The sequence below is a fragment of the Jaculus jaculus genome, chromosome 14, assembly GCF_020740685.1.
Source record: "Jaculus jaculus isolate mJacJac1 chromosome 14, mJacJac1.mat.Y.cur, whole genome shotgun sequence".
Classification (NCBI taxonomy): domain Eukaryota; kingdom Metazoa; phylum Chordata; class Mammalia; order Rodentia; family Dipodidae; genus Jaculus; species Jaculus jaculus.
Genome location: NC_059115.1, coordinates 69,682,561 through 70,829,257, shown reverse-complemented (window position 1 = coordinate 70,829,257; position 1,146,697 = coordinate 69,682,561). Strand labels below are relative to the sequence as shown.

Sequence of the window (1,146,697 nt, the reverse complement as noted above, 5' to 3'; positions counted from 1 at the left end):
TACTAAAATCCGAGACTGTTCTCAATGACTTTAACTTCTTATGGGTAGTGTGCAACTAAACTTTTTCAAAAATCTGTGTTTCGGGATAACTCATAGATGAACACACAACACCACAAACTTGTACAGGTCCATGTGCTACTACCACACTGCCAGTTTGTGAAGAATGTACTCATTAGCTAAATTATTTTTACAGACTACTTTAAAATACATCTGTTGTAAAAAGTTGAAGTCTATCCTTCAAACACATATCTCATGTCATCATGCATATGTCTATTTAAATGTCATTAATCTTTATGAATACAATTACAAACATAATTTACTAATTTATCTCTATAATTACATTTATAATTAGAAGACAATAGACACGAGTGCATTTACATAAAGAACTAAGTTAGGAATTGTCTAAAGCATACATGGCTTTCTAGGCATCATGTTTAATTCTTACTAACCCTAACGCCTGTGTCATTTCTTTGTGGCTTTTCTTTTTTACATTAAAAACAGAGAAGTGCCCAAACATTTCTGAGCTTCCAGTAATGTATTAAAATGTCTCTCAGCCTCTCTGTACACAGGGAAATGCCTGCTGAATGCAAAGTGAAGGAGGATGAATTTTTCCAGGTTCTGTACGTCTGATCTCTCAAAACCTTCAAAATCTATGCTTGATCTCAGCAAACACAGCAGAGCACAATGTTATTTATGCATTCATTTATCTTTTCATCAAGGGTGGCTTATGTGGTCTTTACTGACTCTGGTTTCTCATCATCATCGCAGATCAGCATCTGCATTGTGTGCACTTGTAACAGGGATAATGGATCTCACTTACAATACCTACCAACTCAGCTGAGAGCCGCGCAAAGCAAATGGCCATAAATGCACCCATCCTGGCCCAAGTCCTGATGAATAAAAATGAAGATCTTGTCAAATAATAAAGTGACAGGTTAATTTACAGCATGGAATAGTGTGAACAGGAAAAGCACTGCTTTTCCAATCTGTATGAACGGTGCCACCTATCTGCAGATTAGCAGAAAGCTTCAGAAACACTAATTCAGAAATCAGGATAAATACATGTGATGTTGCTTAGTTTTGTAAATATCACAGGAATGGAATTGATGATAAAGGCAAATGCGAGATTAAACACATACAGTTGCTTTCGAACCAAAAAAAAAAAAAAAAAAAAAAAAAACACAACAAGATTCTCAACAAAGGGCTGCTGTATCAAACAGCAATAAAGAGCCTCAAGCAGTTGTCTGCGCTCATGCCAGCGCTCCTGCTTTAATTCGGCTGCCCTGTGGTTCTTAGCTTTGACATTGAGATCTGCACGGCCACCAGAGATAATTATTTCAACCTTCAGGCCATCAGGCATTCATTTTTGATCATGGATATGTAAGAGATGTTTTCTGCTTTCCAAGTCTTCCAAGTGGATATCAAGAGAAGGGTAAAAAGAAGAGAAGCAGTAGCATTTAAAAAGAACATGAACACACTACATTAAAGAAATGAAAATTGTGCTGTCAGATGTTTTACTTGTTTACCTGATAGCTAACTAGAACTTTTCATTTGTCCAAATTTTAAATTAGAATTATTTACAGATACTAACACACTGACTCCAAAAGCATAACATTTGTGTAAATATTTGTACTAGGATATAAAATCTGTATATCTCAATGTAAATACAAAATATTTTAGCACAAAACCCTTAAACTAAAAACAATAACTTATATGCTCTTTTTATATATCATCATGTGCTTTTTTGGTTTTTCAAGTTTTTATGTAAAACTCGCTAAAACTTCTGTAGTCACAAAAATCAATGAACAAATAATATACTAAATCTCCCTATTAAATACTGAAAAGCATGAGCTCCCATACAATTTGGTGCAAAGATTCAATCAGTCTATTAACACTCAATGTTAACAAAATTTCAAGTATGTCAGTCACCCTCACTGTTAATACAATATAGGGTTTTTTATATTCAGTACTTTAGTAAATAAAATAATGAGCAAATAATAAGAGTTTAAATAGGATTAATCCTAATTTTTCTCAGTCTCTTTTGGTAAAGAGAAAATGTCCTAAGTACTTAACATATAGTATCGATAGAAGACTAAAGTAGACATGATCATGGCTATTCACTCTAAAAGAGTTGGTCTTGACTTCAAATAAAAACTCACTTGTCGGGGGCTGGAGAGATGGCTTACCGGATACAGCGTTTTGCCTGCAAAACCAAAGGATCCTGGTTCAATTCTCTAAGACCCAGGTAAGCCAGATACACAAAGGGATGCATGAATCTGGAGTTCGTTTACAGTGACTGGAGGCCTTGATGCACCCATTCTCTCTCTCCCCCTCTCTTTCTCTCTTTCAAATAAATAAAATATTTAAAAAAAATTTAAAAACCTCACTTACCACCATTATCAAGATAGAAGCAGGAGGAGTACTACCATGTTAGCTACATGTCATGGGCCTAATAATTCCACTACTTTCAGAGAAAAGATAACATGTTTTATGAAAAACAGAAATGGAATTGTACCCAATGAGTACAATGGGTTTAAATTTTAACATTTTCTGTGAATGTTAAATCGCAACCCTTCTTGGTTGCTAATGCAAAATGAGAAGCAGGGTCAAGAGGTAGACTCAAGAAACTACTTTGACACCCTTACCCTGCTTACCATATGCAGAACCCTGACAGTGAGTGAGTGAAAGAATGACGTTAACATCCTTCTTAGGAAGGGTAGATTTTCAAACTCTACAAAATGTTAGTAAAATCAAATTCCAAGGTGTTTTTAGAACATCAGACCATCAATCTTCCAGAACTTATATATTCTAAGGACATTTCTCTATTATGTCAAGTTTGTGACACATAAAATAGTCTCAGTTTATGAATACACATAAATAGAAATCAGTTAGGATAAAACAATCAAATTATATAGCAAGTACCATAGCTTAATATCAATGGGCAGTAGTGGTTGGTCTGGGTCAAAACAAACTAAAAATTATTGTCTTGATTACAAGCAGAGCACTGTAGCGAGGTATTGTGACACACACCTGTAATCACAGCATCCACACTTGAGAGGCCGAGGAAGGAAGATTGGGCTTTTAGGGACAGCCTGTATGACATAAGGAGACCCTGACACAAAAACAGCCCAAAAGGCAAAGCAGTCACTACACTGTTATTCAAGCCCCAGCAACAGTAAAACCTACAACAACACAGACTTATTTAATACTCTAAGTTAGTTTGCATTTACTTAAGATGCTTAGAGATAAATGGAATAAAACTTATATGACAGAAGTCACAGGAATCTGTAGACAAACCATCTCCCTATTTCTTTTTAAAGCGATGCTCCTGATAAGTTAGCCCCTCCCCTCTAAAATGCCAAAGAGACTACAGTCATTTGTGAAAGTTCAGTTAAGGCTTGCAGTTTTGCTGTTTCGTCGTTTTGGAGTTTTGTTTTTCATTTTTTCGTTTGTTTTCGACTAAGAAGCTCCCTAAGCAATCCTGGCTGCCCTGGAACTCACTACCTTGACTTCCCTGGGCTCAGACTCATAGCGATCTTCACACCTCTGCCTCAGGAGTGCTGGGATACAGGCCTGGGACAACACTGCTGCCTTCGAGATTCTAAATGTTAAAAGATGTAATTCAAAATCATGAAAACCCAGTCACAGGATGGCAAATTCAAACAGAAGAAAGTAAGATTCTAAATTTTAAAAGATGTAATTCAAAATCATTAAAACCCAGTCACAGGATGGCAAATTCAAACAGAAGAAAATAAGATTGGCTACATAATATTCTAGGATGGTAGTTTCTCTTTTATCCCACGTAAAAGCAATTCTGCACTAATTGTGCAGGGTTCCTTTATTGAGGTGTTGCCAGATCCTTATACTAAAAGTACTTAACACAGAGACACTTGCTTTCCTATAGATACAATCACATGCCAGGCATTGTTCCTAGCACTGAGAAATCAAAATCTTAATTATAGGGTCACAAAAAGACAAGACTGCAAAATGTATATGGTATATAATTGGCCTAAAAACTTCTGAAGGTTATCAAGGATAATCAGATTCTCCATCCTTACAACTTTTACAAGTAAAATTCCTCTTCTCCATCCCTCAATCTTTTGTTGTACTAAGTCCTTAAAGTGAAGTTCAAGGCCTAGTCATCTTAGCAATCAGAGCGCTTGCCCTTGAAGGTTTTTTGTTTTTTGTTTTTTTTTTTAATTTTCATCACCAGATGAGTACTCTTGGTAAGGCGAAACTGACATACATCATGATGTCCAAGTATGTTACTGTAGATACTTTTTGTTTTCATTATCTTGATTTCAGTGGACTGTGTGTGTGTGTGTGTATGCAGTTACTTGTTTAAATGTTCTCAGCTGAGTGCAATGTGGTGAGGCCAACCGTAAGCATGACTGTTTTCATTAGTCAGAACACGACTACCACATACCCACAGTACTGGGCTTTTCCTCATGTGTGCCTTTTTTCTTGTATCTTTTTTGTGTTATGTGCTTCCTATTCCCATTCCATTTTGTTCTTATCTTTCATGTTCTTTGGGGGAATTACCTTTGTCTTGACTAGTGAATGCTCTTAGTAGCGATAAACACTCTCACTGGTATGCAGAATGTAAATGGGCAGTGGTCCATATGGGTATAGAAAGTAAATGTCAAGAATAGACATTTGGTAGCCCTCCTTCTCAGTCAATATGGGTCTTTAAAGTCATTTTAATCACACATGCACAAAAGATGCTGAAAGTGACTATATTTACATGAGGGATTCTAATACATGGTACAAGAATGAAAAATCATCGACCACAACACAAGCTTTGCTGGGGGCACACTACATGATGGGTACACTAAGCACTTTACTTGCATTACTTATGTCTAACCTTTCCTAAAACCCCACAGTGTAAAGATACTGATGATAGCCTTATCGCCTGGAACCATAGCCAGCTCAGCTATATAACTGACCAATATGAGAGGCTATATGACAATTATTATGTCCACTGGATGATAGGTAGTTCCCACTCGTAATTATACTATTGTTTTTCCTGCTTTTAAATTCCTAAATGACAAAATCAGATTCTGCAACACTGAAAGTACTTTGGTTCTGTAATGACTGTAAATCACCCCTAGGGGTCAGATACATTGTAAAAGGTGAAATTAGAAACAGTTGGTATCCATCAGCTTTTTTTTTTTTTAAAGCAGCTCATGAAATAAAATGTAAATCTACCTACAAACTGTTATATTGCAAAAATGTCAGCTTTCAAGAAGTATAGATATGTGTACCAGGCTTCTTTATCATGGCTTCTCAAGAGACACCTAAAATGGGAAAAATTTGTTTGCAAAGTTGCTTTTGGTTCCCCTAATCAAACTTCCCTCTATATACATGGAAGAAAAATATAACAAGGGTAGATTTCTGCAGAAATATTTTGATTATTTAGTCTTTGTCTTACTGAATGGAATATGAAAGTGGCTCACCATTACAGGTAGAACAAGATATTTTGCTTTTGGTTTCTATTTAGAAAGAGGCAAAAGGTAAAGGTAATGAACTGGTGTGCAAGATTGCCCTGATCAACTTCAACAATTTCTATAAAGTTATGAGAGAGGTCAGTGTTAGGTTATGAGTTCAAGAACTATAGTACAGGGACTGGGAATATTGTTCGGTGGACAAACTACTTCCTACCCAAGAGTGGTATCAGAATTTGGGTTCCCAGCACCCAAACAAAGGCCAGATGTGGTAACATATTTATAATCCCAGTGAACCCACAGTAAGGTGGGAGGTGGAGACTGGAGATCAGAAGCTCGGGTGCTGGTTAGCTGATAAATTCCTGCCTCAAACAATGTAAAAGGCAAGGAGTGAAAGACACATGTGGTGACCTTCTGACCTCCACATAGGTGCCATGGAATGAGGATGCCTGTGTCTACACAGACACATACACATGATTAAGAAAAGAAGAACTGATTCTGGACATGATGGTGCATACCTTTAGTATCAGCATTTAGAAGGCAGAGAGAGGTGGACTGCTGTGAATTTGAGGCCAGCCTAGGCTAGTATGAGACCCTACCTTGCAAAAAACTAAAATACACCCTGCAATATATACATGATACAAGAGATTTAGGTTCCTTGTATTATCATTATTAGGTTTGAAATATACTATGTGAGAATCAGTAGTTTTAATTGCAGTGGTATGGGTATAATTCTTCACTTGTCCTCATTGGTGCATCATAGAATACCTAACAATGGCAAGACTATTTGTAAACAAAGAGTAATTATAAACATTTTTCTATATTAAACAAATACTGTTTAGATATACTAACTGGCTCTAGTAAAACTATTCTAGTGACAATACTGACAAAAGAAAAATGTGATTACTTCAGTGAATGCTATATAGTTCATGATATTTATTTAGTGATTAACACAAAACCAAACCAATAAGAGTAAGAAAAATATACAGATTTTACAGTCCATCAATCAATTAATCAAGCACTTTTCTGAAATACTACTATGTGATGAGGATAAAATTCCACTTGAAAGAAACACCATAACAAATACTTCTCCAACAAGTATTATTTTGTAAAACAAAAATGGTTATTTTGTGCCCTTGTTTAATGTGAAGGAAGTATATTGTTCAGATAACATCTATTACAGTTTAGGAGAAAATTCAAAACATCAAAGAAAACTATATATTTTTAATATTTTCATTTATTAGGAAGGAAAGAGAAAGGCAGAGAGAAAGAATGGGTGAGCCAAGGTCTTCAGCCACTGCAAACAAGCTTCACATGCATGTGCCACTTTATGCATCCTTCTACACTTGTGCACCAGGGAATCAAGCTCAAGTTGTTAGGCTTCACAGGTAAGCTCCTGAACCACTGAGGCCCTAAACTGCATTCTTTAGAACTAAGAATGCAGTATACAGTCACACTACAACATTAATGGTGCCTAGAGGCTCTAAGTACTAGATAACAAACCAAGGTGACCTTTACCAAGGCTTCTAATATACCTAAAATAAGTGACGTCTGCCTGTTGAGTTGTTTTGGTTTACTAATCATTAGGAATGAAATAACTGAGCTTTTTCTTTTTTTAAATATGAGAAGTAGAGAGACCAACATTCATCTATATTTACCAGCCATAAAAGTAAAACAATTAGGGCTGGAAAAATGGCTTAGCGGTTAAAGCGCCGGCCTGTGGAGCATAAGAATCCAGGTTCGATTCCCCAGGACCCACACAGGCCAGATGCACAAGGTGGCGCAGGCATGTGTAGTTCATGTGCAGTGGCTAGAGGACCTGGCAGGTCCATTTTCCCTCTCTCTCTCTCTCTCTCTCTCTCTCTCTCTCTATTTGCCTCTTTTTCTTTCTCTCTCTCCAATAAATAAATATGCAAGATATTTTAAAAAGTAAAACAAGTAAAGTAGAGGAGGAAAACTGAGCAAAAAGAAGTAAAATTAAACCACATATTTAGCAGCTGGTTTTACTAATGAAATTCTGAATACATTTTTCTGTTCCCTAATTGTGGATGCAATATGATCAGTTGCTTCCTAATTCTGCTGGCATGCATTTCCTACCACGAAAACCTCAAGCAGGAAGCCAAAATAAACCTCTCCTTTCTTTCAAAAAGTCACATTTTGGGCTGGAGAAGTGGCTTAGTGGTGAAACATAAGGACCCAGGTTCAATTTCCTAGGACCCATGTAAGCCAGATGCACAAGGCAGAGCATGTTTCAGGAATTCACTTGTAGTGCACTGAGGCCCTGGCACACCTGTTCTCTCTCTCATGCACTCCCTCTCTTTCTGTCAAATAAATTTTAATAAACATTTAAACATTTTTTTTGAAAGTCACATTTTTTGGTTTTTCAAGGTAGGCACTGAATCCAGCCAAGACTGACCCTGAATTCATTCTGTAGTTTCAGGTGGCCTTGAACTCATGGCAATCCAGTTACCTGGTCCTCCCAAGTGCTGACATTAAAGATGTGAGCTATCACACCTGGCTAAAAGAAAATTTTTTTCTTGAAATTCTGGACTTTTATGAATGAAAAGAAACTTCATAATGGTAATAAAATTGGTCATATTACCTAAAACTGGCTACTGCCCAATTATTTGAGAACTACACTCTTGGCTTATGCATATTCCAAACTTCTGGTTTTCTCTCCAGTTTATCTCCTCACCCTGGAACTATTTTTTGGTCTGATTTCTTTTCATTCTAACTCTAACGTGATAGAGAACTGGATCCTGCTCACTGCCTTATGACAACTTCATTCACTAAAGCAGCATTGCATTGACAAATTTTTTGGGAGGTGGGAGGTTAAGGTAGAGTCTCATTCCAGCCCAGGATGACCAGGAATTCACTCTGTATTCCCAGGGTGGCCTAGAACTCACAGCGATCCCCCTGCCTCTGTCTCCCAAGTGCTGGGATTAAAGGTGTATGCCACCATGCCTGTAAAGCCAGCATTTTAACATATGCCATTTCACATTTGAAAACATGACTCACTTGTAAGTTCCACCTGTGTTCCTAGTACACAGGAATCATTTCTTTAAAATATTTTATTTATTTATTTGATAGAGAGATAAGCAGGGGTGGAGGGAGACAAGGAAGGGGAGAGAGGGAGGGAGGGAGGGGGAGAGAGAGAGAGAATGAGAATGGGCATGCTAGGGCCTACAGCCAATGAAAAGAATTCCAGACATATGTGCCACCTTGTGCATTTGGCTTATGTGGTACTGGAGAATCAAATCTGGGTCCTTAGCCTTCACAGACAAGCACCTTAACTGTGAAGCCACCTTTCCAGCCTGTGGAATTTTTTTTTTAATGATGTATAGTCAAAAAGAAACAGAAAGATCTTAGAAACCTAAGATAATTATAAGAGGGAACACACAATGCAGAAAAGAAAATAAGGTAAAATATCCAAGTTCTTTAGGGAGACCTAGTTTGCACACACATAGCAGGAGTAGTGTAAGGAAGCAGCACAATCAGCACATGGCAAAGCAGAATGACATCCCATGAAAGCTGGCATTATATACTTAATGTCTTCAAACTCATAAACTTCTCTAAGTCCCTGTCCAGTCACTAGCATGGCATTGACTAAAAGAGCCTATAATACATTCATAAATATACACTGAAAAATCTACATTACCTCAAAAACGTAAGACATTTATAAAGCTTTGAACTGCAACAGTCTTTTAGAAGCTCAAGTGTACCATCTCTGAGTAGGGACTTTCTATTTCTTTTGTTACATGTATATGCATGATAATATTAAAAAACTCACTCATATGTGGATCCTAGCTACAGATGATTGGGCTTCTGCATGAGAAGGAAAATACTTAGTAGCAGAGCCCAGTAAGTTGAAAAGGAGACATAAAGGGAAGAGAAAGGAAGGGAGGAGGGTACTTAATAGGTTGATATTGTATATATGTAATTACAATGATTGTAATGGGGAGGTAATATGATGGAGAATGGAATTTCAAACGGGGAAGTGTGGGGGTGGGGAGGGAGGGAATTACCATGGGATATATTTTATAATCATGGAAAATGTTAATAAAAATTTTTTAAAAAAAGGAAAAAAAAACTCACTCATATGTGGATCCTAGCTACAGATGATTGGGCTTCTGTGTGAGAAGGAAAATACTTAGTAGCAGAGCCCAGTAAGTTGAAAAGGAGACATAAAGGGAAGAGAAAGGAAGGGAGGAGGATACTTAGGTTGATATTGTATATATGTAAGTACAATGATTGGGATGGGGAGGTAATATGATGGAGAATGGAATTTCAAAGGGGAAAGTGTCAGGGGGGTGTGAGGGAATTACCATGGGATTTTTTTTTATAATCATGGAAAATGTTAATAAAAATTTAAAAATTAAAAAAATAAAAAAACATAAAAAAAGTAACTGAAAAAAAAACTGAGCAAGATCTCTTCCACGTTGGCATTTGGAAGATGAGTATTGAAGTTTATCCTTATTCTGAATAAGATTAAAACATCAGGAGAGATGGACCCATGCAAGACAGATGTACAAGGTTGAGCATGCATCTGGAGTTTGTTCGCAGCAGCTGAAGGCCCTGGTGATCCCATATTCATTCTCTCTCTCTCTCACTTTCTCCCATAAATAAAAATAACATATTATTTAGAAAGGATTTTTACAAAAGACTAAAGCTGGTGCGTTTCCTCCACACTCGCTGGACGGCCCTAAGGAAGCAGGAGACATGGTAAGAACAGCACTGGCACAGCCAAGTGGAAGATGAACGCTCTCAAGAGGCAACTGATAGTCGAAGTAACAAAAATTATGTAGAATTAACAAGTTCAGTTAAGAGTACTGTTAAATCTTAACTAGGGTTAGTTTAGAATATGACTGGAAAAAGAAGATTATTAAGAAATATTCCACAGAAAAGGACGTATGCAGTTTCCAGAACGTGGAATGCAGCAGATAAGATAGTAAGTATAGAAGCTATGTGTGTGGTTATCATATTATAACACATATCAGGGATTCAAAAAATGCTAATTTAGCTATGGTAAAAGAAAGGCCACTCTAAATGTTACTCATTTCCTTTAAATCCAAACAAAGTCACACCGGCAACAGTTATCTGGTTTAAAACATTACCTTTGTGGATATTTTAGTTATATATTTGCTATTTAGCACAGAATTAGTAAAAAAAAAAAAAATGAAAAGAAAAGAAAAGTGAATAGTAAGTATGTAGATTATTTGTTCTATTCTATAAAGGGTAAATAAAGCAGCCAGGGCTTGAGATAGGGTACAAAGAACGTTTCCATGGTTACATGCTTTCCCATATCAAATTAGAGCAGAATTTGTGTACAAGAGGTTTGTTGACAGCCTACATAGGCCATAAAAAGAATAGAAGGCTAGGAGTTTAAAATCTAAATATATGCTGCAAAGTCTGTTGAGAGAAAGTTGGGTGAAGAAAGCAGCATCGGGGGAAGAGCAGATTAGTTAAGAGTATCAGATGTCATTTCGTAAAAAGATAATTTTTTAAAGCTGTAGCTCATAAAAGTCTCTCAAAATGTATGATTAGCTACTCTTTTCTTCATTTCCACAAAGACACCTCAATCTGGTGTCCACCCAAGCTATTAAGAAGTGCCATTATTTCGCGTGCAGTTAGAAGCAGCAGCCTGACCACCTGCCCAAGCCTGCAGATGTCACTTCCCCATATTCAGTCTTAGACATGGGCCTTCAAAAGGGCGGTTTAAGGGCTGTGCCCACACAGAGCTGGGCAAGCACAAGCTTTGTTATACACCTGCCCCTATTATTCTAATAGTCACTGAGTAGGAGTCAATTCTCCTTTTAGCACATATTAAGAATCCAAGTTGGACTATACAACATCTTATAAATTATAACAGTCAGATATAAGTTCAAAGCATCTCTCAGCTATTTTGAGAGGTACTCACACATACTTAGGTTTTATTTGTATACCAGGAAAGATATTTACACATTTGAGTAATTTCATATTTTGTATACTAGCACACAAAAGGTTGGGATATTTTACTCGTATCTCCTCTATTTTCACTATAGGCACTTGGGAGTGATATGTTATATGGTTAGTAAAGAAAAATTTTCTAAAGCCACAAATATCATCAAAGAAAATTTTTAGTGTTGTCAGATATCAGTAAAAGTTATATGGTTAAATGTTTTAAATATTTAAATTAATACCTTATAAGAACTAAAAATATATACCCATTAGAGCACACAACTCACATGACAGAAACCCAAATAATTACATATAATCATAAAATAGACAACTAAAACAAGGTAATCTCTCTGTTACGTATTTTTCAATAAATATGGTGGGCACTACTATTTCAGTTGCTGGGATTTTGCTGGAAGTTATACAGAATGAACATAAACGTATGGTATGCTGTATAAGTAACTCAAGGGCTAAGATGAGCAACTGGACCACTAGCCACTTGACGGAAGAGTCTGCATGTACACATTACAGCTCTAGTCACAGAGCAGAGTTTTAAAGCAATTACTCTGTACACAATTTAGTACACATTTGTTATTTCAGTGATTTCAGAATAAAAAAGAAAAAAATACTTTTCCTTTCTCAAGCACAATTTGTGCCTAGTTTTGCCAGCCATGGCTCAGTCCTAAGTGGTTTTCATTTTTGCTAACAAAGTTCTTCATAAATTTTTATCATTAATTTTTTTGCTGTACAAGATGATGGGTTTCATTATGGCATATTCATACATGTGTTACTGCATCTTGATCATATTCAAAACTCCACTACCCGCTCTTATCTCTCTATGCTTGGGAATCTTCCCATTGGTCTCCTTCCTAGTCATAAAAACTTCTGCTTTTATACCAAACACATGATCATATATATATATATATATATATATATATATATATATATATATATATGTATATATATATATATATACACACACACACACACACACACACATACACACATATACATATATACATATAGTAAAATTATAGGTAGATTCTCATATGAAATACAACATGATATTTATCTTTCTTCTGACTTTTATGTGAGTGATTCTAGAACAAGTGATATTTATCTGGGCAGCTACACACAAAAACAAATATAAGACCTTTCTAACATGGCCAAGCATGAACTGTTTGTAAAGCAGGTAGGGAAAAGCACATAGAGGAAGGCCAAACTACTACATGACCAAGTGGTTTAGAGGACAGCAGGTGCTAAACATCACATTCATCTGCATGTCAGGGCTAATGGCTAAAGATAACTTGGAAAGCACAGATGATGTATAGTCGCCAGGCACCATATACATAACTATGCTCAAAAATTACTGTTTAGAGCTAGAGAGACGGCTTAGCAGCTAAGGCACTTGCCTGCAAAGCCTGAAGACCCATATTCAACCATACAGGTCCCACATAAGCCAAACACACAACCTGACACAAGTGTGCAAGGTTGCACACACATCTAGAGGTGAATTATAGTGGCTGGAGGCCCTGGCACAACAATCCTATCCTCCATCTCACTTCCCTGCTCTCTTGTTCTTTTCCTCTCTCACTCCATTTCTTAAAAAAACTATTGTCAGGCTGGAGGGATGGCTTAGCAGTTAAGGCATTTGCTGCAAAGCCAAAGGGTTTGAATCCCCAGGACCTACATTAGCCAGATACACAAGGGGCGCACACACCTGGAGTTTGTTTGCAGTGGCTGGAGGTCCTGGGGGGCCCATTCTTTCTCTCCCCGCTTCCCCCTCTTTCTCGGTCAAATAAATAAATAAATAATTGTCTAATGGAGACAAAGTTCTGTGCTTCACTGAACATTGGCTGGCCACATGTAATACATCTACAGTGACTTGACTTAGTTCCAATGAAACTTCTCCACTATTTCTAGAAAAGGGTTAAGGGAAAGTTTTATATTTCAGGTTATGGTCTTTACTGTGGAATATTTTAGAGTTCTATGAAATGTTTTACTGTTGTTCCTTTCACACCATGTGGGAAACATAGCTCAAGTTATAAGAAATGGGGCCACAGACATACCTATGTAATAAAGTACAAGGCCCTGAGTTTCACCCCAAGAACTACAATAAGGGAGAGGGGTAGGGAATAAAACTGTCTCAAATTTATGAGTGTTTGAGATTCTAAAAAGAGACTGCTTAAATTTAAAACCCTTTTATACTAAAACTTTGTATTTTCCTCATGAGTTATACAAATAACATACATTACAACTGCATATACAGGAAAGGCCTTTGGAAAGACACTGTATTGTGCAGACATACTTACACAGTTTTAATTGGCTAATAATGGAATCACTACGATTTTATCTTTTTCCTCTACCCCATTTAGAAATAGGAAAGCTGAAGTTAGAAAACTTAACAGCTGTGTTACAGGGAGGCTTTGCCTAGTGCATACAACTCTCCGTTAGCTGTTTCCCAAGAGTAGCAGAGAGGTTCTACCCTAATTTAATCAGGATTCCTTTAGGTGTATTAGGTGTGGGCAGGCAACATTAATTACAAACTTTCTGGAGGTCAAGAGGAAAACCACACGTACGTAGGCAATGAGCTAACACCCCAGATAAAATTTTTGGATGGAGTAAGTCTCAAATGAGGGAAGACTGAGTCAGAAGCACAGACATGTAAAAAAAAAAAAAAAAAAGAGAGAGAGATAAAAAATGAGCAAGAGAAAAGAATATTTGACACCTCAATTCTTGCTCATTGTTAATATTATGCCACTTTACACTTTAGTTCTTTGTGTTTTGGGTTTTGTTCAGTTTGATGGTTTTGTGTCAGAATGTCACTACATAGCCCAGGCTGGCAACAAACACTCCATCCTCCTGCCTCAGTCCCCCAATGTGCTTGAGAGAGCTGCACTATGATTCTGAAATCTTTACCCAAGGTTTATTGCAATGATGGCCTCTGTCCCATTGCTATAAAAGAGTCATACTACTCAACTGCTGAAGACTTTATTTTGGAGTAAAAGGACATGGAGGATCCAGTAGAAATCTGTTCACACACACATATATGCTGTGGTAGCTTTGAATCCAAGTCCCCCAGTAGACTCAGGTGTTTCATTAAAGCTTGCCTACAGCTACCTGGCTGGAGGAGGTGTCACTGAGGGTGGATATGATTTCTAGCCCAGAGGTATGTGGAGAGCCTTTGAGCTCTGCATGGGTCACTGCTGTTGTGATGCCTGGCTGTGCTGGCTTGTGTGCTGGCTGTTTGGTGGTGCTTCTCTCCTTGGATTTATGAATGGGAACCAGCTTCTTCCACCATTTGAAGCTTCAAGTAAATCCCTTCCTCCCACGAACTGTCTGTTTGCAAGTTCATCCAGTAACGTGGAGCTAACAACAGTCCACACTTAGGTTCCATAATTTACAAGCAGATGTAGAATATTTAGATGTGAATTAGGGCACAGCCATGAAAGTTGACAAAAAGGACTATTATGCAGTTAAAGAAATGAGTTATTACAATTCTAACTTCCCATTTACTCTACCAGGATAGAGTGGATTACAGAGACAAATTAGCAAATATGTATACAAAGATAGCTCTAATAGACCAAAGAAAAATGGGAGAAGTTAAAATCAGTAAACATAATTTAAAAAACCTATGAGAACAGAATGAAAAATAAGCATACTCTAGTTAGCTGAACTATCAAATTAAGATCAATTAGGCAAAAAATCTTGGGGTTGTAGAGTAGGTGCTTGCCTCTGAATACCAGGGCTTCTAATTGTCTCCAATTCTAGCTATGCTGCATTTCAAAACTCAATTTCTTATCCTAGTACTAGCTCAAAATCAATATGAATACTTCCTTAAGTTATACTGGTTTTATAGATTCAGTTTCTTCCCTCTAGATCTCAAGAGAATGAGTGGATTATCTTCTACAAAATGAAACCTGAAACCCCTAATATATGCAATATATATCAACTTATATAAATACAAAATATATTAAATATATTTATATAAACCAACATGTAATAATTTATTTCCAGATTTACCTTAAAATCAGAGAATAGTACTTTAAAAGTATCAAAAATTTGTCAAATGCCACATTCCTTATTTTAGTCACCTACACTAAATAGGCTTTGTGTAAACTGTGTTTCATCACTGTTATTTAAGATAAAAGCAACTGGGAGGCAGACGCTACTAAAACATTTACTACAATTGGCCAGCAGAGGAACAAACTTTACATTTCACCATTCCCTCTTCATAGGAAGGTCTGCTTGCCGCTCAAACATTGATTATAAAGTCATAACAAAATGAAGTATTCCACTTAAATTTCTACACAAATCTTGCACACACACACACACCCCCCCCCCCCATTTTTCAGTTAGGGTATCGCTGTAGCCCAGGCTGAACTCGAATTCACTATGTAGTCTCAGGGTGGCCTCGAACTCACAGTGATCCTCCTACCTCTGCCTCCCGAGTGCTGGGATTAAAGGCGTGCGCCACCACACCCAACTCCTCTCTAATTTTTGAAGTGATAAATCACTAATATTCTTTTAGATTACCAACATTAAGAGGAAAAGCTGTGAGATGACTGAAAGGAAAGGAAATGAACTTTTATCTTTCCTTTTTACATACTATACACTCCCCTTCAGATACCCAAAGGTGTGCTTTATCAGTGTTATGTGCTCTATACTGAAAGACAACAGAACAATGGAACGTGGCATTTTGTAAGAATGGGTATGCAATAAATATAAATTTCATTTTAATCTGAGATTAAATTATCATAAATTATAAAGTTTTAACTATATTCTCAAATTTAATTAAAATATAAAGCCTTAAAACTATTTGCGTGTTCATTATGTCAAGACTTTGGACTGTAACGCTGAAGGATAAGCAGGTATCTACTTTCTACTAACACCAAGACTTTGCTAAGATCACTGACTTTAGAAATCCATGTATCTGAATAATATGCTCAGGAAATAAAGAATCTTCAGCAGGCAAGAGAAGGAATCCTATGATGTATGCTACCTCTTCCTAGAAATATTTATGCTCAATCATTCTCCCTTCCAGTCCTTGCCAAGTTCAAGCAAATACTGATATTTTTCTTCAAAAGATTTTAGGGACTCTCCTTCTCTTATGTATAGAAAAAGGCTATATATGCAAACATACATGAACATAATGTAAGAGTAGCCCCAAATTCAAAGTATGGTTCAAAGTGCTACTATGCATTGTAAAGGCATCACATGTGCTGTTTAACATCAGCACTCCCAATAACTCTGGGTGTTAGTCAGTGTCAGCATCATAAAGAGGAGGTCTCTGTAGGAGTCCTTCCCGTGGAACACTCCTAATAAGAGACACTTCATTGAATGCATTATGCATAACATATTATGAATTACAGAAAGAAATCCAAGAAATCTGCTCATTTTAAAGCCATTAAGATTTTTTAAAAAATGAAGTCTTACATCATTTCAATCACTTATGCTCAGAGATTGGTATTTTCAGATGTCAAAGTTTATATTTACAGTACCACCCTTCAAATATACTTCTCAAATTCTTTCAAATGTAGTAAAAAACCTCACATACTATATCCCAAACCCTTTCAATTGTAGTATCAAAATACCTCACATACTTTATCTTTTTTTTTTTATTCCTTAAGATATAAAATCCACTGATCAATGACAGAATTTAGAAATTTTGGTTTACAAAGATGGAATTCAGAATTCCATAATTTTAAAGATATGTTAATAGATCACTTAATATCCCATATATAAAGACTGATGTTTTCACCAGAATATTATAGTTTGAACATCTCTTGACACAAAAACCTCAAAATTGTAATAATTTGCTTTTAAGAGGAAACCCCTCTATATACTTTAATAAGTAAGATTAATAATAATAGATAATAAATAATATAACCTGATGATTATGTTGGGGTGGGGAAGCAGTTTACATTTTCTGACAGGAAAAATATTAGAACTTTTGAATACATACTGTAATTTGCTCATTTTAATATCTGATTTATATTCAAAATGCTCATTTTTAAACATTTTTTCTTTAGTAAAATAAAATACTGACCGGAAATATAATTCAGAACACTTTCTAAAAGGCAAAACACTGCTAGTTTATCACATATTAATATTTTTAAAACTATTTTTTGCCATCACCATCTACTGAGTAGATGGGTTAAAATTCACTACCTTATGTACATGATCAAAATCATGAGTTGGAGAAGAATCATATGTACATAGAAAACAATTGATAGAAGCTGGATGAATATAAACTAATGAATACTTTAAAGTACATATGAAAACAAAAGATTTGGTATGGTTTAGGTAGATAATCTTGCAAAGGACTTAAATTTAATACCTACTTTCCAAGTAAGATATGTTAAGCAATTAGTACATGACTTCAAATTATATTTTAAAGTATAAAATATCTCCATAAAATATAGGTAGCATACAAATAGTGAGGTATAAGTATCATTTAACAAAATCAAATTTTGGTAATAATATTGTAGTTATAAAAGCCTTTTGTTTACTGACTGTTACGGAAGTGGAACCATTTTTTCTAATACTGCTTTAAGGTGTTGGAAAACCACTGAATAGCACTATGATATGTTAACTTTATTGAACTCAATTCTATTATAATATAATAATAAGATTTCTTTTAACAACCTGTGATAAACAAGTTACTTTCTATTGGTTGTTATGATAAGAACAAGTTAAGTAATAAACCTTACTTTTAGTTAGTTATTCAAATAAACATAGAATATTTCTAATGAATTTGAAGGGTTATCTCATTTAAAACAATCATCTTCATACTGCAGAGATGCCCTTTTAAATACCAACTTTACTGCACTTCAAAAGATATAAGAGCTAATGTATAAAAAATGAGGTTGAAAAGTTGGGAATTTATCCTGTACAAAAAAGCTGCCTAGAGAGGACAAAACATGTCTTTTTTAGACTTAAGTATTTGAGATTTTTTTCTGAAAAAAGTTTTTGATAGGTTCTTACCAAAAGATAACTGCTCTGATAACAAGAAGCACATCACTGAAATTTCAAACATAACTTCAAATATGTAAGAAATTCAATTACTATTGTGAGACATCATTGTACATCACAGGAAGTAATTTTCTGGAAAAACATTTAATGGACATTCCAACAAGCCTCTTTCCCAATGTGACACTTAAGTGAAGAACATCAATCTGTGATACTAGAAGACAATGTAAAAATGTGTGTAAAAGTTAATTTTTAAATAATAGCTGTACTAAATTAGATTGAGATGTATGATTAACTCCACAATTATTTCTATAATTTGGATGAGAACAAAATTAAAAATAGATAATCTTGAATTTATTAAAAAAATACCAATCCTCTACAAAAATTCACTATGTGACACTATGAAAATCATGGTCCTAGTTCTTGTGCTCACCTCCAAAGCAAGCCATTTTAATTCCCCATGATCACCTCTGTTCCCTGTTGCCCTCAAGTTATTTCTAGGTAAAATTTAAAACACAATGAAAAATAAAAGCTATAAGAGCTATTATGCAATTGTTTTTAACTATCTTCAAAACCATCAAAAATGAACCTTTGCAAGAAATTAAGTTTTCCTACTAAAATTTTTGGAGGTGGCATAGTCACAACTTTTATTAATCACCTTTCTAAATTAAATTAAAATAACCAATATTAAAATACAGAACTCAGAACAAAAAAAAAATGTAATTCTTTTTCTAGTAGCTGGAAAATAATTATATATGAACATTTATAAGTCCTAGAAAAAGGCATTAAAATGTTTTCAAAGGAAGATAATTATCTATGATTAACGAAATGACTAATTCTTAGCTACTAAAATCTAATGTGATTTTAAAAAAAGATTATACAGAAGGCTAACATGTGTTAGCAACATAAATTACAGAATATCTGATTTCTTTATTTCTAAATATACTTAAATATTTGGAACTACAATGACATATCTGTCATGTCACATAGTTGCATATATCCTAAAACTAGCAATATGCAACACTAATTTCACTCAAATATATTTATCAATTCAAATGAAAGAGATAATAGTCCTGTAGCTGACATATAGACCTGAAAATAAATGGACATTGACATAATTTAAAAGTTAGTCTTTATTATTTACTCAGTGATAAAGTAGTTTCCCAAGAGTGCCAAATATGTAACTATATAATCTTTCATAAGCCTTGAAAAACAATGTATCCAATGAAGATACTGAAATACTGAGAAAATATAAATCAAAGTTTCTTTAAAATCTAATAACATATGCTGCTGCCTTATATTCTGTTTCTAAAAATGTTTAGAAAATAATTGGGAACTGCTAAAAGCTTCAGCTTAAGTAAAATTATGCACTGTTCCAGATTGAAGAAAACCAAGTTTAAAAACCCACAAATATTTCAGCAACAAAAGATATTAACAATACATCACAGCCATGAGTTTTCAAAACACACATCTGACCTGATCAGATTGAACTTGATAAACACTGTTCAGATAGACTGTATTTGGTACTGTGGCACACACCTAGTACAAAAAGTTCTTCTTTAATCAAGTAATCATAATTGTCAAGGGACCTGAAAAGAATGAGACCTAAAATACAGTTAATATTTTAAACTATAGGGGAAAGCATATTACTTCACACACTGTATTCTCAGAAAGACATTTCTTTTGCAACTTTCTTACTGCTATTGTGACAGGGGAAAAATTCCAATAGCCTCAGAATCATATCTATTCAGCTTTTTTTGAATACCCATAAAACATAAAACAGGTTAATGTTCTTTTCCTACAAGAATTCATATTCAGAAGAGAGTCATCAAAATTTACTACACAAAACTGACAGAGTTCTTCAGCTTCACATGTCCTGAATCTTCTTAGTCCTGGTTAATACTACTAGATGCTGAAAGAATGGCTTTTTGTTCTGTTCTGTTTTTGTTGCTGATGTTGTTGTGATATGTTGACTTGCAGTATTTAGAACATCATTAAGTTGCCTATACAAACTCATATAACTTCTTAATGCAGTATGAAAAATTCAAAGTTAAATCTACATTATGAAAATTAAGATCCTAGCAGCAACAATACCAGTTTGCAAGTTAACTAGCTTGTTGGAGGGGAAATTTTAGAATACTGTAAATTTAAATTAAACCCTTGTAATCCCTTCCTTTGTACTGATAACTGAACACATTTTTTACCAAGATTTCTTAATTAAAAAAACACAACAAAATAAAAAATATTACTATTTGGCTTAGATCGTGCTTGAGATATCTATCTATCTATCTATCTATCTATCTATCTATCTATCTATCTATCTATATTGTAGTAATGACCTCACAGAAGACAGAAATTAACTTACTAGCAAATAACTTGAAATAAAGCTGCTAGGGAAATTTGTGAAGACCTACACAGAAGTACTGAATTAAATGTGAAAAGAACAGCCCAATGCTCAATGTGTTCTGAAACATTCATTTAGAAAGTAGATGACAAAATGGGAAGATTCACCTTTCAGCATTTGGTTCTGTACTGAGTTAGCTACCACACCCACACACCTCACAGAAATGGCACCCCAACAATGTTCTTTCTAATCCACATCTGAGATCTGAGTTATTGGATGTTACTCTTCTGTGCCTTTGATCTTCCTTAGCACTCAGCTCACTGTTAACTGTCTTGGGTGGTCTCCCATCAGGGCTCAGTGATCAGTCCCTCACTATTGGCTGCCTTCTAGGGACTCCTCTCAGCTGTATTCTCACATGCATCTGACAACTTTATTAGCTCACTCAGACTGCTTTGGAATATCTCCACAGCACATATACCCGTTCTCAAACAATCACACTTTTGTAGTTGACTCAGAACAAATAATTATATGAACAGTTCAGCTGTTATACTCAATAATAAAGTCGAAATGAAGAGAAATTTCACATTATGTATAAGTCAGAGCTTGGTTTTCATGTTGAGACTAAAAAAAAATCAATTCCAGATTGATTTTTGTGTACATATCGTTATTGTCAGAGGATTAATTGATGAATTTTTCATTTGATGAGTCAGGTGGAATAAGCTCTCAGGCACTTAGTGAGCAGAATTCTAATTCACACTTGTTCTTCACACTCTGCAGCAAAACCACCAATTTTGATATTTTTCATAATTTACTTATAACCAGAATGTTCAGAGTCAGGCCCAAACCAGAATAAAAAACATTTAGAGCTGTAGGCAACCTTCTATCTCTAGATTATGAGATTATAGATTTTGATTAAATTTATGTTTTAAAATGGTATCAAATATTTCCCTGGCTAAATCTCTCAAGTTAGAATTTTTATGTCATTATGATATAAGTCCCCACTAGGTTCTATCTCCTTAAAAAAATTCTGTGAAATAATACAAAAGCATTACACATCCACCATATTGATAATGTGAAAATGTTACTTTTCCAATAAGTCCTAATCTGGTGTTAAGCAAAGATACTAAAGTATTCCTAGAAAAATTTTTCAAAGAAAAATGAGTTCATTTTATTGATTAAATATCACATTTTCTAATTAGCTTATTTGAAATTTCAATGCATATTACTGAGCTTCACAAGAATAAAAAGGAGCAAAATATTTTCATGTTATTTTTTAAATATAGCTTTACATCTTAGAAGGTAGCTGTGATTTCCAAAGGTAAATTGCTATACCACAAAGGTCTTTTATTCATTAATATTTCATATAAAATAAGATAGCATTTGAAAAATGAAAGATTATATATGTAGCTTTGAATGTCTATGCAAATTGTCATACTAGCCATATTGAAGTTTTTTCAAAGATTACTTTGTCTCCCTGGCATTGAGTTACTTGTTATTTTCCAATAACACCTTTTTAGTTTTACTATCTTCTAAGTGTTTTCCTTTTCTGCACTTCCGTCTGTTGCTAATTCCTTGCCCTACTCCTAATGCTGGTGAGAGCAGACATGGCAGACTTGCTCTGGTCCCACACGTAGAGGTCCTGTAGTCCAAAGCACTGAGCAGCCTCCTTCTGCACTCAAACAATCCACATGACTCGGCCGGGAGAGAGGCAGTCACAGTGCTCTCGCCAGTGCGAGGAACTGTCTTCACACGACCATCAGCATCAAGGGCGGGGAGCAGAAGGTCATGTTCAACGAAGGCTAAAATAACCTCCTACTTCTCTATTCGTGCAAGCATCTCCTTTTCTACCTCTATGACCTTCTCACTTTCCTTCATTACTTTGTCCTCCTCAGATAGTAGAGCCAATAATGACAGGATCTGCACCAGAGAATAGCTGGGAGCATGATCCAAATGAAAAACTGATTCTCAGTCACTTTTGCTTGCCTTCTGCCTGCCTCTCTAGAAATGAACACAAGACAGCCTGGGTTACGCGGACACTAGCCCTGTCCCAGGTTCCGAACCGCCTCTCGAAAGTCAGACTCCTGGGATGGTATGACACAAGCGCCAGCCGCACAACTCTCCTATTACCGAGTAAAGTTCTTTTGGTTCATCCATAACAGTGTCTTAATCCTTATTTATTTATTTATTTTTGCTTTTGGTTTTTTGAGGTAGGGTCTTACTCTAGCTCGGGCTGACCTGGAATACACTATGTAGTATCATGCTGGCCTTGAACTCACAGCGATCCTCCTATGTTGGCTTCCCAATAATAACTAAATTTATGATTGTTGGTACAATATTAAATTCTATAAATTTATTTAAAGCTAAATTTGAAACAGTAGTATTCTTTATAATTTTACAGTGATTAACCTATAACACTGAAAAAAAATTTAATCCCATCGATTTCATACAAGACTAGTTTAATTAATAAAACACTAAAACGAGCTTGGTTTCAGAGTATGAAACATTCCAAACCACTCTGTGTATTAAAAAAAAAACACCCTTATTTCTGTACTCAATGGTATCCCTCCAAGGAAGATTATCATTACAAGGCTGACAATATCACTAATAGAGACTATACTTTCTACTAAAGGCACTGTGCAAAAAAGTCAAAAGAAATAAGCAAAACTGTGATTAATCTACCAAGTCTAAAAAGTATAATTAATGATCAAGTGGTGTTTGGAAATATGTAGCTTTTATGTGTTGGTACCATCTTAAATTTTGTTACCATGGCTAACAGAGAGTGATGGATATTATTTATGAAAATAATGCTCTAAGAGTGAACAGAACTGGAAAATAAGTTAGTGAATTTGTTCTTAAATCATAGTAGTCTATTGTGCAATGTAAATGCTTATAAAGTTTAACAGTGTTGAAAGCACCAGTAGGAATTCATATTTCTTATCATTAAGCTGGGTGCAATTACTCCTTGAGATACAGCATTCAATAATGTAGCTCTCTCATTCAAAGTAAATTGTTCTTATGAGTGATTGATTTAAAGTAACTTATTTTAAAATACATTTGGATGGACTAAGTAAGTTCTCAAACTATTAAATAATTAGAAAATGATACCATTATATGTATGGAGAAGAGAAGTAATGAATCACAACTCCTTTTCCCTGTGCAATACTAAATTTACACCCTTGATTATGTATTAAAAAATCTAGTTTCTACCTAAATCTGATTTATTCAGAAACTCACTGACACAGTAGACCAAGTGGAATTCAGAATAACTAGGAGATCAGGGTTAATCTCTTAAGTCCAAACTTTCATTTTGGCTTGAGAGTCAGTCTGAAATGTTTTGCCTCCCTCAGTAACCAAGTGAGTTAATGATGCTCCAATACTTGAGTTCCTGATGCTGACCACTGAGTAATATATGGTTTCAATGCTATAAATCATGCTATAAATCCAGTATGGCAGCAAAGAACAGCTTATACCATTTGTTTTCTTCATGCTTATCTCTTAGTCATAAATGCTGCGTAAGTAAAGGAAAAGAGATTTTATGTCACATGACATGGTTACCATTTTTTAGTCATAATGATGTACTGAATAAGGAACTTTCTAACATATTCTATTGCCTTCCATACTTCATCAAGGATCATGAGTTTTTAAGCTACAATCAGAAGCTTCCTTTATTTGTACTGGAAACCAAACCATCATGCATTTCATTGGTTGGTTTACCTTTATGAGGTAATACTGCCCTCTTGTGGACTTAAAAATATTCATGGTAAATAACATCAAAGGCTAGTTGCATTTTTCTAACCATAAGAATAAACATACACTTTGTGTCCTTGCTTTCACTTACATCTGAGTATAATGTGGTGTGGTACCCCTGAAGATGCTATGTGAGTAAGAGTTTATTCTATACCAAACTAAGACTTTCTTATCAGATAATGAATCTATTCATGACCAATACCTTGATTAAACCATGTAATCATAAAGGTGTAGTCTAACTGATCCCAAACACAAGTTCAGAAGATTTAAATTTCCATAGATTTCTGATAATCATGAAGGAAAACAATGATGTAATGATTTTCACATAATGAGCTATGAAAGCCAGACGACTGAGAAGCACTAGCCTAGGCAATGAGCAGGGCCCTGGAGGAGCTATGATGAAGGAGGTTCACTGTGATTATTCACTTTCTACTCTTCTTAAACCCTCAGTTGACATGTGCGTAGCAGTTTTACCAAGTGTGTACTTTAAAAGAGAATGAAGTTAATGTGGAAGAAAGACTTTTTATGCTGTATAGCAAGATCATGACAGGACTATATAAAAAAGCATTACAAGAAGGAGGCAAAGGAAGTCTGCATAATGAATGAGATTTACCCATGGCAATGCAATGTCTCCAAAGACAGGATGCTGTGCTTTCATTATTACCTCCATCAAGTTGAAGTGTAGTAGTCTTCATGATGGGTAATGCTATGTACTATCAAAAATAATTAAATGGCACTCACCATTTGGGAGGCTGAGGCAGGAGGATCTCAAGTTTTAATGCCAGTTTGGACTATACTTAGACAGCATCTCTACAAAGTATAATTTAAATCACATGTGCAAGTAAGAACACTAACTGTTACTACTTGAACATGGCTCTTATAATCGTGAATTGTGAGAAAAAAGTAAGTATATTATATAAGTGTGAAGTACATTGCCAACTAGAAAAATTTTATCAGTATTATAACTGAGAAACAGAAGCTAGCAATTACTATTAGAATCCATTTTGGCATTAATTTATATGTAAAAAAAAAACCAAACTTGCTATCATTAAGCATATATTTAAATCTAAAGAAGGTTTGAAATCTATATATATATTTACAAGGTACTAAAATGGTGATTAATATTATGTGTTTCTCTATGCTCCACCAAGTTTAATAAGGCAATTTAGTTATTATTATTTTGGGGGGGGGGTTGAGGTAGGGTCTCACTCTGGCGCAGGGTAACCTGGAATTCACTATGTAGTCTCAGGGTGGCCCTGAAATCATGGTAGTCCTCCTACCTCTGCCTCCTAAGCACTGGGAACAAAGGTGTGCACCACCATGTCCAGCTTTAGTTATTATTTTTAACTGAAGATATTTGTGCCTTAAAAAATAGCTATTTTAAGAGCATTATGAAGCAAAAGTAGGATTACATATTAGGTTAGCCTCAGTAGTGTCATTTGTTCTACTGGTACTTAATTCTAAGAGTCTCTGTCCTGATTTCTTTGAGTTCTGTGTATCAGATGACTCATGAACTAATTACTAGTCTCCAGAGCCCTCTTATCTGACATTATTTCATGACATTGACAACAGCAAATAGAAAATATATTCTACACAATGGGTATTTTCTACAGATACTTTGAGCAAATCCTAAAGAAATATTAATTTTAAAAAAGCTTTTAATATTTGAAATATTACTGACAAAGTTCTTCTAATATTAATAGAGGTTAAAAAACCTAAGCTGAAGCAACAAATGAAATTTCACAAAGCAAAACGTGACAACCAGGACTGGGAGGTGACTCTGCTTAAAGAGCTGGCTGCACAAGTGCAGGGACCAGAGTTCAAATCCCTGGAACCCAGACAAATGCCCGGGGGCTGTGGCAGGCCACCAGTGACCCCAGTGTTCAAGAGGCAGAGATCAGGGGTCCCCAGGGAAAGCTGGATAGTTGAACTAGCTTTGGGTTCCGGTGAGAAATCCTGCTTCAGTTAACAGACAGCAATCCAGGAAGACGCACGTCAACCTCGGGCCTCCTCACCTGCACACATGTGCCCCCTCCCCACAGAAACAAGCACACTAACATGTGAGCATACCACACATACACAGGTGAGGAAAAGCAAAACTGTAGGAAAATTAGAAAGGAAAGTGAAGCCATGTGCTTTGGAACTATTCCACTATAACACAAATGAAAAGAATTAATACTTACAATCATACATTGTCCCTTCTTAGATGATCAGTTTATTACTGCTAATAATAATAAATTTACAACAAAGGTAATCACACCATCTGCATTTCCTAATATACCTCAGAAGAGTCTTGTAATTTTTTTCTTACAGTCACAGTAACTAAGACCAGCTTTTGAACATGAATTTGCAAAACATCAAATTTTAATCTCTAATGCCCCATAACAACAGTGCATGAAGTTGCTGCAGTATATTATCATGTAGAATTGTCATTAAATCCTCCAAATAACAGTGAAGGGACATTACCCCCAAATTACAAATAAGAACACAGTGTCACAGAGATAAAGCCACTGGGCTGTTAGAAGGCTCAGCTGCTGAAGGTGCGTCCTTACAAAGCCAGCCAGCCCGGGCTTTGGTCCCCCAGTACCCACTCTGCACAGCGGTGCAGGTGCCTTGGCAATGGGGAGAGGTCCCCATAATGTCAATGCGCTCTTGTACACTCTCTGTCTGTCTGTCTCTTCCTCCCCCTCACAGACATTAGTAAAACCAGAAGCCAGACCAACATAGCATTTTTCCAGTACTTGTGGTGACACTGTTCTCCAACAACAACAACAACAACAACAACAAAAGAAGTATCCTTTCTCGTGTTTGTACACTGTATCATCAGTGTAGGGAAAAAACAGTATTGTTTTTCTTTCTTCAACACAAAGCACCACTTTTTAAAGTAACAGTTGCTTTCTTTTTCCCATTCCATTTCCTCTACCAGCCTAAAAATGTGGTTGCCTTTTAAGACTTGGCCCTAAACCCCCTTCTATCTTCTCTGTGTATTAAGATTAAGGCTCAATTGTCCCCTTTTTCATGACTATTACAAATCTGTTACAAATCCATACTTAAGAGAACCACCTCCTCATTTTAAGTGAGTACAGATAATCTACTCCTGGATTTGTGTTTCTCCAAATAAACCAATCAGCAACTAAACTTGTCAGTGTGCACATCAATACAGTGGAAACAAAATTCTACCTCCCCAGTGTTTGCTGCTGGTAAGACCAGTGTTCTGCTCTGGTAGCAAACTGCTAGTATAAGATGGAAGAAATCAGAGTTACAGAAAAGAGGCAGGGGAAATCGCATGCGTACATACATACACTTGTGGGATGAAGGAGAGTGGCCCACTTAACCAAGTACTTCACCACGACAGTATCTATGAAATGAGCAAGTTACACTGGTATTAGGATAGTTCCAAATTTAAAGCTTGTTCTTTCATTCCCCTACTGCTTTGTACATGAAAGCTCTAAATACTTGGGAATTTCTTTGCCAACTTCTTTGGAGTCTTTCCTGATTTTCAGAATCAGGGACTCATAACATTAGCTACATACTGTCATAACCTAGGAGTTTTTAAAAGTATAGTGATGCCTTGGTTGCCTCCCTTCCCACAGAGTTGCTGATATAATTAATCTATTGTGCAACTTCAGCTGTGAGCTATGGTTCTCAAACTCTAATGCACATTAGCATCACTTGAGAAACATTAAACAATCCAAACAAATTTCACACGCTGGAGGTAAGTGTCAGTTATCAGTCTTTTTAGAAGGTTCCCCAAATAATTCTGCTATCAACAAAATTTGTGAGAAAACAAACAAAGCCCAAAGAAGCAACTATGTCTCAGACATTAATTCATTTCAATTGAGGAAAAATTCAATCACATATGTTACTGGAATAGGAACTGAACTTAGGAAAGAAAGTATTTCTATCTACACGAAGATTTTAAAACTTTTAATAATGAGTTGGTAATTATCTGCTTAATACTGTCTTACCCTTAATGGCACTAAAAATAATTTATTTCCCTTGATTTAATGTCAAGTTTGAAGAAGAAAAAAGACAGGCAATTTTTAAATAGTGTATCATTTTAAAATATTTTGCTAACAAGGCTTAGTAGAGATTTTTGAATCTACAAAGTATTAAAGTGAAATTTAGTTCACTGTAGACAAAGGTGAGGTGACCTCAAAGATGAGTGTAACTTTTAAGATAAAAAGCAAAGGAAATATTAATGTACCTCAGGCAACTGTGACTGACAATGATGTATACCCCAACTGGTGGTATAGCTTTGTAAAGCAAATTTAGTTTGAACATTAGTATAATTTCTAGTCTCTGGTAATCTTTTTAATGCTACTAGAATACCAACAATAATGTAAGTAAATATATCTTTATTTTTTACTCCTTTGTATTTGTAAGCAAGTTGGGCTGCCAGTAAGTAAAGACTCCTTTCTCTTTCGGATATGATTTCTTTAATTATAAAGTCAAGTAAAAGCTTAATTGTAAGAATTTTAGTCAATTTTTTTCATTACACAGCAATTCTGAAAAACTTTTTTAAAAAGTAAAGAGAAACACTATGTGTGTATGTATCGTGTGTGTGTGTGTGTGTGTGTGTGTGTGTGTATGTATGTGTGTGTATGTATGTATGTGTGTGTGTGTGTGTGTGTATATATATATATATATATCTTTTAAAAGATAATAAGTAATCGAGTACCACATTCAAAAATATTTAAAGGGGTTCAATACTAAATGAAGAATTCAAAAGCTTACTTGTAAAAATGATCAATGGCTTCAAAGAGGACACAAAACAAGCAGATGAATGAAGGAATCAAATCAATTTAGGAACTGAAGAAGTCATCAGTACAGATGAGAAAGTCAGAAACATGGATGACAAAGTCAACAAAATGAATGAGAAATTCATGATAGAGTTTGAAAATAATGGAAATATATATATATATATATATATATATATATATATATATATATATCCTTCAAATGAAACAGAAATCTTCTCTATAAGGAAAAACAAGGAAGCTTATATACCAATATTAATAAAAAGGGAAGGGAGGGTACAATAATACAGAAATAAATTTTTAAAAAACAGTCAAAGTTTTTAGGCAATGAAGGCTCACTATCCACTTCAAACCTTTCAGGAGGTTTAACCATACAGATACATGTCTGAAAGCACAGAAAATATGGGGAAGACTATTTTTATAAATGAGGTTTGAGGTAAATTCTTTAGAAAACCTAGATTATTTTTTACTTGTACTTACTTATTTGCAAGCAGAGAGAGATAGAAGACAGACACAGAGAGAAAATGGGCCAGCCCCTGCAAACAGACTCCAGATGCATGCACCACTTTGTACATCTGGCTTCATGTGGGCACAGGGGAATCAAAGCTAGGTCCTTAGGCTTTTCAGGAATCTCTCCAGCCCAAACCTAGATTAATCTACTTATAGTTACATAAAAGAAATTTAGCATGCTTTCAAAGATTATCAGAAAGTAACAACAAATCCTTAGGGATGAAAATGAAGAAAAAGGTAAGGTAGAAGAAGGGAAAGAAAAAGCAACAAGAAAAAGATTAAGAAACAAAAACATACTAGTAACGTCAGGATTTAATATCCATATTTTAATTGCCATATGCTACTGTTTCGTGAAATCCCTTGAGAAATGATTCCGAATGGATGAATTCAGAAAATGAATGTGAATCTTCTTAATGAAAACTGAAAAAAAGGTCATTTGGATCACTGCTTACAAGAGAGAGAATGGCAGAGAGTACCAGTTTGTAACCAATGAATAAGCTTTTAATGCTCCCAGGAGGAGAGGAGGAATCTCGTGAAGCAGTAATTGGCTTTATTTGACAATACATGCTACCAGCACATGTCCGCGTGGCCGTGGAAAGCACCGAGAAAGGAAACCAAGAGACTGGAAAATCAGATGGTGAGTAGAAGACAGGCAGGAGAGTAGATCCACAAAAACCAAAGTGCAGAAAGAACTGTTGAATGACTGCCTTCAGAGGCTAGCTTGAGAAGATGGAGGAAAAGGAACTGTGTACAAATCAAAAACAGGAGGGGCATGCAACACTGTGAAAGGACTAAATCACGCAGGCTTCTGCGAAGACCTCGGCTTTTTCTCACTAAAGTACCACTAGATTAAGGTGATCAATCTTACATTAACAATAACTGAAAACAACCTCAACTTTCTCAAAGGTCTACTCATTTACAGAAACACTGCTTTCAGAAGGCATGCACTTCACAGTATATTTCATACTACCAGAAACCTAATGCTTTATTCTGTATGTCTCTATTGTCCATAAGAATGATAATTAAAATATAACTACGTACTTAAGATATTTACTATTTGGAAGAAAGCCATATGATTTAGTAATTTTCTCCTCCTTGTTTCTTAACATGTCATACACAATGCTACAGTAAACTGTGACCATAGATCGATGTTTAGGGGTGCCAAGATGACGGATGATATAGAATGCTGTCCTCTGGGCATGACATGGCTGCTGACTCCATGAGCTCTCAATAACTATTACTACCCATGGAAACTTGCACAACATCGGGTCATTAATATTCATGTGACCTCACCACTCTTCAAGGACCTTTAGAGAGTTAACAGTTGCTGGGAGTGGGAGAAAATTAAGGCCTTGCCCATCCCTGAGGATATATAAGTGTGTTAATAGTTGCTAGGTGAGATAGTGTTGAGAGGGGACGGAGGGAAAGAGAGAGGGGGAGAGTGGGAGACAGAAGGCGGGAAGGAGGGGAAGAGAAAGAGACAAGGCAAAATGACTCTTTTAAAAGATAATAAGTAATCGAGTACCACATTCAAAAATATTTAAAGGGGTTCAATACTAAATGAAGAATTCAAAAGCTTACTTGTAAAAATGATCAATGGCTTCAAAGAGGACACAAAACAAGCAGATGAATGAAGGAATCAAATCAATTTAGGAACTGAAGAAGTCATCAGTACAGATGAGAAAGTCAGAAACATGGATGACAAAGTCAACAAAATGAATGAGAAATTCATGATAGAGTTTGAAAATAATGGAAAAGTTGTGAATGAAAAATTCAATGAATCAAAAAATTCAGAAATCTATCAAATTTAGATAGATTAATGGCATACCTCAAGGTTTTAGAAAAACAAGAACAAGGCAATCATAAAACTATGATTGAAAATGAATAATAAAAATCAGGTGAGAAATTAATGAAATGGAGATGAAAAGAACACAAAAAATCAAGGATACAAAAAGTTGGTTCTTTGAAAAGATAAAACAGATTGACAAGCCCTTAACCAAGTTAAGAAAATTAAAGGTGAGAAAAGGGGGACTAGAGCAGATCTCAATAAAGTACAACGCAAAGAATCTGACCCTATAAGAACGTATTCTAAAAATCCAGAAAGTGCAAAAGAAACAAATTTTGAGACACAGGGCTAAGTACAATTTTCTCAAGAGGCTATAAACAATGTAAGCAGATCTATAATGAGAAATGAAATTGAAGCTGTAGTCTCCCAACAAAACCAAGCCAGGAACTTGACAAACTGATGGTCACATCCCCCCAATCACAAAGAAGGTGCTCAAACTATTCTATAGAAAGGAAGAGAACATGACCATTCTATGAAGGCAGTATTACCCTGACAATAGAGCAAGGGCGGAATGAATGGAATGACAGAGCCCATTTCTCTGATGAACCATATGGGCAAAAACTCTCAACAAAATACTTTCAAACCAAATTCAAGGGAAAACTGCAAAGATCATATGCTATGATTAGGCTGGCATCATTCCAGGGATACAAGGATGATTCAACATATGCAAAAAAGTAGATGTTATTCAGCACAAAATAAAATTAGAGTTAAAAACCAATTATCTCAACAGGTACAGGAAAGGCGTTTAACAAAACTCAATATTCCTCCATAAAAATCTCTAGGAATACAAGAAATATGCCTGAATATAATAAAGGCTATAATCAACTAACCTCCAGCTAAAATTATAATATAATAAGGAAAACAGAAAGCATAACATCTAAAATCAGGAATGAGATGTCCACTCTCTTCACTCTTACTCAATGTAGTATGATGTCTTACCTAGAGCAATAAAGCAAGAGGAAGAAATAAATGGGATAAAAATAGGAGAGGAAAGAAGTAAAACTATTTCTATATGAAGATGCTTTAATGTCTCCACCAAAAAACTTAGGTCTGATAAACACTTTCAGCAAAGAAGCAAGACTGCAAAAAATCAACCTATTTTAAAAAAAATTAGCTTTTCCACACTTGCCAGGAAAGAAATCAGGAAAAATACCTTTCACAATAGCATAAAAATAAATAAATAAATAAATAAATAAATAAATAAATAAATAAATAAATAAATACCTAGCAATGAAGCTACCCAGAGGTAATGAAAAATATAATACACGAAAGAAAGAAATTAAAAGATAATAGTAGAAGACAGAAAAACCTCCAATTCTATTGTCTTGAGGAAACAGTAAAAATGCTTATGTTACTGTGATCTTCACATTCAATGTATACCCGATAAAAATTCCAATAACATTCTTTAAATAACTGACATAAAATGATTGCATAAAACTCTACACAGAAAAAAAAAAAAAAAAGCAACTGAAAACACAGCCTCAAAGAATGGGACAAAATCTTTGCCAAACCATACATCTGACAAGGAATTACTTTCTAGAGTCTATAAAGAACTCAGAAAGCTAATGTTAATAAAAATTTTAAAAAATTTAAAAAAAAGAAAGAATTCAGAAAGCTAAACAACTACAACCCAAAATCAAATCACCCAAACTAATGGAACAAATTAAACAGACACTTTTCCAAAGAAAAAAAATATAATAAATCATCACATAAGAAAAAATATTCAGCAATGCTTAGGCATCAGAGAAATGCAAATTACAACTACTACCAGTCAGAACTGCTCTCATGACAAAAACAGATGAACACAAATGCTGGGGACTCTACAGAGTAAATGAGACCTACATATCCTGCTGGTGGAAATGTAAATTACCATACCACTATAGAAATCAGCACACGGATATGCCCCCCAAAAAATACAAATAGAAAATGTGATCACATTATACCACTCCTGAATATAAACCCAAAGGAACCTGTGTCAACACAACTCAGAGATACTTGCACATACATGTTTACTGCAGCAGTGTTCTCAAAAGCCAACATACAGGAAAAGCTAAATGCCTATAAACAAATGGATAAAGAAAAGTAATATATACACACAATGGAGTTTTATTCAGCTATAAAGGATAAAATTATGTAATGTGCAAAAAAAGGTTGGAACTGGAGATCATGTTAAGCAAAGTAAATTGGACTTATAAAAACAAATATGACCTTTTCCCCTCAGATGCATACATCTAGATTTATTATATATGTATTAGAAAGGAGTAAGGGAACTGACTACACAGGGAGGAAAGGGTAGACTGATGACCAGAGGAGAAAAAAGGACAAATACATTTCCTTTCATATCAGAATCTAGAGTGAAATATATCTGCATAGACAAGTACATGCATGCACATGTACGTACATACATACATTTACATAAGCATATGCTTTAGCTTTCAGTCTTAAAAAATTAAAAGTATTTTCTTGCACTTTAACCCTTGTGTATTACATGGTTCTATATATAGCAAAATGCTCTTCTGCAAATCTTTCATGGAATGAGTATTTATTCCTGTTGCAAAGGCAGATGTGATATATTCAAATGAAAATTGTGAAATGTTAAATGTTCAAGAAAGAAGCCAATTCTATGCAAGACAGGTGGATCAATGAGATTTTGAATATTTTTATTTACTTATTTATTTGCAAGCAAAAAGGGAGAGAGAGAGTGGACAGGCCAGGGCCTCAAGCCACTGCAAAAACAAACAAACAAACAAACAAAAAACTCCAGATGTGTGTGCCAGGGTACATCTGCATTTACATGGGTACTAAGTAATCAAACTCAGGTCTTGAGGCTTTGCAGGCAAACACCTTGGCCATCTGTCCAGCCCTGCAATGAGATTTTAATTCCATGTGATATAAATGAAGTTTTCTGAATATATTAACAAGCATCAGGTGTGAGTGAATTTTATAAGCCCAAGTAGGGCTGTGATAGGCCAGAAAAGACAATGTACCTCAAAACACATGTAAAAGGCAAAGTGTGAATATCAAGATGACATCAAGATGAACCTCCATAGCACTGAGTAGGATGTGGTGGCACATACCTTTACTCCCAGCACTTGGGAGGCTGTGATAGGAGGATTGCTGTGAGTTCGAGGCCAGACTGGGGCTACAGAGTAAGTCAACCTGGGCCACAGTGAGATTCTATGCCATCCAAATAAAAAAAGATAGAGGGGCTGGGAAAATGGCTCAGCAGTTAAGGCGTTTGCCTGTGAAGCACAAGGAACCAGGTTCAAGTCTCTAGGACCACATAAGCCAGATGCAAAAGGGGGTGCATGCGTCTGGAGTTCGTTTGCAGTGGCTAGAGGCCCTGGTGTGCCCATTCTCTCTCTTTCTCTATATCTGCCTTTTTCTCTCCATCTGCCTCTCTCTCTCTCTCAAATATATAAAAATACATATAAAAAAGATAGAAACAGGGACTGGAGAGATGGCTTAGCAGTTAAGGTGGCTGCCTGCAAAGCCAAAGGACCCAGGTTCAACTCCCCAGGATCCATGTAAGGCAGGTGCACAAGGGGGCACATGCATCTGGAGTTCGTTTGCAGTAGTGGCATGCCCATCCTTCCTACCTCCCTCCCACCCTGCCTATTTCAGTATCTCTCTCTCCCTCTCAAATAATTAAAAATAAAATATCTTTTAAAAAGAAACACACGCAGAAACGAATTTGGGTGACTGAAAGCACAATGTTCACCCCAAAACGAAGATAGCAATGTCTTCCAGAAAATTATCTACTTTTCCAAAAAACTCAAAGCAACCAAAAATAAAAAAATTAGTAAGTGTTGGCACCAAGTTATCATATATAAAACAGAAAGATGAGACAAAATGGAGCCTATAGAGAGAGAAGTTATTACAAAATGAACACGTTCCTAGAGGAGAGCCTTTCTGACCCTCTGTCCTAGAGAATTAGAACAGCTGCATGATGATACAGGGTGATGACACAACATTTCGCTGTGGTGTGAGATCTGAACTACAGACCTCAACTCACTAGGCTTGGGGGGAAAATGAGCCCTCTGCCACCAACTAATCTCCACCTAGCTTTACACCTCCTCCTTGTCCACTCTTCCCTTGCTTACAGCTGGCCTCTGTGAATGAGGATCCCTGTCTGTGGCTCACCCCTTTCCATTTCCTGAACACTGGCCAACCAGCTGGCCATCAAAAGCATATGTTCTATTCTCTGCTTCTTAGTACCATAAACTTTGCATGGGGAGGGCTGCACATAAATCTGGTAAACTCTCAAGTGATGTATCAATTGGCCCATTTTACTAACACCTAACAATCCTAGCACCTATTATTGATTAGTTACAACTATAATAAATTTATTTCTGTCCTCTCCTTTTCTAAAATTGGGTGGTGAAAATTCAGTTGCATAAAAGTTGAGGTGCAAAAACGAGAAGAAAATGGGTATGTCAGAACTGGTACAGAAAATTGGTACTGCAGTATTCTGACTTGCTAACCTGTGCGTGAATACATGTAAAGAAGGCAACGAAGAGAAAAGGTGAAAGGACATAGGAGAGGAAGGCAGGTTACTAACACTCAACCATCAGTTATCAAATAAGGGCTTGTAGACTCTGCAGAGCCAACAGCTCTTCCCCTTCAGTCTCAACACTGGTGCTGCCAATCTATCTGTTCTTTTCTTTTTGGAATATAACTTTTAGTCTAGCATGAATTAAAAATTATGAACAGAGCCGGGTGTGGTGGCATGTTTTTGATCCCAGCACTCGGGAGGCAGAGACAGGAGGATCGTCGAGAGTTCAAGGCCACCCTGAGACTACATAGGTCAGCCTGGGATAGAGTGTGACCCTATCTCAAGAAACCAAAAGAAAAAAAAATTATGAACAGAAACAGTATGTGATGTATATACACATGTAGGTATATATGCATGCACATATCCACTTATACTTAGAAAGCAAAATGACTTTTGTAAAACTAACACCCTTGATTAATTTTCAGTGACTCTCTGGAAGAAATGCTGAGAAAGGTCTTTTCATCAATATCATTGTAATGATCTTCATTCAAAATATGAAATAGAATATGTGAAAAAATTGTTTAAGGGGAACAAACAGCGGTAATGTGGGAGTTCGATTTCTCAGTGGGACTTCGTTTGTTTGACTGAGGTGACTGCTGTGAGGACTCATGACGTCCAGGGGACCCTCGTCAACTTCAAACTCAAATTCATCCACAACAAACGTAAATGAGCTTTCCATGATTATTCCTAGTGCTTGCTGCCACTTCCTTAAAATATGGTAGCCTAAGAATTTTCCTCATAATGAGATATTGGATTTTACAAATTTCTAAGTAAAATACTTTTCTGTGAAGCAAAATGACTATGACTGAAACATACTTATCTTAATACAAGTATGTGGATGCTTTAAAATCTAAGAAAGAAAAAATCCAGAACGTATCATACATAATTTTTACTAATATTCTTCCTCTGTTTACAAGATAAAAGAATCTACTTAAATTGTTATCTAAATTAGTGACAGAGAGGACAAAGACCCCTACTGAATTAAAATAGTGTTTAATGCAGGTTCCAAAGTGTATAACAGGAAAGTGTTCAAGTTCCTCAATGTGACACAAAGGTAACAGGTGGTCTGTGCAGTCTACAAAAGAAAGGCTTTTTGTGTGTGTGACAGTCTCTCTGTAATAATTTCCAAACCTAAAAACAAAACAAAACAAAAAAAAACTTGGAGAGTACACAATTACAAACATGGCTATATCAAAAGACATTTTTATACATATAGAATCAAGTTTCTAATCATGCTAGTACTTCTAAACACTATACAATAATTTTCTTTTCATATCAATGCCATTTCTCTTTCACCAGAACTAATTACCTTTAAATAAATGATTCAGGATGTCAAAAGCGACTCTCAGGGAATGTTTCAAGAGGTCCCACTTTCCTGAATTATAGCCTAGAACATCTGCTTAGCAATCTGGCAAGTAGTACGAAGCCAAAACAGGCATCTCATATATGGTAGCTGTATCTGACCTCAAGAATGTGACAGCTGGCTATCTGCCTATACCCTTTATACTGTAAAAATATAAAATTCTTTATGCAAGAGAGACTACTGAAAAAATAAGTGTGTCAACACCAAAATCATGGAGTGTATGAAGAAAAGAAGTTGTTTTAGGAAAGTAAAACTGTTGGCTACTTTGTGCCAAAAGAAGTAGAAAACATTGTTAAGACATTTTATTCTCCTCAAAATGTCAGTCCGCATTTGTACAGCACTTGACATAATCTCTTACACTGGGTATGAAACATATCCCTTGGAGGATGTCCATGAGAGGCCTGGCAAGTGCTGCAAGGAAACATCACCCTGTCACACACACCAGCAGCCTCAACCTGAGCTACACTACTCAGCAGGGCTAGAATGCTCACAAGATGAGACAAGAAATGACAGTTTAGCTTAATTTAGAATCAAATTGATCTTGGGATTTTTATCTTACTAGCCTTCTCAAATTCAGACTTCTCAAAACCTACTAATACCCTATTATCTACAGGATCATGATGGACTAGTAGACACATCCTACAAGAATTCTCACTGGAAATGGAATCTGAAATCTCCCACTGTATATGCTTTAAGAGAATTCAAAACTACTTCAAAAGTGATGGTTAATATCTTTAGTAATATGCAAGGGTAATGACAAAGCCTTTAAGGAGCACTTGTATTGGACAGTTATAAAAAGGGAAATGAAAATAACCGATAAAACATTAAAATCATTAAATTACATTATATGCTACAGTTACTGAATCCTGGAATAACATCCCATTTACCCATCTTCAACTATAATTGGTCTCAACGTGAAGATGTATCTGACCGTGTTCAGTCCTTCCAAACTAGATGAACAAGGAGGCACAGACTACTTGCATTCATTTCTTGTCTTGTCATGGTAACAGGGTACTTGACAGAAACAACGTAAGGGAGGAGAGGAGTATTTTGGCTCCTCGTGTCAGGAAATAAAGTCCATCATGGTGGGGGAGGCGTGGCAGCTGAAGAGGCTCTCTCGACAGTGACAGGAGCCCGTGAGCATGGCTTGCTCATGCTGAGGTGGGAGGCCACCAGGAGCTCGGGCCGGAGCAGTGACAGCCGGAGCCCTCAACGGCCTGCGACCAGCGGCCTCCCACCATCAGCCTTGCCTTCCAACCCAGAGCTTCTCCAGCCTCCTACAACAGCACGAGCGGAGCCCCTGTGTTCAAACACATGAGTCTGCGGGGGATATTATACATTCACACCATAATACTTTCACTAAAATCAAACCTAATACAATCTTCTACAATGATTGATTTACAAAAAGATTATCGAGAATTTCCGATAAATAAAAATTAGAATTCTTAGACATATCAGTTTATTACATGGTCCGTGGGATCAACATCTAAGGTTTGTGGAAAAAAAAAAAAAAACAACAAGTAATTTAAAAAATGAAAAAGAGGGCCTGGAGAGGTGTCTCAGAGGTTAAAGGCACTTGCTTGCAAACCTGCCAGCCTAGGGTTCAATTCCCCAGCACTCATGTTAAGCCAGATACAAATATCTGAGGTTCACTTGCAGGGAATAAACAGCCTAGCATGCTCATACACACACACACACACACACACACACACACACACACACACACACACACACACACGAAATCAGAGACAATGTAAGGACAGCACAGGCTGAGTTTAAGAAACAGCAAATACTTGAATTGAAGCACAAAATGCATACATGAAAAAGAGAACCCAAGTCTTTGTGGTCACAGTGAGGTGGTTAATAGTATCAACAGAATCAAGACGCACCTAGAAGACAACCTTCTGGACATTTCTGCATTGAGCTGGCTGAGGTGAGAAGGCGCACTGCGCATTTGCGGAATGCCACTCCCTGACTGGAGCCATGGCTGAAGAATAAAAAAGAAGAAAGCAAGGGAAGCACCAGAACCTCGTCTTTCTCTGCTTCCCGACTGCCGGGACAAAATGACCAGCTCCACCACCCTCTTTTTGCAATGATTTCCTCACCAGGATGGGTTATACTCTTAAACTACGAGACAAAAGAAATCCTTTCTTCCTTAAATTGCTTTTGTCTGGTATTTTTGCCACAGTAATGAGAAAAGGAACTAATATACTCATTCTGGCCCCAACTCCTGTATCCCGTTCTGGATGAGTAGGCCACAGCTCCTGGTTCCTTCCCCACCAAGTTCCCTGGTCCTGGCAACCCATTAACCCTGCTGCGGGCTTGGGGATGCCTGGACCAGGCAGGCACGATAAGGAACAAGACAGGGTGCGCACTCTCACCACTGCTCTTCAACGTACTACTACAAACCCTAGCCCAGCCCAAGCAGTAAGACAGGAGAAAGAAATAAAAGGGATACAAATTGGAAAGGAAGAAGTCAATTTAGCCCTATTTGCAGATGACATGATCATACACGTAAGTGGCCCAAAAGTCTCAATCTCAAAACTTCTAAAGCCAATTAATTCCTTCAGCAAAGTGGCAGGATACAAAATCAACACACACACACACACACACACAAAATCAGTACCCTTCCTATATGCAAAGGACAGAAAAAGAAATCAGCAAGGCTGTTCCATTTTCAATGGCCACAGAAAAATTAAATACCTTGGACTATTACTAACCAAAGATGTGAAAGACCTATATAATGAAAAAAAATATCAGGGAAAGGCAAATTAAAACAACGATGAGATTCCACCTTACTCCAGTAAGGATGGCAATTATTTAAAAAATCAAATGAAAACAAATGTTAACAAGGATGTGGGGAAAGAAAAATCCTCATTCATTGTTGGTGCAAACTTGTACAACCACTATGGAAATCATTATGGAGATTCAGAAAAGAGATGAATATAGAACTACCAAGAGACCCAGTTATTCCCTTATTGGGCATTTGCCCTAAATGCTCCACACTCCACTACAGAGATATTTGCTCAACCATGTTCATTTTGAAAATTTTATTGATTGATTGATTTAGAGCAAAAGGGGGAGAGAGAGGCAATGGGCATGCCAGGCCCTCAGCCACTGAAATCAAAATCCGTATGTTTATGCCACCTAGTGTGTATGTGCAACCTTGTGCTCTACATCACCTCTGTGCATCTGGTTGACGTAGGATCTAGACAGAGTTCGGACATAGGTCCTGAGGCTTTGCATGGAAACACCTTAACCACTAAGCAATCTCTCCAGCCATCTACTGGACTGACTTAATACAATTACACAGGAAACATTGAAAATGCTTCTTCCATCTTACTGTAGGTTTGATAGCAGCACATCAACTTGCCATTCACATTTTCCCCACTACTGTCTAATGAACTCAGTAGCTATTCAACAAAAAATTGTGCAGAGAAAAGAAAATGTAGAAGTAAAATCACAATATAAGTTAATCGACCTAATATTAGGAGATGCTATTAATATCAAGATTCAACACACAGCTAAATTCGTCCAAGTATCTGCAGGGTCTAGTAATGCTAGCACTGAAGGAAGACTATGATGAACTGCACAGAGATTCAGAACCTTACAGCAAACAGGCAATTTGCAAACAAGACAGTGGTGTTTATACCACAAAAGTACACATCTGAGATAGCATTCTTAACTCCCTCAGCCTTAAAAGTAAACACTCCTTTTCTGCTCTCCCAGGACTGATTAACAATACTCTACTTCCACTAGCACACAAGTTAGCAACCCAGGGGTCTTATTTCAATATTCCCTTTGTCCACTTCTCACATACCATCAATCAAACCCTGATGATCGTGTGTATTCTTACTGTCGCTTTTTCTCTGAAGTTATACATGCCCACCAGCATTTCACTTGACCCATTCTGCTTACATATGTAATTTCTGCAGCATCCTCAGACTTGGGCTTGAATTAACTTTTAAAAGACAGACTAGAGCATGTCCTTTTCCCATTTAGAAAAGCTTTTTATGTAGCTCTTTACACGCTTTAGACAATTTACCAATAACTTAAGAGGACATATCAGATCCTGATGATCTCCGGAACCCAGACTTACACTCCCCTCTAGCACCAAACTCTATGCTCAAGCTTTACACGATTAATTGCTCTGGCTAGATTACTGCTCCCCCTGCCAAGTACCTCTTAGAGATATTATGTAATGTTTCTAAAGTGACAGAAGGAGGAAAATGCCTTTAATTATGCTCACACATGGTATCCCGTACTTGTAGGTTTTGGTACCTGTTACACTAAACCAAATTCATTTGTCTCTCCTCCTCCATCAAACTCCAATATCTTAAGGGCAGACATTTTTTAAATTTATCGCTGTACTTCTAAAAACTTAGAATAATGATTGGTCCTCAAAAGTTACTTATGGGGGCTGGAGAGATGGCTCAGTGGTTAAAGGCCTCTGCTTGCAAAATGTGATCTGGTTCTTTCTCTGAATCAATCCCCCCCCCCCTCTCTAATAAGCAAAAGCATTTAAGAAAACTATTTCACTGATTTTAAGGTGAATGGGAGGATGGACAGTTAGGAAGATAGATGTGACCAACTAGGGAAGCACTTAATAAACTGTTGCCATTAATGACTATGTGTTCGAATAATCATTTCTAAGTCAGTGTGTTTCTACTTTTTAGGTACAGTTAGCCCTGAAGGACAATACAGAAGTCTCCACCAGTTAACCATATTATTACAAGGAATAGGACAAGAAGTGGCAATGCTTATCCAGGAACTGGAGAAAAAAAAAAAAAAATCAGGTAACAATTATTACAATAAAAATTTGTATATATTATGTTCCTGCTTAAGAAAAGAAAACTAAGACTTTTAGTGGATTTAATAAAAAGAACAGTACCTAGCAATAAGCCATCACATCTCTTTCACTAATGAAAATTCTTTTTTCCTCTAACCATAAAGTTTTAAGTTAGCCTTAAAGCAGGTGTAGTGGTACACATCTTAATCCCAGTATTTGGGAAACAGATGTAGGAGGATTGCTATGAGTATGAAGCCAGTGTGAGACTACATAGTGAATTCCAGGTCAGCTCGGCTAGAGTGAGACCCTACTTTGGGAAAAAAAAGAAAAAGGAGTCATTATGCACAGTGGCAAGTGCTTCTCATAAAACAGATTATTGGATCCACAGAAAATACTCTGTATGAGCTGGCTACTATTACTCTGCTCATTTCAGAAGTTAGAAAATGGGAACACTTGACCAACTCAAGCAATATATCACATGGCTAAAACAGGTAACAAGGAGTATTTAATCTGAAAGCATATGCTCTGATTCATGGGAATGTACTGAAAGGCAAAGGCAAAAATGTATGGCTTCTCCCTTCAGGTACTGATCATTTGTGAGAAATGGATAAATAACCATAAAAATTGTCAAAAGTGGACCACTTTTATAGTACAAATTGTTATGGGTACATATATTTTAGTAAGGTAATATGGTTCTTCCTAAAACTGAACTATTTAGGAGACTTGACTATATCATTCTTGTATTTTACAAAAATAAAAAATGGAGGGACTGTAGAGATGGCTCAGTGGTTAAGGTGCTTGACTGCACAGACTAACCACCCAGGTTTAATTCCCCAGTATCCACATAAAGCCAAAGGCACAAAGTAGCACATGCATCTGGAGCCTGTTTGCAGAGGCTCGACTCTGGCACTCCCATTCTTTCTGTATGTCTTTCTTCTATCTCTCTCTCTGTTTAAAAATAAGTAAATAGGGCCGAAGGGATGGCTTAGCAGTTAAGGTGCTTGCCTCTCCTCTTATTCTCAAATAAAATGAAATAAATAAATAAAATAAATAAATAAATAAAAATAAAATTTAAAAATTGGGTTTCAGGGACTTTTTTCAAAAGTACCCATACACCAACTTTCAATATTAAAGTTATATGCTATAAAATAATTTAAATTTATATAATTCTAAGAAAAATATTTTAAGGAGCAGTATTATAGCTAATAAAATGTTTTCAGGTACTTAAAAATTAGAAATATCATCATGAACTATTTCTATCCAATTATACATTAGACTGACAGATGACAGACAGATAGATGTCTCTTTTCATAAGCAATCTTAAATCTCACTGCTGGCTGCATTTACATAGACTCAAGAACCATGAAGCACAGGACATAAAGGGTTAACTCCATTTATGCCAATTTTTCATTCTCCTAGGAAAACGCTTCCACTGACATGACGCAACAAAACATTTAACCAAAATGAATGACTTAAAGATTAAAATCTTGGCCTGGAAAGGTGGCTCTGTGGCTGAGAGTGCTTCCTGAGCATGCATGATTACCTGCGGGAGCCTGGGACTAACCACTTTCAATCCCCTCAGCATCCATGTTACCAGCTGGGTGTGGCCATGCCTGTCTGTAACGCCGATCCTATGGGAGTAGAGACCGGGGACGTGGCAGACGTGGGGGAAAAAATGGCCAGCTCCAGAATCAGTAAATGTTTTCTCAAGAAAAAAAAAAAAAAAAACACAGGTGGGTAAATGATCAATGAGACCAACTGATGTTCTACTCTGGCCTCCAGTGGCCCACCCTGGAGATGCTGTATTAACACACACATGTGAATGCACCACATACATACCACACCACATACACCACGCACACAGTTGAGCACAACATACACAGCACAAATAAAATGTCTGATAGGCAATCTCAACCTCTCTGATTTAATGACCTAATTTAATAATAACAAAAAACAAACCACTACACTTATTTTTTATTTCAAGATTTTCTGGTTTTAAACACCAAAATAACAAATAAACAAACAAACAAAAACAGAAAAAAACGTGAGAATGTACTGAATCTACATTTTTTGGTAAGATTTACTTATTTACTTATTAGAGACAGACAAGGGAGAGAGAGAGAAAAAAAAATGAATATGGGTGTGCCAGGGCCTCTAGACACTGCAAATGAACACCAGACGCATGCACCACCATGTGCATATGGCTTACGTGGGACCTGGAGAATCGATCTTGGGTCTTTAGGCTGTGCAGGCATGCATCTTAACCACTAAGCCATCTCTCCAGTCCTGAATCTACATGCCTAATTGGATATATGGTATTGACTATCTCCAAATGCATCTACTTTGTAACACTGGCATATGTCTTTAAACTTGCTTATCTATTGTTAAGTGTTTCCTATACAGCCAATTTTTTTTCTCAAAACTTAACACTGAAAATTGCCTTGGATAGGCAATAACGAAAAGCAATACCATTTATTTTTTTTATAAATAATCATACACAAGAGAGATTCTTCTGCCCAGGAGAAGAGCAAGTTTGAGTTTTAGCACACCCTAAGTACCACAGGAAGAAGTGAGAGAAATAAACAAATTCACCCAAGCCCCACATGACCTACCACATAACCTCTAATAGGGCTTTGATGCTATCACTTTTTCACTTCCAAGAAAGAAGGCAATTACAATAGTTTAGTTTGTATGACAGAAGCACTCAATTGATCTGAGGTTTTGACCATAATCAACACCCACTGTCCAACAGCACACTAGAAATCATCATGACACCTAGTCAGTGTGTTTGAAACACTCAATGAAAAGACTGTTTGCTGCTAACACAAAATAAAACTCAGTAGCTTAAAGATAAGCTTCCTTACAGAAGTTTAAAAATACTCTTGACATCTGCTTCTTTGGATAAATGCTCTCTGAAATATTTTCAAGGCGTAATTTATGATAAGAAAAGACAGCTTTACTCAAATATGAAGCATGTGGTGCAGAGTAAGAAAGTACTAATTTCTCAATAGTATTGAGAAATTTTCCAAAGAACAGTTTATTGATTTTTAACTCAACAAAACTTGTTTAGGAATCATGTACAGAGATACCTGTATGCATAGAGCATGAGTGTTAATATATACCAAACATGCTATAAAATATACCAGTTCTAACAATAAATAAATTGTTCCTTATTAGTAACTCTATGACCATTTTATGTCCAAGGTGTACTCATAACAGATGTACACTGATGCATAATAAATATGTAACTTCATATGTTAAACTGTATTTTTTAATATTTTATTTCTTTATTTATTTGAGATACAGAGGAAGAGGCAGAGGGAAAGAGACAACAGACATAACAAGGCCTCTAACCAACGCAAATGAACACCAGAAGCATGTGCCTCCTTGTGCATTGAGATTACATGGGTCCTGGGAAATCGAACCAGGGTCCTTAGGCTTTGCAGGCAAATGCCTTAAACACTAAGCCATTTCTCCAGCCCCTGTTTTTATTTTTTAACTATCTTTCCAACTTATATGTGTAATTACAAAGGTATCAATTTAAAAGATTAATTTTAAAGTGGTTAAACTTCAGTAATATCACTATATATGGGAAATCTAAAAATAATCACAAATGCAATGGCTTTTATTGTCCAGAGTTGAACTTCCTATTTAACAATATTTATATGACTCTTTTTGTTTCTTTTGGCAATACTTTGACATAATCCATCATCTTTGTATTTCTAAAGGAATAAAAGAACAAAGGAATACTTCTAGAAAGACTAACTGTCATGGGTATGGTAGGGCCATGGCAGGAGTACTGCAAGTTTGAGGCCAATCTGGGTTCCAGGAGAGTTCCATGCCAGCCTGGGTTACATGAAATCCTGCCTTAGAAACAAGATAAAAGACAAATAGCAAAAAACACAAAATAACAATGAAAAACTAATTTTCTCCAGTGTAAGAGAATATCTTATCTGTAGTACTAATTTATGAATAATAAATTATGAAGTAAATTTCATTCAGAATTTAAATTAAAACATACTCATCATCATTTAACTTACAAACTAAAACACCTTTGCTTTGTTATACCGTTCCTAAGCTATGGCTTAATTTCTATGATCTTATAAACTCCAGCGTGAGTGAGCTTGAAATTGTGTGTGAGGGGTGTTGGTGTGTATGGTGCACGTGTGTGTACCCCATGCGTGGACAGAAGCCAAAGGACAGCATCAGGTGTCTGGCTCTATCACCCATGGCATGTTTCCTTGAAACAGAGTCTCTCATTTAACAGGCGCTGCTGTTTTCTGTTCGATGAGCTCTGTTCCCCAAGTAAATGGGCTGAAGTCATTCACGGCCACACCCAGATGTTTATGCAGGTGTTGGAGAATTGAACTTGGGGTAAATGAGACCCTCTCAGGCCCTTATACAGCCATCTCACTAGCCCAATATCTTTGTATTTTAAAAAGTGGAGAATCATTTCCTTAAAAGTGTGTTTGTGCTCTCCCAAAAGCTTCAAACCTCATAAAGCACATACAACAAATTTCTGTTTCAGAGATGTGGTCTCACTGGCTTTACTTTATTAGTAAGAATTATAAACAAAGAGCAACAATGTGTATCTTGAGATTACTGATGCTTACGTGTATACTTGGTAGTACAGGGTCATGATTATATTAACACTGACAGTTTACGTAAAAGAATTCTAAGCACACCACCTTGACTCCACCTATTTCTGACAATGCCTTATTACAAATGTTAGGTACTAATTTGTTTTCTGTCCAGGAAAACACCCACTTCAGACAATGCTTTATTACAAATGTTAGGTAATAATTTCTTTTCTATCCAGGAAAAAAAAAGCTTGTATTCCCTTGATACAAAGAATTAGAACATTATACTATTACTATCCAGAATTATTACTAAAATTCAGTCTTAATTTAAGGAAGTTAAATTACAAAAAAAGAAACAAGAGGGTTGGACAAATGGCTTAGCAGTTAAGGTACTTGCTGTGAAGCCAAATGACCCAGGTTCTACTCCCCAGTACCCATATAAGCCAGATGTACAAGGTAGTGCATGCATCTGGAGTTCATTTACAGCAGCTGGAGGCCCTGGCACGCCCATTCTTGCTCTTTGTGCTCTTCTCTCTCCCTCTCTCTCTCCCTCCACCCCCTCAAATAAATAAAAAATTTTAAAAAGATATATTTTTCCATATAAAATCCTTAGCTTATATATAATTAGACACTAAAAGTTAGGATTCTACAGCTCTCTAATTGAACTGGAGGCCTGCTCCATGGGAGGGAATACATGCCTGGTACTGAAAACCTAATTTAAAAGCCTATAGAGGGGGAGGTCACTACGCCTGCTCTTGTTTGGCTAAATGCACATATTATGCTCACCAAACTGCCCTATAAGCACCTTACTTAACATTCATACCCATATATTAATGCTACTCTTACTTCTGATTAGAGAAGCTTCTCTTTCCAAGTGACGGTGACCACTGGGATGACCCAAAAGGCACCATAGTGCAGGAAGTGATGGAGGAGTATTTAGCACTGAAATATCTCCATCACATCCTCCAAGGACAAAACATTATTCCTACTTATAAGAACAAAATGACATACTATTCTAATAGTCACAAAATTATACTCTCTGGTTGGGGAAATCAACAGTATATATAAACAAAGAAACTTGGTATGGCCTCCTACCTACTCCTTTATGTGAAAAACCTGATACAGTAATTGTTCTAGAACAGGTAAACTTAAGATGATCTTTAGCAGGGTACATACAATTATATAAAGTATTTCACTAAGGACTTTCTGACTGAAAACACCTGATTTTCTTTAGTAAGTATCTTAAATATTTATTGAGTTATAAACACAGTTTGTATATAATGGTCTTCCTGAAATATATACACAGTATCAATTCTAACCATAAGTTAATGCATTAGAAAGAAATTTTAATTCATAATACAAAATAACAACTGATTTAGAATACAGCACTTCATCTGAGTTATTTCAATCTAAACTTCAATTTACAAACTAAATATTATTAATAACTTTGATTTATAGTAACTTCAACTTTACTTACTAAGAATATAATTGATGTTAGCAACCAAACCAAAAGCTAGGCTTGTTTTCTTTGCACATTTGTGAACAATGGAGGGGAGGCAAACACACAGTTAACCAATGACATTCAACATGCAGCACGTTGAGGGTTCTAAAATCTATCGACAAAAACCTTTAGAAGCTGGGCAGACTTGGTTTTACCCTGCAAGTTCAATAGAATAGAAAACATACTATCCTTGATTATTTTTATTTATTTATTTATTTTTATTGAAGACATTCTCCTAAATTAACAGTTCTCTAATTCTATCTCCATTAATCTAGAAAAGCAAAACTTTACAAAACCAATCATAACATTTTGTGTCAGAAGTATTTTGAGTGTTGATGACTGTATTATAGCTTACCTAACAGTTCATTCAATTAAGCAAAAACTAGAAGAAAAATGAGTCATATCAATGATGTTATCTATACTTTTATATGTTCAATGTCCTTTTTATTGTCCTCATTACTCAAAAATAATAATCATAATCCAAGTAAAATAAAGTATAAGGATTTAATGATACTATGCTTTGGATATACTTTTGGAAGAGACATGATGAAATAATTTATGACACACAATAAAACATAACTATTAAATGCCCTCCCACCAAGACAAAGAAAATTGCACTTACATCCACAGCTCTCTTAATAAAAGGTATCTGTGTGCCACTGTCCAGATCTTCGTTTATAATAAGCCTTCTAGCCCACTGACCTGCCCTGACAACACCACTACCATGAATTAAAACCATCAGTTTCTGTGGATTTGTCAAAGCATCCTCACTCATAAAGATAAAACTCTTTGGTTCACTTTCAGTGGCATCTACCTGTAATTAAAAAAAATTAAATAATAAATAAATATTTTCTTATCAGACATACACACAAATGAGAAAACAATTAATGGTTATTATAAATAATTAACAAGACAATAATAATTTAAATATAAAATGCATGAAAAAGAATAATGAAAACATGCCTCCCAAGATTATTACTATATATTTAGTACTATATTACCATCATAAATAAAAAGAACTAATACTTTGAGTGCTTTCTATAGTCCAGATGATATGTTGTTTAAAACACACTCATTTACAAACCTACTAAGGTGGCTACTATAACAGTCATTAATAGATGAAAAAGTTACACTTAGACAACGTTGTCTAAGGTCACACAGCTATTAAGCCTATACTTCCATAACTGAAGTATACTGCACCTATAAGAGGAAACAGAACTTCCTGGAATGTATTATCTAGAATACTGTAAACTTTAGAACAGGAAAATAAAAAATTATTTAAAACCTCACCTGTGTTGCTCCATGGAAAAGACCTTTCAAACTGCATTCAGATTGTGAGCACAGGATTATATAAAAATTATTTGTGTCTTCTCATCGTCTCACTTTATGTACCATCACTTACAGAATCAATAGTGAATATTTGCATCCATTTCCATTGTGCTTAACATATGTGTTGAGCTAGGTTATATGTGACTTAAATTCTAAAGACACTGTGATGTTAAGAGAGGGTCACTGCCCACGCTAAACCACGTATGCCACAGCACACTCTTTGGCACACATCAGCAGTGGCCAAGAACTGGGCATGAAGGACTCTGTGCAGTCTGGTGAGAACCAAAAAAAAAAAAAAAAAAAAAAAAAAAAAAAAACACCCTGATTCTAAATGTTCCTGCTCATTATGCACAGAACTAAAAATTAATAAAATTTCTCCACTTTTAAAACAATCTACTTGGTTTGAGGATGCTTAGCTATTTGTATAAACAGCATATAAATAGAAATAACTATACTTTCTCAGTGGATCCCTTCTTTGCCTACTCGTTTAAAATTTCAAACAGCTCTCCAAGAATTCTCTAATCCTTTTCACTGTTTTTGTTGTTGTTCTTGTTGTTTTTTTGTTTTTGGTTTTTAGAGGTAGGGGTCTCACTCTATCTCAGGCTGACCTGGGATTGACTATGTAGTCTCAGGGTGGCCTCTAACTCACAGCGATCCTCCTACCTCTGCCTCCCAAGTGCTGGGATGCGACACCACACCCAGCTCCTGTTAGGTTGTCCTTCATAGCACATAACAATCCAACACACTATGTTCTTTTCCGCCTGTTTGTACATTGGTTCATTCACCCTCTGCTCTCTCCACTAGACTGTTTAAGTCCAAGAAGATAAAACATTCTCTTTTATATCTAGCTATATTCCCTATGAGTACAGCAGAGCTTGGTATCTTGTAGTAGACAGTAAGTACAAGAATGGACAAACTTGTAATAAGGACCTTGCCAAGCACTGATAGCAATGTCCTGTAGATATAAAGCATTTAACTAAAATAATGCATCCTCTTTAAATGGTTGTTAAAATACTCGCCTGATTCAGAAACCAAATCTGGAAGATTAAAGGCATGCATAATTATAGAGAATTTTAACAGATTACTCAATGATAAGAATTACAATGACATTATCTTTGTTAGTACTCAGTAACATGCAGGAAGAGAGCTATGAAGTGAAACACAATCCCATAGGCTTGACTGGCATGCTATGCACACAGCAAGCACAATTAATAATACAAGTAAATGGGACTAAGCCACACAGGAAAAGAAGTGAGTGAAAACAAAAGAAAACTGGAACTGAAAGAGAATAGTCCCTTTTACCTTGGAAATTATATTCAAACAAAAACTTGCTCAGTTAAAGCGGCTATAAAAAGGAAAATAGTAATAAGAAAATAATTTAAAAGGCAAAGCAGTCACAGTACAATAACAAAAAGAGGTTATGCTAGTTTTCCAACAGGACGTCTACAAGTTCACAAATAAAATAAAAATAAAAAAATAAAAAAAATAAAAGTAGTTCTTACAGTCAGTCGATGAGGCCTTAATGATCCTGGAATTGCCAATGAAATGGCCATCTATTGATTTTAATGAGAACATCTGTAGCTATTGATCGTCTTTAGCTACTGAAAACTTTCTTTTCTACTATTTGTGTCTTCTATTAACAGGCACAGAACTCTTAGTTGTTTTTTTTTTCCCCTTTGTTAAAGGTTTTTTTTTTTTTTTTTTTTTTTTTAAAGATGCAGTCTCATGTACACAGCTAGTCTCAAACTTACTCTGTAGCTGAGGATGACTTAAAAATCCTGACCTCCTGCCTCCACCTCCCACATGTTAGGACTGGGGGTGTTGCTGTTCTCAGGCACTGTCTACTCTTTTGAGACCAGCTCTGTTGGCTGCCAAAACCAAACAGGCTAGACTGGCTGGTCAACAAGCCTCAGGGGTCTGCTTTCTCTGCTGGTCTCCCCACAGTGCTGGATTACAGACTTGTGCTGTCATGACTGCCTTTGTACATGAATTCTGGGGATCTAACTCAGGTCCTTATGCTTGTAAATAAGCATTTTGGCAACTGACCCACTCCCCAAACTCCAGGAAAAATTTTTATACTATTAATGCAACTACAAAACTTTTAGGGAGCTACAAATTTAGGCAGCCACAAAGAAAGTGAATAACAATTTTAATTGACTATCTGGAAAACATGAGAAAATATGCAAATTTCAGAATGTATACAGAGAAACAACAATTAAGATGACAGCATCAATATGAACGATTAAGTGGGAAGAGCAATATCTGGGCTAGTTATTGGGTAACACTGACCTCAGTAAAACAAAGAACTCAGCCTCTGAACATTGTAAATAAATATAACTTAGTCTACATGAAGTTAGCACAAAGTTTATATGGAAAAGCATATATACGAATAATATTATTTCCCTTCATTAACTCAATAAAAGTTGTTGTCATTGTTTTTTTGAGGTGTCACTCTAGCCCCAGGGTGATCTGGAATTCACTATGTAGTCTCAGGGTGGCCTCAAACTCACAGCGATCCTCCTACCAAGTGCTGGGACCAAAGGCAGGCGTGCACCACCATGCCTGGCGTGTCATTCATCTTTTAACAGTGGCAATTAATGTCAGCTTTCCTTAAAGAAAACACAAACATCATTCCAGTGCAGCACCTCACTTTACAGACAAATGAGCCTCCATTACCATGAAATCAGTGAGATTGTTCCAAACAATATTTAACAATTAACAATTCATTTGAGGATATTCATGAGTCTCACAATTGTGATGTTCCACTTAAACTAAAGTTATTGAGATAATTCATGCATCCAATAAGTTATCACAAGCATGAGGTATTCCAATTGAGAACATTTGGTGCCTGTTAGTGTGAAATACAGAACTAAGTCACGATGTGACCCTTGCTGTCTGTCAAAGGGTTTCCCAATGTGCTGTCATTGAAAATGAGGGAGAGGCCCATCTAGATTAACTATTAAACTAAAACTTGTAAGTTTATATAATCAGGGGAAAAAAAGGATTCCATAGTAACTATTTTGTCAAAAGTATGCCCCTCCCCTTTTACAAAACATTCTCACTTGCTAACACATATTTAAGAAAACTTGGAGGAAATAATAGTTACTGTAAATTAAAAATCTGGGGCTAGAGAGACGGCTCTTCTGTAAAGGGAGAACTTGATTGTGGATCTCTAACACCCACATAAAATCAAGGCACTGTATTCTCAGTACTGGGGTGCTTACTGAATAGTGACCAAATCAGTAAGGTCCAGGTTCAGTGAGAAATAAAGGTGGAGCAGGAACCGGGCGTGGTGGCCTTTAATCCCAGAGCTCAGGAGGCAGAAGTAGGAGGATTGAGATGAGTTCAATGCCACCGGAGACTACAGAGTGAATTCCAGGTCAGCCTGAGCTAGAGTGAAACCCTACCTAGAAAAATAAAAAAGGAGGAGGAGAAGAGGAGGAGGAGGAGGAAGAGGAGGAGGAATAGGGTGTGGTGGTGCTCACCTTTAATCCCAGCATTCAGGAGGCAGAGGCGGAAGGATCAAGGTGAGTTAGAGGCCACCCTGAGGCTTCATAGTGAATTCCAGGTCAGCCTGAACTCGAGTGAAACCATATACATATGGACTCACATGCACACATATATATGAGCATGTATTATACATATGCACATCCATATACACATACACATGCAAAAACCTGAATTTTGGATTACATATTGTATATGATCAATTAGGAGACAGACTATTTTGATGTTCCTTTTTTTAAGTTAAAAAATAAGTCAGGGGCTGGAGATATGGCTTAGTGGTTAAGCGCTTTCCTGTGAAGCCTAAGGACCCCGGTTCGAGGCTTGGTTCCCCAGGTCCCACATTAGCCATTTGCACAAGGGGGCGCACGCGTCTGGAGTTCATCTGCAGAGGCTGGAAGCCCTGGCGCGTCCATTCTCTCTCTCTCCCTCTATCTGTCTTTCTCTCTGTGTCTGTCGCTCTCAAATAAATAAATTAAAAAATTTTTAAAAAAATAAGTCAGGTGTGGTGGTGTACTCCTTTAATCCCAGCACTCGGGAGGCAGAGGTAGGAGGATCAATGTGAGTTCCAAGCCAGCCTGAGCTACAGAGTGAGCTCCAAGTCAGCTAGGGCTAGGGTCAACCCCTACCTCAAAACAATGGAGGAAATTTTATTATTCAAAAATGGGTATAATAGTTATTTTAAGTCCCATGTAATAAAGTCTTCCAAATGTGCTTCAGACTTGTATTCTAGATTTAAAATGAGAATAATCAAATTCATAAACAAAGTCCTCTACCTAATTTCAGATGCTACCTAAAGAAAATTAATAAAATTTCATCATATAACATTATCTATAGAGCCAATAATCTTGTGATGTACATTCTGATTCTAGAGATTGAGGTAAGATGAAGGGTTTCATGATGCTAGAAATACGGAGTGTTAAAAGACCCAATAAGAATTACTTTTTCTTTCTTTCTTTTTACATTTTAGCCAGGCATAGTGATGCATACCTTTAATCCCAGCACTCAGGAGGCAAAGGTAGGAGGATCTTTGTGAGTTCAAGGCCAGCCTGAGACTACATAGTGAATTCCAGGTCAGCCTGGGCTAGACTGAGACCCTACATTTAAAAAAAAAAAATTACATTTTATTGTCTAGGCATGATGACACATTACTTTACTCCCAGTACTGGGAAAGCCAAGGACAGAGGATCACTATGAGCTAGAGGCCAGTCTGGGCTATATTTAAAAAAAAAAAAAAAAAAAAAAAACCCTACCTCAAAAAAAAAAAAAAAAGAGAAAACAAACAATAACAACAACAACAACAAGGAATTATATTGTATCAATGAATTAACCCTACAAATTTGAAATCTTCAGAAACTCTGAATAAAGCGACAAAATTTTCCTTCAAGTTTCAAGACAAAATTCAACTTGTACTCTATTAAAAGAATAAGAAACCAGGGCTGGAGGAATGGCTAAGAAACCAGAGCAGGAGGGATGGCTTAGCAGTTAAGGCATTTGCCTGCAAAGCCAAAGGACCCAGGTTCAATTCCCCAGGACCCACATTAGCCAGGTGCACAAACAGGCACATGCATCTGGAGTTCATTTGCAGTGGTTGGAGGCCCTGATACATCCATTATCTCCCTCTCTTTCTTCTCTGTCAAAAGAAAGAAGAGAAGAGGAGAGAAAGAAAGAGAGAGAAAAACCAAGACTGAAGAGATGGTTTAGCAGTTTTAAGGCCCTCTTACCTGCAAAACCAAAAAACCCAGGTTGGATTTCCCAGGACCCACCTAAGCCATTTGTGTCTGGAGTTTATTTGTAGGGGATAGAGGCCCCGGCACATCCACTATCTCTAGCTGTATCACTCGCGCGCGTACACACACATGCGCTCCCCCCCCTCAAATAATTAAAATAAAATATTAATAATTTTTAAGAATGATAAACCAGAGCTAAAGTCAGAGCTATAACAAAAAAAAAAAAATTTGCTTTGTTTTGTTTTGTTGTCAAACCAGGGTTGTACTCTAGCCCAGGTTGACAGGAACTCAATCTGTAGGTCCAGACGGGCCTAGAATTCCTGGCAATCTGACCACCTCAGCCTCCACTTCTCAGAGTGCTGGGATTAAAGGTGTGTGCCACCACTCCCAGCTAAAACAAGGATTTTGAATCTAGAAGACTGGCACGATCATAGCCAGAAAGAGAACAAAATCTAGACTTCGAAGTATTCCTAAATAAGGTAAGTTTCCAAATAAACCAAGGGTGATCCTAATTATGATATCTGGGGCTTCCTTGACTGTGATCTGCATGCAAAGTTTTATGTATTAAATAAATCACTTTCATCAGGTGTTCTAGACTCTTATGGATTAGAGAGTTCTGAGGGACAGCAAAAATTATTTTACACAGAAGATTACTGTTTCTTCATATGAAAGCTTAGCATTTCATGTTGTCAAAAATTAAAAATAAAAGGTATTTCTTAAGAATAAGTCTGAAAATAAGTCTCAAAACATCTTGAGCCTTTTCACTCCAAAACAGAAATATGAAAATTTCCAGAGTGTTCTGCCAGAAAGAAAAGTGGCAGTATTATAAAGCAGGAAATACTGAGAATTTGTAGAGGAAAACACATATATATTAGGTATCAAAATAAAAGATTTTAAAGAGTGAAAAAAACAGCGAGTATAATAAAACTGACTACAATAAGAAGTATACTGGTTTATTACAAATAAGCAAATAAATACATTATAGTAAAATGAAAAAAAAATGTAAAGGATAATCCTTTTGTCATCATTTAAAAAAAAAAACAATAAAACAGAAGATGGAGGAGCTGGAGAAATGGCTTAGTGGTTAAGGTGCTTGCCTGCAAAGCCAAAGGACCCAGGTTTGATTCCCCAAGACCCACGTAAGCCAGATGCACAAGATGGTACATGCATTGAAGTTTGCAGAGGCTAAAGGTCCTGGTGCGCCCATTCTCTCTTTCTCTCTCATCTGCCTCTTTAACTGTCTCTTTTGAATAAATAAGTTAATAATAATAATATTAATGAGCATGAAAACAGAAACTTTCCTAAAAAAAAATAAAAAACAGAACACTGAAAATTCATAACACTTCCCTTTGTACTAAAGAACATAACTTCTTAACAGCTATTACATAAAAAGGTGACATTTTACTATCAGGCATTAAAATATCAATGTCAACACAATGGAACTTTTATTTTTAACCATATCACAGTTAAGCTAAAACATTTTTTTTCTGGACTGAAAAGCATTTTACATTAGAGCAAAGCATTTTATTTATAGTAAACATTTTTTTTTAAATTGGACTTACTGGAATAGAGACTTTTTTCAAATTACATTCCTTTTCCAGGAGCTCATATACATATTTCGTGATAATCTAAGGAGGAAAGAAATAAAATATGATGATACAATGTCATCCATTATCAAAATTGATATGAGCTTTGATAAATTATTGAAAGTTATTGCTCTAAATGAATACTGCTTCTTTTTAAAATGTTCTAATACCAAATTAACAGACTCTCACTAACTGCCTGTAATGTTTCACCTTCCAATGCTCTGTGAATGAGCCTTAATGCTAAGATTAGGACTAGTTTCTATAAATTCACCAAAAACATATAAAACTTTACCCTTTAGAAAGGAATACTAGGAAACCTTTTCTTTTATTTTTTCTCATTTTTTTCTAGAACTGTTTCTCTTATAATAATTTTCCTATAGACGTTTTACCTACAATAATTCCTCAGGGAATAGAAACCCCAACACTAATTTTGTACTTAATCAAGAAACAAAATGTCAGAAGCATTATGAGCAGAAAAAGAAAACTAATCCACCAAACTCAATCCATATCAGCATTTTTGGGAGGCAGAAACAAAGGAACATCACCACCCATCAAGTTTACATGCACTCTACCATATGCAAGTGAAAAACTACTTGGCTATCACAGCTCACTATTCTCACACTGTAAGATCCAAATTCAAAACTTGCTTACAAGTGCCTTATAGGACAAGAGTCTGTTCTAGACTTTATGTCAAACCAAATAATAAAATCCTAACTCCACTGAGGGCTGGAGAGACTCCACGTGGCTTTGTTTGCCTTGCGCTGCTCTCCAGTCCTGACTGCGGAAGCCCAGCAGCCACAGCGCGAGGGCGTGCGAGGCAGTGCTGCCCGGAGCGCCCCTCCCCCTGCCCACCCGCCCCAGCGCAGAGTCCGCACGGGACGACCACTGCTTCACACATTACGCCCTCGTCCTAGACACTATGATCGGGGCGTCGTGTGGTCCTCTTTCGCACATTAAGGTACTTAAGATGGGACTTATATTTTCCTTCCTGTTGATTTCGTCTACATATCATAAGGAAGATAAGCAGTTCTGAGTTTTAAAAATCTGTTCTAATTGCAGAATCAAGGATTAGGAAGAAAGCATCAAGGACTCATTCACTGCCTTCAAGATTACATAGGACTGCAATGTGCATTTAGAAAAGATAAGAAGTTATTTCAAAGCATACAGTTTTTCTATCAGAATATCTTTTGTGTTCAAATAGTCACTAGAAACTGTTTAAACATGAAAATCAAAGGATGAGGAGACTAAGAATGGGCTAAAATGGTAATTTATAAGAAAAACAAGAAGCTGGGAATGGTGGTGCATGCCTTTAATCCCAGCACTCAGAGGTACAGGTAGGAGGATTGTACTGAGTGTGAGCTTTCCCTGATAATACATACTGAATTCAAGGTCAGCCCAACAAGAGTGAAACCCTACCTTGAAAAGAAAAAAAGAAAAGAAAAAAGAATCACAGGAATGCTCACTTTGCAATCCAATGGAAAAAGAGCCTGGAAGTAGTTACTCTATGCCCAGCCTCACAGGGCACTTACTCCCAGAAAGAGAGGGAGGGAGGAATGAAGAGAGAGAGAGAATGGGTGCACCAGGGCCTCCAGCCACTGCAAAAGATCTCCAGATGTATGTGCACCCTTGTGCACCTAGCTAACGTGGGCTTTGGGGAATAAAACCTGGGTCCTTTGGCTTTGCAGGCAAATTCCTTAACCACTAACCTCTAGCCCTAATGTTATTTTAAAAACAAACAGAGACTAAAGTTTGTTATAGCTAGTGGTTTTTCTCTCTTTCTTTTTTGGTTTTTCATGGTAGGGTTGTACTCTTATTCCAGACTGACCTGGAATTCAGTATGTAGTCTCAGCGTGGCCTCGAACTCATGGTGATCCTCCTACCTCTGCCTCCTTAGTGCTGGGATTAAAGGCGTGCACCACCATGCGTGGCATCATATTATTTTTATTATTATGTGGCAGCCATATATATATAATTAAATGAATCCATAATGGAGGAATAAGGAAATAATTTTGCAACTTGATATTTTGGAATAAATACCTTGTTTACCAAAAAGTAAAGCTCTCTGAAAGAGTCTTAGTTTTTTCTAGTGTGTGGTTACTCCATCTAGAGATTAAAAGCAATTTTGGAAGAAAACGTAGGGCTGATCAAAGAAATACACCATAGAAATGAAGAAGATAAAGTCTGATAAAAATTATTTCTTGGTGGAAGACTTCTAACAAAGAATTGTATATTCACCCTACTATAAATATATTTGACGTTTATTAAGCACTGGTCGTGTGCTTACCATGTACCTCATTCATTTCAGCATTACTTCTGGTTCTTATTAAATAAGAACCCAGGACTAATATCTGTACTTTAGTAAAAGCCAATTATAATTTAAAGGAGTAGAGTAAGGGTAACATGAAGGAACTTCAGATTCTATTGAGACTAGATTTAGAAAATAAAATGGGATATATGAAAAAGATAAGACCACAAAGATGAAATAAGAATGCATGTATTTTAATTAAATAAATATTTTCATTTACTACTTGGTAAAATTACATTACTTCCTTATTCTGAAGAAAATCTCTCATTAGAAACAAAGTAAATTTAGTCTGATTGATTCATACCAATATTAATTTTTATTTCACAACTTTATTAACTATGTAAGATGAAAAATTTTATATTGGGCCCATTAGGAAAGTAAGAACTTTAGTGCAAGGCATAAAACACCCATATCAATATATCACCAGTCACATGCATCCCCAGAGAAGGTAACTGAATGCTATGAGAATCCTGACTTTCAGTCTAAGAGTAAACTAACTGAACCAAAGAGAAAAATCTGAAAGACTCAAATGTACTTAAGAAATTCTACTGTCTACCCCATTCTTTCTCTCTCTCAAATAAATAAATAAAAATACTTTTTTTTTTAAGAAAAAAAGGGAGGAGGCTAGCAAGATGCTTAGCTATTAAGGCCCTTGCCTTCAAAGCCTAACGACCTAGGTTGGAGTCCCCAGTACCCACATAAGCAAGATGCACAAGGTGGGGCATGTGTCTGGAGTTCATTTTCAGTGGCTGGGATATGGGCATGGCCATTCTCTCTCTACATGCCTCTGTGTCTGTTTCTCTGTCTGTCTCTCTCTCTTAAACAAACAAATAAAAAATAATTTTAAAAAGGAAAAAAAATCTAATTTTCCTACAACCAAAGAAAATCTCAGGAATTTGACTCAGTAGTTGATGTGAATTAGTATAATATGAAATGAGGCATTGTGTAGTAGTAATTTTAAAACATTAAAAATAATTTTTAAACATTTTAAAGAACTTCAACATTTGAAGCATTTAAAAAACAGCATTAGGTGAATCAGCTATTATATATCAGAACTCTGGTCCTAACTGGTGAGAAGAAACTGAGTAACTGATAATGAGTATGAATTTACTCTTGGACACTCACTTAAAATAATAATATAGTGTGTTTACACTGTTTACCCACAAGAGTTGAAAATGATTTAGTTTTATATAAGCATCTTTTAGTAAGTATTTGCTTAGGAAGCCTAGATCTCACAAGCCAAAAGAAGACAATATCAAATCTAATGTAATCATATGTGACTGATGACAAATCTATGACAAAAATAAAATTTAATGCTATGAGGTTTTACTCTGGGCCAAGTCTAACAGTATTTTTTTTTTTTTTTTTGCTTTTAACACAAACTTTACTAAGATTACACATCTGTGATAATGAATCTTTATTGGATTTAGAATCACAAAGTAGATAAACCTCTGGGCATGTCCAGTGATGATGTTTCCAGAAAGGGTTAGCTGAGGAGGGAAGACCCACCCTGAGCAGGAGCAGGGGGCACCATTCCATGGGCTTGGGGCCCAGACTGAATAAAAGCAGAAAATCAGATAAGTGGATACATTCATTCTTCTGCTTTGCTTCCTGATGCACAGAGATGTGAACAAGCATCCACGCAGCACCATGGACAGGACATAATCTACCACCACGCCTCTGCCATGGCGGACAATATACCTTGAACAGCAATAAATACTTCCTCCCTTAAATTGCTTTTGGCAGGTATTTAGTCACAATCTTGAGAAAGTAACTAACAAATCTATTTTGTGTTACTCAGTTTCACTTTCTTTATTGATAAAAATAGAATTCAAGGGGCTAGAAAGATGGCTCAGCAGTTAAGGCAATTGCTTGCAAAACCTAACAACCTAAATTCAATTCCCCAGTACCTACGTAAAGCCAAATGCACAAAGTGGTGCATGCATCTCTCTCTCCCTCCCTCCTCCCCCCCCCCCCCGTCTACTTGAAAATAAATAAAAATACTTAAACAAACAACGGCAGGAGATTCTAGCTATGAGTAATGGCTTAGTTTAGAACATATTTATCTCCAAAGCAATGTCTTAAGGATATTTACAGTGTAATTTGTATTGTCAGGACCAAGCAGTTTATAATTCAACAGAGTAAGAATTAGTGTAACAGCATAAGGATAATATAGCATTTATGTAAGTATTAAGAGCTAATGGCAGCCAAGCGTGGTGGCACACATTTTTAATCCCAACACTCGGGAGGCACAGGTAGGAGAACTGCCATGAGTTCAAAGTTACCCTGAGACTACATAGTGAATTCCAGGTCAGCCTGGGCTAGAGTGAGACCCTACCTCAAAAACCAAAAGAAATAAGTTGATGGGTAAGCCGGGAGTGGTGACACATGTCTTTAGTCCCAGCACTGGGGAGGCAGAGGCAGAAGAATTGCCATGAGTTCAGGCTTCCCTGAGATTACACAGTGAATTCCAGGTCAGCCTGGGTTAGAGCAAGACCTTACCTCAAAAAAAAACCAAAAAAACAACAACAAAAAAAAACAGTTAAGTAGGTAAAACTTACATATTGAACTTATATATTTATTATTTATATCAAAACAGGAAAATTTATAATTAATGTAGCCTAACAAACCAAGTAAATACTAAATAACCTCCCTTGGACAATATTACCTTTGAATTAAAAAATGCATAATAAAGTTTTCTTTCTACTTCACTTTTTTTCTTTTAAAAATATTTTATTGATTTATTTATTGAGACAAAGAAGAGAAGGGAGGGAGAGAGAAAACGAGTGATCCACGGCCTCTAGCCACTGGGAACAAACTCCAGACGCATGTGCCCACCCTGTGCATCTGGCTTATGTGGGTACTGAGGAGGGAACCTGGGTCCTTTGGCCGTGCACAAGCACCTTAAGCACTAAGCCATCTCTCCAGCTACTATGGATCTATAATGCCATTACTAATGCAATACTAACCATATTGCCTTTCTTACAGCTTATTAATTATATTTTGTTACTTTATCACTTAAAAATTTCACCTGGTGATGGAACCGCTCAGTTATAGAAGACTTGACTGTATCTAAAGCATTCCATTACATGACTCAACCATAATTTAATCAAACTATAGAAATTGTATTAAATACCTAAAAAATAACTTAAAAAGCATTATTTATTGTGTCTGATTAAAATTAAATGTACAAAAATATTATTTTGGGGATTAGAATCATCAAATAAAAATCAAGTTACAAATTCTATAAATTATACAAATAACTACTTAAAAATGAGTAGCCTTCCCTCTTTATATCCTATTTCCTAAACTCTGCATTCTTACAAGGGTATGAAGGAAGGGAGGATGGAAGAGGGAGATGAGACAAAGGAAGGAAGAGACAAAAAGCAACACAGGGGCTGGAGAGATGGCTTAGCGGTTAAGCGCTTGCCTGTGAAGCCTAAGGACCCCGGTTCGAGGCTCAGTTCCCCAGGTCCCACGTTAGCCAGATGCACAAGGGGGCGCACGCGTCTGGAGTTTGTTTGCAGAGGCTGGAAGCCCTGGCGCGCCCATTCTCTCTCTCTCCCTCTATCTGTCTTTCTCTCTGTGTCTGTCGCTCTCAAATAACTAAATAAAAAGCAACACAGAAGACTAAGAAAAAACATTAAGTCCTCAATAATTAAGGCTTAATACTATTCAATGACGTCCATTTGGTTATACTTGAAGAGGGCTCCTGCAGCATCTTTACATTAAAGAGGCTGTGGTATGAATGGCAATGGATTGTTCTAATTAGAACCACAGCACATTTATCCTGAGTATACATCGTTTTAAGTCAGAGCTACATCTTAAAGTTTCACTAAAATTATCTCCAGCTCATCCTTATTTCCCCCTAAAAACCTTTTATACTTCATCCTCAGTGGGTGTATTTTAAACATGCAAAAAACCTTTTGAAGTAACTACTTTGTCATCATATCTTCAAAATAAAATTCATTCCCCTAACTTTCCATTAGCATTCTCCAAGGTGACATTCTATATCCTGATCATCCTTCACTGTGATCACCTTCAGAGCAGTTGTTTTCATATTTCCCCTCTAGTGCTCTGAAGAATAGCCCTTATTCTTTCCCATTCTTTCCTCTTTATAACAACACTAATAGGTAACTCACCAGAGCCCCAGAAGTTGTAAGTGTATCCCATTAACTTGTGGTATCATCTCCCAATGATTTCACAGGTACCTTAAATATTAAACATGTACTGAGCACCTCCAAATGCTCAAATAGAATCCATCTGCATGTGGCCAAAGGCATTCCTCCCCCATTATGTTCATCAACCTCATAAATGCCATTTCCATCCACCTAACTGATCCAGACTGGAGACCAATGTCTTTAGTCCTCTGTCATTCTTTCTTCATCCTCAATCGCTGTCCCTCCAAGTAATACTGGTGTCACTGAATGTCTGTGCAAGACTGATTCCAGGCTCCCTCATGGGCATCAAAATAGGAACAGGCTATGGAATTTACATACAACATACATATGACCTCAGTAATTTTAAACATCTCTGCTTACTTATAATACCTCATGCAGTGTACATATCATGTATTAGGAGTTATTCTATTTAACAAATATGACAAAAATAAGTTGTCTTCTTCTGAATATTATCAGTGAATATTTAGTTGAATGCATGGGTGGGAAATCTAAAGGACCAAAGAACAACTACCTTGTAACATCTCCATAGCTCCACATCCCTACTATGAACAGCTAAACTTATCAACAAGTCAGTTCCACAGAGTGCTTCAGTATTCTCTTGTAGTATTTGCAGTGTGGAGGTTTAAGGATGGCCCCCATAAACTCGTGACTTTGAATGTGTGGACCCCAGCTGATGGCAATGTGGGAAGTAGAGTCCTGCTGGAAGCAGTATGTTGGCAGGAGTGGGCACAGGGATGGTACAACCAGCTCTCCTTGCCAGAGAGAGGCTCATTCTCCTGATACTGTTTTCCACCTGCTGTGAAAGATTTTATGCCTCTACTCATGCCACAATTTCCCCTGTGACTATGAACCTTCCCCTCAAGACTAAGCCAAACTAAATTATCTTTCCTCCCATCTGCTGCTTTTAGTTAGGTACCTTATCCCCTGAAAATAACAAGAAAATAACTGCAACAGAAAACCAGTACCAGGAAAATATGGTTGTTACTGCTAGAAACCTGTCACTTTTGGCCTTTGGAACTGATTTGTGGGAGGAATATAGAAGGATTTGAAACCTTGAACAAAGAGATGCACTGCAGTGCTGAAGGCGGAATTTGATGAATCATTTTATTGCAAGTTGAAAGATCCAATGTAGAAAGAACCATGGACTATGAAGGCTTGGCTTATGCAGGTAAGAAAGAGCTTGGTACAGACTGAGCTAGGAGCAGTTTGTGTGGAAGACTTGCTATGTTATTCCCATGTCCTAAGAACTTGTGCTGAGTTGAGTTTGGAAGAAATGGACTCGTGTGAACAGACATGACTGACACAGAAAGGAATGGAAGATTCCGTTTGGCATCAGTCCCATCCAACTGCAACTGTTTGACACATTACCAGCAATGAGACTGGGCCAGCTGTTCTGCACCGGGACAGCAGGAAGAATGCTGATTCTTTTAAAAGTAGACTGTTAGTTTTCTTGCTCTTCAAATAGTTAGCTTTTCTCCTGACCCTGGTTTAACAAATTGTGTAACCTACCTGGTACTATGGGAGTAAGGCTAATGCAGGAAAGGGGGGGGGGGGGGTCACTGGATTTACAACATAGTCTTCTTTCTAGAAATGGCCACTGGGTGATGTGAGCCAGGGCTGGAGTCAGTGTGCAGGTCAAATGGAGCCATGAGGATGAAGCATAAGTTGCAGTAGAGACTCCAGAATTATGGTATGACAGGACTATGGGACGGCTGACAAGAAGAGCTGCCAGCTCAGAATGGATTCTTCCCCAGGTTGTGAGATGCCTAACAAGAGAGGCAGTACTGGAACCCCAGTGACTTCACTGGTTAAAGACGTTGGACTTGGAGCTACGGGATTTGATGTTCGCCCAGAATTGGATACTGCATTTGGTTCAAACATCCCTTAATATGCCCAATGACGTCTTTTGCAGTGGGAATGTCAACTCTACATCACTATCTATTCCTGGATTTTCGAAGTTAAGTGACATTGGACTATAGGGATATATGAACAGCATGGGAAATAGATAAAACTTTTAAGTCAAAGTGAATGTATTTAATATTACATCACAGACGGTCCTGACTTATGGGAGCTGTTTCATTGCACAGCCTTTGCAGCCAGTGATGCTTTGCCTGGACTGTATTCTTGGCTCATTCAGCTCTCATCTTCCTGTCCTTTCAGGTACAGCTACATGTAAGGAAACAGACCCCACAAATACATATAATTATTACCTACTAATAAAATACTTACACAATACATAAGGAAGTGGAAATGTTAACTACTTTAATATGATCACTATGTAATTATACATGCATCAAATTAATACACTGTTTCTCATAAATTTGTACAATTGAAGTAAGAATTATTTCTCTTAATCTGAAAAAAAAAGATATCAATGTTCTAAGTACCACCCAATACTTCCCGATCTTTTCGACTGTATTCTTTGTTTTGGAACTAAAGTGTAAAGCAATCCAATCTTTATTTCTTCTGTGATGGACACTAAAATGAATTGCTCTACTTTCATTTCTTAGCTATCTAGATTTAAACGATTTTAATCTTTTTTTTTTTGTTCATTTTTTATTTATTTATTTGAGAGCGACAGACATAGAGAGAAAGCAGATAGAGGGAGAGAGAGAGAATGGGCGTGCCAGGGCTTCCAGCCACTGCAAACGAACTCCAGACGCGTGCGCCCCCCTTGTGCATCTGGCTAATGTGGGACCTGAGCCTCGAACCAGGGTCCTTAGGCTTCACAGGCAAGCGCTTAACCACTAAGCCATCTCTCCAGCCCAATTTTAATCTTAATACTGGACTTATTCAGACAATTTAACATGAAACACCAGGACCCAAGGTTTTTCAGTTTGGGGTTATTTTGTATGTGTGTGTGTGGGGGGGCTAATAGCAATATTCATGTTTCAAATGCACCAATAATAAAGATGCTTTGGTTCCAGAATTTAGGCATATACTACAATACTATTATTACTATCAGGCCTCTAGACAAAGAATTCCACTGATTTCCCCATGATCTTTTTCTCTTTCCTTTTTACTCTATTAAAATAAACAATTATCAAAATTGTAACAAAGATATAGACATGTTGGATGGGTTTGTGTTATACTTTTATTAGTATACTCAAAGAAACACTTATTCACATTTATGTAGTGCAGAATAACAGATGAAAACTAAGTCCAGTAATGGGTATTGTGTTATATCTACCAATGGATAGCATAAGCCATAAGAAGAAATACACTATAAAGTATACGTTGTGCAGGCAAATGATAAATTTCCTCAGGATTATTTATTTATCTTACCTAAGAAAAACTACTCACATAGAGAACAGGACCATACTGTTATTAAAGGAAAAACCTCAGGTATACTGATATAATTTTACCCTCTAAGTAGCCTGTGCTAGACACTTGGAAAGTTTAAAGTAATTTGTGACAGAAACAGCTTCAGCAACTATATTATGTACTAACACAATGCCTCTTTATCTTATTTGACAAATGTAATTATTCCCTACAATGACAGCAGAAATAGGATAATACTATGTTCACCATTCTCCCTTTGCATTTCTACACAAAGAGTTTTAACAATTTAATAATAATAACTTTCTTGAGCTAGAAAGAAGGCCAGTTCTTTTGAGTATAACATGAACTACTTTTCTAAAAAAGGTGAGCTACCTTCAGTTAAAAGATGCTCTTTTCCATAACCAATGAGAAGGAGAGGAAGAGATTAGTTTCTCATAAATTGCCAGTCGCTACTATACTATAAACAAGAAAAAGATCAATAAAGTCAGTCAGGCAGAGCAAACTTATTAGCACTTGGATCTTGTTCTCATTATAAACCATAAAACACATGTATAAAATTATTAAACGTTGCCAGATAAAACAAATAGCATAGATATTTGATCACAGAGAGAAGAATATAAAAGTGAGATCCATAATCATATTGGTTTCTTGTTTTTTTTTTTTGTCTGGAGGAAACTTCTGGGCTGTGTGAGCAGAGTGGATAAGGAGGGGAACACCATCATCTTGCTAAGTTGAGGAGAGGTGAAATTCAATTAAAGAGACAGCTGGAATCACTAGAGCCCATTACCAGAGAAAAATTAAGTATGTACATTAATAGATTCTTTAATGTATCTGACATAATACTAAATTGTACATATATGTAGGGTGAAATTACATGAGGCTTGACAAATCTGCTAGGGAAACATTCTGGAATAGCATCCAGTTTAACAATTCCACAAGTTTATATAGCACTGAGAAACATTCACATTCCAATCTCTGCAGCCACTGAAGAATACTTGAGCATTCAGTAGGAACCAGAGAAAAGTTACTCCAGAAGAGTCAAACTTCCTAGGGTAATACTCTATAACCACCTTAGCATGCCAAGAAACAAATCCCTACACGATCAAGCTGCTTCATAACAGAGTGAATTATTGCCAAAAAAAGAAAAATGTCAACATTTTTAAACACAATTACATCCAGATACTCACCAAAGTAATATTTACAAGTCTACTATCCAATCAATACAAATTACTAGAAACATTCACAGCAACAGAAGAATGACTGCCATGAAAAAACAGGCAATAAAAACAGATCTAGAAATGAAATAAATTATGAAAATGGGGATGAGCACATGAAATGAGGTATCTTCAAAATGCTAATTAACATGAAAGAAATAAAATTCCCCTGAGGAAATGGGAAGATAGCTCAGTAGGTAAAGTGCTTGTTATGCTAGCATGGAGATCTGAGATAAATACTGAGAGCAAATGTAAAAAGCTGAGGTGGCCATGCACACCTGTAACTACGGTGCTAAGGGGGAAAGGGAGAGAGAGGCTTGCTGATCAGACAAACTGCAAAAGGTTCTATGAGAGATTCTGTCTCAGTGAAATAGGGCAGAAGAGTAACAGAGATACCATATCCTCCGTCCATGGGCACACACATGTGCATACACAAAAAAACAAACCACCACACATCAGCAGATCAAAAAACAAAACAAAAAAAAAAAAACTTTGTAACAAGAACAGGGATTGAAAAAGACAAGCAATACCAGTCTCTGGCCTCCACCATGTATAATCACATTCGTGTTACACACATGCCAATACATACACAAAACAACACAACAAAAACACTCTCCTTTAACATTCCAGTTCATCCCAGTCAGAATGCTTAACACCAAGAAATTCAATGATGGGCTGGAGGGACGGCTTAGAGGTTAAGGCGTTTGCCTGCAAAGCTAAAGGACCCAAGTTCAACTCTCATGGGCCCACATAAGCCAGATGCACAATGTGGCACAGACATCTGGAGTTTGTTTGCAGTGGCTGGATGCCCTGATGTGCCCATTCTCTATCTACCTCTTTCTCTCTCCTTCTCTCTCTCTCTCAGATAAATAAATTTTTGAAAATATTTTAAAAAAGAAAATCAATGATAACAAATGGTGGCTACCAGAACCCTTATATGCTTGGTGGGAATGTAAACATTTTTAGCATTTTGGAAATCGCAAGTTCCCTAAAACACTAAAGCTATAATCCAACTATCTCACTCTTGGGTGTAGACAGACTCAGGTCAGCATATTACAGAGAAACCTGCTCATCTATGTTCAGTGCCCCACTAGTTACCATAGTCCAGAAATGAAAGCACCAGCAGATGAATAGATAAAGCCAATCTCAATCACACACACACTCTCTCTCTCTCTCTCTCTCTCTCTCTCTCTCACACACACACACACACACACACACACACACACGATGATATTGAGTTGTAAAGAAAATTGAAACGCTGGCATTTGGAGAAAAACAAATGAATGTATTATGTTAAGTGAAATAAACCAGACACAGAAAGACAAATATTGCATGCTGTCTTTGATAGAAAGAACCTAGATTAAAAATCGTGCATATATGTGTGCATACACACATGCACACATGCATATATTCATGAAACTAGAAAGGAGATAATGAGGCAGAAAGAAGAGATCTTAGGGTCTTAAGCAAAGGGAAGAAATGAAAGAGTAATGGAATACATGTGAAGAAGAGAGGACCAGCTAGTGGAAGGAAGGGATCAGCCAGAAGAGGACAGGGAGCACAGGAGAGGGGGACAACTAAAACCCATTAGGTTACACACTAAAATAGAGAAATAGAGGCCTGCTTGCGAAGCCTAAGGACCTCAATTCGAGGCTCGATTCCCCAGGACCCACGTTAGCCAGATGTACAAAGGGGCGCACACGTCTGGAGTTCGTTTGCAGTGGCTGGAGGCCCTGGTGCACCCACTCTCTGTCTCTGTCTCTCTCTCTGTCTCTCTCTCTCTCTCTGTTGCTCTCAAATAAGTAAATAAAAATAAACAAAAAAATTTAAAAAAAAAAAGAAAATTCAAGAACCTCATGGTGCTACTGTAGGGTGGTGGAACCTCACTGGGAAAAGGCCACATCACGAGGTAACTGCTTTCAAAGAAAAAAAAATTCTTGTTTTCTCTTTGTACATGTATTTTTTTTCCTTTCTCCATTTCTTTCTCTACCTCTTTCTACCTTCGTCCTTGCCTCCCTCCTCGTCCCCTGTCCTACCCAGCCAACATGAGGTAGGTAGCTACTCTACCGTAAAGGCTTTCTCCAAGTCCTGACAACATGAGGTGAGAAGCTACTCTACTGTAAAGGCTTTCTCCAAGTCCTGGCACTTGCCACAGTCCTGGAAACAAAGAAGCCAAACCACCACCATCTTTCTCATCTGCCGATCATGGCAGTGACGCTGCTGCAGTGGCACAGGTGCCACATCTGACAAAAAGAAATAGATTGCTTTCTTAAACTAGACTTTTATCAGTAAGATCCTCTATTATATCTTTAAAAAATGAAGCCCTGGAGCACCCATTCTCTCTCTATCTTGCTCATTATCTCTTTCCTTTCTCTCTCTCAAATAAATACATAAAATATTTAAAAAATAAAATGAGGGCTGGAGAGATGGCTTAGTAGTTAAGGCACTTGGCTTGTCCCATGTTTGACTCTTCAGAGCCCTCATTAGCCAGACACACAAAGATGAGGCAAGCACTAGGTGGCACAAGCATCTGGAGTTTGATTGTAGTGGCTGAGGCCCTGGCATGACAATTTTCTCTCTCTCTCTCTCTCAAAAAATGAGAGGCTAGAAACATGACTCAACTGTGATGCCTAGTAACCAAGGTTTGATTCTCCCATACTCACTTAAAGCTGGATGCACAAAGGTGGCACATGCATCTGGAGTGCATCTGGAGTGGCCAAGGGCCCTGGAGAACCCATTCTCTCTCACCTCTCCTCCCCCCTCCCTCTTGCCAATAAAGAAATATTTTTGAAATGAGAAGAGAAAGATTTAGAGGAGGTATACACTTTTATTCAAGTATGATTTGGAAGCAGAGTATAAACAATTCATATCTAATACAATTCAAAGCACCTTAACAAACACACTTCGTTCTACAAAATATGTGACAGGAAAAACACTGTTGCTATTTCTTCCCCCCCCCCCAAAAAAATGCCTCTCTTGTGATCTTCACATTGTTTTAAAAAACTTATCTCCAAAGCCTAATGTAATCCTTTACTGAAAACAGGCTAAGGAGATTGTCAATAAAGTAAAATACTCATAAAAGTGAAAACATTGTACCTGCCAGTTACAATCTTGCCAGTTAAAATCTTATCGCATTTTAAAAGCACAATAATGGCAAAAAAATTTTTAATGTGAAATACATAATGTAACTTCAATGATAAATTTTTGCTTTGGGGCCACACAAGCTGGTAGTATTTGCCCAGAGAAACAGCTGTTTTTGAAAGTTTTCCTAACTCAGCAAGATTCCAACTGTCATTTCTCAGTGTATGCAACCCGACAGTGACAGAACACTTAAGGAAAAATGGCTCATTAACTTGAATCTACAAAATCAACTCTCTTCAATGAAAATTAAACTACAGATCTGCTAGTTAATAACAGAATTCATTTTTGTTGTTCTTTTGCACAAAGTAAAATACTTGTGCAATCTACTATAAAATCTGTGCACAACCTGATAAATACAATGACATAAAGTGTACCTTCAAAACTTAGAAGTACAGTTATTTTTATAGAACAACTTCCAAATGAAGAGTTTTCTTCGCAATATAGATGGGTCACAGCTTTGCAAAGATGGATTTGGATGCTAATGCTCAAATTTAAATGTTACAATGGATTCTCAGAAATCATCCACTACAACTCTAAGACTCTGACTATGTAACTGTAAAAAGCAAGGAAGGTAATGAATAACAAGTTTCAAAATGGAAAAACAAGGGCTGGAAAGATGGGTCAGTGGTTAAGTCACTTGCCTACAAAGCCTAATGACCCAGGTTCCATTCCTCAGTACCTATGTAAAGCCAGATCCACAAAGTGGTGCATGCAATTGGAGTTTGTTTGCATTGGCTAGCAGCCCTGACATGCCCATTCTCGTTCTCTCTCTCTCTCTACTTGCAAATACATAAATATGTTTTTAAATTTCTTACATAAAATGCTTTAATTACCAAGAAAAGTAAATCCTCTTTATAAGTTATTTGCAGAGGAACAAAACAAAAAATGCAAGCCATTTGAAATAAATTTCATACACACACACACACACATATACACATATGTATCATGTATATATAAAACAAAAATATATCATTGAACTAGAATCATAGTAATGTAAGAAACTGAAATCTTTGTATCCTTGTATCATATTAGTAAGAAGGGAAAACTGGCATAGCCAATACAGCATGACTGTTCCTCAAAAAATCAAAAACCAAATCACCTTATGATTAGCAAGTACACTTTTGGGAAAATATGCAAAACAGCAGAAATCAGGAATTTCAGAGATCCCTGCATGTCCATGTTCACTACACGGTTATTCCGACAGTCATGACACAAGAACCACCTAAATGTTCTCAGCAGCTGAATGGACAAAAGAACTGTGGCACATTTATACAATGCAATTCAAAAAAATCAAATCCTGCTGTTTATGACAGCATGGATAAACATGGAGGACATAATGCTCAGTGAAGTACATCAATCAAAAAAAAAGCATGTGATGCCATTTGCATAGTTACCTGAAAACGTCAAACTCAGAGACAGAAAACAGAATGGTGATTGCCAGCAGCTGAAGGATGACAAGGAAATGAGGAATCTCTATTCAGTATAAGCATAGTTTTAGTTACACAACATGAAGACTTTAGAGGTCTGCTGAACAAACTACACTGTGTACCTAAAACTTAGAGAAGTCTCACAGTAAGTATTTTATCAAAACTGTAAACTTAATAGTATGTGTAAATAACTAAAATTTTATAAGCCTGCTTCAAACAATCACAAACATTACAAACACAGTAGTTGCTTCAGCAAACTAGGTCTCAGCAAACAGATCTCCACCCTGGCCGTGTACCTCAGTAATTTGTAACACGAGCACAGTACAGGCAGCTGTGCTGGAACCCGCACTGGGACACACAGGGAACTTTGAGCACTGAGTATTTTTCTCAAACAAACTGAAGTAGTCTTGGTTAATTATTCCATATGTAGTACACTATAATCAGAACCCTAAGCAAAGCTAGAAAGAACACACAATATTTCAAATGAAATTGCATACATATTTCTTAGCAATAAAAATTTACATTTAATCTTAAGTCTTGGGAATCTAATGTCTACAAACATTTTAGCAAACTGAGCTACCATTTTCCAAGATATACCTGTTGTAATTTCTGGAAAAAATTACTCCTGTAAGATAAAGTCCAAATGTCTCTGAAATATATGAATTCTTAATTCAAGAGTTGATAACATATGTAATAAATGACCCTTTGCCTCAGATGGTTTCATGTGTAAAAATAAGCCAGATATAACTTTTTATAATATAAAATATTTTTAAATAGTTATGCACTAGTTTATGTTATTATGGCCAACTTTAAATATGGTCACACTGACCCTCAAATAGTCATTTTGAATAAAATGCCTTCTAGACTTCTATCTAAATTCAATTTCACATGGCACAGTAATCAAAACCTCACTATTCTGACCAATGATTTCACTAGTGCCCAAGAGAAATTCCCAATAGTGCATAGGCAGAGGGCATATGTGCATCCCAAAGGAAAAAGGATGCTCAAGAAACAACTTGTGCATGATCTCCCATAAAATGCAGAGAAAAAACTGACATAAATTCATGAAGATGAATAAAGTAAAGAGTGTAATGAGTAGGCCCATCTGCCTATGTCATAATAGCCAAATATGATTTTTCAGTATCTTTTGCTTATAATTTAACAAAATGTTTTTAAAACCTAGGGAGTATTGAGTAGAGGTGTTGGTGTAGAGTGTTTCAATTAGCATATAACTTGTAGGTCAAATATTATTTATCTTTTTGCAAAATAATAGAATTTAACCTAATTTTTACTTCCCATATTTTCAAATACCTCATCAGTTTTGTGGAATGAAAGAAGGAAATAAAGATGTATAAACACAGACTACATCCACTCTTCTTCTGGCTCATGCAAGATATATTTGTAAAATATTTGTATGTAAAAACAAATTACATAAACTGAACATGACATTTCATGCTAAATATATTTTGCATTAAAATCTACCTGAATAAAGATTATTTTCATAGCACAGAGAATTATAAAGATTTGGTACAAAAGGACATTGGCTCAGAACAACATACCAGATGAACATAAAAGGTTAATTTTAATAATCAAATTCACAATTCATCTAATCTAGGAAATGCCAAGAATAGTTTAAAGAGATACTCTACTTAACATGAACTAATGCACCAACTGTCAGTAAGCGTAAGGATGACTAAATGATTCTGAAATACAATATGCTTGTGTTTAATGACATCAGTAGACATGTAGGAAATTAACAATAGAGTAGGTGCCCAGTTCCTGAAATGCCTGTAAAACTATTAGTAGTCTACAAAGATCATTCTACTTTTAGATGTGACCATAATCCAAGGAAAGAAAACCAAATAAAATAAAACATATTATTCTTTTCTTAGACAGGTACATTTCAGTGCACACACAAGTATAAGAACACTATGCTTTTGTTTCTGGCACAGAAAAACATCTCTAGGCATTATTCATATTATTTCTCTCCCTTAAAGTTAACATACTTTAATGCCATATGGGTACAAATTTACTTCTGTTCATTTAAACTTGTAATTAAACTTTATAACATAGAAAACTGCTAACGTAAAATAATCTCATTCCACTGAAAGGCACTTTTTTTTTTCAAAAATAACATGGGTGATGTGCCAAATGGCTGGGGTGGTAGCTCATTATACCTTCAGAAAGAATCCAAGTTTAAGGCTTATCTTGAGTTCTCAAATGCAGCAGCAAAACCTTGGAGTGTTATCTAGGGTTAGAAAGGGCAAATCAAATGTATGTGTGTGAATCTATTCTAAGGGACATTATTGTTTGGTAATCTAATGAGCATCACACTATTATCCTACTGATCAATGTATCTTACCATAACTTCCTCAAATAACAGAGACTTTATATCTAAAATATTCAAACCAGAAATACCACTCCTTCCACTTTTACCCTTAAGCAGATTTAGGTTTACTATACATTTTAGAGGAATATACAGATTTTTCACATAGCCCTTGCCCTAAAATATGCAGAGCTTCCCTCATCATCAGCATCCTTAGTTAGAGTGGCACATTGGTTACAACTAAAGAATGTATATAGACACATCATAATCACTCACAGTCCAGTTACCATCAGAGAAATTTGGTGGTACTCAATCTGTATGCTTGGAAAAATACACAGCATGTATCAACCATTACTGCTCCATACAGAATATTTTCACTCTGAAAATTCTCCATTTTTTCCTTATTCCTCTTTATGCATTACCCTTGGAAAATACTGATCTAACTCTCACCATAGTTTAGCCTTTTTCAAAATAGTTGGAACTGTGTCTTTTCAGAATGATTTTCTTCATTTGGAAACATACACTCAAGTTTCTTCCATGGCTTGATAGTCACTTCACTCAGCAACAAATTATACGCCAATGTCTAGACAGACTGCAGTTTATGCACTCATTCACCTTATGCGAATGTGTTGTTATGAGGAATCCCAACTTAAGCGTTATGAACAAACTGTTAGAAGCAACCCTGTGCCGGTCTGTGTAGTCATGTTTTGAACTCCTTTGTTTAAATACCAAAGACCATGATTGTTGGGTTGTGTGCTAAGGGCATGGTTACTTTTGTTAAGAAAGAGCCAAACTACCTTCCAATGTGGCTGAATCTATTTTATTTCTACCACAGTAAACAAGAGGTTCCAATGAGTACTTGGTCTCAGTTATTTTGATGTGCTCCATTTAGATATGGAGAGGTGTACTGTTCTAATTTGCATTTCTCTGACGGGATGACATCAAGTATTTGTTAGTATTTTTATTTTCCACGTATGCATCTTCTCTAGTTAAGTTTCTGTTAATATGTTTGGTTCATGTTTAAATGAGTGGCTACTATTTTTTTCTGTGTGTTTTTCATAACAGTTAATTACCAGGTATCTTTTGTAAATATTATCTTCCAGTCTGTAACTTGTGCTCTCATTCATTTCCTCCCACTTCCTCTTTCCTGCCACCCTCCTTCCATGTGGTCTTGTTTTGAGATAGTCTTGTTATGTTTCTCAGGCTGGTATTGGACTTGCACTCCTCCTATCTTATTGTCCCAAGTGCTGAGACTGCAGGTGACCGCCACACGAGGCAGAGTTTTTTCAGTTTCACACAGCTTAACACAGTTCAGCTTACATCCTCATTTGAGGGCATCGCGCCTTTGGTGTTCTACCTACAAAACCCACCGGGACTTTTCAGCACGTTATATCCTAGTCTGCAGTTGGCATTTACATTTAGGTTTCTGATCCACTCTGATTTAACTTTTGGGAAGATTTAAGATCTTTTCATTCTTTTTGTGCGAGCATGGCTAGCAAATGAAAAGGCTGTCTTTGCTTCACATGTTTGTCATGACTCCTTTATCAAAGAGCACGTAACCATTTTCATGTGGTTTATTTCTGGGTATCTATTCTATCCCATTAATCTATATGCCTATTATTTCACTGATACCATGCTAACTTATTTTTACTTTTTATTAAGTCTGGAAGTTGGGAGTATAAGTACTCCAACTTGGTTCTTCTCCTTTAATATTTTGTTGGCTATTCTGTGTCTTTTAATAGTGAATATAATCTGTTTTCCCATATACAAAAATAAACTTCCAGCATCGTGACTGAGATTGAAATTATTGTACAAAGTTCAGAGGACTTGGTAATTTGACAATTCTATTTTCCTATGCAATAACATGAAACCACTTTGTTCATTGATTTAATCACATTTTATAAGATCCTTCCAATATCTTCTGTACATATTTTGTTAGATTCATACTTCAGTATTTCATTTTGAAAGGTATAACCATAAATTGCATGTGCTATCAAATTTTCACTGCATGTCTATGGGAAATAATTGCTTTTTAACAATACTAACCTTGCTGGCTGCAAACATGCTATAATTTTTTGTTAATTCTAGTGTTATTTTTTGAATTTTCTATATATATAACATCATCTGTGAACAAATACAATTTTATTTCTTTATTCCTGTTCTATATGCCTATTATGTTCCTTCTTATCTGACTGAATTAGCCAGGAATTCTGGCCTTATTTTGAAAAGGAATGAAGAAGCCGGGCATGGTGGCAGATGCCTTTAATCCCAGCACTCAGGAAGCAGAGGGAGGAGGATCACTGTGAGTTCAAGTCCACCCTGAGACTCCATAGTGAATTCCAGGTCAGCCAGGGCTACCGTGAAACCCTACTTTGAAAAAAAAAAAGAAAGAAAGAAAGAAAAGAAAAGGAATGAAGACAGAGAACATACTTGCCTTGTTCTTGATCATACTTAAAATGTTTCTAGTTTCTGACCATTAAGTATGACATCAGCTGCAGATTTCTAGTAGATATTCTTTAAAACTGAGGACATTCCAATGCACTACTAATTTACTAAAAGTTCTTATCATTAATGTATGTTAAGATTCTTTCAGATGATTTTTCTGCATCTCAGTATGATTAATTATAGTTGTTTAAAACTATTGTTGATAGCCAGGTGTGGTGGCACATGCCTTTAATCTCAGCACTCAGGAGGCAGAGGTAGGAGGACCACCATGAATTTGAGGCCAGCCTGAGACTACATAGTGAACTCCAGGTCTGCCTAGACTAGAGTGAGACCCTATCTCCAAAAAAATGCAAAAAAAAATATTGTTTATAATTCCAATATTGCCTGTCCTACCTGGTGCACGCCCTGTTGATTCAAGTTATATTTTGTACCTGTACTATGTCTTGTAGTTTTTGGATAACCACACATGATTTACATGACAAAAAAAATGACACCAAAAGGCTTTATAGAAATGAACTGATCAAGTATGAAGAAATGTTCTCTGACTAGAACTACATCCTGTACTATAAGAATACGTTTCTGTTCAGCCAGGCATGGTAGCACACACCTTTAATCCCAGCACTGGGGCGGCAGAGGTAGGAGGATCACCATGAGTTCAAGGCCACCCTGAGATTACGTAGTGAATTCCAGGTCAGCCTGAGCTAAAGTGAGACCCTACCTGGAAAAACCAGAAATAAAAATAAACTACAATATGCTTCTGATCTGTGAACTTCACAGGTGTTTAGCAATGACTTTATCTTTCCTCCCCTAACTGGAATATGACTCTAACTCCTGTCAGAACAAAGCTTATCCGACACTTTGTAAGGCACATTCTAGGCAGTCTTTTACTCAGGAATATTACTTAACACTTCAGGACTATGTACAGAAATACTACCAACAATGAAATTACCCAACAAGCCCAAAATGTGGGGCTGAAGAGATGGGTCAGCAGTTAAGGGAGCTTGCCTGCAAAGTCTTCCAGCCCAGGTTCAGCTCCCCAGTACCCATGTAAACCAGACACTAAAGTGACCCAAGCATCTGGTATTCATTTGCAATAGTAAGAGGCCCAGGCATACCCATGCACACATATGTGAAAATAAATAAAAAAAATATTCTTTTGTAAAAAGCAAAAAATTTGGAAATTGTGTCACAACACAAGAATATCTTTATTTGTGGGCTGGAGAGATAGCTTAGTGGTTAAGCGCTTGCCTGTGAAGCCTAAGGACCCTGGTTCGAGGCTCAATTCCCCAGGACCTACGTTAGCCAGATGCACAAGGGGGCGCATGCATCTGGAATTCGTCTGCAGTGGCTGGAAGCCCTGGTACTCCCATTCTCCCTCTCTCTCTATCTGCTTCTTTCTCTCTGTCACTCTCAAATATATAAATAAAAATAAACCAAGAATATCTTTATTTGTAATAGGTGTCCCAAAGGACTTGTTCACAGTACAGGAATGGAGCAGGAAGATAAGATCATTATGTTTGACCTGTAACACAAGCAAGTAAGTTTGTAAGCTTCCGTATTTCAGAGAACCAATTAAGATCTACCAGATGTCTCTTATTTCTTACAACTGCATGAGAATTTCCAACTCTAAAATTAAGAAGCTGCATGAAAAGCAAAAATGCAATCACACGAACAACAGGACATTATTGTTTTCATGTAGTACAAGTTTTTAGGCTATAAAATTCCTATTCATTTTACATCAAATAAATATACACTAAAAGAGAAGTATACCTTTGTTGCACTCATGCTCGCATTGCTGGCAGAAATCACCCAACCAAGAGCAGCTTGTGGGAAAAAAAGAGGTTTATTTTGGCTTACAGGCCCAAGGGAAAGCTCCACAATGGCAGGGAAAATGATGGCATGAGCAGATGGCAGATATCACCCCCTGACCCAAATAAGGTGGACAACAGGAACAGGAGAGTGTGCCAAACACTGGCAAGGGGAAACTGCCTATAACACCCATAAGCCCGCTCCCAACAATACACTGCTTCCAGGAGGCTTCAATTTCCATTTGCAATTAGCTGGGGAACCTAGCATCCAGAACACCTAAGTTTATGGGGGACAGTTGAATCAAACCACCACAACCTTTAACTTTTTTTATCTGTTCATTTTATTTGTTACTGGAAATTGAATCCCAGACCTTGTACATCTTCAGCAAGCACTCTACCACTGAGCTATAACCCCAGTCCCGGAAGTGTACATTTTAAAAAACTTTTATTTATCTATTTATTTATTTGAGAGAGAGAGAGAGAGAATGGGAACACCAGGGCCTCCAGCCACTGCAAAGGAACTACAGACATATGCATCACCTTGTGTAACTGGTTTACATGGGTCCTGGAGAATCAAACCTGAGTCTTTTGGCTTTACAGGCAAACACCTTAACTGCTAAGCCTCTTGCACCAGAAGTGTACATTTTAAAAGGTGAAAGGAACCAGGCGTGGCAGCACATGCCTTTAATCCCAGCACTCAAGAGGCAGAGGTAGGAGGATCACCATGAGTTCGAGGACACCCTGAGACTACATAGTGAATCTCAGGTCAGCCTGAGCTAGAGTGAAAACCTGCCTCAAAAAACAAAACAAAAAGAAACAAACAAAAAAGGTGAAACAATAAATTATATTAAGTCATGAAATCAAATGTGAAATTACTTATGAAAGAAAAGTAGCTTCTCCACTTTTAGAGAAACAGTGCCAGCAAAGTATTTCATTAGTATTTTCCCAAATAGAAAATAAGTATCAGTTATTTCAAAATTTCACTTCAAACCAAGAAACTTTTGTTATTTACAAAAATACTATAGCTTTAATTTAGTTCTAAAGCATCATATAGGGCAAATCTGATCAATTACTGAGATAACTAACTATTCTATTTTCTGGCAATTGCCTCTATCTCTAGCAAACCATCTCACCAAAAACAAAACAAAAAAAAAACCCAAAGCCCAAAAAGAGAAAAAAGTTATTCTCCACACTATTCTTCCAGATAAAGAAATCAAGAAGAAACCTATAGATTTTACATTGGTGCCAATATCTCTATTTGTGATATATCACAGAGACACACAAGCTATAAAAATTTTCATCCTTCTCCTACTTCTTGAAGCTGTAGCAACCACATATGTTATCAGCTAACAGAAGACACAGACATGGGTCTGAAACAAAAGACTTATTACTCAAGCAACACATTCACATTTGTGTCAGCACTTCCTGATTGGTTTGTTCCACAGAGGAAGCAAGGTGGGCACGGATGGTACTACATATTCAATTTAATTATACAAAAACTTAACAATATTTCTTTTCTTAATAGGTAAAATGCATGAAACTAAATATTAGCCTACATTCACCCAAACCAAAGAACAAGTATTTGTGCTCAAGTTGGGTTCAGTCTGTGGCTGGAATCTACAAAGAAAGGGCATTACTGCCATCAGCTATTTTGGGGGAATAATTGAGAAACTGGTAAAATAAATAGTAGTAAAAGCACATCAGAAAAAACACTGACAATAAAAGTGATTATAGCATCGTAAGAATGTTTCCAGAAAGAATGCCAGGCAATAACTATACTGACACACACATTATATTAATTTGAAAAGTTTTGGGTATCTATTTACGTAGACTTACATTCTTCTATCTCCATACTATCTCACTATTTTTCAAAAGAAGTATTTGATGACTCTCAAAATTAAATAAGCTAGTAATCATCTGGAGATAGCATTAAATGTAACCTCTGATATACTAGGTCTTGGGGAGGCCTGGTTGTAGACACTGCTAACAATCTGACAAATGTCACTCATACTCATAAGTAGACACACTCAAAAAACATCTCAAAGATTAGATACTCAACTTTTCCATCAAAGAAAAACATTTTGTTATTCATATATACTGCCACAATTCACCACTAACAATATTTACAAATTTTACTTTCAAGTTAGAGTTATAGGTAAATTAATATTATGTTCTATATAACATAGATATGTACATGTCTCTAACAAAAATATTTGGAGCATATTGATTCTTAAAACTGTCTTAATGCAGTTCTTAATTATCTTGCAGTATATGATCTATGTATAAAGGTAGTACTGATTCCAACTTCAATTAACCAATTTAGCTCACAATGTGCTCTTCCTGCTGCTAGTATTAAGAATAAACCTAAATATATAATACATTTCTTGGCACTCTTTAAAAGGTCTTTAGATAACATTTTAGCAATATGTAGGTTTTTGTACAAGTTCAAAGAATAAACTCCTTTGAGGCGGTTGTGAAAACTTGAAGCTTGAGAATAAACTAATTTGATTTCTGAAAAGAAATGTCAGGATCGCGTATTAATTATTATATCTTTCCAAATTAGATGTGTTTTTAGAAAACCTTACTCCCAACGAAGAGGACTTTTTCAGAGAATACTGGCAAGTGTACTTGTTCAGATTTTAAAAGTTTGTCTATTCTCAAATTTAGTGTGTAATAAAGGATACTATTCAGAATCAAGCATTTATATGCAAAAATGTAATCTTTATAAATACAGTACAAAATATTCCTTTTAGATAAACAGCTCCTAGTTGCCTTCTTCAAAATGAGAGTCAGCCAATGCCTATCATTCACCATTACTGCCATCTTATTTTCCATCAATTTATCACTTAAAATTCCTTACAATAAAAACAGAGGTCTACATAAAGATACCAACACCTTACCAAATGAATACAAGGTATTCATTAGAGGATTAATATCTAGGATATACAAAGAACTCAAAAAGTTAAATAATAAGGAATCAAACAAGTCAATCAAAAAATGGGCTATGGAGCTAAATATAGCATTCTCAAAGGAAGAAATACGAATGGCATATAAGCATCTAAAAAAATGTTCTACGTCACTAGTCATCAGGGAAATGCAGATTAAAACTACATTGAGATTCCATCTCACTCCTGTCAAGATTGGCCACCAACATGAAAACAAATGATCATAAATGTTGGCGGGGATGTGGAAAAGAGGAACCCTTCTACACTGCTGGTGGGAATGCAATCTGGTTCAGCCATTGTGGAAAACAGTGTGGAGGTTCCTAAAACAGCTAAAGATTGATGTACCATATGACCCAGCTATAGCACTCCTAAGCATATATCCAAAGGACTCATCTCATTTCCTTAGAAGTACTTGCTCAACTATGTTCATTGCTGCTCAATTTATAATAGCCAGGAAATGGAACCAGCATAGATGTCCCTCAACTGATGAGTGGATAATGAAGATGTGGCACATTTATACAATGGAGTTCTACTCAGCGGTAAAGAAAAATGAAGTTATGAAATTTGCAGAAAAATGGATGGACCTGGAAAGGATTATACTAAGTGAGGTAACCTAGGCCCAGAAAGCCAAGCACCACATGTTCTCTCTCATATGTGGATCCTAGCTACAGATGACTGGGCTTCTGCATGAGAAGGAAAATACTTAGTAGCAGAGGCCAGTAAGTTAAAAGGAGACATAAAGGGAAGAGAAAGGAAGGGAGGAGGTACTTAATAGGTTGATATTGTATATATGTAAGTACAGTGATTGTAATGGGGAGGTAATATGATGGAGAATGGAATTTCAAATGGGAAAGTGTAGGGTTAGGGAGGGAGGGAATTACCATGGGACATATTTTGTAATCATGGAAAATGTTAATAAAAATTAAAAAAATAAAAAATAAAAACAGAGGTCTACATAAACATACCAACACCTTGCCAAATGAATACAAGGTACACTACTGAGGAAGATGAGGGAGAAGGCATGAGACAGGAAATGAGGGACGAATGCAATCAAAGTACATCATATCATAGAAAAATGTAATAATTAGAGCTGGAGGGATGGCTTAGTGGTTAAGGTGCTTGCCTGCAAAGCCAAAGGACCCAGGTTAGATTCCCCAGGACCCCCGTTAGTCAGATGCACACGGGGTCACACGCATCTGGAGTTTGGTTGCAGTGGCTGGAGGTACTGGCATGCCCATTCTCTCTCTCTCTCGTCTCCCTCTCCCTCTCTCTCTCTCTCTGTCTGTCTGTCTGTCTCTCTCTCTCTCTGCTTCTTTTTCTCTGTCACTCTCACATAAATAAATAAATAAACATAAACAAAAATTTTTTAAATGTAGTAATTAAGCCCATTGTTTTGTACAATTAATATATGCTAAAAAAGAAATATCTCACCCTGACCTTATCCTTCTAAAAGCAGTTCATGTAATTATACACTCAGTAACTTTGATGTGTAAAACATTAGTATAAAATTATCCCAAATGTCTAATGATCTAGCTAAAATGATAGAAAAATGTTACAAATGACAGATTTTTAAGACAAACCAGACAAGCAAACATGTAACAGTTTATTTTTGATCTCGGATTTATATACAAATTTTCAAACAACAGTATTTTTCTCATATTAAAATCATCTCTTTTTAAAGGAAGAGCTAAAATTTACAGTAACACCATTATAATTTCTCCCTGGTGATGTTTGCAAATATTTTACAGAATCCATCACTGAAGCCACTTGTGGCTGGAGTTTTTTTAGAGAAAGGATATTAAAGTATTTCTTTAACAGACACAGGGTAATTCAGATTATTTACTTCTTCAGAGTAAGATTTTATGGATTGTAATTTTCAAGTATTTATTTTGCCCAATTTATCTAAACTGTTGAATTTATTGGCATAAAGTTATCTGTAATAATCCTGTGCTATTTCTTTAACACCTATAAGATATACAGTAATATTCCTTTCTCTTATAAGTAAAACTGTCTATCTCTACCTCTTCCTCTACAAATCACTTTGTTTAGAGGTTTATCAACTGTGCTGATAACATTAAAATATCACCTTTTGAATTAACTGATTTCTCCTTATCTTCCTATCTGCAATTTAATTGGCTTGTTATTATTTTTATTATTTCTGTGATTGCCTTACTTTGAATTTAATGTTATTTTTTACTTGATTTCTTGGGGGAAGGCTTAGGCTCAATCTTAAACTTTTCAAGTCTTACAATATAAACATTTCAAATGCTATAAATTTTCCTGTAAGTACTACTGTATCTGTGCCTTACAAGATTTGATACATTTTCATTTTCAGGAAATTAAAAAGATTCTGTTTTTTCTTTGGATTTCTTCTTTGGAAATTAGCATTGATAGCTGGGTAACTTAAGATTGTATTGTTTAGTTTTGAATGAAAAAATAAATTGTGGCTTTTCCAGATATTTCTCTATATCACAAATATCATACTGTGTATGGTCAGAGAACATACTGAGAAAAGAATGATGGCCCAAAATATGATCTAGAGTACACTGGAAAGAATATGGTGTTGGATGAATTATTCTCTAAATTTTGAGCTGTTAGATTTTTAAATGTTTTTTGTTCAAGTATTCTATGTCCTCAACAACATTTTGTGTAGTCAGTCCAAGGGTTATAGAGAGGAGTAATGACAAGTTTTCACTGTGTAGCCGCTCTGTATTTTCAAGATCTGTTACGAAGTGTATGAACATTTAAGGTCATTATGTCTTGGTGCTGATTTAATGAATTTACCACGATGTAATGAATCTTCTGTATTAGCAATATCCCATATTAGTAATTTATCTGGCTTCTTTCTGATTAACTGGCAATATCATCAACATCAGGCAGTATTTCATGAAATGTTCATTATTCAACTTTTAAATGTGAGAACTTATTTTTACTTTGGTTTTAAACAGCATTTTAGAATTTTAGATGGACTTTCTCCTTGTTTCGACATTTTAAGAGTCCTTGTTCACATGATGGGGTAGTCTACACTATTCCGGATCACAGTATCTCCTCTGCCAGGTAAACATGCACACATTGCTTCTGTTTTACAATGTGGAATAGCTTTTCTTGTACAGTCAGTCTACTTTATGTTTATAGCAATTTTGTTGTGTTGCTCCTTCATGAGAATGATTTTCTTCATGTTTTCTATGCTTGGCATTCATAATATGGCTAGGCTTGTCATTTTATCTTTGTAAGATTTGGAAACGTTTCAACCTTAATGAACATGTATTTTTTTTTTCTGTCATCCATTTCCACCCCTCCTGTGATTACAATGAGAAGCATCCAAGGTATTCTCATATTATCCTACATATCTGCCCCCCCCCCCCGATTGTCCTTTACAGCTTCACCTGGGGTAGTTTCCAGTGCTATGATATACATGATCCAGTCTTTATTTCTGCAGTATCAAATATGCTATTAATCACACTCAGCTTTTCACTTATACTTTCATCTCCGCAAGTTCAATTGGATCTTTATTGCATCTTTCATTTTGCCCCTTACCATGTTCACACACTTCTTCATGTTGGAATATGTGTGCGTGTGTGTCTGTGGTGTGTCAGCTGTGGTCACATTATTTAATTCTATCCCATTGTTACTTCTGAGTTTGTTTCTGTTCTTTACATTTACATATCATGTTCCCATTTTATGTATGCCTGATGTTTTTTGATTGGGTCTCAGACATTGTGAATTTATGATCTTTGCTGGATTTTAAAAATATCCTTAAGATATTCTGGGACTTTTATTCCAGGATTCTGGAATGCAATTTAGTTGCTGAAAGAATGCTTTTAAGCTTTATTTATGTGACGCCTGGGTAGTGTTTTAGCCTGGAGTTAATTTAGTTAGTTGCCAATATCCTTCCGAGGAATATCCATGTTCCATGTCCTACAAGATCACTTGTTCTGGCTGGTGGAAACGCAAACTATTCACGACTCCAGGCAAGCATCGGAGATTGTCCTGCAGCTCCTCCTTCCTAGTGGCCTGCTCCCTGGACTTCTTGGTAGGTTACTCACATGAATGTACTGATAGGTACTCTGCCAGAAAGCCAAACGAAACACAGTACAGACTTCCAGAGATTTTACTTTTGCTTCTGTGCAGGTTTCCCTCTCCAGTATAATACTTCACAAATTAGAGCATATTCTAGCCACTTTGGCCTTCCAGAACTCTAAACTGTCTCATCAATTCAATTACACACTATGTGGGACTTCTCCTTCATGTTTATAGCATGGAGCTCCTCAGCAAACAGTGAACTACTACACACTGGCTAAGAAAGAATTTCTCTCATTTTTGCTGATATAAGGCACATGAGAAATTCATTCCCTGTTATTATGTTTGGAGTTAGAAAAGGATATCCTGTACACATTTAGGGATATAAACATTTATTCACTTAGCAATCTTCTACTGGAGACCCAAGACTGTTCCATTGTTTAAAAATCTGAATTCTGGGGTGGAGGGATTGCTTAGTGGTTAAGGCTTTGCCTGCAAAGCCAAAGGACCCAGGTTTGACTCCCCAGGACCCACATTAGCCAGATGCACACGGAGGCACATGCATCTGGAGTTTGTTTGCAGTGGCTAGAGGCCCCAGTGCACCCATTCTCACTCACTCACTCACTCACTCCATCACTCACTCTTTCTCTCTCCTTCCGCCCTTCTACCCTCTTTCTCTCTGTCAAATAAATAAATAAATAAAATATTTTAAAAATCTGAATTGGTTATCTATTATACACTTGTCATTTCCACAACAGGCCATCTACAATTTCCAGTTTCTTTAAAGCAGAATGCTCAGATTTAAAAACATTTAATAAGGGGCTGGAGAGATGGCTTAGCAGTTAAGCGCTTGCCTATGAAGCCTAAGGTCCCTAGTTCAAGGCTCAATTCCTCAGGACCCACGTTAGCCAGATGCACAAGGGGGCGCACGCATCTGGATTTCGTTTGCAATGGCTGGAAGCCCTGGCGCGCCCATTCTCTCTTTCTCTCTCTCTGCCTCTTTCTCTCTCTGTCTGTCACTCTCAAATAAAGAAAAATTTTTTAAAAAACAGTTAATAAACACTTTCAAAGGACTGTGTGAAAATTCCCTTAAATATTGCAATCCTATATACATGTACACATATACACATATACAGTTTCATAATTATTTCAAAACTTGCCTTTATTTAATCTTCTAAATGACTTAATTTTCATAGAAGCAACAATTATTTATATTGTTTCATTGAGTTTCACTGTTTTACAAAATCATAATTAAAGGCATATCTGTAATAAACAACTTTGGGGAAAAACTCAGCTGGAGATAAAGAAAATAAAACAGAATACCCTAAACTAGATGCAACAGTCGGTATAAAGAAGTTATTCATTGACATAACAAGAAACCAGTTAGAGGTTGGGGAGATGGCTTAGCAGTGAAGGCCCTGGCCCTGGCATTGCCTACTTCTCATCTCTCTCTGTCTCCCTCTTAAATAAGTATTTTTTTTTAAAGTCAGAAATTAGATAATATGGCTTCTACTACATAATTGAATTCTAATAAGTAATTTTATACCAAAGGACTATAGACTTTTATTAATTTTGAGAACTAATTCCCAAAAATATGTGTCTCATGTAAAATGGCAACTACTGCAAAGATCATCTTTAATCCAAGCAGGGAATCATGCCAGGGAATCTCTTCACCTTTTTCAAAAGAGGTAATCATTTGGAATTTAATAACAAGAAAATAAAATGGGTTCTCATGGGGTTTGCATAGGGGAAAAAAACAGATGTTGTTTAGGTGATAAGGAAAGGAGCAGGTCAGGTAGAAGACACAGCATAGAAAAGAGCTCAGAAAACAGTATGCAAGGCTCTAAGGATGGCAACAAGCCAGATATACAGAAAGCCTGTTAGAATCAACATCTATGCCCAAAAGTTGATTATTTCTAAATTTTAAAAATGTAGCATAAGCTGGACGTAGTGGCACACACTTTTAATCCCAGCACTCAGGAGGCAGAGGTAAGAGGATCACCATAAGTTCGAGGCCACCCTGAAACTACATAGTGAATTCCAGGTCAGCCTGGGCTAGAGTGAAACCCTTTGTCAAAAAAAACAAACAAACAAACAAAAAAAAAAAAAAACACAAAAAAGTAGCATATTATCAATATAGTTTTAAAATGGCAAGTCAACTAGGTTCCCTTAGAGAACTCAAAATTCAGTGCCTTCAACTGATTTTTAAATGTTACTAGCATGAATTATCCTAAAGGATAGTTATTAAAATAAACAAGATGAATTTCTAAAAATTACTTTTGAGAGAAAAGAAGTGATGATCATCCTAAATGCTTAGCTTATTTGATATAAAGTTTTCCATGTTACAAATACTGATTTAGAGAATTACAATGAATTGTTTATACCAGAAACTTGAAATATAAGTATATGAAAAAATTATATTTTATATAGCCATAATACTAGGTCTAAGATAGTAAAAAGTTACTTTAAGGTAAAGTTTTCTGTGCATATTATGTTTCAGTATAGTGTTCCCCAAATGGCTCATATGCTGCAGGCTTGGTACCCAGCTGATAAATGCAGTCACTTGAGCGGTTGTAAAATCTCTGACTAGTGAGAGCGAAGTGACCTATTGATGGACTCACACGTAGATGGCATTAACAGGGGGAAGGGGAGGTGCTCAGAGGTGGGACTTGTTTAGAGGAGACATGTCATGGGGTTGATGTTCTGCCTGTCCTGCGATGGACTGTCCTGCTAAACCACATGTTCCCTGCCATGAGGCTCCCCTTCACTGTCTTGGGCCAGGAAGCCAGAGAAACAAGTTTCCATGGATTGAAACTTCTAAAACCATGAGTCAAAATAAATCCTTAACTTGTTGCCTCAGGGATTTTATTATAATGACAAAAGTAATTGTGGAGAAAGATAGCTGTGGACCACAGAGGAAAGCACTGTGCTTAGAGACAAAGATAGGTGATCACAGAAAACTCATGGAACATTGTGCAGAACACCCCGCCTTCTTTCTGCTCTGCTTCTTCGTGTATGAGCTGCACAAGAACACTGCACACCATGCGCACATGGGTGACGGGGTGGGTGATGTGCAAAAAGTGGTAGGTGGCGATGAGCAACTGCAAAAATATCGTAAGAGAAAGCTGTCATCTAGGGCTGCAGCTAATGACGTGTGCCTTCTAAACCACTGCTTTGAATGCTTGCAAGCATATGCCACTGTCTTTCAATCCTGCTCATGGCCAATCCTCCCCATGTTCCCAGGACAGTCAGCTTACACTTTTCTTTCCTCAGCTTTAGGCAATTACTACTTTTCCCAAATATTCAAAGTAAAAAAGAATTCCTAGCCTCTTACTGTCTTTATATTTTGTAGATCTTTTTCCCATTAGACTTTTGTATCAGATACAAACCAAACAAGGACAATACATCTGATAAAGTATAGACATATCTGAAATCCTAAGAGAAAAAAATGCTTCAAATCCCATAATTCTGAACACAATTATTTTCTCATACTTTCAACAGTCAACATATATGGCTGAGTCCCAGCTCTGTACTAAGTTGCATGCTAGTCACCAGGAATATTGCTGTTAGCCAAATAAACAGAGCCCCAGACCTCATTTAGATTACTGTGTAGAAAGAACTATTTAAAAGAAACATACAAACAAGAAAAACCAAATGTTTTAAGTTATGGTAATAAATTTTGAACATTCTAAAGATCTCATCTAAACCAGGCATGGTGGTGCATGCCTTCAATCCCAGTCCTCGGGAGGAAGAGGTATGAGGATCACTGTGAGTTCAAAACCAACATAAGTCTACAGAGTGAATGTCAAGTCAGCCTAGGCTAGAGACCTTACCTCAAGCGGGGGAGGGGGAGAAGATCTCATCTAAACCTAGATCTAGGAAAGTCTTGAAAGGGAGTCAGGTAGATTTGTTAGATAGTATAGGGTGAATGATCCCCAAAAGTAAAAAGCAGAAATGTCCTCAAATCTACCCTTATAATCTCTACTTGACTAAAGATCAGAAAACAATCTCTCCTCTCTTTATTGCTTGATTGAAGGAGCTACCTGGACCTGTTTTTCCATAAACATGAGCCCCTGTTGGAATGGAGTTCCCCTTTTCCTAGAGTTTAATCTGATCCTCACATTGTGGTTGGTTAAGCTCAGCCCCAAAACTTGGTGACATTGCTGGCCTCTTCCTGGGCCAGTCCCTAGTCCAGACCAATGAGCCCTCACTCTGGCTCACCTAAGCCTGAGGGTAAGGCCAGCACAGTAAGGTTATGAGCAGACACTTAGCAGGTGGGCAGGTCTTTCTTTCTCTGTTGGCTGTTTATCTCTCCTGAACTTCCAGGTGCCTATACTGGTAAGCCTCCCTTGTCTCAGCCCAGCTGGCTAAGAAGAGGGACACCCCTACTCCCACAAGGCTCTCTACCCCCTTCCTGCCCTGCACATGGCAGAAGCTCTCTGCACTTTCTTCTCTTTCCACTCTAAATCTCTTCTTATATTTCAGGCCCGTGCTCACTTCCCACATGGGTTCTTGGGCCACATGGGTGCATCCATTTTCTCTTCCTCAGTTCAAAACCCTCACTGTCCCAAATGTACTCCTGAGTAAAACTGCAATAATTTAGTAACTTTAGTAATTAACCTTCTCAGTATGGTTTATCTCAATTCTTTGGGTAAAAGCAGACACTAACTCAGGATTTGGAATTCAAGGAGTTCCCTGAATTCCCAAAACCCCATTACAGTCTCACTAACAGGACACCTGTGGGAGAAACCGCAGTGACTCTGGGAAAGACAGAACAAGTGTTTCACACAGAGAAAACAGAAACTTTTAGAAAAATGACCTCATTACTGAAAAAGTACATAAAGTTTGACTATATAATATGGCTGAGGAAAATTAGGGTGAGGCATCTTGGCCATATTAAGAAATACAGACTTTATTCTAAAGTTGTTGAGAAATAGAAGATGAAACACTGTCATTTCAAAATCCCATTTTGGCTTCAGAGCACAGATGGCAGGAATCATAACTTGAGCCAGGGAGATGAGCCAGCAGGACTCCAACAGAGCACCTTCACTCAGCTTCATGTGACAGAATCTAAAGAAACAGTTATTCCTTTTCTTTCATTTTCCTCACATGGCTTCGGGACATCATGGTCTCCTGGTTTTCCTCTTGCTGAGTGGCCTATATTTTTTTCCCCAATCTCCACTGCTGATTTCTTATCAACTTAACTTTTCAATGCTAAAGTATTCTTAGGCTCAATGCTGAAAGTTTCTTTTCTCTTTCCCTTGTTCAAGTTCAAGTCATCTTAAATGATAGCTTTAACTCTTCCAAAATACAGCCATCATAAAACACTGCATTTTATCTTTTTATTTCATTCTATTTTATTTTTGAGGTAGGGTCTCACTCAAGCCCAGGTTGGCCTGGAATTCACTATATAGTCTTAGAGTGGCCTCGAACTCAAAGCAATCCTCCTACCTCTGCTGCCATACCCAGCATTATATTTTTATTTTATTATCTACTACCTTCTTTCTAGAAGAATATAATCTCTGTGAAGACAGGGATGCTACTTCTCCTAACTGTGAAATTATCTAATTAACTAGAAAACATCTTGGCACTGAGTGAGCAGTCAATAAATATTTATCCAAGCTAACAATTGAATGACTGCATGAATGAAAATGTAAACAAAGAGAAAAAAACTAGGTTAAGGAGGACTGCACACATGGACACACAGAATCAGTAGGTTAACTAGCTGCTAAAATTGGAAGACTGACTGGTATACAGATTGAGGGAAAAGGAGGGACTCAAGCTTAAGTCTTTAGTAGCTGGCAGAAGTAACCAGGCATTTCAATAATACCTAAAACACTTTTCCTAAGAAATGAAAATATAATCATTTCAATCTTTAAACATGCAGAGTATGCAGTACCTAAGGAAATACCCAAGTGAAGGTGTCTTGTCCATAGCAGAGGTGAGAATGGAATAAAGACCTATGTGGCACAGATATGTTAGCATTCACTGACTGTCAAGTTGACAAGACCCTAGCAAGCCTTGTGAGAGATCACCTAGAATAGGTTAGCCTGTGGGCATGAATGTAAGGAGAGGCCTGCCATAACTGTGGGTAGTGCTATTCTTCAGACCCAAGAGGACTGGACTATATGAAAAGAAGCACAGCACAGGCTGAGCTGCAACATTCAATGTTTCCTATTCCCCCTTTGCTAATGTGACAATATGACAACTATTTCCTATTCCTGTCATGTTTTCTAGCCACGAAAGACTGACTCTACCCTACAGAACTATAAGAAGAAATAAACGTTTTCTCCCTTAAACTGATTTTTATTAGGTATTTTGTCTCAGCAACAAGAACTTGACTAATACAATTAGCAGATAAGAGAACCAATTCATCAAAGAACAGTGAACTGAGCAGGGTGTAGTGGCATATGGCTTTAATCCCAGCACTCAGGAGCAGAGGTAGGAGGATCGCTGTGAGTTTGAGGCCATCCTGAGACTACACAGTGAATTCCAGGTCAGTTCAGCCTGAGTTAGAATGAGACCCTACCTCAAAAACAATAAAAAATAAAAATAAAGAGAGTGAAGCAACAAAAATAAGAGGATCCAGAACTGAACATGGACAAACCTAACATTAACAGAGTGGAAGAGGTCAAAGGAGCTACCATGTTGGTGGACGCTCAAAGGTAAGAAGATGAAGAGAATACTATGACATTAGACTACAGTTAAAGAAAAAAAAACTACAAAACCAAGTATTTTTAGGTGAGCAAACAAAACCAACAAATATTAAGAAGGGGAAATTTGTGCATATTTACATGCTGACTAGAAAAGCCAGTAGAGACTGTGATAAAAGATGAAGGGTGTAGAAAAATTTTCAGACATGGTTACAGCATAATTGTTCAGGTCAAAATAGAATCAAAAATTTAAAAGAAAACAGGCAAATTTATTTTTATCTCAGAATTATTCACATACAAATATGTATTATCTATGAACCCATGGTATCAGATATTATGACTACTTAGGTACCTCTGTACCAATTAACCAAATAACATTAAACCAATATATTAATAGTCACAAAGTCTTTACAACATAATTGTTCCTTACTCTCACTTGCAATATTTTACATGTATAGCATCAGGTGGAACAGCATACAAAGTATAATCAGAAAAGACAAAAAATGGGCATTGGGTTACAGTTCACATTTAATATAATTACCTACTTACAAGAGCGTTAGGGGCTGGAGAGACTGCTTAATGGTTAGGAGACTTGCCTGAAAAGTCTAAGGTCCTAGGCTCAATTCCCCAGTACCCACGAAAGCCAGGTGCACTAGGTGGCACATGTGTCTAGAGTTTATTTGCAGTGGCTAGAGGCCCTAGCATACCCATTCTCATTCATATTCTGTCTCTCTTTCTCTTTCTCTCCTTTCTCTTTCCCAAATAAAAATAAGTAAAAGAAAAATATACTTCTAAAAACAATGTTAGGTCCTCAAGATGTACGGTATAGACATTTGGCATGCACAACTGCTACAGAGCTCAATTTTAATAATAAGAGGCAAAATACTTTTTAAGAAAGCAAAATATAATACATCTGGACAATATACAATGAATTAATTTTTGACTATATTTTTTTTCACAAAATGTAAGCATACTGAGCCAAGTTATATTCTCAAGAAAATGCTTAACACATTCTCTTAAATGTCTGTGTGAGGAGGAGTGGACACCCACTTTAGCAGGCTGAGGCCTTCTGTCTGCAGTCTGTTGCTCAATGCATTACACATATGAGCTACTCACAAGAGACAATAACTTCATTCTGAACAGTTACTAAGAAGTGATTCCTACCTGTTAGCAGAGCTAAAACCTAACCAAGATCACCACTTACCAGCTACTTAAATCTCTTAGAAATTTCATCTAATTACTAGACAGTTGTTCTTTGTTGTTGAAAACAGTTCCTTAAGGTTAAAAACAGACTGCAAAAAGTCCTACGCAACCTTTCTTTGGATGGTCACAATCAAATATGAAGGTCTAGTCTCAGTATAAACCATTTTTTTGGGGGGGAGGATTCGAGGTAGCGTTTTGCTCTAGCCCAGGCTGACCTGTAATTCACTATGTAATCTCAGGATGGCCTTGAACTCACATCGATCCTCCTACCTCTGCCTCTTGAGTGCTGGGATTAAAGGTGTGAGCCATCACACCTGGCCTGTGTACTTACTTTCAATCAATCACTTTTGTCTTACTCTCACTGGCTATTGAACAAATTAGTATTTTCTATTAGACCTTAGTTACTAAGTTCTCTTGCTTTTTACATTAGCTATCATTTTGGTTATCCAATTTGCTTTGCTAACCAAACTCATTAGGAAAACTCATATATTCTTCTATCAGTCTGTATTTTACTGGTCAAAAGCAAAGTTTTAGCCTTTCTATATGGTGTAACAAAAAATATTAGCTTCTTTTTAACTGCTAAATGTGATTCTTGTCACTCTTAGCAACATTAAGCTATTATCTCTACTCAGAATGTAACAATATTGAAAATTCAGGTATTTGGGGGTTAGTTTGTTTAGCTTTTACAGTTCTCTCATAGTTTCATCATAACTAAAGCTCTCTACTGGCTACTTTGAGAAATAATTGTGAAAATAGAATTATCAAAGCTTAATTAAAAAAATAATGAAAAAGAATTTCAAGAATACTTAGTTCTTTTAATGTAGCAGACAACAGAAACTTTTAATGTTAAATGATCAGGTGATCACCCACCCAACTTAATTTCATAAAGAATGAATGAATATTCTTGTTTCCTCAATGGGTGGTTTGAATTCTTTTGTTCACTCTGAAAAGAAACCCACCCACCCACCCCACCCCCGCAAAGGAAAAATCCAAATACTGTTCTAACAACTGACAACTTTTCTCTTTCTTTCCTATAAAGTAGACACCTGGAGTCATATTCAGTAAAGAAAAAGAGATGGTTACCAAACAAGAAAGGCCTAATCCTAAACCCACAAGGATTTCTTCTGCACTTCACCCTACACGCGTTCCCTACCTGTTGGAGTAGTTCTAAGATTAGGATTTGAACTGTAGGTGCTAGAAGCAGAAGTAACCCCTAAGAAACTACAACCCATTTGTGGGTCGTGTGGCTCACACCTATAAACACAGTGCTCAGAAGTAAAGGCAGGAGGATTACAAGTTTGAGGCCTGCCTCAGATGCACCACAAGACCCTGTCTTGACAAAATTGCAGAAAGACAAAGACAGAGAAACTGTAAGTATACCTTTAGATCTTTATACATAAAGGCTTGATGGGTGAGTCATGCGCTCCTTCCATCTGGCAAACAGAGGCTGACAGTGGCTGCAGCTGTGCTGTCCAGTGGCAAAGACACCTCACTGGTTCTCTGCCAAGTCATAGCATGCTACAGGAGTGGGATGGCACTGAAGTCAACACCTGCTAGACTCCTCCTGCTACTGACAAGCCAGACTGGCACTGCAGGTGAACCCACTGTCCCTTCTCTGGCTGGGAGGGTTTGAGTTTAACCAGTAACATACGGAAAGAAGTCACGGCTAAAGGCCAATGGGAAGAGTCAGGAATGCAGCATCACTGGTGCCCTGAAAGAGGTTCAGACTGCAGGAAAAGCAGCCCGGCTTGGAAAGGGGCAAGGCCGTATCTCGGCCAAGATCACTCTCACTTTAGAATCTGACGGGGTCTAAGAGGACCTTGAAGACCTGAGTGACAGCAAGGTGAGGAGATTCTGCACGAGTCCCACGAGGAGCACCTGTCGAGGGGTGAGTGGAACCCTAGCAGCATCCCAGTGTTTCTCAGTGCTAGTTCTCAGGATCCATTTACCACTAAGGGTGCCATCTGGCAAGGAATTTCTAGAAGCTGCTCCCTGATGGGACATCAAATTATACAACTTCCACCAGATCGGTCAACACATAGCTATAAACTTCATGACTCAAAGTTTAGGAAGGTTTCTGGCTAAAATGGGAAAGACAGTGGCTAACATGCTTGTCATGCTGTGATGTGCTGAACACACAGCAACCTAGTTTCTGCGTGTGAAAAGCTATTTACACAAGAAACAGTAGTCTTCTAGAAGGAGTAAAACAGTAGGCAAGTGTGAGGTGTTATGGCACACATAGACTAAGTTTTTTCCTGGTGTGATCTCTGTTTGTGAGAGTTAATTTCATAGGTCAGTTTGAGGAGAACACGTTGCCCAAATAAAACGTAGCAAAAGCCAAAACCTTACTTTTAGTCTCAAACTACCTCTTTACTGAGATCCCTACTAACCATCTTCCCCAACAGATTATGGACTTGCTAATCTGAATGGTTTCATGAACCAATTCTTTCAAACTGTGTGTATGGGGGGGGGGGGCAGTGCTGACACCCTTACAGGCATCCTAGCACAATAATTTCTCTGAAGAACCTGGACTATCCTTGTAGCCTTCAATCATGAGGATCCCTCCCTCCACGTAGCTAGTAAAGCCCGAAAAACATAGTAACAATTAAGGGATATAAAACAGTATATATGCTACAAGAGAACTGTTTTATGAGCACAATGAGGCACAAAGGAAAGATGGCTTAGCGGCTAAGGTGCTTGCCTGCAAAGCCAAAGGACCCAGGTTCAATTCCCCAGGACCCAAGTAAAGCCAGATGTACAAGGTGGCATATGCATCTGGAGGCCATTCACAGTGGCTGCAGGCCCTGGCACACCCATGCTCTCTATCTGTGCCCCCTCCCCCATCTGTCTGTCTGTCTCTCTTTCTTTAAAATAAATAAAATATTTTAAGAAATATTTTAAAAAATGAAAGTAAGTTTACATAGCTCAAGCATAAAGTACGTCAGGAAAAAAAATAATAAAATTAAAGACATATAAAAAGGCAAATGTACAAAAGTTCACGTATAAGATAAGCAGTTTGAATGCCATTATGTAGAGAAACACATAAAGAGTTTAAAAAAGACAGACCAAACTTGATCACTGCTTCCACAGATACCTCTGACAGCAATGTCAGCAGCAGATACAAGGCGATGGAAGTGGGTGACAAGGAAACACATGCATGGGTCACGTGGTAGGTAAATGTTCTGGTCATCTCAGGTTGCCATGACAAAATATCACAGACTAAATGGCTCAAAAAGGGAACCGTGTCACTCATGGTTCTGGTGGCTTGCACTATCTGGTAGATGCCTACAAACGGCAGCCTTCCCACTGTGTCCTTACATGGCCTTACTGCAGTGTGTTCACAGGTAGAAAGATGGAGAGAGATATCACTCCCACCGGACTAGGACTCTGCCATTAAAACCCCAATGAACTTTAATCAGCTCAGTAAAAGCCTTATCTCTAAATACAATCACATCAAGGGTGAGGGTTTCAAAATATGAACTTGGGAGCACAAAAGCAATTATATCCACAGCATTAAGAAATTACAGCATAATCTAATTAGGAGATTATATTGATCAAAGCTAAATCAATAGAAGTGAAAATGGGGAAGAATGGTATGATAAGTGAAAATGACACGATGTGGTCATTAGTCAAATATAAGGAGTTGAAAGGACCATGAAGCTTCCGACTTAAATAACTGAATGAATGATAGTATCATCCATTTAAATGTGGCAGGCAAGTCAATGTCCTAGAATCCCAATGCCAAAGCCTCTGAAAACCCAGGCCCAGTGACAAGCAGAAGCGGAAGTCAGACTGAAAACAAGTTACTGATGATCCATTTAATCACCACTGAAGGTCATATGATTGTTGCCTCCTTAAAAGCTAGTTAGCTTGTTCCTGTTTTGTGGCTCTGACAGCAGATATGAGACTTCTGGATCAAGGACAAAGGAAGGACTTTATTTGTTCTTGCTTTTGGCAGTAGGGTCTCACTCTCCCTGAGGCTGACCATTCACTATGTAGCCTCAGAGTGGCCTCCTCCTACCTCTGCCTCCCGAGTGCTGGGATTAAAGGTGTGTACCACACTGGGCAAAGGAAGGACTTTATTAATCATGGCACAGAAGCACTGACAACTTGGGCCCTGTGGTGGTTTGAATAGATTTCCCCAATATATTCAGTGTTTTATTGCTTTGTAGTTTGCATCTGCAGCCACCTGGCTGGAGGTGGTGTCACTGGGTGGATCTTAAGGTGTGGTGGTGGGTTTCAGATTTTAATCTAAAGATATGCAGACTGTGCCTAGCTGTAGCTCCTGAAGTGTGCTGTGGCTTTTGGCTTTTTGGCTTGTGCTTCTCTCTCTCTGCTTGGACCTGTGAAGGCAGGTCAGCTTCTTCTGCCATTATGGAACTTCCCCTGGATCTGTAGGCTTCAATAAATATCCCTTCCTCCATTACTGTGTCTGGTCTGGAAGTTCATCTCAGCGAACCTGAAGCTGTCTGCTACAGGCCCCAAATTCCATCAAGTAATGTGACTGGGCCCACATGGATGCTGTAACACAGTGGTTTGGATCAAACCTGAGGAATACAAAGCTTGGAAGTCTACCATTTTATAGTAAATAACCACCATGTCTGTTTTTTGTTTGTTTTTTTTTTTTTCAGAAAAAGATACAATTTTTTTCCTTACCATTGCTCACTATGACCATAACAAACGCCCCAGGTAGGAAGCAGGCCTGACGTGGCGGTGGCGTGGCTCTGCTTTGTTCTACGCTTGTGCATTGAGACCGGCTCAATCAAACCCAGACTGTCCTGAAAACCACCATACAGCCCACAGAAGCCTTAGACTTAGGCAATCCTTCTGTTTTAACCTCCCAAGTACTGAAATTACAGGCATGAGACATCACACCTTCACCATCCCAAATGCAGCCTTCATACCCAGGTAAAATAGTAAAGAAGAGATCTCTACATTTTTAGAGAAGCTAGGGCATGCGTCTCCTAAGAAAAAGAACATTTTCCTATACCACCATGCCCTTACTACACTGAAAAAAGTTACCACTCCTGGGATTGTCCATTCAGAACTTCTCCTGTTTTACAAGAGCCTTGCCTTTTTTTCCTTCTCTTTAGCTCTGCCCTGCCTCCTCTTGGGCACAAGGTTTGTGCTCTTTCCTTCTCCTAAGCTCTAAGAAATCGCAACCTGGGTATCTACATGAGCTTTCCCATTTCTGGAAACCCTGCTCCAGACTCCTCTTGGGCAGCACATCTGGATTACTTCCCCTTTCCTTCTCTTAAGTGCTACACACTCTAGAATCCCTATAATATGATCTTTCTAAACCAAAAAAAAACAAAAAACAAAAAACAAAACAACAATTCTTTCAGTCAAAAGTCCATCAGGGTCCACACAATACATTTGGTGACTGTGATTTACTGGTTATTTTCATATACAACAATCTCCCCAACCTCTGACACAAACATCTTAGTATTCTTAATAACATGACTGCTTCATTGTGGTAGTATGAATGTGTATGTTTCCCATAGCCTGAGGGTGTTTTATTTTTGTTTTGTTTTATTTTGTTTCCAGGCAGGGTCATACTCTAGTTCAGGCTGACCTAGAATTCACTATGCACCACCACGCATGAAGCCTGAGGATGGTACCCACATATGTTGTATATTTTTGATCAAATATGCAACTTGAGTCTCCAGGAGGCAAAATCCTGCTGGGGAAGAGGTATGTCACTGAGGTAGATCTTGTAGTCCAGCCCTAATAGATGAATAGAGAGCAATCTGAGCTCTGGCTGTTCGTGTGTACTGTGTGGTAGTTGTCTCTCTGCTATGATCTATGAAAGTCAACCAGCTGTAGCACCAATGATGCTATTTCCCCTGGATTCTGTAAGTCTGAAATAAACCTTTTGCTCCAACAAGCTGCTTCTGGTCGGGTGTTGTCCAGTAATGAGAAGGCAACTGCATGTTCTGGATTCTTCTGATGGATCCTTGTGGTATCATACATGTCAGTTATGTCCTGTATGTTAGGAAAATTATAAGATCCACTTAAAGGTCTCATTACAGTTAGAATGCAGCTTGGCAGTAATGTGCTTGCCTAACATGTTCAAGGCCTTAGGTTCAATCCACAGCACAACAAATAAGTAAAGAGTGTCTAATTACAACCACATTCAACTTCTATCCACAGTTAATGTATGCTTCAAAGTATGCACATAAAAACCCACAATATCAAGTTCTATTACTAGTGCTATTATTTTGTTTATTTAGGCAGAGTCAACAGATCTCTATTTAAAGTATATATTTGTCCGCCTACAATTGTACAGATTTACAATTGTAGGAAATCTGTGAAGTAATACTTGATTTATTACACTGTACAAATCCTTTATTCCCTCACACCTTTCATCTAGGGGAATTTTAGCATTCATGGAAGAAACTTAGTTTAATCAATTATTTTAATGAGATGGTATCTACAGATTCTATCATTGATATAACAAATTATTACAACTAGGACCTCAACATTTATATGAGAAGCCTGGGTTAATCCTACTGCTTTCTCTGCTCCAGGTTTTAGTTCCATTCTTTTTTGTTTATTTGTTTATTTGTCAGAGAAAGAGGGAGAGAGAGAATGGGTGTGCCAAGGCCTCCCGCCACTGCAAATGAACTCCAGACATGTGTGCCCCCTTGTGCATCTGGCTAATGTGGGTCCTGTGGAGTCAAAAATGGGTCCTTTGGCTTTGCTGGCATACGCCTTAACCACTAAGCCATCCCTCAAGCCCTAAGTTCCATTCTTAATTGGAGATGTGAGAGTTTGCTTCCCAAATCATTTGCGTTATTGGTACAATCCAGTTCACTGCAGTTATAGGACTAAGAAGTATGCTTATTAGCCTTCACCTGGGGAAGCACCCTTAGCTCCTGGAGGCCCCTCTGTTACCTGACAGGACCCTGTATCTTGGGGAAGCACCCTTAGCTCCTCGAGGCCCCTCTGTTACCTGACAAGACCCTGTATCTTGGGGAAGCACCCTTAGCTCCTAGAGGACCCTCTGTTACCTGACAGGACCCTGTATCTTGGGAAAGCACCCTTAGCTCCTCGAGGCCCCTCTGTTACCTGACAGGACCCAGTATCTTGGTGCCAGCAACAGCACACTGACTCCTCGTCCTCCTCTAGCTTCCCACTCTGCATACTTTCCCTTCCATGTGTTGTGATTAAAATAAGCAAACAGGGACAGAGAAAAGGCTCAGTGGTAAAAGGCATTTACTTGCAAAGCCTGATTGCCAGGGTATGATTCCCCAGATGCACAAAGTGGCACAAGTATCTGGAGTTTGTTTATAGTAGCAAAAAACCCTAGTGCACACATACTCATACTCTCTCAAATAAACTAAAAAGATAATAAAGGGCTGGAAAGAATGGCTTAGTGGTTAAGGCATTTGCCTGCAAAGCCAAAGGACCCAGGTTTGATTCCCCAGGACCCGCATAAGGTGGCGCATGGGTCCGGAGATCATTCACAGTGGTTGAAAGCCCTAGAGCGCCCATTCCCTCCCCCATTCCCACCCTCTCTCTCACTCTCTCTGTCTCTATCTCTATCAAATAAATAAAATAAAGTATATATAATAAGCAAAAATATATGAATTCCTTTCCCTCTTATCAAACCAAAGCGAAATGTACTTATAACAATTCCATAAGATATTAAAAACTTCATCTCTAATGGAATTTACTATTTTCTATTCCCACCAGCAACATTTGAGCAATTCTATTTCTGTGTAGCCTCAACAACCGGTAAGATAATATTGTAAGTTAAACATCCTTCATATATTTAAAATGATTTGTATTTCTTTCCCTATAAACTAATTGTTCATGTGTTTTATTCATTGGTGGTTTTAGGTCTGGGGAAATGGGCTTTGTTTTGCTTATTTTATTTTGTTCTTTTCCAGTTTTAAAAAACATGCAGTTCAGGCTGGAGAGATGGCTTAGCAGTTAAGCACTTGCCTGTGAAGCCTACGGACCCCGGTTCAAGGCTCGATTCTCCAGGACCCATGTTAGCCAGATGCATAAGGGGGCCCATGTGTCCAGCGTTCGTTTGCAGTGGCTGGAAGCCCTGGCGCGCCCATATTCTCTCTCTCTCTCTCTCTCTCTCTCTATCTATCTATCTATCTATCTGCCTCTTTCTCTCTGTCACTCTCAAATAAATAAATAAAACTGAACAAAAAAAAAAAACATGTAGTCTTGGCTTTCTCACTATCAGAGAAAATAAAATAATCTATGCTAACAGCATTCGTTCTTTGCTCCAGAGTAAAAGAAGACATTTCTCTAAAAGACACAGGTTGCTTTAAAGGAAATATTTTTTTTTAATATTTATTTATTTATTTATTTATTTGAGAGTGACAGACACAGAGAGAAAGACAGATAGAGGGAGAGAGAGAGAATGGGCGCGCCAGGGCTTCCAGCCTCTGCAAACGAACTCCAGATGTGTGCGCCCCCTTGTGCATCTGGCTAACGTGGGACCTGGGGAACCGAGCCTTAAACTGGCAGGGTCCTTGGGTTTCACAGGCAAGTGCTTAACCGCTAAGCCATCTCTCCAGCCCATAAAGGAAATATTTTTAAACAACAATTTTATTACTAGGCGCTAATATACTACTATAGTCGGTCCTAGGAGGATGTATTACATATGTGACAAGACAAATTACATGTTCCCCATGGGGATGACCTGTATCCTTTGGAAAAGGGACAGGGATGAAGGAAAGGATGGTACCAACATATGTTGTTGACATACTAAGTATGTCCATAACTAATAATAATAAATTAAAAATAAATATGTCAACATCAAAAAATAATGATTATCTACTGATTACTAAAGGTCCCATTTCTTCTAGTGTTTCATAATTACAAATAATGTAAATGGTATTCCCGATATTAGGAATTTTTTTAGTTTTGAACTTTACCATTTGCTCAGTTGGTCCATATGTGTACTCTTAGGCCAATGACAAATTGTTTTCAAGGAACTTAAGGTTTTATAACATAAAATACATAAAATTATTTCAGTGGTGAGTTTTATTTTCATTTCTGAAAGGTCTAATTACTAATTTCATTCTAGATAGTATTCCACTGGTAGAAATGAATGGTAGAATCACATTAAGGTCAAAGAAAACCATTAGTCAACTCTGGACAAATTGTCACTTATACTACAGAAAGATAAACTTGATGTCAAAAATCCTTAAGACATAGGACAGAGAGAAAAACTCATAACACCAATATGAAAATTCAAAATCTTCCTAAACATTGCAGTTCTTTCTTTTTTGTTTGTTTTGTTTTTCCAAGGCAGGGTTTCACTCTAGCCCCAGACTGACTTGAAATTAGTTTAGTCTCAGTGTGGCCTTGAACTCACAGGGATCCCCCTACCTCTGCCTCCTGAGTGCTGTGATTAAAATCGTGTGCCACAACGCCCAGCTTGCATTTTATTTTTTTCATATGCCTATTCTATTTTTATTTCATACACCTAGTATATGTATGATGCACTAAAAGGTTAGAATATCATATATATCCAAATTACTTATTCTTCATGAGTGTACAAATAATTTTATGCCCATTTTATGACTGCCAAGTATTATTTTAATAAAGTCACCTTGATATGACTGAGGTGTCCTGATGGCCAATACAAGACACATGAATTTCACACCATAAAAGTACACACTGATAACTGAACTATACTGAAAGATTTCTATAGTAAAACAATGATAATTTGCATTGTTTCTTGTGTTACACATCTGAATATAGCCATTGGGAAAAAAAATCCTATCAGATCCTACTAGACTACTTCTTGATAAATTTTATTTTTAAAAGTATAATGGTTTTCACCGGGTGTGGTGGCGCACGCCTTTAATCCCAGCACTCGGGAGGCAGAGGTAGGAGGATCGCCGTGAGTTCAAGGCCACCCTGAGAATACAGAGTGAATTCCAGGTCAGCCTGAGCTAGAGTGAGACCCTACCTTAAAAAATTTTTTTTAAAAAGTATAATGTTTTTCAATAATGTTTACACTATTTTCCAAATAAATTATCAACTTTGGTTTAATTGGAAGAGAGTTATGCCCTGGTTGTTTCTGTGTGTGATCCTATCCCTTAATAAAGAAATAAACTTGGCTGGAGACTTGGCTAAGTGGTTAAAGTGCTTGCTTGCAAAGCCTTACAGCCTATGTGTGATTCCCCAAGCCCACATAAAGCCAAATACACAGAGTGGCAAATGTATCTGGAATTTGTGTGCATGCCCATATGCACACAGTCTCTCTCTCTCCCTCTCCCTCTCTCTCTCTCTCTCTCTCTCTCTCTCACACACACACACACACACACACACACACACACACACACACACACTTCCTCCTCTGTCTCCCTCTCTTTCATTTCCTCTCCTTCTTTCTTTCTCTCACAAATAAATAACTTTTAAAAAGAAATAAACTTAGCAGGGCATGGTGGTGCACGCCTTTAATCCCAGCACTTGGGAGACAGAGGTAGGAGAATCACCATGAGTTTGAGGTCACCCTGAGACTCCATAGTGAATTCCAGGTCAGCCTGGGCTACAGCAAGACCCTACCTCAAAAAAAAAAAAAAAAAAAAAAAAAAGAAAGAAAGAAAGAGAGAGAAAGAAAACAACTTGTAAGGCCACTTAATTTGTGCCTTAGGTACATTAAAAATTTATTAATTCTTACAGAGACTATGAACACATATACAAATAAAATGCAAAAACCCAACTATTCAAGAAAATAAAATCTGTCACTATGATTTTTCTGGATTATAAATGCTCCATTTGATAGTAATACAGCATTGATATGAAAAAGATGGTTAAGGGCTGGAGAGATGGCTTGGTGGTTAAGCACTTGCCTGTGAAGCCTAAGGACCCCAGTTCGAGGCTCAATTCCCCAGGACCCACGTTAGCCAGATGCACAAGGGGGCGCACGCATCTGGAGTTCATTTGCAGTGGCTGGAGGCCCTGGCGCACCCATTCTCTCTCTCTCTCTCTCTCTCTCTCTCTCTCTCTCTCTCTCTCTCTCTCTGTCACTCTCAAATAAATAAATAAAAATTAAAAAAAAAAAGATGGTTAAGAAAATTTCAACAGTTGGACACCATTTCTGCCATCCTACTTACTATGTAACATGATAATCTTTCCATTCTTTCTGCCTAAATGTAACAAAAATATTATTTTGTTATTCAACTCCAATATCTATACCATAAAGATTTTTTAAATGACCCTTTCATATTACTCTTCCACAAAAATAGACTGGCAACATCATTCTAAATTTAGAGAAATTATTCAAACTTAATAAAGGCTATCACAAAAATACAAACCTATTAGCAAAAGCATTTGACTATAAAATTATAACTGTGACTATAGAGCTGGGTTTTTTTACATATAATGATACTACATTCTGAAAACAAACTGACATCTCAGTTTATTTTACTTACACAATAAGTTTAGTTTACATAGAAATGATAGAACATTTCAGGAATAATTCTTAAAAAACAATTTCTGCTGAATGACTGCTATAATAATCTCCTTAAGAGAGAAATAAACATAAACCAAAATGGAAGTTGTAAAACATAAAGTAGTTCTCATCTGAAGAGAAAACTCAATATTTAGTAGGAAGACACTAGAAAACAAAAGCAGTTTTCTTTTAGATTTCTGGTTGAAGTTCAAATCAGTTTCCTTAAAAGTTTAGCAGTCCATGTCTTTAATTTCAGCACTCAGGAGGCCAAGGCAGGAGGATTGCTATGAGTTCACGGGCAGTCTTGAGACTACATAGTAAATTCCAGGTTAGCCTAGGCTGGAATAAGACTCTACCTTGAAAAAACAGACAAAAAAGTTTAATTGTAAGCATGTCAGCAGCTATTTATTACAGCAAGCACTCAGGAGAAAACTCTGATTTCCATCCTCTTCGGAATGCTGCCGAGAAAGGAAGATGGGCAATGCTTCCATATCTAATTACGCTGAGATGTGGCCTATGGACTGTCTTCTACTAGGTTTAGAAAACTTATTAGTATATTATTCTGTATAAAATGCTAAGTTGTTTCTACAACTTAAATGCAAAACATTATTTGAGCCATGGACATGAACACAGAATTTGCATTATTAAATTATAATGTAAAACTCCAAAGCCTAAGGTTACCACTTTATGTATGACATCTATTTTTTCCATTAATCTTAAACTAGTAGTTCTGGAGCATCTAGATATTTAATGAGAACTGAAAAAAGTAAGCAATCTATACCAATAATTAATCTAGCTTTACAATTATCCTTTTCTATTCTTCAATAAAAAAATACACATCTTTATGTTTAAATTCTGCTTATAAATCCTCTAAAATGCACTAGTTCCAAAAAAACACTGAAGAGTTTATATATTTATATCATAATAGTTTCTTATTCAACAAATATAAAAACAAACAAAATTGCCCCAAATTAATTAAAAGGCATGCATTAAAAAAAATAATGTAGGGAATGGGGAGACGGCCCAGCAGTTAAATACTTGCCTGCAAAGTCTGCTATAGCCTGATTTGATTCCCCAGTACCCATGGAAACCCAAAAGCAAAAAGTGGCACATCTGTCAGGTGTTCATTTGTAGTGATAACAAGCTGTGATGTGCAACTTAAGTAGGTAGGAGGAATGATAGATTGTAGGTAGGTAGGTAGGTAGGTAGGTAGATAAGACAGACAGACAGACAAAATAAATAAATGATGTGATTCTGTATAAGTACTATGAGAAATATAAAAAAAAAACCCAATGCCTTCATTTTGCTACCATTTTTCTTTATTTTCTTATTTTTAATTTAAGTCTTGCTAAATGGCATCATCTGTAAAATACCTTAAATCACTGTGGCAGTTTGATTCAGGTATTCCCCATAAAGTTAGGTGTTCAGAAAGCTCATCTCTCTCTCTCTTTGCAAATAAAGAAACTTTTTAAAAAAATCAAAACAAGTATTCCAAATAACATAGAAAGCAAGATGATATGGAACAAGCACTGTTCATAACCAGACTTTCCATCTCCCATGCCCAGGTCTACATGCTGAGTTTTGTCTTAGGAACCTATACTTACTTTGAATCAATATGTTAAGAAAGCAAATGGACTGGTACATGAGGTAAAGGAGTCTTTTGGTCTAAGAGACATTGAACTAATTAAACACTGATTGAAGAACATTTTATTAAAAATAAGATGCTATGGTGTTAGTTATCACTTAGGACAACTTAATTATGAACATGAATCTAAAAGCAAGAACAAGAGGCAGCCATGTAGACAGTACATAATATGTTCTTGCTTAAATACCCAGTAAGTGTCCGGTCAAAATGTTTTCTTTAGGGCTGGGGAGATTGTTTAATGGTTAAAAGTGATTGCTTACAAAGCTTTCCAACCCACGTTCAGTTCTTTAGCACCCACATAAAACAAAATACAGTGTAATACAAGCCTCTGCTGTCATTTGCAGTGGCAAGAGAACCTGGCACATACACACATGCTTGCATGCACACACACGCGCGCGCATGCACATACACACACACATATATAAGTAAAAGTATTTTCTGAATGGTTTATAATTGTGCAGTAAGGTTTCTCAAGAAGAAATATGTGATCCTCCCTATATCCAGAGGATGTGATATGCAATGCTGGAGAACGGAGTCTTTACACATGGAATGATCTAACAAGAAACGCAGCTGGATGTTGATGTCGACAATGGGGAAAGAGACGTACAGGTTGAAAAAAAAAAAAAAAAACACATAGAAGCTAAAAGTGTCAAGACAGATGCCAAGCACGGAGGGCAGGAGACTACAAGTTCTAGACCAGACTAGGCTGCATAATTTGAGGCCAACTTGGGCTACATAGCAAGACCTATTTTGTCTCAAAAGAAAAATGCTACAAAGTATATTTAGAGAAAAGTAGCATATTCAACCAAGCTGAACATGGCTTCTAGAAAGGAGTAGTATGCAAATTTAATGTGGTGGTTTCAGTGCAACTGTCCCCCACAACCGCAGGTAGTCGTGATTAAGGTTCCTACTTAGCTCCCAGCAGGCAGAGGCCCGCTGCAGGACGCAGGTCACCGGGGCAGATGCTGAGTCTGTTCTACTGTGTGCTCTGAGCCAGGGGAGCTCCAGCTGGTCTCTCTGCTATGGGTGTGTGCTGTTGTGAACCTGTTCCTTTTCTCATTGTAAGCCTGAAATAAACCTTTTTCTTTATATTAACTGCCTCTGGTCAGGTGTTTTACCCTTGCAAGATTATCTTAAAATAAGCAAAATAAATAAATAGCATTTCCCAAAGGCTTAGTGTGACAACTCTATAAGCAAACTACAACCAGTTCGTATTATATAATTCAAGTTAAAATGGGCAAGCTTTTAAAACACAAATTATTCTCGTTATTGAATACTTAAATTAATGAGAACATTCTCAAGAACTTTTATAACAGGTTAGCCTGCACAGTCTTACAGATACTATCAGGAAAAAACCATACTTCTGGGTCCGGAAAAAGATTTTGTTAAGTAGGGGACAGCAGCGTGAGCTTCGTGCACTCATCTATCCCTCCTGCCTTTCAAATCACCAAGCAGCTGTGTGGACGAACCCAGGGAAGTGAACGCTGAGCACTAGGGTGACTGTGTCAGAGCTAGGGAAGCTCATACTTGTAAGCAAGTGCAATCTTAGAAAGGGCTCCTAGCAAACCTGCCATTCTTGGCTAACAGTGAGAGGGAGGAGCACTGTCTTTATTATCTTGAATTACAAACAAATCTGCCTGGTGCCTTGGAGGGAGACATTACCTCTATTTTCAAAGCCTTTTTCTTATAAAATATTCCTGAAGAGACAGTACAGAACAAACACTCAGAAGCTTTGCTCAAAGACATGTAGAAATGCAAGAGATCCAAGGAAAATTGTCCTTAGCACATTATAAATTCTTTATAGTGAAGTATTTTTTATGTTATCTTTAGCCAAGCAATGAATCTTAAGTAGTTTATTTTAAAAAGCCAAAGTAGAATAAGGAAATTTCAGCTTTTCCTTAGAAAAAAAATAAAGTGGCAATCTAGGTAACACACTACACAGATGTGTCCATGTGTAGCTTGCTCAAAATAACTGATACACTGATTCACAAAGTAACACGTAGCACTTAAAAGGTTCCTAACAGTGAGGCCGTGTTAACATACCCAATGTTCACAAGGTCTAATCCTTTCTTAAGTCTTAAGGCAAATAGGCTAGATTCAACTTAACTGACCAGAAATCCATCTTCATATAATACCTACAAGAGCACACCACATTAATAGTGTCAATAGTGTGGCTCTGACATACCTCTCCAAGAGCTTCGTATCTTTTCTGGTTCCATCTGTGCAAGTCTTCTCGGTAATTAAAAACAAATGGTTCTCCAGTTTTTATGTGTCTTAGCTGCCCCTCTAGAAGATAGCAAATAATGTTTCTATGATTCAGAAGTACATTTAAAATAATATCCAAAGTATAATAAATAACATCTAATAAAAACTTAAATTGTCTCAGATGTTTGCTTTTTGTTCTTTAAGCATTTTTTTTCAAAAGTCAGTATGATACAAACCTATTAACCATATGAAGAATGGGGCCCAGGGCCTCAAAAGTTATTCTTGAGCTTCACCTGACTAGCGTGAGTTGTACCGACACTATGGGAAGGCCCGCAGTGTAAGAACCACCATGTGGTGAAGCCAGGAGCACGCCCTCCATCCTGCGGGAGTGTCTACAGTCAGAAACGTCACCAAGCCAAGGACTTCCCAGAAAGTTAGAAAAGAATACAGTCAGCAATTTAAAAACTGTGACAGAGGTGTACAGTCAATAAGACTGCGAAAGATTCGGGGGAAATGAAGAAGCCCTGACTATCTATGTAGTCACATGGGTTCAGAAGGGTTCAGTGACATCCCTCAACAAGGCCCTGAGACAGTGAATCAAAATCGGACAGAAGCAGTGAGCTAACACAGCTTTCGACTACGAGATCAAACTCACTGACGTCACCCGGCTTGGCTGGCAATACTGAGCATCTACCAGACTATCAAGCTGCACAAGGAAAGCAAGAGGCCTGAAAGTCCTGGTCCTGCCCCACGGCCCAGCCATCTCTTTTCACAGCACTCTCTGGCCCAGAATATGAGGTCAAAGGGAGACACAGGGGGATCTTCACACATTGGTGAGCCTTGTGGTTACCAAACAGTACCATTTCCTATGCCAAAGAGTTAAAGGCTCTTGCTCTTCAGAGAAACAAGCCTCATGGTGCAAAGACTAGGGTTGTGTACGTGAGTCATGCTCTGTCAGTCATCCAGCTCACGACAGCCCATACACAGATTCTCTTCTCTTCATGGCACATATTAGTTTGTATTTACTAAAAGGTTTAATCATCAACATATTTAAAAGGAGGAAAGACAGGCCATCTGTCCTGTTTCTTTCCCCAGAAATAGTCTCTCAGTAATCAGGATAGAATAGACCACAAGCTAGTTGCTTTAATCCTTCCTATCCAACAGACAACAATATACTGCTATATGAGTATAAACATAAATTATTTTGATAAAAACATAACACTTCTGAAAAATGAGTTGTTTCTACAATCTTCTATTAACACTCACTGAAGATTCAGCTACACTAACAACTATAATTGGTGGTGTAAAGTGCATCTACTAATGCACTGATAACAGACTGCTAATTCGGTTGGTAGTAAGCAACAAATAGACAATAACATCATTACCCTCCAAGAATAAAAGTTTATTATAGATATAATGAATCATGATGCTCTGCTCCAAAAACATCCTTGCAAGCTATGGTGCCTTCCTCCACAACCCAATTTTATTCAGAACTTAAAAAGAATTAAGCAAGGATGTTTCCTGAAAAATCATGGAAAATTGAGAATTTTGCTGTGAAATATGGTCACAGATGATACCCTCTTTCTATATAATTTAATTAGGAGTTTCCAGTTGGGTATCAGGGAGCTGAATGCTCAAGGTTGAAATGCATAAACTAAATCAAATTCATGTCCATCAATTTACATAACTTGACAACTATAGAAAATTGTTTCATAGATCTTTCACTTGAGTGAAGGATTTCACCATACAAGGGTAAGTCATTACATCTCAAAAAAATACATGAAACTTCCTAGCTGAACTTTAAGAGTAGTAAATTAGATACATCCTATAGTTCTATAAACACCATTAAATAAATTCTGTATGTAATATATACCACTTACTTTCATTAAAAGCATATTCAAATCCTTCCAGGGAATCAGGAAAATCAAGAGGTGGTTCATCTTTTTTCATGAGTTCATCCAAATCTATCCTGGATAACAAATCTAGAAAAGAAGTAATATAAAACGTACTTATGTTCGTTTTTATAGGTAATAACAAGGGTTATATTTTTAATAATTTTTATGTATTCTTGAGTTCTATTAAATTAACTTCATTTGTTGCCTCTATTGATAATGATATTAAAATTTAAGTTCCAGCCTGGGGAACTAAGTTGTCAGTAAAGACACTGTATCACAAATGTGAGGACCTGAGTTCAACCCTCAAAATATACCTAAAAATGCTGGGTGTGGGGGCATAGGCTTGTAAATTCAGATCTGGAAAGGAAGAAAAGGAAGAATTCCTGGAGCTTGCTGGACAACCAGACTAGCCTAATAGCAATATCCAAAACAATGACAGGCCCTATCTCAGGAGAAAGATAGACGGTGCCTGAGGAATGACACCCAAGGCTGTCCTCTGGCCTTCACACATACAGATACACAGACATATAGGTACACAAAAACATGGCCCAAGCATATAAAAACATGCAAAAATAAAATTAAATTTCAGTTCCAAAAATGCTATACTTTGATCAATATCATTATGTTCTTCAAAATCATAATTCTCAAAATAATCACAAGTCAGATCCTAAAACCCACTATTATAAATGATTAAATATTCCCCTTCAAAGTAGACAGCTATTAATTTAAATTTTATTAACTTCCTTCTCTGGTTCTAAAGTTTCTGACACTAATGACTGATTTTTTTTAATTTATTTATTTGAGAGAGAGACAGAGGCAGATAGAGAGAATGGGCATGGCAGGACCTCGAGCCACTGCAAATGAACTCCAGACACATGCACCACCTTACATCTGGTTACATGGGTCCTAAGGAGTCAAACCAGGATCCTTAGGCTTTGCAGACAAGTATCTTAACACTTAGCCATCTCTACAGTCCACTAATGATTTTTAAAATACCATTAAATCTGAGATATGAGTGAAACTGATTTGAATGAGGGAACTTATTTTAAATCCAAAAAGTGGTAATATAATGTATTGCCCCATCTTAAAAAGATATTAACCAGAGAAAACTAGTTTATACAAAACAATTTCTACTATTCATAGCACTAAATATCATACAACCAAAAAAGAACCTGTCAGTGAATTATTTAAATAAGCAAATACATAGAAGTTTATTTTGTGTAGTGGTTTGATTCAGGTGTCCCCCATAAACTTAAGTGTTCTGAATGCTAGGTTCCCAGCTGATAGAGATTTGGGGAATTGACGCCTCCTGGAGGCAGTGTATTGTTGGGGTCAGGCTTATGGGTATTATAGCCAGTTTCCCCTTGGCGGTGTTTGGCACACTCTCCTGTTGCTAGTGTCCACCTTATGTTGGCCAGGAGGTGAGGTCCACCCCCTGCTCAAGCCATCATTTTTCCTTGCCAATATGGAGCGTCTCCTTGAGTCTGTGAGCCAAAATAAATCCTTTCTTCCCAAAAGCTGCTTTTGGTTGGGTGATTTCTGCCAACAATGCAAACTTGACTGCAACAGCAATGTTGGTACCAAGGAGTGGTGTAATTTGCTGCTAGACACCTGACTTTGTGTCTTTGGCCTTTTGGAGCTGACTTTCAAGAGGAATGTAGAAGGATTTGAAACCTTGGCCTAAGAGACACCTTGCAGTACTGTAAGTCCAGCTTAATGGGCAGAACTGAAAGACCTGAATGCAGTAAGAACTTTGGTCTGTGGGGTTTGGCTTATGAGGGTCAAAAGGAGCTTTGCCTGGACTGGGTTAGAAGCAGTTTGTGTGAAAGGCTTGAAGTTATGCCCATGTCCTAAAATTTGTGCAAAGTTGCACTGCGTATAAATGGATTGGTGTGAGCACAGGGATATGGTACAGAAAGAAACCGTTAGGTTGAAACTGCTGCCTGTTCAGCTGCAAATGAGAGATCACAACCATTGAGATTGGGCCAGCTGACCTGCACTGGGGCAACAGGAAGAATGGACTTTTTGAAGGGGCCTGAGTACTGAAGCAGTGTCCTGTTCTTCAAAGTCTGCTTATTCCCCCCTGGATTAACGAACTGGCACCCTCCCTGGTATTATGGAGTATAAGAAATGCAGGAAAGTGGGTCACTGAATTTGCAACATGGTCTTGTGTTTTGGAAACAGCCATGGACTGTGTGTACCAGGTTTGCTGGATGCCTGCATGGAGACGCAATGGAACCGTAAGGATGAACTGTGGGTTGCAATGGAGACCCAGTGAAGATGCCAGGACCAGACAGCTGCTAAGGAAAGCTGCAGGCCCCAGATGAAGTTTTCCAGGACTGTGAGTAGCTTAGCTTGAGGGACGGAATAGGATCTCCAGAGACTTGTTGCTGGTTAGAATTATCAGACCTGGGGACTTATCATTGACTAGAGTTGTTGGTCTTGGAGCTACAGAGCTTGATGTTTGCCCTCAAAGTTTTAAATACTGTATTGGCTGAATATGTCTTTTTGCTATGCCACATGCCATCTTTTGCAGTGTGATTGTTTATTCTGTGCCATTATGGGGTTTGGAGAAGGATTTTTTGGTATTATGGCTCAGTTAAAAGACCTTGGATTATGGGGGGATGTTTGAACATCATTAAGATTGATAAACACTAAGGGGTCTCTCAAAGTCATAATGAATACACTGTATTTTACATCATGTAGAGATATCAGTTTATGGGGGACAAGGGCAGAATGTTGTGGTTTGATTCAAGTATCCCCATAAACATAAGTGTTCTGACTGCTAGGTTCCCAGCTGATGGAGATTTAGATATTAACGCCTCCTTGTGGCAGTGTATTTTTTTTGGGGGGGGCAGGCTTATGGGACCCATATCTTAAAAGTCCTACAACTTTCACAAAGTGTCTGAGAAAGTCTATACTTTCTCATTACTATGACAAAATACCTGGCCTAAAACAGCTTAGGGAAGGAAACAGTTTATTTAAGTGTGTGTTTCCAGAGGAAGGGGTCCATCATGGCTGAGAAAGCATGGCAGGAGAAGGCAGCCTACTTTACATCATGACATCAGCATAGAGGAGGTAGAAAGCCATCAATGTAGCAGCTTTCTCCTTTATGTACTCCAGGACATCTTAATGGCTATCCCCCATGAAGATGGGTACCACACCTTAATTAACCCAATCAAGATTATCAACCGCACACAGATATGAATAGAGGCTAACCTAATCTACAAAATCCCTCACAGATGATTCTAGGTCCTTGTTGCAGTCAGGTTCGCAATGCTGGTAGAAATCACCCAACCAAGAGGAGCTTCTGGGAAAAAGAGATTTATTTTGGCTTACAGGCTCAAAGGGAAGCTCCACGATGGCAGGGAAAAACAATGGCATGAGCAGAGGGTGGGCATCACCCCCTGGCCAACATAAGGTGAACCTAGCAACAGGAGAGTATGCCAAACACTGGCATGGGGAAACTGGCTATAAAGCCCATAAGCCCGCCCCCAACAATACACTCCCTCCAGGAGGAATTAATTCCCAAATATCCATCAGCTGGGGAGCTAGCATTCACAACACCTAAGTTTATGGGGACACCTGAATCAAACCACCACAGTCCTATTAATCTCACAATAAATAAAAGCCATCACATCACCACTTTACTGCAGACCAAGTGTTCAAATACATGAGCAAAGGAGGACGCTTTACATCAAACCACAACTCTGCCTCTGAAGCCCAGACTCTGGCTATCACAGGATGCCAAAGGAGGCATCACAAGTAAGATGGACCAAAGTAAGACTGAAAGCCAGCAGGGCAAACACCGAATCCTGTAGCCGTATTCTGTTGTCTGGAATTCCTGATGAAAACGTGTGGGATCTAAAACGTTTGAGTAGCTCTGCCACTCCAGATGGCTATCTGACTCCTCCAACACCCTGGAATCTGAGGGAACTTAGGGTTCACCTTCACAGCTGCATGCATAGCCTCAGCAGACCTCCTTGCAGGGATTCTGATCCTGTCATACTGCTTGTCCTCAGCAGCACTCTGAAGCCATTGTACAATACTCCATGACCCCTCAACTTTGCCTTTCGCATGCCTCCAAAGCCCTGACCACATGGATAACACAGCCAAAATCTGCCGCCAGCTGGAGAAGAAGCCTAGTCTCCTTTCTAGGGATCAGGGAATTCCTTCAACACTCTCTTCAGGCTTACTCCTTCTCAAGCAATTTCCACTCTTACAAGCTGAAGCTTTCAGTGGGTTAAGTGGTGGCCTTGAGGAATCTTCTTTTTTTAATATATATTTTTTATTGACAGAGAGAGAGAGAGCACATAGTCATGCTAGAGCCTCCTATCACTGCAAACAAACTCTAGATGTATGGGCCACTTTGTGCTGGCTTTACATGGGAACTGGAGAATTAGACCCAAGCCATCAAGTGTTGTAAGTAAGTGACTTTAACTACTGCATCATCTCTCTAGCCCAGGGACATACCTTCCATCACCCCAGTACAGAGATATCTCCTTTATGGTGATAATCTTAACAATTACAGCTGACATGTGTAATTAATGTCCTTCCTTGGAGCTTTAAACTTGTTCACATTTCTTTCCATACCATATCTTTCTGAGCTGCATTTTGATCTTTCTCTGTAGATCTGAGTAATAGAAGCTAAGAGAAGCCACACTACAGATTCACTGCTGTTCTACCTTATTATTTTCTTCACTAAACATATTAGTCCATTACGTTTACATTAAACCTCATTCAAGTACTCAGGAAACAGACAGAATGAAGCCCCTTCTTTTTTGTCAGATTATTACATGAATTTCCTTGTTTATAAGAGAGTCCTTATTTCCCCTATAAAACCGCATAAGCCAAGCCTCCATAGTCCACATTTCTCTCTGCCTTCTGGTCTTACAAAATCCCAGAAACATGGTCCATTAAGTTCCAATTACAGCACTGTAAGGCTTCACTTGCCCAAAAGTCCAAATTCTCCCACATTCCTACTGCAAATCAATTCCAAAAGTGTAGGTACAATATAGTCGGGTTTATCGCTGCAACACACCACTTTGATATCAATTCTCACTCTAAGTTACTTTCCTTTTGCTGTCAACAAATACCTGGTCAGAAGCAGTCTGGGGAAGATAAAAGATTTAATTCAGCTTACAGTGTCATGAAGCTTATTCAGGACAGGGAAGGTGTGAAAGACAGGAGTAGGGAGCTGTTGTCATTTTGCATTTTCCGGGGATTCCTTGCCATATCCAATTCCTCCTTTTTGAAATGGGAATGTTTACTCTGTGCCATTATGTGTTGGAAGACTGTAACTTTTGTTTTACTTTTATAAGTCTCAAAGTTAAGAAGCTGTCTTGAATCTCAGATGACTCTGGACTTTTGAATTGTGCTGAGACTGGTAAAGACTATGAGAACTATTAAAGTCAGATAGTGAGGGACAGTCATTAGTCTTTGGGGGCCAGGGATGGAATGTGGTGGTTTGAATGAAACATCCTCCATAGGCCCATGTGTTTTGAAGACTTGGTCCTCAACTGGCAGTAATTTGAGAAAGTGGTGGAGCCTTTGGGAGGTGGAGCCTTGCTGGAGGACTCCTGTCGTTAGGGGCAGGCCTTAAGATTTATTAGTCTACTCTGTTTGCCAGTGCTACTTCCTTCCTGCTGCTGTGACAAAATTTGATACACTACTTCCCTACAGTGTGGTGCTTTTCCCATTGTCATTAAACTTCCCTTCAAAATTATAAACTGAAATAAATCCTTTCCTTCCACCAGCTGCTTTGGCCAGGTGTTCTGTCCCAGCAACAAGAAGGCAACTCCTACAAAGATACAGGAAAGTTTACAGTAAAAGAATAGAAAAATAAAACATATATAAACACTAACCAAAATCTGGGGATGGAGAAGTGCCTTAGCAGTTACGGCAGGGCTTGCCTGCAAAGCCTAAGGGCCCATGTTTGACTCTCCAGATCCCACATAAGACAGATGCACAAAGGTGAGGCAAGTGCAAGGCTGCAAGTATCTGGTGTTCAATTGCAGTGACTGAGGCCCTGGCATGCTAACATTCTCTCCCCCTCCCTCCCTCCCTCCCTCCGTCTCTCCCCCTCTCGCTCGCGCTCGCTCTCTCTCTCTCTCTCACAGTCTCTCTCACTCACACTCTCTCTCTGAAAAATAAAAAGTTAAAAAAAATTTAAGTCTGGAGTATGTATAGTAAAGAGTACACTTCAGAAAAATTATATGCAAACAAAATAGAAAAAATATATAATAATAATAATAAATTCATGAAAAGAAGATAATAATCTTAAATTTATAGATACCAAAAAATACAAAAATAAAAACTGATACAACTAGAAAGTAAGTAAATCTACAATTATAACTAGTGGCTTCAATATTCTTCATATTAATTGATAGCAGAAAAACGTAGAAAAACAGATGGTGGCAGAAAAGACTTCTAAAAAGTAGCAACTCAGGGCTGGGAAAGGACTTAGCAGTTAAGATGTTTGCCTGTGAAGCCTAAGGACCCCAGTTTGATACCCCTGGACCCATGTAAACCAGATGCACAAGGGGGCACATATATCTGGAGTTTGTCTGCAGTGGCTGGAGGACCTGGAATGCCCATTCTTTCTCTCTGCCTCTTCCTCTCCCCCCACCTCTCTCTTTCTCATAAATAAATAAATAAAATAAAATAAATAAAAAATATCAACTCATCCTAATTGACATTTACAAAATATCTCACACAAAAGTGCCAACTTAACATATCTTTAAGTAAATTGAAAACATTGACAAACATAGCTGAAATTCTGGGCCACAAAAATAAATCTTAGTAGCTTTTAATACACTGAAATCATGTAAGTCATTTCTATAACCACAAAATGTTAACCTAAAATTCAACAAAAGAAAACTACTTCAAAAATATTTTTTTGGTTCGCTTGTTTGTTTTTTTTTGTTTTTTTTTTTTTTTTTTTTTTTTTTTGCAGTAGGGTCTTATTTTGCACCAGCAGACCTGGAATTCACTATGTAGTCTCAGGGTGGCCTCGAACTCACAGCAATCCTCCTACTTTTGTCTCCCAAGTGCTGGGATTAAAGGAGTGGGCCACCACAACTGGATGCATGCGTGTACTTTTTTTAATATTTTTATTTATTTATTTATTTATTTGACAGAGAAAGAGAGAGACAGAGAAAGAGGCAGAGAGAGAGAATGGGCGCACCAGGGCCTTCAGCCACTGCAAACAAACTCCAGATGTGTAAACCCCCTTGTGCATCTGGCTAACATGGGTCCTGGGGAATCGAACCTGGGTCCTTTGGTTTTGCAGGCAAATACCTTAACTGCTAGGCCATTCCTCAAGCCCAAAAATATTTAATTATTAAACACATAACATAGGAAAACACTTCTAAGCTAAAAAGAAAAATCACACAATAAGGAAAAAATACTAATGGGGTAAACTTAAAAAACACATATCAAAATTTATGGCTTTTGGGCTGGAGGTACAGCTTAGCAGTAAAGGCATTTGCCTACAAAGCCAAAGGACCCAGGCTCGATTCCCCAGGACCCACATTAGCCAGATGCACAAGGGGCGCACGTGTCTGAACTTCCTTTGCAGGAGTTGGGAGGCCCTGACATGCCCATTCTCATTCTCCCTCTCTCTCTCCACCTCTTTCTCTGTCAAATAAACAAATAAATAAAAATAAAATATGTCATGGTAGCACTTGGGAGGCAAAGGTAGGAGGATCACTATGAGTTTGAGGCCACCCTGAGACTCCATAGTGAATTCCAGGTCAGCCTGGGCTAGAGTGAAACCCTACCTCGAAAAACCAAAAAATAAAAAATATAAAATATGTTTGTAAAAAAATATGGGTTTCAAAGGGAAAATTATAACAGTATAAGCTTACACAGATATTCTTAAGCCTATAATGAGACTACAATAAATGTCCTAAGTTGAAAACTTATTTAATATACCTAGCCTGAACATCATGACTCAAAAACAGTTTACTGTAGAATATTCGTTACTTTCTCAAAAGCTCACATGGCTGACTCAGAACTGAGCTCACTGTCACAGCCCTATCACAAGGAACTACCACATATTGCTACCCAGAAAAATTATCAAAACTTAAATTACAATTTCTACTGAATGCATAATGTATTTGTACAATCATAGAGCTGAAAACTGTGATGTGCAATCATCCAAAGTGAGGTACTGTCTGAATTAGAAAGGATTTACAAAGGTCTCAAGTCAATTATCCAAATATTTTAAGAAACATGAAACAAAACTACATTGAAGTAGGCTAAAGTAGTAAAATAATAATAAGAGAAACATGAAACAGAAGCCAGAAAAGAGAAAAGCAGTCAAAACCAAAGAGGTAAAAAATAAATCATACTTTTATAAATAAAGTGATAACCCACTAACCAGAGTGTCAGGAGGAAAATAAAACACCAAAAAGCAAGGAGAGAAAAAGGCCAACTTACTAATATCAGAAACAGATATTAAGAGAGGAATTTTTTTAAGAAATGTTAAGCCAATAAATTCAACAACTATGATAAAATGAAAAGAACTCCTTAGTAAACAATGCTATCAGCCAAAACTAACTCAAGATACCATGAATAGATTTGTATCTATTCAAAAAATTATATTAAAATTTCAAAAGTTCCCACAAATAGAGAAAAACAAAAAGCAAAAAATAAAAAAAGAAGCCTAAGGTAGTTTTAGTGATGATTTCACCCCAAAGTTTAAAAGAGAAATAATATGCCCATAGAAACTCTTTAAGGGAAATAGAAGAAAATACTTTCCAACCCATTTTTAAGAATCCAACATTATCATGATATCAAAATCAGACACCAATTTTATAAGAAAATTAAAGGATGCAATAGCTCACAAACATAAAAATCCTCAATAAAAATTTAGCAAAAGGATCTAGCAATATGTAAGCAAGATAATAAATCAGTATAAATACAACTTACAATAGCTTAAGGTTAGTCAGTTTAAGATTTTAAAATCATTTAATGAACTTCCCTATAGCCCAGACTTTAGGTTTTAATATTCCAACTGAAAAACAGATTAGATTAACTCCAGTATAGTTCATATCCTCTCCGGACTGGTACCCAAGTGGAGAATCTCTATCTACAGAGAATAATAGGAGCTAAACAGCTGGGAGGTGATATCACAAAAACAGTGTAACATCTAAGTCAGCTTTCCATCTAGTGTAGCAAAATACTTTAGCTACCTGAAGAAGACTTTCTGGTCACAGATAAGGCTTCAGTTCGCAGTTCGTTGGCCCCAATGCTTTTGGCAACATGTGCAACGTAGCAAAAGCACCAAGCAAATGAGGCTGTTGACTTCACCATGGCCAGTCTTCCTTTGAAAACATAGCCTTTGAAAAATAAACTAAAACTTCTCAAGACTTGGCTCCTGAAAGTTTCCACCATCCTCTAATAAAGTAAAACTCAAGACCAAGCCTAACACATGGGATTTAGGGGAACCCCCATATCCAAACTACAGCAAGCTCTGCTTGCCCCACATCCACAAACAATTTACTGCCTTACATCAGAAAGTAGCCAACTGGCAAAAGTAAATTACTTAACCCAAACCCTTACCAATGAAGCTAGGAAAGAGAGTGTGGTAAAAAGAGGAAAGGGTAACAGTTACTGAATGACAATCAAGGCTGTCACAACCAATGATGATAACAAGTCAGAAGTAACATCCACTGACATCCAGAAGTTTTAATAAAGGCATTGTGACAATGTGCAAGCATTTTTGCAGTGAGATTCAAAGAGGGGTATATAAGAAATAGTTCATATATATAGAACTTTTTTCCAGAAACCCAGAAAAAAATGAGCTCAACCAATCAGTCAGGAGACAAATTAAAACCCTATGGAACTGGTAAAGGGAAGTTAATTTTCTGCAGTGCTGTCTCACTGCTGAGACAATGAGAAGTGAGTAATGGAAGAGAGGTGCCAGCCTGAAGGAGCAGCTTCATCCCAGCAAAGAAAGTCCAGCAGAACAGACAGCTGGGGTGTCGCATTCCTGTCACAGTAGCTGCGAGGAAGCAGCCTGATTCAACTGAGCACAGAGCACCCAGTGGGCTGGACTAAACCTCGAAGGCTGCCCATAAAGACAGACTACCTCCAGCAAGGCTCCTCCCAAAGGTTTATGGAGCTAGAGACAAAGTAGGAGGCTTAATCACAAATGCTTGAGCCTATAGAGGCCATTTTCCACTCAAACCAACAGACAATGTTTTTAAGAAGTGAAAGAACTCCTTACAAAACTATCTTCATTGTCATCTCCAAGAGATAACAAAATTGCCTGATAAGCACTATGACATGCTTTAATGAGAACAATCATCACTCTCTCCACCATTATAGTAACCCTGATTAAACTTGCTCTTCCACAGTATACTGTCTTACCTCTACTGTCCTCTTGCTGGCATTCTTCTGCACACTCAGATAATTTCATGTCTTTCCACCATTTGTTCCATTATTCAAAGCACCTTTCATTCACGAAAAATTAAATCATCTTCAAAAGTCTGACATCTTGCCATGTAAGGAGCTTAAAACCCTACAATGAACGTCAAGGATCACCAGCCATGGGTTCATTGTTTTACACACCATAGCTCAGAAATGAAGAAACCCAAAAATAAAAATGCTGTCTGTGTGTGTGTTTGCTTAGTTTCCTAACATTGTTCTAAAATATACTTTGATATATTTTCCATTTTTATTTCCTAAGTCAGGTAAGCCCTGAACAGTAATGGAGACAGAGACATTGACCTTTCAACAAAGTTGAAAACTGTAATACAGGTTTGTTTATTTATAAAAATTAAAAAAATTTAAAAAAAAAAACTTTTTTAAAACATCAGACTCCAGGGTGGCTGCCTGGGAGGGAAGAAACCAATGGAAGGTGACAGAGAAATGGAGTAGATCCAAGATCCACCAATCAGAAGACAGCTGACCTGGAGACTTGCCACCTCAAGCACATCTGCCATGGCCTAGGTGAAACTGCAGAGGAAGAGACATCATGAATGCTGCTGGCTGCCAGTTCCAGGGTGAAAGTGACAGACATGGTGACCAACCAAAACCTATGACAGCAAAAATACAGAATCTATAGAGAACTCAACACAAAATCCAACAGGCTTGTCATGGCTCAGAGAACATAGTGGAAGATTATAAGAGCCAGAGAGTAGGTAGTTATACACTGAGGCATGGTTTCCACTCCCCGACCCCAATTACTTCACAGACCTGACTGAGGCCTTCATGGCCCCACAGCAAATACTAAAACCCCACTGAGGAGGGCCTCCAGGGTTAACAGGAGCATGGGTGAGGAGATAAAAGAGTATATAACCTGTTCCAATACACACACACACACACACACACACACACACACACACACACACATATGTATACACACACACACATATATATATAATAAGGGCTGGAGAGATAGCTTAGCAGTTAAGCCACTTGCCTGTGAAGCCTAAGGACCCAAGTTTGACTCCCCAGAACCCACATAAGCCAGACACACAAAGTCACACCTGCACACACGATCACACATGCACACAAGGTGGCACATGTGTCTGGAGTTTCACTGCAGTGGCCAGAAGCCCTGGCATGCTAATTCTCATTCTCTCTCTCTATCTCTCTCTTGCTCTCTCATAAAAAAAAATAATAAAAATAAAAACTTACACAGGCACGGTGGCACATGCCTTTAATCCTAGCACATGGGAGTCAAAGGTAGAAAGATCACCATGAGTGTATGGTCATCCTGAAATTACACAATGAATTCAAGATTCAAGGTCAGCCTGGGCTAGAGGGAGACCCTACCTCAAAAAGACTAAAAAAAAAAAAAAAAAAAAAACCTTACAAATGGGTGATTGCAATTTGTTGACATTTTAGAAAAGAATCAAATTGTTTAAAAGTAAGTTATTAACTAAGTATGGTGAGGTAGCCCTGTAATTCTAGAACTCGGGAGGCTGAGGATGATAACCACTGAGAGCTCCCAGCCTGAGCTACACAGCCTGTTCAAGCGAAGTCTGGAAAACATAAGAGGACCCTGCCTAAAATAAGAAATGCCAAATGTCATGCCTCATGATGAACATGGTGGAGGCAGGAGTTTTTAGTAGTTCAAAGTTATCCTCAATAGCTTCTTAGCCATCTGGCTAAGATCAAATGTAGTAAGTATCAAGGTCATACTCAGCTATATAGTGAGTTCAAGGCCGTCCTGGGTGAGACTGTCTCTAAATAAACGCATACATACAATCTTTAAAATATCATCATGACCAGATATGAAGCAGTTTAAAGATACTGATGAAAAAGTAGGCTAAAAAAATCCACATATAGCCAGCATGGTGGCGCACACCTTTAATCCTAACACTTGGGAGGCAGAGGTAAGAGGACTGCTGTGAGTTCGAGGCCACCCTGAAACTACATAGTGAATTCCAGGTCAGCCTGTGCTAGAGAGAGACCCTGCCTTGGAAAAAAAAAAAAAAAACGAAAAATCCGGGTGTGGTTAATCCCAGCACTCGGGAGGCAGAGTAGGAGGATTGCCTTGAGTTCGAGGCTACCCTGAGACTCCACAGTGAATTCCAAGTCAGCCTGGGCTAGAGTGAGACCCTATCTCGAAAAACCAAAAAAGAAAAAAAAAAAAAAACTTTTTTTGTTACTAAAAGGAGGTATCTTTAGGTCAGAACAATAAAAACTCCGTGCCATACAGATAATGCAGACAGAAAGTGGGCAAAAAGAAAACACTTAAAGTCTCCAGCTCAAATCTTTTGTTCATTTCCTATTGCAGGAAACATACTCACTTCTGTTGAGCTGAATACCATAGAGGAAGATGACCTTTACTCAACCCTGCCCTGCTCAGCCAGAGGACAAATTCTGAGCTGTAGATAGCTGATTTTTGTCTCTGACATCAAACTTTACACTCTTTCCATTGTCTGCACTGAAAAGGTACTCCCTGTGGTTATTCTTCCTTACAACGGTATGATGTACAAGTAAAACTTTCTTGGTATCATTCCTTTTGATTACAGCAAATGTGCTTCTTACACCAAACCACTCACTATTCCCAAGACTTTCCTTGGATGACCTCCTCATCCCGCAACAGACTTGGACGCACAAGGCTGCCGGCCCTGCTCCGTGTGCCGCTGTCCACGGTGCTGGGCTTGGTGCCAGCAGCACTGTTGGCACGCGCTGAGTCATGTGCATTAATTACAAGGGAAGAGATCACTTCTACTACCTGTTGAAATTCACTAGAGACTAACAGCTCAGCAGAGATGAGTACGGCATCACATGGCATTTAAGTGAATACCTGCAACACCTGAGCTCATCGCAAAAGCAACAGAAGGTGGCTACAAAGTATTTGTTTATCTTTTTCTTGAAGGCAACTGGTGCCATGTATAATCTGTATTTGTATATATAGCATTTGAAAATTTCTAACTTTGTGTAACATTTAGATATATTTTACGGTTGCACATGATGGCCTATTATTTACATATATTCTATACAATCATGACACACCTTCTACTCATCTTTTTCTGTATTTCTAGCATATGTAGTATGTCTGTAAATGTTTTCAAATTGTCTTAGACATCAAATCAAAAAGAAAAGCCATACATAAACAGGCCAATGCAGTTCAAACCCATGTTATCCAAAGGCCAACTATTTCCAATCTGGTTCTACCACTGATCCTTACACCTCCATATCTAACAAAGCATTATCATTACTACCATAAAGATGACTAAGAGGTATTAAAACTTGCCTCCTGGTAAACGGGGAAATCTGAATTTGAATCCAGATAGTTCTATCTCTACAGTCTGTCCTCATGCCTTTACATGACTATATACCCTTAAAATTCCCAAAGTCAATCTGACTTCATAACTGCTTGTGGTAATATAATTTAGAACTACAACTTAGGAGATCAAATCTTCACATTGTCACACAAGATTGAATGTGAACTATATCTACCTAGATGAAAATCCAGCAAACCTACTTAAGTAAGATCAGGCATGTTCCTTATTACATGATCACAGACACTGACATCTATTTGGCTAGAAACTTTCTCAAGTCTGCCTTGTCATCACTCCTAAACTACCCATTATTCTGCATGCTGGGTCACTCTCAGCAGCATTTATGAATGTAGCAAAGTCTCCATAGCTGTCTACAGCTATCTCCAATCCTCTCTTCCACCTACTCCTGGCTTTCATATCTATCAGTTCAAAGAAATAAAACTTTATGGAGGTCATCAGTGACCTCCACATTTTAAATCCAAAAATGCATTCTCAATCTTCATCTAATTTGATCCATCATGCATATATGAAATAATTATCTTTCATTTGACATTCAGTATCTTTCTTTTGCTCTTAGTTTTCAGCCTTAGGCTCTATATGAGTTGTTTTTCTCTTTGCTGTGACAACATATCTATTAAAAGCAACTCAAGCAGAAGGGCTTACTTTGGCTCCCAGTGTGGAGAGTAAAGTCCACCACTGCACTGAAGGCATGACAACAGGAGCACAGAGCAGCTGGATCCACTGCAGCCACAGCCAGAGAGCACAGAGAAATGGATGCTGGTGCTCAGCTCGCTTCCTCCTTTTTATTCACTCCAAGACAGCAGAATACAGCATGGCACCACCCACTGGTCAGCATTATCCACAAAGGCCTGTGCCTAGGGACCAACCACCAGAAAGTTTGCCCTAATAAATAATACTACAAGTAAGGACCAAGCATTCAAACCATGAGACTGTGAAGAACACTTCAGATTCATACTATAACAATAGGAGCAGAAAGTATCTCATTGAGAACAGCAGGACAGGGCAGCAGCCATGCACTCTGAGAAGCCACAGCCATGACTGTGCGGCGCATGTCGAGCTGGGGTATCTCCCACAAAGCCTATCTCAGAACTCTGAAGCAAGGGCTGGTGCTATGGTTTCTGTGTCTGTCCCCTCACATTGTTTACAGTTGCCATTTTAACAGTGTTAAGATATGATACCTTTACAAAGCAGCTGGTCCATGGGTGGGGGCTTGCTCCAACCTTATCCGTGGCATGACTGCTGTTAGAAAAGGTGGAGTCTATCTCTCTCTTACCTCATGGACCTTCCATGTATTACCATGGGATGACACAGCAAAGAGGCCTCCACTAAATGCTCCCACTTGACATCTTCATCTCCAGAAGATGAATCAGTAAGTTTCTCTTATTACAAACCGTCCAACCTGCTGTATTGTGTCATGGCAGAACAGTTGACACCTGACCATTCGGAATATCCACCAGACATGTCCACATCACCTAAAGCAACTTGAGGATCTTTCATGGGTTCAATAATCTGATTTGGGGGAAGTTATTAAACAGATCACAATTTATGAAAATAAAGAATCATTACAGCTCAACAATGGATACCTTGTGAGTAAAATTGTATGAAATGGTAGGTTTAAACATACAGAGAAGTCAAAATTCCCCAATAACAACTACAACCAATTCCTTCCGAAGCAATAACATGGAGAGGCTCTCATAAAATATCCTTAGTACCAATGCCACAAAGGTAGAATACAGGAACAGCCAGTATTAAAGAATGTTTGTATGAATCACAATCAACAAAAATATGGTAAAAGCACTAATCTCGATTTAAAAGGCTTACAGTGTAAAGTTTCACCATTAAATAGATGCTCTTAAAGAAGAAACACATTAAGAGTTCTTAGATCTGGAGACCATCTCAGTGGGTAATGTGCTTGCCTTTTAATCAGGAGGACCTGAGTGTGGTCACCAAAGCCCATGTGAAATGCTGAGTGAGCATGGCGGCACGTGCCAGCAGTGAAGGGAGAGGACAAGAGGACACCTGGGACCTGCAGGCCAGCCAGTCTCGCCTAATTAGTGAGCCACAGGCCAACGACAGATCGTGTCTCTTGGGATAACACTGGGCTTGTTCTCTGGCCTCCACCTGCACACACACAAGTAATTCTTACATCTGTGAACCACATGATTCAGAGTTATTTACTGAGTATGTACTACATCTCAGGTGCTCCAATAGCTGCTATGAACAATGTAAATAACTACAAAACTCTTCGGTACTGATATTCTTATTTTAAAAATGAATGGGTTACCAGGTAGTCCTATGCTTTCACTAGGCCCAGGGAAAAATTCCTCGAAAGTAAATTAAGTGTGTACCTTTCAGAGCTGTAGTCTTTTCCTTTTCATCTGGACCTCCCTGCAGGATTTGTGCCATGTTTATCCAAATTGGCAAGAAAATTAAAGAACTCAAGGAAATATACATCAATCTTCAGAAGAAAGTCTAGAAGAATGAATGAAAGCAATAAATTAAGCTCTACTCAAATCCTACCTACTCAATGAGAACTTCCTAGTTCCTACAAAAGGAAGAAGGTAATGTAAGTTAATACGCCACTACTCTGTTGATGCCTACACCACAGTACTTACTATTACCTGCTTTGAAGTATAGTTATTTATATATTTATCTAATTCAATTAATAGCTGATAAACTACACAAATTCAACTATAAAAGTTTTGTCATTACTATACCTCTACTGTCACCAAACACAAAACCTTGAAACTATAGATACCTGTGTGTTTGTTGAATTGAAGTTAAGCAAACCTTATCATTTATTTTTTAATCAGCCAGGGGTTTTTGTTGGTGGGGGACAGAGAAAACAGACAGGATATAGCTACATAGCCCAAATTAGCCTGAAACTTATAACCCTCCTCAGTTATGTCACCTAGTGTTTTTGTGTTTGTTCTTAAGTATCTTTAAGTAATTTGACAACAAAATTTCTCGTTATTTTTTTTGTTGTTGTTTATTTACAACGAGAGAAGGGGGAGAGAATGGACATACCAGGGCCTCTTACACTGAAAACAAACTCCAGATGCATGCGCAACTTTGTGCACATGGCTTTACATAGGTACTGGGAACTAAACCCAGGCTGTCATGCTTTGAAAGCAAGCACCTTTAGTAGCTGACCCAACTCTCCAATCCAAAATTTCTATTAAAGTAAGGGGTAAGTATGTGTCATTTATAGGTCAGAATGTCTTTCTGATGGAACATGCAGACAGTTACCAAGAGGAAATATATAAATAAATAACCTACAAATTACTTTGTATTTAACTAAAACATATAACCTGGGCTGGAGAGATGGCTTAGCAGTTTAGGTGCTTGCCTGCAAAGCCTAAGGACCCAGGTTCAATTCTCCAGTACCCACGTAAAGCCAAACGACCCAGGTTCAATTCCCCAGGACCCATGTAAACCAGATGCATAAGGTAGTGCATGCACCTGGAGTTTGTTTGCAGCAGTAGGAGCTGGCATGCCCATTATCTCCCTCTCTCCTCTCTCTCTCATAAATAGATAGATAGACAGATAGATAATTATTTCAAAAAAAAAAAAAAAACCCAGGCATGGTGATGCATGCCTTTAATCCCAGCACTAGGGAGACAGAGGCTGGAAGACTTCGGAGAGTTTGAGGCCACCCTGAGACTACATAGTGAATTCCAGATCAGTTTGAGCTAATATGAGACCCTACATTGAAAAAGAAATCTCTAATTCTAAAGGGCTAGAGAAATGACTCAGTGGTTAAGTGGGCACTTGCTTGCAAAGCCTGATGATCCAGGTGTGATTTCCCCAATGTAAGTAGGGTGTACAAAATGGCACATGAATCTGGAGTTCATTTCCAAAAATAGGAGGCCCTGGTGAGACCATACACACATACTCACTCATTCATTCTCATTCTCTCTCTCTTTCTCTCTCAGTGCAATTAAATAGATAAAAATATTTTTAAAATCTAATTCTGGGGCTAGACAGGCAGCTTAGCAGTTAGGGTGCTTGCCTGCCAAGTTTAAGGACCCAGTACCACGTGAGCCAAATGCACAAGGTGGCACATTCATCTGCAGTTGGTAGAGACCCTGATGCACCTATTTTCTCCCTTTCCTTCCCTCCTCCCTCTCTCTGTTTTCCTCTTCCCTCCTTCCCTCCCCCTCTCTCTCTCATTCTCTCTCTCTCTAAAACAAAAATAAATTTCAATTTTTTAAAAAATAAATCTGGGTGTGGTGACACATGCCTTTAATCCCAGCACTCAAGAGGCCGAAGTAGTAGGATCACTGTGAGTTCGAGGCCACCCCGAGACTACACAGTGAATTCCAGGTCAGCCTGGGCTACAGTGAGACCCTGCCTTGAAATAAATAAATAAATAAATAAATAAATAAATAAATAAATAAATAAATAAATAAATAAATAAAAAGGTTTAAAAAACTCTAATTCTGCTCTACTTTAGAAAAAGTGTTGGCATTAAAAATGTAAGTACAAAAAAAAAAAAAAGGAGCCGGGTGTGGTGGCACACGCCTTTAATCCCAGCACTGGGGAGGCAGAGGTAGGAGGATCGCCATGAGTTCAAGGCCACCCTGAGAGTACAGAGTTAATTCCAGTCAGCCTGAACCAGAATGAGACCCTACCTCAAAAAACCAAAAAAAAAACCCAAAAAACTGTAAGTACATGGTAGTCCTTCCCAGACTGCCAATGCACAGGAAAGCAAGCCACTATTCATATCATAAAGTCTAAAAGAAAAAAAATCCAATGCATATAATGGAAACTTAGACCATACATAGAACTACATCAAAGACATATATGTTGGTACATTCCAATAATCCCCATTCTCAGAAGGCTAAGGCAGAAAGATTGTAAGTTTATGGACAGCCTGAGCTACACATAGCAAGACCCTGCCTCAAAAGACACACACACACAACTCAACTGATGAAAATAATAAAACAAAATTGAACATTTCTAATTGCAAAACCCCAACTGATTTACTACTCACAAGGCAAATTTCAGTTTCCATTCATAAATATATCTCAAAGTTTTCTTGGTTTTTTTTAAGGCAGTCATGCATTACTATTGTGGATTGGTATTACTTGCAACCAGGAACATAGAAGTTTCTTTATGCTAAGAGCAGAGGTTATTACCAGTAATAAGCGATTCATGTGTACTCCACCCTAAACACCACATCTAACCAACCCCGAGGCCAGGACACCTTACAGAAGAGCAGGAAGAATATAAGAGCAGAAGTATGGGGGCGAGGCTACTGAATGCTATTTTCTGTATGCAAGGCGCTACACTCATGAATTCCTAGCGGGCAACATTACCTGCACAAACTGAGCCTGTCAATTTTCATCAAAGATGAGGGAGGGTTCCATAAAACCTCTATCTTGCAGATAAGCAGTGACAACTGTTGACTACTGGGAGAGGGGTAATGATGTCCTTTAGTGAGATAGCCAGTGGTTGGTTGTGATTCTCCAGTAAATAACCTCCCATCTATGATCATGCAAGTCACCTGAACTTAATTCAGTGGATCAAAAATAAGCATAAGGTTGGATGGTGATCTAATGAAGAATAATAGAGGGAGGAAGAGAGAGGGTCATTGTGGGGAGTGGGATCAAAATGTGTTGTTTCCATATATGAAAGTATTAAAAATAAAATTTCGAAAAAGGCATGGCCATGGAAATGGCTTGGTAGATGAAGGGCTTGCCACCCAAGCATTAGTACCTGAGTTCAATTTCCTAAAACCTATGTGAAGCCAGATGCTGCAGCCTCAACAGTGCTCCTGCAGAGAGAGAAAAGAGGCACCGACAGGAGAATCTCTGGGAAGCTCACACGCCAGCTAGCCTGGCAAACAATAGTGGCGAGCCTCCTATCTCTGCCACCCCAGTGTTGGGATTATGGGCACACACCACAAGCCCTTGCATTTATATAGATGGTAGGGATCCAAACTCAGGTCCTCAGGCTTGTGCATCAACAGCTTTAACCACTGAGCCATGACACTATCTCCAAGAACAATGTTCTTAATCCGATTCCAGAGTGTGCTTTCCTAACAGTTCCACAAGAACATTATCTACAGGGAGTTTCTGATAATTTTCACCTTGTCACTCTAGTAATGTGGTATTTTTTCTAACTATAAACTACTAAGCCATTTTTCTTGGCCTCAAATTATCTGATTCCTAAAGAGAAAAATATACATGATTATTCCATCCTGGCTTTTTAAATGAAGGTAGTTATAAATATATCTCCTAGTGCTAGAATAATAATTATGATTCACATTTTACAGAATCACATTCAAACTTCCCATGTCTGTACATGAATAATCATTATTTGTACTTTATATGAAACAACCTAAAAGTCCATACAGAAGTTTGCTGGGTGATGACATACATGAGTTAAGAGGACTAATGACTACGGGTGATCTCAAATCTCATAGTAGTAGATACAAAGCAGTAAGTGTGAAGCAAAAACAATTTGTAAAGCCAGGCGTGGTGGCACACACACACCTTTAATTACAGCACTCGGAAGGCAGAGGCAGGAGGATCACCGGGAGTTTGAGGCCACCCAGAGACTCTATAGTGAATTCCAGGTCAGCCTGGGCTAGAGGAAGACTCTACCTCGAAACACCAAAAAAAAAAAAAAAAAGGCAATTTTTCCCTGCTCTTATACATTGTGTCAGAATTTTACCCTCCTGAGTTATTTTCCGTGGTTGTGGCACAGCTGGTAAAGCTAAATCAGGAACATTCTAAATTCTCAATTTTGTTTTCCTAATAAAAATTCAGAGTTATAACCTGCATGACCACAGATAAACACTACTGAATACACAGGCAGTAAGCTGCTTGGTACATTTGATCTACAGTAATATGTGCACGCAATATAGTTCATTTGGCATTATCTGATGGCATTTCAGTTATAGGGAATAAAGTGGTGGAAGGGCTTTAGTGATGTGAACAGGGACACACTTGACATGTTGTATACTTCACGATAACCACTGCTCTTTAAATAGGGTTTCCTAGAAAGTTATAGTACAAACCAGATTCAAAACATCTCAGTTTGCGATTTCATTCTGTGAACTACACAAAGCAATTATCATATCTTTTTCCTTTTTGTGATTCCAACAGAGACTCTGCTATGTATAAATAAAGCTATAAATAACTTGTCATGTGTAATCTTTATCCAGTCAGCATTTCAGAACATGAAACAGTAGAATGTTTATTTGCCCTGTTTGCTCAAAATATGGTGTGAGCACTTATAAAATATATCAAAATATACTCAGAGGCCCATTTTCCATGTTTGTTTGGTTTCAGGCAGGTATTAATCACAAATTAAGTAAAGGTAACACTGCAACAAACCCTTCTCCACACTGTATTCTGAATATAGTAATGGAACTATAAAAAATGGCATCAAGGGCTGGAGGGATGGCTTAGCAGTTAAGTGTTTGCCTACAAAGCCAAAGGACCCTGGTTCAATTCTCCAGGACGCACGTTAGCCAGATACACAAGGGGTCACATGTGTCTGGAGTTAATTTGCAGTGGCTGGTGGCCCTGGCACGCCCATTTCCCCCACCCCCCCATCTGTCAAATAAATAAATAAAAACAAAATATTTTTTAAATGGCATCAAACAAGTAAAATGGGTTGATTCTCCCAGGCCCCTGGTACTGGCCTGGGTCTATCTAGTCTGGTCCCACAGAATCTCTGTTCACCAAGTCAGGTTCTGGAGATGAAACCTGCGATAGAAAGTACACAAAATAAAGCTGCAACCAGAGACTCACAAAGAACTAAAAGGCTCAGTCAAATCACACTTCAAGTAATCATGTTGCTCATCACGTTACTCATGAGAGTAGGCAGCATATAATTCTAACACAAGAGTGAGAAAATATGAATATGAGTGTGCACATATGGACAGTCATGTGGGCACTGGGGGAGAGGCTGAGCATTGAAGGCATCAGTCTTCAGCAGACAAACAAGACAAAGCCCATGGTGATACGGGCCCTAACACATAGGAAATTGAGGTTTCCACAAAGAATGTCAGGGTCAAAGTTTAGGTCAGATTAGGAGTAGCCAGATCTAATCAAAGACCATCAAAAAAATTCCCTAATTTGCCAAGTAACCGATTATAATGCTTAAGATGAGAAAGCAAGGTTTTTAAATCTTAGCTCCATCACCAAGTACCCATGAGATAAGGTACATTAAATCATTTTGCAAGTTAGAAATTACTAGTCACCTATATAAAATCAGAAATAGACCTGGGTAGGTTGGCATGGGCTTACAATCCCAGCATTCAAGAAACTAAGGCATGAGGATAATGGGTTCAAGGCGAGCCTGGCATCACACAACAGACTGTTAGGAAGAAAGAAATGAAGGCTGGAGGGATGGCTTAGTGACTAAGGCACTTACTTGCCTGCAAAGCCAAAGGACCCAGGTTAAATTCCTCAGGACCCACTTAGGCCAGATGCACAAAGTGGTACATTCATCTGGAGTTCATTTACAGTGGCTGAAAGCCCTGGCCCGCCCACTCTCTCCCTTTCCCTACTTCTCTCTATATAATAAATAAAATAAATCTTTAAAAGCTTTTTTAAAAAACTAAAAAAGAAATCAGAAGTAATGGGGCCCAAAGAAATTTGTACCCAAATTCTCAGGAAGATACTAAAATTGACACAGTTTCCTAAAATAGGCAACTGTGATATACTTCACTTGAGCCATAATATAAAGAAACATTAAGACCCTCACAATAAGCATCTTTTGTATGTACTCGAGTTTCTAAGATTATACTAAAGAAAATAGAATTTAAACATTTTTAAAATGATTTATTTGTTCACTTATTATTTAAGAGAGAGAGACAGAAATAAGAGTAAATGAGTCCCTGGGCTTCCTGCCACTGCAAATAAACTTGAGATACATGCACTACATTGCACATCTGGCTTTATGTGCATACTGGCAAACAGAACCCAAGCCAACAGGCTTTGCAAGCAAATATCTTTAACCTCTGAGCCATTTCCCCAACCCCAGTTCATTTCATTCACATGCCTCTCAAGCTTTATTGACATGTGCACTGACCAACTGGGGAGTTCCATCTTCATTTAGAGTATAACTCTGTCCAAAGAACACTGTTCACACAATGACCACAAGGTCACCAGTTCCTCTTATGCCCACTATATTCTTTGGTCATCACTACAACTGCAAAGAGAGGCACAGTTGACTGTAAAAATGTTTCTCATATTTGTCCAAAAAATACATTTTCCAGGTAAGGGAAATTCTAAGCTTTAGGAAGCTAAGTAAACTTGAGTAGAGTCCAGGACAGCAAGGAGTGGCTGGGTTCTGACTCTAGGCTTCCAGTCATGATCTAGTTTGCCATTCTGACAAGACTTCACTAGCTAAACAGTAAGGGTATTCTTTACATAAAAGGTTTGACACTCTTGTGTACTAATTTCTGTTATCAGGAAGTATTAAAATTTGGAATTTTGGCAAGTTAAACTTAACTATAAAGTTGTCAAAAATTGTCTCTGGGCTGGAGAGATGGCTTAGCAGTTAAGCACTTGCCTGTGAAGCCCAAGGACCCTGCCAGTTCAAGGCTCGGTTCCCCAGGTCCCACGTTAGCCAGATGCACAAGGGGGCGCACACATCTGGAGTTCGTTTGCAGAGGCTGGAAGCCCTGGCGCGCCCATTCTCTCTCTCTTCCTCTATCTGTCTTTCTCTCTGTGTCTGTCGCTCTCAAATAAATAAATTAATTAATTTAAAAAAAGTTGTCTCTGGCTGGGCACCGAGGATATGCCTTGGGTAGTACACTTGCCTAGTTTGCACAAGGCCCTGAGTTCAATTCCCACACCACACACACACACAAAAGCTATGGTCAAAACTGTCTCTGGTTTATTCAGTATACTATTCAGAATTAAGAATGATAAAAATGACTCTCTACTGTTCCCCATAATCCTTTGAGAAATCAAAAATCTCATCATCACTCTCTATAGTATAATGGGAGAGAGGGCATCCCTGTTCAATGTAGAAAGATCTAAACAAAGACAAAAATATCAAGATTATTGGGAGCATCTTAGGACCTAATTAAAACACAAAGAAAAACACACTGATCTCCAATTATTGTAGGGCTGGGGACCTATTCAGTGGTAGAGCATTTGCCCAGCATACACGATGTCCTGGGTTTGATCCTGGGCACTACAAAAAAAAAAAAGTTTCCAATTACTGTATAACATGTATAACAGATATACTCTAATACATGAACAGTGAAAATGGATCACAGGGGCTGGAGATATCGCTTAACAGTTGAGGCACTTGCCTATGAAGCCAAAGGATGCAGGTTCAATTCCCCAGTACCCACAAAAGCCAGATGCACAAGGGGGCACATGTGTCTGGAGTTTGTTTGCAGTAGCTGCAAGCGCTGCTGTGTCCATTATTCTCTCCTTTTATATATGACCCCCTCAAATGTATAAAGAAATAAAAAATGAATCACAAACACTAGTCAGTAAAACAATGAGTAAATAAGTCTCAGAAGACTAAAAACAGTCTGATATCATTTGAAAGAAACTAAAAAATGAAATTTATATAACTTACTGATTTGTGATAAAACCTGTAAAAAAATCAAGAAGAAAAATGAATACGAAATTTAGAATGATGATTATCACTGGGAGAGAGAAAAGGGCACAAGATAAGAGAGGAGCACACAGGTATAGTAAATTATTAACGGTATTTTAAGCCTTAGATAATGAATGTATGTATGCTAATTACATTTTTACATATAAGCACTGAATGTGGGAAGCTACCTATATATAACATATACAGTATATAATATCCATGTAACAGCATACAGTGATCCTGGTTACATGCATTATATTATAATTGCCAACTACATATATATGTATATATACATATTTGTAGACACACACATATACGTCTGTGTATATTGTGTGTGTGAGTGTCTATATGCGTGGTACTGGATATTGAATCAGGGCATCACAAATGCTAGGAAAACACTATCAATGAGTTATAGCCCCAAAATTTATTTTGAAAATATATTTTTATTTATGAATTTGAGAGAGACAGAAAGAGTGAACACAGGCATGCCAGGTCCTCCTGCCACTGCTAATGAACTCCAGATGCATGCCCCACTTTGTGCATATGGCTGTATGTGGGCACTGGGGAACTGAGCCTGGACCATTATGTTTGGCAAGCAAGTGCCAGAAATGACTGAGCCATCTCTCCAGCCCCCCATAATTTTTTACGAGAAAACCATTAACAGAAAAATGTTAATTTTAGTATCATTGATGTCTTTTATGATTTTTTCTTAGGGGAGGTTTTCTTTAAGGATAATAAGGGCTGAAGAGATGGTTTAGCAGGACCTGAATTTGATTCCCCAATACTCACATAAAGCCAGATTCACAAGGTGGAACATGTGTCTGGAGTTTGTTTGCAATGGCTTCTGAACTAACACTTTTATTTATGGTTCAGTTACTTTATTTTTAGTTATGGTTCCACTGTGACTAGCTATATATAATAAACCAAATCTTCCTCTGAAGATATACAAATGATTGGAAGTTGTAAATGCTGGGATAAGGGATAGTACCAAGCAACTGCTAAATGAAAGATGAAAGCTAAAAATTCAATTCAGAATAATCTGTTCCCTTGGCTGCTAAGGGATGAGTTAATTGATTCACAAAAGAACATTTACCACAGAGGATCATCTGACAGTCTTTTGACATGATGCAAAAATGGGCTTGTATCCTGAGAAAGAAAAAAAGGCCCTTCCTGGTTTTTCCCAGAATGAGGTAAAAGGAAAGAGCTGTAACAGCAGCCACTGGAGGGAGGACTTGGTGCAAGAATGGGAATAAAGCAAGCACCACACACTTTATCTGATGCTTTGTCAGAGCAAATATTTCGTTAAACTCATTTCTAGTTGTTTAGATGACAAATGCTGAAAATACTGCTTTTTCTGCATGAGAGTTAAACTTCCTTTCATTGAAAAACAGATGTTGATTCAACTGTCCTTTTTTGGTACACAAATTACCAGTAACAAAATTATAAAGCTGCCTGGGCTGACAAAGAAATAGCACCACTCTTGATCTAAGTATGTATTCAAAAGCTTATTCTTATATTAATAAGCCTAAATTTCACTCATCTGAAATCTGGTCCACTAATTTTTTAAATATTTATTTATTTGAGAGAGGGAGGTAGAGAGAATGAGCACACCAGGGCCTCCACCACTGCAAACAAACTCCAGATGCATGTGCCGCCTTGTGCATCTGGCTTACATGAGTCCTGAATCAAACCTAGGTCCTTAGGCTTCACACACAAGTGCCTTAAGAGCGAAGCTATCTCTCCAGCCCTCGTCCATTAATTTTGCCAGAGGACCTAGACACTACTTTCCACTCTTCCTCACACAGTGCTTGTGCTCATACATAAGGCAGGACAAAGAAATAACAGGAAAGAAAACAGGAAAGGAAGAAGTTAAATTATCCCCATTTGTCAATATATATAGCTTTTAAAAATAAAAATGCCAAGGAATAAAATTACCTGCCCAAGAAGGTGAAAGAGCTCTACAAAAAAAGCTTTAAAACACTGTCAAAAGAACTGAAGAATTTACTAAAAGACAGAAACACACCCAAGCTCATGGATTGGCAGGGTGAATGTTGTGAAAATGGCTATTTTACAAAATGTCATCTGTAGATTCAACACACACTCAGTTTCATCCTTCATAGAACTGGGAAAAACAACCTGAGATTCACATGAAGGCACAGGGCTTTTCTCTGTCCAACTGCCATGTTGCTCACGTGGGCATGCTTTTTGCCTGCCACTCCTTGCTACTCCCTCATGTGAGCATCTGCCTCTGAGGACGCGACACCCAGCCAGCATGCTGCTTTGTGGAGAGCACAGCAACTGGCTCCTCCCACGGCCCCACCTGCATCCAGCTTTGCAGACTGAGCAGAAATGATTGGGTTCTCTGATTCTCCTTCCTGTGGACAGTTATGGTTGGACTGCCTACTCTGCACTTTGTAAACTAATCCAGTAAATCCCTTTTTTAATACATAAAAGAAAAAAGAGGGGGCTGGAGAGATGAGTCAACACTTAAGGCACTTGCCAGATCCCATGTAAAGTCCAGATGCACAAAGTGGTACATGCTTTTGAAATTCGTCTGCAATACCCAGAAGCCCTAGTCCACCCATCTGCTATGTTCAGGCCATGTCACCTATAAGAAGACAGAAACGGTGTCTCACTCTTCTTGACATCTCTTAGGTAGCACATGCTTGTAATACTGGCTTAAGTGAAGCTCATTTATAAAATAACCAAAACCTCTACAAACAAACGCCTCACAAAATTCAGACAGAGAGAATTCATGAAAACTCATTTCATGCTTTGAAGTATGTTTATGCATCTTAGTAAGCAAATAATACTAAATAACATTCTTTCAAATGAGACCAAAGAGCTAAATTTGGTTAATTACTTAAATAATAAAACTTGGTATTATTTGAATTTATGGTAGAATTTAGATAATATTTATAATCAAAGACTTATTCAAAAGCAAGTAATATATACTAGCATAAAACAGACAGAGAAGCACAGGACTTAGGTAGCACTGAGAGCCAGGGCCTCAATCAGAAGGAAGGAGTGTGCATTTAAACAGCAGCCATGAAGGAGCACAGTATCACCCACTATTACTTGGGCCAGAGACTAGTAAAATAGGAATTTGAAAAAGAAAAAAAACTAAGTTGGAGGCAAATGCCTTGACCACTGAGCGATCTCTCTAGCCCTGAAAAAAACTAAGTTGGAAATGGCTTAGGCTTCAAGCACACACAAAGCATTTTATTTTTCCTAAATTTAAATGTAATTTTATATCCAATATACATTAAAATATGTAGAATTGTATGAAGAATATAAAAGAGGATCCCACATATGAATATATGCTCTTTTAATGTCCGTATAATAAAATGTCCACATGTCCCCAATGAAAGTTTGAGAGTAACCAAGTAAGAAACTTCCCAATGAAAAATGCAATAGGAGAAAAGACATCCCCCTCTGATAACACTAATTTTTCCCTTCAGATCACCATTTTTCTTTAAACTAATATACAGATATGCTTGGGCATATTACAAAAGAAGATAACACTGTCAACTCCAGGTCCTCAGATCTGGAGAAGTGACTCTGATGAGAGAAGACGAAGTATCAAGCTAGGTGGTCCTCTCCCAGGATGAGGCATAAGGAAAGCATGACCACTGTCACCACTATGAATTAAGGGAGTGAGATGTGGGCTGGCTACATGAAATGTAGTATTTCATGCCTTTGTTTGCTAAATTACGAATGCATCTTTCCACTCCTGTGTGAAGTGATATAATGACATGTGGATGAGGTACAGAAACGAGCCACTGGCTGACTTTACTAAAGGAGCTGTAGACACACTGGAGACCAGAGAGCCCTGTGTATGATGATTAAGACCGTGTACATACTGTACATTCAGGTAAGAAAGAAGCAAAGCTATTCCTAATTGTGTTTTATTTGTCTGTTCACATAAAAACATACCAGGGAAATTACAAAACAGCTAATAGTGTTAAAAAATAAATGTAATTAAATAGCAAGGCAAAACATTCTCAAAAATCAACTACTACACATCTATTTTGTCTCAGAAAATACAATAAAAATTGGGCTGGAGAGATGGCTTAATGGTTAAGGTGCTTGCCTACGAAGCCAAAGGGCCCAGGTTCTGTTCCCCAGGACCCACATAAGCCAGATACACAAGAGGGTGCATACATCTGGAGTTCGTTTGCAGTGGCTAGAGGTCCTGATTTCCACATTCTCTCTCTGTCTCCTCCCCTCCCCTCATTCCCTCCTCCTCCTCCTCTTTCTCCTCCTTCTTCTTCCCCCCCCCCCCCGCCGTGCTTGTAAATAAATAAATAAATAAAAATACAATAAAAATCTACTTCAGGGCTGGGGAGATGGCTTAGTGGTTAAGCACTTGCCTGTGAAGCCTAAGGACCCCAGTTCGAGGCTGGATTCCCCAGGACCCACGTTAGCCAGATGCACAAAGGGGTGCACGTGTCTGGAGTTCATTTGCAGTGGCTGGAAGCCCTAGCGTGCCCATTGTCTCTCTCTCTCTCCCCCTCTTTCTCTGTCACTCTCAAATAAATGAATAATAAACAAAATTTTTTAAAAAAAATCTACTTCAGTGGTACCAAACAAGACATGAACTATCTAGAATTAAATTTAACAAAGACATCCAAGACTGCTACACTAAAAATTCACTCACTTAGAAAAATTAAAGGCCTAAATATATGGTGCCAAGAAATCAGATACAGCCACACAGAGCCCTAAAACATGCAAGTTGCCTTGGACGAGGCAGAATGCTCACAATACAGTGTTATGGAAAGCATATGAAAACCTAGAGAATCTGCTAATAGAAGCCACAGGCTCTTTTGTAGACTATTAGTGAAGATGCTGTTGAAAAGTAATGAGAAGGTGATCCCTGATACATACAGAAAATTCAGCAATATTGCCCCATGCAGTAACACGAGAATTCGAAACTCTACCTATGAAAACGGTTGCTCTGGCTAAAGATACTACAACCAGAATGTTATATATGCCACCTGGTTGCTTTTGTTCCAAAGAGTAAAATGTTGAGAAGTGAAAGAGAGAGTAATCCAAAGACTGTTAACCAAAATGGAGTCAAAACTTGCTCTGGGCCGGGCGTGGTGGCGCATGCCTTTAATCCCAGCACTCGGGAGGCAGAGGTAGGAGGATCGCCGTGAGTTCAAGGCCACCCTGAGACTCCATAGTGAATTCCAGGTCAGTCTGGGCCAGAGTGAGACCCTACCTCAAAAAACCAAAAAAAAAAAAAAAAAACCAAAAAAAAACTTGCTCTATAAAACAGAACACACTGTAAAGCGAATGAGAAGTCAAGTCACAGACTGAGAGAAAAGTAATTATAAAAGAAACATCAAAGGACTCATAGAAAATGTACACAGAACTCTTAAAGCAACAAGAAAACAAACAACTCAAAGTAAAAATGAGCATAAGACCTTAATAGAACCACCAAGCGGGAGAAAACCACCTACACACATGGAAAATAAATCATGGCAAGCTGCTGAACATCATACGGCATAGGGGAAACACAGGTTGAAACAACCACAACCTACACATCTGTGAGAGGGCCGAAGGCCACAGCAAGGGCAGCAATAGATGTGGTAAAGGCAGCAACAGTGACTTATTCACTGCTGGTGCAAACACCAAATGGCACAACTACTCTGGAAAACAGTTCAGCGATTTCTTACAAAATTACAAATACCCAAACTATATGATCCATAAACCACTTTATTGGTGTTTATCAGAAAGAGGGGGAAATACATACCCTGAAAAATCTACACATATTACAATACATTTATTCACAATGCCAAAACTTGGACTTAACCAAGATGGCCAGGCGAAAGGACATAGCCCGTCTGCTGCCAATCAGCTGGCTGGGGTCCTTCTGGTCTAGTAGACAGTGGTTCTTCCAGTGCTGCTCTTTGCCAGGCCAGCTTTTTATCCCTCACAGTTGCATGGCAGTTAGGTAAGGGCAGCAGCTGGGCAGCGTGCAGGGTGATAGCCCTAGTAAAGGTCTCCACTGCTTCTCTGTGATGCAGCACAACCTCCTCTACTAAAACTAGCAAAAAGAAACAAAAAAGATCCCCACATGATTCCATGTTATTGCACCTCATGTTCCACCGCCAGGAGTAGCACAGGAGGTTCTCTCTCAGCTGGTTCACCAACTGAGCCAAGCAGCCCGTTTATACAGGCAGAAAGGGGTGTTTGCTTCAAGACTAGAAAAGCCTGCATGCAAGTAAAGACTCGTGTTTACACCAAATCATGGCGCTGTCACTCGTGGACCAACCACAGTCCCTCTCCTCTGCCACTTGGCAAACTGCGCCCACTCTGGCCAGGGTAAAAATGGTGTCAAAGTGTGCATCAGGAGTTCATTTGGAGTGGCTGGAACCTCTGGAGTGCCTATTCTCTCTGTTTCTCTTCTATGTCTCTCTCTCTACTTGCAAATAAAAAATGAGGAAGGAAGGAAGGAAGGAAGGAAGGGAGGGAGGGAGGGAGGAAGGAAGGAAGGGTGTCAAAGAACAGTCATGGGGCACACCCTCACCAACAGGAACTGTGCTCGGCTCCTATGGTTAGGTAGCTTCCTCAAGTCATCTGTGGTGGGGAATGAGGGTCAACAGGCCTCTGCTCAAAGCAGCCAGGACATCATGAACAGCCTAAGGCTATCAATTAGGGCGTCAAATTGCCCCAGCCCCCAACATCTTCTGCTTGTTTGTATCAGAAGTACCTATACTAAGAACTTAGTAACATTATTAGTGATTTTTAAGTGTCTACCAGTGTTTTAATGGTGCTCAACACCCACCCAGAGCCCCCCAGAGAGGTGGGTCTTGCTACTCGCACTCCTATCTAGACAATAAAGTATTATTCAGTGCTAGAATGAAATATGTTGTTGCTATGCTTTAAGTCTTTCTTCAAAACTCAGGATGAAATTGCTACTTCAGCAGTATTAAGAGGAGGGCCTTTGAGGAGTGGTTAGGTCATAAGACCTCAGGAAAAGATTACCAACAAGAGTGATTCGGTTATTAGTAAGAGTGGGTTCACGTGTGTGTTTGTGTGTGTGTGTGTGTGTGTGTGTGTGTCTGTCTGTCTGTCTGATGGGTGCTCTACTGTCCTAACATGTGCTTATGAGCAAGAAGGCCTTTGACAAACGTGGTTCTTCAATCATGGACTTTCCAACCTCCAGAACTATGAGCAAATAAATTTCTATCATTTATTCACCCTACGGTACTCTGTTATAGCAGCAAAAAATGGACTCAGACAACTACTAAGCCATGAAAACATATGGAGGAAACTACACAGATGTCAAGTTAAAGAAGCCCATCTGGAAAAAGCTACATGGAGTAGTGGGTTCAATAAAATGATGGTCCTCACAAGGTAAGATTATGAAACAGTAAAAACTAAATGGTTTCTAGAGATTGGAGAGCTTGAAAGAGGAATTAGCAGAGAAGAGGATTTTTAGGAAAATGAAACCATTCTGAATGACACTATAATGATAGATGGAGATCATTACACAGTGGTCAAAACCCCTACAAAGCACAACATTAACAGTGTATTCTACTATGGACTATGGATCTGAGAGTGATGAAAAAGTAGGAAACACAGGCTGGAGAGATGGCTTAGAGGTTAAGGCACATGACTACAAAGCCTAAGGACCTAGGTTCAATTCCCCAGGTCTGACATAAGCCAGATGGATATGGTGGCACATGCATCTGGAGTTCATTTGCAGTGGCTAAAGGCCCTGGCACGCCTATTCTTACTCTCTCCCTCCCTTCCACCCACCCCCCACTCTAATAATAAATAAAAACAAGTCTTTAAAAAAAAAAAAAAGAAGCAGCAGCCATGCTTGGGATTATGAATTTTGGTCTTTTCCCAAGGTAAAAAAGGGTTCCATACTCTCCTGCAAAGGTAGACAATAGCCAGAAGCTATAACTCAGGTCAGCCACTCTATCACATCACAACAAAACAATGCTTACACTGCACTGTGTCATGCTGCTGACTTAGGAGGCTGGGTAAACCAAGTGTATTAAACATATTTTGTACTTCTGTGAGCAACAAATTTCTGTTGTTTATATACTGTTCACAGTGGGTTTTTAAAGTCATATCTCAACTTAAAGAACATCTGGATTTGCCCATTGCTATGAATCAAAGACATCTTTAATACCTCCCATTTTCCTTCATTAAGAACAAGAATTCTAAGCAGGAGAGATGGCTTAGTGGCTAAGGCCCTTGTCTGCAAAGCCAAAGGACCCAGGTTCAATTACCCAGGACCCATGTAAGCCAGGCGTACAAAGAGCATTTGCATCTGGACTTCGTTTTCAGGGCTAGAGGCCCTGGTGTATCCAATTTCTATCTGCTTCTTTCTCCCTCCCTCTGTTTGTCTGTCGGTCAGCCTCTCTCTCTCACTCTCTAATAAATAAAATCGAAAAAAAAAAAAACAAAAAACAAGAGTTCTAGCCAGACTTGGTGGCACATGCCTTTAATCCCACCACTTGGGAGGCAGAAGTAAGACTACCATGAATGAGTTCAAAGCCATCCTGAGACTACATAGTGAATTCCAAGTCAGCTTGGGCTAGAGTAAGACCCAACCTTGAAAAACCTAAAAAGAACAATAGTTCTGGGCTGGAGAAATGGCTTAGTGGTTAAGGCATTTGCTGTGAAGCCTGAAGACTCAGGTTCAAGTCACCACTACCCACATAAGCCAGATGCACAAGGTGGCATATGCATCTGGAGTTCATTTGTAGAGGCTGGAGGTCCTAGCCCATGTGCTCTCCCTCCCCCCCCAATAAATAAAATATTTAAAAACAGGAATGAGATAAGGGACATTCAGAATATTTTTTTTAAAAAAAAGTGTTCTGGCCAGGTGTGGTATGCATGCCTTTAATCCCAGCACTTGGGAAGAAGAGGTAGGAGAAGGATTGCCATGGGTTCAAGGACACCCTGAGACTACATAGTGAATTCCAGGTCAGCCTGGGCTAGAGTGAGACCCTACCTCGAAAATCAAAAATAAATAAAATAAAGAGTTCTGGGCTTGAGAGATAGCTCAGCAGTCATAGATGCTGGCTTGCAAAGCTTGCTGCCAAGTCTGGATTCCCCATGACTCATGTAAAGCCAGATACACAAAGTGGCACAAACAACTGGATTTTGTTTGCAGAAACTAATAAAGTACTCTCTAAATAAAAAACAGAAAGGCAGGGGGAGAAAGGGAGGGAGGGAGAGAAACCATGGCATTCATGTTGGGTGTGCTCACTTCCAGAGAGCCTGCCTGAGGAGCATGCTGTGACTGGTCCGATGGAGAAGTCCACAGGTAAGTAACTGAAGCTTCCTGTGAACAGATAAACGAGTGAGCTGGGAAGTAGATCCTGCAGGCCCAGTGTAGATAACTGTACCCTTACTGACACCTTAACTTACTCAGCTTTTAAGTCACAACTACCCAGCTTTAAGTGGCTCTTAAGTTTCTGACAATGAAGAGCTATGTGAGGTAATAAATACTTTTGCTTTAAAAGCTACTAAATTTCAAGGTAATTTATGACACAGCAATAGACAACATATATTTAAATTTGTAATGAAATAGTGAGTGTCATAACTTCCAGATTCATTGTTCTCATCATCACTGAACTGCCTAGTAATTTTACAATTCTACAGTAATTCATTTTCTATGTGAAGGAGCTTTCTTCAAATGTGCTAATAAAGCTGGAATGGTACCATAACAACTTTTGGATTTTAAAAATAATAAAACAGTATATTTTTAATATCGTTGAGTAATAAGGGTTAACCTGGCTGAAATGTCTTCATTTTAAGAAAGGAGAGACATAAAATACGAGGAAGAGCTGGGCGTGGTGACGCACACCTTTAATCACAGCATTCGAGAGGCAGAGGTAGGAGGATCGTTATGAATTCAAGCCCACCCTGAGACTACATAGTGAATTCCAGGTCAGCCTGGGCTATAGCTATACCCTCCCTCGAAACACCAAAAAAAAAAAAAAATGGGAGAAGGTCAATATCAGAGGTGTTATCTCACCTCCACATGCACACTTATACTCACATATGAACACCACATACATAAACATATACAGATATGTCATACATAAAAAAACAAAATAAAAATGAAAGGTGAAGCCCAGTGGTGTCATAGGGTCATTGAGAGTCTGCTCCTGAAGGGAATTGTTAGGACTCCAGTGTTTCCTCTTCACAACCTCTCCTTCACAACTCTATCCTGCAGAAGCCTTTTCTCCCATGGGCCACTCACCATGGTATGCCGCCTCATCACAGGAAGCAATGGGGCATCCAAGCAAGGGCTACGAACTCCAAAACTACTCACATTAATCCATTCTTCTTTACGACCTGATTTGTCTCTGGTATGTGTTACAATGAGAGAAAGCTATCTGACAAACTGAGATTCCATACTTCCCCAGAAAGAGAGAGCTCACTAAAAGCTGTTATGATTACTGTTTATTATTACAGGGAAAGGATACAAACAGAAGCAAAGAGAAGCAGCCCACAGGACAACTAATAGATATCAAACGCTGAACTTCCACAGTTCTCTTTCTACAAGGTCATGAACACATTTTCTGAGTTCTTGTGTGACAATACGCAGTCTGCCAACTAGAAAAACTCACAAAAGACATGGTGTTCAGGGGTTTCAATGGAACTCCATTCCTTAGGCATGGCTGACTAATTGGCTGCCTACATAATGAGCTCAGATTCCAGATCAACCGATACCACAAAACCCAAATCCCCAACCCTCAGTCATATGCTGTTCTTTCTGAATGGGCAGTCTCAGGCACGGCCAGCCCCAAACCTCAATCACACTGCTGGACAATAAAAATACCAGAATCTACCACTGATAATGTGAAATCAAAAGCCAGACCTCTCATTGGACAGGGTTAAATTGTTTACAGAAGAAGAGACAGGATAAATTATTTAGCAATTGCTATTGCCCTCAAAGGCAAATCCAAACTCCTTGGTCATCTATGTAGCCCTTCTCTTCCCATATCCTACACACACACACACACACAGATGCACACATACATGTACATGACATGGCTCCTAGTTCCTTCTTCAATTCCATTTCTTACTATAAATTTTCTCCTCTAGTAATAACAAATTTCTTTTGTTTTGTTTTGTTTTGTGGGGGGCGGGGGGTGTTTGTTTGTTTTCAATGTAGGGTTTCACTCTAGTCCATGCTGACCTGGAATTCACTCTCAAGCTTACTGTGATCAATCCTCCTACCTCTGCCTCTCAAGTGCTGGGATTAAGGGGTGCACCACCATGCCCGGCGCAGTTCTTCTTTTTTTTAAATATCAGTCTGCTGAGAGATATGTCTTCTATCTGGACTCTAGAGAGTCTTTCTACTTAGGTTTCTAATTTGGGCATAAATTTCTCTTTTAAAAAGCCTTCTAGCTAGGCCAAGAAAGGCTTTATACCTTCCCCCACTGTATCCTAGACATGGTTCTACAATAATACAAACCATTTTAATGCTCTTGTCTTTACAAAAGACACCCCAACCAGCATGCGTTGGGTCCAGACTGTCTTATGAGTAGGTAAGTATTGACCTTTGCTGATTTGAAAAACTGAGCCCTGCCTAACTGCTTCCATGTTTCCTGTCCCTTGTAACAGTCCATGTGCACTGCAGGCTTAACGAGCACCGTCCTTTTCTCCTTTGAGACCAGAGTCCTATCCCTATTCAGCTATCCCCCACGGACAGGTTTCCTCCTTTTCTCCTTGAAGTTCATGATTCTGTCTGACCTGATTCTTCAAACCCACAAATTCTTCGATATGACCATTTAAGAAAAATTCTCTCAGTTATATCAGAAGTATTAAACCACATTAACACAATTTCCATCCTAGGGTGAATACCAGAATGATTTCCATAGTATACAGAAAAAGGGCATCAAGAAAAATGGAGGTAATTCAACTCAAGCTAGCCTTCCATGTATCAACTAATCAATCCTTGGACATTATTAAATTGCACTATTTGGGTTGTAATTTTGATCACAGTCCCAGCTTGCTCCACGCTAACACCCAGCCAGTAAACGCAAGCTACAAGGTGCAGAAGGAGAGGAGTTGGTGTGCCCTCAGCATCTTGGAAGTGGGCTTGCGCTGCTTCCTCGTACCTGGTCACTCGCAGTGGCAATGTGGCTAGCAGACGCCACACCTGCCACAGCCTACTGCAGTCAGTAGTCACGGCGGCTGTGTGCTGGTCATAGTCGCTGCTGCCAAAAGCACTGACCGGGGCTTTACAAAGGGCCAAATTCACAACCTGGGTCTTATTACGGCCTCTGTAACCTCTGCGGAAATCAAGACTAAGAATGCAATGGCTCTAGAATATGCGCAAAATAAATGTAGAATGTTACAAAGAAATGGAAACACACAATAAATGTTTTTGCTTCAATAACATATCCGCACAGTGACATTCTCTATGAAACAAAAGTAATTTCAATTACATAGATGTACCAAAACAAAATGTTTGCCAAAAAATACACACAACACAGATAGCCACAAAACACTGCTATGCCTAACCAATATGCAACTTTCACCCGGAAGCCTTGAGCAATTCAGTCATCTGCAACCTCATCTGTAGAAAATTAATCAATCTGAGTTTGCCAGAGTGATAAGGAAAATTGTGACACAATTTTTCATTCATTATTTAAACCACAGAAAAGAAACTGGCTAAAATGACTGAACAAGTTAAGAAAAATGTATTATCCCAAGAGTATCTAATGAACAATGACAGAACATAGAACAGTCAATAGCTATAAAAAATAAAATAAAATATGGGCTGACATGGCTCAGCAGTCGAAGGTGCTTACTTAAAAAATAAAAGACACATGGGAAGCAAAGGTAGGAGGATTACCATGAGTTCAAGGCCACCCTAGGACTACATAGTGAATTCCAAAAGGGCCAGTGTGAAAACCCTACCTCAAATAAAACAAAAATTAGGGCTGAAGAGATGGCTTAGTGGTTAAGCGCTTGCCTGTGAAGCCTAAGGACTGCAGTTCAAGGCTCGATTCCCCAGGACCCACGTTAACCAGATGCACAAGGGGGCGCACGTGTCTGGAGTTCGTTTGCAGTGGCTGGAGGCCCTGGCACACCCATTCTCTGTCTGTCTGTCTGTCTGTCTCTGCCTCTTTCTCCCTATGTCTGTCACTCTCAAATAAATAAATAAAAATAAAATTTACAAAATAAATAAATAACACAAAAATAAAAAAATAAAAAGTAAAAGAAAGATATGTTACTATAACTTAATAGTCAGATGGGCATTCTTGATTTACTTTCTGTTCTTATATATAAAGTTATACTAACATATAAGTGATGTTAAGATATTGTTATTTACTCGAGTTACTCAATTAAATCTTCATCCTATGAACAGAACTAACATGGCACATTTCATCTTATTTCTGTAGGACACTACATAATGCATAGCTCACAATGACTACCGAGCCGCATAGCCTGGCATACAGTTCTTCACATAGGACAGGTCTTCCTGCATTACGCACAGCCAGGTGCTTCACTTCAGAGCCACACGCTGGGAAGTAGTCAGTGAAAATACTCTCTCCCAATCTGTGGATCTGTATTTCCTTACTTTCTTCTTTGTTGGGGTTCCTCTGTGTTGTCAGTTGTGGGATTCACTGCCTGTCATTGTCACTGAGCGCGTCTGCCACTGTCCTAGCCACATTCAAGTGCCTGTACTGCTACCAACATATCGCCACTCGTCACCATTCTCCCCCCCCCCCCCCCGTTTCCTGCTCTTCTCAGTCAGCAAACAAAAGAGGGCCACTTCAGGGGTCCACCAGCCATCCAGGCCACATGCCTCTTCCCTTCCAGTAAAAATGAACAGAACAGCAAAGCAGATCGTCAGGATGGTCTTGGTTTTCCTGAGTTCCTTCCATCACAATGTAGTATCAAAATGTGTGTCTGCTGTACAAAAGATGCTTTATAGGATTTTTTTTTTCAATTCCCACTATGAAATTATAACAGATACTTAGCCTACAGTCAGTTGAAGGTTTTTATACTTGCAGAACTTCAGGATTTAAAAAGCAACAAACCACATGGCACTTGCCATCTTTAGAGGCAAACCAGCCCTTAAAAATTATAGCAAGTGGGCGGAAGGTCACTATAAAATAAATCACACTGGAGCTGAGCTGGAAGCCTCCCTGCTGACCAGCTGTCATAATGCTGGAAAGAGCTATGCTTCATGCAGCCTTTTGGGAAAGAGAAGTCATCAGGAGTGTTAAACAGCAATGGACCCTGAAATCCTTAAGGGTAGCCAACCACACCAAATGGTGCAGTAGTGGCATGTCTGTTATGAGGGAAACCAACTGCTTTCTGATTAGACTGGCAGCCTGTTCCACAAGAGGCCTGGTACTGAAAATCTAGTCAAAAGCCTATAACTGGGGAGGTCATAAGTCCTAAGGGAGTAAAGACCACTAATGATTGGCTAAATGCATATATTATGTCCAAATTGCCCTCTATAAACATTTATGTCCATGTCTATCTATTAATGCAACTCTCACTTTTGTTAGAGATGCTTCTCTTTTCGGGTAGTAGTGACTGCTGGAGGGACCCAAAATACACCACAGTGCTGAGAGGAAGTAACAGTGGAGTGTTCAACACTAAGTGAAGCATTTCTATCACACCCTCCAAGGCTCAGGGACCACTGCAGATGAGGTGGCAGAAAGAATGTTAAGACCCAAAGGAAGGGGAGGGATGCTTACAATGCTATCATCCAGACACAAACTAGCCTCGATATTCATGACTTCAGAAGTGGCTGACACTACCAACACAACATATGCTTAATGGGAGGGAGTGGAAATGACGGCATCAAAACAGAAGACAGACTAGTTGGAAAGAAGGGATTCAGTATAGAAAAGGTTAGTAAAGGTAAAAGGAAGGATGGCTAGAGGGTATTTATGATCATATAATATTGTTTATAGTTACAGAAATTATAAATAATTTAAAAAATTACAGACTGGAGAGTCAGCAGTTAAAGGCACTTGCTTGCAAAGACAGACAGCCCAGGTTTAATTTAGTCCCCTAGTAAAGTCAGATACACAAAAGGGTGCATGTGCCTGGAGTTCATCTGCAGTGGCAAGCGGCCCAGGCACGCCCATACGCAATCATTTTCTCTGTTTCTCTCTCTCTCTCTCAAATAAATAAAAATATTTTTAAAATATAGCAAATACATCTCAGAACATTTTATAAAGTCTTAAAGATCTTAAAATAGGTTAACAAGTTAGGGGTATAGCTCAGTTATAGAGCACTTGCCTACGCATGGTTAACATTCTGGGCCCAATATCCACAAGATATAATATCACCACACACACACACACACCCCCCCAAAAAAAAAAAAAACAGATGTACTGGGACACATCTATAATCTCACTGTAATTCCAGATTATTTCAAAAATTACAAAGATCTATCAATGGCTAAAACGTACATGAAAAAGGAGCTTAACACAACCCATCGTTTTAGAACTGAGAATCAGACCATACCCATAAAAATGGCTATTATCAATAAAACCAAGTGTTTGGTGAAGAAACAAAGAAATGGTGGTGGTAAGATTATGGAGAATCCAAAGTCCTAGAGAGACTTCCAATTAAGATGGTGGCATAAGAACCACACCAAAGCAGTCTAGGGGAGAAAATGGAAAAAAAAAAAAAAAACACCAAAAATACACTCTTCCACTAAAAAGTGAAGGGGAATAAAAAATTATCAACCACAGCAGAGACGTAGGAGAGATCCAGAGCGTCTAGAGACCAGAGAAGCAGGCAGAAGCGGCTTCGTCAGCAGTGGTACAAGGTTCATACAGGCTTGGCTGCTAGGCTCGGCCTGAGCCACAGGAAAAGCCAGGTGAGGGGACTTTCCACTCTCACCAGCCTCCTCGCAAAGTCAAGAAACATAAAAGGTAGGACAGCAGGGACCAACGGAAAGGCTCGTGAGGAACAGGACATGAGAACCAGCAGGAGAACTTCAGCCACCATCTACAGCCTGCCCTTCCCCACACCATCAGTGTAAGCAAGCAAGCACCAGAGACCTGGGGAAGGGAACTCACCTAGATTGCACCTGGCACAGGCTATCTGAACAGTGACCCACCAACCCAGCCAGCCTACCTGAGGCCACAGCACAGCAAAGAGGGAACCAAGCGGGCACACAGCATAACTGGGACCAAAGACATCACAAAAGGTAACTGGGATTATACCAGGTCAGTGCCCACCAAACAGCCTGGCATATAGGCTTGCATCAGCAATGCTAGTTGCACCTTCCATGTCAGGGTAAATTATGTTAAGTCGGATGGCTGGTCGGATGAGCTACTCCTACATAAACTGTGTTTTGGGCTTGTCATTTGTTGCTTCCTATTTACAATGCCTTTGTCTCCTCTACTGTCGTTTGTTGGGGAAGGGTCTCACTCAGTCACAAGCTGACCTTGGAACCTTCATCACACCAGAAATCTCAGGCTCCCCATTGACAGGATTAAGGGTATAGGGAGGTATAAAACATCAGATTGATTGATATATCTAATAATACTGCAGATAATTAGAAAATCCAAGCATTAAATTAATCCAAGATGCAAAAGTCTCTACATTATAATACAAGGAACACAGAAAATCAAGACAATATAAATCCACCAAAAAGTATAAATCCATCAGAAATGACATCCACTGAGAATGACCTAGAGGAAAAGAATGACTATAAATATGCTCAAAAAAAAAAAAAATCAAAGAAAAATCAAAGGAATCAAAGAAGATACAGGAAATCAATTTAATGAAATAAAGAGATCAAGACAAGACATGAATAAGGAAATAGAAATAATTAAGAAAAAACACTCAGAAATACTTGCAATGAAAAACACAGTCAAATAAAAAACTCTGCAGAATGCCAGGTGTGGTGGCAAATGCCTTTAATCCCAGCACTCGGGAGGCAGAAAGGTAGGAGGATCACCATGAGTTCGAGGCCACCCTGAGACTACATAGTGAATTCCAGGTCAGCCTGAGCTAAAACGAGACCCTACCTTGAAGGGGAAAAAAACACCTTGTGGAAAGTCTCACCAGTAGAATGGGTAAAAGAGAAAATAGAATATCTAAACTAGAAGACCAGGTGGCAGATCTATTAACAGTACAACAAAGAGAAACACAAACTAATAGGATGGCATGAATGGGAATTTCAAAATATTCAGAACACTATGAAAAGATCAAACATAAGAATTTGGGGTAAAGTAGAAGGAGAATTTTACTCTAAAGGCAAAGTAGAATAAAATCATAGAAGAAAACTTCCCCAAAATTGGGGAAGAGATGACAACGTAGATACAGGGATCCTCTTTAGAACCCCAAACAGACAAAACCTGGAAAGAACCTCTCCTCGCCATATTATAACTAAACTACCAAACCTACAAGCCAAAGAAAATATATTGAAAGCAGTTAGAGAGAAAAATCAAGTCACATACAAAGGCAACCCTATCAGGATCAGAGCAGCTTACTCAACACAAACTTTAAAAGGCAGAAGGGCTTGGAATGATGTATTCCAAATTCTGAAAGATAACAACTGTCAACTAAGATTACTTTATCCTGCAAAGCTATATATTCAAATAGACAGAGAAATAAGGATACTAGGCAACAAAATCAGGCTAAAGGAATATAAGATAAAACCAGCTCTACAGAAAATATTTGAAAGGATCCTCCATGGTAAAGAGAAAGAAAAGCACAAATATAAAGGAACCTGGGCGGGGGGGAAGGGAACCATACTCAAATACTAGTTAATACAACAGAGCAAAGGTAAAACCAGAAAAACTACAAAACAAGAAAAATGGCAAAAATAAATACACACCTTTCAATAACAACTCTTAATATCAACAGCATCAATGCCCCAACCAAAAGACATAAGTTTGCAGACTGATTTAAAAAGCAAGATCCTTCAATTTGTTGCCTCCAAGAAACTCACCTTTCTACAAAGGATGGACACTATCTTTGAGTGAAATCACTAGAAAGAAAAGCTGCAGAGAATACACAAAATCATGGAAACCAAACACTACACTAATAGATGGTGAATGGGTAGATGAAAAATCAAGAAGGAAATCAAAAAATTCATACAATCTAATGATACTGAGAGCACAACATACCAACACCTTTGGGACACAATGAAGGCAGTCCTAAGAGGGAAATTTATAGTTTTAAGTGCCTATATTAAGAAATAAAAGGTCATAAGTAATCAACTTAATATTTCACCTTAAGGACTTAGAAAAAGAAGAAGAAAAAGGCAAACCAAAATTCAGTAGGCAGGAAGGAATAATAAAGATTAAGGCAGAAATTAATGAAATAGAAAGCAAAAAAAAAAAAAAATCCAAAGAATCAAAAAACTAAGAGTTGGTTCTTTGATTTGAAAGCATAAACAAGATTGATATTGAGGAAGAGGTGGCGGAAAGAATGTAAGAACCAAAGGAAGGATAGGACTCCTTACAATGTGTTCCTCCAGACACAAAATGGCCTGGACATCCATGACCTCACAGTGCCTGACACTACCTACACAAGACCATCATAATTGGAGGAAAAGATCATGACATCAAAATAAAAGAGAGACTGATTGAGACAGAGAGGGGATATGATAGAGAATGGAGTTTCACAGGGGAAAGTGGGGGGAAGGAGGGCATTACCATGGGATATTGTTTATAATCATGGAAGTTGTTAATAAAAAATAATAATAAAATTTTAAAAACAAGATTGATAAACCCTTAGCATATCTGAACAAATGAAAGAGAGAAGAGATACAAATTAACAAAATTAGAGATGAAAAAGGCACCAACAGATACCAGAGAAATTCAAAAACCCGTAAGGACATATTATAAGAACATATACTCCTCTAACTTTGAAAATCTGAAAGAAATGGATGATTTCATTGATTTATATCTACCTAAATAAAGATGAGATTAACCTCTTAAATAGACCTATAACAACTATACAGACATCCAAGCAGTTATCAAAAATTTCCCTATTGAAAAAAGGCCAGGCCTGATGGATTCACTGGTGAATTTTACCAGACCTTCATGGAAGAACTAACACAAATGCTTCTCAATCTTTTCCATAAAATAGAAAAGGAAGAAATCCTACCAAACTCCTTCTACGAAGGCAGCAACACCCTGACACCAAAACCAGACAATGATAGAATAAAAAAAGAAAGTTACAGCCCAATCTCCCTCATGAGCCTAGATGCAAAAATTCTCAACAAAATATTGGCAAACAGACTACAAGAATAGCTCAGAAATATTATTCATCCCAACCACGTAGGCTTTATCCCATAGATGCAGGGATGGTTCAACATAAGTAAACTGATAAATTTAATACATTATATAAATGGACTGAAGAACAAAAATCACATGATCATATCATTAGATGCAGAAAAAGCATTTGACAAATTCCAACATCCCTTCATGATAAAAGTCCTACAGAGAATGGGTATAGGAGGAACATATCTCAACATAATAAAGGCTATTTATGACAAACCTACCACCAACATAGTACTAAATGGAGAAAAACTTGAAGCTTTTCCACTAAGATCAGGAATAAGACAAGGGTGTCCACTGTCCCCACTTTTATTTAATATAGTACTGGAAGTCTTGGCCATAGCAATAAGGCAAGAGACATACATAAAAGAGATACAAATTGGAAAAGAAGAGACCAAGTTATCATTATTTGCAGATAATATAACTCTATACATAAAGGACCCTAAAGACTCTACCAGCAAATTGTTAGAGCTGATAAACACCTATAGCCATGTAGCAGGATACAAAATAAAACACACAGAAATCAGTAGCCTTCCTATATGCTAACAATAAACACACAGAAGATAAATTGCATCAAAAAATAAATAAATAAAGTACCTTGGAATAAACCTAACCAAGAAAGTGAAGGATCTCTACAATGAAAATTTTAAAACACTCAAGCAAGAAACTGCAGAAGACACTACGAAATGGAAAGACATCCTTTGTTCTTGGATTGGAAGAATCAATATTGTGAAAATGGCAATGTTACCAAAAGCAATCTACACATTTAATGTAATACTCATCAAAATACCAATGGCATTCTTAACAGAAATAGCAAAAAAAAAAAAAAAAAAAAACCAAAAAGTCATTTGGAAGTACAAAAAACCTTGAATATCTAAAACAATTTTGAGGAACAAACATAAGGCTGGTGGTATCACCATACCTGGTTTTAACCTATATTACAGAGTCATAGTAACAAAAACAGCATGGTACTGGCACAAAAACAGACATATAGGTCAATGGAACAGAATAGAGGACCCAGATGTAAGTCCAGGTAGCTTTAGCCACCTGATATTCAAGAAAAATGCCAAAAATACTCATTGGAGAAAAGACAGTCTTTTCAGCAAATGGTGCTGGGAAAGCTGAATAGGTATATGCAGAAAGATGAAAATAGATCCTAATCTCTCTCCCTGTATAAGAATTAAGTCCAAATGTATCAAAGACCTTAATATCAGACCTAAAACTCTGAAGCTACTAGAGAAAAAAGTAGGGGAAACCCTTCAACATATTGGTCTTGGCAAAGACTTTCTGAAAATAACCCAATTGCTAAGGAAATATCAACCACTGGGACTTCATGAAATTTCAAAGCTTTTATACAGCAAAGGACACTGTGATACAGAGGCAGCCTACAGAATGGGAGAAAATCCTTGCCAGCTACACATCTGATAGAGGATTAATATCTAGGATATGCAAAGAACTCAAAAAAGTAAATAATAAGAAATCAAACAATCCAATTTAAAAATGGGCTAATGAAACTATATAGAAAGTTCTCAAAAGGAGAAATACAGATGGCATATAAACATCTAAAAAAATGTTCTACATCCCTAGTCATCAGGGAAATGCAGATTAAAACTATGTTGAGATTCCATCTCACTCCTGTCAGACTGGCTACCATCATGAAATCAAATGACCATAAGTGCTGTCTAGGAAGTGGAAAAAGAGGAACCCTTCTACAACTGTTGGTGGGGAATACAATCTGGTCCACCCATTGTGGAAATCAGTGTGGAGGTTCCTGAGACAGCTAAATATAGATCTACCATATGACCCAGCTATACCACTCTTAGGCATATATTCTAAGACTTGTCTCACTACCTTAGAGATACTTGCTCAACCATGTTTATTTACTGCCACTCTATTCACAATATCTACAAAATGGAACCAGCCTAGATGTCCCTCAACTGATAAGCGGACAATAAAGATGTGGCACATTTACACAATGGAGTTCTACTCAGAAGTAAAGAAAAATGAAGTTATGAAATTTGCAGGAAAATGGATGGATCTGGAAAGTATTATACTTAGTGAGGTAACCCAGGCCCAGAAAGCCAAACATCACATGTTCTCTCTCATACATGGATCCTAGCTACAAATGACTGGACCTCTATGTAAGCAGGAATAAAACTCAGTAGCAGAGGCCAGTAAGCTAGCAAGGAGATATAAAGGGAATGGAAAGGGAGGGAGATGGGGACTTAATAGGATGGTATTGTATGTACATAAGTGGAAGAACAGATTAATGGGGGAGAAAAGGCCTAAGTGAGGTCGGGGGAAGAGATTGAGTAAAAGAAAGGTGGAAGGAGGGCTAATCAAAATGTAAGAGGATATAAATAAGTCATATGGAAACCTACTGTTTTGGACAATGGAACACTCAGAAGCCATAGATTGTTACTAGAAATTTTCAGTGTCAGGCATGGGATACCTTCCAGTGAGTTGTTGGCCAAGAAGGTCTCTGATGCCCCCAAAGCATTACAGGAGATTTCCGAAGCCCTTGGTTTCCCAATGGATGTTAAGACCCTATTACTGAAGACTCTACATATTTGGGCTACAAGGTCACTGAGAAATACTGATGGAGCTAAGCTGAAAACCTCCTCCATGTAGACCAGCCGACAGAAAGCTGGAAAAAGCTACACTGTATGTAGTTCAATGGGAGAGAGAGAAATCACCTGTGAAGATACTCAATAGTGGACACTTCAAGCCTTATATTTGGCCACCCAGGCCAAATGAGCCAATGGGTGCAATAGTGGTACGTCTGTTGGGGGAAAACAACCGCTCTCTAATTTGACTGGAGTGGAGGCCCACTCCATGGGAGGGAATACATCCTTGATACTGAAAAACCTACTACAGGGATAGTCATGAGCCATAGGGGTTTAAAGTCTGCTGGTGTCTGGCTAAATGTATATACCATGCTCACCAAACTGCCCAGTAAGCACTTCTCTTAATGTTCATTCCCATATATTAATGCAACTCTTACTTTGGGTTACAGAAGCTTCTTTTTTCAGATGGTAGTAACCTTGGGATGACTCAGAAGACACCATGTTGCTGCACTGAAACATCTCTATCACACCTTCCAAGGCTCAGGGTCCATTGCAGAAGACGTGGTCGAAAGAATGTAAGAGCCAAAGGAAGGGTAGTACTCCTTACAATGTGCTCCTCCAGATACAAAATGGCCTGGATATCCATGATCTCACAGTGCCTGACACTACTTACACAAGACCATCATAACAGGAGGAAAAGATCATGACATCAAAATAAAGGAGAGACTGATTGATTGGTGGAGGGGATATGATGGAGAGTGGAGTTTCAAAGGGGAAAAGTGGGGGGAGGGAGAGAATTCATGGGATATTGCTTACAATTATGAAAGTTGTCAATAAAAATCAAAAACAAGAAAATCTTTAGAAAACCATAAATTAACTTAAAAATAATTAAATATTTCCATTTCTGTATCATCTTTCAAAAATTAAGAAGAAAGAAAAGAATATCACTGAATACTTTTTTTTAATTATTTATTTATTTATTTGAGAGCGACAGACACAGAGAGAAAGACAGATAGAGGGAGAGGGAGAGAATGGGCACGCCAGGGCTTCCAGCCTCTGCAAATGAACTCCAGACGGCGTGCGCCCCCTTGTGCATCCGGCTAACGTGAGACCAGGGGAACCGAGCCTCGAACCGGGGTCCTTAGGCTTCATAGGCAAGCGCTTAACCGCTAAGCCACCTCTCCAGCCCACCACTGAATACTTTAAGATACTATTTTGAGTGAAATACGCCAGGTATTTGCAAAAATACAAATATTTTGTAAGTTGACTTATCCATAAAAGTCCAATTCATAGACACAGAAAGCAGATCAATTGTTGCCATCACCTAGGCTGAGGGTAGTTGAAAACGCAGGTTTAACATGTACAAAGCTTTCAGTGCCTGGCTAGCTCAGTCCGTACAACATGAGACTCTTAAAATTACATAGCTTTATTTGGGAAGATGAAAAGACTGAAAATAAACAGCAATGATGGCTTACAACAATGTGACTATAATTTGTGTTACTAGCAGACACTTGAAATGACTGAAATGATAAATTTCATGTTATGTTTATTCTGCTATAATAATAAAGTAAACTGGAAAGTAAAACTGGTATGAGAAGTCCTTCTTATTTAATATTAGCACTACTGATCAAACCCAATCTGACATAAATAAGGACAGCATAAGCTATATTCAACTGAGTAAATAGTGTTTAATTCTGTCAGAGCTCAATGAACAGCATGAAAACACCTTCACACGGCTAACCAATAGTAGATTCTCTCCTCAGAGGAGCGTTGGCTGTCGATAAGATCGTCTGTGGACACAACAAATCATTTAATATTCTTTCTCAAGATATTTCAGCCTTACATCCTTGTTATTCCAAGGCATAACACACTTCTGCCACTGTCTTTGTACTAACGTAAAACAAACGGGATGTGTTCATTCCCTGGCTTCATTCAGATCCCTTCTCAAATTCCCCCTCACAAAAACTCTGAGCCTTACAACCCTACCTAAAAGGGATCCTGTGTAGTTTTCTCTCCCTTTTACTTGCTTTACTTTTTTTTACATTTTTATTTGAGAGAGAGAATAGGGGCAACCCAGGACCCCCTGCCACTGCAAATGAACTTCAGATGCATGGACCACTCTGTGCATCTGGCCATATGTCAGTACTGGTGCATCAAAACTCGTTCATGAAGCTTTGCAAGCAAGTGCCTTTAACTCCTGAGCCATCTCTCCAGCACTACTCGCTTTATTGTTCTTCACAGTTGTTCTCACTACTATGTATGCATTTGCTTGTTAACTGTCATTCACCCACTAGAACGAAAGTTGCCAGGAGCACAGGACCTTAGTTCTGTCATGCTGTCATGCCAGCACCTGGGACACTGCCCGATACAATGAAAGTGGCCATTAAGGACAAATGGATGGATGGTCACAGCTTCGTGGATCCTATTTCCCCCTTGACTTGGGTACTGTCTCATCATGTTATATAAGTGTTACAGCAGCCATGGTTTGAAAGCCATCAGCTAGCCCTTCGGTGTAGACTTTGCCTATTAAACAGAAGGAAACTCTAGCATAAAAACCAGAAAGAAACTTGTACCAGCACTGACATTTACCACGTCAAAAAGTGCCCTTCGGCTGGAGAGATAGTTTAGTGGTTAAGGCGTTTGCCTGAAAAACCAAAGGACCCAGGTCCGATTCCCCAGGACCCACATAAGCCAGATGCACATGGTGGCGCATGCATCTGGAGTTCGTTTGCTGCGGCTGAAGGCCCTGGTGCGCCCATTCTATCCGCCTGCCCCTCCCCCAAATAAATAAAATAATTTTTTTTTTCAAAAAAGTACCCTAACTCAGTTTCTCGATACACCAAACGGATACAGTGTATGTCTGTCCCAAGGAAGGATAAACGATGCGTTCTAGAGCTTTTACATTGCTTTTAAAGTACAAACGATCCACAAACTGTATAATGACCATTGCACCATACCTATTCAGAAAGCGAACTTTGATAACAAATGTTACAAGGCGTGCACACACAGCTAGAAAACCACTGCATTTTCCTTCTACAACTTTTTTAAGACTTTGGGGAAAACTGACAAATGTAAAAAATGTTGCTTGTTCTTAAACGCAGCAAAACGTAAGTAGGCAGTTACTTGCCCCCACCGCCTGACGCCTCAAAAAATACACAAGCTGGAAAACGAGAACAAGTTAAATACCTGGATGTGGAAAAGCGGGGGGTTGGGAGGGTGTTGAAACCACTTCCAAATACAAGTTACTTCAGAGTTAAACAAGTACTAAACTAAGAATTTACACTGGGTCCCAGGGACGTCCAGGCACGGTACACGTTGTGAATGAATTCTCTAAGAACACATCACATCTGTTTGCGGTGGATGTACGATAACGCCTTGTGATGGACACTTTTTTTTTTTTTAAGTTTTTGGTACCAAAAGGAACAAACAAAAAAAAGAAAAAGAAAAGAATAGTAACTTCCAGCAGACAAACTGCAATACCTCCCCTCCCAAGAAGTGGGAGGCCCACCAGGCCCGCAGCCATCGCGGAACACACGTGCTCCTGCCGCCCGCGCAAGTGGACACGGCCGGGGAGCCGGGTCAGCGGCGTCCCCGCGAACGCGGCGCGCTCTCTGACAGCCGAGGAGCCGCGGGGCCGCCCGCGCCCGCCCGCCCGCGGCGACCCACGGCGGCCCGGCCCCGGCCCCGGCCCCGGCCCCGGCCTACCTGAGCTCTGCCCCCAGCTGCAGGGCTGCGGGGGGAGGCGGGAGGAGGCGTGGCCCTCCAGCGCGCTCGGCCGGCTCCCTCGTGCGCTTGTTGTGGCTTTTTTTTTTTTTTTTTTTTATCTCTTTCCCTCCCCTCTCGGGATCGGCGCCCCGACCGAGTTCCAGTCGCACTTCCGGGGTCGGCCGGAGCGCCGCGTCATCACGCACGCGACGGCGACGGCGAGCCGGAAGTGGGCGGGCGCGGGGGCGGGCTCCCGGGTTGCGTCCGCCGAGGCCTGGCTGCTGCGCGACGCTGCGTTCCGGCCGTCTTTTCTCACGGTGACCTTGCAGTGAACTCCCCGTCTTCACCTGCTCAACCTTTTTTTGGCCTAGCTTTGAAAGAATAAATATACTTCTAAATCAGGTGCGGGACAGGAAATGGAGAACGACGTCTTCATGACATTTGAACGTTTTTCTTACCCCGCACCTGACTCAAATGGGAACGTTCTGTTGTGCGAAAAACTGGTTTGTGAGGTATTTGTCCTAAGGCTGGGTCTGAAGTGAGCAATGAAGTTAACCCATTTGAAGTTTTTAGATAGTACTCTTTTTTTTTTTTTTTTTTAAATACACAGTCGTTAATTTCCCAACTAAGACCAGAGGAAGTGGTGTGAGTGTAAGGCTGGCCTAAGACTGCCCCTGTCCCCAGGTAGCTATGGGGAAAGGCTGGAAGCTAACAAATCAACATTTATATTATTTTTCGAAGAGGAGAACCCAGACTTTTAACTCCCACAGTTTGTACTTCTTAATCTCAGATCCTTCATAACAAGGGACATTGTGATTTATTTAACACCCTAAAATGTAACCTCAGTCACAGCAATAGCCTTAGAACTTAACTTGTCTTTTTTTTTCTTCCAGTTTTTTTTTAATTTTTTTGTTTATTTATTTATTTATATGAGAGATATCGAGAGTGAAAGAGGCAGAGAGAGAGAGAGAAAGAGAGAATGGGCGCACCAGGGCTTCCAGCCACTGCAAACGGATTCCAGATGCATGCGCCCCCTTGTGCATCTGGCTAACGTGGGTCCTGGGGAATCGAGCCTCGAACCGGGGTCCTTAGGCTTCACAGGCAAGTGCTTAACCGCTAAGCCATCTCTCCAGCCCTTCTTCCAGTTTTTTGAGGTATGGGCTCACTCTAGCCCAGGCTGACCTGGACTTCACTATGGAGTCTCAAGTTGGCCTCGACCTCACGCCGATCCTCCTACTTCTGCCTCCTGAGTGCTGGGATTAAAGATGTGTGCCACCACGACTGGCTGTCTTTTTTTTAATTAAGAACTTATTTTGTAAGGATACATCATGTGTTTGGTACCATCTTTTCCCTCCTCCCTGCCCCCATTCCCCAGGGGGCCTTCCTCAAAGGGGTTGCTGGTATTCCTCATGGGGTTGTGAGTTGTGCATTGCGGAAGCAGCAGTCAGTTACTGGGGGGAGGCAGTGCTTCTGGGGATGACATCCCAACCTGTGACTTAGAATCTGTCCACCCTTCATTCCACAAAATTCCCTGAGCTGTGTTGTGTTTTAAGTCTACTTTAGTGATGAGCTCTTAGAAGCCTCTGGATTTCTGCTTTGGTAGGTGTTGAGTCCTTCATCCAGGCGCTGCTTGTCAGGCTCACCATGGGAACAGCACTCCTGCTCATCTCCCCACTTTCTCTGGTTTCGCTTGGGCCTTGACTGAAATGTGAGGGGTGGTGAGAAGAATGTAACAGCCAAAGGGAGGGTAGGACTCCTTATAATGCCCTCCTCCAGACACAAAATGGCCTGGATATCCATGACTATGCAATGTATGACACCACCTATACAAGACCTTCATAATAGGAATAAAAAATGATGACATCAAAATAACAGACTGATTGAGAGGAGGAAGGGGTATGATGTGGTGTGAAGTTGCAAAGGAGAAAGTGGGGGGAGGAAGGGACTTATCTTGAGTTGTTATAATTGTGGAAGTTGTCAATAAAAACATAAATTAAAATAGTCAATTTAAATTTAAATTACATAGTCAATTCCAGGCCAGCCTGGGCTACAGAGTGAGACTTTACTTCGTTAAAAAAAACAAAAGATAGCTGGGCGTGGTGGCGCACGCCTTTAATCCCAGCACTCGGGAGGCAGAGGTAGGAGGATTGCCATGAGTTCGAGGCCACCCTGAGACTCCATAGTGGATTCCAGGTCAGCCTGGGCTAGAATGAGACCCTACCTTGAAAAACAAAAAAAAACAAAAAAAAAAGATAAGTAAACAATAAATAAATTAAAAATGATAGACTGATGGAGGGGCAATATGATGGAGAGTGAATTTATGAAGGGGAAAGTGGGCAGGGGTATAAATATGAAAAAAAAAAGTATGATTAAGCCTAGTATGGTGTTGCACGCCTTTAATCCCAGCACTCAAGAGGTAGAGGTAGGAGGACTGCCATGAGTGTGAGGCCACCCTGAGACTACATAGTGAATTCCAGGTCAGCCTGAGCTGTAGTAAAACCCTACCACAAAAAACAGGGCTGAAAGCCAGGCGTGGTGGTGCACGAGTTTAATCCCAGCACTTGGGAGGCAGAGGTAGGAGGATTGCCATGAGTTCAAGGCCACCCTGAGACTACAGAGTTAATTCCAGGTCAGCCTGGACCAGAGTGAGACTCTACCTCGAAAAACCAAAAAAAAAAAAAAAAAAAAACAGGGCTGGAGAGATGGCTTAGCAGTTGCCTATGAAGCCTAAGGACCCCGGTTCGAGAATCCATTCCCCAGGACCCATGTTAGCCAGATGCACAAGGGGGCGCAGGCGTCTGGAGTTCATTTGCAGTGGCTGGAGACTCTGCCGTGCCCATTCTCTCCTCTCTCTCTCTCTCTCTCTCTCTCTCTCTGTCTCTGTCTCTGTCTGTCTCTCTCTGTCTCTCTTTATCTCTATCTCTCTATCTGCCTCTCTCTCTCTCTCTCTCTCTCTGTTTCTGTCACTCTCAAATAAATAAAATTGAACAACAACAAAAAAATTTTTAAGACAAAAAAACAGTAGTCATGTACAGGTGTTGATACAAAACTAAGAGCTAGGTCAAAAATGGGTGACATAGTCAGGCGTGGTGGCGCACACCTTTAATCCCAGGACCAGGGAGGCAGAGGTAGGAGCATCAACATGAGTTCAAGGCCACCCTAAAACTACATAGTGAACAAATCTTCCTGGGCTAGAGTAAGACCCTACACCAAAAAAAAAAAAAAAAAAAAGGAAAAAAAAGTGGGTGAGATGATTTTTCAATGTTATGTGAGGTACAGCCCCAGTAGTGAACCAGATACTGTTCAACACAAGGGTGTTTCAGTCAATAACTCAGCTAAAGCCACATAAGAATAAATGAGACTTTCCTTTATCCAAATCTATGAGTCCGCTGAGGTACCAAATTTTATAAAGCAAAGAAACAAAGCCTTTTGTGTCCTGTTCTGAATGCCTGACCCACAAAACCAGGTAAGAAAAGTGATTATAAGACAGCAAATTTTGAACTGATTTATTTTCAGCAAAAGATTAATAATAACAGCAATGACAAATAGGAAGGTGTCCTTTCTCACTCACTCCTGCCTAAATTCTCAAAATGAAGAATAGGCTGTTCATACGCTGAGAACAGAATGAGCTCTTTTCTTTCCTCACTTTCTTGTAAATAGTGGAGTAAACTCCTGCTTCAATTGGCCACCAAAAAATGTCTCCAAGAAGGAGGCTTGGAGAAAAGAAAAGCAGTAACATTGTTAATCTGGATTAACATGGTATGTTTTTATGTCATGTGTTGTTAGAATTAAAGCAACTTATGTGTGGCTTAGCAGAAACTATTAGAATAGTGACTATGATTGATAATGGAGCACAGATTTTCTTCTTTTGCAAATTAGTGTAAATTTTCTTCACCTCATCAACAAAGCCACATAAATAATACAAATTAGTTTGCTTAGTTGTGGTTTTAATTTATACAACTTTAGGGAAACAAGAAACTTCAATTTCTCTCCCCACCTTTCTTCTTTTGCACTGCAAGTTCTGATAGATATAAAGAAAAGGCAGGGCTGGAGAGATGGCTCAGTGATTAAAGTGCTTGCTTCAAAAATCTAATGACCAGGGTTTGATTCCCCAGTACCCACAAAAAATCATATGCACAAAGAGGCACACGCATCTGAAATTTGATTGCAGAGGCTGGAGGCTCTTCTGTGCCCATTCTCCCTGTGTGTCTCTCTTCTATCACTCTCTGCTTGCAAATAAATAAAATATTTTTAAGCAATTTCCTTTTTTAAATTTTATTTTTTAAATTTTATTTATTGCTTATTTGATAGAGAGAGAGGCACACCAGGGCCTCTACCCACTGCAAAAGAACTCCAGACAATGTGCCACCTTGTACATCTGGCTTATGCGGGTACTGGGGAATTGAACCTGGGTCCTTAGGCTAATGTGCTAAATCTTTTGTCCAGCCCCTAAATAAAATATTTAAAAAAATAATTGTTCCCTCCTGGCTAACATGTGACCCATGTTTGACCAATAAGGTGATTAAAGATATAGCACTACATTATATTTAGCATTTCTTCCTATTAATCCAGACACCTACCATCCCATTCTTAGGCTTCTATATTCTTATTCTACAATTTCACTCCTTATATCAAATGATCTCAGTGGCTTCTATATTCTTATTCTACAATTTCACTCCTTATATCAAATGATCTCAGTGACATACAGCACACAGACACCCACATGTCAAATTATCTGTTGTTCATTTAACTTGAAAATACAAGTAAACCTACTTGCCATTACGGGAACTCAGTTCCAACATTTTGGAAGCTCAGATAAATTATGAACTCTAGACAGGGAACGGATAACAGGTCAAAGAAAGAATTCCAGTCAAATCCATCTAGTTTAGTGAGCCAGTGAATTTGTTGGGATTAGTTACAGGAGTGTGAGCGTGAGGTTAATTACAGCATCATTGGTGGCTCAAAAATCCCACCCCAATATTGGTGATGGCCCACCTAAGCTGCATCCCTAGAGCTCCCTGAATCACTGAAAAGCAACTGGACCAAGTTAGCTTCTCTCCATAGCAATTATTACTGTTCACATAACCTTGTGGAGAGTCCTTGTGAATCATTTTGAGAGATGCCTACTTCCAGAGCCTTGTAAATTTCATTTACCTCCTGAGTTTTAATGAACTTCCCTCCAGGATGGAATCTTTCAACTCAGAGAAAATTGCTACACAACACTTCACTCCTTCCTCCTAACATTCTTCCACCTCTTCCACAGTGTTTCCTGAGCCTTGGAGAGGTCAATATATATCATTGCCTCTACCTGTGCCTCAGTATTAAGTCACTATGCGACAGAAACACCATAAGTGTCAGAAGCTCTCTCTCCTGTTGTAAATTTCTGCAGTATACTTCCCATGGCAAACAAAAAAGTCTCTTTCCATAACTGATTTGTCACAAGCTATTGCGTAGCAATTTCCTTCAACTTATAAGATTGCCGTCAAATGCTCTACCACTGAGCTATACCCCCCTGAATTACAACATAAAATTGAAACACTCACTTCCAGAGGGAGGAGGGCAGTTCACTAAACTCAAGAGGTCAACATGTCTGAGAAAGCTGAAAAAGGTCACAAGACCCCTCCCCAAGGTTATAGAAGCAGTAATATATATGTATGTATGTATAAAATAGGGCTGGAGAGATGGCTTAGTGGTTAAGCTCTTGCCTGAGAAGCCTAAGGACCCCAATTTGAGGCTCGATTCCCAGGTCCCACATGAGCCAGATGTACAAGGGGGCACTCACATTTGGAGTTTGTTTGCAGTGGCTGAAGGCCCTGGTGCCCCCATTCTTTCTCTCTGTCTGTCTCTCTGCCTCTTTCTCTCTCTGTCCTTCTCAAATAAATAAAAATAAAAACAAAAAATTTATATATATATATGTGTGTGTGTGTGTGTGTGTGTGTGTGTGTGTGTGTGTGTGTATAAAATAAAAAGAAAACTAGTCAGGCATGGTGGCACACACCTTTAATCCCAGCATGCATGAGGCAGAGGTAGGAGGATCACTGTGACTTCGAGGCCACCCTGGGAATACAGAGTGAATTTCAGGTCAGCCTGAGCTAGAGTGAGACCCTACCTCTAAAACATAAATAAAAAAAATAAATAAAAACTAAACAGTTTTTAGGGTATACAGGTGAGAAGGACTCTTCCATCAGTCAAGCTGCCTGAAGTTGCGCAGTGAGCTCTAGAAATGTCAGTGCTTTCCACGAGCTGTCACCCGCTGGGGTGGGCGTTTCAGTGCTCCCACTGCCCTGGAGTCATCCCATGCTCCTGAAGGCAAATCCTCCCCATGTTCTAGAAGTAACTACAATAAACTCATTAGTTTACCAAGTTGGAAATTACTGTAATTGTGCTTTGGTCTATCATCTGAGCTCTGTCTAGGATGAACAAATATGTGTTGATGGCCTATTTTATAGCATCAGAAATGAGTTCCCTCCGGTGGAATCGGCATTAAATTGAATCAGAAACCAGGTGGTTGCACCCTAGTAGCTATTCCACTGTTGCGCTGACAGGCACAGCGTGCTTACCGTGAGGACACTACAGTGGCCATGCTTTAGCACTGTTGGTGACAAACCGCAGCAGCCTGCATTGTGCTTCGTGGTACATGCCAGTGCTCTGCCCGGTTCTCGGCAACCCCAGTGACCTCCAAGGAGAACCAAACACGTTTGCAAGGGTAAGGAGCTTTATTTCGGGCTTAACCTCAGTCCCTTGACTTTACCAAGGCCCTGGATCTGTACAAGAGCCCCAAGCAGCAGGGGGGCAGGTGTTTTTAGAGGGATTTGAACAAAGAAGTAGGGAATGGGTATGTGATTGGTTGATTTCTTAGGCCATTGGCCAAGGTTGGTGTTGGGGGTGCTAGGTAACTAAGCAACCTCTGTTGCAATTGGCTAAACAAGCAGCAATAACATTTGTGTGTATTTCGATTGGCCGAGACAGGGAGGTAGGCGGGATAAATCTCTTAATTGGCCAGGGCAGGGAGGTAGGAGGGACAAGTCTTTGGCAAGTCTCAGGTGTCCTGGGCAGGGGGCAGGATTTCTTTGTTTACTTGTTGTAACTTAGGCCTAACCAGGGCAGCGCTCTACTGAAGCCGTCATGGCGTCCTTCAGTTTCTGGGTCCTTCAGCAGCAAGACAGAAGCTTTCAGCTCAGTCCTTGGTGAAAGGCTGGACCCACGTGAAGAACCAGATCAGACCAGATGAACAAAGCTAGTTTAGATTGATTGGCACAGCGCTCCGGCAAGGTTCACCACTCTTGAGACAACAAGGCCAGGAAGGTCCTAAGATGGAGGCCTTTTGAAGGAAAGGTGACATGTTAGCTGGGAGCCAGTCTGTTTCCCTATATGGCCATAACTAGCCCAGGGGAGCAAGCAGAGGGAGGAAAGTGTTTTAAAGAAGGGAGGGAGCAGAGGCCCAGATCATGCTCAGGAATGTGGGGAGTGGGGCTGTCGGAGGGCCTGTTGGGTCTTTTCTTTTCTGAGCATGGCCCCACCTAATACTTGGATGGTAGAAGACAAGATCAGGGAAGATGTCCAGGCAAGTTAAGGACAGCTGGTGTTAGGCTTGATTCCCCGCCCCCCACCAAGGAGACTGCGTCTGAAGCCTTGACATGTACTGAGGTGGCACTGGTCTCTGTAATGGGTCAGGTTGAACGCCTTGGAGCTGTACTGAGGTCAGATTAGAACAGGAATTTAAAATGGGAATGTGTAACTTTTAAGTGAATGGTGAATGAGCATGTGAATGGTTGCAGTGGCTCCATGGTTCCGTGGCTGTGGAATCTGATTGGGCCCTACCCTGTAGTTCTCCTGGAAACTGCCTTACCTCACTGGGTTATCCTGAAAACTGTCTTTCTTACCTCACTGGGTTATCCTGGAAACTGTCTTACCTCACTGGGTTCTCCTGGAAACTGCCTTACCTCACTGGGTTATCCTGGAAACTGTCTTTCTTACCTCACTGGGTTATCCTGGAAACTGTCTTACCTCACTGGGTTCTCCTGGAAACTGCCTTACCTCACTGGGCACTCACCTTTTCATAACAGAAGGGTTGAGTAGGCATGGAGTTTATACGCATGGCCCTATAGTAAGACATCCATGAGCCCCCTGGGGGGGGTCTGGCCAGGTGGGCACCTGCTTGAGAGAAAGACTCCTTCTCTCCACTCCACGCAATGCACCACACAGGACTAGGCACGTACAAAATCCCCATTAGGAAACCCGTGCTTTGTCTCACCATGGGATGGACACACTGCTGGTGTTGACAACCTTGGTCCATCCTGCACACCACACTCGATAAGTTCAAGCAGGGATTTTCTGGTGACTATGGGATCAAGATTAAATCTTCTAAGTTGAGAACTCTATGTGAAATTGGCCAGTGTTCCATGTTGGATGGCCATCAGGTGGAACTTTGGACTTGGACCTCATTAGCAGGGTCTGAGAAATTTGCTTGGGGGCACCAGGTCATGTGGATGATTTCCCGTACATTGCCTCATGGTATACGCCGGCCAGGGACCCCACCACCACCCCTCTCCGCCCAGACTTGGCAGGCTCCATTACCAGACCCCAGGCCCCTTCTCCTCAAGCTATCATGCCAGCAAAAGTGCAGAACCTGAGTCTACAAACCCAGACACTGGCACTCCTCCTGGTCATGATGGAAAAGAACACAGCATGACCTCCCTACCAGATCCCAGAGACCCCTGTGGTACAGCCTCCTCCTGCCAAGCAGCCAGATGAAGCCTCTCATCTCTCCTTGATGATCCAGCACCAGCCCCAAAGTCACCAGCAGCAGCAGCCCTGGCTCTCTCCCTAGCAGTCCCTCCCAAATTGCCTTCGGCATCACCACAACGCCAGTGCCAGTAACTACACGGGGCCACTCCCAAACCTCCAGCCGACTAAAATCCAGGGAAGCATCCTTGCCCCTCTGCCCTCATGGGACATGGTAGGTTCTCCCCTCCTGTGAGACAATGGCATGTATATCATCAGGCCAGCGACTTTTATCTATAAACTCTTCACCACTACTGACCTCCTGAATTGGTGGCAGCACACCATACCCTAGTCTGAGAAGCCCCAAGCCATGATAGACTTGCTGCCTTCCGTTGTGAGAGATATGTGTGGTTTGAATCAGATGTTCCCCACACACTCATGTGTTCTGAATGCTTAGTCACCAGCTGATGGCAGTGTGGGAGGTGGAACCTTGCTGGAGGAGGTTAAAGGTGGCAAACTCCCCCTAAGTTTGCCTCCCTTGTTGCTGTTTTCCATCTGCTACGGCAGAGGTGATGTTCAGCCTCTGCTCATGCCATGCCTTCCCCTACCATCATGGAGCGTCCCCTTTAGACTGTATGCAACAGTTCCTCCCATCAGCTTCTTTTAGTGGGGTGCTTTGTCCCAGCAACGGGAAGGTAACTGTAATAGATGGGTCAGTGGAACTTTGGAGCTTCCCACATCATCATGCTGGAAGATGGTACCAGGGGTGTGGTTTTGAAAATGTTGAATTTCTTTGTATTTCTAGTGTGTATTTGTGATAATAGCTCTGGCATTATTTAAAATTATTATTTATATTTCACCTATTGGTGGTATGTGTTTGAGGCACAGGTGGTGATTTCAAGCCTGGCCTTTGCTGAATATCTTTGCTTAAAATTAGGACCACAGCCAGGTGTGGTGGTGCATGACTTTAATCCCAGCACTGGGGAGGCAGAGGTAGGAGGATATCCGAGTGTTTGAGGCCAACCTGAGACTACATAGTGAATTCCAGGTCAGCCTGAGCTAGAGTGAGACACTACCTCGAAAAAACAAAAATAAAAATAAGGGCTGGAGAGATGGCTTAGTGGTTAAGCACTTGTCTTTGAAGCCTAAGGACCTTGGTTTGAGGCTCAGTTTCCCAGGACCCAAAAAGCCAGATACACGAGGTGGCACATGCGTCTGGAGTTCATTTGCAGTGGCAGGAGGCCCTAGAACACCCATTCTCTATCTATCTGCCTCCTTCTCTCTGTGTCTGTCTGTTGCTCTCAAATAAGTAAACAAACAAATAAATAAATAAGTAAAATTAGGATCCTTTTTTTTTATTTTTTTTATTTTTCAAGGTAGGGTCTCACTCTGGTCCAGGCTAACCTGGAATTAACTATGTAGTCTTAGGGTGGCCTTGAACTCATGGCGATCCTCCTACCTCTGCCTCCCGAGTGCTGGGATTAAAGGCGTGCGCCACCACGCCCGGCGGGATCAGTTTTTTATGACTCACCAACTCATTTTCTTTTTTTTTTTTTTAAGATTAATCTTTGTTTATTTATTTATTAGAGACAGAGAGAGGGAGAGAGGGAGGGAGAGAGAGAGAGAGATACAGTGTATGAGAATGGGTGCCCCAGGGCCTCTAGCCACTGCAAACAAACTCCAGAAGCATGCTCCACCATGTGCTTACATGGCTTACATGAGGCCTGGAGAATCGAACCTGGGTCCTTAGGTTTTGCAGGCATGTGCCTTAACTGCTAAGCCATCTCTCCAGCACTCAACACCTCATTTTCTTATTATGGCAAATGGGAATGACTGTCTCAAGTAGGATTTAGGATTGAATAGGAGACTTAATCTACTTATAAAAAGTCTGGCGTAGAGCTTAATTTACAACAACTGCTTGATAATGGGGAAAAGCACTGGCTCCCAACTCTCCCTGTTTTTAAACCAGCTCTTCTTTTACTGCCTTACTTAGTTCCTCCGTATTTTGGTGCCCACCTTCCAACTCATGCATACTTTAGGGTGACTCCCATTATCCACATCCGTGCTTTTGTGTGACGCGTTTCCTTCCACCATGCATGAGATGAGTGACATTGATTTTTAACCAACGGCATTTTGCAAAAGTGCTGAAATACACGGGATGAAATGCACTTATGTTACATAAGACTGTAACATTGATCTTGCAAAAAAAAAAAAGACCCTTTTTTGCTGACTTTCAGGAAGCAAGAGGCCACTTGGGGAAAATTCACATGGCAAGAAACTAGCAAACAGCTTCTGACCAATAGCTGGCAAGAAACTGAGGCCATCTGTGTGGCAGCCTGCAAAGGAATACATTTTGCCAATAACCATGCGAACTTGGAAGTGGATCCTCTCCTAGTCAAGCTTTGGTGACACCTTTATAATAGCCTTGTGAGATCTGAGACAGAGAACTCAGGTAAACTGTGGCCAGACATTTGACATGTGAAGACTGTGTAATAGATGGGTGTTGGTTTAATCTGCTAACTTCTGCTTAGAGTATCATGCAGCAATAAGTGAATAACACAGATCTTTGTTCCTACAAACAATCACTGATCATTATAATATTTTTTGTCTTGGCTTGGCTTTTGGCTGGGTTGGGTTTTTCCTTCCCTCCTTCCTTCCCTTTCCTTCTTCTCTTCCTTTTGACCTCTCTCCCCCACACACTTTTTTTTTTCCTTTGGTAAGTATCTTTCTGTCTGGCCCAGACTGTCTAGCTTTTCCATCTTCTTGTTTCAGCCTGGGAAGTAGGTGTTGGGATTATAGGTGTTTGCCATTACACACAACTTCATTATAATATTTTGAGGGGAAGAGACTTATAGAATGTTCCAGGCTCTTTAAATTCTGGGGAAATGAATTTACTGTTTTATTAATGGTGCTTTAGAAAGCTTTTTTCAAAGGCAAAGCATGTACCTTTCATCACTGTATAGAACAATCCCTGCAGAATATACTGTTTTCATAGTTTTCTATTAAAAACTAAGAGTCTTCACATATCATGTCAGGATTATGAAAGAATTTACAGATCCTATTTTAATTTTGGTAAAAAAAATAAAGTTAAAAAAATTACTATCTTAACCATTTTTAAGAGGCTACAAATACATCCACATTATTGTGAATCTCCAGAATATTATCTTATGAATCTGAAACACTGAACTCATTAAACAAAACTGTTTTTCTCCTCCCTGTACTGGAAACTGACGTCCTTTCTTAGTCTGTGAATCTGACCCTTGCAGAAAGCAGAAGTAGAATTACACAGTGCTTAGTTGTTAGTGGCTGGCTTAGTTCAGTTAGCATAACGTCCTTCAAGTTTACCCATGTTGTGACATGTGATAGGATCTCCTTCCCCTTGAAGGCTGCTTTTTACTATGAATTATTCTATATATAAAGTTAGAAATGCTATTTGTAAAATATATAATCATTTGTTTGACTTGGGACTATATGAACTGAGAAAACGAAAAAGTATTAGTGGTCACATATTTATAGAAAAAAAAATTACTTTTTCATATTCTTTGATGGTTTTTAAAGAATGCATGTAGAGATAATGAAGTAAAAATTTATTAAAAATTACTCATGCTGTTAACATATAGAAACTACTAAACCAGTAATAAAACACAAAACTATTTATAATTACATAAATGCAGTTATGTAGAATGCAGAAGATAATATTTTTGTAATAGCATATGGAGAATATAAACTGTTAGGCTTCATTCCTGCTGTTAACTTATTCAAATGTAAAACAAACATGAGAAACAGCCACTTTGAAATCCTACTTACATATTTAAAACCCGCTGAGTATACAGACAAAAATATTCTGACAGGGCTGGAGATATGGCTTAGCACTTAAGGACCCAGGTTCGATTCCCCAGTACCTTTAAGCCAGATGCACATGGTGGTGCATGCATCTGCAGTTCATTTGCAATGGCTAGAGGCCCTGGCATACCCATTCACTCTCTTTCTCACTCTTTCTCTCAAATAAATAAATAAAAATATTTTTAAAATTATCTGATCAATCAACTACACTGTTTGAAATTCCCAGTTATAAACCTTTTTATACAATACATGCCACTGTAGTAATTTTGCTGAGCAAGTACAGAAGAGAATTCAATTGTAAGGTCTCTTTCTCTTGCAGTTTTCTCTTCTTCTAAAGTCATACCACTCCTTCCTTATTACATATTCTTTTCTGCCAAATGGGAGCTATAGATTTTTTTCTGAAGAAACTAAATTACTTCTCAGGATTAGTATGAACATGCCTTTTAAAATGACCTTTAGATACAATAGGAGATGACTCAGATATGAACTCCTTTAATTTTATGATTGCTTTGTTTAGTTTATTGGGTCAGTTTATTTTTATTTTTACTTTTCATTTTAGTGTCTAGTCTGAGATATTGTGTAGATTTGGTACACAAGACTACCCATTAGCTAAAAGTATAGTCAACTGTTGCCCTATGTTGACTGTTTCACTGTTTATAAATAGGATCAGGTGGAATGTTCAGTTTTCATAAAATTGTCTCACAATTTTAAGTGACTTCCATAGACTTTTAGAAATGATCTCAGCCAGCCATATCAATCTGTCTATTAATTTATCATCTATCTATATTTAATAACTAATTCTCATCATTTTATTTTTTAATTTTATTTACATGAAAGAGAGAGAGGCAGATAGAGAGAGAATTGGCATAGCAGGGCCTCCAGCCACTGCAAACAAATTCCAGATGCATGTGCCACCTTGTGCATCTGACTTACTAGGGTCCTCAGGAGTTGAACTTTGGTCCTTTACCTTTGCTGGCAAGTGCCTTCACTGCTAAGCCATCTCTCCAGCCCCAGCAATATCTCAAAACACTTGGTTCATGATTAGGTTGGTCAACTAAAGTATATTCATTTGAAGTTAAATGTGTTATTTAGGAGGAAATTGGCTACACAGCCATTTATCTGAGCTTTTATTTAAATTAAAAGTAGAAGGTTTTCTCTCAGGTGACTTCCTCTGCACTCCAAACTTACTTTTTGAAAAAAAAAAATGCATGTTTACTTTCCTTTGGAAGTCATGTACCCTATACATATTTGATGAAAATCACAGACTGTGGGAGCATGGACAGTTTATTATACTTCTGAGAACATCAAAAATCATGATGTTTGATGCCATATGATTGAAACCATGATATGAGGCTTCACCCACATCTCCTGAAGGCTCTTCAACAGTTTGGTATATTCTTATTACAAGCTAATAAGGGTCTTGCTCTAGCCCAGGCTGACATGGAGTTCACTGTGTAGTTTCAGGCTTGTCTCACACTCACAGCGATCCTCCTAACTCTGCCTCCTGAGTGCTGGGATTAAAGGCATGCACCACCACGTTCAGTTAGTAAGTTCTTTTAACAGTATCCATCAAACCAGCTGTACTCATTAACTGCTCACTCAATGTGTAAGACTTTAGTGGCATATGTGGAGTTATGAAGGGAAACTTCATATTATAGTTAAGGCCTTCATGGTCTTTATAATACAGTATCAGACATTTATAGGAATGATGTAATAAATACCTTATAATTGTCCTTGGAAGACAGGGTAGTTAAAACACATTCTCAAGCCGGGCATAGTGGCGCATGCCTTTAATCCCAGCACTTGGGAGGCAGAGGTAGGAGGATTGCCATGAGTTTGAGGCCACCCTGAGACCACATAGTGAACTCCAGGCCAGCCTGGGCTAAAGTAAGACCCTACCTCAAAAAACAAAATGAAACAAAACAACAACAACAAAAACAAAAACACATTTTCTCTCTATCTGTGTGGTGAAAAAATAAAAGTAACAGACATTGTGGGTAATAAACCCTGAGTCAGAGAACTATAGGATAAGCATAATTTTAGAAGTTTTGAAAGATGGTTTCTGGTTGGGAAAAAAAAAATGGTAAACACCATTGGAGCCATGGGCATGGAGGAGTCTAAAAGCATATGAATGGAAGTTTGAATAAAATATTAGAGGGAGAAGGTTATACTATTAGACCAAGGCTAATAGCTTCAGGTAATGCTCTTCTGTGGCTATGATTAAGATAAATTGTCTGGGAAAGAAGTTATATGGGAAGGGATCCCGATACATCCAATCGTGAGTATTGAAGACAATTATGATCTGGACTTTGTTACAGCTACAAAATTAAGCTGTAATTTTCAGATGACTCTCAGGGATCTGTGTGACTCCATTTAACATCCAAACATTGTACTTAAAGAAAAAAAAATTCCTTAGGGAAAAGATTGCCAAACATTTTGCCTGTTGTCACAGATACTTTGAGCCAGAAAGGAGGAAAAAAATAATTCAAAGAGAACACGAGATGGCAGCAGTTTTATCATATGAAGAGAAAGATTGGGGAAAGAAAAAAAAAAAGACATTTGAAATTATTTTTAAAATGAAAGCCGTGGAGCCCCTCATTCTTTGTGCACAGGCTTCCTTTTCAGCGCAGGGACGACTCTGTCATTGGTCTCATGCTTGGCGGCCCGTGTGAGCTGGGCTCCAGTCAAGCAAAGACCCAACTCAATGACAGGGGATTTTTGCCTCTAATAAAGATGCTGTAGGTTTCTGCAGATTATGCTTCTCCTGTGTTCTCCGAAGCAGAAGAGTTCTGGATGGCACAGATTCGTTTTAAATGTTCCAGCATTGCTTTTTCTTCCTCTCCTAGTGCTTCGTCTTCCCTCATTTCCCACCTAAAAGAAAAATCAGACCTTAGTATTTTTATAACTTCCAATCAGTAATCAAGGCTTGGTTTATCACAACATCTGTTTTCCTTCCTTATTCCTTTTTTTATTGTTGCTCATTTTTATTTATTTGTTTGAGAGTGACAGACAGAGAGAAAAAATGGGCGCGCCAGGGCCTCCAGCCACTGCAAATGAACTCCAGACACTGCACCCTCTTGTTCATCTGGTTAACGTGGGTCCTGGGGAATGGAGCCTCGAACCAGGGTCTTTAGGTTTCACAGGCAAGTGCTTAACTGGAAGCCATTTATTTTGAAGTAGGGTCTCACTTAGTCAGTAGCTCAGGCTGATTTCAAACACCTGATATGGCAAACCTCCCACCTAGTCTTCCTGAGTGAGGAGGGAGTGCTGGGATTAGAGGCATGCTCCTCCATGTGGCCTTCTTCCTCAGTCGTCCCCAACACTGCCACCCTTTAGCTCCTAGACAGCACAGTTCACTGGCACTGCTTCTGCAATGTATTAGGAGAATGGGAGGGAAAAATAAGCTCAGACTCTGGAGTCCGCTCTAATTCAAATTTCAGCTATTGTTTCAAGTGAGGTTTCTGCACTTCCAACATTAAAAAACACAGATAGTATTGTCTCTTCACTGAAGAATGTGCATTTGTCTGCAAGTTGCAGGGAAGTGTGCCAGGATGATCCTGCAACTGAAGTATGTATAATCTTGATCTTGCCAAGTCAATACTTTTACTTATTTGCACATGTGTGTGTTTGTGCGTGTACACGGGTGCCCTTGCCCTTTTTCCATCCAGCTTACATGGGCAGTTTGAAAGCTGAACCTGGGCCAACAGGATTTGTAAGCAAGTCTCTTTATCATTGAGCCATCTTCCCGGCCCTTGCAAAGTAAATATTATAACCAAAGCACAATTAAAGATTTCGTCCTTCTCTTCCTCCCTCATATTTCTACCATTCTTTGAACCATCCATCATGATACGCTGCCACAAAAGGATTTGGGAACCAATGCTGATACAAGTTGAAGTGCTTTCTGGCCTATGGGCCTCACTGGGATAGGACGTCTAACTACAGAAAAGCAGCTACTGACTGAGTCCTCCAGAAGCCCTGGTGAGTTAGAATCGGAACCCCTAGATCACAAACAGCCTGCAAGCATGAAAGCAAGCCTCAGGAGCATAGGGAGTGGTTTTCTGGTTTTGTTTGAACATGGGCGCGGCCCAGAAACTTCCGGTTTCCTTGCAGTAGGTTTGGGTTCCATATGTCCTAGCCAGTCCTGATCCGTGACTCCCATGAGAGAAGAAAGGCGTAAGTTTGGATAGAAAGTGGGGCGAAGGGGAAAGAGTTATTAGAGAGATGACACCTGGTTTTCATTGTACTCTGTTTTCACCCTCTGCTGGAGGTTCTCCTCACCTCCCTATGTGGATCTAGAAACTTCTATTTCTGGCGCACTTAATTTTTCCACGTGCTTCATTCCTCAAGGTTGAAATTCTATCATTAGTTAAACAAATTTTAATAATAACTTGAAGGATAAAAAGAATTTTCATTATCTTGATGGGCAAAACCGTATCACATGAGAAAATACTCCTAAAAACAGTATTTAGGGTCTGGAGAGATGGCTTAGCAGTTAAGGCGCTGGCCTGCAAAGCCTAAGGGCCCAGGTTCGAATCTTCAGGTCCCATGTAAGCCAGATGCACACTGTAGTGCATGTGTCTGGAGTTCATTTGTAGTGGCTAGAGGCCATGGCTCCCATTCTCACTCTCTCTCTCTCTCCCTCTAATAAATAAATAAATAAAAATAAATCTTTTTTAAAAAGTAGGATTTTGCAGTTTACAGTTTAGCTCACAAGGCCAAGGCAACTTAACTATTAGGATATGTTATTTTGTTTTTAATTTTATTTGGTTTATTAATTTTTTTGGAGATAGAGTCCTGATATGCATCCCAAGCTGATATGGAATTCACTTTGTAGCCCAGGCTAGCCTTCAACTTCTGATATTTCTGCCTCAGCCTCCCCAGTGCTGGGATTATAAGTGTGTACCACCTGACTTGGAATCATATGAAATGTTTCCATAGCACTAACTATGAGTTAGACATTGTTTATATAACTTTATTCCTTCTGATTACCTTCTCTTGTCCCCCTCCCCATCCCCTTCCATTGAACCCTTTTCTTCTTCCCTCTTCTGCATTGATGCCTGTGTGTGTGGGGGGGATTAATTGGGGTTGCATACATGCCCATAAGTGAGATTATATTCCAGAGCACTTACCAGTTGTTGCAGTAAGGTTCACAACTAGCAGAAAACACCTGGCCAAGAGCAGATTGTAGGAAAAGGGGGTTTATTTTGGCTTATAGACTGGAGAGGAAGCTCCATGATGGCAATAGAAAACAATGGCATGAGCAGAGGGTGGACATCACCTCCTGGCCAACATCAGATGGACAAGCAACAGAAGACTGTGCCAAACACTGGCAAGAGAAGCCAGCTATAACACCCACAAGCCTGCCCGCAACAATACATTGCCTCCAGCAGGGTTTAATTCCCCAATTGCCATCAGCTGGGGACATGACATTCAGAAAACCCAAGTGTATGGGGTCACCAGTGTTATGGCACTGAAGAGCACGTTTATCACTACTTCAGCAACCATTAACTGGCAATAACTCCTGAAGGCCTCACAGCCTCCTCCATTATCCATGATGGAATAATGATGGTTAGGCATTTTAGGAAACATCTAACATACTTTCATTAAGATCTCACCATCACATGTTACTATGCTAATTCTACAGAGGAGTAAATCAAACTCAACCATGACCTGAAGACAATTTTATGAGTATTATTCATTACTATTAAAAATACTTAAGCTGGGTGTGGTGGTACACGCCTTTAATCCCAGCACTTGGGAGGCAGAGGTAGGACGAATCACTGTGAGTTTGAGGCCACCTGAGACTACATAGTGAGTTCCAGATTAGCCTGGGCCAGAGTGAGACTCTACCTTGAAAAAACAACAAACAAACAAACAAAAATACTTGGGGCAGAGATGGAGAGATGACTTATCAGTTAACGCACTTGTCTACAAATGCTAAGGGCCCAGGTTCAGTTCTCCAGTACCCCACATAAGCCAGATACAAAAGTGGTGAGCTCGTTTGCAGTGGCTAGAGGTCTTGGGACACCCATTCTCTCCCTCTCTTTCTCCCCCCCCCCCGTATTTCTCTGCCTCCTTCACTCTCTCTTTTCAAACAAATAAACAAAATATTAAAAAAAGTACAGCGTAATGGTAGAGCACTTGCCTAACACGTGAAAGATCCTGGCTTTAATCCCTAGTATCACAAAAGGAACGGAAAAGCTTAACTATTTCATCTTCTGAAAAAAAAAAAAATCTTCCAGTTTGTGTTAGATATTTAATAAAAGAACTATCTAAGGATCATGTTTTCTTATAAGAAATCCAAACATCATAAACTAGATTTGTTGTTTTTCCCTCACATGTAAAGGTGCTAATATTGTCTCAGTAAATGAATTATTTTAAGAATGTCAACAGAACAAAATATGTAATATGCACATAAATATTTTGATCATTGTCTCTACTTGTGAAAATTGAAAGCAGTCTCTCTGCTTCATTAAAAATCTGTATAATTAATGTAATTTAAATGAATTGTATACATAATAGAATCCATGATAAGGATCTTGAAGCTTCGTGACAATTATAGCACATCACAGTATAATTGAGCTGTTAGTAATTAATGATGTTATACAAAATTATTTACCTACCACAACCTTCTTATATTTGCTTTGTGCTTATTAAGAAGAAATTATTTCATAGGCAGATAAGAAATAATGACAAATTGGGTGGGTAAGAAAAGTAAATATATTACATTTCCTTAATAATTTTAGGCTCATTGAATAAAGCATTATATATTTGGAATGTTATTCACAAGCACTGTTCCATTGTACCCCTAAGTTGTATTTTCTAACTTTTTTGTTGACCATTTTCATGCATGTATATAATGTAGTTTGATTATAATTCCCTCCCATTGTTTTCTCTTGAACTCATCATGTGCCCCCTGCCACTGAGCTTCTCTTTTCCAGCTAGTCCCACTTCCACTTGGCTGTCTTTATCCCCCTGTCCTCCACTATTCATGACAGAATGTTGATGAGCCCAGTATTGTGCAGGTCTTGTGCAAGTGACCACAGTCACTGTGAGGCCACGAGTGCAGTGGTCACTTCTCGTCCGGAAGACAGAATTGCAGTGCACCCCTCCCAATCCTGTGACTTTCACATTCTTTCCAGCCCCTCTTCCACAATGGTCCCTGCGCCCTGGGTGGGGGTGGGGGGCTGATATAGACCTAGCGGTGAGTACTCAACTCTCATTCTTAGCATTTTAATGAGTTTGCTCACAAGTTCTTATGAGAAGTTTATCTCTAGTTGTTAATGCAATGCAAAAACATTAATTTTGTCATAAAACATATGAAAGGAGTAAACAATATACCAATTTGATAAATGCAACTGTGTAATATATATTCAAAATTCTTATCTGGAGTTTCCCCTAATTTGTTTAATATCTATGATAGAAACATGTCCCTACAGAAACCAGCAGATATCAGAGCCAGCACAGGCTGGGGAGATGGCTTAGTGGTTAAGCCCTTGGCTGTGAAGCCTAAGGACCCCGGTTCGAGGCTCGATTCCCCAGGACCCACTTAAGCCAGATGCACAAGGGGGCGCACGCATCTGGAGTTTGTTTGCAGTAGTTGGAGGCCCTGATGTGCCCATTCTCTGTCTCTATCTGCCTCTTTCTCTCTCTGTCACTCTCAAATAAATAAAGAATCAGCACATTCTAGTACTCCCCACAAAGCACCATGAGGAGACTGAGTATGTGGGGACCATATTTTTGTTTTTCTGGAATGTACTAGTCTGCTTCTTGCCTGCTTACTGTGGGGCAAGAAATTCAACACAGCTCCCACCTTGGTGCAGTGACTCTTCTGTGTCTCCCATGCCGATGAGCAGTGAGATCCCATGAAACTCCACTGAGGTGCATGAGAAATAGCACTACCTTCTAGAAGGTGCCATCCACACCGCTACTGGAGGTGGGTGTGATTTAGGGGCTTGGACATCCTTAACTGTCCCTTTTCCTATCTGAGCAGTGGGGACTCTGAAACAATCACTTGGGTCAGCAGCCACAGCATGGTACACTAGCTCCACTCTGGCTGACTCGGGATCTGAGATCAGCCTGCATTACATGCTTACATGCGTAGTCACACCAGGACTGGCAGTATCTGACAGTCCTACTAACATAAGCTACTACTAAGCTCTTGTGTGTGCCAGACCAGAGGTTACGAGCTTTCTGTCCCTTCTCTCTTAAACGGACATCAGTTGATTTGTGGTCCCTGCAATGAGAATGTGAATTCTGCAAAATAAAGAATGTTACCGGGCTTGAGAGATGGCTTAGTGGTTATGCACTTGCCTGTGAAGCCTAAGGACCCCGATTTGAGGCTTGATTCCCCAGGACCCATGTTAGCCATGTGTCTGGAGTTCGTTTGCAGTGGCTGGAGGCCCTGGTGTGCCCATTCTCTCTCTCCCCCCTCTCTACCTGCCTCTTTCTCTCTCTGCCTGTCGCCCTCAAATAAATAAATACATAAAAGGATGTTACCGATCAGTGAATAGCTGTGGCCATTTCATGGACTCCTATGTTGGAGGAGAGCGAAATGGTGGACTGTGTGTCAGAGCCAAGCATGAGGCATGTCCATGGTAGTACCAACCCAGGGCATGGAAGATTCCAGACCTGTGGGACTTTCCAGTAGGAAAGAAGGATCAGCACCAGGCTGCAGTCTGGCTTGTAAGAAGTTCTCTGAGGCCTGTTCTGCCTTCCTTCTCCCAGAAGAAAAACTTCTAACACATGGGAAACTCACAGTGACCTGGAGGACAAGCTCAGACTCAGGAGTTGCTCTAGCTTTGGGTTGAATTGAAATGTATTGCTTACTGGTTGTATCACCTCAGGCAAGTTTCTTAACATCTCTGTCGGGATTTCATCTGTGAAACAAGAGTCAGAAGTGTTTGACTGGAATATAAGCACATGTATTTATTATTCAGTCTCCATGACCGATTCCACTCAATAATGTTAGAGGTTAGTGGTTGTGATCAAGATTACCAAGAATCCACATTTCACAGAACCTGAAATATTTACTATTTGGACTTCCAAAGAATTTTTTTTTTCCCAATCTCTGTTCTAGAAAAGAATTTTAGCTAGAAGAGACTGCTTTCCTATAGGAAAATGTACAGGGCTTTTTTTTTTTTTTTTTTTTTTTTTTTTGGCCGACACTGTGTGTATGCATGCTTTTACTGGGACCCAGGGATCAGGGACAGGAAAAGCTATATGGGAGAGAGATGAGGGGGCGGCAGATGAATATGGGTACACCAGGGCCTCTTGCCACTGCAGACAAACTTGCTTTACGTGAGTACTGAGGATCTGAACCTGGCCCAGCACACTTTGTAAGCAAGTGTCTTTAGCCACTGAGCTGTCTCTCCAGCCCATGGGAAATGCCTTTAATACGCAACAGTCCCACAAAGTGATGGTTTGTCCTCCTAAAGCACAAAGTGTCCATAGTATTTCTGCTAAGAAACTTTTACTTTAGAATCTCCAAATTTCATTAGCTAGTGTATGGACTATTAAAGTAGAAAGAATCTTGATCTAATTCCTGAGTTTAGTTGATATGGTTTTAGTGTTTGACTGCTCAGAATGAAGTTTTCTCGAGGTAGGGTCCCACTCTAGCCCAGGCTGACCTGGAATTCACTATGTAGTCACGGGTTGGCCTCTAACGCGTGGTGACCCTCCAAACCCTGCCACCTGAGTGCGGGGAATAAAGGTGTGTGCCACCATGCCTGGCTCAGGATGCAATTTGCTGAGGAGTTGGAGTTTAGGAGACAGGGTATTATTAGGGTTGAATCCCTTATCAGCTGTGTGGTCTTAGGCAAGCCAGATAAAACTGTCTTATCTTGTCTCTGTAAAATTGGAATTGGGGCTAGAGAAGGGGCTGTTCTTTCTCACCTTAATGGACATCAATTGATTTATGGTTCCTACAGTGAGAATATGAATTTTTCAATGTAAAGAATGTTAAAGGGCTTGCTTGAAAAGCCTGATGGCCTGGGTTTGATCCCACAGTCTTCGCATAAAGCCAGATGCACAAAGTGGTGCATGCGTCTGGAGTCTGCAGCAGGAAGAGGCCCTGATGTGCCCATTCTCTCTGTCTTTCTCTCTCTCTACTTGAAAATAAATAAATGCTATTTTATTTATTATAATGAAAAGGAACCAGGCATGGTGGTGCACTCCTTGGGGGAAAAAAAGAAAAAAATTTCAGCCAGGCAAAATGGTGCACATCTTTAATCCCAGCACTGAGGAGGCTGCGGTAGAATCGCTGAGTTTGAGGCCACTCTGAGACTACATAGTGAATTCCAGGTCAGCCTGGGCAGAAAACAAAAACAACAAAAAATGATGGGAATCCAGAGTTACAATGAGAATAAAATGACTAACCACATAAAATAAAGCAATTCCTGTTTCATAGTAAGCACTCAGTGAGTGATTGTTATTCCTACTGTCTTCAGCCCCCTCTGGCATAGGGGTTATGGTTGCAAGTAGGAGCAAATCTAACTGTGGTGAGTCCTATTTTCCTCATATAACAAGTAATTCCAAAAATGAATGACTGCTGGCATTGGTTAAGTATTCCCACATCAGATCTGATACCTCTGTGGTTCTCTTGTTCTTCTCATCATGGTGCTAAGATGATTGTTGCAATGTCAGAACTCAGGCAGGAAAAAGGAGCAAGTCTGTATCTCATTTCAGTAAGGTAATATAACCCATCCTAGATTCCTCCCTGAAGATTTTGGAGCATACTAGCTAAGAGAGCAAATTCTGACTCTGTCTCTTATTAGATGTTGTAGCTACTTTCTCCTTATTTGGACAAAACACCTGACCAAAACCAGATGATAGAAGGAAAATATTTATTTTGGCTTACAGTCCTGAGGGGAAGCTTCATGACGGCATGGGAAAGAGTGGCATGAGTGAAGCCTGCACATCAGTCTGCCACAGTGGGTGGGAAACAGCAGCAGGAGAGTGAGCCCAAGTCTGGCAAAGGGCGGGGCCGCTGTCTACCACTTCTGAAGCCCACCCCCAATGACACACCTTGTCTGGCAAGGCTCCACCTCCCAAACTGCTATCAGCTGGGGACCAAGTATTCAGAACACAGGAGTTCATGGGGTGGGGTCAGCTAATTAAACCCACCACACTATATGTATGATGGTGGACAAATTTCTTCATGCATGTCTCCATGCATCAGTTTTTAAGGAAGCTAGCATTTTATATTTTAGTATTGTTATACACAGTAGGTGAGCTATGAATGCCAAGGGCTTCATAAAAGTTTACTTTTATTTCACTAGTCTGCTTCAGTCTTCTCTTTCCTGCCCCACATCCTTCACATTGTTGTATCTGACAAATTCTCCTTCATATGCATGGGTAAAATGAAGTTGGTAAGTATTACAATGATGTCCCTCCATGTTCAGTTATATACATCTGTGATCCTGTTGTCTTTTGTGAAAGAGACATTGCATGCTGGCCTACTCTCTTCAGCCTAGACTAGACAAAGTTGCTTTGTTTTTCTATAATTCCTTTGCTTATTTTGGAATAAATCTAAAATTATGGCATCTGATCATGTTTTTGGCATTTCTCCTGAAACACAAATAAAATTCTGGAATATAAAAGTGTAACTTGAAATAAGCCTCCTGACTTAATGTGAGTATTAAACATTTATGTAGCACTTTGTATTTACAAAGTGCTCCACAGTTATTTATTAGTTAATTGTACTGTTAAAAAACATTAACCATCTGGCCAAATTAATGATTTAAAATTGTCCTTCCAGTTGGTAGCTGAGCAGTGAGTAATGAAGTCATATTGGATTTTATTCTTGTACAAAAATAGAAAGGAAGGAAGGAAGGAAGAAGAAACCTTTCTGTCCTTCACCTCACTTCTGCAAAGCAAAGACTGTATAATGGGAAAATTGGGGTTCTCAGGTCCTTTCTGGAACCCCAAGCTCATATCTGCAAACTAACCAAAGAATTGGCAATTCCAGATTCAAGATGATGATTTTTTTGTTTTTTGTTTGTTTTCAAGGTCGGGTTTTACATTTCCCTGATGATTAGGGATGTTGAACATTTTCTTAAGTGTGTATTTTCCATTTGTATAAAATGTGGTATTTTAATTTCAACACTTGGAAGGCAGAGGTAGGAGGATCACCATGAATTCAAGGCCACCCTGAGACTACACAGTGAATTCCAGGTCAGCCTGGGCTAGAGCAAAACCCTACCTCAAAAAACCATAAATAAATTTAAAAAATTTTGTTTTCTTTAGCTTGTTGTTTTGTACATGTGAACTTCTTTCCTACTCAGTCTCAGACCATCCTCTCTTTCTCAGAAAGCTCAATATCTACTCTCACACATTCAGCTGTTATCTCTACATCTGCAATTCATTTGCATCATTAGATATAATGCATTATCTTTAAATTTTTCATTTTTGTTCCAAACTCTATAAATCTAGCCCTAGATAATCATTTTCATTTTACTCCAACTTTATTAGTAGTAAATATATAAACATACATATGTGTTTCTATATATTTAAGTTATTCAAACTGCCGGGTATGGTGGCATACGCCTTTAATCTCAGCACTAGGGAGGCAGAGAGATATAGGAGGATCATTGTTAGTTCAAGGCCAACCTGAGACTATGTAGTGAATTCCAAGTCAGCCAGAGCTACAGTGAGACGCTATTTTGAAAAAAAAAAAAAAAAACTAAACAAAATTATTCAAATTTACCAATATCTTATAGCCTCACAGTAACAACTCAAGGTCTGAACTTGATCAAGTATCGTGCAGTTCCTGTCTCAATCTTGCCCAAACATTTAGCTACCAGTAAATGGCAACATGTTCCCTAATCACTGTCACGTCCACACATGCCCTACTAGCACCAGTCCATAGTTCAGGTACTCATATTTTTGGGACCAAATAGTACAATATTCATTCTTCAAGTAGTCACGTCTGGAGCGTTCTGCTGCGGATACACCACACCAGCAAGCAGTGCCCTGCCTGGAGGGTTGAACATCTGTGGTGTTCTAGCCTGACAAATTCTGTTTTGCTTCCGTTAACTTTTCCTAAGGAGAAAACCACTTTCCTTACTGCCTCCTGCCTTATGTTGCCCTGTGTTTGCATTTTTTTTTTAATTTATTTATTTGAGAGCGACAGACACAGAGAGAAAGACAGGTAGAGGGAGAGAGAGAGAATGGGCGCGCCAGGGCTTCCAGCCTCTGCAAACGAACTCCAGACGCGTGCGCCCCCTTGTGCATCTGGCTAACGTGGGACCTGGGGAACCGAGCCTCGAACCGGGGTCCTTAGGCTTCACAGGCAAGTGCTTAACCGCTAAGCCATCTCTCCAGCCCTGTGTTTGCATTTTTTATTCTGTTACTTTGCCCGCATTTCTTCCTCGGACTAAGCCTACAGGCTACCTCTTTCGTGCACACCTTCCTAACTGCCTGATCCGGAATCAAATTTAGAACTTTTTTTTTTTTTTTTTTTTTTTACTGTGCTTTTTAATGATCATGAAGTAGTGATCTGACTTGGCTGTCCATAATTCAGGGAAATTGCCATGGATTCATTTTTCTAAAATATGAGCCAGTGCATGTTATTTCTTTTCCAGAACAAGTAAACAAACACAAACTGCTCCTGTCCTCTACGCCACTGCCTCCACCCTTAAAAAGCCCCAAATATTTTTTTGAGGCTGGCTCAAATAATAATTTCGAATGACAGTGCTCTGTACAGTAGACTATACACACTTAAACATTCATAACACATCTATTGGTTGGCATGCCAGGATGTTTTTTTCCTGGTGTGGTATGTGTGTGTGTGTATTGTATGTGCTGATGTGTTAATTCAGTGACCAGTGCCCTTGCCTGCCCTATGGGCTTGTCTGCAGCGTTCTGAGACCTTTGGGTATCTCCCTCCATCACTCACCCACAGACTTTTCCTTGTAAGGAGGGAGTCTCCAACTGATTCTGGAGCATGCTCTCGTCTCTTCTCCCCACAGGACTGGGTTTACAGCCACATTCAGCTGTCTACGTAGTTTTTGGAGATTTAAATTCAGGAGGTCTCGGGCCCTCTCAGGCTCTCCTGATTACACATGAAGCACACTTTAACCTATGAACATTGCTCCATCCCTGTATGTCAGAAGTTTAGGTGTTACTATGCTAGGCTTACATGAAAAATAGCTTATACCAGTGTTGAGTGGGAAAATGACTCAGTAGTTAAATGTGCTCGGGGTTATGCATGAGGCCTCTCAGACATGAGATCACTAGTTTGCATCCCCTGAACCTATGTAAAAAAAAATGCATACACAAGGCTGGAGAGATGGCTTTAGTGCTTAAGGCATTTGCCTGAAAAGCCAAAGGACCTCAGTTCAATTCCCCAGCATCCATGTAAGCCAGATGCACAAGGTGGAACATGCGTTTGGAGTTCCTTTGTAGTGGCTGGAGGCCCTAGCACGCTCATTCTCTCCCTTCCCCCCATACTCTCTCTGCCTTTTTCTCGCTCAAATAAATAAGTACATATATGTGCACATCTGTAATCCCAACCCACTGGGGTAGGTGGGTGAGCCTCTTAGGTGGGAGAGCCTCTCTGTAGCTCATTGATGTAAAGTGGCTCTGGGTTGAGGGAGAGAACCATCTTAAGGACATAGCTCATGTGTGGGTAAGAGGATGCCTGATCTTCTCTTTTGGCCTGTATGCACGTGGGATGTATGCCTAGGCATACACCATTTATCAAACACACACTGGGCATACTGTGCACATATTCTACACACACAAGAGGGGGGGAAAGAGAGAGAGAGAGGATGGAGGAAAGAAGGACAGACAACTAGTAGTTGCAAGCTCTTTTCTTTTGTCTGTGCGTCTGGCTTTATGTAGGCACTGGGGGATTGAACTCGGGTTGTTAGGCTTTGCGGGTTAGAGCTTTAACCATTAAGCCATCTCTCCAGCTCAGTAGCCATTTTTAAAATTTTTTTTTATTTATTTCAGAGTGACAGACAGAGAGAGAAAGGGGGAGAGAGAGAGAGAGAGAGAGAGAGAGAGAGAGAGAGAGAGAGAGCGAGCGAGCGCCAGGGCTTCCAGCCACTGCAAACAAACTCCAGACGCGTGCGCCCCCTTGTGCATCTGGCTAACGTGGGTCCTGGGGAATCGAGCCTCAAACCGGGGTTCTTAGGCTTCACAGGCAAGTGTTTAACTGCTAAGCCATCTCTCCAGTCCTCAGTAGCCATTTTTTAAGTTACTATTATATTGGATTTAATATTAGTTTCATTTCTAAGAAATCTGCTTGGTTTATGGCCCATCTGAAGTGCATCAGAAGGAATCATTTTAGACAGAGTGACTAATTTGCCCCACGCATCCACCAAACATTTACTGAGCACTTACTAAGTTCAAGTCCTGTCTTGTCTTCAGGGAGCCTATGGTGTCTGAGAACTCATCAGTAGACTGAATAATTATTTTGAATCCATCTTCACTATCTCATAAAGGTTTTGTGTAATATTTCAGTTTAGGTGTGAAATGTCAGTGCTAATAAAAGGCACTGGTGTTATTTCCCTAGGCTTCGTTTTAGTAACTGTTTGTGAGAAAGGCATCATTCATGCATTTCTTCCTGTACTCATGAGGCAATCGAGTACCTTTGGGGAAGAATCCTGTATTTCTTCCCTTGTTGGAAAGCAGCAGAATTGATGACGTAAAGATGTCCTGATTGTTTGATTAGTGAAGTCATTATTAAACCATAGTGAGATTGTAATCCATAGTATTTGATACAGTTCTTGAAAAACATTTCTATAGGGAAGTGACTCTGAACAGCACTTTGCCCGGAAAGAGAAACTTTAGGGAGGGGTCATATATAAAGCTGTCCTGTTTTTGTGAAAACACCGTGAGTATGGCAATTCATGAATGGTTGTGAGAAAGATATTATAGAATGGGACAACCAGAATGAGTTAAATGACAGCATTTTATTTCATTATTATTATTATTTGGTTTTTGAGGTAGCATCTCATTTTAGTCCAAGCTGACCTGGAACTCACTATGTAGTCTCATGGTGGCCTCGAACTCACAACGATCCACCTACCTCTGCCTCCCAAGTGCTGTAATGGGTGACGGGAATGCACCACACATTTGGTTTCATGCAGGTGGAGAGAAAGCCCGGGGCCTTATCTGTGCTAAACAAGTACTCTACCAACCGGGCTCCATCCCTCGCTCCATGGCAGAACATTCTAGTATCACTGTCTTCCTCACAGAAAACCACAAATTTGTCTTGTTTTAGAGACAGGCCTAACAACTAAACAATACCATACTTAACAGGTAAGACCTATATTAGACATAACAAACTTGAGTTAGAAATAGATTTATAAAAAGAGATGGCGTGGCGGTTAAGGCGCTTGCCTGAGAAGGTTCAATTCTCCTAGAACTCATATAAGCCAGATGCACAAGGTGGCACATGTGTCTGGAGTTTGGCTGCAGTGGCTGGAGGCCCCGGCATGCTCATTCTCCCTTTCTATCTCTAATAAATAAATAAAAACTCTTTTTTTTTTTTTAAATCTCACATTCCAGCAAGGTTAGTATAAGCCTGTTATCTCAGCACTTTGCAGGGAGGGGCTGGGGGATCATCAGGAGTTTGAAGCCCACCTGTGCAATATAAAGACTTCAAATTCGGGCATGGTGGCACACACCTTTAATCCCAGCACTCGGAAGGCAGAGGTAGGAGGATCGCCATGAGTTCAAGGCCACGCTGAGATTACATAGTGAATTTCAGGTCAGCCTGGACTACAGTGAAACTCTACCTTGAGAAACAAAACAAAACAAAACAAAACAAAACAAAACAAAACAAAACAAAACAAAACAAAACAAAACAAAACAAAACAGAATTCAAAAGCTCTCACAGCTCTTATCCCACAACCCCCATGGTGAACACCAGCAATCCCACTGAGGAGCGCCCTCAGTGGAATGGGGACAGGGAGGAGGGAAACGATGGTATGAACACATGATGTTTCCCTACAAAGCTTCTACTTAATTAAAAAAAAAAATTCAAAGCTAGCCTGGGGCTATACAATGAGACCATGTCTCAAAACAAACAATGTTTCTAACATGTTCTCCAAATGATAAAAAAAAAAAAAAAACTAACATCACTTTTGCCAAATGTTAAAAAAAAACAACAACAAGTTTTATGAAGAGTTCATAGTTTCAGTCTCTCCCTTTCAGTGTATATTTAATTGGAAATGGAGAAGTCAATATTCTTTTTATGTAATTTGAAACAGTTGGTTAACTGCTCAGCTTTAACCTCATTAAAAGAGAACATTTCAAGTTGTCTTATAAGCTGTAATTTTAACACTTTAAAAGTTTTGTTTTCCTCTTTACTTCCTATTAAGTCTCTAGCATGGCTAGTTAATGGGGTCCTATGAGTACTTACATGATTTTACAGTAGAGGCTTTTAGGAATGAATAGATGGAAGGAAAAACTATTCTAAATTGATAAGTAGTGGAGGTTGGTTTTCTTATTTGTTTATTTGTATTTTGGGGAGGCAGGGTTTTTGTTCTAAGGTAAGAACTGACTAATATAGTTCCAGGTTAACCTTGAATTCACTATATAGCAGAGGCTGGCCTCAAATTTATGATCCTCCTGCCTTAGCTTTCTAAGTGGTGGGATTATAGGCCTATGCCTCCACACCAGGCTGGAATCTGAGATCATTATAAATTACTTTCTAGGTCAATTTAGTTATTGCCTCAAGCTATGGAAGGTGTGCTAGTTTAGGGGGGATTCCAATAGGGAGAAAAAAAAGAGTTAAGGAAACACATCTACCAAAGAAAGGCAAAAATATAATATAAGGAAATTAAAATTCATTTGCACTGTTCTATTTTCAAGTTTAAAGATAAACCAGGACTTTGTGTTTTAATATGAAAATCTCCACAAAATGCAAAGGACATTAGACTATTTTGTTTTGTTTTTTTCGAGGTAGGGCTTCACTCTAGCCCAGGCTGACCTGGAATTTACTATGTAGTCTCAGGGTGGCCTTAAAATCATGATGATCCTCCTACCTCTGCCTCCCAAGTGCTGGATTAAAGGTGTGTGCCACCACGCCTGGCTGACATTAGACTTTTATAGAACATAAAAATGGTAGTCATATTTATAGAACATATAAATGGTAGTCACATCTTTGTTACAACACAGGCATTTTATTTATTTATTTATTTAGGCAGATGGAGACAGAGAAAAAGTCAGGCAGAAAGAGAGAGAAAGGGAGAGAGTGAGAGGGGATGGACATACCAGGGATCCAGGTGCATGCACCACTTGGTGCATCTGGCCTTATATGGGAACATGAGAAACTGAACCTGGGTCAACAGATTTTGCAAGCGAACACCTTTAACTACTGAGCCATCTCTCCTGCCCAGCATGAGAGAGAGAGGCAGTAAGAGAGAGAGGGGGTTGTGGGCCTCCTGCTACTGTAAATGAACTCCAGAGACATGTGCCACTTGGTGCATTTGGCTTTACATGGGTCCTGGTGGATCCAACCCTGGGCCATCAAGCTTTGCAAGCAAGTGCCTTTAACCACTGAGACATCTCTCCAGTCCAACATAAGCATTCCCTAAAATAGGCAGAGTGAATTATTCCAACTCCTCACATTTTTACCCAATTGAGCACTTAAATATCTAAAAAAAAAAAAAAGGCTCATTTGGTTATATAATGAAAATATATTTGCTTGTTAATTGAATGCTACTTAGAACTTCTGAAACCCAATGTTTATGCACACACACAGAGGGAGAGATACATAGAAGTACATATAATACAAGTATATTTTGAATTATGTACCAGTATAATTATGTCTACGAAAATCTGCCCCAAATACTAAAGAACAGCAATACCTGCCATCATGAATGGACAGTTTGGTTGTTTCAGTCAAGATTTTGCTTCATAAGTATGATAACTCGCTATATATCATTTATCAAGCAAGTTCTCCAAAAGGGCAAGTGAGTTTTCTTTTGCAAGGTGGCTGATTCCTTTAGCTCCTATGGACACACTAAAAGGAATCTTTCCAAGCTCGAGGATAAGCGCCAAATCCTTAATTTCAATTTCCCGCCTTCAGAAACATCTACGGTACAACTCCAGTGTCCAAGGAATACACTGTAATCAATATGCTTTGCTCTATACGTGTAAGTAGGAGAGTCAGTCATACACCAGTGAATGTGACAACTAAGAACGCCAACCGCAAAGTTTTAAATCATGATGGCTTAAGGACAGCATAAATGGGAATGGAACCAGGAGTAGTAATGGAATCCAAACTATTCTGTCGTGAGTAAATCATCCACATCTCCACAGAGATTTCATTTCCAACAGAAGATTCTTTTAAAATATAGGAATTTCGACAGAGGCCAAGGTCGTGTTACCAGCCAGCATTTCATGCTGAGGTAGAAGGTTGTTCTCTACTAAGAGAAGTGTCAGAACTACTGTGTCTTGCCAGAAGCATATGGCTTTTCTCAGAGGAATATATAATTTAATAAATCAAAAGAAGCCTTTTATTAAACTTGATATTTCTGAAAAGTTTAATGGAATTTTTGTGAATGTATTATACACAGGCATATATATGGTGTCTGCTCATTATATTATTACATTGAAAGGTATTTAAACTATCAAAGCAATATTTTTGCTCAAATATTATGAAATAATCTGTTTTTCATTAAGAAGAAAAGGATACATATTAACAGTTTAAAATGAGCCATCAGTTAGAGAATCTGTTGCCAACTGAATCATTCAAATTAATAATAATATTGTGTTTAGAAAAGGAGCTGAAATATAGACCTAGCTCAAATTTTGCTTGAAATTGGTTAAGAATTTATAAACTTAAAACTCATCTAGAGCCGGATGTGGTGGTGCATGCCTTTAATACCAGCACTTGGGAGGCAGAAGTAGGAGGATTGCCTGAGCTAGAGTGAGACCCTATCTTGGAAAGCCAAAAAAAAAAAAAAACAACAACCCAAAAACCAACAACAACAACAAAAATACTCATCTAGAAATCAGGAGAAAATGACAGCTTCATGTAGTTGGTGGTACTGTTACTCTTCATTCAATCAGTGCCTATTTTTATATAGACTGGACATTTTTTTTCATTTAGTAATCTAATTATTTACTGAATACTTACTGTGTTCTGGACATTATGGGGTTTATATCATATAATAATAACAATAATAGCAGCTGTTGTAATACTTAAAAATTTAAATGTGCCCAGTGTTATTCCAAATATTTTGAATATAGTAATCTAGTTCTCACAATTACTTTATAAGATTATTTGTGGGTGGGAGAGAAGGCTCAGCAGTTAAAGGTGCTTGCTTGCAAAGCCTGCTAGTCTGAGCTCAACTCCCCAGTACCCACATAGAGCCAGATGCACAAAGTGGTACGTGAGTCTGGAATTAATTTGTAAAGCAAGAGGCTCTGGCATACCTGTATTCTCTCTCTCTCTCTCATAACTATATAAAAGATTATTCATTCTTACTATTGGTACATATCAGGAAATACTCTGTGTCACACAACTAGTCAGTGATATAGCCAGGATTATGACTCAAGCAACTGGCTCCCGCGTGTTCCTACCTCAACCTACGTCTCTCTAAGCCCCTGTGTTTCCTAGCTCACTTGCTGAAACATGAGCTTCTCTCTTGGAACTCATAGTTCAAGAATCCGTTCTGCATTTGACAGGACTTTGACTGATGAAGAACAGTTTTTTGTTTTTTTTTTTTGCTACTCCATTTCAGGCCAGAATTAGAACTGACCTGAGTATATTTCATACCCACAGGTGTTGAGACGCCAGCACTTACACACAGTTGCAATAATTCCATCATTTCCTTTCCATCCTTGGTCCCTTGATCCACCTTCATGCTGTTATGACGTGGCTGGGATGCAGGCCTGGCTCACCAGCATCAGGCACACGGGCAGGGTGGCCAGAAGGCTGGCCACCTGCTGTTGTCCATAGAGACTCCGGGCTGTTCCCGAGAGGTCCAAAGGGAGAAATGTGAACCATTATTTCATTCACTACTTACAAAACCCCTGTAAGGAGGGGCTGGAGAGATGGCTTAGTGGTTAAGACACTTGCCTACAAAACCAAAGGACCTCTGTTCAATTCCCCAGAACCCACATAAGCCAGATGCACAAGGGGGCACATGCATCCAGAGTTTGCTTACAGGACTGGAGGCCCTGGTGCACCCATTCTCTCTCTCTCTCTCTCTCTCTACCTGCCTATTTCTGTATCTATCTATCTCTCTCTCAAATAAGTAAATAATAAAATACTAAAAAAAAAAAAAAAAAAAAAACTGTAAGGAGGAGGGTGAGTTGTTATGGTGAACTGAGGCAAAGGGCAAGAAACTTTGCAACATCATGAAATAGGACTGAGGATTGCTAAATTACCTAGTTTCTAACCTAACCCCAAGAAGCTGAGAGAGAGCACACGTAGACGGAAGCCCTGGGTGGTTCGTGTGTGTACTCTTTCCCTTTGCTGCCATCAGCGGACGATGATGTGTTCCTTTCACTGTTTTCATGGCTCAGGTGAGTTGGTGAACAGAAGCACCTGTTATATCAGAATGGCTTTAATAAATTAAAACTTCTTTTGAACTGGGCGTGATGGGGCACACCTTAATCCCAGTACTTAGGAGGCAGAAGTAGGAGGACCACTGTGAGTTCGAGCCCAGCCTGGGACAGCAGAATGAATGTCGGTTCAGTTTGGGATACAGTGGGATCCTATTTTGAAAAAAAAAATAAACAAACAAAAACTTCTTTTGAATTATTGAAAGCCAGCATCATTGTCAACAGACTTTGAATCTTAAAAGCAATGCAAATGCCTCTGAATTTTCTTCTCTCTTTTTTTTTTTCTTTCAAGGTAGGGTCTCTTGTTAGCCCAGGCTGACCTGGGATTCACTATGTGGTCTCAGGGTGGCCTCAAACTCACTGTGATTCTCCTACCTCTGCCTCCCGAGTGCTGGGATGAAAGGTGTGCACCACCACTCCTGGCCTTGAATTTTCTTGATGTAACTTTGATAAGCACTTGTATGTAAATTCTGTGAGTGTAAAAGACTCTGTTTATTACCTTCACCATAGTATCTTAGTACATAGTTTTGGCAAGTAGTAGGGACACAATATATATTTGCTGAATTAATCACCCATTTAGAAAATTATCATCGGAGTTAACTTTTCTCCAAAACAGTCAGTATTAATTTGAGCAGCAGGGTGGGTCATACCTATTGTCTAAGCACTTGGGAGACTGAGGCTTGTGTATTGCAGCTCAAGGTTAGCCTGGGTGACATGGCAAGACTCTGTCTCGAATAAATAAAAACAACAAGCATTCATCTAGATGCACAAATTTTCCTAAGCTCTGGTATATATTTTATAAGTTACGGGATGTCTTTGTGTGTGGGGGTGGGGGTAGCTATTCGGGTGGGTTTTCTGAACTGTGTCCCTAGTCCCTTGAAGTTGAATGTAGCTACAAGATGCTTTACTTTAGCCACTGGAAATGAGCGGCAGGAATGCATTTATGTCCCTTTTGCAGAGGGTGTGAAGAGAAAGCAGAAGGATCACGATGACATCACAGTCTACTCAGAAGAAAAGTCACAGGAGCATGCAGCTCAATGCATTTCAGCACTTAGTGTCTTTTCAGGATCAAGATACTGAGATGAGGTAGTCAGACACTGGAGAAATATGTTTTGCTAGAGTTGAAAGAAATACATAATAAAATAATGGAAAGAATTTATAGAAAAATGACCATAATAGAATTGAACTATATTAAGAGTGGAAGCAAACTTAAGACATCTTATTATATGGCGCTGAATTGTATAGAAATGTATGCCTACAAGGTATCAGGTCCTTCTGGAAATGGAACCCAACACCCTGGATCCCTTTTCTGAAATTCACTGTAAGTATGCCAAACTAGCTATTCTGATTCTCCTAAGGCTTGGGGTCAGGAACAACATTTTTAGCAAAATGCCTAGAAAGCAGATAGAATTTCAGTAGAATTTCAGAATGGCAAAACAGTAAGTTGGCTAGAGAGTGAGTGCAGAGAATTTTCATAAGTTCACGTGGTTGCTATCCATCAGTAAATAACACGTCACCCGAATATATAGGAACGTTCAGTATCTCTCATCTTTTGGTTAGCTCCAGCTCACGTTCCCTCACATGGTGTCAACGACTTTCAAACGAGAGAGGAAGCGGTTGAGTGAGAAGATTCATCAAATTATTTAGGTCAATGACATTTCTAAAACTTAGTTTATTCTCTTCTAGGTAGGGTCTCACTCTAGCCCAAACTGACCTGGAACTCATTCTGCAGTCCCAGGCTGGCTTTGAACACACAGTGATCCTCCTATCTCTGCCTCCTGAGTTCTGGGACTAAAGACATGTGCCACCATGCCTAAATCTAAAACTTATTTTGAATTGTTGATTTTTTAAAAGATTTATTTTAATTAATTAATTATTAGAGACAGAGAGAGGGAGTGAAAATGGGAACACCAGGGCCTCCAGCCACTGCAATCGAACTCCAGATGCATGCACCACCATGTGCATCTGGCTTACATGGGACCTGGAGAATCGAGCCTGGGTCCTTAGACTTCACAGGCAAATGCCTTAATGGCTAAGCCATCTCTTCAGCCCTGTTTCTAGCTATCTATATAGACCTGCTATTTAAGTTCTACTTTTCACTGCTTAAATGCAATAGTGTTGGGTAAAAAGTTCATGAAATTTTGGGGCACGTTAGAATCCCTCATGGTTTACTTTGTTGACTTTGAGTTAAGTGATTTACACTTGCCTGTGCCTCAGTCTTTTTAATCTGCAAATGTGGATGGTAATGTCTAGTTATTGGGGTCATTGTGAAAGTTAAGCTAACTTCAGATAGGTCTTGCACATAAGAAATGGTCCACACTGGGAGTTAGTATTATTGTTCCTTGCTTTTTAACATTAAGTTGTTATTTTATCATTATTATTTTGAGGCAAGCCCAACAAACTGGACTTTTCTTAAGGCAAAAGAGAGGAGAGGGAGAGAGAGAGAGAGAGAGAGAGAGAGAACTAGTGCGCCAGGGCCTCCAGCCACTGCAATTGAACTCCAGACGTTTGCGCCCCTTTGTGCACATGAGCAACACTGCATGCTTGTGCCACTGCATCTGGCTTACGTGGGACCTGGAGAGCTGAACATGGGTCCTTAGGCTTTGCAGGAAAGCACCTTAACTGCTAAGTAATCTCTCCAGCCCTATGATTATTTTAAATAATAAAACTATTTGAAAACAACTGTTTTAACTTTGAAAAAAGATTAAATAAATAAAAAAAAATTTCTGAGGGCTGAATGGATGACTTAGTAGTTAAGGTGTTTGCCTGCAAAGCCAAAGGACCCAGGTTCGATTCCCCAGGACCCACGTAAGCCAGATGTACAAGGTGGTGCATGCGTCTGGAGTTTGTTTGCAATGGCTGGAGGCCCTAGCGCACCCATTCTCTGTCTGCCTGCCTCTCTCTGTCTCTCTCAAATTAATAAGTAAATAAATAAATACCTTAAATAACTTTTTTTAAAAAAAGGCATGCACTACCATGCCTGGCTATTAATAAAAACAAACAAACAATTCTGAATTTGGAGAAATGACTCAGGGGTTAAGGCCTGCAAAGCCTAACAACCTAGGTTCAATTCCCCACTATTCACATAAAGCCAGATGTGCAAAGTGGCACATGCATCTGGAATTTGTTTGCAGCAGCTATAACTCGTGGCGTTTGCTCATTCTCTCTCTCCCTCTCTCTCTGTGTGTGTCTGCATGCAAATAAATTATTTTCTTTTTTGGTTTTTTGAGACAGGGTCTCACTCTAGCTCAGGCTGACCTGGAATTCACTATGTAGTCTCAGGGTGGGCTTGAATTCATGGCGATCCTCCTGTCTCTGCCTCCCGAGTGCTGGGATTAAAGGTGTGTGCCACAATGCCCAGCTACAAATAACTTTAAAAAAAATTTTTTTTTAACTTTTCATTGCATAATTTATTCACATATTTTTTAAAGTTCTATATTCCCTCAGTATAGTTGTAGCTCAAAAAATAGTAAATAGTTTCACTGTTTACTTAAATATAAATGGGAAAACATATATATTTGACATAATAATGACTGATTTAATTTCTTCCTAAAGAAATGTTAATTTAAAAAAAGAGAATTTCAAGGAATTTTGTAGTATTCCCGACAATAATTATTTCCAAAATGTATGAAATTTGAGATATAACTATAAAAGGGTTTTTTTTTTTTTTAAAAAAAGATCTTGTTCTTGCTTTTAGTCTTAAAAAAAAGAAAAGAAAATCCAAACAATTTGTCACAAGAGTTTCGAAGGGCAAGAAAGTTTCAGATACTGTGGCTTTAGTCGTCCTCAGAATCGCTGTCCCTCCTCAGGGGTGCAGAGCCCTGTATTGAGGACAGCAATACGTCTTCAATCGGTTTCTTGGGGTTCTCCTCCAGGTCTGTCTTGATTGCTCCAGTCTCAGAAAGATTCCACTCCAACTCATCTCTAGTCAGGTTCATGCCACCAAACACCAGAGGACCAATGAACTGAGCCTTGATATCACCATCCAGGTAAACGAACACTGTAGGCAGATTCCTATCGGGATAATTGGGTATGCAGGTGGTTGAAATAGCTTCAATAAACTTCACATCAGGAAATTTCCTGGCAAGTCCACTGAAGTGTTGGTTTATCAAGGCACAGAGAGGAATCCCTTGTTTGTAAAGATGAAAGACTACCCACAAGTCCTTCCCAGCTTTGGTAACTTCTTGAACATAATCCTTTCCTGAGATCGCCAAAACCTCTCCAAATTTATTCTTCTGTTGAATTGCTTTCAACTCAGCCAGTCTTTGCTGCCTGTACATTTCAATAGCCTGTTCGTCCTCTTCATTGAATTCATCTTCATTATCCTCCAGCTCTTCCAAAGTCATATCTTCATATGATTTATCACTGACTGCTGAAGAATGAGCTGCTCCTCATCTTCCAATTCTTTCTTTTCTAGTTCTTTCAGGTTTTCTTTTGGGGGCAAGATGCCCTTCTGGCGTAAGCTGTCATTCCACTCAGTGTCTGCATTGGGGTCCTGCATCTTGTCGCGGGTCCTTTTTAAAAATTTTTTATTTATTTATTTGAGAGCGACAGACACAGACAGAAAGACAGATAGAGGGAGAGAGAGAGAATGGGTGCACCAGGGCTTCCAGCCTCTGCAAACGAACTCCAGACGCATGCGCCCCCTTGTGCATCTGGCTAACATGGGACCTGGGGAACTGAGCCTCGAACCGGGGTCCTTAGGCTTCACAGGCAAGCGCTTAACCGCTAAGCCATCTCTCCAGCCCTACAAATAACTTTTTTAAAAAAAATTTAAAAAATCACAATTCTGTGTCATACTTTCAGTTACCAGAACAAATACCATAGGAAGTTAGTGAAGGATAAGTGATGGCCTGCTCACTTCTCAGGATCTTTGCTTAATACTTCTCTTAGTATTTCAGGCACTATTATTGCATGAAAAAAAAATATTAGAAAGGCTACAAGGGGCCAATTTATGTCTACACAGGCATTTGTGGAACTTCGTTTTAGAAGATTGAAGTATGAAAATATTCTCATCTGTGGCATGTTGATTCATCTATCTAGTGAGTGAGGTGGACAATCTGAAGATCTGCAGGTAACTTGTTCTTAGGGACATCTACACAGGGTCTTTCCATGTGGCTTGGCCTTGCCTCCAGCATCCAGTTACCAGGAATTCGTTGGCAGCATTTCAAGGTTCCAACAGTTTCACAGTTCAGAAGGTGTACTACTTTTACTTAAAGAGGACCTAGCATTAAAAAATTAAAAAATTGCCTGACCTGGGGCTGAAGAAATGGCTCAGTGGTTAAAGGCACTTGCTTGCAAAGCATGACGGCCCATGTTTGATTCCCTAGTGCCCACGTAAAGCCAGACACACAATGTGGCACATGAATCTGGAGGTCATTATCAATGGCTAGAGGCCCTTGTAATGGATCTCTCTGTCTCTCTCTCTCTCAATCTGCTTGCTAACAAAGAAGGATATATATATAGCAAATGAACTCCAGACACATGCTCCACCTTGTGCATCTGACTTACCTGGGTCCTGGGGAATTAAACCTGGGTCCTTTGGCTTTGCAGCAAGTGTCTTAACCACTAAGCCATCTCTCCAGCTCCAGAAAAAATATATTTAAAAAGTGGCCTGGCCTTACTTCCATGGTGTTCTACTATTTGCATAGGAGTCATAAACAACAGATTCAAAGGGAGTAAAACTAGGCTGCATCTGTTTCTTTTTAAAATATATTTTATTTATTTATTTGAGAGAGGGAAAGAGGGATATATATATATGTATATATATATGGAGAGAGAGGGGGAGAGAGACAGAGACAGAGACAGAGACAGAGAGAAAGAGAGAGAATAGGTGCATCAGGACATCCGGCCACCGCAAACGAACTCCAGACCAGATGCATGCGCCCCTGTGCATCTGGCTTATGTGGGTCCTGGAGACTCAAACCAGAGTCCTTTGGCTTTGCAGGCAGATGCCTTAACCACTTAGCCATCTCTCCAGCCCTAGGCTGCATCTCTTGATGGGAAAGGGACAAGGCTGCCATCCAGCAAGCGGGACAGGTGATATTGTTACCAGGCAGCGCGCTTCAGGGAAGGATGGGGGGGGGGGTCTCAGCAGCGTGAGCTGCACAGAGGCTTCCTGACTGCTTCACACACAGGCATCGGCAACTATCACAGCTTGCAGGTTTTCATTATGAGACTCTGAGGATTTTTTTTTATTTTTACTTAGTTTTAATAATTTATTACTTTCACTTTTGAAAGCATCTCACCATACATTAAAAAACAAAAACAGTAAGCAAAACAGAGTAAGGTCAACACTTCAGCCGATGAAGGTCCAAGCCGTTGCAGAAATCTGTGAAAGTGACACCAGGTCCAAAGGCCATTGAAATTCTAAGAACATCTTGTTCGCATGCCTTCCTCATTCCTAATTTAATGAACGCTTCCAAGAATGGAGTTTGCAAATCAAAGTATGTCTAGAATGCTTACTTATTCCCGTTTGGGGTCTGTGTCAATTGTGTACATTTTATAAATATAAACATAAGACATATTTGCTAAGAAATTACATTTGTTGATGTGGCAGCCGCATGACTTCAAGTATAAAAAATTCATACCTTGTCAATTATGAATTGAATTTCCCCCATTTGTATAGAACACAGAACTTGTTTGAGCACTCGTGAAGAATGTACGTGATGCGGTTTCTGATGTGAGTATGGCCAGGGAAGCCATCATCAAGCTCATCCCGCCTAAAGAGGTCAAACAACATCTGAAAGCTATAATCCTTTTAAATCTAAAGTCTGTCCTTGGCACGTATGTTCAGTTTTCTTTCTCTACTTTCAATATACGCTAAAGGGGCTTCTTAGATTAGCTTACAGGCTGGCAGTCCCACAATGGCTGTCTGCAGGCTGCACAGGCAGAGAAACTGCACTGTCCACAGGGCTGGGCGCCTCAGCCACCCAGCAGGAGAGCTGCTGGTTGACAGTTCACGTAGGAAGGCTCATGAAGATTCTGGGGTTTTGTTGCTGTTGTTTGTTTTTGTTTTTGTTTTTTGTTTTTCGAGGTAGGGTCTCTCTCTAGCCCAGGCTGACCTGGAATTCACTACGTAGTCTCAGTGTGGCCTTGAACTCTCGACGATCCTCCTACCTCTGCCTCCCGAGTGCTGGGATTAAAGGCACGTGCCACCATGCTGGGCTTCATGAAGGTTCTTTCTGCATCTTTTTCCTCAATGGACCCTGAGCAGTTTTCTTTCTTACTACATCCAATTACCTACCCTAGGAGTCCATTTCTTTGCATTTGTTCTTCTAGTTGAATGGGTGTCACAATAGGAAGGCAGTACAAATATCCCTAATTACTTAGGAATTATTTGTTGAACGTCTTCCTTCCTCCCTCTGTTCTGACTGATTCCCATAGCTATTGCCCTGCATGCTCGCCTCCCCTTTCATTACCATATTGTGGATGAACATATCACTGGCATGTTATTTATCTTGGCAGGTGAAGAAAAAATAGACGTGCTCCCCAAAGCTAAACAGTTTTGCTGTGATTCCAGCCCTACATCACGAGGCATCTTCCAGGAGAACTCCCGCAGCAGAGAGGCAAGCCCTAAGTGGCTCAGACAGCTGGTATTTTACTAAATAAAATTAGACACTGGCTATGTACTAAAATGCTCCCATTCAGCTTACCCATTATCTTTTTCATACTCCAAATTTCTACCGTTTTGCAGAGAATAGATTATTTTTCCAACCATTCTTGTCTCATTGTTTCTTTCTTCTTGTTGTTGTTTTGGTTTTTTTTTCTTTTTCTCAAGGTAGGGTCTTACTCTAGGCCAAGCTGACCTGGCACTCACTATGTAACCCCAGGTTGGCCTCAAACCCATGGTGATCCTCCTACCTCTGCCTCCCTAGTGCTGGGGTTAAAGGTGTGCTCTACCACACTTGTCTCATTGTTTCTAGATACTAGGCTTTGACCCTATTTCCTCTTCCAATGCTTAGAGTAATTTCAATATCTGTTGCCACAGTTTAAGGTGGGATTATGTGTTATAGTATTTTAGTTTTGAAGTGTGTGTGTCAGGTGTCACTGTGAACAGAGAATTCTAACTGACCACCCCAAAACTTTTAGGTACCAGAGAAAGTCTAGTTTATTCAAGGCTCAGAGAACGTTGAAGAAAAAGCGGAGGAAAGAATGTAAGGGCCATGGGGACAGAAGGTGTACTGTGAGGTATTGTCCTCCCAACAGAAACTAACTGATGGGGACAACTGTGACCCCACGTGACCATCAATACCCCACTGAAGAGCACTCTCAGTGGATGGGATGGGGTAGGGGCGTGTAAGAGGGTTGCCCAATGGGAATATGACAAATTTGCAATATGTCCACTTATTCAAGTTCCCATAAAAACTTAAAAAGAAAGTCAAGGGGCTGGAGAGATGACTTAGTGGTTAAGGCTCTTGCCTGTGAAGCCTGAAGGCTCAACTCCCCAGAACCCACGTAAACCAGTCACACAAGGTCGCGCACGCGTCTGGAGTTTGATTGGTAGTGGCTAAGGCCCTGGCCAGCCAACTCTCTCTTGCTCTCTCTCCCTCTCATTAAAAAAAGTCAAGGACCATTTTCTTAAACTCCCCCCAAAATATCCTAATACAACTGGTCAGTATCATTTTTGAAGGCCTCACTAGAGAACTTTTTACCTTACTGTCACAGCCCAAAGACAGCTGTGATCTTTCTTGTACTTTTTTCCTAATTAAAACTCAACCTTGAAATATTAATTGACTGATGCACCTCTCTCCATACGCATATATCATAACAGCACCTACCTCTCCTTGGGTGTATGTGGATTTGGGGATGAAGCTCAGGAATCCACCGTGTTCTGCCTCTGACCTACTACCCCAGCCCTTCCTTCTGTACTTAACTGTGAAAAGTTAAGGTAGAGTAGCTGTCACAGCTTTAGGAAAATGTCTAAGAAACACTCGAGAAACAAAACCAAACAATTGAGCAAGGCGTGGTGGTGCATACTTGTACTCCGACACTCAGGAGTCTGAGAATAATGAGTTTGAGGCTAGCCTGGGCCACATAGCAAGTGCAAGGTCAGCTTGGGTTCCGTAGTGAGACCTTGCCTCAAAAGCATACGAAAAAAATTTTAAAATTGAGGCCAGCCACGTGGCACACACCTTCATCCCAGCCCTGGGAAGGCTGGAGCAGAAGGTTTGCTGTGATTTTGAGGCAAGTCTGGGACTTAGACAGTGACTTCCAGGTCAGGTTGGGCTAAAATAAAAATCCTTTCTTGAAAAAAAAAATTTAAATTGATATTGATATAATTAGTAAGCCAAATTCTTTCATCTTTTTTTTCAGTTATATCCCCATATACTATTTGTGATAATGTATAATTTGGACAAGAATATAGGAAATCTAATTTAGTTATGGGCAGCTGACATTCAAAGTTCATTTCCACTAATGTCTAAATTCATGTTATGAGCTCTTGTTACTGTATTACAATCCTTATTTCCATATTAAATTTTCTCTGTTGCTAAAATCTCTATTCGCCTAGGCATGTATAACAAAATGGATCATATCTATTGACATGTGATAGGCCTAACCTCACTGACAATCCAGTCATTAGCAATAGGGTTTTTGCAAGCCTTTTCATTTACAAGCATTAACATATACTCAAGAGGGCCTTCCCTAACGATTTAGAATCATCATTAAAAACGTGAAAATCCTCTCACAGACCAATTCTTTCTTAACACTAGCTAAAAGATGAACTATGAAGGATGCTTGGGGAATATAGCACATTAATGACCCAATGGACTAAATACTTGACCATCAAAAAGTCCTGAGTTTGAAAAATTGCTTTCTCTAAGTCTTATGCTGCTTTGTAAACAAGTCCATTACTGCTGAGACTTGCTGCGGCTCTGATTTCTTTTTCCAAAGCTCCAACCTACCTTCATAGAATCTAGATTAGTTCTCTTTGTAAGTAACCATGACATTATCATGGCTAGTATTGATAAGAACTTCTCATTTAAAAGTGCAACAGAGGGCTAGAGAGATGGCCTAGTGATTAAGGCATTTGCCTGTGTATCCTAAGGACCTAGGTTCGGTTCCTCAGGACCCACATAACTCGTATACACAAGGTAGTGCATGCATTTGGAATTTGTTTGCAGTGGCTGAAGGCCCTGGCACACCCATTCTCTCTGTCTGTCTGTCTATCTGTCTTTCTCTCAATTAGGTGAATATATAAAATATTCTTTTAAAAAATGCAACAGAGAAACTGCTGCACTATATCCAGTAAACACATAAATACGTGTACACACACATAAATAATAAAATGTTGGGAAAAGATAGGACTAGTCAAAAAATGTGCAGGGCATGGTGGCACACACCTTTAATTCCAGCACTCACGAGTCAGAGGTAGGAGAATTGTAGTAAGTTTGAGGCCAGCCTGAGACTCCATAGGTCAGTCTGGGCTAGAGTGAGACCCTACCTCAAAAAAACAAACAAAAATGTTATCTTCAGTTCTGATGTTTAGTCAAGTTTAATCAACATTATGCTAGTATTACAATTTTGAAATTTAAATTTTGTTTTGAGACAGGATCTCATACTTGCTTGGGACTATGTAGCTCAAGCTGGCCTTGAACTTGCCCTGATCCTTCTGCCTCAGCCTCTGTGCAGTGCTGGCATTAGAAGCGTGCGCCACCACATCTGGCTTCACTCCACTGTTTTTATCATGTTTGAAAATATTACCAATCACATTTTATGAGGAAAAGGTTAACCTAGTTATTAAATGAAACTAAGCTGTCAGAGAGTGAGTAATGTGAATCAGTAACCTTAAATTTTGTATCGTGTGGAAGCAGAAAGAACACACCTGACAGACCACATACTGTTGACAAGCTCAGTTTAACTTTTTGTTTCCTTGTCAAGGTTTTTTTTTAAAAATATTGAGAATTTGTAATCTATCCTAATTCTTTGTTATGATCACAATATTACTTCGAAATCTAATACCTGAAATAATGAGTATGAGTCATCCTTGCATAAAGAAGATCTGTTGCTACAACCAAGTTCTTCCAAGCCCTAAAATTCCTGGTGGTGTGTTCTGCAGCCTATTAATTCTCAACTTGAAAACTTGAAGAATATCGTCCTGTAGAAGACAGTGCGTGTGCCTCAGGATCGGAGCCGTGAGTCTGCCTGTATTTAAGCGGGTATAGTAGCTAACGAGGTGAGATTTCTTTAAAAAGTGCCAAGCTATGGAGTGAGTGAAATTTTACAAGCTCACTCCTCAGAGTAGATTACTGAAAAAACATACTATATTATCTAGAGATGAACGTCGTTAAATACCTCTGGTGAGGTGGGCAGTAAAGCAGGTATGTGATGTGATAGTGTTACAACTATGAATATTTTCCCCTTGCTTATGGAACTTATGTTACTGACAAATTTTTGGACAAATAAGTGAATGAATTAACAAATAGAAATGTTATAAAAGTTAATACTCAGCATAATGGAGTAGGAAGACAGACAGATATTACATGTTTTATCTTACATGTGAAATCTAAATAAATGCTAAAATATTCACAATAACCAACCATTATAAACAACCTTGATATTGTTTTTGAGAATTTTAAAAGTCTGTGCGTGTGTGCTGGTGGTGAGCATGCATGCCACAGTTGTGTGTGGAGCTCCGAGGATAGCTTTGGAGTGTCTGTGATCCACCTCCTTTGAGACAAAGTCTCTTGGCACTGCAAAGGAACTGCCAGTCTGTGAAGGAACATCTAAGCAGCTAGATGAAGAGCTCTGGATGCTCCTGGCTCTGCCTCCCATTGTCATTGGTGCTCTGAGATCACTTTGCATCTGGTTTTTCACTGCTGCTGGGGAACTGACCCCCAGGCCAGCTTTGCAACAGCCCCTTTAACCACTGGGCACCTCTCCAGCCCTGCTCCCTGGTAGTCTTAGATCATTCTTTTTTTTTTTTTTTTTTTTCCCCCTGAGGTAGGGTCTCACTCTAGCCCATGCTGACCTGGATTTCACTATGGAGGCTCAGGGTGGCCTCGAACCCATGGCAATCCTCCTACCTCTGCCTCCCGAGTGCTGGGATTAAAGGCGTACACCACCACACCCAGCTTAGATCATTCTTTACTTGGAATATCACTCAGCTATAAATGAGAACAAAGTACTGATCCACACAATATGTGTATATACTTAATAAAGGGCAATACTTGCATTTCCTAAGTAAAAAAAAAAAAAAAACACGCAAAAAACTGAGAACTGGAGTCAAATGTATCTTCCTCAAGTCACTGAGAGTTCAGGGTCAGCCTGAGACTAGAGAGTGAATTGTGAATTCCGGGTCAGCCTGGGCCAGAAGAAAACCGTACCTCAAAACAATTCAAAAGAAAAAGAAAATGCATAGCTGGGTTTGAGAGATGGCTTAATGTTTAAAGCACTGGCCTGAGAAGCCTAAAAAATTGGTTTGATTCCCCAATACCCATGTAAGTCAGATGGGTGGCATATGTGTCTGGAGTTGGCAGGGCTGAAGACCCTGGCACACTTCTCTTATCTGCTTCATTCTCTCTTTCCCTCTCTCTCTAATAAATAAAAGAAAATACACACTTGTAAAAGCACCTGTTTCAAGCTGAAAATCAAATTTTAAATAAATCATGGCCATAGAAAAAAAGTATCTCCCTCCAGAGATTGAGTCATTATAAGGAAAAGAGTAAAACTTCATACTGCAGTGATCTAAGAATCATTAGCTTAACCATATGATCAAGTACAGCATTACCAGTTATAAAACATAGTGACATTGTACAGCGCTTGTTATGATATGCTAAGAAAGACATATGACTTCTCTAACCTCCTTCCCACTAAGGCATAACATGAGGGAGAAACAGACTGGCACATTCTACTAAATATCTGACCAGTACTCTTCCAAAAAGGGGCCACATCATAAAAACCACTCAGGATTTTCAAATTAGAGATGATTAAGGAGACAGGATGACTAAATGGAATGTAGAATCCTAAACAACAAGGGACATTACTGGAAAATCTGGTTAAATCTGAAAATGTTTTAGTATGCAATTAATAGAGTTGTCAATAACCAAGGTTAATTTCTTTTCAAAAAATTGTTATTTCTTTAGTTGCAATGAGGGGGGAATGTGGATCTGTCAGGGGCTTTTGCCAGTGCACATGAACTCCAGACATATGCCACTTTGTGCATCTGGCTTTATGTGGCTAATGGGGAATTGAACATGGGCTGGCAGGCTATGGAAAGTGCTGTAACCATTGAGCCAACTTCCCAACCTCCAACACTCTGATCTAAGGTTAATTTCTTTTTTTTATTAATATATTTGCAAAGACAGAGAGAGAGAGTGAGTGAATGAATGAATGAATGAATGAATGAATTTGGGTGTTTAGTCACTGAAAACAAACTTCAGATATAGGTACCACTTTGTGCATCTGGCTTTATGTGGGTCCTGGGGAATCAAACTGGTCATTAGGCTTTGCAAGCCAGCGCCTTAACTGCTGATCCATCTCTCGAGGCCCTAAGGTTAATTTCTTAGTTGTAATAAATCTTCTTTGGTTTTGCGATATATCAACAGAAGGAAAAGGGAGATATGGGAATCTATGTACTATTTTCATCACTCTTCTGTCAATTAAACATGAAAATATGGTGCTAAACTATGCTGTAGATGTTGTAACATCAGACTATGGCATTCCATCCTTCTATGGAAAGTACTGAATCCTGACTAATTTTAGTTCCTTTTTAGGGACTTTGTTTTTCATTAACATACCTACTTTAAATATATTTTCCCCTTTTCTTGAAATTAACTAGGTCTTACATATTGTTAACATTGTTATTTTTAATGTTTGTATTAGCATATATTAATTATACATGCAATGTGTTCATCATGACATTTTCATTCATGTGTACACAATGTATTTTGATCACATTGACTGCCCCCTTGTTACCTTCTCCTACCCCTGTCCCACTCTCACTGACCTCCTCCTTCCTTCCAACCAAACAGTCCTTCTACTTTCCTGTCTCTTTTTTGGTTTTGTTTCTGGTGAACCATTATATTTAGTTAGCGTCACATACAGGAGCATGGGTGAGGGTGTAGTTACAGTGTCATGGACAACTTGTGAATGGCTACATTACTAAAGAAAATGTCTTCCCCTCCCCAAGCAATCAGCTGCTTGTGGATCCTGAGGGAGGGGTGCTATTGTTAATTTGATTTTATTTAGTCTCATAGTGGGTTCTGGTAGCATTGTCTGGTGTATTTTTTTGCATCTCCATGTTTTGTATATACTGGTGGTATTTTTTTTCCCAGTAATTTCACTTTCCTTTAAGCTGAAGCACATTTTCACAAGCATCATCTGGGCACATTAGTTTATTCATTTTTGAAGTAGCAGAAATAATATCTAGACTACCTCCTCCATCTTGTGGTTTATAGAAAAATTATTGCTAACAGGTTGCTTGATATACTGCCTTCAGAACTGTGATGTTCTAAAATCAATTTTTGTGTTTTTATAGTTATTTTTATTGGGTGGTTGGAACTGTTTTTATTAAAGGCTGCTGGGTAGAGGTCATTTAAAATCAATACTCAAACTGGCTCATTTTTGAATTTTAGCTGGGTTTCTATTGAGGAAGCATATTTGCACTGTAAGCATTATATCTGGGACTCCTGCTCACTAGAATCAAAAAGGAGATTGTGAAGAAATGGTTTATGTTTTCATGGGAAAATTAAAGCAAGAGACTTGGCTTTCTCTACAACAAGAATTATGAAGTTAGATAATGGCTCAGAAACCAGAGAGGCTGATTACAAAATGAATATTTAAAAGCTCCTATGATTTAATGCACTCTTGTTTCCATTCCCTGTATTCTTTACAAAGACAAAGAGTCCTCTGTAAATATTGCTTCAAGGATTATCAGGCTCCAATTTTCAAATTCATCCAAAGGCCATAATTTAAACCATAATATTGGCTTTGCAAATGTAAACAGTGATTGAGCCACTCTCCCTTAGCTAATAGGAATGCCAATGAAATTAGAGTCAATTAAATAATTGCTTTATTAATCTAATGTATTACCAGCACATGGCACAGCATAGCATATCCAGCCAGGAGAAAACAGCACTGCATCAAGGTGAAAGGACTGGAGGCCAGTGTCTGGTAAGAAACCTAATCAACAGAGAAAAGTAAAACCTATATTGACATTTTCATACCTCGGTTTTATACTTTATAGTGTTACAGTGGCTGAAGATGGGAAAAATCTTAAAAGAGTTTATAGGTTTTCATTTGATTCAAAGGAAACCATGCAGACAAACTGTCTCCAGGGCCTGTTTGACTCACTGCTCCCATCACTTTGTCTTCTGGACACCAGCTGTAGGGAGCTGTCTTGGTGTAGTCAAAACCCTAGGTGAATCTCTCTAACGATGCTCTGTGGGTGATTAACCACTGCTGACAGAAGGCTTGAACTCCTCATCAGCGTTACAGAACTCTAGGATTGGCTCCTACTTGCAAGTCCAGCCTCACGTTCCTCAATGCTTCTCCAGAGCTGCCCTTGCCTAAGATGCCTGCTTCTCCCTGCGGCCTGGGTTGGGTCGCGTTTACCCACAAGCTGTTCACGACAGCAAAGAGCCCACGCTTTCCTGTAAACTATTCAGCTTTCAGGATCAGAAAGTCATTTCTTCTGCCAGGCTTTCTCAGCCCCATCTTCCCCTGTGCTTCACCTGAGAAAACTATCCCACTTCCTGCTCCCCACGAGTTGCAATGTCCAGTCTTAGTTAGCCCTGACCTACGCGGAGGACTGATGAGCTAGGATGTGAATCAATCACCTAAGGTCTTTGATTTAATCCAATCATGTCTATGAAATGATACCTCCATAAAAATTCCCAACTGAAATTGTTCTTTCTTACATAAAAGTCATGACTGATAGGAAGTGTCTGGCTGGTGAATGCATCTGTGTGTTGAGAAGGTGCCTCACAACTACTCCACTGGGACACAAAGTCCCCTGCTCAGGCCGCATCTGGGTCTCACTCACACTAAGCACCTCTTGATCTGGCTGCCTACTCACATCCCTTATGTGTCCTTTATAGCAAATGGATAACCCTAAGGAAGGTGTTTGCCCAAGTTTTGTGGAACACTTTGGCAGATCGTGAAGACTGAGGAGGCCATGGGAGCACTGTGTTTGTGGAAGTGTAGTAATCTGAGGAGCCTTTGCTACCTGAGGTGGGCACCTGCAGTCTCGTGTGATGGAGCCTTTCATCTGAGGGCTCTGCCACACTCTGCTGTGGTAAGTGGTAGAGTTCAATTGTAGGGCACTCAGCAGGTGTCTGTAGAGAACTGGAAGACTGCTTAGCAGATAAACACAAATATTTTGTGTCAGAAGTTGAGTTGAGTCGATAAAACAATTTTCATAGGAAGGTCAAGGATAGATGAATGGAAGGAAGGAAGAAAATAAGGAAGTTACACTGAGGCAGGCAGTTTGCAGGGATGATTTAGCAATCTGGGACCCCCGCCTGCATTGAATTATATACACACTCCCCTCTGCAAACAAAACAACAAAACAACACTCCACTCTTTCCTAGCTCCTTCTCCTCTTTTTTTGGATTTTCAAGGTAGGGTCTCATTCTAATTCAGGCTGACACAGAATTCACTATGTAGTCTCAGGGTGGCCTCGAACTCACAGTGATCTCCTACCTCTGCTTCCGGAGTACTGGGATTAAAGGCGTCACCACACCCGGCTGCAACTCCCTTTTCTAGTTAGTCTATGGTCAGACACGTCCTTGAACTAGAACTAGAGCTGACCCAGCCTGGACTGGTTTTGTAAAGCAAACTGTGTCCCCAGAATGAACTCTTAGGGAAATTCTCCTATTTACTATACTATGCCTATGCATAGTTAGACACGCATATGATTAAAATCAGATGCATCCCCAGAAAGGACCTGCGTAGGGAACAAAGGTTTAAATCACCCAAGCCCATCAATCACAACAAAAAACACCAAGGATCTGTAAGTACGCTCCTCAGACACTGATCACTGGTACCGGTCCTGTCCCACTCAGTTTTCCATTACTGTAGCACACTTGGGATAAATCAACTAAAATACGGGAAAGGCTTATTTTGGTTCATAGATTTGGAGGTTTTAGTTTATGACAACCTGGCCCCATTGTATATGTAGGTGGTAGATCAGTGTGTCATGATGAGAGTGCGTGGTGGTGGAACAGGCCTACTTGCCTAATGGCTACATGTGAACAAGAAAGAGGAAACAACCAGTGTCTGGCCATACCATTTGGGGCCACAGCTCCAATACCTAAAATACCCATTAACTTACCCCTCTTAGTATTTCCTCCCACCTCCCAGTAGTGCGCAATGAGGAGCTAGACTTGATCAAAACTATAGCAATTATCATGCAATAGGTGCCTGTTTGGCTTTCTGTACTGATACTCTCGTTTAATGCTAGAACAACCATCCAGAGTACATACTGTAATTCTCATTTTTCACAGCTGCGAAAATGGGAACAGCTCATGTAACTTGTACCTGGCCACACAGCTGGCCAGCAGCATCCAAGCTAGTTCAAGTTCTCTTGGCTCATTCAACACTCTGCTTGGAATGCAGGAAGCTAAGGAAACTTTAATTCTATGAAATTGGCGTGACCCGAGCTGTGACTTTCCTAAACTTAACCGCCTTTATCTTCAACTTTACATGGTAGAATTCATAAATGTTTGACTCAGCCTCGCTTGGTAGTCATTCATCTGGTGGATATTTATTGGATATTTTCTAAGCTAGCTGATCACCTGGAATCCAAAGGTACCTGAGATGTGGTCCCTGCAAGCAAAGTGTTCTATTGTTATTTTCCAAAAAGCATTCTCACCTTCAAAAGCCAATCTATTTGCCATTCCATTCGTGATTTCTCTTCTGCTTTAAAACAGATTAACAACACACAAATGCAACACCACACTCTTGATGCTAAGCTTTATGTGTTTTCTCTTCTTAGTCTGAAAGAAAGTCTTCATTCGGCTATATGTTCTCCGTCTTCAACAACAACAAAAATCTTATTTTTTTTTTGAGGTAGGGTCTCACTCTAGTCCAGGCTGACCTGGAATTCACTATGTAGTCTCAGAGTGGCCTCGAACTCAGAGCGATTCACCTACCTCTGCCTCCTGAGTGCTGGGATTAAAGGTGTGCGCCACCACACCTGGCTCTTATTCTTTATACATGAAAATATTTAAGAAACATATGTGTAGGCTTTGCACTATTATGTAAATTATATCAAAGAATAGAAACATTACCTTTTGTAAAATGTTAATATTTATATACACTGGGGGGGGGCAGTATTAGAGTTTGAATGTGCAGGCCAGCAAGAAGAAATTCAACCCTTAGTATTTATTTAAACTCAGCATTTCAAATTCGTAAGCAAGCACATTTAACTGCTGGGCTATCCCTGCAACTTCAAGTCTGTACCCTCCATGCTTTGCTGACGAAGAAAATGCAACTTAGAATGAGGTCATTTCCTCAGATGAGAAACTGACAGCCAGATCTATCAGTTATCAACCATGTCATAAGTCACCCTAAAACTCAGCAACTTGAAACAGTGTCACTTGTCACTCATGTACCTGCCTGCGACGTTCTCTTTTGTCTTGCTTTCACTCACGCAGCAACAGGTGTTGGGCAGCTTGTCTTCAAGCTGGGCACCTCTGCCCATGTGCCCTTTCATACCGCCTTATTTATAGCAGAGTGGTTTCTGGATTGCAGAAGGACGATCCCAATGTGTAAGGGTTTTTTTTTTTAAAATCAGACTTCTACCCTCATCAGATTTGCTAATGACCATTGGCATGACATGAGATCTAGCGACTTCTGACTTATTGGAAGGTCATTACTATAACAATTCACCACACTGGTTGTCTTCACAGCATACTGAAACTTGTATATCCCATATACTTCTATGGATGAGGACACAGAATAATTACTATACAGAATCATGTGTTTTATGAAGATTATTAATTAGCAATTATAAACATATGTTTTTATTGAGAGATATATTCATAGATTTAAGTAGTTCTTTGATTTGAAGCTGGAAGTCACATGTTAAGTATTTCCTTTTATTTACCCCTTGCCTTTAGACTTTCCTTTAGGATTTGCTTATGTCTGCTTAAATTTTCCTAAAATTATAAGTCTCTGGAAGAATTGCCTCTGAGCTGTTTCCCCTGTTCATGAACAAAGGAAGCCCCATGATTCATCATGTGTGAATGCACGTTCCAGGCAAGCATAAATGGAATGGGCTCTAGAAAAATTCCTAAGACCAGCTTATTATGATTTTTTTAAAGTTAGGGTTCAAAGGTGTTGTAGTCAGGTTTGCATTGCTTGTAGAAATCACCTGACCAAGAGCAGCTTTTGGGAAAAAAAGGTTTTATTTTGGCTTACAGACTCAAGGAGACTCTCCATGATGTCACAGGAAAACAATGGCATGAGCAGAGGGTGGATATCACCCCCTGGCCCACATAGATGGACCATAGCAACAGGAAAGTTTGCCAAACACTGGCAAAGGGACACTGGCTATAATACCCATAAGCCAACCCTCAATAATACACTGCCTCCAGGAGGTATTAATTCCCAAATCTCTATCAGCTGGGAACCTAGCATTCAGAATACCTAAGTTCATGGGGGACACCTGAATCAAACCACCACATTCTGCCCCTGGACCTGATAAACTGATAACCATATATGATATAAAATGCAATGCATTCATCCAACTTTGAAAGTCTCTGTAGATTTTGTCAATACTAATGATGTTCAATCATCCCCATAATCCAAGGTCTTTTAAGTAAGCCATAATACCAAAAAAATCCCCCCCACCAAAACATAATGGCACAGAATAAACATTCACACTGCAAAAGATGGCATTGGGCACAGCAAAGAAATACTCAAGCAATACAAGATTTAAACCGGGCAAACATCAAACTCTGTAGTTCCAAGTCCAGCAACTCAAGTCAATGAAAAGTCTCCAAGTCCAATAATTCTTACCAGCAACAAGTCTCTGGAGTTCCAGTTCTGCCCCTCCAGCTAGGCTACTCAAAGTCCTGGCAGGCAGCTCTCCTCGGCAGCCATCTCATGGTCCCAACATCTTCACTGGGTCTCCATTGCAACCCACGGTTCATCCTCACAGAACCATACAGACTCCATGCAGGCATCCAGCAAACCTAGTACACACTGCCCATGGCCACTTCCAAAACACAAGACCATGTGGCAAACTCAATGACCTTCTCTTTACTACCTTTGTTATATTCCACAGTACCAAGTAGGGTGCCAATTTATTAATCTAGTAGGGAATAAAGCAGACTTTGAAGAATAGGACACTCCTTGAACACTCAGGCCCCTTCCAAAGAGTCTACATTCTTCCCATTGCCCCAATGCAGGCCAGCTGGCCCAATCTCAATGGTTGTTATCTCTCATATAATTGGAGCTGAATGGTCAGCAGTTTGGGCCCAAAGATTTCTTTCTGTGCTATATCCCTCTGCACATACCATTCTGCACAACCCTGTACAAGTTCTCAGGACATGAGAACAGCAAGCCTCTCATACAAACTACTTCTAGCCCAGTCCAGACAAAGCTCCTTTTCACTCTCATAAACTAAACCTCACAGTCCATAGTTCTTACTGCACTCAGGTCTTTCAATTCTGACCAGAATATTCCATCAAACTGTACTCCAGCACTGCAAGGAGTCTCTTAGGCCAAATTCATCCACATTCCTCTTGAAAACCAGCTTCAAAAGTCCAAAGCCACACAGTTAGGCATCTAGCAGCAAATGACTCCACTATTGGTACCAACTTTACTGTTGCAGTCAGGTTCACATTGCTGGCAGAAACCACCCAACCAAGAGCAACTTTTGGGGGGAAAAAAAGTTTATTTTGACTTACAGACTCGAGGGAATGCTCCATGATGGCAGGGAGAAACGAGGGCATGAGTGGAGGGTGGACATCACCCTCTGGTCAACATAAGGTGGAAAATAGCAACAGGATAGCATGCCAGACACTGGCAAGGGGACACTGGCAATAATAATCATAAGCCTGCCCCCAACAATACACTGCCTCCAGGAGGTGTTAATTCCCAAATCTCCATCAGCTGGGAACCTAGCATTCAGAACACCTAAGTTTATGGAGGACACCTGAATCAAATCACCACAGAAGACATTTGTTTAAGTTATTTTCAAAGGAATAAAAGCACAAGATTTAAGATTAGAAAACATTAAATTATTTTGATAAGTGTGTACTATATGTCAATAATTATAAAAGTATTGTTTTGGAAAATTGTACTTGAACAATTGGATACAAATATGGACAAAGGGCTGGAGAGATGGCTTAGCGGTTAAGCGCTTGCCTGTGAAGCCTAAGGACCCCGGTTCTAGGCTCGGTTCCCCTGGTCCCACGTTAGCCAGATGCACAAGGAGGTGCACGTGTCTGCAGTTCGTTTGCAGAGGCTGGAAGCCCTGGCTTGCCCATTCTCTCTCTCTCCCTCTATCTGTCTTTCTCTCTGTGTCTATCGCTCTCAAATAAATAAATAAAAATTTAAAAAAAAAAAAACAAATATGGACAAAAACATGACCTGACCTTTCTACAAACTTATATATGATATCTTATAGCATTACTTGGAGGATGAAATATAATTAAATGAAGGACTGTATAGCACTTTAAACCACTTAACTAAAACCATTGGGGTCATGGTAAGAATTCAGGCTTTTCTGTATTTTAGAAGAGTATTACAATGCATCCTTGATTAAGCAACCTTTACAGGAGGATCTAGGGCATATTCTATACTAAAATATATATAATATAATATATCTGAAGCCAAACATAATTTTTTTTTTTTTTTTTGAGGTAGGGTCTCACTCCAGCTCAGGCTGACCTGGAATTCACTATGCAGTCTCAGTGTGGCCTCAAACTCATGGTGATCCTCCTATCTCCCCCTCCTGAGTACTGGGATTAAAGGTATGTACCACCACACCTGGCCATAAATACTCTTTTTAAGTAGGATAAATTAAAACTATAACTTATAAAGCAACTTCAGCTCAATAGTACTTTTTATGTTTTTAAAAAATATTCTATTAATTATTTTATTTATTTGAGAGAGAGAGAGAATAGGCATCCCAGGGCCTCTAGCCACTGCAAATGAGCACCAGATGCTTGTGCCACCTTGTGCATCTGGCTTTACATAGGTCCTGGGCAATCGAATCTGGGTCCTGTTGGCTTTGCAGGCAAATATCTTAACTACTAAGAACTCTCTCTAGCTCACAATAGTGTTTGACTTGTCATGATGTCAGTGAAGAGATTGTCAGTCTGGAGCTGGCTTGTGAAGCCTAAGAACCCAGGTTTGATTCCCTATTACCTACATAAACCACATGCACAAGGTGGTACATGTGTCTGGAGCTTGTTTGCAGTTGCTGGAGGCCCTGCCACACCCATTCTCTCTCTGTGTCTCTCTTTCTCTAAAATAAATAAATAAATTTAAAAGATTGAGAAAATAGTCTCTGTTTTCTGAAAGACATTTAGTACATGTATTTTTTAAAAAGCACATAACCGTCTGTGGTTAGAAATGGTTATATATATTACGTTATAGAAGAGCAATTCTTTTATTTTTTTTAATGGTTTTCTTTCCTTACTGATTTATAAATGCAAATATTGATTCCTTTCCATAAAGCAGTGAGTATTTCTGTTTGGAAGAATCACTCTCTGGCTTCCTGCCTGGTCATGCGAAGGCGCCCTCTCATATGGGTTTCCGTCACAGTTATACCATCTGCCACAAAGCTCTCAGCAGAGCCAAGCTGATGCTGGTACTGTGCCTGTGAACCTCTGTAACTGCGAGCTGAAGAAATCATTTTCTATAAAGTTTCCCAGCCTCACGTAGTTTGTTGTAGTAATAGGCAAGCTGACAAATACAGTTTGTAGAAAGGTCAAGGTTCATGTTTTTATCAATATCGATATCCAGTGTTCAAGTACCATTTTCAAAAGAATACTTTTATAATTATTGACTTACAATACACCTTCCTCAAAGTGTATTGTAAATATGATAAATTAATCATTTATGTGTGCATCTATTTTTGGATTTTTTGTTGTTGTGTTTTCAAGGTAGGGTCTCACTCTAGCTCAGGCTGACCTGGAAATCACTATGTAGTCTCAGGATGGCCTCAAACTAATTGTGGTCTTCTTACTTCTGCCTCCTGAGTGCTGGTATTAAACATGTGCACCACCACACCCAGCTAGGACTTTTTATTAAAATCATTTTCTTGTGTATCTGTTCCTATGCCAGTTTTATGGTATCTTCATATATCTACATAGCAAATCATCATGTCAGGCAATGTAATTCCTTCAACTTTCCATTCCTTTTTCATTTTTTTTTTTGTTATTGGGAATATTTTTTATAATCTTTGATATGAATTTAAAAATCATCTTGTCAGGCTGGAGAGATGGCTTAGTGGTTAAGGCGTTTGCCTGCAAAGCCAAAGGGCCCACGTAAGCCAGATGCACAAGGGGGCGCACGCGTCTGGAGTTTGTTTGCAGTGGCTGGAGGCCCTGGTGTGCTTCTTTTCTCTCTCCCTCTTTTTCTGTTGCTCTCTCAAATAAGCAAACAAACAAATAAATAAAAATTTGAAAATAATCCTGTCAAGTTTTTCAAATACTGTTGGGAGTATTTTGTGTATGTCTGTGCGACTGAAGACTGAACCCCGTGCCCGGCACGTGTTAGGCAAGCAGCCTACCACTGAGTTCTACTTTTAATCCTGTTGCATTTTAGCTTTGAGACAGGGTGTTATTAAGCTGCTCAGGCTGATCTTGAACTAACACAGTTTGAGCAGGCCTTGAATTTGTAATCCTTCTGCCTCAGCCTCCCGAGTAGCTGGGAATCTAATCATGTATTGCCACATCTGGTGACTGGTACTGCATGAAACCTACAGTTACTGCACTGGAGTATTGCCTTCAAACGCCTGAGTACACAATCATAAGCACGGGGCATCTCCCGTTTACCTTTTTACTTCCCATCGGATAGGTTTAATTTCTGTTTATATTGTTTTAGAGTTTTAAGTGTAGAGGTGAGTCACCTATTTTGTTAAATTTGCTCCTGAACATTTTGTAGGGTATTTTAATGGAAATTAAATTTGTTCTCATTGTAGACTTTTGTTGTTATTGCTAATATGTAGAACTCAGTCTTTGCACTGACATTGTACTCTACAATCTGGCTAAATTTACTACATTTCCTAGGTACCTGTGGATTCCTTAGAGCTTCCTATATACTTTCATGTCGTCCACAAAGGACAGCTTTTTCCTCCCTTTCCCACCTGCATTCATTTTATATCTTATTTAATCATGCTGCTTAGGACGTTTTTATATTACTAAACCAAATGGTAAGAGTGAGTATTCTTGCTTAATTCCAGATCTACATGTTTTTCATAGGCTCTATTAATCAAGTTGGACATGTTCCTTGTTATTCCTAATTGGCTGAGTTTTTATCCTGCCATGCTTTCTACATCTACAACGATGACAAGATAACTTTCCCCCTATACTCATTAGATATGGTGAATCGTATTAACTGATTTCTAGGCACATATAAATAATTTAACCTACACTAGAAAGTGAAGGAGAGAACATAATAGTGTCATTAAAGGAGGAAAATAAGCCAGGTGTGGCGGCACACATCTTTAATTCCAGCACTCTGGAGGCAGAGGTAGAAGGATCACCATAAATTCAAGGCCACCCTGAGACCAGTGAATTCCAGGTCAGCCTGGACTAGAGTGAGACCCTACCTTGACAAATCACAAAAGAAGGAAAATGAAAACATATGTCATAATGTTAATTACCTATACTCTCTTTAAAAAGTTTAAAATTTAATATTAAATTCCATTAAAAAACTTAAAAGACATGAAAGTAGAGGATGGACTAGCTAGAAAGAAGAAGGCGTCCAGTGGAAGCGGGAGGGAGAGAGGACAAAAGAAGGCATTGGGGAGGATTCTTATCAAAATATATTGTGTGTATGTATGAATATTGTCAATACAATTTTAAAGATTTGCTCAATGTCACATTCTTTTTCTTTATAGATAAAGATCCTGTTGTCTGGTACCTGATCTGTACCATTTCTGTAGGGAAGTGGGATTCCTAGCTAAAAGAGTGATTCAGACTTCTTTATGATAAAAACAACAACAACAAAAATACTTCTGTGATTACATTTAACTGCAATGTTGTGCTTCTGCCTTATGCCTTTGATTCCAGGAAGCTTTAATTTCATTCTGGAAGGAAAACATTTGTGTGACGAGGAGCAGGAATGAGCACCCATCCCCACTAAAATGAAACACAAAATGAAACAATTCTTCATGAAAAAAAAAAGTACCCTCCATAAAAATACAATTTCCTGAAAGGTAAATTATGAAAGTATGCATTTGCTCAGTCATTTGAAATACCATAATTATACAGTCTTCTCATCAAAAGACTTTTAAGACTCATTAAAATCAAAAAACAATTCTAATTAAATCCATATTTAAATTAAGTCTCTATAACTAACCTACATGGTACTTTAAATCAAACAAAAAAAAAGTTGTATAAAAGATCCAATTAATTGTAAGTTTTTGTAAGAATTAAGGCCTAATTACTCTATGATTAAGTTTCCCCAAAATGTAATCATCAATGGCTCTATTCAGAAGAATTGGCCCTCTGTACCCCAGATGTCAGGGGAGCGCCTGGGCCTGCCTTTGACACCGGGGGACCTATTCATGGCAAATCAGCCTGAGTGTGGAAACTTTACCTCCGCCCCCACTGTGTCCCGAGTGCAGGGACCTCACAAAGCTCGTATTTTACGCAGATAAATGTCTCCTTATCGGCAGCAGCTCCTATCTGCTTAAATGGATTCACGTTCATCAGCAAAGCAAAAATCCATCGTCAGAGCAGGTTCTGGAAACAATATGGCCCTTTCTAAGATTCCCACGTCGGGTGGGAAAAGCTGAGCAAGAAAAGAAGGAGATGGGCTCACGGCTCAGAGAGCTGGACCTTGGGAGGGGACCGCGTGACGCTGTCCCTTCGGGCCCTAGGCAACTTTTCCTTTCTTACGTAGCTACTTGAAATGTTTTTCATTTTTATTAGCCCAACTTCCCACGGGAAAGGGGGAGGAAAGAAAAAAAGCTCAGTGACATGGAGCCGTTGTGTGTGTTCTCTGAAACTAATTAACCCTATGAAGTTATCAGGGCAGCATCAGTTTTTTTCTATGACATCACACAAGGTGAAGGTCACTTCTATAATATTCTGGGCCTCATTCATGTGGTACATATCCCACAAAATATAATTTATTGTAATTTCCCTAGTGCCCTGATAGCCGAGTGATTAGTTACGATGGCACATAAAAAACCTCAGACAGATCACTCATGATTTATAGCTTCTGCTTATGATAATCTAATTTTCTCTCATGGTAAAGAGAAATTTACTATTTATGTTTTTAGATTGGTATTCTGAGGAAATGATTATTTAAAGTATCTTTTCATATCGATAGTCACAGATGGCTGGGAGAGAAGGACATTTCTTTATTTAGTTCCAAAGAACTTTCCGAGTGCTTGCAAGATGGTGACAGGTTAAATCAGGCCTCCCTACCCCGTGAGCCCCGCAGGTGAGGAAAAGGTTGCTCTGGGCAGGTGGCATGTGGTATCAGATCTCTCTGACTGGGATTGCCTTCCCTCCAGGCAGATCTCCTTGGCTCCAGAACCCACAGTTCTTTGCAGTGACCACCTTTCCCAGGTACTGAAAGGTGGCACCGCCCTTTCTGCTTGGAGTGCAGGGATTGTGAGAGTGATAACCCGAACTTTCTTAGGGCAAAACCTCCTTCTCCCGCTACCACACTTTTCTTTTTAATCTTTGCTGTGGTTAAGTTAGGTGATGAAGTCTCATTGACCGGAGAAAAATGACTGCTATTCTAAAATATTTTTTTGTTCATTTATTATTTATTTATTTGAGAGCGACAGACACAGAGAGAAAGACAGATAGAGGGAGAGAGAGAGAATGGGCGCGCCAGGGCTTCCAGCCACTGCAAACGAACTCCAGACGCGTGCGACCCCTTGTGCATCTGGCTAACGTGGGACCTGGGGAACCGAGCCTAGAACCGAGGTCCTTAGGCTTCACAGGCAAGCGCTTAACCGCTAAGCCATCTCTCTAGCCCATGACTGCTATTCTAAAAGACAGCTCCTCTCTGACAAGCCACAAGCTAGTAATAATGGCTGTAATCATTAAGCACTTACTAAACACTGTATACATGGATCCTTTTAATCCTCAGATTTATGGAGTTTTTATTTATTGATTGATTTAGTTAGTTTTACAAATTGTAGCTGAAGAAATCCAAGCCCAAAGAGGTTAAATAATTTGTTCAAAAAGTGGCACTTCTAGGAAGTGGCAGAACTGGACCCTGAACTCAGGCTCCAGGGTCTTCTCTCTGAGCCATTATGTAAGCGGCTGCTTTAATTCTCTGCAAGATGCTTGATAATAGTAATCACTTACGCGGCATTTTAAAGTGTGTCAGATACTCATTTAAGAGCCTTACATATATTAATTCTACTGGATTCTCATATTGGCCTATGAGCACTTTTCAGTTTCAGCGTGGCCTCAAACTCACAGTGATCCTCTTACCTTGGCCTCCCAACACAGCAATTTTTTAATACTTAAATTTTCATTTTGAAAGATTTAAGAATCACTAATAAAGGCACATGAATACTATACTCGCATGTGATATGAGTTGTAGACATGTCTATTTAAAAGTCCAGCTATTATTTGTAGAACCAAGACCAGTCATAATCCTAATTCATGGTTCTCTTGGTTCACCTTTTCTTCGTTAACAGGATATGCCTGTATCACCCCCTAATTGTCTTGCTTGTGGAAAGATAAAAATGATAACAGTGGCAGATGCTGTCAGAGGTGTTCCCGTGCCCCCTCAGAGCTCCTGGCCATCTCTTCGCCAGCAGCCTACCCAGCAATGGCTAGCGCATGCATCGCTATGGAGAAACATGCTTCCAGGCCACTAGAATCTCTTCTACCATGAGACCTTGTCTCTCTCTGAGGTAGCCTTCACCCAAAATAAAGGCTATGGAGACATAAACACCTCAGTTCCACTCCTCCTTAATTGTGTTTAAACTGTTTTCTTTTTTTTAGTTTGTTTGCTTTTTTTTTTTTTTTAACATATTCTATTTATTTATTCATTTGAAAAAGAGAAAAGAGGCAGAGAGGGAGAGAATGGTCACTCCGGGGACTCCAGTCACTGCAAATGAACTCCAGATGCGTGCACCCCCTCGTGCATCTGGCTAACGTGGGTCCTGGGGAATTGAACCGGGATCCTTTGGCTTTGCAGGCAAACACCTTAGCTGCTAAGCCACCTGTCCAGCCCAATTTTTTTTTTTTTTTAGTTTTACAATACCATACTTTATTCAGATATCAGTGGGAAAGGACTAAAGAATGGAAGGGAAAGTGGGGAGAAGGGAGATTATGCTACCTACAGGTAAACCTACGTGGATCTTAGATTTACAAATAAAGGTGAAAAAGGATTTAAAAAGAGGCATTAGCTTTCAAAAGGTTACAGTGAAGACAGTAACATAAAGAAAAAGTGCTGGGCATTGTGGCGCACGCCTTTAATCCCAGCACTGGAGAGGCAGAGGTAGGTGTGTTGCCATGAGTTCAAGGCCACCCTGTGACTGCATAGTGAATTCCAGGTCAACCTGGGCTAGAGTGAGACTCTAACTCAAAAAAAAAAAAAAAAAAAAGTCAAAAATGTCCCTTTTTACTGGCTGCCAGGGTAGGAGGGGAAATCTTAACCAATGTGAAGACACAAACTTGTTGCTGCCAGTTCTGGAGACAGCTGTTTAAACTGTGTCTAAAATCTTCCTCCAAAGGTGATGCTTCAATTGTCCACTGTGTACCTGACTTTGTTTTCCTTATATCAACTCCTCTGCGAATGTACTTGAAATTCCCATACAGCCACAAGCATTCACTCCTCATGTCAGGGTCATCTTTAGAGGAAATACAACCACCCCAACAAACATACACCAAGTAGCAAAATACTAAAGCTTACACAGTCTTCCTTTGGCCATAGCTTTTTTTTTTTGATGCAAGCCAAACAGACTGGCCTTTTTTTATGGGGGGGGAGAGAAAGAGGGGAGAATTGGCGCGCTAGGGCCTTCAGCCACTGTAACAGAACTCCATACACGTGTGCCACCTTGTGCGCATGTGCAACCTTACACGTGTGCCACCTGTGCGTTTGGCTTACGTGGGACCTGAGAGTTGAACATGGGTCCTTAGGTTTTGCGGGCAAGTGCCTTAACCATTATGCCATCTCTCTATCCCGTAGCTATTTTCTTTTCCTGATGATCCACTTGGCTTATTTTCTGCTTTGTTTTCCTACAGCTGAAACTTCTGAGGTCATTACCATTTCATGCATATGGGACCAGGCAAAAGGAAATAAGGAAATATATTAGGGGGGAAGCTCAAATAAAACAGAACACCTGGCAGACTGTAGACTTGGAGACTGCATGAAGTTCTACCTGGCATTCTGATATATGCCCTTATTTTTGCTAAAAGGAAGCAAACCAAACCAAACTAAACCGACCCGCAGAGGAGAAAATAAATCTTCCACTCCAGTGCGAGTCCTGGCCTTTGTCTTATTTATTATCTGTGCCCTTAGGTAAGTTCCTCTTCTCGACTTGTTCTCCCTACTCCATTCCTCTCTTAGAAAGCACATGCCCATTGATCCTAAAAGCTATTTCTTTACAAATACAGAATTTAAACATATAGATATCTATGTCTGTCTATCTATGTATCATCTATCTATCTATAGTATCTATCACAGCTATAATGGAGTAATTTCTTTGATTCTTTTGTTTGTTTTTGTTTTCAAGGTAAGCTCTCACTGTAGCCCAGGCTGATCTAGAATTCACTCTCAGGCTGGAGAGATGGCTTAGCGGTTAGGCGCTCTCCTGTGAAGCCTAAGGACCCTGGTTGGAGGCTCGATTCCCCAGGACCCACGTTAGCCAGATGCACAAGGGGGCGCACGCGTCTGGAGTTCGTTTGCAGTGGCTAGAAGCCCTAGCGGGCCCATTCTCTCTCTTTCTCTTTCTATCTGCCTCTTTCTTTCTCACTCTCTCTCACTCTCAAATAAATAAATAAATAAATGAACAAAAAAAATTTTAGAGTTCACTCTGTAGTCCTTGGCTGGCCTCAGAGTCACAGCAATCCTCCCACCTCTGCTTCTCAAGTGCTGGGATTAAAGGCGTGTGCCACCAAAGTAAGCATCCAAAAATATTTTGTGAGAAAAACTGAAGTGGTTTTTGTTGAAGGGAGAGCAGGTGCTCGGGGCTCTGAGGATGACTCACAGACTCCTTGGTTGCTCGGAGGAGGACAGGGGGCAGAGGCCTCCCAGGAAGACGACCATCTTTAGCAGCAGGAGGTAGGTCCTCAGCACTCAAAGCTTTTGTCAAGTCTTGTCAAGAGTGTGCCAGCACCTACACAACGGTGTATTTCTTAAAAGGCACTGTTTGTGGTACTGCGCAACTGAAATAGACACGTAAGAATCAGAAATGAGGATGTATAGAGCGGGGTGGAGAACAGAGTCACCAGTGCAGTGCGTGGAGGGTGAGCGCTCCTGTCCCATTGTGCCATCTGGCTGAAGGTTTCATGAACATCGCAAGAACCAGGAACTGGGAAGCAGGGCGGGGGGGGTTGCTGTTTACGTGTCATCTACATAAACCGTTACTGTGTTCATGCGCATATGCCAATAGTGTGGCTTAAGTGGTGAGCTCTGGCAACACTGGCACCAGTTTAGAGGTGACGGGAATAGGCTTTTAAGATGGACTAGTTTTTTTTTTTCCCCTTGTCTCTGGATGCACCAGGCAACAAGAGAAAGCAGAGGCTTACACAGGGGAGAGAAGTGTGAGGTCTCAAACTGACATGGTAGAATTTTGTCTGTCTCTACTGTACCCAGTGGCCTGAGGAGGAATGTCAGCACTGTGGGCAAAGCTAAGAGTTCACCAGGAGCGCGGCTGCTCACGGCACTGGAGTTGTTTTGTAGGTGACCACAGTAAAATTAACCACTGGCACTGCCCCAGCTCGCTTGTCCAGCCACAAGTGGCCCTGGATGGGGCAGCTCCTGACTAGGGGGTTCTAATGCTACTGGTTTTACTACCTAACATACTTATTATTTATTTACCTGTTAGTTTATGAGCACACAGAGAGATAAACAGTACATATGGGGGTATCAGGGCCTCTTGCCACAGCAGATGAACTCCAGATGCCTGCACCACTTTGTGCATCTGGTTACACACGGATACTGGGGAATTGGACCTGGGCTGGCAGGCTTTGCCCTTAACTGCTTAGCTATATTCTTAGGTCCTCAAGAGACTTCTGAGATGGGGATTTTTAATTTAGAGCACCATGGGTGGCATTTTGCTATCATTTGTAAGACACATTTGGTCCCACTTCAGTTTTTTTAACTGTCTCCCTATCTATTGTCAAGTGAACAAAGGCATAGTTTTAATATTGGTGTCCATGTATACACACAGAGACAGGGGTTCACTATTCCTGATGGAACTATCCGAGAGAAATAAAACACGACCTGAGGTTTTCATGATCAACGCTTGTAATACAGTGCATAAATGCTTCAGTTTACAGAAATGCTAGACCTGCCTGAACCCTCACAGTGATTAATTAGAAAGCCTGTCTTACAGATTTTCCTCTCAGGTGGAGTAACCTTGTAGCCCTTACCATTAAGAACTAATAAATAAATGCTTGGTTAAGCATCAACAGGATGATAGGCAGTGAAAGACTGATGATCTTGGCTTTTATGCAGTACGCTCACTCTGTCATTTTCCCTTGGAGGACAAAATAATATACAAAACTAAAAGTTGCAAGATCAATTACAGTGAGTGATTTGTTATTAGACATTTAAAAAATGTTAGGAATCCTCACTGTGAATGATAAGCGATGTGATTGTAACATGATTAGCTTTAAAAAACAAAAACTTATGTTTTCAGAAAAGCATTTCCAGTCCTCAATTAAAGGCATATACTAAATAAGGGACACTTTGCAGGAAAATAACAAGGTGTTTAAGTTTACAAGAAAAAGAAGTAAATTAGATCACAAAGCAAGCACAACCAAAGTCTACCCGACACTTGAGCATATGCTGGCACACATATTTTAAATTATTTATTGTATTAAATATAGCTCATTATCTCCTTCTCAATGTTTTGCAACTGCTGGTTTCTTCCATCATTCTTTTTTTAATATAAACTCTGAGAAATATCATGATCAAGCTTGGAACTTTAACAATTTTTAAAAATTCTTATTTATCTATTTGGAAGCAGAGAGAGATAGAAGAGAGACAGACAACTACCACTAGAAATGAACTCCAGTCAGATGTGCCCTTTGTACATCTGGTTTACATGGGTCCCAGGGAATTGAATCTGGGTCCTTTGGCTTCGCAGGTAACTGCCTTAACCACCAAGCCATCTCTCTAACCCCGCTTTGACAATCTTGGAATGATACTATCATCTTCAAAATTTTAGCTCCTTCATAAAAATAATAATTATTATTATGTACTATGTTCATTATTATTATTGTGAAGTTAAGGCATTATAATTATGCAAGCAGAATCCCACTAACATGATAGTATATTTAGAAAAGAACACTATATGATTGTAAATAATCATTTGGATAAACAACCAAATCTGTGAGCAAGTAATTCATCATAAAAGGTTAACCGCAACAGTAATAGATTATTTTATAAAATCTAGGCCATAGAAAATACATCAAATAATACAGCCTTATTATCAGACTAGTGTGTTTATGTAAATATGATCAAATTGTACTTCATGGATAATTGTCAATTCAGTCAGATTTATTTAAACCAAATAATGGCCAACATCAAATATAGTAATATATCATGGGTTGACATTTTGTCCTTTTAAAATTCAAGTCTATTAAAAGTAGTTTCCATAGACATTGTGTTACACCTTGAATAACCCTCAAATAAAAAAGTACCAGCTACTTGGATAAGGGAGCTATGGAATATCTATGAATGAAGAATGAAAGCTACCTAAAAATATCAGTTTGATTCTTTGCAAATCCTTTTTGTGTTACATAAAGGTGGCTTCACATTCAAGCAAATATGAAAAACAACATCTACCAAGTAAAATTGTAAGCTCTTTATGGAAAAAAAATAACTTTTTTTTAGCTCTCATTGTAATCCCTCCAAATATTAGCACTGTGCCATTGTGTGCTCCCTACATATGCCAACTGAATGGCTTTACCTTTCACTTTTTCTTCAGGAAGAGATGAAAAGGAGCTGGGCATGGTGGCGCATGACTTTAATCCCAGTACTCAGGAGGCAGAGGTAGGCGGATCACTTTGAGTTCAAGGCCACCCTGAGAGTACATAGGGAATTCCAGGTCTGCCTGGGCTAGAGTAAAACCCTACCACAAAAAAATAAAATAAAATAAAATAAAGAAAGAAAAGAAAGAAAGATGAAAAGGAAGAATATAAAAAATACAATTATCACAAAGATGCCCATTTTTTCCTGAGTATTTGAAGTCAAGAACTATTCACATGCTCTTGTTTGTAGAGGAAAGCTAAACACCACTGCCATTCAGACAAAGAGACAGAAGTAATATTTTTTTAAAGTTATTTATTTTCAAGGAGAGAGAGACACACAGAGAGAGGGAGAGAGAGAGAATATGAATGGATGGGTACACCATGTCCTCTAGCTGTTGCAAACAAACTCCAGATATATACACTACTTTATGGGGATACTGGGAAATAGAACCCAGGTCATTAGGCTTTGCAGGCAAGAACCTTACTGAACCATGTCTCCAGCCTACTTTTTACTCGTTTTAAAAGGCATTAGGTTTTGAAATTGTTTTTGGCACATGTCTTTTTTTTAAGTTATATATATAGTGTGTATACAGCTCATGGGGGACCGACAAAGAGAAGGATTTTTAAAATGTGGTAATTTTATAAATGCTGGTTTTAATACAAGTAACAAATCAAAGAAAAATGAATGAGAAAGTTGTTGGACTTTGGAGAAACTGTATAAGTTAGAATTCTTTAAGAATTCAGGACTTCCGGTTAAGATGGCAGCATAGGTACCACGCCAAAGCAGCCTAGGGGGGAAAAAGACCAAAAAAACTCAGCACAATACACACTTTTACTAAAAAGTGAGGTGTATAGGAAATTGAAGCGGCAGCAGAGAAGTAGAAGAGTTATAGAGCATCCAGAGCCTGCACAGGCGGGAAAAGCGGCTCCGGCAGCTCGGCCAACCGCCGCGACCGCGGCACAGCAGAAAGCCGCCAGACTCTGCTCGAGCCGCAGGAAAAGCCAGGTGCGGGATTTTCCCCTCACACCGCGCTCTCCGCAACTCGGGAAACGTGAGGGGAGAGCGGCAGCGAGCAACGGAGGGAGGAGCAGACCGCGAGGTAAAAGCACACGTGGAGAAGCGATACAACCAGAGCAGCCGCGGCTCCCTCCCCTCCCCCGCCGCCTGAACCCAGCTCCGGCGAACAGAGCAGCGGCCCGGGACCGGCCACGCCAACTTGGGCTGACAGCGGGACCCAAGCAGGAGCAGAGTTCTAAAATAATACTGAGCAACAAAAAAGAGGCTAGTGGTATCACCATACCTGATTTTAACCTATACTACAGAGCCATAGTAACAAAAACAGCATGGTACTGGCACAAAAACAGACATGTAGACAGTGGAACAGAATAGAGGACCCAGATGTAAGCCCAAGTAGCTACAGCCACCTGATATTCGATAAAAATGCCAAAAATACTCATTGGAGAAAAGACAGCCTCTTCAGCAAATGGTGTTGGGAAAACTGGATATATATCTGCAGAAGGATGGAAATAGATTCTTCTCTCTCGCCATGCACAAGAATGAAGTCCAAATGGATTAAAGACCTTAACATCAGACCAGAAACTTTGAAACTGCTAGAGGAAAAAGTAGGGGAAACCCTTCAACATATTGGTCTTGGCAAAGACTTTCTGAATACAACCCCAATTGCTCAGGCAATAAAACCACAGATTAACCACTGGGACCTAATGAAATTACAAAGATTTTGCACCGCAAAGGACACAGTGAAAAAAGCAAAGAGGCAACCTACAGAATGGGAAAAAATCTTCGCCAGCTATATATCTGATAGAGGATTAATATCTAGGATATACAAAGAACTCAAAAAGTTAAATAATAAGGAATCAAACAAGCCAATCAAAAAATGGGCTATGGAGCTAAATAGAGAGTTCTCAAAGGAAGAAATACGAATGGCATATAAGCATCTCAAAAAATGTTCTACGTCACTAGTCATCAGGGAAATGCAGATTAAAACTACATTGAGATTCCATCTCACTCCTGTCAGATTGGCCACCATCATGAAAACAAATGATCATAAATGTTGGCGGGATGTGGAAAAAAAGGAACCCTTCTGCACTGCTGGTGGGAATGCAATCTGGTCCAGCCATTGTGGAAATCAGTGTGGAGGTTCCTAAAAGCAGCTAGAGATTGATCTACCATATGACCCAGCTATAGCACTCCTAGGCATATATCCAAAGGACTCATCTCATTTCCTTAGAAGTACATGCTCAACCATGTTTATTGCTGCTCAATTTATAATAGCTGGGAAATGGAACCAGCCTAGATGTCCCTCAACAGATGAGTGGATAATGAAGATGTGGTACATTTATACAATGGAGTTCTACTCAGCGGTAAAGAAAAATGAAGTTATGAAATTTGCAGAAAAATGGATGGACCTGGAAAGTATTATACTAAGTCAGGTAACCCAGGCCCAGAAAGCCAAGCGCCACATGTTCTCTCTCATATGTGGATCCTAGCTACAGATGACTGGGCTTCTGCGTGAGAATGAAAATACTTAGTAGCAGAGGCCAGTAAGTTGAAAAGGAGACATAAAGGGTGGAGAAAGGAAGGGAGGAGGATACTTAATAGGTTGATATTGTATATATGTAATTACAATGATTGTAATGGGGAGGTAATATGATGGAGAATGGAATTTCAAACGGGAAAGTGTGGGGGTGGGGAGGGAAGGAATTACCATGGGATATATTTTATAATCATGGAAAATGTTAATAAAAATTAAAAAAAAAAGAATTCAGTTAATTATTAAAAAAAAAAAAACACCCATGAAACAATTCTAAGTTGCTGCAGTCAGTCCTTAAAATAGCATCTTTTGAGAGCCAACTGTCAAAGACTTGTGGTACATCAATGCTTCCTCTTACCAGGTCCTGGTACCCCCACACTTCAGTAGTTGATACATGTGTTTATTTTATACTTTGAAGATTTATAATATTCAATTATGGTTTCTATGACTTTCTAATCTTACATATTTTTACTGAATTTTATAGTATTATGGATACTATAACCCATAAGCCCTTAGCTGTTTGACAATTTTGCTTTTATAATTTGAATACTTTGGGTTTTTTTAAGAGTTAACATATTTTATTTCCTATGTTTTTTTTTTTTTTGGTTTGTTTTTTTTGAGGAGGGGTTTCACTCTAGCCCAGGCTGACCTGGGATTCACTGTGCAGTCTCAGGGTGGCCTTGAACTCACGGTGATCTTCCTACCTCTGCCTCCCAAGTGCTGGGATTAAAGGTGTGCACCACCACGCCCGGCTTATTTCCTATTTTTGAAAACTGCCACCATCACAGACCTCCTGCCTTCTCTTCTACTTTTCCCCCAATGGTTCCTGGCAGTAGCTCCATATTGGTTTTTTTTTTTTTTTGTCCTTGGTACCTGATAGTTGAGGACTCACTGTTCTCTGGCATTAAGTGTTGCTTTGAAGACATTGAAGATAAGCCTAGTTACCATATGCCTTGTTTCCTCAGCTAGAATGCACATATAACCTTATCCATCAACACTGGCACTGGGACTAGGTTATGTTTCATTGTCAATTATACTGTACTGTTTTTCTCAGATATACACACTGTATTTATTTAGGGATGTTACCTTATATGCTAGGTTTTCATTCCATTTTTCTACTACTTTTTTTTTTCAGAAACAGTAATTTTGTAATTGTTGAGTCCCTTATCTGCCATATCTATCACCTTAAAAAGGAGCTTGATTGCAAAGTCTGCCTGTCTGGGTTTAATTCCTCAGTGTCAACATAAAGCCAGATGTACAAGGTGGTGCATGTGCCTGGAGTTCATGTGCAGTTGTAAGAAGGCTTGGTACATTTATATGGTCTCTTTCTCTGCTCGCAAATAAATAAATAAATGAAAATATTTTTTAAAAAAGATTTCTTAAAACTCACACCATAGTTTTTTGATCTTTCCTTTTTAAAAAAATATTTTTTCTTTTTTTATTTGAGAGAGAGAGAATGAGAGAGAGAGAAAGAGAGAGAGAGAGAGAGAGACAGAGAGAGAATAGGTGCACCAGGGCCTCCAACTGCTGCAAATTCCAGATGTGTGTGCACCCTTGTGTATCTGGCTTACATGGGTCCTGGGGAATTGAACCTGGGTCCTTTGGCTTTGCAGGCAAGTGCCTTAACCAGTAGGGCATTTCTCCAGCCAAAATCTTTCTTTTTTGTTTAACATTTTTTAAAAAGAGGGATATTAACCAGCAGCAAAATAGATTAAAGAGGCATGTCACTCTTAAGACTGATACAGCGGATAGCATTTCTCCATTTCTTTTTCTAAGCTCGCTTGTGTGTCAATATATCGGGGAGGTGAGAGTTAAAACCCTTCTCCACTTATCATAATGGCAACTTTGTTTTTCAGGTTACCAAACTGTGGCTGCCTTGCTTTATGCTATATTATGATATTAGCCTTAAATCAGATACAACAGCCATTGGATGCTAGTTAATCACCATTTAAACAGCTACCAAATATTTTAAAGCATATAGTTCCTATTTCTTCTTTTATCATTAATATCAGAAATATTTATAAAATAAGTGGGTTGCAATCATATAATGTAATCAACTTTATTTTTAGCATAATTAATTTTCTATATACCTGCATTAGACAAGGCATTAAAATATTAATATGCTCTCAGAAAAATATATTACTAAGGCTATCAGAAAATATAAACTATCACTACCTTTCACCCCCCAAAAAACTGAAGATAAGTAAAACAAACAAAGAAACACAAGAAAAGAGGCACACCGATTTTTGCTCACAGGGAGACCCACTCCAAGAGTCTAATGAGAATTCTGAGCACACCGTATGGGAAAACACTTACTTCTATGAATGACTTAAAAGTATGAGGCTTAGATTTTACTGAACTAATATTTGGTATTCAACAGTTCAATTCTACAGACATTTACTGTGCACATGGTGTTAAGGTGGTGAGTCAGGTGGAATGAGGCGATCACAGACATGCAAGGCGTGAGCCTGGAGGACTGAACCACCCGGCAAAGGGGAGGAAAAGCAGGTGTACAGGTATCTGCCAAGAGCAGTAGTGTGGCAGGGCTGTGAGAGGCACAGATCGAAGCACAGAGCCACACGAAGGACAGAACACGTGCAGCGGACAGTGAGGAACACTTCACGCAGGTGGAAGCATCTGCGTCGCCTCTCAGAGGATGGGAAGGATGAGGCCTGGCCGTGGGCCGGGGAAGCATTCCAGCAAGGGACGCAGCCAAATCAAAGGCGTGGCGCCGTGACTGTATGAGAGTGTTTGTGGACTAACAGACCACAGCTGGCCCAGTAGAGAGTTGTGTTAGACAGTGGCAGAGAGAAACAAATGCTTGAAGTTGAAAATGGACTAGGGCTTATTGCTAGAAGAAAAAGTAGTCGTGAAGGGCCCTGCCATAGACTTCAGGTCTTGTAGCTCTCCGCCCAGCCCAGAGATTTGCTTACTGGAGATCTGAAGTGGATCCACCTACATGTGTTTTCAATGTAGTCACAGTCGCTCTGGGATGTGGCCCAGGATCGCACACGCAAGGGAGGCTTGGAAAATAATTTTCAGATTATATTTTTAGATACTAGGGTCCTTGCATGTTTTTTTCTAGTGAAATTCTGATTGTTTTCAGATACCCTGGCTCTTTTTTATTTATTTATAACAAATACTTTTGTAACATTAAAGCAGATAATAAATCCTTAGACAATATCATATTAATAAAATTTAATCACAAAAACAGAGAAAGATATATAAGCACACTCATTTAAACAGATTAAAGCCATCAAATTCAAGAAATCTCTGTTCTACCAAAAACAGTGTCGAGAAAAATAAGTTGTGCCAGTCCGAGAATCCTGCAGTTTGAAGTGTCTGTATTCAGAGGCAGCTGAGACATCAAGTGCTCTAGATGTCAGTAGGACTAGGTAGAAGGAAAATTTAAATAAGAGATGAACTATGCTGTGGGACACTGAAAGGACTTATTTGTAGTTTGACCTGTCAGTGTTGAGTTGAAAAGGGCCAGGGGAGTGCTCATGCTTATTAAATATATATATATATATATATATATATATATATATATATATATATATATATATATATATATATATCTTTATGTTGCTTGCACTAATTAACAGGTGTAAAATCTTAGAAAAACTTCCAGCAAGGGTAATGCCTCTACCCTTTTACATTTCATTCTTCTAAGCTGTTTTAATGGTGGTATGAATTCTGCAGTAGGAATCACATTCTTGATTTTTTTTTTTTTTTGACAGCATTGCCACATTTTCATCCTTTTGGTGTTTCTTAATTTCAGGCTCTGCATTTTGACAGCTCAACCCCTTTGATTAATGCCTTCTAGGAACCCCTAGATGGCCTGCCTGTTAGCGATCTAATTTTGTGCTGGAATGCCTGGGCTGGTATGTTGAACCGATTCACCACCCAGGTGGCTACATTTGGACCAAATGAGCTGTGAAGGGTTTCATCTTTGCCCATCACAGCCTTCCTTCGCAGAGCCCACAGTGTGCAGCCACGGCCTCGACATGATTTGTCACAACCCATCAATAGAAAATAAATTATTGCCATTCTCACTTGTCAATGGGCTTGTCTTCCCTTCAGCTGGCCTAATGATTGGAAGCTCAAAGGGAACATTTCCTATCTTTGTGGAGCACAGTGATGACCGGACACACTGCTCCCCGATGTATCTTGGCCAGTAAAAACACATAGGGAAAGCAAATTAATTGGCTGTTTTGCACCAGTGATTAGAGCATTACACTTGAAGTCTGCAGAAGCTGATATTAGGCAAGCAAGATTAGGTCGGTCCTGACTTTTATTTGCTTAGTGCAACATGATTAGCAACTGCTTCCTCCAAGCTTGGAGCCCTTGCTGCTGCGGAAGCAGACCTTTCCTGTGTAATGATGTCGCACAGGCTGATAAGCCTGTTCCAGGCAAAAATCAAAACTCTCTTTGGGAAGGAAGCAAATGAGGAGAGGTAACAGAGAACTCATCAAATGGCTTTAGAGTCATTCTTAGGTCTGGCACTTTTGAAAATTATATGCCTAGGAAACTCACTCTGCAAGCTCTATTTGCAGAATGTCGAGGTGGTAATGTGTCTGGTCATGAGACAAAGAATAAAAGGACCCAAGAAGCAGCAAGAAGTAGAAGGTGACACCTTTCAATGGACTAAAAATAAGATTGCTTTAAAAGAAACAGGAAACTCCTCTCCGTTGCTAACAAAGCACAGAAAAGAGCAAAAAATGCTGTGGCAGGGCTATATGCAGACCCCATAATTACCTTCAGAGACGTGGCCGATCAAAAGGGAAACTGCATTCAAAAATTAAGCCGAGGATGTAGATTTGACTTTCCCTGTGAACAACTTTGCCTGGGATATAATGACATGAAGCCTTCTCTAACACAGTAAGAAACATGGCTGCAGCACACAAGTAAAAGGAAGCCTGACACTTTAATTATTTTTTTAATTTTTATTTCTTTATTTGAGAGTGACAGAGAGAGAAAGAGGCAGAGAGAGAGAGAGAGAGAGAGAGAGAGAGAGAGAGAGAGAGAGAGAGAGAATGGGCGCGCCAGGGCTTCCAGCCACTGCGAATGAACTCCAGACGCGTGCGCCCCCTTGTTCATCTGGCTAACGTGGGTTCTGGAGAATTGAGCCTCGAACCGGGGTCCTTAGCCTTCACAGGTAAGTGCTTAACTGCTAAGCCATCTTTCCAGCCCGACACTTCAATTATTTTTAAATAGGATAGTGGTTTAGATTTTGGCACTATCTCCAAAACTAACCCATTTAAAAATTTTTTAAAAATTTTTTATTTACTTATTTGTAAGCAGAGAGAGAGAGAAGAGAGACAGATAGAGAATGGGCATGCCAGGGCCTCTAGCCACTGCAAACGACCTCCATATGCTCCTTGTGCATCCGGCTATAATGTGGGTCCTGAGGAATCGAACCTGAGTCCTTTGGCTTCGCAGGCAAATGCCTTAACTGTTAAGCCATCCCTTCATCCCCCAAGCCATTTCTTACTACTACCTTTTCCTGTCTGCTACCAACCTACTGGATAAGGTGTGTGTGTGCGGCGGGGGGGGGGGCGGGCTACTGACAACAATGAATAAGATCTGAGCTCCTTGCTTCCTCTCTCTCTGGCCTTCTCTGTGGGTTATTTCCTGGCACAGCGTCCATTCCTCCACCCAGATGTGCCCCAAGAGCAGCACTAAATGTTGAAACGACATGCACTTAGGAAACATCAGGATCGCGGTTTCATGGTCATTTAACTTAGCTCGGGTTTCACCTCTGCCACAGAAAGTGGCACCTGTGGTTTAGACACTGAGAAACTTCTCCTTGGTAACAATGATTCAAATGCATGGCACCTTCTCTCCATACACAGAGAGTTTGGCTTTCCAAACCTCTGACACTGTGAGGCAGTGGAGCCCTTCTCAGCTCTGTTTGGGCTTAGCTTAGGGGTGAGAGTACTGGACACTCAATGGTCACTCCAACTCCCCAAGCCAGTGGCTCTGGAGCTCTTGTCTTAGGAATCATGAAGAATGGCAAGTGCAGATGCACAGATGGGTAAATTAAGAAATATTTATTTTAAGAAAATAAAGCTTTTGCTCCCAAACCCAGAGGAGTTCTGACCAGGAGACCACAGACTTGCATCATGTTTCCTTATAACCTTGGAGATAGGCCCTTAAGTATGGGGGGAAAACAAACAAACAAACAAAAAATATGTAAAAAACTAAGAAGAACCAGAAGGCTATTACTGTCTAATTTCCATCTCAAGTCAGATGGCAGCTCCCTTCTAGTCTTGCCAAGGTGCATTGGCATCTATATTTTTCATGCCTGTGTCCCTAACTACCTACTTATAAAAGGAGACTACTTTGTTCCTAATCTCTGTCAGTACTTTTCTTTCTCTTCAATCCCTTTATAGTCACATAAATTCTGATGTTTATAAGCATGTGGTTCTTAGCCTCTGCTGCCCCCAACTCACCCCTTTTACTTCTGGATTAAGCTTTCATGTCCCATCATGGTCAACCCCTCTGTCACATGGTTAGTGGCCTTTGCACTAGTAAGCTTTGCCTGCCCGACGCCTTATTTCTCTCCATCATTGACTGTCTTTCCGCTTACTCTATTAACGCACAGTGGACCTTTGACTTTCCTTTCTAGCTTATTCTTTTTTTTTTTTTTTTCTTTTTAGTTTTTCGAGGTAGGGTCTCACTCTAGCCCAGGCTGACCTGGAATTCACTATGGAGTCTCAGGGTGGCCTTGAACTCATGGCGATCCTCCTACCTCTGCCTCCCGAGTGCTGGGATTAAAGGCGTGCGCCACCACACCCGGCTCTAGCTTATTCTTAAAGTAAAATCCATCCATACATTTTATATGCTGAATCCTACCTGCAACTCAGGTTTTTCTTTTCTTATCTTTGCATGTCACTTCCTTTAATTATTTTTAAATATTTTATTTATTTATTAAATTTATTTATCTTGTTTATTTGAGAGACAGAGACAGCATGGGCATGCCAGGGCCCTCAGATGCCACAAATGAACTCCAGATGCATGTGCCAACTTGTGCATCTGGCTTATGTGAGTCCTCGGGAATCAAATCTAGGTCCTTTGGCTTTACAGGCAAGCACCTTAACCGCTAAACGATCCCTCCAGCCCTTATTTATTTATTTTGAGAAAGAGAGACGAGAGAGGGAGAGAGAGAGAGAGAGAGAATGGGCACACTAGGACCTCCAGCCACTGCAAACGAACTCTATATGCAAGTACCACCTTGTGCATCTGGCTTTTCGTGGATACTGGGTAATTGAACCGGGGTGTTTTGTCTTTGCAGGAAAGCACCTAGGCCACCACACCCAGCTTTCCAGCTATATTCTGGAATATGACCAACTATCTTATGCACATATAAACAAGAGATGGTGTCTTTTGAAATTACATGTTTATACCTAAATGAACACTGAGAAATTAGGTGAGAGATTGCCTAACATATAAATAACTTTGCAACATTATTTTGCAGTAACACCTTTGCTAGCCAATTACTGTCTTAACTTATTCTCTATTCAAGGGTAGCTGTTTAGACTAAAAACTTTTGTGTATGATTTGAAGGTACACTTGTGACAATTTAGAATTATTTTACAGTAAGGATTTGTACAATACACATTTGCCCCTTTAGAGTTGTATCTAAAAGAAAAAAAAAAACTTTTAAATGTAATGTGACCTCATGTCTCACAAAAATTTCCCAATTAAACAGATAAATGAATTGTTTAAAGTGAAATCAAAAACCCTTGTGAAATAAACTGCTACGTGTGCATTGTTCATGAATAGAACCGAGAAGCAGTGTCTGTATAAAACATGTATGTTTCTGTCACATGCTCCACAGCTGGGGGACCATTGCAGAAGAGGTGGAAACAAAGTAAGTGCTCAAAGCAGAGGAGGAGTGCTTTGCAATACAATCTTCCAGACGCAAAGCGGTCCTGCGACCTTCATGACATCACAAGAGCCGAAGCTTACACAAGACCTACATAATGGAGGGAAAAATGATGACATCAAAGTGTAAAAGAGACTAGTTGGAAAGAAGGGAGGTGGAAGGGTGATGGGGGAGGGAAGGTGATGGGGAAGATAGGTGAAGGAATTATGTTAGATTGTCTACATGTGTGGAAGTTGTTAATTAAAAGTTGTTTTTTAAAAATATTTTTATTTATTGATTGATTTATTTGACAGAGAAAGAGGGAGAGAGAAAGAGAGAGAGAATGGGCATGCCAGGGCTTCCAGCCACTGGAAACAAACTCCAGATGCGTGCCCCCCTTGTACCCCCTTTTGTGCAGCTGGCTAATGTGGGCCCTGGGGAATCGAACCTGGGTCCTTTAGCTTTGCAGGCAAACGTCTTAACTGCTAAGCCATCCCTCCAGCCCTTTTTGTAATCATATCTACTGGCACACACCTTTAATCCTTGCACTTGGAAAACTGAGTGAGCTAGGAGGATCATTGTGAGTTGAGGCCAGCCTGGGCTATAGAGTGAGTTCCAGGTCAGCCTGGGCTAGACTCTGCCAAAAAAAAAAAAACCCAAATAAACAAAGGCCCTAAATGTATCAGAGCTTATCAAAACAAGTAAAAGGTCAGAAATTTTATTTTGCTGGGAAGCTAGTGGGGGGTGGGGGGTGGGGGGATTGGGGAGCTTGAGTGGGTGCTGGGCTCCTATGAGAAGATCATTGCTCATGGTGCTGAACATACAGTCACACTGCAGAGTGATTTAGGAATATGCCACACACATTGCACGATCCTCTCCCAGCTACAGAACCTTCACTGTGGACCATCCAACCTTAAAAAGCGGTACTTGGTGACGCAGAAGTCCAGACACGCAGAAGCTATTAGCTAGGCACGGGAAGCCGGAGGGAAAGGCACAGAAATGAAGGGGAAGAAAGAAATCACATTCCGTGCTAGGAAACAGCCCCTCACCTGGTTCACTCAAGGTGAGAAAGAACGTTGTTCTCTCCAGAAGACCAGCCCCACCTTTGCCCCGAAGGGAGCCATTATCTCCATTAGCCTACTAGAGAAACAAATTTGCTTTCTACCCTGAGGGAGTCACTGCCTCCTATCTTACAAGGCTGTTTGCTATGCAATTATCCTTGAAAAGATAGCCGGGGACAAAAGCTATCACAAGATATGTAAAAAACAGCTTTGGAAAACTACATTAACAAGGTTTTAAAATAATATTCATAATAATTGGAGTATATAGTCCAGATTATCCTGTAAAGTATTACTATGTATATTACCTCACTTAATTCTATGATTGGATCCCTGAAACTGATCTATTATCCCTATTTCATAGATAAAAATGAGGCACTCTTTTTTTTTTTTTAAGTTAACTCTAAGATAACTTGATCAAAATGGTGAATTTTTTATTTTGTTTTGTATGTGTGTTTTTGTTTGTTTTTAGAGGTAGGGTCTCACTCTAGCCCAGACTGACCTGGAATTCACTATGTAGTCTCAGGGTGGCCTCAAACTCAGGGCAATCCCCAACCCTTTACCTCCCGAGTGCTGGTATTAAAGGCGTGCACCACCACACCCCGCCAAAATGGTGAAAGTTTTAAACCAAATATGTTAAACAGTAGGTGTTCCTGGAAAATGGAATGTGAAAGGAATGGAATGATCCCTGTGTGCCATGTACCACGACCTCCCCATGTCCCTGTGTTTCTAAGTATCTTTGTGATTATATAGCATAGAATGTTTCTTGCCTCAGTTTCACCTATGTGACCTGTGTAACCTTGTGACTTCTTGTAATACCCCCACCCCTTGTTTAACAGTATGTGATTTTGTGGTTTAACTCCCGATCCTGTTTTTACTATAAACATCATGTGGCTATTTCCAGTAAAAGCTGACACCTCAAACAGTTCAGGGTGGCATCTTAAGATCCCGAACTCTGGGACGCAGACCTGATGCACCAGTTTTCTTCTTTTTCTTCCTTTTCACCCAATAAAACTTTGCCTCACATTCCGTGAGTTGATGGTCTTACTGTGTGACACCGAACCCCATGACATTCCCGTGGTACTCCCTACAAAAGGCCTTTGCTCTCATGTTCTCTACCTTATTTATCTGGCAACCAAGTTGGGAATTTGGGCATAATGACTTCTTTCGTGTGTGCTCAAATGCCAAGTACTACTGATTTTGTCCGTTAAATTATTTTATTTTTCAAGGTAGGGTCTTGCTCTACCCCAGGCTGAAATGGAATTCACTATGTATTCTCAGGGTGGCCTGGAACTCACAGCGATTGTCCTTCTGCCTCCCAAGTTCTGGGGGTAAAGGAATATGCTACCACGCCCAGCTCCATTAAGTATTTCTTGAATTAGCTGGGTGTGGTGCCATATTCCTTTAATCCCAGCATTTGGGAGGTGGAGATAGGAGGATTGCTGAGAGTTTGAACCCAGCCTGAGACTAAATAGTGAATTCCAGTTTGCTTGGGCTAGAGTGAGACTGTACCTTGAAACAGCCCCCAAATATATATATATATATATTTTTTTTTTTTTCCTTGAATTAATCCCGTCTGCTGTTAATGTAAGTAAAGGCGCCATTATCACTAGGAGCAATGCAATATTAACTTCCAAACTGGTTTCCAGTCTCTTCTTATCCCTACCCTCATCCCATTCTACTTCTCAGCTAGAATCTATTTTCCAAAACCAAATATATCCAGATTATCTTCCCTCTCCTTTTCCAGTTGAACAAGCATTCTCCTCTGGCTAGAGTCTTAGCTAGTTTCCTCCCTGGAGCTTAATTCACCCTAAAATAAACCTCACAATTCATAATTTCTCCCTAAATAAACTCCATAATTCATACCCTTCTCAGAGTCTGTGTTTTTCGATTCTTTGTTAAAATTGATAAGGGCCCCAAAACTGGGGCTCACAAGTCTGGGGATTGTGAGACCCCCCCAAAATCGTGCATCATAATGATCAAAGAAATACAGCTGCTACCTGACACACAAGAGAAGGACATTCAACCCCAGTCACAAGTGAAAGCAAAGATGTCACAGCAGAAGTGAGGTTTCATATGGAAAGGATAAAAGTTGGCCAAGAAAAGCCAGAGGGAAAAGGCGTAGAAATTAAGGCAAAGAAAGAACTAGAAAATAGTCTCGGCACCCAAGGTGAGGAAGAGCACTGACAATGTTCTGGATGTGAACAGTGCTGACAGAGATGAGGTGGAGATGAGCTTCCTCTATCATGAAACTTTTCTGCATGGTATTCTAGGGATTTACAATCATCCTGAGGACCATGAGGAGGTCACTGCAAAATCTGGGGAAAATAATCTGGCTACATTAGAAAGATTTGTTCTTTGGCTTAGTGTGGGGATTGTGAAGATTGAAATGTTTTCTTTGGTAATTTTTAGTGGTGGGAGGGAGGTAGAATTGGCACGCCAGGGCCTCCAGCCACTGCCACTGAGCTTCAGACGTGTGTGTAACCACCCTGTGCACATGTGCGACATTGTGCGCTTGTGTCACCTTGTGTGTCTGGCTTTCATAGGATCTACAGAGTCAAACTTGGGTCTTTGGGCTTCCCAGGCAAGTGCTTTAAACACTAAGCCATCTCTCCATCCCTGAGACTTTTTTTTTTTTTTTTAATTAATAAACTGAGAGCTAGGCGTGGTGGCACATGTCTTTAATCCCAGCACTCGGGAGGCAGAGGTAGAAGGATCACCATGAGTTCAAGGCCACCTTGAAGCTACATAGTGAATTCCAGGTCAGCCTGAGCTAAAGTGAGACCCTACCTCCAAAAACCAAAAATAAATAAATAAATTGGATAAACTGGGGGCTGGGCTGGCCCAGCCATTAAATGCAGTATCAGTACAAGTGTGAGGCCGTAAGCCTCTGGGCACAGCAATGTGTGTCTGTAATCACTGTGGGGAGCAAAGACTGGAGAAGGACCGGGGTTCATGAAAAAATGGCAAGTTCTAAAATAAGTAAGAAACTCTACCTCAAGGGGGGAGAAAAGCGGGTGAGCGGTGGGGCAGGACAACTGGAGCTTTCCCCAGGAGCCCACGCAGGGCTCCGCACCAGCACGCACGCAACGCACGTTTCCACCGCCACACACACTAAGTACATGGAAGAAGAGATACACTGACAACTTGACAGGCGATGTAGAGAAACGTTTGGAACTAATCATAAAAAAAGATGGGAATACTTAGCGATTAAAATCTTATGCTTATTTTTTTACTAATCTCAAGAGGCCTACTTGCCTTTTGTTTCCCCATTTTTCTCTGATTACTCTAGCCCAGGCTGACCTGGAATTCACTATGGAGTCTCAGGGTGGCCTCGAACTCTTTGCGATCCTCCTACCTCTGCCTCCCGAGTGCTGGGATTAAAGGCGTGCACCACCACGTCCCGCTCTGATTACTCTTTTTAAAAGTCAGTTCTGGGCTGGAGAGATGGCTTAGTGGTTAAAGCACTTATCTGCGAAGCCTAAGGACCCAGGTTCAATTCCCTAGTACCCATGTAAGCCAGATGCACAAGTGTCTGGAATTTGTTTGCAGTGGCTGGATGCCCTTGTGTGCCCATTCTCTCTCTATCTGCCTCTTTTTCTCAAAATGGATTTTATTTGTTTTAAAGCCACTTCCATTGGGTGTCCTTTTTTGTGGGTTTCTGCCTTATCTTCTATTGTTTATTTTCTTAGCTCCTTTTTTTTTTTCCTCCAGCATTTTTTTTTTTTTTGAAAAGAGTGGGCTTTGCTGCTGCTGAACACATTTTCTTCTGTTCACAATAAAGTGTTTGATCCAACTCATTGATACTCCAGTCCAACTTTCCCTTTCTGAGATGTGACAGATGAGTGTTCCTTCTTCACCGAGACGCCCCCCTCCTTCCTTGCACTCCTCTCCATTGGCTGCTCTCTTTGCTGGCTGAAGAATCCCCTGGGCACCCCCTCCATCTGCCCCAACCCTCTTGCCTTGACTCTGCACACCTCTCCCTGGCTAACTTCCTGCGTCTCATCACGCGTCTCTGACGACTCTCACACACCAGCCTCCTTAATGAGCTCTCAACGTGTGCGACCAGAGACCTTTCCACCAAACGAACCTCCTGGCCCCTTGCATTCAATGTCAAAACTACCTCACTGCCTCATTTCCCCTCCTGACCCTGCACACTGGGCTTCTCTACTACGATTTTGTTGTAGACAGGGAAAACAAGTTGGTTCATGATACCTAAAAGAAAACTCTCCCAACAGTAACCTAATATTATTCTATCAGCTTGAAATATAGACTAGCTGGCTCATTTACTCTTAGTCAGGTACTGGGTCTCTCAAACTGTGGAGACCAGAAAGCAGGGGAAGAATACAGCATAAACAATATTTAAGGAAGACCACTATAGAAGTATATTGCAGGGACTCGGGACCAAATCTGGAAATACAGAAAGAGACTCTGTGGAGGTGGCAAGGGGTGGCAGTAGGGGAACAGAGAACACTTGTCGAAGACAAACCCAGAGAATGGTTGAAGGGACATCAGGAGTGGAAGTTATATTTAATTGCTGCTACTCAGACTTTTATTCTTGGATTTTAACATTGTTCAGGAAAAATAAAGTGATTAATTTGTGGTAATAGGAGATACAAGGCAGTAGTCACTGCCTGCCCCTGGGGGACCCTGGGTCAGGTCCCCCGGGCTCCTTTTCACTCCGCAGAGTTTGGTCTATCCTGAGCAGACTGACATCAACACCATGAGGCCTTTATTTGGGTAGTAGATCCATTTTTCTCCATATCTTTAGTTGCCCTGCACCAAAATGATCCATAAAGCTTACCTGTAAGTTCTTCCCTGTGTGTGAGGCCAATATTAGGCTAGACAGGCCACAGAGAAACAGGAAATAGCTTGCTGTTTTTCTTCTTCTTAACATTTCTAATTCTCTACTATTGCCCTTTATTTGGTTATGGTTTAGGAGTACTGAAAAGTACAGAAACAGATTAAATTAAAAATCTATATTTTAATCCACGAGTTGCCAAATTTCCATGAATCTATGTTAATTAAATAACTCAAATCAGCTCTCATTTACACATTTACTCCTTAATTATTGTGATTATCTTCACTTTAAAATTCTGTATCAACTGGAGATGAATCTCATAAAACAAAAAATATTATGACATATCCATGCTGACATAAGAGGAAAATATGAGCATTTCAAAGGTTCAACTCCCCTTACTATATATTCACGTAGGAGTGGAGTATGGGGCAATTATTCAAACATTTCAGCACTCAAATATCTCGCTAACTGGAGGTGGCATCGCAAATTTAAGTTATTCGTGTATTTGAATTCTGTATTTGAATTACTTGGTGATCATGGACACTATTTCAGATGACTTGTATGCTATTTTTATTGTCTTAAAATTGACATAGATAACATAAGGAAAAAACTTGGCAGGAGAACAAAAGGGGTCTTTATTAAATACATACATGGTCAGTGGTGTCTAAATTTCCTTACATCACCGCTGAGCAGAGCTCTGCAGGAAGTGTGAGGAGCCTGGGATTCACTGTTGCCACAAGACAGCAGTGAGCGGAGCCATGATGTAGCGTACACTATTTACATATGCAGTGGGCCCACTGAGCAGTACATTTGCCCAGAGGTGCCCGTATCACACATATAATATAGGCAGTGCATTTAAAAATGACAATATTGAGCTAAATGCTATTTTCTTAAAACTAATTCAAAGATAGAAAATGATTAGACCAGTATAGGGTAGAAAGAACTATGTCTACTAAGAAAACATTGCTTCTCAAATGTTTATATATCAGTTTTTTAAAGGTATAAACAAGTGTATTATGGAGATTTAAGGTGCTGAGAGTGACAACAGAACACATGTAAGGATGGGGAAGCGTGACACTGAAAAGGTTATGTGAATTGTACTCAGGTTCACTTAAAAGACCATGCATCTTCTTTTTTTTTTTTTTAAAGATTTTTTTAATTAATTAATTTATTTGAGAGTAACAGAGAGAAAGAGGCAGATAGAGAGAGAGGGAGAATGGGCAAACCAGGGCCTCCAGCCACTGCAAACGAACTCCAGACACATGTGCCCTCTGTGCATCTGGCTAACGTGGGTCCTGGGGAATTGAGCCTCAAACCGGGGTCCTTAGGCTTCATATGCAAGCGCTTAACCACTAAGCCATCTCTCCAGCCCCCATGCATCTTCTATCAAAACCAGAAGGTAAGGATGGTGCAAACGTCTCATTGCTTAGGATTCTTGTAACTCTCCTGTATATTCTATTCTATAAAGTCATGGGCTCATTCAGTCAAGGAAATGAAACTCAAAGAGCACTGCATAAATTACATGCTTGGTTATAAAAGCACCATGCGATAGAATATAAGAAAACAAACATTGGGTTTTTATTTTGCAATTGAATACTATTAGTAATTTCATAGTTAAAGGTCATAGGGCTTACAAGAAAGCCATACAACTATATACCCATCAATATCACTTGCACAAAAAAAAATAATCAAAAGCATTATAGTAGTGACCGTTCATAGAAATGACTGGAATGAGGGCTGGAGGGATGACTTAGTGGTTGAAGTGCTTGCCTACAAAGCTCAAGGATTCAGGTTCGATTCCCCAGGACCCACATTAGCTAGATGCACAAGGTGGCACATGTATCTGGAGTTCATTTGCAGTGGCTGAAGGCCATGGCATGCCCAATCTCTCTCTCTCTCCATTCTTACCTCCCTCTGTCTCTTTCTCTCTCTCTCTCTGTGTGTCTCAAATAAAGAAATATAAATTAATAAAATTATTTTCAAAGAATACATTTATATTTTCCCAAACTTGGTTTGTTCTATTTTCCCATTCCTTGACCATCTTGGCTTCTATCTTTTACCTGCTTCCTACTTGTCTATCCAGATGGTGTGCTTACAAACCTACTTTGGGAAAGTCAAGGCTGGCTCCCAAGTCCTCTCCTTCCCACAGCCCTGGGAGGGAGTCTGCACAACCGCAATCCTGGAAGGACTTGCTTCACTGTAACTGGTCTGTGGACAAAGAGAAGGAATCTTTCTTCTTCTGCTTCCCTGTTATGACACCGTTCTTGTCACTTAGTGAGTATCCAAGAAGGGATGGTTGAACCAAACCAACCTGTGAAAGCAAGTATTCTAGACGAGGTTTGAGGAACTGGGAGGACGCGCTTGCACCGCACACTTGACCATCTGGGGTGCTTTCAAGTAGCGTCTTCACCCGTGTACTGACTCCCTGAGTCCTGCTGTATGCTCTTTCCACTGTGCATTTCTTCCTAATATCACCTACCAAAATCCTACCCACACTGCACGAGCTCCGTGAAATTACTTGTTCTCACCTGGAGTGGTGGCGCACGTCTTTAATCCCAGCACTTGGGAGGCAGAGGTAGGAGGATCGCGGTGAGTTCGAGGCCACCCTGAGACTCCATAGCGAATTCCAGGTCAGCCTGGACTAGACTTAAGACTTGGTATTATTCCTGTTTTTAATGTTTTTGTTTATTCATTTGCAATGGTGGGGGGTGGGTGGGTATGCCAGGGTCTCTAGCCACTGCAAATAAACTCCAGCCACATGTGCTACCTTGTGTATCTGGCTTACATAGGTACTGGGGAATCCAACCTGGGTCCTTAGGCTTGGCAGGCAAGCATCTTAACCACTAAGCCATCTCTCCAGCCCTATTTCTGCTTTTGTTTAATATTTTTTAATATTTTATTTATTATTACTTGAGAGAGAGATTGAAGCAGATAGAGACAATAGGTACTCCAGCCACTGCAAATGAATGCCAGACATTATGTGCCACCTTGTGCATCTGGCTAATGTGGATACTGGGGAATTGAACCTGGGTCCTTTGGCTTTACAGGCAAATGTCTTAACTTCTAAGCCATGTCCCCAGCACCCCCATTCCTGTTTTTGATGTAGATTTTTAAAAAGAAAATCTTTTGTGCAAATGAATATGTATGTGGATGTATGCGTGCGTGCGTGCGTGCGTGCGTGCGTGCGTGTGTGTGTGTGTGTGTGTGTAGGCCAGAGGTCTATATAGGAGGTGGTAGTCTTCCTCAGTTGTTCTCCATCTTATATTTGAGATAGTCTCTTTCTCTCTCTAAACCAAGAGTTCACTGACTTTGAAGCAAGCACCCTTAAGTGTTGAGTCATCTCCCCAGTCCATCATTAATTTCGTTAGACTAGCTAGTAAGCGAACTCCAAAGATTCCATGTCTCCGCTTTCCATAAGTTCTTCTTGTCGCTGAAAGAATAAACACAGGGGTCCCTTTTCTCAACAGTCCCCACTCCCACAAGGTACCCTTCATTTTCTGATGAAACCCCTTTCTTTGTCTAGTAATAATCAATGTAAGGATTGAGAAGAAATTGAGATAAAAGAGGGCAATGGGAGGGGACGATGAACAAATTACATTGTGTCTATATATGAAAATTCTCAACTGGGCCGGGCATAGTGGCATATATCTTTAATCCCAGCACTTAGGAGGATAAAGTGGGGCAATCGTTGTGAGTTTGAGGCCAGCCTGACACTATGTAATGAATTCCAGGTCAGAGTAGGCTAGAATGAAACCCTACTTCAAAAAACAAGCAAACATCATCAATAATTTAAAAAAATCTGTCAATAGCCTGTGAGAGGTTAAAAGAGATTTTGGGGGGTATTATTCTCCCTGGTAACCCACATAAAATTTTAACTGTGATTTGTTGAACACAATATTTCATTCATTATTTAAAGCAAGGAGGGAAGAATAAAGAGGGGTGAGGATGGTATATAAACGGAAGTATGATGTTAGTTTTTTTATGTGTGTTTATGTGTGTGTGTGTGTGTGTGTGTGTGTGTGTGTGTGTGTGTGTGAGAGAGAGAGAGAGAGAGAGAGAGAGGGTGAGAGGGAAAGGGAGAATCGGCACAGCAGGGCCTCCAGCCCCTGCATTTGAACTCCAGACACATGTGCTCCCTTGTGCGCATGTACAACCTTGCACGCTTGTGTTACTGTGTGTCTGGCTTATGTGGAACTTGGAGAGTCAAACATGAGTCCTTAGGCTTCGCAGACAAGCAAGCACCTTAGCCGCTAAGCCATCTCTCCAACCCTGTCATTAGCTTTTGAAAAAAAAAAATGAGACCATCTTGCTTTTTTTTTTTTTTTTTTTTTTTTTGGTTTTCTCTATGTAGGGTCTCACTCTAGCCCAGGCTGGCCTGGAATTCACTATGGAGTCTCAGGGTGGCCTCAAACTCACGGTGATCCTCCTACATCTGCCTCCCAAGTATTGGGATTAAAGGCATATGCCACCATGCCTGGCCATCTGTTTGTTTTATAATAACCCTTGTTTCCACATATTATTTTGAGTCATCAGGAAAAAATAATGATCTTGATGATGACAGAAAAATGATGTAAGAAGAGCAATGACTTAAGTAGCCAGCACAAAGCTCTCTAAATTGGAACCTGCCTGAAAAGTCACAATAAGATATAACAAGGACCACTTGTGACTCATAACAGGAAGATCACCAGGTACTTCTTTGCATATACACTTGCACAATTAGGTTCCAACAATCACAAAGGAATACTTCTATACAATAAGGCATGATTTTTCTATATAATACTCACATGAAAATAAATTACCTTTATTCACCCACTTACCAGATACTTTTCATTTCTAACATTGTCAATACACTTATTGGTAAAACATCAGACATGTTAAAACTGTTTTATTGTGCGTATCTCAGATATGCAACATGATGCTTATTTCTTTGGTTGACTTGGGATTTTTTGGTTGTTTTGAGACACGGTCTTTCTGTGTGCCTAGGCTGGCCTCAAACATGCTCAGTCTCCCAAGTGCTGAGATTACAGGCTTGCACCATGGTGCCCAACAGGATGTTCTGATAGACACAGTAAAACAGTTAGTGTGGTCAAACATATCCATCAACCCAAAAAAGTTCCCCTTTCTTACATAGCAAGGTCATCAAAAATGTATTTCTAGCAAAAACCTCAAACAATATAATATTATTGAATCAAGGCTTCTTGCTGTACATTCGATTTCTTTTGTAAGCATTCTTTTCATTTAATTTCTTTATTTTCTTGTGTGTGTGTGTGTGTTTCCTGGGTCTCTTGCCATTGCAAATAAATGCAGACATACATGGCAGTGTTTTCATACCTGCCTTTATGTGGGTCATGGGGAATTGAACCCAGGCTCTCAGGCTTTGTAGCAGGTGCTTTTTACTATTGAGCCATCTGCCCAGCCCAGCACATCACATCTGTAGACTTGTCCACCATGCAGCTAGGCAGTCTTGTTTTTTTCTTTCTCTCTTTCTTCCTTTTTCTTTGGTTCTGGTTTTGGTTTTGGTTTTTCGAGGTAGGGTCTCACTCTAGCCCAGGCTGACCTCGAACTCACAGTGATCCTCCTACCTCCTACCTCTGCCTACAGAGTGCTGGGGTTAAAGGTGTGTGTCACCACACCCGCCATCTATGCATTCTTCGAGTGACATCTGCTTATTACCCCACCTCCCCTTTAAAAAAAAACCTATAATTTGACAACCAATATTTTTGCTTTCATTTTAAACTTTGAAAAGGTAACTTTAAATTTCATTTCTATCGTGTTACTGCCCTGTGAGATGAATGATACCAACAACAGAGAACGGATAAGAAGTCACAGTGAGACTTGTTCAAGTCAGAGGGCTAGTCATGGACTACCTAGTTGTCTGTGGCACCCTATCTGAGCACACCTTCCACATCCCACATGTGGACTCGCCTTAGCGCAAATATACACCTTGAGTCCACTGAGCCTCTTTGTTGACTCTCGTTCAGGTCCTGCTTATAATGCGTACAAAGCACACAATGATTGCAAGTGGCAGCTGTCTGTAACCCTGTCTCATCAGTTTGCCTCCTGTTTGTCCCTACAGGATATGGCAGCTGCATATGCAACCCTGCATGTTAATAATGTGACATTTCCCAAGCATATTAAACCACACATACAATTTCCTAACACAGATATACTGATTCTACCTCAGGTTGCCCATCTGAACTGAAAAGTGTTCTGAAAACAATAAGGGAAACTTTTTTTTTTAAATCCCTTTTAGGAAGCACTGAAGGTGTCTTAATTATTACACTGAAGATTTCCGTTACCAACAACATAGGCTTACTAACAATGTTTATCTTGCAGAAGGAAATATGAATGTTTTCTAATGGGAAGCATGTAAAATGCCTTAGTTGAAGATCACTTCAAAGAAAAACCTTCTTTTATATTCATCTCAACATCTACCAGGTGGTATTATTTTTCCAATAGTCTTTTACTCTATCCCTTCACATTCAAAAGAGCTTATGTCCAACCTATAATCATTTCATGCTAATTAGAGTAATTCATGCTTAATTATCCAAAATCATTCCTTTTCAAAATCAAATCCATTTCTTGTCATGACATTAAAAAAGATACAAATAAAATATTATCAGAATGCAAATTTCTTTCTAAGGAGAAGATTTTTGAAATTTTCTTTAAATAGTATTAAAGGTCCCATGATTCCTCTACTTATATTAGTCTGAACTAGAGAAGGGCAACTTTACCTCTGAAGTGGTGGCTACAGATGCCTTTGATAATTACTAAGGATTAATGTTATTGGCTATACTGACATAAAGAATTTGCTGTACTTTTAAAGAGGGGTTACACAGCAATGAGACCTAATGATGGCTGAGGAGAACACATTAGTTTAGAACCTTGGGCGTCCACGGATGTACTTTGAGTGACCTATGCCTCTTACCATCCTGAAGGCTGTCATCTGAGTCCTGCTGATATGATAGCTGCTCCCTTCCCTGGGATCGCCCCAGCCTCACATCTCTAAGAGTTGGCTCCCTTTCCCCTTTTATCTCCTAAGGAAGTCCTGGTCCTTCCCTGCTCTGGAAGCCAGGGGTCACATTGTGGCAGCTTCCATTTTCCACTTCGTTCTAGGCTGATTGTCACGAGACACAGCCACATCTCCTTGGGAGGGTGAGGCTTTCTTCTCCAACCATTTGCATTAGGTTAGGTCTTTAGTATTTGTCTGTGCCGCGTTACCATTTATTCACATGCATTTACGGGGCATCTTCAGAGTTAAAAGCCCTACAGTTGGACCATTTCCATCTTTAACTAAAACTTTGCAATTCTGGCTATTCCTCCTGTTATGAACTGAATATGTCCCCTCCCAAGTTCATGTTGCAATCCTAATTTCCAATGTGAGACTGGGAAGTGTGACCTTTTGTTGGGACCATGATGAGTGGGATTAATGCCTTTACAAGAAGAAACCCAAGAGCTTGCGCTCCCTGCTCTGCCGCCCGCCCTGTGAGGACACGCTGGAGGCTGGCCACCTGCAAAGCAGGGCCTGGCCCTCACAGACATCAGTGCTGACACCTTGGTCTTGGATTCTCCAGCTTCTAGAACTGTGAGAAATAAATATAATAGATAATTTTTGTTTGAGCCACCTGCTTATGGTGACTTGTTATAGTAACTTTAATTAAGAGACTCTCCCAGTGGGAATACAGCTTAAGTTTTATAACGAAAATTAATTAGGCTGAGGAGATGGTTCAGTGGTTAAAGGCACTTGTTAGCAAAGCTTATCAGCACAGGTTTCATTTCCCCGTGCCCAAGCCAAGCCAGATGCACCACCCAGTACACGTATCTGGACTTTGCTTTCAGTGGAAGGAGGTCCTGGTGCCCTCACCCACTCCTCTCCTCTCTCTTTCAAAGAAACAAATAAAAACCTTTAAAAATCATTTTTTAAACATTGAGGTTTTTAAAATAGTCATGATGGAAACCAGTAGAAAAAGAATGAGTCATGTCTTTTGTCTAAGGAATAAACCTTCCTTTATTCAACAGTATGATGCAGAACAGAGCAGCCCTATCCCAAAAACAAATTTGACGTCAGGATCTCTTGCTTGGCTTATACTTTTAGGCACTTTGAATGGATATTAAATTTTATTAAAGCATATATTACATGACTTTAAAAGTCTAAATAAGGCCTGGGGAGCTGGCTTAGGGAGTAAGACTATATGCTTGGAAGCCTGAGAGGACGCGAGGCTCCTGGAATTCGGTTCCCCCCAGGCCTCATCGACAACTTTGTAATGCCAGTCCTGTAGAGAAGATAGACCAGAGAATCACTGGAGCTCATGAAGAGACTCTGTCTCGAGAAAACACGCGCATGAAAGATAGAGGAAGGACACTGCCGTTCTCTGGGTTCCATGTGCCCACGAGCACAAATGCACATACATGGCCATGTCACACACACACACACACACACACACACACACACACACACACACAAACACGTAGAGAGAGACAGAGAGAGAATGCTTTGCCTCTTCCTGTGCTTCAGAAGCAATAATTAAGCAGAAACATCTATGTCTCTAGCCTCAGTCTCCATATTTCTAAATAATCTAATATTGCTTTGTGTTAACCAGACCCCTCAGCCTGTTGCAACACCTTACAGATGTGAAGGCCTTCTCCTCCTGGCTCCATGTAGCTCTTTCCTAAAAGCTCTACCCAGTAGTTCTTTCCTGCGTTGGCTGCTACTAAGTCATAAGGCCACATCTAGAGATTACAGAACTTGGAAAAATGGGCAGTTCACGTTCCCTCTACAGAAAAGAACTCGGAGGAAAAGAGGTTTGTGAAGAGCTATCTGGTATCACAGCGTACTGTACTAACCTTCCACTTGTAGGGTTTTATTTATTTATTTATTTTTGGTTCTCAAAAGATCTGTTGAAAGCCTTTGCCATGCTTTCTGAATGTTTCACCACATCAACACTATGTTAGAATCCTGGTGCGTGGTGTACACTGATACGGGTCTTTGTTCACATGATGCGCTGGGAACTCGGTAAAGCCCAGGTACGGGACTAGTTGTCCAGCTTCAGGCTGCTCTTGGTTTTGTTATACTATGACAATTTTATCTGACAATTTGCAAAAAGCACTATTTACAAGGAGAGAGAGAGACAGAAGGAAAGAGAACAGGCATGCTAGAGCTTCTTGCCACTATAAATGAACTCCAGATACACACAGGACTTTGTGCATTGGCTTTACATGGGCACTGGGGAATTCAACCTGGGCCATCAGGCTTTGCAAGCAAGTGACTTTAATTGCTGAGCCTATCTCCAGCCCCTATCTGACAGGTTTTTTTTTTTTTTTGTTTGTTTGTTTTTTTGAGGTAGGGTCTCATTCTAGCCTAGGCTGACCAGAAACTCACTCTGTAGTTTGTTTTAGGGTGGCCTTGAACTCATAGTGATCCTCCTACCTCTGCCTCCTGAGTGCTGGGATTAAAGGCGTGTGCAACCATGCCTAGCTTATCTAACAATTTTTTTAAATTAAATTATTTATTTATTTGAAAGCGACAGACACAGAGAGAAAGACAGATAGAGGGAGAGAGAGAGAATGGGCATGCCAGGGCCTCCAGCCTCTGCAAACGAACTCCAGATGTGTGCACCCCCTTGTGCATCTGGCTAACGTGGGACCTGGGGAATCGAGCCTTGAACCGGGGTCCTTAAGCTTCACAGGCAAGCGCTTAACCACTAAGCCATCTCTCCAGCCCTAACAATTTTTTTAAAAATATATTTTATTTATTTATTTGAGAGAGAGAGAGAGAGAGAGAGAGAGAGAGAGAGAGAGAATGGGTGTGTCAGGGCCTCCAGCCACTGCAAAGGAACTCCAGAATCATGCAGCCCCTGTGCATCTGGCTTACGTGGGTCCTGGGGAATTGAACTGGGGTCCTTAGGCTTTGCAGGCAAACACTTTAACCGCTAAGCCATCTCTCCGACCCCCATCTTACAATTTTTATGTTCTTTTTTACTGAGGGCAGGGTTTCATATTAATTGGATGTTGGAAATAAACTTGAAAATACTCTTCTAATTTTCTCTTAGCTTATTTATTTATTTATTTATTTATTTTTGTAGTAGTGGGATCTTCTCTATGTTAGGCAAGTATGCTGCTACTAAACCAAGTTCCCAGCCCATATTTTTTTCTTTTTGCCTCATTTTATAGCAAATTTTGAACCACTGCTTTTATAACTTCTATGAAAATTTAAAATTTCTTCTTTTCTTTATTTACTTCATTTATGGATTTATTTTTCAGACAAGACTTTATCTTATACACCAGGCAGCACTAAATCAACAATTCTATTTTAGCCTCCCAAACTCTGGGATTATAGACATGTGCTACCAGATCGTATCTGGCAAATTTTTCTAATAGGTCATTTTGTATAGGGCCTTTTCTTATTATATAAACCTATTATCTATTATTAACTCTCACAAAATTCATTATATATATTTTCTAAAAGTTTTCTTCTGCCATTTAAAGAAAGTTCCTTCTTGGAACCCTTAGATTACTAGATCATTAGAGAAAATATATCTTTAAGTGCTATGGGCTATTTTAATTATTTCTTATTTTTATTCTTGGTTTTTGAAGTAGGGTCTCACTCTAGTCCAGGCTGACCTGGAATTCACTATGTAGTCTCAGGCTGGCCTTGAACTCACAGAGATCCTCCTACCTCTGCCTCCAGAGTGCTGGGATTAAAGGTGTATGCCACCATGCCTGGCTTCTTTTAATTTTTTTTTTAATGTTATTATTATTTTTCCCTTATAATTTCTCTCATTCATGGTAAAGATTAACTTCAAAACTCTAAACTATCTAGGTGATTCTAGGTTGTCAATTTACACTCAAATCCAAGGCATGGAAAAGCTCTGTGGACAGTGTAAGTACATGGGTTGGCTGGAGGAGACTAATCTACCAACTGGGAGAACATGTTTCACTAGAGCTGGATTTTTTGCTGGGGCACTTCTGAATTTAAGTATCTGAGGCTGTCATAGATATATATATATATATATATATATATATATATATATATATATATATATATATATATATATATATATATAAATCCCCAGAAAGACCTTTCACTAGAAAGGTAAAGACCAGAAAATAACAAAAGGACAACTTCTCTTGCTTCCAGTTCCATAGTCATTCCCAATCTGCAGTGTTCCTAATTGACTTATCTTTAGAAAAGAAGCTTCTCTTTCCTGCAAAGGAGGGAATTGTGGCCACAGATACTCGGCAACATAGCTGATGAGTGTACAGTCTCCCTTGAGTTCTGCTGGGTGAACCCCCCCCCCCCCACCCGCTCTACATGAATCTCTTTTGCAGCTGCTTAGGTGATTGCCTCCACTTTTATTTACTGTGCATCTTCCAAATTGTTGACATCTCTCAGTATTGTCTTTTCTCCTATTTCTTTTGTTTTAATGAGTTTCCTTTTTGGAAATACCTCTGCTGTCATGTTTGTGAGGTTTCAGGAGAATCTGCCATGTCTAACAATCCGCCGATTTAACAAAGAGTTCTCAATGAACTTTAATGAATAAATGAATATTTAACTCAATGCAAATGTATGTGTTGCTCCCTAGAGTTTCGTCTAGGGCTGTGTGAACCTCCTGGGGCCACTGAAACACTGAGGAGACATCAATAAGGGCTCACATCCAGCCTAGCAGTTTCCCTGTTACATGCAATGTTAAACAGCAATTTTTACTTTTTAAAAATTAGTGTAGATTGCAGCAGCTTTCCAACTGACACCACTGAGCCACAGATGCTTGGAATAAAGGGATAATGAAATAGAAAAGGTGCCAGTAAAAAACTGTGGCTCTTCCCCTATAGAAACAAAACCAGGAGGCAACATGTTTCTTCCCTTCATCCCGTGACAAGATTTTCCATGCAGGACTCTCAATGTGTTCTATGCAGCGTGTTGTGGTGTCAGTGTGATGAGGGAAGATGGCATAATTTTCATTTCTTTAAAAGGGGGAATCACGTTCTCTTTAACACAAGAGAAAGTGCTAACATTAATCTGTACCACCTATGCCTCAGTCGGGCCTCAAGGTGCATCCCGTTGCTACATGGGACAGTGCTACATAGACTAGCTTCTCAGGTAAATGCCAGAGTAAGTTTACACAGGCAGCGGAGTGGTGTGTCCCCAGACACCATCGTAAATACAGAGCTTCATTTTGTGAGTGTACTCCTGTCTTCTCTACCTGGGAGACTGTATAAAAAAATGCATAGTATTTATCAGGATAGTGTGTTTTTTTTTTTTTTTAAAGCTAATCAAACAATTAAAATGATTGGTACTCTTTGCTTTCTGGGGTTCAGTAAACATGTGAAGAAGCAAGCAGAAAGGATGAAATATACATGTAATCTGAATATGAAATATTTTACGTATAAACAATAAAATACTTTCAAATCTTAGTATCTGGGAAATTGCTTTCTTATGCAACTCCGTAAAATGCTGCTGTTTTTGGTGTTTTATTTTTGGCTTATATTTTAAAATATTACTATTGTGTTCATGCTTCCTATATGAATAGATTTTCAAAAGCTTAAACTTTCTAATCATGACATTACTTAGACAAAATAGTAAGGACTAGGTAAATGTCCAATTACTGATGAGTCATATGATATATTTTGGGACAAGAATTTCATGAAATATTCTGTAGCTTTTTCACTTAATAAGACAGAGCATCAGATTTCAGATAGGGTGTTATATCACTCATTTATCTGGATCTGGAATTGAAGCCAATATTCTGAGAACTGTGTGTATCTAGACCCTATCTTTTTAAATTTTATTTATTTATTTGTTTGTTTGTTTGTTTTCAAGCAGAGGAAGAGAGAGGGAGAGACAAAGAATGAGAATGAGCATGCCAGGAACTTCAGCTGCTGCAAACAAACTCTGGACGCATGCATCACTTTGTACATCTGACTTTATTTGGGTAATAGGGAACAGAACCTGGCTTGGTAGGCTTTGTAGGTACCTTAACAGTTGAGCCATCTTTCCAGCCCCTATATTAGCTACTATATCTTCATGGTCCATATCTGAGTATAACCTTTGAAAATTTTGCAAGTCAATAAAAAAACGTAAAAAGGTAGACAAGGTGGTGGGGGGAGGGGACTATTGTGTGCAGAATACTGAATGAGATGGTAAGTATTATGGGATGACTGAAGGTGGAAAAGAACAAGCTGACCATCCAGTGTGGTGGCCATGGAGCATTAGGCATTGACAGGCTGCTGGAAGTTCTGAACCAATAGTCCAAAACAGCATCTCTGGGACAACTGGCGTGTGAACAGTCTTCTTTGGAAGCTGAAACCTGCCTAACCTAAGGTGAAGTGATTTCACATAATCTTTTGGGGACCATATTTTCTTTCTCTATTGTGATTCTGGCTCTTAACCATGAAATTTGTTTTTCTTTTCTCCCTTTGTTACGTTAAAGGAATTACGGTCAGCTGATATATTTTTCCTCTCTGCATTTGAATTCGAGGCAGAACAATTCCCATGGAAGATTCTTATAGAACCTCATTTTAGTTATGCTTTAATAAAGTCTTATTTGTATTGACTTTTGGGGCAACTTGGCTTTCCTAACTGATAAATTACTTGGGTTTTCCTTTTTTTATGGAGGATTTTAATTTAATATGATAGATTCAACTGCTGTTTTCCAGGTTTTGTATGCATGCCTGGAAGCCTTTTAATAACTTGCAATAACAAACAAAATGAATGTGACTTTTAAGGTAGACACTCTTGTAATTGATATTTTCACCAACTCAGGGTGTTTATTTGTTTTTACCAAAAAAGAAAATGTATTCTTTTCAACTTTGGGGAATAAAGTGTAATGAGATTGCAATTTACTCATATATTGTGAGAACTTCTACAGTCACAGAGAAAATTCACACAGATAAATTTCTTGCTCTCTGGATATATGATTACTGTATAACTTACAAAAACAGTTTTTTGGTTAAATTTATTTGACATTCTGTTAAAGTAGATAGGGATCAAGAGGTGATATTTTAAAAATATATTAATAAGTAGTAGTTAAGTTAGGTGTGTTGGATTCAAATCCTGAATCAGAAATTATATTAACTTTCAAAATTATATGCTTTTAGTAATGCAGAATAAAATCTTTGACATAGGAGTGTCTTTAATAAATGATGAAATTTTGCCTAAAGCCATAGAGTAGACAATAACAAGGAATAGAAGAGAACCTACCACTTAGCATGCTATGATATTCTCTTGCAAAGCCTTTACAAATAGATTTGAGAAGAGCCAATGTCCTGAGTAGTTTAAACTTAACTTCTACTGAACTTAAGTAGCAAGTTGACATGATTCCTTAAGAGAAATGTTTGGACAAGGTCAGAATAGAAATGAGGCATTACTGAATAACATTGTTGGATGGCAAGCAGATATAGAAATTTGGGGTTGAAATGGCCTTTTCAAAGGGGTAGGTCACACCTATGAGAGTACAGACTAGGTATTTGTCTCTCATTCCCTGATTCCAGGCCTCTTTAGGTACTTACGCATTAGTCAATATGACATCTAAAGGATCAGTTTTATGAAGATGTCAGCTTTCAGGCAACATTTTTGCAAGGCCAACTTTTTTTTTTAAAAGTCTATACTTTCTTCTAAGGCTGAAGATAATTTTTCATGGTAGTCATAAGGTTGATGAAATATTGAATGGGTTGTATGAGGAGCCTTTCCAGTGGGGGTGGGGAGATGAAGAGGAGGCAGAGAAACATGAGAATTTTAATAATTTGCCACACTGATTAATGCTTTTCTAAGCCCCCCAGAAACAAGGGCAATAGCTACTATTTATTATGCTGTGCTAAAAGCACAAGAGAAACAAAATCACAGAACACCAAGTAGGCTCGGTGGTTTCGTTTTTCATCTCATCTCTCTCTCTCCATACATATGCTCATCTTAGAGGTTATTAGGTTAAAATTGTGTATGTATGTATGTGTGTGTCTCAGTCATTCTAAGTTAAACCATACCAAAGTATTCAAGACTTAAAGACCATAGGTGTACTTTCAACTTCTATAAACAGACACAATGAACAGTTTTTGAGAGTCAATCTATTGACATGGTCTTGATGTGAAGGACCCACTAAAGAGAAAATGATGCTGCAAAGAAACACTGCCTAAAATAGCTGTGCTCTATATATTCAAAACTGGGTGCTCCAAGCATTGTGAACCAAGCAAAGAGGAGAACAAGTACAAAGGCTGTAGGGAGGGTGCAGCTCAGTGTATTTGAAGGGGGGAGGGAAGGATGACTAAAGAAGAAACAGAGAATAGAGTTGAAGGAGCCTCCCTCAAACACTTCTGGATGTCCTTATAATTTTCCTCTCAACTCCCTTAGCACTTTCTCTCTTATTCACTTGGCTTTTTAGTATACAGTCTTGTAAGTGCTCTTGGAATTTATAAAGATATATTTCTATATATCTATATCTATAGACTGTGTTTTCAATGACAGTAGAATGTTTTATTTATTTATTTTTATTTATTTGAGAGAGAGAGAAAGAGAGAGAGAGAGAATGGGCACGCCAGGGCTTCCAGCCACTGCAAATGAACTCCAGACATGTGCGCTCCCTTGTGCATCTGGCTTACGTGGGTCCTGGGGAACTGAGCCTCGAACCGGGGTCCTTAGGCTTCACAGGCAAGCGCTTAACTGCTAAGCCATCTCTCCAGCCTGACAGTAGAATGTTTTGAATAGAACAGGCATGTTTTATGTAGTATAGTGCTGCCATTCCTAGCAAAGTATGGTAAATTTGAGACCTACAAGGTAAGTGTCCTAAGTAGGAGGCAGCCCTGTGGATGAGCTCATCCAAGCAATGGCAAATAATTTAAAAGGACTTTGGAGTCTACTGTATCCACCAAACCCTATCCTCTGGCAATACTTAATGGTCATTAACAGTGCTGGAGCTGATGGAAAGTTTCTGAGATGCATTGAGTGGCATAGTTCAGAAATATGCATGTGACTGTATACAAATTTATCCTCAAGAGGAAAAGTACCTGTAAATAAACTGGGAAAAACATACTGCAGGATGAAATGAATACAAAATACGATAAACAGGTGGATGGGTGGAATGAGGAATGAAGGATAGGTATATGGGAAAGGAAGTAAAGAAACATGGTACCAGCACAGTGCCAGAAATTTGAGCAGACCATGTAAAACAATGTCAGCTTTTCTGAGTGTTTGGGTTTTTCATAATAAAATATTGAGGAAAGTTGGTTGAAATTAACAATTGAAAATATCATATTAACAAAATGATTTAGTTTTATAGCCATTGTACTTTAAGTTTTATGTATCTGGGCTTTTAGAAAATCTTTGAATCCTTACATAGGCCACAGAATTAGTGTGATAACTTATGATGTGGAAAAGTGCAATCAATTCAACTTCCTATCACCTTCATAAGTTAAGAATTTGGGTTATATTCAGTTATATTTTCCAAATAATGGCCATGTTTCTTATCTATAAAATTCAAAAAAATACAGTTAGCATATTACATAATTAAAATTATAATGCCTGATGACCTTAATAGTAATTGATTTAAAAATATATGTTATTTATTGGGTAGTTCATCTTTACCTTATATGTTGGCATGAATGACACAAAAAAGCAAAACAACACAACATGGCAACTGTCTCTCAGCTCCTACCTTTGTCTCTCATCCCCCTTTTCTTTCCTTCTCTCTTCCTCTTTTTTCCCCTTATATAAAGAAATTTCATAACCTAGATAAGTATGGCATTTAGATTAAAGGACACTTATCAGTTAAAGATTCAAGTTCTAGGGCTGGAGAGATGGCTTAGCAGTTAAGCGCTTGCCTGTGAAGCCTAAGGATCCCGGTTCAAGGCTCGATTCCCCAGGACCCACATTAGCCAGATGCACAAGGGGGCGCACGCATCTGGAATTCATTTGCAGTGGCTGGAAGCCCTGGCGAGCCCATTCATTCTCTCACTCTCTCTTTTTCTCTCTCCCTCTTTCTCTCTGTTGCTCTCAATAAATGAATAAAAATAAACAAAAATATTTTTAAAAGATTCAAGTTCTAGAACTAAATTTGTCTGTCTTTTAAAAAAATTATTTTTATTTATTTATTTGACAACAATAGAGAGAGAAAGAGAGAGAGAGAATGGGTGCACCAGGGCCTCCAGCTACTAGAACAAACTCCAGATACATGCGCCACCTTGTGCATCTGGCTAACATGGGTACTGGTGAATCAAGCCTCGAACTGGGGTCCTTAGGCTTCACAGGCAAGTGCTTAACCACTAAGCCATTTCTCTAGCCCTAAATTTGTCTCTTCTTAAAGAATGAAATATCTGAGCATAACTGTACTATGTATACCATAAATAAAGAGCAATTTTTCTCAATTTGCACAACATTTGATTTCTATCTTTTTATCACTTAAGTTCTAGACAGTTTATTTATAACTCATTCCTTTTGTGAATGATAAATTGTTCTTTTGAAACAACAGAATGTACACTCTTTCATGAATACTTTTTTATTCCAGGAAAAACGAGTGGAATGTCTACCCAAAACGTCCCTTTAACTTTTACTTTGTATTGTTGACAAGTGATATCTTTGAATGTACCTTGGACTGGCAGAACAAAAGTACCCCTACCTCACTTGGGCCAGTCTATGGAAAATTTATTTGGAAAACAATGAAAGTGTAAGTTCTTAAAGGTCTAACCATGTACCAGTAAATATGAGAAATGGGTTCAGAGATACGTGTAAGTGAATGGATAGCACTCATTTTAAGGCAGTGTTACAGAAACTCCTTGAGAGATCATGCATTCTTAAGCTCAGACATATGCCACATCAACATTCCTAACGTAAGCATTTTGTTACTGTTGCTGTGATCCGAGTAGGCCCGTGCCAGGGCTTGTGGGCTTGGCATTGAATTCTACTGAACTACAATGCAGCATCATTCAGTTTCTGTCGTCCTCGCCGATTCCCAGACATTGGAAATTTTTGCTGTAGAAATTATATACTGTAGCAAAGAGAGAAGTACTGGATTCCATTTCTCTTGACATCAATATGAAACAGAGCTATTGTCTGTTTCCCAAGACTGCTGAATCAATAAAACATATGCACCAAGGCCGCAAGAAAGCGGTAACTCTTTAAATTGCCCTTTCTATTTACAATTACTTAATTACTTCATTTTGCCAAAAATAAAGGTCATTAAAATCATCTTGAAGCTGGACTTAAATTTCAGAAGTAGCCTGCAAGTTGTGCAGTCTTTAACTATGTTCCATTTAACACATTTAATAGATGTAAAGGCTCACAAGTGATGATATAAAGGATAATTTACGCTTGCAATGCATTTTTGTCCAATTAATAGATTGCCTGTGTGTTGCATATTTTGCATGACAAAAGAGCAGAATATTAAACTGCCATTCATAATGAAAATGCACTTTGCAAATTAAAAGTGCCGAAACAGAAATTTTTCACCCTGTTTAGGAAATAAACAGTCCTTAACCAATTAAACTGCATTGTAATAATTCTATGATTTATTGCAAGTTGTTTAACTTTCAAAACTCGGCTAACCCATATTAAGGTCACAATCCATCATGTCTTGCTTGGAAAGCCAGCAAATAATGGCTGTTGTATTAGCTGCTTTTGATGATAGTATGAAAGAAGTATTAGCACTTGTCAACAAAACTGCTTACAACATAACATTAGCATGCATGGGCTGCTCCACCTATTTATTATTCTGGCAGCTCCACACATATTGTTACAAGCTTATAAAACATTTTGTCGGGTGGAAACCAAGTGTACACTGTTTGGTTTTCTGATAGACTGGCAGCATGAATGCCTGGGCTGACTTAGTTTAGTTTAAGTGTAAACAGAGACACGAGTTCTTCAACCCGTTCTCTTATTGATACTGAAAAGAGCTGAATTATTCAGCATCCAACTCTTCTGTCTGTGTCCATCACAGTTATCAATTACCCATCAGTCTTCTTGTCAAAACAGAATGGATTAATCTGGCTGAAAATAAGACAAATAAATGGATACTATAACAGGGGTGTGGGGTTGCCAGACTGTCAAAGGGAAATCCAGGCAGTGACATTTGCCGTCAAAAAAAAAAAAACGGGATCTCTAGCTGAGGTGAGCAAATGATTCCCCACTTTTTAAAGCCAAGAATGCACGTAGCTCACTGTAAGCACATTAATCTCCCTTCCTCAACTGCTGGAATGTTAGCATGGAGGTAAGAGTTTGCTGAAATTTTCTGATGTTTAAATAATTTTGGACATCCGTATTGTTTCCCCCAGAAAGAACAGGATCCATTCAGTCACTTTTTCTTGGAAAATAGGGGGTTGCCTGGTAAATAAATGGAGCCATTTAACAATGAAGTTATTGCTAGTAGGTAGAAGTTTTTTTTTTTTTTTTTTTTTTTTTACTTATCATTTCATAGCCCTCAGCTAATGTGATACCAAGTAACTCTTTTCACAGATGGCTGGTGGAACCCATCCAGCATCTGCAAAGTCCATCCTTGTTTTCTTTCCCAAACATTTTATTTGGAAATCTTCTTTGGCAAACTTCCTGAGATGCTGCCTGGCTGTTCAAATTACATATTTCCAATCTATCTCATTTGGCCCTTCTATAAAAAAATAAAAATAAAATAAAATAGAAACCCCAAAACAGGCCTGTAAAGTGGCTTCTCACTTGGCAGAAAAATTGCTGCCAAAGGCTGAAGCAAGTCGTAGCTTCCTTGCCAAAATCTTACAAGAATTTTATCTTAGATGCATTAATACGGGACTGTTTTGCACAGTCATCATTACCGTCTGAAGCCTAAGCATCCTCACAGGGCCAGACCCCCATTCTAGATCAGCTGACAAAACACCTTTGCCCAAACTTCCCTCTTGTTCTTGTTTCACCCCTACACTTAGCCTGTGGGGTGGGGAGCAAGTTAAGGACAGTCAGTTACTTGGTGGAAAATGACTGCCTTCACCTGATGAACAGGTGACTTAAAAATTATTTGTTTTATTATTCATTTGAGAGAGAGAGAAGAGGCAGAGAAAAAGGGAATGGATGTGGGCACTGGGGAATCGAGCTTGGGACCTTGGTTTCACAGGCAAGCGCCTTACCCACTATGCCATCTCTCCAGCCCAACAGATGACTTTTGAATGAGTCATCATTTCTTCCTTTGTCAGTAGACTACATAAAGAATTTGAAGCATTAAAAACACACACACACACAAAAAGCTCTGCCTTCGTTTTAGGAGTTCTAATGCGATCATACTAATAATTAAATTCCAGGTACAACTTCTTCTGTTCTTTTATAGATAGGCTGGAGATTTCCAGCACACATTCCCAGAACATTACCTCAAGTTTCGCCTCAATGTACATCAGCTTCCCAGAACTTCAGCATTAAGAAAGAAATACACTAATTGGCTGGGTCACAACTCATCTTTGCTAAATCTCATTTGCTTGGTGTATAACCTCAGCAGTCCCTTAAGGACAATACTATTTAAAACATGCGAGACTGAACCTCCACTTGAGTAAGAGCATTCTTGTCCTTTATTGTTTTCTTCCTTCTCTCTCTCTCTCTAACTCTCTTTCCTCTCCCCACAAATAATTCCCTTATGTGGAAAGCAGTAGCACTGCACAAAATAATTTGTGGCCTAAAAATGTTTTCAAACCATCCTAATAGGAGAGTTTGAACTCTGATGTGCTCTGGAGAGCTGCTTCTTTGGTCAAGTCTGTTTGGTGGTGGATGCAAAACCTGAGGAGAGAGTCAGCCCATCGCACCTCACCAGGGCCCCAGCTGAAACCAAAGAGTAACTTGGGGAAATGAGCAAGAGTGCTGCTTCCTTGGAGAACCTGGTACCAGCACAAGGGTGAAGGAGATAGACACAGAGAACACTCAACTCCTACCAAACCAGAGATCCAGAGGCACAGAGACTCCCAAGTCCTCATCACTGAAAGTAGACCAAAACGAACCCAACATAGCTCTGGGAAATTCATGAAAGAGCGGGTGGAAAGATTGTTAGAGCCACATGTTGGGACATTATGCACAGAGACATTGCCTCCTCCCCATAACTGATGACTAACCCCACAATGCACAACCCACATTCCCCAACAAGGAGGATCCCTGCAGAGGAGGGGAGGACAGGGAGGAGGCTGTATATACACTGTGTACATAACCAATAATAATAATTTAAAAAGTTAAAAAATTAAAAAAAAATGTTTTCAAAGACATGGAAGAATTTTTTTTTTTTTTTTTTGCAACGCTAGAAACAAAATTAAATGACAGATGTGCAAATGACCTCACTTCCAAATTCCAGATGCCATTTCCCATTTGAGGAATCTCTTAAAAGCTATGGATGCCTTTCAGACCCAACTGTCCCAAATCTGGACATTTTGCTTGCCTGGTTTTCTTTATCTAAAACCCCAGTCAGGTGCTGAGTCCCATACAGTCCTCTTGAACAACCATCTTCTGCCGTCGCTTTCCTTAAGATTCGTGTGGTTACTCACCTTCGCATTAAGTGCTGATGCATGGACTACTTCCTTAATTCGACAATGCTGCAGAGTCCAACATGCAAGGTCTCTCTGCTTCTAGCCTTTCCAACATCCATTCCGCTCCAGGCCCTCAGCTGCCTCTCTGACATGCCCTCCTACCACTATATGCATCCTTTAAATCTCAGTCAAATGGTTTCCCCTCATACCCTTGTTCCGTCGCCCACTTGTGATTTCTCACTTCAAGTCTCTTGAGCAACTTTTGATTTCCTTTCTCACAACATGATAGCAAACCTGTCTCTGCCACTTAGCAGCTGAGCTTGTGGGCAAGTTATATGATCAACTAAAGTTCCATTTCTCCTCTTCAGTTGAGGATACCATGATTCTACAGGGTGTGAACTTTAAATGAACATTATATAAGCATTGAAGAATACTTAGAACAACACCTGCAAGCACATTGAACATTCATCAGGTCCTTGCTCATTAAATTATTATTCCAGGTAAGAACTTAGTGATATCTGTTTTAATATTTGTATGTTGAAAAAGAACAATTATACTGTCTTTGGCATTTCATAGGGGTTTAAGATTACTCGTTCTCTGATCTTGGGGGTGGGTTAGGGCATGGCCTCTTGAACAGAATACCCTGGATGCACTCTGCGTGGCTTCATCTGCCTGGCTGGCTACCATTTGCTACCTTAGTGTTTGTTTATTTTCAAAGGTGGGAAGTCTGGCAGTTAAATGTTTTTTTTTTTTTTTTTTTTAATTCTCATAGGTCGTTATTAAGAGGAGATCAGACTGAAATGCTTAGTGGAGTGCCTGGCCCATAGTAAGACCTCCATAAATGCAGCTTGTCATTAGACTAGAGGGGTTCCAAAATACTCATCAATCTAATTCTAGGTGGTGAGTAAGGGCCATAAACATGAATGCATAATTCCCTGAATTACTGTCAAATCCTTCTAAAAGCCTTTCCTGAATAACACATCTCCCAACCCCAGTTTATTGCGCATCTCCTGGGCTGACTAAAAATTGCCATTATATCACTCCCCAAACTGAGGTACCACACCCCCCTTCCACCAGGACATCATCAGACCTTCCATTGGCTTCCGTGGTACTTCCTAATACCTTCCCCTCCCCAGTAATGTTCTGTTTCATATGCTTCTTGAAAATGTATCATTTGCTGGAATGTTGGCTCAAGCCTGTAATCTTAGCACCTGGGAGACTGAAGTAGGAAGATTGCTATGAGTCTGAGGCAAGCCTGAGCTATAGAGTGAGTTCCAGGTCAACCTGGGATACAGTGAGACCCTACCTCATCCACTGCCCTCCCAATGTATCATTTATCCTCTGTTATATTACTATATCACTTCCCAGACCTCATTCTAGTGAGGGCCCTCTTCAACGGGGGTTATTAATATTCACTGGGCTTTTAAGTAGTTTTAAATTTTTTTAAATTGAAAATTTTTAATTTTATTATTTATCTATTTATCTTAGAGACAGAGAGGCAGATAGAGAACGGGCGTGCCAGGTTGGGCATGGTGGCATGTGCCTTTAATCCCAGCATTCAGGAGGCAAAGGTAGAAGGATCACGATGAGTTCAAGGCCACACTGAGACTACATTCCAGGTCAGCTTGAGTTACCTATAATGAGACCTTACCTCGAAAAAACAAAACAAACAAAACAACAACAAAAAGATAATGGGTGTGCCAGGTCCTTCAGCCACTGCAAATGAACACCAGACACATGTACCATTTTGTGAGTCTGGCTTACGTGGGTCCTGGGAAGTCAAACCTGGGTCCTTTGGCTTAGCACACAAGCACCTTAATGGCCAAGCCATCTCTCCAGTCCTTCAGAGTAGACAAATCACAATAAAATATCTTATTTTAGGCTCAAAGAGGGAACCTTTCTTTATTTCTATTTTTTTGGTTTTTCAAGGTAGGATCTCACTCTAGCTCAGGCTGACCTGGAACTGATTATGGAGTCTCAGGGTAGCCTGAACTCACAGCGACCCTCCTACCTCTGCTTCCTGAGTGCTGGGATTAAAGGCATGCGCCACCACGCCCGGCTGAGAGAACCTTTTAAAACTCTCCTAGTGTACCTCTCCCTCTGTCTCTTTCTCCCTCTCTGTGTGTCTCCCAGGCTGGTCTTAAGCTTCGGATCCTTCTGCCTCAACCTTCTGAGTGCTGGCATTAATGGCATATACCACCATGTCCAGACTCCTCAACGTGTGAAATGACCAAGTCCAAGACTGACTATTGCCGAGTTTGTTATCTTCCCCAAGAACAATCCTACATCCATCTTAAGTTATAGTTAGAATGCAAGGGTAAACTACCTTGTGCATAGCATGCAAAGACAGCTGCAATTCAAGGTCTGATGTGAGGAAACATGACTGCAATGACATCCCCTCACACTTGGTGGAGAAGGCAGTTTCTGCCCTCATTGAGACACCACTGGATGTGAATTATGAAGCCACCATTCTTACCACTGGCTTCTGAGAGGTGGGGAGGTGAGAAGTGTTTTACTGTTTCCTCACTAAGCTTCTAATAGAAGGCTGCTTAGAGGCTCTGACTCAGCAACTTTCCAAGTTACTCAGTCCTTTAAAAGGTTTAAATGTGACCTTCACTCCGCACAACACAGACTCATAACCAGCCTTCTGTTTGGAAAGCCTCATCGTCAGAGAAAGTGAGTGAACAATATGACAATAATGGTATTTCAGTTCAACAATGAGATTTTCTCCCACTGTCAAAAACAGACCCTGGGAGAACCTTCAAGAGCATTTTATTGTTTCGATGAGAGAGTAACAGATGAGGTTATCCTAATAACACTGAGCGACCTTCTCTCTTTCTGGCTGGAAAAGGTAAAGTAAAATAGTTTCCAAAGTGGCAAGGTGGGCAGGCGCATCTTTCTTTGCTGTGTATGGTGTCCAGTTAAAGAAGTGGGGTTTCCAAACCGAGGATTCTCTCTGCACGTTGTGAAGAAGTTAACAACATATCCTTTCCTTCAGAATGTCAGTACTGACAAGCTTATTATGACAAACCAAAGCCCCTTTATTCTTTTATTTTCCACACCTAGGTTGGATAGGTGATACCATCTAGAATCCCCTGTGAATTCTCTCGAAGTCTACAACTGTCCTACACTTGCTATCTTCTTTGGTTTTTATGAAAACAACTCCCTTTGTTCATAGATTATTGTAAAATTTTGCCCTTGTGATGATTACTCCTTAGAAATAAACTATTTGTGCAGCAGGTATCAGTTGTCTCAACTAGTCCTTACGACTATTCTGTGAGTAGGTTTTTTTTGTTGTTGTTGTTTTTTTTAAGATTTGGACCCAGCAGAGGCTCAGGAAGGTTGAGTAACTCACACAAGATCACATGATAAGCAAGCAGCAACACCAAGATGCAAATCGAAGCTCCACAACTACAAAGCCTCTTCCCATGCAATGCTGTGCTGGCTCAGACAGCTAGCATAATGCTGGCTGGAGCATAGAGATGTTATTTTTTTTTTTCTAAGAAGTGACAGAAACTCAGTTTGGAAGGAAAGTAGGAGGAATTTTGTCCTGTTTTCACTGCTTTCTTTATATTTTTGCATTTTCCTTACCTTCACCACTCTCCTTACCTTGATCTTTACCATGTCCATATCAGGATAAATAAGAATTAGTTCTTGACGTAATGTGGTGGTTTGAATGCATATCTCCTATAGCCTGAGGTATTTTTGATTAAGATTGAACTTGCAACTTGAGTGTCCAGCAGGCAAAGCTCTGCTGGGGAAGAGGTATGTCTGTGGGGGCACATCTTGTAGCGTAGACCTAAGGTGTGTTTACAGCCAGTTTGAGCTCTGGCTGTTTGTGCTTGCTGGTCTCTCTCTCTCTCTCTCCCTCTTGTGGATGTTTGAGTGAGATAGCTTCTTCTGCCATGATGAAGCTTAGCCTGGGTTTTATAAGCCTGAAATAAACTTTCTTCCTATAAGCTGTTTCCGGTTGGGTTTTTGTCCCAGAAACCAGAAGTAACTAGAACAGGAAAATTGGTACTGAGAAGAGGGGCCACTGATGCAATGAATCTGACCATGTGGGTTTTGGAGCTTGTTTGCTGGAAGAATGTAGAAAGACTTGGTACTCTGGACTACAGAAGTCTTTCAGTGCTGTAAACCGAGTTTGAGGTGCTATTCTGATGAGATTTGTAAATGCTAAATGCAGAGAGAATTGTAGATTGAAGGCTTGGCTTATGAACTTTTCAAGGGGAAAGAGAGAACTTTGACTGGGCTACTGCCATAAAGGCTGGCTAAGTTCTTCTACCTGTGCTCTGAGAGTTTGATCATGGTTGAATTTAAAAACAATGGACTGGTGTGTTTGTATAGAACAGAAAGATATGAAAAATGGATGGTTTGTCACAGGAAAAATTCAAGCAAGTTTGAAGTTACAGGCATAAAGACTGATTTTATGTCACGGAAGCTACAATTATTAATTGCCACCATTAATGGTGGGCCAACTGTTTTTCATTGAAACAATAGAAATCATGCCCTGAGGGTGAGTCATTGAAAGGAGGTATATTGGAGGAAGACTGGTGAAGGTGTGTGCTGCATCTCAAGGTCAAGTTTTATTCCCCACTGGATTTATAGATTTGGCTTTGCTTCACACCTGGTATTGGTTTTGGAAACCCGGCAAAGGCTGAAAAGAAACGATCATGAAGTGCAGTACAGTTTTGTTTTTGGAAATGGCTCCTGGGGAAAGTGAAGCAGCGTTTAAATCCATGTGTGGAGACCTTGTAAGGCGATTGTATGAAGGTGAGCCAGTTCTAGGAGCTACGTGGATAGAAGTGTGAAACAGAGTTGAAACCCCTGCAAGGAGAACATGTAAGGCCACTGTATGAAGCTATGAAGGAAGATGAACTGCGGTTTGCAGTGTAGACCTGAAGATGTCTTGGGTGTTTCAGGACTGTGGATATTTTGGATCTATCAGAATTCCATGGAGAGCTGCTGGCTTGGGATATAATTTCCCCTGGGCTGCTCAGCCTAGCTGGAGGGGAGGAGCTGGAATCCAGAGACTCCTGCCACTGGTTATGGAAGTTGGACTTGAACTGCAGAAGTTTGATGTTTGCCTACTGGTTACTGCTTTTACATTGGCCCAGTCTCTCCTTGTGATGCCTTTTTGCAATGGAAATGTTTACTCTGTGCCGTTATATGTTTGAAGTGACCTTTCCATCTTTGCAAAGGATGTTAGACGAACAAGAAAGATTCCTTGTGCAAGAGGTTCTTTGGAACCTTGCCAGCTCAATACATGTTGTGAGTCATCATACCACCTTTTTACACTGAGGGGAGAAACCATGTGCTGATCTGATGTAAGCAGATCTCTGAGGGATGGATTCTGTCACATGGCCCCATAATCCATTGTGCAAATCATCATGGTCATCAGCAGATAGAAATAGATTTGACTAAAGGAAAGGCCAGCAGTGAGTAATAGCCTCTGGACAGAAGCATTGTGACTTGTGGCGACTCTGAGCTGTATCATGGGTCTGGAACAAATGCATAGTCATTCCTGGCAGCTCCCCACTTGTTACATGAAACACAGGGTGCAGTGCTTAGTGGCTGTCAGTCTCTAGACTCTTTTCTCAGGGGCTTAAGGAAGAGGAGTTGCTGACTAGAAGATGGTCTTACTGCAGTGTGGATTTACCACGAAGAAGACCATCAGCAAGCCCTCACCAGCCCTCTGGGTTTTGGTACCCTGAGGAACTTCCCAGTACCTTATTATTATTATTTTTTCCCTCTGTTAAGTAAATCCTGCCAGACTCTGCAAGATACTTAAAAGATTTGCATTCTACTCCCTTAAATAAACCTTCAGTTTCAATTGCCATGAGCCTTTGAAATTGACATTTTCCAAGTTTAAAAAAATGGCTGAATATAGGCAATTTATATGATGATTAAACCTAATTGTTATATGGTCATGCACATTAGGTTATACAGTACAAATGCAGAAAGAAAACAACTATTGAACTGTGAATACTGAATACCCATGCCTCACACCAAAACAAAACCAAACAAAAGCCCTGTTGAGTTAGAAGGGAAGGCAAATTCCTTTTCACTACAACTGGGATTTGTGGAATATCTACTGAGATAATCTATGAAGTATACACAGCACACAGAAGAAACAGATATTAACCTTGGGGAATTTATTATCTGTATGTAGAAATATGGCTAAATATCCAAAACTAATAGTGCTACTACATAGCAGACAAGAATACCTGCATTCTGAGCCAGGCGTGGTGGCACATGCCTTTTTTTTTTTTTTAAATTTTTTTTAATTCATTTTTTATTTATTTATTTGAGAGCAACAGACACAGAGAGAAAGACAGATAGAGGGAGAGAGAGAGAGAATGGGCGCGCCAGAGCTTTCCAGCCTCTGCAAACGAACTCCAGATGCGTGCGCCCCCTTGTGCATCTGGCTAACGTGGGACCTGGGGAACCGAGCCTTGAACCGGGGTCCTTAGGCTTCACAGGCAAGCGCTTAACTGCTAAGCCATCTCTCCAGCCCGCACATGCCTTTAATCCAAGCATTTGGGAGGCAGAGGTAGGTGGACTGCCATGAGTTCGAGGCCACCCTGAGACTACATAATGAATTCCAGGTTGGCCTGGGCTAGAGTGAGACCCTACCTTGAAAAACCAAAAGAAAAAAAAAAAGCTGCATCCTGAAGCACAACAAATCTTTCACAGAGTGTCTCAATGTCACTGTCACACACCCAGAAGCAGTAGCATGATTATTTATGATTCCCCACACTTAGGGCTTACTACATAATTCTAAAACCAACATGAAGCCTCATGTTAAAAAATTAGGAGTTTCAAGATGGTTGCAGCAGGGCCTTTAACTGAGGTACTTGTTTAGCATGGGTTTCTGGGTAACCACCTAGGTCGAAGGTATAAGAATCCAACTCTTTCTATTTCTCATATATAACAAGTTAATTCCCATTCCAGGGCTTTGGCACATGCTATTCTCTCTGTTTGGAAAGCTCTTCTCATGGCTAAGGTTTCTGCTTATATGCTCTTTCTTCCAAAAGGCTTTATCAATCCTGTCTAGACAAGGACCTTTTTTTTTAAATGGTACTCTTTGTGACGTTATATAATTTTTACTATTTCCCCAATATTTTTGCTTTATTTGAAGACTTATTGCCCTTTTACTATCCACTGGACTCTAAGCTCCCCAGTAGAAGGCACTTCATCTTGTTCATTTTCTCTCATTCATGTAGCTCCTCCAACAATAGTTGGTATAAGTAGGTATCCAACAAATAGGTCTTAATGTATAGATGAACAAGTTAAATTATGTTTCAATTGTTTCAAATTTATTGAAAATCTTTACTAGTCATCAACTTTGTATGACCTAATAAACTCAGCTCATGTAACACAGTCATATGAAGACACAAATCAACTAGTGAATGAAATTCAAAACTTGAACTAAGGCACCATAGTAAAAAAGAAAGTCCTTGTTCAGTTGTTGGCCACATACCTTATCTTTAGAAAGCATACTACATTCTAAAGATCTACCAAATTTTATGCTTCATCATGACTCTCACAGCTTAACTTTTTAAAAAGTGAGTGCAAAATAAGCATATATTGACATGGTGATGGAAAACATTGCATGAGAGTACTTTTTAAGGTGAATTTGGAAGATGTCTCAGGTAAAGTACTTGCTGTGCATACACTGAGACCAGAGTTTGGCTCCCCAGCACACAGATAAAATGCCATGTGCCCATAATCTGAGTACTGGGGGGGGAGACAGTCAGTCCCGGGGCTCACTGGCTAGACACTGGTCTGTGTCTAGCTTGAGCAGGAGATCCTATCTCAAAGAATAAAGGGGAGAGATACTGAGGAACTCAACTGACTTTGACGTCTAGCCTCTGCATGCACAGACACACGTAAACCCCCACATGAATGCATATACTCACACCTTAAACCTGATATGAACACACAAGCATATACTCACACCATAACACACATATGAACACACATGCATATAATCACACCATAACCCAGATATGAACACGCATGCATATACTCACACCATAACCCAGATATGGACACGCATGCATATACTCACACCATAACCCAGATATGAACATGCATGCATATACTCACACCATAACCCAGATATGAACACGCATTCATATACTCACACCATAACCCAGATATGAACATTCATGCATATACTCACACCATAACCCAGATAAGAACACACATGCATATACTCACACCATAACCCAGATATAGACACACATGCATATACTCACACCATAACCCAGATATGGACACACATGCATATACTCACACCATAACCCAGATATGAACATACATGCATATACTCACACCACAACCCAGATATGAACACACATGCATATACTCACACCATAACCCATATATGAACACACATGCAAATACTCACACCATAACCCAGATATGAACACACATGCATATACTCACACCATAACCCAGATATGAACACACAAGCATATACTCACACCATAACCCAGATATGGACATGCATGCATATACTCACACCATAACCCAGATAAGAACACGCATGCATATACTCACACCATAACCCAGATAAGAACACACATGCATATACTCACACCATAACCCACACATTCAAAAACACTTTTGAAGAAATTACAGCAACAACCAGACACATGCATCACATTGTTCATCTGGCTTAATGTGGGATCTTAGGACTAGAACCTTGGCGATTAGGCTTTGTAAGCAAGCACCTTTTTTTTTTTATTTTTGGTTTTTCAAGGTAGGTCTCACTCTCACTCAGGCTGTCCTGGAATTCACTATGTAGTCTCAGGGTGGCCTTGAACTCCTGGCGATGCTCCTACCTCTGTCTCCTGAGTGCTGGGATTACAAGGCGTGTGCCACCACACCTGGTTACAAGCAAACAATTTTTTTTTTTTTTTGTTTTTTTGAGATAGGGTCTCACTCTGGCTCAGGCTGACCTGGAATTCACTATGTAGTTTCAGGGTGGCCTCGAACTCACGGCGATCCTCCTACCTCTGCCTCCCGAGTGCTGGGATTAAAGGCGTATGCCACCACACCTGGCATAAGCAAGCACTTTTAAGTGAGCCATCTCTTCAGCCCTATGACTATTTCTTTTAATGTTCAAAAATGTTACTTATTATTTATTTATAAGGAGAGAGGGGGACAATAATTTTTGTTAAATTAACCTGAAGCTCATGCTAGATTACAAAACCTCCTACAACATAGTTCTTTTATTATATCTGCCATTTTTTAAAGTTTTTATTTATTTATTTGAGAGTGACAAACAGATAGAGAGAGAAAGATGTAGATAGAGAATGGGTGCCCCAGGGCCTCCAGCCACTGCAAACCAACTCCAGATGCATGTGCCCCATTGTACACCTGGCTAACATGGGTCCTGGGGAATGGAGCCTCGAACCCAGGTCCATAGGCTTCACAGGCAAGCACTTAACCACTAAGCCACCTCTCCAGCCCATATATGCCAAATTTAAGAATCTAAGATAATACCTCCTTTAAGACTTGATTTTGCTTTTCCTAACTTAAGTACTTCTTAGCAAGAGAGTGGATACTATATACACATCATATGTTTTGGTTATTTTATAGTTTTCATCTATAGTTAAGAAATTAACAAAGCAAGTTATAAGCACTGGCTCTTGAAGATAGTTCTACATGCCATGCTAGCTAAATAGAAGACCACTCGCAACTTAAAACATAACTCCCCATAATGAACATGTAAAGTGCTCATTGTGTTTCACTCAGAATCCAGGTTAGGGATCCCTGCGAAGCTATATTCAGGGAGAGTAGATTAATAACTTTGGTGCAGAAATATGCAACAGGGCACCCTAGTCTTTTATTCTGTAACCAGCTGCTGGCCCTAATATGGACGAACCAATTAGACATCTCTATTTAATTTGTTGGGTGACCCATCTAAAAACTCACTAGGAATTTTCATTTTAAACAACACTCAGCAGTCTGAGAGAATCCTGGTTGTCCCCTGGTGGAGGTAGTTGACTTGATAGACATACACAAAGGAGCTCAGTAAATGGGGGGGAAAACTGCAAGATCATTTTAGACTGTGTTCTGTAAAAGAACATCTTAATATAATGAGCCGGTTTTTTTTTTTTCTTCAGTCTCCCTCGGTGGAGCATCAGGCCTCTCAGATAACCTCACACAAAGCAAATACTATTCGTCTGAAGTTACATTTGCTCCTTGTTATCACAACTTATGCCACTTAATTCATTATTCAACGAATTCACTTTCTTGTTTATTAGATGCAAGGTAGCCGCTTATCCCTAAAGGCCATGTATGCAAAAGACTGCTTGTAATCCTGTCACTTCAAACCTCTCTAGATTTTTACATTGCTTCAGGAATTAGGAGGAAAGAAGCAAACAATTTAGATTTATTCTTGATGATATTAAATCTGCACATGATGAAGGAAATAAGAAAGAAATGCCAACCTGCAACTCTTTGGAGAGAGGTTTCAGATGCTCTCTTCCCATGAACAAGTGAGCAATTCACTGGCTGTCTAGAATACCGTCTTCAAATTATCTTTGCACATTAAAGAGAAACAAAGTGTATTTGGCTTTTTGTACAAGCTAATGTCAAAAATATGCGACAATGCCTATCAATAGTGTCTCAAAATACAGGTAAGCTTGATGATCTATGTGTTGAGCCAGGTACTGCGTATGCATTAAAATTGAAAGTCTGATTATGTTCTAGCCTCTAGGTACCATTTGTTACTAAATATCACGTTTCAAAATCCATTGAAAATACTTACACATCTGAAAATATAGGTATTTAAAGATTCGTTTTGGCTGACACTAAAAGGATTGGGTAAATGTATTCTGAACAATAAACACAACATAACTTTGAGCTCTTCATACAGCAAAGTATAGTGGTCAGAGACGCTTCAACTTGATTTGGTGATATTGTGCTATTAAAGCCATTAAGATGTAAATGAATTACTGAATTAAACACTTTCACTGCACTGTTAGCACAATTAATATTGTATAAAATTATCTGCATAATTATACACAGTATGTTTACATAAAACAGCCAGGAAAAAGAGCTCCAAATCAGAGGCTGAGTGTACAATATTTTAGGCTGCGTACTGACGTCTAAATATGGAAAGCTAAGTGGTTGTTTTAGTATCGGCGCTTTACGTGACTGCACACTGTTCTAAAACGTTTCACTTATTTAAATGCTAAATAACTCTGTACTTATGTTTTCAATTCTCACACATACCAAACACATAGAATGCATTTTAAACCTGTGCTCACTGCTCACAAAACTAAGAGGCAATTATTTTCTGCAATTAATTTACCTCATGAGCCAACTATTTGAGATTCAGCATTCCTTCATCAACAAAAGCCATCCTGAGCACTTCAGTGCCGCATAGCAGATACAGATATGCTGAGGACAAAAGACTCAACAACCCCAGAAAATAGGGGCCATTTAGGAGGAACTTCATTTATTGAATAGAGTTGTGACTAATAAAATAATGTGTACAAAATCACTTACAGCTCTTCTCATGATAGAAATATCCTTGACAATCTACATCCCGAGGAACTGTGACTATGATTGTAATTATTGCCATTCTTCAAGCATCACTCATACCAATGGAATGATGAACAAATTGATTCACCTGAATAATTAACCTTCACCACACTATAACTACCTTAGGTACAGACTAACGTTTTCCATTCAGCTTAAGACATAAATCTACCAGCAAAATCATACTCATTAAATATACTGCAAAAATCAATTATTTCTTGCCACTCTGAGGAATTAATATCAGCAACTAATTGTGCAGGGTTTTTTTTTTTTTGCAAGCTTTTATACATCTGTCTGTGCCTATTAAACAAAAACAGCAAAATAGAGCTAGATGAAATTAACAAAGAGGTGCTAATTAGAAACACAACTTTTCTGTTGATATCTTAGATGTATAACTTTATGCATTATTGTACAACTCTTGCTTTTTTTGCATGTGGGAGATTTAAAAAGTCACCCAGTGATTTTTATAGTGTAACCGTATGCTAGATAAAGATATTTAAGCTGTCAGTATAAACTGCTTCTGTTTTCATTTTGCATTTAATTTCAATGCCAGACTCAAGGCATAAATTTTTCATCACCTGCAATGCTATGAATAAAAGATTAAAAAAAGAACTGAGAAGAAATTCTAACACATGCAGTGCATGCAGCACAGTGTGCAGACGCAGTATTCATAACTAGATGTTTAATTTCCATCTTCTTTTTTTTTTTTTACGTCAAGAACGTGATTATTTGGGTTAATGCATCATGGAGTTAATTTTTAGTATCTTAGCTCTGTAGAATTTAAGTTTACCGAGTTTGGGCCAAATAGACCATTCACTCAACTTGAAATCTGAAATACAGGCCCTAAGATTTACATGCTACTTTGTTAGCACTGTGGGGTTCTATTACTCTCATATTTCTAGGAAGGGAGTATTTCAACATTATATATTTCTGTTTTATTCTGTAAAATGGCATGTGCATTAACCTTGCCTGAAAGTTCAAAGAACTAAGAATTACTGAAATGGTCCCACCTAATATCAGTTCCTCATTAAGGCTTGCTTCTTGTGCTCAGCCAAAAGATATAATCAATCCCAAGGGGTGAAGTTATAAGCTCAACGTGAAGGCATTTTTTATTTAGAGCTTGGGACTGTTTTCTGTAGCACAATGCATCTTCATTGGCACTTTATTAGCCTTCATGGCACTCACAGACTAGAACATTTTCCTATTCTTTCCAATAGACTATTTGTGAACCTGAGCTATTTAGGAGCCCTTCCTAGCCTCATCAGGAGGGCCCTGGGCTTGCCGGCCTTGCCATTTTGATATTTTACTGTCTTGGTGCCTTGGAAACCCCACTGAGGGCTACAGGCCTGTTAAGGGCAACAAGTTTTTCACTCAGAAGCTACTAGTATCTAATAATGTGTAGTTTATTGTCCTTGTCTTTAATTATCCAAACAAGTTATTAAAATTAAATCTAAGAAAAAGTTTGGAAAAAAATACAAACTAAACTATGTTCTGAAATATCATCATCTGATACATATGATGCAATATCCAGTTTATTCAGTTGATTAGCCAATAGCGCTAATGAGACTAAGGTCATTGGTTCACTTTTGAGTGGCTTAGTTAGATTTCCTTTATGGTCACAGACAGATATCACATCTTTCTGGGCTGTGTAAGTATTGATGGTCACTAGAATAACCAAATGAGAGGGTATCAGTGGATCACCACGAACCTGTTTCTGCTACTAGACAGCAGAGAGCACCCGGGTCATCTTTCATGAGCACTGTACAAAAATAAGACCTTCTCCTTCGGTGCCCATTGTTTATGACAGTAAGGCAAATAGCGTATAGCTTTCAAACACCTAATGGGCCTTAATTAGCTAGAATTCATAACATTCCTGCAGTGCTGACAAGTTTACTCAAGATGAAAAAGCTCAAAAATAAGAGGTTAAGTCACTTGTCTGGGGTCATATAAGATGTCAGGGGGATGCTCAGATGAGAGTCCCTGTGTTGTGCATTTCATTCACTGCGGTACCCATGAGACCCCTCTGTCTCTATTGAAACTGCCTGAAGTCACAGTAATATGTCACTGTATTATCACATTATTTTTCATTATGCTAGAAGACACAGCTTGGTGAAAAGGCATAGTGAGTCAAGGATTACAGATGTATCTTCCTTTTAGCAACATAAATGTATGCAAATTTGGATTTGCTGAACAGGTAAATTAGAGGGTGTCACGTGTAACGTAGCCTGTACTATCCCGTATTGTCATTAATAACTCTTTTCTTTTGCATGCGCTAACTTCCCAAGATAAATAATAAGCACAGGGAACATGTCTTATATGTATCTGAATACATAGCAGGCATTAATAAATATATATTCATGACGCTAGTATTTGGACAGAGGAGGATCGGGGAACGTAGGACTTCATATGGTATGGAAATAGTAACACAGCAGATGAGAGCAGTTTCATCATGTTAGGCAGAAGCGGGTTCCCCCTACTGACAATTGTACTATGATGATTTATATGCAAAAAATTCACGCTAGCAACTAAAACACACCCTGGTTTAAGGACTTGATGCACTTAAGGAGAGAGAAGCATGCCTAGGTAGCAGGGAGGAAAGCCCATGTGGAGCAGTGAGGGAAGGTGGGCTCTTCAAATTGCAATACTGCCGCTTGCTGCCAGTGGGGAAAGGTACTGTGGGAGAGGTGGCTGCTGAGTGTTGCAAAAGAGAAAACAAGTCATGAGGGTGGTGAAGAAAATATATTTTCACAGTACAACATTAGTGTTAGTGAGATACTTTAAGGTTTTTTCTTCTTTTCTCATGCCTGATGTGATCTTAGTTGACACAAAACTGATTTACCTTGAACTTCTCAGAAATATGACCATTTTTTTAAGAATGTGCACATGGAAGATTTCCCCCCTCTAGTGACGGACTGTGACTTGATTCTTGCAGTGAGGGACTGAATTGAGAACTATGAGGGTTGCTTTGTCAAATGGCGGTCTGTTTTGGAAACAGTCTTTGCATCAACTTGGCTCAAGGAGGAAGAACAGCCTGAGCACAAAATCAAGGTCTAACAAGCAGGGTCTGTGGAGATGTGCCATCACAACGCCTTCATCTCAATATAGTCATCTCTTTCCTATTCATATCTTCCTACAGTTAAGTCTCTGAGTTTTACAGTCCCTCAAATAATAACCCTCTGAAATCTATGGGTTCAGCCTATCACTAACTCCTATGGCAGTTAGGAGTAATGGCCACAATTTTAAATTTTTTAAAATTGTTTCCTTATACATGCATATTGTGAAAAAAAATCATTGAACATGAAATTTAATGTTTAACTTTGTTAGACACCAGAAAAAAAATAGGAATGCTTAATGTATAAACTTAGGTAAGATTTGTCATTCATATTCATGCTATTTAGGTGGGCAATATTGTTTAATTTTAACTTCCGACTTTTGAAATGATATTGAGTGTTTTATATTACTTCAGCTTTGATGATAATTTGCCTTCTTTAGCATCTGTTTCCGCATTTCAGGAATGGCTCTTCCTGCCAGATTAATCTTTATTAGTCTAGGAGGCATCTATGGTTCATGAACCTTCTGCAAGTAGATGCAAATTTTGGAGGTATACATTATGTCACACATGTCTCTAGTCACAGAACTCTTAGAATTTCAAAGGACTTCTTGTTTCTAAAAAGGGGTAAAAACCATTACTTCAGATCTTTAGCTCGTGCTCACTCATAAGAAGTTAATATTCATTTCTCTGTAATAATTTAAAATCTGCCTGTAGAGTTCAATTTAATTGATTTATGAATTTGTGAGATATTCACATAAATGAAGAATGCTGCATTTTCTTAGTAAAAAGTGAAAAAGAAAGGAACACACATGAAAATGAAAAGTTATGCTAATCATAACCATATCCAAACTGTAGAGTAACTGGGGCTTTTAAATATTTGTCTTTCCTAGAAATTTAAGATAAAAATAAACTCCTTTCCTAAGAGAAATTAGATGTAGTCCTTCCTGGTAGGTACTGGACTAGTCTAAACCTGTAAGATCCTTCCCAGGCTTAAGATCTCTTTATTGTGTGCTGCTAGGGAGGTGTCAAATAATTACTTTCATTGATTGTCAATCAAACACACCATTTAAAACACACACTGTGCTTTACTAAACTGTCTTTTTAAAAAGGAAACCTATTTGAAGCAAAATGTCCTGAACATACACACACACATACACACAGAAGACAACAAAAACTCATGTACAGAGATATCAGAAAATTGGGTTCTGCTTAGATTAGTACCATTAACTCTTTGAATTCTCAAAAGCAAGTTAATCTTGTCTCTAACCTTTGAAATGTATGCTGCTTTTATTCTTAGTTGCCCAAATTACTTAATTTCAAAAGGTGGGACTTGCCAGTAGTGGTGGCATGCACCTTTAATCCCAGCACTCAAGTGGCAAAGGTAGGAGGATCAATATGAGTTTTAGGTCAGCATGAGACTACAGAGTGACTTTCAGGTCAGCCTGGGCTAAAGCGAGACCCTACCTAAAAAAACAAACAAACAAAAAAAGCTGGATTTGAGGTAAATCAGGTGTCCTTCAACTCATCTAAGATGACTAAAAACCTACAGGTTCTTACTTATTCTAGGTCCTTGGAAACACAGTTGCCAGGGAAGGGCTCTGGGAATATAGAGTAACAAATGACTCCATTAACTCATGATCCTGTAAGGAGGAAATCAAAAAGGATGGCATATTTTTAGTTTCTCCAGATTTTTGGGGTTTTGTATAAGTGGCACACGGTTTCATTGGTCTGAAGATCTTCAATATATTGTATAATTTCCTCCAATTCATTTTACCTAAAGGCTGGGAAAATACATTTCCAACCACAAAATGAATTATTGGTGAGTATGCACCACAGCACTCATGAACTTAATTCAAAATTCTACTGTTTTTTTTAATTTAAAATTATTTATTTATTTATTTGAGAGTGACAGACACAGAGAGAAAGACAGGTAGAGGGAGAGAGAGAGAATGGGCGTGCCAGGGCTTCCAGCCTCTGCAAACGGACTCCAGACGCGTGCGCCCCCTTGTGCATCTGGCTATCGTGGGACCTGGGGAACCGAGCCTCGAACTGGGGTCCTTAGGCTTCACAGGCAAGCGCTTAACCGCTAAGCCATCTCTCCAGCCCTCTACTTTTTTTTTTTGTTTGTTTGTTTTGTTTTCTGAGGTAGGGACTCTAGCTCAGGCTGACTGGAGTTCCCTCTGGAGCCTCAGCGTGGACTTGAACTCGTGGCAATCCTCCTACCTCTGCGTTCCGATTGCTGGGATTAAAGGCATGTGCCACCACACCTGGCCAAAATTCTACTTTCAAGCAATCAATAGTGGGAGCATGTGTATGATATTAAAAATAATGTCATGCTTTAGCACCCTTTAAACATCTGCTCATTTCAAAAGGCATTGATAAGTATGGAGTCAGCTTATACTTTCATTCATGCTCTTGGGGAACTATTGATTTAATGTGCTCTTCTGTACAACGGGTTCTAGTTGGGCCTCACCATAAACAACAGCAACAAGAAATAACAATAAAAAGCCTTAATTCAAAAAGGGAAAGGGAAGGTTTTGGTAGAAATTATAAAATGTTTATGAGGGGAGTTTTTGTTAGCAAAATTGAAAGCCAAGACACCTATTATTTCTCATCATTTTTCTTTTCTTTTTTTTTTTTTTTTTCGAGGTAGGGTCTCACTCTAGCCCAGGCTGACCTGGAATTCACTATGGAGTCTCACGGTGGCCTTGAACTCACAGCAATCCTCCTACCTCTGCTTCCCAAGTACTGGGATTAAAGGTATATGCCACCACGACTGGCACATCATTTTTCTATTAATGTTGATGTTTTTCCCAACCTGAAGGTGTACGGTGACATGTTATACTTGGTTGCATGGAAGCACTTGCTAACACACTAATGTAATTTGGCCACTTGGAGAACAGACCTATGACAAAGACAATGGGCAGTTTTGATTTTGGTTCTGTTTTTCCCCAGCAACATTATATATGTAAAATGATTTTTTTGGGGGGGTCAAGGTAGGGTCTCACTGTAACCCAGGATGACCTGGAACTCGTTCTATAGTTCGAATATAGCCTCAAACTCACAGTGATCCTTCTACCTCTACCATCCCCACCACACCTGGATAATGATGCATTTAAAATAATATAAGATTATATAAAATGACAGCATATAAATATAGGATTCAATGCAAAAAATATACATGTAAATAAATAACATTTCTTTTTCTACTGACAAATAGCAATATTTCAGCAACAACAGTGTGGAATTTTAAGACCCAGATCACTGAAAGGGGATTGCAACAAAACTATAAAATAACATTAGTTTAGAGATGAATTCATAAGAATAAGATAACTTTCTTAGGTATCTGCAAGGTAAAGACCAGATAGATTGACACTATTATAGATTATTTCATATACCAGATTTGCTACAGGATAACTGTTAGTACCTATTTTATTTTGTTTTACTTTATTATAAATAGAAGGTATTTGGCTATTTTGTGTATGTGTGTGTGTGTGTGTGTGTGTGTGTGTGTGTGTGTAATTTCTTACTGCATGACTGCTAGCATGTAATACAGTTAATTCAATTATTACTTAAAATTCTGAACAGTTAATGTAACTTCAATTGTCCTTTTTGTAGACTATGCAGATTAACTTTTCTAATTTTATCAACTCCAGGGAGTAACTTTCAATTTTGTTACATGCCTAAATGATTTTCATCTGGGGTATATATGAATATATTTAAAGAGAATTCCTGGGGCTGGAGAGATGGCTTAGCAGTTAAGGCACTTGCCTGAAAGCCAAAGAACCTAGGTTCAAGTCCCCAGTACTCCCATAAAGCCAGATGCACAGGGTGGTACAAGTATTTGGAGTTTGTTTGCTGTGGCTGAAGGCCCTGGCACGACCATTCTCTCTTTCTCTATTTGCCTCTTTCTTTCATTCTTTCTCCCTCAAATAAATAAATAAATTATTTTAAAAGAGAGAGAATTCCTACAAATACAAAACTCTGAATTTCTTCTACATTTTCTATGCCAATTTATTTAAATTATTAAGAATGAAATCGCTTTTGAGCTCAAACTATCATCTTATAACAATTTTATCTGTAACAGAGCAGTTTAGCTCTACTATTTCTTTACAATAATTTTGTTATGCTCCAAATTCAAAATTCATACTTTTCATAGGCCTAAAATGATCATTTTCTCAATTTATACACAAACCTGCAGGCCATTTACTAGTAAGGTGAATTTTAGATGTTCTTAGAAATGATGTACAATAATTCGTGACTCATATGCTACCAACCACCCGAGCTTCCAAGAGACTTGTAGTGTTTCCCAGTGCTTTTCAGGCTGTTCTCCAGTCATAGTCCTATCTATCAGTGGAGTCACCTTAATATTTTGACTCTTGGAGATATCAGTAAAGTTTTTATTATAAAATTAATCACTTTAAAATACACTTTTTGGTCTCTGTTAAAATGATACTCAGGGTTTGGGAAAGGTTAAATTCAGAGTTAGACTTTGTGTACCTCGATTTTTAATAGTTTTCCAATGCCTTTCTCCTATAGTAATCTGAGTTATTTCTATCTTTAGAATATATCAATGTAGGGCTGGAGAGATGGTGTAGCAGTTAAGCGCTTGCCTGTGAATCCTAAGGACTCCAGTTCGAGGCTCAATTCCCCAAGACCCACGTTAGCCAGATGCACAAGGGGGCGCATGCATCTGGAGTTTGTTTGCAGAGGCTGGGAGCCCTGGCGCACCCATTCTCTCTCTCTCTCCCTGTATCTGTCTTTCTTTCTGTGTCTGTCGCTCTCAAATAAATAAATAAAAAAATTTTTAAAAAGAATATATCAATGTAAATATATCATTACTGTGCATAATTACTCTAAGCAGCACCATTACTGTTATTTTTATAATTATTTATTTTATATCAATCAACATGTGAATTTTTACTATTAATGTGCTTAAATATCCTAATTTATCCCTGTGACTTATAATTAGTTTAAGAAGAAGTTCAACATAAAGTGATATGAAGTTTATAAGAATTATTTCCTTGTGATGCACACATGTCCATAGATATAAAACTCAAAGATTTTCTTTCTTTTATAATATACTATAATATGGTTACAAGTGCATTGAAATTCATCTTGTTAGAATGGTAGTAATATATCCCACCAGGACTACTGTTCCTAGTAGCAATTTAAAATAATTATTGTGAGACTTGATGCTAGACATCAGGTTTGCAATAGAATTACAATGAGGGAAGTGTATTAGAGACAAAACATTGCTGGAAGAAAACTTCATAATGGCGCAATTTGGAACTAAGCCTCAATTTTACAGTAATAGATTCTCTTTATGATGGCACAAAGGAGTGAATGCACTTAGCAAATTTAAATCTATTATTAGTCACACGTTTTGCAGTGCAAAACGAAGAAAAGAAATTAGCTTTTTAAGTATGTTCTCATATCAAGCAGGTTCTAGTAAGAACAGCCTCATATGAAATCACCCAGTTACAGTTCAGAAGCACCATCCATCCATAGCCGTAGGGTGCTGTGGAGGTTTAAAAGTCTTTGCCAAAACAGTTCGAGAGGTCTCTCGTTTTAATTATAGCTTCCTGAAGTTAAGACACATTCAACATTGGGACACTTCTTATTTATACAACTACATATAGAACAAGAAAGACCGAGTTAATTTGGCCTCTGCTGCTTACTGTGATTTCTCTCCTTCAATGAAGAGGTTTAGCCATAGGTGACATTAGTATAGCACCAGTGACAGGGAGGAGCTTGGCCGTGTTAAGCCAGTGTGATGTGGCATTCAGCTAAAGGAAAAGATGTCACAATTGCAAGTTTTGTAGAGAAAGCCAACAGCAAAGAAATCAAAACCCAAACACCCAAAATCCAAGTTTTCTATTTCAAGCTAATTAGAATGCTATAATTTTTGCTTTAACTATAGTCCATTTTCTTATGTCATGTTGAAATAATACCCAGTAGAATATTTGATAATGGCATAAATTCAGTTGTGCTGAAGGTATAATAGTTCCATAATGTTATTGACCACGTACATAGGGGGATACCCCTGTAATCCTTAAGAAATATTAAATGCAATTCTTATCAGAGATGCTCCACTTAAGATGTTATCTGTGAAAAACAATGGGTTGAATTCAGAATGGTTATTAACCATACATTCAAACAATGTTTGTAGCTGGGCGTGGTGGTGCATGCCTTTAATCCCAGCACTTGGGAGGCTGAGATAGGAGGATCACCATGAGTTCGAGGCCACCTTGAGACTACATAGTGAATACCAGGTCAGCTTGAGCTAGAGTGAAACCCTACCTTGAAAAAACAACAAAAAAACAATGCTTGTGGGTCGAGGGGCACAAATGCAAGGACAGATATCTTTTTTTTTTTTTTTTTTGCGTTTTAATTTGTAAAGTAAACTTTCCATACATTTATGATTTTAACCCTCTTAGTTCAGTTATATCATGATGATTCACCTGCAGAAGGATTCATTATCTCCAAGGGACACTAAACTCCTTAAAAATAAATGCTCACTTCACATGAAGGACAGATATCTTTATAGCAGGGTTCCACACAATGCCAGTATTGTTGTTATAAACAAATAATCCAAAGGGATTACTTTAAAATGTCTTCATAATGCCTATACCCGTTTTGTTTTTCTTGGGTAACCGTCTTTAGCCTCCTTTGCTTAAGGACATGAGCGAGTTTCTGTGACAGACTCTGCTTGGGCTCTCACACCCTCCCTCGGGTCACCATGAACTTTAAGTTCTCAAATGCACGTGGACAGTTTCAAATACTTTCCACACCTGTGTGGATCATGCTTCATGCCTTGTCATCTCTAGTACCAGCATGTTTCTCCTTCTTTCATATCCCTACGGTGTTCCCAACGGAACAACTTCCACGGGAAAGTCTGAGGTTAGTAATACCTCCCAAGTCCTCGGAGAAATGCAAAAAAAAAAAAAAAAAAAAGCCCCCCAGGGGAGACGGTGTCCTTCCAATTCCGGTTCATGCGCTCTCCTTTCCACTAAAGCGGTCCACGTACCTGCTCCTTTCTCTGCATCCCCACATCTGGCTCGAGGCCGTGGTGATGGCTTCATCCTTTCCCCGTAAGGTCTGCCTTCTCCGCGCATCTGCCAGGGCCGGTTTCCCGCGGGCTGGCGCGGACTTCCCTCTCCATATGCTGCCTCCACTGGGGTAATTTCCTCCCGTTTGGTCAGTGATCACTGGAACACTAATGATGCCCAAATGTGTGTGCTCGGCTTCACTTTTCTCATGAGTTTCCAAAAGGAAACAGGAAGCTCAACATGTCCAAAAAAACCCACACATGTTCTTTTTCCAAGACGGGTTTCCTCACTATGTCTCATTTTGCTATTACCGTCACCTTAGCGTCAGAGGAACAAGCAAAGGACTGAGTGATCTATTTTTGTTGTTGGTTTTTTTTCCTACTAATAGCTGAGCACATCTTACCAACCCTGTCACAGTTTTCCAGTTGTCTGCTCTCTTTTCAGGCCTGCTGCATAGATCACATAGATCAGATTCTAGACTTCTGCATCTCTGGTCTGGATACAATCATCCCCGTAACTCCTCTTTTCCGGGTCCTCCCTCCTGTTCATTCACACCAGCCTTTGATATGGCAGGGTAGCTTATAACAAGAATTCTCTAATATTAGAGGAATGAAGAAGGGGTTCAGTGGAAGGGACAAGGGGTGCGGGGACAACAAAGGTAACCAGAGGGTTATGATCAAAACATATGTACACGTGCAAAAATTATCACCTAAAATGCATAAAAAAAAAGAATCCTCTAATGAACTTCCAAACCATAAGGGTATATAGATCATTGCTACCTGAATCCAAACATTGTTTCCAAGCTTGTCTGAACCACATTTTCCTTGTTTCCTACCTTCCCACCACAATGCAACATCTCTATTTTCAAACAGTGCCAAGTTTCCCCACACTTCTATGCCTTTGCCAACGCAATTTCCTCAGCCCAGCATATGCCTCCCCCTCTTTCCATCTGTCCAGCAGCTCTCGTTACTCCTTTCATTCAATTTCACAGGCATTTCCTACATGCAGTCTTTTCTTTCTGTTGTCAAGCAGTGTTATCTTGGTTGCTCATCTGTGTTCTGATGGCACATTAAACACCCACGCGACAATGTACAGGACCAGCTTTGGGGGACAGTCACTATTCACTTGGTTCAACAGACAAACTTTGAGTTCTTTGATTCTCAAGTGCCTAGCATGGTGTCAGGCACACTGTAAACAATACATGTCTATTGATCGAATGAACACCTTTCAATGGCTCTGCTTTTCCACATTAACATTAACTTCGTTGGACTACTAATCCAGTAATGTTTGCAACTTGCCTGTGCCTTTCCCAGTAGCATTTTCCCTTTACCATTCGACTTCACACCCAAGCCTCCTGCTTCTTTTTGGTCACAAGCTGCATTTATTAGCATTTATCTCCATTTCTGAACTTCTGCTCACATTACTACTTCTACTGGGAAAAGGAGCTGCCTATCCCATCTGTACAAAATTTCTAAGTACATATCTACCTTCAACTTAGAAATCTTCTCAATATTTCATGTTGACTGTGTACTAACTGTGAATCCTCTTAAATCGATACTGTTTTATCACATCATTTATCACATACATGCAAACACAAGCACAATCTTATTTTACAGGTTCAACCACATGACATTGTATCTATTCTAACTTGCCCAAAGAGATGGCAATATCATGTAGTTCAATTTTACCACAAGATTTTTTGATGGTGGCTACTATTTTTGTCTATAGTTATCATTATCTTAATTCTAGCAGACAATGTATAAGTGGTTCTCAAAATGAGGTTAATGGACATATATAAGCCCAAGACCTTTTCAGATGTACATGAAATCAAAACACCTTTGATAACACTAGTGGAATGTTACTTGCCTTTCTCACTTCATTGAAATGTGCACTGATGGCGTAAAAACAAGAGCGAGCAAGCCACCAGTCACGCAGTGGCCACAAGACCTTCTAGTATATACCTACGTACTTTCATATATACATACGCACATTCAAATGTTATCTCTCTCAGGAATGCCCTTTTTTAATAGTTTATTTATTTATTAGAGAAAAAGAGGCACACACACACATATATGGGGGGAGAGAGAGAGAGAGTGTGTGTGTGTGTGTGAGAGAGAGAATGGGCATAACAGGGCATCTAGCCAATGTGAACAGACTCTAGACACATGAGCCACATTATGCATATAGCTTTACATGGGCACTGGTGAATCAAACCTAGGTCCTTTGGCTTTGCAGGCAAGAGCCCTAACCACTAAGCAATCTCTCCATTCCAGGAATGCTCTTGATGAAGATATATATATACACACACACATATACATACATATATATATATATATGTATATATAAATGTTTTGACCCTGGCATATAAATCCCTTTAATACTTGGCATGATGAAATGGTCACATGAGACGTATTAGCTACACACTCAAGTACAATCACTGCCTGTGGAAAAGTGCCTGTGTGATTTACCAACAGAATGAACTAGCCACTTTCACCAGACAATACCAATTTTACATGGAAGAACAACTCAAAGGTATTTGGCAGACATTTTCTCAAAACTGAGCAAAGTGTGATTGTTATTGTAAGGAAACAACTGACAATAATTGTTGCCAGTTCTAAATTTAGCATCTAAGCAAAATAAGAATTTTGGAAATTTTGCACCATCATTTTGACAGCTTTTTTTAAAAAATTATTTTTATTTATTTATTTGACAGATAAAGAGGGAGACAGAGAGAGGAGGGGGGGAGGGAGAGAATGAGCATGCCAGGGCCTCCAACCACCGCAGACAAACTCCAGATGTGTGTACCCCCTTGTGCATCTGGCTAACATGAGTCCTGGAATTAAACCTGGGTCCTTTGGCTTTGCAGGCAAGTGCCTTAACTGCTAAGCCATCCCTCCAGCCCAATTTTGACAGCTTTTAATTTTTAATATTTTAAATATTTTTTAATATTTAATATTTAAATGTTCTTCTGATATCACAGGCAATATTACAAATTAAATGAATCAATATTTAAAGATTTGTATAGTCCCATAAGTCAATGCTTTCCATGTCAAGAATGTATGATGTTACTAAATCTTATATGGCAACAAACTCATTCAAATGGTAAGATACAGTTTCAGACTTTCCATTGCAAATTACGATTTGTTGAAATTTTGGCATAGTATTAAAAAAGAATATCCACAATTATCTTAAGTGGTGATAAAATATTCCTCTATTTTCCAATTATATACCTATACGGTGCCAGCTTTTCTTCATATATTTCAACTAAGGGCTTCAGGAGGGAAGCTATTACTGCTGTTGGGATAAACGGCTTTGTTGAGCCTATGAAATTCCCTTCTAAGTATTTACGTTTTTGCGTAGAGGTTGGTGTTACTTTCAGCTCCGGTCAAAGAAGCTACTTTCAGTTCATAGTGACTGCCAGGGAGACTCGGAGCTCCCCAAAGTGCTGACAACAAATGACCCTTGAGTGCCTGGCCTAAATCAGATATCTCTTTTGTAACCTCCAAGGCTCAGGGAACATTGTGGAAGAGGTAGTGGAAAGAATATAAGAACCAGAGGAAAGAGAAGAGTTCTTTACAATGCTGTCTGCTGGACATGAAGTGGCTCTTGCATCCATGATCTCACAGTGACTATCATTACTGACACAGGACCCACAATATTAGGCCCATCAATAATCTGTTATGGGGCTGGATAGATGGCTTAGCAGTTAAGGCCTTTGCCTGCAAAGCCAAATGGCCTTAGTTCAATGCCCCAGGGCCCACGTAAGCCAGATGCACAAGGTGATGCACGCGTCTGGAGTTTGTTAGCAGTAGCTCAAGGCCCTGGTGTGCCCATTCTCACTCTCTCTCTCTCTTTCACTCCCTGTGTCTTTCTCTCAAATAAATAATAAAATATTTTTTAAAATTCTGTCATGGATGGTGGAGGAGGGGAAAAGTTATCGGAGTAGAAGATAGACTAATTGGAAACAATAAGAGATTCAGTAGAAGGGAGAGAAGGAGGGGACAAGAGAAGGTAATGGGAGGAGAGTATTATCAAAATACATTAATGTATGAAAATTATCAATGCAAAGTTAAAAAAAATCCATCATGGATCATGGAGGAGGGCATGAGCCCCTCATCCCTCCCTGAGGAGATGGTAGTTAATGGTTACTGGGGGAAGAGCAGACATTTTCTACAATGTTGTAGCCATTGGTGCATGGCGTGTCCTCTGATAAACAATCCCCCTCCTGTCCATGCAGGCAACTCTAACTAAACCGAGAGGGTCACAGAACTACACAAGAAAGTGAAATATATTAGAGGAGATGGGGGACTAGTTGGGAAAAGAAAGGGTTCAGTAGAAGGGAAATAGGGAGACTCATGATTATGATAAATATACATTATATATATGTATAAAGAATTGTCCATAGAGCTGGAGGGATGGCTTTGCAGTTAAGGTATTTGCCAGCAAAGCCAAAGGACCTCGGTTCAATTCTCCAGGACCCACGTAAGCCAGATGCATAAGGTGGTGCATGCATCTGGAGTTCATTTGCAGTGGCTAGAGGTCCTGGCACACCCATTTTCTGTCTCTTTCTCTCTCTCTCTCTCTCTCTGTCTGCCTCTTTCCCTCTCTCAAATAAATTTTTTTAAAAAATTAAAAAGAATTGTCAATAAAAAGTATTGTCAAGAAAGTAAATTAATCTGTTCTTGAGAGCTAGAATTATAATAAGTATCTTTTAGTAATTTTTTTTGCTACATTCGCCATACTAATAACATACAATAACATACTAATAACATACTAATGTTCAGATGTGATCAACAATCAGAAAAATATGAAAATCAATGTTTCTTTCTCTGATATAAAAGTTTAATTGTCTTCAATTAGATCAATTAGTTAAAAAATCACCCCTGAGGGCTGGAGATATGGCTTAGCACTTAAGGCACTTGCCTGTGAAGCCTAAGGATCCAGGTTCAATTCCTCAGGACCCACATAAGCCAGATGTATAAGGTGGCACATGTGTCTGGAGTTTGTTTGCAGTGGCTAGTGGCCCTTGTGTGCCCATTTTCTCTTTCTCTTTCAGATAAATAAATAAACTAGATATTTTAAAAAATCATCACTGAATTGGAATATAACAAACCTATGAAAATTTAGAACTTAAATTGAACATATACATGTTTTTTACTCCAAAGAAATATTTGCATGTTTTCACACATGGATGAGGCTGTGTGTCCCTTTCTGAGCCACTCTCAGAGGAAGTAATAAACCAACTGCTACAGCAAAAATTTGGAACACAATCAATACAGAAAGGACCCTTTCTGCCTTGCTCACTGTAGTACCCCCAGAAACCCATTCAGTGACTAGTGCAAGACACAGACCCTGTGAATATTTGTTGAGTGAAAGAAGACACACACACAAAAAATTTATGATGAAAATTTCTTTTGAAATCCTGTTCTATGTGAATAAGCAGTATGGCCTTGAAATTATAATATTTAGGTTCAAATACTGGTTCTATCACTTCCTAGCCTTCACTATGTAAATTGCCTGGCCTCTAGGTCTCACTTATGGCATCTGGAAAATTAAGAAAATGATATTTATCTCATAAGTATTAAATGATAATCACAAACATAAACTCCTATTTGTGTGTGTGTGTTACACATGTGTGTATGTATGCATGCTTGCATGTGGGAGGTGCCTGTGTGTGCACATGCATGTAAAGGCCAAAGGCTGATGCCAGGCATCTTCTTCAATCACTCTTCTCTGTATTCCCTAAGTCAGGGTCTCTCCCTTGCACTCAGAGCTCACTGAGTTTGCCAGTCTATCTAGCCAGTTTGCTCCTGCCTCGGTCTCTTCGGTGCTTAGAATTGCTGGCGACCGCACTTCCTGGCATCTACATGAGTCCTGGGGGTCTGAACTCTGGCCCTCAGGCTTATGTATCAGGCCCCTTATCCTCTGAATTATCTCATCTTCCTAACAGAAATTCTTTTAAAAATATTTTATTTATTTATTTATTTATTTATTTTGAGAGAGAGACAGAGGAAGAAGCAGAGAGAGACAGAGAGAGAGAGAGAGCTAATGAACATGCCAGGGCTTCCTACTACTGCAAACGAACACCAGATGCATGCACTCCCTTGTGCATCTGGCTGATGGATCCTGGGGAACTGAACCTAGGTCTTTTGGCTTTGTAAGCAAGTGTTTTAACTGCTAAGTCATATCTCTAGCCCCCTAATAGAACTTCTGGACAAAGTGTCTTGCATACTGTAACTTCAAAATGTTAGTATTATATACATCCATGCATATGTGTATAAAGGTGCACTTATTATTATTTTCTCATATTAACAATGCAAAATATAATATTGAAAGGTTTATGAACTTAATTTTACAAATATAATATTTAAATATTGCTTAGACCCCTCAATTCCTTTTAAGATTTCAGAATGCCCTATCCTGTCAAATTTCTTTTATTTTTTTCTGGAGGCAGGGTCTCATTCTATCCCAGAAGGACCTGGAATTCACTCTATAGCCATGTTGACCCAAAACTCATGATGATTCTCCTATTTTAGCCTCCTGAGAGTTGGGATTAAAGGTATATTCCACCATCCTTGGCCTCACTAAATATCTAAAAGGGTATTGGAGTTTACACCTCTGCCTCTTCATCTTTTTCTGTTTAAAACAGGGGTGGATATTGATATAATGAATACCAAAGTAATGGTTAGGAGGTAAAACGTAATCACAAAGTGTTAACTATAATTTTGGTTATCATCTTGATCATTAATATTACTATGTCTACTCAAATTGAGAAGAGTTAGAAAGAGCAGGATTAGAGTTGGAGATGAGCTTAGTAGAGTGTTTACCTAGCTTGTATAGGATATTAAGTTTAATCCTGGCACTGCATGAAAGAGAAAGAAAGAAATAGAAAGAAAGGAAGGGAGGAAGGAAGAAAGAAAGAAAGAGAAAAGTAGCAGAGGAGAGGAAGGGAGAAAGGAAGGAAAGACGAAAGGAAGGTAGGGAAGAAAAGAGTGAGAGAGAAAGAAATGAAAGAAAACGGAAGAAAGAAAGGGAAGGAAGATAAAAATGGTGAAAAGTAGGATTATGTTCTGTTAGGCTTATATCCAAGGTAATGCTTAAACTGAATACAGGACAGGATATTGTCTATATAACATAAGTACAGTCAGTACAGAATAAAAAGTTGTGCCAGATGAATACATGGTGTGCCCATTTATTGAGCCAATTTTAGTCCATAGCTAGAAGCAATATAGCTCACCTGAGAAAAAGCTTACTTTGGAATTTACAGGGCCTTACAATCTTCATGTACCATGCAGGGAACATAAAGAACCATTTCCAGGTGCTAAGATAGTTAACTCTGGCATTATAACAGGATGGGGTCATAGCATTTCTTTGGGGAAATTTTTATGTGAGGTTCTGTCAATGCGAGATGGTTGAGACTATTTCACCCTTCAAAATTGTTGGGTGATCTTGCTGGGTTCCTTCACATCATACAGTGTAAAGGAAACTAGTCACAGCACTTGTGAGCAGTATTTTAATTTAACTACACTTACAAACAAGGCAAAGGCTTACTTGTTGACCTGGTCAGAGGGCCACCTCTGTGCAGCACATGTTCTGAGCACTCTGTTGCTGGGCAGCAGGCAGAGTGAGTGTAATGCAAATGACTACAGCACGCTACATGACAGCGGCGATGAGGCTGAGCAGCTGTGGTCCTTTTTCCTAAACAAATATTTATTTATTTGACAGAGAAAGAAAGAGAGAGAAAATGGGTGCACCAGGGCCTCCAGGCACTGCAAACTATCTCCAGATGCGTGCGCCCCCTTGTGCATCTGTCTATTGTGGGTCCTGGGGAATCAAACCTGGGTCCTTTTGTCTTACAGGCAAACGCCTTAACCGCTAAGCCATCCCTCCAGCCCAGCTGTGGTACTTTTGAGTGTTACAGCTGGAAAGCCAGCCACACTGACTGAAGTGCAAGTACACTGGCTGATATAATAGAGCAGAGGTGACATGATCGCTATCATTTCGGTAGCGTCATCTTTGGGTTGGCTCTGTGCTCAGACAAGTTCCTCCTTAAAGAAGAAGGTGGCTCATGAGCTGGACCTACTTATGCATCAAAGCCATAGAATGTGGTATTATTGGCATGGCTCGGGTTATGGGCTGACTGCTGAGCTAATCACAGAGGCCAGTGGGAGAGAGGACAACTGCTTGTCCAGCCCCAGCTCTGACACTTACTTCACGCACATAGGTGTGGACTGATTCCAAAGCAGAAGTGAGTGGGTATTGTTACCTTAGGAAGGAGGGGGTGGTGCTACATCTCCAGAAAAGCAAGGTCCACTCTTCAGGAACATGCGTGCTTGGAAATGTGTGCAGTTCTGGTGGAAGCCTTTCAACTCATTCTGTACATGAGGCACTGGCCTAGGTATTTTCAAGACTAAAGCTTTAAAGATCTAGAAGTGGGGATGGGAGTGCGCGTAGATTCAGAAGTTACTGTCTCACTGCTGGGACAAAGTACTCGACCAGAAGCAGCTTAGAGAAGGAAAGGGTTTCTTTCAGCTTGCAGTATTGAAGCCAAGTTCCATCTCGGCTGGGAAAGCATTACAGGCAGCTGGTGTCACGTCTTGTCTTATCACCAGGGAAGCAGCACCCGGAGTGAGCGAGCTGGCACTGGCAATGACGAATGGATAAGAAAATCCCACGGACCACCACTCCTAGTGACACACCTTCTCCAACAAGGCTCCACCTCACCAAGGCACCACTTACTGGGGACCAAGTGTGAGACAAATGCATGCAGCTTTGGGGGGGGGGGGTGCCTTTTATATGCAACCTTCCACAACAGATATAGCAAAGAAAAACTCTGTGCTTTGAAGAATTGTGGGAATGTTCCCCTGCGGGAAGACTCTCAGCCCCAGGGGGAGAATTTTGAAATGGATCTCAAAGGAAGGGTGGGACCTGTCTTATCTGTCAGGATGAAATCTCATCATAACTAAAAGTACCATTGTTTCTTCTTATTCTGGAGATGAACATTTAAAGCCCTGTATTACCTTGTTTTAGAGGATATATATTTAAGAAGTGACAAACTTTCCCAACTGGGGTTATTGGCCTGGAAATACAGTGTTCATAATAGCATTTCTTCCCCCAAGACTTGGCATACAGTTTGTACTCAAAACATTTGGATTGAATGAATGGGTGAAAGGTTATCTGAATGAAAAAATACTGCGGTGACATGTTAATGGTAATAGTATGAGACTCTGGTGGTCATGTAACGTCAATTTAGAAGACATCACTAGGCATTGCCCGTGAAGAGTTGTTTCTCTACGGGTTCCTTTTGGGCCACCTTGCTCCTTCAGGTAGCCCTCGGAGGCTCCTCCGTGGCATCATTTACCCAGCTAGCACTGTGTGTGATAAAATCCAACCTGGCCTGCACCACACCCCAAGCCTTTCAGCGCAAAACAAAGTGTAACTTCCCCCACAGAGCATCCTGATTAAACAAATTAACTACGGCGCTGCTCACAAATACATGTGCTAGAGTGCAGGAAATGAACAGATACAATGGCCAAGTCTGTATTTAATTTTAATTAAATTTCATTCTGTAGCTCAATTAATCCACATCTCCAAATGTCAGCAGGACTTAGGCAAATGGAATGACATCTGCTGCACTGCACAGGACTATAAAACCTTCGCTGCATGCTAGGTCTCTGGAAGCACACCAGGAAAAATGAAATATCATTATTAAGTGTGGAGTAATGTATAGAAGTCTAACTCAGAGTCTGATGAAAGAACATAAAATGAGAAAGAAAATTGGACTAAGAGTGTGAGTGATTACAGGCATGGCAAATATTGTTCAATATCCTGCCTTGTGTTAGTTATTGTTTAAAAGACTTTATAGCTGTTTCCTTTAATATTTACCTCGTGGGCTTCCCAAATGCTCAGGTTGGTTTTTCTTTTATTTCTCATTTCTAATTAACCTAAAGTTGTTTTTTTTTTTTTTTTTCCTAAGAAAGGGGAGTTGGTAGGATAGGGGTAATCTTTCTAGTGAAATATGAAAAAGACCACATTAGCTATGCAAGGTTATTTGTTATAGGAAGTCAGAGTGATTCAGTGTGGGGATTGACAAGCCCCCATGAATACTCTTTTGAAAAAAGTATGTAATCATTTGCAAGAAGAGAGTCTCTTGCCACTGTAAACAAACTCCAGATGCATATGTCACTTTTGTGCATCTGGTTTTATGTGGGTACTGAGGAATTGAACCCCAAGCTGGTAGGCTTTGTAAACAAGTGCCTTTAACTTCTGAGTCATTTCCCCAGCCCTTGTTGAATACTTTTGTTCTGCAACTTATAATATCAAATTAGGGGATTTTAAAACAAGCACACGTTATTAACTGGCGAGACTGTTCTCACGTGACAATGACTGGTTTTGGGAAGCTCCCAAGGAGTGTTTTTAGAAAATGTCTGTTATTATAGTTGGGTGATCAGTCATAGGTGGATCTGATTAAAATAAACCTGTCTAGCGTTTTGTGCCACATACTGTACTCAACCTGGAAACAAAATGATGAGTAAGACACAGGCCTTTATCTAGGGAGGGAAAGGGAGTAAAATGTAATCATAATAAAATGCAACAGATTTTTATAACCCTCAGAAACCCAGTTTGGCAAATTTGGAAGGAAGGCCTAAAGCCCTGGGGACTGAGTGAGTGCGTGTCTCAGGTAAAGCAGGCCTGTGGGGAGAATGGAATTTGAGCACATAAACAGTGGAAGAAGGAGGCAGGAGGAGCCAGCGTGAAGTCAAACATTTCATCTTCTAGTGCGAGGACAGCCCAAAGAGCAGGTAAAGCAGGAGGTGAAGAAAATGAAAGTGTTCTGGGGCTGTACCGGATGATGTTCTGGGTTTGAGACTTCCCCGCCCCCCACCCCCCGCCACCCATCGGGTTGATTCTATAGGCAATGGGCACTTTCCGAGGGATTTGGGCAAGAAATACACGATCAGGTCTGTGATTGGAAATGCAGTGTGAAATATGGAAGAATGGGCAAGCTGCCATGACTAAGGAGACCAACTGTCAGGCAGCTGTGGTCTCGGCTATAACTACATGTAGACAGAGGCTCATGCAAAGCAGAGGAGGATTTATATGCACGAGGCATAAATAGAAAGGAATGAAGGCTGGGGCTTGCTCATTCAGCACAAGAAAGGTCTTGTAGATGATTAACACACCTTCAGGTAGGCCACTGCTGCTGCCACAACAAGTAGAAAATGAAGCATATGGTGGGTGATCGTGGGCACTGGTGATTCTGCAGAGAGGTAGGAAAATCCATTTTTCCCTACTCTTGCTTTCCATCCATTGGAATTGTCTTGCTACACATAGTTTTGACCTCTCTCCACTTTTTTACTCACTCTGTTCAGGAGCAGAAGTGGCTCAACTCACTAGTAACTCTCCAGGCCATATTCCACCTTACTCTTCTTCCTGTAATTTGCCTGACCACATAGAAAACTGTCCAGTTATGGGATGTGGAAGCCCACATTCTCCATTCTGATCTCTTATAGAGCAAAGATGAGATTTTCAGACTCATTTGATGATACTCTATTCCCTATATCTTTTTTTCCCCTTTCTCTCTCTCTCTCTCTCTCTCTCTCTCTCTCTCTCTCTCTCTTTCTTTCTTTCTTTCTTTTGAGGTAGGGTCTCACTCTAGCCCAGGCTGACCTGGAATTCACTAAGGAGTCTCAGGGTGGCCTCGAACTCACGACAACCCTCCTACCTCTGCCTCCCGAGTGCTGGGATTAAAGGTGTGTGCCACCACGACCGGCTTATTCCCTATATCTTCACAAACAAATTTTAAGAAAAAATGTGTTTGTTTGTTTGTTTGTTTGTTTGTTTTGACGTAGGGACTCACTGTAGCCCAGGCTGACCTGGAATTCACTCTGTAGTCTCAGGGTGGCCTTGAACTCATGGTGATCCTCCTGTCTTCTGCCTCCCAAGTGCTGGGATTAAAGGCGTGCACAGCAGGCCCAGGGAGGAATTATTTTCATTGTGGTCACAAAAGACTTCAAAAGGCAGATGTGGTTTTTGTCACTGTTCCCATCTGTAGATCCATCCTAGGTTAAATATTTGCCCTGTTAGGACTCAGCCATAATCATTTATCTAAAACACTCATTGAGGAAGACATGTAGCAGAGAAAAGCTGGGAAATTAATTGAAAGAGGGAAAGGAGGGCTGAACAGAGAGAAAAAAAAAAACTACAAGGAAAACAGTACTTTCTCAAGCATTTTGATAACTGTGTTTCATGGAGAGAAAGATTCCTTTCAAGTGAAGATGTTATGAATGCTCATCTGTACAAGGAAAACAGTACTTCCTCAAGCATTGTGGTAACTGTGTTTCATGGAGAGGAGGATTCCTTTCAAGTGAAGATGTTATGAATGCTCATCTGTGGTCTTAGAATATTCATATAGTGCTTTATTGAATAAGAATAACAAATCTATAGTAATATTAGATATGGCATTTTGTAAATAATCAACCTGTTAAAAAATTCTCAATTTATTTGTAAGCTGGAGACTCGGCAGAAGGATATAGAAATGTAAGTAGAACTAGATATGAAATTATGAGGAAAGAAGATAATAAAGGAAGAATAGACAGTCGAACAATCTTACTTGAAGTGTTAACTCAATACCACAAGATTAAAGATGGAGGATCCTATCTACATCAATTAATTTATGGAAGTTCTTTTTGTGTCATACTGGGGTTGTGGGGGAGATAAAACCTTTTTGCACCTTACCTTACTTTGTTTCTCTCTCATATTTTTGTTTCTCATAATTATGCCTGTATTCTCATACCTTTTCTCATATACCTACCTATAATTCTGACTCTTAATTTTGTGTTCTGATTATAAATATATACTTCCTCAGAACAGTATAATGCTATTGGAAAGATGGAACACTAAATTCTATCTATTAAAATGTGTAAGGGGGTGGGCTGGAGAGATGGCTTAGCAGCTAAGGTGTTTGTCTGCAAAACCAAAGGACCTCAGTTTGATTCCCCAGGACCCATTTAAACCAGATGTACAAGTTGGCGCATGCATCTGGAGTTTGTTTGCAGTGGCTGGAAGCCCTGGCATGCCCATTCTTCCTCTCTCTCACACATACACACACACACATACACACTGTGTGTCTGTCTCTTTCCCTCTTTCACTCTTTCAAATAAATAAATAAAATAATAATAAAATGTGTAAGGATCACTAACACACCTGCCAAGGCTCAGGGATTGTTGTGAAAAAGGGGATGGGAAGATTATAAGAGCCACAGGGTAGACAGAAATATCCTGAGACATAACAGCCCCTCTAGAGACAGGCAGAGGCCCTAATTACACCACAGTGAACACCAAGGACCCTGTGAAGGAGGACCCGCAGGGAAATAGGGACAAGGGGTGAAGGAATACAAGACTATGTACAAATTTTAGTTTTGGGGTTTATTTTTGTTGTTTTTTGAGGTAGGGTCTCACTCTGGCTCAGGCTGACTTGGAATTCACTATGTAGTCTCAGGGTGGCCTCGAACTCTTGGAGATCCTCCTACCTATGCCTTCCGTGTGCTGGGATTAAAGGCGTGCGCCACCACACCCAGTCTATGTACAAATTTTAAAAAAGAAAAAAATGTACAAGAAGTAATAATTAATTTCAAGTTATCTCATAATCCTGCCTTCAGAGAAGCTGAACTGGCATGCAGTTCCTAGCATCTTGAACCTGAATCAGGATCCAATAATGTATCATTAATTTAATCAGGATTATACCTTCCTGCTAGACATATTGTGTTATTAATAGTCCAAATATGTAAAAGGAAGAAATGAAGTTGTATAAACAGCTTTAATTGTGTTAGTGAATTAAGTGGCTCCTGGCTATCAATTCATAGTGAGAATAAATATATTAAAGCATTTCTGATTGTAAATTTCATAATTTACTCACATCGTTAGAAGTATTCCATGTAGAAAATCAGGTATAAAATTGGGAATTGAGAAATAAGACCTATATTACCGAATGTTAACTACATTTTTTAGAGACCTAGAAGGATAATATTCAAGTACATTATGTAGCATTATCAAAGACTAACAATATGATTGACATTTACTTGAATTGCTTAACTGAGCCTTATCTTTAAACCAGGAGCCCTGAATTTATCATTCCATCAATATTTCTTATAGCTCTGCAGGTCTAGAAAATGAGGCACGTTCTATTTATGTTGAGACTGTTATTGTCATAAGTAGTTTCCATCTTGGATGATGACTACCCAAGTAAAACTTTCTGATAGCAAATGAAGTTGAAATATAGGATTTTCAAGTATAAAAGTTATATATGAATAACTAAATGTAAATTTTATTTGTCTTTAATTATCTAAATACTTCCCTCAATTTTCAGGTTTTTCCCCATGCCCATTGTGGGCCTTATGAAGCCATTAACTAAATTACAGATGTTCCTATTTCTTTTCTCTCCCTCCCTCCCTCCCTCTCTTTCTATATATATGTTTATATATGTTCTATATATATGTATGTATGTATATATATATATACACACATGTATATATAAAATGCATATATATTATACTATAACATATAATGTACAATATGTTATATTAATTATACTTGTTATATATTATATTAACATATAATATATTATATTATTAATTTATTTATTTGCATGTGTGTATATGTGTAAATTTGTATGGCTGCACAAGGGTCCCTTGCTGCTGCAAATGCAGACATGTGCACCACTTTTGCATGTGGCTTTAGGTAGGTGTTGGGTAATCAACCCTGGGCCAGCAGGTTTTGCAAGCAAGCATCTTTAACCACGGAGCCATCTCTCCAGCCTGTCTCCTCTTCTCCTTTTAAAAATAATTTTTATTTGGGGACTTTAATATATGAACATACTATAAATTGAACCTATTACCATATGATTATCCTCTTTTGTTCTTTCCCCCAATTCCCATTCCACTGAGGACCCGTTTTAGTGGGAGTTTTGGTAATCTGAATTAATACTATAGTCTCTATTTTTATCAAAATGAAACAAAACTCTATTATCCAAATAATTTAAAGAGTATATTTAGTAGTCCTCTAAGTATATGATGTCAACATAGTCTTTAAAATGGATTATATCTCAGAAACTAGGGCAAAGGATTTCTTCTATCATTCCTCCATTTTTCTCAGTCTTCCTATGCTGTTCGTGCTCATTTGCCTTGCCCCATTTCAAACTTCACTTCGTTATCTCTCTTCATCCTTTCTTCCCTCCATTCCTTTCCTCCTTCCTTTTCATACTGTTCCCACTATGGTGGTTATCAAGGGAAGATAATTAGGCTCAGATACCTATCATTAAGAAAACATTCACCATCTATATAGGAGTGCCAGAAAAATTTCTTTTATTCCACAAGACAATTGTAATGGGAATGACAGGAAGCCTAAGGCAGGACACCAGAAATGGGCTGTTTCACTGGATAAGGGATTCCTAGACAGCATCTTAAAACATGAGAAGAATTAGTGAGGAGAGAAGGGGATGGAGGAAGAAAGAAGGCAGCCAGGAGAATGTGAACAGGGTCCCAGGGACAGAAACCATCAGAGCATACACCTGCACAAGAAACTCAGTGTGCACAACCACACTTGGAGGCCAAAGGAGTGGCAGGATTAGTTTTGTATTTCAGGAGCTTCATGCTGGCAGGAAAGAAGAAGAATGAAACTGGAGTTTGCAAGACCAGTTGGGGGCATTTTTCTACTGAATCCTGAGTGTGGGCTGATTAATACCTGGTGATCATAAAATAGAGAACACTAAACCACACACCCGGTACAAACAGAATCAAACCCCAGATTTCTTCACTCCTGGTCCGGAACTCTCTAAACTGGACCATGCATTATAGTAAGGTAAAACTGCAGCATTTTGTTGCAGTTGTTGTGGACTTTACTAACTACATATAGTTGGGAGAAAAAAAAAAAAAGAATGTGTGATACGTTTCCTGGACTCTAGGAGTTCAGGTCCAGTTTTCTTTCAGGCATCAATTTAATTCATTGTGAGTACTTGACATGACATGCTCATCTTTTGTGTATGGAGATATGCCACTTGGGGGAGGCACATGCTCAGCCAGACTCCTTGATGCTACATTCATTACTATAGGGTATCTGGACTCCCCGATCCAGGGTGGTCATACCTGTCATGTGGTACAGCTCACTGCTGCCAGTGCTGACGCCTGGATAGCTGCCCAGCCCACCCCCTTCCTGCTGGTGCCGCTGTAACATTTCAGGTGATGAGGTAAGGGGTGCACTGGAGTTCTTCATGTGCCAAGATGAGAAAAATTAATTTAAAATGCTAAAAAGATGAGACTGCTGGTGCAGACGGTCACTAAACACCACCAGCTGTTCCATAGACTTGGACTTTGGAAAAAGAAGGCCATTTCAAATTCAACAACCTAAGCAAAGTGGATGAGGGTTTTGCACAAGATTGACACTGTCCAAATCAGGCTAACTAGCTGGACAACACAAGTATTGGCGATTCCATGCTGCTCTCTTTAATAGCTTCCTAAACGAAGAAGTTAATCATGACTGCAAAAATGTTTTGCTTTAGTAGATTTGTAAAGAGAGTTAAACTAGGTATACATGGAATTTATCTGACAGAAGTTAGAGAGAGCATGGGTTATTTGGCTGGAGACATGGGGGGAGTTAATTTATTTTATTTCTTGAAGAGAGAGAAAAAATAAAATAGAGAGAGAAAGAGAGAGAGAGAATGGCCATTTCAAGGCTTTCTGCCACTATAACTGAACTCTAGATGCATGCGCCACTTTGTGCATATGGCTTTATGTGGGCACTGGGGAATCAGACCCAGGACGTCAGGCTTTGCATGCAAGTGCTTTTAATCCCTGAGCCATCTATCCAGCACTAAGGACTTGGTATTTTAACTACATATGATCTTCCTAAACTCAAATATAAACTCAAGTGATTTTACATGCATGCACGTGAGTGCGCACGTACACACACACACACACACACACACACATACACACACGCACACGAGGACATGAGGAAACTTTTCAAAGTGACAGTTACATTCTGTTTTCTGATGGGAGTTTAAATCACAAGGGGTATATACTGACAGGAATCCCTGAATGACACATTTAAGATATGTACATTGCATTATATATCAATTTGTCTGAAAAGAAGTGTAAAGTTGAAAATGACTGAGGGAGAGCGGTGGATAAAATGTAGTGGTAGAGTGCTTGCCTAGCAAGAGTCAGATCCTGGGTTGAGCCACAGCACCACAGAAGGGAGAGGTAGGGAAACAAGGAGAACGAGGGGAGAAAGAAGGGATGGAGAAGAGAGATTTTAATTTTAATTTGATCAAAGTAGAGAGAATGAAAAACTAAGAAATATTATACAGAAAACCTCTTGGCTATGAAATATAATATCCAGTTACTATTTTATGTTCTCAAATAATTTCAAGTGATTTTTTTTTTGGTCAGTATTATTCTTAAGACCAAGTTGCTTTTTAGGTTGTTGCTTAACACAAAGTAACCCACCTCTGTACTATAAGAAATGTGTGGAGGAATAACCAGCAAAGGCAAATATCATGGTGAATATTTTCAAATGAAAATATAAAAAGAACAAAGTAGAAAAGAGACACAATGTGTAAAAATTCTGGAGGTGGAGAGAGGGCGTGTAGAATGAAGTAGAAAGCACCCAAAATAGAAGCCCAGGGAAGCCAGGAAATAAAATGATTCTCAACAAGGCAGAATAATTCAGTAATTACCTTCAGAGGACTGAAGCTTCAGGAAATAATACAAACATTCAGACTAAATGGTAGGAGGAGGTAGGAATTCCAAACTCAGAGACTCCATCTTTAAATCTGAGCTGAATGGTTACATCTAAAACATGTTTTATCACATTTTGGATGTGTAATCTACTACTCTTGATTTACTGAAACTTTTTGTGCCAGAAATTCCAAAGTGCTCTGAAAATACCTTGAGAAAGTATGTCTTCCTTTTAACACATGGAGAAATTGAGGTGTGTGGAGCCCAGGCAACCTGCTCAGCGTCACAATTAATCACCGGTAGTACTGGAAATGAAATTTAAAGTCTTCTGGTATCCAGTGTAGGGACTGTTTTCTGTCTCTTGTTAAATGATTCATAATTAACTTATCATAGGAATAAAGTAGACTGTAAAGGAATACTTATGAACAATGTGCCTTTGTTAAGATTCATGTTCATATTATATCACTGATAAGATCATTAAAAAATAACAGACTTCTTAAATTTTCTGAAAAATCCACTTGTTATTTAACCAATATAGATATGCCAAAATTTCACTGAAGATAAGCAAATTGGGACATGAACTTTAACGTAATTTCTTTTTAATTTTAATGAGACAATGTCTCACTTAGTAGCAGGCTGGCTTTTGAGCCTGTAATGTGGCTTGGGCTTAAACTTCTGAACTCCTGCCTCTACCTCTCACGCTGGAATTATAATCATGTGCTTCCATGGTTGACTCCTTTTTGGTTATTTATTTATTTACTAGAGAAAGAAAAAGGAAGAGAGAGAGCGAGAGAATGGGTGTGACAGGGCCTCCAGCCACTGCAAATGGACTACAGACATATGTGTCACCTTGTGCACCTGGTTTATCTGGATACTGGAAAACTGAACCTGGGTCCTTAGGATTTGAGGCAAGCTCCTTAACTGTTAAGCCACTTCCCCAGCCCCCTTTACTTAATTGTTTACTTAATGAGCTATTACTAATTCCAATTACTATTTTAAAAGCAATTACTACCAAACTAAATGTAACATTATGTTTACTTATAACTTTTAAAGTTCAACACATCTTTTTTTATGTTTAACTATTTATGAGAGTGGCTATCAGTTAAACATAATCATAATTACTAAGTATCTTAGTTGACAATCATAGCATCATTTAAAAATCTTCTAAGGGTCAATGGAATCTAATGTTGATATATCTTCAAGTGAATAATTCAGCAAGTGTGTCAGTTACACACTGCATACAAACAGGTGACCACTTCTTGAAGGAAGAGACAACTGACACATAGTTGTTCATCTGAATCTGAAATAGCCACAAAATGGTAACACTTAAAACTGCCTTCCCAAATTAATTGGCATCATAAAAATTTATACAAAGATTATACATTGGTGCTCAATTGTCTCACATCATTGAATTAATGTGACATGAATAACTAGTCACTTTCCCGTTTGATTTTTTTTTTCTTGTCTGACCTTGCATGTTCTCAAGTTTCCTAGTTTTCTAATACCTAATTATAACTGCCTTTTCTCCAAGGTGTCACTCTGACAGGATTATATTCTGAAAGTATAGAAGTGGATGGTCTTTTTGAAGAAAAAAAAAATCCTCTGAGAGCCTTGCTTATGTCATCCTACTGTGAATTGGGCCAAATAATAATTATACCTTCCAAGAAAGCTGCCACCGAACAGCAGTCCTTCCCACTTCAACCACCGCAGCACATCGTCTTAGCTGACACCAGTCACCCTGCAGACAAAGTCCTGGCTTATTCATTCAGACACGATGTATTTAGTTTCTCCTGAATGTGCACAAGCACTGAGCACAGCTCTAAATTCTCACCACAATCAGGATCTTATACAACCTGCCAGAACTCTTACACACTAACCAACTTGTTCTATTTTGCAAGATGTTTAAGTTACCTTAAATATCTCTTGTCCCTTTTCCCCTTTACGGTGTTCTTTCAAGACCAACGTCCATTCCTAAATGAAACTTTCTGTGTAGCATCCCTTGATCACCTTATCTGTTTTTCTTAGCCTGCCTTATCCAGCTCTATTATGAAGAAATATTGGATCAGTTTTATCAATGATGTCATAAAATATCTATATATAATGACTTGTGGGCAATCTCAGTTTTTTCTTTTAGACTGATCTCCCTGAGGGCAGGTCTCTATTCTGTATATAGAGTGGGGTCCCAGTGGATCCCCAATATGTATTTGTTAAATAGAAGAAGTGCAGTAGAAAAGACAGGTATTATATAACATTGTCAAATTGGTGAATAAACAAAGCCAAAAGCTATGCATGCATTTCTTTTTTTGCAATCTTTTTGCAAAAAAAAAAAAAAAAAAAAAAAAAAACAACAACCAGGGATTCATGCATGCTGGGAATATACTGTACTGAGTTACATCCTCAGCTCAACCCTAGTGTTTTGTATATTCTTTTGATTTTCACAAGACCCTCGATTTCATAACTGGCTTGTTTCCAACTGAAGGTATCTCGTGCATTCTTGCTTTGCTGGATGTTATGCAACTGATAGTATCTCTAAGTAGATATTAAGAAAATTATAAACTGCTTATATGAAGCACAAGTTTTGCATACTTAAATACCTTATTAAAGAGAGAGAAGCCACAGAGCTTTCATGAAAAGATAGTGTGGGTTCTGGTTGTCAATGATGAGGAGAGCTAGTGCCTATCCGCTGGCTTTCTAAAAGGAATCAGGTAAGGTTCACTGGCACTTAGACTGCTCTGGCTGCTGACCAGGTTCAGCAGGGCTGAGGAAGTTACAGAGTGAGGACTCCACTAGGTAATGACTGGTATTGCCAACGTGGACGGTATCACGTTTGATCTACTCTTCACAGCTCTTAGCTAAGGCAGCCCTGTAATCATAGGCTTAGCCATCTTAAACACAGCACATGCGGCCATGGCTGGAAAGAATAAACCAGAAACTGGGGCTGAGGTGAGGGTTACTCTACCCTGCTAGTTCTTGAGGAAACTTTTCTAAATTAAAAAAAAAAAAAATTGCAAAGGTCAGTTTGCAGCCAACCCCAGAGAAAACCCACAGCAATTCAAAAAGCAAAGATGAAAACTATAATCAAATTCTGCTACCTGAGTGGCATATTGCCTAATGCACTGATAACAAAACAGAAACCTCTAATCAAGAAGTCAGCATGTTGTTTAGGACAAGGGTACAGCACGTATAATGTCAATATGGCTACAAAGTCAAATCTAGAAAAATATTGAATTCTAACAAGTTTCTTTTGTTTCTTTCTGATTAACAGGCTTGTGCAAAGTGGTATAGCAAGGTTAATGAACAGGGTTTGTGTGTGTGTGTGTGTGTGTGTGTGTGTGTGTGTGTACTGAACTATTTATTATTCAAGATTCAACTCAGATAAAGCTGCTAATAAGCTTTCCTTGTTTCCTGCCCCCTGCCTTTGTCCTTGGCAGTCCTATCCATGTCTACCATGACCAAATATCATGCATGATTCAGATCTGTTTGTGTGTCAGTTTCCTCCAATGCTCCTTTAGACTGTAGGCTCTTTGGCTCTTGTTTGTTTGGTTTTTGAGGTAGGGTTTTGCTCTAGCTCAGTCTGACCTGGAATTCACTATGGAGTCTCAGGGTGGTTTCAAATCTCAGCAATCCTCCTACCTCTGCCTCCTGAGTGCTGGGATTAAAGGTGTGCACCATCACATCTATCTTCTTCCCCTTCCCCTTTCTTCTTTTCTTCTTCTTCTTCTTCTTCTTCTTCTTCTTCTTCTTCTTCTTCTTCTTCTTCTTCTTCTTCTTCTTCTTCTTCTTCTTCTTCTTCTTCTTCTTCTTCTTCTTCTTCTCCTTCTTCTCCTTCTTCTCCTTCTTCTCCTTCTTCTCCTTCTTCTCCTTCTTCTCCTTCTTCTCCTTCTTCTCCTTCTTCTCCTTCTTCTCCTTCTCCTTCTTCTCCTTCTTCTCCTTCTTCTCCTTCTCCTCCTTCTCCTCCTCCTCCTCCTCCTCCTCCTCCTCCTCTCTCTCCTTCTCCTTCTCCTTCTCCTCCTTCTTCTTCTTTTTCTTCTCCGTCCTTCTCCTCCTCCTCCTCCTTTTTTTTTTTTTTTTTTTGACATAGGATCTTATGCAGCCCACTCTGGTCTTAAGTTTTCTATGTAGCTGAGGATGACCAGTTTATGTGGTTCTTCTGGGGTTAAGCCCAGGGCTTTGTGCATCCCTAGCTCCTGGACTGTGGGCTCTCTGAGGGCAAGCCCATGTCCTGTTTTTCCCTGGATCCCATAGCATAGCAGTGCCTGCCTGTTAGTGTGTGACTCATCAGTGCTGTGGTTTGAATGTAGAACGCCAAAAATAAAGTCAATGTCCCCACCCCCATCAGCTTGTATGTTTGAATACTTGGTCTCCAGCTGACGGCGCAGTGTGCGAGCCCTTTAAAAGGGCTGGAGAGATGGCGTAGCGGTTAAGCGCTTGCCTGTGACGCCTAAGGACCCCGGTTCGAGGCTCGGTTCCCCAGGTCCCACGTTAGCCAGATGCACAAGGGGGCGCACGCGTCTGGAGTTCGTTTGCAGAGGCTGGAAGCCCTGGCGCGCCCATTCTCTCTCTCTCCTTCTACCTGTCTTTCTCTCTGTGTCTGTCGCGCTCAAATAAATAAATAAATAAAATTAAAAAAAAAAAAAAGGAATGAAGCCTTCCTGGAGGAAGTGGGTCACTGGAAATAGGCCCATCAGCTTCCTGATTTCCAAGGCAACGTGAGAGGAGACTTTCCACTCTTGCCTTGCCTCCCCGTCATGATGAAGCCTCACCTCAAAACTGTAAGGCAAAAATGAACGCTCCCCTTTTCTAAGTGGCTTCTGGTCAGTATTTGTTAAAAGCAGCGAGAAAGCAATGGCTACAGTTAGACAGAGAAGGGACAAGCTTCTGAGCCCGATCCTCCCGGGCTATAAGCCCCTGCTCTGCATGGAGGCCGGCAGCACGGGCTGTGTTGATTGTCTTTCCTCCTTCTGGCTCTTCTCTAGTGCTATTCTGGGCTCTTATTGCTACAGCCTGTTCACCAGTATTGAACATCTCTAAACTCATCTCACAACCAGAGCCAGGCTCTCATGTGCCTCGAACAGGAGTTCAAACAGCCTCCATTTTCATGCGGCTATTTGCTCTAGAAAAAATAGCTTATATTCTCTAGGCCTCAATATCTATGGGAATAATATCTATTCTATGAGGATCAACATGAAGGTGAGATAATATATATCAAACATCTGCCATTATTAAATTAAACTACTGAATTATGTCTACTAACATTACCTTTAGCTATACATGTTATGTGAGTTAATTTTTAGACTGATAAGTCATGACTTATAGCTAGAAATATAACACTTATCAAACACTTTTTTTTTTTTTTTTTTTGGTTTTTCGAGGCAGGGTCTCACTCTGGCTCAGGCTGACCTGGAATTCACTATGTAGTCTCAGGGTGGCCTCGAACTCACGGCGATCCTCCTACCTCTGCCTCCCGAGTGCTGGGATTAAAGGCGTGCACCACCACGTCCGGCTTTCAAACATTCTTTAAAACAAGATCTACAATATTGTCTTGAAGTATGAAGACAATCAGCACTTTACTAAATGTTTAAAAGCAAGCAAGCATTTTTTTTCTGACTCTTTCTTGCCAGATCTTATAGCTTCACTAGTTATCATTTTATGAATAAAAATAGGCAACTAATTTTGCTGCTACATCTTTCTTATGTCTAGAAAACAAGTATAATTATTCTGAGAAAAAAAGATACCTTATTTGTCAAATCAGGACTTTTAAGAAAATTACTATGCATTCATACAGGAGTTCTTTACACTGCTCAGTTAAAATTTCAAGTGCCTGAAAAAATGATGAACTATAATAAGGCTTTTTCTTTATTTAGAAGCTGAAGAAAATTATTATATTAAAAGCAACTTTCTTCTGAACATCTTCCTAAAAGAATTTGTGAAATGTCAGTTTTCCATTCACTAAATTTCTAGAAATGTGTGCTAAATTTAAACCACTAGTAGTCATCACTAAATGATGAATTTAAGAAAAAAAAAATGATCTCACTGGTGATGACACTCTGTCATGAGGTCAAACAGCAACTCGCCTGCCTTGGTGCTCCTGAGGTGATTGTCCGCAGAATTCACCAGCTGTCCTTGAGATGCTCTTGACCTTCGGGCATTAGAGAAGCCCAAGATTCCCAAGGAAAGTCCTAAGTGACTCAAAGGTTCACAGATTCACCGGCTTTAATCAAAACCACAGGAAAGATATAAAGGACACAGCATATATAAACCCTTTGCTCCCACGTATAGGTATTCTGGGGAACATGGCTCAAGGACCATTAGTCACGCTTACCACCTTTATCCAGTATCTGCAGTGAAGTAGCTAAGAAGGTAGAAATGGGAGAATTTTAGATGGCAACAGGAAAGGAAGTAGCCTGTGCATGTGTGGATTAGCTCATGGCTGTCTTCAAGATCTTGATAAGCTCTTAAGTGTCCCCCATATCAATAGATAGGAAATAGCCCAGATATTTTTCCCAATCACTGACTTGCATTAATTTCCCAATTAAAAGTAAGAGTGTTAAAATACTATTTTAAGGAAAAAGGTATAAAATTAAAATTATTATCAGGTTGGATTTGAAACAGCCACTCTCAATGAGAGGACCAGGAACTGAACAACACAGATACAGGAAGAAAAGATTGAGTTCAAGAAATAAGAGGTCAATTTGTCTAATTTGAATAGACATGTTTATCTACAGCTCTAATTGCCAGTCTTTGGGGTACAGATTTAGCACAAAACCTGGGATGCTTTCCTATTTTCCTTTTGATTTTATCTGTCCATAAACAAACACACATACGTTTGAAATGTGAAAAAAAAAACACCTTAAATTCTGTAGCAGCTTTTGTAAAAATAATGAAAACTTTTATGACAACAATTTTAAACACCCTGTTTGCCAAGTCCAGCAATGTGCCAATTCTGTGCAAGCTGCCGCAGGTTCTGTGCTTGTCAAGAGCTGTGGAACCTGAACTGTTCTGACAGTCACCAGAGAGTATTTAAAAAATAAGAATAGGGCTGGCGAGATGGCTTAGCAGTTAAGACGCTTGCCTGAGAAGCCTAAGGACCCAGGCCTGGCTCCTGAGAACCCACGTGACGCATGCTTACGAGATGCACAGAGTCTGGAGCTCAAGTGCAGGCTGGCTGGAGGCCGTAGCACAGCAATTCTCTCTCTCTCGCTTAAATAAAATAAATAATAAAAAAATAAGAATAATCACAATTCTACCAGCCACTCAAAATTGCATTAAGGACTCTGCAATAGGAGCCTGCCTCAAGTGTGAACTGATTGGGCCACAAAACATGCTTCATCGTGGTGGCCGTGTGTTGACTGACCAAGTCCTTGCCGTGTGTGTACTACATTCTCCTGTTGCAGGTGGGAGCTAAAGTCACACCCCGTTCCTCTATCTTAGTCTGTTTCCTTCTGTGCAACGGTATTTTGGGAAAGGTCCTTGGCTGAGAACAGAAATATTCATAGAGTATTTCTTTTCTGTAACTACCTTTTCAGATACTAAAAACAACAACAAAAAACAAAACGTGCTGACACACACCTTTAATCCCAGTTTCGGGAGGCAGGTGTAGGAGGATTGTTGTGAGTTCAAGGCCAGTTTGGGAGTACAGAGTAAGATCCAGGTCAGCTTGGGCTAGAGCAAGACCCTATCTTGAGAAACAACCTCAACAACAACAACAACAAAATAGACTTAAAGTTCTTTTCCAGGTGTTTCAAAATCTATGTAATTAACAAATACTTTTTTGAAACTTCTATTTTTCTTATCTAGTGATGAGATATTCATTATTTACTATTTCTATCATTTGAAGTTCAGAAAGAGAAATAACTGACATTATAAGTTAAAATTTCAGTGTACATATCAGCTGGCAGGAGATCATCATTGTTACAGTGATTAGTTTTGCTCTGGGATTGGTAAGGAAAATAATTTTGTTGTACGGCAGGTGTGAGTAATGCTTTGCCCAGGTATGAAAATGCTTGCTGGACCACTCACTTTGCCAAGGAGCAATGTGCATTTTCCAGATGTCTGGAGTTTCCTCTTTCTACAAAGTATAGCTATAATGAAAATGCACAAGTTGGATAGCTCGGAGATTTGCTGATCTCTTCAAGTTGCCGTCAGCTCAGAACAAGCCAAGATTAAGAATGTCTACAATCTGATGCCAGTGCTTATTTGCGTGGTACTTAAGTACTCTTCATTTGGGAACAGAAAAAGCTATGGATTCATCTTCCATGGCAATGCAGATACATGAACCTCCTTTTCTTTGTTCAGATTTATATATAGCATTACTTACATGAAGAATTACTGAATTGTTAAGATGAATTCCACTCTCCTTAATTTGGAATATCTAATGTGAATTTTAACACTTAAAAATTTAATACTGTAGGCAGAGCTATCATGCTAATAATAATTACAGAAGTTAAATGACTTTTGGGAGCTTATGCAAAAAGAGATTGTTTTTGAAATGTATCAGAACAAGGAACAAACAGAATGTCAAGCATTCATGAATTCCTTCAACTATTTCAGGTCGTTTTGATAAAAAAAATACTTACCAGGGGCTGAAGAGATGGTTTAGTGGTTAAAGGCACTTGCTGCCAAAGCCCAGCAACCCTGGTTCAATCCCCTACCACCCATGTAAAGCCAGATGCACAGAGTGGTGCATGCATCTGGAGTTTGCTTTCAGTGGCAGGAGGCCCCAGCATGCCCATTACACCCCCCGCACTCTCTCTCTCATATAAATAGATAAATGAATATATGCATATATTTAAAGCCAAGCATGGTGGCACACGCCGTTAATCCCAGCACTCGTGAGACTGAGGTCGGAGTATCACTTTGAACTTGAGGCCAGCCTGGAGTTACAGAATCAAGTTCGAGGCAGGCCAGGGCTAGAGTGAATTCCTACCTCAAAGCTTCCACCCACAAAAATTACTAACTATTAGCTATTAGAACCATTAACTCTTTTAGTTCATTTCAATGAAAATTACTAAATATTCATGTCTGTTTCTCATCTGGAAAGTGAGGAGAAATACCTAAACTTTTTAAAAAAAATTTTATGGACAATTTGTCAATATAAAATTATTAAAAAACAGAATTGTGGACAAATTCTCTCACACATGCATACACACATGCACATACACAAACACACATAATTCCCTTGAAACTCCTTATAAATGTTGCAATATTGCAAATGACTAACCATATTACTAAAAATTTTAGTGCCAAAATTCATATTATATAACAGCATGTATAACAACTTACCTAGTAAAGTATTTCAATCAGTTTGCATATGTTGGGAGATATTGAAAATATTTAATATATCTATTTAAAACAATTTTCATTTATCTTTGAAAATATTAAAATTAAATTACTTTATAAATATTCATGTATCTAACTGATTTATATCATGTTAGAATAATAAGATCTAGTTGTTTTTATAAAGCATTTTCTTATAAATGACATCGAGCTCCAAAAATTTTACATACTTTAAACTATTTTATAGTTATATTTTATAGTTAACTTTCCCATCAGTTACATACATTACTTTATCTGAATTAAATGTACTAAATATCAACTTTTTTTTTTTGAGAGTGACAGACAGAGAGAGAGAATGGGTGCGCTAGGGCCTCCAGCCACTGCAAATGAACTCCAGACGCGTGCACCCCCTTGTGCATCTGGCTAACATGGGTCCTGGAGAATCGAGCCTTGAACCGGGGTCCTTAGGCTTCACAGGCAAGTGCCTAACGGCTAAGCCATCTCTCCAGCCCAAATATCAACATTTTAAGGAAATTAAATATGAACTCTGTGAAAAATTGTCAGAATGAGACTATAATGGTGACTGAAATATTTCAGTTATATTTTCAAGACAACACAAATGTTTAATCTTACTAGACAAAACACTTTGCAATAAGAAACAGGAACAGGGCTGGAGAGATGGCTTAGCGGTTAAGCGCTTGCTTGTGAAGCCTAAGGACCCCGGTTCGAGGCTCGGTTCCCCAGGTCCCACGTTAGCCAGATGCACAAGGGGGCGCACGCGTCTGGAGTTCGTTTGCAGAGGCTGGAAGCCCTGGCGTGCCCATTCTCTCTGTCTCCCTCTATCTGTCTGTCTCTCTGTGTCTGTCGCTCTCAAATAAATAAATAAATAATTTTAAAAAAATTTTAAGAAACAGGAACAGTTTGTCAGTCATATTAAGCTTCATATAACCTTTGAAGTTTGGGGAATGAGCTGCGATACCTCCTTGAATGGGCCAGTAGATGGGATGAGGTTCAAGGGCTGAGGCACAGCGTATCTTACAAACCCTCTGATTTCACTTTGTGTTCTTCCAAGATTGCAGCTGACAGAGTAACCTGTCTGTGACAGGTGAGGAAGCAACTGGGCTGTCTTTCATGGAGAAAGGCACGGAAGAGCTTTGGTGGACCTGGTCAACACAACTCATGGTTGTGAGCTGAGTTCAACTTTACAGGTCTATGTAGACAAGCTTTTTTTTTTTTTTTTTCCTAGAGGGTCAATAGTCAAATGCTAAGGGATACACAGGAAATATAGCTTGGTGAGACCAAAGGCTGTCATATGTGTCTGATCAAAGCCCTCCCATCCCCCTGCCAAGGGAAAGGCCTTTTAAAATTTCTTTTTAATTTATTGATTTTTTTAAAATAAAAGGTTGCACACATAGGCCCCCTCTCCCCTGCCCCAATTCTGTTGAGTGTCTTCTTTGGTGGGGTCATTGACATTCATTGTGGAGACCAAGAGGCCTCAGTCAGTCTCTTCAAGGGTGGGAGAAACATGGTGTCTCACGCTGTATTTCTCAATGAGTTTTTGGACAATGTGTTCCACTTTGAGCTATGTACTTCAGGAATTTGAGACTGAGTCAGAGCTATTTCTTACTGGGTTTCCAGAACTGTCCAGAAAGAGAAGTTTCTAGTAAAAAGAAAAGGACTGTAAATTCTAAATAAACATTAGTATTAAGTTCTGACATGGTATTTTATCTCTAGCCTTTAACTTATTGTCAGATTGACATTTAATAATTTTGTTAACAGAACAGTCTTGTTTGATTAACAGAAAGGAATAATTGTGAAAATTGGAATTATTTCTATAGAGATAGTGTGTACATATTCTGTACAGCCATGTACCTGAACTAGTCACTCACCTAACTATCCATGTATCCGACTGCTGCATACCTGTGATACAAGTGGTATTCCTAGCAATGTGGCAGACACACATGCTTGCTCCTCTGAGGAGCTTACAGCTTAGTTGGGAAGAGAAAAGCTGTGTGTGCAAAAGAAAGAACACAGTTTCGGGGCTAAGTGTGTAAAGGTCTTCTCAATAAGGGAGTGATTTTTTTTCTACCAGAAATTATTGACATAAATTACCCCCCCCCCAAAAAAAAAACAAGGGAACACGTAAAAGGTATTTAGCTTAATATATGCAAAAATGACAAGGATTTTGGTGAAACGGCCAAATAAAATCAAACATAATAAGAGCACATTATGAACAAATTATGCTGATTACATCTAATAGGTTTTTTACAAGGAAAGTCTAATGTAAAACAGGTTTTGATTCTATCCCCCTAAAATGTGCTGGCCTCCTTTTCTATTGTCATTAGTGGAACATATCCTGAACTTTGTAGTATGAATGACATTTGGAAACCATAACTCTGAAAAATCATACTCGCAGAGTACATTTGTAACTGTAAGGCATAAAGGTGATTGTTCATTTTATCTTATTAGAAGCTCCTCTGGCCTCCACAGCAGCGCTCATCTGGACCCCCACTTCATGCTCCAGTCATGCAGATTGGAGTTGACTCTCAATTATACCAAGTCCTTCTCCGAAGATGACAGTCCAAATACAGTAGAGATAAAACACATCAAGGTTTAAAATAGGCCCGTTCAGCCCCAGTGCCGCTTCATCATGAAATGATATAATTCACTGATGCCTCTGCCTAGCCTAACATATGTTCTATTCACAGCCCGCGTCACTCTTCATTTGTAATTATTTCCCTTTTTTTTCCCCTTACCCCATCTTGTAATACTCTGCTTGGTTGAAGACAAATACTGGGAAGCAAAGAGTATTATCATATGATGACCTGTTCCAGGGTGTTAAGCCCCTGTCAAGGTTTGATTTTAACACGGGGTGTCGATGACAGGACATCAATTCAGGCATCATGTCTTGAATTAGACTATATTAATTATCACTTGAGTGCAATATGCATGAAAATGCTGTTTCATTGACTAAAAGGATCTGACTGAATAAAAATCCATTTCTCATCTCGTTGCTTATGGATAAAGACATTTTTTTCACCTTGCCTTGGATGGTTCTTTATTAAATATGATTTTTGTATGATTATATGAATAAATTGTCTTACCCAACAACAGAACTGGATAGTTTTAAACAAAGAAAAAATTAGTGGGTTGTCTACTCTTGGCATGTTTCTAACGATGTATTTACTGTTAATAGTTTAGGTAGATTATTTATAACAATACTGCCAAAAAAGCCCCAAAGTTCTTATTTTCAGCTTTCATAAGAAAAAGATATTTTCAAACTGCTGTCTCCTTCATTTAAAGGAAATTAAAGTTATAACTTACAATTATTTATGGATGATGGAATGAGAACAAGCTCTGTCTGTTAAGTAACAAATACATTTAAAAGTAAAACAAATATTATTCTTAGTTTTGAAAAGAAGGTATTTACAGAAAGCACTGCAATGCTAGACAAAGTTGAAATTATTCACAAGTTCAAGAAAACACAATATGCATATGTGAATATGTGCATATTTTCTAAGGACACAACTAGATAACAAAAAGAATAAGATAAAGGGAGGCCTAAATTTTTCTACTTAAAATATCTAAGTACTTACCATATCTATTAATATCATGTTGGCTGAAGATAGATATTTTCTAAATATTCTTGACTTAAATATCTTAGGGCTTTTTTCAACAATATCTCAAAACAATGAATGAAACTAAGTTTAAAATATGAAATTAAGAACCCTTAGCCCAGATTTCACTACAAAGAAAATATAACACATATTCTTATATTTGTCCCTACAATCCACAATTGGCATTAGAAGTGTTTATCAATCACAATGAAAAAGAAACAAACTCACTATTGTCTTTACAACTAGGCAGACATATGTTTCTAGCTCTCTCCTTGTTTATTAGACAATATTATTCTGGAATTTCCCCCAAAATGCCTTTTTCAGTAAAAATGTCACAAAAGGTCAAGTTTACATTCTTGAGTGGGAGTTTTAAAAATAAGAAAGATGTGCTTGTTTCATTATAAAGAAAACTTGAGAGCCGCCACCATAGTGTCTGCCTATACTCTCAATGCTAAGTACGCTGAGGCACAGAATTTTGAGCACAAGGTCAGCCTGGGTTGTATTGTGAGTTCAAGGTTAGCTTGTGCTACTTAGCAAGGCCTTATCTCAAAATAACCACCACTAACAACAACAACAAAATAAGTGAATAATTTTTTTTAAAAAAATTTAAAAATAAAAAAATTAAAACAAAAAGAGTTAAAGCTTTATGAAGGATGTTCCTACTAAAGCTGGTCAACCAAAGGAATCATTAAGAGGATGAGTAAGGATAATTTTTCCCCAGTCTTTTCTACTGCATTTTGCAGTTTCTATGTTAGTAAAAGCACTGAGCAGATCCAGAGAGAGAGAGGGGGCAAGGCCGTGGTCATTTGTCTGTGGTGAGGTCACCAGCACTCCTGTCCAACTTGTCTTTAATAAAATGGGACAGGAGTTCCCAAGGTGCACTGGTCATCCAGACACCATAATGAGGTAAGACTAGCCACAAAGAGATTCATACAAGTCAGTCTAGTGTTACTGTGATTGCAGAGAGCACCTGGTTTCTCACCATAGTCTTTGAATGTTAATCACTGAAAGTTTCACTTAAAATTAGATCATTCTGAGAAAACAGGTCCCAGATGGACACAGTTTTTGGCCTAGAAGATAATCAAATAAAACTCACCTCTGCTTTAAGCTATGGGTTTTTAAGCTTACATACAAACTCACAGCATGGTAAGAAATGTAAATATATTGGTGTGGTAGAATGAGTTCTGGGCTAGAGATGATTACAATCATGACACATTTTAGCTTCCTTACTTGGTAGTTATGGGAAACAAAAATAATTCATCTCTCTGAAGTGGAAAAATCAGCCCCTGCCTCCCTGCAGCTTTAGATCTTGGTGGAGACCAGGACGAGTGAAGGTTCTTTAAGGATAAGACATTATGCAACTGCAAAGTAGCACTGCTCCTGCTTTGAGCCTCATCACATGCAGGCATTGGTCCATGTTAACTGTGAAGAAACTCTGGAAGAGGCTGAACTTGTCAACACCAGCTTCTGATAAAAGGGTTTGTAGACCTAAAATCTTACCGATTTTAGTTAACTCTCTAGTTCTTAATTCTCCTTCACCGTAGTTTCAAGATCTTAATATTGATAGACTTTGCTTCTTATTGCCTGCCCCCTCTTTCATTTCTGTATGAAAGAACAAGGTGCTTGTACACTCACACGCATTCATGCAATCTGCGTAAAAATGAATTTGAATATTAAGTAAATTAGTTAAAATCAATCATTTCCAAAGTGAAAGTAGTGTACCCAGTTTTTCCCAGTGGATTCCAGGTTCAGGATTTTAGTTATCCCACAAGATGGCCCACAAACTTAACTACAGGAAAAATGAACAAAAGTATTTATATTTGTCAACTGATAACTTTTGTTTACTTACAAAATCTAAATCCTAATACACTCAAAAATTATGATTAAATTGCTCATTGGCCTCTTATACCATGAACAAATTTTGCATGTCTTAAAATAATGCTAACTTTAAATAATAGGTGCTGACATTTTATTCCTCAAAATACAACTTCTAGTTTAAATTTATGGAAGCTGAAAGTATCTCAATGATTATTTATCTATAATAAAAATATTTTATACTTGATAACAGAAGTAGAATTGAAGTTTCACATCATTTCTTTTTTACTTCATCACCAAAATTTTGTCTGTACTTATTTATATCAATAAAGTAATAAGAAATATTTCTTAGTTCATGAACATGAATTAGAAGGCGGGGAGTTAATTTGTTAATTTATAAAATAAACCTCTTCCTCCCCTATACACCTATATCTTCTTTCTTTAGTGCTATAATAAAAAAATGATCTCATTGCCTGCTGGTGAAAATGGCTTATCCTATGACTTTGATACCATCGGAATGCAGTGTTTCACAGCCATCACAATGTAAGATTGACATATGACATTTATAAAATGTCAAAACCCCTCCCCCAATTTTTACTATCTATTCCCCAGTAGGCTTTCACAGTGTAAAATGAACTACAGGCAACTGTGTGCTCATTAGCTGTGCCACTTCTGATACACTATGTCGGTTGACAATGAACCGCCCTGATATCAAAGTGCAGGTGTAAAAAATAATAAGGCAACTGCTTGTGTAACAAAATCTTACTAACCGAGAACGTGCAATAAATATGCAAGGAAGCAGTTTTTTTTATTCATTGAAAATGTGGCATGGTACATCAAACATAAAATCCAAGAAGAGGATTTGACATGCCAAACTCAATTAAAATGTGTTTTCATGACTACCATTGGAAAGACTCGAGGACTTATTTGTGAATGTGAAAGGTGATTATGCAAGTACCAAACAGAAGGATCTGAGGATATCAAGAGATTTAGGTGGTGGCTGAAAGACAGCTAGCATCTAAGTCAGCAATCACTCTTAATTTTAATAAGTGGTAGCAAACTTGTCATAATAAAAATTATATTTTATTTGAGCCTGCTTACCTATCTTGCTTATTGGGAGAAGATTTACATCTAGTTTCCCATGAACTTTCCTTACCTTTCAAATAGCCTCATGATATTAATGCTTCTTAAAAAATTCCTGAAGGGGGCTGGAGAGATGGCTTAGTGGTTAAGGTGCTTGCCTGCAAAAGCTGAGAATATGTTCAAATCTCCAGATCCCACGTAGCCAGATGCACAGGGACACAAGCACACAATGATGCACATGTACCACAAGAGGGTGCATGCACCTGCCTAAGTTTGTTCACAGCTGCTGAAGACCCTGGCATGCACATTCTCTCTCTCTCTCTCTCTCTCTGTCTCTTTATCTCTCTCAAAATAAAAAACAATATTTAAAAAAATCCTAAAAGATGTGGCTGGAGAGATAGCTTAGCAGCTAAGGCACTTGCCTGCCAAGCCTAAGGAAGGACTCAGGTAAAATTTCCCAGTTCCCACTTAAGGAACATTTCCCTAAAGGATGGAGCTGGAGAGATAGCTTAGTGGTTAAGGCACTTTCCTGCTAAGCCTAAGGACCCAAGTTCAGTTCCCCAGTTCCCACATAAGCCAGATGCACAAGGTGGTGTATGTGTCTGGAGTTTGTTTGCAGTGGCTAGTGGCCCTGGCATGCCCATTCTTTCTCTCTCTGGCTCTTTATCACTCTTAAATAAAATAAAATTCCCAAAGGAGAAAACAAAATAATGAATAAAACAAAAATAGTGATAAAATTTGAACAATACATGCATAGTATCTATATGGTCACATGACTGGGGATTTATGTAGACTGGTGTAGTTAGAGATAAATAGGGGCAACTTGTGATCAGACTGAAAGCTTACTTTCTAGAAAATTAAGGGCATCACCCTTTCCCCCCAAATAAATAATATACTTTCATTTTAAATAAAATGCCTTTTCAAGTTGCCCAGACCAATAGGTATAACACAAAAAGTGTAACAGGGCTGGAGAGATGACTTAGCAGTTAAGCGCTTGCCTGTGAAGCCTAAGGACCCTGGTTCGAAGCTCGGTTCCCCAGGTCCCACGTTAGCCAGATGCACAAGGGGGGCGCATGCGTCTGGAGTTCGTTTGCAGAGGCTGGAAGCCCTGGTGCGCCCATTCTCTCTCTCTCCCTCTATCTGTCTTTCTCTCTGTGTCTGTCGCTCTCAAATAAATAAATAAAAAATTTAAATAAAGTGTAACAATTATAAAATAAGATCCTGAAGTTAAAGTTGGAAAATATATTAGAAAAGATTTATTTCACCTTCATATGCCTCCATCATTTAAAAACTGACAAGCTATGTTGCATTATGAACTCTCCGGAAAATTTCAAACTGTATCAAAAAGCTAACAGTAACATTCATATTGTCTTCACATGGTGAAAACATTCTATTCCAACTTTGATGAATATGTAATAATCTACTTTCATAGGCTGCTGAGGAATTCTGACCAATGGGTAAGTTTCCTGTCAAATTCTTCCACTGCATTCACTCTGTCTTTAGTTGATCTTAGCAGTTACTTATGTCAACTATTTCTTTCTCAATAGCCTTTTATGGATTATTTTCAGAAAATACAGAAAACTTGAAAGGAAGTTATCAAAGATGTCATTAACAGTACTGATTCCAGTCTTGAAGTGTGGATGCTATAGCCATTAGCCATTTCTGTCATTTGTTCGTTTGACTAATTGCCTTAATAATGAGTAAGCAGGCAGAAAAGGATTACAGTGGGAATTTTCAGATGAGATTGGGCATGTTCAGGGTGCTATGGTCACATACAGTAAGAGTTTTCAAGCTTTAGAGCTTTACATGTTGTCTGCAGAGCTGATTACAGGGATGCCTAGACCTCTTTCTGAATTAGGTACATTGTGGTCAGTCTGGAGTGTGATGGTTTGAATATAAATGTCTCCTCTGGCTTCACGTGGGGTGTGTTTAAGCTCCATACTTCCCAGCTGGTGGAGCATTTGGGAAGCAGAGCCTTCATGAAGAAGGTCTGTCACTGAGAATTAGTATGTGGAATTTTGCAGCCCAGCCCTTTTTGCCAATGCTAACCAGCTCATTCTATCTACTTCCTCCTTGCTGCTGTAGAGATGTGATGCCCGGCTGTCTGCTCCTGTATGCTTTCCCCACCATCATGATGCTCCCCTTGAAAATGAAATCTAGAATTAAACCCTTTCTTCATAAGCTGCCTCTGGTGGGGTGTTTTGTCTTAGCAATGGAGAGGTAACTGCTACAGTATTTATCTGTATTTATTTTTAAGGTGATTTTATTTATTTATTTATTTAAAATTTTTTGTTTATTTTTATTTATTTATTTGAGAGCGACAGACAGAGAGAAAGAGGCAGAGAGAGATAGAGATGGGCACGCCAGGGCCATCAGCCACTGCAAATGAACTCCAGATGCATGCGCCCCTTTGTGCATCTGGTTAACGTGGGTTCTGGGGAAACAAGCCTTGAACCGGGGTCCTTAGGCTTCACAGGCAAGTGCTTAACCACTAAGCCACCTCTCCAGCCCCTTTAAGGTGATTTTTAACAGACTGACACTTGCTATTCATTTCCTTATGATATAGATAAATACCGTCATGTGATCTTGTTATATCTTTTCAGATATATTTTCCTGAAATGTCCAGAGTCTATTTTCCTTTGTTTACTACTGATAATCATAAGCCAACTCTCCCTTCTTTTCAAAAAGTACAAGATAAAGGAGGGGGTTGTGAATTTTGAAAGTGAAGAAAATTATTGGAAATATTGCTACCTAAAATATTGTTTACATGCTGACATAGTTTATCTTGCCTGAACCAGACAGACTCCAGCAACCTCTTTATTTCTCCTTAAAGTACCCTAGGCTAAGCCTTTCTTACCCTGTTCTACATGATACCCCTTCGACCCATATAGCTTTACAATTCAAATTTAGAAAGGTTGCTCCCCTGTCATTGTACAGCGTAGCCCACGGCATCCCAAGAATGGTTGTGCTTGTAGAAAAGAGGCCCCTTCACAGAAGGCTGCTTCTAACCTCTTTCCGGTCTTATTTGCTGCCTCAGACAAGTGCTCTGTTCAAGCTTCTCCAGAGCAGCAGAGGCTTCTGCAGCTTGTCAGTTTCCATTTACATCATGGGCTCTCTGCTAAAACCATCTCTGTATATCCACGCCCATCTGGATGAAGTTTCATACTCCAAATTCCAGACAAGCTCCAACTTTTTTTTTCTTTCCATATTAACCTACACTTAACTCCAATACCAAATGAGGCAATGCCTTCCTCTGGGATCATAAAGACCCCTGGACCATTTATTTCTTACAATATTCTCATTATCTTATTTTTCTGCTAGATATATTGGCCTTTGTTGTTATAACAAAATACCTGTGTTATAATGCCTATAAAAATATCTATTTAGCCCAGAGTGTTGGATGAAACTCACTGGGATCCCACAAAGACTACACTAATCCTTTCCAAGGTTAGCACCCCCAAGTAGAAAGAGTGAGCTGGCTTACAGGGGCAAGCAGGGCTGAACTATAACCTTACCATACAGTGGGTTCTGCTTATTGAAGGTTCTACCACTTCCAATGTTACAGTACTAAGAACTAAGCCTCCAACACATGAATGGTTGGCAGGCAAACATAGACCATTTAAAAATGGTAACAGGAGCTGGGCATTGTGGTTCATGCCTTTAATCCCAGAACTCTGGAGGCTGAGGTAGGAGGATCACTGAGTTCAAGGCCACCTTGAGACTACATAGTGAATTGAAGATCGGCCTGGGCTAGAGTGAAAACCCTTCCTTGAAAAAACAAACCAAAACAACAACAATCATTAAAAAAACAAAAAACCTGTAGCTGATGGTATGTAGGACCAATCTTCCTCCCTGTTCCTCAAATGTTTAGGAAATATTTATTGACTGGTTTTAAAGTACTTCTTCAATCTAAGAATAAAATTATTCTTGGTAGATCAAATGCAGAATAGGATTCAAGGACATAAATCCTTTTCACTGCAGATGAGCAAGGCTCTAATAATCTGGGGGCAGGATGAATGAAGACCTTAGAAGATTTTTCCATACTAAAGCTTTCAGTGTCACTCAACATGGACATATTTAGGTGTTGTTCATGGGAAAATGAAGTAAAATTCAACAAATATTTGTCAAGGGTTTCTACTACTCTGACCTCGGACACTGCAAGGATAGTCACCCCATGACGCCTCAGAATCTAATACATGATTTCTGGCTTTCACATTTACAAATTCTTTTCTAATCTAAAACAACTTTAAATTAGTGTAATTAGATGCAAACTCTTCTGTCAAGGACCTTTGGATCCAGTATTGACTTAAGTGATCAAGCAGCCATTCACTTACTGGACTGAAAGTAAATGTAAAATAGTAAAATTCCACAATAAAATGGTATCTATTATAATCATATTTAAAGTGTAACATTACTTGTATTTATGTAGGGTAATATAAGCATTTATAGTCTCTGAAATGATTTTCTAAATAAGAATGACAAAGTTCCCAACTTAATACAAAGTATGCTTGTATTTAAGATGGGACTGTCTATTATTTGATATGTTCACACAAATAATATGAGTAATTACCTACATTCATTTATTCATGCATTCAGTAAACGTATGAGAGTTGGTTTTGCCCAGTGTCTCCCTCCATTTTCCCTGAGCTCTATTCTGGTGCTACATGCACCTAAAGGGGTTGGTCAGCCTGCAGTCTCGGTGGAATGCTACTGCATGAAACACCTTTCCACTGACACGGCTTTTCTAACTCCAGAGCGAGAGCTGTACCATTGACTGCACTGAAATTAGATTTACAGGCGACATATACCATATTTCCTAATCTCCACTAGGAGGCTTGCAAGTAGCTATTCCATTCGCAGCCACCACTGGTGTGTCCCCTGCACTCACTCTGCTCCGGACACCCCAGGTATCATTTATGCTCATTCTCTCTCACACAGTCTACTGCAGCCTCCTTGTTGGTATAAACAATGATACTTTGTACTGTGCCATCCTTGGAAATTAGTACAGTGTTCTTACCAAAGTGTTCAATGAATGCAAGTTAAGTTGTTGAAAACAAACAGTACTGCTGTAAGGGTAGGGTGGCACGAGGTGGGGTTCTGTGCCCAAGGAATTTTCATCCTGGGCAACAGACAAAGCACGTTCTCCAGTAACCATAATGCAAAACCCGATTTGGGTCGCAGAAGCTGGACCAAGGAGGCACTGTGGAGACGTCAGGAGGAGGAGAAATTGTGTCCAGTGGTTTAATGTCCAGTGGTCTGCTCAGAGCAAGAAGTAAGGATTGCAGGATTAACAAAATATAGCACTTACTACAACTAGATACACAAACTCATTGGCTGATGAGAATGAAGAACATACAATTTCTTGTCAGGAACTCAAAAATGCACATATTGAATCCAAAATGAAGGATACAGTCAGTATCTGGGAAAGACAAAAGCACAGTGTTGTAGGAATATTTGGGATGGCTTCAGAAGTGCTCAGTCTTCAACAACAGACAGGGGAACCAGATTGAAAACAACAACTGATTTCAGGTATAGGACGTAACACCGGGCATGTCTCAGGAAGAAAGGGGAGAGAGATCGTGTGTAGTTGTCTTTCTTTGTGAGAACTGACCATTTTGAAGTTTTTCAGTATTGTTCATTGATGCATCCAGTAGACCTCAAAAAGAAAAAAAAGACAAGGCAAGCAGCTGGAGCCTTGTGTGGTATCAGGGCTTGAATTACTCTGTTAGTAGACAAATATCTCTGGATCACTTGATAACTTTTGGCTTCTGTTTAGCTAGGGAATGTGATGGTATGCTCTCTACTTCCTTGATCTTGTTACTTCATACGAATATGATTTTACCATCTTATCATATTTTGACTCACTTCCAAACTCTGACCCTTGTACCGTATAATTGATACAGTATGCTAAGCTTTTATGAAATTGGATCTAAGAATTTTAATTATAGTATAAGTGCTATGAAATATCTGTGAAATAATTGGCTGTCTATATTAAGTTAATATGCATCCAAAAAATTCACTTTTGTTCTATTATAACTTTGAGAAAAATACATGAAATACAGTTTCTTCTTTTTTTCCAGTTTTTGGTGACTAGGGGCACCTGAATCTGTACCTTGCTTATTAACAGTGCCAGGTGACAAATCACTCCATTTGCATATTGTTCTTCTCTCTCAAATGGAATCAGATACTTTTCCTCAATCTATATTTATCTGCTAACTTGAAAGGATTAAGGAGGTAAACTAAGTGTTTTAATCCTAAATTTTATGTTTTGCTATGAAGTTATATGCAAAAGGCAGGATTTTATTTATAAGGCTAATACTTTGTGTGTGTGTGTGTGTGTGTGTGTGCATGTGTGCATGCCCTGTTAATAAGTAGATTTTTAAAAGAATAAATTTTATTCTATGGCATTTTATTTTGAATGGGCATGAAAATATAAAATTAATGTGGTGGAAAAAAACAGATCATGGTCAGCTACTTAGTAAACTGAAAGTTGTGTGAAAATAAAATTAGTACAGAGTAACTCTGTTTACCTTGTCATAAGTATTAACTAGGGTAAAGTCTCCCTAGGAATGATGTAGTGAAATTGCATCTGACAAATTATTGACTGAGCAACACATCCAGAGTCTATTCTAGGATTGTTGCGACACTCTGAAAGGAATCTCAAAATCCATTAGATTTAATATGCAGTGAAAGCTTCTAGATTTGCTTGGAAAAGCTTCTTGCCATTTACTTATTTCATCAGAAAAGTCAGACAACCATAAGATTTTCATAATGGGTTCCTAATTACACTTAATATGACTAACTATACACGGAAGAGATGTAACATACATGTATTTATACCAAAATATCACAAAAACTGTGGTAGACATTGGAAATATGCAAGTTCTATTTTTGTTTTGTAAAGCTGTAGAAAACTTGTAAATAGCAAGGGTGACCTCCAGTGTGCAGTAGGGTTATGCCATTGCAATTTCAGTCACAGGATCTGCACTGACCTGCACTGCTCTATGAGACTTACTATCGAGAAGAGGAAAGAAAAATTTCCACATCAAAATGACTTCTGTAAGTCCAAATCAATTACCAAATTTTGACTGTCTATTTTGTTTAGTTGTGAAGCTTCTGGAATTGTTTGCAACCTGAAGATATGAAAGACCATGGGAATAGAACCTGACTAATGAAAGTTAGAAAACTGTTTTGCTTCTATGGGATCTGGTTGGCACTTCTGATCCTTAAAGCTTCGAAGAATAAGTTGAATTTACACCATTGGAAATGAAAATTAAAAAGGGATATTCTTTAAATGTCTCATAATACCACACAAATAATAAAACTTCGTAACATAATTTCCACACATAGTTTCTGATGTGCCACAAAGCAAACCAAAACTATTCCAAACTGAATTTTAAGTTTTTCATTGTCTAAGATCACATGCTTTTCAGTGTAGATAAAATTTCTTTGTATGCCAAACTAATGACTTGCCACAATTGTAATATAATTTCTATGCATCTCTACTATCAACACAATAAAAACTATCTACCTGAAAGGAGGCGCATGATGCAAGACAATCCAACATCGCCCACTTCATCTTAATCTTTCAGATAGTAGGAATCATCTCTTACTACCACAGAAATTTTGTAGGGTTTTTTTTTTCTTTGATTTGTCACTTGGTAAACAACTGATGCTTTGAGGGGAATGAGATTTTTTTCAAAAGACATTGTTAGTAAAAATGTCTAGATCTGTCTTGGTTAACCAGACCACACAAAACCACACACAAAAAAAGAGTCTAATTAGATGGTCGCCCACCAGCGCTCCTGCCCGTCATACAGTACCACTCTCTCCACTGGGCTCTACTTTCAAATGCCTACACTGTGGATGTGAAAAATTCCCTCCCAGATGATTCTTAGCAGTCAAAGTATAAGGCTCAGAGTGAATTGCTTTGTATGAATATTCATAACAGTCAGTGTGGACTTAAGTTCCTAGACAGGGAAAAGTGTAAATAACTCTTGTGCTTTGGGTTGTTTACACAGTTTATAATGTACCTGGCGTGGATCTGTATGCACAAAATGCTTGTCACTAATAAAATACAATGAGTCCATCATTTAAAATTCACATTGTTAATGGCACATCCTAATTTTAATAAATTATGAATTATGAAATTCCCAAGTATGTTATAACCTAATAATTGATAATTATTCCTTTGGATTTGTTATGGTCTATCATGTCAAAAGTCTATGTGCTACCTGCTAAGAAATGCCTGAACAGGCCCTAACATGATGGGCTGAAATGGCTCCAGAGGAGCCATTATTGTCTATTGTGTCAATATTTTGTGTGCTAAAGAGGAAGCACAGAAGACTCCTAAACCAGGCCTTTGCATAGCAGACAGTAACAATGACTTGATCTGTTTTGTCAATAATATGTTATGAAAATCATTTAGTAGAACTTACATAATTATGGATATCAATGTTTTATCAATGATCTGTTTAGAATATTCTGAGTACTTTCTGAAGATAACATCATTCAAACATCATTGTGATTTTTAATTTAAAATTCTATTTTTGAATGCCACATTAAGTGTGTCAAATTAACATAATAAAAAGGTTTGGAGAAAAAATTAAATTCACCTGATCAGATTATTTTCACAAACTCTTTTTTTTTTTTTGTTAAATTAAATTCTCCAGGGTTCCTACAACAATTCAAAGAACTTTGTAAATGAAAAACAAACAAACAAACAAAAAGATATGGCTTATTTTCTGGAATGGTGTGAATCAAAATTTCAAGGCAGCTTTGACCTTAACTCACACTAATCTTGGAGATACCACAAGAGACTCTATCTAGAAAAATCTATGAATAAATACTTATTACATCCTACATTTTTTTGTAGCCTACGGAGAAAAAACTAGGGATAAGGACCACATTTTGTGTTCATCTCAAAGGCATTATAATAAATGATGACTTTACATTTGGAACAAAATGGTATATTATAATCTAGTAGAGTTCCCAGTCATTTGAAACACCAATCTTGGAATGTTGACTGCATTTTTAAATACAGAAAATTATGATATGGTTCTTAATAACATAGAAGATACCTATGATATGATATTTAAGCAAGAAATAGCATGCTAAGGAATTAAACTACAGTCCAACCTAACTCTTTTACAGCTAAATTTTAAGTCTAGGGAGAAGAGAGTAACTTGTTTCTCTTGCTATGAATAAATTGAGTCATTTGTTAAAAACCTGCATTGGCAAAATGCCACCCATGTTCATGTAGCAAATTGATGATCAAGAATTTCATTTAAAAATTGTATCAGATGCAATCCATTTACAGGAGAAATATGAGCAAAATGTCTCATCTTATAATTTTATGTGAATGGCTTTTGGATCATAAAAAGTGGATACAGTGTTCTTTTGTATATTGATTTTAAGAAATACTTCTTGGATGTGTAAAACTGCTTCTATTGTTGAATATGAATTTTTTTTTTTTTTTTTTAAGTCTTGGCTCTGTTCTTATGAAGCAACGTTTTGGCAAAGTCGGCAATTCCTGAAATGAAGATTTTTTTTTTCTTCTTCCCCCTTCTAGGTATCAGGAGACCATTTTAATTCACTCACCAGCTAAACTCTCCACGGGACTGGTGTATATGGTAACATAGGAGCCAATATCCTAGCTATCAGTTTTCATACAGCCCGGCTGGACCTTTACATTACGGCTGCCCCACATTTATTGTTCTTTCATTGCATCTGTCAGCATTTCCTGACAGTGCATTGGAGAGCGCGTGGCCATGGAGTCAGTATCAATCAGCCCACGATCATGCAGATAGAAGTAGCAGACTATTGATAATGGGCTGTAAATCAGATCATCATGGTTTAAGCATAAGATTCTTAAAAGGCAGTAATCCCAAGGGAACTCCTGCTTGCTTGCACCTGTTACAAACCCTACCAGCCCGTTTTTCTACTCCTTACCACCTACGACTTCTGCGAAGGGACAAAAATGGATGTGCTCTACACAGACAGACACACACTACAACACATTTCACTATGCAAAATGAAGCATGAAGGCGAAGTGGCAATTAATGCAACTTTTGGCCCTATCTCTTCAAAAAATGTGCCGGAGTGATATGTAATATCTCCCTCCACACTAATGAACCAGCCTCCCGAGGCCCATGCCCACCTCACGTGGATAACAGCAGTTTTGTTGTGCTTTGCCAACGTCTTACTTCAAAAGCGTTTCAACTTGATGTGGCCATTTAATGAGAAAAGTGCGAGGATTCACAGAGTTGAGAGGTATGCCACACCAAACTCGAGGCGCTATGTTTAAAACAAAGGCGTCTAATTTCTTGCGGACATCAATAATAAAACAAAACAGGAGTCTCATGCAAATTTAGTAACATAAAATTTAAGGTGATAAACAGAATGGAGGCAGGCTTCTTGTTTAGTATTCCTTAGTTATCACCATAATTGCTGCATGTCTGTCATCACTAGCGAAGGAAAAAAGTGTCTTTCTCAGCTGCGCCCTGCTTGTTTTGTTCGCTGTATTCTTGTAAAGTGGGAGAAAATAAGTGTCATTTAATGAATAGTGCTATTCTTTGCCTGACAGCTTCATATCTGTTAGGTGGAGGAGGCCCTACTACTTTCTTGTGCTGATAATGTTTTTGACAGTGTGCTAAATTCCTCCCCCAAAAGGCCGGCGTGTATATTCTGCTAAAAGGGGCTTCATCTCTCCTGAATGGGTGCCCTCTTTTAACCCCCTTCAGCTTCTGTTCTTACATTAATTGAGCTGATCAGATTGAGCATATGAATTTGTCTTTGATGTATTCGTATGTTTAGTTGACGTTGCTCTCTCTCTCATTGGCAGCGGACAGAGCTCTCAGACAAATAGGACTGTTGCCATGGCAACAGGCGATAGCTAGGGATCTCTTGAAAAATATTTTTATTTCAAAATTCAAACTGGAAAATTCTCACTGGATATGGTTCTCAGTTCTAAACGTGTCATATCTAATGATGAATGCAATTAGGAATCCCACCAGTGTTTTAAATAATAAATTAGCCTAATTTTCTAGGCCTGGCATGATGACATACAAATACTAAAAAGGCGTCTTCTTTTTTAAAATCCATGACAAAGGACTTATTAATGACTTTTGTTCTTAGGATTTCAAATTAAAACGGATGGTGGGCTAATGATAGCGCTTTATGTCTGCTGAAAGCCAAAGGCCTAGAGGTAAACTTATTATTTTTTTTTAAAGAAAACACTTCAAGCTTCTGTGATATTTGGTTATTTCATTTAAAAAAGCAGGTGTAGAAATCCTTCTATAAATGTTGAATGCTATAGCAGTTGGTAAATCTCTGTGGATAAAAAATGCCCATAGCCATTTTTAATTACTGAGCATGAGAAAAAGGAATGGATGGTGAAAAACGTAAGTTTTAGAGACCACAATCATCTTACATGGTGAAGCTTCAAATGCTTACTAGGGCATTTGAAATACAAGGGGAAAATAAAAATAAATACTTCAATATATCATGATTTTTTAAAAACTTAATTTATTCATGACTGTACAAATTCAGTTGTATTAATTATTGTTTCCCTCAATCACAGCACGTGAGGCTTGGAGGACAATGAGAATCACTGTACACTTGGACGGCTTCAAGAATCTGACAGAATGTGTAATCATGTTCTAAAGGTCATTAAAAATAAGCCAATTTTTTTTTCTATTCCTTAAACTTTACTTTTAGCACTGGTCATTTTTTTTTTAGTACCTGCAAATGGCTGTTATATGTCAAAATGCAGCACTTAATTTTTCATATTAAGTCACAATGGTTACTATCTTTAATTTTGAGTGACAAAATCAAGCAAATTCATTTGTATTTTGGTTTACTAGAGGAAAGTGATCTTACTTCTTAGGACGCCAGCATGCACACTACTGAAGAGTACTTAGACTAAATCCAAATGGCTGTGAGTTTCCATAATAAGTGTGCCTCTCCCACAGTAAATAACAACTTTTACATTGTATATAATAATGTTTGTTGAAGGTAAAATATAGCAAAAAACTCCACTTAAAGCTAAAATATTAACAGCTATGAATTTTTTTTTTTTTTTTTTGGTTTTTTGAGGTAGGGTCTCACTCTAGCTCAGGCTGTCCTGGAATTTACTATGTAGTCTCAGGGTGGCCTTGAACTCATGGTGATCCTCCTACCTCTGCCTCCTGAGTGCTGGGGTTAAAGGTGTGTGCCACCACGCCTGGCCACGGAATTTCTATATTTTATATCATGATGTTATAAGATAAAGATATTACATACTACATTCAAAGTGATGCTACTAAATCACTTGAAATATTTTTTCATGAAAAGCTGACATGTGATTATTTTCTAAAATATACACACATACTAATACATGCACACAAAACATTTATAAAAACCCCCTCAAAACAAACTTATATGGGACACTCTAGGAGATGAGCCAAGATCATTTCAATTTCTACTGAAAAGTGAACATTTCTCCCTTTTACTGTAGTTCTAACTTACTTTGTAAAAAAAGAAAGAAAGAAAGAGTATCCACAGTGAAAACAGTAGATCCAAATGAACTACGCAGCACACCAATGGTAGTGGCCTCCGGAAGTACCTGTGGGCAGGTGTGCACTTGCCCTGCAGGTGCAGGTGTGCATTGTATTCTAGGGGGAGTCCCAGGAGTTCCAGAAACGCCACTCTGCGTCGGCCTTGAGGAGGCTTTATTTGCTCCTCTGAGGCCCGGCAGTATGTCTTTTCTGCACTCTTCCAGAGTGACTTAAAGTAATTTTTAAGTTTTCACTGTTTTTTTCTTTAAATAGAGATTGCCCAAAAGCCAAAACACATATTAAAAAGTATTGCCTTTTGAGATGAATGAACACTTTCAGTATGTTTAGAGAAAATATCTTACAGTCAACAGCTGGGTACACATTTGTATTCATTCTTTAGACCTCTCTCTAGTAGTCTTTTGTGCTGTTGTTGAGACAGGGTCTTACCATGTAGTCCAGGCTTCCTGCCTAGAACTCACTGCCAACTCATTAGAATCCTCCTGTCTCAGCCTCAAGTTTTGGGTATATAGATGTGTGCCACCACATCTGGCTGACAGCCATTTTTGAAAGCATGGCATTTCATTTACATCCCCTCCACTGACTGATCTTTGGTAAGTGTGGTATGACAAGGAAGGAAGAGAATAGGACCCAGTTTCTTTTACTTGTGATGAGATTAGATAGTACAATATAAGAAAGAACACCATTTCATCTCTCAGTGACTGGTGGACTGGGGAGGAGGTGGATTTACCTGGCTCCTTTTCCGCTGACAGAACCTTGTAAGAGCCTGGAAGTCACAACCCTCTAAATTGTCCCTGTCCGAGGTCTGGGCCACCATCCAGCTATAGCTAACTACGTAGAAGTGATGCCACACATGAGCACCTGAGCACCATTTTGTCATGTTGGGTGACAAAAAGAAAGTCCTGCCTTGAAGGCTTTTAAATATTTTGAAAACACAAAGCATGATCATGCCAGTTTCTTTCCTTATTCTGCACCGCACAGCCCTACTCCAAAGAGAGTGGCTCACTGACTTTGGCGCTCAGGCTTACATCAGCTTCACAGCGTCCAGCAAGCCAGAATGAAAGCTAAATGCACGTGCTCACTGCATCTGTGCCGCATTCCACAGCTCCAGGGATGTGACTTAAAGACAATTTGCCACAGAAAATATGAGGCAACATGGGGCACTGGAAAGAGACCGAGATTTGGAATCAGAATGACAGGGTCAGACACTTCTCACTGGCATCCAGACCTTAAGTGACCTTCCTGAGCCACAACGTCTTAATCTATAAAACAGGGATCATAATATCAGCCCTCCTCACAGGGTTATTGTGCAGCAAAAATGAGAGAACGAACATAAGTGTGCTTTAAAAATAGATAGGTTGTCCTTGAATCTCTATACTTTTAAATTGTCAGGCCATTGATTTTTCTATGTAAGTTAAATTTCTTCATAAAATCTTCAAATATCTACTTAACAAGCATAGCTAATCACACAAAATATTAGTACTTAAAAACATAGTGCCTTTTTATGAAAGGTTTTTAAAGTTCTTTGCTTTTTAATTAATAAATTCTAACTCATATATACCATTTTTTTCATATTCTAAGGTGCTTTTGATCAAGAAAGTAAAAGAAATTACACAGATAATTAGTCATAGGCAATTATCAAATGTTCTATTTGTCAGTGAATTCCAATAAAAGCTAGGAGAAACATCAATCAAATTGTTCTGATATAAAATTTCTAGCTTATATATCTCAGATCATTTGGATAGTAATTAGGTCTTCTAGATTACATATAAAATATTCATTATGATGTATTTTTTCATTTATTGTTCTTAGATTTTATTTAGACACATAAAAACATGTATGCATCACATGAATTTAAAAGTAAAACTGTCTTAAGGGGTCTAATGAAAAGAGAGTAGAGAGGAAGGGGAGAAAGGAGGATGGGGATATGAGGAGGAATCTGTTCAACATGCCATATATACATGTACAAAAGCTTTAAAAATATTTAAAAACAGGATGAAAACATAAAAAATAAAATGATAAATACAAAAATATCTCTGTGTAAATTTGAGCAGAATGTGCATTTTTAAATGATAAATACAAAAATATCTCTGAGTAAATTTGAGGAGAACGCACATTTTAAAATGATAAATACAAAAATATCTCTGAGTAAATTTGAGGAGAATGCACATTTTAAAATGATAAATACAAAAATATCTCTGAGTAAATTTGAGGAAAATGCACATTTTAATAACGATGGTGGGTCATTGGCTGAATGAATATGTGTTCTCTCTCTGGTTAGTGCTCTGTCATTTCTCAGATTTACCCCTAAATATTTGACATGAGTTGTTGCTACTACAAATTATATTTTTGAAATCTTATTTTCCATATATTTGTTGCTAGCACCAAACATTGTGATTACTTTAGATATTAAAAATGCATGGCTTTATCTATTGATAGGTATAAAGTTAGGAAAGATGAACACACAAAGGAATTCCTCAACTGGAAAAGGATTATATTCTTAAAATTTACTAATAAATTGCTTATTAAGAATGTGAGATGCATTGTATCAGAGAAACAACATTCATAAGGTGTGGTAGGCATGAGTTGCCTCAGGAAAAGATCTTTTTGACCAATAATTTACCACAAATATTAGTAACTATGCATACATAAGAATTTCCTATAGAAAATACACATCTACCCTTTCTAAAGCTAGACTAATGACCCCATGCCCTTCTCTCAATTGCTGGAGAATTGAAGAGGGAAAGTTGTACAATAGCCTGGACTCTAAGAGAACAGATGCAAATTTCTTCACTTTTAGAGGGATTTAAACTATTTAAACAGATTTAAAGGATCAGGAAGAGAAAGACTGATGGCAGAGGATATGCTACCTTTTTTGGGGGGGTACATATAAGAGGTTCAATAATTGCTAGCAAAAAAAAAAAAAAATCAAATACAAGAGGCATGCATGTTGGGGTTTGCTGGGACTGAAAGAGTGGAGGAACCAGGAGAGGCTGGGCAAGCCTGGTGTTGCTGCAGCAGAGATGGCAAAGGCGGGCTTCGGAGCCATGCTTTCTTCTTGGCCATTCCCTGTATAATTCTCACAAAGTCTGCAGCGTCAGCCCCGAATCAACCCAGGGCAGAGGGAGAAGCACCATGAGATGTTTGGGGGTAAGCAGATGGACATGCCAGGAGTGGACACTGAAGAGGCAAAACTAAAAGGCAATAAGCCCACGAAATGACAGAGAAGGGGAATGCGGAAGCGGTGACTGGCTGTGGCTCGTCCTGATCCAAGTGACACCAACAGGGAAGATGCGCAGCACGCTGTCACAGCACTCAACGGCCTCCTTGCGCCACGGCATCTCCCTCTGTGTCATGTTGTCCTGGTTTTCTTCCTTTGCCGCTGGCTATGCTTTCTCCATCTCCTAACTGGATCTTTTCCCTCCGACCTCCCCCCCCCCCCCGCCAGATGTTAAAGCACCCAGGCCTCAACCTCAATCCAGGATGATTCTAATCAGTGCCGTCATGGCTCACAAATGCTGCCTAGGAGCTGGCTGTGGTGGTGCACACCTTTAATCCCAGCACTCAGGAGACAGAGGTGCGACAATCACTGTGAGTTTGAAGCCAGCCTGGGATGACAGAGTGAGTTCCAGGTCAGTCTGGGCTAGGTAAGACTACGTCAAAATTAAAAAAAAAAAGAATAAAAAGAAAGAATACTGTCTGGATATTTATTGCCACACTGACCTGAACCTTGGAATTCCCCTCTGAGTCCCACATGATTATGTACACCTCCCACTCTGGATACCTTGATGTCCTGACAAAGGTAATATTTCCAAAGGAGAAGTCTTGTCCCTCATCCCCATGAACTCAGTCCTCTTCTGGGTGTCCTTATCAATAAACCATGCCCTCTATAGTTCAATTCCAGAACATTTCCTAGTATGTTGCCTTCACACCTCACTCAAACCATCTACAATCCCTCATATTATTGAACTTAGTATCTTTCAAAAGACATGCCGAAGTCCCAGTGTGGTGACATGTGCCTTTAATCTCAGCACTTGGGAGGCAGAGGTAGGAGGATCACTGTGGGTTCACAAGGCCACTGTGGAACAAGAGAATGATTTCAGGTCTGCCTGAGCTACAGTGAGACCCTTATCTCAAAAACAAAACAAAACAAAACAAAAATACCAAAATCCAACTACCATCAAACTAATTAATACCAGCTCGGACTATGGTGGCCTCCTAACTTCTATCTCCACCCCTTCTACCTTTAGAGCCTGTTCTTAAGCAGTCACAACGGTGGGAGAAATGCATGTCAGGATGCGTCCTTTCAAGCTCAACACACTCTACAGACCTGCTAGCTCACGAAACAAGTCTCCCATGCACTCTGTCCTTCACTCACCTCCTTGCCTTCCTCTCTCCCCTGACGCGTTTGGTTCTAGTCATAACTGTCTTGTTCTTCTGGGACATCATGGAGCATGTTGCTACCTTTGAATGAAATAGCATGTGCCTCTCTTCCTCTAGTTGATATGATCGCAGAAGTTCTCATGAAGTGTTCCCTGAGGTCACACACTCTCATGGACGCCTTCCTTGTTGGGTCACTTTCCCTGCCTCACGCCCTTGTGTGGTTTACTTCAGTTTGTAGTCTTGATTACTTCCTGGTATTATGTTAACATGTTGACTGATCTCTTCTGAGAGTGGAAGCTTTATGAAAATAATGATTTTATCCAACTTTCTCTGGACTTATCCCCACTTAGCCTAAAACAGTAGGTACTTCTTACATATGTTTTAATTGCTCATTTGACACTGTAAAACCTTTCATATTTCACAACGGGAAAATATCAATTACGCTCACTGATACTTAAAAACCATGTTTTATCACAGGAAAAAAAATGACATTTTACACAGAATTAGGCCCATATTCCATAATATAATTTGCATGACTATTTTTCGTGCACTTGTGGTGATTTTCAAACCAGTTGGATTTTTTTAAAAGCAGATAAGACTTCACAGAAAGTACTTTGTAGAATTAGATTGTAAGAGACAAAATGAAAAGGCTGACAATTTTTTTACTCATATTTTTCAATGTGCTCTGGGGTTTAAGAAGTGATTATAACCTTTTGGTAAGATTTTCTTAAGTATTTTACTATTTGACATTTTTTTGTCACAGTTTTTTACACTATATCTGGAGTAATGAACCAAACTATAAATGACCTTACTAGTGTGATCTAACATAGCATTTCTAAGGATAAGTTTATTTATATTAATGGGTTAAATACTTGATCATCCAGGTAATAGAGACATTTTTTAAAAATAGTATTAGGCTTTCAATAGTTAACAATTGCAAATTTTATTTATATCATATATACTCAAAGCTAAGGACTGTTAACAACAACAAAAAATTATTTTTAAGAATAAGTCATGCCGGTTGTGGTGGCGCATGCCTTTAATACCAGCACTCAGGAGGCAGAGGTAGGAGGATTGCCATGAGTTCAAGGCCACCCTGAGACTACACAGTGATTTCCAGGTCAGCCTGAGCTAGAGACCCTACCTTGAAAAAGCAAAAAAGAATATGTCTGCGGGCTGGGGAAATGGCTTAGCATTTAAGGCGTTTGCCTGCAAGGCCTATGGATCCTGGTTTGATTCCCTAGGACCCATGTAAGCCAGATGCACAAGGGAGCACATGCATCTGGAATTCGTTTGCAGTGGCTGAATGCCCTGGAGTGCCCATTCTCTCTGTCTCATCCTGTCTCTCTCTCAAATAAATAAATAAAATTCAAAAAGATTAAAAGAGTTTTTAAAATAGGAAGTAACCATTTAAATATTTTAAAAAAGCATATGTCTATGAATAAAATTACCTATATCTACAGAAAGTGCTTTCTTTTATTATTATTTTTTTTTTTTTTTTGGCTTTTTGAGGTACGGTCTCACTCTAGCCCAGGCTGACCTGGGATTCACTATGGAGTCTCAGGGTGGCCTTGCACTCACAGCGATCCTCCTACCTCTGCCTCCCGAGTGCTGGGATTAAAGGCATGCGCCACCACGCCTGGCTCCAGAGCGCTTTCTTTTTATCATAGAGCTTGAGTTCCTTTATTTGATTCACCTAATCCTTGAAACAGTAGCTTCATTCCCCAGATCAGAAAACTAAGGCATTGAAAGATGGCTATTAAGGTCATATAACTGAAAGGTGGTAGATTTGAGAGTTGAATCTAAGCAATTTGGCTCCAGAGTATGTAAACTTAAACGTCATGGAGTTATACCATGTGAATTTCCTGGAAAAGTAACTTTATAACATAAAACAGTAACAAGTGATTATAACTTGTATAGTTTCATAACTAAGCTTACTGCTCTGAATCCTAAACAAACTATGGTTTTACACAATTGGAGCAGGTAAAAAGTCAAGCAAAAACTTGAAGAGGCACGTTAGTGATTACTCCTATACTTAGGGTCTTCAAGACTAAAATTTACCTGATTTGCAATAGCTTTGAGATTATTCGCATTGTTAAATAATATGTTAGAACTCCTTTAGCAGAGAATAATACAGAAGATATATGAATCTAAATTAGGCACTAATTTCTTATTCATGTATATTTAAAAAACATTTTATTTATTTGAGAGAGAAAGAAAGAAGTAGATAGAAAGAGAGCAAGTGAGCAAGAGCAAGAGAGAGAGAGAATGGTTGTGCCATAGCCCCTAGCCACTGCAAACCTTGTGTGTCTGGTTTTACGTGGGTGCTGGTAAATTGAACCTGGGTCCTTAGGCTTTACAGGCAAGTGCCTTAACTGCTGAGCCATCTCTTCAGCCCCTCATAGGTTTTTTTAATATCCTAAATTTCCATATCATTGGTGTATTCTTTTTTTTTTTAGGTGGATAATCCAAAATAACCAATGAATAGTCCTTTCTGATAATGTAAAGGATATCAAAATGATGAGAAATTAAATCAGTTACCTATATATAATGTAACTGCCAAATACAGCCACCACTCATTAAATATATAAGCTAATGATTTTTAAAAATAACTGTATTCCTCTATATGTTTGCTTGCCCAATGTTCTGCATACTACAGGCCTGCTTTGAACTCCAGCTGTAGCAGTAAAATTACTGAAATGGTAATTCTCTTAATATTTAACTAATGTATTAAATTTTAATTTTCAGCACCTGGAAGAATCTGTGTGTGTGCCAGCAAATGAGGTAGCAGGGCCTGGAGCTCCTATACATATGGGACTCAAAAACAACCTATCACAAATAATTACTAACCCTGAGCAGCTGTAGTCACCACAGCAGTTGCTTAAGAATCAGGTCAAAGTTGCTTAAATCTCTTTCCATTCTCGAGATAGCCTTGCATAAATTCTGTGATGCTTATCCCTTTCTGTTTTTCCTCATTTTTAGAAGTTATTTATCCTTACTGATATTCATAAGTTGGAGTGGAAAGGTAGTGAGGATATCTTTTGAATATTTCCTTCTTAAGTTTTTGGACATGTTGAAAAATAGATTACCTTCTGATTTCTCAGTTTTCTAAGCCTTAAAGGAATGGGCCAATCTAAAAGCATGTGTTCATTATATCTGATTATGGGGAGAATTATAAGGTTTTGTTTTGTTTTGTTTTTGAGTAGGGTCTTATTCTAGCCCAGGCTGACCTAGAATTCACTATGTAGTCTCAGGGTCACCCCGAACTCATGGCGATCCTCCTACCTCTGCCTCCCGAGTGCTGGGATTAAACAGGAAGAATTATATATTCTGTGAATAAACAAACAAAACTAAGGCCTATGTACTATTCTACGTATGTTGATTTCCAGCACACATGATATGTGAAGTCTAAGTCTAACTGTACACATAGACATTAACAAAATATTCTATGTGTACTTTTGACTATAAGACCATCTGAGCCACAAAATATAAGTAAATAAATACATAAAAATGGTGTTTTTCATTTGTTAAATATGAACACATTACTGAAGATACAAAACATTTTCTATTCTTCATTCACACCTACAAATCTTTGCAAATTCTTTTCAAACAGTGTCCCATATGGATACAGACCTTCAGTGGAGTACCCTGCTTGGAACTGGTTAGGTTCTGAGCATCTCCATTCTCCCAACATGTCTCCTCTACTCACTGAGAAACACCCCCTGCCTAGAGCTGATTTGGGGTAGTGTGCCACTATTCTCTTGCCATGCCTCGTCCACTTACTGAGAAACAAACCCTGTCTAGAACCCTGTCTACAGCCGGTTAGGTGCTGTGTATCTCCACTCTCTTGTCCCGTCTTATCTACTCATTGAGAAACAAAAACTCAGGAGAGAGACACTTAAAAGTTCCCTATCACTGCAGAGGGTCCACATTGTTCTTCCCAGAATTTCCAGGCAAAAAGAAAATTAATTTAAAAGGTGTATTTAGTAAAAAGATAGCAATGGCAAGCAACTCCTTTTAAATAAAAATTTTAAATGCTTTGAGTTATTTTTTAGATTTCCAAACAGATCATTGGGTATATAAAAATATTTAAACAACTGATTTTTCAAGGAAATCATCTAATGGCATCCTATACCTGATATTTAGAAAGAAAATAAATTAACATTTTGTTGTTGTTGGAGTGAAAGATGGGGATTAGGGGACAAGGAAAAAATCTACCAAGAATTTATACAGTATTACCTTCAATCATTTTGATGCAAGTCATTCATACCACCACCATGCTAATAAGACATCCAATTTACTAAACAATGAATACCAAAAATACATTTAAAAGGTACAAATGACTGCCCAAAGAATGACAGTGAAAAATATTAAGTAACAGCCCTACCTCCAGATAAGCTTCACCATTAAAGAGTTTTAATGAAGAGAGCCTTCAAAGGCTAAATCAGGAGGCATTGATTAGATTGCCTCTAACTTTGTGTTTTGACACCTTCGTCTTTCGTGGCATTATATTGTCTCTGTGCATCTTACAAAGGAAGCATTTTACCAGGCCCACACAGGAGCAGGAGACAGCAATGCTTATAAAAGAGACTGTCAAGGGTGTGAGCCAAAATGGGTCTCATTTGGATTTCAAGTGAAGAAAACTCCTAATGCATTTCATTACAATGTATGTGAACCTCTGAAAAGAAGGATGGATTGGGATTCTCATCCCTATTAATTTATTGAAATGGATTCAGTTTTTTTCTTGTGTATCAAGAGAGACCATGTGTTTCAAGCAAGGTAACAATAGTATAGTTCCAATAACCAAATATTCTATGATTCCATATGTCCTTCTGTGAGATTAAAGAGGATACAATTTTCTTGGAAGTTGGGATTTGAGTTTAAAAATAAATCTACAACAGCATGACACCAAATAAATAGTCTCTGTTACTATCAGTTTTAAAGATATGATCAAGCTTCCTCACAACACAGATGGATGGATTCCGACTTTGTTACCACAACGGGCTTTGGACCATTTGAAATGATATTTTCTTCCCTTACCAATGACATTCATATATTGGCATTATTTCACCGAGGAACTGTGAGTATGATGTAATTAGGATAACACCAATGAGAGCCATATTTTAATAAAAGATAGTGAAAAGAGAATGAGGCAGAATCACAGCACTTGAAGCACTGCACAGTCTAAGTGGACTTTTCCATAATGGTCCAGGCAGCAAAGTACCTATTAGGAAACTGATGGTTAAGAAAAGAAAGGACTTACATGTGGCTAATTCTCAAACTTCTAATGGTATCTACCATCCAAAAGATTCTTATCCCTACAGAGAAATGCCAGGATCTAATGCACCTAGACATCCCAAATAATTTCATAAATCTGCAGGATGGCAAATAAAAGACATATGCTCTCATTGCTCCTTAACACCATTAACATTTAGAGATGATTGATCATGTTATACCAAAAACATTCTGTGCATTCAAAGCTGATCTATTTTTTATGTAAATCATACAACCTGCTAGTCAAATTAAAGGTTAAATATACATAAAATCTTAGAATAAAATACAGATAATCTCTCCCATACAACATGGACTCATGATAAACATAATCCAATGTGATAGGACTCACTGATTCAGAGTACGCCTATTAGTTAAATCAAGGAACACATCATAAGCATGTCCTCCTTATGCTGAGATTCATTTTATTCCAAATGGGAAAGTATATCCACAGCTAAGAAGAATTGAAAAATTATAGCAAGAAAATACAATTGGACAGAAATATACATTTATAAACTTGACAAGAATTTCCTTAAATTAACAAGTTCACATTTGTCATTTGAATTTCCCCACGATGTAACATAAATTAGGTACAGGAAGTATACACATAAGTCAGTACGTATACATGTATGTTGACATAGGTATACACACATATTATTTAGGTAATAAAATTTTTACAAAACCTCTAGCAGCACATCTCAATTAACTCTGGTATACACTTACTTTTATCAGAAAGTTTATATGTCTCCCTGGAAAATATACAGTAGAGATTTTTTTGATGAATTCTAATTAAATTAAAATGATATATGTTTCTTATTTTTATGTTGACAGCTCTTGTATTCTCAGGCAAAGCCCATTACAAACAAATCTACAGGAGGTTACTTGTTGAATAATGCATTTCAAGTGCTTAAAATTGCTAGGGAGTTGCCCACGATCTACTCATGAATACATATTTTGGCCTTAATTTTTATTACTGTATTGAATATATGAATATATTTTATAATCTACTTACAAAGCAGTTAATATCAGAGTTCTTTAAGGACATAACAAAGGTAGTAATACTACATTTATGACATAAACTTTATGGCATTATGAATAAAACTGACAAGTATAAAATTTGATCTGTAAAATAAGTGATATACTTATGTTAATTCACCTTTTTAAAGATATTATGTGTTGCTCCACTTTTTTGACAAGACTTCCATTCATACTAGAGACATGTTGAAAAACACTATATTTTCTCTCAATAAGGAAAATCACTTTACTCACTATCATGCTTGTTCTGTCTCAATAAAAAATCAATCATCAAATGCTTGCTTCCAAGTTTCACTTGTTAAACTGCCAATTTATGCATACAGTTTGGCTCAGCAGAAATTCACCCAGCACCATTTCTTTCATTATTATAATTTTGTGCATCTCATAAAACGCTTTATCTTGGGGAAGGGGAGTTGTGGAAGTCTTCATGCGCCTCTGCAGCACTTGACACTGTAGTCAAAGCGGAGTGGTAGGTTACAACTCTAAATCACCATTTTTAAAGAAAAAGAAAAACTATATTGTTTCTAATTTTTTTTTTTCAGAGTAATAAAGGCCAGCTGAACCCACTAGGGCAATTGAATCGGCTGTCTAAATGGTAGTAACGTCAATGTCAGATATGTGGTTATCTTTTCATCTTGGCCCATTCTCGAATGTAAAAATCAGATGTTTGAAGGACATTTCAGTGACCTGTTATGGCCTCTGCAACTCAGACACAATGGTAGTATTCCTTATATAAGTGCCACATTTTGGATAAAAACCGCTTCATCAATGATGCCTTTGCGACATCTGGCGGTCCTTAGGAAATATAAAAATTACTTTTTGTTTTTGCAAATCTATCAGTACTTGAAATTCCTGTCCAAAAGCCTTTGATACCCCCTAGTGGGGGCATAAAAGCACTCTGGCCTGCAAACTAGGTTGTGGACTACCATGAATCCATATGGTGCAAAAGGTCACAAATCTTGAGATGTGGTGACATCATGACAATAAGACACTTTCTAGACAGAAGCTGACCCATTTTGAATTTAAAAAGGACCCTGATCACATGTTCCCACACATTTAAAACTATAGAGAAAAAAAGAAATATGCTAAGTGCTCTAAGCAGAAGCTGAACACTGGTGTTTGAGGGTACCTATAGTTCTCACACTTAAGTATACTACACAAGGGTTTCCAGCAAGCCTACTTTAACTGATCTAAGAGCTCCATTTTCTTGTTATAGGTTGAGGCACAGTAAATGTTAATAAGGTATGAGAAGTGGCTGACTTGTAAGGGGTATGTCTCTGTGCACTCTTCAGTTGTTTTTTTAAATTATTAATTCAGCCATATGGAAGCTTGTGCTATATGCATTTGCCTTTATTTATATTTCTAGGAAAGCACAGAACTTGCATATTTATGCAGAAGGAAAAAGACTCTCCTTTGGATTTTTAGTCTTATTCTATAAACAATCACTGTGGAGATAATATGATAAAATTTCACTTTTATCTTCCATCACCCTCTCTACAGGCACATTTGTTGTCCATATTGAGAAATCACAACCTCCTCTAGTTCTCTTCTCAGTAGGAGAAAACTCCATGTGCTGTGCAGTTGGTCTTTCAATTATCTGAGTCTTGGTTAAGTAGTACACTTGACAGAAATAAGATCAACTATAAATATATAACAGCATTTATTTCTTATTTTCAAACATTTGCCTAAAAATCTATATTATTTTGGCTCTAAAGTAATAGTTTCAAGGGTTTCCTGGATAAAAAGAACTCACGTTTTCTAGAAGTTGTTTTTAAAATCTATACTTAACATATATTTCAGATTTGTTCAAGTTACTAATGGTTTATAGGTGGTCATTTTAATAAATGCTACACTTGCCTCTCTGACACAGAATTTTGATTTTTGTTTGTAAGTATACATTAATGATTTGCATTCAAAGACATTTTGCATGTCATCAGTGAATCAACTTATTTTCATTTACAAGTAATATATGAAAACTAACCCTGATTTGGTATGGTGGTGTGTTCCCCTTATCCCTGTACTCAGGAGTTTGAGGCCAGAGAATTCCTTGAGCCCAGGGTTTGAGACCAGCCTAGGAAACATAGAGAGACCCTGCCTCAAAAGTAACAACTAAAACTGAACACAGGACAAGAGCTCAAATTCATTTACATTTGTCAAAATACTGCATTAAAGTTCTCAGGGTGTCTTCCACTACATACATGTGACTCTGAGGATGTTAAGATTGTATTTATGGGGTGAAGAGAGAGCTCAATGGTTAAGGCACTTGGCCACAAAACCTAATGACCAGGTTCAGTTACACAGTACCCACAGAAAGCTAGATGCACAAAAGTGGCAAATACATTTGGAGTTTTTTTTTTTTTTCCAGTGGCTAGAGGCCCTAGTGTGCCTATTCTCTATCTGCTTGAAAATAAATAAATAAAAATTATTTAAAAGGACAGTATTTACAAGCTAAGATTTTGAAATATACTTATATTTTAAATCATTTTAATTTCCCCACTAAACAATATAAGATCATATAGAATATAAAGTAAATAGAGACTGAAATTGCATCTTCTTGTCCATATTTACAGAAATGATTAATTAGGAAGTTATGTTATACACATATATAATATGCATTACTTTAAAATAGAAATAATAAGAGGAATAAAGTACAGTGATTCATTATAGTAGCTTTTGGCTATTATTTTAGATTCTATAAGATACTTCAATAAATCAGAAAGCATACCTTAAGATGAGATATCTTGATTAAATGACAATCAAAACACTATTCCTTTGCTCCACTTTGTGTAGTGAAATAAATATTAATTACAATGATAGTTAGAACACCTGACCATAGGCACACTTGAAAATGGTGCGTTGATGAAATAATTTTGATTAAGATGATACAAATGTGTATTATTTCTATCTTTAAACATTAAACTAAAAATATGTTTCAAATATAACTACCCAGGCTTAGTAAAAAATCATTACAACTTTGAAGTAAATTTTATTATTGAGTCTTTTAGAAACAGATTGTGAGGTGTTATGAGAAATATTATGCAACTTTCAGGGGCCAGGCCAAAAACTGTCAAAATGTATTCTGTCCTCAAGTTCCAACATTAATAAGTGGAAACCTTGCCAGGTTATTTAACTGTTCATTAAAAATATGTTGTTTTATGAAAGTCACTACAAAAATTATTTTAAGTTGGAAGCAACAAAAAGGAGAACAGTTATAGGAAGACTAAGAGAATTGAGAAAACAAAAATGAATGAAGTCATGTGTAGAAGACATTGAAAGAGATACAACATAAGCATAATTGGTGTTCTTCATTAACAAAAACAAACAGATGTAATAAGAAAAATATCCAAAGATACATTTTAAGAATGACTGTACAAACAGAAAGGACATAAGATTTCCTTGACAAAACTAATAAAGAAAAAAATAATATATACATATATAATAACTAATCTTCAAAGATGGTGAAATAATTCTTTGGCCTTGCAGGTAGAAATGTTAGGTTATCACAGAGGACAGCCAGGTTGGCTGCAGCAGGGCTGTGCCATCTGCATACAGCCTCGGATAACTATAAATGTAACCCACACAAAACTGTAAACTTACTTAAAACATCATAAGATTTTTGGGGGGGGTTAACTTTATTGTATAGTTCTTAAATGTGAACTCTGTGCATGGCAACGTCATGTTGTAATGCCAAAAGAAGGAAAGAGCTATCTGGAAATAAAAGGGGGTTTGCTAGGCACGCCTTTAGCTGCAGCACTTGGTGGACAGAAGTAGGAGGGTTGCTGTGAATTTGAGGCCACCCTGAGAATACACGGTGCTATGGCTACAAAACCTTCTGGGACCCAAAGCATCCCGAGCAGCTCGTATAACTACTGAAGCATGAAGGCAGTAGCTAAGCTCAGCATAGTGATGCCAACTTTCCATCCCAGCACTTGAGCAGCTGAGGCAGGAAGGGCCACTGGGTTCAAGGCCAGTCAGACAAGGCAAAACCTTGTCTAGATAATAAACAAATATCAATCAAATGTCAACCAAGTCAGAGTGTTCAAGAAAGATAAACTGCTACTATTTTCCTTGACTAAACTATAAGGTACATTTTTCTTTTCTTGTTTTTCTTTCCTTTTTTTTTTTTGGACATTTTTGTTTTATAGTTTTATGTACTGCTAGAATGGAGCTAATACCTCATGCATTCCCAGCCTCCTTGAAAAATGATTAAAATCTGAACTTTACCTGTAAAGTAAATGGAGAAGTCACAGTAGAAGAATGACAATAAGAATTGAATCTATTTAAATGTAGAATTTAGATGAAAATGTTCATGAGAAATATGGTTAAAGAACAGAATGTACACGTTAAAAAGAAACTCAATTTATTTGTAATATAACTCAATAATTTTTAGACAAGAAATGAGAGAACAAAAACACAGATTTTCTGTCTAGTACGTTTTTATGCACGGAAATTCAAAAGCTATTTAATGAAATCTGAGCATTTTTAAAGTTAAAATGCAAGCAATAAAATAGTTAGCTATATTGTTTGTTACAATTAGGTTGTAAAGTAGACGGAGGTTAAAATGTGGGAAGTGGATAGATAACAGTAAGTATATCAAATGTAAAGAAATAAAGTTATAATAAGGGAAATAGCTTTGCGTGCTAAAAACTAAGTAAAAAAGAAGAAAAGGGAAATGAAGTTGTAATTTAAAGTAATTGGCATTGTTATTTTGTGGCTGTCTTTTGTACACAGACACCTGGAGTGTTGGGAGAAATACTTGTTAGAGTCCCACAGCTCTCTAACCATACCCAGCCCTCTCTCCTAGCACCTGGCCAAACTAGGCGTGGTACCACCTCCTGGTATGGTAATTGAGGCTGCCTCTGGACTAAAAGGTGGGAAGGCCACCATTGCACCCAGAAAACATTGGTCCTGGGGAATCGAACCTAGGTCCTTTGGCTTTGCTGGCAAGCGCCTTACACACTAAGCCATCTCCCCAGCCCTATTTTAATTTTTTAAAATATTTTTATTTAGTTATTTGAGAGTGACACAGAAACAGAGACAGAAGGGGAGTGAAAGGCCTCCAGCTACCGCCAACAAACTCCAGACGCACGTGGCACTTTGTGCATCTGGCTTTACGTAGGTATTGGGACTAAAACTTTGGTTGTTGGGTTTTGCAGGTAAGCTCCTGCTCCTTAACTGCTGAACCACCTCTCCAGCTCCAGAATCCTTTGTTAATAGTGCCTTCAGTACAGTAAAGTGTAACATATTTTATGCATTCTTATTGAAATCGGTTCTTTAGAGGCTGGAGAGATGGCCAAGCAGTTAAAGGTGATTGGTTGCAAAGCCTGACAGCCTGAGTTTGATTCCCAGTACCCACGTAAATATAGATGCAAAAAGTGAGTCTGGGGCTGGAGAGATGACTTAGCGGTTAAGCGCTTGCCTGTGAAGCCTAAGGACCCCGGTTCGAGGCACGATTCCCCATGACCCACGTTAGCCAGATGCCCGAGGGGGCGCAGGCGTCTGGAGTTCATTTGCAGTGGCTGGAGGACCTGATGTGCCCATTCTCTCTCTCTGCTTCTTTCTCTCTTTGTCTGTCTGTTGCTCTCAAATAATTAAATAAAAAACAAAAACAAATTTTTAAAAAAGTGAGTCTAGAGTTTGTTTATAGTAGCAGGAGGCCCTGGAGTGCCTGAACACACACTCTCTCTCTCTCTGTCCGAGTCTGTCTCAAATAAATAAGTAAACACAAATTCTTTTAAAAGCAGTTTTTAAAATTTAGCATAAACATGATGGGTTTTACTATGAAATTTTCATGCATACTTAGTTCATATTCATCCCTTTCCTTACTCAGGTTCCTCTATCTCCTGCCCTTTGTTTGTTTGTTTGTTTTTTTGAGGTAGGGTCTCCAAGTGCTGGGATTAAAGGCGCACGCCACCACGCCTGGCTCCTGCCCCTTTCATGCTGGAATATTAGCCTTCTATTTCCATGCCACATGTATTTTATTGCCCTCTCTTTATGCTCATTTCCCTCCTCCCTAAAACTTCTTGCTTTCCAAGCATGGTGCCCTGTCTAATTTTATGACCTGAACCTTCACATGCATACATATACCCATACATAGGTACGAATTACACCTAGCATCTTCAGATAAAACACGCATTGCTTCTCTTCCTGCGTCCCATGTGTCTCACCTAACCTAGCCATTTCTAGCTCCATCTGCTTTCCTGCAAATACCATGTGTTGCAGTCTGGTTTGCATTGCTGGTAGAAATCACCCAACCAAGAGCAGCTTCTGGGAAAAAGAGATTTATTTTGGCTTGCAGGCTCGAGGGGAAGCTCCACGATGGCAGGGAAAAATGATGGCATGAGCAGAGGGTGGACATCACCCCCTGGCCAACGTAAGGTGGACCACAGCAACAGGAGGGTGTACCAAACACTGGCAAGGGGAAACTGGCTATAAAGCCCATAAGCCCGCCCCCAACAATACACTCCCTCCAGGAGGCATTAATTCCCAAATATCCATCAGCTGGGAACCTAGCATTCAGAACACCTAAGTTTATGGGGGACACCTGAATCAAACCACCACACCATGATTTCACTTTTCCTTTTCGATATGGCTGAATACAATCTCACTATGTACATGCAGGGCATATTCTTTGTCCACTGATTTGCCGATGGACATATAGGCTGGCTCCATTTCTTAACTGTTAGGAACAGTATAGTAATAACCTTCGATGTGCAAGCATCTCTGTGGCAGAGCTTAAACTCCTTTCAACATAGGCCCAGGAATGGCATAGTTGAGTTGCACAGTAATTCTATTTTAGGGTGTTTTTGTTTTATTAAGAAGCTTCCATGCTGATTGCCATAGTGGCCGTACATGTGGGAGTGCATCGTCAGTGAATAAGGATTCAACTTGCTTGCATCCTCATTAGTATTTGTTGTCACTTGATTAATTAATTAATTAATCAATTAATTTTTGGTATTTCGAGGTAGGGTCTCACTCTAGCTCAGGCTGACCTGGAATTCACTATGTAGTTTCAGGGTGGCCTCGAACTCATGGTGATCCTCCTACCTCTGCCTCCTGAGTGCTGGAATTAAAGGCGTGTGCCACCATGCCCGGCTCATTTAATATCTTGATGTTAGCCTTGATGTTCTGACTGGAATGAAATAGAATCTCAGAGCAGTATTAATTTTCACTGCTATGTTGCTAAAGATGTTGGATACTTTTTCAAATATTTATCTGCCATTTGTGTTTCTTTTTTAACAGCTATCTATTAGCTCATTAGCCCACTTATTGACTGGAAGATTTGTAATTTTGGTGCTTAATTTCTACAGTTCTTCATATATTCTAGATATTAACTACCTGACTGATATTGTAATGGTAAATCTTCATTGCCAACTTTATTTGATTTTAAATTATCTTGGACACAACCTCTGGGCATGTCTGTGAGGTGCATCCAGAGAGGTTTAACTGAGGCAGTTAGACCCATCCTGAATGTGGGGGGCATCGTCCCCATTGGTCTGGAGTGAATCAGGGAAAATAAAAAAGGGAGAAACTCAGCTAAGCCCAGCAGTATTTGTTTCTTTGCTCAGTCAGTCTATCTTTAGCTCAGTATTCTTAAAGTACCCGTGTCCATGAGGGGAGAACCCCCTCTGGCAGCCACCACTACCCCCCACCCCCAGGATGAGCAATGCAGTGCATCTAGGCCCTGCTTGGCTACCACTCCTGGCTGCCACTTTGTTGAGATCTCTCCTAGGCTTATTTCTTTTTATCTTCAGCTCCTTTTTATTTAAAGTTAGTTATTTATTAGAGAGAGGGAAAGAAGGAGGCAGATAGAGAGAGAACGGGTGCTTCAGGGCCTCCTGCCAAAGCAAACGAACTCCAGATGCACGTGCCATCATGTGCATCTGACTTACATGGGTCCTGGGAAATCAAATGTGGGTCCTTTGGCTTTGCACGCAAGCACCTTAACCACTAAGCCATTTCCCTAGCCCTTCAGCTCTTTCTTTTATAGGAAGAGAGTCTATTTTTTTTTTAGGTTTTAAAAAATACTTTATTTATTTATTTATGAGAGAGAAAGACACAGAGAGAATGGACACACCAGGGCCTCTAGCCACTGCATACGAATTCCAGACACATGTGCCCCCCCTGTGCACCTGGCTTACGTGGGTCCTGGAGAATGGAGCCTGGGGCCTTAGACTTCGCAGGTAAATGGCATAATGGCTAAGCCATTTCCCCAGTCCTCTCTATTGTTGTTGTTGCTGGTTTTTTTTTTTTCAAACTCAAGGTGATCCTCCTACCTCTCCCGAGTGCTGGGATTAAAGGCGTGCGCCACCATGCCCGGCTGTTGCTTTTTTTTTAAATCCCAACTCTTCTCTCTTTTGCTGGGTCACAGAGGTGGCTTCTACCTGCCATCATACCCCGAATCCCTCAAACTGTAGTAACATTTAAAAAAAAATTATTTATTTGAGAGTGACAGACAGAGAGAAGGAGAGAGACTGAGAGAGAGAGAGAGAGAGAGAGAGAGAGAGAGAGAGAGGGAGAGAATGGGTACACCAGGGCCTCCAGCCACTGCAAAGGAACTCCAGATACATGCACCCCCTTGTGCATCTGACTAATGTGGGTCCTGGGTAATTGAGCCTCGAACTGGGGTCCTTAGGCTTCACAGGCAAGCGCTTAACTGCTAAACCATCTCTCCAGCCCCTGTAGTACATTTTTGAAGGCTGAGTTGATAAGTTGAGGGAAAATGAAGTAAGTGATCTCACTTGCAGATACAAGTAAGAAAGCACAAGAGAGACAGGCAAGAAACTGCTCTAAGTCTTTGAAAAGCACCTCCTAACAGCAAAGAAGGAAATAAAAGAAAATGTGCGATCAAGCTAGAAACAGTGAGACTTTTCAGCAGCTTAGCTCCTCCCTTGTGGAGACTACAGAAAGTTGAGGAACTCTATGGCAGGCACAGTCAGTAAAATCTAGTAAAGAAACCCCTTGTGTGCTGGGTCAGGGTGTCTGGGGGTGCTCCTATGAGCCACAGAATAGGATCTCATTTTTGTCCCTTACTCAGTCCTGCCTTGTAGCCAGCACTAGTCGGGCCTTGTTACAGTGGTGTTGAAGGCCTGGGAAGAAAATCTGTTGATTCCTACATGGAAAAGGTCTTCCCTTTTGTTCTTTTATCTCTGAATTCTCGTATGTCCTCTGGCTTCCAAAAGCTTCTTGAGCCCTGGGAGTGAAGCTTCTCAGTGCCTGAGGCCATGTGGCAAGAAACAAGGGTGAGAGCAGATGTGCACCCTACTGCTCCTATACAGAAGCATTCTGTTTCTCGCTGCTCTATTGGTAGAGAGAGATTTTGTCCCTGGCTCTCAGGTGTACATGCTGCTGTCACCATGGCAATGCAAATGGGAGACAAAAGCTGGCCACAGGGTAGAACTGGGTACAAAAATAAAAATAAAAACTGAAGGTGTTGATCTTCTGAATACACAGTGAGCTATTGTAACAACAGTGTACAACGCAAAAGCACGGAAGGAAAAATTACTCTTAAAGAAATTGGAAAGATTGACATTCCCAGCAGGTAAATACACTATCTGAAATAAAGATTTCATAGCAATGGCTTTGCAAAAGTATAGAAATCACAGAAAAAAAGAGATGGTAAACTTGAAACTGTGGTAGACTGCATAATAGTCCACAGATGGTCATGTCTTAAATATCAGAACCTGCCGATAATACTTCACATAACAGAAGGAACTTTAGGGACAAAGTTAAATAGGATTCAGTGATGAGGAGATGACCCTGGATTATTTAGATGGGCTTGATGGAATCATAAGGGTTGTTATGAGGATTTAAGAGATCAGAAAGAAGGTGGCACAATAATGAAGCAGAGATGGAAGTCATAAGTTTTGAAGAAAGAGGAAGAGCTACAAGAGAAAAATTCCATAGCAATAAAATGTTAACCAAGAAGAAACAACAACCCTTAGTGTGAATACCTTAACACCCGAGATCTAAAAGTCATGAAGCATATTGTGGCCACAGTAAAAGGAGAAATAGATACTGAGTAAGCCATCACTCAATCGTGATACAGAAGAGCTAAAAAAATATCAACCATCATGATGTAACTCATATATAGAGCGAGCCCCCAAACAATGGCATAAAACACATTCATTAAAAGTAAATAAAACCATGATTCAGTAAAAACAAAACTCAACAAGTTTAAAAGAACTGAAATCATACAAAATATGTTCTCTGACCAAAACAAAATTGGAGTGGACATTGGTCACAACTATATGAGAAAAACTGACATCCGATATTCAAAAACTAAAAGTATCTGGGCTGGGAAGATGGCTCAGTGGATCAGGTGTTCACCAGTATTCAAAGACCATGAAGAACCCATTGCTCAAAGAGGAAGTCTCGGGGACTTTGAAAATGTTACTAGCTGGATGGAAATGAAAATACAACAGACTGAAACTGGTAAGATGAAGCCTAGGCAGTCCTTGCAAGAAACAGTGGTGAGCACTTCACGCTGACAGGCCAAAGGTCTCAAGCCAAGCATCTAAGATTCTATCATTAAAAAAAAAAAAAAAACAACTAATAACAAGCACAGCAAAATGAAGAAAATAAAAAACCCAAGACCAGAAATCAATATAATAAAAAATAGCAACAGGAAAAATCAAAGAAATAAAGAACTCAATGAAAAGGGCAACAAAATTGATAAGCTTTTACTGGCGAGAGAGAGAAGTCAAAATGCATGGGGAGCTGGGTGTTAATCCCAGCACTCGGGAGGCAGAGGCAGGAGGATCGCCATGAGTTTGATGACAGCCTGAGACTACATGGTGAATCCCAGTAAGACCCTACCTCAAAAAAAAAAAAAAAAAGAAAGAAAAGAAAGAAAGAAAGAAAAAAAAAAGAACAGAAAAAAAGCATGGAGAAATAATAGCTAAACCCTCTCAAACCTGTTAAAAACATTGCTCTACCAGCAGATCCATACATCACAAGCCAACTGTTGAATTACAAAGAAAAAACTTTTTTTTTTTTTAAATAAGGAAATATTTAAAGCAGAAAAAAAAGAAGTGAAGCTGGGCGTGGTGGTGCACGTCTTTATTCCCAGCACTCGGGAGGCAGAGGTAGGAGGATTGCTGTGAGTTCGAGGCCACCCTGAGACTACTTAGTGAATTCCAGGTCAGCCTGGACCAGAGTGAGACACCATCTTGAAAATCCAATAATAAATAAAAATAAAATAAAGAAGTGACTGGAGCCGGGTGTGGTGGCGCATGCCTTTAATCCCAGCACTCAGGAGGCAGAGGTAGGAGGATCACCATGAGTTCAAGGTCACCCAGAGATTCCATAGTGAATTCCAGGTCAGCCTGAGCTACAGTGAGACCCTACCTCAAAACAAAAAGAAGAAGAAGAGGAAGAAAAAGAAGAAGAGAGCGGAGGGGAGCGGAGGGGAGGGGAGAGGAGAAAAGACAAGACTCTTTATGGGCAGGGCAATAATGTGATTGTGTTTGTATCAGCAATAATACAGGCTATGCACTTGGCAGCGTGCCTGTTTGTCATGCACGGAGCCTTGGGTTTGATCGCTAGCACAGCATCAAACCCAGCATGATGCCCCATGCTTACAAGTCCAGCATTCTGTAGGTGGAAAGACGAGAGGTTCAACATCATTATCAGCTACACAGCAAGTTCAAGGCCATTTGGGGATATTGAGACCATTGTCTCAAAAAAAATTAATGACATAAATTAAATAATAGAGGCCAGAAGAGTAAAATGACATGTTCAGGGTATTGAAATAAGAAAATTATCAATCAATAATTGTATACGCAGAAAATCATTCTTTTCAAAATAAAGTAATTTTCATTTGAACAAAGACACCTGGTTGTTATCACCTATCTTACAGGGAACATTAAGAAGAAAGTCTTTCAATATGAAAGAAAATGAAACCAGATAGTAATCAGAGGCTATAGGAAGAAATAATGAGCCTCAGAAAAGATATGTATAAGGGGAAATGTAACACACTGAATAAACATTTGATTCTTCTCAACTTGTTTAAAACATATTAAGACTACTGCATAAGGCAGTAATTACATTATTCTTCTAAAGACACAAAAATCCTCTATACTATGAAGGTGAAAGCACAAAAGAGGAGGAAGTGAATGAGGCAATACAGGAACAACATTTCTATATCTTACCAAAATTAAGCTACTATTTATTTGAAGTAAATTTGATAAAATAATATGTTGAGTAAACACCAAAGAAATAACTGAAAAATAGTAAATACTAAGTTGAAGAAATAAAATTAGTGTTATATTAAGAAATGTGGGTCCTCCGAGGCCCAGGGAGCATTGCAGACAAGGTGGCAGGTAGAATGAAAGAGCCAAGGAATGGGGCGGCCTGCTGTGCGACACTGTCTTCTGGTATTAAATGGCAGTTGCTTACGACCTCACAGAACCTAGTCTTTTTTTTTTTTCTTTGTAATCTCTCTCTCTCTCTTTCTTTTTAGCTGTTCCTGTCTGAACAAAGTCTGTACAACATTTTTCTCATCATTATGTCATCATAGATGATGGAGGACAGCAAAAATAAAAGACAAAAATAGACGAGGAACTGACTGGAAACCAGAACGGGGTCAATGGAGGGGAACAAAAGAAAGTAATGGGAGGAGACTGGGATCAAGTACAATATGAAAACTGTCAATAAAAGGTGGAAATGTGATTCAATAGAAATGCAGTAATGGAAAAACAAAGAAACAAAAACAAATAGGGATAATATATCAAGACGGTAGATGAAAATCCATCCAAAAACCAATTAGAATCTGTAGGAATAGCATGTACATTCAAGCAAAAGAGATCTATTGTTATACTGGCCAAAGAGTAACAGCCGTGGCAAGAACCGACTCTATGTGGTCTATATGAGACATGATTTAGTTTCACAAATACTCATGGGTTTGAAAGGAAGAGGATGGAAGAATATCTAATGTGCATACAGAAACTATAGGAGAGCTACATGAAGCACAGTTGTGACATGTATTTTTGTTTTTTATAAAATGAGTCTGTGTGTGCATGCACACCCACGTGTGTAAGCACATGCATGCCACGTGTCAGAGGACAACACTGGGTACCAGTCCTTGCCTTCCACCTTGTTTGAGGCATGGTATCTTGTTCGCCATTGAATATGCCAGGCTAGCTGGCAAGCACACTTCTAGAGATTCTGTTGAGTGTGACTCCCATCCCACCCTAGGCACTAGGATTGCAGACATGCACTACCATGCCTGGCTTTGTGTGGGCTCTAGGGGTCCAAACTCAGGTCCTCATGCTTGCATGGCAAGCACTTCCTCATGGACACATCTCTCCAGACCATTTGTAATTCAATTTTTTATTCTTTTTGTAATGAAATTTAATAGACCTTAAGGAATATTACTAGAAATAAAGATTTACTTTTCAGAGTGAGAGGATCCAACTCCTCATGAAGATATAACAATTTCAAATGTGTATACATTTTTTTTAAAGCTGTAAACTACAAGAACAAAAACAGGCAGAAGTGAAGGGAAAATGAATAATTACTGGAGTCATGGAAAATCAATTTAACTCATTCTTTTTTTTTTTTTGAGCCAAGTTTCACATAATCCAGGCTGGCTTCAAACTCAAACTCTCTCTGTAGATGAGGACAACATTAAATTCCTGTACCTTCTACAAATACTTTGCCCACTATGTCCTGAATGTTGAAATCACCGGTGTGTGCCTGTAGAATTCATTTTCCCGAAGCACACGTTGAACTTCTCCAAGATCTATCTTATAATAGGCTCCTAAGTATGAATAAGTACAAAGACTGAAAGCCAGTCAGCAATAGCAATACACTAACTAAATATACCTCAAGAGCATTATTACATAGTACATGTAGATACTGTCTAAGTGTCTTTGCATAAAAATGTCCAGAAAAAAAGTAATTTTCTGTAAGAGTAAAAGCAGGGAACTATTACGTGTGGATAACCCTGGTTAAGAAAGGCAAATATGGCATGATGTCTTTCATATGCATATCCTGGCTTCTAATTTTTATATATGCTCATTTATGTGGAAGTGTGTGTGGAATCCAGGAAAGCAGAAAGGTGCCAAAGAACACTGAGGAGCCAGAAAGATGACTCAGCGTTTACAGAGGCTTGTTTGCAAGCTTGTGTACCCCAATATGATCTTCCTTAGTGCTTGGAGAAGCCAGGTAAATGCAAAGTGGTGAATGCATTTATCCTTCCAGCGCACCTACAACAATGGTAAACAGGAGAATGTGGAAGCTTACAAGCAGGAATGGCGAGTGAGACCCTGTCTCAAAAGAAGGTGGAAGACAAGAAACACCTGAGGTTGTCCTCTCACCTCCACAGTGTTCCATGTCACATGTGCCCATATACACATACACACACCAGTAAGTAAAAATAGAAATAAATATTAAAGAGGGGGTCAGAAAATGCAAAGTGGAAGGGTGGATATTGGTGATATAGAAGATTAAATTGTTGGTCACAGAGGCCCTCGAGACCTCCCAGAATAGTACAGGAGATTGCCACAACTGTTCTTTGCTCATCACAACTAAATGGTAATGCTCTATTACTAAAGACACCACACAGTCTGAAAAATCAAGGTGGAACTGGGTTGGAAGCTTCCTGGCTAGTGCTCACATGATTAGACGGTGCTGTGCAGGCTGTTGGGGGGAATTACCACCAACACTCTTCCTCAGCTGTGAGCCCTGTGTGAAAGGGGCCAAGCGGCCAGGCAAGGCGTGTCCACTGCTGAAACAGAGGCAAGTCTGTTCTGGAGCTAGCCACTTCCTGCCTGGACTTGAGGCACACTCCACAGAAGGGAACTCTTGTCTGGTACTGTAAAAACAGTCAAAATCCCATGGCTGCGAGGTCTTAGGTCCAAGCGCAGAAGCTGCTGCTGTTGTTTGATCAACTAGTCATGGCATGTCTGTCAAGTTGCCCTTTTATAATCGTATTTATGCCCATAGATTAGTGCTGTTGTCAGCTTTGATCAGAGAAGCTTCTTTTTGCAGTGGGCAGAGTAACTACAGAGACTCATGCCTGGTCAAAGTGATGGGAAAAGGTGATGTTGGTGGAACTGCTCAGGCTTAACTGGGACAATGAAAGACCTGGAAAGCAGACTGGCGCCATGACAGGCTTCAGTAAGGCACTGCCCCGGCTAGGCCTAAGTTTCAAATTCCCGCTTAGGCAGAGGACCTGAGTCAGCCTTAGACACCTCCAGGCATGCCCAAGACTTGCCCAAGGGTTGTTCCTTCTGCCTCTCTGCCCCAGCCAATCAAAAGAATACAAGTACAGTTACTGCTTAAACCAACCAACCATGTAACCACCCCCTACCTCTTTGTTCAAATCCCTATAAAACCTGGCCCCCTGCTACTCGGGGCTCTTGTACAGACCCACTGCACTGGTGAAGTCAAGAGTCCGAGCTTAATCCCGAAATAAAGCTCTTTGCCTTTGCATACGTGTTTGGTTCTCCTTGTTAGTCACTGGGGGCACCAAGAACTGGACATAACAACATCTAAATCATTCCCCTCATTGCTCAGGGAGCCTGGTGGGAAGGGGGCAGAAGTAATGGAAGGGGGCAGAAGCATGGACGAGCTGGAAGAAGGGAGAGATTTGTATGATGCTCTGGGCATGATGGGATTGCTGCACTCTTAACTAACAGCAGTGGGGGAGATCCGTGTAAGAGTGGGTCTACTGACATCCAGGCATGGAAACGGAAGAGCTCACCAATCCCACCCCTCCTCGAAGGTCTGTCCATATTTGACGGTTGATGGGAACTACAAGTCAGGCATATCCTGTTGGAACTAGGTTTAGGTTTGGGCTTTAAGAGTCTTTAAAAGATTCTGCAGCAGTAACGTAACAATTCTCTTTGCTCTTGCCGAGACAGGGCATCAGGCAAAGAAGTGAAAAGAGAGGAGAATTGATTTGAGAAACAAAACTAACAGGCTCTAGGATGGAATGGAAATGGGGGATGGGGATGGAAGAGGGGTTCTTTCTAACCCCTCATCTCTTGCATTTGGTGATGATTCTCTTCACAGATTTGGGAACCACTGAAGAATCATACCGCCCCTATCCTACAGTACATTGGGATTTTCGTGCCTGTATTTACCGTAGTCAGACAGTTATCTAAGTATCTTTTAGCGGAGAACTCTAATACAGGAACATACTATAATTTGGTCACTCCCCCCACCCGACCCTACCCTGAGGACCCTCCTCTTGGGTAGTCTTGCTTCTTACCCTCCTCTGTCCTCCACATCTGAATATTGATGGGGTCAGTAGTGCAAGTCTGTCGGGGTATCAGTGACCACTTGAGATCATGGATGTACCAATCACTTCATGTTAGGAGGACAGTGCCCTTCAGTACTCCTTGCCACCCTGTGGCTCTTACATTCTTTTTACCAGCTCTTCGGCAATGTTCCCTGAACCATGGAGGGTATGATAGAAATCTTTACTCTTAACTTCTAATAGCTTATTTCTGCTTTGAGGAGGTCTGAGTCTCCTCAGTGCCTACCATAGAGAAGGTTTGCTGGCAAGTAATGAGAGTAGCACTCATTCTTTTGAGCCCTGGTGGGAGATGAAGCCTCCAGTGTTAAACATGGGGATTTTTCTTCTTATCATTTTGATGTCTTGGGTCTCCCTGCTCACTGTCATTGGTGACCCAGGCTGGGGGGACCTGGTCTTCCTGACTTCAGAGCAGTGCTGAGAGAGGGGGCCTAAGTGTTAATTATGCGAAAACTACTCCTATTTAATGTTAAAAGCAATCACTTTAATTTGATTTTGAATGCTTATATTATAAAATAAGATGTTGGGTTCTCATATCTTTCCTTCATTTACATAAGCATGGATGTGTGTACAGCTATATCTCTGTATGTATCTATCTATATAATAGGCTTACTACATACTAACATTATAAATTATAAAATTCTTTTCCTTTGTTATGATAAAAAACTATTTGCATACTAATTTTCATACGGCACTAAGTAGCCAAATGCTATTGAAGTTGTTATGTATTAACATGCTAAACCATATATAATAGATAATAAATATGTTTTATGTGTGTCTTCTCTGATTGAGATGGGGAGGTAATATGACAGAGAAAGGAATTTCAAAGGGGAAAGTGTCGGGGGGAAGGGAGGGAATTACCATGGGATATTTTTTTATAATCTTGGAAAATGTTAATAAAAATTTAAAAATTAAAAAAAAATACTAACAATGTTTTTTACTTTTTTTGGCTCACTTTTTGAATGAATTTATTTCATGGTCCTGGTTGGTGAGCCATCAGTGTCTGATGCACAGCACCATGGCTACTGAGCACAGGAAACTGCAGTGGTTCAGAGTGCTAGAAATATGAGGACCAGAAACTCCCTGGCATTCCCCTCCCCCGCCTCAAATCAGGTCCCATCACAGGGACACTGCCCTGCTCCCCTCTCTTCCTTTCCTCTCCTCCTGAGATCAGTCCAGGACTCGGCAGAGAGAAGCCACACAGACAAAGGACAACTGTGACCACAGCACCAACAGCACAGGCTGAGGCCACTTTCCAAGCAAGTAATGTTAAATATCCAGTTTCAAAGTACCAGTGTTCTCCTTCCCTACGAGACCATCAAGGGTCCTGAGCAAGGCTGAAAGCTGGAGATCGTGGTTTGGGTAGGGCATGTCTCTTGATATTTTTTTTCTTTTTCAAGGCAGGGTCTCACTCTAGTCTAGACTGACCTGGAACTAACTATGTAGTATCAGGGTGACCTTGACCAAGGTGATCCTCTTACCTCTGCCAACCAAGTGCTGGAATTAAAGGTGTGCACTATCGTGCCCAGATTTTATAGACTTTTTTTTTGTAACAATGTTTTTCACAAAAGAATAAAAAAATATATTTCGAGGAAAGCCCAACAGACTGCTGCTTTTTTTTTTTTTATGAGAGGGAGCAAGAGAGAAAGAGAGAGTGACAGAGGGCAAGAGAGAGAGAAAGAGAGGATTGGCACACCAGGGCTCCAGTCACTGTAATAGAACTCGAGACACATGTACCACCTGTGCACAAGTGCAAACTTGCATGCTTGCGTCACCTTGTGAGTCTGGCTTACGTGGGATTTGAAGAGTTGAACATGGGTCCTCAGGCTTCTCAGGCAAGCACCTTAACTGCTAAGCCATTTCTCCAGCCCCACAAAAGAATTCTTATTTTTAATAACCTTACTTGTTTATATGTGTATGTGTGTGTGTGAGAGAGAGAGAGAGAGAGCACAAGAGAGAGTGAGAAAGAGCACACACATGGGTGTAGGACCTCTTGCCATTGCAAATGACTTCCATCTAGATGAATGTACCATTTGTGCACCTGGTTTTATGTGGGTACCAGGGAATTAAATCTAGGGCTGACAGGCTTTGCAAGCAAGCACCTTTAATTGCTGAGCCATCTCTGCATCCCCACATGAAATCATTTTACAAATTAAACTTGTTTTATATTACCCTGAAAAGTTATGATACACACACACACACACACACACACACACACACACGTATAAATGAATTATCCCCTGGGTAAAGCTATTCTATTACCTACAAAGTAATATAGTAATCACTAAAAGTGACTAAGTTTCTTATTCTTTTTAAAAATGTTTGCTACCCTCAAAGAGTTAAAGAATCATTTACTTATTTATTTATTTTTATTTTGAGAGAAAGACAGAGAGAGAGAGAGAGAGAGAGAGACAGAGAGAGAGAGAGACAGAGAGAGAGAGAATGAGTGCACTAGGGCCTTCAGCCACCACAAACTCCAGATGCATGTGCCACCTTGTACATCTGGCTTACATGGGACCTGGGAATAGAACCAAGGTCCTTTGGATTCACAGACAAATGCCTTAACCACTAAGCCATCTCTCCAACCCATGACTAAACTTCTTAATAGTGCTTCTTGTACTTAAAGCATCTTAATCCCTGTACACTTCTCTCTGGATGCATTTTTGTATGATGATCTGCTAAAAGTTGGGAGTATATTTTTATATCATCGATATTTGTAATTTACTAAGATATTAGTGGCTGGTTGAAAGTAGCTTTCTCATATTTCCAAGTCACATATCAGATAGCAGACTATGACCCAAAATACATAAGGATCTCAAACAACTCAATGTCAAAAATTAACTTAATTAAAAATTGGCAAATGATTTCAGAAGATACTTCTCAAAAGAATTGATGTAAATGGCCAAGAAATACATGTAAAAGTGATCAAAATCTCTAATCACCAGAAAAATGTAAGCAACAACCATCATACCATATTACCTCTGGCACAATAAATAACTATTATCAAAAAGGTGAGTAGTAACAAGTTCTGGTAAGGCTGTGGAAGAAAGGGAATCCTTGTATACTTTTGGTGGGAATACAAACTAGCAGAGATATCATGAAATTAATATGGAGTGCTGAACATACCATAGCAATCCTCCTACCTCTGCCTCCTGAGAGTTGGGACTTAAAGGTATGTGCCTCCTCACCCATCATAGTGGAATAGTGTTAAGTGATCTATGTGTACTATTAAGAGATTTCAGTTAAAATTGTATTATATATTTCAAAATCGGTAAAATATATTTTTAACATTCTTATTATATACAAAATAAGTTGGCAAGTTTATAAATATTCTAATTAGTGGATTAAATGATTCTAGAATGTCTACATAGATAAATGCACTGCTGTACTCCCCAATGTATACAGTTATTACTGTTAAATAAAAAATAAAATTAAACCCAGGCATGGAAGGACATGCCTATAATACTAACACTTGGGAAGCCAAAGCAAAAGGATTGAAAGTTTAAGGCCAGCCTGGGCTATAAAGTGAGAATCTATCTTAAAATTCCAAAACAACAACAGTAAAAACAAAAAACAGAAATGCTGACTGATGAGCCAATGAACATCAGTGAGCCCAGCACTTGAAGGTGGAGCCAGGAAGGATACAAGTTGGAGGTCAGCATACACCACATAGGCAATTCTAAGTGTGCTGTAGCTACATAGTAATATCCTGTCTTAACAAACAGAAAGCAAATTTTATATTGACTCCATGGCTGTGGTTCTCTTAAAAATCAAAGGGTTGGGCTGGAGAGATGGCTTAGTTGTTAAGGTGTTTGCCTATGAAGCCTAAGGAGCTGGGTTCAATTCCCCAGTAAGCCAGATGCATAGGGTGGCACAGGTACCTGGGCTTTGTTTGCGGTAGCTAGAGGCCCTGGCACTCCCATTCTGTCTGTCTGTAACTGCCTCTCTTCTCTCTCTCAAATAAATAAATAAAATATTTTTATTTTAAAAAATCATAGGATTGAAGATAGCTTTTTTCAGAACTTAACAGTGAATCCCATTCAGTAGCTTATGCCATAGTCACTGTAGTGTCAGAGTATTTTTTTATTCTAAATGCTTTGTCTCATACATTTATTCAACATATATTTCTCCTACATCACTACGAAGCCTGATGTGTTACCAGAGACTTGATAGATGAGTGTGAGAAAGATATTGTCTCCAACTTTTGCATCCGCAGGTTTCATACAGGGTTAAAACTAATCACAAGATCAATAAGTTTCACCCAAGATTTTCTTATGCTTAGATATAAGCTTCATGAAATTAAGATAACATGTTAAGATTTTATTTAGCATGGTATTACAGTGGGAGGCAGAAGACTTACCCTATTCTTCACAAAAAACACAATGATTTACTTCTAACTACTAAGCCAAATTGATGAAACTTAAAAGCCATGTCTTTAAAAAAATCCCACTTTTATCGGTGAAATTTGCAAGTATCATTGATAAGTTTCTTTGACTATTTCTTAAGATCTTTGTATTTATTTATTTACTTGCAAACAAAAAAAAACAGACAAACAGACAGGCACACACACACACACACACACACACACACACACACACACAGAGACAGACAGACAGACAGAGAGAATAAGAATGGGCATCCCAGGGCCTCTAGCTACTTCCAAAGAACACCAGATGCATGTGCCACTTTGTACATCGGGCTTTACATGGGTCCTGGGGAACTGAACCTGAGTCACTAGGCTTTGCAGGATAGTGCCTGAATCACTGAGTCACTTCTCCAGCCTTTTAAATTATTTCTTAAAGAAAGTATTTCTCTTCAAAGAATGCATTTTTAACGAATGCCTAGGAGCTTGCCCAAGTGCAATGGAAAATGTGCAGATTTTCCTTGATATCATAAAATACCTTTGCCTGAATTAGCATGCAATAGTAACATTTGATGTAATCTTATTATATATACTTAAATGGGTATCACAGCTATTATTTATACAAAATGACTAGCGTGCCAATAAAAAGTTGATGAAGATGCTTATGCCTATCCTACATTTTTCATACTTCAAGGCACCTGTGTATACTTCACCTGTGTCATTAAGTCCATGACAGAAGATAATAAAACCATCTAAATGATTAAGTTACTAAGACTAATGTAGTATTGTTATGATGAAATATATGTTAATTACTTTGACATTATGTGAAGAGGGTTATGATACATACATGTTATTGACCTTTATGCAAAAAGGCATATGCTTGAAGCATTGAGTATAAGCACCAGTTAAGCTTCTTATTAATGGAGTCAGGTGATAGTGAGGGAAATTAAATGTCACAAAAGTTTTTAGTTTGTGAACTAAAAAATATGTAATTATTCAATAGTGCATGCTCTGGCCTGGCATGGACAAAAGCTTGAAAAGTTTAGTTAAACAGAAGAAAGAACACTGTTTGTATAGCTCTTCATATTTACTTTCCATTCTTCTCAAGCATAAACCCATGGATAGCTTCCTCTAACGTTGTTGTGATGTTCTTTCTCCAGTCTTTTTAGTGATATGTAGTGTAAAATAGTAAAAGTCTCAAACAAACAAACAAACAAACAGAAAAGATGAATCCCCTGATGACATCAGTGTGATGCCTTTTCTTCTCGACTTGTTTTTATTGTGGAGGGGAAACCCATTAATAATAATCTGCTTGAAAAAGTCACCAAAACCAAGTAAAACAAACAAGAAAGGATTTCTGCTAAATGAAAAATTATTTTAATCATTAAAGTGATAATACACAGAAAAACGTTTCCACTCATATTTTATGCAAAATAGTTTTTCAAATGTGAAAACCCCTCATTTGAATTTTATAGAATTTGCTTTAAAATTCTCATGTACACACTTATGAAGTCTCCATCCTATACAGTAAAGACCTAATGAAATCAGCACACTTTCTGCCTTACTTATCAGGACAACACATCTATCAAAGCTTCTGTAAATTGACTATCCCCGGCTTATTATCACCATTAGCTCTCCAATCATCATCCTTCCTCATCATTGTCATCATCATCACCATCATCACCATTGTGGAGCACAACAATCAGACCTTCATGAATCTAAATCACAGAAGCAATAATTTGCCAGTGAGGAAGTTTCTAGAGAGAATGGAAGCCTGAGTCTATAGAAATTAGACAAAGAAGAGGAGTCTTGTCATTAATGATAGCAGAGTAGAATTGAAAATGTTAGCATTTTCTTGCAGGTATTTTTATATCCGTTGTTTTTCCAGCTAATAAACAAATACTTCACAAAGAAAAGTCTTAAGAAGTGGAGGAAGGCCAATGGGAAGTATCTGTATCTAGTGAAATAAAAGAGATTTATTTTCTGTAACTATTTCTACAGCTACACAAAGCCATAATGATAGCTTAATTTTTTTTAATTATCTGGAATAATGGAGTATTTGAGTAATCAAAAAATGTTATACTGTCATCTACACTATACTATAGGAAAACTGTTTTACGATAAATTGCTGCTATATTAATGCAAAAGAACTCTTACTGATAAACATATCTTCATTTCAGGTTAAGAACAATATGAGAAATTTGTATCAAAATGGACTTACTATTTTTTGTGACATAGACTTCATTAATAAGTGATTAAATACAGTAAAACAGTCAAATGTGCTATTGTTTTAATGGACATTTTATGACTTCCATCAACAATAAGAATTTGTGAAGGCACTATGAAATGCACACCAAGTCTGGTATTAAACTAATTGTTTAAATGAAATGGTTAATGGCATATACATGCATCTGGCAACATCAAAATATCATGTGAGAATTCTGGAATTTGGAGGATCAAATTTTGAGACTTTTTATTTTTCAGAGAAACCAGTGAGGAAGAGGCTAACCTTAGAACTGGTAACTCACAAAATAAAAGAGACAGCCTTTAAGAGACAGCATTTGGCGGGCAGAGGTAGAACTGCTGTGAGTTTGAAGCCAGTCTGGGACTACAATGTGAGTTCCAGGTCAGCCTGGACTACAGTGAGACCTTGTCTTGAGATAAGTAAGTAAGTAAATAAATAAATATTGCTGGGCGTGGTGGCCCATGCCTTTAATCCCAGCACTTGGGAGGCAGAGGTAGGAGGATCTCCTTGAGTTCAAGGTCACCCTGAGACTATGTAGTCAATTTCAGGTCAGTCTGGGCTAGAGTGAGACCCTGCTTAAAAAAAAAAAAAAAAAAAAAAGCAAAAATAAATCAATTAATTAAAAAAACTGAGAGTAGTTGTAAGCAAATATAATATCTTTATATATACTATACAGTTGTCAGTAAGCTAAAGTTATAAAAAACCATTTCTCTGAACGTTTTTCCTAATGTTTTATCATTTATAGTATTTTAGAAGAATCTCTTATGAGCCTTCCTTTTCCCTTTTGAGACTAGGAATAGAGCAGGAATGCTTATTATGATCAACTCAATGCTATATTGAAGATAATAAACACGACAATACGGTAAGAAAATTTTGATTTTAAGGCTCTAATTATTGAAAATGATGAAATTAGGACATAAATTTCTCAATTATATAACAATTATAATAGAACAGGCCAAACATTTTAGATATAAAGTTACTAGACTATATGACTAATAACATTGCTAAATCAGCAATCTCTTCAATTTTTTATATGAATAAGAACAAAATTAAAACAAACATAAAATTGCATATTTATAAAAAATAAAGAAAAAGTAGATTCTACCAAAAAATGTACCATTTTATAACAATATTAAAGATTTTAAATACTTAAACCTAATTCTAACGCAATGTGGACAAGATGTCTATTCTGAAAATAATAGGACATTAAGAAAAATTGAGGGATATGCTATGTTCATGGTTCAGAAGACTTAATATTATGTAGATACAATTGTTTTCAAACTCATATGTAGATACAATGTAAACACAATCATATTCTTTTTTATATTTTTAATTTTTCTTTTTGAGAGAGAGAAATAAGCTGGGGGGGGGGGGGGTAATGGGCACGCCAGAGCCTCCAGCTGCTGCAAACAAACTCCAGATGTGTGCACCTCCATGTGCATCTGGCTTAGGTGGGTCTTGGGGAATTAACTGAACCTGGGTCCTTTGGCTTTGCAGGCCAGTGCCTTAACCACTAAGCCATTTCTCCAGCCCCACAATCATATTCTTAATAGCCCTATTCTCTGAGTATATTAATAGCTAATTTAGAATACCTTCATCACTTTGGGGATGAGAAGTATTTACTTAAATGAATAAAAAGGTCACCATCTAGAAAGGAAAACTATTTTATTATAAATCTTTACTACATCAACAGCATGAATTTCTACTTAGTAAAAACAATTAAGAAAGAGAAGAGGAAAACAAAGAGATAGAAGACATAAGTGTGGTAACATCCCTCCATCTATCTTTAATCTATATTTTTTATGTAAATAGAGAACAAAAGATTGAGAGAAAAATGAAGAAGCTTAAGTGTACTTCACCAAAGAAACCACACAGATAATAAACATAAAATGTTCAATGTAATTGGTCATAATACAGGTCAGAATGGCACAAAAATCACATTTCTACCACTGAGGCTATGAGACAATGAGAACTCTTATGCACTTGTGAGAGAAGTGTAAACTTAGAAAAGAGCTTGTCACATCTCAAATTGAATATATGCAAACCCCACAACTCAGAAATTGCACTTCTAGACACATACAAAACAGATTTTCCACACAGACAGCAAGCTTCATATACACAAATGTTCCCAGAAATATTCACAATAACTCAGAACTACAAACTATTTCAATGTTTAGCAACAGTACACAGTTAACTGGATGTAGTGATACTGTAGTTATATTCAACTGCATGAGTGAATTAAAAGAAGTCAGAATCAAAGAAAATGTGTCTGGTTTTGTTTATGAGTATTTTTTAAAGCAAATGAAAAACATAAATAGTAATTGCTGGCAAGGCTGTGGGGAAATTGTAATCCCATGTCCAGTGGTGCAAAAACATAAGAAATAGTCATTGCTGGCAAGGATATGGAGAAATTGTAATCCCATGCCCAGTGGTGTAGCTTCTATTAAAAACAATATGGCAATTCCTCAGAAAGTTAAGCATGTCACCTGACAGTTCCACTATAGAGTGTGTATATATATATATATATTCCTAGAGACTGAAAACAGGAACTGCAACGGATGCGTCCATCCTTGTTAATGGTAGCATTGCTCAGAATAGCCCAAAGGTATAAGAAAGCCCAGTTGTATCTTTTTAATAAATGTTAATTATTATTATTATCAACAAGATACGTCACATGGATACATCATGTGTGGGTACCCTCTTTACCCTCGTCCCTGCCCCCATTAATCTGCTGGGGCTCCTCAGTGGGCTTGCAGGTATTCCCCATGGGGTTGTGGGTTATGCCTTGTGGGAGCAGCAGCCAGGTATTTTGTGGAGGAGGCAATGTTTCTGGGCATGTCTGATCCTGTGGCTCTTACAGTCTTCCTGCCCACTCTTCCACAAAACTCCCTGAGCCGTGAGTTGTAAGTCTACTTCAGTGATGAGCTCTTAGGAGCCTCTGGATCTCTGCTTTGGTAGGTGCTGAGTGTCCTCAGGGTCTGTCTCCTTCACCCTGGCACTGATTGTCAGGTTCAGCATGGAAGCAGCGCTCTTGCTCGTCTCCCCAATTCCTCTGTGGATTCAGCTGTGGCTTGGCTGAAGTATGAGGGGTCTGGCTACCTTTCCACACCCCTTGACACAGGGTATCCTGGAATTGTTGACTTAGGGGCCCTTCAATCAGAAAGGTGGGGCAAGGGGCCTGCTTCCCCAGCAAGCTCGGTCCAGGCAGCCCCAAGCCAGCCACAGGGGGACCTACTGGGGCCCCAAGTCGCATCTTTTTTTTTTAAGTATGTCTTTCCTCAAACTCTTTTTTTTTTTTAAAGAATTTTTTTACTTTATTTTTATTTATTTAAGAGAGAGAGAGAGAGAGAGAGAGAGAGAGAGAGAGAGAGAGAGAGAATGGGCAGACCAGGGCCTCCAGCCACTGCAAATGAGCTCCAGATGCATGTGGCCCTTTGTGCATCTGGCTTCATGGGTCCTGGGGAATCGAACCAAGGTCCTTTTGCTTTGCAAGGAAAAGCCTTAACGGCTAAGCCAATCCTCCTGCACCCCAAGTGGTGTCTTAACAAATGTATGGGTAAACAAAGCATGGTGCACCTGGAAAATAGAAAACCGCCTAGCCTTTAAAAGAAGCAAACTGTGACAGCTGCCTTGAAGACATTATGCTAAGTAAAATAAGCTAGTCACAGGAGGACAAATATTATATGATTTCACTTATTTGAGCTATCTCGAGTAATCAAAATCAGAGCAACAGAAAATAGAAGAGAGGTTTCTAGGAGATGGGAGAAGAATGGGAAGTTATTGTTTAATGGATTCAGACTTTCAAAGCCTGGGAAGATGGAAAACTTTAGAGCTGGATGATAGTAATGATTTTATAAAACTGTGAATATACTAATGCTTTACACATTAAATGTACAGTACACATAAAAATGGTCAAATGGAAATGCTGACACTATGTAACTTTTTTCCACAATAAAAACAATCTAGACTATAATGTTGAAAGTAAGCACAGTGCCAGTATTACAGGAAGGAAGAGGCACTTGGTGCTTGAATGGTGGGCAGGCACTTCAAGGATGGTGGCAGTGTACCATTCCTGAGCATGGGTTGTCAATAAGATGCCAACTTAATGTTTGATCTCTGATGCTTTGCAAAATGTCACATTTATGCTTTGTGTCATCAGCAGATATACCTCACAATGTTATTAAAAATAACATCAGGGCTGGAGAGATGGCTTAGCGGTTAAGCGCTTGCCTGTGAAGCCTAAGGACCCCAGTTCGAGGCTCAATTCCCCAGGACCCACATTAGCCAGATGCATAAGGGGGCGCACGCATCTGGAGTTCGTCTGCAGTGGCTGGAGGCCCTGGCGCGCCCATTCTCTCTCGCTCTACCTGCCTCTTTCTCTGTCTGTCACTCTCAAATAAATAAATAAAAATAATGAACAAAAATTTTAAAAAATAACATCAATGTACATCATCTAGAGTCACAGGAAAAGCAAGTATCAGTATCATATGCCACTACAATGTATGTTTTTCTAGCAAGTCTGCAGTGGAAATGGCTTTAGCTTTCAGACCAACTGCCAACCTTGAACTTAAATCCCAGCTTGGCTCTGTAGAAGCAATGTGACAATAAAATGTCTTACTTTCTTTGAATCGATTTTCTCATCTTTATAATTGAGAATGTGACAAGTGTCTTATGGGACAGTTTTAAGGATTAAAGGCTTATGTAAAAATATACAATGTTGTGCCAGGCAAATAAGAAGTGCTCTGAGCTCACGAGGCTATGATTTCTTCCCCTTAGAATACAACTTTGTCACATTTTTGGATCTGTCGACAAGTGGATAGCTGAGAATATTCTTCTGTGGAAATCATCTCCAGAGCACAGACCAAGTTAAAATTGCCCCAACAGCTGGGTGTAGTGGTGCATGCCTTCATTTCCAGCACCTAAGAGACAGAGTTACCAGGATTACCATGAGTTCCAGGTCAGCCTAAAGCTACATAGTGAATTCCAGGTCAGCCTTAATTTATCTAAGGGAATATGAAGTTCATTCTCTCAATCTGAATTGATCAAATGAGTCAATGGGCAGATTAGAGTATTTAAAAACTTACATTAAATATATCTTAAAATGCAAAAAACAGTAAAGTCAGAAAAAATAGGTCAAATAGTTTAAGAGCTATTTATTAGAATATTGATACAGAAAATTTACCTCTTTTAAAAAAACTCTTATTCTTTTACAGCAAGGAATAGTTGTGATTTTATTTAAATGCATATATATGTAATTGAGTATTTCTATTTTATTTATTTATTTATTTGAGAGTGATAGGCAGAGAGAGAGAGAGAATGGGCACACCAGGGCCTCCAGCCACTGCAAACGAACTCCAGATGGGTGCCCCTCCTTGCGCAACTGGCTAACGTGGGTCCTAGGGAATCGAACCTCAAACCGGGATCCTTAGGCCTCATAGGCAAGCATTTAACTGCTAAGCCATCTCTCCAGCCCCAAATCTTACCTCTTAAAAAGTGTTTTTTAATATATTTTATTTTGCTTTATTTATTTAAGAGAAATAGGCAGGGAAAGAGAGAAAGAAAGAAAGGAAGGAAGGAAGGAAGGGAGGGAGGGAGGGAGGGAGGGAGGGAGGGAGGGAGGGAGGGAGGGAGGGGGAGAGAGAGAGACAGACAATGGGTGTGCCAGGGCCTCCAGCTGCTGCAAATGAACTCCAGATGCATATGCCCCTTTGTGCATCTGGTTTATGTGGGTCCTGGGGAATCGAACCTGGGTCCTTTGGCTTTGCAGGCAAGCACCTTAAACACTAAGCCATTCGTCCAGTCCCTTAAAAAGTGTTTCTGCTTAACACTTAAAGATCCCCTTTGTATCTAAAAGACAATGAGACAATCTTTGGTTTTTCACATACCACTTACAGTGGCTTAACTATACATCATTAAAGTGCCTAGGTTTCACCCAAATCTACTGTTCAATTATCTGTGTAATTTATCCCAGTAAAAATCAGTATACCTTTTTATTGTTAATTCCATTAACATTTTACTGCTTAGAGTCTGGATGTATTTAAGTGAAGTTCTCAGAATTTTTAATGTAATAATTAAGGGGACTAGTTTGATACTATTTGGAGTGTGTGTATAAGTGCTCACTAAAAATACAGCAGGAAATTATTAGCCAGTCACAATTGGACAAAAAATTCATTGCCATGAGACTAACTTCAAGACATACTCTTCAGTGTTTCCCGTGATAACCTTTTCACACATATTACCATTAAAATAAAGCTAATTCAGTTTTATGTTTGACCTGCAAACGAGACTATGATATGGTAGGTCTTTGCCGACAAGAGAATAGTTACTGAAAGTTACATACTGTGCTATGCAGAATTCAATCATCAGTTCTCAGGTAGGCCAGAGACTTTGTATTTATTTATATGTGTGTGGCATACATGCATGTGTGTAGTCATGCTCGCATGTGTGTGGGCACACCTGTGTGGGTGTGCATGCACATGTGTGAGCATGTGTGTGGAAGCCAGGGGTCAACATGAAGTATCTTCCTCGGTGACTCTCCAACTTCTTTGTGAGACAGGATCCCTCAATGAGCCTGGAAATCACCGATTCAGGTGAGTTGGCAGCAAGCCCTGGGGTTCCTCTTACCCATGTCTCACCAGTGCTGGGGTTACAGGTGTACGGCCACACCCAGCGTTTTCATGTGTGGATTGTGGATCTGAACTCAGGTCCCCATGCTTGTGAAAAACTAAGAACGTTTCCATCTGCATAGCTTCAGATTTTGCATTTACAATAGAAGAAAGTGAGAACGCAGACAGCGAGAATGCACATGGTTATAACTACACTGCACTTAGTCATTTCTCCTCTATAATGAGCACCAACATGCTGTTTAGTGTTTCAAAAATAACTAAATAAAACTACAAAGACATATACATGTAAAGAACGCAGTATTACAGATTAGCTTCCGCTGTGCTTAAAGCAAGAACACGAGCCAATGCAGAAGTCCTAACAGTAGATCTAGAAGTGTCACTTTTGTTTAAGGCTATCATGTACACGTTACGCCTAAAATATAAACCTCATATTCATTAGAAAACTTACTGATTTTAATGTTGTTGTAATATTTCAGGCAAAATTACACATCAAACTTAAAGTTTAACTTGACTTCTTTAGAAATGTACCAAATCTTTGTAAACTAAAACAGAGCAAGATCTTGATTTCTTATGTGATTTTAAAGAATTTAAAAAGAAACAAAAGCCACAAATGGCCATGTAAGAGAAAAGATTTTTAAAATAAAGGACAGTAAATAGACCTTCAGGAGAATAAGAAAAGACAAAGGCATCAGTAAATTTTTATGAAAGAAAATAATGCCACATTTGATTATTTTTACAAAAAAATAAAAATTTATGTAACAAAATACCATTTCACGGAAGGTTCACATTTCAAATATTGCATCTTAAACCCAAAAGAGTTGGAATTTTGCTGTGCTACCATGTTTATGGATGGGTCTAGTTTGACAATTTAACCTGTCGGATGTGACTTTCACAGTCTGTTGGCAGTTTGCAAGCAAGCCATCACACCTGTGACTCTGCGGTTGATTAATGAGTCTTTCAGCCCACTGCTGCCATCTGAAGAGGGGCCGTGGCCTCTCTTAGCTTCACTGGTTTATTCGCCTTAAACTGTAGTCCTGCCAGGGTATCTTCCATAAGAAAATCACACCTGGTTAACGCTAATGAAAACCTCAATATGTCATTTTCCAGAAAAGTCTAAAAGCATGTGAAACTAGACAAAAAATGCATCCAAGTAACAAGTAACATGAATATAGTTTTTGTCATAACACTTTTAAAGCAAATATGTTATCATGGTGGAATGTAAGGAGAATTCTTCATTATCCTCACAATCCTTGCTTTTTTTCCCCAGTTTCCTATTTGAGGCTGTTTGAGTTATGGAATGAAATATATGTTGTAATCTTCAAATCATGATCTGTGATTCTGTTATTTCAAAAGATTTTGGAGGGTAGATTACAGTTAATTAAAATTTTGATTACTTTGGGAACTCAACTGAATAATGTCAATAATGGTTATTTATAGATTCATAAAGTGTTCACTCTTTTCAAATTATTTTAATCAGTCATTGGTTATGTACCCTTCACCTATATAATAACCCTCATTTTTATTTTAATGTTAGTAAAATACTCAATCCTGTCAGTGAAAAGTGATATCTCAAATGAGGTTAGAAAATAAAACTATCAGTCTTTGGCATTCTTAGCTCTTTTTGGTATGCTTATAACATAGATCACATGTCAGGAACCTGGGACTTGAATCACCACTAATCTACCAGCTCTGACTCAGTAAGTTCCTCAAGACAAATGGCTGTTTAAAAAAAATTTTAGAGAGAGAGAGCGAGAGAGAGAGAGAGAGAGAGAGAGAGAAAGAGAGAGAGAGAATTGGTGCACCAGGGCCTCAGCCACTAAAATCGAAGTCCAGATACTTGTGCCACCTAGTGGGCATGTGCATCCTTGAGCTTGCCTCACCTTTGTGCATCTGGCTGGCGTGGGATCTGGAGAAAGATGGAACATGGGCCCTTAGGCTTTGCAGGCAAGTGCCTTAACTGCTAAGTCATCTCTCCAGCCCTAATACAAATAGTTTTTAATAATCACCGAGAAAGTTGGGGATGGGGAGATGGTTCCACAAGCAGAGAGAGAGGGGAAACAGAGATAGGCAGATACACACACACACACACACACACACACACACACTCACATACACACTCAGAAACAATGGGCATGCCAATGTTTCCTGCAACTCCAAATGCATTGCCACTCTGTGCATCTGGCTTTATGTGGGTACCGGGAAATCAAGCCCAGGTCGTTAGACTTTGTAGTTAAGCTGAGCTCTTCAGCCCTATTCTAAAGATTTTTAAGAGCAAAGCATGATGTTCTAAAAGAATTGTCTGTTTTTTTTTTTTTAATTCCATTTAGTACAGGTAAAAATTAACCTGAGCAAATAAATGTGTATCAGCTAAACCACCATTTCCACTCATTATTATTATTTTTCTTTTTTTTATTTTTATTTTTGGTTTTCTGAGGTAGGGTCTCACTCTGGTCCAGGCTGACCTGGAATTAACTCTGTAGTCTCAGGGTGACCTTGAACTCATGGTGATCCTCCTACCTCTGCCTCCCAAGTGCTGGGATTAAAGGAGTGTGCCACCACACCCGGCATTATTATTATTTTTATTAATTGCATATTTTACTGTAAGCACAAATCATGTGTTGGTCCCATTCCTCTTGTGGTATCCTCCTTATTTTTATTTTTTTTTTATGGGGGGGGAGAAAATTAGCCTGCCAGGGCCTCTAGCCACTGCAATCAAACTCTAGATGTGTGCACCACCCTGTGTGCGTGTGTGACCTTGTGAGTCTCGGTTATGTGGGTTCTGGAGAGTTGAACCTGGGTCCTTAGGCTTTGCAGGCAAGCACCTTAACTGCTAAGCCGTCTCTCTTATGTCCACTCTTCCTCGCCTTCATTCCACTGACAGCCCTCCTCGTTGGGGTTATAGGTGTTCACCAGGGGGTTATGAATGCATCTGTCAGGCTTTGTATGGTGGGGGGAATGCTTCAGGGGACTCATTGTCACCTTGTGGCTCTTGCAATCTTTCTTCCCCCTCTTGTGCAATGTTCCTTGAGCCTTGGCAGGTATGTTATAAGCAGCAGACATTCCTGACTGATCACAACACTACATAAAAACCACCATCCTCCTAGAGTTCACAACTTAAAATAATGTTTCTGTTGAGCATTAAGGGCTTCTTGGCTGTTCTATCTAAAGAGGTACAACAGAATTGTCAGCAGATGTCTATCCACAGAGTAAAATCTTATCAGACACCATGCCTCAGAAACATGAGTCAGGTCCTGATGGTAAGCATAGCCCCCAGAGGGGTAGACCCGTCTCACTAATCAACCAAATCTCTTACTATAACCAGTTTTAGTACTAATTACACTCAAGAGACAGACAGCACTACCAGATCCACTAGAGTTGTAGTTTTCACTGTGAATCATTAAAACAGAACTCTGGTTTTGCAACTGTCTTCTATGAGTTTGTTTGGGGATCTTGATACACTTATATGAAAACAAATAATCAGACTTTCATGGTGGAGATCAGGTCATAGACTTGGGTAGAAATCCCCCCAAAATCATGTCCTGTCAAGAGGTCAGCTAGACATTCAGTGATGAGGCCTCTAGAAGTACACTTGAAATAACGTCCTATACCTTATTTACAGAGTATCCTCAAAGACCCCTATTCTAAACGGCCTGGTACCCAGCAAAGGGTGACAGGAGATGGAACTTCTAGGAAGTAGGCCCAGTGGGAGGTTTTAGATCAATGGATGCTCCTGGACCCACTTTGCTGGCAGCATCCCACTATAGCATAATGACGAAAACGAAAACTGTATTAGCAAACTGAACACTAGGGAAATTGCATTTTCAAGTCGTGTGCTGGCAAGCACCTTAACTGCTAAGCCATCTCTCCATCCCTGAGGGTGCTTTTTTTAGCTCACAGTGTAGAGGTTTCACAGAATCCAGGTCCCACATGAGCCAGGCACACAAGGTGGCGCACACATCTGGAGTTCGATTGCGGTGGCTGGAGACCCTGGCACGTCAATCCTATCCTTATTGTCCTCTCTCTCTCTCACTCACTCTAATAAAAAAGGGGGGCAGTCTGTTGGGCTTGCCTCAAAAAGAAAGTACCTTTAGGTATTTTATAGTGATGAAAGACCAAGTAACACATAAACCAAACAGAAAAAAAAAAAAATTTTCTTACATAAACCAACAACAACAACAAAAAAAACCCAGAAGCCTTTAAAAACTACCAAAACCTTCTCAATGGCAGGTTTTATTTATACTTGAAAATAATAAAATTTACATAAATTATATAATGATTCAATTAGGACAAGAGAATCAATGCTCTTTGAGGGCAGGAGTCCATTGCCTGAAGTGCTAGATTCCGTCTCTCATGGTAAATCCTATACCAAAAGACACATTAGTCACACCATCTGCTGTCTCTTGGGAGATAAACTGCACTTTTTAAAGTATGGCAACATTCCACTATAGCATAATGAAGAAAATGAAAACTGTATTAGCAAACTGAACACTAGGGAAATTGCATTTTCAAATTGTGTGCTGTTTTGCTTTGAAAGAAGTAAAATTATTAAATAAACTGTGTGAGGGAAGCAGACATTCTTCCTTGCAGCAAAATTATGAATGCTTTTACTTTATGAAAAATGACATTATTTCTCACGAATGCCTTGAAATCACACATCTCATAAACATTTCCAGAGTTGTTATACAGAAGCATTTAGATGTATACACTTTTGCCGAAACAAAATGTGAGTTCTAAAATCCTTGTTAGATTACAGTGAAACAGGATGTTAGGAGTTTAGGAAAGTCCTTGAACCCCAAACCCTGGGTTCATGTCTGCTTTTAACCAAAGAATTGAATAAAATAAGGTTGAGAAGGATAATTATTAAATTATTATATTTATTTAGGTAAGTACAGAACCAAGGGAAGGAAAATGAATACACCCACATGCCTGAGAGCCCACGTGGTGGGTCTAGAAAAATTGTAGAGAGGACAGAAAAGAAAGTACATGGAGCTCCTTATATGTGGAGGGCAGGAGGGGTAAAAAGCCCATGTGGAAAGCAGGGGTTAGGGGGTTAGGGGGTTAGGGGAAACTCACCAGTAACTGGAGGTTCATGAGTGGTCAGGCAACTCAGAGAGAGAGAGAGATTGTCCTCCCCTGGTGAAATGCTTATGACTTTATTATGGTGATAGATTTCACCTTCTGGCTTGGGTGAGCCAGAGACAGACATCCCACTGGCCTGGGCTAGAGGCTGACTCAGGAAGAGACCAGCCATGGCACCAAGTTCTGGGGTCTAAGCTTGACCAACCACAATGCCAGGATTCTATAAAAAGACCTCCTGGGAGGGGCTCAGGTATGGAAAAACAGGTCTAGAGAATTAGACAAGAGAGAAGTCAGCTCCTCCTTTAGTCTCTAGCAAGTGTAGACAGTCCTGCCTTTTGGGGGGCCCAGTCCCCCTAACTGCCTAACAAAGATACCCAACCCCCTCTCAATGGGCTAAAAGATTAAAAAGGAACATTTAAAAAATATTTATATGTATATTTATTTATTTATTTGACAGAGAAAGAGGAAGAGAGAGAGAAAGAGAGAGAATGGGTATGCCAGGGCCTCCAGCCACTGCAAATGAACTCCAGACATGTGAGCCCCTCTGGCTAACATGGGTCCTGGGGAATCAAACTTGGGTCCTTTGGCTTTGCAGGCAAGTGCCTAAACCGCTAAGCCAGCCCTCCAGCCCAAAAAGGAACATTTACTTTGCAAATTCACGTAGTTTCATCTTCAGATGTCTGCTGGGGTGTCTAGATATAATTTGAGGTCATCTCAGACCAGTCAGTTCAGAGCAGCAAATATCAGCACACTGGTGTTTAGACATTTCTCTCTTTCTTTCTTTCTTTCTTTCTTTCTTTCTTTCTTTCTTTCTTTCTTTCTTTCTTAATAAATTTTTTGTTTATTTTTATTTATTTATTCGAGAGCAACAGAGAGAGAAAGAGGCAGGTAGAAAGAGAGAGAGAGAGAATGGGCGTGCCAGGGCCTCCAGCCACTGCAAACGAACTCCAGATGCATGTGTCCCCTTGTGCGTCTGGCTAACGTGGGTCCTGGGAAATCGAGTCTTGAACCAGGGTCCTTAGGCTTCACAGACAAGTGCTTAACCGCTAAGCCATCTCTCCAGCCCTAGACATTCCTTTCTTTCTGAGGTATTCCCAGTACTATTCAGAGACAAACTTGAGCACCAAGGGACAGACTGCAAGACCAGAGAGCGAAGAAAAGCGAGCGAGACAAGTCAGGCACAGTTCTCATATTTGGCCAAGGCCACTATAAACTAGCACACCTTGTCTGAAGAGCCATCAATCACACACCGAAAGCCTCCTTATGAGGTGACAGCCCATCGAAGCTTTACAAAACAAGTAGGATTCCAGTGACAGACTACAAGGCTATTTGATCTATGCATCACTCTGTGATGCCCTGCAATTACTTACACATGCCTGAAAACAGGTCAGATTTCAAAGAAACTGCAACTCTTTCAATATTCTCTACCTCTAGGCAGGCCTAGGAGGAACATGTTTCCCCTTTCTCCACCCTACACCCCTCATTCGAGTCAGAATCTGTTCCACGTGTCCACCGTGTTTGTGTGCTGTGGATAGAACCAGTGGAATGTGCAGCAAAGAAACTGTGACTCGGGCTGGAGAGATGGCTTAGCGGTTAAGCGCTTGCCTGTGAAGCCTAAGGACCCCGGTTCGAGGCTCGGTTCCCCAGGTCCCACGTTAGCCAGATGCACAAGGGGGCGCACGCGTCTGGAGTTCGTTTGCAGTGGCTGGAAGCCCTGGCGCGCCCATTCTCTCTCTCTCCCTCTACCTGTCTTTCTCTCTGTGTCTGTCGCTCTCAAATAAATAAATAAATAAATAAATAAATAAATAAATAAATAAATAAATAAATAAATAAAAGAAAAAGAAACAGTGACTCAGCTAAAAGTAGCCTGTCTAGAACATTTTATCTGCATTAACTGGCTTTCTGTCACTATGCCAACCAAAGTGCTTGAGATAATTGACTTGCTAAGAGAGGGCTTATTTTGCTTCCTGGTTTCAGTCTCCTTCAGGCTCTTTTCTTTTGAGCCTCTCCTGACACGGAACATTGTGGTGGGAAGCCTTGGGATAATGAAAAGCTGCTCATCTCATGGGAGCCTAAAAGCAAAAGGAGAAGAACGGACTGGAATCCTGATATCCTCATCAAGAGGCTTGTGGCAATGACCCTATTTCTTCTATGACCCCGCCCCTATTGATAAAGGGTCTACCACCTTCCACACCACAGGCCAAGCCTTCCACACACATGCCTTTGGGAGACATTTTAGATACAAACTATATTTAGCACTGTCTCTCATGCTTCATTATTTCCTGTGCTGAAAACGATCTAAACTATGTCCCATCTTGGTTATCTGACTCTATTAGGTTAAATTTCTCATTCTTGTGACAGTATACTTGACAAACAGCGTAAGAGAGGAAACGATTCCTTTGACTCATGGTTTCGGTCCACAGTGGCGGGGTTCATGGCAGTGGGAGGTGAGTGGTAGAGACTCCTCACATGCTGGCTGATCAGGAAGCAGAGAGAGCTTGGGACAGAACCACAAGCAGTTATCACCTGCAGGGCCCACCTTGAGTGGCCTGTCTCTCCCAGCTAGGTCCCACATCCCATAAATCCCACCAGCTTCCACAATAACATGGTCGGTTAGGGAACAAGTGTTCAAACACATAAACCTGTGAGTAATATTTCAGAATCAATCCATACTGCTAGACTGATATAGCTAATGGGGTACTTCCCGACCTCTGTATCCAGTTTACATCAGCTTCATGACCCTCGTGATCTTCTATTATAATCCTATGGAGACACACTGGACTTCCATGATAACTATATCCACTGCTTGAGGGACAGAAAAGAAAGAGTATGAGCACACTGGAGCCTCCTGACATTGCAAACAAACTCCAGACACATGTACCACTTTGTGCATCTGGCTTTATGTGTATACTAGGGAATCAAACCTAGGTTGTCAGGCTTTGCAGGTAAGCACATTTAATCACTGGGCCATCTCTCCAGCTCCTCCATTGTTTTTTTATTTTAAAGGTTTCCCAATGTTCCATTTTTAAAACATTCTATTTATTTGTTTACTTGAAAGAGAGGGGAAAAAACCAGGCAGAGAGGGATAGAGAGAGAGAGAGAGAGAGAGAAAATGAGCACACCACGGTCTCTGGCCACTGCATATGAACTCCAGACCCATGTGCCACCTTATGCATCTGGATTTATGTGGGTACTGGGGAATTCAATCTGGGTTCTTTGGTTTTGCAGGCAAGCACCTTAATTGCTGAGCCATATCTTCAGCCCTCATTGCCTTTTAAAAAAATATTTTATTTATTCATTAGAGAGAGAGAGGAGGAGGAAGTGAAGGAGGAGAGAGAGACAGAATTGGCATTGCAGGGCCTCTAGCCACTGAAAATGAACTCCAGATGCATGTGCCAACTTGTGCATCTGGCTTTATGTGTGTCCTGAGGAAAAGAAGCTGGGTCCTTTGGCTTTGCTGGCAAGTGCCTTAACCACTATGCCATGTCTCCAGCCCTCCATTGCTTTATTTTTAATTGAAGATTATCTCCACTAGATTCAGAGTTCCTTGAAAGCCAGCTATTTTCTTTATGTGTTGTGCTCATAATGGTTGGACAGGGAGATAGAAGAATGTACAACTTAAGGACTCAGGTTCAATTCTACAGGTCCCACGTAAGCCAAATATACATGGTGGCACATGAATCTAGAGTTCATTTGCACTGGCTGGAGGCCCTGGTGCAACCATTCTCACTCTATCTTTCTCTCTCTCCGTCTCTAAGAAATAAATAAATAAAGATAAATCTTTTAAAACAAGAATAAATAACCATAAATCTATTCACTCAATGTCTTGCTGAACTGAAAGTGGGATACAAGTATTCTTATAAGCAGCACAGTACATTCCGTGGGTTATACAATAGTAGTCTTTTGTCTACTTTTAAATATTGCCCCTGCATAATAAAATAACAAGAGTCTGGGCTGTCCTTTACAAAGTCATCCATTTCTTGTCTTTAAATCCTTTGGAGCAATAAAGTGTTGAAAATGGACAGGTAAATGTTCATCTGTGGCTGAACTACAACCAAGTCACCGTGGTGGTTAGGAGAGCCTTTTTGACAAGGGACAGGGAAGCAATCACACCTCACTTAACTCACCGGTGCCTTTACCAATCTGGCCAACCCATACCAAATTCTCAAATCCCTACTATAATTACTGCTACCAGGTTTAATTTGTGAACCAGAAATAATTATTTTATAAGAAATATTCACAGGCTTCTAGGTCAGTAGCTCTTTCAGTTGCCTTGTTGTTGTAAGCATAAAACACCCAACCAAAAGCAAATGATGGGAAGAAAGTTATTAATCTGGCTTACAGTCTTGAGGGGAAGCTCTATGGTGACAGGGAAATGATGGCACGAACAAAGGCTGGGCAGCACAGCAAGAGAGTGAGTTGACAAACACTGGCAAACTGTGGGGGGAGGGTAATAAACCCCATACCCAGTGACACAACTCCTCCAGCAAGGTTTTACCTCCCTAATTACCATTAGCTGGGAACAAAGCATTCGAAACACCAAGTTTATAGAGGACATCTGATCGAAATCACCACAACAGCTAAAGTCTCTTCTCTCTCCACGGCTTTAGAAATCTTTTACACATAAAACAAGAATATTGTATTTTTATCTATTTTTCTAAATCACAGCATTTGCCATTTTCTTTTTACTTACTTATTTAATTCTTTATCCAGTAAAATTGCAATGCTCAAAAATATGTTAAGGTTTTTGACTGTATTCGCTGAGTATAAAACTAATTATTAATAATAATAATAATAATAATAATAATAATAAAAGAGTAAGGACCCAGGTTCGATTCCCCAGGTCTGACATAAGCCAAATGCTCAAGGTGATGCATGTGTCTGGAGTTTGATTGCAGTGGCTAGAGGCCTTGGTGTATCCATTCTCTCCTTGCCACCTTTGTTCCTAATAAATATAAAAAAATAACACTTTAAAATTAAAAAAAAATATGTTAAGGTTTTAAATATTTAACAACAAAAAAAAAGATTGTTACTTTAGGTAGGTAAGATTATAAGGTAGGTGACAAGTTGGGGAGAGATTAGTTACTTTCATTTCTACAATGCCTGCATTGCTTAGCTTCTAAAGGCATGTTTGTGGCTTAAAATACCTTAATGAAGTTGTTAACATATGCATTATGGAGGCTGCTTCTTTTGGTGAGCTTTCTCTTAACTTAGAAAGTTCTATGAGTAAAAGGAAATCATTCTGGAATGACAAATTCAGGTCAAAGTCCAGCACAAACAAGCCCATTCTTTGATGGCTGTACTTTACATTACAAGTCACAAGCAGAACCCTGAGACTTGTTCTCCAGACTAACAGTCAGCCATGCCAGTGAGCATCACCAGGCCACTTCAGTTATAAATGCCCTAAAATTCTGGGACACAGGAGGTTTTTGAGAGCTATAGGACTAAGATGGGGCTTGGTGGTGACTCTGAGATGGTTAGGAAAGGGCAAGACTGAGGGATGACACCCACAAGAAGCAGAAAACAGAGACCTGAATAAGGCTTATCCACAGAGTCCTCATGTGTGGATTTCAGGAAATGCTTAACTTTCAATGCATGTTACCTGTGTCAGTGAACCTCAGCGGAAGGAACCTTCAAGTGTAGGTACAGAAATTGTGAATAATTTTGTCTCTGGGAGGAACATGGTATACTACCAAGGTTGTAACATATCACATGCTTGTGATAAATACCAGAACTACAACAAACATTTGTATAAGTACAGCTTAAAGAGAAGGAAAAGGAATTGTTAGTATGAATAAAATTCTGTACTTTTCATTGCAAAGGGTCAATATCATTTTAGTTTGACAAATTTATAAATATAGTGATGTAGAATATTCCTCAGACCAATGAACCAAAATAAATACGAAACAAAAATACTCCACTGTGTACCACTGGAGTGAGATTTATGTGACTGATAATCTGGGGGGTCTGTTAGATTTTACATCTGTACCAGCTGAAATAGTATATGCATGCATCTTTCTTATATTTTGTTGCAAAAAAGCTTAATATAGATATGAATATTCAGGGTACCAAACCATTAGTTTAAAATTTTTTTCTCAAAAGTCCTCACATTATGGAATAAAGAGACAAGATTTAGGGTTAGACCCCTAAGGCACATTACAATGAGACTTCCACTGACATTGTAAGTACTTTACATGGGGCTGGGGATATGGACCAGTTGGGAAAGTGCTGGTCACACAGGCTCGAGGTTCAGAGTGTGGTTTCCCAGCACTGCTGAAGAGGCAGAGATAAGGATCCTTGGGGCTTTCTGGCTAGCTAATCGAGCCAAATTGGTGAGCTCCAAATCCAGTTAGAAAGACTGTCTCCACAAAAAAGTGGTGCTGAGCAACTGAGAAAAACAGCCAATGAGACCTTGAGCCTTCACATGCACATCACGCACCCACACACACAAACATACTGTAGTTATTCTCACCAATACATTTCACAAAAGCACCATAATGTATTAGAAAAGGCAATGATAAATAAAATGAACAGCACTTCATTGTTAGTCAAATTTGCTATTAGAATGTTTATTCGTATTATTAGACATTAAATTTTTCTTTCGCTTATAGAAAAAACAGCTTCAAAGAGATCATTTCCTCATTTTATGTTGATATAGCAACATAAACTGAGATATTAAAAGATGATCAAGGGCTGGAGAGATGACTTAGTGGTTAAGGTTCTCACCTATAAAGCCTAAGGACCCAAGTTTGATTCCCCACTACCCACTTAAGCCAGATGTGCAAGGTGGCGCATGTGCCTGGAGTTTGCTTGCAGTGGCTAGAGGCCCTGGTATGTCCATTCTCTTTCTCTCTTTTTATTTATTGGAGAGAAAGAGGGAGAGAAAAAGAGAGAGAAAATAGGAAAACCAGGACCTCCAGCCTGCAAACGAACTCCAGACACATGCGCATCTGGCTTATGTGGGTCTTAGGGACTCAAACTGGGGTCCTTTGGCTTTGTAGGCAAGCACATTATTAACTGCTAACCTGTCTCTGTACCTACCTCTCTTTCTTTATCTGTCTCTTTCTCTCTCTCTCTCTCAAATAAATAAATAAATAAAATATTTAATAAAAAAGATGATCAATATGCCTTCAAGCACTGTATTACTTTCATCTTCAAACTGGATCAATAGACCTATGACAGCTAGTCCTGGTGGAACCTATGCTAAGACTTTTTTTCAGGAAAACATCACAACGGCTTTCCAGTCTGAACAGTATTTGGCAGGAAAAATAGTTAAAGAGTAGTTATTGAAAAAAGAATGTGTTTTATACAAGCAAGTTTTAAAATAGCTTTTGATCCATTGCAAGGACCCCAAAATGCCAGCATGTGAATACATAATTAGGTAGAAGAAAATTCATTACAAAGTGAATTTCGGTTCAATTTGACAAGCAAAACTTTCTCCCATGGCTGCTTTTGAGAAAATTATTATACCTTCTTTTCATCAAGATCTTGCCAATTCTGCATCTCTGTCAATAACATTTAACATACTTATTTAGGTTGTCTATTTTCTCATTCAAGTAATAGAGACCTTATTTAAATTGCTTCCCTGTTAAATTATGCAATATGTGCTTATATAAACTCTCCATATATAAGAGAACCAGCATTTCCACTGCCACTGTGGCAGCCACAGAAAGTCACTCTCAAAAGTACCCATGTACTTAGCAGTTGGCGGCTGGTCACTGCTGCCATTCTTCTATCTATATGACACTTGCAGAAAGACCATGCCTTTCATAAGCTGCCCTGTGCCAGGATCGGAGCCAAGTGGAGACACTACAGCCAGACTATTTGCGCAGGACACAGGACCCTTGTAGTAGGTGGCTCTTGCTCAAGGAATCCTCGTTGGCCTTGTCAGAAAGTTCTTAAGAACTACCCTGCTATCTGAGCTGCTTCGTAGGCCATCCTCTACGCTCCTCTCCTTTCACAGGTAGCAGACCAGCAGCATGGCCTCTCTCTGGGCTTCTGCCTTCTACCTGCCATGCGCATGCTCCACCCACACTTCTTTCTCCTCTAGTCTGGTTGGTGTTTGCTTCCTGGAGGGTAAGAACTCTTAAGTCTATTAAGAAAAGAACAGCACAGCGTAACGGGGAGTGAGGGATTCAGAAAAGTCCTTGAACTCCAAACACTAGGTTTATGTCTCATTTCAATCAAATAATTGAATAAAATAGGGCTGAGAATGAGTACAAAACTATTATAATTATCTAGGGAAGTATGATCCAAGGGAAGGAGAATGAATATACTCACTTGGCTTGAGAGCCCACACAGCGGGCATGGCAAAACCATGGAGTGGACAGAAAAGAAAGTTCAAAGAGATCCTGCCGAGCGGACAGCAGAAGGAGTCATGAGCCCACGTGGGAAGTAGGGGTCACGGGCTTCTCCCCTCAGCTCTGCCCAGCCTGGCTGAGACCAGGAGAAACTTGCTGGAAGCTGGAGGAGAGGTTGGGAAGCCCGGAGACCCATTCCTCCCCTCGCAAATATACTTAGGGTGAACACGATCTTCAAGGCTCAGGTGAGCCAGAGGAACAGCTGGTTGGTCTGGGCTAGGGGCTGTCTCCGGAAGAGGCTAGCCAAGACACCAAGTTCTGGGGTCTCAGCTTGACCAACCACAAGGTTAGGATTAGATTTAAGTCTTAGGAAAGACCTTCCTCCCAGGAGGGGCCAGGTTGTTTATGGAAAAACAGAGCTCCTTTAGGCAAGAGATAAGGAGTCAGGCCATCACTTGATGTCTAACAAAGTAGAAACTGCAACGAGAGGCCCAAAGACATTCCTGCTTCTTACTTTCAGGGACCCAGTCACCCGTAAGTTCCTAACACAGCTTCCTGACCCCCCTCTCTACAGCACCTATAGACCTTAAGAACACTTTGCTCACATTATCTTCAAATTGCTGCACCTACTTTTGTACCAAAAAAAAAAAAAAAAAAAAAAAAGGCTTTTTGAGCCCTTCACTTCCTCAGAAATGTATTGTGCATCCACAGTGTCTAACTTGGCCATTGCTGTGGTTTGAATGAAAAACGTTCCCCACAGGGCCGTCTGTTTGGACACCTGGTCTCCAGCCGATGGCACTCTTTGGCCAGGCTGTGGACCCGTTAGGACCCTGGCGTCAAGAAGCGAGTCACTGAGGGCAGCCTTGAGGTTTTGTAACCTGGCTTCACTTCCTGTTGGCCTTCTGCTTCCTGATAGGTAAACCGACGTGACAAGCGTGTTCCACGTCCTGTCGCCTTGTTTTTTCCCTGCCATGAAGCTTCCCTTCAAAACTTGGGCTGGAGAGATGGCTTAGCGGTTAAGCGCTTGCCTGTGAAGCCTACGGACCCCGGTTCGAGGCTCGGTTCCCCAGGTCCCACGTTAGCCAGATGCACAAGGGGGCGCACGCGTCTGGAGTTCATTTGCAGAGGCTGGAGGCCCTGGCGGGCCCATTCTCTTTCTCTCTCCCTCTATCTGTCTTTCTCTCTGTGTCTGTCTCTCTCAAATAAATAAATAAATAAATATTTTAAAAAAAAACAACTGCAGGCTGAATCAATGCTTTTCCTTTCTTAAGTTGCTTCTGGTCAGGTATTTGTTCACAGCAGGGAAAGTAACCGGTACAGCTGCCCTTCCTTTTAATTATCCTGCCGCTCCACCTGAGTGTTAGTAACGTCCCTGAGCAGCTCTCTACCCAGGTCGTGCGGATTCTCTGATGCTCTCAAATCTACCGGTAGAAGTCCAATCAGCCCTCAGCGGCCCCTCTGCCCCTCCGCCCCCCAGGCTAAGTAGCCAGCTAACCTCTGCTGGTTTTAATAGAAGACGGGCTTCTTTCCCCAGAGACTGAACATGACAGAAGAAAAAGAATTGAAATGTAAGAAGGAACTCTGGGAAATTCACATGGGTGACTTTAGTCTTCCCGGTAAGGGAGGTGCTTTTTCAGAAGAACATCAGCACTGGAGGAGACACACAACCGAAGCTCAACACTGCGAGGAGTGTGAACGTCATGGCGCAGCACTGAAGTGCCCGCGTGTGTTGGTGACGATGGCGACACGTTCTGGCAAGTGGGTCATCAGGCTATCCTGTCACTGTGCAGACAGCAGAACGTACTTCCCCAAACGGAGGTGGCCACCGTGCGGCTGGGTGGTAAAGTCAGTCGTATGAGACCGTCACGTATGTGGCCCTCAGCTGAGTAAAACGTCACCCGGCACATGACTATAGTACCACTAGGAAAGACGTTATGAACGTGGACTTGAATTAGAATCTGACCACCAGCACGCAGGGCTCTGTGCCTCTAAGCCTCAGTTTCCTTACCCAGAAAAGTTACGGTAATAATCATTTACAAGATTACTGCAGGATTGTGGTTAGTTATGGGCATGTAAATCACTGAAATGGTGCCCTTTGCAGCAAAAATATTTTTTCTGTTGTCTTTGTGAGTATATTGTTGTGAGGAATATAGAGCTAATAAAAGCCTGACCAGGGTAATACGAGCAACCCCACTGAGGAGGGCCCCCAGTGGAATGGGGCAGGGAGTAGGGAAAAGATGGTGCTAATACATGATATAGCCATAAAAAGTATGTTCTTTAAAAAAATATTTTAGGGCTGGAGAGATGGCTTAGCAGTTAAGCGCTTGCCTGTGAAGCCTAAGGACCCCGGTTCGAGGCTCGGTTCCCCAGGTCCCACGTTAGCCAGATGCACAAGGGGGCGCACGCGTCTGGAGTTTGTTTGCAGTGGCTGGAAGCCCTGGCGCGCCCACTCTCTCTCTCTCTCCCTCTATCTGTCTTTCTCCCTGTGTCTGTCGCTCTCAAATAAATAAATAAATAATGAATAAAAAATATTTTAAAAAAATTTTATTTATTAGAAAGGCAGTGTATTGCGGGGGAGGGGGGAGTATGGGCATTCCAAGTCCTCTAGCCACTGAAAACGAACTCCAGATGCATGTGCCACCTTGTGCATCTGGCTTACATGGGTAACATGGAATCAAATCTGGGTCCTAAGTCTTCACAGGCAAGTGTCTCAACTGCTAAGCCATCTCTTCAGTCCCAAAGGATGTTCTTAATTAAAAAAAAAAAAAAAAAAAAAAAAGACCAAAACAATATCCTGATCAGGAGTAGAGTACTATAGATTAAGTACCAGACACAGAGCTGGAAATGTTCCTTTAGAGTACCAGCTGCCACTGAATATCGATGACCTTGGGCATGTTACTTAATGTTTGGCAATTTCCCTCATACCTGTCTTTCATTACATGGTTGCTAGGGGGTCAAAGGAGATCCGTGTGGAAATGTTTTATATACCACGAAGGACAATAGACATAGATGGTTCCCATCAGGAAACAGGGTGTATTTAAGAGTTTTCTTGGTTCATGCACCAAATCCTTTAGCTCTAAAGATCTGGAGGATCAGAATGTTAAATTTATAAATCCTAAAGATACATCACACAATCTCGGTGGGGGGTGGGGGGAAGCCATGCTACTATAGGAATTTGGGATGGGAGGGAAGGCTTCTGTTTAAGAAGATCAAGTGACGGCTGAGAATCATTGCGGTTGAAGCCTTTTGGGGGAGGTGGGAGCAATTGAGTTTTCTAGGGAGCTCCACCACCAAGCCTCTAATGTGAATGTCGTGGTGTATGTAATGGACACAACGGTTGAAGGGAGTGTGCTCGTAAAATCAGCTTCCCCTTTTCCTTAAGCCCACCTCTCCATAACAGGCAACCTGATACTGTACCAGGAATTTACTGCCGCGAGCCACCATAAACACTGCACTCTTGGTAGCCCTGCCTGAGAACGGTCACTCGAAAGTGCACTTCGAGGCCAGAGACAGTAACTCCTACTGTCTACGTACCGTAGGGCACGCCACTGCCATCTGACACACAGTAAGGTGCTTTGGTAATTATTAGTATTGACAGCAAACAATCAACTTTACAGCTCAACAGCTCTTTTATAACACATTTTATTTTTGGTTTTGCTAATCTCTATTTCCTCTCGGACACACAGTTATTGTCCACCTGGAAAGGCCCCAAATTGATGGCTAGAAATCTGCCACAACCACCCCTCCTGCTGTTCTTGCCATCATATTTAATTGTGTTTGCTCAGCTCGAAGCCAAAATCATACGCAATATATTTAGATGGTTAAAATGGCATAGCACTCAACTGTATGCGCAGATTATTTTCAACACCACAGTTCTTGGGAATAAGTCTGAGTAAAGAAAGAGAAAAGTAACGACATAAATTTGCTCTGGTGACAAGGAAAACAATATCAAGATGGCAATCTGGAGATCTGTTGTGAAAGAAGGAAAGGACTGTTCCTCAGGAGAACTCTCCTGAGAACATAATCGCCCGCTCACACCAGCCTGGGTTTATTCTAAAACAGGAGACAACTGAAGCAAACATAGGAGAGTAAGAAACAGTGAGAAGTCCTGCCGGGCATGGTGGCGCACGCCTATAATCTCAGCACTTGGGAGGCAGAGGTAGGAGGATTGCTGTGAGTTCAAGGCCATCCTGGGACTACAGAGTGAGTTCCAAGTCAGCCTGGGCTAGAGTGAGATTCTACCTTGGAAAACAAAAACAACAACAACAACAAAAAGAAACAGTGAGAAGGACCTTGATTTTTTCAAAAGATCAACATATAATCACTATGCTTATTCTAATGTGTCAAAGGCAGAACTGTAGAACTGATATAACTTGATTTTCCAAACCTCTATGGCATCTTCTTTCATGACAAATTTTCAAAGTGGAAACACATTCTATTGTTAATAGAATGCAGCAGAATCGCTTTTTAATATCTCAGCTACTTCCTTTTCTTCAAATGCCTCAGAAATCACTCATAATTAATTTAAAAATGCTGGGTTGGGTACTGTTGTCAGCTAACTCCATCTTAAATTTTTCGCCTCCCATTTTTGTATCATTTAAAAAACAAACCCAATCAAAAGACTTACGAATCTCAGTCAAGAACAGACTTGTTGGGGACAGCATGATAGCCAGAAGTGGACCAATGAATTAAAAGTAAAGACCAGATTTCTATTCTTTTTAATCTGAGCTAAATTTGCAATAATAATTTTTTTTTGTTTTGTTTTTCCGAGGTAGGGTCTCACTCTAGCCCAGGCTGACCTGGAATTCATTATGGAGTCTCAGGGTGGCCTTGAATTCACAACAATCCTCCTATCTCTGCCTCCCAAGGGCTGGGATTAAAGGTGTGCGCCACCACACCTGGTGTGCAATAATAATTTTTTTAAAACCCCTAGACAATTTTAGACATAAAGAGTTTAACTAGTCTGACTTTCATCCAAACTTTGAAGATATAAGATGTTTGAAGAGAATAAATGTGCATTTATGTAATTTTTTTACTTGCCATTTTACAGAGAATACTTCTTGTACCTACATGGCCATTAACAAAACATCACATTTAGAGAAAACATGTTCTATGCTCATCTGTCAGGAGCCAACTTGTTCTATGCACTCTTACTCTTTGTTCCTTCCTTCAGTACCACTCAGCGCTCACTGTGTACCCAAAGCTGTGCCAGGCACTGGCATCACCGCCAAGATAAGGCAGGTGAGGTGCTGATTTCCTGGAGTTTATACTTACTCTAAGGGGTAAGAGTGAAATAACAAATTAAAATTAAGTAGTGGGGCTGGGGAGATTGCTCAATGGTTAAAGGAGTTTGCTTCCAAATTCTACTGGCCCTGATTTGATTTGCCAGCACCCAAAGTGATTTGCCAGGACACAAAGTGGAACACATGTCTGGAGTGCATTTGCAGTGGGCAAGAAACCCCGGCTTGCCCATATATACACTTACAAACATGAAACTAAATACATTTTTGAAAACGATTTCAGGTAGTGCTAAGTCTGCTAAGAAAACACCACAGACTAGAATGTAAGGTGACGTGTGGTGTCCTCTCAGATGGGAGGTAAGGCACGAGCACTTACAGAAGGCATTTTTCCCAGATGGAGATGGGGCAGGCATGTGAACTGGGGAGGGAATTACAAGTACCAAGGCCCTAAAATGGGAAATAAATTAGGGAATCCAAAGGACCTGAAGAAGATGACATACAGGATCATGAATTGGAGGTAAGCACTTTGAGAAAAGCCAGGCAGGGGTGCAGAGAAAACACTCCTGCCAAGGACTGAGGCAGCCACTTCAAGATTTACTCTGCTATTGCATACAGATACTGCAGCACCTAGATTTTTCTCTTCAATGCACATGTCCCTCGAGTGTTCAGTTCTTGAGTCTCTTATCTCCTCATGGCTCCCATGGCCTCTTGACCTTTTGTACCCTCTGTGTATTCCATACCTGAGGACCCACTGCCTGGTCTCTGGCCTGATATGTATCCTAACCTGCACTATTGATTTAGGCCTGGGCTAAATTCTATATACATGGTGGTCTGGGGCTTCATTTCTAGGTGATTTTTTTTTTTTTTTCAATAGCAGGGATTGAGGACAGGTCCTTGTACATGCCAAGTAAGCACTCAATTAAGCTATATTCTTAGTACCACAACTAACCCTAAACAGATTACAGTTTCCTTACCTGATGGAACTAACACTGCAGCTACATTACTGTTTCCTGAAAAAGTATTGTGTTTTCAACTTGAAAACTCTTTAACATCCTTCATTGTGTCAACAGTTTCCATGAAGTAGCTACATTTTAGACATAATGGAAATCTAAAGTCAAAGATAAGCTCCTGAAAACACAGGAATCCCACTTTCTCATGTCTGTTTTGTTCTATGCATTAATGAGGGAGGAATCTCTGGAGAGTAAGCCCACAGTTGTCTGGTGGTTGCACAGAAGTTGGACACCAAACACAAGGATCTTTAGGGGTGAATCAAAATAATTCCCTTCTCCAGAACTTTTTTCCCCCATATCGTATACTTAGTTCACATCTCTTTGTAACATTATGACAATCTTTACATCCTCATTCTTACACGTAAGCACAATGTAGAGATATATCAAGGTTAATACCAAGAAAAGAGCAAAAATGTAAAAAAAAATTCCTTGTTTAGTGAGTTTGGGGGAGAGAATGGAGCATACTCAGCTGTGCTGCTATGGATTCCCACCTTTGGCTTTGCCTACCATCAAAGACCACCGTCAGAGGTAAGAAGAAATCCCTTGCAGACGCTGGATGGCTTATGTACCCCTCATTCTAAAACCTCAATGTTCTTCAGTATCATTTTCAAACATGTTATCTTCCATATAACCATGTTATCAAAACACTCAAATCTTCACTTAAAAACAAAAACACAGCATTTTCCGATAGATTGAAAGAGAGAGAGAGAGAGAGAGAGAGAGAGAGAGAGAGAGAGAGAGGGAATGTTTTAGAGAAAAATAACAGAAGCCATTTCCTTACCAGCTCAATTTCAATCAAAATTCATAAATAACCTTCTTAAAATGAATGAGAATGTGATAAAAGATATTAAACACTCTCAGGTGTCTTTCCTCTTAGTAAGGTAGGGTTAAGGTGAAGGTTAGCTTGAGGTGTGTGGTAATTTTCAGAATGCTTTTCATGCCAGTCTTTAAAAAAAGCCTAAGTTTCTTATTAAGATGAGATTCTAGTTTCTTATATTAAAAATTCATGAGCCTTTTCCAAGAGAACTATTTCGACCTGTTATTTCTGGCTAAATTTTCAGGAGGTCCTTTGTTTCCCCATTTACTCCTGCACATATCTCAGGGAAATAGACTTTAATAGCTAGTGACCTAATTGGAGTATAGCTAAAGTTATTAAACAAAATAACAATATACAGTTTGAGTGAAAACGGAAGTTCCCTTAGAAGTGAATATCATACAGTGCAGTTAGTTTTGAAGGATGTATCAACCCTACAGTACCATTTGGTGGATTAGAAACAGTGATTCAAAACTGAAGAAAAATTAGTAAAATATATTCCAGTTAATCTATATAGATGCAGAACTTTCCAAAGAGAAAAAATACTTACCTTTCAAATTTTGTTTCTAGCTAGACATTTAACATTATGCATACACCACATAACTATAGGTTCGACAGAGGACCTGGCCTCTTCTCCATGAACTCCAGCTCAGGTCATGTCTCCAAGTACCCTTGGGATGGGACCAGAGCATCTGTGCCCTACACTGCGTACAAGCAGGGTACCGAGTGCTTGGTGGGGGAAGGCTCTGTCCTTTCTGAGTAAGCTTTTCATTTGTTCAGCTTGATACTGAAGGGAAAAGTGAGCTTAGTTCAATGGTGAAATACAGGAATACCATTATGACCACAGGTCTAAGATACAGCTTTTATTAGCAAGAAAGGTGCCGGGGATTTTAAACTTTTGGTTTGGGAAGTACTTTAGTTTCTCAAAATATTCTCAAAATATTGTGGTGGTTTGATTCAGGTGTCCCTCACAAACTTAGGTGTTATGAATGCTAGGTTCCAAGCTGATGGAGATTTGGGAATTAATGCCTCCTGGAGGCAGTGTATTGTTGAGGGCGGGCTTATGGGTATTATAGCCAGTTTCTGCTTGCTAGTGTTTGGCACAGACTCCTGTTGCTGTTATACACCTAATATTGGCCAGGAGGTGATGTCCACCCTCTGTTCATGCCATTGTTTTCCCCTGCCATCATGGAGCTTCCTCTCAAGTCTGTAAGCCAAAATAAACCTTTATTTTTCCCACAAGATGCTCTTGGTTGGGTAATTTCTGCCAGCAGTGCAAATCTGACTACAATAGTAAAACTGGTATCAAGAGTGGCATCATTGCTGCTTGAAATCTGACTGTGTGGTTTTGGCCTTTTGGTGCTGATTTTTAAGGGGAATGTGGAAAGATTTGATATCTTTGACTAATGATGCCTTGCAGTGTTATAAGTACAGCTTGATAGACCACTCTGGTCAGTGTTGAAAGACCCAAATGCAGTAAGAACTATGGACTGTGAGGTTTGGCTTATGAGGGTGAGAAAGAGCTTTGTCTGCACTGGGCTTGAAGCAGTTTGTGTAACAGACTTGTTGCCATGTCTGTGTTCTGGGAACTTGTGCAGGGTTGTTTGCACAGAAATGGACTGGTGTGGGCAGAGGGACATGGCCTTGAAATGAAATCTTTGGGCCAAAACTGCTGTTCATTCAGCTACAATTTTTTGAGCGATTACAACCATTGAGATTGGGCCAGCTGACCCACACTGGGACAACAGGAAGAATGTAGACTCTTTTGAGGGGGCCTGAATGCTTAAAGGAGTGTCCTGTTCTTCAAAGTCTGCTTTATTACCTCCTGGATTAACAAATTGGCACCCTACCAGGTGTTATGGAGTATACCAAATGCAGGAAAGAAAGAGCCATCGAATTTGCAACATGGTCTTCTGTTTTGGAAATGGCCATGGGCACTGCAAAGCAGGATTGCCTGCATGGAGACCTGATGGAGCTGTAAGGATGAACCATGGATTACAGCGGGGACCCAGTGGAGATGCCAGGACCATGAGATGGCTGCTAAGAAAAGCTGCCGGTCTCGATGTCTTCCAGGACTGTGAGTAGCCTAGCTGGAGGGGCGGAATTGGAAGTCCAGAGACTTGTTGCTGGCTAGAACTATAAGACTTGGAGACTTGTCATTGGCTAGAGTTGTTGGACTTGGAGCTACAGAGTTTGATGTTTGCCCTGGTTTTAAATCTTGTATTGTTTGAATATTTCTTTTCTATGGCCAATGCCATCTTCTGCAGTGTGAATGTTTAATCTGCACCATTATGGGTTTTTTGGATTTTGTGATATTACGGCTCAGTTAAAAGACCTTGAATTACAGGGATGTTTGAACATCATTGGGATTGATGAAACTATGGAGACTTTTAAAGTTGGACTGAACGCATTTTATTTTACATCATGTATGGTTACATCTGTTTATGGGGGCTAGGAGCAGAATGTGGTGGTTTGATTCAGGTGTTCCCCATAAACTTAGGTATTCTGAATGCTAGGTTCCCCAGCTGATGGAGATTTGGGAAGTAATGTTTCCTGGAGTCAGTGTATTGTTGGGGGTTGGCTTATGGGTATTATAGCAAGTTTACCCTTGCCAGTGTTTGGCACACTATCCTGTTGCTGTTGTCTACCCAATGTTGGTGAGGAGGTGATATCTACCTTCTATTCATGCCCTCATTTCCCCCTGTCATCACAGAGCTTCCCCTCGAGTATCTAAGCCAAAATAATACACAAACTGCTCTATGGGTGATTTCTGCCAGCAATGCGAACCTGACTGCAACATATGTATTTAGATTTCTCAAGGATGACTTGGCAATTCTATTGTATAATTGTCATTAAATTCTTTCAGGGAAAATGATAGTCAATGCATTTGCAACAAGAACTGGAAAGACATCAAAAAATTAATTAGCAAAGAACTCATACTTAGCTATAAGCAAACAAATAGATAACATAATAGTCTAATATATATGTGTCTTATTTGAAAATGTGATTAATTTGAATTTTAAAATTTATGTCTTATGGGTTTTCAGTGAAAATTTACAGGTATTTTTAAAAGCTTGCTAATTGACCAAAATTTAACAGGTATCTTTTTTGCCAAGTTCTTGGGTTATAATGGTGTGGATGGATGTGATATGTGTACACATGTATGTAAAATAATATGCAACTGGAGGTATAACAAAACAGTGTCAAAATAATTGGTTCAAAAGTAAAAAGTTCAGTCATGACAGGATTACTTATAATTTTTCCTGATTAGACTAGTTCATTTGGTCTATTATTTTGCATGCATTCATAAAATTGCTGTAAACAAAGGTATATTTAGCTAATGGCACTGAAGCCATTCACTCTTGGGGTTCATAACTTTGAAAGTCAAAAATATTGAAAATTGAGGCTAATATCAACTACTTTTATCCTGAAAACAAACTGTGTATATGCTCATTATGTAAAACAGAATTTAGAATATAGATATACATATAATTGTAGACATACATTTTTAAGATGAGCAGTTGGAAGAGGTAGAAATAAAAGATATTACACAGCCAATGTATTTTTTTCGTATTTCCCAATACACACACACATACACACACACACGTGCGCGTGTACACACACACACACACTTTTCCCCTCACCAGAGCTCCTAAATCTCCAATTGTCTTACCTGTTTTTGAGTAGTATACTGAAGGTCATCTTATCCAGTCCTAAATAATTTGGCAGCAAGTTTGACCAATTCCAGCTCCACTTTGAGGTGGCTGACTGTTGATAAATGAGAGGACACTATTGTTGGTTATTAATCAGAGTTAATATGATCAGCAAATGACAGCCCCAGCTGTGATAGACTAACTAAGAAGGAGGGGTCCAGAAGAGGGACTTAGACAGATAACATCAACCACGTCCACAGAAGAAGGCTCTTATTCCAATAAGACGGCAATTAATTTATAAATCCATTTGGGGATGTAGTCATTATTTATAAAAATACAAATCAATTCTTGAGTCGTTACTTTTCCATGTGCTAATGGCATTTGTCCAACAAGTTTCTTTGGGAGGGAGACTCTTATGAGAACTATTAAGAAAACTTGCAAGTGCCAGGACTCAAATTCTAAGACACGGCTCAATGAGAGTGCGACACTAGGGTTGCCTTTTTGGTTAAGAAAATGTTGTAAAGGAGGAAATTGTGAGGACTTTCAAGTATAAATAACATAAGTGATTCTTTTCCCTCATTAATGGATAATTTCACAGCACAGTAAGGAGAAAAATAGCTGTGAAAGAATAATATCATAATTCAGAACTCAATAAAACATGCTCTTTATTTAAATAAAGTAAGGATAATTTAGCAGCAGCAATAATTACTTGTGGTTTGGAGCAAGATAACACACAATACAAGAAAGCAGCCAATAAAATCTCTTACATATTAAGTTTCAGAGTATTACAGATGCTTATTCTCCTGAAAATAAAATCACTAGGATTATAAGAGTCCAGGCTGATCTTTAGAATCCAACAAGGGCTATCCCTTGTCACCTGCTGATTAATCGAGCACTACACCGCTGTCACAGAGCAGGAGAATTCAGCCCTAGCTTGTCAGCATTTGAAGGTCTTACTCTACTACAGTATTGATGAATGTAGACGAGAGCTCTAACGGGCATGGTAAAAATATTATCTGCATGCTGAATTAGACCATTGTTTTAATTCTTATTTTCATCAGAGCTCTGCATCAATTCATTCTTCTCTTCTGCCCTGCTAGTTCAAATTGTCTGTCAGAAGCTTTAAGCGGTAGAAAGAAAGAAAAGGAAAATAAAAACAAAAACAGCAAGAGAGCAAACAAAGCAAAAGCAACTTTAAATTTCAAGTCCTTTGGTGGAAAGATAATCTTTCATGTAATATTGAAACTTGCAGAATCATAATGCCATGATCAGGCTTGTTTAAATATGTGGTGTTTATCATATTGACTTTATCATAAATATATTGGCTTTGAAGTCGTTAGTGAATTCATTTGAAATTTGGAAATGGGTCTAAGGCTATAAAAAGCAAATGCATCACTTATATTAGAAGCTTAGTGCTCTACCATTTAATAAATAATTCATTTAAAATGCTTTTCTTATTTACCTGATGCCTTCATAAACACAGGAAGATGTTTTGTGAATGTGTATATTAGAGTGAGGGGAAGGAGTGACAATGGAGGCAAGAATGTTACAAAGTTCCTGGTTCTTTGGACCTTCTGTGGACTCCATATAACAAATGTTTCCACTGCCTATGGCAAACTGACCTGGTCAAAAGTTGAATGTTACAGACCAAATAAAGGAGTTAGTTTGACAAACAGGAAGAAGGTAAAATATTCCCAGCACTGGGGGAGGCAGAGGTAGGAGAATCAGTAAGTTCAAGGCCAGCCTGAGACTAAATAGTAAATTTCAGATCAGCTTGGGCTAGAGTGAGTCCCTACCTTGAACAACCCAAAATAAATAAATAAAATAAAAATTTAAAAAGAAATAAGGTAAAATACTAAAATATTTATTTACTTATTTTTATTTTTGTATTCAGCAAATACAGTCAAGTTGGTATCATTGTTAGCCACTTCCCTGTCCTCCCCCATCCACAAGGACTCTCCTTGTTGGAGTATATGGTCGTGCATTGTGGGGTTAGCCATCAGTTATAAGTAGAGGAAAATATCTCTTGTGTGTCATGACCCAACGTGTGGCTCTGACATTCTTTCCGTCCCCTCTTCTGCAAATTTCTCTGAGCCATGTTTGGTTCATTTTAGGTCTGTTTCAGTGATGAGGGCTTGGGAGCCTCCATGTTTCTGGATATCTTGTTTGGTAGAATTTGATTGTTCTCTGTGTCCATCTCCTTCTTGGTTCACAAAGAAAATAGCATTCTTGTATGTTTCCCCAATTATTATTAGTTTCAGCTGGGGCCCTTATGAGGTATGCTAAAATACTTTTAACAGAGCATTTTTTTCTGTATCTTTTGTAGAGAAATCATACATTTAAAATAAATTTACCACTTTAGTTTTCACATACCTGATCTAGCATGTTTTCACTAAACACCTTATACACATGGAAAGGGTTAAAGACAGAAGGTTGATCTTTCACACTCTTCAAGGTCATCTCTAAAGGTCGGGTGGGTAATGGCTTTTCCTCTGAACCAGTCATAGAAAACAGCTGTTCTTTTAAAAATTCCTTCAAGGAAAAAAATTGCAGGTTAGGATGATGAGAAATGTACCTTCTGTTTAAGAATAAACTGATCAACAACCAAATTTACCTATTCAGCACATTTGCTAGATTCAGTATATTACATGCCTCAGGAAGAATACATTTTCAGAAGATACACAGCAGAGTACCAACCGTTATTGCAATAATCCTATCAAAAAATAGGTTTGCATAATGAATTGTATAGATTAAAAGAACATTTAGCAAATTCTCATATGATGAATGAGCAGTTCCTAGGTCAAAGTCTTTTTAAGTGGCATCGTCTCATCACTAGTGTGTGTGCTAGCATGCTCTGGTTGCCAGAACGAACTCCAGGATGCGATTATGCACAGTTACAAGATTGCTCATTCATTCATTCAGCATTAGGTTGCTCCCTACTCTGGGCTCAGTTGAGCAGTAAGTACTCTGATATTTTACTGCAAGGAGTCTCATTCTGTTCAGGATTATTCATAGTACAAGCTCCTACAACACACTTCATTTCTTTGCTGTGGACTGAAAATACCCAGGTTCTATAGAAACTCAAAATACATAATTCTAATTTTTCAACTTCCAATGCACTCCTGGGCAAAGAAAGGCACTCCCCTGCATTACGGTTTATTATTTTTCTACCCATCAAAAAATTAAGGTGAACAATCCTAATCTGTTTTATGGGATTCTCTTTGGAAGATAACAAATCAAAATAACTATAAAAGAAGGCCATCAACTAACAGATGCTAGGTATTAAAGAAGTCATTTAATAAATAAAAATAAAGGTTCTTATGGTTTTAACACATTGCATGTTTGCCCACCTAGGATTAAGGTTAGGACAGATTTCACAATCTTAGAGTTGGAAAGAGCTTCAGGGGTCATCTGAAAACACTTGCTGCCTAGATTCCTGTGAACAGAGCAGCAGAATTAGACTCACATGGGAGCTTGTTAGAAAAGTAGAAATTCGGCTGTCACCAAGTCAGAACCAGCCCACTAGCAGGGATTCCCAGGGAAGCACGTGGACGTTTCGGAAACTCTAGCCCAACAGGAGACTCGATGGTTGGCTCTGAAAAGTCAGGGACCAGTCTGAGGGCTCATGGGGTGAGTGGCAGAGTTGGGGCTGGAAGCCACACATCTGCTCTTGGTTCACTGTGCACTTTCATGTGTGCCTACAATTCTATGGCTGTTCACTGTGTGCACTGTAGAAGGGAATCTTGGATTTACATGAAGCACCACTATGCTTAACAGCAATAGTCATTTCTTAAACTTGCTCATCATAGAACCTCTTAGGAAGATCAATTCTCTCTTTCCCTCTCTCTCTCTCTCTTCTTCTCTCTTCTCTCCTTGCAAATAAAATATTTTTAAAAATTACAAGAAACAAAGTTACTTTATTGGGGAAAATGTTTTGCTTTGGCTATTTTTTCTTAACTGATTTTCCTTTATGTAACCATATTTTGACTTGTTTCACTATTCAAAACAAAAAAACAATAGAAGAAAAAGTGCAGTGTTTCAGGTTGTAAACAAAATGTCATTTTTCTCTCTTGTCGATCTCTCTGTTGCACTGGTAGGTATCAATACGACTTCTTGAAATCTGCTTCTTTAAGATTCCTTCTTGGGAGGATGAGGAAGGAACACTGCCAGTCTGGCTCCATCCTGGGCTATACAAACAAATGAGAGTCTTTGCTCTTTTAATGCTATTATCAGACTTAATCAGGACTATTTCTTTAGAATGTTTTCTTGCTTCTTAAATTCCATTTGTTCTATTTCTACCACTGTTTACTTATCTACAATCCCTTCTCTCTCTCTCCTTCCCCCACTGGAAGGCTTCACCTGTGTGACAACTATCACACTGAAGACCACAAAAAGATATAGTTCTAGTCTCTCATCTGTGCTCAGGGCTGGGACCTCAGCTATGACTGTACTTTTTATGAGTTGGATTTCTTATATTCATCTCAAATCTTTAAATCCATCTCCCCAAACATGTTCTCTGCAGGACTATGCCTATATAAGTACTTTTTATGAGTTGGATTTCTTATATTCATCTCAAATCTTTAAATCCATCTCCCCAAGCACGTTCTCTGCAGGACTATGCCTATATAAGTGGTCTGACTTCGTAAGTACTATACTGTAGCACATCTAGAACAATACATATGCATCAAGAAAACAAATATCTATTATAGTACAATTTCAACGATGGCTCAATGATGTGTCATGTTTAAAGCAATCACAAGTACAAGTCACTTAGTAATCCTTGCATTATCTGACTTTCTTGTTGATGGTTTTATAATAGCCAGACAGCAGAAGTCTTGTACTTGCTTCTCCTTCAGCCTCACCTAACATTACACCTCTTTCTTTGTGTTGCATGCTTCATTCTGTAGAACAGACCTCTCAATACTTAATATCCCTTATGATATAGTGGCACTCCCTTAATAGTAAATATATATGAAGATGTAACAAAAGAAAAAATCATAACCTGACTTCATTGATCAAAACTTGGTGGCCACACAGTAAAGATCTCATTGCCTCCCTATTCAGGACCCTGCCCCTGAGTCATGCAAGTTCTGGACGAAAGAACGTATAAGGTGACTAACACACTGTACTTACCTTAATTTTTTTTTAATCTTTTTTTTTTTTTAATTTGAGAGCGACAGAGAGAGAAAGAGGCAGATGGGGGGGGGGAGACAGAGATTGGGCACACCAGGGCCTCCAGCCATTGCAAACGAACTCCAGACGCATGCGCCCCCTCGTGCATCTGGCTAATGTGGGTCCTGGGGAATCGAGCCTCGAACCGGGATCCTTAGGCTTCACAGGCAAGCACTTAACTGCTAGGCCATCTCTCCAGCCCTCGCCTTAATTTTTTTGATGACTTTGGTTTTTGATAATTACTGATATTTTTGTCAGTTTGGCCATGTATGTATTCTAGCTGTTCCCATCCTAATAGCTACTGTGGGGTCACATAACCGGGCTGTGAGGGAAACTACACTGTAGCACACAGCTGCTTTGGAAAAGCTGGATGACGAAATGGATAAACCACGGAGGAACGTGACTTTGCAAGGGAGGCCTTTAAGGTAGCCAGAGGCAGGAGTTCCTCAGTTTCCTTAGTCGAAACTCCAAGCAGGCTGGCAACCAGTCACCACCGAACACATAACGTCACCTGCATATGACCTCTTTGATTAGCGCTGTGAGATTCATGTGAAGAAACTCTCAGGCACTGGTTCAGGGAACTTTTATACAACTTGGTTTTTAAATGTCATAGAAATTTTAATTCACCAATTAATAATGTATGGTTTTAAAGTCCTACACCACTGAGATAAAACTATATATGTGTGTGTGTGCATATATATATATGCACACACACACATATATATAGATATTCACATTATTTATATTATACAATTTTTTACTATTCATAAACATAATTTTAGATATGCCAGCCATTCTAATTCAGATACAAATCAAAATAAAAACCTGATTTTAGTGAATATCTGGGTAACTACTATTCATATTTTCTCTAGAAAAGTTCACAGCATACAAGGACAGGTATAATATTGGTTCTATTCATGGTTTGTGCATTAATGAACTTTCTTGTGTTTATCAGGCTACTCCAAAATTTTTTTTAGTAATTTTCTGTAGTTCGTGTTTTTATATATGTAATCTATAACTCCAACACAAGAATGATGCTTTCAGAAAAAATAGCACGTCTTTCTTCAGAAAATCCTTCATTTCCAAATACCAGATTTTAGCGGCAGCTTAACAGGCCACAAAGACACAATTCCCAAACTACACCTTTCATCTCAACAATTTAGAACTGAACTGAGTTTATGAGGCATGTTAGTGTCTGAATCATATAAATAAAACCTACATTGTTTCATGAAGCTTTTTTTTTTTTCTGTACAAATGCAGAACAGCCGGGGCTGACTAGATTCTATTAATAATGCAATATTGAGTTTGGTATTGACTTTAAGAAGCATTATCACCTCCTTGACTAACCCTTAGCTGCCAGCAGATGCTGCCTCAGGCCAGTACACACCTAATTGCTCGGTAAAAAGGCCGTTTCCCTACCTCATTGAGCTGCATGATGTGATAAATTTGCCTCAGGTACTTGCTGCCACCTGGGTGGTGGCAGAGATCCAGGACCATTGCGTTGATTTTCTGCTCAGTCAGTTCAAGAGCAGCGTCTCCTTCTTCTAGGCCTGCGCTTTCCTCCACTGTCACCAGAGCACTAAACACAAAGGAAGCGAATGTGTATCAGAACTGCGAAGAAGGGAAATAATCAGAGACAGTGAGTGTGGCGAGTAGACATAAATCTCATATTCGAAGTGCCCATGAAGACTTTGTTCACATAGGTAAGCCTCCCAAACCACTGCGGCTCATATAAATAGTGCCTTGGAATGAAGCAACTGAAAAGCTTTTTTTTTAAAAAAAAAAAAAACAACAACAACTGAATCTTTCATTTCAAATATGTTTATTGCACTTATATTCCTATCTATAAAACATTTTCCCATTACTGTAATTGTTGAAATTGCTATAATCAAGGGATGAAAACAAAACATTTCTTTTGAAGAACATGAAAGATATAAATTGTATTTTCTCTTTGAGGATTAAAAAAAAGTATTTTTGATGCTAGAAATAGCTTTAGTATTCTGTCTTTTGTAAATTCCTCTTTACACTGTCTTAGGATGCATTAAAGACTAATTAAAATGTCAAATGGGGGAGCTTATTATGCTGAACATAGGCTGGGCACTTGGAGGCCTGTGCTCACTGCTGAGTACTTTCAATTAGCTTTTGCTACCTGTTGCCCTTTAAAACTGTATGCTCCCCAGCTCGCTTCTTGCTTGTAACAAATATTTGGCTGACACTACCACACTGATTATTTTTCAAGAGAAAGGGGTATATTAATAATCCTACTTTCAAAAAATGTTGAAGTACATTTAGGTACAGTCCTAAAATAGTTCTCTTCAAGGAATCCCTGTATTTTGTCTTGATTTGGAACACTATTTGCATACTAGAAATGGATCACAAAAAACTTCAACATCTCAAAATATACCACGAAAAATCTGATAGTCAGCAAATAGCATACATATGACACTAATTCACAATATAACTGATATTAGATTATGTTAGACTTTGCAACCTAAGCATTTGTAGAAATACTCATGGTTTTCCACTGTTTGCCAGACTAAATGAAATTTACTGTGATGTAATCAGCTGCATACTGAAGCTCATTATTGAGATTTTGCCATGATTATAAAATTAGTTCTGCTAAGAGTCAGTACCATTGACCTGAAGGCCGAACCAAATGATACCCAGCTGCTGGACATTAACTTTGATATTGCTTCCACATGTAGCTTCAAAACATCACTCTCAAAAAAAAAAAAAAAAAAAAAGGAAAAAAAAGGAAATTCAAGATCATGTGTGTAAGCCTTGTTAAAAAATAATACTAATAAAGGGGAAAAATGAATCCTAATGACTTAGGGATATTCACTAGCTAGAGCAAATTTCCTAAGGAAAACAATGCCACAATAAGAGAAATTTACACAAACTTTTTGAAGCTGTATATAGGCTGCAAGCTGTATTTCTTGTCAGGTTTTGCAGAGGCTGACATTGAAGAAAGTTGAGCCCCCCTGACAAAGGAGCGCCTCTCCGCGTCAGCCCCTGAATTGTATCCTTTCCTGTCCATCACTGTACGGGTGAAGCAAATGATTGGATTCAGTCAATGCTATGATTAATGAGTTCCTCTCTGGATTTGGGACTGCCTATCAATCATGTCATTAGGGAGAATGTGCCCTGAAAGAGGCAGACCTTAGCCAAGGAATAACTGCATTAATCTTAATCTGTATATGCACCCAGCCAGCCAAGTCAGGGTCACCATGATGAAAAACAATAATCTTCAACTCGACAAATTACTTTGCAAAGACAGACATTTCTTTACTTTTTGGGCTGTGTGTTCTCTGGAATCTAAGTTGACTGTTTACAGCTCGAGAGTTACTGCAGAGTGAAGGTTATTTTAATGAATAGTAATGCTTTCCGGCAGTATGCAAGACAAGCAACACTTACAGCTGCCGTTCTGCTCTGCAGTTATTTTCACCATTTCCATAAAACTAAAGCTAAATCTGGATGCAAATGAAACCTAGCTAAATGATATTATGTGCTTCCAAGATAATCTCCATGAGGAATTTAACAGAAGAACTATTTTAATTTAAATGCATATATCCAATATATTAAAAAAAGAGAACTCCATGGTAAAGCCAAGGCCATCTTCTGCCTAATATACACAGCATGATTTGAAATACATTATAGATCTTGCTCATAGTGTAGATCCATGATCTAAACAATTCTCAATTTATGAGAAGTGCTTGGAGGCAGAAGTTCACATGTATATCAGATAGTCAATTTGAAATCAGAGTCAAGAGGAAACATATGTACAGCATTCAAGCTCATGAGCTTGTTATCTAAAGTGAGTTAAGTTCAATGTAACTCTTTTTTGAATATATGTAATAAATAACTTTAAGTCTGCATGCATTTTCATATGTTGATGGCATTTATACAACTGGGAATGATGTAGTAATGTGCTAATTATCTAATTATTCAGAGCCCTTAAAGGCTGTAAAAATAAATCAACAATTCTTTATGTTTGATGTGTGAAAATCATAGCTAAGGAATCTTTTCATTCAACTACATATCAGCTACACAGCACTACCATAGGTGCCATTGAATGTGCTGGTGCTATGTTTTAAAGCAAAATCAGCTTTTAATGAAAAAAAAAAAAACCTGTAGATTACCAGAGGCACCCTAAATGTATTAGTTAGACATTGCTTTAAATAGATCTTTTTTGACAGAGAGGCTCCTATATCAGTACCGCCATAAATTTAACTTTAAAACTATAATCAGATCTGCTATGTTAGACTTCTTTTCCCTCTCTTTTATAATCCCTATCAGGCATAATGACATTTTGCCTTAATCTGTTAGTCGCTGGATTAAAGCCTATAATCTGGTACTGAATGTAAATATAAAGATTAAGAAAATCACTGTCAATGCTCCTAAGCATTTGCTCAACTTCTATTGCTAGTCCCACCCAGGGGACATCCTAGAAGTAAATTTCAAGGTGACAAGATCAGGAAAATCTTGGCTACCTACTTTTCACCATGTGGATTAATATGAAGTCTTATAGATTAACATCGACAAGTAAAGAGCCAGTGTATGCAACGTGTTTTATAACACTTATTAGTAATAGGTGGTTCCTTATTCTGAGCTTGATGCTAAAAACTTTAATGTTACTTGATTCTTCACAGTTGTCTGTCAGCTTGGTGTCATCCTTAAAGATGAGGCTTTAGAGGGGCCTAAAATGGCCCATTTACAAGGGCTTTGTATTTGCCCACCTCATTCTACATCTGCTACTGAGAGTGACCATTTTGCAGGCGACTTGTAGTCATTTCAGGCAGAGATTTATACTAATGTCTGTTAGCCACATGAGCGTACCTTTAAACACTGGGTGGGTCTTTAAACAATGGGCTAACAGTGATTTGCTGACCACCTGAACCGGAATTCTTTTCTCAGTATCATGCAATTCAATACTTGAAGACTAATTTTAAGACAAGAGAACTCTATGTACATATTTGAATTCATCAGAGACCCTTAAACATCTTTGCAATACTACAAATCACTTAGCTGTTGGTAACAAACCTTTGAGAAACCTGACATTTTCATACTGAAACAGCTGGGTGTGTTTATAGCTTGAGTGTGATATGCCCTACTTGCCCTCTGGGATTCTTACATTACCAGATGAAAAATGTGTACCTTTTTGACAATCAGGTACACAGAAAGCAATAAAAAGCCTTTTTATATCCATTAATTCCTTCTTAATTCAGTCTCTGTGCCCACTCCATTTACAAAATGCCTCAGGCTATTCACTAGATACCTGTTTGCAGACAGAAAAGGAGTGAAACTAAATTCCCCTGGATTTACACCCTTTTAATCAGAAACTTTAAGATGGTGACTAAACAAGTATAATGTTCCTGCCTATCAATGGGGTTCAAATTTTAAGAAGATAAGCAACGTCTAGCAGGCCAGTGTTTAATGGAATACTTATCTTTCTTCCATATTCATCAAAGTTCCCATGATTTTAGCCAAATGACCCGGGCTGCCCATCTGACAATACCTTGTTGCTAAGGTGTATTGTTGGTTCTGTTATTGTGAAAATATTTGATGAAGTTCAGAGAGAGTGAGCATGACTTTACCATTCAGTGCTCATTTTCCTTGCTTTCAGTAGCTGCTGATGGATCCAGTTGGGTTTCTGCCGCTCAAGGCTCTGTACAACCTTTTGGGCCAGTTGGTTAGAGCTGCTTCGCTTTCCCAGGATGCTCTCCAAGCATACACAGATCAAGCCGAGTTTCTCTTTAACCCATCTGTCAAGGGAGGCACCTGTTAAAAGTTCCACAGTGTTTCCATCCTCAAATATCCGACATATAATTACAATCAAGTTCCAGACAAGCAGACCAGCTTTCTTCGATTCAACAAAGTTTTTTGACATTTTTCTCTCAGACAGAAAAAAGAAGTATTTAATTGGGGGAGGCAAACATGCAATCACCGTGGGTAACTTGCTGAGTACAATAGACACTGCCTGCGCAGCAAGCCTTATGAAACCTGGGGGAGAAAAAGACAGAAAAGGTATGATTAATATTAGCATTCCCCTGCCATCACCACATGGTTTTGTGCTGTGTGGGGGATGTCTAATTTTTGTGGAGAAAATTGGTGAGAAGAGCAAGTGCTTGACATATTGCAACAGAACTCAGTTGGATCGCCTGCAATACTACTTAAATTTCCCCAAATCCCAAACAGGATTCGTTTCCTTCTATAAATGAAGGTTATGCAATTTGGAATAATAATTTATATTTTATATTAAGGCTCTATGGCTTTTAAGGACCTAGCATAAGTAACCAAAGCAGAGGTAGCTATATTGAAACTCTTCAGTCTTTGTTGCCTTGGAATCCCTTTAAGTCCTTTCTCCTTCTCTGATAGAATCTACGACACACTCATTCCAGGTTGTCTCATGACTGCCCCCTCTTCTTTTCACTCCTAGCCCGAATGTCACTTCCTCAGATACCCTTACTTCACCATCATGCCCTTCCCATCCCAGCCCCCCACCCAGTCTCTTTCTTTCAAGGGACCCTGTTTTATTGCCTTTATTATAGCACTTGCCATCATATGCGCATACTGTCCTTCATCTGCATGTTATCAGTCACATTAACTATAAGCTAGAAGAGGGCACAATAGTTTTCCCCGGGCCTCACGTGTCTGCCCTGTTGAATAAATATCTGTTGGGTAAATGAGTTAATAAACTGGTTTGTGTTCTCCTCTGTTACCCCTCTTTGCTTCACCGTGTCTCATGCTAGTTCCACACTGTACTGGAGCTTTGTAATATGCGCACTTGCTAAGCAGTCCATGGCCTTTTGGCCGATTATGGCATACGGCCTCATTTGCTTGGTACTAGTTCTCTGAAAGATAAAACAATCGCATGTCCCTAGGGAAGGATTTACTTATTTCGGCAGCACTATTGGCACTTGGGAGCTGGAGGGTTCCTTGTTGTGAAAAGCTGTCTTGTGCAGGGAGGGGTTTCCACAGCACGCCTGGCCTGCCCTCAGCATATTCCAGTAGCATTCTCTGCAGGCGTGACAAACGAACATTCTCTAGGCATTGCCGAATATCCATTGGGAGCGGTTCTTTCTTTAGCTAAAAACCACTAACTGCTTCATTTTATTTATTTATTGAGACAGATGCTCATGTAGCTGGCTTCAAACTCACTGCGTTACGACTTTGAACTTCTGATCTTCCTGCATCCATTTCTGAGTGCTGGGGTGACAGGCATGTGCTACTGTGCCTGGCTGGACGTGGTGTGGCGAGGGGCAGGGGGTGGGGAATCAAACCCAAGGTGTTGAGCACGCTGGGCACGCACTCTCCCGAGGGAGTCACATCCGCAGCCTAGAAACCACTCTTTTAGATGATTTCAGAACCATCCCATAGTGCCCTTCCTCCAGGATTGCAGTATGACCATGGCAGCTCCCTCTTCAGCATTCTGATTCTCTTTCCTAGTCGATATATATTCAATATGTCCAAATTAACTTTTTCTCTTCCAAACTAGGCCGGCCCTCTTCCTGCTTCTCTGCCTCCTTCCATCTTTCCTTTTCAACGTTCTTTTGCTCCTTCTTCCCAACAAGTGATCAGCGTGATGAATCTTCCTACCTCCTTCCCTCTGGCATCCTATTTCTTCTGAGACCAACCCAGGTGGGCCGTTGACCCAGCTCTGGCGGCTCCTTACAGGTGGTGCACCTGGGAAATGGAGACAAGCTCCTAACCCAGGCTCCAGGCGGCACTTGTGCCCTCTCCCGCACGGGAAGACCAAGGTCGTTTTTTTTTTTTTTTTTTTTAAATTTTTATTAACATTTTCCATGATTATAAAATATATCCCATGGTAATTCCCTCCCTCCCCACCCCCACACTTTCCCGTTTCAAGGTCGTTTTTGATGGCTTACTGCACAGCTGTCGCATCTACACGGCTCCAAGCGTGGCCTCCGGCTGCCCTGTGAAACTTCCCTGTGCGGCCTTCCATTGGCTTTATCCTTTGCTTCTGCTTCAGCACACGGCGTTACGCTCTGCTTACGTTCACGGACACCCTAGTCCCTCCTGTAAGTTTCTATGACTATGTAATCCAGATACCCATGCTGGTCATTAGACTCTTAGTATTCAGAGTATTTTTTTTGTTTTTTCCTGAGATAGGGACTTACTCTAGCTCAGGCTGACATAGAACTAACTCACTCTGTGGCCCTAGGCTGGTCTTGAACTCATGGCACTCCTTCTACCTTAGCCTCCCAAGTGTGATCGAAGCTAATAGCAATTAGACCCATAACGGACCATATTGTGTCACCTTTTGTATGTCCATTTTCAACATTTATTCTGTGTTGTTATTTATGTCTTCCTGAGTCATCTTTACAACTGGACTCAAAGCTCCTTCGGAACATGGGAACAAAGCTTCCCCCCCCACCCAACAGTCTCCTTCATACCACCAAACAAAGCACATTTATCATAAATATGGAAGCACCTACTTCAGTACTTGGCAAAAAAAAAAAAAAGATCATCAATAATTGTTTTGGTTGTATTCAAATGAGTATGTTTAAGTCAGCCTTAAAATGTACATAAAGCAAAATCATGAATACCCTCGGACCTCTCATTTTTGTATTTAAATCATTTTAACTGGCTTTTCAGGTAGGATATCACTCTAGCCCAGGCTGACTGACCTGGAATTCACTATGTAGTCTCAGGGTGACCTGACTCCCGAGTGCTGGGATTCAATGGGTGCACCACCACGCCAGGTAAGTCATTTTAAATGTCTTATACTTTCTGGATTTGTGTCTTAAACTCCCTCTTCTACTTTCAGGCATCTTACTTAAAATACTTTATTTTACATTCCCTCTATCCTAAAGAAGGGCTAAGCATGCGTAGTAAGCAAACATTTGACAATCTATTTATATACTAGTTCTCTTTGCACCTAACTCTACCAACATTGCACAAACTCTGAGGACTTTAGGAACTCAGATTCTCAACTACTTCATTAAAGCTTCAGGCAAAATTCAATTCGGACCATCAGGCTGATGGAAAGTGAATCAATCCATCCCACTGAACACCAGGGTTCTGAGTCTATGAAGATGTTAACAACACAGTAGAGGGGGATCTGTAACACTGACACGCATGCTCATTTTGCTTCCTTCCCTTTACCTTGTTACCTTCCCTTTAAACCACTTATAGTTAATGTACTATAGGCATCTCAATTTCAAAGTTGATAATCTGAGGGAGAAATACATTATAGTAAGTATATTTGTATATTTATCATCTCTTTCTTCCTATACAGGTGAAAGGAAAATTTAAGACAAATGAAGCCAAGACAAAAACATTATAAAATTATTTTTAAAAATATGTATTTAGGGGCTGGAGAGGTGGCTTAGCAGTTAAGACACTTGCCTTCAAAACCAAAGGGCCCAGGTTTGATTTCCTAGGACCCACATAAGCCAGATGCAAAGGTGGCACATTTGTCTGGAGTTCGTTTGCAGTGGCTGGAGGCCCTGGCGTGTCCACTCATTCTCTCTCTCCCTCAGATAAATAAATAAAAATAAAATATTTAAAAGGTATTTACTAAATACTATCAGTATTCATAACTTGTGGTGATGATATGTGACTGTTTCAAATCTGGGCTTAACACTGACTGCACAGTGCAAAGGTCAAGTTCTAAGTTCTGTTACTTTCATTGGCTGTCATAGGCAAAAAAAAAAAAAAAAAAAAGAGTCACTATTAATACTTTAAGAGGGGCTAGGAGGATTGCTTAATGGTTAAGGCACTTCCCTGCAAAGCATAATGACCTACGTTTGATTCCTCAGAACCCACCTCAAGCCAGATGCACAAAGTGGTGCATGCATCTGGAATTCATTTGCAGTGGCTCTGTGCACTGGGTCACCTATTCTCTCTCCCCACCCCCTTCTCTCTCTCTCTACTTGCAAATAAATAAATAAATAAGTAAAACCTAAAGAGATCCACACAGAATAACTGTACGACCCATTGTGCTCATAAATAAAGTCATGGCCTTTGTACATCAGAATCAACATCAAATAGGCAAAACTCTTGTTGAAATGTGATCAATGAAAATTCATCAACCATGGTGTCAATTACTTCTTGTTGCAAACAAATGGAAAACATTTTATTTTTATATGTCTTACCCAAGGATCACGGAAACATTTTATTTGGCATATTTTTATATGTGTTTAAAATTCTATAGCTTAAGTTCTCAAGAGTAAAGATGTATTTCACAGGTGATAATCGTCTTACAAAACCAGTATCTGGAGTGATTTTAAACTATATCAATAAGTTATTATCACAACTTGTATACTTCTGCCACCAGTACCCTTCCCAATGATTTTATTGTACACAGTGGCCTGGATACAATTTCCTTATGGTGCTACCTGTTTTCTCTCTTTAGAATCTATGGTTGCAGTTACTCCAACCAGCAATTTTTCCATAAAGCATTCTTTTCATTGCAAACACAAACTTATTAAAAATATCATCTCAATCTGGGCATGGTGGCACCCACCTTTAATCCCAGCACTTGGGAGGCAGAGGCAGGTGGCACCCTGAGACTGAATTCCAGGTCACCCTGGGCTAGACTGAAACTCTACTTTGAAAAAATATATATATAGTCACATATACATATATAAAATCTCAAGTATATCTTTTAATTAACTGTTGTCAAAAGAAACAAAATAAAATAAAAGTGGTTCTTTGTGTGCTGGCTCCTAGAAACACAATGGAGTTGATACACCTAAAAGCCATGCAGAATCATCTGAGTTCTCACCCACCCACATGGTAAGTCTCCTGCCCCGTATGATTTTCGGTAATGTTGGTTTCTTAAATCTACGGTGTTGTCTGTAGTCTAGGATTTGCTGATGAAGACACGGGAAGGTGTTTAGTTTGTCCCCGTCATGTTCCCTCTGTGCTGTGAGTTTCACTGTTATCAAGGACAAATGTTCCTTTCAGGTGCTGGCTATTTATCTTTTAATAAGGTAGAATTCTTCTTATTTAACAAAGCATCTTTAAACATTTATCATTGTTTAGACAAATTTTGCAAAGAACATGATTATATATCACAACTTAAAACCTCTGGGAAAAAATTACAGAAGTTTGTCTTCATGTTTTAGATACTTAGTCCTGAAATCTGCTGCTATTCACAACTTCAAACTGCCTAAGGCAAATATCCCAAGGCACCATGCTCAGAAGGGATTCATATTTTGAGGGGCGGGGGAGGTATTTATTTTTAATAAAAGTATGTGAGATGTCATATTTCAAATGGTTTTCCTTAACCGTATTTTCCAAAATCTGATCATATCGTCAATGTCTTAACTTGGGCTGTGTCTGAGAAAGAGTTTATTTCAGCTACAGAATTAAATGTGAACTTTTCATTGGGTTTTTGTCAGCCCTTTGTTGCATTTTAAGGATTAAACTGATTTACAAGTATATGTTAAGATCACCTGTGTCTCTTGGGATTATTAATTTTGTTAATAGCAGATGCCACAATTGAAAGGACCACTTTTTGCATGGTGGATACAGAAAGCTCAGGTAAGAATAAGGAGTCACCCAACACTGTGATATTCTGCCTGCTTGCACACAAATGCCTCTCTCACTGACTGAAAGAGCATTCCAGTGACAACCTCCATAGGAGACTTTAGTAAAGTGTAATTTCTTCCTGTGTTCCCAGAATCATGAATCCCCTAAGGTGTTTGCACATGCTTAGATATGCTATTATACAAATGCCAAGAGATGCTATGTTGATAGTTCACCTCTCATGTTGAATGCAGTGGCGGGCGTGCAGCACCCACTCACTTAGTAAATACCTACTGACTGACTCTCTGACCTAATATCCTGCATGTAAATAGTATCTGACTTGGACGGTACCCCTCCTCATCCAAGGTCGATGTGGCTCAAGACCTCCAGGCTATGCCTGACACTATGAATAGTGCTGTTTTTTCTTATATAGACATGCCCGGGATATAATTTAATTTACAAAGTAAGTACACTGAGAGATTAACAAGAACAATTTTTAAATAGAATAGTTACATTATAAAAGTTATGTGAATGTGAATTTGCTCTCTTGAAAGAACCAAAATTAATACACATATTTTTGAACTGCAGTTGAGTGTGGGTGAATGAAACTACAGAAATGAAACCAGTGAAGATAAAGGTCAAGAAGTATCAATCTAGAAGTCCCCGTAGCATTTCAGAAGACAGAAATAAACAGACAATGGCATTCCATGGTGTCATTTTCTTTTATCACTTTCCGCCATACTTTCATATCATCTGACACCTCCATGTGGTTATCTACACATTACAATTCTTACTCCTACTTACAAGTGTATGCAAACTGTTAACTTGCAAGGAAGACCCTAGCAACTGATATCAATAAATCAGGCACCTTTTGGAACTAGAAGTTCTTTGAAATGGTGTGAGGGAATTGTCACTGCTTTTCCAATAAGAACATTATTTCTGAACAAAACAATTGGGAAGCCACAGCAAACTAGTGCTCATTACATGACATGACATGTTAACCATGCCAGCTGAGTTCCTCAAAATGAATGAAATATCCAAAAGCTAGAAGGAAGGAGACATAGCAACAACCCTTAGATAAGAAAGGACTTTCTTAATGAAAAGGTGACATTTTCCATTTTCAATTAAATAGCTTTACTGGATTCAAAGGCAGTTTAATAGGGCTTGGACAAAATTAAAGCATTACTATGAAAGGTCACAGATAGATAATTGATTTGAGTTAGTAATATGAAGTTGGTGGATGAAGCTATATTATTTAGGATCTCCATGGAGAAGAATGAAAGGCTAGACCTTTCAAGTGACTTTTGTGGGGTCCCACAGGAGTATTTTATTGTGGAGAGTTTCCTTTGAGTAAATGAAAAATATTCTTTAAAAATGAATATGAGGGCTGGAGAGATGGCTTAGCAGTTAAGCGCTTGCCTGTGAAGCCTAAGGACGCCGGTTCGAGGCTCAGTTCTCCAGGATCCACGTTAGCCAGATGCATAAGGGGGCGCACATGTCTGGAGTTCGTTTGCAGTGGCTGGAAGCCCTGGCGCACCCATTCTATCTCTCTCTCTCTGCCTCTTTCTCTCTCTGTCACTCTCAAATAAATAAATAAAAATGAACAAAAAAATGAATATGAAAGGGAAAAGTTTTAGAAAATCAGAAAAAGATTCATACAGATACATAATATATGGCCAAAGAACTTTTGTGAAATTTGTAGGAGAGTCAAAAAGGATAATATTTTACTAATAAAATAAATGAATAACATAGAAATGAATGGCTCATAAATATACCTGCTAGATACACTTATTTGAATAGGAACTATGCATTCAGGTCAGAGCCACAGGTATGGGGTGGAGGTACCCTGTCAGAAAAATACATGTAGCTACCAAACAGAGTGCTATTTTGGACCTAACAGCTACACTTGAAGGTATGTTAAGGGAAAAGAAGGTGACTGCAGGGCAAACAAACCCTTGCAGACCAGTTAAACTGAATATCAGAGTAAACTTGAAAGTGCACATTTTAGATTACTCACCAGATTAGGTAAATCATGTGACTAATTTGTGGGTAATAATACAAAGCAAACTGTCATAAAAATTCTGCACTAGTCATTAGATAAAAGATGAAAATGTGAGTCATCTTCATTTGTAGTTTCTTTGGTCACATGCCTGTCACAAAAAGAAAGCTGAGAGTCCCAAAAACTACTTGGTGAAAGGAAGATTAATATAATTCAGTTTCATAATATTTAGCATTTTATTTAACAGCCTAAAAATTGCTTTTTGGGGGGGGTTGTTTCCTTAAAGCAGCAGCAATATCATTACCTTTGCCCGATTCTTTTCTTTTAGCTTCTTTAGGAGTGTAATTCCACTCTCGTGGCATGCTCTCAAGCAGGCAGTCTGGAATGCTGGGCTTGTTTAGGGCTGTCTCATGTTTCCTCCCAGAGTTCACCAGGGACATGATCTGTCGTACAGTGTCCTTGACGGCATCTGTCAGTGCCAGTCTCAGACACTGGACGACTTCTGGCTCTGACTCCAAGCAGGTTGAGACTTTAAAATAAAGGGTATATTCTGGTTAATGGAATGCAGCTACCAGTTGTGCCTTGTTCATCTGGGAATGCGCCAGTTAACATTTTTATCTAGTTTATAGCTATAGAAAAGGAGTGCTGATGTTAATCAAGAAGTCATATAGCCACATAGCTGGCAATCAGCTCATGACGCATCTATGAAGAGTTCCTCCTGCATTCTAATAAAGGATATCAATTAAAATAAGAGGAAATAACAAAATTTCTGCTAGTTTTGAACTTGATACTAGCATAGAAGTTGTATAAGCTTCTTCAATGTCAACTTGGCAATAATACTGAAGCCTTTACCTTGGTGTGGCTCAGTGGTAGAGTGCTTTCTAGCATGTGTATGACCCTGGAGTTTAACTCCCAGCACTGAAATAAAAAGGCCCTAAAAATTTCATTTACCTATTAACTCATTTATTCTGTAGGAATAAACTACAAGAAATTAATTAGGATATGTAAAGGACATAAAGTTGAGAAACTATATAAATGTTCAATAATAGGTAATTTGTTTAATTAGTTCTCATATTGTCATCTGTACAAGGCAGCTATATACTATGCAGCTTAAAAAATGCAGGTTAGAAAACATCATGAAATACTATTTTACTTAAAAGGACACATCTAGGGCTGGAGATGTGGCTTAGCGGTTAAGGCACTTGTCTGTGAAGCCTAAGAACCCAGGTTTGATTTCCCAATATCCATGTAAGTCAAATACACAAGGTGGCACATATGTCTGGAGTTCATTTGCAGTGACTAGAGACCCTGGTGCACCCATTCTCTCTCTCTCTCAATTAAAATAAAATAAATTAAAATAAAAAATACACATCTACATATACAAGAAATATTTCAAAGGCATACTCTTGTGATTATCAGTAACTGATGGGATTTCAATTATTTTTTCCTTTTTATTCTTTTTCCCCCCTCCTTCTCTTGTGTCTGCCGGTCATATTTCCAACTACATAGTACCCACAATGAACATATAGGACTTACGTGACCTGTACAAGAAATGTTTTTTGTTTGTTTGATTTTCAGTATGTCCAGAAACTGGAGACTGTTACTCAATAAAAGAAAACATTTATTTTATTTTCTCCAACAGGAAGTACGAAGTGACATTTCTCCAATGATGCATTCAACTAATAGCAACTCACTGTTGAGCCACCATACCAAAGATGATCTTAGTGATATCAAAATCACAGGTTTCATTCCTAATACAGCATTACCATTGGTTAAGCAAGCTGTTGTTTACTGTGGAAATCCTCAAGCATATAACTATGTCTCAAAGTTAAAATTCATTGCATAGTGTCAATAACTGACTGGTATCCATTTTGGTTTTTTGGTTTATTACTTGGTTCTATTGGTTAACTAGATCTTAGTTGTCTGAAAATTCTAAGAAGTCAAAAATATATCAATTTACTTTTGCAAAAAAGATATGCTTATTCCTTTTAAAATAGAATTATAAAGAAAAAATTAAGAATTAATGAAAATAAGCGAATTATAAGCCAGGAGTAGTGGCACATGCCTCTAAACCCAGCACTTGGGAGGCCAAGGTAGGAGGATCACTATGAGTTCAAGGCTACCCTAAGAATACACAGTGAATTTCAGGTCAGCTAAAGTGAGACCCTACCTTGAAAAACCATAAATAAATAAATAAATACAATAATAATAATATCTATTATTAATATCTGAGAGTTTAAAAAAATTACACTATGACAGTGTCAGAAGGGGCAATTTTCACTAAGAGGACCTGAGACATCTTGAGGCCTAAATACTGTAAAAAGTATTAAGAAATATTCACTGAGTCAAAGGTAAGGATACAATATAGAAAAAGCAGAAAGGAGAAATGAGAATGGACTAGGAAAAGAAAATGAAAGTTCATATGGTCATACCATTCAGTGACAGAGTTACCAAGCTTTTTTTCATCAGTAAATGTTAGATGAGGTATCTAGATTTCTAAGATGCAAAGCATAGAGAAAATACAGTAATAGTTCCAAGCCTAGTTGTTATAATCCCACCCATTAATTCCACATTATGAGAATAAAGGAAAAAAGCAAGAAAAAGTGTCATTGAAAATAATTTTAATTATAGATTTTATCATATATAATGCTAATTTTTAAAAATATTATTTATTTGTTTGCAAGCAGAGGTAGATAGAGAAAAGGGAGACAGACAGAGAGAATAGGTGCTCCAGGACCTACAGCTGCTGCAAAAGAACTCCAGATGCATGAGCCACACTGTGCTTTGGGCTTCATGTGGGTACTGCGCAATCAAATCTGGGTTCTTAGGCTTTGCAGGCAAGTGCCCTGACCACTGAGACATCTCTCCAGCTCTGTCATATTAATTTTTGATATTAAACTAACTAAAGCAAAGGCAAAGCAGCATAAAATTTGGGTTATATCATATAACTTAAAGCATTTGTCCATCAATTCTAATATTTCAAATCAACATTGAAAATATAGAAACTGATCTACAAGGATCCCGTATTACTTTGCTCCCTGCTGTGGAGAGACACCTAACAGAGGCAGTTTGAAGAAGAAAGTGTTTATAGTCCTGTCCCAGGGAAGGCTTGGCTACCAGGGCGGGAAGCAGCTGGTCACGTTGCACACACGGTCGGGAAGGAGAGACATGATGCTGAGGACTCGGGCTCACTTCCTCCCGTTATTCAGTCCAGCACCCCAGCCTGTGGGATGGTGCTGCCCACCTCAGTTAACCTAATCTAGAAGCACCCTCCCAGACATGCCCAGGGATTTGTCTCCTAAGTGATTCCAGAACCGGTCAAGTTGACAGTTAAGATGAATCATCACAGGGCTCCATGTCCTTATCTATAAAACAGTGAGGGAATAGGGTAAGAAGGGCTAGACGCAAAGTTATTTATACTCTTTCTGAGTTTCCACTTTCTGTGACTCTATCTAAGACTCCTAAAAAGAAAATGACACATATTTCACAGCCAAGTACATACAAAATCAATAAGAGCTGTGATTCCACTACTTTCTTTCACAGCACAGTGATCAGGAGTCCTTAGAAAGAGGCTGAATGATGGTTCGGAAGTTAAAAGTGAGCTCTACGTCTACAGCAGCTCTTGTAAGCATGTTATAAACCACAATTTATGTGTGTGTGTGTGTGTATTCATATTTTGATTAAAACACAATTGTTTATCAAGTTTCATCAGTATAAACTTTCAAAGTTTTATAACTACAGATCTTGCCAGGCATATTAAAAACATCCTATTTTTACTTTATATAAGACTGGGTCTCATGTAGCCCAGGCTGGCCTTAAATTCTATATATAGCCAAGCATGACCTTGAAATTCTGATCTCTTGCCTTTATCTCCTGAGTGTTAGCACTACAGGCCTGTACCACCATACCAGATTATGTGGTGCTAGGGATCAAATACAGGGCTTCTCACATGTAAGGCTGGTATTCTATATCCTCAACCCAAGAAGGTTTACTCCTTTATAAGTTTCTAACGTCAAAAAGTCGGTGCAAAGGTCATGTAGTGAGAGTTTTTTTTTTTTTAATCACCTTTAAGAAAGATGCTACATGTAATAAAGAATAAGCTGGGGTTGGGAGATGGCTCAGCAGATAGAGACGCTTGCAAAGCCTGCAGGTTTGGTTTGGCTCCCCAGTGCTCACATAAATCCAGGTGTATGAAAATCTATGTGTTTGGAGTTCATTTGCAATAACAAAAGGCTCTGGCACAGCCATATGATCCAAATTCCTCCTTTTTCTTATAAATAAATAAATACTGTTTTTAATTAATTTATTTATCTCTTCATTCATTTAAAAAAGAATAATCTAATTTGGCTTTTAAAAAGCAATCAAACAGCTTATATAAATGAAAAAGCATTGATATTAAAAAAAAAAAACATTGAATACTGCAAGCTACAAAATCAACCAGCCATGCAAGATGTACACACAGGTGCAATAGTGGCACGCAGGCTGTGGGGTAATCAAATGTTCACTGATTGTATATGAGGCCTGCTCAGTGAAAAGGAATTCATACCAGGTACTGAGAACAAAGTCACATGGAAGATCATAGACCCTAGAGGGAAGCTTCTACTGTTTTTTGGCTAACAGGAGAGGTTATGTCCTTAGAAAGTCTTCTGTCTATGTTTATCCCCTTTGATACTTGCCATTACCACTCTGGGTTAGAAAATCTGCTTTTTATGGATGGCAGTGAATACTGAAAAGATCCAAGACCAATTGTTACTTGTGACAGGAAAAGATAACTGACTGTCTAACGTGAGTGAACTCATCTCTATCACATCCACAAAGGCCCAGGAAACATGAGAGGGAGTGACTTATTAAAGGTGAGTGCTGCTATCACTGCGGTTCTGAGAACTTTCTCTAAGGGCGTGGTGTAGATACTGAGGAGATGGAAAACTTATCACAGCAGAAAATCAGACGTTCCTGAGAGCTCAACACTAAAGGAGATTTATGATATTCTCTCCAAGGCTCAGGGAACATGGTGGAAGAGGGAACAGAAGGAATGTACAAGCCACAGGACAGGAAGGTGTACTCTGAGGCATTGTTCTCCCTCCCCCCACCCCCACAGACATACTGGTCATTCATGAGCCTGCAGTGAATACTGATAACCTCACTGAGGAGGGCCTTCAGTAGATTGGGTCAGGGGGGAAGGCACCATAACCTGATGGGAATATGGCCAATTTGTAATATGTTCCTATATTAAAGTTCTCAATTTAAAAAGTAAAAATAGATAAGAAAATGCTTTCAAAATACAGCATCATTTTTTTCTTAGATTAAAAATTAAAGTGTCCTGCTATATTTCAAAACTTCGATGATAGAAATAAAACATTTAAATCTGGAAATGATAGGACTCTCATTTCTTTAAATCAGGAAACTGATGAACAAGATGGTCAGTGATGGACCTGCTAACAAATTCTACATAATAAGCACTACAGCAAGACTGTAGTAAGCTTAGCCCCAGAAAGAGACCTTGTTAAGAAAATGAAATTGGGGGCTGGAGAGAAGGCTTAACGGTTAAGCGCTTGCCTGTGAAGCCTAAGGACCCTGGTTCAAGGCTCGCTTCCCCAGGTCCCACGTTAGCCAGATGCACAAGGGGGCGCACGTGTCTGAGTTCGTTTGCAGTGGCTGAAAGCCCTGGTGCGCCCATTCTCTCCCTCTCCCTCTATCTGTCTTTCTCTCTGTGTCTGTCGCTCTCAAGTAAAAAAAAAAAAATGAACAAAAAAATATTAAAAAAAAAGAAAATGAAAGTGGGTGAGGTAAAGGAAAATAGGCATGTATGTGAATATGATCAAAGTATGTAATATGCACATATGAAAATGATACAATAAGATGTTATTTTGTACAATGAATATAGGCTAACAGAAAATTTAAAAAAAGAAAAAGAAAAATGTAAACTCTATTATATATTGGGAAAAATGATCAAAACATATGTAACAAAGTATAAAATACTCCTAAGAAAAGTAAAACACTACTCAGGGAATACTTTTCAGCAGTGAGAAAGAATTAATGTCAGTGGCACATAATGTGAGCAAAAGAAGCCAGAAGCAAATAGATGAATAAATTTTTATTTGTACAAGATTCTAGAATGGTCAGAAATAACTTTCATTATACAAAGCCTATTAGTAACCTTCCTGGGGTTTACAGGTGAAGAGAGAACTGAGCATAAGAAGGGGCGCTCCTGGGCCTCCAGACACTACAAACATACTCCAGACACATGTGCCATCTTGTGCATCTGGCTTATGTGGGATCTGGAGTATCAAACCTGGGTCCATAGGCTTTGCAGACAAGGGCCTTAACTGTCAGGCCATCCTTCCAGCCTCTTATAGATTAAAAAAAAAAAAAAACAGTTTTCAGTTTTAGTTCTGTTTGTTAAGCTTTAAAATAGATATTGTCATTCTTGTTTTCCCTTGCTAGCTCATGTTCATTCTGAGAAATTTTATATTGAGTTTCTAATCATAAACTCAGGTATTACATTTCATGACTGAATACATGTGTTTAGTAAGCAAGTGTGTCAAAAACAGTTTAGTCTAATGGAAAAAAGTATGGTGAAACAGGATGCCCTGTGAGTTAGGGATCTGATTTCTTAATTTGATTTTGTCCCTTTTACTAGGCCAACCTGCTTGGGTAAATCTACCACCTTCAGCCTAGGTCTACTCAGCAATTAGATGAGAATATTTGCTACTATGTCTTTGCCTTTCCATTCTGACATAAGACTGCTGTTTTATGGGCAAGCTGTACTGAAATCTCTGACAGTGTGTCAGTAGAAAAAATATAGTAATGAATTTTTAAAATAATGTACTCTAGTTAATCTGGGCAGGAAAATCATTATCTATGGAAGTATGGATCTCTTCTTGGTTGAATGCAAACCCTGTGGGATTATGATTACGTATCTCTACTATACATACATTGTTGTTGTTTGTTTTAATTTTTTTTTTTTTTTTTTTTTTGCTGTTTTGAGGTAGGGTCTCGCTCTAGCTCAGGCTGACCTAGAAATCACTCTGTAGTCTCAGGATGACCTCAAACTCATGGCAATCCTCCTACCTCTGCCTCCCGAGTGCTGGGATTAAAGGCGTGTGCCACCACGCCTGGCCTTGTTTTTGTTTTTGTTTTTTTATTTTTTTTTAAATTTTTTATTTATTTATTTGAGAGCGACAGACACAGAGAGAAAGACAGATAGAGGGAGAGAGAGAATGGGCGCGCCAGGGCTTCCAGCCTCTGCAAACGAACTCCAGACGCGTGCGCCCCCTTGTGCATCTGGCTAACGTGGGACCTGGGGAACCGAGCCTCGAACCGGGGTTCTTAGGCTTCACAGGCAAGCGCTTAACCGCTAAGCCATCTCTCCAGCCCCTTGTTTTTGTTTTTTGAGGTAGGGTCTCGCTCTATCCCAGGCTGACCTGGAATTCACTATGTAGTCTCAGGATGTCCTCAACTCTTGGCAATCCTCCTTCCTCCCTCTGCCTCCCAAGTGCTGGGTTTAAAGGCACGTGCCACCACGCCCGGCTGACATGTTATATTTTTAAGTTAATCAGACCTCATACTGAAAGACTTACTTTTCTTATGAATTAGTATGTTGTCTTATGTTACTAGCATGTTTTATTTAATCATGATTGGCATCAGAACAACAGGAAAACTACTGAAACTTTTAGGAAAGGAATAACAAAATTAACCCTCTGTGGCCACTGCAAATGTATAAGTGGCAAGAAGAGGGATCAGGAGCCACAGTCTTACCCAGCAGGGTGTGGCTGTGCACGCCAGTAATCCCAGTACTTGGGCGGCTAAAATAAGAGGATCACAGAGAGTTGAGGCCACCCTGGGTCTCCAGTGAGACTCTGACTCAAAGCAAAAGACAAACAAAAAACAGTCCTGCTGTTTCTTGGCTAGGACCTGAAGACCATCCAAATCTCTCAGGCCTTTTTCTATACAGGTTTTTGTTGCCAAAAATGGTTCCAAAATGTCATACTTGAAGGATAGTTTGAAGCATGAGAGTGACTACTGAAAATCTTGTGAGAATTCAGTTCTCGTTTCCTCAGAAAGAACCAAAACAGCAGAGAGTAGTGGGGCTTGAAAAGTTGTTTCTGTTTCTTAAGGAACATATCAGAAGTACAAGCTTCTAATTCAGTCTTTGTACCAAGAAATCTGCCCCTCTGTTGGATAAATAGGAAGAGATGAGGAAATACATGGGCACTAGGAGATAAAGTTTTTTTAAGTGATAATTATTACTATCTTTAGGGGAGACATTAAGATTTTTGAAAGCATTACATGAACTTATCTATTGCTATTTTGCCAAGAATAATGACTAGAGAAGATGAAATATCATGTCTTTAACATAGCGAGGACGACATTCAAGTAATACACGGAGAACTGCTATAACATTCAGGAAGAAAACCATGATTCTAAGGCAGTCAGAGTTGTACTGAGAGCCTAGGTCCTATTTAATGAAAAATCATTGCTCCAAAGCAGTACATAGAAAAGCTTCTAGGTTGAAAACCAAATGCTAATGATGTAAATGACTCATAGGGTGTTAGGAGTCTCTAAAATCATATCCAGTACTGTCCTAACTTAAGTGTGGGTATTTAAAGGTGGGATGTTAAGGGTGTAACAACATGAGAATCTTTACTTAGCCTAAAGGTGGATTCCCTACCAGCACCTCTGACAGGTATCATGGTCTGCCTTTAATGTCCTCTCTAGCTGAAGGAAGAACAATGCAGATGGGCAAAGCTTATCATTGCCAGAGGAATGAAAACTCTGAAGAGAGAGGAGCTATGTTCATAATGATGATGGAGGACATTCATAGCTTCACCTGTTAACTGGTTAAATAAATGCACTAACATATCACAAAGTACTTTTCACATCCCAGTACTAACTTGTATGTTCAGTAGCCAAACATAATCTATGGTAAATACTAATTGAAATTTTATGACAAAATACTGCCCCAACATTAGTCATTACATGATTTTCCCCTCACCCCCTACCCTTTATCATGGGTATATGATATTTGATAGGAACTAATGGTTAACAGTTCCAAACAGAAGACTTTATAATGAAAACGTATATAGTAAACCTTTAAAAACAACAGTCAGCAAAAATGATATCGATAAAACATTGAAAATGTGTTTAAAGGCCACTTAAGGATCTACAAAGCACTTCTTTCACAAGCGGTAAGTTTCTCATACCTGGAATGTTGCATATGAAGTCCCATAACTGTCTTTCTTCTATGAAACTGACAAAAACATTTCCAAATGTTTGTGGAGAAAAACTGCAATGGTACAACACATTGAAAATGGCTTCTGTCATGCTGAACTTGGGACTGTGGTTGTCTTCTGTGTCAGAACCTTGTTCCTGCAAGTTAGATTCTTGAAAATAATAAAAATGATTGATAGATGTCAGATAGGTACTAGTGGTTGTGATTAAATTCTTACCACCCACCTTACTATAATGTTATGGAATGTATTTGAAGACTATTTCCATAAGAGAAATATTACATTCTTTCAGATCAATATTGCATCCCATCCTAAATTGTTTTTGTACACTCAATGGGTACTTATTGAAAAAATAAAATACAATCTGTGAGGAGGGCTACCCACAGTGGCATCACTTCAAGGGGCAATTCTGGTTTCTCTGTATGCCAGAATTATTCTTTCCCAAAAGGAAAACTTCTTTGTTTATATTTCTCATTTAAAAATATATGCATTATTTTAGAAGTTAGTTTTTAATTTAGATAATTCACAAAAACCGAAATTATACCATGGGAAGAATCACAACAAATTATTCTTAAAATTATGCAACCAATTCTACAAAAAAACAATAACAGTTATGAACATTTCTCAAGTGTATTTATGCTGTCATTTTGGAAGGAAGCAGAGCAGGGCTGGCTCTTCAATCCAACTGCATAAGCAATTCACAAAAGAGGCCATTTTAATTACCCTTGCCATCCTTTTTTTTTAAAATATTTTTTTTTTGGTCATTTTTTATTTATTTATTTATTTGAGAGCGACAGACATAGAGAGAAAGACAGAGGAAGAGGGAGAATGGGCGCGCCAGGGCTTCCAGCCCCTGCAAACGAACTCCAGACACGTGCGCCCCCTTGTACATCTGGCTAACGTGGGACCTGGGGAACCGAGCCTCGAACCGGGGTCCTTAGGCTTCACAGGCAAGCGCTTAACCGCTAAGCCATCTCTCCAGCCCATCCTTTTCTGACTCCGTATGACGGCTTCCTTAAAGGTGAGTAGAAGTTCCCGTGCCATTGCATCACAGGTACATGTAGAGTATGAAATACCATTTCTACTTTGAGTTATAAGCAGCAACACCATAACAAAAAATACCCATTGAATTGAATTAAAGACAACATCAGGCCTCGTTTTGTTTCTTATATTTTATCTTATTATAAATAGAGCCTAGAGCCTTTGACAATGAGTACATTTCTTTGTTCCTGCTCATTTAGAAGCTTATCGTTTTGATTTTAATTTTATTTCTGGGATTTGATTTTAGTTATCTAGAGGATCTCATTACTAAGTAAATTTGAAAAAAATATCATAGACTTTATGCAAGTTCACTTTACTAGTTTCACTTCCTGATATCCATCTCAAACAAGTTAGTTCTGCAGCTAATCATCACGGCCTCTTCCCCGCATCCTTTCCCTTCACCAACAGTGCGTATAGTTTACCTGGCTTACATGAAGATGAGTCCCCACCTGAGGTGGACATTTGTATCGAGGCCTGGCCAATCGGAGCCTGCCACTTCCCATTGACAGTGATCAGTTCATAGATGGACAGGCAATCAAAAGAAACCTTGTTAGGGATTTTTGCTAGAATCATCAGTTTTCTCTTTCTACTGAGTTTGATAAGCTTATAGAAAGGAGGCTTATTTTACTTAGCATGATGATTTCCTATTCTAGCCATTTTTCTCCATCTGAAATAATTTCATTCTTTCTGGCCGAGTAAAATTCCCATGTGTGTGTGTGTGTGTGTGTGTGTGTACATTTACTTTTTCTACTCATCTGTTGATTGGTATCTTGGTTGAATCCCTATTTTGGCTTCTGAGAATAGTGTAGCAAGAAACATGGATGAACAGAGGATTCTGCTGATTGCTGGCAGAGATTCCTTTGTAAATATGCCCAGGAATGAAATAGCTAGATTATATGGCAGCTCTATTTTCAGTTTTTGGAGGAAACTATAATTTCCACAGTGGACAAACTAACTCACTCACTCTCTTTCTACTCACTACATAGTTTAGAGGGGTTTTCCCTCTTGTTTTAGTGAAGACAAAACTCCTGTGGTTTCCCTTTAAGGGCTTCCTTTACATATCTGAACTTACGAATTTCTCTTACACCTGATATTATAAAATAGTTTCAACCTTGAACCTCACCTATCATCTAAAAAGACTTCTATTAACTCAGGCTTGGCCATGGCAGGAGAGTCCTGGGCTTCTCAGATCTGTTGCTGGTTGGGGGAGTGGTAGCAGGAAACTGAGGCAATGAGGATTTGGTATAACTTCAGTGTATTTAAAGCCGCATTCCCTGATCTAGGTTTCATCCAGTAGTCAAGTTGCTACTTTAAATTTCTTCTTCCTCCTACTTTTTCAATATTTTACATTATATATGCTTTGAAAAAAATCATCTTTTCAATAGCACCTGAACTGGCCTTTTCACTACAGACACTATTTTGAACCTCTTTTAAGAAATTGAACTTAACCAGTTGTTCCTAAAGAAGGCTGGTGTCAGGCAATGAACTTAACCACAAACCTGCCAGGAGACTACACTTATTGCTAACCAAGATTTATGCCTAAATGACAAATCAGTACTCCGCTTTTCATGGCTGTGTAACTTTTGCCTTCTGCAAGATACTAATGAGCATCTTGTGCTGAGCCATTACGATGTATTTGGTGGCAGTATTATAGAAGAGTGCAGCATGACCTCAAGGAGAGGCTAGGAGACCCACTTCTAAAACATATTTTGTTTTTGTTTATTTGAGAGAGAGAAAGAGAGAGAGAGAGAGAGAATGGGCGTGTCAGGGCCTCTAGCCACTGCAAATAAACTCCAGACACTTGTGCCACCTTGTGTATCTTCCTTATGTAGGTACTGCGGAATCGAACCTGGGTCCTTTGGCTTGTCAGGCAAGTGCATTAACCACTTAGTCATCTCTCCAGCTCAAGACTCACTTTTGACAAAGTTTTAGATAGACAGCATAAGGATAGAACACAGCATATAAGTCAAGGTTACAGAAATCCCAAACATCAACCAATAAATTAACCCAAGTAAAAAGGGGGGGAGCATCAAATAAAAAAAAAAATAAGTTCAATGAAATAGTAAATTTGAATGTCACAATATAGTTCACTAGGAAAGTAACAAAATATAACTGTGAATCTGGTTTAAAAGTTATTTTAATAATAGCATACTTTGTCATATAAAAGGCTGAACTTAAGTATAAATATCTGAGTAAGCTGAGAAAGGAAACTCCTGAGCTATGTAGTGAGTTTGTGGCCAGCCTGGGCTGTATGATGAGACCTTGATTCAAAGAATAAATGTGGTGGTGCACGCCTTTGATCCCAGCACTCGGGAGGCAGAGGTAGGAGGATCTCTGTAAGTTCGAGGCCACCCTGAGGATACGCAGTGAATTCCAGGTCAGCCTGGGCTAGAGAAAGACCCTACCTCAAAAAACCCCAGAACAGAACAAAAGAGCAAATGAACAAAGAAACAAACACAATCTTAAATTGATTTAAAAACTAGCAATTATTAAAATTATTAATATAATGATTATTAACTTCCTCAAACTATTCTTATTTTGGCAAAATCTATTTAGTGGTAAATCTTTGCAAATTTGAAAAAAGCCAATGTAGAGAAAAGGGCAGAGAAAGAAGGGGAGAGAGAGAGAGAGAGAGAGAGAGAGAGAGAATGAGAATGGGTGCGCCAGGGCCTCCAGCCACTTCAGACGAACTCCAGATGCTTGTGCCCCCTTGTGCATCTGGCTAGTGTGGGTCCTGGGGGAATCGAGCCTGGGTCCTTTGGCCTTGCAGGCAAAAGCCTTAACCACCTAAGTCGAAAGTTTGACTCCTTAGGACCCACGTAAGCCAGATGTGCAAGAGGGCACACACATCTGGAGTTCGTTTGCAATGGCTGGAAGCCCTGGCACACCCATTCTTTCTTTCTCTGCCTTTTCCTCTCTCTCAAATAAATAACATATTTAGGAATAAAGTAAAGATAACATTCACAATATGAGATTGATTTAATTTTTATATTATATGGTTATTTATTAAGCAAAATTCTGTGCAAAAAACACTTCAGTAATTGCTTATTGAACAAAGACATGCTATTTTAAAATATCAAATATCTCAATGCACTTTTCCCAAAGCCAACTAAATATGAAATTAAACTTTGCCAGTTTAACCAAAAAGGTATTACTAATAAAGACAAACTCTCATTAAAGTTGAAAATTATATTGCTTCAAAATAACTAATTAAGAATTTTTTACCCTAAAAGTTTTCTTTCCTAAAAAGGTGATCAAATGTCCAAATTATCAAATGCTTTTCTAAAATACTGTGATTTTTATTCAAATGAAAAGAAATGTTTGCAAAAATTTACAGACTTACTTTATGTAAATAATGTCCACAGTTAACAATATTCCATAAGTAAAGATTCTAGCTCAAGGTGACAAGAATTATAATAGAACTTAACATGTTGGTCAATCAATTGATTACTAAATTCTATCACTTCATTTTCAAGGTATATGAAGTCATTAGTATAATTCAATATAGGACAATACTGAAGCAGCCAAGTAGACTCATGGCCTTTGTAAAAAGCGATGTGTATTTAAGCAGTCAGATGAATACACTATTGCATTCCATAAGAACACTGACTGAAGGTGTATAACAATGCACATCATGTTATACAAAACAAGAAGGTGGACGTCGCGTTTATTTGCAAGAAAACACGGCTTAGTATTTATATGTACATTTGTTTTTCCTATACTTATTTGCAATATCAGTATATTTAAAAGGTGTCAGTGTAGGGTTTGAGAGCAACAGAAGAGCCTTTCTCAGCCTGATGGCTTAGCTCAGGTGGCTAGGGTGCCAGAAAATTCAAATGCCAAATCCATACCTGGAGTCATTGGCTCTCAAGTTTAAATTATGGTGGTTTGAATATAAAAATGTCCCCTACAGACCCATATGTTTGAATACTTAATCCTCAGTTGGTAATGATGTTTGGGAGGTTGTGGAACCTTTAGGAGACGGAGCCTTGCTGCAGGAAGTGTCACTAGGGGTGGGCCTTGAGGAGTTACCATCCAGCTCCCCTGACGGTTGCCACATCCCCCGACCAATGTGAAGATGTAATGTCAGCTGTTAGTTCCTGCATGCTCCCTCCACCATAATGGAAGCTTGCCCTGAAAACATAAATGAAAGTAAACCCCTTTCCATCCATAAGATACTTCTGGTCTGGTATTTTGTCCCAGCAATAAGAAACTGATTGTACTGTTGTTTCCTGAAGAGAAACTAAGGAATACACACAAGAGATGAGCAAGTGAAAGTAGATTTATTAAGGGTGTGGTTGGAAGGATTCCCAAGTGGGAGGGGCAATGAGGGGGGAGTATAGAGTTAACAAGCTAAGCTTTCTTTTATTGTTTTTTTTTTTTTTTTTATAGGACCTACACTGGGGATTGGAGAGAGACTGACAACACGTAGCTGGCCTAGTCAGGGAGGTAATTATGCATCATGGTCATCTTATCCATTCCTTTTCCCAAATGGTTGTATTTGTGCTGAAGGTCATTGACAGAGTCCTTTGCCTCTTTGGTCCTTTGCTACATGACTGGCTTGTAACAGGTTATATGACTGGCTTGTAATTCATCAAGGACCTAGTCCTTAAGGCCTAGCGGGACTTAACTCCTATCTCAGTGTGATGTCTGATTTTCCAGACTGTTTTATGTAACTCTAGCAATAGGAGATCATTTCTCCTATGAGACTGTACCCATGAACTGCCATGTTTATATGTAGTACTTTCTTAACTGTATCAGATAGTACCCATGTCAGAGTCATCTTGCTTAAAACTCAGAGGATAAAAATCTATGGATACTTCAATCACTTATAAAATTGTATAACATTTGCATATAAACTATGCACATCTTCCCATATGCTTTAAATCATCTCTGGATTATAATATCTAATATATTAAATTCTATGTAAAAAGTTATTGTATTTTATTGTTTAAGGAATAATAACATGGGGGGAAAGCTTAAATGTACATGTCTAATGTACAAGCATTTTCCTTTCTGTTTGAAGTATTTTCTGCTTACAGTTGGTTGAATCTGTTGATACAGAGCATACACAAACAGGACCAATTGATTTTGTTCAAAACCCCATTTAAAAAAAAAATTTAACATTAAGATGTGTTAGCTTTCTATTGCTGTGACAGAATACCTAAAAAAAAATCAACTTTAAGGAGGAAAAACTTATTTTGGCTTATACTTTTAGTGATTTCCATTCATGGGCATTTGGCTCCATGGTCCTGTGGACCATGGCAAGGAAGAACATCGTGGTGGGAAGAATATGAAAGAAGAATGCTACCAACTGCATGTCAGCCAAGAATATGAGAGAGAAAGAGAGTCTTGAAGAAAACGAGAAGAATGTAGAGGTCACAGAAAAGAAGGTCATTCCCTAAGATACCATTCCCTTCAATTAGGTCTCACCTCCTAACATTCTATCACCTCCCAATAGCCCATTGAATTATGAATCCCCCAGAATATTACTCCATGGATGAAGTAAGAATCCTTGTAATCCAACCATTTCATAATCACCACCTCTGAATTGGGGACCATGTCCTCAGCACATGATCCATTAGGGGACATTCCATATCCAAACCATAACAAGTATATACTTCATAAGGTTATAAGAAGAATTGCCTGACACCTAAAAAGTAACAAAAAGTTGGTTATTTGAGGAATTTTGTGAGCGTTAAAGCCCAAACAGTAGTGTTCAGGGGCTAAGAGGAAAACATCAGTTTCAGGGCATAGGAGACGGTCAATCTCCACACCTCGGCTTCTGCACAGCGAGGCCTGGAGAGTGTGGTTGTACATGGTACTGAAACTCTGACCCTGTCAGGGTCACATTTGGATGGCAGGAGGAGCTGGCCTTTTTGCTGCAGGTGACGAACAACCAGAGACAAAAATATTTTGATTCAGGGAAACTGTAAAACGAGTGACTGATCAGACTGATTTGGATTCGAGTGTGTAGACTAGGAGAGATCCACAGAGGTGTGTGAAAATGGTCATAAGACGCTTCGCAGATGAAGTGGGAGAGCAACGGGACATGACACATTGACACAACACTGCTGGCCATTTTCTAAGATGCCATTCACGGGGGAAAAAAGAGATAAGTATGACCATGCTTCTCTTACTCCTCAATTTCCATTTACAACTTTCTCAGATTCACTTCTCTGTGCCCCAGTGGACATGGCTGTAAACCACAGTTGCGCTGTTTACAAGCTGCATAAACACTCAAGATGCACTCAAATATCCAGCGCAGGTCTAATGGACTCTCTATTTATTTATTATTGAATTCAGGCTTGCACTTGGAAAATATAAGAACCTCCCAATTCTCTTAGGCATTTTAAACCCTGACGTCGATATTTTTGATATCACAGTAGTTGTGATGGAACAGTGTCGTATGAAAATACTGTCTTACCTCGTCCAGAGGCTCTGAAAAAGAATTAAATCAGCTGGTAAAACAATTCAATAGTTCATCTGCTACAAGTCTGGACACTCCATATGTGTGGTTTGTTTCCATCCTTCTGTCTACATCCAAGTAGGAAAAACGTTCCCCTGGACTCCAGCAATGACTGGGCTTTTTGAGGACATTCTTGTAACTGCAAATACTCACTTGAGCTTTTCAACAATATTCTCGGTAAAAGGCCACTGTCATGCAGTAGGGTTTCCAGAAGCAAGGTCCAGTTACAACTCGGCTGGGATAAGAGCAGTTTCAATTGACCCATGGCTTTCAGTCCTCCAGTTGATGGAGCCCTTTCAAAACGCAAGATAAAGATGGAATAATGAAGTTAATCTGTCTATGAAATTAATAGCCTTAAAGTACAGATGTAATGTTAACTCCCTGAAATGTCAACTCCTCCCGGGTTACTCTGAAACTGCTTTCATGCTTACTCCATTTCAGGGTTGCTTGTGGAAGGAGTTGCATTTAATCCCAACTAGCTAACAGCAAATTAAATTTGGTAGCCTGCCAAATTTAAAACTGATACAAAATAACCATGCCTACATTTTATAGAGCTATGCCTATTTTTTTTTAAATTTTGTGGAGAAAAGAAAAATCACTTATTCATTTGCTTCGAGTGTCGTCACTTATTCATATACAAAATACATCTAAGTGTCTACTGAGTGCTGTTAACTTGCTTTCCATCATGGAAAGGTGTCCCGGTGGGCTTTGGCCCCTTTGCACTTTGCTTTGTGCTGGTGAAACTAAAGGAATTTGGTTTCTGTCCAGGGTCAACCACAGTCTAATTACTTGATATGCAAAGCCTTAAATCAACATGTCATTATCAGAAGTGCTGCTGACAGTCACCCTGCTGCCTAGTTAAGTAATCATCCCTCTAAAAGAAAAATAATTCCAAGGTAAATAACCTTGTACTTGCAAAACTGTCAACGATTTGAACAGAAAATCTAAATCAGTTCCCCACTCTTTTTTTTTTTTTTTTTTTTTTTTTAGTTTTTGTTTGAGTAGGGTTTCACTCTAGTCTAGGCTGACCTGGAATTCACTCTGTATTCTCAGAGTGTCCTTAAACTTACTGTGATACTCCTACCTCTGCCTCCTGCCTCCCAGGTGCTGGGATTAAAGGCATGTGCCATCACGCCCAGTTTAGCACTTTCATTTAACAGTTTATCAAGAGATCAGAAAGTAGACCTTAAAAACGGATAACATTATTTCCTTTTCCTCCTATTAACTTATTTAATTATGAGAGAAAGAGGAAGAGAAAGAGTGGATGTGCCAGGGCCTCCAGCTATTGCAAACGAACTCCAGACTCACATGCCACCTTGTGCATCTGGCTTATGTGGGTACTGGGGAATCAAACCTGTATCCTTAGGTTTCATAGGCAAGTGCTTTAACTGCTAAGCCATCTCTCCAACCCAATTTTTCCTCTAAAATCTCAATTTTGGATTGCCTAATGGTCATAAGATGGGAAATCAACTTATAATAATTACTATAAAGGCAATAAATAGATCTAAACTGTGGTGGTGGCTTCAAGGACTATGGGAGCAGGGTAGCATTGAGAAAGAAAGGTGTGACTGCAGCAATACAGAGGTAAGAATGAGAAGACTATAGGTTTCTGAGCAAACAACACAGGAAATACTGAGAGTGACCATTTGACTCACTACCCTTAGCAGTGGCTCCCTGAGTTGTCAAGCACCCTGATACCAACACGATCTAGACTACTGATTCTCAGAGCTCGGTTCCAGACCAGCAGAAGCATTCAAGAACTTGGTGAAAAATATTCTCTCTCTCTCTCCCCTCCATCTTTGCTGCTCCCTTTTTCTGAAATAAGGTCTTACTCTGTAGCTCGGCTTATCTCAAACTCACAGCAAAGTTGTCTCGGTGTCCCAAATGCTGGGATTATAGGCACAAACCAGCACATCTGGTTTAAATTCTTGAGCCTTAGCCCATCAGAAATTTTACAGGTTGGTTCCAGAAATTGTGTTTTAGTAAGCCAGTGACAAGAAACTCTGATGCGTTACAAGGCTTGGGCACCAGTGTTGAAGGCAGAGCTTTCTGGAGCAAGGAAAAAGAAAGAGAACCTCTTGGTGTCATCGTTTTTGCCTCTGGTTCTTTGTACTCAATCACAGGACACCCTTGGCTGCTGCCTGCAATGGACTACATATTTGTGCTGTCCCCAAATCCATATGTTGAAATTTTAATTCCAATGCCATGGTACCTAGAGATGGAGGTCTTTGGCTGGTAACTGGGTGAGGAGGCTACAGCCGTTGCTAATGGGATTACAGTCTTTAAAAGAAGAAGCCAGCTAGCTTCTATAGCACTGGAAAATGCTATGGGAGCTGCTAGGAGATAATGATTGCCAAAGTATAAATAATCAGGGGATCCTGCGAGCCAAAAGCAACCAGCCAGGCAAGAAGTATACACGTGTGCAACAGTGGCACACAGCTTATGCAGATAGCCCACTGCTCTCAGATTGGACGTGAGGCCCACTCATGAGGAGAGAACTTGTATCTGACACTGAGAACCAAGTCAGAATCCGTGGATAGGCAATACAGACTCCAGAGAGAAGCTACCACTGCTCTGGCCAGTGGGCATGCAGATCCAAAAGACTCAAATAGCTATGCTTATCCCTTGTGATAGAACCTGTTCTCACTTGTGGGAGTACAACCTTGTGTATTTATTTAAAAAAGGGCAGAGAATACTGGGGAGATCCAAGAGCTATCAATATGACAAGAAAAGTCAAGACATGTCACCTCTATCCCATCTGCCAGGGCCCAGGAATTGCAAAGGAAGCGGTGACATGAGTACTTCTCTCATTCCTAGCCTGACACCTGGCTCCAGAGAGATGGGACTTGAAATTCATTGAAGCAGAAACCTAGAGGGAGCAGAGAGCTCAGCACTCAGTCAGACGGCCAAGGCTCAGGGAACATTGCAACAAGACTGTAAGAGGCACAGAGTAGGTAGGCGTATCTGGAGGCATGCTCCTCAACCCCACAGAGAGTGACCAAGGCTTTCAAGACTCCACAGTTGAGTACCAATACCCTGCTGAGGATGGCGTTCACTGGAATGGGGTGGGGTGAGGGAGCAAAGGAGTATAATCTCATGTGAATATAATCAATATGCAATATGTTCATGCAGTAAAGCTCACAGTTAATAAAAATAAAGAAGAAGCCAGAGAGCCAGCTTGCCCTATTTCAACCACGAGGTACTGGAAGCTGGCTGTTGGCAACCTTGCATAAAGCTTTCAGCAGAACCTGATAACTAGCTCCCTCGTGTTGGGTTTTCAAGTTCAAGAACTGTGAGAAATAAATTTCATTTGTTTAAGCCATCAGTCTAGATGTGCTACAGCAGCCTTAGCTGGGTAAGGAACTGTTCATCCAGTAAACTCCCTATAGATCTTTACCTTTATTTTCAGCCTACCCAACCTTTAATTCATAGGGAAAAAAAAATCCCTGTGATTGTTTGAATTAGGTGTCCACCATAAACTCATTTATTGTGAATGCTTGGTTCTCAGCTGATAGCAGTTTTGGAGGTGGAGCCTTGCTGGGGGAGGTGTGTCATGGGGAGGTGAGCTTGTGGTGTTATTGCCAACTCCCCCTTGCTGGAGTTTGGCTCACTTCCTGCTGCTGTCGTCCCCCTGGTGTTGGCAAGGAGGTCATGTCCAACCTCTGCTCTACCACTTTTCCCTGCCATCATGGAGCTTCCCTTCAAGAGTATAAGCCAAAATAAAAATATTCTTCCCATCAGATGCTTCCAGGTCAGGAGTTTGGCACCGGCAAATGCGAAGGTAACAATGACAAATCCCGTATTTAGTGTTCACTAAATATTTCTCTTTACAGTGGTCTCCTTTACTCTGAATTAAGGTACTTATGAGAAGCAAGCACATTTCAGCACTTTACTGTTTCAACAATTATAATTTTTAAAATCAGTTATCCAGACGCAAGCCTCCTGAGGATACTTGTTTTATACTCCCCCGAGTTCTTTCCTACTACAGCGTACAAAGCAGAGTCAGCTGACTGACTTGTCAGCATCTAGAGCACCAGGCAAACGCTTCACAAAGAAAGAAAGAGGAGCTTTGCCAGGAGACTGATTTGTAACCAAAGAAAGTGTTCAAAGATACAAAATGAAGATATTCCAAAGCACCCCTGACACTTGCCATGGCATTTGAAACACTTCATAACGTCACAATGCACAAAACACTTCAGCCTGCACTTAACATTTGGTCTAACTTAGGCCTTCCATCTGAAGCTTCTGATAAGAGAACTGTAAGTTATCTGATAACTGGAAAAGATAACCTGGGCACTTGGATAGGGTTAGCTACGAAACTGCTGCTGTAAGGAGTCTGCTGCTGAGGGAAGAGGAAATAACTCCTCAAGCTAAAGGTTAGCTCCATGAGTTGGAGTTGGAGCATCCCAGACGTTCTAAGTTGCTGTCATTGGTCATATGACTCTTGCAGGGGCTCCAAACCATCATTCCAAAAGACATAATGGTCAGCTCTAATTCTTTCCTGAACCCTAAGTTATGACTTGTAGAAGCTTTCTAGAGGTTGTAGTGGGTGGTGTATTCAAATTGACTTGGTTATCTAGTATTTACTACTATCCATGTGTTATGCTTGAGTTAAGTGCTGATTTAAGGACACAGCTGAAAAATGGTTTTGCTGGAATATATAGTGGGATTCTTTGAGAGAAAGTTGGAAGTAGTTTGAAGAAAGTGACAGAAATCAGATCATGGAGGGCTTCATTATCCCAAGTGGGCAGTCTGGACTTACTGAAGAGTTTAAGGTAGAGAAGTTTCCTGGATGGGTTACAGTGCAGAGATTGGACTTGAGGCTATTTGTGTTTTTTACTCAATTCTTCAGTCATATAATAAAACAAAATAAATTGTATTTAATTTCATTCTACTATATCTGAATACCTTGTTATAAATAAAATCTCTCATTTAACAGATGGAAAGCTGTTTGTTGAAATGTACCTCAATTCTTGGATATTTCAACTTATCACAGATTTTGAAATGTACAGTAGAATGAATCACTATGAGGAAAAATAAAATACTACAAACATTCCTCAATCTCTGAGTAATAAATGCATTGAGGAGTCTGTGCAGGGCATATGGAGAAGCATATGTTCGTTCATCCTTTGAGCTGGTAGAGCTGTGAAAGTGAGATTAGCCTTAAAAAAGACAGGCAGAAAGGGAAAATTTATATATACATATATGTGTGTGTATGAAATATGTACATGTTGAATTCTAGTAAGATTAAAAAATGCGAGCAAAAATTTATAAATCTATCAGGCTGTATATGTTTTGTATTATAAGAATGATTTTGTAGCTGTGTTGAATTATAATTATATTTTAATAATAATGCTAAATTTCTGGGGTGTGAATTATCCTAAAAAAATTTAAAATCCAGGTAGTAATGAGGTTCATCTTTTTTTTTTTTTTTTTTTTTTTTTACTTTTACTATCTTTTATTTTTAGTTTTTCAAGGTAGGGTCTCACTCTAGCCCAGGCTGACCTGGAATTTCCTATGTATTCTTAGGGTGGCCTTGAACTCATGGTGATCCTCCTACCTCTGCCTCCCAAGTGCTGGGATTAAAGGTGTGCGCCACCACGCCTGGCTAGGTTCATCCTTTATTTGTTTTTGAAATAAATTATTTTTGTGAAATTATGAAAAATCTTGGCTCACCATAAAGTAGTTCATTTATAATTTCTTCAGTTTTTGTTATTTACTCATACTGCAATAGAAAGTTAAAGAAAAATCTTAGCTATGTCAGTGAGGCCCACCACTGAGCTACATCCCCAAACCCAGTGTATACTTTCTTGACTTCCAAAGTCAGTTGTAAAGTCCAGGCCAAGAGAAGACTCTGAATCAACCTCAGGCTGTGACGTGGGCTATTTTATTGCTAAGGCCATGTGACCATGAGATTATTTTATCCTAACACATATGTATCACACAGAAACTACCAGATTAGTAGACATTGGAATGGAGTCTCAAATGCAGCATGTGGATAAAAACCAGTGGTATTGGGACAGGGTCTTTGACTATTTCACATTGATTCTCAACCAGTCAAACTGTTGTCCTCAACAAAGTACTGGGCTCTAGGCACCAGAAGGCACAGCATGAGCCTCTCTCATCAATGCTTATGATGATCTACTGGGTACATGTGTGCTTCTCATCTCCTAAACCTCCTAACTATAGTTTCTGTGGAAAGGGGAGAACAATTTCTGTGATGGAGTGTGGAGTACACACATTACCAGACCATCTGGTATTCTACTAGGTTGTTGCTATCAGGTCTGAGATAGATATATATATGGCCAATGCCATGATTTTTTGGGGAAAGAAAGGATTAACTATACTGGCAAGGGGGCTCAGCACTAATTATGAGGAGATAAGAGATATGGTTCAACAGTGCATATTTTGACACTTTGATGACTGACAAACACCAGACCTATACAGGACACTACAGTCAGATAAAGGGATGAAAAATCAGAAGTTTATCTTTAAGGGGCTAAAGGTCTTAGTGACTCTACTGGGAAAGCAATATAAGCCAGAAGACCCAATGGTCAACGATGAGGGGATGATGTAATGGGCAGCATAAGAATACAGTGATGATCACTTACAGACCACCTTGAAGAAACAAGGACAGGACTCAGAGAACTTAACACAGGGAATGAATGGATCTCAGTGTTGCAAAGAATAGATTGTAGTGGATATTACCAACAACTTTGCATTCTGTGGCCATTACCTGGCAGTTTATGCTGACCTGATCAAAGGAGAAGGGGTTCTTACAGCCTCCGTTTTTCTACCTTTAGTAATACCCTTTAGTAGGGTATTAATGCCAGTGAATTAAAACTTCGAGAGCAGCAATTAACTACTGACCAATGGGAGTGGGTGTATAAATACACCATCATCCCTTTTCTTTTTCTTTTTTTTAATATTTTTTTTGTTCATTTTTTATTTATTTATTTGAGAGCGACAGACACAGGGAGAAAGACAGATAGAGGGAGAGAGATAGAATGGGCGCACCAGGGCTTCCAGCCACTGCAAATGAACTCCAGACGCGTGCGCCCCCTTGTGCATCTGGCTAACGTGGGACCTGGGGAACCGAGCCTTGAACCGGGGTCCTTAGGCTTCACAGGCAAGCGCTTAACCGCTAAGCCATCTCTCCAGCCCCATCCCTTCTCTTTTGGTGGAATAACTACAAATGTGTATTTTATGCCAGTTGTCAAAATTTCCCTAGGAGCTTTAAGTTCCAGTTACTCCTTTGGTAGTTGACTTGAAAAGGAAGCATAAATCTTTCTTTGCTTCACTTATTCATTCCCCTTCCAGGGTTCTCTCTGTGGTGGTGTGCATATGAAATGTTCCCCAGAAGCTCATGTGTTGTGAGTGGCAGTTTGGGAAAGTTGTGGGGCCTCTGGGCGGTGAAGACTTGATAGAGGAGGTGTGCCACTGGGGGGTGATATAGCTGAGCTCCATGCCAGTATTCAGACTGCTTCCTTCATGCTGCTTTGGAGATGTGAAGTCTGTGTGCTTCGGCTGGGCTCCCCTGCCATGACAAACCTCTCCCTCTAGGCTGTAAGCTGAGGTCAACCTTTTCCATCCTTCACTGATTTCTAGTTGGGTGTTTTATCCCAGCAACAAGAAGGTGGCTGCTATACTCTCCACTTAGAAAATAAACTTTCTCTTGAACCTTCATACCAGCATCTGTTCTTTAAAAAAAAAAAAAAGTATTTATTTGTTTGTGTCCGTGTCCGTGTGTGTCCGTGTGTGTGTGTGACAGAGAGAGAGAGAGAGAGAGAGAGAGAGAGAGAGAACAAGGTATTGCAGGGCCTCTTGCCACTACAAATGAATTGCAGATGCATGTGCCTACCACTTTGTGCAGCTGGCTTTATGTGGGTTCTGGGTAATTGAATCTGGGCCCTCAGGTTTTGTAAGCAAGTGCCTTTAATCACTAGTGATCTCCTCCGCTACAGGGTCCATTTCTTGAGACCATCCAAGGTGGGACATGCATAAAGCTTTGTGCTTACTCTGCATCTCAATCCCTGTATCAGGAATACTAAGAAAGTAGCCCAAAAACATTTAGACAATACATGTCTCTGCAGAACGTCTCTCTGGCTCAAAACTCATGTTCAGTTCATCGCTTCTTGGTTTTCCCTATTCAGCCTGATGGGATATTTCATGGAAAAGTTGTATTTTCAGGCATGGAGGTTGTTTGGCTTCATCCAACCTCCCACGTGAAGGGTGGCACCATACTTCTGGCCTCAAATCAAGTTCATGATCGTAGAGCTTTGTCCCAAAGTGAGGCCATGTTATTTAAATTACCTAAGGACTGATTTTGACCAGATTATCCCTGACATGGGTTAGTGGGTCAAATTTGTACTAGAAACTCTACATTATATAAATAAGAAAACAAAATCAATGGTACAACTAAAAATAAGCTGAGGAAAATGCTACTGGTGTAGGAAAACAAAAGCAGAGAATTCCCTGCATTACAACACTGCTCTTGACTTTCGAAAACTTATCTTCTCAAATTTCTAAGAAAAGAAGGGCAATATTTCAAACAATTTTGTCATCCTTACCAAGAAGATAATTGTAGTACCTGAGAAAAAAGTTGAGGGGATTAAAAACTCAAAATATTTTCTTTACCTCTTTAACCAAAACTGTGAAAATTATCTGTAGTTTTAGCAATAAAAATATTTGAACTCTATTGTCAGTATAGCCACATCTCTATAATGGTTGTAATTAAAGATAACTGTGCAGTAAAAATCAGGTGAAGTTCACATGGATATTTATATATGGAATTTGTTTTAATGCTTAAAATAGCTCTATCCACTAATGTAGACATTCTAGGTTTTTTTTTTTTTTTTTTTTTTTTTTTTTTTGTTTTATGAGGTAGGGTCTCGCTCTGGCTCAGGCTGACCTGGAATTAGCTATGTGGCCTCAGGGTGGCCTTGAACTTACAGCAATCCTCCTACCTCTGCTTCCCAAGTGCTGGGATTAAAGGTGTGTGCCACTATGCCCGGAGGCATTCTTTTAAAAAATATTTTATTTTAATTTATTTATTTGAGAGAGAGAGAGAGAGAGAGAGAGAGGAGAAAAAGACAGAATGGGCGCACCAGGGCCTCCAGCCACTGTAAACAAATTCCATATGCATGTGCTACCATGTGCATCTGGCTTATGTGGGTACTTGGGATTCGAACCTGGGTCCTTAGACTTCACAGGCAAATGCCTTAGTCATTAAGCCACCTCTCCAGCCCCTAATATAGATGTTTTTTTTTTTTGTTTTTTTTTTTGAGGTAGGGTCTCACTCTAACCTAGACTGAACTGGAATTCACTATGTAATCTCGGGGTGGCCTTGAACTCATGGTGATCTTTCTACCTCTGCTTCCCAAGTGGTATGTTAATGAAGACATTCTTAAAGACTCATGTTTTTATTTATATTTTTTTGCACACATGCACATGCACACGCACACACACGTGTTTGCCTACAGCAGGAGTCACTTGCCTATGGAGGTGTCCCTCTCTATATTTTGTTTCTGAGCCCCATTCTCTTTCTGCTGTTTCCGGAGCTTGCAGAGTTCCGTTCTCCTATGGGACTAGAGTCACCTGCACACATGGCCATACCCAGCTGCTTTATATAGGACCTGTAAATTTGAATTCAGAAGTCTCAGGCTTTCTCAGGTCCTCGTGTTTATGCAGGAAGTGCACCTAACCACTGAGCCATCTCTCTAGACCAAGAGTCCTGGTTTTTGAAAGTCATCTGTGAGGATTCGGTTCTATTGTCAATTTGATCTGCTTAGGAATCCATAGACATTCCTCTTGGGCAGGTCTCCCAAGTTGCTTCCAGAAGGATTGACTAAAGGAGGAAGTTCTCTTCCCTCACAGTGAGTCCTTTCCCCAGAGTGGGCGGCCCCTCTTGGAGGGGGGCTTTATCTAGGGAAGCTCTGGGAGAAAAGAATCCCTTGCTCCCACCAAGCTGCTGGTACTGTTGCTGCCTTCAGCGTGGACTGAAGAGCAGTGGCTCTCCAGGAAGCCTCCAGGCCTTCAGTGCTGGCTTGGGACTGCTGAGGCCTCTATGCATGTTGATCGAGAAGCTACAGGTTCCTTGACTGTCAAGCCTGCAACTGCTATTGTCGGACTGTGGAAAGCTAATCCAATAAACCTGCCTTTTTTTAAAAATTTTTTATTTATTTATTTGAGAGCAACAGACACAGAGAGAAAGACAAATAGAGGGAGAGAGAGAGAATGGGCGTGCCAGGGCTTCCAGCCTCTGCAAACGAACTCCAGATGCGTGTGCCACCTTGTGCATCTGGCTAACATGGGACCTGGGGAAGCGAGCCTCGAACCGGGGTCCTTAGGCTTCACAGGCAAGTGCTTAACCGCTAAGCCATCTCTCCAGCCCTAAGCCTGCCTTTTAATACAATTCATTCTACTGGTTCTGTTCTTCTAGAGAACCCTGACTAATACAAAAATAGTATTCAGAACTCATATCTGTACTTTAGTATGTCCCATTTCTAATACTATATAAAGTCTACTTTTATTTCTGAAAATACTACAACATTTCAGTCATGAGTTGTACGTTCTTTCTGAAGCCCTAACCTGTTATGTGAAGCAGTAAGACATTAGGTACCAGTAAGTCACATGATCACCACTTTCAGAAGCAGAAGTTATCTCTCAGCAGCTCATCATTGTTACGGTTAGTTCCTTTAGCTGGTAAGTGGAGAGTCCATGGGAAAACCGCTCAATATCCACTGCACTTTAGCACACTGGTACTAAGTCCCTTTAATATGCTTAGGTAATCTGCTATTTCCTGAAACACTTTCCTAATCCAGAAGTTGTAAGTGGCAGTTTAGTAATGCTCATGTGGGGAACGCCTTGGAAGCACTTCATCTCTTTTGACCCTCACGATCCTCCCATGAGAATATCTCAGAAGTCAAGGGAGGAAGGCACTTCCAGATTGAGGTATCAAACAAGGGTGTTGCATGCTATTTTCAAGTAGATCAACAAAACTGTATAATATGTATGTCTCAACTTCCTCAATAAAATATAGAGTGAAATCCAATTCACATAATTTAATTCACTTTCCAAGATCATAAAATTAAACAAGTATACAAGATACATCTGTCCTTTGTTAAAAAACAAACAAACTATAGTTGTTTATATTATCACATTGCTGGTGTATTTCTAGATTACTCAAATAATACCTTTAAATCCTAATAGAAAAGAAACATACAAACCTTGAGATATACAGGTATATAGACATTTTCACTTCTTTTAATAGCTAACTGCTCCACAGACACTGATGTTCCCTCTGAAAATCTTTTCAAAGATCCAACTGCTTGTCCATCCATACTCTTAAAAGTTTTGGTATTAAAAGCTCTCTTTGTTTCTTTTTGCTTCTGCCCAGTCTGTTGGTTTTGTATCAACACTTGGCATATCAGCATGCAAGCTCTCTCTGCTCTTTTCGTTAGACCTGTGTAGCAGCATGTTGCTAGTAGTTCAGAGACACTTTGTTGAACTCTCTAGATGCTCTATCCTAAGGATGCTAGATGTCGCATGGTCATCAAGATTGTGTTTTCCATATCTGAGATTTATCACTGAGATCAAATCCTTGAAACGTTTAACTATTTAAAATTATCTATTACAAAGCCCAGAAAGACAAACACTGCATGTATTCCCTCACCTGCAGTTCCTAAACTAGAACAGCTTGAATTGCAGACAAGCCTGACAGACACAGTGAGGCATAGATAAGGAAGGGTTTGGTGGGCGGGAAATTAGAGGGCAGGGGGACATATGCACAAAACCAAATCCAAAATGAATTGGTACCATAGAAACCTTGCTTTTGAATAGCAGACAAAAAATTTAACCCTCAATAAAAGTGTTGAGGGATCACCTGATAAGAAGGGCCCTGGAGAAGGTGGGATGAAGCCTAACCCTAAAACATTTGGCTCCAGCTTGCAACTTTTAGTACCAGAAACTGGTTACAATCCATGTTGAGCTGTTGATTGGAGAGACGGATAAGCTCCCCCAAAACAAGACAGACTTCTGACAATGCACTTGATTGCCCACCCACCCAAGGTAACAGGTAAGTCCCCATTGTTGAAGACAGTGCACACAACCGATGCAGAACATCAAGAGATCCAAGAGCCAGCTGAATCTGAAAGGAAGTTCCCAGCCTGCACAGTGCTGAAAGGCAGTGCGTGAGTTGCTGGGGGAAGATGGCCAACAATGTTGTAAGCAAGCAGGGAATACTGTTATATAAAAACAGGCAACCTGACAAGATGTACACACCTTTGCAATGGTGGCACACAGCCTAGGTGGGCAACCAATGGCTCTTTGATTGGCTATGAGATCCATTCAGTGGAAAGGAAGCCATAACTGGAACTAGGAACCCTATGGAAACCAAGATAATGAACTCCAGTGAGAAGCTCCCACTAACCTTTGTCCTCTAATACACTTATCAGACTCTCTCTAAATTAACAATGCTAATCCATTTTGACCTATACTGGTCTCATTCTCCATTGGAGACGCTGTTTTCTTTCTCAGAAAGCAGCAAGAACTGAGGACAACCAAATTCTACCAACCAGACAAGAAGAGACAGCTGACCTCCTGACAGCAGATGAACCACTCGTAGCCCAGTAGCTAGGGCCCAGGTGAAACCACAGAGGAGCTGCAGAGATGAGCGAGGCTGCTGCTTCCGGGGCGAGCCCGACAACCTGGGCCAGGCTGATGTGGACTGACACTGGGGACCCTCAAAGTGCACCAAGGCAGGAACCCTGAAGCTGCTGAGAACTCAGCACTAGAGTAGAATGAAAGCACACCCACCAAGGCTCGGGGACGTTTGTGGAGCGGGGTGGGGGTGCGCAAACTGTAAGAGCCCCAGGGTGGGAGGGAATATCCAGAGACACAGCCTTCCCCACAACGACAGACTGCTGCTCTCACAGCTCCCAACCTACAACTACATGGCAAGCGCCAGCAATGCCACCAAGGATGCCCCTCCGTGGAGTGGAGAAAATTCTGGCTGTAGTTTGGATAATACTGGAAGGGGAAGTCAACACAAAAATTCAGAGAAAGCTAGCATGTTAGGACTGGGATGCTCCATGCTATATAACATTGGTTTTGCATGTGCAAGGTTTAGCACCACAAAAACCAACAAAACAACATCTAGAGTGTAATTGCAGTGGTTAAGAGAGATGATGATGGTTCAGGCTAATGTGAAAGTGGTTCTATAGATACTGATTTATGGGATTAAAATTAATGCAATTTAGTAATGAATAAAGGGCATCTAGCAGTCCTCTGTTTAAAGACGGGGTAGGATAGAAAAGGATCACTATGAAGGGAAATATCCTAAGTTTATTTTTGCCATGTGGATTTTGAGGTGTCTTTGTAATCCCCAAGTATAAACTTCAAGAAACAATTCAAGTGTGGTTGGTATCCATGGGTCTACAGTCGCAGCAGAAAGCACTGTTAGAGATAGGAGTACAATGGGCACAGAGAAAGTATAGGAAAACTTAGGAATGATAACATTACCTTAACAAGGTGACATGAAAAGGGATGAGGAGATGGTTCTGTGGGTACAAGTGCTTGCTCCTCAAACATGAGGACCTGAGTTTGGTTCCCAGTATCCATGTAAAAAGGCGGTATATGGATGCACATGCCTGTCAACTCAGTACTGAGGAGGGAAGTGAAGCCAGGAGCTCAGTCAGCCAGCAGGACCTGAAGCTGACAAGCTCCAGGTTCAGTGACGCTGAAGTAAGGCGGAAGAGCAATAAAAAGGGACACCCGATGTTCTCTGACAGCCTTGTCATGCACATGCATGGGACGCACCCATCTGCACCCACACACACCACCACCACCACACCAAAAATAGTTATGTGGGCTGGAGAGATGGCTTAGTGGTTAAGTGCTCGCCTGTGAAGCCTATGGACCTCGGTTCGAGGCTCAGTTCCCCAGGTCCCACGTTAGCCAGATGCACAAGGGGGCGCACGCATCTGGAGTTCATTTGCAGTGGCTGGAAGCCCTGGCGCACCCATTCTCTCTCCCTCTATCTGTCTTTCTCTCTGTGTCTGTTGCTCTCAAATAAATAAATAAATAAATAAATACTAAAAAAAAAAATAGTTATGTGATAGAACACTGAAGACATTCAGTATTTCATGGGCAACTTGCAAGCGCTGATGTACAAAGAGGACACAGAAGCAGTTCCAGGAAAGGACAAAGGACACTGGGAGACTCTCAGGTGAAATCAGTGGAATATCTCAAAATAGGGAAAGCGCACAACAGTATTGTATCGTTGCTGTCAAAGAGGTAACTGATGTTCTTGTACTGAAGAAGGGGGTTTTGTCCCAAACTTTATAATCTGCCTCTTCCTTCACATTTAACATCTAGCACAATGCCTTACATGGAAGTAGTTTGGAAAAAAAAATTAGTAAGGGAATGAATAAATATATCTTAAATTGGATAAGTAACAAATTCACAAAGCATGTCATAATTAAAGCAAAGATAGCTTTACATTTGAGGAAGAAACTGTATATAAGTGTAAGGTACTACTGTACTAAGTGCAACCACAATAGAAACAAAAGCACAACAGAAAGAAGCATCGGGCTAAAGACAGACTGGCCTCGAATCAAAACATCATGTTCTCATAAAAGAAAATGAGCCGTGTAAGATGAATGGACTGTTTACTCAAGCTGATTATGCTTCTTTGATTCAACATGCATTATGTCCTACTTAACAAAGGAAGACTTGAAAATACTTAGAAGTATTTACTTTTATGAACATGAGCATTTGATTCAACATGCTATAAATGACAATGTTTGATGCAACAGACTATAAATGATGAAGACAGTATTCTCTCTTGAACACTGTGTGAAGGCACCATATGATGCCACACTATTAGCACTGATATTGGCATATCCATAGCAGTAGGTGCATCTACTACGAAACTGATTACTCTTTCCAGATCAGTTCGTATTGTTTGACTGCACCATTGGTAAGGACCATGGATACAGTATATTTTACTTACTGCCTTGAAAGTACATTTATATTTCCTAAAACATTATATTTCCTAAAGGCCCTCTAAATTGTATTTTCAGGGCTGTGGGAGAGCAAGAAACATTTTGGTTTTACCCAGTAAGCTTGTCTTCCTTTGTAGACAAATTTATGTTCCATAGAGCTATTTACACAATTGGCTTTATTTTGTTTTAATTTAATGTCATTTTCCTTGGTCTTTTTCTTCCTTGTAACTAACATTTAGTTGAGCAACTTCATTTAATATTGTTAAAGGCCAACTCAAATTCTTTCTGAAACAATGTATAGGTATAAGTAAATTACTAAAATGCTTCATAAAAATTAACTAATTCAGTCCTCTTTTCTCAGCATTCTCCTTCCTAAAAAGATAAATACAATATGTTTTTAGTTTATCATCATCTAAATCAGGTCTTTTCTTTTTAAAAAAAAAATTTTTTTGCTTATTTTTGTTTATTTATTTGAGAGCTACAGACAGAGAGAGAAAGGGAGAGAGAGAGAGAGAGAGAGAGAGAGAATGGGTGCTTGAGGGCCTCCAGCCATTGCAAATGGACTCCAGACATGTGCGCCCCCTTGTGCATCTGGCTAACGTGGGTCCTGGGGAATCAAGCCTTGAACCGGGGTCCTTAGGCTTCACAGGCAAGTGCTTAACTGCTAAGCCATCTCTCCAGCCCTAAATCAGGTATTTTCATGAATAGTTTCCCTGAAGATTTTAGTTGTTAACATCAAGAATGGAGTTTTGAAGGTTAATTTAGGGTCAAAAGAGATGTAGAGACAGCTTATATAAATATGGGAAACTGATAGAAAGGTAGCGATGTTTAAGATCACATACTGCTAGTGTGGAAATCCTCACTGCCAAGTTTGGCAAATGAAAATCAATACTGAGTTATTTCAAAACTGCTTTTGTGGCTACCCAGATTATATCACTGTTCTGCGCATGTCAGGTTATAAATCACATGGATTACGTCTTTCTAGGCAAATCGGATGGAATTAGCAGAGAACGACTGCCAGTGAGGCACTGTGTGGGATGCAGGGAAAGGGTGCTTATATGGTACCTGACATGGCAATTTAGATATGCAAGGAAAGATCCAAAGGTATTCCGGGAGCAGAAACTATATAAACAAAGGCCTGGGGTTGAGAATGATCGACAAATAAAAGTGAAGAGAAACGGAATGGCTGACTGAGTCTTAAGGATCTGTGCAGACTGACTTAACCGGAGCCAAGAAAAGTGTTGGGTGCTCTGTGAAATAAAGCAGGAGAAAGTGCGGATGAAGCAGAAGCCACTTTAGGATTCTGAGGAGTAAAGTGACGTCATGGAAGTAGTCTTTTCAACATGATGCACAATAATATTATAAACCAAAGTCCCTGCAATGGTTTGGAGAGAAGGGTGGGTTGGAGAGTCCGCTGACAGGACCGTGATAATCACCTCGGAGGACGTGCGGAGGAAGCTCCGGGGAGATGGGGTAGACGCTGAGAGGACTGAGAGCTCCATGCTAAAGACGACTTAAAACATGTCCTGTGGGCTGGAGGGGGGCTTAGTGGTAAAGGCACTTGCCTGCAAAGCCAAAGGACCCAGGTTCAATTCCCCAGGACCCACATTAGCCAGACGCACGTACATGTGTCTGGAGTTCATTTGCAGTGGCTGGAGGCCCTGGTGCGCCCATTCTCTCTCCCTCTCCCCCTTCTTTCTCTGTCAAACAAACAAATAAATAAAAATAAAATATTTTTTTTAAAAAAAGAACATGCCCTGCAAGGCTCAGGGAACAATGCAGAACAGGGTGACAAAAAAATGTAAGAGCCTCAGAGTAGGGCGGTGTACTCTGATACATCCTCCCCCCGAGGTTCACACAGGGACTGACTGGTGCATTCACGACTCCACAGTGAATATCAACACCACCACTGAGAAGGGCCTTCCATGGAATGGGAGTGGGGATGAGGGGGGCATAAGAATGTAACCCAGTGGGAATATGATCAATTTGTAATATGATTATTTAAAAATTTTTTAATAATAAAAATTATTTTAAAAATTATTATAAAACATGTGATGATAATAGAGAAAAATATACTTAGATGTTTAGCTATAATGAATAATATGGAGTTAGAGAGGCTGGGGATATTACTCAGTAGTTAAAGGCACTTATTTTCAAAGGCTAATGGCCCAGTTTCAATTCCCCAGTACCCATATAAAACCAGACACACAAAAGTGGTACACACATCTAGCCTTTGTTTTCATTCGCACAAGGTCATAGAGTGCATTCTCTTTCTCTCAAGCAAATAAAATATTATTACAAGAGTTAGCTATATAATTTTAGTGACATAAAAGTATATTTACATGCCAGATAATAGGATATTAAGACGACAGAGTAACAAAGGCATTCCATTTCAATCATAAGGAGCAAATAAGACATGTTTCTTGTTCTAGGCATAACTAAAGTGACAGGAATACACTGAGGTCTTTGAAGGCACAGTCCAGGTCTCACTAGTCTTGGATTCTCCATTTACTCTATGGGGACAGACGCATATAGACAAGTAACACAAGCTTCACTGTCACTACAGACTTTTACATATGAAGTTTCCAGATCCTCTATTTTATGGATAGGACTTTTATTATTTAGTAGAGAGATACAGCCAGTCAATGTAGGTAGCCAAGTCACTGACAGTGTGTTTCCAACATGAACTGAGATTAGCAATATCTCCTTTAGCTATACATGATATTTTAACTCTCAGAAACAAAGGGAAGTCATTTTCCAGTGATATATTCCACAAAGAATCAAACTGCCATTCTACATAATGCCACAAAATGTCATCAGATTTCTCTGGAAGTACATTTCACACTTTAAATGCTTTCCCTTGTTTTTAAATGCTGTTAATTAAATAATAAAATGAAAGATCTTACTCATAATTATAAAAGTTACTCCTGTCTCAACTTCTACCTAAGGCTCTGAGTTAAGTTAAATGATTATAAGGGTTTTTTTTTTTATTATTATCTAGATCTTTTAAGTAACTGCAGAGCTATCAAATCCCCAGTCATAGATCAAGAAGTGTGATTTTTTTTTAAATGGCTAGGCAATTAGCTAAAATAGAACTCAATTCCAAACATTCACTGTTTTCTATTATATCACTAAAGCTATGACATAGTGAAACTATGAGTGCTATACCCTGAATTCTTGAGCTAAAAAAAGTAGGAATCATACTCCTTACCTATCTGTTGTGAAAAGTTATAAGTTCCTTTTATGAAATGCTTTTACATTGGTGAGTAAAACATTTTACTAAACTTTAAAAAGAATCATAAAATTATAGGTAGTGAGACATTTAGAAGTTCTTACCTGAGTAAAGAAGGGTAGAAATGTGATATGCAAGAAACCCAATGTAGTGGTTGGTTGAAAAATGATTTTAAGGAACTTGAAGCAGACTCATCCATGCCATGCTGAAAAACTCTGGGGAAACAGAAATAATTATTTTACAATATGCAGGAAACACTGGCTATTGAGAGCACTGAAATGACTTTGGATTTTCACTTTATATTCACAAAATAATTTTCATATACAATAGTATCACATTAGAGTGAATAATGCATCCATGAAAAGCATGAATGGAGACCTGGGCTCTTTATAAACCTCTGTAAAACAACCCTTCTACTGGGGAAGGAAGGACGATATCACCAGCATTTAATTTGTCAAAAGTTCATAGTATATAATTTGTAAAACATAAATGCTCAAAATACAATGAATCTAATTTGACTCTTCCTCAAAATGTACTCAAGAGATCCTAATATTTTTTGATATTTGCTTCATTCATGCAAGCCTTTTTAACGCGAGGAACCTGTTTTTAATCATTAAAAGGGTTTACATTTTCCAAACAATAAATGAGAAATTATATTAGTTTTCGATGTTCTAAGTGCCCAGAGAGTGTTTACCAAAGGAATAATTACTGAAATAATATATCCAGACTATCTGGTCTGCGACCATCCTTTGGAATCACTATAACATTTTGCAAGTTGGTACAATTCAGCTGTAAATCTTGACTTAATAAGAGGATTTGTAACATAAAATGTTTAATAGATAGCTTACATAATAAAATTTTATGATAGGACAATATATTTTGCCACATAGAGTTAAGAATAAAGACTGAGAACATTTTACAAATGGAATAGTTTAAAGTGTCCATCTTTCTAAATAGTACCAAAGCAACAGTGTCTTGATCCAAGATTATCAAAGCAGAATAAAGTTTCATTTTGAAAACACACACTATCTTTTCACTATACATCTTTTAAAAATATATTTTATATTTATTTATTTATTTGAGACAGAGAAATAGGCACAGAAAGAAAGAGAGAGAGAGAGAGAATGGGTGTGCCATGGCCTCCAGCCATTGCAAATGAACTCCAGATGCATGTGCCCTCTTGTGCATCTTGCTTATGTTGGTCCTGGAGAATCGAACCAGAATCCTTTGGCTTTGTAGACAAACGCCTTAACCGCTAAGCCATCTGTCCAGCCCATCACTATACATCTTACATCTTTTGCCTTCACACTTTTTTTTCAATTTTTACTCTTCTCTCCTTTCATTGTCTTGTTGAGTGTAATATTTCATAATTATAAGTATTTTTAGATACTTACTATCTGTTCCTTATAGTCAGTCATATTTTGCTTCACTAAATTTTAGATCTTAGCAAAAATCATTAAATAGGCTTTGAGGTCTGGTTGTGACATTTTGATCCCATGCAATCCACTGAGGGAGTTAAGAAGTAGAAGGTAGCTCTGGGCTCAGGGAGTGCTTTTCTAATGGGTCTGGTCTTCACACAAGCAATGCGGACTCACTGAAGAATTTATAGCATAGGAGTTACACAAGTACTTTCTTGTCTTAGAAAACTCACTTCAGTTTCAGTAAAGTATGTGAATCGGAGAGGATCAAGGATAATGATGGTGATACTAACTACACCAGACCAACAGGAGAAGTCTGAACTAGGTAAGCGGCAGAGGACATTACAGAAGACAAATCCAAGAAATGCTAAATTAATAGAATCAACAGTAGTTAGCCAGACGTGGTGGTGCACACTTTTAATTTCAGCAGTGAGGAGGCAGAGGTAGGAGGATCTCTGAGTTTGAGAATACCCTGAGACAACATAATAAATTCCTGGTCAGCCTGAGCTAAAGTGAGACCTTACCTCGAAAAACCAGAAAATAAAACAAAAAGAACAGTCATACCCTAATGAAATGGAGTTAGAAATAGCATGAAGGGTTGGGGGGGGGAGAAAAAAGTAGCCTAGGAAAACTCACAGGGACTTTACTTCATTTTAAACCTCCTGGGGAGGATGTGAGCATTTGAAACACATCTAAGGAGGCGTTGAACAGGAAGTGGGACTTGCTGATGCCGTATATACGAGACATTAGCTGGCGTGAAAATGCCCATGTGGAAGTCATCAGTGCCATGGTGAAGCCATGTGAGTGAACGAATTTGCCCACAGAAGGGGTAGGAGATGAAAAGCTTATACTTAGTTAAAGGACAGATCTTTGGAACACATCAGCAGCTCAAGCGTGACATGAGAAAAACAAGCAGTGAAATGAAACCAAGAAGGAACAATGAGAGAAGTGGGCAAAGAGCCATAAGAAAATGATGTTGGGGAAGCCAGGAGAGGAGATGGCCAACAGTGTCAAAAGCTGTAATGAAGCTAAAAAGAAAAAGAATCCAGTTAGTGACTGAGGGCCTCTGTTTGTTACACATAATGTGGTAGAAGTCAAGCTGCAGTGTGTATGGTAGGTCTAAAGGTAGAGAAAAAAATGAATATACACACCACAGTGCAGGAGGAATATTTTTAATATAAGAAGTAGGCAGGATAGAAGATAGAAATTACACAAAAGACTAAGGCCATGGTGGAAGAAATAAATATTATCAGGAGACTGAGTGGGAAGATTCACGTTAGTTTGGCAAAGAGACACGTTGATCATAACCCAATGAAGGAATGTGGAGGCAAGTCAGGGTCAAAATAATTATTGAGAATGGGTATGAAGCCAGGTGTGGTGGGCAATGGTGCAGGCCTCTAATCCCAGCCCTTGGGAGGCAGAGGTAGGAGGATTGCCCAACATGAGTTCAAGGCCACCCTGAAACTGCATATTGAATTCCAGAATTCCAGGTCAGTCTGGGCTAGAGCAAGACCCTACCTCAAAAAAAAAAAAAAAAAAAGAATAGACGTGAGAATGGGGGGCGTGTGGTTCAGTGGTGGAGTACTTGCCTAGTATGTGTAAATCCCCAGCTTCCCTCACTCCCAGCTGTAAAAAATAATAAAATAAATGAATTTTTGATTGCCTGGATTTTCCCAGAGAAGTACACAAGTTCTTAAGACCTTCTGCTTAAGACCAAAGTATATAAAAATGGAAGGAGGAACTACCTAAGAGTGGACAATGACTGTGGCTGTCAACTGGCACAAAAGGATTGCTGAGTGATAGCAACTGCCGTGTAGCACAGGGTAGAGACCGAATAAGTGAGGTTGAAGGGAAGGGATATGTAAGAAGCTAGGAGAGGATTTTGTTACAGGGAGACAAGAGGTATAGCAAAGGTTTGGCAATGAAAACAATCTCAGGCTGAAGAGATAGCTCAGTAGTTAAGGCACTTGCCCTCGAAGCCTAATGACTCAAGTTTGATTCCCCAGTACGTACCTAAAGTCAGATGTGCAAAGGGGTACATGTGTCTGGAGTTCATTGGCAGTGGCTAGAGTGGCTGGAGGTCCTAGTGCACCCATTCTCTCTCTCTTTCTCTCTCTCTCTGCTTGCAAATAATAAATAAATAAACTTTGAAAAAGAAAGAAAGAGAAAAGCAGTCTCAAAGGAAGGGACAGGAGGCAAAACAGAAGAGACCAGAGATGAAATGCTTGCTGTGAAAGACCCAGAAACCAGACTGGTGCCATGACAGGCTTTTCAGTAAGGTGCTGCCCCAGCTAGGCCTAAGTTTCAACTTCCAGCTTAGGCAGAGGACCTGAGTCAGCCCCTAGACATATCCAAGCATGCCCAAGACTTGCCCAAGACTTGTCCCTTCTGCTCCAGCCAATCAAAAGAATACAAGGACAGTTACTGTTTAAAACAACCAATCATGTAACCATCCCCTACTTCTATGGTCAAATCCCTATAAAAACTCTGCCCTCCTGCTGCTCAGGGCTCTTGCATGGATCCACTGCACTGGTGAAGTCAAGAGTCCGAGCCCGAAATAAAGTTCTTTGCCTTTGCATGCGTGTTTGCTGAGAACTGGGCATAACAGGTGAGTGACCAGGAGGGAATGCCATAGACAAAGACCCAAAGTATGGCAATCTACACCTACGTTTTATGACTTCTTTCAGCCCTTTGCAAAAACCTGTACTTGTCCAGAAATAAGTGCCTCATATAGAATGTCCTATTTTGAAACATTTTATGGATAACAGGGCCTCTGAAAGTTAAAAGTAAGGAATGTTCTTGAGCCTGAAGGGAAAGACTCTGAGTCATCCTTATTTCTTTCCCTTGTAAAGGAGTCCATGTGGTTTCTCTACTTTGCTAGAGCTCAGGAATGGAAGGGTAAGATCTGGCTTTCCCTTATCTCTAATTTCCTAGAAGACAAAACTTAGAAAATTAAGGACCTGAAAACTTGGTGGCACCAAGATACCTGGTTTCAGGACCCCCATCCTGTAAACTCCCACAAAAGATTCCAGTCTAGGTCTCTAGGAGGGACTTCCCAGTTCCAGAATCCTGCACAAAAAAGGAGCTCTCTGCTCTTTCCTTCTCTTAAGTTCCACAAACTCCATCTGGAGGATCTGTAACAAACCTTTCCTAAACTTTAACCTCTGGTCTATGGGTTTCATGCACCAAAATTTATAAGATCATGGAACATAACTAAATTAGTGGCAGCTTGTTTGGGCCATGAGTGTCTTGCACTCTTTCTCTCCTGAGTTACCACCCACCCACCCCCAAGCCAAGAAAGTCTCCTACCTTTCAGCTCTCATCACTGTCATGGCAGCTCTATAGATTATTCTACTGCAGAACTTTCTCCACGAACTCTTACTGCCCACTCTGTCTAAAATATTCTTCTCACTGCCTGCTTACACTCTCGTTTTGCTTTGCTTCATTCTTTCCCCTGCCTTTCTTTCTCTCTCCTTCCCTCCTTCCTTCCTTCCCTTTTACTTTTTACCCTCTTTGACCTTTTCTTTCTTTCTTTTTCTTTCCTTCTTTCTCTGCTCTCTGTGTTGATGGGGAGAGTCTCTGAAGGTCATGCAGGAGCAATGAGTTAGCACATACAAGAGAGATAGAGCCAAACAGTCTGTGCTTGGAACCTGGATATTCTTTGTACTAGACATAAAAGTTTGGAAAGTTATTTAGCCTTGATTTTGTCATTTGTAGAATGGGGATTGGTAGGTGTGGTGGTTTGATTCAGGTGTTCTCCATAAACAGGTGTTCGGAATGCTAGGTTCCCAGCTGATGAAGATTTGGGAATTAACACCTCCAGGAGGCAGTATAGTGTTGGGGGCAGGCTTATGGGTGTTATAGCCAGTTTCCACTTGCCAGTGTTTGGCATGCTCTCCTGTCCCTGTTGTCCACCATATGTTGGCCAGCGGGGTGATATCCACCCCCTGCTCATGCCATCGTTTTCTCTGCCATTGTGGAGCTTCCCCCTCAAGCCTGTAAGCCAAAATAAACCTCTTTTTCCCACAAGCTGCTCGTTGTTGGGTGATTTCTACCAGCAGTGTGAACCTGACTGCAACAGTAGGTGTGAGGATCCTGTGAGATAATGCCTAAAAAAGATTTAGTTAAGTGCCTCAAACTCAGTAAGGGTTCAGAACAGGCAAGGTGCCAGTATGATCAAGGAGTTGCAAATATTTCTTTAAGAATGCCCATTACTATGAAAACTGACATGAAATTCCTAAAAGTCTAAGTGGTTGCCTATTTACAGTTTACATTAGAAAACATAGACAATCAAATAATAATGAAATGGTTGGTTAGTTGGTGCCAAAATCTCTTAGAGTAAAATCAAAGGCAGCACCGTCTTTAGCTGGATATATTTCTTCCAGGACCTAAATGCTTTCACTTGGCCCACAGGACTCTCCTGTCCTGGAACTGGAACGAGAAGTTATGGTGGATGTTTGAGGTCTCCGAGGGGGTGGGGTCTGTATGAACATTTAATTCCACAGCAAGATCCCACATTAGTTTCATTATTCTGGAGAGTATAACTGGGTGAAAATAGGCCCACAAGTCTCAATGTGGGCAGGGATGATATTATGTGCTAGCTACTAGATAACCTTTAATAATGTTGTGGTATACAGCTAAAAGACAGGATTCTCTGAATAATTCATAGCAGAGAGTAAAATGCAACCCTAAAACCCATGGAATTATATTTTCTACAAGACCACAAAGAAATTGACACAGCAAATTTAAATACTATAAGAGTTAGTAATTGTTTATAGGTTGCAGCAGAATAAGTTTCTGCTTTGCAGATTAGCACACTGAAAAGGTGGTTTTTGCTTAGGGGAAGTAAAGGGAATGGTGGAAATTCCGTCCTCTAACATCTGCGAGCCATGCACCTTCCCTCTCATTAACATCATACTGCCTCTGGGCTGATCACACCACAGTACTTGAGCACCGCACTTTACAGGCTTTCTTACTTTCTTTCATTATTTTTTTGTTGTTGTTGTTCTCTTTTTTTTTTTTCTCTTTCGTCCCTTAACAAAACTGAATGGTTCTTGGGTTTATGTAACCAGAGCTGGTGTGAAATAAGTCCAAGGCACATTGAAAGTAAGAACAACTGGAAGCTGAAAAGACTTAGCTGGGTTTACCTTTCTTGTACCACGCTGACTTTGGCGACCATCCCAGCGGAGCTGGTTCTCATATGAGACTACACCTCCACAGCAGAGTTAAAGCAGTTCAACAACGTCAGCTCTACGAGTGGATCAGATCACACTTCTGCTACCCTCTGCACACAGTACCACGCCTGGCCCATAGGACATGTTTAACAAATAAAACTATCGGGAAGAAAAACCACAACTTTGGAAAGAGAATTTGTTTGAAACTTTGAAAGATTAACACTGGATTACATGTCCTAAAATTATAAGAGATTATTAATACAAATAAATAAGCAAATTTAAACACCTCAAGACTTAACTATGATTCTATGACTCTTCACTTTATTTTAAGTGTCATTCATAAGTTCAAGGTCAGCCTAGGCTACAAAGTGAGACCTTGCCTCAAGAAAAATAAACAAATGATAAATAATAAAAAATGTTGTCTCTAGGGCCACTATTTCAAATGCCAATAAGTGACAGTTCAAGGTAAGACACTTGTAGTAAAACGTAGTTCTTTCTGCTTCTCTGAACCACTGGCTTCAGTTTCTCAGAATGAAAATAACTTCCTGATGTTAGAGAATGACGATTTTGAATTATCAGATGACTGCCAGAGTATTTGGGTAACAGATACGTGGTAAAAACATGAGGGAAGAAGAGAGAATGAATAGAAGGTATTGTCAGACCATGCTTAATGGAGAGAAAGACGAATTTGCAAGACCATGTGCAAAGAGTATGCAGCCAAAGGGCAGGACTAAGGAGGACACACGCAGGGAGAAGAAACAGACTGAATCCCAGGGTACAGCAGACACCAGCCAGGCAGCGTTCAGAGTAGAGGCAGCCCCCAAAACTAATTACCAGCCTTTCCTAGTGTTGACCTTAATAGGACTATTGATAAAGCTGTTTGATTTTCTACTCATTTAATAGACATCTCTCCTTAAAAGCAATAATTAAATAACGAAGGTACACAAAGGGGTCTATATCCCTCTAACAAAAAACAGCTAAGGTGAGACACTTGACTTTCTGGATCATTTTACATTTTGCCAAAGATTTTTTTTTAATTTTTCAAGTTTTAAATATTTTTATTTCCATTCCATACTTCCCCCCCACACACACACATTGCAAAGGTACAATATTGCTATGTAGTCTAGGCTGACATCCAACTTGCAATCCTCCTGTCTACCTCTCAAGACATACAGATATGAGCTGTGATGTCAGGCAAGCTGTATTTCACTTTCTTAAAAAAATATTTAATTTTTATTTATTTATTTGAGAGAGGCAGAGAAAGAGAGACAGAGAAAGGAAGAGTGGGTGTGCCAGGGTCTCCAGCCACTGCAAACAAACTCCAGACACATGCACTACCTTGTACATCTGGCTTACATGGGTCCTAGGGAATTGAACTGTGATCCTTTGGCTTTGTAGGCAAGCACTTTAACCACTAAACCATCTCTCCAGCCCTGTATTTCATTTTTAATAGGTTTATTAAGACATATAGTTCACAAACCACATTACTACATTCACAGAGTTCTACAACCTTCATTACTATCTAACTTTAGAACATTTCATTAACCTTAAATGCTAAACCCATTAGTAGCCATTCTTTATTCTTTTCTTAACCACTAGCAAACACTAGTATACTTTCTTTTTGTAGACTTGCCTATTCTGGCTATTTTTATTATTATTATTTATTTGCAAATAGAGAAAGAGTGAGGTGCCAGGCCCCCTCTAGCCACTGCAAATGAACTCCAGATGCATGTACCACTTTGTATATCTGGTTTTACATGGTACTGGGGAACTGAACTGGGGTCCTTAGGCTTTGCAGGCAAGCACCTTAACCTCTGAGCCATCTCTCTAGTCCTACTCTGGATATTTCCAATGAATGGAATACATGCCTGTTTTCATTTAGAATAATGTTTTGTTCTTAGCATAGCATGTTTCAGTATGCAATTCAATTAATCTGCAGAATAGTATTCCACCATATGGTAATGTGACATTTCATTTATGTTTGTGGACACACGAGTTGCTTTTACTTTGCATTATGAAAAATGCTGCCTTGCACGTTCCTACATGAATTTTTGTGTGGACTTATACTTTTGTTGCTAGATCCTAAGATCATATTCCCAAGATTTGATATAATTTTTTTTTATACTTAACATTTTGAGGGACTGCCCATCAAATGGTGTGGTCCACTCTTGAGAAATGAAAAATGAAGTTTTAATTAAATATACGTTCTTTGAAGGATCATGAGATTGTTTCATATATATATATATATATATATATATATATATATATATATAGAGAGAGAGAGAGAGAGAGAGAGAGAGAGAGAGAGATCATGACCTCAAAAGACTAAACATTGGCTTAGTTTTGAAACATGAATTCAGTGACTCAAAAGCCTTATGAGGGCTGGAGAGATGGCTTAGCGGTTAAGCGCTTGCCTGTGAAGCCTAAGGACCCCGGTGCGAGGCTCGGTTCCCCAGGTCCCACGTTAGCCAGATGCACAAGGGGGTTCATTTGCAGAGGCTGGAAGCCCTGGTGCGCCCATTCTCTCTCTCTCTCTCCCTCTATCTGTGTTTCTCTCTGTGTCTGTCGCTCTCAAATAAATAAATAAAAAATTAAAAAAAAAAAAAGCCTTATGAGTCACCCCCAGTGGACCCTCGCCTGCTAGTCTTCACCTTGGGATCCACATCCTGCCCGGCTCACTATGACCCCAGCCTTTGCTGAGTATGACAGCACTTGTACTGAAAACCTGCTCATTTGTGTTCTTCAATGTTAAGATGGTCAATTGTCACCAAATTTCAACATTTAGAAGTTTTGGTAAGATACAGCAAAATATTTTGGACATGAATATTTATTTAATTTTAACTTCTAACATTTAGCAGATTTTCCTTAATTATTTAATAGCAGCTTAAAATCCTGCTGTTGTAATCTTTGTGCTTAATCATGGGTTCTGGTTATTTATTGTAGGTAGACCGAGATTAATAGGCCTGGTAGTCATTGCAGAAGAGACTCTCCTGTCTCTTTGGTCCAAAAGAGAAGATGGTAGAGCCTGTCTATTATGCACCTGGCCAAAAGACCACCCCTAACCTACAGACGTGATAAGGAGGTGGGAAGAGTATTTACCCACTTTATGGGACTACACACCACACACTAAGATATCCGTCCCTGCATGGAGTCCTCACACAGCCTCGGAGAGCTTGCCCGCTTTTCTGGGTTCTCACTCACAGAGCATAGCTTTTCCTTTGTCTCCCCTTCTCTTCTTCGGATGTCAGCTGGAATCCTAAGCATGCTTGCTCGGACACTTTATGGCATTTCCACCTTTTTCAATGTAAGTTTCTCTTGCCTTAAGCCTCATTACCTGAGCTACTATGTTTCCATGGTCATGAGACAAAGAACTCCTCAGTAATGAAATTCTGCAACTTGGGGAGGCAACAGTGTTTGTTTAATTGAAACCAAGTTACATTTGCCTATCTTTTTGGAATTTTTTTTTTTTTAATGTGAAGGTTGATCCCAGGTCCTCACACACATCAATGAACCACATCTCTAGCCGCTTTAAGAATTATCTTTTAACTTACTATTTAAAAGTAAAATTAAAAGTCTGCAAACATAACGCCACTTGGGAAACCACAGTGTGGATATGTGTGTGAGATAGTGAGTCACTAGCAGTGAGACACAGTTTGGAAGATATCTGGCAGATACTTTATGTTTCAGCAGGTCTTTCTCCCTGGAGAACAAAACTAAAGTATTCATTTTACAACATTCTAACAGAAATCCACAAAGGCAAGTTAAAAAAGAACATGCATTTTTGCAAACAGGTTTCATTCTACCTGTAAAGATTTTAAAATTATATACTCCTGCTGTGGGATTTAGTGGACCTTTACTAAGCTCAGAATGGAAAATGCATTCAGTTTATCTGTCAGAACTACTTGAAACAAAGGCAGTCACCTTCTTAAAAGACATGTCACATTGAGTGGCAAATGGCAGGAACAGTTCATAAAAATTGAATACTATCAACATCTTATTGTTACTTTCCACCAATTCCTCAGAGCATATGGTTTAATTTTTTATCATGAGATAGAGACAAGGTTTTTTAAAATGTTAATAATATGACAACTTCATATCCCAACTGTGAAAAGAAGCTCAATAAGTCAATAGGGTTTTTGTAAAATATATACTTCTCCCCAGTTAGTGAAGAGAACACTGTCTTGTATACTTCCTTTGTCACAAAAGTCAAAACGTATTTCAAAAATTAGATTTGCAGTTCAGTAAAACAATAAAATTTAAATCGACATGAATTGATAAAAAATTGTGCCAGTTTTTGCATTGACAACTATTTATAAATAATCAGGGCATATCTAGATTTGTTCATTCATGAAAACAACATAGCCATGTATGTTTTATATTAAGAAAAACTAGAGGCAGTGCTTGGCACAAAATGTTCTATAATCCTAGTTGAAATTAGCAATTTAAATTTTCCAAATGAGGTTACAGTGCACTAGCTAATGCACAAATCACAGAGATTTCAGTACTAGCATAGTTATTAAAAAAATGTATCAAAAGGCCATAGGTTAACAACAATGAAAGTATGTCACATTATTATTATTAAAATATGCAATCTGTGATAATAATTTATTTGTTTTACAAATGGACTGGGGGGGCTAAAAACTTCAATTCCTCTGTGACACACCATGAAATTCAGTATTGCTCACCATGACCAATCCATGAAATTTGTCAACTTTGTTCCTGATTTTCACAGGGCCTTCTTCTTAGATGAAATGACCCAGTAAACTGAGAGCAGAGCAATTTTTTTCATCTATGGTAAAGCACTTCAGTTCACTAGGATTTATTGGTGGCTTCAGATCTAAGCTTTTCATGATTATGAGCCATTTGTATACAATCTTATACTTATGGTGGTTTTTCTCACTGTTTTTACCCCTTTCTGAAAGAATTCTTTGTTTATAAAATTAGTTCTCGATTTGTTTTTCTACAAGAAAGCAAACTGTGAACAGTGCTCCAGTGCATTGATATAGAAAAACTGAAAATAAAGTTGTAATTACTACTAGAAGACCTGACATAGAAGTCTTAAAAGATACTGAAAATCAAAATTTTTACATCAGTCTTACCAGAATGGTATGTAAAGGAACACTACTCTCAAGTTAGCCTCCTAAGTAGTAATACAATATGGAATTTTTACTATCCAAAAACAGAAGAATGAGTAATCAAGTAGTTGTTCAATATAAAAATGGCCATTTTTAAGAAAGAACTAAAAAAAATTAATATTTTATTTATAACGGCTATCTCAACTTCTATAACATTACAAATTTGAAACAAATTAACTTAAAAATAAAAAATAGTTTAAATTTTATTTTTTAAAGTATTTTATTTTTATTTATTTAACAGAGAATGAGAGAGAGAGAGAGAGGGAGGGAGAGAATGGGCGTGCTAGGGCCTCCAGACACTGTAAATGAACTCCAGATGTGTGCGCCCCCTTGTGCTTCTGGCTAACGTTGGTCCTGGGGAATCGAATCTGAGTCCTTTGGCTTTGCAGGCAAATGCCTTAACTGCTAAGCCATCCCTCCAGCCCATAGTTTAAATTTTAGAATTTATCTAAATCTTATTTGCCTACTTAAATACAATATCTTCATAGTTTTTCAGTATAATTATCAGAATTGGGCATCTTTTAGAACCATTTTTAATTGTATTTTTATTAGTGCAAAGTACATGTCATAAAGTTGAAGACTAAGGAACATTTTTTAAAAACAGATTATTTATGGTTTTGTTTTACATAGTGTAACAGTCAGTGGCTAAGAAAAACCTCTTAGTAAAATGAATATCTCACTGGAGACGTGGCCCTTGGCTGGTTACGGTGGCTAACACAGCTTTCTTCTTGTTGGGACAAAACACTAGACTGTGCAGCTCATGGAAGTAAAGAATTTGGTTCTAGCTTACAGTTTCTAGGGGAAGTTTCATCATGAGGGGAAGGCTTGGAAGCAGCAAATAGTTGGGGGAGGGGGGCTCACATCTCTACAGAAGCAGGGAGAAAATAAGGAGTTAAGTGTGACAAATGACCCAAGACCTGCCCCCAGTAACTTGCTCCTCCAGTAAAGCACCACCTCCCCAAAACTCCACCAGCTGAGGATAAATTAGGAGGTTTAATCACAAACAAATAAACCTATGGAAGATATTTCATTCAAAGCACCACAGTGGTTCATGCCTGTAAATCTCAGCAGTCAAGAGACTGAGCTTGGAAGGTCGACACAAGTCTCAGCACAGCCTGTGCTCAGCCTGTGAGGTCCAGGTCGGCTTGGACTTCAGGAAGAGCCTTCCTCAAAACCACAGACAAGCAAAGAAGTGAACCTTAATGCCAGGCGTATTCCTAGCGTTCATGAGGACAGAAAGAATGACTGCTCAGGACCAGCCTGGATTATACAGTGAGACCCTATTTCAAAGGGAAAACAAACAAAAGGAATAAGAACTTAAAATGTTATGGCCTTATTAACTGAATGGAAATGACAAATAGCTATATAATACATTTTGGGGACTAAATTATTTTAAGAACAAAGAAACCCCTGTTGGTTGATGTCAGTTTCATCAAATGGTCCTTTTCATGATAGTAAAAATGTATTTTAAAGTATTTATACTTGGTAATTAACATCGATAAATGGGATACAGTTAAGTTTGTTAAATACACTATCATATTCATCATCATAATTAAATAAAATATCTTTGATACTTACGTATACAATTCTGATAATGGTGATGTCAAAATGGCTAATGTTGTAAACAGATTATTACAATGGCTGTGAATTCTTACAATTTTATTATTGTTACACTCCTGAGGATTCAAAAGTTCCTGTACAGATGTGCAAACTGACCACAACATGTCCTCAGTGCATATTAAAATGGTTGTGACATCAAGTCTATGGGAAAGAAGAGAAAAAAAATCATGTTAAACCAAATAATCTTCCTATTTGGTAGATATATATATGTATACACACACACACACACACACACACACACACACACTTTCATCTATATCTCTTATACTAAGCATATGTAGGAACAGAAAGACTTAGATGTCAGAATGTTATAGAACCAAACCAGAAAACATCAAAGAGCCCTTTCTAGTTCCAGTGTTAGAAGATAACTCATCATGCCTGCTGTTACCTCCAGGTCAGTGAATCTACACTAGCGTTTCCAGGAATGCTGGTTTCTCCTCCTCCTCCCCCTCCCCCTCCTTCTTCTCCTTCTCCTCCTCCTTCTCCTTCTTCTCCTCCTCCTTCTTCTCCTTCTCCTCCTCCTCCTCCTTCTTCTTCGTCTTTATTTTCCCTTATAAGAATTCTATGCCACAACCCAAAAGACTGTTCTTGAATGAAGTTGAACAAAAGAGAAGCTAGTTGGAAAGAAAATTGAGTGATTCTCCACACATACATACATGCATCCATTCATATATCATAGGTAAAAGTGTGGTAGCAAAATAGTTCTTCTCATCCACATTACAGAAAGGAGGTTACCATGTTGAGTAACATATTTTCCTAGCAAATAGAAGCCAAGAAAAAGTGGCAACAGTTATAGAAATGAAGATGCCTATAGATTCAGAAATTCCTAAAATTAAGTATATGCATGGAAATTATGGTATGTTATATCTTATTCATAAACTTATTTCAGTTCTCATGAGTTTACTTAAAATTTTTTAATGTTTCATTATTTTTAATTTTCAAATGGGTAATTGTACATATTTTGGGAGTATAAAATTTCAATACATGAATAAAAATAATCGATATATATCATTTTAGACGTACATCATTTCTTTCTTTCTTTTTTTTTTTTTTTTGAGGTAGGGTCTCACGCTAGCTCAGGCTGATGTGGAATTCACTACATAGTCTCAGGGTGGCCTCGAACTCACGGAGATCCTCCTACCTCTGCCTTCCAAGTGCTGGAATTAAAGGCATGCACCACCATGCCTGACCATATAGAATTTCATTGTGTTGAGAGCATTTAGGATCTTACTAATTATTTTGAAATTATCAATATTTTTGCCAGCCATAGTTATCATAATGTGTATTTTAGTCTATTCCTCCTACTCAACAGTACCCGTATATCCAGTAGCCATCCTTAATTCCTCTTTCTTAGGTTTTAGTAGAAACTCAAATATATGAATAAACATTTTTTGGTATATAACTCAGTTGAACAAATCTTAGTTAATTTCTTCACACATTTTTCCCCTTTAAATTTAGAATTGAAGAACTAGAAAATGGAAATTTTAAAGTGACAATAAAAATAAGAGTGAAAGATCTTTTAAAATGTTTAGGCCTGAGGCTGGAGAGATGGTTTAGCATTTAAGGTGCTTGACTGTGAAACCTAAGGACCCAAGTTCAATTCCCCAGAACTCACATAAACCAGATGTGCCTGGTGGCACATGCCTCTGGAGGTTGTTTCCAGTGGCTTTGAGGCCCTACTGCACCTGTTCTCTCTCTATATATTCCTCTTTCTTTCTCTCTGTCTCTCTCTCTCTCTCTGAAATAAATAAATACAAATAAAATATTTAAAAATGTTTAGACCTCATATTTACTACGTGTAAGAAAGTTTGGCATATCAATAATAAATAACACATATTTCAATCATACATATGTTTTTGGCTATATGGTATATAGAGGCCACTGGAGTACTAAAATTATCAATAACCACCTATAGGAAGTTATTATTGAAGTTTCTATTCACGTTTACTGACCAGAGATAAGCACACCCATATACACAGAATCTGGTTCCTACAATAATACTGGCTTAGGACTAATCATTCAAATAAAAATATTTATACATTTTACTTTTAAAAACTAGAAGCAATAACTATAGCTTTGAACAATAAGTATATGCAACCATTCAAAGCACAGAAAGCATAAAAAGTCTCCATAGTACAGTTAATTGATCAAATACATCGCCAATTTCATGAGTTCACAGTAAATCCGATTCCACAAAGATCTTATAATGACTTGCCACCTTATAGTCAAACATGATTTATGCTACCTAAGTAAAAGAGTGAAGGCTTCCTTCACTCTGAAAAGGAATTTTCCATGTATTCTTCAGAGTTCCATTTTTTTTTTTTTTTTTAAACAGCCTGGTCAGTAATTCAAAACAGCTTATGTAAAATACCATATTGATGAAAAAATGTTGGGGGACCTAAATGCCCTTCAAATTGTAGCATGCTTTACAAGAACATGATCAGGAAATTATTCTTCCTGCCCCCCAAATCTTCTGATGTTTGTAGGATCCTCCCAAAAGTTGTCTGAAAAAGAATGTTTCATTAGACAGAGTATCTACAAAACAAAGCCTTCTCTTCACATATAGCATTGTTAATCATGCAAGCTCATTTGTATAATAGTCTTTGCCTGAATAACTGAGAAGGTTGTACTTTAATTTAGTCTTTATTTCTATACCTAGTAACCAGGACTCCTAATTTCTTTAATTTGTCATTTTCTTATGCTGGATTTTAGTAATAAATAGCGAATAAAAAGCAAAAATAAAGTAAAAGCAGCAACAGGAAATTAGACTATATTAAAAACAGTCATTTCCTTAATAAGATAACTAGTACATTTTAAAGGCTTTGTAAAATAAATGTAATGCAGTTAAAATCCCTTGGTAACCTAGAAGTTCAAAGTCAAATTATCTGCTAGATCACAGCATGATTGCCATTTTCTCTACTACAAAAATAAACTTAATTTATAATCTCTTTATGTGATTAACCTTTGAGCATGTATGTCCCAGATCACAGCACATCTTGAATCATTTCCTAGAAACAAATGGATTCTATACACAAGTTTAAGAGGAACAAAAAGCAAAGTTATTGTTATTCAAGTTCTACATGTCCACTTAAACTTTCCAGGAAAATTATATACCATTTCCTTTCAGATGTTAAAAGTGTGCTAAGTATACAAAAACGTTTTGTGAAAAGATTTCAGTGGCCTTCAGAACTTCAATTACCTTATCTGTGGAGTTCTCTTAGAAGTGGGACGGGCCCGGGCATATCTGGAGGCCAGCAGACCCAAAGATTTCTCCAAAACTTCTGCTAGAATCTCTTGGGCTAAGTTAGGGGGCGATATGGTCCACAGATCATGTTGAAGAGCCCGGCAGAAATAATGCCACATCTGGAGTGAGAAGGAGCATCGTTCCCCCTGGCAAAACCATCACACATTAAACAATAGAGTCACGTCTTCCAAAACGTCAGTTTGCCTCTATGAACCTAATTAGTTCAGGCTGAAAGGAAATAGCTGGAGAGCCTGACAAACTAGATGACCAAGAACGATTTCTGACAAGATGTTAAACATCCTATTGACAAAGGAACATATGTTCCATTTCAATTATGAGATCAGATATTCTAGTGTAAGTCCAGCCCACAAGCATTTAATGTACACAGTCTGGATCTACCTAGTCCTGGCCCATGGTTTAAAGGCAACTTCCTTGGCACCAGATTCTCTCTCTCACTCTTTTTCTTGTCCTTGTGCAGTTCTCTTCAGTATGTTAAAAATCTCCCTGCCTGCAGCGGGGAGGCCCAACATTGATCCAGGCCAAGGGTGCCAGGCAGAATGGGGAAGGCAGCCTCAGCGACTGGCAAGCGTGAGTTAGACATCATGCCCCCAGGGAGGCTTGCCAGCTGTTGGAGCTCATTGTCTTTAGACTAGATCAGAAGATTATTTAAAGTAGGAAGAGCAGAGAGTGTTCTTCAAGTACAATTATCCTGATTATGCTGCTATAGCAAAACATAAACTAGTCTATTTTACCCCTCAATATTTCTCTATAATGTTCTGTTCTACCCAGTATTATATTTCCCAAGAAATGTTACATATGAAATACCCACACTTGACAAGTGTGATAGCTCTTGCCTGTCATCCCAGCATTTCTGAGCATGAGACAGAAGGACTGCTGTGAGTTTCAGGCTACTCTGGGCTACAAGGTAAGAATCTGTCTCAAAAAGAACAAACAAAACAATTTGCAATTCTCTTAAACCAAAGGTTGATCATTGATAGTTGGTGACACAGATATTCCTTTAAGTATTTTCTTTTTGTAAAAAAATATTTTATTTTTATTTATTTATTTATTTGACAGAGAGAAAGAGGGGGGAGAGAGACAGAGACAGACACAGAGAGATAGAAAGAATGGGCACCCAAGGGCCTCCAGCCACTGCAAATGAACTCCAGATGCATGCACCACCTTGTGCATCTGGCTTACATGGGTTCTGGGGAATCAAACTTGGGTCCTTTGGCTTTGCAGGCAAATGCCTTAACTGCTAAGCCATCCATCCAGCCCTCCTTTAAGTTTTTTTTTTTTTTTTTTCGAGGTAGGATCTCACAGTAGTCCAGGCTGACCTGGAATTCACTCTGTCATCTCAGGGTGGCCTTGAACTCACAGCGATCCTCCTACCTCTGCCTCCTGAGTGCTGGGATGCAATGCGTGCGCCACCACGCCCGGCTCCTTTAGGTATTTTCTTCATGGGGTATTCTTTCAACAGTTACATTATTTAGCAAAATTTTGTAGTCACTGAAATGATAATTTATAGTTATTCTTATTGACTTTTTATTAATGCGTGTTTATGTGTGTGCACACTCATGTGCATGAGTGCCCGTGGAGGCTAGAGGGCGGCCTCGGGCACCATCCCAAGGAACACCGACTGCTTTCTTTTAAGACGGGGTTTCTCACTTGCCTGTGGCTCATCAATCACGCTCTATGGTTCACAAGTGAGCCTCGGGGATGCTCTTGTCTTTGCCTTTCCAGCACTGGTGTTTCAAGATTGTGCCACTATGTCCAGTATTTACATATGGATTCTGGGTATACAACTTGGGTCTTCTTGATTGTGAGGGAAGCACTTTGCTAAGTAATCTTTCCACCCACTCTTTTTAAAACAACGTGAATAAATAAATAGAATTATCATTCTTTGAGTAAAAAAGTTGGATTCAAAATGGTAGAGTCAAGTTCAAACTGAAGGGAACTCTGACTAGTGTTTTCTGATTTTTTTTAATGAGATGTGTTAAACTGTCTAAGAAAAAAAAATTTATATATATAAATATTTATAAATTTATATATATAAATTTATATATATATGTGTATATATATATATGTGTATATATATATATATATATATATATATATATATATATATATATATAAAATGATGAAGCAGCAAAGTTATTGCTTCATACAGTTTGTGGTATGTTCTAAGAACTGTTTTCAAGTTAGTAATGGGGTTCTAAAACCTGATTCTCTCAGAACCTCATGTATTACATGCAAGTGAAAGAAATTCTGAGCCTAGCTGCTTCTGTGACTGGAATGAAGGAGTCATGCTAACTCTGTGACAGTGGAGGGTGCTTAAAGTAATGTGACCAGCCAGACTTCTTACCATTTTCAAAATACAAAAACCCCCAACTTCCTCAATAGTAATGTGACCAGCCAGACTTCTTACCATTTTCAAAATACAAAAACCCCCAACTTCCTCAATAGATATTTTGGCACTAACTAAAAAAGTAAAGATAACCTTAACACATTTCTTCCCCTCAAAATATACCATACTCATTTTAAAATCTTTTTAAAACTTCATGGTCATGAGAAGATATTCCCAAATGGTCTTTGTTCGAACAGTTCTTTTAAAAATACATACAACTTCAAAGTGCGTATGGGCTTTCATTAAGCTAAATAGGATTCATTTATTATTTTTTCTGACCTGTTTTCCTACTTGCCATTTCAAAATATTCTGCTAGTAAACATCTGTTATTTTTGCAAACCTGATATAATATAAACAGATGTGAGCTTTTGTTCAGATTACGTATCAGGAAGCAAGCAGCTGGCCTTTATTATAGAAACCACTCAGTATTATCTTTGAACAGACAATTCTTTGTTTTTTGGCTATGGGAAAACACAAGTTCCTAAAGCTGAGCAGATGTCAACTATTCTAAAAGTCTAATTTTAAACTAGTAACTGCAGTACCTACTGTGGCATCTGACTAGTCCACTAAAAGAGTGGTTCCCCAGATCTTTGCCTCTGGCATGGTCATAACATGGAAATGACATATCTATGGTCCACTTGCTATCACAAAATCTGAGCAAATATTGTTCCATATTTTATGTGTCCTTTAATAAATTTTCTCCACTAAGCACTGCATGTAGCTATAGGTTCCTCTGAAATCTCAATCCCACTCTTCACCTCTAATTAGTCAGGTGCCATTTCCTTTCCTTTCAAAGCAGGCTTGCCAAAACACATAGTGGACCTTTTCCACAAATCAGTTGGAATAATGGGCAGAGGAGGAGAAAGGGGCACATGCAGTAAGAAAGAAAAAACCACGTCAGGTACACGAGTGCCAAAACAGTTTAAAATCTGTACTATTTTTAGAAGGATCTTATTTTTGGTAAGTAGAAAAGCAGTACCAAGTTATTTTTCTGAGCATAAATAACAGCAATTAAATTGTAACTACTGACCATGTAAGTATATGGAAGCCACAGTACCATGTAATCACACAGTAACTATTGCTTTATTTTTGTCATTGTAGCTGAAGCCTTGTCATAAGATCTAAGATCTGAGTGTTACATGGTAATTTGTTTTTTTTTTTAATTTAAATACTTGCTAACTTCAATAACAGGTTCTCAGTGCATCCACTTACTATTTACAATGTACATCCATTCTAGTTCCCAATTTGCATAAGAGGAAACAACCCCCCATATGGAGATTATACCTGTTCTCCATTGAACACATCGTATAAAATTGCTCGTTACTACCTTGACATACTGAAATAGTTTGAAACATGAGATGGACTCATTTTCAGTCTGTTTACCTCAAGGCAAATAGGAATTCTGCGATGCTGCCAGGAGAGGAGAAGACCAATACTTTCAGTCTTATCTCAGGCCACCAGCTGTACCGGAGACTTTCTCTATCATTTTGCTCACTGCTACCATTACTATTTGAAGTAGGTCGGGTTTGGAAATCCCTATATGGATGCTCTTGCAAAAAGAAAACCTATCTGGGAAGGAGCTCTGAGAGAGAGATGAAACAGCCTTAGAAAGAGTGAAAAGTCCTTTCAAAGAGCTTCTTATTCATGGCTGCGCTGTGTTACAGTGACATTTATTATGATAACTCAGGCATAAATGGAGTCACAGGAACCTTTACTGCCAGGGAAGTGACAAGAGTGACTATTGAATAAAACACCAAAACCCTGTAGTGATTGGGGCAATCAAGAAAACTGAAAAGCATAAACTTTAATCCAGAGAAATGGTGAAATGGAAAATGAAGTTGAGGTTGGCTATTTATTCTTTGAAAACCTCAAATATCATTCATTGAGACATTATAAATGTTTCACTTTTCCATGTTATTAATTTGAAGCAATTTTAAATGTTGTTTGGTCCACATATAATCTATAGGACTTAGAGGAAGCCTGGTCATAAATAATTTTAATTGATCATCAGTATGGTGTATTGGGAAACATTAAAATTTAATTTGATAGAAATTTGGGATTTTAAAACATGAGTGAAATAAAAATAGTACACTAAAAAGGATTAGGTAGATCTTAAAGTACACTCAAAAGAACAATGAGAAAGTATAAAGAATAAAACTTTTTAGTAAAAAAAATTATCAAACATAGATGGAAATATATAATGAAAAAAATGTGAAGAGACCTATAATTCATCCCTTTGGAAAAAATACAAAAAAAAATTGCAGCATTTTTGATATTGTTATCTCTGAGTTTTCATTTATCTCATTACATTCTAGTTTATATAGCAATGCAACACTATGGCTCAAATTAAGTTATTTTTACTTTTAAGCAGAAGGAGAGTTCTGATGTCTAATTTTTTTCATGTCTGTGAAAACAGTGTTTTTCCTAAATACAAATTCAATATTTAAAAAATATTGTCCTACCAGCCTTCATATGTTGGTAATGCCAAGCTCATGTTTCTAGTTAGGCAGAAATCAGGTAGGCAGTAAAACATATTTGTGCAAAAAGGAGGGTGGTAAACTGAACTTCGCACCTCGTAAAAAGCCTTGTAGTCGTCCCAGCGGTGGCTCTCGGCATCCTGCAGAGTGCTTGTAGCGCAGACTCTGACGCAGTAGTCCGCAACCTGAAACTGTAGCGCGTTGATGAATTCCTGATATCGCTGGACAGGCACCAGGAATATGGGTCTGCTCGGAGGGAATGATCAAAGAGACAGAGATTTAAGGCCTGTGCAGTAGGAGGTAACAACCTCCAGCACTACAAATGGTTTTGATTATTAGATATCAATCATTCATTTCCTCCTAATGCTCAAGTCTGCATTGACATTCACTTTCCAAAAAGAAAGAAGGGTGGTTGGGGCGGGGGAACTGCTCTTTGTTTTCAAGTCCTTTGAAAAAGTACATCTGCTGTTCTACAAATGTGCGCTTCAACTTGAGACAAGCTCATTGTCAATATATCATTCAAAGCTAAAAGTATTCTTTGCAAGTCTATTATTAGAGATCAGTGCATTATTTAGGCATTAGGTTATCGTTATTACTGGAGAACAACGTACACTTGTCAGATACTAACTATTATAAAGCTATCATACAACCCCCAAACACACTCTTTTCACTTAAAAAAAAACTGTAATTTTGTAGATGTCAATTATCTCATAAACTGTTTTAAAATAGTCTACTGAAATACAGTGATTGCTGGCATATTTTGTTTATAAATTCAAGTATGAATCATAACATCTGACTACTTATGAGAATTAAAGAAATAACATGGCTGTATCCTACAACAAGCCAAATATATTTTGCCTTTATCTACAGCTATTTATATAACACTTCTTTCTTTCATAACTGAGAGAGGGGGAGGAGGCCTGGATAGGGAATAAGGAAGAGATTCTTAGGGGTAGCACTGGACTACGACGTCTACTTGCTGCCCTCAGGGAGCCGTGGTCAGTGGTGGGGAGTCCCAGTGCAAGCCAATAAACCGATGATGATACCCGTGGTTATTTTACCTCCACACAGAAGACATATTGCATTTTCAGACTACTACTAGATGCAAGTTATGGCTGGCAGATGCTTCTTCTTCCAATATTATGGATAGTTTATTACTAAATAGATGTCCTGCAATATGTTCATACTAGTCACTAGAACAGATTAAAATGCATTGGTTCACTATTAGCTCCTAACAGACTGTTGGCCTAGAAGCAAAAGAGAGAAGTGAGTACTTCACAAATGTTTGTGTGGGGGACAAAAGCGAGTTTATTTGTGCTTTTCTGGGTGGTCAGCGTACTGCCTTTCAGAAGGGAAGGAGTAAATTTAGTGCAAAATACATTTGCTCTTTTGAGTGTGTCTTCAGAGGTTACTGCGAACTGTCCATGTGTCTGATTTAATGTGTCCCCTGTTGCAACCCCTGAACAGTTCCTAGTTAAGAAAAGTGATCATTACCTACTCATCAGCTATGATTTTCTCCTCAGTTATGACCATGGGCATTTTACTCCCGTGAAACCCAAGGAGCACATGTTTCCTTAAGCCTTGTAGTCAAGTGAATTTAATTGACACTCACTTCTTAGTAGATTCTTTCATCAAATTATCGTAGTGCATGAAGTGCTGGGAGACGTAGACGGCAGAGGAAAGGAGAGTGTGCAGGTTTCTCAGGGGTGCTCTGGAGGGAACCTCCATACTTCTTACTTGCAGTCTTTCCAGGACAGCTGTTGCCACTTTATAACAGGCCTCCACCAAGTTTGCTCTAATTTCCTGAAAAGAATCATCTCTGCATGCCAGAGCCAGTGGAAGCATTGTGTCAAGTTTTTCCATGATGTCAGAACAAAACTGGGGAGAAATAAATGTGGTGCTGAGTTATTTGTATTCCGATGGCACCATATAATTTATGTACAGTGGGGCCAAATTCCTAAGTAATGAATTTGGCATCAAACATAAATATCATGATGCAGCTTTATAATAATCAGTTTCCCAGTTGTAGAGAGTTAAATGTTTCATGTCAAATAAGGAAATACCAGAGTGATGCCTCTCTCTATATAACACTAGAACTTATGCCTACCAGACAGACATGATGAAAAGCTCGTGAGCCTGCAATACCTTTACTTGTGGCTAATGGAACACAAGAACACGTATCCTCATTATTAATTTTATTATTATATTTGGATTTACCTTAATTTTCTTTTACTAAAGTCCAACAGATTTGCTTTTACTTCACAGTACATGTAAATATCAATTTAAATAATCTAGAAGCTACTGAAACAATCTTGCATATCCTCTTGTTGGTAAGGAGTGAGTAACTTTTAGAAGTTATGTATCTGGATTTTATTATTTCTTATGTATATTCTCTTTATAATGCAGACAGGATGGGAGGGTGCAGCCTTCCTCCCCAGCATGTTACCCACAGCGTTCCCCAGGGAAAGTTCTGGAACCTCAGGGTGACAGAACTGAAATGAGGCCATCATGAAGGGCTTGTACCCCATCACAGGTGGCTGAGCTCACTGTGGGCTTAATGAAGAGGAAGTGACCGCATTCATCCCCCTCTCCATTGCCTCAGCAGGCACTGTGGCTTTCAAAGCACAAGTAAGGAGATAGGTAAGACTGATGCTAGTGACATAAGATGTTCATTTATGTATAAAGATTTTAAAAATGCCTAAACCAAGATCTCTTAAACATCAACAGTCTTCCCCAAAATAACCAAAACAAGAAATTGTTCCCATGCTTCCTAGCTCCCCCTGATGTTACCAAGGCTCACTTATGTCTATGTCAGACTAATAGGGCAAACATATTGCAAAAAGGGTAAGTCCTTTTCGGTACCACTGGGCATGGGCACCAGAGAAGAAAAACTGGTAGTGGGTCAAGAACCCAGTATTGCCACGAGAGTTTACCATTTCATCTGTAGGTTGCTATGGTAATAACTATGTTTCAAAAAGAAAAAAGAAAAACAAAGGGAAGAAAATCTCATCACACCCATGGTAGGTTTTCAGGATCCCATTTGCTACTTACCTTTGCGATCTGCTTCGGTCGTTCCTCCTCCGGGAACATGTGGCAGTCTGGCCAGACTTGCTGGGCATTTACAAGGCGTGTAGCACAGCTCACAGCAGAAGACCTCTCTGTCTCTTCCTGCTGGAGAATGTTGCTGGAAAACTCTTCAACAGCCATTGCGATGCAGTGTGCCATGGGAGGGGAAACGTCTTTAAATGCATTTCTCCAGCCAAACTCTAGTAGAGTAGACTGAAATACAAATTTACATCAAGTCATACTCATATTAATATGAACTTAAAAACAAATGCTTCTATTGTTATATGTACACATATTTATTACTTTCATTCAAAACATTGAGTATAGGTTATTCTGTGATATATTTTAATAGCTATTTTTCAACCTGAAAAATATTACCTATTGAATGAAGCAATATACAAAACATGTACATTTTATGCACAGTAACATGCTGACATTTCATTTTAATTCATCAGTAGGTTTAATCAAATTTTTTTTCAAAATTTAATCTTTTAAATATAGTTCAATAAAGCTATCTTTATGAGATATACTTAACATCTATCACATAAAGCAACCTTTAAATTCAATATATTTAATAAAGTCTAAATTAGATTTTATAGTTTATTGTTAACAAGACTGCAAAATAATACAACACTTAATATTCAATCTTTGATTTCTTTTTGTAATCTCAGAAATCTAGACAAGCCCAAAATAGCAATAAAATAAATTTCTCAGAGAAAACACTCCATTGCATTTTTCTAAATTCTCTCTTTTTTTTATTTAGTATTTATTTATTTGAGAGACAGAGAGAGAGAGAGAGAGAGAGAGAGAGAGACAGACAATGGGACCTCCTGTCACTGCAAACTCCAGACACATGTGCCACCTTGTGCATCTGACTTTATATTGATAATGGGGTCTCAAAAGTGAGCCATCAGGCTATGCAAGCAATCACTGAGCCAGCACCTTGCATTCTTACTTGTTTAGAATTTTATTTATTTTTTTAATCCACAAAGTGGTAGGTATTACTAGTTTAGTTCTGGGAAGTGAGTAATTAAAACCTCTGCATTGTTCTGTGTGAGGGAGGAGTAGAGGGACATCATAAATGCTGTTGGTGTCTTTTTTTTCTTTTTTCTTTCATTCTATGTCTCATTTGGAAATATTCTTATGAATGTATATGTCCCCCAAACTCTCAAATATTCTCCAAAGTTCTAAAAATAATTATGAGTAGTAGACTGAATCTATACTTGGAATTGAACTTTACTTTAACGTAACCTTGTTTATGGTTCATTCCAACTTCAGAAAACACAGGCTCTGTCTATTCCTAGCTGAATTATTTTTCTTAATCTCAGATCTTTTTTGTATAAAAATATAAAGGTTGAATTAGATGGTTTCTATGGCCTCTTTCAGTCTAAAATTATTGAGATTGTTATTGCAACTCTTGTTTTCTTGTATGTACTTCCCATTCAGCTTGATTTAATATATTTTACATATATTAAAGCAAATTTACCATCTAAAATTTATGTAACATTTGACAATATAAGTCCTGAAACATATCTTCAATTTTATATTTGCATGAATAATCCAATAACTAAATCTAAAAGAGTTTAAAAAAATCTCCTTTCTTCTATGTAGAACATTAGACAGAGGTAGACTAGCAGGAGCCCTGTGGTATTACAGTAACTCTTTGAGATGCATTTATGATAAAAATATAAAAAGGTATCTATCTCTATAAAAATGAAAAAAAGTGAATAAAAGCCATGATTTTTTTTTGTTTATCCACTGATGCTTATCTACTCATTATTCATTATTCAAGGAAACGTGTTTGATAAAAACTGCCATTAGTTGCTGCTGTGACCTACCTTCCTTTCTTCCCTTTTTCTCTCCATTAGCACAGGGCTTACCTTTCCATGATAACTCAACTGCGGCTATATTATATTGGCCCATATGAACTCCACTTCAAAATATGGAAAAACAAGCATATAAGTAGCTGGTCTTAAAAAAGAAGACATAAACTTTCTACACACTGAACCGTTCTTCTAAAGGTCTGTGGGTGGGACTGCTTGCTGTGCAGGCATGAAGAGCCGTGTTTGATCCACAGCACCCACACAAAGAGTCAGGCTGGGAGGACGGGGAGGAGACACGAGGATCACTGGGCCTCCCTGGCCAGTCAGGCTAACCAAAAAAAATGGGGAACTCCAGGTTCAGTGAGAGCATCTGTTTCAATAAAATAGCATACACATACCACATACATCCCAAAATACATAAATAAATAGCCCATTTGTTTTCATGAAAGATTGCTTATTTATTCGCCTCCTATCTGATATTTGGCATCACGCAGATTTTAGTTAAAAATTAAAACAGGAGGAGCTGGAAAGGTGTGGTTTGGTGGTTAGAGGCACTTGCTTGCAAAGCCTGCCAGCCTGGGCTTAAATTCCCTAGTATCCATGTAAAGCCAGATGCAAAAAAGTGGTACCAGCATCTGGTGTTGGTTTGTAGCAGCAAGAGACAGTGATGTACACACACACACACACACACACACATTTGTTTTAAAGAAGATACGGTATGGCTTTCTTTCCTGTACAAGAAATAGGAGTCCACTGACTTCTAATCTTCTATTACTTAATGCTAGTTTCTAGGGTATTTTTTTTTTAAGAAACAAGATATTATTTACTTATTTATTTGAGAGAGAGAAAAAGAGAGATGACAAGAGAGATAATATAGGCACACCATGGCCTCCAGCCACTGCAAATGAACTCCAGTCACATGCGCCATCTTGTGCATCTGGCTTATGTGGGTCCTGGGGAAATGAACCCGGGTCTTTTGGCTTTGCAGGCATGTGCCTTAACTGCTATGCCATGTGTTCAGCCTAGTTTCTAGCTTTGATGTTGACTTATCTTTGTGGAAGAAGAATGTATAAACTGCTAAAACTATATATTCCTTTGCCTTTTAAAATATTTGTATAGCAGATTACTCAACATTAACCGAGAACACAGAAACTACTCAAGATACTTCAATGGATGGATTTGATGTAGGATATTGCTTACTAATATGATCTGAAAGCCTCACAGAGGCTCCTGTGCTTGAATACTCGGTCCCCAGCTGGTGGTGCCCTTTGGGAGGCTGTCAGGAGGTATGTCACTCGAGCATGTCCTTGGGGGTGTGCTGGCCCTGGATGCTTCCGGCCCCATACCCTGGTTGGCCACCATGATGTAACAGTAGCCACTTCACAGCCCTGGTTCATATGAGCTGAGCATCTCTTTCTGCCATGCTACAATACTCACACCCATCCCATGCAGTAACAGATGAGACCCCCCCTGAAACTAAGTCAAAATAAATCCTTTCTTTCTTAAGATGCTCATCCAGGTGATTTTATTTTTTATTTTTTTCTTTCTGTGATGTGGAAATAGTTAACAGCTACCTAAGTTAATGAAGATCTGAGAAGGGAAACATGGTCTGGGAAGCATGATAGCCATTAATAAATCCAATCATAAGTCACAACCACCTCCAGGAGTAAGGGTGAAAAAAGGGGCTGTGTTTGGTGATGCTGGGGCTAGCAATAGAAGCCAAATGCCGATGTGCCACGTAGAACTGTACTTGTGTAGGGATAACTGGGCGTCAAGAGAGGGCTTGAGGAGAGGAAAAGGAGGCATAGTAACTGCCAGGGTTTAGGGATATCATGATTTCCTTTAACTTCTACACTTCAGTTTTTTATACATGCCTTTAGCTGCTCGGACCTTTCCAGGATCCAGAAAATATAAGAGCTTAGTAGATATCATTCTCTACAATGAAGAACAACAACAAAATGTCCTAATGCATCTTGCCAATATATGACCACAAGTTGAGTAAAATGAGAGATCAGTTCAAACTACCATGTCCTTTGGTAATCTTTATTTTCCTAGCTTTCAGCAAGTATCTGTTGCACACATTCTCTAAGTACAGACTCTGATTCAGATGGAACCAAAGATTTCTTGACTTCTTTTTTTAATATTTTATTTTTATTTATTTACTTGAGAGAAAGAGAGAGAGAGAGAGAATGGGCGCACCAGGGCCTCCAGCCACTGCAAACGAACTCCAGATGTATGCGCCACTTGTGCATCTGGCTTACGTGGGTCCTGGGGAATCAAACCAAGGTCCTTTGGTGTTTCAGGCAAGTGCCTTAACCTCTAAGCTATCTCTCTAGCCCTTGACTTCCTTTTGTACATAGTTACCATTAACTAGATTATTGTTTTAAAAAATGGCCTAATTTTTCTCACAAACTTAAAAAATAGAATTTTCTCATTATGTAGCGGTTTGTAGTCTCAGGTGTTTTAAATTAACCCTTGTACTTGGACCCCAGCTGGTGGGGCTTTTAGAAGGTGGAGTCCTTCTGGAGACGGTGTGTCACTGGAGTATGTCCTTGGATTTATAGTCCAGGCCCCAGCCCCACTTGGCAGTGCTGGGAGCTCATTCTTGCTGCTTTCTCCCCACTGATATGTCAAGATGGGATCCCCAGCTACTTATTCTTGACCTTTCTTTCTTTTTCTCTCTCTCTCTCTCTTTCTTTCTTTTTTGTGGTAGGGTATCACTCTGGCCCAGGCTGACCTTGAATTCACTATGTAGTCCCAGGGTAGCCTTAAACTGATGGTGATCCTCCTACCTCTGGCTCCCAAGTGCTGGGATTAAAGGTGTGTGCCACCACACCTGGCTTATTTTGACATTTATTTCCCCACTATGATGAAACTTCCCCTTGAGACTAGAAGCTGAAATAAACCCTTTCCTTCCATAAGCTGCTTCTGTCTGGGTGCTTTATCTCAATAACAAAAAGGTAAGTGCTATAGAATAATTGGTTCTAAGAAGTGGAAGAGCTGCTGAAATTAACCTGACCATGTGGTTTTTAATATTTAGGAACTGGTTTGTGGGAAGAGGAGGGAAGGATTCGGAACTTTGGGCCAGACAAGTCTTGCAGTGCTATAAGCAGAGCAGGATGGATCATTCTGGTGAGAGATTGAAAAACTCAAATACTGAAACAAATGGGGACTGTGGGAGGCTCAGCTTGTGATGTTTCAGAGGGGAAAGAGGGCTTTATCACATGCGTAGCTACAGGAAGTCCATATGATATTTTAGCTGTATTCTGTCCATGTCCTGAGAACCTGAGCAAAATAGATTTTATAGGAATACAGAGGTGTGTTTTGTCGAGGAAAATACAGAGCAGAGGATATGAAAGATGTAAATTTCGGCACAGAAGGAAGTGTGGACGGGTTTTAGCTCAGTTGCAGAGATTGCAACCACCTCAGCTGCAATTGTTTAAGGAGTTCCCACCACTGAGAATAGGCCAGCTGCTCTGTACTGAGACAGTAGGAAGGGTATGAATTCTTTTGAAAGGTGGAGGCCTTGAAGGAAGAATGCTGAAATAGCCTCCTGCTCTGCAAAATTGGGCTTTACCTCGACTGGATCAACAGACTTGGCAGTTCAGCTGGTACTGGTGTTGGAAGAATGACAAATACAGAAAATGAGAGAGGGTCACTGAATTGAAAACATGGTTCTCGTGATGGTGACTAGGCGATGGGAGGCAGGGATGAAGTCCTTGCTTGGAGGCCTTGGGGAGCCATGATGTGAAGCTCTAAGATGAAGCATGGGTGGCAGTGCAGCACCTGGGATGTTGGAGATGCCAGGTCCGCGGACAGCCATCGAGGAGTGCTGCTTTGTCGTGTGGATTCTGCCTAGAAAGTAAGCAGCAGAGCCAGAAGGGCAGAGCGGCCCAAGCCCTTTGGAGCCCAGAGGATTTTATCACCAGTGCAGGTGCCAGACATGGAGCTGCAGGATCTGAAGTTTTCCCTGCTGGTCTTCAACCTTGCATTGGTCCGTTCTTTCCTTGCTGAGCCCCATCCTTCCTCTTTGGAATGGGAACATTTACTCTGTGTCATCAGGCATGTGTTGGAATATGTAACTTTTTTTTTTTCTTTAATCTTTTTTGATTTGCAGAGCTCACAGTGATCACCTTGGGTCTGAGACTTTGATCTTGGAGAAGTGTTAGGGCTGGTGAAGACTATGGGGACTTCTTTTAAAGTTGACTAGGTTGACTGAACACATTTTGGATCACAAGGTGGCCATGAGTCTGTGGGGTGGGATGTGGGGCTTTGAATGTAAAATGTTTCCTATAGCCTCATGTGTTCGCGATTAAGCCTCCCACCTGATCCCCTGTTGGTGAAGCCTTCGGGAGCTACATCCTTGTTGGAGGTGTGTCACTGGGGGCCAGGCCCTGAGTTTCATTAGTCGAGGCACACTGGGTGTTCACAGCTGAGCTCATTCTCTCTACTGCCTCCCTGTGATGTGTCATGTGAGCCAGCTGTCTGCTTGTGCAATGTTTTCCTTGCCATGATGAAACTTCCCTTTCAAAATTATAATCTGAAATTTCCTTCCTTAAACTGCTGCTGCTTGAGTGTTTGGTCCAAGCAATGAGAAGATAACTGCTGGGCTAGGCATGGTGATGCACGCCTTTAATCCCAGCACTTGGGAGGCAGAGGTAGGAGGATCGCCATGAGTTCAAGGCCACCCTGAGACTAGAGTGAATTCCAGGTCTGCCTAAACTAGAGTGAGACCCTACCTCAAAAATTAAAAAAAAAAAAATTAAAAAAAAGAAGAAGATAACTGTCTCATTATATCACTTACTTTCTCATTTTGTGACAAAATTCTGGACCAGATGAAGCTTAAGGAAGGAAAGGTTTTTCTTTCAGCTTGTAGTTCCAGAAGATAATGTCCATCATGGTAGAGAAAGCATGGCAGGAACGGGAAGCCAGGGTCACGTCAGTACGTCAGCAGGAGCAGGGCATGCTCAGCTGGTCTTCTCCCTTTGCTTTTCTCAGTAGTCTAGGAACCGAGCTGATGCAACTGTGCTGCCTACCATTATGGTGGGTCCTCCCACCTCATCTAACCTCATCTACAAAAGCCCTCACAGATGTGACCAGGCATTTCTTTCCACGGTGGTGCCAAACCCCGTGAAGTTGATAAGACATTAACCATCACATTAGCTTATATTACTTGTTCATAATAATAGTGGGTTTTGGTTTAACATTTTCACATATGTATACAACGTACTTTGAGCATATTCATCCCCTTCATCCTCTCTCTCTTTTCTTTTTCTTTTTTCCTTTTTCTTTTTTTGGATTTTCAAGGTAGGGTCTCACCCTGGTCCAGGCTGACCTGGCATTCACTATGTAGTCTCAGGGTGGCCTCGAACTCACAGTGATTCTTCTACCTCTGCCTCCCGAGTGCTGGGATTAAAGGCGTGCGCCACCACACCTGGCCCCTTCATCCTCTCTTACATGCCTCTCCTCTAGTGTTGATCTTCTGTCTTCACATCTTTCCTAATACATATTTCATATATAAGATAAACATATGATAAACATGATATGTCTTCTGAATCTGCCTTATTTCATTGAATATGACTGTCTTTAGCTCTATGGACACAATTTCATTTTACAAAGCACATTTTCTTGACACTGGTGGATACCTATGCTGATTCTTTTAGTTGGCCTTTTTGAATGGTGCTCCAGTGCAAATGAGTGTGAAGATATCTTTCTTGCATGTTGCCTCAGATTTATCTGAGCATATACCCAAGAGTGGTAATATACCAGGATCATATGATAGCTGTAGTTTGAGCTTCTGGAAGGGTCTCCATATTGATTTCCATAGTAGTTGAAATAATTTATATTCCTCTAACAGTATATAAGTGTACTTTTATGAATTTGTTATTTGTTGACTCGATGACCTTTCCAGAATTTTATCTAAATTTACAAGCCAATTTTCAGTCAAGAACTCTGTTTTCATGACGAAGGACATGTTAAGTCATAATGCATACATACTCAGACACACAATGATATGCATGAACAGAAAATGCCAAGGGTTGGGAAGAAGACGCAGTAGATGAAGATGTTGCTACACAAGCATGAGCACCTGAGTTTGGGTCCCCGGAGCCCACATGGGAACTGGAGACTGCAGTGGGCTTCTGAAATCCCAACATGCCTGCTGTGAGATGGAAAGCACAGACAGGAGAACTGCATGGAAGCTCACACAGCAGCTGCCCTGGCACACAGAGTAGTGTACAAGGAGAGACCCTGGCACAAACGAGGTGGAAGGGGAGGGCCAACCTGAAAGTTGCCCTCGGGCTCCCACACGTGTGCCATGACCCCTGAACATCTTCTCTCACACATGTAACCCCTCCCCTCTCCACACACCAACGCAAACCATTTGTAAAAAAATTTTGTTTATTTTTATTTATTTGAGAGACAGAAAGAGGAAGGGAGGGAGGGAGAGAGAGAGAGAGAGAGAGAGAGAGAGAGAGAGAGAGAATGAGAGTGGGCACACCAGGGCCTCCATCCACTGCAAACAAACTTCAGGTGCATGTGCCACTTTGTGCATCTGGCTTATGTGGGTCCTGGGGAATGGAGCCTCGAACCAGGGTCCTTAGGCTTCACAGGCAAGCACTTAATCACCAAGCCATCTCTCCAACCCAACACAAGCCACTTTTAAAATTCCTTACCTCTTTAACTGGTAGCCGCTGCTCTGGAGGAATAGTAGTTTCACTTGCTCTAGGTTTCTCTGTTAGGACTTCTCTATTGGATTTTTCCAAAGTTCCTAAGCAACAGAGAAGAAAACAAATGCATCCAATTGGACTTGAGGCCCGCTCCAAGGGAGGGAATACATCCCTGATACTGAAAACTCAAAACAGGGGTAGTCACGATCCCTAGGGGTGTAACATCTGCTGATGTCTGGATAAGTGTATATACTATGCTTATCAAACTGCCCAGTAAGCACTTCTCTTAATTAATATTCATACCCTTATCTTAATGCTACTCTCACTTTGGGTACACAATCTTCTCTTTTCAGATGGCAGTGACCTTGGGACGACTCAGAAAGTATCATGGTGCTGCAAAGAAGTGACTAAAGTACCAAGTAACATCTCGAACACACCTTCCAAGGCTCAGGGTCCATTGCAGAAGAGGTGGTGGAAAGAATGTAAGAGCCAAAGGAAGGGTTGGACTCCTTACAATGTGCTCCCTCCAGACATAAAATGGCCTCGATATCCATGACCTCACAGAGCCTGACACTACCTACACAAGACCATGATAAGAGGAGGGAAAGATCACCACATCAAAATAAAAGAGAGACTTGTTGGGATGGGGAGGGGATATGATGGAGAATGGAATTTCAAAGGGGAACGTGGGGAGGGAGGGTATTATCATGGGATATATTTTATAATCATGGAAAATGTTTTAAAAAATTGAGAAAAAATAAAATAAGATTTAAAAAAAAAGAAAACAAATGCACACACATACACATGCATTTTGAAATAAGCAGGTCATACTAGACGTGATTAACAAATGCAAGTTAAAATGACGTTGAAAAGCTCCATGCATAGTAGATGCATACAAATAAAGGTGCACACACATCAAAATGTAGGGAATGCAGTCAGTAAGATGTAGGGAGACGTCTTTATTACAGTGACATCGGTATATACAAGTTGCAGAACCCTTTTAAAAATAAAATGTGATAAAATCTATTTTCTAGTGATACTGGTATTTAGTATACATGTATACGTAATCTGCAAAGTAAAGATCCTTTTGTCATTGGATCGTGTAGGATAAATTACTGGTAGAAAATAAACTTTAACTTTTTAAATTTTTTTATTTATTTATTTGAGAGCAACAGACAGAGAGAAAGAGGGAGGTAGAGAGAGAGAATGGACACGCCAGGGCTTCCAGCCACTGCAAACAAACTCCAGATGTGTGCGCCCCTTTGTGCATCTAGCTAATGTGGGTCCTGGGGAATCGAGCCTTGAACCAGGGTCCTTAGGCTTCACAGGCAAGTGCTTAACCGCTAAGCCATCTCTCCAGCCCAACATTAACTTTTAAATTTTGTCAGTTCAAAAAGTCAAATCCTATGTGACAGGGTGGTACAGGCTGCAGTCTCAGCACTTGGCAGGCTGAAGGAGGAGGATAGCCAGTTCAACACCAGCCCGGGTTATGCAGAAGAACCCTACCTCAAAAAAGATTACATCCTAAGGTACTGCATTTAATAACTGGTCGTGTTTCTTTATGCATTAACAGCTGCTTTTCTTTATTTTAGCTAGCATACAAAGAGTTAGGTATCATTCATTCTAGTATTTTCAAAAATAATTTATTTTAGTTGATTCTCACTAATAATTTCTTGAAAGCACAATAATGCCCAGATAAATATCAACATATTAGAAAAAAATCATTCAATCAGATCAATCATTAATTTTAAAAAACACAAGCAATGATGTTGATATAAGTTCTGTTGAAGAGGAACTTTTTCTTCAATTTTAATTTTTTCATATTAAAGAACTCTTTCCTGTATGGGAAAACAAGACCTTCAAAATGTACCAAATAAATATGAGAAGAAATCTTCCTACTTTCCCATTAAGATTACATTAATCACAGTTTGACTAAATGAGTAATTTAGCATTATTTTTTTTGTCTTAGATTTGTGTAATATGATAAATTATATACTATGTTCTCATTTTTCTTTTCTTTTACTACCTTACCAGCATTTTAAGAATTTCACAATTTTGCTGACTTTTATCAGTAGTGATTTTGGTCAATAGTCAACCAGTAGATGAGTGTTTCTTACCCCTAAAATTTAATTTTTATTTATTTATTTATTTGGTTTCTCAAGGTAGGGTTTCACTGTGGTCCAGGCTGACCTGGAATTCATTATGTATTCTCAGGGCAGCCTCGGGGATCCTCCTACCTCTGCCTCCCTGAGTGCTGGGATTAAAGGTGTGCACCACCACGCCTGGCTTTTTTTTGTTTGTTTGTTTTGTTTTTTGTTTTTCAAGGTGGGGATCTCACTCTAACTCAGGCTGACCTGGAATTCACTATGTAGTCTTAGGGTGGCCTTGAACTCACAGCGATCCTCCTACCTCTGCCTCCCAAGTGCTAGGATTAAAGGCGGGCGCCACCAAGCCAGGCTTTCTTTTTACCTACATGTGTGTATGTGGCATGTGTGTGTGGCACAGGTGGTGTCGTGTGTAGTATGTGCAGATACACATGCCCCATGTGTGTATGTGTGGAGGCTAGTGGATAATTACTGTTTTCCAATCCCTCGTCCATGGGCTTCGTCAGGATGGACCATCTCACTGAACCCTGACCTAACATTTTGTTGTTGTTTTTAAATCAGGCTGGCTGCGTCAGTGAGCCCCAGCAAGTCTCCTGTCTCTGCGCCTCACAGAACTGGGGGTTACAGGCATGTGTAGCCACATGCAGCTGCTGAAGTGAGTGATGAGGAATCAAACTCCAGGTGAGTCAGCCCAACCTCTGACTTCCGATGCTTCCTGTACTGAGGCCAGCAGCCTCCCCTGTCATGACTTCCTGCCATGATGCGCTGAGATGCCCCAGGCCTAGGCAACAGAGCCAAGTCATCGTGGCCTTACGTCTTCAAAACTGTGATCCAAACTAAACTTTCCTCCTTATAAATTGTCTCAGATACTTTGTTTTAATAATGCAAATCTGGCTACTATAGCCACCCTTCTGGAGCAAGCTTTTGCTTAACCCTCATGTTTCACAGTTGTCTCTAGATTTTTTTTTTTAATGAGAGAGATAGAGAGAGAGAGAGAGAGAGAGAGAGAGAACAAATTGGTGTGCCAGAGCCTCCATCTACTGCAATTGAACTCCAGATGCATGAACCACCTTATGTGTATGCACGACCTTGCACATGGGTCACCTTGGGCATCTGGCTTATGTGGGTTTTGGGGAATCGAGCATGGGTCCTTAGGCTTCGCAGGCAAGCACCTTAACTACTAAGCCATCTCTCCCGCCCACTGTCTCTGGATTTTTTTTTTATATCACTTATTAGAATGTGTGTAAAGTAACAAAACAGTTCAAAACACATAGTATGATTGGATGATAGACATGTGTACACACATGCTTTGGGAGACTCTCAGGACCTCTTGTAAAACTCACTCATGAATTCCATGGATACAGAGGCTTTCGTTTCAGAATCTTGCTCCATTTCTCAAGGCACAGCTCACAACACTGGGATGGGTTTAGATTCAAACACTATAATAACATTTAACTTAAAGTGATTTATGTGACTGTGTTTGATAATTTTTTTTAAGAAGAAGAGCTTATAAATAAGAATCATTCATAACACTGAACTGAAAATTCAGATTAATCACAGCTTTTTAAAGGAAAACAAAATTATATACCTATGAAAGTACAATATTGAACATGTTTTCAAAGCAGTCACATAGAGAAGGTTTTCCAGGACACACACAGTAGAAACCATAAAATACCATTAACAGTCAAACTAGATGTAACAAGCTGCCTTCCAATCTTCCTGGAAATGTTCATTTAGAAAACGGTAGGCCTGGGTAAATGGGTCAGTGGTAAAGAAAGGGTGCTGTGCAAGCATGAGGCCCCACTTAAAACCCCAGGTATGGCCAACATGCCAGCACCACCAGCATTGTGAGGGACAGAGACAGGAGGATCACTCAGTGTACACACACTCGTGTACACATGTGTGCATACATATGCACATACCATAAACACACCATATACTGCACACATAAAAAGTAAAAATAAATGGTAGAATGTACTTTTTTTTTTATTAAGAGAGTGAGAGGGAATTGGCATTCCAGGGCCTCAGCCACTGAAATTGAAATCCAGATGCTGGAGCCACCTAGTGGGCATGTGCAACCATGCCTTTATCTCACCTTTGTGCATGTGGCTTATGTGGGATCTGGAGCACTGAACATGGGTCCCAAGGCTTTGCAGGCAAGCATCTTAACTTGTAAGCCATCTCTCCAGCCCAGAATGTACTTTTTTTGATGTTTTTTGAGATAGGGTTTCACTCTAGCCCAGGCTGACCTGGAATTCACTATGCAGTCTCAGGTGGCCTTGAATTCATGGCAACCCATCTACCTCTGCAACCCCAAGTGCTGGGATTAAGGGTGTGCACCACCATGCCTATCCCAGAATGTACTTTTTAAAGAAGTCAAATTTATAGAAGAACAGATCAGAAAATTCTCACATACTTCCTGCCCAGTTTCTCCTGCTGTTAGTATCTTGCAGTGATGGTGTAATTTTTCACAATTGATGCATCCAAAATGAAATATTAACAAAAGTTCACAACTTACATTAGAGTTTATGCTTTGTGTTGAACAAGTCTATGGATTTTGTCGAGTCCATCATCTATCTACCATTCCTGTACCACACATGGCATAGCTTCACTGCTCTGACAATCCCCTCTGTGTGGATGTTGGGACACCAGGCTAGAACCTCCCTCCTGGCCAGTCCTCATAGTGCTAGAAAGCCCTATGGAAGCTGCTGCAGGACACTGGTCACCACCAGCGGGAATCAGCAGGGGACCCTGCAGACTACATCATCCTGCCAGACAAAAGTTCACACTTGTGCAATAGTGGCATGCAGCCTCTGTGGGTAATCAACTGTTCTCTGATTGGACGTGAGGCCTTTTCAGTGGGACAGAAGTCATATTTGGTACTGGAAAGCAAGTCAGAATGCCATGGTCGGAAAACTCAGGTTTCAAAAAGAAGCCACTTCTGCTCTCTGGAGATGAAGTGTGGGCTTGCACACCAAGAAAAAGGAAAAATCTCTCCCCCCCCCAAAAAAAAATTACATACCCCCTTTAACCCAAGCTGTTCTCACAAATGCATGGAGAATCTGCTTTATTCTATAGATGACAGAGAAAATGGATGAGAACCAAGATCTACCATAAGACAAGAAGATAGGTAACTGCCCATCACAAGATGTGCCTCCTCTACCACATCTGCCAGGGTCCAGGAGAAATTGCAAGGAAAGTGGCAACATCAATACTGCTCTTGCTGCTAACCTGGTAACCAGTTCCACAGCAATGGTGACAAAAATGCTGATCAATTAAAACCTATCAGAAATCCTAAACAGAAACCCGGAGGATACAGAGAACTCAACACTAAATCAGACTTCCAACAGGCGAGCTGTGGCTCAGGGAACACTGCGGAACAGGGGGTGGAAAGAATGTAAGAGACGCAGAGTGGGTAGAAGCACCCTGAAACAAGCTCCCTTGCTGCCCCACAGGGACTGACTGAGACCTTCATGACCCTACAGTGAAGATTATAAACTCCACGGAGGAGGACCTTCTAGGTAACCAGAGCAAGGGCAAGGAGGGTAGAAGAGTATAACTTGTTATAATTTATGTAGTTTAAAAAATAAAATTTTAAAAGACTCCTCTGTGCCACCAATGCACATCTCTTCTCATGCCCTATGTTCCTAGCTAAGTAGATTTTTGTTTGTTTGTTTTTTAGAGGTAGGGTCTCACTCTAGCCTAGGCTGATGTGGAATTCACTATGCAGTCTCAGGGTGGCCTTGAACTCACAGAGATGCCCCTACTTCTGCCTCCCGAGTGCTGGCATTAAAGACATACGAGTATCTGTGGTTTTGCCTTGTTATTAATGTCATAGACTGGGAATCTTACAGCATTCAGCCTTGTCAGGTGGGCTTATCTTGCTTAGCAATACATACTCAAGGTTCTTCTACATCACTCCATGATTCCATATCCTATTTATTCTTATTGATGAATACTATTCATTGTATTGATATACCATGGTTTGTTTACTTATTCACCTACTGCAGAACATCTTATTTGCTTCCAACTTTTTACAATTATAGAAAAAAACCATTGTAAACATTCATAGGCAGGCTTTTGTATGGATGCAAGTCCTCAGCGTGTTTGGATAAATACCTGGAAGACCAAGTGCTGGATCATATGGGAAGACTAAGTTTAGCTCTGTAAGACCCTGCCAAATTTGGCCGCCAAGAGGCTGCATCATTTTGCATTCCCAGCAGCAATGAATGAGAGTTCCTTTTCCTTTACATTTTTGCCAGAATGTAGTATTGTTAGCATTTGAATTTTTGCCACTCTAGTAGGTATATAGTAGTGTCTCGTTTTAATTTGCATTTCACTAATGCCATATTATATTTTGCATCTATTCACATGCCTAGTCACCATCTGTTGATTCTCTTTGATAAGGTATCTGCTCAGATGTCTCATGCTTTTTAAAAACTGGGCTGCTTATTTTCTTGTTGAGTTTTAAGAGTTTTTTGCATATTTTGGATACCAGTCCTCTGCCATAGATGCATTTTGAAATTATTATATTTATTTGATGTCTTTTCATCCTCTTTGTGAGCATATCTATTTACTGAACACTTCCACTTTAGAAAATTATCTTCCAGATATAGTTGTGCATATGTAAGACATAGTTCAAGAAAATTTATCATAGCATTGTGGTAGCAAATGAAGAAGAAAAATCTCTAAATGTTGGTCAATGAGTATCGCATTAAATTATGATGGAAACCACTTTGGATGATACAAAGAGTTAGGTGTTTTAATAGTTTTTGAATTGTTAATAAACAGAACATTTGTAGTGTGATATTATTTTATTATCTTAATATGAGTATATATGGAAATAGTTGCTTCTAGACAATTAAAGTGGTAAAAAAAAAAAAACATGGTTTCACCTTCACAATATACCCTTTTGCTCTGTTCAAAACCTTTACAGTATGACTATGGTTATATTAAAAAAATTCACCTATTTAAGTGATCTATAAACAGCTCACAAAATTAGCTGATTTGAGAAGGTATTTACACTGGAAGAATAATGTTAGCTTGAAGCATAAGCTTTGCAAATCTATTTCTGAACATAGCTATCTGCCATGGTGTAGCTATAATTTAAGTCTTAGGGAAAAAGTTCGTTATCTTATATATACATATATCTTTTCATCCTCAAATACATTATATTTATTCACTAAACATAACATGCTCAGATGTCTATATAAACCATCTGCCTATTTTCAAGATGAGTAAGAAAATGATAAGCTTCCCAAGAATTTTCTTGCTGGTGCATAATTCTACAATGAGCAAGAAAATTATGTAATTATGTTATCCTTTAAAATATAATCATTTCCCCACCACATAAAAATTAAAAGATGTTTTTTTAAAAATTTAATCTTAACATGAAAGCAAAAGTAGTCCCATTTAGGTAGGCCTAGGAACACTTCATCCATACTCTATGGCTGTAATGCATTGTGACATTTCTTTGGAATTCAAAGTGGTCAATTAAAAAACTTGGCAATGTGGCATTTTATGAGCTCTTTGAACAAGTAGGGAAATAACTGTACATATTGGAATATATTGAAATATTCAACACTTTTCTTATTGTCTACTTCTGGCCCAGCACTCGAAAATATAGTTATTTGCATGCAGCCAACAGCGGTTTCTCTGAGAGCATGCCTACATTCAGAACCTCCGAAGAGGATGAGCATCACAAGAGCGCCAGCTGCTCATCAGCTTTCCCTACAGAGTCTCTGGCTCATCTGACACTCCGGGTTCGCTTGCGCGTGGCCGCTTTGCTCTCTCTCACAGGGAGTGAGGTTGGCAGTACTTCCCTGTGACATTCACTTTCACACCCAAATTGGTCTTCATAGGTTCCCATTGTGCGTGCTTCAAAGCAACTTCCTTGTTGGCAGCTCTAAGTGGGAACTACAAGTCTTTCTTTTCTCCACTGCTCTTTTCTGGCTCACAAGCAACCTCCCACCAAAAGCTGAAGAGACGACATCCGAGAGATAATACCATGAAAAAGTATGAAGAGAAGCCCAGGTGGCCACCTTGCAAATTTCCAATGTGGAAGCCTTCGACCTCTGTGCCCAAGAAACAGCTAAAGTCCTGGCGTAATGAGCTTGCCAGACCCTAGGAGCCTCTTTACCTTAACTACATACGCCCCCCTAATACAACCCCTTAACCATCTAGCTAAGGAACTCTCAGAAGCCATTTGACCCCTCTTCAGACCCCCTAAGAGTACAAACAATCTTTTAGAAGATCTGAAATCTTTGATTCTTCTGAGACAAACCCTAAGTGTTCTTCTTACATCCAATTGAAGCCATTGCGCTTTGTCATAGCTGGGGCTAGAGAAAAATGAGGGCCAAGAAACCTCCTGGCTTAAATAAATCTCAGATGCCACCTTTGGAAAAATTGAGGAACTGCCCGAAGAGCAACTTTATTCTGAAGAATCATTAGAAATACCCCATAAATCAAATCTAAGGCCAGGCCATAAAATACCATCACATAAAAGAAATACAGTAAGTCAATGGCCTATCATTTTCTGATGTGATAAAATCAGAAAACCATCAGTTCACAACCAAACAAAAGCAAATGCGTAGAACTACTAAGTATCTTTTCTTTCTCATAAAATATTTCTTTTAACTCTACAAAACCTCTTGCTCACATTGAGATTACTGAGAGATTGTCAATTTGGCTGTCTACAATATAATAGTAAATATCAAAGAAGAAAGTAAAATATTTAATCATCTTTATATGATCTCAATATGACATTAAGCAACTGGACATTTTGAAACATGTAGACAATGAAAAAAAAGTCTTCATTTTCATCAGATTACTTGAGTTACAAAGACATAATAGGTAACTTTTTTCCAAGTTAACTAAATATGCTCCAATCAAAACAAATACACAGAAAACCAAGTGCTTTCCTCTCTTTTTTTTTTTTTCCTCATTCTCTTCCATAAAAGATTTTAAAGCAAAAAATCATTGTCTAGGAGTATCCTTTGGTTTCTGTAATCATCCATTTTAAGAAATTCTTTTTCTTTCTGATTTAGGAATCCAGTGCTTTTGATAAGAACTGATTAACATAGATACACTGAAAAAAAAAAACCATGTATGGTATTTCTTGACAGTTTCCCTCAAGATCATTCCTTTCAGTCATTTGCATAAAGTTGTATCAGATTAAATAATTCTTGGCTTTTTTATGAAAACATGAATTTCAACAAAAAAGAATACATATGTCACAAAGGGGATATTCTAGTATTCAGATATCACTCTGTATTCCATTAAAGATTGCTCCTACATATTATATTGGCTAATCCACAAATGTGTTTCTATTGCACACTATTATTAATGGGATGTTAGATGCTTTCATCAGCAACACAGGTTTTATGAAGACCAATTTGGCATGAAACCATATATAGTGATGTAATTATAAATGTGCTTGCTAATTTTACTTAGGAGTAATAATGGTTGCTGTCAAATATACAGCAACGCAGGCCTCAACTTTGTTCAACCTTAATCCCATAAAATTGAGCAAGTTTTGACTTTGTCTTATTTTTCCTGTAACAAACATGTATAATCTTTTCTTTAATTCTTAGGTATTTCAGTTTTATATCTTTACAATACTTCTGTAACATAATATTAATTATGCTGTCTCAAGAAGAATAAAGTTCTCACAATTGACACAAATTTTCATGGGCCTAGCCCTGGTCCAAAACAAGGTGATGCCAAATGGGTAAGTGCTTAGATATTTTGGCATTTATTCTGTTTCTTTATCTTTAGAAAGATCTAATAGATAGATGGAGAAGGAAAGCCTAATCTTAGTCCAGTGTGCTGGATGACAACCAATACCCAATGTCAACTATGGAGGCACTAAATGTCAGCAATCAGAAAGTCACATTGCTCAGAGTTCTGTGAGCATTTTATCAGTTCCATTAAGAAAACCAATTACAGCTCACATCATTTCCTAAGTAAATACACATTTTCAGTTTGCCTTTAAAGTAATACTCATATTTGCTATTTTATATCTTTGTAGGTTTCAGAAATTTAAAATCCACATCTATTTTTTTAAATTGTCTTTGAATTTGGAAAATGGATAGCTAGAATCTGGAGATGATGAAACATCCCACAAAAGTTCATGGTAGTGTGAACGTGGTGTGACGCAGCAGGGGGAGGTCACTGGAAGCACCGCCCCCAGAGGACCCTTACCAGCGCCAGCACCATACTTTTTGACGTTCGCCTCTGAAACTGAGGCACATGAACATCTTCCCTTTCCAAACTATCCTGACTTAGGTATTTTGTTAGAAAAATGGAAAGGAGGCTAATACCACAAATTCCTTCCTGAATTTTACCTGAAATTTTACCTGAAAGCCAGTCAGTTATGTAATGTCAAAAAACTCTAACCTTGTACCTTTCCCATCATTATTCATATAAGGCAGGAAAGAAATACATATAAGAGTAAACACAGTGACGGGCTAAGTGTCATGTTTTTCTAAGATACTGGGTTTGCCAGTTGAATTTTTTTGACTACTTGTTAATTCTTTGCTCCCTCAACTTGTTTTGAAGATGTAGCAATTTTCCTTAACATGATATGTGGCATTATGTGAGAGGAAACTTTGTATGTTCCATTCTTACAAAAATGAAAATTCCAGGCTAGAGATGGCTTAGCAGTTAAGGCATTTCCCTGTGAAGCCTAAGGACCCAGGTTTGATTCCGCAGAACTCGCATGAGCCAGATACACGGGGGGGGGGGGGGGGGGGGGGGGGGGGGCGGCGCATGTCTGGAGTTCATTTTCAGTGGCTGGAGGGCCTGGAGCGCCCATTCTCTCTATCTGCCGTTCCCTCTCTCCCTCCCTCCCTCCTTCTCTCTCTCTCTCTCTGTCTCTCATAAATAAATAAAATAAAATATTTTTAAAAATGAAAATCCTAAAACAACAGAGAACACAGCTTAACTATTATGTTAGAAACAATGTTTCAACCTATGCAGCAAAGCTTTCCTCAAAGGTTTTTGGTTTAGACCTCTAAGTTACTACTTAGAACAACATATGATAAAATTGTCATTATTATGTACACAGAAAATTAATGCAATCATCTAAGATTATTTTGAAGATGAGAAAAGTCAGACACAAGGAAACTAAATATTCTGTTCAAGTTTATTGGGCAGTCAGCAGCCAAAGAGAAGCTGCTAGATCATTCAGTTGCTTATTCTTTCAGTAGGATTTTCTTGAAAAAGATGTTTTCGTTTTAGCAAAAGACGGTTATCTAGAATCAATCTAGGATGACTTGTTGATCAGAATTAAAGAGTTCTCAAAGCATAAAAGACAGCCAGTCCCAGTGGCACACATATTTAATCCCACTACTGGGGAGGCACTGTTAGGATGATCGCTGTGAGTTCAAGGTCAAGCTGGAGTAGAGTGAGACCCTACCTCAGAAAATGAAAAGGTAACAAAATATAAAAACATGTAATCCATAAAGTTCATTGTACTAAATGTTTATCTAAAGTTAACCATGCATTTTTTTTTCAAATCATTAGGAAGTAAAAATCAGAGGGAAATTCTTTTTTCACAATTAAACAAGAGTATTTACCTGAAGAATTCCTGAGCATCTTAAGAGATAAGAACATTTCTTCAAATAACTCTTGAACATTGTTTTCCAGGCTCAAAAGAGATTTCGTGAGCTGTGATAAGAATTTGAGTTCATCGAAGGTTAGGGAAAAGTTTTTTCCCTTCTGTGGATCTTCAGGAGTCACTGTGAAAAGAGAAGATTGATGTCACACAGCTGAGTGTCTCCTTGGTTAAGTGTTACAATGATCCATGTGATTCCATAAACAACCAAATTAACAAGATGTCACATAATGAAAATAAGCTTATTCATTAAGAAACACATATAAAATCTCCTGGGAGATTCTTTTCTTCTGGAAGCTGGAAAGAAATATATCATTTGATGAAATTATGGCAAATTATTAGACAGACTCAGAGTTAAAACAGGAATAATGTGACTGGTTGTTGTAAAAGATCCCATCTTATGGAAGTCTGCATTTTAAAAGTCTTACATAGCTTTAATCTAATCATGAGGAAACATCCACCAAACTCAGTTAAGGGACATTCTGCAATATTGTTGACCTGTACTTTTTAAAGGTTGTGTCAAGAAACAAAGACTAGGAAATATGGTGCCTAAAGGAGTTTCAAAAAAACACATGATAATGATACATATAAGGAACATTATTGGCTTAGCTCAGTGCAATATGCAACATCTGCAACTATCTGCATTAACCTGAGTTTCACATAAACCAAAACCTATCTCTAAATAACACTACTTATGCCATCTAGATATGCATTTAAAAAGTAAATGAAAGGTGCAACTAGCAGACATAATTAATATTTTGCCAAATAGTTTTGCTGTAAACTAAATTTGAGAGAGAGAGAGAGAGAGAGAGAGAGAGAGAGAGAGAGGAAAAGGCAGATAGAGAGAAAGAGAGAATGGGCACACCAGGGCCTCTAGCAACTGCAAACGAACTCCAGATGCATGTGCCCCCCCTTGTGCATCTGGCTTACGAGGGTTCTGGGGAATCGAACCAGAGTCCTTAGGCTTCTCAGGCAAACGCCTTAACTGCTAAGCCATTTCCCCAGCCAGCATTCTTGAAGAACAGAACTCAATGTTGTAAACTGAGAATAACATTATCATACTATGGTGAGTCACTGTTTGATTCTCATTTAGACTGGTTTCTTATAAGCTTTACTTAAGTAGATAAGGGGAGAGCTTAACCTTCAAAATAATGTTTCTTTTGGACCTTTCATACTTTTTGACCAATTAATATATGTATTTATGTGTATATATACATATATATATATATATATATATATATATACATACACATATATGTGTGTGTGTGTGTGTGTGTGTGTGTGTGTGTGTGCGCGCCACCTCCTTTGATCGGGTCTCTTACCACCGCAAATGAGCCTGGCTACAACTGACTGGCAGGCTTTGCCAGCAAGTACCTTTAACTACCCACCTACTTTCCCAGTCCAGTTTATACTTTTAAAAAATATTTAATTTAATTTATTTATTTATAACAGAGAGGGGAAAGGGAGGAAGGGAGGGAGAGGCTGGATGTACCAAAGCCTCCAGCCACTGCAAACGAACTCCACATGCATACAGCACAATGTGCATATGGCTTACGTGGATTCTGGGGAGTAGATTCTGGGGAGTGGCTCTCGGGTCCTTAAGCTTTGTAAGCAAATGCCTTAACCACTAAGCTATCTCACCAGTAGCATCTATACTTTTCAGATACACTTTGGAAGATTTTAAGAATTCTTCCTGGGCTGGAGAGAAAGCTCTGTTGCTAAAGTGCTTGCCTTGCAAGCATGAAGATGACGAGTGATTTTGATGCCCAGCACTTATATAAAAATATCAGGCATGGTGGCATATTCTTGTAATCCCAGTACTTAGGAGGCGGACACCTAGGGCTCCCTAGCCAATCAGTCTAACTTACTTGGCAAGCTCCAGGTCAGTGAGCTATCCTGTCTCATAGAGGTGGACAGCATTCTTTTTTTTAATTTTTAAAAATTTTATTTATTTATTTATTTGAGAGAGAGAGAGAGAGAGAGGAAAAGGCAGATAGAGAGAAAGAGAGAATGGGCACACCAGGGCCTCTAGCAACTGCAAACGAACTCCAGATGCATGTGCCCCCCCTTGTGCATCTGGCTTACGAGGGTTCTGGGGAATCGAACCAGAGTCCTTAGGCTTCTCAGGCAAAGGCCTTAACTGCTAAGCCATTTCCCCAGCCAGCATTCTTGAAGAAGAGAACTCAATGTTGTCATCTAGTCTCCACATGGATGTGATCACACACAAACACATGAACATGCATAGATACACATTTTTTTTAAATCCTTCCTTATTCTATATTAGGCAGGAATTTCCTCCAGTTTGATTTGAAGCTAAGCATAACGAAGCATTATCCAGATTAATTCTAAATTAGAAAGATTGTGAATGTTTAAAGAGTAAATAAGGAAACACCTCAAGAAAAATCTGCAAGAGTCAACAATGACATTACAGGCTACTAAGTTAAAATTGTGTAGGACCTGATGATTCTACCTGAAGAAGACTTACCTTCATGACCTGGAGTTAGAAGGATCTTGTAGTTTCAATGTATGGCAGCATTGAAGGGCAAACCCATTTTAGTGCAATGACTCCATAAATTATTAGAGAAGGCAGAAGAATATATATAACCTAAATCTAATCACTTTTGTCCCAAAGAAGCAATGGTTGTGGAGGAGGCCCATTAATTAGTAGTCCTTATTTCCTATCACTATTAGCTCAGTGTTCTCCCAAGGGGTATTGTGAGGGTTCTTAATTTATGTGGAAAATAATTCTGTGATAAATTCGTTTTGTGAAAGGCCAATTAAAGCCAAATCAAACACCAATGATAAAATGGAATTTCCCAAACTTATTTGACTTATTTTCCCCACAGTATTTCACAGAACGAGTGTCCTGATCATACCTTACCTCAAGATTCCTCTCTGCCAAAGCATTTCTGCTTTTGTGTCCCCTGGAGTCCACACAAATAATCAAATTAGGGAAGGATTTCTCCCAGTAGAAATCCTCTTTATACTTTCCCTCGTTAAATTAATCTCTTCCCTTCTTCTTTCAATGTTATTTCTGTTTGATTTTCTTATTCATCTTGCCTCTCCAAAAAAGTTATCTGTATATGACCAGAAATCTTTTCTCATCTAAGCCAATGTAGCCTTTATTCATTTATTTATTAAATTATGCACTCATTTAATTAATTCTTTTTTTAATTATGCATTTATTTGCAAGGGGAGAGAGACAGAGAGAGAGAGAGAGAGAGAGAGAGAGGGAGAGAGAATAGGTGCTCCAGGGCTGCTAGCCACTGCAAACTTCAGATATATGTGCCACTTTGTGCATATGGCTTTAGGTGGGTACTGAGAAACTGAATCTGGGTCTTTAGGCTTTGCAGGAAAGCAACTTTTTTTTTTTTCTTTTTCTTTTTGCTGTGTTTGCAGGACTTTTATGTAGTTGATGTTGATTCGCTTATCTTTTTCTTTATTAGTTATGTACACACTCAGTGTGTACACAGCCATGTTGGTGCCATCGTTAGCCTCCTCCCAGTCCTCCCCCTTCTGAAGGGACCCTCCTCGTTGGGGACTGTGGGTCATGCATTGTGGGCGCAGCCGTCAGTTATGGGGAAGAGGCAATGTCTCTGTGTGTAATGTTCCAACTTGTGGCTCTAACAATCTTTCCGCCCCTCGTCTGCGAATTTCCCTGGGCCATGCCGGGTTGGTTTTAGGTCTGCTTGAACGATGCTGTTGGAACACAACATGGAGAGGCCTGGAATCTACATGAATAAATGGGGGAAAATTACCAACTGCCCAAGCAACTCGTGGTTTAAGCTACTCAGCAGCAAACAACCTGAGGTGCAATGGTGGGTAACCAGCTGCTCTTCAATTGACTAAGGGATCTGCTCAGCGGAACGGAACCCATAGCTGGAACTGGGAAACAAGTCAGAACCATATCCAAAAATTGAGTCTGCTCGCCAATATCAAGTTTGCACCAGTCTTGGGATACAAGAGGGCCTACACCTATTAAATTCCCTCTAAAATAATAATGGTTATCCCATTTATCCAGTGCTGACTTCCCTCTCTATTGGAGAAACTACTTCTCTTTTTCAGATGGATGCAGAACCTGAGGAGAGATTCACCATCGCAACTCACCAGGGCCCTAGCTTAAATCACAGAGTAACTGGGGAAATGAGCAGGAGAGCTGTTTTCTTCGCGAACTGGGTACCAGCACAAGGGTGAAGGAGATAGACACAGAGAACACTCAAGTCCTACCTGGCTGGATATCCAGAGACACAGAGGTTTCCCAAGCGTTGAACAGCTAAGCCATCTCTCCAGCCCTAATTACTTGTTTAAATCACTACAGATCTGTCTCGTTTCCACTAAGTCTTGGACATACATATTTAAACATAGGTAACTATGTTTGACCTGCCTGCAACTCAGTGCTATAAAATATTTTAAATAATGACTGTCACTTTGTTTATATAATAAGATCTAATGTGTAAAGCTATAAATTTCAATATTATAAAAAAATAGAAATTTCATTTTAAAGCAAGATTTACTTATCATCTACCAGTGAATGCAAATAATTAGAGTTGAGGAAAGTTTTTCCTTCTGTATAACTTTAATAAAATTTCTTCTAAAATGCAATATGAAATCCTCTGTTAAATGAAAATAATCTCCACAACTAATAATCACTTGAAAAAGGTAACATCAACAAATCAATTTGGGAAATATTATATTCCAAATCCTTAAAGTGATTCACAGTGTGAACTGCTGTATTATTTACTTTTATAATAAATTAAAAAAATTTTAAATGTATCTCAAATTTTTTTTTTTGATCCAGATACACCAGTTTGCCACCACATATATTTATGGCTAAGATTTTCATGAAAATAATCACTTGGAGCTCAATGCCATGGATAACTGTACAATTTTGGGATTTCTATCTGCTTTGTAGCTTTTCCTTATAGTGTAAGACTTTTTATTTTTTTTTAATTTTTTTGTTTATGTTTATTAATTTATTTGAGAGCAACAGACAAAGAAAGAGGAAGATAGAGAGAGAGAGTGGGAGAATGGGCATGCCAGGACCTCCAGCCACTGCAAATGAACTCCAGACGCGTGCGCCCCCTTGTGCATCTGGCTAACGTGGGTCCTGGGGAATCGAGCCTCGAACCGGGGTCCTCAGGCTTCACAGGCAAGCGCTTAACCACTAAGCCATCTCTCCAGCCCTAGTGTAAGACTTTTTGCTGTGGTTCTTCTGGCTGATTTTGCCCATATCTTCTTCTCCCTGCAAATTGTTATTTGCACCATGGTATTTTTTTAGGCTCATTTAGAAGTTAAGTGAAAGTCTCTTAAATCTTCCTAATTATCTTGTTGAAAAAAATCTGCAAGTGGTTATACTTTGAGAGCTACTCCAGAACACTTGAAGACCATCTATAACTCTCGATGGGCAGCATTGTATCAAGTACACTCAAGGCACTGGGGTAGATCCCTAGAACTGCAAATAGTAATAATAGTAAATAATTGTTATTTAATAATAAACAATGATTTTTAAAAATAGTAAGAAAATGAACTCCATTTACTGGGCATGGTGGTGTGAGCTTATAAATCTCAGAACTGGGGAGACAGAGGCAGAAGGATTGTGAGTTCAACATCAGCTTGGGCATCACAGCAAGACCCCATTTAAACAGATTGTGAAGTTGAAAATAATTGTCTAGGGATCAGAAAACCTGGATTATGAACTGGGAAAGACAATAGGAAAGATGCTGATACATAAGACACCAATAACTTTAACACAATTCCATTTGTCCATAGAAAATTTACAAAATTAATTTTTGGTTATCAAACTAAATAACGTGTTTCATCATGACATCTTCATACATATGTGTCAGTAAATTTTACTCTCACTTTCTTTCCTCCCTACTGCATAGTCAGAATTTATGGGAAGTGTGAGTGATCAAATAAGTATAAAATAATGACATACATGCATATGAAAATGCCATAAGGAAACCCATCACTTACTATGTTCACTTAAAAATTAATAAAAATAGGGCTAGAGAGATGGCTTAGTGGTTAAGCGCTTGCCTGTGAAGCCTAAGGACCCTGGTTCGAGGTCCGATTTCCCAGGACCCACGTTAGCCAGATGCACAAGGGGGCGCATGCGTCTGGAGTTCGTTTGCAGTGGCTGGAGGCCCTGGCGTGCCCATTCTCTCTCACTCTCTCTCTTTGCCTCTTTCTCTGTCACTTTCAAATAAATAAATAAACATAAAACAAAAAAAATTAAAAAAATGGCTATTAAGGGCTGGAGAGATGGCTTAGCGGTTAAGCGCTTGCCAGTGAAGCCTAAGGACCCCGGTTCGAGGCTCGGTTCCCCAGGTCCCACGTTAGCCAGATGCACAAGGGGGCGCACGCGTCTGGAGTTCGTCTGCAGAGGCTGGAAGCCCTGGCGCGCCCATTCTCTCTCTCTCCCTCTATCTGTCTTTCTCTCTGTGTCTGTCGCTCTCAAAAAAAAAAAATGGCTATTAATATTTCAAGTGGTTTGCTATAAGTAAACAGGTCATCAAAAAGGCTGTTTAGTACTGCACTATCTCTATCATACCTTCCAAGGCTCAGGGTCCATTGCAGAAGAGGTGGCAGAAAGAATGTAAGAGCCAAAGGAAGGGTAGGACTCCTTAGAAAGTGCTCCCTCCAGACACAAATGGCCTGGATATCCATGGCCTCACAATGCCTGACACTACCTATACAAGACCATCATAAGAAGAGGAAAAGATCATGACATCAAAATAAAAGAGAGACTGACTGAGATGGGGAGGGGATATGATGGAGAATGGAGTTCCAAGGGGGAAACTGGGGGATGGGAAGGTATTACCATGGGATATTTTTTATAATCATGGAAGTTGTTAATAAAAATTTGGGGGGGAAAAAGGCTGTTTAGCCACCAAATCAAGAAAGAAAAATTTAGCAAGGTCATTTGAACAAAATCTTTAATAAAACCTTTTATCATTTTCTATTTAGCAGAGCTGGGGCTGAATAGAAGGTCACACACATGCTACAAAAATTAACAAAAATTAATTATGACTTTTCATTTCTGAGAAAAATGTGAACACCTGTAAGAAATTTTGAAGAGTGTAAGCTATGCGTTTGCCATGGGCACCACATGAAGACCTTCTTTGGGAAAAACTAACAAATAGTGGAAGTTCTTTAGATACGTTCATCAGAAAAGCAAAATTTTCAGGAGGCCAGAGACTATGTTCAGTTTCTTTGCAACAGAATGTTTGCCAGAACCTAGCACAATCTGTTATATAAATTAGGCACTAAAAAAAAAAAAAAAAAAAAAAAAAAAAAACTTAAGAAAAATCAAGTTGGATGTGGTCATACCTATAATTTTGGCACTGAGTTCATTGACAACCTGGGCTAAAGAGTGATTTCCAGATCAGCCTAGGCTAGACTCATACCTTGCCTCAAAAAACAAAACAACAACAAAAAAAAACAAACAAAAGGGCTGGAGAGATGGCTTAGCAGCTAAGCGCTTGCCTGTGAAGCCTTAGGACCCTGGTTGGAGGCTCGGTTCCCCAGGTCCCACGTTAGCCAGATGCACAAGGGGGCGCACGCGTCTGGAGTTCATTTGCAGAGGCTGGAAGCCCTGGCGCGCCCATTCTCTCTCTCTCCCTCTATCTGTCTTTCTCTCTGTGTCTGTTACTCTCAAATAAATAAATAAAAAATAAAAATAAAAATAAATTTAAAAAAAAGTAGGCTAATCCTTTAAAAAAAATTATGAATGAAATCTCACAGGTCCCAGATGTAGTTAGATTTGGTTCAAAATGATGAATTTATAGCTAACTGTAAAATGCATTCTTCACAACATAAATATTTAAATTTGTAAATAAAGGAAAATTATAGTATTCTATATTCTGTTTGACAAAATAAGCTTGAAAATCATCTGTAAAACAGTAAACAACATGCTATATAAATTTAATAGAGCATATTGTAATCAATTTTAATATGTGATTTTTGTTTTTATTAATTTTTAAAAATTCTATTTACTTTTTCTGAGACAGAGGTAGATAGAGGCAGAGAAAGAGCAAGAGAAAAAGAGAGAGAAAGAGAGAAAGAGAATGGGTGTGGCAGGTCCTTCAGCCACTGCAAACAAATTCCAGATATATGCACCCCCATGGCTTACATGGGTACTGGGGAATCAAACTTAGGTCCTTTGGCTTTGCAGGCAAGCACCTCAGCCACGAAGTCATCTCTCTAGCCCTTTTATGTTTAAAAATGTAATTATTCTCTAGGAAAAAGAATTCATCATTAAAAATGTATATAGGTGTTCTCAGAACTCTTGGCCTAAAATTATATATGTATGTATGTATGTATGTATGTATGTATGTATGTATGTATGTATATATCACTCATAACCCCAGCACTTGCAAGGTAAGAGGATCACTGGGATTAGTTCAAGGCCAGTCTGAGACTGAACGTGAATTCCAGGTCAGCTTGGACAAGAACAAGACCCTACCTCAAAAAAAAAAAAAAAAAAAAAGATAGATAGATATAAATATTTAAAAGTATTTTCCATGTAGTGTCTGATAGGCAAAATATTATCCCCATTGCCTTCTAGTAAAATTTAGGACACTAAAAATAAATCTAGATCCATATTAGGTCTGCTCACATTTGATCTGCAACAAAGCTGCCTTTGGAATAAATATCAAACCTCTGCTAAATCAGACAAAACCATCAAAATACAGGTAGTGGCTGAAAGCACACATATTATTTTCCAAAACCATTAGCAACAGAAGTCCTGTTAATAATAGCATTAAGATACTGGAGAAAATGAGAAGCTAGAAAATCAGATAATCTGAAGCTGGTGGATCAGTATAATGGGATGAAAGGCACACATTTCAGTTTTCCCAAGAAAAGCGAACATTAGCCACCCTGTTATTGACTGTAAATGGATCCATTTTCAGTGAGGAGAGGGTTTCTGTGCCACTAGGCAAGCGATGGAAAAAGAGGTGACACACAAATGCTATTGAGAGTCTTATTATCCCGGACGAAATTCATGACATAATTCAAATGGAATATGTTTGTTCCAGTAAAGAAAACTCTTAGACAGTGTGGTAACACGAAGTCAGCAGGGACTGCATAGGCACAAATAATAAGCAGTACTTTCCCCAGTACCCGGGAGTCGCTTCCTGAGAGCATGTGAGACCTGGAGCCCTAAGTGCATATCAGAAGCCTAAGGAAGAGCTGGGCCTCTTCGAATGCTTGGTTCCCTGCGACCTAAGCAGGAGTTGGAGGGCAAAGAACCTTCTTTGTCCTGGAAGCCCCACAGGTAGCCAGAAAGTCACGGTGGAACCTGAGGACAGTGGTTTTGCCACATGCATTAAGAAGAAATTGAAACTGTCTTTTCTCCTTTTCTCTAGTATGACCCTTGTAACTTCTAAATTTGAAAATGTATAGGACTTCGGGTAAAAGTAAGGAAGAGATATTTCCACCTTTGCTTTCAGAGCTGAATTTGTTACCTCTCACCTCCTCTGAGGAAGCTTTTCTATGTACAATCCAAACAGAATGGAAGTTCGGTAGGGCGAATGAATGAGTGAGCGAAGAAGTGAGCGAAGGATCCAATGAATGTCTGTGAAGTTAAGGAGAAAGGGAGCGTGACATCAGTTGAATATGGAAGTCTGGACATGTCCCGTGCTAAGTGGTGCGAGACTGGAGAAGGAAATACAGCATGGGTAGGGCCAAGCCTTTAAAGATTAGCGCTCTGAATCTGCATTCAGGAATCTCTCAACTCTTAGAAGCTGACGAGCTCCTTTTTCCTCCCCCTCAAGTTTCATTCTACAAAGCACCATTGTTTCCAGTACCATTACCAGAAGCACAGAAGCCTATGGGGCAGCTAACACATGGAATCCGGGAGCCTCCCGCGTGGGTTCAAAGCCAGGTACTGCTTTCTGTTAACTGTGACTTCGGACAAGTGACTTAGTTTCTAATGTCTTAGTAGTGCAGGAATTTCAGCCGAAGGACCGCACTAGAAAGGTACAGGCAGGACACAGAGAACCCCTGGGTTAGGAATAAACCCTTCCAACTGACCCGCCCCCCCCTTTTTTTTTAAATTTTTTATTTATTTATTTGAGAGCGATAGACACAGAGAGAAAGACAGAGAGAGGGAGAGAGAGAGAATGGGCGCACCAGGGCTTCCAGCCTCTGCAAACGAACTCCAGACACGTGCGCCCCCTTGTGCATCTGGCTAACGTGGGACCTTGGGAACCGAGCCTTGAACCGGGGTCCTTAGGCTTCACAGGCAAGCGCTTAACCGCTAAGCTATCTCTCCAGCCCCCCCCCCCTTTTTTTTGAGGTAGGGTTTCACTCTGGCCCAGGCTGACCTGGAGCTAACTTTGTAGTCTCAGGGTGGCCTCGAACTCACAATGATCCTCCTACCTCTGCCTCCCAAGTGCTGGGATTAAAGGCGTGCACCACCACGCCCGGCTAACCGTCCCTTTTTGACAGGGAGGTTGTGGTTCCCTGTGGAGAGGCGTAGGCAGCAAATACCTCTTAGCTTCACATACCAAGAGAAACCTAAGTGGCTACAAAGAGTGGCCACCGAAGAAATGTGAAAGGAGACGGCTTCTATCATTACCTTCTTACGGTTCCCAGGCCAACACTGGCTCCATGGATGTTACCTAAACTTGTTATTCAATGATAACAAAATTCTCTCACACTCCATTCCATCTTCTCTGGCAAAAAATCGCTGGTGTCACATTAGCAAAGGATATGACTTTCTGCTATTTGATAAAGACATAATGCTCTTGTCCCTTTCCTATATCTATCTTTCTTATTTTGTTGTAGTTTGTTTTGTTTGAGGACATGAACAAGAATATTGGGCTCCCAGTATGAGCACTGTGAGTGGGAGATGCCAACCAAAGAATGGGTCATATCTGAATACAGCCAGAAATAGAGGGGTGTGGCCAGCATACAGTCTTCGATGTTTTCAGCTATCTTGTTTTAGGCTGGCTTAACTCCCAGTTGTGGAACTTTACACATGCTGACCCTTTCATGGAACATCTAAGTAAAAAGACATCTCTAGCATAATGAAGTGGGTTTTAAATTTTAAGTACTATATGCTAATGGTACATTACTAATGAATTATCTTCCTAATATTCCTTTCTAAATCTCAAATTTTCCTAGAGTTCAGTTAATTATATCTCTTAGCATGTGTTACTTTCTCTTATCATGACTAAAAATTAACCTATGAGAAAACCTTAAACTATGCTAACAATTCATTTTTACTATAGCCTCAGGTTGGATCTAAGAGTTGATATTTCATTTTTAAGGGAATATGCCATGACAGAGGTGTTACATTATCAGCTCTTAATATAACATGCTAAAATTAATTTTAAATTTTTAGCACAGGAATAAAAAATAATGCCATCATCAAAAAGATGGATTTAAGTTAAGCCACCTGCTGAGTGTGCTTCCTGATAAATTTTCTAATTGAATCACAACCTTTCAAAGGAGATTGAACATTTTTTCCTCCTTTTATACTAAAAAAAAAATAAAGTCTAAGTTTTTTTCACATTTTTTTGCCAGGTAAAAATTATAATGCCCATGAATGTATATTTAAAAAGTACTCTGGGGCTGGAGAGATGGCTTAGCGGTTAAGCGCTTGCCTGTGAAGCCTAAGGACCCCGGTTCAAGGCTCCATTCCCCAGGACCCACATTAGCCAGATGTACAAGGGGACGCACTTCGTTTGCAGAGGCTGGAGGTCCTGGCGCACCCATTCTCTGCCTCTTTCTGTCCTGTCACTCTCAAATAAATACATAAAAATGAACAAAAAAAATTTTTTTTAAGTACTGTGAAAAGAGATGGCTATGGTGACAATAGCAATCTTTTATACCCACCTGGACAGTTGTCCTCCAGAACAGGGTGCGGGCCTTCGAGGTAGGGAAGACATTTCCCAGGTATGAGAGCACTTTGTCTAGTAAATTCTACAGTTAATCTGACCCTTTTAGTTTTCTTTCTCATCTAGGAAATTCTTACATATCCATAAAGGTAAAGTTATATTTCTGTCAAATTTCAAATCTGGCCTTGGAGCCCCGCGGGAAAGAGCCACCGTCTTTTACACCGTCTTCCTCAAAGGCTTATGATCTACAGAAAGCATCTTCATGTGCGTTTTACTTGCTAATTCAACAAAGATTTGCTTTGTGCCTGTCATGCGCTCACAGGGCATCATGTGACATGGCCATTCTGTGGTGACAGGAAAGATGGACAAAGTGAGATCTTAAAGCAAAGTGGACTGACTCATAGCATCATGCCTCAGATGAGTTCCCATCAGCTCCTATGGCCATTCCTGTCTCATAAATTTACCTTTCCAACTATTTTAGTTATAATGCATCAGAAAAACACCACCAGCAGAAATCCATAAACAGAAAATCAATGGAATAAAATACCAAAAATGTGTTGTCATCTTATTTTGATATAAACGTTCAATGCTGGGCTTGATTGCTTTATTATATTTTGCTTCATGGGGATATGTTGTAATTGAAGAAATATAAATACAGAATACATGCAAAATTAGCTTTCACTTGCTAGAACGTGGCTCACTCTTCCTTCTGTTGGTTGCTACCTGCTGTGGCAAGGAGGTGATGTCCAGCCCTCTCCTCCAATATCTCTCCCCTGCTCCCACTGACCTTCCCCTCAAAACTATAAGCCAAAAAACAACTTTTCTCTCATCAGCTGCTTTTGGTTGGGTACTTTGAACCAGCAACGTGACGGTCACTGCAACATTAGTATTTCCTTTTGTAAAATGTATGTAATTACATATTAGACTTACTTAATTTTTATATTACAATAACATAAAATGTTCCATAACACAAATGAAGTTAATTTAGATTGCCTTTTTGGATCCACTGCTTTTGGTGGCTGGGTTTTGATGAAGAAGAAAGAAAACAGCACATGGCAAGATGGGGAAGAGAGGCAGTGTGAGGCAGAAAGGTGGGCCCCTCAAATAGAGGTCAGTGCGTCACAGCCACTGGGATAATCTGGCCCATAATCTATCTGGTATGGACTGTGAGCTGAGCACAGACTTCTCTCCTTATAACTGGATGAGATGGGAGAAATGCAAAGGCAATGGGCTATTTCATAAATTGTGAGCACTGCATGAAAATCAAGTATCAATGTCCACGAATTTCACTGAAACATACCATAGAGATTATTTACATATAATCTCTGGCTATTTGTACTATAGTGGAAAAGTTAAGTAGTTGAAATAGAACTTGCCCCAGCTATAGCACTCCTAGGCATATATCCAAAGGAATCATCTCATTTCCTTAGAAGTACGTGCTCAACCATGTTTATTGCTGCTCAGTTTATAATAGCTGGGAAAGGGAAACAGCCTAGATGTCCCTCAACTGATGAGTGGATAATGAAGATGTGGCACATTTATACAATGGAGTTCTACTCGGCGGTAAAGAAAAATGAAGTTATGAAATTTGCAGAAAAATGGATGAACCTGGAAAGGATTATACTAAGTGAGGTAACCCAGGCCCAGAAAGCCAAGTGCCACATGTTCTCTCTCATATGTGGATCCTAGCTACAGATGACTGGGCTTCTGCGTGAGAATGAAAATACTTAGTAGCAGAGGCCAGTAAGTTAAAAAGGAGACATAAAGGGAAGAGAAAGGAAGGGAGGAGGGTACTTAATAGGTTGATATTGTATATATGTAAGTACAATGATTGTGATGGGGAGGTAATATGATGGAGAATGGAATTTCAAAGGCGAAAGTGGGGGGGGGAGGGAATTAACATGGGATTTTTTTTAATAAAAATGGAAAATGCTAATAAAAATTTAAAAAAGAAAAAAAGGAAAAGAAGACAAATCCTGAGATCACTGACAATCTAAAACATTAAAAAAAAAGGAAATAGAACTTGCAAGTCCATCTCAATTAAGCTTGCAAATCTAAAGTATACATTAATAAAATCCAGAGAAGAAAATGTTGGTTAACCCCTGCCCCAGTGAAATAGGAAGAAAGCAAAAGAGAGAGGGGGAGGGAGTGATTTTCATAGAAAAGGAAAATGTATGGCTGAACAGAGGGAAGACTAGATGATAGAGAAAAGAGTAACTCCTAATCCTAATTACAGATTACTGGACACATACAATATAGGAAAGAAAAAACTACATACAAATGTTATTTTTATCTTCACAACTTATTCTAACACGACAGTGCTGAGGAAACTAAGGTGAAGAGAAAGTAAATTGCTTGTCAATAAGTGACAAAGTAAAGGGACCCTTGAGGAAACCAGCCATGACAACTAGAGTTTAACTGGAGAGTAAAGCATAGGAATAGGGATGGGTTTCTATGAACAGTCCAAAGCAGCAAGATCCAGTTTAAGAAAACATCAACCACCTTGGTTCATCAATAATGCGAGTGTGCACTTCTACATGCAGTACCATTTATACAAATGCCTTTCCTTAAAATACCAATGCCCATCAATAGTAAGAAAGGAATGCTTGCAAATAAATAAAAAAAAGTACTTGTGGGCTGGGGAAAAACTACGGAATAACTACTACGTGTCACATATTGTAATAAGCATTTTCCACGCAGCTACCTTTACTCTCCAGGTTCTGTGAGGAAAGAACTAATATTAGCATTTACTTATAAGGCATAAAGAGGTTAAAGATACCAAAGTGCATAAGCAGCAGCTAGGACTTATATGAAGGTCGACTGGCCCCACAATCCCTGAGTCAACCAAATATTCCCGTTCACATGCACCAGAATCACGAGGAAGAGTGTTAACACTCGTATTCTGGCCTATCTCAGTGTTTGCAATTCCATGAGTCTGAGGTAGAGACTAAGAGGTGACATTTCTAATTCATGCCAGGGGACAGTGCTGCTGAGAGCTGGGGGCCAGATTTGGCGTAACGTCACCCAGCTCAAAGCTGGACTGTTTCCTTCCTGCTGACCTGAAAATATGACCCGGGCTTCCTGCTCAGACTTACCATGTTTCACCATGATGAAACCTCCCCCTGGAAACTGTAAGCCAAAAATAAATCCTTTCCTCCCATTAACCTATACTACAGAGCCATAGTAACAAAAACAGCGTGGTACTGGCACAAAAACAGATATGTCAGCCAGGCATGGTGGCGCATGCCTTTAATCCCAGAACCTGGGAGGCAGAGGTAGAAGGATGGCCAAGAGTTCAAGGCCAGCCTGAGACTCCATAGTGAATTCCAGGTCAGCCTGAGCTAGAGTAAGACTTTACTTTGGAAAACAAAAAAGAAGAAGAAAAAAAAAAAAAAAAAACCAGACATGTTGATCAGTGGAACAGAAGACCCAGATTTAAGTCCAGGTAGCTATAGCCACCTGATATTCAATAAAAATGCCAAAAATACTCATTGAAGAAAAGACAGCCTCTTCAGCAAATGGTGTTGGGAAAACTGGATTTATGTCTGTAGAAGGATGAAAATATATTCTTCTCTCTCTCCATGCACAAGAATTAAGTCCAAATGGATTAAAGACCTTAACATCAGAACTGAAACTCTGAAACTGCTAGAGGAAAAAGTAGGGGAAACCCTTCAACATATTGGTCTTGGCAAAGACTTTCTGAATACAACCCAATTGCTCAGGCAATAAAACCACAGATTAATCACTGGGACCTCATGAAATTACAAAGATCTTGCACTGCAAAGGACACAGTGAAAAAAGCAAAGAGGCAACCTACAGAATGGGAAAAAATCTTCGCCAGCTATATATCTGATAGAGGATTAATATCTAGGATATACAAAGGACTCAAAAAGTTAAATAATAAGGATCAAACAAGCCAATCAAAAAATGGACTATGGAGCTAAATAGAGCATTCTCAAAGGAAGAAATACGAATGGCATATAAGCATCTAAAAAATGTTCTACGTCACTAGGCATCAGGGAAATGCAGATTAAAACTACATTGAGATTCCATCTCACTCCTGTCAGATTGGCCACCATCATGAAAACAAATGATCATAAATGCTGGCGGGGATGTGGAAAAAGAAGAACCCTCTACACTGCTGGTGGGAATGCAATCTGGTCCAGCCATTGTGGAAAACAGTGTGGAGGTTCCTAAAACAGCTAAAGATTGATGTACCATATGACCCAGCTATAGCATTCCTAGGCATATATCCTAAGGACTCATCTCATTTCCTTAGAAGTACATGCTCAACCATGTTTATTGCTGCTCAATTTATAATAGCTGGAAAATGGAACCAGCCTAGATGTCCCTCAACTGATGAGTGGATAATGAAGATGTGGCACATTTATACAATGGAGTTCTATTCAACGGTAAAGAAAAATGAAGTTATGAAATTTTCAGAAAAATGGATGGCTACAGCAGGAGGAGAGATGGAGACAGAGAAGCCTCCAGAAACTCACAGGCCAGCTTGACTGGCCAATGCAGCAGTAGACAAGAAAGACTCTACTTCAAACAAGCTAAGACCAGGACCAACACCTGAGGTTGTTCTCGGACCACATGGATGGCCACACTCACACATGAACATGAACACACACACACACACACACACACACACACACACACACGTATTACCACATGTAGCTCAAACATCAAAGATGATTTCACAACTCTTAATGATTTGTTTCCTAGCTAGATATCATTTCTTGGGTTTTCCACTTATTTCATACCTTAGTTTTTCTGCCCAGCTTCCCCTTTCCCCGTTTGTAATAACAAATTTACTCCTTGCCGGGTCAGAAGTCTTCCCAGAAACTCCTGAACTGAGGCAGCAGGGAATTGCCAGGGTGTGAGGAGAAAGTTACCAGGGGCCACACATCCTAATGAGCAGGGAAAATGATGTGAGGATACAGTGATCAAACAGTAAAAAACCAGAACAAGAGAAGACGAAGAAGGGGAACTACAATCCTGTGCTCAGGGCCCCAGAAATCCTTCACTGCCAGAAGTTTAACTGTCTAACCATTTCTTTTATTGTAATGAACTACATTCTTCTTTCAGTAATTGTCTTTTCCTTTTTGTGTAAGAACTGGAGGAGGAACAAAGATGTCACTTGCAAGGTTAAGAGTCTTGGCATTCATGCCCTCATCAATTATTTATAGAAAAGCCCTGCTCCTAAGTGCCAGTCACAATTCACTGTCTACTACAAGATGCAATAACATAACCTCTACTGCTTGTGTATCTGGACTGAAAGTCAAGCCCTTTCCACTGCTCCCCGCCTCTGCAAGGTCTGCTCACAGAGAAACTGAAGTCCCAAGCTTCGTGGAGGTTTTCTACATTGCTCTCCTTTCCCTCCATTTGCCATGGATTTATAGTCATGGTCAAAACGTTTAGTAATCAATTTAATATGGCTGTATATTGTCTACCAATGCCTCATGTTGCTTTGTGGGTTAGCTGGTTTTTTTGTTGTTGTTGTACTTTTTTTTTTTTTAACCATCTAGCTTTGAAGGCATTTAAAGGTACTACAGAAAACAAGGGTTTCAATTGCTTTCAAATATTGGGGGGAGGGGTATGGAGAGATGGCTTAGCAGTTAAGCGCTTGCCTGTGAAGCCTAAGGACCCCGGTTCGAGGCTCGGTTCCCCAGGTCCCACGTTAGCCAGATGCACAAGGGGGCGCACGCATCTGGAGTTCGTTTGCAGTGGCTGGAAGCCCTGGTGCGCCCATCCTCTCTCTCTCCCTCTATCTGTCTTTCTTCCTGTGCCTGTCACTCTCAAATAAATAAATAAATAAATAAATAAATAAATAAATAAATAAATAAATAAATAAATAAATAAATAAATAAAAATGAACAAAAAAAATTAGGGGGGAAAAAAGCCACCTGAGGGCAAGTGGTTTTCGTAAATGAAGCCCTCTTAGCTATTTTTCCTGGAGTCAGCTAGAGGTAGGGGCGCAGGGGAGCACTGCGAGACGGAATGAAGCACCAGGGGGCGCTCTCGGGCCTGAAGGAATGGTAAGGTGGGAGAGGCAAAAAGACTGAAGAAGCAAGGCTCAAGTACGCAGTCTGGGCCGTCCAAATTAATCCTCTCTTCTGCATGCACTCCTTACTCTGAAATTCCGTTTCAGCTCCGCTCTGTTAGAAAGCAGCAGAAAGGAAGCACTCGTGTTTATCTTTTCCCTGTTCTGCATCTCCATACACTGCCTATCAACATACTCCAAATTTCAACTTAACCACTCCGGACTGAAGTCAGAAAGGACCCTACCTGCGCCATTATTTTCTTTCCAGGACTTTCCAACTGCTTGTCTGCATAACACCCAGCGGCTTTTTATGCATTTATATTTCATTTCTTGATCTACATGGGAGGCAAGGATCTTATTCTTTGTGGAATCCCCATTCATCTTGGCAAAATATTTTCAAATAGTAGGGGCTAAATTAATAAGTTGAATAGTTGGTTACCAATATAGAATCGCATACCTCCTAATACTGACTTATTTTAGGAAAATGTTCGGTTAAAATAATATCCACTGAACTCCTGGTATGCATTAGTCCATGGATTAGTTGCTGGAGAAAATAAATAATACTTGCCCTTGAGGTGTTTGGAGCCCATATGGGGAGACAGACCCCTAATTATGTATTTTAATAGAATATGCTAAAAGCCTTGAGAAAGGCATATGAAGATGCAGTGGGAGCGTGGAGCAGGGGCTGTGGCTTGTAGAAAGCTTCCTAGAAGAGACAGGGACCATGTCCTAAAGCCTCAGAGAATAAGGCAAAGGGGAGGAAGAAGACATTGTCAGCTTGGCTTTCTGGCAACTCAGCGTTTCACTAGAGAATGAGAAACAGGAGGCAGAGAGAAGTCGAGATGAGGCTGAAGGAAGCAGGGAGGTAAAGCGAGTCTAGCTTCCCAACACCCACCTTGGGGCTTGACACAGGGGGAAGGCTCACAGGGAAGCAGGACTAAGCCTAAAAATGAGGGCAGGGTAGATAGCAGAGGGAGTAAGGAGGATGGCTAGAAAGCCCTGGTTATCCTAGCAGTCCTGGTGGAGTGCTCATTCAGTGAGCAAGTGAGAAGGTTCTAGAAAAGTGAAGCTCCAGAAACAGGGCGTGGTGGTGCAGGCCTTTAATCCCACCAAGGTAGGAAGATCGTCGTGAGTTCAAGGCCATCCCAAGAATTCAGAGTGAATTCCTGGTCCACCGGGGCTAGAGTGAGACACTACTACCTCCAGAAACAAACAAACAAACAAAAAAAGTAAAGTTCCAGACTGAGACCAGTGGTGAGCTGCATCTGGCAGTAATTCACATAGTGACTCTGACACACGGTCAGAATCATGAAGCAAATGACATCTCTGGATACAATTTATTATTGCTAAATTAGTCATTTCATTAGTAGCGTATATGTTTAAATTGAAACATATTAATAAAGCACTTCCAGGAACCATGAAATACTTTAAGGATAAAATGAAGGCGTTTGGGAAGGTAGCTCAGGCGGTCGAGTGCTTTGCCAAGCACAGAAATCCCTAAGTCTGGTCCCTGGCACCGCATAAAGCCAGGTAGAGTGGTTCGTGCTTATACTCTCGGCATCTGGGAGGTGGAAGCAGGAGGATCAACACACTGAGTGAAACTGAGTCTGAGGGCAGCCTGCACTACATGAGGCTCAGCCTCAAAACTAAATTTTAAAAATTTAACCGCTGGGGGAATAGCTTAATGGTAAAGCATCCACCTAGCATGTTCAACGTGCAAAGCCTTGGATTCAATCCTTACTCCTGCCTCCCCCACCCCCAAAAAAGTAACCACTGTGCACTTGATTAAAAAGAAATTAGAATAGGGTGTGCTCTCCAGTCAAGCAAGGGGCGCAGCATGTTTGGGGCCTGTGCATTCAGAGAGCCAGCATGTTTGGAGCCTGTATACTCCGGGAAGGTGAGGGGAGCCCGCTTGTTTGGGGCTTGTGTGTGCTCAAGGCAGCTGAAGGGGGTTCTGTGTGTTTGGGGCCTGTGCTTCCAATACTTTCCTCCAGCACCAAGACGGGTCTCCCCTGTCCCACCCCACCTGGCACCTCCTCCTGACTCAGTAGATCTTTTGGGCCTCCCTCACCTCTGATCCTGGCAAGCCACACTGCTGGCTGCCTTCACTCACCAATGTCCCTACACGAGCTGATTCTGTTTTACAGAGCTCCAGCCTGGTGTCCCACACCCCCTTCTGAGGAGCCCCTACTGCCCCCACCCCGATGCTGGCACCCACCTACCAGTACCCTGTTGGGACACTGCTCTTGCCCCAGTGGGACATCACAGGAACATGTGGCAACCACCGACTAGAAGGTACCAGTGACTCTTCTACAACCTGGTCAGCTGGGTATGGTGGGTGAGCAGGGTCAAGTGCTACAGCCCCTGGGCCGCACAGGCAAGGCAGGGCTGTGATTGTGTGCTGAGGAGATTCTAGACCTCCAACCACAGCTCTCCTATCAGCCCCAGCTCAGAGCTGCAGGCACACATGCAAACTGGGCTAGAGTGAGAACCTACCTCAAACAAAAAACAACAACAACAACAAAAAAAACAAGAACAACAAATAAATAAAAGAAGCACCCCAAACACCAGACAGGACCAAGGAAGAAACTCTTCAAGGCACATCATAGTTAAAACCCTAAACAATGGAAACAAAGACACAGTGCCAAAAGAGGTAAGAGAGAAAAAAAACCTCATATTGTATAAATCTGATCACATCAGAATTACCTTTGATATTTCAATGGAAACCCTAAAAGCCAGAAGGGCTTTGAATTGAACACTTCAAAATCTAAAAGAAAAGAAAAACCCAAAAAACTACTGTACCCAGTGAAAGTATCTCTCAGAAGAGATGGTGAAAGGAAAACCTTCCATGATAAAAACCAGCTCTATGATTATATGAACACAAAGCCAGACCTACAGGGAATACTTCACAGAGAAGAGTTGAACAACAAACTCAACAGCCTATAAAAGGATGACCAATAACCAAAACTAGAGCACCATACCCCATTAAACCTCCACCATGGCAGGGATTAAATTGAACCTCAGAGTTATAACATTAAATATTAATGGTCTTAATTTATCCATGAAGATGCGCAAGTTAACAGGGTGGATCAGAAAAATGGACCTATCTTCAAGAAACCCATCTTACCACTAAGGATAGACAATCTCCTCAGGGTGAAAGGAAAGAAAATGGTTTTCCAAGCAAAGGGAAATAAGAAACAAGTGGGTATGGCTATATTAATATCTGACAAAACAGGCTTCAGACTTAAAGTAATCAAAAAGGACAGTGAAGAGCATTTCTTACTCATCAAGGGAATGATCCAACATGAGGACGTCACAATCATAAATGTATAATGCACCAAATACTGGTGCACCGCAGTTTATAAAGTAAAACCTACTTGACAACAAACCAGAAATAAATTTCAATACCATAATAGTAGAGGATTTCAATACTGCACCTCATCAATAAATCATCCAAGCAGAAAATTAACATGGAAATAATAGATCTAACAAAACCATAGATCACTTAGATCTAACAGACATCTACAGATCATTCCATCCTAATTCTACAGAATGCACATTCTTCTCAGCATCCCATGGAACTTTCTCCAAAATAGATCAAATACGAGGGCATAAAACATGCCCCCACAAATTCAAGAAAATTGGCATTACTTCCTGCATCATATCAGACCACAATGCATTAGAGCTAGAAATTAACAAGAAGAGAAATACCAGAAATTATACCAGCTCCTGGGGACTGAAGAACACTCTATTAAACAATGAATGTGTTATGGAAGAAATTAAAAAGGAAATTGAAAAATTGCTAGAACTGAATGATAATGAAAACATAACATACCAAAACTCATGAGACACAAAAAAGGGAGTCCTAGGGGTAAAATTCATAGCACTAAAAACCTTCATAACAAAGAGAGAAATCTCAAATTCATAACCTAACAATCTACCTAAAGGGTTGGAAAATCTAGAAAAATCCAACATTAAGAGTTCCAGATTGGAAAAAAAAAATCAGAGCTAATATTAATAAATTGGAAACTAAAATAATTTCAAAAATTAATGAAACAGAGCTGGTTCTTTGAAAAAATAAACAATATTGATAATCCCCTGGTCAATTTGATCAAAGGGAAAAAAAAGAAATCTAAAATTAACAAACTTAGAAAAGGGAGAAGTCACATGACACAAATGAAACTGGAGGAATCGTCAGAACATACTTCCAAGACCTCTACTCCACAAAATTGGATAACCTGGAAGAAATGGATGAATTCGTAGACATATACCACCTACCAAAACTAAATCCAGAGTGATAAATCTCCTAAGCAAACCAAGAATACCCATCAAGATTGAAAATGTAATCAAAAACCTGCCCACAAGGAAATGTCCAGGACCTGATGGATTCTTAGCCAAATTCTAACAAATGTTCATCAAAAAACTGAAACCACTTTTTCTCAACTTTTTTAAACATAACCAGAGAACATGGAATGCTCCCTAACTCCTTCTATAAAGCTAGTATCACCCTAATACCCAAACTAGAGAGAGATACAATAAGAAAACCATAGACCTATATTCCTGAGGGACTTGGGTACAAAACTCCTGAATAAAATCCTTGCAAATTGAATTCAACAGCACATCAAAAGCATTATCTACCTCAATGAAGCAAGCTTCATCACAGGGATTCAGGGATGGTTCAACATACAGAAATTGATTAACATAAGGCACCACATAAATAATCTTAAACACAAGAAACATATGATCATTTCAATTGATATAGAGAAGGCTTTCAAAAAAAATTAAACACCACTTCATGATCAAAACACTACAGAGCCTAGCCATGGAGGGTTTATATCTCAACATAGTAAAGGCTATATATAAAACACCCAAATCCCAAATCATACTTAATGGGGAGACTCAAGGAGCTCCCATTAAGATTGGGAACAAGACAGGGGTGCCCCCTCTTACTACTGCTCTTCAACATAGTATTCGAAGTCCTAGCCTAAGCAATAAGACATGAGAAAGAAAGAAAGAAAAAAAAAAGGATACAAACTGAAAGGAAGAAATCCAACTAGCCCTATTCACAGATGACATGACCCAAAAGACTACTATAAATCTTCCAAAGGTGATAAATTCCTTCTGCAAAATGGCAGAATACAAAGTCAACACAGAAAAATCAGTAACCTCCCTATATCCAAGAAACAAATACATAAAAAAATGTCAGTGAGGCTTCCCATTTTTAACAGCTACACACACAAAAACTCAAATGCCTTAGACTAACACTAACCAAGGAAGAGAAAGACAAACATAATGAAAACATTTAATACAAACAAACAAACAAACAAAACTCAAGAAAAAAAATCTAGGACAAAAAAAAAAAAAAAAAAGGGCAGGTATGATAGCACAGGTGTTTAATCCCAGAATTTGGGATTAAACTTGGGAGGCAGAAGTAACAGGATTGCTTAGAGTTCTAGGCCAGCCTGAGACTACATAGTGAATTCCAGGTCAGCCTGGGCAAGAGTGAGACCCTACCTCAAAAAAAAAAAAAAAAAAAGCTGAGGACATGGAAGGAGGGCTGGAAAGACCTCTTGGTGGTTAAGGCATTTGCCTGAAAAGCCAAAGGTTTGATTCCCTAGGACCCATGTGCCAGATGCACAAGGTGGCACGTGTCTGGAGTTGTTGTTCGCAATGGCTGGAGACTCTGGTACACCCATTCTCTCTCTCTTTCAAAAAAAAAAAAAGAAAAGAAAAAGAAAAAGAAAAAGAGATAGAGAGATGGCTTAGCTGTTAAGGGGCTTGTCTGTGAAGTCTAAGGGCCCATGTTCTGCTCTCCAGATCCCACTTTAGCCAGACACACAAAGGTGAGGACAGTGCAAGGTTGTACATGCCCACTAGGTGGCACAATCCAACTAGGCATCTGGAGTTCAATTGCAATAGTGGCACACAGTCTAGGTTGGTAACCAATGGCTCTTTCATGGCTAAAAAATCCACTCAGTGGAAAGGAACCCAAAGCTTGAATGGGCAACTGTGTCAGAATTCTATAGAAACCAATATCATGAATTTCAATGAGCAGATCCCATTAATCTTTGGCCAAAAACAATGCCACCCCCAACAAAATCTCTCTATATTAACAATTCTTATCCCCTTTAACCTACCCTGATCTCACTTTCCATTGGAGAATTTGTTTTTCTTTTACAGAAAGTAGTGAGAACCAAGGACAACCAAAATATGTCAACAAGACAAGAATACACAGCTGACCCCCCCTTTCAGCAGATGAACCACCCCCTATCACAGCAGCTAGGGCCCAGGTGGAACTACAGAGGAACTGGTGAGATGAGCAGGAGTGCTGCTTCCACCGCAGAGAGATGGCTTAGTGGTTAAGGGGCTTGCCTGTGAAGCCTAAGAAACCAGAAGCACAAGGTGGCACATGTGTCTGGAGCTTGTATGCCGTGGCTAGAGGCCTTGACACGTCACCATTTTCTTTCTTCCTCCCTCCCTCCCTTCCACCCTCTCTCGGGGGTGGGGTGTGGGAGAGAGAGAATGGGCGCACCAGGGCCCCCTAGCCACTGCAAATAAATTCCAGATGCATGTGCCACGATGTGCATCTGCGTAACATGGGACCACGGAGAATCAAACCTGAGTCTTTAGGCTTTGCAGGCAAGCACCTTAACCGATAAGCCATCTATCTCTCCAGCTCACTAAGTTTTTTTTTTTTTTTTTTTTTTTTTTTTTTTTTAAAGAGGGCTGCCTCCACAGCACATCTTCCAACCTGTGCCAGGGTGATGGAGACAGACACTGTGGATACTCAAAATGCACCAATGCAGAAGTCCAGTAGCTGCTGAGAGCTCAACACTAAAACTGACATAAAGCACTGCCAGCAGGGCTCAGGGAATGTGGGGGAAGAGAGGACAGAACGAATGTAAGAGCCACAGGGCAGGAGGAAATATCCAGAGGCATCTCCTGCCACTAAACTGCTTGCTGCTCTCACAGCTTATAACTCACCACTCCATTATGAATACCAGCATCCAACTAAGGAAAGCCCTTAGTGGAGTGGGCGAAGGAAGGAGGGATGTGATGCTACCAGCACATGATGTGTTTCTACTTAACTTAAATAAAGAAAAAAAATATATATATATATACATTAAACTCCTTGTCACATTAAAGTGTGACAGCAAGTTACCTTGTTAATACTTTATATGGATTCATTTATATAGGCACAGGTTCCAAAATGAAGAAAACAAAGCTTGCGCCAGATACTACGTGTGTTATCTACACTAATGTTAACGCATCAAGCAGATTGTATTATTGTCGCTGCCATCTTCTAGAGGAAATGACAGACACTGAGAAGAAAAGCAATCTGTACAAGGTTTCATCACTGCTGAGTGGAAAAATCCGGAACGCAAAGCCAGGTCTGCCCAGCTCCAAATCTCCTAAGAGCTACAGGAGGTCACCTTCAGGTGCCTCTCTCCCACATCGCTCCCACCCCTTTGCCCAGGCCTCTTTTGCAGCAAGACAGCAATAGCCTTGACAATCCAGAAGGAGGCAGGAGAGCACAGGAATTTCAATACTTATTTTCAAAATCATGATCGATGAACCTAGGTTGAAATGAATTCATATGTTTGTCTAGAATGATATTCATGTTACTGAATGTTTACGATTAAATTTATTAAGTGTATCTGTAGGAATATTTGAAGATCTGTCTGTCTAGTTTAATCACTTTTACTCTTGCGCTCAGGAGTATTACTTCAAAGAAAAATAAAATTCTAAGACACACAAAGTAAGCTAAAAGAATCATAATACGTATCAATAGAATTCATTAAATACATAACAGCCTGTAAAAAAGTAACACTCTTTAAATTAATTGGTACAAAGGATGCACACGATACAACAGTTAATAAATAGCACGGGAATGTGCAGAATGTATGTGCCAAAATAAACAAGCTCATGTCAAACTGTCCTGAAAGATTCCTTTAAGGGTGCTAGGATTAAGGTGGAAGAGACCTCACACTAACTTTGCGTGGCTGTGGTATGTGTGGTGTAATGCGTGTTTGCAGATGAGTGAGGCAGAGGCCAGAGAAGAATGTCTAGCTCATCTATATTGTTACCTTAGGTGTGTATGTGTCTTTCAGTGAACCTGGAGTTACCATTTCAGTCAGGCTGGCTTACCAGCAGTCCCCTCACACACACACACACACACACACACACTTGGAGTGATTCTCCCGTCTCGGCCCCCCACCCTCACAGTACTGGAGTTGCAGGCATATGTGGCTACATACAGATTTTTTAAATTTTTATTTTTTTATTTGAGAGGGAGAAAGCAGTGGACACAGAGAGAAAGAGAAAGAGAGAGAGAGAGACAATGGGTATGCTAGGGCCTCCAGCCACTGCAAATGAACTCCAGATGCTTGTGCCACCTTGTGCATCTGGCTTACATGAGGCCTGGGGAATCGAACCTAAATCCTTTGGTTTTGCACGTAAGTGCTTTCTCTCTAGACCCTCTCCCACAGATTTTCTTTTTCTTTCTTTGTTTTAATTTTTTGTGGTTTTTTTTGAGGTAGGGTGTCACTCTAGCCCAGGCTGATCTGGAATTCACTATGTAGTCTCAGTGTGTCCTTGAACCCACAGTGATCCTCCTACCTTTGCCTCCCAAGTGCTAGGATTAAAGGCCTGCACCACCATGCTCAGCTTCCCACATATTTTACATTGGTGCTGAGATCAAACTTAGGTGGTCTCAGGCTGTCTGGCTTGTGTGGCAAAGCACTGACTGTCCCAGCCATCTCCTTAGACCCTACTTCATATATTTTAAAGATGTGCATATGTAAATATGCATGTACTTATATAATAATTTACAACGGTGGGCATGTATTGGTTTCAAGAAGAAAAATATTATTTTAGTAAATATATTGAGCCAAAATCTAATAAGATCAACTTAAAGTTCACCCTATGTAAATAAATAATGCTGCATCTGTTGTGGGGTATCATGGAGCTGCAGAAAAGAATGTCAGACCCAATTGAATTGACATGGAAGGAGGTCATGAAATATTAAGTGAGAAAAAGCACAGTGAAGAAAATACGCTTAGCTTTATCTCATTTTTTAAAAATTACCAAGGTCTATGTTATTTTGTGAACAAAGGAAAATTTTTCTATTGTGTGTGCTATGGTGTGGCGGGCAGGTGGGTACGTATGTGTAATGTGTGCACACATCCAAGTGTGCAGGGGCCCGAGGATGCTGGGTGACCTCCTTTGTGACGCTCCTGCCTTGTTTTACTGAGCCAGGGTCTCTCAGTGAACCTAGAACTGCCATTCTTTTGTTCTTGTTTTGTCCTTTGGACAGATTGGCTGACAGTGAACCCTGGTAACTGCTTGTTCCTTCTGTCCTCAAGACTGAGGTTAAAGTGCGGTTACGCTCCACCGACTGTGTGGGCGCCGGGGGTCGAGCTCAGAGCCTTCCACGCCCTCTCAGGCCCTCGCGGTTGCGTGGCAAACACTCTTGTCCGCTGAGCCATGCCAGGCCCTCAAGTCTTAATTTCTACAATTTAAATATGCTCTTCTAGTAAGTTCTTTAAAGCAGTACAGATACTCCTAGCACATGCAGTGTTAAGCAATGGATCGCTTCATTTCTGAGCTCAGGCCTCTGACACTGTAAACCAGGGATACAGTGGGCTGAAGGGGCAGAGCGTTTATTTAGCATGTGTGAGGCCTTGTGTTCTTCAGATATTTAATGTCACAGCAAGACTGCACAAAAATAAAACTACTGTGAGACATTTCCAGAATCTCAGCTTTCCCTTTCCTCCCATGTAGTGAGGCCCTGAAATAAAGACACTGACTGTTACAGTTGTTAACCCAACAGTGTGAGCCTGCTGCTGCTGCTGCTGAGACAAGCTCTCATCTGGTGTATTTATTCAACAGCAAAACAGCGACGTGTGAGGAAGGAATCAGCAGAAAATACATGAGCGAAGGACAAGGAACTTTGTCTGTAAAAATTCCCTTAAATCTTTGCTCAAAGGAAGAGACTGAAGGGCAGCAGCAGTGAACTCTGTTGAACCGGAACGCACACACACATCATTTACCAATCACGGATGTTGTCACTGGGAAGGGCCCTGGGGAGACACCGGTCTCTTCTAAATCAGCACTCGGGTGTCCCGGCATGCACCACTGTTTGCAGGAACATCTCACCTCCAGCTCTTCTGAGCACTCACAGCACTTGTCCCACAGCATCTTTCCAGCTTCTAAGCTTTAGCTAGTGCCTTAAGCATTCACCCCTTCCCTCCTTAGTTATGGTTAAAGAACATTAATTCAAGGAAATTTTTGTTTGCTCTTAAGGATTCAGAAGGAAAATTCTGCCACATAGGAAGCACATGGGTGTCTGCTAAGGGAGAGAGGACGGTCTCTCTTTCACCATCATTGACATCTACCTGGCTTAGGCAGGGTCATCAGAACCAGATTTCTTCACAACCTCTTTTAATGCAATGCTAAAGATTGAGCCTAGGGCCTCAAACATACTAGGTACTTTCTAGCACTGAGTTATACCCCCAGCCTTTTCACCTTCAGTTCAAAGTGGCAGGGCCATGGCAAGGCAGGGCACAGCACAGAACTTAATCGTAGGTAAGTGTCCGAAAGACAAAGGGATATACAGAAGAAAGGAACGGGCTGGAGAGATGGCTTAGCGGTTAAGCGCTCGCCTGTGAAGCCTAAGGACCCCGGTTTGAGGCTCGGTTCCCCAGGTCCCACGTTAGCCAGATGCACAAGGGGGCGCACGCGTCTGGAGTTCGTTTGCAGAGGCTGGAAGCCCTGGCACGCCCATTCTCTCTCTCTCCCTCTATCTGTCTTTCTCTCTGTGTCTGACGCTCTTAAATAAATAAATAAATAAATAAATAAATAATTAATTAATTAAAATAAAGGACCATGTCTGGTTTGCTTATAAATTGCTCTATCTTCAACAAAGACATAAACAGAGTATCACAGGCCTTAACAGTCATAAACAGGTATGGAGTTAGAGGGTACACTGAATGTCTAGCATGTAACAAGGCTCTGGGTTTGATACCCAGCACCACAGGAATAAAACAGAAAAAAAATGTAACTAAGTTATTTATTGATAGGACTGTTTCATATAAATGTATATATATATATATATGCATATATATATGTATATATACATATAAAATTTCCAAGGCAGAATTTCATTCTAGCCAAGGCTGACATCAAACCTACCCAGAGCTGGCCTCAAGCTCACAGTAATCCTCCTGAATTTTGGGCTTAAAGGCCACCACCCCATGGTTTCATATATATATGTATATATGTATATGTGTGTGTGTATATGTGTGTGTGTGTGTGTGTGTGTGTGTGTGTAATTTTTATTTATTTATTTGAGAGAGAGAAAGAGAGGCAGATAGAGATAGAAAGAATGAGAGAATGGGTATACCAGGGCCTCCAACCATTGCAAATGAACTTCAGATGCATGTGCCACCTTGTACAACTGGTTTACGTGGGTCCTGGGGAATCGAACCTGGGTCTTTTGACTTTGCAGGCAAGCATCTTAACTGCTAAGCCATTTCTCCAGCCACCAATAGATTTTTTAAATTAAAGTTAACATTAAGAAAGTTATGCCAACAAGAGGATCACCATGAGTTTGAGGCCACCCTGAGACTCCACCTTGGAAAAAAAAAAGGAAGGAAGGAAGGAAGAAAGGAAGGAAGGAAGGAAGGAAGGAAGGAAGGAAGGAAGGAAGGAAGGAAGGAGGGAAGGAGGGAAGGAGGGAAGGAGGGAAGGAGGGAGGAAAGAAAGAAGGAAGGAAAGAGAGAGAGAAGGAAATGGGAATTTTAGACAAGGCCGATGGTATCCTTGGACCTTGTGTCAGGCGGGAGGCTGAACAACGGACAAGCAGTGTATGCTATAAAGACCTCTCTCTAATTATCAGCCTATTTTCTTTCACTCCCGTCACACAAGAGGGCCAGGAAGCAGCCACTGATGGTTTGGTGAGCAAGACTTACAGCTTTGCTAAAGTGAAAATGCAGGCTTGAAACTCACTTGTGGGCTCCAAGGCTCCAAAGGACTTCAGACTGAGTTGGGGAAGTAACTTCTATTGCCTTGTTTTAACCACACAGGGTCATGAATGATCCCAAAGTCATAGACAGTCATTCTTAGTTTCATGAGAGAAAGAACCAACTAGTTTTTAACTCATGGTGTATAAACTGTTTAAAAAGTACAAATCTGCCAGCACTCGGGAGGTAGAGGTAGGAGGTTTGCTGTGAGTTCGAGACACCCTGAGACTCCATAGTGAATTCCAGGTCAGCCTGGTCTAGAGTGAGAGACCCTGCCTCGAAAAACCAAAAAAAAAAAAAAAAAAGTACAAATCTTTGTTTCCCAGATACATCACACATCTTTGTTAATAGAGGATATCTTGTTGGATATGTTATATTTATTACAAATCAAAGTTGACATTTACCATTATATCCCTGTGGTATTATTTTTAAAGATTTATTTTTATTTATTTATTAGAGACAGAGAGAAAGAGAGAGTGAGAATTCGCCAGAGCCTCTAGCCACTGCAAGCAAACTCCAGATGCATGCACCACCATGTGCATCTGGCTTATGTGGGACCTGGAGAACTGAACCTGAGTCCACAGACTTTGCAGGCAAGCGCCTTAACTACTGAGCTATCGCTCCAGCCCTCCTTGTGGTATTTTCAGATGTTACTCTTTATATTGGTCCACTGACTTTCCTCTAATTTCAAGAATATCCATTTAGAGCTGGAGAGATGGCTTAGCACTTAAGGTGCTTCCCTGCAAAGTGGAAGGACCAGGTTTGATTCCCCCAGGACACACATAATCCAGATGCACAAGGTGGCATATGAATCTTGAGCCCATTTGCAGTGGCTGGAGGCCATGGTGTGCCCATTCTCTCTCTCTCTCTGCCTCCCTCTCAAATAAATAAATAAAAATAAATAAATAAGGAAGTCACTTAAAAGAAGAATATCAATTTAGACTTAAAGGATTTCTTCTTTCATTCCTTCTTTTTATCCTCTCTTCCCCTCCCTCCCTTTCTCCCTTATTTCTCCCCCTCTCTCTTTCCTTTGACAGCATCTCACTCTATAGTTAAGGCTGGCCTTAAACTTGGGGCTATCTTCCTGCCTCATCCTCCAGAATGCTGGCATTACAGGTATGAGCCACCATGCCTGGTCACAATTTTCAAGATAAAATAAAAATTATGGCATAAAATGTCACTTCCATCATGTCACCAACAAAGATTATTTTCTTCAAGGAATGAACATATAGATAACAACTCTCATTTGACAGATAATAAACGTAATCACATTCAAATTATTTAAAAATAGTATAAAAAAGCCACCTTTTTCTTCATTACAAAGATTTATCTTAAATAAAAATACAACAGAGAAAATGGGGAAATACAAAGAAAGAAGACTATACCTTAGTAGAAACTATAAATTCTTTTAAAAAGATCACCATAGTGACAAACATACGGCATATAGGCAATCATGCATAAGATAAATTCTAACAATAAAAACCAGAAATTCTCATTTTGTTACAGATTAGAATTTTAATGTAGAAACCTTTGCTATGCTTTGAATAACTCAACCTCATGATATTTAAAATTACTTTTAGTTTATGAAAATACAGTTAGCCATCAGTAATTAATCTGTTAACTTTATTTTCTCCAAATAGTATTTGCTACCAGTGGGAAAATATTCCTTATGTTCTAACTACTGTTGCACACTGCATACCATACTAATTAGCACTTAATTTTCCCTTTGCTTAGGGAATAATGATTATTACCTTCATCTAACACAGAAAAGGCTACCTTTAACAATCATTTCTTTAAAAATTAGCTAATGATCCACAGAAAATACCCAACACCCCATAAGCACCTTACACAGTAGTATATCAGGATATACTTTTTAACTTTTTATACTTTTTATAATTTTTCAAACACTGTTAAAGATCATTAACTTTAATGCTAATATAATATTTCCACTTTGATTATTTTAAGAACTATGAAAGTGTGAATGTTTTGACCTGAGATTTGAAATTTTCAGTCCTATAACTTTAAACTTGCATAACAAAAGATGGAGGCTTAAGAAAAAGATGGAGGCTTAATAGGATATTTAATATTTGATGTCAAGAGAACTTCATTACTATAAAATAAATATTTTAAAAGCCAAACAAAAATATTGGAGGCTACATTCTCTCCCTTTAAAAAATATTTCATTTTTATTTATTTGAGAGCCAGAGAAAGACACAAAGAGAGAGAGAGAGAGAGTGAGAGAGAGAGCGAATGGGGGCGCCAGGGCCTCCAGTAGCTGCAGAGGAACTCCAGACACACATTTACCACCTTGTGTATCTGGCTTACATGTGTCCTGGTGAATCAAACCTGGGTCCTTTGGCTTGCCAGGCAAGTGCCTTAACTGCTAAGCCATCTCTCCAGCCCTCTCTCCCTTTTATATTGCTTAATTTTATAGAGATATCCAATAGCACATACCCATTACAAAAGGTGAAAGCTGGCTTCTAAGTTTCATCCATGGCTTTCTCCAGATTTTAAATCTGGGGAAAAAAAAATCCCCTTCCATTACAATACACCTTTTTTCTATTATCTACACAGGAGAGTATGTAATAATGTTCAGTGTAATTTCATTTTAACTGAATCCTACAAATGCCATCACAGAATATATTAATAAGGTAGGTCCTCTATCTCTAGGTAAATGTTACTTATAAAGGGAAGTGCCTGTCTCTTCTCTAAGCCTGAAAACTTGCTTCACTTCATTCAAATAATCCAGTACAAATTAAAGTTGAGATTTGAAGTGCAAATATGTACAATATAGACCATTATCATGATGGTGACCCAAAATCACACTGGCGTTCTTTGTAATAATGAGAGAGTTAAAATAAGCATAGATTTTTTTGTGGCTACATGTATACTGTCCTGTAGCAATTAATTATACATAATGACAGAATTTCAAATAATGAACATTATATAATGCACAGTAAAGAAAATGAAGCTGAAGTCCTTTATCTTCATAATGGAAATAAGACATATTAGCCACAGTTGCAAATCTTATTTTTCATTAAATAGATTAGATAAATAAATTAAATAGATTAGATAAATAAAGTAGTAAAATAATTGTTGGACTGGAGAGACTGCTTAGTGGCTAAAGGCGCTTGCTTACAAAGCCTGACGACCTTGGTTCAATTCCTTAGTACCCATGCAAAGCCAGATGCACAAAGTGGCAAGTGTATCTAGAGTTTGTTTGCAGTAGCAGGAGACGCTGAAATGTGCCCATTCTCCCCCCCCCTCTCTCTCTCATAAGTAGGTAATTTTTTTTAAAAGAAGTAAACCAGAAAATTTAGATTTTAATATAATCATTAAAATTGAAAAGGGGAAGAAGATGTAGCTCACTGTTAGAATACATTGTACATGTGAGGTCCTGAGATTGATCCCTAGTTCTATGAGGCAAAAAAACAACGTGAGGAAATGTTTGAAAAACTCACACCAAACAGCTAAACAAGTAATTTTTTAAAAAAAGGAAGAAAGAAAAAGAAGACAACAGGGGACTTAGGAGATTGCTCAGTGCTTAAAGTCATTTGCTTGCAAAGTCTACCAGTCAGGGTTCACCTCTCCAGCCGCGCATGTAAAGTGAGAAACAAAGGCTGTTGTATGTGTCGGGCATTCATTTACAGTGATAAGAGATTCCAGCATGCACACAAACACACACACACACAACTATTTTTTAAAAAAATCAAGCGGAGGCAAATCTTGACTTAGGGACCAGATCAAATAACTCCCAAATTTTATTTGTGGCTTATGATAATACAATTAAATGCTTAGCCACACAGTTAAAAAATCACGCAGCCCCAGTGTGGTAGCACAAATGGGTAATCTCGGCATCTGGGAATCGGAAGCACAAGGGCTATTGCTGTGAGAGGCCAGCCTGTGCCACATATACATCCTAAGTTCCAGACCACCCTGAACGACAAAGTGAAACTGTCTCAAGAAATACTGATACAAGTCTAAGATTTAGTGCCTATTATACAAATGAAAATAGAAGGAAACAGCGTTCTTCAGATTCAGCCTTAGACTGGGGCTAACTCAGATACGAAGTAGTTTAATAAAGTAAAAACAAAGCAACTTAGCAATTGTGAATGTGGAAATTTTAAGGAGTAAATTTCCAGAGGGGAGACTGGGGGAAATGTATGTATGAATCCCAGCAGCAATGTGTTCCTCTGATCTGGGTGAAAGTCACTCTTACATGACTCCACAACCACTCTAACAAGCCTGCATTTTTGACACCCCTCATCAGCTCCGTGTCCCCAGAAGACAGAGTTTCAGAGCAGTGCTATACGTTGTTCTTGCTAATGGCACACTGAGTTTCATAGGCACCAGCCACAGATCCTCATTTTCTCACTGTGGTATGTAACTTTCCCCCCAACTGTATGTTTTAAATAATTAGTAATAATGGATATAATCACTAATTTCCCAAAATTGCAAAAGGCAACTTGATATTTCTGCATAGCAGCTGTAATACCCAATATTGCACAGAACTAAATTATTACAAACAGTGCCAGCAGTTTTCTACACACAGTGCTTAAGATAATTATAAAAAATCATCTTCATTAGTGCATGCTAGCATTTTTAACAGTTTAATTTGGATAGGTTACAAAATACATTCAAATCACACAGATATAATTACTGTAGACCCAAGAAGCTATAAAATGTTCCCAACCAAATCCCTTTGACCCTGTTAATGTCTGTTCCTTGTTAATCTAAGGCAAACATTGTTTGTAGTGTGCGTTTGTTACGGAATATGAAGGGGGGGCAGGAAGTCCCTTAGCAGTTGTTATTGATTCCAGCATTTACCAACTGAGAGTTAAGTGATGTTTACAAAACAGAGCAGATGCAGATGCTGACAAAAGGTAAACAATTGTTGCATGGCTCCCTGCCAGATTCTGAGGCGATATATTAAACTCCAAGTGAAGCACATTCCCCTACGGATTGTCCTTATTGCCACTTCATTTCCTATGTGCTCCCGTTCCTGGCACTAAGCTATTTCCAGCTCCATGCTGACCCCTGAGGCCCGGTGCTACCACACACAGCCATTAGAGAAGGGAATTGCCTGTGTCTGACACGGCCTGAAACCAATTATTTGATATTTTCTTCAGAATGATGCCCAACTCTGTTGGGAATGAGCAATCATGAAATAATTTACCTCCTGATTTAATTTTTTCCTGCACAAATTAGTTGTAGACAGGGATGGCTATACACAGCTGCCTGTGACATGGCTCAGTCTTATCAAGATGATACTTGAAATGAGGCAGAGGTCTGAACTGAATAGGTTGGGGAATCCTGCTTTAAAGAGGCAGTGACAAGTTTATCAGATATACTGATCACAGGTACTCTCTGTTGATTGAAAATGACAGAACCTTAAAGAACTCTCACAGCAACAGAGAAAACCATAAGGATGCAGACCATATCAGGGTTCTTAAAACACCTGTCTGATTTCAGGCATGCTTTTTGTGACACAGAACCTTGGGCATGATCAAAATTTAACAAAATGTTAAAATTGAGCTCACATTGGTTCATATTTAAGAGCCCTGCTTCTAAATGTAGATACAAATGTCAAAGGACAATATTTTCTGTTAGTCAAGTCTCTACAAATACCTTTCCTAAAAATATGACGGGTTTATGCTTTATAGTTTTCCCCTAAGTCATAGAAAGAAAGCAAGATACGAGATTATCAGTTACAGTAAGCATAGAGAGTTTGTATAAATTTGCATATGCCCGAATAACATGAGATTAAGGCCAGCTGCTTACACTCAATAAAAACATACACCCCTTTAGAGAGACTCACTGAATATAAACTATCAGTAAAATCTGTGCCATCATGTTTTGTCCATCAGTTCAAGGAAGGGTTTTCTCATTTTTATATACAATGTCACAATAGGTTTTAGCTAATAAATTCAAAAGGGGCTATGACTGGCACCATACCACTTCTTTTTGGGGCCTGGCTCCACTAACTAGCCCCACATACCAGAACTATGGACTTTATGGTTTTTGTGATCATGATGAAGAAAAATGATATAAAAAATATCTATTAAAAGTGTATTCTTTCCAAAATAGCTGGAGGATTACTGTCTCACTGCATTACCAAAACACATTAACAATGATGGATCCAACAGATTCTAGTACAATTTGGGAAAGGGAGATAAAAGGGAGTGCTGTAAAACACTTTTACAACAGATTTTCCTGGCAATAATCATAATAAAAGTTGGAGATAATTTCTTTTGCTTTCAGGAGAGGTTAATTCACAAACCTAGATGACCTGTACGGTAACTCCTCTCCAGTATGTCCTATGCTAATGGAAATAATAACGCTAAAGCTGGGCGTGGTGGCGCACACCTTTAATCCCAGCATTCTGGAAGCAGAGGTAGAAGGATCTGCGTTGAGTTCAGGCCACCCTGAGACTACAGAGTGAATTCCAGGTCAGACTAGACTAGAGTGAAACCCAACCCCGAAAAACAAAAGCAAAAAAAAAAAAAAAAAAAAAAAAAAAAAGAAAGAAAGAAAAGAAAAGAAAAAGAAAGAAATAGTAACACTAAGATTCAAACTCAAAGCATTTTCTATCTTGGGCCTGGGGAGATAGCTCACTCAGTAAAGTGCTTGCCTTGCAAGCATGGGAACCTAAATTTGATCCCCAGAGCCCATGTAAAAATGCTAGGAGTGGCAGTGCATGCCTGTAGTCACAAGCCTGGGGACGTGGAGACAGGAGGATCCCTGAGGCTCACTGACCAGCCAGGCTAGCCTAATTGGTGAGCTCCAGGCCAATGAGACCCTGCCTCCAAAAAGAGGTGGGCAGTGTACCTAAGAACAATGCCTGAGGTTTTTCCCTAGCCTTTACATGTGAATACACATGTGCATAGGCACCCCCATATTCAACCACACACATAACACAAACATAAACATCCACGCATACCACACACCACACACACATGCAATAAAACCACAGTTTCTTGGAAGAAGATATAATGGCGTTCATTCTAAATTCAGTTCAGTATGGCCATGTTACAGAATTTTAATTAAAATGTCAAATTACTTAGCCTTTTCTATTTCACTGCCATCAAAGACTTTATTAGATTCCCACTGGTGATTTGGAATTACTTGCTATTCTGGGTTCCTTTCACTTTTTGTTATGAAAGATACTACATTAGTAGTAGCATAAAGTACACTTTTCTATATGATAGACAGAGTTTTTTTTTTCTATTTATTTTATTTTATTTTTATTTATTTGACAGAGAAAGAGGGAGAGGAGAAATAGAGAGAATGGGCATGCCAGGGCCTCATGCCACTGCAAATGAACTCCAGATATATGTGTCCCCTTGTGCATCTGGCTAATGTGGGTCCTGGGGAATCGAACCTAGGTCCTTTGGCTTTGCAGGCAGATGCCTTAACCGCTAAGCCATCCCTCAAGCCCTTTTTTTTTCTATTTTTATTTAATGTTGTAGCATTGCTAAACCAACACTAATAGGATTTGTTTTTAACTAAAGCAGCACATTGTATGCTGCAATTTAAAATAACTTTTCATTTTCTTTCACATGCAATTTTAGATCTCTATTTAGACAGACTGACCATCAAAGCTTTTATGAGTGCTTTGGTAAGACCAGAAGTAATTTAAATATATACATATAAACAGAAGAATAGAAATGCTATTTTAAGAAAGATCCAAGCAAAAAAACAATTTTGTAACAAATTCATAAAGAGTTTTGAACATTTTAACCAAAACTAAAGATTATTTTCTCCTTTCCAAGTGTGACAGGTGGAGAAGTGATTGATTTTCAATGCTATCCTCATTTCCCCTTCATAAAGTCCTAGGCAGCGATCAGTCTATATTCAGAAAACAGCACTCCAAACATAGAGTTTAAATAATTCCAGGAGTAACTGATGTAAGATTTTTCCTGTTGCAGTCTGAATGACTGTGCCCTACCCCAAAATATGTAGGTTCAGATTCTAACCCTACGGTGGAGACCTGTGAAATGTGATGAGGTTATCAGGAGTAAGCCCTGACCCCAGAGAGCGCCTCTTCTCTGCCACTTGAGGACACAGATGGCATCTCTAGGAGCTCAAGTGTGTTCAAGATATCAATTCTGTTGGAGCTTTGAACCCACATTTGCCAGCCTCTGAGTTTTTGAGAAACAAGTTTTTGTTGTTGAATACCCTCAAGTCTATGCTGTTTTTGTTAGAGCAGCCTGGGTGGACTAAGAAAACTTTCAAGGTCAAAACAAGTAGAAGAAGGCATTAAATGTCAGCTTTGAGGATGAATTGTTTTGTATCAAATATGTGAGCTCACAGATGTGAGGTGCATAATAGAGACTGTAATGTGTTCTTCATAATTACAATGAAAATCAACATAGTTTACATTTTCCAAAAGACTGTTCATCATAAAGAAATGTATGTATACAAAAACAACCATAAAATGTCTCCAGTTAAAAAGGATTTCATTTAAAAAATGTGTTTATTTGCTTATAAAATTTTTCTTCCAGAATGTTTATTTAAAAATATTCTGAGCTGGGTGTAGTGGCACACACCTTTAATCCCAGCACTTGGGAGACAGAGGTAGGAGGATCGCAATGAGTTCGAGGCCACCCTGAGACTCCATAGTGAATTCCAGGTCAGCCTGGGCTAGAGTGAGACCCTACCTTGAAAAAAAAAAATCTGGGTTCTACCAATTGATTGTTAGTATAACTAGTAGTAACTAATATAGTAACACATCACATTTTCTATGACCCTCAGAAGAGACCTATTAGTTAAGCAATATTTAACACTGGTAATACATAGTTGATTGTAAAAATGAACATATGTTAAACAAGAATTTAGAGATTCATGACCTTTGAACATTTTAACATGAAACACAGAAGAATTCATAATAATTATTGTACCCATAAATTAAGATATAGAATAACAGATAATTTTAACTTGGTAAAGCAGAAGCCAGCAAAGTCAAAGGAAGACTGCATAATGACCAAGAAATTCACTTTCTACATAGCATAAATTTCTGGCTTATGGCAATATCATGAGTATTTGTCCAATTCTTTGTTTAATAGGAATAGTTAAAACAAATGTACTCACTTAGTACTATTCATTCAATGAATAGAATTATTCTACTCATTAATTAACCTTTATTTTTAAATAGAAAAAAAGGGCAGAAAGCAAAGTTTCCTGGGAGTCATAATACATACATACACACACATACATAAGCTACTAAAATCTACCCCAAAACATAGTATTATCCACTTCACACCCATACACATAGCATACATTCCCTTCACCCTGTTTAAAATATCCACATATTAAAAAATAAAGATTGGGAGAGCCGGGCATAGTGGCACACACCTTTAGTCCCAGACTCAGAGGCAGAGGTAGGAGGATTGTCATGAGTTCGAGGCTACCCTGAGATTACCTACTGAATTCCAGGTCAGCCTTGGCTAGAGTGAAACCCTACCTCAAAAAGCCAGAAAAAAAAAAAAAAAGATTTGGGACTGGAGAGATGGCTTAGCCATTAGGGCACTTGCCTGCAAATAAGGATCCAGGCTCAATTCTCCAATAACCATGTAAGCCAGATGCACAAGGTAACACATGCATCTGGAGTTCTTTTGCAGTGGCTGAAGGCCCTGATGTACCCATTCTGTCTCTACACTCTCCCTCTCAAATAAATAAAATACATAAAAAATAAAATAAAGATTGAAGAATGAAAACAAAACAAATTTGGTTGTGAGATCAAAAGGGAAAGCAAAAGGAATTATTAGTATTATCAGATGTAAGCTACAAGGAAAAATTCTGCTTCCTATATCAGCTTATCACCCACCCCTTCTCTACCTTCCCACCCTCTTAAAAAAATCAAGATCAGAAGAGTGGCAGTTTTCATAATGTTATTTTCAGGTGTCACTTAGGGGAAGAAGATAGAGATCTTACAGGAGCCTTTTGTATCTCTTGCTATGGCATGCAAAGTGACATGCTCAGCCAGTTAGTACATCTGCACATCAGCAGGCGGAGATAAATAGAGTGGTAATTTCCAGTGATAAATTGTAGGCCTACATTCTGGTTGTGATCATTTACAGATAAAGTTTAGACTTCAAAAGATCTTTAGATAATACTTTGTACAATCCCTTCATATTACTGAATATTCAAAGAAGGCTTATCTGAAGTTGCAAAGCAAGGGGTTGGGTAAGCCAGCTAGACCAGCAACCTTGACTTATAGTTGTGCTGTACTTTGTATCTTAGCACAGAATCATTGTTTAAGAAAAAAGAAGTGTGCGTTCCACTGGAAAGTGACAACTCTTATCGAGCAATCGGGGGAAACGCTTATTAACAACAATCATATATCAGTATTCTCAACAGTAGTACAACAAAAAAAATGAAAATAAAACCTTTGATGCTACCTAATTATTTTAAAGAAATCAATAACAAATAAATAGGCAGTACTTTTCATATTAATTTTTATTCTATTTACCGTGTTGTGTTACTTAAAATTCTACCTTCTGCTTGTGCGGGATTAGAAAGTGATGAACATTAAATGTCCTTCCACATCTAGAGGAGATCTTCACTTCTGCCCGAGGAGCACAAAGGGCACAAGAGGTTGGAAAGCTTTCCAAGGGCTCTGACTCTTCTAGAACAGTAGTCATGCTAATGATTCTTCCATAGTTCAGTCTATGTGTTAATCTCAATACACTTATTCACACTTTCTTGATACTATTACTTAATAGCTATAGCCACTTGAGGCACAGGATAGCTTAAGGCATAGAGTGGCTTTTGGTTGGTCCCCTTTCAATTTGTGTCCTGTCAAGAACTGTATCTGGGGAGCTGGGTGTAATGGCACATGCCTTTAATCCCAGAACTTGGGAAGCCTCTAGAGGTAGGAGGCTTACAAAAAAAAATAAATAAATAAGAAGAAGAAGAAGGAGAAGAAGAAGAAAGGAATTGTATCTGGGGCTGGAGAGATGGCTTAAATGGTTAAAGCACTTACTTGCCTGTGAAGACTAAGGACCCAGGTTCTACTCCCCATAACCCATGCAAGCCAGATATGGTGGCACATGCTTCTGTTGTCATTTGCAGTGACTAGAGGCCATGATATGCCCATTCTCTCTCCCTTCCTCTCTCTCAGTAATAAATAAAATAAAATATTCTTTAAAACTCTTATTTAAAAAAAAAAAAAGAATTGAGCCACGCATGGTGGCACATGCCCTTAATCCCAGCACTCAGGAGACAGAGGCAGGAGGATTGCCATGAGCTCAAGGCCACCTTGAGACTACAGAGCAAATTCCAGGTCAGCCTGTGCTAGAGTGAGGCCCTACCTTGAAAAAAAAAAGAATTTCATCTTCACTTTGGTTTCAGGAAGCGCTTTCTTTACCTTGAAGTCTGATTGTCTGATTCTTAACTCCCCCCCCCCCTTTCTCTTCCTTTCTTGTTTGTTTATGGGTATTGGATCTAGGTCCTTATTCATCATGGTAGGTTAAGATGCTTGTCAGGCAGATGTAAATTTGGATCCTGCCTTTACTTTTTGGCTTGAGGACATTACTTAAGATCTCTGTTTCAGTTCTTCACTGTTCCATGGAGACAGTAATGGTATCTACCTTGTTGAGTGGTCAGAAGGATTAAATAAGATAATGTTCCTCACTATCCGAGCCAATATATGTTAGCTATTTTTATTTAAGGAATGTTCTTTCTATAGTCTCAAGTAAAATAGCAAAATGCCTCAGTGACCATAACTATAAAGCTATAGGTAATAAATGTCCCATTTAAATCAACCTAGATTTTATTTAAATAGGAAGATAAGTTACTATTGCTGGTCTGTCTCAAAGTTGTAATTCCTAAACAAAATAAAATTTAATTATTGGGTCACATCTTGGTAAGAAAATATGATTGGTTTGGCAAGCTTGTGGAACATTTCTCAGACAGCAGGAAAGATTCACTCAGCTCTTGTAGCAATTCTGTCTGGCTCAGAATTTTAAACATGGCAACTGCTAAATTACTCACTCTGATAGGCAGTCAACAAAACTGAACTGAATTTATGTTTAGGGTAATCAATGCTGTTTGAAACTTCTATTGATAGCAAAGCAGTTAATTCTATACTCTGAAACAAGGTTCAATAGGATGGAGGTTGAAGACATAGGATTTGGACACAAGAGACCTCGTTCTGAATATAAATCCTGACTCCACACACCATGATACAGGCACATCAATCTGAGTTTCTTTCCTTGCTCATGAACTGGAGATAACAAGGAGGGGGCTATCCAAAGCACAGTGCCCGACACAGAGAGTGCTCACTTAAAAAGGGACTCACGTAAAGGTGCAGATGGCTTGAGAAAGATCAGTGCTAACTTGTGAAAAATGTTTCAAATTCAGGAGTAAAGTGAATTACAAACTTTTCCCTCAATGAATTGGATACTACGTTGATATCCCCCCTAAAGACTCGGTAGCAATTTATACAAATTTTCTTCAACTGTACTTGTTAACATGCACAAACTTTTGTACACAAAATACTTTATAAGAAGGCAAGAATTATTTTAAAATATACAATCTTTCTAGGAAACAAGTACATGCATGAGCTAAATGTATGCTATCAAGTGAAGTGAAAGCATATCTGCTTTGAACAAAATCACAATGTTACTGAATTGACTGACTGTAATGCATGGCTATAAACCAGATTGCCTGATTCATTTGTTGTGTAGTGTGATTTAGCTTCCAAAGAAAAATTAAAATTTTAGGAGAAAAGATTAGCATTTGAAATTTCATATAACGCATTGATTTGGTCTTCTGGCATCCTATTAATGAAGATAATTAAAAATAAAGTGATATATGGCAAAATGTAAAGGCATAACAATTCAAGGGATTATTTTCAAGTACTTAAATAATCTACTTCCAGTACCCATGCAGAAATAAATATACCTCAGGGTTTCATGACTAAAGACAATTTTTAAGGGGATAATATTTTCACCTTGAGTTCCTTCTACTGGTAGAAAATTAAAACTATGAATAGAAAGTATGTTACATTGCTAGTTACCTTTTCACTTTAATCTTTTGGAAAAAAACGATGAATTTTCAAGTCATCTTTTATTGTATGTATTCTTAGAGGAAAAAACGGAGAATAATTTTTAAATTAGCTATAAGTACTATGTCTCCTAAATCATTAAAATATATACTTTTATCATTTGCTTCTCATAACTGTTATTTATTATTAGCTGACTAAAATGTTATGTTCAACTTTTAATTTTAATTAGTGCAAAGTTCTACAAATTTTCATAAGTTAAATTTCTATCTGGGCTTGTAAGATACAATGGACCAAAATGTCTGGTTTTTTTTGTTGTACATAGACTTATATTTGTACGTACAAATTTATATGCAAAAATTTGTTTTAGCTAATATTTTGTCATTTTTATATGCAATAAAGAGAATAACACTCTTATTTGCAAAAGTTGGGGCTTACATTTTCACAATCACTAAAAATTTAACAGGGAAGATAACACTTCTATTACCATACTTACAGAAAATGGAATGCATAAGAGAAATGTATGTCACAAAATTTCATTATATTTACTTTTTGCTTTATTTTCAAGCTTGAAATAAGACTTAACCAAACAACATCATCAACAAGCCCAGAAAATGAAGGATGTCAAAAGCCTTAAGTGAAATCAAGCAGAAACTGTAAATGTCACTAACCCACAGCACGCGCGGCCCCTCGGTGCCTGCTGGAGCTCTTGCTTGTTTTAAGCACTGGAACAGCATGCTCTTTGGACTTCAGCTCACAAAAATTTTCAAGAAATTTTGCCACTTCTTCTGTAACTGTATCCAGGTAAGTTTCTTTAATGAACTTCACTGTTGAAGATGGAGCTAAAATTTCACATAGTATGTTAAAATCCTCTTTTATCACTGAAAATAACTTGAGCATTGTACTTTGGAACCCATGGGCTATGACTTCTAAATTTGCATCTCTGGTATAAGGAGGAAAGTCATCCTGTAGAAACGTAGCTAGCAGCTTACTCTGTACGCTTTGGTACTTGATGGTCACTTCTGATTCTGGATAGAGAAACAGGAGTCGCTGTATACACTGGGTTTTCAATACAGCTTTTTGCTGTGAGCTATTTATTTCATTGTGGCTTTCCAGTCTGCTCACTAAGAAGCGTCGAAGATGCAGTCTTACGTTGTCCCATATAGATTTTACATCCACAGAAGAATGATCTTCAACAGCATGAAGACAAGTCCTGGGGAGGAAGTGGAGTGATGTTCCACTTAGAATCAACGGGAATGAAACGCTGCTCTGGCAGGAGAGGTCCCAGAGTAACTCCAGTATCATTTCTTCTTGATTTTGTTCAGTTTTCAACAAACCTTGCTGGTGAAAGTAAATTACAACATTAGAAATTAGAATTAGAAATGTGATTAAATGCAAGTATAACAAAAATACTTCCTACAGACACATACAATTTTGTAATTTTTCAATTTAGAATCAGTATGATAATACTCTTCAAGATTTCTTAGTTTTGCTTTGGAATTAAATCAATTCACGTTTTAGAATGTGCTAACTTTTAAGGCCTAAATTTTTGTAACATACAGCTAATTAGATTTCTGGCCATACAGTATTTAGCAGTCACTGTTTCTCACCCACATAACCAGAGCTGTAGGAAAGCTGCAGCTTAAAAAATCTAAATAAGGGCTGGAGAGATGGCTTAGCAGTTAAGCGCTTGCCTGTGAAGCCTAAGGACCCTGGTTCAAGGCTAGTTTCCCCAGGACCCACGTTAGCCAGATGCGCAAGAGGGCACACACGTCTGGAGTTCGTTTGCAGTGTCTGGAGGCCCTGGTGTGCCCATTCTCTCTATTTCTCTCTCTATCTGCCTCTTTTTCTGTCTGTTGCTGTCAAATAAATAAAAACAAAAACAAAAACAAAAAAGAATTCTAAATAAATATCTCTAGAAACACATTGATTGAAATGTATTCCTTAGACAAACTAAATTCAAAAGCATGCTCCTCATTAATTTCTGGTAGATAATTTTTTATGCCTGAATGAAATACTTATTATTATAAAGCCCCTAATGAACACACAATGTTTAAGATCACTCTATAATATAGTAGAGATCTTTAAATAGACCGTGTGCCTAGGGGTTACTAATAGCTACCATCCCAAGAAATAAAAGTTAATACATTGGAAGATTTTAACGGTAATTTAAATTTTTTCCTGAGAACAATATAAAGGAAGATTTTACTTTGGAAATTATTCTGAGAATATTTCAATTCTTCCCAAAGAAATAACTAACTCAAAATTGGATAAAGATATTTTCAGAAAGGCTCCCCCAAAGATGATAAGGAATTATTCCTTTAATCTTCCTGTGCTGATAGAAAACAATGGCAGACATAATTATGAATAATAAAGGAAGAAAAAATTACTTTATTCTTGGACTTTGAACTACACACACACACAAACATTCTCCTTACATGCTGCCTTTCCTAATTATATCCATTTCAGAAGATGTTGAAATTAGTTTATACTCTCTAAGCAGAAACAAGCTGCTATGAAAGAAATGGAAGCAAGACCCAAGCAGCACTAAAAGTGGTCTTGCTTTGAAATTTCTTATTAATAAAAATATTACAGGTATTATGTGTATTTCAGAAGTATAAACAACTAGACAAATTTCTTGAATTTGTACTCTTCAATGCCAAATTTAATATTCTATTTATAATAATTATATTAAATACGTATATTTTGCTTTGTAAAAGGAATTTTCTGTACAATCTCTAGTTCATTCATAATGAAAACTCCATGATTAAAATGTATAGAACCCTTGGGCTGGAGAGATGGCTTAGCGGTTAAGCGCTTGCCTGTGAAGCCTAAGGACCCTGGTTGGAGGCTCGGTTCCCCAGGTCCCACGTTAGCCAGATGCACAAGGGGGCGCATGCATCTGGAGTTCATTTGCAGTGGCTGGAAGCCCTGGTGTGCCCATTCTCTCTCTCTCTCCCTCTATCTTTCTTTCTCTCTGTGTCTGTCGCTCTCAAATAAATAAATAAATAAATAATTTAAAAAATGTATAGAACCCCAAATTCCAATTTCCTGATATGGACAACTTATGTGAAACATCCCAGATAATAAAGCATAGGACCAAGAATAAATCTGTATTCTCATTCTCTTCTGAATTTTTTTAGTCAATTCTAGAGAACCATAATGTGTCAGTAACCTATTTGCAATTTCTTTCCACCATGTCTCCTAATTTTTAGTTCTACTTTTCTTTTCTTTTTTTAATTTTTATTTATTTATTTGAAAGTGACAGACAGAGAGAGAAAGAGGCAGAGGGAGAGAGAGAATGGGCGTGCCAGGGCCTCCAGCCACTGCAAACAAACTCCAGATGCATCCGCCCCCTTGTGCATCTGGCTTACATGGGTCCTGGGGAGTCGAGCCTCGAATTGGGGTCCTTAGGCTTCACAGGCAAGCGTTTAACTGCTAAGCCATCTCTCCAGCCCCCTTTCTTTTTTAAAAAAAACTTCTGAAAAAGAAATAACCTTAGGCTGAGTCCAAAGCCCACCAGCGCTAAGGTGAATTCTATGTGGCAAATCCCCAACAGTGAGTGCTTCGGCTTTGGGTTCCAGAAGTCAGCTAACAGCTGCAGATGCGGGATCAAACAATAACCGGTCACTTACTGGAATGGAAAACACGTGTCTTGTATAATCACTCAGATGTTGAAAATAACTTCAGCATAATTGCCATAATGAGAACCTCTGTTTCTTATTTAAATACCTAATTAATACAGTTTTATAAAAAAATAGGTTTATGAAAAAAAATCAAGATTCACACATTTAGCATGTCAAAACTTAATAACAAACTCATTTAAATCTGGGTATGTTTTAGTACTGTGGTTCCACCCTCAGAATAACATGATCAATATGTAAAAAAACAAAACAAAACACGGGCCTGGCACAAGACTGACAGCTTCATGAGTCTGAACAAAACTAAGGCGGACTTTGCCCTACAATGAATACAGAATGGCTTATGTGTGACAGATTAAAAGATAATTAAAAACTTTTGCTTTTAATTAAATGAGAAAACATTATTACATCAACATTGATGGAATTTAACACACATGGCTCTTAATAGAAATTCAAGGGATAATTATATCCATATTTATTCTTCAAGGCTCCACCTTCAAGAGGTAATGGGTCAGCGGATTTTCTTAAAAGATTATGGCTTCAAGGCATATAGAGCTTTTTTCCCTCTTTCTTGTGTTACTTCATAAGCACTAAAGGGTCAACAGCAATAATGACAATAGCCAAAATCGATTTTCATGATTCTGTAGTCCTAAGCCATCTACATCCTCAAGATATTTTCTACATCTGCCATAGTTGTTGATTTTTTTTATGTTTAGACAAAAACAGTGCCCCCAGCTCCCTCAATTGTAAACCGTAGCTACAGAAATCCTGCAATCCTTCTCTCTAATAACTGTGCGGTCTCTGTAGGTATCTGTTGTTATAACCTACTCACATTGTTGCTGCAGGTATAATAAAGCAACTGTCCTGGCTGAAGGTGATGAACACTTCTCTAATGTAGAGGGTAGCCAGCATGAAAAAATGACCACCATACTGATTTTCTATTAATTTACAGTGATCTTAAAAAATTTGTTTCCTTGCCAGGTATACCATAGTCCCACTCGGGATGTAGAGGTAGGAGGATCGCCATGAGTTCGAGGCCACCCTGAGACTCCATAGTGAATTCTAGGTCAGCCTGGGCTACAGTGAGACCCTACCTCAAAAATAAATAAATAAATAAATAAATAAATTGAATTGTTTCCTCAATTAAAAGAAAAACTGAGTGTGACAATAGGTTGGGAATGCATAGTGAGAGCTAAGGCCACTTAGAGTAGATATAATCATGAGGATCCTGTTGTCTTCAATACTGAGTATACAAAACATATTTTGTGAAGGAACATAACATATAATGAATATGAGCTTCTCTGGTAGACAACTGCAGTACACATCACTATATTTTGTGATATCTGTATGCTTGCTATGTGTCATACCCCAAGTCACCCAGAAATTATATAAATCTCCATTTCTATAAACTTTTATAATCATGGTTTAAAAAAAAAAGTGGGCATAGGTTTCGGTAGGGAGGCATAGGAACAGAAACCACACCAAGACAAAACTGCTACATATGACAAGCTGTCAATAAAATAAACATTTACATGTAAGAATTCAATCAACTATATTTCCTGTTCACCCATCCCACACTTTATGACAATTTTTTTTTTTTTACCAATGTTTTGAAGAATTTTATCAAATCTCCATGGGGGACTGATGGTGGCTTAGATGTGTCGTAACTGTAGTTAGTTAGCCATTCTAGACAGTCACTGCTTGTTTGCAGCTGCACATCTGGACACTGCTTGTTAACTTCAGACTGTATTTGTTTGATGCAATGTTCTATGCTATAACAAAAAGACAAAAATCATTTTCGTATAAAGTTAATAATAGCTTCATCTCATATTATAGGTCCTTAAATACTTGTATATGGTATAGAAGTACAATCTACAAAATTACTAAATATTTATATGACATGCAATGCAATAGCAAGGAGAATATAAATTTTTATTTTTATTTGAAAACTGGAAGTACTAATTTTTCTTTTTGTTTTAGTTTTTCGAGGTAGGTTCTCACTCTGGATCCAGGCTGACCTGTAATTCACTATGTAGTCTCAGGGTGGCCTTGAACTCAAGGTGGTCCTCCTACCTCTGCCTCCTGAGTACTGGAGTTAAAAGTGTACGCCACCATGCCCAGCTAGGAAGTTCTAATTTTTTAAAAAATATTTTATTTTTATTTATTTATTTGACAGAGAGAAAGAGGAAGAAAGAGAGGGAGAGAGAGACAGAGAGAGAGAGAGAGAAGAGAGAGAGAGAGAAGAGAGAGAGAGAGAGAGAATGGGTGTGCCAGGACTACAGCCACTGCAAACGAACTCTAGATATGTGCTTCCTCTTGTGCATCTGGCTTACAATGGGTCCTGGGGAATCGAACCTAGGTCCTTTGGCTTTGCAGACAAACACCAAAACTGCTAAGCCATCTCTCCATCCCAGAAGTTCTAATTTTTGACAGAAAGAATTGAATACAGGAAATATTATATATCTACCTACTTAGAGATGATTTAGAAATTCTTTTGTGGGCTGGAAAAATTGCTCAGTGGTTAAAGGTACATGTTTGCAAACCCTGATGGATCAGGTTTGATTCCCCAGTACCCACATAAAACCAGATGCACAAGGTGGCACATGCATCTGGGGTTCATTTGCAGTAATAAGCAGCCCTGTTGTGCCCATTTTCTCTTTCTCTGCCTCTCTCTCTCTCTTTCTGTGTGTCTGTCTCAAATAATTAAAATATTAAAAAAGAAATTATATTGTGTTAAAATAAATATGAGGCACAGATGTAATGCAACAATAACAGTGGGTAGAAAGCAGAGGGTACAACTGATGACCATGAGAATCAGAGACACATACTGGTTATATAACAAAAGGTGAATGGTGCCATATGGAAATTTTCAGTCAACAGAATATTAAGTCATAAAGCAGTTACGAAGAGTTTATAGCTTCAAGACCTGTATATGCAATATTAGGGTGGCTCAATACTTTTGCTGCCATCCAATTAATAACCAAATCAAGCACATACTAAAAACTGAACTGAATAAAAAGGACAGGAAATGAAACAAAATGTTAATAGTGATCTTACTGGGTGATGAAATTAGATGAAGTTTACTTTTCTCTATTTTATAAGTGTTTATAAGGTAAAAAATAAAGATGAAATACCTTATTTATCAAAATGATAAGAATCCAGTTAAGGTTTACAATATGTATCTGTTTTAAAAATTCCATTCAAAGCATCCTTAGTTCACATAAAATAACATATAGGCTGCTGTTTTAATTTCCATATATAACTCTGTGCATCCATGATTATAAAGTTTTGTGGAGTAAACTGGTGACCTGCAGCAGAATGCCATCTGAGGTGCCACTGACATGACATATTGCCACCACCTGATGGCAGCATGCCTAAAGTGCAAGAAAGCCTATAAACCAAGTTCCTGGGCAGCTGAACCCCAACGACACAACTGTCTCTGAACAGGATCAAGAAAGATTGAGCAAAGAAAAAGATAACTACTGTTTTGAAAATATAATTGCTATTAGTTATAGGTTCCACAGGACAGAACCATGAGGAATTTAGAAACCAAGCTCTGCTTATTAAAATTGATGTTAATAAAAGTCTCTTTGAAAGTCATCAGATGTGGGTAACCTATAAAATATATGTGGTAGAAGTTAGAGCAAAGCTTATCAGCTGGCTTCTGAGCGTGGATGAATTCAAGGTAGCTTACCTTGAAAAAAAATTCTGAGAATCAAAGAGCTCTTTATTAAAATAAAGGCCTTAAAAGATAAATAATAGCTCCTCTGGCCAAGGGTGCTCAATCTCCTGATGGGAGAGTCTTATTCAGAAATAGCATTTCTAAGTGTGACGACAGGTAGACGTGTATTTTCTAAGTTACACAGCACTTCTATGGAGTAAGAAACATGATGCTGTAGGCATACATCTTAACTCTACGGAGCCTTTATCAAAGGTTTTTATTAAAGCATCCTCATGTGTCTCATTCAGTGAAACCTAATAGACCTCAGCAATGTGACTTGGAAAGGCTCAGCAGCTATTCTAACTCTGCTTCAAGCAGCTTTCAGGCTAATCTTTAACATCTGAATCTGGGTAGAGGCCAAAATCTACAATTTAGAAGTAGGGCAAAGCCTTTGGAGTACTAGATATTTTAGTAATTTGTCCAAACATTGATAAAGGGATTAGGCAACTGCACTTCAAGGGACTACTTTCAGAGACAGTTGAGCCTCCCGTCACCTGATTTCAGTTTTAGGTGGCTTTAAGTATCTTGTCAATCTGCCATTCACTAGCCACGTATCTTGTTTAAAAAGTCAATCATGCAATTTCATGTCTATTTGCTATATAAAAGGATGGTTTTAAATTTTAACATGAATGTCAGCTGGGTATGTGGGTATGGAAACTAACAATTTAAGGGAGGTCAACATACATTAAAATTAACTTTGAACATTTAAAAGATAGTACCTTCAAATATTATTCTTAAGTATGTACAGTAACACTACTGATGGGATAGAAGGAGGTCTTTATTCTTAGATGATACAAGATCTCAGTCTAGGTTTTTCTAAAATAATACACTACTGAGTATTTTAATTAAGTATTTTCTGGCTATCTGCAATTTGCTTCCAATTTTCTTTGGAAGCAAGGTTGTCATGAAAATATAACCAAGCTAATTCAAAAAACAGAAATACAATTAGCACTTTTTATTTTTAGATCTTGTGATGGTTAATGCAATTGTCAACTTAACAGGATCTAGAATGATCTAGTAGATAAATCTTTGGGCATGTCTGTGAAAGTGTTTCTAGAATGGGTTAACTGGGATGAGAAGACCCACTCTAACTGTGGGTGGGACCATGCCATGGGCTGAGGTCCTTGACGGAATAAAAAGAAAACAGGGACCCCAGTAGCAGCTTTCATTTCTCTGTGCTTCCTGACCAGTTCCTTTGTACTTCCTAGTCTTCCCACTATGAGCTATACTCTCATACTGTCAGCCAAACATAAAATAAAATAAAATAAAAACCCTTCCTTCCTTCCTTGACTTGATATTGTCATGTCAAGAAAAGTAATGACCAGCTATCCCAAACATTAGGGCAAAATTTAAAGGGTCTAAAAATATTATTAGGCTTGCTTTCTAAATAATCTAAATTCTAAAACACGAGTTGGCTTAGCTAGGTCTGCTTAGCTTTATCAGTAATAATAATAATGCCACTTAAAGTAGAATTACACTTATCAACATGGATAAAGCTAAGAAATATAATTCTTAGGAAAGAAAAAGCACAAAAGGGTACAGTATGGTGCCATCTATCTAATAAACTGAAAGCAGTCCATATAATGCTACCTATTGCTTAGCACTAAAACCATGAGTAGTGAAAGTGTGAGGAACTACACTGGGTGGCCCAGCACCTCCCTCTGACGGGGTGGGGATGGACATGAGGTGAGGCTGGGGAGAGGAACGTTGAGAACTAATAGTGTTTCCTTCTTCAAACTGAGTGGTATGCACATGGGTTCTTATACTAAATGCCTTTTTATATGTTTCAACATTTCTTATAAATTTCAATCCCAATGTGCTTCCATTATAATGACTGAATTATCCATGTCAATCATTTGTATAAGTAGATGCATTTCTGAGAGGCTGGTTTATAAAGCACGTTACAAACCATTTTTAAAAAGGAAACAGTAGGTATGCTTTCTAAAAAACAATCTATGGAAAGTTTTTCATTCAGCAGTTGCTCCTAGATTCCATAATTGTAAAGACCAGTCATTGAATAGGGACATTATATCTGATAAGCATAACGTGAGTGCTGGCTGTGTGGAAGGCACCGTGGTACACATCATCCTTCGTGAATAAGACATCATCCCATCACAAAAGGCCTTCTGCCTCACGAGAGACCTGTAAATAAATAACCACAACACAGTAAAATCTGATAAGAAGTGTGTGCAACGTGCTAAGGAGTACACAGGGGAAAACACTAGGTGTGCCTGCAGGAGGTACAGAAATGGCTTGTCCTTGTAAAAGACATTATATTGAACTTTAAGAAAATCAGTAGAATCACTGCACTTAAAATTCACTAACATTTGTACTGGTCATTTAACCTCACTGCTGTTTCACATTAAAACTATATTTATTTTCTGTATAAAAAGTATGTATTCATTTTTATTATGGCCATAACTACACATTGATACACACACACACACACACACACACACACACACACACACACACACACTTCAAAATCCTGTCATATAACTAAACAGATGGCATTAAATAGTAACAGTAGCCAAGCACCTATTATGAATGGACCAATGTAGTAGGGGGTAGGGACAGAAGCTAAGAGAAAGGAAGGAAATGAATTATAACATAGATTCTTGAAGCTTAACTTTATTATAAAGGCTCTGCAGGATTTAAAATATAGTCTTTCCAGTAATAAAGTAGTTATAAGGACAAAAATGATTATACTGGTAAAACTTACAAAAGCTTTTCTGACATAAAAGTCGTTGAAAATACATATATGTGTTTTCTATTCTAGAGTATTAGAATGTTAGGATACTTTCAAAAATTATATATTAAATCAGGATAGAAGTCATAAACAAAGTTCAAAGACTTTATACCATGGAAAACCCAAACATTAAAATGAGCTTTAATATTTTTGATAATTTGGTGATGCATATTATCTACAACGTAATTTCGGTTTTAGGAAAAGTCTTTTCAGTTCTGTCACACGTACTTAAAAGCACAAACAGGACTGGGGACATGGCTCAGTGGACAAAGCCCTTGCTGTAGAAGTTGGACAAGCATGCCTAACTCACACTTATTGGCTGCCTTCCAGCATACCATGTACCAGGACTATTTTATATAGTGGTAACACAGTGATGAGTAATTAGGCCTTTAAAGTGAAAAAGTCTCTAAAGTATGAAGTAATGGCACTAGCTTTTGATCCCCAATTTATCACCCACCCCAGGTCCGATGGAACAGTATTCTTTTTTTTTTTTTTCCCAAGGTAAGGTCTCACTCTAGCTCAGGCTGACCTTTTTCACATATAACTGAAAAATATTAAGCATTATGTGAAGTATAAGTGAATCTATGGGATAAATATCTTCTAAGTATAGCTAAATCATAGAAATAAGTTATCTACTATTCTCTCACAATATCATATCCTTCCCCTGTCACATGTTCTGAATTAAGACAAATGGTATTTTCCCTGATGGCACTTCTTGTGCTTTATGGAGTTTTATTCAAAAATTTACATCTTTTGCTGGGCGTGGTGGCTCACGCCTTTAATCCCAGCACTCGGAAGGCAAAGGTAGAAGGATCACCATGAGTTCGAGGCCACACTGAGACTCCATAGTGAATTCCAGATCAGCCTGGGCTAGAGTGAGACCCTACCTTGAAGAACAAAAAACAACAACAAAAAAAATTTACATCTTCTATCAGTATCAGCAAAATGTGCTTTCTGAGGTACATGCAGAGGATGCCCATAATTAGACAACAAGAGAAAATAAGCTTTTAGGGTACAATGTTATCTGTCCACCTGAACACTAAGAGGACAAAAGTCCTTCTGTATCATGCTGTGAGCCCAAGGAACTTCTGTACCCCAGTACCTTACTAAACTATATGTTCCAGTCAGCTCAGAAAACATCGCAGGGCTTGGTACAGTTTTCAGTGAGCAAACTAAGTCTGTGTGTACAGAATACATAGCACTCTTCCATGGCAGGTTATTTGCTCTCTCTTGCTATCCATTTTGATATATGTTCCAAGTAAATGATTCATTGCCACTGACTTCTCCCCTTAGAACAACCAGCAACGTAGCTCTGACTTGTGGGGTAAGGATATAAAGTGAGAATGGATTGAGAGAATGAAGGAAAGGTGAAGAAGGTTCAGTGACCTCAGAGCGCACTGGTCCATTCTGGTGAATCAATGCTTTGGTGTTGGGAAAGGCCTTGTGGCTCATAAAATTTGATGATATTAAGAAGAGGGAATGAATTCACACTTAAGATGTTAGGGTCACTGTAAGAAATACAGCTTTAAAAATTCAAGTGTAAAAAGTTTAAAAAGGAATTGCTAATGTTTTTGTCATTTAAAAGTACTGTGGAAAATCCCTATCATACAGATGTTCATTGCCTACTCAATGCACACCAGTGCGAGATAAGTACCACTGTAAGAACACAAAAATGCCAAGGGTAATTCACGACTGCAGCGTAAGTATGGCATAACTGATTCGTCATAACATACAATTTTCTAAAAGCTATTCTGTTAGAAGGCAATAAATAAGTGCATAAATGATTTACACTCCCTCGAACCATAGTTACTATTCAGTATTTTATTTTTAAAAATATATGTGCCCTACACTATGTTTATTCTCTAGAGTATAATAAAAACATAATTGAATTTGATGAAAAATAGAGTTGATTCTAAATGTAGTATATAGCCAAGCAGTTACTCCCTTATTTTATCCCTTGTGAAGATCAATGGACACCTGTGGTGGCTCTGCACTAAGTTTTTGTTGTTGTTGTTAATAAGTGGGCAATAAACTACTTTTAATTTAAATTTATACCCTTGTATTTTCTGCTGTATATTTTTAGCACTAACATCTGAATTTCCGCCTAAGCAATAATTTACGAATGCAGAATACAATACTTTAATCATTATTCTTCTTTCAAATATGATTTTTATTGACCAAGCAGAGCAGGAAAGTAAATACAAATGTTTTAGCAAATAACTAAGTGAGAACAAAAGTACCAGTACAACAACTTTCTTTTTGCCCCTTTTGCTTGTGTGTCTGCAATGTGTGTGCGTGTGCATGTGTGTGGGGTGTACGCAGCTGTGTGTGCCCTTGCAGGGCCTCCTGCACGCTCCTGCTGCAGGGGATCTTACCTACCATGGCCTTAGCAGATGCCTGGTGACAGTCCGTCACTCTCCTGGCACTTCTGACTTGAGCCTGGGTCTCTGTTCTGCAGCTTGCTGTTTTCACAACTGCCTGGTCTGCGTTCCCTCCTACAGAACGCGTGACGGGCACACATGGCCACATGCAGCTGTGTAGGTGGGATGTGTAGATTCAAACTTGGGTTTCAGGTTCATGATGGTCCTCATGCATGTGTAGGAAGTGTACTTAACTGTGGAGCCATCTCTCTAACCTAACTTGCTATTTCTTTTAAATAAAAATATTAGTTTTTATTTTTTATTTACTTATTTGAGAGCGTCAGAGAGAAAGAGAGGGGAACACACACACACACAGAGAGAGAGAGAGAGAGAGAGAGCCAACTTGCTTGGTTTTGATGAAGCCAAATGTGAAGGGAGAAGTTAATCCTTTGAAAAATACTTCTGGCTGGAGAGATGGCTTAGTGGTTATGCTCTTACCTGTGAAGCCTAAGGAGGCTTGATTCCCCAGGTTCCACATTAGCGAGATGCACAAGGGGGCCCATGCATCTGGAGTTCATTTGCAGTGTCTGCAGGCCCTGATGCATCCATTCTCTCTCTATCTGCCTCCTTCTCTCTCTGTCTGTCACTTTCAAATAAATAAGTAAAAATAAACAAAAAATATTTTAAGGGCTGGAGAGATGGCGTAGCGTTTAAGCACTTGCCTGTGAAGCCTAAGGACCCTGGTTCGAGGCTCGATTCCCCAGGACCCATGTTAGCCAGATGCACAAGGGGGCGCACGTGCTGGAGTTCGTTTGCAGCAGCTAGAAGCCCTGGCACGCCCATTCTCTCTCTCACTCTCTATCTGCCTCTTTCTCTCTCTCTCACTCTCAAATAAATAAATAAAAATCTTTTTAAAAAAGTATTTATTTATAAAAAAATATTTCTACGCTGCAAAGAGAGAGTGTCTTAGTGGTTAGGTGCTTGCCTGTGAAGCCTAAGGACCCAGGTTCAATTCCCCAGTACCCACATAAGCCAGATACACAAGGTGGCACATGTGTATGGAGTTTGTTTGCAGTAGCTGGAGGCCTGGAATACCCACTCTCTCTCTCTCTTTACCTTTTTTGCTCTCTCACACACAATCTCTCTCTCCCTCTCGAATTAATAAATACATAAAAATATTTTTTAAAATAAGATATAAAAAGATTTCTACTAAAATACAACTACCTCTGTATTTTATATAAATAGATGGCTTGTTAATCTATTTTATTTAATGTTATTTTAATTTATAAATCCTTCAGGTTAGAAACTATCATGCATTATATAAATACATGACACAAAATTGACTAAAAACAAAATTTTGCTATTGTCTTATATAGTTATTTTATACTAATATATAATATTGGATCTATACTTAACATCATGGTTATATCTTACATATATGTTCTCTTTGAAATATATAGATAAGTATATGTATACTATAAGGGCAAATACAAATTGAAGTTTAATTCTCCTTGTTAAAATTCAGGGAAAAGATTTACCTCCTCTCCTTTTCCTTAAAATGTTTATTTTTAAAAACTTAATTGTGAGTACCTTATTTTTTCTTTTGGACATGAATTCCTTAGAAGCCTAGATATGCCTTTTGTCAGCCTTGTGGCCCAGGAATGTCCTTCTCAAGAAGCTGGAAACTATGTTTTTGAAACACAAATATCAAGAGATACAGTTCCTCAAACTCCCAGTTCTGTGGGAGCATTAATAGCCTAATTTTCGTGGACATTTTACTGCGATTTGCAAATTTCTTCTTAAAGCAAGAAATTTGTTCTCTCCAAATACTATGGTAAAGTTAGAGTAAACTTTATGTGACAAAAAAATGTATTGTGAAGTTTTCAACTTGAAGTTATTGTTTATGTTGGTAAGTTATAGAATGATTGTGTCTGTATGGCTATAAGAGGTTGTAAATTCCTTTCTGTCTTTGTAATCTCTTGATAGACTGGCAATGATACCTGTAAGATTCTTGTTTAATGCTTAGTCAATAATAAATGTAATAATGATAATAAATGATTTCTGAAAAAAGAGAAAATTTTGCTTTCAATTATAACTCCACAAATAATGTTTGTAAACAGGAAGAAAAATATAGAAACATTTCATTTGCTTGCTTAACTTTCCTTGAATCAACTAAATCATCACCTACATTTTTGAAATTTTCAAAATTTATTTTATTTGTATGAGAAAGGAAGAAACAGATAGAGAGACTGAGAGAGAGGGAGAGAGAGACAAAGAGAGAATGGGTGTGCCAAGGCCTTCAGCCACTGTAAAGGAACTCCAGATGCATGTGCCACCACATGCATCTACTTTATGTGGGTCCTGGGGAATTGAGCCTGTGTCCTTTGGCTTTGCAGGAAAGTGCCATAACCACTAAGCAATCTCTCCAGCTCTCAATTTTTATTTGTTTATTTATTATTATGATGATTTTTTTTTTTGTTGGTTTTTGAAGTAGAGTTTCACTCTATCCTAGGCTGACCTGGAATTTACCATGTAGTCACAGGGTGGCCTTGAACTTGCAGCAATCCTACCTCTGCCTTCAGAGTGCTGAGATTCAGGGCATGCGTTACCATGCTCAGACTCACATTTTAAAAAAAAAAAAAAATGCTATACCTGTAATTACAGAGTAGACTTTTTACTGTGGTCTGCGCATTTGTAACCCATATCTGCTGACATTCACACAAGTGAGGCGCCTGCATTCCTGGGAATGCCCTTTCCTGTTCCTGCTTCCTATAGGGTTTGGAAACACTAGTTTTAGGGTTGCTAAGGAAGTCTGGACTGGGAAGTCTGAGCCCTACCCTCTCAATTAAGTGAGATAAAGATAAAATGACAAAATTGTGCAAATTATTTTTATTGCTTTATTTGTGGCAGAGACTTACTATAGAACAAAGACAACCCTGGAACTTTGCTGTCCTCCTGCCTCTTCCTCCAAAACAATGGGATTACCAGTGTGCTTCAAAACTATTTATTTCCATGCTCTGTTTTTAGCAATTTAGCAACTGTGATCTTATACTACCATTTTATTTTCATGCTTTAACATCAAAATTTTAATTTTTGCCCTTATTATCCAAACAAGGCTACTTGTCTCTAAATGTATTAATGAAAATCCAGACATCAGTATTTTAAATGCTATGAAGCCATTAATAATGATGTGATGATCGAATTTGCATACCGGAGATACTGCTCTATTTTCTAGTTTTTATTCACATTAATAACCAGGGCGTAGTTAGGCAGAAGGCTTGGGCAGCAGAAGACCCTTGACTGAGCACCAGCACCACAGAAACAGGGCATGCTGGTACACTCCTGTGATTCCAGCAAGGGTGCAGGAGGGAGGAGAGAGGAGGATTAGAATTTCAAGGTTACCCTCAGCGGCACAGTGAGTATGTGGCCAGCCCAGAGTACGTAAGATACTGTCTCAAGAAAGTTAAAAGTTAAAAAAAAAAAAAAAAGGGTAACCCAATGAAAACAAGAAAACAATTGTGTTAAACTTTAAGAAGGGATGTCTAAAAACAGCATTTTTCACAAGAGTTAATGATGAAGATCACCTGAAATTATATAAAAGCCGCCAACATTAAAACCGGAGTAGGAGACTCAGGGCACCAGCCTGGGTTTCATGACAAGCAGTACTTACCTTGCAGCGCTCCGCTCCATCTGTCCATCAATGTCACTGAAGATCTGCTTAAACTCCACATCTCCGGGACATGAGTTCAGTAAACACTGTAGGTCAAAGGAACTATGGGAACATTCATCGAGCCAATCCATTCTGAGAAACAAAAAACAGTTTTAAAATATCAGTCTCGGGTTAGGGAGATGATCAATGGTTAAGACACTTGCCTGCAAAGCCTAATGATTGGAGATCAATTCCCCAGTACCCACGTAAAGCCAGATGCACAGAGCAGTGCATGTTATCTAGAGTCCATTTGCAGTGGCTGGAGGCCCTGGAGTGCCCATTCTCTCTGTCTGTCTCTCTTCTGTCTTTCTCTGCTTCTAAACAAATGAATAAAATTTAAGACAGTTTAGCTGAAGACACCAATTGCTGTCAGCATGGACCATGGAAAGACCTGATTGGAATCCAGAGGAGAGCCTGTCCTCAGATAATTAGCCCATCTAGTGCTGGAAGGTGCTACATGAGCTACCAGAGGAAAGTGGCCAACATCTATCCAAGCAACTCAAAGTCTAAGCGACTCAGAAGCAAACAACCTGACGCGATGCTCACACAAGGGCAAGAGTGGCACACAGCCATGGTGGGTACCCAGCTGCTCTTGGATTAGCTAACAGATCTGCTCAGTGATAAGGAAATCATATCTGGAATTGGGAAACAAGTCAGAATCATATCCAGATAATGATTTTGCTTTCCACTGTCAAGTTCCCACTAACCGTACAGTACACAAGTGTCTAAACCCTTATAATTCTTTCTAAATTAACAATGGTTATCCCATTTAACTGGCACTGACTTCACTCTCTTGTTGGTTTTCAGATGGGAACTGGACTTGAGGAGATAAATGACCCAGTGCACTCCATCCAGCCTCAACTGAAACCACAGAGGAATTGGAGAAATGAGCAAGAATGCTGCTCTCTTAGTTAAGCTATCAGCACAATGATGATGGAGAAAGATACTGAGGACACTCAACACCTACCAAACCAGAGATACAGAGGCTCATAAGTGCCCATCACTGAAGAAGACTTAAAATGTTCCCACCATGGCCCAGGGAATTCTTTGGAAGAGGGGGCGGATTGATTGTTAAGAACCACATGTTGGGACATTTTTCACAGAGACATTGCCTCTCCCCCATTACTGACTGCTGCCCCTATAATGCATGACCCACAACCCCCATGGGGTTGACCTGCATCCCCAATGAGGCAGGCCTCTTCAGAAAAGGGGTATGGACAAGGGAAAGGATGGTACCAACATGTGATGTTTACATACAAAATATGTCCGTATCTGGCTGGGCATGGTGGCGCACTCCTTTAACCCCAGCACTTGGGAGGCAGAGGTAGGAGGATCACCATGAGTTCAAGGCCACCCTGAGACTACAGAGTGAATTTCAGGTCAGTCTGACCTAGAGTGAGACCCTACCTCAAAAAAAAAAAAAAAAAAAAAGTCCATATCTAACAAGAAAAAAAAGTCAGTTTAGATAAAATGAGGAGAAAGAAGCCTATCTCAAGATGTGATACTAGACCAAAAATAAAAATATCCCTTTATAGGCACATTAAATATAAAAATGGGAGAAGTAGGGTGTTATTAAGCTAGGTGTTTTGTCACTAGGTATAACTATTTTCACACAGAAAAGGTGCAAAGCACACCAGCCTTTAGGGAGGGCTCAAGCATCCTCTTGCTTCTCATAAATAAGAACTGTAAGAGAAACCACAGCCCCTGGAAACCACTGTAAAGAGGGGTGGCTGCAGCTAGAACTGAAGATCGTCTCACCACCCTTGTCAACAGACTGAGGAGGACTTTGTGTAGCCCCAAACCTTTAAAGCCTCATCTCCCTTGGCCCTGCTTTTGTGTGAGCAAAGCAATTTTCCCAGTTGTCTTAGCACCTCCTCGAGATCTCAGCACTTGCCACACCTTAAAGCACATGAACTTCCCCAATACCAGAACTTCATTCATTTGTTCAAATGTGTGTGTGCGCGCCTGCATACATATGTGCCTGTACGTGCATGTGCATGTATACATGCACATATACCCATACACTTGTATATATTTATATATCTACATGTTGAATGTTTGACTGGAAACAGGCACTGCTATAGGGACTGTGATACGGTTGTAATAAGGTAAAGTACTTGCCATTATAAAGTTTTATTCAAGTGGGAGAAATAATTTTTAAAACACATAAAGACATATATTCTATAAAAGACTATATGATATGAAGTGCTATCTGGTCAAGTGGAGCAGAGCAATGGGCATGATTAAAGGTCATGGAACTGGGGCACAGTGGGAGCTGCATTAACAGAGAACCCCAAGGAAGGTTTCTGAACAAGTGGTTTGTGTACAGAAGAAAGGACAGAACCTGCAGATCAAGAGAAAGGTAGAAAAATAAATGACTATCTTATTCATGCTGCCCAAGAAGCTGCTCTGTTACATCTGCTAACAATTCCCTGATGAGAACTAACTACATGACCCAACCCAGATGCAAAGGCGGCTGGCTACAAAAGGCCATCATTGGCTAGGAAGCTGACAGAAGGAAGCTTCACTGTTGAGGGTGTTAGGGTTTTGATCTTAAATGCACTCCACACCCCACAAATGCACATAATGTTAAAGGCTCTGCTGTCATACCGTGGAGATATTAGGAGGTAAGATCTAGTGGGGAAAAAAAAACTTAGGGCACCAGGGGCATGCCATTAAAGAGAAGAGAGACCCTTGATTCCCACCCTCTCTACTTCACTGCTGCTATAGGTGAGAGGCTTTGCTCCGCCTTGTTGTGACATTCTCTTTCCACAGGCCCCAAAGCAACAAAGCCCGACCTGTAAAAGGGAGCCAGCTTCTTCCACCATGGATAGAACTGCCTGTGGACTGGCAAGCGAAATAAATCCCACCCTCCCATAAATGGCGTCTGCTTGGATGGTTGTCCCAGCGGTGTGGAGCTGACTACAACAGCAATTGGTACCAGAGGTTTGGGGTCTTGCTAAGGATGGGTCTGACCATGTAGATTTTCATCTTTTAGAACCTGTGTGCTGGAGGAATATGGCAGAACTTGGTACTTGGGACTTCAGAAGCCTTACAGAGTGATAAACCAAATTTTATGGCTATTCTGGTGAGAGTTTTAAAATGCTAAATGCAGAGAGAATTGTGTTGGCTTATGAACTTTCTTTCAAAGGGGAAATAGAGACAGCAGAGAACTTTGTGGGAAAAGACTGACTGTGTTCTGCTGTGTGTACCCAGAGAATTTGAACAAGGTCAAATTTAAAAGTAAGTACTTGTGTGCATGGTGGAAGGTAAAGAACTAAAAGATCTAAGATTTAAAGTTGGAAAAATTAGTGCCTGGTGTGGTGGTGCAAGCCTTTAATCTCAGCACTTGAGAGGCAGAGGTAGGAGGATTGCTATGAGTTTGAGACCACCCTGAGACTACATAGTGAACTCCAGATCAGCCAGAGCTAGAGTGAGACCCTACCTCGAAAAACAAAAACAAAAAAATAAAAATAAAAATAAAATAAATAAATAAAAATAAAGTTGGACAAATTCAGGCAAGTTTAAAGTTACAGAGACTGGTTTTTGGTTGCTAAAGCTCCTATTGTTAAACAGATTTCCACCGTTAAGGGTGGGCCACCTGCTTTCCATTGCAACAACAGAAAAGGTGCCTAAGGGTGAAATCCACCCAGGAAAAGGCTGAATGTTGTACACATTCTGTACCAGCAACTCCAGAGTGGTGGCTACCTCCTGCTCATTTGATCCAATTAGTATAATGTCATCAGTATAATGAGCCAATGTGACACCTTGTAGAAAGGACAGAAAATCAAATTTTATTTCCTTCCAGGATTAACAAAATGGCTGACTTGCTACATAACCTGGTATTAATTATGGAACCATGAAATATGAATGGAAGTTGATAATAAGGTACACATGGTTCCAGGAGCTTCTTCTAAGGTGCAGCATGTAAAACAGGGTGATATGCCTGTATATAGAGACCAGTGAACATTGTATGAAGTTTCAGAAACGGCTACTGAAATGTGGAATAGGGAATAGGGTTAAAATAAACCCTGTACTGAAGGTCAAACAAGGCCATTGCATGGGCTGTGAGGATAGACTATGGTTTGCAGTGGGGACCTGAAGATGTTCTGGATGTACCGAGACTGTACAAAGGAGTGCTGGCAATAGTAAAATGTTACTGAATGTGTGAGGAACAAAGTAAATTCAAACGTGCACTGAATCTGAAGATCTCTCCCCATGCTCGCCTGAGCTGCACTGTGTAACTTCATTGCCGCCTTGGTTCTAAACACTCACTTTGCACCTTGCATGCCTTCATGCCACTCAACACCAGGGAAAATGGTTGGAAACACCTCAGCTCAAATTTAAGACTATCTTCTTATGCATCATAATGTGCTTTAATGTACAAAGTTTTCTGTCCTTACAGGAATGAAATGGTTTAGTTGAATTTAAAAAAAAAGCCTTACTTCCCTACCATCATTTCTCAGCAAATTAGCAGAATATCCTTGGACTGTACCATGTTTGAATTTTGATTTTAAAAATTGCTGCTGAAGCCGGGCGTGGTGGCACACTCCTTTAATCCCAGCACTCGCAAGGCCACCCTGAGATTCCATAGTGAATTCCAGGTCAGCCTGGGCTATAGTGAGACCCTACCTTGGAAAACCAAAAAAAAAAAAAAACACAAAAACTGCTGCTGAGTGGTTGGTTTGAATTTTTTCTGAGCCCTTGAGGGGAAGCATTTCCATCACACCTTCCAAGGCTCAGGATCCATTGCAGAAGATGTGGCAGAAAGAATGTAAGAGCTAAAAGGAAGGGTAAAACTTATTTGCACTCTTCTAGACATAAAATAGCCTGGACATCCATGAACTCACAATATCTGACATTACCTATACATTATAATAGGAGGAAAAGATGACATCAAAAATAAACAAGACTGGGCTGGAGAGGTGGCTTAGCGGTTAAGCACTTGCCTGTGAAGCCTAAGGACCCCGGTTCGAGGCTCGGTTCCCCAGGTCCCACGTTAGCCAGATGCACAAGGGGGCGCACGCGTCTGGAGTTCGTTTGCAGAGGCTGGAAGCCCTGGCGCGCCCATTCTCTCTCTCTCCCTCTATCTGTCTTTCTCTCTGTGTCTGTCGCTCTCAAATTAAAAAAAAAAACAAAAACGAGACTGATTGGAGAGGGGGAGGGGATATGATGGAGGGTGGAGTCGCAAAGGGGAAAGTAGGGGGTTGGGAATTACCATGGTTTACTGTATGTAATTATGGAAGTTGTGAACAAAAAAATAAATTAATTAAAATTAAATGAAATTTGGTTTGGGATTAGAAAAAAATATCCACCAATTTCTAAAATGGCAGTAAACCTTCTGTCGTTTTGTAGTACATATGTGAAATTGTGTTCTCGTCATTGATGATTAATCAAAATATTAATTAACTTGGAAAACCACTGATGATGCTTTATATCCTTGTCATATACCAATGCACTCCAAATTGAAACATCCCCTCCTGAGGGAGGCCCAAGAAACTCCAGAAGAAAACAATGCACAAATATCAAGAAGGTCCTAAAACAAGATCCACAAGGTCCCGCCCCACGCTCATACTGGCCATGAAGTGCTGGGGAAAGGAGACTCCCAGCAGCTGAGAAAGCCCTGCAGGGAGCTTCAGTGACACGGCTTTCATGAGTCTTCACCCACACTGGGATAGGTAAGCGTTCTGGTGATGCAGCTGCCTTTGAGCCATTCTTGCTGCTGCAAGTAACTCCTCATCCTCACCCAACTCCTCATCCTCACCCATACTTGGTAAGTAATCTCAATAAACCCTTTAGTTCACCAAGCTGAACTCTGGTGAAACTGTATTTTGGTCTGTTGTGGGTGCCCTATCTGAGTTAACAGATGTCTGTTTGGATCTCCTCAGCAAAGGTTAATGTAATAGCCCTGCAGTATACTCAGCCAAGAAAGAATTCTTTATATAAAAATAAACACGTACACCCATTTCATCGCATGAGAAAAATTTCTTGGGTGAAAGGGGTTGTGAGTGGAAAAGAGTTTAAGAAGCCCTGGCCAGCTGGGCGTGGTGGCGCACACCTTTAATCCCAGCACTTGGGAGGCAGAGGTAGGTGGATCACTACGAGTTCAAGGCCACCCTGAGATTACATAGTGAATTCCAGGTCAGCTTGGGCTAGAGTGAGACTCTACCTCAAAAATACAAACAAACAAACAAACAAAAAAAGCCCTGGCCAAAATGCCCCTTGGATGAGCATTCTTATTAACAGTAAGAAGCCCTGGCCAAAATGGCCCTTGGTTGAGCACTCTTATTAACAGTAATGAGATTGGTACATATTGGCTGTTAGTGGTTAGACTCAGTAAACAATATCCCCAAGTATAGTACTTTGACACCTGACACTGAATTAAAAGAGGTTGTAAGAGGCCTGGAAGATGGCTTAATAGTTAAAGGTGCTATTGCTGGCCTGTGTCCAATTTCACCAGCACGCAAATAAATCTGGAAATAAAGTGGTGCATGCATCTCTGATGCCAGTGTGCCCACGACAATGAGAGGCAGAGCCAGAGTAATCTGAACTGTGCAGGCCGGATTTGTTTATAGCAGCAAGAGTCACTGTCTCACAGAAGGTGGAGCACGGACACTTCAAAGTATTCTCTGACACAACGTAAGTGCCATGTCATGTGCACACCCCCCAACCAACACACACACACATTAATTAACTAACTTTAAAAAATAAGTTATAGTGTTGGAGAGGTAGCTTAGTGGTTAAGGCACTTGCCTGCACAATCAAAGGATCCAGGTTTGATTTCTCAATGCCCATGTAAAGCCAGATGCACAAGGTAATGCATGCATCTGGAGTTCATTTGCAGTGGCTGGAGTCCCTGGAACGCCCATTCTTTCTCTCCCTATCTGCCTCTTTCTCTCTCCTTCAAATAAATAAATAAAATATTTTTAAAAAATAAGTTTGAAGTCGGGTGTGGTGGCCCACACCTTTAATCCCACAATTTGGGAGACAGAGGTAGGTGGATTGCTGTGGGTGCAAGACCACCCTGAGACTACATAGTGGACTCCAGGTCAGCCTGGGCTAGAGTGAGACCCTACCTCGAAAAACCAAAATAAATAAATAAATAAAAATAAATTGAAGACTGTGGGAATGATCTATAACAACAAACTGGGAATGAACTATGAAAATGAAATATGGAATAAACTATAGGAAAGAACTGGGAGAATATTTTATGTTCTGTACAAATAGCTTTTCTGATATTCCTGGGATGGGCAGACTTGGAATTAGCTTGCTTTCTTCTCAGGCTCTGCTTTTCGAAGCAGTTTGCTCATTTCTGGATAGGAAAATTCCAGGTGCTAAGTCTTCTAAATTCATGGCTATGTCTCCCAAATAGGGCAGAAAACAAGCGAGCTCAGAATCGTGGTCTCTCTAATCTATGGTTTCTCCGTAAAGGTACTTTGCAGTTCCTTTATATGACAAAAAGACGCTCAGAAATGCAAGTGTCTTCGACCTTCTTTCTTAAGTCTCATTAACCAAGGAAGATTAAATATGTATCTATTGAAAAGAAAATTGAAAATGCATAACATATAGAACAACTTTGTCACAAAGTACTATCACCTGTCCCACTCCAATTTTAAAGGCGACAATTTACAAACAATTTGTTCTTTACTATCTCTCAACAATGCCTATCCCCAATCTTTTTACAAGACATGAGTTTCTCAACTGCAGCGGGTTGCTAGGTACTCATCTTCCTATGTCGTCTGTAGTCATACTAATAAATTATATGGCTTCTTCTTCTATTAATCTGCCTTTTGCCAATATATTCTATCAAATTCAAAGTCTGGAACCTTCATAGAGGTGGAACATTTCCCTTTACTCCTACCCTAGCAAGGGTTTTCTCTCTCATCACAAGTACAGTGCTACTGAAAAGATCTCTGCTCTGGAGAGTGGGTTGGATATTGTGGGAATTTACTGTGTTCATCTGACCTTAAGTTTCACCTTAGGGTTTGAGAATGGAGAAAGCATGCAGATGAAGTTTTGTGCAAGTAATAAATTTACAGTGACATGATTTTAGTTTCATTTTTCCACTTGGGGTAGATCTCTCTTTTTATTTTTAACCAGATCTTTTTAGATGTTTAGGTGTAATGTAGGTTCTTTCTTTTTTTTTTATACTCTGGTCAATAGCCATGAAGTGTGCTGTAACAACCTGTATTTTCAGGGTTTTTTTCTAAATAATTCCAAAAAGGCTACTACTATACTATAATAAGAAGCAAACTTGCTCAGTTTCTCAAAACAATGCTCTATTAGTCTCTCCTTGATAAGACATTTAACAGCCACTTTAATCTTTACTTTTTGTTTGTGAAGTTGGCATTATGCCAGAGCTTAAGTTTACTACTTTAACAATATCCTTGTTTGCCTGTAGAATACGGTTTTCATGCTTTTGGTGTCTTTAACTACTGAGACTCTGTATGTTCAATTCCTCAAAATATATTCCAATGACACCTCTTACTTCTCTCAACACTGCTTTCCTATATGTCTTTCAAATAGGATTTCAAGAGGGTGAGAAAGTATACCTGTCCTTACTTCTCCATCTTCTCAAACTTACCATATCCCATAGTTATACAATTATACAAAATTATATTATATACAAATCATACAAAAAAAAAGATTTAAAAAAACCTTAGTGTTCCCTTTGGCCATCCAAATACATGAAGCATTTAAAACTCCAAATAAGACCAGAGAGGAAACTTTCCAATTTATATTAGTTACAATGCCAAGAGTAGAGAATGAAATACACCAAAAGCTAGAAGAGATGCACTAAATTACACACAAAGCAAAGCCACCAGGATAATAGCAGACATCTCAACAGAAGCCCAGAACACCACGGACTGACTTATTCTAAACCCTGAAACAAAAATAACTACCAACAAGAGTACTATATGCAATAAATATACCCTTTAAAATTAAAGAAGAAAGACTTCCATGATAAGCATACAATAAAGTAAACCATAACTACTCCTAAGCCAGAATTACAGAAAATACATAAAGGAATACTGCACAGTAGAGAAAGTTACATACAAATACAATAGCTTGGAAAAGCCTAACTCATACTAGGAAACTAGATCAACCAGTGAGAAATAAGAGAGAACCAAACATATTTACCTGAATAAACCACAAATTCTCTAAGATGAAGAACAGAGAAATTAATGTGTATCCCTCAATTATAACTGTAAATGAGACACAGATGGGCTGCATATACCTAAAAATAACATTGAACTGTTAGTTACCTAATAGAAATTCAACTTACAAGCAAAAGCACACACAAGTAAAAGGATAAAAAAATATTTCAGGGGACTAGAGAGATGGCTTAGCGGTTAAGTCGCTTGCCTGCAAAGCCAAAGGACCCAAGTTCAATTCCCCAGGACCCACGTAAGCCAGATACACAAGGTGGTACATACATATGGAGTTCCTTTGCAGCTGCAAGATTCCCTGGTGTGCCCATTATTTCTCTCTCCCTCTATCTCTCTCAAATAAATAAAGTTGTTAAAAAAAAATATTTCAAACAAACAGAATGAATAAGCAATCAAGAGCAGGTATGCTCACATTTGATATAGCAGAGTTCAAGGCAAAATTATAAGTGATAAATAAGGTCACTATATATTAATAAAGGGAAAATCAGGAAGTTATCATAGTTATGAATTTTATATACAAGGTATTACTATACTCAACTTCATAAAACAAACACTACTACACATAAAGGGCACACAGATCTGTCCAGATACAATAGTAGTTGATGATGTCAATAAACCACTTTTATCTAAAGGTAGTTCTCTAGTCCCGAAGATCAACAAAGAAACTGTAGAGCTAAATTGCATAACAGATAAAATTTACCTAGCACACATCTATAGAATATTCTGTCTAACAGCTATGGAATTCACAAGCCCACGGAACACAAGTCACAGAGATCGTACCTTATGAAATATAGCAAGTGTTTAATAAAAATGCAAAAATTAAAAATTTGAAAACATCAACAATGAAAGAACTATCAAAACTGTACAAACTGTGCATACACAGTTAACAACACTCTTGAATGAAAGCGGGATTACCAGACCCTTTAAGAGAAAGCAAAAGCAGTCCAGGAGGGGCGCTACCAGCTATGACGGCTGCTTTGTTTGTGAGGCGAATGCCTCATAGGCTCAGGTGTTGGAATATTTGGTCCTCAGCTAGCAGCACTTTCTGCAAAGCTTAGGGACCTTTAGGAGGCAGGGCCTTGCTGGAGGAAGTAGGTGATTCAGGGCAAGCCTGAGGTTTTGCAGCCTGGCTTCTTTCATGTTTTCCATGCCATGATGGCCTCTACTTTCCAGAACTGTGAGCCAAAATACACTCTTTCCTTTCCTAAACTGCTTCTAATCAGGTATTAGTTCACAGAAAGGAGAAAGTAACTGATATAGAAAACTGGTACTGAGAAGTGGGGGTAATGCTGTGATAAACTTACTTATGTGGGTCTTTTGGAACTGGTTTGCCAAAGGAACATAAAAGAATTTGGAACTTTGGGCTGGAGAGATGGCTTAGCAGTTAAGTACTTGCCTGTGAAGCCTAAGGACCCCGGTTCGAGGCTCGGTTCCCCAGGTCCCACGTTAGCCAGATGCACAAGGGGGCGCACGCGTCTGGAGTTCGTTTGCAGAGGCTGGAAGCCCTGGCGCGCCCATTCTCTCTCTCTCCCTCTATCTGTCTTTCTCTCTGTGTCTGTCACTCTCAAATAAATAAATAAAATTTAAAAAAAAAAAGAATTTGGAACTTTGAACAAGAAAAACTTAATAATGTTGTAAGCACAGCTTAACAGGGCATTCTGAGGGAAGTCTGGCAGACCAGAAAACCAAGAGAAATAATGGAACTTAAATGCTTAACTCATGAAGTTCCAAAGAGAAACAAAGACTCTATTGGGAGCTGGGCTAGAGGCAGTACATGTGATATTCTGGCAAAGAAAGTGGATGAATTCTGCCTGTGTTATGAGAACTGGAGTGAAGCTAAGTTTGAAAAGCAATGGACAGGTTGGGAGATGGCTCACGAGTTAAAGACACTCATTTGCACAGCCTGCTGGACCATGATCAATTCTCCACACAAAAATATGACATGCACATCTTTTGTTTGTTTGCAGTGGCAGGAGGTCCTGGCATGCCCATTCTATCTTTCTCCATCCTCATAAATAAATAAATATTTAAAAGCCATAGATAGGGCTGGAGAGATGGCTTAGTGGAGAAGGTACTTTACCTGCAAAGCCTAAGGACCCAAATTTGACTCCCCAGACCCTATGTAAGCCAGACTCACAAGGTGATACATGCACACAAGGTGGTATACATGTCTGAAGTTCAATCACAGTGACTTAGGCTCTGGTGTGCCAATTCTCCCTCCTCTCTCTTGTGCACATGCTCTCATAATAAAAAACAAAAAGATTAAAAAAGCAATAGACTAACGAGTTTGGTCAAGGAATATCATGGCAGAATGCCTTTTGGGTGCTGGGAGTAAAGGCATGAGCCACCACCCCCAGGCTCCCAGTCACTACCAGGGTCTAACACAAACTGTTAATAAACATGGCAAAGAAGCTCTGTATTATGACTAATTGAAAATACCTACGTTCCACAGAGAACTGAACATATTTCAAATGATGACCTGTCTGTACTAAAACACATTTGTGTGTCACTAAGCCAAGTGAGTCATTTTGATCCTGGCTCTACTAATTACCATGTAACCTTACATAAGTCAATCTCTGTAAAGGGAAGGAGCTCATGTTCCTCACTGGTATGAGTGGAATGAGATGGTGTAGATTTGGGGGGGCTTAGGACTTTTTCAAGTTATAAATTCATTGTGTTTTGTAAGAGCTCTCAGAGGAAGGACATATTTTGGTATTCCTCAAGTCAATGATTTCAATAGACTTAACTATACAACTAATACTATGAACTCAAGTGCCTGAAAAGTGATGTATCTCTCTCAAAGAAGGCTGAATCGACTGATAGAAGAACCCCCGGGATCATGGAGAGATGACATATTGCAGGATCAGAACCAAACTACCTTGGACTATTGCTAGCCCCTTAATATCCATTTTGCCCACATCATTTAATATGATAGAACAAGAAATATGAGAAAGCAAGTTATTATTTTATGCTAGTAGGCATATTCCTTATAAAACTACTAAGCCATGAGCTCCCTAAAACACAGCAGCTAACCCATGTGCCTAAGATCTTCCAACTTTGCAGATTTGTCACTTAGCACAAAATTTCTGAGGTTAACTGACTTTTGGTAAGACTGCACATGGTAAAAATGACACTTCAAAGAATCTTACTAGCATGTGACATCATGCATCCTTGCTATTGGTATTATTTACATTATCCTTGTATTGCTGGTATGGTTTGTTTTGTTTCATAAATAGTAAAGCCAAATTCTGACCAGGTTGTCAAGCTTAAGCTTACAATGGCCTTTGCTTCTGGTCTGACTTATTTTTACTTTTCTATCCATATATAGTCAAAAAGTATTCTTGCCGGGCGTGGTGGCACACGCCTTTAATCCCAGCACTTGGGAGGCAGAGGTAGGAGGATCACTGAGAGTTCGAGGCCACCCTGAAACTGCATAGTGAATTCCAGGTCAGCCTGAGCCAGAATAAGACCCTACCTTGAAAAACCAAAACAAACAAACAAACAAAAGTATTCTTTATACATGATTCACAAAGGCAGTTAGTAATTTATAATTCAACATTTAAGTTTTACTAAATCTTGAAATTCTTATGTAGTTTTATGAAATTACATTGAGACATGGATTAACACCGATGAAATGATAACAGCTGACTCAAGTAACACTTGTATGGGTCATGCACTGTTGTAAATGCTTCATACACATGAACTCATTTAGTTCTTAACTAGAGCATAGGTACTACTATAATCGCCAGATCAAGGTTGTTGAAAGTGAGGCACAGAAAACTTCCTGACTTGCTCAAGGTCACAAGAAGTGGTAAATTTGGGATTCCGATTACTTTAAAAACTTAACCACAATGCTATATAAAGAAACTCTCTGTATAGACTCATACTTTAAAACATTTATTTATCCTTCACATGTGGTGATATTTGCAGTTATTTCTAGGAATATTATAAATGGCCTTTTTAGAAAATGTATACAATTGTGATTAAAAACAAACAAAAACTTTAATGTTGTATTTTCCCCTAAAATACTATGGAATTTCCACCAGCTCCTTTCTTTATATTGGAGTTGAAGATTTTTAATTCTAGCAAGCTCCAAACACTGAAATAAGACTCAAATAAGACTCAATTTGCTGGGTCATTTAAAATACCTTACACATTGCAGTCTTATATTAGGAAGCAGAGAACTTCCTATCTAATTTAATTTCTCTTCTTGACTCTTATTAACATATTTTCCTTCTTAAAACTGCTATACTTTCTGCAAATAATTACAGAAGTACTTAAGTATAACTGAATGGTCTAAAATGTCTATAAAAATACAGTTAAGTGGGGGAGGCAGAGTATTACCATGGGATATTTTTTATAATCATGGAAAATGTTAATAAAAATTGAGAAAAAAATAGTTAAGCAATCACTTTAACATATTAGTTACAAAAGGCATCTAGTTATAAAGTTTGATACTTTATTATAACTCCTATACTAATGGTTTATATGTGTGTGCATCTAAAATAGAAGTTGACAGGACCAGTCAGAGAACATTATATATTTTGACAAGCAAACAGAATTGTCATTTGATTTAGTCACCCAAACTGACATTCCTTTCAGTTATTCATAAAAATATCTTTATTGGGCTGGAGTGATGGCTTAGTGGTTAAGGAACTTGCCTAAGGATCCAGGTGAGATTCTCCAGGACCCATATAAGCCAGATGCACAAGGTGGCAAATATATCTGATGTTTGTAGTGGCTAGAGGCCCTGGCGTGCTCATTCTCTCCCTGTCTCTCTCTGCCTTTTTCCCTCTCAAATAAATAAAATTTAAAAATATTCTTACTTATTTACTTGAGAGAGAGAACATGCACATATGGGCACACCAGGGCCTATTGCCATTGCAACCAAACTTCAGACACATGCTCCACTTGTGTATCTGATTTTATGTGGGTACTGGGGAATTGAACCTAGACTGACAAGCTTTGCAAGCAAATGCCTTCAACCACTGAGACATCTAGCTACCCTTGCATTGCTTTATTTTAAAATGTAATTTTTCTTTATAAAATATTTTTATTTTAATACTCTTTATAATCTTCAATATTCAAGTCTTGCTATCTTCGTTAAGCTGAGATAATATGAAAATGAATTTTAATTTTATCATTTTTGGCACTCCTATTTCAGCCATATGATTACATACTTTGAAATAGAACAAATAATGTCATATGCTATGAGGTTAATGATTTATCAATGAATGTTCAATATAGTAAGTTTTATTAATGTAGAAAAGTACATCTGCATTAGTATAAAATTTAAGTTATGGACCACTTTTTATTATTTTTATTTGTGAGAGAGAGAGAGAGGGAGGGAGGGAGGGAGAGAGAGAGATGCAGAGAGGCCAGGACCTTCAGCCTACTGTAAACGAACTCCAGATGTGTACGCCCCCTTGTGGTATATTGCAACATTGCATGCTTGTGTCACTGCCTCTGGCTACTTTGGACCCGGAAATTTGAACATGCGTTCTTAGTTTTTACAGGCAAGCGCCTTAACTGCTAAGCCATCTCTCCAGACCATGGACCACTTTTTAAAAAGAAGTTGCATATGTGTCATCATTTGGGAATAATAAAAAATAGTTTTTGTGACATGAATTATATTTTAAAGGAATTCTTAATAACTAGATAATGAGATTTTGAACTCAGGACACATTTTGTATCAAAATGGGTACTTCAAAATGGATGTTTCTAAAGGATTTTGATTCTTAGGAAAGTATGTTTTAAGGGTTGAAGAATTTGTCCTAAAATGTTAATTAGTATGAATTAGCTAGGCATTTAGAATGGTTATATTAAAACAATGGAAGAATTACTTATTGGTTTAAAATTAGTTTGATGAAAAAAAAAAAGTTTCATTGTAATATTCTTTCTTTTCCAGGGCTTTAATTCATGAATCATAACTTTTTTTCATAAAATATCCCTCTGAACTGATTATAAACAGGCTCAACTTTCTTGATTATTAAGAATCTATTTAATTCCTACCTCCAAAGAGAAAGCTCATGGATTTTGTTGGGTGAGGCCTTTGGATTAGTACAGTTCTTAGCTTTATCTGTTTATATGTTTTTCTTTTAGTTTTATGAGATAGACACAATTTAACCTTTCCCTTTTCTACTGCCTACCTGAACATTATTTTTGGTTTATCTAGAGAATTATTTACTGAACTAATAAGCCTCTTCATTGCTGATACTTACTGTAGATAATGTCATAAGAACTATGACGAACCTGAGGGCATATCACCACTAGATATCTTTTAGCCCTTAAGAAAAGAGTTATAAGTCAGGCGTGGTGGTGCATGCTCTTAAGGCCAGCACTTGGGAGGCAGAAGTGGGAAGAACGCTGTGAATTCAAGGCCACCCTGAGACTACATAGTGAATTCCAGGTCAGCCTGGGCTAGAGTAAAATCTTACCTCAAAAAACCATTTAAAGAAAAAGAAAAGTTATAGTCTGAAAGACCTTCTTCCTACCCTTCTCCCTTGAAGTAGGCCATGAAAGAATTCTCTGATCTTCTTTCTCTAAAGGTCATGAGATTCTCATTTCAGTCTCACCCTGGAATGGGGTACCCAAAGGAAAGGAAACTTCTAATCTCTAAAGTCACAGGCACAGAAAATAATCTGACAAGCAGGCCTTGCTGAGTTCACTCTGTTTATGACAAATGGATCATATACATCCATATGACTGCCAGAAAAATGCACAAGTTTCCTCATTCCTTCTAGTCTTTGTTTCTGAAGCCTCGCATGTATATAAAATTTATATTACACAATCTGTATGTTTTTTTCTATTATTTTTATTATAATTTCTAGCCAAGGCTAACCTGAAACTTACTATGTAGACTTAAGGTGGCCTCATACTCACAGCAATCCTCCTACCTCTGCCTCCCAACTGCTAGGCTTAAAGGCATACAACCATCATGCCCATCTTATATTTTTCTATTATTAACTTGCCTTTTGTTATCGGGGCCTCAGCCACGTATGTAAGATGGAAAGATATTACTCCCCTTGATATAGCTTCTTATCTTAAACAGTTTTAATGAGCATTCTTCACATAAATTACTGCTTCTTTTTAAAATGTTTGCTTTAATATATAATATCTGTTCTGCTCTTATGTATTTGATATTCTTAATGTGTTTTCATTTTATTCGTTGGATTGTTTTGTGCACACAACAAAAATATCTGCCTACTAGTTCTTATTGCACAGTGTTTCTGAATTTCTTTATTCCATTCTATAGTGCTTCCTTCTGTTCCTACCCCCTTCAGCTGGAGTTACAGTTTTGTTTTGATTCTACATGCTTTTACTAGACAATCTCTTTCAACTATCATCACTGTGTTGAAATTCCAAAGTCTATATCACTGTCTCTAGTCCTTCCTCCAAAACACCAACACATTTTCCAAGCAATTACACTAGATAATTCCATTAGATAATTGCACATGTCTAAAACTTAATTCAGAATCTTTTCCTTATCACAGCTTCTCTTCCTGCATTACAGATTCATTACCCGTGCAATCTCTCTGTCCTTTGTCATTGTATACTAAATCTGGCACCAGCAAACAAATATAGCCTGTTTTGTATGATCTTCCCACTAAGAGTGATTTTGGTACTTCTCATGTCTTGTTTAAAAAACAATACACAACACAAAGCAACAAAAAAAAAGAATATGCAACAGGAGGTGTCTGAGGTACACAAAGCCTAAAATACTTACTGGTCATTTATAATGGAAAAAGTTTGCTTACTTCTGTTCTTTGTCTTAAATTCTATTTCTCCCTCTGTTTATTAGTGACCCAAAATTAGGCATTATTTCATGCTGAGATCAATGGACAGTCTTCCCATCTGGCTTCACGTACTCCTATCTCTTAGTATAGTAACAAATCCTTATTTGGGTTTTGGTCTCCTTTCCCTTTCTGGAAAAACAAAGACCTTTGGAATATTTTAGGACTGGGTTTCTGCTGAGGAGGAAATCCCTTGTGGGCCCCTAGAAAGCATCAGAGTGGGAACTATTCACCAGAGGAGCAAACCCCTGGAGCATTCACTGGGCTGGCACTTTCCTCTCCTCCTCTTCTCCCCACACCATACCCTCAACCTTTAAGCAGGGGAAAGGGGCTTTAAATTGAGTTCAATCAGCAATAACTAATGATTTAATCAGTTGCCTCAATAATGACAAAGAGGTTCATTCAGGGAGTTGTCAGGTCGTCAAACACAACCATGTCTTGAGAGTACTGCCTACTCAGATAACACATGGAAATTCTGGGTCACATTCTACAAGCTTACTTTGCCCTGTTAACTCTGTCTGTTTGAGCCTTCGCCTTTGTGATAAATACAGCTGGAAGTACAAGTGTGTACGAGTGCTTTTCTCACTGCTGTGACAAAACACCTGGCCAAAGCAAACGAACACAGGAAGGACTTCTGCTGTTCCACGGCTGGAGGGCTGTGCAGTCCGTGGTGGTCGTGGTGGGGAAGCATGGTCCCTGGAGCAGAAGCAGCTGTTCACATGTGTCCGCCGTCAGCTCGCAGAAATCATGCATTCTGGTGCTCGGCTCACTTTCTCTTTTGTTTCTTTGCAATCAGTCTGGGTCCCAATTCCAGGGTGGGCCTTCCCTGTTCTGCTAAACTTTTCTAGAAACGCGTCATAAATATACTGAGAAGAGCATCTCCTTGGGTGATTCCAAGGCCAGTCAGGTTGGCAGTGACACTAGGAGTTTCCGGAGTTCTAAGTCATTCTCAGGGACTTGTCAACCTGAGGGGCGGTGTAGGAGCCTTCACCTTGGTCTTCGCAGTGCTGAACGGGGTCGTCTGGAGTCCTGCCCCAACACCTGCCAGGAGGACGTTGTACAGGACGCGCACTAACTCATGCAGTCTGTTTCAGAACGAAGACGAATGGATTTGCAAGACATTCCACTGGTGTCTGCCTTGTACTTAAACACTTTAATTCTTATCTTACAAAATAAATCTGGTCATTTCATTACTCCAAATGGTTGCCACAATGTCAGTTGCTACTTTGATAGACATTTCTTCATGCTTATTTTCCTACTTTACCTTTCCTTGGTTGACATCTAGAAACAGTCTCCTAGCTACAATTCTTTCTAAGAAGGATGTTTTCAGTAAAAAATATTATATTTATGGAAAGCAATTACTTCTTCATAGAGATGTTATTTAAAATTAATATAACCATAATGACATAATTTGTATATTATCTTTAAACAGAAAAGAAACTATATCATTGTGCTTTAATCATTTTTGAATGTCTTTTAAAAATTATATCAATATTTATTTTTAAACAGAAAATACACCTGTGGTAGACAATCTAGATGTATAACACTTGGGCTATCAAATCAAATTTAAATGTAATGTCTGAAAACTCTAGTTTCCATTCACAAAAAAGTGAAATTGGTGGAAAATGACATTAAAGACTCTTCTACTTATAAAATTATATTTTTAATCCACAGATCTACTTCTTTATTTAATTTATCTGAATCTTTCGTCATAGAGCATTGACTGTACACTTTTTGATACTGTAGCTCAACACAAGGATTAATTTATTGATGGCTAAAACAATTTCATATGAAACAACTTAAAAATCTACTTAAAAAGCAATCAGTGAAAATAAATACTGAATTCTTCATGTTGAATCTAAAAATCCTTCACTAAACTTGCTTTTTATTTTATTTGCTGCTTAACATATCTCAGCAGTGAATCTAGCATATCAACACAGTCATCATGATCCAAGCTGCAAATAATAGAGAGTGTCAGTGTCAATTTTGCTTTCTCACACTTGCTTCCCTTCACTTCATCTGATTTTAATAATCCCTGTCAAACCACAAACAGTCCAAATTACCTTCATGACACAGAGGCTTTCAAGGAGCAGACAGAATCTCAACTTTCATTTAGCAACTACAAAAGAAAGCTGTCCAGCTGGACAAATATTATTTCCACACTTGACAATCTCTACAGTTGAATATGCATTTTAATTTTAACTAAACCTGCCAGGAGTTTGATATGAGCATCTTATTTTGTATGGATTGACTCACAGGATTATCAGACCAATGACTGTAATTGTAGTGCAAGAACCCAGTATTTATCTACTAAAAGATGAATCACATACCAAAGCTGAGGGATCAAAATGAGTGTATTTAGAGAGATTTAGTGTAGAGGAAAATCTACTTAAATCAGGTTCTTTAATTACCAAATAAAATCTAAAGGTACATAATATGTTCTTGACATAATTTTGAAACCTATCAAGTAATAAAACAAAATATAAAATTTAATGTTTCACTGAGACATCACTGAGAATTATGTTCCAAGAACTGAATCTACAGTGATTTTTCAAAAATCATTTTGGAGGGCTGAGATGCTGCTTAGTGACAGAGCAGACTATGCACAAGCCCTGGGTTCAATCCCTAGCACTACAAAAATAAACAAAACCAACAATAAAACAACAAATGAAAAAATTTACTTTGGAACTGACAAAACTTCAGAATCACATTTCTAGAAATGTTTTACTTGGCAATTACAATAAAGCTAATAATCTTGACAAGGTACAAAAAATTCATTCTATAATAAAAAATGTGCCTTGTATATACAATATAAACAGTCTAAATAATTCACAGTAAAAATGATGATAATTTATAGAGGAATATTAGAATGAATAAGAGTGCCGGGTGTGGTGGCGCACGCCTTTAATCCCAGCACTCGGCAGGCAGTGGTAGGAAGATCGCCATGAGTTCGAGGTCACCCTGAGACTCCATAACGAATCCCAGGTCAGCCTGGGCTAGAGTGAATCCCTATCTCAAAACAAACAAACAAAAAAAAAAAAAAAAAGAGTGACTGTGTAAAACGACAATGAAGGACTATTACCTCCTTGAAGTTTAATTTCTTAGACATACCTAAACGTTTCCAGCTATAAAGTATTTGTGGGAACATTTTCTTTCTAAGGTAGGAGCAGACTCCTACCATTGCTCCTCAATGTCCCATGGTGGTCCTGCCCTCCAGCTACACTTGCCTCTAGCCCCAAGTTCTTCTGCAAAAGCCAATCCGTTGGCTTTTGGAACACCATTTATCCCTCAGTTCTATCTCCAATGGTGGAATAGGGTCTTCAAAACTACTTTTGCTAAAATCATTGGCTCAGGCTGGAGAAATGGCTTAGTGGTCAAGGCATTTGCCTGAAAAACCAAAGGACCATGGTTCAGTTCCCCAAGACCCATGTAAGACACATACACAAGGTGGCACATGCGTCTGGAGTTCACTTGCAGTGGCTGGAGACCCTGGTGCGCCTATTCTCTCTGTCGCTCTCTCTCTCTCTAATTCTCCCAAATAAATAAAGCTTTAAAAATTAAAATTAAAAAAAAAAGCATGAGCTCTTCATTTAAGCCTGCAGATGCTTAGATTCAATTCCCCAGTACCCACATAATGCCCAATGCACAAGGTAACTCATGCATCTGAAGTTTGTTTGCAGTGGCTAGAGGCCCTGCTGTGCCCATTCTTTCTCTGCCTCTCTCTCAAATAAATAAATAATTTTAAATTAAAAAATAATGTCCTATTTCAGACCAACAGAAATCTCTAGTCATTGCCTTAAACCTGAAATAACTAACTTCTTTTTGGTTTTCTGACTTTCCTTTTCTCTGAGTCATTCCCTCTTGTAGTCACTTTAGATTCCAGGAACAGGTCTGTGGTGGTTTGATTCAGGTGTCCCCCATAAACTTAGGTGTTCTGAATGTTAGGTACCCAGGTGATGGAGATTTGGGAATTAACGCCTCCTGGAGGCGGTGTATTGTTGGGGGTGGGCTTACAGGAGTTACAGCCCTTTCCCCCTTGCCAGTGTGGCATTCTCTCCTGTTGCTGTTGTCCACCGGATGTTGGCGAGGAGGTGATGTCCACTCTCTACTCATGCCACCATTTCCCCCTCCATTCTGTAAGCCAAAACAAACCCTTTTATCCCACAAGCTGCTCTTGGTTAGGTGATTTCTGCCACTTATGTGGACCTGACTGCAACAAGGTCTCAGGATAAACATCTGTGACTAGTTAAACACACCTAAAGAAAGCAGCAATTTTGTCACAGACAAAGTGTCAGGTGCCAACCTGAGATAATGACCAATCAGACCACAATGTAACCAAAATTACTTGACTATGCATATTTCTTACCCCCCACCCCATCCCTGGTTTTGTTTCTTCCCCTGTATAACTACAAAGCTTTTGTTAGATTCTGATTTAAGAGGCTTAGAATACCAGGCCCCTTATTTCCCCATGTGGTCACACTGAATTAAAAAAAAAAAAAATTCCTTTCCTACTTAATCATTACTTTTTCTTTTTGCTTTTGTGGGCAAGGGTCCAGATATAATCTATTCTCCTCTCCTCCACCCCAGAGATGTCCCTATCAGTCTAGGGGTTTGGTAACAGCACAATTCAGTTTTATTTTCTAGCAGGTTTCTTTGGATTCTCATGGATCCTTGATGTTTTCTGTCACAACCTGTGTACCAGAGCTCCTGTTTCGACCATACCAATCTAAAGTGGTTGACTCCTTTAGAGAAGCCACAGGCATCTCATCTAACACGCATTAAACTCTCTGCAACTTCTTTGATTTGAAGTCATATGGTGATGAATGGTGCCAACATCAACCCAGGTATTCAGGACAGAATTGTGGTAATCAACTGTACATTCCAACATTCTCTAGTCCACCCCCTAACTATATCTCCTGAGATATCCCTAGTTCTGAGAAGAAACAAAACATCCTTATCTGCCCAAATAGGAACTAATAGATAGCTATCTGAATCTTGTACCAAGAACCCTAAACCTTATAGTATTTCTACTTAGGTGGAGGACTTTTGATAAAAAATACAGACATGAGGTGGGCGTGGTGTCACATGCCTTTAATCCAAACAATGAGGAGGCAGAGGTAAGAGGATCACTGTGAGTTCAAGGCCAGCCTGGGACTACAAAGTGAGTTCCAGGTCAGCTTGGGCTATAGTGAGACCCTACCTGTGGTGGGGGGGAATAATACAGACATGCCATTGACACTTCCCTTAAGAACCAATCCCAGGCCTGGAGGGATGGCTTAGTGGTTAAGGCATTTGCCTGCAAAGCCAAAGGACCCAGGCTCGGTTCCCCAGGACCCATGTTAGCCATATGCACAAGGGGGCGCGTGTGTCTGGAGTTCGTCTGCAGTGACTGGAGGCCCTGACGTGCCCATTCTCTCTTTCTCTCACTCTCTGTCCCTCTTTCTCTGTCAAACAAATAAATTTTTTTTTAAAAAGCACTTGGTTCAATACCATTGGGAAAATTAAAAAAAAAAAAAAAGAACCATTGCCAATGAGACTATTCATCATCTGTAGTACACAAAGCACTTCAGGAAAGGCCAACCTTTCTAGATAAAATAGTATGAAGCCCGATTAAAATGCGTATCACTGTGACCGTCCCTTTGGTCCGCTCTCACACTTGAGTGTGCTCTGCTCCACAAGGGTCCCTCTGGCACTGCCCACGCTCACACTTGAGGGCGTGCTCTACCTTGGCAGGCCCGCCCATGTTCTACACTACAATGTGGGTCTCACCCAGATTCTTCTGACAAAGGTCGCAAGGACTGGGGAGCTGAGGAGGGCCCAGAGTGAGGTCCTGAGGACAATTTTATTTATTACTTACTTGATTGTGTTTATTTGCACATGTGTGTGAGTAAACATGAATACCAGGCTCGCTTGCCACTGTAAACTGACTTCAGATATACACGTCATTTTACATCTGGCTTTATGTGGTTGCTACAGAATTGAACTTGGCCCATCAGGCTTTAAAGGAAAGCACTTTTAATGACTGAGCTAACTCTCCAGACTCATACTTGAACTTTTGAAAGTACATCTTGCACTGGATTACTAGATTTGCAGAAATTTTGAATGTAGTTAGAAATTACCATGTGCGCCATTCTATTTCAAATATTGTTCACTGCACAGGCTCGAAATGTGTTAGATCCATTCTTATGGTATTGTGTTTTACAACATTTTTTTCATAGTACCAAAAGCATTTTTGTTGAAATTTGAGATACAATTAACAACAGAACTCACAACAATGTTAAAAATCTTTGACAGAATGAACTTCAAATGTTTACTTTGAATTCATGAATTACATGAGAAATTTGAACCATTACTGAAATTGTTTTAGTTTTTTCTTTCCTGTGACTGGATCTCACACTGTTGGCCTTGAGTTCATGGCAATCCTTTTGCTCTAGCCTTGTGATTTTTAAAAGTATATTTAATAACACTATCCAGTGGCTGGGTGTGGTGGTACACGCCTTTAATCCTAGTACTAAGGAGGCTGAGGAAGGAGGATTGCTGTGAGTTTGAGGCCAGCCCGAGACTATATAGTGAATTCCAGGCCAGCAAGACACTACCTTGAAAAACCAAAGCATAAAAGTATTCAATCATGGAAAATGCTAATAAAAATTTTTAAAAAAAGTATTCAGTGATGCTGGTATACAACTGGCATCATTAAATGACTGATGACATTCTAAAGGAGAAAATACATTAACAATTGTTTCACTTTTCATAAGTCAACAAGAAAACTTGAAAATGCAAATAAAAAAACAACAATAAATTACATCAACTAATTAATGTAGCTGTCAACCATGTGGTAGAGTAACACATGACACAAAAGTCCTGAAGCAAAGAGCTTTCTAGGGCCAGAAGAAGACAGAGAAGTCACGTCCCTAAGAGAATGGAAGACAAAAGCATTTCTAAAGGTGGGAGAACCAGTGGCCTTCCATACTCCAAAGCCTCAAAGGCCCCATCAGAAATCAAGATTTTTTTTTTTGGTTTTACGAGGTAGGGTCTCACTTTAGCTCAGGCTGACCCGGAATTCTCTATGCAGTCTCAGGGTGGCCTAGAACTCACAGTGGTCCTCCTACCTCTGCCTCCCGAGTGCTGGGATTAAAGGCATGCACCACCACGCCTGGCTAGAAATCAAGATGCTTAATCTCACATATAGGTTCAAGGCCTTACTAATTTGCGGAATGATCCATCAACTAGTGAATCAATGAAGAGAAGATATAAGAAGGGCTCAGCCAGATAGTAGCTTGAGAAGTCGATGAGTTGGCCTGCTTATTTCCTTCTTGTTCTCCAACCTGAGATCATTATCAAAAACAATATGCCTATATAGTTACTATGATCTTCAGTATACAAGAGGATCCAGTCAAGCCAAGGTGAAGAAGTTTAAAGCTTACTAATGATTAAATTTTTACTTCAGCTTCTGGCCCAGTCTTCAGATCTAGAAAGGGTTATACTCAGTAAGGTAACCCAGGACCAGAAAGCCAATGTCATACATGTTCTCTCTCTCTTTTTTTTTTCTTTCTTTCTTTCTTTCTTTTTTTTTTTTTTTTTTTTTTAAGTAGGTTCTCACTCTAGCCCCAGCTGACATGGAATTAACTCTGTAGACTCGGGAAGCCTTGAACTCATGGTGATCCTCTTACCTCTGCCTCCTGAGTGCTGGGATTAAAGGCGTGCACCATCATGCCCAGCTCACATGTTCTCTCTCATATGTGGATAATAGCTACAAATGATTGGATTTTAAGTAAGTAGGAATAAAACTCAGTAGCAGAGGCCAACAAGCTAGAAAGGGGATATAAAGGGAATAGAAAGGGAGGGAGGGGGGACTTAGCAGGATGGTACTGTATATATGAAAGTGGAAGAACAGAGTAATGGAGTCAAAGGCCTAAGTGAGGTCAGGGGAAGAGATTGAGTAAAGGAAAGGTGGAGGGAGGGCTAATCAAAATCTAAGAGGATATAAATAAGTCATACCTACTTTTTTGGACAATGGAACACTCAGAAGCCATAGATTATTATTAGAAAATTTTCAGTGCCCTGGATGGGATACTTTCCAGTGAGTTGTTTGCCAGGGAGGTCACTGAAACCCCAAAACATTACAGGCTATTGCCAAGGCCCTTGGTTTCCCACCATGAATAGATGGTAAGACCCTATTGTTGAAGACTCCACATACTTGGGTTGCAAGACTGAGAAATCCTGCTGGAATTGAGCTGAACACCTCTTCCATGTAGACCAGCTGACAGAAAGCTGGAAAAACCTACACTACATGCAGTTCAATGGGAGACAGAGAAATCACCAGTGGAAATACTCAACAGTGGACACTGAAAGCCTTTAATTTGGCATGCCAGGCTAAATGAGCCAATGGGTACAACAGTGGCATGTCTGTTATAGGGGAAACCAACCCCTCTCTAATTGGACTGGAGGCTTGCTCCATGGAAGGGAATATGTCACTGAAACTGAAAACCTACAACAGGGCTAGTCATGAGCCCTAGGAGTGTAACTGCTGCTCTCTGGCTAAATGTATATACTATGCTCACCAAACTGCCCAGTAAGCACTTCTCTTAATGTTCATACCCATATGTTAATGCTACTCTCACTTTTGATTAGAGAAGCTTCTCTTTTCAGATGACAATAACATTGGGATGACTCAAAAGGCACCATGGTGCTGAGAAGAAGTAACAGCACTGAAATATCTCTACCCCATCTTCCAAGGCTCAGGGTCCATTGTGGAAGAGGTGGCAAAAACAATGTAAGAGCCAAAGGAAGGGTAAGACTCCTTACAATGTGCTCCTCCAGACAGAAAATGGCCTGGATATCCATGACCTCACAGTACCTGACACTATCTACAAAAGACCATCCTAATAGAAGGAAAAGATGATGACATCAAAATAAAAGAGAGCCTGATTGAGGTGGGGAAGGGGTATGATGGAGAGTGGAGTTTCAAAGGGGAAAGTGGGTGGAGGGAGGGAATTACCATGCATTACTGTCTTCAATTATGGATGTTGTCAATAAAAGATAAATTAAAAAAATTGTTTCAGTTGGTATAAAATGCTAACTACATATAGCAACCACACTGCCATAGATTTATCAAAAGTATCTCTCATTGTATCCAAGTTGTCCAATATTCTTTTATGAATAAGCTTTCAAAATGCTTCTTTGTAAGAACATGTAATCTTACTTCTTCATGTGTATTTCTGAAAAGTTGTTAGGAACTTCCATATCAAACCAGTATTCCCCTGAGCACATCCACAGCTCCTTCAGAATTATACTCACTCACATGGAAACAAATGAGCTTCAGTAGCATCCAACCTTTAAATACACATTTATTTATTTACTTTTTTATTTGAGAGAGACAGATAGACAGAAAGAGAATGGGCATGCCAGTGACTCTAGCCACTGGAAACAAACTCCAGACACATGTGCCACCTTGTGCATCTTGCTTACATGGGTCCTGGGGAATCAATCCCAGGTCCTTAGGCTTCACAGGCAAGTGCCTTAACCATTAAGCAACGCTTCCAGACCCCACATTCTTTATCCATTGAAGTTTTCTGCATTACTTATACACTAAGTGTTTGGCCAAATGAACACAGATCACATTATCATTATGCGGTTTAGAAGCACATATGTTTTTATTTTGTAATTTCAAGACAAGTTCTCATTAAATTGCCTAGACTGATCTTGAACTTGTGATCCTCCTACTTCAGCCTCCTAAAGAGCTGAATTTCTAGGCTTGTGTTACCAGATGGGGCTTAGAAACACATATGTTTTAAAAGTACAATATGTTGTTAGCACATTTTCTTTTTTAAAACATTTTTTTGTTTATTTTTATTTATTTTAAGCGCAACAGACAAAGAAGCAGATAGATAGAAAGAGAATGGACATGCCAGGGCCTCCAGCCACTGCAAACAAACTCCAGATGCATGCGCCCCCTTGTGCATCTGCCTTACGTGGGTCCTGGGATATCGAGCCTCAAACTGGGATCCTTAGGCTTCACAGGCAAGTGCTTAACGGCTTAGCCATCTCTCCAACCCTCTTTTTTTTTTTTTTTTTTTTTTTAAGGTAGGTAGGGTCTCACTCTAGCCTAGGCTTACCTGGAACTCACAGCTATCCTTCTACCTCAGCCTCCCAAGTGCTGGAATTAAAGATGTCATACACCATGCTCAGCTTTTGTTTTCATTTTAAACTGATTGAACTGGATTTATTTGACAAATATTATTAATCAGGCGGCACTTTTAGAAGAACTCTCAGACAGGAAGTGCCCCAGGGAAAAAACACCTGAAGGTGATTTTTGTGATTCAAACACAAAACTTATTTCTTGAAAGTTATCTTTTAAGTGCTGAATTCTGCTAACAAAGAGGAACTGTTAACTTCTCACAAAGAGGTAAGTAGGAAGTAGAAGTCTATTCAAAGACAAGCTGCTGGGTATGAAGGCACTCAGGAGGTAAAGCCCTGAAGGTCATGAGTTTGAGACCAGTCTGGACTACACAGTGAAACTCTGTCTTAAATATTTTAAAAAATAAATTGGGATCACAACTAAGAAAACAGTTGTTAACATATATTCACTTATTTCAGAAAAGGCAAGTGAATCCTTCACATACTTACAATTTTGGAAGTTATGACCTTACACATCATACTAATGCAGGATCTTGGGGCTCAGGAGTGTCCTACACTTGTGAGTCCTATGACCCCAATTTTGGGTCCTTACCTTATTATTAACAAAGATTTGATAAAACAGACTCTAGAAGGCTGAATTATGAATTACTGAGTTTATTTAGGGAGAAACCATAATTCATGAGATTTATTTAGGCAAAATTAGTACGTAGGGAAAAGATGGGGCAGTTCCACATACATGTGGAACATCAACCATAGAAGCCCTTTCAAATAAAAGACAAGAAAGCGTTAAGACATAGTGAAGGACTCAGAGATTAAAGATAACTCTTACATATAATCAAAGTGAGAGGGTGTCCCCAAAGCATGACAAAGATAGAAGGCAAGAAGAAAAGTATTCAAGCCAAAGTCAGTATTCTCCACTTCCCAGCCAGGTTGCAAAGGAGGCACACACAAAGATGTCCAGGCCAGGTCACAGGGCAAAAGAGCAGAGAGTGTGTCCAGGCAAAGATCCCAGGGCAGAAAAGCAGGCAGCAGTCAATTCAGATGAGAAATGGATAGTAAAGAGAATTATACCCATGGTTGCCCAAAGTTTAGAGAAATTACATATAGGTAGCAAGCAGGCTCAGCATTTAAGGGAGGTACTCACGTGGCAGATCTAGAGTGTGAGGGGAATACACACATAGACTCAGGGATCAGAGCAAAGACATACATGAGATTAAAGTTAGAAGTTACCCTAGCATAAGGCAGATAGAGAAGGCAAGAAGAAAACTACTACAGCCAAAGTACATACGGTCCCTCTGCCCAGCCACACTGGACCCAGCCAGGCCGGGAAGGAGGAACAGACTCGCTTGGACGTACAAGCCAGGTAATGGGGGAAAGGGATGAGAAGAGAGGGCTGGACTAGTGGATAGCCTCCTTTATACAGTTAAGACATCCAGTCAGGGTGAGCCTCATCATCAGGCTAAGGTGTACAAGAAGAGACCAGATTGCTTTGGACTCAAGGAGCTGATCAGGCCAGATCTGATTGGTTTGGGGACACCGGGGCTGATCCAGGGAGGCTGAGTTGAAGCAGCAGATCTGATTGGTTTGGGGACACAGGGGCTGATCCAGGGAGGCTGAGTTGAAGAAGCAGATCTGATTGGTTTGGGGATACAGGGGCTGATCCAGGGAGGCTGAGTTGAAGAAGCAGGTAATTCCTGCTACAGTGCCACTCGATGCCATCTTGGAGAGACAGGATTAGACCAAAGTTTCAGTTTTGCCAAGATAGACAGAATGGCATCTCCTTGTTCCATCTTTGGGCTCCTGTTCCTAACTAACTGCCTGAAATAAGCTACCCTTCTCCTGTTTCTCCTTTAGTATTCCAGATAAAGAAGCTGAGGTACAGAGTTATAAAATGTATCTGAGACTCCACAGCTAGAAATAGGAGAGAAGAGTGGAACCCGGGCTACCTGGCTCCAGAAACTATATTCAGAGACTATGCTAGACTGTGCTGCCTGGTGACTGTAAAGTTTTATTTTATTTGGTGTGTGTACATGTTGTGGTATGTGTGGACAATGTTCATGTATGCACGTAAGTGCACGTGTGCCCACGTGTGTGTGTGTGTGTGTGTGTGTGTGTGTGTGTATGTACAAGTGCATAACCAGAGGCTGATATTAGGTATCTTCCTCAATCTCTCTCCACCTTAATATTTTTAAATATTTTATTTGTTTGCGCAGAGAGAGGGAGAGAAGGAAGGAGGGAGAGAGAAAATGGGCATGCTAGGGCCTCTAGCCACTGTAAGTGAACTCCAAATTCAAATGCCACTTTGTGCTTCTGGTTTTATGTGGGTACTGAGGAATCAAACCTGGATCATTAGGCGTTGCTGGCAAGCACCTTAATTGCTAAGCCATCTCTCCAGCCCCACATTATCTTTTGAGACAAGGTCTCTCACTGAACTTAGAGCTCACCAATTTGGCTAGACTAGCTGGCCAGCATGCTCCAGGGATCTATCTGTCTTTGTATCCTCAGTGCTGGGATTACAGGCACCTACCTGCTACCATACCTGGCTCTTTATGTGGGTACTGGGGATCCAAACTTAGCTTTAAATGGTGAAACGATTTTCAGTCCCTGCTATTTGTGCTCTGGGATTATGTCCTGCTTTCCTATAAATGCTTTCAGGATAATTTGGTGTACTTCTTCCCTGCTTATGTTTAGCTATTAGATCTGAAGATAATGCGTTTGCAATATGACAAGATGATCCACATTAGCATAAAGATGGAATTACAACATCACATTAAAAAACTAGAGAATTATTTTTAAAGATACTTCTGCAATTAAGGATAGCATCGTGGTTTAAATCTGTGTTTCTCAGATTTCAATTCAGTGGGTCTGAGATTCTGTATTTCTTTTAAATTCACAAGTGATGGTAATACTGCGGGCCTGGGATCACATTTTGAGTAGTAAGGTTTTGGAATTCAAGCTCTGAAGACATTGCTTGTTTTCAATCCCAGCTCTATTACTTATTAGTTATATAGTCTTCTGTTTATACACCTTTCCACATATAAATAGTTATATCACTAAACTTGTTATCAGGATTACACAAGTTAATCCACAGACAGTATTTAGAAGAGTCTGTGCCTATAGAAAGAACTCAACAAATGTCATTTATTGATGTTATGGGAAAGTATTAAAAGCATATATTTTATCCCATCAGAAGGCCATTTGTAGAATTGACTGATCTAACAGAAACACTAAATGCGATGTTATCTTTTCCAAGCAGTCCACAAAAATTCATTGTACACTGAAGGACATTAAATACATAAGGTAGATCCACTATGTGGCTTTATTAAACTCATAAATCTAAAACTGCTTCAAATGAATTTGTATGAAGCTGGCTTTATCTAAGACATTTAAAGACCATGTTTCATTACTATGCTATGAGATTTTTTTATACTATAGGTAAATGCTGTCTTTCAATTCTCTTATTTGAATAAGAAAAATTTTTTAAATTTAAAAAATGTTATTTATTAGAGAGAGAGAGAATGGGCAAGCCTGGGCTTCTTACTGCTGCAAACAAGCCCCAGATCCATGCTTCATTTTGCGTGTCTGGTTTTATGTGAGAACTGGAAAATCGAATCCAGGCCATGAGGCTTTGTAAGTGTGCACATTTAACTGTTTAGCCATCTCTGTGACCCAGAGCAGCCATTTTTTATTTAAAAACTTCATTTTTATGAAATATACATCATAAGTAGGATTAGTATGAACAATAACGATGATTTTTAAAAGAGCAATGATGTTTAAAGTGAATTGGAAGGTTTCACTAAAACCTTCACAAATACCTGTACTCATTTCAAACCACTAGACAATACAGGACAAGTACCTCTTGCAATTAAGAACTGGAGTTTTGGGCTGGAGAGATGGCTTAGAGGTTAAGGTGCATGCCTGTGAAGCCTAAGGACTCAGGTTCGAGTCTCCAGGTCCCGCGTAAGCCAGATGCACGAGGTGGCGCATGTGTCTAGAGTTCATCTGCAATGGCTAGAGGCCCTGGTGTGCCCTTTCTCTCTCTCTCTCTCACTAATAAATAAATAAAAATAAATTTTAAAAAAATAACTGGAGTTTAGAAAGATTATTCCTATCAGAATTGTGGTAATTTAAGAATGATGCTATATGGATGAACCAATGGGTAGACAGAAGTGAAGTTAGGACTAGAAATGAAGATACAATCCCGACAGCAGCTTTCCAAATGAAAATTGCAAGAAATGTACTGGGGGAAAAAAGACATAGAAGGAATTGCATACATTAGAAAATAAAGATTTAATACTCCCCAAGGAACTGATGAAAACCACAAATGGTAAAATTTGGTGGTGCAGACAAGTAGGAGAAAGCTTGAAGTTGGTATTTAAAAAAAAAAAAAATTTTTAAGAGAATGGGAGTGCCAGGCCCTCTAAACATTGTGAACCAACTGCAGACACATGCGCCTCCTTGTACAGTTGGTTTTATGTGCGTACTGGCGAATTAAACATGGGTTCTTAGGCTTCACAGGCAAGCAACTTAACTGCTACACCATCTCTCCAGCCCTTATTTATTTTTTAATTTACTTGATGTGTGTGGGGTGGGGGCCATGCAAATGCCGTCACATACAGGCAGACGTTAGATGGTAACTGCTGGGTCAGTCCTCACTTTCTGCTTCCCTTTCCATAAACCACTGGGATTACATAGACTCATCAGGTGTGGTGGCGCATGTCTTTAATCCCAGCACCTGGGAGGCTGAGGTAGGAGGACCACTGTGAGTTAGAGGCCACCCTGAGAATACAGAGTGAATTACAGGTCAGTCTAGGCTAGAATGAGACCCTAACTTGAAAGAAAAAAAAAAGAAAGGAAGGAAGGAAGGAATGCTATCGCATTTATTATTCTGAATTAGGTCTAGATTCAACATCCAACCCAGGCCATATAGACCTCCCCAATAAGATCATGACACGGGAGAAAAGGAGGATTAATCTCTCTACTCTCTCCATGTAGATTAGGGTAAGGAATGCTCCTGGCAACTTCCTTAATATCTGGTGTGGTACTAGAAGTTCTGTTTGAATTTACATTCACCAGAATTTACAATTTAATTTCAAAGTATTACTTAAAAATAAGATTTTTAAAAATATTTGCATGAAAGTGTTTTGTCTGAAGGATCATGTATGGAGACTTAGTAAAGCAAGACTTATTTGTATTCAACTACACAAGTAAGGATTCTTCAAATAGAGTAAAATTTGTGCTTGTAGTGAAATATGTCAGTGGTGGGCAATGTTATTCTTAGTAGTAGTAGAGGCAGCAACCACCAATATCAAATCATTAAGATTAAGAGTATAAGAAGAACAGAGTGTGGACAGAATTATACTAACATCATGTTGTGTTGCTTGGTGTTTTTTTCTGAATAAAATATACTTTAAAAACAAAAATTTACCTAAAATGCTTGAAATAACTTTTCCACTTAATAAGGCAGGTATTAGCTGTCTCTCAACTCTAGGGAAGCAAGGAATATACTTCAGTGTGACCTATTTATGCCTTCTAGATTTATCGTATGCATTTTTTAATGACCCTGAACCAAAGGAAATGTAGAAACCTATTTTAAAAGTTGACATTAAGGTTGTGACACCAACCAAAACAACAAGAGAATTTAAAGTTAAACTGACACAAAATCCCCAAATCAGCCTGTTCGCCTCCTAATTTAAAAAACAGTTACCACGTGAAATAGGGATGGCATGTCAGCCCCTGCTTTGAAACTCCTGAATTTTGTCATTTGGTGTCTGTGTCGCAACCTTAATATTTTTAAACATACTTTAAAAATATCTATTATTTAACAATTATCAGGATTGAAGGCATTCTGAAGCTTTGAAGAAGCCAACCTCAAAGCTTTGCATTCCTGGTGTGCATAAAACATTTGCTGTTGACAAATCTAATTCATTAAAAGGTGAGAAGGATGCACTTTCAAATAGCTGGCTGGTGTCATTATCTACAGTGCCTTTTATGAATTCTTCTTTTCCTTTTGACTGAACTTGTCACCGTTACTTTCAGAGCCTGAGTGCCTTATAGTCAATGCTTTCAACATGTTTGGTTGAGTCATAAGTTAAACAAACAGTGGTATTTTCTTTCTTAGAAATGAGAAAGAGTAACAGAGATACAGATTATGCCATTCAATGCATTGATTTTAACCAAAAACAAGTAAAGTCAGTTAGTGGTGGTTTCATTTCACACAAAGGATTTAAAAATAAAAGTAGACTGCATAGAATGGGGAATTTCAAAGAAAGTGACAATAAGAGAGATGCCAACAGCCTGGCTGCACTGTCATGCATGAAACTTGGTTTAAAATTGAACTGTGCTTCCCTTGACATCAGAGATCAGGTACATCATAAGGCTGACAGCTGGCTGGCATGCTAACTTCCTGAAAGAAAATACTAACTGTATTCTCTGAAGCCAAAGGAATAAAATTGTTGAAACTTTGAAGGAAACTGAGTAGGCAAAGCACAAATTATTCAGAATGTGAAGAAACCATTTCTTACCTAACTATTTCAGAAGACTCTACGAATGAGCTGGTTTGCTAAGCTTAAGCAGGTAGAAAATTATTTCCTTACAAATTGTCAGTAGAACTGTCCCTTCTTCAATACTGTCAGCTTCTTCCTCTATCTATACATTGTTCTTATAAAATAACGGGACTAGGCTTTATTTATCACTGCCATAGCTGAGGAGGAGGACACATTCACAACGTCTGTTCTGGTGGTAAGACATCTGTCATTATACTATGGCCTATGGGCCTGAGCCATATGATAGTAAGACATAAAGACATCCTAAGGTACCATGGCGGACAGAAGCGTGAAGCAAGACAATCATCTTGAATTTAATTAAAACCAGCCAGGGACATTGCCCCCCCCCCCAAAAAAAAAAGACTGGAAAGAAGGCTGCATTTGCCTGTGAAGTCTACGGAGCCAGGTTCAATTCCCCATTATGCACATAAAGCCAGATGCACAAAAAGGTGCATGCATCTGGAGTTCCATTTGCAGCAGCTAGAGGCCCTGGCGTACCAATTCTTTCTCAATCTCTTTCTTGCTGGTTCTCTCTCTCTCTCTCTCTCTCTCTCTGCTTGCAAATAAACAAATAAAAAAATTAAAAAGACATGGATATTAAAACAATGACAAAAACACACACTAAAAATGACATATTATGCACATGCATAAGAAGAGCGCATAGGAAAACACATATTTAAAATAGGCTGAGGAGGGCTGGAGAGATGGCTTAGCAGTTAAGCGCTTGCCTGTGAAGCCTAAGGACCCTGGTTCAAGGCTCAACTCCCCAGGACCCACGTTAGCCAGATGCACAAGGGGGCACACGCGTCTGGAGTTCGTTTGCAGTGGCTGGAGGCCCTGGCGCACCCACTCTCTCTGTGTCTTTCTCTGCCTCTCTTGCTCTGTCTGTCGCTCTCAAATAAATAAATAAAAATAAACAAAAATATTTTTTTAAAAATAGGCTGAGGATAAGCTGGGCGTGATGGTGCACACCTTTAATCCCAGCACTCAGGAGGCTGAGGTAGGAGGATCACAGTGAGTTCAAGGCCAGCTTGAGACTACATAGTAATTCCAGGTCAGTTTGGATTAGAGAAACCAATGCCCACAACCTTCCAGGAACCCTTTCCTGCCAATTCTGCCACACTGAGGAACCAAGCCTGCACGTGTCTTTGGGTGGGAACAAAACATTGAAACCATAGCTGGTATGCAGGTCAGACAACATATATTTTCCTTCTTTTCAGGACATTCCCTTAAAAAGATACAGAAGTGGGCTGGAGAGATGTCTCAGCAGTTAAGAGCTTGCCTGCAAAGCCTAATGACCCAGGGTTGGTTCCCCAGTACCTAAGTAAAACTGGACACACAACATGGTGCACCCATTCTTTCCGTCTGTCTCTCTTCTCTATCTGTTTGTTTTCAAATAAATAAATGAAAATATTTTATAAAAGATCAAGAAGTGGGGGCTGGAGAAGATGGCTTAGCAGTTGAGGCACTTCCCTGCAAAGCCAAAGGACCTCGGTTCTATTCCCCAGGACCCACATTAGCCAGATGCACAAAAGGGGCACATGCATCTGGAGTTCGTTTGCAGAGGCTGGAGGCCTTGGTGTGTCTATTTTCTCTCTCTCTCTCTCTCTCTCTCTCTCTATCTTATCTATCTTATCTATCTTATCTATCTATCTATCTACCTACCCACCCACCCACCCACCCACCCACCCACCCACCCACCCATCTATCTATCTATCTATCTATCTATCTATCTATCTATCTATCTATCTATCTATCTATGTCTCTGTCAAATAAATAAATAAATGAAAATAAAATAGACTTTAAAAAAGACCAAGAAGTGTATTGGAGGAGGAGAGATATCAACTCATAGCAATGGAAAGAAGGAGTCATCAGTATAAGCTGTAGAGGGAAGACAGATCAGAGAGTACTAACTGAGGAAAAGGGAGGAAAGCCCAGTGGAAGGTATGCAGAGTGGGATGTAACTAAAGGAATGGCCTGACATTTCTGGCAGGTTTCGAGAATACCAATGACTCCCTATTAACTTAAAAGCAAACTGAACCAGTAAATTTAGGCTATTCAAAGACAGTCTCTACATAGATGTTTGCTTTCTCTTCTCTAATATGAACACATAGTCCAGTAGCAGTAAACATTTCAAGAAAAAAAAAATCAGTATCTGAGGGTCAGATAAAATAACAAAAAACTTTTAAAAAAGACAGAAAGAAATCAATTAATAGCACCTGTACATTTTTCATCAATTTATCACAATCACATGGGTACTGGAGAATTGCATATGGCTCCTTAGTCTTCACAGGCAAGAACCTTAACCACTAAGCCATCTCTCCAACCCTTGTTTGTTGTTTTTTGAGACAAGATATGTAGCCCAGCCTGGCTTCAGACTTAATACATAGCACAGGATAATCTTGAACTCTTGATACTCTACCTCTACTTCCCAAGTGCTAGGATTACAGGTCTACACCATGAGGCCAAGATTTATACAGACAACCTGGCTCTGGGACTCACTATGTGTCCAGCTGATAGTTTCTTAGAACAGGGAAATAGTTTGATATTCTAACTCTCTTTCCTTTCTCTCTTTCTTTATTTTTTCCCCTCCCCTCCCCTCCCTTCCCCTCCTCTCCCCTTCCCTTCCTTCCTCTTTTTCTTCACAGGTTCCCAGGTCTGCAATGCAGCCTGAGGGAACTAACCTCTTACACCTGTTCCCTTTCTTTTATTATTAGTTTTTCTGAAAGCCTTTGGCATTTTTACACCATAGTAGTATTTTCATCTAGGGAAAATTGAACAACGGAAATTCAGGCAAGGGAGTTGGCTTACTGGATAAAGCACTTGCTACATTAATACCTGAGTTTGGATCCCCAGAAGTCAGGTAAAGTGGGCCCATGTCTGGAATCCCAGAACATTACTGTAGATGGGAGACAACAAGACAGTCTACCTACAGGAGGCTTGTGGGTTAGCTATCTTCATGCAAGAGTAAACAAGGAGCGATCTTTCCTCAAAAGCAAGGTTAGATACAATACCAAAAATCCAAGATTGCCTATTGACCTCCACACACATGCCATGGCATGTGCACACTCATGAACACATGCACTCACAGGTGTGAGTGTGCACACACATAGAAGAAGCTTTCAGGTCCAGCTACCATATTAAACTCGACATTTTGTAGTTTATCAAGACACCAATGACATCCCCCCCTTTTTTCTTTTTTTTTGGTTTTTCGAGGTAGGGTCTTGTTCTAGTTCAGGCTGACCTAGAATTCACTCTGTAGTCTCAGGGTGGCCTTGAACTCACAGTGGTCCTCCTACCTCTGTCTCCCAAGTGCTGGGATTAAAGGCATGCACCACCATACCCGGCTCCATTCCCCTTTTACAAATAAGGAAATGGAGGCAAAAAGAAATTCAGAGTTGGGATATGAATTCTAGTCTATATGACTTCAGTTATTAATTTTAAAGCAATGGCTTTATTAAAAATAGAACATGCGGGCTGGAGAGATGGCTTAGCCATTAAGCGCTTGCCTGTGAAGACTAAGGACTCTGGTTCGCGGCTCAATTTCCCAGGACTCAAGTTAGCCAGATGCACAAGGGGCGCATGCGTCTGGAGTTCGTTTGCAGTGGCTGGAGGCATCTAGTGTGCCCATTCTCTCTCTCTCTCTCTCTGTCACTCTCAAATAAATAAATAAATATGAACAAAAAAAATTTTTTTAAAAATAGAACATGCAGGGGGCTCACTAGGCAGGAGTGCTTGCTGTACATACATAAGAGCTACAGAGAATCTGAGTTTGATCCCTAAAACCTCTGTAAGTGGGGCTTGGTCGTGCATGCCTCTCACCCTAGTCCTGTGAGTGGTGAGAAAAGAAAACCACCCTGGGCTTGTTGGTCAACCAGTCTGACTGAAAATGGCAGTTCAAGGATTCAGGGAGACATTTTATATCAAGGAAATAAGCAAATAGTCTCAAAGGAAATAGAGACATAAAGAATAATAACCTTCAACATTCTCCTCTGGTATCTGCACACATGCACATGGGGCACGTGCATCTGCATACATACATGCAAACACTATACGTACACATACCATGCCACACCAAACATACACAACAAATGCCAAAAATAAGTTTTTTTTTTTTTTTTTTTTTGGTTTTGCGAGGTAGGGTCTCACTCTGGTCCAGGCTGGCCTGGAATTAACTCTGTAGTCTCAGGGTGGCCTCGAACTCATGGCGATCCTCCTACCTCTGCCTCCCGAGTGCTGGGATTAAAGGCGTGCGCCACCATGCCCGGCTTCAAAAATAAATTTTTTTAAAAGGGCTGGGAAGGTATCTGTCTGCAAAGCCTAAGGTGCCATGTTTGACTCCCCAGATCCCATGTAAGCCAGTTGCACAAGGTCCCACATGCTCAAGGCTGCACATGCACTCAAGGTTGCACACATGTCTGGAGGTTGATTACAGTGATTGCAGTGGCTGCAGGCCCCAGCGTGCCAATTCATTCTCTCTCTCTCTCTTTCTCTCATACAATAAAAAAAGAGGGGGCAGTTTGTTGGACTTGCCTCAAAACAAAAAAAGGTGAATGGTATTCCTGAGGACAAACCCTAAGGCTGTTATATGGCTTTCTCACACACATACATCACATGGACCAACACACCCCCCAATTTGCACATATACATATACACACATTAAAAATAAACAAAACAAAGCATAAAATAAGCAGATTCTTAATAAAACAGTTTAATTCATCTGTGTATTTCATACATAATCACACTTATTTTAGTAAATTCATAAAGTTACTGTTATTGACAATTTATGATGGACAAACTATAGCTCAGAAAACATAAGCACCTGTTTCAGATTATAATTGTATAAATTCATAATTATAAGGTCATACTCAAGTCTTCTTTCAACTCAACTATTTATATTATAATGCACTGCCTAATTAATCAAGGCAACAACCCTCTTTTTAACTTATATTGTTATGAAATCTTCTTACATGTGATGCATTTCTTAGGTTGCACTAAAGTTCACCCTTAGTCTCTATATTTGAAAACAATTTGTATTTGGCTTTATTAAATAGTAATATACCTACTTGAAAATTATCCCTGCAACTTATGTGTGATCAGTGTGTTAAGAATAGCTATCGGCCTGGAGAGATTGCTTAGTGGTTAAAGAATTTGACTGCAAAGGCAAAGGATCCTGGTTTAATTCTCCAGGACCCACATAAGCCAGATGCACAAGGGGGCACACGCATCTGGAGTTCACTTGCAGTGGCCAGAGGCCCTGGCGTTCTCTCTCTCTCTCTCTCTCTCTCTGTCTGTCTCTTTCTCTCTCTCTTAAATAAATAAATAAATAATTTTTTAAAAAAAGAATAGCTATCTGAGGGTATCATGTAGCCCCAGATGGCCTTGAACTTACATGTAGCTAAAAATGATCTTGAACTTAAAATCCTCCTGCTTCTACCTCCCAAGTGCTTGAGTCACCGTGCCCAGCTCATTTTGTTCCATAGTTCTCATTCTAGCCTAAGCCTAGAATGCAAATCTTCCTTTTTTTCTCCATCCATGACTCAGGTCTAAAGTTCTATCATCCATAACAATTCTTATATTTTGTCAGGGGCTGGAGATAGGGCTCAGTAGTTAAAGGTGCTTGCTTGCATAGCCTACTGGCCCATGTTTGACTCACAAGCACCCATGTAAAGCCAGAGGCAGAAAGTGGAAGTGGCACAAGCATCTGGCATTTGTTTGTAGGAGAAAGAGGCCCACCTATACCCATTTACATGAAAATAAATAAAAAATATTATTTATTTATTTGCAAGCAGAGAGAAAGAGAGAGAGGGGGGACATGCACATCAGGGACCCCAGCCACTGAAAACAATCTGCAGATGCATGCGCCCCCTTGTGCATCTGCCTTTATGTGGGCACTGGGGAATCAAATCAAGGTCGTATGTTTTTCAGCCAAGTGCCTTAACCACTGAGCCATCTCTCCAGCACCTAAAACTATTTTTAAAATAAAATATTTATCCTTAAAGTCATATTCATCCTTACCAGACAGATTTGGATTCTACAAACACTATAACACTAGTGACATCATAATGTATCTATGTTTCTTATTTCATTTCTAATTCTGAAGCACTGCAGACCCTTGGAAATAGCTGGGCTCTGCTGGGTTCCGCAGATCACTGGTTTCCCTGCTACTGAACTTCTCAGCACCAGGCTGCCTCCAGTTTCCTAGAATGCAGGATCCACTCGGGATGTGTTGCTCTTCAACACACCTACTATGGCTTCAGTGACTGTGGTGCTGAGGCTGCCTCACCCTGCCTTTCATCGGCGAGTGGTGGACAATTTCCAACTTCACCTTTTTCTGAATGAATGCACTACAAAAATTGCAGCATCTTCTTTCTAAAAGACATGCTGGTACATATATTGCTGATGGGGGATAAGAGGAAAGGACTTCTTTGGGAAACTGTGAGGTAGTTTCTCATAAAATGTTAAATATATATCTTGTCTATTATCCAGCAGTTACTCTAATACATTCAAGGAAGAGAAATAAAAGCCATATAGCCTTGAAAAGGTGCATTTGTAGCAACCTTCTTCATATTAGTTTTAAACTGGAAACAACTCAAGTGTCCATCAATGGTTGACTACACTAGCAGATTTTGCTATGCCTGACCAGCCTACTTCTCAGTAGAGCAAGAAAGAAGTCTCTGGAACACTTCTTCTATAGTGAACACCATGGGCAAGTAAAACTCACTGAAATGAACACATCAAACCTTTATATTTTTCGAGGTGAATTATCTCTGGAAGATTCAGGCCAGCAACTCAAGGAGCAGACTGGAATTTGATGTCAGATGTCAATGGTAATTATGTCACCATCTCTAGGATCTTTGGGAATTTGCCTGTTTCACTGAATGAAATTAGTATCTACCATAAAAGGCTCTGAGGAAAATTCGATGCATTTATTTGTTTCTGTTATCAAATATTTAAAAAAAAACACACACACAAAAGGAAAACAGAATGCCTGTCTGATCCAGAAACAAAGAATGCTTACCTAGCACTCACTGAGACTTTGAACCTAACTGCCAAGTGTGATACACACACGGGCTACTTTTTGTCAGCCCGCTGGGGTACTTAAGAGACTGAGACATTATGACAAACCAGGATGGCTGTTCCACATACATATATATTAAAGGAAGCTAGACAGTGCTCCATACAGTCATGGATTAGTTCAATGTTCTCTAGAAAATTAAGATTTGAAAACTGCCTAAAATCTTATATATCTAGGCAAATACACACACAGGCATATGATAAAAGAAGCTCAGCTAGAGACATAGATCTGAATAAACCCTGTTCTTCAGGTTTTGAAGAATTCCAATGAAATTAGTCACATTGGCATGGTGCCTCTAGGAAACATGAGGACTGGACTATCTTGTGGGTTATACAGGCTGTGCCCTGCTTAAAATCATTCCCATACTGGGGACTGAGTAGGGACTGACATCTAGCTCATATTGTGGTAGTTCAGCCATGTGCCCTGACAGCTATATTCACAGAGCAAAGACTGACTGTCTTTTTCCAGCCCTTATGTTGCAGTTACCTCTTCAATGCTAGGACAAACAGCCAGAAGAAGCTTATGGAAGCAAAAGGTTTATTTTCAGGTGTATAGATTCCAGGGGAAGTTGCATCACAGCAGAAGCTGGATCACTTCAGCATCCATGGGGGGAGGAGGGGAGACACACAGAGAGAGAAACAGAAGCCAATACCAACAAGCATGAAAAGCCAGACCTCAAACTGGCTCTTTCCATATCTATTCAAGACCCACCCCCCACTGACATGCCTCCACCAGCAGGGATATGCCTGCTGGAGCCTTAAGTAGGAAGTTTCATCTTAATCAAAATGAATCAATGGAGGACATACATTTACATTCAAACCACCACATTGCTCTCCTGGCCCTCTTAGATTTATAACCATCTATCTAACAACCCAAATTGCATTCAGTCTAACATCAAAGGTCCCCATAGTCTTTACTAAACTTTAACATTGTTCAAAAGTCTCATTTGTGATTCAAGACTGTCTCTTAACTATGAGCTCTATAAAGTCAAAACACATGTTACATACTTCCAACGCACAGTAAACATTCCCATTGCAAAAAGAAGGCATAACAAGGAGAGATTGGACCAATGCAAGACCAATGACCAGTAGACAAATATCAAACATCTGCACTTCCAAGTACAATCTATAACCAGAGAAGCCTCTAGGTTCCAATTCTGCCCCTACAGCTGGTTCTGAGCAGCCTGGGGAAAACTCCATCCAGAGCTAGCAGCTCTCTATGGCAGCCATTCCATAGTCAAGGTATATCCAAAACATCTTCCGGTCTACGCTGCAAACCACTGTTCATCTTCATAGCTCCATATAGTGGTCTTATTGGTCTCCATACAGGGATTCCAACCCTACTTCACATGCCACATTTCAACAGCTTCAAAAACCAGTACCAGGTGGGTGGCATAACCAGGTTTTTAAATCCAGGAGGTAATACTTAGGAAACTGAAGTAGTAACTGAAGGGTACTGGGGAATCAAACCCAGTGGAGCAGGCTTTGCAAGCAAGCTGCTTTATCTGTTGAGTCATCTCACTAGCCCCAATAAATAACTTATTTTTTTCAAAGTAGGGTCTCACTCTTTGTCCCAGGCTGACCTTGAACTCACAGTGATCCTCCAGCTTCTACATCTGAAGTGCTGAAATTAAAGACATGTGCTACCACGCTCAACCAATAACATTTTTTATATTAATTTACTAGAGACAAAAAGAAAGAGAGAGGGAGAGAGAAAGTGAGAATGGGCACACCAGGGCTTCCAGCTACTGCAAATGTGATGCATGCACCACCATGTGCATCTGGTTTACAAGGGATCTAGAGAACAAAACCTGGGTTCTTAGGCTTCACAGACAAGTGCCTTAACCACTAAGTCATCTCCCCAGCCACCATCCCCAATAACATTGTTAAAAGGAAACATTTATCCAATAAATATGTATTGAGCTTGTACTACATGAAAGGCAATAGTGCTAGATGATGGTATATTTGTTACTTTTATATAACTGTGACAAATATCTGAGCCAAACAGTTTAAAGGAAGGAGGATTTATTTTGGTTCTTGGCTTCACTGAGTTCAGTCTACGGTTGCTTGACCCCATGTGCTTGAGCAGAAGAACATTACTACCGCAACAGCAGGTGGCACAGGAGGTCCTATACCTCATGGCTGACGAGAAGTAGAGAGAAGAAAAGGTTGGGTACTAGGTATAACCTTCAAAGGCATGCTGCCAATAACGTACTTCTTCCAGCAAGGATCTTACAGTTTCTGCCACCTCCTAAAATACCAGCACTATCTAAGAACCAAGCATTCTATACGTGAGCCTATAGGTGACATTTTATAGTCACACCACAACACTTTGCACCTGTGAATGGATATGAGATGATGAGGAAAACAGATAAAATCCCAGTTTTTACAGGCACTGAAATTTAACAGAAAGCAAAAAATCTCTGAGATTTCTTATAGGATAGTCACAAATATGTTTCATATAGATAAGTTAATATAATGTAAATTATATATATATAGTTGTGCATATATACTCATGTATGTACTTGAAGTTTTAGTTACATTATATAGTTGTATCTTTCTGTACACTAGATATTCTGTAGAATTAAATGTAATGTCATTTCTTGTATTGATAATTTCAAATAGAGTTCAGTAAATTCTTTAAAATCCAGACAAATACAAGTTCTCTATATAAAGCAGGATATTGGAATAGGCAGGTTAAATTAAGCATACATTAACGCAAAAGACACAGCTCTCACCTCAGAGATAATTTATTCTGGAGTCAATGTGAGTGAGCATGGCCTGGAAACAGATTCAGGTTACCCCAAATTCCATGTTCCAACATGTTAACAACTTCATGATGATTTTATAGTTACAGAACAAAAGAAAGTCATAAATCAAGGCATTTTTCAAATATACTGGCTGACCATTGGGAAGGTGGGTTACAGCAAAGTGGGGAAATCTCCCCCATAGGCCTCAGATGCTCTCTGATGACAGACATTCTTAGCCTTTGTGTTGATGAAAGCTGAGGTCTGTTCTGCATTCCAAAAAGGATGACACCTGATCTAGGGATAGTCACCAGGATGTTAGTTCAGATAGAGTTGGGCAGTAAGTGGCTATTAAGGGGCTAAAGGCAGCCCAAGGTAATTGGGCTCCAACTTGCAGCATTCCATCTCTGTGATTCAGGAACTTTACCAGTCCATTCAGCCTTGTTGGAGGTAGTGCAGCAGATGCAGCTCTTTCCTGGGAACTTGAGTTCACACATACTACATGAAGTGTGCAACAGTTATCATCTGTCTAAGGGTTACAGGAGTAAACTAAACTCTTTTGCTAATAACAAATAAAAATTAGTTCATTATAAAGACATTGCAAGATTAAAATTTGATGCATTTGTGCTTATTCACATATACCCAGACACACAAACCTCAATGTATACAAATGTTTGACAAAGGCTTTTAGAAGCAGTCAATATTTTGAAGTTAAGAGTCACTAATATGTTGTTGGCATCCACATCTCTTGCTTTTGTCCCAAATACTAAGCCCATATACAGTACAGACATTTATTGAATTAAGATGATAAAACTGGATGGGTATGGTGGGGCACACCTTTAATCCCAGCACTCAGGCAGAGGTAAGAGGATCGCCATGAGTTTGAGGCCACCCTGAGACTACATAGTGAATTCCAGGTCAGCCTGGGCTAGAGTGAGACCCTACCTCACCCCCCCCCCCGCCAAAAATATGATAAAACTGGTCAATGATCAGAAATTACAAATTCGTATGTTAGGACTGCTTATACAAATAAACATAGTCCTCAACTCCCTTTATTCTAAAGCTTTACTATACATTGACTTCTATTAAATTTCTTTAAATATGTGTGTGTGTGTATGTGTGTGTGTGTGTGTGTACTATTTACTTAATTTTATCTGAGATTTAAAAAGGTGATTCTGGGGCTGGAGAGATGACTTAATGGTTAAGGCACTTGCCTACAAAGCCTAAGGACCCAGGTTTGATTTCCCAGTACCCATGTAAGTCAGATGCACATGGTGATGCACGTGTCCAGAGTTTGTTTTCAGAGGCTAGAGGCCCTGGAGCTCCCATTTACTCTCTCTCTTTGTGTCAAGTGAATAAATATATATTTTTTTTATTAAAGGGTATTGATTTTCTTTTTTTTTTTTCCAGGTAGGGGTCTTGTTCTAGCCCAGGCTTACCTGGAATTCGCTATGTAGTCTCAGGATGGCCTTGAACTCCTGGTGATGCTCCTACCTCTGGCTCCAGAGTGCTGGGATTAAAGGTGTGCGCCACCACACCCAGTTGTTTTTAATATGAGTGAGCAAAATATAGCTGACTGGCCTTAAACTCACTATGTAGTGTAGAATGACCTGCCACCACCTCCCAGTACTGTGATTATAGTCATGTATCACCATACATGGCTGTGTTGTTTATTTAGATGAAGTAGAAAATACAGTAAAAGAGGCAAGGTTTAAAGTCAGATAACTGGCTTCAAATCTCAAGATGCTACTTAATCGTACAATGTGTGGGGCGTCAAACTTCTTAGAGTATCAGTATAAAATCCACACAAAACAGAGATCTGATTTTTTTTTTTACAAAATCATTAAATATTGGCAGCAAAGTGCTTGGCAAACAGTAGATACCTGTGCTAAGTATGTATGATTGGCTTTACTGATCTGAATCAACTCAACAGCAAAAAGTAAACACTGTCTAAATACTAGTTGCTATGTAGAAAGCATGTATAGTGTCTCTAAAAGAATCCACAATCCTTCCACTTGGAGAAATAAGGAATAACACTTGATACAACGAAATGGAATAATTTGATCAATGGAACAATTATAAAGGCTTATTGGATAATTGTCCAACCAAGAGGTTAGGGGGACCAAAGTTCGGTCCTAAACCTGCATGATTTACTCTCCACAGGCCAAGAGACACCTACCTGCCTGATACTTCAAGGGCCTTGAACTGAACACTGTATTTTCCCTTATGGTAGAGTAGAACTCTTTTTGAACACACTGACTTGAGGGGGAAAAACAGCCAACAACAGTCACCTGCCGTTTATGGGTGGGGGGTGAGTGATTGCCGAAATACAAGGTGCTGAGGGGCAACTAGTTGCCAGCAGAAAGGACGTTACTGAAGAAGTCACCAAGGAACGCCACGACGCATCTTGCAAGACTTTGAATCAATGAACACCTTTCCTCGGAGTGTAACCTTTTTTTTTTTTTTAAAGATGCAATTTCTCTTTACAACTACGCTAGCTACCTCAAACCTCCGTCCACAAAGAGAAAGGAAAACAAAATCCAGGTGGACTGTGGATCCCTGAGAAAGCACTCCGCTTTCGCAAAGGGCACCCAAGCGCAGTGAGCCCTGGTTCTACGGCACGCGGCGCGTGGCAATCGGAAGCCGGCTATCAACGACGCTCACTAACTTGACAGCGGGCGGCGAAGCGGAGGCCGTCTCCTCACCCAGTTCCGACTGCAGCAGGAACGCTCAAGGGCAGTTCTCAAGCCCGCTCGACCCGCGCCGCCCACTTCCGCGGCGCCCCTCGGCGTCCTCCGCGGCGTTCGGGCCTTCCGCCCCCGCACGGCCCGGCCGCGCCGACAAGGGCGCGCGAAGCCGCCGGGGAGGCCGCACGGCGAAGCGAGCCCTGCGGCCCGCGCGACCCCCGCTCCGTCAGCGAGCCACACAGAGGCCACTCGGGTGTCTTCCGCCTCGCCCGGGGCGGTGTGCGGGGAAATCCGCGACGAAGCCACTCGCTAGCCTCGCGCGCAGCTCGGCCGACCTGTGGCGGGGGGGTGGGGGTCGCCCAAGCAAAGTCTCCGCGGGCCTCCCAAACGCCCTGGCGACGGCTCGGCGGCGTCGCTGACAACCACCCGGAAGTGATCCCAGCGCTTCCGGGGCAGCGGAGCGCGCGGCGGGAAATTAGTTCCCAGAGCCCGGATTAGTGAAGGGGAAATGCCGCCGCGGCCCTAAGCCGTCGCCCTCCGCCGCCCAGGACCGCCGGGGACAGCAGCCCGGGCGCTCCCCACCGGGGAAGGTAAAGGGCCCCCGGCGCGGACGACACGCTCTCCCCTGCCCGCGGGGAAGCGGTGCCTCCTCGGAAGTTGCCCCCGTCCCGGGCTGGGAAAGTGGGGGCGGGGGGGGGGGACCGCCGACTCTCGCGCTCCCGACGGCCGCCGTTCGTGCCTGGGCCCGCCGGGCCGCCGCGGGGCTGCGCTCGGCTCCGCGGTGCGGGCTCGGCCCCGGATCCCGGGGCGCTGGGCCTCCGCGTCTCTCGTTTCCATAGAAGCCGCCGGGGAGCCTCTCCTACATCCCCGATGCTGCTTCCCATAACGGGGAGTCTCCCAGGCCTACTCTCCAGTAGCCATGAAAATTGACTTAAAAAAAAATAATAACCCTATTGGATTGTTTAACAACAATTTTTTTTAAACAGAAATGCTAAGGAGCACAAATCTGTAGCGACTACAGGCCTTTCAACACAGACACCTTTTCCTAAAGGGAGGGTCTGTCTTCCCTGGGGATTTTGTTTCAGCTGTTTAAATACAGGGACTGGACTAAAGTCCTTTTTTTGTGGGGGTACATATTTGCCACTTCCAAGGCCGCTGATTACATTGATTCACCTTAAAAATCCAAGACAGTGTTTGACCCTGAGTTAGATGGAGTTGATGTTGAAGGCTCAGAGCTATTTTGTGACACATGACTGTCCTCCCTAGAAAAAGAAAGAAAGAAAATCCGTAGACTCTTCGAATGCACACTTACAATGGATTTACCTTATGTGGTCTTGTGCTTTCTGTTGCTTTGTTGTGATTCATTTGCTATGTACATTACTTCATGATACTTCTGTTAATGGAAAGGTTTTCGACATTAGATATTCAATGCATAAGCTGATAGTTTGGGGATGGATTTGTCTTAAGGAAGGAAAATTGATTTGTTTTCTAAGTTAACGAAGTTTTCTTAACCTGGATATTCAAAGGCTTGAATGTTTAAAATACATTTAATTGTAAAGCTAGTTAGCCTTTAATGAGCAAATAGACTTGGATTAGGTGTTTTCTAATATTAACTGAAGTGAAGGTCAATTATGTGATTTAGTTTCTTGTTTTCCTAAAGTAAAAAGCATAGCTACTGGTTAAGTCTGTGCAGTGGTGGTAAATTGTGCTTACTCTTTATAATCAAAGTTAAAACCTATTTAAGATTTCATTCCATACATCCGCAATTCACTGATACCTCAAAACTTGACTTTTAGGAAACGAGTACTATGGCTTTATTAGTCAGACAGTATTGTCAGTATCATGTGTATCTTGACTATATTATTCCTCAGTAGTCTCTCTGCTATTAAACACACACACACACACACACACACACACACACACTTTAAAGTCAGTTCTTTGTTAGCTCCAAATGATAAAACCCAGAGAAACCAAGAGCCCTCTTATCACAAAAGTAGCAAAAGTAGAACATTACTTGTTTCTTTCTGTATACTAAGTATACTAATAGAATAAACGAAGTAAAAAGTTCTAGGTATTATTTCACACCTTACAACGACATATTACTATTTGAAAGCAAACTGTTCCTTTAAATTGAACGCATGCGGGGCTGGAGAAATGGCTTAGTGGTTAATGTACTTGCTTGCAAAGCCTGACTTCCCAGGTTCACTTCCCCAGTAACCTCATTAAGTCAGATGCACAAGGTGCCACATGCATCTGGAGTTTGTCTGCAGTGGTTAGAGGCCTTGGTGCACCTTTCAAAATGTGCTTTTAAAAGTCTTAAGAAGAAAATCCATATTTATAATTTCGGTGATTGATACCAAATCTGTTAGAGGAGAATAATGAAAACATGTTTTAGAGCAAGAAAAAAGGAGTGGTATTCTTTAGATTTTGGTACTAGGAATGTGAGGAAATTTGACATTGGTATTATCTTTCTGAAAATAGTTTATAATTGTATAAATCTTTACAGCTTTGCTGATCTGAATGTCTCTTTACCCTTTTATGCAATATGCTTCATGATTACTTTGTAAAATTTTAATGTGGTTAAAAGAAGTACATCAGTCAGGTGGGCGTAGTGGCACACACCTTTAATCCCAGCACTGGGGAGGCAGAGGTTGGAGGATTACTGTGAATTCAAGGCCACCCTGAGAATACAGAGTGAATTCCAGATCAGCCTGTGCTAGAGTGAGACCCTACCTTAAAAAAAAAAAAAAAAAGTAGACCAAATCTGAGATTTAAGACCCTTTGATATTGTAGAAAAGGTTTTCAAAGGCTTATTTTTGAATCTTGGCTCACTGTTTTATTAATTGTATATCCTTAAGATAGTTTCTTTCTTCCTTCCTCCCTTGCCCTTTCCCTTTCCCTTTCCCTTTCCCTTTCCCTTTCCCTTTCCCTTTCCCTTTCCCTTTCCCTTTCCCTTTCCCTTTCCCTTTCCCTTTCCCTTTCCCTTTCCCTCCCTCCCTCCCTCCCTTCCTTCCATCTTTCTTTCTTTCTTTCTTTCTTTCTTTCTTTCTTTCTTTCTTTCTTTCTTTTTTTCCCTCCCCTACAACCCCATAATACCAGGTGCTGGGACTTGAACTCAGTGCCTAAGTCCTGCTAAGCACACTTTTCCCCATTGAGTTCTACCTAATCTCTAACTAGTTTCTTAGCCATGATTCTTAGTATTCTTATTGGTATCCCAATAGTCATATCTGTGTGAGCATAAATGTACTTGTGAAGAAGGAAATGAGCTCACATTTTTGGAGTATGTATAGCATAGTAGATCCTTAGTAAGAATTAAGTCCAATTTCCTCAACCTTAGACTTGTGGTCTTTGTACAGAGCAATCCAAGACATGACTAGGTTTGCTGATCCATACCTGTTATCGTCCACTGAACCTTGTTCTTGGGCATTTTACTTCCTAAAGTGACAGGTCTAGTCCATTCCCTGTATGATGTATAATATTGGATAGATAAATATTCTCACACTTCCTCAACCTGTCATTTTTTTTTCCTTGCAATAGTCATGTTGTGCTATTTCTCTGTTTCTTTGTACTGCTTTTTTCCTCTCCCAAATATTGTCATTGAGGTAAGAATATCTCAGTCTTTCAGGGCTTATCATTGGAGACCTCTTGTAATTTGTTTCCTTTCAGGTGCTGTAAATTGAAATGAAACCAGGGTGCTAAGCATGTTCTCTAGGTGGTAGGCCATCTACTACTGAGCTCTGTCCCCAGGCACCACTAAATAAATTAATATATCATTGAAAGATGGAGCAAGAAGTAACATGACATCTTTTAAAACAAATTCCCAAGGCCAGCTGAAGGACTTTAAGCCAAGGCCTAATTTGGCTCCTAGGCTAAAAGGCGCCAAGATTTCTAAACTCCACTTCAGAGCCAAGCAGTATTTCACTCAGACAGTTTCAGTACTATGACGTGAATGTGCTTTTTGAACTTCTTTAATGTTACAGTTATGTTTTTATATGGGATATCATAAAAATCAAAGTCATGAATTCAAAGCAATAGTATTGATTGCCTTGAAAACTTGGTATAGTCCTTTCTTTTCTGAAAGAGAATTTCAAATTATTTTCCTTAATTTTCTGTAGGTTTAAAATGCAAATAGTTTACTAAGTTAATGTAAATGAAAAGACTGCTAATTTTCATCATGTGGCTATGAAACCATAAAGAATATAGCATGGAAAAATATTCACAAAAAGTAGGAACTAGCTGGACATGTAGCTCAGTGGAAGAGTGCTTCTGTAGCATAAACAAGGCCTTGGGTTCAGTTCCCAGCACCATACCCCCCCAAAAAAAAAGTTTTATGTAAAAATTAGCGAATTCATAATTTCTAAATTTTATGTTTTGCTTGTTTTTCACCCACACATAAAATCTGAAAATTACTCTCTCCTGATGAGTATTCATATTGATATTATAAGTTGAAAGAATTTGAGATGGTTGTATTCATTCTATATACACTCTGGGATGTTTTTCAATTTTTCTATAATAATCATGCCTTGATTTAAATTAAGAGATAAAAATCATTAAATATTTTGGCATAAAAATTTAGTTCTGGCCAGGTATGGTGGCACACGCCATCCCAGCACTCAGGAAACAGAGGTAGGAGGATCACTGTGAGTTTGAGGCCACCCTGAGAATACATAGTCAATTCCAGGTCAGCCTGCCTTGATAAACTAAAAAAAAAAAAAAAAATTGAATTCTTAGGGCTGGAGAGATGGCTTAGTGGTTAGCACACTTGCCTGCGAAACCTAAGTACCCAGGTTCGATTCCTCAGGATCCACGTCAGCCAGATGCACAAGGTGCTGCATGTGTCTGGAGTTCGTTTGCAGTAGGTAAGGGGCCTGGCACCCCAATATATTCTCTCTCTTTCTCTCTATTCCAAATAAATAAATGAAATATTTTAAAAATTAGTTCTTAGACATACATATGTGGCTAGTTATAAAAGAAATTGTGCAGAAGAGCAAAGGTTTACCCTTGTTTTCTGACCAAGGCCTCTGTAGGAATCCTTGCTTTGTTTGTTTTCTGCAGCACATTCCTCTTTCACCAACTGTTGTGATACCCTACTTTCACCCTGCTTCCAACCTTAAATTTGCAATGTTCCCCTGCCTGCGACCCCATCTCCTCACCCAGTTCCACAGATCTCACTCTTAAGTCCATGCTGCCCTGGTTCTTGGAATATGTCATCTTGCCTCAGCCTCAGGCCTTCATATTCTTACCTTTATTCCTGCCTCTTCTGTTTCCTGAGTCTCCTTATCAACATGTTCTAGCTATCTCGCATTCTTTAAACATGCTTCAGCCCTGTGTTACATGGTACAGTATTTAAGGGTTGGAAGAAATGATCTGTGATAACATATCCACCATTGCAGTAATGGGCCCTATAGGCTCACTGACACTTCTGGCACCAACAAGGAATTTCAGGCAGCAGGGACAGGCCCATGTGGAAGATATTTTAGGAAAGTCCATGCCACAGAGACAGTTGCTTGCTATGCATAAAGGCCAGTTCTATTCACAGTCACTCTCAGTTGTATGTTTTGTATGGTTCGAGGTAAGTAAATAAAAACAAAAACAATTACAAGGCCGGGCATGGTAATTTATGCCTTTAATCCCAGCACTTGGGAGACAGAGGTAGGAGGATCACCAGGAGTTCATGGCCAGTGAATTCCAGGTCAGCCTAAACTAGAATGAGACCCTATCTTGAAAAACCAAAAAAAAAAAAAAAAAATTACTCTCAAGTTGTAAAAATAGTAGTACAGAAGAGCATTTTCTTTTAATAAGGATTGTAGTATGTGGTATAGAATGCTTTTTTTTAACTTTAAAGATAAAAAAAAGTTGACTTTTAAAAGCAAATGCCCCCCTCCGCACATACACTTTTGGTGTTGAAGATGTCACCCGTGTGTAAGTGCTTCAAGGGTCACTCCTCCCCCAGCAGGTTCTAAGAAAAGCTGTAACTGTACTAGAAATACCACTAGTGTGATTAACTACAGAGTATTTGCTTTTTTCTTGCACTACAAGATGTCTTGAAGCTAGCTGTCATTACTTCATACCTCAGAACCTACCACCTATGTAACATTTGACCCTATATTTGATTTTCTATGTTACTGATATGTATTAAAGGATATTTTTAGTGTTCTCTTTGAGCTCATTAGCTATCAGGCTATTATTTATTGTTTGCTTAATCCTACAGGTTCAGGAAGAACTACCAATCCATTAATTCTTTTTTTGAGGCAAGCCCAACAGACTGCCCTCCCCCTTTTATGAGAGGGAGCGAGAGTGAGAGAGCAAGAATGGGCATGCCAGGACCTCCAGAGGCTAATCGAACTCCAGCCACATGCACCACCTTGTGTGTGTGCATCCTTGCCTGCTTGTGTCACCTTATGCGGAACCTGGAGAGTCGGACATGGGTCCCCAGGCTTCGCAGGCAGCTGCCTTAACTGCTAAGCCATCTCTCTAGCCTTCTACCCACTAATTTTGTAAATATATGTGTGTATATCTATATATATAATGTTGCTATTCTTCATAGATATATATCTTTTTTACATGGAATACATCATATCTGTGTCATTAGTGATAAACGTGTGGTGTTAAAATATTGCCACATGTATGGATAATTCTTGCTACAAAGTGTTAATTTTGTTGTAAAATGCTACTAGATTAGACTTTGTTCTTAAAAAACTGCCACTATGAAACTTTAATAACCCTTTTTTTCTGAAAGATTTGTGAATGAATGTATTCTGATTTCTTTCTGACATACCCATCTCTGCATAATGTTTGTATCAAAATGTCCTGTTTTATCACTTGTGTTTCTCTTTGCATGAATAGTTTCAGTTTCATGTTACTCATTTTCAAAGTAAGGAAATTGCCGTAAAAAAGGCTTTTGTGATTTGTGTTATTACATACAGTTGGTTCTATTTCATCTAAACCATAGGGCCCTGTTTTAATGAGAACTACTGCCAAATGTAAGAGGATTATTTCCATCCTAACCAGTTACATTATAAAGACAGTGTTTATGATGGAAACATTGCTTTATATACTGACTTCATTAAGTTCAAATAATTTAATGATCTATATATCAGAATGCAAAAATGTCACTTAAAGAATTCAGACTGGGGTTGGAGAGATGGCTTAGTGGTTAAGCACTTGCCTGTGAAGTGTAAGGACCCCAGTTCAAGGCTCAACTCCCCAGGACCCACATTAGCCAGATGCACAAGTGGGCTTATGCGTCTGGAGTTCGTTTGCAGTGTCTGGAGGCCCTGGCGTGCCCATTCTCTCCCTCTCTCTATCTGCCTCTTTCTCTTTCTGTCACTCTCAAATAAATAAAAATAACAAAAGAAATTCAAACTGAAAAAGCGTAGTTATTGAAGTGATAAAAACCTTAGTATGATAGACTTTTCTTATATTTCTATGTAATATTTCTATATAATATATAAGTGTAATGCAATCTTTAAATAAAACTTACAGGTAGTGGTGGTATATCATTTCGTTTTTTATTACCCTCTGTGTTTGTTATTGCAGGAGGCAAGACTGGGCGTTGCACCCAGTGCCTCCTGCGCACTAAGCGTGCTCTTTACCACTGATCTGCAGCACCAGCTCTACTTTGATCTCCTAATTCTGTTTGTTTGTTTTGTTTTCTGTATTTCCACTCTGGCCCAGGCTGACCTGGAATTAATTGTGTAGTCTCATGGTGGCCTCGAACTCATGGTGATCCTTCTGCCTCTGCCTCCCAAGAGCTGGGATTAAAGGCGTGCAACACAACACCCAGCACTTAATACTTATTTTGAGGTAAGGTCTCGTTTTAGCCCAGGCTGACCTAAAATCTACCATGTAGTCTAAGACTGGCCTTGAACCCACAGCCATCCTCCTACCTCGGTGCTGGAATTAAAGGCGTGTGCCACCATGCCTGGCGCATACACACACACACACACACACACACACACACACACACAGAGAATAAAAGAGAATGACTATGGGCACACCAGGGCCTCTACCTACTGCAAACAAATTCCAGATGCATGTGTCACTTTGTGCACCTGGCTTTATGTGGGTGCTGGAAAATTAACTCAGGTTGTTGGGCTTTGCAGGCAAGTGCCTTAGCTGCCGAGCCATCTCTCTAGCCATTTAATAGTTTTAAAAATTCAACATTTTAAAATAGCCAAATAGTCAGGATTTTAATTTCTATAAACCACTTGAGCAATATTTCTTTTTTTAATGTGTGTGTGTTTTTTTTTTTTTTTTTTTTTTGAGAGAGAGGGAGAGAGAAAGAATGGGCATGCCAGGGCCTCTAGCCACTACATACAAACTCCAGACAAAATTGCCCCCTTGTGCATCTGACTTATGTGGGTCCTGGGGAATCAAACCCAGGTTCTTAGGCTTCAGAGGCCAATGCCATAACCACTAAGCCATCTCCCCAGTCCTGAGCAAGATTTCTTGAAATGGTTCTGAAAACTCGTAAATGCATAAATAAAAAGATGAGTTTTAGGAAAAATATATACTATGTTTAAAACCCTTGTTTCTTCTGTTAACTGTCTTTTGAAAGCTATAAAATGTTAAGTGCCAAGATGATTTTACATATTTATTAGATTTTACTTGTCTAAAAAATATTGGAAGATTTATGTAAAAAAATCTCCTGAGTTAATATAAACAGTTTTCCCTAATTACAGCCATATGCTGGGTAAACCAGTTGTAGCTTTATCATGTGTTTGGAATCAGACCATGTTCATTATTATTTCTTGGTATAGATCATATTCTTTGCAAAGTTTTTATATATGGCAAGTCTGTATTAATAGATATTCGCACTCAAGAGCTTTGTTTTTTAACCTGTGTAAACGGTAATAATATAGTAAAAATGTCCTTATTCAAGGAATTACTTGTACTTTATTTACTGATAACAGTGTTTTGCTGGTATGGTTAATTCTTTCCTAAGACATCAAAGCTTATTGTGTGCATTGTACAATTTTGTGCTACCCAGACCACATATTTTCAACCTACTTTAAAGTAGTCCTTTTGTTTCAAGAATGTTATCCTTTGTGATCTGTTTCTAAGTTTTAGAATTTTAGAGGGTTGATACATTATACCCTATTGCCTCTTTAGGAGCCATTTGGGAATTACTAAAATCAGATGTATTAAGGTCAAAATATCAGCTTCCTTTAATGAGTAAAAATAGGTTTGAAGGAGATGGCTTTGATGTTCAACTCTGCTGTGCCTTAAGTGAATTGATGTGTCCACACAGAAAGTTCAGGACTTTCTCCTGACAGCTCCTTAGAATGTGTCAGAAAGCATTAATATGAACCATCTTTGCCATATTCAAATATGCTGAGCAATTGTTTGTTTAATGTTCCCAAGAAGTTTCTCCTTCTAAAGAGAGACATAAAGCATGGAAAGAGAAACTGCTTTAACCTAGCTGAAGTTCCTCGCCTTACGAAGTTAAGCAAGGGCGAGAAGGTTCACTTGTAACCCTGAGTAATGTTTACGTGGTTGATGCTGAAGCATTCTTTCAAATCTTACTCTAAAAAGAATTTCATGTGTGAATAATACAGTTAGATACAGTTGTCTCTAAGTTGATTTGTAGGGTTTTGGTTCTAGGACCCCTTTACATACCAAAATCTGTGAGGTCCAAAGTGTCTTATATGAAATATATTTACATGAAGTCTAAACACAGCCTACTCTAGATACCTAATGCAATGTAAACGCTGTGTGAGTAGTTGTTTTATACTACTTAGGGGGTAGTGATGGTGGGTCTTCATATGTTAGTACAATTCACTTCTTACCCACATATTTTCCATGTGTAATTTATATTTAACCTGGATGTAGTACCTATAGATACATAAGGGGACTGCCTATGTATTTCTGTTTGAACATAAAGTTTTAATTAAAACCATTCTTTACGTCCCTGATTGCTCAAATAGATACATAAAAAGTCTTTTTTTTTTTCTTTTTGCTATGGTAGATTGAAACCAGGGTCTCATTCATGCTGACTGTACTACCACTGAGCTTCATAGCTAGCCCCTAAAGATGAATTGTCATTGTCCTAGAAAAAGCCATTGCTTCTTTGAATATTAATTAAATGTCAGCATAAACTTTGATTCATTGTCAGTAGCGTGAAAATCTCAGCAAAAAATGGAACTTAAAAATAAAGTCAGTTGCTGGCATGGTGGCACACACCTTTAATCCCAGCACTCAGGAAGATGAGATAGGAGGATCACTGAATTTGAAGCTAGACTGGTCACCTTGGTCTAACATAAAGCCCTAACTCAAAGATAAAAAATTGGTAATATGGTCATTTATATAGTTATGTATCTTCTGAAGAGTTAGATGTATTCATCAATGTATTTTAGTAGCAGGTAATATACTAATGCAAGCTTTCAATGTCCATACCAGCAACAATTTCACTTCAAGGTCACACTTTGAGGATGTACCTTAAAACTGCTTTTGTTATATTAAGTAAATACAACTTTCCTATTTACAATTAAGCTTTGTGTGTTGATTCGTTATATACTTAATGGTGTTGATTTCTGTTTCAGCGCTCATAGGTAAGAAAAACAAAGTTAACCCTGTGCTGTGTGTAATGTTAAGCATCTTTATCTTCTGTCTCTGTATGTGTGTTAGATGGAAGATGGTCCTCCAAAGCACATCATCCAAATGACAGGCTTTAAGATGGAAGAAAAGGAAGCTCTAGGCAAATTACTTTTAAAACTAGATTGCACTTTTATTAAGAGTGAGGTGAGTATGGGAGTTTAAATATTCAACCTACAGTTGAAAATAAAATTAAAATACTAGCTTAAAAATAAGAAAATGGGGCTGGAGAGATGGTTTAGCGTTTAAGGCAGTTGCCTGGAAACCTAACGACCTGGGTTTGATTCCCTAGAACACACATAAAGCCAGATGCATAAAGCAGTGGAGTTCATTTTCAGCTGCTAGATAACCTGGGGCACCCATATTCTCTCCCTGCCCTGCCTGCAAATAAACAAAAATATTCAGAACAAATAACAATAAAATGTCATTTACTATTGTATGAATATGTTATGTTATTAAGAAAATTTTCCTTTACTAGCATCTTTTGTGGCCTTTTTCTCTCTAGAAATACAAAAACTGTACACATCTTATAGCCGAGCGCCTGTGTAGAAGTGAAAAATTTTTAGCAGCTTGTGCAGCAGGTAAGTGAACTTTATTCACTCATTCTTTGAAAAAAAATAATGTCATATTAATGAAAAAGTTTCTTCATCTTTGGAAAAATATGTTCATGTATCAATACTAATGTTTTTTTTTATTTTTAATTTATTTATTATGAGAGAGGGGAAAAGGCAGATAGAGAGAATGGATGTGCCAGGGCCTTTGGTCACTGCAAATGAACTCTAGACGCATACGCCCCTTGTGCATCTGACTTACATGGGTACCAGGGAATCGAACCTGGGCTTCAGGCTTCACAGGCAAACAACCACCAAGCCATTTCTTCAACCCTAATGTGTTTTTTTCTGACTTCTTTTGTTTCTTTGTTTTTGAGGTAGGGTCTCTAGTGCAGGCTAACCTAGAAATCATTCTGGAGTCCCAGTCTGGCCTTGAACTCACTCTGTTGCCTGTGTGCTGGAATTAAAGGTTTGTACCACCACACACAACCCTGACATTTAAAAAATATATATATTTTTGAAGCCAGGTGTGGTGGTGTACACCTTTAATCTTAGCATTCGGGGTACAGAGGTAGGAGGATCGCTGAGAATTCGAGGCCACCCTGAGACTACGTAGTAAATTCCAGGTCAGCCTGAGCTAGAACGAGACCCTACCTCAGAAAATGAAACAACAAAAATATATATTTGATACAGTTTTGCTTTATTCTGAATAAAACTATTTTGGTTTTTCGAGTCAGGGTCTCACTTTAGCCCAGGCTGACCTGGAATTCACTATGTAGTCTCAGGGTGGCCTCAAACTCAAGGTGATCTTACCGAGTGCTGGGATTAAAGGCTTGTGCCACTATGTCCAGTTTAAAGCTTTTTACATGAAAATAAATACAAGGGCTGGAAAGATGCTTAGCTGTTAAAGTGGTTGCCTGCAAAGCCAAAAAACCTAGGTTCGATTCCCCAGGACCCACGTAAGCCAGATGCACAAGGGGGCGCATGCATCTGGAGTTTGTTTGCAGTGGCTGGAAGCCTTGGCATGCCCATTCTGTTTCTCTCTCTCTCTTCCCCTCTCTCCCTCTCTAAATCTTTCCTTCTCTCAAATAAATAAATAAAAATTTTAAAAAAGAAAATAAATACAAATATTTGTTTCACTGAAGATTTACTTTCAGTATTATCTTTAAGAAAAATTTGCTGTAGCAATAAAAAGTAAGGACAGAATGCCAAAATATTGAAGCATTAGTTGAAACCTCATCTTCAGTTGGGTTCCCTTTTTTAATCTGTTCCTGCATATAATTACTATTTGTCATCTCCTCTATCCATACTCTAGAGTAGTAGTCATTTTATTTTCTAAGATACTAAATTCTATATACTAAAATTGAGACTTTTAGTCTTTTCATCTCTCCTTTTCCACCTCTGATACACATGTTTTTTTCTAGAAAGATTGACTTGGCATGTTTTAGATGATTGGCAACTGCCTTGCCATTTTTTAAATTAACTTACCAGAGAAACATTTAAATTCATTATTACCTCCACACATGAACTCCTACATTGTTCTTGCCATTTAAAGATTACTGATACCCAGATGAATTACAGAATGTAAAATGTCTTATAAAATTATCTGACTCAATACATTTGCTTGACATATACAGTATAGCAACACTATGAACATTACTGAAAGTTCTCAGCATAAGAGGATGAGTTTAAGTTTAACCCCCAAAAAGTAATAATATTAGCAACAATAATTCATATAGTGCTACATTTAATTTAAAGCTTTATATTTATATTTTTTAACACTTTAAATTCTAATTATTGCACTGAGGAGATGGTTTACCAGTCAAGGCTCTTGCCTGCAAAGCCTAAGGACCCAGGTTTAATTTCTCAGAACCCACATAAGCTAGATAAACAAGATAGTCCATAGATCTGGAATTCGTTTGCAATGAATGAAGGCCTTGCCATACCTATTCTCTCTCTATCTGACCCCTCCAATAAATAAATATAAATTAAATATTTTTAAAAGTTCTAGTTTTGTCATAGAAAAGATTCCATGTACTGTGCAATAATGTTGAAGGCCTTGCAAAGATGTACTTCAAAGATAATGTTGACATTGTAGCACAAGAATCTTATTCTGAAAAAGATTGAGTTGATATTTGATCTTTATTCTTTGCCATTTATCAGAAGCAAAATTCTTTGGTGATGGACAATTTATTTTCTTTCTAGGAAAGTGGGTACTCACTAAGGACTACATAATTCATAGTGCCAAAAGTGGCAGATGGCTTGATGAAACAACTTATGAATGGGGATATAAAATTGAAAAAGACTCCCATTATTCGCCTCAAATGCAATCTGCACCTAAAAGATGGCGTGAAGAGCTAAAACGTACTGGTGCTCCAGGAGCCTTTCACAGATGGAAAGTTGTCCTCCTTGTTAGAGCTGATAAACGAAGTGATTCTCTTGTAAGGTAAAGCAACTTAGATTTCTATGAGTATTATTTTTGATTATTAGTCAAAATGAGATACAATGATTTATCCTTTGATCTCCTATGTAATTCATTCTGCACAATTATGTACATGTTTCTACTAGAAGAAAATTTGTTTTGTTATACTGGTTTTGAATATTCTGGTAATGGTCTAATTTAGTTTAGGTAGTATTTCTTATGGCTAACTCAAGCAAAATTTAAGAAGAAAATACTTGGAAAATTTTGGTTTTTAATTTTGAACCATTTTTAGATTTTTGCTAATAAATTGTCACAGGGGCTTTGTTTTGAGTTTTTATGACACTATCTTTATGGTACATACTGCATTCATCATAATTTAATATTGGTACATCTTTGCTTTTTTTGAGGTAGGGACTCATTGTAGCCTAGGCTGACCTGGAATTGGCTATGTAGTCTCAGGGTGGCCTCAAACTCATGGCAGTGATCCTCCTACCTCTGCCTCCCAAGTGTTGGGATTAAAGGCTTATGCCACCACTCCCGGCAATTTTGGTTTGTCTTTTTAAGTAGATTTTTTTGTTTGGTTAATTTCTTGAGGTAGAATGTGACCTGGAATTCACTCTGTAGTCTCAGTCTGGCCTCCTACTCATGGTGATCCTTCTACCTCTGCCTCCCTAGTGCTGGGTTTAAAGGTGTGCCTCCACCCAGACAAAGCATATTTCTTGTGTTTGTGTGTATATGCAATTTCCTGTGTTTGAATAAATGTACACCACCAGCCTGGCATTTTATCAGGATACAAAGGATTTGAGCTCAGGTCCTCATGCTGCTTTGACTCTGAAAAGGTTCTTTTTAATTAATTATTTATTTATTTATTCATTTATTGTTTTAATAAAAACATACTTTGTATGGACACATCATCTCTTCCCTCCTCCCTGCCCCCATTCTACTTCTGGCCCTCCTTAGTGGGGTTCCAGGTATTCCCCATGGGGTTGTGGGTTATGCTTTGTGGGAGCAGTGAGAACAGCAGTTAGTTATTGGGGGGGGGGGCGACGCCTCTGGGTATGACGTACCAATCTGTGACTCCTATAGTCTTTCTGCCCTCCCTTCTGCAAAATTCCCTGAGCCTTGGTGGGTGTGTATTCAGTTACTTCAGTGATGAGCTGTTAGGAGCCTCTGGATCTCTACTTTGGTGGGTGTTGAGTGTCCTCAGTGTCTCCTTCACCCCAGCACACTTTGTCAGGCTCACCATGGAAGCAGCACTCTTGCTCATTCCTCTATGGTTTCACCTGGGCCTTAGCTGAAATGTGAGGAGTGGTTTATCTCTGCAGCTCTCGCTACCTTCTGAAAAAGAAAAACAGATTCTCCAATAGACAGTTAAGTTAGCATAAGCTAAATAAGGATAAGCATTATTAATTTAGGGAGATGTTGATGGATGTAGCCCTTCTTTTAGTCAAAAACAAGTGGGAGCTTAACATTGGAGAGCATAATCTTTGTCTCTATAGGATTTTTTTTTTAATTTTTTTGTTCACTTTTATTTATTTATTTGAGTATGACAGAGAGAGACAAAGAGACAGAGAGAATGGGTGTGCCAGGGCTTCCAGCCACTGCAAACGGACTCCAGACACGTGCGCCCCCTTGTGCATCTGGCTAACGTGGGTCCTGGGGAATCAAGCCTCGAACCGGGGTCCTTAGGCTTCACAGGCAAGCACTTAACCACTGAGCCATCTCTCCAGCCCAGTCTTTGTCTCTATAGGATTTTGACCTGGTTCCTAGTTCCAGCTATGGGTTCTTTCCACTGAGCAGATCTCTTGGCCAATCAGAAAACCACTGGTTATCCACCAAGTCTGTTTGCCACCATTGCACTAGTGTGTCAGGCTGATTGCTTGTGAGTAGCATAGATCCCTGCTTGCTCACATCATTGTTGGCCACTTCCCCCAGTAGCTCATGTACTGCTTTTCAGCTGTCTTGGGACTGGCTCTCTTCCCTACTCCAGGTCTCTGCGTGTTCTGTTGGCAGCATATGTCTTCAGCAACAGGGTCTTACAAGCCTGTCTTGTGTTACGGACATCGTAGGTCTCTGATCAACAGCTCGGTGGATTGAACCAATTTTTGGTACTAAAACTTGCAAGCCAGAGCCAAATGTTTTAGGTTTAGGTTTCATCCCACCTTCTCCAGGGCCCATCTTACCAGATGATCCCTCCATGCTTCTATTGAGGGTTAAATCTTTTAGTCTGCCTTCAAGGAGAATGGTTTCTATGGTACAGTTCATTTTGGGTTTAGTTTTGTGTTTATTTCCTCCTCCCTCCCCCCCCCAAGACCCTTCCACCCCAATTTATTGGCCTCACATTGCCTGTCCAGTATGTCAGTAACTGAGGCTGACCCAGCTTAGGAACTGCGGATGAGTGAGAACATGTGGTCTTTATTGGAAAGGTTGTTTGGCGGGGGAGTTCTTGGGGGGGGGGGGAGTTACAACATAGGGTCTCTTTTAAAGACTTCTTACTGAGTAAACTATATTTTGAGAATTTGTATATTTTTTTATTTGTGTGATTGTTTTTAGAAAGGTTGGAGGTTGTCTCCTTTATCAAAATGTAACTTACAAAGTGCATGCACTTAAATGTATTTTTTAAAATATTTTTATTTTTATTTATTTATTTGAAAGTGAGAGAAAGGCACAGAGAGAATGGGCACCATGGCCTCCAGCCACTGCAGATGAACTCCAGACGCATGTGCCACCTTGTGTATCTGGCCCATGTGGGTCCTGGGGAATCAAACCTGGTCCTTTTCTTTTCAGGCAAGCGCCTTAACTATTAAGCCATCTCTCCAGCCTTAAATGTCTTCTTTGGTGAGTTTAAAGGAATTTATACACCATAGTCATGTTAGCCTACCTATATCAAGACCTGCAACATTTATATCATCCTGTAACGTTCCCTTATAATATTACTCTGGTTTCTTTTCTTTCTTGCCAACAAGGGTTAACTGTTCTTTGAAGTTCATTTCTATGGTATCTTTCTGAATAGACCCTTTGATAGAGCATCATTGCCTTTCAGAACACTTCTCAAATTATCTATATTGTTGAATGTTTTAACAATTACCGATTTTGTTGCTAGCTAGGTGTATGCACTTGTTAATTGTATGAATGTATCGTAGTCTGTTTATTTACCTTTTGTTGTGCATTTTGGATTTTTTGGCTAATGTTAAACTAATATTTGAATGTAATTTTTCCTGTTGACATGATTTAATTTGTCTACTAATAATAAAATTGCCAGCTCAAATGGCAGTTTTGTACTTAACATTATAAGAAAAATCTCAGGATGTTTTCCAAAATAGTTGTACCATTTTAAAATTAACAGTAGCAATGTTAGCAGAGTTCCTGTTGATGTGTAGTTTCTTGGGCACTGTTACTGAACATGACTTGGCCACGTTTGTGTGGCCTACTTCTATTCTCCTGTTCTCTGTGATCCGTTCTGCTCTGCTCACCTTCATCAACACTGTTTTGATAACTCTTAACATAGTGAATCTTGAGATCAAGTAGTATGTGCTTTCCAGACTTACCTTTTTACAAGTTTTTGTAATGGTGGATTTCTTTGTATTTCATATATGTTTTAGAATCAGCTTGTGAATTTCCATTAAAAATCAAGTTGGGGGTGGGGCTGGAGAGATGGCTTAGCAGTTAAGGCACTTGCCTGCAAAGCCAAAGGACCCAGGTTCAAGTCCCTAGTACTCATGTAAGCCAGATGCACAATGTGGTGCATTCATCTGGGGTTCGTTTGCAGTGGCTGGAGACCCTGATGCGCCCATTCTTTCTCTCTCTGTCTCTCTCTCTGCCACTTTCTCTATCTGTTGCTCTCAAGTAAATTAAAAAAAAAATTTTTTTTTAAGCAAGTTGGGACTTTCACTGGTACAGTAGTTTACCTGTGATGTTCACATTGGGGAATGTTGTAGATAGCTTCATGTTGCTAGGGATGAATATCATACCAGACACAGATTATGATGTGAACAGGATTTATTTTAGACTTAACAGATTGAGGGAAAGTTCCATCAGTGGCAAAGAAGCTGGTTCCCATTCATATATCTAAGCAGAGAGAGAAACCACCACCAGCCAGCAAATACCAAAAGCAGCAAGCACACAACCAGGAGCAGTCAGGAGCCCCTCTCCCCCAGCTCAAACCTCCCTGTATAACTTTGGCCTGGAATTCAGATTCGTCCCCAAACACACCTGTGGTCTGGTCCCAGAATCCACCCCTAGTGACGCCTCCTCCAGCCAGGCCTGGAGAACCAAAGTACAAGCTTTAATAAAATCCCTGAGTCTATGGGGGACATACATTCAAACTTCCACAAGGAGAATTGAGTTTTCAACAGTATTGAGTCTTCTTGTCTGTGGACCACTTATTTCAACAGATGTTCTCCGTTTTCTGTCATTAAACTTCTTTATGCTACATAGAGACAGACAGGCTCTTGTGTAGCTCTTGTAGGTCATGGACTTATAACCAGCCTGATTCTGCCTCTCAGGTGTTAGGATTATAGTTCTGTATCATGATACCCAGCATATTCTCTAGCTTTCATTGTATGAATTTTGCTAAATTTATTCCTAGGTATTTTTGTTTTGGAGAAAATATTACAAATGAACTTCTAAATTTTTATCTACATCTAAGGAAGTACTTGCTTTTTCTGATTCTGTTAATTTTGTGATTATACTGATCAATTCTTAAATGTTAAGGTAAACTTGTTTTTGTTTTGTTTTGTTTTTTTCGAACTAGGGTTTTATTCTAGCCCAGACCGACCTGGAATTCACTATGTAGTCTCAGGTGACCTTGAATCCAAGGCAATCCTCCTACCTATGCCTCCCAAGTGCTAGGATTAAAGGCATGTGCCTCTGCGCCTCCAAGTCCAGCAAACTTATATTCTTGAGATAAAGTACTTCATCATAAATTATTGCCCATTTTTAATATATTGCTCATTCTGTTTCCAAATACGTGGTTAAGTACATTTATATCTTCATGCTAATAAGTGATATTAGTGAAAATATCTAAATGTAATGGCATATTTATTACTGAGAGGCCTTTCTCCTATATCAGTCAAAGATGCTTACTGTTTTTTATTTTTTGTTTTTTGGGGGTTTTTTTTTTGGTTTTTTTTGGTTTTTTCAAGTTAGGGTTTCACTCTAGCTCAGGCTGACCTGGAATTCACTATGTAGTCTCAGGGTGGCCTCGAACTCATGGTGATCCTCCTACCTCTGCCTCCCGAGGGCTGGGATTAAAGGTGTGCACCACCACGCCCAGCAGAGATGCTTACTCTTAATATCTCTGTTGAGCATTTTAATACAGTAAGCTAAAAAGAAAAAAGGCTTAAAATTTGAAAAAGAGTAAATAATTATTTTCTTTAGACATAATTAAAAAGTTTAACACAAAAGTTATTAAAACTAATAAGAGAATCTTACAAGATCACAAGATAATAGATAACCCCTTAAAGGTAATAATGTTAAAGTAGTAATTATAGTGTGTGTATTCATATGTGTGCAAGATACATGTGTGTTTACAGGTCTTTGTGCATGCCTATGGAGGCAAGAGGACAACACTGGATGTTATTCCTCAGGAATGCTCTCTACCTTTTTTTTCTTTGTTTATTTTGTTTTGGAGGTAGGGTCTTGCTATAGCCCGTGCTAACCTGGGATTCACTACGGAGTCCCATGCTGGCCTCAAACCCACAGCAGTCCCCCTGTCTCTGCCTCCTGAGTGCTGGGATTAAAAGCATGTGCCTCTATTCCTGGCTGCTAGCCACCATTTTGAATTTTTAAAAAAATTTTATTTATAATTACTTAGAGACAGAGAGGGCTGCCAGCCACTGCAAACAGTCTCCAGATGCATGTGCCTCCGTTTGCATCTGGCTTACATGGGTTCTGGGGAGATGAACCTGGGTTCTTAGTCTTTGCACGCAAGCACCTTAATCGCTAAGCCATCTCCAGCCTTTCATTTTATTTCTGTTCAGATCATGTCTTTTAGGTTATATGTGTGAATGAGATGATGCAGTATTTGTCTTTCTGTGACTGGCTTATTTCACTTAAAACAGTGTTCTTCAGTTTCATTGATGTTTTTCACAGGTGACAGAATTTTATTCTTTTAGTGTGGCTAAGCAGTATTTCATGATGTAACTTTCCTACATTTTCTTTATCCATCAGCTGGTAAACATAAGTTGATTTTGTATCCTGGCTATTGTGAACAGTGCTGAAATAAGCATAGAAGTATAGATATTTCTTTAACATATTGTCAGATACCTTTTTCACGTCTATTGATATAGCCATCGAATATTTACTCTTTATTGTGTAAATATTGATTTGCACATGTAGAACTATCCATGAATTTCTGTGATGAATCCCATTTGATCATGTTGAATTATCGTTTTAATACCATGTTCAATTCAGCTTGGTAGTGTTTTCTTAAGAAGATCTTGAGATTGCTCAAGAATATCATTAAGGGTCTGGAGAGATGGCTTAGTGGTTAAGGCCCTTACCTCCATAGCTAAAGGACCCAGGACCCATGTAAGCCACTCACACATAGTGGCACATACGTCTGGAGTTTGTTGGCAGCAGCTGAAGGACCTGGCACACCCATTCATTCTCTCTAACTTTCTTAAATAAATAAAATTAAATTAAAAAATTACTGAAAAAATCATTTAAAATACTGACCTATCACTTGTTTTTGTTATGTACTTATCTGATTTAGATAGTCAGAATGATGTCTTTGTAAAATGTGCTTTGGAGAATATTTCTTTTCAAGTTTTTGAAATTGAGAAGAATTGATAGTTCTTTGAATATTTGCTAGAATGCAGAAGTGAGTTTTCAGGTCTTGGGATTTTCTTTGCACGCTTTATTCTCATTCACTCTAATTTGTTATTGGTCCACCCAGATGTTCTTGTTCTTCTTGGCCCAGTCTTGCTCAGGTGTGTGTGCGGACACTTGTCCATTTCCTCTAGGGTTTCCAACTTGATGGTGGGTATTTGTTCTTAACAGCCTCTTATGATCCATTGTTGCCGGTGATGTCAGTTGTAATGCTCATTTTCATGTATATATTTACACATTTGAATTTTTTTCTTAGTCTAGCTAATGCTTTGTCAGGATTTTGATTTACTTATGTACTTTTACATTTGGGGGGGTTTGTGTTGCATATGCCAAAATATTTGCTTAGCTGTCAGAAGACAATGTTGCGTTGTCAGTGTTCTCTCCACCTTCTTTGATACAGGGCCTTTCTTATTGTTCTGACATTGGAAAGGCCAGTCTAGCTGGTTCATGAGCTTCAGGATTCTCTTGGTTTCACCTTTCATTGCTATAGGCATGATGGATTACAGACAGGCACATGTGCCACTTTGTGTCTGGCTTTACATGGGTATTGGTGGTCAAACCCGGAATGGCAGGCTTGTGGAGTATGTGAGTTTAACCACTGAGAGGCCTCTCTGGCTCCACATTTTTCAGCTTTTTGTTTGTCTTTTCCAAAAAACCCAACTCTTGCTTTTGGGTATATGTCTCAGCAGTTAAAGGCAACTTGCTAACAAAGCTTCCAGGCCCAGGTTTAATTCCTCAGTATCCATTTAGAGCTGGATGCACAAAGTGCCACATATGTCTGGAACTCATTTGCAGTGGCAAGAGGCCCTGTCATGTCCATTCTCCCGCCCCGCCCACCTTCCCCCTCCCCCCCCCCTCACACACACACACACACAAATAAATTAATAAAATGTTTGTAAAAATTGGCTTTATTTTTTTTAATTTGATTTATTAGTTTTCTTTTCATCAAATATAGGCAGTTTGGTACCATTGTTTAGGCTCATGCATGACCTACCCCCTCCCATTGGACCCTCCTTGTTGATGTAAATGGGTCGTGCATTGTGGAGTTAGTTCCCAGTTATTGGTATGCTAAATGTCTCTGCAAATCATGACCCAACATGTGACTGACATTCTTTCCGCCCCCTCTTCTGCAAAATTTCCCTGAGCCATGTTGGGTTCATTTTTGGTCTGCTTCAGTGCTGAGGTGTTGGGGGCATCTGAGGCTCTGGCTCTCTGATTTGGTAGGAGTTGACTTTTCTCTGCGTTGGTCTCCTTCCCCTTTTTGCTGGTAACTGGTTCACAGGAAAACATCACCCTCGCTTGTTTCACCAATTATCCTTAGTTTCAGTTGGGCCCCTTATGAGGTGTGTTGGGGCAGCTCTCTCCATAGGATCTGCATCTATCTGAAAAAGAGAAGCAGATTCTCCAACGGAGAGTAAGTTACCACCCAGAAAATTGAAATAACACTTACTTTTTGATAGACAGATTGATAGGTGTAGGCCCTCTTGTTCCCTATGATTGATGATAGCTTGATATTGTAGAGTGGGCTTGTGTTTGGGTATGGTTCTGACTTGTTTCCCAGCTCCAGCTATGGGTCTAGTACCACTGAGTGGATCAGTTAGCCAAATCAAGAGTAGTTGGTTCCTCACCATGGCTGTGTGCCACTATTGCACTTGTGTGGGCATCACATCAGGTTATTTGTTGCTAATTAGATTAGACAATGAGTTGCTTGGACAGATATTGGTCGTTTCCCCCAGTCACCCATGTAGCGCCTTCTGGCACTAGACATGTTGACTGTCTGGGGACTTACTCTCTCCTGGCTTCCAGCCATGTCATTCCATTTTACGTGTCAGCTGCGTATGGAGTCTTCAGCAATAGGGTCTTACCACTGGCCTTAGGTGGGTCATCAAGTACTCTGACAGAAGTCTGTCATTGTTTTGGGAAACCTTGTAGGTTTCTCTGATCAAAAGCTCATTGTGTATGATAGCCCCAAGCTGGAAGTGGGGGTTACAGGCCAGTGCCCACTAATAAATTGAGGAAAAACATAACTAATATACAAGAGTTAGAGAGGAGAGAGATAGAGGGGGAGAGGGAGGGAGGGAAGATGTAGAAGATTTAGGTTAGTTTTGCTCCTACCCTCTCCAGTGTCTTGTGGTTCAGGTGTTTCCTGTAAAGGTCTAGTGAAGGTTCAGCCATTTGGTCTGTCTTTTAGGAAGTAGAATTTTATGGTACCAATGCCGTTTGGGTCCAGATTACTGTTTTCCACCCTTCGATGCCCTCCCCACCCTCCCTTCCATCCTATTGTCTAGTCCATGCGGTGCTTGCTGAGTATATAAGGTATCTTGGGTAGATTCAGGTTAGGTGTTGTAGATGAGTGAGACTATGTGTCGATTTTTTTTCTGTGATTGGGTAAGTTCACTGAGAATGATCTCTTTCAGGTTCAACCATTTTTCCTCAAGTTTCTTTGTGTTGTTTTTTCTTACTGCTGTATAGAATTCCATTGTGTAGATATACCACATCTTTGTTATCCATTCTTCTAATGATGGACATCTGGGTTGATTCCAGCTTTTAGCTATTACGAATTGAGCCGCTACAAACATGGTTGAGCAAATCTCTCTGGCCTTTGGTTTGAAGGTTTTAGGGTAGATGCTCAGTAAGGGTCACCGTGCACTACACTCAAATCCAAATGGATCAAAGACCTCAACATAAGTCCAGAAACTCGAATACTACTGGAAGAAAATTTAGGAAGTATTTTCCATGATATAGGAATGGAAAAAGACTTCCTGAACAAAACCCCAGTGGCTCAAGTTCTTAAACAGTCACTCAACCAATGGGATCATATGAAACTGAAGAGTTTCTTTACAGACAAGCATATAACAAGCAAAGCCAATAGAATACCCACAGAGTGAGAGAAAATATTTGCAGGTTATCCAACTGATAGAGGCCTTATCTCTAGAATTTACAAAGAACTCAAAAGTCTAAACAATAAGAAGACAAATACTCCACTCACAAAATGGGGTGCAGAGTTGAACAGGCAATTCACAGAGGAAGAAGTACAAATGCCAAACACACACTTAAGAAAATGTTCATCATCCCTAATCATCAGAGAAATGCAAATTAAAACAACTATGAGATTCCACCTTACCCCATTAAGGATAGCCAACATCAAAAAGTCAAATGAAAATAAATGCTGGCGAGGAAGTGGAGAAGCAGGGACACTCATTCACTGTTGGTGGGAATGCAGGATGGTACAACCACTCTGGAAAGCAATATGGAGACTCCTAAAAAAGCTGACTATAGAAAAATTGGCTTTAAAACAAACCAAAGCAGTCTTGGTTCCATAGATTGTTTTCTGTTTTTTAATAGTCTCCATTTTTATTTTTGTTTCTGATACAGACTGTGTGTAACCAAAGTTGGCCTTGTAAGCTTGATCCTCCTGCCTTATCTTCCTGAAAAGTGTTCCGTAACATCCAGCAATTTATCTGTGTTTCAGTAATTTTTGCTTTGATCTTTATTATTCTCTTCTCATAAACTTAGGTTGGTTTTTTTTCTGGTTCCATAAAATAAAACTGTAAGTTTACTTGAAAATTTTTTATTTCATTTATGTTGTTTGAGAGAGAGCACATGAGAGAAAACTGGTGCGCCTGGACCTCTAGCCACTGCGGTCAGACTCCAGACTCGTGCACCATCCTGTGCCCATGTGTCACCTTGTGCATCTGGCTTGTGTGGGTTCTGAGGAGCCAAACCTGGGTTCTTAGACAAATGCCTTAACTGCTAAGCCATCTCTCCAGCCTTCTTTTTTTGTTTTTGTATTCGTTTTTCTTGTCATTCTGACAAAAATGCCTATCAGAACCAGTATAAGGAATGAGGGTTATTTTGGTCTATGTTTTAGGATACTGTCCATCGTAGTAGAGAAGGAAGGACAAGGGTGCTTACAGGACACTTGCTCACGTCTGAGCAGATGAGGAAAGGGAGAGCTTGCCTTGAGCAAGGCTGTTGTGTCCCTCAACCGCCTACCCCTTGAAACCTGCCTCCACTAATCATGTCTCCACTCTAGAAATTCCCTATCTTGTAAAGTAAAAGTCACAGGCTGGGAACTAAATGTTCAAGTACACAAGCCAGCAGGGAACAGTTCACTTTAAAACCATTTTGCACTTATTGCTATAAATTTTTTCCTGTTACTGGATTCTACAAATTTTAGTATGCTGTGTTTCCATTATTGTTTGTCCCTAGGTGTTTGTTTTGGTGGTGGTTTTACAGTGCTAGGATTGACCTCACACTGTTTTTGATTTTTTCAATCAGTTGTTGTACTGGAATATGTTGTTTACATTTCATTGATTTTTGGATTTTCTTATAATTTTATACTATTGTAGTACTTAGAAAATATAGTTGATATAATTTTAGCCTTTTTAAATTTGTTCAGACTTGTTTTGTGGTCTGACAATCTGCACTGGATAATTTTCTTAGTGTACCTTAGTACTTTTGTGGGTAGAATGTTCTATGTATGTCTTAGGTCTATTTTTTCCTCTGGATTATCTGTCCTTTGACAAAAGTGGCATATTGAAGTCTCCTGGGTTTTTTTGTAATATGTTTCTTCATTTAGATCCCTTAATATTTGTCTTATGCACATATTACAGTTTTGACTTTAAGCCTCTTTTGTTGATAAGACAATAGCTAGCTCACTTTCTTTTAGCATCTTTGCACCAGGTATTCATTCCTTTTCCTTTCTTTTTATTTGAGAGTGACAGACAGGGAAAGAGTCAGAGAGAGAGAGAGAATGGGCACACCAGGGCTTCCAGCCACTGCAAATGAACTCCAGACGTGTGCGCCCCCTTGTGCATCTGGCTAATGTGGGTCCTGGGGAATCGAGCTTCAAACCAGGATCCTTAGGCTTCAGAGGCAAGCGCTTAACCACTAAGCCATCTCTCCAGCCCTATACCTGGTATTCTTTTCTTTGTACCTGCAGTGTATATGCTTGCATTCTTTTTTTTTTAAAAAATTATTTATTTATTTAGAGAGAAAGAGGGGGAGAGAGAGAGAAATGGGCGTGCCAGGGCCATCCAGATTCATGCACCACCTTGTGCATCTGGCTTACATGGGTCCTAGAGAATTGAACCCGGATCCTTTGAATTTGCATGCAAGTGCCTTAACTACTAAGTCATCTCTCCAGCACTGTGCATGCATATTATGTATATATTTTTTATTATTGACAACTTCTATACAACATACCATGGTTTTTCCCTCCCCTCCCCCACTTTCTCCTTCATAACTCTGCTGTCCATCAGATCCTCCCCCTCTCTCCATTAGTCTCTCTTTTAATTTGATGCCATCATCTTTTTCTCCTATTAGGAGGCTCTTGTGTAGGTATTGCTAGGTACTGCAAGGTCTTGGATAACGAAGCCAAGTTCTGTCCGGACAGTTGTATGTAAGGAGTGGTACCCTTCCTTTGGCTCTTACATTCTTTCCTCCACCTTTTCCACAATGGACCCTAAGCCATGGAGGGTATATGATGTTTAAGTGCTGGACACTCCTCTGTCCCTTCTTCTCAGCACGATGATGTCTTTTGGGTCATCCCAGTGGTCATTGGCATCTGAAAAAGGAAGCTTCTCTAACCAGAAGTGAGAGTTGCATTAATATATGAGTATGAACATAAAGTGTAGTGCTTTCAGGGCAGTTTGGTGAGAGTAATATATGCATTTATCCAGAAGAGAGCAGGCTTATGACCTCCCTTGCCCTAGGCTTTTTTTTTTTTTTTTTTTTTTTTTTTTGGTTTTTCGAGGTAGGGTCTCACTCTAGCCCAGGGTGACCTGGAATTCACTATGGAGTCTCAGGGTGGCCTCAAACTCACAGCAATCCTCTTACCTCTCTGCCTCCCAAGTGCTGGGATTAAAGGTGTGCGCCACCACACCCAGCTCTGCCCTAAGCTTTTGATTAGGTTTTCAGTAGCAGGCATATATTCCCTCCCATAGAGTGGGCCTTCAGTCCAATTAGAGAGCAGCTGATTTCTCCCAGAGCTAACATGCCATTATTGCACTCGTTCAGTCATTTGGCCTGTTTGGCCAAATTGGTCCAGTGTCCACTGTTTTCACCGCTGATGATTTCTGACTCCCACAGGGCTGCATTCAGTGCAACTTTTTTCCAGCTTTCAGCTGGCTGATCTACAGAGAGAAGGTTTTCTGCTCAGTATCAGCTTGATTTCTCAGTGACTTTGATGCTCAGGCATGTGAAGTCTTCAGCAGTAGGGTCTTTACTATCTGTTTATCAAGGGAAAACAAGGGCCTTGGCAATAGCTTATAATGTTTTGGAGGCAACAGGGATCTCTCTGCCCAACAACTCACTGGAAGGTGTCCCATCCCTGGCACTGAAAATTTTCTAGTAACAATCCATGGCTTCTGGATGTGCTATTCAAAAAAGTAGGTTTTCATGTGTCTTATTCAAAATATCTTGACTTTTGATTGATCCCCACTCCCTCCCCTGCTCCCACCCTTTTACACAATATTGTCCCCTGGCCTCTCCCCTCCCTGTATACAATACAGAGCTGTGAGTTCCTATTTCTTTGTTTGGTGTGGGACCTTGAGTGATGGAAGGTTTTTAATCAGTATTCTTGCTTTACCTTTGCCTCTGAGCAAACCCTGGGGCACTGCTGGATCTTAGACTTTCTTTTATGTTCTTCTCTGTCTTTTCACTTATTTCTAGGCCAAGGTTTAGAATGGGTATATTCTAAATTCTGCTAGACAGGCCTCATCTTAAGTGTTCTCTGTGCATGTGGGCCTTTTCAGCATTTGCATATGAAGCCCCTCTGCACTCGACCCAACCGCAGGCAAATTCTTCCCCTATTTAGATCTCTACTTATGTACTGATGTGATATTCTGGACTTTTCCCTGGCTTTTGGTCCTTCCTTCAGGATAGGTGACTTTTGTTTCTCTTTCTCATTTTTAGAAAAGTGGATCTTTTTCTAGGCTGAGCAGCAGGAAGTTTTCTTACTCCTTCCCCAGAGGCAGATAGTAGGTTTTATATCCACCCCTCTTAGAAAAGCAGTGTAGTCTGTGTGTTGTCATTCTGCATGTATCTGAATGCTTTTTCTTTGTGTGAGAAAAAGAAAATCAAACTGCTATGTGTTATTTTTCCCCAGTCCCTGGTAGTCTTAAGCTTCCCAGGACAGTTTGTTTTCTCCTGGCTTGTTTTCATTAGCACTCAATGGAGCCCTGTGGCGAAGAGCTTATAAGCAAGGACATACTTTTCTTGTGGCAAGGGCTCCCATTTTACTAAGCTGTCATAGCTGTATTCTACCACTAAAGTCTGATTTTTATATCGCATGTTTTGATTATATGCAAAAAACAAGCTGGGTGTGGTGGTGCACGCCTTTAATCTCAGCAGTTGGGAGGCAGAGGTAGGAGGATTGCTGTGAATTTGAGGTCACCCTGAGACTACATCGTAAATTCCAGGTCCCTAGTGTGACCTTTCCTTGAGGAAAACAAAAGAAAAAAAAATACCTTGGGTGTTCAATCTTTTATAAAATAGTTTATCACCTTTGATTGACATTACCTTGATCATGTTAGGAACTCAAGGAAAGTTGTAATTTTATTGGTTATTGGGCTTTTATTACTCTCTAGATGCTAAATAAAAGCATAACTTCATGAAACTTTTATACATTTTTACCTATTTTATTTAGTTGTGTATTTAAGAGAGAAAAAGAAACAGATTTGTGCATAGCGAATGGGCACACCAGGGTCTCTAGCCACTGCAAACTCCAGATGCATGTTCCACCTTGTGCATCTGGATTACATGGGTACTGGGGAATCGAGCCTGAGTCCTTAGGTCTTGTATCCAAGCACCTTAACCACTAAGCCATCTTTCCAGCCCTCATGAAACATTTAGAATGTGTTTTTCTGTGTGTTTGTTTTCTAAAATCAAATGTGTAATTATTAATGTAGATCAAAGTTATTTCATTTTGAGACTAGGTCTTTTTTTTTTTTTTTTCCGAGGTAGGGTCTCACTCTAGCCCAGGCTGACCTGGAATTCACTATGGAGTCTCTCAGGGTGGCCTCGAACTCACGGCAATCCTCCTACCTCTGCCTCCCAAGTGCTGGGATTAAAGGCGTGCGCCACCACATCCGGCTTTGAGACTAGGTATTACTGCACAAACCCAGGTTGGTTTCAAACTAATAATGTATCCCTAAGATACCTTCAGACTCATGCTCCCCATTCTTCTGTTTCTTAAAATTCTGGTATTATAAGTATATGCCACCATACCAAGCCAAAGACTAAAACTTTTAAACATATTTTATTTATTAATTTGGGGGTGGGGGATTGGTGCACCAGGGCCTCAACAGCTACAATAGAACTTGAGAGGCTTGTGGCACCTATTGGGCATGTGTGACCTTGCACTTGCCTCACCTTTGTTTGGCACACATGGGATCTGGTGAGTCAAACATGGGTCCTTAGTCTTCATAGACAAGCACCTTAACTGCTAATCCATCTCTCTAGCCCTATTTGAGAAAGAGAAGAGACGCAGAGAAAGTTTGTGTGTGCGTCTCTCTCTATATGTGTTTGGGCCAGGGCCTTTTGCCACTGCAGACAACTTCCAGATGCATATGCCACTTTGTGCATTTGGCTTTGCGTGGGTGCTGGGCAATTGAACCTGAACTGTCAGGCTTTATAAGCAAGCTCCTTTAATCACTCAGCCAGCTCTCCAGACCCTAAAACTTTTGTATTTTAATTTTATATAAAACAGGTTATACTCTCATCCTTTCGCCTCTGTTCCTATTTCCCTGGGGCCTCTCAATCAGGTTATGATTTAGTGTTGAGTTCTCTGTAGCCTCTGGATTTCTGCTTTGGTGGGTTTTGTTTGATTGCTGTGTTTGTCACCATTGTCCTGGAGCTGGTTGTCAGGCGAGCAGTAAGAGTGGTATTCATGTTACTGCTTCCTCTGCAATTTCTCCTGCGTGCCCCGGCAGATGTGGTAAAGGTGGTACGTATTAGGGTGAGCAGTTGGCTCTCTTCTTGTGTTATTGATGGATCTTGGTTTCCCTCTGTTTTCTCTACCATCTATAAAATAAAATAGATCCTCTAGGGCTTAAGGGATGGCTCAGGAGTTGAGGTACCTGCCTGGGAAGCCTAAGGAACCCGGTTCGATTATCTAGGTCCCCTATAAGTCAGATGCGTGGCACACGTGTCTGGAGTTCGTTTGCAGTGGCTAAAGGCCCTGGTGTGCCTATTCGTCTCTTTCTCTCTCTCTCTCTTCCCCCCACCCCCATCTGTCTCTAATAAATTAATAAAAATATTATTTTAAGGTAGATATTTTTTTTTAACCAAATTAGACTTAGAGCAGCTTGGGTTAAAGAGTGTATGCAAAGTTATGTGAGAGACTTTTTGGTGTGCAAGCCTACTCTTCTCCAGAGAACAGTAGGAATTTCTCTCTGAAGTGTATGAGTTTTCAGACCATAGCATTCTGACTTGGTTTCCAGTACCAGATGTGAGTTGTCTCCCACTAAGAGGGCCTCATGTCAAAATAGAGAACAGTTGATTGCCCACAGGGGCTGTGTGCCACTATTACACAAGTGTGTGCTTCTTGTCTGGCAGGGTCCCTGCTTACTCATGCTGTTGGAGACCTTTGTCCTCCAGCAGGTTTCTATAGGGCTCTCCAGCACTATGAGTGCTAGCCAGGTGGAGCTAGTTCCCTTTCAGGTTAAGTGTGATATTCCAATGTCCTGTGACCACACTGCCTGTGACTTCAGCAATATAATCTTACCTATTAGGTCTGGAAGGGAATAAAGTGCTTTGACAACTGATCTATCCTTCCATTTGTCTGTCTCTAGTGGTCCAGAAAGTTTTCCTTCCAGTCTATTTCCCTAAACTTCTCCCATTCCTTTTTTGGCTATGAATTTTACACTGAAATACATTAATATTCATAGTTCAGAAGAGCATTCCTATATTAAGAAACGGATAGATAGGAACACTAGTAAGATTCTTAAATTTATGCTCTGGACAACTTAGAAATTACTGCTTAGTTCTTCTCTATGATCTTCTTGACTCAAAGGTACTAGTATGTTTCAGGAAATTTTACTCCTGTCTTTAAGAAAGTAATTCATTCACATACTTTTACTGGATATGCTTAATTTTTCTAATACAGATTTTACTATTTACATTTTTATTTAGAGTTTTGGAGGCTGGAAAGGCAAATGTTATTTTACCCAAAAGTTCACCAAGTGGAATAACTCATGTGATTGCAAGTAACGCAAGAATCAATGCTGAGAAAGAAAAGGATACCTTTAAGGCTCCTTTTTATCCAATTCAGTATTTAGGGGATTTTCTTTTAGAGGTAAGTAAAATAAATGTTAGACATTTTAAATGATTATTTTATAAAATGTTCCAATGGAGTGAAATGCAGTCATTTCTCTGTGACTCCAGGGCTGTCTCCTGTCTCAAGCCCCTTGTGTGAAATCTGTCTTCTAGCTGTGTTTGGTCAAATTCATAGATTTGGAATATACAGATGTGGAGGGCTTAAATTTTGAAAATTAGTAATTAGAAGTAATGAAATGGTATATTTTGTCATGTAAATTTGAAATAAGCTTTAAATTTGTCTTATTTTCTATTTCTACTTTTGATTTTAGTGCTTTAGTTATATATACTACAAAATAATTTAAGCATTTTAACATCAGTATGATAAGGGTGAATGTGTAACACTGTGTGACAATTTTGTATTTTCTCTTGGGAAGAGAGAGATTTCTGTGAATTTAGAAACATTTTCTAGTCCTATTCTTTTACTTCCCTTTTCTTACTTAGTATACAAATTCCCACTATGGATCAAACCCTACAGGAAGCCCTCTACTTAAGGAAAGAATGTATGTTATTACTCAAGGTATTAGAGAAGCCTTACTATCCAAAGATAGTCTTGATCTAGAAACCATCATTTACTTCACTGTATCCCATCTCAGTAGAGTCCATCACCTGTTAAATATTTCCTGATTGAACTGCATCTTTTCTTTTCTGTTAACATATTGCGTCCATCATCATTTCTTTGTGCTTCTCGACTAGACTTGTTATCATTCTTCCTTACTCTCCTTTGCATTCTTACTAATTTCCTAAATGCTCCTATCTTTTCCTCTTCTTTTACATTCTTCTTCATTCACAGTGGGCAACCAAAGCTGGGCATGACGGTACATGTGTTATAGGGTCTGGTACCGCACAAATAAGACCATTGACTCACAGAATGTGAGACAAAGTGTTATGGGGCAAAAAGAAGAAAGCTGATGCACCAGGTCTGCATCCCAGAGTTGTGGATCTCAGGATGTAGCTCTGACGCGCTGGGAGTGTTACCTTTTATTGGAGAAAACCACAAGATGTTCTTTTTAAAAAAGGATGGAAGTTAAAATACAAAGTTAGGCAGAACTGAGACAAGAAACATTCTATGCTATGTAATCATAAAGGTGTTTAGAAACAGAGAGGTACGGGAAGGTCAATGGTACATTGCACAGAGGGGTCATCCCATTTCTTAGATAACAGAAAACACCTGCATTTTGCAATATGGCCTGTGCTAACAATTCCTGAAACCTCTCCTTTATCTGTCAGGAAGATCAACTTGGGTGGTGGCCTCCATTAGGTGTGCCTAAAGGCAAGGGCTACACAGGATGATGTTTAACCAGATCTATTGTGTCCCTTTACATTCCATTTTCACATGCTGCTGTAATCTCTGCACTCTAGGGGCTACAGCAAAATCATAGTGAGATTGAAGCCAGCCTGGACTTCACAGGGAGACTTTGTCTCACCAAAACAAAGCAACACAGATAGTCTTTGTAAATGAATTCTGATCCTGTCACTTTCCTAGTTAAAACCCTTCAGTGGCTTCTCATTATCATAAATCTCTAACATGGTTCAGATGTTCCCATAAGATCCCTAGCACTCCTTTTCCATCTGTCTCCTGGCTCACTTTTTTCCTAGGCTTACTGGGCTATAAGAGAATTACTTTCTCCCAGTTTGTTACCAGGCTTTGCTACTTCCCAAAAAGTTGTTTTATCTGCCTGAGAAATTCTTCTGCTCTATTTCTTTATTCTCTACTATGCTTTCCTGTTTTCTGTTCATTGTTGGAGTTTCTTTTACAGTGCCACCACTTCAAGGAATCTTCCCTTATCACTTTAATAGGAAAGGTTTACCTGTAGTGTATTCTTATACAGTTATTTGTTTTATAGTAGTCACCATCATTATGATTAATTAATTGGCTGATTCATTTCTCCATCTAACCCAAAAAGGTCTTTGGCATAAAGGATTATATCTAATCACCTTTCATAGAGCTTGGCAAATGGAGTCTCATTTAATGCCTACATTAACAGAATTATGAAAGCCTTTTGAGTTTTCTAAAGACATGGGTAATACATCTTCCTAGAATTACTTTTCCCTGGTGACAAGCTGCAGTGTAGATAGGAAACTTGATATTAGTTAAAGGAATATACCTACTTGGACTTTGGAAAGTGTCATTGTCCTTGATAGTGGTTGATATAGGAATAAGAATGTGAGTTACTTCACATCAACAGGACATGATGAGAAGTATGTAACAGGATGTTTCTTCCTTCTTAAAAAATAAAGGTGCCAGGCGTGGTGGCATACACCTTTAATCCCAGCACTCAAGAGGTAAAGGTAGGAGGATCGCTATGAGTTCAAGGCCACCCTGAGACTACATAGTGCATTCCAGGTCAGCCTGAGCTACAGCTAGTCTCTACCTCGAAGGAAAAAAAAAAAAAAAAAAAAGGCAATGAGCATGGAAGAGTGTAACCTGAATTTTTACTAGTAATCATACTAGCTTTGACATGAAGGGTAGCTTTATAGGTAGTAGAAGGGTGAGATAGGATCTGAACCCATATGGCTGTAATTTCAGCATTTTTTGTGGTGGCTTATGCAGTAGGATTGTAAGTTCCACCCTAGCCTAGGCTTTATAGCATAGCAAAAACCTATCATTCAAGAAAAAGGAGAACATATGAAACTGATACTTGAGAGTCTGGCTTATTGAATCCCAAAACCTGTCCTAACATTGGTCTACTTGGCCATTCTGTGAAATACACATTTTCATGTTAGTTTGCTTTCCTTTGTTTGCAACTAGCAGATTACAAATCATTCTTAACTCTATTAATGTATATATCCAGGTGTAGTAGTCAGCCTCGTTGCTGGGATGAGCTTCCAGACCTGGCAGTTATAGAGGAAGAGATTTATTGAAGATAGAGGGAAGTTCCATCATGGCAGAAGAAGCTGGCCCGCTTTCACAGGTCCAAGCAGAGAGAGAAAAGCCCCAAGCCACCACAAGCAGGCAAGCACACTTAGGAACTCCAGGCAAAGCTTGACACTCTGTATCTCTTTACACTGGAATTCCAGTCCACCCCCACACCTTAGGGCTAGACCCTTGGATCCACCCACAGTGACCTGTCCTCCAGCCAGGTGGCTATATATCTAAATTATAGACTTTTAATAAAATCCTGAATATTTGGGAGAACATCCATTCAGACTACCACACCAGGTTATCCATTTTTCTGTGAAAATACATGGCTGGGGTATAATATATAATATACATTATATACAGTTAGCATGTAATAAGTAATTTAGCTGCTGAAATATTAGAGGACCACAATAGTTTATCGACCAAAACTAGCAGATAATATCTAGTTCGTATTGAAAAAGAAGATTGAAAGTCATCCTTTATTATATTAATAAATATATCTAAATTGTCTATTTTCTTTTTCTTTCTTTCTTTTTTGGATTTTGGAGGTAGGGTTGCACTGTAGTCCAGGTTGACTGGGAATTTACTATGTAGTCTTAGGGTGGCCTTGAGCTCATGGTGATCCTCCTACCTCTGTGTGCCACCACACCCAGCCCAAATTGTCTATTTTCAATGAAGACAAATACAATGCAATGTGCAGTGATTATAGACAGTCTTAATATATGTTAAGATTTTGCTGCTAAAATAATAACAGCAATAGTATATCAAACAAAAATAGGAGATAATATCTAGCTTATATTCTTTTACAGTATACTATTTTAGTTCTAAATCGGAAGATTTAATAACTAGTCCAAATATAAAGGCTTTTTTAATTACTTCTAAGGAGTTAATAGAAAATTTCTTGCTTTTCATACTAGTTTTTGTGGTAGAAAACACAGTATATTCAGTTTGTCTCCTCAGAAATGTCAATTAGTCATTACCATGTAAGTTGACAGAGTTAAAAGTAAACAATCATTAAAAAATAGTTTGGTTTAACCTGCTTAATCCTTTTGGAAAACCAAGGAAAAGAATCACAAATGTAGTTTGGGTTTACAGGTGTTTGGAAAACTTGCTATACCCAGCCATTATGAAATGCATTTGAGATGGAATGGGTAAGACCACATGTTAGTCTTTGAGGTACTTTCCTACTTAGTGATGGAAACTTTCATTTATACTCAGTGTAAATTATGGGTTAGTAAAACTGCAAAATGTTCGAACACAGAAAGACAAAGTGATAAATATGTCTGAAGTGACCTAAGGAAGACTTCACAGGGAGGAGAAACTACCTTGTAACACTTAAATTTCTTTTCACTGTCTGTTTAAGAAAGAAGTTAAAATGGACTATGGAAAAGTCATGGTGAAATATGCTAGGAATAACATAAAAAATAAGACTTCTAAGCTAACTTAACTAATTGATGACCCAGTTTTATAACTTACTAGTTCTCTAAACATAGCGAAGTCATTTCCATTACTTAGTTTCTCCCTTTGTATGGGAAAGTTAATATTATTTGAGAGAGAGACATAGCAAGTGAGAAAGAGAGAGAGAGACAGACAGACAGACAGAGAATGGGCATGCCAGGGCCTTCAGCCACTGCAAATGAGCTGCAGGTGCATGTGCCACCTTATACATCTGGCTTACTTGGATCCTAGAGAACTGACTGTGGGTTCTTAGGCTTCCCAAGTAAATGCCATAACTATCAAGCCATCTCTCCAGTCCAAATGTTACGATTTCTACTTTAATATTTATTGAATAACTACTATTGAACACTATGTTAAGCATTTTATCCTTTGTCTTATTAAGCCTTACATTTGTATGTGGTGTGTGTTATGTCCCTCTACTTATAGTTAGGGAAATTGAAGTGCAATGAATTACCCCATACGTGTCATATATCAGGGTTTTTTGTTTGTTTGTTTGTTTGTTTGTTTTGTTTCGTTTCGTTTTGAGGTATAGTCTCTCCCTAGTCCAGGCTGACCTGGAATTCACTCTATAGTTCCAGACTGGCCTCAAACTCACAGTGACTTCCCCCAACCTCTTGCCTCCCAAATGCTGAGATTAAAGACATGGGCCACCATACCCAGCTCAGAATAAAAATTTAGCAATCAGTAAAGTTTAAGCCATCTTTCCTCAAATCTCCTTTCCCAACCACTTTACATCTTGTTTTGGGCATCTGTAGGTTTTCTTAATATTCACACATTTTCTTTGTTGATAGTTAAAAACATTTGTAAGTAGTCATAAGGCACTCATTTTCTCTGTAGGTAATTATTAAGCAATTTAATGGTTGTACTGTAAGGTAGTGGTTAACTATAGAATTAGAAATTCTTTTTAAAAGCCAAGTGTGTTTTTCATGCCTTTAACATCGCAGCACTCAGGAGGCTAAGGTAGGCTAATTGCTGTGAGTTTGAGGCCAACGTGGCCTATAGAACAAGACCTGCTTTGAGAAAGGAAGGAGGAGAGTGAGAAAAGGAAGGGAGAAAAAGAGGAAGAAAGGAGGAAAGGTGAGAAAAAGGAAGGAAGGAAAGGTAGGTAGACCATTTAATATAAAGGTATAGCCAGGTATTGTGTCACACATTTATTTATAATCCAGCACTTGAAAGACTGAAGTGGGAGATCACAAACACAAGGCTAGTCAGGCTTACATAGCTGAGTGCAGTCCTTAGCTACATAGGGAGACCATGTGTCAAAAATAAAATAAAACAAAAATCTAAGTTCAGTTTAAGAACCAAGTAGAATTCAAAACACTGGTTTGAATCTTGATTTCTCCAGCTATTCGTCTTGTTATGTATCCTATCATCCAGCCTCTTGAATTCTTTCAAAATATGTGAGGAATGCTTTGGCTGGATATTGGAATATAATCTTAAGTAAATAGCATTTCTTGCCTACCTGCAAATGATAATTGTATGTTTGTTCTTTCACACTCGGTGTCACTAGAATCAATGTCAAATTAACTAATTCTGATTTTAGCCATTTCTTGGTGTGGTCTTGGAGATTTATCTTCTTTTTTTCTCAAATTTTTTTAAAATTTTATTTATTTTTTTATTTATTTGAGAGCGACAGACACAGAGAGAAAGACAGATAGAGGGAGAGAGAGAGAATGGGCACGCCAGGGCTTCCAGCCTCTGCAAACGAACTCCAGACGCGTGCTCCCCCTTGTGCATCTGGCTAACGTGGGACCTGGGGAACCGAGCCTCGAACCGGGGTCCTTAGGCTTCACAGGCAAGCGCTTATCCGCTAAGCCATCTCTCCAGCCCTTTTCTCAAATTTTTATTAACAACTTCCATAATTATAAAAAATATCACATGGTAATGCCCTCCCTACCCCCTCCCACCACTTTCCCCTTTGAAACTCCATTCTCTATCATATCCCCTCCCCGTCTCAATCTTTCTCTTTTATTTTGATGTCATGATCTTTTCCTCCTCTTATGATGGTCTTGTGTAGGTAGTGTCAGACACTGTGAGGTCATGGATATACAGGCCATTTTGTGTCTGGGGGGAGCACATTGTAAGGGTTCCTACCCTACCTTTGGCTCTTACATCCTTTCCGCCACCTCTTCTGCATTAGACCCTGAGCCTTGGAAGGTGTGATAGAGATATTGCAGTACTGAGCACTCCAGTCACTTCTTTCCAGCACCATGATAACTTCTGAGTCGTCCCAAGGTCACTGCCATCTGAAAAGAAAAGATTCTATATCAAAAGTGAGAGTAGGCCGGGTGTGGTGGTGCATGCCTTTAATCCCAGCACTGGGAGGCAGAGGTGGTAGGATCACCCTGAGACTCCATAGTGAATTCCAGGTCAGCGTGGGCGAGAGTGAGACTCTACCTTGAAAAACCAAAAAAAAAAAAAAAAAGTAGCATTACTATAAGGGTATGAACATTAAGAGTCTTATTGTCAATTACATAAAGTACAAACTCACTTTTCTTTCCTCTTGTAAATTGTCCTTAACTCTCTGGGTAGTTATTTTCTGATAGGCAGGAAGGGAAGCTCTTATTTCTCTTAGTTTTTTATTTCATTTTTCTGAGTTGCTGAATAAGAAATTCAATCAGCTGCTCTCAGGAAGGATTCTGTGGTTGCAGATTATTGCCTCTTATACCCACACAGAAACCCACTACAAGATAGAAGGTCCTGAAGATTACCCTAGAAGCTTTATCACTCTTAAACTTTTATCATAATCATCTCCTAAGAGGCATTGATCCTCTAACCTCTTTGTTTAATCTCTACACCCCCTTTCAGAAGTAATTTGGGGAATTGTCATGAAGTCACTCGTAGTTCTTTATCTTACTTATCTTCTAGAAGATTTGTATAGTTACATGTTTATGTTTTAAGTAGATAGAAGGTGGTTTATGAATTCAATTTAGATTCTGTGGCAAATGAAATGTATATGAGATAGACCCAGGTGATGATAGTTATTCTTTGTTGCTGTTCTGGTAAAATAGAAGCTGTGATATACTTGTAAATGAGAATTCTTATCAGTTAAAAGATGAAGAAAAGTAATCCATAAAACAATATCCATATATCTGACAATTTTTAGAATCCATGCTGTAACCAGAACTTGGATAAGGGCTATATAAAATATCATCGTCCTTGATTATTCATAAGTAGGATTTTTTTAAAAAAAGAACTCTATTTATTTGTAAGCAGAGAGAATGTGTGTGTATGGGTGTGCCAGGGCCTCTTGCTACTACAAGGGAACTCCATACATATTCACCACTTTATGCATCTGGCTTTATGTGGGAACTGGAGAATTGAACCCATACCAGCAGACTTTGTAAGCAAGTTCCTTTAACCGCTGAACCATCTTCCAGCCCATAAATAGGATTTTTACTACAGCAAAGCATGAGCTTTCTTGAGACATACAAAATCTACTTTAGCATCAGGCGTGGTGGCGCATGCCTTTAATCCCAACACTTGGGAAGCAGAGGTAGGAGGATTGCTGTGAGTTCGAGCCCACCCTGAGACTACATGGAGAATTCCAGGTTAGCCTGGGCAAGAGTAAGACCCTACCTCAAAAAAACAAAAAAAGAAAAAAAAAATCCACTTTACTAGTTGGAATTTTGCTATAATAATTGCTTGTTAATTTTTAACATTGTCTAATAACCTTTGTTTTAGGTAGTTTTATTTGACTTTACAAAGCATTACACAATTACAAATTAAGTTGTATACCATAAAATGTATATAATGTTAATATTACAGTTAGTTAATGGCCTTTAAAATATTTTTGTGTACATACAGAAAGAAATTCAGAATGAAGAATTCCAAGCTAGTTCTGGTTGGGCCAAACACAGAAATCAAGAAAAAAACAAATATTTCAGGAAAGATTCTGGAATTCTTAAGATGAAAGGTGCTGTAAGAGAGACCATGTATAGAACCCAGGTAAAGAGTCTTATATGCTAAAAGATACATTCTGGTTTTCCCTACAAAATTATTTGAGATACATTCTTGGTAGAAATAATACAAAACTTGGAATCTAAGAGTTGGCATTTGAACCCTGGTGTTTAGCTTGTGATTGAGAATATTAGAAAATTTATCATATGTTTATGTTTTGTAACACTTGTTGAAATGATGTATATTTGCATATAGAAACATAGAGATCCTCATGTGTAGTATGTTTTCAACATTTGTTAGTCCTTTGCATGTTTAACATAATGTGTTCCTTACCAGCACATCTTCCTCCCCTATACACTATTATTCTAAAGTCAAATATGTACCTACATGCACAGAATAGAAATTTTTAAACGTGTATTTTCATTAGCATGGAAAACCAGACAAACAAAAAAAAAAATGAAGACTGTGACTCCTAAATGCAATTTTTCAACTGTAACAATAACCAAAAAGTTTATTGGTTCTGTTGTAAAAAAGCTAAGGTTCCATTCCATATTTTGTTTTGTAAGTTTTTTGTCTGTTTTGTTAACTTATCAAATTATTAGAATAGTAATTACTAGTCTAAATGAAAATATTTTATGAGAATTTAGAAACTCATTGCTTGCACTCTCTTTTTTTGATATTTGTTTATTTCAAAGAGAGAGGAAGAGGCAGATACAAAGACAATGGATGCTTCAGGTCCTTTGGCATTGCAAACAAGTTCCTTTACTGCTAAAACTTCTCTCCAGCCTCATTCTTACATATTTAAAAAGAATTCCAGGGGGCTGGAGTGATGGCCTAGAAATTAAACACATGCTTACAAAGACTTAGGACCCAGGTTTGATTCCCTATTTTCCAGGACCCACATAAGCCAGATGCACAACTTGGCATATGTATCTTGGAATTTGTTTGCAGTTGCTGGAGGCCCTGGAGTGCCCATTCTCTGTCTCTCTTCCCCTCCCCCCCACACTTACTTGACTGAGGCCTTCAGGATTCACAGGGAATACAGATAACCCCACTAGCAGGAACTCTGTGGAATGTGGGCAAGGAGAGGGGATAGGAATATATTAAATTTAAAAGTAAAAGAATTCCAAGAAGAATGTAGAAAATTTGAAATTGCATAATTTCTTAAGAAATCACTTATATCAAGTTTAGCTAAAGCTTTCCAAGCATTTTTTTTCCTGGTTTTTACTAAATGCACTGGTATTTGTATACTTTATGAGATTGCTTTCTTTTAAAAGATTTTTTTTGTTTTGTTTATTTACGAGATAAAGAGGCACATAGAGGATGGGTGTGTCATGGCCTTTAGCCACTGCAAGTGAACTCCAGACATATATGCCACCTTGTGCATCTGGCTTATGTGGATACTGGGGAATCGAACCTGGGTTCTCAGGCTTCACATGCAAACCCTAAGCCATCTTTCCAGCTCCCTAATGAGACTACATTCTGTGATCACATGTACATGTGTCAGTACGAGGCTCTTTTGAGTTGATGTGTCTATTGAAATATGAATCATAACTTAATATTTTACATACAGAAACTACAAAGTAATGAAGTTAATTAAAAATTTTGCTTTGTTATATAAATGAGAAAGAATAGAGGTTTTTAAAAATATATATTTTTTAATTTTGGGGCTGGGGAAATGGCTTAGTGGTTAAGGCATTTGCCTGCAAATCTTAAGGACCCTGATTCAATTCCCAAGGACCCACGTAAGCCAGATGCACAAGGGGGCACATGTGTCTGGAGTTAGTTTGCAGTGGCAGAGGCCCTAGCATGCCCATTCTCTCTCTGCACCCCCCCCCATAAATAAATAAAAAATTTTTAAATGTATTTTTAATTTTTATTTACTTGAGAGACACCAACAGACAGAGAATGGGCATGCCAGAGCCTTCAGCCACTACAGCAAACACCAAATGGCTGTGCCACCTTGTGCATCTGGCTTATGTGGATCTTGGCGGAATCGAACCTAGGTCCTTTGGCTTTGTAGGCAAGCACCTTAACCACTAAACCATCCCTCGAGCCCAAGAGTAGAGATTTTATACAAAGACAGAAATTATTAAATTATATTTAGGAGGATGTATATAAATTTTAAGTATATTTTTCTCATTTCTAGAACAGATTTCTTATATTAAACAAAATGGATTAATAATATGCTTTACTTTGAATTATGTAGATTAAGCGATCTGGAAACTTAGTAAAGGAAAACATCTGTTTCCCAGTTTTCTCTTAATAACTAATATATACTATAATCTACTTTTTGTATTTAGTCTCATGTGATACTTTACAAAGCCACCTTCCTGAAATTTTCTGTTACAACTTGTATTAGTTGTGTAGAGGTTATATTAAACCTAGTCTAATCAATTTTAAAAATATGCAGAAAGAAATGAAAAATCATGATGAAGATGTTAACAGTAGATTTATTTTGAGTGAACATCACAAAAAAGAAAAATTCAGAGATTCCAGTAAAGATGTGAAATTTGTTAAAATGAGAAATACTTTCAGAAGACATACATATGGAAATCAGGTAAAACAACTTACAATTTTTTATTTTTTATTTATTTTTATCCACCTGCTTCTGCCTCCCAAGTGCTGGGCTTAAAGGCATGTGCCACCACACCCAGCAATAAGCACTTTTTAATATACATTTCACAAGAAATTTTAAGAGTCATAGTACATTTAGTAGGATTTATATTATTTTTAGAAATACTTTTGCTGAGTTCGAGGCCACCCTGAGACTACATAGTGAGTTCCAGGTCAACCTGGGCTGGAGCAAGACCCTATCTTGAAAAACCAAAAAGAAAAAAAAGTGTTTATAAGTCATTTATGTAGAATTTTAGAACGCATACATGTTTTGTGCACATTAGCCATTGTAAAGAATTAACATTACTGGTTGTTAAACCACTGCTGTGTCATTTGCTCCTTTCCCTTTTACCTAGTTCTCTTACTTTAGAATTTAAGTCATTCCCATGTATTTCTTTTTTCCTATTGATGAGCTTTTTGTAATTCATACTATTCAGACATTTCTTTGCTCAAACTTATATTTTATTGGCTTTGCTGTAACCACATTCTTTATCTGTTATATTGTTAATAAGCTCTTGGGTTTCTTTTTCTACTGTATGTGATTGATTGGTTGTTGTGAGATTATGAGCAATTCAGCCATGAGAGGTGAATACATTCAGGGACTTCTCAAATTAAGAGTAGATTTCTAAGAATGGAAACTTGTCATAAGGATAATGTGTGTTCAGTTATACTCGGAAATGCCCAATTGTTTTCCCAAATGTTGCTAATTTATACTCGTTCCACAAGTGGATGAGATTTTTCTGCTGTATAGATCTCTGTTTTTTAAATGTAGTATATTTGAGTTGTAAGTCACTTTTCTTGACATTATTTGGATTTTGTAACATGCAATTTATATTATGATTTGTTTGATTGTGGTCAAAATACACGTAGAAGGAAACTAAGAAAAAAGATAAAGATATTCAAAGGAGTTATACGTTGAGGAAAAAACGCAGAAAAGAAAGTGATTGCAAGAATAATGATGAACATGCCACTATTAAAAATACTTTAAGAAAACACATATATTACAGAGATCAGGTAAGATTGTACAATAAACTATAATCTGCTTCTTACAGTTGTTTTCTATTTTAAATGTAACCTAGTGACTATGAAAAATCCAAGTTGATAATGGTACAATTATTTGTAGATAATGTTATAATTAACTTTGGGTCACATTAAAAATATTTTCCATAAATATACAAGAAAATTTGAATTAATAGTCATAATATTCTAGTTCATTTTATTTATCATAAATGTATGAAAAAGAATTAAAGGTCTGAAAGATAGATTAAATTTCTTAAAATGAGTCTTTAAGAATGTATCTGTATAGAAAGTTTTGATAATATACTCTGATGTACATTTTATTTTCAGTCTCTGGTATAATACAGACCGTTTATAATAAAAATAGGGTAGTTTGTGGATCATTTATTTTTAGACTATTACATTATTTTATATTCTAAGCCATAGCAGGTTTATACAGGTTAAGCATTCCTAATCCAGAAATCCAAAGCCTGAAATATATCTAACTGAAAATATCTAACATGAAGTGGAAAATTCCATACCAGACTTTATGTTGTGGATTACAAGCAAAACACAAACCAGGTGTGGCAGACAGCTTCCAGGTTGCTGAGATGAACTTCCAAACCAGGCACAATTATGGAAGAAGGGATATTTATTGAAACTTACAGATCCACGGGAAGTTTTGTAATGACAGAAGACGTTAGCCCCCTTTTAAAGAACCAGAGAGAGAGAAGCTGCAAGCCAAAAAATACTAAAAACTACACCACACAGTACACTTAGGAATTCCAGGCAGAACTCAGACATTTTGCCTATCTTTAGACTGGAATTCCAAATCCACCACAGCACCTTAGGGCTGGACCCTAAGATGTACCCAATAACACCTCTCCAACCAGTCGGCTGGAAATTCACGAGGTTTTAATAAACTCTTGTATCTATTGAGGGTGCATTTGTTCAAATTACCACATTCCACCCCTGGCTCTCAATAGATGCAAAACCATCTGACATTGTAAATTGCATTCAGTCTAATTTCAAAGGTCCTAACAGTCGTTACCAACTTAAAATAGTTCCAAAGTTCTAAGTCTCATCTGAGATTTAAGATTCTCTCTTAGCTATGAGTCTTGTAAAATCAAACAAGTTACATACTTTCAACACATAAAGGCACAGAGTAACCATTTTCAACTAGTACAGGGAAAAACAGGAAGAGACTGGAATAATGCAAATTCAACAACCATCAAGCAAATATTCAAATTCTACAGTTCAAGTCCAAAATCATAACCAGTGACTGACATTCTCCGGATTTTCCAGTTCTGCCCCTCTATCTTTGCTGAGCAGCCAGGGAAAACTTCCATCACTAGCCAAAAGCCTCCATAGTTGGTCTTGCACAGTCCTGGTATGTCCAAAACATCTTTGGGTCTCCATGATCACTGTCCATCTTCCATTCATGAGCATGATTACACCATGCCTATATGTCACATCTCAGCAGTGGCTCTTGAAACTATGCATTTCATGACCATTCCACGCATTGTTCATGCTTCTGAAACCAATACCAGGTGTACAGGACACAGCCATATCTTTAATTCAGGGAGAAAATAAATCATGACCATGAAAAGCAGGTTCCTTCTCCAGTCAACTCTTCCATTTACATGTCTATCATAGTCCTTACTCAGGCATCCTCTATATTGTTTTAATGTAAAGCAGTTGGGTCAACTTCCTTAAGATTGCTAATGTGTTGACAATAGCAGTTTCAGTAACCTGAAACCAGTCTCAGTGCCTGTAATTTTCACTTGGCTTGAGTTTTTCTTAACTTAAAATCATAAATTTCTCAGTCCTATATCTTTAGCCAAGCACATCAGTCTATTACAAATTTAACCTTACTCAAACTTCCTGGTCATAGACAGCAAATGCAGTCAGCCATTATCCCAGTTGCACAGTTCCAACCTAGTCCTCTGCAGTCTTTCCTAACCCTTGGAAAGTTCATAAGCCAAGCCTCCAAGTTCAACTCTCTCTGTTCTTAGCATTTTCATACTCTCATAAGGATAATCCATAATACTTGCCTTACCAGTCCAGAAGGCATCTTCACTTGCAAGTACCAAGTTGATGCCTGTTCCTCCAAAACAGAAGTTCCAAATGACCAAAATCTATATGGTCAGATTCACTCACCCCCACATCCTGGTACTAATTTCTATAGTAGACAGTTTAAGGTCTCTGTGATGAACTTCCAAACCAGGCATAGTCATGAAAGAAGGGATATTTACCAAAGCTTGCAGATCCAGGGGCAGTTTCACAATGGCTGAAGAAGCTGGCCTGCTTTCCTGGGTTCTAAGCAGGGTGGGTGGGCTGCAGGGAGGGAGAGAGAGAAGCTTCTGGCCAAAAAGCCACACTACACAGCACACTTAAGAACTCCAGGTGGTAGACTAGAGTGAAACCCTACTTCGAAAAAAAAAAAAAATCCAGGTGAAACTCAGGCATAAACTCCTGAATCTGTTAGGGGGCATCTATTCAAAATCTATTCAAACTATCACACCAGGTGTATTAAAAAGTTCTATAAATTTATTTCAGCCTATGTCTTTAAGAGGTATATAAAGCATACATTAATTATGTGTTTAAACTTTAGTGCTCTTCCTGAGATCCCTCATGAATATAAAAGCACTTCAGAATATGCAAACAATCTAAATCTGGAACACTTCTGGTCTCAACATGTTTACACATATTCAGAAAGACTACTGCTCCCACAAAGCATAAACCACAACCCCATGGGGAAGACCTGCAATCCCACAGAGGAGCATCCCCAATGGAATGGGGACAGGGATGAAGGAAAAAAGGATAATGACACATAATGGATCCAAATTAAACATGTTAATGTTAATAATAAATATTTTATATATATATATATATATATATATATATAAAGATAACATTTCTTTAATAGCTGAAGATTTCATTCAGTGGTCCAAGCCCTTGTCTGTCATACACACTAAAGCTCACATTTGATACCTAGATCTTCAGAAAAATAAAAAGAAAAGAGAAAAGCTAAGAAATTACATATGTAAATACTAGTTTCTAAAATTGAAATGGTTGCTTTTTAAAGTTTTTATTTTATAGTATTAATTGTGAGTAACTCTAAGATAGCTGTCATTTTATGATTATGCTCTTACATTGTCTATTGCATGTATTATCATCTGGGTTGATACTGCCTTTGTACACATTGTCTAAAGTCCTCTTACATGTACACAGAAAGAAGTGAAGAATTCAATTCTTACTGATTATGCCAAAGAATCAAAAACTAAGGATATCAGGACAAATGTGGATATCACCGAAAAAAAAAATACTTTAAGGAAGCATATATATAGAGATATATACAGAGCTCAGGTAAAAGCACAATAAATTTTTTGTTAAATTTTACTTTCTCCTTGTGAAAAAATTTACACACACACACAGATACATGATTTATTAGTATATTTGATATGTGAAAGTAATTTTCTTAGTTGATCTTCTATGAACAATAAAGTATTTGGCCATCTAGTAGATATATTGAATTATCTCCTGCTGATACACCTTAGTAATGTTGCACCTATATTGTGTTCAGACACTGCTGTAAATTTGGCTAGGTGCTTGGTAGTCTGATCTTTCAGTCTAGCTCCTTATACTACAGCCTTTGCATCCCTGAGGAGTTCAAGAAACATTAAGGCTTGTCAGATTATTCACATTTTTCTTTTCAATGTGGAGATGCTTTTCAAATTTCCAAAGTAGAAGCCAAGGACTTACTATTTAGTTTATATTTCTTCTTAAGCATATTATATAACTTTCACTTGTAATTTGTGTATTTTTCCTCTAACCAAGTACTTATTCATTTTCCCATTTTTTTATTGCCTTATTTAGTATCTTTCTGGAATCAGTATGTTATGTTTTATTATACTTGTATGGCTATTTTTCTGGGATAACCTTTCCTAAAATTTATAACAACAGATATTTTAACACAACACAGGAAGTTTTTACATGTGGTTATGTAGGAAATGTGAGTCACTTTTTCCTCCCCTTTGACTCTTAGAAATAAAATTTTCTTCTTATTTATATTTTATTAAAATACTAAGTACAATAGGCATCTTGAGACATCTGAAGTGAAAATGACCTTATGATATTTTAATTTCAAAGGTGAAAACAGAATTATGCTTCCTCAAGAGAGTGCTACTACCCTAAAATGATTAATATTACTAATTTGAGTTAATATGACTATCAGATTATATATAGCTGTTAATATGTTCCTGAATCTGTTTTGTATGTTTGGCCAAGGTTCTGTGCTTTGTAACCGGGGGCAAATTTTTCAACTAAAATGTTAAATTTTAGTTATGTGGTTGTTGTTTTGTAGGCTATCAGATACAACTGCATAAGAAGAGATAAGCAACCAGTATACACCACAGAGGTGAGGTGCTTGTAAGGGTGCTGGTGGAGCAGCAGAGAAGCTCTGTTATTTGTTGCACTTAGTTATGTTCATGAAGGGAATATATAACTTCTGTGACCATGTTTCTTGTGAAATTTAAGTGTAATTTTTATGGTTGTTTGTTTCTTCTAGGCAGACATAGCAACTAGCACCCCTCCATGGGAGGAGAGGTGGTTTGAGTCGAGCCTTGAAGTGTAATTTCTATAGTTAGAAATGAAAAGCAGCTTTTTCAAAATTAACAAAAAGCGAAAATTTTCCATATGATTGTAAATGATGAGAAAATTAAAAATTTAACCTGTGCTCACGACATTGAAAAATATATCCTTAACCCTCATAAGTCGTAATATTAATAGCTCCTGCTTTATATTAAATTCTTGATATAACACTTCCAAAATATATTTTTCTTTGTATCACTGTACATTTCTTGAAAACCAATTGCTTTATTCTATAAAACATTTTGACTTAAGTAATTCAGAGTCATTAAAAAGTTATCATTATAAAAGAATCATTTTATAGGCTGTGCATGGTGGCACATGCCTTTAATCCCAGCACTCTGGAGGCAGAGGTAGGAGGATTGCCAAGAGTTCAAGCCCACCCTGGAACTACAGAGTGAATTCCAGATCAGCCTGAGCCGGAGTGAAACCCTGCCTTGGAAGGGGAAAAAAAAAGAATTTTTTAAGAAAAGAAAGAAAAGCAAAAAAAAAAAAAAAAAAACTGGTTGCCTGAAGAACTCCATAGCCATAGTCCTATGACCTTTGGGTTATAGAAAATAGTAAATATAACATTTTTGCATTGCCTTCTAGTTGTAAAACATAGTCAAATATATTGTTTTGTAGTCACGTAACTACTCTGTTAAGTAGTTAGGTCAGGAATTGCTTTTGTTTTATAAATAAGGATATCAAAGCTCCTAACTACTTCAAGATATCCCAGAGTGCAACCTTTTCTTCTGAGTCATGGACTTCTTTTTCCTTAGGTTAAAAATGCTGAATGTCCCAGAGGAGTATTAAATTTAATTGAAAGCCTTATAGAAGGACAGTTTTTTAAAGAAGCAATTGAAGAACTTTCCTCTTTGCAAGCACATTATGTTCCTCCTGTATGCCTTCTCCATGCTCTTCTGGAAAATGTTCTCCAGGTAAAAACAGCCCCAAGAGTTTACAATCAGTTTTTAAAGAAAGCTAAAATATACATGTTTTATTATCTTTTTCTATCTCATTTTACTAGGAAATCCCTTTTTCTATTTTTAAACTGTATTCAAGTACTTCTTGACTTATTTTCTCAGAAATTCTAAGGTAATTTTCTCTTGGGAAAAGATTGACAGTACCTTTTTTCCTATGACAGTAAACCTAATATAAGTGTTAGATGATGATGATCCGGAATGCATTTGGTAAACTACTTTGCACGTTGGTAACCGTTTTGTTCATGGTGTGCAGATGGAATGAGTATAGTCCTTAAGACCCTTGAGAAGCAGATGTTGGAAGTCACTTTACAATGGCATGCTTCATCAATGTGCTGGTTTTAAAACAACAGGTAGAAGTGATATCAGACTAATGCTGAAGACAAGGAAAACATGACATGAAAAGCTTCTTAATCTTAGTTCCTTTTGGGTGACATTTGGGAATTCTTTTTTGGTTTTTCAAGGTAGGGTCTCGCTCTAGCCCAGGCTGACCTGGAATTCACTATGTAGTTTCAGGGTGGCCTCAAACTCATGGCCATCCTCCTACCTCTGTCTCCGGAGTGCTGGGATTAAAGGCATGTGCCACTGTGCCCAGCTGGGAATTTTTAATCTTACTGTAATTATGAATTGACAAAAATGGGCATTTAATATAGCCTGTTCCTCATAGTTACTATTATCTATTGTGCAGACATATACAGCACTCCCTCATGATATTTCCATCTGATCTTCTGTGTACAAACACAATATTCATCAAAAACAAAAAGTTGGCCCATAGTTATTTCTCTAGTTTTTGGCAAAATTAGCTGATGAGACTGTACTTGTAGCTATAGTGTTTTATTTGTTTGTTTATTTTTAAACAATAGGATAACATAGATACGTTTTCTGGTCGCTACTTTCATATATTGTCAGCTCTTCTTCATTTGCATCCTCCCTGGAAGTCACCAGCCATGTCAGGATATTATTTAGAACTTTTTCAGTGTCCTACTTGTATGAAAGGAGCCTGGTCACTAGTAGAAGTGCTTATCAGGTAAGGATTTTTACATCTTTGAATGGTAAATTTTGTCTAATAGTTGTTTTACAGTGCATTTAAAAAAACTTGGTAATGTATTTTTTTTAAGTTTGACTGCAGTTGACTTGTGTTTATGGCAAATTTTATAAAAGAGCAAGTCCACATTAGTCATATTTCTAAGTTGTATTAAGAAAATCAGTAAATATATGAAATAAACTCACTAAAAAGCCAAATGTCAATTTTTTAATCAAATTATGAATTTGTGTTATTTTGAAAGAAAATTTGTGCATACATATATTATACCTATCAAAAGCAAGCATGTTTGTAACAATATACACTATCTGTTTTAGGTGTTTTGTAATGTTAGATAGAAGTTTGAATCTTTAAACCCAAAGAGGTAATGACTGCACATACTGTCACTCCCCTTGGCCTTTCTTTATCTTCTGAATGTTTCTGCTCTCTCTCTCTCTTTTTTTTTTTTTTTTTTCTGAAAAACTCAACACTTCACTATTTCTACTATATTACTCTGTATTTGATAGTCATTAGTCTAGGAAGATTTTTTTTTTTTCCCAATAGATATGCCCAAAGAGGTCCATAGTATGAAAAGTAAAGGACACTTGACTAGCCAGGCAAAGACTGGACTTTTGTTAGCTCCTTGAGACCATAGATTCACTTACCATCTTGGTTAAGTGAACTCATCGGCCAGCTCCATGCATTTACTCTTTCAACAAATGTTTCTTGTATACTTACTGGCAAAGAGGCACTAGACTCAGTAAAATTATAGTTCCTGAACCTTGAAGGTGACCAGTAAGCAAACCAAACATAATCACATTATTTAGCCCCACATAAGAATAAGATGGAACACAGTGTGATTGATATGGCTGGCATTTTCCCTAATTTCTAAACATGTTTCTTTACTGTCATTATTTTAAATAAAGCCACCATTATTCTTTTTACTTTGTCATGGCTACTTCATTAATTTGTTTCAACTTTGTTACTTTGTCTTCAAATATGCCTCAAAGTACTCTTTCCAAAGGGATCTTGTTATTTCTCAGGTTAGAGTTCCTTATTAATTCATGTACATCTGTAGATGAGCATTCAAATTCCTTAAGAAAACATATAATACAAAGTATGATTGTACACTACTGTGTTGCCTTTTTCTATGAGGCTGAAGCAGGATGAGTGAATTGGAGCTGCCTATCTGATATCTGGGCTCCAAAACAAAATAAAAACCTTGAAGCATGTGAGGTCCTTGAGGACTTAAGTCCTTGCATGCAAGTGCATTCTCGACTTGACCTGCCAAAATGTGCATTCACCATTTCCCACTTCCAGTTCCTTTACTCAGATGTTTTCTCTGCCTGTGAGTTTACCTCCTTTCCTCACAGTTGTCTGGCCTTTATCTAATTACCTTTTTTTTTTTTTTTTTTGACAGAGAGAGAATAGGCACCAGAGCCTCCAGCCACTGCAAACAAACTCCAGATGCATGTGCCCTTTGTGTATCTGGATAATGTGGGTCCTGGGGGATTGAACCTGGGTCCTTTAGTTTTGCAGGCAAGCACCTTAACCACTAACCCATCTCTCCAGCCCCCTAATTACCTTTTAAATCTCAGCTCAAATATCACTTCCAAACTTCTACCTTTTCTTTTCAGTTTTCCACCTCTGCCTGTGACTTATTAAGAGCAGGTGCACCCTCATTCTTAGCATCTTCATCCTTCATCTGATATGATGCCCAGAACATAAAACATAACATGCTCAATAAGTATGAGGATAAATTAATTGACACTGCAGAGATTGGAATTAGGGCATCTTAAAAGTATGCTTTCTCTTCTTTTTCTTTTTCAATTTTTTTTTTCTGGTTTGTTTTGTGGCAAGTTCTCTATAACTCATAATGTAGACTAGTCTGTTCTTGAACTCATGGCATCCTTCCCGTCATAGCCTCCTAAGTGCCAAGGTGAACAGTGTTTTGAGGTACCACACTGTGCTACTTCCTTTCTGTTATAAGCAGAAACATTCAGGTTTTGTTATAAAATAATGAGGAACTTTGTGAGTTGAAGAAAAAGACTACCTGGATGCATGATAAATGTAAATGAGCTCAGTAATATCTGACCCTCTGCTTTTGTATCCTTGAAAATTTCATGATAGCTATATGTGTTGCCCTTTTCAGGCAGACTAAGAAACTTATTAAATTGAGAGATTGTAATAAGCATTCCTTAACCTCTGCCTTCATCACTAGTAAGAAGGATTTTAGCTGCCATGAAAGCATAGCTTGTCAATTGGTTTAAAAGGACTTTATGAAATTCCCTAATCTATTTATCTCAAGATACAAAGTATATGGGTAGGTGTTCAGTATTACATTGTAAAGTAAATTAGATCTGTTTTATTAAGAATTAAATCGTGTGCTGGAGAGATGGTCTAGTGGTTAAGGTGCTTGCCTGCAGAGCCTAAGGATCCAGGTTCAATTCCCCATTACCCACATAAGCCAGATGCACAAGGTAGCGCATCTATCTAGAGTTGGATTGCAGTGGCTAGAGACCCTGGCATGCCCATTCTGTCTCTCTCTCTCTCTCATATAAGTAAATAATGTTGTTTGTTTAAAAATAAAAATTGGTTGCCGGGCGCGGTGGTGCACGCCTTTAATCCCAGCACTCGGGAGGTAGGAGGATCGCCATAAGTTCGAGGCCACCCTGAGACTACATAGTGAATTCCAGGTCAGCCTGGGCCAGAGTGAGACCCTACCTCGAAAAACCAAAACAAATAAAAAATAAATTAAAAAAAATTAGGTCTTCATGAGATTTTACACAATTTAATTTTTAAAGGAAGATAATACTAATACAATTTTGTTGAATTTGCTTTATATTCTGTTGGAGATTTCATTAAACTTTTAATAGTCTAAAAAAACAAAATTCTTTATCTACAAGTTACTCACTGAGTTTGCTTCTATGTGATAGATTGTTGGATTGGTGTTTTTTAGGTCTTGCCTTTTCAATGAAAGCTTTTGTCATCGAATTTCAGAAAATATTGGTTCTAAGGTACTCCACCTTACACTGCTCAAATTTTTCTTCAGTTTAGTTGAAAGTGAAGTACGGCATTTGAGTCAAAAGTAAGTATTGGTCACAGGAAACACATTTGACAAAGCCTCTCTTTAGTTGTTTTCTTCTGGGAAAGACTGGCTAGGCTGCAAGTTTTTAGATTCTCTTGACTTCACTTATCATCATCATAGTCATTTTGGGATTACAGATGCCTTTGCCATTTTACTTCCAGCTTTACGTAAGTGGTGATGTCCTAACCAGTCAGCAGGCTTACAGAACATGCTAGCCCATCGAGCACATGCCACCAGCACTAGGCCCTATTGCATGTTTTAAATTTTTTTTTTTTCAGATGCATTCTAGTAGCAGTGAAAGTTTGTGTATATATCCTTTTTCCACAGTTCACATTTTTATTTATTTCTTTTATGGTTTTGGTTTTGTTTTTTTGAGGTAGGGTCTCACTCTAGCCCAGGCTGACTTGAATTCACTATGTTTTCTCAGGGTGGCTTTGAACTCATGGCGATCCTCCTACCTCTGCCTCCCTAGTGCTGGGGTTAAAGGCATGCACCACCATGCCTGGCATTATTTCTTAATCTATATTTGGATGGAGAAGTTTGTTTTATGTTTTTAAGTTATTTACTAATTGAATGTTCATTGAAAAACACTGTACCATGTTTAAATACTGAGTCTGTAACCCAAGATAGGTTTTGCTTGTGCTCTAAAATTATAGATGTTACTGTACTTTGTTAAACGGAATCTGAATCCATTATTTGTGTTGCATCCTGTATTATAATTTTACGTTTCAAATCACGTTTTTCCATGTGTATAGTGTATGTGGTGTATGACACGTGTATGCATGTAGATCCCTGTGAGTGTGTGGAAGCTACGGGCAAACACTGGACCTCCTCTTTCACACTTCTGCTTGCGTCCTTGAGATAGAGTCGCTGCCGTGTTCTTCTGTTCAGCAAACCCTGATGATTCTCCTCTTTCTACTCCCCCCACAGCACTTGGGGTGCAGGCTTGTGTACCCACATCCAACTTTTTATGCAGGTTCTGAGGATCAAACTTAGGCATCTAAGGCCCACTCAGACCCTCATGCTTGCTTGGCAGACGTGCTCTTTACCTCTGAGGCATTTCCCCAACCCTAAGTTATGTATAATCTTTATATATATTATCCCCTTTTCTGTATTCAAAAGTTGGCAGCCTTTTTTGTTACATAGGTAGGTCTAATAATTGTCATGGTTAAACTGAGACTGATGATTTAATTTTTGTTCATATTTTCATTAGGTTGTATGACTGGTCAGATTCTCAGAGTCTGAAAATAACAGGAAAGGCAATTCTTCTCGAAATTTTTTGGTCGGGAAGTGAGACCTCAGGACTTTTGACAAAACCAGTAAATATGCTTTTGGAGTGGACTATCTATTCTCACAAGGAAAAATGCAAGTCTAATGACGTAAGTGCAGTTAATTTACAAATGAATATGGTTAAGAGAAAAAGTACTGTTGATCCTCTTTTACATACATGGATTCAACTAACCATGCATCAGAAACATTCATAGTTATACTGTGCATGTGTTGACTTCTTTTCTTGTCATTGTTACCTAAGCAGTACACTATAACAGTTGTTTGTGTAGCATTTGGATTATATTAGGCACTACAAGTAATCTCCAATTGATCTAAAGTATATGGGAGGGGATAAATTATATGCAAATACTATACCATTTTTACATAAGAAAATTGAGCTCCCTTAGATTTTGGGTGCCTTTGTGTGCTGGTAGCATTCCCCTGAAGTAACCTAGGGATCCCTGTGCTTTGAATTTAAATATCATTTCCTCTTCCCTGTGTACTTTGAAAAAACTAAGATGAACCCAAGTATATTTCTATTTTCTATATGGCTTATCTAGTGCTGTGGTAAAAATCTTTATATGTCAGTTTCTTCATGTTCTCTTATTTGGATATGTATGTGACTAGAATACTTATTTGATCAATACGGCAATGAAATTCCTAGTTATTAGCTATTGTAAATTACTTCTGTACATTTCCATTTGCAAGGGAAGTACAGTTTGAAAATATGAGTCAAGGCTAAGGAAAATGACTTAGTAGTTAAAAGTATTTGTTCTCTGAGCTGCTAACTTAGAGTTCAAATCCCCAGCACCCATGTAAAGCTGATGAAAAATTGCACACACATTTTTAATCCTGATATTCCTACTGCAATGGGAGAGGGAGACAGGAAAGTCACCAAAATTTCAAGACAGCTAGTATAGCCCTCTCAGTGGTAAACGAGAGTCTTGCCACAAAGCCAAAGAGAGGACCAACACCCCAAAGTTATTCTTTGACCCCCATGTGCATGTTATCACATGTGCATGCACGCATGCGCGCGCGCACGCGCACACACACACACACACACACACACTCACACTCACAAAATGAGCTGAGTCAGTAGTTAAGAGCACTTGTTTCTTAAGCAGTAGGGCTTTGATGGCCAGAGACTCCCAAATTCCACTCTCCAGAGCCCACATAAATGGCCTCAGACATCTGTAACCCTGGCCTGTGGGCAGTAAAGGCCAAAGAATTGCTGCGGCTTGCCAACCTAAAGCAGCATCTGTAGGTTGAAGGAGAGCTTTCATCTCAAGGATATATGTAGTTAAGTAATAGAGAAGTACACACAAAGGTTTCCTCTGGTCTCCACACACACATGTATGGTGGACATATTGCGCACACACATGTATGCACACACAAAAAACTGAATCCAACAGTTGCAGTTTATAATCAACTTTTGCTTGTTGTGAAAACTTTCTGGATATTATTGAAGTATTTCTTTTTTTGTTTGTTTGTTTGTTTTGGTTTTGTTTTTGGTTTTTCGAAATGGGGTGTCACTCTAGCCCAGGCTGACCTGGAATTCACTATGGAGTCTCAGGGTACCCTCGAACTCACGGCAATCCTATCGCTGCCTCCCGAGTGCTGGGATTGAAGGCGTGCGCCAACCACGCCCAGCTCAGAAGTATTTCTTCATAAGTGGATCGTGCCTTTCAGAAATTTAATGCACATTGATTTTATCTGTATTATCTATCTATAGACTACTATGACTATTAAATGAAGTAAAACAATTGTAAAATATTAAGCTGTGTGTCATCATAAATATAAATGGTTATATAAAATTAAAATGTGAAGTGAAGCATATTGAAGATGAAAAGGTTGAGAATTCATGATTGACTATATAGTATTTTTTGGTTGAACCAAATATATAATCACCTTTCTCCTTCCAAAATAATCTACCTCTGGAGCTTTATTGTCCACTTGTTTGCATAGTATTCTGAATTTCTTCTCTTTTTAGTTTTTTCCTCTCACTTTTTATTCTATGTTGAGTGTTTGGAATTTTTTTCTTTTTAGTCTTTGTTTCTAATACTTGCATTCAATATAGATTATCTTTGGAAAACAGCTTGGCCTTCAAGCCACATATTTAATACTTTAATGCAGGGTATGATTATATTTTAAAGAATCTTCCATTGTCAAGTTTGATTTCTCTTTCAAATAAAGTTATATAGATGCCCATACATATGTTACAAAGGACTTGGACCTTAGGTTTCTCATAGACAAGTGAAGCACTCTACCACTAATACTTCAATAATCTTGTAAAAACTACTTGGCTATTTGAAAGAGACACAGAAGGAGGCAGATATATATGAAAGATAGAGGGAAGAGAATGGGTGCACCAGAACCTTCTTCCAGTACAACAAACTCCAGGCACATGAGCCACTTTTGTATCTAGCTTTACATGGGTACTGGGGAGTAGAACCCAGGTCAATCATGCTTTGCAAGCAAGCGCCTGTAGCTGCTGAGCCAACTCTCTAGCCCTCATTAATCTTTACTTTTATTTATTTATTTATTTATTGAGGTAGGGTCTTACTCATACTGGCTGACCTGGAATTCACTATGGAGTTTTCAGAGTGTCCTCGGACTCACAGCAATTCTTCCATCTCTGCCTCCCTAGTGCTGGGATTACAGGCATGCACCACCATGCCCGTCTCCCTCAATAATCTTTTAAAGCATGTTTCAAAATTTGCAAATGGATGTGTTTTTGTAGTTGTGAATAGGTTTATTAGGCTATACTTCTTAGTTTATTTGCAGTATTAAGTTATAGTTTAATAGTGTGCTTTCTATGATTCCTGGGCCTTTCTTGATCTTGCTGAGCTCTTCTTTTTTGGCCATGTATGAGTTGAAGGGCCAGAGTGTACATTTTTTTTGTTTGTTGGTTTTCTGTAACTTATAGTGTTCTCTGTCTCCTGCTGGTTCAAGCTTGCTTTTAACTGTTCTGACTCTACTTGGTATAGTTTTTTTTTTTTATGTGTATACATGAATTGGTGAGGGAGGCACATTTGTATGGAGTCTGAGAATAAACCCAGGTGTCATCCTCAGAAATGTCTTCCTCCTTTGAGACAGAGTCTGACATAGGCCGAATCTCACCCATTAGACTAGACCACAGAGCCCAGCAATCCTCCTGTCTGCCTCTTGAGCACTGGGAACACAAACGTCCATCACCATTCCCCACATTTTCATGTGCTCTGGGATCATACGAAATCCTTAGTTTTGCAAGACTAGCACTGTCAGTTCCTACTGACCTCCCCCGTCTCTCGTAGATGTTTTAGCAATTTTGCATTATATATAGCAACATTGTCCTATCTCCTATGATTGTTAGGTGATCTTAGCTGGCAGTTATGGTGCCATAGCTAGCAGTTGGGTAATATTTTCTTCATGGCCAGTAAACATAATAGTTGCAGTTAGACTGCTTTGATGTCAAACTAGCATAAAGCCTGTTAAAAGAAAAAAAAAATCCAGTTCAGTTTATTTTTAAATATTACCTCACTTATCTAAATTATGATTAAACTTACATTGCACTTAGTTTTCCTGTATTTCTTTAAAGATTTATTTTTATTTATTTAGTAGAGAGAGAGAGAGAATAGTCACTCCAGGGCCTCTAGCCATTGCAAATGAACTCCAGATGCATGTGCCACCAGGTGCATCTGGTTTACGTGGGACGTGGAGAATCAGACCTGGATTCTTAGGCTTCACAGACATGTGCCTTAACCACTAAGCTATCTCTCCAGCCCATTGTTTTTTTAATCCATGTGTATATTTATGTTTGGGGATGGTATGTTTTTTTTATATACTTATAGAATTCTGGATAGGTTTGTTTTTTTTTGGTTTCCCAAGGTGAGAGTCTCAATCTAGCTCAGGCTGACCTGGAATTCACAATGGAGTCTCAGGGTGGTCTCAGACTCATGGCAATCCTTCTACTTGTGCCTCCCAAGTGCTGGGATTAAAGGTGTGCACCACCACAACCAGCTTTGGATAGGATCTTCTGATTGAATTTTTAGTTTGCTAATTTTTCTTCAGCTGTTCCCAATATGTTATTAAACAGTATCGCATTTTAGGCTGTTGCAGTTTTGTTTTTTTTTTTCCTGCTTCTAGACTTAGCAGCCATTAAGCACTTACATACCCTGGGGAGGGTAGGCCCCTGTGAGGCCCTCTTGTATCACCTCATGAGCTCCCCTCTCCTCTGTGACATAATGGTAAAGAGCTCAGTCTTGTGAGGATCTGGTGTGCGTGATCATAGCTGCAGTGATTTCAAGATGACTGTGGCCATGACATGTCCCGAAACACCCTGTCTTGGAAAGAAAAGAAAAATAGCAAGATTGCTTCTGTGGATAGCTAGAGTTCTTTGTGGTCAGATAGCCCACTTATGTGACTGTAACTTGATGAGTTGGCCGTTCTTGTATGTTTCCCACTTTAAAGGAAGTTTGACCATGTAAATGTATAGAAATTCAAAATATTCAACCAAAATTGAGCTGTCTATACCTCACTGCTACTTCAGTATAGAACTTTTAACCTATAGTTTGTGATATTTTTTAAATTACAATTTATCTGCCATTTATTTACTTTTGTATAATATGATTAGGATAGAAACTGTTTCTTCCTTATAGAGCCCTTTTCTTTCATTCATTTGATTACATAAATGAAATTTCTCATCTAAAACTGAGAAATCCCGATGTTTTCATAATTTCACTAAATAATCAAATGACAACTAGAAGTAAGAAATTGCTCAAGAGACACTAATGTAAATAGTAACATTTATAGATTTAACTCTAAATATTTGCTCAAAATTCTAAATAAAGCAACATTTAAGAAGCAATCTTCAATAAATTGCATCAATTGTGGTATGAAAACTGGTTTAAATTTTATAAATTAATATTTTTCACATTTAATTTGCTTAAATTCACATAAACTACTACTACCTTTTTTTCCCATTTTTTTCGAGGTAGGGTCTCCCTCTAGCTCAGGCTGACCTGGAATTCACTATGTAGTCCCAGGGTGGCCTTGAACTTGTGGCAGTCCTCCTACCTCTGCCTCCCGAATGCTGGGATTAAAGTCATGTGCCACCACACCCAACCTATTTCTTTATTATAATACCTTCTTCTTAGAATTCATTCTTATACTTAAATCTTTTTTGGCAGTTTGCGGTTTCAAGAATTCCATGCATGTTCACAGACATCACTTTCTGTACTGTAAAGCATTTGTTTCTTGATTTCCTGAGTTGAAGCATTCAATTTAAGTCATTAACTAAACAGAAGTCCTCAGTTTATGCTAATACTGTTTTGTCATAATGTCAGTCAGTGAGTATTGCAGAGTGACACAATGGCAGTGAATTTCATTGTCATTAATCTGAGAAAGCTTTGGGTTTTCCTTGGCAAAAGCAGAGATTAGCCATGTCAAGCCATGGAGGAGGTGCAGATCTTAAGCTTTGTTGCTTAGTCCCACTTTTTGTTGAGATGTCCTTAAGCACTATGTAAGCATAACCCTAGAAGTGTAGGTAGAAATGGCAGCTAGTTTGTATTTAAAGATAAAAATCTTGAAGCTAAAGATTTTAAGTCACTAGTGGCATCACTGCTTGTCTGCTTCACGTGCTCCCCGTTTCCTGTGCCGGCATGGAAGCAGGAGCGGCTCCGTGTCTGCGCTACGTTCGCTTCGTGGGTCGGGGGAGGTGCAGGTGGCCTTTGTTGTGCCTTACAGTGTAGTCAGCTTTTGGAAGCGAGCCACATTTATAGTGATTACTTGCATTGGCAGATAGTAAAGAATTATTGGGCTAGAGAGATGGCTTAGCAGTTAAGCACTTGCCTGTGAAGGCTACATACCCCAGTTCAAGGCTCAGTTCCCCAAGACCCACGTAAGCCAGTTGCACAAGGGGGCACACGCAACTGGAGTTCGTTTGCAGTGGCTGGAGGCCCTGGGGCACCCATTGTCTATCTGCCTCTTTCTCTCTGTCACTCTGAGTAATTCATGTTGTCTTCTTTCAACTTTGGAGTCATTTCAATATTCCACCTAGGCTTTTGTTCCTCTGGTGGTTCATATGCCCTTCTGCGCATACAAGTGACAGCAAGTATACTCCCATAGTACAGTGTCTTGAGCCAGGAGCCACAGTGAGCTTCATAGTTAAGAATACAGTGAGCTGGGCGGTGGTGGCCCACACCTTTAATCTCAGCACTTGAGAAGCAGAGGAAGGAGGATTGTCACAAGTTTGAGGCCACCCTGAGACTACATAGTGCATTCCAGGTCAGCCTGAACTGCAGTGAAACCCTACCTCAAAGAAAGAAAGGAAGAATACAGTCTGCGGGTGGGGGCTGGGAGATGGCTCAGTCAATTAAGTGCATGTTGTGTAATGTGGAGGGCCTCAGTTCAGATCCCCCTCACCCACGTGAAAAGCTGGGGATGGTGGTGTGTCCTTGTAATTGTAGTACTAGAGAGGTGTAAACAGGAGGATTTCTAGGACTTTGTGAGTTCTAGTACAGTGAGTGGCCCTGTCTCAAAAAATAATTAAAGAAGTCACTCTGCTTCAACCTCTGTCCTCCACACATGCACATTCCTGTGCACCTGCACACATACAAACACACATATACACATGGAAAAACATATAGCATGAACGAACCTGGAAATCCAGCTTTGAAATTGTCTTTTTATGTAGAAATTTGTCATTGTGCATACATAGTAATGGGTACATTTAGCTAATGACATACACATAACAACTTTGGTAAGATATTTTTCATCATGGTGAAAAGTGCTACAGTCTTTGACCAAAATCACTGTGAGACCTTTTACCTATCTCAAGCTGCTTAATAACACTAATTTCAAGGTAAATTTAATATCAAGAAATGATAATTATTGGCACAAGGTGATACAAGCGTGCAAGGTGGCGCACACACACACACACACACACACACACACACACACGGAGCATTCTGGAGTTTTGATTGCAGTGACTGGAGGCCCTGATGTGCCAATTCTGTCTCTCCCTTACGCTTGTAAAAATCTATACATGTAAAAACGTCAAAAATAGGAAAAAAATTAAAAATGATTTTTACATCTCCAAATTACTTGGACTATTTATTATAATTAACATTTGGATTAGGGACTGGAGAAATGTCTTAGTCAGTGAAGAGCTTGCTGTGCAGGCTTGAGGCCCTGAGTCAAGACGCTCAGCACCTACCGAAATGCCAGCTGGGCGTACTGGCACACCTGTAACCACAGCCTCTGGGTGGCAGAGAGGAGATCCTTGGGGCAAGCTGTCTAGCTAGACAAGTCAAATTGACAAGCTTAAGTTCAAGGAAAGATTGTGTGGTAATAAATAAAATAGAGTGATCAAGGAGGATACACAGTGTTGAACTTCTTGATTCATTATGTACTTGTGCATGAGTACACACACACAAAATAATTGGATTGCTCTGCTTCTTTACATCATATTTTGGGGGAAATGCCAGTCAGAGAAATGTAAAGAGTACTTATATATTTGAATGATAAAGACAGTAAATCTGTCTTCATTTTATGGTCACATACATTCCTGTCAATAGACATCCGCAGAAGCCAGCTATTTTCTCATAGTTTCTATAGAATATGACTTAACTCAGATGAAATTTTTTTAATTTTGATATAAGATGTTCTTATATGTCCGTAGAGCACTTGTTTTATTAAGTGTTTTGTCATATCCAGGTTGAACATCCCTAAATCTGAATCCTAAATGCTTCCAAATCCTAAAGTTTTTGAGCACTAACATGAGAGCATTATAGGCAATTTTTATCTTCATTTGTCACTTCATTTTGACATTTGCACTAGTCACACCTGGCCTCAGGTGTTGGGTCTCCATCAACACATGATTCCACTAAAAAATAATGAGCAAATGACTTACTTCCAGAGTAGGTGCATAAAGTATGTGTGAAACAAATGAATTCTTTGTTTGGATTTGAATACAATCTCCAGAATAACTTAATATGTACATTCAGACGATTTCAAAATAAAAGAAATCTGAAACACTTAGGGTCACAGCTATTTCAAATAATGTGTGGCCAGAATTTTTGAGGGAGGGAGAAAGGCGTGTGTGTTAGTTTTGAGAGGGAGCAACATGGGCAGGAAGGGAAAAGGAGTTAATTTCCTAAGATTCTTAACATCATTAACATACTGCTAGGCAACTTTGGCAAGTACTAAAAGTAAACACTGAAAAATCCTGTAGTTTAGTAAATTTCACTAATATTTTCCCCATCTTACTGTTAGGTCTTCAAACATGAACTAGCTTACTTACTGACTGGAATTCTTGGAGCAGCAATAGATTATTGGATCTTTCTTGGTCTTCAGATGGGTAGAAATGTGATGCGACACATGTCTGATGACTTAGGAAGTTATATTTCCCTGTCATGTGATGGTAAGTGTCATATTTTTCAAAAAAGGAATTATTGAAAATTAGTCTTGGTTTCTTTTAAACAGTATGTATTTCTTAATGTGTATTCATATGAAGCTTTCTTTAAATTTTATATGTGTGTGTGTGTATGTATATACACACACATACATACCTGCATATATTTATACACAAATAATGTGAAAAGGAAGATAAAAATTGCCTATAATGCTCTCACAGAAAAAGTCATTGTGAACTTTTCTTTTTTCTTTTTTTTTTTTTACTTTTTAAGTATTTTATTTATTTATCGGAGGGAGGCAGATAGAGAGAATGGGCACACTAGGGACTCTGGCCACACTGCAAACAAACTCCAGACACATGCGCAGCCTTGTGCATCTGTCTTACGTGGGTACTGGGGAATTGAACTGGGTTCTTAGGCTTTGCAGGCAAGCACCTTAACCACTCAGCCATCTCTCCAGCCCCATTTTTAACTTTTAATGTCTTTCTAAGCAGTTGTATGTAGTTAAGCTTGTACTGTATATGCACTTTTGTGTGCTTGTTTTCTTCTGAATATTACAGGAGCCTTCCTGTATATATATTATTATCTAAAATAATATTTTAAATTTTAATGCTTTGTTTTCATGCATTTGTTTATGAGAGAGAGAGCACGACTGGGCATACCAAGTACTCTAGTCTCTGCAAATTTCGGATGCATGTGCCACCATGTGCAGCTGTCTTTCATGAGTTCTGGGCAATCAAACCTGGGTCCTTAGGCGTCACAGGCAAGCGCCTTAAAGGCTAAGCTATCTCTCCAGCCCTAAAATAATAATTTGATGAGTTAATAAAATGTGAATATTTAAATGATAGTATAGAAAATATTGCCAGAAAATAAGTTCTTACATAGTTTTATATATTATTTATGTTTTACGAATCCTAGAACTAAAAATTACCAGCTGTCTTATGCTGTTAACAAACCTATTTTATCCCCATTTTGTTAATGTGATACAATGCTGCAAGGCTAAGACAGGAGGATTGTGAGTTCATGGCATGTCAGCCTGGGCTGCATAATGAGAACCTGTCACACACACACAGGAACAGTAAACAGAGGCAAGAATCTTGCATGTAAAGAAGTGTTTTCAGTCTTTGACATTTCTAATGATTTCAAGTACAGTAGAAACTTTGACCACCTGGTCCTTGCCCTGAGGACCATTGCTTTCTTTTTCCTGTGTGAATACTTCATGGTCGATCCCAGCACTTGGGAGGCAGAGGTAGGAGGATTGCCTTGACTTCAAGGCCACCCCGAGACTACATAGTGAATTCCAGGTCAGCCTGGGCTAAAATGATACCCTACCTCACTAAACCAAAAAAAGAAAAAAAAGAAAGCAAAGGACAGAAGAGATTCACTGAATCACAATACTTACCATAAATTCCTTCTACCTGGTTTATATCCCCGGTTAATAGCATTTTCCACCATTTATCTTTTGCTGCGTAAGTTTTCTTAGTATAATTTTTTTTAAAACCTCCTACTTTTTTATTGAGTAACATCCATCAGTGAAAATAGATGAAGCAAATATAAGTTGTTTATGTCATAATTTTACCTTTCTGTTCTTACATTATTTACTTTACTTTTGAAGTTTCCTCTAAAATGGAAGGGGGAGTTATATAGAATATGGTAACAGAATGCATTTTACAATACTCTCCTTGTGAAAGTTCTTCCCAGTTTTTTGGCTGTCCAGACTGCAGGCTTCCTTAAGACCTTCTGATGAACATTCACAAACTTCACAGCAGTTCAGGAAGAGTCTGTTTTCCTCCCTTTGTCCCTCTCTCCCTCCCTTTCCATCTTAGCTTTCAATTTCTAAAACAAACATATTTTACAAGTGAGCTTTCTGCAGTTCTCAAATACAAAAGTTTTGTACATACTATTAATATTTTGAACTGACAAATACTTTTGCTGCACATGTGTTTCAGTACATCTTGGTTTTATACTAAAAAGTCTATGAAATCTATTACCAATTACTTAAATACTTTGAAAGAGATTTCAGAATAGGACTCCAGGTTATAACTGAGTTTAGGGTTTTCAATGATACCTTGTGCTAAGAGAGGTTTCTTTTTAAACTACCAAAGTTAGATTTTTATCTAGAGCATTTTATCTCCTTTCTTTTTTCTCTTTTTCATTGAATTGAGGGGGTGATTACTATTCCTTTTGTAGACCTGATGTCTTTTGTAGAGTGGCTTTTCAACATTTCTTAGCTCAAATTCAGGCTTCGCGCAGAACCCTTATTGTTTCTTTCTCACCTTTTCCTACTCTAGGTAGTCTTAATTTTTTTAATCCCTTTCAGAAACAGGAATTCTGTCATTATTTGTTAAAATGCATCAGAATTGAGCTAGTAGAATTTCTTATTTTTGTCAGACAATGATATATCTTTGAGTTTGTGGACCTATAAAAGGATTAGCAGTGGCTTTTAGTGATTTTTGATATAGTTACACGTGCTATTTCTAATAGGTAGTAATCGCCATGAATGAAGTATGGTGTATGCATGAAATAAGGAGCCTGGCATTAATCGAGTTCTACATATTGTGCCTCCACATCAGTGTTTTCACATTCTGTATTGTCCTCACTTTCAAGCAAGGGATTTGTCACCCTTAGTTACTCGGTTTTCACCTAATTCAAATCCTAGAAGCTTGAGCCTCGAACCAGGGTCCTTAGGCTTCACAGGCAAGCGCTTAACCGCTAAGCCATCTCTCCAGCCCTTATTTTGCTTTTTAATTTATTCTAAGATCCCTTTAAAGTCAGACTTCTTCCATAAATATAGTATTTTGTATTTTTTATTAGATAGAGGTAGAGAACAGTGTGCCAGTGCCTCTAGCCATTACAAATGAACTCCAAATGCATGCACCACCGTGTATATCTGGCTTACATGGATACTAGGGAATAGGACCTGAGTCCTTTGGATTCACAGGCGAACTGCTAAGACATCTCTCCAGCTCTTATTTTGTGTTTACTCACTATCTCTTAATCACACTATTTCCATTCAGTTCATCCAACAAATTTTTGTTGGCCTTTCACCAGGCATTTGGCTAACCAGAAAAACTAGGTGCCAAGAGTGCAGGAATTGCTTTATCATTACCCTAAAGTACAGAATCTGAAGGATAACTAGAAGTTGGGGGAATGAAGACCGCATTTTCCCAAATTGTAAGGTAGTAAAGATCTAGGTCTTCAGGAATCTGTCAGTTGGAGGAATGATCAGAATAAGGACAAAGAACAGGTAGGGGGCGTTGTATAGGAATGTGCAAGCCCCTGGGAGTGATGTAACCTGATCAGTTTTGGTTGGTTGGTTTTGGTTTTTCGAGGTAGTGTTTCACTGTAGCCCAGGCTGACCTGGAATCCACTGTGTAGTCTCAGAGTGGCCTCAAACTCACAGCAATCCTCCTACCTCTGTGTCCTCAGTGCTGGGATTCAAGGTGTGTGCCACTACACCCGGCCCTGATTAGTTTTTAAAAGCTTGTCAGGTCTTTGTTCTGTTATTCTTTCATTCATTTAAGTGCTGAATATTGATTATGTGCTAGTTAACAGCAAAAGCCTATGAGGACTACAAAACAACCCTTTTCTTCAAGGTTTAATAGTCCAGGGCTAACTTTCCCATGTTCTCTTATTCATCTGTTATTTATCATGCCCTCCGTTATTAGTGTATATGGGAATCCATTATTGTTGTTTCTTTTTTTTTAATAATTTTTTTTAATTTTTTTAATTTATTTTATTTGAGAGCGACAGACACAGAAAGGAAGACAGATAGAGGGAGAGAGAGAGAGAATGGGCGCGCCAGGGCTTCCAGCCTCTGCAAACAAACTCCAGACGCGTGCGCCCCCTTGTGCATCTGTCTAATGTGGGACCTGGGGAACCTAGCCTTGAACCGGGGTCCTTAGGCTTCACAGGCAAGCACTTAACCGCTAAGCCATCTCTCCAGCCCTATTGTTTCTTTTTTCTGTAAACCTGTGTGTGCTGCTTCTTGGCTTAGTAACTTGAAGTTCAAATCAGAGCTCATCTCCTTCAAGTAGTATTGTACATGCTGTTTCTGCCTTTAGTTCATTCACTAAGAGATTAGTTCTTTCAGTAGATGCTGATGAAGGAGATGAGTTTTATTTATATACTTCAGTTTACTTCTTGCACATTTTTACAGAATACTAACAGTAATATGCAAAGGAATACCTTCTAACTCTTGGACATTATGTCTCTGTTGAGCTTACAAGTTCAATAATCATCTTTGGTGGGCTGGGTGAATCTGGCTAAACTCTGACTGAAATCACATGCCCAAAGGTTTAAAGACTCCCCTATGACAGTCTGCCACAGGATAAAAGCCTAGTCTCTTTAGTCTCAGCAAAGTTGCTCAACCTGGGCACTGATGATTTATCTGGGTAATTATTTGAAGTAGCAGGTTGTCTTGCCCATTGTAAGATAACTAGTGGCCTTCTTAGCTTTTGCCCATTAGGTGCCAGTGGCATCCTCTTCCCCCTTTGTGACGACAACCAAATTGTTCTTGGAGCAAAAACTGTCTTCTTGTCTTCTTAAAGTACTGCAAGGATGTCTTACCATCAGCCTTTGTGAAGGCATCTGAGCAAGGTAGTCACTGGGTATCTGGGATCGTCTCAGTCTTTAGGAACTTCACTCCTGAAGGAAGGATCTTTATTTTTTTATTTATTTTCAAAGAAAGAGAAAAGGGGAGAAGAAGGAGAAAGAGAGAGAGAATGGGCTTGCCAGGCCTGTTGTTGCTGAAAATGTACTCCATATATATATGTTTGTGTATGTCACTTTGTGCATCTGGCTCTACGTGAGTACTAGGGCATCCAGTTGTGCAAGCCAAGTCCTTAACCCCCGAACCATCTCTCCAGCCCAGGAAAAGTAGCTTTATACTTAAAGAAAAGCTTTATACTCGAGATTGTTGCTAAGTTTATTCTTCAGTCTCAGCTTAAAATTAGTTTTGACTTAATGAACTTAGTTTTAATTCTATCTTCACTTTATTAAGCTTATGTTGCCAATTTTATTGACTCTTTAATTCTTCCAGGGTTTATAGTTTATCTGCCTTATAATATCACATTTAAAAAAATGATTTGCAAGCAGACAGAGAGATACAGAGAAAGAGATAGAGAGTTGGGTACACCAGGGCCTCCAGCCACTACAAACAAACCTCAGGGGTATGCACCTCTCTGCATCTGTCTTTATGTGGGTACTGGGGAATGGAACTAGTATTGTTAGGATATGCAGGCAGGTGCCTTAACCACTGAGCCATGTCTCCAATCTCACATATCTTTTTATTGTGTTATTTTTGTTTAATTTTGGCTCCTAGCATCCTGTGGTTTGGTCTCATCCTTTATCATTCCATTGTGTTATTTTGCTACCACAGAATATTTTAGTAAAATTAATAACATAAAATAAATAACATCGGAAACAATCACTCTTGTGCTTTATAACTGTTGACTTATATCTGTCATTATACATTTCATCTTATTGAACTACTTGAGGTTTTAGATAAAAGATTTGAGGATGTTGCTAGTTTTGTTTTTTATATAATATTACCTCATAGTAGAGTGGGTGTAAAATTCTGATGGAATATTTGCATACTTTTTGTTTCATACTTCCCTTAAAAAAAAAAAAAAATACCTCATACCTTTCCCCCTACTCTTAAGTGATAGGATTCTTGATTCCTATCAGCTCAAAGCTGAGCATTGCAAGTTAAATACATATGTGCTCTCTAGATAAAACAAAGCACTCATGCCCTCTGCCTGTAATCTCAGCATTTGGGAGTTGGAGACAGGAGGTCCTTCTCACCTGCATAGGGAGATCAAGGCCAGTCTGGACTTTCTGAGACCCTGTCTCAGACAATCAAAAACAAAATGAAAAATTAACAAACAGATAATACAAACTAAGTATTCTGGAACCAGTCTTGGCACTGACCTGTGTACCAGCACTCAAGAGACAAGAGGATCAAGAGATCAGGGCCAGTCTCAGCTAAGTAATGCCCTGTCACAAAAATAAGTTGATAAGGGCTGTGGAGATGGCTCATGGATAAAACATTTGCTGTTCAAACATGAGGTACTGAGTCTAGATTTCCAGAACCAGAGATGGAAGCAGGCATTTCTAATCTCTGAAAGGAGGTGGTGACAGGGGAATCCTAACAGCTCAAAGGCCAGCTTGACTGGCCTGTGTTGTGGAAGACAACAAAAGTCCTGTGTCAACGTGGAAGGAGAGGACTAATACCCAGAGTTGTCCTTCCATGTTCACACCTGTTCCGCGACACACACACAAACATTATGCACACACAGATTAAAAACAACAACAAAAACAGTAACCACAATACTACTACTAATAATCATACAATAAATAAAAACAAAGTAGAATGTAACAATAACTACATTTTCTTGTTTTTTACAGACTTTTCTTCACAGGAATTAGAGATTTTCATATGTTCCTTTTCATCTTCCTGGCTTCAAATGTTTGTTGCAGAGGCAGTCTTTAAGAAGTTGTGCTTACAACACTCCACCAGTCCTTCTTCTGAGCCACTCTCTCTCCAGAAAATAGTGAGCACTGCTCTGTTCTAGTTCTTCTAAGTTCTAAGAAGGAAGTTTATAAATTCAATTTAAAATATTTTTGGCTCGTTCTCAAAAGCGAATAGAATATAAGTCATGACTCTTTCCTAACCACTAAAGAGTTGGTATTTCTCTGCCTCAAAAGTAAATTATGTAAGGATCTTTATTTCATAGTTATTATCATAATATACGAGAATATTTTGATCTACATCTAAAAAGTTCTATGTGATATTTTATAGTATTTAAAAAGCAGCATTTGCAAATAATATATTCTGTATACTCATACATACAAGCTGTATTTGAGACCATATTTTCCATTTTGTCTTGTTCATCTTTTAGATACTAAGATCTAATAACTATGCCTTTTCAGCAAATGAAAAATGTTTGTTTATTGGTAAAATTGGGCAAATTGCTTTGCAACAATACTTGCTCATAAGGATATTTTTACTCCTCATTCTATTTATTCTGGATTTACTTTCTTTTGAAAAAAAGCCATTAGCAAAAGTCGAATTGACAAAATTCCCATTGTGCATAAGTAAAACATAAGGCATAAATATATAAATTATAAATAAAAGAACTTTCCTAGATGAGTATCAAAAATGATTTAAAACCATTTTCCAGGCTGGAGAGATAGCTCAGTGATTGAGGCATTTGCCTGAAAAGCCTAATAGCCTGGGTTCAGTTCCCCAGGACCCACATAAAGCCAGATGCACAAAGTGGTACATGCATCTTGAGTTCATTTACCATGGCTAGAGGCCCTGATGTGCCCATTCTCTCACCACCCAAAAAACAACAAAAAAAAAAAAAAAATTAAGTAGATGTATTTTCCAAAAGGTATTTTCTTTCTTGTCTGACATAGTATCACCAGCTTCAGAATTTTATCATGTCCACGCAAGATAGTATGGCAACCTACTGATGATATCATGAAAATAGAACCAAATTCAATGGTGTAGCAATGAAGTAATTTCTTTTTACTGTTGTCTTTGTAGTTGAGAAAGTGATATAATATTATTTTGCAACAGGTATATTCCTATTTGCCAGCTTTGGGGAAAGCTGGCATGCACGGGCCTGGTAAAATACAGATTTCAAAGAAAATAGGTCAGCGGCCCTGCCCCGAATCTCAGAGAGCATTACTAATGCTGAATGGCGCTAAGCAGAAGCGAGTGGAGGGACTGCCTGAGATACCGTAAGTGATGTTGTTACTCCAGCTGTGCTGTTTTTTGAGTGCAGCTTTTTTTCTGAGCCTTTCCTGAACCTGGCATTACCAAGGGTATTGTCTCTATTATGTTGATTAGAAGAAATCTGTTTTAGGCCTATAACCACACATGATCAGCATTTTCCTCTTTTTACTAAATTCTTCCCAAAAGAAATAAAGAGTTGTCAAACTGTTGCTTAATACAAATTTTGCTCTATGATTTGGATTTCTACTTTTTTCTAATATAAATGAGATTTTAGAATGCATGGTATTGAGATACTCCAAATTGTTATACTAGCTTTTCCAGGGTGAAAACTTTCTTGAATGTGGAATGGAAGCCTACATTCTAATCTTAGCTTTCAGCTTTATTTTCCTGACAAAAATATGGTTTACTTGGTCCCCTGTTAATCTCCATATTCTATATTCATTACCTTCTTAGTGAGCAGTTGGGGGCATAGATTAATAAAATGAAAAAGCATCAAAATTAGTTTTTGTATAGTTGATATCAGTTTCAAAATTGGAAGGCACTATGATTGAATGAATAAGTAGGTTTAAATTAAAAGAAGGCTACATTAAAAAGAAAAAATTAAGCCGGGCGGGGTGGCGCACACCTTTAATCCCAGCACTTGGGAGGCAGAGGTAGGAGAATCGCTGTGAGTTCGAGGTCACCCTGAGACTACAGAGTGAGTTCCAGGACAGCCTGAGCTAGAGTGAGACCCTGCCAAAAAAAAAAAAAAAAAATCTAATGTATGCTGGTATGTCTTACTTAAAAATGGGCTTTCATTAATTTTCTTTACTTTCAGAGAACTGAACCTTGCTAAATGTTCTTCATCATTGAAGAAGTTGAAAAAGAAATCAGAAGGAGAATTGTCATGTTCCAAGGAGAACTGCCCCTCTTTACTTACAAAGATGAATTTTCATAAGACTAATCTAAAAGGTATCCAAGTATCTGAATTAATGTATGCTTAGCACTTTTCACAGTTGCAGTCAGTACTTACATACTTCACACAGTTGCCCTGGTGAATGCGTAAACTTCAATATTGGAACAGGTCCAGGAAATACCTTCTTGGGTAACATATTATTTTCTTTTTTTTTTTTTAACATATTATTTTCTTGAGCTGTCATTTATACAAGGAAAATGATGATTTAATACTTGGTGTAATAGAGTATTCCTCCCTTTCTTTTCTCTGCTACCTTTCCCAGTATTCAGTAGTATGTAGCTCTCACTGAGCTCATTGTAGACTTGCCCGCCTTACTGTTCTGTTCCACCTGCACCTGTGCATCTTAAGGTTGGTGTCTTGTGATTTGAAAGTCTAATTCATGCTAGACGTTTTGTGAACAAAGAATGAGAAGTAGGCTATATTACATCGCTGCGTTAAGCATATGGGCTCTTTTCTTCTAGGCACTGAGCCCAGACTATGAAATGTGTTTGGCTTTTGGTTCTAACTGTCCTGGAACCTAAGTACCTAAAAGGATAGGGTAACCAGAATAGCACTGTGATTCACTCTAGCACCTCTCACTTAGGTGTTTCTGTACTTGCAAATATAAGTCATTTCCACAGTCATTACCTGGCTAAATATCCGTATCTCTTATTTCTGAGCTTTGTCATGTTTTTAATTCAAGAACCAGCATAACACCCGTGGAAACAGTAACAGTGAAGCTCTCTTACAGTGTTTCAAGTTCACCATTGCATATCACAGATTCAAAGTAACTGCTCATTTGGTTCAAAATATGAAAAAATATATTAGCTAGAAACTCAGATATTAACTTCATAAGTCAATATCTTTTTCTTTGTTTTATTGTTTCAGTAAAATGAATATGAATGACTTTAGGCTGAACAACAGAAGGAGCTGGGAGAGAGGAAGAAAAATTGTACAGCAAAACCTGAAAAGCTTTCCTATACATGTAAAAGAACTGTTTTGGTAGAAGTTACAGTGATTAGCTATAAAACTGAGTACTATAAAATTTCCTACAAGTATTTTATAAAGAATGATTCAGTATTTCAGTGTTACTTCCTAAGCAGTTACAAGTTTTCAACAATTTTTCTTCTCATCTAGTTATCACTTACATGTCACAAATCTTGGTAATAAAGGAGATGGGAATAAGTAATTTTGGCCAGCAGCTAATTGCATTCCTCCTAGCAAAAATTTTTGTCATTCTCTTTGCTACTGTTGTTCAGCTTTAAATGGTACTAGGGAGAGAGAGAAAGAAGGAGTGAGTGTGTGTGTGTGTATGTGTGGTGTTTATATTAACATTCTTCCATTTCTCCCTCTCTGAGCTGCTGTAGCCAAGCCAGACAGCCTATTGAGAAGCAGCAAACCATCTGTTAATGGATTTGAAGTTCTGAATTATACTTGAGTGTGTAGAGGCACTCGTGCTTAGCCAGAAACATTCATTTGAATTAAGCTATAAATGCTGTATAAGAGAGAGCCATACATTTAACATAGGTTCATGAATAAATTTAAGAGAGGGCAATTGCACTCTAAACTTTTATTGCTGCAAAACCCAGTATTTTTGGTGCTCTCTGATCATTTGGGGGTTTTATAGCAGGATTGAAGCTTTAAACCTTGAGCTAGAGGGAGACAGTGCTTTTGTTAAACCTTTTGCTGTAGAATTTCATTGCCGAATTGTAGATAGAACAGAAGCTCTATGGATGAGAGGGTCCTCCCACCCCCCTCTTTTTTTTTTTTAATACAATAGGCGTTTAAACCAGGCAGAAGGAAAACTCAAATAATTTTTTGGCGTGGAGCCAGATCTCCTAGTTCATGCCCTTTGATTATTTTCTTTAGTTGATATCTTGTCTTCTCTGGAATAATCTATTAATTTTTTATGGCAGGAGAAACAGCCCTGCATAGAGCTTGCATAAATAACCAAGTGGAGAAATTGATTATTCTTCTCTCTTTGCCAGGAATAGACATCAATGTAAAAGGTAAGTTCTGAGTCTTTGTGGTGGTGTCATCCATTGTCTTAGAATTTGTAATACAAAATTATCTTAAATCACATTAAGAAAAATGATTTAAGTATATTTACTTGAGATACCTTTAAAATGCTGCTCTTTACAAAATTAAAAAATTCTTATGTGATCATTTATATTGCTAAAGGTATAGAACCATTTCTAATAATATTTTGGTCATATCTATAAATAAATGTTTTAAAGTTTTAATTTACATTTTAAAGCTGAAATGTGATTACTCTTCAGTCATTTTTATCAAAACTGGATTTTTATCTGTGTTTGGTTTTTGTATATGAGGCTCCTGTAGAATAATTCTAATGGGAGAAGTTGAGCATCAGTACTTTGCAACCAAAAGTCCTACTTCTGCTGCTTTAAAACTTGCCTTGATTTCTAATTTAGACAATGCTGGCTGGACGCCTTTGCATGAAGCCTGTAACTATGGCAACACAGTGTGTGTCCAGGAAATTTTGCAACGTTGTCCAGAGGTAGATCTGCTCACTCAAGTGGACGGGGTGACCCCTTTGCATGATGCGCTGTCAAACGGACATGTAGAAATTGGCAAGCTGCTCCTTCAGCACGGGGGTGAGTGCAGTGATGCTAAGAGGGTTTGAGAAATTATCCATCTTTTGATGAATCCCTTGGAGGTAGATAGCACTTTACATTTAAAATCTGCAAGCAAAGATGCTTTTATTTCATAGGAAGGGAAAAGTAAGACAAAAAGTCTTCTAGGGTACAACTACCTTGTATCAGTTGTGATAAGAACCCTTTCTTAACATGTGTATACATATGTGTCATTTAATCTTTTGAGGCTCATAAGTGATAGTATATCTTAATTGAATAGGTTTGTTTTAAATATTAATATTTGCAGTATCTTTGTGAACTCTAGTCACTTCTGAAATTTATTAGTAAGTGTATATAAATGTTCCTTCTGATTACTTGGATTCTTCCATTCTTATTTTATTTCTTACCTGTAGAAGGTACTTTTTAATATGTTATTAAAAAGATATTCTACAGTGTTTTTCTTGATCCACATTTTACAGTCAATTAAGTTGAAATAGTAAGATTTCCAAATGGTAAATTTGTGTGCAGTGGTTTTGTGAAGAAGGTAACTTAAGCTTTATATTCATGTATGGCTTTTCTTTGATTTTTGCCTTCAGCAAGTCTTTCTTTTCAGTCACATACCAATATATGAACTGAATATGGTAAATTTTACAGCAAAATAATTCCAACTAATTTGAATTTTCTTTAAATAAAAACCTAATGACTATCTGTAATACAAATAGAAAGATTGTATAAACCTGCTGTTGGGTTTTATTCATGCTAATTTTATCTTAGAAATGACATGATTTTATCTTCTAGTTGAAGCATTCCATTCTGCATAAAAACAAAAGGCATATTCTCCACATGCTTTTTTTTTCTGTATATGCATTTAAGAAAGGCTGTATAGCATGATGGCTTGAGACACTTGGTGATTTATAGACTTCTCCTGCCCCCTAAAGGCCTAAGTGTGCCTGTTTTACTAATGCCATTTCTTACTAATTTTTTTCAGTTCTTGTCTTCTTATGTAATAATTGTTTACTAAACATGCTCTGTTTTTCTACCCAATGTATCTGACAGTGAAGCCAGTATTTGTTCTTATATCAGTTACTGTGTTAAATCTCGCTCATCTAGAGTGTACTATTAAAATTACCAGTGAAGAGTAGTCAGTGAATGAAGTGCAGATTGCAGAAGTAGTCAGTGAGTGAAGGAGAGGAAATCTACTTGCACTGGTATTTGTCAAGATCTTTTGGCAACCATACCTATTTTTGTCTTATCCAGTCATATTCTGGGTTTGGACCTGTCACATGGGTTCACATTATCCCTATCATAGCTATATTATCTATTCATTGTGAGTCACTCACTCAGTCTTCAGAGTAGTAATTTCAAGATTATATTTCTAAAACCTCTGTTTACTTTTGATGACAATTGTATCTTTTTAAAGACAGTAATAACTTAGAGCACTTTTCTTTTTGTTTTGGAATATTCATGCAGACATAGCCTAATTTTGATTTAGAATTCTTTTTCCAAAAAATATGATATCAGTCACATGTCATCAGTGTTTGTTTACATTCAATATACTTTTTATATAGGCCATGGTATATGTCTAGTCACAGATATCGTTAAGAATTTTAGTATTTATAATTGTTTTCTTTCTGATAATATGGCCTGTGTTATAATGATTTTTGTATTGTCTCTGCTAGTACTAAAGCTCCATATTTCATTTAACAATTTTATGGTCAAGTGCTGAAAGAATTAGAAGATTTGATTGGCAAAGGTTTGATTCAGAGTTACTAGTAAGATTTTTGTGAATCACTTACTTATAGTAACATTAAATATAAGCTAGAATAAAATGAAAATTGCACTGTATCTCTTAGCAAAGTTTTTCAGGTCTTCATACTGTCAGATTACTTCTCAGCAATGGAAAGGGAAATGTTTCCTTTTTTTTTTTTAATTATTTATTTATTTATTTGAGAGCGACAGACACAGAGAGAAAGACAGATAGAGGGAGAGAGAGAGAATGGGCGCGCCAGGGCTTCCAGCCTCTGCAAACGAACTCCAGACGCGTGCGCCCCCTTGTGCATCTGGCTAACGTGGGACTTGGGGAACCGAGCCTTGAACCGGGGTCCTTAGGCTTCACAGGCAAGCGCTTAACCGCTAAGCCACCTCTCCAGCCCGAAATGTTTCCTTTTGATGATATGATAACCTTAAGACTCTTTCATAGAGTTTAAGATAAATGCATTAATTTCTTCTGGGAGAACTGAAATTCTTACTTTAAGATAACTGCTCGTGTTTTATAAAAGCCTTTGCCATTTATCACCATATATGTTACTTATTTAACTAGACCATGACTGGCCAACCTCATTAGGCAGTTGATTAGGATTTTAGGTTTTGTAACTGCCCTGTGTCAATATGTATATAGCCACAAATTACATCAATAAGAATTAATAACAAATATGAATATGATATAAACTGCACTGTGTGGTTGGGGGGTGGGGATGAAATCAACAGTTAAGCTGGCAAAATTAAAATGCTTTCCTATTGATGTTTTGTGATTTCATTTTTCACAGGCCCAGTGCTTTTGCAGCAGAGAAACTCTAAGGGGGAATTGCCCCTGGATTACGTAGTTTCACCTCAAATCAAGGAAGAACTGTTTGCTATAACCAATATAGAAGATACAGTGGACAATTTTTATGCTCAGACAGAGAAACATTTTTATCACCAGCAACTTGAATTTGGTTCATTTTTACTTAGTAGGATGTTGCTAAATTTTTGTTCCATTTTTGATTTATCTTCAGAGTTAATCTTAGCTTTCAAAGGGTTAACTCACTTAAATGAGCTGCTTGTAGCTTGTAAAAGTTATAAAGATACCACGAGTGTTCATACTGATTGGTTATTGGATCTTTATGCTAGAAATATAAAGACACTGCAGAAGCTCCCAAATATTCTTAAGGAACTACCTGAGAATTTGAAAGTGTGTCACGGAGTACATACTGAGGCCTTATTGGTGACACTGGAAATGATGTGTCGGTCAGTCACAGAGTTTTCATGATGATGCCAAGATATATGAGTCATACATATAAACATGTTCCTTTCATTTTGTCAAATAGTATAGGCATTGTAGATCACTGACAAGTATTAACTGTTTTATTCACCAACAGACTTTGCAGCCTTACACTCAAAAGCACTTAAGAGAACTTCTGCAGAACTCAAGTATGGTCTTCTGCCTGTGTGTACAACTTGACTCAGAAGTTAAAACTACTTTTTTGTTTAGATACAACTCCTTTTATTAATCTTGAATGTTTTGTTCTAAAAATTATTTATTTATGTTGTATATGTAAAAAAATAATTTAAATATTTTTTCAAATCAAAATGTTATGTTCTCTATTCTAAGGTGTTTCAGGTCTTAAATCATGGCAAAGATACTCTTACAAATGTGCAACTTTACACTTGTAACTCCTATTTCTTCTTTATATGTTAATGACTAAAAATGCATTTTAGATTTTGTCTTTCTAAAATAAACATTTCTAAAATTTAAAGTAATATTTAATATTCTGTGTTTTTAAATTCAGTTATTATCAAAATCTGACAATTCTGTTCAGTTTTAGCAGCTCATGTGTAAAGTGTATTACTGCTCCATGAAATCAGTATTCTAAGTGAAACCATTTTGTTGCATAATAAGTTTGATTAAATGTTACGATTACATGTGGCACCTGAGTAATAGATTTGAGACTATCTAAAATTTTAATGTGCACTATAAGTTTTCAGAATAATAATGTTTCAATTTTCAGTTTTATCAATTTATAGTTAACCTAAAAGACAGTGTGGATAATAGCTACTTTTGAAATTGGAGTTGCTTCACTGGTGGGAATAAGTTACATTGTGATATAGCTGGGAAAGAAATGCTAAAACTTCATTTAGCTCTTATGTAACTAGAGTTCTAATCTCATAGCACTTAATCTGCTAAAGACTTCAACTGTATCCTACAAATGAGTCTTTTAACAAGTTGCAAATGCTCAGTATCTTATTACTGATATATAATCTAAATTGAAAACTGCTACATTACTATATTAGCTCTGAATAAAACTGCTATGCCCTTTCTATGTCATTATTTTTTTATATACTATAAGAATTGTTAGTGTTTGTTTAACACTTCAAATACGACATTATGCAAGTCTGTTATTTACTTATCTGCCAAAGTATCAAAAGACATGATATAGTGGAGATTAAGGATACTAAGATATCCATAGGAAATAATGTGCTGCCCCAATGATCATTAAAAAATGCTTCCATTATCAGGAGTTAGTTGCCTACATGCAAAGCTGATACAGCAGATTGTTGTGAGTTTGAGTTCAGCCTGGACTATAACATAAGACCCTGTCTAGGGAAAAGAATAGAAAAAGGGAAGGGAAGGGAAAGGAGAGAAACAAAGCCAAAGGGAAGTCGCTTTATCTCACTTGTGAAGACACCTGGGGTAATGTCACTGGGTAAACTAACAGAAACTTCAGCCTGGGTTTTCCTATCAGAAACAAATTTAACTCTTCCCAGGGTGTTAACAGCTAAATTGTTTTCTGAGTTTGTTTTTCTTGTCAAATGGAAAGAATGTAAGGTTTCTCTTTCATGAAAAGGAAAGCTAACCTGTCACTTTGACATCTAATAAACTCTAATTCCTACCTCCTCTTATGGTTATAATGAATTGCTTAAGTATAAAGAAACATGGCAACTACTTGTTGGTTCTAATTCTAAAATTTAAAAATAATATATCATGAGATAGTATTTTGTACTTTTAAGAACAATAATTTTGTAAATTAGGTATCCATTAAGAAGTATTCTTTTGATTGTAACTATTAGTGATATTTCATAACAGACTGTTCTTTCTCCCACTTTCTACGAGCTCTGCTGACATGTACTGTGAAGCATTCAGGTGCCATTGAAATTCTGCCTGTTCACACATTGAAGTCCAGCATGGCAAATATAGGTCACTTTGTTCTGTGGCCTCTTTAACAATACTAGCATATGAAATGCATTTAAACCTGCAGTGAAACACTTAATATTTCAATAGTGTTTTTTATATTCTTGTATTGATGTATTAGAAAACTGTTGCCTTAAATCTGTCTTGAAAGTAAAGGAAGAAGTTGTTCTAAAAGTTAAAAAGTTCTGTGTCTCTAGCTGGAGACTTCTCAAAGTTGTTCCTGAAGATGAAGCTCAGAGTCTTCATCACGATGCACATGAATTCTGAAAGCAGTTTTCTGAGCTGTGATTTATTTTGTTGTTGTTTGCTGGTAATTCCTTAGAAAGTAAAGAAAAAAATGTTGATGTTTCCTAATAAATTCTTAGCTTTATTGTGCAGAATAAAATGGACCAAGTGTATATATTTTATTGCTCACTCATTTGAAGAAGACCAGAAACCCATTTCCTTTTATAAATCAAATGTGAAATTCATTATTGTTTTACATTAAGTCAACATATCTTGAACTCCTAAAAATAAAACTGCAAGGTGTAGTGCTTCATGGGAGCTGACTTCAGAGAATGGATAAAAGCTTGCAGTCTGAGAAGGTAAACGAGACTTGAATATTTTAAGTGTTGTACCATATAATGTGCTTTTGAAAATAATGTGTTTCTAAAGTTTGTACTCTGTTGTAGTTTTTGAATGGGTAATGTTGATTCTGGTACTATAGTTTTTTGACAAGTACTAGTTTAGCAATTTAGAATAGGTAGAAAGTAGGTATGCTTTTTCAGTCTTCGTCTTTGGCAAATCCAAATGAATTAGTGCTGGTGTATTTCATATATACCTAGAAAAGTATTTATTCTTTTTCTTATACTGGTATAGAAAGCTAAATGAATAAATTTACATGAGGGTAATATGTAGTACTCATATACTTTGCAGTTACATGATGAAATGAGAAGAGCCTTAATCAGTAGACAGGGTTTATCCTTGAGTAACATGAGGCACTCATTGCCTCAGGCATTTATTATATAGCTTTCTGTGCCAACCTGTCACACCTCCTGGTAGTTTCCACGCCAATTGCACCTCCTGCTGACAGACCTTACAAAAGTCTAGAATGATAATCATTTTTATATCAAATGTGGATTAAGTTAGAAAGATTAGTGACAACATTATCAGAACATGCCTTCTTGTCTGGTGATGTCAAAACAGGAGACACATAATAGTTTGCTGTTCCTTGTAAATTGCATCATATCAAATATTCCTCTCAGATTAAAATACATTCTGGTAGAAGGATATATTTGATGATCATTAATTATGATACCAACTTAGAAAATAATAAGTTAGAAAAGGCTGTACTTGGTTTTAAGCATACATTTTTATGTACATTGCATATCCTACTGAAAGACCCTTTCGGTATGTTACAAGATTTTATTAATCGCTGATCATTAGGCATTTGGAGTTTTCCTTTTTAGAGTTAATTCTGATCTTTTAACATCCCAAATCTGTTTAATACATGATCTCAATTTCTGAAAACACCATTCAGCTTAGACCTATATTTTTGTTTCTTGAGACACATGAGCTAAAGTGAATTGTAAGAGAGGGGAAAAAAAAATTCCATTAATATATTCGAAAAGCAACCTTTTGTTAGGTTTATACACCTAAGCAATTGGCTTTTTTTAATAGAATGATCTTTTGGGGAGTATTTTTATGTTACAAGCTTTTTCTAATAGTATATAGTGTATAGCTGTTTTTAGTGTAGGTATGTAGTTTTGATTATAAACTCATTAAAAAAAAACTTGAACTACAACTCTTAGAACTAAGTACATGTGATTTTTAATAATATTTTACTGTTAGAAATATATATTTACACACATATATCTTTAAGACAAGTACAACGATCTCTTTTGGAGTTTTAAAGGTATTGCTGAACTCAAATCCATCAGTTAGGTTAGCAAAGTATCATGATCAGTTGTATAGTAATCCTAATAAAAAGCTACATATTTTTATTTATATAGGAACATATTGCCCTTAAGCACAGACCCAAGAGACACGCTCATTTAAGCTTCTAGGAATACTCATCTAAATAAAATGAAAACTTTTTTTTTTCCAGGTTTGGTTTATCTAATCACCCTCCTTCCCAAATTATCTTAAACATTAAGTTAACATTAGTGGACTATGGGTATTAATCATTACTAGAAAATGTATCACTATTCTGGAATATGTGTTATACTTCTGTCCAAACAAAACAAGTTTAAAAACACGTTTAACACTTCTAGAGAAAGCAAGATTTAGTGAACAGAAAATTTGGAATTCAGCATTGAGTTTACATCTTTCATGCCATCATTTGTCTTGGTGGTGAACTGAAATTGTCATTGCTCTCCATTCTTTTGTTCCCAAGTAAAATAGTCATGTTTAAAAACAAAAATCATTAATTGCCAGGCATGGTGGCACATATCTTTAATCCCAGCACTCAGGAGGTAGGAGGAGCACTGTGAGTTTGAAGCCACCCTGAAACTACATAGTGAATTCCAGGTCAGCCTGGGCTAGAGTGAGACCCTACATCTAAAAAACAACAACAACAAAAATCATAACGTGGCAAGAAAGAAAAGAAATAACGTCAACTTCAGCATTAGGCTAATACTTGTTCAATTCTAGACTCATGATAAATTTTTCTACTGACCAGGATGATTTGATTTATAGTAGGTATTTGGTTTTGTTTTAGGGTTTGCACATCTTGGGGTATCTGACTTTAAACATGCTCTTCTGTTTTCCTTTGTTTCTTTTACAGTATAGAGATGAAATTACTGAGTAAGTAGAATTTTGGCAAAATTAAAAATGAATAATATTGTTAGAAACAGGCTATTTTCACTAATATTACTTAATCCTTTCCTCAAGATTAAGTAATCTTAATTTCTCAAGTACAGTGATATATATATGTATTAAAATATCAGAATGAATCCTAGTCTAACTAAAAAAATTACTAAGCCATTTTACTTTTTTAAAAAATCCAGTCTCATTTCATATTTCCTGTCTCTTCAGTTCTTTTTAATTTGTTTCCTGAACACTGTTGATGCATACTCAAGCATATCATTGGAGGAAACAAATTTAAAGAGTTCAAAAGCCATTTATTTTGATTCTTCTACGTACCATTTTTTCTTGACTAATTTTAGTTATATGAAAAATATTACAGCTATTTAAGTGGAAACTTTTCCCAGAAATAAATTGCACAGGGAAAAGATTAAAAGAAAACCCTTGCCAATGGTAGTTATGTGTATATAACAAACTTTTGAGATTTTTTTCACTTTTTTAAGCTTTTTTTTGTAACATGATTCATATTTCTTTAAAACACCAGTAACTTACTGATTTTTAAAGTAATGCTCCCAGTACAAATATCCTGTCCTGAAATGTACTTGCAGGTGACTATTTTTCTTTAGTAGTGATCATAACTTGATGAAGCTCACACTTTTTGTGTGGAGTCACGGTATAAAATATTTTTACTTTGTGATTTTAGAAGTATTAAAGGCGCTTGGGAAGTTAAATGCTCCCTAAGGAGTCTTTCTCAGATTTAACTCAGAAAAGGAGGAAGTGGTAAGATTAGATGAAAACTATATTTCTTAAAGGTTGTATTTTAAATGCATTTGAAAGGCATTCTCTACGATGTTACTAACATTTCTTTCTTCATTTGTCATTGACTTAGAAAGAATCAACAACCTACAAGCTGATAGAATCAGCATGATTGAGAAAAGTCTGAGATTCACCAGTAGTATGAAGGCCACAAAATTAGCTTCTTGAGTTAGGTAATGGTTTAAGGTAGTTCAACTCAATATTTTTGCAGTTGATTTATATGTGCACCCATATACATACTCAAACACACAGAATTCCTATATTGTAACTATTATGCAGGGAAGTGTTTTGGTGGGAAGATTTCTCAGCATCTTGTCTGAGTTTTCACACTGACAGGAAGCCACCACGTCTCTGTGCATTCTTGCAGTAACCTCATAATGCACAATGATGAAGAATGACACACCTCTCTACCCACAAGAGTCTGGGTAAATTAGAAATGCAATGTCTTTCACATTTCCCCCTCACAAAAACACTTGTTTTGTTTCCCATTTATTGTTTCTGAAAATGTATTTTTTTTCTTGTGCATCCTAAATAGAAAATTTACATGTTCAGGAATTACAAACAAAATGCACACCTACATTGTTCTATTGAAAATCTCTTTCAAATGTGCATAGTATTTAACTTTCTTGAAGGGGCTTTTGTATGTTTCAGAACTGTTCTTATTAGTTAAAGCTAAAAATTGTAAGAGTTCTAGGACAAAGGAAGGGATCAATATATCACTGTATAAAGTTGGTCAGAAAATGATGTCAGTTACCTCTCCAGTTACACAACAGAAATGACAGAATCACCAATACATCCTGTTTTGTTGTTGTTGTTGTTTGTTTTTTGGTTTTTCGAGATGGGGTCTCACTAGCCCAGGCTGACCTTGATTTCACTCTGTATTTTCAAGGTGGCCTTGAATTCATGGCATCCTCTTACCTCTGCTTCTCAAGTGCTGGGATTAAAGACATGTGGCACCACACTCAGCTAACATATCCTTTTGTATAATAAATGGAGGGGCTGAAGAGATGGCTTGGCCGTTAAGGCGCTTGCCTGAAAAGCCAAAGGACCCAGGTTCAATTCCCCAGGACCTACGTCAGCCAGATGCACAAGGGAGCACAAGCATCTGGAGTTCATTTGCAGAGGCTAGAGGTCCTGGTGCGCCCACCCTCCCTCTCTCTCTCTCTACCTGCCTATTTCTCTATCTCTCAAATAAATAATAAAATATTTTTTTATAAAAGGAAATGGAAACTTGTGACTGCAGTTTTTTCTGAGACAAATCATATAATTTTTGACTTATAATCACTGTTGCATAAGGAAGTACAGTTTTTGTGGACTAATACTCCTGTTTTTCTTCCAGATGATAAAGGGAATCTTGCACTTGAGACATACATTGGCATTTCCTTCTCCTTCCTCTGTTCAGCTGTCTTTTCTATGGCTGAATATTGCGTCAGGTATCTTCAGTAAAGCAAAACAAATTTAAAAACTGTTGAGCCACATGTGCTTCTTTCTGTACATATTTCTTCCAAAAATGTCATGATGTGAACTCTAGCAAAATAACATCTTTCAACTTGAAATAAGCCACTTTGAAGCTAATCTTTGGCAAGAAAGTAAAATTGAGCCTGTATTATCATTTTCCTCACATTTCATCTCAAATGCAGTTTTAAGAGAAAATACAGTGGTTTCAGGGTTTCTCTGAGCCTTAGGTTGGTCACTTGTTTTCTCTTTGAAGGAACATTGAAAACTCTGTTGTAGGGAGAATTATATTGCAGTTTTAATTTTGCTGCATACTGGGAAAAAAATTGACAATTCTTTCCCTAAAGCTCTCTGCCCAAAACAACCGTATTTATTGACAAGAGCAGAACGTAGTGTCATTTCATTACTTTTTTAAAGAATCATCATAATTATGCAAAAGACATAATTCAGAGTGCACTTTGAGGAATGTAGAGCCATCAAGTAATTTTAAAGCCATCTTTACCAAAATACTGTTTATAGTACAATCTTTTTTTTAATAATTGCTTTTAACTTAGAATGTGAAAATACTGTGATTCTAATAATTGAAATTCACTTGGGATCAAATATTTAGTTGTTTTGTGACTTTGTTTATGGGTTTTTTTTTTGTTCTTAACTCAGATCCCTTTGGAAAAGCACAAATAGAATCTTGAATTCCAGAAATAACTTGTGCTTCACGTAAACACTTTGTATATTTGATGTTTATGTGGACAGTTTTCTTAGATGGTGAGACTTTTATTTATATATCTTACTTAGTGATTCAGCTAGTAGATCTGCTACTTTGCCAATGCAGAAACCAGATATATAAAGTGTTTTCATCAAAAAAAGGAAGTACTTTGCTTTCTCTTTCAGTGGTTTATGCCAGGCATCCCTGGAAGGAGAATTACAAAGGAAAGATGCTGTTATTGGTATTGATTACATTTTTAAGTGCTTTTTAACATGTACTCCACTGAGCAGTTTAAAAAGGCTGGCTCTTGATACGCTAAGCAAACCAATGAATAGGCATCTCTGCATATGTGTACACACATGCACATAGGTGCGCGCATGCATACACACATTTTAAATCTTACCACCTAAGTATGTATTCATTTAATAATGCTTGCTTTCTCTGGTACAATACTGGCTCTCTGCTCATATTTCTTTTTGTTTGTTTTTGTTTTTTGAAGTAGGGCTTCACTCTCACTCTGGTCCGGGTTGACCTGGAATTCACTGTAGTCTCAGGGTGGCCTTGAACTCACTGTGATCCTCCTACCTTTGCCTCCCAAGTGCTGGGATTAAAGGCGTGCATCACCACGCCCAGCACTGCTTATATTTCTACCACATCAAATGCCTTATACTTTTTGTTTTTAGTGCTGAATACAAAAGCTTAAGTATTTAGGCTTATTTTAAAAGTTTATAAATGAAATAATAGCCTTTGACTTTAGACATAGCAGTACAAAATTGACTCCTTTCAGTATTGTTGATCTTTATATATTGAGATGAAAGTGAAAAGGGAAGAAGAAAACTACTCTGTTGTCCCTGGATAAAGAGCTTGCTGCTGCCGGGCATGGTGGCACATGCCTTTAATCCCAGCACTCGGAGGCAGAGGTAGGAGGAGCGCCGAGAGTTTGAAGCCACCCTGAGACTACATAGTAAATTCCAGGTCAGCCTGAGCTAGAGTGAGACCCTATCTTGTGGTGGGGGGGAGGAAGCTTACTGCTGAATTTTTCTGTACTTTTAAAGGCAGAATAAAAATATCTTACAGAAGTTAATTTTAAGCTGGTGTAGTAGTACAAATCTGTGATCACTTGGGAGGCTGAGGCAGAAGGGTTGCAGGTTGGAGGCCAGCCTGAGCAACATAGCAAAACCCTGCCTTAAGTTACTTTAAGTAGCTTATTAAATTTGGCTTTTACTGCACTAACTCAATTTGATTTTAATATACTATAGCTGATTTGACATGCCTTTTCAGGGATTTACAGCAGTTCTCAATAAATACGTTGCCAAGTAAACTCATTTCTAAAGCTCTCCTAACTCCCATTGTCCTGGTTCATAGAATGGCTCAAAAATATCTTAGAATGCCTAAAGCCTGTCTGAAAATGTACCGAAATGAACTAGTAGCACTATGGTTTTTTTTATAGGTGGAGGAAAGTTAAAATATGTCTGCCTTATGAATTTTCTCATATTAATGGCTACACTTTGGAATATAAATATAGATACCTTTTAATGGATTTACTAAGACTTGGGGAACTATTTAGCAGTTCACAGTATCTAATCTGTTAGTACTCCAAATCCGTATTGGGACAATAATCAATCTCTCCAGGTACTATGGAATATTTGCATAAAAAAATCTGAAAAACCAAGGCAAAAGTGCACCTGTATGAAGAAGCTAAAAGTTTTACTAGACATAGTCCATTTTCAGCCTATAAATGCAACAGTTGCTAAAAGCAGCAAGGACCTGCCCCAGGGTCACTTTCATGACTCAAGCTACATCTTACTGCTTTGTTTCATTGGATGCCCACCATTCCAGAGGCACTGTGTGCTTTGCAATAATTAAGAAAAAGACTGGTTTATTCAAACGAAATATGTGTTTTCCCAGGAGACGTATCATTTATAAACACCCAGAAAAAAGGAACAGTACTGATGATACATAGAAAAGATTTTCTTTTTTATTTAATGCAGTGAATATGTAGTGAAAGTTATCACTGAACTAAACACCTGAAGTTTGATACAATGAAATGAATTAGTCATCTGTTAATGGTTACTGTGCACTAGATACATCTGAGGTTATAGAGAATACCAGGCGGATAGACATCTTAGTAGACACTGTCAGCAGAGAACGTAAATCACACACAAAGATAGAATCAGAACTTAACTCCAGACAGATGATCTCATCAATAAGGTTTATGCAGTAACATCAGCTTCATAAAGTAGTATGCTTTTGCAACAAACAGTGATCGTACGTAGGTGTGTAAGCATGTCATTTTTAACATGATGCACTAAATAGAGCATAATGAGGTCAAAGCCTTTCTGTAGAAAGGGAATTTAATTGACATTCTTTCAAGCATAGTGTATAAACAGATCAAAATAGTTTTATTATAAGAAATAGTATTTAACAACATATTTCTAAAATAAAAATACTTTACAAATCAGCTTTGATGAGATTTAAAGAATCTTTCTTGAGAGTGAAATATATCTTGCTTTTTGACATTTTCCAATAAACCCCCACTTTCACCCCATCCCACCCTGTTATTAATAAAGTAGTGCAAAACATTGTCTGCAGCAATTTCAACTGAGGTTTTAATTCCTAGCAAGTCAGTGAAGACATTCTCACTGACCAAATTATTTCTTTCTCCAGAGGTATGTTCCCTTGGTATACCTAGGGGTTAGGTACAAAAGCTACCATAAGTCTTGGGATTGCAACTGTTTTAAGCATGGGGTCTGTAGTTACTGAAACACTTTTAAAGGTAATTCCCTTATAAGCAGTTTATTTTATAAAACAGATTTTCATGCATTTATATTATCAAGTATGAATTTTTTCCTTGAATGAATGTTAAACTCTGGCCTATCACCTACCACAGTGCTGTTCTACATGAAAACTCACTAGTAACAAAATCAGTATGCATTAAAGCATTTCAGTAACCTAATGAGGAAGCAGATACTTTGTTTCTGTGAGAATATTTGAGTGTTAAATATTTTTGATGCATAAAGTATAACCTGACACCAAATACAGTATGAATTTAGTTTTTTAGGATTTTTGACAACTAAGTCAGCATTAATTAACTTAGTGGTAGATACAAAAGTTCAGATATGCAATTATTTATAAACCTGGCAGTATTTATGTTATGTAGTCTGGAGAGATTTTAAAGTTTTAGATGGAATGATAGAAGACTCACAAATTTATAGTATCTCACATTCTCTTCAAGGGGAGTGAGTGTATCTTCACTCATTAGCTTACAATCTGCCTAGTCATACCTAAATAATTTGCCCAAGAGTGAAAGTCAAGATCTATGTTAAATTCAAATTTGTCCTTTCTATTATTCAGGCTTTGGGATTTCTCCCTTTTTGAAATGTATAAACATAGAAAACCAATAGATTACTTTTCAGATAAAAAGTCACATTAAAAAAAAAACTTTAAAAGCAAATTAATACATTTTATGTAGATTTAATTGGAACACTTTTGAACATTTAATCTGATGTTTTGGTTCTTTTATTTGTAATTAGAATGTGTGTCTTCTAGTTTTTTAACCCTCACTTCATTCTTTCATTATGTTATTTTATTACCCAGAGCAAACGAAGCTTCCACATAGCACTAGCCGGAACCTTATAAAGTTCAGTCTGTACAATGGAAGTATGTTTTCAAAGATGTATGCCTTTTGTAAACTATTTACAAATTCTCTCGATCATGATAAAAATGCAAAACAAATAAAAAGCAGAAAGACAGGAAATGCTTCTGAGGCTGAAGGCTTTTTCTTTTTATCTTCCCAAACAGATGCTGTTCTCAGTTCTGGGAGCTGGCTAGCCAAGATTGTTTTTCTTCCTTTTACAGGGGCTATGAGAAGGATCTGGTTTCAGTTCTTGGTATTGCACCTGTTTAAACAGAGTTCAGAGAAAGACTGGTCAGGTGGCCACTTTCTGGCAGAGGAAGGACAAGCAAGAAATGAGAGAGTGCTTTGAGGGAAAAGGACTAACTACTCTAGAGGCTGAATGGGATTCCCCAGCTGGAATGCAGGAAACAGTACAATGATAGAGCAAAAGTGAGAAGGAAATCTGCCAGAAATTTCTTGAAGCCCTGATGTGAACTTTGGTAATGGGCTAGGAGGATCATCCCTGACCATAACATTTTCTTGAAGGACTGGGTAAAAGTTCTTTGCAAGTGGTTGTTAATACAGTCTCAGTCTCTACTCAGCACACTACGTCATGTACAAAATGAAAAACTCAACTGAAGCAAATGGAAAAATGGTAGCACTTCATCCTACCTTTTGAGATTTTGATAAAATCCTTTATTTTACTCTGAAAAGAGTTGACGGTTAGCTACTTCTAATCCCAAGGGATTTTTGAGCTGTGCCACAGTCTTTTGAAGGTACATTTCCCCCTCCCATTTCTAAACATACCTTAATATACCTTTTTTTTTTTTCCCCTGAGGAAGGGTCTCACTCTGGTCCAAGCTGACCTGGAATTAACTATGTAGTCCCAGGGTGGCCTCGAACTCATGGCGCTCGAGTGCTGGGATTAAAGGCATGTGCCACCACACCCGGCAGTGTGCATTCTTAAATTATTATGTGAATTAACCACAAACTAAGTGCTCACTAGTACATTTTGCTTTTATTTGCTTGTATTTTATATAAATCTGTAGAGGTCCTTTCACAAACACTAGGTGGATTCTCTCTGATGATTATAGTAGGTTCTTTATGCAGTGACCTTGACTCTCCTGTTCCCCATCCTTCTCTGTAAGGTTTTCTTGATTGACACCCAATTGAGCTAACTTTCTGCTTGGTAATATCTGCTGTGGGGGCTGGAGAGATGCCTTAGCAGTTAAGGCACTTGCCTGCAAAGCCTAAGGACCCAGGTTTGACTCCCCAGAGCACATGTAAGCCAGATGCACATGGTGGTGCATGTTTCTGGAGGGGTTTTTTTGTTTGTTTATTTGTTTTTTGAGGTAGGGTCACACTGTAGCCCAGGCTGACCTGGAATTCACTATGGAGTCTCAGGGTGGCCTTGAACTCACAGCCATCCTACCTCTGCCTCCCAAGTGCTACGATTAAAGTCATGTTCCACCACACCGGCTTCTTTCTCAAGTAAATAAAAATAAAATATTTTTTAATCTGCTGTGGGCTTTGTTTACTTTGCTCTTCTAAAACCTTTGACATTCAAAGAATATAAAAATTAAAATCCAAGGGCTAGGGAGATGTCTCAGTAAAAACTAGCCTTGCATTAAATACCTGGACTCCATTCCTTGTCTAGGGACATAGAGATAGGCTCAATGGCCAGCCAGCCTAGGCTTATTGGCAAGCTCTAGGCCAATGAGAGACCTTGTGTCAAAAAAAAAAAAAACAGGTGGACAGCATCCCTGATGAAAACTATCTGAGGTGGTCCTTAGCTATACACACATTTGCATATACATGAACTTGAACACACATGAACACAATTTAAAAATTATATCAGTTCCATACTGCATCAAAATAATAACATTAATGATACTGAAGCCTACATACCACTTGTACATCTGAAGGGACTCTGGAAAGGAAGTCAAGTAGTTCATTGTTATCAATTGCATATGGACTCCGAAGTTTTTTTGTAAATTTATTGATGCCTAAAAAGGTGAGATATCAAACATTGAAATCTTCAACATTTGGACTTGGACAAAGCACAATTCTGGCAAAAGTCTTGCAGCAGTTTGAAAATCTAGCTTGTATGCTAAGCCCTCACCCTTGGCTGAATGAATCAATATGCTAACCACCTGTAACAGGGTGCTAACAGTCCAGGAAAGTCCTTGATCCTTGAACTCTAGGGTTGTTTCTAATTTTAACCAAATTAAAAAAAAAACACAGAAGGGTATTTATTAGATTATTTTTGAGGGAAGTACAGAACCAAGGAAAGGCACCCATGTGGCTAGAGATCCCACATGGAGGGCCTAGAAAAAACAAAAAATTTTAAGGAGCTGCCATGTGTGTGGGGACAGGAGCTGGAGAGGATAATGCAGCCCTGTGGAGAGTAAGGGCCAAAGTAGCACTGTTCTTGTTTTATTTTGAAAAGAGGCACAAACACATTCTCTAAAATTTGTTTGTTTTGTTTTTGAAGGTAGGGTTTCAGTAGCTCAGGCTGACCTGGAATTCACTATGTAGTCTCAAGACAGCTTCGAACTCACAGCAATCCTCCTACCTCTTGCCTCCCAATTCCTGGGATTAAAGGTGTGCGCCACCACACACCTAACTAAAATTACTTTTAAGACAGCTAATCAGAGGCCACTACAGGTTACATGGGCATCTATAGGTCTGCCATAGGCATCTGAAAACCTGGGAGAATAAGTTGGTAGGGGACAGGTACTTCGCCACCTATAGTGAGTCTGACCCTAAGTAGGTGATACTGGGCTCACATTTCTTCATTAAATAGTATCTGCTTTTAATATCAGAAAAAGGAGTGTAAGATTGGAGCGTAGTATACAATAAGAAACACAAATACGGAGAAATACCCTATATTTTACTTAAATGGTGAAAATGCTGTCTTAATTTCTGTAAATGGTAGAATTTAGGAAAGGAAAAACAGAATCACCACTTCCCCTCTGCCAGCCATGGTCTGAAGGTATGATAGTTGTTGTAAAGGGTAAAAGGTTCTGCTCAGGATGACAAGGTGGGCCAAAAACAAAAAAGGAACTAAGATTCTTAAAACTAGAGGGCTTGGAGACATCAGATTCAACTCGCTTTATTCTAATATGTTTCTTTAAAAGCCTTGAAAAGAACAAAAATTTCTCTCTGATCCCTGTTTACAAGTGTAGGCACAAGTTTTCTGAAGTTAAATAGATGAAGTGTTGGCATTTGGCAAAATTATGTTAAAAATTAAGACAAGTCGTTAAAGTAGGTTTTTATAGAAATATCCTTATCGAATAACTTCTGTTTCTAAGGAATCTATGAAAGTTAACAGTTGTCTTCCTGAGTCCGAAAGGTAACCTCTTAATCAGGCAGCCCTGTATAATACGATTACATATACTTCCACAAGCTAGAGCACCACAACAAAGACGCATGCTGTCCTAAGTGGATCACAACGCCTCTGTTGGCGTGTAAGTGGTGAAAATAAATCAGCAGCATCTAGACACAGCTACGCTTCGATACTTGATGAATCTGCACAACTCCATGTTTATAGTATGATATAGTATGAGGCCTTGGTGCCAGTTAAGAAAAATGCATTTTACAGGTAGACCTAAATCTTTACACTTTTGTGATTTTTTAACTGACCTGTCTCCTTTCATCATGGAGAACCTGCATGACCATAAATATAGAGAAACACTGGTGGTGTAACTCGTGCCTTAGTAACAGTTTGTTCTTAGCAGTGAAGGCAGATTTGTTGTCCTTAGAGCCCTGTTTTGTTCTCAAGCTTTACTTACCCCAGAGCAGCACAATGTACCTCAGTGGAATGAAGTACAGGATTACTGTGAACACACAGAGGGCTACGATGGCCAGCCAGCTTAAAAATGGAACCGTCCAGTTGAAAGTGCTAAAGGACAGACGGACACATTAGCAGCCTGCACGTCACACCTTGTTCAAACAATGATTAAGATAAATGTGATTCTGACTGAGTTATCTTGTATCTCTCTGCAGGAGAAACCAATTACAGTTGACTATCAGATTAGTCGTAATCTCTTCAATTCTGTGAACAAAGTTCCCCAGTGAAGGGTCTTGACATCTACCCCACTGGACTGTGCTGTGTGATTTCAGAGTCTAAAACCATTGCACTACCTGGGTGCCTCAACACATAGTAAAATTGTTTTTGTTTGTCTATAGCTAGAACTAATAACCAGACTTGCTTTCTTTAAAATGTGGTACAATAGAAACCTCGGGGTTTATCATTCATCCTTCTACCAGCTCTCAGCATTCTTCATGCTGGGAATAAAATGCTTCCTGTGGACACAACTACTCCAGCACTGTGTAAGAGTCTGAATTTTAGAATTCCTTTGACAAATACTGTCTAGTCAGCCTTGTTTCAAATGGAACTGGAAATCAGAAAAGGAAGACAAAACAGCTTTGTAAAATTTCGCTTACTTTCATTGGTCTTCTAGAAACATGAGTGGTTATGAACTAAAGTGTTGCCTGCCATTCTCCTTCCAGAATATTCTGGCTCGGAGTGCCTGCTATGGAGCAGATGTGTGGGCTAAGCTACTGAGAGATCGTAAGCTGGGAAAATGATTTATAGCAGGGCAGGGCTGAAGAGACTTCATCGTTGCTGTGCTTCTAGCGATAATGTGGAGGGTGGGTCCGTGAGGGCTGCAAGACCATATTTTTTTGTAGGATGATAGTAACAGGAACAAAAGCACAGTCACTGGAGAAGAGGGAGGGGAAGCTACGAAAAGATAGTACTGTGGAAATGAAACTTCGTGGGACACAAAAGGCAAAAAAGTGACAAAAAAAAACTTTATAAGACAATGCAGTTTCTAATATAGACAATTGGGGAAATAAGCAATGGAAGGATGATAGTCATTTTGTGGTCATTGTTTTTTAGGACAGGTTCTCACACTGTAGTCTTTAGTGTGGGTTACAAATCACTAGCCCAGGTGGTTCTTAAACTTGTGGTAAACCTCTTGCCTCATCCTCCCAAATACTGGGATTACAGGCATAAGCCACCATGTTCAGTCATTTGAGGCTTTGCATGTAGACATTCTGTGGTAAATTTGATACTTTTTAAAAGACACCATTATTTACAGTAAAGAGAAACATTACATGGAGCCTCTGAGACTGGATATATGAATAAATCATTGCTTATAGATACAGCACTGTAGTCTTTGCAATCTCCATGTTTAACTACCAAAGAGGAACTGATATACCATGTTCACTGCCTTTTAGCTTGACAATGTAATAAAGAGATATAAAAAAAGGTAGCAGGCTTTGAATCTGTGTTCAAAGCTTGGACATCTTGCATGTTGTTTTTTTTTAGAAGAGTCAATCTCTCTACCCCTGGTTTCCTGTTTATTATATGAGGATGTCTCTTCTTGTATCAAGGAGAACTACTTGTGATGATAACATGCTTATGTGAACCATGAGGTTAGTACTAGAACTAATTGACTATAGCTGTCTAAAGTAAGGCGTTTTTTTCCTAAGGCAGTGAGAAAAGCTCTGAAGACACATCAGATATACATGAAATTGCATGATGTCAAAAAATTATGTTTACCTTCTGAATTCTTGACAATGAATGTTACAGGCATTTAGAATTGGATTTTTGTTCAGGGAAATTTTGAATCCATTAAAGCATGATTTCTAAGTTTTCTCTTATTCTGTTTCTCATAAATAATTCCTTAGCTTTGTAACATGGAATTTTTTGTGTCTCTCTAGGTCACATATTTCCTACAATTACTGTTTTCTTTTCAATTCAGAGATCCAAAGTTGAATGAAATCCTTGTGTTCTGGTTTGAGTAACCCTTGGATTCAGATCTTTGTTTTTTGTTGCTGTTGTTTTGTTTTTTTGATTTTTAGAGGTAGGGTCTCACTCAGCTCAGGCTGACCTGGATCTCAGGGTGGTCTGGAACTCATGGTGATCCTCTGGAATTAGAGGCTTATGCTACCACGCCCAGCTTTGTTGTGTTTGTTTTTATTGAAACAGGGTCTTGTGATGTAGTCCTGGCTGATCTCAAGCCATACTCCCACTACCTCAGGCTCCCAAGAACCAGGATTACAGGTATGTACCATCACTCCTAGCTTTTCTGTCTTTGCTCCTTCCCTCTGGTGGACACCTGTGTTTCTCTTCTTCTGCCTGCTTATGAAGAGAACAGAAGGCTGTGGGTCTGCTTACTTTCCTGCGGCTTGTTTCGTAGCCATCCATCCCACACTCCAGGTGTGAGGGCACTGGCATGTCACTTAGAAAATCTGCCACTTGGGCAGCCCAACTGAAGGGCTCTTTGTGTTCTCACAGAGAATTGCTGGAAGGACAAGTGGCAAAGAATTCTTAGTAGTGTATCTAATGCTAGGAGAGAAAGCTTGCCCTTTTCTATTTCTACACCCTGCATTATGGAATCTAAATCTAGAATGTGATACCCAAGAAGAGTTGCAATTCAAGAAAGTTCTGAAATGACTTATAACAAAATGTATTCATGTGGGCTTTTTATTTTGCCCTTAAAGATGGATTCTGGGTATTCTTTCTTGACAAATGCTTTTAATCCCACCTGACCCCAGGGGAATTCCACGTTTATCAGATCCTGAACATTATTGTGCAGAAGGGATCACCACGGGAAGACTCACTGTACCCTGTGCCATATTCCTGTACCTAAGTATTGGCAAGCTCTACAAAGCTCTCATTTTCCCAAGGCTGACCCACCACCAGGACAATCATATCCTTCAGGTGGCCAACTCTCCAGTCAAGCCTGTTCTAAGGCCTCCAACCACCCCACAGTCTTCTGTTCCCTTCAGGCCTTCCTAGCCTGGCCACAGAGGTAGAGACCAAGGGTCTCCTGGTATAAGTGAAGGTGTTCATCATGGATCAACACAGTGTGACACAGTACTCAGCAGGGAAATGCCCAAAGTTGGGGGCTTCACACTGTGCTTTAGAGGATAGAGTTTGGAGGGACAAGGGAACATTCTTAGAAATAAAAGAGGTAGTGGAAGGAGGAAGAATGATGTAGGAATGAGTTTTTAGAATTCTAAGACTGAATGTTGCTTAGAGACACGTTTAGAGTGAGAAGGAGGTTCTTTGGGTATGATATAGATAAGTTGAAACTTGGCACCTATGTATATATGGAAATGCATTAAATAAAAATCATAAAAAATAAAATGCATTGTCCCTTGCAACATGAGAGGCACTGGATGATGACTCCTACCTTTGGTTTAAATAAGTTACTACTTTTCTGTGTATATCCAAGGATCTAAGTCTGTAGAACACTTTTGGTTATGAATAATAAGCAATGAATACATATAAATGAAACTAGGCAAATATAGGCTTGTCCAGATACATAGCACACTTACTTGAATAGTTGGCCATTGTTACATATGCCAGCATTCATATAATTTACTAGTGTGTGGCCTTAGTGTATCTTTAACTCATAGCCTGTTATTGTACTTGTAAGTAAACAATCATTCTTATAATGCATTAGTAAAGAAAAATACAATATTAGGAATGAGAATTCTTTGATTTTACATTGGATTTCAGGCTATATTTTCTTCATCTTAAAAAATTAAAGGAAATTCTATTTTATATTCAGAAAAGACTGTGATTCTCTAAATGATGAAATATTATTTTATTTCACTGATAAGATCCCAGTAAGCAAACAAATCTGAAAGGATTTAGGGATGTGTTTGTCCATTGCTATATATAGTACTAAATTTAGAGAAACTTGAGAAAATATAACTAGACCAATAATACAGTGCAGGTGTCTTGATTACCTGAAATCTTCCATTACTTGTTTTTTTTTTTTCTACCAGGATTTTATATTCCATTTCAGAACAAAGTCTTTCACTGTGAAAAATGTGCAAAAATTTGGGACAGCGTTTTATCTTCAAAGCTACAAGTATGACTTCTTTCCAACCAATATGTTCTAAATTTCAGGGAGGAAATTGACAGAACTTTCATAAAACCTAAGACTAGTAGAAACAAAGTAAATGAGGAAACTGAGCAACAAATCGCCCAGAAGTATCTCCTGCCAGAAAGAACGTGGCATATCACCCTCACAGAATCAAGTGGACACCCTGACCCACAGACGGCCACATCAGCATCACTTACTTCTTTATCCTTTCACCAAAGGAGGCCACTTCATCTAGGACGTTCTGGACACTGATACATACTTCCTGGATGGCATAGATTTTATTTATAAATCCCTTTTTTTCACTATCCTATAGTGCAATAAAAAAAAGAAATTCTGTGTGAGTAAAGAGCATTCTTTTTTTTTTTCTAAAATTTTATTTATTTATTTGCGGACAGAGAGAGAGAAGAGAGACAGACAAAGAGAGAATGGGCACATGAGGGCCTCCAGTCACTGCAAACAAACTCCAGACACATGTCCCCTTGTGCATCTGGCTTACATGGGTCATGGGGAATAGAACTTGGGTCCTTTGGCTTCGCAGGCAAGCACCTTAACTGCTAAACCATTTCTCCAGCCCAAGAGTATTCTTTTTTAATGTTTTTTTTTAAATTTATTTATTATTTGCAAGGACAGACAGAGGATGGGCACACCATGGCCTCTTGCCACTCCAAACAAACTACAGACGTGTGCCACTTTGTGCATCTGGCTTTCACATGGGTACTGGGGCATCAAACCTGGGCCGTCAGGCTTTACAAGTAAGCACTTTTAACCACTGAGCCACCTCTCCAGCCCAGAGTTATTCTTTAGTGTTTGAATTCTTTGGGTTTCCTTCCCCTTTCTTGCCTTTTGTTGTTATTGTTTTTGGTTTGTTTGTTTTGTTTTGTTTTTCAAGGTAGGATCTCTCTGTAGCCCAAGCTGGCCTGGAATTCACTATATAGTATCAGGCTGGCCTTGAACACACAATAATTCTCTGACCTCCCCCTCCTGAATGCTGGAATTAAAGGTGTGTGCCACCATGCCCAGTGCTCTCTAGCATTTTTAATTTAAATCTCATGTCAGTGTGTGTGTAAAAGGATGTTAATGACTGGTGAACTCTTTGGGATACTAAGGGAAGTGAGGAAGGATACTCAGCCTCATGGACCCATGTGCATCAGGAGGGTTGCAAAGCAAGAGTCTTGAATCCTGTTGCTCTTCTCCTAGTGAACAGAGACTTCAGTGGGTGTGAGGGCTGGACAAGTGTTTGAGAGCAGATCTCAGAATCACCAAACCGAGTTTGCACTAACCCAGAACCCACTTAGCAAACTTGGTTTTTTGACTCCCTACCCACAGACCTAAACACAGTTGTGGCTACAGATGCTTCCCATCCTGATGATTTCTTTTGGTGCTGGGAATCCTAGGCAAGCACTGGATTTCTGAGGTATATCCCCAGACTTCCCCAAGTATGTCAACAGCAGAAAAGCGGAGTGAAAATGAAAATACCTGTGAACAATGAACATTTAAAACAAAATTACAGAGAAAACACTCTTGGTCAGCATACACTAATCTTAGAAACAACAGTTATAGGCATAGGTGGCAGTCAAGGTTTCTAACCAAGCACTTTCCTTTTCGTACTTCATTTTCAAACCAATTTAAGCAAAGATTATGTACTCCAGGGAATGGGTGGGAGAGGATTAAGCATAAAGCATCCAGAGAGTGGTGTGAACCTAGGAGAAATGTGCAGGCCTTGTAATTTTAGACACAGGAAGAAATGGTGGTGACCTTTCACGATTGAATTCCGCTTAGTAGGCTGGCATCACAGGCACTTGCCTAGGTTGTTTGGTGGAGACCATCCAACCCTGATTCCATGCCTCCATTCCCCCATGCCAGCTTGAATATCTATGGAAATGTAGATCCAATTTCATTACTTTAACTTCTTTTGAACACTTGCATACTATGCCAAAACACTTGAGACCTCATGTGGCAGTGAGTGCTTGCTGAAAGCAGCCAGGAAGCTAGGATAATAATGTCATGTTGCACATTTACATACTGACTTTCATTTTAGAAAAGTCTACACACTTTACTGTGAACACTTGGCCAGGGCTGGCATTCTGCCACCCAGAAACCAAGGGCAAGTGAATCGCAGGTGCACGTGTATCCTCCAAGAACAGTGTGGTACCCTGGGCCCACAGACAGTCATGTATGGCAATTTTAGAAGTTGATCTTTGCTGTAGAAAACCAGGTATTTAGAGCTTTCATTTTAAGTTTAATTTCCATAGGAGAAATTGTTTCCATTATTCATCTTATGCCAAAACAGATTGTCAAACTATGTAGGTGAGACGTGCAAAGCTCTGCCACAGTCTAGGAAGCAAGTGGCTGCTCAGTATTCCCTGTCATCTTCAAAAGTCACCCTTTATTTGTCACCATAGACTCTGATACATCAATTTCTTAATTTTATTCGTTTATTTTGAGAAGGAGGGAGGGAGAGGCAGATAGAATGAGCATGCCTGGGGCCTCCAGCCATTGCAAACAAACTCCAGACACATGTGCCACCTTGTGCATCTGGCTTACGTGGGTCCTGGGGAATCAAACCTGGGTTCTTAGGCTTCTCAGGCAAATGCCTTGACCACTAAACCATCTATCTAGCCCTCATCAATTTTTTAATTCTTTCCCTCTCCATTTGACCAAAGAAAATTTATTAATCTTGCTCATTCAATACCATAGAATTGTAGATGTTAGAATAAAACTAATAACCAGTGGCTCTTTCTAGTTGCTGTTGTGGCTACAAAGTTGAGCTGACCTTGACCTTTCCATTCTAAGTACCAGCTAAGTTACTTTGTGTTTTTGAAACAGTGTGCTCTTATACATTACCATGTACCTAACGAAGTAAACTGGAGGCTAGAAATATATGTCAGTGGTAGACTGTGTGTTCAGCATGCCCAAGGCCCTAGATTCAATCTCCAGTACCAAGAAAACAAGTCCATGTATGCTGACAGTACATTGAACTTCCATTTAGAATAAAGTCTTGTTCAGAATTCAGAAATAAGTAAATAAAATATTTTTTAAAAAAGAGAGAAATGGGCTGGAGAGATGGCTTAGCGGTTAAGTGCTTGCCTATGAAGCCTAAGGACCACGGTTCGAGGCTCAGTTCCCCAGGTCCCACGTTAGCCAGATGCACAAGGGGGCGCACGCATCTGGAGTTCGTTTGCAGAGGCTGGAAGCCCTGGCGCGCCCATTGTCTCTCTCTCCCTCTATCTGTCTTTCCCTCTGTGTCTGTCTCTCTCAAATAAATAAATTAAAAAATAAAATAAAATAAAAAAGAGAGAAATGAATTGGAGCTATTTATTGGGCATGTTTTTATTTTATTTTGAAGTAGTGTCTCACTCTAACTCAGGCTCACCTGGAATTCACTATGGAGTCTCAGGGTCGCCTTGGACTCATGGTGATCCTTCTACCTCTGTGTCCCAAGTGCTGGGATTAAAGGCATGCACTCCCTCACCCAGCAGTTTTGTTTTTTATTTCAGCTTTTACGTCTATCTTTTGTATTTCAGTAAGCTTTCTTAGGTAACTTTTGGGAAAAAAAATCTATAAGTAGAACTCACTTATAACTCTGAAGTATTCTTCAATGCCTTACTCAATCCTTACCGCCACACTACCACACACACCGTGCTTTCCCTGCTGCAGGAGAAACAGGCACAGTGACCTTGACAACTTTGAGTACAACTGTTAATGGCCAAGAAATCTAGAAATGTGATTTCAAAGTGAAAAGTGAAGATGTTTTAAACTATCATATTTAATGTCCATGATGCAATGCTCAAACATTAAATATGGGACTTTAATTAACAGAATGTTTCACTAAAGCCAGCACAGAGACAATTAGGAGTACATCCTTTGAAATTCAAGTTTTGATGTATGATTTTTGGCTAAAATTCTTTAAGAAAACGACCTGACAATTTCCTTTGTCTAGTACCGCTCTCCTAGTATCACTCCATCCACTGCCACCAGAAGACAAAAGAAAATGGCTTGGCTATAAGGTTGGTAATGTTTTGGGAAGTAAGTGCTTTAGGATAAAAATCTTTGTTGTAAAGTCTCTTTGATGAGATTCTATATTCCTCCACTGCAATCTCCAGCCAATGAAGTAATTACTCTTTACATATAGTATATGACCCAAAACTGCAATGGGTAATGAAATTGTTTCATACTTTTCCCCTAATATTCAATATTTTATTAGTAGAGAATAAATTGGTACATTTCCTTTATCTTTTTTGCTTTCCTTTATAAGCCAATGTAGATGAAAGAAATACCACAGGGCAGTTAATCATTTGATGGTTTGTTGGTAACATTGAATTCTTAAAGAAATGCATGATTAAGATTTCTTTTGAAGATATCAAAAATGTTATAACAGGTATAACTGTAAATATGAAAACATGTATGATTTTTACTGAAAAACTACTTCAATAATTCCACACAACAAAAAAGTTTGCACACAAGATTTAAATAGTCCAAACCATCAACAACTGAAAGAAATTGAATTTCAGGGGTTCTCTAATATTTACCTGTTTTACAATCACAAATCAAAACAGAAAGTTCATTAAGATGCTTCCAAAGAAGCAGCTACTTTCTAGCTTTGATCTCTCAAAACCCTAAAGGTCTATCAGAGAATCTCCATGAGTCCCTTACATACATGAAGAATCCTATCCGTTGGCTTTGAAGCCAGAGGGACAAACAGACTGCCCCTTTCATTTGACTTGCTATGAATTGGAACGGGAAGCAAAAAAGAGAACAAAACAGCAGCAAGGACATGTGCTCTGGGTCTTTTTCTTTCGGAACTACATCTTGCTCCAGTCATTAATGCATTTAAGGGCCTGCTTAGCATGGTCATTGTCAACCCTGTTGACATAGAAAGTAAATCTGCTCAACACCTGTGCTGTGCTGACCACAGCGGGAAGGGAGAATGGATTTGCTCCAAATGATTATAAAATTGTATTTCAGTTGGGCATGGTGGCACATGCTTTTAATCCCAGCACTCTGGAGGCAGAGGTAGGAGGAAGTTCGAGGCCACCCTGAGGCTACATAGTGAATTCCAGGCCTTAGCTATAGTGAGACCCTACCTCAAAAAGCCAAAAAAAAAAAAAAAAAAAAAAAAAAAAAGATTGTATTTCACCTTCTAGACTTGAGAGAATATCTACCTTGAGTTGAAAATGGGGAGCTATTAAATCTTATGCCAGGATAACAAACATAAAACAGAACTGTGCCAACAAACCAAGGCATATGGTTACATTATTTCCCAAGGGAGTATTCAGATGTGAGATGCCATCTATTGCAAAGAGCTATTATTAATCATAGTTTTGCTTCTCCTTTAAAGTTTTGCTATAGAACCTATAGCAAAAGGTCACTGATAAGGTTTATATTTGCTAAAACAATTAGTTTACCACGGACTTCATATAGCTCTTTTGTAGACAACTATGGCTTTGCAGAGCATGAAGTCTATACGTAAATTTAGAATATATTTGTGTTTTCTAAGATTCATTTTCCATACTACAGGTGACCTGGCCCTCCTCTTTATCAACCAACAATGTGAAATGTCACTCTGTTATATATCTCTAATCTATGGGATTATATATGACATGACAACTGAGTAGAGGCACAAAGAAGTGATCAAATGTTTTCTCTGTGCCAACATTTCTTTTTTTTTCAGATATAGAAAAAAACTGTATTTCAGTCTGAAATCCAGGATACTAAAATTTTCACAGAGAGCAGCTTGGCAGTTCAGAGTCCCTTGGCTACTGAATCTTACCTAAGTGTCTCACTCAGTTCCTACTACATCAAATCTTATCCAGTTTTCTTGGTACCTTGGCTCTTTTCCTGCTACTAGCCTTAAAAAAAAAAATAGGAACTCTCCACTGGGACACTGAAAGAGTCTGAGAGAGATTTAAAGTAAGGAGCATGGACAGACATGACTTAATGTGAGAGCATATTTTTCTCTTAAAAATTATAGCACATGGGGAGTACTCTTGTTACCTGCCCCTTGCAGTGTGCTCAATAAACTTGTAGTTTTCTCCCTCAAAAATGAAAAATCAGTTCTCAAAATGTATTTCAAGGTTTTAAGGAAGACTAAATTGAATAAGATGTATAAAGTTCCTAGTATAATCAGTGATTGATACAAATACTTGTGATTACTAGGATAATAAAATTATGGATACAAATACTTGGCGAAAGTAACTCAAATATTTTTATTCATTTTTACTCATGTTAAAAAGAGCAGTTTTGAAATATTGCAGGGAATTCCTGACTACATGGAGCTTTGTATTCATGGTTAGTTTTTTTCTATTTTTATTTGTGAGTGACAGACAGAGAGAGAAAGAGCCGGCCACTGCAGACGAACTCCAGACGCGTATGGCCCCTTGTGCATCTTGCTATCCTGGGTCCTGGGGAATTGAGCCTCGAACCGGGGTCCTTGAGCTTCGCAGGCAAGCGCTTAACCGCTAAGCCATCTCTTCAGCCCTCATGGTTAGTTTTTTGATCCACATGACTAAGTGTTAACCTGTTATATTCTATTACAGGCTGTGATGGTATGTCACTTATAATGTTATATTGAAAAGATCTTTTCTTCCCCTTCTAACTTGATAGAGGCTATATATGCTGTTTTTGTTGTCTTGCTTTGTTTTTTACTTTCCCAAATAAGCATTTGCCTATATATTTTTTTGTATTTTATCTCTTTATTTGAGAGTGACAGAGAAACAGATAGAGAAAGAGAGAGAGAGAGAGAGAAAGAATGGGCATACCAGGGCATCCAACTACTGCAAGTAAACTCTAGACCCATGTGCTACCTTGTGCATCTGGCTTACGTGGGTCCTGAGGAATTGAACCTGAGTCCTTTGGCTTTGCAGGCAAATGCCTTAACCACTAAGCCATCTCTCCAGCCCACATTTACCTATTTTTAATTCTTTTGTTTCCTCTGCTGGAAGCTAGCCTTATGCTTTTCAGTGCACATTTCATATAATACAATTTAATTATACTCCATTATTTATTTGCATATTATGTTAAAGATATTTATAAAGCAACAAGAATTTGGAAAGAAATATCTCTTCATCTGGGTGTTGAAAGACGTAGGCACTTTTAAAAATTAAATGTACCCCAAGAGTTATGGCGAAAGCCAGGAAAGAAAGAATGGGAGTGAAAGGGAACAGGAAAGAAAAGGGAAAGAGAGGGGGAAAAGGAGAGAGAGAAGGAGGAAGGAAAGAAGGAGGAAGAGAAAAAAATGGAAAGGAAGACACCAAAGGGAAAGAAAGGAGAAGGGTGAAGGAGGAAATTTGGCAAAGAGATACTCTGAACAGAATGAACAGAAACTGAATAGAGGACCTCACAAGGTGGGGGTGAGATGAGAATGGAAAGAAAATGTTTTGGATCAATAACAAAAATTATATAATGTCAAGACCAAAAGAAAACTACCTAACCATGTGACTTCCATTTAAACAAAAGTTCTTTATAAAGGTCTGAGAGCTGGAGGGGAAGTGACTCAGCAATCAAAGGCACTTGCTTGCAAGACTATAGTCCTGAATTCAATTCCCCAGCACCCACATAAAGTTAGATGCAAAGTGGCACATGCACCTGTAATCCAGTATGCATATAGCAGTGGGAATAAAAGAATCTAGATGCTCCTGGACCAGCCAGATTGGCAAAGAACCCATGCAAGAATGTCAGGCTTTGTGATGCACATCTTTAATCCCAGTTTCGGTGAAGCAGAGATGGGGAATCCCAGGAAGTCATTGGTTCGCCAGTCAACCCAAATTGATATGGTCAATGAGACATCCCATCTAAAAACATAGTAAAGTGGAGAGTGATTGAGGAATACACTCAGTGTCGACCTCTGGCCTCCACTCACACACGTGTTCAGGTATACTCACATACACCCACATACATGCAGACATGCACATACAAAAATTACTTGTAGGGCTGGGGAAGATAGCTCAGTGAATAAAGCTCTTATTACACAAGGGTGAGCCCACAGAACTAGAAGAACCTACAGTCCCAGTGCATCTACAATGAGGTAGGCGGCAGAGCTATGATTAACCACCCCCTCCCCAAGCATGCCATGGCATAAGTGTGCCTTTACACACACACACACACACACACACACACACACACGCACACACAATATTTGTAAAGTCTGGATATAAAGTGGTTCTTCTCTGGAAAATGTAAATAAATCTTACAGAAAGTACCCAGGCATGTAGAATACCTGTTGTGAGAGAGGAGAGTTCCCTGGAGCCAGATTTCTTATTGTTCAGACTTCTCATAATGTAGAGCCTAAGGGGGTTACCAATTTCCCTAGCCCTAATGATTTAAGAAAGCCCCCTCTAACTGATCTGCAAGTACTTGAAAGCTCTCTGAGATGAGATGAGATGAGATGAGATGAAATGAGATGAGAACCATCTATCAACCTCAAAGTCTTTGATTTCATCCCCTTGCCAGCAGGCAGGAAACATATCTTTCTAAAGAAGGGCCTTCTAGAGTATTCCATCTGGCAAGGGCTTCCTCCCAGAGGCTCTGCCTTCTGAGGCACTCAAGCGTAAAAGGACCAAGAAGCCTATCTCCAGTCTAGCCTTGATAAAGGACAAATTACCAGGGAGGAAAACAAGTCCCATGGGGTGCTCTCTTAAAGTCAAAATGAGCAGATTGAGGAAAGGTTTTCAAATTGTGAAAGAACAGGATTACCACAGCCTGGAACAAGTCGCTACCTGGCCCTGAGAGCTCCTTGAGGACAAAAGAAAGAAGAGGATTAAAATCCCTTTTGGTTGGATGTTGTCATTTTTTAGATAAGATAGAGAGGGTTGGAGATATAACTCAGTGATAGGGTATTTGCCTACTGTATTCGGGACCCTAAGTTCAATCCCTTGTACTACAAAAAAAGTGAAACAGTAAAGTCTCTATAATTGCAAGAAGATAAGACAACAAGGATCATGGATAGCCTCTGTTCCTCATAGTTAAGTAAGCTTTCTTTGAGGATTTTGCTGTGGGTAGAGATTCTTGTTTTTTGTTTTTTTTTTTTTCTACTGGCTCAGTGATGAAGATGTAGAGACTGTGTCTGAATTCAAATAGGAAATGCTGACTAGGCTTTCTTCATCCCACCCTCTGCTAACAAACATCATGATTGCATATGTTTATAAAATGCCTCTTTGACATGGGTTTTGTTGTTTTCAAACGTGGGTCTCAATACGGTTAATGTCCACATGCAGAGCTGATGGGGCAACTGAATTTAGAGAAGGCTGTGGGCACATTATCATTCTAGATGACTGTGATCTTATTTTAAAGGTGCCTGGATTTCTGAACAAAAGGCTGTTGCTAAGTATCATTTAATGTTCCTTCCATTTTTACCTCAGCAACATGATTCTGAGAAATTTATTTTACTTGTCTGTAAAATGGCGATAATAATGGGACATACCTTTGTTGTTATTATAAAATTAAATTAGTTTAATACATATGAAATACCACAAACATGTGGAACATTGAAAGTACTCAGTAACTATTAGCAATATCAACAATTTTAAGAGACTAAAACTGGAAATGCTATAAAACTTAAGTGTTGTCTTTATTAAATTTTCTTTAGGGCTGGAGAGATGGCTTAGTGGTTAAGCGCTTGCCTGTGAGGTCTAAGGACCTCGGTTCAAGGCTCGATTTCCCAGGACCCACGTTACCCAGATGCACAAGGGGGCACACATGTCTGGAGTTTGTTTGCAGTGGCTGGAGGCCCTGGCGCACCCATTCTCTCTCTCCCTCTCTATCTGCCTCTTTCTCTCTCTGTCTGTCACTCTCAAATAAATAAATAAAAATAACAAAAAAATTAATTTCCTTTAAAGGAGCAGAATTTTCCTTCTTGTTTATGATGTAACTCAGGACTGTTATTTTGTGTGTATAACTTGTAATAGGTATTATTCTACTCTTACAACAGTCATACAAGGGCAACAAGAATTATTCTCTACTTGCAGAGAATAAAGAACAGTTGCCTAACATGGCAGATCACACATTTCTCACACAATTTTGGGTGTTTCCAGCTGCATTTGTTCTCACCTAAGATAAGGTTTGAAAAATGGCTTCCATGCAGAAAGTTCATGTGTTTAGAATATTCCTCACCCACCGAAAGTTGTATTTCTCTTTGGTTATAATCACGCAAGCCACATACCATTGATCACGTGTATCATATGGTTTTTTTTCTGTCAGTGTTTATGCAAGTGGAACACCTCATTAGACTAGTGACTGAGCTAGGACCCAGATTATCTAACCTCAAAACACCACAAGCTGTATAACTAATCTACTAGCAGTTTTGATGTTGCTTCATTTTTGTGGTGCTGAAGATGGAACCCAAGACCTCAAGCATGCTAAGTAGGAAATCTACCAGTGAAATATATCCTGCCTGTGACTCTCCTCAGTGGGGTTTTACTATGGGGTCAGGAAGGCCTCAGTCAGTGCTATGGGGTAGTGGGGGAACCGTGCCCCAGGGTATTCCTACCCACACTGAGGCTCTTAACAATCTTTCTGCCCCTCTTCTGCAATGTTTCCTGAGCCATGGCAGGCCTATTGGCGGTCTAATTTAGTGTTGAGTTCTGTGTAGCCTTTGTATTTCTACACTGGTAGGTTTCTATGGATCATCGTGTCTGCCACCCTCACCCTGGCACTGGTTGTCAGGTTAGCAGTAAGAGCAGCGGTCATGGTGCTGCTTCCATTGCAAGTTCTCCTGGGCCCTGGCAGGCGTGGAAGAGGTAGCAAGTCTCATGATGGGCAAGTTGATTATTTTCTTGTCTTATTGATGGATCTTGGCTCTCCTACATTTTCTCTGTCATCTGGAAAATACAGCAGATTCTCCAAGCAAGAGTGAGAGAAGCTTGGGCTGAAGGGAGTATGCAAAGCTATTTGAGGGATTTTTGGTGTGAAAGCCCACTCTTCTCCAGAGAGCAGGAGGGTCTTCCCTCTGAAGTCTGAGTTTCCTGATTATGAGATTCTGACTTGATTTCCAGTACCAGATATGAGTCCTCTGCCTCTGAGAAGGCCTGTGTCTGGTCGAAGTTGTTTACCTGCAGAGGCTGTGTGACGCTGTTGCACAAGCATGTACTTCTTGTCCAGCTGTTGATTTCATAGTCTGCAGGGTCCCCTGCTTATTCATGCTATTGTTGACTACTGTCCTTCATAGCGGACACTTTCCAGCATTATGGGGACTAACCAGGAAGGAGCTAGTTTCCTTTTTGGTCCAAGCATGGTATTACAATATCCTGTGACCACAGCCTGTGGTGTCTTCAGCAATAAGGTCTTACCTTTTAGCCCTGGCAGGTGATCACGTGTTTTGGCAGTGGCCTACATTGTACCTAAAGTTTGTTAAAAAGTACTTCCTTTTTATTTATTTTTTTATTTGACAGAAAGAGGGAGGGAGAGAGAGAGGAAGAGAGAGAGAGAGAGAGAGAGAGAGAGAGAGAGAGGGAAAGAACAGGCAGACTAGAGCTTCTAGTTGCTGCAAATGAACTCCAGACACATGTGCCACCTTGTGCATCTGGCTTACATGGGTCCTAGGGAATCAAGGTCCTGGGCCCTTTGGCTTGTAGGCAAGCACCTTAACTGCTAAGCCCACCCTGCATCCCTACCTAAATCGTGTTTTTCAAGGTAGGGTCTCACTCTGGCTCAGGCTGACCTGAAATTCACTATGTAGTCTCAGGGTGGCCTCGAACTCACATCAATCGTCCTACCACCATGCCCGGCTCCTACCTAAATTTTTTTAAAAGACAAATTTTTAGAGAGGATTTAGCAACTGGTCTGTGTGTCTGTCCTAGTGGTCCAGAATGTTCTCCTTCCAGGATAACTGTTTCCTGAAACTTCCCCCATTGCCACATAATTGTGAGGTGTGATGTGCTGAAGGTCTGTGGAGTTTGGTGCTTTCTTGGTTTTTGACTGTGTTTATGTACACTCTAGTTTTGATTTCCTTTTTCTCCCCTCTTGTGAATGTTGGTTCATCTCCTGAGTATGGAGTGTTCCATGCAGTGTTCTCTGTCGAGCTGGCCTGGTGCTCATGTAATCATACAGCTGGTTTATACTGTGAAAGGTTTTCCCTTCACCTTCTATTATGAGGGATAATTTACTGGGTACATTAGTTTAGGTTGGCAGTCATGCTCATTTATCTTTCGAAATACTCCATTCCAAGCTCTTCTGCCTTTAAGTTTCCAGTGAAAAATTTGACGTAATTCTGATGGGCTTAATCTGTATGTTATGAGGTGTTTTTCTCTATCAGTTTTTAGTACTCTTTCCTTGTTTTCTATGTTTAATGTTTTCTTAATTATTTTTTATTTTTATTTATTTATTTGAGAGCAACACACACATAGAGAAAGAGGCAGAAAGAGAGAGGGGAGAGAGAGAGAGAGAGAGAGGGAGAGAGAGAGGGAGAGAATGGGTGCGCCAGGACCTCCAGCCACTGCAAACGAACTCCAGATGCGTGCGCCCCCTTGTGCATCTTGCTAATGTGGGTCCCGGGGAATCGAGCCTCAAACTGGGGTCCTTAGGCTTCACAGGCAAGTGCTTAACCACTATGCCATCTCTCCAGCCCTTAATGTTTTGATATTATATGACATGTGAGGTGTCTCTTCTCTGTACCAGGATCCATCTCTCTTTTGTAAGGATGGGAAAACTTTCTTTAATAATGTTGTTGAAGATACTCTCTATGCTCTTGCTCTTTATTTCTTCCCCTTATTGCATGCCTATGATCTGAACATTTGGTCTTTTTAAGGTGTTCAAAAGTTCTCTCATGTTCTGTTGGCACATGTTTTTGAACTTGACAATGATTTTGGAGTCCTGGTTTAATTCCTCTGCCATGTCCTTGAGTTCCAAAAATCTGTCTTCCATGTGGTTGATTCTGTTGGTGAGCCTTTCTTGGGAACCTTCAAAGAGGGTCATTGCATTTCTGGTTTCTGTTATGCTTTTCTTCATCATTTCCATCTCTTGCTTGAATTCCATCGACCTTTGTATTGTCCCCCGGAGTTTGTTCCTTCATTTGGATATATCCTCACTGAGCTTGTTCCATTAGCCCATGAGCTCTTTTATTTGTTGATCTCCTCAAATTCATTTAGCCTTCTGTTGCTCTCATTTTGTCCTCAATTTCATTAAGTGGTCTATGGAGAAGCTTCCTGGTTCTCTTTGGTTTCCTTCAGTAATCTCTTTTAAAAAAAAGTTTTATTTATTTATCTGAGAGAGAGAGGGAAAAAAAAGACAGAGAGAGGAAGAGAGAGAGAGAGTGTGTGGGCACATCAGGGCCTCTATCCACTACAAACCAACTCCAGATGCATGCACCACCTTGTGCATCTGGCTTACATGGGTCCTAGGGAATCAAACTGGGGTCCTTAGGCTTCTCAGGCAAACACCTTAACCCTTAAGTCATCCATCCAGCCCTTCAGTCATCTCTTGAGTTCTTCTTGTTGATTGTCTTTCATTTCCTTCATCTGTCCTTTAAGTTTTTGTTGTCTTTCTTCTAATTTCATTGAGTCAAGTTTTGATTTGTAATGTGAATTCTTTTTGCCAATTTGCTTTCATTTCCTTCAGCTATTCTTGTAGCTCCTGTTTGATTACTGCTGTTCAGTTTCTTTCTATTCAACAAGCTGTTTGTTCATGATCTCATTAAGTTCATTTAATATGCTTATTGAGATTTCACTCTGGGCTTCTATGTCTTGGGTTTCCTCTAAGCTTTCATTGGAGGTTTCCATTGTGGGAGTTAATCTTGGTGAGGATCCTTTTGCAGGATGTTATTTGATTTGCCTGGGGGTCTACGCATCTTGAGTTCAGTTGTCTCTCTGAGGATGCAGCCATAGCAGCTCTTACATAGCCATTGTTGGGTGGCCAGGTCTAAATTGATCGTAGTGGGTATGGGACTGAATACTATCCACTGGGTTGGGGTGGGCATACTTGAGCCTGAGCAGAATCCACTTTGGGTGTACCATCTCTGGGCATCTCAGGAGAAGACTTTAGGAGAACTAGTTTTCAGGTGTCTAAGCTGGGTGCTTTATAACCAGTTTTATTTACTTTCTGCCTTTTTGGAGTGAGATCAGCTCCAAGCTTCTCCTGGGGACTGGGGATAGCACACAGCTGCCCTCTGCCTCAGCCCATCTTCAGATAATGTTTTGCGGGGATGGGTTTGAAAGTGAGTGTGAGCCGGGCGTGGTGCTGCATGTCTTTAATCCCAGAACTCGGGAGGCAGAGGTAGGAGGATCACCATGAGTTCAAGGCCACCCTGAGACTCCATAGTGAATTCCAGGTCAGCCTGGACTAGAGTGACACCCTACCTTGAAAAAAAAAAAAAAAAAACAAAGAAAGAAAGAAAGAAAGTGAGTGTGATCAGTAAATCCAAGTTGGTCAGCTGCTCTCAGCTGACCTTCGCAGGTTTTGCCCTCCCGGGCAGCCACCCCAGGAATGGCATCCAGCCTTGGAGTGTAATGCCCCCCCATTAGCACAATTTTTTTTTTAATATTTTAATTTTATTTATTTATTTATTTGAGAGCAACAGACACAGAGAGAAAGACAGATAGAGGGAGAGAGAGAGAATGGGCGCGCCAGGGCCTCCAGCCTCTGCAAACGAACTCCAGACACGTGCGCCCCCTTGTGTATCTGGCTAACGTGGGACCTGGGGAACCGAGCCTCGAACCGGGGTCCTTAGGCTTCACAGGCAAGCGCTCAACCGCTAAGCCATCTCTCCAGCCCTAGCACAATTTTTAATAAAAAAGATTTCTCTTCAGATGATAGATAGGTAGACTGATTGACAGATGATAAATGGGTAGATAGATACAGATACACATAAGATGTGGGGTACTATGTTTTTCTTAAATAGAAATAATCACTTAATCTTAAATAGAAATAATCATTTACCTTTTTAAAACTTAGTAACTTATAAAATATTTGAAATCCATCTTCCCACTTAGACAGGGGCAGGTGGTTGCCCCACTTTAGTGATAAGGAAATTGAGGTTTAGAGAAGTTAAGATGCTGTTATTAGTTAAAATGAATTTCAGACACTATTATCCATGTTCATGATTCAAATAAGGCTTCTTGTAGGTCCCTGTTAAAACACCATGAGTCACATATGATATATGTATTTTTTTTACTGTATTGTTTTAGATATTGAAACTTGGTTCTTCCCTTAAACTAATCTTGAGTTATAATCAAATTATGTGAGAAAAGAATCATATTAGTATTATAAAAACAAAGCTCTCTGTGACATCTCCAAAACGAAGTAAGAATTACTCTGTCAAATCCAGCGGCTATTTTTCTTTACAAATATTTTATAAAGCAAACTTGTACCTTTTTGAAAAAGCACATCTGTTATAAATTACTCCCTTACAGAAAGAGAAAGAATCAGCATCCTTTCTCCCATCTAAGCTTAAAAGAGATTTGTTGACATATTCTCAAGCCGGCATAGACAAAACAGCCCAGGAAAGAGGAGGCGGCCAGCAGGACCAGGGCTCAGCTTTGCTTAAACTAAGTCCACATGCCCGTGAACCATTAGCTGCTTTTTATTTCCTGCTCTAAAGATCTGTAGTAAAAATAATCTTGGGTAGGGAAAAGCTGCACTTATTATCCCCCACCCCCAACAAGATGCTGTGTTAGCAAATAGAACCCATGAGCCACCTTCAGCAAACCAAGGTCTTCAATAATCCATTTTTCAAGCACTACCGGTATTTCCTTTCCAAACAAAGATGGAGTGCGACTGGAATCAATTTCATCATTTGTATGGTTACAATCGCCAAATTTCTGGAAATAATCACCATTTAAGTACTGGCTAATATTTTTTATATGAAGCCAACAGCAGTTTTATTGCTGTTTAATTTCCATGGTTTGCTTGTTTGCTGTACGTTTTCAGTGTTCTGAGAACATGATGTTTGGAGTTGGAAGAAATCTCTAGAACAACTCGGGCAAAAAGCAATGCTGACGTTGTGTTAATCGTTGAACTTGAATCCACCAAGTGAGGGAAATAAAGATCAGGAAAAATGATTTGTTCCACTATTTGGGGCTTTTTCTTGCCTGTGTTCTCCATAACAGCCTATTAATAGCATTTGTCCACAATTTTCAGACCTTGGAATCATGTTGAAAATATAGAATTTAACTGAGAAGTCAACTGCCCTCCTTAGGAAGGTAATAGGATTTTTCGGTGACTGTTCGACAAAATGGAAATAAAGTTGGTACGGAGGGCTTGGCACATCTGGAGGGAATGAGGGCGTGGTTCTCTACTGGGGCCATATATAGAACACACCTGAGTAACAACTTGTGCTCTGTGGATGCTACTGATTTTTAGGGCAGGCCTATCCTCCAAACCCATTCCTACTGATTAAAAGGCTTATGCTGGTGCCAATGTACAGGAAAAGACCAAAGCCTTTGTTTATCTCATGGAAACACTACTGTTTACTCAGTTGTGTGAATAATGTTTTTTCAGTTAATCAGTGAGTGAGTGAGGTGAAGAGAGCTGGGAAGGACAAGATAAGATGGCAATCAATTTGAGATAGACTGCAAACTTCTCTCTCTGGATAGCTACTGGTTTAACAGAGTCCTTTAGAAATTATTATGGCTTGACTATTAAGTGTACCCCAAAGGACTTGTGTTGAAGGCTTGGTGGGTCTCATCATCGAGAGGAGCTTTGATCTTGAGGGCTGCCACTTCACCAATCTAAGGATGGGTTCATAACTTGGTGACATTTTGGCAGGTGGTGGGAAGCCGAGTTGGGATAAAGGAAGGATATATTATTTCTGAAGTCGGCTTCTCTCCCTCTCCTCTTTTCTTCTCTTCCTGTTTTCTGGCTGCCGTGAGGTGTGGGCAGCTTTGTTGTGCTATGCCCTTCTGTCATGATTTTCTCATTTAACCTGGGAACAAGAGGCCACCTATCACAAACTGACACCTCTGAAACTGTGACCCAAAGTACAACTTTCCTCCTGTCTCAGATATTTGTCACTGAGATGAAACACTAGTACAGGAATGGTAGCACATGTGTCTTCACTGAAAATTCCTATATTTAAAACAGGAGTAGGATGGTTCTAATGTACTCTCCTGGGCATGCCCTTGCCAGCAAATGGTTGTTGACCTTAAATCCTCCTGTGCTGTTATAAACTGTGTGGCCCTGTGTAAATTATACAACTTCCCACATGCACAGTTTCCCCATGAGTTAGAAACAATGTCTACCTAATAGTGTTAACAATATAAATTGTGTATAAAGCAAGTGGCAAATTTAGTTGATATTATATAAATTTTCTTTTTTACCCATAGTTATTCATCCCAAAGGGTAACATTTTTTTATTTATTTCTCTCTCTCTCTTCCTCTCTTTCTTTTCCTAGAAATTTGTATTTAAGAGTACTGCTTATCACATAATTTTTATCACCTCCCCATTTGAGAAGTACTTTGTTTAGCCAAATCTTTTTTTCATTTATTTGATAAATACTATCAACTACATAGTATTTGTTAATATCTTCAAAGCAAGGTAAACTATGCAGTCTAAGAACAAAATTGCTTTTTTTTTGCTGTTTGTTTGTTGTTTGAAGAAAGGTCTCACTCTAGGTTAGGCTGACCTGGGATTCACTATGTAGTCTCAGGGTGGCCTCAAACTCATGGCAGTCCTCCTACTTCTGCCTCCCAAGTGCTGGGATCAAAGGCATGCACCATCACCATCATGCCTAGATTTTACATTAAATATATATATATATTCTGCCAGGTGATCTTGATCTATATCTATATCTATATCTATATCTATATCTATATCTATATCTATATCTATATCTATATCTATATCTATATCTATATCTATATCTATATATCATAAAGGAAAAGCAAGAGAAGCTTTTGTAGTAGTCTGCAAATGGATCATAGCTTAGAGTAGGTACACAGGGTATAAATAAAGACTTGCTACTAGACTGAACCTAGAAGGTTACACAACTTCTCCAATAATTAGATACATTTTTTTTTTGTTTGAACAATTGGATGAAGGTGCCAGATTTTGAGTCAAGGAAGAGTAGAAAAAGAGTACACTTGGGAAAAGGTAAGACAAAGAGTTGCTTGGGGAAAAAAAAAAAGTTGTTTGGGGGACATAAAAAAGTTGTGAAATGCCTTCTGGATAATCAGGAGTTAATATGTCCAAGTATATGTGAGTCTGGGCAGGAGATATAGGTTTGAGATCTTAATGTAGGAGTGGAAGGAGGTAGCTAGAAAAGAGCCCTCGGGCCCAACAATATTTAGCTGTTAAGCCTAGAAGACAGCAAAAAGAGAATGAAAAACAGTGAGGAAAAACTTAGGAGGCACCATGAGAATCAAAAGGAAGGAAACATTTCAAGAAAGAACACAAAGAAGATGACCAAGAAAAGTGCCAAAGGATCTGGCAAGTGGACGCTGTAACCTTGACAAAAGCCGTCTCAGGCACTGGCAGTGAAGAAAGGGTTTCTCTCTCTCTCTCTTTTCCTCTCTCCCTCTATCTCGATATTTTATTTATTTATTTGAGAGAGAGAGAGGAAGAAACAGATAGAGAGAAAGGGAGAATGGGCACATTGGGTCCGCCAGCCACTGCAAACGAAGTCCAGATGCCTGCGCCCCCTTGTGCATCTGGCTTACATGGGTTCTGGGGAATCTAACCAAGGTCATTTGGCTTTGCAGGCAAACACCTTCACATCTAAGCCATTTCTCCAGGCCTCTTTCTTTTAGCCACAAAGCAAAAAGGAATGAAGAAGGAAAAGAAAGGAGATATCAGATTCTTACAACTCCAATCATCATCTCCATTTTACCAAAATTCTTGGTGATTCATATACACATTAAATTTTGTAAAGGGATATCTAGAGCATATATACTTGCAGTTGGAATGATCTAACATAGAGGAGAAAGATTGTTGCAGAAGAGAGGCATGAACTATAACTGCCGTGTGTTTGAAAAGGGATGGGACAGAGGGGAGAAGCTGGGTTACCTCTCAGACATTGATGGGGCCGGGGGAGGGGAGAGGAGAGTAGAGGTGATTAAGTAAGTCTTTGGTGATAAGAAGCTGCCAAGACCTGGAGTTTCTAATTGCTTCTGATTGTCTCAGTGATGCAGGAGGAAAATCATTAGGACAGTGGCTGGTGACAAGTTTTGTGGAGATAGCAGCAGGTGTGAAACTGTTCACTGGAGGATACCATTTTTCTTCTCAGGCTGTTTACACTCCCAGGAGGATGACGTTATAGCAAGTACTGCACTTCCCTATTCACTATTGATTATGCTTTTTCGGTGTCTTTGACTGCCACAATAACATTATGTTTTGTCCATCTTACCTATCCAGCTTGTCACTTAACCTCCTTCTATAAGGCTTAAAAAGTGTCACACACTTTATTGTTAAAAGTCTAAATCAGTGTTGTGTTCCATTATTCAACAGCCAGTGGCTATGGAAGAAGACCTGTCTAGTGGATGAAGATACCTTGCTTTCCTGGCCCTGCCCTAGCAGAGCAGAGGCAACGTCATTGTTACTGATAAGAGGACCAGACTCAGCAGCTGTCAAATAAGAACATGAAAGGAGGACTGGAGGGGTGGCTTAGCAGTTAAGGCATTTGTGTGCAAAGCCAAAGGACCCCGGTCCTATTCCTCAGGACCCGTATAAGCCAGATGCACAAGGTGGCATGTGTGTCTGGAGTTCATTGGCAGTGGCTAGAGGCCCTGGCTATCCCCATTCTCTCTGTCTCTCTCTCTCTCTCTTTCTTTCTCTCTCTGTCTCTGATTCTTTCAAGTAAAGAAAACTTCCAAAAAATTAAAGAACATGAAATAAAATATGGTTCTGTTTTTCTCTCATGCTTACCACTTTTTTTTTTTTTTGCTTTTTATTCTTGGCTTTTTTGATTTTTAAGGAGAAAGGTCATAGCAGCAGCCAACTCCCAAATAGGCAACATCAGTCTAATGTGCTGCTTATTAACTTTAGGGCTTGATGTTCCATCTGCGTAATGAAACAGGCTCAGGTCACCTGTGACCCCACCAAGTCTAGATTGTTCATCCAGTTCCTTAAATAAGAGCTGTCTTTGTGGACTTCTGGAAACATTGGTCATATACTGGGAGGGGCGGGGAAGCGCCTGTGGCCTCACCCGAGCTGCTTCAGGGTTTGTAAAGCACATTGTCCTTGTCCTGGGTTTACAAGTAGACAAGCATTTTTCAAGTATATCATGTATATTATGGACTTTTTACCCCTGACTTGCTGTGTAGGTGATTTCAGCATCAAATGAGGAAGGGGCCTTGTTTTATAGGCATAAAGAAGGATTTGGGGACAGAAACGGCTCTGCCGCAGAGGTGGTCACCCAAACCAAATTTTAAAGACTTGCCTTGTAGACGGCAGAGCTCACAGAGCATCACGGAAATCACCTGACAGCTGTCTGTAACTCGCATGCTTCTCATGGTGTGACACCCATCCTTTTGCTAAGCCCTCAACTCCCAGAAACTTCATGAGGGAATGTGGAATAGATATGTCACCACTTTGGAACCTCTACAAAAAAGTAAACAAACCCTTTGAGTTCTGAATCATTGTTAATTTTAGCATCTCTAGTCCCTACATGTGGGGTAACATAACTGAATGTGAGGATCATGAAAAAGATGACAATACTAAAAGATTTCAGAAAGTACAAAATGAAATGTGTAATGAATTCTAGGTATTTCTGGAACCATGTGACTCAACTGCCACCTTGGTTCTGAAGACACAACATGCACATTGCACTGTGCATACTGTCATACCATACAACATCAGTGAATGCTGCCCACACCATTTCAGATCAGGCCCAATTTCAAAGTGAATGGATTTTATGAATTGCAGTGTTTTTACTGTAGCAACAAAGTTCTCTGCTCTTAGAGAAACATCATGGTTTAATCACAGAAATCAAAGGCATTTTTTCCTCCTGTCATTTATTTAGCATGCAAGTATCAGACTAATATACCTTTAGATTGTATGATGTTAGACTGTTTGATTTTAATAATTTCTATTTGAGTTGCTCACTTCAGTTTCATTAAAAAATCATTAAATGCAAATGGCAAAATTAACTTGAGTAGCAGCTATGCTTAGTGATCTCCTGAGACTGTTAATTGACATTTTTGGGGTCATTGATCTCTCTGTTTTCAGCTCAAAGAGGGTAGTACAATTCACCAGAGTTCAGACTTGGGAGTCACACTTCCAGAACTCACAGAAGGTTCTACCACCTGTTAAAACTGTGACCTTGTGCAAGTTAAGTTACTTAACAGTCTTAAGATTTTTCATCTGTAAAATGGTTATGAAAACAATACCAGAACCTCACAAAGATATGAATTCAGCAAAATAATCTATGCAAAGTGGAATATGACAAAGTCTCAATGAACAAAGTTATCCCTAGTAATGCCTAACTTATTTACCTTTTCCTTTCATAAGCAGTAAGTGAATATGACTCTATTAAATGAGCACATCTTCCTTGATGCTCTCTGATTATTCTCCAGCAAAATAATACAGCCATTCCCAAAACATGAAATAAATTGTAGCTTTAGATTAGGACTAAACTCCAGCAATTTCTAAGATGGCCCTAAATATTCTTCTGTAATTTTATACTACATATTTATGTGAAGTTTTATTCTTTGCAATAACAATGACAAACATCAAAGTATCCGTCAATTCTGAAAAACACTGAAGATGCTTTCTCTTGCAGTATGCATCAAATGTCCAGCCAAGATTTAGTTCTTTATATAAATATCAATAAGCACATCCATCTCATTAATACATATATTAATTTGCTTTTGTGTGTAATAAATAGTAAAATTATATATATAGTATATTTCTTTAAAATAAATTTATTTATCATTTATTATCATTAAATATTTGACTTGTATACCTATTTTTATATACCTATCTGCCCAGGGTTGCATAAAATATTCTTGTGCACAAAGGAGTTGTGAGTGGAAAAAGTTTAAGAAAACCCTGATCTGGTCAAGTGCACACATACACAAGACACATGACAAAAAGTGAAAGAGAAATTGACTAATGTAAAAATCAAGTATCTATGTTAAAAAAAAATGTAAGGAAAAATAAATACCTTTAATAGGAAAGTACCATATACACAGTAAAATTCTGCTCAGCAAAAGCAGTGATACCCAGGAAGAACCAAGCTCCATCAATAGAAGAAAAAAAAAAAAACAACAGATGAGTGCCTAGAGTGCCTGGCATGAGACAAGCTACCTCTAACACATCTGCTAGGGACCAAGACACATTACAGAGGACGTGGGAATTTAAACACAAGTGCTGCTCTCACTGTGAGCCTGACAACCTCCTCCAGGGAGACAGCCATAAACACTGGGGACACTTAAAACTCATTAAAGCAGAAATCTGGAGGGCAGAGAACTCAGAAGTAGACTTATATAACACACCTGCCAAGGCTCAGGGAACATTGCAGAAGAGGTGGCAGGAATATTGCAAGAGCCACTGGGTAGAAAGGAGTATCCTGAGTTGTTGTCCACCCTTCCACACACAGAAATTGACTGATGTGCCCATGACCTCACAGTGAATGCCAATAACCCCACTGAGGAGGGCCCTCAGTGGAATGAAGGCGGGGGAGAGGAGATATAAGAGTCTAATCTGATGGGACCTGTGACCAATATTCAATTTGTTCATTCAGTAAATTTCATAATATATATATTTAAAATTGTAGGAAAGCAATGGGAAATAGAGGCACTCTTAAGAGGGAAGATACTACTTCTACTTCTTTTCTTTCATAATACATTCCAGAATTTTTTTGGTAAAGCCATCCAGATAAACTACTATATGGTTAGAATAATTTATGATTATTCTGAATATTATATGGTAGATTAATCTCAAATTTATAAAACTTTTAGCCCACTGCCTCGCTTATAGAAAACCCTAAGAATGTTACTTATGACTATTTTGTTTGTATTATTATTGTTGCTATAATTAAAATTGAGTGCTAGAAGATAAAATACAATACATGTTAACTTCTCCTACCTGATTTTTGGATGTATAAACGTTTAAATGTCTCTTTTGATGAGTGCTCCCTGATTATAAGCAGGAAACTTACAACAATCTGCTCTTTCTCAAAAATACTGTGCAGAGTTGATAGAAATTATTTTGAACCTTCTGCTTTGTGTGACTTTTTGGCACATTTACTAGTATTATGAATTAGATATTTTATCTGAGCCAAACTACTGCTATGCAGAAATACAAATAGAAGTACCATTCTCTAGACAGGCAGATAGCTGACGGAAACAGAGACAATGCTATGAAGTAACATGAATGTTTTCATTACTCACTTTATTGAACCAAATATATAAATTGTCCTTCCAATTTTTGCATTATTTTTATTTCTCTTACTGCGAGTCATTTAAAATATGTTAGCAAATAGCATATTTATTTTAACTTGGCTGAGATGATAGATAAAATTCCACTAAAACTGTAACATCCATGTAATGTTATTTAAGAGCCACTTAATAGAAAACCTCCCTGTGATTTTTATCAGTAAAAACTTGACAGTGAGCTGGAGAAATGGCTTAGTGGTTAAGGTGCTTGTCTGCAAAGCCAAAGGACCCAGGTTCAATTCCCCAGTACCCACGTAAGGCAGATGCAAAAGGTGAAACATGCATCTGGAGTTTATTTGCAGTAGCTGGAGGCCCTGGTGCTCCCATTCTCTATCAATCTGCCTCTATCCCTCTCTCTCTCACTCTCTCTTAAAATAAAACTTATTAAAATATTTTTTAAAAACTTGACAAATTTTTAGGAAATATTAAAAGACAGTTGTGATGGCTAATACTGATCGTCAACTTGACAGAATCCACTGTCATTTAGGAGCTCAGGTTCCGTACATTGTCTGTGAGGGATTTTCTAAAATGGATTAATTGAGATGGGAAGACCCACTGTAAATGGGAGAGACACGATTTCATATGCTGGGGGCCCTGACTGAATACAAAGGAGAAAGTGAGCTGAGCACCAGCATTCATCACTCTCCGCTTCTGGACTGTGGGTGCAATGCGACCTTTTGCTTTATCCTCCTGCTGGGGTGATGGATGGTACCCTCAACCTGTGAGCTAAAATCAAGCCTTCCTTGAGTTACTTTTGCCCAGTGTTTAATCACAGCAACAAGAAAAGTAACTAAGACAACAGTCCTGCTACATTACCAAAAGAAAGCAAGAAATCCTTTAGTGCTAGTTGTCATGATTTTACTTTTCCATCCGTTTGAAGGTTTACATACTTCTTAGCATGCCATTGATTTAGGAAATTTAGCTGACTTTAGTTGCCTAGAAGAGTAATCAAATACTTAATACAAACTGTTATAGAATGAAGGTATCCTCCCATGTATACATTAAAATCTAATCTCCGATATGGTCATATTTGGAGTTAGAGCCATTGAGAAGTGATGAGGTCATCAGGGTAGAATGCTCATAACTTGGATCAGGGTCATTAAAAGAAAGACTCACACAGCTCCTTGCTCTATTCTACCACGTGAGGGCACAGAAAAATAAATTTAAAATTAAAAACAACATTATTGATGAGTCAGGATACAGACTTTCATAAGACACTTAATCTTGCACTACCTTGATCTTGGACTTCCCAGTGTCCAGAACTGTGAGAAATAATTTTCTATTTATGTCACCCAACTCATGACATTTGTTACAGAAGCCTAAATGGACTAAACTTTTAAAATATTAGTCAACTCACTCAAGCATGGCATATATATATATATATATATATATATATATATATATATATATATATATATATATATATATATATATATTTGGATATGTAACTCAAGCTGGCATCAAATTCATCTCAAATTCATGATCTTCCTGCTGCCTCAGCCTCCTGAGTACTAACATTACAGCCTTATACCATCACGTTCAGCTATAGAGTTATTGCTTTACATTAAAATTTCATGTGTAAATTATTTAAGGTTGGATTTATAAAATTGATTATCTTATCCACTCCATATATGACAAATTTGGCCATGCACTGTTGTTTTAGGCAGCTAAAACTTATTGAGAATACATATTAGAAAAGTACTCAATCATTTTCTGAAATTAGTATCTCAAAAAAATTGTAATGTGGGCTGGAGAGATGATTTAGCAGTTAAGGCGCTTGCCTGCAAAACCAAAGGACCATGGTTGATTCCCCAGGACCCATGTAAACCAGATACACAAAGTGGCACATGCATCTGGAGTTCATTTGCAGCAGCTAGAGGCCCTGGCTCATCCATTCTCTCATTCTTCCTCTCTGCCTCTCTCTCAAATAAATAAAAAAAAGTAAGATATTAAAAAATTGTAATGCATCTGTAGTCAGAGCAAGGCAGAACAGAGAGTTCCTTATTAAAGATCGTGCCATCCTTATGTGTAGGAATTATGAGTGAGGAGGAATTTCTTAGGCTAAAGAGTAGTCATCAAAAGGTTGTGTCTATACACACACATCCTACTGGCATCCTTCACAATACAACTGAAAGGCTTTCTTAGTGCCTTAGAACAAAATTTGAGAGGCCACCAAGCAGTGTGGCACAGGGCAGTGAATTGGCACAGTCTAGGAGTCAACCATTGGGGTGGATGGCAGGATGGTTGTAGATCCAGGTTAACACTCTCTTCCCACATTAGTCAAGTGGGATCATCCTTTCGTAAAGGAACACTGGTAGAATTAAGCTAAGTGCTTGATTAGATGCATTTTCCCCTTTTACTTCTGTAAGCGCACTCAGGACACAGTGACAGATACGGGAAAAGCAGAGAGGAGGGCAAAGCCGTCCTGATGCACCTCACACAGCAGGCACTGTGCTTACACCTGTCCCTTGTGTCAGGAACACTTTCCAGAAGCAACCTCCAAAGGCCACACTGTTAGCATCACTTTGAAGATGGAGAAATAGGATTTCCAAAAGGTCACACAGCGTGTAAGAGTGAGTAAGAATCAGAATCTAGATCTGTCTGTAGTCAAAAACTTGTGTGTGTGTGTGTGGGGGGGGGGAAACACAGCATCTAATTTTATAGAAAAGGTCTCAATGTTTACATAACTGCTCAAATAAATCCAAGACTAGTTCTACAATCTCTCCTAAGTGTAGAGTAATATTGTAATCAACATTCAAATTATCCCCTCATGTCCCTCCAATGCTCACTAAACGTACCAGCTGCTGCTAACACACACCATCTCCATCCTTTTCAGAATTTTTGTCAGCACTGCTCATCCAATACAAATGCTCACTGGTATTCATTAAAATAGCTTTTCATCCCACTATAGATAGACCTGGCACAAAGATTATAAATTTTTTAGAATGCAGTCTTGGTAACACTCATTGTTCCTCTTCCTAATCATAAAATAATAACTTGATTGTGGAAAATGTAGTAAATAAAAATAAACAGAAGTAAAAAAAAAATCAATGTAAACATTGGTAACATTTTAGGATATACCACTCCGGTAACTTTTTATTTATTCATTTTATGTATTTTTAATGGTATGATGACTGTGTCAAGCACAATGTCAGATGGTATGGATTCAGTGACTGTGCTAGGCTTTACTTGGAAATCTTGATACTGAACTTAGCCATCTGTTGTGTTTATGAAGGAGATTGTCATACACACACATCTTAACTTCCATATTTCAAATGCTAAACAATTTGTTGATTTTCTTTTCTATCATTTTAAATAATGATGCAAACAGCATGTTTGTACATACATGCTTGGTATATTTTATAATGTCATCAAGCCAAAAATCTCAGAACTTGGAATGTGAGGTTTAAGGGTTTTGATTCGTTTTGTCTTTTTTTTTTTTTTTTCGAGGTAGGGTCTCACTCTAGTTCAGGCTAGTCCAGACCTGGAATTCACTATGTCATCTCAGGGGTCCTCAAGTTCATGGCCATCCTCCTACCTCTGTCGCCTGAGTGCTGGGATTAAAGGTGGGCGCCGCCACGCCCAGCTGAGATTTAAGGTTTTTCAAAGCAAAACAAAAGATTAAAAAAAATTAGATAATCTATGTTTTGATTAGAATGGAAAAGTCTATGCTTCATTCCCTGGTTCCCAAGTTGTTTCCCTTCCTGGATATAATGAATATCATTCTATTTCATATACATTCTTGCAAAGATTGTTCTGTGCATAGTCACACAAATATGGAGCATATGAACAGATGTCCTATTTTATTTTCCTTTTTTTCTTGAGGCACTCATGGTATATTATAATTTTCCATGCCTTTTTTTCCCCCTACTTTACTACATATTTTGCAAATTGTTCACATTAATGTTAGGAATCTACTCATTCTTTCAGCTACACAATGGTCCCCGGTATGGATGCACTATGATTTATTCCATCATTTTTTCCCTTAAATTGATGCTTAGTTTCTTTAATAATTACAAAATGTTGAAGCAAAGAATATCCTGGGTATTTGATGGCTCACACATGGGTGCGTGTATTTGTAGAATAAACTTCTGGAAGCAGAATTATTTGGTCAAAGGAGCTGTGTTTTTATAACTTGGATACATACTGCCAAATTGCCTTCCAAGAGAGCTTGTACAGTTTCCAGTCCTGCTGGGAGCACATGGAGGTACCCACGTTCTCGCCAGGCTCTCTCACAGATGTGCCTCCACTCTTCTGTGCATTTTCAGTAACATTTGGGGGTCCAGACTAGTTGCTTGAGGAGTCCATAGGGCCAGTTTTTATACTTTTTAAAAAATATATATATTTTTTAATTTACTTATGTGAAAGAGAGAGGGAGAGGCAGAGAAAGAAGGGCAGAATGACTATGGGAATGTCAGGGCATCCTGCTACTGCAAACAAACTCCAGACACACGTGCCATCTTGTGCATCTGGCTTATGTGGGTCCTGGGGAATCAAACCTGGGTCCTTTGGCTTTGCAGGAAAGAGCCTTAACCACTAATCCATCTCTCTAGCCCTGGTTTTTATGCTTTTAACTGTATTTGTCTGCATGATATTCTGAAATAAATGATGTTTGTTTTGATTAATAGGATTGAGTACATAACAACCTCTGGCAATAGGAATGGCCTGTAGAATATTTTATAGTATAGTGAGATCATGAGTAATTTCCAATTTGATAGACTAAGCTGCATTTTCCTTGTTCAGTGCCAATTTTCACTAAAACTAAATGACTGGAAGAAATGGTTTATGTTATTTGTGTGTTATACCCAAGGTCCAGTTCTATTAAGTATACCTGAGCAAATGTTTCTATTTTTCTGCTTTGGAGGACATTTCAGGCAAGAAAAGCCAACAGAGTGGTAGAGAAGGGAGAATCGCATTCCAGTGACGCACACCGACTTCACAGACAAGTAGTCCTCTATTCAGATCTTGCTTTCAGCCTTTTGCCCAAAGCTTGGCTTTCGCTAACCATGCGCCTCATGTACTCATTCATTCCATCTAAAATTCAACCCTAGCCTCAATGCTGGCGTTTGAACTCAGAGCCTTGTACACTCTGGACAAAAATGTTTTGTCACTGAGCTACACCCCAAACTAAACTTCAGCGTCTTGATCCTTAGCAGAACTTGGCTATGGAAAGATTCAATTACGTGTAGTAGTAACTTCTAACACTCACATCACTACGGCAGCACAAGCCCGAATTCAAATGGCTTATGTGATTGTAAGATAGACGCATTACTAGGTTTGTGTAGGCAGGTGCAAGCAATATCAATATAGCGCAACCCTAAAGCTTAGCACCATACAAATCAAAATCTTATAGAATATATGAACATGAATACCAAATGTAAAGGCCTTCTAACTGCACACACACACTTTCAATGTGAGACCACCAAAACAGCACATTAGTTTGTCTCAGAAGCTAACAGGACTAAACTCTCATGCCTGGAAAACAAACAAACAAACAAACAAACAAACAAAAACAACAATGCAATCATACCTGATTTACCGAGAATGCATGGAAAGAACACTGAATTTTTTTCTGACCAGAAGAAAACAGTTCACTAAATCATTGTGGGCCTACCAGTCACAGGCGTGGACAGAGTACTTTCAGCCCAATGACATGGAGCCTGCCTTTAACCAGTCACAGGCGTGGACAGAGTACTTTCAGCCCAATGACATGGAGCCTGCCTTTAACCAGTCACAGGCGTGGACAGAGTACTTTCAGCCCAATGACATGGAGCCTGCCTTTAACCAGTCACAGGCGTGGACAGAGTACTTTCAGCCCAATGACATGGAGCCTGCCTTTAACCAGTCACAGGTGTGGACAGAGTACTTTCAGCCCAATGACATGGAGCCTGCCTTTATGATGCCTGGGGGTCAGGTAAAGCATTTTTGGGGAGACAGCACAGGTAGCCTGCTTTCACCAGGCTCCTCATGGCAGAAGAGGCTCTGGCACAGGATCTAACCTGCCCAGTAGAGGAAACCCCTAACTCGAAGAAGCAGTCTCCAACGTAGAGACGTCAACTCTGATATAAGGATATAACACAATTTCCAACTCCAAGCACCCACGTTACTTGATGTCACTGATTATCAAAGACACTTGTCACTGTTTGAATACTAAAATGTTTCATGAGTGTGTACCAAAGAGGAAATAAAATAGAATAGAATCTAATGCGGGTTTTACTTAGATAGCTCCTATTTTGAATGTGACTAGAATTTAAGCTTCTTCTATGAATAAGTTATAAAGCTATATTTCATATTATATGCAAAATCTGTTTTATTTTAATTAGAACTTGAAAATAACCTATATCCATCCCATTTACCAGAAGAGAAAACAGCTAATCTCAAACTATAAATAATGCACGTTCGCCACCTAGTGGCACTTGTGACAAACTATCAGGTACATTGCACAGTAATTCTGATAATTAAATTCATGTTATCATCACAAACTTTGTGGATAATTGTATTTTAAAGATAATCTTTGAGGCTTTAGCACCTATAAATGTATCAGTATGACCTCTCTTCTTGCTGTTTTCAATTCCCACTGTGCTATCTGATCTAAATATCATGTCACCTTATCTTAGCATGGCTGGTACTTGACTTCTGATGGAATTCTCTAACACCTCTAGAACACTACAATTAATGTTACTAACTTACTTAAAAGTATGAAATAAGTTTGTTTGTAGCACATTCAGGAGGAGCACCTGGTCCCAATGCAAGGTGCTTGCTGCTGAGCTTGCTGGACAGGCTGAAGGCTTCCAAGAAGAGCAAGCTGACTACCCTCTGAGCGCACAAACGCATTTCCTAGGCTGGCTCAGGATGAGCGCTCTGCCTGAAGTGTAGGGCGCCCCCTCCTGCCTCAGCTCTGCTCTGCATGGGCCGCTCCTAGGTATCCTTCCAAACTTCGCTCAAAGTCCACTGCTCCTGCCTGAGATGGGCCCCTGACTTACATTTGCTGTCCTGTTACTATTGGCTATTCTGTCTTCACACTAGCAGATTGTCTTTCTGTGATGAGAAAAGAGGCATGGGTGGGAAGCCCCTTGAAAACAGTGACTGTTCTTTTATGTTTGAGATTATCCCCTCTTCACCGTTCCCAGCTCAGCAATGAGCAAGAAGTTCAGTTGTATCCTCCACTAGTCCTTATTAGCCTTTCAGTATTCTGCTCTTTGAGTCCACAGATGTCTTGCAGGTGTGGCTGCTGATCATCCTGTCACCCTTCCCTCGTTAAAACACATGTGACCTTTTCAACAGCCGCGACAGCTTCTTGTCCATGTATCTGCATAATCAACGTGGAGGGAAACCACCATGATACTTCCTGGCAATTTAGGTCCGAAGCACAGTTGTTCTTTGATCGCCTAGGCATTCTAGGTGAGAATTGGGGTTAAAATTTGGCAATGGTTTGTTGCATTTTTTTAATTTCATTTTACATTTGCAAGTCAGTTGTGATTAATGAATGCCTCTCAGAGGTCACTATCCATCTTCAAAATGCATCACTCCTAAGCAGGCTACCCTCCATCTTTGACGAGACAGACTTATACTGTGTCACAAGCGAATTACAGAGGAACATAGTTTGATCATCAGGGCATAGGATTCATCAGATCATTGTTCACATAGGAGCCCTCACCTTTTTGGTTCTGACTAAAACTACTGAAGCAATAACTGATAGATCTAGGAGAAGGCATTGTTCTTAACAGCAAAAGGGACACGCTTCTCCACATGGGTCCCCAAGTGTGTGGCATTCTAATAGGAACACATGTCTACCTTAACAGAAAAGGTAATCCAAGGAGTTTATACCCAACCAGTTGGTATTGCACTTTGATCTTAACCCCATAGTTTTATGTCTATGATGAGCTCTTAATAGTCTTTCATTTGAAATAACATTAAAGATAGTTTTGAAGAAATTTTTATAAGCACATGGAGTGCTACAGCAATTACTTTGCCAGACACAATATTTTTTGAATCTTACACATATTCAAACTATATGTATATATACATTTCAAAAAGAAAATCCATGTTTACTTATCATTCTTAAAATAACTTCCTCTACACATACCCATTTATCTCTCTAGACAACATTCATTGAAAATGTGGTTTGCTAAGGATCTGCATTTGTGTATCTGCAGGCTACATAATCTTACAATAAAAAGTGGGGAAAATACACTCATGTGCCTTCAGTTATCTATGTTGAATTTGGTTTCTTAGACACAAATAACCAGACTCCTTCAGTGTAAGCCTGACACTGATAATGAATATGTTTCAGATGCCAACAGGAAAACATACTACTGTTGCAATTAAATGCAAATGTTTTCAGTGTATGCAGTATTAAAGTCGAGTTTAAGCCACTAAATGAGGAAATTCAGAAGTTAAGAGGCTCAAAAGAAGTAATTTAAACCTGTCGAGTCAGGTTTCCCCACTGAACAATCTGCCTCCTTGGGAACAAATCTGGCTGGGCTGTAAGTGATGGAAACTCGGTCTGTTGGATTTTATAATTTCAGTGTGAATGGGAATAATATTCCTGATGCTGGCAATTTTATGCAGGCTACATGGAGCTTCATTTTGAGAGAGGCCCTGCTAATGGTTACTCAGCCAGTAACCTCATGTTGCCCGAGAACCCACTGCGTGCAGACTGTACTAGGCCACGCTTGAGGGGTGCTGGAGTGTTATATCATGAAGTTGCTGAACAGACCTGACAGGAAAACACTTCCCAGTGCTTGAGACCCCTAAATCTATTAATTCAGAGAACTATCCCAAAAAGTGACTAATTAGGAAGACAGGACTAATCAAAGAAGACTTCCTGAAGAAGATGAGGACCCAGGATGGAGACCCACATAAGTGACTACGTGAGGATGAGAAATCAATGTGCTGGATTAAAGCCAAGAATCCACATCGAGGAGAAATGAAAGAAGCCAATGGAGAAGGTTTCAAAAGTCTTGATGACCCAGGACACCTGCTCAGGCACCTAGGTACCATCTCCTTCTCTCTGCAGGGTAAAATGTTCACCGTTTATTTTAAGGGTATGAGTGTCATGAAAGAATGTCAAGAAGCACGTTAATTGCAGCCTTATTTACAACTCTTGTCAAGACAACAATGTCACAGATACAGGACAGAAAATACTTGGCTCCGGAAGATACTATCACATAGTGACCCTCATAAATAAAAACCTCAAGGGAGAAAGGAAGTGGCGGAGCATCACAGAGAGAGCTCAAAGGCTGAGCATAGGTGTACTTGGGACACATGGGTCCTCATCTTATTTCAAGAGTGTTGAAACTACATCACATGAACTATGAGGTTTAAGGTGAAGTACTGAGTATTAATAAGGCAAGGGCTTATTAGGACAAAATTCCAAGAAAGTGAAAAGCTACAGGAAGAAATGAATCTACTACAGCTCAAACAGCAGAATGAGATAGAAGAGAACTTCCTTTTATAGACTACATCTCTACCACCGGTCTCAAGTGTTCCTGCTGATTTTCCCCTTGAGGAATAAACACCATGACTGACATCATTTTGGTTAAGAAGCTCAGAATTTTGAGGCAGGAACTGTAATACTTGACAGTCTTAGTTCAAACTCCTGAACTGCCTACGGAGTTTTAAAGCTTGCCTGCAAAGACCAGGGGAAAGAGAACTGAGAATTGTCAGTTTATGAACCAAATTACCATCGCCCGTTAAGCCGGCTGAAAATAAAAGCATAAGGAACTGCTGAAGCCTCTTGGTTTTGACAAGAATTTGGCAACAAAACATCTCTGGATGTTTAAATTTTAACATTGGGGCTTTGGAGATGGCTCAGGGAATAAAGTGCTTGCCACACAAGTACGAGTACTTGAACTCAGCTCTCCAGACCCCCATGTAACACTTGGAAGCTGTAGTGGGCTTCTGTAATCCCAGCATACCTATGGGGAGATGGGAAGCAGAGACAGGAGAATTTCTTGGAAGCCCCCCTGACTGGCTGGCCTGATGAACAGAGCATTGAATAAATATCTCTGCCTCTAACAAGCTGGAAAGCAAGCACTGACTCCAACAGCTGTCTTCTGACGTCCACTCACAAAATGTATCATGTGCACACCCCCCCACACACAAACACGAATATGCATGCACATACACACATCATATGTACACATCAAATATTCAACATTACATGTTTAACTAAAACAAATGGAAAAGATACTGTATTAAACTATCAATACCATCGATTGACTTGAGGAAGTAATATTTCTGTTTATGTCAAACTAAAGAACCTTGGATAGAGATTATCTTTATTATTGTGCATTTACTTCAGGCAATAATTCTATCACTGAAACCACATTGAACATCTGCTTTCCAATGCCCAGATCTGTTATTAAGGGGATCAGATGAGTAATAGATGCCTAGGACCCTATCTGGTAGGTTCCACAACAGAGGCCTGGAAGGCAGGAGGAGAAACACAGCAGAGGTGGTAGAAATCAAGTAGGAACAGAGTTGCAGGCACAGTCAGGTGAGATAAGACTGAGAAGGCGAGAACTGCTTTATGACAGGGTGCCAGCAAGGGGCTATGGGGTACAGTCTCAAATGCCTGTGCGGGCCAGGCTGTGGGAGGATGCAGGCATCATCCGTAACCCAGTTCTGCTGGGGGTTGCCACGTGGGAGTCCAGACATGCTTGTTACTACAAATTCCTACATGTCTCCAGGTATTCTCAAAGTGTGTGTGTGTGTGTGTGCGTGTGTGTGTGTGTGTGTACAAGATATGCTTGCTTTTGAAAACTGCGTTCAAGTCCTGTTCCAGCTAAATTCTGTTCCTTGGCTATCAGTTTGAAGCCTCTACGTTTTCCACACACAGAAGGGGTAATTTTGGTGGATTCAAATGAATAACAGGATTATGGGGCTAAGGGGAAGGGCTTGGGCATTGTTTTTAAATATCACCCCACGTAAGCTATGCAGTCTTGGTCAGATCCTTAAAATGGATTGGAATATTGGTTTGACAATCTTTTTATTTTGGTGCACACGGCGTGTATGTGCACATATGGTGTATATGTGTACGCGTGCAGATGTACAAATATGTAGAGACCAGAGGAACACATCCAGTGTCCTCCTTTATTGCTCTTCTGCCTTATTTCCCTGGACAGAGTCTCGCTGACCTTGGATCTCCTTGCTTTTCAGTTAGACTGGCTGACCACGGAGCCCCAGTGACCCTCCTGTCTTTCCCTCCCTCAGAGCCGGAATTACAGGCAGGCAAGCACATGCGTGGCCTGGGTGCTGGGGACAGGGCTGGGGTCCTCATGCTCATGCAAGTTCTTTTACGCACTGTACTATCTCCCCAGCCCTAGTTTCATGACCTTTACATTGGGAATAAACAGATCGGCCTCACAAAGGTTTTATGAGAAAATGTGTGCTAGCATGTAGTAAGCTCTTTGTCAAATAACATTTTTATTATCCTAAAGCCAACTCTTTTTTAATATTTTATATTTATTTATTTATTTGTGTGAGAGAGAGGAAGAGAGAGAGAGAGAGAGAGAGAAGGAGAGAGATTATGCTAGGGCCTCCAGCCACTACAAACTCCACATGTATGTACCACCATATGCATCTGGCTTACATGCTTGCAATAATAGGGAATTGAACCTGGGTCCTTAGGCTTCACAGGCAAATGCCCCTAAGCCATCTTTCAGACCCTTAAAGCCAACTCTTATGAAGGAGAATAGAAGAGGACTTCAGGGCTGGAGAGATGGCTTAGCGGTTAAGCGTTTGCCTGTGAAGCCTAAGGACCCCGGTTCGAGGCTCGGTTCCCCAGGTCCCACGTTAGCCAGATGCACAAGGGGGCGCACACGTCTGGAGTTCGTTTGCAGAGGCTGGAAGCCCTGGCGCGCCCATTCTCTCTCTCTCTCTCTCTCTATCTGTCTTTCTCTCTGTGTCTGTCGCTCTCAAATAAATAAATAAATAATTTAAAAAAAAAAAAGAATAGGACTTCAAATGTTCTCAACACAGAGGTGATCAATGTTTTAAGTGACTAATATGCCAGTTACTCTGATCTGATTACGTACTGAACACACATATTCAAAATATCACAGTATACCCCATAAAAATACACAATTATTATGTGTTCCTAATTTAAACATTAATTTGAAAGGTCATCATCAATTATTCTTGCAGAGAAGTGAGCAAAGTGTATTCCCAGCATCTACCATAGTACCTGACACACAAGTTTTTAACAGACACTTATTGAAGAACCAGATAGTTGAATAAATATTTATTTGAACAGATGAATAACACAGGTTCAACTTTACTCAGTGAATCTTTGAGCATTTTGTTACAAAGAGCCGACTATTTCATGAACAGAGCTTATGTAACAGAGCTCTTCTCCTATAAGAAGTTCCAAAGTTGGTGGTCTAGATCCAGATAGTGAGAGCCTATTATTGAAGACAGTCTGTGCTTTCATTTCAGGACACACAGAAATCAAGCTGGAACTGAACTGGAAGCTTCCTGAAGCTTCGATTTCATAGGGCCCAAAGGTGCTGTGGAGGCTGCTGGGGGAGAAACGTCGTCATCAGCCTCTCTTGGCTGTGGACTTTGCATGCTCCAATACTGAGCTGCCGGATAAGACTCGTCCACTGCGGTAGATGTGGCGTGGCTCTCATGGAGGTAACCACCAGCTTGCTCTCTGCTTGGATTTGAGGCCTAGCACACAGGCAAGAATTAATGCCTGGCACCATAAACCTGGTCAAAAGCCCTCGGCTGTGGGGAAGCTACTACTACTGTTGTCCAGTTAAATGGGTGTGTCGTGGCAGGGAAACTGCATTCTAAGTCCTTACGTTTGTGGGTGTAGATTAATGCTGCTCTCAGCTTTGGTCATAGAAGCTTCTTGTTGCAAATGGGGAGAGGATACTGCAGAGACTCACAGCTGCTTGCAGTGCCAGAGTAATTACGGTTGAGTAATGAGCCCTTGAATGACACAGCCCTTGTACATCAGCATCTGTTCCTCCTTGCTCAAGATTGCCCCCCCACCCACATAATATTCATAAGGTCTCACCCCTCCCTAAGGAGTTATTTACAGTTGTTGTCATGGGAACGGGGGGGGGAGGCCGGGAGGCATGTTTTTCACTGGTGTTGCCACTGGCAAGTTGCATGTGTTATTCTAAATAACTTCCTACCCATGCTAGTGAGAGCCACCCTAATTTAAAAATAAAATAAAAAGAATGAAAGCCAACCTTTAACCCCGGCACTCTGGGAGGCAGAGGTAGGAGGATTGCTGTGAGTTCAAGGCCACCCTGAGACCACCTAGTGAATTCCAGGTCAGTCTGGGCTAAAGTGAGACCCTGCCTCAGAAAAACAAAATCAATAAATAAATAAAATTTAAAAATGAATGAAAGCAGGAGAGAACTAGTTGGACAGAGAAAGGAATTGAGTTATCAGTGGGAATGGGAGGGGACAGGAATATGATCAAAATATATATGCATGCAATTTTCAACTAATGTTTGTGCTTACTGATACTGCTTGATATTTTTTTTTATTTGAAAAGGAAGGGTAGGGCAGAGGGATTGAGGGAAGGAGAGAGAAAGAAAGAGGCAGAGACAGGGAGAATGGCCTCCAGCCACTGCAAACGAACTCTGAACTCCAGATGCATGAACCACCTTGCACATCTGCTAAGTCGTCCCTCCAGCCCTTGATATTGTTTTAGATGTTCCAGATCATTTGGGCTCCAAGAACTTTCCACTTATTTTTTCATGAAACTTCCATTCATTGTTCGTGATGGCGATATAACTACTCCAGCTGCAGACACCATATCCACATTTAAGAGTAGATGGAAGAAGAAAGAATAGAGCCAAAAATATCTACCATTTTTTGTTTTCAAGGTAGGGTCTCTCTCTGGTCCAGGCTGACCTAGAATTCTCTCTGCATTGTGTGTGGCCTTGAACTCAAGGCGCTCTTCCTACCTCTTCCTCCCCAGTGCTAGGATTAAAGGCGTGTGCCACCACGCCTGGCTCTACCATTTTTTTTGAATCAAGAAAGCAAAAAGCTCTTTTAGAATCTCTCCACTTCCCCGCCCCCAAGCAAACATTCTCTTCCAGCTCTTCGTTCAGCAACATATTAGGTAATCGACAGACATGAAGAAATTTTAGGAAATGAATAGTTAGGGCAGCTCCTGTGCCACTGTGTACAAAAATCAGTCTTCCATGAGCAAGAAATGAAAAAAATATGAACAAATAGACAACGCTATCAAGTCACATTGTTAAAGTCTCTCCTCAATATGCAAATTACTTATAGCTTTGTATTAATTTGTGACTTATTTCCCTTCCAGATTAAAGGCAGAACTTACATTTACTCATTTCTCCTTTTGTTTTACAGCGTCCCCAATAAGCATTATTGAACATATTGACAATGTTAGAATTTCTTAAAGTACATGGAAAATGATGCTTTTAAAGCAGTTATAGAAAGAAAAAAGCATGAGCTCATTTTTACGCGGGCACATTTGCTACTCCTTATTTTACACACAGTAAGTAAAATAGGCTTAATGAAGTTTCAGGAAGGAGAATGAGAGCAAATATAAACAATAACAAAAGCATGTTCAAAATTACAACAGTGCAGACAACACTAAAATTCCTCTCGATAAAATGAAGTTAATTTCCTGTTCTTTTCGTCCACTAGTGCATTGTGTACCGTCAAGTTATGAAAATTCTTCTAGTCATACTAATTCTTTTAAGCCTAAGAATCTTGAGTGTATCTCAGAGCACCTGAGACTCCACACAACCTGAATTCAATTAACTTATTAACTTGTTGGTTTTTAAAAATTTTTTTTTATGTATTTGAGAGTGACAGAGGAGGAAGAGGAGGAGGAGGAGGAGGAGGAGGAGGAGAGAGAGAATCCAGACATGTGTGTCCCTTTTGTGCATCTGGCTAACGTGGATCCTGGGGAGTCGAGCCTTGAACCGGGGTCCTTAGGCTTCACAGACAAGCACTTAACTGCTAAGCCATCTCTCCAGCCCTCGTTGGTTTTCTTTTGAGACATGGTCTCACCATGTAGCCCAGGCTGCCTAGGGCCTATCACAATCCTCTTGCCTCAGTCTTCTGATAGAATCGCAGACTTACGCCATGAAACCTGGCTCCCAACCAACCTTGCTACCTCTGTCACTCATGACTCTTGATTCATAATGTTTTTCTCTGGCCAAATTTTACTACCCTGTGCCCACTCAGCGTCTCTCGGGAATTCCCTCTCCTTTGACCTAAAATCCCTCATCTTTTTTTTACTTGGCTTATTTGAATCTGACTTCATCACAGCCTGGCTCGATATCAATTTGTTAATTAGACAATAAAGCGACCAGCATTCTTTAGCCAGCAGTATAGCTTGCCTTTGGCAAGCTGTGTGTTAATGTTGAATGTTATTACTATAGCTGTTCACAAGTCACACGAACGGCCGTCCTTTCCTTCCCACGCAATGTCTCACCTTGCAGCAGACTGCAGCACCAAGCAGTTCTTCCATGAGGGGACACAGGGTTCGAGCTCATCATTCAATGAACAGTTTCACATACTTGCTAACATTTACTTCTTATGAATTAAGAGCTACCATTTGATCCTTATACTCTTATAGTAATATCTTATTCATTATTTTACACATGAGAAAACACAGGAGATTTCTTACACAGCTTCTGAGGAGTTAGTGACTTTTATTCCATGAAGGGCTAGCTGATCTGTTTAAGTTCTCATAGGCCATGCAGTTTCTGCTGCACATACTCTACTCTGCCACCCATCACATGAAAGACGTCACAGATCCTCAGTAAAATCTGGGTGCAGTTGTGTTTGAATGAAATGATTTATGAAAACATAAACTCAGTTGGCTGAATTGGTTCATGTGCCATAGGTTCATGTACCGTAGTTTGCTGACCTTTGTTGTAGGGAAAAGTTATTCATTACTTCGTAAGACGTAGTAAAGTCACTTGATCCAGACTGCAACAGAGGTAGGTCTGGAATCCAAGTCGTTGACTTTGTAGTTGATGGTTTCTAGCTGCTAACTGGATTGAGATCATTATTCTGTAATAACTGAATGTTTAAATGCTTAAAAATGGGATGGACACTTGGCTCAGTGGTTAAAGGCACTTGCTTGCAAAGCCTGACGGCCTGAGTTTGATCCCCCAGTACCCACGTTAGAGCCAGAGGCACAAAGTAGCAATGCATCTGGAGCGTGTGTGCAGTGGCAAGAGGCCCTGGGGTGCCCCTCACCTCCCTTCTTGCAAATAAATAAGAATATTAAAAAAAACTCAAGGCAGATCTGATATTCTTGACATCTTACACTATTTGGGCCCAGAAGATTACATTCATGCAATTTAATGTGGGTTTTATTGTATTTTATTTATGTGATTGTATGTATTTAGAGAGAGAGAGAGAATTGGTGTGCCCAGGTCTCAGCCATTGCAATTGAACTGCAGATGCTTTTGCCACCTAGCGGGCATGTGAGACTTTGTGCTTGCCTCACCTTTGTGCATCTGGCTAAAGTGGGATTTAGAGAGTAGAACATGGGTCCTTAGGCTTCACAGGCAATCTCCATCTCTCCACCCATATTGTATTTTCTCCGTCTGAGAGTAAGTGGACTTCTGAATTTGGCTCCTTTAACTTTCTTGTGAACATTTCCTAGACTAGACAATCACCTGCCATGACTACATGCATAATTCTTACTCAGTGCTGAGGAAGAGCTGCAAAGTTTGGTGTTATGTAACTATTAACACCTTATCAGGGTTGTAGTGCCCTGGCAAGACTTCCTGGGGTTGTTCTGGGTATTCGTGGCTCTCTGCCAGCTTTCTAAAGTGGCTTTCTGTTTTATGGTTAGAAGAGTATAGAACTAAAGCCTATGATTACTTGATCCTCTTAGATCCACGCTCTGAAACATTAGGTGTGCATTGTTAATTCAACAGAATTGCATTGCTCTTTGAATAGATATAAAATTCCATGATGTTTGTTCTTCCTATTAATAGCCTTGAGATGTCACGGAAAATTTGCTTCTCACACATTGTTATGAGCACCCTAAGTTTTTCTATGCTCATCTCTGAACTCTGCATGGATACTAATAACCTCAAGAATAATTTCTTGAGTTAAAAGTACTACAATACTACATTTTTAGTTTGCTGTTGGGTACTGAAAGGAACAAGAAAGTCACAGAGTCAAAATGAACCTAATTTACTCTCATGGGTAAAGACAACGTGCTATTACCTTGTCTGTGTGAACCCAGTGGACAAACCACAGAAGGTTCGTCAACCTATGCATTAGTGCTCACCACAGTTGGAAGGCTGAGAGATGATGCTAAAAGGTCAAGAAATATAGCTCTCTTCCACGTCTCTGCTGTAATTGTGGCCCCAGAGCATTCTTGTCCTTGACTTATGTTGTGACCCAGGGTTATGTTTTGATTCTGAGTGTCCATGACTTATTAGGTTATGTGCATTATATTTAAATACTGAGATCAACCTTGAAAGAAGTCCAAAATCCTCACTACCCTGCATATTTTTTGACAATGTAATCTCCACCAAGGAAATAAAAGAAGACTGTATTTTCTTCGAGCAGACAGGAGTATTATTTGCTGTGGATGGCTGGGTGTCTTATAAGTGGTACTTCCTAGAATTTAAGATATATGTACCCTTGTGTCTTGAAATATATACATATATTTGTTTTGAGTTTAAAACATCTTTGTAAGAGGTGAGGGTAGGAGGGAGAGAGGCAGAGGGGTTAGAGAAAGAGTGAGTGAGAGAGTGAGAGCAAGAGAGCGAGAGAGAGAGAAAGGGTGAAAAAGAGAAGGAATAAGCACCAGGAAAAGAGAAATAAGGCCAGAGGAAGAATATGAAAAAGACAATACGGAGGAAGATGAGGAGGAAGAAGGGGGGAGGGGGTACACGAACCAGGGAGCAGGAGAGCCAAAGATAAGTTGCAATGTACTTTTTCTAAAAAACTATTTTATTTATTTCTTTATTTGACAGAGAAAGAGGGAGAGACAGAAAGAGAGAATGGACGTGCCAGGGCCTTCAGCCACTGCAAACAAACTCTAGATGTGTGCCTCCTTGTGCATCTGGCTAACATGGGTCCTGGGGAATCGAACCTGGGTCCTTTGGCTTTGCAGGCAAACACCTTAACTTCTAAACCATACCTCCAGCCCTGCAATGTAGTTTTAAAATTTTTATTCATTTATTTATTTGAGAGAAAGAGGCACATAAAGAGAGAGAGAGAGAGAGAAAGGGAAGAAGGGAGGAGGGAGAAGAGGCACAACAGAACCTCCAGCCACTGCAAACAAACTCCAGATGCATGCACCACCTTGTGCATCTAGCTTCTATGATACTGGGGAAATCGAACCTGGGTCCTTAGGCTTTGCAGGTAAATGCCTTAACCACTAAGCCATTTCTCCAGCCCAGCTGTGTAGTTTTGAAGGGTGTAAAAAGTATTTACCTTATTCATGCAGTAGAATAAGAGCTTTCTCCTCTAACTTTCAGAATAAGAAAATCAGCAATGATCTAATCTATACGTAATATCTAGGAAACTTTTGGCCAGAAGTTATAAGTACATTTTATCAATGCTGCTCAGTAAGTAAAGGTGTTATATCCATTACACAGTTGAGAAACTGTGCATATAGAGAGGTAAAACAATTTATCTAAAGTAAGTTACCTAGAAAATGACCGAGCTGGGATATAAAACAAAATAATTAACTCTGTTGTCTAAATGAAGCATTTCTGTAGTCTGGCTAATACCCATTAAAAATTCTACATTCAGCAGAGAATTGCTAAATGAGGAAGAGACAGAAGAAATAGCATATCTCAGTCTCCTGTTCCCCACATCATTGCTGTGACCGAGAACATTCCACCCTGTGCTACCATCTACACATAAGCGGTGACAGAGGAGATGCAAGCTACAGAGCCTGTGAATGGCTCTCATTGCTCTTCTTCTATGGGAGTCACTGGAGTCTTTGCCTTGCTTTTGTAACACTACATGAGTAAAGCAGGAAGCATTGCTTTATTAATGGGTTGAATTATTTTGAGGAAAAAGCAGCTTGATTTTTACATTCACTCACATTTCCTGGCTTTGTTTTACTTTTAAATATTTTGTGCTTTATTTTTATTTATTTATTTATTTGGGAGAGAGAGAGGGAGAGAATGGGCATGCCAGGGACTCCAGCCACTACAAGCAAACTCTAGATGCATTTGCTGCCTTGTGCATCTGGCTTTCATGGGTCCTGGGGAATCAAACTTGGGTCTTGTGACATTGTAGGCAAGTGCCTTAAACTGGTTAGGATATCTCTGAAAATAAGTGTAGAATTTCTAATTCTTGCAACTGATCCAAAACGTTGGGAAGCCCTAGCTTTATCTTTCCCACACACTTTTAGACATGTACTCAGAGGCCTTCAAAGTAATGTTGAGGTTTTTGCCTACTTTGGCCAATCTGAAGTTACCAGCCAGATACATAATATCTTGACTTTTCTAGAAAGGATAAGTCAGGAGAGCAACCAAGGGCTTTCTTTCCTCCTTTTTCCTTTTCGTAATAATAAAAAAGAGTGGATGCTGTGTATTAGAGGCTTTAGCAGAAATCAAAATCCCTGACAGTGATGACTTAATAATATTGCAAATTATAGTTTTTAGCTCAGGTAATTTGGCATACCAAATCACAGTTTAATTTCTTTCTACAGAACCCGGGCATGCAAGATACTGCATGGGATAAGAGCAAAGCAGGATGGAGGGGGTGAGGATGGACATGAGGAGAAAAGGAAAAAAAGTAAGACCCCTCAAATGCAGGCGTTCTGGAAAGACTAACAGAAGTGACCTGGAGGACGTAAATGACAGCCCATTAATCTGCGCAGGCCCTGCAGCCCTGGACTTCAGGAGGCCAAGAGTCCTCCCTTGCTTTTGTTCAGGTGCCTGTTTCTCCAGCCTGGTGGAATGCAGGGATCAAGACCCAGACGGAACGTGTAATGTGTGCAGAGCACTGACAGCTGGAAAAGAATGACTTTGAGGGTTTCAGCCAAGGCAAGCTGCTACTGAATGGCGTGTGTCCTTGATCGTGCCCAAAGCGGCATGGAGCGAGGGAGACAGTGGGCTGAATCACTTAACGACTTGTCTTTTGTTCTAGGATCAGCCTTCCAAATAAAATAAGCTACTATCCCATTCATATTCACAACTGTCCTTGCGAAATATTCAAAATAGCTCTCTCAGGTAAGTTAATTAATTCACCTGGCTGAAGCAATGTTGAACAGAAGCGCTGATGAGCGATTATTCTGACTGCATTCCACCCAAAACCATTACCTGAGTTCCAGCCTCGACAAGGTGGTGATGCTGAGACTTCCATGCTAGCTTGGGAAATCTTAGTCACACAAGCCAGTCACTCTCACCCAGCCAGATTGCTGCTAACCAGCTTGACCCCAATATTCAGAGTACTCTGGGATATCCCATATGTGTGCATGAGTGCAGAGGTTAAGGATCAGAGATAAGCTGAATTCACATGCGCACAAAACTAAAATGTCAATGTGTTTACAATCCAACTTGGTTAAAGATGCACCTATTAAAAATAATTTCTGGGTTCTATGCCATCTTAAATCAGAATGGAGTAGAATAAAGAATGTGTATTTACATGGTTCATACATTATTCTGGAAACTGCGGTGTGTGTGTGTGTGTGTGTGTATGTGTGTGTGTGTGTATTGTTCTTGATTTTTGTGCCAACCTGTCACGCAGTCCAGGCCTCAAGAACTCACTAGCTGAGGCTGGCTTTGAGCTCCTATTCTTCCTGCTTCCACCTCCCAGGTGTTGGAATTAGAGGCATGTGCCACCAATGCTGGCTTTTTCTTTTTCTTCTAATTTTCTAAAACTTATCTGAGCGAGTAAAAAGAAAATGCAGCCCTTCATAAATATAAAAAGAATATCAACACTGGGCTGGAGAGATGGCTTAGCAGTTAAGGGGCTTGCCTGCAAAGCCTAAGAACGCATGTTGAAATCTCCAGGTCCCATGTAGCCAGGGAAGAGACCAGTAGGAACCTTGACCCCACCACAGAACAGTGCACAGCAATGACCTTTACTTACAGCACGTACAGAAGTCCTCATAAAATGCAAAAGATGGCTTCTCAGAGACCAAGACTTGAGGAAACAATCAGGCATTCTTTTGTTCCATATACTCACCTTTCAATGTCTAGCAAATATAAGTTCACAAACTGGTAGTTCTATTCTCATGCAGTGCATGAAAACCACCAATGACTGCTTTCTTACTGGGGAAAAAATTGTAATACCTTTGTAGGGAGAATGGAACATGCATTTTCACTATTCAGTGCATGCAAAGAAATCCGTTTGGAAAAGTGTTTTAAACATGCATAGTAGCTCAATGTCTGGGAAATTCCATTTGTTTCTCTGTTAATAATGCTTATGGTAGATTGTTGCATGTGCACATAAGTACTGAGATACAATTATTACAAACTTACCTTCAAATATCATTTCTGTTTTTACATAATCTCAAAATATAGTGTTCATTCAATTAAGCATCTGAATACATAATCTCTATCCTTAGCTCTTTAAAAGTCCCAACATTGGAAATGTCTTAAAAAATGAAGACAAATGAACTGGATCATCACAAAGTAACTTCTAGAAACCATATATTGGGTAGGCTATGTCTCTTCTGTGTACTACTGCCTGGGCATGGAAGGGGAAGAAAGCATAATTGGTAGTCAGGCCCTCAAGAGAAAAGCAGTATCGGAGGAAACATTGAAATAATTACTAAGTATGTGTAAAAAAGATATGGTGATAGTTATAGGGAAGGGAAAGAGAAGAAGTAAAGGAAGAAAGAAATCGGTCTTAGATGATTATAAAATATATCCTATTTACCTGAGAGAGTTAAAGTTTATTGGCTACGCTTTTTAAAAACTGCTCTTAATTACCCTGGAGAGCAGAATTCCGTATGAGATAAATATGTTTTTAGATAGTTTCCTAAAATATGTATAATTTACTCAAGGAAAAAAGGGACTGTGTCCTCTGGAGCCAATCTAACCTCACAGGTAAATACAAATTTAAGTAGATTCCTAAGCAGCATATTATGCATAGTCGCTGGTGGAGTGGAATGCCTATGAAGAAGCTGCGAAGGTCCACCAGGTAAGTACATAATGAAAATGTATTGAAAAAACACGTCATTTTCTCAGTGGACTATAATTGACTATGCATAGTAAAAGAGTCTTATTTTCAAAACCGTATTCTGCATCCACAGAGTTTTAGGTTTTGATAATGGTGTTATTTTTAAAACTCAGAGTGCTCAGCAACATTAGTGAGGGTGACAGAGAAGTGAATGATAGGTGTCATTCTACAATTTACAGCTCTCTTTGACATTTGCCCCCGCCATTTTCTTTTAAGCAGACATCCGCTAAAGCCATGGGTGAAAAGTTAAGAAGATGGTCAACAAAATCCAGCTCTCCTTCCTCATTTCATTGAAGCCCTCAGACATGTGAACGTACCATTAACTCTAAAAGTATTTCCTTTGTTATCCAAGCCCAACCTTTCTAATGTAGCAAAGATAATAAAGGACAGAAAGACAGAGTCATGTGAAATTTAAAGGTCTATAATTATCTATTTCTACTGTTCATAGTCGATTTGGCTGGAGTTCGTCCCTATCCCACTGATTTTGAGGCTTCTTCTGCCAAACACCTCATCAGTCTCTAAGCTAGTTCACTCAGTTTGGCCTCGGTTTCACCTATGTGCTCCCATCACATAAAGCTACATAGGAGAGACTCACTTTCCTAAGAACAAGCATGGACTGAATGTGAAGAGATGGAAAAAGACAGCCCATGAAAATGGAAGCCAAAAGGAGGCAAGAATCACTCTACATATGTGAGTCAAATGGACTATCTAAGTCAAGATCCGCAAAAAGACAAAAAAAAGGAGTTATGGAATGCCAACGAGATCAATTTTTCAGGAGCATATGAAACTTGTAAATATATGCACCCGATGTCACAGCCCCCCCAGTATATAAAGCAAAAGTTAGGCATAAAGGGAAAGGAGGCATGGGTGCATTGATAGCAGAGGACTTGAGTACTGGCTTTCAACAATGGATAGATCATCCAGACAGAAAATCAACTCAGAAGCATGAGCTCTCAACCAAATGGACATGGCAGGCACGCAGAGAACATTCCATGTCTTTCTCTTGTAACCTGCATAGGATTTTCTTGCATCTACCTTGCTGTTCCAGTTGCGCGAGCCTGTTTCTACGCATAAAGCATTGGCGGCCGGAAGTGCTGGACCACTTGTGACGTCATCAGCCTGTAAGCCTCGCAGGCACCTCAAGATCTACGCATGCACCTCAAGATCTACGCATGCCTCTTGTGCTATCCCCTTCTCCCGCGTGCTCTTTCCATCCTCTTCCCTTCTCGAGCGTCTCTCATCCTCACTCTTATACTCACGGTGGCAGTGGGGAGCGCTTTCTCTACACCCCTACTCTCTATCCAAGACATCCCCGCAGGGCCATCCCTTGTGCTCTTCCTTCCAGCCTCTCCTCCTTCTTCTGAGAGCTTCACCCCCTCACTTTCCCTCCGTCCCTGAATCCCACTTTCTCCACTGGTGACCGTCTATAACAGGGAGAGCGCTCAGCTTCCAAAACACATGCCAAGATCTTGGGAACTTCTTGCGCTCCCATCGCCCCCTCCTTCTTGACTCAAGCAGAGGAAATCAGTTCTGAAGGTGGTGCCGAATGCGGCCTCTTGCTTACCTTTCTGCTCTTAGGGCTCTAAGACAGTAACAAGCACCAAGGGCATGACTCATCTACTCACCACTGTTCGTGAGATTTCTTCTCAGTGCTCGTCTTTCAAGACCCTTTGCCTTATTTTTAATAATATGTTGTTTTTATTCATTTATTTGACAGAGAAAGAGGGAGAAAGAGTGGGCATGCCAGGGCCTCCAGCCACTGCAAACGAACTCCAGCGCACCCCCTTGTGCAGTTGGCTAATGTAGGTCCTGGGGAATCGAACCGAGGTCCTTTGGCTTTGCAGGCAAATGCCTTCACCGCTGAGCCATCCCTCCAGCCTCCCTTTGTCTTATTTAATTCTAGTGATATGTTTCTCAGAATTCTTGGTTTCCATGACAGTCATCCTTCTTACTCCCCCCTATCACCCTGAAGGTCCCTTTTCAGCAGAATGCTCTGTCTTTATCCTCTGTTTGTCCCTTAAACGTAAGCATTCTCCATAGGACTGTCCTTGGCCCCCTTCCTTTCACTCTCAACACGTTCTGCTTCAGTAAGCACTTTTTATCTATAAAGGGAAACTTTCACATTCAACCCTCTGCTTATGGGCTGGAGAGATGGCTTAGCGGTTAAGCGCTTGCCTGTGAAGCCTAAGGACCCTGGTTCGAGGCTCGATTCCCCAGGACCCACGTTAGCCAGATGCATAAGGGGGCGCACGCGTCTGGAGTTCGTTTGCAGTGGCTGGAGGCCCTGGCGTGCCCCTTCTCTCTCTCTCTCTCTCTCTCTCTCTCTCTCTCTCTCTCTCTCTGCCTCTTTCTCTATCACTCTCAAATAAATAAATAAAAATAATAAATAAAATTTAAACCTCTGCTTATAACCTCTTCTTCATAGTCTAGATTTCTATTTCTCACATCTGATAGAATACCCAGTTTGATGGCCGGTGAAATTCAAGCTCAACACCTTAGAAACAAAGGTAATGTTTTTCCTTTCTAAAACCTACCCCTATTTAGAATTGTTGCTCCGTTTAATGGCAAAATATTTTCATGGATATCTATGGCTGATAATGCTGCTGCTGCGAACAGTCACTACAACAGTGACCTTACTACTGCTAATATTATACTCAGAAAATTCTTACTATATGTTAGACCTTATTCCTATCTTCTCACTTATTTAATCTTTCAATTCTGACAACAAATTTATTAACATAACTTTGCTAATGAGGAAACGGGGTTAGAGGTGCAGTCTCTTGCTCAACATCATGCCCAGTCTGGTTCCAGAAGCCAATGCCTTTAACTACTGTGCCAGAATGCTAAAGAGTCACTGCAGACAGCGTTTTTATGTTGTCTCGAAGCTGAGAATAGCTGAGAGGTGGTGTAATAGGAGGTGTAGAGGAATTGACCTTGAGTGGTAGTTGTGGGAATGAAAAGAAGAGGGGCTAAAAGAGACCCTGGAGCTCAGTGCGGAGCTCCGAAGGGCAGAACTGCACACCCTTCTCTCTCCGGTAGCACTGGTGACAGGGCTGGAGCTCAAAGACCGGTGAACAGGGGTCGGAATGCGTCATGCAGTTAGGAGCGGGGAAGTTCCATTTTCAGCCTATTGGCAATGCTATGTGCAATTACACTTAAAGGAGGTGTATATATTGGAGAGGAGACCAGAAAGATATTGGCAGAATGAAGATCATTTGACAGCCAATATTCTTTTGCTAAGGAATAGCCAGGAAACAACAAGGGTGGTTTCAGTGATTATGGGACTATGATGCCTCAATCACTGTTTTCCATTCTTTTATATCTTTCCACTCACTTGACCAAGCAACTCAATGTTTACTTTTTTTGTGTGCAATATTGTGTATCATATACTTAGCTCTGGTCACCCAAGTTTATGTTTGTGTGAAGATGATGTATAATATGTAACTGTTATAAGGTAATAAGGCAAATAAAGTATTGGCTTCCGAGGTTTCGTAAAACGGTGCTCTAATTTCAGCCTTTCTTTATGATCTTGAACAAATTACTCTGTCATTTGTAAAATATGACTGATAAACCCTATCCAATACAACTGTCATAAAGAAGAAATGAGACACCATATGTGAAGGGTTCAGCATAGTACCTGGCATATAATTACACACTGCTCACATATACAAACAGGTGGAAGGGGAGAAGGAACAAAAATGTCAAGTGAGTAGAAGAAATGCAATACACACACACACACACACACACACACACACACACGCACACACACACATTCCATGGGTGAGCTCTTTATTGGTGAGAGTTCACTATATGGCACGGGACATATTCCTGCTGGGTCTTAAAGGGAAGATGACTCTTGAATGGACAGAACAAACATTTCATATAGATATCAAGTCAGAATTCGTAGACATGAAGAGCGTTTACAAAGTAGGGAATACTGCAGCAACAAATATACAGAATACATCTGACCCAAAGAGAATGCACAAAGATGATTTGAATTTTTCAGTCATCATGGGTAAAATGATTGTAATACTGGTAGAAATCTATGAAAGGGAGATAGTGTTAAAGGAAGAATACAAGTGCATGTCGAGCCGAATTTGCTGTGATGGTGGGACAACTTTCATAGTCTACGAGGGTAGAAAGAAACAACAGACCTGGGACAAACGGAAAAACAGATTTTTAGCTCCTTGAAAAAAAGTGTATTATATCATTTATCTTTACATATCTCCGAGCATCTAGCATCATGCTTTGTTCATCAAACGTGTACAATATATTGAGTAAAGAATGAGAAAAAGTATCTTTCCAAAAATATTATTCAATATTTATTTTTTTTATTTGAGAGCAAGAGAGAGGGGTGGGGGAGAATGGGCATGCCAGGGTCTCCAGCCACTGCAAATGAATTCTAGATGCATGTGCCCCCTTGTGCATCTGGATAACATGGGTCCTGGGGAATTGAGCCTCGAACTGGGGTCTTTAGGCTTCACAGGCAAGCGCTTAACCACTAAGCCATCTCTCCAGCCCAAAAATATTATTTAAAATTGTGAGCATAGATTAGTTTCTAAGAAGGAACAAAGCTGGGACATATAATTCATGCTGGGCACAAGAAGAGAAAATTGAGGTGTTACGGCGCATTGGTGCAAACGAGGGTGGGTTTAGGGAAATGGCTCAGCTGTGAAAAGCACTTGCCGCACAATCCTGATGACTGGAGTGTTTGGATTCTCCGAATCCATGTAAAGCTGCGAGCAAGTAGCCCACTTTGCACACTCCCCTGTAATCCCAGTGCATGTGGGGTGATGGGAGGCAGAATCAGAACGCTGAAGCCCATGGCCCAGAGAGTCTGATGTTTGCAGTGGCCTAACAGGAGAACTTGTCTCAGAGGAGAGGTGAGTGCCGACCCCTCGAGGCCGCTCTGACCTCCCCATGTGCATGTCCATCCATGCACACACATACATTCGTCCCGCCACCCATCCATGTGCAAACAAGCACACAGGGGAACAGAAAGAGCTGGTCAGTTGTAGTCAGAGGGGGATGCAGTCGCTGGAAAGGATGGGGTCACGGAAGGTTGTTAACATGTCAGCAAAAAACGTACTGAAATGTTACACATGGAAGTCACGAAAGAAAGGACTAAGATTTAAAGACAAATAGAAAGTCAATTATGGCAAAACTTGTGGTTGTCTGAGATTGATAAGGAAGGAAGGAAAAGAACCCCACGTCTTTATTAAAAATGTGTTAGTTCACGAAGTACAGAATTGACATTGCTCCTCAAATATTTCTGTATGCAAAAAGTATGCATGTGTGTGGATATATGAACAAATAAATGAGCTGAATGAATCACTCCCATTAAAAATGATAAGGACACACATTTATACAATGGAGTTCTACTCAGCAGTAAATAAAAATGAAGTTATAAAATTTGCAGAAAAATGGATGGACCTGGAAAGGATTATACTAAGTGAGGTAACTCAGGCCCAGAAAGCCAAGCGCCACATGTTCTCTCTCATATGTGGATACTAGCTACAGATGACTGGGCTTCTGAGTGAGAATGAAAATACTTAGTGGCAGAGGCCAGTAAGTTAAAAAGGAGACATAAAGAGAAGAGAAAGGAAGGGAGGAGGGTACTTAATAGGTTGATATTGTATATATGTAAGTACAATGATTGAGATGGGGAGGTAATATGATGGAGAATGGAATTTCAAAGGGGAAAGTGTGTGTGGGGGGGAGGGAATTTCCATGGGATTTTTTTTTATAATCATGGAAAATGCTAATAAAAATTTTAAAAAATAAAATAAAATAAAAAAACATTTAAAAATGATAAGGACATTTTATCCTGATTTTACATGCCTTTAATTCTAGTACTCAGGAGTCTCAGATGGGTGATCCTTGAATGTGAGGCCAGTTTTGGGTATATAGAAAATTCTAGTCCCACCTGGACCATCAGGCAGACTTTCTTCTTCTTTCCCTTTTTTTTTTTTAAGGATTTCCACCTTCATTCATTCTGTGCTATGTGGATTTAAACCCAGAGGTAACAGTTGATCAACTGTTAAAATAAAAACTGATATCTTTGAAACATATCATTATTTACCCAGATGCTATGAAAAAATACCCATGTAGGATGCAATAGCACTCTCATGTAGGCTGTATAAATATGAATATTTATCAGTGGATATTATTTTTTAAAATTTGGTTTTCATGATGGAGTGTGGGTTTGTGAAGGGGAAAGTGGGGGAAAGGAGGGAATTATCATGGTTTACTGCCTGTAAATATAGAAACTGTCAATAAAAATGTTTTAAAAGTTTGGTTTTCATATCAAAATAAATTACTCCTACCTAGGTAGCTCCTTTCATTTAACTGTTTTACATATTTGGAAAATGCACAATGTCATCAGAACACATAAAGCATAAGTGGCTTGTGAAAACAGAAACAAAACCCTGAATCAAATAAACATCTACTTCTCTTTCCTCACATAAATTAAAAGCAGATATCAATAAAATATTTCAGCTATGGGTTTGTCTTTCCATAACGTAGAGGGATTCACACCAAACGAAAAAACCCCATTCGATACATTCGAGCACATTATGCTTTCAAGGTGAATTATTAAATCTCTAAAGCCTGACCTTCTAATGAAGACACTGATGCAAGCAGGAAAATAGCAAAGAAAAAAAAAAAAAACCATATACCACTACATCTGTACAGAGAAGGTCTTTCTCCCAAGCTTGCCTGCTATAAGTAAGCTTTCATTCAGCTAACTCCCTAAGAAAAGACACCAGGTAGAGTTCTGGAAAGCAGGTGTGTAAACACTTCAAGATACTGATATCATGGTATCTTTCATGTAGAAACCCGAACGCAACCCTCTGCCAGATGTGGAAACTGAAGCTGGTCTCCACTGGGAATGCACCTCCCCTTTCACTACAGACGTCATGATTTAAATGCTTAGTGTAGGAGAAACTGAAGGCCGAAAAAGAACATGCCTGCACTTAATTTCAAGTGACAGCTAATATAGTACATTAAAGGTTTAATATTATACACATGGTAGTTATGTATAAATAGTACTGTTAAAAGGGGTTACAACATCCCTAAGATATCCTAAGCCTAAAACACTTAAAAAGCACACTTGCAGTATGAGTTATCTTACATTATTTTAATTGGTTTCAAGAAGACTTCAGATTAGTGATGGGCTTTGACTTTTTGTGATTATAAAAGAGAAACCCAGATGAGTGCTTTCCAGGCAGCTTAACACCACTTCCAGGCAGGTTACCACATTACCTGTGCTACTTAAATGCCATTAGCTACCAGCGAATGTTATTTTCATGGAAGTGCTTTTATGTAAAGTTTGTTTTCCTAAAGTTTTTAGTTCTAATAAATACAGTTGTTATAAAAATGTCTCTCTTTTTGGTTTCTACTTTGCATTCATTACCAAGGAACTTTTTCAAAGAGGAAAACAAGAAAGAAAAGTGAGCTGACAGACTTAGCAGCCATTTTACTGTTAAAGATTTTTTTTTTTTTTTAGTGATATGAAAATAATCCAGTTACATTCCTTAGCTCAATTGCTTACATATAACTTATCTGAAAAAACATCAAGTCCATCTGTCAGCTGTGGAAGTTTATTTTTCCATGTGTTATCTAGAGATAAGCCAGCCTGTACTATTAGGTTTCCAGTGACATAATTGTGCATGAATTCTGATCTGAATTGGTATTACATGGTGTAAAAGGTGACACATTTTCTCTAATATAGCCCATTAGAAGGGAAAGAAATTGCCAAGTATGAAATCTGAGGACCTTGATTCATAAACTCTGTGACTTTGAGGTTTGCTCAATGGGGAAAAAAGAAACTTGTTCAACGTCCCCAGGTGCTGAAGGTTATGACAAGTAAACCTAATCCCCAGTGTAGTTACTCTGTTTGATAATCAATAAAATCTTATATTATCAGACTGCCCCAGCTGTATATTTGTTTATCACATTGCCTTGTAAGTCTCCAAAATATTCAAGTGCAGAATCACAAAGAGAATACAGATGTTGTCCTTATTCCCAAGTCATAGCTGATAGAATACTTGGCTGGGACATGAGAGTCAGTAGAGGTGTTTCTGTCCCCAACATGTTCAAAGTTTGTTTTAACATCCACACATCAACACCGTGCTACTTCAGGTAGCAGAGAAATACTAACCTTACCAGTCATGGAAAGGGGTCTTGACAAACCCAGTTAGAGTTCTTACAGCAAAAATTTCAGAGATACTACAGATCTGTTAAATCCCATAAAAATGTTCTTGAAAAAAAAAAAATTAGTAAGCTGTCAGGGCAAACTGTTGTTAATTTCCAAATTACATTTTCAAAATTTTGAAATAATTATGCTTTAAGTGGAAAGTATTCTGCAATTTCCCGCCCTCATTTGCATTTTTAGTTTGGTAGCCAGTACTGGCAGGTTAAAAACCTGACTTCTTCCAGAACACAGGGCAGTGGTATTTTCTTCCCCTTTGTCAGTAGAGGACAGTGAACGTTCATTAAAATTTGTATAGGACATGTGTAAAAGATCCTTTGTAACACCTTTGTAATTTCCAGCTAACTTCCGGGGACAGCTTAGCCAGAGGATAGAATTTTTGGATGGAAGCCTTATCTATAGGCTGGATAAAAGAATAATTACGCATTGTTTTTGTATTTCACTGGAGCAGTAGAGAATGACAATTTAATCAGTCCTTTGTTGCGTGTTGTAAGTCAAAACCATCATGATAAAACTTGAACATAGCTGGGTGTGGTGGCGCACGCCTTTAATCCCAGCACTCAGGAGGCAGAGGTAGGAGGATCGCCGTGAGTTCGAGGCCACCCTGAGACTATAGTGAATTCCAGGTCAGCCTGGGCTAGAGCGAGTTCCTACCTCAAAAAACTAATTGAAGGAAAAGAAAATCCAAAAACCTTGAACGTGGTCATTTGAAGGTTCGGTGTCTTTGTCTGATGTTTGAGGTAACCTCACTTAGCTCTGACACAAAGTCTCCTGCTAGGCAATAGGCTCCACGTTCCTTAATGCTTTATGACAACTATTAGAAAACCCTTTGCCTTTTGGAAACTGTGGCTTATTTTATTTTGTAAAGATGGTCCTAAGTCTCTCCTGTCCCTTAGGTTCTTGTGTAGTATACTCTTGACATTCTCCATCAAGAGGTTCACTTGAACTTCCTTCTGGAAGCTGGGCTGGCCTTAGTGTCTTGCCTGCTCAACAGAATCTGACAGAAGTGACATTCTGAGTCATAAGCAGCTTCCATTTGGGTGCCTTGAAACACTCACTTTTTTTTTTTTTTTAAATTTATTTATTTATTTATTTATTTACTTGAGAGTGACAGACAGAGAGAAAGACAGATAGAGGCAGAGAGGGAGAATGGGCGCGCCAGGGCTTCCAGCCTCTGCAAACGAACTCCAGACACGTGCGCCCCCTTGTGCATCTGGCTAACGTGGGACCTGGGGAACTGGGCCTCGAACCGGGGTCCTTAGGCTTCACAGGCAAAAGCTTAACCGCTAAGCCATCTCTCCTGCCCGAAACACTCACTTTTGAATTTGCCTCTCTTACAGCCAAGCTCACAGCATGAGAAGCCAGCTCTGACCATGCGACTTTGCACGGCTGCAGCCTAGGCACTAGATGCGTGGGTTCTACATGAACTGTGGGGGTAACGAGGGTCACCTCCCTGAGGGACAGAGAACAGTCAGTTATTATATTGGGTTAGTAACTTTGGGTGGGGGAATTGTTACGGGGGAAAAAAAAGTGGGCTTGGGAGACTAGAGTTTTAAGTTGGTTTTTACTTGAGCTTTTTAGGGAGGTGCTTATGTGTCAGAGGAGTTCATCTTTTTTTTTTTTTTGGTCTTTTGAGGTAGGGTCTCGCTCTAGCTCAGGTTGACTTAGAATTCACCATGGAGTCTCAGGATGGCCTCGAACCCTTGGTGATCTTCTTACATCTGCCTCCTGAGTGCTGGGATTAAAGGTGTGTGCCACCATGCCTGGCTTGAAAACTATTTTTGACAGATAAATATTGGACTTTTTTTTTGTTTTTTGAGATGGTATCTCACTCTGTAGCTCAAGTTGGCCTATAACTCACTATGTAACCCAAGGTGGCTTCAAATTTATGATAATCCTCCTGTTTCAGCCTCCCAAGAGCTTGGATAATAGGCAAGAAGACCAGGCTAATAATTACATGTCTTTACAGGGTAACATGTGATGTTTGGGTAGCTTTACCCTCCTGTTTTCCCACCAAAGTTGTTCATGACTTTACCTTAACATTTTATTTCCTGTCTTATATTTTTGGTTTTACTTCAAGGGCCCTTTTGCACGATGATTCCCCAAAGGCTCATGTTATGCCATATATTTAGTTTACCTCATCACTTGTCAGTCAGTAGGTATTTATGGAACAAGAGTATGTTTTTCAATAAGAGGTATCCAATAGCATAAACTGTTCAAACTTTTATCCCAGGACAGGAAGGAGGAACAGGACTCAAGTTTGAGGTCAGCCTTGGATATAAATAGGATCCAGGCCAGCCAGCCTAGGCTATATAGTGGGACCCAGGCCATCTTAGACAGAAGAGTGAGACCTTATAGCTTAGACACACACACACACACACACACACACACACACACACACACACACACGAGAGAGAGAGAGAGAGAGAGAGAGAGGGAGGGAGGGAGAGAGAGAGAGAGAGAGAGAGAGAGATATCATTAATCTTTATCTGAAATTCTGTTTAGAGAGTTGGGAAAAGGGAAATGTCTATGAATACCTAAGTTTTTTCTGAGACTTTGTCTTAAAACATTCCATGTTCTGTGTCAAACTATAGTATTCAATCATTGATTGACAGAGAGTGCTATGGGATAGGATGCTGGGATCTGCTTGGACTACATTGCTGTAGTAGACCTCAAAAATCGTAGGCTTGAGCCAGGCGTGGTGGCACATGCCTTTAATCCCAGCACTTGGGAGGCAGAGGTAGGAGGATTGCCATGAGTTTGAGGCCACCCTGAGACTACATAGTGAATTCCAGGTCAGCCCGGACTAGAGTGAAACCCTACCTTGGAAAACCAAAAATTAATAAATAAAATAAATAAATAAAATAAAATAAAATAAATCTTAGGCTTATGAAATAAAAAGAACATTTTTTTTCATTCACATCACATGTTCATGAGAGTTGGTACACCAGGGCCTTCAGCCACTGCAAAAAAACTACAGATGCATGCGACCCCTTGTGCATCTGGCTTACATGGGTCCTGGGGAATTGAACCGGGGTCTTTAGGCTTCACAGGCAAGCATCTTTACTGCTAAGCCGTTTCACCAGCCCACATGATGAGAATCTTTAGAAAACATGCTTCTCACATGATTATAAGCCATCAGTCTTTATTTGCTTTGAGGCTACTTTAATTTGGAAATTTTCTTTTTTAAAAATATTTTTACTTATTTATTTACTTGACAGAGAAAGAAGGAAGGAAGGAGGGAGGGAAGGAGAAAGAGAGAGAGAGAGAGAGAGAGAAAGAGAGACAGAGAGAGAGAGAGAAGGGGCATGCTAGCGCCTTTAGCTACTGCAAACGAACTCCAGACACATGCGCCCCCTTGTGCATATGGCTAACGTGGGTCCTGGGGAATTGAACCTGGGTCCTTTGGCTTTGCAGGCAAATGCCTCAACCTCTAAGCCATCCCTCCAGCCCATTAATTTGGAAATTTTCTAAGAAAAGTAATTGAACAATGAAAATTTCACATGTATCAGTTTGATATGAATCATAAAGTGTGATAGACAATAAATATTGCAATTCTAGGGCTAGAGTAGATAGCTTAATGGTTAAGGTGCTTGCCTGCAGAGCCGAAGGACTCAGGTTTGATTCCCCAGCACCCATGTAAGCCAGATGCACAAAGTGGTGCATGCATCTGGAGTTTGTTTGCAGCAGCTGAAGGCCCTGGTGTACCCATTCCCCCCAACCTCTCTCTTTCTCTCAAATAAATTATATATATATATATATATATATATATATATATATATATATATATTTTTTTTTTTTTTTGGTTTTTTGAGGTAGGGTCTCACTGTAGCCCAGGCTGACCTGGAATTCACTATGGAATCTCAGGGTGGCCTCAAACTCATGGCAATCCTCTTACCTCTGCATCCCAAGTGCTGGGATTAAAGGTGTGCGTCACCACACCCTGCTAAATAAATACAGTTTTTAAAAGATTGTAAATCTTCTTTTGTGTGACAGAATTCTGGCCCAGGAGAGCATGGGCTCAATGAATTAAGGGAGTTTATCAGACTGCTGGCTTGAAAATCTAGCCGACCTCATTTTCTTTCCATAAAGCCATGCCAACTTTTGAAAAGCTGGAGATGGTTTCATGCAGCTCAGGTTGGCCTCAACCTCTATGTGGCTGAGGATGACCTTGAACTGATGATCCTCATCTCCATTTCCTGATGACTGGGATTGCAGGTGTATACCACAACACCTAGTTTTACGAGGTGCTGGGAATCAACTCGAGTGCATGCTAGGCAAACACTTTACCATCTAGGCTACCTACACACCAGTTCCAATCATGCCAAATTTTAAAGACTGGGACTCTACTTTAACTGGCTTCAGAGTTGTATTCAGGCGAAAAAGACTTACATTCTTTTTTTCTTTATAATTTATTTGATAGAGAAAGAGGAAGAAAGGGAAGAGGGAGGGAGAGAGGGAAAGAGAGAGAATATGGGCGCGCCAGGGCCTCCAGCCACTGCAAACGAACTCCAGATGCATGCACCCCCTTGTGCATCTGGCTAATGTGGGTCCTGGGGAATTGAACCTGGGTCCTTTGGCTTTGCGGGAAAATGCCTTAACCACTAATTTGTCCATCCATCCACAAAAAATGTTTATTGAAATACATTTTTTTTAAATGAAATCACTAAGAAAAATAGCTCACATTTCACTGGAAATATTTTGGTGCAGCCAAACATTTCCTGCAGTTGTGTCCTCGTCAAATTTCATCAACAATATAGAATCTTTAACATTTCTTTCATTATTTCCTCCCCCCCCCCCATAAACAGTGGGGACAGACAGCTCTATTTGCAAAACTAACTTGTGCTGGCAAGTTGTATAGTTAGAGAAGAATTACTTTTTTGGAAGAATTCTTTCTAGAATCTGCAGAGTCAGTGTCGTCAACATGGTGAAGAATTTCTTTTGCCAAACAAACTTTCAGGCAGAATGAAAATCTTGGCACTCGGGGCTCCGTTGGAGCATCTGTGATGCTTGGCCACACATCTGGTTCTGTTGCGCTGGTGAGGAAACTTTCTTCTCATCTCCACACGCGGTGGTGTCAGCCAGTGTCAACAACTCCGCCAGCGATCCTGAGAAAATCCTGTCTGTTTCTCTGTACGTTGTCAACCTCCTGAGAGCCAGGGCTGACACACTGCTATTTCAAGAGTGGCTTTTTCTTTTTTTTTTTTTTGTCGTTGTCGTCGTTGTTGTTGTTTGTCAAGAAATAAGAGTAGAAGAAGTTCATTGCTGCAATATAGATGTTAACTAGCTTTCCTGAAGACCTGTCTTGAAGCATTTGATTGGACTTCAAATGAAAGCTCTGCTTTTTTTTTTTTTGAGGCAAAAGAAATCTAGCCATCAGAATAAGCCCAACTAGATAGTTCCATTCGTACTTTGCTTTCCTTGATGCATTTATCTTGACCAAACTCCCAGGTAAAAGTTTCCATTTCAATTCTTTTTGCCCACCCACCACTCTAGGAGGGCACAGAAGGGGCAGATATGTAGGTAACTCTTTCAGGACCAGAGAAGTTGCCAGCTTGTTTATAAGTGGAAGGCCATAGACAGCAGTCATTGCTAGATAACACTTAGAAAGCTAATTATGCCTTCATAAATATTTTATTTTTTTTAAAAGATAGGGGCATTAATGATGTAGGTTTTCAGAAGACAACTGCATTGAACACACTATAAATTCAATAGGCTTATGGAAAAACCCTAGGAAGCCTACCTATTCCTATTATGTGGGTAATAAACTGCAGCCCCTCCATTTTTTAAGTTATTAAACTTTCTGTTGTCAAGTCAGTGTTTTTAGCACCTATTTCCATGAACCCGAAAAGCAGTAATCAAATGAATGTCAGTGTCAATAACAAGTTTGTTGCTGCCTCAAAGACCCCTCTATGATATCAGAATCAAGGCAAACATTAGCCTTTTGGCAAAAACTTAGTTTGAATATAAATATTATTTTTACTAGAAAAATTTGTATTACTTTAATATAAATTAATGTCAAGGAGAAGTTGGTAAGAATAATAGATATGAGACTTTAAGGAAAATTTATAGTCTATAAAATAATTCCATGGTAAAAGTGGCATGATGGCATTAAAGCTCTCTCTAATTATTTCTCTCTTCAGTGTATTGTAGTGTGTGGTGTGTGTTTTCTTCTGGAAAGAAAGTCTATATTTTTTGCGAGGTTTTTTTTGTGTGAAGGATTTGTTGCCTAGATATGGTTGCTACCCACTTCCCTGGAGGTTTGTAGGATAAAATACTTAAACAAATGGAATGAATGTTGCACAGAGGTGTAATTCTTCTGTTAAAAAGTGAAATTCACTGCTCCATTCACCAGTTCATTATGTAAGCTCCTAAACCAGGAAGCACATGACTGCATAGCGGGCAATAACTCACTCTCATTTTTGGATAATTTTTTTTTCTAAAATAAAATTTAAAGTAATTTGGAAAAAATATTGTCTTTGTTCCACATGGTTTCTAGTTTCTATATTGATGAACTGTATCGCCTATTTATATAGAAGAATGGAATCCAGTTAATAAAGAAAAACTCAGAGCTTGCATTTAGTACTTTAAAATATAGTGTTCTTAGAGAAATATAGAAAATGCAGTTGGGAGGTACCTTACTATTGCTACTGTAATGAATTACCATAAGCCTAGTAGCTAAGCACAAATTTATTGCCTTAAACTTCTGTAGTTCAGAAGTCCGAAATGAGTCTCCCTGGGTTAAAGTCAAGACATGGGCAGGGCTACATTTCCTTTTGGAGGCTCCAGGGGAAGATATGTTTTCTTGCTCTTTTCAGCTTCTGGAGGCCGCTTACATTTTCTTGGCTTGCAGTACCCTTCTCCATCTTCAGATCCAACCCCAACAGTGCCTCCATTCCCTGCTCCAGGCAGCTCGCGTGTGTCCCTGATGCTGGGGTGCTCGGATCCTAGCCACTTACATCCCCCACTGGGAAGCAGCTGGTCCGTCCACAGCTGTTTCTTGGTCTGCAGAGCCTCCCTGTGCTGGCTGATCCGGTAGTAGAGCCATGTGCTTTCTTTAGCCTATACTTGCCTTTGTGAGACATCCCGAGGATCTCTGATTCTGGCTAGTGACAGTGAGGACACAGAGGGTGAGTGGCCGACAGCTTGGCCCTTAGGAGAGCTTGAATCTGGGCCACCTGTCATGCAGCTGGGAGATCTCTGCTCTCAGGTGGTCCAACTGTTTCAGCAGTTCTTCCCTCTTTCTGGGAAGGTCTTGCTATTGATTATGGCCATCCTTACACAAGTGGCTTCCAGCTGCCAACTGCTCTGATGGTCTCTCTCTCTCCCTCTCTCTCTCTCTTTTTTTCCTTTGACTTTCCAGGACACTTGTGATTACATTGGGCCTGCTCAAATAATCCAGGATAATGTCTCTCATTTAAGGTCAACTGATTGGCAGCCCTCATCCTATCTGCTACCCTAATTCCCTTTAGTCATGTAGCAGACACAATCATAGTTCCCAGAGATTAGGGCATGGACACTTTGGGTCTCTTTTCACCTACCCCATGCTCCCTTAGCTAGAAAGATCTGGGAGGGCTGGGTGTGCAAGCGTTGAGAAGTTGGAAACCCAGAGGCAGACACCGTCTAGCTGGAACAGAAGGTCCATTCCCTGCCGTACAAACTAAACATTGAAGATCATGTCTGACGTAATCTGCATCTATACTATAATCCTCTCTCTTCCCTGGAAAGCTTAGTCTTGAGGTATGCTAAGGATGCCAATGTCAGAGGGAGAAAAATATGAGCCTTGGCACTGCTCTGCCATTGATCATTGGGGTCAACTGTGATGCCCGCTTCAGTTTGGTTGAGCCACTTTCACCACTTTCCTCTTGATACTGTGTGGTGCTGGAGATTGGACCTTGGGTCTTGTGTTCACTGAGCTACAACCCCCAAACTTTGCCATTCTGCTTTCAAGTCAAGGTGATTGAGCCAGATTGCTTCTTGGGTCCCTCAAGTTTCAATGTCACCATGTCTCTTGGTGAAGTAGAAAGTACTATGGCCTTGTTATCAGCTCAGTGGGTTTACATACCAGGTACCCCCCCCCCAAAAAAAAAGAAAATTCAATAGGCCTTACTTGCTTTTTTTTTTTATAATTTTTTTTTAATTTTATTTATTTATTTGAGAGTGACAGAGTCAGAGAGAAAGACAGATAGAGGGAGAGAGAGAGAGAGAATGGGCGCGCCAGGGCTTCCAGCCTCTGCAAACGAACTCCAGACGCGTGCGCCCCCTTGTGCATCTGGCTAACGTGGGACCTGGGGAACCGAGCCTCGAACCGGGGTCCTTAGGCTTCACAGGCAAGCGCTTAACCGCTAAGCCATCTCTCCAGCCTGCCTTACTTGCTTTTTGGTAATTTTACTATGATTTGCTTTTCCCCAGAAGGAGGCAAGAAGAGAAAAGTGATCCATTGTGATCACTCCTTGCCCACAATCTGGATTAGATAATCGGAATGTAGTTTCCATATGTATTGTGACTGATTTTGTTTTGAGTGTGTGTGTGTGTGTGTGTGTGTGTGTGTGTGTATGTGTATGGTATGTGTGTGTGTGCGTACAGCTGAGCATAAACTTGGGGTATCTGTCCTTTCCTTCAACCCTGTTAGAGACAGCGTCTCCCTTGTTTTTCGTTAGTTGTTTTTGTTGTTCTATATGTGCCATTTTAGCTTCTGGATTTTCTGGGCTCTGCCTCCCAGTGCTGTAGGTATGCTGGGATTTTAGGTGCATGTTCCACTGGCTGTCAAGTTTTGCTTAGATGTTAGGGAGCCATACTCATGATGGCAAACTTGCTGAGCCATCTTCCTGTTCCCTACCTTGACCGATTTTGATAATCAATACATATCTAAATACTTTAGATTCTATCTCTGGTATAAGATCTTCTGATAATCTTTGAAAGACTTAGGCAGACATGTTTTTCTTATTATTGCAAGATAGTTGGAGTATAGTCTAGCAACAGATAATCATCAAAGAACATAAAGATTGTTTCAGTCTCACTAAAGAGCACAGTCAGGCCTACGGGCTATAGCAGAATTCCAAGATGGAAGCCGCGATTCCCATCTCTCATTCTGCACATAAGTATAGTTCTCTCTTGTGCACATGGGCAGAGGTTTAAGAATATGTTAAGATAATCATTTCCATGAATATATTACTTTTTTAAAAATTATTTATTTGAGAGCAACAGACACAGAGAGAAAGACAGATAGAGGGAGAGAGAGAGAATGGGCGCGCCAGGGCTTCCAGCCTCTGCAAACGAACTCCAGATGCGTGTGCCCCCTTGTGCATCTGGGTAACATGGGACCTGGGGAACTGAGCCTCGAACCGGGGTCCTTAGGCTTCACAGGCAAGCGCTTAACCGCTAAGCCATCTCTCCAGCCCCGATATATTACTTTTCATAGTTTTTCTTTCTTCTCTTTCTTTCTTTTTTGGTATTTTTAGTGTTAGCACCTGGAACTCAGTCTTTAGTCTCACGCTGGTCTTGAACTCAGTGATTCTCCTACCTCTGTCTCCCGTGTTGGGGTTAAAGGCGTGCGCCACCATGCCCAGCAGCATAGAAAGGAACATTATCTTTCATGAGCCTTATGTAATCATGTGAGCTTTTGCACAAGGCTAGCCTCTTTCTGAAGGACATTTGAAATGTGGAAGAAACCAACAAAGATTCTCCGTTGGTAAATTTCAAGATGAAAAGGTCCATTGAAAGTGGCCACTAGGAGCAAAATGCTAAAGACAAAACAGACTTTAGTCCTCCAACTATAAGGAACTGAATTCTACCAATAATCTCAATAAATCTGGGAGCTTATTCTGATTATTCTCCACACTGCCCCCTGCCCCCCGATGACAACAGACTGGCTGGCTTGTGGGGGTGAGATCTGGGACAGAGAGCACAGTTGCCTGTGCTTGATCTTCTCACCTACTGAACTGATAGCTGGTAAAAGCAACTTCTTTTATGTCTCTAAGTTTGTGCTAATTTATTATATAGCTATAAAAATGCATAAATGAATACAACAGTATTCCAGTTGAATGTGTTTTAGGATTTTGCAAAATTTTCTTTTCTCCCCTCTCATTCTGACTTTCTCTACAGTCTTGATGGCTTTTTCTGCCACACAGTGACTTCACTGACTAACTGCAAAGTGCAGGTTGGTCAGATCAAAATCTTCTTTTATATCGCTTAGAATTATCTTCCTTTCCTCCTTCATAGCTGATTCAACATGCAGAGACGTACGAATCTCCATGCAGTATATGCATGCTTGGACTGCAGAATCAAACCAGAACACACAGACTTCAAGAACTAAAGCAAACAATCTGTACATTTTGAAGTGGCTCACATATGTTTCGTTCGTTGCATCTAGTTATCTCAAAACACAGTAACCTTGACAGGGCAGTTGAGGAAAAAGGAGAAGCAATGTAAGCATAAATGCCTGAGCATCTTGATATCTTTTGTCAATAAACATTACTAGAATGTCATGCATTTGAATCCATGCTTTTCCTGAGGGAGGCCTGCACTTTGTCTTCTGCTTCCTGACACTGCAGCTGGATCTCATTTCAAGGGTAGGACACACCATGGGAAGCAAGCTCAAGCTTTTAAAAACTACACAAGAAGGCGGATCTTCACTAACTAGATGTCTAGGCTGTGCAGATTGGCCACTGTCTGCTTACCTATAACACTCTATGGCTGTCGAGAGCTTCACCTTGGTAATTTAGTTAAGCCTTATTTGCTTATATTCTATGAGCCACAGAATCATGACGTAGTGTCAGGTCAGTAATTAGATCAGAGTACGTGACTCTGGCCAATGCCTGAGAGAAGACTACAACAAAGGGAACTGACCACACAGTAGGAGGTCTCACATCTAATCCAGAAAAAAAAAAGTCATCTCTGGGATTGTTTAACAAAGTGCTCCTACATAATGCAGATAAGTGAAAACTATCAGCAAGTCAGGGATTCACATGTGAGATCCACGATTTAAAACTCATGTGCTCTGCTTTTCTGAAAATCATGGAATTGGATTAAGAAAGAAGACACCTAATTTTAGATTTAAGCAAACGTGGACAATGGGTTTTATAATGAAGGATAGGTTTGTGGCTATCAACTCTATGCTGAATAATGATGAGTCTCTTTAATAAAAAGGAAGAACTAAAGACATACTTAAAAGGCCATAATCTGGAGAAACTTCAAAATCCAGGGATCCAGGTAAATCATGATTTCACTTCTCCTGACCTTAGCCAGTCTTCCCAGGTGCTAGCATCAACACAGAGGAAAAATCTTTTCAAGGATTTTGTTCAGGATTTTAGCATCTAAGTTCATATATAGGATGTAGGGATATAGGCCTATAATTTTCTTTCCTTGTTGCATCTCTGTCTGGTTTGGGTACTAGGGTGATGCTAGCTTCATAAAAGGAGTCAGGGAGGATTCCCTGGTCTCTGATACCAGCCATCTAGATGCTCCTAAGAGGCCATCACTGAAGTAGACTTAAACTGCTCCCAGCATGGCTCAGAGAATCTTGTGGAAGAGGGGTGCAAAGATTGTTAGAGCCACAAGTTGGGACATTTTGCACAGAGACATTGCGTCTCCCCCATAACTGACTGCTGCCCCCATAATGCATGACCCACAATCCCCATGGGGTTGACCTACACTCCCAATGAGGAAGGCCTCTTCAGAGAAGGAGCAGGGAGGAGGGAAAGGATGGTACCAACACGTGATGTTTACATACAAATATGTCCATATCTAATGATAAAAAAGTCTTTACAATGCTACTATGTGGAGTAATTAGAATCATATCTGCTTCAACTGCTTATGCTGATGTCTTTCCTGTACATAGAATTATGCTGAGGGAAACACTCCAAGCTCAAATGAAACAAAGGACTGTGGTTTATGCCCACGCGGACCTTGTCAAGTAGCCAACGACTTGCCCTTGCTGTGAGTGACTGATATCAATGCTGGCTCTAAAGAAAGACACTTTTCATAATCGCCCAACAATCTGCTAAGTGAAAACATATGGATGGGCTTAGGCAAAGCCTGCCAGGGGTCTTTGCTGAATGGAAAACAGGTGCTCTCGCTCTGTGCCACGTAATACCCCCATTTACCCCCAAGTCCAAAGGTTACAGGACTAATAGCTGCCTTGTGGTAATCAGGAAGAGCCAAGACGCTAGCGCTGGTGAAACATCTGGGACATATTTTACATACTTGCAACATATGCTTCAGGTTCAATTAAAGTGAGGCTTTGGCACATTTATTAATCTTTTTTACTTTTATCCTATAAGAGGACCCACTGACCTGACCCCACTGTTATGCCATAGGAGAAAACAGAGAAATAATGAGAGCTAGAGGTCAGTACCTGCTTGTATGGTGAGAAACACATTTGTTTTTTCATGAAATTCCATTACACATGACTCTATACACAAACTCTAAACACAGGAACCAATGAATTTTTTTTTTTTTTTAAGTAGGAAATTATCTGTCTCCCATTCAGACACACTTAGAGCCAAGACTTACAACACTTACTGCTGTGAGAACCAGTCAAAGGTCCAAAACTGGGAAGTGGGAACTTGAAGGATTCTTTCATATTTTCATTTCTTATGGTTAAAAGTTTATACTTCGAAACATTAACTCTACGAGATTTTAAAAGCTTTTTTTTTTTTTTTTTTTTACTACACTTGAGATTTGTCTTTTGGGTTCAGACATGATTTTCAGGTTATCTATTGCATTATAGTAAAAAAGAATAACCAAATACATACATATGTCAATACATGCACACACATTCAAGTAAAGGACCAGGGTTATGAAAAGCTCAGCTCGCAAAATTATCACAGGGAAAACTCATGGCCCATATCCGGGAAAAGGAATCCAGTTGAACTCAGACCGTAATTTCAGCACTCACATGCAGTCAACTTTGGTGACTAGATCTGAAACTATCTTAGAACTAGAGGGTCAGTGTCACACAGCAAACCACTTGATCACAACAGGTGTTGCAGAGGGAATAACTAAATGGGCCCACCTGGTTAACCACCTCAGGTGAGCGCAGGTGAGTTGTTCACCAGGTATGTCTATTTGTCTACTCTGCCTCACATTCTCTCTATTAAAAAAAAGGATGACTGTAAAAAACAAGATTAGAGGTATAGAACACCAGCAAACTGGCTAAAATATATATGGGTTGACTTCAAGCAGGGACACTGAAGTCGTAGACTTCACTGAGGGTTTCCATTTATTAACATTGCTGGGGAAAGGCCTGCTGCTAGGATGGATCTTTATGGTGGCTTTAATAATAAAGCAGCAACAAGCGAGGGGAAATGGCCATAAATGGATGGCAGCTCAGTGTTTATCAGCAGAGAAATGATGATTCCGAGCTGGCACGTTGAGTTAACATACAAGCTCTCTACAGCCCTGCAACTGACCTTAACAATAAATCATGTCACTTATTGCCAGAAGTGTATGCTCAGGTTATTTAACATTAAGAACAAGCACATATGTATTTATTCATTTTTTTTGGAGAAAGGTGATTTCCTTGGCTGATTTTTAATGCTTCTAATAATGATTGGATGATATACAGCAGGAGACTTTCATATAAAAGCCAGAGCAGTTTAGAGATGTTTGACATGACTTGAGAAAATAGAGAAGGCAGAAAGTATGTGTGTTTTTATTTTCCTTTAAGCATCAAACATTAAGAAAAAGAAAGATTATTGTGAGGCTGTCATTGTGATTTTTTTAAAAACATTTCTAATGCTTTCAACACAAATTCTTACAGTGAGATATAACTGTACATCTTACACTGTAATCAAAGGTCCAGGACATAAATTAAGACACAATGCTTTTCTTCCTTTAAGTCGGATTCTGGAAGCTAATATCTGGTTTTATATACCAAACAAATTGCAAATAATTCTGTCCTCCTCGTCTCCCCTTAGGACACCTTAGATTTTTGGTCTAGAAATGACCAGAGATCACAGTGTCACAGAATCACTATGCTGCTTGCCATAGAAAGCTATTCTGCCAATGCCAGCCACAGCTGCAGTGGTGCAAGGTCATGCTAAAATCTTCCCTCTAGTTGTCCCTTTTCCCCAGGGCACAACCAACTCAAACAGTCCCAGAAACTAGCTGCTATTTACTGTGGTCACCATCCTCAAGCCAACCAGAAATCAAAGTACGAGTCTCTGTGACAGATTTTGTTGAGGAAGGAGGCATGGGGCCATTCCAAATCTAGGCCAGGGTAGTAAACACAGGGTTCATTTAAATGTCCTTCAGATCATGTCACACGTATGTGCTGAGCAATCCTCTGAAAATTATAGATGACAATATCCATGTTCAACTCATGCAGGCTACTATTTTTTTTTCCACTCCTCTCTCCCCCAAAGCATAGATTGATTTGTAATACTCAAGATAGGACACATTTTTGCCCTTCAAAAACAGTTGTCACCGCTGTTATCTTCGCAAGAGCTATCAAGTTCCAGACAAGCTGAATTATTATTATTTTTTTGTTCCTGGCAGAAAAATATTTGACCCAGCTCTGGACAAAAGCAAGGAGAATTTATAGCTCTCTCTCCGTCTTTGCAACATGCGGTGGCATTGTTAGGATGATAAACAGCACTGCCCAATTTTCTGGACTCAAACACTTCAACTCCTTTTTTCACTGTCTGTGAAAACAGTGTCATGTCTACATTTCCCGTCCCCAGGTACCCAAGTGCTGGGAAAGATAATTACCTTGTCATCTTTGTCATCTTCTTCTTCCTCGTCCTCTAGCATGTCTTCCATGACCTGCAGACAGAAACAGAAGTCGCTTTCATGCTCTTAAAGACGAGAATTTTGTCCTGTCATTTTGAACCTTTTGCAGATGAAAACTTTATTAACATTTGAAACACATGCTCTGAGCACTGATGTTTGATCTAGGGATGAAGATTAGGAAAATACTCTGCCTTTAATTGATTAAAGGCAGGGAACTGAAGCCCAGTCAGGGGAATCCTGCTCACATGAAATGTTTTATGTCAAAGAATTTGAAATATGCATAAGGTAAACCAACAATTTGGGAGTTGCTTTAAATCAAGAAATTTCCTTTCGGCCTATTCTGCTGTCTATATTAATCAGGCATTTTAAACGTACAGCCAGATAACTAAGCATGAAACAACTCTGCTATTTCTAATTTACTTTTTGCCTAACTCTAAGATAAAAAAATTATCTCTGCTAATTGATTCATGCTGGTGGTCTATAGCATAAAACTAACAATGTCTTCTATGGCTAAAATTTAATTCTTATGTGTAAAATCAACTCTCTATGATCTCCGTCCTTCTTTCTGATTTTGTGGGTTACCTGAAACTCTCATGTTAATTCTTTGTAATTTTTTTCACAAGGACTACGAGGAAGAAGATTAGAAATGTATTTGATAATCAAATGAGATAATGTATGTATAACTCATATAGGTGAATATTCCTAATATTTTAGAATAGAAAAGTCATTTTTATTAACAGACTGCTTTTTTTCTTCCTTGGTCCACACAGGCATTGAAAATGGAACTTCATGAGACAGAAATGTGAGGCTAGGATGGGCTACATAGTGAATTTTACCAAGCTTGGATTACAGAGTAAGCCCTTGTTTCAAAAAAAAAAAAAAAAAGGAAAAAAAAAGAATTTTATTCACTAATGGTTTTATCCACAATAACATGCACACCTGCATTCTATGGAAACCAAAAATACAAAAATCCTCCAGGGCAGGGTTATTTTTCAGGTAAGTCTCAGCTGACTGTAATTATGACAGTCTATATAATTTCTAATTGTTTTGCTACTTTTAAAACCAGCCTGAATATCTGTCTCTACATAAACTCAAGAGATCCATGGTTATCAAAATTTTGAAATCTTTCCCTCAAAGCTCATAACTCTTGAAGATAGAGACACTTATGCCTGCTTTCATGTATGTGACTTTTTGGTACAAAAGAAATAGCTTGTGAGTGAAAATTTTAATAACCAAAACGGTTGTGCAACGAGCTGTATAAACTGAGGCAACATGTCAAGATTCTCCGTTGTCATTTTTTTTTTTCCCTCTGAGGTATTCTAAGAGTATTACATGATTTAAAAGAATATCCCAAACATAAATGTTCAGGTCTTGTGAACAAAGGCATAACCCAAAGCATGTGAAACCTGCAAGACGTAATACCCTACTTTACATCTTCTCTTAAATAGGACTTTGTGGTCTTTTACTTGGACATTCAGCACTCAAAGGAATCACATTACCACACTATGTTGTTTCCAATATGTGATGCAGATTTATGCCACTTTGGGGCCATGCATGCAACTCAAACCCAGTGAGACGGTTTCACCCTTTATACTCTCCCTTAACTATCATGAGCTGTCTGTAAGTGTTTATTTTAAACACGCTGCTCAACATGTATGGTACCAGGTGATGCAGGTGTATTCACTTTAGCCCTGCAAGGTAAGTAGGCACACTCAGGTAAGCCTTCCTGTTAACCATTAGTTTTCTCAAATTTGAAGTATCCATATCAAAATAGACCACAGCAATGACGATGTGTACTTGTGGTGATAGATGACAGGCCACTCCAAGCTGGACTAGTTGTGATGGAGATTTAAAAAGGGAACGAGGGGCTGGAGAGATGTCTTAGCAGTGAAGGTGCTTGTCTGCAAAGCCAAAGGACCCAGGGTTGATTCCCCAGGACCTACGTAAAGCCCGATGCACAAGGGGATGCACACATCTGGAGTTTGCTTGCAGTGGGTGGAGGCCCTGGTGCATCCATTCCCTCTCTCTCTCTCTCTCTCTCTCTCTCTCTCTACCTGAATATTTCTCTATCTCTTTCTCTCTCTTGCTGAAATAAATAAATACAAAAATAAAAAAGGGAAAGCAGTCACAGTACGCATTATGTTGCACCAGAAGAATGCATCATCTTTCATACCATTTTAGAAATGGTTTTATACTGATAACAAAATCACCTACACAAATTCAGATTTATATGAGGTATTTTTCCCTCTTTAGCTATAATTGCCCATGAAATATCATATCAAATATGTGAAAAATTAAATTGTATTATAGCTAGTCAATGTTCAAGGGCATCATAGGGCTGGAGTATCTCCCAAGAAGAATATGTATGTACATCCTTTCACAGTACTTAGCATCGTCCTGCACTTTCTATGAGGGAAAAGCGGGGTCAGATTGTGCCTAGAAGATTGGAAAATACACTGTTGTTCAAGAAACACTTGGTTGACTAGGCAAGTGCACCATCTTCCTACCCTTTTGCTTGCTTGTTTTTGTTTTATGAAGTCTTTTCACTGTGGCCCCTCTTGCCTCAGCCTCCCAAATGTTGATATTCTGAGTGTCCGCCACCACAAATTACTCTTCAAATCTCTGAACACCCTTTAGGAGAGTGCCCATCCTTTATTTCTCAAACCTGAGTTAGCTCACTTGAAAAGGTTTATATCCTAGCCCGTGGGGCAGACGAACGAAGTAATCCAAACGCATCCCTACAGTTGCATGGGAAAGGAACCCACAAATACTTGAACTTTAAGATCAGGGGATCACCACTGTCAAATTACCATCCAAAGTTCAAAAAAACATTTGAACCTTAAAACATAACAGTAGACTAATTTACACATTCCCCAAACCATCTGTGGATCACGTACTGCAGTGTGAGTCAAAGAGGTCTACAGAGTCAGGCTCCTTGTGCGCGGATCCTACGCTGTTCTTACTCCGCACAAGTGGGTCATTTGCTACGCGCAATTTCACCACAATGTGCAGCCACGACCCCCCAGCGCAAGCATTTGCTTCTATATTTGGCAGAAGAGTGTTGTGCTGGTGAGAGGCCTTTGCATTGAGAGCTAGCTAGTGTAGTGTTCTAGTGGGCACTTTCCAGCGCCTTTTTTTTTAAATGCAAGAGAGAGAGAGAGCAAGAGCTATGGGGAGAGAGAGAGGAGAGAGAGAGAGACAACTGGCAAGCCAGGGCCTCCAGCCACTGTAATCAAACTTCAGATGTGTGTGCCACCTTATGCACATGTGTGACCTTGTGTACTTGTGTGACCTTGTGCGCCTGGCTCACGTGGATCCTGGAGAGTTGAACATGGGTCCTTAGGCTTTTCAGGCAAGTGCCTTAACCACTAAGCCATCTCTCCAGCCCTCTGGTGCCTTTTAAACATCACATCACAAAATTTACACATTTTTTTTTACAACTATTTTTTTAATACTAATGGCTTCCTAATGATGTCTTCATGCCGTTCTGAAATGTACTCCACTTATTACATATTGAGGTAAAACTTAAGGATGTAGCCTTTGAAAATAGAGTCAATAGTAGCCCCTACCCTACACTGCTAATCAAGAAGCTCATGAGATAATATACGCAACGTGCTTACTACAGTTCTGTATCAAAATAAATTTTCAAAAATATTAGGTAGTAATAAAAACATTAACAGTATTTTTAATATTGATTTTTGGAAAACCAATTATGTCTTTTTGGATAAAATAATTTTATATTCTTTAAATATTTTATTTTTATTTATGAGAGAGATAGAGAAAGAATGGTCATGCCAGGACCTCCAGCCATTGCAAACGAACTCCAGACGCATGTGCCACCTTGTGCATCTGGGTAATGTGGGTCCTGGGGAACTGAACTGAGGCCCTTTGGTTTTTCAGGCAAATGCCTTAACTGCTAAGCCATCTCTCCAGCCCTAATTCTATGTTCTTAAAGACACAAGTTTTTGATTCATGTTTTCACTGCCATGAAGAAACATTGATTGAGGCACACATAGAGGTTTGGGTAAAGATCCTGAATGTGAACAGTGCTTTCACCACCGATCTTCAGGCCTTAGTGGTCTGGTGAAATGGGTGGCTTTGGGGGCATGCATGACTCATGAACTGAGCTGTGCTTAAGACATGACATGAGGTCCAGCCAAATGTAATGCACACAGAAATCGCAAACGGAGCTTTTAAAAACAAACTGTGTGTATCACTAAAGTGCATTTAATGACGGCACAAAATTGCAACCTTCCCAGAGAACTCCAACAACACCTGCTATTTAAAAAGAGAGGGCTGGAGTTTAACACTTAGCTCAGGAAAATAAATAAAGTACAGGAGAACTAGTCTCAAATTCCACCTCTTTCCTTTTTAAACAAAACAAAATAAGCACTATCTAGTTTTGTTTTCAAGTATCCAAAGTCCAGTTGTCCAGATATTTGTCAGCAATAATTTAAACACACACACACACACACACACACACACACACACACACACGATTTCCTTGGATGTGTGTGTGTGTGGGGGGAAGTGACAAAAAAATCCATTTGTTAGAACAGATACATTTACAAAGTTGCTCTTTTTTGTCTTTTTCTTAAGGGGGAATCTCTCAGATTGGCTTTAGGATTCTTTTTTTCCAAATTATGCTTTCTGATACCTTGCTTGAAAGCAAGCAGTATTAATCAAACAAAGGAAGGGCACTAGGGAAATCAGAAAGATGTAATGCAAGCAGTTAGAAGTGACATGACCTTCTGTAATGTCGCTCGTCACAGACTTATATGCCATACGCTGGAGGAAGGTCTTGAAAGAAACTGATTCTTGGTACTATTCCTTGAATGTAACACTAATAAAGATGACATTTTAAAAAACACCCATAGACAGCCCCAAACGAAGTGCAGCCAGCTACATGACAGCAAAGAAGCACACAACATTATTTCTAAAAGGATAATATTTCTCTTTCCATATTCAATATTTGTCGAACATTTGTCATTAGCATATAAAATGCGGCACGTGGCTGTACATTTTAAAAATCCCTTTACAAAATGGAACAAAGTTGCATCTATAGAATCTACATGCCTTAAATAGTTGGTGAGGAGTTCTTTTAATATTTTGAGACTCGTAATTGTAACCCAATACAATAGGATAGTTTGTAAATTAAGTGGAAATAAATTTTATTTGACTGAAAATGTTAATAATTCTGGCAATATGAATAAAATATAACATATTTAGAATTATTCTACCAGAACTGTATAAGGAAGGTGAACAGAAGGATACAATGAAAGGAAAAAATGGGAAATAATGAAAAAAAAATGCATCCACTGTTGATACCTTCACGGGATAATGGCTACTAATTATTGATTTTTAATACAAATTTAAGATGCATATTTAAATCCAAAGTAGCAGCTAGATGTTAAAATGTCCTTGAACAATTTTTTAAACACTTTATGTTTTGATTTTTCTCAGGAATGATGTCTTCCACTTATTAAAAATTCTTTAAATAAACAGAAAAGAACCAAAAGAGTCTTGGTGATACTAACCTTATTAGTATTAGGCACAATGAAACCAAATCCTCTCAAAACTCAATGTTGACCAAAATGGTTTCTTTTGTCTGCTCATTCCCCCACCCCCTTGGAAAATGATCTTAGAATTACTTTTTTTTTTGGCTATGTTCAGAAAGAATAGTTACACAACTCAAGTTGCCTAACTCAAACACACTACATAAAAAGCACATTTAAAGAAACCACTGCAGGCCATATGTACAACTGCAATGTTAAAATACTAAAGGAAGTAATCACAAAAGAAACTTCATATTTAATTTCATATTCTTGAATATCCAACATATACAGATGCTCTGTTCTGATACATCACAAACCATATGCCCACTTCTACCCCAGAGATGGAGGAATTGAAACAGTGGTATTCTTTAACATTGCCTGAAGTTAATTTATATCATCATATAAATGCATAAACCAAGCATGGCCTACATTTGTGTGTCAATTGATTTATTGCAGATGTAAGTACGATATGAAATTATGAAATGTCTATGGGTTGAGAAAATATATGTAACCACTTAAATGATTTGGGAGCATTTGTAAGTCCTTTAGGTCTGGCTGAAGGTTTTTGTCATCAATGAGATCATTATAGGTATGCTTGGACAGGCATTTTTATAACAGGCCTCCTGTTCCTCACAAGATTTTTTGAGAAGAAACTTGCAAAATGAATGTCATGATTAAACTGTGCATATAATTTATTCCCTATTTGTTAGAATAAAAAGACTCATAAACAGGTCTAAAATGTACTTTCACCCATATAACTGAAAGCCACTGAATTATGATGGCCTCCTAGTTTGATTCCCACTATTAAGCATTTGACCTTGAAGTATCTCAGCTACAGTAGTCATCAAGACAACTGAGCCCCTAGATGCAATAATAATTAGTGTGATAGGCTTGCCAGTGAAGCTGAATATATTGTGATACAAAAGAAGGCAGACTAAGAAGAAAAGCATTAGTGCTTATTGCTAAAAGACTTCCTGATTTTTACAGAGACACTCAAATACAATTATTTCTTTGAGCATGCATTTCCTTGGCTCATTCTGGGAAGTGCCATATTGTAATTTAGTCTGATTCTTAATAGAAAATGTGGCTTTAATGTGGCTATCAGATGACTTTTGATTCATGCCACTGAGCACAGTGCTGTATTCCGCGTCATCAGCGGCACCCTTATTTGCAGCCTAAGATGCTTCCCTGTGAGGTGCAGGGACAGTAAATGACGGCACTGGCTAAGAGGATGGGACGTTTTATTTCCTTACGTGTCAGCTTAATATGCAGAAACCCGTCCATTAAGAAAAGCTAGACAATAACTACCACGCGTTCTGTAATCAGCATAAGCATCTTAACCGCATTTCATTTCATATTCCCTTCTTAGTTTCTTATGTGTTTGTTCTTACACAAAGCACCGTGAACGGAAATCTAGGGTTTATTTGAACTATGTCTCCATCTAAAGGCGTCACAATGTATTGTACTTTTTTGTTTGAGGGAAAACTCCAGTGCTGGTCTCTTTAGGATATTGTATGTTAATCCAGCTGAACAGGGATAGTAGGTCAACTATTAACCTACAACATGCTTTTAAAAAAATAATGTTTTCTTGAAACTGTATTACTTGTCAGGTTAAAACCAAGTATGGAAAAGGCCCCAAAACAGAATTGTTTCATGTGTTTTGGAAAGAATATTAAAAAAAAAAAACAAAACTAGACTCAACACTACTGTTATATTTTTATAAAATTTAGTATTTCAAGGTAAAATAGTTTTGTTCATTAATAATACAGCGTAAATGAAGAGAAAGTTATTTCCTTAAGTCTTTATGCTGAAAGCCAATGCTCCATTCTAGAACTGCAACTTTGTAACAAAAAAGTCACAATTTCTGATCTTTCAAACTTAAAACAACCCGAGGAGGAAAAAACAACAACAACTTTTTTTTGAGCTGCCTAACGTAGGGTCCACATTATCTATTTAACATAGTTCCTCCAATGCAAGAAGAGGGCGCTGTCCTGACCATCTGCTCATAAAGGCCCCTTCTCTAGCTGCATCACACATACTTGGGAACATTAAAGCTGCAATCATCCAGTTCTTTTTGAGGTAAATGCATAGTTGAATGCATTGTATTAAGGTAAATACTACACTTTTGAAACTTTGAGGTTTTGTAAAGACTAGAACTTGTAAACAGTACATTTATTCTAGAGCTAATGTTGGTAACATTTTGGAATGATTGACTGTAGTTTTTTGTTAAAATATTGTTCTTAGCATATATTAATTATACATAATAATGGGTTTTGCTTTTCAAATTAGAAAGTCTATCTTAAAGCAATGTGGTGAGGGAAATGGAGGGAGAGAGTGAAATGGGATGTATATGTGTGAGGAAAATATTCTGACATTAATCTGAGCCTTATCTTTTTGTATTTTTCACCTAGGATGTTCAAAATACTGTACTCCATGTTAGCATATTTAACCTAAAAGTGAAGTATGTTGATGTAAAAAGATATCATAATTTCAATTCTTTGCTTATGTTGTGCTTCTATAAGCAATGATAAAATGTTTTTAATCTCTTTTTATAAAGAATAATATTCACAAGAGGATAGTGGACTTGAATGAACACTTGGCTTGGAAAGAATGTCTACGGTGAGTGGTGAAGTAACGCATTGAAACCCCTGGGTAAACAGAACATTCAGGAAACCTCGCATGATATCCCATCATGCTTATATCAAGAGCTTCCTGCAATAGAACACAACTCTTTCTATAGTCTTCCAAAAGCCTGTCTGGTCCACTTCACTTCTGCTTCATGTAGTGTACTGTGTGATTGCTAAATTAGTGCATAATGCATTTATAATATTTATTGTACCAACATTTAGTTAAGTAACCTTTACGTAAGATTTATGTTGATTTTTTTTTATTTCTCATTTAATGGCAAATTATGAAGAGCATGTTTCATAAAGATAATTCTCCATTTAAATTCAGCAGTCCATTAAATATTAAAATTATGTTTCTGATGCAATCGAGAACAAATTTGTCCAGCTTCAGTGATTATTTGCACTCATAAAAATTAGGCTTGATTAATAAAATTTAAATGCTTGATTAAGTTGACATTTTCATGTTCCATTTGATTTATTAAAATTAGTCCCTGTCTCCAGGCATGGTAAGCTCACAGAGGTTTACCTTTTCCTGTCTCTTGCCCGCTCCATTCTGAGTGAGGCTGCGAGGAGAGACAGTATGTGGTTTCTAGACCTGATGATGATCTCAGGGACATCTTGCCCTTTGTCCTCATGCACGGTAGAGATGCAGAGAGAATGTTCTCCATGGATCTATGGACATGACCCGCAATGGGACCTACATTTAGACTATTTCTGTAAAACTCCATTTCTGAGAAGCTTTCACCTGCTGATAGTTTCACTTGTGTGTGTGTGTGTGTGTGAGAGAGAGAGAGAGAGAGGAGAGAGAGAGAGAGAGAGAGAGAGAGAGAGAGAGAGACAGAGGGAGAGAGGGAGGGAGAGAGATGAGTGTATGGGCATGTACTTGCCATGACACGCTGTGAGGGTCAACCTTGGGGTGGTCTTCCTCATAGTCTACCTTTAGACATTTTCCCCTAATTGTTTGCCACTGCGAATGCCAGACTAGCTGGCCAGGGAACTTTGGGGTTCTCCTGACTCCACTCTCCTAAGCCATATGTGCTGCTGGCTTCAACATGGGTTCTGGGGATCCGAACGCTGGTTGTCAGACTTGCACAGCAAATATTGTTGACAACCGAGTTATCCTCCCCGGCCCTGTGGATGGTTTCTTGGCTCCATTTCCTTCACTTGCTTTTTTTATTGATATCATAATGGATTTTTGCTTTCATGATCCTTCTATGTACATAACAGTAGTATGGATAATATAGTCTTTGTCTGTATACACTCAACTGCAGAATAACCAATGGTTGTGGAAAATACTTCTTACTTTATTTATTTGTTTTTTTTTTTTTTTCAAGATAGGATCTCATTCTAGCCCAAGCTGACCTGGAATTCACTAAGTAGTCCCAGGCTAGCCTTGAACTCACAACAATCCTTCTATCTCAGGCTCCAAAGTGCTGGGATTAAAGGTGTGTGCCACCACACCTGGTTTGTTTTTTTTTAGGCAGGACCTTGCTATGTAGTCCTGGTAGACCTGGAACTATGTAGCCCAGGCTGGCCATGAACCAGAGGCAATCCTGTCTCAGTTCTGAGATTATGGGTGAATAGCACAAGCTTGAAGAAAGTCATTCTTTTATTTTTGTTTATTTTTATTTATTTATTTGAGAGCGACAGACAGAGAGAAAGAGGGGGGAAGAGAGAGAGAGAGGGAGAGAGAATGGGTGCACCAGGGTCTCTAGCCACTGCAAATGAACTCCAGACGTGTGCGTCCCCTTGTGCATCTGGCTAATGTGGGTCCTGGGGAATTGAGCCTCGAACCAGGGTCCTTAGGCTTCACAGGCAAGGGCTTAACCGCTAAGCCATCTCTCCAGCCTGTCATTCTTTTTAATAGACAAACTTAGAAGATAACACTTCACAGGAGGCAGTGACTTATGTGACATCTTGCCAGTCCTCCGGGATTGTACACAGTAAGATGCTGGTTGTTGTTTATTGAGCACTTACTAGACAATTGATACATTGTATTGTCTTTAAAAAATACTTATTTATTTATAAGGGAGAGAGAGAGAGAGAGAGAATAAATGAATGTGGGTGCATTGTCTTTTAAGTCCCCCAGATGAATATACCAAAGTAGCATTTATCTTCTTGTGAGACAAGAGACCTGACCAGAAACAGCTCGGGGAAGGAAACAGTTCATTTTAGCTTATTATACAGCTTGGTGGAAAATTCAATATGGCAGGGAAGCATGTCAAAAGCAAACAGACAGCGGGCGTCAAAGCTCCACAGCAACTCCTGGCCCTGGCAAGGAGCACTACAGAACCCTGAGGCCCACCCCCCAAGACAGACCTTCTCCAAGAAAGCTTTACCTCCCAAAGGCTCCACCGGGTGATGACCGAGCGTCATCTGAAACGCCTAAGGTTGTGGGTCCACTTTACATCTGAACCAGCACATTCACCCAACACTTAACAAGTACAAGACTCAAGGCTGTTGGACTCCTAATGATAGTTCTGATCTATAAACACTTTCTACAAGCTGATAGATGTATCATTTCCTTCTTTTTATTTATTTATTTATTTGTTTGCTTTTTTGAGGTAGGCTCTCACTCTAGCTCAGGCTGACCTGGAATTCACTCTGTAGTCTCAGGGTGGCCTTGAACTAACAGTGATCCTCTTACCTCTGCCTCCCAAGTGCTGGCATTAAAGGTGTATGCCACCATGCTGGGCTTCTTTTAATTTTTTTTTGGTTTTATTTATTTATTTATTTAAGAGTGACAGACAGAGAGAGAAAGAGGCAGAAAGAGAGAGAGAGAGAGAAAGGGAGGGAGAATGGGCATGCCAGGGTCTCCAGCCTCTGCAAATGAACTCCAGATGCATGTGCCCCCTTGTGCATCTGGCTAACATGGGTCCTGGGGAATCGAGCCTTGAACCAGGGTCCTTAGGTTTCACAGGCAAGCGCTTAACCGCTAAGCCATCTCTCCAGCACTTCTTTTAATTTTTTAATGGAGGTCTTAACTATTTTTTTTGTCACCTCTCTGAAGTAGAGATAAGAACTGTCCACATGGGGCATGAAGGCCCAGGTTAGCAACATGAACTCGTCATGGATCATGAATTAACAGCTGCCCAGAAGATGTTGCTGTTGGCCCTTCATTGTATCTTCCCCATTTTTCTAGTAGTTTGGCTGCTTATGAAAAGGATAGGGCAAAATAATCCAGAGAGAATTTGAGCAGGTCAATATAAGTAGGAAAACACACCTGTCCTGACACCTGAGACCAAACTAATAGGTATCCTTCCCTTCTCCTCTCTGATGTCTCAGTCCTCAATGAGAAATAAGACAGAACTACAGGGCACATCTTTTAGAACAGAGGTTATAAAATCATCTGGTTGCTTTGAGCAAAGACATTTGACTTGGGCACTCTGAAGAACCATCAAGATGGTGCAGTCATTGGGCCCATAGGAGGTTTTGAGGGGACTGACATTGTAATGACTATCTGGGAGTTGTGGAGGTTAATTGGTTCAAGAGAAAAATCAGCTATTTATGGGAGAATATCTTCAGGATTCTTCAGTGGCCAAGATAATTCATTTGATAAAAAAAAAAAAAAAAGGAGAGGCTTAGTGGGTAAGGCACTTGTTTGCAAAGCCTAAGGACCCAGGTTTGATCCCCTAGTACCCATGTAAGCCAGATGTAACAGGTGGCATGTGTGTCTCATTAGCCAGATGCACAAGGGGGCGCATACATCTCGAGTTTGTTTGCCATGGCTAGAGGCCCTGGTGTGCCCATTCTCTCTCAAATTAATTATTTAATTAATTTTAAAAGGAGTGAGCCTTCCAGAAAAACTCTTAAGAAGTAAGAGTAGTTCTTTGCATTGCTATATTCTCATATGCATCTTGGGAGAATCTGAGTGTAGTGGGAAGAGTTCTGAAAAGTAGGGCTCAAATAGGAGAGAAACTGTAAGCAGTTTCTCAGGCAACTACACTAACTTTAAACTCTAAGTCTCTCTTGCGAGTCCTGATAAATTCTAAAGCCAGAATTGTGCCTTCCAATGAGGAGATCTTTAGAAAATTGGCTGTTAAAAATAGAAGTATTTCCCTTACATGTTTTTTTTTTCTGTATGATCTAACATGTCACGTACAAGTAGCACCCATCTTCTACCATCCTACAATTTTATCCTTCTAATTTTAAGTTTAGCAGCAGTTTGAGAACAGAGTCAAAAGATAGCCTCTAAACTCCAGAAGTATTAAAGGTAAACATGGCATTACTAAGCGAGAGAGAAGACTGAGCAGTGGGGCAGGAGTTGTGGTGATGTAGAGAGTTTTAGCCCTCCCCCACTTTTTTGGGGGGTGGGGGAGGATTTCAAGGTAGGGTCTCACTCTAGCCCAGGCTGACCTGGAATTCACTATGGAGTCTCAGGGTGGCCTCGAACTCACGGCAATCCTCCTACCTCTGCCTCCCGGGTGCTGGGATTAAAGGCGTGCGCCACCACGCCCGGCAGCCCTCCCTTTCTTTACATGTGATGCACATGCGCATCTATTCCAGGTGAGTTGTGCTTTGACTAAATGTTCTGCTTACTACATACAGACCTCTATCTCTGTTCCTAATATAGTCGAGTATTTAATTTGGTTGTTTTTTCTCTTCACTAAGTCACAAGCTGTCCTGGGAAGGGAGCTCGCTTCAACTACTAGGACTGTAATTCTTCTAAATGTTTGATTTTTTTTTTTTTGACTAGAAATAAATCAATAGAAATTGGACAATTTTTGACTGGGAAGGAAAGATTAAACTAAAATTTCTTCTCTCATCAAAAATTTTTGTTTTGAGATAAAATTGTGTTATGCATCTAGGTTGACCCTGAACTCATGATATAGCAGCCTCCTGAGTGCTAGGGTCATAGGTGTGTGTCACCAAGCCTGATGCCATCAAATTGAAAAAAAAAAATTTATTTATTTGTTTATTTGACAGAGAAAGAGGGAAAGAGAGAATGGGCACGCCAGGGCCTCCAGCCACTGCAAATGAACTCCAGATGTATGCGCCCCCTTGTGCATCTGGCTAACGTGGGTTCTGGGGAATCAAACCTGGGTCCTTTGGCTTTTCAGGCAAATGCCTTAACTGCTAAGCCATCCCTCCAGCCTCATCAAATATTTTTTGAGTAATTATCATTGCATTGTACCTGAGAGATCTTGCTCTGTGCTTGAATTAGATACAATAATCACAGGCTATGGATCCACAATAATCCTGATCCCACGTAAGCCAGACGCACAAAGGTGAGGCAAGCACAAGGTCGCACATGCCCACTAGGTGGGGCAAGTGTCTGGGGTTTGATTTGCCCTGACATGCCAATTCTCTCTTCTCTCTCTCTCTCTGTCTCTCACTCTATAAAAAACAATTGCCAGCTGGGCATGGTGGCACATGCCTTTAATTCTAGCACTCGGGAGGCAGAGATAGGAAGATTGCTGTGAGTTCAAGGCCACTCTGAGACTCCATAGTGAATTCTAGGTCAGCCTGGGCTAGAGCGAGACACTATGTCAGCCACCTCCAAAAAAAAAAAAAAAAAAAAAAAAATTGCCAGATAACCATAGAATATTCAGTTAAGTTGGGATTTCAAATACATAGTGGATATATTTAATGTAAGTAGTTTGTAACTTAACTGGCCATGTTTTTATTTGCTAAATATGAGGTCATAAGTTGGGGTTGAATTCATTAAGTCTCAATGACAAGGGAATTTGCATGGTAGAAGGCCTAGTCATGTTCTGAAAAGAAGGGAATGTTAGGGCCGGGTGTGGCGGCGCACGCCTTTAATCCCAGCACTTGTAAGGCAGAGGTAGGAGGATCACCGTGAGTTCGAGGCCACCCTGAAACTTCATAGTGAATTCCAGGTCAGCGTGAGCTAGAGTGAGACCCTACCTCGAAAAACAAAACAAAACAAAAGAAGGGAATGATAATTTGATGGTGAGGGTAGAAGAGGGTTGACATGTGTGGAGAAAATGTGGAACTCCTGCTGGTCCATATTCAGGTCCTGAGGTGGTGATGGTTTTGGGATTCCACTGTGTATCATGAGTGACTAGCAAGCAAGTCTAAGCAGTTCCTGAACATTCTAAGGGGAGCCCTGGGGAACTCCGTTTTCTACCGACATCGAATTGCTTTCAACTTCGTTACGTTAGCAATTGCATTGGAAAACAAAAGGTCTGGTCTAGTTCTTTTCACGGTCTCCTTAGATCTTTGCAAGCTGGTGACCTTCTGAAAAATAGTGAAAAAAAAAAAAGTTGAGAAAACTGTGGTTGGAATAAGCATGAGGAAGAAAAGAGAGACGATCCATTTTTAGATGTGTTTACAGGCTGTGTGACTCAGTGCTGCTTCTGCTAAGGGCACCGAGGATGTGATCTTTTCTGCTTCCGAGAAGCAAACCCGGGAGACTTGTGTCTGTGTCCTCTCGATGAGAGATAAAAAAAAAAAAAACCCTTTCTGAAGTGGAGAGAGTCTAACTTTACCTTCAAAATGCTTTGGCTGATGGAGTCCTTTCCTCTCTCAGCTTGGTGCTGGCCAGACTCTTTAAACTCTCCCAGGACTAACCCCCTTGCTCACTGCTCCCTCCATATGTCCCACACATACATCCCGAGTATTTCACCATGGACTAGTTCATAACAAAGAGCACTAGCTAACAAAAACCAAAACAAAACAAAAAAAGTGTAACAGGAATGCAGACTAAATACCAAATGCTCCTTTGGTAGTCTCTCCCAAATTTTCCAACACCATTACGGTTGCGTGGAATTTTTTTTTCCCCCTTATAAGCTTTGTCCATAGAGATAAGTGCTTGGATCTTAATTGGATCAGAGCCAATAAGGAAAATATTTGGCTCTATTCTAGAAGGGAAAAGAAGAATGTAATGTCTTGTCATTAGGAAGAGCTAACTGAACATTCCAGTGTTTACTAATGTATCTTCACAAGGCAGAGTTTGTCTCAATTTGTGTCATCATCATGCCATGAGTCAGTGAGTGATTTCATTGATCGGCCCCACTCAGTCTTTCTCATGCCACCATTGATTAGCAGCTGAGGTTGCTGTGTAGGAGGCATATCATGACAGTAGGGATGAATGTTCTTTTAAACTGTAATTAAAAAATCCTACTTGAGGGCTGGAGAAATGGCTCAGCAGTTAAGTGCTTGCCTGTGAAGCCTAAGGGCCCCAGTTTGAGGCTTGATTCCCCAGGACCCATGTTAGCCAGATGCACAAGTGGGCACACATGTCTGGAGTTCGTTTGCAGTGGCTGGAAGCCCTGGCATGCCCATTCTCTCTCTCTGTGTAGCTCTCAAATAAATAAATAAAATAAAAAAATTTTTTTAAATCCTACTTGAAGAATTTCTAGATATCAAAGAGATGCAAAGACTTTCTCCACATCCATGGAGGGACCTCAGCTTTGACTGACTCCTCCTGTGCTCACCTGGATGAAGGGGAAGCTATTTTTCCAGGTTAAAAATGCTGTCAAAATTAATGGGAGCACCTAGCCAGAGCAGCTGGCCAGTATGGTCTCTTGAGCAATAAGCATATAAGAAAATTCTTTCCTGTTGTGGTATTAATGTCAACTATCAATCCCCCCATGTTTAAGACAGAGTTTTCATCCATGCACTTCCATCTTTCACTGTGTTTATATTCTGTTGTCTTTGAAGTTCTTATGTCATAGAACTATTAGTTCCTTTCCTCTCTTTTCTACACAGACCTGAAGGCAAATTTGGTTTGTTATTCTTTTATACTTTTCATCCTAATTAAATTTTCTCAGCTAAATATACAGATTGTTTTCTCCTCTCCTCTCCTCTCCTCTCCTCACCTCTTTTCTCTTCCTTTCCCTTTTCCTCTCCTCTCCTCCTCTTTCCACTCTTCTCCTCTCCTCTTTCTCCTTTCCCCTCCCCTCCCCTCCCTTCTCCTCCCCTCCTCTCAACTCCTCTCCTAAACAAAGTTTCCTAGTTTAGAGTCAGACAACAGTATGATGCTTTTACCTCAGAGATCCTGTGTAGTTTTCACAGATTCTGAAAGCTTCTGTAGAGTCTCAGGCTTGCCAATACAAGCTCAGCTCACAACACTGTGGTCCCAGGTACATGCACCATGCACAAGAGGCATTTAGTCACACCATAGTAACCCCTATAAGTACTTTTAATTTGCTTATGTGTGAACACACACTCACATATCCACACACATAATATGTAACCAGCAAAGTATAATCCAGGTTTCTTTTCAAAAGGAGCGACCAGTTAAAATGCACAGCTGGGTATGCCAGAAAACACATAATTAGACAAATTGGATTTAAGAGTTACGTAAGGTCTCAACTGAGCCAGTGAATGAGAAGCTGAATGAAACACTGTGATTGCTGCTCTGGTGCAGGGAAAGAACAGAATATGTGGATATGTGTGTTTTGGGCAAATAAAAGGCAATTACTGGGCGTTAAGGAGTGTAGTTGGCATTCCATGGGAGCAAAACTATAGAATGTCTCACAGTGGGATATGCTGGGGATAAAATGTTGTCCAGGGCTAAAAGGCAAACTCTGTTGGAAGAGATGTGCTTGAAAAAAAAATGTGGCAAATTCTATTTTAGAGTTGTATTTTGTAAAAGGAAAAGGGCAGTTCAAAAATTATGTTATATAATTTTAATTATATGTTACATAAAATTTTCTACAGGCTTATAAAAAGTCTTATGGTATTTTAAGTATCAAGAATATACTATATGTTATTATTTCCCCTCTAAAGTGCTCTTTTCTTCCTTCCTTCCTTCCTTCCTTCCTTCCTTCCTTCCTTCCTTCCTTCCTTCCTTCCTTCCCTTCCCTTCCCTTCCCTTCCCTTCCCTTCCCTTCCCTTCCCTTCCCTTCCCTTCCCTTCCCTTCCCTTCCCTTCCCTTCCCTTCCCTTCCCTTCCCTTCCCTTCCCTTCCCTTCCCTTCCCTTTTTTCTTTTCTTTTCTTTTCTTTTCTTTTCTTTTCTTTTCTTTTCTTTTCTTTTCTTTTCTTTTCTTTTCTTTGTTTTTTGATTTTTGGGTTTTTCGAGGTAGGGTCTCACTCTAGCTCAGGCTGACCTGGAACTCACTATGGAGTCTCAGGGTGGCCTCGAACTCATGGTGATCCTTCTACCTCTGCCTCCTGAGTGCTGGGATTAAAGGCGTGTGCCACCACGCCCGGCTTAAAGTGATCTTTTCTAGGCAAGGCAGGTACATTATGAGAAAGGTAACAGGCAAAGTCTACAGTTTCAGAATTTTTCACTAAGAATTCTCAAACCAATGACTACATATTGAAGATAAGCCCCCCCCCACAGAATACAAAGCTAAAACTAAACCACTACCTTTTCCTACTTGCACATTATCCTGTTTGCAAATTTGTCTCAAGGCAACTGACTGAAAATTAGATATTCTTCTCTTGACAATCTCCCTCAAATAAATGGGACCAAAAAAAAAAAAAAAAGGAATTGTCTAAGAGGATCTTATTTTCTTAAAGAACATATTCTGGACTAATTGACAAAAATACCTATTCTTCCCCATGACACTTAAGCTTATAGCATGTGGAGATTGTCTCTCCATGTTGCCATAAATATATATCCACAAACTCTTCACCAGTAATAATTTCTTGTCTGTTATGTTGCCTCACCATTAAAATCTCTATGAGCAACCTCATATTTGCTTTGGTATAATGTGCAAAGATGTTAGAAACATCTCCAATTTGCAAGGCACATGCCAGAGACAGTGGCAAATACAAAGCTGAACAAAAAGTCTGTTCCCTCAACATTATCTAGCGAGATAATTACATGCATATTGGGGAGTTAACAATTCTGCCACACATGGGGTATTTGTGCATTGGGACTTATCTTTTATATTAATCATAAAGAGAATTATTTTGAAGAAATATGGTTTGCTCATGTTGCCACCTGAAATAAACATTGCTTCAAAGGAAGTCACAGGTAAGTCTGTGCTTGTATTATGATATTTAGCATCAGGCTGAGTTATGTATAATATTTTAAGAGATTAAGATATGACTTAATTGGTGAGCTGAGTGCCTGTCTAGTATCATATTTTAAACTAAAGATCAAATACCTTTGCATTATTTTGAGGATAATACTACAGTCTTGATTACCAAGCAAATGGTTAATTACAAAGAAAAATGTACTCTGATGACAACATATAGCTACCAAGTAGATTCTCAGGTTTTATAATCTTGTTTTCTAAAGCTGTTTCTCAATTTACCCAATTGCAACTGTCACATTTGGAGAAGACCGCCCTGATTCACTTATGGGTGTGTGGGGGGGGGGCACTTACTTGGGTGAATCAAGCGAAACAATCCACGAGGAACAAAACGGGTGGAAGGAGGAAAGTGACTCTAGTGAGGCAAGCTTCTGCCTTTTAACGAGAAACTCTTTTTCTTAAAAAATACTTTCATTGGGCTGGAGAGATGGCTTAGCAGTCAACGTACTTGCCTACAAAGCCTAAGGACCCAGGTTTGATTCCCCAGTACCCACGTAAGCAAGATGCCCAAGGTGGCGCATGTATTGACAGTGGCTGGACGCCCTGGCGTGCCCATTCTCTCCCTCCTTCTATCTGCATTTTCCTATCAAATCAATAAAAGATTTAAAAAAATACTTTTACTCATGAGAGAGAGAGGAGAGAGAGAACATGAACAATATGGGCATGCCAGGGCCTCTGGCCACTACAAAGAAACTCCAGACACAGGCACAATTTGGTACATCTGGCTTTATATACGTACTGGAGAATTGAACTCCGGCAAGGCCATAAGGCTTTGCATGCAAGCACCTTGAACTGCTGAGCCATCTTCCCAGCCCCACGTAAAATGCTCTTGAGAAGAGGAGAGAAGGTTGTTTCACAGTTCCAAAATGTTCCAAACATGCCAAGGGAGGCGTGTGGATTGAGTGTAACCTTGCCTAGGATACTTGAAAATTCTTTGTTTAGATCAGCAACTCCCTGTCCTCCTGACACAGCCACATCCTGGCCTTTTCTCAGTGAAGGTGAGCTGAACTAAGGTACTTTAATACACTTTTTCAGACCAACAGCTCTCAAGTCTTTCTTTCAATCATAGTCCACAGATAACGGTGTTAAGTACAATACCTTAACTTAGTTTAGCCATTAATAATTTTGTAAAGTTATATCTTAAGTAAGAATTCATTAGAGAGAGAAAAAAAAATAGAATTAAAGAAACAACACTTTGAAACTGCCATTTTGTTTTAAATATCAGGGCCCGCTCTTTGATGTGTTCCCTGCTTCAGTTTCGACCAAGATTCGTAATGTCAGAAAGATGCATGTTGTCTATTGTGTTAAGAACAAAGAGTTCCTTGATTTGGTTTGACAAAACTTTCCTCCAAACTTGAGTATTTATAGACATGGTTTCTGGGTTGTAAAAACCAAATTCAATGTTGATCTTGTCAGAGGGACCAGGAATGTGAACAAAAAGACAGAAGTAAGAAAGTAGAGACTTACTGTATCACGTTGCCTGTTATCTTTCCCTGATATTATCAAGAAGTACTGCCATGTCAATAGTAACAACAAAACCAGTGGTATCATGTAGAGTTCAAAGTTCCAGACAACAAAGAGGAAGAGCTGGAGGAGAGAGAGAAGAGAAAAGGAGGTGAGTCAACTCTGAATTTCATTAGGTGGGCTCTTATTCATACTGCGCTTCAAAACCCACAGAAGTAAATGCTTCTGAGAGGAAGATGTGTCTTGAAAACAAAGCCTTAAGAACTTGTTAGGCATTTTTTTTTTTTCCTGAAAGTACAACTGACCCCTGGAAAGTCAGTGTTAAGATTTTTACTTTGTTTAATTTCTATGAAGAAAATCCTGATATCATTACATTGTCAAAGAGGCAATTTTAATTTTTCTCCTCCAGTGAAATTATTGTTAGGTGAGACAAAATAAAGTAAAATAATGAAAGGCAGCTAAATGAGCTTCACTTCATTGTTGCAAGCGCTTGGTCTGTCGGCCTTAAGGACAAAGAATGAATTGACTATTTAACACCAGGGACATGCTTGTTAAAACTCTCACTTGGAAAACACAATGTAAGAAGTATAATAGGCAGATGAAAATACCACATCTACACCAGAGAGCCCCAAAGATTTCACATCATGACAAAAAAAAAAAAAAAAGACACTGCTTCTAACAAATGTTAAAAAAATAAAGTTGTTTTACCATTTCTTATTACAGAGAAACCAAACAGATATTAAATGAAAAATAAAGAGTAATTTTGTCAAAGGAAAAAATTTAATGCCTGTTTCTATTAGGTTTTAACACCACCTATTTCTCTAAGTAAACTATTTTTAATTGCAAGATAAATGTCAGACTAAGAACTCAACTCGGGGTGGCAGATGGAACCATTCTAAGAGCATTTACATTGTAAAACAACAGTATTTGAGACATAAAGTATGACTCACCCACCCCCTCACCAGACTTGAGCTTCTGGACAGATCATCGAAATGATCTAAATCCCCTGGGTCTGTGGCTCCTCTTGGCAAGCCAAGGTAAAGCTAGAGCATTAAGAGCTGGGTTCCCACTGATTCTGATGCCAAAGGCTCCTGTAACCTTTCTGCAACTTCCAGACCCTCTTTCATTTCTTCCTCAGGAAAAAAAGGGGTTGTCCCCATTTTTTGAAGTATCACTTCATCGTTGGGAAAAACAGGTAAAATGTGTGTTAAGGATATAACACATTATTTGGAACCTGCCTGGTAAGTGGGTAAAAACAAAACAATAAAACAAATACAAAGCCAACTGTTGTGTCCCTTCTAGTGCTGTTCAGAAAGTTAACTAAGTACTGACTAGGCTCTTCAGATTCTAGTAAGTACCGAGCTCTGGAGTGTTGTCTGCCTGCTAAAATTTAGATGGAGAGCAGAATAACTGGGAACTTCAGTTGTTTGGTCAGGTAACGACCACATCTTGCATTTCACACGGGTTAGGAGAGTTAAGAGCAGACTTCCTCAAGCATCTGGTCAATTTGCAGCCTTTGTAGGAAATTCATCCGGCCTGGGGCTTTTTCAACTGGCAGAGAACATGAAACTGTGGAGGGGCGGAGGGAATGCCTGCCAAGTCAAGGTATAGACCTTATGAATTTCTGTTACTTTGTCTATTTGTTTTCATATCTGAATAGAGGCTTATAAACCCAGTCTTCTCTAATATCCCTTCTCTAGTATTGAAAATGATTTCATGACATTACTGTATAGTTTTGGAACATGAAAAACTAAAACTTGGCAGGTGTGGTGGTGCACGCCTTTAATCCCAGCACTTGGAAGGCAGAGGTAGGAGGATCGCTGTGAGTTCGAGGCCATCCTGAGACTACAAAGTGAATTCCAGGTCAGCCTGGGCTACAGTGAAACCCTACCTGGGTGGGGGGGGGGGAACTAAAACTTGTGTAATTTATTTCATTCCTAATATTCATAAAGCAAACAGGCTCTAAAACCATAAATAATTGGTAACCTAAGAAACAAACTGTATAGAATTCTATGGCAACCATAGATTCAAGCAAAAAAAAAAAAAAAAAAATCCAAATATTGCCATGCATGAAATGTGAGTCATATCTCTTCTTCTTCCACCAGAAAAGTAGAAAATTTGTAGAAAAATAAATATTTCCATTTAATTCTGGATGATGGCTTTTATAAAGAATTTCTTTTCTCAGGAAATTAAATGAGGTAAATTTGTTATACAATCACATGTAAAAAGACCAGTTATTTTTCATGACAGTCCATATTAATTGCTTATACATTTATTTGTAGTAGGTGATCACTAGAATGCAAGTTCCTTTGGAAAGTATGCTCCAAAAGCAGGAGACCTTTGATTTTTTTTTTTCACTGTGTTATAGTCAGAGCTTGGAACAGCCTTTGGGGTATAGTACATGCTCAACAAGTAAACATTCATTGTTTATTAAGGTAAAGGGACACTAGATTCTCACATTATTAAACAGAAGTTTATTTAATTATGCTACGAGCAAGTCCTACAGAACCACTGCAAACATACAACTGAAAAAATACACACAACAACCAGTCAATTTAAACATCCACTTGGTTTTCTTTTTTTTGTTTTTGTTTTTGTTTTTTGTTTTCTGAGGTAGGGTCTTGCTCTAGCCCAGGCTGACCTGGAATTCACTCTGTAGTCTCAGGGTGGCCTGAACTCAAGGCGATCCTCCTACCTCTGCCTCCCGAGTGCTAGGATTAAAGGTGTGAGCCACTTGGGGACCAGAGGGATGGCTTTGCAGTTAAGGCACTTGCCTGTAAAGCCAAAGGACCCAGGCTCAATTCTCCAGGACCCACGTAAGCCAGATTCACAGGGTGGCACATGTGTTTGGAGTTTGTTTGCAGTGGCTAGGGGCCTTAGTGCTCCAATTCTCTCTTTCTAGTGAGTGAATTAAAAAGTTAAAAAAGAAAAATCTACTTACAATTATAAGCTGGGTGCTAGTAGCAAATTTCTCTGTATGGTAAATAAGTCTACCTTTGTATTTCTTATTTTAATTTATTTTTATTTGTGACAGAGAAAGAAGGAGAAAGAGAGAATGGGCACACCAGGGCCTCTAGCCACTGCAAGCACACTCCTCCAGACACCTGAACCATCTTGTCTGTCTGGCTAACATGGGTTCTAGAGAACAGCACATGGGTCCTTAGGCTTCACAGGCAAGAGCCTTAACCACTGAGCCATCTCTCCAGCCTCCTACCTTAGCATTTTTTCCAGATAAGATCCTCTTTCCCCACTGGCTATGCTGTCAGGGACTGTTTTGTGTATCATGAACTGATCTCATCCTTCTATCTGGACCTTTTCTAAGGTCATTCATTCACTGTGCTTTGCCCTCATGGGTGGGACAACTGTAACCGTTCTTTTTTTTTATTTTTTTAAAAAATTCTTTTAAATTTTAATTGCTTTTTTTTTTTTAAGGTAGGGTCTCACTGTAGCTCAGGCTGATCTGGAATTCACTGTGTAGTCTCAGGGTGGTCTCAAACTCACAGCGATCCTCCTACCTCTGCCTCCCACATGCTGGGATTAAACGCATGTGCCACTATACCTGGCTTAACTTTTTTTTTTTTAATTAATTAAGTCTTATTTGAGACAGAGAGAGGGAGGGAGGGAGGGAGGAAGGGAGGGAGGGAGAGAGAGAGAGCGAGAGCGAGAGAGAGAGAGAGAGAATGGGTGTGCCAGGCCCTCTAGCCACTGCAAATGAATTCCAGACACATGCGCCACATTGTGCATCTGGTTTATGTGGGTCTTGAGGAATTGAACATGGGTCCTCAGGCTTCACAGACAAACTCCTTACCCATTAAGCAATCTCTCCAGCCCTGTGATCATTCTTAACCTACTGAGAAGACCTATTTTCTCTTGCGATGTCTACTCATTAATATCAAAGTCCTGGTTTTATCCAGAATTAACTCATATGTCCCTGTATTTGTGTTAATTACAGGACTGGTATTGCAATAGAAAATGACTTTCTAGGCAGTAATCCTTCAGGTCATAACGACATCATGGGCTGCTTCAAGCAGCTTTCAACATCACCATTACCATTCAACACCACCAGCTGTTTCAAGCCACAGAGGAAAACACACTTTCTGTGAATGTTATCATTGCCAACATCTTCTTTCCCTCACCTCTAAATTAACACATGTGGTTGTCTTAAAATAAAGGCGTGGTGGCGCACGCCTTTAATCCCAGCACTCGGGAGGCAGAGGTAGGAGGATCGCTGTAAGGTCGAGGCCACCCTGAGACAACATAGTGAATTCCAGGTTAGCCTGGGCTAGAGTGAGACCCTACCTCGAAAAAACAAAAAACGTAAAAAAATAAAAAGAACTTGGGACTGATACACCACTACTCATGAGTACTCAAGGTATTCACGACACTCTACAAAGGCAAGGAGAAGGCATAGAAAAGTGAAACTGAGGAAAAGGTTACACTAGCTTAAGCATTCCTGGCAATGGAAAAACAATCTTATTTCCTACTGTATGCTCTTTAGGCAGCTGCCACTTGAGTAATTGATACACACAACACACACACTAGATGTATCTTTAAAAAACAAGAAATGGGCCAGGTGTGGTGGCGCACACCTTTAATCCCAGCACTTGGCAGGCAGAGGTAGGTGGATCTTTGTGAGTTTGAGGCCACCCTGAGACTACATAGTGAGTCCCAGGTCAGCCTGGACTAGTGTGAGACCCTACCTCAAAATACCAAAAAAAACCCAAAAATCCCCCAAACAAACCAAAAACAAGAAATGGCAGAGCTTTGAGCAAACCCTAAATAAAAAAAGGTTGTATGTTTTCTTTTCCAACCCTCACACATTACCAAGGCTTAGAAATGAACATGGACACCGGTGAACAGTCATAGGGGCTGACAGGATGGCTCAGTGGCTAACGGCGCTCTCTTGCAGGTTCAGTTCCCCAGTATTCACGTAAAGCCAGATGCACAAGCCATCTCATCCATCTGCTGTTTCTCTGTAGCCCCCCCAACAGCACGTGCATATGCAAACAAAAACAAATATAACTTTGAACATTTTTGTTATGTCATACTGAGTGTTCAAAAGTAGGCCAAAGTGAATTTTGGATTCAGACTATTAAGAATCACTGAGAAAAAGCAAACATGCATTATCATATTACTGATGCTTCCAGTTTTTGTTAGCTGGCAAGGAGGCCCCTCTGATAAAAAGAGCCCTTGGAGAAAGAACACTTTTTTCTGCTCCTTCTCTCTCCACTGAAGGCTCTTCGTCCTCCCTGGGGCTCGTCTGCACTGGTTGTCCCAATCTTCATAACTGACATGATACAAAAAACTGGCATAATACAAAAAAATTAGACTTCAGGGTTCCAGTAAGGCCATAGTGAGAAAGGAAAAGGCAGCTGGCAGAAATCCAAGGATGGCCAAGGTAACACAAGATAGGTCCTTGGTCCTGGCCTTATGTTTTCATGGGTTTGGGAGGGGGGAGAAGGCTTTAATATTGGTTAAAATGGGTCAGACAGGAAATTCAGAAAAAAAGAGCATGTCCCCAACACATTCACAGAATACAAATATAAACCATGAAGGGTCTCACCAGTGTTCTGAACACACTCCAGAACTACTTTTGCCTATGTGGCCCACAGAAGACAGACAAAAGGATTCTAGAATTTTTCAACATAAGGTGAGTAAAGAAATTTATGCAGTATTTGCTTTCATTCAACTTCATTACTATGGCTCTTTTTTTTCTTTTATCAGAGGACCCTCCTTACCAGCTAACAAACATTGGACTATTTTTTAAATGATTTTTATGGGAAGCAAATGAGATACATGATACATGGGATGATTAATCTTGACGGTCAACTTGATGGGATTAAGAATTAACCAGGAGACGAACCTGTGAGTGTGTCTGTGAGAGCTTTTCAAGGGAGGTTTAAGTGAGGAAGAAAGACCCACCCTTGGCTATGGAAGTGAGCAAGAGGAGAAAGCAGATGAGCATCATGGGTGTTCATCCCTCTGATTTCTGACTCAGATGCAATGGTCCTAGTCCTCCACCATGCCTTCTTCCTCATGACGGACTGACTGTGCCCTCAAACCGTGAGACAACAAATGCTTCTTCCTTTAAGTTGGGTTTTGGCTTGGTATTTTGTCATAGAAACAAGAAAAGAACAATACAACTAGCATAGTATTTTAAAGTACACTAAGGGGCTGGAGAGATGGCTTAGTGGTTAAGCACTTGCCTGTGAAGCCTAAGGACCCTGGTATGAGGCTCGGTTCCCCAGGACCCACGTTAGCCAGATGCACAAGGGGGTGCACGTGTCAGGAGTTCGTTTGCAGTGGCTGGAGGCCCTGGCACGCCCATTCCCTCTCTGTCTCTCTATCTGCCTCTCTCTCTGTCACTCTCAAATAAATAAAATGAACAAAAAAATTAAAAAATAAAAATAAAAGTAAAAGTACACCAAAGCCTGGAGAGTTGGCTTAATGGTTACAGCGCTTGTCTGTAAATCCAAAGGACCCACGTTCAGTTTCCTAGGACTCAGGTAAACCAGATGCACAAAATGGCACCTGCATCTGGAGTTCATTTGCAGAGGCTGAAGGCCCTGTCCTCCCATTCTCTCTCTCTCTCTCAAATAAACAAAATTGTCAACAATGTCTTTTTTTTAAAAAGTGGATTTAAAAGTCCTATGTGAATGCTACAAATACAACTATTATCAATTTAATGTTTTTCAGGCTTAAATTTTTTTTTTTTTTTTTTTTTGGATTTTCGAGGTAGGGTCTCACTCTGGCTCATGCTGACGTGGAATTAACTATTTAGTCTCAGGGTGGCCTTGAACTCATGGCGATCCTCCTACCTCTGCCTCCTGAGTGCTGGGATTAAAAGCGTGCGCCACCATGCCCGGCTAAAATTATTTTTGAGAAATCCCATGAATTTTATGAACAAATACTGTAAGTAGCAGTTACAGCTCAGAGCTTGTGTGGGAGAAGAGAAAGGGTTTTGCTGGGGTTGGAGGGTTGTGTTAAACAAAAGCATTGCAGTTAAAACATACACTAGTAATTACAAGAAAAATCTAGTGCTTCAAAGAAACTTCTTATTAGCAAATGTCATTAGTGTACATTGATGATTTTGTGAATTCTGTATTTGAAAAAAAATTAGGTTTCAAAATTTTAACTTTTTAAAGTAATATATATGTACACACACACACATATATACATACATACACACATATATACATACATAATATACATACATATGAGAGAGAAAGTATTTGGTTGGTACTTGCATTTTAATGAATGTCAGCTTCTGACAATAATGCTTTCTTCATTTGAAATTCAAATATCATTTACTTAAGTCACAATTATCTTGCCTGTAGTAGCATCAATATCACAAAGTACAGCCCCTCAATTTCTATTTGGGTTAGGCTTTAAAAGCACTCTAAGGGATGGAGAGATGGCTTAGCTGTTAAGGCATTTGCCTGAAAAGGCAAAAGACCCAGGTTCAATTTCCCAGAACTCATGTAAGCCAGATGTACTGGGGCACATGCATCTGGAGTATGTTTGCAGTGGCTACAGGCACTGGCATGCCCATTCTCTTTCTGTCTGTCTCTCTTCTCTCTCTCTCTCTCTGCTTGTAACTAAATAAAAATTAAAATTATAAAAGCTCTCTAAGTAGACATTTATCATACCAATAACTGTGGGCCACCTACACAATGCAAGACCCATATACCTCAACAAGGAGGGGCCAATGGAGAGGGGGTAGGTCACGGATGAACCTAATAATGGTACCAAACTGACTGTATATGCTGAATACAAAACTAATTTTAAAAAAGCTCTCTAAGTCTTAATCATAAATATTGTTTTGATAATTTTTAACTTACTGGAAGGCAAATGGTACAATTTGTTCTAACAATTATTTTATACCACGTGGAGGAGAATGAACTTCTGGGAAAATGTCGAGATGGAGACTGCAAAGATGACAAATCAGAAGACTCCATTTGACAAATGAGGAAACTGAGGCTTGGAAGAACTTTGAGATTTTTTCAAAAGACACTTTCTACTGAGCGGTGGAGCCAGGTCTCCCGATGCCTGACCTAATGTGCTTTTCCCACCGAGTTGCGCTGACGCTCGGTCACAGACTCCACGGTAACCGTGTGCTTTGAAGGCGTCAGTCATTGAGGGACTGATTATTCAGCATTCACACTTCCTATGCCTCTCTCTCCTCTCCTTGCCTTTGTTCCAGCACAACTACTTTTGCATTGGTGCAAAGAAAAGGGGTGACATGTGGTGTTGTGGGAAGGTTTGGTATGGTGGACAGGTCAGAAACTAATGGCGGAAATCAGTTTTGTGGGTCCCATTTCGTTCTTCCTTTTTCTCCCTCTCGCCTATGGCTCCACATAATCAAAAGTTGGCTCTTCACCAGGCCTCCATCAAATGGGCTTTCGTCTGTCCAAAATGTTTAGATGAAGTTAGCAAGGTGGCAGCAGTGGCAAGGATTGAAAACTGAATGAGCCAATTACATATTTTACAGACAAAAAGAGTCCCACTTTTTCAATGAAGATTAAACAAACAAAAAATCCCTGTTATACTAAGATTCTAACAGAAGGCGGGCTAAAACTTTTCACTCCTATTAAACAAGTCCAATGATATAAAGTCGAGTTAACGGTTCAAAATATTAAGATTTTATGGCAACACTATTTCTTTGGAGGTGCAAGACATGTCTGATTTTTATGTCTTTGAGCTTGGGGGTTTAAGACTCCTAGAAAGGACTAAGCCATTCACATCCTGCCTCCGGTGGATGCCCTTATTAAAGTGCGGTGGAAGATGCCTGCATTCAGTACCACACAGGACAGTATCCCTGGGGGAGCCCACTTCAAAAAAAATCACTTAAGTTGGAATATTGAATATCCTATTCTTTGCAAACTACAGTATATTTTAAAAAGAAATCTCATCCAAAATGATTAACACTTCCTACTGTTCAGAAAAAAAAAAAAGCCTGCCCTTTCAGACGAACAGCTGTGGGTCATTAACTCTCCAGCGATGAGATGTATTTGATGAGTATTTTTCTTTCTAATTAAGAGATGAGATTCTCTATTTGACTGTCTCTTTAGAAAGAAGTGAAGAAAAAAAATTCTGCCTATATGGAAAGGCCATCTCCTACAAAACAATTAATTATTTCAGGGTCCTTTTAGAAAATCCCTTCCCTCCCTAATTTCAATTCATTTTCCCCTTGAACTTACTACACATTTACACTCAAGGCTTCAGAATATTAACCCATTTTTCACTTATCCTTCAACTCCTAATATCTTCCTATTTGTTTTATCACTCCATATTATTTATTTCAGGTAAAACATATGGAAGGAATGTGCCAAAAGCAGATACATACTTACAAGAATCAACCCAGAGAAATATTTTTTTTTTTTAACAGAGTAGATTTTCCATGAGAATATTCCCTGATGTGAGAAAAGTATCAAATTAAAAAGATACATATGTCGGAGATGCCTTTTGAATCAATGATTAAAAAAAAAAAACCCTTCAAGGTGCTTAGAAATATATAAAAAAATTACTATGGCAATGAATCATTAAAAGGAAACTATTTCACCTCTACCCATAGTTCTGGCCTTAAACAAGAAAGTAACAGAATGAATGTCAAGTGGGATCTAAAATATTTTGCTTTTCTTTTGGAAAAAGCTTTCATCAAAGTTTGCAAGGAGGTAAAATTCCTGGATTAAAAGCTCAACTGAAGAGGGTAGTTAGAAGCCAATGAAAGCACTGTTGGTGAATTAGTCCTTCAATTGCCTCCTTCAATTCTTTGGCATTGGAGAAGAAAAAAAGAAAGGAAGGAGGGTTGACTTTCAAACATTCAGGTGCTCTGCTACAACTTTCTTCCCTCAGGGTACCTTTGGAAATATATAGGGTGTTTTTAGTTGTCACAATGATTAGGGCTGAAGAGAGACAGTTATATAAGTGTTTAGTGGGTGCAGACAGGCCTGTGGTCACTGGGAAAATAGTGGGAGTATTCTCACCCAATGGAGAATTTTCTTGCCTCAAAATATTAAGAAATTTGCTGTTGAGAAAGATTGCCAGTTTTCACACAGACAACAGAATAATCTTCAATCAATTTAGAACACAAATATTCTCATTCACACACATGTATACACACACATGTGCACACACGTGTGTGCGCACACACATGCAGAGAAAGAGAGAGAGAAGAAAAGTTCATTTTGAAGGTGATGCTATGACTTAGGATTTAAGGAGTGTGAATACATCAGTAGTAGAGAAAAAAATGCACTCACTCATAAGGATTTGCAATAAAATCTATTTTTACCTATTAGTGCTCAGTATTTCTTAAAACTATGTCTAAAGAAAAGCTGGAGGTGAGCCCCCAGGGCTCACTGACTCTCCCATAAGTCTAAGGCAGGCTTCAGCACATAATCAGTGTCTTCTGGGAAGAGGGTGGTTTTGCTTTAAGTAGCCAGATGGAGACACCACCTGTTCTAAGAGCCTTATGTCTAGTTGATTCCACTGAAGTTTGCTGCACCACTTCCATTGATCAAGGGAGACAAGATAGGCAAAGAGCCTGGGGAATCCAAATCACAATCATAGACTTTAACCTGGGGCTTTGAGGTCTAATGTACTGCTTTTTTATTTAAAAATATTAGATTTATATATTTGACAAAGAGAGAGAGAGAGGAGGGAGGGAGGGAGGGAGGGAGGGAGAAAGAGAGAGAGAGAGAGAGAGAGAGAGAGAGAGAGAGAGAGAGAGAGAGAAACAGAGAGAATGGGTGTGCCAGGGCCTCTAGCCACTGCCAGCTAACACCAAATGCATGTGCCACCTTGTGCATCTGGCTTTACGTGGGTACTGGGGAATTACCCTGGGTCCTTAGGCTTTCTGGGCAAGTGCCTTAACCACTGAGCCATCTGTCTGGTCCATGCTCTTTTAAAGAGAAGCTTTACCTTTTTTATGGACAATCCCCTAACATGAATGGTATCTAGGAATTGCTGACTACCTTAGGGGTGCAGGATCTCTCTGCCTTGCTGCTTCCTGTGATCATGCCCCAACAACACAGGGGGCCTTGGCATGCTCAAATGAATCCCATGCAGAGCTGCTTCTCTGCCCTCCCTATTGTAGTGATTGCTTTTGCTGTTGTTGTTGTTAGTGGTTGTTGTTCTTTCAAGGGAGAGTTCCCAGATCACCCTAGAACTCACTCTATCCCCCAAGTTGGTCTCATACTCATGTGGATCCTTTGATCTCTGTCTCCCGAGCATGTGCAATCAGACCTTGCCTGATTAGAATGAGAACTGCTTTCTGACTAGTTTCAACCTGGTATCAAACTAATGAGACTTCTGTTGTGTTTTAAAAGGTACATGTTTTTTATGTGTTTAGAGAAAATGCCAAGTTCCCTATCTACAAAATTAGTTCTAATGTTGACTGGGCAAAATATGTCAGGAGAGATCATTCTTCAGGTTTTGGTGACAGATGAAGTAGGGAACTTGTCGTAGGAAAAAAAAAAAAAGAGAGAAATTGGTTGGCTTCTTGGCAAGCTATGAATCAAATATATCTGCCTTCATTTACTTACTGATTGTGTTGAAAAAAATAACATTGTTCAGGTTTGTTTTGTTTACTTAGACATATCTTATAGAAAGCTCCAATCCCTTATTTGGTGAAATTGAGCCCTGGATTTTTGACATTGCAATCTGAAACTTAATATCCATAATCTTGGAACATTCATGATTTAACAAACAAACAAACAAAAACAAAAGCTTGACTATCTATTAAACAAACAAGCATGACAACTAGATAGGACTCATTTGAAGATTTGCTACAAACAATCCAATAGCTGCTGGGGAATTTCCACAATAAAACATATATATATATATATATATATATATATGTATATATATATATATATATACATTTTTATTTATTTATTTATATATATATATATATAGCCTCCAAGATGGTCCCATCAACTAATGACAGCAATAATGCACACTCTTTTTCCTGATGGAGATATTATCTCAATAGAGCTGCCAGACAGAAGGTTTGAGAGGTTGTTTATTTACAGTTTTTTTTTCTATTCAGCTTACAACTTGTACTGATTTTTGTGTCATTTTATCAAAGTCAGAGATGAAAGGCTGTGTCTTTGCTTTGAGAACATTGACACCTCCAATTGTAAAGCCCAGAGTATGTCCAGTTGGAAATTCATATCAACCTCGTGTGAATAACAGAATGCTGTGAGCTTAATGTTGGTCAAGATTTGGATATGGAATGGAAGTAACCTATGCTTGCCTGGAGAATGGTGATACTCAGAGGTCCCTTTCTTTTCTTTTCTTTCTTCTTTTCTTTTTGTTTTTTTGAGGTAGGGTTTCACTGTAGCTCAGGCTGACCTGGAATTCACTGTAGCTCAGGCTGACCTGGAATTCACTATGTAGTCTCAGGGTGGCCTTGAACTCATGGCGATCCTCCTACCTCTGTCTCCTGAGTGCTGGGATTAAAGGCATGTGCCACCATGCCTGGCTCCCTTTCTTAAGAAGTGAGCCCTTTACTTACTGGATTGTAGTGTCTGCCATGGCATCAAACAAGGTTGATGTTTTAATCTTTGTTAGCCACAGAAGTCTGGATCACTCAGGCTTTGGGAAAATCACTGTTTTGGATTCCAGAGCAAGACATCTGCATGTTTTTGTAAATGATCAAACATGGGCAGGTAGGAGGAATTGGTATTATTTTATCTATGGGGATTCACAATCACTCTAAACACTAAAACAAATCGAAAACAAATATAGATACACTCTTTCACATTACTTAGAAATAGTTAAATCCAGGCTGAAGAGATGGCTCAGTGGTGAAGATACTTGCCTGCAAAGCCAAAGGACCTGGGTTCGATTCCCCAGGACCCACATAAGCCAGATGCACAAGGAGGCACAGGTATCTAGAGTTTGTTTGCAGTGGCTAGAGTTCCTTGAGTGCCCATTCTATCTCTTTCTGTCTACCTCTTTCTCTCTCCATCTCTTTCAAATAAATAAATATAAATCAAATATATCTTTTAAAAAAGAAATAGTTAAATCCTATAATGTTCTTTATTTATGCTACCTAGACAGTCATAGGTCCTTCCAGAAATAGTTGGATCTAGAAGAAATGGCATTCCAGAGAAAGACAAGCTTCAAAGAACTTAATTTCCTAAAACACTCTTAAATATTTCTTTGAAGTAGCTCTTGAGTATTTTAGAGTGATTTTTTAAAAGTGTTTTTAAGGGCTGGAGAGATGGCTTAGTGGTTAAAGATGCTTGTCTGTAAGGCCAAAGGACCCAGGTTCAATTCCCCAGGACCTACATAAACAAGATGCACAAGGGGATATATGCATTGGAGTTTGTTTCCAGTGGCTGGAGGCCCTGGTATGCACATTTTCTCTCTCTCTCTCTTTTAATAATTAATAAAATTATTATTTTTTTAAAGTTTTATACATTTTTATTTATTTATTAAAGACAGAGAGAGGGAGGGAGGGAAAGAGAGAGAGAGAGAATGGGCACACCAGGGCCTCCAGCCACTGAAAACAAACTTTAGACACATGTGCCACTTTGTGCATCCAGCTTATGTGTGACCTGGAGAATAAAACCTGAGTCCTTAGGCTTTGCAGGCAAGTACCTTAATCACTAAACCATCTCTCCAGCTCCTAGACTGATTTTTAATTGTCCTCTAGTACCAGTGATTTTTAGTTATACCTGTAGTACCAATGAAAAAGTCATTATTCAATAATGCTCTGAAATCCTTATTAACCTGTTAATAGATTAAAAAAAATTGTGTTGAATATTCTCACTTATTTTAACACAACTTTACCAGTTCTACATATTTTCTTGTGTCTCAGAAGGGCTATGAAGATTTACAAATATTATTACACAAAATTACCTTTTATATTTTGAAAGAAAAGGTTCTGTTCCCATTACAGTTTTTGAAATAAATTGTTGCTCAATTTGTCTCCTTGTGTATATAAATGCTATACCCAGGTATACGCATTTTACAGCAATGTTTGCTGATGTACAAAATGTTCAATTTTTCTTAAGCTTGAAATTTGGCTTTGGAGCTACCTCCATCATGAACAGGTACAATATTTAGGGCAACAGCTGGCATTTCAGTTGCTCATGGGGGGAAACTCCCTCTGTTCTATATACTGTGCCAGAAAATAGGATACTCTGCTATCTAACGAGCCAAACACATGTTAGAGAAGTCTGTGATTACAAGTTACTTTAAAAATTAGACCTGCAGGCTTTATCTTCTCAGTTCTAACTCACTGAGCAGGAAGGCCTTTCAAAAAGCAGGTATCAATTGTGGCGATTCCCCTTTGCACAGGAGCTGCTTGCAGAGGGGTACACTCTGCCAAATTCTGTGATGTTCAGTACCATTCAGACACATTTCAATTCAAATTATTTTCACTCAGACTTATTCAACTTATCATGAATATCTTTCCTAGACTACTAGGCATTCTGATCTTTTTAATCCTCCACAATATAATCTTCCATTAACTGTTGATTACTCCTTGTCCAGATGTAACCTCTTCATTTCACTGTTAAAGCCATGCAGCCCAAATCAGAAAGCGTGTTGTTAAGTTTCCACCGCTCTCCCCCACCAAATAGACTTAAGAGCTAATAATATCATATATTTCTGCTACCTTACAGCTTCCGAAGCTTCGTCTTCCTTTCTGTCTTATAATTTTCTAATTTTCTCCTTCACTGGTCCCATTCCCCCAGCCCCTCTGTTCTGGAAACACTTCAAGAGTTATGTTTAGCAGCTCTAGCTATGTCTGAACATTTCTCTTTGCAATTCAAATAATCATCTTAGGCTGATTTTAACAGCCTTCTTTACTCCATTCCATCTTTTACCCTTGCTGCGTAATGTTTACTGATGAATGCCTCTCTTCCATTTCTTCTTGACAGACCTAAGTGGTCTTATTACTGCATGGGAAGCCCACAGGTTTGAGCACGAAGGCTACATTTCTTTTGGCCATTTTCCACCCCTCTCAACATTCTCTTAAATGCAACAGGACTTGCATTTCAATGGCAACAGAAGTTATCAGAGAACACTAGTTTAGACAGCAAGCAAGCTGAACCCCAACTGTTCAAACAGCCTGACTTTTACAGTATAAGGAAAGGCCCCCGCCAAGACCGCTGAGACGAGCAGGTATTTTTAGTTCACTTGCAGGCCAGCTCTCATGGAATTCTGAAATGTTTTCTTCAAGCCCAACCCAACCCAACTTTTTCAGGGCTGTCCAAATCTGTTTTCTTTTATAGCAAGTACAAATTCTTGGAGCAAGGGAAGCATGCGTATCATTTGCAATGCTGCTGCATGTCTGTGGTGTTGATGCCTGATGGCTCAAATTAGTGCTCAAAACACATGAGTGCATTGTAATTAGCTCTTGTCAAAGTGTTAGAAATACAAAATGATTTCCAGTGTAATAAAAATTATGAGCAAGAAAAATTCCTCATATCAGTTTCAGCCAAAATAGTTATTGTAATACCCTTTTAGCGAAGGATTCCAGAGTTCTAAGAGCAGGCCATTTTGTTTTCAGACAGCTTCCATTTCATTGACATGGGATACTGACATACATTATCTTCCAGGTATTTTTCCTGTTGCATTTCTAAAAGTGAACTGCCAGAGATGTACGTACTTTGGGGAAGGGCTGAGTGCTGCTATATGATTCCTTTTAATAAAAACTTTCTAGATTTTCTGTATTATTAGATCAACTTTTCTGAGTAAGTAAATATTACATAAAATTTGGCCTAAAGAGAACCATTAGCAGGTGGCAAGTATTGATTCAGATGGGTTGTTTTTGGTGCCCAACTCTGACCTGAGGGTCATCAACTTTTTGGTGATTTGCTTTGACTATTCATTATCAAGACAGTGACTCAACTCAAAAGACTACTTTGCTCAATCTTACAAAAAAGTTACAAGGAGGGCATGCTAGCTCTCTGGAATTTTATGTTTATCAATGAAAAGTACAGGCTGATAATAGATAGCTATTTTAAAAATCAAGTTTAAATACTAGTCCAAAGATGGAAGGTGGTGCACTTTGAGATTACATTTTATTACCCTCCAAATTACCCCTTTTGTATGTCTTTGAGACCTACCCAGCAATGTTTTTATATTTATTTATAGGAATGAGCAGGATGGGATGAACGAATCTACTCATAAAAAATAACAAAATGCAAAAGTTAATACAAATGGATGACAGAATTGCAATAATAAAACCTCTCAAAGAAAATCACAGAGGCAACTATTTGTGGCCTTTTGGGTAGGGAAGTGCATCAATTTATAGATATAATACTGAAAATATTTTATATCTGTCTCTTCTTCTCTCTCTCCTTACCATCAATTTGTATATGTGCATATATGTATGTAACTATATACATATAACTTGAATTTCATTAAAATTAGAACCTTTATACTCCAAAAATTCAATTAAGGAAATGAAAACATAGGACCTACGTTGGGAAAAAGTAATTGCAAATGATATAACTGATAAAGGACTTATCTTCAAAGTATATAAAGATACTCAAAACTCAATAATACAATGATGAAAATCTAATTAAAAATAATCAAATTATTTAAACAAACATTTTATAGGGCAGCATAGGAAAGAATGGCTAAAAAGCACCTGAGCTGGTGCCTACCTTTAATCCCAGCACTTAGGAGGGTGAAGTAGGTGGATTGCTATGAGTTCAGGGCCACCCTACGACTACACAATGAATTCCAGGTTAGTATGGACTACATAGAGTAAGACCCAACCTCAAAATAAATAAATAAATAAATAAATAAATAAATAAATAAATAAATAAATAAATAAATGAAAGAAAGAAAGAAAGAAAGAAAAAGAAATATGCACATGAAAAGACACCAATATCATTAGTTACTACAGAAATCTAAGTGAGGTAGTATTTCATACTTACTAGTGTGGCTATAATCAAAACAAAAAATAGGCACACAGAATAAGTAGGCTAGATCTCCCCGACTCCCCACCTCTGGCCATGATCAGTCCTCTGGTCCCATTTCCTCTGATGCTGGCTTGAGGCTACCTGGACCCTGTGAGCTTGCAGCTGAAGCAAGTCCCTTGCTCTGCCTTCCTAACTGAATGGCCCCTGAGTCCCAACTCCTGGATCCCCTTCTCCAGAGGTGCACCCACAGAGTGAGTAGGCCAGAGCACTCAGTTCCTTCCCCACCACTCACTTCCCAGGTGCTGGTAGCCCTGCTACTGCCTTGGGGCAGCCTGGTCCCTGAGCCGGCTGTGGATGCAGGCCTTTTGCTCTGGTTTCCTGGCTGACTGGTTCCTGGTACCCAAACCCCTATTCCCCTGAGCCAGAGCATGCACAGGTCATTGTAGGAGCTGGTGTCTCGCCCCTGGCTCTGCAGCTTCTTGGCTCCTGGTTCCACAACCACTGATCCCTGTCCCTGTGTGCTGAAGAGTATGTGCAAGTGGAGTGAGTAGACCAGAGCTCCCAGTTCCCAGGTACTTTTGATGAACTTGCACTCTCCACAATCTGCACACATATACTTATAACCCCATTGTACTCCAGTCTGGCTCACATTTCAAACAGAACACCCACTGAAGATCCTACAAGAACAAATGCTCGTTTCTCACTCAATAGAATAAAATGCTTCCCCAAGATGGGTAGGCCACAACTCAAAAAAAAAAAAACAATGAAATTCAGAAAACAGAGATCTCCACCAAGCATGCCTAGTCCCACAGTGGAAACCTCCAACAAAGTCATAGAGAAATCAACAGAAATTGAAGCCCAAAATGAAAATACAACAACCAGTGTGACCCTGATCAAAAGAATTGCTGAACTGTAATCAAACCATCAGAAAGTCATCAGCAATTTTATCAATTAAATTGAGCAGAATTGGCTCTTAGAGCACTCAGCTTTTGATACTAGGCTTAACTTAATTAAAGAAAATCTTAGAAACCTCAAAAGAGATATATGAATTGAAGGTGAGTCAACAAATGGAAGATCTCAATAACTAGTTGATTAAGCTTAATGAAGACCTGATAAAATGAAAAAATGAATTCCAGGAAGAGCAGTTAAGATGTTTACCTGCAAAGCCAAAGGACCCAGGTTTGATTCCCCAGGATCCATGCTAGCCAGATTCACAAGGGATTTTTTTTTTCCCTATTTATGTAGAAATACCCTGAGTTGCTTTCAGAGCATGATTGAAGCTCACTAGTGTAAATAGCAGTATAACTGAAATGAAAGGTGAAGGTTCAATGCCTCACTCTCTTTTGTAGCTCATGACCTGAAGTAAATAATTCAATTTTCTAAGTTCTGCTGTGCCAGAGACTTGACAAATGAGAACAGAAGATGGCATCATCTTCTAGGTCCCTTATGGTTTTGATATGTTATAATCCTATTACAAATCACTCCAAATTACAGAGGTCCCTTGGAATTAAGTTTATTTTAGCTTTTATTTTTGTTGACTTTCTCTTTGTCTGTGTTTATTACTATAACCACTGTGATTGGCAGGAGTCCTTTCATCTTTCTTCGCAATGTCAAGCAATCATTCAAACAAAAACAAAAATCAAATAGAGCTCTTAAAAACCTCACTAGAACCCATCACTAACAGAGTTATTATGTGAAATACAGAACCTCTGAGCTGGAAGACAAGGCAGAAGAAACTGATCAGGAGGCCAAAAACTTTGCTAAGTTCAAAAAAAAATCATGCAAACAGAACATGAGGGAACTGTGGGATACCCTAAAACAACGAAGCACCCCGATCATGGGTATACCAGGAGAGGAAATCCAGGGCAGAGGCATACAGAACATATTCCATAAAATTATTGCAGAAAATTTTCCAAATCTCTCAAAAGAGAGGATCATCAGATACAAGAAGCCCACAGAACACCAAACAGACAGGACCAAAGAAGAAACTCTCCAAGGCACATCATAGATAAACTTCTGAACAATGATAACTAAGAGTGCTAAAAACAGCAAGGGAGAAACAACTCACTATATACAAAGGCAATACCATCAGAATTACCTCAGATTTCTCAATGGAAATCCTGAAAGCTAGAAGGGCCTGGAATGGAACACTTCAGAATCTAAAACACTATGGCTTCCAACCCCAGCTACTGTACCCAGTGAAAGTATACCTCTTAATATATGGTGAAAGGAAAACTTTCCATGAAAAATCAATTCTATGACTATATGAACACAAAGACAAACCTACAGAGAATACTTCAGGGAATACCCCACACAGAAGAGTCAAACAACTAATCTCAAGAGCCAATAGGAAGGTCACAATAACTGAAACTAGACCAGGTTCAAAAAATTACAAAACGCTAGAAAGCACCAAACCCCATAAAGCACTCCATTTTGTCAGGGATTAAATCAAACCTCACAATTATAACCTTAAATATTAATAGTCTTAACTCACCCATCAAAAGACACAAGTTAACAGGGTGGACTAAAAAACAAAAAGGACCCTTCTATATACTGTCTTCAAGAAACAACCCACCTCATCACTAAAGACAGACATGTCCTCAGGGTAAAAGGATGGAAAATGATATTACAAGCAAATGGAAATAAAAAACCAACAGGTGTTGCTATATTAATAGCTAATAAAATAGACTTCAAACCAAAAGTAAACAAAAAGAATAAAGAAAGCCACTTCTTACTCATCAAGGGAATGATCCAACATGAGGACATCACAATCATAAATCTCTATATGCCAAACACATGTGTCCCACATTTTACAAAACAAAACCTACTTGACAACAAGACAAATAAATACCAACACCATCTTAGTCAGAGACTTCAATAGTCCATTATCATAAATAGACAGATCATCCAAGCAGAAAATCTACAGGAAAATATGGAGCTCAACAATACCATAGATCAACTAGACCTAACAGAGGTCTATAGCTCTTTCCACCCCAATTGTACAGAATACACCTTCTTCTCAGCAGCCTATGAAACCTTCTCTAAAATAGGCCATATATTAGGCCATGAAGTGTGCCTCCATAAATTCAGGAAAACTGAAGTAGCTTCTTGCATCATATCAGATCACAATGCTTTGAAGCTAGAAATCAGCAACAAGAGACACATCAGGAACTCCACCAGCTCCCATAGACTGAACAGCACAGGTTTAAACAATCAGTGGGTTGTGGAACAAATCAAAAAAGAAATTGTAAAATTCCCAGAAGTGAATGATAATGAAAATACAATTTACCAAAACATATGGGACCCAATGAAGGGTCCTAAGGGAAGAATTCATAGCCCTAAGTGCCTTCATAGAAGAGACAGAGAGATTCCAAATTTATAACCTCAGTGTCTACCTAAAGGCATTGGATAAACAAGAAGAATCCAACCATAAGGGTTCCAGACAGAAAGAAATAAGATCAGAGCAGAAATAATAAACTGGAAACCAAGAAAAAGGTTTTAAAAATAGATGAAATGAAGAGCTGGTTCTTTGACAAAATAAAGAAGATTGATAAACCCCTGGCCAACCTTATCAAGCAAATGAGAGGGTGGAGGGGGAGAGAGATCTCAAATTAACAGAAATGAAAAAGGAGAGGTCACAACAGACATCAATACAATTGGAAGAATCATTAGAACATACTTTCAAAACCTCTACTCCATAAAATTGGATAAAGTCAAAGAAATGGATGAATCCTAACCACATACCACCTACCAAAACTAAGCTCAGGGAAGATTAATCTCCTAAACAAACCTATCACATTCATGGAGATTGAAAAGGTAATGATAAAAAAAAACTCCAAAAGAAACATTCAGGACTAGATAGATTCTCAACCAATAGGTCTATATCCCTGATGAATTTAGATGCAAAGATCCTGAACGAAATCCTCACAAACCAAATTCAACAACATATCAAAAGCATTATCCACCTTGATCAAGTAGGCTCCATCCCAGGGACACAGGGATGGTTCAGCATATGGAAATTGGTTAACGTAATACACCACATAAATAAACTTAATCATAAGAACTTAATCATTTCAATTGATGCAGAGAAGGTCTTTGACAAAATACAACACCACTTCATGATCAACACACTAGAGACAATGGCATGGAGGGTTTATATTTCAACACAAGAAAGGCTATATATAAAGCCCTTAAAGCCCAAATAATACTTAAAGGGCAAAGACTTAAGGAGTTCCCATTGAGACTGGGAATAAGACAGGGGTGACTACTCTCACTGCTGCTCTTCAATATAGAACTATATGCAGAGATATTTGCCCAATCATGTGTATAGCTGTTCAATTCATTATAGCTAAGAACTGGAATCAACCCAGGTGCCCATCATTGGATGAATGGATTATGAAGTTACGGCACATTTACACAATGTAATTCTACTCCACAGTAAGAGAAAAGAATGACACAATGAAATTTGTAGAAAAGTGGACAGATTTGGAACAGACCATACTCAGCGAGCTTACACAGTCATAGAAAGACAAACACTGTATGGTCCCGCTTATCTGTGGTACCTAACCTGGACCAGCTCGAGTTCCGAACATACCTGATAGGCAAGTCGAGGCCCAGACAATAGGGATGGAAGGTTTGGGAGGAGGGGGAAGGGAGGGTGGGGAAAAACAAGCACAAAACTAAATCCAAAATGAACTGGTACCATAGAAACTTTTATCTTTGGACATACACTAAAAGATATAACCCTCAACAGAAGTAGGTGTGGGGGAGGGGGTTGGCACATGAAAAAAAAGGGCTCTGGAGAGTGTGAGATGAATTCTAAGCTTATAAAAATAATTTTTGTTTCTGGTCTGTAACTCCCAGTACCAGAAATTGGTTGCTACCCATAATGAGCTGTTGATTGGAGAGACCTGAGAGGTCCCCAGATCAAGACAGGTTTCTGTCAAAGCACTAGATTACCCACTTGAGGCAAAAATCCAAGACCCTATTGCTGAGGAGACCACAGGCTGCTGACACAGAGCATGGAGAGACCTGGCTGGTACCTAAAGAGAGCCTGTCCCCACACAGTCTGTCTGGTGCTGGAAAGCACTACATGAGCTCCTGGCGGAAAGTGGCCAGCAATGGTCTGAGCAACCAGAGGTCTAAGCTACTCAGGAGAAAACACCCTGGAAGATGTACATGCCAGTGCCATAGTGGCACACAGTCTTGATGGGTAACTGATAGCTTGCTGATTGGCTAAGGGATCAGCTCAGTGTAAAGGAACCCTTATCTGGAATTGAGAGCAAGATCAGAATCCTATGGAGACAAGGATTGTGCTCTCCAGTGTCAAGTTCTCACTAGCCTTTGGCTAAAATCATATTCTCCCTAATTTAATCATGTTTATCCCATTAGACTAGGCTGACTTCACTCTCCATTGGATAATCTGTTCTTCTTTCTCAGAAGGGAGCGGGAATGAAGGAGATAAATGACCCCTCGTGCTTCAGCCAAGCCACATCTGAATCCACAGAGTAACTGGGGAGATGAGCAAGAGTGCTGCTTCCATGCTGAACCCGATAATCAGTGCCAGGGTGAAGGAGAGAGATGCTGGCTGAGGATACTCAACACCTACCAAAGGTTCCTAAGAGCTCACCACTGAACACTTACCTCCCATGGCTCAAGGAATTTTACAGAAGAAGGGGCAGAAAGATTATAAGAGCCACAGGCTGAGACATCATGCCCAGAGGCATTCCCTGCCCCCCCTTAAAAAAAATAACTGACTGCTGTTCCCATAAGGCATAACCCACAACCCCATAGGGAACACCTGTAACCCCACTGAGGTCCTCGTGCTGAATGGAGACAAGCAAGAGGGAAAAGAGGGTACCAACATATGATGCGCCCATACAAACTATGTTAATAATAATAAAAAATGATAAACAAGAGAGAGGAAAAAATAAATAAATACATAAAACGCTGGTGAACATCTGAAGAAATACTTTTAGTGGACTCAGCTAATCTGGGGAACGATTTCATAATTTCTTAAAAAGGCAAATGTAGGGCTGGGGAAACGGCTTGGTGGGTGAAGTACTTACTGTGCAAGCATAAGCTAGAACCCATGTAAAATTCCAGAACACCTGGGGCTTACATGCTAGCTAATCTAGAAGCATCATTGAGCTCCAGGTTGAGGGAGAGACCCCGTCTCAAATATGATGCCGACAGCCACTGGAAACAATTCTTAATGTTGACCTCTGGCCACCAAGCACGTGTGCATAGAAGTGCCCGTGCATCCTCACATATACAAATATTCATATGCAATATCCATAAAAGTGCAATATTATTCAGTGATTAAAAGAAGCTACTACTGATACTGTCTGTGTCATATACTCAGAAACATTATGCCAAATAAAGGAAGTTAGATATAAAGGACATACTACATGGCTCCCTTTATAAGAAATATACAGAAAGGTCACATTACTAGCAATAGGAAACAGAAGAGTGGTTACCAAGGATGGGAGGTGGGAATTAGGGTGTAACTGTAATCAGGCGAGTGGTATCTTTTGGAAATAATTATATGGAATCACATTACAATGCAAATAATTGAGAAAAAACAGGTTGAGGTAATGAATTATCATGAATCCTGGGTATATCTTGCCAACATGGTCAAGATATTTAAAATTCTAGTTTATGACACAATCCTTGTGTTAATTCTTCAGATAATTGCTGCTCACTTAAGTTCAGGGAAGTCACAAAAAGGCCACTGAAAAATAGCTACAGCAAATGTGGACAAGTCATCACCGATTACAGCTCTAAAATCAAAGTCCTAAACCGGGTGTGGTGGCGCACGCCTTGAATCCCAGCACTCAGGAGGCAGAGGTAGGAGGATCGCTGTGATGTTGAGGCCACCGTGAGACTCCATAGTGAGTTCCAGGTCAGCCTTGGCTAAAGCGAGACCCTACCTCGAAAAACAAATTCCTAAGCATAGGAGATGAAAAGTAGTGATGAAATGCTACTACCCTCAGAAAAGTGAGACATTCATGATTAGTTCCACATGCCTATGCAAAACAGGATCATTTTGGAAGAAATAAAAAAGGAATGGCAGGCAGCTTAGGCCAACATTTTGAAAGAAAATAGGTCAAGTAAAAGCAACGAAACAAATGGTGTCACAAGGGAATGAGGACCGAGTCTACAAGGTCATCTTCCCTACTCAGAAGAAAGCACTCCTGATGACTACCACGATGCTTTGATGTCTTCTTACTGGGTAATCATGCTGGGGAGCTCGTTTAATTGGGGTCTACACTTAGGTTTTCATTGCATTCCTCTGCGATCTCTATTACTCAGTCTCCCATAGTACTACCTGTCAGGAGGAAATAAAACACCTCACTCCCACATTCATCCACAAAAATAGCAGGAGAACATGTTCGGGGGTTTATTTTATTTTTCTGGTCAGTGATAGTCAGCGACTCCCATTGGTGGGTCGGGTTTGTTTTTCTCAGTATATTACATCAAGAAACTAGAAATGAAAACTGCTGAACACAGCAGGGCAATGAAATAAATCTGAAAACCACTTCCAACTGTTTCACGTGAACACTTCTAAACCTCTAGGATAAGCACGACTCTAATGGCCACAAACATTTATGTTTCTTTCATGATAAAGCCTAATGCATGCGTTTGTAAGTTAGCTAAATTATATCAAGCATGGCAAAGTAGTTGAGCCCTGGCGGATTTCCAATGTTATAGCCATTTCTCTGTGAATTGCTATACTCCACAGTGGCTGGCTGTTCTATCTCCCAGGCCATCAGGTGTGGCTTTATCTTTTAAGAGCACCATTTCCCCGTTCACTAGCTCCCTGTGGTGCCAACATCACCCTGCTTTCATTTATGTCATTGCTATTCAGACATGGTGACCACCCTTCTGGCCAGAAGTGTTCAACATAGTTCCCCGCCCCCTCATGAAGACAGTGACTTGGGGCAAAGCTAGACACATTGTTTACTAGTGTGACAAAAGGTAGTGATGTGTCTTTCTAATTTGAGCCAAGTCTGGGAGGCATGGAGAGCATGGAGAGGTGTATGGGCTTTCCATATCAGAAGACTCTAGATCTTGGTCTAATTGAAAATCAAAATAACATAAAATAAATTACACCCACTTTATTTCTTCTGAAGTAACTGATGAAGAGGAAAACTCTAAAAAGCATGTTATGAAAAACATTAAATAAGTCTCAGTGATACTTTTTATGATTTTCCCCATCAAACAAGGAAGCTTATTTTTGGCTCTTCTATGTAGAAATAGTTCATCAATAATAACAGTACCAATTCAGATACAATAGGTATGTATAAATAAGTTTATCAAGTGTGCATATGGATTTTGCACTTTTGTGTACATGGATATAAGGTGCATGTATATAAATTCATATCATATATACAAACGATTTATTTTTCCTTAGAAAAGTAAATAAGTATATTCACGGACTCCTTGTCTTCAACTGTAGAATGGAACTGTCAATTGACTTAAAATGCAAAAGTTTTGCTGGGCATGGTGGTGCACGCCTTTAATTCCAGCACTGGGGAGGCAGAGGTAGGAGGATTGCTGTGAATTCAAGGCCACCCTGACACTACATAGTGAATTCCAGATCAGCCTGGGCTACAGTGAAGCCCTACCTTAAAAAAAAAAAAGATGCAAAAGTTCATAAATATTACAACACTATAGTTTGTCTCAATTTTAGGGAAATAATCCTATGCAGGATTAATGCAGCACTACTATTGTATTTTAGAAATTTTATTACTTTGAATGGGACTAATGCAGTACTATTAAAATATTTAAAATTTTTATATTTTAAAATCTATAAAGCATTTGAATATGACATGTAAATACAAATGATATTAATTAAGTAAAGTTATTATTAGACGACATTTTCTTGTGTGGCAATGAACAACCCCAGGAAGCAGGCTGAGCAAAGGACTGTTCCATTCCGGCAGCACTGATGACGTCACCCACTTCTTTCCTAGTCAGGAAAAGGAAGGAGCCCGGCACTTCCCATGACTTGGGAGGCTGAGGAAGGAGGAGCTCAAGTTTGAGGTCAGCCTCTGAAAATTAGTAAGACAGTGTCTCAAAATACAATTAAACAAGGGCTGGAGATGTAGCTTAGTGGTAGAGTAATTGGAGAGAGAGAGAGAGATGATAGTTGGAAGAGGTGGGAGGAAGAGATTACAATTACATGAGGGAAATTTTAATAAAAGAGGCCATCTTTCTTCCCCCTTTTAAATTTTATTTATTTATTTATTTGAGAGCGACAGACACAGAGAGAAAGACAGACAGAGGGAGAGAGAGAGAATGGGCGCGCCAGGGCTTCCAGCCTCTGCAAATGAACTCCAGATGCGTGCGCCCCCTTGTGCATCTGGCTAATGTGGGACCTGGGGAACCGAGCCTCGAACCGGGGTCCTTAGGCTTCACAGGCAAGTGCTTAACTGCTAAGCCATCTCTCCAGCCCTCTTTCCCCCCCCCTTTTTTTTAAAGATCTTGTTTGTTTTTATTTACTTATTTGAGAGCGACAGAGAGAGAAAGAGGCAGATATAGAGAAAGAGACAGAATGGGCGCGCCAAGGCCTCCAGCCACTGCAAATGAACTCCAGGTGCGTGCGCTCCCTTGTGCATCTGGCTAACGTGGGTCCTGGGGAATCGAGCCTCGAACCAGGTCCTTAGGCTTCACAGGCAAGCGCTTAACCGCTATGCCATCTCTCTAGCCCCTTTCTTCCTTTTTAAGTGTCTTATGGCAAGCTGAAACTGTTTCTAATCCTATGGGTTTTCTGGGAAAAAAAAGTAGGGCTATCTTTTTTTGTTACCTGTCTAACTTAAGATTGACTGGAACAGTAGGGTAACCAGATAACATTTAATTTTGAGGAGAACCCCAAAGATCTTCCCAAATTGAATTTTATTACCGTCTTAGCACATTCAGAGGAGATTGGGTACATTCGGGGTGGTGTGGCTGTAGACTGTCATGGAACCTGCAGATAACATGGAAGGAACTGGGTATATCTGTTCTGTCTTCAAACTTAGGGCAATGTGTTATTTTGGGGACATGATTCCTAAAGTTTAATAAACAGAGTGAGGTCTGATTTCTGGATCTCAACTAGCTGGTTTCTTTTCCCCAATTTTATAAAGCAAGAGAATTTACTCTCCTGTGTTTGCAGTAGACTTCCAACATTTTCTTTACCAGGCAATTGTAAAGAAGACATTTACTTAGAAAGGTTTCTATAGCAAACTTCTGGAAGGAGTTCTTGCTTTCTGACCTACCCAAAGGTGGATTCCAATCCTTACAGATGTGTTCATGTATGTAAACTTTAAGAGCAGATAGTAAGGCCAGCATGGAAATCCCATTCAAAAAAGATGACTGTTTATTTTTTTAAAAGCATCAATCTTTTTGTATCATTAGACAATTAGGCTAGTTTTCCCTAAAAGAGGTCAACCTTCCGAGTTGGACTGGAAACAGTCAGTATTTCACCACTTATTGCTTACAGATGCTTCATTTAGGGGATCCCCCAAGGGGACAGAAACTCATTATGCAGGAGTTGCATGAGGTCTTATGGGTGTTTAGCAGGTAACGATCTTACTGAACTATCCTGTCCTGACATCTTGAGTTTTGTGGGAAGGTTCTCTTGCTGGATAAGATTTCCTACTGAGTTGAAAAGGGATATATTCTACCCTCTTTCACCCCATCCCACACTTTTTTCTTTTTAACTTGTACATTAGTGACTTGTCACTGTTCACTGAACTAGATATATAGCAAAAAAGAAATCAGGATATAAAAAATAAATAATAAGGATGTAATAATAATAATAAATAAGGATAAATAAGGATGTCCTACTGTATTAACATTAAGGCTTCATCCTTACAAAATAGGCGTGAGTTTAAACACCAAGTATCTTGCTACTTAATGAGTATTAAAAAAAAAATCAAGATTAACACTGATCATCTCAAAACCCAAATAATTAATTTGAGCAGGGCTCAAACAGCTGGCTTAAAGGTAACTTACTCAGAGCAGACTATTGTCACTTAAGGGGTAGCATGCTTGGGTAGAGGACCTTTGTTAGGCTGATCCCAGTGGCAGTGGGGGTTTCATAACTCCATCCTTAACAGGGTTTTTTTTTTTCCAGTTAAAATAATCACAGTCATGCTCTTTGGCATGGAATTTTGAGGTTTGTGAGAAAAATCTTGGTCCCATTCTCAGCCCATGTCCATGTGGAGGCGAGGTGGCATTTTACAGGCTTATGTTTTGGTTAGGCTTCTCAACTTTTTAAAAGAGTTGTCAACTACATTCCCATCTCGGCAGAGACGAAAGCATGGTCTGTCCTTAATTGGCAACAGGCTATTTGCACTCCAAGTACTTGTCAAAAGAGGATAACACTGAACGCTGGCTGCCCATTGCCTATCAAAAATCATTTGAGAGAAATCGTATTTATGGAAGGGTGCCTGAAGGACATACATTCCTTTTTAGGTCTTCTAAATTTTATTTGGGGTTTTAGCCAAATCAGTTGAGAGAAAATTGCTCAGCTCCAATGGCTTATGTCACCTTCAAATAATATGTGCCTGTGACCTAGTGCTGAGGTCTTTTTTGAATCTTGAGTAACAACCTCTACAGCAGTTATGCACACTAGGCATTAGTAACTCTGCTTTTCAGATGAGAACACTTCTGGCACCATCAAGTCACTTGTTCAAGACCAGCCAGTAAGCCAACGGCATTTCGCACAGTACAGACTAAAGTTTGGTCAGGCCTCGAATTCCAGGCTCTGTAAATGGAGCTAGAGTTGCTTGTTTAAAAAAAAAAAACAAAAACAACTTATGTTATTTTTTATTTATTTCATGTTTATTTATTTATTTGAGAGCAACAGACAGAGAGATAAAGAGAGAGGGAGGGATGGAGGGAAGGAGGAAGGGAGAGAGAGAGAGAGAGAGAGAGAGAGAGAATGGGTGCACCAGGGCTTCCAGCCACTGCAAATGAACTGCAGATGCATGTGTTCCCTTGTGCATCTGGCTTTTGTGGGTCTTGGGGAATTGAACCGGGGTTCTTAGGCTTCACAGGCAAGCGCTTAACTGCTAAGTCATCTCTCCAGCCCAACCTTATTTTATTTATGTGTGTGTGTGTGTGTGTGTGTGTGTGTGTGTGTGTAAGGTGTGCCAGGGTCCCTTGCCACTAGAAATGAGCTCCAGAGTGCATTTTGTTGTGGCACTAGACCCTATTGGGGGAGTCAAAAGAAAGACTTGTGAGAAACATATTGAACTCTGGAGGTTTTGTTCACATGATCTAGCATCGATTTATAGAAGCTCTTGAATAAGAGTTTTTGAGGTCTTAGTGCTACAGATAGTGGGCTTTCCCTGAGCCACTAATGACTTTAATATAAAAGCATTAAGAAGATCATGAATCATGTCACTGGTGGTATTTCCCCACATTGACTCTCGGGGAAGCCTGAATCCCAAAATTTGACTTTTAAGTCCAGGTTCAACCGCCTGTTATTTTATGAGCTACGTTCACTATTATTTATCTTCCTAGTCTCTATATTCTGGATATATTGCATGCATTTCTGCAATCATTCTCATTGTTTTCAAATAAAATATGCCCAAATAAGAATCCTGCGAATAGTAAGCCTTTAATTAAGACACTGTGTCTAGTGTCACGAAAGTGTATTTTCTTATTTAATATTTCTAGATGATAGTTATGTGTATTTGGTCATGGGAGCCCTGTATTTAGAGGCAAAAAGTGGAATTCAGAAAAACTTGGATGTTAATTAAAATTCTCAAGCTCACAGAGCAGAGCTGGGTTTCTGGCCGACTCCAGAAGCAGTACACTTAATATGACTGTGTCTCTTCAGCTCCCCGTCATGGTCGCTCATAAAAACAGGTAGACACAACACAATGGGCATAAAAGGAGATATGGGTGAGAGAACAAAGGAAAGACATCCTAAAAGGAATAATGGGAGCAAACAAGAATAGATGAAAGAAAAGTTCAAAGAGAAAGGGCCTGAAAGACGACAGGAAGAGAAGAACAAAGGGCACAGCTGAAACATGGTCACGACTTCACCACAGAAGTGCATACTTGTCTGAAGTCTCTAGAACGATTGTTTTGGAGTCTTCCCTTTTAGTACTGTTTACACTAAATATCATCTCGTCACCATACATTTCTGGATCTCCTTTTATCTGACTTACTCTTTTGTGTAAGCTTGTGCTGCTCTGAATATCTGTCCTGTTTTGTGTTTGTGGTCTCAACCAGAGAAGCTTCTATCACATGACAGAAAACAGACCGACGCTCTGTTATATTCACCCCAGCAGAGATGGTACGCACCATGTTTCACGTGAACTTACAGCAAAGAACCTGTTTGCTTTTTCAATTCAAATACACCTGCTACCATATGTAGGAGTAAGAAGAAAGGAGTGCCAATCAACAACTAAAAACAACCTCGTTGTTTTTCTACCACCAGTCCAAGAAAATATCACCTCTTAGTATCTTTATACGGATGGGTACAGAAAAGACAAATGCAAGAAAAAAATTTTTTTTTTTTTTTTTTTTTTTTGAGAGAGAGAAAGTGACAGAGAGACAGACAGAGACCGAGAATGGCCACACCAGGGCTTTTCAGCCACTGTAAACAAAGTCCAGATGTGTGCACCCCATTGGTACACATGTGTGACATTGCACACTTGTGTCACTGTGTGTCTGGCTATGTGGGACCTGGAGATTTGAACATATATTCTTAGGCTTCTCAGGCAAATGCCTTAACCACTAAGCCATCTATCCAACCCAAGAAAACATCCTTGACAAGTGTAGTTATTTCTATGGTTGCATATTTCAGAGTAAGTTGTCCTTGGACTTGGAATTTATAATTATTTATCCAAAGACTTTCTTTCTTTTTTTAATTAGTTTTGTACTCAGTGAATACAGTCAAGTTGGCACCATTGTTAGCCTCTTCCCTGTCCTCCCATCTCCTTAGGGATCCTCCTAGTTGGGGTATATATGGGTCATGCATTGTGGGGTTAGCCATCAGTTATGGGTAGGAGGAAATGTCTCTGTGTGTCATGACCCAAAGTGTGGCTCTGACATTCTTTCTGCCCTTCTTCTGCAAAATTTCCCTGAGCCATGTTGGGTTCATTTTAAGTGTGCTTCAGTGATGAGGTCTCCAAAGACTTTCAAGTAGCTTGCAATTTCTACTTTAACATGTATTTTTTTTTTAAACAATGAAGCTTCCTTTCTCCATGGATGTTTTAGGGATCTGCTATAGAATAAAGGATGATAAAGATTTTCTTTTTTTAAAAAGTTCACACTACTGCTACTTAAACAACTGAAAACATCTTTCATAGCAATGGTTTTTGAAAAAAAATTATGTCATGCAATTGCCTATTTCTGTAGATAATATACAACAACCCAAATAGTAGAGTTGTCTTTGAGTTTTTTTTTTTTTTTAAAGATCAAATCGAGTTTTTGGTTCCTCATGGAGAAACTATGTGTGTTCGGATGAGGTCTTAATGTTTCTGTTGGGGGATACCTTATGGTTACTCTACTTTTCTCTGCAGTAGTAGAAAGGGGGGGGGGAGAGAGAGGGAGGGAGAGAGAGAGAAAGAGAATGGGTGCACCAGAGCCTCTAGCCATTGAAACCAGCCTCAGTAGCATGTGCCACCTGAGTATCTGGCTTATGTGGATATTGGGGAATTGAACCTGGGTCGTTAGGCTTTGCAGGTAAGGGCCTTAACTGCTAAGCCATATCTCCAGCCCCCAACAGTTGTTTTTATGATGCAGTCTTTCCTCCCATATGTCATTTGTTCCAAACCAGATTAAGAGAAGAAACAATGAGAAGCTACTGCCACTGCCAAGGGAATTAGAAATTATATATATATATTTTACAAATAATGATTACATCTTCTCCATGAGGATAGGACTATTTCTTCTCTAACTTTTAAAGCTTCATTTCTACCTAAGACTTCTTTTGCTGAGGAAATATGTCTGTGCTTTCTTTGATTGACAACTTAAACATTTATATTTCCTTCCATAAACTGCTTCCAAAAAGTGCGTTTGGCTTCTTTGACTCATAGCCCACAAGTGATCGTTTGATTTCATTCCTCAGTCATTTTGACATGCACCCTTTTCTCTTGCTTTGGCTATCTGAACACACATAGCCTTACATGTCCACACCTTCATTCAGAATGACTTTATGACAAGTCGTCTCATTCTGAACACCACCTTCAATTTAAGCTGCCCCGTTGGTTCGAGTACTTACAAAGTCTGACTTTATTGTGGGCCCTCAAAGTGCAATTTTTGACACATCATTAAGCTCCCTTTTCATTGGCAGCCTAAGGGCATAGTTGGGCTTACTGTGAAGAACACGCCTAGATAACAGTTAAAAACACGTGGCATGAGCTGCACGGGGCTTGTTTGCCAGCAGGGCGAACATTTCACTGCAGCTCAAGCGATGCCCTGTAACAGGGTGGGTAGAGATAATGAGATAACCACACACAAGTGAGTTGTTCATCTTTGCCATCGAGTGTCTAAGAACACAGTTATCTCAGTAGGATGGTGCACCCCAAAGAGATATAAATATTTTTCAGAAAGGTAAAGCAAAACAGTCAAAGAAAACAGCCCCCCCCCCCACAAAAAAAAAGAGCTGGGAACCATTTTTTAAAAGCAAAATTTCAGCTGTCCCAGAACTTATTGAATCAGTTCTCTGTGCCTTTCTTGGCAATATGTTTTATATTAATTGTATGCAGATTTATTCTGCTGTTATGATGCTAATAAACTTGTGTAGCTATAATAAAATAAAGGCAATGTCAACACCTCATCAACTAGTCACACTGTTTCTTTCATCCCAGATACAGGATCCTCCTTACATAACTCCAAAGTACTATGAAAATTATTTGCACAAATAAACTATTATCTAAAGACTGAAAAGGCATAAAAAATTATGTGTAATATGGCCCAATTATGTGGTAATTTCTTTGTTTTAATTATTTGTATAGTTTTAATAAAGGGCTTCCTAGAAGGTGGACCCATTTTTATTTGTAATGGAAAAAAAACCAAATTCGCTTTTAAGAATGAAAGCAAAGATAATTAGCTATTAAATTAGAGGCATGCTAATATATGCATGCTCCTAAATTATTACCAGTGTTATTACTTTGTTTGTGCTATCAAAACTTTCCACTCTGAAGCTCTCATGTTGGCTATTCAACTTATTTTCCCGTTTGTGTTAAGGGTATTAATATCTTGCTGTTCATCAAGTGCCAAAATAAAGGTTAAAAAAGTTCTCTAGATTATCTGCAGAAGAAAAATTGGGGTGGTTGATGACAACTATGATCTTTCAAGATGCAGTTTACGAATGCATAACAACTTAAGAAAGTGAGAAAAAAAACGTACTTATCAAGAAAAGAGAGAACTATCCTAAATTCAACATAGCAAATCAGCAAATTTCTTCAGGGTAAGACATCAAATTTGAAAGGCATCAATACTTTTCTGCTGTCACCAAACTGTTATTTATGCCCCAGTACCAGCTGGATTTGTGTATGTGCGTGCATAATCTTTTTCTCACCACTGATGTCATCATTAAAGCTGTGCAAGAGTTTTGATTTTCTCTTTGCACAATCTTCAGGGGAGACTTGGACATGATGGTGAAAGTTTGTGACGAGTTTGCAAAAGTAAGAAATGCAGGCTTACAGCAGTCAGATTCCACCACTGTAAAACGGAGTAAGCCTCACGGTTTGCGGATTATGTCGCCTTTCCAGTCCACCTCGAAGACAGTACGTGGAGCAGTGATAGGGAAATAGTTATCCACATCCATGGATGATTGCAAGAGATTGGATATTATCCAAATCACACTCCGGATAACTAAGCCTTCCTTGGTGGATATGCTCACATGTTCTGGAGTTTCAAAACATACACGTTTTTTTGTATAATATTCAGACAGATACTAAGCCAATGGATCTGTTTCGTATCACTGTAAACCTTATTTATAATAAGGTTAAAGGCTTCAAAATACTAAAACTGTTCAGGAATTTTTGTCGATGAAATCTCAAAGCATCAGCGGATTCATCTGCAAGCCAGGAGGCAAGAAAATGAGGAGACATAGACAGGGACCCATCGTGACGACAACATTTTACATGGCAACATGGAGTTACCCAGGGCTTGTGGTCCAGATGCCAAGTTGCACCAGGCCAGTAGGGTAGTGGGCAGGGTTGAGCCGGAGGATGTGGTGCCTTCCCTCATCATTGTGTGGCCTCACTCAATGCTCATTTCTCAATGGCTAGACAAGTCCTTAGGCCAAGAAATGTCCACATTTCTCACTCTTGCCATGGTTTTCCAGTTGTCCAGAAATAATCTAACCTCACAACGAAATTATCTCTTTGGGAGACCTATCCACTTAATTAGGAAAAAAAAAAAAAAGACAGACATTTAACTAAGCTTAAGAATCTGAGTCCACGGGAGGGAATTTGTAAACCAGTTGCTCTTAAGTGTCACATATGGGACTGGCTTGGTGGTGGACTTTTAAAAATATGTTAAAAACTATCTATTTATTTATCTGAGAGAGACAGAGAGGCAGAGAGAGAAAGAGAATGGGTGCACCGGGGCCTCGAGTCACTGCAAACGAACTGAAGACTCGTGTACCATCTTGTGCCTCTGGCTTTAGTTAGGTACTGGGCAAGAGAACCTGAGTCCTTTGGCTTTGCTGGCAAGCGCCTTAACCACTAGGAAATCTCTTTATCCTGATCGACGCTTTTCTTGGTAATACTATGGACTGAACCCCACATTTTGTTCACTCCAGGAAAACTCTCTAACACCAAGCTAGATCTGCCTTTTTACATGGTTTCATTTATTCTCTTCCAATCACATCAGATGGGTATAAGTTCCCCTGTTCTGAAGAATGTGGCAGTTGAAGGCTATTGTATTTCTGCAGTATGTCAGTGAGAGGGGCCAAACCTATACAAACTGCTAATCAGTCCTCAAGGGGTTCCTGTCCAGCTGGCAAGAGAAAACACACACACAGGACCAATTTCATACATAAACTATGATGCAGTGTTGTAAGGTGGTAGAATAAATGTTAAAGGCAGAAAGCACTTTCAGAGGCGAGGGGTTTTCATTACTATATTTCATTACCTTCTCTGTCTCCTGTGCTTTTCTGGTTACCATGGAGGCTGAAATCAACTCAGATTCTTTATAAAAAAAAAAAAAAAAGCTCCTGGTTGAGATTTAGTGCTGGAAGGTTTATGCTATGAAATTCCCTTTCCCTGGTGATTTTATGATTTCACAGTCTGAGCCTTTGTCTTTGGAACAGATTTGAAAGACCAACTTGATTGCTCAGGGTTCTGTTCTGAGCTGCAATCTTAGTTTCTTACATAAACTGGATCTGATAAAAATTACAATTTCCAATTTGTAGCATCCTTGCTTTTCTGAGACAGAACGTGGAGATAAGGAGGTAATTATTGTGTCCTACTCTACAGTTTAAAAATCACAGACTTGAAAATTATGAGGCCTTTTGAGTCCTAGAAAAAAAAAAGAAGTCGTTCTGAGTAAGAATATATTTTTTTCTGAACATAAGATCATTAGTGATGCCAATCTTAGAGGCCTTTATTTCTTCTCAAAGCAAACCTTCTCTTATTGAAAACCTGACTTTTAATCTCCTTCCAGGAATAGTCTCTGGGTGCATCAAAGAGAAACGGTCCTGGTCTGGGTGGGTATCGGGCAGAGGTCAAGCACAGAGGTTGAGGACGGCGCGGTGCGCCCTGGCCTTCCACCCTGCACACACTCCCTTCTCTTCCTTGGTGGCTGCATCTACGAAGTAAAAGACATCATTGAACTTGTCATAAAGGTTATATTAGCTACTGTTTACGGTTTGTAGAACAAGACCAGACACAGGGTAAGAATCACTTAAATGTGGATGAAAGGAGCCAAGAGTTGTGCTGCAAATGCATTTCTGGAGCCGAGATTCTTTACGCACATCTCCTGTGAGAAGGAAGAAAAAGTAAATACCTGAAGTCTACAAGAGTTGGGTTTAAGGGTAGAGCTGAGTGACTGGTGCACTTACTCATTCTTAGGGTAGAATGTGCCTAAGGGCTCCCAAAATAATGATTCCCCCTCATGCTCATAAATAACACTATACTTGCAAGGAGTCAGAAAGCAGACATCCTGAGGCACAGCTCTTGGACAGGACTTTTGGCAACGATATTTAAACATTCCTTCCCATACCACCACTTGATGTCAGGCAGGGATTTGCTAACTGGGTCATCTGTAACACATATCCCTTCCTTTTTTTGGAAATACACCTGTTTCTGGGATTTGATTTGGCTCCTAATTCAAACAGACCTCCAAGTGCTCTGAAACAAAATCAACCTAAAATTATACACTTATCTAGAGTTACATGTGGGCCATATGGTTGAAGTTGTCCAAATGTCACAGAAGCAACAGCAGCAGTGATCATCAAACTTTACACTTAGCCAGCATCTCCTGAGCCAGGATATTATGTAAGTTATAAAAGTTTTATTAAGGCATAGGTGTAACCCTTAACTCCGAAAGGACAGTCACTTAACTGCTGCACTAGCTTAGCTCCATTTCATTGTGAAGTGCTCCATAAGAGTTGCCCAAAGTCCATGACAGTATTCTTAAAGCTGACATGTCTGGGGCTGGAGAGATGGCTTCGAGGTTAAGGCGTTTGCCTGCAAAGCCAAAGGATCCTGGTTTGACTCTCCAGGACCCACGTAAGCCAGATGCACAAGGGGGCGCAAGTGTCTGGAGTTCATTTGCAGTGGCTGGAGGTCCTGGTATGCCTATCCTCTCTCTCTCTCTTTTCTCTCTCTCAAATAAATAAGTAAATAAATAAAAAAACATGTTTTTTAAAAAACTGATGTGTCTAAACTGAGCTGCTTAGGATGTTAAAGGCAGGTTGAAAGCATGCAAGGCCAAAATTCTGGTGTTGGGACACTGAGGAGACTGAACTAAATTATTAGACTCATTGCACTGAAGTCATAGGAAAATGGCTGGGATGTCCTTTCTAGAAAATACTGCACCATGCATTGGAAGAGCCTGGGCAGTGAGGATATTTCTGTGCAGTGCCTTAAGTCTGAACTTGAAATCCGACTACCAGACCTTTTACCTAGTATCCAGTACTATGCCAGATGCACAGGAAATTCTCAATAAATAATCATCTTTGTGAGAAAATAAGAATACTAAATGCATGGTTATTGTTTTGCAAGTATAGTGGCCGAGTATTAGTGTGGATAGACATGGGGAATTTGGCATAGAGAACATAGGGAGAGGATGCTGGGCAAAAAAGACAACGGGTTGCCAATGGGAAGACATGGACGGGCTGGATTGAAGGGATCCTGCGGGGCATTTTGCAGCATTCTCTAAGTCGTTAAGTGTGATTCGTGGTAAGATCCCATCCTAATATCACCGAGCTGCTAATGTCTCTGAAACCGGCCCGGCATACTGCATAGAGGTATGCTCTCTTGCTCCCCATCCACCTAACCGTGAGTGAGCTGAGCGCCTGGGCCCTGTGCTCAGTGCTGAGGACACAGAAAAAGCCGTTCTCCTCAGATGCCACCCCCGGCAGTGAGCTCCAAATGAGGTGCAAAAATCTCAGAAGTCCATCTTTGGAAATGTGTTCCATAATTTGTCCAGCAATGGTTCTTTGTTACCTTCCTCTAGTTGAAGCCGTCACAGCTGAAAATCCAGAAAGTTCTCGGATCACACCCATTTGCAAATCCTGCCCTGCTGCCACGTTCCAATTCCAGGCTAACCCAGAGTGGGAAGACATTACACCAAATATGTAGTATTTGCCAGGAGTTAAATCTTCACACTGGGATTCTGAAAATCTCCAGGGTCTCCATGACAGTCAGAGAGGCCCAGAGGTTCTCTGGTTTCTTTCCCCCTTCAGCCTCTTCTCCCCCACAGACTGGGGTTACAGAGGTTTATGACCATGTGTGTTCTGGGGGTTCACAGTTGAGTGGGCCCAGGCCCTCATTCTTTAAAGGCAATCACTCTGAATACTGAGCAATCTCCCCAGCCTAGTAGTGATTTTTAAATGATTGTAAAGAAGCATCAAATAGTTTCAGGACAGAATGGCTGTATCTTTTTTTTTTTTTTTTTTTTTTTTTTTTTTGAGGTAGGGTCTCAGTCTGGTCCAGGCTGACCTGGAATTAACTCTGTCATCTCAGGGTGGCCGAGTGCTGGGATGTTGTTGTTTTTTTGAGGTAGAGTCTCACTCTAGCCCAGGCTGACCTGAAATTCACTATGTAGTCTCAGGGTGGCCTGGAACTCATGGCGATCCTCCTACCTGTACCTCCTGAGTGCTTGGGATTAAGGCGTGCGCCACCATGCCTGGTTTTCATGTGCACTTAAAAACAATAAAAGAGCCAGGCATGGTGGCGCACGCCTTTAATCCCTACACTCAGGAGGCAGAGGTAGGAGGATCGCCATGAGTTCAAGGCCACCCTGAGACTACATAGTGAGTTCCAGGTCAGAGTGAGACCCTACCTTGAAAACCTAATACTATTACTACTAGTACTACTACTAATAAAAAGGCTTCAAAATACATGTCTTGCCTATCATAATTCTGCCTCCTCACTGGTGTCCCTGAGGCGGGGGTGGGGTATCTCAGAAGCACTGAGAAACAATACCCAACCATGGGTTTGGACCTGGCTCTTGCCCTTCTTAACTCTGTGACCTCAAGCAAATTTCTCTTCCAGAGCTTCGATTCACGCTTCTATAAAATGCTAAAATAATTCCACCTCTTTCAAAGATTGTTACGCACTGTGTAGCATATAATATGTGTCAATAAATATTCATTCACCTTAATTGAAAGAAGCTAATTCATGAATCAAATTATAAGATTTCCATATTCTTTGTTCGGTATTTAATTATGTCCTCTGGTGATAATTAGAGATCTAGAGCAATGACCTCAGGCAAGTATTGGAACAATGGCTGCATGGGACGTCACAGGGCTCACAAAGCCCAAGCATTTGAATCAATATGGAATCATCATGAATGGATCCCATATGCTAAAGCCTGGTTGGGTCCAAAGTAACACCCATGTCAAGCTCAGAAAATGTTCCTGGGTTGGGGGTGGGACCTTGCTTTTTCAACTCTCAGGGGGATTTGTGGAGCCTTGTAAGTAAGGTTGACTTGACAGTGGAAGAAACAAAGAGGAGACAACCTCTTTCGTTTTCTTTGTTGTTGTTGTTTTTCCAGTATAGGGAATGTAGGGTCTCGCTCTAGTCTAGGCTGTCCTGGAATTCACTATGTAGTCTCAGGGTAGCCTTGAACTCACAGCAATCCTCCTACCTCTGCCTCCTGAATGCTGGGATTAGAGGTGTGTTCCACCATGCCTGGCTCTTTCTTTTCTTTTAGAGAAAGTGAGAGTGAGAGCGAGAGCGAGAGTGAGAGTGAGAGAGAGAGAACAAGCGAGCAAGCAAATTGGTGCATCTGAGCCTCAGCCACTGCAATCAAACTGAAGACACTTTCGCCACCTAGAGGGCATGTGCCACCTTGCACTTGCCTCACCGTTGTGCATCTGGTTTATATGGGATCTGTAGAGAAATGGAACATGGATCCTTAGGCTTTGCAAGCAAGTACCCTAACAGCTAAGCCATCTCTCCAGCCTGAGACAACTTCTTTTAAGAGTTAAAGCTGCGACTGCGTTTATGGAAACAAGATAAAATTAAGAAGACTGGGAAATACAGGAAGGACTAGAGAAATGACAGCTTCCCTTTATGTTTTTTCATTCCTTAGCTTTAGCAAAAATGACAGGGATGAAGAACCTGAGAGGGGTGTTGTTTAGATCTTCCAAGGGAAGAGCTTACAATGTGAGAGAGGTTCCAACTTCACTGGGTCCCCTTGCTTAAGACCCCAGCCACCTCCATTGCACAATGTCTTGCCTCCCTTATCCTTTCTATGTAATGCCTTTGCTCTCTTATTTTTTAAATTTTTATTTATTTACTTTTATTTATTTATACTTATTATTTATTTCATTTTATTTTAGTTATTTATTTGAAAGGAAAATAGCATCGCAATTAGTTCTAACACCTGGATGGATGAAGGCTTATGAGTATTAGCAATGATTTCAACTCACTAGATTCAGTTTCCATTCCTGAAAAGAAGTTCTCTCACAATCCCAACTGTTCTTGTCAGAACAAAATAGTATAATCATTGAAACCTAATCTAGGCAAGTGTCTCCTAGAGTCTATAGAAGTGATATTTCCATGTCAAAAGTGGCCATGCAAAGGGCGAGTTGCATTTCAATACAAACCAAGCTGGGTGTCTACATGTATTTCAGGTGGATGATTTGTCTTTCTAAGGGATGGAGAAGAATTATTGATGGAGAATGTGACCACCAAATGTGGGTCATTTCACATGAGATAGATAAACCCTTGGCACAGAATAGGTTGTCACTATGAGAAAGTTTGACACTGGAGTACCACAGGGGATAGGAAAGTGTCCATGATTTAATGGCAAGAAGTAAACAGGCCATTCCTATGTCCTAGGGTCGGCCAACCCAGTTCAACAAGGGATGGAGACAACGATGCAGATGCCACTGAGAATAAAGTGACATAAATGTGTTGGCCATCTTAGATATAATAATAGCAAATTGGAACATTAGTCACAAACCTATGGTCGGTCATAAAGACTGGTGCTTAGATTGGAAAACTGTTATGATAAATATTTTTCCTTTAAAAATAGCCAAAAAAAAACAAAACAAAACTGATTTTCTATGCTGCTATCATTGCACAGTGGCGCAACTCCCATCCCAAATGTTGTGAAATTCTTTTCAGTATGGATTCATCTGTTCTTCTACCCATCTATTTTTCAGCAGCTGATTAGTCTCCCTGGGATGTAGACACATCTCTTATCAAGAGCTACTTGATTCCTTCCTGTCTTCACATGCATCCCAATATACACATTATTTATAATAAATGTACTTATATGTATATAGGTAAATACATTTTAATGCATATATGTTCCTTGTATTATATTCAAAGGTACATTCCAAATGGTGTATACATGCACTTATATTCATATAGGAATCCAACTGGATTCCCAGAGGGAAATGTGGAACACATTGTTAAAATGTCTGTCATCCATGTAAAGAGAGACAGAAATGAGCTGGGCATTAAATTTGCATACAGCCCCAAGCACAGAGGTTCCTGTATATGCACCGTTCTACTGTTCTTGATGACGAGCGTATCTGACAGGAAGATTCTGTCAGGATTAACTCAGGAAAAACACCCCCAAGGAGATAATTTGAAGACATACTGAGAAGTTGCCTCGATACATGAAAATAAACATGAAATCCTCAGACTCTGCACACTGCAAAGTTCCCACCAACACCCCACCGCACACCAGGGGATAATCTACCCGAGCTAATTAGTACACAGCCATGTGCAGCGCGGCTAGAAGAGGTTGCCACTCAGGATGGATTTAGCTGCTGCAATGCTTAAAAGAGACTGGAGAAGGTTCATATGTAAGTGTGGGAGGAAAACAAGAGGAAATAAACGTATAAAAACAGGTGCAAATTTAAAAGGTGCTAAGGTCTTTTTTTTCCCCTCTCCTAAAGACATTAGGGAAACTTAGAAACATTAGTATTCTGGTACAGAAAGATCTTAATTTTGTTTCCTTTTATGTCAAAATATGCACATACTCAAGTAAGGCCTATAGATTGTGGCTGAGAAAGGGCATATTTTGCTTCAGAAGCAGGTAAGTTCTTTATAAAATGCTAGCATTTGATTATATCATCTAACAATAACAACCTTGACATGTCTACCTTCGTCTCCTATTTCTGATTTAGATACATTTTCAGCAAAGTTATTAATTGATAACATGTTTTGGGGCAAAGCAACAAGGAATAAAAGCCCACAAACAATCCATTTTAAATGATATTTACAAATGATAAGACTAAAACAAATATTTTTAAAAATTTCCTTACTCAAATTAAATGTTGTAGAGGCTACTTGATGAGTAAATAATACATCTAATGATCTTTATAGTAGAAGTTGATAAATAGATAAATAATGGTGTTATCAATGTTTTAATTTTGTTACTGACCCATGATGGAAACAATACAGAAAAGACCATTAGTAAAAATTTCATGAAATTAGACTTTGAAAATCTTGAGCTAAAATTGACTTTTTTTTTTGCCTTGATAACAGAGTTAAATAAAGAAAATTTAAAGAGTTTAAAAAGAGTTCCAGGCAACAATGGTATTGACTTTGGATTTGAGAACTCACTTTTTATTTGTATTATACTGTTTGCATCAAAAACAGTAATTGAGGATATTGTGCTTAGCTATTTTTACTGTTGAGACATCGTTTATTAAGAATAATAAGCTAGGCCTGGTGGCATTGACATGTGACCACAGATTGAGAGGCTGATGCAGGAGAGTCCCCAGTTCAAAGCAAGCCTGGGTAACTTAGTGAGACACTATTTCAAAATTAATAGTTAAGGGGCTGGCAAATGGCCCAGCAGGTAACAGTATTTGCCACATAAGTATGAGACAAGACAGGGTCTAAAACCATCTAAATTTAACCCCCAGTGAGGCAGTTAAGGGTAACAGGACCCCCAAAGTAGATGGCTTTCTCTTGGGCAAATATGGGAATTGTCCTTTGGTCTAAAGGAGGTGAATCTAGGTCATTTCTCTTTGCCTCATGTCTGAAGGGAGAATCTGGCTTTTTTCTTAATGCCTAAAGCCTCACCAGAGGCAGTGAATATGTACCACCACTTTTACCTCTTTCTTTCCTAACCACATAAGGAATGTAAAGGGATTAGCCCTTAAAAAACACAACACAATGGGCTGGAGAGATGGCATAGCGGTTAAGCGCTTGCCTGTGAAGCCTAAGGACCCCGGTTCGAGGCTCGGTTCCCCAGGTCCCACGTTAGCCAGATGCACAAGGGGGCGCACGCGTCTGGAGTTCGTTTGCAGAGGCTGGAAGCCCTGGCGCGCCCATTCTCTCTCTCCCCCTCTATCTGTCTTTCTCTCTGTGTCTGTCGCTCTCAATTAAATAAAATAAAAAAATAAAAATTTAAAAAAAAAAAAAAACCACAACACAAACCCTAATGTCATCCAGGCACCTGGTACAAGGAGGAAAGTGAGTAGACCAGCTGCCCATTCAGGGTGTTCACATCAAAGACCCCAACCTGAGTCTCAGGGTAGACCTCCCCATTTCTGGAAAGTCCTTGCCTTCTCAGGCAAGAGCTGTCTCTTCCTTCCTTCTCTTAAATTCTATTGATAATCCAATAAAACCTTTAAAGTTTACCCTCTGATCTGTGGATTTCAATTCTTTGAATTCATGAGACAAAAATCCAGAGGCTACTAATTCAGTTGGAAGTTTTGCATGACCATTGAGTTTTCTGGCACCCTAACTCCTAGATTACAGCCCAACCAAAGCCCTGAGAAAGGCTTCTGCACTCTCAAGTCACCCCCAAAATCCATTCATTATCAGCATCCGGGGAAAAAGCTGGTTATGGCCATAGATGCCTGTGACATCGGTTCTGTGAAGGGTGGAGACGGGAGAATAGCCATGTCTCACTGTCAGCCACTCTGGCTAGAAAAACAGCAGCTCCAGGTTCAGTGAGAGACTTGGTGTCAAGGAAATAAAGCCAAAGGGGAAAAGAAGGGGCTCACTCGACATTTTCCTGTGACCTCTGCATATGTGCAGACAGGTGCGCACACCTATAATCACACACATACACACGATATATACATATGCAGATCATACCACACACACTGTACACACAGGCACCAAAAATAAAAATAATTTTTTAAAAATATAGCACAGGGTCATGGATTCAATGCCCAGAACTCAAATCGATTAAGTAAATAAATAAATTCCACATGTAAAAATGGTAGGACTTGTCTTTTTACGTCTCCTCTAGGCTACAAGGAAAGAAACTATCGAGTGCATTGGCCGTGAGCATCTGCACTAAGCTCTTTACCACATCCTGAGTAGAATTAACAAAAGCAATCCCAACCTCTGCTTCATCTTTTACAGGCTCCAATTTGCAAGATGCCACAGTCACAGTCACACAAAGCATCATGGAATGGTGAATACATTCATCCAATCCACTCGAAATGATTGGTAGTGGATGAGTGGGTACTTTAGTGCGTGTGTGTGACCCATTGCTGGGATCAGTTGATGATGTCCACCATGAAAAGGGGCATCAGAGGGAATGGAATGCAGCGAGTGGTCTGTGAATTCTAACCCGGAAAATGGAATGTATGGGTGGGTTAGGGAAAGACTGAATACAGGAAATAAGGCTAGTATAAGAGGTTCAGACTAAATCATAGATTTCAAGTTTTCTTTCTGAGATTGGTCCAAATTAGCGGAAGTTTCATTTTAAGTATCTTTAACATAAAACAAATAGCTAACAGTGGTTTGTAAACAATTACCTGTACTTCCTTCTATGAATTTTAAATGGATTTATTCATAAAGCAAGAGTCCCAGCAAAATACCCAATGCTAAAGTGAAGATGGGATGGTTTAGAAGTGTCATGGAAATGCAAAGTAAGCGATTGTTTCCAAGTGGACACAATGGGAGAGGGGAGCTCATGCGTTCTGAGAATTTGCAATGTGAGAACAGTATATACGAGAGAAGAACACAGACTGATTTATTAGGCAGAGACAAAGGCCACCTTCTTATAAAAATGAAGAGGTTTTGCTGTTTCCTAATATTAAGAAAGATTAGCTGCAAGCGGCTGCTCAGTCTATTCTGAGTAGAGTCAATACTTAGTGCCAAAGGGACTAGGTCTGTTCACTGACCACCTTCTCCTACTTTTTGCTCCACTGACACTGCCATCTGTGATGTTGGGGACTGAAGAACTTTCTGCTCTTCATTTTTTTTTAAAATTAATTAGTTATTAGAGAGTGAGATAATGGGTGTGCCTGGGCCTCTAGTCACTTCAAATGAACTCCGGACGAATGATCCTCCTAGTGCATCTGGCTTTATGTGGGTACTTGGAAATGGAGCCCAGGTCTTTAGGCTTTGCAGGCACCTGTCTTAACCATGGAGCCATCTCTCCAGCCCTGTTCTTTATTCTTTCAGAGAAGGAGCTGGAGAGGTAAGACAATTTCTGAAATTTTCAACAAAATCTTGAAAATGAATGGGAGCATTTCATTTCTCCTCACCTCCCCGATTAACTTCCACAGCTATGTCTCTATCCCTTTGAAAAGCCTTAAAACCGAGGAGTGCCATGTCAAAAGCCCGCTTTTCCTGCTGAGGCTAACTAAGGTGGAAGAGAGGAATGCAGGAGACGCCAAGAGAGAAGAAGGGACTGAAAGCTGTTAGGAAGTCAGCTTCAGTAAAATCCTGGCAGCTCCCCAACTGCCCGTTGGAGGAACAATTCTGAACCACCTTCACTCCAGGCTTGCCTTTAATTTGTTGACTTAAAAGGTGGGTTTTAATGTACTCTTCCTCCCACATCAATTTTTCTTTCTTTCTTTTTTTTCCCAAGTTTTAAAACTCTAGCACTTTCTCATTTTTAATTTAATTCTTCCTTTTCCCATTTATTAAGTAGCATCTGGTGTGTGTGGAAGGAACCCACTTTAAGCTTGTTAGCCCCAATTTACATTAAAACAACAAGAGGGGAGTTGGGTTTTAGTTGTCACACCTCAGCCTTATCCAAGACAAAATGAGATCTTTGAATCGCTGTGTGTGTGTGTGTGTGTGTGTGTGTGTGTGTGTGTGTGTGTATGTATGTGTTCGTCTAACCTTATGGATTTTAATAAGCATTTAGGAGAGTCTATGAGAACAGTGATTTTCAAACTGTGACCCTCAGAGAGCAGCTCAAGCAACATCCCTGCAAGCCTGTTAGATAAACCACTGGTTGAGCCTCACGCCTTTCCCACCGCATTGGAGAACTCAGCAGCAAAGCGCAGATTTCTGGGTGTGTCCAGTGTTGCGTGTGTGCACGGTGGGTATGTCTGGGTGTGAGAGAGCAGGTACGCACATTCCATAGGGACCTGTGGAGGTCAGAGGACAGCCTGGGATGTGGGCCCTCACCTTCTGCCTCATTTGAGGCAGGGTCTCCTTGTTTGTCCCTGTGTTCCTTAAAGTACTTGACCCATGAACTTCTGGGAACTTCTTGTGTCTCTGTCTCCATCTCACAGTAGGAGCGCTGTGATTGCAGAGGATCCTGCTTCCACATCAGCTCTGCGTGGGTCGCAAGCTACTGCCCCAAGCCCAGATTTTTGAGTTTAAGAGCTTTCTGCATGGTTCTGAAGAACATGCTGGCATTTGACAATGTGTGTGTATATTAGCCCACTGGCATCTTTATTTGCTAAGTTCTCTTCTTTTGCTGCTCCCTTAGCCTTTGGAATTGCCTTCTGGGACTGGTGAGATGGCTGAGTAGTTAAGGCACTTGCCTGTGAAGCCTAAGGACCCAGGTTTGATGCTCCAGGTCCCACGTAAGCCAGATGCACAAGGTAGCACAGGTGTCTGGAATTCGTTTGCAATGGCTAGTGGCCCTGGTGTGCCCATTCTCTCTCTCTCTCTTTCTTTCTCTCCCCCTCTCTGTCTCTGATAAGTAAATAAAATATAAAAAAAAGAAGAAGAAGAATTGCATGCTGGCTTAGAGAATGACCAATGATGTTGACATACATCCAATGGTGAGAAGTCCTGTTCTAAAAACTTATTCAAAGTTATGTACTTGCCAAGTAGCTGGCTTTTATGACATTCATAATCAATGGAGTAATTATCCTTCTCCCCACAGCTGAGCCCATTTATAACTGTAGCTGTTATAAGATAAAAGTGTATTTTCCTATGTGGTTGGTACCTGCTATAGATCTTTTCTTATATTTTTATTTCTGTTATAATGGTATTTTCCTCTCCCCTAAGAAAGCGAAGAAATAAAAGGCCAAATTCCCAATGTTTTCCTTAGTTGCAAGATATATGTATGCTATCCCTCTGGATATGAGATTTCTGAGGCTTGACAGAGCCTCAGCACAAAAGTGGATTCTTTGCCTTTTTCCCATGCAGGAAGGGATATCTGGAGGCAAATAAATAAATAAATAAATAGAATAAAATCATTTCCTGACCACTATTAAGAGGTAGCAATGTGTGTACATACATTGGGGTGGTGTAATATCATCCTCACCAGGCCAAGTTCATCACCCCTCAGGGTCAGTCCTGGTTATGCGGGGGACCCGGTTGTGTCTGCAACAGAGGGAGCTCTGTTACTTCTTGCAATTATTCTAAAGCCACGAAAGGCAGCGTGTAATGGCCAGAGGTCACAAACCCACCTGCGGAAGCACCTGTTTTCCTACCCTTCTATTTTCATTGCAGCTTCACTTTCATCCAACTCAGAAAAGACTGGGCCCTTGAGAGGCAGGCCCTTCACCTGTTTGGTACCTTAGCCTAAGTCTGCATTTGGGGAGGGGGTTGAGAGAGGGCAGAGGGAAGGGTTTTAAGAAGATCTGCACTGGTAGCAAGGAGGAAGCACACTGTAAGGGTTGAAGAGCGCATACGAAATGCCTGATTGTTTGAGGAAAGGTCTGAATTTGAAAATAACCCACATGTGAATGAACTACTGAAGTAGCATCATTGAATTTTACAGCCAGGACGTCTTGGGCAGCTAAGGGTCTAATATCAAGAAGGTAGAATGAAGAGAGGAGAAAGTTCTCCACCACATGCTTAGATTCCTCTTGTCCGTTTGGCCGTTCTGTTCCAAACTTCTTAGTAACCAGAGTTACATCTCACTGTGTTGATCCGCCTCATGCCTTTTCTTGTCCGTGTGTGTGTGTGTGTGTGTGTGTGTGTGTGTGTGTGTGTGTGTATATATATATATATATATATATATATATATATATATATATTTACGAGAGAGAGAGATCTAGCACACCAGAGCCTCCAGCCACTGCAAATAAACTCCAGATGTGTGTGCCATCTTGTGTGCATGTGCGACCTTGTATGTGCAGCCCCATGTGTGCCTGGTTTACGTGGGACCTGGAGAATCAAACATGAGTCTTCACAGGCAAGTGCCTTAACCACTAAGTCATATCTTCAGCCCTCTTGTCGTTATTTATGACCAAACTTCTGTTCATCTTCTAAGACCCAACTCGAATGCTGACTCTTTGGTCTACCTTCAGCTCTGTTTCACAGAGATCAAGCCACACCAATTTGGAATCTCAGTGTACCAGGGACTTAGTGAGCACTTAGCCAATGTGGTGAAGGAGGAAGGAAGGGAAGGAAGTGGATCAAATATACCAAATAACTCTTTCTGAAAGATATCAGAAGTTATAATTGTAAAAACATCATGTACTGCTTTTAATTCATGAATTAGGAATAAAGGTACAAGGAACACATGCTCTGCAACTATTTGAATTAATACACTGCTGTCAATTATTCCCCAAAAAGTACTTCAAAGAAAAAAGGAAATTATCTTTATTGTCATTTAAAAAACATATATGTATATTATACACACGCACACACACATAATGGTACACTGCAGTATTTACTTAAAGATAACTGAGCACAATAATAATACATGTCCCTGAAGCTTTTCAGTATTCCTTCTAAAAATGGGATTGAGCAGGTCTAACCTGGTAAAGGTTGTGAAATGCTAACAGCGTTATTTCACTGCATGGGTGGGGGGGATGTGGATCTGACTTTGGGACTCTCCTGCCATCTTTGCCACACAAGTACTAACATGCTCTCCCACCAGCAGATTTATGGGTTTCTTTTTATCTGAGGGGCCATATGAGCAACTAAAGCTACATTTCAGATAAGAGGCCTCCTGCTTTTCAAGAGTCCAGTTTATGTACCAAGCCACTCTGCTGTCTCCTACATGGGGGGGGGGGTCAAGATGTTAAGTCACCTCTGAACAACATCAATGAACTTTAAAGCCAAACAACTGTATGCATAATCTGTAGGCCACTGTTTTAAGACTACAGACCATCACCAAAGTCTGGAATTTATGCAAATAACATTGCTCAGGTTTAAAAGAGCTGTTAACTTCCAAGCTTTTCCTGCTAGACTAGACATTTTTTGTGGTGCACGACTGCCACCTACCGTCAAAACTGCAGAATGACTTGTAATGCAATTGCAGCGTGTGGAGGGAGATGGTGGTGGCAAATTTTGTATATTAAAGTTCCTTGCTGACAGGAGGTAAGCTGAGGGCATACAAGGATTTTAATGCACACTTTGATATGGATCGATGCCTTTTAATTTGAGAGCGTAATCAAGTCTAAGTTTTAGTTTCTTTCTTTTCTTATGGAGATTTCTCATCAGATAAATGTATTTTTTTTTCTGATGGACTAAATGTTCTCTCTCAATAAAGCATTGTAATGTTATAAATCTATATGTATTATTAATATCGATTCAAGGTACAGTACATATCAATGTTTTAACTGTTTTTAGTCCAGTGATCAATCACAAAATTTAGAGTTTGTTTTCACGGTCTGAACAAATCTTGTGAGGCAGGGAGGAACAGTTTAAAACACTCTTATGACCCTGTATATCTTTAATATTTATGTGTGTGTGTGTGTGTGTGTGTGTGTGTGTATTCAATATTTGGAGTATTTTACCTATTATTTCTAAGCTGTATTTCTTCTTTAGGCAAATACCAGAATTTTTGGTTATAACACTCAGATAATTACCTGATAATAAAGGAACCAATTATCACTGGCAAAAATATCAAATTAACACTGAATTCTCAGTAATTTATGTAACATGCTACATTTTCTAAAGTGTGGAGAATTCCTCTAAAATGCAGATCTATAAAGCAGGTTATTAGAAATGCATTTCACTTCAATTATAAAGAAATTCCAAGTCTAAACAGGGTAGGTTTCAAAACTGAATAATATATTATGGCTAAAACACGTCAACAATCTGTCACTCCTTATGTGCAAATAAACATATCCCCTCTCACTGCACATGCAGTAGAGGAAGCCCAGGAAACATCCAAAAAGGTAGAATGTATTTTCCCTCATGGCGCTGTAGATGCTAAACAGCCCTGCCAGCATTGTCTAAGCTGTGACCAAGGGAAGTTATGCATCTTTAATACTGCTGCTCACGTAATTCAAGAATTCTGCTTGCCTACCCATGCACCCCTAATTTTAAACACAATTCTGAACATATGCTGGTTATGAGAAGAAAAAATACTATTCAAATATTTGATTTCATTCTGAATGATACATTTTTATTATATATTTGAAATATTTGGAGGAAATAATTTTAGACAAAATTCAGTGAGTAAGAGCTCAAACGAAACAAAAATCATTAAGGCAAAGTGATTTACTAGAAATAAGTGTGTTCGTGTAGCTCTGATTTGGAGACAACTGTATGTGGCAAACATCTCCCTTTAATGAAGCATGAACTGTGGGGAATTGGATAGTATAATCAATGTGTGTAACAGAATCTACAACTTTGAACATGCTAGTGGTGATGGTGTTAACTTATAGGGTTCGTATTAAAATCTCCTAAAGAGTAAACGGTTTATGTATTGCATTTAATTGTATGTAATCATAATATAATTTTATAATGATTAAATGCTCTCAATTTTATTTTAATTAAATAGATAATCTTTTTATTAGAAATAGATCTGTATAATTAAATTGTTCAGGAGAAGTTTTATAAAATCGAGAACAGAATCATATAATTTCCAAAAGCAGATTCATAACAGGTTTTCCATAAAATGAATATTTAATGCATCTAAAAATACTTTTAAATAGTTCTCTAAATTAGATTGTTACATTTTCAACTGATTCATACTGTGTTCGATCAGTAAAATGGTGAAGGAATTAGTGAGAATGTTCAGGATATATGAGAGAATTAGTAATTAAGAGTTAAAAAAAGTTTTAATATTGCCCTCTTAGGCAAACTAGATTTTAAAGGCTCTATTATTATTTACCTGGATCAAATAAATTAACAGGTAGAGCCTTACCTCTACCATGACATAATTAAAAATCACAATAAAGCTATGAGTTTCACTGTCATAGGCTTTAGTAACAAAATGCAAAACTAAATAATGCTGTATTATAATTGGTAGATCTTACCCTAAGGACATCTATCAAATAAAGTAAAATTATTGCTCGCTGGACATTCTTTTGTTGCTATCATTGTAATGCTGAAAGCAAGGCAGACTATTATGTTGTGTGTGGTCCTGACGTGGATCCTGGGAAAATTGCCCATGCATATAGCAAAACTATTTTCCTTAGTATACAAGCTCCTTTAATAGTTTTTTTTCTTGTGTATTTTCATGCAAAAGGAATAAATTCAAAAACTAAGTATATATCACCAAGATGAATTTTAGATCCATGAGGTATCTTCACAGCAAAGCATGTTTCTCTTATCTTGCCTTCCCTGAAAATCTTATCCACAGCATACTTTCAGAAAATGCCAGCCAATAAGCTACTCTAAAATAATTTCCTTTATAAAAGCTCTGTGATCTTTGGCCTTGTTCACTATTTTCAAAGCCATGAAAGAACAGATAACAAATATATGACTCACAAATTATCAATTATGAAAAGTAATCTGGTTCAGATCGCTGTACTAATGTAAAAAGATGGATCACTTGTCACAAACCAATAAAGGCTATTGTTTGTGAATCCAATATTTGATTTTTATCATTTGCGTTAGGCAACTTAAAATGATTTTTAAACCACATTACTTTTTGAAAAAAATGTTATAAAAGTAAACATAGAGGTTTGGGGGCCTGGAAAGAAACCCTATGTAATCTGTCATCCTTGAAACATTTTATATCCTTACATTGAATCCAGCTTCCAAATCTAAATTGCAAAGACTTGGTCAGTAAGGATGGATGCATTAAGAAGGGTCTCTACTGTGTTTCAGGGAATGGACCATATTAGGGACATTAGCGTGGCTTTGATTCTTTGCTGTTTTTTCCTCATGAACATCCTGATGGCTGAAAATTCACAGCTTGGGTGCTTCTTTGTGGAGAAAGGCTAAGTGCTGGGTTTCTCAGTGCACTACCTTCCTTGTCTTGTCAGGGTGGCTACATTGGCTGATTTTGTATTGTCCCAGAGAAATTCATGAGCAAGCTTCCAAGTTCAGAAAACCTCAGTGGCAAATTCTCTTCCTGAGTGTCTCATGTTTATCATTCTATAATGAAGGAAGAGACATAATTCTCACCAAGAAGGGTATCCCTGAGAGCGGTTAGGATCAGAAATCTCCTACCTGGTGTTATCCAAGGGCTACTCCAATACTCTGCTTGCTCTCTAACGTACCATCACAACCTCTTACATCTGCCTGTGAAAACGACTGGAACGCCTAAGAATGTCAAAAGAACAAGGTCAATGACAAATGTGTGTGTGTGTGGTATTTGGGGAGCCATAGTCCTACCCTTAGATAACAGATTTGATCATCGGATTATCTTGCTGACACCTCAAAAAATAATAGGGGAACAAGTCCATAGGGATGATTCCAGGCACAGGTGAGTTTCAGGGAATAAACTCTGGCAGATCCAGGCTGAGGGTAGTAGAGTGCATGGCGCAGGTAATGGTAACGACTATGGTAAGGCCACATCCTCATGGGTGTCTGGTGGGGTGAGGGAAGGTCTGGGAACAAAAGAAAGAGCTGTAAGGCAGGAAGGCTGTCACATCCTGGTCTCTTCACTTGCACAAAGGAACTTTCCCAAGGAAGTCATTCATCTTCTTCCTGCTTATACAGACACTGTGTAGTAAACAGGAAGAGGGAGAAAGCCTGCAGCCTCAATATGCTAAGACGTGGTAAGAGACACAGTAATAAACCCTGGCTGAATTTCCAACAGTTTGTTTTTGGAGGAAGGCATGAAACTTGCTGGAGGTGAATACTTGGACATATTCCTCCCTGGGCTCTGAGAAGAAGTGAAAGTGAAGTTGGAAGATGGAATAATTGAATTGCCACTTAGTTACAGCAAGTGCTAGCGAATGAGGACCTATTACACTAAATTCTTAATAGAAAATGTGCTCATTTCAGTTCAGGGCTTAGAACAAGCATACATACAGCTGAGCTATTTGATTACCTAGTTGGGTCCCACGTCTTCTGTGACCAACCATGATACTGCGGAATTAGATGCTTTTGTGACAGATACAGAACTTGCTCACCAAGGAGTGGTTTATCAACTTGAGGGATGAGTCTCTCCAAAACATCCCTAATCCATGGTGCCTACGCTCAGCAGGTGGAACATGTCCTTTCTCGTCTTTCTCTTGAAGATATTCACTTTACTCTCAGCCTTGGCAAAGCTAAACCAGACTTTTACGTGACAGATGTATGTGATTTACTTTCTTTATTGAGAAGCATATTAAGTTATGGATTTGATTTTCTCATATAAATGAGGCAGTCAACACATTTCAGGTAGGACTGCATCCAGAGTTCAGTTTCATAAAGAGACCAGTAATTTCTATGGTTTGGGGGGTAGGCCTCGTCTTGAAGTCATAACCTATATTGCAATTTTTAGGAGATGGGTGATTCATCAGCCACAATTTTAGAGAGAGAAAGAAATCGCATTCTTTTCCACTGTTACTTGAAGCTAAAATTCAAAACAGATGTTTGGTGCTAAGGCTGTAACCAAAATATTCTGATAAGACTTCCCTCGGAAATATAATGGTTACAGAGCCCTTGTATAGCTTTAACAAACCCCCATTTTCTTCTTTCTGCTCCATACAATGTGCAGTCTATTTGCACCCATTCAGGACTAAATTACAGATAAAGTTACAGCAAATTTGTTTTCTTAAAAAAGCAGTGAGCCCTAATATCCCTTGAGTAATAAAAGCCTTGTCTTTCATTCAGAACTAGAACTGGCATAATTTTCTCCAAGAAACAAACTCTACTTCCTGTGACAATGGACCTGTTCTTAAAATTCTGAATGGGATACGGCTCAATTTGCAGGTGTTCAGGTATAAAGGTAAAAGGGCATTTGACCCCCCAACTGGCAATCGTTACTGTGGTAGGTAACTTCAGTCTGCTCACTGTATCATTCTATTAGATAAGCTGCCAGAGTTTTCAGCTCTGAATTACCAGGTAGGTTCAGGTGAATCAATAATTTATACAGATATCTCTCATTCATTCTGATGGTATAGAGATACATGGTAACAGCCTGCTGCAGGCACGGAACAAAGCCAGAGACATTATGTAAAAAGAGCGAAGGAAAAAAAAAAGCTCATCTATCTATGTGACTGCATAATAATGGTTTATTAATTTGATTCTTCAACTGCTCTAACAAACAGTGCAAAGAGATGAGTGAGTTCCTCATAACCCTTAGTAAGGCTGCTCTGGCAAATGTCAAGACAACATTAAAAACTTCCACACTGATTTTATGATAGAATATTTTGCATAGCAACATGATACAAGCCACTGAAAAATTTCATGCACCTCACATTGAATTAAACAGCTTAGCTAAATTCCTAAACTTGTCCACATTGCATTCCTATATAAATTACTTTCTAAAAGATGGGACTCAGGTACATGTAAGGGCAACACACTAAGAGTATTGTGAATATAGCCATATGATGTTAATCATTATCTGGGGAAAATTATGTTGTGTTTTATACATTAATAGTGTGACATTTTTATTAACTCATAATCCCTGTGCTCACAGTTGTGCATTAAACAAGTAAAAATTAAGAGGGCAGTAAATATTAAAAATGCCTACTTTAAAATTCTTCAATCATGTTAAAGGGAATCCTCTAACACATGAATTCAGCTAATGGGAAGCAGTACCCAAAACAGTCTGGTTGCAACATAAGTTCATAATCAATACATTAGATCATTCAAGTATTTCCACAATTGTTAGTTATTGTTCTGAAGGTGACTGGAGTTTGTGATCTAAAAACATGCTAAAAAATATCTCTCAGTAACTTTAAATATAGTGACTGCTTCTTGACAGGTTTGAAAATGCATTTGCAGATGAGATACATTAGACTTTGGCCCTTTGCCCACTTTACCCCTTTCTGTTCAGGGCTGGACATGTGTTTGGCCTGCATGCACGAGCTGATTGCATCTAGACTCAAGAAGGCTGTGTGCAAAACTAACTGAGGCAACAGATTCAACAAATAGGATGATAGCAATTACAGGTAATGTTCAGGTATTCTATTTTGTTCCCCATGGAGAAACCATCTTCTTTCTTCTTTTCCATGAAATATCCCTTAGATATGTGGGAGATGATAAAAGTCAAAAAGAAAACAAAAGTACATGTGAGAGAGAAGAGAGAGAAATGGAAGGAGGGGGAAAGTGGGAGAGAAGGAGAGAAAGATAATCAGGCTAATGTCATTGTCCTTTACTGTAGTGTTTTGAGCTGACTGCAGTACTCAGTTAACAGCTCTGGCCTTCTAAGAAAATATAGAGGTAGGAGAGAGAGAGAGAGAGAGAGAGAGTGTGGGGGGGGGGAATGGAGTGCTCTCTTTCTGATAGTAAAGACATAGAAGAGAGGAATGTTCACATATTGATCTCATTAAGACGCTAAGAATCGTAAGTGTGAATCTTACATCCGGATCTCCTAGTAGACAGAGGAGGGGTAAATGTATCTCTCACTCACCCTTTTATTAGGCCAGTCATACTGCACTTATTCTCAGTGTCATGTGATGCCACTGTTGGGGTTTCTCTTTTGCTATTACAGCTTGAACTTTGAGTTTTGCCACTGAAGTCATCTGAGCCATTCTGCCGTAGCTTTTACTGAGTGTGCCTGAGAACGGGGGAAGACCTGCTAATGGTAACTGAAATCCATCTCAGGCAGAACAGCCTGAATTTATTTCCTGTCACTGGTCTCAGTAATGGATTAAAAATACTGACAAATGGCATTTTTCAGCCTACAACCTATTTTACATCCTAGTTCCTTACACTTAGGTTAAACATTCTCGTCAATTAGAAGTAGAACTCAAGGTGTTCCTATACACATCACTGGTCTATTTTTATTTTTATTTTTATAGCAAAAGTCATGCATTTGTGACAGACACTGGTAGGATATTTTTCCTTGTGAACCCTCCTCTACTTCTAGGCCCAGTGTAGAGAACTTTCCCTTAATAACTTTAAATTAAATACCTTTCCACAGTGTTACAAAATTTGAAAGACTATCAGTCTCAGAGACAAAAACATCCACTGTGGTCATGAATATAACTCAAGTCTAAATTATCCACAGGCTCTCTACTTAAAAACTTCAAAGCATTTCCTACAGACAGTTTAATTTCGCTTTCTTCACTCCAGTAACTCCAATAACTTGGTGGGCCAAGTTTATAACAAACTGTACCTCACATGATCTGGATCATGAAGCGGCAACACCCTATAAATTCAAATAGAGCTTAAAATGTACCCAAATTGTTGTCTCAGTCCTGCCATTGCTTTATAAAGGAATCTAGTATTATATTCTGCTGTTTAATTCTGTGCTGGAGAAATTTGGATATATTTTGTTTTTATAGTGCCAGGGATTAAACCCAGGGCTTTGCACATGTTAACCAAATGCTTTACTATTGAGTGACATCCCTAGTACAACCAATTATTATAAGTGATTAAAATACACACGCCTTCTCTCTGGCATTTATTTAGTCTAATGGAAATTTAGGACATGGAAAAGTTCATTTTAGCTACCATTAAATCAATGTGGATCAATAGAAGCAGTTTAAACTGCTTAAGCAAATCAGTTAAAATACATGCTTGAAACCTGGGAAATATATTCTTAATGAATCAACCTTTGCTTTGGGGGAACAAGTCATTTTGATTACTTAGAGGAAAAATAATATTTCTTGTCTAGAGTGTGCCTCAAACAGAAAATAAACTCTAAGGGTTCTTTTCTTACTAATCTTACATCCCCACCCAGTGGTTTGGAGAGTTATAGTGTGACACATTCTCAATTAATAAAAATGTTCACCAAAGCACTGCAGAAACAACACTAAGCCGAGCGAGCACACATTTGAACCTCACAAAGTAGGCAATCCCCTCCCATAGGCACCTTCCTTAGCAGGGAAACACCGTGGGTCATGAGTGCCATTTTGCACTTTCAGAATTTTGCAGGACAATGTCAAACATCAGATTTCCCTTAATTTGGGACAATTTAAGTGGTAAGCCTCCCTTTTCTTATCTTCTCATTGTTGTTGTCTTTGAGATTCCAATGACCAGCAACTAGGGTAGAAGTAGGTAATTTGCTCAGTAGGTCATTTGCTTCCTGACATCTCTACTTCCTTCCTGTCCTATGAAATCATCTCGCAGCCCCTTTGTAGGTAGATCACTGCGAGCGTGTGCAGTCTTTACTTCATAAAGCTCCTAGTCCTTGGCTGGAGGAAGGGGCACAGTTCTGAAGCTGGGGCGGGGACAGATGTGTTCTTGGTATCTTGCAAACCAAGCATCGAGTACATTGACTGTACTTTCTTCAGGTCCTTTTACCATTACAGTTGCTATTCTAGGAAGGGACCCCTGAGCTGGCTGTGGGGTTCCATGCCATTGCCTATGGCATCACTATAACGGAGAAATGTGTTCCAAGTCCAAACCTTTCCCTTTCTCTCTCTCTCACACACACACACAACAAACAAACAAACAAACAAACAAAAAAACAAGACAAAAAAAGCAGACTTTTCCATCTAGTTTGGAAGTAGGGAGCCTACATAAAATGTGTTCCACTTTTACTCACATCTAAGCTAAAATTTAGGGCTTAGCAATGAAATGGTGGTGCAAGGCTTATGCTCTGAGTATTTAGTAGGAAAGAGAGCACAATCAGTTACGAGTAGAGCACAGGACAAAGAGCTTTCTACAGATATCAGCACCCTGGCTGGAGAATGTAGTCAGTTTATGGAGTGGAAGAACCAAACTCTAAAAGAATTGAAAGCAACATATATTGACTCATGTATTCAGTACCGTCACCTACCTTAAAAAATGGACTTGGCTATCTAAACGTCCTTTATTTTCTCTGAGTAGTAGCCATCACTTTACTATTACCACCTCAATATAAATCACTTCTTTTTTTAAAAAAAAATATTTATTTATTACAGAGAGAGGGAGAGAAGGGGGCACATAGAGAATGGGCACACCAGGGCCTGCATCCACTGCAAAAGAACTCCAGACACATGTGCCACCTTATGCATCTGGTTTATATGGGCACCGGGGAATTGAACCTGGGTCCTTATGCTTTGGAGGCAAGCACCTTAACTGCTAAGCCATCTCTCCAGCTCCTCAAAACATTTCTTTCATACAACCTTATTGTAATAATTTTTTGGATAATTAGTGGGCCCCATTTATCCATGGTAATCTATTATATTAAATTTCATGAAAAAGGTCTCTTCAAGTGACTGAGAAATATTGTTAAATTCACCAACATTATATGGCAAAACTGGATCAAATATACTAGTTTCACACATTTAAGCCCTGCTTCCTGACTACTTTTAGGAGACACACAGAACTGTGGAGAATGAAGAATTATGTTTTAATCAAAGACCACATCTTTTATACTGTTAATAAATTGCATCAATAAAATGTTTTATTTCAATGGTAAGCAAGGTAACTTCCCATGTAGAAAAGCCCAGAGAAAAGTATCTTAGCTATTTTTAAATAACTTTCCTATTTCTTTTTTTTAAAAAATTTTATTTATTTATTTGCGAGTGACAGAGAGAGAGAGAGAGAGGCAGTTAGAGAGAGAGAGAGAGAGAGAGAATGGGTGCGCCAGTGCCTCCAGCCACTGCAAACGAATTCCAGACACATGCGCCCCCTTGTGCATCTGGCTAACGTGGGACCTGGGGAACCGAGCCTCGAACCGGGGTCCTTAGGCTTAACAGGCAAGCACTTAACTGCTAAGCCATCTCTCCAGCCCAACTTTCCTATTTCTTAACTGTTCCTCCCACCTTTCCAATGGAGAATGTAATTAGGTAATCAAGCCTAATGAAGCATTTTTTTCAAATTTATTTTTATTTATTTATTTGCAAGGAGGGGGGGGGAGAGAGAGACAGAGAAAGAGAGAGAGAGAGAGAGAGAGAGAGAGAGAGAGAGAGAGAGAGAGAAGGTAGTGGCATGCCAGGGCCTCCAGCCCTGCAAATGGACTCTAGATGCATGCCCCACTTTGTGCGTCTAGCTCCATGTGGGTACTGAACTTGGGTCTGTAGGCTCTGAAGGCAAATTCCTTAACCACTGAGCCATCTCTCCAGCCCAAGCTTGTTTTTAAAATGTTGTATATATTATGTTTACTTCAGAATATAAAGATTCTCTATTACTCATAAATATGTAGGGCAATGTGTGGACATCACTCACGACACCTTCCTAATGAGAGAGGATGCATTACTGAGGGCAGCATTTGTGCTCACTCGCTTCTCCATGTGGGAGAAGCACAGCAGAGCGTCCTCAGAATTGGGATAGGGAAGAAAACCCTTATGTGAGCTTCCAGAAGGAGGATGACCAAAAATCTCAGTGCCTACCAAACCGAGCAAAGTCTTTCCTAGATATGGACTCTAATGTTGTCAATAATTGAGTATAGTCATCAACAATTCTTTCCCTAGACCAATTTGCATCTTGTGTACACTACAGAAATTCCAAGATAGATTTTACCACCATGAACATATAGGAAGCCCTATTTGGAGGATATATTTTCAATGGGCCAATATGACTGCCAATGTGGCAAAGATGGTTCTAAGTAGGGCCAGTGAAGCAATCTTACATACTACAACTATCTGTGATGTCCCAAAAGTCAATACTCCCAGATAAAATACTTTCTGTTTATTTTGTCTTACAAAATCAAGTGTATTTTTCTCCTTTAGGATGATACAAAAAAGTTAAGGGCCTTGATTTAGGAACAAATATAAACCATGTTTTGCTACTGAAAAGAAAGGTTTCAGGCTGCAGAGATGGCTTAGTGGTTAAGGCACTTGCCTGCAAAGCCAAAGGACTCAGGTTCAATTCCTCAGTGCCCACATAAGCCAAATGCCCAAGATGGCACATGCATCTGGAATTCATTTACAGCTGCTGGAGACCTTGCAGTGCCCATTCTTCCTCTCTCTATCTGCCTCTTTTTCTCCATTTTTCTCAAAATCAATGAATACAAATCTTAAAAAGAACTCTTCCTTTAAAATCAGAGCTTACTTTTATTTTGACCCAAGTATCTGTTTACACTTTGATGTGCTTCCCCATCAGTGCTTCCTAGCTCTTCTCTGGTTTTCTCTGCATTGTTTTCCCTCTGAGACACTTGCTGCTGATGACTGGTGTGGACATCTTTACTCTGCTATTGATTTCTAAATGTTACTGCTTGCTGAGTGTTGGACCTCTGTCATCGCAAGAGAAACCAAAGATGCCATGCAGTCTTAACTCATAGCACTCCTGTGGCACAGGCTGACCCCTGGGTTCCAAAATTTATGTTCAGTGTGATAAAATGATGGCCAGACTTTGACAGGACAATTGAAAAAGGAACAAGTTCATTAACAACACTTTACATTAGGTTTTCACTTGATAAGTTAAGTGTAGTGCAATCACTAAGGTATAGCCTCACAACTAGTTAAAAGAGAACAATAAGAGAAGACCTTCTCCTGTTTCTTAATGTTTGCTTGATGCAGAAGGGCATGAAATCACATGGACAGTGAGCTCATGACTACAGTACATTGACTAATTCATAGCACATCAGAAAAGTTATTTCACTAAGGAACTCCACAATAATCTCATTCCTTTAAACTTTTACAAAGTACTTTACATAATAACATGTTGCAATGAAAATGGTTTTCTGTTCTCAGCAGGCATGTCCCTTATAATTTAAATTGAAATTTGAAGGTAGAAAAGCCTTCATAGGGCAAGAACATTGGCTTAGGAATCTGAGTACAGGCAGATATACCTCAGATCCATTATTTAAAATTATTTTCTGATCCTTAGCTCTTTTGTGAAATATGGTCTGGACAGCATGTCTTTGCAAGACCTCACAACTAATGCAAAGTTGAGTAGGGCAAAATAGGACAATACCCGGACAACCACAGGGGGAAAAAAAACACCGGGCCTAAGGCTTTGATGCACTCTACCACCCCGACTGTCACTGTGTTCATTAAAGCTCATGTAAAGGTTAATTCCTGGATTCAGTGTGGCGGTGATGGTGATATTTGTGACTTGTGTTTTGCTATAATACACACATCCACACATAGCTTGAAAACATTAAAATAGTTGTATTGTCAGTCACTCACAAAGGAATTGCCTCTAGGTGATAGCTACTAATCCCCACACTAGAAGACAAAAGAGGTAGTGCCAAGATCACAGAGAACTCCGAGTCATCAAGATGAAAGTCTTCTTGTTGTAAATACAAAATAAAATTAGGAGGAATATATTGTTCAGAGAGTGACAGACCCTGAGGCTTTATACGATTATTCCCCTCCAGACACTACTTAAAACAAACATCTACTAAATAAGCATTTAATAAACATCTATTAAAGTAAACAAAAAAAAGGGGGCATTGGCATCGCTCAGAGAAGGAAGTTGTTGTTTAAGGACGGGCTGTATTGCATTATATACCTGGTACAAAACCAAAGGAAAACCGACAATTCATGAAAATCAGTCTTCAATCTAAAGTATGGCATCACTCTTGGAAAGGAACTGAGGAAACATTTTGTTCTCTTACTATGTGATTTTTTACAGGTCTCAGGCTTGAGGGCTGATTTTTAGCTAACAGCGATCATTCCTCAAACCCTACCTACTTCTAAAATAATGACTTTGGGGACTTTTTTTTTTTTTTTACGATTGGAAGAATTTATATGCAATGTTTTGTGAAAAGCAGTTCTTAACATAATTTATAACTTTTGGGGTAATTGAGGACAATATTTGAAAATAATTTCTTTCTGGGAATTGAGATAAGTGAAATTTGAGAAAAAGAGGTATATTTTGAGTACTAATTTGATTTGCCAGAATGCTTGTATGCAATATACATGCAAGAACATTATAGCACTAAAAACCTACTGTCAATATTCCTGACTCTATAAAAGGAATTGTAGGTGACCGTTGAGGGCTATCATCTTTTAAACCAATGGAATTCTCCATGCAGTTGTTTTCCTTTCCTTACTTGCTCATTTGTGAAGGGACTATATACTGAAGCTTAAATGTGTATAAATTAAATAAAAAATATTGTTTCCTAAACTTAGAAAATATTTATTTCAGGGGTAACCATAAGTGAAGAAAGGTAACTATAAAAGCTTGGAATTTATATTTATATAATTATATATATATATATATATATAATTTATATAATTATATTATTTATGTAATTTTTAGGAAAATTCATGAGTATAAAGACAGCACCATCCATAGTAGATAATGTTTCTTTCTTTCTTTTTTTTTTTTTTTGAGGTAGGGTCTCACTCTAGCTCAGACTGACCTGGAATTCACTATGTACTCTCAGTGTGGCCTTGAACTCACAGTGATCCTCTTACCTCTGCCTCCCAAGTGCTAGGATTAAAGGTGTGCGCCTTAGTACTTATCTCTTTGATTTTCAGTGGTCCCTCTAATTCATTGTTATGGAGAAAGTAAAAACAGTGTATCTGGCACATTTCCAACGTTTTTGTTAGGTCTAAGAAAAAAATTGTGGCAATCAAAATTAAAAGCAAAAGCTCCTACAAAAATATATTCAAAATTGTTGTACTTAACATGGTGTGGTATTACTGGTATTTGGTAAGATTCTCCAATGAAAGGCCAGTTGATTTTCAATATGTCTAGCACAATGACCCATCATTTCATTAGTCAGTAATATTAAAGGTAAGATTTTAAGACAGGTGATGTCTTTGTTTGCACACTGATATTTCTGTTTTATGCAATGTTCACCTTTTAGTCACTAGTCATAAAGACCACTTAAAATGTCTTTATGTCTGTACTAACTTTTAGAAAAACTCTGATGGTGTTTAATGGGAGTGGAGTTTTTCCATAGGAGGTTCAGAGTCAAGTCCACTGACATGTCTGTTGTCTTCCTTCAGGGCACTGAATTACAGATCCACCACCCGACTGATTCGCTTCCTTCTCTTTGGCCTGCGGTTCCTCCATTTATTTTAAGACATTTGGCTACACAGACCTCCTTCATGTCACTCTTTGCATGCATCACCCTTGCTTTTTGTCATTTTTTCTAGCATTTTTGAGGGTAGTTGAGATCCCACGTGTAACGTTGTACTAAAACGGGGACTGAATAAAGAGGGAAGACAAATTATCTGGAGGCAGCAGAAAACCAAGCTTCTGATAAGGACCCAGAAAGGAATGAGGAATGAACTAGAGTATCCTCAATGATTTAGTGTTTTTACACACACACACACACACACACACACACACACACACACACACACACACACCAAGACAGATGGACACCAAGGGAAACCTAGGACAGAACCTCAGTAGGAAGCTTGCCTCTGGCTGGTCAGAACAGAGGGCTGAATCCAGTAGCTCTCCAGATATGAATAGAAACCAATGTGTTTTATGACTAACAGTCATGCATTCAAACATGCCATTTTGGAACACAAGGTACTTTGAGGAGTTGACATCTCTTCATAATTCATGTTCATTGTTCCTCTAAGTAAAAGACGTGTGTCTCCTTTTAGTTATTCTGTTAGAAAGTGTGCTTTAAAGGCAAGAGGACATTTTTGATAATGCACATCTTAAGACTTTTCATTAAAGTACCAAATTTAAATTCTACCTTTTTGTGCACTCTGACATTTTTGTCTGGCATTTTCATTAATTTTGCGACATACATAAATGTAGCTGAAATGTTAACTGATCAATACTTTGTCTCTCTCATGTAGCAGTAGCACTCCATTCCCCAAGGACCACACAGCAGAACAGAAATTAAATGTGTAAAATATCAAATGTTAATGTTAAACACAGCGGCACTTACTGTATAATGACAGAAAAGGCTAAAACAATTCCAAATGGACAGATGGTACCACAAATTATCTACAATCACATTTAAAGATTAAAGTTTGTCCTGTAAAATAATTCTTTGATGCACACTGAAGTGTGTCCTTTTACTGATAGCTCAGTTGTCCAATTATTTTTGTGCTCATTACAGTGAGAAATGACAGTACCAGAAAGAGAGAATGTGTTCTCGCTCTCTCTTTTTCTTTTTCCATTTCTTTCTTTTTACCGAGTGATATCCATAAGAACACAAATGTCTGGTCAAGAGCCTGATGGAAATTAGGCTCAATTTATGAGACATTTTCAGGTCCACAATAAGATGATTCCCTAAGACAAGCAACACCTTCTGCACTATACATGCATGACTTTGCTCTTAGATAAATAATATTCATCTCAAAATTTAAAAATCGGATTCACAGCACTCAAAAACAAGGCCATTCTCAGAAACATGTTTGCTTACTTTTTGCCCTACCCCTGCCTCTGTTGTCAGCTGCCCGTGAGCCTCCGCAGCACACAGGTGGGGTTGTGCCCGCACCCGAACTGCTGCGGTCCCCTGCTCCCTGAGTTCAGAGACACCAACATGCAAAAATGACTCGTGTTTTTGTTCCTTTTGATTTCAGGATTCTTCTACATTTACTCTTGAAGAATAAATCAGAAAAGAAAACCAAGATGGAATAGACAAAAAATTCACTTAAACGTTATAAAGTTTCTTGATCTGGGCCTAAAACCAAGCCACATAATGGTACAAATGCATGTCCTCCACGAGGCAGCTGCAGTTTTGAAAAAGTGGGCCAAGTGGAACCAATATTATAATAATAGACCCATGAACCATCGACAGGGCATGATGGGAACAATATGTCTTTGACAATGGGTGCTGCTCATTCTCTCCTAATGGAAAGCAGTTCTTTTCGATGTATTGCACTGAAAAGGCTCTGGCTCTGCAACGAGATATTTGAATCATTTCATATTTAAATCCTCATTTAGTATCTATAAGAAGAATAAAAATCATACAAAGTTTTTCCTTCTGAATTATGACATTACAGTGAAAAAGTATCTATTTTGAATTCACCCATGAAAAGAAAACCTACTGTCTGAGTTGAAAGTTTCTTAACTTTTTGTGCCTCAGTTTCTTACTCTGTACACTATACAAATAACAGTACATACCAAAGAAGTTATTGGGAATATTAAATTCATAAATGCACAAAAGCATTTTTCACTAATTCATATGTGAACAACAGTTCTTTGGCACAAAGGGAGTACTTATTATTACTTCTTACTATGGACATCTGAATCTTTTTATATCAGAATTTAAACCGGGATTAAATGGATGTTGAAAGGGATGATGGAATAGTTTACATTAAAATGGAAACTACAGGGAAAATTGCTACAACAGTCTCCATCCATTTCTATCATGAATTAATACCTAGCTTTATTAGACCAAGACCTTATTTATCTCATGTTATTGAAGAACAAGTTCTATACTAAAAGAAAAATATATCAGAGTGACCGACTGGGTAACTGACTTAATGACTGATTTAGTCACCCCTTTCTACCAGGTGCTTAGTCACGCCTCCCTTTCTCCAGGTGATGCAGGAGCGCAGCATGAAAAAGGAACGGTTCTTAGCCAAAGGACCTCCCAGTTCAAGTCGCTATAACTGAGTTTGGTTTTGTGATTCATTATTTCAGTCACCTTTAACAGAATGTAATTTAGCACTTCTTTTTTTTTTCCACCAGTGGAACAGTTATTATTATTATTTCTTGAAAGTAGTCTTAACACGTATTTACATTGTGGTACATGGCTATCTTCATTATGCTTGGTCTCCTTTCTGTGCAAGCCTATCGAGTTCATCTTGTGTTTCCTGGGACTGAATCTGTTCTAAGCTGGCCACCAGCTAAGGGAGATATTATTACATTTCTTTCCAGTGATTTGCTCCCTTCCAGTGAAGTCACAGGAAGTTAACATGGGCATGGACCTATGTTTCTCAGAATTCTGGTGGCATTAAAATAGAGTCAGAGGAGAGGGTGAGAAGGCGCTGCCATCTTGAATTCGTTTTGCAAGTGACTTCTGGAAGCCAGGAGTGTATACAGACTTATCTAACACTCTGCAATGAATGTTCCTGAGCAAACAATATAATTATATACATTTTGTTTTTGTTTTCAAGTTTCAACAACTGCTGTGGAAAATGGCTTTCAAAGCAGTGAATCAAAAAGGGCTGCTTACCTTTCCACTAGAATTTTACTGCAATTATAAGGCCTTAGAGAGTTCAGAAGCAATGCAAGGAATATACAGAAATGCAATATTATTTTTTCTTAGCCTCAGAATACCCTGCGCTAGTGAAAACTCAGAATGAAGTTTGTTCAACAGTACCACAATATATTTATTATACCAGAGAACTACTAAGTGAGAAATGACAGAGGGAGAGATTTTTTTTAACTTAATGATGATTATAATTACTTTTTTTTTTTTTTTTTAAGAAGACAACAATATGTCAATGGGTAGCAGACTGCCTAACTTTCTGGTTACCTAAAAACAAAGGGACATGCGTCATTTTTGTCTTGTGTTCAGACATTATGAAAGTCCCATGCAAGGCCTAAGAGGATAGGGCACAAAGTACTGAGCGCATGTGCAAACACTCATTTGAGTGGTGAGACGAAAGTCTTGGTTTGCTACTATAATTAAGGCTCTTCTTGTGCAATCTCATAATAAAGTCCTATTTTGCAAAAACTGGCAACTATAAGAAAGCATAAGGTACTTATATTCTAACAAACATGAAAATAAAGCATTTCAAAAGACGAAGTCCACTTAAGCTTCAACTCAAATACCGAACAGGCAAAAATAACACGAGAACAGAAAATCCCAGCTCTCGCTCAGGGGAAGTATCTTTTTGGGTTTTTCTAGCTCTGCCAGTTGGTCTCATCAGCAGTTTTTAAATAATCAGAGTAAAAGGGTGCACGATGAACCTTGTTAGAGGACGATTTGGGTCGATCCGATTCTCACTTGTGACTTTTTAAAAGCTGGAAACCTCAGACACAATAAAACACTTCTTAAATAGGTCGCATCTACTTCCAATTGACTCATGTATTAAAGTATCACCAACCAGCATTCTACTGCCAATGATGTTCATAGCTTGTAAAAAAAAAAAAAAAAAAAAAAAAAAAGCCCTTAGGGAATGAATAAAATCAAAGCAAGGATGGTCAAGACTGTTACTATTATTATTTTTTCACACTGAGGACTTTTCTTGGCTCTTCTATTGAGATCTGGAATTATGCAATATGCAAAATTATACTTTTGAAGTGTCACAAGGAAAATTATACATTGGCTGAGATGCCTTACATTCCGGAAATTTGGGGAGGGGGGAGGATATATTCTTGGATTCAGACCTTGAACAATCCATCAGGTTCCTGCCCACAGCAAATCTGTCCAGTTAAGTCTTAAAATAGGAGTTTTAAAATGGCCTTATCAACACAACTGTTACTATAGTCACAGAAACATGGAGCTGTGGTTACTGAACTTAATGAACAACAGTGTAAGTAACCCAGGCTTGAACGTACCACAAAAGCAGCAAGACTCCTTGGGGGTGACTCCCAGTCAAAGCAACTGTTCACATAGTATGCCGCGCTCACAAGCACCATGACACACCGCTTCGTTCTGATGAAGTTTCTCAGGAGTAGCTGTCCGGAGAACAAAAATACTATTAGCTTATTGTAAATTTCAAAATTCCAAATGTTCAAAGCCACAAGAAGATATGAGGCAATTTGACTCACAAATGGAAAAAAAAAAAAAAAAAAAAGAAGAAGAAGAAGAAGAACCTCTGGAGAAAGTGGAAAAGACTGACTTCTAAGAACAACTACTTAGCTAACTTGATTTTTTAAAAATAATGTTGTTATGTAAGTTGGACACCTTTACTCAGAAGGGAAAAATTGTTTTTTATACTGTGTGGACTTTAAAAATCTTTGAGCTCTAATCTCCTTATGTTTTTACAATTAAATATCTTAATTTCAAGATATTTCAGAGTAAATTGGATACCTTGGAATGTTTTGATTTAGTCAGAGAAAAACCCATTAAGTATTGCTCCCTAAAATGTTATTTCTTCCTTTCTTATAATAATTATTCTCTCTCCATTTTTCTATCTCTTCTACATTCAGTATAACTAAATTTTCTAATTGCTTTGCTATCATTTTACTATTATGAAAAAGTTTATAGTAACAAAGTGCCTTACAAAATCTATAATTAAAAAAAGACATATGAGAACTAATATGGTTTAAATTTAAAACAAACCCTGCCTTTGACTTCGACAATAAGAATAGTCAATGCATTCATGTGGTTCAAAAACAATTATAGTCAGATACATTAATAGTTAGAATAATCCTATATCTGTAGGTTAATATTTTGCTAACTCAAATATACTTCAATGCTTGTGTGGCATTTCAAAGAAGTGATTATATAAGTTACTGAGTTGTATGGTAAACAGTCCACGCTTGTTAGGTAGATGCACATATGTACATACTAGTTATAACAAGTTCCTAAAACTGAAATCCCATTTAGGCAAAACCAAGAGTCTTCCCGTAGGTTTTCCTTTTTGGCTCCTATCAGCTTTCAAGAGCAAATTTTATAATTTTTATATATAATTGGGGATAAATAAATGTGTATTTCTATTGAGATATTTCATTTGTAATATACATGCTGTCTCTAAACACTGAAAAATTCCCCTGTTTGTGGTGAATTTATTAAATTAAAAATAAAAATATTTTCAGGTTTCTAATGGCACAGAAAATTGTCAAATATTCCCATGTTCAGTACATTTTATAGCACATTTAATGTTGTAATTCACTTTTGTTTAACTCTGTACATTGGATGAAATGTTTTTTAAGAGAGATAGGTAGCACTTTTTTTCCTAACTAGATAGCAACTATTTTTAAAATTATAATTGGTAGAGATAAAGCTTAACTTAAAACTCCTTCATGACAGGAAAAAAAAAAATTTCGATTTTTCTTTGACTTTTTTATTTCCTGAGTAAAGAATGTCATGAATGTTCTTTTCTAACAGATTACAGTTAAAAATCTAATTAGCAGGAAGGTTTTCCTTAAAAGATGGAGCCCCTTTCAGTGGATTAGAGGGAAGACCATTATTTGTTTCACACACACCTGCATATCATACCTGTGGGTGGTCTGCAAATATATTTAACCTCAGGTTTTGGTGTTCTCACTTACACACTCTATGACAATGAAATCGTATTTTATGTTCAAAATGATCATTCTTTCAGTAATGCATGTCTACGTATCCATTAGATGCTGCATCTGCAGTATCCCCTTTCTTCTCTGACCACCCCCATCCAATTTATTAGTTTGGTATTGTCCTTGTTTGATCTTTTCAAGAAAGGAAGAGAGGAAAAGAAAGAAAGGGAAAACAACAAGCCATTTCAATAAGTAGATGATCCAAAATTCCATCCTTTGCCCTCCCTCCACACCTCCAAGATTTATTTGAATTTACTCAGATGTTTCACAGGCATAATAAAGCCTTCCCGGAGGGATTAATCTTTCCTTGCTTTTTACCTGTTTAGAGAGTCTGTTTTCCTCTTCAATGTACTTCTGTTCTTTGGGTATTAATGTTCGTAAGCTGGCTTTCACCTATATACATCAACATATGTGTCTGTTATGGATTCATATATTACAAATGTTTACAAGTTTTTCACGCAGTTCAATTTTCAGTAATTTCTAAAACTTTCCAGGGCCTGGCTGCGGCGCTGATAAGATATAAATGTATACAGTTGCATATGCATGCCCTTCCCTCTCGCAGGCAGGCGGGCAGTGGCCAGAGCCCGCCCGTAGCCGCAGCCAGTCGCCCACTAGCACAGCAAGTGAGGGTGTGCCAGGCAGGGGCAGAAGCGTATTCTCCAGGACACATCAAGGTTTAGAGAAAATGAGGAATGACAGAAATTCTCTACAAATCAGGAACAAAAGCTTTCATGAAACTGAACTCTTTAGCAGTACAAAAAAAGCCAAAGTTAAGACTTACAGCATTAAAAATCACATCTATTTCAAGATAGATGACGCCCTTTGTTGGCCCTGTCAGCTGCTTGTTTTTCAAGACGTAGGCTTTCTGTTCACCATTTTGAATCTGTGGGAAAAGGACATGACAGCCGTCTGTCTCGCGGTCTCCACTGAATACACTCCCTCGGTGACCTTTGACCCCCAGCTGCTGAAACTGACAGAGAACCCAAAACAACTGTGGCAATTCTGACAAGTACCTGTTCATTACCAGGATCAAGTCTGTCAGGAAAAATTAACTATCATGGGATTCAACATGGCCGTGAATTGAGTATGTTAAAATTTTTAGTGTTCTTATTACAGACCTTGGTTGAGAAATGACAGACATAACGCTGAGTTTTTTTTTTTTTTTTTCCTTCCTTCTTCTCTTTTTCCTTGAGCAAAAGCAACACAGACCGGTGTGTCAGGTGAATTAAACTTACAGACAGCAGTGGTATAGCAACTTTGCCCAGAAAGTCAGCGCTTCGATCACGGTCTTCATCATAAACCGTCACCTCGAGAACGGAATGGATGTCTTTAATGTTGCTGCATAACAAACACACACAAGGAGAAATATTTCATCAGTAGGATGCAAGTGCTAGAATGTCTTTGAAATCTGAGATGGCTCCCGTTGATTGTGTACGTTTATGCTTGATTTTTGCAACCACATATTTGGGTAGCTTGATGTCTGACAGAATTTCCCATAATGCACCTTAGAATACAAAAGTGAGGCTGCTATTTTCCTAAATCATTATAATTTCAAGTGTTTTTGTTTTTTTTTTGTTAAGTTAAATATCATTTTCCATCAGGGTGGGCAAAGAGTAAGTTACTGACAGAACATCAGTAAGTAACCTTGGTAAGTTTTAGGTGTTTCTATCATCTTATTATGACAATAAATTATGGCATTCTCATAGTACCCACATCAAACATTAACAGGTTTGATATCTGCAAGTCTCTGTATATTTTGGTAAGTATTATTAGTTTTTTGATAATAACAAGACATCTCCTTTTTATTTAATGCTCTCACCAGATAGGGTCTTGGTTTCTGTTAGGTTTTATAGTGAGAATGCTCAAACCCAGGAAGCAGGATGGAGAACATGTAGCATTTACAGCTATTGTACCACCCTGAGACTCAGAAATTAAGTAACGTCCCCTTACATTACAAAGACAACATGTAGTAATAATAATAAAAAAAATGTGTGTGAGCTCTTTATATATTTTTTGCTTCTGGAAGAATAAATGCGAATTATTGGCAACATTTGTTTTCTGATCAAATTATTTATCAAGGAAACATGAATTAGGAGAAAACAAAAAAATGAATATGTTCATTACTGAAAAAAATCACAACTCCATGAGAGAAAGGGCTTTATTAAGGCACAATCAATTAATCGCTTTGATAATAATCAAACCTATTCATTCAATTATGTATTCTAGAGAAAAACACTCTCCACAACCTTCTTAGGACAGCATGTCTCCTGACTGGGCTTTCATCTCATAAAAATGTGGAATTCCTTAAAAATAAATTGGTTAGATAATTAAGGCTGATTAGTTACTGGCTCTTAAGCAGAGACATTACAAGGAATTAATGAGGAATTTAGCAGTTTTTCATGTACAAAAAATAAAACTATGTTAGAAAACTGTTAAGGACTTCTTTTGGAGAGTTCTCCTTTGTTGAGTTCATTTTCTACAGCCCAGTTTTATTTAAAAAAGGGGGAACTTAGGAGGCACTATAGTGTAGCATCGACAGCTTTCACAGAGCATGATTGAAAAGATTTACAAACCTTTTAAAACAAGAGGAAAACTAACTCAAAGGTTGTTGTGGGATCTAGGACAATACTTTATATTCTTATTGTGCTAAAATGAAACAAACCCATACTGAAGCATCTGCCGAATTTGAGACTGGATTGTTTGCTGATTTCAGTAATGGAACAAATAGAGCTTTGTCCTCTTTGGTGTCAATGCAATTGGGAAGAATTTCAATAGCACGTAGAAAAGGAAGAAGCAGTATGGAGATTCCGTTGATGGGAGCAAAACCCTTAGTCACCTCACATGAAAAGCACAGTTAAAAAACAAATGTCTGTGAACAAGGAGAAATGGCCTACTCTTTCCCCAGGTTTCACTCTCCAGGAAGGTAGGGTTGTGAAATTCAGGGCTGTTGGCAAAGGCATGACAGATGTGCTGTGGATGTTCATTCAGTGAAGCACACACACACACACACGCACATCTGAAAATAAAATATAATTTCACGCCAGTTCTAAAATAAGCTCAAGGCCATAGCTACTTACAACGTGAAGACTTTGTTCCACTCAGGATTAAGATTTTTGTAGACAGTGTGTGTTAGCAGCCTATCATTGTTCACTTCTATGACGCAAAATGGGTCACTTTTGCCTACAAAAGATTTAGGGAGAACGTTTTTAGTATATATAACACCCATGTTCGCATTATCATGATCACAACCATATCTCCTTTCCAAAAAAAGTTATAGTAAACAAAAAGTAAAAGCCTAAAAAGTAAATTAAATAGCAATCTCAGCAAACCAGTTAGATGTCACTGGATGAGATTCGTAACTGGTGTGGCTTGGGGTGACTTAGAACCTAAGACCAAACGATAGAACTGGAATTTCTGTTTTTTTTTTTTTTTAAAAAAAACCAGAAATAATACTATGGCTGTCAATCATGCAGATGTGCCTAGATCAGTTTTTATTTAATTCTAGTATGGCCATTTGAAACATACAGGCACTTGATCTGTTTTCTGTATGTATACTAGTACATTGAAATAGGGATTTTTTTAAAGCAAGTTTATTCTGAGAAAATTTTGCTTATTAAAGAATTATAACATTTTGAGCTGACTGTTGTTGAGTTGCCTTTTCTGAGATAGCTGTAGACTCATGAGAAGGAAAAGGAGACCTTCAGAGGTTGAAAAATTCTGCCATTTGAAGCTTAACACCACAACTAATCTGCATTGTAATGAGCTGTGTTTTTTCATAGTCACTGCAAAGAAAAGATTTGGAAGTTGTCATCTGTTTACAGTGACTCCTCAATGCCACAGTCCTGTCTTGTCCATTCGGCAAATTATGTTTCCTGATGTTCTCAAGATATCTTTTTCTTTTAATGTCGTGTCCTGTATCATAAGACCCCATAAAGTGAGAGGCTCTGTGGGGCCAGCATTAATGATATTAGTGCAGCATGTAATTTGTTTGATACCTTATACAAATGACAATGAAATCAATATTTAGACAAAGCTGTCCAGAGGTCATATCTTTTAAACTACAATATTGATTTAGACTACATAAGAGGTTAATGTGCATATTATTAACTTTAATGATAAAGAATAATTGTTTTAAATGCATTGTGAATTGTAGTCACAGTGGTTTACACTCATGGGAAAGCATAAATATCATTGAAAATTTCAATTAAATTTTAATGGGGAGGAATTTATTAGCTATCGGTGACAGATAAACAATGTATTCACATGCAGCAGTGTATTTACTTTCTATAGTATAATATTTCAGATGAGCTATGCAGACTCTGACTCACTTTTAACTTATTAATCTTATGTTTAGCAAGCTTTAATATATGTATATCAGTTCAATAGTAATAGAATCCAAGATAACAGCAAAATTTAACATTATGATAGTTTTCCCAATGTAGTCTTGAGAATCATTTTCAGCAAATAGTTGAGAACTGGGAATCTTCAAGCTATGGTGAAAACTTTACTACTAATACTACTGCTATTGTATTTTCTCCCAACTTTACTGAATCTCTCTACTTTTACTTACCTTTATTACCCTCAGTTCCATGCATACCATGGAAGATCATACGGAAAAGATTTTGTTCATTAAAACACATTGCAATGCTTTACTGACACATCAATAACTTTCACAAAATTTTGATACCAGAATAACAGCACAGGTAGAAACAGCACTTGATGTGTATTTATAGTCAAGCTTCTAGCCAAGATCTCCTCTTGTAACATGGCCATATTGTAGCAGTCAGCAGGCAACAAATGTGGAAAAAAGCAGTTACTTCTAATTGTAGATTAATATACGTAACAAACTTTCCTTGCCTTAGCGTGTACCTGACAATGTTTTATAATTCGGAGAAATAGCAGTGTATAAAACAGTAAACAAATGATTGTTATCTTCAATACACTGAGGAGGAAGATAAGGACATTCCACACTGCCACCAGTTACAAGTACTATGGTAGAAAGTGATGGGAAAGGTGATGGAGAACATTGGTGTGTACACAGAATTTTCAGATGGGCTACAGAAAAGGTCTTGGTAGCCAAGTGGCATAAAGATAAGGTACAGAAAGAGCAAAGCAGTGAACCTTGGTTTACTAGGAAGAACACATCCTGTAGAGGCCAGAAAAGCCACTGTACCTGGTACTTCCAGAAATATCCAGAAAGCCAATGATCTGGAGGAATGCCTTGAGGGCGTGTGCACAGATGACAGGCAGCGATGAGGATGGGATAGGGCTGTGAAAAACTTGGCTTCACTCTCAAAGGAACAAGGAAACTGTGGAGGAATTTGAGTTGCGGAATGATATAAGATAACCTTTTTGTTTGTTTGTTTTTGTGAGGTAGGGCTTCACTTTAGCCCAGACTGACTTGGAATTCACTATGACATCTCAGGGTGGCTTTGAACTTACATTAATCTTCCTACCTCTGCCTCCCAAGTGCTATGATTAAAGGTATGTGCCACCATGCCTGGCAAGATAGTTTTTGAGTTGGGTTGTGATATGACATGATAGCTTTTTTTTTTTTTTTTAAAGAATAAAGGAGGAATGAGGGAGAGGAGAGGAGGGAGGGAGGGAAGGAAAGAGAGAGTGAGCGAGAGAGAATATGCAATGCACAAGGTAGAGAAAAAAAGTCAAAGCTGTTCTAATAATACAGGAAGTGGAAAGTGGTTCAACTCTGGGTATATTTAAAGGTAGAATCTTCGCGATTTATGGATATTAATGTTGAATAAGCTAACATGCTCTGATAGTATTTAAAGATGGAAAACAATTCACTGAACTTAGACCTTATTTCATTTGGGAACAGGAGTGAGGAAGACAAAACATTCAGCAAGGGATGCAATCTGTTTATCTCTAGAATCTGACAAGAAGACAATTTAAGCAGAGAGAGAACAGGAAAGTTTATGTTTAGTTTATATTCACCTTTCTTTTCTAAAAAGTTATCCTTTTGTAGTATGAGAAGTAGATGTCAATACCAGGTCACATTTCACATCATTTTTTATTAATTTTGAAGGTATTCTGTTGCTGCTGTGTGATCACAGGCAATTAAAAACCATCAGCAATTTCTAACAAAATAATAGCAAAGTAGAATATCAAATTCTATAAATTTAGCACTAGAATGCATACACTGCAGTTTTATTTTGAAGGAAGTGCCTCCACATAATGTGTTTACTTGGCTTGCTAAATGATGCTTTAAGTGACTGGCTTTCCAGTTTCTAAATTTTTCAGGCTTGATTATCTGCCACTTAAACAGAAACAATCAGAGAAATACTAGTGATGGGCCTCGCCATAAATTATCTCCTAATTATTCTCCCGTCTCATCCTTCTATCATTCCACTTAGATTTTGTGATATGTCTCTCTGCTTGCTGAGACCACCTGAGCTGCTTATGGAATGGAATGCTGATAGCTTACGTGTACTATATTCTGCAAGATGCTTGGAAGTGACACCAGCCGTTCTCTGTGATGTTCTCATTCAATACCAAGTGGCTAGAGGTACAAGAAATGAGGACAGTGCCCAGTGTTGATGCATAGTTTATTTCTGATCATTTTTGACAAATTATAATATAAATGGATAAGTTATATAATCGCTTAACTTCTTCTCACTCACTTTCTTTTTTTTTTTTTTTTTTTTGCCATAACATCAGTGCACACCTGTGGATAACAATGGGTTTTTCCGCCATGACCAGTCATTGTGGTGATAGTGTCTATTTTTCTCCACAGCAATGCATGATACCAGAGAATTTGGTTTGGAAGAAAGACAGACACTGCTGCTGGGCTGAGGGAAGGTTGGAGCCCTAGTGCAGATTGCTTTAACTGCCATGACAGCTAGGAGAGAATCTTAGCCTTCCTTGAGAATATAGCAATTTTCAATGTTGACACTTTTCTAGAGAGAAATAGGAAGGCCTTTTGAAGCATTCATTACTTATTGAATGCCAGCTCTGCTCACCCCAGAATTGTAAGTATGATTAAGACATAGTTGAGCTCTCAAGGCACGCACAATTTAGTGGGCACGATAGGCATGCAAATATACATTTATAATGCAGGCTTGTAAGTACGGTAATAAAGGGGAGTGAAAAGTGCAAAGGGAGAGAGGAGAAGGGAGCGCATGCTTGTATAATTTTAAGACAGAAAAGGGAAAGGAAGCAGGGAGCTTTTCTCCCTAGATGACCCTTGAGACATACAGCAACTGCACATCTCTCGTCAACAGCGTGGAGAGTGACACACAAATTGTGGACTTCGACAATTTGTATTCGGAAATACTTAGTTCAAATCTACTCGTTTATCTCTTTGAAATGGTCTATGCAAAACAAACAAACAAAAATCTAGAAAGGTGTGACCTAAGTGCTACAAATAGATACTTAAAACTGTTATCTTAGGACTGAGGTGTTTACCCATCATCTAGTTAAACACTGCAGGCTTTCACTTCCTGTGCACTTTTGATGGGGGAGGAGAAGTCTCCCAAGGCAGTTGACAGTGATTCTTTCACCCTATATCATAAAACCAAATATACAACTAATATCAAAGCATATAACCTATTACTTTATTATTTTCTAGTAAATCCATTTTTACAATAATAAGACAAATATTAGAATTGTTTCTAATGGGCATTTAAAAAATTATTGAAAACAGCCCCATCGATTCAATAGGGGGTCGAGAATGTCTACTCCTCTCCTCTTCGTCCCTGTTCTTTGGGGTCACAACACTGACATATTGATAGAGAGCTGTGGGAAAATCTGCACGTCCCTCCATCCCTCATAAACTTTCTACCTGATTTGTGGCAGATGGATGACTTCAGTTTGTTCCAACTACTAGCTGGAGTATGAAAGTCACCCAAATGATACGGAATGATGCTCTTCCTCCTGGAATGGAGAGCTAATCCTGATCCATCAAGAGTAGGCTTTGTCTAGGGCCGTTCTGCTGCTGACAGGTGGCATAGATTGTTGGATGTGGTGTGTAATAAAAATGTGGGAGGTGAGAGGGACCTACTGATCATCTCTTTGTTGACACATCTCTGCAAACGCAGAAGGCTTTCAGTAGCGTGGAGAGCAATCCACACCCAGGGAGGCCTTTCATTTGGAATGACCTTGCACAAATTATTCTCTTTGGTTTATTTTCCTCAGTTGCCCCTACTTGAAGTGACTATATTTTAATCTTTTTAAAAATTGTAATTGAGGTTGCCATCTGTCCTTTATGCAAAGCAGAATTTCAATTATGACATGTAACAATGCTTCAGCTGTGTTAATTCTATAGGGTTGATCAGAGCGAAAGTCAACAGACATTTAAGACATGTTCCAATTTTCCTTACCACTGGAGATGGGGCTTTGACCTTAGGGTTCTCACTCACTGACCTAAACATTTTAAACACCTGATTGGTCGAATTACATTAATTGACACTCTTTCCACTAAGTCCCCATTGGGTCTGAGTCTGAGCTGAGTAATAATAATGGGGCTTCTCTATTCTCACTAAGTCATGAAGCAGGTTTTGTGATGGAGGAAAATTCGACGCTTTGAAAATCATGACTCAACCTCCTAAATCTAATTTTTCATTTGAGAATTTTCATATTCATATTCATATTTCATATTCATTTTTCATATTGAGAATTTTATCTTGCTTCCTTAGCACCTTAAAATTTAAAAAAAGTTGACCACATATGTCACTGTAAATTTTAATATAAATATGGAAATTCTGCAATAAAGGAAGACTGAATAGGAAATTATTTATACTACAACCACACATTGTATTATTAAGCAAATACTTATCGGATGCCAACAATGTGTCAGACCACATCTCCTCCCTCACTCACTTGCATAGGCTTCATTGTGGGGAAGAGGTCTAGGCAAATGACTGAAGGAAGTGGAGCGGTAACCAAAAAGATATCCAGGGAAAATAGATCCTGAAAGTGGGGCAAAGTAGACTAAAAGTTCAGAGAACTCAGAGAACTCAGGGACTCTGATACCTGAGCACAATGAGCAGTGGGCGGTTAGTATACAATTTCAGAGAAGTGACAGGACCAGGTCATGGAATGCCTGGACGTTACCTGGAGGTCTTTAGTATGCAGTCTGCAAAAATGGCTGCCATTGCCAAGACCTGAATAAATCACATGTGATTTTAGATTTCATCCAAGTCTTGAGTCAAGTTTCATTATATAAGATTGTCTAATTCTTAGTAGGGTATTTAGTATACCCAACTCCCAGCTACAAACACTAGAAGGGCTCCCTAATGACAGTGGCAAGAAAAATACCCTCAAAAAATGATTTGAACACTCAAGAGGCAACATCACCTTTTCCTTGGCTGAGAACCACAGCCCTTCAGTAGCAGTTCTTACACATTTATAAAATATAAATTGCTTAAAAAGTTGTAGATCTCAAGAGCTTTTATGTGTGTTATAACACAATTGCCATTTTAGAAATTTAGAAAAGGACTATTAAAATGTTATCAGTGTACGATCAATTATAATAATAAATCTACATGATGTTAACATGAGAGAGATAAACATTATCACTCTATCATATGGTTGTGAAAGAATAAGAGTGAAAAATACATTATATCAATATTATTATAAGACAGTTTTGGCTTCACAAATCTCTGAAACTGTCTTGGGGGTCTTCAGAGATATGTGTGTCACACTTTAAGAACTAAGAGCCATGTAAACTTGGAGTCTTGAAATAGATACAAAATAGTATTTATAAGATTGCATATAATAGATATGTTGCTGGTTTCTAGAACTGAACCATTATGGTACAGTATTAGGAGAGAAAACAATGAAACACACACACACACACTTTTTTTTTTAAAGAACAAAAAGTATTGTTGTCTTCCTTTGGAATTATGTTTTTGTATTTTTTTCTTCCATGAAATATTTCATTCAGGACAATTTTATTTGCCTTGTTGCATAGTACAGTGTCTCAGGATCAGAGGGTTTCAAAGGAAGACTTAAAGCCGTGTTGAAAAGCTCATTAGGGTGACTAGGTGGACATTCAGACTGCTACAACTATTTCAATGAAGAAGAAATTATCTTTTCCACTAAAATTTTCTGATTAATCTTCTAGAAAGACATTCTTTCTATGGATCACAAAATCATTTCTATGACTCATCTTATATTAGATTTCTCTTCTGTTGTAATGTAAAATCCTGACTGAGTTCATCAATGAAAAATGAAGGAACAGCTTCCATCACGCAATACGAAATCAAGGTTCACTACTTGTATATGTGTGATGGTTATTGTGATTGACTTCTTGAGCAATATTCTAGCCACCCTTATCTTTTCTTTAAAACTCTTTTCATGGGCTGAAGAGATAGCTTAGCACTTAAGACTTGTCTGTAAACCCGAAGGACTCAGGTTAGATTCCCCAGGACCCATGTAAGCCAGATGTACAAGGTGGCACATGTGTCTGGAGTTCATTTGCAGTGGCTGGAGGCCCTGGTGCACCCATTCTCTCTCTCCCCCCTCAAATAAATAAATAATACAATTCTTTTTATTATTTGTGAAGACACACACACACACACACACAGAGCGAGAGTGAGAGCAAGACAGACAAACAGACAGAGAGAGAGAGAGAGAGGGAGAGAGCTATGAATCAGGGCCTCTTGCCATTGCAAAGAAAGTCAGATGCATACAACACTTTATGTACCAAACAAATGTTTTTAAGTGTCAAGCCATCTTCCTAGCCCCCTATCTCCTCCTAGTGTCTCTTCCTGAAGTACACAGTGTCAAGAAATCCTAAGTGACATTTATAGGCTCCTTTGCAGCTAGGGATATGCAGGTGGCTGAGGCAGAATGAACAAGCTATATTGGCCTAAAGCTTGGCATTAGAATCAAGTTAATTGTGGACATGAGGAGGTCACTTTGTGGCCTCTGACTGTGTGCGTGAGTTGTGTAAGATGCTACCACATGTCTTCTCAATTTCCTAATGTGGCAAGGGCAACTACTTCTCTTCCCATATGGCTTTCATGTTAACCTCTGGGAAAAAGAGATTAGAATATGTTTTCTTAGGCTCTTTCTGCCAACAGAGTCTCTGTGACCCATTTAATACTCTAAATAAATACCTTTCTGATTAAGTTTGCTAGAAAGAAGTTGGCTCTCTGAACATGAACCTTGGTTACTACTCTCCTTGCCAGCTCTTATCAACACCTTCCCTGTACAGACCTTGGAAAAACTGGCAAAGTAAATCATATCCCTTCAATGTCCACCTTTGGGAGAAGTTAGTTGGTGGCTTCAAAAGAAGGATTTAGATCAGCATGACTATTCTGCTGATCATGAGCTGTTGTGCATGCATGTGCACATGCACATACATACATGTATGCACATGTGTGTATGTACTTAGATCACATATCATTTTGACTACAGTTTTCTGAGCTATAAAGTGAAGATAAGAACAGTATTTAACCAAGTTGTGCAATTAGCTGAGATGGTTATTGTGCCAAGTTCTAGGCAGTATCTGATGTGCTAGGGGCTCAATAAATGTCTGTTGTCATTATTGGTAGTATTAACAGTATCATTATTCTCAAGTTATTTTCAATTTGATTTTAATACCCCAGATTTCTCAGTTGAAATATGTTTGTTTGCATTCAATGATATTTTTATTTCAATTGAAATATGTTTTTTTTATTCTCCGTTTTTTTATTTTAATTTAATTTTTATTAACATTTTCCATGGTTACAAAAAAATATCCCATGGTAATACCCTCCCTCCCCGCCTTACTTTCCCCTTTGAAATTCCATTCTCCATCATATTACCCCCATCTCAATCACTGTACTTACATATATACAATAACAACCTAAAAAATATGGAACGCTTCACGAATTTGTGTGTCATCCTTGCGCAGGGGCCATGCTAATCTTCTCTGTATCATTCCAATTTTAGTATATGTGCTGCCGAAGTGAGCACTGAAATATGTTTTGGTTAGTTCACCAGTATCCTTCTTGAAGAGTAGCTTCCAAAGCTGGATTCCTACCCTAGAAGTAAATCTTCATCTACAATAAAGTAGCATTTTCCACATTACACTTTTATTCAGCTAACAAGACGGTGTAGGTATAGTTCAATTTCACAAAGCTTAAATTCAGCTCAGAACCTAAGGCCTCCTCTATAATTTCTACCATTAAAGAAAACCATCTCTGTTTTTACCCAGGAAAGATTTAAAATTTTTATTTATTTCAGGTAGGAGTGTGTGTGTGTGTGTGTGTACACCAGGGTCTCTTGCCACTGCAAATGAAAGCTTGTCTGGCTTTACATGGGTGACTCAGAAGTTGAACCCAAGCTGGTAGGTTTAGATACAAGCACTTTTCACCACTGAGCAACCTCCTCAGCTCTAGGCAAGAGTTTAAATTCATGTAATTGATGTTTATTTTGTTAAATAAAGGCAATTATTTTAGTCCATACATATATACACTTTAACAGACTGAAATAATAGTCATATATATATGTATATGTATGTATGTATGTGTATATATATATCCAATTTATATATATATATATATATATATATATATATATATAAATATATATAATGTTTATGGTATTGCATGCATATATTAGTCTCAGATAAATGAATCAATTAGCTCTCCTGGCAAGTCTGATAAGGAAGCAGTTGATTATCTTTTCATAGTCATTAGTAAATGAACAATTTGGAACAAGGACAAAGCCCTGTATCCTTCACTTAGTATCCCATTGACATCAATCTTTTAATCACTCCTTGGGCTTGACTCTTCAGCCATTTATAATTCTAGGTATATGATTAAATAACTCAAATATTCTAGCAAGTAAGCTTTTTTCTTTATTTTTTTTCAAAAAACCTATATAAACTCAGATGGCCTCTATAGCATTTCTCTCATTGTTCCAGGGAATGAACTGCTCATTTAAAAAGGTATATTATAATATAGCAAAATATAAATATAGTTTAAAGTGATTGTAGCATCTGAAAGCATTTCTTTAGCCCTGAGTGAGATCCTGAAGCAAGCCTTCCAAACCAAATCAGCAATTCTCTATTTCTTTACTCAAAGGATCATTCTGTAATCTTAGTTCCACAGAACCTGATTAATTATTTTACAGTATTTCTCTTTCTTTTATTTCCTATTGATAGTGGGACCACCACTTTCTGAGCCTATAGCCCTTCACCTCTAGAGTATATCAAACCCAATTATTAATCTCTTTTGTCATCCACTTATTCTTCCAGGGCAGTCTCTCCTACCCATGTGACTTGCATCTGAATCCTACATGATTTCTGCAGTTCTGTTTAAAACACTGTTTCAGATGCAGGCCACACCAGCACTTGTGCTAAAATCATAATTTTCATTCCTGTTTTCGTATATATTTGATATGAATTGTTCAGTTTTAAAAGAATCCCTTTGTGTGTCTATAGTTAGTGTTTTATAATGAAATTACTAAGTAAAGAAAATTTTATTTCTAGGTAAGATGTGCCATAAAAGAGGAATAGTGTTTTGCCATGCTATTTTTGTTTAGTCTTAATCTTAACAAAGAGATTTATAGAATAAATCACCATGCATGCCTACATGTATGTGTACAATGTTGATTACTAAACTACATTCATTATCATGATAAGGTGGTCAGATGTTTGTTTTTTTTTGTTGTATTACAAATTGGATAAAATGTTCTCTCAACACATACTACTTAAAAGTCTTCTATGGTATCGTTAAATAGCAAAAGGGACATCACTAAATATCATGGAAATAAAACATGCATTGAGAAATTTTCAATATACTTTGTGTTGATATTTAGTTTTTTTTGGGGGGGGGCTTGACCAATATAATATTAAGATGTTAAAATAATCAAACTTAAGTACACATATTTCTTTAATCTGTAAACTATTTTGCCCCTGGTAACCCACAAATATGAAGGACTTCCACTATCATTTAAACAAGCTATTCAGTGGAATTATCTAGAGTTTAAAGGTTGTATATGTTCTCTTCAATCTTACTAAATATGATAATAGCCACTATAGGCCCAAACTATTAAAAATTCAAACTGCTACCATCCTATAGAAAAACAACTCTACCACTTCTCCTGATGGAACAATTGTATTCTGCAGGACACTTGAAGCACCCACCACACATATCTTATGCATCTGCTAAAGGAACCTATTGAGGGTTTTATTTTATTTTATTTTGGATAATATCTTGTCTAGGTTATGTGTATGTGCTTGGGATTTCTCCAACTTTATATAACACTTTCCAGGAGCAGACTTGCCTTTTTCTGTACAGCTGCCTTTTCATTTTCTGTTTCTGAATAGACCCATAATGTTCAGGGGAAATGCCAAGAATAATACATCCCCATCTCTGTATAAAATATACCTTCATGACACACTCAAGCTGGAAATCACAGGAACCAATAAAAATGCAGGCAGCCTACTGATAATGAGGTCAGAAATACAAATAAATTTACTTTTAATGAAGACTGGAGGCACAGTAATCAAAGTGTTAAAATTCATTTCATGCATACCTCATTTGCTTCTTAGCTGATATTTACCACGCGGTTCTGTGAGAGAGATGCTCCAGATAAATGGCTCAATTAATTGTACGAGGTAGACCTCTTTGAGCCTAGCCGGAGCTGTGAGCTCTTTATTAAAAGCACTGTTCTGTAGCCCCTAACCTTGTTCCTTGACTCCTCTCTGGTTTCCAATTTAAACAAGTCCCCATGCGGCCCGCTCTAAAGGGCTTTGTCTCCCTGTCATTGTTAAGAGAGCTGAGGCATCCTGGAAGTGTGAAATCAGACCTCATGAGTTGAACGGTTCCCCAGGGAACGCTGGACTGCGCAGAAGGTCAAAGTCATGGGCCGGACCATCTAAAAGTGTCTGATCGCCCGTCTGTGACACAGCAAGTTGGGTGGGGGCTGGACTGAAGAGGACTGAAATTGAACACATCTTAATTAAAGCCCACAGACAGCAAAACAAAATGTTTTCTAGGCAGCCTGTCAAATGGGGCTTAAATTTAGCTCTGCTAATGAATCTGAGCTGCTAACTGTTATTTCTTAAGATAATAAGACTCTCACGGAAGCTGATAAAAAAAAAAAAACAAAACTGTAGCATGTCTTTTTCTGCTGTTTTGTTACTTAAATATTTTCCAACAATGTAGACAGTTATCCAAAAGGAAAACATGGGAAAAGTCTATGCAAATAAAAGGGTAGGTAGTAAACATCTCTCTTAATAACTACTTGGTTTCCAGACTATGGAGCTGGTGAGTCACATGTCTTGAGGTGAACTCTAGTTTTAGAAAAACTACATGCTCATTTAATGGGCCAGTTTCAGCACCAGATTCTGTATGTTGTAAAGATCTCTCTCCCCCTCTTTTTCTCTGTCTCTCTTTCTTTCCTCTTCCTCTCCCTTGTATTATTTTCTCTCTTGAAAGATACAGCATATCAATTTGCTTGGGATGAAACAGTATTAGCATTAGTATTAATATTAGTATTAGTGCACCTTTTAAAGCAGTGAAAAGATAAGACATCTTTTGAAGGGTTTCACAGATCTCCCCTCTCACTGTTTCTGAAGGCAAGTGGCTGGTCTCCCTGGGGAGGCTATGACCTCTTCCTCAGGAGGAGGAGGAAGAAGAGGAAGAGGAAGAGGAAGAAGAAGAAGAAGAAGGAGAAGGAGAAGGAGGAGAAGGAGAAGGAGAAGGAGAAGGGAGAAAAAAAGAAAAGCCACAATCCAGGGGAAAATGAAGGGGAGGGACTGAGGAGAAGAAATCTTTTATTGTCTTAGCACTTGAAAGAACTAATAAATAGACCAGGTCTAAATACTCTGCAATGAAAGCCTCCCTCAATATAGAAGACCTGAAATGTTCTGTTGAAACTGAAATTAGGCCCTGCTTAAGGAAAACGAATAATCAGAAGTAGAAAAGACAAACTAAAACATGAATCATTTCCCCCAACCCCCACCTGCAATAAAAAAAATCCTGGGTTGGCCTTTCTCTTCTCACAGTCTGTCCAGTTGTAAAGAACATGTGATTTAGCATTGGAGAGAAGCTTCCCCAGTGCACACAGCGGACAGGCTCTAGGCTTTGCTTTGATGGCACGGAAAAGCATCCACCTTTCATGGCTTAGTTGAAAGGTAAGTAAGTTGTACTGAGTGGTATTTTTCAGTTACTCCAGTTTTTCTTTTTCCCCCTGATGAAGAATTTAGCCGACCAACTTTCCAAACCCGAGTGCCACTTTCTCAGGCTGTGAAAGGCTGCCCACCATTTGACTGAAATTTCAATCCACTCTTGTGCCCTGCTCAATGCATGTGTATGTGTGGGAGTTGTAAATTGAGGCCTTAACCACCAGAGTTAATCTCTTTTTTTAAATCTGTATTAACCTTAATGATTTGAAGTGCACTGTCCAACACTGGGCCATTGAGAAGGAAGAAAAAACTACCCTTGACTATCAATAGTTTATTAGGGGCTTAACTGAAGTGACCCACGGTAGTAGTGTTCAGCTGAACAAGGCTGTGGGCTTTTTGTGGAAAGGAAAAGAATTGAGGGTTTCATTAAAAAGTAATTTGTGCCTTATACTCACTCATTGAAAGAGAGTCTCAATTGCTCTTTATTCACCCAGAGTTAATACAGTATCACAATGTTTCTCAATGAATGTGTTGTAACAAAAGAAAAATTTTACATTTTGAAAGGAAAAAAAAAATTCTTTGCAACTGCACTAGGATTGACGGCTACTTAAAAGATTATAGGATCTCTTTCCTATGCTCATATTTAATGATGGAATATTAAAATTTAAAATTTGTTGATTAAGCTGTGAAACATTACATTGAGATCATTAGAAGCATTTAAACAGTAGATGTAAGTTGGTTAAAAACGTTTGCTTCGTTAGATTTGTTTAGTAAGAGTATTCTTAAGCCAAATACTTTATAACAATAGTTTCATTTGTACAAAGAAAATACTCTTGGCTCAGTACAGAGAATTATCCATGATTTAAAAATCTCTCTTCTCTATTCAAAACACTTCTAGATATATGCTTATTCAAAGATTTGAAGACAACACAATTCACTCAGTCCCTCTCCTGGTGTTTTTGATCAATATTATGGAGAGTTCAACTATTATGAACCACTGAGATGTATAATAAATCTTTAATGCTCTTCTGTGAATAAGAGATACAGTATATAAAGTATTTGTGCCACTAATTAGCCATCAAGATCCAGGAAGCACTAACAAATTATACACACACACACACACACACACACACACACACACACACGTATATATGTGTGTGTGTGATCTTTCCAAAAGCAAAGATTATTTTTAAAATTGATGGTATATTTAGTTATTTCTAACTTAAATACATGGTGCTCAATTTTTGCCACCATCACAAATGTCATAAAAACCACAAAAGGTGAAAGAATGAACAAGGTCAAAGACTGAATTATCTTCTTGCCCCTGAATAGTTCAACATCTCTCTCGTTCAACTCAGAGCCCATTAGATTATAAGGTCAGCATGAAACCATGAATCATTGGAATTATATCCCTAAAACTGAAGTGGAAAAACACCCCGAGACTCAAGTTACTCAGTATTCTCCAAATTAATGTTCATTTTATCAAATTAAAATTATGTCTCATTGAATACCCAGGGGAAAGGCTATTGTTAGTCACATCAATTTACATAGAACCATTAAGAAAGAAATATCTTTATTTTTTCCTGCTTTGAAAGTACATTTAACTTCCATGGTGGCATACAGGCCGACTAGGTTAATGTAGTTTGTGTATTCATGAAGTTTTTCTTTGTTTTTTTTTTTTTTTTTTTTGCTGTTGTTTTCAACAGGGTCTCACTCTGGCCCAGGCTGACCTGGAATTCACTATGGAGTCTCAGGGTGGCCTTGAACTCATAGCAATCCTCCCTCTGCCTCCCAAGTCTGGGATTAAAGGTGTGTATGTAGTGAATTCCAGGTCAGCCTGGGCTAGAGTGAGACCCTACCTCGAAAAACCAAAAAAAAAAAAAAAGAAAAGACAAATTTATGCAAGTGTACTCAGCTTGAATGATGGGCAGGTAGCTGAGCTTCTGAAGTAAATAGTACTTGAATTTTTCCACAAGAAATTATTGTAGCCAGATTAACTTGATAACTGTGCATGATCAAATATTCATTAAAAGTGAATAAACTGGACTGGCTGTGGTGGCGCACGCCTTTATTCCCAGCACTCGGGAGGCAGAGGTAGGAGAATTGCCGTGAGTTTGAGGCCATCCTGAGACTCTATAGTGAATTCCAGGTCAACCTGAGCTAGAGTGAAACCCTACCTTGAGAAACCAAAAAAAAAGTGAATAAACTGAATATTCAGTTAATAGTTTAGTATAAGAAGCTAAATTAATATACTTGCAAAGAGATTGCAAGCCACACTTTCTCCTATACTTCTGGGTATATGTATTTTCCAAAAATGACAGTTATCCTCTCAGTTTCAAAATGAATTGATAATTACCTCTTTAAAGAAACTATAAGCCCAAAACATTTTCACTTTTATCACATATTATAGTCACCTTATATGCAAATATTAAAATTTAAAGAATTGTTATATTGGAACAAACATCTGCAATTTTTGTTTTAGAGAGTTACCTTTTTTAATTTTTTTTGTCTTAGATTCTACTAAAGGAATTATAGAGGGAACATACATTTACAGACTCTTGGATGGAAGGAAGAGTAAAGTTTTTTCCTTCAAATAAGGCCATTACTTCTTTAGTATTATTTTGCTAAGCATTCCAATGGTAAGCACATTTCCACACATAATAAGTGGATACTTTCTAGAACAGTGAAAGTTGCACAGAGATGGTTAAGCCAGTCCCATACATTAACCAACTTGAGATAATTTAATGCACAGTGTAAGCATCTTTCAATTTTCTTTGTGAAATCAAGTATTACATATTCACAGCTACATACTTAAAATAATAATTTAATTCTGGAAAGTTATGAAATAACCACCATCAGATCATTTGTTAATATGGCAAAGAAAGAGTAATGTCAAAGTCAAGGAAGTGGCAAGACTAAGTTTAACATTTTTACAAGCATGTATCCTGGTTGAAAACCTTCAAGTAATGCCTCATTTATATCTATAATTATCTCAGTGATACGCTGAAGAATTTTTACAGCTATGGGATTGGAGCAACAACCAAACAATGAAGAATTCATATTAATAGCATGGGTAGCATTATTACTACTGATGGTGCAAACTGATCTGCTATTGTACATCTGAGCTTCTCAGAGCACAATGCCACATGTTTCTTGAGTGTCTGAATTGCTGTTGCTCCTGGCATAAGAGCTGCTACTGTTTGAAAGATGGCAACATACCATCTCCTCAACATGCCAAATGAACATACCTGGAAAACTGTGCTCACTTCATTGATTAACTTGAGGGAGGGCAATCATTCAAAAGTTATTTTGATTTGTATTATTTATTTTTAATATACTGCCCAGCCTTCAAAAGACCAGAGCTATGTAAACACCTGGGGGCTAACATGTCTTTGGAAGTTCTACTCTGACTTCATGTTTCAGCCATTTTATTTGCTGATGCCCTGAAGTGCAATGGAGCGCTGCATGGGTGGGTGATGTAGATCCTGCATGTCTGACACGTGCAAGAGGGGAATTGCATCATTTCTCACCTGTGACGTCAGCAGCCATCAAACCTTCGGCCTTAATGACTTTCACCTGGAGGAATCCCACATCTTTTAGGTTGTGAAATATCCGCAGTGGGCTCTGAAGAAAAAAAAAAAAATCCAAGTATGAATATTAGAAAGAAGCTCTAAGGAGTCCCAGAGTGCTGAGAAAACACGAGTTTTCAGGATGCTGCTGTGGTGGTGGGTGGGGTTGGTCAAAAGGTTAGCTGTGCTTCTCCAGTACAAAGTACACTTCACAACTGTATACACATGCATTTGTTACATGATTATTGCTAAATGATTTTCTGAAAGAAAAATACAATGCTTGGGCTGGAGAGATGGCTTAGTAGTTACGCGCTTGCCTGTGAAGCCTAAGGAACCCGGTTTGAGGCTCCATTCCCCAGGACCCACGTTAGCCAGATGCACAAGGGGGCGCACGAGTCTGGAGTTCATTTGGAGTGGCTGGAGGCCCTGGCACTCCCATTCTCTCTGTTTCTTTCTATTTACCTCTTTCTCTCTCTGTCGCTCTCAAATAAATAAAGAGAAACACAAAAAATTAAAAAATACAATGCTTTCCCATAAATAATTTTAAGTAGATGTTGAACAATAAATTATAGAACATACATGTTTACTTATTTATTTCAATGTGTTCCATTAAATTGCTTCACGGAATTTTTCTTTCTTCTGTGAAAATGATGGTTCTGAGACCACTGTCCCCCTAATATTGACTCTGAATGTTGGTTATGTAACACTTTTCAGACATAGAAGAAAGTCAACACTAAGCTAATCACTTTTTTTCTGTTATTTTCTTCTTGGCATGGATTAGAAATTGCATGAACTTAGATAATCGATAAATTATTAAACACTTGCCACTGTACCCAACATGTAGCTCTATAAAACATTACAGAAAAGACATAATCTGTTAAAAATAAAACAAACTGTGACTTAAAGTAAGTTCAAGAGCAGTAAGAAACTTTTCTTAATTTTATGGTTTTATTTGCTGTAATGTATAGAAGCATGGAGATTTTACTAGAAGAACCAAGATGGTAAAAGCTGTTTTGATTCATACATTGGCGGTAATATTTTTTTTTAATTATTTAAAAAAAACTTATTTTTTTTAATTTTTTTGTTCATTTTTTATTTATTTATTTAAGAGCGACAGACATAGAGAGAAAGACAGATAGAGGGAGAGAGAGAGAATGGGCGCGCCAGGGCTTCCAGCCACTGCAAATGAACTCCAGAGGTGTGCGCCCCCTTCTGCATCTGGTTTACGTGGGTCCTGGGGAACTTAGCCTCGAACTGGGGTCCTTAGGCTTCACAGGCAAGCGCTTAACCTCTAAGCCATCTCTCCAGCCCAAAAAACCTTATTTTTATTTATGAGAACCAGAGAGAGAGAGAGAGCCTGAGAGAGGGGGAGAGAGAATGGGTACTCCAGGGCCTCAAGCCACTGCAAATGAACTCCAGAGGTGTGCGCCCCCTTCTGCATCTGGTTTACGTGGGTCCTGGGGAATCGAACCTGGGTCCTTTGACTTTGCAAGCAAATGCCTTAACCGCTAAGCCATCCCTCCATCCCCAGTGGTAGTGTTTTTGAAGGGTTGAGCACTATAACACCGAAGTCTCATTAATGGGGGAATAACATGACGCTCTAGAACTTTAGTTTGTTTATAGTTTGTAACAGTCTTCTTATGGTGAGGTCAGATCTATGGAGACAACGAAAGACACTTCACTTATCATCATGTTAACGTGTTTTGTGATCAGGTACATAATGTTCCTATACACAATGACGCCCACCATCGTATCACCAGGGCAGGAATACAGAGCAGCCAGGGCTTCTTGCAGTATGAACTCCATCAGCCCTGTATCACTAGCCATTGTTCATACAGAAGCTATGACCTTGATACGCTGAGAGCAGTAAATACAGATATAATCTGTAATCTCATAGGCTAATTTTTTTTTTTAACAAAAAGATTATTTAGCACAAAGATTTACTCTGGATCTTTTATGTCTTTAAATAATTGTTTATCCCCAAGGAAATATTTGTAAAATATTCAGATGACAGGGTTTAGGAAGAATGTACTTCCCTGTCCATATAAATGTCCTACAAATGAGGAGTTTAACAGTGAGGTCATTAGACAGCAGCATCAAGACCCTGAGGTTTATAGACAGGCTGTGTTGCTACAGTGCTGGTCAAGTTTAGGAAAGGTCTAATCAGAGTTTCCCCCATGTAATAAGATAGATAGCACGACCCATATACCTCAACAAGGAGGGGCCAATGGGGAGGGGGTAGGTCACGGATGAGCCTAAGAATGGTACCAAACTGCCTGTACTTGCAGAATAGAAAACTAATAAAAAAAAAAGAAAATAAAAATAAACTAAGCCACAAAACAAAACAAAAAACAAACAGAAAAGATAGATAGGTTTTTCTATCCTTAGATGAACAATAGTTTCATCAAAAGGTTCCAGGACTTTAATTTTTCCAGGAGCAATTTAAACCAAGTTTCACTGTGACTAAAACAAATATCATCAGTCTAAGAATCGTTTCCTTCTGGTGAGCTCATCCCACAGCCCACACTGTCTTCTGGGGGCTCTGATGTTCTGCTTCGCATTTGGAGGGAGTAATTACAGTTTGAAGGGTTCCTTTCTCCAAGTCAGCTGACAATCAGCAATTTATTGTAAATTTTAACTGTTTAGGCCAGTGGCGTGTAATTATAATAAGGACTTAAAGAAGAAGCAGATAAATATACCAGTTTAGAAATATAACTCTCTGCAATGTTTCATCAAGAGGTGCCTCTGCCTTGTTATTATTTATGGTTATTTTAGAGGGTCTCAAAACCTGGATGGCTTCTGAAGCCAAAAATTTCCATAGCAGAGGAATCTATGATTTGCTGTGAATCCTTTCAGCCCTCAATAGATGGGAAGAGATTGAAATGCTCTGGAGAGGAGTCCTCTTTATTTTTTTAATGAAAGGCTGTATAATATATTTTCTCTATGGCTGCAGCAGCTGTCAGGGAGAGCAGCTCCGTTCAGCTCTATTACGGGAGAGGCAATACCCCATCTTACGGCATCAAGATGCTCTGAGGGGCCAGAGCTGATTGACAGCTTGTCACCGTGACGTCTTATTCCATCTCTGTTATGGAGAAAATTAATGTCACACCACCAGCCTTATGACTTGCTGTCATCTTAGAACCGCTCACCTTTTATCAATGCTCTAAATAACATTTCAAGCCCATCGTCTCACGGTGGACAATCCGGTCAAGGGACATTAAATCAGATGACTGTGAAATGTCATAATAAAAATGGAATGCTAACAACTTCTTCTCTAAACTAGCTCCTCTGGTTTTTAAACTGAGACAAGGGGAGCAAGGGTTCAGCATACCCGTTCTGAAAAGGTCACACAATCGTTCTTGGTCTACTACCCATTACTACTCGCCCCCTGTTGACCTTCCCTCCTTTCCTCCCCCTAAAGAAGGAAAAAAACCCACAAAAATGGAATTAGCCATCTCTTTTAGAATGTAGTGATCAAATAATAGCTCACAGAAGAATGTCTGTTTAATTTGTAGGGATTCAGTGTTTAGCAATGAAGGGATGTTCGGTTTCTTTCCTATCAGAGTTGGGCAATTTGTTTGCCTTCCTCACATGACCAGGACCAAGTCAACACCTTTAGTTTAACCTCAACTTTAATACGTATGTTCTTAAAGGAAACCACGGAAATTATTCTCTTAACAAGTAACCACATTTTGTAGATTTCTCCAAAACAAAGGATAGTTCAGGCATGGCACTGTTGGAATCCGCTCATTTTATAATACATAACATCAAAGGAAACATAGCAAAGCCCTAAAATATAGCTCATTGTCCTTGAACTGCCAGGAGTAAATATAACATGTGATACTCTGCACATTATCGTTTCTTAGCATGTGTGTCTCCAGAGGGAGGGAGAGGCCTAGGCCTGAAATTCAGGGCTACATAAAAGCCTATTTAAACATGACTCACCTTTAAATATGTTGAGCACAATATAATCTCAGAGTTAGCTAGGAAGTCTTACATAATACTTTACATTTCATTGAATTAACTATTATTTGGAAAGAGAAGGTGGTGAACAAATTATTCAAATTCTGAATGGAAGTCCATTCAGTAAAAAAAAAAAAAAATTAAATCAATAATAGGTGGATTACTTCTAATTACCTGGGTAGTAGTATCATCTTCATATATAGGCTATTATCAAAATAGTAATCTATTAACTACAGTGTAGTAATACCCAGATGAATTTTCATGTTAATATAGCAATTAATTCCTTTAGAGTAGTTTCAATTCATGGGCTTCGTTTCTAGTAGCCAGACAATATACTTTTGTGGGCTACCAAAATGTGAAATAATCTTCATAATTGCAATTATATATTAGGAGATACCACACAATACACTGGGCTCTTAGGCGGTTTAAAAATATATCCTATTTAGCCTTGCTAAGTCACCTCTATTAAACTGTTTATGATAACACCATTGGCGGATGAGTTGTACAGGCATTAGCAGACAGCTGATTCAGTAGAGATAGCCAGAGTAAATTTGCTGAAGCGTACATCCGGCTAATCTATTTGAAGAATATTGTAGAGCATTAGTACCAGCACTTCATGTTATCTGCACAGCCTGATAAGGTACATCTTTATTAAATTCGGTTATTGAAAGCATGTCAGTCAGCAAATAGGAATATTTTTTTAAAAAGCCATTCTTTGTTAGTCAGAGCTTGGTTTCATGGCTGAGTGTCTAGAGGAGCCTTCTAAACACCTGGCAGCATTGTACAATCCAAGCTTTGTGATTTTAAGTGGAAAGTCCCTCCGCCCTCCCCACCAGCTTCATTTACTTTTCCAAGCCGCCACTGGAGCAGTGGGAACGGTGGAGTAAGAGCTCCCCTCTCTGCTGACTCAAGGACACTACATGGTGGGAAATGCAGTGTGGGAGGTTTCTGGGAAACAGGACAATTTATTTGGCTGTGAACGTTTGTACTTAAATACATGTTTCATACATTTGTGAAAAAACCAAAAAAGAGCCAACACAAAAGTGGAGTCAAAATGCTTAGAGCTAAGAAGGGTGGACAAATACACAATCATAGCTGAGGTTCTGACTCTCCTCTCTCAATAATGGCAGAACCAGAGATAGATTTGTTGAAAGACATGATCTGAGCAAAGTTGATCTGACTGACATTTCTAGAATACTTTTAGTCAACAATTTCACAGTATAGCAATGCCAAGTGCACACACTCTGCTCGCTAAGATAAATTATGTCCTGTTGTAAAAATTAAGTCTCAATAACTTTGAGTAATTAGTGAAAATATTTTGAGGAGGACAGTTGTTTCAGTAATTCCTATCCCACCCTCTCACCCCCATCCTGTCAGAAGAACAGAGGCTACCTTTGAATGGCATTTCACATTCAATTTTTAAAAATTAAAAGAATAAAGTAAGGCTTTTTTTTTTTCTTGGTAATTGAAAGAAAAAGTCAGTTCTGTGCATATTCTCTAGTTAACCAAACTTTCAACTATATACAAGAACCCACTCCACATTTGGAAACACAATCTTACTTGCACTGTAGAATCATGAACTGGTTTCCAAGGAATGTCGTGTAAACTCGACTTTCCTTTATGGGAAGTTTCTGTGCATGGTATCAACCTCCCAGTATGATCTCAGTATGCAGAATGTGCTCTGGAACTGGTGCTGAAAACTGGCAATCTAGACCTCAGCGGACAATGCAAATGCTCCCTCAATGGCTGCACAGCACCTGCTCAGGCCCACACACTGCTCCTGCTGTCTCCTCTCAGTGTCCTCAAAAATCCACCTGCCATTTGGAGTACTTTTAAAAATTTTGTTAATTTTTATTTATTTATTTAAGAGAGAGCTCTAGAGAGAGGGAGAGAATGGGTACACCAGGGCCTCCGGCCACTGCAAATGAACTCCAGATGCATGCGCCACCTTGTGCATCTGGCTTACGTGGGTTTTGGGGAATGGAGCCTCGAACCGGGGTCCTTAGGCTTCACAGGCAAGCGCTTAACCGCTAAGCCAACTCTCCAACCCAGGAGCCCATTGTTTTCAAGTTCACAAGTTCACAAAGTCACACACTGATCTGAAAGGAGGGGACTTTCATACTTACATATCTCTTTAGTATCTCCTCCCGCTCCTTCTGGTCCTCCAGGGAGTTGACAGCGAGGTCAGAGATACTGACCGTAGCCGAGGCCGTCAGGGTGACGAGCAGCACCAGGTGACCCTCACCCTCTTCCAGCTGCAACTCCAGCTTGTGCGTCTGTTCCCTGCTGAGGGATGACAGGTCGACCTGGCACCTAGGAACAAATGTTTTGAATCAGCAAGTTTTTTTTTTTTTTTTGGCTATGTCCAGCAGAAGTAAGGGTGATATATGAAAAGGTACATCAAATAGGAACATTATTTCAGCTGGGGTTGGGGGATGGCTTTACATCAGCTGACTTTATGTGCAAAATTCTGACTATCATCCGGGTCTGTAATTGGTTATTTCTTGTAAGACACAAACTAATGTGAATTTTTTTTTCTTTTCCTTTTTATTTTTCAAAGTAGGGTTCTCACTCTAGCCCAGGATGATCTGGAATTTACTATGTAGTCTCAGGGTGGCCTCAAACTCAGGGTGATCCTCCTACCTCTGCATACTGAGGGCTGGGATTAAAGGTGTGCACCACCATGCCTGGCATAATGTGAAATTCATCATGAACATTACCAAAGTATTCATGACTGGGTAGTATTTCCCATCCCTAGGTGTTCTGAAGAACAAGGTCCTCAGAGCTTTGCTTCTGGAAAGACTGGTGGGATCTTAGGCCAACTACTAAGGGTCATGTGTTTCTTCAATGCTGCAGGAGTTTCCTTCTCATTCATGCATGTGGTTAAATAGCAAGTTACATGTGTATGATGAGGGTGCCATAAATTTACATGTTAAAAACCAGGTCAATTACTCAGTCAACTCCCTAATCATGACTATGTCAACAGGAGGACTTCATAACTCTTTTCATAAATATGTCAATTGAATTTGAAGATAAACAATATGGTAACCACAAGGTTACTAACCATAGAGAAAGGTGGTAGCCCCCTCCAAAAGACATCTTAAATAGGAAATGACCAATTGCAAGAATAAATATGCTTAATGTATCAATGTGTCATAAATGGGATTGTTAGCTATCAAGGAGAGAATAAATCGTTGCTCCTTTTTTTTTTGCCTCACTCTGTCATTTAAAACATTTTTGTTTTGGTGTGTGCATGTGATGTGTGTGTGCATGTATGTGAGTATAGATGAATGTTCGCCGTGGCCCAGAGCATATAGAGGCCAGAAGATGACATCGGTTACTGGTCCTCGTTTTTGGCTGGGTCTCTTGTTATTGTCTCTGCTGCATTTGTTAAGCTAGCTGGCCCAAGAGCACCGGGGACATTCTCCTGTCTCTGCCTGTCTTCTTAACCTAGATGCGTGCTGGGATTTCAGACACTGGCATTACAGTGTCTGGCTTTTTACATGGGTTCTGGAGGCCCGAATTCAGGTACTCAATTTGTGTAACAAGTGCTTGATCCACTGATTCATCTGCCCAGAGCTATAGTTGTGCATTTTGGTGAAATGCCTGTGAACTTGTTTTTTTTTTTTTCTGAAGTGATTTTTAGAAACTGAATCAAAGCCTGACATTTCTTTTCACTTATTAGTTTATTAGCATGTATGGTGGCTGTATACACAAGGTATGTGCTAAGTGGTATTACTAAAAATGTCAGAAGTTAGTTTGTGTCTGGAAAGCTCCTAAAGCTAGAATAGGATTCAGAACTTCATTTTTTTTTTTTTTGATACAACATTCATTTCAAAATAAAATCATTCATTTTCCCAAAGGTGGAAAAAAAAAACATCAAATAACTTATTTAATAGCTAATTTCAATTTAAAAATTAAATTCTTATCAATGACACCTGGAATAAATCAAAGGTTAAAAAACCACAACAGTGAAAAACAACCAGTGAAAGTATTCTCGAATGAGAAGGAAAAGCATGACTATGATTTTAGAGATCTTTCCAGAACTGGGCACAATGCCTGCCCACGGTAATTTGTTGAATGTGAAGGAATCTTTGGCTTGATCGGGAATGTAATACTAGAGAGCTGGATGGGGACCGTGATCCAAGCACAATGTCATCTGGGTATCACTGGGATCAACAAGGGTCTTTTACCCAAGTTGTTTTTCTTTTTGATTCATCCTCCACTCATCTGGGTCATGAATTTCCTGATCCCTTCCTTACTTCATTCTTCCATATGATGCTGCATCAGGCTTGACACTCTGGAGCGCACCCGAGTCTCCTGGTGGGCTCCCTTCCACGCTGATGGCCACTCTGGGTGGGTTGTCAGACAGCGCCATCTTTCCCTTGTGTCACAGTTATTGCACGCAAAGCTTTAGAGCTGGGGATGGCTGCACCTAAGACTGTTTGCTCTGGGAGTTGCAAGTGGGCAACTGTTGGATGGAATTGGATTCACAGACTTCATCATTTGGCACATCATTTTAAATAGGAGTTTTGACTCTAAATACAGTAATTTTATGTGCAGGGCAGATGACCCCTGATTTAGTGAGTGTCCTCAATGTTACCTGTTAGTCAGTGTCTGGCCTATTTCATTTAATTACTCTACCTGTTCCAGTAGACATAAAGATTTGTGAACATTATGCTCTTGAATTTGCCATGAAAGAAACCAAGGATCACAGACATTACATGACTTAACAGTCACACACAGTTATGGACGGAGCCAGAACCAGAACCTGGGACTCTGGAATTCAAGATTTAGACATCCCCCCCCCTCCAGTGCCCATGAGGCTGCCATTAAACAACTGCATCCTAAGAGGAGGGCATGTTGTTAGAACTGATCCTCAAAGTGGGTGATATCTAGACATGCTTGTAGTAGGAAACATTATCTCAATGTCTGAGCATAGAATTAAGCTGTTTTTATTTTAATGCTCTTAAAAGTGCACATAAGCCAGAGAAGTGGCTACGAAGTGAGTAATAGATCCTAGTCTGTCCCAAATATCCACAGAAAATGTTCTGCCTGGATTACAATCCCTGTTCAGCTCTCTAGTATTACACTGTATAAGAACATTAAACAAATTAAAATTTAAAACCATGAAACTAATAAAATTTAAGCTAACAATATAAATTTATAGGGAAGATTATGGTTTTCTATTTCAAGTAAAACTTTAATATTGAGTCATAGAAATGGCTAATCTCAGGTATTATGGTTAGTGTTTCAGAATTTTGGCATTAATAATTCTATGTCAAGAATAATGCTCAAACAAATGGGTTAGACACAAGAATATTATATGACTTTCAGGTTGTAGTTGTGGTGATTCAGGCTTCAATTTTTCTAAATTGTTTTGAGGAGTATTTAAAAAAATATATATATATTTAATAAAGAGCGAGAGAGAAAGGAGAGCGGGGGAGACAGAGAGAGAATAGGCACACCAGGGCCTCCTGCAACTACAAACACGCTCCAGATACATGCACCACATTGCACAGCTGGCTTTACCTGTGTACTGGGGACTTGAACTTGGGTCCTTTGGCTTTGCAAGCATATGTCTTTACCACTGAGCAATCTCTCCAGCTCTTTAGAACCATTTTTTATTTTTTAAATTTCACTTATTTATTTATTTGAAGGAGTGAAAGATAGATAGATAGGTGGAGAGAGAGAGAGAGAGAGAGAGAGAGAGAGAGAGAGGGAGAGAATGGGTGCGCCAGGGGCTCCAGCCACTGCAAACCAACTCTAGACGCATGAACCACCTTGTGCACCTGGCTTACGTGGGTTCTGGGAAATTGAACTGAGGTCCTTTGGCTTTACAGGCAAGCCCCTTACCTCTAAGCCATCTCTCCAGTCCTATGGTGCCATGTTTAAACATAAATTTTGTTATAACTAAGAAAAAAATGTCTTGTTAATTTGAAGATAAGGTTTGCATAACAGCTTCACAGGTGAGCATCACCTCGAAGTTTTGCTGGGGCTTGACACAGGAAAGGCATTTGCTATTCCCTTTCAGCTTTTGAACAAAGCTGTACAAAGCCGGAACCCCAGTGACACAGTCTGCTGCTGTGTGGACACAGCACTCACTGCTGTGGGGCCGAGTCTCCCTCATTTGGCTCCCCCGCACTGTTGGGTCCTGCACAATGGAATGACTTGCTATAGTTTGACTCTAAACGTACCAGGTGGATATCTGGGTAGCACAGGTATATGTTAATAGTTTTGCATGATAACCAAAATGAAAATGTAGCATTAATAAAGCATGGATGCAAATTCATCCACCACCCCCCCCCAAAATACATTCACAGAGCAAAGAGCCTACAGTCAGATCTCTTTCATTCTGTCCCCTTATTTCCCACTAATTGGTTGTGTGACCTTTTCCAAGACAACTTTTCCACTTGAGTTTCCCTTTTCCCATCTGAAATTATGAGCTAACTGAACTAGATGAATTTTGAATTTTCAAAAATCCTCATTCCAAGCCGGCCATGGTGGCACACACCTTTAATCCTAGCACTCGGGAAGCAGAGGTAGTAGGATCGCCATGAGTTCGAGGCCACCCTGAGACTACATAGTGAGTTCCAGGTCAGCCTGGACTAGAGTGAGATGCAACCTCGAAAAAACAAAAACAAAAAAATCCTCATTCCACAACTTGCTATTATATAACTCTACCCATGTTTATACTTGCTATGACTTCTTTCCTTGCAATTTCACAAACTAAAACCTTAAGAGAACAAATTTACCCTTTAGATAATGAAATATTAGTTACCACATGTATTACCAGAACAATCTGTATGTTGGTGTAATTAAAAATCTAATCTAATCTAATTTCAGATTACATTGTGAGAAGCAACAGTATGTGTTTTCAATATCACACGGAGTGCCTGTGGACGCTGGTTCAAAGAGCAATTTATCTTACATCTGTTTTCTATGATGCAGTCATATATAAGGTTTGAAAACTCATATGTCATATCTTAAGGCATTTCCCTATGTTATCCTGGAACCTTGGTCTCCTGCCCCTTGAGCCCGTTAGTTACTTGCTTGATTGCTACATTGACCCGGGCTGCCACCCTAACGGGCCTGTTTCTACTCTTCCACCATGACTCGTTGACTGTGCTCAGATTCTCACAAGTCTCACGTGGTCCATTTTTTCACTTGTCCAAACGGGCTGGGCCCTCCCTCTTGAGGCTGCTGTATGTCCAGGTGCAGCTGTCACACACGCGCTTCATGGGTTCTGAGGCCGCTTCTGCATTCGGCTGCACAAACACACTTTGGGATGGAATTTGTCTCCCCCATCACCGGTCAGTGAAGCTTCATGAAACACTAAAGGGATTGTCTTCATATGGAATGAGCTTTGATCAGTGGAATGGGAGGTGAGTCCGAAATATGATTCTCTGCAGCTTGACTATAGGTGGCCAAGTGCTTGTCCCTGCTCAGCCACCTGCTATGACTACGAACCACAGAAAATAGTGACTGTAGGTGGCCAAGTGCTTCATGCTCTTCATCTTTTCAAGTGGGTGTGCATGTGTATGCACGTGCATGTGTGTGGAGGTCACAGGACAACATTGGGTGTCTTTAATAGGAAGGACATCCATTCATCCCTCGAGACAGGATCTCTTATTGACCTGGAGCTGACCTATTAGATTAGACCAGCTGGACAGTAAACCCCAGAGATCCTCCTGTATGCCTATACAGGACTGGGGTTATAGTCATGTCACCCCATTCCCAGCATTTTATGTGAATATTGGGGATGAAACTCTGGTCTTCATACTTGAGAGGCCAGCACTTTAAAGACTGAGATTTCTCCCCAGCCCCTTTCCTCTTTTTCTCTCTTACCTCCCTCTGCAATTACACCTTCCATCAAAGCACCAGCACCTACTTGTTGCCTCAAGCTCTGTTTGTAGAGAACTTGATTTAAGGTAAAAATTTCCGATATATTTTGCACCTTCAGTTGAAGGTAATTACAGACCTGACTGTATCCCTCGTCGGGCTCGCTGCCCCCTCTTTCACCGCACACAGCTAAGAAACACCCTTACGGGCTGGAGAGATGGCTTAGCGGTTAAGCGCTTGCCTGTGAAGCCTAAGGACCCCGGTTCGAGGCTCGGTTCCCCAGGTCCCACGTTAGCCAGATGCACAAGGGGGCGCACGCGTCTGGAGTTCGTTTGCAGAGGCTGGAAGCCCTGGCGCGCCCATTCTCCCTCTCCCCCTCTATCTGTCTTTCTCTCTGTCTCTGTCGCTCTCAAATAAATAAATAAATAATTTAAAAAAAAAAAAAGAAACACCCTCACATGTCAAGAGTGCCCTTCCCAAGCTACCATCATGCAATGTATCACTTGGTGATGCATCTATTTTAGTCATCTTTACATTGTTTGGAGAAAGTACCCTACCCAAAGCAGCCAGTGGGAGGAAAGGATTTAGTTAGGCTACAGTCTCAAGGGGAAGTCTCATCATGGCAGGGAATCAACAGCTGGCACAGCTGAGGCTGGGCATTGGTCCTTGCCACCATAGCCGACAGAAGGCAGCAAGGAAGTGGCCATAACACCCCAAATGCAACCACAGCCACACACATCTTTCCAGGAAGTTGATTCTCAGAGAAATAAAGTGAGGGCAAGAGCTTGAATCCTTTTTCCTGACTTGTACATGAGAACTCAGATTAACATGGATTATTGAACCATTTGAAAGAAATATGACTCATTTTTATTAGGTAACATTTTCACCAAGAGTTGAAACTTATGAGTTCTTATCACTTTCTCTTCTCCCTATCTTTCCATCTGCCAACTTTGAACCAGTGGCCAGCAGCATTTCTTCCTAGGCAAACAGTCTTATGAGTAGCACTCTTGGTGTGTATGAATCAATTCCCTGGGCACACAGGAAGCAGGCATTAGGGAATTTGAAATTATTTCCATCCAAGCACAAGACATCAAGATTCACTGATAGTTACCATACACATAGGCACGGGCAGCCTCGACACCAAGTATGCCACATGTGACCTACAAGGAGTTTGAGGGAACAGTAAGAGGTGCCTAGCACCAAGGGGTTGACAGTGGCACCTTTTGTGTGCACTTTTGTGTGCTCACTGAATTGCAGTTCATATTCGGCCTGTTCAGTGGATTAATGGAATATATATTTTAGTTTTAGCTAGCCTAATCCTTGCAAAATACACAGTTGGCTATGAATATTGTAAAACATTATGAATTGAAGATAATGCTCACTGAAGACTTAGGAGTGAACAGCCTTATAAACAAATATTGGAGAACTGGCTCTTCTACGCTTGCACCACAGTGCTCCAGTCTATCAAGCAGAGTATTTGCAGATGAATCTTATACTTATTTTCTTCAGCAACAAAATTTTAAGTGCAGTTTATGCCAAAGACATTACCTACAATAGTTTGAAGCCACCGTGGTTAGTAACAACAAAAATAACAAGAAAAACTAGCTGCCTTGTGTTTTCAAGTTCTTTTCTTCTTACTATGCAGGGAATAAAAGAATCACTGTAGTTTTAGCAGCATGGATAAGAAATGTCCCAAATGAGATTCGTTAAGTATTAAATACCCAAGTGCATTGATTGACCTTCAACCTTGATAAAGGTGCAGTTTGATTAGGATTCAAGGTCCAAGGCTGCTTTCTTCATTTGCCATACCAGACTCAAACACATATGTGTGTACTTGTACACAATCTTCTCTTCCCTGAGGCCTTAAGTACAAAATCATAGGTTTATTTTATGGTTGCAGAGTTGGTAAGCATGCATTATTCACCAAGAACTCAACAATTTTGATTAAGTTTTCCTCATTATAATAAAACTTTTGTTGAAATGAAGCTCCATCTTCTACTTTGTTGTACCAGGCAGTGCTAACATAGAGGACCTGATAACAACCCAACGAACCCACCAACCTAAAATACATGTGTCCCCCAATCAGCACCGCTTTAAATATAAACAAGCATTTTGCACACTAATAGATAATGCTATAAAATTTGCCATATTGGATAGCAAATAACTCCAACTGAATAAAATTGCATGACATAGGATTTAGTTATCCTGCACGTCCATAAAAACAACTTGTTCTCTGACAGCACTCATTCTTGGCAATTTACCACAGCTGTCAGCAACCAATTTGTTCAGATTACTGCTCTGCATAAAAGTGTAACAGTCACGAGGATTTATTAGCCGATTATCGTCAAGGTGGCAGTCCATCTTGCCTGCCAACATGCAGGTGATCCGCAAGTTAAATAATGACATGCAGATTAACATTACTCCCCTCCGCTTGGAGCTTGCAGCTCAGCAACAGGTAAGATTTGTTGTTCAAACTCACAGTGTGGTACACATCACCCAAACTGGTTTACTGGCTACTCGGCATTTTATTAAGCACTTAACGGCTTCAAGAAAACATGCTGACTGTGCTGAACTCAAAGTGAACTTCAGAGTCAAGAGACCTGGGTTTGTGTCTCAGATCAATCACTCCCCTCGCATAATAGCCGAGCAGCCTCTTCGCCAACTTTGGCTTTCCTGTTTTCACCTGCAAAATTGGCATGCTATATGAACCAGTTTTGAATTGCTGGTAATAATGCCTTAACAGATTGTCCATAAATCACCTTTACTATCTTTTGTTTCTACTCATGGTAAATATATTTTTGTGTGGAAATTAACAACAGAAAGTATTCAGTCCTAGGCATCATGATGTTGAAAGCTCTGAACTAATTAGGTAGAGAAGGAACATACTGTAACATAACAAAGGCCATAGCCTGTAGCCAACAGCATGAGGAATGGGGTAAAGCCAAGAGGTAATTCTATAGGATCTAGAACAAGACAAGGGGTGTCCAATTAAAAAAACTACAACTATAGTCCAAGCTAAAACAATCAGGCAAAAGAAAGAAATGGTGGTATTGTCACTGTTTGCAGGTGAGGTGTTTTATGTGTAGAAAACCCCAAAGATTCAATCAAAACAACTATTAGAACCACTAAATGAATTTAGCAAGATTGAAGGATACAAAAATCAATAGACAAACATCAGTCATGTTGCTATCCATCAACGGCAAACTATCTGAAAAAGTATCAGGAAAACAATCCAATTTACAATAGCTACAAAAATAAAATACTTAGGAATAAAATACTTAGGATTAAAAAAAATATCCTGTGTTCATAGATTAGAAGAATCAATACTGTTAAAATGTCCAGGCTACCCAAAATTCTTTACAGATTCAATATAATCACTATTAAAATACTGACAATGTTCTTCACAGAACTGCTATTCTTGAGCAAACCAATGGAAGAGCTACCTGACTTCCAAATGTACTACAAAGCTAACGATAACAGTTGGGCCCTGGCATAAACACTGGAGCAGAATACAGAACCTAGGGATACAATGACACAGCTATAACCAAGGATTATCAACAAAGGGCTATGAACACAATAGAGAAAGAATGCTCTCTTCAGTGAATGGTTATCCATGTGCAGCAAACAGACCACTATCTTTTCCTATGAATGAAAACCTATTCAAAATGGACTGAAGACTTACATTTATGACCATAAGCCATGAAAAATGCCAAAAGAAAATGCACACGGAAAATTTCAGAGTATTGTGATGGTCAAAGAATTTTTGGATAAGACCCCAAAACAAAATGAAACTAGGCAATGAGATTCCATCATACTAAAAGCTTCTGAACAGAAAAAGAAGCAATGAACAGAGTGACGAGACAGCCTTCATCAATGGTAAAAGATATTGGACATTTCTGTAGGTGATGAGTTTAACAATCAGACTTACATAAGGAACTGAAAAAAACAATCAATAGCAACCCCTTTAAATAAATCACCTAAAATGGGTAACCGATCTAAATAGACCTTCCTCAAAATAAGACAAATGGTCAACAATATAAGAAACTGATCAACACCACTAATCGAGGAACTATAATCAAAACCCACAATGGAATATCATGTCACCTGTAACAATGGCCATTGTCCAAAAGACCACAGAGAGCAAGCATTGATGAGGATATGAAAGAAAAGAAACCCTTATACACAATAGCAGAAGGAAAATTAGCAAAGTCCTTGTGGCAAACAGTAAGGGGTTTCCTGAAAAAATTTTAAAAAAGGCTGGAGAGATGGCTTACGGGTTAAACCCTTGCTTGTGAAGCCGAAGGACCCCGGTTTGAGGCTCCATTCCCTAGGACCCATGTTAGCCAGATGCGCAAGGGGGCGCACACATCTGGAATTTGTTTGCAGTGGCTGGAGGCCCTGGCGCACCCATTCTCTCTCTATCTGCCTCTTTCTCTCTCTGTCTGTCACTCTCAAATAAATAACTAAAAATTAAAAAAGTTTAAAACATGTAATTATGTGATCTGGCTACCATCCTGCTGGGTATATGTTCAAAGGAAATGAAACCCATGTGTCAAAGATGTCTACATGTCTGAATTCCCATGTTATTTGCACTACTGTTCACAGCATCCAAGACATGGATGAACAATAGAGCTCCACAATTGATGAAAAAAGACAGTATGATATATATGTAATGAGCTGCTATTGGGTCATAAAATGATGAAACTGTCTTTTATCTTTGATCTTTCCAAAAGACAAAGGAGCAATGAACTTCTATCATTTTATGCTAGGAAGATGGAACAGGAGGTCGTTAAGTTAAAGGAAATCACCCATGCATAGAAAGGTATTTGGGGCCGGGCGTGGTGTTGAACGCCTTTAATCCCAGCACTTGGGAGGCAGAGGTAGGAGGATCGCCGTGAGTTCAAAGCCACCCTGAGACTCCATAGTGAATTCCAGGTCAGCCTGGGCTAGAGTGAGACCCTACCTTGAAAACACAAAAAAACAAACAACAAAAAAAGGTAGTGCTGCAATATTGCTGATGATGTAGAATCTAGAAAGGTTGACCTCATAGAACTCAAGAGTGGACTAAAGGTCTCAAGGAAGGTAGTGCGTATTTTGAAAATGTCACAAGAAAGGAGCAGCAGACTCTTCATGATGGAGAAATCAGCATTGAGGAGATAGAGATGGTTACCTCAACATAACTATTGCACAGGGCTGGAGAGATGGCACGGCAGTTCAGCACGCTTCCTGTACAAGCAGGAGGGCCCGAGGGGATGTGAGATCACCAAGGTTCAAATATTCAGTAAACAGCGAGGCCGGGCCATGTGTGTCCATATCCCCAGCCCCTCGGAGGTGCAGAGACAAGAGTGGTCAGAGCTGTGCGAGCTCTGGAATTAGTAAACAGAATGTGGATCAAAACAAGGGTGGATAGAGCCAGGCGTGGTGGTGCACGCCTTTAATCCCAGCACTTGGGAGGCAGAGGTAGGAGGATCACCGTGAGTTCAAGGCCACCCTGAGACTCCATAGTGAATTCCAGGTCAGCCTGGGCTAGAGTGAGACCCTACCTTGAAAAGCCAAAAAACAAAACAAAAAACCAAGGATGGATGAAAGAGCAATGGGGAAGGATCACAAAAGTTCTGCTCTAGATCCCGTAGATGAGTGGCTCCTGCTACAGGCAAGCATATGGGGCGCTACACCACACCCCCCACCCTCTACACACAAGGCAAATGATTAAAAAATAAAAATAAGTACTATACAATGTACACCTGGAATGACCACATGGAGCCCATACATATGTATATTTTATGTCAGTGTTATGATAGAAACATCTTGTTACTTGTTTTCTTGAATACAATAACTTTACTATTTTAAATATAAACACTACTCTGACCCTTGTATGCTTTAACTTTTTTTCGTATTCCACTCATACATCTTTCCATACTTATACTGAACATTTGTATCTTTTACTATCATATGTTCTTACTGAATTTTATGAACACCTAGTGATAGCTTAGTCTATTTAAATAATGAATAGTCATCATTTATGGGATTAAATCATTTCAAGGACTTGAGCTGAAATCCAGAAAATACTTATTGAGCACCTATTATGTGCCAGATATTTACCTAGGTATTAAGAGCGACATAGTGAACATTCAAATATCCTTCTCATCATGAAGCTTTTGTGCTAGGAGCTTCATTTGTAGTGAGATGAAATGAGTTATATGACAAATAAGGAAGATGTCCAGCATGCCAAGTGGTGGTTATTTCTATGGGAAGCAAAAGCACAGCAGGAGAAAGGGAATGCTAGGGAAGGGCTTAGCTTGGTTTCCTCCCGGCATGGTGCTTATGTACAGACCTAAAGAAGATAAAGAAGGGCTGGAGAAATGGGTTAGTGGTTAAGGCACTTGCCTATGAAACCTAAGGACCCAGGTTTGATTCCCTAGTACCCATATAAGCCAGATGCACATAGTGTCACATGTATCTGGAGTTTGTTTGCAGTGGTTGGAGGCCCTGGTATGCCCATTCTCTCTCTCTCTTTCTGTGAAGTAATAAACAAGGAAAATTTAAAATTAAAAAATAAAAGAAGATGAAAAGGCAAGACAGGCAGGTGACTACCTGAAGAAAGAGTGTTGCAGACATAGAGAAAATCTGCAAGAGGGAGGGTTTCTGTTGTGTCTGGGAACAGCCCAGTGCTCACTGCGGCCAGAGGGCAGAAGAAGAAGAATGGCAGAATCCCAGGCAGCAGAATAAGAGGACAAGATCGTTTAGAACATCATAGACCTTGGCAAAGACTTTGGTTTTTGTGCAGACCATAAAGGAGAATAAAGGAAGGGTGTAAGAGAGGAGCTAAGTTATTTTGTGCCTTAACAAATATCACTCCCCAAAAGGAAAGGTTCCAAGGCAGAGTTTGGGGCAAGTTCAACAATCTAGTCTGACTAAGCTACTTATGACAAATGCTGTAAGGACATTCCCAAGTGTGAGCTTATTCTCCGACCCCTGTTATAGACTCTGAGAGAATAAAGATTCACAATTTTCTTGCCAGGGCAGACCTCAAGAGCTCCTTAGTAAAAGACGTTTCAAACTGGTTTCCAATAACAGAGATGAAGTCATTTACACAAGAAATAATGAGGGGAAAGAGATACCCTGGCTCCTGGAGAAGATGCACAGACAGGGTTCAACCAACTGAGCACTTGGACAAACAAAACTGTATTAAATCAAAACAATCATTACATTAGCTACTGTATTAGAAATAGACTGTTACAGGAGGAGAAGGGCTGCCCAACAATGACAGGGTTCCTGTCCCATGGAGGCGGATGCTGGCCTCCCCTGCAGTGAGTAGAGTTTACATCTTGAGTATCCTCTAAGGGCCACGTGAAAGGCCCTTCCAGGGCGCGGTGTCAGTGGCTTTCTCCACAGGCATCTTCTCCACCACGCATTGCCTCCTCATGGCCACGAAGCACTGGGGTTGACCCGTCTTCATGGACTCAAAGCTCTAAAGCCGTGATGTAAAACAAGCAAGCAAGCAGACAAACAAACTCCTGATCCTGTAGGAGATGACTGTATCTAGGATTTGTCCAATGAACACAGTTGTGGATTCTGGATGCTCTGGAGAAAACATCGGGGTGGTGCTTGGTACCAGCCAAGAACACAGCAAAAGCCTGAAGGAAGAGTGTATTGGACGATGGGGGTTGTAAGTTAAGAGTTGAGTTCTGGAAAAAGTTAAATTGCAGAAACTTGTTAATTACTCAAGTGGCAAATCAGCTAGGGAGGTGTACATGGGAACCTGAGGCTTGGCATGGGTGTCTTTGGATGACCATGTTGGTAACTGTTGGGTCAGGTGGAAAGCACAGGCATGGATCAAGTCACTACAGGAGCAATACAGACAGAGAAGGTGTGCCGAGGATGAGCTCTGAAGGCGTCCAAGAATTATAGTCTGAGCAAGATGAGGGTAAGATGTACGAAGGAGACCACAAAGAAACACGTGAAGAGGTAGGAGGAAAACAAGGCAAGAGAATGGTGTCTGGAAACCAGGTAAGATATATTTCAAGGTAAGGAAGCCAGAAGCTAGTTCTAGCTCTGCTTCTGGGTCAGGTAAAGTGAAAGATAAAAAGTGGAAATGAGCGGGGGGGGGGGGGGGCTAGAGAGATGGTGCAGTGGTTAAAGCACTTGCTTGAAAAGCTTGATGGCCTGGGTTCAGTTCACCAGTACCCATGTAAGGTCAGTTGTTACCAGGTACAGCATGTGTCTAGAGTTTGTCTACAGTGGCAAGAGGCCCTGGCACTCTCATTGTCTCTCTCTCTTTCTCTCTTTGCAGATGAATAAATTTAAATAAATGAGTAAAGTGGAAATTGGACTATATGACTTGTGAGTCATAAGAGACCTGACAGAGCAGTTGATGGTTCAAGGCAGAGACCTGTCTTCACTGGATCAAGTGAGGATGGAATTGGCGATGTTCATTGCTAAAATACTTCTACTTCAACACGATAAAGTTCACGTGTGTCTCCTTAATGACAATCAGTCTTATTTTTATTATGAATAAATCATGAATGAGTATGCATTTACAAAACATATTTTCAGGGGCTAGAGAGATGCTCAGTGGTTAAGGTATTTGCCTGCAAAGCCTAAGGACCTGAGTTTGATTCCCCAGCCCCCACATAAAGCCAGATTCACAATGTGATGCATGACAGCCTTTTGTTACCTGATTGCCAAACAGGACTAAGGTTGCTACAAACTATGAAAATGAATTAATCATTCAAGTAATAGCTTGATCAAACGTCATGAAAGAGCTCATGGCCTAATGAGGGCGATACCATCCTCACTATGCAATCACAGGGAAGTGCTAGATATACCATTACTTAAACTAGTGATATGTATCAATGACAACAGAGAACTCAGAAGACACTGCTTTACCCTGTGGCAATCTGCCTCTGTTTTTTTTTTTTTTTTAAGCACTGAAATGTAACAGTACTGGATTATAGTGTTTTCCCTGGTTTCATTAAGTTAAATATTAGGGGGCTGGAGAAATGGCTTAGCGGTTAAGGCACTTGCCTGCGAACCCTAAGGACCCAAGTTCAATTTTCCAAGTCCCATGTAAGCCATATGACATGGTGATGCATGTGTCTGGAGTTTGTTTGCAGTGGCCAGAGGTCTTGGCGTGCCCATTCTCACTCACTCTTTCTCTCTCTCTTTCTTTCTCTATCTCATATAAATAAATAAAATGCCTTTATAAATAAAGTAAAATATTAGGGCTGTGGCGATTGCTCAGAGGATAAAGTGCTTGTTGCACAAGGATGAGGACTTGGGTTAGGGTTCCCAGCACCCATGAAAACGCTGGGCATGCGTGGTGGCATACCTGTAATCCCTACATTTGGAAGGTGGAGGTTGGGGAATTCCCTGGCTAGTGTGATAGGCTGAGCTATTGAGCACTGGCTACAAGAGGGAGATCCTGCCCCAAGAAGGTGGAGAGTGATAGGAGACAATTGATGTCCAAGTCTGGCTTTCACACGCACACACATACACACCCGTGCACAGGTGAACACAATCACTTACGTACACACCACGCAGGCATGCACATGCAAACAAATAAAATGTTACAGGCTAATTGAAGTTAGTGTTTTATCTCTCATTTTGTAAACATATGGTGAAAACTATCATTTAAAACATATGCACACACATATATATGTCACAGTCATTAAAAACAAAACAAAACGGACAGCTGGAGAGATGGCTCAGTGGTTAAGTGCTTGCCTGTGAAGCCTAAGAACCCTGGTTCGAGGCTCAATTCCTTGGGACCCACATTAGCCAGATGCACAAGGGGGTGCACGTGTCTGGAGTTTGCAGTGGCTGGAGGCCCTGGTGCACCCATTTTCTCTCTCCCTCTCTATCTGCCTCTTTCCGTCTGTCGCTCTCAAATAAATAAATAAAAATTAAAAAAAAAATGGATACAAGTATGTTAGTTTGACCTCTTTTTCACTTTCTTATAGTAAAATTCTCTTTACTTTTAGTGCCTACACACTTTCTTCAGATTGTATGTTGGAGGATTTGGAATTCATATGAAGAGTTTCTTAAGCTAAGAATTTCTTCCTTACACCATGCTTTGTTTCAGTGTTGGTGTGTTTCCATGTAGTTTGCTACGAAGCACACATACAAGCATCAAAATAAAAAAAAAAAACCTAGGCTTCTTAATCTGAAAACAATTCATATGATTCAAACAGTCATTCCAAACAACCTTGACTTTGTAGAGAAATGTCATGTAAGCCTCAGAATACATTTTTTGCTGTATTATCAGATTAACATGGATCTGCCTCCCTTATGTGCTTCTTTTACTAAAAATTGGGAACTATTTACAGATTTATGAACTCCTAGGAGATTATATAGATTCTCTATTTCTGTAGGGAGTTGTAGGAAATAATGCATTTTACAGTCACAATATGTTTTATGAAAATAAATATTGTCTCAGATTCCTTTTCGGACTGTGAATATGCTCTTTGTTCCCTTAAGTGTCCCATATCAGATGGAATTCCTCTTTTTCAACTCCCATAACTTTTGGTGCACAATAATTTTGACATCTGGAGAAAATTTCTAGATATCAAATTGAAATAGCCTGTGTCCATCAACTAGGCAAAACTGCCACCTACTGGTCGCTGTTTGGATCTGTTTTCAGTTCATCTACAGCTTAACAATGGGGGGAGGGGGAAATCTCTTCTTTAAGAACAGTAAATGTGCTAATAAAAATGAATAAATAAACAAAGATCAGTAAAGATATTTTCAACAGCCATATATATAAAGGAAAATCCCTTCAATTAAACTTTACCCTTCCTAAGTGTCATGTATCAATTTCCTCCCTTGAAAACATTCCCTCCTGAAGGGAGGAGGGAGTGAGGCTCAAGAAGATTCAGGAACTCAACAAGGCCCCCCAAAGCAGAAACAAAGATCCACAAGGCCCCTCCTCAAGGTTCAGAAACAACTTCTGGAGAGACAGACTCTCCTATCAGCCAAGGATGCAGCTTCTGTGTGTCCTGAGTCATCACCTGGGCCGGGGTGGGCATTCAGAGACACAGCCACCTTTGGGGTCAATCATCCTCCTGTAAATTACTCCCCATCCAGACCCCTTTAAGTAACCGCAATAAACTCTTTGGTCCACCAAGTTGGTCTTTGGTGGAATTGCTTCTGTTGTGTGTTGTCAGTGCCCTTGCTGGCGTTGAACAGATGTTTCTCCCGTCTCTGTAGAAGTTAATAAAACACTAAGGTAAACCCCAAACAGCGAATGGCACAAACCTGCCAATAAAATCATCCCTTTTGCCAGCATCTTTGTCCCACGCAGTAATATCAATGATTCCTCCTCTTTCTTCATACAGATGAAAATCAAATTGCTCCCTCCACTGAGGATTCAAAGTTTTTGGCATAATCTGGAAAAACAAAAAGTCATTGTGTTTCGTCAATAGCAAGCTTTAAAAATTAATTTTGAGACAGTAAATTAAATTTTAGATATCATCTGAGAAGTCATAGAAATGTTCTAATTGAACCAAAGATTACAGGAAACTAGAATACAAGGAAATTAGTCACTGATTCTCTGCCATCTCCACTGTGGTCCTAAAGGATGTGTCCAGAAACAATCAAGAGTGACCTCTTTTTATATTTTTTTTTAAGATTAAGTATTTGTTTATATTCACAAGCATAGAAAGAGAGAGAGAGAGAGGGAGAGAGAGAGAGAGAGAGAGAGAGAGAGAGAGAGAGAGAGAGAGAAAGAGAGAGAGAGAGAGAGAAAGAGGGATATGAATGGGTATAGCAGGCATCCTGTCACTGCAAACTAGACACAGGCGCCACTTTGCGTATCTGACTTTATGTGGATACTGGAGAATCAAACCCAGGCTGTCAGGTTTTGCAAGCACTTTTAACTGCTGAGAAATCTCTCCAGTACCTAAAGTTACCTCCTGATTATCTTATATAACAAATGAGAAATAAAATGAGGTAGAAAAGATACTCTGTACATGGAATAACTCACTGAGATCCTCACATGCATTATGCTTGTTTGTTGCTAAGGGAACAATTTATTACTGAGCGGCCACCCCGAGCCTTCTCGTCATTCTACACAATCATCGTTACGCATGGAGATATCATTCATAGTTGGTAATCTTACAGTAAAGGCAGCTGAGGACTCCCAGAATTTTTTTTTAATCATTTACTCTCCTTGATCATTGGTGCTTTGAACTAAGTCAATGAAAAATAGACAGTGAAGGTCTGTGGGACCAGGGGTGGGCGGGGCGGGAAGCAGATGGCCTGGGGGTGATCAGACAAACTTTTACTTTAGTAAAATAGCACTGATGTGCTATCTGCCTTTATTATATAAGGAGGCAAGAGATCATGGACAGAGAGAGTAAAGAGAGGCGCATCTCCATGGTAGGGCTTCATTTTCCTATCTAAAGAGCAGAACTATGAAATAAGCAATCTTTTAAGTATATCAGCCTATGCAAATGGTGTTCAGTGAGAGAAGACAGAAGGGATCACAGATACTTATTGTTGGAAATAGTTATTGCTTTGAAATTTGTTAATAAGCCCTTGGCAGAAAAAATGTGGCATTGGGTGAATGTTATGATAACTCAAATGCCTTACATACACCTGCAGTGTTTTGGGGTGAGGTCTGTTTTACTTATTTGGTCATACAGTGACTGACTGACTTCCCACTTCACATTTAGGACAGGCTTTCCTGTGTGATTTTCTCCAGGTGAGAAATGATGCCTCACTCTTCTGTGTGGTCCTCAGTCGGCTAGCAGTACTCACGACTGAAAAGGAATCAGTTGTGAGATAATTTGAACCACCTTGTGTACTGAAGAAAACTTTCTAGGCTAGAGTGGAACTAGGCAGGGTGTGAACAACAACAACAAAACATGAATATAATGACACCAAGGCAAAGAATTTCCCACTAAAATGGGATGTGGGGCTGGGGGGAGGGGAACGATTCAGCAGGTTTATCTTCTTGTGGGATGAACATATGGGCCAGAGTTTGAGCCCCAGCACCCAGATAAAAATCCAGGGTTGGCGATATTGTGCCGGTAACTCTAGCAATGAGGAGGGTACAGACAGACGGATTGCCAGGGGTCCCTGGCCAGCCATTCTCACCCCAAATCAGTGAGCTTTAGGTTTAATAAGACACTGTGTCTTAGGGAAATAAGATGTAAGAACCCTACATAAGGACACCCAATGTCATCCTCTGGCCACCCACAGACTTGCACATAAGACACTTGTGCACCTGTTCCCACATATATGCATACACTACACACACACACACACACACACACACACACACACACACAGTGAGTATGATCTTTGATTCAGGATGGATAGGATTCTTGTCCCAAGATGTCTATTAACACCAGCTGTAAAAGCATAGCTCAGAATAGTCATCATTGGATATAATACAAATAAATCTGTGCCCAAAATATTGCTGGGGCTACTTTGAATTTTCCTTTTATTACTATTATAAATAACATACTACTTATCTGTGTTCTTATGAAGAAAGCGAGGCGTTCCTCCACAGCCATCACTACGGCTCTGATTCTTCATCCCCTCCTTTCAGCATTTACTGGGTACTTATGGGCCAGGCAGCATTATCTGCCCTTTGTGTGTGCAGCACACATTCATTTCCTGTCAATTACTTGTCTGGGCAGCCATTGCTTTGATTGCCGTTTCTATAGTTGGGTATGTTAAGACATGGAAACAGCACTAAGCATCTTGTGCTATGACACATCCCAGGAACTTGACCTTTGGTTTCCTAAGTAAATTTAGAAACTTACCATTTCTGCTGGTGCCAGAGGAGTAGGACAAAATGACTGAGACTATCATTTAGAGTCTCCGACGGCAGGTGAGGTTACGTGCGTGCATTGCGGACTCTAGCATTGCCGGTGCACGCGCGGAGCACCTCACGTGCAGGCATCCCCCGGGCTCGTTGTGGGTTATTACCTGCTGTTTCCCTTTGGATCCCCACAAGTGTGGTGAGAGACAGTTCCCACGTTACGGATGGAGACATCGAGGCGCAGGACAATAAGATAGGCTGCTCGAGGTCACCAGGTCCGGACACTAACCAACCAACACATTCCCGACAGCGACAGGCGCACAGCAGAGGTACCTTGCTCTTGTACTTCTGATGCCCGAGCCGGAACTTCACGTAGGGGTCGCTCAGCCCATTGGAGTCCATGGCTTTGAGGTCGCGCCCCTCGATCAAGGTGATGCTGACGATTCCTCTCCACAGATGGGACTTTCTGTGCTGGTCTGACAGACGTAAACTTTGGGTCTGAAACTTTGGCAAAGAAAAGATCATTAGGTTATATCTTGAAGTTCCATCCATCTCTCATTTGGACATGTCCTTCTGCCCGCCCCCCCCCCCCCAGTTAATACTTTTGGCAAAGAATAAAAATCAGGGAATTCACGTTTTAAAAAGATAAAAATAATTTATGGAATATTATGATTTAATGATAAAGTGTTTAAAAAAGTTACAAAGTTATCATCTTACAATAAAGTTATGTTAAAAAAGTGATAGTTTTTCTAGTCCTAAAATTATAAGCTGTACTGCCAGAATATTTCAGTCTTTGTATTTCTGCCAAACATGCCTGTATCAACACATATCTAAAAGAAGTATGAATACCAAAAACAACATATAGATTGTGACACTTACTTTTTGATTATTTGAGGTTTATGAAATATTTTTCATGTTATAATGGATTTTATAGATGGCTTTTAGTTGTAAGATTAGTTGCAAGTGCAGATAATTAAAAATCGTTCTTGTCACATTAGGAGATAAATGAGTTTCAGTCATTAAAAAACTATTTAAGGTATCAGAGAACACAAAACCAAACCATATGCTCACCCACAGTACTTTGCTAATGCCTGAAACTAGCATCACAGATATTTTAGATTATTTTTAAGTTAAAAGAAGCCAAGTATGCTTCTTGACTTTTTCTAATTTGTGTATTTTGAACATTTTCTTTAATGTTTTTATTATGATCAATTTTAAATCACGATGTTCAAGCTAGTAACAAAATCAGAATATTTTGAAATTAACCAGTCTACTAAAATATCCATATTTTAAAAAAATTAAATGATAAGTGAAACAAATCAGAGCAAGTGCAGTAAAATATTTTAAAATCTTGATTCAGCCTCAAGTAGCACCTAATCCTATCCATCATGACTTTATAAAGTTACAGTCCTTTTTGGATATCTCCCACCCATATGGATCTACTATTTTTTTTCCATTGCATAAAGCCATGCATTTCAGGGTATTTTTACTAGGTTAGTAAAACACTATGTTCTTCAAAAGACAATATGTAGCTCTGCCATATGAATATCTCAATATATGTGAAGTCTTTCTTAATCACATTGTATGTTTTCCTGGTTTGTTGAACAGCATATTTTGTACATTGTTGGTGTCTTTCTTATGAATATAACACATGTGTCACTTCTGTGAGCCTCCAAAGCAGAGTTTGGTGGGGTTCTGGAGGGCAAGAGATGGTACGTACACAGAGCACCCTGATCTTACCCAGAACTCTGTTCACTTCAGATAGATTGCTCTGCCTATACACAGCCCCCTGGTTTTCTACATGGGACTTGTTTGAACAAAGGGTTTCTAAGATTCAAATAATTGTTTAGAATTTGTCACACCAAGCAATAGCTAAGCTTTACTTGTTTGTTCTTAGATTGTATGCTGTTTATTGACTTGCCAGTGGATTGTGGTGGTTGATTGATTGATATTGGTTGATACCCCCCTCTGCTGCTGTAGACACTGCCTCTAATAGCAGAGTCTAGAGGAGGTTTTAAATTTTGATTCTGAAACTTGTCAAGGAATAGGAGTGACAAAGGAGAAATGAACGAAAAGAAATATTATAGCAAGAAGGAAGAAATAGTTATCGTAGCAAAGGCTAGTGAGTTAGTAGCTGTACATTATACATAGCTTTAGAATTTAAATGCGTGGCTACATTCATTAGCGCATCTGGCTTCCTTCCACCAAACCGTAACTAGGAAGGCAAGGCGTGGGCCTCATTTAGCAGGCAAGGAATTCAAGGTACAGAATAGCTGAGCTAATAAACAGTGGGTATGGCTATAAGCCAGAATTTCTGGCTTTTTCCTTGAGCTTTTACCAAAATAAGTCATAAAGGTTTAAATGTGATTGTGATTTAAATATAAGAGCCCCAGATGATACTTTTAAAGAGATGATATTTTTAAAGAGGAGTTCACTTAATGCCTTCCTTTACACATTTTCTAGAACCAGGAACTCATATCTGATAGTCATATAATAGTTTGGTAAAATCTACACTGCATGTCTTCAATTTCTTTAGTAGTAATATACATGAAACCTTAATTCCTTAATTTGTTTGCTCCCCCCCTTTTTTTTTGTTCAAGTGAGAACATGAATAAGGGAAGAGGAAAAAAAAAATACTTTACCCATGGGATCTTGCATGCCTTTTCAGGAATGATAAGAACTAAAGGGAATCTCTCTACCAATTGCCTTGGGTCATGATGACATATACTTCTACAATCTAAAGGACATTTCCCAAACCACACAGGAAACAAAGGGGGAGCAGGAAGAAGATTTCTTCACAAAAACATGGCTAGTGAGTGGGGAGTTAATAACCTCTATGATGGTCTAACAGGAAGAACACAAAGGGCTCTGAAAACATACTGATCAGATATTTCAGAGGATTTTTTTTTTTCTTAACCAACTTTTGTTAAAAATGGCATACTTGGGCTGGAGAGAGATGGCTTAGCTGTTAAGCTTTTGCCTGTGAAGCCTAAGGACCCTGGTTCAAGGTTCGGTTCCCCAGGACCCACGTTAACCAGATGCACAAGGGGGCGCATGTGTCTGGAGTTTGTTTACAGTGGCTGGAGGCCCTGGCGCACCCATTCTCTCTCTATCTCTATCTGCCTCTTTCTCTCTCTGTTGCTCTCAAATACATAAATAAAGGGCATACTTGTAAAAAGAAACTATAACTCACCCAAAGATTTAATTGGGTAAATGTTTAGTCCTTAAACTGGCGTATATTTTGATTAGATCACAACGAATAAAAAAAATTGAGATAAAATAAAATTATAAGGTAAACAAGGAACATGCAAATGTGGGCAATCAATTTCAGAATCGTTCTTAGTCTGTATTTGATTCACTATGTTTAGGAAAGACAGACACTTAAGTACATTTGTCCTTCTAGGCCCTCTACATCCATATAGTCAACCAGTCACTGAGTTAAGATATTTTCAGACCCACCAATTAAGCAGATCAACTTCTCAAATTTCAGAACTACCTATTACCTTTAAAGTTCAAAAATATTTAAGCAGACTTGTCATTATTCTCTGAAAATACAGAATAACTGCTAGCTAAATAGCATTCTAAATTAAATGCATTAAGTTAAAGGCATTACAAATGCATTGGTCATTGTACAAAAGCCAGGCACAAGTTAAAGTGTCTGAGCACATCTGCTAGGTTATATGCAAGTAATGGGTCAGTTTCTATAAGGGTATCCTCGCAGGAAGATGGAATAGTTTCCTTATCCTGTCAACTCACATCTTTCTAGCGATTTCCATGTGATTTGGGCATGCTGGTACCTTTTCTTTTTTAAAATTTTTTTTAATTTTAATTTATTTGAGAACGACAGGCACAGAGAGAAAGACAGATAGAGGGAGAGAGAGAGAATGGGCGCGCCAGGGCTTCCAGCCTCTGCAAACGAACTCCAGACACGTGCGCCCCCTTGTGCATCTGGCTAACGTGGGACCTGGGGAACCGAGCCTCGAACCGGGGTCCTTAGGCTTCACAGGCAAGCGCTTAACCGCTAAGCCATCTCTCCAGCCCACCTTTTTTTTTTTTTTTTAACCTTTGGTTTTCCAGACTTTTATCTTTGGCCCTGTATCTGTGAAAAACACCCTTCCATTTACACATAGATGGATCTGTGTGTTGGAGGACATGAACGGGCAAAAGTATATTCCATAGACGTGACAACTTCAATTGTGTGAAATAATCATAGTATTACTTGTTTTTAAGACCAAAGTTATAGGGTGTAGTGCTGCAGCTAAAACCCTTTGAAAACCACCAATTTTCATGTTCTTTATGGTGCCTTCAGAGAACTTGCTGCTCTACTTAAAACGTTTGCCTCCTCTGTATAGAAAATTTAGGAATGTGTGGCCCACAGGCCAGTGGCATCATTGCCCCTTGAGAACTTGTCAGAAATTCAAAGTCTCTGGACCCATCGCAGACTCTTACCACCAGGCCCTCTATCTACTCAGCCTTCCCGGAGGTTCTGATTTCAACTCCAGTGCAAGTCCCTGTGCCTACTGGCTCTTTCCTGTTTTAATCTTAGTACTAGTTACTACGGTCATAAATGTTACTCATGCTCTGGCATGACTGTTACTTATGTATTTAAAGTCCTTCCTTCGCTGCACTTCTAAATGTTCTGATCAGGAAAGCAGCTTAATCTGGATACGTGGGGAATTTAAACAGAGAAGTAGGAGCCTACTGAATAATTATGAAATTTAATTGGTTATTTCCCTTTCTTCATGTTTTCTCATTGGATGTATCTAAATAATATGTATTTACTGAACAGTCAACCAACAGGACTTATTGACCACTGAAGGGCAAGCAGCCTTAAACACATCTTCAACAGCCCTCAGCACATTAGTGTATTACACCTGGCCTTCTCTTAGATAGTGTTCTCGGAGAGCAATTGTTAAATTAGACTTCTATTTTATGGGAAAAGGAAAGAAGAAGGAAGAATAAAAATATAATCCAGTCCAACTTGAAAGCAATCAACCAGCCTACAGATGAAATTAAAAAAAAAAATCTTGGAACTTTAAAGGTAGTAGCTCTTCAATTTTAGCAGTCAATGTACTTAAATTGGTGGATTTGACTCTTACTATGTGTCAGTTTTTGTTGAGAAGCTCCCAGTCTTTCTCACATGCACTCCACACGGTTCTCCTGCACATCAAAATTTGAGATCCACTTTAAAAATGAACATACAGCCAACTTGAGAACTAATGTAAAAGTCTAGAGCTAGACCACCCTGAATGTGCCTGATTTCATCTGATCTTGGAAGCTCATCAGGGTCAGGTCCGGCTAGTACTTGGACGGGAGACTATCAACATACACGTTAACAGTATGGATTTCAGTGTCTGATGCAATTAGTCAACAACACATATCTTTAGTGAGGTTTTAGAATTAGTTAGTTGGGACTTTCAAGAGAATATCAGTTTCTTTATACTATTTCTTGAAAAAAATAATTTTAAGATTAGGATGCTTTTCATGTGTTTAATAAAATCAGTTAGGGTTGGGAGTGGTTTTCAGTACAGTAAGTCAGCACTCAGAATACGAAGCTCATGCAAGCTCTGAGGAAAGTAATGAATGGAACGGTTGAACTTACTTGTGCATTCTGACAAAAGGGTTCTGCAGCTCTGCTCTGCTGAAGGCCAGGACGGGAAGAACAGGCCTGCCACATGTTGGGATGGAAATGAATGATCAGAACTGTATGGGAAAGCTGTGTTGCCAGCCTCAAGCCCTCATTTTGTCATGATGTAGAATTATTTTTAAAAAAGTTTGAAAAAATATGCTTTTGTTTCAAAGCTCACTCTCACAAAATTCCTTACAGTACAATAAGGATAAATGCCAATGTAACTGGATGGCTTCCAAGCACCACTTTGCTTTTAGTTGGAAGATGCTGTACCCCAGAGGTTATAGGGTGATGGATCCTGTTTAAGGGACTGTAAGTTTTTGTCAGCAGATGATCAGAGAAAATAAACACAATAAGAGCAATCATGGAAAGAATAATTTTGTCAAGTCTGATGCTATGATCTGGGCATGGTGGCACATGCCTTTAATCCCAGCCCTCGGGAGGCAGAGATAGGAGGACCACCTTGAGTTTGAGGCCACCCTGAGACTCCCTAGTGAATTCTAAGTCAGCCTGGGCTACAGCGAGACTCTACCTCGGAAAACCACACACAGAAGAATTTGGAGATTCTTTTCCAGGGTCAGAACAGTGATGGAGCTCAAGAAAATTACATGTGACAGGTGCAAGCATGACAATGACCACACTGACTCTATACCCCACCTGTGATTCTTTAAAGATGGGAGGAATGCCTCTAAGGTAGTGGAGAGAATTTGTCCCACCCAAAACTACTTGTTGCCTTTGCTGTTACAAGAAAATGAACCTCAAACCAAACCAAAACAACAATAAGAAAGAAAATCCATAAAAGATCTTTTCTCTACTGAAGCCAAGAACAGGAAGAGGCAGATCAATAAAGAAATAGCTGAACATGAAATCCTGGAGAGAAATTGTCATGGTGGAGCCACAAGTTTGTATTAAGGACTTGGAGAATGGCTAGAAAATTCCGAGTGACAGCACTGTGAAGAGATGCGCAGCCTTGACCTCAACAACCTCAATAGGATAAGGACAGTCCGAAAGTTGGGTTGTGTCACATAGAAGGACACATTGTTGGGAATCTGTGATATACTAAAGTTTTCCCATTCCTGTGTTTTGCATGACAAGCATCTCTTTTTAAGGTAAAGCAACTGAGGCCCAGAGAGGATAAAAGCTAAACTTAAGGAGAATTGTATGATGATTGACAAGACTGACATTTGAATCTGATCCTAATTTGTGGTTTTTCTTACTATATATTGTCATTTTCTTTTTATATTTCTTTCTTTTTTTTGTGCAGAACCAAAGAAATTTATGATACCAAAAAAAGGAATTGGTTGCTACAGGTTTTTCTATTGGCTTTGACTTTCATTTAGATGAAATATATACTGGCTATAGATTACTCAGAAATACTAATTAGGGGTTTACAGGAAGTCAAAGAAGCCTGGTGATAATTGCCCTGGCATATATTAGTCAGTGAAGCATGAGAGCTAACTGTTTTCAGTGTTATAACTATCAATAAAGTGACCTAGCAAATAGATTAGGAATACTTCAGTTCTCTAATCCTAGTAAAGAAAATTTACTCATTCATTTGTTTTTTTACAAAATTTTAGCCATTTTATTCTTATTTATTTGAGAGAGAGAGAGAGAGAGAGAAAGAGAGAGAGAATGGGCACACCAGGACCTCCAGCCACTGCAACTGAACTCCAGACATATATGCCACCTTGTGCCTCTTGCTTACATGGGTCCTGGGGAATTGAACCTGGATCCTTTGGCTTTGCAGGCAAGTGCCTTAACTGCTGAGCCATCGCTCCAGCCCTCGTTCATTTTTTTTTTTTTGTGAAAAACTGAATAATAAGAAAATATATTCTATTCATTTAGATCCAGATTTGAAATACATAAAGGGAAAATATGTATTTTTAGATATTTACACTTAGTATTTGGCTAAGGAAACAGGCACACCAGTCTTCTCCCTGGTATGTGCCAATAATCTTTGCCTCCTGGTATCCTTTTACTACCTGCGTACAGCCTAATCCTCTGCAATGAGACCCATCACTGTAAGACTGGAATGAAAGGTTTCTGTGCTTAAAATGAGCAATGTGTGGAGTCAACTTTTTCTCTATTTTCAGCACCGAGGTGGCATGGGCTTTTCTTTAATCAAATGCTCCACAGGCCACTACAAAGAAAAGATAATAATAGCCTAGAATGACTGTTTTGTGCTGTAAAAACTAGAGTGTGGAGCAATTATTAACTTAATCCCAGACACCAGCGTGTCCTGTCTTTTCCTTTTCCTGCAGTTTATTCCGGTGAATTGCACCTCGATGATCCAGTCCAACAAGTAAATTTGTTCTGCAGTCCTTCATCATCTTAAAGCAGGATTGCTTACAGAAAGACTTCCCAGGGCTTTGTGCAAACTGCTATGGTGTCTCCCCTAATAATACAGCTCCACATTCTTTTTTTTTTTTCCTTAGAAGACAGTAAACTCTCATCTCCTAGTTCTCCTAGTTTTTATCCTTAAAATTTCCTTTATATTTCTTATTGCTTCATGATACAATTTGTGGCATAAAGAAGTTATTTGTTTGTTGAAAATGTTTAAAAATATTTTATTTATTTATTTGAGAGAGAGAGAGAATGGGCATACCAGGGCCTCTAGCCGCTGCAAAGGAACTCCAGATGTTTGTGCCACCTTGTGCCTCTGGCTTTACATGGCTTCCAGAAAATCAAACCTATGTCCCTTGGCTTTGTAGGCAAATGCCTTAACCACTAAGCCATCACTGAAGCTCTACTGAAGGTGTTTTAACTATGTTCTTAACTTTGTGGCCAAATGAAAGCTCTTAGGCTTTTATTATGCTGTTCAAAGTATATTCTAGTAGAAAGTCATCATATATATTATAATCTAGTTACATTATAAAATAATCTGCAAAGATTTACTAATTGCACAGAAAAGTAATTTGTGTCCTTAGTTTGACTTACAGAGAACTTTATTTAGAAACTTTTAATTAAAAGTTATTGGTAAGTTTGACATTCTTGCTTTTAAACTTACAAATAGAAATGATTTCTGATCTTTATGGGAAGACACTTAATATATTCTTGAGTTATCCAAGGATGTAAGTCTTTTGGCTTAGGATCACATTCTTGCTTTACAAAGTCAATTACTCTTCACAGTCTAAAATTTGGAAAACTAAACGACTTCCAAGCATACGTTCTCTTGATTCAACCCCAGGCTTATCCAAGCATAACTCCTCGTGGCTCTGAGTTTGTTGTGTGTACCCCTCTTTGCCTGTCATAATCCCTTTCTCCATTTTTAGATGAAGTTGCCTTGGCATAGCCCAGAAATTTCCATTTAAAAAATATTACAATTTCTTTTTAACTCACAACAATTTTTTTTTTATAGGATGGTTTCTTCAGTTAACTCTGTTGTCAGTGTCAAGATACACACTCAGTGCGCAGCACGAGGAAGACACGTGTGCGTGCGGAATATTTGAAAGAACTGCTGTGCGGCCCTGTTTCAACTGGAAGTTCAAAGTCTTTAAAAATTTCTGATTTAGAGTAACCTGATTTGATTTCACATGATTTTTATTGTTTTCGTGAAAAACCTTGTAATTTTTATAAACATTGCTTAATGCTTTGTGTCCTCAAATATGGCATTCACATGAATCATACATGTTATGCTTTAAAAATTAGCATATCACCGTATCACTTTAGTCTTTCATTTTCATTATCTTAATCTTCAAAAAATTAAGATATAGTAAGAATGATATTATCACTCAGCAAATTCTCACTAGGATTTAACTTGACTCAATATACTCAGTCATTACCTCTTGAACACAGGGATCAATCCTTATATATTACGATGATAAATTTCATCACATATATGATATATATACATATGCATATATATTATATATATATATATGTGTGTGTGTGTGTGTGTGTGTGTGTTCTTTTTTCTTTTTAGGTTAAATATTTTGAAGCAATTCCAACAAACTTGCCTTTTTTATTAGTGTGATAGAGTGAGAGCAAGAATAAGAGACAGAGAGACAAAGAGAGAGAGAGAGTGAGAGTGAGAGCGAGAGCGAGAGAGAGAGAGAGTGAGAGCGAGAGCGAGAGAGCGAGAGAGCGAGAGAGCGAGAGAGAGAGAGAGAGAGAGAGGGAGGGAGAATTGGTGCCCCAATGTCTGCAGCCACTGTAATTGAACTCCAGACCATGTGCCACCTTGTGTACATGAGCAGCCTTGCACACTTGTGTCGCTGTACATTTGGCTAACATGGGACCTGTTTTCTTAAGTTAGTTTATGAAATGATAGAATAGGTTTCACTGTGACAGTTTCATACTGTACACCAAGATTTCAAATGAGCTATTTTGCTGTCTCCTCCCCACGGGAAAGCTCCTTTCTTCACTCACCCCTTTAACTGCTCATCAACGTTCCAGGGCTGCTTGGCAAAGGACTGTGGGATCAGTTGTTAGACTTTTGACTATAAGTATGAGAGAGAATACTCATTCGAAGCAGACTGGTCACTGCTTACCTGATTTGTAAATGGGACGTCAAACCCAGTGATTCCTTATTAGAGTAGCAGCTCTATTTATACATGGCTTTTCTTTGGATTAGCAACACAAGCAGTGCACTGATGCTGTCTGCTCTTTGAAACATTTATTTCTATGGCATTATCTGGGTACTTCAGGGCAAGGGTAGTTCTCTGGGCCTCAGTTTCCTCATTAGTTCTGTCTTTGGCTCATCTCATTTCTCACTCATTTCTTATAGTGTTTCCAGCAAAAGACACCCCTCTGCTTTGGGTACCAAACACACTTATCCTTAATCTTGTGTGTTAGTTTCTCAAGATCAGATACTTCAACACTGAGAAAGATCATGAAGGAACTTTGCCCCACGATTAACACCAAAGAGAAAGCCCTGAGGAGTGGATGGCTAACTTAGAAACAAGTGAGAAAAGACGTTGAAAGAGCTCCATCTAGCGGGAGAGCTGGAAAAAGCAGGCAGAAATTACAGAGCTGGCCCTGGTGGCCAATCTTGACTTACAAGGACTCACACCTGCATGCTTGCTGCACAGGGAACAAACTCGACACAAAACACCCCCACGTGCTGTTCTCTTGTAAGGAAGCAAAGGGTCATGTCAGGTTCTATGTGAGGTCATGGAAAGACCCAAATGCAATCAGCCTGTACGTTCACGGACACTAAGTGAGCATATAAGATGAACTACTATTATATCAGCAGAGGTACAGGGTAACCACAGTAAAGACAACCGTGGAGGCAGTGGATAGAGGGGGATGAAGAGGCTCCCAGCATTTGAGCTCACAACAATGAAACGCTGCAAAGCTGTGTGTGTGTTGGAAAGGCAGGGAAGAATGGTTATAGTTTATACTAGCTCACTGGTCAGGGACTAGTTTCATATAGAACCCAACAATATGCTCAGGGAAACTGACAAATCTTTAAAATCTCAAATCTTAAAATAAAAATGTGACTTTCGATCATGAGTTGTTGAGAACAAGAAAGGACAACAGAGAAGCCCTCCAATACAGCAGCTGCCCGGCAGTGTCTATGACTGCGAGACTGTGAGCCAAGTTCGAGTTTTCAAAGCGAGAGCGACTCTCTTAATGGCAAAGTGCTGAAGCTCATTAGTAATAAATTAGTAAATCAGTGCTGCGGACCGTGCAGAATTATAGAAGGGGAAGAAGGGATAACCGCTGGTGGCGCTTCAGTCACCAAAATTTAAATTAAATTGCAATGGCATTGCAAACAAATCCTGTGGAATTTTTATGTTCTCTTTATTAATTTCAAAAGCATCATTTATGTTTACTAAAACATACTTTTACTTTCAAAGAAAAGGCACTGAATATCTAGTGTAGATCTAATATATATATATATGTATATGTATATATTGTTTAAGATCACTATAACAAGTTGGGTGTGGTGACGCATGCCTTTAATCCCAGCACTTGGGAGGAAGAGGTAGGAGGATTGCTATGACTTGAAGGCCATCCTGAGACTACATAGTAAATTCCGGACACCCTGGGCTAGAGTGAGACCCTATCTTAAAAAAAAGAGAGACAGAGAGAGAAAGAGAGAGAGAGACAGAGAGAGAGAGAGAGAGAGAGAGAGTGCTCACTATAACAGGAGTGAATTTTTCTTGAATGCAAATGGAATAGAAAAGATTCCCCTTTTCCAGAGTTAAAAACAAGGAGCCTTAGTGTGCTTTTTATGCAAACTGTCATATTTCTGGAAGGTCTCAGTGGCTCTAGTGCTTCAAAGACTGGAATACATTTCTCCCCATAAAGAACTGCAAAGCCTCCGTTTTAAAAGATGCAAGGCCTTAATGTCTTTAAATGAGGAAATGGAAGCCGGAGAGAAAGCCAAGATGACACAGAATAAAAGTCAACGAGAAGACAAGTGGGAACGTCTCTCTGGGAGACCACTTCAGAACGTGGATTACTTAGTTGACCTTTCACTTTCAATATTATTATCCAGAACTCACAATCAAGAATATTATTATTAAAGGATTTAGACATTACCCTCCAAAAGAAAGACTTCACAGATAAATAAGATCCAAACACTTCATTTTCTGAGAGGTCCTAAAAACAAACAAATATTTAGCTAAACTTTGAAATGTTTTTTTAGAGTACTTAATTAATATTCAAAATCAAGACAAATAAAACAAAAGCAACTAAAAAGCAAAACTCATACACTTTAAGATTCTGAATATATAGAAACTATATTTTTTTGCCTGTAATAAATTAAATTTGTCATATTCATCTGACATTGATGATAATGCTTAGTGAGGATTATTTAAGTAATTTTAGAGTCCACTTACCTGTTTAGTTTTGATTATTCATAAATATATTGTGAAGTCTGATGGTTCATCTCAGAGAACAGAACTATTTAAGCATATTTTAATTTTTTTAAAAAAGCAAAGCAATGGATACTTATTCCTTTTAACAAAACAATGTGTTAACCATAGCCTCTGAGACTGTTTTAAAAGTAGTAGACCCCTTACTTATGAAGCACGTATTAATTAAAGTCCTTAGAAAAGTTCCTATTTTCCTGATGTGATACAATATGTAGACTAGATACAACATGAATGAATGACTTCATGAACTTGAATTTCCTCAAATAATTCTAAAAGAAACATGTACTGAAAGTGGTGGCTATTAAAAAATAGAGGGAGAGGGCTGGAGAGATGGCTTAGCGATTAAGTGCTGGCCTGTGAAGCCTAAGAACCCCAGTTCGAGGCTCGATTCCCCAGGACCCACGTTAGCCAGATGCACAGGGGGGTGCACGTGTCTGGAGTTCATTTTCAGTGGCTGGAGGCCCTGGCGTGCCCATTCTCTCTCTCTCTCTGCCTCTTTCTTTCTCTGTCACTCTCAAATAAAAAAAAATAGTGGAGTTACAGGCTTAGGCAGGGATAAGCATTGGGGGGATTAAGGAGGGATGGGTGTGGTGGAAAGAAGAGCCAATTCTAAGGATATGTGAATAAGCCATATGAAAACGTACTACTTGGTAAGTCAATTAATATATGAATTTAAAAAAAAGTGTTTGCACACAGGTTTCCTACATAGATGAATAAAGCTGTTCCCTGAAGCCCTAAGTTATTAACTGCAAATCCCCGTGCCAGGGATGACCTGTTGCTGAGGGAGGCTACTATTCCTTTGAGACAAGCCAGGCTCTGGGCTGCCCATCATCTAGTGCCAGCTGCTGAAGACACCACACATTTCAGTTTGCAGGAGGTAGAAGAACAAAACTGCAGCTGAGCTAGAAAGTTCCGCCCTGTCAGCCAGCTTTCTTTGTTCTAGAAGGTGCTAGGCAAGAGGCTGAGGAGAAAAGCCATCCATGGACAGTCCTGTCCAGATGTGTACCACGTGTACTCCATAGATTGGACGGGTGAAATGTGCCCACTGGTGGCATAGTGGCATGAATGCCAAGGGATTAACCGAGCACGTTCTGATTGGGTTTGAGTCTGACACTGCAAGAGGGAAGTCGTTTTTGTCACCATACACCTGACCCAAAGTCTATGTGGAGGTCGTAGGTTTAATGGCCAGCATGCCAAATTGTCTTTCAGATATCTGTATTTGTTTCCATAGAGGAGTACGGCTTGAAGCCGGGGTCAAAGAAGCTTCTTACTACAATGGGAAAGAGGTCAGTGCAGAGATGCACAGCTGGAAAAATTGCCAAGAATAAGCGACTACTGTGTGCTCAGCCTCCAACAAGCCTTCCCAAGCACTTCCTCCAAGGTTCCGGGAAGCTCCTGGAAGAGAGGGCCGAAGGAACGTCAGAGCATGAGGTTGGGGAAGAGGGCTGAGAAACACTGCTTTCTGGATATGACATGGTCGTTATGCTCACGAATTTACAACTACTGTGGATTCCCACTCATGATTGAGCCTGTCAATATTTCACTATCAAAGTGGGGATTCATGAGACCTCACACTTCCCAGAGTAACTAGATGCAGCTAGTGGTCGCTGGGAAAGTAGTTCATCAGTGGGGTAGAAACTGGTACAATGCTCATTCCACAGTCAATAACTTCCCACCCAGAATCGTCAGGCAATTCCAATTTACCTCAATGGGCAGAGAAAAGGCATGAAAGCCAGATAAGGAGTAATGGGGAAGAATTGACTAACGTGGGTCCTGGGGAATCCAGCCTCCAACTGGGGTCCTTAAGCTTCACAGGCAAGCGCTTAACTGCTAAGCCATGTCTCCAGCCCTACACCTATAGTTTTCATGGGATACTCCATCACATCAAATTCTAAATAACAACAAATCCCTTAAAAACACTACATTTTTGATGCTGAGGCAAGGGCCTTAAGTGGAATGGTTAAGATTATCTGTAATTACACTGAAAAAAAAAATCCTCTTCTAGAGTTCAGAGAAGTTGTGTTATCGGTTGTAATTTCTTTTAACTTTGATCTGAAAATATCTTAAAATTAATCAACATGTTTATTAAACTACAGAAAAAAATTAAAAATATATTTGAAAATTAGCTCTTGGAGTCTTCTTATACAAATAATTTCACTTTTTATCTAGAGGCAGTAATGCAAGTTATAAATACATACAAGTTTTATCTTAATGCAAAACAAAAACTTTACTTCTAGATTCAAGATAAACATTTGAAATTATTTTCAATCCACTTATAGCTTGAGGTGTTTTAAGGTGTCTGATATTGAGGCTGTACTAACCTTCCAATCTACATCAACTGAAGGCAGACGTTAGGGGCCTTACTGTATATCAAGTATACAAAGAAAAAAGGAGATTCATGAATTTGAGGACTGAAGGATGTTTATCAACACTTAGGACAAAAGTTTCTCAGTAAAAAATTGAGAAGAAAATATTAGTGACATTTGAATCCAATGAAGTCCCTTGGTGGTACTTTTTATGCCACATTTAATTACATCTGTAATTCACCAACTACAATTTATATTTCAGTGTGCAAACCACATTCTTATGTAAATTTAGGCTTTTATTTCAAATGAAACAATTTAATTTTCTTGTGAATTCCAGTGGCATTTATTGCTCTGCATGGGCATGAAATTTACAATAGAACAGCCAAGGCTTTCTTTTCACCAGACTTTATAATGATAACAAGACTACCAATAAAAACACCAATACTACAGTAATAAGTTCTAAACACAAGTGGTAATTTCAAGTGTGGAAAGCAAGAAAAGCAGTATGAATGGTCCATCAATTCTTGAGAGAACTTGGGCTAGACCATAATTTTACATACTCAGTACTACTTCAGTCCCCCTCAAGATAAAATACCAAGAAGTGAAGGAAAGCTCCACTGTAAGAATGCTCAAATTTAAAAGTAGCATTGCAAGAAAAATACAAAACAAAAACAAAAACAAAACAACAAAAAACAAAAACCAGCCCTGTGAAATCAATTTGGTAAAACAAAATCTTTAACATTTACTTGAATGATTTGTTGAACTGTTTCCACTGAGATTTTTTTTTAAAACTTCTTAAACCAATACAATCCCTTGATAGCATATTATTTAGATCAAATTTTGTCTTCAAAATTTTTTCCTACAAGATGAAAAATCAAAATATAAGCTTAACAACCACACACTTCTCCCAATTCAATTACTTGCTTTTCCATTTTAGAAATTAAAGCCATATCATTTTTTTTAAAATAGAAAGGTCTAAAAGTTAATACTTCTTTCCTCAGAGAAATAAAACTAAAGTGCAGAGCTTTTGCCCTAGCAAATGAATATGACAACAATTTTCAATTGTACATAAAATAAGTCAGAGAAATATCTTTTTCATTAGATGGAACAAGGCTTAGCCACTGTGGTAAGTTTGAATGTATGGATGCCAGTAGACTCAGATGTTTCATTAAAGCTTGTAACTTGGATTTCCAGCTGCCTGGCTGGAAGAGGTGTCACTGTGGGCAGAGCCTGCTGTCCAGCCCTAAGGTGTGTTTGGGGGAATTCCCAGTCCAAAGGCATGCAGAGCAGTCTGAGCTCTGTCTGGGTCCCTCTGTGATTGTGGTGCTGACTGGTGGTGTCTGCTTGGACTTATGAGTGAGACCCAGTTTCTTTCATCACTGATGGATGTTCCCCTCACATCTGTACACTGAAATAAACCCTTCCTTCTATAAACTGTGTCTGGTTTGGATGTTCATCCCAGCCATGTGGAGCTGATTGCAACAGCCATAGATATCTTATTAAAAGTAGTATTTTAGGGCTGGAGAGATGGCTAAGTGGTTAAGGCACTTGACTGCAAAGCCTAGGGACCCAGGTTCAATTCCTTACTACCCACATAAGCCAGATGCACATGAGGGCGCTTGGAATCTGGAATTCATTTGCAGTGGCTGGAGGTGCCTGTTCTCTATCTTTCTATCTAATAAAAAAGTGATATTTTAAAATTAGCTCAAAGTTGTACAGGCTTTTTAACTTAATGCATGTTATTTAATTCAGCATCCCCCCCCCAAATATCAGAACAATGCAATAGATTCGGAACTTTGACCCTTGAAATTTCAGTGTCAGAGTCAAGTTAGCTAACATATGTGGTTATGTGAACCTGATTTTACGTGAGCACAGTTTCATTTCTTTAGTGCCATTTGGGGCTTTTAAAAGATTGTAAAAATAACTAAATACATAAGTATATCAGTTACATGAAATTTCCAGGTCAAGACCGTATCATTGTGCAAGAACACCAGGGCTCTTGGACACTTCTATTCTTTTTTTTAAAAAATATTTTATTTGCTTACTTTTATGAGAAGAATGTCTTATGAGTCTGACCTCCTAGTAATGTTGTCAACTAGGATTTAGGCAGCAGAGTCATTACAAGACTATAAATTTTCATTCAAGAATTTAAAGTACATTAAAATGAATAAATCTCCTAATTGCATTTATCTTATCGACCATTCATTTATATCTATCTTTCTATTATCTATCTGCCTGTCTGTTTACATTTAAGACCATGCAAATCTATGGATCAGTCCTTTGTTCTGTTATCCTGGAGTCCCATTACATTAGTTCTCCCCAGTTGATCATCTAAGGAGGGATATTGGAAAACTAAGTGACACATTTTTAACACTTTCAAAAATGAAGGCCAGTCAAGGCTCACACAATAAGCACCCTAGACCTGAGTGGGGCACAACAAGCATTGTAGACTCTGGTACTTGGTACTACATTTTGCGCCAACTTCTCCTGATTTACTCCCAGACAAAATCATAACATTAAAAAAATTCACAAGAATAGTCAAATAAGCATAATGTCATGGTTATGGTAATCTCTATCATGAATCATAACGCATAAAATATAATTTTATGTCTATGGAGAAATATCATTAAAATAGCAAGGAAAATTCATTCCAATATAAAATTTAATTATGCCTTCATGTACTTTGCGGGATAATCAAATGTATATGTGTTCTCTAAATAAACAGTACAAATTTCAGAAGTTTGGTTAACTGGTGTCAAAATATATGCCTCATCACTGCATCATCATTTTTTTTTACCATTTATTCATTGTTGCATTTTGGAATCTCAGAACTTTTCAATATAAGGTGATTCTGAAGTATTTCCAAACAGGTCCAGGAGCAAAAAGATTGGCAATGTAAGGATTTTGCTTTTTCTGCGTGTGTTTGTATGTGATATGTGTGTGGCTCTGCATGTATGTGTGTGTGTGTGTGTATGTGCATGTGTATTTTTGAAGTGTGAGCATGTGTGTGTTGGAGGTCATAGGATGATCTTGTGTATCATCATTATGAATGCTGTTCATGTCTGGTTTTAGTCTATTTTGTTTTATCTTTCTGAGGCAGAGTCTCTCATTTACTGGCTTTGATTTCCACAGCTCGGCTAGGCTAGCTGAGTAGTGAGCCTCAGGGATCTTCCTGTCTTCACACTTCCAGGCCCAGCACTTCACACGGGTGCTGAGGGTCAAACATGGGCTCTCACTCATGCAAGGGAAGCACATCACTGACAGAACACTGTCCGCAATATAAAGTAGGGAATTTAAAATAAAATTGTGCTTACTTCTAAACATGAAGTTTGTTCAAAGACATATGCATAATGACTAGAAAAGGTGCATCAAAGCACAAGCAATTGACCTCTCACAGCTGAGGAGTTCTTTTACAAATCAAGTTTTCATTTTGTACAGCTTCTATTTTTTAAGTCACTTGTTTATCTGGATATGAAGACTTTATAGAAAGGACCTGATGATCATTAAATAGCATCTTTTCCATTATTTGCATGTGCTATACTTAAAGGGTTACTCTTTTCTTCCCCTTTATTTAAGTTATATCACGTACAAGCCACTGATGCATTTTTAATGTGTCGTCCAAGGTGTTAGGTTTAACTACGCCCTGCAGACTCACAGAGTTGAGTGTTCTCTACTTTAAATTAACGATATCTTTGCCCAAAGCCTTATTAAAATCGCATCATTCAACCAATGGATACAGTGTTTTACAGTTCATTATAATTATGAATAGTGATTATAATAAAATCTTTATACAAAGTTGTATTACTAAAAAGAGATAAGTTGTCAAGTGACAGAAGACATAGTCATAATAATAATACAGAGGTCTATATTATATTATTAAAGAACAAGCTTCTCCTTAAGAAAGCAATTATAAAAATGTTATCACTAAGTCTATAAATTCATATATACATATCTTTATTTTTCATTTAATTGAAATAGTAATTTATTGAAAATACATGTTTGTTTACATAGAAAAGGCTGACCTCAAACTTATGATCCTTCTAGATCATCTACTACCATGATTGGCATCATTTTTTTTATTACCTCACATAACACGTAGACAAACTTATTCTTGAGATAATGCACACACATATATACACACATGCTGCATAGTCTCCTAACTGCTTACTATCTGATAGCACCAAATTATTTCATTATTTTGTTTCCGTTTTTTGTTTGACCCATAAAATTTATTCACAAAAGACACATAAATTTTCTCTTTTGAGCTCATGAAACTTTCTTGATGAATAATTTAACCTTAGAATAAATTAGCAGTGATAAGTTACTTCTAAAGAATAAAATATTGCAATAACTCAAAGTGTAACCTGTTCTTTCCCAAAATGCATTTTGTATGCATACATTTTATTTTTTTCTCTTCATAGGTAGGTATATGTACACCTTTTCAGACTAGTTAAGCGTTGATGATCAACATGCCCACAATAACATAGATACTATTCTTGAGTAGGATTTATGCATTTTTTCTCCTCAGGGGAGTGATTCTCTTGGTTTTTATGGCAAATACTACTACACAGCATGTGAGTTCCACAAATAATATTTCTTTAAAAGCATTTGTTATTGGCAGTGTATGGTAATCAAGACATGATAAAAAGAACCCCATCACGCAAAAATCAGATGCTGAAAATGATGAGCCAATATTTAAGTAAAAGGAAATTCTGTGAGATGATTCACTTTGTATGGGGGGGGGGGGCGAGCATGTTAAGAAATAATGTCAATTCAGCATTTTCCTCTCTCTAGTTAGATTACTTCTGACAGAAACTCAGTAAAGGAAGGAAAACTCCAGGCTTAGGGAATCTTGAACAACACTATGTTTAAGTCTTTGCTACAAAGTATTGATTCTCAAAGACAGGTTGTATGGCAGAACACTGCCATGCAGAAGGATTCATTCTTGTACATGGAGGCTCCAGAGATAGGAAGATTTGAACCTTGAGAATAGGTACACTAAGTGTATATATGTGCATGTGCATATCTATATATATCTATATATATGTGTGTGCATGTATATATATATGATCTGTTAAAATATCAATATCTGTCTTTAAAAGTACTGCAAATACATTCATCTCAAAATTAAAGCAACAAAGTCCCTTGTAAGACAAGAATCTTTGAGAGGAAGAAGGAAATGAATGCAAAGGGGGCTGCAGTGCCACTAAACAGTGTAAGGTACATAAAGCCACTTCTCCTTTAGTGTCCAAAGAAGTACCATTTATTGGAGAAAAGGATTCAGAGAGCAGTTTCCACTTGGTGGTGTGTGAAGAATGCTAAACTAGCTAGTAATTGAAATGGCTACCTTTCCCTGAACTTTTGATTTAACACATGCTCTTGTATCACTAATAGGGTAAATGGGGTGAATGTTTCAGGGCATAGTGAAAATCTGAATGCATTAGCAGCTAGTCATGATGTTCATATAGACAAAAACAAAGTGAGTGAACTGATGCGAATTCACTCAGTGTTCAGTATCTACATGAGAATTTACCAAATTGAAGATCCATTAGAGTAATACTCTAAAGTAATATTAACACATATACTTAGAGTAATACTCTAAAGTAACATTAACACATACACTAAACATAATAATCTGTCAAGCACTCAAGTGTAAGAGAGTAAACCACAACCTAAGACACAAGCATTTTTGCATCTTTTGTTATAAGCTTGAAAACTAAACCAACCTAAATGCTTAATAATAATTACTCCAAGAATTTTAGATATTAATAAATAGTGAAAAGTAGATGTTCATTAATCATTATCTTTACTTACTTTTAAATTTTGTTTGTTATAGAAAGGGTTTTGTGTATCATAGCCTGGCCTCGAATTTGCTGTGTACTCAAGGGTAACCTCCCCTAGAATTAGGATTACAAGGGTGTGCTACCATGACCAGATTATATGGTGCTAGGGACTGAACAAACTTTTTGCTTACTAGTCAAGCAAGCACTCTTCACACTGGGATACAGTCTCAGTTTTTATGATTCATCCTAATTTTCTTGTGGACTCAAGAAAAATTATGCAGATTTCTTTACTTTATCATTAAGATTAAATTTAAACATAAATTAGATGCCATTTAAAAATTGACTATATATGTCTGTGTGTGTGTGTGTGTGTGTGTGTGTGTGTGTGTGTGTATCACAGTTTTACTATGGGCCCCAACATGGTCTTCAATTCCGATCTTTCTGCCTCATCCTCCTGTGATTACAGGTGTGAGTCAACATACCAATATACAAAGGTGCAAAGGATACTTCTATTTTTTTATACTACAAAGAAATGCATCGTTCCTACTAATTAATGCCAAATACCAGGTCATGTCCAATTTTATCATTACATGTTAAATTCTTCTGGAAGAGGGAATATTGCTCCATTATTACTGGATTAATAGGTTTATACACCAGTATATCACAACAGTGATACAGAATGGATCATCAAATTAAAAGTTAAAATCTAGACACTTTAATATAATGGTAATTGTAAAGTATAATTACAACATAGATAATAGAAATATGAAGAGTGAAAACTTTTCTGAAATGTTTTTAAACTTTATTATATGTAGTGAAAACACATTGAACACTCAGAAACATTCAGCAACTTTTCTAAATAAGTGATTTTGGGGGTCCTGATCTTTTAGTGTATCTTAATTATTACTTAATTATTAACCTTGTAGAAATTAAAGAAGAACTATACATAAGAAACACTTATTAAAAACAATTAAGACATTACCATAAATATTTTAAAACATTGAACGTAAGTATTTTGTTAATTCACAATAAAACAAATAATGAAGGAAAACTTAAGTAAAGAGCATGACTCAATCAGAATGGAAGAAGAAAGACTGTCAATGTTCCAGGGTCTAAAAAAATTAGTTTCTGTTAAAAAGAAATGCTGACTTTTTAAGTAAAATTCAAGCAAACACATTGTTTCTTTACAGATAAAATCCGTTTTATTCGTTTCAAGACATAGTCATATGAAAGTTTAGTTTCCATCTTGATATGTATCTATGTGCAAGAGTGGTGTCATCACAGAATACGCTAAAAGATGGTTCATATCTGATATATCTTACAAGTTACATGGAAAGTCAGGGCTCAGTACTCTACTGGAACCATAAGCTCCTCTCACTGCAGCGATCCAGTTATTTCTTGCAGTGAGATGAAGCACTGAGGGGGGATTGTTTCCATTATGTGTTCTAAGTTAATATGAGAAAGGGATTTTTGAGTTTAGAAAGCCTTCTACTCAATTTTCTGTGGATAAAAACAGTGAGCTTTGTTGATATTTCTTCAGTCTGGAGTTGTTCCTGTCCCAGCTCATCGATTTCATTCCTGGAGCAGAGTTACTTTTCTAGACCCTGTTGTACATGTAATAGAGATCAGATGCCGCAAATGAGGTTGAGAAGTGATCACAGATTAGCAAGAGGATGATTCGAGTGAACTGGATTGGTGTGATTTCCATTTCTTCAGAAAGCATTGCATGATTTGCTTAAAGTTTATGGAAAAAAAAAAACTGGACAGTGATGAAAGTCTATGGCATAAGCTTGGAAGGGTATGAGAGGGACTTGAGAAAACAGCTGAGAGTCCTCTCAATGAGGAAAGCTGAGAGATCACATGCTAAGAATTACCTTACTTGATCTTTTCCAACTCTTCCTCATTAGCATTGTCTGTAAATGAAATAGAGCATTTCATTATGTTTTTACTGCAGTACACAACAGGGCAGCCATTGTTCTCTAGGAGAAATGCAACATGGATAACCCCTTCAAACAGAAAACATTTCCAGCATCCACAAGACAAGGATCATTTTTTTCCCCCACACAAACACACAGCTAGAGAAACACCTTTAACATTCAAGCAGTCTTTCTGGTGAGAGTTCATCAGTTTTATTCTTTGCTATATGAAATGAGACAGTTTATTTTAATTACAATGGAAAACTTGGATCACTGTCATTGATTGTAAAGACATATTGGGTTTCTTGATTCACAACTGTCCCTTTTGGTTTTAGGGGTTGGAAAAATATTTGACCTTATTGAATATATAATTTTTTTTTCATCAAACACATGGAAAATCTGTTGTTTTGTAGCATCTTGGGATTATCTGTGCTTTTAGTTTAACTATACCTGGGTCTATAGCACTTGAGAAAAAGGCTGTACATTGTGATGCCTGATGGTGCATCTTCTTGGAAAATCTTTTGACAAAATATACCCCTTCAAGCTATTTTGTTTATGCCATAATATGTGCTATTTATGGCCAAATGTTTCAATAAAACTTGAGAGATTTATGACAAGTACCTGAGATTATCTTGCATAAAGTAAATAACAAAGCCCTCATATTAAAAAAAGTCCTTATTCTTACTTTCATGATTAACCTCTTTACACTGTCTTAGTTTTCCAATTGTCTTTAAGGCAGATCAAGTGGAAAGTAGGGAAAATTTGGGGTAAAAACTAAAGCATATAGAAATGCATGCCATAGTTGTATGTTAAGGAAGTGTGCTAATAGCTTTGAGCACTCCATGTTCTTAAACAGAATTTACCATAAAAATGTTTTAGAAACTAGTCATGGGTTAAAAAATACAAAACATGTAGATATAAGACTAAATAAATGTTGATTGAGCCAAGAGAATGGAATTATGAGGAGGTTCTAGTTAAAAACTAAGAGAAGTATAAAATTGTCAAAGATGAAAATACACAGCTTTAATTTTGCAGATATGTGGCCAAAAGATGGAAGAAGAATATATTTTATAAGATTGTAAGAATCCACATTTTTTCAAATGAAGCTAGAAAAGTATTTTCTTACAGAATTCTCTTACAGAGCCATTATGTAGTTTCTAAGTACTAAGGCCTAATTAATTTTGTAGCAACACACCCAACCCTGGGCTACAGAACTGGACATCTGATGGATATCTAAAAGATACTGGTTACTTATGTTAAATGAAACCAAGTATGGTATTCCATGTTCACAAAAACAAAAACAAAAAAAACCCAAAAAACCCTCTAAGTAGGAGCTAGAAAAAAAACTACCCAGCTTTGTTAGAAACGGTTTCAATGTACCAAGCATGACAATTCCCAAAGACGGTATTTGGTATCAAATCAAATCAAAAGTAGATAAAGAAATGAAAACTAAAATCTAACTCACAGTCATTTATTATCATCACTGAGAGCTAAGAATCATGTGAAGTTCCATTAAATAAGAAGTGCTCTGTATGAATAGTTCCTTTCATGTTGAGAAGAGTGGGCTGTCATGACAGTGCCCAGCAGTGGATAAGGACCCAGTGCTGCCGGTAGGAGCCATTCCTCTGACTCCGAAACATAATATACAATTAATTGATGAATTTCCTGCACCTAAGACAAAATGTATGTCTGGTATTTTTCATGTCTCTCAAAATAAGCCTTATAAAAAGGACAGAAGGCTTTATTTTTTTTTCATGTAGTGGAAATCTTTCATTTTTATTTTATTTTGTTTGTTATTATTATTAACAACATATTTCATACGGATACATCATGTGTTGGTACCCTCTTTTTCCTTGTTCCTGCCCCCATTCTGTGGGGGGCCCTCCTCAGTGAGGCTGCGGGTATTCTGCATGGGGTTGTAGTTTATGCACTGTGGGAGCAGTAATCAGTTATTTTTTTTTTGGGGGGGGGGAAATGCTTCTGGCATGATTTCTCAACCTGCGGCTCTTACAATCTTTCCATTCTCTCTTCTGCAAAATTCCTTGGGCCATGGCTTTATTTTTTTTTAAATAAGCAAAACATCCTTGACTTCCCTAAGTACAAATGCAGAACATTAGGCAGTTCTGTTACTTAGATCCAGCGATTCTGAAAATGGCTTCAAATTTTATCATAATTTCTTGATTTCTTAGCCAGAGTCATATTCAAGCTCCCCACCATTTTTGTTGTACGGTTCCTGCCTAAAGGAAGACTAAAAAACAACATCAAAACAAACAAACAAACAAATAAACAAACAAACCAAAACCTAAAACTAAAACAGTAGAACAGTTAAAAAGCAAATGAATGTAATAGATATATTATTAGTACTATTATCTTTGCTATCTGTAAGAGCTATTAAAGATGAAAGATTGTTCAGAGAATGTTAAAGACAGGAGATGAAGCAAATTCTAGAAAAATAAGATTAAATGCTGGCTCTGTGATCTTCACTTCAGCTGAGAAACATATGAAGTAGGTTTTGAAGGCGTCTGTGCCTAATATTATTATGATACAATTTGAATTTCTCTTTAACAGCTCTTCAACTTCCTTGAAACCAATACAAAGAATTTTATATAAGCATATGGCCTATTATTTAGCTGTGGAAGTAATGGAAATTTTAATCCATTTTTTTTTTGCTTCCATGTTTTGCTGTAGTAATTTCTAGGTGAATATACTGCTAATGTACATTCAACCCCCCTCCATAAAACAGTAACATTTTATAAAACATATATTCAATATTTTATAAATGGGCATCACATCAAACTTTGACTATGCAATAATTATGAATGATATGAAATTTACTAAGTTTTTCAACTCACAGGAGGCCACTTCATATCTATTCATATGTTTCTTTGGATCTTTAATTTCCAGCCTTATCCAAGCAATGTGTAGATCTAGGTTATCTAAAAGAGTGTGTAAGACAAATCAACTCACTTTTATTTCACATATTCTCCAGTGAAGAAAGCTGTGGATTGAACTCTGCTAGAAAAAGAGCCAGAAAAAAACTCAAACACACATTCAAATGAAAATACCATGCACAGGACACACATGTACGTGCTACACAGACATTTGCAGGTTCAAAACCAGGGCATGCAGTCAAAACGGATGTGATGGTTGAGCCATGCATAGCATCCGCATGCTGCTCGTGAAGGTTTTGATTTCTTGGACACACAATGCTGGAGACTTAAAAATAGATACACACACATCTGCTCACATCTGGAATTTTTTTTTTATTTAAGAATCAATGGAGGGGATTTTAATCCTGGCAACTATGTAATACATTTTCTATTACTCTTTGTATACTTTTTAAATTGCTGTAATTAGACATCGCATGTTCTCAAGGCTTTAGTAGATTCGGTGAGCTGATACATTTTTTAACTGATTCTTCAGTTTTACTGATTTCTAGAAGTGTCAATCTTCAGAAGAAGAATCCATGTCAACTGCATTATTCATGGAGTGCATTGTCAGTATTTAACACTGCACAAAGAACTCTCAAGAGAGCTGATTTAGAAATCTTAGCACTTTATAATACTAAGCACTCTGCATTTTTGGTTAATCTCTTCGTACTTTTGACTGCACCTTCTTATTGTTAATATTCTATTTCCTAAATGATAGCACTTATCTGCAAAAGGCTTTGGAAACTCATTTCCTACACTTTTATTTTACTTCATGTAAAATATTTTGCAAAGTTTTATAAACACGGAGATAAAAATAAACATATAGTTTTTATGGTTTTCTGTCCTAAAAGCCTAAAACACATTTCTGAACTAATACTGAGACGGGACAGTGCTGTGCACATAACTTAGTTGCATAAGGCTGAATGGATGATGCTCCTCGGTTTTCTCTCTACTCACAGCTCATATAAAATGGAACTGTGGAGCACTCAGCAACTGATTTTTGGTTTACTGAATTTTGAATTGTAATTTCTTTCTTAATAAGATTTGTGCCTGGATAATATGTTGAAAGTTCAGTATGCCATTTTCACTGAAGTAAGATATATGCTATATTTAAATCATAGGAAAACTTAATTTGAAGGTATATTGAACCTGATTATTTTTAATCAAGTAATTTCAAATGTCCCAGAAAATTACATTTAGCTAATAGTAGACATGTTACACAATGGAGAGATCAGTCACATGTCACCACTGCAAATACTGAGAAAAGCTTCACTTGAAGATTATCATTAGTATACTAACTTTAATAACTTATAAAAGGAAATGAAATCATTATTTACTCCCACTCAATGTTATTTGTGACAATCTCAGGGATTTAAACATTGACATAAGAATAAAACCAACTTTAAAATGCTTTCCCCTCATCCTTTGAAAAACATCCCTTTAGATTCTTATAGAATCTCGATAACATGTTTAACAACCTCTAAATGTAGGAAGCTACACTAGGTTTTAAGAGAAGTTGTCATAAGAAACTTTTATATGTTAATACATGTGATATTGTATAGAATAAATAATAGTAATATCCCAGCTGATAATACATAAGATAGAAATGAAGTATGGTATAGACATAATCTAGGCAAGTGAGGTGACATTGAAGATAGCTTGAACTTGAACTTGTAACAGAAGTTACAAGCGAGAAAACAATATTGCTGGTTGGACAGCCTGAAAATTGTTCACCACACAATTAGAAGAAGGAAAAGAGAGTTATGGAACCTGGCACAATCTCAGCGGATAAAGAATAACTTTAATTTTTTAATCCATACAATAAATCATATGTATTTGTGGTATCATGGGATGCATTTGCAACATGTGCACATAGTTGATTGTTCAAATTAGCAGAAACTTATCTATTTCCTCAAACACTTATTATTTGGTAGAAACATTCGAACTACTTTCTTTCAGATCTTTTGAAATATACCTTATTAGCATCTACACTCACTCTCTTGTACAACAGCACACCAGCAGAACTTAGTCCTCTCGAGTTGTAACTTGGTCCTCATTGGTTAATATGTGCCCATCCCTCCCCATCCTGTTCTCTCACCAGGCTCAGATAAGCGCCAATCCATTCTTAACCACTATGAAACGAACTGTTTCGATTGCAGATTGCAGTGAGATCATGTGATCCTTGTCCTTTTGTACCTGGCTTACAGCAAATGGCAGGCCCCGCCACTTTTGTAGCTGAACAGTATTTCACCGTAATGGAACTCCTGTTCGTGGTTATTGCTAAGTCTCAAAACGTAATAACTAGTGTTGACAAACATAACTAATTATAGGTAACTTTAAAAAGTAGCAATGCAATAACTATTCAGGCCAAATAAAGAAAAAGCAAAACTCCCACAAATATGTAAGCATTTAATTCGACTCTCATATTGTAAAGTAAATGCTTAGAAACTCAATGCGGTATTACTATAGCTGAGATTCTGAGTCCTGGTAGACTTCCCTATGGTGACTCTTTCAACTTTCCACCCTTCCCTCATCTTGGTTCTCTACCAAAGACATGCTCCAGTTACTGGTCACAACCATGAGGATGAGCCTGGGTGGTTGTAGTGGTCACTCCTCTCTCCTTCCTTTGCTGTGACTAAAGTCAGGAGGGGAAATGCTGAATTACTTCAGGTCAGAGGCTGACTCAGGTGCAGACTGAAGAAGAACTACAGGAGAATCAGCAGCAGGATGGGAGGAAAGAAAATGGCATTTCCCGCCCTGGGAACAAAACATCCAACTTTATTTGAGACTTTGAAAGTGGAGGGTATGAAGTAAAGCAGTGAATGAAGTGTATCTAGCAGTAAAGAAATTATTACAAAAAAAAAAATTGAGTTAGCCAAAGAACTTAAGGAAATGGCATGAATATTTTTTTAAATTTATTTTTACTTATTAGAGAGAGAGGGAGAGAGAGAGAGAGAGATTGAGAGATTGAGAATGGGTACTCCAGGGCCTGTAGGCACTGCAAACGAACCCCAGATGCATGAGCTGCCATGTGCATCTGGCTTACGTGGGACCTGGAGAATTGAAACTGGGTCCTTAGGCATCACAGACAAGTGCCTTAACTGCTAAGACACCTCTCCAGCACAGCATGAAGATTTGAAAACAAACAAACAAACAAAAACCTTGTGAAAAGGATAAGTGTGGCTGGAGAGATATAGAGAGAAGGGAGTGAAATGAGGAAGAGAAAATCAAATATTTCACTTGTTTCCTTCCAGATTTCTACATGTCAGCTCACTCATAATTAGCTCATGGTTACTGTCATAACTCTCTCTCTATATATTTTTTTCTAATTAGAAATACCTCGCATCTGAAATGTAAGTTTGAGAATCTATAGATATTCAAGACTTTAAAAGGATTAATAAAAAAATAATATTGAGGATAATCTCTACTGGTGCTGACTTTTTTTTTCTTTTTTCTTTTTGGTATAATTCTGTGTAAATCGGCAGCTTCTTTGTAAAGGCACTTGGTTCTAACTTCAGCCTGCAAGCCCTCATCTGGGTGTTAGGATATTTGATAAAGGCCTAGTTAATGTAAAAACTCAGCAGACTATCCACTGTCAAGTCACTATATCTTAGCAGCAGCCACCCCACAATCCCAATTGCTAGTGATGCAGCGCACTTGGGAAGGCTGGGGATCAAAGGACCTCTGCCCTTGCTGTTTTCATCGTGAGGTGCCATCCCTTATTAAACAGAGAATATCTCCAACACAGGAATAATCTGTCACCAAATTTTGTTGATTTTTTTCTTTATGGACAAGCCTGCCAATTTCTCTCCATCTCTACCTCTGAATGTTCTATTTCAAGTCTCATCATGTGTCATGTGAATTTTGCCATAGTGGCTGCTTTGGTCGCCAAACATCCTTACTTTTGCCTTCACTTTCTTTTACGATGTAGGTTCCATGATAAAAATTTTAACAGGTAACTGTGATCATATCCTTTCCTTTTTGCAGACCTTTAAATTACTCCTGTTCTTTGGGAAAAGGTCGCTAACATTAACATGGACAAGAAGCTCTAAGTCTGGTCATCTTACTTCCACTCTGTACACCACATAGTTTGTCCACATTTTCTTTGCTTCTATTTTCTCTAAGCTCCAATGTCTATTCAAATCTTGGAATACTATATGTTCCTCTAGCTACAGGGCCCTGCATGTGTTATTTCGTCAACCTTAAATGGTTTATTTCTTTTTTTAAAAGTCATTTAAACTCCTAATCACACTTCAGACCTCAGTTCCCATTTAACTTCCTTAAAAAATACCCTTTCTCTTATACTAAAACAAATTTCTTCACTTGTATTTTCAGAAACTTAAACCTCTCTTTCATGACACCTAACACAACTGTCATTGTATCTTTCATTGGTGATTCTCTGGACACAATTCTATTGTATCATAAGTACCCAATACAAGAATTGGCCTACAGAAGGCTCCTATTGAATTCCAGGATTACAAAATGAACATTTATATTTGTTCTCTGGTACAGATTAGCCATCTAGGTTTCACATCCTGGTTTCTGAATGGCTGAAATAGTGTCTTAATTGATTTCTAAAATGATAGGTTTTCATTTATGAATATTGTTTATAAAACTTTCACTTTCTTATACCTTCATCAGTGTAATTGTGAGTCTACCCACATACATACCCAATTACATTATGCCAAACACTCACAGCAAGTGGTATTTGGTAACATGTGGAAAATACCAATTTATTCCTCAGTGAATCAAGAATACCTACTTAACTCCCATGTATCAAATAGTACCCAGGGATTTGTATACTCATTTGTTTAATTTTTTAAAAGATGGAAAGAAATACTTCTTAAAGGAATACATTTTTCAATTCCTTTAAACACCTTCAATTATGAAGTTGGAATTCAGTGTTTTTACCTATATATTGGAGAAGATGTCAGTAATATCTTTTAGCAGATAATATATGCCCACTTGAGTCATGAATTATTTTAACACAGAAGTTATGCCTATTGCTTAAATAGAGTATTTAAGCTTCCATAAAAACCATAGCTACTACAAAAATGCATTGCATTATAGCTAGAATAGTTCTCAGGTACATGAATGCACATTGAGCCTAATAAATAATTTCTAGTCAACTGTGGAAGAATGTACTTGTGAACATACTGATGTAGGTCAAACCCGATATTTTTTCATGTCACTTGAATGGAAGGGGAGTCGCTGGCTCCCCTGTATCCCTTGTTAGTTTCTGATAGCAGCATGGTGTGCAAGGAAGTACAGATGGCTACTGCTGAGAAATGGGCAAGATCAATATGGAAGCCCATCCCAAAGATGGAGACTACCCACTTATTAGTCAGTAAACAACCACCAGAAAGCAGAAACTCTGTTATCACTTCACCTCATCTTCCTTGTTATGACACACTTGACCATGCAGTCAGAACTGCAGTCTCAAACACCTCAACGCAGAATCACAAATAGTCAATTCGCCAATAAATGCATTCCCCAAATGAACAGTAATATACACCTACGGCATAACAGATCTGAAATTGGGAAATAAACTTGTAAAAAGGCATAAATCTATTTCTTCGTTACAACGAGAGGTTCTGGTCTGGAGCATGGAACAGGACGTCAGAGCTGAGGAGCCGCAGTGAGTATGGACCAGCAATGCCTGAGGTACTCACAGTCACAAGGAGTAGGTCGGGTTTCCATCTGCGGCTTCTCTTCCTTATTGCCTCTGTGTCTAAGAAGGCTCACCACATCTGAACTAGTCAGAGCAAGAAAGAGCTCCTACGAGGCTGTGGAAAACTTACCACATCCCTGGGTTCTCCCTCCTTAGGAGTCAGCACAACTGAGAGCAAAATGTTTCCCAGGTCATGGTCAGGATAATGGGAATCTTTCAGAGTGAGGATCACATCTGTGGGTCTATGATATAAAATATTCAGAATTGGAGAGTTATTACATGGATAAGCCAAAATAGTTTTATCAATGATTTTTTTTTAAGAGGAAATTTTGCCCTTTTGTTTATTTGAGTACAGGTTTTGGCTTTTTTTTTTTTTTTTTTTGCTGCAAATTGGTACCAATGTGGTGTTATGCACTAAGTTGTGAATCAGTGGGGAAACCTGAATTCACTGGGTGAATTTATCTCCTTTTGTTAGGAAGGGGTCTTGAAAGTTTCTGAAGGGACAAATTATAACTCACTATTCAGTGACCTATGAATCCCTTTTCTGTAATATTGGAGACCTCATAGTCCAGTAACTAAAGGAGAGTCATTTATTGATCACAACTTTCTCACTTTTGGTTCTTTCAGAGATTTCATTTGACTAGGCATGTGGTATAAAATAAAAAGGTAAGTAATAATAGTTGTGATGCAAATTACTCCAACAAAGCAGCAATTTGTCATTCTAAACAAATGTATAACAAGCATTTAAAAAATATATGCACAATATGTACATATTTGGCCTTACAATTGGATTTGATTCTTTCTCTTATAATGAGTACATATACAAATTGATAATAAAATTTTGTTGTATTTTTAGAATTACATGTAGGAGATTTAAGAACATTTGCAATTGCTTTATAAGGTACTTATTAACTTCTTTCACAGACATACCATATTATATTATATTATATTATATTATATTATATTATATTATATTATATTGTGGAATAAATTTGTATGTGGCTATTGTTAATATTCATTTCTATGCCTAAATATTACTGGTTTATAAATAAGCTGGAATGGCATACTACAATAGGTACACTTAAAGAAGAATTTTGATGTGTTTATGGCATGAGATGAGTAAATGCTTAAGTCATTAAATAAGTACTACATCAAAATATGTGCTAAGGAGAGCTGGCTTAATGGTTAAGATGCTTGCCTGCAATGCTAAAGGACTCAGGTTCAATTCCCCAGGACCCATGGAAGCCAGATTGTTTGCAGTGACTGGTGCTCCAGTGTGCCCATTCTCTTTCTCTGTCTCTTCCTCTTTCTCTCAAACAAATAAATAAAATATTTAAAATATATGCTAAATGCTCATATGTAAGTCTATATGTTCTTTAATTATCCTATATTTTCCCACTTAAAATCATTTTTCACCCGTGGTTTATCTTTTATAAGGAATAAGTAAAATTTATGCTTTAGGGTTAAGTCTTGCATTCTGCATACCCTTAATTCAGAGGTCTACAGAGAAAGAAATTGTAGCCTTTTTTTTAGAAGAATCGTATGCTCTGTTCTAGTTTGTGCTCGTGACAATGGACCTCAGGCACCCATGCTTAGGGTACTTCCTCCCGAAGAGAAGGCCAGCTGTTCTCAGAGTGTGAGCTTTGGGCTAGACTGAGCATTGGGGTTTGGTTTGGAAAGGAGGACGTGTAGCAAGTCCTGCAAAAGCTGCTCTTTCATCCCTTCTGATGCAAAAATTAAAATAAATAACTGGAAGTCCAGAAAGCTGCCCTTGTGCTCAAGCTTGACTGTCACAGACAAGAGTGTGCTCTTATGAACCTATCTCCCATCCAAGTACTAACCAAGCCTGACCCTGCTTAGCTTCCAAGACCAGATGAGATCGGGCACATTCAGGGTGGTATGACCATAGACTTTTGTGCATGTCGCTATTAGAAATACATATAGACAAAAACCTAGCATTCTGGTCCATGATACTGCCTTTTTGATTTTGCTTCCCACTCTCTTTCCATTGTATGATATAACATGCACCTTCAAAACAGGATTCCTCCTATGTACTCATCAAAGACCTCACTGTTGCCTTTGTAACCCATTTCAGCTCCAGATGTTGTTAAGCCCATTCTTTTTCTTTCTATATTACAGTCAAGTCTTCATTCATATGTTCAAATGCATTTTAAAAACTATGTGCCCAATATAGGCATAGACAACGAATAATACTAGTAATCATGATGTAACTTTTCAACTACTCAACCAACAATAAATAATAAAATTGAGCAGGTATACCCAATCTACTTCTGTATTAGGAGCACTTACTAGTCACCCTAATGACAATAAACTGGTGATTGTAATGGGTGAAAAGAAAATCAGATTGTACCTTAGCTTAAATGTTGTGAAAAGAGTTGCTGTTATTGAAGCAAAGTGCATGTTTTATTTTATATATGGTACTTTGGTAATTAATATAGTCTTTATGTCTGTGGTAGTTTGAACGCAAAATGTCCCTCACAGCTTCATGTGTCTGTGATTAAGTCTTATACACAAATCCTAGCTGGTGGAAATTTGGGAGGGGAAGCTCTGATGTGGGTGGGATTTGGGGGTGTTATAACCTAGTTACCACTTGCTGGAACTCAGCTTGCTCTCTTGATGCTTCCTGCCAGCTGCTGGAGCAAGAAGGGATGCTCAGCCTTGGCTTTAATGCTTGTGTGGCCGAAATGAAACCTCCCCTCTCAACTGTAAGCTGACTTAAACTCTTTCCCACCATTAGCTTCTTTTGGTTGCATGTTCTGTCAGGGCAATGAGAAGATCACTTCAACAATGCCCCACCTCAGCCATCTGAGCAATGTGAGATTGAAAACTCTATCCTTTATGTCCAGTAAACATCCACTAGTTGTTCTAATGATTAATTGCTGTTGAATGTGGAGGTAATGGATGGTGCTATGTCTCCCACAAGGTGAGAAAGATGGATGTGCGAAAGGACAGCTAGGCAGCCTGCTCACAGCTGTAAATGATGGATGGTTACTATAACCTAGATTGGTGGATGCTGTATTCCACAAGCAGAAAGACAGAGCAGACTATGGCAATATTTACAATAGTATTTAAGAGCTACCTGTTTATCTCCAATTGTGTGAGATCCAGAAAGGCTGATCCCATGAAGTCATCCTGGAGTCCAAAATCATAGTCAAATACCTAATAAGCCAAAAGGACAAATAATTAAAAAAGTAATTCCAATAAAAGCTCTACATGAGAACATCTTCATTATAAAATACTGTTGATGTCACTCAAACTGCTTCCTGAAATTTTTTTTTTGTAAGTTGGTTTATAATTTGGAAAGTTAGGGTCTGAATCACAAAGCATTCAAAGTAAGTTTCATATATATATATATATATATATATAATATACACATATATATGTATATATGTATATAATTATTATTTTTTTTATTAACAACTTCCATGATTACAAACAATATCTCATGGTAATGCCCTCCCTCCCCCCCTACTTTCCCCTTTGAAACTCCACTCTCCATCATATCCCCTCCCCCTCTCAGTCAGTCTCTCTTTTATTTTGATGTCATGATATAAGTTATATTTTTACCTAATACAATTGATTTATATCAAATAGATTTTTAAAAATGTTTTCATTTATTTCAGAGGAGGATGAGTGTAAGTATGGATATACATACCAGGGTCTTTTGCCACTATAAACTAACAGTAGACACATCTGGTTTTAAGTAGGTGCTGAAGAATAGAAAACAGGCCTGTAGGCTTTGCAAACAAGTGCTTTTAACCATTGAGCCATCTCCCCAGTCCTTCAAATGGAATTTAAAAACAATGTTTATGTGTGTGTGAGAGAATTGGTGCACCAGGCCTCTAGCCACGGAACTCCAACTCCAGAGGTGTGCACCACCTTGTGTACATATACGACCTTGCATGCTTGTGTTACCTTGTGCAGCTGGCTTATGTGGGATGTGGAGAGTCAAACATGGATCCTTGGGCTTTTCTGGCAAGCATCTTAACCATAAACCATCTCTCAAGCCCAGAATTTTAAAGTAATTAATTAATTTGACAGAGAGATAGAGGTAGATAGAGAGAATGGGCATGACAGGGCCTTTAACCACTGCAGACCAACTCCAGATGCATGCCCTACCTTGTGCATCTTGCTTATGTTGGTACTGGGGAATTGAATATGGGTCTTTTGGTTCTTCAGGCACATGCCTTAACCACTAATCTATCTCTCCAGCCCTCAAGTAGAGTTTGTAAGGAAGACATAACACACGGAATTTAGTAACTACTGAAAAGAGTGGAGAACATAAGCTTAGAATATTTTTTCTCCTATTATAGAAAAGACCTTGTCAATCCTGGAACCTGGAGTTGGTATGAAACTCAACAATTATGTCTGCCATCTTGAGTTATAGGTGCTGGGAATATGATTGCCAGTCACTCATATGTTTTAGGTCACTGGCAATAAATTTTGTGATATTATAGAATACAGATAAACAACATTATAGATATTTTATTAAAGTACTTGGTGAAGTTATATTATGGATACATCAAGTTAAACTTTTGTTTTCATGGGCAATTATTGGGGATGACGCTAAAGTGACTAGCAATAAAAAAAAAATGGAAAAGAAAGAACACATTTCTTCTTTCAGTTGACACTCTTTATTCAATATCTTTGATCTCGCCTGGTTCCCACACATACTATATAAAGACATACAATATCTGCCGTTTTGGACCAAATAGCAGCTAAGAATAAATTACATATATGTATATCCATATATACACATATACATATAGAAACATTTCAATAATGAGCGCTATGAGAACAGACAGAATTCATAGGGGTCTGCAGGGTTACTTAGCTAGCACAGAAAGGCCTCTATGGAGGGATTTTGTGAAATGACCTGAATAATGGGAAGGATAAACGTTTGCCAGGCTCCTGTGAGGAAGAACTCTGCAGCGACAGGGAACAGACGCCCTGGAGAGGCCTGAAGGGTTCTACAACAGTGAGAAGCCAGTCTCATGAAGTTAAAGCAAGAAATATGGAAGGGATATCTCAAAGTTGGTAAGCCAGTACCCTTCCCAAGCCATTCTGGAAGTGGGAACATAGCTGGGTGTGGTGGCATACACCTTTAATCCCAGCACTTGGGAAGCTAGAATAGGAGGATCACTGTGAGTCTGTGGCCAGCCTGGAGGTATAGAATGAGATCCCGGTCCGTCTGGGCTAGAGTGAGACTCTGTTTTGCTTTTTTAAACAAATCAAACCAACCAAACCAAAAAAAAAAAAAATGCCATTGGGGCTTGGGAGATGGCTCAGCAGTTAAAAGACAGCCCTGGTTTGATCCACAGTACTGACATAAAGGCAAATGCACAAAGAGGCTATGTATCTGGAATTTGCTCACAGAGCAAGTGGCCCTGGCAACCCCTATCTCACTATCTTGCTCATAATCTTTTTTTGCTCACAAATAAATGAAAATCTTTTAAAAATAAGTGAAATTTGGGTTGGAGAGATGACAAGGCACCTGCCTGCAAAGCATAACGATCTGAGTTTTATCCCCGGTGCCCATATAAAGCCACATCCACAAGGTGGCACATATGTCTGGAGTTTGTTTGCAGTGGCTGGAGGCCCTGGCACACCCGTCCTGTCTCTATTGACCTTTTTTTCTCAAATAAAGAAATAAATAAAATCTTAAAAATATTAAAAAAAAAACAAGTGGGAAATAACTGACTTTCATTTATTCCCATTAACCATTTCCTCGCTCTTTATTAAGCAGTTGTGATGCAGCAGGAAATATGAAAGCACTGAGTTAAGAGTGCTGAGCAAAAATAACACCACCAATACCCACAGTTTAGAAAGGGAGAAGCAGGATAGGTCGTACGTTGTTCCAGATCTTAATGTGTTTCGAATAGGCTGGGAAAGAAGGAATCCGCAAACAGACAAGGAGGAGCTCTTACAATGAAAGCCCCCCACAACGTTTATGCTTTGGGTGCTGGAGTCAATAAGCGTAAGCAGACAGGACTCTCTAGGACATGAGGCTCTGAGCCTGAGTCACTAGCGCAGCCCTTCGGCACCCAGTTCTTGTCACAGCAGCTCGGGGCAAGGGAAACAATACACACAGCAGTCCTGAGTCTTCTAATGCTGTCGTCCTTCCCACTGCACAGGTGCGCTTCAATTAAAGAAATACATGTGCAAGAAATTGAATTTTGAACAAAAAGATAAACACTTTGCATTACAAAGGGATTTTTATATTTGAAGACTCAAGGGAATTTTTTAGTCATTAGCTCCCAGAACACCTTTTGTGTGATTCAATTTGCAGTCATTGGATTTACATACAACCTTTCAGGCGTACATTTATTGGAGAAAGCTCAGTACCCATGCAATAAACATTCTCCTTGATCAATGACTCTTTAGTTATCTGTTCTGTGGGATATCACATGCACATACTGTACACTTTAGGCAATAGATTTTCTGTACCTGCAAGTGGCCAGAGTAATGCATTTATAACAAAAAAAAAAAATTACACTAAAGCATTAGAAGTTTCTTGTGCAGTCGCTTCTAGCCATGCCAGTGTTAAGCTTGAATCCTTAGGGCCAAGATAGGTGACATATAATCATTGTGAACACCTTTGCATCACAAGAGCTAGAAAGCTGTGAATGAAGTGGATTGATCAGTACAGACTCCCACCCTCTAACTGGGTTATTCGGTATTCAAGCTCTCCTTAATGGTCAGTCTTTACATTGTCCCAGGGCTACATATTTACTTTAGTTCTCAATTCCTATTAATCAGCAAAGCAGAACGATGGGTAAAAATGGAAACACCGGAATCCATTCATTATTGAAATCATTAGCTATGCTACTTGGCTCCAAGCTACATAAATTATTTGTCAGAGGGAGGATTGCTCTAGGCGGATCTTCAGAAATACAGAGCATAGAAGAGAGAATAAAATAGGAAAACTGTCACAGCAACAAGCGCAATTAATGTTTATTCAGCCTTGACTATAAGTTATGTACAGTTCTAAACACATTATGTGGATTTAAAATTTAATTCTTTCACAACCCAGTTAACAAGATACTATTTCTTTTCTTTTCAGATGAAGAATCTGAAGCAGAAAAAAGTTTATTCATCAGAAAAATTTGAGGGCTAGAAAGAGGCAAGCTTCAAATCTTGTCTTGAATTTCGGAAACAGAGCCTGTTTAAATTTAACAAATATAACTTGGGCACACACCTTGGAGGAAGTGCTGGGAATTCAAACAGAAAATGATTTACAATGAGATCCTCGCTTTCATGGCCCCTCCGTTCTGTGCATTGGAAATATTAGGTACTATTAGGCAGAAGTCGGCTTGGTAATGCCTTTGTGGTTTTTTTTTTTTTAAGTTAATTTCATACACTAAATACAAGACATACAAGTCATCCCCTCCAGGGCTCAGTGAACATTATAACTTCACAAAACATGGGACAATGTGTAAGACCTGGAGACTGAGGCACAGGGCTATGGAACTCTGGTACGGGGCATGGCAAGGTCACTGCATTCATAAGCTCCCACCAGATGTGCTTAATTTTCCAAGACCTGCACATGATGGGGACATGGCGGAGGGGGGGCTTGGGATTAATGAGCTAATTCAGTTCAAGGTTGTTGGGGAGGGGGAGTCATTCTCATCCATGCATAGATCCTACTAAGAATACAGAAAAAGTACTACAGTAGACGGGGGGAGATACGAAAGGGCACTGTGGAGTACATATGATCAAAATGTAACATAAAGGTGTGAAAGTGTCAAAAAACAGATAAAATAATAAATATGTCATTTAAAAATATTTTATATTTTTATTCATTTGCAAGAAGAACGAGACACAGACAGAGGGTAATGGGCACACGAGGGTCTCTTGTCACTGAAAATGAACTCCAGACACATGCTCCACTTTGTGCAACTGGCTTTACATAGGTTCTGGGAAATTAAATTGGGGCCATTAGGCTTTGCAAGTAAGTGCCTTTAACTGATGAGCCATCTTTCCAGACCTCCTTTTGAATAATTTACTTAACATCATGATTTAATTATCTATCATGAAAAATCACTTAGTGAGTGCATCTGTGAAAACTCTTTCAGACATAAGTCATGAAGAACTCACTAGCTTTAACATGAATTAGAACTTGTTAGTTCAAGTGACAAAAGGTGCATCGGTAATTATAACTTCAGGGAGATTACACTCGAAAGTTCAAATTATTCATTCATTTGAAAAAAAAATATTGAGTGAACTCTTTCAATTGACCAGGCACTGTTGTAAGAACTTAGATTTTAGCTTCAAATTTTCAATTTATTTGAAGCTTACATAGAGGAGCAATACATGAAGGTGTAAAATACAGGGGTGATGAACAAAGCAGTCAATAAACAAATGCATATGTCAAGTATCTGTAGTTCCACTGAGGACCATATCTCAGGGCAGGAACTATAATTATATAGAATGTTTGGGAAGGAGAATGAGAGGGGAAAGCTTTTCCAGATATGGAGCCACCATGAGTAAAGTGTGTCCCACACTGAGGGAACAGCAACATGTGTTCCACACAGGGTAAGTACAGTGGGCTAACACATCAAAGCTGCTCTTACTCTTGGTTGGGGAATCCGTTTTATTTCACAGATCATGGGGGAATACTAGGGAGATCCAAGATCCATTGATACAATCAGAAAATACAGCTGGCTGTTCACTATGACATGTGCCGCCTCTACCACATATACTGGAGCCAAGCATAAGTTCCCCAGGAAGCAGACACATGGAGTACTGATCCCCACGCTAGTCTGACAACCAGCTCCAGGGAAGCAGCAACAAACACTGTGGTGAATCAAAACACGCCAAAGCAGAAACACAGAGGCCACGTAACTCAATGCTAAACCAAACTGCTAACAGGCAAACCAAGGCTCAGGGATTGTTTCACAAAACAGAATGGGAAGACTGTAAGCCATAGGGTGGGTAGAAATATCCTGAGCCACATTCCCCTTCAAGAGACTGACTGAGGCCCTAATTACCCTAGAGTGAATGCCAGTAACCCTACTGAGGAGGGCCCTCAGGGAGACGGGGCTGGGGAGAGGGGATATAAGACTACATAAGATTATATAAACAAAACATTTTTAAAAGAAAAAAAATAGTGAGATAAAGGAGCACTCTGGGACACTAGTTCCTACTTGTCCCATGGAGCCTACCTGCCACCGTTTCACTTTGGGTTTCGCTCTGAGTGTGGTGGAAGTATAGAACTGACCTAGTGGAATTTATGTCTTCAAACATTCACACCAAAACCACTTGGTGAATTACATCCTATGTGAAGAGAAGTAGTATAAGCAAGTAGATCAGTGGTCCTGGCACAACTAAATAACTTTGGATTAGTTGTCAAGGAGATGGGGGGTGGTCAGATTTAGGATGCACTCTGACCGCAGAGTTTACAGAACTTACTAATAGTTAAGTATTAACTAACCATGGAGAAACATAGGAGCTAGTGAGACATAGTCAAGACATCCATTCTGTTGCTCAGCACGGTCTCTTGGCTGGCATCTGGGAACTTAGCATTTGAAGCATTGAAAAGGCTGTTTTGCTGATCACATGCACCTACTTTCTTTATAGATTTCTAGACTTTTTTTGTTTTGTTTTTTTTGCGAGGTAGGGTCTCACTCTGGTCCAGGCTGACCTGTAATTAACTATGTAATCTCAGCGATCCTCCTACCTCTGCCTCCCGAGTGCTGGGATTAAAGGTGTGCGCCACCACGCCCGGCTGATTTGTAGAACTTTGAAGGTTGAAGCTAGCTGATCTTTGTGCCCAAGTGACCAGATCCCACTAAAACCTTCGGACTCTGACTCAGGGGTCCTTGTTGGGCAGAGACATTGCACATGTGTTGCTAGAATTCCTTGCCCAAGAAGCACTGCTGTGTACCCTTTCCTGATGGAAGCAAACAGGAAGGTCTTTGTCTGGATTCCTCCGGATTTTTCCTGATGGATATCTTCCTCTTGTGTGTCTGCGGCACACAACGACAAGCTCAGCTGCCTGTGAGTCCTCTGACTTCCAGTGTGGGGCACTGAGAATGTGGCACTGAGAATTCCAGCCTTCATGGCGACTCTTTGGTCCTGAACAATCACTGAACCATGGTAGCAATTGTTGAGATGGAGAATATGGGAATGGGCGGGTTTTGGTGGGAGCAGGAATGGAGAAGGATTACTACGAGCTTGATTTCGAATATGTTGAGTTGGAGATGACCAGCAGGCATCTACGAAACAGCTCAGCTTGTGCTTGGAAAGAAAGTGTTCAGGGTACTAATTCTGAGCTGATGACACACATATACTTAAAAATCATTAGGGAATATATTGTATTAAAGTTAAGTTACAAGCATGCATGAAACTACTTGGAGATAAAGTATACACGGAGAAGGCATCCACAGACTAATCACCGAGGAGCTCCAGGCTTTACAAATCTTAGGAAAGGGCCAGAAAGCTGGCTAGAGGTTAAGGTGCTTGCCTGCAAAGCCTAACGACCAGGGTTCAATTCCTTCGTACCGACCTAAAGTCGTATGTACGGTGGTACATGCAACTGGAGTTCCTTTGCAGTGGCTAGAGGCTCTGGCACAGCCTTTCTCTCTGTCTCTTTTCTCTCTGCTTGCAAAATAAATAAGTAAATCAACTTAAATAAATTCTTAGGAAAGTATTCAGAAAAGAACCAGAAAATGAGGGAGCAGTAAGGCCAGGAGATGTTGGAAGGCAACAGAAGGAAGTGTTTTCAAGCTGGAGAGAGTAAATGAACCCCAGCAAAAGCAAGAGATGTGGCCTAAATTCCATTTGTGTCTCTCCCAATCCCTTCAAAGTTTCCTCAGTGCTAATGCTTCAGCGAGCTAACACCCTCGTGCTTCGAGCACCTTCGAGGTGCCCTACGGTTGTGAGATTCTTCACTTACATCCAGTATGAGCTTCTCTGGATATTTTTATCGAGAGACCTGAATTCATACTAGATGAGCCAGCTCAGGTCATGTGCCTATTCTTGGCCAATGATACAGAATTGTTGAATAGCTAAGCTTAGGTTTTCTGATTTATTTTTTAAAGGTCATGTTGGAATCAACTTCCACGGACTACAGGGATAATTGTAGAGAAATTTGGAGCCCATATGAAAGGCAAAAGTAAGAAGATGACTTGGAAAATTCCCAAACAAGAACCTAAGCTTCTTTCTGGTGATTGCACACCTTCTCTTAACTTGCCTTGCTATCTATAGTAAGAGCCACTTGATGCCCAACTGTTCCTCCGTCCTAAAAGTACCTGGTATGATTCTTTCTAATTCAGTGCTCTTTGTCTAATCATCCAGCCTCCTCTGCCAAATATACCGCAGATAATGGGAGACATTGTTGATGCTACCCTATGCATTTGCTTTGGAATGTCACTAAGGTTCAGCTTTAACCATTTGTACATTCCTATAAGGGCATAATCCTACTAGGCATCCTTGCCCGCGTCTGCTGGCCAGGTAGATACAGGCCACCTCCTGGCTTATGTTATTAACTGCTCCATTATAATTTTTTATTAGTATATATTAGTTCTAAAAAGTGATAGGTTTCATTGAAGTATATCATATCCTTGACTCTATTCATGCCTCGTGTCTTTCTTATCTTCCCTTCAAACCAGTCCCCTTGCTCTTCACAAATGGTTCCCTGTCCAGTTTTATGCCGTATACAATCATATGTGTGTATACCTATCATATATGTAAAACATGAGTTCTATGTGAGAGAAAAATGACTGCTTTCTCTTTTTTCTTCTCTATGAGAAAGAGAGAGCCAGGACCTCTAGCCACTGAAATTGAACTACAGACATGTGCACCACCTTGTGCCCATGTGTGACCTTATGTGCTTGTCTCACCTTGTGTGGCCAGCTTTATGTGGGTTCTGGGGAGTCGAACCTTGGTCCTTAGGCTTTGCAGGCAAGCACCTTAACTGCTAAGCTATTCTCTAGCTCATGATTCCTTTTTCTTTTTCTTTTTAATTTTTTTGTTTATTTTTATTTATTTATTTATTTGAGAGTGACACAGAGAGAGAGAGAGAGAGAGAGAGAGAGAAAGAGGCAGATAGAGAGAGATAATGGGTGCGCCAGGGCCTCCAGTCACTGCAAACGAACTCCAGACATGTGCATCCCTTTGTGCATCTGGCTAACGTGGGTCCTGGGGAATCGAGCCTCGACCAAGGGTTCTTAGGCTTCACAGACAAGCATTTAACCACCAAGCCATCTCTCCAGCCCCCCAAATTGCTTTTTCTGAGGCTACCTTAATTTACTCAACACAATCATCCCTAATTCCATCCATTTTCCTGCAAATGAAATAATTTTATGCTGTATGGTGGAATAAAATGTCATTGTGTATATATAAATGCTTTTCCATCTATCATCTGTTGATGGGCAGCTAGGATGATACTACAATTTGACTAGTATGAACAGACAATAAAAATTGATGAAAATATATCTCTGTAGCACAGTGCCTTAGATTCTAAGGGCATTTGCCCAGGAGTGGTAGAGCTGTTTTATGGTAGTTCTACTTTTATTTATTTTGTTTTGAGGAATCTTCATACTAATTTCTGTTGTGGCTGTACCAGATTACATTCCTGCTAGTCATGTATAAGATAAGAATCTCTTTTTCCTTACATCCTTATCAGCATTTTTCTTTTTTTTTTAAGAAACTTTACTATGTGTCTGCTTCTTTTTTTCTTTCTTTTTTAAAAATTTTTATTTATTTATTTGAGATTGTCAGACAGAGAGAGAAAGGCATAGAGAGAGAGAGAGAGAGAATGGGCACGCCAGGGCCTCCAGCCACTGCAAATGAACTCCAGACGCGTGCGCCCCCTTGTGCATCTGGCTAACATGGGTCCTGGGGAAGGGAGCCTCGAACTGGGATCCTTAGGCTTCACAGGCAAGCACTTAACCACTAAGCCATCCCTCCAGCCCTGTTTGTTTGTTTTTAATGAGACATTCTGACTGGGGTGAGATGCATTCTCAATGATATGTTCCTTATGGTTATTGATGTTGAACATTTTTTCCATGTACTTAACGGAAATTTGTACTTCATCTTTTGAGAAATGTCTGTAATTTCATTTGTTCATTTACCTCTATGATTATTTGGAATTGTATGCAGTATTTTTTAAAACTTATTTTGTGTATTTTAATGTATTAATATCCTATGTGATGTATGAATGACAAGGATTTTTCTCCCATTCTGTAAACTGACTCTTCACTTGGCTAATTGTTTCAATTAACTGTTTAGATACTTCTAAATTTTATGTCATCTCATAATTTTTGCTATTATTTCTCAAATGATTTGAGTCCTTTTCAGAAAGTCTTGTCTATGGCTATCCCTGGAAGTGTTTTATTTGGTTTCCTGTAGTAGTTTCAAAGGTGTAGGTCTTAAGTTTAGGTCTTCAATCCAACACCATTTTCTTCTTGCCTCTGACGGGTTGTTGTTCGGATGAGTAATACGTCTGTAATTCAAGAAATCTGTGCCTGTGTCAAGTGGAAGAAGCACCTCGTTTCAGCTCCTGTGTTCACGGTCCTTTGCATTTTAGATTTGATTTATTTTCCTAGTCCCTATATATCCGTGATCCACATTGTTGCCTTGCCATTTTGCAATCTTGGCCTTTCATCACTGTCTGAAAATTGCAACCAGCCATCTCCTCCATGTGTCCCCCAACTATGGTTTTATGCAGACCCCAGCCAAGATGGTCAATGCTCCCATAGAATTTAGCACCAGTAATAGGACTATGGCCAATGCTCCAGGGATGCCTGCCCTATCAAGTCAGTCTGCCTTTCCTATTTCAGTTTACGGTGCCTTATTTGTCTTGAGTTATAAGAGTCATGGATTAGATAATGGGTATACATTAAATAATATCAAACGGGGCTGGCAAAAATGGCTCAGGGGGCAAGTCACTTGCTGCATGGACACGAAGACCTCCTGCACCCATGTAAAAGCTGGGCGTGGTGGTGTGTGCCAGTGCAGGGAAGGTGAGACAGGAGGATCCCTAAGGCTTGCTGGCTAGGTTGTGTAGGTAAATTGGTAAGGCTGCATTCAGTGAGAGACCCTGTCTCAAGAAAATAAGATGGTGGGCTGGTGAAATGGCTTAGTGGTTAAGGTGTTGGCCTGCGAAGCCTAATGACCCTGGTTCGATTCTGCAGGACCCACATAAGCCAGGTGCACAAGCGGGAATATGCGTCTGGAGTTCGTTTACAGTGGCTAAAGGCCCTGGCGCACCCATTCTTTCTTTCTCTCTATCTGCCTCTCTCTCTCAAATAAATAAATAAAATATTTTTAAAAAGGAAAATAAGATGGTGATAGAGGAAGACACACAACATCGGCCCTGGCTTCCATATGCACACACACACACACACACACACACACACACACACACACACATGCCTCTCATCTACACACACTCCCACCTACACACATATGATCACATGTACACAAATGAACACACACTACATACATACATACACACATGCAAAAAAAATGTGAATAATGTGAAATAACTCATAGAGTCATTCTATTATCTTGAGTGAATGGTAATTTCCAGCTGAAAGGATTTTGTTCCTTTTCTTTTAGAGAGGTACTAGGGATTGAACCTGGGGCCTTGCATATACTAGGCAAGCACTGTATCGACTGAGCTACATCCCAAGCCCACTGCATGGTAATTTCTAAGACTGAATTAGTGATAATATACATAAAATGAATACACAGCTTACAAAGCTGTGTATTCAAATTCAAAATAATCTGAAAACATTTAAATGTTGGTTAATTAACATTTCTACACAAATTGGCTTCTATAATAGCCCAACTTATCCCATAAGATCATAAAATCCAAGATACAAAATCCTATTCAGCAGCTGAGTCCATGACTCTTTGTCACACTAGGTCAGTTTCAAAGATGCCTTTGTTGCAGGACACTGAGAAATCAAGCTGGAACTAAACTAGAAGCTTCCTCTCTGCTGGCTAGCTGTCATAGTGCTGGAAAATGCTATGTCACAGTGCTGGAAAGTGCTGTGTCATAGTGCTGGAAAGTGCTATGTCATAGTGCTGGAAAGTGCTACATCATAGTGCTGGAAAGTGCTGTGTCCAAGTGCTGGAAAGTGCTACATCATAGTGCTGGAAAGTGCTGTGTCCAAGTGCTGGAAAGTGCTTTGTCATAGTGCTAGAAAATGCTGTGTCACAGTGCTGGAAAGTGCTGTGTCGTAGTGCTGGAAAGTGCTATGCATGTTACGAAGGGAAACATGTCATCAATGGTCTTACCCACCAGTGGATCCACTAGTAAACTACCCAACCAATCAGCCAGGCAAGATGTACCCAATGATGCATTAGTAGCATGCTTGTTGTGGGGGGAAACCAGCTGTTCTCTGATTGGATTTGAAGCATGCTCCGTGGGAGGGAATTAATACCTGGCACTGTAAACCTAGTCAAAAGCCTATGGCTGGGAAGGTCGTGAGTCGTAGGAGGTAAGCTATTACTGGTGTTTGGCTAAGTGGATATGTTAGTCCCATAAAATTGCCTCTAGATATTTATTCTTATTTTCTTTTTTTGTTTATTTTTAAAATTTATTTATTTGAGAGTAACAGACAGAGAGAGAAAGAGGCAGACAGAGAGAGAGAGAATGGGCATGCCAGGGCTTCCAGCCACTGCAAACAAACTCCAGACACATGTGCCCCCTTGTGCATCTGGCTAATGTGGGTCCTGGGGAATCAAGCCTTGAACTGGGGTCCTTAGGCTTCATAGGCAAGCGCTTAACCACTATGCCATCTCTCCAGCCCTATTTATTCTTATTTTCTCTTACCTTTGGTTAGATAAACTTTTTGCAGATGGTAGTGACCACCAAGGAGATTCAAAATAATAGTCAAAGTACTGAGAATAAGTGATGGTTTAGTTCCCAGCGCCACATGAGACATCTCTATCACATCCTCCAGGACTCAGCAAACATTGCAGAAGAGGTGGAAGCCAGACTCTAAGACCCGAGGATGGGGAGGAGTGCTTTGTAACACTGTCTTGAAGACATGAAATGGCCATTACATTCGTGACCCCACAGCAGCTATTGCCATCCGCACAATACAGGGTCCCTCAACATTTCAACATGGATGATAAAGGAGAGCCAAAAGAAAGACAGACTTCAAAATAGAAGAGGGACTAGTCAGAAGAAGGGGTCCAGTGAAGGGTAGATGAGGGCAAGGAGACAACAAGAGCAAGCGAGGGGAATATGATCAACATTCATTGTGTACGTTTGAAAATTATTAACAAAAATTTAAATAAATATTCAGTGCTCTAAAATACATCAAAGTGACATTGTAAAACAAATTAACAAGCCCAAACATAATCTACTTATGGCCATTGCAATTAGTCTCATTGATTCGAAAATAGTAGCTATGTTGTTTAATTTCTGGGAAGACTAAGCAAACGTGCTCTTTCTGAGTCTCACTGTCCTACAAAATAGGAATGAGCTCTATAAATGTACTGATGCCCACAGAGAATGCTCATCTCACCTGTGGTCAGAGAAGCTTCTTTTTGCAGATGGTGGCGACTATTGGGGAGACTCAAACCTCATCAAAGTGATGAGAATGATATGGAGTGCTTGATGCTAAGCGAGACATCTCTATCACACCATCTAAGACTCAAGCTGACATTGTAGAAGAAAGGGCAGAAAACGAGAAGATGGAGAAGAGTGCTTTGAAATGCTGTCTTCTGGACACGAGGTGGCCATTACAGTTATGACCTTATAATAGCTGTCATTACTTGCACAAGACCTGCATAACATCGGTCTCATTGATATTTTGTCATGGATGATGGGGGAAGGGAAAGGACAACAAACATAAAAAGAGAGACGAGCTAGAAAGAAGAGCCAGTAGAAGTGGGACAAGGGAAGGGAGACAAAAGAAGGTACTGGGAAGGGATTATGGTCAAAATACATTCTGTATGTGTGTGAAAATTGTCAATGAAAAGTTAGAAAAAAATCAGCACGAGGGTTGGAGAGATGGCTGATTAGTCAAAGGCACTGGCTTGCAAAACCTGCCAGCCCATGAGTGATTCCCCAGTTTCCATGTAAAGCCAGATGCACAAAGCGGCACATGTCTAGAGTTCATTTGCAGTGGCAATATGTCCAGGCACACCCATGCTCACTTTATGTCTCCCTCTGTCTCAAATAAAAACACTTAAAAAATCAGAATGAAAACTATTACTTGTAGGGTTACTGTGAGGCCATTGAGGTCACCTAAGCCTTCTGTCTAGCATAGTGCTTGATAAATGGCACACGCCACGGTGGAGATGTGTCAGTGTAGTTTAGCCTCTCAAGACTCAGTTACCTCACGTGTTATTTGCACATTAGTCAAAAATAAACACAACAATGAGTTTTTGTTTGATTCTTATTGGGTTTGATTGAAAATAGTTAAGATTCTTTATTCATGCACTTACGAAGTATTTTTGAACTATGGATTATACGATACCTCAGAAAATACAAACATCTTGTTTTGGAATAATCCTGTTTGGAGGTGCTATGGTTTATGACAGCAAATATATTTATCTTCCAAATATCAAGTTGTTTAGACTTAAAGTTCTATGAAAGTGTCTCCCAACCCAAATGGCATCCTAATAACCTAGTGAGGTATTTCTAAAAAGATTTGAAGTTTGAACTTTATCTCAGAGCATCTAATTTCTTTAAAGCTTTGCAGATAATTTTGATAACATGTTAAGGTTTGAGACTAATTTATATATATTTTAGATCTGTTGAATGCTTTTAGAAATCATTTTGGATTGAGTATTAAATTTGGTCCTTAATTTGAAGAGTTTAGCTTAAATCTTAACCTTGAATCACGAGTTATATAAAATTGTCAATTTTGTTAGAGTGACTGTCTTTAAAACAGTAATGTGGTTCCAATTTGACTTATTTACCTAATGTATCAAAATATATGGTTACAGCATGCTCACAATACACCACAGAACCTTAACAAAATACTTCTATGAAGAGTACTCTATTTTCTGCTTAATGAGATAAACCAAGCACAGAACGACAAGTACTACATAATACTACACATAATTGAATTTTATTTTTATTAGTTGTGGCCATACTCAGTATGTGAACAGCATATGTTGGTACCATCCTTACCGTCATCTCTGCCCCCTATCCAAAGGGCCCCTCCTCGTTAGGAGAGAAATGACCTATCGCACTTTACCAGGGCCTGAGCTGAAACCATAGAGGAGTTGGAGAAATTAGCAAGAGTGCTGCTTTCTTGGTGAACCTGATATCAGCACAAGGGAGAAGGAGATAGACACTGAGGACACTCAACACCTACCAAACCAGAGATCCAGAGGCTCCTAAGAGCCCAACACTGAAGTAGACTTACAACGAACCCAACATAGCTCAGGGAATTTTGTGGAAGGTGGGGTGGAAAGATTGTTAGAGCCACAAGTTGGGACATTACACTCAGAGACATTGCCTCTTCCCCATAACTGATGACTTCCCCTACAATGCACATGAAAGAATTTTTAAAATGTTGATCTCAAAGGATGGTAGTTACCAGAGGCTGGGAAGAGTAGAGGACATGGGAAGAGGCTGACTAATGAATTCAACGTTGTATGTGGGTAGGAGAGACAGGAGCTCTGGTGTATGATTGCATAGTAGGTTGACTATACAGACCAGTAATAGGCTGCATACTTGGAAAAGTTAGAAGACAGGAGTTTGAATGTCTTTACCATAAAGAAAATACGGATGCTTGAGGAGCTCTGTACACCTAACCTGATCTAAAAACGGCATGCTATATTCAGGTATAGAAAACATTTCATGGTGCTCCATTGACACATACAAGTCATGTATATTACACACACATACACATGCACACATTCAGTTCAAAATAAATTTACCTTAAAGCATACCCAGATCATCAAGTCATGATTGGGCTAAGCAGGCATCAATTTCATAAATAATATCCCATTGACATTATGCATATTTCTTCTGTAGATAGGAGTAGTCACTGGGAACAACTGAAATGGGTGCTGAGTTTTTCCTATTACTTACGGTGTGTGCTGAAGTGTGTGTACACAGCTAGCTTCTGAGATCCTGGTCCTAATTAAAAGTATTACATTTTAACTCTGAGCTTTCACTGCTCTTTTATTTAAAAAAAAATATTTCATTTAATTATTTATTTGAGAGAGAGAAAAACAAAAGAGGCATGGGGTGGGGGAAGGGAGAGAATGGGCATGCCGGGGCCTTCAGGTGCTGCAAATGAACTCCAGATGCATATGTCACCTTGTGCATCTGACTTATGAGGGGCTTGGGGAATTGAACTTGGGTCCTTTGGCTTTGCAGGCAAGTGCCTTAACAACTAAGCCACATCTCCAGCCCAACACTGCTTCCTTATTATAAATACTTTTTACAGCACATACCTTAAGTCTTCTTATCAGCCTTTACCATGAGGTCATTCAGAGCCAAAGAATGATCTCTTTCATCAATACTAAAAGCCATATAAATTCTAATTAATTCAACAGTATATTCCTGCTTATTTTGTATATACTATAACAAAATACAACAGCTCCACAGTGTTCTGTTTTTAAAATTTTGTTTTTACTAGTGGCCATGGAGATGGTTTGGTGAGTCAGAACACTTGCTATGCAAGCATAGGGCTCGGGCCTTGAGTTCAATCCCCAGCACTCACTTAAAACAGCTGAGGGCTGGAGAGATGGCCTAGCCATTAGCCATTATGACTGAATATGGCAGCTCAGTGTTCAGGGAGAGACTCCACCTCAGGGAACCCTTCAGATGATGACCGTGACGGACACTCAGTGTCCTCCTTCAGCTGCTGCATGTGTGCACATAGGGCCCTTGTCACACATTCACACACATGTGGTCAGGTAACACACACACCACATCAGATATACGTACAACCCATATCACATGCATGTACACACACAATGCTAGATATGACATGCAAGTCTGCAGCCCCAGCATTGAGGGTGGCAGAGGAAGGAAAATTGTTAGGGTACCTTTTTCATTCAGACTAGCAATAAAATAAATAAAATAAAACAAAAAATAAAATACCAGGGAGCTCTAGGTTCAGTGAGAGACTCTCAGGGAAATGGGAAGAAAGAACCGTGGAGGAGGACACATGATAGCTTCCTCTGGCTTCTACATGCATGCTCATAGTACATGCACATTAGCACACAAATGAGCATACAGACCACATACTACATGTGCACGCGCAAGTGCACACACACACACACGCACGCACACTCTGCTTTTCTTACTGCAAATATTGTAAGCACTATCACCTTAATGTGACTTTACAACCTTAGTTCAACACTGAATTTTTAACTTGACAATTTTGACATCGGTAGCAATCAAGTTACAAGAGGGTTATGGACTTGGTTTTCCTTGCACCGTAGACGGGAGGCTCATAGGCTTCATGTTTGCCAACCATTGCATTCTCAGATGCATTTCCACATCACCACTTGTATTAGTCAGGGTTCTCTAGAGGAGCAGAATCGATAGGATGAATTATATTAAAAGGGAATTTATTGGATTTGCTTTTGGCAGTCCAATAGCAGTTGCAGGCCCAAGAAGGAAGGCATCTGGTAGCTGCTCAGTGCACATGGCTAGATGCCTTAGCAGTCCCAACCCAGCACTGAAGGCAGCCAAGTCCATAAGTATCTTGTAATTTCATTGCTATCAATGTGAAAATTGTCAAGTTCATGAAAAATGACAAGATATACTTTGAATGCTCCTAAATGACCGCTCATGGAACTGTCCCAAAGAAACATGTCCTTGCTAGCTTACCCTCCTTTTCCTCTCATTTCTATCATATATCAAAGGATTGGAATTATGAATAGTAGAATGCATCTCTGTGGAGAATCTCACCAGCGACATGATAAACAACCATTAAGCACGGATCTCTATGTCACATCCCATTAGGGAAAAGCAAACAAATGGCTCACCTTTATATACAATGGCTCCCTGAGATGATCAACAAGAATGCAGGCCTTTTCCTCCCACACGGGATTGAGGTTCTTGTGTATTATCTTACTTCTAAACACTTCTTTTCTTCCAATTTTAAACTTCACGTATGGATCACTTGTCCCTGTTGAAGAGATGCAGATGGCCCACGTTAAGCACGTCTTTCTGTGGGAGCAACAACAGCTGCTCACGGGAACAGCAGAATGAATGCATTGATGTATCTTATGTGCATATGTAGGTATGTGCACACACCGGTGCACTTATGTGCCTTCCTGTGCACGTGCAGGTCAGAGGACAATCTTGGTGTCACTCCTTGCCTTTTACATAGTTTGAGGTAGGATCTCTCTCTCTCTCTTTTTTTTCTGCTATGAACTCTAGACCAGCTAGTCAGGGGCTTTGGCAGGTCTTGTTCTCCATCCCATTGCAGTAATGATTACAGATGCATGTGCCACCTGCACCATGCTTCAGGTTGTCCAGAGCCCAACTCTGGTCACTGACCTACAGTGAGATAGGAAAACAAGCAACTTTAACCGCTGATCCATTTTCTCAGAGCCTCTCTTCCCCTAGAAAGAATTCAAGGGAGAAAAGGTAATTGAGACTTACAATGTGGGAATACAAGGGTTGTATTTACCATAACTTTTTCTTAGTGTGTCAAAGGGAGAGCAGTTTCTCATCACTATTGTCATTCTATTATATTCTGGTCTTAATACTGTAAACTTGTCCTGGAATTTTAAGAACTACATGATTGCATTTTTTTTTTTAGTGACTTGACCAAGTTGGATTCTCACCAGCAGTTCTCCACCTCCTCACCAGCGTTTTCTGTTATTATTATTATTTGTAACGATAGCCATTTTAGCTAGGGAGTAATGGAATCTCAATGCTGTTTAGTTTGAACTTAGCTGATGATGACGGACATTGAATGTTTTTTCATATGCTGATTTATAAGTTGCATCTTTTTAGAACTGTCTGTACATTAACCCACATATTGCTTGGTTTGTTATTTAATTTTTGAGGGTTTTTTTTCTGTCTTTTTTTTTTTTTTTTGATGTAGGGTCTTGCTCTAGCCCAGGCTGAACTTGAATTCACTTGTATTCTCAGGGTGGCCTTTAATTCACAGCAAGCCTCCTACCTCTGCCTCTCGGGTGCTGGGATTAAAGATGTGTGCCACCACAACTGGCTCAATTTTTGAGTTCTTTATATATTCTGCATATTAATCCTAGGTCTGATGAATAGCTAGGAAAGACTTTCTCCTATTCTGTGTGTTGCCTCTCCAGTAAATTGTTTCCTGTACTGTGTAGCTGCATTATTTCATGAGATTCCATCTGTTGACTCTGGTTTTTATTTTTATTTTTTATTACTGAAGTTTCTCAAAATAACTAAAATTGGGATCTAGGAATACAGTTCAGTGGCAGAGTGCCTTTCTACCATATACAAGGTCCTAGGATCAATCCTAAGTACTGAAGAAAACACTACCTAAACCAGAATTACTAGATGACACAGTTATACCATAGCTCCTGGGTACACCCCCAAGGACTCCAAGTCAACCGTCACTGGAATACTTGCAGGTTTATCACAGCACTATTTACAAGAGCCAACTTATGGAATCAGTCTACAGTGTCTATCAACCAATGAATGGATAAAGAGAACTGGGGTATGTGTAAGTGGGGTTTTTATTCAGTCTTAATCACACATAACACAGATTCTGCTACAGCAGCAGCGCTGGCAAGACGGGGAAAAGAAGAGCCGTGTTGAGAGGGGAAGCCGACGTGATTATATGATGCAGGATCGCACGGAAATGCAGTTCTAGTCACGAGTCAGAGAGCTTACTCTAACTTTTTTTATTGGTAACTTCCAATTCACTATAAAATATGATCGATATTAACTGACCTAATCTGTTTGAAAGACATATATGCTGCCCAAATCTCATACTATCCTAATAGGCTTTGAGAAAGATAAATCTCAAAGTTGGCTTCAAGCCATCCTTGGCTCCACGTATTTTTATGCTGAGAAGTGTCAATTTTAGAATGTTAGGAAGAGATAGAAGTCTCAAGGGCAGGAAGCATTAAGGGGTGTTCTGATTTGGACATGAAATATGCCCCTAGAGTCTCATGTGCTGAAGGATTAGGCCCTTGCTGCTGGCACTACTGAGAGCTGTTGGATGAGCGGGGTACTAACTTCATCAGTGTTCGTCAATGGCTTAATTGGTGAGTTCATCCTAAATAGGCTATTAGGAGGTGGGATTTGGTTGCAGGGAGTAGATAACTGGAGGGGTACTTGGCCCCACCCTGTCTCTCTGCTTCAGATCTGAAATGAGGTAAGCATCTGCCCTCAACCATGCCCTTCCACCATTATGATTTTTTTTTCCCTTGATGTTAGGGGCCAAGAGCCATGGAGCCATATGGACATAAGTAATTTTCAAACTGTAAGCCCAAACAAATCTTCCATTCCTTTGTTTTCACAGTAACAAGTGACTAACACAGGTGGTTAAGGAAAAATGTCTCTTAGACAAAGTGGATATTTTGTATTATGCCTTGTCCCTCCCGAGTTCCCTATAATGATGATGAAATCAAAGATGTCAAGTCAAATTGGTTATAAATACACAATATGCAAGACATGATGTCAGGTTTCTACCAAGGCTGATTCTAATTGCCTGTGATTTTTCTACTATGTTTGCAAAAGAGAAAGGGCTTTATGTAATTACACATATGTTATACTTTTTATAATTTGGGGAAGAGTCTGACAAACTGGGTTTTGAAGTTTTTAAAGACTCCTGGAGTAGCTGAATCAGTGACATAGTAAATCAATGTTCTAATGCACAACAGTGTTCATAACCAGGAAATAATTCTTTCCAACTTGCTTCAGATAAAGTATCACTTAATTCTTGTTTTGCCCAAACTTAAGCTTCCCTGGACAATTACAGGAAAATGATTTAAAGAAAAAATATGAGTGAGGTTCTGAGGACTGTAAAGGGTCATATAACTGTTCAATGTTATAAAGCTTGGACTTTCCCTGTATATACCTTCTAGATTCTTACCTCACTTTAATGAACTGTAAATACTTATGCTAAATGCAAGAAGTGCTTTCTTTGATCTGTATTTCTTTATTTAATTATTTTAGGGTTCTCTCAAGACTTGTATGGTGGTGCACATCTACAATCTCAACACCCAGGAGATGAAAGCAGGAAGATTAGTAGACCAAGGCATCCTTGCTACATAGTGAGTATGAAGAGCAGCTTGGGTAACACGAGACATGTCTACATTCCACATGTATTCTTTTTGTTTTTAAGCTAAAGTATAATAATGATCCCACCTTCCCATAATGAAACTTCATTTCATTTTGAGAGTTTGATTTTCTTATACAAATGCAACTTTCAAATTGCTCATGAATTTTGATATGGTCTAGCACATGGTAAACTATTAAGGTATTTTCCTTTAAAAGTATTTTGATTCACTTGCACACACATGTGTGTGTACACCAAGGTCACTTCCTCCTGCAAATGGATGTCAGATGCACGCACCACTTTTTTTATCTGGCTTTACATGGGTGCTTTTGAGATTCAACTCAGATTGTCAGGTTTTGCAAGCCCCTAAAATATGTTCTCTAAGAGAGTCAATGGAGCCAAAATATTAAAAGTTAAAATGATTCTTGTTAATATAATGGTTTCCAACTACAGGCAGAGAATCCTGGGAGGTAGATGTATTATAGCACATATTCTAAGAAATACTGAAATCCATGTACCTAGGCTCAAGAGATGGCTCAGTTGGTAAGAGCACTTGCTGCTTAAGCATGAAGCCTAAGATGGCCTGAGGCTGTCCAAGTTTGATTCCCTAGCACCCACACAGAAAGCTGGGTGTGGCCATGCATGTCTGTAACCTCAGTCCTGTGGGGAGTGGAGAGGCAGCTCTGGGTTGAAGAAGAGGCTGCCTCCGGAAAATATGCCTATGAGTGAAAAATGAATGTGACTAATGTTCTCCTCTGGCTTCTGTGTGTGTGTGTGTGTGTGTGTGTGTGTGTGTGTGTGTGTGTGTTAAAATCATCTGCAACACAAGCATATGCCACACACAAAGCACACACTACACTACACATACTTTGTACAACCACAAGCAAAAAAATTCACATGCCTATTTCCTCAGTCATGCCTAACTAGGTCTTAAATAAGCAAAAGAAAAAAATCTTAAAAGTTAATAACAACAACAAAACATTGCACAGAGCAAGAAAGAGGGAGAGAGGGATTTGCATATAGTTAAGAATCTCGGTTCCCATCAGAATAGCATGGCTTTTACCTATACCCAGGAACTACAAGTTCATCTATTAAGAAATAGATAAAGATACCTACAGTATCTGCCAATAATTGGCTATAAGGCCCACGTTCAAGTCACCTATGAAAGAATCTAGTATTTGCATGTAACCTACATGCATCCTCACATATGCTGAAATCATCTCTGGAGTACTTAACTTAATATAAATAGTTGTGACACTGTAGCATTCAAGAATAAGAAGAATGGGCTGGAGAGATGGCTTACCGGTTAAGGCATTTGCCCGCAAAGCCAAAGACCTAGGTTCGATTACCCAGGATCCATGGCCAGTTGCACAGGGGAGCGCATGTTCTGGAGTTCGTTTGCAATGGCTGGAGGCCCTGGCGTGTCCCATTCTCTCTCACACACACACTCTCTCTCTGTCTGCCTCTTTCTCTTGCTCTTTCAAATAAATAAATAAATAAAATTTTAAGAAAAAAATGATAAGAAAGTGTATACATATTCAGTACAATTTATTCCAATAATGTTTGATCTGCTGTTAATCTGTAACACGACCTCCTTACCCACAGAGCCAACAGAGACAGAAGGCTGACTGCGGCACACAGGTTCATAGCCACATAGGCTAGGGTTCAAATGCAGACTTTTCTATTTGCTAGATAATAAGGTTATTTAAAATTTCTGTGCGTGAATAGTATGGAAATCAGATATCCTACCTCGGAAGGCTTCAGTGAGAATTAGATGTTACATAAAGCACTGCACTTAGAATAGTGCCTTAATGCTTGGTATGTGGTAAACTCTCAATTAATGCTAGTTGTTACTGCTATTTAATTAGCTGTCAAAACAGCAATGATAACGATAATTAACATTTGCCTTATGTGCCATTATAAAATGGAACTCAGTGCCTTTTTCTTGCACCTTTATTTTGCTTTATCCCTACTGCAAAGGAGTGAGCATTACCACTTCTGTCAAGATCCTGTTCTTGGGGTTGGAGATAAGGCTCAATAAGGTGCTTGCCTGCAAAACCTAAGGACCCAGGTTCAATTTCTCAGAATCCACATAAGCCAGATGCACAAGGTTGCATATGCAACTGGAGTTCATTTAGTTGTGAGAGGCCCTGATGCACCCATTCTCTCTCTGTCTGCCCCCCATCTCTCTCTGTCTCATATATGAAATTTAAAAACCCCAGGTACGCCAGGAAAAGGATGAGAGAAAGGCGTGACCTTGGGCACTACTCTCTTTCCAGACTCTCCTCGGATGGCAGCAGCAAAAGGGGCAACTGGAAGAACAGCACATTACTTGAAGTCATCCTCACTAAGCCACTGCAGACCTTCTCAGCGACCTGTGTCCTCTCCCCCTTCAGTTGCTCATAAACTCAAGTGTGCTCTGATGTCTTCTTCAGCACCTGGAACTTTGGATTATTTCCTGGTAGTCCCTCCTTGGCATTCAAACATGTTCCAGAATCCTCCGTCCCAAAATAACTCCAGGAACTACCCATCTTCAATGTCTACCAAACTTCTAAGGAGTTTCTAATGAGATCAACTTTTAATCTCCCATTCCCTCTGTAAGACCTGTCCTCAGGGCTCCTGTCCCTACTCTTTCTCTTGAAAAGATTTTCCCTAGCTTTCTGTGCTCCCAGAACCTTCTAGTGGTCTGTCTGAGCCATTGCACATGTGGACCAGTCCCTCCTCTGCCTTCTTCACTGCATTGCCCTCCTCTGAACCCCCAAACCCTCCATCCGCTCTTCTGAGTGTTCTTTCCGTAGTTCATGTGCACCTGTACTCCTCGTTACCCAGTGTTAGGGCTTCACACCCCAATTATGTGCGGGTCTCTCTCAGATTCAGAGCCCTCTGCCTTACTCCTCCTGTGGGCTCACCTGTCTCTGTGGTTCCATTACTTGACAGGTGCTCAAGTGAGAAATGATAATCATTCTCATTGTCTCTTCCAAGCGCTGGTTCCATACTCAGTATCACCACTTCTGGTTCCAGCTAGAACTTGACCAAGTCTGATTGATTCTCCTTCAAAATTCACCTTGGTCCTGTCTCTTCTGCTCCTACTCCGACTAAGAGACCACGGTTTCCTCTACAATGGTCGCCTACCACCAAATTAGGTGGCTTATAACCACCAAAATTTATTTCATACAGTTCTAGAGATTGAGAAGTCTAAGACTGGCTCAGTGTCTGGAGAAGGTTTGTTCTCTTATCCATTTATATGCAACCAAATGGTGGAGTCAAGGCGGCCCTGGAAGCTCGTGTTGACAGTGTTCGAATGCTATTCATGGGGACCCCACTTAGTCTCTTTCCAAAGGAATGTTCTCTTAATACTCTCCTACTAGAAATTCGGCTTCAACGCATGAATTGTGAAGGGACATAGACTCTTCATGGCTCCCTTGCAGTGAAACTCAAAATCTGTGACATGGTCTTCAGGTCTTGCTTCCAGTCTGTGAAATCTGGCAGCTTCTGTACCCAGGAAGTTTTGCCTGTTTCTTTCCTTTTTTGAAACTTTTAAATTGGTAATTTCCATGAGCAAACATCATGTAATTTAATCATATTTCTTCCCGATACGTTTTTGCTTGTTTGTTTGGAGGGAAGCTCTCACTTTAGCCCAGGCTGACCTGGAACTCCCTCTGTCGTCTTAGGCTGGTCTGAACTCACAGCGATCTTCTAACCTCTGTCTCCTGAGTGCTGGGACTGATGCCACCATGCCTGGCTTCTGCTACCTTGCTTTGCTTCCTCTTCCACGGAACTTCTTCCTATTAGTCTCTCTTTTATTTCGGTGACTTTTGGGCCATCCTCCATTGTTCATGCTGAAGTGTTGATGGGCCCAATATTGTGCATGTCTTCTGAATGTGATGGCACCTGCTTTGAGGTCACGAGCAATGGCTCCTCCATGTCAGGAAGGTAGGGCCCAAAGGTCCCATTCCATGCCCTCTTCACCTCCTCTTCTCCAAAGCTTCCAGAAACTTGGACCATGTGACAAAGATATCCCAGTTAGCCCTAAGCATTCAACTGTCATTTATTCTCAATAGTTTGATGAGCTTTGAGTCTCCCTAGTAGTCAATGCCACCTGCAAGAATAAGTTTCTCTGGCAAAAGGCAAGAACAGCACTAAAGTTATAAGCATCAATGTAGGATAAATATTTTGAGGGTAATTTTATGAACACATTACATCCATCTAAAAAACAGTAGTGGTGCCTTCTAGCTTACGGTCTATGACCTTCCTGCCATAGGCTATTGAATAGGTTTTGAATACTAGACATGTATTCCTTCCCATGGAATATGTGTATGTAGTAATATATATAAATGTAAATACATATATATATAAATAATGTAGTTAATAATACATACCTGAAAATGTCAATACAGTTGCTTTAAAGTCAAAATGATAAGAGTGTGAGGTGATGCATAAACTATGGCTAAATCAAGCTAATTAATACATACATATATACTTACTACATACATATAAAGTAGATTTCTTGACCTAATTGAAATCCATTAATTGAAACTTTGAGTTTGTTGAGCAATATCAGAAAGACTGTAAGACAAATATAGTGGAGAACCTCAGAAGCCCACCTCAGCAATGGACAAGTCATCTTCTGAATGACTGTTTGGTCTATTTGGTCTAGACAGAGGAGTGCAAGCCAAATGTTTATTATTGATTTTCTATCTGCATTATCTGGTCATTGCTGAAAGTGAGGTGATAAAGTCATCTGCTATTGTTTTAGTGTAGTATATTTCTCTTTCATATCTATTCATATGTTTTGTATGTTTAGGTGCTCCAATATTGAATGCATATGTATTTATTATATATATATTTATAAGTTTATCCTTTTGCCATCATATAATAACCTTTTCAGTTTGTTCTTGAAGTTTTACTTAAAGTCAGTTTTTCCTGACATGAGTGTATCTGACCTTTTGTTTTCTATTTTCATGGAATATCTTTTCACATTCCTTATATACTGTTGGTATATATGTTCATCAAGGTAGCATACACTTAGGTCTTATCCTTTATCCATTTGCTCGTATTTATTATCATTACTGTTATTATGATTACTATTGTATGAGACAGCCCAATCTTCCTGTTTCTGTGTTCCTATTATTGGGAATACAGGTGTGCTCCACCACAGTTGTGTGTGGTACTAGGGATTGAACCCAGGCCTTCGTTCGTGATAGGCAATCTACCAGCTGCTACCTTCCAGCTATTCAATCTGTGTTTGAATTTCAGACTTTTATATTTAAGATGGTCTTTGATAAAGACTACTGCCATTTTTTTAAAAATTTTATTTATTTATTTATTTATTTGAGAGTGACAGACACAGAGAGAAAGACAGATAGAGGGAGAGAGAGAGAATGGGTGCGCCAGGGCCTCCAGCCTCTGCAAACGAACTCCAGACGCGTGTGCCCCCTTGTGCATCTGGCTAATGTGGGACCTGGGAAACCGAGCCTCGAACCGGGGTCCTTAGGCTTCACAGGCAAGCACTTAACCGCTAAGCCATCTCTCCAGCCCACTACTGCCATTTTTATTCTCCCTTCACTTTTTTGCTCGTTTTACTTAAGTTATTGTTAATAGTTTTTATCTTTAACTGTTTTAAAATTATCACACATAGCATCAGATTCATTTTGGCATTTTCAACCCAAATTTGCTCTTTCTATTGTTGATTTTCCTTGTCTTTAACTTCTGTAGTACATGGAAGGTGATTTGCCCCACTGTCATAGCATGACTCCCAGTTTAGCAGCCCCCTGCCCTTGCCAGTGAGTCAGAATTTCACAGGGTTCATCATGTTGCATTTCTTTCACCTCCAAGAAGGTGGGTCTGCTGCCAATGAACTGCCTCTGCTGCTGCCTGTTTCATGGTATCTGCATCACCTTTGCTGATGAAAAACTACTTTGTGCTCTTGTCTGGCAGCATTGTATTCTAGGCTATGGGTTTTCCTCTCCAAGGGGCCTGCTGTGCTATGGTGGCCATAGAGGCTGGGTCTAAAGGGAAGTTAGTCTAGTCTTCCCAGAGAAGCTTTTGGTATAGGGGATTACTGTAGACCCTGTGCTGTGGGGACTTTGGGGAAAAGGGTGACTAGGGCAGCGTGAAACTGTCTTTCCATCCCCGTCACTACATCTGCTCACATTTCCCTGCTCTGTCTTCCAACGGGAATCCAGAGCTCTCACAAAGTTAATTGTGTGTGTGTTCATGTGCACACACATGCTACATCAGTGTTTCCTTTTCTAAAATAATTTTTATTTTTATTTATTTATTTGACCAAGAAGGAGAGAGAGAGAGAGAGAGAGAGAGAGAGAGAGAGAGAGAGAGAGAGAGAGAGAGAGAGAGAGAGAGAGATAGAGATTGAGAATGGGCGCTCCAGGGCCTCCAGCCACTGCAAATGAACTCCAGACACATGCGCCCCCTTGTGCATCTGGCTTACTTGGGTCCTAGGGAATCTAACTTGGGTCCTTTGGCTTTGCAGGCAAACGCCTTAATTGCTAAGCCATCCCTCCAGCACCTACATCAGTGTTTCTGTGACCATATATAAGATGGAACCTTCAATTCTGCCATCTTGCCAACATCAGTATTTGTTCAATCACTTTTATTCAATGATTGAGTAAATGAGTGAATAGATTAGTTACTATATATAGTGCTTACCAACACATTCTTGCTGTAGTTTGAATGTTTGTTTTCCCTCCAAAATTCATGTTGCAACCAAGTCCTCAATGCTATTGCATAAAGAGGCAGGGTTTTCCAGTGTTGATTGGGTCCTGAGCAATTGTCCCTCCTGAACAGACTGGTAGCTCATCAACAGGCTTGAGGGGGTGAGTTCACCCCATCCATCACCTCTACCAAGTGAAGACAGAGTGCTTGTCCTTCAAGAGGTCCCAGTCCGAAGGAGCAGCCTCACATTCACATTGGACTCTCTCATGGACTGAACTTCCAGACTCCAAAACTGAGGAATTAGTTCCTCCCTCCCTCCCTCCCTCCCTCCCTCCCTCCCTCCCTCCCTCCCTCCCTCCCTCCCTCCCTTCCTTCCTTCCTTCCTTCCTTTTTTGTAAATCACTCCAATATCAGCTACTTGGTTATAGTAGCACAAATAAGATAAGAAAAATCCCTATAATAACTCCATAAAGTTGAAAAACTCATATTACCTTTTCAAATAGTAAATACAAATCCCCTCGAGATTCAGTATTTCTCCAGAAACCCAAAACAAGCTAGCAACAAGAATGGGAAATGTATTTAGATTTTCAGGCTCCAAGTTTTTCTTCTATGTCACAATTTAAAGAAGATAAAATGTCAACTAACAAGGTCTGGTCTGATAGCTCAGTTAGGGTTGAAAGGCAGGATTATTTATTCATCCATTCATTTCAAGATATTTTTATTTATTTACATGCATGCAAGAAATAGAGTCAGAGAGATATAGAGTTATGGGAGTGCCAGTGCCTGTTACCAATGCAAACAAATTCCAGATGCAGGCATGACTTTGTGCATCTGGCTTTACATGGCCTGGGGAGTCAAGTCCAGGCTGGCTGGCTTTGCAAGCAAGCGCCTTTAACTGCTCAGCTGTCTCCCCCGCCCCATCTATTCATTTCTGACAGGGTCTTCCTATGCAGTCCTGCCTGGCCTCTAAGCTCACACTGGCTTCAAATTTGTTAAGCGCTGGGATGACAAACGTCTTGATTTCTGGTGTCAAGGAAAGAAATGTCAGTCTCTTTCTTTTTTTAAAAAAAATTGTCTCTGGAAACAATGGTAGGAAATTTGGAAAGGTATGGTTTTGGTCCCAGGGTAGCCTGGTTTGGAGATGGTAGATACATAATCAAATTTCAGTCATGGGTTGGAGAGATGGCTTAGCAGTTAAGGTGTTTGCTTGCAAAACCTAAGGACCCATGTTCAGCTCCCCAGATCCCACATAAGCCAGACACACAAGGTGACGCATGAGCTAGGTCACACATATGCACAAGATGGCCCACTGTCTGGACTTCAATTGAGTGGCTGGAGGCCCTAGCACACAGTTCTCTCTCTCTCTCTCTCTCTCTCTCTCTTGTTTCTCATAAAAAATTTCAGTCATAAATACAGGAGAAACAGATGCAATTATATAATCTGGGCAAGCCAACTTCTCACTATTTTGACATGTTAAGATAAACTTTACCACAATTCTATCCAAGCTGCACTTAAAGGCCTCTGAATATTATTAAAGTGTAATGATTTTTTTTTGACTGTGGGGAGTTGAACTCAGGCCATCACACACAGTAAACAAGCATTCTATTGCTAGAATATCTCTTCAGCCAATCAATTTAATACCTTCTAATAGCCAACTTTCTTTAATATATTTCTACATGTTTCAATACTTTAACTTAGGCAATCCTTAGTGGTTAAGTCATTAATATTTGAAGATTTTTCCGCTCACTGTGATTGCAATATGGAAGCCTGGAGACATGGCTTTATAAGTTCAGTAAAAGATTATTTTAAAACCCAATATGCTTATTTTCTATGCTTCAGCAAGATAACATTGCTGATAACAATATGTATTATTTGTTGTCTTATAAAAACAAATTCTATGTCATTATATATTTGTAATATGCTGACTTGCAGAGAAATTAATTACTCATGCTCTCTATACTTTAAATAAATGAATTTATACTGTAAACCTTCCAGAAGTGGTCAACATGCATCACTATGAGGTTTATTGGCAATGGGGCCCAACTTTTCATGGGTGCATCTTTTAGGACGAGTACTCTTTGGATAGTCCTTTAGAAAATGCTACCAGGAAAAGGAAAATCCACACATTTTGGAGGTCATTTTGCTGTGACTTTCCGGTGAACTTAATTCATGCTATAAACTTTGAAATTATAAGAAAATCCAATCCTCACATACATGGCTGGCTAACCCTCAATAAATACACACTACAAAAAAGTTTGTTTAAGTGGAGTTTCAAAGGGGAAAGTGGGGGTAGGGAGGGAATTACCATGGAATATTCTTTATAGTTCTGGAAGTTGTTAATAAAAATAAAATAAAATAAAAACAACAATAAATCCATATGCTAGTGCAGTTTTGCTGTAGTATTGCATCATACCACTAGATGGCAGTCATACTCATCAAATTGCTGCTCAGCCTGCGATGCATTTGAAACCTAAGAGCAGCTCTACAGCACACCCTGTAGTACCCAGGATTTTTCCAGCAATGTATGCTTAGCCGTTATCTGTATCAAAGCCCTTAGTAAAATGGCTTTTATGGTAATATGAAAAGGGGGCAGGAATGTACAATAAAATTTAGATCTTATTGCTATTTATATATCTTAGAAAAATTTCTCACATATTAATCAGAGTGCTTTCGAGATATATTTTGCAAAAACATCATTTCATCTTAAAATTATAGATCTGTGCTTTAAAAGTTGTAGAGTAGCCTAGACATAGAACATATCAGTTTTGTTTATTAACTCCAGGATTGATTTGTTTTCGAAAAACGAGGAATTGAATGATTTCTATAAGCTCTCCTCCTTTTCTCATGTTGTAAAGAAAGGGATACGTGTCTGTAGTGTTTTTACAAACAAAACAGGTATATTAAGCAATTGTTTACACTTTGGTGGTGTTTAAGTTCAAGTTATGTGAACTACCTCTGCAGAGCACAGAAGTACCACACATAAGATGGCAGCATCTCTCCCCGTACAAAGACTGGAGGTGTGTGTTTGTTTATTTATTTATTTATTTATTTTGGTTTTTCGAGGTAGGGTCTCACGCTGGTCCAGGCTGACCTGGAATTAACTCTGTCATCTGAGGGTGGCCTTGAACTCATGGCAATCCTCCTACCTCTGCCTCCCGAGTTTTGGGATTAAAGGCGTGCGCTACCACGCCCAGCTCAACTGGAGGTATTTAAAATGCAGACCACATCTAATCACGTGTCCCTCCCTTTATGTGCTCAGATACATGTCCGCCCTAGTTAAAAATTTAAATCCATCTGACACTGAACTTGGTATGCAATGAAATAGAAATTGCTACTGAGGTTGTTGAGCCGCCGAAGACTCCATAGTACTATGCGCCGATTTAGAATTATGACAACTGAGGGTCTGGAGAGATAGCTTGGTGGCTAATGCACGTGCTTCTTAAACTGGAGTATCAAGTTCGATTCTCAGGTCCTGTGTCAACACCCAGAAGCCATGCTTCTATTATCTCTGCACATTGCCATGGGAGGTGGGGGGCGGCGGGGGCAGAGAGGAGTTTTCCGTAATCTCAAGGTTAGGCCAGCGAAGAATTGCAGAGTGAAAAACCCTGCCTCAAGGGAGGTGGACAGGCGAGGACACACCCGAAAGTTGTCCTCTGGCCTTCCAATGTGTACCATGTCATGTGCACACCCAGACCGACACAAAAACGTGTGCATGTGCACACACACACACACAAGCACTGAAATAAGATAAAGTAAAATAACGCTGCTCTGTAACTCAGTTCCCGCATTTGAAGCAGGTAATAGAAAAGGAGGAGCAGGATAACAAAGATGTGGTATATCTACACAATGGAATTCTATACAGCAGTAAGAAAAAACGACATAAAGAAATTTGAGGAAAAATGGTTGAACCTGGAACAGATCATTCTCAGTGAACTTACCCAATCACAGAAAAAAAATCGACACATAGTCTCATTCATCTGCAACACCTAAACTGAATCTGCCCAAGATGCCTTACATACCCAGCAAGCACCTCATGGACTAGACAATAAGATGGATGGGAGGGCAGGGAGGGAATCAAAGGGTGGAAAACAGTAATCCGGACCCAAACGGCAATGGTACCATAAAATTCTACTTCCTAAAAGACAGACCAAATGGCTGAACCTTCACTAGACCCTTACAGGAAACACCTGAACCACAAGACACTGGAGAGGGTAGGATCAAGACTGACCTAAATCTCCTACATCTTCCCTCCCTCCCTCTCCCCCTCTCCCCTCTATCTCTCTCCTCTCTAACTCTTGTATATTAGTTATCTTTTTCCTCAATTTCTTAGTGGACACTGACCTGTAACCCCCACTTCCAGCTTGGGCCTACCATCCACAATGAGCTTTTGATCAGAGAAACCTACAAGGTTTCCCAAAACAATGACAGACTTCTGTCAGAGTACTTGATGACCCACCAAAGGCCAGTGATAAGACCCTATTGCTGAAGACTCCATACACAGCTGACGCGTAAAATGGAATGACATGGCTGGAAGCCAGGAGAGAGTCAGTCCCCAGACAGTCAGCGTGTCTAGTGCCAGAAGGCGCTACACAGGCGACTGGGGGAAATGACCAAGATCTGTCCAAGCAACACATTGTTTAACCTAATTAGCAACAAATAACCGGATGTGATGCCCACACAAGTGCAATAGTGGTACACAGCCATGGTGAGGAATCAATTGCTCTTGATTTGGCTAACTGATCCACTCAGTGGTACTAGACCCTTAGCTGGAGCTGGGAAACAAGTCAGAACCATACCCAAACACAAGCCCACTCTTCAATTAAAGGAAACAGGAAAAGAGAGAATTGACTAGAAATACGGTGTGAACAGACAACATTCAAATTTGCCTTGCCAGCTTCTTCAAGATCTTCAGTCTTATTACAGACATTTAAAGCTGTTTATCTTGGATACTCAAATGTAATAGTGTGTGCTGGCCTGAGGGCTTTCATATTTGAAAGAGGTTACAGAGATGGTGAAGCTCATACATACGCATAGCAACAGATTCTGACTTTACACATACTGATTTCACTGGTGATTTTAAAATCTTCAAGGCCAGTATGGTATTTTTGTGTGTGTGTTAAATCATTTCCTTAAGCATTCCACTCCTTTCTCATTTTTATGTTATTTTTATGACAGTGTGCTAGTGATCTAAACTGGAACTATTCCACAGGGCTAAATCATTAAATAGACCAGAATGTGAATGCATGCAGTTTATAATAGCAGATGGTTTCAGGTAATAAAAGTAAATTTTTAAAAGTACATTAATGTTTGGGAGGAGCATGAATATTTCAATAAATTTAAACTTGGGACTAATGAGATTACCATGATATAGCATACAGACAAATAAGAAATAATACTATAATAAAATGCAATATAAGAGGAAACGAAATAAATTTTCTTCTTTGAGGAATGGAAGGTATGCCAACCAAACAATGTATAGAAGTGTAAATGATCTCAATGGATGGCATTTTTATGAGAAAGGCTTAGGCTTCATTTTTTCTCCTAAATACAGAGTTTAGGAAACTGCAAGGCAATAAAAACAAGACAAAGCTCGCATTGTACATGGGATAAGTGGCACAAGTCTGGCATAACCAACAAGTGGCATGTAACTGTTATTTCTTGATAACTTTCAGAAGTCTAGATAAGATAAAATATGGAAAGGCACTGTTCACCTTTCACACCCTTTTAGACAAATAGTACAGTAATTGAGAATGTAATGGGTATATTAATTTTGATGCTAAAACAGCTATAACAATATTGTTTCCTAATATTCTTCATTCCAGAAAGCCTGACTTCTGTTGCCTCAGAATTTCCCTCCATGACCACTAGTTACTATATTAATTCTGAAAATTTAGTATGAGTCTTTTTTTTACCCACAAGGAAACAATTTCCCATGACATTTGTGCATTAGGTTTATACAACCGTCCTAACCAAAAAGTCAAATGAAAGAATAAAACCAAATACTGGCCATGGCGATGACTCAGGGCTTCAAAGCTTGCAGGAGTCTGGCATTTGCGGTGCTTAACCAACAAGAGAAAGCCTGTCTCAAGCAAGGCAGCTGTCTTCAGTCATTCCACAAGTGGGCATCCCTGAGCATTGCTCCCGCCACCAACAAACCTTTCCTCTGGGTTCAGTGACACCAGTTACAGAGGTTCAAAGTGAAAAGAATATTGGCCAGAGACTCACACTGCTTCCTTACCTTTGTGTGCATGTGTGTATGTAGTGTGTGTGTGTGTGTGTGTGTGTGTGTGTGTGTGTGTGTGTGCGTGCGCACATGCGTGCACGTGTGCATGTGTTAACCCATGCATCCATCCCCCTCCTTGGAGTGCCCTCACTTGTGATGGCCAGAGTGGAAACTCAGATGTGCAGCTCATGGCTTTCCATCTGCTCTTCAGCTCATCCTTTTTATTTTACAAGCTCCCCAATTTCTGGGTCACTGCTCCCCCTGTGGGAGCAGGGTTGCAGGTATGTGGCCATGCTCAGCTGTTTAATGTGGATTCTGGAGATTTGAACTCAGGAGGTCTCCACCCTCTCTCAAGCCATCACGCTTCCTGAGAAAGCCTGCTGATCTTTCTAGCCCAACTTTTGCTTTTGATAAACAGTGTAAGGTGGGCCTTTTCATTTCTTTTTCTCTATACTTTTGGATAATCAAACTGGGGTAGAGGGACTTTTGAAATTTTCCTGAGGAGAGTTGAGAATCTCATAATGTATCCTTTGCAGCTCCTTAAGCAGAAGGGACCTGGAGAACTTCTGTGTTTTCTAATGGAAGGCAAAGCAGCTGCTTTTGACGACTCCATCACCCAGATATTTCTGGACCTTACATGGAAGAAAATATTCCCTTTAAATTTATAATAAATGGTGGAAATCAGGTATGGTGGAGCATACTTTTAGTCCCAGTACTGAGGAGGCTGAAGCAGGATCACTGTGAGTCCCAGGGAAACCTGGGCCTAAAATGAAGCCCTGTCTTGAAAATAAAACAAGAATAAAAAGTTGGGTCTTGCTAGGTCCAGCAATACTGTGATTGCTACTCAGGAGGCTGAGGTAGGAGGATGTTGAGATCAAGTCCAACAATAAGTTTGGGCTGGAGAGATTGCTCAGTGGTTAAGGCGCTTGCCTGCAAAGCCTAATGATCCATGTTCAACTCTCTAGATCTCATGTAAGCCAGACACACAAAGGTGAGGCAAGCACGAGGTCGCACATGCCCAATAAGCATCTGGAGTTCTACCGCAGTGGCTGAGGCCCTGGAGTGTTAATCTTCTCTCTTTGTCTTGCTCTTTCTAAAATTAATAAACAAAACAACAACAACAACAACAAAAAAAAGTAAAAACAAAGCTATAAGTTCAAGACAGGCCTGGGCAACTTAGGGAGTGCTTGTTTCAAGACGAAAGAAAAACAAAGCTGGTGTAGGAGCATTAGATTAGGGGGACGTTCATGCCTAGTACAGATGAGACTTTGTGTTCAGTCTCCAGCAGTGCAAAACAAAAGTTGAGTCTCTTGTGAGCAGAAGCTAGACTGAACCCTAAGTAATATAACTTTCTAAGAATTTCATTCAGCTGAATAATACTTTGTTTAAAAGAAACTTTTTTAACACACTGGCCACAGGTGGGCATTGGGGTTTCTTAACTATAGTAATGAAAGATAAAATTAGGTTAAAAAAAGAAGAAGAAAGAATGGATTAAAGGAAATTAGGAGGTAACTTTCTTTAATACCAAAATGTGTCTAGGGATTTTAATTCAATATGTTATTTAATCATAACTATAGTCACTATGAGGTACATTCAGGCAGCACAGAAAGAGCTCAACTAAATGTCTGTTGAATAAATGGATACTCTTAGAGTTTTGCAGATTAGTAAGCTGTCATGAGATATTAGGGGGCTTTGTTTACATGACTGGTACATGGCATTAGATCTACTTTATTATAGATCCCAAATATTCTTTTTTTTTTTTTTTGAGGTAGGGTCTCACTCTGGTCCAGGCTGACCTGGAATTAACTCTGTAGTCTCGGGGTGGCCTTGAACTCACGGTGATCCTCCTACCTCTGCCTCCCAAGTGCTGGGATTCCCGGCCCAAATATTCTTTTATGCCATGATGCCATTTTCCAGCCAATTGACTTGTCTAGTGCCTCCAACTATTATTTTTGAGCTCAGTACTTCCATAACATCCCTCCTGGTGCCCTCATCAGTGACTGGTTTTCATACTGTGGACGTCATAGGACTTGCCCAGTATGGCAAATCTAAATTGTAATGCATCAACATAGAGAGTACTGGCTAGGCAAGTATAGGTTAGTTTGGCAGGGAGATGATTTATTTAGTGCCTTTCATCTTCATCAGACTGAAAACAACAGCCTGGAAGTGACAACTTCTACATCATAACAGCTGCTTCAAAGCAGGCATCTAACTGTAAACATGTTTGTTATCTTGTCTCAATAAGATGTATCAATATTAGCATACTAGCTTAGCTAAGTTGGGAGGGTTTCAAACAAGCTAAAACACACACACAATTTATTTATTTGTGTGTGTGTGTGTGTGTGTGTATGTGTGTGTGTGTGTGTGTGTGTGTGTGAGAGAGAGAGAGAGAGAGAGAGAGAGAGAGAGAGAGAACAACAGCCAAATAGAAAGAATTGATGCACCAGGGCCTCTAACTACTGCAAACAAATTCCAGACACATGTGCCACTTTGTACATCTGGTTATGTGGGTGTTGGGGAATCAAACCTGCATCCTTTGGCTTTGCAGGCAAGTACCTTCAGCCTCCCAAGTGCTGTGAATATAAGTGTGAGCTAAGCTAGGTAAGCTAGGTATTTATTCAGTTGCCTAAAACTAGATTTCTCTACAAAGAATGAAATCCATCAGTGAAGCTCTGTGGAAAAAATACAACTATAATTAAATTATGTAACATATTTTCAGGGGAATGAAGGCTCATAGTTACCCCACCCATATTACAGAGATGTAGTTTCTAGAAATTCAGGGTACTGGTGAAATGACAGAAAGCCTGGTTCCAAGCTCAGCTTGAGCATTGACTAGCCATGTGGACTTGCCTTGATCTAGACAAAACCACAGATTCACACTGAAGTAATTGTCAGAGTTTAACTGCATCTATCAAGTGCTTGCCACAGTTCCTAACACAGTCTATTAGCAGTTATTCTTACACTTAATCTTACTCAACATAGCAACAGATTAATGGAATTACATAATAATTAGAAAAGCCAAATCAATATAATCAACTTGAAATAAAGAACTATAAATATATCAAAGTATATATCAAATTTCTGATTTCACTTGTTTAACAACTCATTTCATTTGAGGTAGCTATAATTTATCTACCTCCCTTCATTATTTAAGAATACATAAGTATATAGCAGAAAAGTATTATTTTCAGGGGATTTCTCTAGTTCCATATAGAGATAGCAATTCTATTGAACTTATGACAGGATAAAAGTCTTAATTATAAACATTGTATAAGTAAGTCCAAGTATAGAGAAGTATCCTAAAATGTTTCATTAAAATAGCTAGCAACTACAGAACAGATCTACTAAAAACAAAGCTGTGTTCCTGAAAAGAAAACAAAACCCTCTTCATCAATCAAAACCCAACATAATAACAATGCCAAGAGTTTATGACTCATGTTGATTGATTAGTATTATTAACTGAGGTAATTCCACAAGACTTATATCACAATATGACTCAAATACATTAATAATAGCCAAAGTGAGGGGATATATTTTTGCAAAGATTTGCAAACTTGAATTAAAGAAAGGGAGAAGTCAATGCTGATTTCTTTGTTTCCTTAGTACTATAGAGACTTCCCTCTTAATTAATTCTCCAAAATCTTATACCTAGATGCCTTTCCCAATACAAAACCATGATGTTATTCATTTGCTTTTAATTATTCATTAATTTATCACTAACTTTGGGATAAATTGCATTTTGTCAGAATGTTTTGTGGACTGAGTGTTTGTGTCCCTCTTCAAGATCATACACTGAAACATGAATTCTGAAGTGATGGCATTTGGGATGGATGGTGCCTTTGTGTGATTGAAATGAGATCACGAGGCTGGGTCCCTCAAGGGGAGTGTTGCAGTCAGGTTCACATTGCTGGCAGAAATCACCCAACCAAGAGCAGCTTATGGGACAAAAGAGGTTTATTTTGGCTTACAGGCTCAAGGGGGAAGCTCCATGATGGCAGGGGAAAATGATGGCATGAGCAGAGGGTGGAAGTCATCCCCGGCTAACATCAGGTGGACAATAGCAACAGGAGAGTGTGCCAAACACTGGCGTGGGGAAACTGGCTATAACACCCATAAGCCCGCCCCCAACAAGACACTGCCCCCAGGAGGCTTCAATTTCTAATTGCCATCAGCTGGGGAACCTAGCATCCAGAACACCTGTTTATGGGAGTCACTTGAATCAAACCACCACAGGGAGATTAGTAGCCTGTGAGAAGATGAAGTGAGGGTCACACACTAGGGAAAAGCATGTACCAAGAAGTGGCCACCTACAAACCAGGAAGTGAGCTCTTAGCAAGGATTATGATCAGCCGACACCACAATGATGGATTGCCAGAGTCTCGAACTACGAGACCTAACTGTCTGTTGTGGAGCAGCTGAGCTGAATAAGGCAGCATATCGTGCAGACTTTTCTTTGTGCATTTCTCCAGACTCTTTCCCCACCAGATGTCTTGTCTACAGAATCACTTACAACACCTCCAACTCCCAGCTGTCTCCCAGGCCCACAGCCCCTTTATCCCTCCCTCTGCTTTGACTATTCTCTTTCCCCTCCACTGGTCCCGCTCGGGATGAAACAAGCCTCCCCACTGCCTGAACACCTTCTCTGATCTACCCCATCAACATTTTGGGGGCCCTCCCCAGAGTCTCAATACTACCTGTCTCCATGAAGCCTTATTTACTTCTGATTCCTGGTGATTAGCACACATCCCAGGTTCTGCCATGAGAACAAGAAATGTTCCTTGACTGAAGCACATACATGCCTAAATGAAGGAACGTACCTGCCCATCATCTCTAAACACAAAACAGTGAGTTAAGTGTGGTAAATTTGCATTTTCTTGGTGTCCCTTTCGTTATTCTCCACTTTTGTCCAGAAGGTTTTCACATACTAGCAACTGTATTCAATATTCCTGTTTTGTAACATTAAAAACATTATTGTAAACAATTAAACTTTTATTGCTTGGTAAGAAGCAAAACAATGTTGCCTCCGCTCGTCACTTCCATTCATCATAGCAATGAAATTCTAGCTAGAGCAATTAGTCAAGAAAAAGTAGTTAAAGACATTCAGAATCTGAAAGAAGTAAAATTGTCCTAGTTTGAAAATGGTATGATCTTGTTTACAGAAAAATCCCAAAAGCCCACCAACAAAGCCCTAGTACAAATGACAAGTAAATTGAGTAACATTGCAAGATTCGAAATCAACATACAAAATAAACTGTGTTTAAATGTTAATAATTATCAGCAAATCATATTAGGAAAACAATGCTTTTTAAGGTAGCACAAAATCAATAAAGTTCTAACAACCTTAGTTAAAGAAGTAAAGGACTAATAAATAAAAGAAATTGAAACGAGCACAAACAAAAAGATATTCTGTTGATTGAAAGAATTGGTATTGTTAAAACGACCATACTAATTGAAACAATTTACAGACTCAATGCAATTTGTATCAACATTCTAATGGCAGAAATAGAAAAAAAAAATTATAAAATTTAAATGGAACCCTAAAGGCTTTGACTTTTAGAAGCAATTCATAGTTTATGAGTTGAAAGTAAATTACAAAGCTTCAGTTATTAAAATAGTTTATTTCCAATATAAAGACAGACTTACAACCCAGTGGGGCAAGGCAAGCTCTGAACACAATCCAGGAGTATATGGAATACAAAAGGGGGAAAGGATAGTTTCACAAAATATTATGAATTCAAAGTGATAAAACCACCTTTATCTTATACACAAAAATCAACTCAAAATGGACTAAACTCTGAGATATAGATCTGCAATTGTAGTATTGCTAAAAAAAGAGAAAAAGCTTAATAAATACTACTGGCAATGACTCCATGGCTCTGACACATAAGCAAAAGCCCTCAGATGGAACTACATCAAACAAAGCATTTTTTCATGGCAAAAGAAATAATCTCTAGCTGTCAATTTGACAGGATGTTTAAATTATTTTATTTCTTTCTCTGATACAGAAAGAGGGAGAAAGAGGAGAGAGAGAGAGAGAGAGAGAGAGAGAGGGACAATGGGCACACCAGGGCCTCCAGCCACTGCAAATAAACTCCAGACTCATGTGCCACCATGTGTGTCTGCCTTACGTGGGACCTGGAGAATCGAACCTGAACCTCGGTCCTTAGGCGTCACAAGAAGTGCCTTAACCACCAAGTAATCTCTCCAACCCTTGACAGGATTTTGAAACACCATGGATACAAATGTATGGTCACGTCTGGGAGGAATATTATAAATTAGGTTAGTTGAGGTGGAAGGGCCACCCTAACTATGTGTAGCATCATCCTATGGGCTGGGTTTCTGGACTGTATGAAAAAGGGAAAGCTAGTTGAACCTTCAGCACAAATCTCCCTTTACTTCCTCTCTGCTGAGGTGACAATGGGGCACCAGCTTATGGCTCCTGCTGTGCCTTCCCCACCATGACCGATTTTCCCTCCAACCTATAAGCCAAAAATAAATCACTTCCTTCCTTAAAAAAAAAAGAAGAAGTAATCAACAGAGTACACAAGCAAATTTCGGAACTGAAGAAAACATGTGTGACTAGATCTCAGATAAAAGGGTAACATTTTAAGAAATAAGGGAATCCAGCAGCTCAATAATGAAAACAAACAACATGACTTTTAAGTGAGCTAATGGTTTGAGTAGCTATTTCTTCAAATGAAGCCTAGGAATGTACGAAGCCACGTTAAAAATCTCTTAAATACTACTGATCATTAAGAAGCTGGGAGTAGCAAGCACAGTGTGATGTCACTTCACATGTTAGCATGGCTATTGGTAAGTGTCGGTGATGATACAGAGACATTGGGACTTACACACACTATTGGTAGGGATGCCAAAAGGTGTAGACACTGTGGAAAACAATATGGAGATTTATCAACAAATTAAAAATGGAATGACCATATGACCCAGGAATCCCAATTCTAGGTATTTATACCAGATAATTGAAGAGATATTGGTACCTCCATGTTCGGTACGGCACAATATTCAGTTGACAAGAAACGGAAACCACCCACGTGTTCACTGATGAAGGAAGGAAGTGCCATATTTATATGTAATACAATGTTACTCAGACATAAAAATAAGGAGGAAATCTTGCAGTACGTGACAAGGTGGGTGAACTGTCAGTACATCATGATATAAATTAGTCATGGAGGGACACACACTGCATGATTCAGTCAGATGAGATATCTGAAGTGACTAAGTAAACCCACTGAATCAGAGCAGCATGGTTTTGGGCAGGGGATGAGCAGGAAAAAAAATATTTTTTTAAATCAACAATAGAAAGTCTACTGTACTACATTGTCTCCATAGTTAACAAGATTGCGTTATACGCTTGAAAGTTTGTTGAGGGAGCAGCACTCATGGTAGGAGTTCTTACAACAACTAGGGTGTTTAACAACTGTTACGAAGCAGGAACGTTGAATGTAGTAGCCAACACACTGACGCCTTCTGAGCTTCTGAAAGCATGGACTTAGCTGGATGAGACCCCGTTAGACTATGAAAGCAGCAAATGTCAAGGAAAAGGATGCCATCGCCACCCCAGACCACAGAGGATAGCAAATAAGACGTCACCTTGCAGGTAGCAATGCTAGGGGTCACACAGAACAAGGGGCGAGGAGGCTTCTCCTGGAATTGCCCTGTGACCAAGTAGGAGGCCTGCCCCCAGGGGTTTTAGGATCTTTATGGATGTCACGGCTCTGCCCACCATGTTTTCGTTTCCACTTTCCCGCTAGTATATGTGGGATGCACGTAGTGAAGCCGCAGGTGGAATCACTGTTTGCAGGCCTCCAAGGGGCCACATCTGGGCACAACAGAGAATTTCTTTCTAAACACACCATCATGGAACCTAAAATTTGTGTGACAAATAGAAAACAAAATCCACACACCCAGCCGGACACATTTTGGCGAGAGTACTAAGGATGCACATTCGCCGAAGGGTGCTCTGTTCCGTAAACGGCGCTCAGAAACCCTGGCTGTGCACGTGTGGCGGAATGAGAAGAGAGCTCCGCCTTGCTGTATGAAGAATCGATTCAACGTCGACGAAAGGCTTCAATGTAAACTGGCAAACTGTGGGAGTACCAGGAAGGAAAGTGGAAACACTCTAATGTTGGTCTGGGCTAGGACAGGAACAAGAGCACAGGCCACAGACAAAAGCTAGGGCAGATTCAAGTGGGATTGTCCTGAGCTAAAAGCCATCTGCACACAAAGAAAAGCAATCAAAAACCAGGCAGGATGAACCATGTGTAAAAGAGTGGCGCCTAAGTTAAGGGGGTGATCAATGGCTCTCTGAGTGAATACGAGGCTCAGTCACTTGGAGGGAATTTATATCCGGCACTGAAAAGAAAATTCAGTCAAAAGCCTACAGCTTACATGGTCATAGAGCTTAGAGGGTCACTTCCACTGCTTTTTGGCTAAATTGAAGTGTTATGTCTTTCAAACAACCCTTTAAACGTGCATGTTTATTCCATGTGGTTAATGCTCTTCACACTGTTGGTTAGAAAGCCTGCTTGTTATAGCCAACAGTGAATACTGGAGAGACTCGAGACTCATTAACATGACCAGAGAAAGCTGAGTGCCTGCCACTGGACAAGTCATCTGTCATGGCCTGGGGAACAAAGCAGAGGAACGTGTAGATTGCATACGAGTGCTGCTTCCCACTACTAGGCAGAGAACCTTCTCTATGGAGACAGCGTCTCCGCCGTGGGGCTGTAAGGACTCACCGTGGAGTCATGACTGCACCAGTCAGTTGGTGTCGGAGGGAAGGAGCCTCACAGTATGCCTTCCCACCCTGTGGCTTTACTTTTTCCTTTATTTAGCTTCTCTTCCACAATGTTCCCTGAGCCTAAAGGCCATGTTAGCAGTCTCCTTTAGTGCCGAATTCCCAGCAGCCTCTTATTTTCTGCTTTGATGAGTTTTGAGTATCTTGGTGAGTGGTAAAGGAAAAGTGGTTCATATATTCGAATGTTATTCAGCCATAACATGGAGTGAAATTCCATCATGTATTAATGTAACTGGTGGCCATTAGGCCAAGTGACATAAATCATGCAGAAAAAGAAATACTGGAAGGCGGTATCTTGAAAAGCTGGGCTGCTGAAATGGAGAGCTGAACCATGGTTGTCAAATCTTAGAGAGGCTAGCCATGGTTGTCAAATCTTAGGTTAAGAGAGAGCTAAAGGGGTAAGGGTAGTCAGCAGTTAGAGAGTGACAGCCAGATGTAAGGAGTAACCTCTGGTTTGAATTACATAAGATAAAGATTTATAATAAAAAATAGTGCTTGATTTAATTCAACATTGCCAGAAGAGAGGATCTTATATATTTTCACCACAAGTAAGTATAGGAAATGAGAGATAACATAAACATCTTCATCATTACACCATATACAAGTGTACCAAAACATCACTGTGTAAAGACATAAAGCTAGTCACTGTTCAGTAAAAGTAATAAGGAAATGGAGTCAATTAAAAATTTAAATTTCCTTCTGTGTAAGATTCTGGACTTCAGGTAGTATATGGTGACTTTACTGCATAGAGTTACTTTGCTCACTTCCTATAGAGATTGAAGAGAGCCTTTTTTTTTTCCTGCTCAGTAAGGGTAGTAAACCACAGATATATTTGAAGATTGCTACTGCTCAGCGATGTTCATGGTTTCCATTTTTTTTCCAGTCACATGACTACAGCTCTATAACTCACAGCCTCCTTGAAAATTAGGGCTGCTGTCTGGTCAATTTTGTACAAGCTCAGAAAATGATATGTGCACATGCTAATGTTGGTTCATTAAAAAGAAAAACTCTTATGTGCAACATGGTGTTTTATTTTTCCATACAGAAGCCGAGGAAATAAGATGTTGAGGACCAAAATGGAAGTAGTAATACTACATGGGAAAAATGTCCAGCATCCTTTGGGAACTACACAGAGCAGACCTGGGCCTGTTTGCCATAACTGAGACATGACATGATTAAGATGCAAACTTTTGCTTTATAGGTATGCAGGGCCTATCTTCTTAGTTGTATACCTTTACAAAAACAAAAATTAGGTCAAAACATTGATTATATTGTGCTAAGAAATAAAGTGGAAATAGATTCAAGGGTCTTAAAAAGAGACCTATGGACATTTAGTTCTTAAGGTACTTTAAAAGATCCAATTTATAAAATATCTCAAGTGATGGAGTTTACAAATGACTTTTTTAAACTGAAAGTACGGTTATAAGGGCTTAGAATTGCTCTTAGCCCTTCATTAGAATTTAGTTACATTTAGAGAAGTAATCAGATATATTTCAGGTGAGACAAGTAAATATAGTTGTCTCATCTGCAATAATGAAGAACAGCAACAAAATGAAAAAGTCAAATTGTGCATATTACTCATCTTCTCATTTGGCACCATCTTCCCTCTAAAATTAAGTAATAATTGTACAGAAACAAAAGAATTGAAAGAACCCATGGAATCTTGCATTAATACAAGGATTCCAGTTACAAAATGACATATGACAGATGGTGGATGCAATGTAAAGGCAGTTTGTATGCATCCAGCTCCTCACTTCAAAATTAAGTTCAATATTTGCTAAAGACATATGTTATACCATGATGTATTTTGATCTTGGACAGGTCTGGTGCAACGTATATGTTTATATAGATAATCTGTCTCCTCCAACTCTTCAGAGCTTTGACATAATTGCTAGTCCCCCTTCCAAACTGATGTATCCCTAAATGTGCCTAATCATTGCGCAATTATACATCTTAGGGCCTTAAAAGAAAGATGCAATAAATTGGCCTTATCCATTGGGGTCTTCAATGAGGGAATTATTAAAAGATGCATTTCCACAACTTATCAATAAAAAGGTGATATGTTTTTCCTGAGGCACATACCCTGCTGTTTTTCATAGTAATATTTACATTTCTACCAATTGTGAGTTAGAGTTCCCTTTTCTCCACAATCTCAGCAACAATATTTTTGGTTTCTTTGAGGATAATAATTACAGGTGGGAGAAGATATCTCATTGTCATTTGGACTGATGTTGAGCTGGACATTTATGTCTTTTTTGAGAAATGTTTATTCAGATAATTTGTCTGTTTTAAAATCATAGTTTTTTGCTGTTGACTTGTTTAAGCTTTTTGCATGTTCTGGATGTTAGCCATTTGTGGGATGAATAGCCTACAACTATATTTCCATTCTATAACTTTTCTTTTCCTTCCAAAAATTGTTCCTTTGCTGTGCAGAGCATTTGTGGAATGGATAGCCTACAACCACGTTTCCATTCTATAACTTTTCTTTTCCCTCCAAAAATTGTTCCTTTGCTGTGCAGAGCATTTGAGTTGGATAGAATCCCATTTGTCAACTTTTGTTTTTGTTAACTGTGCATTTGAGGTCTCAAGCAAAAAAATGTTTCCAGATGAAATGTCCTGAAGTATTTCCTTCAATAAGTATATGCTCAAAAGAAGGAAATCAATATGTTGAAGAGGTATCTCAACTCCCATGTTTATTTCAATACTATTCACAACAGCCAAGACATGCAATCAACTTATATGTCTATTGATGGGTGATAGGATAAATAAATGTGGTTTATGCTAGACATGTTTGAAAATGTTGTAAATTAACTGATTATTTTGTATGATTACTAAAATTAATTTAAAAGTATTTATATATGCTAATCATATACAAAGGAAATGTAGTGTACAGATAGAATATTATTATTCACTACAGGACACAATTAAAATCTATATCTGCAGCAACATGGATGCTTGTAGAGAATAATATATTAAATAAAATATGTCAGGAGTAGGAAAATAAGTATCGAATGTTTTTTCTTACATTTGGAGGCTCAAAAAGTTGACCACATATAAGTAGAAAACACAGCAATGTAAAATGAAGCTTGATGGGATGAAATAGCCAATAGAAGCCACTCATGGGAGGAAAAGATTTATTTCAGCCTTATAGCTTTGAGAAGTTTCATCATGGTAAAGAAAGCATGACATCCAGTTTACATCTTCATACATCAGCCACAGAAATAGAGAGAGCAGAAAGAGTGGACTAGCTCTGAATGCACAGAGGATGAACTCGTATTGACACACCTCCTCCAGCAAGGCTCCACTCCCAAAGGCTTGGAACCACATATAAAGCTGAATTGCAAGTACTTGGGGCTACAAGGGACATTTTATATTTAAACCACCACAATGGCAGATGGAGAGAAGATGGCTTATAGGTACCAAATTATGACCAGCTAAGATAAATTCTCTAATATTCCATAGCATAGTAGGGTAGCTATGATAGACACAGCTAATCAGAAGAATATTAAATGTTCCCCAGATGAATAAATGACAGGTCTGTCCATCCTACATAGAAGGTTTTGGGTTTGACCACTAAAATCAAAAAGAGTTGAAAAACAAATTAAATGATAGGAGATCGAAGTGATGGTGTACTAGTTGTTTTCCTCGTTGCTGTGAGAAAATAAATACCAGACAGAAGGAGTGATTTATTTGGGCTCAGGGTTCAAGGAGATATAATACAGTTCACTGTGGCTGGGAAGGCATTGTGCCTGGAGTTCTACTTGGGGTGGGAGAAGCTTGTGAAACATCTGGTTACAACTCAGCAAATCATGAAACAGAGACCTAGGGCCAGAAGCAGGGCCAGGCTACTACCCTCAGTGCTGCCTCCCAGTGGCCTCTCTCCTCTAGAAAGACCCCCACCTTCCAGGTTCCACAGCCTGCAAAACCAGCACTATGAGCTGGGAACCAAGTGTTCAAATATATAAGCCTGTGTGGGACATTTTATATCCAAGCCATAGTCATAGATGGATATGATAAGTCCTCTGACATGATTATTACACATTACATACATGCAGTAAAATATAACACTATACCAAAACATGTAAATTATTATGTATTAATGAAAAACATTGAATATGAAAAATAAAAGGAAATGTGCTTTTCTTTTAAAATGCAAATTTAAAGAGAATGATTAGAGTCACTATGTAGCAGATGATTAATTTCACTTGTTTCATCAATTATATTATTTGATATACTTAGTGGTTATATAAGTTTTAGAAGCAAGAAGAAAAGATAAGAAAAGTAAAATGTTAACACCTACAGTGTAAGTAAAATACTTTAGGAACAACACTAAAAAAACAAGTCTGCACTCCTTATGCTAAAAACAGTTAGTAAGTGTTCAATGTGACAAGTGACTTCAAAACTTGCAATTATCCTGCTAAAGCATGTCGTCACAGACAGAGGCAGAGATGGCGGATATAGTATGGTGGAAGGGGTTGTGAGTCTTTATTCTTATCTGGCACTCCTTCACCTCTGTGCTGGGGTACTAGCGTGCATCCATGTGTTTAATAAGAGCTGCAGAACAAACATGAATGCTACGCTTCCTACTAACCTAGTCTCTCTTACCTCTGCCTTTCTGTCAAACTTGCTACTTTATGATTTCTCTTGACATTTTATTATGTTGTTAAGGAAGACGAGGCTCTTGCACAATACAAAGTATGTGCTGGTCTGCAGAGTGAATGAGCTCTCTAGCTGGTATAATTTTCCTCTTCCGAAATAGACTCACACATTCAGCACTATTTACTCCATGCTAGTTATCTGATGGGCACTGGGAACTCAGCAGTACAGAAAGCCAAGTCTTGACTCCCAACAAGATTTCACTCCGGAGGAAGGAAACAAGCCCATACATTAGTGTAAAATGTGCTGTAAAAAGGGCACAAAATAACAATCCAGCTGTGCAGGGGGAGGAAGATGGCGGTCAGAGAGGAGTGACCTGTTACGCAGGGTAGGGAGAGACAGCCTCACCTATAAGGAGACATTTCAAAAGGGTCACTAGCGAAGTAGAGAGACAACACTCTAGACAGAGAAAGCAGCATATTTAGAGGCCCCAGTGGAGTCCAGTGCAAACGAAGTAATTGCCTAGAATGCAGGTGGAAGAAGATGAAGTCAGATCTTGGTGGGCTGCTAGATCATTTTGGGGCCTTTATAAGCTATCATGAGAACTTAGGGTTTTTTTTTTTTTTTAACTCAACTGAGTTGAAATAGAAGAACAAATGATAATTAGGGAACCACTATTATATGAGTTGGAGTCAGTAATAGAGGCCAGAAAGCTAGAAAGGGGGAATGAGGGAGGAAAGAGAGGGAAGGGCTTAAGGGGAGGGTATAGAAAATATATATGTAGAAGGGTGGAGTGGTCTAAGTGGGCTTAGGGGAGGGGGAAGGAGGAGAGGAGGGATTACGAGGACAGATGTTATGAATAAGCCATATAGAAACCTATTTCTTCATTAGATAACTAAAATACATAAAAGAAAGAGTTGGTGCAGAAATAACCTGTGTGGGAGGAAGACAATGCTGCATCCAGAAGCCACAGGTGACAGGAGAAATTCAGAGTCAATGGTAGGATAAATCACAGTGCATTGTTGGTCGTGAAGGCCCCTGAACACCCCCAAACAAGCCAGGCTGTTGTTAAGAATTTAAGCCCCACTGCTGAAGACACCGCCTAGTGCAGCTGCAGAACCCTGGGAAATCAAGGTAGAACTGAGTTGCAGAGAGTGCTGACTCGCTGCCACCATGCTGGAAAGTGCTATGCAGTATAGTTTTGGAGAAAAAAAAAATCATTGATGTTCTTAACCAGTAGGGAGCCCTGTAAATGACATAACTGGCCAGCCAGGCAACATGCACCCACCAGAGCAATGGTAGCACGTGCATTATAGGGGTAACCAACCACTATCAAACTGGAATTGAGACCTGTTCCATGGGAGGGAAGTCATGCCTGATACAGAACACACAGTCAAAAGCCTATGGCTTAGAAAGTCATGGGCACTAGGGGAGAAAGCTATTCTTGCTGTTTGGCTAAATGGATATATTATGCAAACCAAATTGCCTCTAAATACTTATATTTATGACAGTATATTAGTGCTGTGCTCACTCTTTGTTAGAGAAGTTTCTCGTCAGATGGTGGTGACTGCTGGGGAGACGCCAGACTCCTCTTCAAAGTGTTGAGAAGTGACAGTTGAGTATTCAGCACTAAAGGAGACATCTCTATTATATTACTATACTCTCCAATTGCTCGGGGACTACAGCAGAAGAGGTGGAGGAAAGACTGTAAGAGCCAAAGTTCGGGAAGGACTTCTTACAAAGCCCTTCCCAGACCTACAAAGGTCACTGCCAACACCACCTCACGGCGGCTGTAGTTACCTGCAGGGATCCTCCACAATATTAAGCCCATCAATATGTTGTCCTGGATGACAGGAGACAAAAGAAAAAGTCAAAGAACGGAGTAGTAGAAAAGAAGAGGGAATTAAGTGGAGGAAAGTTAGGAGGAGGGTAACAAGGAGATTTTATAACGTTTTAGTGAAGATGTCTTAATAATTGGAAAAAAAGATTAGTTGGCCTGAGTTGCCAGGATAAGTGGCTAGTTTGTGCTCAGTCTTAAACGTGACATCTAAATGACACTCTCCAAGGCTTAACACTCAACCTAGCGGTGGAGAGCATGTAAGCGTCTTCTGGGTAGGACAACTCTGTTACCCTCATGGATTCACAGTAGTTGTTGTTTCCTACACCTGATCAAGCCTGCCAATATTTCATATTAGATGAACGATGACTCCGCACCTCCCAGAATAAACAGTGGAAACAGGATTGCTGGGAGAGGGGAAGTCATGCCCTTTAGTGGCGTAGCTATTGCATAATTGCCCATTCTCTAATAAATAACCTCCCATGCACGATTATGCAAATGACCCTAATTTAAATCAGCAGGTCACATAAAAGCAGGAGAATAGGATGGTGTTCTAATGGAAAGGAGAAAGGCTCTAGTTGGAGGGGAAAGGAGAAGAGAGGGGAATTTTGTGTGTGTGTGTGTGGGGGGGGAATTAAAATGCATTATGTATATGTATGAAAGTATCAAAAAATAAGAGAACAAGATCAATATTTTCCTGAAATACCATGAAAAAGCCAATTTCAAAATTAGTTGGGTTTTTAAAATGCTCACCTTTTTGTCTACACCACATCCTTTAAAACATATGCTCATAACAATATGTAATAAAACAGTATAGGATAAAAAATATTTTAAGAATCTTCTGTGATTTCTGTTAATATTATCTTGCATCTCTTGATATTGATATTATAATATTAAATAACATTTAGAAATTTTCATAACCAAAGTATGACATCTAGGGAAATGAAATTTTTTAAAAATTATGTTGCACTGAGCATATAATGGAACAAGTTATGATTAGGAGCTGAGGGTAAGCGTCCTTCCTACTGACTGTGGTAGATAGAATGCTAAGATGCTCCCTCAAGATTTTATAGCCCTTCCCCTTACTGTGGATATGATGAGCCGTCATGACGGATGCTTTTATGTAGATGCCAAAGGGATTTTTCTGGGGCATTCAAAGTCATTAACAAAATGAATGTTGAGTTAATCAAAAGGGAGATGACTAAGGTGAACCTTATATAACCTGACTTCCTTTAAAAGCAGAGTTTTCTCTGCCTGGCATCTGAAAGGAAAGCCAAAATGGAAGCATGAGAGGGTCTCACATGTTGCTGCTGACTTTAGACTGGCCCGAGAGGGCTGAATGCCCCCCTGCCTGGCCCACAGTGAGAAAGCAGGCCCTTCACCTGACGCCCGCAAGGCACTGAACTCTGACAGTGCCCGGAGCTGGTATGGATGAGGACCCTGAGCTCCAGGAAGCAGATCAGCCTAGATAACACGTTGGCTACAGCCTTGGGGAAAGCCAGACAGAGAACCCAGCTATGTTGTGCCCACATGCCCAGCTCTCAGAAGCTATGAGCAACTAGTTAGACTTTGTTTTAAGCTGTTGTACTCATGGAAATAGGCCACAAATAAATAGAAGACTAAAAATTTACCTGCAAGATTCTATTCATGGAATAGTTGAAGAAATAAAAAAGAGGTGGAAAAGAAACTTAGGTGAACATAACTGGAGACTTTTATAAAAGGAAAGAGTGTATTGGATAGAAGGCTGTCTGAACTCCAGTAACAAAGAGATCTGGAAAACGCAGTGGCTTAAATTAGAGTGGAATTCATTACTTTACTACAAAATCACACGAAGCCAGGCAGCTGTGAGCCAACAAAACAGTCTCAGCACACTCACTCTGCTCTTTTTGAGCTATTGCCCTTGGCCTAAGGCAGCCGTTGCTGTTCTCCACTTCCTGCAGCCACAGGAAGGTAGAGGCCGCCCAGGGAAGAAATACCTGTGTACTTCTCTCCAGGTAGAGCACAGAGGTTGAATTGCCCAAAGTAGAATATATCACGTTTGTCAACACCTTACTAGAACTCAGTTTGAAAGATTAAAAGAAATGTCCCCAGCTGAGAAACGTTATAGTTATCTAAAACATGGTAGCTCTCTAATGAAGACAGAGACTATGAACATTGTAGATTACTAGTGGCTTTTGCCATAGTTCAACAGAGAACAAGATATTTTATAATGTCTTATAAATTTCTTACATGCAATGATTTAGATATTTACTTCATCAAAACTCCTAAATTGTCCTATATCTGGACAAAAGTGAGTATTTTTTCTACTCAGCAGTCTTCCACATACTAGATCATGTTGCTAGTATATTTGGTAAGTTTCCAGGCATACCACTTTATCCTTCTTCTCTTTCCTGTCCATCACTGTCTTATATGCTTTGGAGTCATTTTTTCCATGTTATGAAATCCTTGGCTTTTGGTAAAGAACATCCTTATCAGTGGAAGGCTGTTGGCTAAGAACTTCATTTGCCAAAGAGAAGAACTGAGCCAGGAATGCTGGCATACTATTGCGATCCCAGTGTGAGAAGGCTAAGGCATGGTAATTGCGAGTTTGAGGCTAGCCTGGGTTATACAGCTTAACATATCCTTTAAAAATTATTTATTTATTTACTTGACAGTTAAAGACAGAGAGAGAGAGAGAGAGAGAGAGAGAGAGAGAGAGAGAGAGAGAGGGAGAGAGAATGGGTACTCCAGGGCCTCCAGCCACTGCAAACTCCAGACACATGTGCCCCCTTATGCATCTGGCTAATGTGGGTACTGGGGAATCAAACCTGGGTCCTTTGGCTTTTCAGGCAAATACCTTAACTGCTAAGCCATCCCTCCAGCCCAAGCTTAATATGTCTTAACCTAGTAAGACCCTGTTTAAAAAGGAGAAAAATAAAGGAAAGGAAAAGCTAAAAATTTAATAAGATTATGTTTCCTAGAAAGAAATAATCATACTTTGAGGAAATAATGAAAACCACACTGTCTAAAGTAGACAATTTGTTTTGGGGATTGAGAGATTGAACTGTTCAGAAGTATATATGGAGTTAGTTAACAGTTATGAATACATGATTGAAGGATTTTGAGATAACAATTTAACATAAAGAAGGACTTGTAAATGGAGAGTTGAAATCTATTGGGTAAACTAGACACACTTGATTTATAATGGTTTGTCAAAAAAAGTAGAACAATGGATACACATGGTCATAAAAACCAACTGCCTCCTGAACCAGACAGATGGCTTTTATTCCCATTTTGCTAATAAGGCGAGAGCCTTATATACGAATAAATCTTCACAATATAAAGAACCCTAAACAGAAATATATGTTGCAATTAATATGAAGACAAGCTAAAATACAGTAGATAAATATTAAATAACATAGCAATATTCATGATTGTTGAATATACAAGCAATATTCATGATTGTTGAATATACAATAGTTTAACATTAAACACCATCCAGACATTTTCTTTAATCAAAAAGGCAAGGCTTGGGCTGGAGAGGTGGCTTAGCATTTAAGGCACTTTATTGCAAAGCGTAATGACCCAGGTTTGATTCACAAGTACCCATATAAAGCCACATGTACAAGGTGGTGAATGCATCTGGAGCTTGTTTGCAGTGGCTGAAGGTCCTTGCTCACCCATACATACATACACACTCTCTCTCTGCTTGTAAATAAATAAATATAATATATTTTAAAAGAGAGGGCTTGCAAATATAATTTATAAAGATGATTACATCATATATCTGGGCAGGAGAGATTGTTTAGTGGTTAAGGTGCTTGCCTATGACACCAAAGGACCCAGGTTCAATTCTCCAGAACCCATGTAAACCAGATGCGCATGGGGGGCACATGCATCTGGAGTTCAATTACAGTGGCTAGAGGCCCTTGCATGCCCATTCTCTTTTTCTCCTCTTTCTAATAAGTAAATAGATAAAAATAAAACATTTTAAAATGTCATCCATTAGTATTTCTTTGCATCTCATTTAATGAGTTCTCATGTAAATGAAATATCAATGGCATTTGTAGCAGTCAGCTTCATGTTTCTGGGATGAGCTTCCAAACCAGGTACAGTTTATAGGAGGTAGGGATTTATTGAAGCTTATGATCCAGAAGAAGTTCCATAATGGTGAAAAAGAGAAAACCCAACACCAAAAGCAAGAACAACTGTTGCTCTCTGCATTTCTTAGGCTGGACTTCCAGATCCACCCTAAACAAACCTTAGGGCTGGATCCCAGTATCCGCCCACAATGACACCTCCTCCAGCCAGGTGGCTGGACACCCAATAAGTTTCAAGCTTGAATAAGACTCCTGAATCTATTGAGGGACATCCATTCAAATTACCACAGCATTTTAAGTACTCTACAAAATATTTCTATACTATGTTATAAAGCTACTTAAAAATATTTCAGTAGTGTCATTATTCTTATTCTTTGCTTATAAGTTTCTAAATTCTCCTAGAAAGAGGAAGTAAGAAAAGGTTTGACCATGATGAGTTCACAAGCACTGCCATCCTACAAGCTGGTAAGAACCTATAATGCCAGGCACAGAAAAGAACGTGAATGGTCAGCACAACAGACTATCCTTGGATACTGACAAAAGCTTATCTTTCTTCAATGGCACAAGCCAGTTAGAGCATTTTTCTGATTTTATTTGACATATATTCATAGATTGTATTTTGATTTTATTCCCCCATTATCCTCTCTTATCCCTTAACCCCTCTCCTGACACCATTCATCATTTCCTTTAGTCCCCATCATACTTTCATGCTTTCCATTGCTCCATTGAATTAAATTAGGATAGTTTTCATGATCTTGGGTGGGAGACCATTTAGTGGAGAATGGGCAATCATGTATGCCCAGTAGTGAAACAATAAGACCATTTAATATTAAGATGTGACATTAATGTGATACTCAGTGCTGAGGTTAATTAAATACCAATGGTACAATGTTGTTAATTGGCACAAATGATTTAAAGCCTTAGCCATTAGTGATTTAAATTTTCATTTTGCTTGAAACAAGATCTTTCTCTTCTGTTTAAAATTTCACGCCTATGTCTAATTTGAAAATGCCTCAGGAAATCAACGACCTTGCCTAGAAAACTGGTAATAACACTGCCACCATTAAATTGTCAGAAACTTATACACAGTACCAGCTCTACAGTAATTTTATTTTGAAAAATAAATTCATATTGAAGTTCAAGTCCTACTTCAATTTTTCATCATTTTGTGATTATGACAAAGTTGCTTCATAAATTCTATTTGGTTAACTTTCAAAACAGGTAGATGAGATCTGGCTGCTATAAATCGCTCTCTCTAATCAGAATGAAAATATTAAAGTATGAAAAATGAAAATATTACCAATAGAAACACAGAATGTGGCAATCATGTGTTCTGCTTTTCTTCCCCTCGTTGGCATATTCATCTTGTGTGTTTTTTTCTTCAACATTTAATTAACTTCTCTCTGGTTTTCTATGTTTTTGAACCCAAACCCCACAACCCTTTTGGTTTACTGAGCATATTTGGCACAGAAGCTCTTTTCTCCCTTAACAGCCAGTTGTTCACACTTCAAAAAATACTATCATTGTGCTTAGGTACATTAGTGAAAATTATTTTTATTAAAATTGCTAGCACATGCTCAACATGGTCCTTGACAGCGCACACATCTCACTAAATCATAATTTCATCCCATGTTCTTCTCTTCTATTATAATCTCCTGCAACAACTGATGGCTATAATTAATATCATTGCTACCTGGATCATCACCACCATGGGCTGATTATCATCATTAACAATGGTCATTGTTAGGCTTCTGTGCTACAGCCCCGTGCCGGGTGTTACACAGATGAAGTGCCCGGTGATTGCCCAAAGAAAACGATTTCCTTTAAGTCTCTGTTCATCCTTCTTACAACCCTGCATATAAGACTTTTCTCGATCTATATCGAAGAACAATCGTAGAAAAGGCAAGAGTTATAGCTTTGAAAGAGAGTACAAACTAACAGTTTAGGTTGGCATGGAAAACATATTGGGTGGGGGGAAATGGCACAAAAGAGGACTGTGAGTGATATTAGGATTTAGTGTTGCCCATGAGGCATCAGTACTGTGGGCACGGGCTGGACACTTAAAGTGCTCGCACAGAAGCAATAGTCCCGCTTCGTCACTGGTTTGTGGTGAAAACTACGTGAGTTTTTAATCACAGGGTGTCCGATGGATAACGGCCCCAAAACTGAGGGTCTTGTGTCAAACATTCTATTATTCGACAGCGCTCTTCGTGCCAAGGGCAGCAGGGGCTCTATATGCTTACCATCTTACCTTTCCTTATATCTGCATCACAAAAGTGTATAAAAATCAGGAAGCCCAGATATCTTACTTCCTTGTGGCTGCCATCAGAGACATTGATCCTGTCTGACAGAATTTCTCTACATATTGTGAAGAAGATCGCTGGTGTTCAAACAATGTCCACCAAGACTAATGATGTGCTTCTTTTTACATTTTACTTTCCTTACTTCCACATCTTGTCATCATCCATTGGTTACAGCAGAGGTTTTTTTTTTCTCCGCCAAACTAAAGAAAAATCTAAGATTTATGAATGCTATAAAGTACTGTAGGCTTGTATTAGTACTTATTCTTGAGATGGATATGCCATAGCCACTAAAAAGCACCTTTATGTAAGCAGTTCATGATCTTTTTACCCTGATCTGACTGATGAGGCTTCAAGGAACAGCATATACTTTCTTAGAGTCATTTCCATCTTCTGTATTACCTCTACCTCAGTTTTAAGCAATATACTTAGTTTCTATTGTATTCAAAGACTGACATTCTCTCTTTCTATCTGCCTTTCTCCCTCTCTCTCTCTCTCAAATAAATAAATAAATAATACATTTAAAAACTTTTTTTGTTTATTTTTATTTATTTGAGAGCAACAGACAGAGAAAGAGTGAGTGAGAGAGAGCGAGGTGGGGGGGGGGGAACGGGTGCGCCAGGGCCTCCAGCCACTGCAAAAGTGCATCTGGCTAACGTGGGTCCTGGGGAATTGAGCCTCGAACTGGGGTCCTTAGGCTTCACAGGCAAGCGCTTAACCACTAAGCCATCTCTCCAGCCCCTAAAAATATTTTTAAAAAGACTGAAACCTTGAGAATTAATGAATGTTTCCTAAGTGCTAATTTTTAGTGAAATGAAAGTGCTCCTCAGCAGTCTTGTTCACTGGCGTCATAAAAATGACATGAATATGCTCTCACAGCGAGCTTGAAAACCAGTTCTAGACAACTGGTGGTAGACACTGTGGTCACTCAAACCTCATAAAAGCAGAGACCCAGAGTGTACAGAGAAAGCAACACTAAATCAGATCTCCATCTTGCCCACCAGGGTTGGGGACGGAAAGATTGTAGGAGCCTCAGGGTGGGTGGAAATAGCCTGAGACACCATGTCTCCTTCATCCCTGCAGAGACTGACTGAGGCCTCCTGGTCCCCACCATGAACACCAATAGCCCCACCAAAGACCTTCAGCAGAATGAAGGTGGAGGGAGGGAGCCTATGTGGGCAACCTTTTATATATATATATAAATTAAAAATATAACGATTGGGTCTGGGTTCTTTTGTTGTTATTGTATGAATGTGGAGGCACAGTTTCACTCTATCTCCCAGGTAGCCCAAGCGTCTGAACTTCTTGCTTCAGTGTTCCCATTGCTAAGTATTCGTCATCATGCTAGGACAGGAGTGGGCTTCTGGGAACAACTTGGCATCTGAAAACTAACAATGTAATTTTACTTGACACTTTGCCCAATGTAATCATAGTAAAGGAAATAAAGATTTGGAGATTCTAATGGCCCAATAAGTATATTTCTTTTGTTCATTTTCATTTATTTATTTGGGAGAGTGACAGAGAGATAGAGAGAGAGAGAATGGGCGCGCCAGGGCCTCCAGCCACTGCAAACAAACTCCAGACGCGTGTGCCCCCTTGTGCATCTGGCTAATGTGGGACCTGGGGAATCGAGCCTCGAACTGGGGTCCTTAGGCTTCACAGGCAAGTTCTTAACCACTAAGCCATCTCTCCAGCCCCCAATAACTATATTTTAAGAGCATTTTTTTAAAAAAATTATGACTTGAAACAGCTAAACAATCTGGAAGGAAAGACAAAATTCTTTCTCATCTTTCTTTAACTTACACCCTGCTGGTTAGAGACAAAAGTAATTTTGGGATGTCCTAGTTAGTGGCAAGAGCTAGAGACATGGGGTGTTAACCAGATAACAGCTATGGGATAAGACATTAAAAGATTTTTACATGCATAAATATATTATAAAAACCTTGCTCAAATTCTATGCCAAGTCTCTTTATAATTGCACTCAGTGAGGGTGACCAGAGCAGAAGCAGTGACTTCCTAGTGGAGGACCATGTGTAAGTGACCGCTCTCTGCTGGTTATGTCCACCCTCTTGTCCCTAGCCAGCGCTGGTTAATTGGAAACATTGCAGGCCTTGTTTGCTCTACATTCCCATTGGAAATGTTCTTAGCTTTCAGTTCATTTATTACGTGTATAAAAATAGCATGGTAATAGGAGCAAGAGCCCATTCACAGATTCTGTCCTCTCTAGAGGACAGGTATACAGGGACAGGAGTCATTAGGAGATATTCTGGAATTTTGCCTACACACAAGTCCTAAATCCATTCCTATTTAGCTGGCTTATGACATTCTATTTTCCAGATTTTAATACAGTTTCCCCAGATAGAGGTATAAGGCACAGATAATTTCTTTGGAATGGCTAAAGATAACAAATCTCTTACCATAGGGACTTCCTACATTTTCCTACCGTGCCCTCTTCAGTTATGCGCAACTTAAAAAAAAAAGTGCCATGTTTTCTCAGTCCTTCCTTCTAGTCCCTAATCATAAATCAACAGCCTAGGAAGAAACAGCCCCATACATTTGCAGTCCATAAGGTGATAGTATGCACCATCAAACAATAGTAAATCGAAAGTGTTCTTCTGTCTGTGCTAATAATTTTAAAACTTGTTTTCGTGTGAAAAGCTAAAGCACTCCAGTTTTCTGTGTTATCGACACCACATGTTGGTGTACTTCAAGAGCAATAATGGTCCACTGGAGTTGGGTTGTCTTTTTACTTCATTGATTTTTTTTTCTTTTTTTTTCTTTTTTAGTGCATGTGATGGAATCAAAAGGAGAATCTATTGACTTCTGCTGTAACATCTATTATTCACAGCAGCAAGGAATCCTTGTGTTTATCAGCACCACTGACTCAAGACAGTGAAGCAGAAAGCAGTGCAAATCCACTTCCAGTCATTTTGAATGCTGTGAAGCACTAATCATTGCCTATAGCTCTATTTTTCTTGCTGCCTTGAAACTTGGTAATGAATCTTTTCCGAGGTTTTAATATTGGCATGGTACAATCCTGAAATGATGAACTAATAGTTAGCACGATATTGAAAAGATCATAGGAGCTTTGTGATTTAAACAGTTATAATAAAAAGCATAGAAACTATCTGAAAGATCAGACAAAAAAGTTGCATGTTTTCAATTCTCAACAAAATGCTTCTTTTCCTGTGGGGCAGCTGGGCCGATGAACGGGGTCAGCAGCACAAAGACAGACAGTGAGAAGTGAGACAGCGTCAGTTATTTGTGAGGGTAAAAAGCCGTGCAGTGCCATGAGCGCATGCAAGCAAGGAAATTCTTGAAAGATGAAAGCTGATGCCAACTGTCATGTCCCAGTAAAAAAATGACACCACTAAAGATTGAGGAAAAGAAAATGTCCCTGCAGCTTTCACTTAGAAATTCAATTATGTTTAGCTAGTCTCATGTCATAATGTCTATGATAATGGAAGTATAGTTATAAGGCTTTCATGCAAGACTTTATTGCAGGATCCCTTTTGTCTCTAGAACAAGCCAAGGATTCTTCTGTTTGCAGATGAGGTTTAGTGACTAAGTGACTTAGTTCTGGTCCTTCAGTCACTCAACACCAAACAAGCAGATATTGTGGGTGACTAGTCACGCCTCATACCTTGCTTACGCTCTCATTTCCCCTAAACACGAAAGGCTTTTTACATTCATTCCTGCTGTGGTGGGTTGGATTTAAACTGCGCTTCAACACTCGATCACCACCTATTCGGGAAGGTTGTGGAACCTTTAGGAGTTGGGGCCTTGGAAGTGTGTCACTGGGGGAAGGCTTGAGCTTTTGCATCCGGGTCCACTTGCCGTTCTCACTCAGCTCTCTGATTCTAGGGCAATGTGCCTCGCTCTGCTCTGGCACAGTCTGTGCGACATCATGACTCTTCTTCCCTCTGGAGCTGTAAGCCAGAATAGACTCCTTCGTGCCCTAAGAGATGCTTCTGGTCAGACTCACTCAATGCTATCCTGTTCTTTTCCCATCGTAGTAGACAGCTTCAGGTTATTGTTTGCTTTTGTTTTTTTTCCCAGGTAGGGTCTCACTCTAGCCCAGGCTGACCTGGAACTCTCACAATGTAGTGTCAGGCTGGTCTCAGACTCACAGCAATCTTCCTACCTCTGCATCCCAAGTGCTGGGATTAAAGGAGTGACTGGAATTTATTTATTTATTTAGTTTTTTTGAGGTAGGGTCTCACTCTAGCCCAGGCTGACCTGGAATTCACTATGGAGTCTCAGGGTGGCCTTGAACTCATGGTAATCCTTCTACCTCTGCCTCCTGAGTGCTGGGATTAAAGGTGTGTGCCACCATGCCCGGCTTGGTATTTATTTATTTATTTAAGAGAGAATGTACATGCCAGGGCTTCCAGCCACTGCAAATGAACTCCAGATGCATGTGCCACCTTGTGCATCTGGCTTACATTGATACTGGGGAATCCAACCTGGGTCCTTTGGCTTTGCAGCAAGTGCCTTAACCACTAAGCAATTTCTCCAGGCCCTAACTAGTTAGCTATAGTTTAAAGATGTTTATGATAAATTGGTTATTCTTCAACTGTAGAGAGAATTTCACTTCAAATTATAAGTGTCATATCTACACATACTCCTAACAAACAGTATCCATTAGGAATACACAGAAATCCACAGAAATGCAAAACAGTAATTAATAACAAAAACAATAAATGATGAACTGAAGGCTATAAATATTGAAAATGCTTTTTTGTTCCAGGGCCACTTTTTTTTTCCTTCATATCCTATGGTTGATAGGCCCAGAGTCATGGCTTTCTTTTTCAGTAAGTTTTTAAATGATTCTATTAATTGAGACAGAGAAAGAGGCAGAGAGAGAGAGAGAGAGAAAATGTCCATGTCAGGGCCTCCAGCCACTGTAGGCACCACATTGTGCATCTGGCTTATGTGGGTACTGGGGAATTGAACCTGGGTCCTTTGGCTTTTCAGGCCTTAACTGCTAAGCTATCTCTGCAGCCTCCCCCCAAAATTAAAAAAAGCAATTTATTTTTATTTATTTGAGAGAGAGAGAGAGAGAGAGAGAGAGAGAATCAATAAGTTTTTTAAAGCTATGAATCCTTTCTTCTTTCCTGAAGAGATAACTTGGCTCACGAGGAAGGTATTTTCCTGTCTCTCAACAGAAGGGGAGGGATGCTATGCTGTGCTTCTTACAGCAACTCCCAAGTTCGAGTCCCTTGTGTGGTGCCCTTTGGCAGCCCAGAGCCTCTGCAGGTGCACCTGGCATCTGTCCTCGCTGCCAGGCAGGGACAGCAGACAGCAGAACCTGCTGCTAGAAATAGTAACTGCTTTCTCATCCGAAGACTCCACATTTGCATGTACTATAACATAAGGATCTGTAGAGGTTAAAACACATATTGGGCTGGAGAGATGGCTCAAGCAGTTAAAGGTGCTTGCTTGTGAAGCCCAAGGGCTTGGCTTCAATTCCCCAGTACCCATGTAAATCCAGATACACTCAAAGTACTGCATGCATCTGGAGCTCATTTGCAGCAGCTAGAGGTTAGTGGTAAGACCCTACTGCTGAAGACACCATATGCAGTTGACATGTAAAATGGAATGACATGGCTGGAAGCTGGAAAAGAGTCAGTCCCCAGACAGTCAGCGCATCAAGTGCCAGAAGGTGCTACATGGGTGACTGAGGAAAAATGACCAATACCTGTTCATGCAATTCATGGTCTAACCTACTTAGCAGCAAATAATCTGTCATGATGCTCACACAAGTGCAATAGTGGTGCACAGCCATGGTGGGAAACCAACTGCTCTTGATTTGGCTAGCTGATTCCCTCAGTGGAACAGATCCCATAGCTGGAGCTGGGAGAGAAGTCAGAACCATATCCAAACATGAGCCTGCTCTCCATTATCAAACTACCGCCAATAGTGGGTTACAAGAGGGCCTACAACTATTAAATTCTCTATAAAAAATAAGGGTTATCCCATTTTTCTGGTGCTAACTTTACTCTCCATTGGAGAATCTGGTTCTCCTTTTCAGATAGACGAAGATCCTAAGGAGAGAGCCACACCATCATACCTCAAAAGGGCCCCAGCAGAAACTAATAATAATTGGTGAAACAAGCAAAGGTGCTGTTTTCTTGGTGAACTGGGTACCACCACAAGGGTGAAGGAGATTGACACAGAGAACAATCAACTCCTACAAAATCAGATATCCAGAGCCTCAGAGGCCCCCAACACCTCATCACTGAAGCAGACCAAAAAGGAACTGAAAATGGCTCAGGGAAATTTTGTGGAAGACGGGGCGGAAAGAATGTCAGAGCCACATGTTGGGTCATGATATGCAGAGACATTTCTCCTACCCATAACTGTGGGCTAACTCCACAATGTATGACCCATATACCTCAACAAGGAGGGGCCAGAGGGAGGGGATAGGACATGGATGAGCTTAACAATGGTAGCAACTTGACTGTATTCACTGAGAACAAAAATAATTAATAAAAAAAATAAATCTTATTGATAAAATAAATATTCTTGGGAGTCAATTTTTGAACTGGTCTAGAAGAGGCTTTTTCTCTTGCAAAGAATAATTAAAATTCATTTCTTACACATGCTAATAACTAAACTGAAATATTTCCGTTCATACTTCTTAGAGGAGGAGCCTCACTATTGTGTGTCTTGTGAGGACCACCAAAGCCACACGGATATTGAGAAGCCACGTGCGCATGCTCAAAGTGTCCTGTTCTTTAGGAGCAATGAGTGGCCAGACTTCAAAGATGGAAATCTGAGCTCTTGAGTTAGAACTCCGTCATGCTAGTGTCCAGCGGATGTCGGAAAGGACTTGTGTTCTGTGGTTTATACCTTGTCATCTGAACTTAACTCTGGGAAGAGTGAACTGGTTCTGAAGGCCAAGTGAGACTGGAGGGATAGCTTGGTATTCAGGTGACAGAAATATCAGGGGAACCACTAAAGGGGAGGCCCAGGTGATTGCACAAGTTTCTAGAATGTCTCAGGTCTGTAAGTCTGTAGCCTGTGCTGTATTTTTTTTTTTAAATTTATTTATTTATTTATTTATTTATTTATTTATTTATTTATTTATTTGAGAGCGACAGACACAGAGAGAAAGACAGATAGAGGGAGAGAGAGAGAATGGGCGCGCCAGGGCTTCCAGCCTCTGCAAACGAACTCCAGACGCGTGCGCCCCCTTGTGCATCTGGCTAACGTGGGACCTGGGGAACCGAGCCTCGAACCGGGGTCCTTAGGCTTCACAGGCAAGCGCTGAACCGCTAAGCCATCTCTCCAGCCCCTGTGCTGTATTTGAGGAGTTATGATGTGGCCATTACAGCCTTACTGAAGAGTGAGCAGGTCTTCAAAAGAAAGCCCTGGGGAACAAATCTTTCCCAGAAGTCTTCAGGCCTCATTTCTGGTTTGTCTGTAGGACATTTATATTCTTTTTATTTTTTCACTTACAGTTTGTGTCCATAGTTTATTTACCCACGAGTTAGCTTTATCCACAGGAATTGGTTACTGGCTTTCTGCTTGTCCACATATGAATTATTGATCTGAATATGTGTGGGGGTGGGAACATATGCACGCAGCTCTTTGGACATCATCTTCACCCGTGTTTCTCACACTTCAATATGCATCAGATTTGCCTGGAAAATTTCTCAAAGCACACATGAATGGTCCTTCTTTACAGAGTGTGTGATTCAGTAGGGCAGTAGCGGAACTCCAAAATTTGCCAGTTCCAAAGTGATGTGACATTGATGGTCTGGGTACCGTATTTTGAAACTCCGGATGTGTGTACTGTATTCTCAAAGCGTCTCTGCAGGCTAGAGTGTGCATCTTATAAGAACATTCAATTAAATGAATGCGTTCTACTCTAAAAAGGAAAGCAGCCGGAATCATCCCTAGTTTCATGAGGAACCTGCTGAGAATGGATCCTTCACATAAGAGAACACAGGAGGACGCAGTTCTGATTTTCACAGGCAAGCAAGATGGCTTTCTCTACAGGACAAAAGAGCTATCCCTAAATTATGTAACAGATTTTTTTTTTTTTTTTCTGTTTGACAAAGGGACTTCTGTCTGGCTACAGAGAGAAACCAACAAGATGAGTGCTCTCTAAATGGAATAGAGGTCATATCTTGATCCTGAGATTAATAGGTGCATATAAATCTAAAATAAGTAGTATCACATACACAAATAAGGGAAGAAAAAGTGCTTAAGGGAGAATGGCAGAGTTTTAGTTAGTGTCTTGTTGCTAACATGAACAAAAGGTAACGAACAGGAGACATGCTATCAGCTTATCCTTAAGAATCCTTGCCGTCTTAAGAATGTAAGCCAAGATTCAAAGGCACTAATGTAAATGGTAAATTAGAGCTAATTATCACAAAACCTCTAGGTTCACTTAAGTAACCTTAATATTTCTATTCAAAGGAAATATGTAAACAACAAATGATTTGGATAATCTGGTTTAAAAGATAGCTGTCTTTGTGTATACCAACAAGTGAGATAAAACACAGAGGTAACATTTAGTTCATTTGAATCAGATATTTTTCTGATATGAAGCCTAATTAACTGGAAAAATTATATACTTGTCTTATACAGTAGGTAAAGAATTGCACTAAAACTTTAACAATGTGTAGATGGAAACATATGTAAGCCTAAACTTGGATTGAAAAAACCACTACCTTTACTTTAAAAATTACAAATATATATACATACACCATATTCCACTTGGATTCCTTGAGTAAAATTTTAGGGAGCTGTGTTTCTCTGTTGAGTTTTATTTTATTATTTATGTGACAGAGAGAGAGAGAGTGGGGTGGGGAATGGGCATCCCAGGGCCTTCAGCCACTACAAACTCCAGACACATGCACCCCTTGTGCATCTGGTTCATGTGGGTCCTGGAGAATTGAACCTGGGTCCTTTGGCTTTGCAGGCAAACACCTTAACTGGTAAGCCATCCCTCCAGCCCTCTGTTGAGTTTTAATATCAACTATGGTTATGTTATTTGGTAACACCCATATAAATTGTCATTGCATGATTCATAATAAACTTTGAGACTTGAGGTAACGTGTGACAATTTTTTAAATAAGTAAAATGGAGACAGAACAAAGATACCTGGTCACCACAGAATAATTGTTTTAAAACAGATTTTGTTTATTATTTTTGTATCTGTTTTAGGTCCCCAAAAGTTGAGAGCAGAAAACACAAAGCACTCCATGGGCTGTTCCACTATCCACACTCACTCCAAAGAGGAACACCTATAATTCTATCTACATTGACGTGTCACAATAACCCAGGGTCCTGAGTTTACTAGGACTCCATGAGCAATCTTTACCTATGCATTCTGGAAATATGTGAATATGTTTGCAATGTTAATACCATCCAAGTTACAAAGACAAAAATCAATGCAATAAAAAGTGCTTAGGTTTTTTTAAAGAAATATTTTATTTATTTGAGAGAGAGAAAGAGGTGGATAGAGAGAGAGAATGGGTGTGCCAGGATCTCTAGCCAACTGCAAACGAACTCCAGATGTGTGCTCCAGCTTGTGTCTCTGGCTTACGTGGATACAGGGGAATCAAACCTGGGTCCGTAGGCTTTTCAGGCAAGTGCCTTAACTTTCAAACCATTTCTTTAGCCCAATACTTAGATTTTTTAAAAAATATTCATTTACTTATTTACTAGAGAAAGAGGTTACAGAAGGAAAGAGAGGAAGAGTGAGTATGAGTTTGCCAGGGCCTCTAGCCACTTGAACTCCAGACTCCTGTGCCATTTTGTACATCTGGTTTTATGTGGGCACTGGGGACTTGGACCCAGGCCATCAGTTTTTTCAAGCAAGTGCCTTTAACTGCTGAGCTGTCTCTATAGCCCAAAAGTACTTAGAATTGTAAAAATCCTTTATCTTTAATCTAAAATGCTTTATCTATCATTTCCTATGCATCCTTACATACTTAACGGGCACACACAGGGACAGAATTTAACAGATTTTTAAGGGCTGGAGAGATGGTTTACCAGTTAAGCCACTTGCCTGTTAATCCTAAGGAGCCATGTTCAACTCCAGATCCCACATTAGCCAAACGCACAAAGGTGAGGTGAGCATAAGGTCGCACATGCCCACTAGGTGGTGCAAAGCATCTGGAATTCAATTGCAGGGCTGAGGCCCTGTCATGCCAATTCTCTCTGTCTCTGTCTCTGTCTCTCTCTCTGAAATAAAATAAAAATTAAACATATAAAAATAAAAAAACTATTTTTTAGAGAACTATATGCATAATGGGTTCAAAAATAAAACTTGGTGATTAAGTAAAGATTTCTCAATGCAGGCAGTGAAAAATTATTTGTTGCCTATGTAGATAGGATATCAAAGAATCTGCTGTATGCCAGGCCTTGGTGGCACAAGCCTGTAATTCCAGCTACTGGAGAGGCCAAGGCTGGAGGATCACATGTTCAAGGACTGCTTGGACTCTACAGGGAAATCAAGGCCATCTGGGCAATTTGGTGACACCCTGCCCAAAAGAGGTCTGAGGATACAGCTCAGTGGGAGAGTACTTCCCTAACATGTGCGGGGGCCTGGGTTCACACCAGAAAGGTGTGTTTCATATTGATACTTACTATGCTCTAACCATGGCAAATTATTTTTTAAAAAAAGTAGCTAACAGAATAACAAAGTTCATCACGTGCATACAATTTACCTTGAAAAAAAAAAACAACAAACAATTGCTAAGGGATTTGTTTCCCCCACACCGCAGTGGTCATACAACACTGCCACTGTGGTTACTGCGCAGACAAGAGTTAGCTTTTGTTCTTGGAGTATTGCGTGCTCATGGGGAAATTCTGTTGGATTTCATTGTTATGCAAGGTCAGGCCATACAGCCAGCAGATTGAAATGGGAGAGGGTTCTCTATGTGCAAATCCACCTTGGACCTTCTTTTTTATGTTTGTTAATTTTTAATTATTTGAGAGCGACAGACAGAGAGAAGGAGGCAGAGAGAGAGAAAATGGGCGTGCCAGGGCTTCCAGCCACTGCAAACAAATTCCTGGGGAATCGAGCCTTGAACCGGGGTCCTTAGGCTTCACAGGCAAGTGCTTAACCACTAAGCCATCTCTCCAGCCCCCGCCTTGGACCTTCTTAAACAGCTGTCTCACTGGCTTGCTTCCTCACCTTGAGGACGGACAAATACATACTGCAGGACACAACTAGGCATGATTTAGGAATGTTCCATGTTCCCTGAATTTTCTCAATGCTTTCCCTTTTTGAACCTGTTGTTCATTCTTTCTTCTCCTGGCAACACGATTAGACGATGTCAACTATGTTACTAAGTCACATGTGGTGAAAATGAACCTTGATGAGTCAAGAGATCAGGCCCTCGTGAGGTGAGGTTTTGTAGCATCTGGCTCGTCCACCACATCATGTGGATCTTGCCAATTTGAATCTGCACTGTGGACTGAAACAGCCACGGTAAATAATTCCCGGATGGCCTTGCTAGCTGGTGTGAATATCCCAGCATGCCCCAGCATGGGATATAGGATAATCTTTTGGTTAACTTTAGTTCTGGTCCTATCAAGTCTTTGTGTTACTTATCTATTTATTTGGGTGGTGGAGAGAATGGGTACACCAGGGCCTCTAGCCACTGCAAACGAACTACAAATGCATGCACCTTCTAGTGCATCTGGCTATTGTGGGTACTGGGGAATCAAACCTGAGTCCTAAGCTTTGCAGGCAAACACCTTAACTGCTGAGTGATCCCTCTAGCCCCCTATATATTCTTAGACAGACTAGTGTCAAGTGTAATCCTGGATATTCTTATAAGGCCAATGTTTAATTGAGCTTGATACCCATAGCAGCCATGCAACACTGCTTTTAGTGATGCGGGGAACAAAAATCAAAACGTAATAAAAAGTTCTATTTCTCCCCAGTTTTGCATTGGTAAAATGTGATCATTATCACAAGCCTCAGTGGGGTGGGTGGAGCTATACTCGTTCACACCAACGGACGACAGTGTGACTTCAGCAAATTTACTTTTGGTCATGATTTAAAAAAAAAAATTCAGACTCTCCTGACTAGTTGAGATCATCTTTCGCACACACTTCATAGCACTGTCCGTGCAGTGTTGGAGATCTGACAATATGTTGACTGGCCGTGACACACAGCGGCTTTCAGGATAAGCATCACCTAGACTACAGGTTTGCCCACTAGCCTGTGTACTCACTGACAATAAAAGATGCCACTCTCTTTCATTTCATTGTGATATCACTCGTGTCTATAACAAATTAACCAGAAGTATAAAGTCTGTTACCAACAGGTGGACTCTGCTCTCACCACATGTTTGCCTAGAGTCTCTATCATTGCCTATAGGTCCCAAAATGTATTTTCATTAGAAATTACCAGGCTCAGTCCTGGAAAAGACTATTGAGGCAACAAAGACAAACTCGGGGTACAGTTTCCCAATGTAAGTTTAGACCTGAGCAAGTGTGCCAGCGGATTTAAAAGTCAGGATCTCTGTGGCTCAAGAGTGAGTGGCTTTGTGAGAGTCAAATGCTAGGGTAAGAAATAGGACTTTATGCCGGGTGTGATGGCGCAAGCCTTTAATCCCAGCACTTGGGAGGCAGAGGTAGGAGGATCACCATGAGTTCGAGGCCACCCTGAGACTACATAGAGAATTCCAGCTCAGCCCATGCTAAGTGAGACCCTACCTCGAAAACCCCAAAAAGAAAAAAAAAATAGGACTTTACAAAGATGAGGAAACATTTATAACTGTAGTTATTTGTTATAAAATACTATGAGTATGATTTTTTTGTTTGTTTGTTTCTCAAGGTAGGGTCTCACTCTAGCCCAGGCTGATCTGGAATTCACTATGGAGTCTCAGGATGGCCTCAAACTCATGGTGATCCTCCTATCTCTGCCTCCCGAGTGCTGGGATTAAAGGTGTGCGCTACCACACCTGGCATGATTTTTGGTGTATATGTGTGGTGTGTATATGTATATGTGTGTGTGGGGGGGCAAATATCAACATGGTGTGTTGTCATTCACTCTCCACTTTATTCTTTGAGACATGGTCTCTACTAACCATGGAGCTCACATTTAGACTAGTTTAACCAGGAACCCTCCTGTTTCTGCCTTGTCGGTGCTGGGATTAGAGACATGTGCCGCTGTGCCTGGCTTTCACTTGGATGCCAGGGATCCAGCTTAGGTCATCATACCTGCACAGGTGCAAACAGCACTTTGCCAACTATGCCATTTCTCTACCTCTGGGTGTGATTTTTAATGGTTTATGTTGTAAGAACACAATAATGATTAAGTTGATGCCAATTAGAATGAATATTCTCTCAATATAATCTGAATCAATGGCCTATAACATTACATAGGTTTAGCTATATCATATATCCATACCAAACATGGGAACTCATTCTTATTTCAGGTCCTTTGTCAACTGACCTTGCAAAGTTATGGAAAGAATAATCTTGTGCACTTCATATTATCCAATTTCAGGCACATATATCTGCATGAGAATATTTCTTTACATAGGCAAAATGCACACATCAAATACTAGGGACATGTTAACTTTCTTTTGTGTTTACATAAAGAAGAAAACTATCTCTTAAAAAAAAAGATCAGTTTTACAAAGCCACGAATACAAACTAATTAGTCCTAGGTGAATTTAAGGACAATGTCTATAATAAGTGACACTCAGAGATGTGCTTTTAAAGTACGTTAAGCTTTGTCTTTTGTTAATAGCTGCTGAATTATACGTATTCAAAGTCAAACTCATCTACAATGAAATCTTGTTTAAAAAACATACCAATGACAAAGGCCATGTAGGTGGCTGAAGGAAATAAGGTGCAGAAATGATTGTCTCTAAAGTGCCAGTAACACCATCAGATATTGTATGTGGAACCTTTCCAGGAGTCATATTCATTCATTCATTCCTTTTTTTTTTTTTCTTTTGAGGCAAGGTCTTGCTCGAGCCCAGGCTGACCTGGAATTCACTATGTACTCTCAGGCTGGCCTCGAACTCACAGCGATGCCCCTATCTCTCCTTCTAAGTGTTGGGATTAAAGGCGTGCACCACCACATCTGGCAGATTCCTTCATTTTTTTCATGGTGATGCAGCTATTTGTAAAAGCTCAATAAAAATTGATACGGAATTAATCTTCCTTTCAAGTTAAGTATAATTAAAGCAACTTAGTAGCCATAATGATGGAAAAAGAATTTTAAAAATATTTTATTTATTTATTTATTTGAGGAAGGGGACAGAGAAAGAGAGTGAAAGAGCAAAAGAGAGAGACAGAAAGAGAGAGAGAGAGAGAGAGAGAGAGAGAGAGAGAGAGAGAGAGAGAGAGAGAGATTGAGAGGGAATGGGCACGCCAGGGATTCCAGCGAGTGCAAATGAACTCCAGACGCGTGCGCCCCCTTGTGCATCTGGGTAATGTGGGTCCTGGGGAATCAAGCCTCACACTGGGGTCCTTAGGCTTCACAGGCAAGCACTTAACCACTAAGCCACCTCTCCAGCCCTGAGAACTGTTTTAAGAAGGATCAATGTGACTTATGTCATGGAAATAGAGGGCCTTCTAAGTGTGAAATAAAGAGCTATTATAAACAATTACACCAAATCAGCAGATTAAAAACAATACTCCTCCCAGGCTGACTGGCCATCTGATCATAAGGAATATTGCTAAGTGTCAAAACAAGCAGGAACTTGAGCACCAAACCAGGGCTACATGTGCCAAGGCAGCAGGTGTTCTTCCAGCCAGTCCAGATAGAACTGGAAGGAAGATCTGCAAACGCCAAGCATCCTACTTGAGGCCCGATGTGCACTAGGAATAGCACCGTGCACTACCCACCCAGAGAACAGCTTTCTCTTTCGGAGCTTTCACAAATTACATTCTAATAATAAAACTTTTGACAGGTGCTCTAACTTGAAAAAGGGGGCTTGTTTATGATGGCTTTTCAGAATATGTTTCAGTTGTATAAAGTTCGATTTCTTCATAAAAAATACTCTCCAGTTTTTCTCAGATCTGACAGTCTTGGATCTGATATAAATTCTCAGCAAGTGATGAAAATGAAAGCTAGCTAATGATAAACTTCTAACTCCTTTCCAATCCAGGCTTCTGTCATCCCTATTCCAACCTGAAGACATGTCCTCGGAACACTTGGAACTCTCCTCCAGCACAGCACGCAGGCTCAGAGCAGACTCCAGGGGCTTCGAGTGCTACTCTCCATAGGAATTTCTAACACTGTCATAAACATAATAAACACCACGGAGACCGCTGTGCAAGTATTGAAATTTGTTCCTGATACATGATGAGAAGAAGTTGACTATTGCGGGTTAATCTGGGTTGCCTCATAAGATATGTCTAAAAATCCCAATTCCTTGTGAATTTGACCTCACGTTGGCTGTATAGTCTTTGCAGATCTTAGGATAAAATCACTCTGGACTTAGGCTGTGCTTTGTCCTTAGAAAGAGGAGGGAAAACATGAGATATACTGACATAGAGGGTAAAGGCATATGAAGATGGAGGCAGTGATACGTTAAGCCAAAGACAGCAGGAAGAATTCCTCCCTGGAGCATTCAGAGAGAGTTTTGTCTTGACACCTTTATCTTTTAAAAAAAATTAATTTATTTTTATTAAGCAGAAACTTTGTATGGATACATCATGTGTTGGTATCATCAGTTCCCTCTTCCCTGCTCCCATTGCACTGAGGGCGCTCCTTAGTGGGATTTCTGGTACTCACCATGGGGGTGGGGGCTATGGGTTGTAAGAGCATCAGTCTGTCATTGTGTGATGGGGCAATGCCTCTGGATATTCCCTCCCACCCCGTGGCTCTTCCGTTCCTTCCACACCCTCTTCCGCAAACTTCCCTGAGCCGTGGTGGGTGTGCTTTAAGTCTGCTTTACTGTTTCACTCTCAGCAGCTTCTGCATTTCTGCTTCGGTGCTTGTTGCGTATCCTCAGTGTCTGTCGCCATCACCCTGGTGCAGGCTGTCAGGCTGGCAGTGGAAGCAGCGCTCTTGCTCATCTCACCCCGAGTCCTCTACAGTTTCACCCGGGCCCTGGCTGCTGTGCTAGGCCAACTCGATCTTTGAGTGAATGAATTTTGGAAGATTTAGGCCTCTTTGTGTAGGATAATTTGCTAAAGCAATTCTAGGAAAACCATTTATCCTCTGTACCAATTTCAAGTAATCACATTGAACGGAATCACTATTATCAGACAGATCCATAGTTTGCTCTTATTTTTCTAATAGTACAAATAGCCAGGTTTGGTTATTACATTCAAAACCTGAGAGATGATAATATAGAAGTCTGCTCAAAAATGTATTTCCTGAAAAGCCCAACTTACTTAAAATACAAATGACATTTTTGTAATAACTAGACATGACAATTTCAGAGGGCTTCCAGGTAAAATGATACCCGATCAAATTTCTTATGAACCACAAATATTTTTAGTACTGGTATGCCTGAGTATTGAGATAGGTTGTAGATTAATAAAAGATAAGGCAATATTCATATGAAATTTAAATTTAGCTCAGCATATTGTCTTTACACTTCACTAAACCTGGACCCTATAATTAGATGCGTGAGATTGCATAGCTCACTCAGAGTCACAGAACTAATGAAATGAGGAACTTGTATTTCAAATTATGTGTGTCAGACCACAAAGATCGTACACACTACTGTTCATTAGGCTGCCTAATGAGGAGACAGAAAACCCCCCCGAGAAGGTAGCACTATTTCAAGAAGCCATATGGTTATTTTGGAAAACATAAAAATGAAATAATGACAGCCAGCTCTGACTGCCAAGCCTGCCTCGGTGTCTACAACTCAGGTTGTTTTCTTACTTAAATATCTCTTTTTATCTCCACCCAATAAACACTTCACAGATGCAAACATAAAACAAATGGAGGTGACTAGAATGGTTATCATTCCAGAGTCTTTAGTATCTTCTTCCCTACAAAGCAGCATTTCTGTAATGACCAGCCTCCCCCATTCTCCTGAAACTTGTCTCAGTCTTCTTCTTTTTATTTTCTTTTTTTTTTTTTTTGGTTTTTCGTGGTAGGGTCTCACTCTGGCCCAGGCTGCTCTGGAATGCACTCTGTAGTCTCAGGGTGGCCCCAAACTTGCAGCGATCCAAGTGCTGGGATTAAAGGCGTGTGCCACCACACTTGGCTTTGTTTCAGTCTTCCGAATGATATTTTTACAGAGGGTAGGTAACTTGCTATTATAAGAATGTCAGTAGTGTGGATATGATAAAATCCAGACTCACAACTGTAGAGACATAGAAAATTGTGGAACAAGGGCTGGAGAGATGGCTTAGTGGTTAAGGCACTTGCCTGCAAAGCCAAAGGACACAGGTTCCAATCCTCAGGACCCACGTAAGCCAGATGCAGAAGGAGGCGCATGTACCTGGAGTTCCTTTGCAGTGGCTGGAGACCCTGGTGTGTCCATTTTCTCTCTCTCCTTCTCCCTCTCCCTTCCTCCCTCTCTCACATAAATAAATAAACAAATGCTGTCTCAAATAAATAAATAAGCAAAAGTAAAATATATTTAAAAAACGAAAGTTGTGGAACAAGGGAATTTATATTTAAATATGTGTTTAATATGTTTTATTTATCAAAGAAAGGGGAAGAATATCGTACATGATATACATGTATTAAAATATCATAGTAAAACCCACCATTTTATACAATGAATATGTACTAATACACTTTAAAACAAGGAGGAAGACTACACACACACACACACACACACACACACACACACACACACACACACTGCCTAAAAGTTAGGGGCTGCTCAACACAGATAAGCTCTGCAGCTGTTTCCTCCTGATGAGGTTGCTCTTCTGCATGATATCAATGCCACAGGAACAGTGGGTGGTCCTTGGGGCGTGTTATCCCAGGCATATGATGTGTGCATTTGCATCATTTGTGAGGTTAACTTCGATCACACGGTCAAGATGGTCCCCTCCACATCTGTCCACAGCCGAGTTTCTACTTTTCCCCTTTATATGCCGCCTATTTTTTTTTTTAAATAGAAAAATACTTCGAAATGCTCTGCTTCACATCATAGCTTTGCCCATATGATTTTAGTAACCACTACTCCTGCCTAGGGTGGCTGGGACTGCAGCGTTGGTGAAAGTGTCATTTTCCATGAGCATCTTACATGACACCCCGCGATTCTGCCACAAGGAAAAGCTGTGCTCCTCTCCCACTTACTCGTTTATTCAATGATTTATTTAGTAGCATGAACTCATAGATGTTTGTTTTATCCCTCGTGTTATAATACATTATTGGCATTATTTATATTGTTGCTGCAATTGTCCCTGTTTTAGTCATTAGAGGTTTCTTTAAAGTTGGCTCTTGTGTTGTTTTGACATTCTGCCATCCATTTTTTGAGCATTTCCATATTTTCTGTCAATGCAAAAGGTTCTAGGCTCATCGTGTATTTTCCCCAAGGCAAGTCTGAAATCAACCTGATCATCTGTATTATGGAAATTGCATATGTATTAGAATCAAAGTGGGCTGACTGCCTCTTTGTCATTGCCTCTGCCATTGCTTCTAGGTTCTTATAGCAGACAGATGTAGAAAGTACACACAAACACATTTTTAAATATATACGGACATGTTAAAAACTATCAGTTCAAGTTGATTCATGTAATGGGCTCATTCTAGCCTTACTCTCTCTCTTGATCTATCATCTATCTATCTTCTATCTAATATATGTATTTAATCTTTAATAATTCTAATATATTTAAATATTGTATATATATTTCTTTTTTCTGGTGGGAGGAGATACACAGAAAGCCATCTTTCTGGAAGCCTGGATATTTTTTTTTTTTTTTTATTTGAGAGCGACAGACACGGAGAGAAAGGCAGATAGAGGGAGAGAGAGAGAACGGGCGCGCCAGGGCTTCCAGCCACTGCAAACGAACTCCAGACGCGTGCGCCCCTTGTGCATCTGGCTAACGTGGGACCTGGGGAACCGAGCCTCGAACCGGGGTCCTTAGGCTTCACAGGCAAGCGCTTAACCGCTAAGCCATCTCTTCAGCCCCCTTCTAGGGTTTTAATTCCTGCAGTTTTAGCAGTATGCAAAGGCTTCTCTCCAGGCTATTGGGGATCTATTCCTAATCCTGCCTCTAGCCTGGATTTAAGTAACCCTTATATAGCCCACCTTTGTGCATTAGAAGATTGCCTGGGGATTTGGAATCTGGGTAACAAAGAGAGTTTTCTTTATGTCTTGTTTCTCATCCTGGCTGCAAAGATACGTCCCATCCATCAGGAGGAGGCTATTACCAGTCCAAACAAGTTTCAGGCAGTTTACTTGTCTGGAATCTTCAGTGTATTTTCCTTACATTTATGTGCATTATATGTGGTGCACACCCATGCATGTATATGTGTTCATATGTGTGCATGTGCACATGTGTGTGTGCAGATTCACGTTATGTGCATGCATATGAATCTGGAGACCATAGCTGATTTTGTGTCTTCCTCAATTGTGTCCTACTTTATCCTTTGTGATAGGGTTGTTTTCTGAGCCGAGACTTAGACTAACTTGCCACTGAGCTCCGAACATTTTCTATGTCTGCCTCCAAAGTGTTGAAATTACAGGTAAATATCAACATACCTAATACTGAATGTGGGAATTGGGGATTTGAACTCAAGTCCTTCCATGGTAAAGATTTTACCTGTTGAGCTATCTCCCCAGCAAGTCCTGATGATATTAGTCTCAGATTCTACAATTTAAACATTTAACTGAGCAAATCTAGATAATTTTTTTAAGTGAGAATATACCAAAAACTGACTTCTGACATAGTGTTATAGTTATCTGTGCGTGGCTGGGACAAAACACCCAACCAGAAGCAGTTTATTGGGGGAAAGGGTTTTCTGAGATAGGGTCTCACTCAAAACCAGGCTGACCAGGGATTCACTATGGAGTCTCAGGGTGGCCTCGAACTCACGGTGATCCTCCTACTGCTGCCTCCTGAGTTCTGGGATTAAAGGCGTGCACCACCACGCCCAACCCTAGGTTTATGGTTTTGAGGGAAAGTTCTATCATGGTATAGCAGATGCGAAGCTGAGCATCACATCTTGCACAGCAGCTGGGAGGCAGCAGCAAGAATGAGCTGAGCTCTGGAAAGGAGAGCATGGGCTGTAACGCCACAAGGCCTGTCTCCCAAGCAACACACCTCCTTCACTAAGGCTCCACCGCCCCAATTGCCATCACCTGGGAACTGAGTATGAGGGTTAATCACAAACACATGAGGCTATGTGGGATATCTCATATTCAAACTACCATCCACTGCTTCAAATACATCCCTCCCCTATGAAGCCACTTGTGTCAGCATTGAGTCTGATCTGCCGGTGGTTTAGTCAGAACCCTGCTTTGTGTGATGGAGCTTGCATCCAAACCCCTTTCTCTATGCCAGAGGGGTCAAGACCTATCAAAGTGCATTTTTTAAAAATTTATTTATTTGAGAGCGACAGACACAGGGAGAAAGACAGATAGAGGGAGAGAGAGAGAATGGGTGCGCCAGGGCTTCTAGCCACTGCAAACGAACTCCAGACGCGTGCGCCCCCTTGTGCATCTGGCTAACGTGGGACCTGGGGAATCGAGCCTTGAACCAGGGTCCTTAGGCTTCATAGGCAAGCACTTAACCGCTAAGCCATCTCTCCAGCCCCAAAGTGCATTTTTAAATCCACAACTTCAAAAAGTTATAGTGAAGTATTTTTTTTTAACTTAAGCAATCCTATGGAAAACAAAATTTGTCACAAGCCCATAGAAACACTATTAGATGATATTGTTAACTTTTTTACCTCCTCGATCCCGGGCAGCTAAACTTTGACCCCTTCTTAATGTGATGTCCAGCTGGTACATTCCGGGGTCAGCCAAAGGGACATCTGCATTACTGGTTCCAGCAGTATTTATTTTCTGGAAAATAAGAAATATATAAAATATTAAGCTTATTACCTCTGTTCTAACTTCTCCAGTGGGAATGGAGATCAATGGAGGAAGCATATGTAGTTTAAAATAAATTATGAGTGTCAGTGAAATATATCATCTTGTGATTTTACCCAAGCTCAAATCACCCAGTTCTCTGAAAAAATTAAGATTCATAAAATCCTTTAGATGTAAAAGCACGTCAGTTATAAAAATGTCCTATTTTAAAAGTTTATGGTTCAGCTAATAAAATATGAAAAACATTTCCTACAAAAGACTCTACATAATTCCTTTAAGAAAAATTAACATAGGAATAGTGTGCAGTAAACATACAATCAACAAGAAATGGAAAATAAAGGTGTGCAAAAGAAGTTCACATCAACATAACTGAAAATTAATATGAAATAATTTATTCAAGTGACTATACTGACTCATTAACTTATGCAAAAGATCTACTGATGGATCAAACATTTCTATTTCATACCAACATAAAATACAATATCATTATATGGAAATAAATTCTCACAGAATTTGTAAAAATCAATTTCTCAATGGGACTAAAATTCTAATGGTGTTTTCTAAAAGCACATCATCTATTTTCTGAAATTTTTAGCAGGGCTACCTAGTGGAATATTTTCAACAGCAATATTCAGTAAAAACTGTACAGTTGATATTCTATAGCTTCTGTTACCATATAAGGTACATAGTAGGAAAGCTTACTTTCGTCTCATGCTTGAGGTTATCTTAAATTCTTAGAATTATTTTTCTGGACTTAAAAAGTAATCTTTTACTTTAAAGCATGCATAGATAAGATAGAGTGGTATGCTAACAAGAGTCTGGTGTCCTAGTTCCATAATTCACATGAAATGTGACTATAAAGCAGCATCAAGCAGTTTTTATTGAGGGCTGGAGAGTTAGTAGCTAAGACACTTGCCTGCAAAGCCAAAGGACCCAGGTTCAATTCCCCAGGACCCACGTAAACCAGACACACAAGGTGGTGCATGCATCTGGTGCACCCATATTCCTCTCCCTCTCTCAAATAAATAATTCAATAAACAAAATATTTTAAAAAGAAGTCGTTATTGAGCCATAACTCATAACCAGAAATTCACCCCTTAATTGATTCAGTATTTTTTTCAAGTTTTTTAAGCTCAAGATAAGAAACTTTCCTTTCAGAGCAATTAGTACTTAAAACAAGGAAGAGCACAAGGATGAGGTTGACTGACATCTGAACTCACCATGTCTCCTTTGGCAACACTACAAAGAGTTCATTCTGCTCTGAAGGCCTTTGTTTCTATGAGTCCCCTAGTCAGTCATGCTGGGATTTGCTGAGGCATCACTTCTTCACTTGCCTTCCACTCCCATCCCCAAACTGCCAAGCCCACCCACCCTATTTCTCTATTACATCTCCCAGCTGTCTTTTTCTTTTAATTCCTACTAACACTATGGGGCATGTAGACCTTAAAATAACAGAGGAATGAAAAGTGAAACTCAATCAAGTTTCTCAAAGTGCTGTGATTCACAATTTTAATAATTTGAGGTATATCCTTTTGCACTTTTGAATGCCTTACACAAACCAACATGTTCAAATATATTGATTAATACATTCTTTGTCAGGTTTTAAAGAACATTGATCAACTCTCAAATGTACAATTCAGCATTTTTATCATGCTAGGTAGTCACCACTGCTATATATTAGGTCTCTGAACTTTTCCCTCTTATAACTGAAAATATTTTTAAAGTTTTTTGTTTATTTTTATTTATTTATTTGAGAGTGGCAGAGAGAAAGAGGGAGAGAAAGAGAAAGAGAGAGAGAGAGAGAGAGAGGGACGGAGGGAGGGAGAATGGATGCGCCAGGGCTTTGAGCCATGTAAACGAACTTTAGACGCGTGCACCCCCTTGTGCATCTGGCTAACATGGGTCCTGGGGAATTGAGCCTTGAACTGGGGTCCTTAGGCTTCACAGGCAAGTGCTTAACTGCTAAGCCATCTCTCCAGCCCTTATAGCTGAAAGTTTTTATCCTCTGACCACCATCTCCCTTTTTTCCTTCAACCCTGTACCTGATAACCATTTTTTTTCAGTTGTTTTTGGAACATTATGTCCCCAGTGTGGTAATAAAAATGCCCTCAACTACTTTCCTATTGGTGTATATTTGTTTTGGCTTCAATGTTTGTCACTAAAAGGATTGGTGATTTTAGTTCTTTATGGGATGAATTTTTCCATAAAAGGTTTATATAATTCTCCTGTCAAATGGGTGAAATCATACCTATTTACTATACTCTAGTTAGCTAATGTTACTAATTATTCTATCTTTTCAGGTTTCATGAGTAAAATGTAATATTTTTTTTGTTCAACATATGTGTCCAGAACCATGGAAAAGGGTCACTAAAAACAACATAAAGGATGAGAAAGTCAGACCTGTTTCCTGGTCCCTCAGAAGACATCAACATAGAGAGAAAATAATTAAGGACTTCTGAATGACTTCTCAATGAACATTCTGTATGCAGCATAATTAATAGGTAAGAATTAAATCTGATGCAGAAGACATTTGCTGACACACGATGGTATTCTAAAGCTTGCTCTGTGCTATGTATGTGCACGCATGCATCTGTGTGTCTGCCTCCAAGTAAGTAAACAAACTGATAAGTAGTAAGTTTAAACAACTTTATTACTTTTGGAAAGATGGAATACAATGGACAGAAAAGGAGGAATTTTCTACCTACCCCGGATCTCCCTCCAGTGTTTTGAGAAGCTTCGGAAGGCAGACAAATTAAACACTCAGGCATCTGTGATTTCTGTGGTCTCCATTATTCTGTTAAGCATTTCTCACAACTCACAGTGCATAGTTTTCCGAGTTCCTTGCTCTGTGTTTTAAGACATGCATTTTTACTTTGTGTGTTGGAAAGGAATTTCCAAAGATAATATTAACTCCATTAAAATGTCAACTGTTTTAGAATTTAACAGTTAGCTAAGACATAACTTTACTAGACTTTTGTTTATTGGGTATATTCATTGCCTCCTTCACAAATTTCATTTATACCTCTTGTTCGCTTTTTAAAAATTTTTTTTTTTAAATTTATTTATTTGAGTATGACAGACACAGAGAGAAAGATAGAGGGAGAGAGAGAATGGGCGCGCCAGGGCTTCCAGCCTCTGCAAACGAACTCTAGACGCGTGCACCCCCTTGTGCATCTGGCTAACATGGGTCCTGGGGAACCGAGCCTCGAACCGGGGTCCTTAGGCTTCACAGGCAAGCGCTTAACCGCTAAGCCATCTCTCCAGCCCTTGTTCGCTTTTTTATTCTGTCATCTTTTTACAAATGACATGTAGCAATGGCGTATATCCCGCAATGCAACCACAAATGCTCCTTCCCACATATATCTTCCATCTTTGATCTTTGTACATGATATTTGGCCATCAAATTATTGAGTAGTTAAAGCTATTCTGTTACTTTGCTAACTTCTGCATTTCCTATATTCATGAATGTGCTTATACGTTGTAATGAGGCATTTCCAGTTCCATTCTCTAAGTCAGGCCTAGCCCTCTAAAGTGACCTTTGACCCTTGTCTTTCACAAATTCTGGGCCACTTTTCTTCAGAGAATAGAAATTTTGAGTCTATAATTCCTGTTTTCATCTGTTCTTCTTTACCAGGTCTGCCTTCACTCTCCTGGTTTTTTTCCTGACTATTCTTCAAGGATCATTTCATTAATATTTAAAAACATATTTATTTATGTGTGTGTATGAGACAGAGAGAGAGAGAATGTGCATGCCAGTGCATGCCAGGGCCTCTAGCTACTGAAAACAAACTTCAGACTCATGTTCCTCCCTGTGCATCAGGTACAAGGGGGTACTAGGGAACTGGATCTAGGTCCTTAGGCTTGCAGGCAAGCACCTTAACCACTAAGCAATCTCTCCAGCTTTCATTAATATTTTTTAACCATTTCCAAATTCTGTCAAAAATGTTATTTTAGACACCAAAGTCTTAAAATTGGGGATTGCAGTGTTAAAGGATAATATTGAATATGAGGAGGCTTACAGATATGTCTTTAAAGACTTATGATGTAGCTAGATAGAAACATATGTGAAGTCTGTGACAAAGTTAGCTCAGTCACAAGCAGTTCTTTCTCTTCTTCTGTGACATCGAATCTGGTTTGGTATCTTTTTTCATGAGAAGCTAAATATGCCTTAGGAACCTTTCCCAAAGTGCTACTTCAGTCAGCACTTACAACTGATCCAAATCAGTGTTGAAAATGAAATCCTGTCCACTGAGGCACTATATAAAAAGAAAGAGTTCAATATAATGGAGGTGCTAAGCCACTAGGAGAACAAGACAGATCAATCATTACGAGAGGAGAATCTGAGGCGGCCTCACAGGCATGACAGGAACAGGGCCTGAATGTATGGGTTGAATTTTGACCGGGGAAGATTTGGAAGAAGAGAGCATTAAAAACAAAATCAACTTGGGCCTAGGGTGAGTACTTACAAGAAAATGCATCCCTGGTTGCAAAACGTACAATGTGGGCAGAACCCTGAATTATGGCGACACCAGGATGAGGATAATTTAGTCTACAGGCAACTGGAAAACATATTGGGCTTTTGAAGAGAGAAATACCACACACAAGCCTCATTTAACAAATATTTAGTGCACGTCTTTCATGGTTCATGCTGTAGACTAAGTACTTAGATTTTGGAGATGAAGAAGATTTGGCATGCACCTCTTTCTTCTCAACAGAAATGGAAGTCCAGTGGATATAGGAATTATTGAAAATATTTCATAATAGTGCACTTTTAGTCACCGAGAATGATCTGGCCAGTGGAAAGAGGGGAAAAAAAAAAAAGATTTAACAGATACTGATTCAGTCAGCTGAATTTGCAAACAGACAAGAGGTGTGACATGTGGAAAATGGATGAATGAGTCACACAGAAGTTCAAGTTGAGAATCTGGGAGGATAGAAATGAGGCGAGAACAGACATGAGAAGAGAAGCCTTGCCCAAGCCCATCAAAGGCCCTTCCGAGCTCCAGTGGCCGCAGAGCGATGCTCTCCCTTCAGCTCATTGCCGTGTCTTCAAGAACATCAGCATCATGATCACGGAAGGATGGTTATGGAAGGATGCTAGTAAACGATTGTGAATTACCTTTTAAAATTGTTTTCTAAGTTTCCAAACATGAAGATGCACCAGGAAAAACACATGTCTGAAATGCAAGGCACACATACAGCCCTAAAGCAAACATGCCTGTCATTTTAGAGATCTTGGGTTGCACTCACAATCTGTTGTCTTCCCTAGTTACCTGCTTTGTAAAAATTGTGTGTGTGCATGTGTGCGTCTCTCTGTGTGTGTGTGTATGTGTACATGTGCGTACATGCGCATGTGGAGGCCAGAGGTTGATACTGATGCTCTTCCTTGTAAACACTCCTTTTTAAAAATTTATTTATTTATTTATTTAAATTTTATTTTATTTTATTTATTTGAGAGTGACAGACACAGAGAGAAAGACAGATAGAGGGAGAGAGAGAGACGCGCCAGGGCTTCCAGCCTCTGCAAACGAACTCCAGACGCGTGCGCCCCCTTGTGCATCTGGCTAACGTGGGACCTGGGGAACCGAGCCTCGAACCGGGGTCCTTAGGCTTCACAGGCAAGCGCTTAACCGCTAAGCCATCTCTCCAGCCCTAAAAATTTATTTATTGACAGAAAGTCTCTCACTTGAACTACTGGCTGGGTTAGTCTTGCTAGCAAGCTTGACCTGAGGGTCCCCTACCACTGCCTCCCAACTATGGGAAGTACAGCGGGCTTCTATGCCCACCCAGCATTCACACGGGTGCTGAAGATCTGAGCTCAGTGCCCACACTGGTGGGGCAAGTGACTCATCAACTGAGCCATCCCTTAGCCCCCTAGTGGTCTGTTTTTGAGACCAAGAGAAAAGCTCTTTGATAGAATTCTTCATCATTATAAGGAATTAATGACCCATTCAATTTTATTTAAGTATTTATCTATTTATTTGAGAGCGAGAGAGAATGGGCCTACAAGGGACACTTGATACTGGAAACAAACTCCAGACACATGCACCCTGCATGTCTAGCTTTAAGAGGGTACTTGGGAATTGAACCCTGGCCAAGAGGCTTTGAAAACAAGCACTTTTAACCACTGAGTCATCTCTTTAGCCCTTGTTTGGTTATTTTGAATGTCCATCTTCCTGCCAAACTGGAAGCGTCCTGAAGGCAGAGACCATGGCTCTTTTCCCACAGTGGTTCACTGCTATATCCCTGGCACATAGCAGAATTCCTGGCATGGAGGACACATTTCAAAATTGATGAACTAAGACATTTATAATTGAAAAGAGCTTAATGTTTAAATTTCTCCCATGAGCTTTTCCATTTTCACAGGTTAATTATAGAAAGAACAGCAGGAGAAGGAATCATCGGCTGATGAAGAAACCTAGGACATAAAAACCGGGCTTGGGAGGATATCTGACATTCTAGGTACATTTTATATACAAATTTCCCATATTCCTCATTTCTCAGCCCAGTGTGGTTTATGGTCTCCAATATTACCAAATAAATGCTTTACAAGTTCGACATGTTAATTGGAGATGTTAAAATCTGGCACTAAAAAGAATAAACAGCTATTTCTCACATATGGATGCGACCCATTGCATTCATTTTCAGTTGTTATAACAAAATACCTCAGGCTGTATAATGTATAAAGAAAAGAGACTTATTTCAGCCAGGAATTCTGGCTTCTGGTGAGGGTCAGCTTGCTTTTGCAATGCGTTCTTTTGGCAGAGCAAGAAGCACTGCCCACGGGAGAAGTATTGGCCCTTTCAAAGGCCCTGCTTCTCAGCTCGCCACCTTCGCAATGAAACCGCACCGTAAGTTTTGATGACAGCAAACCGCAGCCAAGCCACAGTTCTAACTCACTAAGTGTTTCTTATTACTCAAATCAAAATTAATATGCCCTTTTACTACAGGATATATGTTTTTCTTTTTTTTTTTATGGTTCTCAAGTCTAAATGTCCACATTCCATTTACCAAATGGCTATTCAAGGCTTTCTGTCGAGGAGACAGCAGAGTGCTTGGAGGCATCCGTTTCTCCTTGGTTACTATTTCCCGGGATTCTGGTCTTGAGCATACTGCAGAAGAAACAGGTTGGCTCTCTCTGCGTGTGTTCTAATTCCTCCAGCTTTAGTTTCTGTAAAACCAAAACCTACTTGTGGTAACATTTCCTCCTAAGCTTGGTGGAGGAACCACTCATCTCTTCTCGGGAAGCTACGGCAGATTTTGTTGTCTAATCGCTGGCGTCAGAAATGCTACACACCAGGCAAAGGGATGAAGTGACTGGCTTTTCTACACCTTTTGACTGGCCAACCCTGGTTCTCCTGTCCTGCCTTCCTGATTAAATTATTTGCAGCAGAATCTGGTTTCTATAACCTAGTGCCCTACTCAAGTCGGTGGTTGGTAGAGACAGATCCAGGCAAGAGATCTTTAGGGATGTGGTCATCTGGATTATCTGATTAGCATTTGAGAAAGGGACAAAGCAATATCATGGGGCGACACAGCTACATCACCACTTTGGAACAAGGAGACTCAATGAAGGTCAAATTGTGGCAGGGCAAGTGACTCCTGCGGGGAGGCACTGTGAAGGGTAAAGGGAACTGGGGAGAGACAGCTACCTCTGACAGACCTAAAAGTTTGCAGAGAAAGAAGCACACCAAGCTCAAAACTTTGAATTCAAAGTCATTAGTGATTCTGTGGCATTCAAAACATATTAACAAAACTCCCTGGTAAACTTGAATCCATAGTTATAGTAACTACAATTATCTTTCAGTTAACCAGAAAGTAACAATATCTAACTCCTCATCACAGTGGAGCTTACTACAGTGAGTTTACAAGTGGAACCGAACTGCTGGATTTAATTCTGAGATTCTCACTCTCCATTAGCCTACACCAGACAGGATGAGCTTTTAGGTTTAACAAATGACAACCTTCCCAGCTGTTGGGAAAAGTAGAAAACTCAGCGCTCCTAGAATGTCTTTTCTGGGGTTCCCGCAGCACTGATTACTCGCCCAGAGCCTGTCTGCTAAATGCACTGCTCCATTTCACAGCACTTCATTATCACTGATGACCTTTCCACCATCCCCGCCCCCGCCCCACCACACACTCTATAAACAACCCAAGTCAAAAGCACAGTGATCTTCCGTACATGGCCACTCCCTTTTGCAAGTAGGCTGGTGTCCAGGCTTTAGGTTTTAGATACCCATGATGCAGTGACAGTCATCAAGGCAATTATTTAAGTGCAAGCCCAATGCTTCCCTTTCTGACATTATATTTTCTGATCTTATACAATATATATTTTGCAAAGGACTATTTTATTTTATTTTTATTTTTTAAAAACGAGTGGGAGACAAGGAGAAAGAAAGAGAGAATTGGTGGGCCAGGGCCTCAGTCGCTGAAATCAAACTCCAAACTCTTGCGCCCCCTAGTGTGCATGTGCGATCTTGCACCTGCATCACCTATGAGCTGGCTTACATGGGATCTGGAGAGAGATCGAGGATGGGTCCTTAGGCTTCTCGGGCAAGCATCTCAACCACTAAGCCATCGCTAGCCCCTGGTCTATTTTGATGATGAGGTAAAATGTGTCAAACTGCTTTGTCAATGCAAGAAATTATTTATATATGAGTTGTTATTTTGGGGCTATTACAAGATAAAAGGAGTTGGAACACAAAGGTCTAGATATCAGGCCTAGCTAATGCAATCCATCAGCTGCTGTGAGGCAGAGGGAAGATGTGATAAGCTCTAGAAGATGATTTCTTATTTTGCTATATATCCTCCCCCTAGATTTGTGAAAGTTTAAATAAATAATATAATTCTGAAAGTGCTTTGAAGTCAAGTAATTTTTTTTTTTTTTGAGGTAGGGCCTCATTCTAGTCCAGGCTGACCAGGAATTCACTACGTAGTCTCAGGATGGTTTGAATTCACAGCAATCCTCCTATCTCTACCTCCCAAGTGCTGGGATTAAGGCATGTGTCACCATGCCTGGCTTGTAGTCAAGTAATTTACAAAGTAGATTCTTGTGCTTTTTTCAAATCATTGTATCTGTTATGCATATGGTATGATTTGGTAGTCAATCATGGCCAATCACAGATTAGAAAGAAGTTAATAATTTTACCGGGGTAAGTTTTGGAACTTATTGACTCTTAACATTACTTAATGACTGTTTTACTTACTATTTTACCAAAATAATATTTAATGAACCTGATAAAAGGACAGATATTATTTAAATTAATTCCTAAATTAATTGTAGGTCTCTGTCTTTTTTAATGAGTTCCAAAATACATTCTTCTTCAGCAAAAAAAATCAAACCTCATTAAATATCACAAAGTTAACAGTAAATAAAACTGAGTGAAGAACAGATCTGTCAAAAATCTGCATCTGGGGGCTGGAGATATTGCTTAGTGGTTAAGGCACTTGCCTGCAAAGCCAAAAGACCCAGGTTCAATTCCCTAGTACCCACGTAAGCCAGATGCTCAATGAGGTACATGCATCTGGAGTTCATTTGCAACAGCTGGAGGCCCTGGCATGCCCATTATCACACACACACACTCTCTCTCTTTCTCAAGTAAATAAATATAAAATACTTAAAAAAAAACTGCATCTGTAGTAATCAGCCATTGAGTTCACATTTCTTACCATCTATGATTCTGCCAAGAAGTACTTTAATAGATTATGACCAGTTTTAATTTCCCAAAGCTTGGGCACTACACATAGGAAAACATTAAGTTTTGGAGGATTGGCTTTTTATTGAGACTGTAATATTCTCAGATGGAGAAGCTCAGGTAGAAGATATGTTACTTGATGCGAAGCATTTAGGATTTTCCTTTAAGATGCACTAACATATATGCACTCATATAGAGAATGCTTCCAACACACACAGCCCTCACCTCATAAGCTTTCATAAGATCCCAACAAAATAACTTGCTTGAATTCCTTCCACGTATGTTTTCCACTTTTCCCAGAAAAGTGTTTTTGACATTGTTTTTTTTTTTTTTTTCAGAATTCTAATGTTTCTTTCAAAGTTAACTGTAGGAAAACTCAAAGGACCCCCTCAAAAAATACCCAGCGTTTCTCATACACTGAGTTGGTTCATCCAGGGCATTTTTATTGGCATAGGCAAAGAAATGCCCAGGAGGAAACAGTGAGGGGAAAAGTTGGGACACAAAACTGCACTCAGATTGAGGTAGGTAGTTTAGTTACAATTTATTTGTGTGTGTGTGTGTGTGTGTGTGTGTGTGTGTGTGTGTGTGTGTGTGTGTGTGTGTGTTCATGTGTGTGATGGCGCATGTGGCGACCAGAGGCCAACATCAGGTGACACTTTGAAGCACTATTGTTTTCTGTTTTGGAGATGGAGCCTCCCATTCACCTGGAGCTGACCAAGTAGGCCAGATTAACCCTAGAGATGCTTTTGTCTCCATCTCCCCACTACTGAGATTACAGACTCATGCCAGTCCACCTGGCTTTCCCCCTCTGCTTTCTGCCATCTGAACTCAGATCCTCATGCTAACGTGGCAAGTACTTATTTATTTGAGAGAGGGAGAGAGAGAGAAAAGAATAGGCACATGCAGATATAGAGAGACAGACAGACAGAAAGAAAGAATGGGCCTCTTAGTCACCGCAAACTCCAGATGCATGTGTCACCGTTTGCATCTGGCTTTACATGGATATTGGGGAACTGAACCTGAGTTCTTTGACTTTGCAGACAAGTGCCTTAACTGCCAAGCCATTTCTCCAGCACCAATGAATAAATTTTTAAAGAAATAAAATAAAGTATGTCAATTTCCTTTTGAAATATTCTCTTGTGCTTATTTGTGAGGTTTACAAGTCTAAGATAGCACCATAACAAAAGGAGGGAAACTTCAACATGCAAGTAAAAATCTATGAAATTAATGAATATGGAAAGAAGACCTACCACAGTGAATACATAAATCCTAGAATGACCTATAATACATGACAGGAACTCAGCAAATGCAATGAAAATACATGCTGAAGTTGAACTATTCAGTTAACTGACGTTTTTCATTTGTTCTAGTGACATCACTGGAATGAACAGCAGCTTCTGAGTATGCCCACTGCGACCTGCTAACAACTGAGATCACACTGGCAAAACTTACGTACTATCACATGACAAGGTTTTGATAACACTGATCCTTCTGCCTTTTACATTGCTCCTCATAACACAGCATTTAATCGACTTTCTAAGATGGACAAATGATTCTCAGTAGGGGATTCAGTGTAGGAAATATGTCACATACTATTGAAACATGCAATTTGCCTTGCCCTCTGAGAGGTTTTCCTGTATGAAATTACTCTGCTTTGAATAGAAACTTTTATAAGTATTTAGTGAGTAGGTGTTTCCCAAGCTAATCCAGAAACCTGTTTAACTTCCTGCCCAGTACATGGTCAACCTTCTCTGCTATGCCTGGATAGAACACAGTGACAAGGGTTGGTTATGTCCCAGCACGTGGCAATGTGGAGAGTGTTGTCATTAGCTTTCCTCTCATTGAGCTTCACACTCGATTCCTTCATCAGCATATCAATTCCCACAGCTTTGAGTGACCCATCTCTTTTGCTACAACTCTTCGGACTTCCACACCCATGTGAGCAGCTGCTGGCTTGACTTTTGCAGTTCGATGTCTCATGGGCAACTGAAACTTCACTTGTCTATGTCTGACCTCCTGATTTTGCTCCCACAACTGTTCTGTGCTTGGACCTTTCTTTGTCAACACCAGCAAAGCGTACATGAACCAGTGAGTGGTTCAGGATGTCATGTTCCTCTTCCTTTCTCCCTAACATTCTCGCGAAGTCAACAACTCCAGGGCATATCTTAACTGTATCTGTGCTTCCACGTCCATCTCTCCTCCCTGAATCCCAGCCCTGAGCGTCACTGGTATTGTGTCATCTTTCCATTCACGATCCTCGACAATTTAGTCTCCCAGAAGCAGTTGAAGCGTCCATTAAATATCAAAGTGACCATGCATTGAAACATTCTTCTGCACAGAAACATTCAGTGGATTTCTATGCACCAGAATTTCCTCATCACTTTACAAAGCCCTGATCAATCTGTACCCTTGATATCTCCAATATCACTTCTAATCACTCTGTCATCTCAATACGCACAAGTGTAGTCTTGCGTGAGATTCTTGAGTGTGATGAACTTTTGGCAGCTTTGTACAGCTGTTACTTTTATTACCAGTTAGGAAGTGTTTCAGGCCTGTCATGATGTAATTTTTTTTAAATTTAATTTATTAGTTTTCTTTTCAGCAAATACAGGCAGTTTGGTACCATTGTTTAGGCTCATCCATGATCTACCCCCTCCCATTGGACCCTCCTTGTTGATGTAAATGGGTCGTGCATTGTGGAGTTAGCCCACAGTTATTGGTACGATAAATGTCTCTGCATATCATGACCCAACGTGTGACTCTGACATGATGTAATTTTTATGGTGTCTGTTATTGCCCATTTCTCAGGTTGCACCAGATACCCAAGACCCCAAATCAGATCAACACCTAGTCTGGAACCAGGTCCCCATGATCTTGCAGTTGTAGAGGAGGCACAGGTGGGGCCCCCTTCTCCCCAAATACCCAGGATTTGCTCACTGAAAGCAGAGATGACTGCGCACACAATGATATTTTTGGTGGTGACCACTTTAGGGACATTATTTTCGAATGAATTGTGTGAAGTGGACAGAACATTAAATATTAATGTTGACTGGCATGATCTACAGAGATATTTTCATTCTGCAGAAAATATGCCCAATATAGCCAGAAAATGACCCCCGAGTTTGCATGACTGGAACCTGCATAACGTAAGTTCCTCGAGGGGACTCATGTTACTTTTGTTAAGCGGTTCATGGGGCACACTCAAGCATGTGGCACAGGCTCACACTGCTCCCTAGTACACTGTTTCTCTTGGCATTGCCAACTTATCCTATGAGAGCCAAGTCAGCTCCATGGGCTTCTTATTAGGAGCATATGTTGTGCCCTGACCACTTTACCATAATTGAAACATGTGGATGCATTAACAAAAATGAAGAACTCATGTAATATTGCCTTCTTAATAAACCTTAGGAATGACTTGCAGCTCAATAATTTAATACCAGTTTTAAACAATACAGGAAGTAGAAGGACACTACTGGGCAAGGGAATGAATGAGTAATCATGGATTAAGACATGACCCTCACAGACACATACATTTGGTATTGCTCCTAATTGAATAAGATCTTAAGCACAACAGTTATTAAATCAGAAAATATGTTCAGAGGAATCTTTCTCACCGTCATTGCATTTAAAGCAGCGAGAGCTTATTGTGCTTGCCTAACGGAACCGTGGCACAATTGCTTTTCTTTTCCCATAGCATGTCAAACAAAGGAATAGAATTTATTGCTTAAAAAAATAGACTATCTAAAAGTCAGGATATGAATAATTTACTGATGTGCTTTTAATACATATCTGCTAGTAGTTATAATTGCTGCCATAAACTAAAGATGACAAAGAAAAATTATAACATATGTTTGATGTGAGAGTTTTACAAGTAAAGTATTATTTTGACTAAGCTAATACTTACCAGAATCTGTACTCCAAGGAAGGAGTGTCACAAAGCATCAGAATGAAAATTTCTTTGTCACTGAAATGAATTTAATAAAAAAAAATTATGCCCACTATTGTGCTTAGAATAACAAATAATGGTGATAAATGTTGTTATAGAATCTAGTCAAAGTGTCACTTCTCTCCCCTGGGGGTGGATAGACACTAGTAAAATGGATAAGTCATTGTCAGAAGAGCTCACCACTGTATAAAACACACACTCATTTTATGCTTAGTAAGAAACAAAGGTGACACTGAAGAAAAAGAAGCCCGAGTTTTATAAGAGCTAGTTGGAAGACTGGGAGCCCACATGTGCTTAAGGAATGGCGGATGAAAATTTAGGTTTTCTTTCCGAAGAAGAATGTTTATTCTAAGGATGTATAATCAATCAGCTGCTGAGGGAGTTTGTTTTGTTTTGCTCTTTCACTGTGTTCTAAGCTGGCTCTCAAGTTGAAATCCTCCTGTCTCAGCCTCTCTACTGCTGGAATTGCAGGCACACACCAACATACCCAGATGACTTCTGCAGTTTGATTCAGTAAGGGGTATGGGAACTGAAGGGAGGAAGGGGAAGAGAAAAAGATCATGTACGCTATCATCTTCCTCCTTACAGGTCAAATATTACAACAAAAAGCTCTTGAGAGTCAAGGGCTCAAATTCACTTCCAAAGAATTCCACTGCAGTCACTGGAAAAGAAAAGGGAACAGCCAAGAATTTGTGCTACTGGAAAACCTTTGTGTGTGTTAAGATGTACCGAATTCTAAAGCCTCGGTTGCAATGCCTCCAAAGTTTTGGCATTAACTGCCTTGCTCTCCTGCTTCTAATTTATTTAATGGCATCTTCTTTAATTACAGAATGATAAATTTGAATTGCCAGTTTTACTTTCCTCATCAAACTCAAATGTGAGACACTCACAATGCTGATTCTAAAGATTAGCTCATTTCTCTGCCAAAAAGAAAAAAAAGAAAGCCAGCACGGCTCTTATGGGTTCAGTACTGCCCATTCTGTTTCATAACAGTTGCCTCCTAAGGGACAGCACCCTCACTTAAGAAAAATAATCTCCCAGCCTAGTGCCAAGCCTCTTTTGAGGAGCTTTGAATTACTGCCCATTAATACGAACAAAGTTAGTTGAAGCAGAGGCTTGAGATGAACAAATCATATAATAAATATAATATATATAATATAATAATATAATAAATATAATATATTACATTAATATATAATTATATATAATATATATCTATATATTATATAATTATATATAATAATATATTAATATATAATATAATAAATATAATAAATTAGGCTAAAAATGTACCTGAAAATTTAAAGTAATACCACACAGAAAATGAAAACCATGACATAATTGCCTCTAGATGCACAAGAACTAAATATCTGAAATGCAAAATAGTAGTTATCAAAGGACCTTACTCTGAGGGAAATAATAATTTTTGTCTCTATACAAATATTTCTCCTTTGTAAAAAGAAAGTCTTAGCTCACTTCTTGACCTCCTGTCTGGTTCCCAGCTACTCATTAATGATCACCTAATGGTGGTGCCCTGTATCGTAAGGCATTCATTGAGCCAGTAGCACAGCGCAAGGAGCAGGCAGAGGGAAAGAGCTTGAGGACATGGTCCTCCTTCTGCAACTGGACACAGTTGCTCAGCCACGGCTGCCGAACCTTCACCCTGTCCTCTCCCAAGCGAAATAGATCAAAGCTTAGTTAAATGCTGCGTAGAAACAGAGTACTCGAGAGCAGAACGAACATTCGAGCAACACTTCTAGCTACTTCTTTCTGCTCTCTGGGAGAAGGGGAACCACCAGGTGACGTCTCCTCAAGTAGGCAGCCACCCAAATGACGAGTCCTCATTCCACCAAGGGCATATGTGAGCCAGAGAAGTCGCCTCACAGCCTCCTTCACAGCTCAAGAAGACACGGGCGATATGGCTTCCAGTTAGGGGCCAGGTTTAGAAAAAAAAATAGTTCATAGTACTGAGAATCGACAACTGGGATCACCTGAATTTCAAGAGCTTTCTCACATCATAGGAAATCATTGAGTGGGAAAAAAAAGCTACTTATAGCAGGTGTTCTGTTTTCATTAAGTAGAAACTTTGGGTATATTGTGTGTTGATACAATCATTTCCCCCCCTCCCTGCTCCCATTCCATCGAGGGCCCTCCTTACATATGTCTTCCCAAAGAACTTACTTTAGCAAACCATCAAGATACCCAAATATCCATTTAATAATGTACTATTCACAATAGCCAAGATATGGAATTAGCCTAGATGTCCATCAACAAGTAAATGGATGAATATAATACACTGCATATAGATACAATGGAGTTATAATTAATCATAAAGAAAAATAAATTATGTAATTTGTAGGAAAACAGATGGAACTTGAGGTCATTGTGCTAAGTAAAATAAACCCGGCTCATACAAGGAATCCAGATATGATTATATCATACCATATTATATCCTATTATTAATCATATTACTATAGGAAAGCAAAAGGGGGGTATTTAGTTAGAGGGAAGGAACAAACTGGAGGAGAAAACAAGAGAAGGAAGTAAGGTGTGAATATGGAGCAAAGTATATGCTATGCACATATCAAGATATCATTATGAACCCCATTATTTTGTATGTCAAATTTAAAGAAAATTACAGGATACTCCATTAAATTAGAATTTTAGATAGTTTTTTTGGTTTAAGCATTTTCTATGAGATATTTGTGAAATGTTTATACTAAAAAGACTATTCATTGTTTATCTCCAGTTCTAATTTAACTGGGACTCATGCATTCTGTTTGGCAGTGGGAATTTTTAAATGAACCTGAGGTAGCAGAATTTTAAAAGGAACTTCTTTCCCCTTTCCCTGCCTCAGTGGGACTGCAAGGACCCCATGAGCAAATGAAGCCAGCAGACTCTGATGTTCCACACACGTTAGGACTCTGTTAAGGTCCCCTCCCATGTCTGTGTCTTGTGGCAGCTGGCAAACAGAGAACAGCTCTGCATCATGCTGCTTCGGCACAGTCAATCCTTTGTCATCAAGAAGCATGCCCAAGCAACTCATGGTCTAACCTACTTAGCAGCAAATAACCTGTTGTGATGCCCACACAAGTGCAATAGTGGCACACAGCCATGGTGGGGAACCAACTGCTCTTGATTTGGTTAGCTGATCCCCTCAGTGGTATGAGATCCATAGCTGGAGCTGGGAAACAAGTCAGAACCATATCCAAATATTAGCCCATCCTCCAATATCAAGCTACCACCAATCATGGGCTACAAGAGGGCCTACACCTATTGAATTCTCTATTAAAAAAGTAAGCGCTATCTCATTTGTCCTGGTGCTAACTTATTCTCCGTTGGAGAATCTGCTTCTTTTTTTCAGATAGATGTAGATCCTAAGGAGAGAGCCACCCCATCATACCTCAAAAGGGCCCCTAGCTGAAACTAAGAAAAATTGGAGAAACAAGCAAGGGTGCTGATTTCCTGATGAACCGGATGCCAGCACAAAGGGGAAGGAGACCAACACAGAGAAAAATCAACTCCTACCAAATCAGAGAGCCAGAGCCTCAGAGGCCCCAACACCTCAGCACTGAAGCAGACCAAAAATGAATCCAACATGGCCCAGGGAAATTTTGCAGAAGAGGGGGCGGAAAGAACGTCAGAACCACATGTTGGGTCATGAAATGCAGAGACATTTATCTTACCCATAACTGTGGGCTAACTCCACAATGCATGACCCATATACCTCAACAAGGAGGGGCCAGTGGGGAGGTGGGTAGGTCATGGATGAGCCTAATAATGGTACCAAACTGACTGTATTTGCCGAATACATAGCTAATTAATAAAAAAAATTTTTAAAAAGAAGCAAGCACAAGTAACTCCACAGTCTTCCCCCAAAGTTGTCAATTCATGCCTGCTATTATTTAACTTTGGGACCTAGCTTGGCAAAGACGATTTGTGAATATTGAATTGTATCCCACCAAAAATTAATGTTGAATCCTAACCACTGGTACCTGAGGATGTGGCCTAACTGAGGGAAAGAGCTGTAGATATAAATAGCTAAACTAAGGCAACACTGGAGTAGAGCATCCCATAATATGCCATGACTAGTATCCTGATCATAAAAGGGGAAATCTAGACACTTAGACACACTCCCAAGGAGGATTCCACTATAAGTAATGCGTTTGCATATAATACTGAGGTAATACTGTCTGTAATTTGGGGAAAACAGGAAGAAGGTTGTTTTCTAAGTCATTCCTATGAAGTTTTGGAATAAGATTTGGCACTTTCTGAGTAAGCCTTACTGTAGAATTAGGTTTACTCTAAACAATTTAAACATGTAATTCTCAAAATGTGGCCACCTAATCTATCTTCATCATTTGCTACTATAGTAATGTCCTGGGCTCCAAGTCATTCAGACTTTTGGGAGATGGAATTCAGAAATTTTCCAAGTGAGATTTTTAAAATCCATATTAAGAGCCTGGTTCAAGGCCCAATTCTCCAGGACCCATGTTAGCCAGATGCACAAGGGTGCGCATGCATCTGGAGTTCGTTTGCAGTGGCTGGAGGCCTTGGAGCGCCTATTCTCTCTCCCTCTCTCTATCTGCCTCTTTCTCTTTCTGCCTGTCACTCTCAAATAAATAAATAAAAATTCAAAAAAATATTTAAAATACATATTAAAATATAAACTTTCATATGAGTTAAAGTACTTTGGTAGTTATGTAAATCTCTAAATATTATTTGGCCATTCTGGGTTGTTTTGTTTTTTACAAATTAGATTCTGCTTTTCTTATCCTCTATCTTAAGATGCAAAGTTGCCATCCTGCAGCCATTCTGAGAATCCTCTGTCCAAAGCCCAGTGGGCTCTGTGGGTATGGCATACAAGTATAAAATTAGTAATGTTCAAAGGGTTATGATGGCCAGTTTGCTCCAAGGCCCCAGGTTAAACTTATGATGGTGGATGTAGTTTCAATGTACGATTTATAAACACATGAAGTTTCATTTGGCAAAGGCAGATGTCAGTTGAGCCTGATTTTCAGCAATAGGAGAAATTGTGTGTGTGTGTGTTTTCTTCATTAAAATCTGGCCATTCAATATTTAATTGAAAATTATTATTTTTTAACAAGGAAATTCATTTTTATAGTTCTTTCTTTGCCTCAGAAATTTATAACAGCAAAGTAAAATGTGGCAAAGAACATTTCCAACACTAAAACTTAGTCAAGTTGTTATTTAAAAAGCAATGGATCTATTTTGTCACAAAATAATGTATTTGGGAATGTGCCATATTTTTACAAGCAAATAAAGGAAATAAAACAATACATTGTAGAAGTGTAGAGCAAAGCTAGGCATGAGAAAATTCTTTCCAGATATTACCAACAGCATACGAAACAAAAATGTCTTCCATAACTTGAAATAATAGACCTTAATTCCTCCAAAAACGTAGACTCTATAGAGTCACATGCTTTAATCAGACATTAACATTAGCTCTTAATGCATTTATACTTAAAATATTATTAATGCATCTTTCAAAATATCTTCCCTGCAGGCATATTTTGCTAACATGAAACTTTATAAATATTGTGGGTAGAAACACATTTAAGAAAAAGATACCAGGGCAAATCAGATCATGATAATTAAGTTATCAGCAAGCTTGAAATTATACTTCATAGGTTCTTGCAAGGTTTACAAACATATAATCCAGGTAAAATCTGTGCTATCAAAATAACAACCACAAATTTTCAACATATATTTGAAGAAATGTTCAACATGCTTAGCCGTCAGGGAATTGCAAATGATAGCCGCTGAGATTTCATCTCATCCCACTCAGAATGGCTATCATCAAGAAAAGAAGTGACCACAAATGCTAGCAGAGACGTAGGAAAAGAGGAACCCTCATTCGTTGCTGTGAGAGTAAGCTAAGACAGTCATTATGGAAATCAGTATGGAGGTTTCTCAAAAAATTAAAGAAACAGATTTACCACATGACCTCTCTGAAGAACTTCTGGGCATACAGCTGGAGAAGTCTAAATCCTGCCGTAGACACTTTCATAGCCATGCTCATTGCTGTTCTATTTACAATAGCGAGGAAATGGATGGGGAAACGTGACTTGCATACAGACATAGATACAATGGCACTTTATGTAGTAGTAAAGGAAATGAAATTATGAAATGGATGGATCTGGAAAGTTTTATATTAAGTGAGGTGACCCAGACTCAGAAAAAAATTGCATGTTATCTCTGATATGCAGATTCTAACTGTTAATGCTTGTACGGATGTAAATAAGGGCTATAAGAGTGAGTATAGGCTGTTAAGCTCGATAGGAAACTATGTGAAGGGAACACAAGGTATTGGGAAATAGGCAGGAAGGCAGGTGACAGGATACATGAGACATTAAAATTGAAAGGAAGCTACTGGGTGGGAGGAGATGGGGCATAAAGAAACCAAACTTTGCTTGAAAATTCCATAAAAAATATCATTTGTATGCTAATCCAATGTCTAAATAAAAATGCACAAGAAAAAGTATGCTATCAGGCTGATAATTTTAAAAATGGGAATTGATATAATGCTTTTTTAATATTCATTATGAAGGATTAATGATGTAATTTTTCTTAGCATTTATGTTCATCCTAATGGTCACCCCTCAGTGGGGTGGGCAGAAATTAGGATTTCACTTTCTGAGTGTCTCTAGTAGGTTTGCTTCTGCATTGTTGGTGACACGGAAGGCAGATTTGACATCCCAACATCAACAAGGAGGCCCAGATTCTGGGACTTGAGAGAGCAATAATGCCCATCTCAGTGATTCCTAAATTCCCAAATCTCATTACTTTAGTGTTTCCACTGGAAGGGACAGGTGTTTTGTCACAAGTGGCACGCGCGCGTGCGCGCACACACACACACACATCCAATGATGAATGATCTCAAAGAACTAATGGTATGGAAAGCAAGTTCCAGAGACATAGATGATATAATTTCACTTCTATAAATAAAATGTGACACAGTTTGTTTAAGGATACATGTGCATTTTTTTTTTTTTATATTTGAAAGAGATCGAAAGCTGCCACAGCTATAGCCACAGTCTCTAGTTTCATGGATAACATTTTACATTTTATTTCTTAGGGGAAATGAGGTAGAATGTGTAAGCATTAGACAATAATCTATTATGGAGCTTGATAGGAGTGGCTTTGGTTTTTTGTACTTTCTAAACATAAGCATAATATAAATTGGGGGCTGGAGGGATGGCTTAGTGGTGAAGGCATTTACCTGCAAAGCCAAAGGACCCAGGTTCTATTCCCCAGGGCCCATGTTAGCCAGATTCACAAGGGGGCACAGGTGTCTGGAGTTTGTTTGCAGTGGCTGGAGGCCCTGGCGTGCCCATTCTCTCCCTCTCTCTCTTTCTCTCTCTCTCTCTCTCTCTCTTTCTCTCTCTCTCTCTCTGCCCTGCTTTCTCTGTCAAATAAATAAGTAAATAAAAATAAAATATTTAAAAAGAATAATAAAAACTGGGCTGGGGAGATAGCTCAATGAGTAAAGTTCTTGCTGTACAAAGCTTGATGATGACCCAAGTTTGGATCCCCAGCACCCATGTAAAGCCAGATGCAGTAGGGAGCATCTGTAATCCCGGTCCTCCTACAGCAAAATGGGAGGTGGAGACCGGAGAAGCCCCAGGGGTCAGCTAGCCTGGAATTCAGAGCAGTGGACAAGAGACCCTGTCTCGAACAAGGTGGAAGGTGAGGGTACTGAGGATGGTCCTTAGACCTCCGCATACGCACTGGGGTGCAGGCGCTCCTGCTCAGGGGACACACACAGACACTGAACCAAGAATCAGGTCAACCACTGCGCACGTTGAAAGCTGTGTCACAGGAGGGGTAAAACACTAAAGTTTAAACAGAAGAACTTAAAAATATTAAAATAGGGAGTCGGAACCATTTTCAGCAAAAGCTGGTGGCATGTGCTTATAATACCAGAACTGATGGGGCAGAGATAGGGATGGAGACAGGGAATGCCTGGGACTCACAGGCTTGCAGTCTAGCTGAATCAGTGAGCTTTTATTGGAACTCTCTTACTTGTCATGGAATGTAGTATAATGAAGAAATGAATTCACTGGAATCATAAACAAGTAAGTACAATTACCATGCCTGAATATGGATAATTCTCTTAGCATTACATATAATTTACTAATATCATAGTCCAACATGTCACTTAGAAACAAGAGACAACCAGTAGAAGTGTAGACACCTATCAAAATTACAGGAGATAAGCTCTCAGAAGACATTAACCGGTTCAGCATATAGCTTCCAGACATCTGATTAATGCTGGGCAAGAAAAGTCCCATTTACAGACATTCCCCAACGTCATCTCCATGCATGCCTTTAAGCAGTTTTGGCATCCCCAGATTTCTCTCAAGAACAGCCAATGCAGCGAGTGCTAGCTGCGTTCTCTAAGCACCGTCTATCTGGACACTGCACTAAGCAGCAGCATGTCAAAACCACGGAAGCCCAGAAAGCAAGGGCACAGGTATCAGGCCTGGGCCATCTGCCCCGAACAACATTCATTCTCCACCTCTGTTTCATGTGACTTGTTCAAACATGAGGCTTGCTTATAATAAAAAAACGAGTAACTTCATTTCTATCAACCTGGTCTATTTCAACTAAATTACAAAATAAAAATCAACTAGGCTTTGCAAGATCAATTAGGGTTCTAACTGAAATATTTTCAACCCAGCAATTCTTAAACACTTGTTTGCTATTTGTATACTAAAAAAGATAAATTAGGTTAGGCTTCAGTTCATCTTTCTTTCCTTTTTCCTTTCTTTCCTTCCTTCCTTCCTTCCTTCCTTCCTTCCTTCCTTCCTTCCTTCCTTCCTTCCTTTTTTTCTTTTTTGGTTTTTCGAGGTAGGGTTTCACTCCAGCTCAGGCTGACCTGGAATTCACTATGTAGTCTCAGGGTGGCCTCGAACTCACAGCAATTCTTCTACCTCTGCCTCCCAGGTGTTGGGATGAAAGGTGTGTGCTACCATCCCCAGCTAATTTTTCTTTAACTATTAAAAATCTTCAAATAATTCAAATGTATAAATTAATTATGGTTGAGTAGTTACATATGGAACTTAATGTGATGTGACAATGTTAAATAATGAAGGAAAAGTCACTTCTGCTTTAACTTTTCTATTGACAATCTTCATACATATACATTATATATTTTGTCCATAATCCCTTCCCATTACTTTATTTTGTCTCCTATCCTTCAGCCCCCTTTTACTGAACCCCTTCATTCCAAATAGATCTTCTATTTATTTATTTAAAAAAGAGAGAAAAAGGGAGAGAGAGAGAGAGAAAGAGAGAGAGAGAGAGAGAGAGAGAGAGAGAGAGAGGGAGAGAATGGGTGTGCCAGGACCTCCAGCCACTGCAAACAAACTCCAGATGCATGTTCCACCATCTGGCTTATGTGGGTCCTGGGGAATTGAACCAGGGTCCTTTGGTTTTGCAGGCAAATGCCTTAACCACTAAGCCATCTTCTCTGGTCCCATTTTTTTCTTTTATTTTTTTAATCTTCTTATATTTTAATGTCATTTTCCCCTCCTGTATCATCCATAAGAACATGTTGATGGACCCAGTATTGCATATATGTTATGTAGGTAATAACACCTTCTGTGAGCTAATGAATGCAAGGCCACTTAAAGGACAGTGTTTCAAGCACTTCTCCCCATCTTTTGGCTCTTATATTCTTTCTGTTTTGAAATATTTATCTAGTATTTTTAAAGGCTATACTTTATTTTCCCCTCCCCTGCCCACTTACATTCTTTCTTCCACCTATTAGGAAATGTTTTCTGAGCCTTGGAGAGTGTGATAAGAGATCTATCATTGAGTTCTGAGCACTCAGGTGTCACTTCTTGTCAGCACTCTGATGAGCTTTTAATCTCCTCAGATGTTACTATCATCTGCAGAAAGTAGCTTCTCTGACCAAAGGTCAGAGCAGCAATAATCTATAGGCATAAGCATAAATATTTAGAGAACAATTTGATTGGTGCTACATATCCATTTTTCCAAAACAACAGTAGCAACTTCCCCCTTAGTGTCTATGTCCTTCGTAGCAACAGGCTTCTGCCTGGGTTTTCAGTATCAGGCAGGAATTCCCTTCCATGGAACAGATCTCTAATCTAATCTAATCTAATCTAATCTAATCTAATCTAATCTGAGAGCTGAGGGTTACCCCCATAGCAGACATGACACTATTGCAGCCATGAGAACATCTTGCCTGGCTAGTCATTTGTGTACATCGCAGGGTCCAGTGCTGTTTAAGACTGATGATGACTTTCCCAGAAGCCTACAGAGCACTTTCCAACACCATGACAGTTAGCCAGCAAGGACAAGTCTTCTATTTCAGTTCCAGATTGAATTCTCAGTGTCCTGAAACCTAAGCAGGTGGTATCTTTAGCAATGGGGTTTTACATCTAGCTTTGGTAAGCAACCAAGAGCACTGGTCATAACCTATAGTGTTTGGGGGACCTCAGGGGCCTCCCTGACCAACAATTCATTGGGAGGTAGTCCCACATCTGGCACTGGGATGTTCTTTAGTAACCTATGGTTCTAAGCACAGCATTATTTGTCCCCACTGAATTCTTCTGCCCCCAAACTCTCTTTTTTTCAATTATATTTTAAATTAGCTAATAAAGAGGTAAGTTTTATTTTTATTTATTTATTTGAAAGCTGGAAAGAGGCAGAGTGAGTGAGTGAGGGAGGGAGACAAGGAGAGAAAGAAAGAGAGAGAGAGAGAGAAAGGGAGAGAAAATGGGCACGCCAGGACTTCCAGCCACTGCAAAAGAACTCCAGATGCATGCACTCCCTTGTGCATCTGGCTTACATGGGTCCCGGGAAACTGAACCGAGGTCCTTTAGCTTTGCAGTCAAGCGCCTTAACCGCTGAGCCATCTCTCCAGCCCAAGAGGTAAGTTTTCATGTGACCTTTTCATAAATTCCTTATTTTGAAGGGCACTTCACCCCTGCTTTTGTCTAAATTTTTGCATATTTAAAAATTTTAAAGCAAAACATTTAAGTTTATGTTACTGGATTTTGTTAATCCCACAACCCAAAACCAGAGTTTTGAGTAAGGATTCTAGTGTAAAGAAAAAAAAAGAAAAAGAAAATCAGACCAGCACCACATACTCTCTGTGTGACCTTTGGCAACACAATCGTTCCTGATTCCATCTTCTTCATCAATAAAATGAGACTTCCTAGAATCCTTTGCCTACATTCCGCAACTGTTAAGAAGTCAAATGAATCACCATGATTTACCCGTGTGCAAGCACTTTGGAAAGCATTAAATCTTCTATGTACCTTCTATATAGTACTGCAACATCAGCCTAGATGAAAAATAAACAAAGGGGATAAATATTCCCATGTAGGAAAGGTTGGGACAATTTTCCCTCATGCTTCTTACTGTTAGATATCTTCTTGGCACCCAAGGGTTTCTCTCCTCTTCCCTTATGCTAAGGATGACTTCAAACTATGCTCGGGAAGTGAGATGACCAACATGCTTGACAGTTTTTGACACTGTCGTCTTAACAATCCACAGTCTCTTAGGTCCAGTGCTAAATTCTCACCAGGACTCAAGGGTTTTGAAGCTCCAGATATTCTAGTGACAGCAGATGCATACAAGAGGAGTTTATACTATCCCCTGAAAGGTGTACAAAAATATTTTATATTCTGCATTCTATCCTCAGAGTTTTATCTCCCCCAGATCAAAATGAAACGAATGAAGTGGAGGAAGGAGGGAACAGGTGGATATGGGACGGCGATGATGTTTATGGGATGGGGAAAAGGGAATATGAGCATCCCCGGGTACGTTTTATTTCTTAGCAGCTTATTTTCTACTTGGAGTGAAATTTCTCACACTTTCTCATAAGGGGAATATGTTTTCTAAGGCATGGGTAAAGGGGAATTGAGCCACTCTTCTGTCCTGTGAACCCAGGATGGAAAGTAACATCAGTCAGAAGCAATCAATAACAGCAACAGAGAAGGAGAGCAGAGTGCTCATCCCTAGAGGTCTCCGGCGGGACAGAAACGAGACAAATGCAGAGTCATTTGGAATTAGAGGTACTTTTAGCAGGTCATGGTTCCAAAGATTCCGCCCATTGTTACACTTCACTGAGAGCTCCTCTCCCAGCCTTAGCGTTCCAGGCTCCCTAGCAGCACCTGCGTTCCTCCCGGCCCCAAGATCAGATCTTTCTCCACGGGACAAGTACTCCTGGTACATGGAGCAGGTCGGAGCCTAGTCTACCTTTCACCAAGCAGAAGTGAGACAAGACGACCGTGGCCCTGTGCCCACGGGACACCTCTGACTCTGTGAATGGCCATGGCCTGCAGAACTGGTGGGAACTCACCAGGAACTCAGTCATCAAGGCATTAAGCAGATTGGAGGGTTGCTGTGAGGCATCAGCCATGTTCTGAAAAGTTGTTCATCACGGAAAATGCACTCCAATGTTTAGCAGACACTTTTGTAGGATATTACTTAATCCTAAACTTTAGATGAGAGATTTTTCTTAAAGTAGTAAAGAAATGTCTGCTTCTGTAGGTATACTGAAACTTCAAGGTAAAAAAAAAAAAAAAGGCTACCAAACATCTTTTCCCTTTTGGCAATAATTAAAAGAAAATCATCTCCCTCGATAGATAGCTGCTTGGTTTGCCAGGCAATATGCTAAAACAGAATTTAAAGAAGAGTCTACCTCATATGAGTATTTGTTTCTGCATTCTGCATTCTTTTTAAAAAAATTTATTTATTTGAGAGCAACAGAGAGAGAGAGAAAGAGGGAGAGGGAGAGAGACAGAGACAGAGAGAGAGAGAGAGAGAGAGAGAGAGAGATAGAGAGAGAGAGAGTGAGTGAGGGAGGGAGAGAATGGGTGCACCAGGGCCTCCAGCCACTGCAAATGAACTCCAGATGCATGTGCCCCTTTGTGCATCTGGCTAATGTGGGTCCTGGGGAATTGGGCCTCGAACTGGTGTCCTTAGGCTTCACAAGCAAGCGCTTAACTGCTAAGCCATCTCTCCAGCCCTGCACTCTGCATTCCTAAAGAAAGTCAAAAGTACTATATTCACCAACAATAGAATATATATACATATATATATTCTCTCAATGTATAATATATACAATAAATATATCATACATTGGATTGTAAGTTTCTCCAAAACAAGAACCTTGGCTGGAATTCGACAGGTATGTGTGTGTTTGCTTGTGTGGGGATGCATCTGCATGTGCGTGGAGGGAGGTTCCAATACACGTGTGTGTACTGAAGCCAGTGGTTTGTGTCAGGTATCTTCCACTCTCGCTCTCCACCTGCGTTCAGTGAGACCGAAGGCTTGCTCCCCTGACTCCACTCCTGAGCAATGGCTCTGCAGGCAGGCAAGTTTTGCAGGTACCGAGCACCCAGATTCTCCTCCTCATACTTGAATGGCAGGTACTTTATCCCCTGAGCAATCTCCCCAGCCCCTGGCCACAATGATTCTAACAAAGGAAATGAAAAGAATACAAACAAATATATAGCACAATCAAGTCCACTTTGTGTATTTTTATCCACCCCTAATTTTGCTAATTGTGGTTTTTCAGGGACCTTGTAAGAAGTCACACTGCTCAGATTCAATGTTATGAAGAAAGCATTTTCAAGTACCTTTCTTTGTCAACCCAGGTTTTGAAAACACCCTTCCTTCCCTTCCTCCTTCCCTCCCTCTCTCCCTCTTTCTGTTCCTTCCTTCCTTCCTTCCTTCCTTCCTTCCTTCCTTCCTTCCTTCCTTCCTTCCTTCCTTCTTCCTTCCTTCCTTCCTTCCACAATAATGGTAGTAGATGGCATATTGAAGAGTCCTTCCAGTGCTGGAAAGATGGTTTATAGTTAAAGCGCCTGCCTACAAGGCCAAATGACCCAGATTCAATTCCCTAAGACCCACATAAGCCAGATGCACAAGGTGGCAAATGTATCTGGAGTTGGCTTGCAGTGGCTGGAGGACCTGGCATGCCCATTCTATCCTCTCTCCCTCTTTCTCTCTCAAATAATTAAGTAAAAATATTTTTTTTTTTAAAAAAAGAGTCTTTTCAGCTTTATGGGTTAATTTTATGTCTGGCACCCCAGGTCACGTGGTGAGTATTTCAAGTCTCCTGTCTGGCCAGGTTCTATACTTTACGCAGCTCCTGACAGCCCCTATGACAGGGTCAACATGCAAAGCTTCTGTGCCTGATTAAGCATTAGGCCAACACACTTTGGCATCATTTCTAGATTAAAATTTGTATTCACTGCATTTATTCCATACCACCCCATCTTAGTACAGGGTCTGCAGAAGAAGCTGTCAACATTTTCCTGAGTATTTGTGCACAGGTCATTACTTAATACCAAACATACCTTTTTATAGATAAAAAGCAATTTAGACTTAGCTCCAGGGAAAGGCTGTTAGACACGAGCAGTCATCTTTTCTTCTCTGCCTTTTTTTTTCTTTCCCCTGTGAGAAACCCGTGAGACAACAGAACAGCCCGTGCTATGTACATAATTAAGGCAGATGTTCTCAATCTTTATTTTCCTTGCTAATTTTGACAGGTGAAGAAATGTGCTTGTCTTTTGTGTAGTCACCTATTTTCTCTCAAATGTGCCCTATTTTTCTCATCGCCCACCATGACTGCTCAGAGAACAAGGAGGAGGTTGGTGTGGGGCATGGGGCAAGAGCATGAGCCCTGTGAAGTTATTGCTAGGCCAGAAAATGAAAAGATTAGATGAATAATATTAAATATACTGAACTTCATGCATGCACCTTTATCAGTCCAGGAATACAGCAGCTGCTCTCTCGTCCCTCTCTATTGAACATAATAAAGTCTATAGAAACTTGCCATATTTTGATAATACAGGCCAAGCAACATACCTGAAGGGCCAAGATCTGGTGTTGTCAAACCAGGCAGGCTTACAGCATTGGCAAGCACATCCTTTCTCCAAGCACACTCTTTGCTTCTGCACCGATACGGGTGATTCAGAGAGTAAAGACAGCCATCGTGAACCTTCCCTGTCAGCCTAACTGCGTTTGACATCCCCTTGGAGATGCACCCCTAGGCGTGTCTGCGAGGGGTCCCCTGAGAGGGTCAGCCGAGGAGGGAAAGACCCACTCTGAATGTGGGAGGCACTGTCCCATGGAGTGGGGTTCCAGACTAAATAAAAAGGAAAATGGAGAACACAAGCTGTGCATCTGAATTCACGTTTCCCTACTGTGGACACATATGACCAGCTTCCTGCTGAATCTGCCTCAACATGATGGTCTGTATCCCTTCTTCCATCATGGAACACAAAAATAAACCTCTGTCCCTCACTTGCTTCTTGCCAGGTGTTTTGTTATTGCAGTGAGACAAGAAATAAATATGCTCTCCTTTTCCTTCGGAGCTCCTAGCAGCCTGGAAGCCACACAGCTTAGGGGAGAGAATTGTCTTCTATTCTCCGTGGTATATGGTGTCTCATTTTCACACCCACACAAAATGTTCTCTGATGGGAAATGAGTTCCTTTCTAACACATCTGCATAATACAATTCATGAGAGGCCCACAAAGCTGTAGTCATGGGCCCCCTCTACTGTCCTATTGCCCTGAACCCCTGAGCATCTCCCGCCCTGAAAGGCAAGGCGTCCAGCAGTGGAAAGGCTTTGCCACAGTGGACCCTGCTTTCTGCTTCCAGAGCACCCCTGCTTTGGGAGCGGCTCGACAGCAAAACCTGTTCACCGCACCTCTGGCTCTGTTCTCTTCAGAGGCTCCAAATCTGCAGTGCAGATTACGAGATATGTTTAGGCGACTCCAAACCTCTTGGCATCGACGCAGCAACTCTAGTTCCTTCCCAATTCCTCTTATACCTCTGACAATTATTCCAACCTCCATCCTACGTGATGACCTCACTCCTCTTTGCAAAGCCCAGCATGGTCTATATGGTTTCTTTTTTTAATATTTTTTGTTCATTTTTTATTTATTTATTTGAGAGTGACAGAGAGAAAGACAGATAGAGGGAGAGAGAGAGAATGGGCGCGCCAGGGCTTCCAGCCTCTGCAAACGAACTCCAGATGCGTGCGCCCCCCTGTGCATCTGGCTAACGTGGGACCTGGGGAACCGAGCCTCGAACCGGGGTCCTTAGGCTTCACAGGCAAGTGCTTAACCGCTAAGCCATCTCTCCAGCCCTATCTGTTTTTATACAAGCACTGAAACTGTCCCCTTTTGGAAAGATACCTTCTATTGCCTGAACAGCACACTAAGATTTCACCAGTAACCCACAAGACTGTGGCCACGTGGGAGTCTGGACCGCCAAGGGCAGAAGGACTGGTGAGAGACAGCATGAAGGCCGCGGATCTGGGGATGTGGTTTGGTGGTTTCATGCAGCATTGGTTCCATCCCTCTGAGAGGAACTGCAGAAGTAGGAACCACAAAGATGGGTGTAGTGCTTCATGCCTTTAAAGCCTAGTACTCAAGAGGCTGAGGCAGGAGGATTATAGGTTTGAGTCTAGCCCAAGCCATATTGTGAGTTCCAGGTCATCCAGGGCTACAATGCAAGACCCTGTCTCAAAGCAAACAAACAAACAAACTAAAAGTCAAGTAAGAAAGCAATCAAGTAAACACACGGGCAAGCCAAGGAAAGCAAAGGCTGAGAGAGGAAGTGAAGTAGGAACCCCACAGTGTTAGACACAGATGAGGCTCATGCTGACCTCAGGGCCTTCACAGGAGAGGCCTGACCGGTGGGGATGCAGGGGGCGGGGCACCGGAGAGGCTTGCATCTTTCGCTGGGGAGCTGGCAATGTCTTGGTTCAGGGGAAATTCCACTGGGTTTGGGTTCCAGATGAGTCTCTAGACCCACACACACAGTGGAAGCAGGGGATCAGAGCCAAACCGAATGAGCTGGAACGCAGGGGAAGAGAGGGGTAAGGGTGGCTCTGTGCAGGGAAACACTAAACAAAGTGGACCTGGGGAGACGTTCACACCCAGAGCACACTTGGTGACCCACCCAGAATGGCCGTGAGGCAGGTGGTGCTCAGCTAACCGGAGGTACACCGACACCTCACCAAATACACAGCCCGAGGCAGCACCCACTGCCCATGAGCTGGACTTCAAGGCAAAGAACCCAGGTTCGATTCCCGAATTCCCACGTAAAGCCAGATACACAAGGTGACACATGGTTTGCGGTGGCTAGAGACTCTGGTGCACCCATTCTCCCTCCTTCTCTCTCTCTCAAATACATAAATAAATGAAATGTTAAAAAAATTTTTCTAACTTTTGTTTGGTATTCTGTGACTCCAAGACAGGTGGATGGGAGTCTCCTGCATACCTTTGGTGCCAGGCACTGTGCTAGGTATATATATATACATATACATATATATACATATATGTGTGTGTGTGTGTGTGTGTGCGCATTTATATATCTCCTGTCTAATTCTTACAACCTTCCAAGAAATGAGTGAACCAAAGTTAACTCACACATTTCTGATCTCAGCTTAAAAGCCATGGTTCTCAGAAAGGCTCCTCTAACACTGTCATCGGCATTTAATGTCCCTAGCTATTTTCTATACAGTCATCTACATTATCAGATGCCACTCAGTATAGATTATGCCCTGTAATTCATGAATGTGAGCAGAATCCCTGCTGGCATATATTGTGTCCATTCTGTCTTCTAACTGGCCCCACCTTTTAAAAAATAAATTATTTGACTCATAATATTTGACTCTTTAAAAAAAAAATATATATATATATTTAAAAATTATTTGAGAGAGAATGAGCATGCCAGGGCCTTCAGCCACTGCAAACGAACTGCAGACATGTGCACCACCTCGTGCGCATGTGTGACATTGTGGGTTTGCATCACTGTGTACCTGGTTTACGTGGGATCTGGAGATTTGAACATGAGTCCTTAGGCTTCACAGGCAAGCCCCTTAACTGCTCAGGCATCTCTCCAGGCCTGGGCTCACACTTTTTACACACAAGTCATCCAAAGATAATTTTGCCTCCTGAAATGCCAAACTGTGACCACTGGAGTTTAATATTTCTAAAGAGCTGAGATAATATCAATATAACACACAAATTGGGTTTTCTTTGCATGTGTGTGGTGTACATGCATGCATGTGTTTGTTCATGTGTGTGCCCATGTAGAGGCCAGAGGCCGACATCAATTACCGTCCACCTTGTTCGTTGAGAAAGGGTCTCTCGCTAGCGAGGCAGTGAGCCCAAGGGCTGCCCGGTCGCCACCTCCCTCACACTGCAATTACAGACACGAGCTGATGTGTCCAGCTTTCAAGTGAGTGCTGGGATCCAGCCTCGGGTCCTTCTGCTTCTGTGTGGAGCACTTTACGGACTGAGCTTTCCTTCATTCCTCAGCCCAGCTTTTCTTAAACAGAGCGTGACGCAGCACTGACTAGGTCTTCACTGTCTCTGGAGATCGCATCAACTTACTTGTCTCACTTTGACAAGTTTCTAAGAAAACAGGCAAGATGGCATTATGCACATGTGAAAGGCATTCTTTTTGTTCTCTTCTTGAATTCACATATTAAGAAACTTCTAAGAGAAATTTCCATAGTTCCAGGAGAAAAAAACAGGTCTTCCTTTAGAGGAAACTCGGTTAGCTGACATGTGGGTCTCTGGAGTGTTAATCTCAGAGACTCATGAAGCCTTTATCACCACTTCCCTTCCCTGTGTATGGGGGGGGGGGGTGAGGTGTCACGTGACATACTGGCACCAAATATATTTGGCCTTCATTTGGGAGGAATCAATAGACCTCATACTTGTCCATCTCTAACCGAGGTGGGAAGACTGCTCCTGTGATCCAATAAACTCAGAATCAAGAAGCCTCTGTCAGCTAGGCAGTACATGAGGTCCCGAGTCGCATAAACACCGAGGAAAACAAATTACAGACAGCTGAGGAAATACCAACAAGGGCTTGTAAACAAGATCCCAGGAAATCACTCTGCTCGTCAGATTGATCTTGCATAGTTCAAGCTTTTTCAATGTTTTGCCCAAAACTGTCTCACATTGAATTGATGTCACCACAGACCACTAGACGGGTGTTTGCTTGAATCAAGTTCATGTGAAAATGGCTGTGCGTGGATACTGGCGGCAGGAACAGCCCACATTGTACTTCAATTCCACACCACCTGTCACTAATTCCAGAGACCATTTTCATTCTCATTTTAGTAAGAGGAAACTGAAGTTTCAGAAAATGACCTCACACCGCGCAATATGTAACAAACAACAGGTCTGGATTGGGCACGAGCTCTTTCTTTTCTTCCTCTTTTTTTTTTTTTTTTTTTTTTTGCTGTGCTAGAGATCTGACCCAGGACCTCGCCCATGCTAGACAAGCACTCTTATCAACTAGTTACATCCACAGCGAGGTCTGCTTTCATTCAAGGTCTCTAGCTGTGAATACTCCCTGTGGAATTTCATCGCTGTAGACTAGCAAGCCCCGGGCCCCAAGGCCTTTATCTGCCATGTGGAGCTCATCTTACTACCTGTGGTCACGTCACAGATCACAGAGCCTTCTCCTAACAGCCTGGACAAACCCTATAGCCGATCCTCTTCTTTCTCAGAAAGACCATCTTTTTTTTTTTTTTTAAATATTTTACTTATTTATTTTACTTATTTATTTGAGAGCGATAGACACAGAGAGAAGGACAGATGGAGGGAGAGAGAGAGAATGGGCGCGCCAGGGCCTCCAGCCTCTGCAAACGAACTCCAGACGCGTGCGCCCCCTTGTGCATCTGGCTAACGTGGGACCTGGGGAACCGAGCCTCGAACCGGGGTCCTTAGGCTTCACAGGCAAGCGCTTAACCGCTAAGCCATCTCTCCAGCCCAGAAAGGCCATCTTAATTCCCTCTTATGCTTTGGCGGAGGAGTGACCATTCCCACTTGCTGGCGAGTGCCAAAGCTATTGTCTGTCGGCAGCATCTCAGCTTCCTGTCCGTTAAGTCCTATGGCTCAGCCCCTTTTCAATACTGCGTGGAAGCTGCTGGTTCAGAGCCGAGGGCCTCCAGCCATGGCTGCGTTTGGGATGACTTGTCCCTTTCCATCCACATGCCCACACACCTAACCCTGAGCGGGGAGGAAGCGGCTGAGCGAATCTACCAGGCTCACCGTTGCAAGCATTCTTGTGAGGTTTCTTACATAGATTCTGTGTCCACCCACGTCTTCCCAAATGGCTTTGCCTGTACTTACCTGACTTCCTTTAGCCAGTGAGGAGGCTGGCAGTCCTATGAGCTGGGAATACACTGGATGTGCCACACGGTAGCTGTGTTCTCCCCTTCCAGGGTGTATTACAATCATGTGTGTACTTTCTTAAAAACTTGCATTCTTAAAAAAAAAATATTTTAAGCCGGGCGTGGTGGCACACACCTTTAATCCCAGCACTTGGGAGGCAGAGGTAGGAGATTGCTGTGAGTTTGAGGCCACCCTGAGACTACATAGTGAATTCTAAGTCAGCCTGGGCTACAGCAAGACCCTACCTCAAAAAACAAACAAACAAAAATCTATTTTACTTATTTGCAAGGAAGAAGAGAGAGGAAGAGAATGGGTGTGCCAGGGCCTCCAACCATTGCCAATGAACTCCAGATGCACGTGTCACTTTGTGCATCTGGCTTTGCGTGAGTACTGGGAAATTGAACTATGGTCCTTATGATTTGCAGGCAAGCACCTTTACCACTGAGCCATCTCTCTAGCCTAAATTTGCATTTTTTTGTTGCTTTTTGTTTTTTCGAGGTAGGGTTTCACTCTGGCTCAGGCTGACCTGGAATTCACTATGTGTAGTCTCAGAGTGGCCTTGAACTCACTGTGATCCTCCTGCCTCTGATGCCTCAGTGCTGGGGTTTAAAGGTGTGTGCCACCATGGTGGGCTTTTAAATTTGCATTCTTGAGCTTTGCCCATGAGCCCATGGGTCAGAGTCTCTCAGGACTCAGAGTTGGAACAAGATTCCCTGGTGAATGTGCCACAGCTGCAGCATGCCAGGGTGGTGAAGAGTTGTTGCCCAACAAGGCAGCCAAGCTTCTTGGCACTGCCTATCCAGGGAGGCTGTGGACTGGGTACTTTGTGCTTCTGTCTGGGTGTAGCCAGCCAGCTCCACTAGGAACCACAAGAAGGGCAGCAATACTGCTGACTGACAAGGCTTTACTACTTCTGTTAAAAAAAGAAGTTTATTAATTATTATGGGGTATTTTTTAGTCATCATTGCCATTCATTCGGTCAGGATTTAGATGTTCCCATGTGGCTTACTAATACAGTAACTGCAATTTTAAAGTTTTATATCAGTTTGGATGTGCACTTATTTTTAGGATATGGAGATTGGTGGGAGAGTATAGCTAGTCTTAGGCATAAATGAGTGGTTAAATGTGAGCCTTTGTTATAGTGACTATTTATGTAAATAAAATAAAGGCGTACTTTTAGCATGAGAAAAATATTCTATGTAAGCTCAGTGGTTAAAATATATTTTTCCCCTCCAAAAAAAAAAAAAGCCAGCAAAAGGTTACAGATTGGCTAATGAAGTTACACCAGGCTCAGATTGATTTATGCTGTGCAAAATTAACATTTCAGTAAGAAGTGACAATCCCATGTGCCACTGGAATACTAAGCAGGTAATGGTGTTCTGGTGGCGGATGCAGGAGAACGATCAGAGGGATGCATGCCAGGGGTCCCGTGCTCTGCTGTACTCTCTGGGAAAATGGCTGTATAACCTTGGAAAAGTCATTTGATTTGATTGCAGCAAAATATTTTCATTTGCAAAGTGAGAACATGGAGCCAGCTTACCTCCAAAGAACCTTTAAATTCCAAAATTTTGTGAGTGCAAATGATACAACATTCAGGTAAAATAAGAGAATATGAGAACTTTATAGCTAGGAATATTTTAAACCTTGTTGTCTTATTGATCTTAACTTTTAAAATAAAACTGACATTTTTTAAAACTAATTACTGTTATTTCTTCTTCTTCCCTGCACCTCCTCCTTTTTCTCTTCGTCCTCTTTTGTGTTTTTGAGAGAGGGTCTTAGATAGGCCAATCTGACCTAAAACTCATGTTGTAACTATGGCTGACTTTGAACTCCTGATCCTCCTGCCTCGACCTCATGGGTGTTAAGACTGCAGATACGCACCATCATGCTTTCAATCAGCATATTAAAGTGTAATGATAGTTCATGAAAACATAAAAGAATTATCAGACACAGTGAGGAATATATCAAGATACAATGAGAAAAGTATTCTAATATAACAAAGCAGTTTCCATTTCTTGGTTAGTTGCTTAGAAAATGCATTACTGATATCACACTGGTAATATGAATATACTAATACACACACATAATTGCACACACACATACTCTACCCTCTAGTACAAAACACCTGTCCTATGGAATGTGAGGACAGGTCTATTTTTCTAATAGACTTATTTCCATGACCTCAAACTTGGATATATTTTGATCTCATTTAGTTGTGTTTCATCATATATTTTTATAGATTTTTTTCTATATTTTCTCCTCTTGGAAAACGTCAAACAAAAACAATCTTAATATTTTCTCACTAAAGTGACTATTGTCAGTCTTAATGGCTTCGTGGTGATATTCTGGATGCCTTTGGAATTATGTTATATTTTTCAAAAACTTTTGGATGTTAACAAACAGTGAAACTTACTAATGATTTAAAATAGAAAATAAAATTTTATTTATATAAAAATTTATAAGGTGTTCTTTAGTCTGTTGTATTAATGATTATTTATAGTGATTTATAAACTTAAAGTACACACTTTTCCATGAGACATTCACCTATTCATTCATCCACTTACTCATGCCTGCTAAGCATAAATATTTCTCAAACTCTAGCCACGAGAATATCCCAGGTAAATAAACTTGGAAATAAACTTGGCTTCATAAGAATAGCCCAGGTAAGTAAACTTGGAACTGCTTCAGAATTGATTAAAGATTCGCAGTAACCACTGGACTGAAGTACAGAGAGCAAAGAACTCATTCTAAAATAATTCAAGGACTTGGGAAATTTGAGAGGGCTTAGAGGATGCATTCTTCACTGAGGAAGGCTGAAGCTGAGCCTCTGACTATAGTTTGGGGAGGTCCAAGTCTCCTGTAAGCCAAAATAATACTTTTCCCTGTCTTGGAACCTGGTATGTTTTTCTTCTTCTGTTTTTTCTTTATGGTTTTTTTTTTTATTTGTCTTTTTTTTTAAGTTAGAACACAAACTAATGAGTTTCTTTGTGGCACTTTCATACATATTATGTTTCTGTTCCTCCTCACACAGCTGTCATGCCACTGTTTCCCTGCGGTTCTCCTGCTGCCCTTCCTACTGCCCCTGGTCTGCTTTAATGTAACACACATTCTAGTTCCCTCTTCCTTCCCTTCCCATCGCTAAGCCAACACCCCCCCCCGCCCCGCCCGCTTCTTATGGTCTCCTGTATAATTGCCTGACCTCTACACACACACATACATGAATATAAAAGTTAAAATCTATGATATGCATATAGTAGGAAACATGCACTATTTGTCTTCCTGAGTCTGGGTTCTATCCCAAAATAGCTAGAATATATAAAGACCTGCACAAACAAACCTAAACATCAAACCAGCCAATAAATGGGCTAATGAACTAAACAGGCAGTTTTCAAAACAGAAAAGAACCCTAAATGGCCAATATTTTTTTTTAAAAAAAGTGTTCAGCATTCTTACCCATCAGGGAAATGCAAATTAAATCTACTGTGAGTTTTCATGTCACTTGAGTCAGAGTGGGTAACATCAAGAGAACAAAAGATAATTGCCAGATGTGGTGGCACACGCCTTTAACCCTAGCATTTAGGAGGCAGAGGTAGGAGGGTCACTATGGGTTCAAGGCCACCTCAAGACTACATAGCGAATTCCAGGTCAGTCTGGGCTAGAGAAAAACCCTACCTCGATCCCCCTGCCCTGCAATAAATAAATATAAAGAAAATAAAAGATAATAAATACTGGTGAGGATGTAGGGGAAAAAGAACCCTTATTCACTGCTGGTGGCAATAAAAACTGGTGCAGCCACAGTAGAAATCAGTACAGAGGTGTCTAAAAAACTGAAAATGTAGGGAACATATGGCCCAGCTCTACCCACCCTGGGCATATAGCCAAAGAATTCTTAGGTCCTGCCACAGAGATACTTGCACATCTGTGTTTACTGCTGCAGTATTCACAAGACCTAAGCCATGGAATCAACCCCGATGTCCATCAGAAGATGACTGTACAAAGAAAATGTCATGTATATACAATGGGATTTTATTCAGTTATAAGGCAGATCCTATTCAGTCACATGAAGTACTTGTACACCAAGGAATAGAATGTCTTCCACAGTGATCGTGTGCTATTTTGTTTATAACCATGGGGAGAAAAAAAAAAAAAGAATCATCCAGTGAGTCTATGCTGACTGTTTCTTTTCTTTGTTTTTAATGATTGCTTGGTTCTAGGCCAAATATGCAATTTTCCCAATAGAGTTGTTCCCATTGTCTACAACTAAGATATATTTTGACCCTATTTAGTTGTTTAAGTATCCTTACAGGAAATTTTTTCTCTCTTTTCCCCTACCCCTTGGAAAACAGAAAACAACAATCCTTTTACTATTCCATCTTTAAAACTTGCAGGATTTCCTAACTCAAACCATTAGTCACCAGCCTCAGTTTGGAATTTAAACTGATGTCCCAAATAAATTCTGGCTTCCAGATTTGTTATTATGAGCACCCCAGTGAATTTATGGGAGCGGGAAAATGCTTCCATTCTCAGGTTGAAACAAACATATAGTTTTGCAAATTACTGAAAATAATTTCAAAACTTATTGTCTTTGATATTTTGCATCCACTGCATTTTAACTTGTAAAAATAAGCTCTAAAATAGTCAAAATTTGAAAACTGCCATGAATTTAGGCATTTCAAATTAATCTAAATTTTAATTTTACTAGCTTATCCTTCTCTGTTAATATATGCAATGCACATGTATTACCTATACAGTATAGATAGATACATTTAGCTTTTGGATCAAGGTAAAACAATTATGGCCATTATGAATATATGGTTCATTATGTATATTTAAAATTATGAAGTGTGGGGGTGGGGAAGGGAGGGAATTACCATGGGATTTTTTTTATAATCATGGAAAGTGCTAATAAAAATTAAAAAAAAATAAAATTATGTATAATTTTTAAGCTCTAATACGAAATAGTCGGAAAGTCTTACAGTCAAAAGGATGGATTATAGCTATGTCCATTCTATACTGACACTATCTGACAATAAATATGAGAGCAACTGCAGTAAATTCTTTAATAGCTCGTATACCATTCTCCTGTGCCTAGATACTCAGAGACAGTCTGGTGCCAAGCTTGTTTCAGGACAAGAGTCATAACTCGGAGCAGACCTAGTGATGCCTGAATTTATTCTTGCCACCCATCCATTTTTATAACCGTCCATCTATCCTTCCTACTATCCATCCTGACAACAGTCAACCTGCCAGGAACTACGGCTGAAGCTCTCTTGCAATAAGCACCATGTCAACACCAAGCGTACACAACACTGAGAAGCAAGTTGTTATATGCAAGACTGTCCAAGAATTTTAAGTCCAACCTGTGGAATTGCTGGGGAAAAGCAGACCAAAACAGACACAGGCGAAAAATGGACCTGAACTATGCCATTATCTGTTCAACCCATTTGTTCCTTCACCCAAACGATTTTCCAGAGAAAATGTTTAAGGAACATGCACAGAAAATATAACAGGAATTTTCTTCAAAACACACAATGCCTACAAACTTATCTGAGATTGAACAAGACAACTGTAAACACAGATAATAGTTTTTGTCAAGCACCCTACCTCAAAAAAAGGGAAACATTTTCAGATCCACAGATCCTAATGAACTAGGATAATTATTAGTTGTATTTGCAAATTCCTAACATATTTTGAATTAAAGCTAGTTTTACTTTACCTGAATTCCCAAACAACTTCACGATATTTCTGGCTATAAACTCCTAGCAATGAGAATGTCGAAATCATCAAGATGATAAAATGTGGCAGTATTAAAACCTTTTCCTTTTCCCTGTGGCAATTTCTAGCAGTCACTGCAAATGGCAGAGGTCAAGAGAGTCACACTGGAGGTGCAGTCTTGTCACTGGACCTCCACTGTCTAGGTCCATGCTGCCACTGCCTGTGATGTTGGGGATGAGAGACGTGATTTGCTTATATTGAAGCTTCTGCTTTGTAAAAATAGAATAATAAGAACAATAATAATACTATCCAAGATTATAAGGCTATTATAAAAATAATTTGGATAATTCATTAAAAACTATAACCTCGGGCTGGAGAGATGGCTTAGTGGTTAAGCACTTGCCTGTGAAGCTTAAGGACCCCGGTTCAAGGCTCGATTCCCCAGGACCCATGTAAGCCAGATGCACAAGGTGGCGCATGCATCTGGAGTTTGTTTGCAGCGGCTGGAGACCCTGGTGCACCCATTCTTTCTCTCTTTTTCTCTCTGCCTCTTTCTCTCTTTGTCTGTCACTCTCAAATAAATAAATAAATAAAAATAAACAAAAAAAACTATAACCTGGTTTAAATGTTAGATATCATTATAGTTATTATTATTGCTATTATTATGACCTTTGAGAAAAACACCCAAAGAGAAGGAGATTTGGGATTTGATATGTTGTATTTGGGTATATTGTAAACTACTGTGAATAAATATTACTATTCTCATCTCACTAGTGAAATGACTCAAGCAATGGGAGACCTGTGACTAATTTGGGTGTCTCTACCAAAATGAGATGGAATTAAAATGCAACAAAACCTCTCGAGAGCTTCCTTGGGCTCACATCAAACTGCTATTCATTACCAACCTTAGCACTTGTAACAAAGACGTGTTTCTGAGCCCTTCTACTGGGATCAAAGTGCCTTGTTCAACTTGATGCTTGGATGACCTACTAAGCAATGTTCATTAAACACCTACGAAAGGTATGGAGATATTATCTGGCATTGAAGAAAAGAAAAATCCCAAAAGATAAGGGCTCCATTGTCACCTACAAAGTTAGAGAATAGTGTCAATATTACAAAAAAATTTGTGGGCTCCCTTCTATATTCATACATTCAGATTTTACTCTTTAGACCCCATTTTAGAGCAGTGCATTTATATTTAATAAAAATTAATATCCATACATATTCATCTCATCTGTTTTCCTTTATCTCTGAGCTATACAGCAGATTCACCCACGTAGTGTTAGGATCAATGCCAACATGAACATCTTTATACAGCAGCACAAGAGCTTATTCACAAGATAGCATCACGATATTTCCCTTATCTCTTGACATTATAAATTACAACACAGAATATAAAGACAGAAGTACCTTTCATTATGTTATAACTTTTATTAAGAGAAACGGTGACCACATTTTGAATTTTTAAGAGTAAAAATACACTCAGTAGCACTACCAACGTAAGGAAATTCTTAATTGTTCCCCGATCTTATTATTAAAGAATTTTACAGCAAAGCTGTCTTTTTAATTCTACTGGGTTCACTGATATACTAGGACATATGACATTAACTTCTATAATCATCTTATCCTCCTCTCATTGGTCTCATAAAGAAAAGAGAGGAGAAATATCCAAGAATCCACATCAACTCTAACAGAAATGATTGGAAGGTCATCAGGTTTTTACTTTTTTTGGTCTCCTTTCAAAAGCTAAGACTTTTGGGAAATATCTCTTTTTATTTCTAACCAATTTCAATAAATGTAGCAAAACAAGCTACCATACCACCTATGGTTTTAAAATATATGGCCCAATCTATTAAGTACTACCACGCATCACTTCCCTAGAGTGAAAGCTTGAATACTTCTATCGTGACAAAAAGTAAGACATTGCGAAGATCAGACGGGATATTTTGATAGCTATCCCACAGGTCCACACTTTCAACACAGCGCCTTCAATGCTGAAAGCCTGCCGAGGGGGTAATGTGTCTTCTCTGATGCATTCTATAAAGAACACAGTTTCTTACATGTAGGCTCATCAAGGTTTAGAAAATATTATTATTATTATTTTTTTTGTAAAGACTTTCAGCCTAGCTTGAATGTGTACATGTATAATCCAGCTCTTTGCAGGTAGAAACAAGATGACTTCAAGTTCAAGGCTATTCTACCTGGTCTAAAAAGTGTGATGTTGTCTCAATGAAACAACAAAGCAAAGCAATACAAAACAGTATTCAACAGTAGTATGGAGGAAACAGCCAGTGTTTTGGTCAGCTTCTTGCTAAGTGGACAGGCAAAGATACTTTTAGGCCTTTGCTCTATGCTTCCTGGATGAAATTGGGCCACTTCTTAAACTCTCATGGGCCCCCATTCCATTTTTTCATGAAATGAGACTTGAGATGAGAACAAAGAGCCTTCCTATCATACTACGCAGTGATCATAGTTTGGGACAAATAAGTACAGCCATCTGATCTTCAGAATTGATTTCCAGAGTAAGATGGAGGCATCTATTAATCCTTATCCACTGCCCAACAATTATGCTGCCTTTTTGTCCAATAGGATTCACTGGAGACAATGGGATCTAAGCGCCAAATAGAAAGATTGAATTTTCAGTAATCAGACTAGAAAATAATTCCTTCCTGTGTTGTGGTTCTTTCGAATGAACCATTCAGTTCCTTATTAAGAGAAAACCACATAAGGGAAAGGAAAGAGCCCGTGCTGTGTACATGCTTCTGAAGACTCGTGCTCTGTTTCAGACAAAGCATATATTGATTTTAGCTAGAAACACAATTTAATTACCACTCCTAAATACTTTTTGATTGAGAGTTTCCTTGAGCTATTTGAAATTTGAAAGACCACTAGCTTAAATAAAATTGGGGATTTTTTTAGTATTTATCCTTGCAAAATACTTTATATATGTGGAAATTGACAGAAAAACAAAAGAAATTACAAAGAGGAGAAAAATAAGACACTCCCCCCCCCCTTTTTTTGAGGTAGGGTCTCACTCTAGCCCAGGCTGACCTGGAGTTCACTATGTAGTCTCAGGGTGGTCTTGCACTCATGGCAATCCTTCTCCCTCTGCCTCCCAAGTGCTGGGATTAAAAGCATGTGCCACCATGCCTGGCTAAGACCCCTTTTCTTTTCTTTTCTTTTCTTTTTTTTTTTTTTGAGGTAGGGTCTCACTCTAGCCCAGGCTAACCTGGAATTCACTATGGTGTCTCTGGGTGGCCTCGAACTCATGGCGATCCTCCTCCCTCTGCCTTCCAAGTTCTGGGATTAAAGACGTGTGCCACCACACCCAGCTAAGACTCCTTTTCTTAACAAGAAGTATACTGAATCTTGAGTGCAGTGTTGAGTGTCTTTGCTATCTCTAAACTCCTTTTGTTCAATAAAGCACAAAAATAGTCACTCAAAAATATGTCCAACATTTTACTGTTAATAAAGTGCAGCAACAGACATGATTTTATTCCATCTTTGTAACAGTCTTAGGTAGGATGGTTATGTCTGAAAACTCTGTTGCAATTAAATTCCCAAATTATTGTTTATTTCATTTCCTGATCCCCTCACATTTCCTGATCATTGTACTCCCCGAGGTATCTGCAGGATTCATTTTTAGCAATCCTATCTGTTTCATCTCTTTCCTCATCAGAACCATCATGAGAGGTGAGAAGCAGAGTCACTACCTTGGTCTGCTCTTCCCCACCTCTGCCTCCCCCTTCCTGCCAGTTCAGAGAAGCAGTTAAATGGTGGCAGTGGTCAGGGAGGAGAAGAAACCAGATGCCTCAATAGACTCACTGGTAATCACCATTTGACTACGCGATGTCATAAATATTTGAAGTAGAGCACATCATGAATATATGAACACCAGAGTGGCTGTGCATGCCCCTCGTCTATACTGCCGTTGTGCTCTAGAAGAAGACTCAGAAACAAGGCAAAGGGAGAGATGACAAGTTTTGGTCTTGGTGTAGTATATTTGAGTTCACTTTTATTTGAAGTTGAGGAACGTGAAAAGTACATAATGCAGCACCAGAATGTTCTGCTCATAACGTTTCGTATGTTGATTGTTCAAGATGCGGATTTTATCACTCTATGACATCCCAAACGCTGTCATCCTGCTGTCGTTTTCTTTAGAGCTTTTCTTTTCCAATATGAAATAATGACTTCAAATATACATGGAAGTTGAAATAATTTTAATTCCTCCTTCAGAGAAGAGGAAAACCACGTTCCTCCATCAGCTCATGGACCCTTTGACCTTCGCAAACACATGAAAAATTGAGTACACATCTAGTAAAAAGTAGTTCCTATGTCTTAGTTAGAATCCAGCAATTTTATAATGGGCATAATTTTGAATAGAATGAAACATTCCTTAGCATGATAGTGAGTCAATTAAAATGAGAATATTTATAATACCAACTGTTATGAACACATTAAAAACTCAATTCATTCATATCTTACTTTCAAAAAAACCAACCTTTTTGTTTACCTCAAATGAAATTAAAGGCTTTAATATGAGCAATCAAAATCATATACCACCTTAAACTCTAAATTTGCTGTGACTTACTTAATCAGTAAAAAGCAAAAAGAGAATTCCCATGTTTTACTTCAACGTTTTAGGTTAAAGAATTTTTAAAAAAAAGACAATCCCTTCAATCATTCACTATCCGGATTTCTCTATGCACAGTCTTACTGTCCACCAGCATCTGAGCGAGTAGGCTGTGATCAACCAGCTCATACACATTTTAAAGCAAACAGATCAATCTGAACACAGTAGCCCCTCACCTAGGTAGAAATCCACACATGGCAGGGCAAGAGGCTATCCTTACCCCTCTACTTTCAAGTTTTCACGTACTAAGACCAGTTTTTATTTCAACATAGAACTAAAATTATTTAAGATAAAATAAACAGATTCATTTGGATTGTATGTATATACCTCGTTTAACAGAGTCTATAAAAGAGCAAGATAAAAGAAAACCAAAAACCTGAGACCCTAGTAGGATTAATTACTTAAAGACATCTAAACCAATATAAAGCTACTATAATGTTACCATTTCCATGACACAGTATTTTTCATTAACAACTACAAAAGAAATCTTGATCTCTCAAGCTCAGTCTCTCCTAAGTGCCTTGTACTGTACTTTAAAATTACTTGCACTAGAATCTTAAATGCCACACTCAGTGCCCCGTGAGAAGGCATTTTTCTGAGGTACAATCAGATCCTGAGACTGCCACATGAATTTAATGCTGCCACAGTCTTAGTGAGTAAATCCGTATCTTGTACTTACCTTATTATAAACAAAAGGCAAATTGCAGACACTTTTCAACTTGCAGCTAGAATCTAGCATAGTTGTTTAGTGATGAACCAAGCATCTTTCACTCCTGAAAGAGAGCTGCGTCCCTAGACTTGGCTCCCTTTGCCGAACACCAGCCAGAGCTTCTGCTCCCCTCCAAGGGCCAGCAACAGCCTCCTTGCATAGAGCACTTGCTGCTCTGAACTGCACCGACTTAGAATGAAAGTCAGAGGAACCCGTGGTGTTTAAATACCACACCATTGCCTCACATTCACAGGATATGACTCAACTCTCCAACCAGTAAGGGGAGAGTTTCCCCTTGCAGATTGTTAGGACAGATTACATAAGAAGCATTATCTCTGGGGTCCTAATATTCTTATCAACTATATTTTTTTGTAAATTTACTTGTTCAACACAGTTTTAGTAGTCAATCTCTTCTGTGTGGCACAAAAAATAATCGAAAATGAGAAAAGTACTGTACAAAGAAAACTGTTCTCTTTGCCCTCCACAGTGAATTAATTTCATGTCATTAAAGGTGTGTGAATTTGCAAACGTCTCCCAGACAGACATGAAAAAATAAGGCACACTAAAGTCACTGTGATTCCCCTCAGTGCAAAAAGAGTATGCAGAATAAAACTCTGTTTTAACATGCAAGAAGTGACAATTCTATAGAATACAATCAAAACTCTTTCACGAAAAGCAGAATGGAAATAAATCTTTATAGTTGGCTGGTGGTGTTTCCCACAGATCTCTTATTTTATGCTGTCATTGCCTTGTGATTCCAGTCCTGCCTGCCTCTCCAGCTCTGGCTGCCTTCGTATGTTTTGTGAACATTTCAAAGGGACATAAGTAAAGGTGCAAATCCTCTAGGACACATGGTGATTTTATGTGCTTTCTTCACTGACTAGTACCTTAACTCTGAGCTGTGTTAATAAGCTTCAGCACATGCTGAATTATTGCAGTTGGACACTTTAGTTATCAATAAATATTGCAGGCAGGTAATCTAGTAATCACCAAGGAAAAAGATGAAAGCATGCATTAATAATAATAGTTAGTCTGAAACTACAGCAGGTATACCAGACAGAAATCTAAGATGATCCACACATGTAATCTTAAACACTTTAGTAGACACATTTAAAAAGAAGCTAGGTATGTCAGCACACACACACCCACCAATTCCAGCTTTTGGAAGGCCAAGACAAGAGATAAGAGAATCACTGAACTTAGTTAAGGCTATCCTGGGTTACACAGTGAGTTCTAAGTTTATTCTGAGCTACAAAGTGAGACCCTATTTTTAAGAGAGAAAGAAAGAAAGAAAAAAAAAAGGAAATGGAGGCATGGAAGGAAAGAGGGAGAGAGGGGAGGAGGGAAGTAAAAAAGCATGTGAGTTAATTTCAATGTTTGCCCCAGTATATCTAAACTATCATATTTTAAATTATTTTATTTATTTATATGAGAGAGAAGCAGCGAAAGAGAGAGAGAGTTAATGGGCACACCAGGTCCCCTAGCCACTGCAAAGAAACTCCAAGCACATGAACCACCTTATGCATCTGGATTACATGGGTACTAGGGAATGGAACCTGGGTCCTTAGGGTTTGCAGGCAAGCACCTTAACTGCTAAGCCATTTCTCCAGCTCTAAAATATCATCGTTTTAACATGTAATTCATACAAAATGCTTAGTGAAATGGTGTACCACCTTTGTACTCGTCTTGGAGATCAATGTGTATGGGGTCTTGCATTGCATTCCTTCTGAACTGGTCACATTCAATGGCTTCCTTGTCACAGGTGGCTACAGGCTACCTACCACACTAGATAACATACCTACCACACTAGATAACATAGGTCTGCAGTTCAAGTTTTCCTCTAAGTCTTCAGCTTGTAACTCAAATGTTCTTGCTTCAGAAAGGTCTCCCCGACCGCCTTTGCTGAAGTGACATTCTGGAATTACCAGATATTTGATGATCATGTTCATTTCTTTCCTAGTGCATGGTCTGGAATGTTCTATTTTATTAATTTCTATATAAATCATGTAAAATAAAAGAGCCCCAAAGATAACCATCTTGTTGTATTCAATGTTTTATCTCTAGCTATAGGCGTGGTAACTTGAATATAACAGAATTTAATAAACATTATTTAATAGGCAAGTAAGTTACGTAATTTCTGCTATAGTTTTGACAAATAATAACAGAATACTGAAATGTGTTTCTCTTATCACTGGACATTCAGCAAGTATATTCGGCAGTGATTTCCTGAATCAAAAATAATTATTTTCTCTTAAGAGTACTGCTAACCCTAGGACAGGAGAGATGGCTTAGTGGTTAGGGCTTGCCTGTGAAGCCTAAGGACCCATGTTTAACTCTCCAGGTCCCTTGTAAACCAGATGCACAAGGTGATGCAAGCATGCAAGGTTGCACATGTGCACAAGGTGGTACACACATCTGGAGCTTGATTTCAATGGCTGGAGCCCCTGACATGCCAATTCTCTCTCTCTCATAAAAATAAATAAAAAGAATATTACGAATCCTTAGTATATACCACAGGCTTCATTTTTACATATAATATTATATGAAATAAAAAACTTGGGCTGGAGAGATGGCTTAATGGTTAAGTGCTTGCCTGTGAAGCCTAAGGACCCTGGTTCAAGGCTCGATTCCCCAGGACCCACGTAAGCCAGATGCACAAGGTGGCGCATGCATCTGGAGTTTGTTTGCAGTGGCTGGAGGCCCTGGTGTGCCCATTCTCTCTCTCTTTCTCTCTCTCTGCCTCTTTCTCTCTCTGTCTGTGGCTCTTAAATAAATGAATAAAAATAAACAAAAAAAATTTAAAAATAATAAACTTGTTCATTACCAAAGATTTGAAAGATATTTAGAATACTTTGGTCCTTGTGACATAAATCCGAATACTGGGAAGATGGCTGTTGAGCTCTTCACTGAAACAAAGTCTACTGCCCACACAGCTGGGGTGGAAGGGCAGGATGGATGTGTGATCTGAGGGCCGGCCTTTCCATGTTTTTTGCTGTTACTAAGGAAGAGGTTAGTTGTATAGGAGTTTTATTTTGTGGAAATGTATGGTTAGACCCACTAACTGTCATCTTTGCTCCCACGTGAGGTGAGGCTGTTTGAAGCTGAGGCCAGGTAAAATAACAACAAAGGTGGAGGCTTGAAAGCAGACTTCTGACAATGCTGCCTTTAGATCCCAGGCCTGGCCAGGCACCAAGTCACAGCTGCCCTCTTCTGCCGTGATGTACGCACTGAAATGTTCAGTATAGAACAGCTGGTGACGTGAAAGAAACTGGACGTTTTCAGTGGGCCATGAACAGTGGAAAGGTTTAATAAATCATGGGTTAACCATGCTGAGAAATTTTGTGTCGTTATTTTCTTTAAAAGAAAACTAGGCTGTCTAGATGCACTGAGATGCAGAGCCCCTTAAAACCTGATATCTGGGACTGACACGTTATCTCAGCAGTGAGTACATGGATGTTATGTGAATAGCCATGGAAAACAGTCTGGAGGACGACACACCAAGTGTGAATAGGTGGTCACATCTGTGAAAGAGTTTTCAAAAGAGTGATGAAGGACACAGAGAGGATCCAATCAATTCAGTCAGTTTATTAACTGTTGCATAAGCCTTATAAAATGAAAAATAATTCATGTACTTGTTAGGTCATTTGAAAAAAGTTACTTTAAAAAGTAATTTAATATTTCATATTTTCTTATTTTGTTGCTCCACTATATTCACTTTAAATAACTTGTAACTTTATTATCTTTCAAAACAATGTATCATAAATCAAAGTGTTCTTCTCTGGCCCAATCCCCATCCTTGATCAGCCCCAATTTATATTTTCTCTGACTTTTCTGTTGGATAAAGGATATACCAATGTCAGTATGGGACAGAGAGACAGAAACAGATAGGAGGCTACATCAGAATCTCCCAGTGCTTTCTCTCTCTCTCTCTCTCTCTCTTTATTTATTTTTTTCAAGGTAGAGTCTTACCCTAACCTAGAATGACCTGAAATTTACTATTTAATCTCATGGTATCCACTGTACTTTCTAGCACTCACTAAGGTTTTTTGGTTATTTTCCTATTAGCCTCCTGTAAGCTCAAAAACCACAGATCTGACTTATTCACCTATAAGCTATTCACCTCTGAACAGTCCACTGTTCATGGCAGCATGATTGCCATTAGTGACCCTTGGATTAGAATTAATGAATTTGTAAATTAATAGTTTGTTCACTGAAAAAAATATGAATTGGATGCAATTTCTTTTGTAATTGACTCAAAATCTAAATTTATGAGCTATTTTTTTTGGCTTGATCTAATACACAAACATCTTTCCATAATCCTGGAGTACATCCACACTATCTCATCCTTTGATATTCCTCTAGTTTTCCACAATATGCATGCCTCAAAAGTTACACAGCTCAAGATTTTGAGGCTGAAGCCAGAGTGGAGGGCCTTAGGACTTTGGTTGGGAGAGGGGCTGTTTAATTGTTCATTTGTTTGCCTCTTTACTGGCTTGTTTACTTGTTTGTTTGTAGACAGGGCTTCATGTATCCCCGGCTGAACTGGCTATGTATGAAAGCACGGCCTCAAACTCCTGATCCTCTTTCCCTTACCTCTAAAGTGCTAAGATTACAGACATACATCACCATGCCAAGCTCTTTGTTTCTGAAAGTCTTGCTATGTATGCCAAGGTAGCCCGGAAATCACTAGGTAGCCCAGACTGGCCTCAAAAATCACGATCCTCCTGTCTTTGACTCGGGAGTGCTGGGATTGCAGACTCGTACCTGGCTTGTCTTTTCAACTTCCAATGCGGCTGACAAGGGCTAACTTCAGGCCGAGCTGACAGACTAGGGGAGATGATGTTCTAATTTATTCCCAAAGCACACTTACTCTAACAGCATCCTCCCAAAGCCACTTATAATGATAACATTACGCCAAATTTGGGGGAGTTTACAGAAGAAATAAAATTGGGGTTGGGGAGATGGGCTCAGTGGAGAGAGTACTCACTGTGAACTCATGAGTACCCAAGTACTCCAGGTGTTCGTTTGAATCTCTCTGTTCAGTGCTGACGTCGAGTATCTTATCTTGACATGTTATAATTCTAGTCCTCTGTGAACGCTATGACACAAGGCACAGCCATGACCGCAGTGCTATGGTTTGGATTATGAAGTGTCCTCCCGAAAGGCTCATGTGGTGGAGGGTTAGTGACTAGCTAGAAGATGTAACCATTGGTAGGTGATTGAAGCATGGGCGTCTCTGATCTAACCAATAGATTAATCTATCACTGAACCCATAGCTTGATAGCATTATTGAGTGGTTGCAAACTAGGAAGTGAAGCCTGGATGGAGATCTGGCTCCATGTTCCCTCACTCCCTCTCTCTTTCTCTCTCTCCTTCCCAGCTGCCCTGAGGTGAGTATCTCTGTTTCATTACACCCTCTGCCATGATGTTGCACGTCACCTCGAACCCAAAGCACTGGAGCTGACCATGGACTGAAACCTCTGAACTGTGAGCCAAATGGGCCTTTCCTCTTTTTAAGTTGCTTACATCAGGTATTTTGTCACAAGAACAAAACACTGTCTAAAACATTCAGTGTCTGACTCATTATACCACTGTATTTTTCTTTGCTGTTTTTATTTTGAATTCTGTCATTTGTTTCTTAGTTAAAAATTTCTTTTTCTCAGCAATATCTTTTTTCTTTTAGAGAGAAAGAGAGAGATAATTGGCACACCAGGGCCTCAGCCACTGCAATCAAACGCCAGATGCTTGTACCACTATTAGGCCTGTGGGGCCTTTTGCTTGCCTCACCTTCATGGGTCTGCCTTACGTGGGATCTGGAGAGTCGAACATGGGTCCTTAGTCTTCACAGGCAAGCACCTTAACCACTAAGCCATCTCTCCATCCCTCTGCAATATTTTTTGCATGCAAAAAAAATCAAAATTAACCTCTTCAGTCGTTTCTAAATCATCCCCAATAATAATGTAAGATTACATATTTAAATGGCTATTTTTTCTTAAATTGTTTTCTTGATATAAAGTTTAGCTGATACAGGGACACATGAAATTTATGCCTGGTAACCCCATCCTACATGTTTATTCAGTACTTGGGTAATCTGTTCAAACATATCTGTCTCTTCAAACTTTTATCATTCTTTCATGGAAAAAAAAATTGTATTCTTTTTGTTCATTTTTTATTTATTTATTTGAGAGCGACAGACACAGAGAGAAAGACAGATAGAGAGAGAGGGAGAGAATGGGCGCGCCAGGGCTTCCAGCCACTGCAAACGAACTCCAGACGCGTGCGCCCCCTTGTGCATCTGGCCAACGTGGGACCTGGGGAACCGAACCTCGAACCGGGGTCCTTAGGCTTCACAGGCAAGCGTTTAACCACTAAGCCATCTCTCCAGCCCAAAAATTGAATTTTTTTTTTATTCTAGCTTTTTGAGAGACACAAACACACCACTACCCATTGCTCAGCCTCACCTCATCCCAGCCCATCAGAGCAGAGCAACTCATTCATGTCTAACTGGAATTTAACAACGCCATCACTCCAGTACAGCCCCTGCCTTTGATTTCATTAGCTATCATCTGTCAATTGTTGCTGCTATTTCTGTTATGTCCTGAACAACAGGGGTCTCATGCATGAAGACCTTGCCTAGGCCCTATATCTTGAAGTGTTTTCCATACCTTGTCCCTAAGAGTGTCGAGACTTTCAGGTATTACGTTAAGGTACATTTGAGTTTTTGTGGTTGTCGGTACTGTTGTTTTTGTGCAGGGTGTCTCATCCTTTTACATGTGGATATCCAGCTTTTACAGTATCATTTGCTGAAGCAGGCTGTCTTTGTTAATGTACATGTTCATTGTCAAAACCAGATGGTGGTACCTGTATGGGCTTGGGTCTGCATCCTCTGTTTCATATTGTTGATCTATGTGCCTGTTTTACGCTAGTACCATGCTGTTTTTGTTAGTATTTTATGCAGCATCACTTGAAACAAGGTATAGTGATATTACCAGCATTATTAATTTTATTAGGGATGCTTTGGGTATCTTGGGTTTTTTGTGCTTACTTATGATTTTTTTACTAAATTTTAAAATTGTATTCAAGAGAGAGAGAGAGAGGCAGGAGAGAGAGAGAGAGAGAGAGGTAGAGAGAGAGAGAGAATTAGTGCACCAGGGCCTCTAGCCATTGCAAAAAGCTCCAGATGTATGCACCATCTTGTGCATCTGGCTTACATGGGTTCTGGGGAAACAAACCTGTGTCCTTAGGATCACAGACAAGCACCTTAACCACTAAACAATCTCTCCAGCCCTTATGCATGAATTTTAAGATTGTTTTCTGTATCTGTGAATAATCACATTGGAATTTTGATGGAAACTTCATTCAATCTGTAAGTTGCTTTTGGCAGAACAGTCATTTTCACAATAGTAATTTTCTAATGCATGAGCATGGAAGATATTTCCATGTTCTTGTATATTCTTCAGTCTCTTTATTGAGGGCTTCAAATTTTTCGTTGTACAGTTCTTTTGTTTTCTTGTTTAGGTATATTCCAAAGTATCTTGTTTTTTTTTTTGTTCCTTTTTAAAAAACAATTATGAATGTTGGTTTTTTGAATGTGGATTTCCTTCTCAGTATGAGAATTTCTATTTGTAATGAGCAGTTCAACCATCATCTACCAACAGTAAATAAGGGTTCCTGTCTCCCCACATCCTTGCCAGCACTTCTTGTTTTTTTGGCGTTTTGATATTTGTTCTGATTGGGGTCAGATGGAATCTCAAAGTAGTTTTAATTTGCATTTCCCTGATGGCTAAAGATATTGAACATTTTAAAAAAATATATCTATTGGCAATTTCTACTTCTTCCTTTGAGTACTCTCCCTTCAGTTCCATACCCTACTTTTTCATGGGGTTGTTCGGTTTGTTTTTACATCTTTGTATATTCTAGAGATCAGTCCTCTGTTAAATGCAGGACTGACAAATATTTTCTCACATTCTGTAGATTGCCATTTCAATTTGGTTGAAAGTTTCTTTAGCTATACAATGAGGACCCATTTATTGACGGTTTGACTATTTTCTGGGGAACATTCCCTACATTTTCCCTCTAGCTGTTTCAGGGTTTCAGGTCTCACAATGAGGTCCCCTGATCCATTTAGAGTTGACTTTTTTATGCATAATGAGAGATAAAGGTTTAGTTCCATTCTTACACATACAGATACTAGTTTTCCCAGCATCATTTGCCAAAAATATCTTTTCTGCATTGTGTTTTTTGGCATCTTTGTAGTTTCATGGACTTATACTTGCATCTTTTATTTCATTGATACATATGTCTGTTTTGTGCCAGTTCCATGCTGTTTACATTAATATTGCTTGATAGTACAACTTCAAATGAGGCATGGGTGATGGCTCCAGCAGTATTCTTTTTGCTGAGGATAGTTTTTGCTATCTGCCATCTTTTGTAATTCCTTATGAATTTTAAAATTGTCTTTTCCTATTTCTGTGGAGAATTCTGGAATTTTGATTGGAATTACATTGAATCTATATTTGTTTTTAGTATGATTCCTATATGCCAATGACAAACATACTGAGGGAAGAATCTAGGAAAGAGCCCCATTCACAGCCACAAACATTAAACATCTAGAAATAGTCTCAGCCAAATAAGCAAAACACCTCAACAATGAACACTTAAAAGTTTTTTTGTTTATTATTTATTTATTTGAGAGTAATAGGCAGAGAAAGAGGGAGAGAGAGAGAGAGAGAATGGGCATGCCAGGGCTTCCAGCCACTGCAAACAAACTCCAGATGCATGCATCCCCTTGTGCATCTGGCTGACGTGGGTCCTGGGGAATCAAGCCTCGAACTGGGGTCCTTAGATTTCGCAAGCAAGTGCTTAATTGCTAAGCCATCTCTGCAGCCCCAACAATGAACACTTTAAAACACTGAAAAAAGACACTGAGGGAGACAAAAGAAGATTGGAAGATCTCCCATGCTCAAGGATTGGAAGAATTAATATTGTGAAAATGACTGTCCTACCAAAAGCAATATACAAATCCATTTTTTTTAGAATCAGTGATTCAATCAGTTTTTCCATTCACTGAAAAAAATGTATTAAAAAAACTGTAGGTGTTAAGAATCATAACAAATGGTAAATGCATCTTGTTATGTCAGATTATTAATAATTTACAACTGATGTAAAAAATGGGCTCTTGTTACTCAAAGGAATCACATGATAACTGAATTTGTAAATAATGCATCTAAATTTATCTCTGTTGTAAATACAGATGTGCACATTGAGTTGCTTGCAGTGAAGTTTGTAACTATGGCCTTAAAACGGCTTGGAAATGAGACTGTTTAATATTTTTCACTCAGGAAAAAGAAAGGAGTCTTAAGCTAGAAACAGAAAATGCTGACCATTAGCACCATCTATTTCCTGGGGAAAGATCTAAGGGCATCCTACATCTCAGAAGCTATAAGGTATATATTTCAGCCTTCATATCACTGTAACCCTTCAGGACTTACAAATTCAGATGTGTTTTCCCTACTTGGAAGTGACAGAGAATTGAATCTGAAAAATGAGACAATAAGACTTCCAACTGGGATTTAAACTTTGCAATAAAAATATAGTAGGTCAGAGCACAGATAAATGAAGCAATTCCAATTGTCAGAGTGATGTGCACTCAAACACCCGGAGGCACATTCTTTACTCAGAGGCAACGCAGACCAGCATTCTAGACCCACAGAAGGCCATGGTGAGCTGAATGAATGCCAGGAGTCCAGCTCCCTTTAGAGGGACAGTGTCAGCTGGGCTTCAGATGCTTAACCAGGTTCAGAAAGGGCCAGGAAGTTTACAGCTTTGTTATGGGAATACTTATCATTTGTATACCAGACCTCCTACAGAGTATGACACAAACTAAAGCTTTTGAAGACTAGATTGTCCTTCAAACCCTGAAGCACAGCAATAATCTGACTTAACGCACTGGCTCACCAAAGAAACAAAGCAGCAGACAAGTAAGACTGTCTAAACCAGAAAACAGGCAACACACAGCAAGATACCCAAAGCTGGTGGTGTGTTCCTCGTACAGGGTACCTGACATTTTAATTCCATTAAACCTGTGAGTCCAAGAAGCACCTCCCCTTCATCCCATGCTTACTAAACTGATTTGCAGTTAGGGTTTCAGATCTGCTCTGGCACGCCTTTGGGAAGAACTCACAGCACGGCTGGAAATGTGCCCCTAGGTGGCCTGCGTCTAGCAAATGTGGGCGTGAGCGTGAGCACCACACCCGCTCAGTCCTGGAAGTTCCGAGTGCTGCTTTTAAGTGGAAACACTGGTGTTTTGATTTTGACCATGAGCTGTCAGCCTTGCTAGAGTGAGTCCAGTCCTGGAAGACAGGTGTGCTGTGAAACTTCCGGCGTCGCCTTCCTAGACCATATGCACTCTCACGCACAGTATACGCACACCTGCATGCACAGGTGCACGCACACATGTCCAAACACACATACGCGCGTGCATACAACTTACACATGCAAAAGGTTAGAGGCAGTCCTCTATTAACAGAGACCAATAGCTCTCAGAAATTGAAATAGACAGACATTTGTAATCATGTCACTTGCGAAAAGTGCCCGAACACGCTCCCTATACGATATCCTCAGTAATCCTCATGGAAGCTCTGTGAAGCAAGGACTACTTTGGGCGGCTGTTAAATAGCAGGGAATGGGAAGGTGATTTGGGGGCTAGGCGTGATTGCTGTGCAGCCACGATGACCTGAGTTTGACTTCTGGCGTCTGTGCATGCCTGTGTGTGCATGCGCACGCATATAAAATACTGGAAGTACTGGGTGTGGTTGCACATGCCTGCCTGCACAGTAATCACAGCGGTGGAGATAAAGGGATGGCATAGGGTCCCTGAGCCAGTACGACCTGTATGTATTTCGCTTTTCCTTTTCTTTTCTACATGAAAATGAATTTGGCATCTATTTACCAAATGCTTGTCTAGCTACCTTGTTAATGTTAGCTCACCTATTACTCATATCCACCTTATGAAATAAACCCTAAAATACCGCCCCCCCCCCCATTCCAATAAGGAAACTGAAGCAAAGAGAAGTAACTTTCCCATGAGTGTATAGCAAACAGACAGCACAATAAGGATGCAGGCTCCAGGGAGCAAGCTCCTACTCTGCTCTTCCAGTGATCTTTACGATCACTTCCCTTCCCTGATTTTCAATGTCCATTTCTGTACTTGCATAAGTACTTTTTTTCAGGAGGATGGATGGAAACACTAGGGAAAGAAAATCTCTTATACACCAATGACACAACCTGCAGTTCTTTTGAATTTTGAAACAACTAACCAACATAAATAAAGCACTCTAGGCCTGCAGGCAACTGCTTGGAGGCCTGGCTAAGGAAAGTGACAAATTCAAGCCTGCATCGGTTTATTTTTTCATTCCTCAGGGGAGAACGAAAGGAGGAGTTTTCATGTCTGTATTCATAAATCTGAGGAGGAAAAGATTGGAATATTTTTCCAAAAGCTAAGATTGAACAAAGATTCAATAGTCAATTTAAAAGTCATTTTCTTCGAGAAACCCAAGAAGTTTAATTTCAGAGTAAAAATGCTTTGAACATAAGAAGTGGGTGAGGATACCTCCTACTCTTTGTCAAACTTTTCTGTTATACATCAACTTTCAGATCCACAAAGTCTTTTTGGGCATCTGTATATGTGTCTGTCTGGTGTGTGCATGTGTGTGTGTGTGTGTGTGCGCACACGCGCGTGCATGCATATGTATGCATGTGAAGGCCAAAAGTTAACTTCAGGTGTCTCCTTTAATCAGGGTCCACCGTAGGTATTGAGACAAGGTCTCTCATTGAACCTAGAATTCACGAGTTTTGTCAGTCTAGGCAGCCAGCTTGCCTCTTTGGTCCCCTCTCTCCATTTCCAAAGCACTGAGATTATAAGTGTGTGGTGCCACATCTGGCATTGACCTGGGTGTTTGGGTTGTGAACTCAGGTCATCATGCATGCACAGCAAGTGTATTGCTGACCAGTTACTTCAGCCCCTCAGCCCCATAAAACCTCAACTTAAAAAAATATATTTCACATTTATTTATTAATTTGACAGAGGGAGAGAGAGCAAGAGAGGGAGAGAGAAAATAGGTGCTCCAGGGCCTTCAGCCACTGCAAACGAACGCCAGATGCATGCACCCCCTTGTGCATCTGGCTAACGTGGGTCCTAGGGAATTGAACCTGGGTCCTTTGGCTTTGCAGGTAAATACCTTAACTGCTAAGCCATCCCTTCAAGCCCAAACATTGACTTTTATTAGGAATGATATTTGGGAATTGGTTTGGCAAAAATAGTGCTTTTCTGCACATTAAAATGTGGAGTCTTTTCTACTTTACCTCAAACCTGAGTCCATAAGATTTTTGCCTTTAAGTCTTCAATCAGCTTTGCCCCCTTGTACATGATTCAGGCATGAGTTGCTTCCAAAAGACACGGTCGTAAGAGATACAGCCCCTCACAGAACCAGCTCCTAAATTGGCACTGAACAGGAAGGGAGAATGCCTATCATACTTTCTTTCAGCCCTATATGTTCCACAAACAGTCCAACATAGTCGGTTATCCTCATGCAGCTCACTTCCCTAGCTGTATGACATCCCTAGTCTTCCTCCTCTGCCTGGGCAACACCATCTATTCTCATGTACATATGTCTCATCCTGCTCTCCTATGTGGCTCCCATTCTTCCTGTTATTCCTCTCAAAATCAAAAAGCCATTTGAAGGATTTTACAGCAAAAGCTTAAGGCAGTGTCATATGGAAGTTAAGTAACTTTGTTTTCAAATCAGACTATCTAAACATCAATCATACCTATGCCAGCTACATACTTGCTTAGCTAGTGTCATCACCATTATATGATTTATTTTGGAGTGAAAATAAAAACCTAATATATAAAAGTTGTAAATATAAATTACTTAGCTTACTTTGGCTAATGCATCAGGTTTTAAAGAAATTATATGCTACCAACAGTAATAAATCAATTAGAAATTATACTTTACAAACACTTTCGACTACTACTCTGATTTTTTTCTTCTCAGGCCTCTTTGCTATTTTTCCCTGTCCTTCAAATGGTCCTTCTCAGAACCATCAAGTCTCAGTACTTTGCTTTTCTTGTAGAGAACAGGGGTCCTGAACTCCACGGTGGGCGAGGGGTTCAGTCCACACACAGGATGACATGTCAGGACAGCTGATCCCCGTCGGAAGGCATTCTGCTTTTCTGCTCTGTTCAGTGCTTCTATGTGGGGATGCAGAGCCCACATGGCCTGGTTTTCTCATTTTTAAATATCATGTAAAATATTTAGCTTAAAAATATTGCCATAATGTGGCAATTCCAGACTCAGCTCACTCTAAGATGACATCTGCTGTGTGTTCTCACAGAGTAATTTTATCCAGGTCCATGGCACTAATTATTATTCAAGTTCTCCTACATATCTGTCTTTAGCCCAGTCCATATACATATACATTTCTCTGTATGTATAAATTATCAGCCATTGAGCTCTCTGCCCCAAGTACTAGGGAATCAAAGATGGCTAATGCTAAAACGATACCCATGTCCAGACATGCCTATAGACTATTACATTATTTCCTAGACATCGCCATCTGGAGATGCTCCTGGTATCTCAAATTGTACTTGTATGCAGTTATCACTGCCACGCCCATTGCACGTCTTTCCATCTCCATGACAAACCCAATTGCCTCGGAGCCACCTCCTCTATCCCAGGGGAAGGCTATCGCCCAGGCCGTAAGTTTTCCTGGCTTGTCCCAGGAGGGCTCCCGCTCCGAGCTCCGGGTGAGTAGGGCGCACAAAGGACACTGCGCTAAGGCTTTCCAGGCAAATCAACCACAAAGTTCTGACCTCAACATCAAGAACAAGATAAAACGTTGCTTTGAAACCTCCAAACTACATAACTTGTTACACAGCAATAGTAACTAAAGCAGAAAACCGAGTGAACTGTGTCACTAAGTTCAGGGCAGGCAGCCAAGTGAAGAGGAAAGGCGTGTCGGCAGAAGCTAGATGTTCCTCAGAAATTACGGAGGCTACCTACCAATCGCTTAACAAGACCTCAACAGCAAGAAGAAGCTTTCCTTTCCTACCATCTCTACCATGAAATTTTAAGTATTATGAGGTCATGAATAATTTCTGAACATCATAGCAGCGTTAGAGATTCACTGAATAAATCAGGTGCCAAAATGTTTTGTTCTTGAAACTTTAATAGAATGTATAATGGAAACTCCACTCATAACATGTGAATTTTGTGAATCTCAGTTACCAAATTAATAATATCTGGATTTCCTTTAAGGAACTTAAGGAAAAAAATTTAAATGCTGGAGCAGTTTCTGCTTACAAATTTCATCCATGCTGAAACATCTTATGACTAGGGAGATATGATGTGAAAAGAATACCACACATTTCTACATAAGCAGATGATATCATGTTTTACCTAAACTTTAATAACCTGATTTTTATACATACTGAACTGTAAATACAAGCACAGCTCTGCTTTAAAATATGGAATTGTAAGCAATTCCAAACAACCTGGAAATATTGGCTATTATGGTTTCTGAGAATTCTAAATGTTCTGTTAAAATAATGTAATCTATCTTTTTCCCCTAAAATCCCCTCGTTGTTTCTGTAGTACACAACCATTCCTAAATTCCCCCATGTAAAAATACTTGGTGTTTTTGGTTGGATAGTGACTATTTCTGTCCAAAGTAGACTATTTTCTCTTTTATTATTTGTGTTAGATTTTTATAACAGCCTTTTTCCTCCAAGGAATTTAAGGTGCTTAGCACACAGAGGTTGGGAAAGGGGTCTTTGAATAAACATTTTTCACACAATGCAAGAGCCAAGAATAGTTGGTAGGAAAATATCACAGGGCAGGGACCACAGCGGCGGCGGCGGTCACTAAGGGTTGGGTTATTTGTAGAGCAGTGAGAACTCAGGGACCTGGTAAGACAGCTGCATCCAAACCATGTGTGCTTTATTTTGATCCCCTTAAGGAATAAGGTGTCTTTGTCTTTCAATTTTAGTTTGACTTCAAGACCCCTGATCCCAGGGTACTCTGCTTTTGCCACCCAGTTCATAAAAGTTATAATTATGTTTACATTATGAGAAAACATAAAATTATAATGATTGATTAAACATTGTGGGGAAGATAGACTCTGCTCTTGGTATATGACATGAGATTAGGAAAAAAAAAAAAAAAAAGCTAAAGTTTGAAGCAGCCTGAAGTGAGTGCTACTATGAAACTCATTTTAAAAAATTAACTTTCTTAAAAAAGATTTTATTACTATTTACTAGAGAGAGAGAGTGAGAATGGGCACTCCAGGGCCTCCAGCCCCTGCAAACGAACTCCAGATGCATGCGCCACCATGTGCATCTGGCTTATGTGGGACCTGGTGAATCGAACCTGGGTCCTTAGCTTTTACAGGCATGTGCCTTAAGCACTAAGCCATCTCTCCAGCCCCCCCAAAATAACTCTTACATTGAGTGAAGAGTGGTGATAACCATGAGGTGACATAAGGGAGAGCACAGAAAACAATCAGAAAAGGTCTATTGTCTGCTTTTCCCAGGGGGTGACAAGGACACATAGGAAGGCTGCTACATGACGCTTAAGCAGCAGGGGTTTTTAGACATGCTGAATGGGGATGTAGATCCAGTTAGAAATAAGCTGGCTTGGCTGGGCATGGTGGTGCATGTCTTTAATGCCAGCACTAGGGAGGCAGAGGGAGGAGGTTCGCCATGAGTTTGAGGCCCTTGTGAGACTTCATAGTAAATTCCAGGTCAGTCTGGGCTAGAGCAAAACCCTACCTCGAAAAGCCACACACACACACACACACACACACACACCTGACTTAAGGGCATTAAAGAAATATGATATTTATCTCACACCTTATTTTGTGGGAAGAGACACAAAAGTACATTTAAAAGTGCAGTCATACTCTCAAAAATAAAATTAGAAAGGCAAAAGAAAAAAAAATCAGTGTTTTCATTTTGGAAATATTTCTTGAGACAGAGTCTTAAAAGTAGTGAAGAAGGGCTGGAGAGATGGTTTAGCGATTAAGGCGTTTGCCTGCAAAGCTAGAGGATCGTGGTTCGACTCTCCAGGACCCACGTAAGCCAGATGCACAAGGGGGTGCACGCATCTGGAGTTCGATGCAGTGGCTGGAGGCCCTGGCATGCCTTTCTCTCTCTCTCTCAAATAAGTAAGTAAGTAAATAAATAAATAAATAAATACAATATATATATTTAAAAAGTAGTGAAGAAAACAGAAGAAAAATGCAGTGTGTGGGGGGGAAGAAAGCTATTTGACAGAAATTTTAGATAGAATGCAAGCATATCTATGTCTCCTTCATGGGTCATTAAGTGGATATTGATGACTTGATTATAGTTGGATAAAACTATAAAACTTGATTCTCAAGCAGAAAGAAAGGAAATTCTTGTTTGCTAGTTCAGTTTTATATACTTAAATAGTCACAAAGGGATAAAACCCTTACAATCAACATAGTTTCAGTTGTTAATAACAGAGATATCCAAGAAGGATGATTATGGGCCACACAGTTTCTACTTCTCTGCATTCTAAAAAAAAGTCAAAGAAAAGGAAGAGAGAGAGAGAATGCAGGTGAAGTGGTAGCAAATGATGAGAGGATGGGAACAGCAAAGTGTCGCTTCAAGATGTGCTGGAGAAGTCTGATCTGCTTCAAAAGATTTTCCATAAATGGAAGAAGGTCTAATTCATACAGCATGCTAAAGCCCAGAACTTGAAGCATCTTACCAAACTACAATTTGATCCTGAACATCACAACAAAAGCTGGATGCCATAAAAGGCCTGAAATACCTTCACTTAGGAAAAGTAGAATTTTAATTGCACCAAGCCTTCTTGTGGATATGGACTGAATCAAAGGATGAATAAGCTGAATTTTCAACATAGCTCCCTGGCACATCAATGAATATTAAATAATTCTTTTGTAAAAAAATTTTATTTTATTTATTTATTTACTTGAGAGTGACAGACAGGAGACAGAGAGAGAGAGAGAATGGGTGTGCCAGGGCCTCCGGCCACTGCAAACGAACTCCAGACGCGTGCGGCCCCTTGTGCATCTGGCTAATGTGGGTCCTGGGGAATTTAGCCTCGAACCGGGGTCCTTAGGCTTCAAAGGCAAGCACTTGACCACTAAGCCATCTCTCTAGCCTAATATTAAATAAGTCTTAAATGCACAATGTTGTTCTAAATGGCTTTAGTGGAAGCCCAGTCTATACAGCTGAGTGTGACTTTACTATATTCAATTTGACACTTTTTTATTCTTTATTCCCTCATCCTTCCCTCTTTTACTGCCTCTCTCCCTCCATGTGGTGTGTGTGTGTGTGTGTGTGTGTGTGTGTGTGTGTGTGTGTGTCTAGCTGTACATGCCCCAGGTCTGTGCGTACAGAGGCCAGACAAGAGTGTTGATTTCCTTCTCTTCCCTCTCATCCATATACCGAGTGAGACGGAGTCCCTCCTTCAACCTGGAGCTGCAGTCCATCTGCAAGCCCTTGCCAGTCTCTAGTCTCTGCCCACCCATGGTCTGGGGCTACAACCACGCCCAGTTTTTGTTTTCCTCTTATTTAGGTGGTCTCTAGGGAAATGGATCTTAGTGGTATCCAGCCAGATAAGCCTCATACTTAGGTGCGAGTCCTCTTCACCGCTGAGCTCTTTCTCCAGCACCTGCATTTTCATGGTGCTTGAATATGTTATGTATAATTTTCCCAAAATATTGACAAAGTGCTCCCCCAGGATATTCAATATTTTTAAATTTACCTCCCTGGTCAAACTAGCAATCGATACTCATTTTTATGTATTAGGAAATTCCTCAGCACGCAGATAAGGAAATAAACACCGCTCCTGATGAAACTTCTTATAATTAACCAATGTTAACATATGCACATCCTTAGCTTATATGTATGAACACTTAGCTATTTTTGTAGATTCTTATTTTAAAATAAAGATATCTGAAAACCCATCCTTCTAGTGCAGAGACTGAAAATAAGCCTTTAAAGAAATCAGTAATATTAAGCAGGAAAAAATATGATGAAGAACCTAAAATAGCTTAATGTGGGCTGGAGAGATGGCTTAGCGGTTAAGTGCTTGCCTGTGAAGCCTAAGGACCCTGGTTCAAGGCTCAATTCCCCAGGACCCACGCTAGCCAGATGCACAAGGGGGTGCATGCATCTGGAATTTGTTTGCAATGGATGGAGGCCTTGGTGCGCCCATTCTCTCTATCTACCTCTTTCTCTGTCTGTTGCTGTCAAATAAATAAATAAAAATAAAAACAAAAAAATTATTAAAATAGGTTAATGTGAAAGGGAGTGGCAGATGGAAGCTAGAAGGGCTTGAGCTAGCACACAGGAGACCGTCACTCAGACAAGGACGCTCAAGCGCGGAGCTGATGGATGAAAAGGGAAGGGCGTGGCAAGATCCAGGGGAAGAGCATCAGACTGTTTCAGGAATGCAGACCAGCACATGCTAAAGCCTACGGATGGGAATGATCTTTTTATTATATTTTTTTTTTAGAGAGAGAAAATTGGTGAGCCAGGACCTCAGCAACTAAATTGAACTCCAGACGCTTGCGCCACCTAGTGGGCATGTGTAACCTGGTGCTTGCCTCACCTTTGTTCATCTGGCTTATAATGGATCTGGAGAGTCAAACATGGGTCCTTGGACTTCACAGACAAATGCTTTAAGCACTAAGCAACCTCTCCAGCCTGGAATGACCTTTTGGTTATAGAAGGGACAGAAAGAAGCATAGTCTGAGTCTAGTAAAAGAGATGGAAATCAAGGAAAAAGGGGTTGGAGTGGTAAACAGAGCCTGCTCCTGTAGGATCTTGGAAGCAAAGGGAAAGAACTTGAATTTCATTTTGGTAGTTTCCATCATTAGAGTCACATGATCTCCTCTGGAAAAGAAAAACTTGTATGAAAATGAGGTCATGGGGGGGGGAAAGCAGCAAAAAATAAATAGATTCAAAAAACACTAAATAGAAGTAGAAAGTCCAATCCTAATACATTTGTACAAAATTTTTAAAATTTTATATCCTATGGCAGGGGAGACGACTCAGTGAGAGAAGTGCTTGCCTTGCAAGATTGAGGACCTGAGTTTGAACACTAGTATCCATGTAAGGCACCAGGTGTGGCAATCAATGCCTCTATCCAAGCACTGGGAATGTGGGGACAGGAGGAACTAGCCTAATTCTAACTGGTGAGGCACAAGCCAATGAGATGCTCTGTCTCAAAAAAGAAGCAGACACTATTTGTCGAGATAATATCCAAGGTTGTCCCCTGACACACACACACACACACACACACACACACACACACACACACTTCCTGAGACACAGCCATATTATTTTTAAAATAGGTGGTATTTCTTATTAAGATACAGCAGAGTATCTTCAGGAGAGGAAACATACTTTTTTTCTCATTCTACTGAGCGCAGAGCAAGTCTGATGATGCATACACGGCTCCCGCCCTCAGCCAAAGTAACAACTTCATGTGTTTGTTTTGTTTCTGCACAATAAACCCAGCAGGGGTTCTGCGTCAGAACTGGGGACACGGGTGCCTGCCAGGGCCACCAAGGCACCTGGCGGGTCTTCACTGAACATGGCAGGCGTTGGGCACACTCAGGGCAGGGCAGGCTACCCCCGTGGCACAGATGGGATCTGCAGAGGTGGCCTGAAGCTGCGTCTATTGGTGATGTGCTCTTCCCGCCGTTTCCAGGGTTGGTGTAGAGAGATACATCTGCTGGCCACACGTTTATCAGAGAGGAGAAAACAGAGAACCTGAATTATTCACAAAGAGGGTAAATAAAAACTTAAAGAAACATCTTGTCAGAGATGAAGTAAATGGGTTCAGTGGTTTCTACTGCTGTATTTTATCTGTTGGATGGTAAGCTCTCATAAGGCAGAGAGTGTGGTTTCCTAATCACTTATGACAGGCTGCAAACATGACCACCACGTTTTACTCAGCCATTCAGTAATATGTCTCCACAACGCCTCCTCATAAGAGGTTGAATTTATTTTTCTCTGCTCTTGGAAAGAACTGGCTTGGTGATTTGTTTCAACTTGCAGAACACATCTAAATTAATGCAGGGGTAATCCAAGCATAGCCTCAAGAGATTCACTATCTTGCAGAGCTTGCCCAAGTGAATGAGCCCAGACTAGCCAGCTGCAGCAAGTGACCGCTTGGATCATAGGCCAGCAGCTAAGGCCATGTCAGTAAAGCCAGCCTCAGCTGACCTAACAGCTCACTGCAGACGCATACGTGAAGTGAACCATCACCACAAGACCAGCTCAGCTCAGGCCAGCCACATGACCAACTTGAATATGAGCAAAACAGCTATTACTTTAAGGGACAAGTTCAGGGGTGACTTGTTACAAACAGACACATGACCATCCGCAGGGGTTATCACAATATCAAGTATTTTTTTTATATTTTTGTTTTTATTTTTATTTATTTGAGAGCAACAGACAGAGAGTGAAAGAGGCAGAGAGAGAGAGAGAGAGAGAGAGAGAGAATGGGCACGCCAGGGCCTCCAGCCTCTGCAAACGAACTCCAAATGTGTGCGCCCCCTTGTGCATCTGGCTAACGTGGGACCTGGGGAACCGAGCCTCGAACCGGGGTCCTTAGGCTTCACAGGCAAGCAAACGCTTAACTGCTAAGCCATCTCTCCAGCCCAACACCAAGTATTTTTAAAGTACACACCAAATGTTGGATAAGTCTATTGTTGAAGAAGTTACGACATTAAATACAATTCCCATTGAGGGCCAGTGCCATGGCAAGCATTGCGCTAGAGCTGTAACTGACGTACCTCTCGTCCTCAAGCATCTCCGGAGCTACCAACAGAGAATACTCAACTCGGGCGCAGGGGTGATCCGCACTGGCTGTCTATTGAGAACAATGTGAGAAATGACCAGGCCCCAGAATAAGGGCTTGGGTCAGAGGAAGTTCTTTGGGAGATAGGGTGGCAAAGTTTTTTTAAAAAAAAAATTAATCAAGGATTGGAGAGATGGCCTAGTGGTTAAGGCACTTGCCTTCAAAGCCAAAGGACCCAAGCTTCATTCCCCAGGACCCAAGTAAGCCACATGCACAAGGTGGTGCATGTGTTTGGCATTTGTACAATGGCCAGAGGCCCTGGCATGCCCATTTTTTCTCTCTCTCTCTCTCAAAAAAATTAAAATTGTATATTCTTAAAAATAAAAAAAAATGATTAACATATGCAGTATACAAAATAATGGGTTTCATTACAACATTTTCACACATGTATATATTGTACTTTGAATCTGTGTACCCACCATCACCTTCCTCATTGCCTCTTACAAGAAAATTCTTGAATTTTCATGCTTGTCTCTCTAATTAACTGGAATCCTTCTAGGCAGCAGAGACAAGTTAAAGACGGGGTGGGGTGAAACCTATGGCACATATGTGAGACTGCAAATGTCAAATCTGACTGAAATAGAAGATGTAAAAGACACGGCTGTAGGCTGTAGTAGGTTAAGCAGAGAACACAGCAAGGTCCCACCAGGGGGCCGTTCACACACAAAGAGGAAGGAGTTCATTCCGAAGGCAGCGGGAACCACTGGCATCTCCCACTTGGAATTAACATGTCCGCAGCAGTCTTCTTGCGAAATAATCAAAGGACGAAGTTCTTTCTTAAGTGGGAGTTAGATGACACCACTCCATTTACTCAATTGTACTTTTTGAGTGTTTCTCCAGCACTAGGGACACAACTCTCTGGGGTTTCCAGTCCCACAGAGAAGCCAGCCTTGGAAGCACATTATTGTCTTCTTGCTTGGATAAAATTTCAAGGTCAAACTTACTTTGTTTGTGGCAACATTTTCCATCCCTGTTTTTTTTTTTTTTTTTAATAGAACTGTAAATTTATGTCAGAGAATATGGAATGAATGAGAGCCTATTCGGTCAATAAAGATGAGTGCTTAAAAATGAAAAAAAGAAGCAAATTGCTACAATTCAATACATTGTAACAGAACAAGATCAAGTTCTATGAGCCCAAGGGCTTGGAAGTACTGATCTGGGGAAGTGATGAGGGACAGAAAAGTGCAGAGCTTTAAAAAGCAAACCATGAGGGGTATGCTGAATAAAATATGATTCTAGTCTCTGTCTATTCCTGTGAGATCCAATTTCTTTATTACCCTCTGTCATAGTTTAATTCCTATCCCTGTGATTACAAAATGAACTCTTAAAAATGTTTTTATTGATTTATTTGCAAAGAGAGAGTGGGTGCTCCAGGGCCCCTTGCTGCTACAAACAAATTCCAGATGTTTGTACCACTTTGTACATCTGGCTTTACATGGGTATTGGGGAACTGAACTCGGGTTGGCAGGCTTTGCATGCAAGCTCCTTTAAGTGCTGAGCTACCTCTCCAGCTCTGCTACAAATTGTCATTATCAGCTAGGTTAGAAAGGCTAATCCATCATCTTCAATACTGTGCGATCCTTTAAAAAATACTTATTGATTTGCAAGTGTGTGTTGTGTGTGTGTGCCCATAGGCTCTGCAATCAAATACCCTAACTTCTGAGCCATCTCTCCAAGCCCTGTGGAGTGCTCTTTGTTTGCCTGTGTAAGCTGCACACGTCAGTAGGCAAGGGTTACAGGTGAGATTAGTAGAAAACCCCTAAGCTCCTCCACAGCCCTTAGTTACATTATGCCTACACATCCTCGTGCCCTGCTTAATATTATGCTAAGTAGTGCTAAAACATTTCCTAAAAGTAGACCTACGGTGGTTGTTAGTAAACGATAGAGCTGTGATTTTAGGCCCTACGAGTCAAGCTGCAAAGGTTGTTCTTAACTAATATCACATGACTCACTACGAGTTAGTTGGGGGCATTAGCATGATAACCTGAAAAAAACAGAAAATGCTTAGACTGAACTATTAGTTCATTGTTGGATTATGTGGGCATATATATGGATATATATATGCATGGAAGATTCAATGCACGATAGACTCATATATATGTGTTACATATATGTGATAAATTTCAAAATATAATGAATGAGGGCTGGAGACATGGCTTAGCAGTTAGGTGCTTGTCTGTGAAGCCTAAGGACCCCGGTTCAAGGCTCGGTTCCCCAGGTCCCACGTTAGCCAGATGCACAAGGGGGCGCACGCGTCTGGAGTTCGTTTGCAGTGGCTGGAGGCCCTGGTGCTCCCATTCTCTTTCTCTCTCTCTCTCTGTCTGTCACTCTCAAATAAATAAAACCTAAAAAAACAAAAAAATTAAAATATAATGAATGAAATGCAATTGAAAATTGCATATACACATTATAAAAATATTAAGAAGTTGGGGCTGGAGAGATGACTTAGAGCAGTTAAGGCATTTGCCTGCAAAGCCAAAGGACCCAGGTTCGATTCCCCAGGACCCACGTAAGCCAGATGCACAAAGGGGCACATGCATCTGGAGTTTGTTTGTAGTGGCTGGAGGCCCTGGCTTGCTCGCTCGCTCGCTCTCCCCTCTTTCTCTCTCTCAAATAAATACATAAGTATTTTTTAAAATGTTAAGAAGTTAAAGACAGTAATAGTTAAAAAGTTTTTTTTTTTAAATTGGGTTTCTTTTTTTAATTTAAAAGCTTTTTCTTGACATACATATATTGTTGCCTCTCTGGATTGGATCATTCACAAAGAAATAAAAAAAAAATCATACTCAATGGACCCAAGTTCCTTTTAAGGATAGTTCCAGAACAAAATGACAATACTATTAATATTGTTCACAACTAAGGAATGGTGAGGATCTTTTACCCCTAGAAGACACACACGGAACTGCACATTTGACATCAGGGCTTCATGTGTACCTTGATGCACTGGTGTGTACATTTAAGTGATAACATATAGGCTGACCATTCAGATTCATAGGAAAGGATATAGTAGCTGAATCAATTTGGGGGGGGAAAATTTTTCCAACATATTGTTATTATAATTTATATATGGCTATTTGAAGGCTTGAACCTATTAACCAGTGTCTGAAAACACCTAATGTTCCAGGACCAAAGAGCCCAAGGAGTTAGTTTTGCATCTGTGGTACTAACAGCTGTCAGCCCTTATTTTGTAACATTAACCTAAGGAGTCAGTGTTCCCTTTCTTAGAAAGAACATTCGGCCTTGGTAGAGTGGACCACAGGCAAGCCGTCCCTGACCCTACTCTGGCCAGATGATTTTTACTGAGCCAGACCACTGAGATGCAAAGGGTCGGATACAGAGCCCCGTGCTGAAGCCAACTGCGCAGAATCTATTTTTCCTGGAGAAGTCTCGTTGTCAGGGCAACAGTAGCTTGGAGCTGCTAGTGGCTCTTTATGCTTTCAACTGCATGGAGCCCCGCAGCCCCGCTGAGAGCAGCGTCCAGAGTACAGAAAGGGAGGAACGCAGGACGCCAAAGGTACTGGGAGACCTGTTGAGTTTGAAGTCATGTTTAACCACTGGAATTTCTCAGATATTGAGTCAATAAATTTTATCCCGTTCAGACTGACTTGTGCTGGCTTTCCTATAGCTTTGAAAAACCAAGTGACCCTGACTTGACTTGCCTACGTTTCATTTATTTCAGCTCAACAAACGTTAGTGGAGGAGTGCTGTGGGCCAGACACTGTGCTAGGTTCTGGAATCTCAAACAAGAAAACATCTGAGCTGCTGCTCTCCCAGGAGTTCTGCCCTTGGCAGGAAGCCTAGTAGGCAGGCCGGCCACGTGTTGCTTCCTGCATGCTCGCTGACCCTATCTCAGTAGGCCAGAACAGCCATCTTGAAGGTCAAGGAAAGGAAGCCATACCCCATTAGTAAGCCTGCTTTAAAAGAGAAACGTAAGCCTGGATCATCTTCAAAGACTAATAAGCAAAGAATCACACTATCTTTGGGAAGCTATTCAATGAGAAGCAAGATATTTCTAGAATGTGATAGTAAAATGCCTGTTTCAAAGCCTGTTCCCCCCCAAAAAATAACAATGTAAAAAAGAAATTAATGCTTTATTAGGTTGAGTACTAAGTATGATGTAGATAAATAAGTGAACCTAGAAAGAGCATGAAACAGGTATAAAATAATTCAGGATGTTCATTTACACAATATTTTATTTTAACTAATTTATTTTGAAACCATTAACCGGCACTCATTTTTCACCTGAAAATACATGAGGAAACTGTTCCCCTTTCCACATGAACTCAGGTTTTCTTAGCTCCTGCTGTGTAGCAGATAACTGGGGAAAAGAGCACTGAAATGTTTCAGAGCACTTTTGCTCTTAATAAATGAAGAACTGCACAGCAATACCATTCATAGAACTAGATGCAGTACAAAAGGAGATGTCTCAAAACATTACATTAGTATCATTCACCATTTATAAATAAAATAACACAAAGACTAGGTACAAAAATACCAAAATGAAGTTCACTAATTTATGTAATTAATATATATTAATACATAATATACATTAATAAACAGAGAAATATAATAAACATTTTAAAGTCATTTTTTATTGCTTAAGTTGTTAAAGTATATAGAAAAAAAGATAATGTAATAATTAGCATATAAATGTTAAAGAAATAAAGCTGATAGAAACACCAAGGCTATTGAGTACAGTAACAAGTAAAGTTAAAAAACAAACAAAAAAACTACATCTTTAAATTTCTCAGTGTTATTATAACTCAGACCATATGCTTCTAACCCCCATCAGTCTAGAAAGTTCTCTAGTTCTAAAATTATTCCTCTCCTTTGGTCTAAGTACTGACCATTCACAATTCTAAGGCACAGAAAGGCCGCACATGGGTGTGCAGTATGGCAAACAATTTTCTTTAGATGGGACAGGACTATGAACACCTCAAGTTCACATATTGAATGCTACCATTCAGAAGCAGTATGACATAGCTACATGGAATGGAAATGTCAGGATTCAGTTACCAATAACATGGTTAAGTCAAGGTGAAGGAACCAGACAAACTAATCCGGAAAAAAAAAAAAAAATGTCTTTCCTTTTCTTTACTTCCACATAGCAAGATTTTCATTTTACTACCTTCTCCTAGTAGTTACCCAATCCAGGCTTACCTTGGCTGTCCTAAGAAGAGGGATTTTGACATTTTTTTTTGTTCAAGGGCTCCTTGATCCTGGTATAGACAGAGAGTAGCCAGCCCATGGAGAAGGACCAGATGGAAACTAAGAACTTTTGCTGACTCAGGGAAGCTACTTCCTGCTTGGTGCCAGGCCTTTTTTGCACCTTCTCATTGGCACAGAACAACCATGCAAAGCAACTCTCAGCAAGCTGTTAATTATTAATAGCTAATTATTCAATTTGCTCCAGACTCAAACAAAGCCAGTTATATATCATATTAGAGGAGATGGAATATTACAATGGAATATCAGAGACCCAGTCAGTATATGAAGTCTTTAGGTCAACAAGGCACGTAGCTTTCCTCAAAACAAGTCAATTGCATCAGATTTCTTTCATTTGTCACAAAGGAAAGCAGGTCTTGCTTGTAAATCAACCGTATAGACCCCTTTCCCTCTCGCACTATCTGGTACTGTTACCCGCATGCCCTGATTTCTCCTAGGGCTCACAAAATCCACCATCCTGGTAGACGTCAATGCGTACGGGCTTTGAAAAAGTCCAAAAGCATCAACACAGTCTCAGAAGGGTGAAGATCCAGGAAAAATGTGTAATAGCAATGGAAAGCTTTCTATTGTTCGGTCACTGACATACCAAGCGCTACATTTTTAATTCAAGCAACACTTTATATGCCACTCAAAAAAAAAAAAAAAAACCCACAAAGGTGATATTAAATAGTAGTATGATTCATTGTGATAATCACCAGTGTTGGCAAATGAGTGCCCCTGATAGGAATGAACGGTGCATTTACAAGTTCACTCTGAGTCTGACACCCACACATAGACCTAAGATCAACAGCACATTCACTCCAGGAGCCTCAGCTGCCCTCACACAACAGAAATCAGGATTTCACACCCAACACAACCATAACCACTTAGTGTTCCTCCTAACAACAAAGGCCCTCTCGTATTTTCTGTTACAAAAGGATGTGCCCTTTAAGTAAAAGTACGGTAGAGAATTGATGTAAAGATAAGAACCATATATACTAGACAATTATAAATGTTGGGAAATCGAAAAAAATTGTACCAAAATTTTTCCCCGAAGTAGAAGATAATTATAAAATAATCCCCTGATTTATTTAAATTTCAAATATCCTTTTTTTTCTGAATATGAAGTCTCAGCAGTTAGGAACTTATTGGTACCAACAAAGTGCTTCTAATGCTACTTTCTCTTTAAACTCATGCTATTACCAACATAATGAACTCCTCAGAATTTGAATCTGCCTTACAGTTAGGAGACTGTCAATTAAAGGAAATTTTTAGAAACAGAAAGAGCTAGAGGTAGATTGCTGAGTTTAAGTTTAACGTTACAGCTAAGAACGGACAGGACTTACCTGCAGTTTCGTTGAGACAGCAAGTAAGATCAGAAGATAATTTTACAGATTTGTGTGTGAGGCATTTACCTCTTACACACCTGCCTTAGATCGCTGAGTCCAAGAGCTTAGTCATTACGTTATTTCTTTTGTCAGAGATGTTTTTTATTATGTCAATACTGTATCAGCTCAAATGTTTGCAGACAAGCAAAACAAATCAGAAGTATTTTGCATAAGTTCCTAGTTCCTCTTAGAAGGGATATGCAAAATTACATTTTAAAAAGTGTTGTATGATTGGTGGATTCGCAGAGTCACTCCACGAGCCATTCCTAGACTTTGCCTATAACGTGGAAATAAACAGTGTGTGGAAGACTGGTGAGCATTTCTTAACAGCATCCTAGTTACTGTACACACGGAATTCCAAACACACTGCTGGAAGGCATGAAATATTCTCTCCCAGACCATCGCAACTTTTCAAAATGACAGCTCGAGTTTTCACAGCATTGCCTGGTCTGGCACGATCAACTTCAGCTGCAGAGACAATGCAGTTTCCAATAGAGCTCATGGCCTCCCCGCCACAATACAGATCCCATGAGTCCTTTGTTCTAACAGAACTTAGCTGCTCACAGAACTCATGGGCTCTAGGCCACAACACAGATCTTGTGAGTCCCTTCCTTGGACAGCAGATGCCCATTTGTGACACTCTTAGTAACTGTTGGTCAACGACCAGCAAAGATGGATAGGAAGAGCCTATGTGATTTCTATTCTCCGTCTTCTGTTTCTGCCTGAGTATTGAAGACTTCAAATTCCTGGCTCCATTCCAAAAGGAAAGAATTTAGGTTTTAGGAAAACTCAGAAATGCCCATACTGAATGTTACATGAGAAACAGGCTTCCATCTGCATTAGCCACTGAAAGCTTGAATGATGTGTTTTCCAACAGTCAGTCCCCAGTTAGCACATTGACCTTAGCAGCTACATCCAGAGGCAAAGGGTTCTGGACATCTAGATAATAGCAGTTTCTGACAAATGGGGCATAGAATATATCAAATTTATTACTAAATTTCTCCTCTGTCTAGCAGAGTGTCAAGATTACAGTCTCTGACTATGCTACAAGAACATGTACAGCCGAAATTCAGAATTGCTGGTTTTCAAGACGTGCGTTTAAAAGAACTTTATATTCTAAGGTGAATGATGATACTGCGATTGTACCTGACTACATATTTCTCCTATAAGTCACATCTCTCTAAGCCTATTAAATTCAAATGCATTTCCTTGGGACTCTTTAAATAATCCTCTTTTGCAATAGTGGAGTCCATGCGGAAGGACCTAATATTTTGTAAGGGACCAACAAAGAAAGCATGGACCCTGGGACTGGAGTGAAGGGTAAGCTTTTGGAGCTGCCTCACCACCCATAGCAAACAAAGTGCTACGACACGTTCAGATTTCCAGATCTCTACTTTCCTCCCTGGATCTTAACTGCCCTTAGAATAAACGTCACAATTAATAATTTCTCCAGAAGTAGACTCAATAATTTATTTGGGCCATGTGTTTGTTTTACAATTCTTGGTTAAAATAAGGACAGGAATCCAGAAATTGGGGTTCACAAGTTGGGAGACCCTCCTAAACCCCCAAATCCTGCATCATATTCATCAAAATACAGTTTTTTTTTGAACGTAGAACTTTTCACTTCAAACTATACATAAAAAAACCCATCATTATAATATTGGAAAGGTACCATGGGACACCTCCCTAGCATGACACTAACAGACCTCTCCTCCCCAGATAGGGCAGAGACCAAAGACCGAAAGGCAATTCTAGCAAAACCAGTAGTGGTGAACCAATGAATTTACTGGGGTTGCTTGCGGGGGGCGGGGGGGGGGGCTGCTTACAGGAGCAACAGACGACTCAAGGGTAGCACAACCGAAAAGCCCACCTCAGTACAGGTGATGACTCAGGGCACGGTGCCAATCTGAAGACAGCTCAGTTGGTCAGGGTCTCCAGCACACTCCCCGACGGCTCCACTGGACTATCAGAATCTCAAGTACCCTTCACCGCTTGCAGGCAGCTCAGCTGGGGGAGTCCCTCCAAGCAGCTGTTTTCTGCCTTTATATAGCATTAGGGTGGGGCTTTGCAACCCATTCCCAGGCTTGTTGGCTATTTCCCGAGTCTCTGGAACTTCCTTCCTGTCCCCACCCCACACTAATGAAGGAAAATTTCAGTTTCTTTTTATCCATTTATTTATTTATTTATTTATTGAGAGAGAGAGAAGCATAGAAAGAGACAAGAGGGGAATGGGCGCTCCAGGGCCTTCAGCCGCTGTGAAGGAGCGTCACTCGCGTGTGCCCCCTTGTGGGCATGCTTGGCATCGCACGCTCGCGCCGCCTGGCTCTGGTTACTCGTGGGAAAAGGAGGACTCGCAGGCGAGCGCCTTAACCACTGAGCCATCTCTCCAGAGTGGCTGCGTGACCTTTGTGTTTTAGGTCTACCAGACTGGATTTCCGAATCTCGGGGAGAGCTTATTTCAATTTTGAGCAATCTGCTACACAACAAAAGGCTCCATTTCAACTCAGTTGAACATGGAAAGTAAGCAAAATGAATTTTGTTCCAATAATTGAGACCAAATGACCAGTTTTTTTTTGTTTTTCTTTTTTTTTCAGGTGTCAATTTTAATCAATTTTGTAGGAATATATTCGTCGTGAAGCTTTCTTTATTTTTCTCTAACGGGTGCAATCTCTATGCACTTCTTGTAGCATGGATTATATTCTTCTTTTTCTAGCTATTTATAGGTTGCTATGTTAATAGGCCAAAGCTCTGACCAGACACCTTCATTCAGCTCTCTCCTACACCCCAGTACACATTGTAGCACTGTGTGCGTGAAAAGCACAGCAGATATTTTAAAAGCAGAGTCTGCACACTAAAACATCCACACGACTCATGTCTGTGATGTCTTCTCATGTCACCGTAGATGAGGACATTTCTGGATCTCGTGTATTAAGACACACTCCCCAGACTTGACTCTCCCAATGAAGCCAGAAGGCAGTTGACTTCGGTGGAAGTACATCTGTAGAGATCTAACAACTTCATCCCCATGTATTTAATCCATCATAGTTCTAAATTCTAAATTCTACGCTCTAAGTCCTAAATTCTAAGTTCCAACTTTAGGAATTATTCCAAGGACAAAATAGTTTAGATAATGTAACAGTTATTTTGTGTCATGTGATGCTTCAGCAATATAGTTTCACAACTACAAATAACAAGAGGGCTGGGGAGCTGGCTCAGCAGTTTAGGGTGTTTGCTTCTTAAAGCCTGACAGCCTGGGTTCAGTTTGCCAGTACCCATGTAAAGCCACATACACAAAGTGGCACATGCATCCTGAGTTCATTTGCAGTGGGAAGAGGGCCTGGCATGCCTATTCTCATTCTCTCTCTCTCTACCTTTCTGCTAAATAAAATAAGTTTAAAAAAGAAAATAATAGAGATGGAGAGATATCTCAGCAATGGAAGTATTTGCTTTTAAAGCATAACAGCCTGGGTTTGATTCCCCAGAACCCATGTAAAGGCAGACACAAAAAGTGGCAGATGCCTCTATTGTTTGTTTACAGTGGCAGAAGGTCGTGTTGTGTCCATACTGTCTCTTCTCAAATAAATAAAATAATAAAAATATTTGTCTTTTAATGATTGAAATATATTTGTATTTATTTTTATTTATTTATTTGACAGAGAAAGAGGGATAGAGAGTGAAAGAATGGGCGCACCAGGGCATCCAGCCATTGCAAACGAACTACAGATACATGTGCCCCCTTGTGCATCTGGCTAATGTGGGTCCTGGGGAATTGAACCAGGATCCTTTGGCTTTGCAAGCAAGTGTCTTAACTGCTAAGCCATCTCTCCAGCCTTGTATATGTTTATTTATGAAAGAGAGAGAGAGAGAGAGAGAGAGAGAGGGAGAAGAGGAGAGAATGGGCATGCCAGAGCCTCTAGCCACTGCAAACAAACTCTAGATTCATGTGTACCTGCCTTACCTGGGTACTAGGGAATCAAACCCGGGTCCCTAGACATTGCTGGCCAGCACCTTAACCACCAAGCCATCTCTCCAGCCCAATAAAAATATTTTAACAATAATAAAATAAAAAAGGAAGTCATGCCAGTTCATTGTATATACCCATTGTATTTTTTATTTGTTCATTTATTTTTGCATGTGTGTGTGTATGAAAAGTATGTGTGAGGTGTGGTGTGTGTGCTATGCAAGTGTGATATATGGTATATGTACATGTGCAAAGAACCCAGAAGAGAATGTCAAGTGTACTTATTTTATCACTTATCTACCTATTCCTTAGAAACAGAGTTTATCCCTCAACCTGGACCTGCTGTTAGTCAGTGAGCCCCTGGGATGATTCTCTAGTCTCCAACTGATTCCCTCCATTACAGACTAAAGTTACAGATGTGTGGCCCTGTCCAGGTTCTTAAATGAGAGTTCTAGGAAGTCTGACTTAGGGTTTTCCATCTCAGTAGGCCCTCATGCGTAAGTATCCAAATCTCTTAACCCTTGAACCATCTTCCCATAATTTTAAGAATGGTTTCAAGTTTTGAAATGTCAAAAATGTGAAATAGGGCTGGAGACATGGCTTAGCGGTTAAGGCGTTTGCCTGCAAAGGCAAAGGACCCAGGTTTGATTCCCCAGGACCCACATAAGCCAGATGCACAAGGGGCGCATGCATCTGGAGTTCCTTTGTAGTGGCTGAAGGCCCTGGCATGCCCATTCTCTCTCTCTCTCTCTCTCTCTCTCTCTGTCTCTTCTATCTCTCTCTCTCTGATTGCAAATAAATAAAAAAGTTTAAAAAATGTGAAATAAAAAAATTCACTTTAGAATCAATGAAATGAGTCAGCATAGAAGGACCATATATTTCCATAATAAACTTGTTGGAAGAGAAAGTAGGAGCAATACCCCATTTGCAATAATTCCCCCCCCAATAAAGTATATAAAAACAATCCTCACCAAGATCATGAAATATCTCTCAAAAGAAAATTTTTTTTTTAATTTTTTTTGTTTATTTTTATTTATTTATTTGAAAGTGACAGAGGGAGAAAGAGGCAGAGAGAGAGAGAGAGAGAATGGGCGTGCCAGGGCCTCTAGCCACTGCAAATGAACTCCAGATGCATGAGCCCCCTTGTGCATCTGGCTAACATGGGTCCTGGGGAATCGAGCCTTGAACTGGGGTCCTTAGGCTTCATAGGCAAGCGCTTAACTGCTAAGCCATCTCTCCAGCCCTCAAAAGAAAATTTTAACACACCAAAAAAAGAGAAAGAAATAAGAAAAGATATCAGATGTTGAAAAGACCTTCCCTGCTTCAAGATTAGCATAATCAGTATTGTGAAAATGACTATCCTAACAAAAGGAATGAAGAACTTTTTCCACACTGGGTTAAAGGCAGCTTCTCCTATGCCCTGAGAACCTGAACAGAGTTGAATTGAGAAGAAGTGGAGTCATGTGAGCAGATGGATGTGGCACAGAAAGATAAGAAAGTTTGGGGCAAGAGACAGCAGCATGCTTTAGCCGCAATTGAGACTGGGCCAGCTGTTGTGCATTAGGACCACTCCAAGCAGGCTGACCCTTTCGAATGTAGGGAGCCTGAAGAAAGAATGCGGAAGGTGTTTTTCTGAGCTGAAGTTGGCTTTATTTCCCACCCCACCCCGGATTAACAGTTTGGTGGTAAAGCCCCATCCGGTTCTGGTTTATGAAATATAACAACTGCAGGGAAGACTGGATGGTTTTGGTTTGAAAAGCAGTTCTTTTGGAGATTGCTCCTGACGTATGTGAGGTGGGTTTGTTGGGGTTCCTGAATGGAGACCCCACGGAGCAAAGAGTATGAACTGTAGGTTACAGCAAGGAGCCCAAGATTTTTGCTGTCAAGGAGAGCTGGTCTCTCAGAATGGAGATCTCGCTGCTCTGTGAGCAGCCCAGCTGGAGGGGCGGAACCGGAACAGCAGAGATTTCCCCATTGGTTACAGATGCGTTGTACTTGGACCTACAGGATTTGAGATTTGCCCTGTTTGCTTCAGATCTTGACTTGATCCAATCTTGCTATGCCCTCTCTTGCAGTGTGACTATTTATTTTGTGGCACTGTGTGGGAATAGTTGAGAGACCAGCTTGAGTTGTCAGATAAGATATTATACTTTAGGCTTTTGAACAGTGTTAGGATTAATTAAAAACTGTGAGGACTTTTAAAGTTGGACAGAATGTTTTGATCATAAGAAGGTTGTGAGTCTATTAGGGGCAGGGGCAGCATGTGGTGGTTTGTATCAGATATCTGCCATAAACTCATGCATACTAAACACTTGGTCCCCAGGCAATGGCAATTTGGAAGGTAGAGCCTTACTGGAGGAGGTGTGTTGCTGGGGCTGGGGGGAGGGAGGTGGGCTTTGAGGTGTTACCGCCAGCTCCCCTTTGCAGAGAAGGGCTCTCTCTCTCCTACTGCTGCTGCACACCAGCTGTGGGACAGAAAGACAAAATTGGCATGTTTGCTCTCGTATGTACACCTAACCTTTATCTATATCTAAGTAATAAAGGGATGTGAGAGTGAATACAGGCTGAGTTGAAATAGGAGATCACAACAAGAGGTGATGTGAAAGTTGGAGAAGACCAGAGGAAGCATGTAGTAAGAAAGTAGAAAGAAGGTTGTTATGGAGGGGAGGGGGGAGGATACAAGGGAAGGGAAGGATGTGTGGGAAAGGAAGCAAAAAAAATATTGTTTGAGGGCTGGAGAGATGGCTTAGTGGTTAAGCGCTTGCCTGTGAAGCCTAAGGACCCCGGTTCGAGGCTCGGTTCCCCAGGTCCCACGTTAGCCAGATGCACAAGGGGGCGCACGCGTCTGGAGTTCATTTGCAGAGGCTGGAAGCCCTGGTGCGCCCATTCCCTCTTTCTCCCTCTATCTGTCTTTCTCTCTGTGTCTGTCGCTCTCAAATAAATAAATAAAAAATTTAAAAAAAATATTGTTTGGAAATGTCAAAATGAAACCTAATTCTTTGTATGCTATTAAAAAATTAGCTAATGTATTTTTTAAGAGTCACAGTACCTATCCTGAGTTTGTAGAAAGAAACCTCTTTTTTGCATATGAAATGCTTATGCCTTTTCTCACTGAAGAAACCCTTTGGCATCTTCAGGAGATGAGAAATTTACCATTCAAAATAAGCTGCATGTTTCTAGTATCTGAGAAAATGTTTGGATTTTAACAAGATTTGATATTTTTGAATAAAACTATGAAGTAACATACAAATAAGGACACTTTGAAATAATTTTTGATCTCCAATATACAAAGAAGAGATTATTTTAGGGGAAATATTTATGAATTGGAGAATAATGCTATTTATTTATCTATCCTGGAGCCCAGGGGTGCCACACAGGTTTGGGAGGGCTAAGTTACTTATCTGTCCAGCATGTAGCCTCTTTGGTAAGATAAAATCCCCACCCCCACCCCCTCAAAATTGAAGGTTTCAACAAATTTTTACTTTTGAATTTTCACCAAGCTGGTTCCTGCTCGTTCTCTACTTCACAAAGGTTTCAGATGTGAGCCATAGGTGGGTGCGATGCAGAAAGATGAGTGAATTGACAGATTTGTGTGGGAATGCACACACTGTCACCCTGTCTTCATAAGATGGGAAAAGTACTTTATAAAATGGAAAAATCTGACTCAAAAAGTGTACAGATTCATCAAAGGCCTCAAATCAATGCTAAAAAATGTTCCTGTCGCCTTAAAAGCCTGTGATTCACTGTCTCCTCCTAACATTCTGCTGTGATGCTCAGACCCAAACCATATTTTCATAGTATCTGTGGCATGTAGCTGGCTGAAACTTATACAACAGAAAGTCAGTTCTTGTGTTATGTGCGTCAGCTCTCCTGATTTCAGAGGGTTTGGGGCCACTTTAAAAACAAAAAACTGGATATGGCTTAGCAGCTAAGCGCTTGCCTGTGAAGCCTAAGGATCCCAGTTTGAGGCTCAATTCCCCAGGACCCACGTTAGCCAGATGCACAAGGGGCGCACGCATCTGGAGTTCGTTTTCAGTGGCTAGAAACCCTGGGGTGTACATTCTCTTTCTCTCTCTTCCTCTTTCTCTGTCTGTCGCTCTCAAATAAATAAAAATAAACAAAAAAATTTAAAAAAAAACTAACCAGGGAGATTCTAAATATTACTCCAAAGAGAATCTGGCTCAATTTTCCCAGATAAAGTTACAGAGAGACCCCTCACTTTTCTGTTATTGAGTCTCAAAAGACCTATGGAAAATGAATTTTTGGAGGCGTGGGCAGAAGGCAGATTGAATTGCTTTGTTTTGGTCAATGTTAGATTGAACCTGACTCTCAGCAATCAAAGGAGCTATGCTAGCAGGCCATCCGTTGGCTGTGTAGATCCGGAGCTCAGGTGAGATGAACCGGCTGATAGAAGCAGAGATGTGCACCAGCCAGTAGGGCAGTGATGGCATTTCAACCTGTGGGTCTAAGCTGTGTGTAAAGAAGAGGTCTGGCGGGGAGGGTAGCTGGAGAGATGGCTTAGCAGTTAAGGCTCATGCCTGCGAGGCCTAAGGACCCAGGTTTGATTCTCCAGGTCCCCTGTAAGCCAGATGCACATGGTGGCGCACGCGTCTGGAGTTCGTTTGCAGTGGCTGGAGGCCCTGGCACGCCCATCCTCTCTGTGTTTCTCTCTTCTCTCTCCTCTCTGTCTGTAAGAAAGAAAAGAAAAGAAAAGAAAAACGAAGAGGGCTGGGGAGGACAGGGCTCTAGGGAGTATGACAGTTGGAGGTCTGCCAGATTATCACAGCAAACAAATGAGACTCAGAAAGATATCGAAGAAAGCAATAAGTTAAAATTAATTAATGAGCTAATGAAAAATAAAAATTAAGACTCTTCATGGTTCGCAGAGTCCTAGACAATGAAATGTTTCACAAAAGGTTCTGCTGACCATGTTACCTACTGCTGAGATGACAGGTAGGGTACTGGTAACGAACAGAATGGTCACTGAGAAGAAATCCTGAGCCGGACTGCCGTGGCTGTGTGCATGTCACCTGTGAGAACTCGGTCAAGTCATTAACCTTCCAATGTTCCTATTTGTAAGATGGGTGTTATACCACCTCCCATACACAGTGGTGGTTAGAATTAAATGAGTTAATAGGTCAAACACTTGAGACAGTTCCTGACCCATACTTCATGCAGGTGCTATTTAACATATTATGTATAAAGCACACACATTCTTTATACACGTGTTGTTACTGCCTTTGACTTTGACAAGATGGCGTACAACTAAAACCCACTTGAACTGAGTTGAGAGGCCAGCAATTGAAGCAATCATGTAGCAAGAGGAAATACTTCATGATATGAGGAGAAAGTGGAAACATGAGACAGCACGTACCTAAATTTTATTTATTCGCTTTGTATTTGTACAAGTGATAAACTTGGGAGAAACAGCTGGACAGTGAAGAAGAGAGAAAGCCTTGTCTCAGAGGAAGTGAATTCATTGGAGAACAGAACTGTCTGATGGTGTTAGTTTTGTGTGTGAATTACTAATCATAAGCTTGTAGAGTCTGGTCATTATTATTCTAATTATACCTTTTCAAAATCAGCATTGCTGTTTTTTTTTAAAGGAAATCTATAATGCATTTTGTTCTTCTGCATTATGAAAACTTATTTTAAGTATCATTTGTTTAAGATTTATGATTGATTGAAGTAATATATTGACTTGAGACCCTTTACCATATAGAGAGCTACACATTACACAGGCATTTCATTATTCAATTAAAGCATTTATTTTCTATATTGGAATATGGGGCTCTCCAAAGGTGATGATTGGTTTTGAAATAGACATTAGAACCATATTCTGATAATGTGTTTCAGTATATCAGTGTTTGGATATTAATTTTGTAGGTCAACTTCACTAGGCTGAGGAAAAACCAGGTGTGTTCAAGTATTTCTGGTTGTTCTTGTGGTATTTTTCCATAGAACTTAATAGCTTAGTAGAGACCTACCTTCACCAATGGGATAATATATCATCCAGCTTGTTGAGGGCCAGTGAACAACAAAAGGAGATGAAGAGTTAATTTGTGTCCTTCTGTAGCTTAAGACAGCTTTTGCTTCTCTAGCTTTCCGACTCACAAATTTATGCCAATGTGTCACTGTAATCCTGTGATCCAATTCCCGTCATATTAGAAATGTTTGTACACGCACAGGTAACGTAAAATGTATGAATTTTAAATCTACTATTGGTTTAAATTATTTGGAGAGCTTTAATCTTAACGTCTATATAATTTAGGTTCTAAAACGTAGTAGCACCTGCTTGCTTGATGATGAAAATATGTACAGAACTGCGTCTGAATATGTTGTCTCGCTTAAAAGATCATAAAATATTTGCAATCCTTGAGTTTCTATCATGAATTTACAAACCATGCTGGAGGCAGATTTGTGTCCTAGTCTTCATAGCAAATCAAAAGCATAATTACCACTTGCACAATATGCATTCTGTGTCATTTCCCAGCACTATGTGATCCTGCTCTACTGGGGTTTGATAGCTAAACCACTTAGACAAATTACTCAATAAAATACAGTAGCAACCTCACAGACTTTATCTCAATTTCTTCTTACATTACCAGATGACTTTAATCTTCTCCATGTGTTTTTATTTTGTTCTGTTTGACCTTAAAAGCGCTTTCATGTGGACATCAAAGATAGGGCACTTTACTCAAACAAGGTTGTACTTAAGCCATAGGATCTTTCTTTCACTATCTGTTCACAACCAAGAACCCAGAGCTCACTGGACTTTCATCCTTAAACCAAAAAAGAAAAAAAAAATTCAAAATGTCAAGACTCTTTCTGATATTGAAATTACGCACATTGAACATTAGGACAGTTGTGTCATATTGAGACAGAAGAATAACATTCACCAATTATTTGTCTATTGTGCAAGTCTTGACTCTTGTTATCTCCCAATCTAATCATCACTTTGAGTGATATAGTTATTACCACAAGGTTCTTAATAATAAATAAAAAATATGACATCTTCCAGGTAAAGCAAAAATTGTCTAATTTCCAGGTTCACCCATTTTTCCTCAAATTTCTTTGTGTCATTTTTTTCTTACTGCTGTGTAGAATTCCATTGTGTAGATATACCACATCTTAGTTATCCATTCTTCTGGAACAGATCATCCTCAGTGAACTTACCCAAGCACAGAAAAAAAATCGCCACATAATCTCACTCATCTACAGCACCTAATCTGAATCTACCCAAGACACTTTACATACCCAGCAAGCATCTCATGGTCTAGACACTAGGATGGATGGGGAGGGTGGGAGGGCACAGAAGGGGTGGGAAACACTAATTTAGACCCAAAGGGCAATGGTACCATAAAATTCTACTTCCTAAAAGACAGACCAAATGGTTGAACCCTCACCAGGCCCTTATAGGAAAACATCTGAATCACAAGACACTGGAGAGGGTAGGATCAATCCAACCTAAACCTTCTACATCTTCCCTCCCTCCTTCTCCCTCTCTCTCTCTCTCTCTCCTTTCTAACTCTTGTATATTAGTTATATTCTTCCTCATTTTCTTAGTGTGCACTGACCTGTGACTCCCAGTACCAGCATGGGGCTATCATCTACAATGAGCTTTTGATGAGAGAAACCTACAAGGTTTCCTAAAAGAATGACAGATTTCTGTCAGAGCACTTGATGACCCACCAAAGGTTAGTGGTAAGACTCTATTGCTGAAGACACCATATGCAGCTGACACTAAAAATGGAACGGCATGGCTGGAAGCCAGGAGAGAGTCAGTTCCCAGATAGTCAGCGTATCTAGTACCAGAAGGTGCTACATGGGAGACTGGGGGAAATAACCAATATCTCTCCAAGCAACTCATGGTCTAACCTACTTAGCAACAAATAACCAGTTGTGATGCCCACACAAGTGCAATAGTGGCACACAGCCATGGTGGGGAACCAACTGCTCTTGATTTGGCTAACTGATCCCCTCAGTGGTACTAGACCCATAGCTGGAGTTGGGAAACAAGTCAGAATCATATCCAAGCATAAACCCTCTCTCCAATATCAAGCTACCATCAATCATGGACTACAAGAGGGCCTACACCTATTAAACTGTCTATTAAAAAAAAAGTAAGGGTTATTTAATTTGTCCTGGAACTAACTTACTCTCCGTTGGAGACTCTGCTTCTCTTTTTCAGATAGATGCAGATCCTAAGGAGAGAGCCACCCCATCATACCTCAAAAGGCCCTGGCTGCAACTAAGGAAAAGTAGCGAAACAAGCAAGGGTGCTGATTTCCTGGTGAACCAGATGCCAGCACAAGGAGGAAGGAGACCAATACAGAGAAAAACCAACTCCTACCAAATCAGAGAGCCAGAGCCTCAGAGGCCCCCAACACCTCATCACTGAAGCAGACCAAAAATGAACCCAACATGGCTCAGGGAAATTTTGCGGAAAAGGGGGCGGAAGGAATGTTAGAGCCACATGTTGGGTCATGATATGCAGAGACATTTATCGTACCAATAACTGTGGGCTAACTCCACAAGGCACGACCCATATACCTCAACAAGGAGTGGAGGGGTAGGTCATGGATGAGCCTAATAATGCTACCAAACTGCCTGTATTTGCTGAACAGAAAACTAATAAAAAAAAAATAAATAAACTTAACCCTGAAAACCATTTTGAAAGAAAATTGTCTAATTTGAGCTTTCACAGAATGATTTTAAACACAGGAGCTCTTGTAATTAAGCACAGTGCAACAATATGATCACAATTTAACTCCCTGCTTTTGCTAATTAACCTTAGCTACCATCTGAAAATCCAAGCCTTGACCCTAGCAACACCAGTGTCAAGAATTGACAGCTCCAATCTTCACCTAGCAATTTCCTTGCCTTTTGACATCAGCTCAAAGGTCACCAACATTTATTGAAGCTTTTTCTGACCAATTTGAGCATTCTCCATTCCCATGGATGAACACACTTTGAAATCACACTCAGGAGACCTGCATTATCCCTCACACTTATCAGTACCTCAATTTCTTATTTATGATTTTGCTTCATCAAATATGAACCCCAGTAATACAAGAGCTGTGTCTGATTGAGTGGTTGATCCGCAGATTTGAGGCAGCAGTTGATACACACAAAGTGCTTAGTCAGTGCTCAAAAAAAAAAAAAAAAATGAACAAGTGAGTGAAATCAAATACCTAGGCTATGCATGTCTTCAAATTAGATTCACAACTCAGACCTGACGAATCTGGATTAATTCACCGATTTTGCAATGATGTGATTCACAAATATTAAGTCTCTCCTAATCCAATCAGACTTTCAGCTTTGAAAGCACCATCTGCAGAGCTTTTACACAGCACTGAGGTTCTTCCTTATCCGTGAACGGTACATGCCAAACCCCATCATTGATATCTGAAACCATACGTAATACCAAGCCCTAAATATGCCATGATTTTTTTTCCTATACCATTCCTAGGGAAAGAGCTTAATTTATACATTAGCCATGGTAAGAAATAAATAAAATAATCACTAACAAAATCGAATTAAAACAGTATACTATAGTAAAATTATGTGAATATTATTAATTTTTCTAAAATACTTGCCCTTCTTGTGGTGAAGTTAAATAGTATCTAAGTGATGAGAGGAAATGATTCCTGGTGCAGCATGTTACTTTCAAGTAGGATACTTTTTTTTCTGTTCATGTCCTCTACTAAATAAGTTCATGTCTCTCCATCTTCCATAAGCACATGGTGCACACCATGACCATGACTTTCACAGTTGGAGGTGAAACAGCAAAATGACAGTAATTTTCCTTCCTTCTTTATAATGTTACAGACATGTCATTCATTCTCAGTATAGATTTTAGCAGCCCAAGCCTATGATTTTTTTTTATTGCTTATTAAGAACCTTCACATTTTCACTTAAAAGCAGCCCTATAACATGTCACTTTGTTATCTATGAATTGCTGGGTCCATTATTCTTATACTCTGGGGCCATTGTTGGCTAAAATAAGAGCCACTTGAACACGGGCACTCCACCAATACCATGACAGTCAGTTGGATGACCTAGATGGCTACTAAATAATTAATGGGTGGGTGGCATTCGTAATGTGGATGTACTGGTTGAAGAAACGACTCGTGTCCCAGGCACCATAGAGCCTGACTGTATGAGATTTTCATTTTTCTATTCAGAATGGCACACAATTAGAAATGTATTATTTATTTCTGGAATTTTCTAGTTGATCACTTTGGATTGAAGTTGGCCACATCTCACTGCAACTACACATCGCTACACAGAAGGTAGGATACTGGTAGCTGTGAAAAATTAACAGAACCAGGCACGGCGGCTCACACCTTTAATTCCAGTACGGGGCAGATTCAGGTGGGAAGATCTCTGTGAATTCAAGGCCAGCCTGGATTACAGAGTAAGATTCAAGTCAGCCTGGCTAGAATGAGAGCCTGCCTTAAAAAAACAAACAAATAAACAAAAAAGCAGGGGTGGAGAGATGGCTTAGTGGTTAAGGCACTTGCCTGAGAAGCCAAAGGACCCCAGTTCGATTCCCCAGGACCCACATAAGCCAGATGCACGAGGTGGCGCATGCGTCTGGAGTTCATTCACAGTGGCTGGAGGCCCTGGCACACCCATTCTCTCTCTAATAAATAAATAAGAATACTTCTTAAATTAAAAAAAGCTGCAGAAACAAATTTTCTTTTGTCCCTCTTTAAATATTTTTGCATTTGTGTGTGTAGATTATGTATGATATGGTGGGCTATGTGTGGTGATGCACATCTGTGTGTGTAGATGCCTGCATTGTGTAAGTGTGTGTGTGTGTGTGTGTGTGTGTGTGCGCGCGCGTGCGTGCACGTGCATGTGCATGCAGTGGCCAGCAAAGAATTTTCGTGGCTTTCTCTGTAGCTCAACCACATATGCCCTTGAGATAAGGTCTTCCTTCAACCAGGAGCTGCCGCTCTCAGAAAGTGGCCCAGAGATTCTTTGGTTCGTGTCCTTTTAGCTCTGTGGATTACAGTAACAGACCCGTGTGAACACACCTGGCTCTTCACAAGGGCTCCCGAGGAATTGAACTTGGGTGGTCTCAGGCCTTCCCACTTGAGCAGCAAGTAGTCTCAACTTCTGAGCTACCTCCCCAGGTCCCCGGATTTTAAATAAAGAGCTCAGCTGATTCGCACCGGAGATTCAACAGTTGCTTTGCTTCAGCTTCTGCAATGTGCTTGATGTATGGGGGGGAGTTGAAAAGGGAGGCAGGAAGTAATATTAAAACGTATAATCTCTCAACCCCAGGCCTGTGGAGGTGAGCAATAAGATTAGCCAAGAAGCCAGGTACCTGTTCATTTAAAGTGAGGACAACAGCTCGTGATGCTCCTGTTCCTCCTATGTATCGATTAGCATTCACGATGGCGTGGTTAAAAGAGCTGTATTTGCTCACTGAGAAGGATTTAGCTCTTATCACAGGAATGAATCATGTCATAAGAAAAGATCAAGGGCTGGAGAGATGGCTTAGTGGTTGTGCGCTTGCCTGTGATACCTAAGGACCCCGATTCCAGGCTCGATTCCCCAGGACCCACGTTAGCCAGATGCACAAGGGGGCGCACGTGTCTGGAGTTCGTTTGCAGTGGCTGGAAGCTCTGGCGCGCCCATTCTCTCTCTCTCTCCCTCTCTCTGCCTGTTGCTCTCAAATAAACAAATTTTTAAAAATACTTTAAAAAAAGATCAGGAAAACCTATGCATTATTCCTTTTAAAAATAAGTTTTTCATGTGCTTTTTATTGTATTTTTTTGAGTCAGGGTCTCATTATGGTTTCAGGTTGGCTTTGAGATCATGATCTTTCTGCCTCTGCTTCTTGGGTGCTGAGACTACAGACATGTGCCACCATGCCTAGTTTAATGGGTCTATTGGCTTAAGAAATGAAAATTCTACCTCAATTAAATACATAACTCCATAAACATTCCAAGATATTATTTTTATATTAAATTTGTTTGGCCTTCTAAACATGCGGCACATACACACTTCCTTTTCTCTGGAGATACGTATGATACTGCACATCTTTGTAATTTTGATATTCACAGTCATGTCATTATTTTATTGCATGTTGACAAACTGAAGCAAATGAAGGCTGAGACCGGACTTCATTTTGTCTGCAAAGAACATTTTCAAACAGGAAACGTTACTGCTCACAGTTTTGACTAAGGTACAGTGCATGAAGCATCTAACAAAGACTGATTTCCATTGTGTTAGATCTAGCAAATTCCATGGCAGCCAACTAATTTGGTTCTCGAAAATAACTTCAATGAGAAAAGTAGGCAAACTGAAAGCAACTCTATTTCACTTGCTTTAGAAATCAGTATAAAACACTAGCTTTAAAGAAACCACCTTTTCTTATTTCTGAATCTTAAAAGTCTCCGTGAGTGTTCCATTGTACCACAGAAAAGACAGCAGCCGGCTGAGCTGTGCTTTTAAAAGTGATTTTCGTGTGTGTGTGTGTGTGTGTGTGTGTGTACAGAGCAAAGCAAAGAACTACCACCATTCTGGAGGATTTCAGAAATATCGCAGGCAAATTCTCCATGCAGTCTTCAGTTAACATTAATGCCATTTGGATGCAGATAAAATAACCCTGAAAGGTCAGTGTCAAAGAAATGGGTATTTGATCTAGAGACTTCCTTACTTTGATATCTATCACTCAAACAAAAAAGAAAAAGCATTGCTATTCAAGAACTAGTCTATCTATCGAATGACAAGTAGGATACGCAGGTGTGACATTCTAAACATTTTTTTTAATTATTTATTTATTTATTTATTTATTTGAGAGCGACAGACACAGAGAGAAAGACAGATAGAGGGAGAGGGAGAGAATGGGCGCGCCAGGGCTTCCAGCCTCTGCAAACGAACTCCAGACGCGTGCGCCCCCTTGTGCATCTGGCTAACGTGGGACCTGGGGAACCGAGCCTCGAACCGGGGTCCTTAGGCTTCACAGGCAAGCGCTTAACCGCTAAGCCATCTCTCCAGCCCCATTCTAAACATTTAATAAGCAATGCCATGATCCCTGAACAGGACCAGCCCCGCCACACTGTACAAGGAGGTCCTGGAGGCCCCTGTGAACATGGTTTCTCTCACTGGTGAATTGTGAGGAGACACAGAGAGCCATGCACAGGACTTAGGACATTGGAATAGTGCTATGTGCTTTGGGGAGCTGGGAACAGCATTTATTTAACAACAAGGAATTACTTAAGCATTTTAACAACTGATGAGTATAGAGGAAGTGTAATAACCGCAGACCAAGGGGCGCAAGCAAGGAGGTTGTGGGTGAAGGAGATAGTACGTAGGCCGAAGAATCAGGGAAGGAAGTTCTTGAGACATCTCAGGAGAGTGAGTGGTCAACTGAAAACTCTAACCTGTACTGTAAGTGGACTTCTGTTAACTTTAAAATAAAATAGAACACTGAAAAACAAAAACAAACCCAGGATGAAAATAACTCAGATCGGGCCTAGAGGTAGATACATTTGAACGAAAGCAAAGTAGGTATGATGTTTGAGGAATGTCAGAGCCGTGATGTGCTGCTGGAGTCTGAAATGAGAGGTAGGTGGAGCACAGGAAAACAAGGCTGAAGAGCTGCCCGGGGCCAGAGGGAGGATGACTGGGCATACCTTGTCACAGAGGCTCAGATGTTATCAGACGGTGCCACAAAGCCATGAGAAGGTCTAAACACATAGATATTGTGGTGTACCACTATGCATTTTAACCAGTTCACTCCACCTTGCATGCAGAGGGGTTAGTTGGAAGAGGAAAGGCTAAAGGCTGGCAGAAATAAGTATGCTTCCCTGAATTTGTGTACAGCTCCTTGGCAAGGTCCACGACCAGAGTCACAGCTCGGTAAGCGGCTTACGCCACAATAGCAGATGAGAACTCTGGGCCTTCATCTAGTAGCTCTTCAATGTGGAATGATCAGTGGTCCAGAAATGTCGCTCCCAGGTACATACCCAAGAGAAAGGAGGAGACACGCGCCCACAAAACGTGTGCGTGGGCACTCATGACTGCATTGCGCTTCACCGTCAGAAGCAGGAAGGGGCCGCATGCCTGTCGAGTGATGCATGGGTCAATACAGTGAGGTACAGTCACACAGGGGAATATCAATTAAAATAAACAAAGGAGTTATAAATGCTATAATGTAAATGAACCTGAAAAGCACACCTTTAATCCCAGCACTTTAGAGGCAGAGGGAGGAGGACTGTGGTGAGTTGAAGGGCACCGTGAGACTACAGAATGAATTCCAGGTCAGCTCAAGCTAGAGTGAGACCCTACCTTGAGAAACCACAAAAAAAAAAAAAAAGTGTCATGCTAAATGAAAGAAGCCAATCAAAAACTATGGGCCCACATGGTGTATGACTCTGTCTGATTCTATATATGATATGTCCTGAATAGGCAAATCAAGAGAGACAGGATGGAATGATGTCACGCTTAGTAGTTATTTACTTGCCTGGATTGCTTGGTTGGCTGGGAAGGGGAGGAAGGAGAGAGAGATTAAGGATTTATGGCTAAGGAGAATGGGATTTCTAATTGGTTTAGTGAAGACATTCTAAAGATGATCATGTAATCAATGTATATTTCTGTGGCCATGCATGTACCCTTCAAGTGGGTGAATTATGTAGTATAATAAACATATCTCAGTAAGGCTATTTAAAATAAGAGCAGGTCAGAATTCTAACAAGAGCAATATTGGAAAGTGGCCCCAGTGTTGCAGCTGGAGAGATAGCATTTAGGCACTGGGTAGAACAAAAAACTCTCCCTACGAGAAAGAAGGGAAGATGATTAGAAATCTTTGGGAATAAACAGAGGAACAAAAGTTGTCTAAGCATATAATGACTGCAGTGTATTTTATTGGGAAATTAAATTATATCCAAACATCTGAAGCAGTGGGAAAGGTAACATCCGGTTCCTCTAGGCGTTCAGATCCATTCTGCATCATGCAAAAGATAGGAAATACTATCTCAGGAATATTGCATAGTAAAGAAATGACATGAGGGTATAATCAGTCCCTGGCCTTGAATTGACAGCTCACAACTTCTAGCATTTCTTCACAATATGAAATTTATCATTTCTGGCAGATGCACCAATCAATATAACTCAATAAAAACTAACATACTGACGAAATGTGTTCTCCTGAGTGTGGTTCCTCACCATGGGACTTCTCGGCCCCCATAATGAAGTTACATGCCTCATTGGTGCTAATTCTTTTCGTAACACTAACACAGTGAAGAACCAGAACCTTTGTGGCAAATGAAGTGAGATGGGATACTGGTAGTAAATGCTTGAGCAAAGGCCCAGCTTCCTTTCTTCTGAGAAGAATCACAACAAAAAGTAAAGCGAAGGGGGCAGGTGACCCTCTAGTGAAGGGAGAGTCTCCTCGCTTTGGGTATCTAATGCCCAATGACCTAAGAATCCCCAGCCCAGCTTGCCTCTCAGGATATTAGTCTCATTGGTTGGCTGGGCTTCACCAAGAGAAATTGATTTGCTCACAGTTCCTGAAGACTAGAAGTAGGAGAAACGCAGGGTCCGCGGGTGTCCAGCATGGCTAAACAGGGGCTGAGACTGTGACAAAGCCGGCCTGGGCTGTTGGACATGGCCCGGGACCTTGGGCTCTGTGAGTTGCAGCCTTGCCTTCGGGAACCCACTCTGGAGCTGGAGCTGCCTCCCCCTCTTGAGAGGTCATAATGTGCTTCATCTTCACCCAGAGGAAACAGGACCAGCGGGCCCTCCCCCTTATCCCAAAGCACCTGAGCATTCCATAGTCTAAGGTTCTGCTCCCCCTGACCTTGTGACCAGCTGCCCAAGACCCTTACATGGTAGTAAACCAGTCTCCCTGCTGCTGGAGCCATCCAATATGTGGCTGAAGTCATGTAGCTTTTCTCCCTTGCAACTTCTCCCTCACAACTTCTGCCTTCCAACACCAACCAATTAGATAGCAACCCATAAGCCTATGTATCCAATCACCTTATAGCCTGCATGTGCCTTCTCAAGCTTTCCCAAGTGTTTATAAGCCCTTCTGATTAACCAGACAAAGCGCTACCATCAGACTGTCTCGCAGGTGATTCATTGCCCTTTAAGGATTCTCTTTCCAAACGCAGTCACATGATGAAATACTGAGGGACAGGACTTCAACATATGCACTGGCAGAGGAGGGTGGCTAACAACTGGCTTGCATTTCAGTTAATAATTACTCATCCTGTAAATTATTTTCTTTTCCTAATTTTGCTTGAAGAAAATTATTGGATGTTTGATTGTTGTTGTTGTTGTTTTAATTTTTTGAGGTAGGGTCTCAGTCTAGCTCAGGCGGACTTGGAATTCACTATGTAGTCTCAGGGTGGCCTCGAACTCACAGTGATCCTCCTACCTCTGCCTCCTGGAGTGCTGGGATTAAAGGAGTCCACCACTGAATTCCTTACACTTGTGCTCTGTGGTACTGGTAGCAGTAAACAGAGTTGATTGCCAGATCTCAATGTTGTCAGAGTTTCCTCTAAGAACACGGAAGGAAGCCCTACCTTTTTTTTTTTTTTTTTTGTGGTATTTCTGTATGACTCTTCTACCTAAGATGCTATAAGAAGAAGGATGAAGTGTAAACTAGTGGGGAAAAAGTTATTAAAGTCAGATGAAGCTCCTATGCATGTGATGCAAGGCGGCAGGATTTGATTTCATTCTATCTGGTTCTGTTTTTGTTGCTGTTGTTATTGCTATTGTTGCTGTTGTTTGGAGGGAGAGGGTTGAAGCAGGGTCTCGCTCTGGCGCAGGCTGACCTGCATTTACAAGGTAGTCTCAGGCTGGCCTCTGGCTTGCAGCAATCCCCCTTCCTCTGCTGAGTTCTGGGATGAAAGGCGCGAATCACTAGATCTAGGACTCTGACAGATGCTCGTATAACCTAGAGGGAGGCAAATTAGTGGCGACGTTGTGATGTTGAGATGGAATTATGGTCAGGGCTTTCCACAGGGCTAGGTTTTTAATGATAAAGTCAAATTTAAAAGCAAATCATATTATTTCCATGGGTAGATCCTCTTTTGGGTTTCAATAAATTAAGTATAAAGACTTGAGACATTCTCAGCCATCTTCTCTCTTTTCAAATGTTTTCCTTCTGTTAATGAGAGTTAATGCTTCTAACATAATATCTCATTTACTTTTTCTTCTGTTCTTTACCTGTCTATACTACACTAAGATTCAAACTCCACCATGAGATAAATCTGTTTCATCTATTGATATATCCCAAGTACATAGACTAGAACCAGCCCCAGAGTACACATTAAATAAATATTGGTTAAGTGAATGGATGAATATGTCCCATTAAATTAGCTAAATGAATTATTTAAGTGTACACGCCAGAATGCAATATTATGTAAGTGTGCCACCCCCTGAAACTGGCAATTCAAGGAGCCCTGTGGTCACTCTAGTTATGCAATTATACAAAAATATTTAGAATTTCTTAGGCCTTACTTTATGAATCTCCCAAGTAATTGGTCTTATTATATTGCAATCATACGGTACATTTCACTATCATTTTTCAGAGCCATAGTAATTATCTGCTTTCTTTATACTACTTTGGTCCAAATGACTTTCAGTACTTTCTTCAAGTCAAATCCATTGTGAAAGGGCAGATTTGGGTGATTCCATAAAAATTAATGGCAACAATAAAAGTCTCACATCGCACCACCACCAGAATTGAACAAAGGGTGCCGTCCCTGTAAAATTCCATGAGGTTGTTAATATTGGGACAGACTGCATATAACATTAGCAGGAAGACACATAACTTTTGCTTCTCAAGAAACAGTTAGATAATCCCATTTAATAGCATGCTCTTTTATACCTGTGTGTCGCCCTCTTTTGTAGATTCAATTACATTTTTAATTAAGTGCAGGTCCTGAAAAATGGGAATAAGAGCTATGGGAAACTAGCAAAGTGAAACTTCTTTAGAGTTCATTCTACTGACTTTTGCAAATATGTTTTCCCAATGGCAAAATATTATGTGCTAAACTTGAACGACCCATCAAAGGACAGTGTTTTGATAGCATTCCACTGTGTACAAGAACTAAGCATAAGGAAGGCCTGATGTTCACAGTCTCCTCACAGACGGGCTTCCTCTCTGACGACCAGCTCACATGTCTTCTTTTTTAAAAAAATTTTTGTTAATTTTTATTTATTTATTTGAGAGCAACACAGAGAAAGAGGGATAAAGAGAGAGAGAGAGAGAGAGAGAGAGAGAGAAAGAATAGGAGTGCCAGGGCCTCCAGCCACTGCAAGCGAACTCCAGATGCGTGCACCCCCTTGTGCATCTGGCTAACGTGGGACCTGGGGAACCGAGCCTTGAACCGGGGTCCTTGGGCTTCACAGGCAAGCGCTTAACCGCTAAGCCATCTCTCCAGCCCCCTCACGTGTCTTCTTACAGATGTGTGCCCACTCTGCCCAGAGACCCACTTTAGCACCTCGATAAATGGCTCATTCCTCTCTAGGTGTTTCTAGCCCTTACTATGGCTTTCTTCACATGGCAATGCCAAGGTGATCCCAGCTCTGGCATTTCCTTCTACAGAGAAGCCTCCGCCTTGTCCCCAGGTATGCTAGGTCACTTGAACTTTGGCTCTGTAGCATTCATCACCTGTGGCTCAGTGGCTGCACGACTAACAGATGCATCTGTATCTCCACAGCACTCCAAGCAACGCAGAGCTAGCGGGAGAGTGCACATTCCATCCACCGCAGCACCGCCCCCAAGACCCCATTGCTGACCCCTGCACAAGAAGGTGCTCAAAAAACTGGGCTGGAGAGATGGCTTAGTGGTTAAGTGCTTGCCTGTGAAGCCTAACGACCCCAGTTCGAGGCTCGATTCCCCAGGACCCACGTTAGCCAGATGCACAAGGGGGCGCACGTGTTTGGAGTTCGTTTGCAGTGGTCGGAGGCCCTGGCGCGCCCATTCTCCCTCCTCTCTCTCTCTCTCTCTCTCTCCCTCTTTCTCTGTCTGTCACTCTCAAATAAATAAATAAGAAGTAACAAAAAAATTTAAAAAAAAAGAAGGTGCTCAATAAATGCATGCATCTGTCATGTGCTCGCTTCTCAGTAGCTGCACACCTTCCTGAGACCGGTTTGAGGAGCAGGAGAAAGGACGGTAGAATTTGCCTGGATCCTGACTGAGCTCTTTTCTTTGCTAAAAGAACTTGCATGGAAGTCATCATAGTTAGTTACCTGACATCCCTAAAAACATCCTGGCTTGCTTTAAGATTTCATCATATGTACTAAGCTTCTTGTGGGAAATAATATAAGAAATTAATATGGAATAGAAAATACCAAAATATTTGTAAAACATCTATTTCTGTAGTTAATATCCATGTTAGTAAATTTATACCATGGGAAAGAAAAAAAATGTTCTTCAGATATATTTGTGTACTTTCTACTTTTTTCTTAAATACAAACAGGGTTGGACACATAATTAGTTTATATTTGGCACTTAATTTTCATCTGTTTCTTTGATCCTCTGAATCAGTTTTGTGGTGCTTTTAATTACAGTGAGTCTGCATGTTTCAATATTTTAAGGCACTTCAAATGTATTTTGTAAATAGGTGAGATTTGAGTTAAGTAAATGCTAGGTCATTATTGTCCAGTGAGAAGCATTTAAATCATTTTGGCAAGTGGATGCTTTTAGAAACTCAAGTTTTTGAAATATTTTGAGTTACTAACTGTATTTCACTAAAGACATTTGAAGGCTACATCTGACCTCAATACTGGTAGATTCAGCAACTACTAGGTTGCTCATAATAGAATGGGATTTGATACATCAATTTGCTTTGTAACAAACCATTCCATCATAGTGGTAAAAGACAACAATCACCTTTCTTGCTCAACATTTGGTGAGTTGTCCATCTGGGAATAGGTTAAGATGGACGGTTCTTTGGCTAGATTCATTTATGCCCATGTTACCTATCGAGTGGGGCCAAGCAGTCTAACATGCTCTCATTCACGTTGTTGCTGCTAGCTACTAACGGTCCACCCTGCCCCTGCCCAGGATTTCTTTGAACAGAGTCTGGAAATTTTTATTTAAAAATTTTTTATGATTTTATTTATTTATCTGAGAGAGGCAGAGAGAGAAAGAGGCAGAAAGAAAGAGAGAGAGAAGCCAGGGCTTCCAGCCACTGCAAACAAACTCCAGATGCATGCACCAACTTATGCATCTGGCTTATGTGGGTCCTGGGGAATCAAACCTCGAACCGGGGTCCTTAGGCTTCACAGGCAAGTGCTTAACCGCTAAGCCATCTCTCCAGCCCCAGAATCTGGATTTTAAAACCAACAAGAGAAACAGTTCCCGTGCTAAAGTGCTTTATAATGTGGTTAAGTATAACATTTTGCTAATATCCTATTGGTCAAGGCAAATCACATGATTAGGCTCAAAATTAGAGTGAGTTGTTGACAAAAGTAGGCCTAATTAACTAGAAACTATTAGTGTGATGAATCACTCAAGAGTACAACAAATAATTCAAGCCATCTTGCTTCTGTTTTCAAAATACTATTGTAGTTACTACTGCCTTTGACCAAACAGACAACCTCTGGGCAGCAGTTATAGTGTATTAGAACCCGTGAACCTGTGTGCTACACTACATTTCTAGGATTTTAATTTAGTTTGGCCTGATGGCAAAAAAGAAAAACAATTCTTTCTTTTTCAAAATTATAAAAAAGGAAAGGCTCAGACACTGAGGTATGTTAAAATCCGTATTTCATTAGTTTGGCTATAGTTCCAGTACCAGTACAGAAAAATAAAAATGAACAAAAAATAAGTTTGTAGAACAAATATGAAGATATCTTCTATAATCATGAAAAATATAGTGAATAATAATATTATTCTCAACATTCATTCAGAGGTTGGAAACACCAGAAAGAAGCATGAAGAAAAAAATTCTATATATGGTGGTGGTAAATTAAAGATACTAATGACAATAATAAGGTATTGTATATAATCTAAATTCAGAAAGCCCTATGAAATAAACAAGTTCTTAAGTCTAATGAAATATCATTCAATTACATGAACATTATAGTGTCTGGTTCAATGAACTGATGTAAAGTGTAGCTGTGTATACTGACACTATTTAAGACTATTTCATTGAGCATTCAATAAAGAGTCACTTCTCAGACTTTTTGCTAAGGTCAAATGTAAATATTTTAGAGAATAGCATACATATTGAAAGCCAGGCTCTAGCACACACTTGGAAGCTTTCACTTTAAGCACATTGGAACATAATTAGGACTGGCTTCAAAAATCCCCCTGTAAACTCTTTTACTTCCTTTCAAGTACATGTAAACAGTTGATTCTTTCACAGGTATATGTCTTCATAATCATTACTTTCTACCACAATATATTACCACCTTCTCATATTTTTACTCACAAAAAAAAGAACACAAGGGAGACCCTGCTCAATAGCTAGACAGACGGTCTTTAACCAGTCATATCTGGACACTCCTCCCACTGGCTGTTTTTAGTTACACATTTTGATGTGTTGAATTTTGTATTTATGTCAGTTTGTACTTATATCAACACACAGTATATATGTAAATCTCATGTGTATATGAGATTTACAAGTTTCAGTGTTACCTTAGAATTTATAATTTCAAAATATTTATTTGTTCTATGGAACATTGAGTTTACTTTCAAGAAATCACTAATATCAATGAAGAAATGCAATTATATTTAACAAATCCATCAAAAAATTGGACTTTCTACTTGATGACCCACCAAAGGTTAGTGGTAAGACCCTACTGCTGAAGACACTGTATGTGGTCAACACATAAAGTGGAGTGGCATGGCTGGAAGCTGGAAGAGAGTCAGTCCCCAGACAGTCAGCACGTCTAGTGCCAGAAGGTGCTACATGGGTGACTGGGGGAAAATGACCAATATCTGTTCAAGTAATTCATGGTCTAACATACTTAGCAGCAAATAACCTGTTGTGATGCCCACACAAGTGCAATAGTGGCACACAGCCATGGTGGGGAACCAACTGCTCTTGATTCAGCTAACTGATCCCCTCAGTGGTACAGGACCCATAGCTGGAGCTGGGAAACAAGTCAGAATCATAACCAAACATAAATCCATTCTCCATTATCAAGCTACCATCAATTGTGGGCTACAAGAGGGCCTACGCCTATTAAATTCTCTATAAAAATAAATAAGAGTTATTTCATTTGTCCTAGTGCTAACTGACTCTCTGTTGGAGAATCTGTTTCTCTTTTTCTGATAGATGCAGATCCTAAGGAGAGAACCACCCCATCATACATCAACAGGGCCCCAGCTGAAACTAAGAAAAATTGGCGAAACAAGCAAGGGTGCTATTTTCCTGGTGAACCGGATTCCAGCACAAGGGTGAAGGAGATCAACACAGAGAAAAATCAACTCCTACCAAATCAGAGAGAGCCAGAGACCCAGAGGCCCCCAACACCTCATCACTGAAGCAGATCAAAAATGAACCCAACATGGCTCAGGGAAATTTTGCGGAAGAGGGGGTGGAAAGAATGTCAGAGTCACATGTTGGATCATGATATGCAGAGACATTTATCCCACCCATAACTGAGGGCTAACTCCACAATGCATGACCCATATACCTCAACAAGGAGGGGCGAAGGGGAGGGTGTAAGTCACAGATGAGCCTAATAATGGTACCAAACTGACTGTATTTGCTGAATACAAAACTAATTAAGGAAAAAAAACATTGGATTTTCATGTTAAAGCCCAAAGCATAAGTATTGGTAATAAAAGTTTTAAGTAGTGGCTCAATACTAACTTCCAGAACCATTTGTTGCCCAAAACATGAAACAGATCTAAATTACATTATTCCCAATGACTGCATGACCTAGGAGACATTGTGAGAATACCCAACATGAGGAAACGAGGTTGGATATTTACAGATATTTGCATGGTTTTCTCTGGTGAATGCAAATTTCTTAAGGAAATAAAAGATCTAAAAATTGCAGCATGTCAAATAAAAATGCGTGCAGGTGAGAGCAAAATTTGCCTTTTGCAGCATCTTTGCCTCTTGTTTCAGGCACAAGAGAACTTTATACATGTTTCTTTTTTCATGCAAAATGATTTTAGCCAAAGGAGTTTGAAAAAGGAGTCTTAAGATCAACGTCAACATCTCAGCCTTTAATTAAGTTTTTAAAAGTTAATTTAAAAAAATAGATGAAGCCTCGTGGCAGATAGGAAGAACCTGTGCTACTCATGAAAGGTTAGTTTCTAGATCAAAAATTTCTATTTTTAACTACTTAGCCAAGAATACAAGTCTAACTCTACAGAAATATAGATTCCCAAGATGTTCCCTGATGGCATTCAGTTGTGTTCATCTTATGCCTCACTGAATTGTGAAGTCTGTAAAAATGGAAATTATCAAGAGGTTTGTCTCATTATCTAGCATATAGCCTGAAACAGGCAGCATAATAAATGGTTGAATAATAAATGAATAAGGGAATGGTAATCAACTTTCACAGAGAGAAGCTTTGCTAAATAAGCAAGGGTGATGTTTTCCTGTGAACCAGATACCAGCACAAAAGGGAAGGAGATCAACGCAGAGAAAAATCAACTCCTACCAAATCAGAGAGCCAAAGCCTCAGAGGCCCCCAACACCTCAGCACTGAAGCAGACCAAAAATGAACCCAACATGGCTCAGGGAAATCTTGCGGAAGAGGGGGCGGAAAGAATGTCAGAGTCACATGTTGGGTCATGATTTGCAGAGACATTTATCATACCAATAACTGGGGGCTAACTCCACAATGCACGACCCATTTTCATTAACAAGGAGGGGGTAGATCACAGATGAGCCTAAATAATGGTACCAAACTGCCTGTATTCACTGAAATGAAAACTAATAAATTAAATTAAAAAAAAATGATCGAGAGAAGAACACATTTGAAGCATAATTATATACTCATGATCAAGGCTTAGTGTTTAAAGATACCTTCACTAGTAACCTTCCAAGTTCCTCAGCAAAAGCTAAGTCCAGTTTCGTTTCACCGTGAACCTCCCACCTTACCTTGTTCTCACCTCTGCATTCTCAGATGAAGCCCCGTGTTAGAATTACAGAAAAAGTGTCTGATCGCGAGTGAGGGTGGACAGATACATGACTTCATTTTTCTTTGCTGTGATGAAATATCCAACAAAGACAACTTCAGGGAGAAGTATTTATTTTGGCTAACAGTTTCACAGGGTTGTTTGGCCCCATGCAATTAGGTCCAATGTCATGTGCTGTAAGAGCACATAGCAGAGGCAGATGTGCAGAACTGAGGGAAGCAGACAGAAAGACCATAAGGGGCCAGGGATAATGTAACCCGAGGACCTGTCCCCGGGGGACCTATTTCGTCCATGCATGTCCAACCTCCCAGAAAGTTTTCAGCACCTCTCAAAAGGTCGGAGACCAACTTCTCAGTACATGAGCCTTTTGGTGGGGACATTTGACATTCAAAGAACCACAACAGTCCTTGTTTTCGAGAGAGTAATTACTCTCTCTCTTTAAAAGTACATGTATTGGCAGAAAGGTGTTTTCTTACCATCTGTTTCAACCTCAGTCTGGTTTTGAACGTGCCTGCCATCATTATTGACCTTGTATGTAATCTGGAACTTTGCCCCGTGATACTGAAGGTGTTCTAGACCAATTAGTGATGGGAAAACATGTGGTATGATTGCTTCTTTCATTACATTCCTACACTGGAAAAATAACAGCCTTGAGAGGGCATCTTATTTTACGTAGAAACTTTTAAAATACAATGACATTTTGAAGACTTGAAATTTTAAAAAAGCAACACTTTCTTTTTTCCATCTCTGAACAGTTAAACTGCTAGGCTATTATTTTGCCTTAAGAACAATTTAATGGCATATACTAGCTAAACCTGTGGGTCCCTCCCAGGATCTGAAGGCCCACATGGAGTTGCCTTCCAACAGAGAAGCACAAGGCAGTTCCTGGGGACTCGGCGTCTCTGCTTGTCCAGGACATCATCTCCATTTCATGTTTGGCTGGAGCATTCATGTAGGGCATTTCTCTTCCTCAGAACCTGCAAGGTGGAATTCTACTGATTCAGAACCATTTCTACTCTTGTGTGCTGGAGTTTTTTAAAATAAGATACTTCAGTTTTGATATTGTAGTGAATTCACATTCACTTGCTTCCTACAAATTTGGGATTTGTTACTGGAAAGGTAAGCTGTCCATTTTTTACAGATACCTAAAAGGGTTTGACCAAATAATTATGTAAAATGGATGCACTGAGAATATGCTGGCTACTCAAGCTGACAATCCATCTTAAAAGGACTTTAGAAACCTATAATTACCTAAGTCTCTGTAAAGTGAATCAAGAAAATTTGTCCTACTTGATAATGTCCAGCTCTTAAGCACATGGTTGGGGAAGGAGACAGCTCATGGCTCAATCTAGGTCACTACTCTGATGTGTGACAACCTGAGGACTTGGCTATGTTCTTGAAATCAGAGGCCTGGAAGCCTTGTCTGTGTTTATTCCTTCCAGGCACTGGATACCTCATCCCCAGAAGAATGTCTAAGTGTCATTCCAGGGTTCTGCAATCGCGGCTCGGGGCTCCTCACGTGGCGGGCTGGTTTCTCATGGGTCTTCCAATGTTAGTATAAGGCTGTGACCTGTACCTTTGTTTGGATCAGAAATTTTACTACTACAGTTCCAACATCTGCTTTAGGTAGTAAATTGCAGCCAAAATGATTTTTCTTTTGAAAAATAATTGGCAAAAACCTTAACAAAAGTGGCCTGAATAAAATACATTAAGCCTTTATTATAGCTAATTACAGCTAATTTCCATATTTATAAGAATGGCCACAGTTATCTTACTGTTTACATTAAAATGTTTTTTTTTTTAGCCGGGTGTGGTGGCGCACGCCTTTAATCCCAGCACTTGGGAGGCAGAGGTAGAAGGATCGCCGTGAGTTCGAGGCCACCCTGAGACTCCATAGTGAATTCCAGGTCAGCCTGGGCTAGAGTGAGACCCTACCTCGAAAAACCAAAAAAAAAAAAAAGTTTTTTTTTGTCCTTGTTGTTATTGTTGAGGTAAAGCAATGAATTAACAGAAAGGACACTAAAATGCATTCCTTCCTAAATATATTCATCATTCACTCAAATTGACTTGTCATTAGAATTTTCTCATTATTTTATTTTTATTATATAAACAGTTGTGTGACATTTCTAAAATAAGTCTCAAGTCTGCATACACAATATCTTTAATTATGATTGGTTTTATCAATACAGACACTTTGGAACTTGTCCCTAGAAAACATCATGTGATTGTCTTAATTTGTCATGTTAATAGGAGTCATGACTTATCATGTATCTCCACTGTTATTACTAATTTGAACTGGCTGCCAAGAAATGAAGCTAACAGGAAACAGAATGTTTCCAAAAGGAATTGAGTTTATAATTAGGCTCAAAACATGAGATTTCTAAAGAAAGAACATCTCCCCAGCAGGATTAGAAATTTTATTCCAGTTTGGGCCCTATGTCACATTTCCCTACAGACCTAGCTGAATGGTCTTCAGTTCCCAGAAAACTGAAATTATAATTGTGTTTATATTATTACAGTCACTCTGAGTGAAGACATAAAAAAGACCAGAGATGTAGCTCAGTGGTAGCGAACTTGTCTAGAATTCATGAACCCCTGGGTTTGATCCTTAGCAACAAACTGAAAAATGGAAGAAAAAGAGAAAGACAGTCCAAGAAGAGTGATGGTATGACAGACAGAGTAACCACGTAGCTATCATAGAATAACTCAAGTCATGGATCAAAAAAGCTATGGCTTCAAGTATGATGATGGCTGTAGAAAAAAATAAAGCCTTGAGCAATGTCCAAATAAAAGATACTATTTTCACTAATGATCAGAAAAACAAAATTCTAAAACAGAAAGACAGAAAAAGTAATAACAAAAAGTAACAAGAGGGCTGGAGATATGGCTTAAGCACTTTTCTATGAAGCCTAAGGACCCTAGTTCGAGGCTTGATTCCCCAGAACCCATGTTAGCCAGATGCACAAGGGGGGCACACACATTTGGAGTTTGTTTGCAGTAGCTGGAGGCCCTGGTGCACCCATTCTCTCTCTCTCTTTCTCTCTTTCTCTGTCGCTCTGCCTCTTTTTCTCTCTGTCACTCTTAAATAAATAAATAGAAATAAACAAAAAATTTAAAAATATTTTTTAAAAGTAACAAGAGTATGGGTCTCCTAGCAACATCTTCTTTTACCCCGCTAACGATGACTATCATGTTGTCATGAGCATTCCTAGCTCTACAGATAATCACCCACCATGATTTTGCTCTCTTTCCTGGCAGAGGGACCTAGAGAAATGGATATGGCTCAATTTCTTTTTGTGATGCTTCAAGGGAAACAATTCCATTCCCACACCAGACTTATGAAGTATTAAGAAAACTTTTCTTTGTTCTATACACCAAATCAGTACCACTCACCACAAATGAAACTTTTATATAATGGTAGAATGAACTATTTAACAAGCAAAAATTCAATTTCTGAGAACAGAAGCTCAAGCCTCAAGCAACAAATGGAGTGTTTTGTATCTTATTGACTTTTAATGAAAGTTTCTACATTATGCGATCCCCCATATTTGTTTTAAGAACTTAAGTTAATGACAATTCAACCTTTGGCTGATGGCTAAAATATTATAAGCATCTTTATTTTATTAGTTAATTCTGAAATTCCTTCTGCTTCCCATACTCATGCCATTTTCTTTGGGTATTAAACTATAACTTCTGCTTGGTATTAGATCCAATTTCTGGAAGCCTCTAGCAGAAAACCTTTCCTTAGAAATTGGTGATTGAGATTAGTTGGGAAAAGATAATTAAGTCTTATGCTTCTCCTCGATGACCTTACCCAGCTACTTTTGGACTAAAATGGAAACTTTAACACAACAAACCTAACTTGTGAATAAGCTGAGTACCCTTATGCTAGGAAATGGGGTTGTCATATCATTTTCTAGTACCACAAGGTATCAGAAGTAGACTTACTTAGCATTTCTCCTAAGAAAGTAAAAGAGACACTCAAGTCCAACTGAATTTCTCTTTCTTACATTTAAAAGCTACATGCAATAAAGATGCTATGAGATAAGTAGATGCATTGCACAAAGCTATCATATGGTCCCCTCTGAGAGGACCATTCTTCCACACCTTGCACAAGGACTTAGGAGAAAACAACAACAACAAAAAACCTCACCACTGCCTTGTACTGACACCACTTTGGCTCTATGCAGCACTGATATCCATTTCAACCCAGTTGCTCACTTATCTGCCTTATCCTCTGGCTTGCTCTTAGGACTAAGAACTCCTACCATTTTCCAGTTGCTTAAACTCTCACACAAAAGCTTTTTCCATCTACCAGCTACAGTCACTTACCTTGCCATCTCTGCTTCGATTCAATGCCTCCCTCTTACCAGAGACGCAGGAACTGCAAGAATAGCCCCCGACCAAGATCTGTGTCTGTCTGTCTCTGTCCCTCTGCTTCTCTCCCTCCCTCCCTCTCTCTGTCTGTCTCTGTCTGTCTCTGTCTGTCTCTGTCTCTCTCTCTCCTCTCTCTCTCTCTCTCTCTCTCTCTCTCTCTCTCTCTCTCTCTCTCATACATACACACACACGCACCATTGCCTAGCAACATCCTCATGGCTTCCTCTGGAGATAGGATCCGTTGTAAATGCCAACACTTGTTGAATGCTTTACTGCTGAATATTCTAGGTTACAGCCAAAGATAACACTTTGCCATTTATAATTCCTGTAAACAAGTTAAACTATAGATGGGGAACAAACTTTGGATTGCAAATGCAATTAGAACAAGGTTTTAAACTTTAAAATAATTCAACTCAGTCAAAACATTAACTAAGGGAAAGTGAAACTGGAGCCTAAAAACCATGTCCCTTGCGCTAAGCCACTTGAGTGCCGGTGGGAATTTAGAAATGAGAGAGAAAGTGATTTGGTTTTACTCCTAATTTAAATCTTATCAAAACACCATCCATTCTAGATTCTATTCCATGACTTTTGCATCTTCCAATTAGGCATGAAATGGAAAGGAGTTGGGCAAGAAGCCTCAGACACATCAAACCAAAAGTCAATAGCCAGAGAAATGCATTCTGTGGCTGGAGATGATGTCTTTTACATCCTAAGCCATCACTCTCTGCTCCTTGTTGCAGGGTCATCAAAGGATATGTGGGTGCAATCCAGGGTAATTCACCGCAAAACTAGAAAATGTTAGCAGGCATAAGATAGAAGCAGGGATGAACTTTATGGGTCAGTAGAGTATGCATCTAGATTGTGAGTCCACACACAGTTTCTTTAAAGAATGTTACTGTAAAACCTGAGTCTTTTGTTTTGCTCTTCTAGTGAATATTCCTGTTGGGCAAAGTAACTGATGGCTTTATCCTTGTGTATGCAATTAAATACAGGAAGGAACATCAGCATATACTTTGTGGATGGTTGGCTCAGATGTCCAACATACCTGTTAAGGGTATCAAAAACAAGTACAAGGTCCCAGATAGCCTTTTCTGTCCAGATGGAATCTGCACTTTTCTATCCCTGACTAGCCATCTTAGAAAAACGCGGAGTGCAGGGTAAGGATATGCACAAGTGGTCTTGCAAAGCCCTCATCTCTACTGGAGAGAAGCAGTCACATTTTCCTTAACCAACAACGTTCCATTACACTAACTGTTGTAATCACAGAAGCAGTTCAGTGAATCCTGACTAGTTCAACTGGGCTAAACTGTGTAAAGTGTGTCAGGAAGTCTGGATGCTCAGTGGAATATCAGTAGACACACCACGTCATAAAGATGAGCCTGTCCCTAGGTCTGTTCTGTGGGCCTTCCTCCGAGGAGTGATCACAGGGCACTGAGCCAGCAGGTATTCCCATAAGAGGAAACACAGCTCTCTTTTGCCAGGAATGTAGGCAGGATTGTGAAACCTCATTAGGAATAGGCTTTGTTTTTAATGTGTTTTCTTTGTCCCTTTCTGAAGAGAATGAGTAAATGGAATTCTTTGAACTGGTTACCTTTGTAAAATCAAAGGTCTTTACAGTAGCTCTATTAAAAAAAAAAAAAGAAAGAAATATCTGGGCTGGAGGGGTGGCTTAGCAGTTAAGGCATTTGCCTGCAAAGCCAAAGGACACAGATTCAATTCCCCAGAACCCACATTAGCCAAGATGCACAAGGGGGCGCACACATCTGAAGTTCGTTTGCAGTGACTGGGGGCCCTGGTGTGTCTATTCTTTCTCCCCCCCTCCCTCCCTCCCTTTCTCTATCAAATGAATAAATAAATAAAATATTTTAAAAAATAAGAAATATTTTATTTTTCTTCTCTGAAAATCATGCCCCAAAGAAATGCCCAATAATATTAATGATAGAAGATTTGCTCTTTCTTGAAAAGGTACATTCACTGTATTTCATACTTCTCACCTGACTTCCTAATGCTGATGCTACAGACAGAAGCCTCTGAGTTGTTAGGCGTGGTGACACTGTCCCTCAGCCTGTAAGAGATTTATGAGACACTGTGTCCTTCCTTAGTGGTGAATTCAGTACACGCTTGGGGCATACCTGTATCTTTCTTTATAAGATGTCCATGGGGTTTTTGGCAATGCAATCAAAAGTGCAGTGTGTACCTACGCAGGACCATCATAAGAGGAGGAAAAGATCCTGACATCAAAATAAAAGAGAGACTGATTGAGATGGGGAGGGGATATGATGGAGAGTGGAGTTTCAAAGGGGAAAATGGGGGGAGGGAAGGTATTACCATGGGATATAATTTATAATCATGGAAGTTGTTAATAAAAATTTGTACAAAAAAAGTGCAGCGAACCCACCTAGCAATGTGAGACTTCATGACCACATGAACATGATGCCAAAGAACTATCCTTAGTCTCTGAACCTCTCTCCTGCATGTCATTGCCTTTGATACCAGTTTCCTCCTTTGTAAAATAAGTGAGTAGAATGAAGGTCAGAGGTAGCCCAGTCAGTAAAATGCTGGCAAGCATGACAACCTGAGTTTGATCCCCAGAACCATGGTGGCACATGCTCATCATCCCAGAGCTAAACAGGGGGAGACAGATGAGTTTCCGGGGCTTGCTGGCCAGTCAGCCTAGCCTACATGAAGAGTTCCAGAGGTCCAACAAGAGATTCAAAAAAATGTGCATGGTCCTTGATTATGACACCCGAGGTTGTCCTCTGGACTTGTGTGTACACACACACGCGTGCGCGCACACACACACACCAGGATGAGATTAATGATAATATCAACGACAGCAGCAATTAAATTCTAGCATCCAACATAATGAACAAGAGAGTTGCTGTCACATTTACATTAAAAATTGTTTAGGGCTGCAGAGATGGCTTAGCAGTTAAGCGCTTGCCTGTGAAGCCTAAGGACCCCGGTTCGAGGCTCGGTTCCCCAGGTCCCACGTTAGCCAGATGCACAAGGGGCGCACGCGTCTGGAGTTCGTTTGCAGAGGCTGGAAGCCCTGGCGCGCCCGTTCTCTCTCTCTCCCTCTATCTGCCTTTCTCTCTGTGTCTGTCGCTCTCAAATAAATAAATAAATAATTTAAAAAAATTAAATAAAATTAAAAAAAAATTGTTTAGCTTAAGTAAAATAACTTCTTCAAAGTTAAATTACAGAGAATTGTAACTAAAACCAGAAAACATGGGGCCTATATAGTTATAATACACAAGTTAGTCCTTCTCAGACTTATTAAAATGAATGATACAGAAAACACTGATGAAAATTAAAGCAACTAAAATGTAAAAACTTAAGCTGATGATTGTTTTAATATTTAAATGCTAGAATAATATTTTGTGAAGCATGAAAAGTATGGAAATGGTGGGTAATTCTTGGGAATTTTGTCCTTGATTGCTGAGGATGAATATTGGTTGACACACTACCTAAAAAAGATTTTCTAGCTGGGCGTGGTGGTACACACCTTTAATCCCAGCATTTGGGAGGCAGAGGTAAGAGGATTGCCGTGAGTTCGAGGCCAACCTGAGACTACATAGTGAATTCCCAGGTCAGCCTAAGCTAGACTGACACCCTACCATGAAAAAAAAAAAAAGATTTTCCTGGGGCAGGGAGATAGCTTAGTGGTTAAGACACTTGCCTGCAAAGTCTAAGGACCCAAGTTCAGTTCCCCAGTGCCCATGTAACCAAATGCACAAGGTGGCACATGCATTTAGAATTCATTTGCAGTGGCAAAGGCCCTGACATGCTCATTCTCCCCTTCCCATCTCTCCCTTCCCCCAATAAATAAATAAATAGATAAAATATATTTTTTAAATTTCTCTTCCAGTATTAAGAAAAATTGTAAAAGTGTGATTATGGAGAGTAGTTTCATTTAGAATATCACAATTCAGCACTATGCTTGGCAGCTATGTTTTGTTTGCTAGTACTTGTTGGTTTACTTACTTATTTATATTTACCTATTTATGCAGATATGTAGTTATTTAGGGCAACTTTGTGTAGCCCAAACTGTCTTTCACCATCCTAGGTATCCTAGAAATGCTTTGAACTCACAACAATCCTCCTTCCTTATCTTCCCAATACTATAGACATGAGCCAGTATACTCTGAATGGGAGTTATATTTTGTAAATAGAAATATAATAAACATACATTTAGTATATATTTATAACAAATTTGAACAGAAACAAATTGCATGCCATTAGGAATATGAAATACACCAATATTTATTAAGCCTTTGTTTTACAGGAAAAAATGCTATTTAATTTTTATGCAGCTCATTCAGTTCCTATACCACAGTGACTAGAGGAATAAGAATGGACTGCATTACTAGAATATCAAGACACAAAAAAGAGATTGAGCTGATGTTAAAGACCTTTGTAGGAGTGAGCATATGTTATAATAAGGGAAAGACAGGAGACAATGAGCATCCCATCAGTAGAAAATCAGGCTGGGTATATTTTTGACATTTTAAGAAAGATTACTGGCAAAAGCACTGGATTATTGTATAACCACTCTGAGCATAAAATTCCTTTGGCTCTATGTTTGATATCAGCACAAGGGTGGAGGAGACAGACACTGAAGACACCCAGAAGCTACCAGACCAGAGATCCAGAGGCTCCTAAGAGGCCATCACTGAAATAGACTTCAAATGAACCCAACATGTCTCAGGGAAATTCGCAGGGGAGGGGCAGAAAGATGCTAAAGCCACAAGTTGGGACATTATGCACAGAAACATTGCCTCTTCCCCATAACTGATGGCTACTCCCATAATACATGACCCACAGTCCCAGTGGGGATGAACTGCATCCCCAATGAGGAGGGTCCCTTTGAGAAAGGGGCAGGGATGAGGGAAGCGATGGTACCAACATACACTGTTTACATTCTAAGTACATCCATATCTAATAAAACAAAAAACAAAAGAAATATTGACTCTACCACAGAATGCTGTAAAATGATGCATTTGCATTGTTTTTCCTTGATGGGTAGATGGAATCTGATGTGCAGAAAGAAAAGACTATTGGGTAGCACCTGGGTCACCATGATATTTATCATGGGCAACAAGCATACATCTTAGGCACGTGATCTGAACTACAAGTAAATCAGAGACTTATTTTGACTCTAATGCCCAAACTACTTTGGAAGCTTCTGTAGGTTTTATCGTGTCAAGTGTGTTGCACATCAGAATGGATGATTTTCATCACAAGCAATGGTTCTTGTCTAAGAGAATCTTCTCAGACTCTCATGGCCTTTCAGCACAGGAACAGCAGTAATGGTTCTGGAGGTAGAAAGCAAAGAAAAAGATGCTAAATGATTCATGTGAGAAGAAACTCCAAGTTAAAAAAAAATCTGGGCTTATGTCAACGTACATTTACAGTAAGTGTTTTGCCTTTGCTTATAGTTAGAAGTACTTATAGAAAACATAGAAGTTGGGCTGGAGAGATGGCTTAGCAGTTAAGCGATTGCCTGTGAAGCCTAAGGACCCCGGTTCGAGGCTTGGTTCCCCAGGTCCTACATTAGCCAGATGCACAAGGGGGCGCACGCATCTGGAGTTCGTTTGCAGTGGCTGGAAGCCCTGGCGCACCCATTCTCTCTCTCTCCCTCTATCTGTCTTTCTCTCTGTGCCTGTCGCTCTCAAATAAATAAATAAATAAATAAAAATTAAAAAAAAACATAGAAGTTTTGCAGGCTCAAATGGTAATTCAAACCCGTAATTCCAGCACTTGGGAGGCTGAGGCAGAAGGATAGCTGTGAGTTCAAAGCCGGCATAAATTACATATATAGACCCTGTGTTTAAATAAATAAAAATTTTTAAATAATAATAAAGGAGTCTTTGCATCAATGCTACTGGGCAACTAAAGATACAAATCAATTTTAAAATTAAAAGCTTCCAGTATACAAATTTGTCAGGAAAATTATATGTCTGATGAAGTGTAAATCATCTATACCTATAGGAGATAGTATAAATTACACATAGTATAAATTAAACATGTCTGTATTAAAAGCAAGCTCTTAGTTGAATAAATAAATGAAATTGATACTAAAAGAGCATAACCAAGATGTCATACAGGCAAAGCCCACCCCATTTGTATTTTCACTTTCTATTTTAATCACTCAGGTTCAACCATAGTTGAAACTGTTAAATGGAAGATTCTAGAATTTAATATTCAAAAGTTTTAAATCATATGCCTTTCTGTGTAGCATTAGGCAATCTCATACTATTTATCTGCGTAGACCATGAATCATCCCTTTATCTTGTGTATCTACACAATATGTGCTTTCTGCCTACTGTTCGTTTAGGAGGTATTGAGGGTAGCAGATGAACTGTCAGGGTTCCACTGTGTCTGAGTTCAAGTAACCCTTATTTGATTCAATAATGATCCGAGAATGCAAGAGTGATGATGCTGGCAATTTGGATATGACAAAGAGTGCTTTCTTTAAGGGAAGAGGGAGGAAGTTTTCAACCTAATAAAAAATAATATGATATTATTGCTAAAAATCTATGATAAGAACGATTCTTCTGCGCATAAGCTGTGAGGATGAAAATGTTCACATTAGTGGGGCTGGGGAGATGGCTCAGCAGTTAAGAGTGCATGCTTGCTTGCAAAGCCTGACAGCCTAGATTCAGTTCCCCAGTACCCACATCAAGCCAAATGCACAAAATGGTGCACGCATCTGGAATTCGTTTGTAGTGGCAAGAGGCAATGCCCAATCTCAGTAAATTAATCTCTCCTTCCAAATAACTGTTGTGATAACAGATATGCGTCATCATGTCTAGCTGAGAATGAAAGTTTTTAAAGCTTCTGACAGCTTTTTAGATTACAGGATATGTTTTTGCAAAAATTAGTAAATCTAGTACGTAAATTTTTAAAAGTACAACAGTATCAAGGAACAAGAAAAAAATTACAGCAAGGAATAGTGATCCTGTTCTCATGGTCTTCCAGAACCATGCAGTATCATTTAAACCCCACAAACAATGTGAGATGAATGATTAAACTCAAAAACATTTCATTTATTTATTTCAGAAATGTTTTGGATTTTGATGAGTGTTTATGCATATTATTTAAATGGTATTTTTGGAAAATTAATGTTTATAAATATAATTTATAAATAAATATTGTAGTCATCCATCCCTACCTACATTCATGTAAAAGTAAAATTACAAAATGCTTAGAAAGAAATTCAGGTTGAGTCCCTACTTTGTGTAAAGGCTGTCAACAATATGAAAGACTGCCTACTCATCTGTAATAGAGTCCAGTCCTCAGTGTCATGTCTTCAGGTATGCCTTCAGAGAGAACCACCATGGACTTCAAATCACAACACACTTAAAGCTCAGATAACATTTTAACATCTGCAATACTTGACTTAAGGTTATGTTAGTAAGCTCCTCTTATTTCCCAAGTTCATTCATTCACACATGCCAAATAGGTCACATTTGCTGACAACCTATTTTGTGCCAGGCACATTAGCTGTTCATTCACCCTGCATGTAATTCACCAGAAATGCAAAGTGGCATCATGTTTTCAAGAAGCCCGTGGAAAATGTGTGTAATAAATGCTCTATGTACTGTGTTATGGCCAAAGGCTAAAGAAATGTCTAAAACAGATCGATAATTCTAAAACGTGGGTGTGTTCCAGAGATACTGCAATTTTACTGACACAGATGCTTGTGTTCCATCCAAATCCAGAGAGTCACAGTGTAATGATAACATGAACACATTTGAACCTGTCTGTTCCCCTACTGAATTCTGCAGTATATTGAAGTATAACAGTCATTTTTCGGATAGATATGCTACACAGGAGAAGGAAAATACCATGAATAAAATAGCATAAAAAGACAAATACAAAAACCATAAGTTCTACCTAAAAAGATTAGTGAGCACTTCACTTATGTATCCTTGACAACCAACCACAATAAATAAGAAAGTCACAAGGTAGAGACAAATCAGCAATGTGGAAATAAGTAAAAGCCAAAGAATAGCTTGATATGCTTGGAAGACTGTAAGTAGCAAGTTATAGATGGAAACATACAATTGATATGCTTGGGAGACTGTAAGTAACAAGTTGTAGATGGAAACATACAAGAGGACGTTCTGAGAGAAGGTCAAAAGTGGGCAGAAGCCAGTTACAGGGGTTTTGAATGTGCTCCTAGAAAATTGGATTGTATTTTGTGTGATTTACTGAAATTTTGTGAGCAAAGAATTAAGATGGTTATTGCAAATAACTGCAATCATGAGGGACAGCCAGGTGGCCACAGAAAAATATATTATCCTGGGTGTGAAATTATGAGAGCCTGAATAGAAATAAATACTGGTTATGGGGTCTGGAGGAGAGGCCAATGGAATAGATCTTTAGGGAATGGAAATGGCTGGTTCATGTCATGATGCAGTGCAATAAAAGGAGAACTACTAATTTCTAACTTGATGACTGATGTACACAATTCACCTGTTGGGAATGTAATACCAGCTACCATTTATAAAACATATGCCATGTTCTTGTCACCACGTTTATCAAGTTAGGATTGACAAAACCAGGATATGAGCCCAAACTGTCTGGTTTGACAATATGTGATTTTAAATTACTCCGGCTATTCTCCTACATGGAGGAAAATATGGGACAGCAGAGGAGAATTCTGGAGTTATGAGTCACTTGAGCATGAATGACATGGTTCTTTGGGAAGCTGTTAATTTTGAGACACTTCGGGATGTTAAGTAGGCAGTTTTAGAAATACGGGTCTGATAACAGTCTGAGGCATTTGGAATTGGAGGCCATTCGGATATATGTAGTTTTCCACTACTTGTGCAAATGAGGTATAGGAATATGTATAGGGAGAAGTAGGCTGAGATCATATTGGTCATATTTTGCAAAAGTCATGGTGTTTATACTATAATGTTCTATTTAGTTATATATGAATTATCATATATATTTAGAGAGAATATAAAATTATATGGATACCTATATCCACCTCATTACAAATGGAATTTTATTTCTTTAAGAAAGAGGGTTACCTTTTCATTTATAAAAAAAAAGATAATAAAAGCAGTTTAAAATAAGAAATAAAAAGACATGAGCCAAGGCTAGGGAGATGTCTCAGCAGCTAAGAGTGCATGCCTTAAGCATGAAGACCTAAGAGAGCCTGAGACTATTAGGACAATTCCCTAGGACCCATGCAAACAGAGGGACATGGTTGCATATGTCTGTAACCCTGGTTATATGTGGAGAAGATGCAATAGAATCATTATGTCTTGTGAAAACCATAGCTCCACATTCACAGAGATACCCATCTCAAGGAAATAGCAGAAAAAATGTCATGTTCGCCTCTGACTTCCATGAACCTGCAAATGCATCTGCACATACGCATGCATATAACACACACACACACACACACACACACACACACACACACACACACACACCATCATCATGCATCCTATACATGCAGAGAAAGAGAGAGAAAAGAAATGAACGAATTACTTGACAGTATTTCTCAACACTTCTTTGTTCTTAAATTATAAGAGAGGAAACTCACAGAGGAAAGACACTAATAAAATAAATACATCATGACTTCATCTTTCATGTTATTTATGGGCTAGGAGGCAATCAATCAAAAGACCTCGCCTGTGGCTACGCTTATAAGATACAATATGTCAGCAATAAATCATCAGATCACTTTGGTAAAGAATTGTTCCCAGGCAGATTCCTTTTACTGCGATAAGATAATTCAGCCAATCTGTGAACATAATGCTGTGATCCAGTGTGAAACCATGCAAACAGAACACAGCATTTTGGTCACAAGAAAATTTTGGATTTCATTCATTTCTCCCAGTTTCATTACAACCTACTGCTTCATTCTGAAATAACGGTCCACATCACTGGTACCATTCATCTGTCAGATATAAATATTACTTAACATGGCACTTTTCCCCAAAGATTTACCTTTAAACCTGATGGCATAATTTGACAGTATGTGTTTTCCAACTCTCAGCAAAAATCCCCACAATATTGACAGAAAGTAGGATATAGTACCACATCTGATTTAAAAATAGCCTACATTGAAAAGAAATATTATATATATGACTCTTACTCTTTGAACAAGTTCATGCCATCCAGACCTTTAGTCTTAATTTTATCAATTTAAGAATATGTTTGATAGCCAGGCATGGTGGCACACGCCTTTAATCCCAGCACTACGGAGGCAGAGGTAGGAGGATCACCATGAATTCAAGGACACCCTGAGACCTCATAGTGAATTAATTACAGGTCGGCCTGAGCTAGAGTGAGATCCTACCTCAAAACAGAAGCAACAAAATAATAAAAAACACAACAATACGTTTGAGATTTCTTCGAACCTTTGCAGATCAAACTGTTTCCTTTGAGTATGAAACTAAAATACCTGATAGCAATTAGTTTTGCCCCATAGATCTTAGCTTTGTATTTCTCTTTAAGGAATTTAAGATTTTATATAGTAAAAGGGAACTATCAAAAGGGCCCAGGTTTATGCCAAGGCCTGGAGCAGTGCCTGTCACCAGGCAACGGATCAATAACTGCTGAATGAACAAGGACCTCAATTGCCAAAGTGAGTGATGTAGACCAGGAGCCTTGTGGGCCTGAGAGATAATGCTTGCTCAGTGAGCTGTAGCCCTAACATAAGACCTGACGCTCCTCACTTGGCATTGGTTTGGAAAATCCACCCTTTATTATGACAACATTAGAATACTTTTCAGGTCTACTTTGGCTCACTTCAGTTTCAAGTAAAGAGGATACAACATATTATCCTGAAAGGCATAGGGCTAGGTTTGATCAACAGGTATTAGAGATTATTGTATATTCACTATTATAAAGCTTTTTATTTTAATTTTTCGAGAAACAGAAACAGAGATAGAGAGAGAGAGAACTGGCATGCCAGGACCTCAGCCACTGAAATTGAACTCCAGACCCTTGCACCACCTAGTGGGCATGTGTGACCTTGCACTTGCCTCACCTTTGTGCGTCTACCTAATGTGGCATCTGGAGACTTGAACATGGGTCCTTAGGCTTTGCAGGCAAGCACCTTAACTGCTAAGCCATCTCTCCAGCCCCATTTGATATTATATAAACACTTGTTACTTGTGTGACTTGATCCTTACTTGAGAGACATGTCATATTACTGACGTGATTTTTATACTTTTATTTTACAATGTCACTTCTTGTATAGCTCTAGCTTATATTTGGGATTTTTCTTTAAAGAACTGTAATGTCAATGAACTTTTAATTTTTCTAACCGGTTTTTTTTTGCACATGTGTTTGGGAGGAAGTATATGTGAGCATGTGTGTGCAGATGCAAGTGTGGAGGTCAGAGAACGTGAGGTGTCAGATAAGAGAACGCCTGCAGTTTTCTGCTGTCATTTAATTACATTTTTTTCTTTTTTACAGAGAACTGAGACCCACCCCCCAAATGTAATGACTATGCCCTCAACCCACACTGTGGGTTAGGACTACAAGTTCTGCTCACATTTTTTCTTGTCTGCTCCCCATAGGACAGGAGTTACAGGCATGTGTGGACACATCCAGCTTTTAACTAGTCATTGTAATTCTGCGTGCTATGATCTGTTACTTGGGCATCTGCGTTCATATGTGCTACTTCCCATGACTTAATAGCTTAATAGCAAGGCAGAGAAGGAACCAGCTCAGGTATAGAATCATGATGATCTGAAGTTCCGTGTGGCTCCTTTTGAAAATACCTGGATCCTTTCCCCTTATATCTCCACCGAAATAGTGTAAGATCAACATGCCAGAACTATTTATCTTCATTAAGAAAACTACTGGCTGGGTTAGGGAGATAAGCTAAGCAGTTAAAGGTACTTGCTTGTACAAAGCCTACCCAGCCTGAGTTTGATTCTCTACTACCAGTGTAAAGCCAGTTATACAAAGTGGCACATGCATCTGGAGCTCATTTGCAGTAGCAAGAGGCCATATTCTTATTCCCCCCCCCCACTTCTCTCTCTCTCTCTCTCTCTCGCTCTCTCTTTCTCTTTCCTCTTTCTTACAACTAAATAAAAAATATTTTAAAAGAAAGAAAATTATTCATTCATGTAAAGCATTTAAGATGCTGTAATTCCTTCAAAAATACATGTTTAAAAGCAGCCTTAGTGCATTCTAACTCTAGAAAGTCTGCAACAGCAAATGTCTTTGGGTGCCTGGGTCCTAAACCCTGCAATTCACCATGGGGAACAGGATTATAAAAAGCTGAAAAGGTCATAGACCCTAGGGAGGAGAAACTACTGACTGTTTGACTAAATTAATATGTTGTGCTCATTAAATTACCACCTAAAAAGTTTGTACTGTGTTTCTTGCCCATAAATTAGTGCTATTCTCAACATTAGTCATAGAAACTTTTTTTTTTTTTCAAAAGGTGATGGGTACCAGGACGACTCAAAGCTCACCAAATGGCTGAGAATAGCTGCCTGTTGACTGCTCAGCACTGAAGGAGACATTTCTAGCAGGCCCTCTGAAGCTCAGGAAACATTGCAAAACAGGGCAGGGAAATAATGAAAGAATCAGCGGGTGGGAAGGGGTGCTTTGGAATGAAGCGGCCATCACAGTCATGACCTCATCGTGGCCGTGGGCTGTCATTACGTCCCCGAGACCTGCGCAGTGTTAAGCCCAGCAACATTTTGCTATGTGATGAAGGAGGGGGAAACAACAAATACCAAATAGCAGGGGGACTAGCTGGAAAGAGGAAGGGGTTCAGCATAACGAGGGAGGGGAGGGAGGACGAAAGAAGGTAGTTGGAGGGGATTATGGCCAAATTATATTATGTTCATGTTCATGTATGAAAATTCTCAAAGAAAAGGAGCATTTGGTCAGAAACAAATCTTTTCCAGCTTTACTTTTTTGTTGCTTTTTTTTTTATAATTTTATTTATTTATTTGAGAGTGACAGACACAGAGAGAAAGACAGATAGAGGGAGAGAGAGAGAATGGGCGCGCCAGGGCCTCCAGCCTCTGCAAACGAACTCCAGACGCGTGCGCCCCCTTGTGCATCTGGCTAACTTGGGACCTGGGGAACCGAGCCTCGAACCGGGGTCCTTAGGCTTCACAGGCAAGCACTTAACCGCTAAGCCATCTCTCCAGCCCTTTTGTTGCTTTTTGATTCTCCTTCTCCTCTTCCTTCTTTTCTCCTTCTTTTTTTGAGGCCTCTGAGAATTGAACCAGGGCCTTGTGCAAATTGGGCAAACACTATACCACTGAGATACATTCATGGTCCCTAACACATGTCTTCTAAAATAAAATGCTTCATATCATGATTTGAATGCAATGTGTTACCAAGTCTTTAAATTTATTTAGAACTCCAGAGTCACCTCATAAACTAATAGGATCAAACACCCCTGCTTCATATGCCGCATCTCAGAGGCTCCAGCTCACCTTCATACCGTCTCCTAGTTGGTCCAGAATTTGGTATGTGCCCTACTGTTAGATCTGCTATGTAGCTTGCTCAGGACTTGTAATAACTATGTTGCACATCCTTCTGGGTTAACTGGACTCCAGATGGAGGTTTCCTTTAGCATGTTACTTGCCAGGTAAGGAATGCTACAAAGGACTGATATAAAACCTGTGGCCACTACTGAGATGCTACACTCCTTCAGTGAATGGTCTTTAGGAAAACATTTGACCTGACACAAGTTTACCTATATATCACTAGCAGTGAGCTCTACTCCTACACAGAGGTGAAAATGTCTCAGACTCTAGAGACCTGGCTTTCATATTTTTTTCTCCCAAGGGGAAGATGGCCTTAACGTCTTTACTTCTGTCTATGCCATTAAATTAATCTCTTGGCTTTCTTCCTGCATAAACGCTTTTAATGCTCCAAACATACCAGCCTAAGCATTTGTCTCTTCCTATCAAAACCTTCCTCTCCAACTGCAAAGCAATATAAATTCATATGAAGGTGTTTTGCATGGAAACACTTGAGAGATTCTTATGGCATTCCACTGTGACTTAGCTAGACTTTTGCTTTATCAAAAGCAGCTCATAATACCTATACATTGAGGACCACTTCTTGTACCCCTAGGATTCCTAAAAGTAGAGGATTCCACTCAACTGTAGCACCAGAGTACCACAAAAGTCTCTGGGGAACTTCTTCACGGGCACAGATGGTCACATTCTTCATGCCAGGTGTGTATTTGGTACGAGTATGATGCTCCACCACCCAAACCACTGCAGAGATTTTGTCATTTTCCAGTGTCTCCTGGGGACATAATAGTTATTGTACATAATACACATCTCTCATTTGCCAGATGAGCAAAGGAAGACACTGGGAAAAGCTACTATATTTCGTGTGTTGCTGGGTGTCATCCCTTTCCATAAGCTCTGTGGTAAACCAAGATGCCTAACAGTCCTTTCTCAAGAGAAGTTACTAAAACAAGCTGCCCAGGGAATATTTAATATTGACGGATTCATGTCAGGGCTAATGAGGTTACAAATGGCTTCAATATATTAGACTTCAGAGTCTCTATGATCTGTAAATGAATAACTGACTGGAGTTGTTGCTTGATATTTATATTCAGAAAGCAAGAAGTAAATTACATTAGTGACAGCTATGATGAGTGGAAGCAATAGACTAATGTGTAGTCACTAAAACTAAAATATAATCAAAGCACAGAGGAAATAGGAGAATATAGAATTAAGAGAGGAAATTTGCATCCTAGAACTAAAAGGGAGTGATGACAAAAGATTTGCCTTAAATGTGAGCATCATTTTGATTCTCAATGTTCACAGAATAAAGTATAAACTGCTTATCTTGGCACCCAAGGGATGCTGCACTCAGAATCTAACAACTTTTTAAATTTTTGTTGCTATTTTGTGTGCGTGTATATATGTATGCAATGTGTATGTTTACAGGCATGTATGCCATGACACATGTGGAGGTCAGAGGATACCTTCAGGATGTTTGTCCCTTTACTTCCACCTTATTTCAGAGATTGTCTCTTGTCTGGAGGGTTTTTCAAATTATTTATTGTTTGGGCCCGGAAAATGCCAGAGCATCAAGCTTAGGGATTCTCCTGATTCTGCCTCCCCTTGCCGTGGGTGCACTGGGATTACAGATGTATGTGCCACTGCATTTCCAGCTCTTAATGGGTGCTGAGGATCATAACTCCAGTCTTCAGACTTGCAGAGCCTTTAACCACTGAGCCTTCTCCCTAGTCCTCTTCTCCCTTTTGTTTCCTGGCCTATAGAGCAGTTTACACTGCCGTAGACTCACACATGCAGATAGAATACCCAACTGCATTTTAGTGCTTGACTCAAATATCAACACATAGACAAGGATCATTAGACATTTAGGAAAAGCCACAAAAAATGACAGTGACTCAAATAAGCCAAAGAGGAAAACTTAGTGTAAACGGACTATACGGGTATGTCAGTGACTTTTTCATTGCTGGGACAATATACCTGACCAAAAGAAGTTTCTGGGATAAAAAGGTTTAATTCACTTTACGTGTCCAGAGGGTAGAGTTCATCGTGGCAGAGAAAGTACGGCAGGAGCAGAAGCGGGTATCACATCAGCATGGAAGAAGTAGAGGATAATGCATGATGCTGCTTAGCCAGCTCCCTTCTTTATATATAGACCGAGGAAAGGAAAGGTGGAGGAAGGGCTAATCAAAATCTAAGAGGATATAAACAAATCATATGGAAACCTACTTTTTTTGGACAATGGAACACTCAGGAGCCATAGATTGTTACTAGAAAATTTTCAGTGCCAGGGATGGGATACCTTCCAGTGAGCTGTTGGCCATGGAGGTCCCTGATGCCCCCAAAACATTATAGGCCATTGCCAAGGCCCTTGGTTTCCCACCAGGAATAGATGGTAAGACCCTGTTGCTGAAGACTCCACATACTTGGGCTGCAAGGCCATTGAGAAATCCTGCTGGAACTGAGCTGATGACCTCCTCCATGTAGACCAGCTGTCAGAAAGCTGAAAGAAGCCATTCTGCATGCTGTTCAATGGGAGAGAGAGAAATCACCAGTGAAGATACTCAATAGGGGACACTGCAAGCCTTATATTTTGCCAGCCAGTCCAAATGAGCCAATGGGTGGCATGTCTGTCATGGTGGAAACCAACTGCCCTCTAATTGTACTGGAGGCCTGCAACCTAGGAGAGAATACATCCCTGATACTGAAAACCTACAACAGAGGAAGTCATGAGCCATACAGGTGTAACGTCTGCTGCTGTCTGGCTAAATGTATATACTGTACTCATCAAATTGTCCAGTAAACACTTCTTTTAATGTTCATAGCCATATATTAATGCTACTCTCACTTTTGGTAGAGAACCTTCTCATTTAAGATGACAGTGACCTTGGGATGACTCAGAAGGCATCATGGTGCTGGAAAGAAGTGACAGGATTGCTCAGCACTGCAATATCTCTATCACACCTTGCAAGGCTCAGGGTCTATGTGGAAGAGGTGGCAGAAAGAATGTAAGAGCCAAAGGGAGGGTAGGACTCCTTACAAAGTGCTCCCCCCAGACACAAAATGGCCTGAATATCCATGACCTCACAGTGCCTGACACTACCTACACAAGACCCTCATAATAGTGACAACTGGCCATGGCCTAAGAGACACATATCAAAATGACTTGATCGTTTCAAAGAAATATCAGAAATTTTAAGCTAAAAGAAAGAGACTGCAAAATTTAAAAGAGACTGTTTCTTAGTCTCCTATTATAGAGATGTTTTTCACGTTTGAAGAACAACTGGACATTTCTGTTGCGTATATATTTTCTCAGAAAAAGCTATTAGAGGACTGAAATTCAGATCCTCACAGCCACATAATGCCAAGTGTGATGGCCCACTTCGTTAAGCCCAGCACTCAGAAGGCAGAGACGGGGCAATTTCTGGGACATACTGACTAGCTAGTCAAGCCAGATGGGTGAGTCCCAGGTGCAAGGGGAGTTTGTCTCAGAAAAAATAAATTGGAGGAGCATTTAAGGAAGATACCCAAAGTTAAAGTTGAACTCTGGCCTGTATATATGTGTGCTACACACATACAAACATGCATACACAGAGGGGGAAAAGCGCTATTAGAGTGTTTTGAATAAAACAGAAAAGTAAATCAAGAAAGATGAACATGAGCCCTAATAGCAACGGATCTAACATAAAAAAGAAGAAATGTAACTTCCCAAGATAACAGTAGAGACAAGTCTCTAAATGACAATGATTCGCCAAGCCCAAAGAACAACTAGCCCAGATGTAAGAGACAGTGGAAGATTCCAGAAAAAAAAAAATCTCCAAGACCAAAAAACAAACAAACAAACAAACAAAAAAAAAACAATGGCAGTAGGAGTTCACTAAATTTAACAAGTTTGACCAGGTGAAAAATTATAAACAAAATTTATTCTGAGGTTGTAATTCATTGATTGATGCTGCATACAAGGGCTGGCTGTGTCCTCAGCCCGTGGTCCCTTCTGAATTGTCACATTCAGTATTGTAAGGCAAGTTTTGACCTAGGAGGATAGCTTTGGACATTTCCCGCCCTTTAGCAGAGCAAACAGGTCGGAAATGACCAACGGAGCTTGACTCAATCTCATGCTCTCAAGCCCAGTTGGCTCTTCACTTAGTGTGGCTAACTAGAAACTGCTTCAACGAATAAGGGTATGCTTCCATCGCATAGGATGGAGAATACGGGGTTGTACCTAGAAGACTCGAAGGCAAGTCCTGTCCCTAGCAGGAAGAAAAAAGAAAGAAAGAAAGAAGGAAGGAACATGACTCTTCTGCCATAGAGAACCCACCTTCAAAGCAAGTTCTAAGTACAGTGTTTGGTAAAGACGTCTTGAAATAGCTTCTGGCCAGATCCAGACATCAGCACAATGGCATGTTAAGTGTAAAGGGAAATGCTTTTCTGTAGCAAGTTTCCTCTACATAAACAAGGTGTCCTCAGGAAGGCCTTGAAGAGTCCCACCTACCTGTCCCTGTTGGGATGGTACTGGGCTCCAGTGTAAAGTAGCCCAAACCCACAGTAAAGTTAATTCAGGCTCAATGAAAGAAAAACCTCATAAGGTCCTCAAAACTCAGATGGAACAAAAATAATAAATCTGTCATTTATATGACATTTTTTTCCCTAGGAGTGATGTGAGGACATCAAAACGCAATGAATAGGGCTGGAGAGATGGCTTAGCAGTTAAGCTCTTGCCTGTGAAGCCTAAGGACCCTGGTTCAAGGCTCGATTCCCCAGGACCCACGTTAGCCAGATGCACAAGGGGGCGCACGCATCTGGAGTTCGTTTGCAGTGGCTGGAGGCCCTGGCGCACCCATTCTCTCTGTCTCTGCCTCTTTCTCTCTGTCTGTCGCTCTAAAATAAATAAAATAACAACAACAAATTTTTTTTAAATGCAATAAATACAGCAGAGTCAAGAAACCTATCTGTCGGGGATGGGAGGTGACTCTGCAGTTCAAAGCACTTCCTTTCAAAGCCTTCCAGCCCTGGTTCAATTCCCCAGCTGCCCATGAAAAGCTGGATGCAAAAAGAGGCACTAGCATCTGGCATTGCGCTTGCAATGGCAAGAGATCCTGGCACACCCATGCACACACAAACATGCAGATAAATAAATGAACGAAAAAGGAAAACTTGTTCCTAAGACCAAGTATTTATTTTCTGTCAAATAGTGGTAATTCTTATTTATAGACCCCCCCCACATTGCATCCTGGAGAAAATAAGTGAGCTAATGAATGATAAAGAGCTTCAAAATTATCTTTGATTTTTCCCATTGATAAAATTTACCTTTTCAAAAATGTTTGTTGAGTTACAGATTTTTATAGATACTGTTATGGGTCAGAGGCAGATAATCATGAGTATGTAAAGTCCTTTTCCTCAATGATCTTTCTTTTAAAATAAATACGCGTGTTTATATGCACATACAGACACATTAATATATGTCCACACAGAGAAAGAAAAAGCTATGCTGTAGTTAATTCCTCATTGCTGAACAAACACCTGACCTTCTGAAGCAGCTTAGCGGAGGAAAGGGCTGATTTCAGGCTTACAGATTCCAGGGGAGGCTCCAGTATGGCAGATGAAACTGATTACTTCCATGGACACATGCAGAGCCGAGAGAGAAATGAATACCAGCGAGCATCAACAGAAGACACCAATAGCCAGGGTTCAAACTGTTCTGAACATGCCTTAGGGCTGGACTACACGATCCACCCCCAGTGACACCCCTCTAGCAGACTGCTGCTGGAGACTTGGGTTGCAAGCTTAATTAAAATTACCTCAGGCTGTGAGGTACATACATTCACATTCAAACCACCACAAGCTATACATCACACACGCACGCACACACATACATGCACACATATACGAGAGAGGGGAGGAGGGAGGGAGAGAGAGAGAGAGAATGAATTATTTTAAGGAATTGGCTCTTGTGGTTTGGGGAGGTTTAATAAGCTCACAGTCTGATGGAGTAGGCCAGCAGACCAGAGACCCGGGGAGGAACTGGAGGAAGGTCAGGTTTTGTACTATTGATAATTCTGACTGATTAGTGAGGCCCCCTCAGATTACAGACTGCTTTACTCACAATCTGCTGATTTAAATGTTAATTTTATCCAAAAATAAAATATCCACATAAACATCCAGAATAGCATTTGAGTATTTACCCACCAAGTCTCAGTGAAGTTGGTAGTTGCCCAGAACTATAAAACACACACACATACACACGTATCTGTAAAAACAGGAAATATAAATAAGATTAGTGGATTATATCAATGGAAAATTCCTGGTACTATAATTTATGAGATGTTGCTACTGGAGAAAACTAAAAGAAGGACACATTTAGACTTTTCATAGGGTTTTACAGCTGTATTTAAACCTGCAGTCAATTGTCTCAAAACAAAATTTTATTAAAACAAAATTTTTGATTCTTTTTTTTACAGACTCAGAGAGTAGAATTGTTCATAATAATTCTAGGCTTGGGATAACCTAAATGTCTGTCAAGAGCATTTACACAGGGCTGAGGATTTGAACCCAGGTCCTTGTGCTTGTATGGCAAGCACTCAACCAGTATCCGCCCAGTCCAGATGGGTTCTTGAAATTATATGATTGACCTCAGAAAAATTAAATTCTCTTTAAATTTGTTATCTCGGAGATGCTTTCCTCATGTCTATCTACATCCTTCCCAGACTGAGATGGTAGTAGAATCTTTTAGAATTGACTTCCTGCATCCATTCTGGAGGTTTCCAACTCATGGGCATCAGAATGCAATGCCATTTTCAAAAAGTGTAAATGGCAGAGAGCTGTCTATATCCTTACATTGCCTTTGTAGGCTGTGGTGTGCTGTAGGGGTGTTTGCATTAGAAACTGATCCTGGTGCTTTAAAAACGGTTCATCAAGAGGCAGAGGTAGAAGGTTCACTGCAATTTTGATGCCAGCCTGGTCTACACAGTGAATGTCAAGCCAGTCAGGGGTACACAGACTCGGTCTCAACAGCAAAAAATAAAACCCTCCAAACAAAAAACACTGCAGTTGAAGACCATTAATAAGACTGGTAACCTCGTCTTTTAAGCTCTCTGATGTGTGGAATTTTGCATCTCTGTCTCTTCTGCCAAGTATGAACGCTGAGACCACCACTGCCCATTTTCCAGGTCAATCAATCTCCCGGCATATTTGTTCATTCCTCAGAAATGCACAGTAATCAAAAGTGCTTGGCTAAGTGGGGGACATGATAAGTGAGGTGTGTTTCTGAGCTGACAAGCCTCTTTTGTTTACTTAAACCCTAAAGATAACATTAATTAAGCACTTATTGGAAAATGCAAATTACAGCGAGGCACATCGTAAGTCATCATTAACAGCGTGCCACTGAAGCATAAGCTCTGCACTCTCGCTTGCCACACAACCTGTGGCACGAATATGCAATGTAACGGAGAAAAGGCTATAATTCCAATGCTGTAGAAGCAGAGGCAGGGGAATTGCTGGAGCTCACTGGCTAGCTAGGCTAGCTGAGTTAGTAAGCAACACATTCAGTGCAAAATTCTGTCTCACAATATAAGGTGGAGAGCAAGTGTGAAAAACACCTGGCATTGACCTGTCACTTACACACACACACACACACACACACACACACACACACGTGCAAGTGCTCACATGCATACCAATGTGTGCATACACAGGGATGCACACCACACCCACATATGTATGCAAAAAGTACCAATTCTCCACTATTAAAAGCATACCAATAAGCTAATATTTTTACATATGTTGTTTGTACAAAGCTATTAGACACATTCCAAAGCTATTGATTTTTGGGTTTCCTCCCACACAAGCCTTGGAACAACTGTACTCAATGCTAATTTCCAATCTGGAACTCAAAAAGGAGCTGAGCTATTGAAACCAGAAGTCCATGTCAGTTGGTAGCTAGCTGTGTGCTTCCCAGTTTCCTACTGGAAAAAAAAAAAAAAAAAAAAAAACAGTGTAAAAATATTTCTATCCCTATCTTCTGTCAGGGCTGTTGGGAAGGTCTATAAATGGTTGACTACACCCAAGACAGGAGGAAAGCTTCATATATTACAAAAGTGTTATTTGGACTGGAGGGATGGCTTAGCAGTCAAGGCACTTGTCTGCGAAGCCTAAGGACCCAGGATAGAGTCCCTAGTAACCCACATAAACCAGATGCACAAAGTGGTGCATGCTTCTGGAGTTCATTTGCAGTGGCTAGAGGCCCTGGCATGCCCAGTCTCTTTGTCTCTCTTCTCTCTCTGATTGAAAATAAATAAATAAATATATTTTTAATTTTAATTTTTCAATTTTTTATTAATTAGCTTTGTACTCAGCAAATACAGTCAGTTTGGTACCATTATTAGGCTCATCTGTGACTTACCCCCTTCCCTTGGCTCCTCCTTGTTGAGGTATATGGGTCATGCATTCTGGAGTGTTGTTTGCTGTCTATTTAAAAAGAAATGATAAGCAGGGTGTGATGGTGCACATCTTTAATCCCAGCACTCAGGAGGCAGAGGTAGGAGGATCACCATGAGTTAGAGGCCACCCTGAGACTACAAAGTTAATTCTAGATGAGCCCGGATCACAGTGAGACCCTTCCTTGAAGAACCAAAAATAAATAAATAAATGATATAAAATAAAAAATAAAAACAGATGATGTGGGCTGCAGAGATGGCTTAGCGGTTAAGTGCTTGCCTGTGAAGCCTAAGGACCCCGGTTCGAGGCTCGGTTCCCCAGGTCCCACCTTAGCCAGATGCACAAGGGGGCGCATGCATCTGGAGTTCTTTTGCAGAGGGTGGAAGCCCTGGCGCGCCCATTCTCTCTCTCTCTCCCTCTATCTGTCTTTCTCTCTGTGTCTGTCACTCTCAAATAAATAAATTAAAAAAAAAAAACAGATGATGTAAGAGGTAGATATCCTTTGTGGACATGTGACAAAGCTTGAAAATTTAATAACACAACCCAATGAAAATAATTAATGAAATTACTCTAAGGAACTAAAATCTTAAATCTTTCAAATTCCAAGGAGTTCAAAATCAAACCTCATATTTGATTTTATAAACTATAGTAATGATGAAAACAATAATAAACCAAACACACCAAAAAAAACTTATGCCACTAAATAACTCTAAGCTCACCTATAACTTCTCATAACATTTATCTGTTATTTGATACTGAAGATCAATGAATGTAATGGAAAAATAGAAATTTTAACTAAATATTTTGTATCTCTCTCATTTGGTTTTAATAAGACAAACATAAGGTCTACTTAAAAAGATGTGATAAAGGCTGGAGAGACGGCTTAGTGATTAAGTGCTTGCCTGTGAAGCCTAAGGACCCTGGTTCAAGGCTTGATTCCCCAGGACCCACGTTAGCCAGATGCACAAGGGGGCGCACACATCTGATGTTAGGTTGCAGTGACTGGAGGCCCTGGAGCGCCCATTCTCTCTTTCTCTCTCTCTCTCTCTCTCTCTCTCTCTCTCTCTCTCTCTCTCTCTCTCTGTCGGCCTTATTCTCTCTCTGTCTGTCTCTCTCAAATAAATAACTAACACAGAAAAAAAAATTAAAAAGATGTGATAAAACAGACTAGGGAATTTTATTCAAATATCTGAACATTGCTTACATGAAAAATATCTGTGCCTAGATTAAAACTTTACTAAAAGTTTTTTTTTATATACTTTTAAATACTCATGGGTTTCAAATAGACAGTTGTAATAATGCTAGTAAAAACACACATGTATGGTAATCAATATTTACACTGTCTTCTCTCCCACAGGAATCTGGGAAGGATGCTTCTAAGCAAAGTAGCCATCTGCCAGAGTCCTCTTGATTTCAACCAAAGAAGCATTGTGCTTTCATTTCTCCCTCTCCAATACCCAGATTCATCTCCTGGCTCTTGTGGATAAGTGCAGTGAGTCACCAGCCTGCACTTCATTTTCTTTGTAAATATTCTGTAAAGTAAAAGGCAGTGTACCGGTTTGCTTGAAAACATTTTCTCTACCATTCTTTTTCAGCATTCTATACTATGTCACTAAAAATGCATTTTGATCAAGAATACATTTCCTGAACAGACTCTTGTCCCTACTTACAAGTGCATTACTATTACTGAGTAATCCAGTTATCTTCCTCAGCTTAACACAATGCACAAAAAAAAAAAAAAAAACACAAAACTTTTCTTAGGCAAAGATTGTAAAGAACGTTGGGCTTTGGGAATAAAATTTCATGTAGATATATGGAAAATAAAGGTCTTCATTCTCTACAGGATATTCTAAGGTTTAAAACCAAATTGTTTTTGTTCAGAACTTCCTTTCCACACCTCGGGGTAGCCCTGCACGATCCATCCAATATTTACATATTTTTATGTCAATCACATGGTGATGATGTGGGGGTAAGGAAACCTTCATCATGGCTGGTGGGAGTATAAAGTGGTGCAGCCACCATGGAAATCAGTGTGGGGGTTCTCAAAAAGCTAAACATTGAACCACCATGTGATCCAGCTACACCTCTCCTGGGCATGTACCCAGAGGATTCTATATCCTACTGCAGAGACACGCGCACATCCATGTTCATTGCATCTTCTTTTCTCCCCCAAGGTACGGTCTCACTCTAGCCCAGGCTGACCTGGAATTCACTATGGAGTCTCAGGGTGGCCTCAAACTCATGGCGATCCTCCTATCCTTCCACCTCTGCCTCCTGAGTGCTGGGATTAAAGGGGTGCGCCACCACACCCGACCCAGTCCATTGCCTCTTTATTCATAATAGCTATAACATGGAACAAGTCCATCCACTGAAGATGGGGTAATGAAAATTTTGTACATATATTCAATGGAATGTTATTGTGCTATAAAGAAAAATGAAGGCATGAAATCTGTAGGAAAATGGATGGATCTGGAAAAGATCAAATTAAATGAAGTGACCCCAGGCACAAAAAGACACAAAAAAGATCTCATATTCTTGCTCATGTGTGTACTCTGAGTATTTATGTGTGTACAAATAAGGGGATATGAGAAAGGGTAGAGGCTACAAAGCTACATAGAAACCATGAGAGGGGAACAGCAAGCGTGGAGAAAGGTGAAAAATGAAAGATCATATGTAACATGAAAGTTAAACAGGTGGAAGACTGGCAGGACAGGGATGGAAGAAAGGAGGGCAAGGGAAACAAAAAAATGTCTGAAAAATACCATTATGAAACATAATTATTTTATGTCTATACGCTGAAAATTTTCACATACCCTTATAGATGCAGGTATTGGTTTTTGACTGTCACTGGGCTAACAATAACTTTCATGACCCCCTCATGGCAAAAGTACAACTGCACGTTCAGGATGGTGCCTCGACCTAAGCCCACCAAGAGAAAAAGTGAAGCAAAATAGACTGCTTCCAACCTGACCTGAATCCTGGGGCACAGAGTGGGATGGCACGGTCCAGCCTGCCACGTGTAAAACATCCACAGAACTGGAGTCCAGGCTGTGCGGAGGGGGCATTGACCGCTTGAGACCAGATGAATGGAAGAGACAGGAAAGTCAAGCCTTGAAGGCTTGCATATTGGAGGCAGAGAGCTTGGTAACAAGAAAGTACTGGAAAGCTTTCAGAGGAGGATGGAGACAGAAAGGTCAGTTGGTTAATTTGGCACCAGCAGAAGAATGATGTGGAGCCCAGCCAGGCCTCAAAGCCCATGCATCCTGAGATGGGAGATGGCCAGCAAAAAAAGGTGCAGAGTGTGACAGCGGAGCTTCCTTCATAGCACATCCTTGAATGCAGCCACGGGTCATAATGATGAGGGGCAGGGAACGAGTTCCAGGCAAGGTTGGGGCAGGGCACACCCCATCTTTTCCTTACAGACAGCTCGACCAGGGATGACAATTTTGACACAATATGGGCTCAGATGAGTTGTGAAAACAAAGTTGACTTCTCTTTTTAATTTTTATTTATTATAGAGAGGGAGAGAGAGAGAGAGAAGAAGAATGGGCATGCCAGGGCTTCCAGCCATTGCAAGCTGACTCCAGCTGCCGGCGCCACCATGTGCATCTGGCTTCCGTGGGACCTGGAGAATCAAACCTGGATCCTTAGGCTTCAAAGGCATAGGCCATGACCACTAAGCCATCTCTCCAGCCCAAAGTTGGCTTCTTAAAGAGCCAAGAAAGGCTTCATATCTATTTCTGAGAAGAAGTGAGGAGAGGAGGATGTGGTGGGGGGCATGGGACAAGGAGTTCTGTAGACAACATGATCATAGAAAGGATGTTGGCACCCTGTATTTTTTTTTTCCAGAAGAAAAGAAGAGATCAAATAATGTGCATTAAAAAGAAGAAAAGGAGGGATTAGAAGGGCTTCAGGAGCAGACAATACAATGAGCACCAGTCTGGCTTCCAGACACTATAAGAAGGTGTGGTCAGAATTCAAAGGCCCAGACAACACAGCATTGGGACAGTTAAGAAGCTAAGAAGCGAACATGGAGAACAAGCTATAAAATGACTAAGCTGAAAGGTAAGTAATATTTTCTAAACTCATAATTCGATAGCAGCAGTGAACTTCTTGGTGGGAATAAATATTTTACATGTACAGAATAAGTATTAATTCCCCAAAGAGTACTAAAGAGCTTTTCTCTACTAAATTACCAGCATTAAAATGCTCTCCAAGACGTTTCCTTAAGTACAGATTCTTGGGAAAGGGGTAAAACCTGCCATTATATTGTATTCTGAAAATGTTCAATTATTTTCTTTTTATATGGTCCCCCCAATCTTGAAATTCCTATGCTGGGCCAAACAGCAGACCACTGAACTCAGCATGCCAACTCATTCCTGGATATTTCCATCATTATTAAGAGTGAATGCTGTACCCTCGGCCAAAATTTAAGTGCCTATGAGACAAATATCTTGGAAACATGACTATATTTTTCAGGGAGCTCCGTAAGTCTGTCCTGAATAAAACATTGAATAACAGCTATATGAAAGCAAAAGCCAAGTCATATATTCCTGATTCTAGAAAATAAAAGACCTTGGGACAATTGGATTGTGTTTTTTAAAACACATTATTCCAGGACTCTTTACAACGTGCTTCCTGCAGACATAAAATGGCTTGGATATTCATGACCTCATAGTTCCTGACACTACCTGCATAAGACCATAATAAGAGGAGGAAAAGATCATGACATCAAAATAAAAGACAGCCTGATTGAGTTGGGGAGGGGATATGATGGAGAATGGAATCTCAAAGAGGAAAGGGGGGGAGGGAGGGTATTACCATGGGATATTTTTTATAATAATGGAAAATGTTAATAAAAATTGAGAAAAAAAGAATAAAACACATTATTCCTCTTTTACTTTACCTTACTAGCTTTCCCCTTAAGGTGTATTTCAATAATGATATTAATAATACCAGCTGTCATCATTTCACTGTTTATTCTGAACCACATGTGCGGAAATTAAAGTTAATTTTTTTTTTTTTTTTTTTTTTTTTTTTGGTTTTTCGAGGTAGGGTCTCACTCTGGTCCAGGCTAAAGTTAATTTTTTTAAATGACCCCTTTAATGCTTAAATTTCCCCCACTTACAGAAAAGGAAATTGAGGCATAGGAATGTTTAGCAACTTCACCAAGAATACCAGAAATTGAAACACTGCAAAAATGAAATCTGAACATAGTTCTGCCCGAAGCCTACATCCTTTTTCCCTAGGCTTCTCGGCAGAGTCCCCCAGCGGGGAATGCAAGAGTGAGTATGTCATGGTTTAATCGTCAGGGACTTCACATGGTGACACACCATAGTAGTCCGAAGGAAATGCGTAAGAATATAGAAACCAGCAGCCTGGGTATGGACCCAAATACAGATCCATTTGCGTGCACTCTTAGAATGAAGAGTCAGTTGTCAGATGGAGAGGGATGGAGTGGGTATCTATCCAAGGAAGGAAAAACATATTCTCAGCTTACTGAATCCACATGAACATCACTGGACTGGGTCAATGAATGGAATCACCCATGAAGAGATTCTAGCTTTAATGGTCCCTTTTCAAAGCCAACACAAGACCCCATCGTTACCCATCTTACTCAAGTTTTGATAATATGGCTTTTCAGTATGACCAGTGGGTGATTTCCTTTAAAGATAAGCCTATCAAAACACCCAGCTGTGATGGTACATGCATGTATTTCTGCCACTTAGGAGACTGAGGCAGGAGGATCACTTGAACCCACAAGTTCAAGACCAACCTGGTCAATGTAGTGAGGTCTTACTTGCATGAGGAAGATGGAGAAGGAGCTGGGGAGATGGCTCAGTGTACACAGCACTTGCTTGATAACTCTGAGTACATAAGTTTAGACCCTTAGACCCCACATAAAAGCCAGAAGCTGTGGCAAGCTCCTGTCATCCCAGTGCACCTAGAGCAAGAAAGGAGACAAAGACTGGAGAAGTTCCCAGAAATTCACAAACCAAGTGGTGAACAACAAGGAGATAGCTCAAGTGATGTGGAAGGCAAGGACTGACCAGTCCAAAAGTTCTTGTATGACCTCAACCCATGTGCCCACCCTTATATACACGAGACATGCACACACACACGTTTTTATAAAGTATCATACTAAATAAAGAGTTAATGGGGGCTGAAGAGATGTCTTAGCAGTTAAGGTGCTTGTCTGCAAAGCCATGTAACGACAGATGCACAAAGGTGGCACATGAGTCTGGAGTTTATTTGTAGTGGATAGAAGCCCTGGCATGCCCATTCTCTCTCTCTCTCTCTCTCCCTCTCCCTGCCTCTTTCTCTCTCTCTCTTAAATAAATAAAAAATTTCAAGTGTTAATAAAAACACTTGAGATTTGTGTAAGTTACTGATTATTGGCTTTTGGTTTCGGTGCCCTAGCTAATTGAGCACCATTTTTTTTTTTGGTATTTTAAAGAAATTTTGAAAATTTATTAAGTCATAAAGACCGTATAATTGTCTCCTCATACCATTTGTCAAAAAATACATTAGATCTGTAGACTGTGTAATCTTTTTCCTTTTTATTAACGTTTTATTCTACCCTATAAAGTAATGAGCTTCATTATGACAACGCAAGCTCATTACTAAGAATCTCATGTAATTCAAATCCAAAGCTTCAGTTCAAATATACTGTCTTTCTTGCTTCTCTCTTATCTATAAGGCTGTAGTTTGCCACTGTGGAAATTAAACTGAGCAGGAACAAGTTGTTTTTTAAACTTTCCCATTTGTAATATTGGTAAATTATTATCTACCCAAAGTAATTTAGTAATTTGGAAATATTTAACAAAACTTCAAAAGAGAAATTAAGCTACTCAGGATTTAACCAATTAGCTTCAGCTTGTCAGAAATTAGTGTAATAATTCTATTTTAAACAATAATTAAGGTTTACTATCTGGCAACTTTTGAGTTATTTTTTCTTCTTTCTCCTTTTAAAAGGAAGATAAAAGGTTTACATTGTTCTGTGTTCCAAGCATAGCTGGTAAATCAGTGGGAGCAGCAGATGCTGTTCTCCCTTCTAAATACCACAAAGCAGATACATAAGAAACATTCAGTAATATAGAAAAGGGAGGCTGGAGAGATTATTTAGACTAAGGCACTTGCTTGCAAAGCCTAAGGACCCAGTTTCTATTCCCCAGTACCTCCATAAAGCCAGATGTACAAGGTGGCACATATATCTGGAGTCTGTTTGCAGTGGCTAGGAGGCCCTGGTGTACCCATTCTCTCTATCTGCCTGTGCCTCTCTCTCTCTCAGTCTAATAAATAATTAAATAAATAAATAAAATATTTTTAAAAGAATAAAGAAAAGAACCAACCAATGAATAAATGACACCCTGTAAATATTATATTATACTCATATGTCCCAGAACTGGCCAATATAAAATCTGACAATTAGAAAAGAGTCATTCAGATATATTCACAATAAATTCCAATTTCCTTTATTCTGGGCAACAATATCATATTAATTCATAAGTGGTGTTGAGTATTGGCTTTCCAAGAGTGAATTATGGTTTATATATTAAGACTTTTCTCACAATGAACATTACATTACATTTTCTGTTATGATTTTTGTAATTGATTAGAGAGGGGGAGAGAGAGAGAGAGAAAGAAAGGGAGAGAATTAGCATGCCAGGGCCATTAGCCACTGCAATTGAACTCAACACAAATGCCACCTTGTTCACATGCACCACCATGTGTATCTGGCTTATGTGGGTTCTGGGGAGCAAAGAAATGGGTCCTTAGGCATTTAAGACAAGTACTTCAACCACTAAGCCATCTCTCCAGCCCTGTTATAATTTTTGAATACAGTAGAGTTCAAAATGAAAATAAGGTGACATTTTAGGGACATCTTCCTAAAACCTCACTAGCTTTTAAGTTGAAATCAAAGTTGTGAATGATACCTCAGATAAGGGATTAATATCCAACATGTGTAAAAAATTCAAATAATTCAGTAGAAAAGTAATAAATGCCTGATATAAAAATTGGCAAAGATCTAAATAGGCATTTTTCAAAAGAAGATATATAAATGGGCAACAACTATATGAAAAAAGATAAACCATCACTAATCATCAGAGCAATGCAAACTAACATCACCATAAAATATTACCAAGCACCTGTCAGAATAGTTATTCCCTTATCAAAAAACACAAAAGATAAGTGTGGGCAAGTGTGTGGGGGCATGTTAGCACTTATACATTACCATGGGAATATAAATTAGAATAGCAAGTATAGAAGATATTTAGATAACTAAAATAGTTAAAAGTAGTTTTACCATGAGAGCCAGCCATACCTTTAAGGGCTATGTTCTCAAAGGATGAAATCAGGGGCTGGAGGAATGGCTTAGCAGTTAAATCATTTGCCTACAAAACCAAAGGACCCAGGTTCAATTCCCTAGGACCCACATTAGCCAGATGCACAAGGGGGCACATGCATCTGGAATTCGTCTGCGGTGGCTGGGGAGGTCCTGGCATGCCCATTCTGTTTCTCCCTCTCTCTCTCTCTCTCTCTCTCTCTCTCTCTCTCTCTCTCTCTCTTTCTCCTTCCCTCCATCCCTCCATCCCTCCCTCTTTCTCTGTCAAACAAATAAATGAAAATAAAATATTTTTTAGAAAAGATGAAATCAGTATGCAAAGACAATTCTTGCACTCCTATGTTCATTGCAACAATATTCACAATAGGCAAGTATTCACCAACAGATGAATGCATAAATATTTAGCAGCCTCTAATAATATCTGAGTCATGCATTTCTAATAAGTTACTATGATGTGCTGATATTGCAGGTCCAAAGACCTTACTTTGAGGAGCAAAAACATGCAAGTTAAATGAAAAGTGTGAACTTTTGTCTCAATAGTCCAAAAAAAAAATGTTGTGTGTATAAGATTTACCAGTGGAGTATATTAACATGCCCTTAGTTATAACACAGAAGATTCCAATTTGGTAGGCTTGGGATAGAGTTCTAATGTCTGTATTTTTAATGAATCATACTCTAAATTCTTATACATTTCAGTTTCTAAATCAGAATACCTATTTTAGTAAGAGTTTGGTTCACACAAAATACACTCCTACAGGGAGTGTGCAAGGTGATTTCTGAGAGCTTTGTTGTTGGGGCTGTTGTTCACATTTATCATGCTTGGCATTTACTGGACTCTTTAAAAACCAAGAATTAACCCTTGCTTAAGCTTACAAACTTTTTCTTCTATTATTATCCGATTCCTTCCTCTGCTCTACTATCCTCATTCTCTGTCTTGGGATCCTGGACTTGACTGGTGGATGATTATGACTGGGTAGCTTACACTTTTATGAAGCTGAGCTTACACCATATCAGTGGTTACAAAACTTGAAAGTTATCACTTGCTGAATTTATGTCATGGAAGACTTGAATAAATTTTCTCCCACGTTTTACATTCCTTTGATATGTTTCTGTCCCAAAGTTGCATCTGTATAGAAGCTTAGAATGCAACTTTCTTTGGATTAAGGGCCTTATCAGTTGTAACTGAGGTAAGGGTCTGGAAATGAAATTATTCTGCACCAAAGTTCAATAGCATGTTCTTATGAGAGAAGAGAAACAGACATCCCAGGCTGGAGAGTTGGCTTAGCAGTTAAGGCATTTGCCTGCAAAGCCAAAGGATTCCAGTTCCATTCTCCAGGACCCACATAAGCCAGGTGCACAAGGGGGAACATGCATCTGGAGTTCGTTTGCAGTGGTGGAGACCTTGGTGTGCCCATTCTCTCTCTCTCTCAAATAACTAAATAAAATATATTTTAAAAAGGAAATAAACATCCCAACACAGAGAAAAATGCTCAAAATGGAACCTGATATTAGAGAGATGCATTTCCAAGTCAGGGAATACCAATGACTTCCAGTGGCCACAGAAAGCATAAAGCATGAAGAGGTATGGAATGAACTCTCCTTCAGGGCTTCCAGAGCCCACATTGTTGACGACTTAAACTCATGATTTCTAGAAGTATAAAATAATAAAGTTATGTCTTACATCACCAGATTTGTGATCATTTATATGGTAGGCTTAGGAGATTAATAATTTCCTTAGGTTTATCTTTCAGATGTTTGATACTTTACCCAATGAATTTTTTTCCTGCAACTATAAATTTAAGTTTTAGGTTATTTTCATACTTTATTTCATCAAATATTGTTTGCCTGATTCTAAGGATATGATAAACTTTAGGCTTGTTGAAAAGATATTAATTTAAAAATTGTAATTCCTATTTGGCTCCCTGCATGATATTTTTGGTTTGAAATCTTTTTTATTGACTCTTATTTCATGTTTCTCTTTTGTTTCTCTAGTACATGGAGTCATTTTGTGTTTGTTTATGTTTGTGACTCAC

The 1,146,697-nt window shown here is 39.3% G+C and overlaps 4 protein-coding genes, 1 non-coding gene and 1 pseudogene across 22 annotated transcripts in view; 1 reads left to right on the top strand and 5 right to left on the bottom strand.

Annotated features, from left to right (window-relative positions):
- Fam172a (family with sequence similarity 172 member A) overlaps window positions 1–160,658 on the bottom strand; it is a 438,504-nt gene extending 277,846 nt beyond the window's left edge. For 2 of the 6 annotated variants that reach the window (XM_045134026.1, XM_045134030.1), the window contains exons 1-6: window positions 160,508–160,655; window positions 126,741–126,864; window positions 110,609–110,710; window positions 108,709–108,809; window positions 56,471–56,536; window positions 48,968–49,159 (exon numbers count right to left, since the gene is read on the bottom strand). In XM_045134026.1, the coding sequence (XP_044989961.1) occupies window positions 48,968–49,159; window positions 56,471–56,536; window positions 108,709–108,809; window positions 110,609–110,710; window positions 126,741–126,846 (567 nt within the window). In that variant the 5' untranslated portion in view covers window positions 126,847–126,864; window positions 160,508–160,655. Of the gene's footprint in view, window positions 1–48,967; window positions 49,160–56,470; window positions 56,537–108,708; window positions 108,810–110,608; window positions 110,711–126,740; window positions 126,865–160,507 lie in introns of all 6 variants that reach the window. The other 4 variants (XM_045134027.1, XM_045134028.1, XM_045134031.1 and 1 more) reach the window with 4 other exon arrangements.
- Window positions 160,659–174,340: 13,682 nt separating this feature from the next.
- On the bottom strand, window positions 174,341–601,427 carry Kiaa0825 (KIAA0825 ortholog). 5 transcript variants are annotated; one of them, XM_045133785.1, is made up of 21 exons: window positions 601,339–601,427; window positions 555,126–555,257; window positions 544,229–544,397; window positions 539,656–540,325; window positions 496,020–496,181; window positions 484,343–484,437; window positions 483,757–483,828; window positions 475,831–476,058; window positions 474,392–474,657; window positions 472,875–473,025; window positions 467,851–468,041; window positions 464,610–464,792; window positions 451,409–451,519; window positions 433,221–433,360; window positions 425,531–425,710; window positions 416,632–416,856; window positions 408,427–408,832; window positions 404,252–404,411; window positions 400,034–400,192; window positions 397,681–397,775; window positions 174,341–175,945 (listed from the first exon to the last, which is right to left on the bottom strand). In XM_045133785.1, exons 2-21 carry the CDS (start codon window positions 555,254–555,256, stop codon window positions 175,828–175,830), a joined length of 3,912 nt encoding a protein of 1,303 aa, XP_044989720.1. In that variant the 5' UTR covers window position 555,257; window positions 601,339–601,427; the 3' UTR covers window positions 174,341–175,827. The 5 variants fall into 5 exon arrangements, with proteins under 5 accessions (XP_044989720.1, XP_044989723.1, XP_044989721.1 ...); XM_045133788.1 differs by having other exon boundaries at window positions 408,427–408,610; XM_045133786.1 differs by having other exon boundaries at window positions 601,302–601,395.
- LOC101597658 lies at window positions 198,382–199,107 on the bottom strand (annotated as a pseudogene).
- A 346-nt stretch (window positions 601,428–601,773) lies between the features above and the next one.
- Slf1 (SMC5-SMC6 complex localization factor 1) lies at window positions 601,774–679,874 on the top strand. Its single transcript, XM_004651617.2, has 21 exons — window positions 601,774–601,910; window positions 611,950–612,063; window positions 612,422–612,497; window positions 614,673–614,913; window positions 631,858–632,020; window positions 640,169–640,309; window positions 642,675–642,821; window positions 643,748–643,891; window positions 647,108–647,242; window positions 648,240–648,293; window positions 649,285–649,443; window positions 650,349–650,512; window positions 653,466–653,594; window positions 654,808–654,973; window positions 663,117–663,264; window positions 669,665–669,810; window positions 670,842–671,005; window positions 671,818–671,951; window positions 673,851–673,943; window positions 674,367–674,549; window positions 677,075–679,874. The coding sequence occupies exons 2-21, from the start codon at window positions 611,950–611,952 to the stop codon at window positions 677,554–677,556; spliced, it is 3,183 nt and encodes a 1,060-aa protein (XP_004651674.2). The 5' UTR covers window positions 601,774–601,910; the 3' UTR covers window positions 677,557–679,874.
- A 7,313-nt stretch (window positions 679,875–687,187) lies between these two features.
- Mctp1 (multiple C2 and transmembrane domain containing 1) lies at window positions 687,188–1,114,462 on the bottom strand. Of its 9 annotated transcripts, none has more exons than XM_045134043.1 (23): window positions 1,114,353–1,114,462; window positions 1,009,404–1,009,518; window positions 950,831–950,973; window positions 932,985–933,064; window positions 930,015–930,126; window positions 921,242–921,280; window positions 910,944–911,003; window positions 904,428–904,493; window positions 899,159–899,329; window positions 896,311–896,441; window positions 879,339–879,525; window positions 873,211–873,304; window positions 856,677–856,779; window positions 854,835–854,937; window positions 854,381–854,482; window positions 853,918–853,992; window positions 851,917–852,036; window positions 784,737–784,856; window positions 765,114–765,167; window positions 696,961–697,070; window positions 692,645–692,754; window positions 690,759–690,856; window positions 687,188–689,133 (listed from the first exon to the last, which is right to left on the bottom strand). In XM_045134043.1, exons 2-23 carry the CDS (start codon window positions 1,009,462–1,009,464, stop codon window positions 689,062–689,064), a joined length of 2,211 nt encoding a protein of 736 aa, XP_044989978.1. In that variant the 5' UTR covers window positions 1,009,465–1,009,518; window positions 1,114,353–1,114,462; the 3' UTR covers window positions 687,188–689,061. The 9 variants fall into 9 exon arrangements, with proteins under 9 accessions (XP_044989978.1, XP_044989979.1, XP_044989976.1 ...); XM_045134044.1 differs by lacking the exon at window positions 1,114,353–1,114,462 and adding an exon at window positions 1,080,542–1,080,628; XM_045134041.1 differs by lacking the exon at window positions 1,114,353–1,114,462 and adding an exon at window positions 1,054,428–1,054,593.
- LOC123455016 lies at window positions 865,412–865,518 on the bottom strand. The gene has a single exon (XR_006633640.1). It is a non-coding gene; the product is annotated as a U6 spliceosomal RNA (small nuclear RNA).
- Window positions 1,114,463–1,146,697: the final 32,235 nt, after the last annotated feature.

Coding starts and splice junctions, on each gene's coding strand:
- Mctp1 (XM_045134041.1), bottom strand. CDS start 1,054,487: ATGCTAGATTCTAGCTGCAAGTTGAAAAGTGTCTGCAATTTGCCTTTT. Junction 852,037..853,917: donor AAAACAGACTCTCTAAACAG/GTAAAAAGCAAG, acceptor TTCTCCGGACAG/CTACTCCTGAGAAACTTCAT. Junction 697,071..765,113: donor AAGATGACAAAGATGACAAG/GTAATTATCTTT, acceptor ATTGCACTATAG/GATAGTGAAAAAAAGGGATT.
- Kiaa0825 (XM_045133785.1), bottom strand. CDS start 555,256: ATGGATTGGCTCGATGAATGTTCCCATAGTTCCTTTGACCTACAGTGT. Junction 476,059..483,756: donor CTCCGGGGACCCAAACTCAG/GTGCTCATGCTT, acceptor TTTGTATTTCAG/TCTACTCTACTAGAGTTTGG. Junction 474,658..475,830: donor GACCGAAGCAGATCGCAAAG/GTAAGTAGCAAA, acceptor ATTTCTCCCCAG/TTTTGTTCTGACATCATGGA.
- Slf1 (XM_004651617.2), top strand. CDS start 611,950: ATGGAAGATGGTCCTCCAAAGCACATCATCCAAATGACAGGCTTTAAG. Junction 612,498..614,672: donor TTTAGCAGCTTGTGCAGCAG/GTAAGTGAACTT, acceptor TTTTCTTTCTAG/GAAAGTGGGTACTCACTAAG. Junction 642,822..643,747: donor GACATACATATGGAAATCAG/GTAAAACAACTT, acceptor AAATACACGTAG/AAGGAAACTAAGAAAAAAGA.